The 1,008,012-nt window shown below is 37.4% G+C and overlaps 19 protein-coding genes and 1 non-coding gene across 31 annotated transcripts; 11 read left to right on the forward strand and 9 right to left on the reverse strand.

Annotated features, from left to right (window-relative positions):
• Positions 1 to 18,021: 18,021 nt before the first annotated feature.
• On the reverse strand, positions 18,022 to 23,377 carry LOC131438622 (uncharacterized protein K02A2.6-like). Its single transcript, XM_058608753.1, has one exon. The coding sequence runs from the start codon at positions 22,961 to 22,963 to the stop codon at positions 18,341 to 18,343; it is 4,623 nt and encodes a 1,540-aa protein (XP_058464736.1). The 5' UTR covers positions 22,964 to 23,377; the 3' UTR covers positions 18,022 to 18,340.
• Positions 23,378 to 24,419: 1,042 nt separating this feature from the next.
• On the forward strand, positions 24,420 to 81,904 carry LOC131435072 (uncharacterized). Its single transcript, XM_058602565.1, has 7 exons — positions 24,420 to 25,352; positions 64,068 to 64,269; positions 64,378 to 64,769; positions 75,095 to 75,155; positions 78,833 to 78,907; positions 80,491 to 80,739; positions 81,198 to 81,904. The coding sequence occupies exons 3-7, from the start codon at positions 64,679 to 64,681 to the stop codon at positions 81,322 to 81,324; spliced, it is 603 nt and encodes a 200-aa protein (XP_058458548.1). The 5' UTR covers positions 24,420 to 25,352; positions 64,068 to 64,269; positions 64,378 to 64,678; the 3' UTR covers positions 81,325 to 81,904.
• A 2,544-nt stretch (positions 81,905 to 84,448) lies between these two features.
• LOC131438128 (ubiquitin thioesterase OTU1) lies at positions 84,449 to 86,025 on the reverse strand. The gene is made up of 3 exons (XM_058607946.1): positions 85,432 to 86,025; positions 85,034 to 85,365; positions 84,449 to 84,972 (listed from the first exon to the last, which is right to left on the reverse strand). The coding sequence occupies exons 1-3, from the start codon at positions 85,835 to 85,837 to the stop codon at positions 84,760 to 84,762; spliced, it is 951 nt and encodes a 316-aa protein (XP_058463929.1). The 5' UTR covers positions 85,838 to 86,025; the 3' UTR covers positions 84,449 to 84,759.
• A 4,667-nt stretch (positions 86,026 to 90,692) lies between these two features.
• LOC131437444 (protein Asterix) lies at positions 90,693 to 91,548 on the forward strand. Its single transcript, XM_058606798.1, has 3 exons — positions 90,693 to 90,860; positions 91,028 to 91,152; positions 91,208 to 91,548. The coding sequence occupies exons 2-3, from the start codon at positions 91,032 to 91,034 to the stop codon at positions 91,414 to 91,416; spliced, it is 330 nt and encodes a 109-aa protein (XP_058462781.1). The 5' UTR covers positions 90,693 to 90,860; positions 91,028 to 91,031; the 3' UTR covers positions 91,417 to 91,548.
• A 115-nt stretch (positions 91,549 to 91,663) lies between these two features.
• Positions 91,664 to 93,172, reverse strand: LOC131437443 (uncharacterized). Its single transcript, XM_058606797.1, has 3 exons — positions 92,805 to 93,172; positions 92,663 to 92,748; positions 91,664 to 92,607 (listed from the first exon to the last, which is right to left on the reverse strand). Exons 1-3 carry the CDS (start codon positions 92,814 to 92,816, stop codon positions 91,728 to 91,730), a joined length of 978 nt encoding a protein of 325 aa, XP_058462780.1. The 5' UTR covers positions 92,817 to 93,172; the 3' UTR covers positions 91,664 to 91,727.
• Positions 93,173 to 94,745: 1,573 nt separating this feature from the next.
• Positions 94,746 to 96,282, forward strand: LOC131435879 (general transcription factor IIF subunit 2). The gene has a single exon (XM_058604134.1). It carries the CDS (start codon positions 95,377 to 95,379, stop codon positions 96,196 to 96,198), a length of 822 nt encoding a protein of 273 aa, XP_058460117.1. The 5' UTR covers positions 94,746 to 95,376; the 3' UTR covers positions 96,199 to 96,282.
• A 251-nt stretch (positions 96,283 to 96,533) lies between these two features.
• Positions 96,534 to 99,958, reverse strand: LOC131435878 (importin subunit alpha-6). The gene is made up of 8 exons (XM_058604133.1): positions 99,824 to 99,958; positions 99,124 to 99,303; positions 98,849 to 99,064; positions 98,568 to 98,788; positions 98,246 to 98,509; positions 97,840 to 98,179; positions 97,492 to 97,651; positions 96,534 to 97,417 (listed from the first exon to the last, which is right to left on the reverse strand). Exons 2-8 carry the CDS (start codon positions 99,301 to 99,303, stop codon positions 97,233 to 97,235), a joined length of 1,566 nt encoding a protein of 521 aa, XP_058460116.1. The 5' UTR covers positions 99,824 to 99,958; the 3' UTR covers positions 96,534 to 97,232.
• A 3,571-nt stretch (positions 99,959 to 103,529) lies between these two features.
• Positions 103,530 to 104,656, forward strand: LOC131438673 (protein MIX23). 3 transcript variants are annotated; one of them, XR_009230967.1, is made up of 4 exons: positions 103,530 to 103,704; positions 103,878 to 104,150; positions 104,213 to 104,500; positions 104,554 to 104,656. XR_009230967.1 is itself a non-coding variant. In XM_058608842.1 (4 exons), exons 3-4 carry the CDS (start codon positions 103,893 to 103,895, stop codon positions 104,318 to 104,320), a joined length of 366 nt encoding a protein of 121 aa, XP_058464825.1. In that variant the 5' UTR covers positions 103,571 to 103,704; positions 103,760 to 103,794; positions 103,878 to 103,892; the 3' UTR covers positions 104,321 to 104,656. The 3 variants fall into 3 exon arrangements, 2 of the variants coding, with proteins under 2 accessions (XP_058464824.1, XP_058464825.1); XM_058608842.1 differs by adding an exon at positions 103,760 to 103,794 and having other exon boundaries at positions 103,571 to 103,704; positions 104,213 to 104,656; XM_058608841.1 differs by having other exon boundaries at positions 104,213 to 104,656.
• Positions 104,657 to 267,540: 162,884 nt separating this feature from the next.
• On the forward strand, positions 267,541 to 271,041 carry LOC131436803 (protein ERGIC-53). Its single transcript, XM_058605724.1, has 5 exons — positions 267,541 to 267,758; positions 268,681 to 269,008; positions 269,080 to 269,958; positions 270,025 to 270,147; positions 270,326 to 271,041. Exons 1-5 carry the CDS (start codon positions 267,572 to 267,574, stop codon positions 270,360 to 270,362), a joined length of 1,554 nt encoding a protein of 517 aa, XP_058461707.1. The 5' UTR covers positions 267,541 to 267,571; the 3' UTR covers positions 270,363 to 271,041.
• A 2,217-nt stretch (positions 271,042 to 273,258) lies between these two features.
• LOC131434294 (uncharacterized) lies at positions 273,259 to 274,601 on the forward strand. The gene is made up of 3 exons (XM_058600958.1): positions 273,259 to 273,319; positions 273,592 to 274,273; positions 274,323 to 274,601. Exons 1-3 carry the CDS (start codon positions 273,259 to 273,261, stop codon positions 274,354 to 274,356), a joined length of 777 nt encoding a protein of 258 aa, XP_058456941.1. The 3' UTR covers positions 274,357 to 274,601.
• A 9,989-nt stretch (positions 274,602 to 284,590) lies between these two features.
• Positions 284,591 to 336,326, reverse strand: LOC131435170 (zinc transporter foi). 3 transcript variants are annotated; one of them, XM_058602787.1, is made up of 5 exons: positions 336,079 to 336,326; positions 328,225 to 328,416; positions 291,392 to 292,087; positions 285,765 to 287,417; positions 284,591 to 285,695 (listed from the first exon to the last, which is right to left on the reverse strand). In XM_058602787.1, the coding sequence occupies exons 3-5, from the start codon at positions 291,881 to 291,883 to the stop codon at positions 285,546 to 285,548; spliced, it is 2,295 nt and encodes a 764-aa protein (XP_058458770.1). In that variant the 5' UTR covers positions 291,884 to 292,087; positions 328,225 to 328,416; positions 336,079 to 336,326; the 3' UTR covers positions 284,591 to 285,545. The 3 variants fall into 3 exon arrangements, with proteins under 3 accessions (XP_058458770.1, XP_058458771.1, XP_058458772.1); XM_058602788.1 differs by lacking the exons at positions 328,225 to 328,416; positions 336,079 to 336,326 and adding an exon at positions 303,556 to 303,680; XM_058602789.1 differs by lacking the exons at positions 328,225 to 328,416; positions 336,079 to 336,326 and adding an exon at positions 302,828 to 302,948.
• Positions 336,327 to 351,728: 15,402 nt separating this feature from the next.
• On the reverse strand, positions 351,729 to 352,591 carry LOC131439175 (uncharacterized). The gene is made up of 2 exons (XM_058609889.1): positions 352,295 to 352,591; positions 351,729 to 352,196 (listed from the first exon to the last, which is right to left on the reverse strand). Exons 1-2 carry the CDS (start codon positions 352,507 to 352,509, stop codon positions 352,070 to 352,072), a joined length of 342 nt encoding a protein of 113 aa, XP_058465872.1. The 5' UTR covers positions 352,510 to 352,591; the 3' UTR covers positions 351,729 to 352,069.
• A 3,974-nt stretch (positions 352,592 to 356,565) lies between these two features.
• Positions 356,566 to 831,444, forward strand: LOC131437705 (serine/threonine-protein phosphatase 4 regulatory subunit 1-like). 4 transcript variants are annotated; one of them, XM_058607223.1, is made up of 13 exons: positions 356,585 to 356,711; positions 357,013 to 357,120; positions 364,240 to 364,327; positions 743,819 to 743,928; positions 811,985 to 812,136; positions 819,363 to 819,518; positions 822,105 to 822,275; positions 822,421 to 822,600; positions 827,962 to 829,472; positions 829,543 to 829,990; positions 830,059 to 830,181; positions 830,240 to 830,375; positions 830,443 to 831,444. In XM_058607223.1, the coding sequence occupies exons 2-13, from the start codon at positions 357,111 to 357,113 to the stop codon at positions 830,832 to 830,834; spliced, it is 3,477 nt and encodes a 1,158-aa protein (XP_058463206.1). In that variant the 5' UTR covers positions 356,585 to 356,711; positions 357,013 to 357,110; the 3' UTR covers positions 830,835 to 831,444. The 4 variants fall into 4 exon arrangements, with proteins under 4 accessions (XP_058463205.1, XP_058463206.1, XP_058463207.1 ...); XM_058607224.1 differs by having other exon boundaries at positions 356,636 to 356,654; XM_058607222.1 differs by having other exon boundaries at positions 356,566 to 357,120.
• Positions 625,223 to 625,370, reverse strand: LOC131439701 (U4 spliceosomal RNA). Its single transcript, XR_009231177.1, has one exon. It is a non-coding gene; the product is annotated as a U4 spliceosomal RNA (small nuclear RNA).
• Positions 831,445 to 835,605: 4,161 nt separating the features above from the next.
• On the reverse strand, positions 835,606 to 837,231 carry LOC131437246 (RING finger protein vilya). 2 transcript variants are annotated; one of them, XM_058606471.1, is made up of 6 exons: positions 836,563 to 837,231; positions 836,440 to 836,504; positions 836,257 to 836,379; positions 835,942 to 836,190; positions 835,853 to 835,885; positions 835,606 to 835,785 (listed from the first exon to the last, which is right to left on the reverse strand). In XM_058606471.1, the coding sequence occupies exons 1-6, from the start codon at positions 836,681 to 836,683 to the stop codon at positions 835,663 to 835,665; spliced, it is 714 nt and encodes a 237-aa protein (XP_058462454.1). In that variant the 5' UTR covers positions 836,684 to 837,231; the 3' UTR covers positions 835,606 to 835,662. The 2 variants fall into 2 exon arrangements, with proteins under 2 accessions (XP_058462454.1, XP_058462453.1); XM_058606470.1 differs by having other exon boundaries at positions 835,942 to 836,379.
• A 186-nt stretch (positions 837,232 to 837,417) lies between these two features.
• LOC131437245 (uncharacterized) lies at positions 837,418 to 839,299 on the forward strand. Its single transcript, XM_058606469.1, has 3 exons — positions 837,418 to 837,502; positions 837,711 to 837,928; positions 837,987 to 839,299. The coding sequence occupies exons 2-3, from the start codon at positions 837,779 to 837,781 to the stop codon at positions 839,208 to 839,210; spliced, it is 1,374 nt and encodes a 457-aa protein (XP_058462452.1). The 5' UTR covers positions 837,418 to 837,502; positions 837,711 to 837,778; the 3' UTR covers positions 839,211 to 839,299.
• Positions 839,300 to 850,491: 11,192 nt separating this feature from the next.
• LOC131439445 (nuclear factor NF-kappa-B p110 subunit) lies at positions 850,492 to 890,459 on the forward strand. Its single transcript, XM_058610445.1, has 10 exons — positions 850,492 to 850,618; positions 850,675 to 851,305; positions 876,991 to 877,272; positions 877,330 to 877,926; positions 877,994 to 878,098; positions 882,694 to 883,230; positions 883,303 to 883,567; positions 889,040 to 889,493; positions 889,560 to 890,120; positions 890,180 to 890,459. Exons 2-10 carry the CDS (start codon positions 851,260 to 851,262, stop codon positions 890,282 to 890,284), a joined length of 2,952 nt encoding a protein of 983 aa, XP_058466428.1. The 5' UTR covers positions 850,492 to 850,618; positions 850,675 to 851,259; the 3' UTR covers positions 890,285 to 890,459.
• An 82-nt stretch (positions 890,460 to 890,541) lies between these two features.
• LOC131439446 (myosin light chain kinase, smooth muscle-like) lies at positions 890,542 to 951,311 on the reverse strand. Of its 4 annotated transcripts, none has more exons than XR_009231130.1 (7): positions 948,920 to 949,022; positions 917,998 to 918,292; positions 917,753 to 917,894; positions 906,869 to 906,964; positions 906,703 to 906,806; positions 898,434 to 898,904; positions 890,542 to 891,018 (listed from the first exon to the last, which is right to left on the reverse strand). XR_009231130.1 is itself a non-coding variant. In XM_058610446.1 (7 exons), exons 1-6 carry the CDS (start codon positions 949,002 to 949,004, stop codon positions 898,562 to 898,564), a joined length of 1,065 nt encoding a protein of 354 aa, XP_058466429.1. In that variant the 5' UTR covers positions 949,005 to 949,023; the 3' UTR covers positions 890,542 to 891,018; positions 898,517 to 898,561. The 4 variants fall into 4 exon arrangements, 3 of the variants coding, with proteins under 3 accessions (XP_058466429.1, XP_058466430.1, XP_058466431.1); XM_058610446.1 differs by having other exon boundaries at positions 898,517 to 898,904; positions 948,920 to 949,023; XM_058610447.1 differs by lacking the exons at positions 890,542 to 891,018; positions 948,920 to 949,022 and adding exons at positions 937,720 to 937,752; positions 950,491 to 951,311 and having other exon boundaries at positions 894,563 to 898,904.
• A 14,241-nt stretch (positions 951,312 to 965,552) lies between these two features.
• Positions 965,553 to 977,534, forward strand: LOC131437020 (transcription factor SPT20 homolog). The gene is made up of 7 exons (XM_058606056.1): positions 965,553 to 966,194; positions 966,255 to 966,495; positions 966,585 to 967,065; positions 967,128 to 967,209; positions 967,284 to 968,731; positions 976,098 to 976,233; positions 976,289 to 977,534. Exons 1-7 carry the CDS (start codon positions 966,054 to 966,056, stop codon positions 976,775 to 976,777), a joined length of 3,018 nt encoding a protein of 1,005 aa, XP_058462039.1. The 5' UTR covers positions 965,553 to 966,053; the 3' UTR covers positions 976,778 to 977,534.
• Positions 977,535 to 988,752: 11,218 nt separating this feature from the next.
• LOC131438769 (beta-1,3-glucan-binding protein) lies at positions 988,753 to 995,480 on the forward strand. The gene is made up of 6 exons (XM_058609024.1): positions 988,753 to 988,917; positions 988,995 to 989,506; positions 989,779 to 989,921; positions 990,148 to 990,317; positions 994,755 to 995,143; positions 995,196 to 995,480. The coding sequence occupies exons 1-6, from the start codon at positions 988,785 to 988,787 to the stop codon at positions 995,397 to 995,399; spliced, it is 1,551 nt and encodes a 516-aa protein (XP_058465007.1). The 5' UTR covers positions 988,753 to 988,784; the 3' UTR covers positions 995,400 to 995,480.
• Positions 995,481 to 1,008,012: the final 12,532 nt, after the last annotated feature.

Below are 1,008,012 nucleotides of genomic sequence, written 5' to 3' on the forward strand. Positions count from 1 at the left end.
TTTGAATTCTATATATAATCTGTACAACATGAAAACTTAAGACAGAATAATCCTGAGAGCATCTTGCATCAACAATAATGCACAAGCTTATGCAATCATCTATCGACGTCACTATGCTATTGATCGGGATCAACTGAAATGGGTCCTGAACTCATCCTAACCAATGGTGTCAAACTGTAGAATGGACCGAAGGAACGAAATGAATATTACTTTGAATGCAAAAACCGGATAAATACATTTGTTTTTGGAAGAACCGGTTTACCCTTTCACGACCATGAGATGTCCAGGACGAAATATGTCAGTACAACATCAGTACAACACAATATTTTAGCTATTGTGGGTGTGAAGTAAGAGAATATCACCAGAAAAACATAGCAAGGTGCATAAGTTTCCTATAATTTCATGGGAAATATTTTTCCCTATGATCCTCAGAAATAAATAAACGAAGAGTTTGGTTTATAATATCGTAATATAATTTATTGATTTAATTGCTTCAATTTTCAGTGGACGTTGCACATAACAAATTTAATATCTGTTCTTTTTTCTATGTGTCGTTTTGCACAAATTTTTTTCAGTGTATGAATATTGACAGTTCTTTTTTTTATTCGTTCAGAAACACATTTGTCGCCTTGCAAATAAGTTTTTTTTAACATTCAGTGAAAAACACATCGATTTGTAGAATCGATTACGATTTTTATTGAAGGGAAATATATTTTCCCATGAGCGTTAAGGGGTTAAGGTGAAATGTAGAGGAATGCGCGCGTCGCGTTTTTGATCAATTATACGAAAACTAGACCGATTTTCGAAAAACTTAAAACACTTAAACTTTCGTAATTAAATTGATCACAACTAAGTATTCTTAGAACTTCGAAATTTTGCTTTGCTGAGCCGTAATTGGTTTTTGAAATGTATAAACGGTTACTGTTTCGTTCTACGGGGATGGTTTTAGACTGAAAAGTAGTGTTTGTAGAAGAATTTCACAAAAAATCTTAAAATGGAACAAAAAATTATAAAACTTAAGCCAAAACAATTGAATTTTGAAAAAGTTTCCAACGTTTGTTATTGCTTGCGTGCTGCTGTTTCGTAATGAGATGTTGTGAGAAATGCACGGTGGGCACGGTAACATTTTATCGTGGGCAAAAATTATATATCAAATAATGACACGAATTTATGCATCATTGGGCTTTGTGTTGAAATAAAAAGAGTTAAATTTAATAAAATGAGTATTGTAGGAAATTGTTTATTTTCTAAGTAACTGTCCTTTATAATAAAGGGTGATTTTTTAAGAGCTTGAGAACTTTTTTAAACAATAAAACGCATAAAATTTGCAAAATCTCATCGGTTCTTTATTTTAAACGTTAGATTGGTACATGACATTTACTTTTTGAAGATAATTTCATTTAAATGTTGACCGCGGCTGCGTCTTAGGTGGTCCATTCGGAAAGTCCAATTTTGGGCAACTTTTTCGAGCATTTCGGCCGTAATAGCCCGAATTTCTTCGGAAATGTTGTCTTCCAAAGCTGGAATAGTTACTGGCTTATTTCTGTAGACTTTAGACTTGACGTAGCCCCACAAAAAATAGTCTAAAGGCGTCAAATCGCATGATCTTGGTGGCCAACTTACCGGTCCATTTCTTGAGATGAATTGTTCTCCGAAGTTTTCCCTCAAAATGGCCATAGAATCGCGAGCTGTGTGGCATGTAGCGCCATCTTGTTGAAACCACATGTCAACCAAGTTCAGTTCTTCCATTTTTGGCAACAAAAAGTTTGTTAGCATCGAACGATAGCGATCGCCATTCACTGTAACGTTGCGTCCAACAGCATCTTTGAAAAAATACGGTCCAATGATTCCACCAGCGTACAAACCACACCAAACAGTGCATTTTTCGGGATGCATGGGCAGTTCTTGAACGGCTTCTGGTTGCTCTTCACTCCAAATGCGGCAATTTTGCTTATTTACGTAGCCATTCAACCAGAAATGAGCCTCATCGCTGAACAAAATTTGTCGATAAAAAAGCGGATTTTCTGCCAACTTTTCTAGGGCCCATTCACTGATTTGCAAGCGTTGCTCGTTAGTAAGTCTATTCATGATGAAATGTCAGAGCATACTGAGCAAATAATAATGCATGAAAATCATAACCTCAAAAAATCTGAGCAAATACTAATGCATGAAAATCCTAACCTCAAAAAAATCACCTTTTACTAGTAATGTCCAGGTCTGTTGAGCTCAATGCATTGATGTTGCTGCAGCAATAATGCATGGCTGTGTAATATCATATAATAATTATTATTTCTGATTTTTGCAATTCTTTATAGCAAAACTAAAAATTCAACCTTGACAGGCTACTGAAAGAAACGAATACAAGCCAAATATTATCGTTCATGTAGAGCATATAAAATATAACATTTATAAAACATGGTGCCAGAACCAGAATTAAAAAATATTTACGTTTATTGAAAATTTATCATTATACTGAATAGAGGATCGTAACATAATGTATTTGGCAAAATCTCCATATAATTGAGATAATAATAGAAACTCGAATAAACATCGTCAAGCAAAAGTCTTGGTATTACGTTTATTGTGGAATTCGGCTTTTCTGTTTCAATAGACGCAGCCCATTCATAGCATAGCTTCGATTACATAGCTAGTGCACAGGGTTGCCACTTTTAAATCTGCATTTTTCAGAAGAAAAATCTGTAAATCTTTATCAGGGGAACAAAAACCTGTATTGGAAATCTGTAAATGAAAGTGATAAGAAATCGAAGCACAACGAAGTCAGCGAAAAAGTCCCTAGAACCCAAATTAAAAAGAAACTAAAAATTTTCTGGGTCTGAATTTAATGATGGTGTGGTTGGAAAACGCTGGCAGTGATTTTTGTACTGATTAGATGAAAATTTTTTAGAATCCAATCTGAAAGTGAGAGAGGTTATTCTGATTATTTTCATTTTCGTTTATTAGGTATAATGCAATTGGCAATCTTCCTGTTTTACTATATTTCGTTATGAACGAAGCTATAATTTTTCCATCTTATCAAAAGAAGTTTTTGAAAGCATATGAAGTTACGCTTTGCAAGAAAAAGTGAGCATAGAAAAATCTTAACTAGCAGATTTACCCTCTTTTTAGAACTAACACAAAATCAGGATAATGGTTTCACATAGAGAAACAAAAGTACCATTATTATATACATTTTAACTTTTTTCAATTTTTATTCCACGCTATCAAAAATCTGCATTTCTGGCTAAAAATCTGTAATCTGCATATACAGAATCTTGGTCACAAATTTATATGAAAAACCTGTAAAATACAGATCAATCTGTATATGTGGCAACCCTGCTAGTGCTACGATCCTATTGACACAATTGGAATATATCGGCAGGAATTTCAGTCCAGTAATTAATTTAACCCGTATTTTATTCATTAAGAAAATTCGATCGCGCTCTATCATGCATGTCAAGTGAATACTTTTACATAAATTTCATAAAGCTTGCTCCATTTAGAATTGGAACAAACTTTTGCTCATATTGTGGCGCTTCTGGTGGACGGATTTGGAAGTTCTTGGCGCCCACGTGTCGGGAATTTTGTCAGCTTCACATACGATTTTTGACATTCCGCAAATCAAATTGTGCAAAGTTATTTGGAAAATCCATTGTGGTCTGCATCTAGGCTAGCTAAACAGCTGAAATTGCCCAGAAATACCATATGGCGCGTTATCAAACGGTATAAGGAAACATTGACGACGATTCGAAGCCTCAAGCCAATCGTCGGAGTGGAACTGTCGACCGAAAACTGCGTGGTAAGATTTTGAAGACGATTAAGAGGAATCCTGTCTTCTGATAGACGATGAAATCTATGTCAAGGCTGACTTCGGGCAAATCCCAGGTCAAAAATTTTACTTGGCATCGGCTCGGAGGGATGTTCCAGCCAAACTTGAATTTGTTTTTTCCGACAGATTTGCAAGAAAATTTATGATTTGGCAAGGCAATTGCAGTTGTGGTAAAAAAAACGAAAGTTTTCGTTACAAATAAGACAATGACATCGGAACTATACAAAAAAGAGTGTCTCCAAAAACGAATTTTTCCGTTCATTCGATCCCACGACCATCTCGTAATGTTTTGGCCAGACTTGGCAAGCTGTCATTACAGCAAAGTCGTTTAAGAATGGTATGCAGAAAAAGGGGTCCAGTTTGTTCCTAAATACCTTAACCTACCCAACTGTCCTCAGTTTCGCCCTATTAAGAAATACTGGGCAATCATGAAGAGGAGACTCAAATCAAAGGGAAAGGTTGTCGAAGACATCAATCAGATGACGACCTGGTGGAATAGCTAAAAATGACGACCTGGTGGAATAGCTAAAACGAATGACGAAGAAGGTGTGCACCGCCTAATGAGCCGTGTTACAGGAAAAATTCGAGAATTCCTTCGAAACCGTGACGAATAATTTTACCCGTATTTTTTCTTAAAGGTATGAAGAAAACGCTATATTTGTATGAAAAAAGATCTTGAATTCAATAATAAATAACTGAAATATAGGCTATTGTCTTTGTTCCAATTCTATCTGAAGCAAGCTTTACTTGAATGTTTTCTTGTCCTCAATCGTTCTTTTGATGGAGAATCCACGCTTGCTACTAAACTCAGACGTATACATGGAAAGTAAACTTACAATACAAGTCAATAACAGTTCGGCTGAAAAGTTCGTATCGTTTAATAGAAACACACATTTTTTTGCCAAAATTCGTTTTTATTATTCAACATAATTGCCATCAGAGGCGATACAGCGATTATAGCGATCTTTCAACTTTTTGTAGTACGATTTGTCCTTTGCCTCAAAATATGCCTCACTTTCAGCGATTACCTCTTTATTGCTTCTAAATTTTTTACCAGCGAGCATTCTCTTGAGGTCTGAGAACAGGAAAAAGTCACTGGGGGCCAAATCTGGAGAATACGGTGGATGAGGAAGCAATTCGAAGCCCAATTCGTTCAATTTCAGCATGGTTTTCATCGACTTGTGACACGGTGCATTGTCTTGATGAAACAAAACTTTTTTCTTCTTCAAATGAGGCCGGTTTTTTTAAATTTCGTTCTTCAAACGCTCTAATAACGCTATATAATAGTCACTGTTGATGGTTTTTCCCTTTTCAAGGTAGTCGATGAAAATTATACCATGCGAATCCCAAAATACAAACGCCATAACCTTACCGGCCGATTGTTGAGTCTTACCACGCTTTGGGTACGGTTCATCGCGTGCAGTCCACTCAGCTGACTGTCGATTGGACTCCGGAGTGAAGTGATGGAGCCATGTTTCGTCCATTGTTATATATCGACGAAAAAAATCGGTTTTATTTATATATAACAAATCCAAACACTGCTCAGAATCATCAATTCGTTGTTGTTTTTGATCGATTGTGAGCTCACGCGGCACCCATTTTGCACAAAGCTTTCTCATATCCAAATATTCGTGAATAATATGTCCAACACGTTCCTTTGATATCTTTAGGGTGTCAGCTATCTCGATCAACTTCACTTTACGGTCATTGAAAATCATTTTGTGGATTTTTTTCAAGTTTTCATCGGTAACAGCCTCTTTTTGACGTCCACTGCGTTCATCGTCTTCGGTGCTCATATGACCAGTACGAAATTTTGCAAACCACTTACGAATTGTTGCTTTGCCCGGTGCAGAGTCTGGATAACACTCATCAAGCCATTTTTTGGTATCGGCGGCACTTTTTTTCATCAAAAAGTAGTGTTTCATCAACACACGAAATTCCTTTTTTTCTATTTTTTTCACAATAACAAAAGTAGCTTCACTCAAAATGCAATATCTCACAAACTAATAATCAGACAGCTGTCAAATTTATACACGTATCTTTTGAAGGTTGGTACTAACTGAAAATGGTATGGATTTAATTCTAGTGGCTCCCTCTCATAGAAACGATACGAACTTTTCAGCCGATCTGTTACATATACATATAACCTCATGTTAGTCAAAAATAATTACTGATGATTCATAGTTCTAGTATAACAGTAATCACTAAAAATAATGATTTAATTAGGATATATTCAAAGTAGCATTCAAAAATCCATTACGAATCAGTGAGACTTTTTTACAAGCCAACAAAACGAGTGGTAAGCCCACTGCGCTCAATCACTGAAAATATTCCTGGTGTCTATGCGTCGGTTTTTATTGTTATGTTTTGTACGACGATTCGCTCAACTCAAGCGGCTAAAATTTTGCGCGCCTTTTTGAGACTACAATTCACCTTAAGTTTTTGTTCGGTTTTGGCATTCAACGTTATTTTGTCTGGTTCTTTCAACAAATATGTTTTTAAACGATTCTTGCATTGCAAAATCCATGTCCGGTTTTTGTTCTCAATTCTCTTAAACGGGTTTTCCAAACTAAGTTGCAGTTATCCGATTTTTGCTTTCAGCCGTTCATATATGATAGTATGATTGATTTGAGAAAGGCATCATTACACCGCTAGGTGGATTCAAACAGCCTTTTGTCTTTCTCATATAGATTCATTGTGAAAACCGACTTTTGAACCGAGGCCCGGAGGGCCGAATGTCATATTTCATTCGACTCAGCTTGACGAACTGAGCTCGGGAATGGTTGGAACGGTGGCTAGATATAAAAATTTCATTTTCAGAGACGTGTTTTATTCATGACAATCAAATAGTCGTATAATTCTTGAGTTGGACAGATTTGATTAGTTAATGACCAAATACATTGATTTTGGGTATACCGGATTTTCGTTCCAGATTCTGGAAGTATCGAAAAAAGTGATCGTGTATTCCAAACCGTAAATCACTCCAATTTCGTAGAAACGGCTCAACCGATTTCTATAATCTTAGATTCGAATGAAAAGTCTCTTGGTCCCATACGGAATTCCTGAATTTTATCCAGATCCGACTTCCGGTTAAGGTATTATAGAGTGCAGTGTGTTTAAAATTGATTAAATTTCTAAATCGACATCATAACTACTCCAATCGGTAGTCATTATCAGTAAACGGCCAAAAAAGATGATTCAGGTTATTCCTGAAACAATCGAAGAAAATTATTTTGAAGAATACCGCTGGGTGGGTTGAAACAGGTTTTTTTCATGTAAGATCAGTTTTAGTGAGTATAGTTCATGGAAAAATCAGTAATGCACTTTCCTTCAGTGACTTGGCTGATCGATGATTTTGTATCGTCTGAAAATTGTTTGTGAAAAACTATTGTTATGATTTTTTTCCCACCACTGATAGGCAACGAATATGGTTTCGTAACTGGTGATACCGGTGATACACAAAAACTCACATTCACGATCCAAGTAATCCATACTACATTCAAATATTTACGTCAATTCAATTATTGATTATCAGTTTGTATATTTTATAGCGCGTTTTAAAGTTTTTGGTGATGCTTCATCCGATAGATCGCAATGACTACTATTTGGACTTAGAGTACAAAAACCTTTTAGGTCTTCTCAAAGAGCAAGTTGTCCGACTGCACGATCCTACCGAAGTTATCATTTGTGCCAATTGGATTCAACGACTGAACAGAACTACACGAGAGGAAAAATTTGACCGCAATAAAATTACCCGGTTGCTCGTCTACCAACTACGACAGGACAATCTGAGCTATCCTTTTATTTTCCTGATCAATTTAAATAAACCATTACATGATTTAGTCAAACCATTGAACATTCAACCAACAAGCGAATCGTCTCAGACTGAATTGGGTGACATTTTGGCGAATTTGAAAAGTCTATTGAATGATGCTGAAACGTTAAACATTCGCGTGGAGGAGGATCTGGAATCTATTCGAAGCGAGCAGGACGAGAATTTGCTAGTGCAACGGAAAATCATCGAAGAATCCAGTATACAACATAACCTCACATCAGAATTCGAATACCACCAAGTGTTAATAGACGAAATGAAGCATTTGTTGTCAGAAACGATTCCGCAGATAATCAAAGTTCCACAACAGGAGATTATATTGGATGGTCGACTAAAATCTACAGATGAAGATTGGATCAACTTGGCCCTTCAACAACTCAAACAAGAAGCTGTAACAGTGCAAACTGTATCCACTAGCGCCCACGTTGAATGTGTAGCTACTCAAACAAATTCAGAGCTGATCGATATGGAATCATTCTATGAGCGAAAGTTTGCTCGACTTTATGCTGATTTACAGTTGAAGGATCGTGCACGGCAGATTGAACGGAGATCACGAAATGGACTGAAGCAAATAGATTCCGTGCGAGAGCTCGGGAAGCATATTTGTCAAAAAGGTTCCAAAGCTACTGATTAAGGGTTGACGATACAGAGCAGAAGTTGAAATGACAATACAACATTGTGAATCGTTTATTAGTCGATGCGTGGAGTGAAATATGTATTTTCGATAATATACTACTACTATGTAATGAACAATGTCCGTATAGGATGTAAAAGACCAAGGAATAATTATATAGATGAAAGCGTTATTGATCTAAATTTACTATAAAATATTTTGTTTGCCTACTTCTTCATTATCTCTTAGTTCATCGATTGCATCTACTTGGTTGGTTAAAGAAACTGCTTTGAAACTATAATGGCAGTTATTATTCCAATGAGCGTCACATTCACAGATTATTTCTTACTCTAAAATTTATCGCGAAACGAGGTGCTCACGAGTACTAAGAGGCACGCAGGAAGTGGGTTTGACCACTTAGCTACAGTTATTTGTTGACTAGATTTTGCAAACAAATTAAGTGTACACAATACTGTACTTACAAGTGCTATACGTCAACAGTAGTCAGTTGCAAAGGTAAACCAGAACGTTCTCTGGTGAAACCTCATAGAATTGGTCAACCACATCTGAGGGTCTCTCGCCGAAAGTGGTACATGAAGCACCCATTTACTTAACTTGCAGACTCATTCTGAATGACCAGTACCATTTGAGCACAACTGTTGTACTCAGTGCTCGGTACAAACTAAGATTTCAGGTTACGCTGGGAAGTATATAATAATGATTCCTAGCGATGTGTTTCTTTTAATAATGATAAAGCGTGATATCAACTAAATTTAGAAAGCTTGAAAAAAACCTTTGACTACATATTCAAATAACATCTTTGAAATAGAAAAGAGCTCGTCCGAAATTCCACCATTGGCACCACAGCAAATATAATAGTGGTTCATGTTTGTTAATGATCTACGGTGTATTCGTATTAAATTCGTGCACCCAAACGAAGCCTCTAATGACGAGAATCTTCAGTTGAATTAAGGGAAAAATTTTAACCCCTAAATTAAAAGGGTCACGTACGCTTCAACCAGAAACCACAAACTTCTTTTTTTTACGTGCATCAATTAAACCAGGGAAAGGCATCTATTCACAGAAAGAAAAGTATGCTTGGCTACGCTAGATAATCCTTCAAAAAACGAAATATTACTTTAAAAATGTGGGGGCTCTGTTTCAGGAAGCAGTTACTGCTGAGAACCAGCTTTGATGATGATGAATCAGGTGGAACTATCGTGTGATTGAATGAACAATTGATTGAACCAACAACGATGACATGTTTTCGTTGTGACGCCGGTACCTTTCATTCATTAGCTTTATTCATTACAAAAACACTTTATTGTTCACAATACTACACTGTTATTTGTGTCTGGCAACCTGGTCGAAGACGGTTTATTGAGTCGAAGTGACAAAGTGACCTTAAATCTAGAGTCGTTTTTAAAAAATTCGTATGATACAACAACCCAACCAAATTTTTATTGTATCTCAGCTTATCTCTATATTTATCAAGACGCTTTATCATAGGGATTCACATTTTGAACCGAAAGTATCATACTTTTGACGTGAATACGTCTGACTTACTAGCAAAGTCTTGGCATTACATTCCTTTTGTGGAATTTGGACTTTCTGTTTCAACAGACTTCGCAGCCGATTCTTAGTGTACAGAATATCATTGCATGGCTAGTACTATGGATCCTACTGACACTACGAATCCTTCCAGGTCGGGGCTCGAACATACGACAACTGGCTTGTAAGACCAGCGTCCTCTTCATTGAACCGCCAATCCGGGATCTTAACTTTACTAAAGGGCGCATTTTTAAAATTCGCCCTCTAGAAGGATGGGTAGCTTCTTAATCGTGAATATCTCGAGTTGTACAGAACGCAACAACATAATTCATTCTCCATGTCATTAGAAACATGATCAGTAATTTATGATTAAATTTTCAACAGTGAGATAACCATAAATAATTCTAAAATGAACTTCTCATATAGACTATTGATAATAACGAAGAAAACTCTTCACGCTTGCTTACTTTCATCGTACCGGCGACAACGTTACGGAACTGAATTTTGGATTGAATTATAGAACTGAATTCTAAAACTGAGTTTAGAACCAGGATTCAGGTCCACCTGAATTCTTAACTTAATTTCAGGTTTAGAATTGAGTTTCAGGATTAAGTTCCATATTGAAGGTTCAGAATTAAACACTTTTAAACTTATAAAAAATAGAATTAAACACTTTGACTCGGGACCTAATTATGGATTCTGGAACTGATTTTGATTGAACTTGGTTTCATAGTTTATATTCTGGGTTCAAATCCTGAGAACTTCAACTTCAGAATTCATGAACAAAATTCAGGATATGAATTTTACATCTAGATTCTGAAACTAAATGTTTGATCTGAACTCTGAATCTGGATTTTAGAACTGATTTCTCTATCAGACTTTAGTTTCTGAGTTCGGTTTCAGAATTTAATTCCTAAATTTAGTTTAAGAATTCTGAACCTGCATGCTGGTTCTAAGATCGGAACATGATTTCTAAAGCTAGATTTTTTTTTTTTTTTTTTTTCATAAATACGTTTATTTCATAGGCAATATACATAAGTTTTTCTTCGCCGTGGCATCCACAATACATAGTAGTTTAAACCTAATACATTTCGAATATCATATTAGTATGTTGGTACTCATTAGTTAATCTAAACACTGTTTTTATCAAGCGAGTTGCTATTTTAAATTACATTAAATAAAATACATTTATTTTGTACATGATCTTATAACTATTTCAGGATTGTTTGTATCAGTTCACCACTTATATTCAATATCCTATAGTTGGCTATTGGTTGAACTCATGGAAGAGAAAACAGTTTAACATAAAATAAAATTTAAATTGGAACTCCAATGGATTTAATGAAATGATAAAGAAGTTTCATGTATGGAAGGTCACGACAAGCAAGAATGTCGCGAACTGGGACATTGGATAGTCTACCTTGGGTACGCAAGGAATTTATTAGTTGAGATCTGACATCACGAAACTCCACGCATGTCCAAACAACATGGTCAATATCGCGGTAACCTTCGCCGCAAGCACAATGATTAGTCTCGGAAAGTCCAATTCGAAGGAGATGTGCATCTAACGTGTAGTGATTGGACATGAGTCTGGACATCACACGAATGAAATCTCTACTCACATCCAGTCCCCTGAACCATGCCTTTGTCGATATTTTAGGAATAATTGAGTGCATCCACCGACCCAGATCATCTTTATCCCAAGAAGCTTGCCAGCTGGCAAGTGTTCTTTGGCGAGACGCGCTATAGAATTCGTTGAAAGCAATCGGTCTCTCATAAATTTCACCCTCAATAGCACCACGTTTGGCTAAAATATCGGCTCTTTCATTGCCTGGAATGGAGCAATGAGCCGGAACCCAAACTATTGTGATTAGATAATTATTATTCAATATGTCGTTCAGACACTGTTTTATTTTACCCAAGAAAAACGGTTCATTTTTGCCAGCAGCGTTTGAGCGAATGGCTTCAATTGCACTCAGACTATCTGTGAAGAGGAAATAATGGTTTGGAGATAATGTGACGATTACATTCAAGCTATAATGAACAGCTGCTAACTCTGCTATATAAACAGATGCAGGTTCTTGAAGCTTGAATGAGGCCGAAACATTATTGTTGAACATACCAAACCCTGTCGCTTCTTCCATTCGCGATCCGTCCGTGTAAAACATTTTCTCAGAGTTAATATGCCTGAACTTACTTGAAAATATTTTTGGGATTTCCATAGAGCGTAGGTGGTCCGGGATTCCACGCACTTCGCGCTGCATGGATGTGTCGAAAAATAAAGTTGAGTCAGGTACATTTAGGAGGCTGACACGGATAGGAATATATCTTGAAGGGTTGATTTCCTGTGACATATGATTAAAATATACTGTCATGAATTTTGTTTGAGATCGAAGCTCGACTAGTCGTTCGAAATTATTAATTACCATGGGATTCAGCACATCACATCTTATTAGCAGGCGTGATGAAAGCTCCCAAAATCGATCTTTTAATGGAAGAACTCCCGCCAGAACTTCAAGACTCATTGTATGTGTCGAATGCATGCAGCCTAAAGCAATTCGCAAACAACGGTACTGAATTCGCTCAAGTTTGATAATATGAGAATTTGCAGCGGAACGAAAACAAACGCATCCATATTCCATCACTGAAAGTATCGTTGTCTGATACAATTTTATTAGATCTTGCGGATGAGCACCCCACCAAGACCCTGTTATTGTTCGAAGAAAATTTACTCTTTGTTGGCATTTCGTTATCAGATACCTAATGTGTCCTCCCCACGTGCATTTGGAATCAAACCACACCCCGAGGTATTTGAAAGTCAAAACCTGTTCGATTATTCTTCCCATCATATGAAGCTGAAGTTGCGCGGGATCATGCTTTTTTGAAAAGACGACCAGCTCTGTTTTCTCCGCAGAGAATTCGATACCAAGATGAACAGCCCAAACGGACAATTTATCTAAGGTATCTTGCAATGGTTTTTGCAGATCAATAGCTTTGGATCCAGTAACTGAAACCACGCCATCATCTGCCAATTGTCTTAGTGTACATGGGGTTACTAGACAGCTGTCAATGTCATTCACGTAAAAATTATAGAGGAGCGGACTGAGGCATGAGCCTTGCGGGAGACCCATGTAGCTAATTCTGATTGTTGCCAAATCGCCATGTGAAAAATGCATGCGTTTCTCTGACAAAAGGTTGTGCAAATAATTATTTATAACCGCTGGGAGTCCATGTTGGTGGAGCTTGTCTGAAAGAACATCAATGGAAACTGAATCAAATGCTCCTTTAATGTCTAAAAATACAGATGCCATTTGTTGCTTTTGAGCGAAGGCAATTTGGATGTCAGACGAAAGTAATGCAAGGCAATCATTCGTCCCTTTATTTCTACGGAAGCCAAACTGAGTATCTGACAACAAACCGTTCGTCTCGACCCAAGTGTCGAGACGTCGTAGAATAATTTTTTCGAACAATTTTCTGATGCAGGACAACATCGCAATGGGTCTATATGAGTTGTGATTGGAAGCTGGTTTCCCCGGCTTTTGAATGGCGATAACTTTCACTTGTCTCCAGTCAGGTGGAACAATATTTTGCTCAAGAAACTTGTTGAACAATTCCAACAAACGTCTTTTTGCGAGGTCGGGCAGATTCTTCACCAAGTTGAATTTAATTCTGTCCAATCCAGGAGCGTTATTGTTACAAGACATGAGTGCTATGGAAAATTCCATCATTGAAAAGGGGCTATCAATGGAATCATCATTTGAAGAAGACTCCCTAACAATGCTATGCGTAGGAACGGAATCTGGACAAACTTTCCTCGCAAAATCAAATATCCATCGATTCGAGTACTCCTCACTCTCATTTCCTACGTTACGATTCCTCATTCGTCTGGCCGTATTCCAAAGAGTGCTCATTGAGGTTTCTCTTGACAAACCTTCCACAAAATGTCTCCAATAGCTGCATTTCTTAACCCGAAGTATGTTCTTGTACTTGGTTTCTAAAACCAAGAATTTTTCAAAATTCTGAGGAGTTCCTCCTCCTCGTTTTAAAAACGTCTTGAAAGCATTTTGTTTCGCGTGTTTAGCATCTGAGCACTCTTTGTCCCACCAAGGATTTGGAGGTCTTCTGTTAGACGATGGACCAAGAAATCGTTTGGTTTGGGCTTGTTCTGCGGCCTCCAGAATCGAACAAACGAGGAAGTCATATTCTTCAAGTGGGGGAAGCTCTTCCATTGAAGTTAAGACACTTGAAATATTACTTTGGTATTTAATCCAGTCAATATTTTTTGTCAAATCATATGGAATATTAACTGAATTAGCAATGCCTTTGGTACTGCTAATTGAGATGATGATTGGTAAATGATCGCTACCATGTAAATCATGAAATACTTTCCAGGTGCAATCTAGTCGAATTGAAGTCGAACAAAGAGATAAATCTAATGCACTTGGACGTGCAGGAGGTCTTGGGATCCGTGTCATGCTACCCATATTTAGTACCGTCATGCTAAAATTGTCGCAAATATTATATATTAGAGATGATCTGCTATCATTGTAAACGGAACCCCACATCATTCCGTGCGAATTGAAATCTCCTAAAATCAAACGTGGAGCAGGAAGGGCTTCGACAATTTCATTAAGCTGTCGTTGTCCAACTTGAGCTCTTGGAGGAATATATACCGAAGCAATGCAAATGTCCTTTCCTTTAATGTTTATTTGACAAGCAACAACTTCTATACTAGAAGTCGAAGGAATGTTTAATCTATAAAAGGAATAACATTTCTTAATTCCTAAAAGCACTCCACCATACGGGGAGTCTCTGTCGAGACGTATAATGTTAAAGTCATTAAAGTTTAAGGCTATGTTTGATGTAAGCCATGTTTCGCACAAAGCAAATACATCACATTTTTGACTATGCAACAAAACTTTAAATGAATCAAGTTTTGGCATGATGCTTCGACAATTCCACTGCAGGACAGTGATTGAATCATTTGCGGCGGATGATAAATTATCCATCAAATGATACAAAACCTGAAAGAGCTGGCCATTGAGCTGATAACTGTTTCAAAAAAGTTCTAGCTATTGGAAGGAATGCTGTTATGATGGTCTTTAGAGGTTCAGAAATATTGAATGCAGCGAAAATCCATTCTACAATTTCCGAAAATTTCAGTAATCCTGTTAGTGAATGTGAAATGGAGCCCACTGGATTATTGTCTTTTCTTGAGCTAGTTCCTGGATTGGTTTGTGAATTTGACAAACCAGGAGGCACAGTTTTTGGTTTTAAATTTGGCTTTTTAGCTTTAACACGGGGATCTTTTTTTGAAGGTATAATTTTAGGTGTCTTTTTTGGTATTTTGTGGTTTGTTAATCTCCTCTTAACAGACCCTTGAGGAGTGACAAACGAGGTATCTTCACTATTTTCGTCAGAGTCAGATTCCTCTGGCTCCGCAAGATTTGAAAAACCGTTTTCGGTTTCCAAAGGGGAGACATGTATGACCGTTTTGAGCATTTCTGCATATGTGCGCTTAGACCGTGCTTTTAAAGAAAGCTTCATTTTGTCTTTACGCAGCTTAAATGCAGCGCACACTGAAAGATCATCATGAGGGCTTTCCCCACAATAAACACATTTTTCAACATCTTTATCGCAAAGATTATCCTTATGAGGCCCTTGACATTTGATACATTTGGACTTATTACTACAGTAAGTAGCTGTATGTCCGAATTTTTTACAGTTCGTGCAATTCATAACATGCGGTACGAAAAGCCGAACAGGAAGACGAATTTTATCGATATAGACATGGCTAGGCAATGCAGATCCGGCAAATGTTACGCGAAACGAATCTGAGGGACGATAAGACTTTTTTCCATCGACAATAGATGCTGAGTACAATTGTTTGCACTCGAGTATCTTAACTCCCTCAAGCATGGGGTTTTTAAAACGGCCAACTCCATTTTTAAGTAAATCATCTGCTGTCAGACTTGCTTCAGTCACAACACCGTCAATTTCTACCTCCTTCGATGGAATGTAAACTCGATATTCAATAGCAAATAATTTACAGGTTACAATATCGTTTGCCTGTTTCAAGTCGTTAACTACAACTCGAATTTTATCTCTATTAACCTTACAGATTTCTTTAACTTCAGAGAAATGTGATGTCAAATCCTTTGTAATTTGCATCAAGTTTAAAATCTTTTCTTTTTTTCGAAGATAGACTATCCATGGCCCAGTGGTACCCTGTGGATAATGTTTAGCCCTCGGAGTATTTAAGCTTTTACTAGTATCCGGAATCGGATTCGGATGATCTTCCATGAGATCATCCATTACATTAAATTTTTTTTGTAAATTAATAATACCAAAATAAAAACTTATGTTTAGTAAAATTTCAGATATAAGAAATAAAAAATAAATTAAATTAAATCTACCTTGTAGCTGATGTCTCTGTTCCTTTATCGTGAAGAACGACGTGAAGCTCTTCCAACGATTTCCAATTGGCAGTCTTTTGCTGTTTCCAATTGGCAGTCTTCTGTCGTTTACTGCTATCTCAGTTGCTCTGCCGTCGTTGTGAACACCACTGCACTTGCTGTACCTGACCCCAGGTACAGTGCTTTTGCTCTTGGTGGCGATCAAATGCGATGCTTGCAGTGTAGCACCTCGCGATATATGCCGTCTCTTTTGATCCTACGCAGCGTACAAATTCTGGTACCTGGTAGATCAGCACTGGGTTGCTTTAGCACCTCTGTGCCTTTGCACCCCTTCGTCTTCGCACCTTTATGCGATGGCACCTCTGTGACTCGTCACTTCTATGCTCTCGCACCTCTGTGTCTCTACACCTCTGTGCGTATGAACGGGATGGCCTTCGTTGCTAGCTTTCCAGTCGGGAAACGCCCCGAATATTGCGTTTGCTATGGGCAGTTTAACTACCTGAAGCTTAGAATTGTCTCGGTAGCAGCCGTTAACTCACGAGCCAGTACAATCGAAACACAACCTCTTCGCTTGAATGGTTTTTACTGAATCAAAAGCTAGATTTTGAAATTGAATGCAGTTCCTTGATTAAGGTTCAGAACTCAAGTTGCGTATTCAGTTCTAGTAATAAAATCGGATACTGGATTCTAAAAATGAGTTCTGTTCCATAATTCTAGAAGTAATTTTTTGACCTGATCTGGATTTCGATTATATATGTGATATATGATTTTAGAACTAAATACCATGCGTCTCCATCGGATGATGATGATTCAATGGAGACGCGTGGTTTTTCGAATGATTTATTTTTTAGTAGGCTGATATTATACCCGTCAACATTTAAAAAAAACCTGAAAAACAGAGCGTAACGTACTCATAAATGATTTACTTTTTAAGTAAAATCTAGAGTGGTAAAATTGTAAGTGGGATTAAAAAAATAGACAATTTTGAACAATTTTTTTTACATGAAATACATTTTGAAAAATTCTGAAAAATAATCAGAAAGGTTTCCCATAATTCCTTAAATATTCCTGATTTTTTTCAATATTTTTGCTAAAGAGGTTTATGAAAAATTTATTTAAAATGAAAATCAGAAGACCAATATGGCAGTTAGAGGGTGAAAATTTTGGGAAAATCATCTCCAATATAAACCCTTTCAAACAGCGTATATCAATTTTTTTACTGGTAGTTCATATGAAAAAGTTTGGTGGAGCAAAATTGTGCACAACGATTAGTTCAACAACTCTTCTGAAGACAACTTTTTGGTAGAACGTTTCACAAAAAAGTTAGAACAAAAAAAGTGATTTTTCAGGAGCCACCCTACTTTCACTCGGGAAAATTGATGTAACTCGATCGAATGAAAAGCTAGAGAGGTGTTTTTTTCAGCAAAGCAGCTCAAAATAAAATTTCCTACAACTCTATTGTACAACAAAATCATTTACGAGTTTAATTAGGAAAGATAGATTTCAGATTTCAATCTAAATGAGGACCACCCTAGTAACTTTTTTCATCAAAAGGAGTACCATTTGATTACAAACAACTTTTGTGAAGACACCAACTACAAAAAACTAATATTTTATAGTGATAATATTTTTGTCACGCTAATTTCCCGTTTCGGACCACTATGCAATGGTCTTTTCATTGTTCATTCTAGACCAAAGTGACTCTCAACATTGCTAACATATGTTGATTTAAAGCAAAAGAAAAATGTTTCCAGAAAAAAGAAAGAACACACTTTTGTATCTGGACGACCCCGGTACTAGATGCGGGTCATCAGTACAAAGAAAATAATTAACACGAACGATAACGACTATAAAACTTATTTATTACCGAACACGTTAAAATGGTACATACTGACAGCGTATCCGAAATTATACATTACTGGACGTATACTACTTATACTCAGGACGGATACTATCTGACGGAAACTGACAACCGCAATTATTCACATATATACGCATCTCCAGCATCTCACTACGACAGCTATACAGTCAAGTGAGAGCCTAGCGGTTTGCGGAGTACCGGGTGGTACCGCGCGATAGGGTTGTCCTCAACATCTCCCCTCTTAATAAAGGTGGTAGGGATCGAACCTGTGAGGCTGTCTTCTTGCACGAGAAGAACGCCTAGGAAGATCTACCACAGACTCCACTTCGATGGCTGACTCGAATTCAGTCGATGTTGATGAAGACGGTAACGCTGGTGTGTCACTCGATGCTGATGACGATGACATAGACGAACTTGTTGCAACATCGTGTTGAGGCGTAGATGTCGCACGAGCCGGCGTCGAACCCAATGGAACATGCTCAGGACTAGAGTAAGGTGTTAATGTAGGTGACGATGCGGTAACACTCGGGTCAACCGATGATGTTCCAGCAACCGACGACTGCCTAGTTAGATTCCAAGCATTCAACAGAATATCGAGCGGCAACGGAGACTGATGAGATGTGGTTTGCTCTACGAGTCCTTTCATTTCCATACCCCCAGACAGACGACTTCGAAGCTGGTTAACATGTGAGCGTAGCATTCTGCGATCTTCAATCCACACATTATACATAACATCTCCGATTTTCTCAACGATTGTTCCTGGAGCCCACTTCCATCCGTTACGACTATGTAGCTTGGCATAAACTGAGTCGTTACGATTGAAGCATCTAGGTTGTCTAGGATTTTCGAATGTTGACACTGGTGGATGTAGCGGCGGAGGACGCAGGAGCTCAAGACACGTGCGAATCCTTCGACCGAACATTGCTTCGGATGGCGAAATATTGTCTGGTAAGGCTCGGTTGGGCGTGCTTCGGTACGTAAGCAAGAAAATATCCAATGCATGTTGTATCGATCCTCTCTCCTCTCGAATTTTCTTCACGGCTCTTTTAAATGTGTCCACAAATCGTTCCGCTTGGCCGTTTGATTGTGGATGAAACGGTGCTGTTGTAATATGATCGATTCCGTTGGAGATACAGAAATCGAGAAATTCGGCGCTTGTAAATTGAGAACCGTTGTCGCTAACTATTGTAACTGGCATACCGAATCTAGCAAACAAACTACGAAGAATGCTGATGGTTGCCACTGACGTTATACGGTTCGTTTGGATGATCTCAGGCCACTTGGTAAAAGCATCGACGACAATCAGATAATGATCGCCTTCGATTGGTCCTGCGTAGTCGATATGAACCCGCTGCCACGGAGCGGTCGGCTTGGACCACGATACTGGTGGAGCATGCGGAGGTGATCTGGCTACGGAAGCACACTGGTGGCACGCTTTGACAAAATTGACGATATCTGAATCCACACCGGGCCAGTACACATAGCTTCGAGCTAGAGCTTTCATACGTTGCATTCCGGGGTGACCCAGATGGAGTTGTTCTAGACATCGTTTACGGTGCTGCGACGGAATGACGAGTCGCTCTGAAACCATGATACAACCATCTACCACAGAAAGTGATTCCTGTCTGACGTGGAATCGTAGAATGTCTGATCCCGACAATTTGCTATGGGGCCAACCGTTTTGAATGTAATGATATACCTTTCGAAGAACTGGATCTGCTTGTGTGCTTTGTGCGATGGTTCTGAAATTTAGAGGTAACACTTTAACCGCATTCGATACGACTGACCTGAGATCCTCTTCTAGGTTGAGGCTCGCGATGACATAATCCTCTTCAGGCTTGACGTACTGATTGATCAAACGTGACAATAAATCGGCATTACCAAACTTGTGAGTGGGGACATATTCAATGTCGAAATCGTAGAGCAGGAGGTTCAGCGCGAAACGTTGAAGACGGTTAGCGGTGTAGATCGGAATTCCCTTCTTAGATCCGAAGATGCGAAGCAACGGTTGATGATCGGTTTGCAACCGAAAATGCCTTCCAAAAAGCATTTTATGGAATTTCGTAACGGCGAATATGATGGCTAAACCCTCACGATCCGGTTGACTGTAATTCTGCTCGGTTTTCGTTAGCGCTCTGGAAGCGTGTTGAACGACCTTAATTGTGCCATCAGGAAACTTGTGACTAATCGTAGCGCCTAGACCAACGGAAGAAGCGTCGGCCGATACGATCATCTCACGCTTAGGATCATAATGCGTAAGAAGTAGATCCGAGGAGAGAATTCTCTTAAATTGCTCGAACGCTTTCTGACATTCAGGTGTCCACTGAAACTTAGCATCAGATTTCAGAAGATTATCAAGCGGAAAACGTAACTCTCTCATGTTGGGCACGAACTTCCCATAATAGTTGATAGCACCGAGAAAAGATCGCACGCCGGATACATCAGTAGGATGGGGCATCTTGGATATCGCCTCAATCTTGGCTGGATCCGGACGTAAACCACGACTATCGATGACGTGTCCCACATACTGTACTTGCTGCTTACGGAATGCACATTTATCAACTCGTATGGTGAAACCGAAATCTTGGATTCGCTTCAAGACTGCTTGTAAGTTACGATCATGTTTCTCTACATTTTGACCACCAACTATGACGTCATCAAGATAGCCACAGGTGCATTCTAGACCAGCTAGCATTGTGTCTATGATTTGTTGAAACGCACCAGGTGCAACTTTTACACCAGGCGGTAGGCGGTTGTAAGAATAGAGACCACGATGTGTATTGATAGTGAGCAACTTACGGTACCGCTCATCGACTTCCACCTGTAGGAAAGCGTCGGATAAATCAATCTGGCTGAATACCTGACAATTAGCCAGCTTGGCGAAAATATCATCCGGCAATGGAAGTGGATACTGATTCGGTTGAAGAGCTGCATTCAATCCAGTGGAATAATCTCCACAAATTCGTATAGATCCGTTAGCTTTGCGGACGACGACGATCGGAGCGGCCCACTCCGAATATTCAACCGACGTGATGATGTTAAGTTTTTGCAAACGCTCTAGTTCCCGGTCAACGGCATCATACATTGCGTAAGCCACAGGACGTTTCGGGCAGAAAATGGGACGAACATTTTCCTTCAGTTCCAGCTTGATTTTTGTTTTACAGCATAAACCTAACTGATCGTTGAAAACCTTAGGAAACATGGTTTTGAGTGTGCTAGTTGATGTCGGAGAGCTTAACACATGACAACAAAAAGTGTCCATGGGTACGGACCAAAGGTTGAAACTGTCGACCATATCAGTGCCAAGTAAATGAAGTTGTTTTTCAGTGACACGGATTAGTTCACGTCGAGTGCACTTTCCAATAGTGACATCAGATTCGAATTCACCGTCGAGCTTCAAGATGCTACCAGATGCTGTTCTTGCCTTCACTGTCGCAGGAGATAAGGCAGGGCTGCCAAGTTTCTTCCAAATGTCCTTACTGATTACTGTGATGTCAGAAGCGGTGTCGAGTTGCAGTCGAATGTCTATTCCGGACACTGCAACGGAAACAAATCTGCGTCGTTGCTGCACACTACAAACATCAACTACTACCACCTTCGATGATACATCACGTTTCTTACGCCTGCTTCTGGGTTTCCTGGATTTGGCACTATCGCAGTACCCTTCACGATGTCCAAAAGAACCACAATCGGAACATTTGTGATTTTTATAACTACAATCCTGACTGTAGTGTAACGAACCACAAAGCCAACACGGGTAACTTGGCTTCTTGACGGCATTAGAAGAAAGACGTTTTGATTGCTCTCGGTCACGCTTGCCGAACCGCTTTCCACCAAACTTTCTAATTGATTGTACCTGACCATACGGAGTCTGCGATTCAATCATGGCGCTGTCATGTTTAAGATTGAATATGCGCTGACACTCTTCTGAGAGCTGCTCCAAGGTAACGTCATTACTGTCTTCGATTTTGGTGAGGAGACGGGTACGTATCTCAACATCACTCTCGGATTTCAGTCCACACACATACACCAAGCATTTGAACTGCTCCTCGGTGAGCCTTCCCAGCTCAAATTCCACACAAGCTTTGTTTACACGGCAGGCAAATGCTACGTGATCCTCAGTAGGATTCTTCGTTATTTGCAGACATCGGTAACGGCGACTAATAACCGATTCTTTCGCTCCAAACAGACTCTTAAGCTTGTTCACTGTCTGGACGAAGCTGAAATCTTTTGGCAGTTTGGGTAAAATGTAACTCACGTACCTTTCATGCTCTGCTAAACCCAACTTTCGCATAAGCAAACGAACTTTTGCTTCGTCGTCTAACCTAGCAGCATCCTTCTCGAAAAGATCATCGTATCTGGAGTACCACACTGCAAAGGTTGCATTATTTTCAGCATCGTACCGGAATTCCTTAATGTTGCTGGCCAAAGAATCAAGTAACTGTTCCGGATTTGGTGGCACTTGAACATTAATCGACGATGCGATACTGCGAAGGAACTGTTGTTGCTGCTCATCAGATTGTTGCTGTCGGTGTACCAGCTGAGCCATTAACTGCTGGTGTTGAAGCTGACTTTGTGCCATCGTCTGCTGCATCATCTGCATTATTTGCATCATCATATTTCCACTAGCCTGTGATTGTGATTGATGAGGTGGAATGGTTGGCAATTGCTGCTGCTGCGAAACAGACACTGGAATGAACGGCTGCTGCTGTTGATGTGACGTCACAACGGGAGCAAAAATTTGCTGCTGCTGGCGGGCCGCCGGCGCGGGATTAATCGGCAGGTTCAACTGCTGTCGCTGATTTAACTCTCCCGGGGGGTCAACACCATTCTGTCCGTTCTGATCACTACCGTTATCAGCCATCTCACTCCACTTTCGTTTCTTCCGCGTGGGAGACGGAATGTTTGGTTAGGTTTTCTTTTCGGTACAAGAAAACTAACTACACACGCGAATACTCGTCGCCACTTTTGTATCTGGACGACCCCGGTACTAGATGCGGGTCATCAGTACAAAGAAAATAATTAACACGAACGATAACGACTATAAAACTTATTTATTACCGAACACGTTAAAATGGTACATACTGACAGCGTATCCGAAATTATACATTACTGGACGTATACTACTTATACTCAGGACGGATACTATCTGACGGAAACTGACAACCGCAATTATTCACATATATACGCATCTCCAGCATCTCACTACGACAGCTATACAGTCAAGTGAGAGCCTAGCGGTTTGCGGAGTACCGGGTGGTACCGCGCGATAGGGTTGTCCTCAACACACACTAAATCAAAATTTTCGTCACAAATATCCGTTTCTCGAAAAAACAAAATAAAGAATGTGAAATTTTGTGCAAAACGAGTGTTGTAATTTTTTCAAGTGCAAATGGTAGTAATACTGATTGATAATTAATTCGTTTCGTCATCTATAAGTTTATATCTCCGAAACCAGAAGCGATTATCATGAACCTTCAAAACTTGATCAATGGTCTAATAAAAGCTTTCAAGCGAGTTTAAGATAGTTGCAATCGGGCCAGGGAGACCTCCAAAACCGAAAATGTTTTCAATAAGCCTTCCAAACTGGATTAATGGTTTCATAGTAGCCTTTAAAAATATTGAGTGAATAGAAAAAGTAAGTTATTTTAGTAGAAAGTTAAACTATCTCACTTCGTTCTATCTCACCGGTTCCGGGAAACACCGGAAGAGACGGCTCAACCAATTTTGACCAACTTAGGCTCACAATATCGGTCGGGACAATAAGTTTGTGCTGTGTTTTATCCGGCCTCAACCTCTGGTTCCAGATCGTTTTAAGTGATGATGGAATAAACGTCAAAAACCTTCTAAACTCCGAACTATTACAATTTATTGGTCTAGTTAGATGATGCCTAGACAAATTGTCTTGTTTCCTTGATCATACTTTCATTTCGACAATCGGATATCAAAGTATAAACCTTCCTTTTTACTGATACTTCTATCGGCACCAAACACGAAGGAACCAAATTAAAATTAAACCGGACATACTTAATTGCTTATTCGTTGTCTAAATACTGTTGTTTATGTAGAATGGCACCACCGTTATGTGACTAAATATCGCAATGTTTTTATCTCGTTTATAAAATAGAAGGACAATCTAGTTTCCACCGTTCATGGGTAGATTGGAAAAGTGTCACGAGCAACATGTTTCATCACGCCACCCAACGACACTATGGTTGTTGCACGGTGCAGTACTAGAAACCGGAATAACACCAAACATGCATCACAAAAAACAAACTGTTTAAACCAAACAGTCTTTATCCTCAGTCGTTTGCCGGCTACCGACGACAGCGGTTATAAATAACAGTCGTTGTCCTTGTTGTACCGTAGAAAAATTGTTAGCTCACGAGTGTTTTCGGCGGTGGTTGACATCAGTGTTCTGTCCAATGTGCAACACGAGTTTTTTTTTCATACAATCATCTGATATCAAATGAATCGTATGTATAGATAGTAAATAAAGCAATGGTTTGACCATGATAACCAGGAATGGTGAGAAATGAAATATGTAGGTCAAGTGATAGACAGGCTTATGTTGGTGATTTAACCTCTTGGATGTTGAAAGTGTAAAGTGATTAGTGAATTACGCTTCCTTGCCACGGCACGGTTGGTTGCCGTTGACACGGGCGGTTGACAGGCAAATGATTAGTGGAGCATACTGTTTTCCTTGCCTGTCTGGCATCCATTGTCGTTGTTTACGCACGCTGCTCGTCTACTATCACAAGGAGTTTATTTTTGTGTAAGATCGGTGAACCGAAGTGACTCGAAACAGGTTGTATTGCGTTCGTGCAAAGCAAACAGTGCCTAGGAAGGAAAAATCGAAACACTGTCACATGATACTGCCATGGCAGTGATTATTTTTGAATTTATCATCGTTCGCAGGTTTTCTGTGTGCTGAAGGATACTGCAGTGTCGGTTTAAGTGACAAGCGTTTTCTTACGCGAACGTTAATTCGATTCGGCGAGTGCGAATTTTCGTTTACTCGCGAGTGCCTGCTTTGGGTTTATAGAATCTATATTATAATTTTGTGCTCGGAACGATCGTATCGAAAGTAACTGGAATAAATAAACCTCTCTTGATTCAGCGGAAAAACGATTCGTTCGTTGGTAAACAGGAGCCGTTAAGAAGCCGCATAATTATATTACCATCTACTAGTACTGTGGATTATGTGGCAGATGTGAACATAAGGATTGACACAGATTCATTTTACCTAACAGGTACTTTCTTTTTTCATTCATTTATTTTTCTAACAATCATAATAGATGACTAAAACGGCTGTTGGATAATGACAGAGATATTACTGGATGACGTGAATACGAATTAAACTGACATGCTTCCACTACACTTGCATATATTAATAGTCCCTCTAATTGTTCAAGTTTTCACATCCTCGTTTCAAGAATGTGATATGGTATACCTATACTAAAGCATAACTTATTAACATAAAAAAATGTATGGTAATAACGGTAGCTCTGAAAGGAACCCCTAATGTTGGCGTTTAAGGATGACGATTAGAAGTCGGTTTTCGATGGATGTCAATGATTTCCGTCATTTTTTTTTCCAAGCTGGCCTTTTATCCGTGAATGCGATTATGAAACAAAATACTGAATGCAAAACTTTTTCTGCTGAATAGTGTTGAAAATAATGACTAGTTTTTCGACGCGTAATGCAAATCTTCCAACTGGTCCCCTTGATGGTATCTGGCAAACGCAAGGCAATATGATTACGCGGCAGCAGAACTCTATCAAAATACTTTCGTTTTTACTCGTTCACAATCAATAAGGCGGTACTAATGAATATTAAATTAAATTCATTCATTTACCGGAATTGTATAAAAATTGTATATCCGGTAAAATGACTGGATTTTGTTTTCCCGATTAAATGTATGAACAATGAATACATATTAAACAAAAAACTTAAAAATTTAATTTAATTTAAATTAAATTTTGACATTTTCAACACAAATCTCAGCAAATTGCATATCACTTTTGCTTTCATAAATTTTACAAATGGACTCTCCAGAACCTTTTCTTTGAATCTTGAGTTAGAACAAGAAAGATTGACCTAATTTACACATAATCATTTTAATTTACAAACAGTATTAATAATGTAACTGTTTGATTCATTTTATCACAGGCGTCTAAACCGTTTTTCAAAAAACTGTTTGAACCTAACCCTATTTGATTTTTCGAATATTGGTTTTGACGCCTGTGATAAAATGAAGTGATATCCGTTTCTTGAGTTTTTGACCATTCTTTCCGGTACCAGTATCAGTATAACCAAAATCGCTTCGTTTGGTCAATAATTAATATAAGCTAAACATTGAAACAGTTTTGAGCAAAAATTAGGAGAATTTCTCCTTATTTTCCATTGTCGTTCTAAATGACGGATTACAATCTCAAACATACTTCACCCTGTAATTCCGGAACCGGATCCGGACAAAGTTCTACAACAACGACCTTTAATATGTATCAAAATTTGTGGAAATCGGTCCAACAGTTTCTGATAAATTGGACTTAGTACCGGTTTGGAGTATACGTCCCCTTTTTCGTACGGGACCGAGTACTGAGATCCGGTATATTTTTGGTTCACTGTGATTCACTCTAAACCAATCATAAACTAAGAAAAGTTAAAAGCATTTGCAAGAATTTTTTAATTATTCGTAAAAAAAAACGTGCTTAATCCACCTAGCTGTGCGATGATACCTTTTCTTTATCAATCCGCATGTGTTTTTGTATAAATATTCTTCGGTGTTTCAGTTTTCATGACATTATTCTAATGTCCGTCGTTTCAAGTGGCAATTTGAGATTTTAATCACTTATTACTCTGTAATGTCGAAACTGCAAATCGGATCGAATTTGAATCTAAAAGTGTAACAATCGATTAAACATTCCATGATATGTCGAAGTAATTTCCACTTTAGAGTTTATATTAATTTAAGGTACTTCTAGAGCCGGTATTCAGGAACCAGCATAACCCAAACCGATTCGTATGGCCATATGACGAATAAATTGCAATATTTTTGAGTCCAACTTTAAAGCTTTTCGGGATTGTCATCTTATATATCGCTTTGAATTTTAAAAATTCATCATCCTACAATTCCAGAATCGGAAGTCAGAATTGGATAAAATGATATTTATTTTAATTTGCACTTTGGTTTCTGAAATTCGATTTGGATTTTTTGAGAAAATGATTCGATACTGGAACCGGAATTCGAAATTCGGTGTAGCCGAAGTCAGACAAATTCACCTGAGTAGCTGTATAGTTTACATTTGTTTCAAAATGTTCGAAAATCAACGTAGACTTCTTTAAGGAATCGTAGTGCGAATTAAATTTTTGGGTGCCTTCCGAAACGGAAACTGAATACAACCAAAAATGAAATAAGTTTATTTGGTTCTCGACTATCCAAATCTGCTAACCCGATAAACCTAATTAGTTTATGCGAAATAGACATTTTTATACTAATCACCCTGTATCTCCGAAACCGGAAATTGGATCTGACTGAAAAACAAGATGTTTTATAGAATCTTAAAACTTTTCATTTAAATCTTAGATGATTCTTAGATTTCATTTGAATCTTAGATCGGTTCAGCCATCTACGCGAAAAATGAGTTACACAATTTTTATTTCGTTTCACATATCATCCTGTAGCTAAGGAACCAGAGATCGGAACCAAACATAATTCGGTAATCTTGTTTGGGAGCATACGACTTTTAATATTAATCTGAGTTTGTAGATAACGGTTGAGTCATCTCTGAAAAAAATTGAGTGAAATTATTTGTCACACACGCATTTGCTGATCTCGACGAACTGATTCGAATGGTATATAGCTTATGTTATGTTTTTCCATCATTTATTGCTGTAAATAGTTTAAATCAATATAATTATGGAATTGCTTTCAACTCGAAAATTCTGCCATCATCTGGTTTTCATATGTCATATTCGAACGATATACTTAGAAACAAATGTATGTAACAGTATAAAAAATCGTGTTTTATGTTGCTCCCAAGCATTTCTTTGCCAGACAGTGCTCAAAACTTCTACTGCTGGTATAGGGAAAAAACTCGCTTACACAAAAATTTCGATATCTTCGTTAAAAATGGATGGATTTCAACAATCTATGGCTTGTTGGATAGGTATTACCGAGCGGAATCTAAGTCTGAAAATATATTCTGTTTTCAAGGTCAATTGTGACAGATACTGTCAAAAAACTGAAAATTTTGACATAAAACTTCGCATAACTCAAAAAGTAAACATCCGATCTAAAAACCATTGAATAGCGTTCAGGGTGACGGGGACATCTTTCATTTGCGACTAGTTTGATCAAAATCGGTCCAGCCATCTCTGAGATCTCGACCGTTTAGCTTGAAATCGCTTGAGCTCAAAAACTATTAATTGAATAAAATTCGGAATGGAAACCTACTTTGAAAAACCTGTTTTAATCCACCTAGTTGTGTAATGATGCTATTCTCAAATAATATTGTGGTATTCTATTCAAAAAAATTTTCTTTGATTTTTGAAAGAAACTAAGGGATTGTTTGTGCATTAATGAGTATAACATACATAATGAAAAGTGCTTTGCTCGCATAGGTCATCATTAAGAAAACGAAGTGGGTTCACTATTATATGCACTTCCGGTACCGGAACCCGAGAACAGGTTTAATCGGAGTCGGTGCGTAAGGCCACCAACTAACATGAGGTACAAACTCTACTTGTTGTTATTCAAATTTTGAAGACTTAATACGATTTTGCCATCGTACTCTAAACGACGGTTTAAATTTTTGTTGTATCCGAAAACATGCAGTAATTTTTGGTAGGATCATAAGATCGTTCATTTGATCCTAAGATTGGGTATATCGGTTTTGAGTCCAGTTTAGAAATTTGTTCACGGTTTTTGTTTCGCCATTTTGGAATATATGACCACTATTTCCGATGCCGTAATCGATATGTTTAGTTACCTACTGATAATGACTATCGATTTGTGTAGTTTTGAGACCAGTTTAGAATTTTTTTAAGGTTTTTCTTTCGCCGGTTTAAGTGATGGTATACAATATTTAACACACTTTACCCTATAACTCTGGAGCCGGAAGTCGGATCCGGATGAAATTTAGGAATTCCGTATGGGATCATGAGACCTTTCATTTGAATCTAAGTTTGTGAAAATTGGTTCAGCCATCTCTTAGAAAACCTAGTGAGATTATTTGACCAATACACACACAGGCATTGCTCAGCTCGATGAACTGTGTCGTATGGTATATGACACTATGATTTTTACTAGTCGGTTTTTCAAGTGATTGCATAACCTTTCTATATGAGAAAGGCAAAAATATGCACTGAAAAAAAGGTTAACGATTTTTCAAGTATGAGAAAATTATTTTAAAAAATAAATTAAAAAACAAATTGTATCTCTATTTTTTGCAATATTATTATTTTGATACTAGAAGCAGCATTTGCTGTTATTGAAAAAAATCTGTTTAAAATTTAAGAAGATACAGTTAAAACTATGTTTAGGCTTTTAAAAATCTTTAATTTTTTTATGTTGAATAGTTATTCACGCAATTAAATCTCCGCATTAGTTCAATGGCAATAAATTAGCTCATAATGAAATTTCTTTTTTTTTCGTTCACGAGATATTTAGACACAACATTTAATGTACTCAGATTTTTGTTGAATTGCGAAACTTTAGCAAGCTATTGATAATTGTATGTTTAATTCAAAATAACTGTTCCTGTATGTGTTGACTTTTTTTTTCGTTTTAACCTCATTGACCTCTTCGGTCCACAAAAACTTTCAGATCCTATGTGCGGGGTTGGGAATCGAACCCAGGTGGGCTGCGTTAAAAGCACGCTATACTCGTCCCCTAAATACAAACGCCCTTCTTGAAAATCAATCTTGAATTGAATCGGCCTCTCCATCCGCACAAAACAAATGGTTTGCCATACGAAGAACGTATGCAAAGTTTCATCCAAATTAAAGTTTGTTGAATTTGAGAACTTATTATCCATTTCAAGATTTGCTCTATCGTGCAATAATACTTTGTGTTCTCTAATAAGCTGCTAAATGTGGTGTGCTCCGAAATTGTTTGGTTATCTAATTACTAGGAATACAAGCTAAAAAACTTGAAACTTTCTTTTTTTCGCTCTCTCTCTGCGAAGTCCAAAGCAGGTGCACTTGCAAAAGTCAAGAAAAGTAATTGATAAAGTTATTTGCACGATAATTAAATTTGTTTCCAGGGCAAAGAAGCTATACATCAAGTTTCAGAAGCACATAATTGATAAATGATGGAACAACTTCCACAAACATTTGAATAAAAAGGCCATTACATTGTTTATTACGTACGTTTATGGCGAATGAATATGAAAATAACTGACAAACGAAAAAAAAACATCTCTTTATATTCTGAAGGATATGTTAGTTGCAGCTCTGTTTCCGGCCCACCGCTAGTGAAGAACAACATCTCAACACTTTTGGAACGACTACTTCTTTAATTTCACGGTTTTTTTTAGCATGCTCGTCGCGGTCTTTGTGAAATGCCTCGGAATGTAAAGTGATGGGATTTGATACCGAATGGTTTGCGAGCTTAAAATTCGAACGTGATCAAACTATAGATACGGAACAAGTTTCACGGGAAGATGATTCCACATTCAACGATTGGGATTTGAATCCATAGATTTTTCCGGGAAGTGATAGCAGCTCACCATGTCAAAGCAATAGTTTGGGAACATGGGTGTTTATCAGACACCTTGTGCCTTTCAACGAGTAAGGGGTTCCGTTTTCGACCCTTGTTTCACTATACTTGTGTGTTTCCATAGACATATATTGCAAAAGAACTTCATCGGTCGTGTGCTAGCAATGTTAGTTAGGTCCAATTTCGTTTTAATCCCACCAAGCGAGCGACCAAACACCATGAATATAGATTTCATACATAGGAAAGAATTCTCGTGGAGCACGAACAGTAACCCTAATTTAATTATTTTCAGAATGACAATTGATCGGAGGAAGAGAATGTGACTACAATTTTTAAAATTACTCATTTATATATAGAAGAAACGTTTCTGAAAAGGATACGATATGGATAAATGCCTTCTGCAATATAAAAAAATACATTCCTGAATGTACATGTGAACTTTATATAAATTGAGGATTGATTTGAAGCATTGAAAACGAGTATCGAGTGAGAAAATTTTCTTTTAATCAATAATCTGTGGAAAGTAGATTAATATTATTGAACTTTTCCGGTCAGGGGTATTCCTCGTTCGTTGGTAATAATATCTAATTTTCCTTGTATTCTAAATCATTATCTATGGTTTCCAGAGCCGATAGTTTCGTTCACATAAAAATCAACAGAATCTATAAACATAACCTGTTACATGTTTGCTAGCTTTAGTCTATGGTAATCCATGAACGGCGAAGCATCGAGTGCGAAGACCGCCATCTAAATTAAGAAAAAAAACACTAGTAATTGGCAGTGACATTGCGACCATCGTAGATAAATAGTAAACATCGACTTAAACATCACCTGCAACCAATGTACAATAACATTCGTCTACTTCTAGTAACATCCCGATCAATAACAAATACGGTGAAGAGACTAAAAGCTAACAACAAGTAAAACATGCCCTTGGCATCTTGAGCTAACGTTTTTAATAAATATATTTTCAAAAAAAAAAAACAAGTACCACAACAACAACAACGTCGCCGAAATGTAAGATAATGCAATCTGTGCACAAACTTCTCCTCAACCCTTGTGGAATAATTATTTGAATGCTAATCCCCGAAATAGGTCAACAATAGAATACAAAATGTTTTTTTTTCGGATCATTATTAATCATACAACTGAGATAATTGAGAATCGATATGTAAACAAAACAAAATAATATTTTGCCTCTACCACATTTCTCATTGTTAAACGAAGAAAGATCTTTAAAAATATTATGAGAACCATTCAAAGATTAACCAAAGAAGATTATGAGGGAGTCAGAATTTTACACTCATTACTACTAACGAGCGTCGGTTGAAAAGATGAAAATGAACGAGATAACGAAAAATGATAATTTTCCAAAATTTTATACTTACCCAGAGAAAGAACTCGAACCTTCACCCTTCTTCTTACCGTGGAGATGCTGTACCGAGTACGTTACTCTGGAACATGTGTAGAACGCAACAGATGAAATACATATCTACATATATAAAGCGCGTGTCGCCCTATCATCATTGTGTTCATTTTTGTAAACAATTCTTTTCTTATTTATACATAAAAAATGAACTTGAAAATTTGTTAGCATTTGGCCCAAGGCAACCTCCATGGCAGGTGCCTTGGTTCACAACTATCATCAACTATCACAATTTATTTTATGATTGTTTCAATTTATAAAACTATGATTGTTATTATTATTACTATTATTATTATTATTATTATTATTGTTATTATTATTATTATTATTATTATTATTATTATTATTATTATTATTATTATTATTATTATTATTATTATTATTATTATTATTATTATTATTATTATTATTATTATTATTATTATTATCATTATTATTATTATTATTATTATTATTAGTATTATTATTATTATTATTATTATTATTATTATTATTATTATTATTATTATTATCATTATTATCGTTATTTTATTTCACCCCGGTTTTAACCATTAATGGTCATTCGCCGGAAGGGTGGGGGGGTACTGTTCCTTATAAAGAAAAAGATGATTAAAGTGGTATTTGCTTACGAATTAATATTTTTACTTGAAGTAATATCGTAAATTATGATCTAAAGACTGTCCCAGAAAGTATGGACGCAACCAAAATCCGCTGCCATTACGCAATGGTTTAGTTTGTTTCGAAATGCGTGGACTTTCAGCAGAACAACGTCGAAAAATTGTGTACAAATGGTGCACACAACGCGTACTGAGAAAGATAGCAAAAATGGAAGGAGTAAGTGGAAAAGGAATCAGCCATCAGGAAGCTCGGTGAGGATAACACCTTTGAGGATAAATCGAAAACGGCTCGAAAAAACGTATACTGAAGGTGTTCGAGCAAAAGAAGGAGGTTTCAGTTCGGGATGTGGCCAAAAAAGTGAGCACTTCGAAGTCGAATGTTCTTCGTGCTAAAGTACGTTTGAATCTTCGAATCTATAAGAAGCAGAAACAACCAAAACGTAGTCCGAAACAAGAAGCATCGATCAGGCCGAGGGTTCGAATATATACAATAGGCTGTACAATAGGATTCTTGCTGGAAATTTGAACTGCATAATCATGGACGACAAAACCTACATGAATCTCGATTACAAATCCTTACCGGGACCACAATATTAAACGCTTCGAGAAGAGCAAGTATTAAACCAGTCCGGGACATCGATCGAAGTCGAAAAATTTGGTAAGAAAGCTATGGTCTGGCAAGCAATTTGTAGCTGCGGTAAGATTTCGAAACCCTTCATCACCACTGCTTCAATGAACAGCGAAATATACATCAAGGAATTTTTACAAAAACGACTTCTACCCATGATTCGAAGCCACAAAGATCCTGTTGTATTCTGGCCAGATCTTGCTTCTTGCCACTACTCGAAATCGACAGGTAGAATGGTATACTACCAAAAATGTCACTTTCGTCCCAAAAGACATGAATCCACCAAATTGCCCACAACTTCGACCAATTGAGGAATTTTGGGCATTAACGAAGGCACATCTTAGGAAACATGTCTCGGCAGCCGAAACCATTCAACAGTTCGAAAACGATAGGAAAAAAGTGTCAAAACTTGTCGCCAAGAAGTCTGTACGGAATTTAATGAGGAACGTTCGCAAGAAGGTGCGCCAGCTAGTCTACAATGGCTAAAAAGCAAACGCTGAGAATAATATTCTGTAGTTGTAATCTAATATTACCAGTATATCGAATAAAATTTGAATATCTAACACTTGTGAATTATTTACAGCGAAATCAAAGTGCGTCCATACTTTCTGGGACAGTCTTTGTAACATCAAACAAGTAAAAAAACTGTTTTAATCCTCCTAACGGTGTTATGATGCCACTTTTATTACTTTTATATTACTAAGGGATTCTTCAAAAAACTTCTCTTTGAATATTGAATAGAAATATAAAACTTTGTTTGGCCATACATTGGCATAACCTTTTCAATTTTCAGCAGTTTTAACGTTATTTTTGCATTTTCACTCTAAATGACGGATTGAAATTTTAAACACTTGTTGTTTCGAAACGGGAAGTAAGATCCGAACAAAGGTCAAAAGTAGTCTACTTTTATATACGTTGACCCTTTTTTTTTTGAGTCTAAGTTTGTGAAAATCGACTCAGCTGTTTCTGATAAAAGGAAGAGAGTTCCGCTTTTGAGTTTTTGACCACTATTTCCGGTACTTCTGGAACCGGCATAGCTGAATTCGATTCATTTGGCCAACAACTGGCATATCCTATAAATTGAAAAAGTTTAGAATGAAATTAAAACGAATTTTTACGTTTTTTGCATTATCGCTCTATATGCAAGGTTGCAATTTCATCACAATACTCTGTATTTCCGGAACCTGAAGCCAGATCTGATTAAATTCTACTAATGGAAACATAATACGTTTAATTTAAATCTGAGTTTGGAAAGATCCGTCTGGTCGTTTCAGAGAAATTAGAGTGATTTCCGGTTTGAAGCACACAACCACTTTCCCGATACTTCCGCAACCAGGAACGGTGATCCGATATACCCAAAATCAACGTATTTGGTTATTAACTAATCATACCTGCCAAATTGAAGAATTATACGATTATTTGAACGTATTTGGCTTGATTTTTCCGTGTATATAAAAACATGCTACTGAAAATGAAATTTTGATACTTATCAGCCCGAAATTTCGGAACCGGAAGTCGTATCCGGATAAATTTTGGTAAAATTATATAGGGTTATAAGACCTTTGATTGGTGCCTAAGCTTGTAAAAATTGGATGAGCAGTTTCTGAAAAAATCGAGCGCACTTATTCAGGTCATTTTGCACATTTTATCCCGCAACTTCGGAACAGGAAGTCGGATCCAGATGAAATTAAATAGCAGACAATGGCTAATTCAATGGCAGCCTATGAGGCCTATAATTTGAATTTAACTTGAAGAAAATTGGTTGAGGGTCTTTGAGAAAATCGAGTGCAATTTTTCTTCATTTTGTTTTCACATTTTTCCCGTTACTCCCGAATCGGAAGTTTGATCCGAGTAAAATTCAGAAGCAACCTATGGGACCAAGAGATCTTTCATTTGAATATAAGTCGGTCCAGCTATCTCCTAGGAAATCGAGTGCGCATATTTGTTACATTCACACATACATACACACATATATTTTACGTACTCGACGAACTGATTCCAATGGTATATGACACTCAGCTCTTCTAGCATCGGTTTTCATTGTGAATGTATAACCTTTCTGTATGAGAAAGGTAATATTTATTAGAAGCGGTATTCAACCTCAAGTTTTCCTAAAAAATTCTAATCAATGCGATATATGATTTTCAAATGTTTTTCTAATGCAAATCTTGCGTATTATCATTCAGAGTATACTGATATCATTCCATCAAACGGGTTACAGTTTGTGCATGGGTTATTCTGAGCCGTATGTCTTATTCGTGGCAGATGAATAATGCAAACGAAAATACTTGTACGAGTATGACCAGCGAAATAGCATAATGTGATGCTGGACTTCTATTGTTTTCACCAGTATTAATTATAGGATATGATTATGAAATCCTTATTTCGTTCCAAGCGAATCGAAATACATGACATCGACAGGTGTGACAAGCATACCATATTCCATTCATTCATTTATCATCGAAATTCTACGGTACTTACGCCAAACTGAATAGCCATCCACATTCTCATTCCCATCTAACAGGAGATACCTTGAGCCGGTTGTATGAATTTTAGAATCCTCATTTCAGCAATATGTTCCCCGTTCAATGACTGCTCGTTTCTTTTGTATTCAGACCTTTCCCATTAAACAATGATCACACTATTCTCTGTCCACGCAGATATAAAACTATGTCATTTCACCTGAAATATAAACCATTTCAGCACGAAATTTTTATTTCTGCCGGTGGCTATAAAGCTGCCTTTTTCAAAAATTGCTTCAGTTTTTCATAGCAGATACGTGCGGCTCGGAGGTAGGTGAGTCTTTCCTAATGTAATATGAGTATGAATATTTCATTGTCACCGAACGAGCCAATCCTTAGAACACGCTGTTTCATCGTCCACCAGGTTACACAATTCTCCCACGGCATTGTGTGTATGGCAATATAGATGTAATACTCAGAAAGAGAGAGAGAGACTAATAGATGTGTCGTAAAAACTGTGTAAGTATACGCAAATCACCATCGTCATCTTGTTCCGTCATTAATAGATAAGAAGAGGATTGGAATATTTGAGAAAGTTTATTTTTCAACAAGTTTACAGCGGTATCCAACAGCTCACGCTACGACGTTTTCCAGTACTTACGCATGCTGTTTTATGGTCCATTAGCTTTCGTTGATGTTACGACACTTTGGATGTATTTAATTTTCCCCTTCGTATACTGATTGAAATATATTGTATATATTGGGGATACTGTTGAATCGATTTATTACATAAGTTGTCATCTTAAGCTCAGGTATTCATCTTCATCTAATTCATTCGTCTAATCTAATTCGATGTTATCAGATTATAATGCCTCGTGAATAATAGTACATTCGAAATTACGATTATCATTATAAAGACTGTTACTCACTCATTTTTCACGTTCCACTTCCGGCGAATCTCTCAACGGGGGAGCATGTTGTATCGTGTTAGTGCGGTGAAAATTCGAGTATTTCGAGAGAAAGAAAAAATTGTTATCCATACTTTGGCGACTCGATGTAACCACACAGCAAGATTTTCGCTTGTAGTCCAGTGAAAAAAAAAGTCCGTTGGACTATAAATGAAAATTAACTGGCGATATAGCCTAAGTTTCTGTGCCATCAATGGTCGTCATCTCAATTGAGGTGACGCCTACCAGAAAGAAGAAGACTCAACCTGCGAAGTCTTCACTGTGTCAAGTACGATGCTCTCGCATAGATCTTTTTGCACTTGGTAATGGTAATTGTTGATTCTTTCTGAAAGCCTCTTACTCTACACGCTTAAAAATAGTTACTCAAAAATGAGTAAGATCCCACTCATCTATAGAAAAAGTGGAACAACTCTAATTTAGAGTAACTCCTTAGTTACTCAAATTTGAGTTCTTCCACTGGAAACAATTTTTGGGTAAAATCTACTCATTTACTGAGTAATGCTTAATTTGCCCATGTGCCAAAAATAGAGTATTTAGTTAAATTCTGAATGAAATTTATTCCACATATACCAAATTTGCGTAAAATTGCTCCTTTTTTAATTGCATTGCATTAAAATATTAAGTAATTGACACGCAACACATAAAACAATCTTACTGTGTTTTTCTATTATTCCGTTTACAATTGAACTTCTAAGCGTGTAATGCATTTTGTCTGTGACGCACTGATATGGCCGGGTGTACAATATCGACGCCGACTGCGGTATTTGTGTTCGTTCACACTGTTTTAATTATGCGATCTTAAGTAATAATAAACAGAAGACACAAAAGTCTATCATTTGAAATGGATTTCAAAGCGTCCCAGAAAGTCTTAGAACGATTTTAATGCACCTTTGATGTTTTCAGATGACGGCTAATGTTCAGTGTCTAAAGTCTAAAATGTTGGTGTTTCCACCAGAATACAAAGCGTTTTCCCGGAAAAGCAAAAGAAGATCGAAGACAAACGGTTCACCATTCCCAACTGAGTTTTTACTGAGTCAATTGGGAATCGGAGCAATTCGTAACGCGATTCGGAAGTATGGTGAGGAGTTTAGTTTTCATGACAAGTAAAAATCTAAACGAAAATCTGGCTTAGTGAACCAAAACCTGGACCAGAAAATCGTGCAAGCTTTCATCAGAAAAACGGTGTTTCCGTACAAAATGTGGTAAAAAACTGGGAACCTCCAAGAGTAGCGTCGATCGAGCAAAGTCACGAAATTGACTGAACAACAAGCCGTACCTCTTGAACTAAGAACCCGTAAGTTATACAAGTGTGTGGAATGCCTTCGACTCCTTTTTGATAGAGATACGATTGATAGCGAATGTTTACGCTTGAGAAGGCTTTGAGCAGTACCCACCGGTACACACTGCGAGTTCCAAACTAATTAGTAAATTTTCTACACGTTTTGCCTTTCTCATATAGAAAGGCTATGCAATCACTTGAAAAACCGACTAGCAAAAATTGGCCCGGAGGGCTGAGCTGAGCAATGTCTGTGTGTGTGTGTGTGTGTGTGTGTGTGTGTGTGTGTGTGTGTGTGTGTGTGTGTGTGTGTGTGTGTGTGTGTGTGTGTGTGTGTGTGTGTGTGTGTGTGTGTGTGTGTGTGTGTGTGTGTGTGTGTGTGTGTGTGTGTGTGTGTGTGTGTGTGTGTGTGTGTTTCAAATAATCTCACTAGGTTTTCTCGGAGATGACTGAGCCGATTTTGACAAACTTAGATTCAAAGGAAAGGTCTCATAGTCATAGTCATACGGAATTCCTGAATTTTAACCGGATTCGATTTCCGGTTCCGGAGTAATAGGGTGAAGTGCATGACTGGACCAATTTTGATCAAACTAGTCGCAAATGAAGGGTCTTCCCGTCGCCCTGAACGCTATTGAATGGTTTTGAGATCAGATGTTTACTTTTTGAGTTATACGAAGTTTTATGTCAAAATTTTTAGTTTTTTGACAGTATCTGTCACAATTGACCTTGAAAACAGAATATGTTTATATACTTAGATTCCACACGATAATAGCTATCCAACAAGTCATAGATTGTTAAAATCCGCCCATTTTCAACAAAGATATCGACATTTTTGTATAAGCGACTTTTGCCCCTATTCCTGCAGTAGGAGTTTTGAGCGCTGTATGACAAAGCAATGCTTGGGAGCTACGTGAAACATGATTTTTTTACTGTAACATACAATTGTTTCTAAGTTCCAAAAAGACTGTGTACAGCACCCTTTTTCATGACAATTTGCCTTGGACCGATTTTAGCACGGTTCGTTTTTGGCAACATATTCGTTCGAATTTGGCAAATGTAAACCAGATGATATCAGCATTTTCGAGTTGAAAGTAATTCCATAATTATATTGATTTTAACTACTTACAGCGATAAATGCTGGAAGAAGATAACTTCCAGATACCATACGACTCAGTTCGTCGAAATCAGCAAATGCGTGTGTGACAAATAATTTCACTCAATTTTCTCGGAGATGGCTAAACCGTTTTGTACAAACTCAAATTCATATGAAAAGTAGTACATTCGAAAACAAGTTTCCTGAATTACGTTTGGATCAGACTTCTGATTGCAGAACCACAGGATGATATGTGAAACGAAATTAATATAATGCAATAATTTATGGCCATTCAAATCATTTTGGGTTATGCTAGTTCCTGGATACCGGCTCTGGAAGTACCATAAATAATGACGAAAAACTCTGAAGTGGAACTTACTTCGACATCTCATGGAATGTTCAATCGATTGTCACACGTTAAGATTGAAATTTGATACGATTTGCAGTTTTGAAATTACAGAGTTATGAATGATTAAAATCTCAATTTGCCGTTTAAAACGACGATAATTAAAATAATGTCATGAGAACTAAAACACCGACGAATATTCATGCAAAATACTCATGCGGATTGATAAAAAAATCTCACTGCTAGGTGGATTAATCACGTTTTTACTTTACTATTTACTAACAAAACTACCGTTAGGTGGCGTTAGCAGTTCAACGTAAGCCGTTAATGCACAAATGAGTCGAAGACGAAACGTAAAAATATGAAAACAGTTATGTGTACTTAGCACAAATCGGTACCAATACCACGCCAAAATCCGTAAATAACTACTATCTGTTGACGTCTAGGAAACCATTACTATGTTTCGTTCTTTTCACACTTCAGTAAAGATCTGGAGCTTCGATACAAAAAATGTTTTGAAAATAGTATTACATTTACGTCTACTTAGTGCTGCATGTTGAAGCGTTAGGTGGCGTTAGAAATTCAACACAAACTGTTAGTACAGTGATGTGTGGAAGACGAAACGCAACAATATAATACAAGATATGTGCACGCATTCAGTAATAGCCGTTCAACCGAGAAGGTTGTGTATAGAAGCGTACAGTTTAATAACGCTGGTTGGTTTACACGCGTTAAATACGACAACGGTTGAACTACAGGTAGAGACCTGTTGGCAGCAGCCGTTAAAACGTAAAATCGTGCTGCATAAGAGAACCCTAGTGCTGGGCCAAGCTGGTGAAGGAAACAACAAAGGGCGTTTCCCAAACTCTACCCAGGCCGCAATATACAGCCACAAGTGCTGAGCAGGAGAGCGCAAAGGCACATCGAAGAGGAAGAGTGCAAAGGCACATAGAAGCAGGAGAGTGCAAAGGCACACCGGTGCGAAGGCACTTCGGTGCAGAAGCATATCGGTGCGGAGCACAAGGAAGAAGGAGACAAGACAACTCGGTCTTTCCACTGCCATACAACACGCAGGTATACACCGGTGACCTGCGCTGGTTACAGCTGGCGAAGACAAAAGTAAATCGGAAATCGAGTGGTGCTTGATGTCAGGTAGCAGTAGCATCACATCCAACAATCAGCATCCAACAAGAACATCTAGAGCAACGAGAATCTACACGGCAGTGCAACGGAGATAGACAACAATTTCAAGGTAGAAGTTTTTTCTTTTCCTTTTGATTGAGTACTGTGTAGTGTTGGTTTCATTTTTTATTTAAAGTTTGATTAAAAATTTTAATGTGATGGATGAATCCATGGACGTAAATCCTAGCATGAATCCGATACCCCACGAACGAAAAAATATCAGGAGAGCTCTTCTGGGCCTTGGATAGTCTTTTTTAGACGTATATCAAAGCCATTAAACATTTTTCAAATTAATAAAGGTTTGACATCACGATACTCTTCAATCAAAGAGATCATAAAAGTAAATAACGATAAAATTCGTGTTGTGGTAAATAATTTGAAATACGCGAATGATATTGTCTCTTCGGAACATTTCAATAAAAAGTATAAAGTTTACATACCCTCCAAAGATGTCGAAATTGACGGTGTTGTTACCGAAGCGAGTCTTTCGGTAGATGATTTACTCAAGCATGGTGTTGGTCGTTTCAAGAACTCTATGCTTGAGGGTGTGAAAATACTGGAGTGCAAACAACTGTACTCAGTAGTTCATGAAGAGGAAAAAAAAGTTTATCGCCCATCAGACTCGTTTCGAGTGACATTTGCCGGGTCTGCGTTGCCGTCCCATGTCTATGTCGATAAAATTCGCCTCCCTGTTCGGCTTTTTGTTCCAAATGTAATGAATCGTACGAACTGCAAAAAATTCGGCCACACAGCTACTTACTGTAGTAATAAACCAAAATGTATTAAGTGTGAAGGGCCTCATAAAGATAATGATTGCAACAAGGAAATTGAAAAATGTATTTATTGTGGGAATAGTCCTCATGATGATATTTCAGTATGCACTGCATTTAAAGTGCACAAAGACAAAATTAAGCTTTCTTTAAAAGCACGGTCTAAGCGCACATATGCAGAAATGCTTAAAACGGTCATTGATGTCCCCCCTTTGGAAACCGAAAACGGGTTTTCAAATCTAGAGGAACCAGAGGACTCTGACTCTGACGAAAATAGTGAAGGTAATTCGTTTATCACTACCCAAGGGTCAGTTAAGAGAAAGAAGTCTTCCTCCAAATTACCAAAAAAGACACCTAAAATTTCATCTTCAAAAAAAGATCCCCGTGTTAAACAAAAAAAGTCAAAACCAAAGACTGTGCCTCCTGGTTTGTCAAATTCACAAACCAATCCAGGATCTAGTACAGAAAAAGATAATAATCCAGTGGGCTCCATTTCACAGCCACCAACAGGATTACTGAAGTTTTCGGAAATTGTTGAATGGATTTTCTCAGCATTCAATATATCTGAACCCTTAAAGACCCTCTTAATGGCATTCCTTCCAATAGCTAGAACCTTTTTGAAGCAGTTATCAGCTCAATGGCCAATTGTCTCAGGTTTTGTATCTTTTGATGGATAATTTATCACCCGTCGCAAATGATACAATCACTGTCCTGCAGTGGAATTGTCGAAGCATCATGCCAAAACTTGATTCATTTAAAATATTATTGCATAGTCAAAAATGTGATGTATTTGCTTTATGCGAAACATGGCTTACTTCAAACATAGCTTTAAATTTTAATGATTTTAACATTATACGTCTCGATAGAGACTCTCCGTATGGTGGAGTGCTTTCGGGAATTAAGAAATGCTATTCCTTTTATAGATTAAACATCCCTTCAACTTCTAGTATAGAAGTTGTTGCTTGCCAAATAAACATTAAAGGCAAAGATATTTGCATAGCTTCGGTTTATATTCCTCCAAAAGCACAAGTTGGACAGCAACAGCTTAATGAAATGGTTGAAGCCCTTCCTGCACCACGATTGATTCTGGGGGATTTAAATTCGCACGGTATTATGTGGGGTTCCGTTTACAATGATAGCAGATCATCTTTAATACAAAACATTTGTGACAATTTTAGCATGACGGTATTAAATATGGGTAGCATGACACGGATCCCAAGACCTCCGGCACGCCCAAGTGCATTAGATCTATCTCTTTGCTCAACATCAATTCGACTAGATTGCACCTGGAAAATACTGCCTGATTTACACGGTAGCGATCATTTACCAATCATCATCTCAATTAGCAGTAGCAATTGCATTGCTACTTCCGCTAGTATTCCATATGATTTGACAAAAAATATCGACTGGATTAAATACCAAAGTAGTATCTCTAGTATTTTGAATTCAATGGAAGAGCTCCCTCCACTTGAAGAATATGACTTCCTCATTTGTTCGATTCTGGAGGCAGCAGAACAATCCCAAACTAAACGCTTTCTTGGGCCAACGACTAACAGAAGGCCTCCCAACCCCTGGTGGGACAAAGAGTGCTCAGAGGCTAAACTCGCAAAACAAAATGCTTGCAAGACGTTTCTAAAACGGGGAGGAGGAACTCCTCAGAATTTTGAAAAACTTATGGTTTTAGAAACCAAGTACAAGAGCATACTTCGAGCCAAAAAATGTAGCTATTGGAGACATTTTGTCGAAGGTTTGTCAAGAGATACCTCAATGAGCACTCTTTGGAACACGGCCAGACGAATGAGGAATCGTAACGTGGGCAATGAGAGTGATGAATACTCGAACCGATGGATATTTGACTTTGCTAGGAAAGTTTGCCCAGATTCTGTTCCTACGCAGAGCATTATACGGGAATCTCCTCCAAATAATGGTTTTATTAATAACCCATTTTCAATGATGGAATTTTCTATAGCACTCTTGTCTTGTAACAATAACGCTCCAGGGTTGGACAGAATTAAATTCAACTTGGTGAAGAATCTGCCCAACCTCGCAAAAAGACGTTTGTTGGAATTGTTCAACAAGTTTCTTGAGCAAAATATTGTTCCACCTGACTGGAGACAAGTGAAAGTTATCGCCATTCAAAAACCGGGGAAACCAGCTTCCAATCACAACTCATATAGACCCATTGCGATGTTGTCCTGCATCAGAAAATTGTTCGAAAAAATTATTCTACGACGTCTCGACACTTGGGTCGAGACGAACGGTTTGTTGTCAGATACTCAGTTTGGCTTCCGTAGAAATAAAGGGACGAATGATTGCCTTGCATTACTTTCGTCTGACATCCAAATTGCCTTCGCTCAAAAGCAACAAATGGCATCTGTATTTTTAGACATTCAAGGAGCATTTGATTCAGTTTCCATTGATGTTCTTTCAGACAAGCTTCACCAAAATGGACTCCCAGCGGTTATAAATAATTATTTGCACAACCTTTTGTCAGAGAAACACATGCATTTTTCACATGGCGATTTGGCAACACTCAGAAATAGTTACATGGGTCTCCCGCAAGGCTCATGCCTCAGTCCGCTCCTCTATAATTTTTACGTAAATGACATTGACAGCTGTCTAGTAACCCCATGTACACTAAGACAATTGGCAGATGATGGCGTAGTTTCAGTTACTGGACCCAAAGCTATTGATCTGCATAAACCATTGCAAGATACCTTAGATAACTTGTCCGATTGGGCTGTTCATCTTGGTATCGAATTCTCTGCGGAGAAAACAGAGTTAGTCGTCTTTTCAAGAAAGCATGATCCCGCGCAGCTTCAGCTCCATATGATGGGAAGAATGATCCAACAGGTTTTAACTTTTAAATACCTCGGGGTGTGGTTCGATTCCAAATGCACGTGGGGAGGACACATTAGGTTTCTGATAACAAAATGCCAACAAAGAGTAAATTTTCTTCGAACAATAACAGGATCTTGGTGGGGTGCTCATCCGGAAGATCTAATAAAATTGTATCAGACAACGATACTTTCAGTGATGGAATATGGATGCGTTTGCTTTCGTTCCGCTGCAAACTCTCATATTATCAAACTGGAGCAAATTCAGTATCGTTGTTTGCGAATTGCTTTAGGGTGCATGCATTCGACACATACAATGAGTCTTGAAGTTCTGGCGGGAGTTCTTCCATTAAAAGATCGATTTTGGGAGCTTTCATCACGCTTGCTAATAAGATGTGAGGTGCTGAATCCCATGGTAATTAATAATTTCGAACGACTAGTCGAGCTTCGATCTCAAACAAAATTCATGACAGTATATTTTAACCATATGTCACAGGAAATCAACCCTTCAAGATATATTCCTATCCGTGTCAGCCTCCTAAATGTCCCTGACTCAACTTTATTTTTCGATACATCCATGCAGCGCGAAGTGCGTGGAATCCCGGATCATCTACGTTCGACGGAAATCCCAAAAATATTTTCAAGTAAGTTCAGGCATATTGACTCTGAGAAAATGTTTTACACGGACGGATCGCGAATTGAAGAAGCGACAGGGTTTGGTATGTTCAACAATAATGTTTCGGCCTCATTTAGGCTTCAAGAACCTGCATCTGTTTATATAGCAGAGCTAGCAGCAGTTCATTATAGTTTGAGTGTAATCGTCACATTAATTCCAAACCATTATTTCCTCTTCACAGATAGTCTGAGTGCAATTGAAGCCATTCGCTCAAACATGACTGGCAAGACTGAACCGTTTTTCCTGGGCAAAATAAAACAGTGCCTGAACGACATATTGAACAATAATTATCTAATCACTATAGTCTGGGTCCCGGCTCATTGCTCCATTCCTGGCAATGAAAGAGCCGATATTTTAGCCAAACGTGGTGCTATTGAGGGTGAAATTTATGAGAGACCAATTGCTTTCAACGAATTCTATAGCTCGTCTCGCCAAAGAACACTTGCCAGCTGGCAAGCTTCTTGGGATAAAGATGATCTGGGTCGGTGGATGCACTCAATTATTCCGAAAATATCGACAAAGGCATGGTTCAGGGGACTGGATGTGAGTAGAGATTTCATTCGTGTGATGTCCAGACTCATGTCCAATCACTACACGTTAGATGCACATCTCCTTCGAATTGGGCTCTCCGAGACTAATCATTGTGCTTGTGGCAAAGGTTATCGAGATATTGATCATGTCGTTTGGACATGCGTGGAGTATCGTGATGTCAGATCTCAACTAATAAATTCTTTGCGTACCCAAGGTAGACTATCCAATATCCCAGTTCGAGACATTCTTGCTTGTCGTGACCTTTCATACATGAAACTTATTTATCATTTCATAAAGAAAACTGGAGTTTCAATTTAATAAAGGCCCCTTTCAAGACTTAGTTCTGATCCCAGCTGCGTCCATGAGTTCAACCAATAGCTAAATTAGAATTAAAATAATGTAATGATACAAACAAACTCGAAACAGTTTATGAAATTATCAACAAAATGTCTGAATAAAACAGCTTATTTTATAATTTATAGAAGTTAATCGTTTGGTTCAAATAATATTTTCGAGTAGATTTCATAATTAATGACGAGTTACCTAAGATGATATTTAAGTAATAAGAGAATATGTTTTAATAAATGCAAAACGTTGTGACTATGTTAGAATTAAATTAGGATAAGAATATTATGTAAAAGTGATGCTACGGCGAAGAAAAACTTATGTAAACTGCCTTAAGAAATAAACGTATTTATGAAAAAAAAAAAGATATGTGCACTTAACGGTACCAATACCCAGTTTGTGAGCGGTATCATTTAAACCCTATATGTGAAAATCGATCAGCTATCTCTATGTAAATGCTGCTCACACTTCAGTAGCAGACGGTTATCAATGTACTGTTTAGTGCGATTTAAGGGCTATTGGCGTTATTGTGGTTCGTATTACTTCAAAGAAAATTACCTATCTCTTGAAGAAATTTCACTCAACTGTTTGGGTGGAGTTTCTTCCCAACCATAAACTTTTAACCCCTATATTTCAGCAAAGAAACTACAAAATTCAAATTAACCAAAACTAGATCCGTTATCACAACCTTAGGTTCATTTGAGAGATCCTGTGGTCCCGTGGGCTGCTATTGAATTTTATACGTATCCAACTTTCGGTTGCAGAAATACTAAAGGGTGATTTTTAAAAGGTATAGAATTAGATATTCAAAAAAACACATAAAATTCGAGAATATTGATGAAATCTTTATTGGAGTCGATAGAACGATCAAATAATTTAATGTTTGAAGATAATTTCATGCAAATGTTATCCATCAAAAACAGTGCTTTGCCAGTTCCGGAAACACTGAAAGTTGTGATCAAAGAATTAGAGAAAAGAACTCAATAAGGTCTAATGGTATTAACAATTGCTATTGAATTTAATCTGAACTTCCGGTTTTGGAGTGTTATCTCAGCTCTCCCGCTTACAATTGAATAATTGAAGTTTCTGATATTCCATATACAATATGTATTCGAAGTAAAATCAAGAAGACTGCGGGCGTCGGGTATAGCGTGATGGATAAAATTACACGCATTAGTGGAACATTCTAGTATTGCTTAGGAATTGTCATATTAAAACGGTGTTAACGAACGCGAACGAATTGAGCTCACCTCCACCTCAGAAAGCACTGGAATTAGCGGCTAAAATCTCCGAAATACTTCGATATCTTAAATAAACATTGATAAGAAAATCATCATTTCACCACTAGATGAATTGAAACTGTTTTACATTTCTCTTTCCGCTCTCTTGTTATTTCCTTTTCAGCTTTCGCCTTTCCTTTAGTTTCCTGTAGTTCATGTGCGGAGCTCACTTCTTTCGGTATAAAATCCACATAATGAAGCCCATATGATTCCAGCACTAGCCAAATCGTGCATCAAACATGTATTTTTATCGATTTATCTAAAAAACACCAAAAGTCTTTTTTGGGAGTCTCACAAACAACTGCACAGCGGAGCGAATGTAAACAATTAAAACGAAATTTGGACAAAATTTGTCAACTTCAATCGAATATAAACAAATTGCTGAAATAAGGGGATACGATTCTTAAAGCTCTTATAACAATTCAATGAATTTTTACATGAAAACCTTCGCTACTAGAGAAATCCAAGAAATTCGAAAGTTGTAGATACGAATTACTTGTTTGAATTTTTCTTTTGATTTGATTCTCTTTAAACTTTCTGCAAAAAAAGAGTTATCAATAAATGCAAATTTAACGTTTTTTATTAGAGACTACAATTATCAAATTGAGAACAATTTATTTCTTCGTCTGTGACCATGTATGCTGGATCTATTCAACACTGACTTATATTTGCTCAGAATCGATAACAATTAACTTTCAAGACTCACCTTTTGTTGTTTGATGAGCGATGGTGGGAGTCCAAATTAATATGACACACTCTAATTGATCGCTATCAATATCCTACCAATAATTTTCATAAAACACATCTCACATTGACAAAACAATGCACATTTTTCCCGTATCTTTGATCTTCTAGTGAACTAGTTCCTAGTCCGAATAAACAGAAAAAAAACGAGCGATTCCACCGATAATGACGTAAATTTTTATAGGGCTGTATCTCATTACCGCTTTGTTAAATTGATTTTATGTTCTCGACAATGTTTTAGGTAGCTATTGGGACTATATGAAGAAAGAATACACTGTGATAAAAAGATGTACTTCTAAAAATCAAGGTTTTTTTGTGTTGTAGATGACAATTGATGAAGTTTATTGCGCCACAGCTCAACATGGAAAAATAATGGACTTAATTTGTTCAAATAATATTTAAAATATTTTCCGACACGATTTTGTGAAAGAACACGATGGTGCTGAACAAAATTTTATCAAATTACGTCGTTCATGTACATAAGTTCTCAAGTGAAACTGAATTTGAATTAGCGATTACTGGAAATCTATAACATTCGGTCTTTTTCGATTGTTTCTCGTGTCTCGTTACTTAGGAGTAATTTTTTCGGTTAGAGGAGATAATTTTTCACTTCTTTGTGTGTATTAAATCTGTAATATAATAATTTTATATGGTATTTCATTGTGTAAAATAATATACATTCATCAGTTTTTCAATTTTCCGAAAAGCCTCTTTTCAGAAAATATTCCATTGATGAAGTTGACTTGCATGGTAAGGCGCATGAATAGTATTACTTTTTGCAAAATGGGTCAAAAAACAAAGATTGTGAACAACAACAACAGTTCGGCTGAAAAGTTCGTATCGTTTAATAGAAACACACTTTTTTGCCAAAATTCGTTTTTATTATTCAACATATTTGCCATCAGAGACGATACAGCGATTATAGCGATCTTCCAACTTTTCGATACCATTTTTGTAGTACGATTTGTCCTTTGCCTCACTTTCAGCGATTACCTCTTTATTGCTTCTAAATTTTTTACCAGCGAGCATTCTCTTGAGGTCTGAGAACAGGAAAAAGTCACTGGGGGCCAAATCTGGAGAATACGGTGGATAAGGGAGCAATTCGAAGCCCAATTCGTTCAATTTCAGCATGGTTTTCATCGACTTGTGACACGGTGCATTGTCTTGATGAAACAAAACTTTTTTCTTCTTCAAATGAGGCCGGTTTTTTTTAAATTTCGTCCTTCAAACGCTCTAATAACGCTATGTAATAGTCACTGTTGATGGTTTTTCCCTTTTCAAGGTAGTCGGTGAAAATTAAACCATGCGAATCCCAAAATACAGACGCCATAACCTTACCGGCCGATTGTTGAGTCTTTCCACGCTCCGGGTTCGGTTCGTCGCGTGCAGTCCACTCAGCTGACTGTCGATTGGACTCCGGAGTGTAGTGATGGAGCCATGTTTCGTCCATTGTTATATATCGACGAAAAAAATCGGGTTTATTTCGATATAACAGCTCCAAACACTGCTCAGAATCATCAATTCGTTGTTGTTTTTGATCGATTGTGAGCTCACGCGGCACCCATTTTGCACAAAGCTTTCTCATATCCAAATATTCGTGCATAATATGTCCAACACGTTCCTTTGATATCTTTAGAGTGTCAGCTATCTCGATCAACTTCACTTTACGGTCATTGAAAATCATTTTGTGGATTTTTTTCACGTTTTCATCGGTAACAGCCTCTTTTGGACGTCCACTGCGTTCATCGTCTTCGGTGCTCATATGACCAGTACGAAATTTTGCAAACCACTTACGAATTGTTGCTTCGCCCGATGCAGAGTCTGGATAAGACTCATCAAGCCATTTTTTGGTATCGGCGGCACTTTTTTTCATCAAAAAGTAGTGTTTCATCAACACACGAAATTCCTTTTTTTCCTTTTTTTCACAATAACAAAAGTAGCTTCACTCAAATTGCAATATCTCACAAACTAATAATCAGACAGCTGTCAAATTTATACACGTATCTTTTGAAGGTTCGTACTAACTGAAAATGGTATGAATTTAATTCTAGTGGCGCCCTCTCATAGAAACGATACGAACTTTTCAGCCTAAGTTTACAAAATAATAAAATCACGAATAATAATAATAATAATAATAATAATAATAATAATAATAATAATGAATGAATAATGAAAAAAAAAATCTTCACAGTGTATACTTCCTTCATATAGTCATAATAGTTACCTAAAACATTGCCAAAAACACCAAATCAATCCAACAAACCGTTTATCAGATGTAGCTTTTTGAGAATATTTGATCAAACAAATTATCCTACGGTTTTAATTAACTTGTTTACTTTCGATAATAATTTTAAAAAATCACATGAATTTTCAAGAATCGTTGATGAAGGACACATGATACCTAATTTTTATTCAATCAAAGAGCAATATCTACTAATCAAAATCAGATTGCAATATACAAAATTATTCAAGATTTCGATTACAGCCACTGCACATAGTTGAGGAGCTACCAAAGAGCAAATGTTTACCGTATGAATAAAGACCGATGCAAGAATCAAGACATATAGAATATTCTGGCAGTCAAATCTCCAATCCACTATATGTTTGCTACGTGCTCTCGATTTGAGGAAGAAGGCAATCAAAATCACTTTAGCCAACATTCCGCAGAATTTTTCCTTATGCATTCAAATAAATCCACAAGGTATACGCCTTACAATATTGAAGGTGATATAACTGTGAGGAGACTTGGGAAGAAACGAATGTAGCGATAAATTTCTCTGTACTATTTTTTATGTGACTACAAACTGAATGAAATGGATATGTAGAAATTGGTCATACTAGAAACTAGTCTATTAATGAATGGTTTGAATTGAAAGTTGCGGACGCTAGTGAAATATAAATAACATTGAAAACTAATAATGGAACTTCCCAACAAGTCAAATTTTACTCCCATTCACCTTTTTGTTTCACTGAACTGGAAACTTTGCTCAAGCTGCTTCCTGCTTCTGACATTGCATTGCTGTACTTTTTGCGATGCAATAGTCATAACCAGACAGCATAAATCATAAAGTTTTCAGTTTCATGGAAGTCAGGTGGTTATCTCTAAATCGACAAATGTTTCAATCTGAATGACGGGGAAATGCCTTTCAACTTGTTTGGCTTATTTTATTTCCAAATTTCAACACCATCCTCACAGTAGAAGTATGTTATACAAATGGAGTTTTTTTTGTATTAAAATTGTTGTGATGATTGCACATATTATGTTATATGAATAATGCATGTGTCAGCCTCTAAGTGTACTGTCAACAAAATTGGCAGTTTATCAGATCGTAGAGCTAACTGCACCTCCGGGGCTTTTTATTGGTCAATTGTTGAACTAAAACTCACTGCCAGACAACAATTGATTAATATGCGAGTTGAATAATTTTAGGTTTGTGATAAGCGTTTTGCATATTCGTCGTTGATGTACATAATTTCAAAAATAGTTCAACCAGATCTCTGAAACGTTGACCGGTGAAATAAACCTAACCTTGAAAAACAGGTGATTGGAATAAAAGTTTCATTCAAAAGTTCTGCACTTGTGAATCGTTTCCAAGTAAACGATATGAAATTTCCACTACATCTGGGGCAAATATTTATCTTACTGGCTTTTTGGTCGTTATACCGTCGTCGACAAGCTTTTCTACGATTACCGAAACTTTATTCGCATATATTTCCTGGGATACATATAAGTACTATTATGTACAGCGAATACGGATGTATTGAACCAAACCGCATTCATTCCAGTTTGAAAGCTTTACTTTCGCACGACAATGAGTACTAGGAACAACGTGTGCTCAACTCAATTGATACAATTGATTGTACACTTTGTCTAAACCCGTAACAATCCGCTTTCTAAAAAGCTACAGAGTTGAGGCATTTAATTACAACTCCAAAACAAAAAACTAATTAATATTCCTCGCAGAAATGTTCCCTAACTTTATCAGTTTAAAGGTACGGGAAGTAAAAAGGAATCCGCAGAAATCGTTTCCATTTGCGTATGTACCTGATGAGTCTTTCCAACTGGGATGTCCCGCCAAGGAAGGGAAAATTGCTTGTTAATTGAACAACAGAATCCCCACTGCGTGAATTGCACTTTGCTGACTGTTTCTTTCTTTCTCATTGTGTATATTTGTGTGGAGAATTCACTAGACAACGACACCGACCCGGAAAATGTAAAGGCCAAAGCAGAACAGTACCCGCTAATTGCAAGCCACAGAAAAGTCAATTACCTTTCTCGATATTCGACGCCACTGATGGCGTCTGCTGGCTCCCTACCGGTCGGAAGATGTGCCCTGGAAAAAAGAACGGTTTTATTATTTCTCGAATGGCCTTTTGATACTGTTCAAATACAGACGATTTCCAGTATTCATTGATGGAGAAAGTTTTTTTCTGTTGTTGCTATAGTTGTACTCTAGAGTAACCGGTGTATCCTTTCTTCCATTCTCGGCTTGTATGGAGTGAGGATCAGTTAAGGCAATTTCGATATGGTTGCGGAATCTTAGATTTACATAGGCACTTTCCTTGCTAAATGCTTTGTTGTAGACAATACTGCCGGGATTTCGATTGAATATTAATTTAAAATAAGTGGCGAAGCCGCATTAGGTATTTTTTTCATTTGCACTTAATTAACGGAAAATACCGGAAACATTTACCTGGTAGATACACCAAAGCAAGTGTAGCTAATAAAGTCAACAAGATTTCCGTTCTGAGAATCATAAATCAATCTGAGAAAAATATATTCAAGAAAGTAGTAGTTATTCAGGATTAAACGGGGGCAAATAATTTATCCGTTAGGTAAGGTTAGGTCAACAAATGAGGCGTAAACGTTGTCATCTTTCTTTTGTCTCTATTTTGAATCCAACTACGATATTAAGGCAAGTGAAGGATTCGACGAAATGACTCTTTCCTGCGAAATTTGCTTGTAAAATAAAAGAGGCAGGATAAAAAACGATGAAAAAATCATCATTTTTGCGATCAGTCGGTGTTGAACAGTCGTTCGCACCGCACGCGTATAGCTCTTGGCTCCTGGAACTTTTTTCTGGCTACCTAGAGTTTCATTGATTCAAGGCTTCAGTCTTTTTCAAGGCTACCTGAATCACTAAGTGATATTAGAGTGACTAAGTGATACAAAGAGTGATATTAGAGTGACTAAGAAATTAATCAGCCTTTTTTAAGGCTAGCTAGGAGTCTAATCGAAGACTAATTTAGCCTAGTTAATTTAATTTAAAATTTCATTTATTTCAAAAATGCCTGCGTCCAACCGGAAAGGCAACAAGCCTAAGGCAAAAAATAATTCAATACGGAATAAATCACAATCCGTTATTCAACATTTTTCTAATAACATTCACGATCTTATAGAATCTGAATGTAAAAATAAAAGACAACGGACGGATTTCCCTTCCGTTGATCCTATGCCGTCTAACAATATTTACGAGATTCTTCCTGAATCCGATTGTAGCGACATAGAAGAAAATTCTTCAAAAATTCCCAAAATGGACGCTTGTCGTTCTGGGAAGAAACATCAATCTATGCCACCAGTGACGGTGATGATTTCCGACTTCAAAGCATTCCGTACTGAGCTTTCTACTTTTCTCCCGGAAGTAAAAGTCTCATTTCAAATCGGACGAAGAGGAGAATGTCGAGTCTTGGTGGATGGATTGGAAGATTACGAACGTCTTATTCGATATTTGTCCGAGAAACTTCATAAATTTTATTCATATGATATAAAATCAGACAGACCCTTCAAGGCTGTCTTGAAAGGATTATCAAATGATCAAAGTATTGATGAAATTAAAAATGAACTAAAAGAATTGCTTGGTTTTGCCCCTTCCCAAGTAATACTTATGAAAAAAAGAGCGAATGGTACTTCTAAACCACGCTCTGGAATTTCCCATGAACTTTACCTAATACACTTCAATCGAAGTGATGTAAACAATTTGAACACTTTAGAAAAAGTACGTTTCATTTCCCACATTAAAATTCATTGGGAACATTATAAACGGCATAATCGTATTGCAAACTTAACGCAATGTCGTCGTTGCCAAGGCTTCGGTCATGGAACCAAAAATTGTCATATGGATATACGGTGTTTGAATTGTGGTAAATCGCATTCGAAAGACGTTTGTCCAATGAATGAAACCACTGATAAATTTCCATGTTCAAATTGCAATGGAAATCATAAATCCAATTATTTGAAATGTCCTGTCAGGAAAAAAAATTTAAACGCTCGTTCGCTTCGACAACAAGTCAAATCAACGACCTTAAATTTACAGAACATACCTGAAAATCAAAAAACCGTTACAAATGCCACGCCTAATTCTTCTAAGGCACTGATTTCTTCGAAACAAAAAACAGGTACGCCTGCCAATTCGTCTTCTAACGAAAACAATTTATTGACAGGTAGATCGACCTCGTCATCATCTTCTTCTAATGTCAGTTATGCTGGTATATTAGGTAGAAATCTATCACCTATTTCTTCTAATGTAAATAATCAAAACACAGGACCGCCTTGCAGTTCTTCTTCTAACGAAAACAATTTATTAATAGGTAGACCGGCCAAATCATCTTCTTCTAATGGCAGTCTACCTACAAATATTCCTTCAATGCCATTCGCTTCTTTAAATGAAGTTGATTTAGGCGATATAACTGAAAATAAAATGATCTACCTACAAGATCAACTTTTTCAAATGATCATCCAAATGAATTCGACTTCATCACTTTTTGAAGCATTTCAAATCGGATGGGAATTTGCAAATAATATTATAATCAATTTAAAATTTAACAGTGATGTTAAATAATTATTTGAATATTTTAAATTGGAATGCTCGATCTTTGAAATTGAGTGAAGATGAATTTTATAATTTTCTCAAAGTTCACAAAATTCATATTGCCATTGTGACAGAAACTTTTCTTAAACCAATTCAGAATAAAATTCTGAAAATGATTCTGAAGCGTCCTCCCTGGTTTAGTACAAATGAGTTACACAGACTCACAAATATAGAACCATTAGATGTAATGTCACATAATATTATAAGCAAATTCCGACAAAAATCGATGCAATCTTCAATTGAATCGATTCGCTCTCTGTATTAGTTAGTAAGTTAGTATATAAGTTTCTTTTCCCCATTACACAATACAAGTAGGTTTAGAATTTTCCCTACACAAAAATCTCAGAACTGCGGAAGCAAATGATGTCTTCATGGTAATAACCAAATCATATATATAACAGGGCTGAAAAGTCACCACTTGTGGCTGAACACCCAATTTAAATCTTAATAATTTAATTTTTACTCATATTTCAATAAATAGTTATTAAAAGAAAAAAAAATCATTTTTGCGATTTTTTTTCCTGAATTCTCGTTCAACAAAATAAATTCAAATGTTTTGCATAATAAAAAGCATTCAAACAACATTTTGTATTTTTTTCGTGGAAAAATATTGAGAAATAAGTCGGTGCAGAGGTATTTTTGAAGACGCTTCTTAAAAATCATGATTTGCGGTGTTCACTGTATCTCAGCGCAGACTAATCAGAAGTGAACAAATGAACGAGCATAGTTAGAGCAGAAGTTTTTCTAGACCCCAACGTTTCAATTTGATTTTTTTTTAATTTTTTTAAATTTTGGTTTTGTTTAAAGTGAAAATTACGATTTTCACAAAAAAATCCGCCATTTTGTAGCTGTAAAACCACCCCAAAGTAACAAACAACGAAAAGGACAACGTTGAGGTCTGGTTTTTATATGTAAAAAGTGTGAGCAAAATTTTAAAAAAATTGGTGCAGTAGTTTTTGAATGACGATGGACACGGACTTTCAAAACCTGCCTCCGAGAAAAACGCATTTAGAGTTTTTTGTCTATAAAATCAATGGAAACAATTTATTACTCCAGGGAGCCCGTAGGACCTAACACTTTTCAAAAAATCATGTTTTTTCTTTTATAATTTTTTATAATGAAACATTTGAATAATGTTTTGTCAAGTTTTGAAGTCAATCGAACTAGAAATCTTGGGCCTGTGCGCCGAGCTCTTGCTTCTTCGTAGAATGAGATAGCCATAGATAAAGGAGTTTCGTTCCAATAGGCTAGAAAATTTCGCAATTCTTGAAATGTTTTACTACAAGAAAATATAAAGAAAATAATGAATGTTTTTTAAAAAGTGTTCGATCCTACCCGCCCCTTAATGGAACTTCCATTTCCTCTATATGACTGGAACATAAGACGATTGATCGATTTTGTCTTAGTTCGAAAATTGATCGATTTTGTCTAAGTTCGTGAAAATTTTGAACAGAATCAGACGATTTTAACGAAACAAATAGAGCACTAAAAATAACACCTGACCCTGATTTTATTCACGCATTGGTAACATGGAGGTTTCAACACAAACGTAGATATTACAAAAGGAACCGGCAAATAATTTACGGCTTGTGACTCTCGTTCAGTTCCGTAAAATTTAATTTACCTTCATTCAATTGAAATTGATTATACGAAACCGATCAGTTGACTGTACTAGTTGAAACTCAGTTAAACCGACGTTAGTTTCTTCCTTGAAATAACAAACATCTCTTTGAATTCACTAATTGGCGCTTGAAATGGAGCATGCAAAACTACAAATGATAATGTATGGTTATGGTTATGGTACATGAAATTTCCGAAATCGAAAAAAATTTTTTGATGCCAAAAGTCTAAGAATTGCATGAAACGTCGAGAAATTTTTTTTCTGAGATAACACTAAATCCCGACGTTTCATGAAATTTTTAGATTTTTGGCATCAAAAAACCCCTTACCATGTCCGATTTAGCTCAAATTTTGCATGAGAACTTTTTTCGAGGTGCTTAAACTTTTGAACAATAGCGCTTTACGAAATTAGAGGTGATTCCAAAATACTGGCACCCTTATATACATTAGAGCGGTAAAAATCAACGTGATTTGTCGATTACGACACTTATACCATTATATCTCCGGAATCAAAAGTCACAGCCATTTGGTCTTCGAACTTGAACAATGGCCTAACAATAGCTTTCAAACGGGCCAAAGCTTGTTAAAATCTGTTTGGTCATCTCCGAGAACTTGCGCGGTAAGAATACAACGCTTTTTGTCGGTTACGTCACTTATACAATCATATCTCAGAAACCAAAAGTGACAGCCATTTTATCTTTGAACTTGATCATTGACCCGACAATAGCTTTCAAACGATCATAAGTTTGTTTAAGTCGGTTCAGCCATCTCTGAGGAAATTGGGCGCGTAAAAATACAACGCGTTTTGTCGATCACGTCACTTATACCATTATATCTCCGGAATCAAAAATCACAGCCATTTGATCTTTGAACTTGATCAATGGCCCGACAGTAGCTTTTAAACGGGCCAAAGCTTGTTAAAATCTGTTTGGTCATCTCCGAGAAACTTACTACAACGCGTTTTGTCACAGCCATTTGATCTTTGAATTTGATCAATGGCCTGACAGTAGCTTTCAAGCGAGCATAAGTTTGTTTAAATCGGTTCAGCTATCTTTGAGAAAATTGAAATATCTTCGAAATTTGCAAACACACAAAATGTAATGAATTTTATAATGACTTTATTTGAATGATTACAAAGTATCGAATGGTATTGGTTTTGCAATGATTGTAAAAATTAATTTATTATACTATGTGGAATATTGTATATTGTGCTACCCCTGCCTCGAAATGCTTTTTGCCTTTCTCTATAGAAAGGTATTAGAATTGCTGGAAAAAAACGACTTTCGAACGGAGCGGTCTCCGAAGCTAAATTAATTTTTACAATCATTGCAAAACCAATACCATTCGATCATTTAAATAAAATCATTATAAAATTCATTACATTTGGTTGAATTGCAGATTTCATTTGAGGTTATTGGAAGCTGTTATTTAATTAATGAAAAATTGATGTGAGTTAAATTCTCTAAACTCTTCGATCACTACTTGTAAATGTGAAAGCCTAGAAACCGTTTATCCAGTAATACTTCTCATTCGTGCCGTGACTATCGGATCGATCGGACGTAAATTCTGCTTTCTCCAATCGCGTGGTGAATTGTTTTATTCCGTTATCAAGGTCATTCCGTATTCTATTGTCTGCATCAGTGCGATCGAGTGATAGTTCTAATTAATCCGTTCTCAAGGCCGACTGTGAGCTTGTGTAAAGCAGCACTGCGTGTGGTACCGTTAGCCAGCGCCAGCGCTGGGCGCTGCGTATATATCGTTGTACATTAGAAACAGTGATAAATATATATAGTGATAAAAAGATTGGTTTCATTGGACAGTGTAGTGAGAGACTAAAAACAAAGTGCTTTTTCCTCAAAGAGGGTTTTTGCACTTTATTGAACTGGAATATTCACCGGTTGCCCAGGACCGGGCCTTGTCGGCCGATCACCCTTCGAGAGCTAAAGCTAAGTATTTTTTTTTCTTTTTCCCTGTTGTTCAGTACCATTAGATTTTTATTGCCCCCTAATATTTACCCGCACGGACACATTTCCGTGCCATGACAAAAGGCACAGAATTGCCTGACCTTCCCCTAGATGATCAAATGGATGCTTCTGATGGCAATAAATCTCGCATTAGAAGCTATCCCGATGGGCTTACACTCCCGGCCGGACCGTATGCGGTTTACATCCGGACCAAAGCCAACGGTAAAAAATTGAACCTTCTAAGACTTTCTAATGACCTGTCCTCGCGATACAATACTGTACAAAAAATTGAGAAAGTACGCCCGGACAAGCTTAGGGTCTTGTTAGCCAGTGCAAAACAGGCTAATGAGATCGTTCGAAGTGAGCATTTCACGCGGGAGTATCGCGTATACGTACCAGCTCGTGAAGTCGAGATAGACGGCGTGATCACCGATCCGAGTCTGACTTGCGAGGACGTTCTTAAGCATGGGGCAGGCGGTTTTAAAAACTCCCTACTCAAGAACGTTAAGATACTGGACTGCAAGCAATTGCGTTCAGTATCGACCGCTGAGGATGGGACTAAGTCCTATATCCCATCAGACTCGTATCGGGTGACTTTCGCTGGCTCGGCTTTGCCTAATTACGTCCTCCTGGACCGAGTCCGTTTACCTGTTCGTCTTTTTGTGCCGCGGGTCATGAACTGCACCAATTGCAAACAATTGGGACATACAGCATCTCATTGTTGCAATAAATCCCGGTGTATAAAGTGTGGAGGGAGTCATGCGGATAACTCCTGCAGTGGAGACAATGAAAAGTGTCTCTACTGTAAGGAGGGGCCGCATGACCTCTCTGATTGTCCCGTGTACAAATTGCGTAAGGATAAAATGAAGCGTTCACTCAAGCAACATTCCAAACGCTCTTTTGCAGAAATGTTGAAATGTGCTACGCCACCTACCGAAAATCCTTACGCTTACTTGTCAACTGACGAGAGCGAATATGATGACCCCCTCGAAGGTACATCTTCGGCTGTCCCTCATAGCTCATCAATTAGAAAGAGAAGAAATAAATCTTCTCAAAAGCTCCCTAGTAAGGGTTTGAAGATGTCCTCTGATGGGTTCCGAAAAATTACAACAACTGGTAGTGATGGCAAAAAACCAGAGAAAAAAGCTCCAGGCCTTGGAAAATTAAATTCCGAGCAAGAATTTCCATCACTTCCTGGGACTTCAAAACCCCCGAAAGTCCCTAAAGATCAGTCAGAAAATTTACCAAATACTGGGTTTGTTAAATTCTCTGATATTGTGGACTGGATCATGTCTACTTTCAATATTTCTGAACCTCTTAAAAGCCTGATAATGGCTTTTATTCCTACAGTTAAAACATTCTTGAAGCAGTTGACTGCAAAATGGCCCCTTCTTTCAGCGATCGTATCCTTCGATGGCTAAGACACCCACCGAGGTCACGGATACAATCACTGTTATACAGTGGAATTGTAGAAGTATCATCCCAAAAATAGATCCTTTCAAATTTCTAGTAAATAATCTGAAATGTGACGCATTTGCATTGTGCGAAACTTGGCTAACTTCTGAAATACCCTTAAGCTTCCACGATTTTAACATTATTCGTCTGGATCGAGATGATTCCTATGGAGGAGTACTTTTGGGGATCAAAAAGTGCTATTCTTTCTATCGCATTAACCTCCCCTCGATACCAGGTATTGAAGTTGTCGCATGTCATGTTACAATCAAAGGCAAGGACCTTTGCATTGCTTCCATCTACATTCCTCCAAGAGCTTCGGTTGGGCATCGGCGGCTCAATGATATCATAGAGCTTCTTCCCGCACCGACGTTGGTTTTAGGAGACTTTAACTCACACGGTACGGAAGAGTACACGTTTTTGGCTGGCTTGATTCTCGACACCGCGACTCAAGCTCAGACGAAACGTGTACCCGGCGCGAAAACTAACATCCGTCCCCCCAACCCGTGGTGGGACAAAGAGTGCTCAGAATTAAACGCGGAGAGAACTTCATCATTTGTCGAGTTTAGGAAAAACGGAACACCTGATAATTTCAGAAACTACGCGGCATTAGACGCTAAAATGAAAAGCTTGATTAAAGCGAAGAAAAGCGGTTATTGGCGTCGATTCGTAGACGGATTATCGAGAGAAACATCAATGAGCACTCTTTGGAACACAGCCCGACGAATGCGCAACAAAAACACCACAAACGAAAGCGAGGAATATTCTAACCGCTGGATATTCGATTTCGCTAAAAAAGTATGTCCTGACTCTGTTCCGGAACAGACAATCATGCGCGTCGCTTCATCAAACAGAAACGAAACACCTTTTTCGATGCTCGAGTTCTCACTTGCGCTTTTATCGTGTAACAATAAATCTCCGGGGTTAGACAAAATCAAATTCAACTTGTTGAAAAATTTGCCTGACTCTGCCAAAAGGCGCTTATTGAATTTATTCAATAGGCTTCTTGAGGATAATATTGTCCCACATGATTGGAGACAAGTAAGAGTTATCGCCATTCAAAAACCAGGGAAACCAGCTTCCGATCACAATTCGTATCGGCCGATTGCTATGCTTTCCTGTATCCGGAAATTGTTCGAAAAAATTATTCTGTTTCGTCTAGACAATTGGGTCGAGACTAATGGCTTACTTTCAGATACACAATTCGGCTTCCGCAGGGGCAAAGGAACGAACGATTGTCTTGCGTTGCTCTCAACCGAAATTCAAATGGCATTTGCTCGTAAAGAACAAATGGCGTCAGTTTTCCTAGACATCAAGGGGGCTTTTGATTCAGTTTCCATAAACATCCTATCTGAGAAGTTGCATCAGCAAGGTCTTTCACCAATTTTGAATAACTTTTTGTATAATCTGTTGTCCGAGAAATACATGTATTTCGCGCATGGTGATTTGTCGACAATACGATTCAGTTACATGGGTCTTCCTCAGGGCTCATGCTTAAGCCCCCTTTTATACAACTTTTACGTGAACAACATTGATGAATGTATCAACACATCTTGCACGCTAAGACAACTTGCCGACGACAGCGTTGTGTCTATTATAGGACCCAAAGCTGCCGATCTCCAAGGACCATTGCAAGATACCCTCGACAACTTGTCGACATGGGCTCTTCAAATGGGTATCGAGTTCTCTACGGAGAAAACCGAGCTGGTTGTATTTTCAAGGAAGCGAGAACCAGCACAATTACAGCTTCAACTAGGGGGTGAAACCATAGCTCAGGTCTTCACATTTAAATATCTCGGGGTCTGGTTCGACTCCAAAGGCACCTGGGGATGTCACATTAGGTATCTGAAACAAAAATGCCAACAGAGAATCAATTTTCTTCGTACAATAACCGGATCATGGTGGGGTGCCCACCCAGGAGACCTGATCAGGTTATACCAAACAACGATATTGTCCGTGATGGAATACGGATGCTTTTGCTTCCGATCCGCGGCGAACACTCATTTCATCAAGCTGGAAAGAATTCAGTATCGTTGTTTGCGTATTGCCTTAGGTTGCATGCAGTCGACTCATACGATGAGTCTCGAAGTGCTCGCGGGCGTCTTACCGTTGAAAAACCGATTCTGGGATCTCTCATATCGATTGCTAATCCGATGCGACATCTTGAATCCGATGGTGATTGAAAACTTCGAAAGGCTTGTCGAGCTCAATTCTCAGACCCGTTTTATGTCCTTGTATTTTGATTACATGGCTCAGAATATTAATCCTTCTTCGTTTGTTTCCAATCGTGCTCATTTCTTGGATACTTCTGATTCTACTGTGTTTTTCGACACATCCATGAGAGAAGAAATTCGTGGAATCCCGGATCACGTGCGCCCTCAAGTGGCCCCAAATATTTTTTATAATAAATTTAGAACAGTCAACTGTGAAAAGGTGTTTTACACTGACGGTTCAAACATCAACAGGTCCACAGGCTTCGGCATCTTCAATCAAAACATCACCGCTTCTCACAAACTCAATGATCCGGCTTCAGTTTACGTCGCAGAATTAGCTGCTATTCAGTACACCCTCGAGATCATTGAAACCTTGCCCAAAGACCATTACTTCATTGTCACGGACAGTCTAAGCTCAATAGAAGCTCTCCGGGCAATGAAGCCAGGAAAGTATCCCCCATATTTCCTGGGGAAAATACGGGAACACTTGCGAACTTTATCTGAACGGTCTTATTTAATATCGTTAGTCTGGGTCCCTTCGCATTGTTCCATTCCAGGCAATGAAAAGGCAGACTCATTGGCTAAGATGGGCGCATTAGAAGGTGATATTTATGAAAGACCAATCTGCTTCAATGAATTTTTCAGTATCTCTCGTCAGAAAACTCTCGAAAGTTGGCAAACTTCATGGAGCAATGGCGAACTGGGACGATGGCTACATTCCATTATCCCTAGGGTATCGACGAAACCTTGGTTCAGGGGGATGAACGTGAGTCGCGATTTCATTCGTGTTATGTCGCGGCTCATGTCAAATCACTACACCTTCAACGCACATCTCCGGCGTGTTGGGCTTGCGGAGAGCGGTCTCTGCACCTGTGGCGACGGTTATCAGGACATCGAGCATGTCGTGTGGTCGTGCGTAGAGTATCGTGACGCCAGGTCGAAGCTACTGGAATCCCTTAGGGCCCGAGGTAGACCGCCTGAGGTTCCGGTTCGGGATGTGTTGGCGAGTCGGGATAGTTTATATATGCTTCTCATATACCAGTACCTTAAACACATTGATATACAAGTGTAATGTGTTATCTCCCGCTCAGAAAGTATAAACTCCACCTACAGGTTCGACACTAACATCCGCCCGATTCTCTCGATCCCCGTCCCTGTCCACCATCTTCATTGGAACTAACAAGATCTTTTTTTGTCACTAACTTTTTCGTTACCCCTTCCCTGTCTCTTCACCATCTCGATGGCAACTAATTAGATCTTTATCGTTTTCAAACATTTTGTTCCCACATCCCCTTTTTACCCCGTTTCCACAATATTTACTTTTTTTTCATTCTCTTCCGTAACATCACCATCATCGTCCACGGAAGGCCGCCCCAGTCGAAAACCAGCATGCGGGCCACCCGCCGGGCCTTCGTAGCCTGGGGGTGTTTCCCGCGGACCCACACGGACCGAAGGATGCGGCCAACATGGATCTTCGCCAACGGCATATGGAAGACCCTCATGCGATATTCAATTCACCGGCCACTACCGATAGCTTCTCGAGAATCCGCTACCGCTACATTACATAATGATACTATTCTAGTTTTATGTTAGTCGTAATTAAGATTAGTAAATACCCTTGGCATCTTAGAGCTTAAGCAGTGTGCCTTAAAATTATACTATAATATTGAATAAAAAATCCAGTAATACTTTTGTCGAATGAATGCTTTTTGATGAACATTTTTCTTTGGTTTTTCCTTGCTTCTTCGTGATTCAAGTATGCATTTTTTATCCTGTCAAAACAAAAATGCATAATCACCTCTCAAAATATTAAGTGTACATTAGTGTAGCACCCGCACACATACATTTCGAACCATTTCTACAACACAAATATTTGTTAACATGACTGACGGATCCAACAAGTGTGGGATTAACCCTTGTATCAAATTCTTGCCATATTTTTCAGATTTCGTCAAACCGTCCAAATTCCCGCTAACAAACCAGAAAGTTCAAAGCAAAACCGAAACTGATGATGGCAGCATATCCATCCCAACCGGTGTATCAAAATCGCCCGAGTATTACGTAGCGAACCGGATTAAACCGACAGGCAGCAAACCAGTGAAGCACCATAAACGGATTTGATTACCATGTTCTGTCGGATGTTAACGGTAGGTTTAAGAATTTCCTTCCTATCGGTATCACACAGAAATCAATGTGATAGACCTATCACACTGGTGTTTAATTGGATTTATGTGTTTGTTATGAATCGTTTGCAGGAACCTTCCCCAGCACAAGTGTAATCAGTCCCGCGTGAATGATATGTGAACAACTGGAAACAATCATGTATGCGATAGAAACAGAACAATAGTTATGGGAATATAAATCATTGCATTAATATTCAACCCGTCACAACAACATACTGGCACTAGACACCGGCATCGAAATTCCTGCATAGACACGGCGGTCGTCTAGTGTCAAGGAGTGAACAATAGTTCCCCCATACAACTCGTTATTTCCATAGAAAGGAGGTGCCTTTTTGAACAATCAAAACGAATAAAACAGATTTTCACGAGCAACATGGATGGCAGAAACAGGCGACGACAACTTGGCGCTTCATGTCATTGTCTCCGGCCGTTGATTCGGATTTGGGGAGTCGTCACAGCGATTGGTACGTAGCTTCCTGTGATGGTTTTTACTTGAGCAAATAAACGCGTGCAATTCAATTTTTCAGGTACAAAATATATGTCTATCATAATTTGAATGTTTGTGGTATAAATCTAAACTGGAAATATCAATAATACCTGGTTTTCCAGTTATTAAAGCAGAATTTTTTGAATTAATATATATATATTGATTGTAAGTAATGGGTCCAAGATACTTTATTCAAAGTATTTGCCATCGAAAGCTATGCATTTGTTCCACCTTGTTCAATCTTTCCACCAACACTCAAATACCACATCGAAGGAATTGTTCAATTTTTGAAGCGATACAGTCGTGAAACCATTCTTTCTCATCTTCACAGCCAATAAAACAACTGATAGTCGGAAGGGGTCAAGTCTGCAGAGTATGGCGAGTGTTGTAAAAGGTCACATATGAGTTCAGAAATAATGTTTAGACCGCTGTTTCGTTGTGCTCAAAGGCATGTTTATGCTGCAAAATAACTTTCTCTTGTTTTGTGGAACATCCGAACGATTTTTTGAGCTAGGTTTGATTTAGTTCCATCAGTTGCTTTCGGTAGTAATTAGTATTTTCAGTTCTCCTTGGATTGAGGAGCTCGTAATACAAGACATCTTTTCATCCCACCAAATACACAGCATCGTTTTCTTTCCGAAGCAATTAGATTTTGCAGTTAAGATCGATGGTTAGCCAGGGTTAAGCTGCACCTGGTATTCTCAAAATAAATTCATTTCACAAGCTCCGTCTCGATCCGGTGCAGAAAACCGTCTTTTTATGCCGAGAAAGCTAAATTTCCTTCGCCGGTTTTTGCTTTTCCTGCTGTCATTCAGCTCACGAGGAACCAATTTATCCACCATCAAAAAATCAAACAATGACGATAGACGATTAGAAATGGCTTGGCGACTAAAGTTTTATCTCTCCACCATTCATTTTTGAGTGTGGGTATTGTCTTCGTTCAACAATGCTTACAATTCGGCATCTTAATTTTTTTTGGGCTGTCTTGTGTGCTCTTTGTCTTTCACACTGGAATCTCTACTTTTAAATGGTTAAAATTGATTCTGAATTCTATCTGGAAGAAGATGTGAATTCCTAGCCAACTGCGGAACAAATTTTTCAGAAGGAGTTTGAAATGAATAATGACCACCTTTTTGTTTCAATTTAATACCTATCTTTCCGGGTTCCATGTGGATAATTTTGTTTGGTTTTATTTGATTCGTTACGACGTATAGAACCGCCATGAACTTAGTTTACCATGCAGAGAGAAACATTCTAGGAAACGACTATAGGAAGAAATAGTGAAATTGAAAATTTAGGGAAAAAATTATCACAGACGGAAATCTAACAGATCGGCTGAAAAGTTCGTATCGTTTCTATGAGAGGGCGCCACTAGAATTAAATCCATGCCATTTTCAGTTAGTACCAACCTTCAAAAGATACTTGTATAAATTTGGCAGCTGTCTGATTATTAGTTTGTGAGATATTGCATTTTGAGTGAAGCTACTTTTGTTATTGTGAAAAAAATAGAAAAAAAGGAATTTCGTGTGTTGATGAAACACTACTTTTTGATGAAAAAAAGTGCCGCCGATACCAAAAAATGGCTTGATGAGTCTTATCCAGACTCTGCACCGGGCGAAGCAACAATTCGTAAGTGGTTTGCAAAATTTCGTACTGGTCATATGAGCACCGAAGACGGTGAACGCAGTGGACGTCCAAAAGAGGCTGTTACCGATGAAAACGTGAAAAAAATCCACAAAATGATTTTCAATGACCGTAAAGTGAAGTTGATCGAGATAGCTGACACCCTAAAGATATCAAAGGAACGTGTTGGACATATTATTCACGAATATTTGGATATGAGAAAGCTTTGTGCAAAATGGGTGCCGCGTGAGCTCACAATCGATCAAAAACAACAACGAATTGATGATTCTGAGCAGTGTTTGGAGCTGTTATATCGAAATAAAACCGATTTTTTCGTCGATACATAACAATGGACGAAACATGGCTCCATCACTTCACTCCGGAGTCCAATCGACAGTCAGCTGAGTGGACTGCACGCGATGAACCGAGCCCAAAGCGTGGAAAGACTCAACAATCGGCTGGTAAGGTTATGGCGTCTGTATTTTGGGATTCGCATGGTATAATTTTCATCGACTACCTTGAAAAGGGAAAAACCATCAACAGTGACTATTATATAGCGTTATTAGAGCGTTTGAAGGTCGAAATTTCAAAAAAAACGGCCTCATTTGAAGAAGAAAAAAGTTTTGTTTCATCAAGACAATGCACCGTGTCACAAGTCGATGAAAACCATGCTGAAATTAAACGAATTGGGCTTCGAATTGCTCCCTTATCCACCGTATTCTCCAGATTTGGCCCCCAGTGACTTTTTCCTGTTCTCAGACCTCAAGAGAATGCTCGCTGGTAAAAAATTTAGAAGTGTGTTTCTATTAAACGATACGAACTTTTCAGCCGAACTGTTAATCTGCAACTTTCTTCTATCCGAGATAATTCTTTTCACTAACTGCACAACTTTGAATGTGACGAAGCATACCCTCAAAAGCAACCCGATTGAGCGGAACCTTCGTACAACGATCAATGATGCACGGCTAATGTATGGTCTATTTTTTCAGTCTCGATCCTATGCTATTCTTTCGCAAGAGAACGTTCTATACACAATTACCCAGGCCTTATGTCTCCACTACGCAATGAACCCATAGCGACAAAAGAGATAAAACGAAAATTTCTATTATCAGTATCTAGTATCCAATTATCTAACCTCAACGAGTGAAATATCCCAAGTAATCCTAGTGGTGCTTTTCTTATAACCGTTTATATAAGCATTAGATGTAGCTTAGTTATTCGTTCGGACATCATCTAAAAAATTATTGAAATTGCATCAATTTTAAATCAAATTTTGAAAATTTGTTACGTGTATCGCTTTGTCAATGTAAATGAAGGTTTGGAATTTTCAAATGCTTATCTCCCAGTGATGTAGATGTAGATAAGAATCAATCAATGGTTTTGCTACTTTGCACCTCATCTCGTTATAAAGTACGTATAGAAAGTTGAACTCGATTTTTTTTCAAACATCATCTAATGAATTTGAAATCGAAAGTAAGATTTATATGAAACGAAGTGGTAATTTATGGAACTATAAGACCTTTGAATCTAAGTTGGCGAAAATCGGTTAATTCATCTCTAAAAAAAAAAGAGTGCGCATTTTTTCGATTATTTGCACAAATCACCCTGTTGTTTTGAAACCGATTGTTGGCTTCAAATAAAATTCAATATCAGCCTGTAAGATCTAAAGACCTTTCAATTAAATTAATTAATGTGCCAATCGATTAAGTATCTATCTGAGAAAATTGAGGGGACTTTTTTACACATAACTCTGTAACACCAGAACCGGAGTCGGAACCAGATTAAATTCAACAGCAAACTATGGGAGTATGAGACCCTGTTCTTTGAATCAAATAACGCCGAAATCGGTTAATCACCAAGAACATTGAGTGCACATTTTATGTCACATTCGTTTACTGAAACACACTTCGTCACATGTCTTACGATTAGAATCAAATTTACATCTACTTGGCGGTTTATGTTGAACAGGTAAAATAGTCATGAGCACTAGGTACAAGCCCGTAACCACGTGGTACCAGAGAAACTCCAAAATTACGATTTTCATCCTGATGTTCCGCATTTGTCGTTCACTGAACATGAGTCTTATTCTTACAAATTGCAAGTAAAGCTGAGAATAAGAATTATTTTTCACCGTTTTCGAACTGTTTTGAGTTGTGAGGCCCTGGATGCGATACTTGTCATTTTTCTGATGAACTTGAGTGGACGGAGCTCTGCCGCGTGACTCCGTGCGATCTGTCAAGTTTCGCATCCTAAACAACTGGTAGCAAACGATTTTACTGTAATGCGTGCACTGCAAACGATGATGACTCTGACGAAAAAAATTTATCAACGGTCCATCTTATATGGCGACCATATGTTGCCTTAAAGCCATCAATACAGTTCAGTTGTTACTCTCACACCGCTGGGTTTCAGTCATAACAAAACTATAAAATTATCGTAAATCATGTGACAACATGCTGAAACGAGCGTAATAAATTCTAAGCTTTTACCCACCTGAGAGCACACTACACCGTGGAAAAGTGCGTATCAATTGTTGCACCATGAGTTCCTCCCGCAAACTAATGCGCGTGACATACAAATCCTGAGGGAAATATGTTTGTTCGATAAATCAGTTATGGTTTTATGCTTTTTGCACACTAGTTGATGCATATATTGTGCCATGCTTTAGGACTATATTATGATTTAGGAAATGCTAAAGTATCGAATTTCAGATAATTATACGCTAATTATCTACTAATAATCTATTTCAGATTTATAGAGTATTCTGTAATTTTATCAATCCTTAGCGTACATTTAATGCCATAAATGTGCAAATGTCCATAAAAGCTCAGAAGATCGAAGTAAGAGTTATGGCCTAAGTTTCAAGATTACCTGAATTGATGATTTTCTTGGTATTCCAACTAAGACTAAAGAATTTTCACTAAATTCGTGTAACATACAATATGAGCAACACCCTTGGGTTGACAGTACGATGGAACTATTGAAATTCATATTGTGTGCATTCATAGACATCCGCACAGAGAGACACGTTTCAGGTACCTATTTGCGATATGTAGCAATCATGGTTTGCATCAATTTCTCACCTACTCCAGACCGGAAAGATGGTTTCCCCCTCACGGTTGGATGCTGTGTCGAAACAGACCACGCTCACGAGCTTTGGTGGATCTCGAGGAAACGTGTTCCATCCGTATTGCGGGAATATTTACCAGAACACATGCGTCACGTATTGCAGTTTAACGCCAAAGAAGCTTCTATAGTGTACAACCACTTTCTAGGATTATCATTTGAGTGATGAAACACTCCAATCAGAATGATATATGAAATTCAATCGGAACTGCACAGTGTCATTTGGCGTTTATATGCGGGGTCTCTGATTGATAACACCCCGTTAATATACGGAGAGACCTAAATCAGCTGTTTGTTTAAAAAACTTAAATGATTTAAATAGAAAAAGCAAATTGTCGAGTTAAATGCAATTGTAAATTTAAATTTGTTATCCTCAACCCTCTGACTATGTTATGTATTGACTGATATAAACAAATATAAGCTGTTTGTTTATTCGTGTTATTTTGGATAATATTGAAAGTTGATTTCAGCAACAGTTAATATTCATTGTAGTCATTACTAAAGGGTGATTTTTTAAGAGCTTGAGAACTTTTTTAAACAATAAAACGCATAAAATTTGCAAAATCTCATCGGTTCTTTATTTTAAACGTTAGATTGGTACATGACATTTACTTTTTGAAGATAATTTCATTTAAATGTTGACCGCGGCTGCGTCTTAGGTGGTCCATTCGGAAAATCCGCTTTTTTATCGACAAATTTTGTTCAGCGATGAGGCTCATTTCTGGTTGAATGGCTACGTAAATAAGCAAAATTGCCGCATTTGGAGTGAAGAGCAACCAGAAGCCGTTCAAGAACTGCCCATGCATCCCGAAAAATGCACTGTTTGGTGTGGTTTGTACGCTGGTGGAATCATTGGACCGTATTTTTTCAAAGATGCTGTTGGACGCAACGTTACAGTGAATGGCGATCGCTATCGTTCGATGCTAACAAACTTTTTGTTGCCAAAAATGGAAGAACTGAACTTGGTAGACATGTGGTTTCAACAAGATGGCGCTACATGCCACACAGCTCGCGATTCTATGGCCATTTTGAGGGAAAACTTCGGAGAACAATTCATCTCAAGAAATGGACCGGTAAGTTGGCCACCAAGATCATGCGATTTGACGCCTTTAGACTATTTTTTGTGGGGCTACGTCAAGTCTAAAGTCTACAGAAATAAGCCAGTAGCTATTCCAGCTTTGGAAGACAACATTTCCGAAGAAATTCGGGCTATTCCGGCTCGAAAAAGTTGCCCAAAATTGGACTTTCCGAATGGACCACCTAAGACGCAGCCGCGGTCAACATTTAAATGAAATTATCTTCAAAAAGTAAATGTCATGTACCAATCTAACGTTTAAAATAAAGAACCGATGAGATTTTGCAAATTTTATGCGTTTTATTGTTTAAAAAAGTTCTCAAGCTCTTAAAAAATCACCCTTTATTTTAAACTAATATTATAAAATATTTTCCTTTTAACTATATTAAACACCGTTTTTATTTCTCCGGCAAACGATGAAAAGTGTAGAAACCGGGATTAAATAAACGACAATTAACTAATCAACAACAAAGGTAGTAGTTTACCAAAACTTTATTCGTGTTATTTTACTTTTGGTTGTATCTTTACTAATAAAGTTATATGAATTTCAACAAGTATTGCATTCGTTTGATCTTTTATCACGTTTCATATTTGAAGCGGAGCAAACTATTGTAAAAGGAAAACCTTAACAAATTTGGGAAATACCTTCAACCAAAGTACAATCAACGTAGGCGTTTTACAATTATAATCTTTGTTGAACGAATATTAAAAGCATATATTGTTCACCATGCAGTGATAGATATTTGTTTTTATCTGGCAATCTATCAAATAACCTAAAACTGTCAAAAAGTACTTAATATTTCCGTTCTCAACATGTTTCTAATAGATATTTGAAGGAAATATGATACTGAAATATTGCGCTATATTTAGATTGCTCAGTTGTCGCTTGGAACGGCAGCTTTGTTCCTAACGAGCAAACAACCTATCAAATACAATGTAAAGCTAACGAAACTGCTAACATTTCGGATTAGATGTTTTGAATTGTTGCCAATATTACGGATGAGATGTCGTCATTCAGGTTTTAGGTATTCTACTGTGTACATGGTAGGGGAATTTTTCGAATACTAAATGCCACATTCAAGCATTAGCCAAAATGTTCATGTTGTCCCCTCAGTTGAACATCGGTCGTCAACGAGTGCAAACTTGTCGATTTTTCTCGTAGAAGTTTATTCTTTTTTGTTCTAATATTTTTGGGTTTCAGAATAGACTCCTCAGAACAAAGAAGGAAAAAGACGACAATTTTTGCGAGTTTTTTGAGAGCTATTGTTAAAACAAAACTCAAATGTTTTGTAGTGAAGAAAGTCAAAAATCTAAGCAACATAGTTATAGCAAATAAAATTTGCAAATAATTCATGAAGTAGTATCTAATAACGATGGACTCAGACTTTGTAAACGTGCTCTCGAGAAAAATGAATATAATTTATTGTCTATGAAATCGAAAGAGACCCTATATGTTCCTAGGGAGCGATTAGGGTCTAACATTTTTTCTTTGTATTTTGTTATAATAAAACATTGCAATAATGTTTTGCCAAATTTTCTAGTCAATCAAAGCAGAGATTACAGGTTTACAGATTAATCTGTGTGCCAGGTTTACAGATTAATCTGTGTTTCACAGATTTTCAATTTTCTGCACAGATTTTAAAAATGACACAGATTTTCACAGATTTATGAAAATGATCACAGATTTTCACAAATTCTGGAATAAATCACAGATTTTCACAGATTTTTGAAATCGAGCACAGTTGAGCACCAAAAAGTACGGTTGAGGACAAAGGAACAGAGCGTGTTGGTAGTGAGAATTTTTTTTTTGCTCACCAAATTGATTATGATCTGCTATTTATGGTACGGGAAACGGGCACAGATTTTCACAGACAGGTTTTTGGCTTGATCACAGATTTTTGAAAAAATGACCTGGCATACCTGAATCAAAGCAGAACTTTTGGTCCTGTGCACCGAACTCTTGCCTCTTCGCAGTATGATATAAGAGAAGATAAAGGCCCATAACATCCAAAGTTTCGTTCCGGTAGGCTTGAAAATTTGACAAAGCATTCGGAAATATTTTTTTATAAGAAAATACAATGAAGAAAATGATTTTTCAAAAGTGTTAGACCCTACCCGCCTTTTCATCTTATATTTGATATATAGTAGGTTTTATTGTGTATGGGTCTTGAATTATATGTCTAAAGTAGTGATTCCCAAACTGGTCCCTATTGCCCACTAGTGAGCAATAGCTCATTTTCAGTGGGTAGTAAACTCAAAATTGTTAACAGGTGGGCAATGAGTTGCAAATAGTGGTTATCGATACTTAAAAAAAATACTGAGAAAGACCCTGAGTAAAACGTATTCATGACAAATTTCTATAGGCATGTGGGTAATATATCATTGCGAAAAATAATTCCATTCCAATGTATCAGTTGCAAAAATGATGTAATTAGAGCTTCATTCAATTCTTGTGAGATTTGTGAGAATGAAATCGAAGGTAAGAAGATGAAAATTTAAGTGCTGTTACCAAGGATGGCTAAAGTATCAAAGAACGCTTTCTACCAACTCTTCCCACGATTCAATCAGTGCCATCAAAGAGAGACGAATATCATCTTAGCAACAAAAAACCGGAATGGTTCATTTAACATAGAATGGACACCAGTGCGAGAGCGAATTTCTCTCGATGACCCGTCTGAGCATCACGGGTTAGTACGCTGCTGTGCTGTGGGGATTCTCTCTGAAGCACCAAACGGTCGCTTTTTCTCATTTCGCGATCCGATTCTATATGGGCAGTTGATAATTGCGATAGAATCATTTTACTATTGACGCTTATTCTAACTATGAGCATATAACTTTTGTATAAGCTGTGTCTATGACAATGTATGTGAATGCTCCACACAAGGGTTTAGAAATATTGCAACCTAGTATGAGAATCATCAAGTCGAATCATCGATTCGATTTTCTGCGATAATTATCGACATGCGCGTCTCTCTTGGTAAATTCCACACAGCACCGATCATTATCAGACTGTAAATTTTTATAAGGGCTGTAAAATACTCAGAGTATGAAGTTGAGCGAAGAAATGTAAAAAAAATCTCTCACGGTTCATGCATTGAGAGACACGAGTTCTTGTAGCATCTTTTACCGGATTGAAAATGTTGTGTACAGTGTAGAGAAATCCTGCTCGAAGTTCAGAATCCTGCTCGAGGTTTAGAATCTCTGTCAATAATTTAGGTTCAAGTTTAGAAGTGAGGAATCCTAGAGGACTCAGGTCCAGAATCCGATTCAGGCTCGAAGTTCAAGTGCAAAATAGGTTCAAAGTTTAGTTTCGGAAACTCTGTCAAAAGTTCAGAAAACAGAATTCGGGTGCAGAATTTAGCTCCAGAAAATAGGTTAAGGTCTCTGTCAGGAGTTCAGATTCCTAGAATCCAGATCCATGCTCCGAATATAAGTACTGAATTCTGCTTCAAGTTCAGAATCCATATTTGGGTAAAGAAGCTCTTTCAAAAACCCTTTTTCCTGATCTCGAAACCTCGTTCGATAGCTCAATATTCTAATCCAGTGTTCAGCATCAGAATTCAGATCTAGATATCACTGAGTTTTTACTGGGTCAGAGGTGTTTTTCTAATACTCATAGAACCAAAAACTAACAAATGTAATAAACACAGTCATGCACATCTTTATCACCGAAACTTATATTTTGTCGTAATTACTTCTGTGGAAAGTCGTCGCTTGAGAGCCGCAAAAAAACTGTTTGAGTTCAAATAAACTGTTTGATTTGAAATGGTTTCGTTTTTGTCTCTAACACAAGAAGTAAAACCAAAGTAGAAATGACTCGAGCATTTACATTTGAGCGAGCTCTTAAAAAAATCATTGTGTTTTCCACATACGCCGCAAGAAAACACGCCTAAAAGACGAAATATGTGAATTCAACGTTACAAGTCTCCTCGATTCTAACACGTCATCTCAATACAGAAATGCAAAATGCAGTTTGATCTCGTACAAAGAAATGCCTCACGACGGGCTGTACAATTTTCCTGTTCGATTGTTGCATGAAGAACACGAGTTTGTGAAACAATTGCCAATAAAACATATATATACGTACTCAAATTCACAGGCAATGCGGCAGTTGCTGATGGCAGAACAGATCCCTAACCGGTAATCTTCGTTAACCAATCTTTCGTAAAACTCATCTACTCAGAGGGATAACTTGAATGGAAGAAATTTCATCTTTCTGATACATTCTCCTTGATTGGATGCTTTTTGTAATTGAATATTCAATCTGCAGACATTGTTCTATCCGAAACCATGTCTATCTGTTGAAAATATTGGTTTTAGTAGCAAAAACAAACGAGAGAAATGCAATCGTTCGCATAGCTGCACATGACTATCTTAACCCACAGGAATAACGTTTTAAATGTAATCTTTTTTATTCCGATATTTAACCACATTTTATTTTATTCCAACATGCTGCCATTCCTTCGTGCTCGTCACAGTGGTCAGTGGTGTCGGGGTAGATATAATGGTACACGGATATGCTGCGGGTGTTTATATCATGTAAGTATTTGCATTTTATTTCTCATCAGCTAACCTTGCTTGTGCTTTAATTGTCATTAAATCAAAAGATCAAGACATGAAATTGTTTAGTTATGAGTAAGATAGTTTAACAAAAAATGTATGACAAAAGTTGGTTTGGTTTCAAGTGCAATTTGGTATTTGGCACCGTCGTTGTACAGAATACAATTTGTCCATTTTTAGGTGCCACGTTTTATAGATCATAATGTGCGGTCTTCGTCGTCTTTGACGAATTTAGTCCCAATGATGTCGCACGCCCATAAATCGCATCAAACTGTAGATTTTTTCAAATGCATTGGTAAATGCAGAAAAATCGGAAAACTTGTTCAAACATATATAAGTCAAAAATAAACATGCTGTCTCTAAATCCTGACCTATGAACATTATGTTATCATATTTATTATAACGTGTTTTACTTCCTCGATTCACAATTTTTTTATCCTAGGCCGCGTCAATAAAATCATCAAAATATACTCAAGCCTTTTTTTAAGCGAGGGCTATGTGTCGCATAAAAAAGTCACAATCAAACCGAGCAATTTCAAAAATCTTACAATTGATTTGTCAATTACGTCATTTGCACGATTATAAAGGATACAGGATTTTATATAAAAAAAACACAAAAAAAATCAAAAATTTATGAAATTTTCATCGGATTTTTATTTTATTTACAATCAATATATAACAATATAACGGCCCATGCGCAGGGTCCAATTTTGACACGCTCTCTCCAACGTATCGGCCGGTATTTCACGAATAAATGCTTTAGAATTGGCTTCCAGTGCGTCAATCGTTGCTATCCTTGTAGACATAAGCCTTAGCATGCCTTAGTAATAAGGCGTTAGATCACACGATCTACGCGGCCAATTGACAGGCCAAAACATGAGATATACTGTTCATTGGTCATTGTTTCGCGTGCCGTGTGAGATGTGGCACCGTTTTGTTGAAGCCACATGTCAATCATGTCCAATTCTTCCATTTTGGGCAAAAAATCGTAAATTATAACACGGTAGCGCTCGCCATTCAAAGTAACGTTCCGCCCATCATCCCCTTTGAAAAAGTACCGCCCGATGATACCGCCAGTTCATAATCCACACCAAACAGTAACTTTTTTGGGATGCATTGGTAGCTCTATCAATGCTTCTGACTGGTCTTCACTCTAGATGTGTCAATTTTGTTTGTTGATGTATCCATTCAACCAGACAGCGCCCATCCATGACTAAATTATAGACCAAACGATGATTCATGTATAAATTACAGACCAAACTGAAGAAAGTTGACAATGACACAAGGCACGATTCTCGCGTGACCTGTCAAAAACAGTGTTGCTAAAAGGATACCAGCAAAAATATCACTCTTCTAACTCGATCCACAACTCATTTTTAGTCTAGAACGAAATTGATTAATACTGAGATTGATCGTTTACGTCATTTATACTATTATATCGCCATTTGAACTTCAAACCAGCTCAATGAATCAATAGTAGTTTTCAAATAAACCTAACTTTGTTGAAAACGGTTCAACCATCTACCAAATAATTAGGCGGAGTGAAAAAATACGTTATACTGTTAAAGTATCTCTCAAACGAACCGCAAGTTGTTAAAATCGGTTCATCCATGGGAGAAAACATTAGGACGAAAAAAGAGCGTTTTGTCGTTTACGTCGCATATACCATTACATTTTTATTATCTCTGGAAAAAAAAGTAATCGCAGTTTGATTATTAAACTTGATCAAAAATCCAATAAAAGCTTTCAAACGAGCTATGTTTATCAAAAATCGGCTCAGCCATCTATGAGAAAATTGAATAGCTAAAACAACGCGATTTGTCGTTTGCGTTAGTTATACCATTATATCTCCGGAACCAGAAGTGAAAGTCATTTGATTTGATCAAAAAATAGTAGCTTTAAAACGAGCCTAAGATTGTTAAAATCGGTTTAGCGATATCCTAGTAAATTGAGCAGTAAAAACCTGTTTTAATCCACCTAGTGGTGTAATGATGCCTTTCTCATATCAATAATACTATCCTATATAATAATGTGGTATTCATCAAAATAATTTTCTTCGATTCCTAAAAGAATAACCGAAATCGGTTTGTTTGACCGTCTACTGATAAAAACTATCAATTGGAAGAGATTTAAGGTCGTTTTAGAACATTTTTTAATGTTTTTCCCCATTTTCAGTGATGGTATACAATTTTTAACCCACTTTACCCTATATTTCTGGATCCGGAAGTCAGATCCGCATGAAATTCAGGAATTACGCATGGGACTACAGGACCTTTCATTTGAAACTAAGTTTGTGAAAATCGGTCGCGCCTTCTATGAAAAAAGTTAGAACACATATTTCCTTTTTTTGCACATTTTACCCCATAACTCCTGAACCGGAAGTCGAATTCGAATAATATTCAGCAATTTTTTATGGGACCTCAAGACCTTTCATTTGAATCTAAGTTTGTGAAAATCGGTTCAACCATCTCTGAGAAAAGTTAGTGCACTTATTTTCACAATTTTTTGCACATTTTACCCCATAATTCCGGAACCGGAAGTCGGTCCCAAATAATATTCAGGAATTTTGTATGAGACCACAAGACCTTTCATTTGAATCTAAGTTTGTGAAAATCGGTTCAGCCATCTCCGAGAAAAGTTAGTGCAAAAAAACGTTACATACACACACAGACATTTTGCGTACTCGACGAACTGAGCCGAATGGTATATGACACTCGACCCTCCGGGCCTCGGTTCAAAAGTCGGTTTTCACAGTGATTGCATAATCTTTCTATATGAGAAAGGCAAAAACAGGTGTTTTTTCGGTTACGTCAAATATACCATTATATCTCGGGAACCAGAAACGATAGTTATTTGATCAATGACTTAATAGTAGCTTTCAAACGCGAGCTTGTTGAAATCGGTTCAGCCATCTTTGAGAAAATTGAGCGTTAAGAAAAGTTCACACACACATACACATAAAAAATATTTTCCGATCCCGTCTAGTTGATTCGAATGGTATGCAACACTATGGGTCACCGAGGCTTCGTCCTAAAGTCGGGTTTTCCAACAATTCTATTGCCTTCATAGAGAAAGGCAAAAAAAATGAAAAAAAAACGACTCTAGTACTTCTAATTTCTAAAACATCTAACATTCAAAGAAGTAACCAAAAATTTCAATATTAGAGACAACACCAGATCTCGACGTTTCGTGCTTTTCTAAGACTTTGAAAGCTCGCATAAAAACCCGCATTATTTTCAAATTTTGCATAAAAATATTACATTAAAAATGCCTCAACAATCGCGTAAAAACGACTCGAGTGTATAAATGAAATTTTAAAATCGTTGTAAAAAGTTAATACGTTAAATTCTGGGTGCACTTCAGCGTTTGCTCCACGATTATTAACGAGCCATTACTCGTTTCCAACGGCTGGTCGGAAAAAAATACTCTACTGAATAGTTTCGTTGATACTGACAGGTTAACTTTTTTTCGATTTATGGACTACCTAAATATATTGCGTTGTGAGACACATCAGTAACAAAAAGGTAAGATTTACTCACTATCTATTCAGGCCCATTGAATAGATATTGATTTGGAACGACAGCCTATTTTCACTTTTCCTTAAACTCATATCTATTTGCGATGTTTGTTCAAATTTCTTCTACTTTCTTTTTCAGAGCTGCCTCCGTAATAATTTTTTTACTTGAAATCAAGTGGCTTTTCACATTGTTCATTCATCTGCTGTGTACAAGGTAAGTTGATTAGCATAACAAGGTGTTGTGAATATATTTTTTTATGGGAATTTTGCAATGTTTTAATTAGTCAAATACTACCAATGCAGAATTGACATGATTCTGAATTCTCGTAGAATTTTAGTATTTGGTAAAAAATTGCATTGTTTTGCATCAGATGCGTTTCTATTTTTGTGCCTGTGAACTTTCAATTCGATCACACAAATATCGAGACAGCATAGAAGTTTGGAAAACGAACACCAAGGTTAAGTAGCTACCGTAATGCGTGTAGTAGAATATCTGGCGAATTATTTTGCGTTTCGCGACAATCAATTTCAGTTGTTTATATTTTAATCATTGATTCAGAGAACGTAGGTTTCCATTCAAATGTGTAGAAATCAGAACAAATTTGTCTTTTCTTTACGTTTCGTCTTAGACTCGTCAGTGCAGAGCAGTTCAAATTGAACAAATTTGCTCACGTGTCCCGTGGATGGTGTTGGGTGGTAATGCCAGTTCAGTTTAAACTGCTAATGCACTGATGAACAGAAGACCAGTTAGAGTCGAAAAAAAATAGTTTTCTCGATTTTGTGCAGCATGATAAAGAGGTGATACACTTCGACTGTGTCTGTCTCAGAAACCTGTTAAATAGGCAATGCCGGAAATTCCTCACAAACCTTTCCCACATGCCTAGTTGGCAACGATTCATTTGCTGAGTCCGTTTGCTCGATAGCAATATTTAATCACTTTTGAGTTCACAGTATCGATATCAGCAGATATTCGAAGCTGTGCACATTTGAAATTAAGCGAATTTTACTTCATCGTGTTCGTTATAGAACCAGAACCGTCGAGAGAGAATTTGGGCAAGGGGGGACTGCAATATTTGCAGTTTTATTTTGCCTTTATTTTTATGTATACCTTGGAAACCTGTTCCTTAAGTCGCAGCTCTAACAGTTTCTCTCACAATATGGCCACCAACAAAAGCCCGAAAAATTCTAAATGAATCTTTGAAGTTGAAGTTGAATTAGGAGTTTCTTTAAATACATTTTCAAATACATTAACTAAATAATCCACGTTAACAAAGGTGTTTTTATTTTTAATTTTTTTTTATGAAGAGGAAAAAACAATGTTAAATCTTCAAATGTCCTAGCTCCCTGAAAAAGTGGGGAATCGAAGAGATTCGCCCTTTCTCCCGTCCGTCTCGACAGCCCTGTGCTAGAACTGTACTGAACTGCTTTTTTGTGCAATAAATTTGCTCAAATCGAAATCATCTTTTCTCTATCATGTCCGAGGAAACGGTTCTTTATTATTGTCATTCCGATAGCTTAAGATTGTATTCTGTCTTATTTTTTCAGACAGTTTCACCTTATTTTTTCAGACATTGCTGGTTCAGTGCAAAGATCTTTAGCAAAGCGGATCAGCATAACAAAATTTAAATCTTATTCTACTACCCGATGATTGCTTTGCATAGAGTTGAAAAATCCTCTGCACGGTAGGCTAAGCAATACTTCATAATTTACCCTGGGACATTTGCTTTTCTAAACCGCAAAGTAAACCGCATTTCGTTTTATAATATTTTTTTTCCTTTCATTTTTTTCCACTTCCAGTCATGACTACTCTGCAGAATATCACAAATGTTGGAACATGTGCAGATTTTTCGGAGGTTGGCGCCTCTCGTTCCCGTATGTTGCCTTGGGGATTGCATTGATAATGTGGCCTCATCGTCTCTGGTTGAGTCCCGTAGCTGGTGGACAGTTGATAGCACTGGCGATGCTGCGATTACTCACCTTGTGTCAATTCCGGCCAGGCGGAAAGGACGATGAGCTGCTCAATCAGTTTGAGGAGCATGTTGATAAGTAGGTTTCATTTACTACATCTATACTGTCCATATTTTCACATCAATCTCATAGGAATCTTCAATATTCATATTATTTGTATCCTGTTGACTTATTATTTGAGTGTGGTTAGAGCTCTTGCTTGTTAACGTCTCCAGTTCACTGCATTTTGTTGAAAACGCTTGGTTGATTTGTTCGTTGGTATGATGCAAACAACATTTTCTTAAAATTCAATCAAACGCTAACGCTTATGTACGGTGATAAATTCAAATCATGTTGAAATCTTATACATATGTGTTCACGTGATATCATCGAATAATAAATATATACGCATATCTCTTAACACCAGTTCTAATGTGAACACACTTTTAACTCCGTCGGTTCACGAGCGGGCAAGATAGCATACCAAGCGTGCTCCATAATTTGCACTTTCTTCAGTGGTTAATTACATATCCTTCATTCTCATCTGTTACATGCAGGTATGACCATCTTTCCGATGTTCTGGTGGATGATTCGATGCCTAAACCCGGAAAGAGCCTAGAAGACGACTGTGATGATGAAAATGAAGACACAACCAATCATAATGACGCCCGCAAAGTTATTTGACAGGATGAGTCGACTACTAAGCTAACGGTGGAAGGTGGTTGTGAGGTGGCACGAAGTAAAAAATCGTTTCGAAAAAGCATGAATCAAAGCTATGAAAAGTTGGAGGATGGATGCGATTGTGATGTGATCAAATAGGAGTTTAATGGAAAACTAGTAGCAGATAAAAAAAATGACATACAAATTGATGTAAATATATGCATTCATAAAACGATGTGCATCTTATGCACAAAAAGGCGCTTTAAAAGATTAATTTAAATTAATCAAAAATTCTACTTCTATTGTTATGACTCATATGTCACATGTAAAAACTGTGCACAAAAGCAATGAAATTAAGTGGCTATATTTGGATGTTTCGAGTGGTTTCAGTTAATTTAAATGTTGTGATGATTAAAAAAATAGTAACCTCTTTATTGTTTGTTTAGTTGAAAGTTTCAATTCATCTTCTTCTAACCACTTGATTCATGAGTACAACATACCAAAAGTTTCTAGTGAATCAGACTGACTGTAATTTAATTTCCGTTCCATTTCATAAGCTTCAATTATACTATTTTCATTACTCAACACTTTTAAATATGAATAAATTATTAAATCTGGTCAAAGTCTATTTATTTAAGAAATTACTCATTAAAACTGTTACTTAATGTTACTTAAGTTGTAACGTAACAACAACAAATGATGAACGAAACAGACGAAACTTACACATCACTTCTGGTTTCGGAATTACAGACTGATAGGTATAAAAAATTCATTATCTGAAGCGTTTTTACAAGACAAGGAAAAATCAAACCAAATTCATTCAAATAGCCGTATAATTTTTCAATCAGGCAGGTAAGATTACATTGAAGTTTCATATTTCCATAGGTTGATGTAGAAGTTTATCCAGATCTGGCATAGTTTGTTACTGTCTCATCCCACGAAGCATTAAAGTCAGTTGAAGCGATAAATCATTATGTGCTGAATATAAACATATGTTTGCTTCTATCCTAACTTATATTGTAATGTAAATATTTTGTGAGAAATGTTATTTAATTACAATTTTTCACTACATCGTCCCGACCATTCCAGTATGGAAATCCCCCCTCCCACCCTAAAACCTAAGCCCCCCCCCCAAACTCGATACAAACCCGGTGAACGACCGTAACTAGGTTAAAACCGGGTATAAATAAACGATATAATAATAATAACAGTATGGAAATTTCCATGTGTTCAACTGGACCGAGTGCCTGCGTGTGTCCGGAAGTTTGCACGCTCCTGCCGAATGCTTCAAACAGGCCGTTGGTCCACCGAAAAACGAGTTCAAAATCAGTATGAAGCTAGAGACACTGGAACCATGTAATGCGACTCCAATCTGCATCGGTAGTGTTGTGGGAGTTCTCGGATCTCGATTCCGGCTTCGGTTGGATGGCATTGACAACAAAAACGATTTCTGGAGGCTTCTCGATTTGAGATACCACGACGCTATTAGTTGCTTTTTAAGCTATTGAAATTATATGCTAGTATTCTGAAATAAATGAGTTATTTTCCATAGTATTTTTCTTTTCATAAATTTATATAAAAATCTGAAATCTCCGTTTTGACTTCAACAAATATATAAAATAGTAATTCTCTGGTATCTAAATTTGATATGAACTGATAGGTAAATGTGATATGAACAGTACATTACATTTTACACGTAACATTTACTGGATTATGCAGCTTTTAAATGCCAGTCCATTAAAACCTACGTGAAAAGTAGGGTGGAAAATATTCACATAACATTTCACGTAACTATAACATGATTATTATTTTGAGTGCGGGGTTGCAAAGCACTTTTGGCCCCTCCAAAAAATTTATTGGAGTGGCCATGCCCACCCAATATTTTGGCAACTAGAATAAATATTTGAAAATTTGCTAGAAATATCTTATGATACAACACTTTTATTCTATTATCACCGTAGTTCGTCTCCGTAATCGTTTATATTTCCTAAGTTACTAAAAATTTTAAACTAATTACTATAATGTGAAATGTGCTATACTTTACCACTTTCGAATACTGGTTATTACTGGAATAGTAAGGAAAATGTTTATGATCGTGTCAAAACATTCGGAAGAGAAACTAAACGTGCTCATTAAATGCTTTTTATTTGCTCTAAGCTCTTCGTTCCCTTAATAAACATGTTTTATACATTGCAAAGTTTAATGATCTGTAGTAATAATATTTGTGCTCCCCAATATTTCATGGAACTTGCCGCCCCTGCAATATGCATTAAATATGTATCCTGCCTTAAATCCGCATGGATGTATACAAATCAGTGCATTACAGATAATTATGTATGAATGGCAACTCGGTTGGTAAATGAAAAAAATAAACACAGTCTAGATGATAGACTGGATGTTTTTGATAGGGTAACGTAACGCCATCATGACATATGCGAGTACTGTCTCAACTGAAGGAATATTCAAAATGACCGTTAAAATTATTAAAGAACCCAATTTGAGTTTCCTGTCTGTTAGTTTGTGATTATAGCACCACTAGGTGGATTTAAACAGGATTAAAATACCAAATGGATTCTCCTCGTCTAAACTATGTTAACATACGTCCTAATTAAGTTCGGTCGCAAGAAATATCTGCATCTGGTTATAAACTTCAAGCGCGTGCTAAACTTAGTGTTTAACCGAAGAAAAATAGATCCATTGATCAATAATATACCGATGGCGCTTCGGTCGTTTGACATAGTTTAATGTTGGGCGGTAAATTCGTAGTATACGTCGCTTGAACATTTTTCAGCTTCGCTTGAACATTTTTCAGCTTCGCTAGACTTTTGCGAGAACAATATTCAGGGCCGCCGAGAGAAAAATCGTGCCCCTAAACGAGAATTTTAAAAAGATTTGTTTCGATTTTTGATATTTTCTTTTGTTATAAAGAATGAAAAACAATTTTGAATCTTTGAATTTCCGGGTCCCCTGATAAAAAAAACCCGAGCCCGGGGGATTCCTCCCTTTCAGAATACTTAAAAACCGCATCGTACACCCAGCGATGCAAACTCTCCTCTCATATATTTGATAGCGGTTAGAGTCGGAACTGGGAATACTTCCATATCGGAATACAAACATACGACACACTATGCATTGAACTGAGAACCACGACTTAGAGCTCCATTGTTTCTTTATCCGTTAGTACATGAAATGGTTTAGCTTTTCAGGATAAAATGCGCAAAAAATCAATAAAACTATATAAACTAGGTATGCCTATATTAGTTGGAATGAGAATTAAAAATTTCGACACTTATAGCTGCAAGTATCTCCGAAAATTGAAATATCAGTGCAACCATTTTATTTAGAATTTCGTATATATTATTTATACCTAGAACACAAAAGAGGCAAACTCTAAAATGTTAAAATGTTTACACAATTCTTAACAGCAAGCTTGGCGAAAAAAAAACTGCATCCACATATCTAAACCTCGCCAAAATTTACATGTCCAGTTTTTTTCGCATGACTTTGTGCCTCTGCTTGTCCTTTCAAATGGCAGCCACAATCGTTACATTTCAGCATAAATTTGTTCACATCCGTGAACTGACGAGATGATTTGGCTTCCTTGGCGAGTTGCTCTGCCTGCTGGTATACTAGACTATCCTCAATTGGAAAAATAGTTCTCGGCGGATCCCCCTAAACCGAAAACAACTAGATTAAAATAATATGTGCAATACTCTATATTACGATTGATTACCGAAGTAGATTCCAGGTACAACGGGTCGTAATGAATACCATCAAATAATAGGAAAGCTCTCATGCCATAGTTTTTATCCTCTCCAAAACGATTGATTATTGCATTTGTTATGTCTACAACATCGAACTCGATACCGTGATAAGCCGAAAGAATTGACACTTCAATTGCTCCGCCCCACGCTTCAGGTTGCAGAATCCATGCACAATATTCATCGTTTGGTCGACCAAGGATGCCTTCGTTGTATTCTTGTTTATCTCCATTCACTGTGGAAGCTATGATCTGCCGCATGTATTGACTGTTATCTGGATCAACCTTTCCTGTTAAAACAAAACCTGGAAATAACAAAATTTTCATCACATCAGTATAATTAGAATAAAAAACTATACAATAGCACTTGCCGATGCTGGTGAACAGACAAGAATTATCACTTGGCACAGTTTGTTTTAGTAATATTCCGCTGTTTTCTTCGCCTTGAGCGGCTAATTCCTTTGCCAGTGCTTCATCTTCTTCTACAAGTTTTAGTGCTGCTTGTCTATTGCGTTCCTCTTCGCTCAGCTGTCGTTCTTCTACGATTAACGTGTCACCATTGCTAACACCAATATGCGATATCAGTTCATCGTCATTGTTGAAGTTCAACTGTTTGAACGGTGGAAATCCAAGCACAACGTGCAGCACATCCGAAGGTATCTTGGTTAGTTCGGTAATTGTTCCTTTTAAGTTTCCTACGGTGGTACTCTGCGCCAAATTGCTTAAAATGTGCTGCTGACCCGTTTTGGTTTTCAGTTTTAACGAGAAGCCAGTCATTGTTTTTTGAAAGGTGGAGTATTTTTCTTTTAATTGAACTAGAATTTGGTTGAGGTAATCAGTTCAACACTTTATGAGTTGTAACCAATACGAATATTGCACTATTAATTTTTGTCGTTATTGTTTATGATCGAGGATATACGCAAGCCAAAGAAAAGTTAAAAATAATCACAAGATAATGACAAGGCAAACAGTTTTCAGGGCGAAAAGCAGGGTTGTTTGAATAATTGAATCGATATCAGTAATTTCGCCCGTCAGACAAACTGTCGATAAACCCAGAGAATTTTATCGACCAGTGTTGGCACAATGACGCTAAAATGAAATGTAGAGGCGCTGCTTGTTTAGAGATGATACTTTCGGTAAGAGCTGTCAAAGCGGTAGTAAAATTTTTAATTACTCCACCTTTTCAACAATTTCCTATAAAAAACGGGCAAATTCACTTGAAAAATCATAGTAGAAGTTGAAGAAAAGGTTTTTACTCTGAGGTGGTAATGTTGATCTTAATTTTTTGTGCAAAAACTAACGTTTATTTAGAAAGAAGCAATATACTTGGTTCAATACCATTTTTCAAATGCCCGAAAATAACAAGTAAAGTATCGAACAGTAACGTTAAACATTCTAGTTTTCGAGAAATCAAAACTCCGCTGGTTTCTGTTTCAAAAAGTTGGTCCGAATAAACCTAACCTTACCTTAATTTTACACATTTCTGAAGGTCCCGCACTGACTTGGCTGCCTCGCCGTTACCAGACATACACCTTAAATGATACAACCGTATCCACCAGCATTTCTGAGGTAGATGTGGCTGCCAGCTGTTTGTCATACCTATAGAAATCTTTGACATTTTCAGCGAAGGTGAAAAAATAAAAACGCTCGGCTAACTAAGATACATGCGACTATGTTTTGTTAAATTGGATTTGACAGCCGTCACTGAAACAATTATGGTAGCCGTCTGGTGCCCATGCCCAGTAAATCCGAACATCGGACGCATCGTGCACGAAAGCTTTTGATTGCGTTTCGAGCTTACATAGTGTATCGGTAGAACAAAAGAGTGAAGATATACCAAAGCAGAGAGCGGATGTCTGATACTCAGGGGATGGGATATATCGGGGTTGGATTTCCAACCCCGAACATAGGGCCAGAGTTTTTCTGGCCCTAAGAGGCGAATGACCATAAGGTCAAAGCCTATATGATCGAAACAAAAGAATGTATTTCACACCCTATCGGGAGACGTCGGCTCGAAAATGCCTTGTTTGATGTTCCCTCGCTCTGCTTCTCTAGCGATACATAATGTAAACATAAAGCTTTTTTAGGTCAGCGCGGTTGATGCAAATGGTGCAGAATTGTCCGATGACGGGCCGATCGAAGCGCTACGATCGGCCCAATATCGTGCTCAATCGGTCCGATAATCGGACCGATGATCGGACTTATGCGGGTCTACAAATTTCACTGGGTGGCTTCAAACTAGAATAAGTAGTAGTAATCACTTTGAAATCGATTTCTCCTACTTTTACCTTACTTTTATTGCTAATATCTAATATTGAATAAACGAAAAAATCGTTGCAAATTACTATTGTCGAGATATGGAAATGTTCGAAAAAACCCTCCTTTTCTTGGTCCCAATTTTCATTGGCAGGTGTCGCTGCCAGTAATTCAGTGATGTCCACACGGCGTTTTGGTTATCTTGACAGCTATCTTACATCTTATTATTAACTGGATATATAGTGTATATATATATATATATATATATATATATATATATATATATATATATATATATATATATATATATATATATATATATATATATATATATATATATATATATATATATATATATATATATATATATATATATATATATATATATATATATATATATATATATTGTAAAGTATTTATCAGATGCTAACTAATAAATAAATAGAACATCAGAACTAAAATTGAATCTTTTTTTCGATCTTGATGGACTATGATGAATGAAATAAAATTGAATTTCCTAATTTTTTCTAAACTTCATTTGTATCTCTTGGGATACTATTAGGCATGAATCTAATCAAAATAGATTTAAATGATTTAAAAAAAGTTTCATTCATATTAAAATCGCTACCTTATATTTCGTTTTTAATCTCAAATATGTTACGGAGTAAATTGGTTTAAATCCTTCTCATACAAACGAATGAATTTATTCACACGCAGTTTAATTGCATAAGACATTTGGGTTTTCCTTTGGTCAGTTTATTTGCATCTAGTTTAGGAGGGATTATACGGGACTGAAAAAGTTTGCAAAGGATTACGCAGGATTAGAAAAGTTCAACTGGAATTGAAAAAGTTTAACAGGGACCGTGTATAATTAGGCAAAGACATCATATTAACAAGATATCCAGCTCTCACATTTCCCGAACAAATCTTTGGCAACATCCTTTTTTGCGACCATGGCGCCCTCAGGCGAGTCCGCATCGAATCACATACATAGAAGTAGGGGAGATAAATGTCAAATTCGTACGCGCCAAAATAGCAGCACTGCGCACCCATACAATTGACATGACATGTTAAATGAGACGCCGTGCGATGGCGTTGCTGAACTGAAGATTGCGATCGCTCCAACCTGACAGGGTCTGGATTAGGTGATATTTCGGAATAAATAAGTTTATTTGTCTGATTTAGTAAGTTGCCCCTTGATTCAAGCTAAATTTTGAACAGGCAAGAATCAATTAACATGCTCAATATCAAACGCTACAGTCCGGCTTTAGGTAGCTAACAGATTTGAGAAAATAAAAAACGAAAACCACCTAATCAAAAATTTTGGTTATATCTACTCATGTTTATGTTGGATCAAATTGATATTTTAAGTTAATCTAATTATAATAGCTAGCGTCTAACTACCTCTATTTTTGTTCAGATAGCTATAAACATGGTTTCAAATAATCCATTTTTATGTCAATGTTTACATTTCAATCTTGAAACAATATGAGGTAGGGGAGGGAGATCACTTCAAAATACACATGCATTTTTTAGCCAATTCGCATAAACGACAATTGATTTCCGTTTTCACATTAACCTTTATTGTAAAAAAAGTTAATGTGCAGTTCATTTACAGTCAATGTGATACACGCATAGAAAAAATTCACGCGTTTTGTTTTTAGAACGGCTAATAGCCACCTGTCAACATTCACTTTGAAGAGTAATTTCGAATGACTCGGCACTCGCTGAGAGTAAGTCATAAGAGTAAACGGCAGAGAAAAGTTTTCTCTTTCGTCTGGTGTTGAATTTAATACTCTATCTTTCATAGCTCGCTTGCAATTTCTTTCGAAAGTGGAAGTTGACAGGTGGCTCATTAGCCATTCTAAAAAAAGGCGTAAATTAATTATTAGTGTACACGCTACTGAAAGAAAGCCGTAATTGAGAGTTCATATCATTAATTTTTTCAATATATCAAATATATCAGGAGTGATCCAGCCTCTTGGATTGCACAGTTTAACTTTAAAAATACAAATTACTTTAATCTTTGGGTTGGAACAAACAATTTAAATGTACATGCAATAAAAATACGAATTAGAACTTCAACCATATAAACAGTTGGTTACATCTACGGCCGAGTACGATCCCCAAGCAACCAAAAGTTCCACAATTACTTAAATAATCCATTTTCTTACTGCTTAAAAGTACACGCGGAATTTTTAAGAGCTTGAAAGTACAGATCAAGTTCCGCGTGAACTTTCTAGCTGCTTAAGAAAACACGTGGCAATTTTTGACAGTTTGAAGTACTGAACAAGTTCTGCGTGAACTTTTCCGCTTTTGTCCGAACTTTTGGTTAGTTGGGTCGTGTACGGTCTCCACATTTTCTCAAATACGGACTGACTGAAGAATTCTTACTCGACTGCACATTTCTGAGTGCTCAATCAACCTGATTGACAGTGATGTTATAAATGTTGTTGAATCTTCGTTCACTTCATGTGTGGTCAAGAAAGTCAGGTGACTTACACCATTTTACTACACTTCAGGTAGAGAAATGGACGAAATTTTATTTCGAATTTAATTAAAAATCAGCACGAAAGCGTGCAAAATCGAAGAAGAAAGCGAATTGACAATTCAGTTTTCTTTTTTTGTTCCAATCAATTCTGACAGATTCCTGACCTAATTGGTTGGAGGCGATATTTTTTTTATCGGTTATTGCACTGAAATCCACATTGTATCTCATACTGAATTCCACTTGGAATGCTGAATGAAAAATTTTCTCCCACTCGGATTTGATTTGGAATTCATTCCGAACTGGAAAGGTGGGAATAGCGGCCCTTACACGATCATTAAAAGTGTCATTACTAAAAAGTAATGGCACTTTTAATGATCGTGTAAGGTCTACGAGTTCAGTAATGACACGAGTAATGATGGAATTCCTGATTTTCCATCATTACCAACATTATTTCTTATTCTTATTTTTTTTTGTGGAAGTGCTGAATATCTTTAGAATTATACGCGAAAAAATGACAAAGTGTAGATTTAAATTGTTAAAATTTCATTAACCTTAACGTTTCAATGGCAAATCAAATTTATTTTCAGCTAAACGAAAATAAAAATATTGCTATTGCTATTGCTGGAGTAGTTACAAATACTTATCATTAATAATGAACATGTAATGCTAAAAAGTAATGATCTACAGTAATGCAGTAATGACGAGCGTTTGAGCAGAAGTGTCATTACTTAGTAATGACACTTCTAATGATCGTGTAAGGGCCGCTAATGAGCGGACCGATGAAACTCGGCCGAACTCACTGGGCTTGGTTAACCAAAAACAAATTGGGTAAAATCATCTTGCGAAAGTGAGTAGCAATAAATAAGCGTATTGATACACACACGCAAGAAATTTTGACAAAACGAAATATCAGTGATTATTTTACATTTTAGATTCGCTTAATATCCTAATGATAAAAATTAGTTGCAGTTAATTAATAAAACTGAGTAATTTGATTTGCTAAGTCGCTTATTGAAAAGGAATTTCTTTGTTCAATTGTATATACACTCAAAGGTAATTTAGTGATTTTATATTTTTAATGAATATCGCTACTATTTGATTAACTTACATGGGCCACCAATGTGGGAACTTAGGAACGGAATAAATTTCTTAATCAAAATTCTAATAACTATCAGTTATTGTTCATAGTGTTTTTTTTATCAACATTTCTAAATTTTTAGAACAATGACTGTCGCTGTAGATCCGCGTCGACCGGACAAGGTCAACCGTTATAAACCTGTAGATACGGGTAATCAAGGATCTGGTGTCGGAGATGACCTTATGCCAGATTACATGAATATACTTGGTTGGTTCTATTCTTCGGAAATTCATGAACATATCTAAACAAACACATTTTTCAGGAATGATTTTCTCTATGTGCGGTCTGATGATGAAGCTAAAGTGGTGTGCTTGGTTGGCATTATACTGTTCCTGTATAAGCTTCGCCAACTCACGTGTCAGTGACGACGCCAAACAAGTATTGTCTTCGTTCATGCTCAGTGTGAGCGCTGTTGTGATGTCATACCTACAAAACCCGTCACCGATGACTCCACCATGGCAATCGGTATAGGAAATCAGTTACCCACTGTAGGTGCCACATTCAACTATCAAGCAAGAGCATCGGTTCAAATGCAGGTAGATGAATTTATCATTAAACAAAATAATTGTGTGAAATGGAATGTATATAAATAGCGAATGAAAATTGTACATTCACATTCCGAAATCCTATCTATAACACGTACATAAACAATTGGGAAAATTCAACTTGGAAATCATAATTGCATATTCTGCTCACCACAATGAAATTATCTTCAACATTTTCATACGCAATTTTATTGATAATAATTGTGAAAATATAACGAAACCAACTCTTTAAATGTTTCAGTCAATTTTGAATACATTCTCTGTCAGGCGCACCACCAGCGGATTTAATTCATTCGAATTCAAATCAGTGCTCCATATTTGTTTTAGAATGTCCTCTGCAATTTGTGTTGGATTGCGCTTGCTCTTTATCACACTAGTAGGTTGATGAGAGATGTTGATTGTGAAAAATATAACTGCTTTGTTGATAAGAGATTCTACTGAATCGCAAATGGTAAAAAATACTTGCGCTGCACTTCCTGGTATTTGATCTAAATCCCGCACCACCAATATTCCCTCCTCTTTCAAGCGGGTTTGATATTGCTCGAAAAATATGTTTGGGTTTTGGATAATTTCTGTTTTTCGGAAGTATTTGCTTTCGAGATGGATTGGTTTGCGATCACCGAAACACTTCGAAGTAATACCAGTAACATCCTCCAGCAGAGCCTCTCCGTTTACAGATGAATTGTACAGAAATATGAATGTAGCCGGTTCGCCTGGATCATGGTAGATAGCACGGTTCACGCTCACATTCAATATTTTCCAAGTCAATTGGTCAATTGTTGGATATTTTGAAGCGAGTTGTAATAAAGGTGTGCATTGCTTTGCTGATTCGATCGGTTTCTGTGTGTAAAAGCGTAGCAGAATCGCAAATATACATACGACAATTCCAATATACACCGAATTTTTCAGAATTAGACTGAATAAATTAATATTTGATTCTTTTATGACTGTTTTTTCCGGTTTCTCGGGGGGGTTTGATTCTTTTATAACTGTTTTTTCCGGTTTACCAGTATTGGAATCATCTACATTATCTCCGACTTCGGATGGCGTATCATCATCTTCGATACTGCTAGTCTTTGAAACATTTAACAACTCTTTGCTACTGCTATCGATTGTGCTGCATAATTTTAAAGCATTAAATTTTAGATAAACCAAAATATTACAAATTTTACCTGTCAGGTGTATTTGGAGCAGAATTAGGCTCTTCAGACGGTTCTACATTTTTATCATGACGTATAGGTTTTCTTGCTTTGATTTCCTGTAAGAATAGTTTTTTTTAGCACGGCAAATATTAGCAAAAGGCATATTTTATACTTTATTGAACATTTTTTATGAACAGCCTGTTAATGTTTGTTGTTTTGAACATATTTTGAAGGTGCCAGAGTATAGAATAGAGAAGTTGTGAACATCTCGACCGTCCCACGACAAAAGGGCCTAACTGCAAATGACAGTTTCTCTTTGTTTACTTTTTCTTTCACGATTTACTGATCTGATTTTATATTTGACGCTTTACTCTTCACAAAACATTCAAGGTAAAACTACAAGCTTTCGATTCATATTGGTAACTTTAGAGAATTTGCAATAATGGTTCCGTAATAATCAAAAGAGAAAGTAAACAAAGAGAGGCTCTCATTTGCAGTTAGGCCCTTTTGTCGTGGGACGGTCGATCTTTTGAAGGTCCAGAGATGCCAAAAAAATCAAATATTTTCAAACAGTCTGTAAACTCTCTCCAAAAACTAATCCCCTTAGCGAGCAAAAACAACACAGCAACAATTTGAAGTCCGTAAATTTTGACCGATGTCGCCGAAAATCATTTATTTCAAGTCTGCAACAAAAACATGTCTGAAGCTTATTTTTGAAAATATGCAAATTATTCACAGACATATCTGCAGACCTGACATCACTGGTATGCACTCTCAACTAAAAGTATCAATTAACACATTGAATTGAATTTTTTTATACCACAACGAAGAAAAATTATGCCGAACAACAATTATGCCAAATGAAACAGCATGTTTTTTTATTTCATGCCAAAAGACATTATGCCACACAAATTTATATCAATCAAAAGTTATACCAAACAAATTTTGGCCGAATAACGTACACCCATCTGAAATCGGTTGAAAATCTTTATTCAATATAATATATATCGATATAATACAGATGAATCTGTAATAATCCGTAATGTTGGTAGCTCGGCTAGCTTTACATTGTTTTTGACAGATCGTTTGCTAGTTTGAAACAAAGCTGTCATCCCAAACGGGCAGCTAACATCACTCTATTAGGCACTCTGACAGCTCACTTACAACCACAAATGTAATTGAGATTGGTTTATTTTCATCAGGAAACGCATGTATTAAACACGATTCAGACGATCAATCAACTGCCGTCGACGTGCAGATTATTTTTATACATTTTTTTAGCCGAATATTGCTCATGTATCCGACGTTAAGATGTTCCGTAAACTTGACGTAGTGTCCTTTCATATGAATTGCTTACAATTAATGTTGTTGTTCCTTAATCGTTCCAGGTAGGTGATAGTCGCTTGATGCTGCGTGTGAATCGCTTTTACATATTGTTTTGTTTTCATCAGGAAACGTGTTGGCCACCCATTTTTCAGTAGGGCCGCCCATCATTTTTCACCGGGCATAGAAACCTCAATACTAAAAAGTTCATTTTTAATGAACGTGTAAGGACAGTAATGATTATCCATACAAATTTGAAATATCATTACTTAGTAATCATTAAAATCACAGACTAACAGACATGACAGTATAGGTAAATTCTTATAAAAATAAATTTTCGTGATGCACTAGTTCCACCTATATTGTACTGCGCGAACTATTGATTATCTGTACACCCCTTGTGTTATGTAAAAGTTTTTTCACTAGTTGATTCCCCCTCGTTTGTCAAAATTGATCAGCTGCTTACAGGGATGCCTGATTTCATCATAATATTTTAAAATGAAGCGTCGCTACAAGTTATCGGATTTCGTCGATAATATATTTAACTCTTTTTGCGATGTTGGAAGGTAACCATTTATTTTTCTCAACGTTGCTCATCTAGACTATTTTTGATTGTGTTGGTATTTTTTTTAAAAATGAACACAGTCTAGATTACAGACAGGATGTTTTTGATAGGGTAACGTGGCACCATCATGACATGACCGTTAAAATGATTGAAGAATCCAATTTGAGCGTCTTGTCTGTTATAGTATGTTCACATTAGCGCTGATATCAAGTGATATACGGATATACTTGATATCCGATGATATCATGTGCGATATCACTTGATATCCCATACAATTTGATGTCAACGCGTACCACCATTTTGGCATGATATACGGGATATCATGTACGATATCATATCGAGTTGTCAAAAATCGCAACTAGCAACACGGATAATGGCATTGAACGCACTCATTTATGAACGTCACTTTGAGAGTGACAATAAACAATCATTATAATTTCGAATTTTTCAACGAATATTGGCGTTCGGAGACCATTGAATGCAAGACTTCAATTATTAATTGAATTGTAGGAGAGAAAAGCAATATTATTGATCTTACTCCTAATGGGAACATTCAATATGACAACTTGATTGTCAAACGATATCATTTCGATCATATGTGAACACTACCACGTGATATGCGTATCATCTCGGTATATCAAGTGATATAAGCGCTAATGTGAACATGGTATTAGTCTGTGTTGAAATGACATTAATAATTCTCGTGTAAGATAATTTTTTGAAAAATGACCTGGCAACTCTAGTTGTCTGTTCATTCGATTCTTCGATTGGTAACAATCAACAACTGTTAGCTAGATTACTTTTTATTAGTGCATTCAAAAAATTTCCATAGTCCATCCTGAAAACCACATCTGGAATGTCGAAGGAAAATGAAGCCATCAAAGTGGACAAGGAGTTAGATTTATCAAACGCAGGTCGCGGTGTTTGGTTGGTTAAGGTGCCTAAGTACATGGCCAATAAATGGGAAAAAGCACCCGGCAATATAGAAGTTGGCAAATTAAAGATCTCCAAGCAAGTTGGACAAAAAGCGCAAGTTTCGCTAACACTCTCAGATGCAGTCATTAATATTGATCCGACCGATGAAATACCACGAGATCATAGGCTGGATGTTTCGGTAGTAACTAAGCAAACCCTGGGAGTGTTCTCTCACAGTGTCCCAACGGTAGTCAGTACAAATCGAGAAGATGTCATTGCGGAGCCGGAGAAATTGTTTATGGAAGGAAGAATCGTGCAAAAGTTAGAGTGTCGTCCGTATGCGGATAATTGCTACATGAAGATGAAACTGGAATCAATACGTAAAGCTTCCCAACCAGCCAGGCAGGTGAAATCGCTGGAAAAAATTGTTCACAACTTCAAACCTGTGTCCGATCATAAGCACAACATTGAAGATAAAGAACGGAAAAAAGCCGAGGGCAAGAAATCGCGAGATGACAAGAATGCAGTTCTCGATATGTTGTTCAATGCTTTCGAGAAGCATCAATATTACAATATAAAAGATCTGGTTAAGATTACCAGACAGCCAATAAGTTATCTAAAGGAAATTCTGAAGGAAGTCTGTGATTATAATATGAAAAATCCGCACAAAAATATGTGGGAGCTTAAGAAGGAATATCGCCATTACAAAGACGACGACAAAAAGGAGGAAGGCAACGATGTATCGGAAAGTGATAGTGATTGAGTAATCGACTGAAGTGAGCTTTTAATGTACCAATAGAATTCTAAACTCTATTGCAACATAAACTGTTTTCACAATTTTAAACTATTTTTATATTGTAGTTAGTTAAACTTCTTTTGTGAAACCCATGTGGGATGGGTGATCAATATTTTGGCTGTATGCATATTTTTGGTTGGATTTTCATAAGAAAAAAAACATGTAGCAAGCAAAATGTATCATTTCTCAGAAAGTCATGGTCCAGAATAAACAAATATCCCTTAAGAAAAGAATAAACTAATCCAAACACACTGATTTTATTTGAGATTTCGCTGTTGGATTTCGGTATTAAATAAAAGTGATTTATGATTGTTTCCGTTCGGATACTTTTATCTTGGCTAGTCTGCGCCATTTCAACTCGCAGCACTAGGAAACACTAATCACATGTCGTTTTGTTATTAGTCAGAAATATTATATCTTCTTTTTTCATTTGTTTTTGCCGGTTTTGCGATCTACTTTCCTGTGTTCTCCGCTATACTTTACAACACATAGCGAGGGCCGAGATTGCGAAACGTATGAAGAGGGTACAAAAATCTATTATGCTGCTGTTAAACAGTATATCTTCTTTATAGATTGAAATATATGTTCTGCAAATTTCTTCGAGGGTGTTGTCTCGTCACAAACAGGTGGTCGATAAAAGGCCATCATTTTCGCTCTACAGTAGTAACTAGAGCCGTCTCGGTGTAACTTTGTCATCACTCGATGACACTGATTTTCTAACATTTTCCCTTATTCGTGCTTCATCAACATGAAAGAAATGGCATGGGTCGTCTGTAACTATACTTTTGTCAATATGATTCTTATTGGTCTATGATCTACCGTATCTAGTCTCTATACGGTTCATTTGTGGTAAGCCTATCCCAGTTTGGGGTGTTTGTAGCGTAAACTCAAAAGTCGTATGTCTCGTCTTGTGCAAGTCACGAGCGGTTAGGTTTTTGGTTTTTTTTTGTCTGTCTTGCACATGCCTGTATGTGTTGGATATTTATAAGATTGCCTGCAGCTTAGAACTGATAACCGTCCATTGGCACAGATTGATCGGCATTAAACTGAAATTGGTTGTTTTCGGCTGAAGGTGCCACTGCAACATCCTCCTCGTCATTGCTGAAGTAGGTCTGGATGATGTTGAATACCTTCTCGTAGATTTCTTTGTTTTGATGCGACTGCAAAAATTCGATTTTATCCAGACCTGAAACGGCAAGGCAAAACGATACTGGTTAACTTCTTCTTCAAACTATCATTGCTTGTCTTTTGAAACATTACCATAACATTCCTCAATCTGCATTGCGTACGGGTTGGGTTTTACTTTATGTTGGTTTCCTGCTTTCAGAATGTTCTCCAAGCCATTCAGGGCGACCGTCACAATTTTCGGATCCATCACAGTCAACAGTTCACACATGGGGGGTATACATCCGGATTGAACCTACATGAAATACAAAAATTAGCGATATGTTTTCCAAAATCTTTCAGTTCAGTACTGATAGGAGTTTCCTTTCAACGGTACTTCATTACTCATTACTCTATTACTACATTTCACTCAATTCATCAATTTAGGAAAGATTAATTCTGATAAGCGCGACAGATTAATTAATTTTGACAAGCGTGACTTACCAAGTATTTGATCTGATCTACAGTACCCCCGCTTGTAGCGTTTGTTATCGCCCAGGCAGCCTCTTTCCGAGTTTTGAAGTCAGCCTTCGACAGCAGATCAATGATACTCGGAAATATGGTAGCGTCGATAACCGCCTGTATTTGTTGCCGGTTACCGGCCGCGATATTCGAAATAGTCCAACAGGCTTCCTTCCGGATTGTTTCCTTCGGTGAACTCAGTAATTGCAGGATACACGGTAAGGCATTACAGTTGAGGATTAGCTGCGTCTGAGTGTCGTTTCCGGTTACGATGTTGCCGACTGCTCTCAGAGCTGCCGAAACAACGTTGTTGTTGCTGTGCCTGTAAGGTGATAGCGGTTTACGGTGCTGCTATTGAAAAAAAAACAGACAATATCCAGCTACTTACAATAAGAGCTCTACCAGCCTTCGGCAACAGCCGGCATCAATGACTGCTTGAATGTTATCGTTCGGTCCATCGGATAGATAGCTCACAGCCCACACCGCATCTCCCAAAACTTCCACGTCGTTGTGGAACATTAACCGGGCTAGAATCGGAAGACCCTTTTCAACCTTGGAAAAGTCCGGTGGAGGATTTTTACCGCGACATAAGTTCGACAATGCCCAGACAGCATTACGCGTCAAGTTGAGCCGGGTCGAAGTGCTCAGAACGCTGCAATAGTATAGGTAAATAATATTCAATTTAGAAGCCCAATGTTGGGATAACTTACTTTAGCAATGGTTCCAATACACCAGCATCCAACACAAAATTTCGGCACTCCGGTGAATCACCAGCGATATTGCCAAGTGCCCAAACGGCCTGCTCTTGAACGTCACTGTGCGGACTTTCTAGTAGTTTGATGAAAATTGGAACCGCCCCAGCCGATATCACAACGCTAGTCTGTTCGGAGGTACCAGATGCAATGTTGGTCAAAGCCCAGGCAGCTTCAAACTGTGCAAAAACAACAAACGATAATGGCATGTGAAATACACTAGTTTAATAGTAACAAACCTGCAATGTTGAGTTGGTTGAATTGGCAAGAAACTCTACAAACCGTGGCACGATGTTGTGTTGAATAACCAGATCGATCGGTGGATTTGGTTCCTTAGAAAGCAGTTTGCGAAATTTTTGTGTCGCGGCAAGTTGTTCCTCTACACTGGCACTGTATAGTGCCTGAATGGTTTCCGGTTTAATCAACGCATGCTGATCCGCCGATTGTGCTTCGTCCTGTAGGCGAAAAATTATGATAAAACTAACATTTGGACAAAGGTGACGAGATGACGAACAGTTAGAATCGCATCCTGGTCCAGTTCTTCGGCAACATTCACGTTTCGCCGTTTGATAAGCTGCTGTTCGCGCTTTTGTTTGCGCAGTTGTATTCCTTCCTCCTCTCGGCGCCGGCGCATCTCTGTCGAATCCAGACCGAGATTTTTGTACCGGTGTCGGTGTGCTGCATTGTTTGACATCTGAAACAAAAATAAGCACAACATATCCGAATGAATGAAAGGGTATTTGTAATTTTTCAAGCTCTATTTGTAGCAAACTTCCTATTTTTTAGTTCAAAACCCTATTTCTAAGTCAAATTACGTATAATTTTACATTATTTTGGTTGAAATGACACCATAGCAAAAAAGCTGAGCTTGGGAAAATGTAAACACTGTGTCCAGAAACATTTTTTTTAATTAGTATAAATTTTGGGAAACCTTCGTCTAGAAAAAACCCTTCGATAATAATCACCATTTTTCCTGTAACATTACCAGTGTGCACATTAGTCATTTTTGCCGTTCTCACTGCTCACACTTCGACACAAGGGAGAAAAAAAATCGTGTTCCACATTGGTGCCTTTTCAAAGAAGCCTCTTCTCGATGGAAGTCATCACATTTTTTCTCGAAGCAAAACTGCATTTCAAACAACATTCACTTCCCGTAGCAGTACAAATCCTACAGGTAATTGAGTACTCGACAGCGTGCACTACAAAATACTTACTTTGAGTTTGATTTTATAGGTAAAATTTAGTGATTTTCCACAGCACTAAACCACTTTTACATTCATCAGGAAAACTACAGAAAGATTTTGACTGCGACAGCTCTACTCACTTGGTATGAGTTTCAACATTTGGAGGGGGGCAAGCGCACCATCCACAGTGAACTTGACAGCTTGAAGTCTACAAACGTTCCTGAGTGACTCTCAGATCAGGGTTATATCAATTGTGAGCAACTTTAAAAATTCACGGATCCAGAAAACTACCTCATTTTGAGTACAGTTTCATTCAATGTCGGAAATTCGTTCGAGAAACTGAATTTTGATTCAAATACTTCTCGCTATTTTCGTATAACTCAGTCAAAAGTATAGTGAAAGGTGAGTCATACTTAATGTGTTATATCTACTCTACTGTTCATTTTTTTCACTTGATTCAAAATGATTAATTTTAACTTATTCAACGAAACTCGCACAATTGGATTGTTTTTAACCTAACTTATGGAATCAAAAATTTAGAATAATGGAAAAGTTACTGAATGTTAATTAATAAGTAAAGTTACGGTTCTGTGTTAATTAAGTCGTATGTTCTACGACTGTTCGTTACTCTGTTATTCACATGGGAAATATCGATCTCTTAAACTACAAAACAATGAGTTATAGGCCAAACAAATCAAAATAATCACATTTAATTCATTTTTGAATAATGTGTAATACTTTCCAACCGCAAACCAAGATATCGTAGATTTATACTTGAACTATGTTTTGAACTAGAGTTTGATTGTTTCAAACAAATGCTGGATGCTTCAAAAACCAATTGGTTGATTCAAACCAAAATAATTGTTAACAAAACAAACTGTATGTATAATTTTATTCTTTAATTGAATCATGTCAATCGAGGCATAAAGATGCATTTCTATTTTTCGAGCACAAATTTAAAGTGGATTTTAAACTCAAATGTGGTTTAAATTATTCAGAATTTGGAACACGTATGCAACACAAATGCAAATTTCATACATGCGTCTAGGAGGCAAACACCACTTGGAAAGCTAAAGAACAAGATCAGGCAAAAAAAAACAATCTATAATAAGAACCTGTTGATCCCAGATGTAGCCAATGAGCCATCTGTCAATTTTGAACGAATTGGCACTGAGAGAGTAAAAAATACCAACAGTCGAAGAAGTAATGTTTTCTGTTTCGTCTATTGGTAAAATTATTACTCAAACGGTCATCGTTTGTCAGAAATTCCTCTTCAAGCTAATTAGCCGTTATCAGGAAAAAACGCGTGACATGATAGTTTTATTCATTCGGCAACATATTTTCAATTCTGTTCAGTGTGTTGAAGTGTATTTTTTCAAACTGATGCATTTGTGTGCTTTGATGTATGACTTACGCATAGAGAAAACTCAACCAAAATGATTTATATCAAAAATTTTCATGGGAGATGATCTGTCAGTTTCCTCATGAAATCTTGACAAATTTGTTCATGAAATTATGTATAAAAGGCATAATTTCATAAGAAGATGTGTTTCATGATTTCATGATTTTTTAATCATGGTTTTGGCAATAGCCCAGCACAGCATTATGAACAACCTGAGGCTGCAGATAGAGTGAGTGCGAGAAGTTGAGCTGAGCTGGTGAATGACATTAGCAGGTCAAAAGCGGTCTCACTTCCCTCAGTTTCAGGCGCTCACCCTATCGGTGGCCTTAGGGTGTAAACCATTATGTGAGTTTTTTTAGTTTTTGATTGAAAATATTCATCTAATCGTTAACTTTGATTGGAAATGCGGCCTTTATTACATAAGTATCACCAGTAAGATTGAGATCTTTTTACGTCGCTTTAAATACGCGAAACAATAGTAAACAAAAACTTGGCTGTAATATTGTACCTTACAGCCGAAGTAAAAACCAAACTGATTTTAACAGCTACATGAAACAATTGCAAAACTTAGACCTGCTCTAATTCAATATAATCTCATTTTATCCCGCACAAACTCTTCTAATCTTTCATAATCCAGCTAGTCTCACACAATCACTATTGAACTTTCTTAAACTTGCTAAATTTTGTTTGAGCTCTGACAAAGTTGATGAATGATTTGTTTCTGGTTTAGGCTATGTTACCAAGTCGAAGTCCAATGATAAATAGTCCAATGATAAATATATGAATCTATTTAAAGTTCTGGTATATTTTACAACATTAATTTAAAACATCCTACTTTTACCTACCTCAAATAAATGAAACATGTCGAATCAAAAATTTTCTTTTCCAGAGATTTTTATTATTTCAACATGTCGGGAAAGAACTCTCGATCAGAAAAGGAAAATTTACCTTCAAATTCTAACTGCAGTGGATTGCAAATGACACCCAACAATCGTGCATCGGCTGATCAGGAAAAGAAGGAATTGATGAGTTTGCTGCATAAATACAACGACATTAAAGATGCAACGCAGAAAGTACTCGGAGCGCTTGCTATGCTAGATGGAGTTACTGTGAAAGAAATGCACGAAAAATATAATTTACCTCTTGATTCCTAAAATAATACATGTTTAATTCGTGAAGCAATTATTTTATGAGAAATAAATTATCTAGCAACCTTATGAATAAATGCAACTAATTGAACGCACAAATATTATTTAGCGTGAATGCATTTTCATAGCAACGTTGGTAACATAATGTATTAAATCAAAGACATCACAATTTACGAATAAATCTTAACTTTTCACGAGCGGCGCCCCTGGAACTGAACTGAATTAACATTGGTCCTTCTCATTCCGGCAGGTGAGTCCCGGCCACGGAAGAGACCTGAAACTGAACTGAATTAACATTGGTCCTTCTCATTCCGGCAGGTGAGTCCCGGCCACGGAAGAGACCTGAAACTGAACTGAATTAACAATATTGGCTTCTTCACTTGTTTTCATCAAACAAGAAAAATTAATAAGATATCCAGCTCTCACATTTCCCGGCAAATCATTGGAAACATCCTTTTTTGCAAGAAAGGTGCCCTCTATGTACTCAATACGATGTTTCAATGTGATAACGTGTGATTTATCTGCAATATTTCTTGAAAATAGAAAATTATTGCATTTGATGTTCAGTGCGTCTAATATTTTTCACATCGATTAATAATCACATTAGCGGCCCTTACACGAGAATTATTTTTGTCATTTTTTAATGATGACTAAGCAATGATATTTTAAATTTGCATAGAAAACTCCTCATTACCACATCATACACGTTCATTAAAATGATATTATTTTTTAGTAATGACACTTTTAATAATCGTGTAAGGTCCGCTATTGAGATCGTTGCAATTCTCGGTTAATTTTTCAAAAGGGCGTATAAGCAAGTGACAATTTCTCTTTGTTTTCTTTCTCTTCATTTAATTACCAAACGGTTTCCACGTTTATCACTCAACTCTTTACATGAAATGATACCCGAAACTTTCGACTTTCAAACAAAATAGTGATATCAAAGAAAATCTTTTTAGTCACATCACAATAATCGAAAGAGAGAGTGATTAAAGAGAAACTGTCACTTGTTTATACGCCGTAATGAAAAATCAACCGAGAATTCTTTTTTTGGTGTGTAGAGTTTCTGGACAAAAAAAACTACTTAAAATAATTAAGTTTTTGGTAGCGTGCAGAGTTGTCACATATTGCCCATCCCTGAATATAGGATCTCATCTGTGTAGAATTATTCCAAATGTCAATCGAAAGTAAAAGTCTCCTGATGGTTGATGAGACGAAATTTTGATTTTGTTTCTTAAATTTCTGCACGATATTTTCTCATTAAACATTCTAGAATTAAACATTAAGCATTAGAATTTGGTGGGCAGTATTAGTCGAAAATGAGTTTCAACTATGAATGTGGCGACTTTTCTCAATTTCAGGTAGTAATCTATCGTTAAATGTTAGCATGCCGAATAATTTGATACTCTTGACTAGGTTGTGTAATCTTGCCGAATTGATAACACGTTAATGTATGCGATAGACCCATCTATTGCAGTCACAAGCAATGCAATAACTATGTTTACAAGTTTATGAAAATGCTTTACCTTTACAGGAAAAACTAAAACAGATGCGTGATTTGGATGACAAAATTATTTACGCGCTCAATACATCCTTACCGACAGAGTCCTTCAAGGGTCAAGTAGACCCCGGAATGAAATGTCGTGATCTGCACCAGCAGTTACAAATAGGTTACAACCATCGACAGGAAGCGATTAAAAACTGCATTGTGTTGTGTGCGGACAACGTGAAGCAATTAAAGGATAAGCGTGAAGAAAGTAAAGACGACGTTGCTCTTAACAAGCAGTTCAAGACCGAACAGAGGAAGGTAGACAACCATAATATTCTGCTCTAATTTTAGTGACGAATACTTCTTTTCTAAACTATTAGTTACGTTTGCTTCAAGCCGAACTTAGCGTCGAGGACATCATTCGAGAACGCACACAAAAAGCCTTCCGAGAACGATGTCGATTGTTTGTGAACATTGATTCGTTATAGTGTTCTGCGTCGTTAACTTCTTTGTAGATGGGAGTGTTTTAGTTGAACGAAATAGTTTTGTCCGCCAACAAGAAAACTACACGGTCTAAACATTGTTGCAATAAAGGTACAAAATTTGTGCCAAAAACAGGACTGAATGGTAACGCATTTAACAACGAAAAGGGATTCTTCAAGCGAGTGGTTCGTTTTTGTTGAAACAGCTGTACGATCTACTAATTACTCTATTATCTCAGTTATTTGTAGGCACAAACTTTAATATCAACTTACAAACCTATAGCGAAAGGCCTTGTTCGTTCTCTAGTGGTGAAATATAGCTCACATAACATTTTATACGTATTTGTGATTTTAGTTTCGCAAGCTTCATTGAGAAATATCCAATTTTTCGCCGATTATAATACAAGTTACATTTATTTAATTTATTATGTATCTAGATGGAATGCGAATTATTCATTCTGTATTTCGATTGAACTCGAGTTTTCATATAAAAGCATCACTAGATCGAAATACAGAACTCAAATATCATTTGGATCGAATAATTTGAACTCGTTCGTAATACAGAATCGGGGTGAGTATCTGCCCAACAATTGGTGAAATAGTAGAAGTGTTACCATTTAAGCCGAGTCATGAACCTCTCACAGTATTATATGTGTGGTATAATATCTGCATCCAGGCGTTAAGACAGCAACAGCACAACCGCTAATCAAAGCATAAACATTTTTATTAGGGCTATTGTACCAATAGTCAGCTCATTAGTAGAATCGTCATACTATTAGACCGATTACCGGACTTTCAACTAATTACGATATCTATGCTTCGGCTATAAGAAGCAATACCGCAGATGAAATAGTTCGAAACATGTTCAAAGCTACTGTAATTGCGACAAGAAAACTCGAAACGAATGCACCTATTTTCATCTTACCCTGAAATCTATCGAACAAAAAAATCAGATCTCATTCTAAATAATGGTTCTCGTATACGAGATGACTACTGGAGCCGTTATCCTATATTCTGCAGTTATGATTTTGCATTTCAGATGGCTTACTTATGCATAGAGTTGATCGTTTCTAAAACTATACTTGACAGTGTACTCGAGTGCTAACAATTATACTCAGTATCTTTTGAAGGCGAAGAAGCGGACCTGTCGTTCCTCCGATTCGTTTTCAGTGACAAGCAAAGCATTCTTTGAGAGAACGGTTTGAACGCCAATACGGAAAGGTTCAACAATGACATTGCTATTCCACTCTTATCGACTCAGACTCATTAGTGGCAAATACATTTGTGTATCGTCGGTATGCATTCCTCAAGTTAGACATCGACCGCCTCATAAAATAGTCCTTCCTGCTCTATCATTGGTTCTGGGAGATTTCAATTCTCACGGAATCACATGAGGTTTCCTCTATGAAGGTAATAGATCCTCTGTAATATATAATCTGTTTTAGATTTGTCCATCAGCTCGACATCAATTCTACAAGAATGCACCTGGAAAGTGTTTCCTGATTCACACGGTAGTGATCATTTATCTCGTTTTTCCAATTTTGGAAGCAACTGAATAAATCCGAACCAAACGATTTACTGGTATTATTTATAGAAGGCCTCCCAATCCTGATGGCTAAATGAAATACTTACAAGCGGTTTTTAAACCTGGGAAGGAATCCTCAGAATTAAAAAAAATCTCATACCAGTAAGCGTAGCTATTTGGCGAGGGTTTGCCTAAAGAAATCCTAATGCGGGGGACGGGTATAGCGTGATGGATAAGTCGATGCCTTTCACGCAGCCCGCCTGGGTTCGATTCCCAACCCCACACATAGGGTCAGAAAGTTTTCTGGCCCGAAGAGGCGAATGACATTAATGTTAAAACCTCTATAATTGAAACAAAAAAAAATCCTAATGCGAACTCGTTGGAAATTAGCCAGGCGACTGAGAAATCGGATGCGAACGAAAAATAATTGAAATCGATGGATATTTGACTTTGTAATGAATTATTGTTCAGAGTGTTTCTACGCAGAGAATTATCCACCAGCTCCCTGCAAATGGTGATCTTATTGGAAGTTCTTTTTCAATGATGGAATTGTCAATAGCACTGTTGTCTTGCAACAGAAATGCTCTAAGATTGGAAAGAATAAAATTTAACATGGTGAATAATTTGCCTGATCTCGCAAAAAGAAGTTTGTTGACATTATTCAACAAGTTTCTTAAGCAAAATATTGGCAAGTAATCGCAACATTCAAAGATCTATGGCAATATAGTGCTGCATTCGAAAAATTTTCGAAAACATTGTACATGGTTCGAGACGAACGGTTAGTGATCCGTAGAAATAAAGGGATAACGATTGCATTGTTTCCCACTGATATACGAATCGCTTTCACTCAAAAACTTCAGTATTTTGGATATAGAAGGATCTTTTGATTCAGTTTCCATTGAAGGCTTCAAAATTAGTATGATAATTCTATTCGATTATTAAACTCATAACACATAATTATTTGCACAACCTTTTGCCAGATAAGCGCATGAATTTTTCCGATGGCGATCTGAAAATGGTCTCCCAAAGGGCTCATGCCTTAATCTTCTGCTTTCTACACTGAACATAATTTTTACCTATTTTTTTTAGGAGAAATCACTCGTTGTCGAGCTCTTCTATCAGGTGTACAACTTTGCTTCCGCCGTTTTTTTCCAAAATTAAAAGCTTTATCACGAAAAAGTGCTTACAGATGTATTATTCCAAGTATTGTCTCGAAAAAAGGAGTCCTCTTTTGACGCTATTCATGAAGCAATCTATTTTTCCAACTCTTCGAAGGATTGAAAATGTTGATCTGCCAGGCCGTGTGCCATCGAACGGAATAGGTGGAAGTCAGAAGGGGCGAAATCTGGGGAATACGGCGGGTGGGGCAAGACTTCCCATTTCAGCGTTTCCAGGTACTTTTTGCCCACTTTTGCGACGTGAGGCCGAGCATTGTCGTGTTGAAGGATGACTTTGTCATGTCGCTCTTGATATTGTGGCCGCTTTTCTTTTTGCGCGAGACTAAGGCGCATCAGTTGCGTTCGGTAGCGATCTCCTGGGATCTCTTCTTGGGTTTGGCACGAATCTTCATCAAGCAATGCTTCTAGTTGTTCATCTTTGAAGGTTTTTTCTCTTCCACCACCATGTTTGTCTTCGACATCGAAATCACCATTTTTAAAACGTTGAAACCACTTCCGACTCAGAGCAGCATCACCGTAAGTTTCTGAGAGCATTCGATGCGCTTCAGCTGCATTTTTTTTTCGAATTGTAACAGAAAAGTAAAACTTCCCGCAAATGGCGAGAATTGGGTACATAAACAGACATTTTCGAGCGTGAATAATACGAAAACAAGAACAAGTGTCACTGAGACGGCGATGACAATTCGTTAGGCACTGTACACACTCACTTTAAAGGCATTATCATCTATGTATTTTGACCAGCCTCAGCCGGTACAGCCACCTATCGGAAAACGGTGGAAGCAAAGTTGTACACCTGATACCTGATTTGTTATGGCATAACACCTTACATTCACCCCACTTTTGGGGTCATCACTCGTTACCTAAAATTGGGGAAATGGACTATAATTGGTTTTGGGTAGGTTTTGACTCAAAATTAGGTAGCGGCTGGTAAGAATGTAAGTTTGCAAAGATTTGCCGCCCCATCGTTGCACGGAAAATAAAAACTACCTATTATTTGAGTTCTTTTTACTTAATTTTGAGTTCTTTTGAACCTTTTCTTTCGTTCGCTTCTTCCATTGTTGTTAAAATACAAGGAGCAAAACCACCCAACAGCGAGAGTTTCGTTCAATAAGCCAAAATTAAGTGAACCGTACCAACTTGAAATTGAGTCAATACGACTCAACTGTAGAGTAAATATAACTTACCATTGAGTAGATATAACTAATCTTTAAGTATTGTTTTCCACGTGGTTCACGGAAACTACCTAGAGCCCCCAAAAAATAAATTATTGAACGGAACCCCCAAATTGGGTGGAATGTACTTAAAATTAGGTTGTTTCGCGGTTCCGTGTGGTTTAGTGAGCAAAAAAAACTCCATCTTCGGCTAAGACAAGACCTAACATCTAGGGGGGCTGCTTTTGTTCCAAAATGGACCAGTTTCTGATTGGCTGATTTTGATGTTGCCACCTGCACATTGTGAAAAGAAAAAACTTTTGCAGAGTACGCGAGCAATGATGCCAAGTATAAAGAAAATCAGAAAACTAATTTATTAAAATGTATAATTTTAGCTCACCAATGAAAATGAAAATTTTCGGAGAATGTTTCACTTTTTTTTCAATCTCTTTGGTAATAAATGTTTATAGTGGCAGGACTGTGTAATTAAAATAGGCATCAAGCTGTTTTTCTTTTTAGTGAATTAAAGTGTAACCAAAACAGATTTGTTAAATTAGTGTAAACTCGAAAGTGTGTTTAGTTTTACGAGAAGAATGAACTGTTGTGTTCCACACTGTGGTCGCATTAAGCATTTCTATCCAAACCTGAATTTTTCCGGTTTCCTAAAGATCCGGTAATACGTCAACAATGGATCCGATTTTTCATTCAACATGAGATATTTCGTGTTTTGTCATCAAAGCTCAATTAATTGTTTTTAAGCATTAATATATAATAAAGAAATGCATTCACCAAAACATGTTTTATGCTTATTTCAAATCAAAAACCTAAAGCCTAAAAATTTAAATGTAATATTTTTTTCCTAGAATAGTTATTAAAAAAATCTGTAAATATGGCTACACTGTAGCCGATACGTTGGTATTTATTCCACAGGGCGAAAATGACGAGAAGGATGATTCGGAAGGAAGAATAAGAAGCCAGTTGTCAGGTCTTGTCTTAGATCTCCGGAAAGATGACTTGGACGAGCCAAAAAAACGTTCCAAGGATTGGTTTGCCGCCCACCTTAAAAAGGTGGCGCCAGGGGCGAGTGTCCCCTTCCATTTTTTGTAATGATTGCCGGAAAATTTTGTCGATATATGTCGTCAGAAAATAACCGCGTAGTGCCAAGCGAAAGCGTAAAACGCAAACATACATAGAAAATTTCGCTGAATTCGGTAATTTTTTACCGATTTTTCAACAGCTGAACGTTCGGTAATTACCCTCGAACGATATGTGTTGGCAGCAAGTGAACATAGTGATATGAAATTATTTTCTGTTTATAAGCAAACAAAATGCTTCGAGATAGTTTAATGCTTTGAAAAACATGGTAACCTTCACCTCAATCCATTCGACGGCCCCACAAGATATTTTGTCGTCGGGCTAATGAAATGACACTTTCTGAAAATTTTAATATCTATTTGACAGTTTTCACGACAGTCGTCAATATTTATAGAAGCTTGGTAATTGGAGATATTGGTCCCATACAAATGGCTTGGTTATTACCGCACTTCAGATTTACCGTATGAATTGTATAATTATTAACGGAGTTCTGTAATCAAAACATGCATATAATTGATCGTCCGGTAAAATTTGCATAATTTTTGTAAAACAAAATTAATGGACCTAACGTCGGTTATTTCTAATGATTACCGTAAGTTTTCGTTAGAAAAAGTGAACAACGGAATCAAATCTTAGTGTGTACATACACAGATAAAAATATTTTGTGAATTTACATCTATTTTCATGCACATATTTGGAGCAGGTAATTAAACATAAAGTTACTTTACAATTCTGTAGGTTTCAATGTAATTTAATCGCAAACTAAGCGTTAATTGAAAGACACGGTTATATTCATTGAAAATTCAATGCGATCCGATTTAGTTTTGCATCTATGAAAGTTTTCAATCAAAATTTCGATTCAACCCATGTCTATTCCATATTACTAATTATTTACATGTCGTGTAAATTTCAATTCTTTCTGTGTAATTATTATTTAGATGTTTCGGCGAAAAATGTATATTGACTATTAAACTTAACACATTTTTCAAATAAAAATGTCTACTTTTGTTTCCATACATATCTATTTTGCATTTAACAATTTTATCTATATTTGAAACATTTAACCACTTTTCAAAATCATTTTAATTGGAAATACATAAAAACTATTCTTTTTACTTTTGAAAGCCCCTATAAATACAATTGAGCAATTTAATACCCATCATATTTTGAAATTGCTTTCGCTTTTCGGGTTCGAAAAAATGTAAAGCTATTATGGATGTGATATAGAAAAAGAAAAAAAAATCCTATGTTTTATTTTTACGATTGTGTTAAAAACCTAAAACTATAAACGAAAATCACTTTTCACTGAAATCCAACGCTGAACGGTAGTCAATTATTAACTTCGGTATGCTAGCTTTATGATGTTCCAAATTCACTCATACAGCTAGATAACCAAAGAGAACTTTGACACCTGAGTAAATTCATTGCAGGTTGCACTTGCCATCAGTCGCACCAGTTACCAACGCACGCACTGATAAAACCATCGAAGAATACTGAAAACTCTCACGAGTAAAATTAACAACTCCCAGCTCCCGCTGTGAATGTTGGGATAACTCTGGTACCTGGAAAAGCCACACTTTTTTCGCACTGACTGCTAGCTTTATTCGGCAACGTAAAGGCAAAGATTTACTCGTTAAATTTGATATCGATCCGTCGAATTGTTCAAAATCTGTAACGAACATGAGAAGAAAAAAAGACATTTCAAGCAAATAAACAAAAAAGAAGCGGCCACAAATTTGCTGATAAGTGATAATTATTGTTGTTAGCGCTAGCGTGTAGAAGTCAACTTGGCCATGCGTTTGTGTGGGTAAACGAAGTGCTCGCTGATGTAGCGTGTTATCAAATCGCGTGTAAACATCGTTTCGTTACATTCTAATCAATACCGTATATACCGCTGATAATGGCAGTTATTTTGCGCTGACGGTGTGTTATCTGAAATTTTCGGATTCGGGATCGATGATAAGGGGTGCGTAAATGTTCTTCGACTGGCAAGAAAAAGAACCGCCATTGATGAGTGTAATCGATTACAATGTTAGGGTCTATCCTCTCATCCATCGGTGGTGCAGGACTGCTTGATGACACTTCTTTGCTGGGACATATCACCGCATAGATTCATCACTTGTCGCGGCATTCTATAAGGAAAACATAACTCACTCTATGTAACAGTATCCGGAAAAAATTGAATCAAAAATTTGTGTAGATCCACGGGGAGTTTTCGTGTGAGATATAAACCTATTTAAGATACTCATTTGATTTCAAGCTAATTTCAACAGAACCTTATGGTTTAAGAATTGTCTGTCACACAACAGGAACGGGATAATTTAATTAAATTCTTTATTCAAAACAAAAATATTTCCGTCACTATCTGTTGGTTGGATGCACAAGATAACTACTCAAACATACGTAGAATTGGGCCAGAGATGATTCATTAACTTAGCATGTTCCGGTCTCAAGGGGCCCTGATGCAACATTTCGTGCGTCTCGATTCTCTGCTACGCAAGCTTTGTTATAACAATTCATCAGAATAATTGAATAATAAAATGAGAATATATGTTGGTTGATTGATTAATCTGGAAAGCCGCCTACCGCGAATAACTAATGATATATCTTGGATTAATTTGTACTGTGAAGAACAACCTTTTTTCTAAAAACTTTAAACAATACGATATAAAAAGAGATCATTTTGCTGTTGCTTATTGCACGCGATATAATCGCCTATAGCAATGTAACAGATTCCTTTGTATAATTAACATTGTAATAGTAACGGATTCAAAAATTAAAAATCATTTCATATTGAAAAAAAGAAACATTTCTTTAGCAATTTACCAATATAGCGATAAGATTATAAATTATTACAAATCAGATGTCAATTTGAAGAAAAAAAGGTCACTTATAGGTTTGTAGAATATTCAAACCAAAACAGAAGCATTCTCTAAGTATCGCGTGTTGATGTACGATTTGAGTTTTGATGGACACATGAGGTGATGCAGAGAATTCTGCGATCTCTAGGAACAATAAGTGTTGAGCATCATCAACTGCACGCTTAAGTTTTAATGCTAAATGCTCGACGAAAAAGTTTTAGAGATTGGCACAACCAACTGCTCGGTAGTAGCCTCTGCCAAGCATTAATTTACTGTGAATTTGGGTTTTTCCGGGTATTGTTTTAGTGTTTGCTCGGTTAATGCGATTAGAAAGTGAATCAAAGATTTCCCAGTCGTCAGTAATTAAGTATAAAAAGGATTCATCTACAATTTTGTACGAATTAATTGCCGACATCCGCAAAACCTATCACACATAAACGAAATTTCGACAAAGACAGTTACTGAAATCGGCACGTAGTTAGGACAAACTTTGGTAAAAAAGCGCAATTTTCCGAAATATGAGAAAATGTTTTAACAAATCTCGGAATAAAGCTGATCGACTACTGAACAACGAATGAAATAAAAGTACTAATTCGAAATACCATTGAATTCTATTAATATTATATACGTCGAAAAACGTAGTATAACAAACGTAATAATACATATACGTATTTCGGATGTTAATTACGTCCTTCTTTCACGTCAATTTGCAAGGTGGGGTATGTTTGATACATTTTCGAATCATTCTTGTAAAAATCGGTTATTTCACGAATTACGTTTATATGAATTGTGTCATATAAGGAGTCTGCGTCACCTATAACTTTCATAATTTTTTTGCTGTGTAGTTTCGATCCTGTGGCTTTTTATTTATTCCGAGAAACTTACGGGTGGTCACCAAAATTAACCTAAAAGTTACTATTGACAACAGTATTACATAATTTTAAGCAAGATATCAAGTGAAATTCATTTTCTGAGATGTTATTAAACTTTCTTTTTAATTCCTTCTACTTTAAATATGGAACACACATTTGTTTTATATATAAGGGTGCAAATTAGAAAATTCAGAGAAGTAAACATATAGGAAAGTGATCAGGTTTTTTACAATTACAATGCAGTGAATACAGAAAATTACTTTGGCATCATAAAACCAATCGCATTGTGCCTTAATAAATATTTCAGAGCATTCAGTGTCTTATTTCGCCAACTGAAAAACTTAGACGCAATGCTGGCTTTCCCTAACTGGGACGATGATTTTTATGCAGTAAGCGACTTGTCAGTTGGAGAGCATCGCTCTGATTGGTTAAAAGCGAGACTCTGAAAGCACGCGAGTCTGTATAATATTAGTCAAATCATTGCTTCAGTCTCCCATGAGTCACGACAGAAAGTTGCTGCCAGACAGTACCCGTCACATGATCCGTTGGACGTTTTTTTCTGACAGGGTTTGAACAAATTCGCAGACTGATTAAATCATGAAATCTAATTGCATGCAAACAAAATTTGAATACAAATTAGGTGTAGAATGGATAACTTCCTAACACTTCTGCATGGGCCATATATGAAATTCCATACATTTCGGCATATAAATACAACATAGGGCTATTATATCAATAGTCATTAGTAGAATCGTCATGATTTTTGCCTATTACTCAGCTTTCAATCAACTAATTGTGATAAAATCAGATACAACATCTTTGCTTCTCCTTTAAGAAGCAATACCGCAGAAAAATGAGTTCGGAAATTGTGCAATACTGCTGTTATAGCAAAGCGAAAACTCGAAGCGAATGCAGCTATTTTCGTCTTACCGTTAGTGTCAATGGAACGAGCAGAGACAGCAAATCTCACTCTAACTCATGATTAGAGTATATTAGATGACTACTGGAGCTGAGATTAACCTTTATGCTTAGAGTTTATGTCTTGTTTCGTGACCAATAAAACAATGTGGCGCTGGAAAAATTGTATATTAAGAGTTAAGTGTTGTAGCTACTGATAGAATTGTCTAATAGATAATAATAGAACATGAACAAAGAATCAAATATCCTCGGATGAAACATCGGTAGTGCAAAGTGCCTTGCTAGCAATTATTCAGTTTAAATCGTTTGTAATAGAATCATAGCATTTTTCATGGAATGTTGAAAAAATGTAAAAAAAAATTAAGACAAAACTTGTTTTTTAAAACAATTTTTAAGTTAGTTCGACGTTTGGCTTTGAACATCCAGCAACAGAATAGCAACTAAATAAATATTACCACACTTTTTGAAAATAATGAAACTTACACTGCACTCTTAGAAAAAATGAAATTTACACTTGACGTAAATTCAAGTATACCGTAATAACTTCGGTGATGACACAATATTACATCTACTAACGTGTAAACATAAATTTTGCGTCTGTATCGATGTGAGTTTCAGCTATAACAACTGTGAAGTTAATGATATGACTTATCATTAAATGCTTTGTATTGTGAATGTAAGTGAATCGCGACGCTCCTTTTATGTGCATCTATAAAGATGTAACATTTTTTAAGTGTGTGGAGGTAAGTTCAAGCATGCCGTAATTTCTTGAGTGATGACTGAATATTACATCTGATAACATGCAAAAAAAAATCTTTTTCGATTCCAACTTCAGCTAATTTTGCAGTGCAGTTGTTATCATAATTCATTTTTACATGCTTTTAATTGTAAATTCAAGTGAATCGCGACGCTACTTTTATGTGAATATATTGAGACGTAAATTTACAGGATGTTTTCTAAGTGTGCATCTATTTCATCTCGTCGTGATCGGATACGCTAATGGCAATGAATAAATCGATTTTTTAATTACACAATTCGAAAAAATGTTGTGATTTAACATCTTACAAGATGCAGATGAATGGTGTGTCGTATTTCACACAAATTTCAATGAAATAAAATATAAAAGATCGATAACAACAGCGCGACTGGAAGCGAGAAACATTTGATCACAAAACACGTCATTTAATCGACTGAGCCAGATAAGCACATATCTGCTTAATGAATAATTGATACATATAAATCCATACAGCGGCAGTTGGTAGCCGAGTGCAATAGGCTGTAAAATTCTGTACGAATGGAATATTGCGTCATTTGGCACGTTAAGTAGTTATGAATTGTGTAGTTTGTAGAATTATGTCACCTGTAAAATTCATATTTTTTCTGTGTATATATTCATCATCTCAACTGTTACTGAATTCAATGAAGTTGCAAATTTCGGTTCTGGAGATATTTACTGTGTATATCTAATGAAATGTACACGACACGTAAATTAATAGTACTAAGAAATAGTCGTAATGAAAATTTGATTGAAAACCATCATCGATGGAAAACTAAATTGAAATGCATTTATATTTCAATATGTAAGACTGTATATTTTAATTACCGCTTAATTTTACTTTTGAAGTATTTTGAAAAATAAATAACTGTGAAGTAACGTTATAGTTAGCTCCCTGCTTTAAATATGTGCATGAAAAAAAAAGGAATTTTACATAAAAAAATTATCAGTGCAGATTGACCTATACGGTCCACAAAGGGCTAAAATCTATGAAAATAGGAATTTGGTTCCTCATTATAAATTTTCTGTTCTTTGTTTGTTTATTTGAGTGTGTAAAAATCTTACTTTAGCATATTAGATTATTAGTCATAATTTTATCATAATACTAATATTTTTATTATAACATTTGATTTTCTTTTTATTTCGTTTTGTAATTAAATATATACAACAAACAGAATCCGAGAACAATTTCAATCTCACTCTGGTTTTGTAAAACCGCGCAGAGCCTTCAAGCACAATAATCGACACTTAACCCCACATTATAACAGATAAGTCGATAGTTAAAAGTAATGGGAAACCCGCCTCAAACAGTGTAAGAGTTAATATTTTTTACTGCACATTCAAATCGACTACTTGTATTGCGACCAGCTAGTACACCAAGCAAAAGTGACCCAACAGCAACAGAAACGGTTGCAACGGTGGAAATCTGACGGAAAATTATTGAAATTGCCACCCCTCGGCAAAAGATCACTCGAGCGGTCGAACGGGCCTTGAAAACGATTGGCAGTGGACCAATCGATGCGTGAATCAGCTACAAAACATTGCTTCATGCGTCGCACACCTTGTCTTTTTGACGAGCTGAAGGTTGCGGATTAAAGCTCGGCTCGCTTACGGCAAGTCTGCAGCGGTGGGTGGGGTGACCGACAACGGGAAACGACCGTCGTCGTGATCGGCAAGAAAAATCGAATTACCAGTAACCACTCGCTGTCCGCCAAAATGAAGAAACATTAAAAAAAACGACAATAAGTTGTAATTTTTAATGCGGTGTGCACAGTGTCTACGTCGACTTAGCGACGTCCAAACGGCAGAGTGACCGGGGCTACGAGCGTCGACCAGTTGCTCTTGAAGACCAAGTGGTCTCAATTAAGTGGTTCGTTCGCACTATCCGTCGTCCTCTATGGCCCCACGGGGATCGGTGAAGATTTATTTTGTATTTCTCATGGGACTAGTTTTTTTTTTGTTTTTCTACTCTGTCGATGTGAATTGATACTTGATCTCGATGCAGCAGACATGCGGGCAACGAAGCGGATGCTTTGAATATTGTGGCATACGAACATTCGGACAATTTGCGACAATTACAACAAAATTACAAAATATGGTTTCAGATTATGCTTGTAACTAGATTTTGTATATTTGGTTAATTATTGCCCAAAATCAATAAACGGAAACAGAATTACGTTGATGTTTAAGTTGCTAATGAAATAAGTTTCACACTTCATGTCGATCATCAGTATGCAGATGAGTTGGTGGTGAAACGTAAAAGAATTATTATCCTACGTCAACATATTATAAAATTATTCATTAATAAAACTTTCTGAGAAATAGACTTGTGCGGTCCTGTGGCGACGAACCCGAACCAGTCTGTGACATTTGTTAAAAAACAAGATAAAGCTCAATTCCCGAAATGGTATGCCATATATATATATATATATATATATATATATATATATATATATATATATATATATATATATATATATATATATATATATATATATATATATATATATATATATATATATATATATATATATATATATATATATATATATATATATATATATATATATATATATATATATATATATATATATATATATATATAAGTTAACAGCCAGCGTTTCCCAAGAACGTCACCAATAGCAGACGATCGAGATTCCCACAGAATGAAGACCGCAGCATCAACAACAATCGTCGCCCCAGCATCAGTCACGTACACGGTAAACAAATCTTGTATCGCGTTACCGGCGCTAGGGAATAGTAAATCGACAGGGTTCTCACGATCGGCAGCTAGCTAGGTTAGGCTTAGAGTAAAGTTAGAACAAAAATAAAGTTTAGTTTCAGTTTAACCTCAGAAGTGAAAAGTGTTCTCTCTTTTTAAAAACCCCTTTGCGAGGGTAGATATTTTAAATGGCGCAGTCGTTCGGATTGTAGTGCGGTTTATTTAAGTGATTTCTTTCGGCACGAAGAGCCATCCCCGAATGTACATCGGTGATTAGTGAAGAGATCCAGAAGAAGCTGCACCGGACCAACCTAGTTATCAGCGAGAGAATATCGCAACCTAACCGTAAGTAATTTTAATCTTTTAATTAACTATTATCACATAAGTTTAACGCATCTAACATTTCTTAGCTATTGCCTAAAAGTGAGTTATTGACATTGTAGTGAAGTGAAATTAATTTTAGTGAAACAAATCAGGGAAAATGGAACAGCACATCGCTGCTCTTAATCAACAGATCGCCTCACAGGAGGACGAAATTCAACAATTAAGAATGGAGCTTCTAGGTGCGTCAGAAGCTGCCCAAGCGGCTCAAGTAGCAGCTGCCGAGGCTAGAACAAATATGCTACCTCGAGCTGCAGGGGATCCCGAGAGTATTTTAAAATCTCTCCAGACTCCCCAGATCATTCGAGACCTTCCCAGTTTCGATGGAAACCCAATAAAATTGCATTCTTTTATTAGAGCCATTGATAGTTTAATGCCAACTATTAATAGAGCTGTTGGAACAGATTGCCACCAAGTTTGGATTCAAGCAATTCGAACCAAAATAGTGGGAGAAGCAGACAATGTTCTAGAATTGTACGGTACAAATTTGAATTGGACCGACATAAAGCAAAATTTAATTACACATTATAGCGACCGACGGGATGAGGTGTCTTTGACACGCGACCTCTTCGCTATTCACCAAGTGAGCACTGTAGAAGAATTCTACAGCAAAATCTCGCATGTGGTGTCTCTGTTAGTGAATTTGCTGAACATCAGTGAAGAGCACACAGCTGTGAAAGCAGCGAAGAACAATTTTTATCAGCAGCTAGGACTAAAAGTATTTTTGGGAGGATTGAAGGATCCGTTAGGACCAATAATCCGGGCTCAGGCCCCAACAAATTTAAAGGATGCTCTTCGATTATGCATCGAAGAAGGCAATTACTCTCACACACGAAATAAACCATTTGGCATACCTCCACCAATTCCACAAAAGCCAAATTCATCTCCACAATGGCCCATTAAACCGTTTAACAATAGATCACAATTTCCACCATTTTCACCAAAACCCGTTCAATTTCCACCACAACGACCAATTCAATTCACACAACAAAGACCTTTTCCCTTCCAACAACCACGATTCCAATTTCCGCAACAACGACCATTTCATTTCTCACCGCAAGGACAATTTCAAAATACCCAACAACGACCATTTCCGTTTCCTCAAAGAGTGACTCAAAACCCACAACCAAGTCCAACTCCAATGGAAGTGGATAGCTCCATTAGAAGTAGGCAGATAAATTATATGAACCGTCCACATTTTCAAATAGAGGAATTTCCAACAAATTGTGATGATTCCTATTTCTATGATCCCAATGAATATTATTATTACGATAATTATAACCAACAATATCAAACTGCGTATGAAAACACTAACGAACCTCCACCAGTCGAAACAAAACCCCAACATTTAGAATCCAATCAAGAAACCGATAGCAAGGAAGCTGACATTGATGATCTAAATTTTCATCAAGTGGCGGCAGACTTTCATCCGACGTAAATAATTTCATCCCTTACATCGAAATAAACACTTCCAAAGGCTTACTAAAATTTCTCATAGACACAGGTGCAAACAAGAATTACATTAGTACCAAGCACGTAAACCTTCAAAAATGCAGATTTACCGAGCCAACCTCTGTTCAAAATATCAATGGTTGTCATAAAATAAATCAATTTGTTGAATTTAACCCCTTTATTCAGATTCCTGGCACACAAAAATTGAAATTTTATATCTTTGATTTTCATCCTTATTTCGATGGATTAATTGGATACGAGGCGTTACAATTGCTGAAAGCCAATATTCTTACTGCTAGTAACGAACTTCAATTTGCTTCTGGAAAAATTCAAATGCAACGAAAATATCCTCATTCTCAACGAATACAATTAAACTCTAACGAGACGAAATTCGTAAGCTTTCCTGTTAATATCAATAACGGCGATTTCCTAGTATCAGAAGATACTTTTATTTGCAACAATATACTCCTGCACTCAGGCTTGTATAGCGCAGTGAATAGTCGAGCTTGTTTAGCCATAACTAATAGTTCGAACGAGTTATCGCGAATCGATATTAGTCAACCCATGGAATTTGAATTAAATAATTTTGAAACCCAACCTTCACCAAAATTTGCCAAGCCGATAAGCCAGCGTTTATTCGATCAATTGCGATTGAATCACCTTAACTCAGACGAAAAATCGAAATTGTTGAACGTCATCAGTAGAAATCAGGGTGTATTTTTGTTAGAAGGAGAACACCTTACCTTTACTAACGCAATAAAACATAGCATCAAAACAAAAGATGATTTGCCTATTTACTCCAAATCGTATCGGTACCCCTTTTGTCATAAGGAGGAAGTACAAAAACAAATTCTCAAAATGCTTGAACAGGGTATTATAAGACACTCTGTCAGCCCTTGGACTTCTCCGGTTTGGATCGTCCCGAAAAAGATGGACGCTTCCGGCCAAAAGAAATGGCGATTGGTAATCGACTATCGGAAGTTAAATGAGAAGACTATCGATGATCGATACCCAATCCCGAACATAACCGACATCCTCGATAAACTCGGGAGATGCAATTATTTTTCTACGCTAGACTTAGCATCCGGTTTCCACCAGATCGAAGTTGAAGCATCAGACATTCCCAAAACGGCTTTTAATGTCGAGAATGGACACTATGAGTTTTTGAGAATGCCCTTTGGACTAAAGAACGCCCCCTCTACGTTTCAGAGAGTAATGGACAACGTTCTAAGAGAACACATTGGCCTAAGATGTTTCATCTATATGGATGATATCATCGTTTTTTCAAGTAGTCTTCAAGAACATCTGGATAATTTGGGAAAAATTTTCGATACACTATCTAGATGCAATATGAAAGTACAATTAGATAAGTGCGAGTTTCTATGTAAAGAAGTTGCATTTTTAGGACACATCGTTACTACTGAAGGAGTTAAGCCAAACCCAGACAAAATTAATATTATCAAAAATTGGCCATTGCCAAAGAGCGAAAAAGAACTTAGAAGCTTTCTTGGAATTTTGGGTTACTATCGAAAATTTATAAAAGATTTTGCGAAAATAGCGAAACCTTTAACAAATTCACTTAGGAAAGGCGAAACCATCATTCATTCTGAAGAGTTCATTAAATCATTTCAAAAATGTAAAGCAATCCTCACTAGTAATGACATACTCCAATACCCAGATTTTGATAAACCCTTCATTTTAACTACAGACGCCTCTAATCATGCAATTGGCGCTGTTCTTTCACAAGGACCTTTGGGTAAAGACAAACCCATCGCGTTTGCTTCACGCACATTGAATAAATCTGAAGAGAATTATTCAACGATCGAAAAAGAACTCTTGGCGATCGTTTGGAGTTGTAAACATTTTCGACCGTACCTCTATGGAAGAAAATTTACGCTCTACACCGATCATAAACCGTTAACTTACAGTTTGAATTTAAAAGAACCGAATCAAAGATTGATCCACTGGCGTTTAAGCTTAGCAGAATTCGATTACGATGTTCAATACAAACCTGGAAAACAAAACGTCGTAGCAGACGGATTGTCTAGAGTTGTTCAAGAAATTAACGTTAACGAAAATGAACTATCATCAGATAACGCAACAGTACATTCCGCAGACACGGATGATTCCGAATACATTCCGTGTACAGAAAAACCTTTAAATTATTTCAGTAATCAAATAATCCTTCAAGTTGGCCCCGAAGAAGATAATATTCACGAAGAGGTTTTTCCGAGAGTTCATAGAAGAACCATTACAAAATTAATATTTGGTATCCCCCAATTGATAACAATATTTAAAGATTTTATGGACTTGAAACGCAATAATTGCATATTGTGTCCCGAAAGTTTGATAAATACGATTCAAATAGTATACAAAAATTACTTTAGTCGATGTAAGACTTTCAAAATTTTCATCACGCAGAAACTTTTGGTTGACTTAAAAACCCTCGAGGAACAAAGTGCCACCATTGAACAAACTCATGAATCAGCCCACCGAGGCAAACTCATGAATCAGCCCACCGAGGAGTTTGGGAAAACGAAAAACAAATATCCAATCGGTTCTACTTTCCAAAAATGAAGCATAAAATTCAACAGTTCATCAAAATTTGCGAAGTATGTAATCGAAACAAATATGACCGACACCCATACAAAATTAAACTTGGCTCAACACCGAACACGAAAAAACCATTAGAAATAATTCATATTGACATATTTTTAACTCAACCGTACATCTTTTTATCTGCAGTAGATAAGTTCTCTAGATTCGGAGTATTGATCCCAATAAAATCCAGGAATATAGTCGATGTTAGAAGAGGCCTGCTGAAACTTTTCTCAACCTATGGTACACCGGAGCTTATCGTAAGTGATAACGAACCTGCATTTCGATCAGCCGACATAAGAGGTATGGTAAATAATTTGAATGTACAGATGCATTTCGTGCCTGCTAATCACAGTGAAAGTAATGGTTTGGTCGAAAGATTTCATTCAACAGTTGCAGAAATCTTTCGATGTATAAAGCCCCAGTACAATGACCTTACGCACAAAGAAATTTTCTTAATTGCTTGTACTTTGTACAACAACACGATTCATTCAGCCACCGGTTTCAAACCGAGAGAGATTTTCTTTGGGCTAAAGGACGAACACGAACGGCCTCTTGACATTCAGAAAATGATAGAAGAAAGAGACAACTTCTATGATGAGGTAATTTTGGCAAACGATAAGACACGATCAAAAAATTTATCCTTCCACAATAAAGGAAGAGAAGAAGCACCTCACATAGCAGACGAAGAAATAGTTTTCAAAAGGATTCAAGGAATCAAAAAGAAAACTAAAGAAAGATTTTCACCGACTGAAGCTATGGAGGACAAACAAAGAACGATCCTCGATAGGTCCGGCCGGGAAATTCACAAAGAAAACATAAAAAGACTTTGAAATTAATATTTGTCTTTCTTTCAGGATGGACTTTCGGATCATCGCACTCATTTCTCTCATTCCCTTTTCCTATCCTCAATTCATTCAAATACATGACATTTCGAATAATCCGGGTGCGTTAATTATGAAAGTTGGAGAAGGTAGAATTAGTTCAGGCTATGATAAGGTTTTGCACATTATAGAATTAAACCAGTTCCAGAATTCAATTACTACAATTAAAAATGTGTTGAATCGAATCAACAATAAAACAGGAGATTTTTCAAATTTAATCGAATTAAAGCTTTCAATGATAAATGATACATTCATGAGCCTTCTCCCAAGAAACAGAAAGGTAAAAAGATCAATAGAAGTGTTAGGAAGCACTATCAAACTAATCACCGGAAATTTAGACGCCCAGGATTTGAGAAATATTAATGCAGATCTATATGCACTGAAAAACAATGAAAATAGCTTATTAAATGAAAATAACAAACAAATATCTATCAATGCAAATTTTCAAGAACGAATTAATATTGTAAACAATCAGATCAAGGATCATGAGAACAGTTTAGCTAAAATTTTACTTAAAGAAGATTATATCATAACTGAATCCACTAAAATTTCAATCTTATTTCAATTAGATATGCTCTTAAACTCATTACATTCTATAGAAAATAGCTTATCACTCGTCAAGGTCAACATAATAAACAAACAAATTTTATCAAATAGTGAACTAGAGGTCATAGCAGCAAAGCTAACCAAGCAAGGATTCAAGATTGATAGTTTAGACGAAGTTTGCGTGTACCTGACAACTACAGCGTTTTATCAAGGAGATAACATCATTATCAGCATCAATATCCCTAACGTACAGCCTATTGTGTTTGACAAAATGCTTTTATTACCGCTACCTGTGAACAACAAAACAGTGAACATTGACCACAAAGTAATCTTCAAACATGTAAACGAGACGTTAGCCGTTTCTACAGGATGCCAAGAAACGCCCAAAATTACTATCTGTAAACGAGAACTATTGACAAACATCAGTGCAGATGATTGCATCGCACCATTGATTAGAGGTTTGAACGGAAAATGTCCCTTCTCAGAATTGCCACAAACCATCGAATATGAATTACCCGCACCTGGTACCATAATAGTCAAAGCGCTCACCAACAAAATTACATTGAGCAGCACGTGTGGAATTAATCAAAAAGAATTGAAAGGCATTTTTCTCGTCTCATTCCACAATTGTACCATCATTATTGGAAACAAATTATTCGAAAACTATGAAATTCAATTCCGTCACCCTATTATCGCACCTCTAAGGTCAAACCAAATCGCAGAAACACATTTGGAAAAATACGTCAACATAACCCAGTTACATGACCTACATATCGAAAACAGGAAGAACCTTCAATCTTTGGAATTGAAACAACATTTATCAATTGGTTCCTTCATATGCGCAGTTATCCTGATTACAACAATTCTAGGCATCGTTTATCATAAAACCAAAATATCTTCAACAGCATTAGTCGAACGCACGGGTCGTGCTTCTTTAAGGGATGGAGGAGTTAACAGCCAGCGTTTCCCAAGAACGTCACCAATAGCAGACGATCGAGATTCCCACAGAATGAAGACCGCAGCATCAACAACAATCGTCGCCCCAGCATCAGTCACGTACACGGTAAACAAATCTTGTATCGCGTTACCGGCGCTAGGGAATAGTAAATCGACAGGGTTCTCACGATCGGCAGCTAGCTAGGTTAGGCTTAGAGTAAAGTTAGAACAAAAATAAAGTTTAGTTTCAGTTTAACCTCAGAAGTGAAAAGTGTTCTCTCTTTTTAAAAACCCCTTTGCGAGGGTAGATATTTTAAATTATATATATATATATATATATATATATATATATATATATATATATATATATATATATATATATATATATATATATATATATATATATATATATATATATATATATATATATATATATATATATATATATATATATATATACCATAACTGTTGATAATTGACCGATAAACTACCACTAAAACACCTCGATACCCACTTTAGCTTCAATACTGGACCTGCAATCCTTAACCAGATCCGGCAAACAATAGGAACACTAATGTCTACGAAAAACGCGATCATTACCGGTACATTTATGCCATGTACCGTCGAAAATAGAATAAATTGACCTCCGGGCTCTACCACTTTCCGCGCTCCGTCGGTAATGTTCGCGTATGAACAGAAAACGCCAACAGGCGGAATCTCTTTTCGCAACCAGTCGTCGGAGCCGGCAGACGAAAAAGGCAATGCCGGGTTGTAGCTGACAATGTTGGCACAATTAAAAGTAAATGACAACCTGTCGCCTTTGCCATTTATAGGTCTCGGTTAAGTGAAGTTATACGAACATCCCGCTGCGTCTAGGGTACGTGAGATCATTTATTCGCAGTGTGTACGATCGCCGATCACGACCGACGAGCGGTGAGAATTTTAAATGTCTCGAAGATTCCATTCCGAAGATTGCGATGAGCAGGCCTGGTCCGCCGCCAAGATAAAGTAATTAAATACGTGTTATAATTGGTGGAATTCTACTTTTGACCTAGCCTGTGCGTTCACAGCTTACGGTCCGTGAGCAAGCGAGCCTCTCGTCCCTGCCGCCATTGGGGGACTCTTTCTAGGCATTTTCGAGATTAATGGTGTGTAGCAGCTTGTTGTCAGGCTTGATTGACTTTTACTTCTTCTCTCGAGCGACTTGCATGAGTTCTTTCGAAATGAAAAGGAAATACGGGTGTGTAGCTGATGTACGGGGCAGGTATTATGTGTATTCGCTCCCAACAGACAGGTGTCCGACCGGACCGCGTGGGAGGATGTGATTTTACCTGAGTCGTATGAGTTGATTTATTGTCTACTTTTGGAATACGTTTCTTTTTTTCCCACGGAACTGTGCGTATCGATTTTAGGGTCAAGCTTAGCCAGGCCAGGATTGATTGTTATTTTGATGAATTCGATTGTCTGGCTGAAGACTGATCACCTTTTTGAAGTTTTCTCACTACCTTTTTAGTTTGATTCTTAAATTCGATACAGATGTCATAAATGACGTGTTATGATATGACATGACATGAGATTGTAGACTTCCATCAAAGACTTCATATTAACAAGATATCCAGCTCTCACATTTCCCGAACAAATCATTGGTAACATTCTTTTTTGCGAGCATGGCGCCCTCAAGAGAGTTCGCATTGAATCTCACATAGAAGTATGGGAAAGAAATGTCAAATTCGTGCGTGCCAAAATAGCAGCCCTGCGCACTCATACAATTGACAAGATTTGTTGAATGTGATGCCGTGCGATGGCGTTGCTAGACTGAAGATTGATTTCGCTCAAAACTGACAGGGTCTGCTTCCATGCAACTTGCAAGGCACAGATGCCTTTTATAATTCAAGTAGATACTCCGAAACTTGATCAATTCTGTCTAAATAGTTATTCATTATGTTTATTTTTTATCATGACAAATATACCGAACGCTACTCAGTTTAACTATTTAGAAATACCCAACAAAAGATAATTTGGGAAAATGTGGATAAATTAGATAGCAGAAATAAACCACCCCACTAGGTAGAACTCTAACCTGTAAACCAGCTGAAATTAGAAAAAAATGGTTTGAACGATTGGTGTAGTTCTGGTTTTAGACTTATACGAATGTCCATATATCGCAAGTAAGCATCCATGTACCTAATATATTGTGTCTCTTTGTCACATGCTGCTGGAAGAAATGAGAACTTCTGCTAGTGTATCCAAAGAGTATCATTATCATAGATGTAACGATTTTTAAAGATCTCACCTTTGAACAAACTTCACAACTAACTCAATATTTGAAATAGATAACAATTTTCGACAAGTTCAGTTCATTTCAAGCCACTTTTAAATGCGTAAGTAACACATTTAGTTACGATGAGCAGTTCGAAGAAAACTTTAGTATAGCTTTGTTACATCTGGTAAAGAATACGTTTCGGCAATAATAGTGTATCAAAATGTGTTACTAGCATTACTGATATCTGTCACTATAAACTAGTAACATTGTAGGATAAAGATTGGATAGCTTATGTCACTAGACAGCTGTCAACCAGGCTCTACAAATTACCATGTATTGAGCGTCTGAGAGCCGGTATGCCAAACCTAAAATTCTCTTGATATTTCACTCGCCAGAACGCTCATTTGTTACCGATGCAATTGATATTATCTTCATTTCTCCTGTTACTGCTAACGTCATCATAACGAAGTGACTAAAAAATAATCGGACCGCATAAAAATTGAAACATATTCATAATTATTCCAGTAAATTTCAAATCCGATGACTTTTTGCAAAAAATAATGAATTTTTTCGATTTATGTTTATGTTAGTACTCTCTTTTATTTTTTTACTTCAAGAATGAGAGAGAAAATAAAACGAGTGGCCTGTCTTTGACTGAAGATACTTCTACTTGGTCATATAACTATCGAGTATCTCATTTAACAGTCACTTTCACAGTACAGATTACAGTTGACGATGATTTTAGTCAATCTGTCAAGGTCATTCAACGTGACTGACAAATTGCAACTCTGGTTACAAGGGTAACCCGACCACTGAACCACTGGACTGCACTGGAACTGGAATACTAGACGGCACGACCAAGCCAGAGCTTTAGCAGATAAATTTTATCAAATAAGTTGAGCTGTAGGTTCCAACATTTTCCAATCAATTTGATTGAATTGGATTGAATGAACTCGAATTCAATCAATCCAATAACTCGATTAAAATTAAAAATCTTTATCCATTTCCGACACGAGACCAGATTGTTTTTTCAAAATCCAAGCCATTCCGATGAAATCCAAAAAAAAAAAAACCGGACCCGATTTGAACCCGAGAAATTCTTTTCCATACCTCGTAGAGGTTCTTTTTCAGGTTCAAATACCTGAAACCAGATCATTTCAATTCCACATACGACGCAATTCATAAAAAAACGCAAATCCACATATGACACATCTCGGTTTTCGTAAAATGACTGAATTCTACAAGAATGACATAAATGTGTGTCGAACATATCCCACTGTTCAAGTTGACGCGTAAATTTGAATGTTTCCGAATTCAAAAATATGTCACCATGTTAGATCAACCCGTTGTTGCTTCTGAACTAGTGATGGGCAATACGGCTCATTTCAATGAGCGGCTCTGTAGCGAACGCTCTTTCGTAAGAGCCGGTTCAATTGAACGGCTCATTGGCTCTTTTTCAATAAACGTCAATGTGGAGATGCGGTTCGAGAGAGTAAGTGTGAGAGCCACGGACATGCATGAGCGGTCTAAAATTGTGTTAAATAGAGGTGTCCGTGTGCGAGGAAGCGGGATATTGAAATAAATTAGTTGAAATTCCATTTGGAAAAAAATCTATTTTCTTCTACTATTACGACAGAATTCTTTGAAAATTCACTGCTGAATAAATGTTCCTATGTATTTTTGACAGCTTCATTAGAAAACATCATCGTTTAACCAACAACGCAATCAAATTTGGGCGTACACAGGCACACAGATTTCCAAGTTGAAACGTAGATTTTAAAATGGCAACTCTGCTTGAGAGCCGCGGTTCAATTTTGAAGAGCCGTGGTTCGTTCGCTCATTGCTACAAGTCGGTTCAAATGAACGGCTCGTGAGCGCTCGCCCATCACTATTCTGAACCGAAGAAGGTAAATCTGCCAAACTCGACAGAGCATCACCCAATGTGAAAATTCTGGGCGATTATGAAAGACAAGCTTCGGAAACAGAGAAGGTCTACAAAAAACGACAAACATTTCAAGAAAGAGTGTATGAAACTTTGTAAGAAACAAGACACAAAACACAAGAATTGCTCTGAATTTCATGGATAGCGTTCAAGGTATGGAGCTTTTAGCCTAGGAGAAAAGGTTAAATAAACGCATCTTGTGTTTTTTTTATTCCTCGAAAGTTTTAAAAATGTTTGATTCAAAACGATTTTTATTTTCGTGTACTCTTTATAATAAAGGAAATATTGATTAAATAAGTGCTGAACACATGAAATGATCAACAACTAAGACTCTTTCGAATTAAACTACTTCTTTACTTCTTGAATACTTAGTCGAATATATATTTCATTTGTATATCGCGAATAAATCAAAACAGAACTAAGTAATGAAATAAAATGAATCCGGTTTGATCGACAAATTTAGAGCACTGATATACTACCGATCGAAAAATTGATTGAAAACGATAGATGGTCAAATAGAGAAAAATGTTGTCCTGAGGTTCATTTCAAACCTACAAATCTAGTGCACTTGTAACGAATGCTTTACTACTCGAGTCACCATGGAGATGTAGAAAGCCTACATACCTGTACTCTGTGCTCGTATGCGTAGTTCTATTTTATGTCGTTTTCGTTTGTAAATTACACTACACCGGTGCAGCGAAGGCTGCTCTGAAATCGTTCGTTTTTACCAATTGCACTACACCAGTGCTACACGATACCACTGGTGTAGCACTCATCAAAAGTTCGGTGTAGCTCTGGGCAATGGAATCTTTTATTGTAGCCAACGGTTACTGTTTATGTTTTCACCATTTTTGTTCGTTTATTCATGCCATGGTGTAGCACTGCACCAGTGGAGTGCAGTTTGAAAACGAAGACGACATTAATTTTGCTCCTACTGGCCCACTGGTCGAAGTCAAAGTCAGTGTCAGCACTTCGACGACTCGTAACCCGATCAAATGGTAATAACAGAATTATAACAACTGGAGTAATTTATTTCAGGAATATTTTGTGACAAATTTAGTGTTTTTTTCTGGTAGGCTGTTAAAATAACAAAAAAGACTCTAGCGGGAACAAAATCGTTACAGATTTTGAAACGTTCACAATTATTATTGAATTTGATACAACTACAGAAGTCCGAAAACAAAAATTTATAACAATAGTTGTAATAAATTAGATAGCAAATTTAACACAGAAACACTATATCACAGTCAACTTTAAGCATCATTTCAATCCAAAATTGTTGAATGATTTGTTTATTAAATGAATAATTTATTTAGTAATCTGATTTCTTGCTTTAGTTTTTTGAAATTCTGATCATTATATTTCGATATAAAGCAACAGAAGAACTCATTTTTCCAATTAATGAAGGTTATCATATGTCTTGCAAACGAAAATAAAACATCATAACTGATTTTGTTATTATATTGTTATCACAACTTTTAACTTTCAACTGTTTTCATTTGTTAAATATCTTAAAATAACACAAATTGTTATACATATCAACTGTTGATATACTCGTGCTATGATTTTGTTATGCGCATCTGATCGGGAAGTGTACACGACTATTGCAAGACCAATGCCACGGTCCTATGGATACTGAGAATCGTTTCATGCCTGGACTTGACAATACAACATTAGTGTTGCCAGACCAGTGGTTATTGCTTTGAATCGCCGAACCGGGCAATGTCCGGCTGCTCGGCCATCCATGGAAGTTGACCATCAATGTCAACTTCCCTCTCTGAGCAGCCTAGATAGCCGTGTAGTGTCGGTAGCGGTTTCCCAACTGGCTAAGAATAACGCTACGGTCCACCTGTACCGGTGGTATAAGTCCACCAAACAGGTAAGCCGTGTGGCATCCGGCGGAATTATTTTTTACCAAGAATTGATCCACTGGTTTCCTGTTCCATGTCGTAAAAGGCCACAAAAATAGGAACTCCTAAGTCAAGGTGTATTTCCGTGCCGATGGCTGAATGGCTGCAGGAGGTTAAACAATGCAGTCGTGAACGGAATATCTTGGGATTTTCCCTTACTGTATTAAGCGAAGCTCTGGCACAGTGGACGACTTCTTTCTTCGCAACTCGTGGGATTTAAATGATTAAAACATTTAAAAAAATCCTTACATGGTTCGCTATAGGCGATTATAAGCCAATATATTTGGTTTCTTGTAGTTGTTGTACGATAGGTGCTGAAGGTGGAATGTTCGTTACTCTGATTGATAATGGTTAGAGTGGCACAAATCAATCTTCAGCATAAACGTACAGCAACTATGAATCTATCCAGACTTCTTCAAGAAGGTAAAGCTTCTATAGCTTTGGTTCAAGAACCATATTTCCAAAAGGGAAACTTCTACGTTGGAAAATTGTTAAACCCAGTCTTTGTTGCCTTCAACAAGAGCGGTATGACTAATCCACGTGAAATGCCTCGAGCATGCATACTTGCAAATAGTGCTCTCGATGTTTCTCGCATATCGGAGCTCACAACTCGGGATATTTGTGCTGTCACAGTTGGTATGACTGTTGATGGCATAGACAGGAAATATGTCTATTGTTCGGCATATTTACCGCATAACCAACCTTCGCCAAGCGATGACTTCAAAAAGGTTGTATCATACTGCTGCAAGAGTGATTTACCGCTTGTAATCGGCAGTGACATAAATGCTCACCATATCATATGGGGCAGCACAGATATAAATTCGAGAGGCTCTGATATGATGGAATTTGTGAGCAGTACAAACCTGCACATAGTCAATGCAGGAAACCGTCCAACTTTTGCGAGATCTGGAAGAGAGGAGGTTTTGGACGTAACTCTCTGCTCTGATAGAATTGCGCATGAGTTGGTGAATTGGCTCGTCTCCGATGAGCTCGAACCTTCGTTGTCTGATCATAAGTACATCTTCTTTGATCATTCAAACGTTAAATTTGATATTATCACATATCGTAATCCCAAATCTACAAACTGGGACCTCTATGAAGAGGGCTTGGCGACTAGATTTTACGGGTACCAACCAACAATTGAAACCCCAATTGATTTGGAAAATGTTGTCGACGAGACAAACTCACTCATAGTTGCAGCATATGAAGAGGCTTGTCCACTTCGGATTGTGCGAGCTACTAGAGGAACTCCTTGGTGGAATGCTGAACTTGCTAGACTAAGGAAACTATGCAGAAGAGCTTGGAACCACCGACGCAGAGATGGGTCGGAGGCATTCGTGTCGGCTCGAAGGGCTTACAAAAATGCTCTTCGATCGTCTGAGCGAAGTGGTTGGAAAAGCCTCTGCACAAATGTCTCTAGTCTCAACGAGGCTAGCAGATTAAATAAGTTACTTTCGAAGTCTAAGGACTTTAATGTCAGTTTCTTTAGAACTTCAGATGGTGAACACTTGTCTGATGAAGGTGATGTACTTCACTATCTTTTTAACACTCACTTTCCAGGATGTATGGATCCATCACCGACAGCTCTTCCCGAGACTTTTTCAGGTAGTTACGATTCTTGGGCCCTTGCTCGAAGCGTTGTGACGATTGAATCGGTCAAATGGGCAGTTGAGAGTTTTGCTCCGTACAAGTCTCCTGGAAAGGATGGAGTTTTCCCAGTGTTACTGCAGAAAGGGTATGAACATTTCAAACATGTTTTGAAGAAAATACTTACTTTTAGTCTTGCGACTGGATATATTCCAAGAGCCTGGCAGGAAATAATTGTCAAATTTATTCCCAAAGGCGGTCGCGACACTTATGAGGAAGCGAAGAGTTTCAGGCCTATCAGTCTTAGCTCATTTCTTCTTAAAACAGTGGAACGCATAGTCGATCACTATATCAGGAATGTTAGTTTGGGCGTGCATCCGCTACATGGAATGCAACATGCTTACCAGCGTGGAAAGTCCACTACAACCCTGTTACATGATGTTGTGTACAATATTGAAAAAGCTTTCTCACAAAAGCAATCTTGCTTGGGAGTTTTCCTAGATATTGAAGGTGCCTTTGATAACGTGTCTTTCAATTCAATTCTGGAAGCAGCCCGTGGTCATGGCATACCTTCAAGTATCACAAATTGGATACACGCAATGCTTAGCAATCGACTTCTTTGTTCATCGCTTCGGCAAGCAGAGATTAGAAAACTGAGTGTCTGTGGGTGTCCTCAAGGTGGTGTACTATCCCCACTTTTATGGAACCTAGTCGCTGATGGTTTGTTGAGGAAACTTAATAACCTTGGATTTCCGACTTATGGTTTTGCCGACGATTATCATATATTGATGACCGGTATAAGCATTAACACTCTCTTTGATTTAATGCAGCAAGCCCTTCGATCTGTTGAACAATGGTGTTGTCAGGTTGGATTATCTGTAAATCCGGGCAAAACATCAATGGTGCTTTTCACTCATCGTAGGATAATCACAGGAGCTCGTCCGTTGCAGTTCTTTGGTTCAGAGGTCACTGTGGTCGATCAAGTTAAATACGTCGGGGTTATTCTTGACTCAAAACTGAATTGGTCTGCTCACATTGACTTCAGGATTAAAAGAGCTTGCATGGCTTTCGGCCAATGCAGACGAGCTTTTGGAAAATCATGGGGACTCAAACCCAGATATATTCATTGGATCTACACAACTATTGTTAGACCAATTTTAGCATACGGATGTCTTGTATGGTGGCAGAAAGGAGAAGTCGCGACAGTTCAGTCAAAGCTAAATCATCTCCAAAGGATGGTCCTAATGGCGATGACAGGAGCATTCACGACAACTCCTACTGCTGCTCTAGAGGCGCTACTGTGTATTAAACCACTACATGTGTTCCTAAAACAAGAAGCATTATCTTGTGCATACCGTCTTAGGGTTACAGGGCTTTGGAACAGTAACCCATTAGATTATGCTACCAGCCACACTCGCTTGTGGTCTCAAATGGTTACGTGGGATGAGTATTTACTCGCTCCTAGTGACCTAACTCTCACATGCAGTTTTCCTTTCAAAACATTCAATGTGAGCTATCCTCTTCGTGAGGAATGGTTGTCCGGTTGTCTGGAACGACAACTTGATGAACACATAGTTTGTTATACGGACGGTTCTCTGTTGAATGGTCGTGCTGGTGCTGGTGTCTACTGTCGTGAAATGAGGCTGGAGCAGTCTCATTCACTTGGTAGATACTGTACTGTGTTCCAAGCAGAAATCTACGCGATTCTGTGTGGAGTACAATCGGCACTTCAGCAGAGGATCTGTGGTAAACGTATTTATTTTTGTTCCGACAGTCAGGCAGCCTTAAAAGCACTCAGTTCAAATGACTCACGGTCTAATCTAGTGATCGCATGTCGAACTCAAATCGAGGACCTCAGCATTTCAAATGCTGTTTACTTCTTATGGGTACCCGGCCATTCTGGTATTACTGGAAATGAATGGGCTGATGAGTTGGCTAGAGCTGGTGCAACGAATGATTTCGTTGGTCCTGAACCAGCTTTACCACTTTCAACTAGTTGGATAAAGCACAAGATTCGTTCTTGGGCTGCATCCAAACATGCCAGCTACTGGCGCAGCTTGCAAACTTGCGCTCAGACAAAAGCATTTCTACCAGATTTAAATCTGAAAATGTCAAAGTGTCTACTGCATTTCTCCAAGCATCATTGCAGTATTCTGGTCAGAGCTCTGACTGGACATTGCAAACTCAATTATCACATGGCTACTATTCAACGTGCTGAGTATTATTCGTGTGATTTGTGTGAATGCGATTACGGTACTTCATATCATCTGATATGTAACTGTCCCGCATTGACGCAGCTACGTATCCGGGTTTTTGGTTCTCCATACATGGTTGAGTCTGTGTATGCGGAGCTAAAATTGAAGGATATTCTCTCGTTTCTCACCCAATGTGGTAAGGAGCTATAGTCAGAAGGATTCATCGTTCTTCATGGAGTGAATGAATCCTTTCTGTATTCACCTTAAATAGGGTTTAGCAGATTGTTTGGCATCCTTTAGGGGGTACCGAATTTACTTCTGCTCGTACATACTGCGAATCGTTCTGCATTCTTCCGGGAGTGCAGAATGGTGTCGCTTTTGTAAGATCTCTAAATCCTCTCGGGGGTTGGAGGTTTTATTAACAGCAGACTGTTCGGGACCTCTTAGAGGTTCAGAATTTACTTCTGCTTCCACCAGATGTGATCCCCAGCAGATTGTTCGGCATCCCTTAGGGGTGCAGAATTTACTTCTGCTTTTATGTGTTTTTGTGTCGTCATTTTTTCCCATCCTCCTAGTCCAACCCTTACCATTTCCTTTCAATCCTTCCCTCTTATATATCGGGAAAATGATGCTAAAAACATATTGATGGCAAGGCACAAATCTCCAAATATCAAGGGGAACGTGCCATTTGAGCCAATTTGTTCTGATTCCTGATTCCTGCCAGACCAGTGGTTATTGCTTTGAATCGCCGAACCGGGCTATGGCATTGTAGCACAAGCAAATATTCACACACTTTATTCAATTGTTTCCCTATATTCTTCTACATTGATCAACAGGTATAGATAATCATTTATTAGATTTTATGTTTATCTCACATTTCTGTTAAGCACAACAGTCTCATTAATTTGATATGCTTAGCAGATGTGTACAAAACGATCGTGTCATTTACAGATTTAATGTGGAGTAATGAAAAATCTAACAACTATTCATGAAAATTGCAGTTTTAAACACATGTTTGAAGTTCCAAGGCGTCCTCTTCTGTTCTCCTAATGCATCTGTTCATTTTTCCGTTTCATTGTGCACAATTTTAAAGATAAGTAACAATTTTTCAACTAAATTTTGAACCGATTTTTCAAAACGATTTGGCTGTTTCTACCCAAGACAATATTTTACGGAATACTTTTAAATAAATAGAATTACTGCGTTTCACAGGAACAACACACGACGTTTAACATAAACATTTTCGCATTCAAATCCAGACCAATGATTAGATTAAAAGTGAACACTTTTCAAGATAAATTATAAATATTTAACGAAGGGATACTTCTTCGATTATCGTCTTTTTTGAGTCAATTGCTAGTAAGTTCAAATGTTAGAGAGCTAGATTTGAACATTATGAAACATATTAATCAACACAATTGAAACTCATTTCATTTATCTATACCAAAAAAACGACGTTCAATTGCAATTTAAAAACTAAGGTTTGACTGGTTACGGATTCAAATGAAACTGTTCTCCTTTTCAACGAGAAAATCAGAACACAAATGTTAAATGAATCGATAAATTTATATTGCAACAGCACAGATAAGAAACAATTATTGCAATATTGTGATTGATGGGCTCTCCGTCCGGTAATTAGAATGCTGAGCACATATCACACACATCAATACAAAAAACTATTTGCATCTCTGCGAATACATGGTTTGTTTTATTAGCGACTTTTACCATTTACAGTCATTCGCTGGTGAAGTTGATAATAAATTTCAAAAATGCACACAATTTCCTCGTTGAATGGTAACACGGTTGGGCACAGTTGGATTGGTTAGACCACGCAAATATCAGCCAATGTGTGAAAGATTCCAAATTCATGCAAAATTCTCATTATCGACATGTTTTGAGTCACCATCTTCAGTAAGTAGTGTGTGTGCGTGTTTCGAGTTTTCAGTGATTAGTAAATTAAATGCAGCTATTTATCACTCATCGTACTCATGTTTGCGTACACGGATGTTATTGGATCGCATTTTAGTGAGAAGCGCTCGAACTGTTTTTCTGTTAACACATTTTGAAGATATTTACAAATATAATACTTATGCGAATACGTGCGAGCTCCGGCATCATCCACGATTATCTGCCGGTTTGATAAAAGTCAAATCTGAAACAAACAGAAAATAAGCATAAGTTTAATCTATTATAACAAAGACAATACTAACTTTCTAAAATATAGAAATAAAAATCAAACGATTTCAAATTCTCTTCCCATCACCTACGTAATAGATTTTGACAAGTTCCGTAATAATATGTTGATTAGCATCCGCTTGACTAATGATCAATATTTGCATTACTCATTGCCATCAGTAAATCTGTTGCATCAAGATTCTGAGAAATATTCACTCGCTCTCTCTTCGCCAGTAGAGTAAGCATCCCTAACTGACACTTCGTCATTTTTTCCCGGCCTTTCTACTAGTTGGCGTGTGATGAGTTGGACGCTAAATTTCGTTAATATTATTACCCATTTCGTAATTCACACCTGCCGAAAACACACGATGATTAGACCGGCTCGACGGGTTGGTCGAATCGAGTTCAAATTGTGAAAATTACTCGAAGAATTTGTGAAGAAAGCAATGAACCCATTATGTCCCCCCCCGTCGACAGGTTTAATATGAATTTATTCTATTTCCTTTCACAAGCAGAATAAAGAAATATGTTTGGTGGTGGCTCAATCGGGCGTAAAAACCCACCACACGGACGCTATTTTTTCAAATGCGTACAAATACTGTGTGACACTTCGAGTTGATCTACCTGCAGCGTCGCACGGCTCCGCAGCCGGTCGTTCGCTTCTATCCACGTCCGGAATACTGATTAATCCAGCTGAGGTCCCATGGTCACCAACTGGCTCGCCGAAGACAGTTTTATGTCGTGTGTAGATACGGAATTTAAATTACTTTCCGACGAATTGTGTGCCGAACCAGCGCCAAGTCCGTGATGAATCCTGCGCAGGTACATTTCGTGGAAGCTTTCGGTGTATGGCGTTTTGCGCGTTCCATCACAAGACAGATGGTAAATTATGGCATGTGGTAATTTATTAGTGCAGATTTCAAGGGAAAAACCAGAAGGCGTTCCAGAACTCACAAAGGTTCTTCATTCGTATTAGGAAGAACTAACAACACAATTTATAGGTGTGTGCTGCTAGAAAGAGTTATTTTTTGCATTTTCGAAGATTGTAACGATTTACAAATTATTAAAAACTAGTGAGAATAACATTGAATATCAATTTTTTTTCTGTTGTGTTATAGAGGACAGAGTCAGTAGATTGGAGCATAAAACGATGGCATTTTAAGCAGATTATTGCCAGGATTGTCATACATATTAGAATATATTTTACAGATTTTCAAGACTCTGTTCGATACGTTCTTCATCGTATCTTCATCTCAAACAGGGACGAAGACGACAAAAACCGAAAATTCGAACCACACGATAAAGACTTGAAAAAGGTCTAGGCAAAGAGCTAAACATATCATTTATACGCGGGAAGAATTCCAATTCGTAAAAAGAATATATTTTCATGTTGTGATATTTAAAAAGTTAGGGATTAAAAGTGAAATCGGATCATGAACCGTTTGAACTTATTTTACTATAATTTAAGCGTAACGCACCTTACATTGATGGATATACATTCAGGAGTATTTATATTAAATTTATCTTTTTTGCTAAATAATTTCAGACGTTATGTCCCAAAGTATGAAAGGATTCCAAACATTATATGAAATGGTATAAGGAACGAATTTTTAAGCGCGATTCAAACATATTTTGAGAGCCCTTGAATTGCTTGTAATGTTTCTTGAACTCAACTCTTGATTCTCAACAACATGGCTTCTTTCCAAAACGGTCGGTTTCGACAAATCTCATGCAGTTCACTTCAAACTGTTTACGGAATTTGGACTGCGGGTTGCAGATTGATGCGGCTTACATCGATCTTAAGGCGGCATTCGATCGGGTAGATCATGGAATCCTTCTAAAGAAATTGGAGTTACTTGGCGTTTCTACTCGTGCAGTTTGTTGGTTCAGATCCTATTTATCGCAACGCTGTGTGCGAGTTTTAATTGGCTCGGCTATGTCGGATGAGTTTTCGAACCTTTCTGGAGTTCCACAAGGTAGCATACTCGGCCCGCTGCAGTTCTCGATCTACATAAACGATGTGTCTCTGCTGTTGCCACTGGATTGTCGATTATTTTACGCAGACGATACAAAAATTTTTCAAATCATCAAGTGCCTTTCGGACTGCATCGAATTACAAAAAATGCTGAATGTATTCCAAAATTGGTGCTCTAGAAACCTTTTGGACTTAAGCGTCGAAAAATGCAGGATTATTTCCTTCCACCGTAAAAAAGCTCCAGTTGCTTTCGATTACAAAATCTCAGGATGTTCCCTCGCCCGAACAGAGCACATTAAAGATCTTGGCGTGATTCTGGATCGTGAAGTTACTTTCAAGTTACACTATGACAACATCATTCGTAAAGCAAACCGACAACTGGGCTTCATCTTTAAGATTTCGTCCGAGTTCCGTGATCCGTTATGTTTGAGATCCCTATATTGCTCGCTGGTTCGGTCATTGCTCGAATCTAATGCGATTGTATGGTGCCCGTTCCACTCTAATTGGATTACCAGGATTGAGGCAATTCAACGAAAATTCGTGAGATACGCATTGCGGTTTTTACCTTGGTCTGATCCAACGCAGCTACCGTCATACGAGGACCGTTGCCGTTTACTAAATCTTGAACCTTTGGAATTGAGAAGAGCATATGCTCAAGCATCATTTGCTGCGAAACTGCTTTTGGGTAGTGTAGACTGCCCTGCTTTACTCGAGCGACTAAACTTGTATACTCCTGAGAGGCCTCTTCGACAACGACCTTTTCTGCTATTGGAAACTCGTAACACACTATATGGTCAAAATGAACCATTCAGATCCGTTTGCCTACGATTCAATGAATTTGCCTAATATTTTAATTTCAACGTGTCGTCTAATGTTTTTTATCTTAGATTACTTGACCGTTTTCGTGTTGTCTACCGTAATAATGTACTTTAAGTTTTACTTTTACTTTAAAATTTTTTATTCATTAAGACATACATTGTCAGATGAACTATAAAATAAACAAATAAACAAATAAACAAATTTGAATCCGATTCATCTGAACCATTTCAAGCGGAAAATATTGCGTTTTTGAAGAACTACGCTTTAAATATTGTGTGTTCTGGAACAGTTTTTCGTTTATTGCCTCAAACAGTTCGAAAAATTCTTGTGATTTTACATCGCAAAAGATGCACCTAATTGGAGCGTCGTGTATTTCACACAAATTCATATTCAAGAACATGTAAAATTGAGTGATTTGAAAATTACATGGCTTGACATCGAAGGAAATAAAAACCTAAAGATCGATAGCAACAGCGCGACTTAAACACCAATAACCATCAGATCGCAAAGCACATCAGTTAATCGACTGAACCACAGAAGCCCATATTTGCTTGATGAATGATTGATACATATGAATCCAAACAGCGGCACTTGGTAACCGAATGCAAGTTATTGTATCGTTTGTGGAATTATGTCACCAGTAAAATTCATCATTTTTTTCTGTGCAGATACGCATTCGACCTCTACGGCACAGATATTTTAAAATCTTCTCAAACGAATTGTGTGGAACTACATGTGAATCAGAACTCTTAGAAACCTAATTCTAAATTTCTAAAATCAGCTAAATCCAACATAAATAATATATACCATTAATGAAAACCATACTAATTTAGATTTGCATATAAAACTCCATTAAACAAATTTAACAAAATGATTGAGCAAGGTACTTTTATGAATTTCATTCGAAGGAGCTCATCTTTTTTATAGAATTTTCTTCTTCGGTTAAACAACTTTTAGATTTATTTGTACGAGACTTTACTTTAGCGTTTGAAAATGTAGGGTGAAGCCGTGCATAGTATTCGTTTATAATCCTTTATGGTGTTAGTTTTCTATCAGTCAATGAATCAATATTCCGAAGTAGCTACACAGTTTAAGTAGTGCCTGTATGCCAATGTCTTTCCATTAATCTTCCACATTATCATTTGATTCGAAAGGCTCAAAGGAAGAAAATTGAAGTTATGAGTTTCGAATGAAATTTACTCCACAAGTAATGCATATTCAGATCAAGATGAATTTTCAAGAGAGTAGATTTATTACTAATGATTTAGCTAATTTTGATTGTAAAATCTCGAAAAGTGAGAAGAGTGAGATGAATGGTTCCATGATGCTTTAACCATGATAACTTTAACGTGTTTCTTTCTGTGTATTGTTATTAAAAATAATAACATTAACAGAAATTACGCTTTTATACCCTATAGTGTCCAGAGGCTAATTTCCTTGTACTTAAACTATATTCTAGCAATATAAACCCGTGATGAATTTAGTTTATACTTAACTCTTATGCATATCTGTGTTTAACGAGTGACGGTTGATAGCGCTAAAAAGCTAGGTCGTGAGAAGCATCGAGACCGGAATCAAGTGTTCCATCAATAGAGGAACATTTATTCCAAATGCAAGAATGAAATACAAATTTGAAGGTGGTACTAACAAGCTTATTTCGCAATTATTATACTATTTCTTGTTTACTTATTTATTAGAGAAAAATTCACGGGGATGGGAGTGAATTGTTAATTTTTCCCTTCTGCGTAGGCACAAAACCTCGCCCTTTTTTTCAAATACAAAACCAAAAGATACAATGGATTCTCAGCAGTAAACTGTTCTTAAACGGTGTTGGTAACTATAAAGTGTTCTGTGGTAGGTGAAAATTAAGCACACTAGAGCAATTATTTTAGCGTAAAGCGAACTAAAGAGTACTTTCGAGCAATATATGTCAGTACAATATTCAATAACACAAAAGATAAAACCTAGAAAATCACATATTCTAAGCGATTTTCAAAATTCGGCTTGGCATCTATGGTCAAATGATTCCTGAGTCTTGAACTAAAGATTCCTGCTTGAGTACTATTTGCGATAGATTATAATCATACGAAATAAATGAGCATTCGTAAGTGAATGACATAACGAAGCATTTTGATCCATTCAGGATTATCCTATCACAGTATATAGAAAGCTTAAAGATAGAATAACAATAGACCGTTGAACGAATGTTTTTTATGAAATACCGTGCGGGATATGTAAAGGAAAGTCATATATTGGCCAAACTAGCCAATTAAAAAAAACGTATAGAGCAGCATAAAAGGGATGTCAAGTCAAAAAGCATAGGCAATACTGGTTTAGTTCAACACTGTAGAAACGAGGATCATGTTTTTGATTTTGAAAACGTTAAAATTTTAGATGAAGTACAAAGAACTGACACACGTTTAACAGCTGAGATGTTCTATATAAAAATTAGAGGAGAGTCAAACACGTTTAACCTTCAACGAGATTCGATAAAGTTTAGATCACCATACAACGGACTAGTTGACAAAATTAAAAACCTCTATACAGTCGAAACAGATAAGTGACAGAAAGAGGGCAAAATACAAGACAGTTGAAAATGTGAAGTGTTGTAGTGTAGACGTCATTAGCATGTAAGTTAAGTGTTAAAATTCAATGTTTAGAAATAGCTTACTTGACAAATATATGTTTTTAGATAGCCGCTGAGGATGACCGAACACCTTAGTAGGTCGAAACGTCCGGTTAAATGCATTGATTAGTTATTATTTTCACCGAAAAAAATCGATGACCGTCCATATCTGTTATACTGTCTTCGACTTTCGCACACTTTTGATTTTTGATAGGATATGATTGGAACCAATGTAAAAAAGAACTACTGAACACTAATTTATCGAGCTTAACCAATACTATTTAGAGTTTATTTTGTCGATAAAAGCAACATATAGCACAAATAAGCGTTCACTTCAGCACTTTCAATCATGCGTATTGGTTTTACTCACTTATAACTTAACTCGCTATAGTTTTATTGACCTATAACTTAAGGAAATTAGCACAATGATATACACACTTCGAAAAAAATCTGTGATTTTACATCTTATTAGATGCGCATAAATGGAGCGTCGCAAATTTACGTAGAAGAACATTTAATATTGTGTCTAGAATTCCACATGAAATAAAAAAATTAATGCTGATAGCGACCGCCGCGACTTGAATCAAGAATCATTTCATCGCAAAGTACGTCTGTTAATTGACTGATCTGCAGAAGCATTCAACTGCTTGGTTGGTAAAAGGTGCATTTAAATTCATATAGTCGCACCTGTTAGCAGAATTCAAGCTACAATCGAAACCAGTAAAATTTAAGCTAATTGAACATTAAGTCATTACAAATGAAATTTTCCGTCATTTGACAAATTAGGTCTTTATGAATTACATCGTATGAGGGATTAAGTCACCTGTAAAATTATTTTTTTTTGGTGTGTATGTTTGTGTCAAGCTCAAGGCATTACCAGTGGATGCAGGTAGACTTACAGTAGATTCGAATTTAATTATCAAATAGCTTTCATAAAAAGAAGAAAACTGTTAAGAAGACCAAAATGGGTTATGAGGACCCAAAGCCTTCCAGTAAAACATTTGGTCATAAACCTGCCTAATGGTTTGTTTGTTAGAAGTTATTACTTATTTCAGACCTTCAGGGGGAACACACAAAGCTTCCCCCACGTGACTCAGGTTGTTAATTCACCCCTTCATCCAATGAATAAGAAAATTTGAACAATTATAAACATGTACATTTTACCGAAAGGTTCGGTCAGGAAAGCCGAAATTAGTTGAAATGTAAATTTGACAGAATATTCATATCAGAGTATTGCAGCAAATTAATTATTACAAAACATTCCGGTATATCAAATTGAAAACATAGAAAATACGTTTACTTTCATGGAGAATTCCAAATAAATGGATAACGATATTGTGTGCATGATTGTAAGCTAGACTGGACTTCGAAATACTTTCTGAATCGTTGTAAAAATAGTTACTGAGAGGGAGCAGAAAAGTTAAGATCACAAAAATTAAAGCAACACTGCCAATACTGACGGCGAGAAACAGACCGAAGGGAATGATAGATGGATGAAATAGTAAAAAAATGAATATCTGGGAAAGCTATGAAGAACTCGAACCTACAATCTTTTTCTTACCGTGGGAATGCTCTACCAACTAAGCTACTCACTAACTAAACTACTCACACATTCTAGAAACCAACCCGATTAAATGGTTCATGTAGACGTTCTGGATGCATGTTTGGTTACAAAGTTACAAAATGTTTACAGCCTGTCACATTTATTCTTCAGGGATATAAGAAAAAATAGTTTAATTTGACCATTCTGTTTCAACAAACTTCGTTGCCGATTCTTAGTGTACAGAACAATTGTATGGATAATGTTACGAACCTTGTAACAATAAAAAATTCTCGGGGTTCGAACGTACGACGGCAACTGGTTTGTAAGACAAGCATCATATTCATTGAACCGCTAACCCGGTAACTTTGGTACTCAAGTAAAATTTTACGTCTGCTTCGCTAAGTTGCATTAGCAATTTAATTCGTTCTGTTATGCACTGAAGAATTAAATACGAAACGCGAAAAAAAAACAATAATCATATCATTTTTTATGGAAAACTATAATATTACATAAAAGTGTATCATTAAAAGAAGCAATCTATTTAAACTGTTTTAAATGAGGTTTGTCAAATGATTTATTTCATTGGTGGTGGAGTCAACATACAGTCATGGTTTTTTAAGAACAAAAAAAACTTTTTGCACACACATCACCTGATTTCTTGTGCACATAACAAACCCTATTACATTGCACCATTTCAGAAGCATCTTTCGAAAATTCTTTCCAATGCGACCATCGTCGTAAATTAATCCTACAGCAGGATTGAGCTACCTTGCGGTACACACAGTCTACAACCTGAACTAACAACATTGTCCATAAATACGCCACCGCTCCGTTGTGCGGTATTCGGTTGAAGAAAGTCTTCGACGAAGAACCCCTTCCGTAAGTGAACTGCCACGTAAACCACGCCATGAAAAATGATCTGAGGAATTTCGGAACCAAGCTCAAAAATCAGGAATACAACGAAGCAGCTCAAGACACTAAAACGAGGAGACCGAAGCGAATCCTAAAAGTATTGCCTGACAGTATGGAATGGAATCTTCCCAGAAAGCTTGCAAGTGCAGCCCCCGGCCGATCCAATCGGTTCAGTCATCATCTCACGCAGGATGTTGTTTTTGTTATTTAGCAGGTTCGCTCGGGCTGATGAGGGGATGATCTTTTTCAAATGCCCATAAAGCTATACAATAAACAACAGCGTTCGGATCCTACCCTTCCCGATTGGTTGGCTTTTGTGGATGACGATGGTGATGGTGTTTCTGTCTCTCTCGAATTGCCTGGGCAGCGGGGTTCGGGTTGGACAAAAGGGGCTCTGGTAGCAACGGCCCTGTAGTGTCGGCTACCCTGTATTTTCCACATATGCACAGAATGGGAAAAAAGTTAAGGTTAAATGAGAAACCCAGAACCAGTAAATTAACTTTTGCTCTAAGGTGATCATAAAACGATCCTTTTCTTGGATGATGGTCGTATCTTTACCTGACTTTTCGGTAGGTTCCGTAAGGTAAGAAGGGAAGAATAAGATTATATGTTATGTTACGAGTGAACTCGTAAAAGTGAGGTATCGGTTCTAGGAATCCATTGCGGGTCGGGCTTATCCTTTCCGTTTCGTTCTAAATTCGCCAATTTTTTTTGTTAAGAAGGAAGGAAGTTATTTTCCTATGATTGTATTGTTCATTTTTTTTTGCTAACTCATGCTTGTTTTGTTGTAGGTCGTCGTTAATGACCCGAAAGCTGATCAGGATTAAAAAAAATGGATGGTTCCTCGAAAATTAAATACACGTTCGTTACTGAACATTGTCGATCAGTAGATCGTAGCGGAACTCTATGAAAACTATTTCTCTTTTTGATACATGTTAGCGTATTTGAGATTTTTACTAGTCCGTCGGTTTACGTGAGAAGGACATCCGCATCAAGCGAGTATCGAGCCTTAAAGGCAAAAGACAGTTATGCTTTGGGAACCCAAAAGGGCTGCGTGAACGGAAATCGTCCTACCCATCGCACTATGCATGTATTTGGACGAACGATCTACTAGATCACATTGAAATTTTAGTTTTTCAATTCGTTGTTCCAATAGTCTTTTCACTGGTTATTGGAACAATTCAGATTCTTTTTATTAATAATATCAACATGACGGGTTCAAATTCATTTTTATAACCTATTAACAGTTTCTGATTATCATACTCTAGACTATTTTTCTATCCAATCGAAACAAACTGATTTTAAACGACAGTGAATCTCATTTCTCGCATAATCGAGAGTTTTATACGGTTTTTACTGTACAATTCTTTTTTCATTTTCAATTTGAAAAAAATACCGCTTGAGCTCATGCTAAATATATTGCTTAGCAAAGCCTTCGCAACCGATTCATAGCAAAGAAAACCACGGCTGGTGCTACGATCCTACTGACACTAAGAATCCTTCAAGGTCGGGGCTCGAACATACGGCTTAGAAAACCAGTGCCCAATGCATTTAACCGCTAACCAGAGACAAAAATATTGTTCAAGTTCATCTGAATCACACGAATCTGACTTTTTCGAAACATGATTCAAGAACGTTAAAATACAATTTATTGTTGCTCAAGAAAACCCCGTAACTGGTCTGTTAATGCGATTGAAAACGAAAATCACAGAAAATTACACTTTTTTCATTTCGATCATAGAGGTTTTAACCCTATGTTCATTAGCCTCTCGAGTAAAAATTTTTGTTGATTTTATAAATGGAGTTGAAAATCGAAGTTATGTCGTTAACGTTACACTTTATCTGAAAACTGAAAATGTTCCTTAAAAGTACACAAGAAACTTGAATGTTCACGTGATCTTTCTTACTGCTGCAAGGTGAAACGATTGTACAATATTCACATGAAAATGTGTAATCATCAGAAAAAAATCATAACTGTGGAACTAGGGAACATTTTGTTTCAAAAGATTTCACAACCCATTCTTAGTGTGCGGGAATTTATACGGACCAGGATTACAACATATGACATCTCATTATTGAGTCCGATGTCAGTATACTTTAGTCATACTAGGCATTATATCTTCGCATTAAGTTTAGGTTAACACGACCATTTCAAACGTATGTAAACATACCTCACAATTCAAAATTTTAGCACGCAGCTAAGTTCCTCCTATTTCTCAATAGATGGCTTTAAAAGAAAGAGCTAGCTGTCTTTACGAATCACAAGCGTTATGAAACAAACATAGCTATAAGGTGGAACGAACCGCTTCTACATCTTAGAAATTTGAATTTCGCACACCATATTCTCAAGATGAAGCGCCGTCCGATTATTTTTTGTTCTGTTCAATGGCGCCTTGCGTGGTTCGTCAACTGTTCCGCTCATATGAACAAACACTCCAATCAAAGCTCAGCCAGGAAAAGGGGAAATATGCAATATTTTGAATAATTCTCAATACTTCATGTCGCAATTGAAAGCAGTATTGATATCTTGGATACAGATGGTTCCAGTGGAAAAGGGTTAGCTGATTTCAACGTATCACCAGCGTGGTGAACTAAGCTTGAGTATATGAAAAACAAACCATTTTGACACTAGGGTAACGGCTCCAGTACTCATCTCAGACCTTGTAGTCATCTCATAATCATTGGTTAGAGGGAGATCTGCTTCGATAGATTGACCTTAAGGGTAAGATGAAAAAAGATGCATTCGCTTTGAGTTCTTGTGTCGCTATAACAGCTGTATTGCATAAATTATGAATTGTTTTTTGTGGTATTGCTTCTTAGAGCCAATCAAAGATATTGTATCCGACATCATCACAATTCGATGATTGAAAGTCGAGTAATCGGTAAAATTGTGATTGTTTGGCACATGGTTTGATTGATCAGCAGTTTCACTCATATGAAAACTTTTCAAAATGACATGATTGATGCACAGCCGAATACTTCAATCATCAAGATTATAAACGATCTGTATTAAAATTAAAAGCATTATTGGTATTTATATTATCAACATTGATTCAGTTTGGATGTTGATTTGATGTTGCAGAATTTCCCAAGTAGCAAACATTGTTCTAGCATTGTATTGTATCACTCTTCTCGCAACGATTGTGCGATTGAAAAAGCGCAGTTTGCTTGTATGATGTGCAACAAGCTTTTTGTTCGATATGTTTCATAACAGTAATATTTGTTAAGTAGGAACCGAAAATGAAACTGCTCAAATGAACGTATTGTAGAATTAGTCAAATTAACCCGATTTGGAACTTAATCCTTTTAGGTTTTCGAGTTTTTTTCACAAGCAGTGATATGGATGATTTTAACATTTGTTATAAAAACGTGTAAAATCTGTAGTCTAACATATCTTACATGAATAACCGTTCTGTGACAATTGTGAAACATGCCAACTTTAACAAGTTTTAATTGCTACTTGAGTTTATGTCTTTTAATATAAACGTCAAAGACTTCTTGCAGAGAAGATGCTATGAAAAATGTAAACGTATCTTTTCGGAAAGAACCAATGGAAAAATTTGTATATTTTCGGTTACTTTGATTCTTGTACGAAGGTGGTGAGCAAAATTCGTCCGCGTCCCTGCCTATCATTGAAGATGTACCGAAAAGATAATGTGTAAAGTTTTTCTGATGTTTTAGTAACTTAAATTATGTTTCAAAGACAAATTTTAACTCGTTTGTAGAAAAGTTCGATGCCAACATTGTGAGGAAACACGTATCCATCGGGTGAAGCTAATCGAACTTGGATAACTTCATATTAAACCAATTCTATTGATTCTTTGGTTAGAGTTTATATGACCAATTAGAAACTTGTCCAGTAAGCAATCCATGATGAGGAGAAACACGTATCATTAAGTCTGACTAGATCCGAACATGATATTTTGTAATGAGTTCTTTTTGGTTCAGATGTGGGTTCATTTTTTAGACACGTGTGCATTTCCTCTCATAGGTGAGATATACTGATATGCGCCTTCGGTTCCTCTTCGTAGAAAATCGCATAACTTCGAATATTTACACGAAAAAAATCGCCTAACATCGGAAACCAGTACGAAGGAACGACATAATTTTGCAAAATAATTCGTAATTTTTATAGTATGGAAATGAGAGACAAAAAGTTGCAAAAAAAAAACTGATATCTGATCTTCACAAAAAGATAGATGAAGCACGTATACTAAATACCATTGAAATCGGAGACACATATCGAAATTTAAATATTAAACGCATCATGTTGATATTTATCTTGCGACAAATCTAGTATGAAGTTTAATCTATTGGCCATTCAACATATGGAAATATTGGTTAGAATGTGGGTTTATAGTTTTAAATCGTGCTAAACGTTCATTTGTTTTTCTATCAATTGGTTGTTATATAGTAAATATTACACTCGTTTATCGAAAAAATCCTGTGATTTTACATCTTATTAGATGAACATAAATGGAGCGTTAATATTGTGTCTAAAATTCCATGACATGAAATTCATTGAAAGTAAAAATGAATACTGATAGCGACCGCCGCGACTTGAACCGAGAATCACTCGATCTCAAAGTACGTCTGTTAATCGACTGAGCCACATAGGCACACATCTGCTTGGTTGGTAAAAGGTTTTAATTTAAATTCATACAGTCGCACCTCCTAGAAGAATGTAAGTTACTGTCGAAACCAGTAAAAATCATGCTAATCTAACATTAAGTCACTACAAATGAAATTTTTCGTTTATTTTCCAAATGATTTTCGAACGCCTAACTTTGAACTAACATCTTCTATTGATTTGCGGGAAATTTTTCTGTTTACAGTTAAATATAATTGTGAAATTTTTATGAGTAAGCAATGGAATTCCTTCATATTTGGGGTAGCTTTTGGTGTTCCAAGATAAAGTTATCGTTTTTACTGCTTCATTCTATAATTCTGGTTTACTCAACATTTTTTTCAAAGTATTTTGCACATGCATGGCTCATGAATGCCATCATTTCCATTAAATATGAAAGTGCCGTAAAGTATTAACGCGTGGATCATTTCTTGTTATGGTGAAAATGTCATGAAATATTCCTAACCGTGTAGTAGATACAGATGGTTAAACAACTGTAAACACTATACAAATTGTCAGGCCCGTGCGCAGGAATCATCCATGGGGGGGGGTTTCAAGGGGAGAGGGAGTGTCAAAAAGGCGAAAAGGCGCCTCATCCACTATATTGACAATGTAAAACGAATTCCGACAGGCTCGCGCGCAGGAATCATTAAAGGGGGGGTGGGGGGACAGTTTATAAATTGATAAAAAATATGAATTGTCAAGTTATTTGCACTTTAATATAATAAGTACTCCATTGTTCATGAAACTTAATTTAAAAAAAATCTTCATGGGGGGGGGGGGGTTAAAACCCCCAAAACCCCCCCCCCTGCGCACGGGCCTGCAAATTGTGGTTGTTACCGGTTAATATACATTCAATAGGCATCTACGGTTCAATGGAATCTAATAGGGAGCAAATGTTTGCATTTTCTCCATAGACACACCAAGATCATCTCAATTAACTGACGAGGCTGACATTTACTACACCAAAAAGCACTCCGATAAAACTATTCAGATTTATGCAAAAATCGTGAGTTCGAATTGCAAGGGTTACTCACGAGCTACAGCACCTTGCAGTTTGGTAGTTGCTCGCGTCACCGAAAATGTCATCTGTACAGCTATTCATCATCTACCATAGCAGCTGATGTTTGAAATATAAAATTTATTAAAATATTACCGATTCACAGAAAATAGTAACCTTAACTCAAACCTAAATACTGGACTTTTAAGTTGCACATCTGTTCTCGAGGAAAAAATCATTATATATTCTTAACTACATGGCATGGAGGGAAACGAGTTTGAAATTAAAACAGATAACTCTCGAAGTAAAATTTGTCAGAATAGCTTGGAACATGGAAAGATGATTCCAGGGTTGCATACACTAACTTGTCACTTATGAGAAATTTCTTTTGAACATAGCAATGAGCAAACCCCATCAAGGCCACAATTAGTGACTATCGAATGACCACGATTAACAGTTTTCAATATTCAGTCGATGTCAAGAACCCAAGAGCCAAGTTTAGTAATTCCAACAATAAGCTGATCTCATAGAAAAACACCCATGTGTTGAGAGCCGGGATCACCACGAGGGGTGCCCTTTCACAAATTATCACTATCTACAGCACGTGCAAAAGTTTTCGTTCGTTCCGGTTATGAATGGATGGGCGGAATAAAAAAAATAAACACAAAGTACCGATACCGTGTCAAAGAGGCATACTTTTGCCTGATGCTGTCCACAACCGCGTGCTTTCGAGAAAAACTGAAATCAGCCTGCCAGTCAGCCGTTAGCCGTCTACCGTCCTCATGGCAATAAACGCTATCGAATTCAATCGTGCGTTGTTTTTGCGGTTTCGCTTGCTCGAGCTGTGGTGGTGACAATTCCCCGTCTACCGAAACGACAGACAACTTTGAGGCTAAGCAGACACACATTTTTGGATTTCAAATGATTATAAATTCTATTTGAAATGGATCAGTATCATTTTGGATGAACGAAGTGTCTCAAAATGGCCGTTACGATACATAGAAACTTTCCTCATTATACAACAAAACCATCAAAATACTATATACTTTTCAAAAAAATAAATGACTATAAAAACAACAATAGTTTACCTTGGAATTCATTTTCATTTGTAGCAGGATTTCTGGACTAGTCATCACGTCGGTCACACCATCTTGTTTTAGTCATGCAACTCATCTCAGCACTCGCGCTGCTAACAGCTCAAGTTTTTGTTCTTCTTCCGAATCAGGCTAAGTTTTATTATTTTTGATATCTTCGTAGTTGAATAAGAAATAGAGAAACAACACAAAAAAGTGAGGGGTACCGCGTCAGAGAAGCAAATACCAAGCCAGAAATAAAAACTGTTAATTGTACATGAGAATACAAAACATGTAGAACCTTTTCCTTTTTCTATGGTTCGGTCAAGCTAGTTGTTAATTCTGAAAATCAATAAACTGAACGCGAGAAAGGTGAGACATTCAAACGATCACCATTCGTGCCAACTCTTACTAATCTACAAAGCTGTTTGACACTAAGAAACCAAGCTCATTTACCGAGTGAAGTAAAAAAAATTGCACACTTTTGATGACACTAAACCCGGACCGTTGGTTGTCAAGGACCATGCAGAGGCCACTCATGGCCAATGTTGGATACTGGGTTTCGCGAAAGATGCGCGCAGATTCTGTATATAATCGTTTTTATAAGCCACTTTTTTGCGTTCACTGCAGCTTCAATTGCACTACCACGTTGCTCTAGAGTAGTTGACATGGTCCGGGAAGCTGGGATCCGAACTCCAAAAAACTGAAGCACTTGCGCACATCTCTACAGCCAAAAGCAAACTGACTCAAGCTGGAACGTGATTCCAGCGAGCAACGTGTGCAGGTCTGCCACCTTTCCATGGTTTGCCACTTTAAGGCGGTAGTAGTACCTGAGCCTGTTCCACTCGTCGTGAGTCGGTATGTGTTGAGTGCCTGTATCCACCAAAGCAACCATCGCGGCAATCCGGCTGCCAGTGTGTTTGTGGTGCAGGTTGGTGCGTATGTGCATCGCAGGTCGGGCTCGGGGCAGGTTGACGCCGACGTTAAACGGGCGATAGGCGATAGATTAAAATCATCGGGATGTAGCTTTCGAATGACTTTTTTTGGGAATTTTCGATTAGAGTGAGATATTCACATATAACAGAGTATGAATTTTCTAGACTTTACCGGTTAAGGATCATATATCAGTAGTATGAATAACCCTGGTTAAGCGTGAATGATCCTGGATAATAATACACTTTAATATCAGTTCTTAGCAACAATGAAATGAATTGAATAAATGAATAATGATCTCGATCAACACAGTTAATATGCTTTGAAATCCCTTATCAATTTGGATTAAAAATCAAATTTGCAAGGCAGTTTTATACATGTGTTTTTGCTTCGTTTATTACATAGAATGAGAAGTCCCCTGCCTAATAATTAAAGAGTCTTTGTTTTTTTGCCGCAAAACTCCATCTAGAGCGAAACACTTTACCCATCAGTCCTCCAACATTTTGATGTCCTTCAAAACAAGCTTCCGTTTCTGCGAAATCCGGTATCAGATAGAATTTTCCATGTAATGTAATATAAATTCTCTAAATTATCGTTTATACATAAATATTTAGTTTGTTCATAAGCAATTTCCCGTGTAGAATTAACTTTTAAACGAGTAAAATGGGTTTTTCTGACTGTCGACTGTATTTTACGTTTTGACCGATTGAGATTTACATGATACTAAAGCAATTTTCTTTCGTCGTTTCTTGCACTTGACATTTCCTTCAAAAGCTTCGGCAACCAGAATAGTTCAACCAAGAGATATTTTTAAATTGTTGAAACCATGCATTGACCCGCATTGACGAGATTCTAAATGATTCAGCGGGCCCGGTCCTGATTGGAATCGGTATGTAATCATTGTTATATTTCGTTTTCAGCGTTAATAGGCGTATGGATTCTCTTTATAGATATAGGAAATGATACCGAGATTTATTATGTCATAACCGAAAACGTGAGACTTTCCGAGGGTACGACCGACCTAATTTGTGCACTACAGGATTTAATGTGTGTCCAATATGTGCACAATTTTCTGTACATCAAAAGCTCAGCAAAGTTTTTGGAGCTTGTTCAGGATTATTTCTAAGTTACAAGCAGTTAGAACAGGAACACAGCGACGAACAGTTAGAAAAGTGATTGCATTACACAGAAAGAAATAATGAAATTTACATGACATGGAAATTAATAGTACCATGAAAAAGACATGGTTGAATCAAATGTTTGATTGAAAACCATTATAGATGCAAAACTAAATTTCATTGCATTGAATTCATGAATGGAACTGTATCTTTTATTTAACGCTTAGTTTTGCGATTAAATTATATTGAAACGTACAGAATTGTGAAGTAACTTTATGTTTAATTGCCTGCTCCAAATACGTGCATGAAAATAGATGTAAATAGAAAAAATATTTTTATCTGTGTTACTATCAAAACCAGTCTTAAATCTTTTTTTTTCCTTCTCCGATAGATAATTTTGCTTTTAAGAATTTAGTTAATTGATTAATTTTATAAAGAGCCTCTTAAAAGGAATCTTACATTCCACTGTGGGTACTCTCTCATATTGTAAATAGTCTGTTCCCTTCTTTGTTAGTATATAATCGTTAAATGTAAATACCTTAGCTGTCAATGTCGCGATTTTTTGTTTATCCTTTCTGATTGAACTTTTCTGAGCTGAGGTATGTATGTGTCCGTGACCAGGAAGCCCCGATTGAGTGAGCTTTTTGGTGCGGGGGAGTGTGGTGGCCATTAAAAAAAAAATAAAATTAAATAAATGAATTGTCGTCTGATGTTGCAATCGCTCATTAAATATGAATAAACTTATATGTGTAAAATTTAAAACACATTTTCATCTACGTTCCGAAAATTTTATCAATAAATATTTCAAGCTGTTCTATTTTTACATGCTCGAGTTTTCCCAACACGTGTAAATTTACTATGGATCAGAATCTTTCATGTAAACTTAAAGCACAGCAATGTTACAATGTTTTTGTTACAGTTGTTTCAACAGAAATTTACAGGTTTTTTTTGGAACTGTACAACCAGCTTCTCTTTACATGGTCCTCCATGACAAAACATTCTTAAAGTTGAAATTTTAACACTAAAGGGTGTACGAGCTCATATCCAAACTCTCAGAGAATCAAATTAACGATATTATATAACTTTATCCATGCCTGAACCTTCCTCTTAATACTACTTATAAGGGTTTGTAACACGTTTGGAAATCTATTTTTCCTCATATCTTTCTCGGATATTATTTTCTTAGGATGTTTCCAAATCGCCTGCTTCATTATGACCCAGAGCATTTCAATTGGCCGCATTCCCGGTTCGTTCGGGGGATTGAAGTTCTTCGGCATGAAGTTGTTCTCATTGGCCTTTTACCTCTCCAAAACATTTTCCCAGTAATGGCACGAGACTAAATCCAATCAGAAAAGCGGAGAACCAATCTTGTGCAATCTTAGAAGTCTTTGAGTCTATTGATCGTACCTGTACATTTTCTGCCTTCGAACGTCTTCTGGGACATCAAACTTATGATGGGCATTGAAAAACAGGAGTTCCTCAAGCTGTCGAAAGTCTGTTTTGACGTACGTCTCGTCATCCATAATGAGACCATGCGGTTTCATTGCGATTCGGTGTTTTTTGAACTTTGAATGTGTGTAGCCCTTAACGTTTTTTTCACGTCTTGCACGGAAGTTGTACTTAAATGCAGTTCTTTCGCCACATCTTTTACATATCTGTTTCGATTCGTCTTGAAAAGCGGAACGCTGTAGACTCTCCTATGCCGATGACATAAAAATCTTTAAAATTGTGCAATATCTCCTGGACTGCCTTGAGCTACAACAAATGGTACAAAAGTACGCTGAATGGTGTTCGAAAAACTATATGTGTTTAAGTATCGAGAAATGCTGCATCATTTCCTTTCATCGTAAAATTGATCCTGTTATATTCGATTATTGCATTGCGGGAATATCCATGACACGAGTGGAGAATTTAAAGGATCTTGGTGTCGTTCTGGATCAACAAATGACTTTTAAACTTCATTTTGATGAAATTTTAGCCACAGCTAATCGTCAACTTGATTTAATCATGAAGATTGCCTCAAAGTTTCGTGACCCGTTATGTTTGAGATCCTTGAACTGCTCACTTGTACGCTCAATTCTAAAGTCAAACGGTGTGGTATGGTGTCCTTACCATGCCAGGATTGAAGCTGTTCAACGAAAATTTATACGATATGCTCTGCGCCTACTACCGTTGCGATATCCCATAAATTTGACGTTATATGCCGATCGATGTCGTCTACTGAATCTCAAGCCTTTGAAAAAACGGCGAATCATTGCTCAAGCTACATTTGCTGCTCAACTACTTTTAGGGGATATTGGCAGCCCAGCTTTGCTAATGCTGATAAAGCTCTACGCAACGGAAAAATCACTTCGACAACGCAACTTTTTGTTCCTGGAATCAAGGAATACGGTAGGAACCTTTCCGCTTATTCTGTACGCGATTCAACGAATTTCTCCCGTTTTTCGATTTTAATATGTCCTCCCGCATGTTTGATCAACATCTTCTAAACCTTTTAAATAGTGTAAATCGTGATAATTGATTTTAGTTCCATTGGGTAGTCAATTTTTTTTCATTAAGACGAACTATGTCAGATGAATCTTAAGAAACAAAACAAAGGAGATGATGTTTGGATATAAGATACCGGTCGTGTAGTGGCTAGGGTTTAGATCATTGCTCAATGTACGCTTGCCAATTAGGTGCCGTTGTAGAACTATGTCTACACAGCTCAGGGTGGATTGCCCTTCCTCTGAGGTTCGAGCGCATATTTTTCCAAAAAAAAAAAATCTTTGCTGTGAGTTCTTTTCTGTCCCACTCAGCCATTGCAAAATTTTGGCGAATTTACGTTGTCCGAATCATTCGATGATTCAGAATCTTCACTCATCTTTTGTGCTACCGATACATACACATCTCGTCGTAGGTAATATAATATTTGTGATTATCGACTATGCCCGCGATTTACGGATTTTTGGACTATTTTGCTGGTGTTTAACTTCATGAAATCAGCAAGTTTTTGTAGAAAACTACAGTAAATTTATGACTCAGACCGAGTCTAGTGGCCGTTTTCTCCCCACCTCTTCGTTTCGATCTGTCAAAGTCATAACACAAGTAAAAATTATTCTTTCATAAAAACCACTAGTGTCATTTGATTCAGCGCATCTCAATTAGCTAAAAACACTCACCGAATATGATTTATTCCTGCGAATATACTCGACAACCGAAAAATTGTGGATAGAAAATTTCCCTTTTGACAAAAAAATCGACACTTTCGCACTCACCGACTACTGAAGCTCAACTAAGTGGATGTTATATCAAATGAATGTGCATACGTTCGTCTATGGCTTGATCTTCCATGTATACTAGTATGTTATACTTGAGGTTTTCATGCTCCACGTAATGCAGATTGTTATTATCTTTATAAAATCCAAATACCTTATAGAATAAATCCTTTTAGAATAGAATGTAGATTATGCTATACGTTTTATTTAGTTTCAGCAAATGGACCTATTTTTATTCGAAGTGCATTTGTTCCTCAAGTATGGTTTAACCTTCTTACATCGAAGGTTGAAAGTGACCCCGTTTGAAGTTAACAACGATTTTTTCATTCAGTAATAGCCGTTCAACCGAGAAGGTTGTGTATAGAAGCGTACAGTTTAATAACGCTGGTTAGTTTACACGCGTTAAATACGACAACGGTTGAACTACAGGTAGAGACCTGTTGGCAGCAGCCGTTAAAACGTAAAATCGTGCTGCATAAGAGAGCCCTAGTGCTGGGCCAAGCTGGTGAAGGAAACAACAAAAGGCGTTTCCCAAACTCTACCCAGGCCGCAATATACAGCCACAAGTGCTGAGCAGGAGAGTGCAAAGGCACATCGAAGAGGAAGAGTGCAAAGGCACATAGAAGCAGGAGAGTGCAAAGGCACACCGGTGCGAAGGCACTTCGGTGCAGAAGCATATCGGTGCGGAGACAAGACAACTCGGTCTTTCCACTGCCATACAACACGCAGGTATACACCGGTGACCTGCGCTGGTTGCAGCTGGCGAAGACAAAAGTAAATCGGAAATCGAGTGGTGCTGGATGTCAGGTAGCAGTAGCATCACATCCAACAATCAGCATCCAACAAGAACATCTAGAGCAACGAGGATCTACACGGCAGTGCAACGGAGATAGACAACAATTTCAAGGTAGAAGTTTTTTCTTTTCCTTTTGATTGAGTACTGTGTAGTGTTGGTTTCATTTTTTACTTTAAAGTTTGATTAAAAATTTTAATGTGATGGATGAATCCATGGACGTAAATCCTAGCATGAATCCGATACCCCCACGAACGAAAAAATATCAGGAGAGCTCTTCTGGGCCTTGGATAGTCTTTTTTAGACGTATATCAAAGCCATTAAACATTTACCAAATTTCTAAAGGTTTGACATCACGATTCTCTTCAATCAAAGAGATCATAAAAGTAAATAACGATAAAATTCGTGTTGTGGTAAATAATTTGAAACACGCGAATGATATTGTCTCTTCGGAACATTTCAATAAAGAGTATAAAGTTTACATACCCTCCAAAGATGTCGAAATTGACGGTGTTGTTACCGAAGCGAGTCTTTCGGTAGATGATTTACTCAAGCATGGTGTTGGTCGTTTCAAGAACTCTATGCTTGAGGGTGTGAAAATACTGGAGTGCAAACAACTGTACTCAGTAGTTCATGAAGAGGAAAAAAAAGTTTATCGCCCATCAGACTCGTTTCGAGTGACATTTGCCGGGTCTGCGTTGCCGTCCCATGTCTATGTCGATAAAATTCGCCTCCCTGTTCGGCTTTTTGTTCCAAATGTAATGAATTGTACGAACTGCAAAAAATTCGGACACACAGCTACTTACTGTAGTAATAAACCAAAATGTATTAAGTGTGAAGGACCTCATAAAGATAATGATTGCAACAAGGAAATTGAAAAATGTATTTATTGTGGGGAAAATCCTCATGAGGATATTTCAGTATGCACTGCATTTAAAGTGCACAAAGACAAAATTAAGCTTTCTTTAAAAGCACGGTCTAAGCGCACATATGCAGAAATGCTTAAAACGGTCATTGATGTCCCCCCTTTGGAAACCGAAAACGGGTTTTCAAATCTAGAGGAAACAGAGGACTCTGACTCTGACGAAAATAGTGAAGGTAATTCGTTTATCACTACCCAAGGGTCAGTTAAGAGAAAGAAGTCTTCCTCCAAATTACCAAAAAAGACACCTAAAATTTCATCTTCAAAAAAAGATCCCCGTGTTAAACAAAAAAAGTCAAAACCAAAGACTGTGCCTCCTGGTTTGTCAAATTCACAAACCAATCCAGGATCTAGCACAGAAAAAGGTAATAATCCTGTGGGCTCCATTTCACAGCCACCAACAGGATTACTGAAGTTTTCGGAAATTGTTGAATGGATTTTCTCAGCATTCAATATATCTGAACCCTTAAAGACCCTCATAATGGCATTCCTTCCAATAGCTAGAAATTTTTTGAAGCAGTTATCAGCTCAATGGCCAATTGTCTCAGGTTTTGTATCTTTTGATGGATAATTTATCACCCGCCGCAAATGATACAATCACTGTCCTGCAGTGGAATTGTCGAAGCATCATGCCAAAACTTGATTCATTTAAAATTTTATTGCATAGTCAAAAATGTGATGTATTTGCTTTATGCGAAACATGGCTTACTTCAAACATAGCTTTAAATTTTAATGATTTTAACATTATACGTCTCGATAGAGACTCTCCGTATGGTGGAGTGCTTTTGGGAATTAAGAAATGCTGTTCCTTTTATAGATTAAACATCCCGTCAACTTCTAGTATAGAAGTTGTTGCTTGCCAAATAAACATTAAAGGCAAAGATATTTGCATAGCTTCGGTTTATATTCCTCCAAAAGCACAAGTTGGACAGCGACAGCTTAATGAAATGGTTGAAGCCCTTCCTGCTCCACGATTGATTCTGGGGGATTTAAATTCGCACGGAATGATGTGGGGTTCCGTTTACAATGATAGCAGATCATCTTTAATACAAAACATTTGTGACAATTTTAGCATGACGGTATTAAATATGGGTAGCATGACACGGATCCCAAGACCTCCTGCACGCCCAAGTGCATTAGATCTATCTCTTTGCTCAACATCAATTCGACTAGATTGCACCTGGAAAATATTGCCTGATTTACACGGTAGCGATCATTTACCAATCATCATCTCAATTAGCTGTAACAAATGTATTGCTAATTCAGCTAGTATTCCATATGATTTGACAAAAAATATCGACTGGATTAAATACCAAAGTAGAATCTCTAGTATTTTGAATTCAATGGAAGAGCTCCCTCCACTTGAAGAATATGACTTCCTCGTTTGTTCGATTCTGGAGGCCGCAGAACAATCCCAAACTAAACGCTTTCCTGGGCCAACGACTAACAGAAGGCCTCCCAACCCCTGGTGGGACAAAGAGTGCTCAGAGGCTAAACTCGCAAAACAAAATGCTTGCAAGACGTTTCTAAAACGGGGAGGAGGAACTCCTCAGAATTTTGAAAAACTTATGGTTTTAGAAACCAAGTACAAGAACATACTTCGAGCCAAAAAATGTAGCTATTGGAGACATTTTGTCGAAGGTTTGTCAAGAGATACCTCAATGAGCACTCTTTGGAACACGGCCAGACGAATGAGGAATCGTAACGTGGGCAATGAGAGTGATGAATACTCGAACCGATGGATATTTGACTTTGCTAGGAAAGTTTGCCCAGATTCTGTTCCTACGCAGAGCATTATACGGGAATCTCCTCCAAATAATGGTTTTATTAATAACCCATTTTCAATGATGGAATTTTCTATAGCACTCTTGTCTTGTAACAATAACGCCCCTGGGTTGGACAGAATTAAATTCAACTTGGTGAAGAATCTGCCCGACCTCGCAAAAAGACGTTTGTTAGAATTGTTCAACAAGTTTCTTGAGCAAAATATTGTTCCACCTGACTGGAGACAAGTGAAAGTTATCGCCATTCAAAAGCCGGGGAAACCAGCTTCCAATCACAACTCATATAGACCCATTGCGATGTTGTCCTGCATCAGAAAATTGTTCGAAAAAATTATTCTACGACGTCTCGACACTTGGGTCGAGACGAAAGGTTTGTTGTCAGATACTCAGTTTGGCTTCCGTAGAAATAAAGGGACGAATGATTGCCTTGCATTACTTTCGTCTGACATCCAAATTGCCTTCGCTCAAAAGCAACAAATGGCATCTGTATTTTTAGACATTAAAGGAGCATTTGATTCAGTTTCCATTGATGTTCTTTCAGACAAGCTCCACCAACATGGACTTCCAGCGGTTATAAATAATTATTTGCACAACCTTTTGTCAGAGAAGTGCATGTATTTTTCACATGGTGATTTGGCAACATTCAGAATTAGCTACATGGGTCTCCCGCAAGGCTCATGCCTCAGTCCGCTCCTCTATAATTTTTACGTAAATGACATTGACAGCTGTCTAGTAACCCCATGTACACTAAGACAATTGGCAGATGATGGCGTGGTTTCAGTTACTGGACCCAAAGCTATTGATCTGCATAAACCATTGCAAGATACCTTAGATAACTTGTCCGATTGGGCTGTTCATCTTGGTATCGAATTCTCTGCGGAGAAAACAGAGTTAGTCGTCTTTTCAAGAAAGCATGATCCCGCGCAGCTTCAGCTCCATATGATGGGAAGAATGATCCAACAGGTTTTAACTTTTAAATACCTCGGGGTGTGGTTCGATTCCAAATGCACGTGGGGAGGACACATTAGGTTTCTGATAACAAAATGCCAACAAAGAGTAAATTTTCTTCGAACAATAACAGGATCTTGGTGGGGTTCTCATCCGCAAGACCTAATAAAATTGTATCAAACAACGATACTTTCAGTGATGGAATATGGATGCGTTTGTTTTCGTTCCGCTGCAAACTCTCATATTATCAAACTTGAGCGAATTCAGTACCGTTGTTTGCGAATTGCCTTAGGCTGCATGCATTCGACACATACAATGAGTCTTGAAGTTCTGGCGGGAGTTCTTCCATTAAAAGATCGATTTTGGGAGCTTTCATCACGCCTGCTAATAAGATGTGAGGTGCTGAATCCCATGGTAATTAATAATTTCGAACGACTAGTCGAGCTTCGATCTCAAACAAAATTTATGACAGTATATTTTAACCATATGTCACAGGAAATCAACCCTTCAAGATATATTCCTCAACTTTATTTTTCGATACATCCATGCAGCGTGAAGTGCGTGGAATCCCGGATCATCTACGCTCGACGGAAATCCCAAAAATATTTTCAAGTAAGTTCAGGCATATTGACTCTGAGAAAATGTTTTATACGGACGGATCGCGAATTGAAGAAGCGACAGGGTTTGGTATGTTCAACAATAATGTTTCGGCCTCATTTAGGCTTCAAGAACCTGCATCTGTTTATATAGCAGAGCTAGCAGCAGTTCATTATAGTTTGAATGTAATCGTCACATTATCTCCAAACCATTATTTCCTCTTCACAGATAGTCTGAGTGCAATTGAAGCCATTCGCTCAAACGCTGCTGGCAAAAATGAACCGTTTTTCCTGGGCAAAATAAAACAGTGCCTGAACGACATATTGAACAATAATTATCTAATCACTATAGTCTGGGTCCCGGCTCATTGCTCCATTCCTGGCAATGAAAGAGCCGATATTTTAGCCAAACGTGGTGCTATTGAGGGTGAAATTTATGAGCGACCGATTGCTTTCAACGAATTCTATAGCTCGTCTCGCCAAAGAACACTTGCCAGCTGGCAAGCTTCTTGGGATAAAGATGATCTGGGTCGGTGGATGCACTCAATTATTCCGAAAATATCGACAAAGGCATGGTTCAGGGGACTGGATGTGAGTAGAGATTTCATTCGTGTGATGTCCAGACTCATGTCCAATCACTACACGTTAGATGCACATCTCCTTCGAATTGGGCTCTCCGAGACTAATCATTGTGCTTGTGGCGAAGGTTATCGAGATATTGATCATGTCGTTTGGACATGCGTGGAGTATCGTGATGTCAGATCTCAACTAATAAATTCTTTGCGTACCCAAGGTAGACTATCCAATATCCCAGTTTGAGACATTCTTGCTTGTCGTGACCTTTCATACATGAAACTTATTTATCATTTCATAAAGAAAATTGGAGTTTCAATTTAATAAAGGCCCCTTTGAAGACTTAGTTCTGATCCCAGCTGCGTCCATGAGTTCAACCAATAGCTAAATTAGAATAAAAATTATGTAATGATACAAACAAACTCGAAACAGTTTATGAAATTATCAACAAAATGTCTGAAAATAACAGCTTATTTTATAATTTATAGAAGTTAATCGTTTGGTTCAAATAATATTTCCGAGTAGATTTCATAATTAATGACGAGTTACCTAAGATGATTTTTAAGCTATAAGAGAATATGTTTTAATAAATTCAAAACGTTGTGACTATGTTAGAATTAAATTAGGATAAGAATATTATGTAAAAGTGATGCTACGGCGAAGAAAAACTTATGTAAACTGCCTTAAGAAATAAACGTATTTATGGAAAAAAAAAACGATTTTTTCGGCGCTTTTTGTTCGTTTGGTTCACTCTATTCAAAATAGCCTCAAAGAAAGATTTTTTAAATTCTATTTTATATATTTTATATGCTTAAAGGGACAGTCAATTCTACAATAAAAGGCACTTATTGATAATGGAAAACATACAACAACCACTATTCTACATTTAACAATATAATGCTTAAAAATTGTAACACAAAATAAGACAAGATATTAAATATAACAGAAAACACACCTTCTCCCTGATCCTTCAACTCAAACAACCTGAAATACTCCGATCGAATGTAAACGATGCAATAAAACAAAGGAACATTAATACTAGAACTTCGTATGTAAGGGTTTCTAGAAATTCGTATTTAAGGAACTTTTGACTAAAATGTTTAAACGGAACCATATAATGATAACATGAAATAATTTAATTCCAAGTTAAATTAAATCGAAACGAAAACATGCCCAATTTAATTCCCAATTCAGTTGATTGGAAATGGTTCTATGGGTCACCAAACATTTCCCTTTTTCCGAGCTTGGGTCTGGCATAGCTTTTTTTTTGTATCGTTTATTTATCCCCGGTTTTAACCTAATTATGGTCGTTTACCAGGTTTCTGGCATAGTTGATATTTGAATCTCAACTACTAAGTATATCCATTGTTTAACTTCGTAAATGAATTAAGGATTTGATAATTACATCAAACACGAGGAAGATAACACATCTGCTTACTGCTATAACAAATAGGGTAAGGACTCCCTATTTCATCTCAGCTCCAATTTCCATCTCATTCCTTCACCTTATAACTTTGAACATTAATCATATCTTTAAACGTACCTGAACAAAACTGTGGAACGTTTTAAAACATTTATTCTAGGTTTAGCCACACTTTCCAATTGAAAAAATAGTTAAAAAACCTTCAACGATCGCTTTTTTCATTTAAAATAAACTCACTCTTTGATTTAGGAACCACTTTCGTCTGAAGTTTTACAATTCATCATGTTTCTGTATATTTACTAATTGATTCGTCTCAAAAAATGATCACTATTTTACATAATTACACAACTATTCAATGTTGGATGACTTTATAGTTAGTAATGTTCACTTTCCACTTGTTTATTCAACGATTAAAGACTTCTGAAATTACCTGATAAGCAATAAACGCAATGAAAAATATGAGATGAAAATTTGCACCTAATTCACTTAATTGCGCTTTGTTTTCATCTCATTTCGTATCGCAAGGGTGCCAAGTTTTCTCATAATGTTAAATAAAAAAAAATATTTTTTCCTCTTTAAATTATCATCAACAAGTATTTTTTGGTATCCGTGACATTAGTTTAGTTATATCATTAATATTCATATATGAATAAAACTGTTTCGGAATCTAATATGACCAAATAGAGCGAAAATGTTTATCAGTGTTCATCATCAAACATTTGCACAAAAGATTTCCACTTTAACATGTGATTTGTCCGTTGATTAATAAACTTTTAAAGAAGTACTGCAATCAAATACTATTAGATACTCAGAGAGAAAAGTCTAACGTTTTACTTCTCACTTTTTATGAACCTTTAGAAATCTGTAGTAAATTTAGAAAATCTGTAATTTGATTTAACGAACGCGAACGCAAAAATCTATACAATACAGATAAATCTGTATGAATGGCATCTCTGATTCTGCATTTTGTTTTAAGAAGGGCTAATGCCCAAATAGTAACAATTCTTTTTTTGTTTTTTTTTAATTAACTGCAGAAATTCTAAATTTGAAGCGAAAGGTAATAAAAACGATCCAAAAAATTTTAAACGTTGAAATGATTCCTAACTGTTTTTTAAAATATCGTATGTTGTGGCATTAGGCCCTTTTTAACGAAAATTCTGACATTTTGAACCTGAGAGTGTAATAGTGCAATATTTTGGATTTGATTGCTGTCGCCATTGCTAATTTAGGGGATGAATAAAGGACCAACGATAGGATGAATATAAAACCTTTGAGATGAAATTAGAAGCACATTAGTGAACATATCAGAAGTGTTTTAGGTTGATTTTTTAATTATTATTTTAATTCCCAAGGAAATTCAATCAATTCCCAATGTGGAGCAAGGCGAATTAAGCAGAAATATGAAAAATCGTAGTGATTTTGGTGACTGAATCAGGTTTTTAAGGTAACGTCCTTACAAATGAGATGAAATAGGGAGCCCTTACCCTATTGTAAAAATATTATATTGTAAAAAGATCTCGACATTTGTTTCGAGTTGTCTAGGATACATCCGACTTGCAAACAATTAATAGCTTTTTGTAAAATACGTTTTCTCGATCGGACTATTTGGTACGATATCAATACTTCTCCAAGAATGAATTCAAACACCGTCACTGATCTTGCGGGCTAACAATCAGCATGTACTCTCATTCGAAGTATCACCATACCATCGAAGATTTTGGACATTCAACCGTCACTTGGCTAAAACCCGTTTTTGTTATTTGCTTTGGACAAAAGCTTAGATCATTATTTCACCAAACACTATCTGTTCTGCATGCTTCATTCGTTCTCTTCAGCTAACTTCGCACCTCACGCCCCACAGGATTGGTTTAACGACACATTCCTTGAAGCTTGCTCGTTTGTTTGGAGTATGTGTCTTTACCTTAGTTCGGCGATCTCTGACAGAATATGCTTACGGCAAGCTCAATCGAGGAGCCATTTAATACTGCTCGCTCTATTCGAATGGAGCTATGGCAGGTTCCTGACTCGGGAACAATTCATTTGTGACCAATACCATTAAAAATATTGTATTTTAGGCAAAAAGTTATATCTATCATCATTCACGTAAAGCCATTCATTGGACTGCAAGTAGCAGGAAGGATACAGAGAAAATATGATGGTTTTTTACTCAATGTTGAACTTTATTTTTTGCGCTGCTTTCGCCTTGAAAAGGAACAACGTTAACGGTCAAATTTGAAATTTTCACCAGCTTCGTGCATTGTGCCCAACGAAACATATGTGAATTTTCTCCTTCTCCATCAGTTGATGATACGGCTTCTAGTTGGTCGATGAGCAAACATATTACTATTTTCAAGATAAAAACACCAAACAGCGAGATTGTTTGCTGTTATCGGAATATAGGCTTTTCGTCAGCATTGAGAAAACGCGACACCAACTTTACAAAAAAAATGTAAGTTCTCATGTAAAATTGTGAATACACTTCCTTTTTGATATCTTTACAATACCAGTGTTCTCCTGCAAGTTACACACTTAAATTTTATTGCTGAATCTCAGCAAAAAGTGCCGAGATTTGCACAGCCGAATGTTCGTTAATCGTCTCGGCAAAATGTATAATTACTGAGAATCTCGGCAATTATAATTTGTTAACTGTCAATTATTACCGAGCTTGTCAGTAGCAATTTTGCTGTTGGCTCGGCAAAGGCAATCAGGATTGAATCATGAAATGCCGAGTCATCAGCAATTGCATATACAAAGGATTTTTCTTTATTAAAGAATGAAATGAATATCACAAAAGCTTAAGTTGGGGATAGCGGGTGTTTTATTATTTTACATTAATAAAATGACAACTAAAGACCATTATTTTTAGTGCGTCATAACGCCTATATCTGGAAATAAGCAGATATTTGTGAGTATATATGAAAAGTGACTTTTGTTTGACTTACCTTTTCATGAAATATAAAAATCAGATTTTCAATTTATATGTTTTCCACCTCCAAACTCCACGAACAATGGCGAATGGTGCTTTGAGAAACCGACAAGAGTCATTAGATGACAAGTGTCTTACTGAGTTTCAGTAAAAGCTAACACACTGTTCGAAATCTCGGCAAACGGTTTTGCTGATCTTTTTATATTTGTTGTTTGCCGACAAATTCAGCATGATATTATACCAAACTACGGTAAAAAAGGCTTTACCGAGATATCAGAATATTACTTCGACGAATTTCGGAAAAGAGCATGCGGGCTACCGAAAAATCAGTAAAATGTCGTGTTTCCGATGTAGTTCGGCATTTCAATATGCCGAACTCGAGAATCTGTTTTAGGTGGGTAGATTTCACTTTTGGAGAACAGCATTCCCTCTCAACAAGCGGTTCTATTTTGTTGGTCGTTGAGCGCTTGCTCGATGACATACTGCACGAAATATTCGTTCAGTTTGCTGGAACGGTTTATTGTTGTTTTTTCTCTTGCAAAAATAGTGTGAAAATTAGGTGTTACCTTCATATAGAAAGAAAATTTGTTGTTATTCTACGTGAAGTAGAAGAATTGTACTGGTATGTAGTGTTAGTTTAAAAAAATAAGTGGAAAAAACTTCAGAAATTCGGGGGCTCCAACTCCTCATATTAAAAACGGCTCAACAATGGACCTCTGTCTGCCGGGTTTGTTGAACGAAAAAAAATGGCATCCGGTTCAAAGGTCTGTTTCAAAATCGACACACGAAGGAGCCGTGTTGGCCGTTCCGTGTTCCGTTGAACGATTGATTGGACATTCTTTGGACCAATGATCCAACGTATTGAACCAACGAAGGACCATCGTTGAACGTTTCTAAGAGAGTTTGGACGACCAGAGCGTGGTGCACCATCATCGGTTTACACGACCACGTTGAAATTCAGTATACCAGGCCATAATAGAGCTTGGAGCAGATCCCGAACAATGCTTTGGTACGCATGGAATACTCAGAACTATTTAGAATTTATAAGAATTGTTCTGCGTCCCGGTGGTGGCGGTTCAATGCGTAGGGTACTGATCTTGCAAGCCTGTTGTATGATCGAGCCCCGACATTAGCTCAGAAATGATTTTACGAAATAAACATTCCAAATCGATATGATACCGATTTAAATTCCTTTAGTTTCAATAGAGTTAAGAATGTCCGTACGAATAAGTCCACTTGAAAAAAAATCCTACACACTTAAAACCATTTCTTGAGCTCGGCATAATAAAATGCCGAAACTGATCAGCAACACCTAAATTTGCTGATTGCTCAGTAATCAATACGCATGTTTCTGAACTTCGTTAAATGCATTCACTGATATTTCGGTAAAATGCTTCACTTTGCCGAAATTTGGCATAATTGCTTGCTGACTTTATCAGTAAACAAGAGATATGCCGACATCAGCAGAGACGTTTGCCGAGATTTCGGAAAATGCACTAGCTGTTGCCGATATTCAGCACGACAGCTGTCATTTATTGCCGCGTTATATTTTCGCTTCGCATTGTGCGATTATTTTCTGATGAAATTCTCGAGTGAAAAAATGGATAATCTTCGAAGAAACGTGGAACCTCTTGCAAGTAAAAATATTGAATAAATATAGTGACATGTTTCGCTTTTTAAAAAGCGACTTTATCAGATCACATTATAAGGGAAAAACACCCAACACGGGTCTCAAAGAGTCCTCGAGACAAAACTTTGGGGGATATGCGAAAAACTAACCCAATGCATGGACAAATTCAATAGATCAAAGTAAGTTTATTTTTTGAACAATACCGTATATGCATCATCAAATATTGAAAATTTTTGTACATTTATTTTTATTTTCATATTTCCAGCTCGACTCAAGGTGGCCGCATCCGGAAACACTGCTTTTTATTATGCTACATGTTTTAAGGTAGAGGCTTTAAGCACTACTGGCGACAAATTTGTAAGCCTCCTTTAAGTGTTAATAAAATGAATTTTTGATCCTGAATGGTGTGTTTATAATGTTTAGAAATTGCAAACAAAATTAGTTGACTAGATTTTTAATTACTGATGATTCAGTAATTTGTTTTTTTCATTTTTTTCGTTTTATTGGATTGCTGAATATTCAGCGAACGTTTCACTGAGCAAACAGTAAATCTTATGCTGGCGATTTCGGCAATATTTGACGTTTGTCAATTTTGAGGGTGCCGAGACGCTCAGTTATTTTATTTTTGCCGAGATGATTGCTGATTACTCGGCTGTGCGAATCTCGGCATTTTTTTGCCGAGACTCAGCTAAAAAATTTAAGTGTGTAGCTCATCATGACTGCCAAATTCGTATCGAATTTCGTGTACTTTCTTGAGATCAATATTCATAGAACATAGATTCGCCTCTCGACTGAATAAGCACGCAAAGATGAAGTGTAACAGAGGAAGAAAAGAAAAGAATCATATTAGAAACCGTAAACTATATCATATTTATGTTTCTTCTCTTTAATCAGGTTTTGAATTTCATGGAACCACTTCATTAGATAATTTGTGATCCTAAATGCGGTGGTTGATCGATTTTTACTTCTTTGGAAATTTTAGATGAAGTGGAATTGAATATACACGGAACCACCCGAGATCCATTTTCAACCAGAATATTAGTTGATTTTCTGAATTCGATTGGTTAAAATTTGGTACAACTAATCGATTGTTGTTTTATCTAAACTGTCATTTTTGTTTTTCGATTAGCAGAAACGATGGTTGAAACAACTAATTTAACTGTTTGAAAAAAAAATGCTGTCAATTAGTGAGGACACATACCTTTCAATTCCAACAAATATTTTAGTTGAAATATCTGGTGTTGTTATTGAAACAAAATTCTGTTAGTTGAAAAATAAATCGGTTTTATTTGTTTTAGACATTGCAAATAGTTGAATCAACTCGAACAATGTTATTGATTTGCGAAAATAATCAAAATATACTTACTGATACACGTCATGATCTATTTGAAATATGTTCGGTGTGTTGAGATTCATGAAATAAATATCTTTGTTAAAATATAAATAGAACATCATCATCGGTATCGAACAGCTGAAAGTAAAACAGTCTGCTGGAAGTATTTCAATGATCGAATTTGAAGCATAAAATTTTTGCGCATAACTGAAAGATTACGAGATGATCATTCATTAACATTTTGTAATTTGTCACCAAATCCTTTTCATCTTAAACAAGGTTAACTTTATTACAACACCGCTGTTAGATAAACACTTGTTATAATAAATTTCTCAAATCGAATGAACATAATTTCACCAAACGCTTTAACCATCGATGTTGTTTTCATTGACATTTTGAAGCGACGCGAACAGATTTCAACTAAAAAAGTTGTTGAATTTGCATTGCGATTATTGTTTTGCTTTCAACTGTCTCCGGCATTTGACAGCATTCAAAACAACATATTTTTCAACTACTTGAATATATGCAAATCAAAAATCATATTGGTTGAATCAAAAAGAAATTAGTTAAATCAACTATCACAAAAATCAAAAACTGCGATATCGCAATTTTATGATCGAAGGGTTCTCCGTGTAGATACTGTTGAATATGTTAAATTGAATATCTCGGATTGAAATATTAATATTCGGATAAGTTCTAGTCAAGTACATACGAAAACACGACATATTTCGTGCAAACTTAATTTAAGAATTAAAATTGTACGAACCGATAGCTGTCGCATACGAGGGTTGCTCGATAAATATAGAAATACTTATTTAAATGCGCCAAATGAGTCATCAACATCGTACAGCTCATTTAGGGTTTAGCCTAATTTTGTGCTATGTTATAGTATGTTTACGTTTCGTCGTCTTTGACTCATCAGTTCATAACAATTTATGTTGAACTGTTATGTCACCTAGCAGTTCAACATAAAACGCTAAGCAGACGTTAAGTTTATGCTATTTGCAGAACACTCTTCTGTTTTGCACCAAAGTTCACGTGCCGAAAGTGTTTTTAAACGGTATGCATGTCAGAGTACTTTGTCATTCAAGTGTTCTTGGGCTGTATGTGTAGTAAGTTGCGGTATTTTGTTAGGCCGAAAATGAAATCATGGCGAGATAATTTTCGTGTCATGTATTATTATGACTTTCGCCATAATTTATCTCAACAACATTGTACCGATCAACTCGATTAATAAAATAACAAACATGATTTCATTTTTTCCCTTACATCAAAATTATATAGTATGGGCAACGAGATTTGGTGATTTTGCATTCTTTCGTTGGAGTGGGAACAGTTCTTTCGAAATTGGTTCGATACTATGGAAATTCATGCGTGCTAAATTGAACACAACTGTGATTTGAACTTAGTTTTCGTATAATAATGCGATAAAGCTAAACTTACGCTAACAGTTGAGTTTGAACTTTTCTGCACTTCCGAAAAATGCTGTTTCCCAGGTCCGAACCCCACCCGTACCCGATTATAAATAGAAACCTCTACCCGAAACTGATTCGAACCCATCAGGTTGTTAATGTGAAATGTAGTCATTTCATAGAAGCCAGGAACATTTCCAGTGATTGGGCGCAGTGGGTTTGTTTACTTGTAAAAAAAGAGTCTCTTATTGATTCGTAATGGATTTGTGAATATTTCCTGATTCGAATATATCCTAATTCAAGATAGATTCAACGTTGCACATATTCTTCGTGTAACTAATTCATTCATCCATCTTCAGTGCGAATATCTTTATATTACTCACGCCCGCCTCGAACAACGTCAAACTGTTCATTGCACAAAAGTGAGAAGGGTGAAACTGAATAAGCAATAATCGTAGAGAACCCGAATCTACTAATACATTCTTCGCTGCTGGTATACATCGTGCACGATCCTTTTATGCATTCGTTTGTCATTCGTTCATTTACTTTACTCCTCGAATTGGTTCGAATAGCGTCACTACGATGATCGTTGGATTCCATTCTTCGCGAAGCATTCTTCATCTAATAAATTTATCATATCTCGTGGGGTAGCAGCAACGGGAGAGTGCTGGGATAGGGTTCATCACACACACACACATACGACTATGGTAATACTACAGGGGGAAACGTCTTAAAGCACGAACGATCATCGCGAATTAAGTTTCGACGATTATCGCTGCATGAATATTTGTATCTTATTCAACTCTAGTCATTCGGATTTTCTTGTGAATAACAACTGCAAGGAATAGATCTTCATGCGAGTAACGAAGCAGTCCGAATATCACAGCGATTATCGAACAAAGGCGAAGGGAAACGAACGATGATCATTGGCGTTCGTTGCATTTTTGATATCCAAGCAACATTGGATAAATTCGTGTCATTTTTTATATGTAACTTTAGCTCACGATTTTATAATTTCGAGTTGCCTTTTCGGATTCTGAGTGAAATTTTGCTTCAAACACTATTTTGCAGCTCTAAAATTATCCCCGTGTAACGGCTCGGCAAAGCAAAATTTCAAAATTATAAGAATACTTGGTTGTGATAAATTTAATGGCGAAAACTTAGGTGTTTTTGGTTTTTCAAAATTCTGTCTAGTATTTGCATAATTGATCAAAAACGCGACGCGCACATTCCGCTACATTTCACCTTAAACCTGAATCTCTATATTCAAATTTTTATACCCAAACTCTACCCATGCTCGTTGAAAAATGAAACAAATATTTACTTGCGCTCGACCTGAGCCTGAAAATTTCCTTTTTCAATATCCAAACCCGTCGAGTTTGAGTTCGTGTCGAGCTTCGGGTACAAATACAAATTTAATAAATAAGAAAAATTTAGCAAAAGATTTCAATTTCAAACTACAACATGTGCTTATCAAATTAGTTTTGCTTTTCAGTTGTGATTGTTGAAACAGCAGTAGTGTGAGTACAGCAGTAGCAGTTTAAAATGTCAATTTGAGAAAAGTGGCTCCCGTTCGCGATCTTACATTTAATCGGCATCATTTTTGTTGGACATCATGTCTCTTTGTTGTGGGGCACACTAAATACCTGAAATAAAAACTTTTTTTTCATAAATACGTTTATTTCATAGGCAATATATATGAGTTTTTCTTCGCCATCCACAATACATAATACTTTAAACCTAATACATTTCGAATATCATATTAGTATGTTGGTATTCATTAGGTCATCTAAACACTATTTCTATCAATCGGTTTGCTATTATTAATTACATTGAATAAAATACATTTATTTTGTACATGATCTTATAACTATTTTAGGTTTATGTGTATCAGTTCATCACTATTATTCTGTATAATATAACTGGCTATTGGTTGAACACATGGAAAAGGAAAGAGTCTAGCATAAATAAAAAATAAAATTGAAACTCCAATGGTCTTAATGAAATGACAAAGAAGTTTCTTGTAAGGAAGGTCACGAAAAGAAAAACTATGATTATAGATTTTTTTCGCAAGAAGGGCATTTTATAACATTTTATTCTAATTATTGTACCCATAATTCATACCCAGATAACCAAAGGTTTTAGTGAACAAGAAAAAATAAAATATTTTGACTACTTGTCTTTCTTTACAAATACTCAAGAGAAATCAAGGTTTTGTTATATTGTTACACGGGCAAAATTCCGATTCGAGAAATGAGCAAAACGAGTAATGATTTGGGGAAAATAATATATTTTCATGTTATGATAATACACCATGATTAAAATTTCTCGGATCAAGATCCATTTGGACTGATTTCGTTGAAATTTAGCGTAACGCAGTTGAAGTTGTTGGGTATAACTTCAGGCGTGTTTCTGCTACGATGGTAATTTTTGCAACATAAATTCAGGCGTTATGTGTGATTTTTGCAATATAAATTCAGTGAAAAGCACGACGAATTTCTTTTAAAATGAAAATATTCTGTTTTTGAAAAACGACGACGCAAGAGATAACGTGTTTACTTGCGTTCCTTACTTCAGTTTTGATTTTGTGTTTCAGAATTTAAACACTTAAACGAACTGCATGAGAAAACACGAGTGAATCAAGCCTCTTAAAAAGAAACTCTATGTCGAATTCTTGCAAAAAAATCGTCTTATTCATAATATTTAGGCGCATCAATACAGCTTGTGTTGTTATATCTATGAAACGAATTAATCAAAGTGGTTGAACAAAATATTTTTCTGATTTTCGTTAGATGGTGTTCCAAATTCACAATCGAATTAAACGCTAGATCTCGGAATATTATTCTAGCAACAACTATCACATCAAATATGTAAGAATACATTCGAACAAAATGTTACATTGATGTTTGTCAAATGAAAAGTGTTAGCCGTGCTTAGTCTCTTATGATGTCAATTTTCGGTTCATAATCTTTATTTCTTGTGTTATTTTGGTAAAACAACACGATTATTAAATAACATGCTTCAGGATCAAGTAAACTTTTTCAGTAGGTCTTGCTTTTCAATGTCTGCTTTTTGCTTTACCATTAATCTATTAATCTATCACATCACTTGAGGCAGATGGTTCAAAGTGATATCCGGGTAGAAAATTAGAGTTACGAGCTTTGAAAGAAATGCATTCTTCAAGTAACGCATTTTCGAACCATGATTAATTTTCGTGAGAAAAGAGTTATTGCTCATGATTTCATGATAAGTTAAAATGAATGGTTTCATGATTTTTTAATCATTACAGCAGTAACGGATTTCTTTCCGTGTAATGATTGATCCATTTGCATCAAACTCCAAACATTCACATAAACTTATGCTAGGGCGATCGATAAAAAGAACCTGTTCAATTTTACATCAACCTGTATTACTCGGATGGAAGAAAAATCTCAAACTGATGCAATTTAGACCGGTCTGAAAGCAGCGTTTGATCGAATAAATCATCAAATACTTATAACAAAATTGTCCCGATTAGGCGCATCGAGAATGTTTGTTAAACGGCTGAGCTTTTATTTATGCGACAGAGTGCTACGTGTGCAGCTTGGCTCTTGTATTTCTTTTCCTTTCACGAATAAATCCGGTGTTGCTCAGGGCGGTAACCTAGGTCCATTACTGTTTGTGATGCTCGTTAACGACTTTACTACTAGGCGTTGGATGCGCTGATGACTTGAAGCTGTATCTTGCATTGCGGTCTATTGAATATTGTGCTCGTCAGGAACATTCAAATATTTTCGATGGCTAGTGTAGAAAAAACTTTTTAATTATTAGTACTGTGAAATGTCAAGTTATAAAATTCCATGGCATGACCAACCCCTTAATGTTTGACTATCAAATTGATGGACAAACGCTTGGTAGACTTGATGTTGTCAATGACCTCGGCGTTTTGTTGGATGCTAAGCTCAACTTTAACCAATACCGATCAACTTTGCTTTCCAAAGCAACACGCCTACCCGGCTTTATAGCGAAAATTAGCCAATACTTCAAGGACCCGTATTGTTTAAAAGCGCTATACTGTTCGTTGGTGCTTTGGAGCCCACATCAACTCGTTTAAAACTTGCGAATAGAACGTGTACAGAAGAGATTCGTCCGTTTCGCTTTGTGACAACTTCCATGGCAGAACCCACTGAATTTCCCACCGTATTCTGACCGCTGTCGCCTGATTGGCCTCGAATCGTTAGAGCGACGAAGAAAGATGCGGCAAGCGCTCGTACTTGTGGCTAAAGTAGTCAATGGCGACATTGATTCCCCAAAAATTTTATCTCTCCTCGACGAGATTCCCCAAAAATTTTATCTGCTTCTCAACGATCTCTCCGCTCGACGAAACTACTTCAAAGATTTCATCGTACTACATTGGGACTACATGAACCAATAACAGCATGCATTCGTGCATTTTCCAAAGTTGAGCATCTCTTTGAATTTGGGGGACCGACGCACAAGTTTTCCATAAATTATCAAGTTTTCCTTTTCATAATTTGATTGTTTGTACTTCGTATTATTCATTAAGACTATTATTTGTCAGATAAATTATTTTAACAAATAAAAACAAATAAACTAATACTCCTGTTTCATTATTATTTTGATCATCATACGCGTTGAAATAAAAGTTAGCTTCTGCTAGACCTTCCATAGGACTTAGGCTATCGCATCACCCTGCAGAATATCCGAGCATACAGAATTGAAGTATCCTTAAATGTGCTAATCGCCATAATCATCATCATACGAAAATAACCAAAAATAATTTTAATTTCAGTTTCCATCTTTTTCCTGCTGCCGGGACTGTACATACTTGTGTGATAGAACCGAAACACCTCGTCTCTAATAAAAAGCATCATTATATAATTTATCATCCACCCCGTTGGAGGCGAAAACCAGTTTGATCGTTCGACGGATGCTGCGGGCGCACTGCTGCCGTACCACGATCACGACCAAGCCCAGTCCCAGCAGCCAGGTCGACAAACGTCGAAAGCACGCCGGTCCTTTCCTTTTGCACTTTCCGTTGCAATCAACGAATAATGCCAGAAAACAGGCTTGCCCGGATCTGGAGAAAGAGTTATAAATGGGGCCAACGCACGGCAGTCAGAGGCAGAGCCGTAGTATAGAAGCATTTTTGGACCCTTGGAATTGAAGTTCAATCGAAAACCGGGAGTGGTACCAATGGGTGCCAAAATGCTTCGAGTTTGGCACGTCTTTTCGTGAATATTCTAGAGCGGTACGTTGTGAGTCTTGACGGCTAAATTACAGCTTAGGTACTAATAAGTACTGTTCAGATGGGTTGTTTTCCAGTGCAAAGTTAATATTATAAAAAATCATTGTACCTAACGTGTTCAGCTTTTATTACGAACTTTGATATTCTGCAAAACAGAAAGCCCTGAGTAGATGTGCCAAAAATAATTTCCTTCTCAGAATATCCTACGACACTGTCAACTGTATTATCTAAAGAGTCCAAAACATAATAAACGACAAAATGATAAGTTTCCTTGTGCAGTGAAGTTTTCTCGCTGATACCAACTCTTTCGACGGCACTGTCGAGGTGCATTAAAACACAGGACGAAGCTTTCTTATGCTCGCGCTTCGAAATCAGAGTCCCACGAAGCCACAAATTCTCCTCGAACTTGTTTTAAGTGGTAATGAATTTATGCGGGAATGAAGTTTGATGAAAAAAAACCCTACGACTTTGATCCAGCCCACGGTCCGAGCGGTGTCTAATGACTTTATAGTTACTACCTAGAGTTTTCAACAATACTTCTACAAATTACAACTATTATTTATCATAGATTTCAACTGTAACTGAATTCTCAAAATAGAGATGTACTATTTAAAGTATTGCTTTGATATAGCCCATTTTAGCAATTGAGTTGTACTAAAATAATGTAGTCAAGCGCAAATTGTGTAATAATATATGAGAAATGAAGACCAGAAAGTAAAACAAAACAAATGACATCATATAGTTCATACTACTTTTGAATTTTAACTTTGACTACATTTTAACTTTTACTACATCTGTTTTGAGCAAATATTTTTCTCGTTATTAGAAAAGTACTAAATACTTTAATAGCCATATCTTACTATAATATTTAACCCCGCATACCATGAAAAATATAGAATCGTAGGAATTGTGTTTGAATGATACGTATGAAATCTCAAACACTAAACGATAATTAAAAGCACAGCTTTTGATAAACTAACTTACCTAAAAAAACAAAGGATAAATACCTTACATAAAATTTAGACTCAAAACCCAAACTAATCCTTTTATTAAAGATTGACATGATTAAAATCAGTCCAGCATGTTTCAAGAAACACTTACAATGAAAATCCTGTTTTAATCCACCTAGTGGTGTAATTATGCCTTTCTCATATCATTCATACTATCATATAAGTAAGGTGTTCGGTTGCCGCCCCCACCGTAACTTTTAACAGAAAGCAGATAGCGTCATTCCGACAAATGTCATGTGGGTCAATACCAAAGGAAATAGTGAAAATCAACATAAATGTTTCTTCTTATTTTTTTATAGTGCCATAAATTGAAGAGCATCAATCGAAAAGGTGAGTGGATTGAATATTTATGAGGTGAAATCGATCTATTGCGTGATTTAATATCGGATGCTATCAGAATTTTTCCCAACCAAAGTTTATTTTCGTAATTTTCGAAATGTCTGCCAATTTCGCTTACCGACACCCCATTTTTTTCGACAAATCAAGAAAAATTGTCAGTAATATGCAGAGATGCCAAATCTGCAAATTTGTCTGTAAATTATCAAATTTCGTAGTTATCCTAGCAAAGCCTTGGTATTATATTCCTGTAGTGGAATTTGACCTTCTGTTTCAACAGACTTCGCAGCCGATTCAGAGTGTACAGAACCATTGCATGGCTGGTGCTACGATAGCTTAAATTAGTTTGTTTGGCCGTCTACTGATAATGACTGCCGGTTGAAGTAAATTTGAGGACAATTTAAAAATTTTCTTACGTGTTTTGTTTGGCCCTCTAAGTGATGGTATAAAATTATTAACACACTTTACCCTATAATTCCAGAACCGGATATTCAAATCATTTATAAAATATCATGAGACCTTCATTTAAATCTGTCTCTGAGGAAAATGAGTAGTTAATTTGAAATTGGAATTTTTACACTAATCACCCTATAATTCCGAAACCAGATGTCGAATTCAAATAATATTAAGAAGTTCTGTAAATAATCATAAGACCATTCATTTGAATCTAAGTTTGTAAAAATTGGTCACGCCATCTCTGAGAAAAATTAGTTGGCATATTTTCATTTTACTGCACATTTCGCCCCATAGCTTCAGAACCGAGTGTCAGATCCAAACAACATTCAGGAATTTTGTATGAGTTCGCAACACCATTCCTTTGAATCTCTTTTTGTGATAATCGGTTAAGCCATTTTCGAGTAAAGTTTGTGCACTTATTCTAACAATTTTTTGCACATTTTACTTCATATTTCCGGAACTGGAAGTCAGCTACAAATCATATTCAGGGATTTTGTATAGGACAACAAGACATTTCATTTGAATCTAAGTTCATGAAAAATCGGTTTAGCCATCTCCAAGAAAAGTTAAATACGCACATACACACGCATACACACAGAAATTTTGCGTACTCGACGAACTGAGTCGAATGGTATATGACGCTCGGCCCTTAAGGCCTCAGTTGGTTTTCACAGTGATTACATAACTTATCTATTTGCGAAAAGGCAAAACAATCTCTAATCCTAAAAAAACATTAAAAAATATTTTATTGTATTATACGGCTTTTCTCAGTCTAAAAAGTAAGGCAGACGAGTTGACAACTCGTCTGCCTTACTTTTTAGACTGAGAAAAGCCGTATAATACAATAAAATAACCCACAACCAGTCGTTAAAGCACTTATACGTAACATTAAAAAATAAATCGCATCAGTATCCAGTAAGACGGATGGGATATCGGATGTATGATTACGTGTGGAGTGTTCTTTTGATAAATTATGCCACATGGGTGAGACTGAATATTGAGCCATGTACCGGTCGTACAAAGTCTGAACGTGTACGGGACTCTGTTAAATTGGGTTCCTTTATAAATTGTATTCTATCGCATTAAGAGCATAATTTACTGTTTATCCAAATTCCTAAATAACCGTAAAAACATCCAGAGAGGTTCAGTTGGTACACTACTTTTACGGAATAGAAGAAAGTTTCGGATTCGAATCCGTGTCCAAGTAATTTTTTTCTCAAATATTTTTTTCTGCAGTTTCACTCATTAGTATTTTCTTTGTCTATTTTATTATCGATACTGATAAAAAATTAAGATTAGGTTTAAATAAGGTTCACAAGTCATCTGGTTCGTTTCCAAGTTTCATCAAGGTGTCGCGGGATTTGGCCAAGCAGTTCAACACCAGCATCGGGATGATTCAACGGATCAAAGTTCGGAACTCCCTGAAAACGTATGAAAAACAGAAGGTGCCGAAAAAGTTTCTGGTACAGCAAGTTCAGGTCAAAACAAGAGCGCGAAAACTGTATAACCGGATTCTACAGAATAAAGACGGATGCATCCTGATCGACGACGAAACCTACGCCAAGGAAGACTCTCGAGGGCTGCCCGGACCGCAATATTATACGAAATCGGTGTACCATGACCTGGATGACGCTGACACCACGGTGGCGATGGAAAAGTTTGGGCAGAAGGTGTTGGTCTGGCAAGCAATTTGTACCTGTGGTTTGCGGTCGTCGATTTTCTTCACGAAGGGCGATGATATCCCAAATTTACATAGGAACAAGTTTGAAAAAGCGTGTATTTTCGTTCATCCGCATGTATTGCGGCAAAGTCAACTTGTGGTCAGCTACCATTACGCTAAGATGATTCTGGAGGGGTATGCTGGGGTATGTTGAGTCGGCTGCGAAGTCTGTCTAAACATAAGGTCAAGTTCCGCATCGGAATGTAGTACCCTAACGTTGATTTGCTTGTTGACGTGTTCAGTAAAGGTATAATCGTGAAATAGTGGAAGAATGTTTGCTATCAAGGCAGCTGATATTTCGCCAATGAAAAGTCAAAAAAATTTATCGAAATATGAAGACACTCTTCTGAACTTAGAGAAACCATTCAACTGTGTTCAGCACACATAATTAATATTGGGTTTCCATTTTCGTATTTACATAATCAAAAGAATTCAAAACTCTTCCACCAATCGTTCTCTTCGGGTTCGCTATCGAAATTCTTAACCTGATATTTATGCTACGCATGCAGTTTTTTCTCAAGCTTTGAGTGTCACTCTAATCCAATGCGAAATTCTTACCTTTCATCTTCCGAATCTTCTTGAGAGTTGACAGAAATATCAAGGAGCACTTGACTAGTGACAGTTTGCAAATTCGGATTATGAAAGTTTTCTTTGAAACTCAACTTTTAGGTCTAGGTTAATCCTGGTTTTCCAACCTGATAAAATATTGTTTTATTGTTCTAATTCTAGAAATGTGGAATGACGAAGAAAATAAGTAAAATTTCTTCGTAGAAAAGGGTAATTTTTTTGCTGATATATTTTTGGCAACACTGTTTTTGACAGACCGCACGTGAATCATCATTGTTAGTAGATAACAAATTAATTTAGGCTTTCCTGGTTCTCGATTTTCGATTAACAACCGGAGATTGTAGTCATAGAGTCAAAACGGATCCCAGGTTCTTTTCTTGAACCGACTTCGATTATACCAGATTTCGGTTTCGGAAGTATCTGCAATAGTGGAACTCACTTTGTTTTCTCAGAAATGGCCTAACCAACCTGGTACTGTTTCACTCTGTAGGTTATACTAGTGTATGGAGAAACCGTTTTGTTTTGTAAAAATCAAAAAAAAATCATTTTGAAGAACAGCACAATTATGTATGAGAAGAAGTGAGAGCTATGAGACAGGCATCATTACACCACTAGGTGGATTAAAACAGGTTTTAGTGGTATATTTGGAGAAAAAAATGTTCGGGAACTACTACTGGCGTCTACAATTCAATGATAACATTAAAAAAATCCTCTAAAACAAATCTAAAGTTTACTGAGTAGCGTCAGTAAAGGAACTGGTGTGTCACATAAATCAAGCCTTTAATTTTCAGTTAGGATTCAAACTAATAACAATACAGTGTGTAAAAATTTCTACATGAATAAATCTAACGAACAAAAGAAAACGGTGCCAATTGGAACTTTGTCTGATGAGCAAATACATTTCAATCCAAAACAAGTGCATTGACTACAACTGAATAAAACGAATAGTATTAACTACATCCAGTTCTATAAGGAGTTCAAAGCAATTGAGTTTGCTTAAGACAAAAACGATATACGTTATATAAAACATGAAAACGTCAAAATCAACATACTACTGTACGTGGTGGATTGTGCTTTAGGAGTGCTTATGCATGACCTGCACTCAGCCGCTAACTTTGAATATATTCGAAAAACATTACCCCCGATATTCTCAATGGCGTACGTTTGCTACGCATGCGCTTAATAAAGCAGATACCTTCTTATGGGACCTTCGATCAGGACACAATGATTCAATGTAAATCGCTTATCACCAACGACTATCAACTGATCACATGCCAATATTGCCAAAAACCTGTTCACTACGGTAAACATTACGAGAAGCCGACCAAAAAATCATTTGCACCTGGATAGCAATGTTAGCACCTTTCCTTCGAGGATATGTTAGCCATATTCTCGTAAATATTACTGTGGTGTTCTTCGTAAAAACATTTCATTGAATCTTGAATAAATACAAATAAGTTTGTTCGGGTGTAAACTAACAATATCTGAAAATTGAAACTGTGTTGAGCTGAATTGAGTAGAAATGCTCCTTCTTTCACCTCATCGCACTTAGTGACGGTTTGAAATCCGGATGAAATGCAATAGCGGTCTGTGCAGCCGTGAGACCCTTCATTTGAACTGATATAGAGAAAGAAGCGAATTCGTCAAATTCAAGGATTTATCATTCACAAGCTAAAGTTAAAACGATAGAACAAAACTCGCTTCAATGTTGTTTTATCAACTTTTTCCACCCCTATTGTTTTTTTTTCATAGTTTAATTCCTGTATTGAAATTTATAACAAGAATCATGTATAAATTTACATACTAAACGAAAAACCTCCAATTAAAAATTGATGAGCTATCCGAGTCGTCCCATTTTTGTATTCAATTGGTTTCTCCTCCATTCGGGAAACCGTTATTACCAAATCAAAGCTCTTTTATCTTTTCGAAAGGTCAAACATTTTAACGTCATTCGATTCCTCTCTAAGCGGATGGAAATTAACAGATATCACAACTCCTAGCCTAGCACCAGCTTAAAAGTTCATTCACTCCTTTGGTAGATAGACCATTTGCCAAAGAACTACTGTGAGAGTGGACCAGTGGCCAGCAGTGGAAACGAGAGAGACAAGGAGAAAAAACTCACTTCAAGCTCCGAAACGAATCACAACCCCATGTGCCTTTAAACTATTTTCCTCCAGAAACGATGTTGTCAAAAACCTGTCAAAATAGCTCTATGGAATTATCTCTTTCCGCTTCATTAGCTCCGCACCTTGTGACCCGGTCGAAACCCATCAGCACGACCATGTTTGTGCGTCTGAGGTTTTCCTATAATCTTGATTTGCTGGAATTTTGTATCTATTTTTCTTCTATGCCCCCTTCCGAGGGTTTGTATCTGTAGCCAGCATCGTCTGGTGCTACAATCTGTCGTAATCCTCTTGGTGGCGCGCCACGACACGGTTCTATTTTTACGTTCGGACGTCCATGCCAGGGAATTTTTCTAACATTTCAGGACTATAGCTAGAAATGAGATTTGTACCAGTACGCGATGGTTGCCAGGGTACCCGCTCGGTGGATCCATGGTTGCCGCGATATACTGCTGAAAATCTAGCAACTCGGTATCTTCAGCTCATGCTTTCGGGTCGGAATAGATGATCCTGCGGTTTCGATCAGCTATGCACCATCACTAGCAATGGTGAAAACACGATTCTTCTTCTTATCCGACTGTATCTCGCTCCGAGGGGTACTCCCTTCGGTTGATGGTAAAGTGCTTTATTTTTGTTTTATCTCTATCTCTGTTTGCTCTCAATCAAATGGGCTTTTTAACGACAGGCTTTAACTCATGTACCCCCGTTGGTCTATGCGGTGTTGGGTTGCAGCCCAAGTCGAGAAGCTAAATAATGAACAAGCAGAACGGCCGCTGAAAATAAGAAGACGATGACTATGAGAAACCTAGGGTTAAGCCTGAACCCTATCCTCACACTGCATAGCCCATAGTGGGACGGCAACACAGCAGGATGCGTGCGCAAACTTATTTTTCTTTCGTGATTGCTCTGCATCCACCGACAGAGAAAGAAAAACTGAGCCTGCATGACGTGACTTTTCACCCATGGGAGAGTGTAGTTAAAGAATTTGAAACAATTTATTCAAATTGTTGAGATTGTAGATGGTTTTACTTCATAAAGATATCCAAGTCACAGCAATCAATGTCCTTTTAGAGGTGCCCAATAAGTGAAGTGAGTCGAAAGTTGTCCACTCGATGACACGTAAGACTGACTGACGATGGTTGTTGCATACAGGAGATTTCAATACACAAGACGCGCAAAACTTTTATTTAAAAAATAATACATTTGATGTAACTTTACATGGAACAAATTTGCTATGGAGGAATACCCGAATCGGGTAGCAAATCATCAGACTTCAAACACCCTGATTTGGATGGAACTGGGAACCCGCCTTCAGAACTGCGTTGCAATTTTTTATGCACAGTCGAAGAGATCAATGTACTTTTACGTGCACTTTTTTCAAATCTTTGTAACTCAAAACACGTTACTTGTGCAACAATGGTGTCCAAGAAGAAGTTGTAGGAAATCAATTAGGCACTTTAAAATGATACACTGGAGAACAGTTAAATGCTTTTTCCAAGAACTTGAAGATTAACCGAAAATATGTCTTGGAAACGGCTACTTCTTAAAGAATGGTTACTATGAGAAAATTGAGTGCTCATTGAGCTAAAAAATCATGTTATGGTGTTGTGTTTGAATGATAAGTTTATATAAATCTTTATGCTGCAATTAATTTTAGCTGTAGTGTTGATTTTTGAAACTAGTTTAACTTAATCGCCCTAGTGGTGTGATAATGCCTTCTCATGTCATTGACACAATCTCCTTATCACATTAATTGCCTTTTTATTGATATTAAGCTTATTCCAAACACGAGTTTGGGTGCATTTATGATACAAATTCATTCAGATTTATTTCGGGTAATTCCAAAAAGCATGATTCAGCGCTTACATATTCGGCAACATTCCTCAAACTAAATGTATCAGCCATAATACATTTGAACTTGATCATTGGTCACTTTGTGTAATTACTGAGTGGTCACATCACTTATACGATTATATCTCCGTATACAAAACAGAAATAATTTCATCTACGCTCTCGATCCACAACTCAATATTAGTCTTGAATGAGCCTAAAACTGATGAAATCGGCTCGTGAGTTCATGAGTTTTGTCGTTTAGGCCAAATATGCCATTATATCTCCAGAGCCAGAAGTGTCATTCATTTGAACTTTGAAATTGATCAATGACAATCTAGTTGCTCTAAACGAGCCATAGTTTGTTGAAATCAGCTTAATTATCTACATAAAAATTGAGCATTGCGAAAAAATAAACTGGGGTTTGTCGAACACGTTTCTCTTACCACTCTATCTCCGGAACCAGAAGTGATAGCCATTTGATCTTCGAACTTGATCATTGGCCCAATAGTAGCTTTCAAACGAACCTAAGCTTGTTGAAATTCAGTTCAGTCATCTCCGAGACAATTGAGCAGTGAGAAAAATCTTTAAACGGTGCACAAACATACATACAGCACAGACATTTTCCGATTTCGTTGAGCTGAGTCGAATGGTATATAACACTGATCAAAAGTCGAATTCTTTCTGAAGAGAAAGGCAAACAGACAATTTTCGTCATAGGTTTTCCATTTTATTTCTATTCTCAATTTTGAGAAGGGACTAAGCGAAAATATTTTCAAAAAAAAAATATTTCAGATATTCTGATGGTCCGATTGATTATATATATTCGACATTTGTTATACGTTTTTGTTACACAGAATACACAGGGAAAAACATTGTTTTGTTCTTGTTTTATTTTGAAACTAAAACTCAATGTTCTAAAAAAAGCATATTCGATTCTTCTTATTTTTCGACAAGTTGTATCCTTTGACGGTGTTCCATTGCCATTTCTCCTCGAAAATGCGAAACCATAACAATTCATTCCACCAGTGTTTTTCGATAAAAACACCATTGGCTATTTTTAGTACATATATGACCTACTGATTTCGGTATTTTTGGAACAGGCTTTATATTCTAGACTAGGTGGATTAAGAACGTTTTTTGCCTTTCTCTATAGAAAAAGTAATAGAATTACTGGGAACACCGAGTTTTGTTCGGGGCTTCGGAGACCCTTAGTGTTATGTATCATTCGACTCAGCTCGACGAGATCGGAAAATGTCTGTATGTATGTATGCGTGGGATTTCATCATCATTCATCAAGTTCGAAGATCAATTGGCTGTCATTTTTGGTTCTGCAGATTAGTGATGTTACCGACAAAATCCATTGTTTTATTTTTCTCATTCTATTTTTTCGGTAATCAATCACCGAGTTTCGATAAAATTGGGCTTGATTGAAAGCTCTAATTTGGTCATCATGTTTCGAAGACTAATGGCGAACATTACCAACTTGTAATCTCATATATAACATAACCGACAAATCGCAGTGTTTTTTCAAAACGTCAAAACTTCACGGAGATGCCTGAATCGGTTTCTAAAATCTTAGACGCGTTTGAAGGCTACTATTAGGTTTAGTTTTAGTCCCAAAATCGCGACTGAAATTTTCAGCAAGTGATTTTCAGACAAAAATATCAACGATCAGGAAACTCACACTAAGGAAAAGGTACAGATTTTTTTTTGCAAACGCGATTTCCACTGAAACTGATCACACACATGGCAGAAAATCAGTTGTTAAAAGTGCACTAGCGAATATTATCGTCTATGATATTTAAAAGAAAAATTTAAACTAATAGTACTGTTGTTGTACCGTTTAATTCCACTTTGTCACGTCATTACACTCTCACAAAGTCACTATTTTAGTGGTTACTATTTTCACAAAAGTTTATCAACCGTTATAATACAGACACGTATTTCGGAATGTTATTTACATCCTTCCTCAGTGTATCGGAACTAAACGGTACAACAACAGTACTATTAGTAACAATATTCTACTAACAGCTCCAACAAAAAACTAGTTAAAAAATTTAAAGACAAAGAATACATCTGATATGATTCTCGAACAGAAGATTGTTCGGAAATAAATTTTCATAGCCGTTATGAATAAATTCGCCGATGAACAAAATGTGAACCTTCCTGAAAATGTTCAGTTCGCATAGGGAAAAAAATGCTAAATGTTCAGCTCTTGCAATTTGTTGCTCTGTTGAGAAGTTGTGAGATATTCTAAATTTATTCAGCATTACCGGGGTGGTGGAGTAACATCGTCAATAAAAGTAGAAAGTGCTGTGATTATTAATAGTTATAATCATAATAGTAACACGAATAAAAAACCAATCACAAGGTATGTTAAGCTACTGATTAAAAACTTTTTTTACAACTTAACTTGAATATCATACGCTGAAGTAACAGGAGCGCAGGTTTTCGCTATACCAATTCAAACACTGCGCTTGCTGTGTGATCGAGACATGCAAAATGCTACTTTCCTTTTACTACTATAAACAAAACAAAACTAAATAGTGTTTCATTGCGTTTAATCAAAGACATCATATTAACAAGATATCCAGCTCTCACATTTCCTGAACAAATCATTGGCAACATCCTTTTTTGCGAACATGGCGCCCTCAGGTAAGGAGGGGAGAGAAATGTCAAATTCGTGCGCGCCAAAACAGCAGCACTGCGCACCCATACAATTGATATAATATGTTGAATGTGATGCCGTGCGATGGCGTTGCTGAACTGAAAATTGATTTCCCTCCAAACTGACAGGGTCTGGTTTAATCTAACTATACTGCAATGTAATCAGCCAGCGGGAGTCGAACCCGCATTTTGTCGCTATAATCACTATTTGGAGTGGGGAAAAAATATTGCTGTTCATATCGACCAGCCCACGTGCATCGAAAATATTGCAGTCATTATTTATCAGTTGCAAATTAATTCAGTAGAAATGTTATTATTGAAGAAAATATAATAAATAAATCTTGCACGAATCACTTCGGTGTCGAACTGAAGCATACTGGAAGTTCAGTATCGAAACATCATCGGAAACTCTTCTCCCTTTCGATTATCTCTTTAGCGATATTACTGTGGGTAAACATTCATCATCGAGGCCCAGAGTTTTGTGTATGCTTGTTTTTTTTAGTTTTTTTTAGAAATTCTCTTGAACTGATTTTTTTGCGAGTGATAATGAGATAATGAAATGAGCTTTTTTCGATCATGATTTTCCCAACACTGACTATTTCAATAGTAAGAGAAATGTATTATCTCACCACAAGGAGGATTGAGAAGGGTTTGTGTAATTTCTTTGAATATAAAAGAATTAGAGCATTTGACCAGTAAAATTTGGGAATCCTTTCTCTAGTCAATACACTGTTCACTATTGTCTGGTAGGGGACAGTTAAAACATCTTAAGATCGAGTACTTTTAAAATATCGTACACTGAAATGAAAATCTTATTTATAATCATTAGATTTGTTATATGAATCATATGCTGAATATAAGTTATAGTAGTTATATGGAAACTTATAATCTTTATTTAAAGTGTACGTTAAGTCTAAGCTTAACGATAAAACTTAAGCCAAAATAATTTTAATATTTATTACATTTTTCTATTAATCGCATGCTGATTATGTTTAATAAAAGTCATGTGGAAACTTATAATTTTCATTCGAAGCGTACATCACATCTACAACAAGGAGCAACAACAACGAGACACTGTTTTCTTAAGCTGAAGTAAATAACAAGAAATAATTTTTTAACTTAGATATATGATGGAGTTTGTTTTTACGAAAGAATAGTTGTGAATCGTACTGCTTGAAGTTGAAGAAAAAGTTGTGTCCTCAATATTCATCAACTGCTCCAGACAGTTTTTTTAGGAAGTTCCGTTATTTTGAATCGCTGACAAAACAGCTCATTCAATTTCGTTCAAGGATATGCCCTAACGGATTATGAAATAAATACCCGGTACGTCTCATCACTCTGTCTGTCTAATAAGAGGATTCAAATTTTCGCTTTTCTCCATAGAAAGCTATCAGAATTGCTGGAAAAACCGACTTTCGAACGGAGCCTCGGAGACCCATAGTGTTATACACCATTCGACTCAGTTCAACGAGATCGGAAAAGGTCTGTGTGTGTATGTGTATGCACTTTTTGAAGATATTTGAACGCGCTCAATTTTTTTCAGAGATGGCTGAACCGATTTTAACAAACTTGGGATCGTTTGAAAGCTACTATCGGGCCATTGATCAAATTCAAAGATCAAATGGCTGTGACTTTTGGTTCAGGAGATATGATTGTATAAGTGACGTAACCGACAAAAAGCGTTGTATTTTTACGCGCTCAATTTTCTCAGAGATGGCTGAACCGATTTTAACAAACTTGGAATCGTTTGAAAGCTACTATCGGGCCATTGATCAAATTCAAAGATCAAATGGCTGTGACAAAACGCGTTGTAGTAAGTTTCTCGGAGATGACCAAACAGATTTTAACAAGCTTTGGCCCGTTTAAAAGCTACTGTCGGGCCATTGATCAAGTTCAAAGATCAAATGGCTGTGATTTTTGATTCCGGAGATATAATGGTATAAGTGACGTGATCGACAAAACGCGTTGTATTTTTACGCGCCCAATTTCCTCAGAGATGGCTGAACCGACTTAAACAAACTTATGATCGTTTGAAAGCTATTGTCGGGTCAATGATCAAGTTCAAAGATAAAATGGCTGTCACTTTTGGTTTCGGAGATATGATTGTATAAGTGACGTAACCGACAAAAAGCGTTGTATTTTTACGTGCTCAATTTTCTAAAAGATAGCTAAACCGATTTTAACAAACTTGGGCTCGTTTGAAAGTTACTGTTGGGCCATTGATCAAGTTCAAAGATCAAATAACTGTGACTTTTGGTTCCGGAGATATGATTGTATAAGTGACGTAACCGACAAAAAGCGTTGTATTTTTACGTGCTCAATTTTCTAAAAGATAGCTAAACCGATTTTAACAAACTTGGGATCGTTTGAAAGCTACTGTCGGGCCATTTTTTTTTTTTTTCATAAATACGTTTATTTCATAGGCAATATACATAAGTTTTTCTTCGCCGTGGCATCTACAATACATAGTACTTTAAACCTAATACATTTCGAATATCCTATTAGTATGTTGGTATTCATTAGTTAATCTAAACACTGTTTTTATCAAGCGAGTTGCTATTATAAATTACATTAAATGAAATACATTTATTTTGTACATGATCTTATAACTATTTCAGGTTTGTTTGTATCAGTTCATCACTTTTATTTAATATAAGATAGCTGGCTATTGGTTGAGCTCATGGAAGAGAAAACAATCTAACATAAAATAAAATTTAAATTGGAACTCCAATGGACTTAATGAAATAATAAAGAAGTTTCATGTAAGGAACGTCACTTTGTCGGGCCATTGATCAAGTTCAAAGATCAAATAACTGTGACTTTTGGTTCCGGAGATATGATTGTATAAGTGACGTAACCGACAAAAAGCGTTGTATTTTTACGTGCTCAATTTTCTAAAAGATGGCTAAACCGATTTTAACAAACTTGGGATCGTTTGAAAGCTACTGTCGGGCCATTGATCAAGTTCAAAGATCAAATGGCTGTGACTTTTGGTTCCGGAGATATGATGGTATAAGTGACGTAACTGACAAAACACGTTGATTTTTACCGCTCTTCTATATATAAAGGTGCCAATATTTTGGGATCACCTCTTATTTCGTAAAGCGCTAGTGCTCAAAATTTTAAGCACCTCGAAAAATGTCCTCATGCAAAATTTGAGCTAAATCGGACATGAGTAAGGGGTTCTGCCCGGCTGTTAAGGTTTGAAAATTTTCGATCTTGAAAAAGCACCATAGGGGGGAGTACATGAAATTTCCAAAATCGAAAATTTTTTTTGATACCGAAACTCTTAAAACTGCATGAAACGTTGAGATTTAGTGTCATCTCAAAAAAAAATTTTTTGACAAAATCAACTTTCTGGGACTTTTGAGAAATTTTGAGTCCCAAAAAGTCGATTTTAAAATTTCTTTTTTCTCGAGATGACACTAAATCTCGACGTTTCATGCAATTTTAAGCTTTTTGGAATCAAAATTTATTTTTCGATTTCGGAAATTTCATGTACCTGCCGATGTAGTTTCCGATTCGTTGTGCATCTGATTGGTCTGGTAACAGTAAATATCCGATGAAATCAGTCAGTTCCAAAGAAGTAAGTGTAGTTGAAATATTAAAATAAATTTTCATTATGAAAATCTTTACATACGAAAAATATAACAAGTTTTTGATAAGACAATTATTTTTATTGTCCTTGATTCCCTTAAGCACCATTATCCAAGTATTTTAATCGATTTCAATCTTTTATGTATCACTTATTCAATCAAATAGCAATCATTTGATCTATATATAACTGCTATATAGAACTGGGATGACCTTCATCAAAAGTTATATATAAATTTTATGAAACTAGTCATATGGTATAGATAAACCTATCTATATTAATTCGAAGTGAATATAATATGCGCTTCATAAATTGTTTCAATGTATGTTGTGTGGATATCTAGTAATGGTTATAGGGCGCGCCAATAAATTTGACTCAGACTGTAAATTATTTTTTTTATATTTTTATCTTGTAAAAATAACGTTACGATGAGTTTTATGTTTTATATGATTATCTTATATAGTTGAATACACTTTGTAGCTATCAATGGAAATGCTAATAGTGAATAATCATTAGAATATCATATAATGTGAAAATGAGAATTTAGCTCAGTGTATAAGAAGGTAAATAATCAAAAAATAACTCGTTAGAATTAGGCGCTCTTTATATCTATATATCGCGTTACAATGTCATTCTCGCATCAATTTTCCGCTTGGGCCATTTTGGACCTCTAAGCCTTCCACAATATTTTGAATGGGTTTCTTTTTTTTTTGTTTCGATTATAGAGGTTTTAACCTTAAGGTCATTCGCCTCTTCGGGGCAGAAAAATTTTCTGACCCTATGTGCGGGGTTGGGAATCGAACCCAGGTGGGCTGCGTGAAAGGGCATCGACTTACCCATCACGCTATACCCGTCCCCGAATGGGTTTCTGTTTTTTTGCATAAATTTCATCTTTTTTCTTCAATCCACAAAACAAATACATCTCGTAATCTGCACTAATCAAATGAACAGAGTAAAATATTTCATTTGGTTCGTTTCGAATATTCTTTCGGAAAGGAAAACGGTTTATCAAAGATAACTAAAGCTAACCAAGTGCGTTGAAACCGGTATCTATCGATTATGTTAAATTACAAAAAATGTAAATTTGAAGAAAATAGAATCTTGTATATTCTTATGACTTCTTAACAATTGACACGACGGCAATTGAAGAAAGTTTTATGGCTGTTGCGATGCACATACCTAACTGCATTAGAAGACAGCGAGAACGCAATGAACAAAATCAATATCACAAGTCACACAAGCTAATGTGGCAGTAAAAACTAAACTGCCGGGCTCAAATGCCCGTAAACTAAACTGCGATCTTGATCAGAATGCAGAAGCATTACGGATGACTCAACAGATCATTTGAATAGCTCTACCTAAGGCATCTGGCCCACAGGGCTTGTGGAGTTTGAACAAGCATAAAATGTAATCGAGCTCAAGCTCTAGTTTCCACACCGATCGGTCCTCCGGCAAAGTCGGCTGAGTAATGACTCGATGAAAACGTGCGTTGTGAACCAAAGCAGGCCCCGTTACAGGTCCCGAACCCGTGTCCAATAATTTCTTCGGTTGGAGCCATGCGTGATGTGATGCGGTGACCACAGACCACGAGACCGCGCGGAGAAACGGCAGGCGTACTGACACACGTTCTGTACTTCGGTTGAAACGGGTGGCCAGGGAATGTCGTGGGGGTGAACCGATCGAATTCGAACCGACGAAAAGTGGCCTCTACCCAAGTCACGATCCGGTCCGAGTTGCAATCGCGACCGAAGCGAAGAGGGGGTTGGGTGCGCCGTTCGGTACTGCAAGTTCTGTTTCTTGTCCAGTTTTCTTGTTCGTTCTCTTGTTACATGGTCCGCCGTTTTGGGAAACATGGCAAAAATTCGATTCGGTTGTTCAATAATAACACGATATTTTGCGCATACCCACACGAGGTTTTGGGTATAACGGGACTTTGTGGGCTTTTCTCGTGTTCAATGCATAGCTATCTTGTCGAGTTTTCGGAACTGTGGTGGAGTGGTGAATTTTGTCTTGTGATTTCGTATGCTGATCTCCGCTTGATTGCGGTCAACCGCCGATCTCGTGTTGCATATATCTAATTAGGCAGACTATTGATATCTTGTTCGGACGACTACCATTTTTGGTTCCCTTTTGGGTGGGGGCAATTTTATGAATTCAAATGAACAAAGTGTTTTCTTGTTACACCTTCTGTTAGAGTTTTTAATTTCGTGAATCACCGGAAATGACTTGTTCGACCAGCTATTTAATAGTGGCAGAAATTGATAATTTGATAATAATCTAGTATTGAACGGCAATGATCAAATTATTTATCTATTCCGTCGCTTAGTTAGTTACACGTCACCAAAAAAAAAACCCAATGCCCAACTGCAACGATTGCCCCAATCCGTTCAAATATACACTTTTTGCCGCAGACCCTGCACGAGGCTCACAAAAGACGCGCCGAAATTCCGGCTCCATTCTCGCTAATCTTAATTTTTTGCCTCTCCTTCATTCCTTGAACTTGATCTTTTATGTGTAGCATTGAGGCGCTTTTTGCTTCGGTTCGAACTCGAGATGTGGAGATGCCGTGAAGAGAAAAGCCGGTTTCTAATGAATGTCTTGACTTTTACCTTCCTCTCGACCAAGTACCATACCTAACGCGCCACAGTCTCTGCCCTGGATTCGTCCCCGAGCAACTTTTGATGTCCGAACCTGGCAGATAGAGGACGAACGTTAGCCACATTCGTTCAAATAAATGAATCGACTTGAGCTGTTTCCTTTACCTTTCGCTTCCTCCCCTCCAAAACCTGATTTCGCGAAAGACCATTCAGTTCATTGGAGGGCTTCGAATTTCGCCTCTTGTGAAGCTTGGAGATGCGGTTGCTTGCCGCAGGACCCCATATATTTTGTGGGGTCGGATATAAGCGAAGTACCTAAGTATGGAGAAAAAAATTATCTCATCAGCTATCTTAGGAGGATTTTATTGTACTGGAAGTCACAACGCTCGTCGCCAGATAGGATCGCGATTGGAGCTTTGCGAGTTGTAGGTACCTCAGTGAGATTTTTCTAAAGTCGTGGTCTGAGCACTGATCGTTTTTTTTTGTTGGAGAGCATTCGAAAGATCGTACTGATTACAGAAATGATGTATACTTTTTACTTCGGATGCTAAGTTAGTGAGTCTTTCACGATTAGGTTGAATGGAGTTCACCGGATAGAAACCAGACACACCATGACAGCGTGCAGGAGAAACGTTTGTAGCTTTCTGTAGTCTATTCGAGAACAGGTTACTGATCATCTCTAGTACATAACGAAATAACGATTGAAATATTGGAATATTCAAATTTACACGGAGAACCCTTCGATCATAAAATTGCGATATCGCAGTTTTTGATTTTTGCGATAGTTGAATTAACTTATTTCTTTTTGATTCAACCAATATGGTTTTTGATTTGCATATATTCAAGTAGTTGAAAAATATGTTGTTTTGAATGCTGTCAAATGCCGGAGACAGTTGAAAGCAAAACAATAATCGCAATGCAAAATCAACAACTTTTTTAGTTAAAATCTGTTCGCGCCGCTTCAAAATGTCAATGAAAACATCATCGATAGTTAAAGCGTTTGGTGAAATTGTGTTCATTCGATTTGAGAATTTTATGATAACAAGTGTTTATCTAACAGCGGTGTTGTGATAAAGTTAACCTTGTTTGACATGAAAAAGATTTGGTGACAAATTAGAAAATGTTAATGAATGATCATCTCGTAATCTTTCAGGTATGCGCAAAAATTTTATGCTTCAAATTCGATCATTATTTACTTCCAGCAGACTGTTTTACTCCCAGCTGTTTGATACCGATGATGATGTTCATGCATTAGCAATAAAACGCTTTTTGACATGAATTTAGTTTATAAAAGTAACAGGAGCGAAGGGTTTCAAACGCACAGAACGCGCTGCGATTGAATGGCGCGTTTGAATTGCCGTCGCAAAATTCCAATTCCCAACGGTTGATGCACCCAAGCTCATATAAATTGACTAAAATTATCAGTGCATAACTTTAGTTCAACCGTTTGAAGGCATCATTTTAGGTAAATTTAATAATTTCGCTAATTTACTCGCCCCTCCGGGCACTTTTGCTGATTCAAAACGTTTTTCTACATCAATCATTTCTGATCGAATCAGAAGTATTTTTTAGAATTTAGATCTTTGCTGATCTCAAAACAAACAAACAAATAAAACCGATTTATTTTTCAACTAACAGAATTTTGTTTCAATAACAACACCAGTTATTTCAACTAAAATATTTGTTGAAATTGAAAGGTATGTGTCCTCACTAATTGACAGCATTTTTTTTCAAACAGTTGAATTAGTTGTTTCAACCATCATTTCTGCTAATCGAAAAACAAAAATGACAGTTTAGTTAAAACAACAATCGATTAGTTGTACCAAATTTTAACCAATCGAATTCAGAAAATCAACTAATATTCTGGTTGAAATGGGATCGCGGGTGGTTCCGTGTAGACGCATAGATTTTGGCTTTTCTACCTGTTTTATGTTTTCAATTAGAAGAACGACAGTCTCGTAGACAAATTCTCAAATCAACCTCCAGCTCCGTTTTTCTTTATTTATGGTACTCTGAAAAATTGATTTTAGACACAACTTATACAAAGGTTATAGGCACATAGTTAGAATAAGCGGCAATAGTAAAATGATTCTATCGCAATTGTCAACTGCCTGTATAGAATCGGATCGCGAAACGAGAAGAAGCGACCGTTTGTTGCTTCAGAGAGGATCCCCACAGCAGCGTGCTAACTTTTGATTCTCAGAAATGTCATCGAGAGAAATTCGCTCTCGCACTGGTGTCGATTCTATGTTAAATTAGCCATGCCAGGTTTTTGTTGTTGCGATGATTTCTTTGATGGCTGATCCAATCGTTGAAGAGTTGTCAGTGAACGTTCTTTGATACGATAAAAGCCATCCTTGCCATCATGTATGTATGTTATAAAGTTTAATCTATGGACTTACATGGCTGTTTTCATTTTTTTTGTATTTACGTTTCGTTTTATGCTCATCATAGAATAACAGTACATATTGAACAGACCCGAAACTCGACATTTCAAAATAAGCCGCTGAGCAGACGTGAAGTTATCTCTACTAAAGACTACTCAGACTTGTACCGAAGCGCTAATGTCTTAACTGATAAAGTATCGTAACGTAACTGGAGGACCTTAATTCGAATCTTCTTTTACACTTCCGTATATCAATAATCGTTACTATTAGTTGATGGTGTCAATTTTGCAACTTTTACTTCTTCGCTTCCAGAATTGCAATAGTGCATCTATAGCTACGTAGGACTTATTGACAAAAACATATTCTACCACACAATTAAACAATACGATTAATGAGAGTAAAACAAAAAATGCAATGAACAACTGTTCACAACTGTTGAGAGCTTTTTGTCATCATTTGTTTATCTACACCAGAACCAAAATTCTTGACCAGGATTCAGGAGCTGGAACTAAATTCAAGAAAATTATGATTCGGAATCCAGATCAGTTAATGAATTTAGTTCTAGAACTATGAAACTTGGCTCATTTTCAAAATCCAGAAGTTCAAGAACTAAATTCTTTACTAGAACTTCGAACCTGAATGAGAGAACTGAGTTCAGTCCAGTTCCAGAACCCAAGTTCCAAATATAGTTTCAGCATGTATGCTCTGGAAATTAATTAATACTGAATTTTATAGTTAAAATCGAACATCAAATTCAGGGATTGAATCCTGATTATAAAGTCAGTTTCAAAATTTAGATTCGTAGTTCAGATCTAACATGTAGTTCTAAAATCCAGCTCTAAAATTCACATCACAAATTTATTTTGTTTGAGGATTCTGAAGTTGAAATCTTAAATTATCAGGTTGAATTTTTGTTTGAAATTCCGAATATAAATTAGGGACTAAATTTAGTTCCACACTTCGAAAAAGTCGTGTAAGCTTACATTTTTCTAGACGAACGTCAAAAATGACACATTATTACTTTAACACAAGATTCGTGCATTTTTATGTATGTTTACGTATCGAAGCATGTAATTTGTCAAGCCTGCGTAACATACTGGATATGATTGCAACAGATTTAAGCGGTTCTGATAAAATCCAGTCATTTAACGAATTACGTTTTTATGAGTTGAGTCATATGAGAATTTAAGCGTCCTGTAAACTTCATAATTTTCTACTGTGTAGTCCGAACCTGAAACCTGACACTAAATTCTAAACCTGAAAAGTTCAGAGCTCAGGTGGAGCAGAGTCCAGGTGCTGAGTTCAGTTCTGGAATTCAGGAATTTATTCCAGACTTAAATTGATAAATTCAAATCCCGAATTCAAAAGCTGAATGCGATTACTGATAATCTGTTGCTGCTACTGCTAGTTGAGAACTGCTCGACACGGCGTCCTAGCAGCGAATGAGAGCGCGATCTAGACTTTTGAGGCTTTCTCCCACGCAGAAGATCTGTTTTTGATGCTGTTGGTGAAAGGTCTTCATAACGACGTCCAGTTCTATGTAAAGAAGCAGAAAAAATTACCGATTTTCGACAAAAGTCTACCTTTTATACTCGTTTAGTTGAACATCAGGACTGATATGTGTCTGACTACCTCAAAACCTTCGTCGCGGGTATGAGAAATACAAGCAAGCGTGAAGAGCTGTCTCATTGTTTCCCAAAATTTGAAAAATCCTAATTTTTAAGTGATTTGCAGTGAACAAATTTCGGATTATACTTCTACGTTGATACGTTTAGTATAACTAAAGATATTCACGAAGAAGTTCACGAGAATGAATTTTGAAAAGGCACACCACTTTGTGGATAAGGAAGTGTTTTTTATTTCAAATTGTGCGTGTAGATTTCCCGGATCTGAAGTAATATTGCACTATTGATTAGATGAAAGTAGCACAAAATATGCAGTTTATCGGATACTAAATTCGTAAGGAAAACATGAGCAACATTATACAAAATCCAATATTCGATTAAAAATTTAGGCTGATTAGGAATATAATAATCATCAACGTTTCAAATGCTAGAAACATACACCAATAAACCAACTTGTTGACATTTTGTATCACTAGGGCATATTTTTCTTCCACTACCTACTGTAAGGTTATAGCGCCATTGCTCGATCGCATCCTCTCATTCTTTCAATGATAATTTCAAGATGAATGGTGTATGATTTTGCATATACCATTCAAATAGGACCTTTCTAGGTTGTCAAAAGGTTAAATAACTAAGTGCTCACAAGTTCCTATTTCATGCCTCCCCGTGTGTCTATGATGACATTTGGTCAACGGAGCGGCGTCGACTGGGTGCTATCGCCTTCTGCGTTAGTAGCAAAATGAGAGGGTGTGAATTGATTCGTATGTTATAACTCCTTCGAAATGCGATAATTATTAAAAAAAACCTTTTTTAATCCACCTAGTGGTGTAATGATGCCTTTCTCATATTAATTATATTTTCAAAAACATAACAAGAATATTCTGTCAATAATTATTTTAATTTTATTTTTCAATCTGGAATAAAATAAGAAACTTTCTTAGGGTATGAACTAAAATAACCTTTTCAATTTGTAAACAGTTGTGTCAAGTTAATAAGAATATTTCTTTATTTTGTATCGTCGCACTACATGATTAAACACACTTTACCCTATAGATCTGGAATCAGAAGTCGGATCAGGATGAGACTAAACAGCAACCTATGAGACTATAGGAACTTTTATTTGAACATGTTTGTGGAAATCGATCGATTTACCCCATGAAAGCAAGATGAAATTCAACAGCAACCTGAGAGAATATGAGATATTTTTTATTTTATGAGTGACATTATTTGACACATACTCACACATATACATACACACACAAACATTGCTCAGTTCGATTAACTGTGTCGAATAATGTAGAACACTTAGAACTTTTTCAAGTGATTGTATAAACTTTGATGAGAAAGGCAATAAGTGTACTTTTATAGAAAAGCATCGTTATCATGATTTGTAATAACACTAACAAGTAGGTACAAATTCATTAAAAAAATCTACAAATTTACATATTTTTTAAAAGAAAAATATAGATTTAAATGAAGCAACCCTGCAAATTGAACAAAACACACTGCCAACGGATCAAAGCCGGTGGTGTTTTCTTCTTCTTTAGTACCAGCACGTATCGACGCGTACAAGGTCATTCGTCATTTTGAATGACCCGCACCCGATAAAAAAGTTTTTCAATTAAACATTAAAAAACTATACCCGTACCCGAGTGAGTAGTAGAATTTTTTACTTTTTACGGATACCGGGAACCAGGATAGCCGGAATCGGTTTGATTAGTTGCCTACTGATAATGACTATGGATTTGTGTAGTTTTGAGACCAGTTTAGAAAAATTTTCACGTTTTTTGTTTCGCCGGTTTAAGTGACGGTGTACAATATTGAACACACTTTACCCTATAATTCCGGAACCGGAAGTCGGATCCGGATGAAATTCAGTAGTTCCGTATGGGACCGGGAGACCTTTCATTTGAATCTAAGTTTGTGGAAATCGGTCAAACCATCGCTGAGAAAAGTGAGTGAGATCCATTTTGGTATATATGACCACTATTTCCGGTACTTCCGGAACCGGATACCGGGAACCAGGATAGCCGGAATCGGTTTGTTTAGTTGCCTACTGATAATGACTATCGATTTGTGTAGTTTTGAGACCAGTTTAGAAAAATTTTCACGTTTTTTGTATCGCCGGTTTAAGTGACGGTGTACAATGTTGAACTCACTTTACCCTATAATTCCGGAACCGGAAGTCGGATCCGGATAAAATTCAGGAATTACGTATGGGACCACGAGACCTTTCATTTGAATCCTAGTTTGTCAAAATCGGTTCAGCCATCTCCGAGAAAACCTAGTGAGATTATTTGACACATACACACACACACATACATACACACACACACACACACACACACACACACACACACACACACACACACACACACACACACACACACACACACACACACACACACACACACACACACACACACACACACACACACACACACACACACACACACACACAGACATTGCTCAGCTCGATGAACTGAGTCGAATGGTATATGACACTTGGCCCTCCGGGCCAATTTTCACTAGTCGGTTTTTCAAGTGATTGCATAACCTTTCTATATGAGAAAGGCAAAAAACCTTAGATTAATTTCGGTTTGACGTGACCTTTTTCCATGTGATTTATCCAGTCATTTTGTCAACTTGTTTTTATAAAAACTGCCTTCCGTTCATTATCCAGAAGTTAGCATTTTTCATCTTATCCTTAAATAATTCGGCGTATAAAGCAAATACGTATAAGCTACTGTTTGGGTTTTAAATTTTCTTTTTTATTGTTATTATTAGTATTTTAAAACATTTAGATGCGTGCAATGTCATATTATGCCCCATGGGCGTAATTGGCTGGTTCCAAAGACTAAAGGTTTTGATACAATTGGTATGGTAAGTAAGTAATGGCAGAATCGGTAAGCCGAATATGTTCATTATTTATACAAAATAAAAATCAATTTTTTGCGTTAAACTTGATAACATATTTACTTCCTTTCGGTGTTGTAGTGTAACCATGATATTCTTGTGACACTTTACAGTACACCAGCTTTCATCCTTATGAGTTCAACTAGTGGCATTTTGTAATTGTAGTAGAATTCTAAATTTCCATTCTTTTTTCAAAAGAACTGTTCATTGGCTTCCAAAATACGTTATTTTTTGAAAACAGTACCAAAAACAAAACATTTCATGTCTACGCTCAAGTCTTGGTGGACATGGTACGAAATATAACTTATCGGAACTTCCATAAAATGCTAGTCCATTATCATAATACTGGTTTCTTCAATTAACGAACATCACCCAAAATGTAAGAACAATAAACCTGTCGGTGTCCGGTGGGTTTATCGCGGAAAATTGAAAATCTTGACAGCAGAATGGTCCCGGCTCGCGAAAAGCCTCTTGTCCACGGTGCTGACGAGAAAGCAAAAATACGAAGTGAACTCATCGTCGAAAGATGCTGTTCCTTCCTTAACCCGCTCGTTGCCCACCAGCATCCGCAAGCGAAGGTTCTTGTTTTCCTGTTTCCACCGCAAAGATGACGGCAATGATGCTGCACAAGTCGAGTTTTTGGCAATACCAGCGAATAACAATTCAAGAGGAAAAAAAAAGTCCGAGATCAACGACCGATCTTTTAGCGTTGTTATTTCACCTCTCCCGCTTCCGAAAACGTGCCGAGAGCGCTTTTCGCGCGAAGCATCGGCATTCTCCCAATTCAGCATGCATTCGCCGGTGCTGATGCTAGGGCGGGGAGGGAACGCGAATTATTTGTCGAGTTTTTTTACTGGTTTTTAACGTTCCATTATGCAGGGTGAATCTTGGTTCGAAGAGCCGAATTTTCCAAACGACCGATTTCAAATTGGCTGAACCACCCTGACCGATTCGTTGAAGAATAAAGGAAGCGCAAAAATTAAGCGTAACTTATTACAAACGAGAAACTTAAGGACCGAAAAAACTGCCCATGTTGTCGATAAGGCCGTCGAAGTTTAGCAAAGATGGAAGACGGAATATTTATGAACATTTTCTTTTTCCACGATAAAGGGCGGTATATTGTCAAACGTGTGCAGGAGATATAACTATAAAAATGTACTAAACATATAATGAAACTTTAAAATTCACCGATGGTGGAGTGGTTGGTGATTTTTTACGGCGATAATACTTGTTCGAAAAGCGGGCAATTTTTCAAAGCAGAATACATTTTCTACTAACAAAAATGAGTTTAAATCTTAATGTGTAGCTTCTCTTCGGGCTTGAAACTTTGACAATTTAAATTATTGTAGAAAATCAGTTGTGTAAATTGTCTCATACAATTCATCAAGTTGTTCTTGAGGCTAAAAAGTTATATACACAATTGAGGCGAAACTTGGTAATTATTTCGAAGGTTTTATGCAAATTTTAATTTAAAAAGCAAAGAAAAAATTTTGATGATACCATAGGAACAAAATTGCATTATTATTTAAAAAATATTAAAATTATCTGAGTTTTGACACCTTAGTTGGAGTGCGTTTTTGGGAAAGACTTGCGGTAAACACTCTCCAGTATTACAGGATAATGGATTTGGATAACGGTTTGATTTCCCAGAGAAAACTTTTGTTTCATATAAAAACAAAAAAAAATTAAAATTTCAAACAAAAATTTATTGCAAAAATCGAAAGATTCTAGATGAAAAAGAAACCATTTAAATACACGAGTTTGTAAATACGAACAGTTTAAAGAAATAATGAAAACTTTTATCGTTACAGTATCATAGTAAAACCTTCTGAATCCACTTAGAGGTGTGATAATGCCTTTCTCTTGCCATTTAAATAGTCTCATTAAAACATTTGTAAGATTCTATCCTCAGCCATTAGTATTGTAAGCTTATCAAATAACCAAAAAGTAGTCAAAGTCTTTCGAAATCTCTGAGAAAATTGAATGATCGAAAACAACGCGTTTTGTCGGTTACATCAATAGTAGCTAATAGTAGCTTTCAAACGAGCTTAAGGTTGTTAAATTCGGTTCAGCCATCTCCGAGAAAATTGAGTAACACGTTTTGTCGGTTATGTTACTTATATCATCACATCTCCAGAACCGGAAGAAACAACCATTTCATCTTCGAATTTGATTCACAATTTAATAGTATCTTTCAAACGAGGCTTGTTGAAATTGACTCAGCTATCTCCGAAAAAATTGAGAGGTAAAAAAATCTTTGAAAAGTGCACACAAAAACAGACGATCTCATCGAACTGAATCGAATTATATATAACTATGAATCTCCGAGCCTTCGAAAGTCGTTTTTTTCAGCAATTCTATTACCTTTCTAAAGAGAAAGACAAAACGTGCTTTATCCACCAGTGAAATTAAACCTTTTTCCACGTGTTTTCTGCTTCAATATTCGTTTATCTCGTTTATCGTTTACCGAAAGCTTCAAAAAATAAATAGGATAAAATATATCTTTAAAAAAACACGACAATTTTAATAAATATACATATTTTCGCGTATATATTTAAGTGATATGAAAACTTCGTTTTTTGTTGGTAGTAGCTGAAGACAGTTACAATCGATTTTGTTATAAAATTGTATCGGTTATCACTTTGAGTTCTAAGATAAGGCAAAATTTCCAATATTAGGCTTAATTCGCCACAGTCGAACAATTATGTTGCTAAAAAGGAACCATTCTAAAAGCAAATCAAGTCAAAATACTATGCTGAAAAGTACTGTATTCAATCTTTCAGTCACTCAGAAGTGATTGTATTGAAAATTGTGTGTAATTTTGATTTCAAGTGTCATTTTATTATGCTTCATTCGAAACCCCGACTTATTGGGATATGATTGAAAACATGACTCTTATAATCTACGGCTTGTTTGATTAGTATTATGATAATCTAAATCTAAATCTGAAACCTTTTTCGTCTTAAAAGTTTGCATAACTCGTAAAATAATCATCAGATCCTGAAACAATAAGTTCGGTCAAAATCTGTTTAGCCATATCTGATGTCCATGCCTCTCTATTTTGCACACACATACCGACTGATACGAACACACACAGATATTTGCTCAGCTCGTCGAGCTGAATCGATTGATATATGACACTTGGCCCTCCGGGCCTCGGAAAATTTTTCCAAAGTTTGAGCGAATTCTTTACCTATTTTTTATATTTATAAAAAAGGTAAAAACTCTATCCCGGAATCATCTTGTTTGAAGTTTTACTCACCCAGTGAGTTCTTATCTGACGTTTTTAGGATGGCTGTTTACAACCCATATGTCATCAATCAGTTTCAAGAGGAATTTCGAAGAATTAGTAATAGTAGTAAGCGGAGAAGAAAATTTTTTTCTTTCGCCTGGTGTAAAAGTGTACACTCTATTAGACATAGTTCACCTGCAATTCCTTTTCAAAGTAAATGTTAACAGGAGACTTATGGGACTTTATCCCAGAAAAATCACGTGGTATTGATGGATCCAGCGCGCTTCGAATTACTGTAATTTAAAATCTAGTGCTTCGATCAGGAATTCTACACTTATATTTCCGAAAGTGTTTCCTTTCAGAATCTTCAATAAGCTCAATTTATTGGATTTTCGGATATTTTGTAACAATACTATTTTAATTTAAACGAATGCAAGATTTTATAGATTTCACTACAGGAAGCTTTTAATTCCCATATTGTTTAGAAAAAGTTTTCAAGGGAACGCAAGGCATTATTTGTTAAATTCCTCCTTGCAAGGCAAATTTATACAAACATTTACCGTTTAAATTGAATAATAAGTAAATTGCTTCAATCCTCTAGTGGTGTAAGAATGACTTTCTAATAGAAAAAATTGATTTGGTGATTTCGGCTTTGTTCAACCAATTAAAATACCACCTTTTTTCGTTTGTTTGACCTCGACTTAAAACGTTTGTCATTCGCCGAAAAAAAAACAAACTCTTTCCTGACTCAAATCCTGCAAAGTAGCGATGCCAGATAGTTGTAGTGTCATTTCCGTAGATTGATCTCGAAAACTCCAGCAGTGCAAAGCAGGTAACGACTTTTTTTCTGGTCGTCAGGCAAACTGTTTCCGTAGTTTTCCGTATAAAAATACCAGTTCCCGTAGATATCCGTAGAAATATTTCAATTTCCGTAGATTTTATCTACGGATCCGTAAATCCGTTGAAAATTTCAGTGCAAGTCTTCAGTGCCAGTACATTGAGTTAATATTGAAATATTATAGTATATGTGACAATACCGACAAAACGCATTGTTTTGCATCCGCTAACAGTTTTCGGAGATGGTTGAATCGATTTTATCAATCCTAGGCTCATTTAAAGGGAGTTTAACGGTTGAAAAAAAAATACTATTTTTGAGAATTTTTTCTAGAGCTATCGTTCAACAAATTAAATTCAAATGTTTTGCATAATACGAACAACATTTCGTAATTTTATCGCGGAAAAATATTGAGACATAAGTCGGTGAAGGAGTGTTTTTGAGGACAATTTTTAGAAATCATTATAATACGGTGTCCACTGTATCTCAGCGCAGACTAATCAAAAGTCAACTATTCAAAGCAGCATATTATTCACGATAGAATTCGCCATTTTGTAGCTGTAAAACCTCTCTAAAGTAAAACCTCTCTAGAACTCATTGCTAATGAAAGGTCTCCTCGTCAGTCAGAACACTATAAGGTTTCTTTATTTTTATTTATTTATTTATTATAAAAGAATCCGTCTACTATTAACGGAGACATCAATATTTTTGAGTATATAACTTTGAACTAAGCATTACAAAGAGACTCGAAAGCAGAATTAGATACAATTTTCAATGCATTGGTTTCGAAGTTCTTGAAAAATTGAGTACAACTCTCTTAAGCATGGATACTTTGTACGTATAGTTTTTATCACGATTCGTTTTTGGCAACGTAATTGTTCGACTATGGCGTAATATCAAGGTACAAACAATTGTCATTCTCCCAACCATAATTTTTGAGGGACAACATTTTAACATCAGTTCGTGCTCGCATCTCACCCGACACAGTCGAAACAGAAACAAAGACAATACGCCAGTGAACAATAGAGTGTACGGAATGGCGTTGCAAAGTTAGACCAGCAGCAAATGAAATTGAAATCTTACTTAAAGAACGAATGCATCTAGACGCTAATAATGTAAGTGAGATTCAATTCAACAAGGCGTCTAACTTTGTGTACACTATGTTTAAACGTGAAAGCGATGCACTTGCATTCGCTTCGGTTAACAACGAGGTGCACAGCTTTGAGTGTGACAACATTAAATACAAAATCCCTGTGCACATGGTGGACAATGCCATAGAAGTACGCGTGCATGACCTTCCCCCGCAGGCCACCGATAAGTTCGTTCGGGAGAATATGTCGCAGTACGCTGAAATCCTTTCCATCGAAAGGGAAGTATGGCGGATTTTTTTCCTCGCATCCAGAATGGCGTGCGAGTTTTGCGTATGCAACTACGTAAGGCAATTCCATCTTACATCGTTTGTGGTCAAGGTGGGACACGTCCGTGTAAAACGTTGATTACCTATGGAAATCAGCTGGTTACATGTCAGTTTTGTGAACAACCTGCACACTACGGTAAACCTTGTACTGAAACTACGAAAAAGATATCTTCAACCAAAGACAAGGTCAACCGTTAAACAACGAAAACTAGTGAGCGCAGTACTCATGTTTCACCATCAAACCAACCAGCAACTGCAACCAATGTACAACAAGGTGCATCTAAAGCAACTAGCAACGAGCTCAAGACTACGAACAACAAGGAAAACGAAACGAAGACGGACACCAACAACAATACAACCGATGAGGCAATGGATGACGAGGCGAGCCACGAACAAAGTGCCCCTCAACCCTCGCAGGAGGGAAATTGAAGCTCTTCTCCTCATAGAAAAAGAGTGACAACGAGATCCACTTCAAAAAATACTTTATTTAAAAAATCGGGTAATTCGGCCACGTAAAGCTTGTATGCAAATAGGCCTGAATAAAAATATCTTTAAAAAAAAAACATTTTAACATACTGAACTTTTAATTTAGAAATTTTAATAATTACCAATGAAACTAAATGCTTTTAAAATTATAAAAATATTTTTGAAAACTAGCAGCACCGACGAATATTCATAGTTGGCTTATTTGATATGACGTAGGATGTTCGAATTAACAAAAAAGTTGCATGCTTTAATAATGAAAATATCATAAGCATGGTTGCTAATGATTTTTGAATACTAAATTCAATAATTTTAGCTAGTGCATGTTGATTTGCATTATCTCATGGTATGAGATTATCAATTCACCAAATATCAATATTCCATTTAACATTAGCGGATTAAAGGTTCCCAGGATTTCGCTTCGAGACTGTCTCTTACAATGTAGTCCAAGTGAAGTGAAAATGGAACCAGTTCGTAGTTAGCGGATGACGGTTTCAGTGCTCTTCCTGACTGCACAAAGGAACTCGATTTCCTAAGGAGAATCAGTAATATATTTTAACCAGCACCAGCAGAGAACTAAGCAGCGTGAGTGGTATTTAAATTTCCCACTTAATCAACGTTAAAGTTACGGCTTACCTAGAGCAGCAGAAAATTTATGGCGCACTCTTTGTTGCTCATTGGATTTCTCTCGAACAAAGGTTGCACGGAAATATGCGAAACGAATGTCGCCCATATTGTGAAACCGAAGTAGTGATGATGTGTCGTTACATCTTATATTCTCTAGTATGACTTCGAGGGACGGTGATAAACGTACGTATCTCTCGTCGTTTGTGGGTAGACACAGGCATAGTCTGAATGGTGTCGTCCCTTCGCGTGGGGGTCCCAGTGAAGGATACTGAAAGGGTGCTATAAATAGTGCACCATCCATATGCGCAACTGCCTTCTAGGGAGGGCAAACAATGATGCATTATTTTACCATCTTGAGAGTCAAGTTTACATACAATAATTATTTGTAGGGTTTTCAAGCAGCACCGTGTCGCCGTGGGATTTGATTGTGGTTTAAGGGCCTCTGTTAATACAAACCCCTTTGCCACGAATCCCACGTCGTACCGGCCCTGTCGGACGAGTCACTCGTGAAGTAGCGGCAGCGTGATGGCGGCTACCAGCCTCCAGAGCTTGAAGTCAAGAGTGAACTGAAGAGACCTTGAATTTTCTAGGCAAATCCACATTCGCTGGAGAACCGTACAGATAATGGTACGACGAATACGACGAAGAAAAATATATAATCGTACACATAAAGAACAAATCGTTAACCTTTTCATCAACGCCTACATCCCATTTTCTTTATAGTGCGCCAAGCAAAACGCGTCTGGTACAGTCAATAGAGTCACGAGTGGTTCTCGAGATTCATTCCGCGTCTAGAACCGAACACAGCCGCCCGCATTGAACATGCTTGTTTTACTACGAACCTAGGGCACAGCGCGGATCAAATGCTTTTGAATTAGAGCAATGTGTGAACTTAAAACTGATCAACTTTTTTCTTGTTTTTCCATTTTGAAAATTTGTAACTTTTCAAAATTGGCCAAATAATTTGGTATCCATGAAAGCTCACAGAGATGGAATAACGTAGTCATAGACTGCCTTCAAATTTCTTTGTGTTTGAAGTTGCGCTTCCGAAGCTATGGATTTATAATAGAGATGGTCAGGTGAGCTATTTTTTAAGCCCGAACCCAACCCGTACCCGACTGAAAATAAAAAAAAACCTTTATCTGTACCCGACCCGAAACCAAGACTAATTAAGATCCGAACCCAATCTGTACCTGATAAAATATAAAAATCTTTACCCAATCTCGACAATTTTTTTCTGTATCGAGCCTTACCCATCTCTCGTTTATATGCGTGCCCAGCTATTAAGTTCTCAAATACTAAAATATGACAACAATATAGTGCAAATCTACTTGAAGTAGAATTTTATTGCGACTAAAAAGTTCCTAATCTTCTGGCCATTACCAGGTTTGAAAAACTTTTTGACTCTGGGTAAGGAATTGAACTTAGATAGGCTGCGAGAAAATCGGTCATAAAATCTATATTATATCATTGTTTGGGTTGCGGATCAACAATTTTTCAAGATACTAGGGAGAACCAGGAGATGGTTGGACATCGGGAATAACGGTTAAAAAAGTTAAAACTATTGAAAAATCGATTTTTACACATTCAATACCAGAACCGGAAGTCGGATCCGGATAAAATTTGAAAGTCTACAAATGTTTATGAAAATCGGGTGGAGAAGATTTCTTAAGAATTCCTTTTTAGAATTTTCGACCGTCATTTTGGGTACTTCCTGAATCGGAAACGGCAGCATAAAGCTGTTTGATTTTGACGTTTTGACATCGAAGCAAGTGAAACAACATGCAACGCACAAACCCGAACTACTCGCACGTCAAATTGGCGAAATTAAATGTGGTCGAATTACATGTCATCAATGTATAGAAAAGTTGGACAAAAGTTCTTTGACAGCCAGGAAAACACGATATCGGTGACATTGAAAATCGTTTAAGTGACCAGATAACTTCGTTTGGTCTACAACCATGTATTGAGCATAAAAACTAATCGATTTGTCGATTTACAAGAAGATGATCACTCCAAATCATAAGCAAAACAAGTCCATCCGTGTATGACGATGTCAACTTTATGCTGTGGATAATGAAACCTACGGCCAGACAGACCTCGAACAGCCTTCTGTTATTATACAGCAGCTAGTAAAGGAAATGGAGAAGCAATTTTCAAATACTATTTGAAGAGACACCTAAGTAGAAAACATTGTTCTAGTACTGAATTCATTACCTCTTCTTGCAACGATTTTGCGATTGGAAAAGTCCACTTTTCTTGTATGGTGTGCATCAAGTTTCGTGTTTAATATGTTTCACAACAGTAATATTTGCTAAGTGGAAACCGGAATTGAAACTGCTCAAATGATCTTGTCGTACAGTCAGTTTAAAACCCGGATGTGGAACAGTGGAACTTAATCCATTCATTTTTGAGTTGGTTTCGCAAGCAGTAATATGAATGAATTTCACATCCCTTACAAAAACGCATTGAATCAATTGTCTAACATATCTAGCAAAAATAACCTATGAAGCAATTGTGAAACATGCCAAAGTTTTAATTTCTACTTGGGCATTTAGATTGCAACCGGGACTATCAACCAAAAACTTCATTGTCAGAAATGCCTGAAAAAACTTTACCTCAAGCAAAACAATTTTATTCCATTTCGGATAAATTTTGAATCCTGCCATTCCATAGTATACTAATAACATCCAGAAGGTGTCCAATGACTTGAACTCTCCTAATAAGCAAGAGCTCGGCACAAAAGTAAAATAATGAGGTATCGTCTAACGGAACCTTAAGAAGACTAGAAAGACAGTTCTACGACGAGAAAAATGATTGAGGAAGCTGTTTGAAAACTTGATGAAAGAGATTATACGAAAGACCCTACAATTCGGTTTCATTGATTTATTTTGTGCCTTTCTCTATCGAAAGGATTCGTAAATACTGAAAAAAAACTAACTTTTATCGGCGCCTGAAAATTCCAAGTGATATATGCCATTCTAAAGTCCCTGGACATATTATAAAACCCATGATGAAAGTTAATAAAGGGTGATTTTTTTGCTGGCATTTTTTTGGCAACACTATTTTTGACAGATCCCGCGTGAATCGTGTTTTGCGGCATTTTCAAACTATAACTGTTCAGTTTGGTCTGTAATTTAATCATGATTCATAGTGTTGGAGGAAGATCCACTTTTTTTATCGAAAAATTGTGTTCAGTGACGAAGCACATCTCTGGTAGAATGGATACGTCAACAAGCAAAATTGACGCATCTGGAGTGAAGACCACCCAAAAGCATTGCAAGAGCTACTCTTGCATTCCAAAAAAAAATCACTGTTTAGTTTGGCTTGTTGTAACATCCAGCGATTAGAAATAGTTAAAAAATCGCGGTACTCCATACCACCGTTTTAAACATTTATCGACGTATTCTGAAAAGAAAAAAAACATCGTTCTTGACTAGCCGGGAGAATTTCCAAACATAAATCTTATTGAGAATGTGAGGGACTTTACACACTGAAACCTGGAAAAATAACGAAGACACAAAAAAAATAAATGTATTGATAATATACCTTGTCGTAAAGCAGTCGGCTGCCAAAAATGATAATGCAAAAATCCGAATTTACAGCTTCTGGTCATATTATTATACCCATGCTGAAAAATTACCTTTTTGTCATTTTTAACATGTTTATTATGAGACAGTGGTAATTAAATTACAGACAGGGGTAATTAATCGTAAAAATAAAAAAAAACTAAAATCAGTCTTGTGCGCTAAGTACAAACCGGTTAATTGTAACCAAACCCCTTGATGACTACTTAAGGTTGTTTTAGATGGTGCTCCTCAATAATTGTCCAGTAATTATCTACTGGGCGTTGTTCGGAGTGTTTGGGGAACTCGGATCTTCCGGCATGAAATCGACACCATTCGCCTTATACCAGCACGTCGTTCGAGTAATGGCATGATGTCAAATCCAGCCAGAAGATCGTCAGACCTATGATAGAAGAGGAAGAAGCCACTCATACTCTTTCAAATACAAATTTGGAGGATCTTGCGGTAACGAAAGGTGCACTCCACTTTCCGCAAATACAAATTGTTTGCCGAATTAAGAATTTATTGGCGAACCTCTACGTCTTCTGTGACCGGATATTATCGGGATCATAATAGTTATCCGTGGTTTCTTGGAATCTGGTCGAAATTTGCCTTCACATTCTCCATTACGCAGTAGTGTGGCTTCCTTAACATCTGTTCGTACAACTTCCAAGCACAGCTTTTTGCGGCCGTATTCGGGTGACGGCCAGGATGTAGACCATGTTCGATGTACGTTGCTACTATGTCTGTTTCGCGTTTTAGAGTGACTAAAATAAGATCAGAGTGGCGAAATGGTAACGCGTATGCACGGAATGCATAAGAACGCAGGTTCGAGTCCTGTCTCTGAGCGTATTTTTTTCCAAAAATTCATCTTTTCTGTTAGTTTTTCTTTCACTTGGCTGCTCCAATATATATTTCCGCTCAGTCATTGCAAAAACTGGCCGTATTCTGTTTCTCGTCATGGTTTGGGAGCTTCTGAAGCTTAAACGTACAAAGTACAGCTCGAGTTTTAATATTCTGCACGAAAGGCTTGCTCACATGTATGGGCTGGTGTCCTCTAGGTAATTGATAGTACCTATTATCTTACTCCGGACAGTATCAGCGTAGATGCCATGTCGAATTCGAAGGAAAAACAAATTAACCAAGAATAGATTCACTGGGTTTCTACTTCTATGTCGTAAAAGGCGACAATTGCAGGAGTTTCTTTTTCTCTTTAGTTGTCAAATTTTTTAACGTTTCACATCTGATTACTCTATTTTACTAAGTTATCTCTTCATTAAACTTCATTCAACTTATCAATTTTCGGCTAGCTTCTGAGAAAAATGTCATTTGGAATCTTTTCTTCTTAATGTTATTGCTTGTCTTCCACGATTATAAATTGAGGGATATATATTAAATATTGCGTAGAGCCGTTAATATTACAATTTTAATAACAGAGATAGCATAGATACTAATTTGTTTGATAAATTAATAATTTTTTCTCCGTAGCCGACTACCCAGATCAACCAATATAACAAATTAACAATTCATCGCGGTAAATAATAAAGTGGAAATAATAAACAATCAAGACGCGCGTGAAAGCTGTTGACCTTTGTTTAGTAATTTAAAATGATATAATTTATAGAATGTGTCACTTCAATGAATCAACTATTTTGTCTAAATCCTATTCACTCGTTCCATTTTCAGAGTAGGAAGGAAAATCATAATGACTAATGAAATGTCTTCTGAATAAATGCCCAGCGGTTCAAGTTGACATGCTTAGTGGTTAGTTGAAATTGAATTTGAATATTTTGGTGCACGTTAACAAATAATTATAAAAGCTTTAAAAAATAGCTGACATTGACGTAATTATTTGAATATGCCAATACCAGCTACACGTCACTGTATTGGGATGGATGCTGCACATCCCATCAGCCCAGCTAGACGAGAATAGTTTGGATAGTGAGTTCTTTTATTCTTTCCACCCATCACAGCATGTTTAATTTAACTGGCTTTCTCCATCCATCCTCCCAATCTTCAGTTCCTCGTTGCAGCAGTGGATTAGGATTTCTCAGTACCAGACCGCTTCAATCTTACTCCAGAGAGGCAAAGAGCACTCCATCACACCAGCAGAGGTCCGCTGTATCCCGGAGTGATATAGTGGACGAACCATAATTTCGCTGGTCTTCTCTAGTATATGGTGGATGATCAATGTGCGCTTATGGCGTAAAATTATATCTACTTGTTCAAACAGTCAACGAAGCGACGCGACGTCACGAAGGAGGAGCGGAAGAATGCGCGATTGTCGAGGATGAAGCTCTGACGTTAGCAGCGAATAATAAACGACACCACCTTAACCTTCGCTCGTAAATGATTTCACCCGGGGGTGGCACAGGCAGCACTGAACGGAGGTCCAAAGTGACGCCGGAGGATTATAAGCTTTTCGTAGGGTCTACGAACGATTGAGATGCGGCTTCAAATTGAATTAAATTTAATGCTTGATTGATTTGAATATCTCTCGGATCGGATTTCTTCGTCACGCGGCTGTGTCGGCCCGTTGATTGCGGTATGCAGGGTTACAATGGCAAAATTCCGCACAAGTTTGCTAAATTATGGTGTGGAATAAGATGACTTTTGATTTAATTTTGAATTTATCGATGGATCTGGTAACTGTTTGTAAGAAGGATGGTCACCGCGGAGCTTCCTAGTTGTATCGTAACTATAATATTTTTTATTGAAATTTTTTTTATAAAAAAAAAACTGTCAAACTGCCCGAAATTATTTCCAATGTAATTTTCTTTTAATAAATATTTTAGCAATGCCATTAATTTACTGTTCATTTTCGGGTTACTTTCCAACGAGAATGTCCCAAAATCATATACTGTGTAGCCAAAATCACCGAAACAGTTAACCGAAAACAAGGTTCGTGAAAAAATGTAATAAATAACATTTATCAACTTGTATCCGGTTCGAAGAAAAAAGAATGACATTTTAAAACTACTTTTTACTTAGTTCATATCAGCATCATCACCGTCATCATCATCATTCGAAACGCAACCATTCTACGGGTTGGCAAGCGACGAAACGAACAGGAAAAATAAAGTCCACTCCCGAACGCCGTTAAGGGGAGATTACCGTTCAGCAGGAAGAAACAAATGGTAATATTGAAATTCTCTTAATCAGAGATACCGGGTTGATAGACTTGTCGATAAATTCACCAAAGGCTAACGAACGCTGCAGATTCGTTTTCGCTCAGGTTGTTTTAAAGATTTTTGATTATTTTTGCCAGTTTCGCGCTGACATTTGTAATTTTTTTCCAACCTTTGCTAAGATCTCCAATCTATAACTTATAATTTTTAATGTATCATTTCGAGCTCGCTAGCTTAAGTAAATCTCAACTACAGATATTTCATAATTTTATCTAAAATTAGTTTTATTGTTTCGATTACAGATGTTTCAATTTTGTCGTTTTATTCGACTTTCGGGCCAGGATAGCTGTTGGAAACGCATTGCCCGTCCCAAAAGAAAAAAAAATTAAAATGTTATTAGCAGTGAATTTGAACATTAACAACAGTACGAACATCTGTTTATAAAAGCAGGATAGGTAGTGACAGAGACATAACCGGAATGATGTGAACACGAATAAACTGAAAAGCGTACCGTTTCCTTTAACTTGCAGTAACAAACCAGCACTTTCGATCGAGCCGTACACAGTACAAAACAGTTTATATTTCGAGATTTCACCAGATCTCAACATTTCATGCATTTATAAGACATTCGGCATCAAAAAAAATTCGATATTGGATATCTAAATATCGAGTCCAAAAGGGTCGATCAAAAAAAATTCGAGATGATACAAGATCTCAACGTTTAAGACAACTTTAAGACATGAAAAAATGTTCGATTTAGGATCGTATTTTCAAAATCGTATTTTCAAAAAAATATTTTTCAAGGTTACATCAGATCTCGAAGTGTCATGCATTTTTAAGACATTTGGCATAAATTTTTTTTATAGTTTTGCGTTTTTTTTCACGAATTTCCAAAAAATCGCGGATCTCTGAAGTTACGTGTTTCATACGCGGTACGTGTCGTAAAAAAGAACTCACTGTACTTTATTGGATTAAAAACTAATCGTAATATATTTTATCAAATATTAAATCAATTAAATTAAATTAAATAACTGTACTCATCACCACATTTTAACTCTCTCTCCAGCAGGCATATAACCTCTCATCTTTTGTACCAACAGATTATAATTGGTTTCAACTGGATGGCGCTACGTGTTACACAGTTAACGAAACAATACATATTCTGCGAACAATCTTTGAAAATCGATTAATTAGCAGAAATGATTATGCTAATTGGCCTCCGAGATGCTGCGATTTGACGCCGCTGGATTATTTTCTTTGGGAAGCGGTTAAAGATAAATATTACGCCAACCATCCAGAAATAATTGAAGACCTCAAGCACGAAATTTAAGTTGCTATTGACGACATAAGGCCAGAAACAATTGAAAATGTACTCAAAAATTGGGTGGATCGGATTGGCTACTTCCAAGCCAGCTGCGGGGATCATTGGAACGAAGTTATTTTTCATAATAAATTTAATGAATCAACCTTTCAATTAAATCTATAGTCATTGAAATCTATAAAACCGTTTTTTATTGTTGCATTTTAAGTTCGAAATTTTTTTCTGGTGCACCCTGTATTATATACGGAGGATGCTTCGGCGAAGAAAAACAAATGTATATTGCCGTACGAAATAAACGTATATATAAAAAAACCTTCTTAATCCATCTAGTGGTGTGATAATGCCTTTCTCTTTCTTCGAAGCAGCCTCATGTACTCCCCCCTGTGGTGCTTTTTCAAGATCGAAAATTGTCAAACCTTTACAGCCGAGCAGCATCCCTTACGCATGTCCGATTTGCATGAGGGTTTTTTTCGAGGAGCTTAAACTTTTGAGCACTAGAGCTTTACGAAAATAGAGGTGATCCCAAAATATTAATATTATTGCTAATTAAAAATATTATTACTAATTAAAAATTATTACCATAGACCGAATTTTGAACAGACCTCCCATACTAAAGTAAGACTTAACCAAATAATAAAAACGGTTATGTGCCCTAGCACAAAATTTGGCTAACCCCTAAATGACCAAACCTGCATCGACCAGAAATAGTCGAAAACACGTTTTCGTTCGGCACGCCAGAAAAGACATTGAACTCCGTTGCAAAACAAAAACTGTTCTGTAAGAAGCAATCTGCTTAGCGGCTCAAATTGAACTGCCGAGTTTAGCACTAAGCAGTTCAATCATCTCTGAATTCATCTCTTTGATCTCATTGACAAACCTAATTCGTGATTCGGTTGAATTCAGTGGTTTAACTGATGGTTTATTTGATATTCTCCGTGATTGGTGTTAATTAATGTCTTTGTTTTTCGAACTGTCTTAGTGGTGAAGGGTGTTTCAATCAGGAATTGGTTGAAGGTGAATGAAAATTGGGCAAACTTTTTATAACCAATTCCATTCATACTTCCTTTTAAGCTCAATTTATACAAAATTAGGAAAACATTTTCACTCAAGTTTCCTTTCGAATTTCCAGACCTTTTGATGGGCTATCCTTCCTCACCACAAAAGGCCAGTTTGCCTTGAGCTGTATCTCACTGACGATTCGTTTTTCTTGTCTTTTTGCGGTTCCGCTTGACGACGGACCGATACTTTTCCATTTAGTTCGCGGCATGTCACTTTTACGCAATGGCAAGATGACAAATTCAGCCAAAATTGAACAGCCCAATCGCTTTGCGGGGGGAAAGACAAGATAAAATTTTCCTGGCAATATTCCTCATACATTTCCTGTTTAATGGATCCGACTGTGATGTAAATATCGCTTTTCAAGCCACAGGAACAGATGACCTGTCAGATGAGATTATTTCCGAACTTTGCCTACTTGATATGGTTGCTAGTCTCTGACAATTTTCCCCTTCCAGTTGCTGAATAGTTTTCCTGTCTAAGAAGCTGTTTCAAGTCAAGTCATTGGGCCGTATGAATAAAATGTAGTAAAGTCTGTTGTTTGTAGTATCTTCTCAAAAACAAAGTCCACAGAGTATAACGCGGTTTGGTATGAATAAAAAACAAGTTCGAACATGTAGTTAATGCTTGTTTTTTTTCAATCGACGCGCAGCTGTAGACGACATTTTCAGCTTGTTTGCGATTTCTTGGAGGCTGAGATTTCACAGCTGGCCACGTTTTTAGACTGACTGACTGTCGTCAAACATTCTCTGAACACTTTATTTTTTTAGTTGGTGGTCGTTGATTTCGTTCACACTCATCAATTTCATTAAAATGAGGTGTATGGCGGTTTTTATGCACGACAAAAATAGTGTCACCTCTACATGATATCGTGTATATTCTGAATTTTGTTAATAAGAAGAAAAATCATTTTCTATAAACAAATTGCAGTCTTATGACTGTACATTACGTTGCAATCTATTCTTCGTAAGTACTTTATGTATCCTGTGCTAAACAAGCTCCATAAATAAAAAGAATTGACGATGGTACGGGTTAGGCAATTCGTATTTCCATCACCCAAAAGAATTGAAATCTTTCATCAGGATCCTATTTCAAAAAGTCATCTAACAGATTGATCAACGCAAAACTTTATTCAATCTAAAACTTAATTCAATTTCAGGACAGAAAATAATGTTTTGCAACTGTATTTCAATTATTATCCAAAAATAGTTTAGCTTTATTTTACAATTTCAAACGACTACAAGGCTTCATACTCCTGCTGAACGATCACCTCCCCTTAATGTACCGAACATTCGACATATCCAGCCGGAGGAAGCATTTCCAAGAGCGAAACCTTCTCCCGATTTCGTAACCCCAACAGCATCAACAGGAATTCTCAACCGAGAAGGAAAAAATATTCGAACAAGACGTTGGGAACGCGAAAGAGCGCAAAATTTTAAATTTTATTAGTTTAATAATATTGATTCGAAAATAAAGAGAGCCGCAAAGAAACACAGATAAGTAGTGTAAAGCGCGAATAAATTTAATGGTCAGAACACGACTGTGCTTTAGGTTTCCGTGCGATGAAGCTTTCGCAGACCGAAATTAAAGTTATAAATTTTAGTGTATTGAAAACAATTAGCGATAGAATATTTTTTTATTTTTGCAGCTACAAAAGCCAAGACCGCCAGAAATCATGTACTTTAAAAACTTTCAAACAGTTTGATAAAAAGATGTACCACATGAAGACAACAGACAATCAATAACAAAACATAAAGCGTAACTCCAAAAACCAGCCTTAAAAACTGCAAAAAAGTTGTTTGATTTCGGCCCCGCATAACAAGTATTGGCTTGTCCGACCGTTGCCCGTGATTTTCGCTTGGCAACAAGACCGACCGAAAAGGATATTTTTCACCAAAGTCATCTTTGGTGTGCGAATAATGTGAGCACACAGAACACAGGAAGGAGAGCGAATTGATACGCGGAGAGAAAAACAAGAATAAGAAACTTTCCAAGGAGTAACGAAATACCGGTTCGGGTCGTGATGAGACTTTTTTTATGGCGATTCCATATTTTAAGCCCCCAACGGGCATGCGGGACGGAATGGAGGTGATTAATTTGAATGGGAAGCATATTAATATTCGGAATTTTTTTGTAGTTCATGATTGGATGAAAGCTCGGTGGTGATTTGCTTCGATAATAAACTTTTATTTAAAACCATGGAGACTTCAACGAACAGATTGCAACGAACTGGGCCGAATCCATGAAAACGCGTGACGAGTAAGAAATATAAATATCAGCTACTGTATTCGCTAATATGGTTTCCGAAAACATGCCCCCAAATTCCAGCGTAACTCGGTTAGTGTCCATTTTATGAACCATTTTAATTTTCCCATGTTTATATCACGCCATTCACGTGTTTGGAAGTGATCATTTTGCCTGGCAATCTAAAATTCTAATGAGGATGGGATAACTGCCCAAATTCGTCTCATCGTTCGATTAAAACATATTTTATCACTGTTCGTATAGTCGACGATACAGGATGGAGAGATACTCGAGCTTATGTAGACCAGCGGATGGATCGTGAACCCAATGGGGAGCATGCCACTAAATAGAAATAAGTTAGCTTGAGAAGATTATGCGTTCGGATTTGTGTTGGTCATCCGTAACTCGTATATTTGAGCTGATCTGTTATAATTGACAGTGATAAATGTCAAGATTCGCTAGATTAGTTCTCCACGCTCTAATTCCTTGCTAAAGTTTGTTAGTTTGCTATGGTCTTTCTCTTATATTGAACTTCATTCAAAACGGATGAAATACTTTAAAGTGTGATGTGATTATTCAACAATTTAATCGCAATAAAATTACACGTTATGGATTGATGGGCGTCACAAATTCCAATGAATGAATGAAAATTCTATTGCAATTTTGTAATACGAAGACATACAAAATTCATGTCAACCGTTTCGACTAGAAGTACAAGTTTTCAAAAGGACGTCGTCTAAGCTCAATGTGACATAAACAGATGGTGCAGACCACATGGCTTGCTTGCGTTGGTAACCAAAAATTTGTAAATAGTTTGGTATGACGGCATACATGAAAAATAAATATGCTTTGATTCAATGCCAACTAGTCCGAACGATGTGACGAAAGCAAGCACGTGGTTTTTAGTTTGATTTGGCTTGCTGAAGCAAAGTAAATTTCACTAACACAAAAGAGTTGTGTTTGCCCCACCTGTTTTTACCACATTGGTCTAAGTTGGCATGCAGAAAATCCATCTTGCAAATGACATTTTTTCTAACTGATTCGTCGTGCAATTGCTATAATTTTCCAAATCAACTGTTGGAAATTAGATTTAACAATCTAAAGATCGTTGAACTGTTGAAAAGACGACTGAAAGTAACTGGAAGAAAGTGAACCGGTCGCGTAACACCTTTTCCGAAAATCCAAAGTGAAAATATCAACGGTTTTGTGTAAAATGTAAAATTTAAAGTTGAATTGTTTTTTTTTTCATTTAGAGTGTTGCCGGATCGAAGTGCAAAACAACAGAATTCAGTACAAACACGAACCAGTAAATTTTATGAGCATCTTCTCACGAAGCATCTATATGCTGTTACGAATGACGAAACGTAGTAACGTATGAATCAAACAGTGCTGGTATCCTTCGGGATTGATGTTTTACATGGCAGCAAATAGAAAAGATGCTCTTGAACGCCTAAAACGAAATCGACTATATATAAGATAATACCAAATACGTTCGATTGGAGTCGAACTGGAAAATCAAAATAACTTAACGAAATTCTTACTAATCGGAAGAGTGAAGAAAATAATGCGCTCTACATATTATGCAACCCGTTGCATAATGGAAAATTAAAAGTTCCCGTTCCCCATTGAAAATCAAAATCGTTGTTCAGCTCGAGCCTGATAAAAAAAATACTTTGGATCCGAACCCGACCTTGTCTATATGGAAATTCATAAACACGAACTCGACCCGTACACTGTTAAAAATGCATATTGTTGCCCGTACACGACCCAAAAACGTTATATTTTTTATTTTTAAATCGAATCGAATCGAAACCCGTGGTCAAATAACCTGGATAACCTCTAATCAATTTCGAAAAACTTATTGTAAAGAGCGTTGTTTTTAAAAAATTAACTGCGAAATTCAGTCAACCCAACTAGAAAAGATTTCATCTGCTTAGCTTTGCCTACGGCAAGATAGATTCGAAAAATTGCGGAAGTACAAATTGAACTGAACTGAGCTCGAGAATAAAACTAACTCTTTCCCGTAATTTTTTTAATTTAAATTACTTCGAAGAAAACCAATTTTCTCTCCCATCGTTTATCCAGTAGAGACATTTGAAAATCATTGTATGTTATTCGCCCTTATTCTGAATAACGACGTATTGATTTTTCGATCGAATGTGGTTCGATCGAATCATAGCTACCTTTGATTTTGCTAGTGTTATGGGGAATACAAATGAAATACGAGCGAAAAAACGATACGACGTTATTCAGAATAAGGGCGATTGCCACTTGAGTATCTGTAATGACTGTGAATTCATGGTACCACCCGGTGAACGATATTCAAAGTTAAGAACGGGGAAAAAAACGATATAACTATCTAACTTTCAACACAAATTGTATATTGTTGCGCTCGCTGTGTGGCATGTAGTATCGTCTTGTTGAAAAAGGCGGGCGAGTAATGTCACTGATATAACTGGAGGACGTGAATACAAATAAAAATGATAATCGTTCGTATTAGTTGAATGTATGAATTTCACACCTTTAACTGCTTCGCTTCTAGAATTGTAACGGTGAATTTATACTAAAGATTGACTTATTGGTGGTTTTATTTGCACTCGTTTGGTGTGAATTGTGCACTGCAAAAAGTGCACAAAGCCAATCAAATTATTCTAGATTTGCAGTGTACTGATGGTTTTTATCTTCGATTTGTATATCTTTATAGTTCTTTATATAACATTTGGAGCCATTAGAAGGGATGATTTTGCATCATGTTCCCAATCGTTGTCCACTTTTCGTTGTATTTTGCTCCAAGCAAACGACCAGCAGCATGATGGCGTAATCGATGTTCTTTAAAGGGAAACCGGATTTTTGAGAATATATTAATGAATTCTGAATTTGAATTCGGAAACTTTATTTAGCTATAGAATTCATCTACAGAAATCAATCCAAAATGCAGCTTCCGAATCCAGATCTAGTATTCAGCAGATGAATGCGATTTGTGTCCAAATGAGAGCACGACCTGAGCGTTTGACGCTTTATACCAGGTTTGTTGTTATTGATGTTAGTGGAACAACCTCACCACAACATCCAGTTCCGTTTAACACACTAGAAGAAATGAACGGCTTTCGATCGAAGTTTACCTTTGGTATTCGTCCAGTGAAACATCAGGACTGATATGTGCCTGACTACAAGCAAGTGTGATGAGTTTTTCGCATTGTTTCCAAAAGTTTTAGAAAACTTTGCTTTTGATAATGTACAATAAAAATGTAATTTTCAAACTCAATCAACAATGAATTTAAATTTGAAAAAAAGACTACAAATTGGAAAGTCAAAATTGATTGGAGATTGAACAGGAATAATGTAGTTCTGATTTCAATATTGATCAATTATGTTATAAACTTTAAAGTTACATCGAATCGATTATGAGTTGAATCATTCAAATCCCCCTCACATCAAGGAGACGTGAAAACATGGGTCAATTCGAACAGATTTTTCAATGGTGTGCTATTGAAATACTAAAACAACCTTGCAATATGTGTTGAAGGTTTTCGAATTGATTGCTAGTTAAATTAAATAAATCCATCAACAAATAACTTAGTTGTAAGCGCCCAAAATTATTCCCCTTTGATGCTCGTATATACAAAACATTTTAGCAGACTTGAATTTTGAATTATTTTATCAGAATTTGGCATAATAAAAAATATGTTGATACGTTAGATACAACAAGAGATATTCGCGATAAAAGATTTATCACTCTCTCAGAGGGTAAATTTTGAAAGAGTGCCACATTGTACCTTATGATAAAAAAGAACCGGAATTTTATTAAAAAACGCAAAATTTCAATTTTTAATAAATTTCTTTATTATCGCCTTCGAAGTACTCTCCTCCTGCGGCAATACATGCATGCCAACGCTTGATCCAATTTTCCATAAAAGTTTTATAGGCCGCCGAAGGTATGGCCTTTAGTTCACGCAGCGAATTTTCTTTTATGGTCTCTATGGTCTCAAAACGCGTTCCCCGCTGGCAATTTGAGTCTGGGGAAGAGGAAAAAGTCACACGGGGCCATATCTGGAGAGTACGGTGCTTGGTTGATGATATTGGTTGAGTTTTTGGCCAAAAACTGCGACACAACCAACGCTGTGTGAGCCGGCGCATTATTGTGGTGTAAAATCCATGAGTTTTCCTTCCATAAGTCTGGCCTTTTTTGCAAATGGCCTCACGCAAACGACGCATAACGGCCAAATAATATTCCTTATTAACCGTTTGACCGTCCGGAAGGAATTCATAGTGCACCACACCACGAATATCGAAAAAAAAAACAGTCAGCATAACATTGATTTTGGACCGACTTTGGCGTTCTTTTTTCGCCTTGGTTGACCTTCTGTTTTCGGCGTTTATATCACTCGTATGCCTGTGTTTTTCCTAGACACGATTCACCAAAGGCCTTTTCTAACATTTTCAACGTTTAGGAACACTTAAATCAATTTGCAACACAAAATTTGATGCACGCACGTTGTTCTAAATTTTCATCCATTATAAAAATCGCCACACGAAAATTTTTCAACTTCTTTGTATAGACGCAAAACAAAAACTAATCGTCAAAATTTGACAGAATGTGTATAAAAATGTTGCCAACGTTGAGAGAATAAAAGTTTACCGATTGGACAAGCGCGGGAATTTTAAAATGAAAATTCCGGTTCTTTTGATCATAAGGTAAAGTAAGACGTATTCACGTCAAAAGTATCTATGATTATCTTCATAACACAACTTTGAACTGAATCTATTTGCGAGCCACCGTTTCGTTCGTAAATGGAGATTCCAGTATGCATACGACCCCGACGACAAATCAATCTATTTTAAACGTACAATATTGAAGTATTTCTTTCGAATCAAGTTAAATGTGACAAATCCATCAACAAATCACCGAGATACAAGCGCTTTAAATTAAGTCCGAGAAATGTATTACCGATAGTTCTAAATTGGCCTGCTAGTTACCGTAGAATCAAAATCAACAGCTAACTGTTATTCAGTATACTCAAGTGAACATGGTGTGTAGCAAACGGAAAATGGCATCCACACACCGCATACCAGTCACGTATCCAGAGGGGGGGCCCGAGGGGCCCTGGCCCCTCCCGAAATCAAAAACATATAATTATTTAGAATGTCTCAGACATGTGTTACAGAATTAACAAGACAGTAAACTTAATGAAATGTTATACAACATCAGTTTCAGTGGAAAAGTTTAAAGTGTGTGTTAAAAACAGCTGTAACATTATTTTTTTAATCTTTGGGCCCCTCCCGAAATGAAATCCTGGGTACGGGCCTGCCGCATACCTTGCAAAAGCGACTATCCAGCGAGCGAATGGATGTAAATTTCAGTTTGGTCATCCACTTGCTACTCAAACTACCCGTCTCCTTCACAGCCCGGGGTTGACAGAGAAAATTTTTTTTCTTATTAATGTGTTTGAGCATTATGCAAATGCTATGAATTTTAAGTTTTTATTGCTGAAAATTTAGATAGGAACTTTTTACTGACACACCAATATGTGTACAAATGGTTCCTTTTATCGATTTGTGTATTAGTCTTTGTTAAGACGTAGAGCCGCCTTGAGTTAGATTTAAATATGATCAGTATCTAACGAGGAACACAGAATGGGAAATCGACATGTGTTAGTGAAATTAACTTTGCTTCAGCAACCCAAATAAAACTAAAAACTACGTGCTTGCTTTCGAAATATCGTTCGGACTAGTTGGCATCGAATCAAAGCATGTTTATTTTTCATGTATGTCGTCATACCAAACTATTTACAAATTTTTGGTTACCAACGCAAGCAAGCCATGTAATCTGCATCACTTTGTTTATATCACATTGACCGTGATAACCAAGTACAGTGAAGCATGCTTGGTATCGTCTAGTCAATTGGACTATCTCTTCATGTGTTTTCATATGCAGAGTAGTTTAATTTCCCCGGTTAGGAGTTAGCTACAGATTCGAGTCCCATCTCTGCGGTAACATTTTCGCGGTTTTCATTACATAATTGCATTCACATGTCAATTTTCCCTATCTGTGGTGCCTTTTATGCCAAGCCGATGATATATGAACTTTACAAAGTTGAGTAAACTGTAGGTGTTCAAATGATAACCCCGTATCTTAATTCTCATCCGATTCTGTCATGTGTTCTCAAGTATTCCTTTTTGAATCCTTTTTATTATAGAAAAAGTTTTATTGTTTCCAACCTTATAAACTATGTCATATGATAAAGTTGGCACAAATTCCGCTCAACCTCGACGAAAATTTTGCACCCTTCAAAAGTCATGAAAGTTATCTGATGGCAGTCAATCATTTATACGATCGCATTCAAGATCTCAAACCGTGCGATCAGCAGAGCAATATCTGCTGCCCGCACCTGTGGTCCTTCGTACAACAATATACGCATGCAGCACAGTAATGATGATGATCACTTAAACAGCCAGCATTCTCAAATGAATGTGTAGAAAATGAAGGCACCAATTCTTTGTGGTCCTTGGTAATGTTTGACCGCAGGCTGAATAAGAGCTTATTGTGTATGCTTGTCGAGTTTAATGCGTACCAGAGCGGTGTACGGTAATGAACAGTGGTTGTTGATTGCAAGAATCAATCATTTCCCTCGGTGGAACAGAGCAAAACAAATGAGGCATGGGTGCTCAGTGCCGTTTTGCTGACTGCTGATGATGCAACCTTCGGTCACTACGCCATGATTGATTAGAACGAAAAGTATCGTACAGTTAGCTAACCACCAAAATTAGAAATTGATACGTCTTGAATATTCTAAACTTTCGAAATTCATGAACGGCACCGGCCATGTTCTCATTCGTTTTCACAGGATAAAACAATTTAGCTTTCATCATCACTCAGACAAAATGATCTTTGAAAGCCATAAGAATGAAATATGACTTTCAGACATAAAGATAATAAATGAATTCCGTAAGTTTGTCTTATGATATAGTGGGGAAATTCTTCTTCCGATATTCATAAGATAGTCTTATAGAATTCACAAAAATGTTTGAAAGAATGTCATAGCTAACGATTTATGATAATTATTTGTGTAATATATTAAATTCTGTTCAGAAGATTTATTCAGAACTTGTTTTTCTAACATTTTATGTACCAACTGTTAAAAAAAACATTTTGAAGATATTTGAAAAACATTTTAAGGATATTTTCAGTAGGTTTATACTGAAAATATTTTCTAAATGTTCTCATAATGAAGACTAATCGCATCACATATATTTGCGACAATAACGACTCGTGGTTCCTGTGAATAGGGAATACAAGTTGAATTTTCGCATCAATTGAACGTAAAATTGAAATCCTTTTCACTGTTGAAATAAAATTAATTTCACATTCTTGATGCATGACCAAAAAAATTCTCTGGAATCATAAAATATGTTAGAATAATTCATTTATTAATGTTTTTAGTTCCGAAATCATTCTTTTCTCATTTGTATTTTTGTCATGACTAAATCATAGGACAAAATTATGACATTTTCACATTACGGACTATCGATGAAATACATAAAGCGGGGAATTTTAACATGCATAGATAAATACGAAAATCAAAAGACTGCATATGAGTCTTAGTCACTTTTTCCTTGAATGATTGTTTCCTGTTACCATTTCGTAACAGTTTGCAATTTGTAAGATATTTAGAGATCAAACGCAAACAAAGCATCACGGCTAGAAAACATTTGTTCCAAGAGCTCCTCAACGATTGTACCTGGAAATAAGGGGATTTTTTAAAGTAGCTATGAAAAATAGGTGGATGCTTATTTTACTTATCGTAATAAGTAATATCAAAATCACCCCAATTTCAGCTCCACGAGAAATAGTGTCGTAGTACTATCCATAAACGACCAGTGTATTCCGGGTAGAAGTGATTTGTGAACAAATAGCAAACTTTATTATTAACACCAAATAACTCAATGATAAAATTTAACATTATTTTGTTTGAAATAAGAGTTTAAATATCAAAAATAATAACTAAATCTGCATGAGAGAATAACAACATTTTAGCAAATTCTGTCTTTGTAGTGAAAAACGAAGAGTAAATATTCATAGAAGACTAATTTCTCAGAGTTAATTTTTTAACATTCAGAATAGAATAATATCATAAACATTGCTCGTAACTAGTTCTGAGTGCCTAGCAGTTCAACTTAAACCGCTAAGCAGACGCACAGTTTGCACTACTTATGCAACCCTCAAATAATATTGCACAAGTGCTATATTATTTCTGACGTCTCAGGCGTAAACGAGTGACGGCTAATTACTGACCGTCGCAGAATGCAAACATTTAGGAGTTTTGTTGGTTTGGTCAAAAAGCACATATTTTGTTTCTATTTCTTCCAAACCGGCCGTAATGCAGAATAAGTGGATGCTATTGAATGCAGTATGGATTCGACCGCCTATAACGGATAAGCAAACCATACTTCCTCCGTAGCGACAGTCGATAGGCCAAAACCGGATAAAAACATTTGTTTTGAAAGAGCCGGCTAATGTTTCATCCGGTTTTTACACTCAACATTTTTTGCACGGTTCTCGTAAAAATGATTTTTTAAGCAACTTCGTTATTCGGGTTTTAAATTCAAAAATAAATAACCGAGTTTTCCAAACTAAGTTGCACTTATCTGATTTTCGCCTTCAGCCGTTCAAATGGCGTAACGCAAATTGTAATAAATTTAACCAAACGATAATTTTCTGGCAAGTTCTTTTATTTTTTTGATAAGATATTAAAATTGCAATAAACGTCAGCAAAATTCATTCATAATTATCTCACTCTGAAAATGAAGCGACCGATCCAATTAACAGATAAATTTAGGTTCATTTCTTTGACTCTCTCTTTGAATTCTGTTTCTTTTGGTTTTACTCGAATTTGTTTGCTGAAATAAAGACTGCCCCAGAAAGTATGGACGCAACCAAAAACCGCTGCCATTTCGTGATGGCTCAGAATCTGTCAATTTTTATGGCTGCGTCCTGTTGTTTACACTTTTCTCTAACCACTTGTGCAGTTGTTTATTCGTTTTCATTAATTTGTTTCGAAATGCGTGGACTTTCAGCAGAACAACGTCGAAAAATTGTGTACAAATGGTGCACAGAACGCGGACTGTCACTGAGAAAGATAGCCAAAATGGAAGGAGTAAGTGAAAAAGCCGTGCGAAATGCAATCAGGAAGTTCGATGAGGATAACACTCTTAAGGATAAACCGAAAACGGGTCGAAAAAAAGGTCCTGCTAACCCTCAGTTTGATAAACGTATACTGAAGGTGTTCGAGCAAAAGAAGGAGGTTTCAGTTCGGGATGTGGCCAAAAAAGTGGGCACTTCGAAGTCAAATGTTCTTCGTGCTAAAGAACGTTTGAATCTTCGAACCTATAAGAAGCAGAAACAACCAAAAGTAGTCCGAAACAAGAAGCATCGATTAGGCCGAGGGTTCGAAAGCTGTACAATACGATTCTTGCTGAAAATTTGAACTGCATAATCATGGACGACGAAACCTACGTGAAACTCGATTACGAGAAGGGCAAGTGTTAAACCAGTCCGAGACATCGATTGAAGTCGAAAAATTTGGTAAAAAAGCTATGGTCTGGCAAGCAATTTGTAGCTGCGGTAAGATTTCGAAACCCTTCATCGCCACTGCTTCAACGAACAGCGAAATATACATCAAGGAATGTTTACAAAAACGGCTTCTACCCATGATTGGAAGCCACAAGGATCCTGTTGTCCTCTGGCCAGATCTTGCTTCTTGCCACTACTTGAAATGAACGGTAGAATGGTATACTACCAAAAATGGCACTTTCGTCCCAAAAGACATGAATCCACCAAATTGTTAAACTGCGACCAATTGAGGAATTTTGGGTATTAACGAAGGCACATCTCAGGAAACATGTCTCGGCAGCCGAAACCATTCAATAGTTCGAAAAAGATTGGAAAAAAGTGTCAAAACTTGTCGCCAAGAAGTCTGTATGGAAGTTAATGAGGAACGTTCGCAAGAAGGTGCGCCAGCTAGTCTACAATGGCTAAGTAGCAAATGTTGAGAATAATATTCTGTTGTTGTAGCCTAATATAATCAGTATATTGAATAAAATTTGAATATCTAACACTTGTGAATTATTTACATCGAAATCAAAGTGCGTCCATACTTTCTGGGACAGTCTTTAGTAGAATTTGTTTGAGTATAACCTTTGAAACGTCGACCGTTAACGGAAAAGAAACGCTTTGACAAGAAATCAATTGATCCATAAAGCCATATATTCAATTTAAAACAACGTGAATTGGTCGTATCCGTTTTCAAATAAAATCATTTTTTTATGCTTACGCAAATTGATTAGATTTGTAAGCTTCCAGTAATGTATTGCAGAAAGTTATTTATTTTTCCCACCAGTTTGTTAGGGACTTTCCCATATAGTAGTGTACCGATACCATCAGGACAAAGCTCAAAGCAGTTGGAAGACTTCAACGGACATACATATTTACAAACAACAAACCCTACTGTGTGCCGTGGCAACCCCATTGACCAGCGAAACGTTTTCGATTTTCTTCAAGTTACTTGTTCGCAACGCTATCGCGCTGTATTCAGAAGAGATAAAAAGCCTTTATATCTTACACCCTCTTTTTTGTTGAACTGCTGCACCATAAATGGCAAAATTTTAATTCCAATTTTCGAAACCTCTAAATTGATTTTCGTGTTTCTGCTTCTTCTGTTCTTGTTCATAGCGAGAAAACCCGCTCCTCTTCTCGTTTATTTTTTTTTTTTTTGCTCGCACGGCACATCTTGCATCCTTTCTTTCTGTTGATATCCAGCCAGCTACAGTTTCCATGCGATCAACTTTATTACGTTACATATATCAATTAATAATTTTTCTGTCGTTCTTCCGTTTGTGTGATTTTTATTCGATTGAAGTGGTGGGCTGCGCAGTGGCGTAGTCATTATGAAAAGGGGGTATCCATTCTAAAAATTTGGTTATAAAACCTGTAATGTAAAACATAATATTGACGTGATTTATGACTGCTTGTGCTTTTTGACATCACAATGGAATCTCGCTATCTATCTTCATCAATATCATTCGTACTGTTCAGCATATAGTAAATTTGTTAAGGTCTTCTCACTCAAAAAGATTACATTGCTTCGGGAAGATTAGTCCCAGTCCGCCGGCTGCTTCCAACTCACCTTTACTCTCAATACCTTCTCAGCTATAACACTGGGCGAAAAAATCGCTATCTGCAACGCTGTTTAAAGAACATCACGACTCTCCTCACTCTGCTTTCCAAACCGCCATGGGTTGAGGATTAATAACACTGGGCGGCACTGGCAAGCTGGTATCATAATTTGTGCAGGATGTGAATCAAACGACAGTTCAATTAAATGTGCTGAAACGAACCCTTTGCCGCTTGTTCCTCCCATTTCGAATGAGAATGCAGTACTATTGACCAAGGGGGTTTAAAATGAAATTTATCGTGGGCACCTTTCAAAATAAGAACTTTTGTTTTTTTAATTTTCTTGTTTTTTTGTAATGCAGAGTCGAATATACGAAATTTCAGTTTTAGAATGATTAGGGGGCCACTTTATGAAACAGTAGAAAGTATGGTCTTCCCTGTCACCCGATATCTTCACGGAAAAAAACTGCTGTTACTGCTGTTATGATTAGAAAACCATGAAACCAATCATTTTAACTTATCATGAAATCATGAGCAATAACTCTTCTCCCATGATAATTAATCATGGTTCGAAAAAGCGTTACTTGAAGAAAACATTTCTTTCAAAGCTCGTAACTCTAATTTTCTACCCGGATATCACTTTGAACCCTATGCCTCAAGTGATGTGATAGATTGCTCAATAGAATTATGGAAAGGAAAAAAGCAGACATAGAAAAGCAACACCTACTGAAAATATTGACTTGATCCTGAAGCATGTTCATTTAATAATCGTGTTGTTTTACCCACCGGCTGATAGAGACTTAAACATAACATAAAAATAAAGATCATGAACCGAAAATTGACATCATAAGAAACTAAGTACGGCTACGCTTCTCATTTGACAAACATCAATGTTACATTTTGTTCGAATGTATTCTTACATATTTGATGTGATAGTTGTTGCTAGAATAATATTCCGAGAGCTAGCGTTTAATTCGATTGTGAATTTGGAACACCATCTAACGAAAATCAGAAAAATATTTTGCTCAACCACTTTGATTAATTTGTTTCATAGATATAACAAAACAAGCTGTATTGATGCGCCTAAATATTATGAATAAGACGATTTTTTGCAAGAATTCAACATAGAGTTTCTTTTTAAGAATTTTGATTCACTCGTGTTTTTTCATGCAGTTCGTTTAAGTGTTTAAATTCTGAAACACAAAATCAAAACTGAAATAATGAACGCAAGTAAACACGTTATCTCTTACGTCGTCGTTTTTCAAAAACAGAATATTTTCATTTTAAAAGAAGTTCGTCGTGCTTTTCACTGAATTTATGTTGCAAAAATGACCATCGTTGCAAAAATCACACATAATTCCTGAATTTATGTTGCAAAAATTACCATTGTAGCAGAAACACGCCTGAAGTTATACCCAACAACTTCAAGTGCGTTACGTTTAAATTTCATAGAAATCAGTCCGAATGGATCATGATCCGAGAAATTTTGATCATGGTGTATTATCATAACACGAAAATATATTATTTTCCCCATATCATGTTTGCTCGTTTTGCTCATTTCAAGAATCGGAATTTTGCCCGTATTCCGAACTTTAACACTGATATATCTAAATGATGTATCAACATGATCAGAAGACTTGTCTGAAGTGCGTGACGCTCAGATACTATGTGAATGTTTAATACTTATCTACATATAAACATACAAGAATATATGCACGAAAAACAAGATGTTTTCTTATTGTTTTTATTAAAAATAAAATATTTAAATCAATATCTTCAAACATATTAGAAGTTCACGCTTCAAATCTTGTGGTTGCACTGATAAAAATCGACACGTTGGACCGAAGTGTTTTGCACTTAATTTCACCGCATTTGTCACTTAATTTCACCTCATTTGTCCCGACACTTAAATTGCGAATGAAGTCACTTCAAATTTTATTCAAATGAAATCATATTGAATCCTATTGGTAATACACTTAAATTCCACCCACCAAAAAGCAGATAAATTCTAAATGTATGACACTTATTATTCAATTCGCTTGACAATTACAGTCGAATTGTCAGACAAGTGCAAATGAACTGATGAAAAGACTTAGATTTAAACAGATTCATACCTAATTCTCAAGTAGAATGCATTATTATATTAGATGCATAGGATTATGAAATTGAAATGTCATCATTTATATATTAGGCTCTGAATAATTTACTGAATATAGTTTGTTTATATATGTTATGATATAAAACTTGATGAATAAATTGTTCAATTTTTTTTCACCGACTTACACAATCAGCTTGAAAGAATGGAACGATTTTGTTTAGCAATCCATAATTCCATTAGTTGAAAACATAAACATTTTATGAGTTAGATAAAAAAAATAAAATAACTTCTGGTAAGTTTTGGAAAGAGCATCAGAAAATGACGGTTTCTCTTTGTTAATTTTCTCCTTTAAGTTATAGTACCAACTGTTGTATTCATGTTTAGTTTATGTATTCATGTTTAGTTTCACATATTATGAAAGAGGTGAAAATAAACAAAAAAGGCACGGTGTTCCGAAAAGTCACCGATAATAGAATGAACATACTTACTGTATAGACTTTCACTTTCACTTTCACGAAGATTCTTGCAGCCATTGTATTAAAAACTTTTTATCATATGCTTGACACTTAGTATTGCCGCAATTATGATTGAGAAAACAAATATACATCAATGCAACGACACTTCAAGCTGACATGTTATGACATTGATCGCCATATAGCTACACACTTTAGTCTTATGTTCAAAGCATTCGATTTCAACATGTCCGCCCTTAAGATTAAAATGTGACGACGTATGATTGAATCATTTGACGACACACTTTACATTTATATGCTAATCTTTTAAAGCACAAATGAAGCGTTCGTGATATACTAGTGAGCCCAGAAACTTGAAATGTATTTAGAAAAACATTTTTCAAAATAATGTCGATTTTTTACAGTGTGGCGCATACTTTCATGACAGGTGCTACTACACGAAACCACAAAACTACCTAATTTAGAGTATTTTCCATCTAGCTTCGGGGCTCCGTTAAATAACCTAATTTTAGTTTTTATACGGCACTGGAAAAAATATATTGAAAAGTGAGTAGTATACTTTCACTAGTACATTATATTTACTCAACAGTTGAGTCGTATTGACTAAATTTCAGGTTCAATGTGGTTTACTTAATTTTAGATTGTTGAACGAAACTCTCTGTGTTGGGTGGTTTTGCTGTTTGTGTTTCGAAAACAATGGATAGAGCAAATGCAAGAAATGGTTCAAAACAACTCAGATTAGGTAAATAGAAGTCAAACAGTTGATACTAACTATCCTTGTAGATTAGGGGTCCGGTTAATTACTACACAGAAAATAATAACTACCTATTATTTGACTTCTATCTACTTCATTTTGAATTGTTTTAAATCTTTTCTATCATTTGTTCTATGTATTTTTGTCAAAACACAAACATCAAAACCAACCAACAGCGAGAGAAAAGCTCAACTCAACCGCCGAGTAAATATAGCTTACTGTTGAGTAGATATAACTTACCTCTAAGTATATTTTCGTATGGAAGTTTCACGGTTACGTGCCAAGAGTTAAAAAATAAAATCCAAGGTGCCAAGAGTTAAAAAATAAAATCTGTACATTTCGGGTAAAATCTAGCAGTAACTGTGTTAACAAAACTAGTCCCTATTATAAGCTCGTGCATTAAAACTTGAAACCCTACACACAATTTAACTTGAAAGTGTATCTTTGTTGTTGCAATTATGTATTACCAATATGATGAAATAGTAAAGACTGTAAACTTACGCATTGTCAAACTGCGAATAATGGTAAAAAACAAAAGGAGGTATTACACGAGGACCAGTAATGTCATCATTGCCAAATTGTGTCATTTTTACTGCACGTGTACAGGCGGTAATGATGAAATCTCCATACAAATTCGGAATGTCATTACTTAGTCGAGCATTAAAAATTACATTACAGGAATTCTAAACATAGCTAAAGGGTGATTTTTCAGAGGCATAGGATTTGATTTTCAAAACAACACAGAATATTTAAGAAAATAGATAAAATCTTTTTTGGAATCGATAGAACGATCAATATAATTTAATGTTTGAAGATTATTTCCTGAAAATGTTGGTGGTGGCTCCGCTTCTATATTGGCACACTCTCTCCAACATATCGGCCGGTATTCCACGAATAATGCGACCGACCCATAATCCACACCAAACAGTGACTTTTTAAGTGTATTGGTAGCTCTTAAAAAGCTTCAGGAGTGAGGTCCTGATGCGGCAATCTTGCTTGTTGACGTATCCATTCAACCAAAAACGAGCTTCGTCGCTGAACACAATTTATCGATAAAAAAGCGTATCTTCCTCCAACTTTGCCAGCGCTCTTTCATGATTAAATTATTGACCAAACTGAACAAGTTTGACAATGACACAAGGCACGATTCACGCATGATCTGTCTATAACATTGTTGCCAAATAATACCAACAAAAAATCACCCGTTATAATGCTAAGTGTCCAAAAACTTTTGAGCAGAGATGAAGGGTACACAGATTAAACTGTATTTCACAAAATTTGAATCTGTTGTGGATTTGCAATAATACAAACATTTTCGAAAATTGCAGTATTTTTAAACAGAATCTTCAAGCAAATTACTTGTAACTAGGATAGTTCGAACAGATAGGATACGAGACGAATAAGTTTTCAGAAAGTCAAATATATGCACTGAAATGAAACGGCACAAAAGGTATACCAAAGTTTGATGCAACTTCGCACGACTAAAGTCGTTACCGATTCGGAAAAATAAAGATTATTTTTGTTACCGCGAGACGCAAGTAAAGCCAGATAAAATATATCGGAAACACAGTTACAACTATGGCAAGTCCAGTTTAGCAATTGTATAACTGTTAGATAATCAGTGCATGGATACTTCCTTAGAATTAAATCTATGGCAGTCGAAGTCTAACAAAAAATAGAAAAAAGTAAAGCCTTGGACATTCCTTTACAAAACCATTGCATGGCTGGTGCTACGATCCTACTGACACAAAGAATTTTACATCGTCAAAAAGTTCTAACTAGTTTCAAAAAAAGGTATAGTTTTGATAAAACTCGGCTATGATCTGCTGCCGGCTGTATTTGTTGCAAGAACCATTGTTAAACTTTATTATGAAAAACATGAGCTGTTCGTCTTAATTATATTTTGCGTTTGATATTCTTAGTAAAAGTAAAGTGACGCGACAGTAAAGTTGATTTCAACGGTAACTGTAAAGTGTAATTGTTTATCACTGTTTTGTTTTCACATTTAGAATGGATATTATTCAACATTCCAGAATCAGCATGATGTCTTCTAATTAAGGGTTATTATAGAATCATCATTCCTGTCGTTATACTCTAACAGTAGTTCTGTCCTATCCTGAGCATCGCTAGAAGTATCTTTTTTATTCTAATTATAATTCATTTACTTCACAAAGACCATCGCGTTTGTGTCTTGAACTACATTTTTGGAAAAATATTTTTTAATAATAAATAATCAAACATTACTAAATGACGTATCGCCACCTAATATCCCATCGTGACTTTTTTCAAGTTATTTTAACAAGAACAAGAAATGACTTTTCAGACTAGATTCCAAAATACTTCAACAAGTTATGTTTCCATGATTTCATGTATAACACGAACGCTCTCAGAACTTGGTTTGTATTGGGATTCGAAGTAGCATCTCATCAACTACCCATCTTCGACCGAGTCTTATATAGGTTCTTTCGTGAAAAAAAAAAGTTCGACGCGTACTCGCACTTTGGTCCTACGGTCCACACCCATACCGATGGGTATAAGAATACACATAAGACAGGCTAAAAGCAAACATGAATAACACCACCAATAACAACAAAAAGAACAACGAGCCGAAGAGATGAGGAGAAAATTATAAGTGGATGATGTTATGATTTCGTTCCATCGTCGGTGCGCTCGGAGTGAGGTGGTTCGTTTGGAAGGCGGTTTTTTTTTCAAAAGTGGTTCTGACTCTTGAGGCCTTTTTGAGCCGAACAACAGAAGAATATCCTGCTTCTCGGCGGGTTGCCGGTTTTCTTCCAGGGCTTCGTTCATCAGTATAGCGATGAAAAAAAAATGATTGGATGAACCGTTGAATGGAGTAAATTTACAATTATTGTTTAATGCTTTTTTAACCTCCATACATATGTTTGCGAATTTAATAAGATTACTTAGATTTCATTTAAATAAGCAGAACTGCTGCTCAGGACACCGAGATGCAAAAAAAACACAAAACGAAAAATTCAAGTCTAAAACGAGGATTATTATTTTCAATAATTTACAAACAAGAATATTCAAATGCATTTTTTTTTATCGAAAGTTCTCACCAAATTTAACTCAATTAATTTTGGAACAGATTCGTAATAGTTTATCATTATCCTGGTATCAAATTTAACTTTACACTTCATATTTTTCTTAGTATGCATCAATCCATTGTATCGTTAAATTTATACTGAACTAGAAGAGTGCTTTGCTTAATTTTATATTTTTGATTTTTCTGATATTAGCTAGCTAAAACTAATTATGTTTTCAAAGCATTTCCATAAATTACTCTATTCATTGTTGCCAGAATACATAGAACGAAATACAAGGTGGGCCATTTAAAGTGGAAGCATCGGGTAACCCAATAACTTTTGACAGAATTGTCTGATCGACTAATAACATATCGCGTTGCAAGCGTCAATTTTACCATGAAACAGTACACACCAAAAGAACGCGCTGAAATTGTTTAGCTTTACATTCAAAATAACTTCTTAATTGTGAAAACCAACCCAACATTAAATGGATGCGTTAATAAGCAAAATTGTCAGTTCTATGCCACTGAAAACTCACAATTAATTGAGAAACAGCCTCTATACGACCGAAAAGTTACAGTTTGGTGTGGTGTTTGTGTGGATATGATGATTTGTCCTTATTTTTTCCAAGACGATGATAGAGCAATAAAAACTGTTAATGGCGATCGTTATCGAGCCATAATTTTGTGAAAATACTTTGAATGGCTACTGGTTTCAACAGGACGGTGCAACATGTCATACAGCTCGACTTACAATCGATTTGTTACGACCATTGTTCCCCGGACGAGTAAAATCGAAAAACAGGCGCCAACAGACTCTTTTATGGGGCTGTTTGAAATCCAAGGCTAGTGAGCCAAGAACCATAGTTCAACTCAAAGACAACATACGACGTGAAATCGCCGCTATATAGACCGATACATAGGCCAAAACTATGGAAAACACCAAAGAAAGGGCACATTTTGTACTCAACGCCAAAGGGACCATTTACGCGATATCATTTTCAAAAAAAAAATAGCTGTAACATATCTCCTTGAACCAAAATAAATTATAATTAAAATGAAAAAAAAGTTTTTTTTTTCATATATTCTATTCAGGAACAAATTTTTCCACTTTAAATCTCGAATTAAGAGAATAAAACTCAACGGTACAGTAAGTATGTATAACTTACTATTGAGTAGAGTTTTCGTTGACATATTTCTTTTTTACAGTACTCATTGCTACGAAGTATTTTCTGCCAGAATTTAAGTAGTAATGAAAAATTATCTAACATAAACATCGAGTTTAGTTAATATTTCCTTAGTGTAGCATATAGGGCTGAGAAAATAAAGTTCAAAACCTCATCAAATCAAGATTACTGCCGAAAGAGATCGCTTGTGATCTTTCCCAATAAAGATCACTTCTGATCAGTTGATCAGTGATCTTTAAATCACATCGATCAAAATCGGTTGTGATTTTGAGCTACAATGATTCTTGATTCATGTATGTTCAATCATTGGATGATTCGATCAGCTTTGATCTTGGTGGAGGAAAATCACATATGATCAAGATAAGACATGACATGATCTACGTCTGAAATCGTTGATCCCCCGCTGAGGGGTGTGAAAATTAGTAACAACAGCAATCCTACAAGAATTTATAACTAAGGATAACGCGTGTCAATGAGACTTTTCCAAAATCATGGAACATTATCAATTTTGTATCTTTAGGTAATGCTCTCATGAAAGCCATAAGTTTGGATCTTAAACACATTGATATTGTTAATTTGACAGCATACTCTACGCAATAGCAATGCTCCATGCAAAATCAGTTTAGAAAAATATTTCACACCACATAGTGATTAGAGCGACAAAAGACTTTGTTGTACTTCCAGCTGATGATGATGTTTAAGGGCTCTCCGCATTCGGCCGATCCGACCGATCAGAGCTCTCCGGCGTTGACTTTTTCTCTGCTTCGGCTATGGCTGAGCTACGAGTGTGCGCATGTATAGGTACGCCGGACCCGACGTTTTCGTGTAATTTACAACAGGGATTGAAGATCTGAAGACTGATTAATCAAATTATGGAACGACAGTCAATGATCTCGTGAATTGTTGAGTGAATGATTTTAGTTTACTTTCAAACTTTAAATTAGCTCGCAAAAACGTTTTCTTACAGACAACTTGTTCCCTTTTTAAAATTTTTCTCAAAAAACAAATGACAGTGCTTTTTAAACTCTCATCAGAAACTGTGTCAATTGCGAAAACCGCGTAAATACAAACCGTGGTAAATCCGGAATCTGTGTAGAAAAAGCCGTGTATCAAAAAACCGTGCGAAAAAACACCGTGTAAAAAGAAACCTTAGTGTACTGTGTTATTCTTCAACATAATTTTCTTCGATTCTTGAAAGTAACCTGAGACATTGTTTGTGCATCAACTAACAAGTGGTCATAGGTTATTCTGTATCTTATAGCTTATGATCACTATACCCTATGCTTTCGGAATCGGTAACCGGGTATCTACTGTCTTAATGGCTACAGATTGGAGTGGTTTTGAGACCAGTTTAGACTTTTTTTTACGTGTTTTGTTTCGCCGGTTTAAGTGACGGTGCGAACTTTTGAACACACTTTACTATAATTCCGAAACTGATAGTCGGATCCGGATGAAATTCAGGAATTCCACATGAGCCCACGAGACCTTTCATTTGAACCTTATCCTTATCAAAATCGCTATATCCGAGAAAACTTGGTGAGATTATTTGATATATCACACATCACACATACATACATACGTACACACACAGACGTCGAATGGAGTGTTTCGAATGATACCCTCCGGACCAATTTATACTGGTCCATTTTCAAGTGATTGCATATACCTTTTTATATGAGAAAGGCAAAAACATAAAATTCACCACAATCCTAATCGATATGGCTATACACGCTTACGAAGTGCGCTTACGTTCGCGTTTTTATACTTCTATAGCTTCCATTGGTTGACTTCGCTGTTTTGCACCTCAAAAAATAAGAGGACGAAAATCGTTTTTTGTTTTCATACTCAACATCATGCCAAATTCGCAAACAAAAATGTGCTATTATATAAAACAAATTCATTATCTGTTTTACGATTGCAACGTATTTCGTCGGTCAAGTAGAATACTGACATGAAATGAAATCCATTGAAATAGAAAAATAGTAATAGCGATAGGTCTCAATGAATTGCGTCGTATAAGGGATTAGGTTACCAGTATTTTTTTTGTGTGTACACACCTAGAAAAAATCGTGTAAATTTAAGTCTTCTGAGACCGACATATTCGAGCATCAAAAATGACTCAATTTTACAGGTAATCGAACACAAGTTTAATGCATTTCGATGTATTTTTAACTGCTGAAACATGTAAGTTTACACGCCTGCTTTAAAAGTGGGGTATGTTTAACGTACATTTAAATCATTCTTGAGAAATTCAATCATTTTACAAATTACGTTCTTCTGAATTGTGTCATATATGGATTTATGTCACCTGTAAATTTCATAATTTTTTGCTGTGTAGGTTACAACTTGGTTTTTCTTGTTTTAATTCATTTCATTCTATTGTTATACTTACATCAGAAATTAGCTACCAACACTAATTTAATATACATTAACAACTCTTTACAACGGAGAGAAACAAAACTAAAATTCTCTACTGTTACAGTAAAACCACTCATTTAACGTGTGCGGTTCACATTCGCTCCATTGCACGGTACTCCACCACATACGCACTCGCGCATCCAGAAACCAAACGACCAGAAAGATAATGACGGTGAGAGGGTTACTTCTGGAGATCTTGGATGCTGGCACCTGATGCACGAGGATCGGTAACGGGTAGTTGCGGGTGGATGGCTCGCGAAGGGAAAAGCATGCTGACGATCCCGCCCGGCATATAGTCGTAAAGTGGAATGAGCCAAACTGATGTGGGACGCTTATTATACCAAGAACGTTGAATTTGATAAAACCTGTTTTTCCTCGTTTTTGTTACTTCTTTTTCATGTGCAACTCTTTCCGATTCGAAAGCCAGTCAATTTATCTACAGGAATATAGATTTCTGTTGCTTGCTGCTGTGTTTTTTTTTTTTGGTGGAGGAAAAAGGGCTCCCAAATTCGTGGTGACTTGGCCCGGTTGCCGCCACCCGGTCGCTGTGGACGTCGAAAGTGGTTAATTGGCCATAAATGCAGTACCGTTCGGTGATTTGAGTTTATTGCCATCATAATTGCAGTTCGAAAGTACTTCGGCGGTCACAGTATTCTGGACAAAAGGGTAAATTGTTCTCGTCCATGAAAATAGAAACCTAGAGTAACAAGTAGGCATTCGTCGCTACAAACTCACTTCGTCACTAAAAAAATAGTTATCGGCATTTTTCGCGAGACTCGGAAATAAATATCCATGCGAATTTTAAAAAATACGATGGAATTCAATATTTTGCATACCGGTTCCAATCAAATTAAAAATTTACGACCGCAAACAATTTTAATTACTGGCAGCGTCGTATAAAGCTTGGCGTCTGACCATCCTGCCTGTACCATGTACCATATCAGTCCAGTTCGTTAAGGATAATGCTGTTCAACGTTTATTGGTTGCACAGTTCTCACGAGCAAATTTGTGTGTCCACTGTGAACGACGAACAAGAGTTGATCAAAACACTTCGATCGAAAGACAAAAGCTTTTTTTTCCTATATTGAAATTGATTTCAAAACATACTGAGGTAGCTTCAAACACACGACTGAATGAGCAAATTTAAATACAATTCAAACACAGATAGCAGATGTTTCGCTCCTCTACGAAATTTTTGATAAAACTTGATTAAAGTGAGGCACATTTTATGGGCTTAATATATGTTCCTATGTTCCAAAGTTAAAATCTTGAAGAAATTAAATTAAAATTGAAATTAAAAATTATCATGGCGAAATATTCTCAACGGCACAGTAATCTACGAACCTCCCATCGTGACTATTTTGTTCTGAGTAGTTCATTTGTAATGTATCCGAAAGTGAGTTTTTACATCTAGTTCATTATAACGAGTTTGTATGACCTGCTTTTGGCTATTAAGTAGACTAAAATGCACTACAGTTGCAAATTTCAAAATTTATTTTATTTGTTAGAGAAAGTTACTTAGGCTGTGAGTCTTCAAAATTTGTTTTACGTTTCGTCTTTGACTCATCAGTGCGTAGCAGTTTATGTTGAACTGCTAGCGCGACCTGGTGGCTCAACATAAACCGCTAGGCAGACGCAAAGATAGTGCTATTTGCAAAACACTTTTGCTATTACACAGATGTGTAATGTCTAAAATGACGTCTCGGACCAAGCACAAACGAACACTTGACACACTTAAACGTTTATGTGAAAAAATGCCGAGATTGGCACCGCCGGGAAACAGCGCCCAGAAAAGGTCGAAACAGCTTGTGAGTAAGTGGGTGAATCGTTTTAAAGAGGTGAAAGGTCGTCTTTCCAAATCGCGGCTCTGTCGGTGTATTGTCGGAAAAAGACGAAAAAGTGATTTGTGACCTGTTTTAGAAGAATCCGACATTAACTTTACGCGAAGGTGCTTCAAAATTGACCAAAAAAGGTTGTACGGAGCTGCTCGCAGACATTTGATCGCAAATAATTTGAAATTTCGAAGTACTTTGCAAAAACCGATGTTGAGTGTAAAACATATGCAAAAACGTCTTGAATGGGCAAAGGAGCAAAATGCTGTCGTGACCTTGGAATGGCCCACTCAGTCGCCCAATGGCAATCGAATTGAGCACGTTTGGGCTCAAATGAAGATGAAGCTTGGGAAAAACCGACTACACAATTTGAAACAGCTGGTTCGCCGAATTCACAAATTTGGAGGTCCTTTTCAGAAGAATACGCGCAAAATCTCGCTCAAAGTATGCCTCGAAGGTGTCAAGCCATTATTAACGCTGAAGGGGATTGGACTTGCTAGTAATGTATTTGCATGCAAGTTTTTGATCTAATAAAACAATATTCAAAAGTATTTTCATGTTGAGTCTTTTGATTTTCTCACAACAGTGACCACGCTCTTATGTAACAGACTGTAGCCGCGAGATTGACGTAGGTCTGCATTCGAGATTTGTATAGATGTTAACTGATTTGTTACTGTTTGACCGTTCAAGATTTTGTAGTCCTGAAAAAGACCATTCGGTTTCGGAAGATTGCGTTTGTATTCTAGAAATTAGAGCGGCAGTTTAAAGCAGTTTTCGAAATCAAATTATTTTAGATTTGCACTAAACTATTGATTTTTACTTTCAATTTGCAAAGAAGTAATCTTAATAGTTCTGTAGATGACATTTAGAGCCATTAGAACGACTGATTTTGTATAATGTTTTTTCTATCGTTGTCCACTTTTCGTTTCCTTTTCCTCCGATGCAAAGTTGCAGTTTGACCAGCAGTTTATGCTTGAGAAACGGAGCCTCATATTCGCCATTGGCTGAAGCGTCAGTTAAATAATAAGCAATTCCACCGCAAATGGCAGATTTTTTTGAAATTTAATTTTTGTAGTTTTTGATTTGGCTCGAACTTTGCATAAGCGTTATTCATGGCCAAACGAAACAATTTGCAACTTTACTCAAGTCTTACTTTTGAGAAGGGACTAAGCAAAAATCCTTTGAAAATTTTCAATAATATATGTTTCAGAAACGGTGAGTCCGATCGATTTCGTGTCTTCTGCAATGTTTTAGGTAATTATAAGGGCTATGGGAAATAAATTTAGCACCGTTGAAAAACAATTTTTGTTTGATTTTCATTTTAAACAGGAACACCTAAAATTCAAAAATCTCAAAAAACAAATGTTTTTTTGTCGTGAATACGACTTACTTTACTATGGGGTGCCTTTTCAAAATTTACCCTCTGAGAGAGTGATAAGTTTTTGATCGTGAATATCTATTGTTGTATCTAATGAATCAACATAATTCTTGCAACATGCCATCGGAAATATGATCACAATTTTATGATAAAATTTTCAGTTTTGTGACATAGTCTCAAATAATTCAAAAATAAACTTTTCTGAAATGTTTGGTATAAACGAGTATCAAAGAGGATAATTCATAAGGCGCGTTTGCCTTTCTCGTATTTCTAAAGCTCATAGCTCAGTGATCTGTAAAAAGGATTTATATAATCTAATTACCAATAGAATCGAAATTTTTCAATTTAAACGTGTATAGCAAAAGCATTGAAGTATTTCAATAGTACACTATTGAAAAACCTGTCTCATTTGATCCATGTCAACACCAGCCAATCAGAACGCGTTCTAAGGAAGAGAACAAAATATCTGCTGCTGTACAACAAATCGTCCGGGAAAAATGTTCCGAAAAGTGGTGAATATCGCAGTGAGTTCCTCAATTTGGTCCTTGTGAATGCTAGAAACGAATCCCTACAACATATTGATAGTTTCTTTCAATGAATTATGCAAATCCGAAATGAAATAATCGACATTAAAATTCTGTATGCGGCTATTTTTATAGCCGTTAGGACCGCCCATTAGTGAAAAAGCTACAAACGAAATCACATAAAAGGAAATCTCTTAACAAAAATTCAATCAGTTTGGATTCTATCGCCACTGCGAGCAGATGTGTTTTGTGTCGTCTGCAGAGCTAGTTTCGCTTTCGACAAGAGCGATTACGTCACAGCTGCCAGTCATTAGCATTAGTGAAAAAACAACGGTGGAGACCATTGCACAAAATCAGCCGTTCTAATGGCTCTAAAAGTTTTCTAAAGAACTATTAGGATTTGTTGTTCGCAAATCGAAAGGAAATATCCTCAGTTTACTGCAAATCTAGAACAGTTTGGTTAGATTTGTGCACATTTCGCTGTGTGAAACTCACAGTAAACGAGATCAAGTGAAGCCTTCTTTGTTTTTGCGAAAAATGTTCCAGAGTTTAATGTCGTAGAGAATTACGCAATTTGACCTTTCTGAATGCTAGAAACGACTCCCTTCAGCATATTGATAGTTTGTTTCAATAAATTATGCAAATCTGAAATGAAATAATCAACATTAAAATTCTGAATGCGGATATTTTTATAGCCGTTAGGACCGCCCATTAGTGCAAAAGCTACAAACGAAATCAGGTAGAAACAAGCCTCTCAACAAAAAGTGAAGCCTTCTTTGTTTTTGCGAAAAATGTGCAAAGGGGAATGCTTGCATAATTCATACAATTGATCAACTAATTGATATTCGGAAGTGTTAAGGAACATGTCAGTTGTTTTCGTATTCACGACATCCAGTTATGTCTCTGACATTACCCACCCGCCTTTTCAATTTTTTTTATATGTTATAGCTGAATTCCAAAGTAAAATACTGGAAAATTTCTAGAATGGAGAAATACTATTTGAAAAAGTTTCATATTTTCAAAATAATGTGAAATTTTGAAAATCATGACAAACATTTTTTTCTTTTTCAACAAAATTTCATGAAACGACGCTAAATTTCCAATGAAAAAGATGTTAATCAAAATTTTGCTATATGCTATGGTTCTTGAGATACAGCGGTTTAAAAAAAACGAGAATATTTTTTTGTAACGGTTTTGGATGATCTTTGAATCTTCCCGCATGTAAAAGTGCCATCAGATCTGCCTAACAAACTATTCTATTTATCTTCCAAACCATACTCCTTAACGTTTAAGGATAGAGTTTGTTTATGGTATCCGTTCATGCGAATAAGCAAATTGGAGTTCAGGAAAGGACAGTAAACAAATTGTTGAGCAAAAGCTTATATAAATTCTATGATATGGGTATCAGAATGTATAAAATGTATGAGAAACGAATTAGAATATGTTGCCCAGTTTTCTGATATAAATATACCTGCTATTTTCTTAGGGTAAGCCTGTTGTTATATTTTTCCTGATCTTATACAAATGTACCTGCTGGTTGTTTCCAAACAAATTTCAACATGATTGTTTTCAGTCAGGAAACACTAGAAGCAACATCAATAGAGACAACGGACTTAAACGTTCCAGAATACATCCAAAAAGTTAATAATGATATTTTCAATGAATCATTCTCCGGTATTACCGTGACCAGAATTTACAACAAAAAACTAGTTCTCCTAAATATATTATGGAGGAATATAACGAGATAATAATCAGCATTTGAATATATATATATATATATATATATATATATATATATATATATATATATATATATATATATATATATATATATATATATATATATATATATATTTGCTCTAAACATGTATTGTTAGCTTTGATGAAGGAAGAAACAACGAGTTGTTTGAAATAATTGAGCAGCTCAAATAAAAATTTTCCAGCGATGGTATGACAAGGGCTGAGCAATGTCAACTCTTAACTGTACTGCTTAAGCCGAGAAAATAAAGAAAACAGGTTCTACGGCGATATAAACGGCTACGGAAGCAAAAAGATGACTGAATGAGAGCGGTGTGCATTCTATTATTGGATCGAGGGCAGCCAGTAGATTAAAATGATGAAACCAGTCGACCAATGCCTGGTCAACGTGATTGTGTGACAATTAGGAAGGACGGAAAACGCCAAGCTGTTCAAAAAACGCTAATGACCACTATATTGCGAGAAGCCTAAAATCGATTTAAGAAATTTAACACTGAAATACAAATTGATAAAATTGGTTGATTTACTCGTCTGCGATCGTCTGCAGGCGAGATATGTTCTTTTCAAATATCCTTGTATGGACCTTGTCATTGCAAATGTCAAGAACAAGGATATTTGAAAAGAACATATCTCGCCTGCAGACGATCGCAGACGAGTAATTCAACCACGGTATGAAAGCTCTTTTGAAGTAGTTTAATATGTAAGTAGTCTCATCTGCATCTTTCTGCGCCTTTTGATGATAGACAAGTTGGAATTTTGTAAAAAAAAACATGAAAAATAGCTCTATTTCATCAAACTGAAATGATAGCAGCATAGTATGTTTGAGAAAGTTGTGTAGTACCTAATGCTGAAAAACTTTGTAAAACATGAAAAACTCATATAAATTGAAAATATTTATGTTTTTTTACAAAAACTGGTTTTATGGCACCCTTTCATAAAATACATTAAATCATGAATTTCACTCAAGTGACGTGAATAGTACCTTCAAATTTGTTTGAAATAACTTTTTGCACAACTTTGTCGAAATAACTTAATCTCTATGTTGATCCTGAGCTTATATAAAATTGTTATCTCACTTTTAGGGGGATTAATCACATAAATAAAATTTGTAAAAAATGGCGTCTATCATTCTGAGCAACTTTGCTGAAGATATTGTACCTCAAAAACCACGTTTTTATGAGTTATCAATTAAGAGCGTGAAATTGGGCTTTTGAACCTCTGTGCAATGTGAAAATTGCATAGATTCAGTCTCATTCGAAATTTTTTTTTAAAAGAAATGGATGGAAAATGTATTATGGAAAATGTATAATGATGGAATTACTTTTGAACAATGAGTTACAACTGACAGATGCAATATAGAAACGTTTATAAAGCAGAAGGAAGAGTTTGTTTCCTATTTTGTTCAAAAGAAATTGATACCACAAAATTTAATTAAAAGAGAGCACTCTACTTTTTTGAAAAATACAAAAAATAACTTGCAGCAAGAAGCTTTAGCTATATTGTTTTTTATCAGAAAACTACCCTTTTTTATTGCAAGATGAAGATCAAAGTCACCACTGAAATGCGCAGTAAGCCACTATTCATCCATTTGCGTTTTATTTTAAGCGAAACGAAGATTTGCGTCACGATTCTATATTTATCTCAAAAATGATTGACTTTCAACAAAATTTATTTCATGTCCGATGGAGATGCAAAACAATATAATGATAAGAACTCTCCCATTCTTTGACAATATAAGAACAACTATGATATAGATATCGAATGGCTTTTTTTAACAACATCGCATGGTAAGGGACCATATGATGTCTTAGGAAGAACAATAAAACGCATGGCTACAAGGTCAAGCCTTGTTTAGGAACGTGAACATCCTATTATAAATGCAAAGGAACTATTCGATTGGACTCAAAAGCGAAAAAGGGACCAACCATCCAAAAATCATAACAAAACTAAAAATTTCCCGAAATTTTTGTTCAAACCGCGCAATCTCGAGAACGGTAGCATATAGTAAATTTGGAACATTTTTGGAATTTTGCCCGTGTAGATTAAAAATGATCACCTTATGATGCAAATTGTTTCTTTTGCTCATAAAGAATGCATATGCAAAATTTGAAAAATACATGATAAAACGACCTTCGATTTCGTATGGAATTGCTCTAATCACAAAAAAAATGTTCTTGCATTATTCCATCGTACATGGTGCCACTATTCATCGCATTCATGTGAAATAATCGGAATACATAATTGTTCGTCATAGGATGTTTTCGAACTATCTTTATTCAACAAAATTGCCTCCGTTTCAACCCAACGTAGCAGTTTTGAGGCAAACATTCTAACTTATTTTGTTGACAACACAAAAATCTGAATAATCTTTTCCTATACCACATTGTATACATAACAAACACACAAAAACTCAATTTAACCGGTATAGTGATTGTTGAATTAGGTTTATCAAAAAGTAAATAGTAATATCATTAAAAATTTTTTTTTTGCAATTATTATTTATATTCAACAAATAATTCTTAAGACCTCAAGCGACAAGTAAAAATAAAAGTCAAATGACATGTTTTACTATGTTTGATAAACATTCCTCATTAAAGTATTTACATAAATAGAATTGCTTATTTTAACTTTTATTTCTATCGCTAGGAGCTCTCTTATAAAAGAGACAAGTCACCGTTTACTTAATCTAAAACATCGTCGTTATAAATGTTCGAAACAAATTCAATCTACAATTCGAACACAAACAGTCGCTGTAGTTTTCCCTCATAAAATATAGACATACGTCCAATTTTGTATTCATGACCATCACGAACGACTACAACTATTTGAGCATGTGGGTGGATGATTCTCGGCTAAATTTCTAACTGTTCAAGACATCGTTCATGTTTAACTTTTCAATTTTGGTTTCACATCCAGCCATCATCGCGTTCGCCCGAGAAGGCGTGGGTGGTTAGGCATGATGGCGCTCGTTTTGTGTGGACCCTTCACCTTACACACCAACGCCCACCAGCGGTCACTGTCGCTACCGATAGGCTGGATTTGAATATAAATAGTCAATTTTACGACACTGTTTTTGGCGAGATTTCAGTCCATCGGTGTGGTGGGACACGAATGCTGGTCTGGAAGGGGGAATAGGGAAACGTCAAACCGGATTTTTCTATGTCATTAAACCGTTTAATAGAACATTCCGAAGCCGGTTCTCGAACTACGACAAGAATCAGACTAACAAAAACGACGAACAGACCGTCGACAACGAGACGATATTCGTGGTGGGAATAATATTTATTCATGGATCGGTCATATTTCGGACCGATGATGTAATAAATATTTCAAATCCGTAAACGGTCTGAACTTTTAGACAGATAGATATCTTGTAGTGCATGTTAGTTCAAGTACTGATCGACTGCAGAAAATGTTGGCTTTGGGATAGCGAAATTAAATTACTCATCATCACGCGAGCAAAGTATCTAAAATCCGTATACTATTCTTTTTTTTTCAAAATTTGTTGAACCCGATACTACTTACTAAAATATATTAAAATTTGTTTTGAAATACGAAATGATATGTAATAGCACAATAAAAACTCAATGTAAAGTCAATAGTCCCTGAGTAAGAATGGAATAACTATTTGGCTTTATCCTATACCAAACAGACGTGATTAAAAATTATAACTTTTTCGACGTTGACATTTTTCACCCAGTTTACAAGGAAAAGACGTGTCAAAGATTATTGCTCCCCTCAAAGAACTATGCATTGAACCGGAAAGCCATCGGTAAAATCGGCATAAAAATTCGTAAGCAATAACTATACCATCAACTGGTCGCTTCTGGAAAAAAACAGAAGATGTTAAATCTTTTGGGGAAAAAATATGCAGGAAAATGTTCGTGCTCTTGGGAATGTCGGTGAGACAGCGAGGGGCAAAACGAGCATCCATCCAGCAAACCCAACATTCATGCTAAGCACATGTAACCAAATTCAATTCATTTTACTCGTCGAATTGTCAGGATATATCATTAGAAATCATAAATTTACTCAACGTCACCTTTCATCTGGACGTAGCCGTTCTCGAGATATTTGGACACGAGTTTGAAAGAACTCCGGTTTTTGTAGAAATGTACAGTTTGTCTTTAAATCTTTATTACTCGAAAGCTATTAATTGTACAAAAATGATTTCTAAGAAGACGTTATAGGAAATCGAGTGAACTTTTTTTTTTCGAAATAACATTAGTTCTCGACATTTCGTGAATTTCTTAAACAAAACAAAATTCACATGAAAAAACCGCATCACTTGAAAACTCGCATAAAAAATTCGCGTAAAAAGACTTCTTCTTCGTCTGAGTCAAACAGATACTGTAACGTGTAACACCAGTAACAATTGTTTTCATATCGATTTGATCAGTGCTCCATTAGACGTTGGAAATGTTTAGATTTTTTTAGAAAGATGTACAGGCTTTTACTTCTGTTTAGAATTTCCATTACGACCTAAATGCAATGTACAGATTCTCTTTGTTTACTTTCTCTTTCAATTGATCCGTAATTCTCCTGTATTTTTCGATAATTTCTTCAGTGCACGTAAAAGGATGATAGTTTTAATTATTATTTTCTGTAAATCGGAAAAAAGAAGGATTGATAAGAGTACCGCAGTAATCGAAAGAGAAAGTAAACAAAGAGAATCTGTCATTTGACACTAGATGGTAATGAAAATTCTATACAGACTTGTTCTGCAGTGTATTATAATAATTGATACCTTCTATTTGAACGGTTGAAAAGTGATACGAGGGATATTTCAACGGAAAACACATTCATACAAGCTTCAAACATAGCATTTATTTGTATCAACGATAAAGCAGGATTGAATAAAATGGAAATTATCGATGAAATTACTACAAATTGAACAAATGCTTCATTCAATGTTATAAAAAATAATGTTCTGCATTTTTTATAGAAAGGATATAGAATAGCTAACAGACACGCCGTTTCTTATCTCCGCTGAATTTGTTCGGAGATCGCTAAAAATTGTCAATAAACTTAGGCTCATTTAAAAGCTTTCATGAGGTTTTTAAGCAACTTCGGGAGGGTTAAGGCAAACATTCCCGGTTCGGAAGATGTAATCTTATAGGTGGCGTAGCCGACATATCACAGTTTTTTTTCAATACGCTAAATATTTTTGGATAAGTCTGAATCTGAACTATTAGGTTATTTGATAATTCCCGAAGATATGATCTAACAAGTAAGTAAGTTACCACAAGTTGCCCTTTTTTCTATCCGTATTGTATTTTCTATGAGGGGGTTCAATGATCAAGTTGACAGTTTTTGAATGTTACCGATAAGAGGCCTAAGCGTTGAAGTATGTGTTTTGTTGTTTTAAACAAACCATATTTTTCTGCAAGTGCGTTTAGTACCAAAGACTCCTTTTGTACACTTTCGTAGACTTTTTCAAATACCTTCAAAATTTCTTTCATCTTTGCCAAACACGATGTGCCTAAATCAAAATATTTTATTATAATCTATAGACGGGACTATAACTATATAAAAATACGTCAACGATAACCTAAAATAATGCGTTAAGATTACTTGTGGTTATTTCTGTTCAATTATTATTTATTGTTCTAATCAGATAAATTACACAGTTCGAAAAAATCTTGTAACTTTACATCTTTTAAGATACACATGAATGGAGCATCGTATTTCACACAAATTTATATTCAAGAACATGTAAAATTGTGTGATTTGAAAATTACATGCGGTGAAATCGAATGCAGCGCGACTTGAACCGAGAAACATTAGATCACAGAGGCCCATAACTGCTTGATGAATCATTGGTACATATAAATCCATACATCATACTTGGTAGCCAATTGCAAATTAAACTTTGTGCATGTAAAATTCTGTAAGAGTGGAATATTGAATTTCATTTGAAAAGTTAAGCAGTTATAAAATGTATCGTTTGATGTGACCTGAAAAATCCGTATTGCATTTCTGTGTAGACATCTTACCTGAGTCTCAGGAATCAGGATCACAACAACTGAAAGTTACCTGAATTTTTAATAAGAAACTGTAATTTTCGAAACTTTATGTTGAGAAATGTAACTTAGCACCAGTTGTTCTTAAGTTTTTATTTTACCTTCTCGGACTTTCAAAATCGTGCCATTTATAATAATTGGTGATAATGACATCACAGGGGTGATACTGGAATTCGGATTGCCTTCTGAGTTGTTTTTCATCACATCTAGAGTAGCTCAATTGGAAGAACGATCATCCAAAAGATTGCGGGTTCAGCCTTAAAGGATGTTTTCCGCAAGTTATCATATTCGTTATTTTCATCCATCAGTCGTCATTCGTCGGATATTTAGTTTTTTTGCCTTTCTCATATAGAAAGGTTATGCAATCACTTGAAAAACCGACTAGTGAAAATTGGCCCGGAGGGCCAAGTGTCATATACCATTCGACTCAGTTCATCGAGCTGAGCAATGTCTGTGTGTGTGTGTGTGTATGTATGTGTGTGTGTGTGTATGTATGTGTGTGTGTGTGTATGTGTCAAATAATCTCACTAGGTTTTCTCGGAGATGGCTGAACCGATTTTGACAAACTAGGATTCAAATGAAAGGTCTCGTGGTCCCATACGGAATTCCTGAATTTCATCCGGATCCGATTTCCGGTTCCGGAATTATAGGGTAAAGTGTGTTCAATATTGTACACCGTCACTTAAACCGGCGAAACAAAATACGTAAAAAATTTTCTAAACTGGTCTCAAAACTACACAAATCGATAGTCATTATCAGTAGGCAACTAATCAAACCGATTCCGGCTATCCTGGTTCCCGGTATCCGGTTCCGGAAGTACCGGAAATAGTGGTCATATATACCAAAATGGTTCTCACTCACTTTTCTCAGCGATGGTTTGACCGATTTTCACAAACTTAGATTCAAATGAAAGGTCTTCCGGTCCCATACGGAATTCCTGAATTTCATCCGGATCCGACTTCCGGTTCCGGAATTATAGGGTAAAGTGTGTTCAATATTGTACACCGTCACTTAAACCGGCGAAACAAAAAACGTAAAAAAATTTCTAAACTGGTCTCAAAATTACACAAATCGATAGTCATTATCAGTAGGCAACTAATCAAACCGATTCCGGCTATCCTGGTTCCCGGTATCCGGTTCCGGAAGTACCGGAAATAGTGGTCATATATACCAAAATGGTTCTCACTCACTTTTCTCAGCGATAGTTAGACCGATTTTCACAAACTTAGATTCAAATGAAAGGTCTTCCGGTCCCATACGGAATTCCTGAATTTCATCCGGATCCGACTTCCGGTTCCGGAATTATAGGGTAAAGTGTGTTCAATATTGTACACCGTCACTTAAACCGGCGAAACAAAAAACGTAAAAAAATTTCTAAACTGGTCTCAAAACTACACAAATCGATAGTCATTATCAGTAGGCAACTAATCAAACCGATTCCGGCTATCCTGGTTCCCGGTATCCGGTTCCGGAAGTACCGGAAATAGTGGTCATATATACCAAAATGGTTCTCACTCACTTTTCTCAGCGATGGTTTGACCGATTTTCACAAACTTAGATTCAAATGAAAGGTCTTCCGGTCCCATACAAAATTCCTGAATTTCATCCGGATCCGACTTCCGGTTCCGGAATTATAGGGTAAAGTGTGTTCAATATTGTACACCGTCACTTAAACCGGCGAAACAAAATACGTAAAAAATTTTCTAAACTGGTCTCAAAACTACACAAATCGATAGTCATTATCAGTAGGCAACTAATCAAACCGATTCCGGCTATCCTGGTTCCCGGTATCCGGTTCCGGAAGTACCGGAAATAGTGGTCATATATACCAAAATGGTTCTCACTCACTTTTCTCAGCGATGGTTTGACCGATTTTCACACACTTAGATTCAAATGAAAGGTCTTCCGGTCCCATACGGAATTCCTGAATTTCATCCGGATCCGACTTCCGGTTCCGGAATTATAGGGTAAAGTGTGTTCAATATTGTACACCGTCACTTAAACCGGCGAAACAAAAAACGTAAAAAAATTTTTAAACTGGTCTCAAAACTACACAAATCGATAGTCATTATCAGTAGGCAACTAATCAAACCGATTCAGGCTATCCTGGTTCCCGGTATCCGGTTCCGGAAGTACCGGAAATAGTGGTCATATATACCAAAATGGTTCTCACTCACTTTTCTCAGCGATGGTTAGACCGATTTCCACAAACTAATATGCAAATGAAAGGTCTTCTGGTCCCATACGGAATCCCTGAATTTCATCCGGATCCGACTTCCGAATCCGGAGTTATAGAGTGCGTACTAGAAGAGTTTGTGTGTCATGTTAGTTGGTGGCCGTACGAACCGACTTTGACTATACCGGTTCTCGGGTTCCGGTGCCGGAAGTCCATATAATAGTGAACCCATTTCGTTCTCTTAAGGATGGCTTACGCAATCAAAGCACTGTTTTATTCTGTATGTTATGCATAAACAATCACTTGGTTTCTTTCAAAAATCGAAGAGAAAATTTTTGAATAGAATACCACAATATTATATGTACATGAGAAAGGCATCATTACACCACTAGGTGGATTAAGACAGGTTTTTTATTTATAATTAATTAACGATAAATAAATAAATGAAGGTCAACGACACTTTATCATGGTTTGCTGGGCTGGCGATTCATCGCATTAGGCGCTTGACCTATAAACCAGTTATCGTATGTTCGAGTCCTGATCTGTAAGGATTCTTAGTGTCAGTTGGATCGTAGCACCAGCAATGCAAAGGTTCTGTGCGCTATCGGCTGCGAAGTCTGTTATAACAGATAGACCAAATTCTACCAAAGGAATGTAATGCCAACACTTTGCTTTTCGTTCAAACATCAACTTATACAGAGTTGCACAAAACAACCTAACACACCAGGACTGGGAAAATCAAGTTTTAAAAAAATCGTCAAATCGAGATCACTGCCGAAGAAGACCGCTTGTGATCTTTCCCAATAAAGATCACTACTGATATGATCTTTTTCAAATCAGTTTATCAGTAATCTTTAAATCACATCGATCAAGATCGGTACTGATCTTCCGTCACACAAAATCGGTGGTGATTTTTAGCTAAAGTGATTCTTGATTCGTGTAATTGTGGAAGAAAATCACATATGAACAAGATCAGATATGAGTGCCATTGATTTACGCAAAATATCGTTGAGGGGTGTGAAAATTAGTGGCAATAGTAATCCTACAGGAATTTCTAACTAAGGATAACGCGTGTCAAAGTCATGTAAAATTGTCAATTTTGTATCTTTGGAGAATGCTCCTTTAACACTTCTTATCAAAAGAGCTGGTAAAAATGCCGACTTTGTTACGACACGGTTTACGTAGTTTCAACATATGTTCTTGTTTGATACACCCCGTGTTCGATTTCACAACCGGTTGTTTGATTCGCAATAAAATGAATATTATATTAAGAGAGATGAATGCTAAATGAAAGTTGAATGAAAATGATAAGTTTGAATCGGAATCACATTGATATTGTTAATTTGACAGCATTCACTACGCAATAGCAATACAAAAATTAGTTTAAAAAAATTAGTAATGCAAAACTAGTTTTAAAAAAATATTTCACACCACATAGTGATTCTAGCGACAAAAGACTTTGTTTTACTTCCAGCTGGTTGATGCTGATGATGATGCACTATTTTGATTAAACCCAATAAAACGCATTTTGACATGAACTTAATTTATAGAAGTAACAGGAGCGCAGGGTTTGGCAGTTTCAAACACCGAGCAAGCGCAGCGTTTAAATGGCACGTTTGAATTGGTGTAGCAAAAGCCTGCACTCCCGATACTTCTGTGTATGATATTCTAGCTAAATAGGATAAAATAATCTGCTCGCAGCATAACATACTTTGTGATCGAACAATATCCCAATCGCTGTATCGAGTGCAATCAAAACCAAACACATACTTTCGTACCGGCACCCTGGATCGGTTTTTTTTTCAACACGGTTGAAAATTCGTGCACATATCTGTGTGCTCGGTGATGTTTTCAAAACCAAGTTTCGATATCGGGTATCGATTTCTTCACTTGATAATCCTCAGCGATTCGGGCATTCAAGCTCATATAAATTGATCAAAACTATCCATGCATAACTTTAGTACGAACGTTTAAATGCATCATCTTTCAATACTCATACTAGGTAAATTTATTTATTTCGCTAATTAACTCGCCTCTCTTTGCAGTTTTAGTCATTATTGATCACGACTTGAGCTGATCATGATCATACAAAAATCAAAATCACTTAGAGATCAGATCAGTTGTGATTTTGCAACGATGATTTTTCCCCTGGCTAAGATCACTTGTAATGAAATCAGTAGTGATTTTTAATGTACGAAATCCGTGATCTTATTTCACCACTTTCCGGACACCAGAGAATGTTGAACGAGTACTCTAAGAATTTAGAAATCAGTATAACCAAAAACGGTTCGTATGTTCATAAATTAACATTACCTACTAATTCGACTTAATAGATTTTTTACAATTTTTATATCGTTGTTTTCTATAACGATTTGAAATTTTAAAAACTCAGAATCAGTCACGTACCCAGAGGGTACGAAAAACAGATTTATCAAAAACAGATATATAATTATTTAGAAGGTCTAAGACATGTGTTGCAGAAATAACAAGACAGTAAACGTAAAGAAATGTAATACAATAACAGTTCAGTGGAAAAGTTTAAAGTGTCTGTTAAAACACCCGAAAAAGGCACACCGAGAATTAGGTACAATCTTCAGTAACATTATTTTTTATCTTTGGGCCCCTCCCGAAACGAAATCGTGGGTACGGGCCTGCTCAGAATCAATCAGAAATTACAGAGCCGTAAGTCATATTCGGTTGAATTTAAGCAATTTTGTAAGGGACTATAATGATACCAACATTTGATCAGGACTTGTTGATCGATAGGACCTAGCGAATGTTACAAAATATAATGCTCATTGCTCGGGTCTATAACTTTCATGTACACAAAAATCGATATAATATCGTAGACAGACACCCAATCTACGGAATTAAGTACAATATGCTTGAATTCAACGACTAAAATTCGATGAATGAGCATTATTTTTTGTTATCTTCGAAAGGGCCTATTATGTGATATGCCGTTATCGCATGTTGGTACTGATAAGCCTTTTTTTGGCGCACATCTACGGTCCTCCGTGAAACTGGCACCAATGGTGATAAATTGGTTGCACTGCTGAGTTCCCATCATACATTCATAATGCAAATGTCAAACCGTGAGAACCCTTTCGATTCGGTAGTTCACGCAGACAAGTGGAGCTTGTTTAAAATAACAAATCAGTTAGTAGATTTTTTAATCTGATTCATGTTAATTTCAAGCTAGAATATGATTGTTTCAAACCATTTTCTCCCTTCAACATCAACAAAGATCTCTGTTCAATGTGAATAAATGTTTTGGTCTTGCCAAACGAAAAACATAATTATTCCAGCTGATTTTATTTTTGAAATAATTCATCTATATATTGCGTATCAACAAAAGTAGAGTTAATTTTATTGGAAATATCTATGTTAATTTAATTTAGCTTTATCTTTATGTAAAGAACAAAATTGATTCATTTTATCTGTTGTCTTATTTGTGTAGTGATACAACAAAGGTTATTGTTCCAAAGAACAGTATCAGTCCTATTTCTTATAAACCAGAGCTGCTTTTTCAATCGAGAATGAACAAAAAATTTTATTCGCGTTTCAAATGTAAAACTTTATCTGCTTATATATTTTTCAGCGGACTTTTCAACAATCAAAGCGTAAGTATTGATAATTGATAATATTAGAAATGTGTTATACATTTTATTCACAACATATATTTGATGCAGGTTATCTCTGTTCTTACCGGAAGAGCAGCGGGAAAGGGCAACGAATCATTGAAAGTACTATAAAAAGTAATATTGGATTGATTGTGGTATGTAGATAAATATTGTAAATGTTTGGAATATAAATATAATTGGAATATCTTACAAATATATAAATCAACATAAATATAAATGTACCTAATATAAACCTTCAAATTATTTCGAAAAAAATCATTTCACTCGTAAAAACAAAACGAAATGAATAATTTTAACAAACAAAAGCGTGAGTTGAAATACTAATCATTTCATGTTAATATCTTATCATTTATTTCAAGTGCCAAGTTTATAAATCCAAAGCATTATAAATATTACCTTTACTCAAAATTAGTTCATTTTAAACTGATTTTGCAAGTTGAATTTACTATGAAATTGTTTGTCCAGAAATTGACAGGAACGCACAAATAAAATGTTTGTAGGTATTATCAAAATATTTATTGAAATAAACTAATTCACTGATAAAAATCAAATATCTAGTTTTGTAGTTTCAAGGAACTATTTTTGCTATATTAATGATATTGCATGAAAGCCAAATTTAGTTACATTTACAATATTTTTCTCTGCGTGTTTGTATATATTGAGGCATGGCACACTTTGGTTGAAATGATAACAATGCAATTAATCTCGCGCTCCACCAAGCGGTGAGTGCGGTCATTTCAGAAGGTACCGAGAATTAACCACATTTTTTAAAAATATTTATAAGCACGTACATGCCTTTATTATTTATCTTTGGTAATACCATAACTTTGTTTTAAAACAAATGTAAAACCCAGTTGGTTATCACCACTTACCCATTTCATTCATTACAGCAAAACTCAATTATCGGTAGCGGCATCTGCGTATGAAAAATGAAGAGTAATATTTCGTTTATCCAATAATACAAACAGATATAAGAACTTTATTCAAAAGTGTTTTGTAAACTTTTTCTAGTGTGAGCTATGATTAAACATTGAAATTTTTCGAATAAAAACCATTTATTTTGAATACTTTACTTGCTATTCCCGGGCATTTGGAAAATGGTATTGATCCAAGTATCTTCACTCATTCTAAATAATCTTCAGTTTCCGCACAATGAATTAAGATCGACATTACCGCCTCAGAATAAAAACGTTTTTCCTCCATTTTTTCCATTATTTTTCAAAGGAATTTGCTCGTTTCTAACAGTCATTGTTAAAAACGGGAACTAAAATTTGAGAATTGTTGTTGAAATAGTCATCTCTAAACGAGCAACGTTTCTGCTTTTCATTTCAACGTCAATGTGTCAAGTGTCATCTTGTGGTTCTTGTTTTAGAAGTCACAAATATGGCTACTTAGAATGCGTTTGTGCGACCTTCCCAAACCTTAAAATTCTTTGTAACTTCCTACTGTTCTAAATTAATAATAATTTCAATAAAATGTGCAACTGTGATTAGCAAATAAATAACAGTAAGCCGCATTTAACACCGTTTTCCTCTACTGCCACGAGAACCAATGCAGAAAGACATCGTTAATTTATTGTCTTTCGTTCGAGACTAACAACTTTTCTTCCTAAACTTTACCGTAGATTAACTGGAAAGTGGTTTAAACTGTATGATAACAAAACAATGAGCGTACAAACGCAACAAATTTCTTTTATTTAACCATCAAAAAGGGATAGCTTGTTGTGAAGATACCTGGCGTACAAAGCTTAACCACTTGACGGTAAAGTTCGTGTTTGAGCCCTGTGAAGACGAGGGCCAAGGGTGCTTTATTTATGCGCACAGGGCATTCTGCTGTATGGAGATTCAAAAATTTGCATGACTTGCACATTCTTCGTTTTCTTCTAGATATTTTTTTTTAGTTACACCACATGTCGACAGAGAAACAACGGACCCATCATGGCATACATTCATACAGCATCCAGATCTTTCTTTTTTTTCCTCCGTTCCGCAGTTTAGGTACGTGTTAATTCAAAGAAACGCGCTTCGGCACTCCCTCCTGTCATTATTCTCTCTACCAGGCGAAAGATTGTGCATGAATACGTAGACTTCAATGGGCTGCTTCAGAAAGCAGAAAGGAACCCAAAAAAACGCAATGGGCTTTCTTATTTTATGGTACCCGTTGGGTTGCTCCTTAGTGCAATTTTCCTCTTTGGTAGCTTTGGCAGCTTCTTGATTTATGCTCTACATACTCAGTTAAACAGAATTGTCTTGCACTAAGGCAACAAGAAGAACAGAGTGGTAGGAACCGAACAAAGGGTTCCACATTGAACTGTTTTCAAATTAAATTGGTTACTTTTATTTAGGTAATTCTCTGTGTAATTTGATGTTTATTATACATAAATATGATAATAGAGTGGACAATGGTTAGAGAAAAGATCTAGCAAAGTAGTACAATAAAATTGACGATCCTATTTAATGATACTGAATAAAGGAATGCTTGATTTGAAATATGGCTTAAATATACTTTCCATGCCTTATACACCACGTTAACGCGATCGGGCATCTCACGTTACCTCATGGCATCGAGACGGGATCGAACGATAATAGCACGAAGTAGCGGCAGAGAATACGAAAAATAAGCGCATTAAGATGAATCCGCCTATTAGCCATTAATCCAACATGATACATTACTTCGCCCAAGGCAAAACTGCGGATGACACGAGACAGAGACTGGGATTCATATAGGAAACTGAACAACCATTCGCATTTATCCGCAGAACAAGAACCAGAAGCCGCATCGCTAGCCCGCGGTTTGTCGATTTATTTAACACTACATGGCCTATGCTTCACCTTCGCATCGTATAGATGCTGGTCTGCACACGCACGAGAGATGGAAGATAGTGGACCACAGTAGAGGGGATTATCACGTTCAAGGACACCGCAGTATGTCCAGCACTGCTGTTGGAACATAGTCTCGGTCAGTCGCCCATTGGAAGTGTGGGGGAAGGAACCCACAACCGCGAGGAAACGAACAATGAGTCTATATTCCGTGGTCTTGAAGCATAAAAACGTACGTGAGTAAACGAGTTCCTATCATCGGTTGATCTTCGCAAGTCTCTAGCCCAGTAGTAAGGTAGAATGTAGAACCATTTGTATCACTCGATTTGAAAATTTCTACAGCCGTATCTCAAAGATAGACTGTATTTTTGTTTTTTTTAAAGAACATAAACTTTACATACTAAGTTATACTAATGAATTCTAAGAAATAAGTTCTGATTTTCTAAATGCAATTTTAACATTTTTTGTAAACTTGTTTTAGCTGTCAGCGACGCCTATAGCGCGTAACCATCAAATCACAATGTTCCTGAAATCATTCGTTATCGAAGATATCTTCAAATTCACGGATTACAGTACAGCTTAACACTTATCCCGAATGACGACGAGTGGTAGATAGAAAACTTTTATGGTTTGGGATTATAGTAACGTTTAACTTTTATTCCCTTTCGATCGTAACATTATATAGCCCTTTGATTTAACAACTGAAACGACGGTCGTTCTGGTGAAAAAAAATTTTCTCCAGATGCTGTAAAAATTTGTTCGATACAGGATATTTACGACCAAACGCAACCCGGTTTATAGCGCAACCACAGAGCTAGCAACGAACCGGTTACAACCTTTTCGAAATTATGTTATCTCGATAATATGCAGATTTTAACGCCACACCGGTTTTCAGCCTGGGCGTTCGTCTTTATATAGTCTTATACAGAGTCGTCGAGCTTATTTCAATATTCTTTTTTTTTCTCTGATGAGGATCTACAAGTTCGAGTACACCTGAAATGATAGCTTGAATTACTAATATAGGTTCAAAATCATAGAAAATTCATCCCTCCTACGGGTTATTAACCCTTTTGTTACATATCCTTTTCTGATTGAGCATTCTATCAGGTAATTCATTTCTTAAGTATTTTCTTTAATTATGATTTTTCATAGTTATGAAGGTTACCACGGTTATTAAGGTCGCGAGAAAAAATGATCGATTACAGAAACAGAAAATTGCACAGCAAATTCCGTTTCTGGAAATATAAGCTTCAGGGTGAAAAAAAATGTTCGAAAAGATCAAGATGGTGAACATATTGAGTATTAATTTTTCAGAATTTAGCATCATGTAGAAAAACCGTGTTTTGGATGCTTTGGTTTAAATAATAGTTCAAGCACCTCTGTGCTCAATGTCTTACAAAACGAGCATGAATTCGTGATAATTGGGCGGATGCTCAAAACAAAATTTCAAGGAAACATGCTTCAAAGGAATAGCTGAGCGCGAGTGAATTTATGTTTGATTATACACAAACATAACAAGGCTGGAACATCATTCTTGGATGATCTGTAGCCGTACATTTATGGATACGAAAAACAGTTTTTTTATAAATCCAAAAGAGGGAAAATGACGGAAATACAAAAAAAATAAAGGTTGAACGACGCAGCATCTGCCGAAATAGGTTTTAAAAAAGTTGTCTCCTCGTTCACACGACATCGTTCGAAGTTGAGCTCCGATATATACAAATGATATATTTATTTAATTGATCAGTGCGTGAATCTCAAATACTTCAACAATGCAAATTGTTTAGCTAAATATGAACAAACATATATTCAAGAAAAGATGTAGTTTTTATGGTTGTTTTTATTAAAAATGAAATATTCATGATGAGCGTTTTTGAATTTATTTGTACAACAGCTTACACAAAAAATAGATTGGCGACGATTGGTTTATGAATAGAAAATTTATTTTTCATGGACTGTCCCCCTTAAAGTAATCGTAATAAGGTAAGGCAGTGCCCCACCTCGTGAATTATTTTAACTTTTAGTTGAAATTTTAATCGAATAGTTATTTTATCGTCAAAAACAATGCTGTTCGAGAGCATGGTTATTTTTGACAATTCGATAGTTATTTTCCGACATAGCAAAAAAATTGTTCTGTGTAATTCCTTTTTATACTTTCAGTAAAATAAAACACTTAAACTTTCAATACACTGTCAAACGTAAGTTTTTTTTCGAAGTTCTTCTTACTTCTTACAATTGTATCGCAATTGTTATACCACTTGATATCATTTTATTTCCAGTGCAAAATAACCCCGAATAACTTTCCATCGAACAAACTTTGGAATGAGCCGCAGTTTTAGCTAAATTTAACTATTCGATAAAAAATAATTGCTCAACTGTCAAAATATTGCGCGAGATGGTGTACGGCCTAAATCACGTTACATATATCAGGTTTCGTTTCCAATTTCTATCACAACTTGTATAACACGCATTGGAAACGAACGTTGTTAGCAATGAATATAGAGTCTATGCGTATTGCATTCAATATGCTTCCTCTGAAGATTTCATACAAAAAATTGATTTCCTGAAATGCTACACAGTGAATATAATTGTAATCGACATTGATATCTGAAGTACACAAATTGCATTCAATAACAAATAACAAAACTGTAAAGATAAATAAATTCCGTATAATTCAGGCATTACACTGAATGTATTTTGACGTTTTGGAACAGCTCATTAATGATATAAGAAATATTCAAATGTTTGAGATAAGAATTATTGCCAGTATTATCGGGAGTAATGCGGTTTAATCACAGAGAAGAAAAGTCGATGTATAAACTTCAATGTGTGTAAAAAACTTAGTTTATTCGTTTTAAAAATTTCAAATTCCTTCTGATTCAAATTTAAAGGAACACTAAAATCGTCGAGAAAATTTGTAACGAACATTATATAATACTGGGAAAATCAATTGACGCTAGTGTAAAGAGATATTTTTGAAAGACAAGATGAAGCTAAATTTTTTAGGATATTTGTATATGTCTTATTTCTATCCTTTCCAATAGAAGTGTAGTAAGACAAAAACAAAATCTCAAATCAGTTTCGGCAGAATAGCGAGTATAGACTTTTGGTTCGGTGTGTGTTTGTTTTCTGTTGGATGGGTTGGATGTAGATATAGGACTATAAGTGAATGCTGTGGCGGCCAAGTACAGCGAAGCATGCTTGGTTCTTCTAGTCAATTGGGCTTTCTCTTCATTCAAATGCAGGATAGTTTAATAGACACAATAATTCCCCCATTACGAGCTAGCTACGAGTTCGAGTCCCGTCTCCGCGGCAACATTTTCAAGGTCTTCATTACAAAGTTGAATTCGCATGTATTTTTTTCAATCTGGTTTCCCCGTTAGATACTGATCAAAATTAAAATTAGTTCAACAGGGCTCTACTTCTTAACAAGACTAAAAACAATCGGCGCTTTCGAAACTTACTTCAAAAACTACCATGAATATAGCAGCAAAATTCTTCAAACTGGTTTATAAACTACTCTAGATCTCGAAAAAAACGGAACTAGTTTCGGTTTCTCATTTGATTGAATAAATGATAAATCTCATGGTGCAAATTTTCTTGTTCGTCAATAAAAAAAAACGCAAATGCTACTAGTATACTTTACCGTATCGATCTGCGATTTTACGCGTATTTAAAAAGGACCCCTCGATGAACTCGGTTCACCGTTAGCTCCAGTTAAATGTGTCGTATGACAATGTCTTTTTGAAAGATATTTTATTCAGGCCTATTTGCGTACAAGCTTTACGTGGCCGATTTAGCTGAGTTTTTAGATAAAATTTTTTGTATTGGATCTCGTTGTCACCCTTTTTCTAGGGGGAGAGGAGCTTCCATTTTCCTCCTGCGAGGATTGAGGGGCAGTTTGTTCGTGGTTCGTCTCGTCATCCATTGCCGTGGTATTGTTGTTGATTCCGTTGCTAGTTACTGTAGATGCGCCTTGTTGTACATTGTTTGCAGTTGCTAGTTGGTTAGATGGTAAGCTGTTAATTGCAGCTGGTGTACTTTGTTCTATAGGGGATACGTTGGATGGTTTCGTTGAAGGGATGCTTCACTGTTGTTGGTGACTGTCACAGGTGTACTAGGGTTGCTTGGGGTTGGTGTAAAGGAAGCACCGATGTCCTTTGGTATAGTTGTCTCCTTGTCCGGTTTATGGCTTACCGTAATGAACAGCTTTTTGGCAATATTGACATGTGGCCATCTGATTGTCATAGGTAACAAGTGATTTGCACGGTATTCTTGTATCCTGACCGAATGTCACATAAGAAGGTATAGGCCTCCTCAAGCGCTTGCGTAACAAACGTACGCCATTAAGAATACCGGGGAAAAAATTCTTCCACTTTTCTTTTTCGATAGAGAGAATCTCTCCGTATTGGGACATGGTTTTGCGAATATAAGGATCGATGACGCTTGAGGGAAGATCATGCACACGCACTTCTATAGCACTATCTTCCACATATACTGGAATGTTGTACTTGATATTTTCATGCTCCACATAGTGCACATTATTATTGTCTTTAGCTAATTGAATTGCATCCAACTCTTTATAGAACTGGATATAAACAACATTATTGGTCTTATTGCATTGGAGTAAATGCACACGTTTAATGTCAAGATGCATTTGCTCCTTAAGCAAACCTTCAAGTTCTCGTATCGATGGTCGAATTTTGCACTGTCTGAAGCTAACAATTAATTGATCAGTGCGTGAATCTCAAATACTTCAACAATGCAAATTGTTTAGCTAAATATGAACAAACATATATTCAAGAAAAGATGTAGTTTTTATGGTTGTTTTTATTAAAAATGAAATATTCATGATGAGCGTTTTTGAATTTATTTGTACAACAGCTTACACAAAAAATAGATTGGCGACGATTGGTTTATGAATAGAAAATTTATTTTTCATGGACTGTCCCCCTTAAAGTAATCGTAATAAGGTAAGGCAGTGCCCCACCTCGTGAATTATTTTAACTTTGAGTTGAAATTTTAATCGAATAGTTATTTTATCGTCAAAAACAATGCTGTTCGAGAGCATGGTTATTTTTGACAATTCGATAGTTATTTTCCGACATAGCAAAAAAATTGTTCTGTGTAATTCCTTTTTATACTTTCAGTAAAATAAAACACTTAAACTTTCAATACACTGTCAAACGTAAGTTTTTTTTCGAAGTTCTTCTTACTTCTTACAATTGTATCGCAATTGTTATACCACTTGATATCATTTTATTTCCAGTGCAAAATAACCCCGAATAACTTTCCATCGAACAAACTTTGGAATGAGCCGCAGTTTTAGCTAAATTTAACTATTCGATAAAAAATAATTGCTCAACTGTCAAAATATTGCGCGAGATGGTGTACGGCCTAAATCACGCTACATATATCAGGTTTCGTTTCCAATTTGTATCACAACTTGTATAACACGCATTGGAAACGAACGTTGTTAGCAATGAATATAGAGTCTATGCGTATTGCATTCAATATGCTTCCTCTGAAGATTTCATACAAAAAATTGATTTCCTGAAATGCTACACAGTGAATATAATTGTAATCGACATTGATATCTGAAGTACACAAATTGCATTCAATAACAAATAACAAAACTGTAAAGATAAATAAATTCCGTATAATTCAGGCATTACACTGAATGTATTTTGACGTTTTGGAACAGCTCATTAATGATATAAGAAATATTCAAATGTTTGAGATAAGAATTATTGCCAGTATTATCGGGAGTAATGCGGTTTAATCACAGAGAAGAAAAGTCGATGTATAAACTTCAATGTGTGTAAAAAACTTAGTTTATTCGTTTTAAAAATTTCAAATTCCTTCTGATTCAAATTTAAAGGAACACTAAAATCGTCGAGAAAATTTGTAACGAACATTATATAATACTGGGAAAATCAATTGACGCTAGTGTAAAGAGATATTTTTGAAAGACAAGTTGAAGGTAAATTTTTTTGGATATTTGTATATGTCTTATTTCTAACCTTTCCAATAGAAGTGTAGTAAGACAAAAACAAAATCTCAAATCAGTTTCGGCAGAATAGCGAGTATAGACTTTTGATTCGGTGTGTGTTTGTTTTCTGTTGGATGGGTTGGATGTAGATATAGGACTATAAGTGAATGCTGTGGCGGCCAAGTACAGCGAAGCATGCTTGGTTCTTCTAGTCAATTGGGCTTTCTCTTCATTCAAATGCAGGATAGTTTAATAGACACAATAATTCCCCCATTACGAGCTAGCTACGAGTTCGAGTCCCGTCTCCGCGGCAACATTTTCAAGGTCTTCATTACAAAGTTGAATTCGCATGTATTTTTTTCAATCTGGTTTCCCCGTTAGATACTGATCAAAATTAAAATTAGTTCAACAGGGCTCTACTTCTTAACAAGACTAAAAACAATCGGCGCTTTCGAAACTTACTTCAAAAACTACCATGAATATAGCAGCAAAATTCTTCAAACTGGTTTATAAACTACTCTAGATCTCGAAAAAAACGGAACTAGTTTCGGTTTCTCATTTGATTGAATAAATGATAAATCTCATGGTGCAAATTTTCTTGTTCGTCAATAAAAAAAAACGCAAATGCTACTAGTATACTTTACCGTATCGATCTGCGATTTTACGCGTATTTAAAAAGGACCCCTCGATGAACTCGGTTCACCGTTAGCTCCAGTTAAATGTGTCGTATGACAATGTCTTTTTGAAAGATATTTTATTCAGGCCTATTTGCGTACAAGCTTTACGTGGCCGATTTAGCTGAGTTTTTAGATAAAATTTTTTGTATTGGATCTCGTTGTCACCCTTTTTCTAGGGGGAGAGGAGCTTCCATTTTCCTCCTGCGAGGTTTGAGGGGCAGTTTGTTCGTGGTTCGTCTCGTCATCCATTGCCGTGGTATTGTTGTTGATTCCGTTGCTAGTTACTGTAGATGCGCCTTGTTGTACATTGTTTGCAGTTGCTAGTTGGTTAGATGGTAAGCTGTTAATTGCAGCTGGTGTACTTTGTTCTATAGGGGATACGTTGGATGGTTTCGTTGAAGGGGATGCTTCACTGTTGTTGGTGACTGTCACAGGTGTACTAGGGTTGCTTGGGGTTGGTGTAAAGGAAGCACCGATGTCCTTTGGTATAGTTGTCTCCTTGTCCGGTTTATGGCTTACCGTAATGAACAGCTTTTTGGCAATATTGACATGTGGCCATCTGATTGTCATAGGTAACAAGTGATTTGCACGGTATTCTTGTATCCTGACCGAATGTCACATAAGAAGGTATAGGCCTCCTCAAGCGCTTGCGTAACAAACGTACGCCATTAAGAATACCGGGGAAAAAATTCTTCCACTTTTCTTTTTCGATAGAGAGAATCTCTCCGTATTGGGACATGGTTTTGCGAATATAAGGATCGATGACGCTTGAGGGAAGATCATGCACACGCACTTCTATAGCACTATCTTCCACATATACTGGAATGTTGTACTTGATATTTTCATGCTCCACATAGTGCACATTATTATTGTCTTTAGCTAATTGAATTGCATCCAACTCTTTATAGAACTGGATATAAACAACATTATTGGTCTTATTGCATTGGAGTAAATGCACACGTTTAATGTCAAGATGCATTTGCTCCTTAAGCAAACCTTCAAGTTCTCGTATCGATGGTCGAATTTTGCACTGTCTGAAGCCAACAATAATTGTATTCTTTCGTACCGGCGGTAGCTTTTGTTCGTTTGGTTCACTCATTTCGAGATCGTTCTATTGTTCACTACACAATACTGTACTTGGTTTCTTCTGTCCCGAACGTAAGCAGTTTTGGTTTATTGACTGACTTGGATGAGATGTGAAACCGAACTGAAATGACAATGTTTGTCACTGTTCGAGTTATAATATGAACGAAATTGTGCAGTTATGCATTTAAATGTTTCTACAATTAATTTGAATTTATAGTCGATTTCTTCAATGAAAAAGGTAATTATGTAATAATAAAAGCAATTGAATTGTATCCTAAATTTCGATTCTGAAACTAACGATGAATAATGTATAATTTTTCATAATATGTTTTTTAACAATAAAATTTATGGTATAACAATTCAGAGACAATAAAATTTATAATGTTATTTGTATTCACAGTCCGTTGGATTAATTTTATTGTACATTTCTTTTTTGTTTTTAACAGTTAAGCAAGTGGCAAATCACTCTAAACACTGCACTAACTCAGACAAACACTCGTCTAATCCAAAATAATCTCACTTAATCCTACATGGATCATGGATCTTCATGAACTTTTTTAATCTCTGTTTAACTTGGCTAAACTAGCTAATCTCACACAATCCTCCTATATATATATATATATATATATATATATATATATATATATATATATATATATATATATATATATATATATATATATATATATATATATATATATATATATATATATATATCCTGTTCTAAGCTCGCTTTTTTGTACAACTGAGTAAGTGATGAATAAGCAAGTGCGTTTAGAACGCTTTATTTATACCCCTCGTAAGAGCAATTCGATCAGTTCGCTTTTCGTAGAGTTCGACATATCGCTTTATTTATGACAACAATCGCGTGCAAATATAACGTCAACATGCTGTCAAACACAGCAACTCCGACTAAAAGAGCATGATTTGTTCTCCCTCTCCAACGTTCAAAACATATACTTTTCCATTCCATGCATGAGCTTCCAGCTCAGCTAAAGTGCAGTATTTCAATCAGTTCATAAAAATGGCTGTCACTGGGTTGACGTGTATGTCAACTTTCCTTCTGCTGGCCACTATCGTCAGCCCCAATCTACCGAGAGTGAACGGAAATACCCATCTGGTGCATCGACGCTTCGAGTACAAATATTCGTTCAAGCCGCCCTACCTGGCGCAAAAGGACGGAACCGTCCCGTTCTGGGAATATGGTGGCAGTAAGTAGCCAAAATCCTGTTTTCGCTGTCACTTGCTGGGTTGTTGAAGAAGCTCGTTTCAAAAGAGAGGAAAGCTGCGCGCGGTAGGGAAATGCTATAGTTACACGTCAGAAGGTTTTTCGTGTCTAGACGAAAAATTGCTTTCGTATGCCGGATATTTGAGGTTTTTGTTAGATAACTACAAAGCTGTATTGTCAGCAAAAATTAAGAAGATGCTGCTTATTATTCTTGTTCACTTATCAATAAATGAGTATTATTGTTCAATTAGTACACGCGTCACGGTAGCCAAAAGTAGTTTTTTGAGAAAATGATTTTTCGGTACAGCTTGTTTTGTTCAATATTTTCAGTAGGAAGCCTGATTTGTGTGAATGTTGAATTAAAGCTTAGTTTTATTCTGTACTTCATGTCCCTTCAGACAAAAAAATCAGTTATTAACTAGCATTACATCAAAAACGACCTAAACTTTGCAGCATTGTATTCTACTGGTATATGTTAATACAATTATTTGATTGATCTTAACAAGAGATTTGACAACAATATCAAATTGTTTACTAATACATTTCTCCATGCACATTTCACTTAATCAGTTGAAATACATTTAATTCTCTATGGTTCGTACCTACGTACTTTCAACGGCCAGTTTATTGTTTAAACCATGTGTCACGTTACGAACGTTCAACAATAACATGGCTTGCTTCTTACCAAAGCAATATTCATGCAGCACGTATCTAAACACACTTTCCTGTAGAGTCGGTCACCTCGAGTAAGTGAGTAAGACTGGTCTCACATGTCACTATGAATAGTTAACAATTTACCGAAAACGATTTACTCAAAGTAATGCCATGTACCGAAGTGAATCTAGTGAAATAAAAATAATGCTCTAAACCAGAAACTAACATTTCCGTATTCGTCAATTTTATAGATGCAATTGCTAGCTCGGAGAACGTGCGAATAGCACCTTCGCTACGCAGCCAGAAAGGTGCCATCTGGACTAAGCATAAGACCAATTTCGATTGGTGGGAGGTGGACATTGTGTTCCGTGTTTCCGGTCGAGGACGAATCGGTGCAGATGGATTGGCGTTCTGGTATACGACCGAAAAGGGTGACTATACCGGTGAAGTATTCGGTTCTTCCGATCAGTGGGTCGGTTTGGGAATTTTCTTCGATTCGTTCGACAATGATAACAAGCACAATAATCCCTACATCTCGGCAGTGCTCAACGATGGTACGAAAAAGTTCGATCATCAGAAGTGAGTATTTCAAGATAAACACATACAGCAGAGCAATCGCTTCAATAACGCTACCATCTTTACAATTCCAGTGATGGTTCCACTCAGCTCCTTTCCGGATGCCTGCGAGATTTCCGAAATAAACCTTTCCCAACGCGTGCCAAAATTGAGTATTATAACAACATTCTCACCGTACTGTTCCACAATGGCATGACTAACAATGACCAGGATTACGAAATGTGCTTCCGGGCGGAAAATGTCGTGTTACCGAAAACAGGTCACTTTGGTATTTCTGCCGCTACCGGAGGACTGGCTGACGATCACGACGTGTTCCATTTCCTAACAACATCGCTGCACATACCGGGTCAGATAAAGGAAGAGGTTCCCCACGATCAGGATCAGGCCAAGCTGACTCAAGAGTATCAGGATTATCAGAAGAAGCTAGAATTGCAGAAAGAGGAATACCGGAAAGAGCATCCCGAAGATCAAAAAGAGGAGATAGACAATTGGTTCGAAGACTACAACGCTCGCGAATTGCGTCAAATATGGGAAGCACAAACTTCCACCCACGAACAGTTGAAAGCACTCAACACCAAGCTAGATGAGGTGATAGGCCGTCAAGAGCGAACCCTTGGTTTGTTGTCTGTTCAGGGTGGTGTTCCGACTCCCCCAATTCAGCAGCCACATATACCATCACCGCAGGGCGTTCCACAGGTTGGATCTGGAGGGACCATCTTGCGCCAAGAGGTCGAAGCACTGTTGCAAAATCAGAACGTGGTGATACAAACTGTACGTGAAATTCGGTCTATCATAGGCGAGGTTAACGCGAGAACCGATTCTATTCTTAGTAATCAGGCTCGGGCCCCAACAGCGCAAATTCAGGGCGGAGGTTACGATATACAGAGTTTGATGCACGAAATGCGAGATGGAATGAATCAAGTAAAACAAGGAGTGGCAGGGGTTACTCAGAGGTATGAATAGCTGCGAGTTTCATGCTAAGTCGCTATTTGAACTATACGCTCTTATTTTATTCATAGACTTCAACAACCTAACGCACAAGCAAATGTACAATGTCCCACTCAGAACTGCGTCGGCATGACGGCTTTCCTGGTAACAATTGTCGTTCATTTGGTGGTGATATTGGGCTACAACATGTACAGGTAAGCTATTTTCGTTTGAGTGCTATTGATGATCAATGTTCGATAAGAACTTGAACTTGATACGAAAAAGATTGCTATTCCACCCGAGTGCGATTAATCTAGGCTATCTACAAACTTCATTGATTGCATTAGTACATGAAATAGTTCACATGGGTAATTCGAATATTTTCATTTTCAGAGATAGCAAGGACGCTCATGCAAAGAAATTCTACTGAATTGATCTTGTGCCGGAAATAGCCACTAGCAAATCCTACAGTACCGGTCGAGTGCTAGCCAAACATCGATGAATATAAATTATAGACTGTCCATCCAACCAACAACCCAACCGTACGGCATACTGTTTATGTTCACGATCGAAAAACTAATGTTAACACGATACCTAAGTGATAATGAGAGCATGGTATATTGTATAGGTATTGTTGCGAAAATCGGACGCACGAAATAATTATTCCACGGATCAAGACAAAGAAGATAAGATGTTGTGAATCAATCAAGCTAGGCTCCGATAAGTAAATCGGTATGCAGAAAGCATTTATTACTTAACACACAACAAACGCACTAATCTGATTTGTTAGATGTATCTACTTGATGGGGCAAATGGATTCTCTTTAGTTTGTCTCTGAATATAGTAAATGAAATTTAGTTTGATGTTTTAGTCGTCAGTTTCGTGGAAATAACAAATTATGTAGCATATTACGAGGAGGTTCTTTGTCCATGTTGTATTGCAAAAATCACAAAAGTATCTAGCAGTTCTTCTCGCAGGGCAACGTAAAAAAATGCAGTTGTTTTATGATAGTTTTTTTTTCGATGAATGTCTGTGTAAGTGTGTTATGTTATGTGTGTTGATTTACAAGAGCGAGAATTATTTAAAAATAAACAAAGTTTATGGATTTATTCTATATTCGTTTCATTCACCTGACCAATGTATAATTCCTGTACAAACTAAATCATTGCAGAATTTTGTTTTGTTGGGTCATTTCGATGCTCTTTTCCTTTGAAGAGAGGTGGTCTCTTCACCATCTAGCGATGCTTGTATATTTTTCGCAAAAAATTACTTAACGCATTATTAATGATAACGTTAAAAAATTTCTCTAATAAATATTACGTGACATTTATCTGAAGTTCTGACAGTTATCTGATTTCCATATGAAATCAATGGATTATTTTCATCTGTAGGTACCTAACTAATGGCGTTTTAGTTTTTAATTTGCACTACACCGGTGCAGTGCTACACTGAGGCATGAATAAATGAACAAAAATGACGAAAACATAAACAGTAACCATTGACTACAATAAACGATTCTATTGCACAGAGCTACACCAAACTTTTGATGAGTGCTTCACCAGTAGTATCGGTGCAGAAAAAGTGTAGCACTGGTGTAGTGCAATTGGTAAAAACGAACGGTTTCAGTGCAGCTTTCGCTACACCAGTGTAGTGCAATTTAAAAACGAAAACGACATAAGTTTTATCGTGTATGTCCCATGAAAATTAAATGAAAAGTGTGAAATAATCAAGTATGTTTTCACGTAGCTCTAATGTGAATATTTTTTTGAGTGATAGAATCGTAGCATTAGAGTTGCCAGATCCACAGATTAATCTGCGTTTTACTGATTTTCAATATGCTGCACATTAAAAAAATGGCACAAAATTTCATATATTTCCGAAACCCATCACAGAGAGCCGGTAAACCTCAACCGACTTGTACGCGACGGGCAGATTTCCCCCCAGACGGCTGGCTATGTCTGGTAGCCATTTTTGCCGGAATTCTGCCAGAATTCCGGCAAAAGTCAGGCAAAAACAACCGTTTCCGGCAGAGAATTTCGCCTAGCGATTATTAACGGTTCTTTTCTGTCGGATTCTTGCCATACAAGATTGGCAGAACCGTTTTGAATCGATTCTACATTTTAAGCGTCTTGGTTTTATTTTTTCAATAAAAAGTACATATGAAAGGCAACAAGTGATTGCCCTTCATGTATACTAATCATGGGAAATGTTATTGCCAATAACATTGCATTCTCACTACCAAACATACCCATATTTCAATTTCGTTTACCTCGTCTCAAGATTCGTTTTTTGTATGCACATGCGGGATTGACGAATATCAAATGGAATCGAATAAAAAAAAAAGAAAAAAGAAGGAAGGAAATAAACAAGACACGTACGGCGAGATAATGACGCAATTTCGCCTGGGCAATTTTGACAGCAGCCGGAATGCTGCCAGCCTTCTGACGGTTGCCAGAATTCCTCACAAGCGGGTAAGGCTGTGAACCATTTCGCGGTTAATTCTAACTTTTGGTTCAGATTTCGAGTGGTTATTTGTGTCGAGTAGTTAATTTTAACTAAAACTGCGGCCCATTTCAGAACTTGACGGATGGAAAGTTATTTGGGTTTGTTTTGCACTGGAAATAATTTTAGCAGCTTAGCGCGGCGATTCTTGAAGACGGCTGGAGAACATAAGGTCCGCCGTGAAAAGCCCTGCTGCAACTGTTCTAGGTACGAGGTTATCGAATCGAGTCAGCAATTGGTCGAAAAGAAAAATGCAGCAAGGGCGAGGATGTTGCAACACCGCACTAGAGCGAACGAGGATCGATACAGACGGACACGGAACACACAGAACACGGGTTTCCGGAGGAAAAAGCGCCACCAGGAAAACCAAAATCGCGAAGCGATGGAACAGCTGTACCGCGCAAATGACACACGGAAGTTCTATGAGAAGGTGAACCGCTTACGTAGAGGCTACACGACACGGACCGAAATGTACAGAGATACCAATGGTAACTTTTTCACGAACGAACGTGAGGTGATCGACAGGTGGAAGCAGTACTATGACGAGCATCTGAATGGCGAAGCACAAGATACAGAGAAAGGTACAGGAATCAATCTGGGTGCACGCTCAGCCGACGACAGATCACTCAAAAAAATATTCCCATTGAAGTTACGTGAAATATCCCATACCTAGTATTTCTCTCCCTTCCACTCTGTTCTACGTGTTCTATATGATTCTTATAGGAAAATCTAATTAAAAGTAAATGGTTGTCAGGTATTGAGTATGTGATGCGAAGACGGGAACTTTATGTGAAAATCCTGTGTGAAAATATTATTAAGTGAGCATGGAAAAGCTTCTCAGTGATTTGGATCTACCAGAGAATTTGATAAAAATTTTGATGAATGGTACATTGATTTTAGTTGAAATATATGTAACTTTTGCTTGACACATGCGTCTATATTCTTTTGAGAATGCGAATTCGGAATTTTTGAATTGTGTACATTTGATATAAACGAATTTCGTAATTTCCTCGATCCAATTGGAGTGAATTGGTGTTATGAAAATATATTCCAGGAAATAGCAGACTGGAGAAAACGAAACGTATGTATTTCGATCAAGTGTGCTCTGTTTTGTTCACCGATTTCAATATGCACATTTTTTATTTAATTTTTTCCAGAGACCTCGGATTGCCCATTTAATAAACGGTTGTTTTTCAGTCGAGAAGACGCAACTAATTCCGGTGCTTTGAATTATGCACAGGCAGTTGCGGATTTATTTGATTCTTGCGAGCAGCAAAGTGACACCAAAACGTCAACACATGAGCATCTATTTGTAGATACTATTGCACTGAATCAACAACATGATACTCAAAATACTCAACAACAAGTAACAGGATTTGATCAGGAACCAACTATTCCGACGTCTAGCAGCCCGGTATCAGCAAAATATAACTCTGATTTGCAGTTGTTGGATCTAAAAGTGAACCGGCAGGCAGAAACATATCCCGATTTTCTAGCTTGCAAATCTGGATTACGGCCACTTAGTGCAGACACAGATAATCAATACTCCGGAGCCCTACATGAAACACCCTCGGAGAAACTTCATAAATTACCCGATGAAAATGGGTCAATTATTCTACCCGTTTTTACTCCAGGCTTCCTAAGAAACTTACTCGAGAAGAACGAGACGGGGAAAGATATCCTGGAACGAACAAAAATTGGAGAACTATCAGATACAAAACAATTGCAGTTAGCTGGTATAATCGCTCGTCACCATCTAATATGCAAGAAAAAACTTCGAACAGAAGATTTGGAAGTCTATAGCCTAGCTGTCACCACGTTGTTAAAGTCAGAAAAAAGGTAATATTAAGTTTGTGTTAAACTTAGAGCCAACACATATTTTTTTTAGGAAAATTATTACACAAAATAGCAAACAAAATTAATAACTTGAAGCAAAGTATGCGAAAAAACGATATAAAAGAAAGCCAACATGCGAAGAAATTAAAATCTTACATTGAGTCTGATGACTTGAGTCTCACCGATGCAACAGAGTGGTTAATCCTTAACGTACAACCTTGGTCAATAGTTTTAGACAAGTGGGCATCCAGTTTCTGCAATAGAAAAAAATATTTGCGGAATGTTAGATTAGTGTCGAAGTTGATCAAAGAATTTCCCCATTACACAAACGCTCATGGATACCAACTGGTAGTTTAGAAAGATTTTTAATTCAACAACGATGAATATTTATATTTCTTTCTATTTTTTTCTCTGAAAGATTGATGCAGACTTTGCACAGATCTTTCACTAGGCACCCAATGGTTTAGATGCATTGAAAGTAATCAGTACGAATTTGAAATCTTATATTGAGAAGAAAGCTGTTGACCCATCAGCGACCAAGCTGCTTGAGTATCTCCAAAGTTCTAATGAAGGTAAGATTAATTCGAATTGCTTTTTATTTTTGCATTAGAATGCATTTTGCATAAGTTTCAAACAATCACTAATCTTTGCATGACACTACGCTTATACTTGTGTTGTGATAGTAAAAAAAAATAATAATATAAATAATAATAATAATAATAATAGTAATAATAATAATAATAATAATAGTAATAATAATTTGTTATTTCTAAATATTTCAGATATTAGAGTGTGCGCCTTATTGTTATTACTGAACACAATATTGCCACCGATATCCGCTGGAAATAGATATTAACCAACTATATGTGTTGCGCAAGGTGATACAATTATTTTTGCCAGCAATGAAGAAGACGTTACATCGAAAATAGTCAGAGCGAACGCAGAGTACAATGAACGCGGACTGCCAACAGTACCAAAGTTAGTGTTTCTAGGAAGTGGACCTGAGAACCTCAGTGGACGATATTTCGTAATTTTCACTGGCTTATTTTACGAACTTTCTTCGGCAGCCAGAGCGACAGATGTGCTAATCAAACTAACTGCAGTTTTTGGAACGCCGTATTCAAAGCTTTCAAAGTTGGTTTTGCATTTCCTGAGTGGTGTTGTGTATGGAATTCCACAACGGGAAACCTACGCGAACATCAATAAATTACGCAATTTTTTATATTTTGAATAGTTATTATCAATATGATTTATTGTATGATTATCAAATGCAATATGTTATTTTTGTTATTAGATCTGTAACAATACGGTGCTTTTATATGAGATTCTTGAAATATTATTCATAAGGAATACATTATACTTAATCGTACAAAACTGGAATGTCGATTCCTTTAACCAACATTATTTAGCATACGAAACAAGCGGTAGTACCGATATTATTGACATTTTAAATATTGATTTTTTCACTCAAACTCCGTACATGCTTAATATTGTTACAACTAAAATCACAGAAAGAAAACTAATGTTTAGGCTTAAGAATGATTTTCTATAATAAATGTAAATAAAGACTTGTAAACAGTCCAGACTATAAATTTTACACTGGGGTAACAACACACATCATTAAATATACAGAATTTTTGTGTTAATAGGTAGATAAAGAAATGACTATGACGAACGTTTTTAAGCAAGTAATTGTAATAATGGCATTTATTGATTGATATTTGTTGTTTAAAGCACGTTCATTACACTGAAATCAATGAATACCTAAGATAACAAGAATTCTTTATATTTTGTCCACCTCGTTCTATGAATATGCAATTCATTTAAACCTGTAGAAAGATTACGTAACATTATAATCTTGTTTAAATTTTTTTCATTTCAAAGTTACGAGAAATTTTGATAGAAATTATTTGAATGTTATGTCAAATTCATTGGACGAAAATATGATTTTCAACTATGTACACCTAACTGTATTTTAACAAGGATGCCCCATGGAAATTATGTGAAAAGTTAGATGGAAAATTATCAAGTACATTTTCAAATAAATCTAATGTGATTAGTTTTTTGAGTGATTCCCAGCCCCTGATCTGTCGGAGATAAGTGAGGAGATCGGCAAGCTGAGGAACAACAAAGCCGCGAGGATGACCAGTTGCCAGGCAAGCTGCTCAAACATGGAAGAGAGGCACTGGCTAGAGCGTTGCACTGGACGATTTCTATGATTTGGGAGGAGGAGATTCTACCGCATGAATGCATGTGGTATGTCCTGTCTACAAAAAGGGCGATAAGCTAGATTGTTGCAATTACCGCGCAATCACATTGCTGAATGCCGCCTACAAGGTACTCTCCCAAATTCTTTGCCGTCGTCTATCACCAATAGCTAAGGAATTCGTGGGGCCATACCAAGCGGGATTTACTGGAGCCCGCGCACTACGGATCACACATTCGTGATAAGACAAGTACTCCAGAAGTGTCGTGAATACAACGTACCTATTCATTGACTTCAAAGCGGCATACGACACAATCGATCGAGAACAGCTATGGCAGATCATGCACGAATACGTTTTCCCGGATAAGCTGACGCGATTGGTCAAAGCAACGATGGATAGAGTAATGTGCTACGTCCGAGTATCTGGGACGCTCTCGAGTCCCTTCGAATCTCGGAGAGGGCTACGTCAAGGTGATGGACTTTCTTGTATCTTGTTCAATATTGCCCTGGAAGGTGTGATTCGAAGAGCGAGGATCGACACGAGTGGCACGATCTTCCGAAAGTCCGTAGAACTTTTTGGTTTCGCTGACGATATTGATATTGTGACACGTAACCTTGAGAAGATGACGGAAAACTACATCGGACTGAAAGTTGAAGCTAGGCGTATCGGATTGGCGATAAATACTTCTAAAACAAAATACATGAGAGGAAGAGGCTCTAGAGAAGAAATACTACGCCTTCCACCACGAATATTGATAGACGGTGGCGATATCGAAGTGGTTGACGAGTTCGTGTATTTGGGCTTAGTGATGACCGCCGATAATGACACCAGCAGAGAAGTTCATAGACATATTTTGGCAGGGAATCGTGCGTACTTTGGACTCAGAAAAACCCTCCGATCGAGAAAAGTACGCCACCGCACGAAATTGACCATCTACAAAACGCTCATTAGACCGGTTGTTCTCTATGGCCACGAGACCTGGACTATGTTGGCAGAGGTCCAACGCGCCCGTAGTGTTTTCGAAACAAAGGTACTGAGGAGCATCTATGGCGGAGTGCAGATGGAAGACGGAACGTGGAGACGGCGTGTGAATCACGAATTACAACAGCTGCTTGGAGAACCACCTATCGTACGGACAGCTAAATTCGAACGTCTACGATGGGCTGGGCATGTGATAAGGATGTCGGACGACAGCCCAGTGAAAATGGTTCTTGAATCTAATCCTACTTGTACAAGAAGAAGAGGAGTGCAACGAGCAAGGTGGATCGATCAAGTGGAGGGTGATTCCAGAAGCATCCGTGCCTTGAGTGGCTGGCGACGAGCAGCCATGGACCGAGTTATGTGGAGACGTATGCTTAATACAGCAAAGCACACCCCAGGACTATAGCTGTTAGGTAAGGTAAGTAATGGTTCACAGTCTAATAGTCTTCAAATTGTTAACGAGAAAAAAACACATTGAAAATGTATTTCCGACAGAGCGCTTGAAAGTGGCAAATGGTAATCACTGTGAAAACCGACTTTTGAACCAAGACCAAGAGGGCCGAGTGTCATATACCATTCGACTCAGTTCGTCGAGTACGCAAAATGTCTGTGTTATAACTAAATTTATCTCTTGATTCTTTCATGTCGTTTTCGCTTGATGCCAAACCTAACCCAGTTTCCACCCTAAGAGCTGTCAAACCGTTTGTTTGAAGCTAGTTTCGAACCTAGTTTCAACGTTGTTGAACTGAAAATCGGGACAGTTTCGAACCCGTATTTTATATCAGGTTTGCTCAAACCCCCGTTGCTAAGTGCGAACCTATAACAGTTTCGCGAAAAGCGTTTGATGAAACTACCCTGGGTCAGTTTCAGTTTAGAGATAACACTAAAAATTTTTTAGAGATAGCACTAAACTTTGACCTTTCACACAGTTTTAAGACTTTTGGCACCAAAAAAAAATTTCAATTTCGTGGTGATTTTTCAAATACGAAAATTTTCAAACCTCTACCGCCGGCAGCATCTTTTACCCATATCCGATTTAGCTCAAATTTTGCATGGGGACTTTTTTCGAGGTGCTTAAACTTTTGAGCACTAGCGCTTTACGAAATCTTGCGCGGTAAAAAACAAAGCGTTTAGTCGGTTACGTCACTTTTATCATAATATCTCCGGAACCAAAAGTCACAGCCATTTGATCTTCGAACTTGATCAATGACCCGATAGTAGCTTTTAAACGAGCCTAAGTTTGTTATGTCGTTTTCGCTTGAGAAAACAAACTGACCCAGGGTAGTTTCATCAAACAAACATGAATCTGTGTTGATTTCGCACTTATCAATCAATGGAATTTGAACAAACCTGATAAAAAATCAGGTTCGAAATTGCCTCGATTTTCAGTTCAACAACATTAAAATTAGCTTCAAACAAACGGTTTGACAGCAGTTAGGGTAGATACTAGGTTAGGTTTGGCACCAAGCGAAAACGACATTAAGGTAGCGCTTCGCCGTGGTCAAGTCGAAGCGAGACAACTCACTGCTTCCTCTTGCTTTGTCGCCGAAATTTCACTCTAAATTGCAAATTTCTCCAATACTAACCCGATTCACGAAAAATCAAAAACATACGATTGTAGGTAAATGATTTTACTATGCATTTGGCGAAAAATATTAGTTAGAAAGCTTTTCTTTCGCGAGATTTCGTGCGAGTTTTGTTAAACCTTTTGTTTTCTTTTTTCCATTTCTCGCTATAAACAACTCGCATATGTAGGGATGTGCTACGTTTTCAACAAAGCTTCAAAGCTAGTAGCGATGAAAATCATTACTGATTTCTGGTTCTACTGAAACATGAATAGAAATTATTTTACAAAGTAGTAACACTTACTTACATTTTCTACTCATCTTTATTCAACGTTTACACAGAGAGAACGGACAACGAAAACAAAAGAAATGTTGTTAGCGTCTACCGCATGTGGCATTTTTCACACCCCAATGCATGCGTTGACATTGTGTGCGTGCGAAAGAATAAGGAAAAACTCATTTATTTTTAAAACTCGCACGAAATCTTTCGATAAAAACGTTTATCAGGCACAGTTTATATACGAATCGATAGAAAAATTAATTATCTAGAATCGTATGTTCTTGGAATTTCCGTTTTCTTTACCGTTTTCTCACAATTTTGGGTAAAGTGCGTGAAACCCCGGGATAGGCAGCGAACTCCCGTGACCACGGCGAAGCGCTACCTTAAAATCGGTTTAGCCATTTCTGAGAAAATTGAGCTGTTTCCATGTCTTGAAAAGTCTCATAAACGAGGAGCTTCTTATCGCTTTCATCTTCCACTTAGTGGCTAAAACCAGAATGACTATTCGTCATGTTGGAAACAACTCAAAATATTTAATCCAAAATGCTGGCAGTTTTGTTCGCTTCTCTCTAAGAAAAAGTATCCACTGGAAGTCCTCCGTTTGTCCAATATGTAGGACCGTTTGTCCGATGAATGTCCAATAAATCGTCCAACAGGAGGCCGATTCATGACTTTCGTTTGCCAAATTTTGATACAGACCCGCGCGCCATTTTTTTGTTCAACGCACTCGGCAGACAGAGGTTCATTGTTGAGTTGTGAGGGTTTGGAGCCGGAGCCAATTTTTTTCTGTCGTTGGGTTCGGGTTCAGGTCGGGTTACGGGCACAAATACCCGAAACCCGACCATATGTACATCCCAGTACTGTTCTGTACCGATAGCGGACACATCACAGCATGAGGTATATGCATGCATGCGTGTGTGTATTTGAAACGCAGCAACCGGCAGAGATGCCAGGTCTGCAGATTTGTCTGTAAATCTGCAGATTTGGGGTATAGTGCTGCAGACATTTTTTGTTGTGCAGACTTTTGCAGACTTTTGAAATTCTCGCAGATTTTTACAGACTTTTGAAATTCTCGCTGACTTTCATCTATATTTACAGAAAAATTTGAAATTTCCGCGACCTTTTTTTTTTTTGCTCGCCAAGTCAGTTTTGCATGTCATACTTTATTGAACAATCCAATCAGCGTGGTCACCACGAGATAGCGTTATGGTGATTGTTTTGACATATCCCATGTATTTAGAAATATTTTTGACGAATTTTTCAATTTACTTGAGTTTAAAAGAACGCAGATGGCAAAACCTTACAAATATGGGTAAGAAAAACGATTATTCACGTGTTGTCATCAGACATATGATTTCAAATTGTCCTATACTCTTGACAATCTCGGATGAAATTTGAAATTTTCAATTCACATACAGATTTGATTTAGATGGTAAAACATGAGTAAATAGACTAGTCATAAAACTTTTGATCATAATTTATCAATTAATCTCAAAATCCAACCCAAAAATCAAAGAATATCCCAGATATGAAAACAGAACCCAACCTCATTTCTTCCAATTTGGTATTTCATGTTACGATTTCTCCATAAATATCAATCAAACATACCACGGAAAGTTACTGAATCATAAATGATCGATTTTTTTACCAAATTTTCACACGTTTTGGTATGTTAGTATTCGAATCGTAAGAAAAAAAATAAAAACCCTGCATTTTGTTCGAATCTTCAAGCAAAATCTGAAAATTATCACCATCGCTTAGTTCAAAGCTCGCCACTCGGGCAGCGCAGCGATCGCAAAAGAGTTGGTTGGATTCTTCAATAGAGAAATTGCTGCCAGCAAGCCATACTTGCTGACTGCAGATTTTTTTTCAGATTTACAGACCCTGTCTGCAGACATTTGAAATTTTTACCTGGCATCTCTGGCAACCGGTGAAATCCATGCGTTGGCTTTTCAAACATCTGCAGAATAGGATCGAAATCATTCGTGTCTGGGGTAAAAAAAAAATCTAGAATGTTAGCCAGATCTATTCTGTTAACACCGACGGCAACGAAACTGTTTTTCTTAAGCAGAACAAGTACCACAGTACGCTATTTTGGAATAAACAACCGGCCCCTGAACAACAGATCATTGATGCCTCCGACACCTCCTGCAGAGAAGCAATGGTTCTACAAGCAACTTTGGGTTGCCATGAAGCCCAACATAGACTCATGCCAATCTGTTACCACAGCACCGAAACCTTCGCCAGCTACTAAACATCCGCCAGCCCCGGTAAAGATGGAACCTTCGATGTCATGGACCGAGAGATACGTAGCTGTTCGAGAACAGGGATTTAAGTTGGCAGAGCATTACGGGCTGAAGGAAAAAATGTCAAAAGTGTTGCAGCACTACTGTCGGTTTGTTGAAGGAGTGAAAGATTTTTTCTACCAAAAAAAGTACGAAAACATGGGAACGCTGATTAACGAGAAACTAAAGGTTCTAGAAGAAACCATTCGACAAGCTCGTGAAAACGGAGCTGGCACGCGTGTCAAGGAAAAACCGAAACAGGAGAACGAAATCGTTAGGTTGCGAATGGATGACACGAAATGTATCGGGAGCGATAGTGTGAATTCCAAACCGACTGTAAAAGAATAGTATTGACTCCAGATGAAATAAATTGATTTGTGAACATTAGTACGGTTTCATTTTTACGATGAACAAAACCAGATATGTCTTGTTTCGTTTTCGCACTTGATTGGTAGAAAAAGTGAGGGTAAGTCCGCCACCCTAACATTTGGTTTATTTTTCATATCAGAGAGCTGGAAAAACGATGCCATCCCTTCGAGGTTAGAACTAGAGATGGTCGGGTATCGGGTATTTTACCCGAAACCCGACCCGTACCCGTACCCGACGGGTTTTTGGTCGGGTACGGGTAAAAATTTTTATTTTCAATCGGGTACGGGTCGGGTACGGGTAAAAAAAATTTACTGCTTACTCGGGTACGGGTCGGGTCGGGTAAAAAAATTTACTACTCACTCGGGTACGGGTCGGGTACGGGTAAATTTTTTTTTCTGATCGATTACCCGACCATTTGTACTTCACATAAATATGTTTACACGTTGACGAGAATTTTTTATAGCAAAACAGTTGTTCCGAAAAATAAACAATTTGATTCAAGGGGTTTTGACATTCGCGCCTAGAACCAGACCTGAAAACTGGCATCTTTTTCCAGAAAAAAACATTTCTTTTCTTCATTTAAAAAAAAACGATCAATCATAGTTACGTGAAACGTTATGTGAATATTTTCCACCCTACTTTTTTATAACATATTTAATAAGATACACTGCCTTAGCTCTAAGATGTTGCGGTCAGACCCTACTTTCCACGTAGGTTTTAATGGACTGCCATTTTAAAGCTGTTTAATGCACAATCCAGTAAAAATTATTTGATTAATATATAAAATGTAGTGTAGTACTCATATCACATTCAGATGCCAGAAAATTGTTATTTTAAATATTGGTTGGAGATTTTCAAAATTTACATATAAATCATTAGGATTCTAACCATAAAAACATGAACATTTATTTCAGAAAATCTGCATAGAAGTTCTTCTTATTCTTCACTTCTGGATGGTGTCACCTCACTTGAAATGACACCGATTGATGGCACAGCAAGTTGAGCTATATTGCCAGTTCGATGTCAACATTTCATAAGGGCACATAAACCAATGAGAGTTTCTCTTTGTTTACTTTCTCTTTTGTGAATATCTCCTTAATTTTCACGTGTACCTACAAAGTGTTCGTGTAGAATGAAAGATAATATCTCCATGTTTCCAACATTACCAAATATGTAACGAATTTTTGTATAATAACGCAGATATAGTCGAAAGAGAAAGTAAACAAAGAAAATCTGTCAATTGTTTTTAGGCCCTTTTGAAATGTTGACGTCGAGTTAATTTACGTTTCTTTTCACTGAAAATCTCGATGCGTGACAGTCGCAAAAGTACGGGTGAAAATCTTTTCACGCGAAATGCTCAAATTTTCACCGTGTTCACTCGTTGAGGGTTCCAAGGGAGGTGGAACAGAAGTTCAATGGCTGTAAAAACCACCAGCTCCCGTTAACATCGTTGGTGTGGGTTTGTGAGGCTTACAAAACGGGCATATTTGACAGATTAATTTAAATCAAAATCATAATTCATTTTGCATTGTAGTAAAAAAAAATGTAACCAAAAAAAATTTCTCACAAATGTTCAAACTACTTACACTTGAAGGACTCACAGTTCACCATTTTCAAAATTGAATTTTTCACACTGGGAATACACGTGAATTATTTGATGTTTGGTCAATTCACGTAAACGAACCGATGATACTCTATTAATTTTAGGGGATGTTCGTGATTTTTCAAGTGATTCTAATGTGAATTTTTATTTGTGTGTCAAGATAATAAGCACGCTTACTTGTGGTTCTAAAGAATTGGATCAAAAGTCGCACTGTTTCGTAAAAACCATACCTACCCAAAATTGGATACAATGGGTATTACGACATTTTGGATAAATGTGCTTCTCGAAAAATTTGAGTAGATATTACTCCTATTTGTTGACATTTGTAAATGAGTATAAAGTACCAAAGACATTGGAAATCTATTCATGCTTCACAGTGTATTTATATGTTTAAATAAAAACAAGCATTTTAATGTATTTTACTGACAAACTAGAGCCTGATACGCTCTATCTAGCTCGCTATCTAAAACACTATTTTTTCCATCCTGAATTTTGGTAAACTTTTTACTACTCATTCGGGTCGGGTACGGGTACAGGTAATTTTTAATCGGGTACGGGTCGGGTACGGGTAATTTTTTTTATTTTTTATCGGGTACGGGTCGGGTACGGGTAATTTTTTTTTATTATTGATCGGGTACGGGTCGGGTACGGGTAATTTTTTAAATTTTTAATCGGGTACGGGTAATTTTTTTTGCTGATCACTCGGGTACGGGTCGGGTTCGGGTATAAGAATTTCTATACCCGACCATCTCTAGTTAGAACGACAATCAATCCAAACAAACTCAAAATTTCTATAGAATATAAATTAAGGGCTAAGTTTATGATGTTAATAATTTCTGTTTCTTGAATTTGGTTCCAGTGTTCTTGGCTTACCATTTTTTTTTCAATTTTACTTGACATTTGAAAGCTTGCAGTGAATCGAATGTGTTTCGAAGGATTGTAAATCAGAAATATGGGAGTATTTTGTGTTGTTGTTTCCATTAAATTGGTCAACGAGCGAGATATGACATAAGTTGAAATAAGATAGTCCTTTTTATTTGAATCTATAGTTTTTATTGATCGTTTTGATGATTCACTAAAGTTTGTTTTTACTTTCGCCTGCAACTAAGAGTTATTCTTAAAGAATGCATCAAAACTGAGCGTTTTAATTGAAGTCTTAAATTAGATGACATAATTAGAAAATAAACAAACGGTAGCTAAAATTGGTTACTTCTACTTAGTACTAGGAAACTAAAGGTAAAGTGCAGAAGCGATTCAAGGCAAACAGCAAAGATAACTAAAAACCTAATTTTCATTTGTAACGTGGTCCTTCTGCTTTTAGATCCTGTATTGATAAATGCATTGATTTGTTTTCTTTGTAAGTATAGTTTATAAGCTTCTCAAGGTAAAATAGACGACCATGATATCGGAATCTACGCTGCGAGGTGAAGCAGTGCCAATGTGACCTGCTAACTATAACCTTGTTGCGAAAATGTGGAGTACTGTGGGCCTGCGTTGGGATATATTACGTAAGCAGCTCCCATGGAGCGCTAATTCACTATCTAGTAATTTACAAATGATTGTATAGAAAGGATTCAGGAAATCATGATTTTACAAATAGTTTTAAAGCAACCTGTTTGGATTTTGAGTTGTTTCACAATGCACTAAATTTGATGAAATTTTATCCAAACTGTGATAAAAAAAAGCCGCCCAGTGAAAATACTCTTCTGAAATAATTAGATTACTATGCAATGAAATATTCGGAATATTTCAAACATTTCGCTTAATTGTTAATTATCAGATAATAATAGATGATGATAGTGCTTTTGTATCCATGCATAGCGCAATCATTCTTATCTGCAGTCTAGATATCATCTTACTGCTGCTGCAACATTAATAGGGAGTCTCATCAACAGCAGTCCGTACATCGAAATCTACAAACCGAGCTTATCCGAGGTTGTACTCGATAAAACTCGATTCACTTTTCATGTGTTTACCGATAAATTCTAATCGACGAAAAGTTCTTTGAGATCATGTTCGTAAGCAGCAATCAGTAACATGATGCCAAACCCGGCACTCATGCCGAGAAACTGTAGTAGGAAATCGTATGTCTTGCAGCGATCCTCGGCACCGTGAGAAGATGTTAGCTCTGGGATCTACAAAAGAAAATGATGTCAAACGTTTTCAAAAAAAAAAATGCCTGAGAAGTCTCGTTAATGACTTACCATATCCACCAGAGCAATGTAAAGGAACAATCCTGCCGCCACGGAGAACACCCATGCGGAAGCCTCCGGCTGATGTCCAATGACAATCCCGATCAACATTCCGATAAAACTCAGAATTGACGATAGCAGATTGTAGTAAACGGCATCCCGGGCGGACATACCTGCCTTGAGCAAAACTGCAAAATCGCCCAGCTCATGTGGCAACTCATGGCAAAACACCGCAATGGCGGTGGAAAACCCACCGGCAATGTTATTGGCGAAGGCAGCCCCGATAGTCATTCCGTCGGTGAAATTATGCAAACCATCGCCCATGATGACCATCCAGGCGACTGCCGATAGTGATTCCGGTGGCGAATGCACGTGTCCATGGGTATGCGAATGACCGTGATGTTTGTTTTCGTGCTCGCGGAGAATAATGGTGTAATTTTCCGGCCGCATCTTAGCTTTATGGTTTGCCTGTTCGCTCTCGATTGACGCATCGTCCAGATTAGTTGAGACTGTATTGTTATCCTGATTACCTAGATCTTCCTTCCCATTGCTCTGATGGAGGGAAACGTACTCGCCCGTATGATCTCCATGTTCACCGTGGTTCGCACATTTGGCCGAAGTGTTGTTGTGGTTATTATGATGATTCGCCACAGGATTGTGCTCGTGATGATCATCTTTAGTGTCCATTGCGATTTCGTCGTAACAATAGGGATAGGAACTGTACTTATGCTTACACTGTTTCTCCGTGCCGATGGCATTATGCAACGAAGCTGCATCGTTGTCGCGAATCACGCGAACTCTAGACGATGGTTTATTGTTCTTAGCCTCCCGTTTGTACCATTCGGCCACGACCGTTAGGAAACGTTCCATGAAATAGAAAAACACGATCCCCGCCACAGCTGCCAATCCTTTGTACATCATCTCGTCGTGCTCATTACCCACCATAGTTTGAGTCATCATCGCATGCGGAAGCAGATGTAACAGACCATCTCCGCACAGGGTACCAATAGCAAGTGCTACTAGAAATTGTAGAGCGTGCTGATAGAAATGTTTATCCATACAAGGTATCACCGCTACACCCAACAAACCGCATAAACTTACGCCCAGTACCGCTAGTGTTGAATAGATCCATACGGACAGCTCAATCGAATCTTCACCGTGCGTGTGATCGCCTTGATGTTGAATTGACGTCACGGACGATCCTGCCACCAGCGTGCTCCACTGAGGGACACTACTGGGATCAATGCAACCGGCTCGTTCCCGGGATGTCTTCGACGAGAGTTGGGCCAGCAAAATTGGACAGATGTTAAACAGATCATCTCGGTCTAACCGAATAGATGCTTTCAATCGGTCCAGTTCGCTTGTAATGCTTTTATTACTACTATTACTACTGTTAGTACTACTGGTACTGATACTGCTACTGCTGCTACTACTACTACTGCTACTACTACTGCTGCTGCTGCTGTTGTTGTTGGTACTGCTTATATTAGTCTTATTGGCCGTTTTATCACTAGAGTTAGAGCTACTGCTATTGCTGCTGCTGTTGATTTTTAAGTTATCACTGCTAATACTCCCTTCAGCTGCATGGTTGTGTGTCTGGGAGAGGTTGGTTATTTGTGTTTTAGGAGCTGTGATTTGTTGCAGGAAATTGACACTGTTGATACACTACAAAGAAAGAAAAAAAAACACGGAAAATTATCAATTGCAAAGATTTGAAAATACGTACAGAATGATCGTTTTGTGATCTAGGAGATATGGAGTTTTGATTGTTCTGAACAATAAGATGAATAAATTAATATCAACTTGATGGATACACTGTGAATTCTCTCTCAAATGCGATTTTACGTACTTTCCATGGCTATCCACCATGATTTCATTTTATTCGTGTTATTTACCGACTAGAAACCGATTCTAAGCGAAAATAGGCTATTTATGATGTTTTCAAGACGATAGAGCAGTTTTGAGGTTGGATTTCAACTATTACCAGTACCCAACGATAAAGCAGACTTAAAAAGTTGACGAATGAAATTGTAGAAATGAAAATTTACGGAAAATAGCACAAAGCTGGAACTCGAATCCGTAGCTTTTCTCCTATAGGGCGATATCGCTTTGCCAGTGAAACTACACTGTATGTAATACATAACGCAGAATCCAGCAGTCCCTACTAGACACTGATAGTGATTGAGTCTTATGTCGGGGCGGCCATATGCCCGAAATTATATTTAAATGTTAAATGCCAAGAAATTATCAACCAAATAAAATTAGCTATTTTATAGTTTGGAATGGGTTTTATTAAAATTTTGAATCAGTGAACACCATTTATTACTTTATTTTATTATAAACCTGATTTACTCGGCGTTGCTCGAAAATGTTTCGTGTAGACAAGGCCAAAAAAATTCTAGAAATTGGCCTCCCCACTGATACTCTGATTGCACAACTTAGACCCGATTGAACAATACACCGTAAATGTTCAGATTGCGAATGATCAGTGTCCCTTCTCAGATTACACAATAATCATAATTTTCATGATATTATCGATAAATTGGGTCAGTTTTATTTTTGAACCTTTTTGTTAGAAACAGAAAGGACATCTTTTCCTCTATAAACACCTTCTTTGTAACCTCTGAGTTTGTGCTTGTAACGTACTTGAATTATTATGTGTATGTGCTTGTAACGTACTTCCGTACTTCCTCGTCAAATTCGATCTACAATACCTTTGGCTTCCATGGCTATAAACACTTGCTTCTCCTTCCCCGTTATTATTTTTTTTTGTCATCATTATTTTCACGTAATCGCTCAAAATTTTCCATCTGATAATGATTATTTTATAACGAAAGGCTGTTTATCATCATAACTACATTCGTACTATAGAATAACTTTTTATATCATATACTTTATCCCGGCATATATTTTTAACAATTTTGGTCGTTCACCGGGGAGGAAAACCTAAAGAATAACGATTCAGTTCATACAAATGTTGTTGTAAACTTATTTGATGAGAATACTTATTCCCCCTTCCTCTTGTGATAATTTTTGTGAACCACACTTAGTTGCTAGAAATATGCTGTACTCGTAAAGAAGTACCAATTTTTCGTAAAACGCGATCAATTTTCTCTTACACTTTCCATGTTCGGGACAATTGCTACACTCCCTGACCCTCAAAATAACCTTATAATCTATTTTGATTTAACTTCCCTTTTGTTAGTGAACTTACTCCTTGGTTACCCTGAGTAGTGTAGAAAGTATCTGTGCTTTTAAATAAAAAAAAATCTTATGATACATGTGCCAAACTTGGTAGCGAGTTGTTTCGTAGTTATGCTGAGACTTAAATACACTCGCGTTCATAGGCAGATAAAGATTATTTTCCCTTAGTTCTTTGAATTCCCCGGAAAAACGAACCAAGACTTTGAAATTATTTAAAGAAAATTGCGTTGCAATCAAATTAACAATAGCAATACTATATACTACGACCTTGAAATTCTTGCCAGTGGAAGATGAAAATTTATTTTCAAAACCTCTCCTTCTAGTCTAAATGTCGATTCTCTTCAAATTATATAAATTTCAACATTGACCCCCTCCCCCCATGTTAAGGACACTTGCTACACACTCCCCTTCCTGAAAATGTCTTAATGATCATCTCTGAAGAGCAGGAAGTATCTGTGTCAAATTTTATAGCAATCCGTTTAGTAGTTCCGGAGTTATGTCGTTACAAACATTACATCTTCCTTTTTAGAGCCAAGTACTACATCCACCCCACAAAAAAAGTATCTATGGTCTCGTCAAATTAGATATTTTTTTAAATTGCACCTTTTTGTTAAGGACACTTGCTACGCTCTTTTCCCCATTCTTATAACCATCTCTGAAAAGCAAGAAGTACATGTACCAAGTTTGATAGCAATCCGTTAAATAGTTTGGGAGTTAAGTTATTACAAACATTACAACCCCCTTTTGATGTGGAACACATCTTTATTTTTTATATAGGGGTGCAAATCAGAAACTCAAGAAAAACTATACGTAGAAATGTGGTCAGGTTTTAAACACTTACAGCTCAGTCTGTTTTGTATCAATGATTAATATTATTTCATCATTTGATAGGAAATATTTCTACGTATTGATTTGAATGTTCATAGCCATGTATTATGAATTGTATATCATTGAAATGTTGATTAATAGCTAGCAGTGCCCTATTTTGTCTGCAAAAAATCTCCAGCATACCGGATTTTCCTGCCATAGTCGACGGTTTTGAAGGAGTAAGCGATGTATCAAAGAGAGAGCATCGCTCTGATTGGTCAATCGATGCAAAAGCGAAGCTGTTGGAAGCACGCGAATCTATAAATAGAAGCGAAATTAAAGCTAACGTTTCAGTTCTAGTCCTAGCATGCTAGAGGTAGGTTGTTACTAGACAGCAAGACAAAAACGGCATAAAACTATTTGAAGCTTTAAGGGCTGATGCCAGTTGTTAGCGTAAAACCGTGTCGCTCGCTGTGCGTATTACATTTCTCTTCATGCTCGCTCGTAAATGTGTAAAATGACTCTCGATGTGGCCGGGTGGCCATGAAAGTTTTGATATTTTCGGTTACAACGGTTGACTACATGACATAAAATCCAATAAAGCTACCGCTTGTTTGGCAGCCTTGATGAGCCGATTTTATTTCTCTCTCACGCCGACATAAAAATCGACTTACCTCCACAAAAATAACTTTCACTTAATTTTCATCGCGACAACATATATGTTTTTATGTACTAATCGCATCTAAACTAAACTATCTAGACATTGTCAGGATAGATTTTTGATCTATGCTTTTGAAGGCGAGATTTTCAATGAAAGTTGCCGATTTTCAATGAAAGTTGCCGTTTTCAGCTATGCAACTCTTCCGTCAGAAAAAAGACTTTCCCGACCGTTAAAATCAAACAATCATTCTAAAATTTTCAAAGAATAATCTAAACTAAATTTCTAAGAGATTGTCTGTTGGGTTTTTTGATATTCGTCACCGTTTCTGAGAAAATCAGATTTGAAGCGCGAAAATAGCCCTTTAAAACGCTTTAAAACACACTGGCCTCGTCCCTTAATTGGTATGCTCTGATCTTGTGTCATGCAAGCTCGGAATTCCATGTTATGTCGTTTCTCCATGAGAAATTGACAACTACCTCTGGATAAATTTTGAGTGCTTAAGATTAATTTCTAATTTATATTAGACGAACTCGATTGATAATGAGAAATAGTTTATCGCTTCAACCGAAATCGCATAATGGTAGAGAAACTTAACGCTAAAAAAACTGCTTGCATAAAAAACTTGAACACAAGCTTGGCGAAGAGAAGCTTAATTATCGAAATCGCAAGTATGCACAAAGATATAATTGCATATATTTGGGATAATGGTGTAATTTCGTCGGTCATAAAATAAATGCAAATCAAGACAAATGATGTTCGGTGTTGGTTCGGATTGATTGAACTTTTTGATAGTAGATCATTAGAAATTTTGGTTTCCTTGTTCCACATCAACGGCTCGAACAACCCCATGGGGCTGATCCTTGTAGTTTTTAGTGACACTTTTAGTGGCACTTGCTACATTCATCCCATTTAATCATATCTAAAGTTATATCATGTTATATAAATTTTTTCATAACCATTCACTTACCATTTCTTCATCCCCATCAGCGTCCGTTGTACCCACTCGTGATATGGGTGTGCTGCTAGTCATCTCATCCGTCATCAATCGGTACATGTTTAATCGCTTCATCATGTTCTCAAACCCATGCACGTCCATCGTCATCGAGTGAGGATCACCGAATTCGGCAAAAATTCGCTGCATAAAGTCGTCCAGCTTCTCTTTCGCTGCATGATTATGGAGCATTTCATCGTCGTCGTCGTCATCTTCGTTGTGATTGTGATCATGATGTTTATGATGACCGTTCCCGTGCGTATAACGCTTGACAAGGCGAGCTTTTTCGTGGACGGTAGTGTGCACACCGTCTGACCGCCGGAAATCCAACTCCCTCCGAAGGACGGAGTTTACACTGGGCACCGATGATATCCGCCCGGGGAACTGTTCGTCGTCGTGTTGTTTGCAGGGAAGATGATCAGCACATAGCAAACATACAACACATACGGCCATAATGTGCCGGGCCATTTTTTCTGTTTCACCCTCCGAATCGGAAGCAGAAACCGAAGGTTTTTGAATGTTTGATCGATGCTGGCACGTTCTAAAGCCTGTTTGGGAAGCGTTGATCCGGCAAGGGGTATTTCTCTAGCGCTCTACTATCCTCCGGATGGATGATTTGATGTTTCCATTGATAAGTACCTTATTGCAGAAAAGCTGTTTTGACGTCAGTCTCTGAAATGAATGAGAGAAAATTACGTTAATACATGAAAATTTATATCATTATTATGAAACATTATGAAAATTAAATGAGCACACATTATCATTATAATGTCGTAATCGCCCTATATGCTGGCACATATAAATCGACAAATCTCCCAGTCTGCTCATAATTGAAAATGATTCGTAGATTAGCTGTTGCAAGCAAAACCCGTGCATGGAATTCCAATTAATTGAACCGTTCCGCGTCGGAATTTCGGACAGCACTTGGAACCCCGCACGTTAGTCGGTAATTCGTTCGTGAGCAAAGTTCTTCGAATTGGCAAAAAAATTTCGAAATAAGTTTAACCCGTATACATTCAACTCGTAACCAACGGCGGCAAACTTGGATAACCTACGGTAATTCCGCCACACAGCCGTGGATGATTTATAGGGCACGGTGTACAAACGTTGCTATGACAATTCGTGATCGAAATCCATTAGGGTTCTCGTGATGGGCATAACAAACGCAACTTTTTCAGCGGATTTTATTTTTACATTCCGTTGGTACACTCGCAAAGCTCGGTTACCCTCCCACGCAATTCGTGATGGTTGGGACCTATAATGCCATGCTGAAGGTCGTTTCCAAAACAAAATTTACAATACGCTAAATGATACCCTCGGTTTTATTTTCCTTTGTCGACCTTGACATTGTGGGGGTGGGGCAGGTGACGGAGAAGAAACAAAACATCGGTAAAGGTAAAAACTTGCTTCAGAGCGAACGAGCAAGCATCAAACAGCACGCAATTATTTCGACACTTTTGTTATTTGATCCAAAAGTGATAGCGGCTGGAATGAATTCTTTGCAGGATATGGGCATGCTATTTTGATTTGGATTCTAGACTGCATGCTACAACGAGTGATGAGCGAAACTACATCGAAGCTCTGTGATATTTTTATCACGAAAATACTACAAACGAAAGACAACCGGTTTTATAACATTGTGAAAAATGAATCTCTGCGTGACATCCTCATTCGTAAACTGCACAAAAATTATCAGTCTTATAATATTTCACTCGCTTCTTCTAAACACCATAGTAGATTCCAGATTTATATATTAATTCTTTTTTTGCTGTTAAAGACTGTACTCGAAAAAAATGCAAAACTTTCTTTTGTTTACTTTTCTTCAAGGTAACGAAGGTGTCTAATCGAACGAATAAACAGACTAGAACTCGTAGCTTAGAAGCTTTAAACTAAGAAATTGTTTTGCGAATTAAACTACCCTGCATATGAAAACAAATGAAGAGGAAGCCCAATTGACGGGAAGAACCAAGCATGCTACACTTCACTTAGCCACCACAGCATTCAATTATAGTCATATCTATGGAAACACAGTCAACAGAAAACAAGCACACACTGCATCACAACCAGTGAGGTAAAATTTCATTTTCAATCGAATAATATCAGATGAAAATGAATATTATAACCACTGACCGTCAGCATACCGATACAAATTCATTTGACATTTGCTGCCATTTTCAAGTGAAGCTCTCAGAATTCATCGTCAATTTAATAATCGTATCCCTAGTCATTTGAAGTTTTGTTTGCTCAGTTTCAAGTGCCAACTAGTCTAGCTGCTTCATTGTCTTCAATGTTGGTAGTGAGCAAGTTCGAATGAATAGAATTATAAATGGAGCTCGAATGCACCACGAAACTCACAGACTTCCCGAGTAAACGTTTCAACAATAACCATAACTGAAATCTCGGAAAGTCTCGATTCACAGTTCTTATTCATGGAAACTGACGAAAATTTTTAAATACTATCGCGTAACGAATAAAAACTTCCATATATTTTTTTTCTAGATGCTACCTGCTACAAAATAAACGAGTGAATAGGATTTAGACAAAAAAGTTGATTCATTGCAGTTACTTCTATACATTATATCAAATCATTTTAAATCACCAAACAAAGGTCAACAGATTTTACGCGCGTCTTGATTGTTTATTTATTCGAGTTTTTTATACACCGCGTAAAATGGTTGATTGGTTATATTGGTTGATCTGGGCAGACGGCTACCGAGAGAAAATTATTAATTTATCAAAATAAAAACATGTATTTTCCTACTTTTTGTTTAATAAACCGATTTATGTTATCTCTGTAATTAACATTGTAATAGAAAATGATCTTCGCAATAGTTTATGTTATCATTCAATTTTTATTTTATAATTTTAATTTAAATTGTCGAAAAATGATAAAATATTTAAAAAACTGTTTGTTGAATGAAGAGATAATTTAGTGAAATAGAGTAATCAGAGGTGAAACGTTGAAAAAATTTGATAACTGAAAGAAAAAAGAAACTCTTGTAATTGTCACGTTTTACGACAGGGAAGCAGGATCCCTGTTGGATCTTCTCTTGGTTATGTTTTTTTTCTGCCGAATTCCACACGGCATCTAGACTGGTACTGTCCGGAGAAAGATAACCGGTACTATCAATCTCCTCATAGACTCCAGTCCCTTCTGGATGATTAGAAAGGGAAAGATTCGAAAAAACAGGGAAGGTATTCAAAAACGATGGCGTTAAGTGTGGAGTCCATGGGCCAGACTTCAACCCTAAGAGAGGGGGTTGAATTAAAAAACTTTCCACAAGTAAAAATACCATTTGATCAGCGTAATCAGCTATTAAATCATGAAATCGTGTAACATGTCTTCATGAGAAAAATGATTGACATCATGAACAATAACTCAGTATTGTACTTTATTTTCGACTAAAATACTGTGCATTGTATTTGAACTTGCACTGTATTTTCGTACTGAAATGTACTGCTTTTTTCACTTCAAAAAATATATACAAAATTTTGGATCTTGATCAGAGTGCGTAAAAACATTTTTTTAGACGATTAATTAATTTTAGTTGTTTGACGTAAAGCCGCCATACATAACTAAGTTCAGTTTTGCAATGACTGAGCGGAAACATATATTGGAGAAGCCAAATGAATGAAAAACTAACAGAAAAGATGATTTGTTGGAAAAAGATACGCTCAGAGACAGGACTCGAACCTGCGTTCTTATGCATTTCGTGCATACGCGCTACCATTTCGCCACTCTGAATCTTGTTTTAGTCACTCTAAAACGCCTGACAGACATAGTAGAGTTTTGTTGAGTTAAAGCGAAAAAAATGTCTCCACCATCAAGAAAGAACACTCAAAATCATAACCTTTGTCAAAAAATCGGTGTTTCGAAAAGGTCGCAATTAATTTTATTCGTTTATTTGCTCATGTTTCATCACCTAAAACCAATCTGTGTGTGAACTGATAATTTCTTATTTTATCCTATATGTTCAAGTATATAGGATAGTACACACATTGAAAATCAATGCATAAATAAATTTGTAGAAGGTCCTAGTAGAAGCCGGCTTGATACAGAACACTGCCAAACAAGCAGTTGACTATTAGTGGGGTTGTTTTTTTTATCATGCATGACGCGAAGCCTCACTATACCGATTGAAGTATAATTGCTACTGAATGAAATGCGTGGTGGTAAGCAACGATCAAAACCGTCGGCCGTGTTAGAGGAATCAAGGGGATGACATCATTATGGCATACTAAGGTTGGCTCGATAAAACATAGGTACAAATGTAATACTAAAACGACGTTTCAATACAAGTTTAAGTTAAATGTTTCCGAATTGATGAATAGTTAAATTATAGAAATTCATCAACAAACTGTTATAATGTAAAACATTATGACAGAAATAGGTTACGTGATTAGTTTTGTATTTTTAATTGACACCCGGCCCCAAACAGTGGAGAGTAAGGCATTTTCGATGCAAAAATTGCCATTTGCCGGTTACGATTATATCTCCGGAAGTGCCAGCTATATGATCTTCGAACTTGATTTATGGCACAGAAGTAGTTTACAAACGAGCCTAAGCTTATTACAGTCGATGCAGTCATTTCTGAGATAATTGAACGGGGAAATATCTCTGCAAATTACACACACACATACACACAAAAATCCTCTCTATAGAGAAAGGCCAGAATCGGAATAAAAAGTGATAATTTAGTATTTGAAATAATTTCGATGTCTTTTGAATATTTACACTTCCTCATATCGTTGCTCATTTTCAATATACCACCGAACCCAATTTAATGACCGTGAACGATTGATAATCTCGGTTGATAAAGATTCGGTGAGGTAGGGCCAAAATTTGTTATCTTTCCCCAAGCTACTAGATGATCATTGAACGTGTGAAACTAAGATTAACCAGCTTTAGTTGAGAATTGGTCTTACAATAAAATCTTTGTAAGTAATGACAGAAAACTACAAAAGAAGTCCGAGTACCATACCAAGGACACTGCTGATCAATCTAAACTTAAAGTTTCATGGCGCCACTTTACCCTTCACTGATTATTCAATCATATCAAACTGCATACAGTCCAATTACGGTTTCGAAGCGTGACGATTTTATGGCCAGTTTGTGAAACGTTGTTGTTTAGCCGACACGCGGTAGAGCACCGGTGGTTGAATAAATCGTTTTTCAATTACACATTGTTTACGCCATTAGCATTGTGTCTCGGTAATTGCTTACGTTCTGTCATTTGATGTCTGATGAATGGAGACAAATCATGAATGATATACCTTTTTTCGTTACGTTAGTATTTGTTCTCATGTGTTTGAATCGGCACAGTGCTTTCAATTTTTCTCAACATAACAATAATTGCGACAAACTTCACAAAATCTACTCGCAATGACCAACGAGTTTTTACTTCGATCTTAAATAATTGGGATTGTTAAACATTTGAAAACGCATACATCACGTCCAAAAACCTTTCTTTTCACACAATCCTCAATACCCGTTCGTGTAACATTTTAAGTTTCATGTATTATCACTGCGCATTCCACGCATTAGGTTGAGATTATAAAGAATGCATGTATGAGGTTGCTAAAGGCAGTGTTGGTGATTGCCATTAATTTGACAGAAGCTGCTCGATATTTATCTACATTGTACACATGATTTTCAATCCGGTAGAAGATGCTACAAGAACTCGTGTCTTTCAATACATGAACCGTGAGAGAATTCGTCTACAATTGTTCGCTCCACTTTATACTCTGAGTATTTCACGGCCCTTGAAAAAATTACAGTCTGGTAATGATCGGTGCTGTGTGGAATTTACCAAGAGAGAATCGCAAGTTGACAATTATCGCAGAAAATCGAATCGATGATTCAACTTGATGATTCTCATACTAGGTTGCAATATTTCAAAACCCTTGTGTGTAGCATTCACATACATTTTCATAGACATAACTTATACAAAGGTTATATGCTCATAGTTAGAATAAGCGGCAATAGTAAAATGATTCTATCGCAAGCATTAATTGCCCATATATAATCGGAATCGGAGAACGAGAATGAGCGACTGTTTGTTGCTTCAGAGAGAATCCTCACAGCAGGGTGCTAACTCGTGATGCTCATACAGGTCATCGAGTCGCTCTCGCACTAGTGTCAATTCTATGTTAAATGAAACATGTCGGTTTTTTGTTGCTGCGTGATATCCGTCTCTCTTTGATGGTACTGATTGAATCGTGCGAAGAGTTGGTAGAGAGCGTTCTTTGATGCGATAAAAGCCATCCTTGGCTGACGGTTAAATCAGCTACAATTCCAAATTTGTGATTTGAAAAAATATGCGTGACTAAATCGGACTCCATATTGGGTTAAACCGGACTATAAAGTTTCACACCAAAATAAAGAACGAATACAATACGGTGCCAAATCTCAAGATACCTTGATGAGGGCGAAGAAAATGAAACCATGTTGGAATAAATTCTCTTCCCGTTCGTTAAACAGAATCGTGCTTGTCGAAAATATAGGTAGTGTCTGGAAACTTGACACCCTGTTGTGTCAAAAAATTTATGCAGCAACTGACTTTAGAGTCTTTGTTGAAGACTATTTGGTTGATTTGCTACGAATAATGAACGTTTTGCTTAAATTTATAGTAAATCTAGTTTTACTAAGTGATATAAATTAGAATAGAAATACAGATATCAATTTTAAGGTATGTTTCAAGAATGCGTTAAGAACTTCAAGTCGAAAACAGTGTGTCAGGTTGAAAACCATTTTGTTGTCTGGTTTAACCCAGCACTGAAAATTCATTTTTGTCACGCAATAATAATTTTATTTTTCACGTCATCGAAAGTACTTAATAATCACTGGATTAAACTCGATATGAACTTTTAACAGCACTATCCAAACTGTCTTTAACATGCGCAAAAATCAAACATACCCTGAAAACCAAAAAATTTTATTAAAAAAAATTGCAGTAAAAACTATAAACAGTACTTCAATAACGAAAGCTTAAGTGTTTTTCGTTTATCGAACATCGAAACAGTATTTGAATTCGCAATCGCGGGATCTTGGATCTACAATATATCTGGATAAAATTTCTCCCGATTCGACATGCATATTGAATTTAAGCTTCATTCACAGTCTAATATAAACAGTTATGTTTGGACATTGAAAACACAAAACCACAATTTAGCAGATTCCCATAAAACATTCAAAGTTCTAAGAGTTTCAGGTGAGTTACTACATGGAATGAGAAGTCCCGGGCCTAACAAAGAAAAAGTCGATTTTTTACCGTGAAAATTAAACTTGATCATTCGGTATTCCAACATTTTGATTCCCTTTGATAAAAAAGATAAATCAAGGCCTTCAAAATAGGCTTCCGTTTCTGCAATGAACTCAGTATTTGACGAAAATTTCACAGTCACTGAGGGCCAGGTCTGGAGAATACGGGGGATGGTGGATCAATCCGTACCGCAAATCATTCAATTTCACCGTTGCTTTTATGCATAAATGAAACTGCGACGTTTTACGAATTGTCATCGCCGTTTTAGTGACAGTTGTTCTTGTTTTCGTATTATTCACCCTCGAAAATGGCTGTTTATGTGCCCAATTGTCGCCATTTGCGGGAAGTTTACTTTTATGTTACAATTCGAAAAAAATGCAGCTGAAGCGCATCGAATGCTCTCAGAAACTGACGGTGATGCTGCTCTAAGTAAAAGAACGTGTCGGGAGTGGTTTCAACGTTTTAAAAATGGTGATTTCGATGTCGAAGACAAACATAGTGGTGGAAGAGAAAAAACCTTCAAAGATGAACAACAATTTACTACGAGATCTTAAAACCGGGTGAAACCATCACAGGAGATCGCTACCGAACGCAACTGATGCGCCTTACTCGCGCGCTTAAAGAAAAGCAGCCACAGTATCAAGAGCGACATAACAAAGTCTTCCTCCAACACGACAATGCTCGGCCTCACGTCGCAAAAGTGGTCAAAAAGCACCTGGAAACGCTGAAATGGGAAATCTTGCCCCACCCGCCGTATTCCCCAGATGTCGCCCCTTATGACTTCCACCTATTCCGTTCGATGGCACACGGCCTGGCAGATCAACATTTTCAATCCTTCGAAGAGTTGGAAAAATGGATTGCTTCATGAATAGTGCCAAAAAAGGACTCCTTTTTTCGAGCCGGGATCCGAAAATTTCCGGAAAAATGGGAGAAAGTTGTCGCTAGCGACGGGCAATACTTTGAATAATACATCTGTAAGCACTTTTTCGCAATAAAGCTTTAAATTTTGGAAAAAAAAACGGCGGAAGCAAAGTTGTACACCTAATAATTTATGCGTTTTTCTGGGATTTTCGTGTGTTTTTTCTCTAAACGATTTGCTTAAAAAACAGTAAAGTTCTAACTATTTTGGGGTTTGTGTTAAGGCATAGACATCTTGAACTTAATTTTATATACATCATTACGAACGAGCAACAGACGGAGAGAAAAGATGAAAACGCATCAAACATTGAAAAAATTGCAAAAAAGTATCGCCCAGACGAAGGACACGAACCATCGTTGATCTCCTTTCTGGGGAGACGCTCTACCAACTGTGCTACTCTGGAACATGTGTAGAACACGCTTCAGAACGCAAAACCTTATTTATGCAAATTATTTTGTGTGTTTTGCCAAGGTTTGTGTTTTGTATTAAAAAACCTGTTTTAATCCACTTAGTGGTGTTATTTTTTTAATCTTGAATAAAATAAAAAACTCTCTTTGCGTATAAACTAACATTAATCTTTTCAATTTGTAAACAGTTTTGTCAAGTAAATGAGAATTTTTCTTAGTTTTGCATCGTCGCACTAAATGATTAAACACTCTTCACCCTATAGTTCTGGAACCGGAAATCGGATTCGGATGAAAATAAACCATGAGACTATAGACTATGAGACTATAGGAAATTTTATTTGAGCCTGTTTGTGGAAATCGATCAAATCATCTCTGAGAAAATTGACTGAGTCTCGTTTTAAGCTTTTTGACCACTATTTCCGGTACTTCTAGAACCGGGAAATTGGAACCAGTATAGCCGAAGTCGGTTCGTTTAATAAGTAACTAATATAGCCTACAAGTTTAATTGAAACTTTTAAGAAAAATCTAAAAGAATTTTACCCTTTTTTGCATTGTCGCTCTTAATGACGGTGTGAAATTCAATAGCAACCTATGGGACTACGATTTTATTTTATGAGTGACATTATTTGACATTACTCACAGAATAGAACTCCCCCTCTGGGCCAATTTTCACTAGCCAATTTTTCAAATGATTGCATAAACTTTCTACGTGAGAAAGGTAATAAGTGTACTTTTATAGAAAAGCATCGTTATGATGAACTTGTAATAACACTAACAAGTAGATACAAATTGAATAAAAGAATCATGATTCGTGAAAATCGGCTTAACCGTAATTGAGAAATCATAGTGAGTTCCGTTTTAGGAGATTTTTTTTCACTATTATCGGTGCTTTCGGAAATGGAAACCGGGGACTAGTAGTCCCAAAGTAGTTTCATATATTCACCAATTAACAAGATTTGCCAACTAGATGAATTTAGCAGTAAGTTTCATAAAAATGTGCACCTCGTTTCGCATTCGCTTGTGAAAAAATACTCATGAAATTGAAAATTTTCACTAATCGCACTTTAATTCCGGAACCGGCAGTTTGATCTGGGGACTTTTTAAACAATTTTAAGACCTTTTATTTGCTTCTTAGTTTGTGGAAATCGGTTAAGAAATTTCCGAGAAATTTGAGTGCGCATTTTTTAATAAATTTGCGCATATTTCCTTGTAGTTCCTGAACCGGCTTTCCAAAGTTATGCGTTTTCTACAAAACGTGGTAGGACTATTGTGTAAGACATGCCAAGATTATCACTACTATGCCTAACGGTAGATAATCCAGTGCAGTAGTTTTTAGTCCGTTTCAAAGTCCGAAATAAGTTAAATGATTTACCTAGATTTTCATTTATTCCAAAATTATTCTCAAAATCCTTCATAGGAACTCTCCGTTCTATTATGTTTCAATACTTTGCGGAAAGTTGTTATTTTATTTTTGTCTGTTCCTATTTTCTCGCTTACTTTGATTAATATTGAATTTACTGCAAGGTTAATGAATACTGTATGTCAGGGTGCTACATATATGTTGAGGAATGATAGGACATGCTTTTTTAAAAATGTGTTTTCATATAAATTTGAGCGAATTTATATTGTGACTAATAATTTTTCTAATAGTGTTTTGATCATACTTTTAAATTTGTTGAACTTGGTTAGACATATTTCCACATTTTCGAGATATTGATACTTTAATATGTAGTATTTGTAATAAAATTGTTCAAAAATTTTTTAGTTTGTAAACTTAAAAATATGCAACCTTCGACAAAAAAATATGTATTTTGATAATTAAAATATAATTGTAGAACATTCGAAGATTCTAGACACCAATGCATTTTAAAGTGTTCATGTCTTCGACATGTTTTCTTGATTGAACATGATCTACAACTTTTCTGAAGGCGGGAATTCTCTATCTCGTATTGTACCCACCATATTGTTTTATGTTATGATTATATTAAAAGAAAGGGACTATACTAAACAGAAATTTTCCTGAAGACATGAAAGCTCCAAAATCAACCCCTGAAGCACAAATAAAAAAAAGCGTGTTTTAATATGATTAGAACCACTGTGTATTGTACAAAAAAATCCGTTTGTTCAAAACGATAAAACAAAAATAGATTGATTTAGGGGTTAGCCAAATTTTGTGCTATGGCACATAACCGTTTTCATTATTTTTACGTTTCGTCTTTGACTCATCAGTGCAGAGCAGTTCAAATTGAACTGCTTAGTGCTAAACTCGACAGTTCAAATTGAGCACTAAGCAGTTCAATTTGAACTGCTCTGCACTGATGAGTCAAAGACGAAACGTAAAAATAATAAAAACGGTTATGTGCCATCGCACAAAATTTGGCTAACCCCTAAATGACCATACCTGCATCGGCCAGAAATAGTCGAAAACACGTTTTCGTTCGGCACGTCAGAAAAGACATTGCACTTCGTTGCAAAACAAAAAGTGTTCTGTAAGTAGCAGGAACTTTACGTCTGCTTAGCGGTTCAAATTGAACTGCCGAGTTCAGCACTAAGAAGTTCAATTTGAACTGCTCTGCACTGATGAGTCAAAGACGAAACGTAAAAATAATGAAAAATAGATTGATTCGAATCAATATACAGCAGAACACGATTTTTTCGCACTAAAGCATGACTGTTTCAATCAAATATTTCTTCCATTTGTCTTAATGAATAAACAACCATAATACCGTCTGGAAAAGCTTGATTTGCATAGCTATCGCTGCTGTATTAAAACAAAACAACCTGAACATTAAACAAGTTTTCCGAAATTGTAGAAATCACTTACGTACGCTCAGATGCCGATGCCTAAAATTTTCACCAACCACTTCTAAAAGAACTTACTCGCACAAAATTTGAAACCATAATAAATAAAAACCGCCAGTTTGAACGAATTTATACAACTCGTGTAACAAAAAACTGTTCATATGAATACGAATCACATAAGAAAAAGATTTTGTTTTTTTTTTTTATTTTATAACAAATAAATTATTAATTGCCAAAATCGCACAAAATCTTGTTTCGCATTCACCGACTTCCAAAGCGCATAGCGTTCTGCCGAAACCATATTGAATAAACGAATAAAAGGGCTTAGCCACATATGAAGAACAGTCCATAAGCAGCGCACGAAAGCATGAATTATCACGACCAGTTTGCAGAAAAAGCACGCAAAATGAAACGGCGGCCGTTGCATGTTAGCTTCGCTATTTCACACACACACATAAAAAACTCTCTGCTGCTGAGCCAACAGTTCTTGGAAAAAACAGCATCTTCGCACATAAACGGCAATTCGGTTTGAGGCAGCACTTCCGATGTTTACAGAAATGAGCAAGGGTCATGCGGCTCCCGAAACAACGCGGCGTTAATGTTGCGGATCTCGACCGACTTCTTTCGCTTAGCGGCAGCTGGTTTATTCGAGTCAGCAAAACGGAGCAAATGAGTTTCACCAGAGTCGAAAGGGTTTCTGTGCCGCCTGAACAAAAAGTAACCTAAAATATGCCGGCTACACTTACTTACCACTCACAGCCCTGATTGATGCGAGCGCTCTCAGCGAAACGAAAAGTAAACCTGCACAAACCACACTCACAAAGACTACTAAACTGGTCACGCGATGCACATGTCATTATATATGTTCTAAATGCGGGTACTACTCGGAAAAAAAATAAACGAACGCGGCTTCGTTATCTCGTTCTGTAGCGAAAGAGCACGGTAAGGAATAAATAAAGTTCAAAGTTAGGTAGAGGTAGAGTACATACGCTTGCGAAGGGGTAAATGAACCAATGAAAATTGTAGGCCACCCTACGCTTCGAGCGCACTGAGATCCGACGTTCGTTAAACGGATCGTATGACTAACCCGGGTTGGACGCAACCGTTGTGAAATTCGATGTCTGTGATTGGGATATTTCAGATAGTGCGTATGTTTGCGTGTGAGAGTGGGTTCAACTATGATTCATCTGTGTAATGGTAGTCATGATAGATAATTCTAGAAACGGTGAGAAACGATGACTTGTAATAGGAATTGCGTGAAATACAGATAGGACTGGATGGAATTACGTCACATTTTTAAGTTTTTCATATAGAAAGGTCATACAATAAATGTAAAAAAAACAGATATGCCGGATATTACCATTGAAAAACTGTATTATTCTGTCTAAAAAAATCTGTATTTATCTGTATTCACAATTAAATCGAAATTTTTAAAATGAAATTATAATTAGCGAACGTTACTTCAACATTTTATGGTCTTAGAATGAGACATTCAATGAGCGTTCAATATTCAAATTTTCATATCTCAACAACGAAATCAATCGTTTGTGATTTTTTATCAACCACCGGAATCAACAAAGCATGTTTTGAATTGCATATACTTTCACAATATTGACCTCGTAAATCGACGTGGGATTTCAGCGCTTAACGTACAACCGTAAGTCATGTCATTCATTGAAAATAAAGTTTCATAACGCACAATTCAAATTTGTCTGTTTCAAATATAAATATTGCCACTGCAGCACTAGCCTGCAATGCGCTGGATGGTCCAGCGCAGCAAAGATTACAACTGACGTCAGTTGAACTGTCATTTCCTGTTCATCGATTGATTTAATCACGTTACATCATACAAATTTTGTTGTCTTGATTATGACCCACACGCTCGTTGAACATAACTCGTGATTTGAGTTTCGATTACTCTAATCCATAAACTGGAAAAATATGTCAAAATTTGAGAAAATTTTGCTCAGGCCATGAGTTCTCTCGCATTTATTCACATAATAGAGTAAGCGTGTAGTTCTCAAACATTTGAGTGTAAAAAATACTTCTAGCAGTTCAGTGCGTTTTCGTTTTCTGAATATTCTTATCGAATTCAAGAATGCAAGCATCCCAAGTAACAAGTAATTACGGTTTTGATCATAATTTATAGGAATTTTTGTAATTTGACAAGTAATATCATAGTTTTTGAAACATCTATATATCTTTACCTAGACTAACAACTGGACTAAACATAAAACAATTTGTTCTAGAATAAAACCATGCAAACGCTCTTAATATTGTTTTGATTAATTTTCTTTAAAATATTATTGTCAGTTAAATTCTTTCATAAATCTAGTTTTATGTGTGTGCGTGTTCATTGGATGACAGTTTCAGTTCAGAGCAAATTTGAGGGTTCTAATTTACATTTATGACACATTTGTTGTGGACTGTTTGATTTATGATGGTTTTTGTCGTAGCCTTTGTTCACATCAAATAAACTTCGAAATGCAAAAACGAGGAAATATAATGGACTTTCATGATTCAGTCATTTTGGTTTTGGTACCTCGTGGGTACCGATTTGTGCAGAAGTGCACATGACTGTTTTGATTATTTTACGTTTCGCATTCAGCTCATCAGTGCATTAGCAGATTATGTTGACTGCTAATGCCACCTCGCGGATCAACATAATCCGCTAAGCAGACGTAAAGTCATTGCTATTTACAACGCACTTATTTACACCGAAGTGCTATGTCTATCCTGACGTCCCAGGCGAAAACGAATTTACGACTTTATGGCCGCAAACATATTTTAGTCATTTTGGTCAACATAATCTGCTAATGCACTGATGAGCTGAATGCGAAAGGTAAAATATCAAAACAGTCATGTGCACTTCTGCACAAATCGGTACCCACGAGGTACCAAAACCAAAATGACTAAAATATGTTTGCGGCCATAAAGTCGTAAATTCGTTTTCGCCTGGGACGTCAGGATAGACATAGCACTTCGGTGTAAATAAGTGCGTTGTAAATAGCAATGACTTTACGTCTGCTTAGCGGATTATGTTGATCCGCGAGGTGGCATTAGCAGTCAACATAATCTGCTAATGCACTGATGAGTTGAATGCGAAACGTAAAATAATCAAAACAGTCATGTGCACTTCTGCACAAATCGGTACCCACGAGGTACCAAAACCAAAATGACTAAAATATGTTTGCGGCCATAAAGTCGTAAATTCGTTTTCGCCTGGGACGTCAGGATAGACATAGCACTTCGGTGTAAATAAGTGCGTTGTAAATAGCAATGACTTTACGTCTGCTTAGCGGATTATGTTGATCCGCGAGGTGGCATTAGCAGTCAACATAATCTGCTAATGCACTGATGAGTTGAATGCGAAACGTAAAATAATCAAAACAGTCATGTGCACTTCTGCACAAATCGGTACCCACGAGGTACCAAAACCAAAATGACTAAAATATGTTTGCGGCCATAAAGTCGTAAATTCGTTTTCGCCTGGGACGTCAGGATAGACTTAGCACTTCGGTGTAAATAAGTGCGTTGTAAATAGCAATGACTTTACTTCTGCTTAGCGGATTATGTTGATCCGCGAGGTGGCATTAGCAGTCAACATAATCTGCTAATGCACTGATGAGCTGAATGCGAAACGTTTCATGATTCATTTTCAGAACGTATGTACAAGTTTTAACGCCACGAAATAGTTTTATTCAAAAATGACGATGAAACACAGAAAATAATTTTCATAAATCATGGAGACTTTCGCAAAAATCGTATTTATTTCAATTCCTTAGTTATAATTCTTATTTTTTATCCGTACATTCACGATAAAAATAAAAGCGCATGAAGTTTCTGAAAGAGTCTCCAACTCGTAAATAAAATCTATTATATTCTAACGGATTGCATTCAAAGCAGACATGACACATACATAGTCAAGAAAAAAATATTATCAAAACGATAGTTTATTCATAGCTGAATTCATTTCATTCGAATAAATTTAATGTTGATTGTAAAGCTGGTTTCAAAAGTTTCTTGAATTTGGAGTTTTAAAGCAGGTTTATGCTGATTCTTTGCTTTGCTTTATAAATCTTATGAAGAATGGTCCACTTGGCAGAAACATGCTCTTATAAAGGTTTTCAGTAGGCTTTCGTGGAGTTTAATGTTTTAATGCGAGATTTATTATGTAGCATTGAAGACAGATAGATTGCCGTTTCTAGATCTGGATGTCGAAACCATAAATCATCAATCATAGACGTTTTCAATAGAAATTCCGTAGTTTCAATTATGCTAAGTAAGATGTACAGCATAAGGATATCAAAATCGTTCAATTTCGACTGCAAACCGGTCAAAAGTAAACGGGTTTGAATCACTTTTTTAGGCTTTCCGTTTAAAAGAAAGAAGAATTACTTTGTATACAAAAATTTACGAATTAGATGTCTTTATTTTGAGTGCAAGGAACTCAAGTTTTGAGTTAAACTCTCTCAAATTTTGGAGAAAAAAAATTGTTTCCTTATTTTGAGTAAAACATATTCAAATTTTGACAGATTCGTCCCTTAACTCAAAAATGAGTAGATAACTCAAGTTTTGAGTATGTGCACTTTTTATGAATTTGAGAGGTGTGTCACTCAATTTTGAGTTATGTTCAATGAGGGCGCACGTGCTTCTACAGAAATGAATAAAATTGGTTGCATTAACTATCAGAGTTCATAATCATGGGATAATTATTTCTGGATACGTTTTAAGTTGAAAGTGTATATCAATGAATCGGAGACTGAATGTTACAAGGTAGTGAAATTTCGTATAATTTCGAGTGATTATTCGATTAAAATTCTACATAACCTTGGCGCATTGAAAATTTCGCTGGAGGAATATAACCAGGCGAGAGAGACGCCATTTCTGACTATTATCTGCAAGCACAATATCGTTTTAAATCAGCGATAATCATCAAATACCGACCCAATTTTAAAATTTTTAGGTCAATTTGTGATTCGTCTATTGATTAGGAATTTAGGGAATCTATATATTGTATGAAATCCATGCGCTATAAAAGATTATAAAGGGCTATCGTACCAATAGTCATCTCATTAGTAGAGTCGCCATGCTATTTTACCGATTACTCGACTTGTAATCAACGAATTGTGATGAAATTGGGAACAATATCTTTACTTCGGTTTTAAGAAACAATAACGCATAAAAAATAGATCGAAAATTGTGCAATACTGCTGTTATCGAGATGCGAGAACTCGAATTGAATGCACATAATTTCATCTTATTCTTGAAGTCCATCTATCGAACAGGGACAGAAGATCTCATAATGGTTTTCGTATATGAGATGAACGAGGGTATCGTTACCCTAATACAGATTAATCTGTCTAAATGGCATCTCTGGTAAAACCCAACGTTTAATCAGTTCGTCGAGTACGTAAAATGTCTGTGTGTAATATTTTTGTTGACTCAATTCTCTCAGAGATGACTGAACCAATTTTCACAAACTTTTGTTTTTTGGCCCTCCACACTCCCCCGCACCAAATAGCTCACGTTCGGAGCCCACTGGTAACAGACACATACAACCCTCAGCTTGGAAAACATTAAAAACTTTACAAAAAAAAAAAACAAAACAATACAACGCGATGTTAACAAGCTGAGGGTATTACAATTAACGGTTATTACAAGCGAAGAAGGCAATAAACTATTGTTACAAAGCAAGAGCACCTAGTGGAATATACGATTCCTTTTAAGTGGCTCTTTTAAATATTTTAAAAACTAATAATAATTTACAACAAAATTTATATGCATTTATTGAAGCAGGAAAAAGCCCCCTTGAGCTGACTGTTATATCAGTACACTCTCAAAAGGGCACAAAAACCTCCTCATCTTTTCGTTACGTATGTGCAATAATATGTGAATAAATGAAACTTTAACTTAGATTCAAACGAAAGGTACTGGTCTTATACACGGTTCCAGAATTTCATATGGATTCGAATTCCAGTTCTGTAATTACAGGGTGATATGCACAAAAAATATGAAAATAATGGAACTCATATTTCTTACAGAATTCGGAAACGATTTTCACAAACCTCAATTCAAATGGAAGCAATTATAATCCTATACACGGAACTACATGGTGATATGTGTTAAAGAAAGTAAATAATGCCATTCACTTTGCTCGAAAATGGCTCCACCGATTTTGATTATCTTAGATTTAACTGAAAGGTCTTTAGATGCCATAGGAATATCCCGATTTGTATTCAGATTCAACTTTCGGTTCCGGAGATAGGGTGCTTAGAGTAAAAATGTCAATATCAAGAGTATTTGTGTGTGTGTGTGTGTGTGTGTGTGTGTGTGTGTGTGTGTGTGTGTGTATGTGTGTGTGTATGTGTGTGCACTTTTCGAATATATTTGAACGCGCTCAATTTTTTCAGATATGGCAGATGGGGCTCAATTTTCTCAGAGAGACCGATTTTAACAAACTTGGGTTCGTTTGAAAGCTACTGTCGGTCCATTGATCAAGTTCAAAGATCAAATGGCTGTGACTTTTGGTTCCGGAGATCTGATTGTATAAGTGACGTAACCGACAAAAAGCGTTGTATTTTTACGCGCTCAATTTTCTCAGATATGGTTGAGCCGACTTTAACAAACTTGGGCTCGTTTGAAAGCTACTATCGAGCCATTGAATTTTTTTTGAAAAAATCAACTTTCTTGGACCCCAAAAAGTCGATTTTTTCAAAAAAATTTTTTTTTCGAGATGACACTAAATATCGACGTTTCATGCAATTCTAAGCTTTTATCATCAAAATTTTTTTTCGGTTTCGTAAATTTCATTCCCTTCGCCTTTGTTCTATAATCGCTCTGATATTCGAACTTGTCCTTATATTCGGGTGCGCACGAAGCCGACGCTGCTTCGTTGCTCGCATGTTGATCTATTCCTTGCAGTTGTTATTCGCATTGAACTACCCCCGAACGACTTAACGCGAATGTGGAACGAATATTAGGTTTTTTACCGTCACTGCTAACCTCAATCGGATGAACACATTTTGACAGTTCAGCGGCACTGTTTGTAAACAGACGTTTTTTTTTTGTTTGTCTGTTGACAAACGGATGAGACCGTTCACGGTCCATATCGCCTAAATAGAATTTTAAACATTTGTTAACGAATCGATACGGTTCGTTTCAAAGATTCATCAAATAAAAGTGGCTGGTTGTGAAGTGTAAAAATAATTGTTTGTGATATGTTCCTCGATTTTGCTTAAGCTTGTTTGTAAACAGTACCGCTGAACTGTCAAGGATGAATTTTTGTTCATTTGTGACGCCACGATAAAAAATCTAGTTAGGTTTTACACGAAGACGACACAAATGAACTGCCGATGAATCAAGTTCATCTTTGACTGCTCTCGTGTGTTTATTTTGTTTTGCGAATGCAAATTAAAAATTGAAAAATGACGAAAAAGTGCCTGTTAGAAACGTGTTCCACACTAAAAAAAACTATAAAGATTGCGTATGCGTTTCCAGCATCAAGGAGCGATATTTGTATAAATTTGTTTAGTGTGAGGCGACATGCTATTTTTCAATTCAAACGATGAACCTCTAATGAACTTTTAAACTGTAAACAAACACACGGCGGCTGTCAAAGAAAGTTCATTTTGCGAGGTTTTGTAATGTTCGTGTAAAACCTAATTCATGCAGCAATCATCGTCAGAACCTAATTCGCGATGATCGTTCGTGCTGTCTATGAAACAAGCAAATTAAGACGTTTTCCTCTGTAGTAGTACCATAGTATTATGTGTGTGATGAACCACATCCTATCACTCTCCCATTGCTGCTACCTCACGAGATATGATGAATTGTTTACAATATTCGCGAAGAATGGAATCCAAAGATCATCGCAGTGACGAATGTATAAAACGTTACACGAAGAATATGTGCAACATTGATAAAAAGTGTAGTTTTCTTTGTCAGATCGGGGACTATTTGGCCGACGTTTTGGGAGAAACCAGTGCGTTGATACTGTTTTATTGATTAGGATTCACAAAGGTTACGAAATTTTTCTGGATAATAACATGAACGAGTATGACCCATATTAGGAAAAAAAATACTAAGAAGGTTAATTTACGTACCGTGTTCGAATATCCGATGCGATAGCAGTTTACATTGAACTTCTAACACAACAAAGCAGTTTAACATGAACCTCTATAGCAGACGTTAAGTATAGGATCCGGCAATGGAAGTGCTATATTGAATCAAACAGATTAATGGATCAAAACAAAAACATTTTATTTAAAATTCATATAATTTCACATGACAATAAATCATTTTTTTGAAAATTCACTGGTCAAGCTTATTTTGTTCCCCTTTGAGTTTAATCATTCGCCACGCTCGATTGAGGAACGCATCATAAGAGGCTTGCAGGCACTTTTGTAGTATTTTATTTCAGGCTGCACCACATGTCGCTTCTATACCTTCATGCCTTGTATGCTTCGGTTTAGCCTACAACAACCTCCAGACAGTGAAGCCCACAGTTGGATTTTCATCGTTTTGTGAGCGGTCGCTGAGTTTTGTTGAATAACCTAATCCCTGGGACCCAAATGACGAAGTGGCCACGGTTCCACGACGTTCTGTAGATCTAGTTCCCGATATTTATTTTGATTGCTGTTCATTACTTCAGCAACAAAAGTACAGTTATTGCGGGTAATTCCGGCTCAACCCACCACCGATGTAGAATTCTTTCGCCTGGTGATTTAAGGCAACGGCGTCAGGCGATTTGTCTGACACCTGTAACTGTAACTGTAATTCACTGTACAGCTTCATGATGTACAGATTCGCGTTGGTAAACACGATATCCTTACAACCTTTTATCCATGGCTCTCTTTTTCTGGCTTCCCGTTCTTGTTTGTCTCAATAATAGGTCCCAAACCTTCTGGATCCTAGAAGGCTTGCTCTGAAGTTTATATTCCACGATTCGACGAAAACTTTGATCCGATACGTAGAGATCCTCTGCTAATTTCCTCTTTTCTTCTTGCTAATTTCCATACCGATTTTTGGTACTCCAGGTATCTTTTGACTATACGGTGTACAAAACTTCTGTGTACACGTAAATCGGAAAGCTCACAAAGTATGTGCTTCTACCGTTTTCTAGCTGGGAACAAGATAATCGAAGCACTACGCGTTTGTTCGAGATCCATTTTGACGGATAATACTTGATTACAAAAGTATCACATACAACCACTGGCAACCAGGACACAACATAAACAAATTGATGAGGGGTCATCCAGTACTGTTTCGTATGTAACGTCAACGGAGCAGTTGAATTTCCGGTCCCTGTAATCTTTGTTAAAATCACCGAAGCAATTTTTCCTAGTTTGAGTGAAAATTATTAGATTTTCCAGATTCATGAAAATTTCTTGATTCAGGGTTGACACTCTGACCAGGAAAAAACAATTTTATTGGCCTTTACTCGTTATGATCCACAAACCAAACAATTTGATGAGAAGATTTAAATCTTTCTTATTTTCTAACATAGCAATGCAAATAATTGTATGCATTGTAAATCCGATACTTAGTTCTGAGAACATGGGTAACTAAGCTGCATACATATATTATCATTTCTTCTATTCTTCTTCATGCAAGTATCAAACCGTGACAAAAACTATTTTATGCTTTCATTTTTCTCTATCATTAATTGCTTTCCAATAAATTTCAGCTTGAGATGGACAAGCGCTGAGATGAGGTTTCATAAAATCTCCAGGGTGACTCAATAGACAAAGCAGTTCCATGGATTGGAACGGATTACCTGGACAGAGTACTGTCTCTAGGTAATTTATTTTTTCGTAAGTATCGTTTCTGCTATTTCATTCATTACCAAGTTTGTGTAACATCATGGCCCAACACTTTCCCACCCACATGACGTTCCGTTGAGGAAAGACAGTAATCAATATTCTGCAGTAGAAAATAATCATAATACTGCTATCAAGCGTAAAATTGTTTTTCAAAAGCTCGGCCGAAGCCGCGTGTTTCTCATAACAGGAACCAATGAACTATTATTATTATTATTATCGGTGCTTTCCTATCATCGATAACTATATAAGCATCGGCTTACGCTCCATTCATCATACCATGCTCATATTCAGTAAGCCGTTTGCTACCGTGCGATGTTTCGTACGGGCGTACACTGAATCAGTATGCGATGGCATATAGGTCCCATTTGAATTACCTGGTTTGAGGGGAACTAATATGAATGAAACGACTCAACCAATCAATTATTACGTGAGAATTGAGATATCATTGGACTTTCGGTTAGGTGCTCCGTTTCGAGCTACTATTACTATAGCACACGAGATACCATTAAGACTGGCACCCATTACCTGTTATTTGTTCAGTGCATTGCAATTGCTGCTCAATTGATAAATGTTCATCGGACGGAGGAATCGCTAAACAAGGAACGTCAGCAAAAATTGTAAGGCAGTATTGTTTATTTGTAATTGAATTATCATCTGTGGGAAAATGCTCAACAGACAGTATGTTGGTAATATTTGAATGACACAATATCGTCAGCAAGATATGTTGACTTAATAACTATTGTTTGTTTCTGGAGGGAGAAATTACAAGTAACAGAATGCTCTTATTGATAACTGAAAAAGTCAGCAATATTCGTTTGTGTAATTAGGCAACTTCGATCAATGAGTAACCAAAACTTTTGTGAACGGAAAATTTGATCGATAGACAATTACTCCGAGGTCGGGAAAGCGTCATGGTTTGAAAAAATTTCGTAATAAAATTATTTGAAAAATCGCAAAAATCCTTTTAGTTTTTTAAACATGATTTGAGTGTACAAGAAAAACCTGAAGTAGGCGTTCTCGTTGTAATTGATTCTCGCTTTTCATCTGAAGAAATTTTAACTTCCGATCACATTTGGGCAAGTGTGAGAATCATAATAAAAATTAATCCAGATATTTTTCATTAATAGCAGATAACGAAATATGTATCGTGTTAAATGCTAATAAATCTTCTGGTTTATCAATAGGAGTTCTCTTTCGAATATACAAAAAGCACTCGACAGTGTTTGGCACAAAGGTTCAATGTCCGACTTCCAATTTCCTATTTATTCGATCAAAATTCTTCAAAATTATTTAGCTGATCGTACTCTCCAGGTAAATCTGAATCCCTACCCGTACTAGCAAATGTTCCTCAAGGTTCGAGCGTAGCTCTAGTCTGGTATAATATTTTTATCTCTGATCTTCCAAATCTATCTACTTTTTAGAAATCTTTGTTCAGTGCGATATAAGTCTATTGGCCACAGATAGAAACCTTCGAATAATCTGTAGTCACCTACAAATAAGCTTAAATACATAGTTAAAATATCTGAAAATTAAATGTAACATAATCTCAATGCTAACTCAAACAGTGATAACGCAAATCTGTATTAGGCATAATTTTCAAGTAAATGTAACACAAATTTCCGAATTATTTTTCACATATTATTATTAAGTATGTTTCCTGTGCAACGTAAATTTTCAAATAGATAAAACTTTTTTTGCTGTAAACACTCTTAGAAAAAAAAGAAATTTATGCTTGACGTAAGTAAAGCATGCGGGTGGTGACACAATATTACGTCTATTAACATGTAAAAATAAATTTTGCGTCTATATCGATGTAAGCTTCAGTTAAATTAACTGTGAAGTTCATGATATGACTTATTTTTACATGCTTTGAACTGTGAATGTAAGTGAATAGCGACGCATCTATAAAGATGCATGATGCATGTGTATCAACTGTGTTTTACGTCATGACTGATTGAGATTTACATGTTTAGCACATAATTTTCTCTTACCGCTTTCACACGGCTAGTTATCATTGTATGCATTTTCTACGTACCATTTACCTGACCAGCAGACATGTGCTTCTGTGGCTCAAAGGAGTATATCCATATGCTCTCTTTAATTATATGATTCTTCATATTTCAAACCACAGTCGTTACCAATTATTTTGGATTTTTATTTCATGGGTTTTCTAGACATGTTATTTTCAAATAGCAGGTTTGTTATACATTGTTTTATACGTTTTGTTATACATGATCGGTGCCTTTTGTTGCAGTTGATTTAATGAAATTTTAGAGGTTTCTTCTTAACTGTGTATTTTTGATGATTGGCAGGTTTACAATTTTCCCTAAAAAAATCACAAAATTGCTGAAGCAAATGATGTCGTAATGGTAATTACAAAATTATTGACTGAACACCCAATTTAAATCTTGACAATCTAAATCCAATTCATGTTGCAATAAACAAATACATTTCAAGAAATGTGAAGCCTCTATACTGTCACTATAAAAACTAAAAATAAATAATTTAAATAGCACGAAATATGACATCATGTGACATTCATCGTATCAAGTTGACGGTTTAGTGCGTAAAGGTACTGGTCTTACAAGCCAATCGTCGATGTTCGAGATACGACCTGGAAAGATTCATAGTGCTAGTAGGATCGTAGAATGTAATTTAAAAACTTGTCCTATCAACGAAGAGATATCGAACGACATTTCCATGTTTCTGAACAGCTGATCCAAAGGTAAAGTAATAAAACTGGAGAAGGAAAATGGACTGTAATGGAAATGGTATATAAGGTACACAAGACCCCAGGTCGCAAAATTCATTAAGTATATTTGGAAATTTACCACTTGCTCCGACTGTCGATGACATACGGTCTAACTAACCAGCACTTCTGTTATTCTGATAAAATCTAAAGTTAGACTGACTCGGAAAAAAGTAGTGCTTTGGATAACCATTATTTTTACAATTAAGCCTCAAATTCGAAGGAAAAAATCTATAGGGTTGTGTACGATACACGACCGATCACGATGACATTGAAAATGCACCTTCTTCTCTATGACATTATCGAACCGTTGTAGTGCCATTTCTGTATATTAGCATTTCCTCCAGAAACTCTAGTGGTATCAAGCACGAAACGTGTAAAAGAAGACTTTTTTTTACTCGCAATGCAAAATAGTTTTCGTAGACAAATTCCAATTTCCATAGATTTATTCCGAATCCGCAGATCTTCGAAATTTCGATAGATCTGACATCGTTGCCACACTGCAAAACGATCAGTTAACTATTTATCGAGCGGATAACAAAGTAAATATTTCGCCCATCCGGTCTGCATGAAGGCAGACGTAGACTGATCAGGAAATTGTGACACAGAATATATTTATAGATTCCGTTTCGTGCGAAAGTTCATACTGTGCACAACGGTGCAGTGTTTTTTCATGCATATCGCGAAGCCTCTCTATACCGATTGAAGCAAAGTTGCTACTGAATGAAATGCGAGTTGTTAAGCAACGATCAAAAACAAGATGAATGATATCATTATGACATGCTGTGATTGGCTCGTGAAAATATTTAAACCGATTTTTCAATGGTGTACTATTGAAATACTAAAATCACTATGATTAGTCCATATTTCTGTTTAATTTTTCTTGGAAATTAAACTCATTTTCAAAAAGTAGCGGAAAACACTTCTGAAATGATCACTACTCTGTTCATAATTTCAACTCAATGAATTTTTTTTTCCAGCCTATCTTTGGTCCTAAATTCATCCTACTAAATAGCAATAGCAATCAAAACGATGCACTATTACACTCTCAGATCCAAAATATCAGAATTCTTCTTAAAAGGGCCGAATGCCAAATGTGAGACAACACACGACATTTTTAGAACCAGTTTGAAATCAATTCGAATTTCAAAAATTATTGGGATACACACACACACACACGCACTTTCTAGTAATATTCGAAGCCGATTTTTTTTGCATAGCATTATGAGAAAACTTGGCATACTTGCATTACGAAATGAGATGAAAACAAAGCGCAATCAAGTGGATTAAGTGAAAACTTCCATCTCATATTTTTGAAGATTTTTATTGTCTAGCGGGTGATTTCAGAAGTTTTCAATCGTAAGCAAGTGAAAAGTGAACATTGTTAATTATAAAGTCATCCAACATTGAATAGTGGTGTAATTATGTCAAATAGTGATCACGTTTTAAGACGAATCAATTAGTAAATATTCAGAAACATGAACTGTAAAACTTGAAACAAAAATGTTTCCTAAATTGGAAAGTGAATCTGTTTTTGAATGGAAAAAACGATCGGATTTTGAACCTAAGTTATTTAACTTTTTCGGATTATTTTGAAATTATTTCGAAAACAAAATCAAAAATTTTTTTTCAGTGTAGAGTGCCCAATCGATTCCCTACAACTTCTCCCTGAACGCCATTTTTGTACAATTAACGGTTTCCGAGTTACAACGATTTGAAAAAGGCAATTTTTGTGAAATGCAAAAATACATACGCCCTTTTTAAAAATCAGTCGTGAGCCGGATTGACCTCTCAATCGGTTCAAAACGTATGGTTTGCCATACTGAAGCCATGTGTAAGCAAAGATAAATAATAAAGACATGTACGTGCATATAAATATTTTTGAAAAATGTGGTTCGTTCCCGGTACCTTCTGAAATGACCGCACTCACCGCTTGGTGGAGCGCGAGATTAATTGCATTGTTATCATTTCAACCAAAGTGTGCCATAAAATCTCAATATATACAAATGAGCTACCGAATCGAAAGGGTTCTCACGGTTGGACATTTGCATTAGGAATGTAGGATGGGAACTCAGCAGTGCAACCAATTTATCACCATTGTTGCCAGTTTTACGGAGGACTGAAGATGTGCGCCAAAAAAAGATCGTGACTGTCATGTCTGGAAATTCGTTTGTGGTGTAAGTTTCATCCAAATCGGAGAAGGTCGATTCTGATTTTGTCACTTTTTCGTCAACTCATTGCTGGAATTGCTCTGTGGTAATTTTTATCGCAAATTTTCATTTCTTAACAAAAAAGAGATAATCATTTGGGGGTTTGGAACCTCTTGGGTTCCAGTTTGTGCTAAAGTGCACATGACTAAATTGAATTATTTACGTTTCGCATTCAGCTCACCTTGTGGATCAACATAATCCGCTAAGCAGACGTAAAGTCATTGCTATTTACAACGCACTTATTTTACACTAAATGTGCAATGTCTATTCTGACGTTCCGAAAGTAACGAAACCAATTGACGGCAATGCTGGCCACCAACAGATAGTAGTCATTTGGGGGTTTGGAACCTCTTGGGTAATGTTGATCCGCGAGGTGGCACTAGTAGATCAATATAATCTGGTAAAGCACTGATGAGCTTGATTAGGATAATTAAAAGAGTAATTGGAATCCAGAAAAAAGGTTGAGTTCTAGAAAATTTTATATAAGTTTACTGTTCATATTTCCGACGCTCCGGGTCGGTGGTTCAGAGTATAAGGCGTTGGTCTAACAAGCCAGATGTCGTATGTTCGAGTCGGCTGCGAAGTCTGTTGAAACAGAAGGTCAAGTTCCGCATCGGATTGTGTTAGTACCGTGACTTTGCTATTGCCGACACGTAGTTTTATTGATCGTAAATTGACTTCAACACTAAAGCAAACGCAAAACACCCACCCAATTGGCAGTTTGCTTCACAGGACACCAGTTTCCTTACCGGAGGAGTTATGTCAACTATTCACACCGAAAACAAGTAAACAACTCACTCATTCCGACAGGTTGAACACAAACGATTCTAAGTCACGGTCGATTCCAAAATTGGCATTCCAATCCCGGGAACGTGGGATGCACCTAATGTCAATTGGCAAATCTGTACGCGCCAAAATATGTAGTGTCTCAGCTTGTCGTACTGTGGCACGGTGAACGTCGGATAGAGCTGCGCGACCGTGTATGGTTAATTGAATCAGAAATCATCGTCGGTCACCGGTTCGGATTGATTTAATATATGGTCGTCAGTGGAACTAGTCAACCATTGATGGATGTGGTTATTTGTGCTGTTGTATTGCTGGTGTGATTGAATTCCAGTGTGCCTGTGGGTATTATTAGTTCCGAATGGGAAACTGCATTAAATCACTGGACAATCACTGGTCTATACGGTATGGCAAACACTGCGTGAACGTGAACATGGTAGCTCAGATGAAATTGGAATGTTTACGGCTCTTGTGCTATCGAGCGGGATAAAAATATACAGAAGCACAAAGACAACTGAAGCGATGCAATCCACTAGAAACCAGCGAAATCACTAAGCCACAACATTTGACAAAATAGCGGTATTTCGAGAAGAAAAATGTATTTCCCAGCAAATTTTGAATTGAAAAGAATTATCGGTGTGCAGTAGAATCAATCACAAGAAAAGATTATAGGAGAAGACAATTCGTCTCCAAAGACTCGTCAAATAAGGCTAATCAGCAAGTCAACAAGTTTATAAAAGCCATCCTGTTTTGTTTTCTCACTTGATATCACCCATCTCCGGTACACTCTTATCTGTGAAATGTTATTCAGCACTTTATGAACAGCTGTCAAATAAGATCTCAACAACGTTTCAATATTCAATATGAGAAACGCTATTTTAAAATGCGCTCCAGTCCTTTCTACCTTCTATGTTATGTTATTTTCCTACGGTTGACTCATGCAAATTCGCTTCCGGTCAATCATAGGTACCCTGTACTCATTTGCCATAATTCCACGACGCTACTTGAAACCCTTGATGTCAGTATCTCACGGTACTCGAAATTATAGAAAACCATACATACTATTCATAACTTTCGATGATTCAAAAAAAAAAAACGAAATTGAAATCCCACATAAATCAAATCTGAAACCAATTTCAATATTCAAATGCTGTACAATTTCCAGGTTCTAGTTCTCAATCTGCCAATGCACCTAGATTAATGTTATAATTCGGCAGTCTAGATTAATGTTATAATTCGGCCCAAGTGTACCTACGAGTCGTACTTCCGGCAGCACTCGCTCAAAGGCAATCAAAGAAGACGAAACGATCAAAGAAAAGCACATTTTGATTGCCACAAAGCAAGCCCGAATGTCATTTCATCAATAACCCTCAGGTCGATCTGATTTAATATCGAGAGCAATCAAACCACTGGCGACGTTCCACTTATGTCTGGCTCGAAATTAGCCTACGTTGAACTATGTATGACGAAAGATCACTGTTTTTTTTTGGTTTTCCACAGATCAGCGGCATCTATTTGAAAAATTAAAGTGTCTCTCTCTCGAGCGAGAGTTCGACATAGACAATATGGAAGGGTCACAGGAGGATCATTTGATTGCCGCCGAGTATGGGATGAATGGAAAATTTTAAATAAAAGAATTTTGAGACGTTGTTGTTATGTGTCGACAATTGACACGAAAAGCTGAACTCGATGTTTACCAATTTTTATATCGCACTTTTTATTTCAAGTATTTGCAAGTTGAACGAATATTTGATTATATTTTTAGCTACATGATCAAACTAGGATTTTCAGTCATAAATAGTCCTCCTGAATTAATTACTTCTGCAGTAAAAATTAATTTACTTCTGCAGTTAAAAAGGAACATGAACTTAACGAAGCACCTATCTTTAATGGATCAGGATCATTTCGCCGAAAGCCATTTCGCCGAAAGACGTTTCGCCGAAAGTGATTTAACCGAAAGCGATTTCACCGAAAGGGTCATTTCGCCGAATGGGCCATTTCGCCGAATGTCATTTCGCCGAAAGGGTCATTTCGTCAATTCCTGCAATTGTCTTAATATTATAATTGGTGTTGATTTAAAATAAACAAAAAATGAACACCCGTTTTGTTGACCAACAATTGTAATTCTTGAATAAAGATTGATTCTTGTGCTCTTGAATAGAGATTGATTCATGAACCTCAGAACGGAGTTCCCAAAGAAACTTGTTGACTATTAGCCGCTAAGCATCAAAGTAATTGCATAGATGTATGTATCTACCAAGCAAATTATTATGTGGTGTTTTCCGTTTACTAAGTGAAAAAATATCGAATGCGGCTTCGCCAAATCGATTTGATTTATGTGCTGTCCGACCTCGCTACCACTCGTTCGGACCTAACTAAAGCAAAGAAACCTGGCTTTGAGTAGACCGGGCAAACCAGGCGGTTACAGGTTTGTATGCAAGAGGCCGCCGCTTCCGACGGCGGGTCGACGGCCAACTCAGCCGGCGTCGCCTCGGCGGCTTCATGCCACCAAGCCATCATCGCTTCGGTGCGCCTCATCAGTTATACAGGAGGCATAATAAAACCAAAAAATAATAATATGATCATTTAGGGGTTAGCCAAATTTTGTGCTAGGGCACATAACCGTTTTCATTATTTTTACGTTTCGTCTTTGACTCATCAGTGCAGAGCAGTTCAAATTGAACTGCTTAGTGCTAAACTCGGCAGTTCAATTTGAACCGCTAAGCAGACGTAAAGTTTCTGCTACTTACAGAACACTTTTTGTTTTGCAACGAAGTGCAATGTCTTTTCTGACGTGCCGAACGAAAACGTGTTTTCGACTATTTCTGGCCGATGCAGGTATGGTCATTTAGGGGTTAGCCAAATTTTGTGCTAGGGCACATAACCGTTTTCATTATTTTTACGTTTCGTCTTTGACTCATCAGTGCAGAGCAGTTCAAATTGAACTGCTTAGTGCTAAACTCGGCAGTTCAATTTGAACCGCTAAGCAGACGTAAAGTTTCTGCTACTTACAGAACACTTTTTGTTTTGCAACGAAGTGCAATGTTTTTTCTGACGTGCCGAACGAAAACGTGTTTTCGACTATTTCTGGCCGATGCAGGTATGGTCATTTAGGGGTTAGCCAAATTTTGTGCTAGGGCACATAACCGTTTTCAAAAAATAAAAAAAAAATAATGAAAACGGTTATGTGCCCTAGCACAAAATTTGGCTAACCCCTAAATGACCATACCTGCATCGGCCAGAAATAGTCGAAAACACGTTTTCGTTCGGCACGTCAGAAAAGATATTGCACTTCGTTGCAAAACAAAAAGTGTTCTGTAAGTAGCAGAAACTTTACGTCTGCTTAGCGGTTCAAATTGAACTGCCGAGTTTAGCACTAAGCAGTTCAATTTGAACTGCTCTGCACTGATGAGTCAAAGACGAAACGTAAAAATAATGAATAATATGATGTATTCGAAATTATCCTCACCTAAATGTCCCTTTCGGCGAAATGACCCTTTCGGCGAAACGATCTATTCGGCGAAACGACTTCCGGCAAAATGGCTTTCGGCGAAATGACCCGCTCCCATCTTTAATAATAATGCGAATTGGTTAGTAATTTGCAATTAATTTGTTACTAATCAGATTAAATGGTTTCGAATTTAAATTGAATTGAAACATAAATTAAGTTCATATGAAATACCCGAAACGCTCTCCTAACTAAGCTTAAAAGCATCAAATCCAGTAAATAATTTGTTGCTAATTAGTTACAGTGGTTTTGAACTTGTTACAGATTTTTTCTTACTAGTGCTTCGCTAAGTTCATACGAGATTAACGAAGCACTCCTCCTAATCAAGCATGAAAACAAATCGAAACCCTGTGAATATTTTGTTTTTAATTTGTTGCTAAGGTTTTGAATCGTGAGCTTCAAATGAACTTAGCTGTGTAATTTCTGAATTCCGGAAATCTCCAATATGGTCTGTCCAACACGAAAACGTTCTTGTCTCGACTGTGTCCAATAATAATTATGATGCAGATGTCAAACGTCGCAAACGATTGCTGTGATGGAGGTGCACTGATTGCTAATGGTCACGGAAACGAGGTGAAACGTAGTAACTAAGTTGTGGTCTAGGACCACACATTAGCGAAGCACTAGTAAGAAAAAATCTGTAACAAGTCCAAAAAAAAATCTGTGCTAATCCTTTCAGTGATTTGATGATGCCTTTCTCTTATTACTCTCTCTCATACATATTGAACATTTCATTAAATCTTGAATAAAAATAGGAAAGTTTATTCAGGCATAAGCTAGCATAACCTCAAAAACATACTTAGAAGTGATACGAAGATAAATGTTGCAAACCAGAGCTTAAAATTGGTACGCATTCTCAATGAAAGAATCCAATCCAGCAGCCTCACTTTAAATATTTTACTGTCTCATTCGTAAACGACCGACACCAGAACAAACGAAGAGAGACGAAGCATATTCGTTTCTCATTAAAAAAAATGAGAGAGTATAATTGCCAACATTGTCCTCTATGACAAGACAAAACCAAACTAACGTCTTCAGGGAGCATCAGCAGAATTTCAATTTGCATTCTTCCATCGATGTATTGAAAATGTGTGACACTTGGCTATAAATAGTGACTAAAATATGACAAATCGAAATAATTACATCGCAGAACCTCTTTGGAAACGAAAACTATTACAAATTCGAGCACCAACAGGTAAAAGTTATTGTGAAACCTTTTTCTGTCATTTTAGATTCTCACAGCTTCGGTTGAATATATACACTGCATACTATGGGATTTTCACTGAAAACTGCGAATGACTGAAAGGGCAAATGAAAGAAAAAACACAATTTTGAAACTACTCAACTCATAGTTTGCAAGCGGAGCTGAAAGTGACAGTAATCTCTCGTCATTTTCGTCTATTTTGAGTCAATAAAAATGACTTTTATTAGCTCTGTTGCAAACAGCTCATCGAAGTACTAGTATCTGCATCTGTAATAGGTTAACAAAAATGTTCGTGCCGTTTTTTACCAGATGGCGTAACTTGATTTTTATCATTTAGGGGTTAGCCAAATTTTGTGCTAGGGCACATAACCGTTTTCAATTATTTTTACGTTTCGTCTTTGACTCATCAGTGCAGAGCAGTTCAAATTGAACTGCTTAGTGCTAAACTCGGCAGTTCAATTTGAACCGCTAAGCAGACGTAAAGTTTCTGCTACTTACAGAACACTTTTTGTTTTGCAACGGAGTGCAATGTCTTTTCTGACGTGCCTAACGAAAACGTGTTTTCGACTATTTCTGGCCGATGTAGGTATGGTCATTTAGGGGTTAGCCAAATTTTGTGCTAGGGCACATAACCGTTTTCAATTATTTTTACGTTTCGTCTTTGACTCATCAGTGCTGAGCAGTTCAAATTGAACTGCTTAGTGCTAAATTTGGCTAACCCCTAAATGACCATACCTGCATCGGCCAGAAATAGTCGAAAACACGTTTTCGTTCGGCACGTCAGAAAAGACATTGCACTCCGTTGCAAAACAAAAAGTGTTCTGTAAGTAGCAGAAACTTTACGTCAAAAAAAAGAAAAAGGTAGGGAATTGGGTACCGTATGAATTAAGGGCTGAGGCCAGTGTGTTTTAGGGCGTTTCAGAGGACTATTTTTACCCTTCAAATCTGATTTTCTCAGAAACGGTAACGAATATCAGAAAACCCAACTGACAATCTCTTAGAAATTTAGTTTAGATTATTCTGTGAAAATTTCAGAATGATTCATTGACTTTAGTTTGCGTGGTATTACATCAGATGTAACAGTTCGTTGTAAGTGAAAACTAAAGATTGAGCAATGGATATTCCCTTGTGTTTGCCAATACAATGAAATAATATTATACTTTTGGATGGGAATTTTTTATTGAACTTATTTCGTATCATCGGTACAATAGAAGACTTCGGTGCACTGCACGTCAAACCAATAACTTCATCAATAAAACCGCTTCAACGTTGCAACTGAGATAGCAATTTGTTTTCTACTTCCGTAAGCAAAAGCCAAGGATGACAGGTCATTTTTTCAAAAATCTGATGGGACCATACATCAGTCTGTGCAAAATCTATGCACACTTTCCAAAACAGCATTGCAGATTGGAAAAAAGGTTCAGCGAGTAAAAAAAGGACTCGCTACTTTCAAACGTTCAGCCCGTAATATAAGTTTCACGGTGTTTCTCTACCAAATTAAACACTAATTTAATGCGGGTAATTCCTTCAATTTGACCGGTTGTGCAATGCACGTGAACGAGACGCCACTGATGTTATGAAAATTTTGATGTGAGTTATTGTTAATGATATTTCATGAACATTTCATATTGCTTTTTTTTCATTTCATGTTTCATGGTTAATCATGGTACCGGCAATGGATTTTTTTTCCGTATATGCTAATTTGAACACTGCGCCTGCTGTGTGTTCGAGAAATGCAAAATGCTGCGGTCCTGTTACTTCTATAAATCAAATTCAAGTTAAATAGCGTTTTATAAGGTTTGATCTAAATAGTGGAGTGTAATCAACCAGCTGAAATTAAAACAGCCTTTCGTCGCTAAAATCTATGCACCATACGTGCATAAAAAATATCGCAGTCATTTTTATTGCGATTCAATTACGAATTTATTCAGCAGAAATATTTTTAATGACATAATTAAACCTTGCACAAATCACTTCGGTGACGAACTAACGCGTAGTGGGAATTCAGCATCGAAATATCATCGGAGACTCTTCTCCCTTTCGATTATTTATGTGGGTGATATTTCGAACAGTGTGAGATCACCACAAACAACTCAAAAATTAAGTTTCCTCAAAATTTGCAAACAACGCGGAAAACTCTTTACTTTCTCTCGGGGTTTTCGAGCAAGGACGACAATTTTGAGGTAGTCAGGCACATATCTTCAACTGAACGTTATAAAAGGGGAACCGTGGTCGAAAATCGATCATTTCTTCTTGTGCGTTGGATGGAAGCAGACGTCGGGGTGAGAAGACGCATTCAAACAGTGGCATCGAAGAGCGCGGTTAAAAACCTCAAACGCCCAGGTCGTAGTTCTGAAACAGGGCTTCTGGTCGTTTGCATTGGAGAGAAAGAAAACGAAAAACAAAAAGTGGACAACATTGTATAAAATCAGCCATTCTAATGGCCCTAAATGCTATCTAAACAACTATTAAGATTACTTCTTTGCAAATCGAAGGTAAAAATCATCAGTTTAGTGAAAATCCAAAATAATTGGATTTGCTTCGTGCACTTTTCGCTGTGCGAAAACAGTTCGAGAAAAATGTTCCGAACTGTGCTGAATAACGTAGAGAATTCCACAATTGAACAATTCCAGGAATGAGTAGACGAAAAAGTGACAAAATCAGAATCGACCTTCTCCGATTTGGATGAAACTTTGCACATGGCTTCAGTATGGCAAACCATAAGTTTTGAACCGATGGAGAGGTCAATCCAACTCACGACTGATTTTTAAAAAGGGCGTATGTATTTTTGCATTTCACAAAAATTGCCTTTTTCAAATCGTTGTAACTCGGAAACCGTTAATTGTACAAAAATGGCGTTCAGGAAGAAGTTGTAGGGAATCGATTGAGCACTCTAAAAAAAATACACTGAAACAAATTTTTGTTTTTTTTTCTCAATAATTACAAAACAATGTGATGCACTCGGGGGTAATTTAAAGCGAATGGCACGACGTGAAAGCTTGGTTAAACTACATGAACACCAAATCACAACTGCAAAACAATTATATGAATGGGCAGAGCAGAGACGTTGAGATGCATTCACGACCATGTCTTTTTGTTACGTGTCACAAGAAGAATATGAACGGGGTGTGACCGAGTGGAGTAGTGTTTATAAGGATACCAAAATGATTCCAGGCACACAGAAATACCATCCTTTCGTTCCGATTCCAGAAACCACAATCGTCACAAGACTGTATTCGAACAACGATGCACGTAGTACTCATACAATTTAAAAAAAACTTGAAACCTTAAATATAATTAAGAATTATTCATGTACATGTAATAATTGTAGATATAGAAAGCAAATAAACAATTCATGGAAATATAAAAAACGGTGTTATAATTAAATATCCAAGTATCTCCAGAACAGCTACTTTTAGAAGAAAGGATATCATGAACAAGTTCATTACCTTTACCCTGTAGAATAATATTCTACTGTTTAAATGATTATCTTTCAACGAGAACTTGCAATTTCGAATATATCTATAAATTGTTTTAGCTGTAACTTCTTCATTTTTCAAAAAGCACGGATGGGATAGCCAAATAAAACATAATAAAAATTATCAAAAAAAATCGAAATCCTGATTTTTTTTTAGGTTCATTTTGAAATTATTAAGAAAAAAAATCAGTTCATTTTGAAATTATTAAGAAAATTTTTTCAGTGTATAATTTTTTAGAGTGCCCTATTGATTCCCTACAACATCTTTCTGGACGCCATTTTTGTACGATGAACGGTTTCCGAATTACAACGAGAAGAACTTGATCATTTGCATGCACCCGTAAACTGTTTTAGCTGTAACTTCTTCATTTTTCAAAAGACACGGATGGGATAGCCATCAATCTGTAGGTTTTAATAACAGCTTTAAAATAAAAAATAAAAAAAAATTAAAACCATGATTTTTTTTATTTAACTTTTTCGGATTATTTTGTAATTATTAAGAAAATTTTTTTTTCGGTGTATATTTTTTTTAGAGTGCCCAATAGATTTCCTACAACTTTTTCTTGAATGCCATTTTTGTACAACTAACGGTTTCCGAGTTACAACGATTTGAAAAAGGAAATTTTTGTGAAATGCAAAAATACATACGCCCTTTTTAAAAATCAGTCGTGAGTCGGATTGACCTCTCCATCGGTTCAAAACTTATGGTTTGCCATACTGAAGCCATGTGCAAAGTTTCATCCAAATCGGAGAAAGTCAAGTCTGATGATCTGCTGAGCATTTCTGGAATTGCTTAATTTGGTCCTTCTAAAAGGCAGAAATGAATCCTGTACAGCATCTTAATAGTTTCTTCCAATGAAATATGCAAATCCGAAATGAGATAATCGACGTCAAAAATCGTTTGAAATTCTAGTAGTGAAAAGGGGGAAAGTTTCACAATTCACACAATCGATCAATTATCAATTCGAATTTGGAAGTATAAAGAAATCGTGTCAGTTTTATTCGTATTCACGACATCCAGTTATGTCTCTGACATTACACACCCATACTTTTTTTCAGAAAATCTCTTGAAGTGGATTTTTCACGAATAATAATGAAATGAACTTTTTCTGATCGTGATTTTCCCATCACTGCAGTCATGATAACACCAACACAAAAGTCTCTTCCAACCTGTCGCTCCAATATGCCCCATAATTGCTATTTTGCATAACTACAGCCACAGTAAACAAACCATGAAGCGACCCCTCAGATGCAGTAATCCGACATGCCGTCGATAGATGCACTTCTCCTCAGACTCGGATGCTGAAGATGAATAATTTGGGAAAATCTCTTTCGCTGTCCTGGTTCTCTTGGACATGGCGGGCCGTCAGGGTACTGCTCTCACCCGCAGAGAACACTGATACGATTAATAAATTATCCACAGAGAGACACTCTCAACGAGGACAATCACACTGTGCGAGCGACCTTTTATGTTTTTTTTTTTTGATAGACATGTTTTCCGTCGTTGAGTGTGAGTTCATTTAAATTTTAGGTCCATTACTTCCACACGTAAAAATGTCCAAGTTTGGAATTAAATCTTAAAACACCTCTTCCAGCAGTCGATAAATTAAGCATAATAAAATGCTCATGTACTAAATTAGCAATGTTGATATTTAATGCTCACCTGTTGTTGTGTCAGTTTTCAACTTTCTACCTCCGGCACACTCGTAGACTGGACAGGATACTTCTGCTAGCCGGTTTCCGACGATACTCCTGTTTTCTTCTTATCACTGTAACTTTCGTTAACTACTTCGGTACATTTGCACTTAAACAAACTGTTCAATAATAGATGACAAGTGGGGGATGCGCCAATAAGCTGAAATAACATAGACGTCAACACAACCAACACCTTCCGAGGGCAAAGTAATGAACTGAACAAGACGCACTTTTTCAAGTCGCAAACAAGGAGCTGTCTGTTCGGGCAGTAATGGAACGGATGGGTGGGTGGTGGTGGTGGTGGTGGCGTCGGATAGCGATGGTAGTTGGGGTGGGAGAAACCGTGGATCCGCGAACCATCCACCAATGCAATCGACTTTGCCGGGCTAAAAAAAATGCAACACGTTTCTGCGCTTTAGTTACGACGTAGTCGTCCTCGATGGGAAACTAGAACTGGTAGGATGTATGAAATGTCACTATTTTTTTCGTTGGTAGACGCTTCACACAAGTACGACCAGGATGAACGAAATTGTTTGCCAAGCACTACTGCAAGCGAATGAATCGAAAATAACGTGGTTGCACTACAAACACTGCTGTGCGGTTTGAAGCATGCCAGACACGCCGCTCGGTTTCGATATATTGGAGCGAATGCTGAATGAATGAGCATTCGAATGAGAAGCAAAAAAAAAGATTCGACCGTTCAACGGTTATAATGAACAGCAAGCCGATGAACTGGAATAGGCGTACCGATGGATGTTTTGAAATGTTCCTCGAGGGGTACATAGATCGATTGTGATTGCGTTCGTTAGTGAACAGCACTGTGGAAAACATATCGGAAGCGTAAAATAAATAATAATCAAAGGATAGATGAAGACCCTCCCCCCCCCCCTTTAAAATGTCCCCCGCAAAGATAAGGTTCGAACTAAACTGTCATTCAAAGTTTATATAGTACTTGGAAAAAATATCAAATGATCATGTTTTGAGCATCAGTTAATAACCATGTTTAAGAGCAAAACAATTATTCCAACAGTGTTCCAGCAGAACCTTTATACCTCGATTCCCACTTAGCCTAAAAAATGAAATCTTAGCGATGACCTCATTAATGGATGAAAATCTCTTTCCAGCAAACTTCTGTTTCAAACCTAGGGGCTAGATCTGACGAATAGAATTTCAAGTCATGGAATTTTGACATCGAACCGATCAACTTCTGACACCATCAGTTCGCTTCCACATCTCATTCAAGTCAGTCGATAAAACAAAACCGCTTACGTTCGGGACGGAAGAAACCAAGTACAGCATTGTGTAGTGAATAGAATATAACAATAGAACGATCTCGAAATGAGTGAACCAAACGAACAAAAACTACCGCCGGTACGAAAGAATACAATTATTGTGGTAAGTTTGAGAGGTAAAGAGTTTTTACCCCCTAATTTATGCTAGGTGCACATAACCAATTTCACTTAATTTTACGTTTCGTCTTAGACTCATCAGTGCGTTGCTATAAACTGCTACGCACTGATGAGTCTAAGACGAAACGTAAAATCAAGCGAATACAATTATTGTTGACTTCGGGCAGTGCAAAATTCGACCTTCGATACGAGAACTTGAAGGTTTGCTTAAGGAGCAAATGTATCTTGACATTAAACGTGTGCATTTACTTCAATGCAATAAGACAAATAATGTTGTTTACATCCAGTTTTATAAAGAGTTGGATGCAATTCAATTCGCAAAAGACAATAACAATGTGCACTACGTGGAGCACGAAAACATTAAGTACAACATTCCAGTATATATGGAAGATAGTGCTATAGAAGTGCGTGTGCATGATCTCCCTTAAGCGTCATCGATCCTTATATACGCAAAACTATGTCCCAATACGGAAAGATTCTCTCTATCGAAAAAGCAAAGTGGAAGAACTTTTTCCCTGGTATTCTAAATGGCGTACGTTTGGTACACATGCACTTGAACAGGCCTATACCTTCTTATGAGACTTTCGGTCAGGATACAAGAATCCCGTGCAAATCACTTGTTACCTATGATAATCATATGGCCACATGTCAATATTGCCAAAAAACTGTTCACTACGGTAAGCCATGTGATAAACCGGACAAGGATACAACTACACCAAAGGACAACGGTGCTTCCTTCACACCAACCCTAAGCAACCCCAGTACACCTGTGACAGCCACCAACAACAATGAAGCATCCCCTTCAACGAAACCATCAGTATCCCCTATAGAACAAAGTACACCAGCTGCAGTTAACAACTTACCCTCCAACCAACCAGCAACTGCAAACAATGTACAACAAAGCGCATCTACAGCAACTAGCAACGAAATCAACAACAATACCACCGAAGCGGCAATGGATGACGAGACGAGCAACGAACAAAGTGCCCTCAATCCTCGCAGGAGGGAAATGGAAGCTCCTCTCCCCCTAGAAAAAGGGTGACAACGAGATCCAATACAACAAAAAAATATTTAAAAAATCGGCACAATCGGCCACGTAAAGCTTGTAAGCAAATAGGCCTGAATAAAAATATCTTTTAAATTTAAAAAAAAACTACAAGGATCAGACCTATGAGGTTGTTCGAGTTATTGATGTGGAACAAGGCAATCAAAATTTCTACTGATCTACAATCAAACATTTCAATCAATCGTCACTTTTTTGAATCCGCAATTGCACGAGAGTCTGCCTAGATTGATCTTGATTGGGGACCAACACCGAAAATTGTTTGTTTATAGCCGACGAAATTACACCAATATCCCAAATGTATGCAATTATATCTTTGTACATACTTGCGATATGATTTTGATATTAAAGCTTTTCTTCGCCAAAGCTTGTGTTCAAGTTTTGTATGCAAACAGTTATTTTGATAGCGTTAAGTTTCTGTACCATTCTGCGATTTCGGTTGAAGCGATAAACTTTTTCTCATTATCAATCGAGTTCATCTTATACAAATTAGAAATTGATCTTAAGCACTCAAAATCAACCCTAGGTAGTTGTCAATTGCTCAGGCGAAACGACATCATGGAATTTCATCCGAGCTCGCATGACACAAGATAAGAGCATACCAATTAAAACTTCATATCGTTTTATGGCACTTTTTGTCTGGCTGTCTAGCATCAACCTACATATAGCATGCTAGACGTAGGACTGAAACGTTAGCTATAATTTCGCTTTTATTTATAGATTCGCGTGCTTCCAACAGCTTCGCTTTTGCATCGATCGACCAATCAGAGCGATGCTTTCCCTTTGATATAACGCTTACTCCTTCAAAACCGTCGTCTATGGCAGGGAAATCCGATATGCCGGAGATTTTTAGCAGACAAAATAGGACACTGCTCGCTACTAATTAAAATTTCTATCATTTATAATTGAAAATACGTGGCTTGATACATTCAAATCGAATCTTAGAAATATTTCCAATCAAATAATGAAATAATGTTAATAATTGATACAAAATATACTGAGCTGTGAGTGTGTAAAACCTGACCGCATTTCAACGTGTATTTTTCCTTGAGTTCCTAATTTGCACCCCTATATAGAAAACAAAGATGTGTTCCACATTAAAAAAAAAACCTTCTGACACGGTGCATTTGATCAGCTGGAATGCTACAGAATTGCTGTAAAAAGGTGGACCGGTAATATCAGATAACATAACCGGATGACGTGAATACAAATAAAATGTTTCTTCAATGTTTAAGGATCTGAATTCGGGAACTGGAAATTCTTGAACTGAATTTTCGAGCTGATCGTGTCAGACAAGTTCTAGTTTTCATCAAGCTATGAAAAAAGACACACCAGCGCACCATGCATTAAAGCAACGGTGAAAATGAATGATTTGCTGTACGGATTGGTCCACCATCCCCCGTATTCTCCAGACCTGGTCCCCAGTGACAATTATCTATTTTGCAAACATGAAAAGGTTTCTCCAGGGAAAGAAATTTTTGTCGAATGCTGAGGTCATTGCAGAAACGGAAGTCTATTTTGAAAGCTTCGAACAATCTTTTTTTTTGTCGTTAATACGACTTACTTTACTATAGGACGCCTTTTCAAAATGTACCCTCTGAGAGAGTGATAAGTTTTTGATCGTGAATATCTCTTGTTGTATCTAACGAATCAACATAATTTTTGCTACATGCCATTGGAAATAAGATCACAATTTTATGATAAAATTTTCAGTTGTGTGACATAATGTCAAATAATTCAAAATTAAACTTTTCTAAAATGTTTTGTATAAACGTGTATCAAAGAGGATAATTCATAAGGCGCGTTTGCCTTTCTAGTATTTTAAAGCTCATAGCTCAGTGATCTGTGAAAGGATTTATATAATCTAACTACCAATAAAATCGAATTTTTTCAACTTAAACGTGTATAGCAACATCATTGAAGTATTTCAATAGTACACTATTGAAAAACCTATCTCATTTGACCCATGTCAACACCAGCCAATCAGAACGCGTTCTGAGGAAGAGAACAAAATATCTGCTGCTGTACAACAAATCGTTCGAGAAAAATGTTCCGAACAGTGCTTAATATCGTAGTGAGTTCCACAATTTGGTCCTTCTGAAAGGCAGGAATAAATCCCGTACAGCATCCGGATAGTTTCTTGCAATGAAATGCAAATCCAAAATGAAATAATCGACATTAAAATTCTATATGCTGTTATTTTTATATCCGTTAGGACCGCCCATTCGTGAAGAAACTACAAACGAAATCACGTAAAAAGAAACCTCTTAACAAAAATTGGATCAGTTTGGATTCTATCGCCACTGCGAGCAGATGTATTGGGCCGTATGAATAAAACGTAGCATGCTTGAATTTCTGTAGTAAATGCTACGTGTGGATCACGTTCCTGTCAAAACATGCTACAAACTGTAGTATTTACTACAAGTTTTCGGTAGGTAGCTCTAGAGGTTGCTACCCGTATGTTTGCTGATAAAGTGAAGTACAGAAATTAAAAAAGTGGCATTTTTACAAATGTAAGTACGTTTCTTGCTTTGTGCATGCTTATACCAGCTTTTCCGGCTCTGTGTTGATACGGTATGCAGTAAATGCTTAAATTCGGAAGTAGCATTAACTACATGTTCGAACTTGTTTTTTATTCATACAAAACCGCGTTATACTCTGTGGATTTTGTTTTTGAGAAGATACTACAAACAACAGACTTTACTACATTTTATTCATACGGCCCATTGTGTGTCGTTTGCAAAGCTAGTTTCGCTTCCGACAAGAGCGATTACGTCACAGCTGCTAGTCGTTTGCATTGGTGAAAAAACAACGAAAAGGGGACAACGGTGGAGAGCTTCACACAAATTCAGCCGTTCTAATGGCTCTAAAAGTTTTCTAAAGAACTATTAGGATTTCTTCTTCGCAAATTGAAGGTAAATATCCTCTGTGTAGTGCAAATCTAGAACAGTTTGATTAGATTTGTGCACTTTTCGCTGTGTGAAATTCATAGTAATCGAGATCAAGTTAAGCATTCTTTGTTTTTGCGAAAAATGTGAAAAAAGGGAATGCTTGCATAATTCACATAATTGATCAACTAATTGATATTCGGAAGTGTTAAGGAACATGTCAGTTGTTTTCGTATTCACGACATCCATGTTAGTAGAAACGATTCTCTCGGATGGAACGACTTTTTGGGCGAGGGTTCAGCTGAAGCATGTCTTGTTGGGAAACAGTATCGATTTCGTTCAACGTACCTGTCAAACTTCTGGTGAAAGTAAACATTTGGGGGGCACATCTCAGAGCGTCGATTTTCTCGCAATTTCGGATGTAGCGAAAGTGTTCGCAATTTACAAACAAAACCTTAATAATTTGGCCGAGAAGACGTTTGAACCTGATACCGAAAACTTAATCCTTCAAGAGGACAACGCCCTAAAGTATCCAAGTTGAGGTAACTGTCGCGCCTGGAAGGAGCAAAATGACATCTCCACCTTAAACAGGCCCTTTCGATGCAAGCGCTATTGAAAAAAATACTCGACCATAATGGAGCTTGCACTTGCAGTGAAGCCTCTTTACATTTTGAAACAACTATTTGACGTTCTCTTCCAACAAACAACCCTGAAAACATGCTATGAATTTTAAATACCTCTGTGGACTACAGACCTCGATCGAGATCGTATTTTATTTATTCGATTTGTCTATTTGGAACTGATAAATAAAATTTCTGACACTACAGAAAGGAATGGGTGAACTCAACTCTTTGAACAAAAATATTTAGGATTCAGTCAATTAAAGCATCGCTTAATTTACTTTCTCTTTCGATCATTACAGAGCCTTTTAAGAATTTTTTTCACAGTCTCCAACATCAATCGAAATAATTTGCGAAAAAATGCACTAATCGAGAGACCATTCCGATTCAAGGCTGATTTTTTTTAATAAAAGGTGGATGAGTTTTTACATACACTTGCTTCAAATCGTAAGTTTTGCGCCGGTTTGTTGTTTGAGTTGTAACTTAAAGTCGAGCGTTGGTTTTAATAACAAGTCTATTTTTTCCATTTTTCATGATTTTTGGGAAGTTTTTTTTTGCCATAACCTGTCGTTGATATTTAATTGACACTCGCCTACCACGAGGACATGATTTTACTTTAAAAATAAACAGGGAACACAAAAATGCAAACTTCGGTTCAAAAACTCTTCAAACTAACGTTCTTAATTTACATATTTCGCAGAATTTTTGATTAGTGCTTGGAAGTCTCAAGCCCGTATTTGTGAGTAGAAGGCATATGCCAATAGTCATGCAATCCACGCTTAATTGTCCCATAGATATAAGTAACCCCAATATGCAATTATGCGTAGAACGGCAGTTTGCGAATCGATAAAGGAATCTGCCGGAACAGAAGATCAAGTTCCATATCAAGATGTGGCATTTAACGTTACTTTACTTAAAAGTTACATATCGAAATTGAGTTTAAAGAATTGCTCCTACTCTTTGAATCTATCTGTAAGTTCTAATCGAACGAAATATTATCCTAATGTTAGCAACTAATTCAATCAAATGATATATTGTGTATAAAACAATATTCACCATTAACCGAGGTTGAGGTAAAGAAAAATATAACTAATTAAAAACTTTTATAAACATTGAACGACAGTTTAGTTCGATTTTTTAAGCGCAGCGCCAGCTCAGTCAGCGGAAATAAGTTGTTTATTTACCGTATCCGATCTGTTGGATCATAAAAGCTTCAACTGTGTTTTTGCAGTAAACAAATAAATTGCGACCATGCATTCTTATAGTTAACCATCCAAACTGGAGTTTCTACAGCTGCCCCCTTCGAAAGGTTTGTTACTTTAAGAACACCAATTGCTTATCAAAACTGGGCCTTACTTCAATTGCACTTGTTGCCAAACGGAAAGCCAAATATTCGTGATGTTGAGCCAGTGTTATCTATCTATGCTCTTATCTTCGCAAAAGATTCAGCTTTTCAATATATAATTCTAAAGTTACCGCAACGTGTACAGTATCAAATCGCATGGTTTAAGTTTTACAGGTTTCCCCTAGCTTTTAGTTTTCACTACGCATCCCGTTTTATTTTTTTCCATTTAAAGGCAGACGGAACGCGTGGCCATTGCCAAATTTAGACGCTAGAATTATTCGTTTTATTTCTGAAAGCTCACCCATCGCTTAGGGTTCCCACAAGGTAATGTCGACGTGTAGCTGAGCCCGGGTACTGATTAGAGTTCTGATAAGCGTAGGCTTTTATCGATTGTTGTTGTTCAATGCTACTTTCGAATATTGCTACATCAATATTAGCGGAATAAGGTATGATTGGCTTATTTTTGCACTATACACGTGACGGAATGAGATACGTACTTATTTAACAATTGGTACCACAGCGGAAGCAATATCCACCGAATTTTTTAGCGGGAACTATTCCACAAACCACTGCACGGTTACTTCATGAATCACTTCAAACGTTGCTTCGTTAATGCAAAATGTTTTAGCGCAGAAAAAACCTGACCACACACAAACTAAATGCACTTTCGATTGCTTTGCAGCACATCCAAATGAGCGAAATGTCGAGCTTGATTCGCGTTGCCTGACAGTCAAACTCTATCCGTCCAACGCGCAGTGCGTTCATGAGTGCATATTCTCGTTCTGTTTTCCAAACTGTTCACAAACTATACTGACGTTTTGTTTGCGTTTGTGGTTGTGATAGCCCGAAAACATGCACAGTTAAATGAAACTAGTCAAAGTTAGGTGTAGTGATTTAAACATAATTTCTGACAGCCCATGGTACAATCCAAGTGTGGAGGTGTCGGACCCACATTATCAGATCCGACTGGATTCCGAATCAATTCCGAATCGGCGAGAAATTTTCATTCGGAATTCCATGTGGAAATCATGAGGAATTCCGAATCAATCCCAACTCCAGTGCATCAACCGATTCCGAATGAATTTCGCCTACAACCGGTTGATTCGAAAATCATTCGGAATTGAGTGAGAAGATGCGGACGGATTTATCAATTCGTCTTCTTCTTCTTACTTCCAGATTTTGCACGTTTTCGTGCTGATTTTCAGTTTATTTTTAAACGAAAACATTATATAACTGAATATACAAATTTAAATTTTCATGTTTTTTTTTGGATATACAGAACTAGTAAATAACCAGTTTGTGGCTGACAGTTTCACCAGCGTGCCTAGATTTAAATCCCATACTAGGGTTCTAAATTTAAGCTAGCGAGAAATGAAATCTCCCGCATCGTCGAGCTCCCGGGTTACGACATCGAATCATAAAATCCGTTAGAAATAAGAGCAACGACCGATGTCGTCGTTTAAAGGGCTAAAATAAAATAATGTAAGCACTTATCTCGAGCAGGGCTATGACCTCCTCGAAGAAGGAAGGAATAGCATAAAACACATGCCTCGAGACAAGTGAATGACCTCCTTGAAGGGAGGAGAAACAGCTGGATTTAACTTGTCATAGTTGGGATCGCAAGCTGGGCAATGTAAGGAAAAGAAGGAAATAAGGGGTCGTTGAATGCCTGTGTTCTCTCTCTTCCTTATAGCATAACCACGCATGCGCACAAGCCTAGGGAGGTAAGAAACACGAAATTCAGGCTTATGCGCAAGCGCGGAATAAATTAAGAATTAACATTAGACGTAAGTCTGTTCTAACTTGTAGTATATAAGCAAAATTTGTTAATTAAAATAGTAGTAGCAACTCAAAGGTTAAACTGTATTTTTTAAAGAAAGAACGAGCCCCACATTGTTTGGTGGCTTCATCCAGAGAGGACAAGCCAAAAAAGAGTTTACCAGTAAAAGTGCTACCCAGGTCTTCTAAGACCTGAAAAGTGAACGAACATTTGTTCTAAGTGATACGCAAGTTAGCGTATAAAGTGTAGTGCGGCCTAAGTCAGGCGCACTAAAAATCGAACATTCGTTCTAAGTGATACGCAAGTTAGCGTATAAAGTGTAGTGCGGCCTAAGTCAGGCGCACTAAAAAAGCGAACATTTGTTCCAAGTGAATACGCAAGTTAGCGTATAAAGTGTAGTGCGGCCTAAGTCAGGCGCACTAAAAAGCGAACATTTGTTCTAAGTGATACGCAAGTTAGCGTATAAAGTGTAGTGCGGCCTAAGTCAGGCGCACTAAAAATCGAACATTCGTTCTAAGTGATACGCAAGTTAGCGTATAAAGTGTAGTGCGGCCTAAGTCAGGCGCACTAAAAAAAGCGAACATTTGTTCCAAGTGAATACGCAAGTTAGCGTATAAAGTGTAGTGCGGCCTAAGTCAGGCGCACTAAAAAGCGAACATTTGTTCTAAGTGATACGCAAGTTAGCGTATAAAGTGTAGTGCGGCCTAAGTCAGGCGCACTAAAAATCGAACATTCGTTCTAAGTGATACGCAAGTTAGCGTATAAAGTGTAGTGCGGCCTAAGTCAGGCGCACTAAAAAGCGAACATTTGTTCTAAGTGATACGCAAGTTAGCGTATAAAGTGTAGTGCGGCCTAAGTCAGGCGCACTAAAAAGCGAACATTTGTTCCAAGTCAATACGCAAGTTAGCGTATAAAGTGTAGTGCGGCCTAAGTCAGGCGCACTAAAAAGCGAACATTTGTTCCAAGTGAATACGCAAGTTAGCGTATAAAGTGTAGTGCGGCCTAAGCCAGGCGCACTAAAAAGCGAACATTTGTTCCAAGTGAATACGCAAGTTAGCGTATAAAGTGTAGTGCGGCCTAAGTCAGGCGCACTAAAATCGAACATTTGTTCCAAGTCAATACGCAAATTAGCGTATAAAGTGTAGTGCGGCCTAAGTCAGGCGCACTAAAAGGCGAACATTTGTTCCAAGTCAATACGCAAATTAGCGTATAAAGTGTAGTGCGGCCTAAGTCAGGCGCACTAAAATCGAACATTTGTTCCAAGTCAATACGCAAGTTAGCGTATAAAGTGTAGTGCGGCCTAAGACAGGCGCACTAAAATCGCACACCCGGATTCAGAAGCAGTCGCCGAGCAGCCGGAAAACGGAAGCCATCGCACTACGAGATCATCTTAATTGTTAAAAGAAAACAAGGTAAGAGAGAGAACATGGCGTCGGGAGGGATTAAATACAAACAGAATAAAAAGGGACATTGCCAGCTGTGCGATAACCCCGACTCAGCAGACAATATGGTCTGTTGTGACGACTGCGACAGATGGTTTCATATCGTCTGTGTGCGGTTGGATCATATTCCAACTAAGGCTGAGTTTTGGGCTTGCCCAAAATGTACGATAATAAAGGCGCAAATAAAAGCGCTTGAAAGTGAGGTCGCCAATTTAAGACGATCATCAGAAGAATCGAGCAAGGGTCTCCTGAGACAGTCAGAAGAGATGTTTCGATGCCAAAGAGAGTTTTTTGCCGATCTAGCAAATAACATGAAAGGTGCATCATCATCCAAGCCAGGTGTGTCCAAGGGCGGTTCCGAAGACGCGACCGCAAAAATGGTAAGGATGTTTGCAAGGCAATCTCTGATGGAGTTGCCCTATTTCGATGGATCATTTAAAGTTTGGTCCAAATTCGAGAACACGTTTAAGGAGACAACAAAAGAAGGCGAGTTTTCTAACTTAGAAAATTTGACTCGTCTCCAGAAGCATCTTAAGGGTGATGCATTAAAAATTGTGGAACCTCTATTGCTAGATAGCAAAAATGTTCCAAAGATAATGGCTACCTTAAAGGAAAACTTTGGTAACCAACAGAAAATATATAAACTTTTCAGAAACGAAGTAAAGGAACTGAAGAATCCTAGAATGGAAGTTCCAAAAAGTGTCATAGAGTTTGTAACGACGATTGATAATCTCGTTACAAACATAAAGATAACGAACTCTTTAGGATATATGCAAGATCAAGCCCTGATAGATGAAATCTTAGACAAATTGCCATTTAATCTAAGACAAGACTGGGCTCGAAAGGAAATTGATCGTAAGGATACTGCATCAGAAGCACATCCTTATGAAATTCCAACACTAGAGGATCTTCTCCAATGGTTGAGGCCTCAACAAAGAATTGCACAGGAACTAACAGAGTCGAAATTGAGAACTGATAAACAAATGAAACCTAAAGATAAGGTTTATACGCATCAAAGTTTCGATACTAACAAAAGAAAGGTATCTTGTTTTGCCTGTAATAAACAACACAAAACAACAGAATGCCCTACGTTCTTGAAGTCAAATGTAGAAGAAAGAAAAGCCATACTCATAAAGCATAAAGCATGCTTCAATTGCTGCAATTATGCCAATCATCGATTGAAAACGTGCCTTTTCAAGAAAAGGTGTGAGGTAAAGGGATGTACAGGTAAACATCATACACTGATACATCAAAATTCAGAGAACTCAATCCTGGTCTCTGAGAAAAAAGAGAAGGGGGCCGAAAAAGTTCATTATCATGAGGAGAAGGGAAAGGTTTTGTATCAGATTATACCAGTAACATTGAAAAATAATGATAAACAGGTTGACGTACTAGCGTTTCTAGACCCAGGTTCGTCAACAACATTAATTTTAGAGGAAGTTGCCAGACAGCTTGGAATAAGCGGAAAACAGAAACCGTTAACGTTGTCTTGGACAAATGGCGAAGAGCAAGTAGACAAAGGTAGCGAGGAAATATCAGTTCGAATTAAGGGCTACAAGGGGAAGACGTATCTGTTAGAAAAGGTACGAACATTAAAGGAAATGTCTCTGCCTACGCAATCCATTCGGAAGAAGCAACTGGTAAAAAGTTATCCTTACCTCTCAGATGTTGAATTTAGTGATTACGGAAACGAGAAACCAAAACTTCTGATAGGATTACCGCATTCTAATATCATGCGTGCTATCGATACTCGTTCAGGAAGATTTAATGAGCCGATAGCTCAGAAAACTAAAATTGGATGGGTAATATACGGGACACAAATGGACGATCGAAAACAAAATAACTTTTTAATGATGATTAATAATGACGAGACTTCCGAAGAAAAATCCATGAAGGAAATGATGCGTAGTTATTTCTCGACTGAAGAATTTGGCGTTATGGTACCGAGTAAGCCTCTCATGTCTAAACAAGACGAAAGAGCTTTACAAATTATGAAAGACACGATTAATTATACAAATGGTCAATATGAAATAGGACTATTATGGAAAGAAGATAACGTGTCGCTCCCAGATAGTTATCAAGTTGCCTTAAGCAGACTAAAGGGACAAGAGAAAAGGATGCGTGAAAATCCTGAGTTGCGAAGGTGGTATAATGATAAAATATTGGAGTATGAATCAAAGGCATACGTAAGAAAATTAAACCGAGAAGAGTTAATGCAAGATTCAAGACGAACATTCTACATACCGCATTTTTCAGTTACAAATCCAAATAAAATTCCTCGAAAACCGAGGCTAGTGTTTGACGCAGCCGCAATTATAAAAGGACAATCCTTGAATTCCAAACTACTTTCAGGGCCTGACGCAACTACGTCTTTATTAAGTATTTTAATTAGATTCAGGGAAGGGAAACTTGCGGTTACTGGTGATATTCAGGAAATGTTTCACCAAGTTAAAATTAAAAAGGACGATCAAAACTCTCAACGTTTTCTGTATAGATTTGCAGAAGAAGAGGATATGTGTGTGTACGTCGTGCAAGTAATGACTTTTGGTGCAACGTGCTCACCGTCGTGTGCACAATACGTTAAAAACCAAAATGCCATTAAATTCCAAATCGATTATCCAAAGGCGGTAACTGCGATAATTGAAAACCACTATGTGGATGATTATCTCGACAGTTTCGATTCAATAGATGAGGCTAAGGAAACTGTGGGAAATGTAATAAAGATTCACGCACACGGACATTTTAATATAAGGAATTTTGTAACAAATTCCAAAGATTTGAAAAACTCATTGTCTGAAGACAAAATTATGCATAAGGAAGAAATCGTGCTAGGCGATGACGAGCAATCTTATGAAAAGGTTTTAGGTGTCTATTGGAACGTCGTCGATGACACCATAAGATATCGAGTAAAGATGTCAGACTTACCTGAATGGCCTACTAAGAGACAATTACTATCCGCCAGCATGAGCGTTTATGACCCATTAGGTTTGATATCTAATGTAACAATTAAAAGCCGAATATTGATCCAAGACTTATGGAAATTAGGGATCGGCTGGGACGATAAAATCCCCGAACCAATGTATATGGAATGGAGCAAATGGGAAAAGCGAATTGACAGTCTAAAAGGAATCAAATTTCCAAGATGTTATTCTTATCTCTCAGAAGGAGTAAAAAGAGAGATACATACGTTTGTTGACGCTTCGGATAGAGCATTTGCAGCGGTTGTTTATATGCGAACAATATTTGATGACCGAGTCGACGTAACCATAATAGCTGCGAAGGCCAGAGTCGCGCCAACTAAACTCTTATCAATTCCCAGACTGGAACTACAGGCCGCGGTCTTAGGAACTAGGTTAACTGAAACCGTTTTAAAGAGTCTGCGACTTAAGGTAGGAAAGGTAATATATTGGACAGACTCGACGGTAGTCTTGTCCTGGATTCAATCTGATCCCAGAGAATACAAGCAGTTTGTCGGCCTAAGAATTAGCGAGATTCTAGAATGCACATCGATGACGCAATGGAGATGGGTGAACTCGAAGAATAATCCAGCCGATGAAGCTACAAAATCAACAGAAAGAGAATCCATATGGAAGAATGGTCCAACATTTTTGAAAGAAGATGAAAAATTGTGGCCTCTTAGACCGATCAAGTTGAATACCAAGGAAGATATAAAAGTAGTGAACTTAGTCAAAGAAACTAATTTCACGAAATTTGAATTTATAAACATCGATTGGTGTTCGAACTGGAAACGTGCTAAACGAGCCGTAGGAAGAATCCTGATTTATGTCGACATATTGAGATCAAAAATTAAAAATGAATCTTACGAACGGATCGTTACAAAAGAAGTTTTAGATCGAGCAGAAAATATTATACTACGAAAGGCACAGTGGGAAGCGTATCCGGATGAAATGAGAAAATTACACTCGGACTTTCCGATAGATAAATCAAGTAAAATAATAAACTTAACGCCATTCTTAGATACAGATGGATTAATGAAGTCGAAAAGCAGGATCGAAAATGCAACTATGCTTCCGTACGGTACTAGATATCCTATTATATTACCGAAGAAGCATCATGCAACTTATTTGATATTACAATTTTATGACGAGAAATTTTTTCACAAAAAAATGGACGCAGCAATTGCTGCAGTTAGACAAAGGTACTGGGTAGTTGACATTCGAGCCTCGATGAAAAGGACAAAAGGTGCATGTCAAAGGTGCAGGAACGAAAGAGCTCGACCTAATCTACCCAGAATGGCATCATTACCAATATGTCGGCTGAATGCGAACGTAAAACCGTTTACCTTCACCGGAGTTGATTACTTCGGTCCAATGACAGTTTCGATTGGAAGAAGAACGGAAAAAAGATGGGGTGCGTTGTTTACTTGTTTATCAACACGTGCTGTTCATATTGAAGTAGCGAATAACTTAAGCACTGACGCCTTTTTTGTGTGTCTGAAAAATGTAATACACAGAAGAGGAAAAATTTCACAACTTTACAGCGACAATGGTACCAATTTCATAGGTGCAAATAACGAATTAAAAAAGATTCAAGAAAGGCTGGCAGGTGATGGAATAGAATGGTTTTTCAACCCGCCATCCGCTCCGCATTTTGGTGGAGTATGGGAAAGAATGATAAAAGAAGTTAAAAGTATAATGCCTTCACTTCAAACAACTATGCCTGAAGATATATTACGAAGTGTGTTAATAGAAATTGAGTTTATCATCAACAGCCGACCGTTAACGCATATTCCTATCGAATCAGAAGATGATGAAGCGTTGACGCCAAATCATTTTTTATTGGGATGCTCAGGGGAGGCCGAACCAAATTTAAACGACGTCTCAAAGGCAGAAGCTACTCGACAGCAATGGAAAAGAGTGCAGCAAATTACGAAAGAATATTGGTGCCGATGGGTAAGAGAATATTTACCAAACCTCGCTAGGAGACCAAAATGGCAAGAGTCATCGACCTCTCTAAAGCTAGGAGACATAGTAATTTTTCCGGATGAAGAGAGAAAAGGAAAATGGATAAAGGGTCTCGTGGTTGAAGTACGACGCGCTAAAGACGGTATAATTAGGTCCGCCGTCATAAAAACACAAAAAGGAACAGTAGTAAAACCTACAGTTAAATTATCGGTGCTAGACGTAAAGTCTAGTGAACCAAAAATAAGTACCGACACTCAAGATGAAGTGGAGGTCTCACAAATGGAAGGAAACAACCAACAGAAAATTGCCATCGAGTCTAGTAACAAAAGACCAACCCGAAGACAGAATACAAAATTGAAAAATATTTGTTTGGCAGCCTTAGCTTTGATGATGATAATATGTCAAGCATTTGGAACCATTGCTCCTGGATTGATTGCATACGATTGTGCGAATCCGGAGATAAATATAACTACATATTCGTTGCTGGACGTAGCACCATGTTTTCCACCGACAAATAATTTAACGACAATAGAAGTTCCAATACAAGTTTTACAAAAAAATGCAAAAGGATCTGCTCATGCGTATCAATGTAAAGTCATCTTGAAAAGATCTATACGACATTGTGGGATGCATTCTCACACGTCGGACTATCAATATGGCTATTCTCATTCGGTTAAGGAATTCACGAATGAAGAGTGCAGAATAACTCACTTACTGAATTCAGTACGTTTGACTCAAGAGACTAGAATTAACGAGGTCAAGAGAAACGGAACGACTCATGGAGAAGTACTAATAATCGGTCATGTACAAGGAAGCTCGTGTAAGGGTGGAATTTATCGAACACCATTTTACACCTGGGTAGACGCATTGGTTTACTATGAGTATGCAATTTCATTGTACGACTATACAAGTTCTGTGGATTATGAAAATGATCAGATAACACTACGCAACGGAATAGTTTGTACATACTCCCAAGGGAAATGTTTAGACGGGGAACAAGGATATATGACATGGGATATAAACGGCGATAAACGTTGCGAAGACGATGAATTCGAAGTAATTTATCAAGGAATGGTAAATAAAACTGTGGATGCTGGTAAGAAAAGAAATACGCAAGCCGTGTATAGCGCTATTTCAGACTCACATGTATTTTCCGTCAGAACCAGAGATCCAACTCGTATATGTGGATACAATGGTTACAAAACCGATCATCCGAGAATATTGATCCTAGAAGAAACAGAATTCAAATCGCCATTCAAAAGACGTCCGAATGGAAAAAATTATGACTTGTTTACTTACTTTAACTCAAAAATCACGCTAGTAGAGAGCTACATTGGGCAAAAGTTTGAGGAAATCTATAATACAATTATGACAGAAATGTGCAAGGTTGACAAGACAATAATGGAGACAAAACTGACTCTAGCTCGGCTCAATCCAACGGAGTTCGTTTCAGGGATAGTGAAGCGATCTGGATACACAGCTGTTGTAGCAGGAGAGGTTTTACACATTCTGGAATGCAAACCTGTCTATGTCACGCATAGAACAGCGGAGCGATGTTATCAGGAAATCCCAGTAAAGTATAACGGGACTGAAATGTATTTAGCTCCAGTTTCAAGAATCCTTCAAATGAGGGGAACCGAAATAGATTGTACACCAATCCTTCCTGCGAAGTATATGTTTGGCGGAAGATGGTATACTACAGATGGTCGTTTGAGAGAAACGACGTCGCCAAATAAATTAACTACTGACATAGTCACGACGTGGACGTATACGCCGCTACCAAGCCTAATGCAAAGCGGAGTTTATGATGCCGATAGCATTGAAAAGATGCGTAATATGATTTATGATCAAGGAGAAAAAAGAATCGCTTCAAATGTACTTCATAAAATTTTAGCGAGTCAACAACCAAACCTACAAGGATATAATTTTGACGCCTTAGTATCGGAAAGAGTGATAGAGAACGCTCTGAATAGATATTGGGAAAAATTAATATCTTGGACGACATGGCTGGGAAATTTAACTTCTACATTCTTAGGAATTTACATGATAGGGAGAATATTGAAGTTTGTGGTAGACACAATAATGCATGGGCGTATATTGTACGATATTTATGGATTAGGGTGGCAGTTAATTGCTTCATTTTGGGATTCACTGACTACTTTCTTGTCTCATAGAAACTCGTTGCGAAGGTCTCAACAAGAGGCAGATAGGAACGAAATAAATAACTCAGGCGAATGTGAAAGCGTTCAAATAGAGGAAAGAAGAACTGCACCATTATATCCTACATTAACGAGAAACGATTAATATCAGCCACGGTATTTTGTAAATCGATGTGGTGGATTTACGGGGGTTGGAAATGTGGCTGACAGTTTCACCAGCGTGCCTAGATTTAAATCCCATACTAGGGTTCTAAATTTAAGCTAGCGAGAAATGAAATCTCCCGCATCGTCGAGCTCCCGGGTTACGACATCGAATCATAAAATCCGTTAGAAATAAGAGCAACGACCGATGTCGTCGTTTAAAGGGCTAAAATAAAATAATGTAAGCACTTATCTCGAGCAGGGCTATGACCTCCTCGAAGAAGGAAGGAATAGCATAAAACACATGCCTCGAGACAAGTGAATGACCTCCTTGAAGGGAGGAGAAACAGCTGGATTTAACTTGTCATAGTTGGGATCGCAAGCTGGGCAATGTAAGGAAAAGAAGGAAATAAGGGGTCGTTGAATGCCTGTGTTCTCTCTCTTCCTTATAGCATAACCACGCATGCGCACAAGCCTAGGGAGGTAAGAAACACGAAATTCAGGCTTATGCGCAAGCGCGGAATAAATTAAGAATTAACATTAGACGTAAGTCTGTTCTAACTTGTAGTATATAAGCAAAATTTGTTAATTAAAATAGTAGTAGCAACTCAAAGGTTAAACTGTATTTTTTAAAGAAAGAACGAGCCCCACACAGTTCTTCTTAGAATTCCAACATAAACTGTTGAAATTCGCTGGAAAATAACGAAACGGCCTACCTTAGTCAGCATCATCCATTCCTCTAGCTAGAGTGTAGTGAAATGGCTTAAGGCGCCTAAATTTTACACTAACACATTCATAAAATGAGCGAATATTCAATGACATTTAAAATATCACTGTCAATCGGGTTGATCGAGCAGCCAACCCAGGCGAAAATTCTAGCACTGAAAAATCATGTAGTCGAGTAAGAATTCATTACGCATTCCGTCATTTCGATAATGTGGGGAGTAGTCAGTTGATAAGGAAACCTTCTTAGAAAAAAACGTTCAACGATGGTCCTTCATTGGTCCAATACGTTGAATCATTAGTCCAATGAACGTCCAATCAATCGTTCAACGGGAAGCCAACACGGGACCTTCGTTTGCCGATTTTGAAACAGACCGTTGAACTGAATGACATTTTTTTCTTTAAACAAACCCAGCAGACAAAGGTCCATTGTTGAGTCATTTTTAATATGAGGAGTTGGAGCCCCGTTGGACTAGTTTTACTGGACAATTTCCGAAGTTTTTTCCACTTATTTTTTGAAAACTAACACTACATACCTGTACAATACTTCTACTTCACGTAGAATACCAACAAATCTTCTTTCTATATGAAGGTAACATCTAATTTTCACACTATTTTTGCAAGAGAAAAAACAACACAACAAACCGATCCAGCAAACTGAACGAATATTTCGTGCAGTATGTCGTTCAATGAACGCTCAACGACCAACAAACTATAATCGCATACTGCGTGGGAAGGAACACAATTAATCATGATCAACTCTACTGCTTTGCTGTTAGTCTTGAAGCTTTTTTGGATGTATCATTATTCGTCATAGTTCATGAACATAGAAATAGTGTGAAAGAGGTATTTTGGCCACTTCATATATTTTGGCCCACCGAACAAACTTTATCGATTCAACCGATGTGAATTACCCCACGATGCATAAATTAGAAGCTAATCACATTAAATTACCTATCGCGTAAGGGTTTTTCAAAGATATTACAACATTTGGTGGATATTTCTACAAAGTGGACCAAAATAAAATTAATCCGAAAATGAGTCAAAATACCTGTTACCCTATACAAAAATCGAAAAAATTGAGGTTAAGATTGAACTCCCTAGAAACATGACTGGCGATTCTTGCACAGTTTTATTTTGTGTGCAAATATATCCGTACACACTGCGTCGGTGTGCGATACAAAGACATCAAATTGCTCAATACAGACTGTGAACCTTACACACTTAAAACCTAATTTTGATCTCGGCGAAAAAAGATGCCGAAAACGAGATACGAAGCGATATTTTACTGAAATTTCGGCTAAGATAGCTTTTTTCGAAATACTCGGTTTATTAATTTCGATTTCTCAGCAATCCAAAATGTTGTACTAATATTCGGTTATGTAAACTACAGTGTTTCCAACAATTGGTCGTTCTACCAAAAGTCAGAAAATCAATGATATCAACTTAGAAAATCAATCTCAGTAAATAACATTTAGTCAACCGAAATTCGGTGATTCATCGAGGTAGCCATTTTGCTTTAGTGTAAAACTAAGCGATGTAAACAAGTGCATGTGTTCATATGTGAGATTAGTTGCAAATAAAATTTGAATCCGAATATAGCGATATGTTTCGAAATATTAACAAAAATAAACTTGTCACCCGCCTAGTTGTTGTTCGCCCCGCTGATTGAGCAAATTTTACACACAGTTCATGTGAGCATGTATATCTGTTATCTTTGGTATTATGTTTTACAGAATTTTCTTCATATGATATATTGTTTCTGTTTATTCCATTTACAAGCTTATCAGTACCACCGCCAACATAATGAAGAAATCATTAAATCTATGATTTGAGTTTTAATTGGAATGTTTATTTTATATTTAAAACACAGATAACAGATATACAGGCTCACATATGAACTGTGTGTAAAATTTGCTCAATCAGCGGGGCGAACACTTGCAGATGTCACCATGATCGACCCGAGGTGCCACCACTATTTAGGTGCCTCTTTCACATGAGACACAACTTTGGGTGCAACATTCACTTCTCGCTAGATTTTTGTTTTGCTGTTGGTTAAAATGACAAGTTTTTTTTTGTTTTATTCCGATCGAGTTCTCGTGTGATTTATGCGACATGGAAATAAAATTGTCTTTAAATCTTAGGGAAATCGTGTGATAAGTGTTAAAATTGTTGTAGTTGGAATATTTCTACAACAGGCAGGAGGATTCTGTTATTGTTCCGGAACGTAGTGGAACGTTTTGAAAGATCGCGGCGAACAGTCGGGTATGTGGCAATAGTGTTTCCAACGTATAGCAAATTTGAAATTTACACAGGATTTTGAAAAATTTTGTTCGAGCCTGTATATCTGTGTTTAAAATTTCATTTTAATTGCTTAAATTTTTGGCAAAAACTCGCATGCATCAACACCGAGAACTTCGGTAATTTCTTTCCAAAAGCGACGAAGATCTCGGTAGACTATCTCAAAATCGAATATCTCGGTAAATGCAAATTACTTTTCAAATAAATAGTACCGAGAATCTCAGTTGTTTTAATGTTTGCTGTGATGACTACCGAGCTGTTCAAATCTTGGCGAAATTTTGCCGAGATTCGGGAAAAAAGTGTGTGCACACAAAATTTCTCTTTGGCGTTTAGTAATAATTTTAAACGGTTACTTTACTGATTAATGAACACATCGGCAAAAATGCGTTCATTAATCATCGGCATCGGCATGTGGAATGATAATCCAGACACTATAATTATGAAAAATTGGTGTTCAGTGCAACTCTACGATAATCAGTTCACCTTCACTTAACTGACTATCGAAGATTCAAGTAGTTAAAAGTCACTAAAAATTATATAAACTTCTGTAGAAATCATTTGTTGTGCACCGGATTCAACCAGAATTCGTTACACGCAAAAAAACGCTGATTATTATAAGAGGATCGTTGGTAAATTTAGGATTGTTTGTTCTTTTTTGCAGAGAGTATAAACTCTCATTTAAAAAGCTCGAAAACTCTTACTGAAAAAGAGATAGTTCCTTTCCAATTGAAAGGTTAACTTTTTCAATTTACAGCGCATCATTGTAAAATGAATGCATCAAGTCTCAAAGTCTTGGCATTACATTCCTTTCGTGGAATTTGGCCTTTCTGTTTCAACAGACTTCGCAGCCGATTCTTAGTGTATAGAATCATTGCATGGCTAGTACTATGGATCCTACTGAAGAATCCTTCCAGGTCGGGGCACGAACATACGACAACTGGCTTGTAAGACCAGCGTCCTATGCATTGAACCGCCAACCCGGGACGAAAATGCATGACCATATTAATATTAGAGCTTTTTGCTGTTCATGCAAATGAAACATCATTTTGTATTAACAGCTAACTTTTGTTATATGAAAATCGATAATATAATTAAGAGAAAATGATGTCTACTGATACAATAGCCCTACTCATTCAGAAAAGCCTTACTGTCATTAGTAAGGCTGAATGCTGCTGGCTTCAGATAATTTATAATCTCATTGCTTTCAATCAAATACAATCACGTGATTTGTATTTGTTTCAATGACGTTCAAATGTCAAAAAAAAATGGCCATAATTTTTCTTCCTATTAACAAATTCTGGCAGCAATTTAATATCAATTTACAAATTCTGGCTGTAATTTAATATCAATTTAATTCTTATACACTTATATCAATAAATCGAGGACCAACTGTTGATGGCCGGAAGAAAACCAAACCATGTCTGATAATATAGTCTGAAAATAGAATTCTTTGATTCCATTAAAATGATCGAAGTTGAATTCACTTTCTTCCAACCCAAGTGGATCATCACTATTGTACAACACTGTATCGAAAATACGTATTGATAAAAATTCGCTCAAAATGCACCATGTAAAAAAACAAAACAAAGCCTTTGAAAACAAAATGCAATAAAAATACACAAAAGAAACAAATGCACAGAAAAAGTGCGCTTAGTGGATAATTAATAAATCCATGCCCAACAAATGAGACCATACAAAAGGTTTGAAAAAATGCTTCAATCTGTACACCGTAACAACACCCATGGCCGCAGAGAGGGAAGGGGGAAAGGGTCTTCCCCTCGGAGCTCGATTTTTTCAGGGGGCCCGGAAATTCAAAGATTCAAAATTGTTTTTTCATTCTTCATTACAAAACAAAATAACAAAAACCATGATCAACATCCTTTGGCCGATAATACAATTTTGACCTTTCTGTATAGAAAGGTTGTAAAATTACTGGAAAAACATCTTTTGATCAAAACTTCGAGAATCTCAATTGTATATACCATTCAACTTAGCTAGACGAAATCAGTTAATGTCCCTAGCTTACTTGTTTGGGATTTGAGTCGGCATTCAGTATAATTTCTAAAAATCATCCTAATCAGATGCAAAAACCGACTCCGACACGGATCGGTTCGGACGACCAGAAAAATCAATTGAGTTTTCTTATTGATTTTTAGTTTATTTGCAAATAAAAAATTTCGTATTTCGGATATACAGAACTGGTAACTAACTCTTTTTCATATAGCCACAGTTTCCTCGAAGATAGCTGGTTCGATTTCGATGAACTTAGGCTCGCTTGAAGGTTGCAAGGGGATCAATGAAATATCTAAATAGTTTAAACTGAACTGAACTTTAAAGGTATCTACCAAAACCAACTTAAAGAAGGTTTAATTGATTTGAAATTAATACACAACTGTAATATAATTGTTCGATTTGTATAGCTTTCAATATCTTGAATTAGCCATCAAAAGAGTACCATCAAAAGAGTACTGACAGAACTACATGGAATCAGAATATTTGAAAACTTGGCTTGTGCATATACAAATTGGAATGAAAGTTGCTACATCGCTATATCACTACATCAAATATGAATGATTCGTGAAATTTGTAAGATTTTGATTTGTTTTAAAAAATCAAACATTTGAAGAACTAAGAACATAAAAATTACACTGAATAATTTGATAATACCAGAGTAAACATAAGCAGATGAACGACAGTTGTTAGTTTGAACGAAATAGTTGCTGTTAGTGTCAGTCCAAATGAGTAGACGACATATTCAATTCAATAAAATGCATAAGAAATTGCCAGCATGTCAGTTGATTTTTTTAGTTGTTGCCGTCAACTCCGATGTAGATTAATTGATGATGATGAATTTTCTTGAAACATTCAAAGACTGTTTAGATCGAAAAGGTTCAAGAACATGTTCCCATAGATAAAAATTGTTTAACACAATTACCATAGAAATTTAGTAACATTTAACCAAATGCATCTCCAATGACATGATTCAGGTACGCAATCAATGTGTGTTTTTTTAGATGTCAGGACAGCATTCCTGGAGGGCCACAAGTAACCAACATGTGCTTAACTTCCTCTGGGTTAACATTCTTGCCGTCACATAGTTTTTCCAAAAACGTTTGAAACTCATCGAAATCCAGCGTAGATTTGCTGTAAAATAAATAATAGAATGAACATAAAATCAACAAGTGATGACAGATTGCAAATGTACTGCGTACCAACCTCCCATGTAATATGCTGAAACCTACCTGAACGTGAAAAATGTTACCCCTGTTTCGGTGAGGGTGAACAAATGATCCTTTCCTATCAGTTGTGCTTGTTGCATCCACGCATCGCTTTGTGACAGCAGTATCCGTTGACCATCACCTTGAAATGAGTTCAGCGCCGGTCGATACTTAGCGTATGAAGTAAACATGGCCTCGAGTGTTGGCAGTTCCGGGGTAGTTTTGGTGATTTTTTCCATACTTTATTCGATAATTTTTAGTAACTCATAATTTTGAAAATACTCAGCCTTGCGTTCCTTAACTGTTGACTACCTGATAACAGTCGCTTCCGTTTCCATGGTATACAGACTACCATACCCCGATAGAACGATGGATCGATGTTTTAACGAAATGATAATTGCAATGTTGACATGCAAGGGGAACAAGTCTGGATGGTGGTTCATTCCAACAATCTCACCGATGCCAAGTCTAAATAAATAACGAAGTTACTCTGTTTGTTTAGTCATAGAATATTTTTTTACTTTAGGAGATCGAATATGGTGTTTCTTTCAACGTTTTTGAAAACGTAGTGTGAGATTTTATATCTTTCACACATCTGGTAATTTGAATGCTTTGTAGGGTAACGCCAAATACAAATTTGTATTTGGTAACGCTACTTATGATCTTCTTAGTTACATCATTCATATCATGTATTGAAACCATTGATTAGAATAAGACACACCATTTCTGTTCGGAACATTGCGTTTATAGATAAGATAAAAATTGGTGTACTCGTTTCGAATTTTTGCATGACTGTAACATGAAATTTCGTAAGATTTTTATTGATATTGCTTCCACAAACTAACAGACTGGACACTCTAATTGGATTCTTTAATCATTTTCACGGTCATTTCAAATATTCCTTTAGTTGGGACAGTACTCGCATATGTCATGATGGCGTCACGTTACCCTATCAAAAACATCTAGACTGTTTATTTTTTTCATAAGATTTTTTATCGTGACGTCAAAAATGAACATGCATTCATCATTGACAGTTCAGCGGTACTGTTTACAAACAAGCCTAAGCAAAAATCGAAGAACACGTCTTAAACAATCATTTCAACACTTTGCAACTAGTCACTTTTATTTAATAAATCTCTAAAACAAACCGTATCCAATCGTGCACAAATGTTTTAAAACTCTATTTAGGCGATATGAACCGTAAATGGTCTCATCCAATTTGTCAACAGACAAACAAAAAAATCTCTGTTTACAAATAGTACTGCTGAACTGTCAAAATGTGTTCATCCGATTGAGGTTAGCAGTGACGGTAAAAAAGGTATTGATAGCTGAAGGTATTTTATTCAGTCGAATTTTTTGTCAAATAATATGAATAACATTGCATCTGCTCCTTCCAAGTGAGATTTCTAATGCATTGAATTTATAAATACGTGTTAAAAGGATGAATAAGACTGTGATTAAACTTAAGCCTTTTCTTGTTTTGGAGAATAAAAAGGTTTCTTTTAAATAAATTTCAACGGTTATATATAACAGTATATGCATTTTTTTTATCGTTTATTTATACCCGGCTTTAACCAAGTTGCGGTCGTTCGCCGGGTTAGTATATCCATTTTCATTTAATTTTTTTTCATGAAATTAAATAAATTTCTCACTGGTTTGCTTGCTTGTTACGGGTGACCTGAGCCAAATTGGCAAAATCCAAACTAGTTTTTTGCAATGTTCTTTTTTCTATAGTTTATATTTCTTGTATATTATGTTTTGTTATGAATGATCTTCAATTTCCAATAATATCCCAATGGTCAATACTGTTGCAAAGTCATTTGTAACACAACTTTGTAATTTATCCACTGGAGAGAAAAACTTGGCTTAAAATGAATACAACTGATAAGTTTGTACAGACATCCTAGTACCTAGTACAAACTTTTTCAAAAAAATTGTGTAAAGCATACAAGTAAAAATCCGTTAAAAATCACCGTTGCGCACGACTCTGCACGCATGGGATAAGGGATTACTGGACTGCTCAAATCGCCTCTACAGCAGAATTGCTATATGATGATTGCTTTTTAAAACAACCGTTAATTTTCTTACACAAATTGAAACCTTTACTTGAATGTCTGTTCTCTATGCAATCAATTTAGTTGTATCCTCGGTTACATCATCAAACAAATATTATACATAAAATAAACCGTTTTTTCCTGACTTTATTACACAAAAGTAAAGCAGGAATGTTTCAATGTTATAACAACCAATAAATATAGCAAAAAACATAAGTTCGATCCCGGATTGGCGGTTCAATGCATAGGGCACTGGTCTAACAAACCAGTTGTCGTATGTTCGATCCTCGACCTGGAAGGATCCATAGTGTCAGTAGGATCGTAGCACCAGTCATGCAATGGTTCTATACACTCTGAATCGGCTGCGAAGTCTGTTGAAACAGAAGGTCAAATTCCACTACAGGAATGTAATACCAAGGCTTTGTCTATAAGTTCGACCGAAAATTAATATGAATTGTTGTGACTCTTACTTTGACTCAAATCAAATATAAATCGATGCTATTATTGGATGATAAAATTTGTTCCAATCAATCTTGTTCTAGCTGTAAAAACACATAAAACATGTTTAAAAAATTCATCAACGTCGTCATACTGACTTTTTGATTACTTTGAAGATTGAATTAAGATTAAAAAATATTCATGATATAAAAGAGTGTAACATGGTATTACCGAACGTTGAACCGGAAATGACAGTTCAACTTACGACGCTAAGAATTTTTGCTGCGTTAGATTCTCCTGCGAATTGAAGGTTAGTGTTGCAGCGACGATACTTCTTTCGAAGTCCTCAATGAGAGAGTTGCTTCAAATAAACCATAAATAAGGATAGTAAAATATTTAATCGTTTTATTTTGTAACTGTGCAACACTCTCATCGATTATTAATCAAACCAAATACAAATAGTAGTAAAATCTTTCATTTAAGACTAAATTTGTGAAAATTCACATAGCCATCTGAGATAATGAAGAGAGTTCTGTTTTTGAGCTTTCGATCACACGGTACTTCTGGAACCGGGTACAGGGAATTGGTATAGATGAAATCGGTTCGCAACTAACACAATCTAAAAATTGGAATAATTTTCAGTCAAATTTAAAAGCTTTTTTTTTTTTTCTAGTTTTTGCATTATCGCTCGAAATAATGAGTTGCAATTTCCCTGTATTTTCGGAAGCGGAAGTCGGATCCGGACACAATACTACACCTACGTATGGGAACATGATACTTTTTATTTGAAGTTAAGTATGTGAAAATCGAAGCGATCAATGACCAGACATATCTAAAAACAATGTATTTGTAGGTCATCAACTAAAAAAACCTGTTCAATTAAAAAATAAAACGGCTAGTTGAAATTATTTTGTTCGTTTTTCCGGTGTCAAAACACATACAAAAACACGTTCTTGAAAATGAAATTTTTCTACTTACCGTTTGTAAATCTGGAACCGGAAGTCGTATCCGTACGAAATTCGACAGAATTCTATGGGATTATAAGACCTTTTGTTTGAGCCTAAGCTTGTGAAAATTGGCTGAGCGGTCTTTGAGAAAATCGAGGGCCTTTTTAAAATATTCATTACTCCGGAACCAGAGGTCGGGTCCAATCAGTAACAGGCTGCGGGGCTATAGGGCCTTTAAATTAAATCTTAGTTGAAGAAAATCGGTTAAGCGGTCTCTGAGAAATATCAAGTCCGCTTTTCTAAAATTCTTTTGTACATTTCACCCCGTTGCTTCCAATCCGGAAGTTCGATCCGTATAAAATTCAATAGCAGGCTATAGGACCAGGAGACCGTTTATTTAAATCTAACTTTGTGAAAATCGATCCAGCCAACTCCGAGAAAATCGAACACTCATTTTTTTACATACACACACAGAGAGAGAGACCTTTCGCGTACTCGACGAACTGAGTCGAATGGTATATGACACTCGACATATCGAACCTCGTTTCAAAAATCGGTTTCCACGGTGATTGCATAGCCATTCTATATGAGAAAGGCAATTATTTTATCTTGCGTCTGATGGTAAAATTGTAACTTATAAGGTCATCATTTGACAGAAAGGCCAGAAATTCCTCTTCAAAGTGGATGTTGTCAGATGGCTTATGAAGCGTTAACAGAAAAATCGTGTAATTTCATTCTGAAATAATGCTGTCATCATTTCGCACCTTTACTGTCTCACTATCTTGGATGAAGGCCATTTTGGAAACGAACGAAAGTGGAAACTCGAGAAACGTCAATACTGCTGTCAACGAATCTAATTGGTTGTGTGTGTGCGAATTATTATCCTTGCAGCGGATTTTTTATTCTGCAACCAGAGTTTCTTCAAATTTAGCGTTATAATAAGGCGTATTATAAATTTTTTGTCGAATTACGATTGTTTCCGAAGTGGTGCAAAATAATCCTGTAATTTTCGTTTAGCTCGTCTTGTTTTCTTTTCGATATTGTAGTTTTTGTTCCCCTTGAAACGGGCTAAGCAGCCGCGAATTTTTAGGTGCGTGTTATTTTTGCTGCTTCGTGAGCTGGTTTCTATTGTTTTTATTTGCGCTGTTGTCCCTATCGGTCATCGCTTTGTTTCCTTTCGGTAGTTGTTTTTTCCGCTAGTTCGACGCTATTTAGTTCAATTCGCGAATCAGGTTTTGACCTTTGACTGCAAGCAATTCAATACCTTGTTTTGCTGTTTTTTTGTGCTGATCCTAACAAAAAGGAAATCCACCTACGGACGACAGAAGTGCTTTGCGGAGATAATTCGATGTGAACAGTTGAGAACCGGACAATATTGTGTAACTGATACAACCAGCGAAGATGTTTAGTGGTAAGTTCCGTTTATGATATTCGCGTCTGCAGTTTTCTTTCTATTTCTAGGGAGTGTCTTCCCGCAGACAGCCGAAAGATCCAGGGAACATTGAATCAAATTCTTGACATAATGCTATTGGAATGGCCTAGATTTGGCGTGCCGTGGAAACCTCAAATGATAAGTACGAAACCGATCGAATAGGAATAGAGCCATCGTAAGTCAGTCTTTGGGTCGTTTTTTGCGTCTTTTGACTCTTACTTGCACTGCTCACTCTGTGTGCGTTCGCTACACTTATTGATGTGAAATTATAAGTCAAAATTGTGTTATGTATATAAGTGGAAGCTATACGTAGCAATCAGTGATAAGAACAAATCTCATGTATCGGTTCTTTTCGATAAATTTTTTAAATAGCCGCAATGGAAAGGGAAAACTCTATGAGTTCGGGTCTTGTGGGTACATTTATTTAAGTAATTTTCTATTCACGACAAATACTTTCTCATGTTCAATAGTATCTCGAGGTCTCCTTTATATCTCAGAAAGACTGAATAGATTTTGAATCCTTAATTTTTCTTAACATAACTTTTACCATTTGTTCAGTAATAAAATCGAGTACTTCTGAAATATTCATGCAACCTTATTGTTCGATCATTTTAAAAGGAATTTTACCTCGTTTTAGTCTTATTCGCCAATTTATGGCTCAAATGTCTGAATAACACTCCAACAGTGCCTCGGAAAGCCAAAGTCATTTTGTCTGTCGAAATTTTATGATATTTACAATTTAAAGCTTCAGGCAAAAATACATAAATTTGCCCCAACTGAACTGATTTTATCCCACCTGAATATTCGGCCAAAAACGAAAATATGCTATTCTATCAATCAAGATAAAATTTGACAATGAATAGAAAGCTATCATTTGTGATAAGATACAAAATTTAGCAAATGTGTGCAAAGTTAGGAAAGCTTAACGCAATGTAGGGAGCATGAATGAGATAAAGACTATAAGTGAACAGCGACGCTAAGAATTTTTTGCAATCCTTTAGGGTGGCAAAACGGATGCAGTAATTTGATCACAAGTGTGGTTTTTACATCTCTCTATCTACTGATGAATACCACATCGAAAGAACGATTTGTTTTTTAAGGCGATCTAGTCGTGAAGCAATTTTTCTACATCGTCATAATTACTGAAGTGCTGCCCAGCAAGAGCGTGAGGTATCGATAAAAACAAATGATAGTCGGAAGGGGCCAAGTCTGGAAAGTGTGGCGAGTGGCACGAAAGTTTCCATCTGAGTTCCGGAATAATGGTTTTGAACGCTTTCGTTATATCTGTGGACGTTTTCGTGCTGGAATTTCATTTGCTGTCAGTAACGATTAGTATTTATAGTTTTTTTTTTTTTGGTTTTAAAAGCTTGCTGTTTACCATTCTGCTCATGAGGAACCCACTTTCTAACCCATGACGCGTAGACGATCAGAAATGACTTAGCGACTAACTTTTAATCTCTCAGTCATTTGTTTTGAGTTTTGGTATTGTATCAGTGGAATTTGGTAGCACTTTTTTTCAAAAGAAAATCATTAATCAGCAAATGCGCTTTACTTGGCAAGAATTTTGACACGGTCACCTCACTAAATGTATTTGACACTAACTTGCAAATCTCAAAACAACAATGATTTTATGGTACGCGATGTTACCGAAAAAAATGATGCAATAGGTTCGAAATGAACGATTGAGAAACGCGTTCCTTTCCGAACAAGTTTTTAAATTGTTGATTTTATCCTAAGTGTTTGATTGTAAAGTAGTAAAAGAGCTTGTCTATTCTGTACCTCAATTCTGCTAGTTAATTAATAACAATCAGACAAAATCAGATGCGCTTTCTATATCAAATCACTAATTCATCACATTTCTATCAGTATAGTGTTTTGACAACTCAGTTGGACTGTTTGCATTCTTGTGCTCAAGTTTTTTATCGTGATGACACAAATTTTGACAGTTAAGTAGGGCTGTTTACATGATATTTGCCCTACGATGAACCAATTGCCAAAACATTGAGGTTAGATTTGACGATAAACAACCCAATGACACTTGGTTCAGCGTAAAGCGGTCCATACACCTTCAGTTTTCCGGACAGTTCAAATGAACCTTGGACGAAATAAAAAACTGAACGATTATCTGAAGTGAGGAGTGTATGGCGTCAGGTCAGTTTTACGTTTTGTCTTCATGTCAGTGTCATAAATTTTGTTTCATGGAGGCACATTATTCTGATTAAAAGAAAACTGACGGACTGAACGATTAACTGAAGAATTGTCAGTTAATCGGATGAAACTGAGCTCAAGAGGTTCAGTAAAAAAAACCCGGACGTTTGTCTCTTCAATCACTTCGATTCAGTCATGACGTCACACACGAAAAACTGTCCGGAAAACTGACCCTGTATGGGCCGCTTAAGACAAAGTGCATGTAAACAGTCCTACTGAACAGTCAAGAATGAACCCAAGTTCATTTGTTAAACGTTTTACACAAAGTTAAGTTTCACACGGCATAACCTCATAAATAATTATCAGGATAACGTCGTTTGACATCTACCGGTAGTTTATTTACAGGTTCATTCCGATTTGAATACCAATAAACCACTGATAGCTGTCACACATGAACTGTATTCATCACGAGTTCTTCCTGACGTCATCTCGTAAAACCTGATGTTTTAAACGAACATGACATAACCTAACAAAATGAGCAGCATGAACATCTTTTAACTATTAGGTTTTTTACTGTCACTGCTAACGTTAATCAGTGCTGCCAACTATACCGAGTTATCGGTATTTATACCTTATTAGGTGTTCTACCGTCACTGCTAACCTCAATCGGATGAACACATTTTGACAGTTCAGCAGTACTGTTTGTAAACAGAATTTTGTTTGTTTGTTTGTTGACAGATTGAATCAAACCATTTACGGTCCATATCGCCTAAATAAAGTTTTAAAACATTTGTTCACTATTGAGTACGGTTGGTTTTTGAGATTTATTAAATAAAAGTGACTAGTTGCAAAGTGTAAAGATGATTGTTTAAGATGTGTTCTTCGATTTTTGTTTAAGCTTGTTTGTAAACAGTACCGCTGAACTATCAAGGATGAATGCTTGTTCATTTGTGTCGTCACGATAAAAAATCTAATACAGGAATACAGCAGGCCCGTGCGCAGGAATCATCCATGGGGGGGGGTTTCAAGGGGAGAGGTGGGTGTCCTAAAGGCGAAAAGGCGCCTCATCCACTATATTGACAATGTAAAACGAATTTTGACAGGCTCGTGCGCAGAAATCATTAAAGGGGGGGGGGGTCAATTTTGTCGAACATTTTTTAGCGAAAACGATAAAAGAAATAGTTCCCCTGCATGTGAGTATTGGGCTTTACTCTAGAGAAAAGATGCGCGTTATTGAGAGCGGTGGTAGTCGGTACTTCGGACACGCACTATACAAATGCGTAACATCGATGACTGCATTTCCAGTAACACTTGACAGAAAGTGGGAAAGGCGCCAAAATTTGAAAAAGAAAGTTGCGTCATCCACAATATTGAAACAGTAAAAAAAATTCTGAAAACGTAGTATGAATTGTCAAGTTATTTGCGCTTTAATATAATAAGTACTCCATTGTTCATGAAACTTAATTTAAAAAAAAATTCTTCATGGGGGGGGTTAAAACCCCCAAAACCCCCCCCTGCGCACGGGCCTGGAATACAGATATGCTCTCCTAATTTCTTAAATTCTCTCTCTCTCCCCCCCCCCTCTCCCTCTCTCTCTCTCTCTCTCTCTCTCGATAATTCAATCTTCGTACAGATAATTATCAATTTTCCGTTTTTTGGGTTAACCGGTATACGTTGCCGTTTTTTTTTGTATATTTGAAACACGAGTAAAATACTGCTGGTTCTGCCAGTTTTTCTTGTTATAAAATTCAGATTTAAATTTTGTAACTGGCCATCGGCCATCGTAGACCAGTTGTAAATTTGACAGAAGAACTGGTCGAATAAATAAAACTAGAACGGCTTAATGGGGATACGTTTGTTTCAGTTTCTGCTTTGTTATAGATCTTCTAGCTGCTGAATTTGCTCTTAGGGCATGTTCCGGAGTGTTCTAGATGCATAATTTATGCCAGTTACAAAATTTATATCTGGATTTTATAGCAAGAAAAACTGGCAGCCCCAGCAGCGTTTTACTCCACCTATCTGACACCGGCATGTGAGCACCAGCCATTTGAAAGTATACCGATTACGTTGAGCCCCTCGCGTTTCGAGCCCCAAACACTGCGATGTTTTGATACTCATCGCGACTCTCAAATTGTAAAAATTATCTCCACTTGATGTCCCAAAACACTGTCTGCTGTATTTTAGGTAAACCGACAAGTTATTGGGAGAGAGTCGACAAAAAATTCACTAATTTTCGTGCACTAAACAAGGTAAACGCGTATCTTCTTCTTCTTCTTCCTTTCTGGTTGGCGTCACCTCACTTGAGATGACGCCGAATTGATGGCACAGCAACTAAGGCTATATTGCCAGTTAATTTTCGTTTATAGTCCAGTGGACTTTCTTTTCACTTGACTACAAGCGAAAATCTCGCTGTGTGGCTGCGTCGAATCGTCAAAGTACGGCTGAAAATCCTTTCTTTCTTGCGAAATACTCGAATTTTCCCCGGACTAACACGATGCAACGTGCTCACCCGTTGAGAGTTTCACCGGAAGTGGTAAACGCGTATAACAAATGTATTACTGTTTGATTGTTTACGTTGCAATCAGCTGATTTTGAAGTTTCGATTTTGATCTCTTCAAGATGGCGTCGTGACAGGGGGCCGTTTTACTCGTGTTTCAAATATACAAAAAATAGAACGGCATCATACTGCCCATACTTGCATATCAGTCCCATATGGAAAATCGACATTTCGAGAAAAAGACGATCAAAATTTTATTTTCGAATTTTTTTATTTATTGTGCATTAGGTAGCTAAATCATAGTATTAGTACATGAAATATCGGTAATACACCTTTGCTATTCCAATATTGCAACAAATTAAATTATTGAAATTTGCACTGAATGGGACTGATATGCGGGTACTTTGCATATGAGACAGACATGGGTTGAATTTTTTTTCACATTTTACTGAACAAATCCTCAACTTTTATTACAATTTCTGAGTGTATATTGAGGATAGATTTCATTACTCAAGCTAACTCAAAATTGGCGAAAATCGATATGGGACTGATATGCGAGTATGGGTAGCATAGACCAGTTTTAAATTTGACAGAAGAACTGGTCGAATGAATAAAACTAGAACGGCTTGCTGGGAATACGTTTGTTCCAGCTTCTGTTCTATTATAGATCTTCCATATAGAACTTCTATCTGCAGAATTTGCTCTTAGCATTGAAAATAGTGCCTCAATAAACAAAAAAGAATGTAAGCAAAGTGAAGGTGCCATCTGCGTGTGCATTTAGGACCTATTTTAATGTTAAAAAAAACATTTCGTGAATTTGCATCTTTTTTCGTGCAAAACAGGATATTGAATATAAAGTTGCTTATATTTATATCGTTCAATATATTTAAGAAGAGAATAATAAATAATTTAATAATACACACTTGAATTTTTTAGCTGAGTCTCGGCAAAAAAATGCCGAGATTCGCACAGCCGAGTAATCAGCAATCATCTCGGCAAAAATGAAATAACTAAGCGTCTCGGCACCCTGAAATTTGACAAACGTCAAATATTGCCGAAATCGTCAGCATAAGATTTACTGTTTGCTCAGTGAAACGTTCACTGAATATTCGGCAATCCAATAAAACAAAAAAATGAAAAAAATAAATTACCGAATCATCAGTAATTAAAAATCTAGTCAATTAATTTTGTTTGTAATTTCTCTACATTATAAACACGCTATTCAGGATCAAAAATTCATTTTATTAACACTTAAAGGAGGCTTACAAATTTGTTGTCAGTAGTGCTTAAAGCCTCTACCTGAAAACATGTAGCATAAAAAAGCGGCGTTTCTAGATGCGACTACCTTGAGTCGAGCTGGAAATATGAAATATGTTCAATATTTAATGATGCATATACGATATTGTTCAAAAAATAAACTTACTTTGATCTATTGAATTATTCCATGCATTGGATTATTTTTTCGCATATCCCCCAAAGTTTTGTCTCGAGGACGCTTTGAGCCCCGTGTTGGGTGTTTTCCCTTATAATCGCGAGTGCTCTGATAAAGTCGCTTTTTATAAAGCGAAACATGTCACTATATTTATTCAATATTTTTACTTGCAAGTTTTTCCACGCTTCTTCGAAGATTATTCATTTTTTCACTCGAACGCGGCAATAAATGACAGCTGTCGTGCTGAATCTCGGCAACAGCTAGCACATATTCCGAAACCTCGGCAAACGTCTCTGCTGATGTCGGCATATCTGTTGTTTACTGATAAATTCAGCAAGCAATTATGCCAAATTCCGGCAAAGTGAAACATTTTACCGAAATATCAGTGAATACATTTAACGAAGTTCAGGAACATGCGTATTGATTACTGAGCAATCAGCAAATTTACGTGTTGCTGATCAGTTTCGGCATTTTATTATGCCGAGCTCAAGAAATGGTTTTAAGTGTGTACCCTCTTATTCTTTGAAAAATCAATGTATTCGAATTTAGATTAACGTCAATGGTCGATTTATCTGACGTCATCTAATGTGAAAGCATTTACAATTTCCAATTAATTTTATTCGAAAATGCAGTCGTCAAACTTATAAAAAGTATTTCTTACATTAACACATATCCTGAAATGAATATTCATGTTTTTATCGTGTTGTTTAAATAACATCTTTGTTTGATTCAAAAGATTCCACGTGAAATCTAAAGTATAAAGATAAGAACATTATCTGTACAGAGATTACAAACAGTGAGTTTACCTCACAGCACATTCCTCAGGGTACGTCCAGTTCTTATAGTTTACGACTCACGCCTCGACTAAATCTATCCAAGCGCTGTGCGGACCAAAACGGTACTAATAAGCTTCGCCGGTTGCTGTCTTGAATTGTTGAATTTTCGAGAAGCCAACCGAGAACTGTACGGAACGGTTTATGTCTTGACTAATATATTTCTCTTTTTATTTCTCCCTTTTCAGCCGGCGATTCGTTCGGATATCTGTTCAAGAAGAATGATCCGATTCACTCGCTCAACAATTTTGCAACGTCTACGCAAACAATTGATAGGTAAGTAACAATGAAAAACTTATTAGTGCAGCCGGTAGTTTGGGCAGGGTTTTTTTCTGTTTATTTCTACTAAATCTTTTATATGCACTCTTACCAGCCGCTACCTAATTTTGGATCAAAACCTACCCAAAATCAACTGAAGTGCATCTCCCCAATTTTAGGTAACGATGCCCTTAAAATTTAGGTAAATGTTATGCCATAGCACAGCACGCTACCCATTTTATACGATCAAGTCAAAATTTGAGTAGATAACGACCTAAATTTGGGTAGCTTATAGAATTGTTCTCAAAAAATAGGTAAAACTGATTTTCAGTGTGGGCTTATAGATTTAGAGCCAGCTCGAATAAATATTGGGAGCATTCTCTCAGATCTGAATGAAATTTTCTCACTATGTAGACTTTGTCACAAAAAAAAACACTGCATGCTTTGTTGATTACGAAATTGATCAACAATGTCATTTGAAAAGGGACAAACTTACTATCGGAAATTGACGAATCCTTCAAAAAAGTCTTGTAATTGAGGTTTCTATGCCCGGCGACCCTAGTGAAAAATGGGTGGCCAATACGTTTCCTGGTGAAAACAAAACCATACGTAAGAGCGATTCACACGTGGCATCAGGCAACTATTACCGGTATGGAACGGTTCCGGAACAACAACATGAGTTGTAAGCACTTCTTATGGAGGCACAGAACGTCACGGAAGTTCACGGAACATTTTGACGTCCAGTATGTGAGTAATATATGGCTAAAAAAATTATTAAAATAATCTTGACGTCGACCGAAGTTGATTAATCGTCTGAATCGTGTTTTATGCTGGCGTTTCCTGATGAAAACAAATCAATCTCATTGGCTTTGTGGTTGCAAGTGAACTGTCAGAAAGCCTAATGAGTTAAATTTTCGAGTTAAAATGCTGGAAAAAATTCCAAATCGAGTCCTACACTGAAAACAATAGATATCAAAAATTGAAATTGATTCACAAAAAAAAAAACACAAATTTTGATGAAATTTTGTCCCATAAATAGACAACTAGCGATAGAGTATTCTGTGCAATCTCATCACAAATTGAGTCTCGCTGGATGCTTAAATGATTATGACTTTCAGTTTAGTTTGATTTTACATAAAAAACACTATAAAAAATTCTATGAAGACAAGCAATAGTTTTTGTTAGAAAAATTTATTTTTCTCAAAAGTGCCCGTTTTGTAATTACGTCTATAGTAAAGAAAGACGTAGTCATATGTCAGCAATGATCATCAGCTATTTAAGACACTATAAACATTTCCTCGTTTCAGAATTTTATGAGGATTTTCCTTGTAGTTTGGTAAGGTTTTTTTTTCAAATTCGTGCCAAGCCTAAACCTTGTAGCGCGTTACATTTGAACAGAAATAATGTCTGCTTTTTTCGGAATGATTGGTTATTGGGAGTCAGGTAGTTTCTCTTTCTGAAGTGTAAGTTACAGAAATTATTACCCAAATTCAATTGATGAGATCAATTTAGGAGTAGAATAGCGACAACTAGGAATCCAATCAACATCTCTTGAGTTAATTTTTGTTGTCCTAATAAAAGGTGTTTTAAGGAGGTTTGTCTTTTCAATAGGGATTACTCTATTGTCTAAAATTTGTTTTGACAGTGTAAAGTGACGTTTCTACTCAGAATTGTTCGGCAAATCTTCATGAATAGGTTAAATCCAGAACAACGCTTCCAAATCGTGGGAATTTATTTTCAAAATCAGTGGTTCAGTTAAAACTGTTTATAGCGCAAAATTCTCTTCAGTGATGAGGCGCATTTTTGGTTGATCAACGTCAACAACGCGATATCAACAAGGAAAATTCCCGTGTTTGGGGCAAAGATAATCCACTCACCGTTCAAGAATTACCAATGCATCCCGATAAATGTATCGTTTAATTCTTTAAAAACGAGGAAGAACGACGTGTTACCGTAAATGGAAATCGATACAGAACTATTTCCAATTAGTTTTTGCTCCATCGATACAGAGCCATTATGCGGTGCCACTTGTCATACTGTGGCCGAAACAATCAACTTATTGAAAGCACATTTCGACGACAACATTATTTCGAGAAATGGACCAGTGAATTGGCCTCCGCGTTCGTGTGATTTGACACCACTCGATTTTTTTTGTGGGAATACGTCAAGTCATTGGTTTATGTGGATAAACCAACAACGATTGATGCATTGGAAACCAATATTCAACGTGTCATTGTTGAGATACGCCCTCAATGCTTGAAAAAGTGGTCGAAAATTGGACCTCCTGAAAGAGCATTGTGAAAAATAGTCGTGGCGGCCATATGCCCAAAGTCATATTTAAATGTTAAATGCCAAGAAATTATCTACCAAATGAAAAAATGTTTGGCTAAAGCTTGCTTCATTTAGAATTGGAACAAACTTTTGCTCATATTGTGCCGCTCCAGGTGGACGGATTTGGAAGTTCTTGGCGCCCACGTGTTGGGAATTTTGTCAGCTTCACGTATGATTTTTTACATTCCGCAAATCGACTGTACTTTGTAAACAATCAACATGGAAGCCGAAAGAAGGGAAAAAATGTGCACAGTTATTTGAGAAATCCATTGTGATCTGCATCTAGGCTAGCTAAATAGCTGAAATTGCCCAGTAATACCGTATGGCGCTTTATCAAACGGTATAAGAAAACATTGACGACGATTCAGAAGCCTGAAGCCAATCGTCGGAGTGGAACTGTCGACCGAAAACTGCGTGGTAAGATTTTGAAGACGATTAAGAGGAATACTAATCTGTCGGACCGTGATTTGGCCAGAAAATTCGGTGCTGCCCATAGTACCGTGAGGAGAACTCGACTCCGGGAAGGAATCAAGTCGTATCGAGCTAGCAAACAGCCAAATCGGACCATAAAACAGAATAGTGTGGTCAAAATTCGTGCTCGGAAACTATATGACCAGGTGCTGACCAAGTTCGACGGGTGTCTTCTGATGGACAATGAAACCTATGTCAAGGCTGACTTCGGGCAAATCCCAGCTTGAAAATTTTACTTGGCAACGGCTCGGAGGGATGTTCCTGCCAAATTTAAATTTGTTTTTGGCGACAAATTTGAAAGAAAATTTTTGATTTGGCAGGGCATTTGCAGCTGTGGCAAAAAAAACGAAAGTTTTCGTTACAAATAAGACAATGACATCGGAACTATACTAAAAAGAGTGTCTCCAAAAACGATTTGCCATTCATTCGATCCCACTACTATCCCGTAATGTTTTGGCCAAATTTGGTGAGCTGTCATTACAGCAACCTGGTAGAATAAGATAGCTAAAACGATGAACAGGTTACAGGAAAAATTCAAGAATTCCTTCGAAACCGTGACGAATAATTTTATCCGTATTTTTTCTTAAAAGTATGAAGAAAACGCTACATTGTATAAATAAAGATCTTGAATTCAATAATAAATAACTGAAATACAGGCAATTGTCTTTGTTCCAATTCTATCTGAAGCAAGTTTTATTTCATAATTTGGCATGTGTTTTATTTAATTTTTACATCAGTAAGCTATTAAAAAAACACCCTGTCTGTCTTAAGTTAGCGACCTAAAATTTGTTTCCAAATATGGTAACTCGATTTGGAAATCAATTTTATTATTTTCAAATTATCGTTACTACTGAATTAAGTAGCACATCGAACAGATTTGATCTATTGATTCAAACTTATTCGATTGTTATTTTAAATGCACACCATCATCATCGTCCATAAACCCGACGATGATTGCCTACCGCAAATTTCTGACCATGGGCTGCAAAACTGGCCGCGCGACGCCTGTCGTCTGTTCGTCGTGTTCTCGAGTGCAGCAGCAGCAGAAGCAGCAGCAGGGATCGACTGAGCGGAAACAAGCTGTGGTGCGATGATCGGAGTTTGATCCACCACAACTATATTAAAATTAGCGCAGTCTAGACGATCGCGAATTTTTCACATGTACTGTTGGCCAATCTATTTTCGTTTGGTTCCGATATGGTTGGACCGTGGATCGGTCGGCTCATCCTAAGACGGTCGATTCGCAGACTCGGTGCGATGCGGTGCGGTGCGAAGTGATGGAATCCTCTACTTTACTGTCTTGTCTGGCGATCAACTAATTTGTGGGAAAGCAAACACCAACTCGAAATGAAAGAAAATGGTCAGGTAAAATCACTAGGAAGGATACGTCAGTTTCGTTTGGTGTATTCGTTGGAAAGGATTTTGTTTGAATCGAATTAATGGCGTGAAATCAGCTGGTTTGAATTAAACCGTCTAATTGCAAAAGTAACTCAGTTTGAACTGCTGCGCACTGATGAATCGAAAATGGATCGTGAAGGAAAATGAATATGATATCAAACAACTTTATATTTAAAATTTTCTAAAGTAATTGTAAACATATTTCCATACGTATGGAAATAGATCGAAATGTTCTAAATACCACCATTCGGAAAAAAAATTCTGTCTGGGTCTGGGTTCCTTTGCATCTCATGAAGGGTACAATTTGGACAAGATTTGGATTTTTCTAGCGCACTACGTCCAAGAACACTTGCCGCTGACAAGCTTCTTGAAATCAACATGATCTGGGTCGGTGGTTGAACAATTAGTACTAAAATATTCACACAGAGGTGTACTGCTGTTTTACGCATAACTGTCTCATATATTTTTTGTTTCAGATTGTATAGATTCTTCTGTTATTTATACATGAAGATTGAACGTTGAACAAATTTGTTGATTTTTGGTTCAAGGCACCTTCCATGCTGGGTGCTTTCCCAAGTAGCAAACATTGTTCTAGCATTGTATTTCTTCACTCTTCTCGCAACGATTGTGCGATTGAAAAAGCGCAGTTTTCTTGTATGATGTGCAACAAGTTACTTGTTTGATATGTTTCATATCAGTAATATTTGTTAAGCAGAAACCATAAATGAAACTGCTCAAATGAATTTATTGTAGAAGCAGTTAAATCTACCGATGTAGAACTTAATCCTTTTAAGTTTTTGATTTGATTTCAGAAGCAGTAATATGAATGATTTTCACATTTGTTACAATAACATTTAAAATCATTTGTCAAACTTATCTAACATGAATAACCGTTCTGTAGCTATTGTGAAACATGCCAATTTTAACGTGTTTTAATTTCTACTTGGGTTGGGTCACAACTATCATAATTGAATTTAAAATTATTTCAATTGATAAAACTTTGAATAATACTGTTCCGTGAAGAAAAAAATAAAAATATTAAGGTGTTGTTTGCTTATATTTTCACTAGAAGTTTTATCGTAATCGTGATTTAATTCAAGTAAAAACAAAATTTTGAAGCGTCATTAGTTTCTACTTAGCGTTGTTTACTGATTTTCTAGATGTTGAGGACTTACGTTTTTGTTTCAGTTCTTTCGGTACAAGCTTTTCATACCCAAAACATTAACCAAAATGTGCTGAGCCTATCCATAAGAGATGCCAAGATTCTCTGACATCTCTCAAATGCTACGACAACTTTCAAGCACAATTTCCTTCACTTTTTCGACGTTTTCGTCGTTAATAGAGGTGGACGGATGAGCAGCATAAGGCAAATTTTCTACAATCTCACCACCCTCACTGAATGCTTTATGCCACCTTAATACTTGCGTTCTAGATAGAGTAGACTCCTCAAAACACTTCTGCAATATTCTGCAGCTGAACTTCCATTTGAAAAACAAAATTTCAGGCAAACTCGTTGTTCAATTTTTTTCCATAGTAAAAATGGCCAGATAAATGTTTCGTGTCGTAAACAAACAGCTGCCAAACACACACTAATTGACATATCCCGCTAGAACTTAACAGGAACGTCAAAGAAATTCAAAGAATGAAATCTATAAAATCATACTCGCTGATACTCAAGTTCATTATTCTCTGCCAAACTGAAGATTTTTCATTAATAATTCAAAGTCTGCGAATATATTTCCTTCTTCATAATGTATGAAAAAATATTCGATCCACCTAAAAGTTTTTAATTTTTTATTTTATCGAATTTTTTTATAAATTAACTTGTGTATTTTTTTTTTCTATTTCGCCATTTGTTTGGAGATTTAACTAATGTGGACAACACTGTTGTTGCTCAGTTCTCAGGCCTTGGAATTTTTTTCTAAAGTTTAAGCGAATACTATACCTATTTTTTATATTTATAAAAAAAAAGAAAACTTAATTTAATAATAAAAAATATTGAAACCAAAAATTACACTGTAATTGCCATTTCTCTCCTGCCCATCCCTTCCATGGTTCATGGGCTTCACGGTATGGCATTCATTATTAGATATAATCAATTACAATTTAATATAAATATGTGTTATAGTTTGTAGCTTCTTTATTGAGTTCAATGAATGAGATATGTGGAACGACTCGAATAAGATGTTAATTGCATTGCGCTCCAACATCCGGGATTTGAGAGGCCGATAGGGATTAATTGAGCTCTGTTTTATGTCTTATTTTAATACTACCGGCCCTTATTACATGATGACAACAAATGAACAAAAAATCAAGTTCATCTTTGACGTTTATTGGTGGTTTGTGTACCATGGAATTCTGTGGAATAAGATGGAAACCATCTAAGTTCATCTAGTTTATTTTGTGAGGTTGTGTCGTTTTCGTGTGGAAACTGAGATGATCTGTGAGTGAAGTGTAAGAGGAAGTGCATGTAAGAATGGCAATAAAGGCCACCGTATCAGCTCAGGACTAACGATCGACCAATACAAGGTGAGATGAAAAAACTGCAACCAACTTCAGACTGCTGTCATTTCTAAACCGCTCGTCCCACAGCTGTCAGATTTATTCTAGTGACAGCTCATTATATTATTTACAAGCGCACAAAAGCATTTTGGTGGGAATTTTTCAGAAAAAAAGTTATTTGTGATGGAATTCAAGTGTGATAGTGTGATTGCTTTGCATTTGGCTGGAAAACCACAAGTGGCTATCGTTAGAGCCCTCCAGCATTTAAAAGTGAATAAATCTTTTGTGTCTCATACCATCGCTCGTTACCGTGATACTGGTAGCGTAGCCCGACGTCAAGGAAGTGGACGAAAAAAAAACAGCAACATCGGCAGAAATGGTTCGAAAAGTGAAGAAGCGAATTGAACGAAATCCGCGTCGCAGTGGCCGAAAAATGGCTCGTGAGCTGAACATATCGCAATATGCCATTCGGCAAATATTGAAAAATGAGCTTGGACTAAAGCCATTGAAGTTCCAAAAAGTGCAAGATCTTACTGATGCGCAAAAAAAAGTTAGACTCGAAAAAGCTAAAGAGTTGCTTCGCTTGGCCGAAAGTGGTGAACTGCCGAATTTGGTTTTCTCCGATGAGAAACCATTCGTTATCCAGCAGTTTGTAAACAAACAAAATGATCGTGTTTACTTGCCAGAGAGGTCAGCTGAAAATTTGCAACTTCGGTTGGCCACCAGAACTCAAAAGCCGGCCATGGTGATGGTGTGGGCCGCCATAACAGCCGATGGTCGCTCGCCGCTCGTATTCATCGACCGTGGGGTCAAAATAAATGCGCAAATCTATCGCGAAAATATTTTGGAGGGAGTTCTGAAGCCCTGGGCACGCAAACATTTCGGCCGCAGACCTTGGACATTCCAACAGGACTCAGCACCATCGCACTCAGCACGCGCCACCCAAGAATGGTTAAGAAATGAGGTTCCTCGCTTCATTTCCACCGCACAATGGCCACCAAAATCTCCGGATGCCAATCCGTTGGACTATTGTGCCTGGGGTATTTTGGAAAGCAAGGTTGGCACTAAAAAATACCAAAGTGTCGATCATCTCAAGCAAGCGCTTCGCCGAGAATGGGACAAAATACCGCAGAGCCACTTTCGGGCAGCGTGTGATGGTTTCATTGGCCGTTTGAAGGCCATAGTTCGTGCCAAAGGTGGCCAATTCGAACAAATCTAAACCGATTCTCAAATTTGATGTTATTTCCGACATTTTTTGCTTTCATTCAATAAAATTTAAAAAAAAATGAAAAAATTATGGCGTTTTACTTTGTTGCAGTTTTTTCATCTCACCTTGTAGTAGAGATAAAAGTGGATTAAGGGTATCCCCTTTATCTCACCTCCATTAGTCATCTCATATACGAATACCATTAGTTAGAGTGAGATCTGTTGTCTATGTTCGATAGATTGACTTCAAATGTAAAATGAAATTAGGAACATTTGATTTGAGTTTTCGTGTCGCTATAACAGCAGTTGAACAATTTTCGATCACTTTTTCTGCACTAATGCTTCAGCACAAAAAATAGTGACCAAGTGGGCATAATAGCCTAGAAACGTCTGTGTGTTGATTTAAAGTAGTAGCTCATAGAAGCAAATCTTATCAAGGGTCCAGTGTAGAACTGAAGCAAGGGACTGCTGCCACTGTAATTACTTACAAAAAAATATGTGAGATAACAAACAACTAATTAACTAACTATTCAAATAAGTTTATATTCGATTACACGTTGTGTAATTGAAAGCCTATAACAAACTAACATTTAATTGTAGAATTATTTCAATACGATTATAATACGAGCCAGCATTTTGATTCCAATTTTCTTGATGCCTGGAGCAAAGCAATTTTGATTCCAAGACTTGCATGGAATTATAATGCATCTCGTTTTTGCTAATGACATCACACACACTCATTTAAAATGAAGTGGATTCTCTTCAGTTGATTGGAAAATTGAGCTTATTCTGTGGAAGACTTAGAAAACTATAAAACTGGTTTTATTCCGTTTGTAAATTGAACTAGCATCGTAGCCAAAATAGTTTCTAATTCATTACCTTATGATAGAAATAGAACCGGAATTTTCGTTTTAAAATTCCCGCGCTTATCCAATCGGTAAACTTTTATTCTCTCAACGTTGGCAACACTTTTATACACATTCTGTCAAATTTTGACGCTTCAATGGTGGTCGTACAAGCTTGGATCATGATGAGATCCCTGGCCGCCAATCAACATCTGTTAATGAAGAAAACATTGAATCAGCGAAGCAAACCGTGTTGCAAAATCGTTCTGTACCGATTAGAGAGATTGCTGTATTGTTGGGCATCTCTTATGGCTCAGCCGAACACATTTTAACTGATGTTCTGGGTTTGAAACGCGTCGCTTCTCGGCTGGTGCCAAAAAAGCTGAATTTCATTCAAAAACAGCATCGTGTGTGCGTTGGTTGTGCCGCAGTTTTTGGCCAAAAACTCAACCAATATCATCAATCAAGCACCGTACTCTCCAGATATGGCCCCGTGTGACTTTTTCCTCTTCCCCAGACTCAAATTGCCATTGCGGGGAACGCGTTTTGAGACCATAGAGACCATAAAAGAGAATTCGTTGCGTGAACTAAAGGCCATACCTTCGGCGGCCTATAAAATTTGTATGGAAAATTGGATCAAGCGTTGGCATGCCTGTATTGCCGCAAGAGGAGAGTACTTTGAAGGCGATAATAAAGAAATTTATTAAAAATTGAAATTTTGCGTTTTTTAATAAAATTCCGGTTCTCTTTTGATCATAAGGTAAATGCTTTTTAATCACCAAAAGACAACGAACTCGGTTATGCCCATCTAAAAGCTAAGGTAGTGTGGCCAGCCCTCTACTGGGAAGCCATGTTACTGTAGTGAATATGTTTCTGCAAAGATCGAAACAATGAAGAAGAATTACCAACAAAAATTAGATATTGGCAACTACACATTTATTCAGTGTCACTTACCATACTTTGCCATAAATTATCGATCAGAATATCATAACTACGATAAAGAAATTAGGATTTTACTCGATCTAAAATGCTCGATTGTTTTCCAAAAATGCGTCTGAATGTAATCCTTGCTGCCTAAATGAGGTCATCGCATGGTTTTTCGAGATAAATGTGTAAGATCAGAGCAATGTGAGAATTTCAGAGCTATTTTCGAATAGATAAAAGTTTTTCAAAGGCCTGTATGTTTTTTGGTTTGGCAAATTTGTCAAATTTTACATCGAAAATTTCCTGAAACTTCCCATTGTGCATGGTTTTTGGACGGTGTTCTTCATATGGTCTACAAAAATTTTTGACTTGGGCTCTTCTCAAAAGTAAGGTTGAAGTTCAAATGGCAAACCGAAAATGAAAATTGTCTATTTTGTCCATAAACAATACTTATGCAAAATTCGAGGCAAATCGTAAGATACGAGTATTAAATTTTAAATAAATCGTGATTCCCGGTGGAACCAGTCCATGTATAGAAGATTAAAGCGGGTGTTGCACTTGAAATTTGCTCCCCGTTGCTTCCGGATAAGCGCTAAACCTATTGATTCCCTCGTAACCTGCTGCGATTCCCGGTGCTTCTTTTCGCGAAAATCGACTCCGTTCGGAATATAAGCGAGTCTTTGATTGGATTCGTTTCATTTTCTCCGGGCGCCGTAGTACCTATAAAAAAAGAGAACCCAACGACGAAGATGCATTCGCCAGGTTATCGGTCTTCGACGTCGTTGTTACTTGCTGGCGGCAGCGAACTGGTGTTTGATTAAACGGATTGATGTAATCGACTTCGCGAGAAAATCCGTAGGAATCGGATGCTGCCATGGCTGGCGGTGGAAACCCGCTCGAGTAAGGATGTGTGAAAGGAATTGATTTCGTTACTATATATTGAAGAAACAGGATGGTTGATTGAATCGAATATTGACGAGCAGATAAAATTATTTTGTGCACTTCGATGAGTTACATTCTCGAACGACAGCAATTTGTTAATTCTAATTGAGTTGTCTACATTTGTCATAAAGAAAGAGCACTGTAACGCTTGATGCCAACCTCTGAGACAGGATTCACGCAGAAAATAATATGGATTTGGATTTTCCGAGTCATTTTATGAGTTCTATTAGAAAAATGGAAATCAACCGAGGCGATCGCCAACGTGTACTTTTTCCTAGACATAAGAAGCCGACTTACTGCCATAATGGTTCCGTATGTCTTCGCAGTCGCGGCTGCCGGACGAAGGCGAGCGACGGGCACGAATGTATTTTCCACCGACATCACCAGCAGCAGACAGCAAGACGAACTGACAAAACCAGAACAGAAGGTTACCACACGGCGACCCATTCCGAGTGAGCACGTGAGTGGCCGGCAAACTGGTCTGTTCATGGTTTGCCAGTGCAAAGTTCATTAAATATAACGAATTAAATAAAAAAAAACTCATGTAAACCCCGCGTTACTCCCCCGCGCTTCATCCCCGTCGGACAAAGAAGCACTAAAATCATCTCAAATTACGTGCGTATAATGGGGAAATAACAAACATTACCGAAAGCAATAACAAGAAACTCATTTGAAATTATTATTAATTCCTTGATCCCCGCCGCAGTGGTCTCGCGTGGAACCGACGACTCCTGGGGGTAAATGTGACGGCAATGACCGCGAATCCAAATTATTCCTCTAAGTAGGTGTGTAGACTCGAGCAGCAGCAGCAGCAACATCGGAAAACCACAAAATAAAGGAGCCAGTTGTTGTCAAAGGAATAATCTAATTTAATTCCCATTCCCGCATATGCTTTGAGGTCTGTCTGGTTTTCTGACCCTCGTCGGGCAAGAGAAAACCCAAACATTTAACTCTCTTCGATGTCTGTTAAATACGAATCAGCAATCGTTGTGATATTTGTTTGCTGGTAGAGGGCCGAGTTTGCCGTGAAGCTCGATCACTTTTGACGGCCATCCATGGCTTCGGATGATCTGTCGTAAAGAGCATGGCATGGCGGCAAAGGACGAAACAACAATTGGCAGTGGCCCGGCGAAGGATGCCAGCCAAGAGCAGATGAGACTTTCGGAGTAGAGTAGGCAATGTTGTTCTTATGTTCGTGCGTACGTCAGCAACAAAACATGAAATTAGCACCTGTCGGTTGTCAAGAAGAAACCCGGTCTCGAAGCGATTTGGGTACAGTTCTCGAGACGACGTCCGGCGGGTGTGTGTGAGCCACGTTCGGAGTCTCGGAGAAACGGAGAAACAGTTGTTCAGCTCGTGCGCCTTGTAGTATCGGTACTCAATGGTAGTGAGTGCTGGCGTGTGCCTTCTGTTGCATTTTAGTTAGGATGTTGCACACCTATAAGGATTGATGGAAATGCATACGCGTCAGGCGCGTACCCAGAAAAAAATTTCGGGGGGTGTTTCAGAACATGTTGATCAATTTCCATACAAATGGAACTTTTTATATAATTATTTGAAATTTTTTTATTGTGGAGTCGTTTGTTGAAAATTATTCATTTTATTTTTCATTATTTGAAAAAAAGAGTTTACATAATATCATACTTTTTTGAGTTTCGGAGGGGGTTTGAACCCCTAAAACACCCCCCTGTATACGCGCCTGATACGCGTGCTTGAAACCCTTGGCTGCGGTGTTCTGTGCTGGGATAAGCAAACGGTCGGCGTTGTAAGGATTCATCGATGCGAGGATTTTTTTTCACCACTTGGTTGCAGCTTGCAGCGAGCGTAACGGAGTACTTTTTGCTTGTGTTTGGAGTTACAATTTTTTGATAAATGTTCAGATTGTCAGATTCCGCACTGCTCGTACTTTTGGATGAGCTAAATATGATTTTTACCTTTTTGTAAAATCAAAAACAGTAAATAGAATTCGCTCAAGAGTCCCGATTTAGCTTGACGTACTGAGCAAATGCCCGTGTTTGTGTCTGTATGTGTGTTTTTAACAAAGATCTCAGATCTCATAGATTTCAGAAATTACTGGACCGATTTTGATAAAACTAGTTATAAATGAAAGGTCTCCTCGTGAGCCTGAACACCATTAAATATATTGAGATCGGATATTTATTCTTCGAATCATACGGAGTCTCATGTCATATCTGTCACAATTGTCCTTGTAATCGAAATGTGTTCTCAGATTTAGATTTCACACTGTAATAGCTAACCAACAAGACATAGATTGATAAAATCCGTCAATTTTTAACGGATAGAACGATATTTTTGTGTAAGTGACATACTGCTTGAGTAGGTGTTTTCAGCGCTGTATGATGATGCTTGGGATCAAAGTGAAACAAGGTTTTCAATACTGTTGTATGTAATTTTTTCTAAGCATCATCCTTTTTCATGACATTTTGTCTCGGTTCGATTCTAGTACGGTTTATTTTTGGCAATATAATCGTTCGAATATGACATATGTATGAGAAAGGTGGCAGTATTTTCAAATTCAAAACAATTTCATATTGATATTGATTTAAACTGCTTACAGCAATAATTGTTCGAATCAGTTCGTCGAGATCAGCAAATGTGTTCTGTGTGACTAAAAATTTTGCTCAATTTTTTTCGGCGATGGCTTAACCAATTTCTACTAACTTAGATACATATGAAAAGTCCAATGCTCTCATACAAAGTTCCTGAATTTCATTTGAATCCGACTACTGGTTCCATCCATCAGGATGATATGTGTAACGAAATTTAAACACGGTCACTTATTTTTCTCGAATGTGGCTAAATCGATTTCCTCCATCTAAGATTCAAAGGAACGGTCTTAAGATCCCATAGAAACGTTTTGTTTTTTATCCGACTTCCGACTTCCGACTTAGGTGATACAGGATGATTAGTGTAGAAAAATAAATTTCTCATGAATCAATCGGGTTTGTAGATTTTGATAGTCGATGACCAATTAAACTTCATTTGGGGGTTTGGAACCTCTTGGGTACCGGAGTGTGCTAAGGTGCACATGACTAGTTTAAATCATTTACGTTTCGTGTTCAGCTCATCAGTGCATTAGCAGATGATGTTGATCTACTAATGCCACATCGCGGATCAACATAATCCGCTAAGCAGACGAAATAGCAATGACTATTGCTATTTGCAACGCACTTATTTTACACTACAAGTGCTATGTCTATTCTGACGTGCCAAAAGTAACGAAACCAATTAACGGAAATGCTGGCCCCCAACAGATAGTAGTCATTTGGGGGTTTGCAACCTCTTGGGTTCCATGCGTATTTAAAATTCGAACAGTCAGAGAAGATGACGATACCAAAAAATTTCTAAATTTGAACTCAAAATCGTTTCAATTTATTCGTCATGTAAATTCATGGACATACGAACCGTTTTGAGCTATGCTGGTCCACTAATACCGGTTCCGGAAGCACCGTAAAGTATGACCAAAAACTCTAAAGTGGAACTCATTTCGACATCTCATGGAATGCTTAATCGGTTGTCACACGTTTAGAGTCCAAAGGATTGATTTTATGGTTTCATACAATGTTTGTTTTCAATTCGAATTGCAGTTTCGAAATTACAGGGTAGTAAGTGATTGTACTTTTGGTGGTCGTTAAAATAATCAGGCCTTATGCACGCGCGCTCTTTATTTTGCGCTGAGACAAATAAATTCTCATTCTCATAAGACAACCACGCGCATGCGACGTACTTTTGCCGCTCTCAAGAGAACTCTTTGGCACATTTACGTACCGCACCAGAAACTGATGCACGCTTCGTTGTAAAGTCTCATCGCATTCGGCTCAAGCGCTTTCGTCGCATGAGATAGCGCGGCGCGCTCGCTTCATGCGATCTACGAGTGGTTTGTACGTTATTTTCATCCTTTTCATCTCTTCCTTTAGGATAGGACACAAGTCGCACGAACCGCTCTAGGCACGAACAACTAATAATAACAGCAGCTTTTACTGTGGCTCACATAGCACACAAGCTGCGCTCATAAAAAATCTCGTGCGCTGTCTCTTGAGACCAAAGCGCACGAGTCTCGCGCAGAAGAAAATGCGATGCTCTGAAATTTCAAGCAGCACATCCCGTTTCTATGTGCCCGCTACGCGTCTCTTACTTGCTTTTGGTTTGCTCTTTGAGTCGGTGCTCACGCTCACAGGATAAATATGCGACACACACATTTTCGGTGCGCTCTCGCTGTCGCATTTTTGCACGCATGAGCATTCGGAAGGCCTGAAAATAATTTCATGAAAACTAGAAACACCGGAGAATATCTTACTCTTGCGAAAAAACGCATGTTGATTTATAAAACAGGTATCATCTCACTGCTAGGTGGATTAAGCACGTTTTCAAACTGTACAACATTGCATTGTACAGTCGATTCAAATGTTGGTTTTCATAGTGATTTCATAACATCTCTGTATGAGAAAGTCGAGTTTTCTATTTATAAGCCAAAAAAAAAAAATAAATTCTATGGCATCTAAATTAACGGTTTTGTTGATATATTATACAAAAACCCTGTTTTCATCCACCTAGTTGTGTAATGATACCTTTCTCATTGTCGTTAGAATGAGAAATGCACAAACAAAAATATTTTGTGAATTTTCATCAATTTTTGTGCATATATTTGGAGCAGGCAATTGAATGGAAAATTACTTTACAGTTCCTCATTTTTCAATGAAGGAGCTAAGTTTTTTTTTAAATATACAGTCTTGTTCATTTAAAAGTCCAATTCCATTTAGCATCGATCATGTTTTTAAACCAGATTTATTACATTACATTTATTACACGTCGTGTAAATTTCATTATTATTTTCAATGTGAATGCACGTTCCATTTTATAATTTTTGACCACTCCTCCCAGTATTTTGGAACGGGTACAGTCGAGCAGATTATTTTTATCGTTTATTGCATTTCGTTTTTCGTCTTCGACTCATCAGTGCATGAGTAGTGTTGAACTGCTAATGCCACCACACAGTTCAACTTAAGGTTATTTGCAAAACACTTGCATTTGGCATCGAAGTGAAATGTTTTCGTTGACGTTCCAAACGAAAATGAGTGACGACTAGAAGTCATTTATAGGACATTTCATTTGAAATTTATGGAAATCTGGTCTGTTGTGATTTGTATTTTTGGAACTGGAAACCGGGAACCAGTATATTTATGAGTATATGAGATTATATCGAATTTACTTCTCTTCATCACTTATGAAGAACTCTTTCGAAATTGGATTTCTGTTTCTAATCACTCTGTAACTCTGGAATCGGAAATCGGATCTGAATAAAATTCAGAAAATTTCTATGAGATCCTAGAAGCTTTCATTTGAATCTAAGTTTGTAAAAACGGCAATATCTGAGAAAATTAAGAGCACATTGGAACAGATTTTAACAAGCTTCAGACAAACTTTAACAATGTTTCGTCCTCAACTCGTCAGTGCATTAGCAGCTTAGTGACTTAGTAGTTCTACAAGAATTGTTAAGTACGTGTAAATGTCAACTATACTTAAAGTTACACTCTCGTTTTCTAATTGCACCAAAGTTCAATAATTGAGTTTTCGAAATTTGCTTTGGTATATCTGTATTGGCAGTCCACATGCACTTGTGACAAACGGAGTGACCCATTCGTAACCAACGATACCCTAAACGGTAAAATGGACAGAAATGAATACCTCCATAATGGTTCTTTTCATAACTTCATCAATTTTTGCAACAAAATACGCTTCAATTGCTGGTCGTTTGCATTAGAGCAAAATTCATCGAAAAGTAAACAACGACGGAGAAAATTCTGCAAATCAGCCCTTCTAAGGGCTATAAATGTTTACAAAAGAGGCATAAGAATTTTTCGACTGTTGAAATACACAAATCGGAAGTGAAAATAATCAGTTTGGTTAACTGTTCGTGTTGCGAACTCTAGCTAAATCTCCCGAAAACTCAACGAGTGCGAATAAAACCACCATTCAGTAACTTTGCGTTCGAGAAAAATACATGGTGTGTATTGATTTAAATGCGTTTTGGTGACTTTAGGATATGCAAGTGGTGTCTGCGTTAAATTAGAGGAAATTAATCGTATTCACGTCAATTCGGTTATATCTCTGACACCCGCCTTTATCTATTATTTTGACTTTAACTAATTTTCAAAACAAAAATATATCACAAAAACATTTTGTCGGATTGATTTATTGTTTCCAGCAATGATTTAAATAATTATTGGAGTTGTATTGAAGAAAGTATTCACTGTAAAAAATATAATATAATATTGTATATCAATATTAATTTGAAAATAAAACTTAAAAAAATGAGAAAGATATTTTTGGTATTTTTTTACCTTTTTACATTACCCCAATAACCCAGAGTCGTTACTAAAATCGGAACGCTTTTCAGTAATTTTTTTATTTTTTGGAAATATTTCGATAATTTTTGCCTAGAACCTTCTCAAAAATCAGGCTAGAGTCAACATGGTGAGTTGATGATGCGAACTGTATGGATGACGAGTCTTACAGAACTGATTTCAAAAAGCATTTGAATATTCAAAAATCTACCTATTACCTTAAAAAAAATTAGAAAATGGATATTTTTGGAAGTTAAACACGGGGCTAAATAAACGATATTAAAAGGGGGACGGATATAGCGTGATGAGTTAGTCGATGCCTTTCACGCAGTCCACCTGGGTTCGATTCCCAACCCCGGATAGAGGGTCAGAAAGTTTTTCTGACCCGAAGAGGCGAATGACCTCCTTTTAAAAAAATGGAAAAAAAACACGATATACTAAAAAGATATTTTTGGAACGGATCGTACCTACCTTCTGCTAATTAAGGGCTGAGGTCAGTAGTTCGCGTATAAGTTTTGAATGGACCACGTGTCCGCTCTGCGCATTTTATTTCTCTCCATGGTCTCTCGTATATGTGCAAAATGACTCTCGATGGGCCGGGTGGCCAAGAAAATTTTGAAATTTTCGGTTACAATTGACTACATCAATCGGTCGAATGGGATTGAAATATATAAGCATAAAATGTGTCTCCATCCAATAAAGCTACCGCTTGCTGAGCCGATTTTATTTTTCTCTCATTTTTCGTTACGTCACCAAGAAACTGGAGTACAAAAAATGGCGCGTGCATAGAAATCGATTTACCTTCACAAAAATTACATTCACTTTATTTTTATCGCGACAACACCTATGTTTTGATGCACTAATCGCATCCAAATTAAATTATCTAGACATTGTCAGGATAGATTTTTGATGCATGCTTTTGATATTCAATGAACAAGTTGAAAGTTGCCGACCGCTAAAGTCAATGAATCATTCTGAAATTTTCACAGAATAACTAATCTAAACTAATTTACTAAGAGATTGTCAGTTGGGTTTTTTTTTATATTCGTCACCGTTTCTGAGAAAATCAGATTTGAAGCGTGAAAAAAACCCTCTAAAACACCCTAAAACACACTGGCCTTAGACCTTAAGTACCTAGATTTGATAACTAATCCTTAAGTAATAGGCTTTTTTTTCAATATTTTTTTGTTATGGTACATCCTTCCATAACATATGGTAGAAATGAATGCAAACTATGAATTAGTTTGTTTGCGGCAGCTGTTAATGTGAGAGATCAAGAATCAAGAAAATGTGCTGCAAGATCGTCGTGTAACCGAAAGATAGATTATTCGTGACATCTAAAATGGATCCGTTCATCACATTCTACATGATATATTGGACATGAGACGCGTTGCAGCTCGACTTGTACCCTTGCACGCGGCTCTTGTTGACACCACTGTCATCGCTCAGGCACCACATTCGCCAGAAATGGCCCCGCGCAACTTTGTATGTGTATAGTTGCCTGTAAATGATGATTTTGAAACAGACTGTATTTAAAGAATGTGCAGTCAGGATATTACATGTTAATGCTGAACTTGGTCCTCTATTCCAACAGACTTCGATTCGCAAGTTTTCAGTACAATGGTTTGGCCAGTGCAATGATTTTACTGATAGTTCAAATCCATCCAGCTCAGGAAAAACGTAGAAAATCTGTATAAATCCTCATTAAGCCTAAAAAAGGTAAAAAATGCTGTATTGATTGAAACTGGGGACAGTTTACTGTGCCAAAAATCGGTATGCTTTTGCCGAACCATCGACAAAATGATAGAGTGACAAAAGTTGCTTCGGCCAGCATTCTTTCCGTGAGGTTTTCGAGATGGTAGTCCATTATTACAAAAATATGTAACTTAAGCCGCAAGTACAGATCGCCTGGCAAACACTTTCTGACAGCAGCTAAACCTGATTTGACGTGACTTGTTTTCGAGATTTCCATAACGTATGTTTTGATGTGTATCAATGCACTCTGTTCCACACTTTTAGCAAAAATTAAATGACATAACACATGGATCAATAAGTCCCGAGACTAAAGGAGAGATGGCGCTCGTAGTAAACCAGTAACCACGTCTTTCTAGAGTACTAACCTTTGCTTGAAACGGGTCAAAATTTTAAGTCGATCCGACCAAAAACAGCTGAGTTATCGTGGTTGGAGTAAAGTCGTTTTGTAGTTTGTTTAAAAAATGGAAAAAACCAAGTTTCGTGTTTTGATAAAACATTGTTTTTCAATGGGTAGAAACACCGTGCAAGCGAAACAATGGATTGAAAAATGTTATCCGGACTCTTGTTCATCAAAAGCAATTATTTGTCGGTGGTTCGCCGAGTTTAAACGTGGTCGTACCGACACAAATGACGCGGAACGCTCGGGTAGACCTGTGGAAGCCGTTACACCGGAAAATGTGAGTGAAGTGACAAAAATTATAATGAAAGATCGTAAAGTGAAGCTCCGTGAGATTGCTGAGATGACACAGATATCATATGGAATACTATTCTTCATGAAAAATTGAGCATGAAAAAGGTTTTTTCCAAGTGGGTGCCGCGATTGCTGCAATGCACCCTGCCACAAGTCGATGAAAACAATGGCGACATTGAACGAATTGGGCTTTGATCTGCTGCCCCACCCCCCATACTCGCCAGATTTAGCCCCCAGTGACTACTGGCTCTCTGCTGATCTTAAAAAAATGCTCCAGGGAAAAAGATTTGGCTCAAATGAGGAGGTCATCGCTGAAACTGAAGCTTACTTTGAAGCGAAAGATAATTTTTTTTTATAAACATGGTATTGAAAAATTGAAAAAACGTTGGAACCATTGTATCACCCTAAAAGGTGATTATGTTGATGAATAAAAAAAAAAATTTACAAAAAAAAATGTTGTTTCCATTGTTAGTCTCGGGACTTATTGATCCATGTGTTAAATTCAAGCATGCCGTAATTTCTTCGGTGATGACAGAATTTTACATCTATGATTGTGTAAATATTTTTTTTGTATCGATGTAAACTGTGAAATTTATGATATATTTTACATTTACATGCTTTAAATTGTAAATTTAAGTAAATTAATACGCTCTTTTTATGTGCATCTATGGAGACGTAAATTTACACAAATTTTTTATAAGTGTGCAGAATTGTAGCGTGGATTTTTAATTTAGCTACCTTTCTCTACTTCACCAATTGTTTTGCGATTATGTTATTCTTCGCCTATTCGTCTGTCGCGATTTATATTTTAAGTTTCTATAAATCTGTAAATTTAATAGATACTTTAGCGTTCAGTTGCTAAACCTAAGAAAGTTGCTGTACTCTTGAATTCTACATATTTTACAACAAAGTGCGAAAATTGAGTGAATTTGGAAAACGGTTCTGTTTCCATATATACTCTACACACACACAGACACAAAAAATTGAATTTTACAGATGACTTAATCTCTCATACGATGTAATTCAGAAAGACCTTATTTGTCAAATGTCAGTAAATTTTATTTGTAATGATTTAATGTTGGATTAGCATGAATTTTACTGGTATCGACTGTGGCTCAGTCGATTAACGGACGAACTTTGTGATCCAATGATTGTCGGTTCAAGTCACGACGGGTCGCTATCATCATAGCATTTTCTATTTTCATGAATTTCATGTTATGGAATTTTAGACACAATATTAAATGTTTTTACACGTGAATTTTCGTTAACTGCGACGCTGCATTTATGTGCATCTAATAAGATGTAAAATCACAATGTTTTTTCGAAGTGTGTACTGAGCATGGTTACAATTTTATGGTTAGCGCTACTCCACAATAATTAGCAATAGATTACTCCTATAGCATCTAAAACCAATAATCATCTCCCTTTTCTCAAAAAACCTTCTCATTAGAAAATGCTTCGATTTTAACTTTTTGCCACCAGCCACTATCCCAACCGATTTATGTTTCTGTAGGCAATGATAAAGGCATTAGAAAACAACAACAAAGACAACGACAATGTGTGCAACATTATGCTCAACATCTGTCGATCCAATCCAGAAGGCTCTGTGCAACGCTGCTTAGTGCAATGTAGTGAAAAAAAAATTGCCTGTGCATTTAGCCCATTTGTCCTATAAAAGGGGAAAAGGGAAAGTCACGAACCGAAGGTAGAAGAAGAAATGCAGTTTTAGCACTGTCCAAAGCTGAGCGACTGTATCATATCTGCTCTTCCCAACCGGGAAGTAGAAACGGGAAAGGCCGTGGAAGTTCCAAAAGCGTCAAATAAGGCGGAATTTTGTGGTCATTGCAATTAGTGGTTGGATTTTCTAATAAGGTCGATTTAGAAACGATGTTTAACAGTTACTTCGACGTTTCGTCCTAAACTCATCAGTGCATTAGCAGTTTATGTTGAAACACTGCTAGTGCCTCCTCGCGGTTTAACATAAACCGCTAAGCAGACGTAACATTTGTTCAGCCCAATAGTTCAAATGTCACACGGAAACAGTGTTCTGCTGTGACACTGATAATCGAATTGTGGCACATGACGAGACGAGTGTCTTGTGACGCAGTTTAAGTGCATTAAATCAATAAATATATCAATCAACGCTAATAATGGTAATAACCACAACACATAAATCAACCTCCTCTCCTACCCATGGCCTGCAAAGCACATGACCAGACACATACTCACACATACGCGCGCACATACATTCATACATTCGGAAACGCGTATTAATATGATGGCTCTCTAGTGGCTAAAATTTCAGTAAACTTCCTGCGCTGCGTGTTCGCCGGCTGGTTTGCATCGGGTCAGAACAGGAAGCGACACGTTGATCAGCTTTCCGTTTTCGGCAAACGTGATCCCTTTTCCGTGCTATTTACACCTTCTCATCCCCGCTCATTCAGCACTTATTTTACGTGGATTTTATTAACTACACAAACTATTCAATAAAGGCAGGCACTTTTTTCCTTGTCGCTCGTTTTTCCCCCGTTCCAGTTCCGGTGATCCTGGCCAATGTGCGGATGAATAAATTGCATCACATATGCAACCCGGCTCAAAAAAGGGGAAAGGATAATTTGCATACATTATAATATTATTAGGAGGAAATTTATATACACCACAACTTAATGAAATTTATGAGGTAAATATTTTCGCTATCGATGGATCCCCGTCCTAGCGCTGCTGGTGTTTTCTCGTTTGCGGAAAACTGTTGAATTACGGCGATTGATAATTATCGATGCCGAGGGAAAAGGTAAAAGGGTGAAAATTAAATCGAAACGAAGATGACTCGAGCAATTAGGGATCGAAGGCATTTCACGGGACGGGGAAGAAGGACGAACTGGCACCATATTTGCGAAGGTGAAAACACGAACGTTTCAAACGCTTGAACTGAAAAATAGCCTAGTTTTGAATGTAATAAATCAATACCAAGCTTCGGTTATTAGTCGACATATGGTGTGAACATTTTCTATTAGGGATCAAAAAGGATATTTTTAGAAAGGAGCAACTGATGAAGCTTTAGCCTTTTTATATATCATTGTTAACCTTTCAAACGAATCAGTATTTGAAATGGGATCCGCTCAAAAAATATTCACTAGAATATATCCTGAGACCGGAACTAAAACCCGAGTCTTTGTTTGCCACAACGAATCTTGATAATAATAATAATGATAAGTTTTTACACTTAGCGTAACTTAAAGAGTGTTAAGAACAAAACTGTTTTTTAAATGAGTGCAAATCGGTCAAGTTAATTTTCAATTTTGATTCATACAAAATAATGAAAAAATATGAAAGCTTTCCTTCTAGCGAAGGCCGTTTCGTTGTCTCCTTTCATCAACTCACATTGCTCACCACAGAACGCCAGTTTCCCTTGAACAGCTGACAACTTTCTTTCGCGCTCTCTTGAAGTTTTGCTTGGCGATGTCTCAATATTTTTTTCCTGTCAAAATCAAACTCTGGCGTGTTGAGAGGGTTCTTGCCTTTGGGCACCATCTAGACGATGTTCGCGGCATATCACTGCGTATGCTTCTGTCCGTAAAAGCAAGTTGCCAAATCCATTCAAAACAGAACGAAACAGTTCCCGGGTAGAAGTGATTTGCAAATCAATAACCAATTTTATTATTAAAATCAAACATGTCGATAACATGCTTGAAATAAAAGATCAAATATCAAAAATCATAAAATTTTGTTATTTGTTATATCTAACCAAGAACAAAATATTTATTGGAGACGAATTTTTCAGTTATTTGATATTATAGCATTCAGAATAGAATAATATTATAAGCTTTTATCATATCTGATTCTGATACAGATTATTCGATACACTGAGGTCTTTTTACGCGGTTTTTATGCGTTTTTTTAAAGCGGATCTCCAAAGCTACGCAATTTTTTTACGCAGATTTTCACAGCTATCCGCTTTTCTTGTTTTGTCTTAGAAGTGCATGGAACGTCGAGGTCTGGTGTTATCCCGAATGTCCCAAAGTCATGCATTTCCAAAACATTTGGAATCAAAAGAAAATTCTTTGGTTTTGCCATTTTTTCACGATGATTTCCGAAGTTACGCGGTTTGATTTCTTAGATATAAAAAAAAAACAGCAAGTATCTGTATGACAGCACAGAAACATCAAGAAAAGATGCGATGGTAAGTTCGGTTATTATTTTGATATTTGTTTGTTATTTACATCTACCCGGATTGTGTTGCTTGCGAAATGGCATCAAACTTTTTTTTCCCGGTCGTGATGTAAATGTCTTACCTTTTCCAGTTTCTGTACAATATCCACAGCTGCCTCGCAATGTGTCTGTCATGTAAAGAGATTGATGATCCGCTTGGAACAATTGGCCACGTTTTATGACGATATTGGCAGTTGATTGGGCTAAATAATTCGGGGTGCGAGTGGATCGGATTTTCGCGATGCGCCAGCAAAATTTCGACGCGTTGCTTCTATTGCTGCGAGGCCATTTTCACAACTAAATTGAAAATGCCAAAATCAAACAAGTATTATGTTGCATGCAATCATTTTTTTAAAGTGCGATGAAAAAAATGTGTTACTTTTAATTTGACAAAGTTATGAACTCATTGCCGTTTCAACCTTCCGAGTGAACGGACGTGCTTTGTGTTTACTGCGAAAGCGTTGAAAACCAGTACCGTGTGTGATAAAGTGACCGGACGATCAAAACTAGATCGCTATTGTGTAATAGACAATAGTGCTTTTTCCTGTGAGAGGTTTTATGCACATTATATACTGAAGCAGTGTATTGTTGTGAGCGGACGATCGAAACAGTACCGTTAGCCGGTGATTGTTCGATCGATCAAAACAGGCCCAGCGGTGTACGTGATATCACTGTGCGGATTACAAAAGAGTGTGCTTTTTCCTCTCGGAGGTTTTTTGCACACCACCGCAGCGGCGATACGCCGATCGACGAGGGCTAGGCCTTGGTGGCCTCCGTTGGATTTAAGTTAAGTAATATTATTTAGTTTTTTTCCTTCCTGCATTCGATTGTTCTATTTCTCCCCGATTCATTTATTTCTGCGCGGAAGTAGTTCCGCTATGCCTGATTTAAATGCTGACCCCCCCGTTCCCGATGATCAAATGGAGACTTCCCTTGATTGTAAAAAGTCTCGCATAAAGAGCTATCCGGATGGGCTCGCACTACCGGCCGGTCCTTATGCGGTCTATTTCCGGACCAAATCGAAAGAAAAAAAATTAAATATTTTAAAAATATCGCGGGACCTGTCCTCGCGATACAATACTATAAAAAGTTTTGATAAGATACGTCCAGACAAGCTCAGGGTCCTGTTTACCAGTTCAAAACAGGCTAATGAGCTCGTTCAAAATGATCCTTTTACGCGGGAGTACCGCGTCTACGTGCCAGCTCGCGAAGTAGAAATCGACGGTGTGGTCACCGATTCGAGTTTGACTTGCGAGGACGTTCTTAAGTACGGGGCGGGTTGTTTTAAAGACCCCTCACTTAAGAATGTCAAGATACTGGATTGCAAGCGATTGCATTCAGTATCGATCGCCGGGGATGGAACAAAGTCCTATCCCCAATCAGACTCTTATCGTGTGACCTTCGCCGGTTCTGCTTTGCCCAACTACATCCTCTTGGACCGGGTTCGTTTGCCTGTTCGCCTATTCGTACCCCGAGTAATGAACTGTACTAATTGCAAACAACTGGGGCATACAGCTACCCATTGCAGCAATAAGCCACGTTGTGCTAACTGTGGGGAAGATCATGCGGACGGCTCTTGCGGTAAGGATGCTGAAAAGTGTCTCTACTGTAAGGAGGGTCCGCATGACCTCTCTGATTGTCCCGCTTACAAACTGCGAGGTGATCGAATGAAGCGTTCCCTAAAGGAGCACTCCAAGCGTTCTTTCGCAGAGATGCTTAAAAGTGCCACCCCTCCTAAACAGACAACGAACCCATATGCCTGCTTGTCAACTGACGAGAGCGATTCTGACGACCCTTTGGAAGGTCCATCTTCGGCGGTCCCTCATAGCTGTAGGAAAAGAATAAATAAATCCTCTCATAAGCTACCTAGTAAGGGTTCGAAGGTGTCTTCAGAAGGGCTTCGAAAAGTTACAGCTAACGGGAATCGGGACACAACACCGAAGCAAAAAGCTCCTGGTCTCGAAAAACTCAATTCCGAGATGGAATTCCCACCACTTCCCGGGACTACAAAATCCCCAAGCGTCCCAGAAAATCTACTAGAGAACCAACTAGGTGCTGGACTTATCAAGTTCTCTGATGTTGTGGACTGGATTTTTACAACTTTCAATATTTCAGACCCTCTTAGAAGCATTTTAATTGCTTTCATGCCAACAGTAAAAACATATTTGAAGCAGTTGACTGCAAATTGGCCCCTTCTCTCAGCGATTGTATCCTTCGATGGCTAAATCATCCACCGAGGTCACGGATCTAATCACTGTTTTACAGTGGAATTGCAGAAGTATCATCCCAAAAATAGATTCTTTTAAATTTCTAGTAAATAATCTGAAATGTGACGCATTTGCATTGTGCGAAACTTGGCTAACTTCTGAAATATCCTTAAACTTCCACGATTTTAACATTATTCGCCTGGATCGAGATGATCCCTATGGAGGAGTACTTTTAGGGATCAAAAAGTGCTATTCTTTTTATCGAATTAACCTCCCCTCGATACCAGGTATTGAAGTTGTCGCATGTCATGTTACAATCAAAGGTAAGGACCTTTGTATTGCTTCCATCTACATTCCCCCTAGAGCCTTGGTTGGGCATCGGCGGCTCAGTAATATCATAGAGCTCCTTCCCGCACCGACGTTGGTTTTAGGAGACTTTAACTCACACGGTACGGGATGGGGCTGTCTTCACGACGATAACAGATCAGCTATGATCCATGATATTTGCGACAACTTCAATATGACAATCTTGAATACGGGAGAAATGACACGGATTCCTGCACCACCAGCAAGACCAAGTGCGCTGGATTTATCCCTTTGCTCGACATCGCTACGGTTGGATTGCACGTGGGAGGTAATTCCTGATCCCCACGGTAGTGATCATCTACCGATCGTAATATCAATCACCAGCGGCTTAAAACCATCGAAGACAATCAATGTTTCGTATGACCTCACACGAAATATTGATTGGAATAGCTATGCGACCTCGATATCTGAGAAACTTGAAAGAACTCAACAACTTCCTCCGGAGGAAGAGTACACGTTTTTGGCTGGCTTGATTCTCGATACTGCGATTCAAGCTCAGACGAAACGTGTACCCGGCGCAAAAACTAACATCCGTCCTCCCAACCCGTGGTGGGACAAAGAGTGCACAAATTTAAACGCGGAGAGAGCCTCCGCGTATAAAAAATTCAGAAAAAATGGAACACCTGATAATTACCGGAATTACGCGGCGTTAGACGTTAAAACTAAGAACTTGATTAGAGCCAAGAAACGCGGTTACTGGCGTCGGTTTATAGACGGCTTAACGAAAGAAACATCTATGAGCACTCTTTGGAACACAGCCCGACGAATGCGCAATCATAACACCACGAATGAAAGCGAGGAATACTCCAACCGCTGGATATTCGATTTCGCTAAAAAAGTATGCCCAGACTCTGTTCCGGAACAGAAGATCACCCGCGCCGCGACACCAAATACAAACGAATCACCGTTTTCGATGGTAGAGCTCTCACTTGCACTTTTGTCATGTAACAATAAAGCCCCGGGATTAGACAGAATAAAATTCAACTTGTTGAAAAATCTGCCTGACCCCGCCAAAAGGCGCTTGCTGAATTTATTCAACAAGTTCCTCACGGGTAATATTGTCCCACACGACTGGAGACAAGTCAGAGTTATCGCCATTCAAAAACCAAGGAAACCAGCCTCCGATCACAATTCGTATCGGCCGATTGCTATGCTTTCCTGTATCCGGAAATTGTTCGAAAAAATGATTCTGTTTCGTCTAGACAATTGGGTCGAAACTAATGGTTTACTTTCAGATACACAATTTGGTTTCCGCAGGGGCAAAGGAACGAACGATTGTCTTGCGTTGCTCTCAACAGAAATTCAAATGGCATTTGCTCGTAAAGAACAAATGGCGTCAGTTTTCCTAGACATTAAGGGGGCTTTTGACTCAGTTTCTATAAATATCCTATCTGAGAAGTTGCATCAGCATGGTCTTTCGCCAGTTTTGAACAACTTTTTACATTATCTATTGTCTGAGAAACACATGTACTTTGCGCATGGTGATTTGTCGACAATACGATTCAGCTACATGGGTCTTCCTCAGGGCTCATGCTTAAGCCCCCTTTTATACAATTTTTACGTAAGTAATATCGATGAATGTATCAACACATCTTGCACGCTAAGACAACTTGCCGACGACAGCGTTGTGTCTATTATAGGACCCAAAGCTGCCGATCTCCAAGGACCATTGCAAGATACCCTCGACAACTTGTCAACATGGGCTCTTCAAATGGGTATCGAGTTCTCTACGGAGAAAACTGAGCTGGTTGTATTTTCGAGGAAGCGAGAACCAGCACAATTACAGCTTCAACTAGGGGGTGAAACCATAGCTCAGACCTTCACATTTAAATATCTCGGGGTCTGGTTCGACTCCAAAGGCACCTGGGGATGTCACATTAGGTATCTGAAACAAAAATGCCAGAGGTATCTGAAACAAAAATGCAGAGAATCAACTTTCTTCGTACAATAACCGGATCATGGTGGGGTGCCCACCCAGGAGACCTGATCAGGTTGTATCAAACAACGATATTGTCCGTGATGGAATACGGATGCTTCTGCTTCCGATCAGTGGCGAACACTCATTTCATCAAGCTGGAAAGAATTCAGTATCGTTGTTTGCGTATTGCCTTGGGTTGCATGCAATCGACTCATACGATGAGCCTCGAAGTGCTGGCGGGCGTTCTTCCACTGAAAAACCGGTTCTGGGATCTCTCATATCGTTTGCTCATTCGATGCGACATTTTGAATCCTCTGGTGATTGAAAACTTCGAAAGGTTAGTTGAGCTTAACTCTCAAACCCGTTTTATGTCCTTGTATTTTGATTACATGGCTCAGAATATTAATCCTTCTTCGTTTGTTTCCAACCGTGCTCATTTCTTGGATACTTCTGATTCTACTGTGTTTTTCGACACATCCATGAGAGAAGAAATTCGTGGAATTCCGGATCACGTGCGCCCTCAAGTGGCCCCAAATATTTTTTATAATAAATTTAGAACAGTCAACTGTGAAAAGGTGTTTTACACTGACGGATCAAACATCAACGAGTCCACAGGCTTCGGCATCTTCAATCAAAACATCACCGCTTCTTACAAACTCAGTGATCCGGCTTCAGTTTACGTCGCAGAATTAGCTGCTATTCAGTACACCCTCGAGATCATTGAAACCATGCCCAAAGACCATTACTTCATTGTCACGGACAGTCTAAGTTCAATAGAAGCTCTCCGGGCAATGAAGCCAGGAAAGTATCCCCCATATTTCCTGGGGAAAATACGGGAACATTTGAGAACTTTATCTGAACGGTCTTATTTAATATCATTAGTCTGGGTCCCTTCGCATTGTTCCATTCCGGGCAATGAAAAGGCAGACTTATTGGCTAAAGTGGGCGCATTGGAAGGTGATATTTATGAAAGACCAATCTGCTTCAATGAATTTTTCAGTATTTCTCGTCAGAAAACTCTCGAAAGTTGGCAAACTTCATGGACGAATGACGAACTGGGACGATGGCTACACTCCATTATCCCTAAGGTATCAACGAAACCTTGGTTCAAGGGGATGAACATGAGTCGTGATTTCATTCGCGTTATGTCACGGCTCATGTCAAATCACTATACATTCAACGCACATCTCCGGCGTATCGGGATCGTGGAGAACGGGCTCTGCACCTGTGGCGACGGTTATCAGGACATCGAGCATGTCGTGTGGTCGTGCGTAGAGTATCGTGACGCCAGGTCGAAGCTACTGGAATCCCTCAGGGCCCGAGGTAGACCGCCTGAGGTGCCGGTTCGGGATGTGTTGGCGAGTCGGGATAGTTCATATATGCTTCTCATATACCAGTTTCTCAAACACATTAATATACAAGTGTAATGTGTTATTCCTCGCTCAGAAAATATAATCTCCACCTACAGGTTCGACACTAACATCCGCCCGATTCTCTCGATCCCCGTCCCTGTCCACCATCTTCATTGGAATTAACAAGATCTTTTTTTTTGTCACTAACTTTTTCGTTCCCCTTTCCCTGTTTTTTCACCATCTCGATGGCAACTAATTAGATCTCTGTCGTTTTCAAACATTTTGTTCCCACACCCCTTTTTTACCCCGTTTCCCACAATATTTACTTCTTTTTTTTCATTCTCTTCCGTAACATCACCATCACCGGAAGACCGCTCCAGTCAATGACCAGCATGCGGGCCACCCGCCGGGCCTTCGTAGCCTGGGGGTGTTTCCCGCGGACCCACACGGACCGAAGGATGCGGCCAACATGGATATTCGCCATTTGGAAGACCCTCACCCAATATTCAATTCACCTCGCCTGCTGAAAGCTGAATTGTCGAGAATCCGCTACCCCGATACTACATTACATAATGATACTATTCTAGTTTTAAGTTAGTCGTAATTAAGATTAGTAAATACCCTTGGCATCTTAGAGCTTAAGCAGTGTGCCTTAATATTATAATATATTATTGAATAAAAAAAAAAAAAAAGTTATGAACTAAACACTCTTTATACTGTCATTTGGATACCTTTTTCTTATTTTTTTCTGATGTTTTTCTCTTTCCAAAATTTACAAGATAGTTTTGATTAACCTTGTCAGGCGAGATGAATCTTGTCTTCGATTTTGCAGTATTTTAAATCTATTATATTTTCGAGATTAGTATTTTTTTAAGAAGCACACAGTTTCGTTTTGCCTTTCTCTATATTTTTATGTGGGTTTATGAATGCTGATTACCGAAGCTATGCGCTTTTTTATACTGATCTTCGAATTTTGATGCATTTTTCCATGCGGATTTTCGAATTTTTTTAAAGCCTTTTTTCTAATGTGGTGCGTAATCTCTGCATATAAAACGCATTATCGTGTAAGTTTTTTTTATGTTGTTTTACGTTTCGCCTTCGGCGCATCAGTGGATTAGCAGATTATGCTCGACTGCTAATGCCATCTTGTGGATCAATATGGTTATAAATAGTTGTTAAGCAGACGTGCAGTAAATGCTCTTTTGTGATTTACTTTGGTCCATGAGGTGGCATTAGCTGTATGCATATAACAATCACAATATATGTGTAATGATAATTTAAGTAATCACACCGTATGTAACAATAATATGTACTCGATTTTCTCGAAGATAGCTGAACAAATTTTCACAAGTTAAGATTCAAATGAAAGGTTCTTTGGGTCCCATGATCAGTTATTGAATTTTATCAGGATCGAACTTCCGGTTCTGGAGTAACGAGAAATAAAACGTGTTTTCCATACATGACACTGAAAAATCAAACTTTATTGCGATATTCGTTCAACTAGCCGTATAATTGTTCAGCTTGGCAGGTTTGGTTTTTTGATGATGTTCAAAACGACGTATGTAACAATGAGAGGTTATCTTTGTTTACTTTCTCTTTCGATTATTGCGGTACTCCTAGCAATCCTTCTCTCCAATTGTTTACCGATAATAATTACTAAAGCCATCATCTTTTAATCTGCACTGAAGAAATTACCGAAAAAGCAGGAATATTTCGCAATAGTCGAAGAATAAAGTAAACAAAGAGAATCTCTCATTTGTTACATTCGTCGTTTTGAACATTTTATACAGATTTGATGTCCGGTCTTCCGGTCCCGGAATTACAGAGTGAAGTGTTTATGTGCCAAAAACGATAAAATGTTTTAAATTTAGATTAAAACTGTTTCAATTTGTTTGTTATGATAGTTCTTGTTCAAACAAACCAATTTCAGCTATAACGGTTTCCGGTTCCGGAAACGGAAACTCTTTTTTTGTTTTCATAGACGGCTGAGTCGATTTTCATAAACTTAGCCTCAAATGCAGGGTGTTGCGGTCTCAAAGACAGTTATTGACTTCCCTCTCGTTCCGGAACAACAGGATGAAGCGTGTTTAAAATTTCAAACCGCCTTTTAGAGCAACAATGCAAGGAACGGAATAATTCATCTAAACTCTGCTCAAAATTTTAAAAATTGAAAAGGTTATGCTAGTTTGTGCCCAAATAAACTCAAGATTCATGTTTTTTTAAAGAATCCCTTAGTAATATTCATGAACTTGAAGTCATCATTACATCTCTAGGGGAAATAAGACATTTTCTTTCGTTTTATGCTTATTTTATGTTAATGTAACTTTTTGCGGCTTTCTTATGTGGTACGTTTCGTCCGTAGTAAAGACAAACCTAATCTTGTTTTAATGGTTATTAACAAAGTAAATAGATTGTGTTGTTTCTTAAGCATACTAAAAACCTGATCGACTCAGGATACAAAATTGCCGTATTTCTCGGAATTGGATAGAAGTTAAAAAATGAAATTTTGCAAAAAGAACAATTATATTATTCTGATGGTGTTCGAATGAACCTACGAACTTCTTTTGAACAAAGCAGTCTGACCAAATTTTGTCTAATCTTGGAACTATGGACTCGTAATAAACGAAAGTGTGCATTTCTTCAAACATCCTCATCATTCATTCCAACAAGCTTATTTTAAAATTTGAAGTGCAAATTTCTTGCCAAATCATCAGTTATTCGGGCCAATTTACATTTCAGGTCCGACCATCAGCTTATGCTTGGTTCCTTTTATGGATTATGATGCCATCTTTTATGAAAAATTTTGGAATTTTGATTTTAGACACAGTTTTGAACTTTACCATGCATTTCTGACAGTTTTCTAACGAACATGACATGAGTTTTTTTTGTATCGGTGTATCGTTATAATTGTTCGAGATTTTCAATCGCACGTGAGTTATCTTAACCCATAACGAAAAAATTGTTTCGTAGTATTTCGTATTATATTTTGGGTTTCCGAGCGGGTTATTGTATATCAGGAACGTGTAACCGTGTAACATGTTTTTTGGTCGTTCTGAATAATTATTTAACGTGACGAGTATTCGAAATAGTTTTAGTCAAGTTATGAGTTACTAAAGGCAGCGTTAATTTGTATACGTAATGAAAAAAAACTCATTCAAAATGCAAAAAACAATCATTGAACAAAAATGTCTCCGCGTAGCCCCTCATTTCCCTACTGGATATCGCTGTTATCCGTTTTCTTTGTAAGAGCGGTGCTCTCATTGCTGTCCAATGATGGATGGTTCATGCTCTCGTCTATTAGTTCGGCGTCGCTGTTGTTAGAAGAAGATTCGCAGAAATTTCCGGTTTCATTGCTGTTATTTGTACAGGTGTGCTGGTTCGATATCAGCTCGAGCAGGAGTACCTTGATGTACATTGAGTAACGTATGGTTCATTGTTCTCGAGTGTAGATATTTTCTTGTTCTTCGTTGTAGATGATTGTTGCTCGTATGACTTGTAGCCCGTCGTAGGTGACAAACGATTTCCATAGGAGCCTTGTGTCTCGTCTGATAGTTACATAAGAAGGTATAGTTTTTTTTAATCCGCATGCGTAACAAACGTACCACATACAGGATTTTGAGCTGAAAAAAGGTCAAGTATACAAACTGCAATAGCATTATCTTTCATATAAAATGGTATTTTATACGTTATGCTTTCATATTCCAAATAGTGTACATTGTTATTGTTGTCTTCAGCGAATTCGAATTATATGTGCACATTTTTTTTTGTTTAGATGAAGCGAATGCACAAGTTTTAAATCGAAATGCATTAGAATCGAATTTTTCGAAATAGTCGAATTTTTCGAAATCGTTTGATTAATCATAACATCATATTGTTTGTTTCTGTTTTTATTTGCATCCTCCTTCACGGACGAGGTATAGAAGTGGACTTAGTATTCCAGACTTGGCATTAAGCTGTTTATAGGATTTATAAACTTGATATGTGCACCTATGCATAGGCCTCTGATCCTACAACGCAGTTGTCGTATGTTCGGACCCTGGCCTGGACGAAAATCTGGTTTCAATGAGATCGTAGCACAGGTTATGTACCTTTTTATGTTAAAACTTGGCTGCGAAGTCCGTTGAAACAGAATGGTAAGAAATGTAACACAAAGACTATGTTTTGTACGGATTTTCGCGTACCCGGAAACTGAATGTTGTCATCCAAATATGTAATAACTTCACGTTTAATGATACATTTTTTCACCAAAAGTAAACTGACGACTGCACAAAAATAGTGCGTCTTCACAGAGGATAACAGTCTATTGTTATCTACGCAAGGTCTGTCATAAAGCAAACCTCAGTAGTACTGCAACCGTTACCGTCACACATTCCACCCAGCGATGGTGTCGAATTCGCACAAACGACCGAATGCACACCGCTCACACCTCCCATGTCAAAGTCATGCATAGGGCATTTATTGATGAAATATTTTCGACATCTGTTGCAGTTAAAAGGTGATCATTTTCCAATTTATCTCCCTTCCCCTCCGGACCGACCGACCGACCTGGTGGTGTTGACTTTTTATCCATGCGCTTTTGTGAATGCTTTCACTTTTTGATGCGTGTTTTAAGCGACAGCCAACACCAAGGATATTCCTGTCGGTAGTCGGAAATTAATTGGATTTGAGTCTCACGTACAATTTTCGACCGGAGAGTGTCGAAACGGGAGCACACTGGTTGGTCAACAGCCGTACTGTGTGGCAGCAGGACAACGGTGGCAATGATGTTATTATATTTCGGCAACGGTTGTCAGTGAAACGTGCTGCGGAGACGCATTCTGACAGGTCACGATCAACGTCATTAACATCTCAACAGCATCGACAGCATCAACACGGTAACGGGCAATGGGAAACGGGCTCTGGTCAGGGTCTTGAGCGTGCATTGGTAATGCATTTTCGATTCTCTTTTGATGTATGGATTGAAATATCCAGAAATAAAAAAAATAAATTTGCAGTTTGTTATTAATGCATTTCTGCTGGACTTATCTGAAATATGTGATACATTGTTGTCGTTAAAAAGATAATGGATGAGTGAGAAAGAAAGATGATAATGTTTTCATGACTTACATTGTTGTTTGGAAAGTAGTGGACTGATCGTATAACCTAACGTATTATTTGCGTTTGGGTGAATTTCAAGGTTCTGTACATAGTGAACTTTAAATATATGGACTCCATTGAGCATGCATGCATGCAATAATTGTCTTTGTGTATGGTTATAATGATTTCAAGAGTATCTGAGATAGTAGATTGTAAAAAGCTGTTTAAAACTGACGAAAAACGAATCAAAATTCCTCTTGATATAAAAAAAACTGATACAATTTGCGCTTTACTGCTTAGAGGAAACCAAATTGTGTATCTGAAAGCAAACCATTTGTCTCGATCCGATTGTCTAAACGAAAGAGTATCATTTTCTCGAATAATTTCTGGATACATTGAAGGGTGACAATCGACCAGTACGAATTGTAATCGTAGGCTGGTTTCCCTGTTTTTTTTAATAGCGGTACCTTTCACTTGTTTCCAGTCATTGTTACTTCCAACAAGCTTGTTGAATAAGCGCCTTTTAGCAAAATCAGGCAAATTTTTCAACAAGTTTTACGCTGTCTAGCCCTGGGGCTTCATTGTTGCATGACAAGAACCTAAGCGAGTTGGTGGTTAAAACAATGAGAGAAATGTTTTTTAACTCGCTCCCATGTAACAAACATTGTATTTCATCTCTCAGTTAATCTCGTAACGGTTGTGCGATCGGAGAAGCTTCGCGGTAATTATAGTAGCTTGGAAAAACTGCCCAAAAAAAGTAATATTTGCGATTAGTGGAATCAACTAAATCGATTTAAATATAGTGGAATTAAATGAAACTATTTTTTTTAACCCGATTTAACGTCCAGTAATATTTGTTAAGTATAAACCGGAAATGAAACTGCTAAAATGAACTTATTATAAAGTCAGTTAAAGAAACGGAAGTGGAACCTAATCCTTTCAGGTTTTTGAGTTGACTTCACAAGTAGTAATATGAATAATTGTCACATTTGTTATAAAAAGGTGAGTGGGTTATGTCACAGGCATAACTGGTGGACCAGATTTCAAGAACTGAAACTGAATTCAAGAACTAAATTCAAAGTCAAGGACTGGCTCAGAATTCAGTTGTGAAATTCCGATTCGGAATCCTGATCAAGAATTTAGTCGATGAATTTAGTTCAAGAATTGTGAAACTGGACTTGTTTTCAGAATCCAGGTTCCGAATTAAGTTCAATCTCGAACCTGAATAAAGATACTAATCTATGTTCCGAAATTAAATTCTGGTTCAGTTCCAAATTCAGTTCCCGAATCCAGATCTAGTATTCAAATACTGAATGCGATTACTGATAGATCCGTTGTTGCTGCTGTTGGTTGAAGGCGACTGCTCGCCACGACGTCCGTAAAGCGTATAAGAGCGTGTCCTGTGCGTTTGAGGTTTTATGCCACGCATAAGGTCTGTTGTTGCTACTGTTGGTAGAAGGTTTTCACCACACGACGTCCAGTTCCGTGTAAAACACAAGAAGCACAATGATCGAGTTTCGACCATGGTTTACTTTCTAAATTCGTTCAGTTGAACATCGGGACTGAAATGGTCCTGACTACTTCAAAACTGTTGTCGCGGGTACGAGAAAGGCAAGCAAGCGTGATCAGCTTTTCTCATTGTTTCCAAAATAAGTTTTTTAGTTATTTATGGCTGTCTCACACTGTTTAAAATTTAGTCATAAAATACTGATCATACACGATTAAGTTCTTCCCATTCTTCAACAGGGCAAGTTTTGAAGAGGCTCCCCATAGTAAAGTAAGATGTATTGGCTACTAATAAAAGATGTCTTTTTGTCAGTTTTTTCGCAAAGGTTGTTGACAGTATTGACATAAGATAAATTGATGTCAGGAATTTACACACCTACCATGTGTTATGTCCAAAGACTAAGTAAGAAGGAGTAGTGTGGAAAAAATCATTCTCAATTCTCTTCCGTCGGAAGAGGATTTCACCGTTTTGCGCTCTTGAATTTACGTACCCATCACGGGGAAGATCATGCACAGGAAGATTTTTTTTCTACCAGGTACTCATCCTGAAATGTTGTGGGTTTTCGTGACGACATCAAATAGCTATTTTTGGCTGTGAATCTGACTGCATTTTTCTTCTTCATCGCAGCTATCTATCTGAAGTTATTATCTAGATACGTTATGTAGATTACAGTGCTAAGTTCATTTAGGTGTATCTCCTGCACCTTCTTCGGATCGAGGAGCAGTTTCTTTAATAGCTCACTTCGATTTCAATTTCATTGTACGTTGCACGATACGGCAAAGCTAAAAAGGAATTTATTTTTGCCGAGAACAATTGCGTGCAATATATCGCAGACTGATTCATTGCGTAGAATCAGATTTTTGTGATACTAACAGCTTTTGAGATTGAAGATGGCGTCGAAAGAAGAGCAAGTGCGAAAAGCAATCGTGTGCTGTCACAATGAAAATCCAGATCGGTCAGTGAGGGCATAGTTTTTCTGCAAGTACTATCCATATCATTTTTAAATCTTTCGATACACCTTTGAAAACATCCAGGATCTCAGGCACCACCAGAAGAAGCAAACTCGCAGGCTGTGTCGCGTGTATTTGACGAAGTTTCTTTGTGCTAGTAAAAGATGAACCTTATACGCTTGAAGACAGAGCAGCTTCCCGAAATATCTTTTTATACTGCCGTGCGGCGTGAAGGAGCATTTCAGAACGAAGCAAAAGGCCAAGTTAAAAAAAAAATATTTGGTTTGTCAAACAATATGCAGCTGTGATCGATCAAAGCCAAAGCTTCATCACTACCAGATTGGTAAACAAGGAATTATACTATGAAAGCGCCTATGCCTAAAGAAGCGATCGTTATCATCCCTACACAGACATGACGCTCCCTCGCTATTTTGGGCTGATTTGGCAACTTATCATTACCCCAAAGATGTTTTGCAATCGTACAAAGCTAATAATGTCCATGTTAGTTATACCGAAAGAGGCGAATCCAACGAACTGTTCGTAGTTGCGACCTATCGAACGGTATTGGGCTCACATGAAGAGAGAACTCTCTATATAGACAACAAGCTAAAACTTTGGTAAGTTTCGAAAATCATGAACAAAAGCAGCGGTTGTAGAGAAGTCTGCACGGATCCTAATGGTTGGAATAAACTGAACAGTTCGTAGCCTAATTGAGTAACTGTAATAAGTTTTAAGGTAACTAATAATGCACAAAAAATCAATAGAAAATGCATTTTGAATTGAACTAACAGCAAATTTGTTTTATTCCAAGTGCAATCTGTTAAAATTTTGTCGCCAATCAGTCTTATGTATACTAAAATCAAAAGGAATTGAATCAACATTTAAACGCGAAAAATTTGAAATTACTCAAAACATTAATTTACACGCCCCCGACTCTGAGGTTTCAGTGTATGCTGAATTTAAACATGGTCACGCAAACATCGATGATGTACCATGCTGAGTTGAACATACAAAAAAATGCGGGTGGGTAATGTCAGAGACATAACTGGATATCGTGAACACGAATAAAACTGGCATGCATTCCTTCACACTTCCGAGTATCTATTAGTTGATCGATTGTGTGAATTGTGCAAGCATTCCCCTTCTTCAGTACTAGAATTTGAAACGATACACCTGCTCTAAAGTACGGATAAGTTACATTAAACATTCTGACACACAATTACATATTACGAAGTAATTTTGATAAATCTTAATAATAAAATGATGGAGGTTCTGGAACTTTTTATGAAAACGTTCGTGTTGGAGAGTGACGAGTTGAACTCAAATTCCGCTGGATGCCGCTGATTTCCGTCATCTATTTCCAAGCTGACCTGTTGTTCGTGGACGAGATTCTGATATGGTTGGCGTAGGTATAGTGTTCACAGCTGATTATAATCTTCCAATACAAGGATGATACAATAGGCTATGATGATATGATATGAAAAGTATGGAATATATAACGGCTTTCTATATTGATGTTCCTAACAAATAAAAGATCAATACAGGTGCCTCCAAGCGTAGTAGCTTGTGAAGGAGCAGATTTCATATCCAACGACATATGCTTGCCAATGAAATCAATGAATTTAATATTATCTTGTTTTGAGGCATCTATACTGAAATCCCCCACAACTATCATTGGCGTATTTCTACGAGAATATAAAACATGGGGTGTATTAGATTTCTTAACCCGCATAGAAACATGGAATATATTTAGAAAAACACTCTAAACAAATTTGGATTTTAAGCGGTGTTAAGAAATTGCTTCCTGTTGCAACATTTAAATCTGTATTTCTCAGGAGAAATAAATTACAAATTAATCTGTATATGTGGCAACCCTGTTTCGCACGGCATATTTCGAAGTGACACCCATACTAGTATAAAGATGTGTTCTACATAAATACTTTCATTTTCGAATAGCGTGAGAGCGTTACCCAGCGCAAACTTTTTCTACTTACATTTTGATGAATCTGATGCTTTTGGTAGGAACTGGAGTAAATTCAGTTAAGTCTTAATGATGATCTGTGGGACTGAAAAGTGCCTTGAATTGTCACGTACAACAGGATCTGCATTCAGACAGAACTAAGATGGCTCTTGGCGTGTACACTCGGTAAACTCGTAGGAAATTTGACTCGGAATTCATTGTGATTCCAATTGGATTCAATTGGAAGATGAAACAATCCATTTCGGGCGGAATCAGTAGGTGCATTTGAAACTTGCAATGAATCCCGACTCGAATTCCGGACAACTTAACTAAGCAGCGCTTCCACGACGACTGACAACTTCCACTGGCAAGCTTTCGTTGTGGTTTTGCTTTGTGCCCGGCTGCAACTGTTCTTCGGAACAATTCGGTTGTTTGGCGCTCGCTTCATTTCAAAAGCGTGAGGTCTTCGATGTTGCTCTCCCATTTGTCGACAACCGTTGCTCAGAAAATGGTGGGAAAAAGTGAAATGATCATCTTTTATACCGATGCAGTTGTACAGCAACAGATATTTTGTTCTCTTCCTCGGAATGTGGTCTGATTGGCTGGTGCTGACATGGGTCAATAATGTACTATTGAAACACTTCAATGTTGTTGCAATACACGTTCAAGTTGAAAAATTTCGAATCTATTGGTAGTTACACTCCAAAAAATTTTGAATTTTACAGATGACTTAATATCTCATACGATGTAATTCATAAAGACCTAATTTGTCAAATGACGAAAATTTTATTTGTAATGACTTAATGTTAGATGAGCATGAATTTTACTGGTTTCGACTGTAATTTAGCCTCCAGTGACTATTTTTTAGTTCTCTGATTCAAAATAGAAGCTTGCTAGAAAGAGATTTGCCTCGAATTGTGAGATCATCACTGAAACTGAAGCGTTTTTCGGACGTACGTAAAATTCGTGGCTTAAAAGCGGTTTAGAAATGCTGGAACGACATTCTATTGCTCTTCAAGAAGAATACATTGATGAATATAGTATAAATTTAGGAAAAAGTATTACTTTCTTTGTCGAACATGGTACTTTTGTACCGTCGTGTTAAGTTTGTGAAAATTTGTTGAAATCAAGGGAAATGATTCGGTTCATACACATGAAAAAATGCGCACTCAAATTTCTCGGAAATTTCTTAACCGATTTTCACAAACTAAGAAGCAAATGAAAGGTCTTAGAATTCCTTAAAAAACCGAAAAGTTGATCCAGATCCGACTTCCGGTTCCGGTATTACAGTGCGAATAATGAAAATTTTCAATTCCATGAATATAGCGATAGCGAAACGAGATGCACATTTTTATAAAACTTACTGCTAAATTCATCCAGTTGGTAGATCTTGTTAGTTAGTTAATATATGAAACTACTTTGGGACTACTAGTCCTCGGTTTCCGCTTCCGAAAACACCGATAACAGTGAAGAACATCTCCAAAAACGGAACTCACTTCGATTTCTCAGCAACGGTTAAGCTGATTTTCACAAATCATGATTCAAATTGAAGTTCTCATTGTCTTTAAATATACTGTGCAGTTTCATCCAGATCCGACTTTCGGTTCCGAAATTATAGCGCGATGAGTGTCAAAACATTCAAATCGTCATTCAAAATGGCGATGCAAAACTAGTACACGATGGTACGTGCGGCTTTGCTCCGTTCGCAGCGTGCTTTGTTCAATTTCGTATAGCGTGCAGGATTGCCACACTGAAATTTATATTTTTCAAGTGAAAAAAATGAAAATTTCAAACTCTTTTATTCAATTTGTACCTACTTGTTAGTGTTATTAAAAAACCACGATAACGATACTTTTCTAGAAAAGTACACTTATTGCCTTTCTCATATAGAAAGTTTATGCAATCGCTTGAAAAATTCACTGGTGAAAATTGGCCCAGAGGGCTAAGTGTTCTATATCATTCGACACAGTTCATTAAGCTGAGCAATGTATGTGTTTGTGACTCAATTTTCTCAGAGATGATTTGATCGATTTCCACAAACAGGCTCAAAAGAAAGTTCCTATAGTCTCATAGGTTGCTGTTTAATTTCATCCGAATCTGACTTCCGATTCCAGAACTATAGGGTAAAGTGTGTTTAATCATTTAATGCGACGATGCAAAATAAAGAAAAATTCTTATTAACTTGACATAACTGTTTACAAATTTAAAAGGTTATGTTAGTTTATACCCAAGGGGAGGACACTTAAAACAGTGTGCCAATCACACATTAACACAATGCGTTGGTGCATTTATCAATATTGGCACTTTCGTTTTCATACAGTTGCACAGTTGCGGCACACAAAGGGCTCAGTTTTGACAAGTAGGTGTTTCACACACACTTAGACTCACAGTATATCACATGTTTTTTTAGAGGCACAATACAGTTTGTGCTAAGCGACTCTCCCCTTGTTTATACCCAAAGAAAATTCCTTATTTTATTCAAGATTGAAAAAAAATTTCTTCACAGAATCGTCGTGAAAATGTAAGTAATATGAGAAAGGCATCATTACACCACTAACACATGGATCAATAAGTCCCGAGACTAAAGCAGAGATGGCGCTCGTAGTAAACCAGTAACCACGTCTTTCTAGAGTACTAACCTTTGCTTCAAACGGGTCAAAATTTTAAGTCGATCCGACCAGAAACAGCTGAGTTATCGAGGTTGGAGTAAAGTCGTTTTGTAGTTTGTTTAAAAAATGGAAAAAATCGAGTTTCGTGTTTTGATAAAACATTGTTTTTTGATGGGTAAAAACACCGTGCAAGCGAAACAATGGATTGAAAAATGTTATCCGGACTCTTGCCCATCAAAAGCAACGATTTGTCGGTGGTTCTCCGAGTTTAAACGTGGTCGTACCGACACAAATGACGCGGAACGCTCGGGTAGACCTGTGGAAGCCGTTACACCGGAAAATGTGAGTGAAGTGACAAAAATTATAATGAAAGATCGCACAGTGAAGCTCCGTGAGATTGCTGAGATGACACAGATATCATATAGAAGTGTATTTACTATCCTTCATGAAAAATTGAGCATGAAAAAGGTTTTTTCCAAGTGGGTGCCGCGATTGCTTTCGAGTGAACAAAATGCACCCTGCCACAAGTCGATGAAAACAATGGCGAAGTTGAACGAATTGGGCTTTGATCTGCTTCCCCACCCCCCATACTCGCCAGATTTAGCCCCCAGTGACTACTGGCTCTTTGCTGATCTTAAAAAAATGCTCCAGGGAAAAAGATTTGGCTCAAATGAGGAGGTCATCGCTGAAACTGAAGCTTATTTTGAAGCGAAAGATAAATTTTTTCATAAACATGGTATTGAAAAATTGGAAAAACGTTGGAACCATTGTATCACCCACCCCCCCACCCCATCAACATAATCAGATGAATAAAAAAAAAATTTGCGAAAAAAACGATGTTTCCATTGTTAGTCTCGAGACTTATTGATCCATGTGTTAGGTGGGTTAAAAAAGGTTTTGTGCTTTACATTGCTGGAACTGATCAAAACCACAGCCGTTTCTGACAACAACAACAACAACGGCAGCGATGGCGTAGAGATGAATGAAGATGCGACGAGTAAACCAACTGTAACTAAGCCGTTATTGGATGTTTTTGAAAACATTTCTCTCACATGAACAATAATAAAAAATGAGGCATGGTATTACATTTCTCTGGTAAAATTTGACCATTCTGTTTGGACAGACTAGGCAGCAGAATTCAATCGCATAGAACCATTACATGATTAGTACTACAATCCTACTGACGCTAAGAATTCATTCTGGTCGGGACTGGAACATACGACAACTAGCATATAAAACTAGTGCACTACACGTTGAACTGCCAACCCGAGAGAGAGAGAGAGAGACAAATATATCTTATTTTTTTCGTTGATGGCGGATTCGGATCATACTTAAATTTGCTGATCTTAATGATAATGATAATCTCTAAACAAATCAAAGTCCCACTGGTCACAGTAGTTTCCGATATTCGGTTCCGCGAGCCCTGAAAGTAGCCACCAAAAGCGTTCGAAATGAAACTCAGTTGCTTAGCATGCTGCTGGATCGATTTGCTCAAATATATAAAAAGTCATGTCCCGGTTTCCGGAGTTACGGGTTGACCAAAGTGATTGGATATGTAATTTCCATTTCAATAACAACACCAAATCTGATCCAAATTCCAGCGATTGGTGAGTTTTAGGTCAATCAAAACTTCATTAGTTCGACTGCCCCAGGATGTAGCAGTAAAAGGAGCTCGAATCAATTTTCTCAAAGTTAGATTCAAACGAAACGACTTTCAGTTTTATTTATTGAGTTTTATCAGGAGATTGCTTATTTAATCTAGATCCATTGGTTCTGGAATTACAGGATGATGAGTTTTATAGTTTTTCAAATAATCGTATTTAGCCGAAGTAAGTTTGTTTGGCGAACTGCAAACTAGTAAAAAAATTAGATCAGTTTTACAGAAGCCAAATCTGTAAAACTGGTCACATTTTTTGCCAGTTGGCCATACTTCCCAAAGTTTTTTAGCATATTGAAATTTTATATGACTATATGAAAAAGGTGTCATTGAACTAATAGATGAATTAAACGCGTTTTTTAGTTCAAAAATTAAAAGATTACATTCGTTAATTTTTTTAAGTTGAATCGTGCTTGTTCAAGTAGCTTCACTCAACCAACAGTTCGTTTTTGCGATACCCACACACCGACCTGCGAAGTGCTTGCTCTCTTTGTTAGTTCAGATCATTCTCCGTGTTGTGCGAAACCTTAGCTGCCAGTTTGATCCCTCTGTTTCTTGGCGTCGAACAACCCTGCCAACTGAGGCACGGGAACAGACACCCTTTCCGAAATCAGTATGCCACTGCGTGAGCTCACGTATCCCCGTCAAGTCTGGACGCAATTTCGCATTCTTCCGCCATCGCCGCATCTTCATCTTTATCAGCACTCCGAACCGTAACTCTACCCGACGATCTAACCAGACGTGAATTAGTTTGAAAATAACTTTCGCATTCTTGTACGTAGATTATATATGCACACAGGCGCAGAGTGTGCAGGGAGGATGCATTCACGCCCGGGCTCCCCGGGCTGCCTTCGTTCGTTTGCCTCCTGGAGGAAGAAGAATGCAACTTCTAGTAGAGAAGAGAGATCATTGAATAGAGCACTGATGCATTACCATAACCTGATGTGCAAGAAAAAATCCGACGTCCATCCAGACGGGTTGGGTCGGGCTTGAAAAGCCCGCACAAATACACTTTCTTGTCCTAGACGGCAGGAACCTTCCAGAAACTGGATGCCAGCCGACAAAATAGTTACAAAGTATCTTTTTATTGCGTTTTAGTGCTGGCGTGAGATAGCTGCATTCAAGAAGAAGCACAAAAAAACGAACCTGACCACGTGAATTGCACACTACTTGCTGCCGACCATTTTCAGTGGACAACTTTTTCGAACTTTCCTAGTCAGGAATCAGGAAGATTCCGCGAACCAGCTTCGCCGCCGAATGTCTGTCTGCCGTTACAGGTCCGTTACAAAGTGTGGAGTTATTTATATCTCAGTCGCATCGGCCGTTGGTTCATGTTTATGTTTCAGGTGAAGGATTGCTGTATTGAATATTTTGAAGGTTGTCAAGGGAATTTGGTTCTGAATTATCGTTTTGTGATAAGGATATATAACCATTTTGTTATTCCTCCGTCCTCGACATGTTAGTGCCTAGCAGTTTTATTGAATGGCGAGTGTACTATAACAGTTCAGACGCTAGGTAGTCGTAAAGTTTAGTCCTACTTCGGGTAACACTTACTAGTTGCGTTGAACTCCAGGGTCGGTTTTGACGTTCCAAAAGAAACACAAATGAGTACCTCATTAACCGATCACAGATTGTGGTGATTTTGGTGGTGTCGGTATGAAACACAAGGCTTAATTCATATAATTATATTAATTTACGTTTCCTCTTCGACTCATCAGTGCATTAGCGGATTAGGTTGAACTGTTAATACCACCTCACGGATCAACATATTCCGCTAAACCGAAGTAAAGTTAATGCTTTTTGCAAAACACTCATTTGCATCGCCCGGTGAACGACCATAATTAGGTTAAATCCGGGGATAAATAAACGATATAAAAAAAATCATTTGCACCGAAGTGCGACAATGTCTTTCCTGTCGTGCCGAAAGAACAAAACCCGGTATACTGGCCGCTAACGGATTGTAGTCATTCAGGGACATTCAAAATGTTTCTTTTCTAAGGAAAAAGATAATAGTGTGATGATCCAAATTGGCAAATAGGTCAATAATATATAAGCAGTGGCGTCTCCTGACAAAATTTACGGGTTGTGCACTGCTAATGTGTTATGATATCAGAGAGAACAATTCGTTGTAAGTAAAAACTAAAGATTGATCTTTAGTAAATCGAAATAACAATATGCTTTAGGATAGAAATTTGTTATTTAACTTTTTTAGTTGCAGCTGAGATAGCAATTTGTTTTCTACTGCCATAAGCATATATCACTGAAGCCTCTTCTGAAATTGTGCATACAAGTTCTCACAGAGCCAAACGTGTCGGAGAGAACAACAAATTTCAGAGCTGAGCTGAGTGATTTCATCTCTTTTTGATTCATGCAATTTCGGTGCACAAAGAAAAGTGTTGGAGTTCAGAGCGTCACATATTGGCTGTGGCTGTCATTGATCAGTAAGCACAAGAAGCTTAGGGTGAATTTGTGCATACTATGATATGGACAAAATCGCTCATGCCGTGCCATCCGACCTGCTTTCATCGAATAAATAGATAATCTAAAAATAATTGAAAGCGGATGGGGATGCAGTTAACTCCTTCAATTTGATTGGTTGTGCAGTGCACGAGGTGCACATGAAGACGAGACGCCACTGTATATAAGAAAGATAATTTAAATCATCATCAATTCCATTCAATCGCAAATGCGATTGATTTAATAGCATATTAAGCTTAGTTCTGTAGTATCATTTGACCTAACTAGAACTTCTTATCAATTTCGCTATTACAGATGGTCTTATTTCGCTACTAACGCAGTCGTTCTTTTTATCAACTGTCATCATTGATATACGGGGAGGCATGAAATAGAAATTTGTCAGCATTTTGTTGTCTATTCTTTTAAAGAACCTATTGTTTATAATTTGTTATTGCTCAAATGATTAAGCATTTAGCAAATTATTAGAGGTATAAATAAGTTCATGCCGTTTTTTTTTAAATTGAATCATCATTGACAAATTTAATATTCAAAGTATTGTCCATCACTAGCCACTACTTTTTCCAATCTTTCTTGCAATTCACGGATAACATTTTCAAAAATTCAGCCGCAATCCACGAATCGATCCATTTTTTAACTGCATCATAATTGGAGAAGTGCTGGTCAGCCAGGTCATGCTGCATCGACTGAAACAAATAGTAATCGGACGGAGCAACGACTGGGCTATACAGCGAGTGAGTTAGGAATTTCCATTTGAGCATTTTTAAGTATATTTTTACCGGCTGTGCAACATGTGGGTGAGCATTGTTATGTTGCAAAATTACCTTGACCGTGTCTAGCGCTGTATTGTAGTTTTTTTGCAATGCTCGGTTCAAACGCATCAAAACCTCTCCCAAAATCCTTTCACTAGGTTGCAGTAAATCATAATACACCACACCCAGCTGGTTTCACCTTATACAGAGCATAACCATTCAGGCCATGAATATTCTGAGCCGCCGTTGATGCATGGCCGGAGTATTCATATATTGTCCACTTTTTGGATTGTTGTAATTGATCCACTTTTCTTTGACAGTAACATTTCGATGCAAAAAAAAAACTTTTCTTTTGTATCATTGAAGTAGTTGTTCACACATATCTAAACGAAGTTCGGCGTCTCTTGTCTTCCATTCATACGGCACCCGATTGCCTACCTTTAGGATCGATTCCATTGCTTTTAAACGTTGGCAATCGATTAGCTGAGTAATTTGGAGTGGTTTTGCAAATTATTCTTGCGTTTGCAATGGGTCATCTTCAAACTTTGGTGACACTCCGGCTCGTTCTTCGTTTTCCATATCAAAATGGCCACTTCTAAACCGTGCAAATCACGTTCGACGTGTTCCGTCGGCTAGAGTATGATCAACATACGCTTCCACCAGAATACGATGACTTTCGGCGGCTGTTTAATTCATATTGAAATATCTTCAAAACTAAAAAACTTAATGCAAAAACGCTTATCGCCAAATAACTCGAAATTATCATAGTAATAACAGTATTATTGTGTACATTTCAGCTTAATGACACATACTGATTCTGAAATTGCATGACTGTAGCTTTCCAACGCATATTATGAATAAAAATCGCCATCTGTTTGAAAATGACTCGAATTTATTTATACACCTATTAGGTCCATTAATTCGAATTCTTTTTCAAAATGAGTCAACTTATTTTTATAATACTTATTTGTTTGATAAGCAACCCGTCTCTAGAACCTAATGAACTGTAGATGACCAGGACATTTGATCTTGGGGTTCCATCTTGTAGTTTATGCTCTCTTTCAGCAGTTTCGCTACATGTCCAGCCCACTGTAATCTATCTTCTGATGTTATCATGTCAGCATACTGGATACAGCTCGTAATTCATGCGTATGTGTCATGTTTGCCTCCATTCGCTGCGTTTCACTGAACCGAAACAATCTACCGACAGATAATCAGTTTATTTCCCACCATCATTATCAAGGATTTGTCGCCTGGATAACATGTGATCCATTATTGAGTCTGGATTCTTTTTTGCTGAGGGAAATTTTTTTTTACAAATCGACTTTCGATTTATTTTTGCCGAATGTTTTAGAAATTCATGAAACATCGAAACCTACTGTTGCCTCGAAAATAATTTTTATTTAAATCCATTTCCCAGATTCGACTTAAAAATCGAGATATCGATGTTTCACACATTTACAAAACAAGAAAACCGCATAATATTTGAAATTCGCATTAAAACATATAACTTTGAAAATTTGTGTTTAAAAACCGCATACCTTTGAAAATTGGCATAAAAAATCCATATAACTTTGAAAATTCGCATAAAAGCCCGTATAAAAAATCACATAAAAAGAGCCATTATGCGGTTTTCTCGTTTTTTTGTAATTGCGCGAAACATCGAGTTCTCGTGTTATCTCGAAAGAGAAATTTTTAAGTCGAATCTAGGAAATAAAATTCAAAAAAATCAACTTATTTCATTTCTTTTACGTTTCTTTTTCGACTCATCACTGCATTAGCAGATTATGCTGTACTACTAATGCCACCTTACAGTTCAACATAATCCGCTGAACAAGCGTAAAGATACTACTAGGTGGCATTTGCAGTACAACATAATCTGCTAATGCACAGATTCACCGACGGCTAAACGTAAAAGAAATGGGATAAGTCATGTGCATTTTAACATAAACCGGTACCCATGAGGTACCAAAACCCGCCAATAACAAAGAATGTATTTGCTTGTCGATCGAAATCTAAAAAGATGGCAAAGTTTACAACTTAAAGTCTGAGACTTAGAAAATTCGCCTCCAAAATTGATAGTTTTTTTTTTGCACCAGGTGACGATATCGAGGTGGCAGACGAATTCTTGTATTTTGGATCACTGGTGATCAGTGGCAATGATTCCAACAGAGAAATACAGAGAAGTATTTCTACAAGAAAGTGTGCGTAGTTTGTACTCCAGAAACCACCACGGTCGACCACACGAGGATTAAAAATAAGCGCACGCACTTTATGTTGGACAAGATCCGGCAGATAAAAGAATTATTCTGCCACTAGGTGCCGTACATGCTGATAGAACAAAAACACGAACTCGAGCGCACTTCGGAAGCGTGTTTTGCCATGCTGATAAACGTGGATTGTGTAAACTTGTGCGTCGTTTGATAACTGTTCCGCCACTATTTCACGCCAGAGAACAGAGAAAATTCAAAGAACTGAAGCCGAGTCCATCGAGAGAAGCTCAATGTGTCAGAAAGGCCATGGCTTTAGTAGTTTTTTTTTCTTGAGTGTCATGGAATACTTTTCGTGGTCTACTTCAAAAATGGACAAATCCATCACTGCAAACAAATCCATTACTTGTCGAAATAGCGCGTTCTTTGGGATGATAGTCAACTGTGATTTTTCCATAATCTCATCTTGGGAGCCGAAACACGTTCCACGGAGCGGTTTCTTGAGTCAACCAAATAGGAAAAAAACGTAGGGAGCCAAATCAGGTGAATTAGGTGGTTGCTGATTGGATTTCGTTCACGGATTACGATGACATTGTGTGACGGTGCGTTATTGTGATGCAAGATCCACAAGTTGTTTGTCCGCAAGTCTGGTCTGGCGAATTGCTTCACGCAAACGTCTCATAACGCCCAAATAATACTCCTTGTTGACGGTCTGGCCTTGTCGAAGGGATTCATGATACACAACACCCTTGTAATCAATAAAAACTGTGGGCATCACCTACCGCTTCTCTCATCAGCATTCACATACTCATGGCCACTTCTGAAACGTTCGTGCCACTGATAAACGACTGTTCACTTCAGAGTATTGTTTCCGAAACACTCTTCTAACATTTGCAATGTCGTCGGACCATTGAAACCATTCAATTCCATTTTGAAAATTGTACAAAATCGAGGACACACACAATCGGCTTGAAGCTACTGTTAGGATTCCAACTGCTTCCCCATCCACCTTGCTCACTCGATTTGGCTTCATCGGACTAATATTTGTTCCTAAACCACCATCCTAAAGATGGCTCATCAATAAAAATTTAGTTTGTGCGAGATTATCGACACCGTGGAGGAGAATTTTGCGGACCTGTCAGTAAATTACTTTTCGGACAGAAATACTTGAGATGGCAGGATTTTTTTTTAGAAAACGGGATCAATTTCTGTAATAAATTTTAGTTGACGTGACATTGATCTTTTCGAAAAGTGTTGCTTCATGGAAACAGGTTTTATTGTTGAATTTCAAACGATTGGAACATAAAACTAGAAAATGTCCAACCGACAACCGTTTCCGAACATCGTAAAATCATTTATTCTACGACCGAATACACAATCCTGGCTCCTTCGCATTGTGTGTACTCGAGTCGGTGTCAGCGTAAAACGATTCCTATTTTTATTCACTGCCTAACGCCTCTAAGTGCTACTCCGACAAGCGGCAATGGAGCGGAAAAACGACATCCATAAAGAGGATTCAGTCGAACAGCGAAGTAACCCCGAAAAAAAAACAGCCCGACATGATATGAGACGACCGGCGGGCCCGAAATCCCGACCTACTTTAATGTCTATCGTTGCGAACTAGTTGTACGTGTGTTTCGAGCAGGACGATAGCGTGGCGGCGAGATGCAACGATTCGGATTTAACGTGATTTTTTGTTGTTGTTCGTGACCCAGACTATGTAGCCCCGGTTTTATTCGCGTTTCATCTCACATCCGCCGAGAGAGACGCTGCGGAAGATGCCGAGTACTGGCTCAGTCCTAATTTAAACACGATTACTGTGGTAGTCTTGTGTTGTTGTTGTTGTTGGTTGGCTTTCTAGGATAAATTACACATACAGCGGCATTACAGTTCGTGTGCTACTGGAACAACATATCGACAATTTTTGACAAAAGGGGTTCAACGACGTATGCAAAATATTCCTGTCTCGACGTGCAGATCCTTCCTTGTGGCCTGTTCGACCAACAATAGCCTTCGTCTGCGCCAGGTTTTTCATTCTCTTTTTCCCCTATTTCACCATCGAAACGGACTCCAGACTAAGCCAATGCAGTGACATCCCTTTCGCTGGTCTGGTGTAGTTACCGAAAATTAGATTTTAATTGTGCGATATTGTTGATTTCTGCTTTCCATCGGTCAACGCTGGTACTGCCACGTTTCCCGACTGGTTCTCGGGACACCCCTTTTGCTGTGGATGATCCCGGAAATATATGCAAAGTCTACACTCCTTCCTTCGGGTGTGGTGCTGCAGTTAGTGAAAATAAAACAGGATTTCCAGGATGGTATTATCAATTGAGGGAAACTGGTTTTTCGTCTAAACCAGAATGGTTCTATTAAAATGCTCGTCGATCGATTCAAAGGGGTTATTGTGTGGTCGGTCAAGACGGCGGTGTGTTTGTCCGGTGGTGAAAAAAAATTGTTTGTTTATCTTGTGTCGACAGATGACATATTTTTTTCCCCGGTCGTTGCCCCGGTTGAGGATGTGAACTTGTTAGGAGATGTAATCGGTTCATTGCATGACAACATCCTCATATTAAATCGACTTGCACTCGGACATGATTAGGAAGCAATTCATGATGAGTATCCTTTATGTTTCGAAATGAGTAAACGATGTAATGCACTACGAATGCGGAAGAAACAGTGTACAGTGTAACAATTGGATCAAAATTGATCAAATTCAGGTGATTTTTCGATAAATCCATGCGGGATAGGAAAAGTCCAGTTTTCTATTGAGTACTAATCATTGTTTAGCACATCAAATTGAATCACTACTGCAATCTAGCGGGTCTACTTAAAAAAATCAAGAAATACAAAGTTTTAACTGCACTTTGAATTTTGTTTAATAATTCAAACTAAGAACCTGTATGGATAATGGATTCTGGAATTGTTTACTTAACTTTAGCTGTATATAACATCATACAATAATTGTGGTATAATAACAAATGCTGAACAGGATTCCAGCTGAACAGGATTCCAGCTGAACTGGAGTACTGCTTCAATCATTTTATCCGCGCTTTGTATTTGGAGTGTATATATTTAACTAGAGATCTTATCATCGGAACGTCAAAGATGCGTAGATGATGCGCATTGTATTATTTGAGTGAACTGATTCTGTTTTTAACAACCTGTTCCTCTTGATTTGTGGGATCTTTGTGTGTTTAATCTTCCTCTCAGAATTCAGACATCAACTGAATATTTCAAACCATTCGAGAAAAAGAAAAACAAGCCTGAATATAGACAAGTTATGTTGTACTTTGTTGCGATGAAACCATTCAAAACCCATAGTTCATGAAACATAATATGAACCCGAAACCCGACCATCTCTAACTTCTAATATTATATCACCGGAACCAAAATTGACAGCCATATGATTTTCGAACTTGATCAATGAAAGCTTTCAAACAAGCCTAAGCTTGTTAAGCGGTTCAGCCCTTACCGAGAAAATTGAGCGGAGAAAAAATTTTCAAGTTCTGTCGATTACGTCATTTATACCATTACATCTTAGGGATCAGAATTGACAGCCATTTGATCTTCGAATTTGATTCACCACGCACCATTATTCGAGTGGGAAGGTGTTATATTTAAAAGCCTTTCCCTCTCATACATTTTGTTTCGACGGATTTACTGTCAGTCCGATCTCAGTTTGATTAATCCGTCTTTATGAGCTTAAGCCGTTTGACTTTAGCTGTCTTGTTGAGCAGTTTCAGGCAACTTGGCGTATGAATAGCCAGGTGATACAGAACATCGACGAACATTTTACCTTAAAACTGATAGTTTTTTAGATTTCGCTTAGTTTCGAATTTTCCTTGATTTTGCGCTTGGTATCTAGGAATACTGTTTTCTGCAAAAGAACTACAATTTAATTGTCCTTTAGAATTTTTACTAAATATAATTATTATTTGATTTGAATACAATAAATGTAAAATAAATGTAAGATGACTAATCAGTTCATGAATAAAAACTTTAAACCGTATATTAAAACTTAAATATTTGTCAATTTTTGTAGTTCTGATTCATGTTTCTCTCACCGATCCTTCCTTATGAAAATTCTTTCTTAAGACCTGAGCTCAAGTTGTAGATTGAAACGCATGGTATTTAGTCCTAAGGGCATGTGATATATGATTTTAGAACTAAATACCATGCGTCTCCATCGGATGATGACAATTTGATGGAGACGCATGCTTTTCCGAATGATTTTTTTTTTTAATTCTGATATTATACCCGTCCACATTTTTTAAAAATCTGAAAAATACAGCGTAATGTACTCATAAATGATTTATTTTTGATTTAAAATCTAGAGTAGAGATGGTCGGGTATAGAAATTCTTATACCCGAACCCGACCCGTACCCGAGTGATCAGCAAAAAAATTTACCCGTACCCGACCCGCACCCGATTAAAAATTTAAAAAATTACCCGTACCCGACCCGTACTCGACCCGTACCCGATCAATAATAAAAAAAATTACCCGTACCCGATAAAAACTAAAAAAATTTACCCGTACCCGATTAAAAATTACCTGTACCCGTACCCGACCCGAATGAGTAGTAAAAATTTTACCAAAATTCAGGATGGAAAAAATAAAGTGTTTTCGATAGCGAGCTGTATCATTCTCTAGTCTTTTTTTTTTTTATTCAAGAATATAATGTTTAAGGCACACTGCTTAAGCTCTAAGATGCCAAGGGCTTTTACTAATTTTAATTTACGACTAACTTAAAACTAGGGTTGTATCATTGAGTAATGTCATATTTGGGTCGCAATGGTTGACTTTGGCAGATCCAGCCTTCAGCTGGTGATCGGCAGTGGCCGGTGAATTGAATATTTCATGAGAGTCTTCCATATGGCGTTGGTGAATGTTCATGTTGGCCGCATTCTTCGGTCCGTGTGGGTTCGCGGGAAACACCCCCAGGTTACGAATACCCGGCGGGTGGCCCGCATGCTGTTGGTAAGTTTCCGTGGGCGATGATGGTGTTGTTACAGAAAAAAATGAGAAAAAAAATTGCGAAGTAAATATTGCGGAAAACGGAGTAAAAAGGGGATATGGGAATAAATTGACTAAAACGACAGAGATCTAATTAGTTGACATCGAGATGGTGAAGAGACGGGGAGGGGGGAAGCGAAAAGGTTAGTGACAGCACAAAGATCTTGTTAGTTCCGATGAAGATGGTGGACAGATGAGGAATCGGGATAATCGGCGGAAGTTAGTGTCGAACCTGCAGGTGAAGATTATTCTTAGCCACAGTTGAAACAACGTCGATAAATAGGAGGAACTTTCTAAGCCAGATGTAACAGATTACACTTGTATATTAATGTGTTTGAGAAACTCGTATATCAGAAGCATATATGAGCTATCCCGACTCGCCAACACATCCCGAACCGGAACTTCAGGCGGTCTACCTCGGGCCCTGAGGGATTCCAGTAGCTTCGACCTGGCGTCGCGATACTCTACGCACGACCACACGACATGCTCGATGTCCTGATAACCGTCGCCACAGGTGCAGAGCCCGTTCTCCACGATCCCGATACGCCGGAGATGTGCGTTGAATGTATAGTGATTTGACATGAGCCGAGACATAACGCGAATGAAATCACGACTCACGTTCATCCCCTTGAACCACGGTTTCGTTGATACCTTAGGAATAATGGAGTGTAGCCATCGTCCCAGTTCGTCATTCGTCCATGAAGTTTGCCAACTTTCGAGAGTTTTCTGACGAGAAATACTGAAAAATTCATTGAAGCAGATTGGTCTTTCATAAATATCACCTTCTAATGCGCCCACCTTAGCCAATGAGTCTGCCTTTTCATTTCCCGGAATGGAACAATGCGAAGGGACCCAGACTAACGATATTGAATAAGACCGTTCAGATAAAGTTCTCAAGTGTTCCCGTATTTTCCCCAGAAAATAAGGGGGGTACTTTCCTGGCTTCATTGCCCGGAGAGCTTCTATTGAGCTTAGACTGTCCGTGACAATGAAGTAATGGTCTTTGGGCGAGGTTTCAATGATCTTGAGGGTGTACTGAATAGCAGCTAATTCTGCGACGTAAACTGAAGCCGGATCACTGAGTTTGTACGAAGCGGTGATGTTTTGATTGAAGATACCGAAGCCTGTGGACTCGTTGATGTTTGATCCGTCAGTGTAAAACACCTTTTCACAGTTGACTGTTCTAAATTTATTATAAAAAATATTTGGGGCCACTTGAGGGCGCACGTGATCCGGAATTCCACGAATCTCTTCTCTCATGGAAGTATCGAAAAACACAGTAGAATCAGAAGTATCCAAGAAATGAGCACGGTTGGAAACAAACGAAGAAGGATTAATATTCTGAGCCATGTAATCAAAATACAAGGACATAAAACGGGTTTGAGAATTGAGCTCAACTAACCTTTCGAGATTTTCAATCACCAGAGGATTCAAAATGTCGCATCGAATGAGTAAACGATATGAGAGATCCCAGAACCGGTTTTTCAATGGAAGAACGCCCGCCAGCACTTCGAGGCTCATCGTATGAGTCGATTGCATGCAACCCAAGGCAATACGCAAACAACGATACTGAATTCTTTCCAGCTTGATGAAATGAGTGTTCGCCGCGGATCGGAAGCAAAAGCATCCGTATTCCATCACGGACAATATCGTTGTTTGGTACAGCCTGATCAGGTCTCCTGGATGGGCACCCCACCACGATCCGGTTATTGTACGAAGAAAGTTGATTCTTTGTTGGCATTTTCGTTTCATATACCTAATGTGACATCCCCATGTGCCTTTGGAGTCGAACCAGACCCCGAGATATTTAAATGTGAAGACCTGAGCTATGTTTTCACCCCCTAGTTGAAGCTGTAGTTGTGCTGGTTCTCGCTTCCTTGAAAATACAACCAGCTCAGTTTTCTCCGTAGAGAACTCGATACCCATTTGAAGAGCCCATGTGGATAAGTTGGCAAGAGTATCTTGTAACGGCCCTTGCAGATCGCCAGCTTTGGGTCCTATAATAGACACAACGCTGTCATCGGCAAGTTGTCTTAGCGTGCAAGATGTGTTGATACATTTATCGATGTCGTTTACGTAAAAATTGTATAAAAGGGGGCTTAAGCATGAGCCCTGAGGAAGACCCATGTAACTGAATCGTATTGTCGACAAATCACCATGCGCGAAATACATGTTTCTCAGACAATAGATTATGTAAAAAGTTGTTCAAAACTGGCGAAAGACCATGCTGATGCAGCTTCTCAGATAGGATGTTTATGGAAACTGAGTCAAAAGCCCCCTTGATGTCTAGGAAAACTGACGCCATTTGTTCCTTACGAGCAAATGCCATTTGAATTTCGGTTGAGAGCAACGCCAAACAATCGTTCGTTCCTTTGCCTCTGCGGAAACCAAATTGTGTATCTGAAAGTAAGCCATTAGTTTCGACCCAATTGTCTAGACGGAAGAGAATCATTTTTTCGAACAATTTCCGGATACAGGAAAGCATAGCAATCGGCCGATACGAATTGTGATCGGTGGCTGATTTTCCTGGTTTTTGAATGGCGATCACTTTCACTTGTCTCCAGTCATGTGGAACAATGTTGCCCTCAAGGAACTTATTGAATAAACTCAACAAGCGCCTTTTGGCGGGGTCAGGCAGATTTTTCAACAAGTTGAATTTTATTCTGTCTAATCCCGGGGCTTTATTGTTACATGACAAGAGTGCAAGTGAGAGCTCTACCATCGAAAACGGTGTTTCGTTTGTGTTTGGTGTCGCGGCGCGGGTGATCTTCTGTTCCGGTACAGAGTCTGGGCATACTTTTTTAGCGAAATCGAATATCCAGCGGTTGGAATATTCCTCGCTTTCATTCGTGGTGTTATGATTGCGCATTCGTCGGGCTGTGTTCCAAAGAGTGCTCATAGATGTTTCTTTCGTTAAGCCGTCTATAAACCGACGCCAGTAACCGCGTTTCTTGGCTCTAATCAAGTTCTTAGTTTTAACGTCTATCGCCGCGTAATTCCGGTAATTATCAGGTGTTCCATTTTTTCTGAATATTTTATACGCGGAGGCTCTCTCCGCGTTTAAATTTGTGCACTCTTTGTCGCACCACGGGTTGGGAGGACGGATGTTAGTTTTCGCGCCGGGTACACGTTTCGTCTGAGCTTGAGTCGCGGTGTCGAGAATCAAGCCAGCCAAAAACGTGTACTCTTCCTCCGGAGGAAGTTGTTGAGTTCTTTCAAGTTTCTCAGATATCGAGGTCGCATAGCTATTCCAATCAATATTTCGTGTGAGGTCGTACGAAACATTGATTGTCTTCGATGGTTTTGAGCCGCTGGTGATTGATATTACGATCGGTAGGTGATCGCTACCGTGGGGATCAGGAATTACCTCCCACGTGCAATCCAACCGTAGCGATGTCGAGCAAAGGGATAAATCCAGCGCACTTGGTCTTGCTGGTGGTGCAGGAATCCGTGTCATTTCTCCCGTATTCAATATTGTCATATTGAAGTTATCGCAGATATCATGGATCATAGCTGATCTGTTATCATCGTGAAGACAGCCCCATCCCGTACCGTGTGAGTTAAAGTCTCCCAAAACCAACGTCGGTGCGGGAAGGAGCTCAATGATATCACTGAGTCGCCGATGCCCAACCGAGGCTCTTGGGGGAATGTAGATGGAAGCAATACAAAGGTCCTTACCTTTGATTGTAACATGACATGCGACAACTTCAATACCTGGTATCGAGGGGAGGTTAATTCGATAAAAAGAATAGCACTTTTTGATCCCTAAAAGTACTCCTCCGTAGGGATCATCTCGATCCAGGCGAATAATGTTAAAATCGTGGGAGTTTAAGGGTATTTCAGAAGTTAACCAAGTTTCGCACAATGCAAATGCGTCACATTTCAGATTATTTACTAGAAATTTAAATGAATCTATTTTTGGGATAATACTTCTACAATTCCACTGTAAAACAGTGATTAGATCCGTGACCTCGGTGGATGATTTAGCCATCGAAAGATACAATCGCTGAAAGAAGGGGCCAATTTGCAGTCAACTGCTTCAAATATGTTTTTACTGTAGGCATGAAAGCAATTAAAATGCTTCTAAGAGGGTCTGAAATATTGAAAGTTGTAAAAATCCAGTCCACAACATCAGAAAACTTGATAAGTCCAGCACCTAGTTGGTTCTCTGGTGGATTTTTAGGGACGCTTGGGGATTTTGTAGTCCCTGGAAGTGGTGGGAATTCCATCTCGGAATTGAGTTTTCCGAGACCAGGAGCTTTTTGCTTCGGTGATTTTTCCCGATTCCCGTTAGCTGTAACTTTTCGAAGCCCTTCGGAAGACACCTTCGAACCCTTACTAGGTAGCTTATGAGAAGATTTATTCATTCTTTTCCTACAGCTATGAGGGACCGCTGAAGATGGACCTTCCAAAGGGTCGTCAGAATCGCTCTCGTCAGTCGACAAGCAGGCATATGGATTCGTTGTCTGTTTAGGAGGGGTGGCACTGCGAAGGAACGCTTGGAGTGCTCCTTTAGGGAACGCTTCATTCGATCACCTCGCAGTTTGTAAGCGGGACAATCAGAGAGGTCATGTGGACCCTCCTTACAGTAGAGACACTTTTCAGCATCCTTACCGCAAGAGCCGTCCGCATGAGCTTCCCCACAGTTAGCACAACGTGGCTTATTGCTGCAATGGGTAGCTGTATGCCCCAGTTGTTTGCAATTGGTACAATTCATTATCCGGGGTACAAATAAACGAACAGGCAAACGAACCCGGTCCAAGAGGATGTAGTTGGGCAAAGCAGTGCCGGCGAAGGTCACACGATAAGAGTCTGATTGGGGATAAGACTTTGTTCCATCCCCTGCGATCGATACTGAATGCAATCGCTTGCAATCCAGTATCTTGACATTCTTAAGTGAGGGGTCTTTAAAACAACCCGCCCCGTACTTAAGAATATCCTCGCAAGTCAAACTCGCATCGGTGACCACACCGTCGATTTCTACTTCGCGAGCGGGCACGTAGACGCGGTACTCCTGCGTAAAGGGATCCTTTTGAACAAGCTCATTAGCCTGTTTAGAGCTGGTAAACAGGACCCTGAGCTTGTCTGGCCGTATTCTATCAATACTTTTTATAGTATTATATCGCGAAAACAGGTCTCGCGATATTTTTAAAATATTTAAATTTTTTTCTCTTGATTTGGTCCGGAAATAGACCGCGTAAGGCCCGGCCGGTAGTGCGAGCCCATCAGGATAGCTCTTTATGCGGGACATTTTACAGACAAGGGAAGTCTCCATTTGAACATCGGGAGCGGGGGGGCCAGGACTTAAATTAGACATGTCGCGGAACTACTTCCGCGCAGAAACAAGTAATTCGGGGGGAAATATAATGGTCAAAAACGAATAATCGAAGTAACGGTACTTAACTTAAGATCCAACGGGGGACACCAAGCTGGTCTTCGTCGGTCGGCGTATCGCCGCTTTGATGATGTGCAAAAAACCTCCGAGAGGAAAAAGCACACTTATTTATAATCCTCACACAATGGCCGCTTGTTTATAATCCGCACACTTGGCCTTGATCGCCGAAACAATAACCGGCTAACGGTACCGTTTCGATCCACCGCTCACAATAAGGCACTGTTCTATTATATAATGCGAAAAAAACCTCTCAGAGGAAAAAGCACTATTGTCTATCACACAATATCGTTTCGATCGTCCGACCACTTTATCACACACACACAACTGGTTTTCAATGCTTTCGCAGTAAATCCAAATCACGTCCGTTCGCTCGGAAGGTTGAAACGGCAATGATCATTCTCTAGTTGGTAAGTAAAATACATTAAATACGCTGTGAAGCATGTATAGATTTCCAATGTCTTTGGTACTTTATACTCATTTACAAATATCAACAAAAGGGAATCAAATTTTTCGAGAAGCATATTTACCCAAAATGTCATAATACCCGTTGTATTCAATTTGGGGTAGGTATGGTTTTTACGAAACAGTGGTTTTTACAGCCGTTGAACTTCTGTGCCACCTCCGGTGGAACCCTCAACGAGTGAACACGGTGAAAATCACGCAATGAGATTTTCACTCGTAGTCCAGTGAAAAGAAACGATAATTGACTGGCAATATAGCCCAACTTGCTGTGCCATCAATCGGTGTCATTGCAAGTGAGGTGACACCATCCAGAAGTGAAGAATAAGAAGATCTTCTATGCAGATTTTCTTAAATAAATGTTCATGTTTTTATGGTTAGAATCTTAATGATTAATATGAAAATTTTGAAAATCTCCAACCAATATTTAAAATAACAGTTTTCTGGTATCTGAATGTGATATGAGTACTACACTACATTTTATATATGAAACAAATAATTTTTACTGGATTGTGCATTAAACAGCTTTAAAATGGCAGTCCATTAAAACCTACGTGAAAAGTATGGTCTGACCGTAACATCTTATACCGTTTTCGTTTATTGATCAGAGCAGCTCGAAAGTCGCCCAAACAACGTTTGATATGTTTGTTTTAGCAAGCCGCGCTCGCTCTAGATCGGACTCCAATCGCGTAGTTTAGCTCTGAAAATTTTCTCGGGTCGCATCACGCATCCATGCAAGTTTGTTTATTTTTTTCTTTTTTTCATGAGTTGTTTAGGGCGCGTACCACGTGTTCGTTTTACTCGGAGTCAGAGTCGCCCGCGTCTAGGTTCAAAAACGAAAACGGTATTAGAGCTAAGGCAGTGTGTCTTATTAAATATGTTATAAAAAGTAGGGTGGAAAATATTCACATAACTTTTCACGTAACTATGATTGATCGTTTTTTTAAATGAAGTAAAGAAATGTTTTTTTGGAAAAATATGCCAGTTGTCAGGTCTGGTCCTAGGCGCGAATGTCAAAACCCCTTGAGTCGAATTGTTTATTCTTCGAAAGAACTGTTTTGCAAACAAAATTCTCGTCAACGTCAACATATTTATGTGAAGTAATTTTTAGGAAAAAAAAATTTTGATACCAAAATTGTAAGTGCAATTAAAAAAAATTCGAAAATTTTGAACATTTTTTTTCACATGAGATACATTTTGGAAAATTCTGAAAAATATCAGTGAAGTTTCCTAGCATTCCTAAAATATTCCTGATTTTTTTGTTAAAGAGGTTTTTGAAAAAATTAAATAAAAAGGAAATCAGAAGAACCACCCTAACTCCACCAATACGGCAGTTAAAGGGTTAAAATTTTGGGAGAATCATCTCCAATATAAACCCTTTCAAACAGCGTATATCAATTTTTGTTCTCTTTGGGGGCAGTTTTTGTATGAAAACTCGGCTATACCCTTTAAGAACTTTTTTCTGTGTACTGTGTAACAGTAAAACAAGAGCTGCGGCGTAACAACATACAATATTGACCACATAAACCCTTGACAAACTCATGATACTGATAGATTTAGTGGTAGAAAGATAGACGAAACATTCTTTATCGACTGTTTTTCTTACTTCATGAGTTTGGAAGCCAACTATTTCAAATATTGGTCTAAATACACTCAAGTCTCTTTCCATGCTGTTTTTATACGCGTTTTTAATTCGACTTTTTTATACCTATTATTAAAGTTTTGCAGTTTTTTATGCAAATTTCTAAAAGTTATTCGGATTTTTTTTAACTTTGAAATGCACGAAACGTCATGGATGTCTTTCTCTTTGATCGACACTCATAAAAAAATATATTTATATCCAGATTGATTCGAGTTGTTCACAAAATCATGCTACAGCGTTAATGTCACAAATTCGGCAACATGCCTCAGATCAAGCGTATCGGCAATAATACATTTGAACGTGATCATAGATCACTATCTGAAATACGGATACTTTTGTCGATTACGATTATATTTTCGAAACACAGTTCACTTTTAGTTTCGAACGAGCCTAAAATTAGTAATATCGGCTAATTCATATACAAGAAAATTGAGCGGCAATGAATCTTGGCTTTTACGTCACTTATGCCATTATTTCACCGGAACCGTAGTTTACTAGTAGTTTCTAAATGAGTCTAACTTTGTTGAAATTGTTTCAGCCATCTTCGAAAAAATAAGACAGTAAAAAATAGCACATTATTATCGGAACCGGGAGTCCTAGCCATTTGATTTTCGAACTTGATCAATGACCTAATAGTAGTGATCAAACCAGATTAAGTTGAAGCACAAAAATGTTGAAAATTGCACACACTTACTTACACACACAGACATTTTCCGATCTAGTCGAGCTGAGTCTAATTGTATATAACACTATGGGTCAACGTTCGAAAGTTGTTTTTTTCAGCAATTCTATCGTCTATACTATTCTATTATATACAGCCGTTATACGCATAATTGTCCCATGTTCTACTGGATTTCCTATATCTATATGGGACAATTATGTGTAGAACGGCAGTATATCGACTCTGGGATTTCTTCCACAAATTTTTTTTGAGATAACATCAGATATCGATGATTAACAAATTGTTAAGACATCAGAAAAAAAATTTCATTATTTTTGTGATTAGTTATGCGAATTTTCAAAATTCTGCGGTTTTTAGGCGAAGTTTCGAGTTTGTTTGGTACGAATGGCCATCGTTCCAGCAACTTGTATGATTGTAACATGCGGTCACAATATCGGACAGAAAAGATCACAGATTTTGTCACATAATGACATTCAGGAGAGATGAAAAATAGAAGTTCATCAACCATGTAAAGCGTAAATGATCTAATTTCAAATCCCTAAGATTAAAGAGGGTTAGCAGGTTCGAGTTCTGCTTCGGAGCAAATTTAGTTCATTTTCGCAACATCATTTCATCATCTTGTGTTTCCCAATCTATCTTTCATTGGTCAAAATGTTCTCGGTTTGACAAAGAAAATAGCTTTTTACAAGTTTCGATTTTATTCATCAATGTATTCTCATTGAAGAACAATACAATTGTTCCAACTTTTTTGTACCAATTTTATACCACAACCTTTCCTTAGCCTCTATAATATATAGTTTCAATTTTTGTTTTTCAAACTGAGAAGAGAAAATAGTCACTAAAAGCTAAATCTGGCGAATATGGTGGATGCGGTAGCAATTTGAACACCGATTCAAGAAATTTAGCCATCGTAACAATAAACTGTTTTCGATCAGCTGTGAATAAACGTGGCACCTACTTAAAAAAAATAATGCTCATAAAAAACGTGAATTCGCTTCCTTTTGAAATCTTCAAGATGTCTGCTACCTCAATTTTCGATTATTGCCTTTCTCTATAGAAAGGTAATAGAATTTCTGCAAAATACCGACTTTCGAACGTAGTCTCGGAGACCCATAGTGATCCAACCGATTTCAACCAGCTTAGGCTCGTTTGAAAGCTACTGTTGGGCCAGTAATTAAGTTCGAAGATCAAATGGCTTCTGGTTCCGGAGATATGATGGACTAACTACACTTTTCCCATTAGCCTAAATTTCTCGAAGATAATCAATGAATTTCGTTAAACTTAGGCTTATTTAAATATTGCAAAGTGGCCCCTGATCAAGTTTGGAAAGTTGTGTCAAGAATTCCTTTCTCGACGATGCCTGAATCGAACTAGAAAGACTTAACCACGTTTGAAAGATACTATTAAATTATTCGGATTCATGAGTTTATGATCTTGGTTTTCAATTAGTGACACCATCTGTCCGTCATACCGGGGACTTATTGAGCGACGTATTTTTTAGTTAAGCTAAGTTAACGATGACTGTGCGTCATAACAAATGGAACGATATAAATATTCAGAAGTACTGCAGATCGACATAATTTTCATAAGTTCGGCAACCCGGCAGCTTCTTCGGGCCCTGAAACAACCGGGTGAGGCTGGTGCAGGGGCCAGTCCTGTTCGAACGTTTGGTTTGAGTTGAACCATTAATTTGCATTGACAGGTAAATTTGAAATTGGAATGAAGACGAAGATGAAACAAAGTTTTATCCATCCAAATGTTGCATATTTTGAACTAATTGTGAGAAAGTGAACATTTCATAAGATATCTGAACATAGTTTTCAGTTTCTAAAAATCTTGATATGCCGAATGGACTACATAAATAATTGCTGACTGTATAAACATTCATTGCAAACGTTTTCATTTTGTCGAATGCAAAATAAAAGGAAATTACTGGAACCGAAAATCTTTCACACCTTCTACCACACTTTTAGCTCTTGTGCTGTTAGACATTTGTAATTGAGGTTATGAATCGAATGAACCAGCTGTCAGCGACATCGTTGGGCCCTTTGCACACCTCTCTAAAGCTAAACAACGATTTCCGCTCAACGATAGTAGCAGAGATCGAATTACTCCATCTAGGGGCAATAAAAAAATATTCGACTAACCTCGTCGGAGTTGTGCACCAATTTTGTGTCAAAATTCGAATAATTAGAAGCAACACCCCAACGCACCGAACGCTGGCTGGCTGCATGCATAATCCAGAATATCCTCCAGCCGTTATTTGTCCCATCCCAGTCCGATACAAGTAATACTGAAGAGCTCGGTATATGACCGAGTCATAATAATACTGGTCTTCGGGAGGGGTCTCGAATAAAAAGATGCAGCTGTCGCAGCGTGTCTAAGGAAAGCTGTTTATTGCCGAAAGAAATACTCAGCCGTATCAGCAAAGGTGACTGGAAGTATGGCACGAGACCTTCGCCTTCGTGCTGGATGTAGGTATCTAGACGAAGCTGATTATAGAAGTTTTTCTTTTTGTTCTTCTCTCGTCATTCACATCCGACAACGTCATCGTCTTCTTTTATTCCAAACAACGTCATCGAGCCTGTTGCAGTCTTGTCGGGAGCTGAAAAAAAAACAAAAGAGTTGAACACAGAACACAGAGATCCGTTGTTGTTTTTTTTTTTATTTCGCTTGCCAACATGTTCGTCCTCAGGTCCAGAGGACAAAGCTCCCGAAGTGGATTGCCAATGACAGGTAGGATTGGTGCCTGTCCGGGTGGGAAAAACAATCGAAACAACACAACGCACAGATTGGCGATTCTGTTCGACGTGTGTCCGGTGTCGAAAGTGCAACTCGTCAAATTTGATTTGCATTTGGCGAAAAGTCCAGATCTAGAATTAAGTGCTTTTTTACGTGATGAAAATAATGTAGAAGCTTTAAACGACCGGGAATCTTTAAATTTAAGATTTGTCATAGGAACAAATCAAACTTGTAACATTCACATTCAATTTTAAATTTGTTGTGTTGTAAACAATACGGATATAATTGAACGAGTACTTGGAATTTTCAGCAACCTGATTTGCACAAACTATGAAAGCTCAAGCGCAGCTCTGATTGTTTTAAAAAAAATTTAATAAAACGACTCATAAATGATTAGACAACCGAAAAGTTCAAGGATATTTCCGAGAAACTTAGATTATCTGCTTAAAACTAGTTACAATTTAATATGTTTGGAGTTGTTGCATATCGTGTAAAATGATTATGTTAAGGGGTTGGGGTCAAATGGGAGATTGATAGTACCTATTACCATTCTCCGAACAGGATCAGCCTAGAGATCGTGTGGAATCCGGTGGCAAAAAATGTAGCTAAGAATAACACATGGATCAATAAGTCCCGAGACTAAAGCAGAGATGGCGCTCGTAGTAAACCAGTAACCACGTCTTTCTAGAGTACTAACCTTTGCTTGAAACGGGTCCAAATTTTAAGTCGATCCGACCAGAAACAGCTGAGTTATCGAGGTTGGAGTAAAGTCGTTTTGTTTAAAAAATGGAGAAAACCGTGCAAGCGAAACAATGGATTGAAAAATGTTATCCGGACTCTTGTCCATCAAAGGCAACGATTTGTCGGTGGTTCGTCAAGTTTAAACGTGGTCGTACCGACACGCTCGGGTAGACCTGTGGAAGCCGTTACACCGGAAAATGTGAGTGAAGTGACAAAAATTATAATGAAAGATCGTAAAGTGAAGCTCCGTGAGATTGCTGAGATGACACAGATATCATATGGAAGTGTATTTACTATCCTTCATGAAAAATTGAGCATGAAAAAGATTTTTTCCAAGTGGGTGCCGCGATTGCTTTCGATGGAACAAAATGCACCCTGCCACAAGTCGATGAAAACAATGGCGAAATTGAACGAATTGGGCTTTGATCTGCTTCCCCACCCCCCATACTCGCCAGATTTAGCCCCCAGTGACTACTGGCTCTTTGCTGATCTTAAAAAAATGTTTCACGGAAAAAGATTTGGCTCAAATGAGGAGGTCATCGCTGAAACTGAAGCTTATTTTGAAGCGAAAGATAATTTTTTTTATAAACATGGTATTGAAAAATTGGAAAAACGTTGGAACCATTGTATCACCCTTCCCCCCTTTGGAAACCGAAAACGGGTTTTCAAATCTAGAGGAACCAGAGGACTCTGACTCTGACGAAAATAGTGAAGGTAATTCGTTTATCACTACCCAAGGGTCAGTTAAGAGAAAGAAGTCTTCCTCCAAATTACCAAAAAAGACACCTAAAATTTCATCTTCAAAAAAAGATCCCCGTGTTAAACAAAAAAAGTCAAAACCAAAGACTGTGCCTCCTGGTTTGTCAAATTCACAAACCAATCCAGGATCTAGTACAGAAAAAGATAATAATCCAGCGGGCTCCATTTCACAGCCACCAACAGGATTACTGAAGTTTTCGGAAATTGTTGAATGGATTTTCTCAGCATTCAATATATCTGAACCCTTAAAGACCCTCATAATGGCATTCCTTCCAATAGCTAGAACCTTTTTGAAGCAGTTATCAGCTCAATGGCCAATTGTCTCAGGTTTTGTATCTTTTGATGGATAATTTATCACCCGTCGCAAATGATACAATCACTGTCCTGCAGTGGAATTGTCGAAGCATCATGCCAAAACTTGATTCATTTAAAATATTATTGCATAGTCAAAAATGTGATGTATTTGCTTTATGCGAAACATGGCTTACTTCAAACATAGCTTTAAATTTTAATGATTTTAACATTATACGTCTCGATAGAGACTCTCCGTATGGTGGAGTGCTTTTGGGAATTAAGAAATGCTATTCCTTTTATAGATTAAACATCCCTTCAACTTCTAGTATAGAAGTTGTTGCTTGCCAAATAAACATTAAAGGCAAAGATATTTGCATAGCTTCGGTTTATATTCCTCCAAAAGCACAAGTTGGACAGCAACAGCTTAATGAAATGGTTGAAGCCCTTCCTGCACCACGATTGATTCTGGGGGATTTAAATTCGCACGGTATTATGTGGGGTTCCGTTTACAATGATAGCAGATCATCTTTAATACAAAACATTTGTGACAATTTTAGCATGACGGTATTAAATATGGGTAGCATGACACGGATCCCAAGACCTCCGGCACGCCAAAGTGCATTAGATCTATCTCTTTGCTCAACATCAATTCGACTAGATTGCACCTGGAAAATACTGCCTGATTTACACGGTAGCGATCATTTACCAATCATCATCTCAATTAGCAGTAGCAATTGCATTGCTACTTCCGCTAGTATTCCATATGATTTGACAAAAAATATCGACTGGATTGAATACCAAAGTAGTATCTCTAGTATTTTGAATTCAATGGAAGAGCTCCCTCCACTTGAAGAATATGACTTCCTCATTTGTTCGATTCTGGAGGCAGCAGAACAATCCCAAACTAAACGCTTTCCTGGGCCAACGACTAACAGAAGGCCTCCCAACCCCTGGTGGGACAAAGAGTGCTCAGAGGCTAAACTCGCAAAACAAAATGCTTGCAAGACGTTTCTAAAACGGGGAGGAGGAACTCCTCAGAATTTTGAAAAACTTATGGTTTTAGAAACCAAGTACAAGAGCATACTTCGAGCCAAAAAATGTAGCCATTGGAGACATTTTGTCGAAGGTTTGTCAAGAGATACCTCAATGAGCACTCTTTGGAACACGGCCAGACGAATGAGGAATCGTAACGTGGGCAATGAGAGTGATGAATACTCGAACCGATGGATATTTGACTTTGCTAGGAAAGTTTGCCCAGATTCTGTTCCTACGCAGAGCATTATACGGGAATCTCCTCCAAATAATGGTTTTATTAATAACCCATTTTCAATGATGGAATTTTCTATAGCACTCTTGTCTTGTAACAATAACGCTCCAGGGTTGGACAGAATTAAATTCAACTTGGTGAAGAATCTGCCCAACCTCGCAAAAAGACGTTTGTTGGAATTGTTCAACAAGTTTCTTGAGCAAAATATTGTTCCACCTGACTGGAGACAAGTGAAAGTTATCGCCATTCAAAAACCGGGGAAACCAGCTTCCAATCACAACTCATATAGACCCATTGCGATGTTGTCCTGCATCAGAAAATTGTTCGAAAAAATTATTCTACGACGTCTCGACACTTGGGTCGAGACGAACGGTTTGTTGTCAGATACTCAGTTTGGCTTCCGTAGAAATAAAGGGACGAATGATTGCCTTGCATTACTTTCGTCTGACATCCAAATTGCCTTCGCTCAAAAGCAACAAATGGCATCTGTATTTTTAGACATTAAAGGAGCATTTGATTCAGTTTCCATTGATGTTCTTTCAGACAAGCTTCACCAAAATGGACTCCCAGCGGTTATAAATAATTATTTGCACAACCTTTTGTCAGAGAAACACATGCATTTTTCACATGGCGATTTGGCAACACTCAGAAATAGTTACATGGGTCTCCCGCAAGGCTCATGCCTCAGTCCGCTCCTCTATAATTTTTACGTAAATGACATTGACAGCTGTCTAGTAACCCCATGTACACTAAGACAATTGGCAGATGATGGCGTGGTTTCAGTTACTGGACCCAAAGCTATTGATCTGCATAAACCATTGCAAGATACCTTAGATAACTTGTCCGATTGGGCTGTTCATCTTGGTATCGAATTCTCTGCGGAGAAAACAGAGTTAGTCGTCTTTTCAAGAAAGCATGATCCCGCGCAGCTTCAGCTCCATATGATGGGAAGAATGATCCAACAGGTTTTAACTTTTAAATACCTCGGGGTGTGGTTCGATTCCAAATGCACGTGGGGAGGACACATTAGGTTTCTGATAACAAAATGCCAACAAAGAGTAAATTTTCTTCGAACAATAACAGGATCTTGGTGGGGTGCTCATCCGGAAGATCTAATAAAATTGTATCAGACAACGATACTTTCAGTGATGGAATATGGATGCGTTTGCTTTCGTTCCGCTGCAAACTCTCATATTATCAAACTGGAGCAAATTCAGTATCGTTGTTTGCGAATTGCTTTAGGGTGCATGCATTCGACACATACAATGAGTCTTGAAGTTCTGGCGGGAGTTCTTCCATTAAAAGATCGATTTTGGGAGCTTTCATCACGCCTGCTAATAAGATGTGAGGTGCTGAATCCCATGGTAATTAATAATTTCGAACGACTAGTCGAGCTTCGATCTCAAACAAAATTCATGACAGTATATTTTAACCATATGTCACAGGAAATCAACCCTTCAAGATATATTCCTATCCGTGTCAGCCTCCTAAATGTCCCTGACTCAACTTTATTTTTCGATACATCCATGCAGCGCGAAGTGCGTGGAATCCCGGATCATCTACGTTCGACGGAAATCCCAAAAATATTTTCAAGTAAGTTCAGGCATATTGACTCTGAGAAAATGTTTTACACGGACGGATCGCGAATTGAAGAAGCGACAGGGTTTGGTATGTTCAACAATAATGTTTCGGCCTCATTTAGGCTTCAAGAACCTGCATCTGTTTATATAGCAGAGCTAGCAGCAGTTCATTATAGTTTGAGTGTAATCGTCACATTAATTCCAAACCATTATTTCCTCTTCACAGATAGTCTGAGTGCAATTGAAGCCATTCGCTCAAACATGACTGGCAAGACTGAACCGTTTTTCCTGGGCAAAATAAAACAGTGCCTGAACGACATATTGAACAATAATTATCTAATCACTATAGTCTGGGTCCCGGCTCATTGCTCCATTCCTGGCAATGAAAGAGCCGATATTTTAGCCAAACGTTGTGCTATTGAGGGTGAAATTTATGAGAGACCAATTGCTTTCAACGAATTCTATAGCTCGTCTCGCCAAAGAACACTTGCCAGCTGGCAAGCTTCTTGGGATAAAGATGATCTGGGTCGGATGCACTCAATTATTCCGAAAATATCGACAAAGGCATGGTTCAGGGGTCTGGATGTGAGTAGAGATTTCATTCGTGTGATGTCCAGACTCATGTCCAATCACTACACGTTAGATGCACATATCCTTCGAATTGGGCTCTCCGAGACTAATCATTGTGCTTGTGGCGAAGGTTATCGAGATATTGATCATGTCGTTTGGACATGCGTGGAGTATCGTGATGTCAGATCTCAACTAATAAATTCTTTGCGTACCCAAGGTAGACTATCCAATATCCCAGTTCGAGACATTCTTGCTTGTCGTGACCTTTCATACATGAAACTTATTTATCATTTCATAAAGAAAACTGGAGTTTCAATTTAATAAAGGCCCCTTTCAAGACTTAGTTCTGATCCCAGCTGCGTCCATGAGTTCAACCAATAGCTAAATTAGAATAAAAATAATGTAATGATACAAACAAACTCGAAACAGTTTATGAAATTATTAACAAAATGTCTGAAAATAACAGCTTATTTTATAATTTATAGAAGTTAATCGTTTGGTTCAAATAATATTTCCGAGTAGTTTTCATAATTAATGACGAGTTACCTAAGATGATATTTAAGTAATAAGAGAATATGTTTTAATAAATGCAAAACGTTGTGACTATGTTAGAATTAAATTAGGATAAGAATATTATGTAAAAGTGATGCTACGGCGAAGAAAAACTTATGTAAACTGCCTTAAGAAATAAACGTATTTATGAAAAAAAATTGTGTCACCCTAAAAGGTGATTATGTTGATGAATAAAAAAAAATTTGCAAAAAAAATGTTGTTTCCATTGTTAGTCTCGGGACTTATTGATCTATGTGTTAGATCCACTGGGTTCCTGCTTCCATGTCGTGAAAGGCCACAATTGCAGGGATCACCAGACCAATACTTTTTTACTTAACTGTCATTTTGTTCAATAAAGTGTTTCTTCAATATTTATATTCCTTCGAGCTTTTAAGAATATTCTAATCTAGAAGAAGTATTTTTCTTCATTCATGTTATTTCTTGTTTTTCAACACTATAGGTTGTGGTGAGCTCAATTCATGCGCGTTTCTCATTGCTTATTCTCATATGATGATTCGTCAGCAGAACTTTCCTTGAAGTGTTCCGCTTAGTTGTTTGTTGTTCTCTAACAACAAGCTTCTTTTACTAACATTCAGTCATGTAAGAAAATCAAGAACTTTTATATTTTCTCTTATTCCGACATTTCGGTACTTATTGAACCTTTTTCAAGCAATCGACAGTTGTGGTGTTCTTTTGTCGGTCAGTTCTCGCTAAATTTGTATTGGTCTTGCTGTATCTTAAATCACTGTAATTTGTAAAATATTAATCGTTTTATCACACTTCTAACGTTTATTTTAAACGATCCTTGTATTTTGAATTAATGTTTTAAAAAAAAAAACGTTAGTAGTGTGATAATATTTGATTAATATTTCACAAATTACAGCAGTTTCTTTTTTTTGTTCCGATTATAGAGGTTTTAACCTTAAGGTCATTCGCCTCTTCGGGCCAGAAAAATTTTCTGACCCTATGTGCGGGGATGGGAATCGAACCCAAGTGGGCATCGACTTACCCATCACGCTATACCCGTCCCCTACAGTAGTTTCTATTTTTTCCAATAAATTTCAATTCATTGACATTATTTTATTCTTACGGTCGCACTTATCATAAAATAGCTAAAATTTTTATCAACCGCAGCACAGTCTTTTACCAATATCACACACCAGTAGCAAACATCCGTAACCTTTTCGTTTCCTTCATAGTGTGTAGAAACAAATGTGAAATAGAATAAAGCACGCATCGTTCGTTTTGTGTTTTTTTTTTCTTCCATCTTACCACCACGTACTGGTGTTGTACATATTGTCATTCTATATGGTGATTTGAAAACATTGATACTCATCGCCCTGTAACTGCGGAACCGGACGTCGGACCCGGATAAAATTTCACAGTAGCTTTAAAGATACTATGACCATTAATTAAAAAAATCGGTTCAAGCATCGCAGAGAAATCGAAGTGAATTCTATTTTTGGAGTTTTTCTTCTCCGCTTTCGGTGCTTCCGGAACAGGAAAAGGATGGGACCAGTAGTGCCGAATTAAGTTTTTATGCCCACAAACTAACAAGCTCCGCAAACTAGCACAAAATTTGGCTAACCCCTAAATGACCATACCTGCATCGGCCAGAAATAGTCGAAAACACGTTTTCGTTCGGCACGTCAGAAAAGACATTGCACTTCGTTGCAAAACAAAAAGTGTTCTGTAAGTAGCAGAAACTTTACGTCTGCTTAGCGGTTCAAATTGAACTGCCGAGTTTAGCACTAAGCAGTTCAATTTGAACTGCTCTGCACTGATGAGTCAAAGACGAAACGAAAAAATAATAGAACAATTTATCAGACAGTTTTTTTTGGGATTTGTACCAGTTTTTGGCCATCGTTCGTGAAAAAATACTAATGAAATTGGTAATTTTCCGCTTTTTACTATAAGACCATCATTTGAATCTTAGTTTGTGAAAATTGGTAAAGCCGTTTCAGAGAAAATTGAGTGCACATTTTTTCTCTAATTTTCACATAAAGGGTGATTTTTTAAGAGCTTGAGAACTTTTTTAAACAATAAAACGCATAAAATTTGCAAAATCTCATCGGTTCTTTATTTTAAACGTTAGATTGGTACATGACATTTACTTTTTGAAGATAATTTCATTTAAATGTTGACCGCGGCTGCGTCTTAGGTGGTCCATTCGGAAAGTCCAATTTTGGGCAACTTTTTCGAGCATTTCGGCCGGAATAGCCCGAATTTCTTCGGAAATGTTGTCTTCCAAAGCTGGAATAGTTACTGGCTTATTTCTGTAGACTTTAGACTTGACGTAGCCCCACAAAAAATAGTCTAAAGGCGTCAAATCGCATGATCTTGGTGGCCAACTTACCGGTCCATTTCTTGAGATGAATTGTTCTCCGAAGTTTTCCCTCAAAATGGCCATAGAATCGCGAGCTGTGTGGCACGTAGCGCCATCTTGTTGAAACCACATGTCAACCAAGTTCAGTTCTTCCATTTTTGGCAACAAAAAGTTTGTTAGCATCGAACGATAGCGATCGCCATTCACTGTAACGTTGCGTCCAACAGCATCTTTGAAAAAATACGGTCCAATGATTCCACCAGCGTACAAACCACACCAAACAGTGCATTTTTCGGGATGCATGGGCAGTTCTTGAACGGCTTCTGGTTGCTCTTCACTCCAAATGCGGCAATTTTGCTTATTTACGTAGCCATTCAACCAGAAATAAGCCTCATCGCTGAACAAAATTTGTCGATAAAAAAGCGGATTTTCCGAATGGACCACCTAAGACGCAGCCGCGGTCAACATTTAAATGAAATTATCTTCAAAAAGTAAATGTCATGTACCAATCTAACGTTTAAAATAAAGAACCGATGAGATTTTGCAAATTTTATGCGTTTTATTGTTTAAAAAAGTTCTCAAGCTCTTAAAAAATCACCCTTTATTACCATGTAACTGCAGAACCAGAAGTTGGATCCAAATGAAATTTAATACCAGGCTATGCGACCATAAGACCTTTTGTTTTAATCATAGTTTGTGAAAATCGGTTCTGCCATCTCTGAAAAAAGTGAGTGCAATTTTTTTCCACTTGTTTGGTGCATATCATTCTATATCTCCGGAACTGGAAGTCTGATCGGCATGATATTCAATAAAGGACCATGAGATCTTTCATTCGAATCTTAGTTTGTGAAAATCGGTAATCCGAGAAAAGTGAGTGCATATATTTGTTACATACAAACACACATACGCACACACACACATACACACACACACACATACACACACACACACACACACACACACACACATTTGCTCAGTTCGTCGAGCCGAGTCGAACGATATATGACATTCGGCTCTCTGGGCCTCGGTTAAAAAGTCGGTTTTCACTGTGATTGCCTAGCCTTTCTATATGACAAAGGCAAAAACGTCTCTTCTATGTTTGCCCTTTTTACTATAGAAAGGTAATAGAATTGCGGGAGAAACCGATTTTTGATCGGAGCTCCGGAGACCCATAGAGTTTTATATTATTCGAATCAGCTCGACGAGATCGGAAAATGTCTGTGTATGTATGTGTGCGTTTCGAAGATTTATACTATACGCTCATTTTTCTCGAAGATGGCTGAACCGATTTTAACCAGCTTAGACTCGTTTGGAAGCTACTATTGAATTGTGGATCAAGTTTGAAGATCCAATGGCTGACACTTTCGGTGCCGGAAGTATGATTGTTGAAGTGACGTAACCGATAAACCAGAATTTTTCTGGACGCTCATTTTTCGAATTTGAAAGCTACTACTGAATCATGGATTATGTTCGAAAGGTAAATGAATGACAGTTCCGGTTCCGGAGATAGTATCGTATAACCTACCAACCGCAATATGTTTTCGATTAACTCTTTCGGTGCTGTAGATTTAGTTGTATAAGTGACGCAACCGACACATAGTATTATTTTCCATCTGAACAATTTTATCTGAATTGACCAATGGTATCTCCGGAACCGGAAGCTGGAATGTATTATTTTCAATAAATTTGGTTTGAGGAATGTCACCGAATAAGTGATGTAGGACCTAAAGCATACTTTTGTTATCTACCCGATTCAATCTCAATGAATTTAGGTATCAAAAATGAGTCCCAATTCGTGTTAGAAATGGTCTCAATAAATAAAAAATGCTTTCAATGAGACTGTGTGGATGACAAAAGACAGGCATTATCACAGCGCTAGGTTGATTAAGAATAAGTTATTATTTTAATAATTTTGTTTTAAACACAAACCTAAACTCCACATTTGTTGTTAATTTGATTTATGTCAATTGAAAAGTGAACTGTTTACAACTAAAATAACTTAGGCATTTTATGGCTATAAGGTTCGTGTTGAAAGATAGTTTTTTAAACAATAGAATATGGTTCTACACATACAAAAGCAATAAATTTTACTCCTAATCAGAAGTAACCGTTTTCGAGATATTTGGACATGGCGAAAAATGAAAATTTTTACTGAATTGCACTGACACGTTTCTTTGGTGATGAATCGATTTCCTAGAACTTCTTTGACCCTATAATTTTGCAATAAACATTTTCCGGTTATTTTCACAGTACATCCAAAAAACTTTTCTCTCATTTTAAAAGATGATTTTGAGCCGGATTTGTCTTTCCAGCCGTACAAAATGTATGGTTTGTCATTCCGAAGACGTGTGCGAAGTTTTGTTTAAATCTGAGTAAATGAAGTCTGATAATCTGCTACACATGTCTGGAATTGCCCTGTTATTAAAACGTTTCCAAAAAACTCTAGATATAACATTACATTACTAATTTGAATATTTTTTTCCATTTCAACATTGAAAGTTGCTTGCTTTGTAATTTCACATACTAGTTGAATAGTCTAATCGTGAACCCGTTAAAATTTTTACCCACTCGCACTGTTCCACAAATCCACGTTTCTTGCTGCAGCATACGGACAGCACCTGGTTGAGACGCGTCAACGTTTGAAGCAACCAACGGCACAAGAAAATTGGGAGAAACACTTTTCGGTTTTCCTCCTTCTTCTACGGTTAGACTCACCATATTCAATACGTTAGCGCGCGCGCGTTTATTTGTGTGTAGGTAGTTCATTGGAACATGAAGAAACGGCAGCTGCAAATCCTGGATTCCAATGCACATGGTTCGGTTTGTTTCTTGTTCTCCCTCTCCTTCCCTCTTCGGTTTGCATGGCCGTACCTACCACCGGGTCAGTTTAATCCTTATTCGAGAGGTACAGGAACAATTATTCGCGTGGCACACGTTCCTCGTCTTATCCCATGTCAATCCTCGTTTAACGTGCGGATCTTGATCCTTGCCAAGAGCAACAGGGAAGCAACAACAACAAAAAATGCAACAACGAAGAAGCTTAATACGATCTACCCGACGCATTGCACGTATAAATTATAATCCCAGTTCTAGGTTGGAAAAAATTATGCAGTTATTGTGAACCGAGACTGGGAAAAGCACGGGGAGTTAGGAAGTACCAACGGGCTGCTGAACTCTCGCTTAGCTTGGTCACACATGGTCAACACTTAATGCTATTGAGCTTTTTTACACTTTTTGTAGGGAAAAATGCATCATCTGCACTTCTCTTCACTGCTGCGTCAGTGTTTAATTGAAAGCAGAGTTCAAGGTCCTCGCGATGGTGGCTGGAAGAAGCGTGTAAAAACTATTGACCCTGCCTGAAACTACGAGCGCCGAACGTGACAAGTTAACAGCAATTATTGCCATTGACCTAATGTTTGAGTTTTCTTTTCAAATTAGGGTCCTTTTTGATGTTTGGTTGTTCATTTTTTCGATAGCTTGATATTTATAAAGCATGATTTGCATGATTCAGATGTAGTTTCTCGTACTTATATATGCACAAAAATAGTAATTTTAGGAAATAAATACCGTTTCTTTTACAAATTATGATCACATGATCAGACGACCTTATAGCATGTCCTATATATAAATTTCGAGGAAATCACTTGAACGCTCTTTCGCAGTAATGCTGGAAAATGCCACACCACCTGAACAGCCAGCAAACTCCCACATTCGTTTGCCTTCGGATGAGTGCGACTCTGGCGATCCTCTCGAATCCTCCGGAATTCGGAAATCCTCCAAAAGTTACATTCAAAAGGTTTGCAACAGAAACCGGGAAGTGAAGACCTGAATCCCAGAAAGAATACCCAACACTTCCAGGGATACCGAAAATCCCGAAAGGACCCAGGAAGCCATGAAACAAGTACTGGATTTGTAAAATTCACTGACATTGTAGACTTTGTACAGGGTTTTGCAATAAAAGGTGTAATGTTGAGTAACCCATTACTTCGGCAGATGTCACTTTTGAAGCTGTAATTTTTTGACATTTGACAATTAGAAACTACGCCATTAATGAAAATGGAATGACACCGATCAAAAAACAACGTCGTGTCTTTGCTGATTAGATGCTGAAAGGGACCTACGTTAACACAGACAACAATGTCGCATTTGGGGCTCGGAAAATCCCAGATTAATTGTTGAAAAGCCTCTCCATCCCATGGACCAGATATACGGATTTTTCAGTATTATACTAATTTTCCAGTACATTGGTAAAATTTACTGAATATTGTACAATCCAGTGGCGTCTCGTGACAAAATTGACTAATCCACTAGTGGATAGATTGTTATGAAATCTGTCATCTGCCATCTCGAAGCTTCTTGTTTTCAATAAAAATCTACACGGTTCGAAACTATTTACGTTTTTTCTGTGAGAGACCCGGAACTTTTCATTCCAACGATAGTTTTAAGAGATTTTGACACGGTGCGGGATGGAATTGTCTTCATAATGTCAACAATCTATGACCTCTGCGATAACTGCAATCACGAGAGAAACGACTTTCTGCGCCACCAGCACGACCAAGTGGACCCTTTGCTCGACTTCGCTACGTTTAGATTGCACGTGGAAGGAGATCAATGATTCTCGCGGTAACGATTTTCTTTCTATCGTAATTTCGATCAGCAGCGGCTAAAGATCACCGAAGACAATCAATGTGTCGCATGACTTCACCTGAAACATTGATTAGAAAAGCAACGCGGCCTCGATATCCGAAAACTCGAATTAACTCAAGAGCTTTCTAGTTTTTGGATAGCCTGTTTCCTGGATCCGCAATTCAAGCTCAGACGGCTCTTTTAGAAAAAAAAACGGAGCACCTGATAATAGTCGAAAATATGCGGTTCAAGAAATCAAAATGAAAAGCTTGATTAAATCTAAAAAACGTTATTACTGGTGGCGGTTAGTAGTTGCCGGACTAACAAAAGAAACATCAACGGGTACTCTTTGGAATACGGCCCGACGAATGCGGCATCGAAACAATACGAATGAGAATGCGGAATATTCAAATCTGTTCCGATTCTGTTCCACAACAACAGATTACCGAACGAAAACGAAACACCTTTTTCGATGGTTAAATTCTCACTTGCACTCTTGTTATGTAACTACAAAGCTCCGGGGCTAGACTTGTAGGGAAATCTGCCTGATTCAACCAAAAGGACCTGGCTAAATTTCGACAAGTTGCTTGAGACACGTGAGGGTTATCGCAAATCAAAACCCAGGAAAACCTGCCTCCGATCACAATTGGTATCGGTCGATTGCAATGCTATCATGTATCCGGAAGTTGGAAGCGCATCTTCGGCGTGTTGGGCTCACGGAGAGCGGTCTCTCTGCGCCGGTGGGCGCGGTTATCAAGACATCGAAGTATGTCGTGTGGACGTGCGTGGATAATCGTGACGGCAGGTCTTTAGTTAAAGATTCCCTAAGGGCCCGAGTTAGAACACCTGATGTTCCGGTTCGAGATGTGTTGGCTAGTCGGGATATTTCTGACATACTTTTCATATATCAGTAATTTGAACACATCAATGTACAAGTGTAAGTTTGTTCCTATCTCTTGACGATGATTCAACCAAGAATAAATATAAGCTCCACCTTAGGTTCGATCCTTATATGAACTGGGTCTTAATGATCTGGGGGTATTTTTCACGGACCTACACGGATAAAAGCACGCGGTTACGAAGCGTTCCAACGCCGTCTAGAAACCATGCAGCATTCATCCCTTCAGCCACTACCGACTACCACCATGGGACCCTTGACCCAAATTCGACAAGAAGTATCCTCAATACCGTCTCCCGGTAAAAGCTCACTGACCGCAAAGACCTCATCTACTTTTTATACCCCGCCAAAATTAATGTGTAACAATTGATAAAATTATCCTAGTTTAAAGTAATTACAAAAAACGCCTCTGGAATCTTAGAGCTAACTCTTTAACAAAAAAAAGTAATTCTCGCACAAGAAATTTTTTATTTTACCGGCACTTTCCAGATGTAACGATCTGTTTTCGGTGTCTGGAGAAATTTTCAAGCTGTACTCATTCTCATTCAATTCGAAATATTCAGAACTGTCAGTTTCACCACAACAGCTGGAAGGTGCGAGTTTCTCTTTGCCCTCTGTGTGTCGGGTAGATCGATCGGAACCAAGCTCGTGCCCCGCTTTCTGATGGTGCTGGTGGTGGTACTAAGAGGTGAAGATCCTGACCGAACGACGACGGTGCTGACCGGCTGGCTTCGGTTATATATATATACATACATATTATTTTTTAATTCTGCACCTCCTTTCCATACACAGCTTGCGATTGGCACGGGCCAGGATCCAACCGAACACAGCCGCTGCTGATGGTCGAAGGAGATGAGTTGCGAACGCTGGGGGGAGAAATTTTAATCGTAAAATAAATTATCTTGGCTCGTGCCGTCTCGATTTCGGGGTTTGGGGAGGAAGCCAACCAGCGCCCAGCGACGACGACGACTACCACGACGACGACTACGATGAGGACAGGACGCACCTTGTGTGCGAACTCTTTTCGCTTTCGAATGGTAGAATGTATTCGGGTGCCGAACGCCGGCGTTGCACGCTGCTTGTGGGAGGGAGCGGCGGTTGTGGCAAGGAAAGCTTACCACAGGACAGGTGCTTTGATCCTTTAGTCTTCGCAGCACTAGCTGGTTGTTCTGATAGGAAAGTGAGGCGCTGCGGGGGGGGGCAGCCGAGCGCTTTCGATTTGAAACGGGTTCTTCCGATTACTTTGTTTTATGTAATGCCGGACAGACAGGTTCGTTTGTCCGGGTAGTCTTTTGATTGGTATCTTCGCTTTTAATTAAAATGATTGTTTGTTTTTTTTTTTACTTATGCTGTGTTTTGGTTAAACTGATGAAGGGGTCGGCCGGTGAAATTGTGAGTTAGATGACAATTTTAAAATTTCGCTTCCTACTTTTCGGCGGGTATTTATTATCAAGATCAGTGAGGTTTGGAGTTGACAGCTTTCGATTTATAATGTTATTATACGTTTCTCACATGATGATTGTTTTCGTTTCTCTTTACAGGTAAGAATTATATTCGATGTCTTGTTATCATTTGCATGGTAAGTATTCAATTCCGGTTTATATGAAAATTGAATTTTTCATTTGCTAATTTTTTCCTTCTGGATCAAATGTATATGCAAAGTAAGGACAAAAACTTAAGGACTGTTTTAATGTCATTTTACGTGAATGTGGAAAGTTCCATTGTGGAGTTTTTCGTAGCTAAGTACGGCAGGAATGAGCAAACTGCTCCCGCGAGCCACTTGCGGTCCGTTAAACACGCACAGTTAGACAAATTCTTGTGATTTTACATCTTATCAGATGCACATAAATGGAGCGTCATATTTCACACAAATTTATATTCAAGAACATGTAAAATTGTGTGATTTGAAAATTACATGGTTTTAAAACGAATAGAATAAAAATCAAAAGATCGACAGCAACAACGCGACTTGAACCGAAAAACATTAGATCACAAAGCACACCTGTTAGTCGACTGAGCCACAGAAGCACATATCTGCGTGGCTGGTAAATCGTGCATATAAATTCATACAGTCTAACTTGCTAGCCGAGTGTAAATTTCTGTACGAATGGAATATTGCGTCATTTGAGAAGTTAAGTAGTTATGAATTGTATCGTTTGTAGAATTATGTCACCAGTAAAATTCATAATTTCTTTCTGTGCGTAGTTGCAGCCCGCATTTCTTTATATCTTTTTAAAGTGTATATTTTTGATTCTAATGTTTATTTTTAATAATGTTATGTAAATAATTAATAGGTGTCACTTTATGTGACGTAGCACTAGCCATGCAATGATTCTGTACGCTAAGAGCCGAGGTCAGTTTGGATCGTCGTAAACCAACTAGACCGACAATAAGAAACAGTTTTGAATAAAATTCAACAATGACCTATGAGACGTAAGCAGTTCTGGCATTACATTCTTTTTGTGGAATTTGGCTTTTCTGTTCCAACAGACTTCGCAGCCGGTTCTTAGTCAACAGAATCATTTCAGGCCGGAACAAGAACATACGACAAAGACAACCACCAACCCGGGTAAATGAGACGTAAAACCTTATTTAGTCATCTTTGAGAAATGAAAATGTGTTCCATTTAGTAATATTCAACTAATATTCCCGGTTTTTTTCGGGTACATCCGAGATCGATTCATTTGGCCATCAACTAACAACTCCAAATTGGAATAGATTTGGGAACAGTTTCTAATATTTTTTTGTAGTCTATGAGACTATAAAACCTTTCATTGAAATTTTTTGAGTTTTTGATCACAATTTCCAAGATTTCCGGAAACTGGGAACTGGCATAGGTGAAATCGGTTCGTTTGAGTAGCAACTTAAATTTAAATAGAAGGTATTATGGTAGCATACAAAGCTCCTGAATTTAATTTGGATCCGAGTTCCGGTTCCGGAATGAAACCAAAAAAGTGAAAATAATGTTACTAAATTTTCTCGAAGACGCCTGAACCGATTTCCACAAACTTAGATTTAAAAAAACTCTTGGTATCTCATACATAGTTCCTGAATTTCATTTGGATCCGACTTCCGGTTTCGGAATCACAGGTTGATATGCACAAAAGAAATGAAATTAATATCACTAATTTTTTCGACGATGACTCAACCGATTTTTCCCATATTAGATTCAACTGAGAGGTCTCTAGACTCTAACCGAATATCCCGAGTTTCACTCAGATCCAACTTCCGGTTCCGGAGAGTGAGCGCTTGGAGTAAAAATATCGATTTCAAGAGTATTTTGTCGTGAATACGACTTCACTATGGAGCACCTTTTCAAAAGTTACCCTGTACAAGAATTAGTAGAACTTAGTCGTGAATATCTCTTGTTGTATTTAAGACAGTAGCATAATTTCTTCTGCATACTGTGGGAGATATGTTCAGCTATTTTTGACCAAATTTGCAGTAGTATGAGATATCCAAAAATAACTCAAAGTTGAAGGTTTCTAAAATGTTTGGTACGAACGAGCATTAAGGTGAAATTCAGTGCCAAAGTAAGGCGCACAAAATTCCAAATACACGAATTGAACGAATCATCGCACAAATTGTATCGTACAAAACCGACACATAGAAATATAGAATATTTTCAGTGTTTGAGTGCTTGTGCATGTTGTTTAAGACGGTCAATTTATTCATTCAATCTACAACCAAAATGATCCTACAATTGACTTTATCGCCCATAGCGAAATTGTACATTCTTTGTGACAGATCGAAATTTTTTGAATGAGCTGTGTACTGCTAATTCGGTTCATAAGCGTGAGTGTGATACTTGTTGTGTTCGATTGATCACCTATACATCTATGTAATTCCTTGAAAACTTTAATACTCAGATACATGGTAGTTCCCATACACAATACGAGTAGTAAAAATGTTTCTATTTATAACAATACACTACAATTTTATGAGTTAACGAATCCGATCAGTTATCAGTAATCTCATAAAATGTTTTTTTTAATATTTTTATGAATTTTCAGTTTTCATATTCAAACAACCAAAACCGAGCAGATTGAAAATTTTTTTATTTTATTTCTTCCTCTTATTTTTAATTTATGACTTATACATTGCTATATATTTCAGATACTACAATTTAACAAATATGTTTTGACACTTTCCAAAAGGTGCCCCTGATATACGAATATTTTGCGTTATAAAATGAAAATATTTGGTTTAATTTGATTATATTTCATGTTATACGTCGGCCGTCGCCATCATTTTACTTACAGTATCATAAAAAAAGTAATTATTCCAAATTTTTGGAACGATTCGTCATAAATGTATTTCTATTATGCTTGTTTACCTTTTTTATAATAAATGCGTATAGGTTTCGCTCAAACTAAAGAATTTTTTTCCGACGTGCGGAAAAGTATGGCAGTTTTATTCGTATTCACGTCATCCAGTTATGTCTCTGACATTACCCACCCGTCGTTTTTCATAACTATGTGATATCCTAGGGCCAAATAAACTCATATGTTGCTACCACGTGGATACCGTTTTTGTGCTACGTTACACATAACTAATTTAAATTTTTACGTTTCGCTTTCGGCTTTGGAAATTCTTTTAAATAGGGCTTAAAACTGTTTCAGTTTGTAGTTCATATTACCTGTAGGTTTATGGTTCGAATTTCACTATACCGCTTTCCTTTTGGAAACTCCGGAAATAAAGGTCAAAATCTTTAAAATCTTACTTAAATTCAAATGTGGTATTCTAATGTAGAAGTATTAAGCAAAAGAATTCTCTAAGACTGGTTTCTAAACTTTTTCAATATATAGTACACTGAGGTCTCTTTTTACGCGGGGATACGTATCGCGTAAAAGAAAACCGCGTAACTTGCGTAAAAAACCTCCAAACTAAGTAAAAAAAATTGATGCCAAATATCTTAGAAATGCATAAAACGTCCAGATCTGGAATTTTTTAAATCGACTTTGGGACATAGAAAAATTTTGAGACTTCCAAAATCGAAATTTTTTTTTGATGCCGAAAAAAAACCGCGTAACCGTAACTTCGGAAATCCGCATAAAAAAACTGCATAACTTCGAAAATCCGCGTAAAAAAAGCCGCGTAAAAAGAAACCGCATAAAAAACCGCGTAAAAAGAGACTCCAGTTTTGATTAACCTTGCTTTAATTTATAGGAGCTAATTAACAATATGAGAAAGACATAATTACACCACTAGAAGGATTAAAACAGGTTTTTTGCATGCATCTAAATGATGGATTGCAATTTCGTATGTTACACACTGAATCCTGTATTTCCAGAACCGGAAATCGGACCTGGACAAAATTGTACACTTACTTATCGGAACATAGTACCTTTCATTTGAATCTAAGTTAGTGGAAATCGGTCCAGTCGTTTCTGAGAAATTGAAGTGATTTCCCGATCGGAGTGGGGGAGACCGGGGCTAGTTGGCCGAACGGCCGATTTGCAGAGTAGCTTTTCTGATAAGGCTATTATGCGCAGTGGCGACATCTATAATGATTTTGGAGGAGCATTAGATCGCTCACGTACCGACGTAATTTTAGGTGTTTTTGTGTTTTCGTTTGTGCAGGAGTATGTTTTTTTCTTTTTTCGGCACTTGTGAGTAAATTTATTACCTGTAACGTGGATCAATTTATATTTGATTTCCAAAAACGTGGTACCATTGGAAAGGGTATCCAAAACTTCACAAAATGGCATATCGGTTTTCAGTATAACCTTACTTTTATTTTTGTTAATCGTGATTGTTCTCGAAAACATTCATTGGGGCAGGTTTGCCGAGTTTTGTGCGGGGTTGGTTGACCGAGTTGTAATTTTGGCTTAGAGTAACATAAAGTGCACTTGGATATTCGTGAAATCTTATCCTTTTTTTGAACGGAATTGGTTTGTATGTTTAAATTGATGATCATAAGATAAAATATACATGAGAAATATGTAATGGGAATAAATTAAAATCATTGGTAAATAGAAATAAAAGATTAAAATCATTAAAAGTTGGAAATTGTCGATAGAAAACATGATTAAAATATTATGCATTAAATGTCATCAAAACTTTTAGCATTTAATGTTCCTGACAAAATTTCTTTGTTTGAATTGACCCAACCCCGAACAAAACTCGTTCATCAATATAGAATCTGCTGCAGATATAAGCTATCCTGAAAATAACAGACCTCTCCCCAAGACAAGTATGCGAACTGATTCGGAAATTTTACCCATTTTCTAATAAAAGTAGCATTGGAGGAGTGACAAATGGAAACAAGCGTAAGCGCGAACCCTGGTGGGAGAAAAGGTAGTAGGAAAGCTGAAAAAGTTTACTAATGCTGCCGATACTAATTCCAGAATAGTGAAAAAGACTCAAAAACCAAGAAGGGGAGTTTTTTCACGTACTTATATAATAAAAATGATGCATACTAACTTGTTCCACTAATGAAAACGTTTATTGATGCAATTGATGTTTTTCACATATTTTTTAAAACTCGGCCAACCCACCCCGGCTCTGGGGTTGGTTGGCCGATTTTTTTCTCCGCATTTGATTGTTAATAACTATTATTCTGATTTTTATTCAGGAATGGAAAAAAAATCACACATGTGCTCGAAAGGTGTATCTTCATGACAGAGCAAAGCGTTTATCAAAAAGTCTAACCAGAAAGAGTACAGAAATTCCAAAAGCGAAACTCGGCCAACTGGCCCCGGTCTCCCCTACACGATCTCTCTTTCTCGGTACTTCTCAAACCGGTAACGGAAATCCGGTATACCCAAAATTAACTTATTTGGTCCTCAACTAACCATATCTGTTCAATTGAAGAATTATACGGTTAGTTGAAAGTATTTTGCTCGATTTTTCAATGTCATGAATATAATCACGCTTTTGAAATTGAAAATTGTATATTTATCAGCCTGTTATTCCCGAACTGAAAGTCTTATCCGTATAAAATTCTTTAGGATTATATGGGTTTGTAAGATCATTCAATTGAATCTCAAATCATGAAAATTTTTCGAGCGGTCTCTGACAAAATCGAGTGCCCTATTTAAAACTTGTTTACCTATTTTACCCCGTTACTCCGGAACCGGAAGTCGGAATTTAATAGCAGGTTATGGGACCACAAGGCCAATCATTTGAATCTATGTTAAGCGGTCTGTGAGAACTCGAGTTTCCTTGGTATTACATTCCTGTAGTGGAATTTGACATTCTGTTTCAACAGACGTCGCAGCCGATTCAGAGTGTACAGAACCAGTGCCTGGCTGGTGCTACGATCCTACTGACACTGCGAATCCTTCCAGTTCGGGGCTCGAACTTACGACAACTGGTTTGTAAGACCAGCGCCCTATGCATTGAACCGCCAACCCGAGTGCACGTTTTCCATTTTTTGCACATTTTAATTCACTACTTCCTAACAGGAAGTTCGATCCGGATAAAATTCAATAGCAGTCTTTCAGGGATCAAATGACTTTTCAGAAAGTTTTTAATGTTTAAGAAAGCAAAGTTTGTGGATATCGATTCTGTCATCTCCGAGAAAATCGAGTGTATATTTTTGCTACATACATACACACACAGACATTTTGCCTTCTCGACGATATGTTATATGACCCTCGGCCCTCCGGGTTCAAAAGTCGGTTGTCACAATGTTTGCCTAGCCTTTCTAAATGAGAAAGGCAAAAAACAGAATCACTTGAAAGCGGCGACAAAAAATTACGGCTGATCTCGCCCGAAGGTTTTATCTTACGGGGGCTTCGAAAATGAAAAAAAAATGGGAACAAAAAGATAGATTTTTTTCTATATTTGGAGTGATCGACTGCTTGAACTCCACAATCTGATATTGAACAAAGTGACACATTCGCACAAAGCTTTACACATTATAACTCCTCTTATCCGTAAATTTCTATTTTGATTAGTCGAATCGATCTGCCCATCGGAGTTACAATTAGAAAGTTGTTTTACAGAGTGTTTGCGTAGGATGTAAGGAAAAGAAGAACATATATTTAGAAGGAAAATTGTTTCTTGTACAGAAATAATGCAAATTTGAAATATTTCAGCAATCATTAAATACTCAAAGTATTTTACTTGGTAGCTATTTTTTTAATTTGAAATTAAAGTTTTTATTTTGGATTTTTGAGGAATACATACCTCAATTGCAAAATAATGAGAAAGATTCGAGTCCTGTTTCCTCGGCTCTCGTTCTTACAATGCACATTTCCAACTGTGTTGTATAATTGAATCTTTCCTTGTTTATTTTAGTGCTTTCCCCCTTCATCGAATTAGTGACAGTTCTGTTTAGTTGTCATATCGACCCCGTTGATCACATCAATTTCAGTTCCGATATTAATTGTCACGAACCTTTCGGCATCCGGTTTCCCGGCAACACCCGGTGAACACACCGTCGTCTAATTTGTCTTCGCTCTGCACCCCGCGGAAAAAAAGTGATAAATGATACCCGGTGTAGTAGAGCACGAGATGCCATGTTGTTTTCATTTTCAACCGCCGCACAGCACCAGTAGGTCGAACTGTGGAAATCAAGGCATACGCTTTGCTTCCCCCGTTTGGTTCGGCTCGGTACTAATGAGAAAATGGTTCTTCCGGTAATCCACCTTCTTCACCCCGACTCACGCGACTTGAGTCATGAAGCCATCAGCCATCGACCAACAATTTCTTCCTGTCAACAATAATATCGGAAATGTGTGATGGCATGCGACAAACTGAAGCTTGCCTTGTGTGATACACGGTGGATCGATCTTATCGGGATCAGCAGAGCACTGTACAGCCACCGTCAGCCAGCTCCCGACACATTCGGATTTCGGTGCTATGTTCGTTCGTTTTTGGAATGAAGGAAAATCTAAACAACTCTCAACTACACGCATGAAATGAAACAAAATCATGCAGATGAGCAGCACCACCGCCGAGAAGCTATTATTTATCTTTCTCCTTAATTCGTGCGTATCCTTAGAAACAACGGTGGCAGTGGCAGCGGTAGTAGCAGTAGCACCACGAGTGTAGCATATCTGTAACATCTGTAAGATGCTTGTTGTCTTAATTTTGTGACTCTCGTCGGTAGTAAGCCAGAAACCAACTCGAACCAAAAGGCAATAAGTGGATGCCAGTACGGACAAAGTTCAGACAACCAACCGGCAACTGTCTGATGCATCTTTCGTCGGGCCTTCGGGGCATCATTCGGTTCAGATTAAAGAGCCACACACACACACTCACACACCAGGCGAAGAGTTTCTCTTTGAGTTGAATGATGCCTGCTACCACTTGGGTAGAACTAACGAGATAGCATTTTCGTGGGCTTTCAAATTAGCAGTACTATCAACTCTCAAATTAGAATTGCTGTTTTCAAAACACCGTACCGAAAACCTAATTGGAAACTGGACTTATGTTGCGTGTTGTGCTTTTCTTACGTAGTACTGCTTGCAAAATTTAAACCGCTGCTCAAGAGGTTACACCACTGTAGAAAAAAAAGAGAAGGATTTTTTTAGGGAATTATTTTGGGATCCAAAAAATGGAGTAATCCGAATTTTGTATACAGCACTTCTTAATATTTATATTTAATTAATTAATTTATAATTTAAAAACAAAATGGCAGCTTAGCGGCTTTTCCGCGAGAATGCTGCATTTTGACGGTCGGAAACATAATTCAAGTAAATATTGACCAATCGATTCGAACATTTTACAGAATATTCTCGATAATTATCTCCATAGAGATAACGAGACACTTCCGCGGAAATGCCGCCATTTTGTTTTTCACTTTTTAAAACTGATCATTTTTTTGTACTTAAATATACATATTCAAAAGTGCTTTATACAAAATTCGGATTACTCCATTTTTGCCTTTCTCATATAGAAAGGTTATGCAATCACTGTGAAAACCGACTTTTGAACCGAGGCCCGGAGGGCCGAGTGTCATATACCATTCGACTCAGTTCGTCGAGTACGCAAAATGTCTGTGTGTGTGTATGTGTGTGTGTGTGTATGTGTGTGTGTGTATGTGCGTATGTGTGTATGTAACGTTTTTTTGCACTAACTTTTCTCGGAGATGGCTGAACCGATTTTCACAAACTTAAATTCAAATGAAAGGTCTTGTGGTCCCATACAAAATTCCTGAATATTATTTGGATCCGACTTCCGGTTCCGGAATTATGGGGTAAAATGTGCAAAAAATTGTGAAAATAAGTGCACTAACTTTTCTCAGAGATGGCTGAACCGATTTTCACAAACTTAGATTCAAATGAAAGGTCTTGAGGTCCCATACAAAATTCCTGAATATTATTTGGATCCGACTTCCGGTTCGAGAGTTATGGGGTAAAATGTGCAAAAAAAATAAAATATGTGTTTTAACTTTTCTCATAGATGGCGCGACCGATTTTCACAAACTTAGATTCAAATGAAAGGTCCTGTGGTCCGATACGTTATTCCTGAATTTCATGCGGATCCGACTTCCGGATCCGGAAATATAGGGTAAAGTGTGTTAAAAATTGTACACCATCACTGAAAATGGGGAAAAACCTTAAAATTTTTTTTAAATCGACCTCAAATCTTTTCCATTTTGATGGTTTTTATCAGTAGACGGTCAAACAAACCGATTTCGGTTATTCTTTTTAGAATCGAAGAAAAAAATTTTTTTCGCCTTTTTTGGTTATGCAATCACTGTGAAAACCGACGTTTGAACCGAGGCCCGAAGGGGCGAGTGTCATATACCATTCGACTCAGTTCGTCGAGTACGCAAAATGTCTGTGTGTGTATGTGCGTATGTGTGTATGTAACGTTTTTTGCACTAACTTTATGGGGTAAAATGTGCAAAAAAATTAAAATATGTGTTCTAACTTTTCTCATAGATGGCGCGACCGATTTTCACAAACTTAGGTTCAAATGAAAGTTCCTGTGGTCCCATACGTAATTCCTGAATTTTATCCGGATCCGACTTCCGGATCCGGAAATATAGGGTAAAGTGTGTTAAAAATTTTATACCATCACTGAAAAGAGCGAAAAACCGTAAAAAGTTTTCTAAATCGACCTCAAATCTTTTCCAATTGATAGTTTTTATCAGTAGACGATCAAACAAATCTATTTCGATTATTCTTTTAAGAATCGAAGAAAAATAATTTTGAAGAATACCACAGTATTATATAGGTATGATAGTATGATTGATATGAGAAAGGCATCATTACACCACTAGGTGGATTAAAACAGGTTTTTTGTGATGTAACCCCTTAAGCTTGAGGTGGCCATTTATATATATTTAATAAAATAACATCGAGAATCATTTGAATTGTATGAAAAATAACAAATGACGCTCCAGTTATACATTAACAAATGCAACTCAATTTTTCACTATCAAATCGCTTGCTTAATTAATCGTTCTTGCTCTTATTGTGTAATGAACAAATGCAATTTGTAGCAGTCTTCTGTATGACTTGTTAAATAAGCCGGGGTTTTTTTTTCGTATGTTAATTCGTTATAGTTCGCTGCACTAATGTGCTAAATTGTTAATTGACTTTTTAACCCTTTCACGACCATAAGATGTGCAGGACGAAATATGTCAGTACAAGAAAATAGTTTAGCTATTGGGGGTGTAAATTAAGAGAATATCACCAGAAAAACATAGCGGGGTGCATTAGTTTCCTATAATTTCATGGGAAATATTTTTCCCTATGAGTCTTAGAAATAAATAAAAGAAGAATTGGGTTTATTATATCGTAATTTACAATTATCAGAATAGTAAAATAAATAGTTAGTTATATCATTCTACGAAACGATTCCATGTACTTGTGGACGTTGCACATAACACATTTATTATGTGTTCTATTTTCTATACGTCATTTTGCACAAACTTTTTTAGTGCAATAATGATTGATAGTTCTTTTTACTTATTCGTTCAGAAACACATTTCTCGCCATGGAAATAAGTTTTCTTCAATATTCAGTAAAAAAAACGTGTTTAATCCATCTAGCAGTGAGATGATACCTTTTTTTATCAATCCGCATGTGTTTTTTGCACGAATATTCTTCGGTGTTTAAGTTTTCATGACATTATTTTAATGAACGTCGTTTTAAGCGACAATTTGAGATTTTAATCACTCATTACTCTGTAATGTCGAAACTGCAAATCGGATCGAATTGTAATCTAGAAGTGTGACAATCGATTAAACATACCATGATATGTAAGTTCCACTTTAGAGTTTACGGTAATTTAAGGTACTTCCAGAGCCGGTATTCAGGAACCAGCATAACCCAAACCGATTCGTATGGCCATATGACGAATAAATTACAACAGTTTTGAGTCCAACTTTGAAGCTTTTCGGGATTGTCATCTTCTATATCGGTTTGAATTTTAAAAATTCATCATCATGTAATTCGAGAACCGGAAGTCATAATTTGATTAAAATAATTAATTTTGTATGTATGTATAAAATTAATTAATTTTGTATATAAGTTTGTTTTAATTTGAATTTATGTTTCTGAAATTTGATTAGGCTTTTTTGAGAAAACGATTGAGCTTTGAGAAACGATTTTATACTGGAACCGGAATTCTAAAATCGGTATGACCGAAGTCAGATAAATTCACCTGAGTAGCTGTATAGTTTACATTTGTTTCAAATTGTTTGAAAATCAATGTAGACATCTTTGAGAAATCGTAGTGCGTATTAAATTTGTGGGTGCTTTCCGAAACGAAAATTGAATACAACCAAAAATGAAATAAGTTTATTTGGTTATCGACTATCCAAATCTGCTAACCCGATAAACCTGATAAATTTATGTGGAATAGACATTTTTATACCAATCACCCTGTATCCCCGAAACCGGAAGTTGGATCTGACTGAAGAGCAAGATGTTTTATAGAATCTTGAAACTTTTCATTTGAATCTTAGATCGGTTCAGTCATCTACGAGAAAAATGAGTTACACAATTTTGATTTCGTTTCACATCATCTTGTAGTTCCGCAACCAGAGGTCGGAACCAAACATAATGCAGGAACTTTGTTCTGAATTTGTAGAAAAGAAATTTTCCGAGAAAATTGAGTGAAATTATTTGTCACACACGCATTTGCTGATCTCGACGAACTGATTCGAATGGTATATGGATGTTATGTTCTTCCAGCATTTATTGCTGTAAGTAGTTTAAAACATTATATTTAAAAGAAATTCTGCCATCATCTGGTTTATATATGTCATATTCGAACGATTATGTTGCCAAAAACGAGCCGTGCTAAAATCGGTCCGATGCTAAATGTCATGAAAAAGGATGCTGTGCACAGTTTTTTTGGTACTTAGAAACATTTGTATGTAACAGTATAAAAAATCGTGTTTTTCGTTGCTCCCAAGCATTTCTTTGCCAGACAGCGCTCAAAACTCCTACTGCTGGAATAGGGAGAAAAGTCGTTTACACAAAAATTTGGATATCTCCGTTAAAAATGGACGTATTTTAACAATCGATGGCTTGTTGGATAGGTATTACCGTGCGAAATCTAAGTCTGAAAACATATTCTGTTTTCAAGGTCAAATGTGACAGATACTGTCAAAAAACAGAAAATTTTTGAAGTAAACATTCGATCTCAAAACCATTCAATAGCGTTCTGGGTGAAGGGGAGACCTTTCATTTGCGACTAGTTTGATCAAAATCGATCCAGCCATCTCTGAGATCTCGACCTCTTAGTTGACAACACACATACAGACACACACACATACACACACACACACACACACACACACACACACACACACACACACACACGGACATTTGCTCAGTTCGTCGAGCTGAATCGATTGGTATATGACATTCGGCCCTCCGGGCCTCGGAAAATTTTTCGAAAGTTTGAGCGAATTCTATACCTATTATATATATATATATATATATATATATATATATATATATATATATATATATATATATATATATATATATATATATATATATATATATATATATATATATATATAAACGTGATTAATCCACCTAGCAGTGAGATGATACCTTTTTTTATCAATCCGCATGTGTTTTTTTGCATGGATATTCTTAGGTGTTTTAGTTCTCATGACATTATTTTAATTATCGTCGTTTCAAACGGCAAATTGATATTTTAATCACTCGTTACCCTGTAATTTCGAATCTGCAAATCGTATCGAATTTCAGTCTTATCGTGTGACATTCGATTGAACATTCCATGAGATGTCGAAGTAAGTTCCACTTTAGAGTTTTTCGTCATTATTTATGGTACTTCCAGAGCTGGTATTCAGGAACTAGCATAACCCAAAATAATTCGAATGGCCATAAATTAAAACGCCAAACAATTTACATCTTCTATATCGGTATTAATTTTAAAAATTCATCATCTGTAATTCCAGATTCGGATAAAATTCACCAATTTTGTATGGGACCTTAAGTCCTTTAATTTGAATTTTTGTTTTTGAAGTTCGATTTGGCCTTTTTGAAAAAATGATAAAACTTTGAGGAACGATTCGAAACTGGATCCGGAGTTCTAAGATCGGTGAAGCCGAAATCAGATAAATTCACCTGAGGAGTGTGTAGACATTCTTGAGAAATTGTAGTGCGAATTAAAATTTGGGGGTACATTCCGAATCCAAAAAAGAATACCGCTTAAACTGAAATAAATTTATTTGGTAATCGACTATCCAAATTTGCAAACCCGATAAACATGATTAATTTATGTTAAATGGACATTTTTATACTAATCACCCTGTATCTCCTAAACCAGAAATCGGATCTGACTAATTTTTATAGGATTTTAAGACCTCTCATTTGAATCATAGATAATTCTTAGATTCCATTTGAATCTTAGATCGGTACAACCATCTACGAGAAAAATGAATTGCATTATTTTAATTTCGTTTCACATGTCATCCTGTGGTTCCGCAATCAGAATTCGGATCCAAATTTGAAAGTATACTAGTTTTCATATGAATCTGAGTTTGTAGAAAACGGTTTAGCCATCTCCGAAAAAAATTGAGTGAAATTATTTGTCACACACGCATTTGCTGATCTCGACGAACTGAGTCGTATGGTATATGGAAGTTATGTTATTCAAGCTTTTATTGCTGTAAGTAGTTTAAATCAATATAATTATGGAATTACTTTCAACTCGAAAATGCTGATATCATCTGGTTTATAAATGCCATATTCGAACGATTATGTTGCCAAAAACGAACCGTGCTAAAATCGGTCCAAGGCAAATTGTCATGAAAAAGGATGCTGTACACAGTCTTTTGGGCACTTAGAAACAATTGTATGTCACAGTATAAAAATCGTGTTTTTCGTTGCTCCCAAGCATTTCTTTGTCATACAGTGCTCAAAACTTCTACTGCTGAAATAAGGGGAAAAGTCGTTTACACAAAAATTTCGATATCTCCGTTAAAAATGGAAGGATTTTAACAAACTATGGCTTGTTGGATAGCTATTACCGTGCGGAATCTAAGTCTAGAAACATATTCTGTTTTCAAGGCCAATTGTGACAGATACTGTCAAAAAACTGAAAATTTTGACATAAAACTCCGTATAACTCAAAAAGTAAACATCCTATCTCAAAACCATTCAATAGCGTTTTGGGTGACGGGGAGACCTTTCATTTGCGACTAGTTTGATCAAAATCGGTCCAGCCATCTCTGAGATCTCGACCTCTTAGTTGACAACACACATACAGACACACACACATACACACACACACACACAGACATTTGCTCAGTTCGTCGAGCTGAATCGATTGGTATATGACAAAATTTTTCGAAAGTTTGAGCGAATTCTATACCTATTTTTTATATATATAAAAACGTGATTAATCCACCTAGCAGTGAGATGATACCTTTTTTTATCAATACGCATATGTTTTTGCATGGATATTCTTAGGTGTTTTAGTTCTTATGACATTATTTTAATTATCGTCGTTTTAAACGGCAAATTGAGATTTTAATCACTCATTACCCTGTAATGCCGAAACTGCAAAACATATCGAATTTCAATCTTAGCGTGTGACAATCGATTGAACATTCCATGAGATGTCGAAGTAAGTTCCACTTTAGAGTTTTTCGTCATTATTTATGGTACTTCCAGAGCCGGTATTCAGGAATAAGCATAGCCCAAAATGATTCGAATGGCCATAAAATATTACGCCAAACAATTTACATGAAATTTATAAACTCATCATCTGTAATTCCAGAATCGGATAAAATTCACCGATTTTGTATGGGACCTTAAGTCCTGTAATATTTGTTTTTAAGGTTCGATTTGGTCTTTTTTGAGAAAATGATTGAGCTTTGAGAATCGATTCGATATTGGAACCGGAATTGTAAAATCGGTGTAGCCGAAATCAGTTAAATTCACCTGAGGAGTGTGTAGACATCTTTGAGAAATTGTAGTGCGAATTAAAATTTGGGGATACATTCCGAATCCAAAAACGAATACCGCTCAAACTGAAATAAATTTATTTGGTAATCGACTATCCAAATCTGCAAATCCGATAAACCTGATTAATTTATGTGAAATGGACATTTTTATACTAATCACCCTGCATTTTCTAAACCAGAAGTCGGATCTGACTAAGAAGTAAGAGGTTTAATAGGATTTTAAGACCTCTCATTTGAATCATAGATGATTCTTAGATTTCATTTGAATCTTAGATCGGTTCAGCCATCTACGAGAAAAATTAATTGCATTATTTTAATTTCGTTTCACATATCATCCTGTGGTTCCGCAATCAGAAGTCGGATCCAAACGTAATTCAGGAACCTTGTTTGGGAGTATACGACTTTTCATATGAATCTGAGTTTGTAGAAAACGGTTTAACCATCTTCGAGAAAATTGAGTGAAATTATTTGTCACACACGCATTTGCTGATCTCGACGAACTGAGTCGTATGGTATATGGAAGTCATGTTCTTCCAGCATTTATTGCTGTAAATAGTTTAAATCAATATAATTATGGAATTACTTCCAACTCGATAATGCTGGTATCATCTGGTTTACATATGCCATATTCGAAAGATTATGTTGCCAAAAATGAACCGTGCTAAAGTTGGTCCGAGGCAAATTGTCATAAAAAAGGATGCTGTACACAGTCTTTTTGGTACTTAGAAACAATTATATGTAACAGTATAAAAAATCGTGTTTCATGTTGCTCCCAAGCATTGCTTTTTCATACAGCGCTCAAAATTCCTTCTACTGGAATAAGGCTTACACAAAAATATCGATATCTCCGTTAAAAATGGACGGATTTTAACAATCTATGGCTTGTTGGATAGGTATTACCGAGCGAAATCTAAGTCTGGAAACATATTCTGTTTTCAAGGTCAAATGTGACAGATACTGTCAAAAAACTGAAAATTTTGACATAAAACTTCGTATAACTCAAAAAGTAAACATCCGATCTCAAAACCATTCAATAGCGTTCTGGGTGACGAGGAGACCTTTCATTTGCGACTAGTTTGATCAAAATCGGTCCAGCCATCTCTGAGATCTCGACCTCTTAGTTGACAACACACATACAGACACACACACATACACACACACACACAGACATTTGCTCAGTTCGTCGAGCTGAATCGATTGGTATATGACATTCGGCCCTCCGGGCCTCGGAAAATTTTTCGAAAGTTTGAGCGAATTCTATACCTATTTTTTATATATATAAAAAAAAGGTAAAAAAGGTAAAAAGGTAAAAAACATCGATTTAATAGTAATTGAGGAATCTATAACGATTTTTTATAGAAGGGAAACATATTTCTCTTGAGCAGCGTTAAGGGGTTAAACAACTTACAAATATTGAACGCTTGGATAAAAATATCCTTCACGGATGAAGCTGCTATTTACACAAACTCAAACTCATGAAAATTCCTGGTATTAGTGTCAAAAATGAGAAAAACCTAGGCGTATAAAATGATTGATATATTTTTCTAAAGCTGTATAAATTCTTTTAGTACTGTATTACAACTGTACTGTGGTGTAAGATTGAGTTCATTTCACTTTTCAGAGTTAAAGATGGCACTGAAAGAACATATTTCTTCCTCCCGAAAAGTATGTTTTTGCTGTTGATTAATGCTTCTCTGAATTTGTTGCTTTGCAATTGGCCAGAATTAGAACACTTTGGAGGGTTTTTTTCCTGTTGCGTAGCATATAGAGTTTCATAGAGCTGACTTCAATAGTATTACTGATTTCCTATTGAATATCCATTTGAAAAAATATTCTCGACAAAGGTGATGTCGACGCTACAGTTCAAATCTTCTCTAATATAATGAGCTACGTCATCGAACGTTTTTTACCCAAACGAACCATTCAATGGATGGTTCGCGTTCGGATAACACTATGTACATATTAATCAAATCTATAAACACTATACGCTATATGCTAAAGTCAAATTTCAATGGCTTTTTGAAAGCATGTTAACAATCAAAGAAAGAAGTCAGGACTAGCTTCAATGGGGACCTATTAAGAACGTACCGGATCCAATCTGTTTCCTGACAAGTTTGCTCTTGACCAACACGATACTTCACAAGCCGTAAGAATGTACCTGCATTGAATGACACCAAGTCTCAGAAAGTATCGAAACGAGAAAAAGTTTGATCCAAAGGTCCATTTGCTTATGTTCCTGTATAGCTTTCATTATTAAAAAAATTGCTACGCACATCTGCAAGTGGACCATTTATGGATTTGTTTTGTGCGCCGTTCGCTTCGCACCAGATACATTTTCATCGAAATTCTACTGTTTTTTCTCACTCGAGGAAAACGCAGTACAACCTTTCATCACCAACAAACCGAATGGTTTTTTTTTCAGAGGATCCAAAAATTCTCAAAATTTTTCCGACGTAGATATGAATAACTTTTTAACACAAAAAAAAACAAATATTAGCAGTGGATTTTACTATATTTGTGTCTACGTCAACAGTTCGAATAAACTCATAAGACACTTTCCGCCTTTTTTTACCGTAGCTGCACATTCCAAGAACTTTTTCAAATAACTCAGATTCCGTGAAGACTGTCCCAGAAAGTAGGGACGCAACCAAAACCGCTGCCATTTCGCAATGGTTCAGAATCTGTCAATTTTTATGGCTGTGTCCTGTTGTTTACACTCTTCTCACAGTTGTTTATTTGTTTGGGTACAAATGGTGCACAGAACGCGGACTGTCACTGAGAAAAAGATTGCAAAAATGGAAGGAGTAAGTGAAAAAGCCGTGCGAAATGCAATCAGGAAGTTCGGTGAAGATAACCGGGTCGAAAAAAAGGTCCTGCTAACCCTCAGTTGGATAAACGTATACTGAAGGCGTTCGAGCAAAAGAAGGAGGTTTCAGTTCGGGATGTGACCAAAAAAGTGGGCACTTCGAAGTCAAATGTTCTTCGTGCTAAAGAACGTTAGAATCTTCGAACCTATTAGAAGCAGAAACAACCAAAACGTAGTCCGAAACAAGAAGCATCGATCAAGCCGAGGGTTCGAAAGCTGTACAATACGATTCTTGCTGGAAATTTGAACTGCATAATCATGGACGACGAAACCTACGTGAAACTCGATTACAAATCCTTACCGGGACCACAATATTATACGGTGCGAGAAGGGCAAGTATTAAACCAGTCCGATACATCGATTGAAGTCGAAAAATTTGGTAAGAAAGCTATAGTCTGGCAAGCAATTTGTAGCTGCGGTAAGATTTCGAAACCTTTCATCACCACTACTTCAATGAACAGCGAAATATACATCAAGGAATGTTTACAAAAACGACTTCTACCCATGATTCGAAGCCACAAGGATCCTGTTGTCTTCTGGCCAGATCTTGCTTCTTGCCACTACTCGAAATCAACGGTAAAATGGTATACTACCAAAAATGTCACTTTCGTCCCAAAAGACATGAATCCACCAAATTGCCCACAACTTCGACCAATTGAGGAATTTTGGGCATTAACGAAAGCACATCCTAGGAAACATGTCTCGGCAGCCGAAGCCATTCAACAGTTCGAAAAAGATTAGAAAAAAGTGTCAAAACTTGTCGCCAAGAAGTCTGTACGGACGTTCGCAAGAGGGTGCGCCAGACAGTCTACAATGGCTAAGTAGCAAAAGTTGAAAATAATATTCTGTTATTGTAGTCTAATATTATCAGTATATCGAATAAAATTTGAATATCTGACACTTGTGAATTATTTACAGCGAAATCAAAGTGCGTCCATACTTTCTGGGCCAGTCTTTATTGTAAGATTTTTAGTCTCTCGTTAATTTTACCCTGGATTCAACCTCTTTGGTCATTTGCCAAGCTAATTTGCAAGGTTTGTTTTAAATAATACAGACTTGTGATGTCCGGTTTTAATTCAACACGGAACGTATCGCTCGTGTAAAAGCAGAATGAGTTTATTTTATAATTTAGATAATAATCTTTTTGTTCACAAAACCTTCTGGGTAGTGTTAAAAATGTTCCCCACTTGGCACTACATTCCTTATGTGAAATTTGGCATTTCTGTTTCGCAGTCGACAATGTATAAACCACGAACAAAAATATGAAAGGTGCAATGAAAAAGAATTGAAACATCCCAGAAATCGATTTTCTGCTGTTACCACTGTTTGATTTTCATAACATAAAATTTATTAGAACATTTTATTAAAAAACGAAGCACCTTATGCAGTTTATACTCGACTATTGAATCGAGACCCGGAGGGCCGATCGTCATATACTATTCGATTTACTAAATTTCTTATAAAACCGATACACTGAAGAAGGATGTAAATAGCATTCCGAAATACGTATCTGTATTATAACGTTTGATACACTTTCGGAAAAATAGTTCCCATCGAACGCTATTGAATTTTATTCCTAAATGGCTTCTGGTTTCGAAACTACAGGATGAGTGAGTTGAAAATTGCAACTTGTTATTCAGAAAGTCGATGAAAAGACATGGAAAATCTGATCAGTGTTTAACGAGAAAAACAAATTGAAAAAATGACAATCGAATGTAACTATTCAACAAGAAGCTCGAAAATGTTACCGCAGAGACGGGACTCGAGCCCGTAGCTAGCTACTATTCGGGAAAATTGTTTTGCCATTCAAACCACCCTGAACGTGAAACCACATGAAGAGATACCCTCATTAACTAGATGAACCGAGCATGCTTCGCTTGTTATAGTTCATCTATCTCTATGGAAACCAATCCGACAGAAAACACACACACACCGAATCGCAAGTCTATCTTCACTTTCTGTTTTGCCGTCAGACGCTGATTTGAGATTTGTTTTTGCTTCGAGCGGTTAGTGGACAGATTTCTAAGCTGATACACTGGGAATGAATGCAAATAGCATTCGAAATACTGGTATCTGCCTTTCACTATTACGTTAGTATCATAATTCTCATTTTCTTTTCAAAACCGGTTTAAATCATTGGAAAAAATCTTCTAAATTTGGCTCAATATTGTTTCAATTTGGAGGTTATTCTTAAATCAAATATGGCTGTTTGGTCAATTAAATTCTCGTCAAAACAATCATTTTGCTATACCGGCTCCCAGCTCCCGGTTCCAGAAGAACCGGAACTTATGATCAATAACTACAAAACGGAACTCACTTCGTTTTCTCAGTTTTTTTTTCTTCGTGACAAACCGAATTTCACAAGCTAAGGATCATAGGTCGCATAGTCCCATAGGTTGCTATTGAAGTTTTCATCCGGACTCGACTTCCTGTTCCGGAGCTACAGGGTGAAGTGTGTTTAAAATTACCAACCATATCTTAGAGCCGCGATGCAAAAAGGGGAAAATTCTTCTGAATTTGACTCGCAACTGTTTACAAATTGAATAGGTTATGTTAGTTTATTCCCAAATAAACGTTCTACTTATTGAAGTTTCAAATAATTATTTTTAGAAGAACTCTCACTTTATAAAAATATGAGTAATATTGGATCGAAACAGGTTTTACCTTTCTCTATATTAGAATTGCAGGAAAAGCCGACTATCGAACGCAGGCTCGGAGATCCATAGTGTTATATACCATTCGACTCAGCTCGGCGAAATCGGAAAATGTCTGTATGTGCGTGCATCTTTCAACGATTTTTTTACCGTTCAATTTTCTCGAAGATGGCTGAACCGATTTCAACAAACTTAATCTCGTTTTAGAGCTACTTTTGGGTTAGTGATCAAGTTCGAAGTTAAAATGGCTGTGAATTCTGGTTCCGGAGATATGAAGGTATAAGTGATGTAACCGACAAAACGCGTTGTTTTTTACCGCTCAAATTTCGCAGAGATAGGTGAATCGAACTTTACAAATTTAGGCTCATTTGAAAGCTGATATTGCACCCAAGGATGGCTTTTATCGTATCAAACAACGCTTACTACCAACTCTTCACACGATTCAATCAGTGCCATCAAAGAGAGACGGATATCGTCGCAGCAAAAAAAACCGACATGGTTCATTCAACATAGAATTGACTCTAGTGCGAGAGCGAATTTCTCTCGATGACCTGTATGAGCATCACGAGTTAGCACGCTGCTGTGGGGATTATCTCTGAGGCAACAAACGGTTGCTAATTCTCGTTTCGCGATCCGATTCTATATGGGCAGTTGATAATTGCGATAGAATCATCTTAGTATTGCCGCTTATTCTAACTATGAGCATATAACCTTTGTATCAGTTCTGTCTATGAAAATGTATGTGAATGCTCCACACAAAGGTTTTAAAATATTGCAACCTAGTATGAGAATCATCAAGTCGAATCATCGATTCGATTTTCTGCGATAATTGTCAAGTTGCGATTCTCTCTTGGTATATTCCACACAGCACCAATCATTATCAGACTGTAATTTTTTTAAGGGCCGTGAAATACTCAGAGTATGAAGTGGAGTGAAGAAATGTAGAAAAATTCTCTCACGGTTTATGCATTGAGAGACACGAGTTCTTGTAGCATCTTCTACCGGATTGAAAATGTTGTATACAATATGGATAGATATCGAGAAGCTTCTGTCAAATTATCGGCAATCACCAACACTGATTGCATCATTGATCAAGTTCAAAGATCATATAATTGTGATTTCCAGTTCCGATGGTATAAGTGACGTAACCTATAAAATGCACTTTAGTTTTTGCCGCTCAGTTTTCTTGAACATGGTCAAACCGATTTCAACAAACTTAGGCTCGTTTCAATGCTACTATTAAATAGGTTTGAAGTTCAAAAAGCTGCCACTTACGGTTCAGATGATGTAATGGTATAAGTGACGTAAACGTCAAAATTCATTACCGCTCAATTTTCTCGGACGTGGATTAACTGATATGAATAGTTCTAGGCTCGTTCGAGCTGTGGGCCGATTTCGAAGATCATATGACTGACACGTCAAGTTTCGGAAATATAATCATACAAATGACGTGATCATCAAATTACTTTTTTTCTATCATCATTATAATTTTAGACAGTGGCCTATGATCTCGTTCAAATGTGTTATTGCTCATACGATTGGATTGAGAAATGTTTCCGAATATATGACATAAACGCTAAAATTACTTTTATAAACAACCCGAATGAATCTGAATAATTCGGTATCTGAAATGAACCCAACTTAGTGTCAGAAATTATCCTTATCAATTGTGGACAAACAAAGTATATGAAGTGCCTGATTTGACAAAGTCTACATTTTCAGAAGGTTTTATTCAAATTGGAGAGGGTGTTACCAACTCCGAATACGATTTGGCGAGAGTTTCGTTCGCAGTAGCGTTTTGTACAATCTTTAATTCAGTAAGTAGTTTGCTAACAGACTTTCGTACGGTATCAGCAAGGGAACGATTCGTTTTCACCCGGCAAAAGTATGTTTTGAGACATTTAAGCGAAAAAATAGCAGAGGTACGCAATCAGATTTTACCGAAACTTAGACTTTAGCTTACTTTTTGCATCAGGAGAACTATTTACGCATTACTTAAGTATGGATTAATTTACGATTTCGAAATCACTGAATTTCGAATGTTTTTTTTTGTAATAATCATGGCACTAATTGGTATACATTGTGGAATGACTTCTCCTGTTAGAAACGATTCATTTTGTTTAAAATAAGTTACACTGAATCTGTCTACAACACCGGAAGATACCGTCTCAATCTGTGCACTACCGGGCAGGCCTGCCGAAATAATTTTCCGTCGACATTTCCCCTTAATACAATATTGCAGATAAAATCTCGATAAGATCTCCTGAACTGCAATTTTCGTATCCCTCACTTTGTCCCACTTCTTTGGCAGTAGACAATAAGACAATAACATGAAAGGAAATTCAAACCATCATCCCCGAGAGAGCCGTGTAATTTTTATCCCGTCCAACTATCTTACAGAGGCAGCCAATCTCACCGAGGCAATCGGGAAACCAGCCTCAGACCCTAATTCGAGATTTCCGCCGCTCAATGGTGGTACATGGCGAAGTGCGGCGTGAAAACGAATGCTGCCAAAACATATAAATTAATCTAATTTACACCTATTATTACGACGTCGTAGCGATACCGGGTCTCGAATCACGCCGTTTCCGGCTCAGTGTTTTTCTTCCTGAAGCAAGGTTTGCTAAAATAATATTTTCCCCGCCTATCGGAATTTCTGTTTTTTTTTGCCACTAGGTATTCAACCAAAACCAGGTAGACACTCATCCAACTTTCTTCGGATCCCGGTGTAGCTCCGAATATGTTTCAGTCGGTTTCTTCTACTTCGTCATCTTCTATCCGGTGTTTATGTTGCCGGAGCAGTGTTTGAAGTGAATATCGGAAATTCCGCAACTGGAGCACAGTGAATGGCTCACTTTGCACAGCTACCGGCAAGAAAGGATAAATCCTTCCGGGTTCTCACCCTAGGGACGAACAGCTCTGTCACGCCTGTCCCTACGCTTGCCTGAGAAAGCTTTCCCATGGCTCTTGCCCACTGTCGCAATCGATCGGAAGGATCATGATGCATTGAATGTGCGAAAAATGATTGCACTTATTTTTATGACGGGAGAGTCTTTCACTTTGGGGTTGTATTTCTTATCGGATACAATGCAGATAATTAACTGAGCCTGGATTGCTTCCCAGGGCATTGTTGTTGGTACGCTTGAAGATTTACGTTTTTTCTAGGATGTCGATTGCAGTTTAAGGAGATTTTGATGCTGAAATGATTCCCAAGGTTTGACAAGTTCGGATTGGATTCTGATGGGATAATGATTTGTGTGGGAACTGTTTCACGTAAGGAAAAATTTAGATCAGACATTTTCAGAGTGTAAATATAATCCTTTAAAAAAATGTGCTTCGACGAATTTTGGGAGAATTATTCTTTTTAGTGGTTTATAATAATTGAAAACATGAATGAAATTTAACGATAACTGGTAAGGTCCTCGCGGACAGACGAAAATCATGTATGGTATTTTCAAATTCGTAAAATTCATCTAATATTACCTATATAGTAGTACAGTTAAAATAACATATTTCTAAAGTTTTTTGGTGTTTCATTGAGACCCTGATGAACTTTCTTTCTCATAAAAAGTTACACAATCTTTTTTGAAGCCGACTTTTTAACTCTGAGGATCGAGTATCATGTACCATTTGAATCAGTTTGTCGAGATCGCAAAATATCTGTATGTTTGTATGTGTGTATGTATTTTTTTTTTCGTGCATTCCCTTTTGTTGACCTTCAGGAACATAGATTTAAATGAAAGGCCTTCTTGTTTTATACAGAATTCTTGAAGTTAACCGGATTCGAAGTTACAGGGATTTCATCTGGATCCATCTTTCGGATCCGGAGTTGAACTCACTTTTCTTAGACATGAATAAACCCATTTTCATAGAACCCCTTACAATTACATGTTTCAATTCACCCAATTGTACCAGAGCTGGGTCAAAATAAATCTATGTTAGAAAATTTACCTTCTTTTAACGTTCGGTGATGCGGAAAGAAGATGAAAGTCTGTAAAAGTCTGAATTAAATGTCCGGAATGTCACTTTTTCGGAACATCAAAATAAATTCTGTACGAATCTGTGAAAAACGGAAAGAAATTTCTTTTATGCCAATGCATAAAAACGTTCAGATCTGGTGTGATATTGTAGAAATCGAATTAGGAACTCGGAAATGTTTTAGATTTCCGAAATCGCAAATTTTCTTTTATGCAAATTGTCTTAGAAATGCATGGAACATTGAGATCTGGTGTAATCTAAAAAAAAAATTTTTTATCGAAAATTTGCTAAGAATTTGAGAGTTGACTTAAAAAAATTTCGACGTTTTATGCATTTCTAAGACAAGACAAAAAAACCGCGTAACATGGGAAATTTGCGTAACTTCTGAAATCCGTCGTAAAAAATCGCATAAAAAATCGCATTAAAAAACGCATAACTTTGAAGATTCACTTAAAGAGTCACAAAATAAAGAAACGAATTTTTTTGACAGATATCAAAAAAAAAATCATAAAATATCGAGATCATGAAAAATTTAAAAAAATCCGAAGAAGTCGACCTGAATTTTTTTCGAGATAACACTAGCTCTCGACGTTTCGTGCAATTCTAAGAAGAAACGAGAAGTGAATAATAAAAACGAATGGGACGGAACCAGAAAACCGCATAACTTTGAAAATTCTAATGTAAAAAAATCACATAAAAAAGCATATCTTTTAAAATTCGCATGAAAACCCCAGAATTCTGAAAGTTTGCATGAAAAACCGCATATCTTTGAAAATTTGCATAACAAACCCCAAAACTAAGGAAAGAATTTCGTTCTCCAGATGTCTGATGATATTGCAATTAGAAATTATGAGATTTCCGATATCGTTTTTTTTGCCAAATGTATTAGAAATGCATGAAACCCATATCTGGTGTAATCTCGAAAACAATTTCTTTTTTTAAAAATAAATTTTTTTTAAAAGAGTTGAATGTTATTTCTTCGAGATAACACTAGATCTCAACGTTTCGTGCAATTCTCAGACGAAAAAAGAAAACGCATAGCTGAAAATTCGCAAAAAAAACGCCTAACTTTTGAAAATTTGCATAAGGAAGTCGCATAGAAAGAGACTGAAATCTATGTTACAGCATATGTATATTTATGTACTTAGTCTGCTTTGCACACGTATTCAGTATGGCAAATCATTTCTTTTGTATGAATGATGAGAAAAAATCTACCTAAGACAGATCTCGTGCTAAATCGTATTCAGAGTTGGCAGCACCCTTTCAAATTGTAATGAAACGTGCTGTACATGAAGACTTTGTCATACAAAAAAACACTGCATACTTTTTTTCCCAAAAATTATCTAGACTGTTTTTTGAAAAAAAAAAACTGTCACCCAACCTGCGGGAAGCCCTCGCGGATGACCAGGAACGAGCAAAAACAGTGATAAAATACTTCAAAGATATTAAGCTATATGATCAAATTTGATTACTAAATAGTACAAGCGAACTGTATGACTTTGTTTAAAAAGGTCCCTAAATAAAAAAAAAACTTACTTTTTTCAAATGGCTGTTGTCGAAAAATTACAAAAAAAACTACAAAAAAGTGTTCTATGAGTGCTTTTAACAACATCAATCAAGTTTAATCAAGAATAAAAATATTGAAAAAAAATCCTAATCGAATTCTACACTGAAAAAAATCGATTTTGAAAATTTAGTCCTTAGTCGATTTGAAAAATATATGTTAGATTTGGATGAAATTATGTTACATGATAGGTGATTATGTTCCCTACATACAGTCAAAAATTCAAGTTAGGCACTTGAAGGAAAAACCGTTCCTTGTCCTCGTTTTTCAGTGTACTTTTATCGAAAACTAAACCAACGAAAATCATAATTATCTCAGAATTCAATGAAATTTGAAAGTTTGTGAGAAGATATTGTCTAATTGGCATTCAGGTTTATTTTTATTAATGAAGAATTCCACCTAAAAGAGTTTTTGCCGTTGAACAAATATTCCATTATTAGGGAAAAGTTTTTTCTGACTTTTTCTATAGTATCATAAATTTAAGAGCATCAATCGGAAAAGTAAGTGGATTAAATATTTATGAGGTGAAATCGATCTATTTCATGATTTAATACCGGATGCTATCAACATTTTTGCAACCAAAGATTTGTTTTGTCCTTTTCAAAATGTCTACCGATTTCGGTTACTGGCCCCTCATTTTTTCGACAAATCGTCAAAAATTGTTAGTAATATGCAGGCAGCTGTCGGGACAAAGCAAGCTAAAGCTTTGACCAAATATCTAGCTGCTCATACAGCAGATACTCCGGCAATGAAGACCTTTGTCCAAAACGCTTCCAAAAAGAAAACAATCTGTTTTTCTTGGAATAACTGCAGTCTTTACTTATATTTTTCCATTTTTAGTGAAATTTTTGGGGTGTCGGTAACCGAACACTTTTTTTTTTAAATGGCCGAAATTTATCGCTTTACTAAATTGATAATATTTTTTTCAATCAAATAAATCAACTTAGTTCCTTAATCGGTTTTTAGCTAGGGACTTTAGCTTTCCAAACAAAACAAAACAAAACAAAACTGTGGAATTTTTGAGTGTCAGATTTTGTTTTGACGTTATTATACAGTTCTTCTGACATTTTGTTGTACTGTTTAGTGGATATGTAACAGAAATTTTATTTCGCAAATATTTTTATCAGTTTGCTCAACTACTCAGTTATATAACTCTCGGGGGGTTGTTAAGACTGACTCTTTTTACCATTCGTTTGAGAGTGCCACCAATAGCATCACAGGAATCTTTTCCATGAGATGTTGCAAAAAATGACATTCTGCGCTTATTTCATACTTTATCTTTGACGACATGAGACGTAAATTATTACGATTACACTTCGGATTGTTTATCTTTGCACAAAACTTGATAATGTCTAACTTTGACTTATTCAATTGATAATTTTACTAGAACTGCTCTTCACAATTGTTGTTACTAGTCTGAATTAAGGCCTTAGTTTAATAGTACTATTTATTGGTGAAATGAGTTTTGATGCACGTGTAAGTACGTGGGGTAACCAGAATAATATGTCACACAATTTGTCCTGATTCCAAAGGTGCAAGTAACACTTTTAGGATTGCAGATTGATACCTACTTTACTTTAAATTATCCACCAGTAACGACCACTCGCTCATTTGAAAGTTTAAAACAAAGTATCAGGTAACTAGCAGTTAGGAAACCTGTGAAATCTACACACAAATTGGTTTAGTTTTCGATAAAATTACACTGAAAAAATTAGTTTGGACAAGTAAAAGTTTTGTTTCAAATAACTTTTTTTTTCTTAGAAATGCCCAACTCGAATTTTCGACTGAAGGTAGAGAACTATCTTGTAACAAAATTCTATCCAAATCAGAAAAGTTTTTTTTTTGCAAAGCGATTCTATATATTCAAAATCGATTTCTCCAGAGCGTAGTCGGTTAGGATTTTATTTAAAAACTTGACTAATTTTGTCAAAATCACTCATGCAACGCATTTTTTTAGGATTTAACAGTTTTCGACTACAGTAAAATGGTAAAAAATGTTGGGCCCTTTTCAAAAGACAGTCGGTTTTTACAAACTTATACCGTTTTCGTTTATTGATCAGAGCAGCCCGAGAGCTGATCCAGAGTCGCCAAAACAACCTTTGATGAGTTTGTTTTAGCAACCTGGGGTCGCTCTAGATCGGACTCAAATCGCGTAGTTTCGCTCTGAAAATTTTCTCGGGTCGCACAACGCATTCATGCGAGTTCGTTTATTTTTTTCTTTTTTATATGAGTTGTTGTTTAGGGCGCGTACCACGTGTTCGTTTTACTCGGAGTCAGAGTCGCCCGCGTGTAGGTTCTAAAACGAAAACGGTATTAGATTTAAATGAAAGGTGCTGTGGTTCTATACAAAATTCCTGAATATTATATGGATCCGACTGCCCTATACGGTATTAGGGGGTAAAATGCACAAAAAATTGTGAAAATAAATGCACCACCTTTATCGAAGATGGCTGAACCGATTTTCACAAACTTATATTCAAATTAAAGCACTTATGATCCCATACAAAATTCCCGAATTTTGTTTGGATCTGACTTCCGGTTTCGGAGTTATGGGATAAAATGAGCTTGAGCTTGAGCGACCACCCCTGGTTGCTACTCCTTTACTGATCGGGATTAGCTGAAATTGTACAGGGAGTTTCTAGATGATCCGACCTGGGACTGGTAAATCATCCTTCAATGTACATCTTCTGGTAATCCCAGAATTCATTGATCAGTACCGGCGCCGGCCAGGCCCGAACGTAGATCGTCTAAGGAATGGGAAGGGATGTTAGTCCAACACTTGTAGTTACTAGAGGCCGTATAAACTACTGCGCACTCCACAAGTATCACGGGAGAAGGATATTTGTTAATAAAAAATTACAGTATTGGTATTATTCACGCGCGATTCAGTATGATCCGTTCTCAAGATGCTCGGATGCACCACTAAACTCACTGACTGCCCGAGTGAACGTTTCAACAATATCCTATATTGAAGTCCTGGGAAGTTTTGATTCACAGCTCTTATTCGAGGAAACTGAAGAAAAATTTGCAATACTATCACGTAAAGAATGAAAACTTCCATATTTTTTAGAAATGAAATTGCGTGATACAAAATAAACGAGTGAATAGGATTTAGACAAAATAGTTGATTCATTCCATTGACATATTCTACATATTAACAGTTGTTATAAAATCATTTTAAATTACCAAATAAAGGTCAACAGATTTCAAGCGCGTCTTCAATCTGTATTATTTCCGCTTTATTATTTTATTTCTTTATTAAAATTATTAATTGGTTATATTGGTTGATCTGGGCAACCGGCTACCGAGAAAAATTTTAATTTATTGTTTGAAACATTAATATCAACTGTTTTTTACTATATATTCAATATACCGATATATGTTATCTCTGTTATTAACTTTGTAATATCAATAGATTTGCGCAATAGTTGATTTTTATCATTCAATTTATAATCCTGAAAGACAATCAATAACGTGAAAGAAGAAAACATTCCACATAAAACTTTTCTCCGAAGTTAGACGGAAATTGATAGGTTGAATGAGTAAGTAAAGTAAAGTAAAGTAATAGTAGGTAATAGTAAAATAGAGTAATCAGAAGTGAAACATTGAAAATATCTGATAACTGAAAGGAAAAAGAAACTCCTGCAATTGTCGCCTTTACGACATGGAAGCAGGAACCCAGTGGATCTATTCTTGGTTTATTTTTTTCCGCCGGATTCCACACGGCATCTAGGCTGGTACTGTCCGGAGAAAGATAATAGGTACTATCAATCTCCTAGTGGACCCCAGCCCCTTCGGAGTTATGGGATAAAATGTGCAAAAAAATTAAAATATGTGTACTAAGATTTTTCAGAGATGGCGTGACCGATTTTCACAAACTTGGATTAAAATGAATGGTCCCATCGTCCTTAACAAAACTTCCGAATTTCATCTATATCCGAGTTCCGGTTCCGGAATTATAAGGTGATTAGTATAAAAATTCCAATTTAAACTTACTTACTCGCTTTTCTCAGAGATGGCGTGACCGATTTCAACATATTGATTCAAATGAATGGTCTTATGGTTCCATACAAAACTTATGAATTTCATGTGGTTTCACTTCCGGTTTCGGAATTATAGGGTAAAGTTTGTAAAAACTTCTATACCATCACTTAGAGGGGCGAAACAAAAAAACCGAAAAAAAGATTCTAAACTGAAAAAAAAATCTCAACTACTCCATTCGATAGTCATTATCAGTAGACGGCCAAAAAACTTGATTTCAGCTATCCTGGTTCAGGAAATAGTGGTAATATTTTTTCAAATGGATCTCACTCACTTTTCTCAGTGATGGTTTGATCATTTTAAGGTTTTAGGTTTTATTGGAAGGTTCTGTGGTCTGAATTTCATCCCGATCCGACATCTGGTTCCGGAATTATAGAGAAAAGTGCGTTAAAACCATCACGCGGGTGAAACAGAACACGTGAAAACATTCTAAATCGGCCAAAAAACTACTCCAATCGGTAGTCATTATCGGTAGACGGTCAACTAAACCGATTCCGGTTAATCTTTCGAGAATCGAAGAAAACTATTTCGAAGAATAGCACAGTTTTATATATGATATTACGTTTGATATGAGAAAGTCATCATCACACCACTAGGTGGATTAAAATAGGTTTTTTTTGTGACAAAGTCCTTATGTACAACAAGTTTCATCAAAATCTGAGCGGGTGCTGCCAACATTTGTTCGAGTTAGTGCGACATTAGTCCTATCACTGATTTTTATTAAGGACGCATGAATTTTTGCTAGCACTTTTCTTCTTTTAATCGCAGCTACTCGGATATTATTATTCACATAAAAACGGTATTCTAGAAAAAACGGTTAAAAGGGTGGACCTGCTTTGCAAACTATTTGTTTTGCATGGATGGTGAGACCAATTCTACATGAAACCGATTTCAAAAAAGAACGAATGATTGTTTTGCTAACACCGTTTTTATTCCAATCGTTATAACCCGGAGACTATTTTTCGTTTCAAAATGATGTTCAAGAAGTTGTAGAAAATCGATTTGGCACTCTAAAATTAACATACACTGAAAACGAAGTTTATTGCTATTTGAAGAATTAATTGAGATCAATAAACAAAAATAAAATAAAAATAATCTCGATGCCGTTGACAAATGTTGGTTGCTCACAAAAAAAAGTTTTTTATAAGAGTTTACCACTAGTGTTGTCTTGATTGTAGATTGTATTCAATTAGAAAAAGGTGGATTCGAAATATTCTCAAGAGTAAATCTAAACTCTAAAACATTTTGAATTTTACAGATGACTTAATTCCTCATACGATGTATTTCATAAAGACCTAATTTGTCAAATGACGGAAAATTTTATTTGTAATGACTTAATGTTAGAATAGCTTGAATTTTACTGGTTTCGACTGTAACTTGCATTCTGCTAGCAGGTGCGACTGTATGAACTTAAATGCTCCTTTTTCCAGCCAAGCAGATGCATGCTCAGTCGATTAACAGACGTTCTTGCGATCCAATGATTCTTGGTTGAAGTCGCGACGGTTGCTATCAGTATTCTTTTTTTATTTCAACGAATTTCATGCATGTAGTTTTAGACACAATATTAAATGTTCTTTGACGTAAATTTGCGTGAACTGCGACGCTCCATTTATGTGCATCTAATAAGATGTAAAATCACAGGTTTTTTTAAGTGTGTAATACTCCATCTCTTTTACTATATTTCCGAAGTTTCCGATTTGAGACCTTTGAATATTGTCTAGAAAAGCTAAAATAAATCCTGATGTACTCCATGTATCACATCTTTAACGCATTCTAAGACAGTTTTATGATTTTATTCAATTTGAAATTCTCCAGTATCAACAAACCTCGCAGCTTCACTACCCCCCAGTCTTGGTAGTCGATATCAATCTCCTCCCACACAATGCACAAAAGGTTTCATCCTGAATCCTGTACTATTCAAACATCTCCTGCCTTCTGGGTTAGTCTTGAACCGAAAAGCCCGAGAACAGTCGCCGTTTGATTGATAGCGCCTTTTCGATATGCAGCGTGTGTAGGCATTTTTTGTTGTATGCTTCGTACGACCATTCGATCCGAACGTCATGGCACATGGCCTTCGGTAACAATAAATGAACTAATGAACTTGAAGTTTACTCCGCTCAAGCTGCTTTTTTGCAACTTCTTCCCGACCAGCAGCGGTGGTAGCAGCTTTCTCCGATTCGATGCGTTGCTTTAGTTCGGAACACACGACAACAAAAAAAAAAAGACAGGACCACAACGATGCGATGATGAGACACACGGTGTTTCCCGAAATACGAGAGTAAAAGGTGAAGCTGTTGGTTTAGCATTCAATTTTTTTTTGCGAATTTAATCAAAGGGAAACCAAAGGAAAAACTAACAAAAGGCACACTGAGGGCCTCCTGCGAGAAGATCCCCGTAAAGATTTTTTCGTGCCGATGCAGATGTGCAATGCATTACGGTGCGCTAGGCTGCGGCCGGTTTGGACAGGCACAGAGTAAGGAATCCCAATTTTTCTTATTTTGGGTATAATTTTCAATGATTGTAATCTTATTCCTTGGGCCTGTGGGCAAATCCCGAAACTGGCTGCTGACTGCCAGTTTGCAGATGGATGTCTAAGGAAATGTGTTTCCCTGCTGCAGCAACCCACGGAAAGGTGCAACCGGTTAGGGGATGATTTCTTTTGATAGAAAGAAAAAAAATTAGCACACAACGAGGGTCTGCGTCTTGCAAATATGATTCGCTAATGGCGATGGGTATGTTCCGATTTCAGCCATTGTTCTTCTTCAGATCAAAGTCCGATATATGAGTTATTGAAGGGATGGGAGATTTATTGAGGACATTTGTTACAATTTTGTCACTGGATTGCTGATGTAATTGTACGTTTGGGAAAACTTACCGAAATTAAGTGGACAGTCCGGCAAAGACTGGACAAAGCGACGCAGCTGAAGGCTATTTCGTCCTAATGGGCCTCGATGACATGTAATTGCTGCACATTGTTATACTCCTTGGTTCTCGAAAATTTGGAATATACTTTTCTTGAATCGTGAAACTTTTTCTTTTGGAGAAAATGGTTTTTGGAATGGAGAGGGGTTCTGATTAAGGATGGGCAAAACAGCTCATTTCAAAGAACTGTTCACTGATGCAGAGTTCTTTTGAAAGAACTAGTTCTCCTGAGCCGTTCGTTCGTTCTTTTCATAGTTTTCATATTTGTTTGTGCAAAGACTAAACGAGAACTTAGTTTTGTTAGATTAAGCAATTTAGTGAGCAATTGCATAACCGTCCCACAAATTTGAACTTAGCTTTCATGATGAAACTTTCTTATTACAGAAATACCGTTCTCGATAGAAAGTTATGCGAGCAAAAAAAGGTCCCTTCACTTTTAACTGAGGAACTACCGTTCTCGAAAAAAGAACTATTGCTCAGTTATTCTTTCACAAGAAGTAGTTCTTTTGTACCGTTCGCGTACGAATTGCCCATCTCTAGTTCTGATGCTCGGATATTACGTGTAGTATATGAAAAAAATTACATTAGGACTTTTGTTACGGTATAGCTATCAGGTTAGATTTGAGTGATTTCTATTTTAAACCATATTTTTCTACCTCTATACTTGAGCCTTGAGACGGTCAAAAAACGAATCGCAAGCTGCCCGAATGTGACTTGCAGGTGTATTTTGGCCCACTCGCGGACAATAACTTTTTTCAGCGCCTCGAGATTGGTGTATCTTTTAGTTCGGACTTTGCTCTCCAAAATGGCCCAAAGAGAATAATCCAATGGATTCGCATAGCCATTGTGTGGACGTGATAAAGTTCGGAACGTTGTTTTTCAGCCATTCTTGATTCACTCGAGCTTTGTGAGACGGTGCCGAGTCCTGCTGAAACGTCCATGGTCTGCCACCGAGATGTTTGTCTGCCCACGGCTTCAAAGCAACCTCCAGAATACTTTCCCGATAATATGTCGCATTTACCTTGACGCCAGGCTCGAAGGTCTGAAGTTGGTTACACTTCGAGTGCCGGACCCTGTAAAACCTTCGTACTAGCTGTGCTATGTCATGTAATCACTAAAAATCGGTTGCGATCGTTCCTACATTTGCAACTTTGTTGTTATGGATCAGAAATGCCTCTTTCACTACTCTGAGATCAACAAAATCGACCTCATCCGCGAAGTCTGACGCAATATAAAGGGTGTTGTTTAAGCGCTTACTGATTTGAAATTCAGATATTACACATACCAAATTATTAAATGGCCAATTTTTTTTATTTTGCAGATAATTTCTTGGTTTGGATAATTGTCGTTGAAATGTTCTTTCAATAAATCGATTGTTTCGGGCGCAGTATGACGAGTGGCACCATCCTGTTGAAACCACATTTCGTCTACATCCATAACTTCAAGATTTGGTAACAGAAATTCATTCAAATTTCGTTTTTTCTCAATAAAGTCCAACTTCTTGCTAACGACGACGAATCAAGAAATTGTCATTTTCCTCGATACTGGCTCGAACGACATCAATATTTTCGTTTGTACGCACTCTTCTAATTCTTGTCGATAACTTGGCATCCAAAAGAGTGAATGTAGACCAAAATTTAGTGATTACGATCTTTATGGTGGTCTCAGACGGACGATTATTAGCACCATAAAATTCACGAAGTGCTCTATAAACAGATTAATTAAAAACTGATTTTGAAAATAAATTTCCACGATTTGGAAGCGTTGTTCTGGAGTACCTGCTCATGATGATTTTCCAAACAATAGAGACGTCACTTTGCACTGTCAGAACAACTTTCAGAGTAATCCTTACTTTTCCCTGAAGAAAGAAAACCTCCTAAAAACACCTGTTACATTTGTCGGTTCGTCATCCAATTAAAATCCAAATAATGTTACAAATAGATCGGTTATCGTTTCGACTATTTATAAGTTTTTTTTATCTACGCACTTTTAAATGAGTTGGTCTAAAGAACTTTTCTGTATAAACTTGTTTCAGTATACTTTACCTCAGTTTATTTTGATTCATAAAAGTAGTGAAAAAAAAACATACTATCTCTATTCGAACTAATCCATTTGACATAATTTCATACAAACTAATTGATTTGCGAGAAATCACTATTGACTTATTGGGAGAATAATTGCTCATAGCTTTTCAAAAGTTTATAACTGACGCTAGTCACATAATCCAGTTGCAAGTTTGAGTACTGACCTAGCAGTCGTTACTGTACTTTACAAATAACCGTGTGAGTGTAGCTTTAGATGATAGAAAAACTCCATAATTTCCCTTAAAAATAATTTCGTCGTCGAAATTTAGAAACCGTTTTGCATCTCTCATATAGAGAGGCTATGCAATCACTTGGAAAATCAACTAGTAAAAATTGGCCCGAAACGCCAAGCTTTCGATTCAGTTCGTCGAGTTGAGCGATTTCTGTGTGTGTATGGCTGTGTATGTATGTATATGTGTGATGAGTTAAATTAAATCTCACTAGGCTCTGTCGGAGATGGCTGAACCGATTTTGATAAACCAAGACTCAAATAAAAGCTCTTGTGGCCCCATACGGAATTTCTGAATTTCTTTCGGATCCGTTTACCGTTTCCGGAATTATAGGGTAAAGTGTATTTGAACCGTCACTATGAACATGAACTTAGCGAGCCACCCCTCGCCGATGATAACGCAAATAGGTGAATAATTTGTTGCTAATTAGTTGTTGATTAGTTACGGTAATTTTGAATTTGTTGCTCAATTTTTTTTAATTGTTTCGTGAGTACTTCACTAAGTTCATATGAAGTCTCCCTCCCAAATATGCTTTAAAACAAATTGAAGACCAGTGGATAGTTCGTTTTTAATTAGTTACAGTAGTTTTGAATTATTAATTAAATTTTTTTTAAGTACTTTGCTAAGTTCATATAAAGTTAACGAAGCCCTTCTCCCAAATATGCTTCAAAACAAATCGAAAATCGATGAATAATTTGTTGCTAAAATGTTGTTTTGGAGCATATTTGGGAGGGGGGCTCTGTTAACATCATATGAACTTAGCGAGGTATTAAAAAAAATCAAAATTACCATAACTAATTAGAAACTAATTAGCAACAAATCATCGACTGAGCTTTGATTTGCGAATCACGCGAAGTATTAAAAAAATTAGCAACAAATTATTAACTGGGCTTCGATTTGTTTTGAAACATATTTGGGAGGGGGCTTTATTAACTTCATATGAACTTAGCGAAGTACTCAAAAAATTGAGCAACAAATTCAAAATTACCGTAACTAACACATGGATCAATAAGTCCCGAGACTAAAGCAGAGATGGCGCTCGAAGTAAACCAGTTACCACGTCTTTCTAGAGTACTAACCTTTGCTTGAAACGGGTCAAAATTTTAAGTCGATCCGACCAGAAACAGCTGAGTTATCGAGGTTGGAGTATAGTCGTTTTGTAGTTTGTTTAAAAAATGGAAAAAACCGAGTTTCGTGTTTTGATAAAACTTTGTTTTTTAATGGGTAAAAACACCGTGCAAGCGAAACAATGGATTGAAAAATGTTATCCGAACTCTTGTCCATCAAAAGCAACGATTTGTCGGTGGTTCGCCGAGTTTAAACGTGGTCGTACCGACACAAATGACGCGGAATGCTCGGGTAGACCTGTGGAAGCCGTTACACCGGAAAATGTGAGTGAAGTGACAAAAATTATAATGAAAGATCGTAAAGTGAAGCTCCGTGAGATTGCTGAGATGACACAGATATCATATGGAAGTGTATTTACTATCCTTCATGAAAAATTGAGCACGAAAAAGGTTTTTTCCAAGTGGGTGCCGCGATTGCTTTCGATGGAACAAAAACAGCAACGAGTCGATGAAAAAAAATTGGAAAAACGTTGGAACCATTGTATCACCCTAAAAGGTGATTATGTTGATGAATAAAAAAAAATTTTGCAAAAAAAATGTTGTTTCCATTGTTAGTCTCGGGACTTATTGATCCATGTGTTAATTAGCAACTTATTAGCAACAAATTATTCACTGGGCTTCGATTTGTGTTGAAGCCTTTTTGGGAGAGGGGCTTTGTTAACTTCATATAAACTTAGCGAAGTACTCATAAAATTAAAAAAACATTGAGCAATAAATTCAAAGTTACTGTAAATAATTAGCAACAAATTATTCACTGGACTTCGATTTGTTTTGAAGCATATTCACCTATTATTATCATCGGCGAGAGGTGCCTCACTAAGTTCATGTTCATACCGTCACTTAAAGCGACGAAACGAAAATCGTAAAATAAAATTCTAAACTAGCCTTATAACTACTCCCATCGGTAGTCATTATCAGAAGACAGCCAAACAAAAACGATTCCGGGTACACTGAGGTCTCTTTCTACGCGGTGGATACGTACCGCGTATAAAAAACCGCGTAAAAAAAACGCGTAACTTCGGAAATCCGCATAACAAAAACGCGTAACTTAGGAAATTCGCGTAAAAAAACGCGTAACTTCGGAGATCTGCGTAAAAAAACTCCAAACTAAAGAGAAAAAAGTTTGATGCCAAATATCTTAGAAATCCATAAAACGTTTAGATCTGGTGTAATTTCTAAAATTTTTTTTTTGTGAAAATCGACTTTGGGACAGAAAAATTTTGAGACTTCCGAAATTGAAATTTTTTTATACCGAAAAAAAACCGCGTAACTTTGAAAATCCGCGTAAAAAAAACTGCGTAACTTCGGAAATCCGCGTAAAAAAAAATCGCGTAACTTCTGAAATCCGCGTAAAAAGAAACCGCGTAAAAAGAGACCCAAGTGTATACTGATTCCCTGTACGGGTAGCACTTTTCTCAGAAATGACTTGACCGACTTTCACAAACTTAGGTTCAAATGAATGGTGGTTTTGTGGTCCTATAAAAAAGTGTTGAATTTTGTCGGATGTAACAAAAATTTACACCGTCATATAAAGTATAAAGCCGAAATCGTGGAAAAACTTCTAAATTTGAATTCAAATGAGTTTGTACGTCATGTTAGTAGATCGCCATACGAACCGATTTTGTTTATTCCGGTCCCGGGAGTACTAGCAATAGTGGAAATCAAATTTAATATTCAAAGTATTGTCCATTTTTTTTTCATTTAGGGGTTAGCCAAATTTTGTGCTAGGGCACATAACCGTTTTCATTATTTTTACGTTTCGTCTTTGACTCATCAGTGCAGAGCAGTTCAAATTGAACTGCTTAGTGCTAAACTCGGCAGTTCAATTTGAACCGCTAAGCAGACGTAAAGTTTCTGCTACTTACAGAACACTTTTTGTTTTGCAACGAAGTGCAATATCTTTTCTGACGTGCCGAACGAAAACGTGTTTTCGACTTTTCTGGCCGATGCAGGTATGGTCATTTAGGGGTTAGCCAAATTTTGTGCTAGGGCACATAACCGTTTTCATTATTTTTACGTTTCGTCTTTGACTCATCAGTGCAGAGCAGTTCAAATTGAACTGCTTAGTGCTAAACTCGGCAGTTCAATTTGAACCGCTAAGCAGACGTAAAGTTTCTGCTACTTACAGAACACTTTTTGTTTTGCAACGAAGTGCAATATCTTTTCTGACGTGCCGAACGAAAACGTGTTTTCGACTTTTCTGGCCGATGCAGGTATGGTCATTTAGGGGTTAGCCAAATTTTGTGCTAGGGCACATAACCGTTTTATTTTTTTTTATTTATAACAATTTTTATCCAGGCCAATTTGCGTATAGCTTTACGTGGCCGATTTACCCATGTTTTTGTTACACAATATAATTTTTTTATTGTTGGATCTCGTTGTCACCCTTCTTCTAGGGGGAGAGGAGCTTCCATTTCCTTCTAGCAAAGATTGGAGGTCATTTTGTCCGTTGCTCAAATCATCCATTGCTACATCGTTGGAATTGTGAGTGGTTTCCGTTTCCTTGTTTTCATTGTTGATCGCAGTCTTGGGTTCATTTGCAGTTGCTGTAGATGCGCTTTGTACATTGATTGCAGTTGATAGTTGGTTAGATGGTGAAGGTGCTTTTGAAACAGGAGCACTGCATTCACTAGTTTCCGTCGTTGGGTGGTTGTCCTTGTTTTTGTTTGTTTTGTTTGTTTTCGCAGTTTCAGTGCAAGGTTTGCCGTAGTGTGCAGGTTGTTCACAAAACTGACATGTAACCAATTGATTTTCATACGTAATCAACGTTTTACACGGATGTATCCCGTCTTGACCACAAATGATGTAAGATGGAATTGCTTTACGTAGTTGCATACGTACCACTCGCACGCCATTCCGGATACCCGGGAAAAAATTCCGCCATACTTCCTTTTCGATGGAAAGAACTTCACCGTACTGCGACATACATTCCCGAACATACCCCTCGCTGGTCTGCGGGGGAAGGTCATGCACGCGTACTTCAATGGCATTGTCCACCATGTACACAGGGATTTTATATTTAACATTGTCATGATCAATACCAAGTTTCAGGCTTTGTTAAATCGTATTTGCCCATTTCGTACACTCTATTGTTCACTGCACTGTATTGTCTTTGTTTCTGTCGTCGCGACCGTAAGAAATTTTCGACTGTGTCGTTTGCGATGCGAGCACGAACTGAAAGTATTGTCCATTGTTAGTCACTACTTCTTCCCATCTTTCTGGCAATTCATGCATGGTCTTTCCGAAAAATTGGACCGGTTTGGCCGCAATCTACGAATCAATCAATTTTTTGACTTCATCATAATTGCAGAAGTGTTGGTCAGCCAGTAATCGGAAGGAGCAATGTCTGGGCTATATGGTTGGTGGGGTATGACTTCCCATTTGAACGTTTCTGAATATGTATTACCGACAGTGCAACAAGTGTCATCTGGCAAAATTACTTCGTCATATTTGGGATTATCGTAATGGACCCCACGTTTCATTTCCAGTAACAATTCGATAGGAAAAACCTATTCTTTTGTACCGCCGCTTTTGTAGTTCGACATACAATGACTTCCATTTATACGGCTCCCAATTGCCTACCTTTCGGATCATTCCCTTTGCTTTAAAACGTTGACAAATGGCTGGCTGAGTAACTTCGAGTGATTCTGCAAGTTCTTATTGTGTTTGCGACGGGTCTTGATCGAGCAATTCCCCCAATTCTTCAAACTTTGTTGGCGTTCCGGCTCGTTCTTCGTCTTACGAATCAAAATTGTCACTTTTAAACCGCTCAAATCACTTCTAAAATGTTTGCTCAGTTAGAACATGCTCACCATACACTTCCCAAAAAGTATGATGATATTCGGCGGCTTTTTGCCTTTTTCATATAGAAAAGTTAGGCCATCATTATGAAAACCGATTGTGATTTGTCATATACCATTCAACGTAGTTCGTCGAGTACGCAAAATGTCTGTATGTGTGTGTACGTGTATTTGTGGCATTTTTTGCACTCACTTTACTCGGAGATGGCTTAACAGATTTTCATGAACGTGGATTCAAATGAAATGTTACATGGTGATATGTGCAAAAAAAATCAATTTAGTGATGGCTGAACCAATTCTCACAAAATAGTATAATAGATTCATACAAAGTCTCTGAATTTTATTTCGGTCCAATTTTCGGTTTCGTAATTACTAGGTAATATGTGCCAATTTATGTGAAAATTCGCACTCAATTTTCTCTGAAATTTCTTAACGGATTTTCACAAACTAAGATATAAATAAAAGGCCTTTAAATTCTTTAAAAAGTTTCCGAAAAGTCGATCCGGATCCGACTTCCGGTTTCGGTATTTCAGTGCGATAAGTGAAAAAAAAATCAATTTCATGAGTATTTTGTCACTATGCAAATTTATAGAAAACTTACTGGTAAATTTTTCTAGTTGGCAAATCTGTTTATTTGGTGGATATTAAACCTACTTTGGAACTACTAGTCCCTGGCTTTTGGTTTGGAAAGTACCGATAATAGTGAAGAAAAACTTCAAAAACGAAACTCACTTCGATTTCCCAGCAACGGATAACCCGATCTTCAAAGATCTTGATTCAAATTAAAGCTCTCATTGTTTTAAACAATAATGTGCAATTTCACCCAGATCCGACTTCCGCTTCCAAAAATATAGGGCGGTGAGTGTCAAAACCGATGCAAAACCGGTACGCATCGGTACGTTACCGGCTGGTACGGAGGAAGAAAACACCACCTCCTTTGCGAACGAAACACACAGCGTGCTTTGTTCAATTGCGTATAGCGTTGGTTGGAGAGAACGAAAACTTACATTTTCTGAACAAAACCGAATTCATCGGCTGTGATTACAAAACTCCCGAACAACCCGGTTAAAATGGTCCTCGATAATGATCCGACCGGAATAAGAAGAAGAGGCGCGCAGCGGGCAAGATGGATCTATCAAATTGATGACGACCGGCGAACAGCCATGAATCGAGTTGAATGGGGACGCCTCCTGTATACAGTAGAGACCCCCGTGGTCTACGACTGAAAGAGTAAAAGTAAGGGTAAGATTACAACACTCCTTCGGAACATGCATCGATTTCTAATGAAATGTTAATGAGAAAAGCATCATTACACCAAAAGGTGGATTAAAACAGGTTTTTCCTAATATTGAAATGACGAAGAACTTCCCGCAAAAAAAAACTTTATTCGACACAAAGTTATAACTATTATATATCTTTTTATATTATATATATTTTTATATAAACCATCTAGTTTAGAACTAATTTGGTGAATAGTGGACGGATATTGTGTGATGGGTAAGTCGATGCCTTTCACGCAGCCCAACTGGGTTCCATTCCCAACCCCGCACATAGGGTCAGAAAGCATTTTCTAACCCGAAGAGGCGACTGGCCTTAAGGTTAGAACCTCTATAATTGAAACAAAAAATGGTGAATCAATACATCCTGTGTTGTCATCTTTGTGAAAAAAATTGAACAAATTGGTCAAGTGAGGTTTTTTTGACGACTTTCAGTAGATGTACAAAATTATACAAAATATTACTTTAGTGTGTGCAATTTAAGGGAGTAGTCATGCTTAGTCCGTTCATGATCTTTTATTATGTCAATTCTCCGTCTGTCGGTGATAAACACAATCAATTTTTAAATAGTTGATTAATTAGTGTTTGTATTCCAATGTCTGCCTTTTGCCTTTCCATTAGTTTATCTTTATCACTTGATTCAGATTTCTCGAAGTGATATCCGGAAAGAAGTTGAAATTACGAGTTTCGAAGAAAATACATTTCGCAAGTAGGGGAGACCGGGGCTAAACCGAACACTTTTTGTAAATGAAAAAAAACACCTATTAAACTAGGTTTTTATTTAAGTTATCTATACCGTTATGTAGCTTAAACCGTCGTAGCAAGTCGTACGCTACATGGGGCTAAAAAGTTTCACACAAAAAAAGGAAGAACGAATCTCTGACGATATCTTAATGAACACGAACAAAATGAAACCATGTTGAAATGGATTATCTGTTGGTTTCAACCTTCTGTGAGGCATATTCCTGTATGACAAAACTATAGGTACTGTCTCGAAATTCGACGCCCTGCTTACAAATTAATGTATGCAAAAACTTACATTAGAGTCTTTCTTGACAACTATTTGACATGCAAGCGCGTCTCAAAGTTTCAAATAATTGCTGGTTTATAAGATGATGAGATTAAGCTGTCCAGTTCAGCCCTGGTCTCCCATAACCATGATCAAAAAATCATAAATAATTTTAAAAATTTCAAAAGTATCAAAATGACTCCTTTTATGGTGTTTTAACGGTAACGGATTTCTTTCAGTGTAGATATACTGCATTCATTTTCATGCCCATTTCGTGACGACAATTCGTTCATTCGTAAATTATTTTGTCTCGTGGAATAATTGAAAATTAAGTAATTCTGAGAACGCCAATTACTGGAACAGTCCGTTGGATGAATCCGCATGCTTGTCCCACTGCGGAATTCACTATTCGTTCATCAAACATTCCTCTCGATTTCACCCCGGTACGGTGTCACTGCGCGCTGCCATCATTTTTCATTTACCGAACGACTTTGTTATTATTGCCCGACGTCGTACATACTAATGATTGAAGAAGAAGATATCTGCCCTATCCTAAAGCATTACATTTTCAGATGGGTCCAAATGGGGGGTGGGGTATCATGGGTGGGGGGCATGGCGAGAAACTGAAATATGTGGTCTATGCGCTTAGTTTAGAAAGTGTTTCACCATACCGTGCCGGCCGACCGACCGACCGACCGCCATGAACCCATGCGGTATGTGTATTCTTTTTGCGGTGAACCGGTGGAATTTGTCGATGAGAGATAGATGTACTACCAATGAGTCCCGACTGTTAGGCAGTTTGCTTCTGGCTTTCGGCGGGCTGAGGCAGGGGGAGCTCGAGAAACCAGAACTGAAGTCTGGAAGTAGGATAAACCTACTCTCCTTTTGCTGAGCGGTACAGAGGCCCTGCGACTCGCTGTTGTGTGAGGGAATTCCAAACCAAAGAGTTCCGAGTGATGCGACGACAGATCTGTAAAATATACAAACGGCACTGGCTGCAAATGGACTCACGCACGTACCCCGTAGGGTGTCTCTCCGAGGCAGAGCACTGGCAAACGCGTGCCAACATCAGGATGTTTTAATGCTAGCATAGTAAGGGCAGTCTACGCACTGACGCGAACGGGAACAAACACAGGGGAGTGAAATCTAAGCAAATGTATATGGGGCTATGCTATGCCCCGCTAAATAAACGCCTCGTACCCAACGAGTGGATGCCCCCCATGAAAGCCACCAGCTTGTTGCAGAGCAAAATGCAACAGTACCGGCAGCATCAGACGGGCACACACTGGAATTGTTTACAGCAGTATCAATATTTGATCAACATACACACGGACCGTTTGCGCTAGCTCGTTTTGTTGCGTTACTTTGTTATGCAGCGCAACCCATAGAAATCACCGCCGTCTCCCGCTTCCTTGGTGGGGGGGCGGAGTGCGCGGATGGAAGTAAAAGTTGCATTCCTGTGGAACAGTGGATTAACTTGCTCTGGCTCGTATGTACTGAAAATACATTGACAAACCATTTATTTTTCACGTATGGAAGGACCAGTCAGAATCATGAGCTGATGAGTTTAAAATTGTCATGTATTTTGAATGGAAGAATACAATCCATCAGCCTCATCTTGGTATTTTTGTCTGCTTCATTCGTAAATAATCGCATTCAAAGCATACGAAGATAGAGGAAGCTTTTTCGTCTCCAACTGCAACAAAAGAGAGTATCAATGCCAACATCACTCGTTGCTCTATGATAAGACGAAACCAAAATAACGTCTTCAGGGAAAATTAGTTGAATTTCAATTCTCATTCTTTCATCGATCCATCACAGCACAGCACAGGGGTAAATGAAAGCGAGAACACAATTTTTAAACTGCTATTCCGCTTATATCGTTAACCTTCACATGAATCTCGTTCTCATAATTGGCAAGCAGAGCTGAGAGTGACATATATTTCTCGTCATTTTGTTTGCACTTTTTCATATCAGTGTATCTGGGAAACTTCGAATTGTAAAAAAAAGGTGTAGATGAAGTTCTAGAAAATCGACTGAGCAATCAAAAAATATATACACTGATAAGAAGAGTTGATCACTTTTGCAAGAATCAAAAAATTAATCGAATAAATCAAATTGAAAACAAAAATTCTCTTGAAGTTTAAAAAAACTATTTTTTTCAAATTGTTTTTTTTTAATTAATCCTAAAATCCAGAATTGCTGTTCATTTGATTGGTGTGCTTTAAAAAGTAATTAAATTACTTTTGTAATAACTTTTCGGAATTTCTCTTGATTTAAAATTCAGATAAAAAATAGTCGTTGAAACAATAGAATAGTTACAACTATTTTTCATTTGAAAGTATATCTATGTGTAGACTTGTTGAAACGGCGTAATAGAAATATCGGAGTTCTTCGCATTTTATGTTTGAACCGAAATTTTCATTTTAAAATTCCTGCGCTTGTGCAATCGGTTAACTTTGATTCTCTCAACGTTGGCAACACTTTTATACACATTCTGTCGAATTTTGACGCATATCGTACGGTTAGTTTTTGATTGGCGTCAAAGAAGTTGAAAAATTTTCGTGCGGCGATTTTTATAATGGATAAAAATTTAGAACAACGTGCGTGCATCAAAGTTTGTGTTTCAAATGAATTTAAGTGTTCCGAAACGTTGAAAATGTTAAAAAAGACCTTTAGTGAATCATGTCTAGGAAAAACACAGGCATACGAGTGGTATAAACGCTTCAAAGGTGGTCGTACAAGCTTGGATCATGATGAGATCCCTGGCCGCCCAACAACATCTGTTACTGAAGAAAACATTGAATCGGCGAAGCAAATCGTGTTGCAAAATCGTTCTGTACCGGTTAGAGAGATTGCTGTGTTGTTGGGCATCTCTTATGGATCAGCCGAACACATTTTAACTGTTGTTTTGGGTTTGAAACGCGTCGCTTCTCGGCTTGTGCCAAAAAAGCTGAATTTTATTCAAAAACAGCGTCGTGTTGATGTGGCCAAAGAGATGATTTCCAACGCAGATAGTGACCCCACATTCATCGAATGCATCATAACTGGTGATGAGGTGTGGATCTATGAATATGACGTCGAAACCACACAACAAACGATCGAATGGCGCTTCGAAGGCGATCCGAAACCATCCATTATATAAATCGCAACACGAAAATTTTTCAACTTCTTTGTATAGACGCCAAACAAAAACTAATCGTACGATATGCGTCAAAATTTGACAGAATGTGTATAAAAGTGTTGCCAAAGTTTAGAGAATAAAAGTTGACCGATTGGACAAGCGCGGAAATTTTAAAATGAAAATTCCGGTTCTTTTTTGATCATAAGGTATACATAAAAATATTGAAAAAAAAATGAGGAAACAACGTTCTTCATTCATCATTCAGTAATAGCCGTTCAACCGAGAAGGTTGTGTATAGAAGCGTACAGTTTAATAACGCTGGTTAGTTTACACGCGTTAAATACGACAACGGTTGAACTACAGGTAGAGACCTGTTGGCAGCAGCCGTTAAAACGTAAAATCGTGCTGCATAAGAGAGCCCTAGTGCTGGGCCAAGCTGGTGAAGGAAACAACAAAGGGCGTTTCCCAAGCTCTACCCAGGCCGCAATATACAGCCACAAGTGCTGAGCAGGAGAGTGCAAAGGCACATTGAAGAAGAAGAGTGCAAAGGCACACAGAAGCAGGAGAGTGCAAAGGCACACCGGTGCGAAGGCACTTCGGTGAAGAAGCATATCGGTGCGGAGCACAAGGAAGAAGGAGACAAGACAACTCGGTCTTTCCACTGCCATACAACACGCAGGTATACACCGGTGACCTGCGCTGGTTGCAGCTGGCGAAGACAAAAGTAAATCGGAAATCGAGTGGTGCTGGATGTCAGGTAGCAGTAGCATCACATCCAACAATCAGCATCCAACAAGAACATCTAGAGCAACGAGGATCTACACGGCAGTGCAACGGAGATAGACAACAATTTCAAGGTAGAAGTTTTTTCTTTTCCTTTTGATTGAGTACTGTGTAGTGTTGGTTTCATTTTTTACTTTAAAGTTTGATTAAAAATTTTAATGTGATGGATGAATCCATGGACGTAAATCCTAGCATGAATCCTATACCCCCACGAACGAAAAAATATCAGGAGGGCTCTTCTGGGCCTTGGATAGTCTTTTTTAGACGTATATCAAAGCCATTAAACATTTACCAAATTTCTAAAAATTTGACATCACGATTCTCTTCAATCAAAGAGATCATAAAAGTAAATAACGATAAAATTCGTGTTGTGGTAAATAATTTGAAACACGCGAATGATATTGTCTCTTCGGAACATTTCAATAAAGAGTATAAAGTTTACATACCCTCCAAAGATGTCGAAATTGACGGTGTTGTTACCGAAGCGAGTCTTTCGGTAGATGATTTACTCAAGCATGGTGTTGGTCGTTTCAAGAACTCTATGCTTGAGGGTGTGAAAATACTGGAGTGCAAACAACTGTACTCAGTAGTTTATGAAGAGGGAAAAAAAGTTTATCGCCCATCAGACTCGTTTCGAGTGACATTTGCCGGATCTGCGTTGCCGTCCCATGTCTATGTCGATAAAATTCGCCTCCCTGTTCGGCTTTTTGTTCCAAATGTAATGAATTGTACGAACTGCAAAAAATTCGGACACACAGCTACTTACTGTAGCAATAAACCAAAATGTATTAAGTGTGAAGGACCTCATAAAGATAATGATTGCAACAAGGAAATTGAAAAATGTATTTATTGTGGGGATAGCCCTCATGATGATATTTCAGTATGCACTGCATTCAAAGTGCACAAAGACAAAATTAAGCTTTCTTTAAAAGCACGGTCTAAGCGCACATATGCAGAAATGCTTAAAACGGTCATTGATGTCCCCCCTTTGGAAACCGAAAACGGTGAAACGAAAATAGTGAAGGTAATTCGTTTATCACTACCCAAGGGTCAGTTAAGAGAAAGAAGTCTTCTTCCAAATTACCAAAAAAGACACCTAAAGTTTCATCTTCAAAAAAAGATCCCCGTGTTAAACAAAAAAAGTCAAAACCAAAGACTGTGCCTCCTGGTTTGTCAAATTCACAAACCAATCCAGGATCTAGCACAGAAAAAGGTAATAATCCTGTGGGCTCCATTTCACAGCCACCAACAGGATTACTGAAGTTTTCGGAAATTGTTGAATGGATTTTCTCAGCATTCAATATATCTGAACCCTTAAAGACCCTCATAATGGCATTCCTTCCAATAGCTAGAAATTTTTTGAAGCAGTTATCAGCTCAATGGCCAATTGTCTCAGGTTTTGTATCTTTTGATGGATAATTTATCACCCGCCGCAAATGATACAATCACTGTCCTGCAGTGGAATTGTCGAAGCATCATGCCAAAACTTGATTCATTTAAAATATTATTGCATAGTCAAAAATGTGATGTATTTGCTTTATGCGAAACATGGCTTACTTCAAACATAGCTTTAAATTTGAATGATTTTAACATTATACGTCTCGATAGAGACTCTCCGTATGGTGGAGTGCTTTTGGGAATTAAGAAATGCTGTTCCTTTTATAGATTAAACATCCCTTCAACTTCTAGTATAGAAGTTGTTGCTTGCCAAATAAACATTAAAGGCAAAGATATTTGCATAGCTTCGGTTTATATTCCTCCAAAAGCACAAGTTGGACAGCGACAGCTTAATGAAATGGTTGAAGCCCTTCCTGCTCCACGATTGATTCTGGGGGATTTAAATTCGCACGGAATGATGTGGGGTTCCGTTTACAATGATAGCAGATCATCTTTAATACAAAACATTTGTGACAATTTTAGCATGACGGTATTAAATATGGGTAGCATGACACGGATCCCAAGACCTCCTGCACGCCCAAGTGCATTAGATCTATCTCTTTGCTCAACATCAATTCGACTAGATTGCACCTGGAAAATATTGCCTGATTTACACGGTAGCGATCATTTACCAATCATCATCTCAATTAGCAATAGCAATTGCATTGCTACTTCAGCTAGTATTCCATATGATTTGACAAAAAATATCGACTGGATTAAATACCAAAGTAGTATCTCTAGTATTTTGAATTCAATGGAAGAGCTCCCTCCACTTGAAGAATATGACTTCCTCGTTTGTTCGATTCTGGAGGCCGCAGAACAATCCCAAACTAAACGCTTTCCTGGGCCAACGACTAACAGAAGGCCTCCCAACCCCTGGTGGGACAAAGAGTGCTCAGAGGCTAAACTCGCAAAACAAAATGCTTGCAAGACGTTTCTAAAACGGGGAGGAGGAACTCCTCAGAATTTTGAAAAACTTATGGTTTTAGAAACCAAGTACAAGAGCATACTTCGAGCCAAAAAATGTAGCTATTGGAGACATTTTGTCGAAGGTTTGTCAAGAGAAACCTCAATGAGCACTCTTTGGAATACGGCCAGACGAATGAGGAATCGTAACGTGGGCAATGAGAGTGATGAATACTCGAACCGATGGATATTTGACTTTGCTAGGAAAGTTTGCCCAGATTCTGTTCCTACGCAGAGCATTATACGGGAATCTCCTCCAAATAATGGTTTTATTAATAACCCATTTTCAATGATGGAATTTTCTATAGCACTCTTGTCTTGTAACAATAACGCCCCTGGGTTGGACAGAATTAAATTCAACTTGGTTAAGAATCTGCCCGACCTCGCAAAAAGACGTTTGTTGGAATTGTTCAACAAGTTTTTTGAGCAAAATATTGTTCCACCTGACTGGAGACAAGTGATAGTTATCGCCATTCAAAAGCCGGGGAAACCAGCTTCCAATCACAACTCATATAGACCCATTGCGATGTTGTCCTGCATCAGAAAATTGTTCGAAAAAATTATTCTACGACGTCTCGACACTTGGGTCGAGACGAACGGTTTGTTGTCAGATACTCAGTTTGGCTTCCGTAGAAATAAAGGGACGAATGATTGCCTTGCATTACTTTCGTCTGACATCCAAATTGCCTTCGCTCAAAAGCAACAAATGGCATCTGTATTTTTAGACATTAAAGGAGCATTTGATTCAGTTTCCATTGATGTTCTTTCAGACAAGCTCCACCAACATGGACTCCCAGCGGTTATAAATAATTATTTGCACAACCTTTTGTCAGAGAAACGCATGCATTTTTCATATGGCGATTTGACAACATTCAGAATTAGCTACATGGGTCTACCGCAAGGCTCATGCCTCAGTCCGCTCCTTTATAATTTTTACGTGAATGACATTGACAGCTGTCTAGTAACCCCATGTACACTAAGACAATTGGCAGATGATGGCGTGGTTTCAGTTACTGGGCCCAAAGCTATTGATCTGCATAAACCATTGCAAGATACCTTAGATAACTTGTCCGTTTGGGCTGTTCATCTTGGTATCGAATTCTCTGCGGAGAAAACAGAGTTAGTCGTCTTTTCAAGAAAGCATGATCCCGCGCAGCTTCAGCTCCATATGATGGGAAGAATGATCCAACAGGTTTTAACTTTTAAATACCTCGGGGTGTGGTTCGATTCCAAATGCACGTGGGGAGGACACATTAGGTATCTGATAACGAAATGCCAACAAAGAGTAAATTTTCTTCGAACAATAACAGGATCTTGGTGGGGTTCTCATCCGCAAGATCTAATAAAATTGTATCAAACAACGATACTTTCAGTGATGGAATATGGATGCGTTTGTTTTCGTTCCGCTGCAAACTCTCATATTATCAAACTTGAGCGAATTCAGTACCGTTGTTTGCGAATTGCCTTAGGCTGCATGCATTCGACACATACAATGAGTCTTGAAGTTCTGGCGGGAGTTCTTCCATTAAAAGATCGATTTTGGGAGCTTTCATCACGCCTGCTAATAAGATGTGAGGTGCTGAATCCCATGGTAATTAATAATTTCGAACGACTAGTCGAGCTTCGATCTCAAACAAAATTTATGACAGTATATTTTAACCATATGTCACAGGAAATCAACCCTTCAAGATATATTCCTATCCGTGTCAGCATCCTAAGTGCCCCTGACTCAACTTTATTTTTCGATACATCCATGCAGCGTGAAGTGCATGGAATCCCGGATCATCTACGCTCGACGGAAATCCCAAAAATATTTTCAAGTAAGTTCAGGCATATTGACTCTGAGAAAATGTTTTATACGGACGGATCGCGAATTGAAGAAGCGACAGGGTTTGGTATGTTCAACAATAATGTTTCGGCCTCATTTAGGCTTCATGAACCTGCATCTGTTTATATAGCAGAGCTAGCAGCAGTTCATTATAGTTTGAGTGTAATCGTCACATTATCTCCAAACCATTATTTCCTCTTCACAGATAGTCTGAGTGCAATTGAAGCCATTCGCTCAAACGCTGCTGGCAAAAATGAACCGTTTTTCCTGGGCAAAATAAAACAGTGCCTGAACGACATATTGAACAATAATTATCTAATCACTATAGTCTGGGTCCCGGCTCATTGCTCCATTCCTGGCAATGAAAGAGCCGATATTTTAGCCAAACGTGGTGCTATTGAGGGTGAAATTTATGAGCGACCGATTGCTTTCAACGAATTCTATAGCTCGTCTCGCCAAAGAACACTTGCCAGCTGGCAAGCATCTTGGGATAGAGATGATCTGGGTCGGTGGATGCACTCAATTATTCCGAAAATATCGACAAAGGCATGGTTCAGGGGACTGGATGTGAGTAGGGATTTCATTCGTGTGATGTCCAGACTCATGTCCAATCACTACACGTTAGATGCACATCTCTTTCGAATTGGGCTCTCCGAGACTAATCATTGTGCTTGCGGAGAAGGTTATCGGGATATTGATCATGTCGTTTGGACATGCGTGGAGTATCGTGATGTCAGATCTCAACTAATAAATTCTTTGCGTACCCAAGGTAGACTATCCAATATCCCAGTTCGAGACATTCTTGCTTGTCGTGACCTTTCATACATGAAACTTATTTATCATTTCATAAAGAAAATTGGAGTTTGAATTTAATAAAGGCCCCTTTTAAGACTTAGTTCTGATCCCAGCTGCGTCCATGAGTTCAACCAATAGCTAAATTAGAATAAAAATTATGTAATGATACAAACAAACTCGAAACAGTTTATGAAATTATCAACAAAATGTCTGAAAATAACAGCTTTTTTTATAATTTATAGAAGTTAATCGTTTGGTTCAAATAATATTTCCGAGTAGATTTCATAATTAATGACGAGTTACCTAAGATGATATTTAAGCTATAAGAGAATATGTTTTAATAAATTCAAAACGTTGTGACTATGTTAGAATTAAATTAGGATAAGAATATTATGTAAAAGTGATGCTACGGCGAAGAAAAACTTATGTAAACTGCCTTAAGAAATAAACGTATTTATGGAAAAAAAAAAAAAACGTTCTTCATTGGACGTGTTACTTTTCTGGACTTTTTTTCCCAGTGTATGGAACTCAATCAATTTCTTTGACACCTTTTTCATACAAATAACCGTTTCCGAGTTACATCGATTAGAAGGAAAAGGGTACATTTCAACAACAATCTGAGTTTTTGCTTTAATATTTCGATTAGTTCTAGGAGAAATGTTACTATGAGTAAATTTTATGCTTTTGACCTGTAAATTCATTCTCTGATAATAAATTGGATTTGTTTCATCAATAACCTGAGTTCTTGGAAATAACAGAGTTGTTTCAGCTGTATCTCCTAATTTTTCAAAAGAAACGGTTTTAATATTTTCTACAAAAAAAATTCTGTGGAAGTAATTGAAGCCCCAATGGTAATAACCAAATCATTTATGTAATAAGACTGAAAAGTCACCACTTGTGGAAATTCAAATCCTAATTATATTAAAAAAAGTAATTTTAAAATTTTATTATTTAAAACAAATGAAGAAATGTTTTTTCAATTGATTTTTATTATTAATTTGTTTAATTCTTGAAAATTCCTTTTTTTCATTAGTTTATTTTGATTCTTGATTTCTACCTGTTTTTTCTTCGACACCGTTTACTACCAATAACAGTTTCCGAATTTTAACAATTTCATGAAATGTTCATGTAATACATATCCCCGTTTTTTGAAAATCAGACTTGAGTCAAATTGATCTCTCTATCCGTTCAAAACAAATGGTTTGTCATACTGGAGATGTGTGCGAAGTTTTCTTTCCAAATCAAAACAACTCGATCCCTGATTTTGGCGCCTTTTCTGTTGTTACTTTCTGGAAGCAACTCATTCTTTTGTGTATAAACTTTTATTGCATGATCAAAAATTGATGAAGTTTTTAGTTAAGTGGTTGAGAGTGTAATATTTCGTGGGCAAAATTTGGGGGGGGGGGGGGGGGGGGGCGTTTTTAGCGTGATTGGGTAGTCAATGCCCTTCACGCTACCCGTCTGGGTTCGATTCCCAACCCCGCACATAGAGTCAGAACATTTTTCTGGCCCAAATCGGCGAATGATATTAAGATTAAAACCTCTATAATTGAAATAAGAAACGTGCACAATTTCGTCACAACGTGTTAAGTGTTTATCTTGGTAGCTTCCAAACAAGAAATACCTCGACAAAAAATGGATATTTTTTCAGTTTATCTTTATTTGATCTTTATTTTCTTTTATTTATTTGTAGGTACAAAATGTAGATTTGATTTTCAAGAGATTTAGATTTTTTTTACATATTTGAAAATTTTTCTCAGTTTTGCCTTTCTCATACAAAAAGGTTATGCAATCACTGTGAAAACCGACTTTTGAACCGAGGCCCGGAGGGCCGAGTGTCATATAACATTCGACTCAGTTCGTCGAGTACACAAAATGTCTGTGTGTGTAACGTTTTTTTTATATTCAAATAAAAGCTTCCATACAAAATTCCTGACTATTTTACTTTTGACTACTAACATGAAAAATGATACTCATTTGATCGTTTAATCCGTGATTTAATTGATATTCTACTAATAATTTTTTTCGAAAATCCGCTGTTGTTTTTAATATGAATCGAAAATCCGTTGTATTTTAACCATTTCTTCTTTCATTTCAGGTAAGCATTTTGGAATCTTCTTGGTTATAATCAGTGTTACTGGCTGCAAAAACAATGTAAGGATATTCTTTCTTTAAAATTAATTTCATTTTATTTTTCAACTTTTTCTATATTTCGTTCTTGAAATACAACACAAAAGCTTTATGTAGTTTTACATTATGTTAAATAGCAAAAACATTAGGTCTGCTCAGAGATTTTTGTTGAACTACTAAATGGCATAACAGTTCTACATAAACTGTTATGCACTAATGAGTCAAAGACGAAACGTAAACGTATTAAATAGGCTTTTCGGCAATATTCTGCCGCAGAAGCTTCGCATCCAGTTTTCAGTATCAGAATCCGGTCCCGTGACGAAAGCTAGTATTATCCATCCAAAATCGAATTCAACTCGTCATCCTTCAACACCAATGCCTGCGTAGAAGGTTCTTTGCAGAACTACCATTGTTATCATAAAGAATTGTTTCTATTGTTTCCTATTATTTGATTGTGCTTTGGAATATGCTTGACATGAATAAGTTATACTTTAATATAACACATCGTTCAAAAGGTCTCGGCACTAACTAGGAAAATAATATTTCTTCAGCAAAATTAGTTTTTATTCATCAACAGTGCAATATAATCGTTCCTGCGCTTTTCTAACATTTCGTTGCCGTGCTTATTGAATGATTTGTCTTTAAAATAGGCTTTATAGACAACGAAAACATTCTCATTCGAACCAAATCTTCTTTCCCTGGAGCCAGTAGTCGCTGGGGGCTAGATCAGGTAAATATGGTTCGTTCGGTTTTGGCCATTATTTTCATTAACTTGCAGCACGATACATTGTCGAGGTTCAAAAAAAAAAACAGTCACCTTCCCGATCAGATGCACATAACAAAATCATAGCACAAGTATATCAACAGTAGAATAACAATTTGTGTTATTTTGAGATATTTAACAAATGAAAACAGTTGAAAGTTAAAACTTATTATAACAATATAATAACAAAATCAGTTATGTTGTTTTATTTTCATTTTCAAGACTCATGATAAAGTTCATTAATTGGAAAAATGAGTTCTTCCGTTGCTTCAAATCGAAATATAATGATCAGAATTTCAAATAACTAAAAAAAGAAACCAGATCACTCAATAAACTTTGCATTTAATAAAAAAATCGTTCAAGAATTTTGAATTAGAACGATGCTAAAAGTTGACTGTGATAAAGTTTTTCTGTGTTAAATTTGCTATCTAATTTATTACTACTATTGTTAGAAATTTCTGCTTTTGGACTGTCAAAAATAATTGTGATACAAACATTTCAAAATCTGTTACGATTTTGCTCCCGCCAGAGTCGTTTTTGTTATGATTTTTGATATTTTAACAGCTTACCAGCCAAAAATGTTTCAAAATTTGTTACAAAATATTTCTGAAATAAATTACTCCAGTTGTTATAATTCTGTTATTACCATCTGATCGGGTTGACTTCTGCAGCTGCTTGTTGCATTTTCGGACGCTTCGGACGGCTTTTCCCGACTGCACGTCGTTTAGCTGACTACTGTCTCCGGTGTCAAATGGTGGATCCAATGTTTTGTTGAAGTTAGTCTAACATTACAAATGTCATCTCTTGGTCAGCCCCTGGAGATTTTTTAACGGTTTGTGTTGAGTCAAATTCTGAAAGCGAAGAAGTGATAGTGTGCACAATTTCCATATTTCATCAACTAATTCTAACGATTATCGAGTATAGGTAGTATGATCGATGCATGTCAGTGTTTTTTACGTTATCCAGTTGAGTCTGTGACATCGCTGTCTCGCATTTATTTATCCCATAACTTTTAAGCAATATCTCAATTGTCTCTTCTGTCGGAGTAATCGAATCCAATGCATATGAAATTACTTTATGTTCACTTCAATCGATTTATTTTTCTAAAATGAAGTATGTATTATTCTCACTTCAGTTCTGGCCACCTACCGTTGAACTTCGAACCACTGTGAGTGAGGTTGATAACAAGCGTGAAAAGTCGTAAAAAAAGTCAATCGCATCACCGACGCTGCTGCAAGAATTTACGCTTAAAACTCGTTCGTTTCGCCTGGTCCCTTTCAGTGCGTTCCGGGCTACTCGGAGATCTTGCTGGTTGCCTATCGATTGGTGATGGTGATGGTGAGATGATGATGATGATGAAGACGCCTCCACTGTCCTAGTTTCGCCAAGGGGACTCCCCGTTCTATACTCCATCTCAAGCGGTACGTCGTGGCCCCGACTGGATGCGTGTGTGTGTATGTGCGCGCGCACTGATTCGACTAAAAAATGTGTGGAATGTTAAAAGTATTTCCGGTTGTCATAAAAATAGGGGCGCCATTTTTCTCCCGCTGTTTACATAGCCGCGCGCGCCTTTGGAGTCGTCGTATTTTAGGTTTGCTTCGTTCGTTTATTTTACATGCTTGTTTGTGGCTTCTCGGGCGGTTTGTTTGTATCCCGCACAGGATGGAGCATCGCGGATGATCGCCGGAGCATCGTGGAGTAGTTTCCAAAATCACGAGGCCACAGCCAATCGGTAGCGCTCCTGTGATCGAGTCAAGTCAAAGGGTATGCATGGTGGGGAAGCAAGCAAGCGAACGAAAAAAAAATATATTACTGAATGAATTTCTGATGATTGGAGTGTTTCCTCTTATCGCAGTTGTATCGCCTGCCGTTTCCTGAGGCTAATATGGCGACGCCACTGTTAACGTCAGAGATTTACAACTGCTTGGTGAAGTTTCAGTTCGGAAGTGATTGAAGCACCGATTGATAGTGCTCTGCTCCTCTCACGTACTTGGCGATGGCAACTGTTCAGAACATTGATTGCTTGGTGAACTTTGGATCCTACGCATGATTCTGGTTCGTTCAAGAGATTATAGAATGTTTGGAGCATTTGCCTTATGTGATAGTATTTTAGTTTAAGTTCAGTCGCCGTCGCCGTAAAATTTCAACCAACCTTCTTTTATCAAACACTGGCCCGAAAGGCCCGAAAAGGTACCGTAAGATTATTTGCAAAAATTTCCATTTGGCACAAATTTTACAACCGCATATCAAAAACAATTAAAATTATCCAATAATTTAGCTATCGTTTTCAAATTCCAAAATTATAACAGCAAAGATTTATCGAAAGACAAATCCCCAATAACACAAAAGTTTTTTCTGACCTTTTATAGTGCCATAAATTGAAGGGCATAAATCGAAAGGGTGAATGCATTGATTATTTATAAAGTGAATCCAATCTATTTCGTGATTCAATACCAGTTGCTATCAAAATATTCTCAACCAAAGTGTTTTTCATCACTTTCGAAATATCTACAGAATTCAGTTACTCTAATTTAGCAGATTTCTTAGTTAAGCTGCCGATCGTCTGCAGTAATAGAACTGCTTGTCATCTCTGATGATATGCAATACGTGGACAATTTGACAGCTTCCATACATTGGTCCTTTATGCAGAGTTTGGAAAAAATAAAAATTTCGAAAATCGCGACTGAAACTTTCACAAGTGATTTTTAAACATAAAAATCACCGATCGGAAAACTGACTGCAGAAAAGTTCAGTACTGATTTTTTTGAGAACGCGATTCTCACTGAAGCTGATTTCATATGGCAAATAATCAGTTGTGAAAAGTTCACTAACGAACATTCTGCTCGATGATATTCACGAAAAAATTCGCACATTCAATATATCTGATATGATTCTCGAACAGAAGATTTTTGGGAATCGAATTTTCTTAGCCGTTATATCCTAAGCTTTGGCAGAATACATGATGAATAAATTCGCCGATGAACGAAAACTGAATTTTACTGAAAATGTTCAGTGTGCGTAGGTTGGTTAATAAGTGATTCAATAATGGTGATGTATTTGATGTTTATTCGACACTACCGTGGTGGTGGAGTAATATCATTAATAAAAGCAGCAACTGCTGTAACTAACAATAGTTAGAATGATTAACATTAATAAAAACAATCACAAATCATGTTATGCAGCTGATTAAAAAATGGCCAATTTAGCTTGAATAACGTACGCAGAAGTAACAGGAGCGCAGACTACCGCTATGCTATGCCAATTCAAACGCGCCATTCAAACGCTGCGCCTACTGTGTGTTTGAGACATGCTGGCAATGCTGTGCTCCTGTTACTTCTAAGAATCAGATTCATACTAAAAAGCGATTTATTAGGTTTAATTTAAATAGTGCAGTGTAATCAGCCAGCTGGAATTAAAGCAGCCTTTCGTCGCTAAAATCACTGGAAATCGGAATGTTCATATTGACCACCCTACGTGCATCGAGAATATCGCAGTTATCATTTCTCAGTTGCGGTTCAGTTGCGAATATAATAATTAAATCTTGCACGAATCACTTCGGTGTCGAACTGAAACGTAGTGTAAATTCTGCGAAGAAACATCATCGGCGACTCTCCTTCCTATCGATTATCTCTTTAGCGATATTTCTGTGGGTGAAAATTCGTCATTAAATTTCACGTACACTAAAATCACTTGTGACTTCGAGATTCAGAGTTTTGTGGATGCTTGGTTCATGAATGAAAATATCGGAAGTGGTTTTTTCTGTCATTGAGTTTTTTTAGGAAACCCCTTGAATTGATTTTCTAACGAGTGATAATGAAATGAACTTTTTCTGATCATGATTTTCCCAACACTGCATATAAATAGAAACATTCTTCACTGTCAGACAGACAGACTCCAAATAAATATCAAGACTTTTGTCCAAAACGCCTCCAAAAGGAATGAATTTCTCTTTACCTTTTTTAAAAATATAAAAAATAGGTATAGAATTTACTCAAACTTTAGAAAAAATTCTCATTTTCAGAATTTTCGAATATATTGAAATGAGCGAATTTAACTGACTACACCGATTTCCATTTTACGAATTATATTTGGTTATGCTGGTCTCTGAGTACCGTTTCTGAAATTACCATAAATATTGACAAAAACTTAAAGAGGAACTCACTTCTACATCTCATAGAATGCTTAATCGATTGTTACACGTTTAGATTGAAAAGAATAATTTTAAGGTTTCATACAATTTCTATCTTTGATTCGTCTTGCAGTTCCATAATTTTAATTACAATTTATTTAAAACGACGGCTATTAAAATAATTCCACAAAAACTAAACATGACGAAGAATATTCACGCGAAAGACATATGCTTATTGATAAAAAAGGTATTATCTCACTAGGTGGATTGAGCCCGTTTTTTCTATCAATCATGGTTGTTTTTACATATTTTTTTCTTTTCTAGCAGATTTTCTTGGGGTGCCGTTAACCGAACACCTTTTTTGACAAAAAAAAAGATCACTACATATGTAAAAAAATGTTTCAATCATTGGAATCAATGTAATTCCTTAATATGTTGTTAACTAAGGACTTCAATCAACGAAGTCGGTTCGCGAAAAGTGAGTAGATCCATTTTTGAGTATATGACTATAATCTCCGGTCGGTTATCGAAACCCGAGAACCAGGAAAGCCGAAATTAGTTTGTTAGTTTTGAGGAAGGTTAGGATTTTTTACGCTTCTTGCTTTGCCACTTCAAGACATACACACATATATTACTCAGTTCGACGAACTGTGTCGAGGCCAATTTCTACTAGTCGATTTTTCTGGTCGAGGTTATGCAATCAACTTTTTATAAGAAAAAGTCAAAAATATTCCATTCTGCATATTGATTATAGATTGACTTTGTTTGAATTCAATCTGGTTGATTTACATCTCATGCACTATTTCGGTTAAACAAATTACATGAGCGAAATCCTGCGCTCGTGTTACTTTTGTATATGAAATTCATATTGTATAGGGTAATACTTTTGAACCTACTACATATAATATGCTTTGTGATTGAATATTTATTATTACTATTATCATTATAATTATACCGCTTGCAAAAATTTCCTGTACACTTAGATCTCCTTTTAACGCGGTTATTTTGTGCGGTTCCTTTCTACGCTGCTCTTTTAGGCGGATTATGAAGTTACGCGTTTTTTTACGCGGATTTCCGAAGTTACGCGGATTTCCCAAGTTACACGGTTTTCTTGTTTTGTCTTAGAAATGCGTGAAACTTCGAGATCTGGCATTATCCCGAAATTTTTTTAAGTCACCTCTTTGACACTTAGAAAATTTTCGATTTTATTCAAAAAAAAATTTTTTTTTCAGATCACTCCAGATCTCGACGTTTTATGCATTTTCAAGACATCAGGCATCAAAAAAAAATTCGCTTTTAGAAGGCAAATTTTCCAAAATCCCAAAGTTGATTTTCACAAAAAAAAAAATTTTTTTTTGAGTTTACTTGATCTGGTATCTGGACGCTTCATGCATTTCTAAGAAATCAAAAAAAAATGTCTTCCATTTTGCGATTTTTTACGCGGAAGTTACGCGGTCTCAAATTCTCTAAGTCCCAAAGTCGATTTTTACAAAAATAATTTTTTTGAGATCTGGATCGTTTAATGCATTTCTAAGATATTTGGCATCGAAAAAATTTCTTTCTTCAGTTTTGAGGTCTTTTTACGCGAATTTCCCAAATTTCGCGGTTTTTTTACGCGAATTTCCGAAGTTACGCGTTTTTTCACGCATTCCTCGCGTAAAAAGAGACCTAAGTGTACATCACAAAGCATGGAAGTCCGACGCATATTTTTTCAAATAAACTTCAATTTTCAACTCCTAGTTTCGGTGTCGATTATTGTTTTCTTTACCGCGTGTATGAAATTGAAAGCAGCACCCTGTGTGCTTCGTTTGTAGAGGCGGTGTTGTGTTTGCTCCTTCTATATCAGCGCATACATGTAACTGTGCGCTTGATATGAAAGTTTGAAATTTTGAAACGCATAATTTCGGAAGCGGAAGTCGGATCGGGATGAAATTCAGGAATACCGTATGGAATCATAAGACTTCATTTGAAACTACACACTTAAAAAAACACCGTGTTATTTTACATCTTATTAGATGCAGATGCATATAAATGGAACGTCGCAGCTCACGCAAATTTACGTGGAAGAACATTTAATATTGTGTCTAAAACTCCATACATGAAATTCATTGAAATAAAAAGAAAAGGAATACTGAGAGCAACAACCATCGCGACTTGAATCGAGAATCATTGGATCGCAAGTACGTTTGTTAATCGACCGAGCCACAGAAGCATACATCTGCTTGGCTGGTAAAAGGTGCATTTAAATTCATACAGTCGCACCTGCTAGCAGAACGCAAGTTGCAGTCGAAACCAGTAAAATTCAAGTTGATCTAACATTACAAATGAGATTTTTCGTCATTTGACAAATTTGGTCTTTATGAATTACATCGTATGAGGGATTAAGTCACCTGCAAATTTTGTGTGTGTGTGTAATGTTGCGAACATTGGCTAAGCCCATTGCTGAGGAAAGTGAGTTCGATTTTCGAGTTTTCGAACAATATTACCGGTGATTCCGGAACTACATTCGAGTGGGACTACAAAACCTTTCGTTTGAATATAAGAATAGACATTAGAAATTTTGGAAAAATCTGTAATATACATTTAGTCTAGATCCGGGTCATTTAACCGGAAGCCATTTCACCGAGAGCCGTTTCGTCGAAAGCCATTTCGTCGAAAGGGTTATTTCGCCGAATGTCATACCGCCGAACGCCATTTTGTCGCTAGGATCATTTCGCCGAATTCTTCGATAGTTTTCATATAGTTACTGGAATTGATTTCGAATAAAGAAAAATGAAGAATTTTAATGTTTACTCCCGTTTTGTTGAACTATAATCGGTACTTCTGAAATAATTCAGAAAGACGAATGATTTTTCCATTTTGTTTTTATTCATGATCTTCAGAACGGAATTCCCAAGAGAACTTGTTGACTTTATTAGAGTATCTACAAGGCAATTGTTTGCGGTATTGCCAAATAACTGAGTGCAAATGAAAAAAATGTGCACTGTATTGCCATTGTATTTTTTATTCAGGCCTATTTGCGTACAAGCTTTACGTGACCGATTGAGCCGATTTTTTAAATAATTTTTTTTTTGAGTTGGATCTCGTTGTCACCCTTTTTCTACGGGGAGAGGAGCTTCCATTTCCCTCCTGCGAGGATTGAGGGGCACTTTGTTCGTGGTTCGTCTCGTCATCCATTGCCGCATCGATGGTATTGTTGTCGTTTTCCGTCTTCTTTTCGTTGCTAGTTGCTGTAGATGCACCTTGTTGTACATTGGTTGCAATTGCTGGTTGGCTGGAGGGTAAGTTGTTAACTGCAGCTGGTGGCTATCACAGGTGTGCTGGGGTTGCTTGAGGTTTGTGTGAAGGAAGCACCGTTGTCCTTTGGTGTAGTTGTCTTCTTGTCCAGTTTATCACATGTCTTACTGTAGTGAACAGCTTTTTGGCAATATTGACATGTGGCCATCTGATTGTCATAGGTAATGAGTGATTTGCACGGAATTCTTGTATCTTAACCGAAAATCACATAAGAAGGTATAGGCCGCTTCAAGTGTATGCGTAATAAACGTACGCCATTTAGAATACCGGGGAAAAAAATTTTCCACTTTTCTTTTTCGATAGAGAGAATCTCTCCGTATTGGGACATAGTTTTGCGAATATATGAATCGGTGACGCTTGAGGGAAGATCCTGCACACGCACTTCTATAGCACTATCTTCCATATACACTGGAACATTATTCGTCTTATAGTATTGAAGTAAATGCACACGTTTAATGTCAAGATGCATTTGCTCCTTAAGCAAACCTTCAAGTTCTCGTATCGAAGGTCGAATTTTGCACTGCCTGAAGTCAACAACAATTGTATTCTTTCGTGTCGGCGGTAGCTTTTGTTCGTTTGGTTCACTCATTTCGAGGTCGTTCTATTGTTCACTACACAATACTGTACTTGGTTTCTTCTGTCCCGAACGTAAGCGGTTTTGTTTCATCGACTGACTTGGATGAGATGTGAAACCGAACTGGTTAAAAATAATTAATTTTCGACAAAAAAAATGTTTTTCTTAGTTAGTCACACGACTTATTGAGTTAATAGTGGGCTTCAAATTGTGCTACAAAATAGTTGCAAATATAATCGCACAGTTAATTTTTATGACCTTTGTTAATAATTCTTCGTTACGAAAAGATGCCAATCGTATCTAGCCATCTCGGATATAATGAAAACAAGCCCAAAATATAAGTGTCTTATTATTAGGAGGCTTGAAGACTTTGGATTTACTACTCATCGACGTGGTTCATCGGTAGTTCGTATTGATGAAATCGATGGGGACATCGAATTCTAATGATGGTTCTTAATTGGAACAAATGCATCCTTCCCTATCATATGTACCATACATTGGGAGTGTCGATGGGAAGAATTCCGGTGGGCACAATCCATTTGTCTTGAATTGCTTTGATTAAATCCGGGTTCTCGGCATATGGCGTCACTTGCAGCTTTCCGTTCCCATCGCTATCAACTGCGTCGCAATCAATTCGATCAGTTGTGTATTTACGGATAGCGTACGTAATTAAAAACACTATACACTACTGTTTACTGTTTGTTTGGGAGTGCTCGGTCCATTTCGGTATGTTCCCGTTTTTTGTACCCCTGAAAGTACGTCAACACGATAGGTTTATTGACACTTTCACTCCGGTTCAGTTGTTATCAGCTCTCGGCAAGCAAGGAACCCCCACCGATAGGCTCATTGATAGACCTGCCATGTGAAGTCCGGTTAGGACTATGTTGTTCCGACAAGTCTACAAACTTTCATTAGATCTCTGGTGCTAATAACTTACCAAATACACGAAGACAACGGCTTGTGGGATATGTAAACAGTCCAGATGAAACGATGCCATTGACTCCATAGGTAAATTTTAGACGCTGGTCTAACCGTTTTTTCTCACCTTCCGCATCCTATGACCCGTGGTGGTCCGCGGTACAACATGGTGGGAGGGCTTTGGCCGCCCGATTGGAGCTTTTCTCCATTAACCGTCGATCAGTTCGAGTTCGGTTTTTCTTTTTTCTTGTGACGTAATTTTCTGTCTGACCCCTGGTGCCACTTGGAGCCACTTAATGGTGGGTAGGCTTTTTTTACCGAGAATTTCGGCCGAACCTGTTGGCGCCAACGGAAAGGTGTTGCATTCCGACTTTTTTTTTCGAGCGTGTTGTTGGTGCTGCACTGCATCAGTCGAGGTGAAGAAAACGTTATAATTTGTATTCATTCGTTTTTTTTTTCATTTCGGCGGCAAACCGAAGCGGATCGAACGGGCACATTATTAGTGGGCTCCTTCTTGCTCTCGTTCGCTCGATTCCCGGGAATCGGCGATTCTAGAGCTATCAGTCCGTGGACCTGAACCCACTTAGGGTTCCTTCTCCAGCTATCTCTTTCTTTCTTTATCGGATTCGAGCGCATTCCCTGCAGCAGATCGTTCGTGTTAGCAGTGAAATGTTAATAAAAATATGTGAATCCCGCTGCACAAAGGAGACCGCTTGTTGTGATACGATCGGGATAAAGCAAGGGGCTTTTGGGAAGAGGAGGCTGCCTTCGAGAGGAACCTGGGTCGAGAAAGCAGCTTTGGCATGATCGCACGTCGGAATGTTAATTAAATCAGTTCAGTTGCCCAGGTTTCCTAACTTGTGTCTATAAGATGGTGGTGCTGCTGCTGCTGAAAACCGGGCGATTCAGAACGGTTGAAAGTTGGGGTTCTCGGGAAATCTGACTGGCCGTCTTCACGCCCTTTTTGCTACGGGCGAAGTGGGCAACGCGAGACTGGTGCAATCCTGCAAGTCATGCCTGGATCTGGACTGGAGAGTGCATTGTCCTGAAATGCACTTGCCGGGGGCTGCGGCGAAGTCGATTATTGCTTGGCCGGAGCTGCAGTATTAATTGGCTGCCGCAGTTAACGATGAATTGATGCGATTTTTTTTTGCCATTCGAAAATAAACATTTTTGGAGGGCATCGATGCCTGTATTTAATGGTGAATGCCTTATTTGAGCTTTGCATATATTATGTACTCGAAACGTATCACGAATGATTTTGTGATTTGTCTGAAGCCGGTCTGAAATTTGCTCAAAATCAATACATTAAAAAATTAAATTGAATTTTGGAATAAACATAAACGTTTATTCTTCAAGCTCAGCACAGACTTCGCATCGCCACACGTCAATGAACTCCAAATCAAATTTCAATCCTCACTTCCTGTCAACTTATCAGTCATAACAACAAACAGGCGCATACATTCGGTGTACGCTGTCAACGGAGGGAATTGATAATAAATCATGTTTACTGAGCCTTATCTTGCCACAAATCAGGCTGCATTTTTTCAGCGATCGTCACTACGGTCGGCATTTGACGTGTAAAGTTACTGTCTTGGTTGCGACTTGGATTTTACGTCGCGATCTTCGTGTGGAAAAAGTAGTGTTACAACAACAACTACCACCACTACTATTGCTGCTGCTGCTGCTGCTACTACTTAGGGCTACTACAAAAACTACTCGCACACAGCCAAGCGCCTCGCACTGTCCAGACGAAAGTGATGGGAGAATTCCACGGTTGGCGGGCGGTACGTTGGCCAGGCAATGATTTGACGTACCGAGCTGCATAGACAGAGGGTTTTACGAGCGGCCTAGTGGGTGAAGAAGGAAAAAAAATACGTTTTGAATGAGCTCAATGAATGAAGCAATTTCATTCATGATTTCTCGTGGCGCGCGTGATGGCCAATCTCGTCATCGACGGTGGCAACGCTAGCGACGACGCCGGACGCGGCCGAAGAGTGCTGCCCTTTTCAATGCCCACCTGTCTCTGTTCCTCTGAGACAGCTTTGAACCGCATAGTAAACGCCACACACGCGCTGCCGACCGACCGACGCAGTAAGCGTCCGAATGCAGGTCCGGGCTACAATCACGGAGAGGAGTACCCTACAATGACCTACATATGAAGAATGTGAATGCAGTAATTTACTACTGCTGTGGTAGTGGCTTACAGGGTTTTCTAAGAAAACAACAGTGCCAACGGGAATGCAGGTGTCTCCATGCGGTTGTGTGCGCTTTGAATCAATGGAAGTTGTGCATACTAGTAATAATTGTACGGAATGGATTCAACTTGTTCTAAGGAACTCGTGTACCTATCCCATATTGATTTAAAATAGACTTTCAGAAAGAAACTCATGAATATTGAAAATCAACGTTTCATTAATTTAATGCGCTATAAATCGACTCAATTGAAATCTTTAGTTTACAGCAGTGATTCCCAAACTGGTCCCTCTAGCCCACCAGTGGGCTCTAGCTTATTTTAAGTGGACAGTAAACTCAAAGTGGTCAACAGATGAGCAGTGGGCTTCTTCATTAAAAAAAACTGCGAATCATTCACAATACACATACTTTAAACCTAATACATTTCGAATATCATATTAGTGGGCAGTATGAATAAAACGTAGTATGCTTGAATTTCGGTAGTAAATGCTACGTGTGGATCACGTTCCTGTCAAAACATGCTACAAACTGTAGTATTTACTACAAGTTTTCGGTAGGTAGCCCTAGAGGTTGCTACTCGTGTGTTTGCTGATAAAGTGAAGTACAGAAATTAAAAAAGTGGCATTTTTACAGATGTAAGTACGTTTCTTGCTTTGTGCATGCTTATGCCAGCTTTTCCGGCTCTGTGTCGATACGGTATGCAGTAAATGCTTAAATTCGGAAGTAGCATTAACTACGTGTTCGAACTTGTTTTTTATTCATACCAAACCGCGTTATACTCTGTGGACTTTGTTTTTGAGAAGATGCTACAAACAACAGACTTTACTACATTTTATTCATACGGCCCAATATTTTTTATTATCATTTTTTCTACTTGAATCGAGGTCTCGGACCTTGCTTGTAACGTTTCCCGTAGATTTCAGTGTCCTCGATTACACAGATTGAACTCTCAGCAAGTATCGTATCGCACAACTTTCGAACTTTGGATTCTCGATGCTTCTAGTATCGGATTGCTTTTGCTCCTTATAGGTTTGAGAATTCAAAGAATATAGTACATCTGACTTCGAAGTGTCAACTTTTTAAAGCAAATCTCGAGCTGAAACTTCTGTTACTAGAAAACGAAGTGAGTTCCACTATTGCATGTACTTCCGAAACAGGAGTCCGGGAACCGGTACAATCGAAATCGGTTCGAGAAAAGTGACTGGGATCCATTCCCGAATCTATAGTTACGATATCCGGTCGTTAATAGAAAACCGGGAATCAGAAAAGCCGACATCAATTTGTTTGGCCGTCTACTGACAATGACTATCGAGAGTTTTGAGATAAGTTTAGAAATTAGTTAACGTGTTTTACTTAGCGCTTTTAGTAACGGTATAAATATTTTAATAATCTTCACCCTGTAATTCCCAACCGGTCGTCCGTTTCATTTGAACTTATATTCATTTGTGAAAATTTCTCAATCCATAGCTGAGGAAAGTGAGTGAGATTCATTTTGGAATAAATGAACACTTTTTCCGGTGCTTTCGGAATCGGAAGCCGGGAATCAGGATAGCCAGAACCGGTTAATTTTATTTGTCTACAGATAATTACTACCGATTGGAATAGTCACGCGGTTAGTCTAGAATTTTATTAATGTTTTTTTATTTCGCCACTTTAAGTGATTGTATTAATTTTCAACAGACTTAACCCTATAATTCCGGAACCGGAAGTCGCATTCTGATGGAACTTTGGAGTTTTATATAAGACTATGAGACCTTTCATTTGAACCTAATTTTGGTTAAATCTGCCACGCCATCTCTGAGCAAAGTGATGAAATAATTTGAAATTGTAATTTTTATACTAATCACCTTGTAATTCCGAAACCGGAAGTTGAATCGAAATGAAATTCAGGAACTTTGTTTAAAACGTTTATACCTTTCATTTGAATCTAAGTTTGTGAGAATCGGTTCAGATATCTATGAGAAAAGTTAATGCACTTATTTTCATTTGTTTGCACATATTTTCCTGTAATTCCGGAACCAGAAGTCGGATTCGGATAAAATTCAGGAACTTTATACGGGGTTACAAGACCGTCCATTTGAATCTAAGTTTTTGAAAATTGGTTCAGCTATCTCTGAGAAAAGTGAGTACAAAAAATGTTACATACATACATACATACATACATACATACACACACATACACACATACAGACATTTTGCGTACTCCAGGAACTGAGTCGAATGGAATATGACACTCGACCTTCCGGGTCTCGGTTCAAAAGTTGGTTTCACAGTGATTGCATAACTTTTCCATATGAGAAAGGCAAAAAGTTTTTAAAATTTTCGTATTTATGCCGTTTGTTTTTAGATTCTCCTTAAGAACATTGAGTTTAATTTGTTATAAATAATCGTGAGTGTTAATAACAATAACTAAGTGTATAAAAAGTGTATGTCACCGCTTTAATTTCTAAGCATTTTGTAAAAATAACTAAAATTTGATATTTTTTAGTGTTTGTTATTTATTTTTAGATGTTTTTGAATATAAAAAAACTGCTAGTTTAGCCCTATTTGTAACTGGTTTTATTAGGAATCCAATGATGTATAAAAACATATAGGTCATTGCTTTGAATTCAGAGATATTTACGACCATTGTAAAAAATCCCATCTTTTTTGTGGTTTACAGTTTTCTCTATAACTTTAGGTAGACAACTCTATTTTACGTATGTTTTAGTGCATTTGATTTCTGAAACTAGTACCATTCGAATGGTGAACAAATTTTGAAAATCGGTTGACTATCAACAAAGTTATGACCCGATAAAGTTGGAGCTCTCAATATTCAGTCGCGACGTTGATGCCAAAGGAAACAAAATTAGATAGCAGATAGGGCATTTTTGCGCCTGAAAAAAACCTGGAACTGGAAAAATCACATTTTCATTGATTTTTTCTAACCGATTGTCAATAATGACATACTTGAAATAATCTGCGAACTGTACAAAATTCGAGGGTGTAAAATTTATTGAGATCCGTTGAAAAACAGCTGAGCTATGACAGCTCAAAGTTACCGTTCCAACTTTTTTTCGGGTTTGGTATTTGGAGTGTTAAACCTCATCAGCTGCTTGTGCGACCGACCGATTTGATTTACTTGTCGCACGATTTGGATTCATCACATTCATGTAAGTCCTTAGTTTTGGCCACATTCATCCTTTTAGACTGCTTTCCGTGTGAGTAGCTGGGATTTTCGAGATGCACGAGCAAAATTTTGACGCATCGATCCCAAAATCGAACAACCGCCAAGCAAATGCCAAAATTTAATAGTAGACATGATACTTGGTGATGTCAAAGACGATATAGTGAACTCTAAGTACGTAATTAATCAGCTTGTAAGTTCAAGAGTGTCCACAATTTTAATTTGAACGTTCTGAGTCCTATTGAAAATGAAGTCTCACTGAAATGTGATCATATTTCACCTCAAGTGTTATTACAAGATGACATTATTGAGACGAATGAATTTTTTCCTGGTAATGATGGAATCTTTAATATTCTTATTAAAAATCTTCCCGGTGTTGCCTTGAGACTCTTGGTTAAAAATTTGAACAAGTGTTTTTCATAAATTTACGTTCCTAAAAGATGGAGATACGCTAAAGTAATTCCCATCCTCAAATCTGATAAAACCCAGCAGAAACATCAAGTTATCGATCAATTAGCTTAATTTCTTCTATCAGTAAATTTTTTTAACAAATTATCTTGTTGAGAATGATGTCTCATATAAATGAGAATTAAAATCTTTTTAACAGAGCAGTTTGGGTTTTGTCATGAACATTCAACTACTCTTCAACTTGTAAGAGTAAAGAAAGTCTTAGCATTACATTCCTTTTGTGGAATTTGACCTTTCTGTTTCAACAGACTTCGTAGCCGATTCTTAGTGTACATAATCATTGCATGGCTAGTACTATGGATCCTATTGACACTAGGAATCCTTCCAGGTCGGGGCTCGAACATACGACAACTGGCTTGTATGACCAGCGTCCTATGCATTGAACCGCCAACCCGGAACAACTAGGTTATCCACCCGGAATAAATCTCTAGGTTATCCACTGGAGTTGCTCTTCTAAACATAGAGAAAGCATTCGACAGTGTTTGGCACAAAGGTTTAATAGCAAAAATGTCTGATTTCCAGTTTCCTATTTATTTGATCAAAATGATTCAAAATTTTTTAACTGATCGTACTCTTGAGGTTAGCTATCAGAATTGTAAATCTGAATGGCTACCTGTATGAGCAGGATTCGAGCGTAGCTCCAATATTGTGTCCTTTTTTCACTTCTACCCGTTGGTCAGAAAGCTATTCTGTGACGTCACAGGTCTGTTATCCACAGGTAGAAATCTAATGTCGTTTTCGCTTGAGAAAACCGAAACTGACCCAAGGTAGTTTCATCAAACAAACACTGGTCTGATCAAGCTAAATAGTTAGGTTTAACGTATGACAAAAACTCACTTTCAAGGATCACATTGAAGGAATCCAGGCAAAGTGTAATAAATATATTAAATGTTTATATCCTCTTATAAACAGAAATTCTAAGCCCTGTTTAAAGAACAAATTATTAATTTATAAACAAATTTTCAGACCTGCTTTATGCAGTACCAATTTGGTCAAGTGGTTGTTCTACTCGAAAGAAAACGCTCAAAGGATTCAGAATAAAAAAATTCTGAAAATGATTTTGAAGCGTCCTCTCTGGTTTAGTACAATTAATGCTCTATTTTTCATATCTCGACTGCAATTTCTTGCAAAAGTTTATGCCTAAAGGTTACTTATTGGTCGATATCACAAAAAACGCCTGATATGAAGGTAAATAATTTTACTGTTGTGGGTTTTGCCTGAGAAAATGGTCAAAAAAAGCACTCTTCATATATTTCGTTGTCTTATTTACACAACTTAAAAGGGTCACGTTACGCACTTCGTAACATTAAATTACTTGATTTAAGCTTTCCAAAAGATATATGTGCCTTTTGGTCTACGACCCTGCTTCCTATCAGTAGGTAAAGTTAATGTATATAAAAGTTAAAATATTAAATAATTTTTCAAGGAAAATGCCAAATTGTACACAGTCTTCAACAAAAATGTGTAATTTTTTCAATGTTTTTAGTAATTGTCTCGAACATAGTAGACATTGAAAACAATTGCAAAAAAAGTGATGTACAAAAAATGATTTTAAGGGGTTTCAAACGAAAATGCTTCATATATCCAAAACTTTTTGCGTTAGGCCTATAGCTTTTTCGGCAAAGTTTTTTTCTTGTTAGAAGTTCTAAAACTTTGTAGAAGACAACGTTTTTTCAACTCTTAAGGGAAAAATGTAGTCAAAATGGACTTTTATTATAGTAGGCTTTGCACATTTTTTATTGTGATCAAATTACGAGGTATATTTTTGTGAATGAGTTCTCCAAAGGAACCACGTATATCGGATCAACGGTTTGGCTTTAATTTGCCACGTAATTGATTCAAGAAATTCTTCCTCAGGTTACTATATAATTAGTTCTAATTACCATAGAAGCACTAGATCAGTTGGATGATTGTGATCTGTTGATACAAAAGATGAGGATGTTTTATGCCTCTTAGAGAACATGTTCGGCAGCTAGTAACTAAATGGACTTTTTACTGCTTCGAATCACTAACTAAATAGAGGAGTGCCGCCAAACGCTTCTGCTACCACTTGTAAGGTCACACAATGATCCTACGCTTTCTGGTTGGATTTAGCCTCGTGCCATTACTCGAAAGACGTTTTGAAGTGCTACTAATTAAGCCGATGAGGCTTAAGTTCGTGCCGAAGAACTTCAATCCCGCGAACGCAACGGAACTACGATCAATTGAGGGTTCTGGCCCATCATGAAATCGGAGGAAAATAAGAAAATTTCTATGTGATGTAATTTGAGTCCGTACACCCTTTACTCGTCTGTCGTTTCGCGTTAGACTCTGCACACATTGTGCACCAGAGAAATAGAAAAAAATGATGCGTTATTGCAAGAACGCATACAGGCAGCGGCATTCAGTCAGTCAGTCGGCCAACCAACCTACCAACCAGCCAACCAACAAATGTGCAATGGACGGAGTAATGAGCCAGACAGATATTAGACGCATATGTGCTGGGGATCGCGGAGGGCGGAGGGAAAGATACAAGGTTGGCTGAACCGGTGCCAAAAGGGACGGCAAGTGCAGCCGCCAGCGGAAGTTTAATAGTAAACATCACAATCATAAAAGATTATCGCGAACTGCGTACGGATTTTCATTCATAAAGTCCGCGAGTCTGTGTTGTGCCGTACGGGCAGCGGTGCAACATACTTTGTAGGCTGAGTCGCGAAAATGCAAACTCCTGTGCGCTCGAAGCGACTGCTCAAATTTTGTTTGGAACATCCAAACACCTGCATGGGCGGTGTGTGTTTCTAGAAAACGTCTTACGCGCCCAACTACTGCTGAAGTGTGAGTTTGTCTACGACGAAGTGCAGCGCAAATTGTCCCTTTACGAAATTGAGCGCCGACTGTGACGAATTGGCTGGGGTCACAGTCCGTCTGTCTGTCTGTCTGCTGGCAGAGATGAGGATTTGGTGCAGTTTACTTGGAGCGGTGCTAATGACGACAACGATGGCGTTGATGATTGTAATGATATTACGGTTGTATGCGAATGAGAAACGACACGGGGTTCAGATGCAAAATGCACTTGGTTGCTGTTGAAGTGATAATCCGTCGAACGATGCCAACGAATGCAACGTTATGACGAGTGATGTGTGCAATGAACTGTGACTGGCTGCGAAATGGCCAGGTCCATTTAGAATACCGGCTTGGGGTAGCTAAAACTGAACAACGAGTCATACTAAATTTGTGTTGTAGTATTCTTTTCTCTGTGTTGAGAAAATTTTTCACAAAAAATTTTTATTTTGAATTGGTAAAATTACGAGTGCATTGCATCTGCGATGCTCGTTTCAAACAGGGTTGAAAGAACGGTTGCAAGTACCAATAAAGCTTCTAAAAGCTATCGATGGAAGGTGCTTAACGGGTCATCGTGGTGAATATCTATTTGGTTTTGTCGGTTATCGATCTACGGTCACCGGCGTCACCAGCCCGAAAGGGGCACTAACGCTGACTGACGATGGTCGTCATAACCGCAAGTTGATGTGCTTTTCTGAATGAAATATTTTTATGTTCTGTTTGCTATTCCGACTGCCGCACAACACAACACAATACACCAGTGGCAAAGCCAATGCACTGTGAGTACGAGTTGGAGTATTCGTTTGCATTCGACTATTATTAGCAGCCCGTCGTCGGTATCCATCCGTCGGTCCATCGGGGAAGAACTGCAGTGGATAGATGGAATGCAGTGGCAAATAACCGGAGAATGACCCCAATTTGTCGCAAGAACGATGAGCTGCAACGGATCTTTCTCGAAATATGCATATTTCTAGTGTCCAGTGGATAATGTATTTTCTAAGTAGACAATGTGCACGAAGTTGATGAATATTTTTCTTATCGCATTACCACTTGAGAACGAAATGAAGATTTTTTGATGTTTTTCTATTCCGAAATAAATGACATATTGCTATCAATGCATGTATCCAGCTCACTGAAAATTTAAGCAAATCGGCAAAACATCTTTCACGAGTAATAGCACGAGGCTAAATCCCACCAGCAAACCGTAGAACCAGTGGGGTAAAAAGGACCAAAAACGCGACGAATTTTTGGAGGCACAACACAGCTGACCGCAAAGCACTTTTTTTGTGTAAAATGGTCAGTAAAATCGATGCCACGTATTTAGAAAAACTGCACACAACGCTATCATGTTCATTTTACCCCAAGTTCCCTTTTTAAAATGTATCGTATTCAAGCTTACCTATACAACATAAAACCGAAGTACTTACAAAAAAGCGAATAGAGTGTTTCTGATGTAAAAAAGTCTAACAAATCGATTGCATATAGTTTCAATGACAGCAGCAAACTCGTTGTACCGTTTTACCCCATTCTTTTCAAGTTATAATATTCACTTGATATAAGATCTACAATCCAAAAGCAGATCCAATTTGTATTTGATTGTAATTCTATTGATTCTAATCTTATTTTTAAGTAATATCAACCGATTTTCATCAACCGCAATCAGCCTCCTATCTAATTACGAAATAAAGTTCACCCAGAGATACAACTTATGACATAAATTGAGGTAAAGAGGGTTAAACGGGCTAGTACTGTCATTCTATTATGTGTACTTGGATCACTGAAGTTTTCTACTTAATATGGACCAATATTGATAGGTCATATTGGATCTACCTCGGGATTGTAAATCTGAATTCAACATAAAATTATATTTGAGGGAAAATTGGGGTAAAACGATGTAGCACGAATCATGCGATCATGGAAACCAGAGATGTCTATCTCCTCTGTGTGACGAAGAGCAAGCAAAATTTCTCCCCTCGCACTGACAACTTCAACGAGAGCTCTTCTCTTTCACATTTATACACCACTGTTGTGTAAGTGTGCACGCATCATGAGTGCGTTTGTTTATTTCCTTTTACCTCTTCCTCTGAATCGCACCAAAGTGCTAGAGCATTAGCTAATAAATTCTCTGTGGAGGATGCAGATACTTTCACAGAGGTGTACACGCCGGTGAGCACTCTGCTGTATGGTTTTCGTAGATGAAGCGTGGACACGCAAAATCAGCAAAATAAAACAATTTATCGTAAAATTTTCGGTTTTCCTTGCAAATTTTTCATAGCAAGGCCAGATCTACTCTCTATTAATTGAAGTTCACAGAAGTGTTCGCTCACAATCACGCGCCAGTGGTCACTTGGGTGTATTTAGATGAGAGCGCGTGTGAGCGATTCATGCGAAGAGAATGTGTTTCACTCGCGCCAGCTGCTTTAACCACAAGCACACACTCAAATGCTGTCTATTCGACACTGAGAAGAAGTGCGCTTTCCTCTTTGTGCGGTGCTTCGTTTTTTTCATCCTCGGTGTGGCAAAAATCTGACTCTAGCGTGTATAACTCTGGTGAAATGCCATCTCTGATGGAAACTATCTGTTACCTTTTTTTTGAGGTTATATGCGGAACATAGAACTGCCTTGTTTAACCATAATTGATCCAAGTACCAATCAGTAGATCTTTTTTCCTGTAAATTCATAGAAGAAGATGATTTGAGGTAGAACAGAATACAGTTATTTTTATTAAAAACAATCCATTTATCGCACTTATGAACGCACTTATGTCCGATTAGTCGAATTCATTTTTTCAGAGTTTCACAATTAGTCTTCGAAGTAATGTCAGCAAAAAAGAGAAATTGTAGCAAAACGGGCATGATAGTAAATTTTGCGGACCCTTCTATCACCAATCGATTCTACAGTAAATTTTTCATTAGAAATACCAACTTTGAAAATTTCATTTCGTCGAATGTGTCATTTCACTGAAAGGGTAATTATGTTGATCCGTGAGGTGGCATTAGCATTTCAAAATAATCTGCTAATGCACTGATGAACTGAACGCGAAAATTAAAAAATAAATTCAACAAGTTCCTTTCTCAGTGAATCAATCTAAAAAATTTAATCAAAAGAGTAGTTTTCCTGGATTAAACTCGGAAAAGAATTTATCGATAATTTTAAATATAAGATATTTCACAAATACAATTGTAAATTTAAAAAAAAAACGGTTGTAAACCATACCATCTTTCATTTGTCTTTATTTTAAATATATTCCAATTACGATATTATGAGAACTTTATGATTCGGTGAATTGACCCTTTCGGTGAAATGATCCTGATCCGATTTTTACACTGCATTCAACCGTTTATTGAGATTCCATGCATTGTGTCTATTACGTTTTTTTGCATCTTGCACGAAAATTTTACTCTACAGCATTTTTTTCGTCACATCTCTAACCGAACTGTTTGGATTCCTCTTGAACGCTTGTACTGCCAGCTTGTGATACGTTTTTACTATACGGAGATTGTGACTTTTTGCCTCCGAACTGCAGTTAATTTAAAACACGAAGTTCTGTAGATTGTACAATTACAGGCTTTCTGCCGATGCCACGATACGAGATATACAGGATTTTCAAGGTACGTGCGCAAAATAGTTTTATACCGGTGATGTTTGTTCGATTTCATTTTCGCAACGATTGCAAAACTACTACTATCACTTACACAATGTAAACATTGAACTAGATACTACAGGCTTTTAAATTAAAAATGGCGTCGAAAAAAGATCAAGCGCGAAAAGGAATTGTGTGCGGTCGCAATGAAAATCCGAATCTGTCAGCAGTGGCGTATCGAGGAAATTTGGCGCTCGGGGCAAAATTAGAAATTGGCATAGGTTTAAGCAATTAAAAACAAAGCTGAATTCCATCTCCAGAAAGATGACTTGGGTGAGCAAAAAAAACGGTCCAAAGGATTAGTTTGCCGCCCCCACAAAAACGTTGCGCCCGGGGTGAGTGCCCCCTTCGCCCCCCTCTAGATATGCCACTGTCTGTCAGTAAGAAAAATTGCTAAAAAGCCTTGTCTTCCGGCAAGCACTGTCAATAATGTTCTTAAATCTTTCTATACACGTTCGACAACAGCCAGGAAGACTGTCTTGAAAGACAAGCAATAACATGGACGAAGAAAAAATGTCAAGTAAACTTTTCTCAGAAGCTAGCTGGAAATTTATTAGAGGTCAAAATATTGTCGAAAAATGAAGATGAAATATTTTTGAAAAAAACTGCTTGTTGAATGAAGTGATAATTTGGTAAAATCGGATAATCAGATGTGAATCGATTAATGAAATCTGATAACTGAAGGGAAAAAACTCCTATAATTGTCGCCTTTTACGACATGGAAGCATGAACCCAGTGAATCAATTTTTTTAAAGCTTTTTTTCCGCTGGATTCCTTTTCGCCTAGTGGACCCCAGTCCCTTTACTCGTAGATGTCTACCTGTGGCTAAGAAAGCTTGTAGGATCACAGAATAGAGACATCTGATAACTAACGGTTAGATTTGGAAAGTCGTTCTAAGTGAAAACTGGTAAAGAGAATGTAACGGCTCAAACCTGGACTCGCAAGTTACGCTAAGATTCGATGAAGTTTTTCTGCTTGATAATGGAAGATGAAACTTATAAACTGGCAGGTTTAAAGCAGCTTCCTTTAATATCTTTTTATACTGCCATGTAACGGAACAACGTAGAGGAGCATTTCAGTACTAAGAAAAAGGCCAAGTTTCCTGAAAAATATTTGGTTTCGCAGGCAATATGCAGCTGTGATCGAGCAAGTCATCACTACCGGAACTCTTTCAATAAACACAATAGCTACAACCAGTGTGAAATGGTGATTGCCGATAATTTGGCAGAGAGTGGCGCGATATTTCTCTACATTATATACAACAGACACGTACACGCCAGGGGGGATAGTGTCCCTGGCCCCTCCCGAAATCAGAAACCGAAAATAAAAAAAAGTTTGATGAATATTATGGGGTTTTTGCAAATTTCCTGCAAATTACATCTTGAAATAGTGATTTTAATAGTTTCGTGATGATCGAAACTCCACTGCCACTGACAGTGTCCAAAGTACATGAAATGGATATCAAAACTAGGACAAAATAAACGACAATAATAAAAATACATAAAATATTCACCGGGTGACCGGAACGAGAGAGTGCGCGAGCATGCCATAGTTGGGTATGACTCTGCATATGAGGAAAATATCCTCCCGCTGGACCCCGCACATACTTGAGTAGGAGAAAAAAAAAAGAACGCAAGCGCACTTCCAACACATGTTGGGCTGAATCCATTATTATACGTCAGAGAACAGAATGGTTCCCTGACAATGGACTGAAGTCAGAGCGAGTGCTTCCAAGCGACATGGCTCAATGGATCAGAGAAATCACGACGTCGGTTTTCTGGGATTGTCATGGGATTCTTTTGGAGGACTGCTTCAAAACAGATATGCAAATATTAGCGTACATGATTAGAGCGATAAAATAACGAAATAAACGTAAAGAAATGTAATACAATAACGTAATCTCGGACACAGTCATCAATTTTATTCAAACACTCAATAATGACACTTCCAGTTGGAAAATTTTGTCTGTTAAAATAACTAGCATAATTCTCCATCGCGACCTCTGCCTGCCTCTGTTCTAGTTTTTATGATGTTTATTACCTCCAGAAACATTACATTGCACTAGTACGCAGTATTCATGAAAACGGTATGCTTCCGGATCCGCAAACCGATAAATCCAAGTTTGGTTAAAAAATCTACTAACAAGATCTTGAAATTGGAACTGTTTTGAACCAAGGGGAGAAGATTTTTCTGTTTTTGTTGCATCGATTAAATTAAATAATAACACCTTTCGCTTGAATACAAGTTCGTGAAATAGGTCAAGCAATATCTGAGACAGCGGTGTGAGTTACATTGCGACGTTTTTGACCACTTTTTCCGGAGCTGGTAAAGTTAACTGGCCCCTCCCGAAACGAAATTCTGGGTACGGGCCTGATATACAACATCGTCAATCTACTAGATGATGCTACAAGAACTCGCTGCCTCTCAGTGCATGAACCATGAGAGAATTTTTTTCGCTCCACCTCATACTCTGAGTATTTCACGGCCCTTACCAAAAGAGATACAGTTTTGCAATGATCGGCGCTGTGTGAAATTTACCAAGAAAGAATCGCAAGTTGACAGTTATTGCAAAAAATCGAATCGATGATGATTCTCATTCTAGGTTACAATATTTAAGATCCCTTGTGTGGAGACATTTTCATAGACACAACTTATACAAATGTTATATGCACATAGTTAGAATAAGCGGCAATAGTAAAATGATTCTATCTCAATTATCCTTTACCCGTATAGAATCGGATCGCAAAACGAGTATAAGCGACCGTTTGTTGCTTCAGAGAGAAACCCTACAGCAGCGTGCTAGCCCGTGGTGCTCAGACGGGTCATCGAGAGAAATTCGCTCTCGCACTGGTGTCCATTCTATGTTAAGTTGCTGAGATGATATCCGTCTCTCTTTGATGGCACTGATTTAATCGTGTGAAGAGTTGCTAGAGAGCGTTCTTGACTACAAGTATAGAGAAATCTCGAAAATCATGGACAAAAGCAATTAAATCGGTTGCAGAGAAGTCTGCACCGACTCTAATGGCTGAAGTAAACTCAAAAGTTTGTTATTTCTTCATGCAGTCTAATTAAAACACTGTAATAAGTTTTAAGATGATTGATAATGCTCAATAAAGTGAATGATAATGCCCCTTGGATTGAACTAACATACACTGAAGTCTTTTTTTATGCGAGTTTACGTACCGCATAAAAAAAACCTCTGAAAATTCGCATAACTCTGAAAATTCGCATAAAAACCGCATAACTCTGAAAATTCGCATAAAAAAACCGCATAACTCTGAAACTTCGCTAAAAAAACCGCATAACTCTGAAAATTTGCATAAAAAAAGCGCATAACTCTGAAAATTTGCATAAAAAAAGCGCATAACTCTGAAACTTCGCTAAAAAAAACCGCATAACTCTGAAAATTTGCACAAAAAAACCGCATAACTCTGACACTTCGCATAAAAAACCGCATAACTCTGAAAATTTGCATAAAAAAAGTCGCATAAAAAGACCTTAGCGTATTCCAAATCTAATCCGATCTCTTCATTACAGAAGAGTGAGGAATATACAATAAATTGCACGAAAAAAATATTAAATTTTTTATGCAGTCCAATTTACGTTCTCCCACTTTATACACCAGGTGAGTCTCATTTCTTTCGAGTACAATCGAACTGAAAATTTAAAATTTTCGCTAAATATATGGGTATTTTCAGATAAACTTCGACATCTTTTGTATAACCCGAGTTTTCATACCGGAATTGCTCTAAATTGTTATTTCTTCAAACAATAAATCACAATTCAATATTATTGATTATGATTGCCCACTCTGCTGAGAAAATTGTTCATTGTTTTTTTTCAGTCGAAACATTTTGTTCACCAAACAATATCCACATGCGCAATCGATCGAAAGCCACCAGTTTGAACATACTCGTTAAAAGCATAATCAGGCGCAGACGGTTTCCGAGCCCGGAGTAATGCCTGTAGTCCGTTGCGAGTCACCACCTTTGTGTGATACCTTTTTTTCCGATATCGGAATCATAAATTTTCATCAAAAGGCTCATTCAGTTTGCGTGCCGCTTCCGTGCAAAGGAAGGGGGAAAAAGTTTTCTCGCTTGCCTAGCTATATAGGTATATGTCTAGCTTGGGGTGTGAGATAGCCATGAAGAATTTATCTAACTAACTAATAATCTAAGAGAAGGCGTCAAATTTATACGCTATTAAATGCCATTACCGACTGCTGGGAAATGGTTCCGACGATGATGCGAGGAAAGTTCCCAATTATTGGAGAAGTATGTGGGGGTACGATGTTGACGTCAAGATGAAGGTGATCGCATCGTTCAAAAAAAAAAAAAGAAAGAACAGAAAAAACGACAGGAAAATGTGAGTAAATGGCTAAAAAGTTTTTCGTTTGATGTCAATCACTTAGAAAAAATTGACGGTTTGTATGTGTGCAGGGCTATTTTCTGGATTGGCAATTTCTTACAAAATACAAGCTGAACAAGCACTTAGCAATAGACTTTCTAGCGTGAAGGGGGATTTTTTGTTTGCATCTATAAAATTACTTCTCTATTGTAGAAATGGTTTTTAAAATGTAAAGTTTGATGAAAACTATCAAGTTACTATAATCTGTCATCAATTATCGTTTTTGACTAGCGCCTTCATTATGGATAAATTAAATGAAGCTTAGTAGTGAAATGGTGGTAGATGATTGACATGGGAATTTTTCAATCAAACTTCTTCGATGGAAATCGATTTGCTCGGAATTGAAGTACAGTTAATTTCAAATTCACTAGCAAATAGTTTGTTTTTTTTTGTCTTTTAACAATTTTATTAGCAAGACTCGTATCATAAGATCTCAATTGTAAATATTTGCCTGTAAACTGACCATGGCATGGCACCTTTAACTTGAAACAGAGAGTTATGTTTCAAAAGATGCCAACCGCCGATTGTCAATTATCACCGACTCTCGGACAACTTTGTATGCACATGCATAGAACGGAGATGAATGCACTGATCTCCGATTTCCCTGCGGTCGTTGAACGCAGACGTCGCGAACTTCTGTTGTTACTGTCTTCTTACTGTTCCTGTTCGCATCATCTTTAATTCGCCACCCGATCTCCCGTCCAGACCGCGACCCAGACGCGAGCGTCAGCCTTTCGGCTGGTAGCGACGCAGAAACCCAAGCCCCACAGCATTCCTTCATTATTATAGTTATGGTCAATATAAGATTGCAAACGTCCTAACAGACAGACAGAGAGAGAGACGCCTGATTACTCCCGATGCAAGCGTCGGGAACATCATCCCGGAGTTCACCTCTTTCCCAAATCATCAAGCCGAAAAACCCCATACCCAAAACAAGAACAACAACAGCAATACACCAGCTAAGGATGCGTCTGAGCCGAAAATTCCATCCCGCCAAACGAGGTCCGAAATGCATTTTCACTCTTTTTCGGTACACGCCGTCGCCTGTCCTGGTTGTCCCAGACTCGAAATGTGAACCCAACAAAGGCAGCAATAATCCGAAAGAAGTCGGCGAGGAATTTCGTCCAAGAACCGAGATGGAAAAATGAAAACAAAAAATAACAACATACAACACAAAAGCACTGCCCAGAAGAAAGGAGAAAAAAATGAATCAATTCCAAGAAGGCGCGCTACTTGTGCGATGAGAATTTTGTCAGAAAAATCACAGCACTCCACTCACTAGCTAGTGGCTACCGCTGCTGATGTTGGTGTTGCTGTTTTTGAATTGATGATGGTGGACAACCGGACGACAGGCCCTGGGTCGGCCGAGTCAGGATCCGAGAAGGGGTCGGTGATCGACGCAGATACAGGAAAGCAACAATGCGGTCAGATAGCATTTATTGATGCACTCCTAAAATATTCCTTTTCTTCTGTCCAGCCTATGGGCAACCTGACAATGTAAACTAGCATTGATAGACTTTAGGATTCCGCATCCAGGAAATGGGTAATTGTTGAATAAGTTCGAAACGGAAACAAAATGTTGTAAATTTTGGGCAGGTATCAAACTGAAATAGGAGGACAATCATCAAATTGAAACATTAACTGTACTTTGTACTTTCCCAAGAGTCATTTGGTTTGAGCTGACTCGCTGTAAAGTTAGTCAAAAGCGTTATATTGTATCAGCCAGAACATCACACTTGGCCAAATTGTCCGCTCTCGCGTTGCACTTGTTCGTATATTTGTGAATCATCATTTCCATCGGAATTGCTCCGTTCAAGCTGTTGAAACTCAAAAGGCTTACCTTTACCCTTATTTTATGAGCTAACTCTATTCTTTTCTTGAAACGATTCCAGAATGACAGTATGAAATATTGTATAACGCACAAAATAATTTCCCAAGTAGCAATTGAAACTTGTTCAAATTATTACACAATTTTTTTGGATAGATTTGTTAAAAATGTCAAATCATGTAATCTCGCATGTTGAAGTACCATTTGATCAGCGTTATTTACTATTCCATGTATAATCCGAATCATATTGTTGAACGTTTGGCGATCTATATCCCTAGTTGCTCAGTAATGTTGATAATACTTAATTGATTAGTTTTTTCAATTAATAGTATATTATATGTGACTTTAACTCAGATTACTGCTCTTGAAGTTATAATTAGTTTTCTTACCCGAATAAAAAATATTGTAGAAAAACAAGACGATTCAACCACACAAAACTTTGCAGTGACTATAGAAAAACATATCAATATAATGTTCTGCACTATTAAATGAATTGTGACCTAATTTTTCACAATAGAATGTATAGGTTGTTAGGTATCGTAACAATTCAAACTTCTCAATTTCTTCATACATTTTTTCTTGGAAAATAGTAAAGTGTACAGTATGCGTATTGTTCTGAATACAACACATAAAATACAATTCAATTCCCGAATAGAAAATATTGTAGAAAAACAATACGATTTGCTGTTACAAAACCTTCCACAATTTTGCTTTGATCATTGAAAAATATTTGAATGTATTGTTATACACTATTCAATTAATTGTGAACATGTTTTTTACAATAGAATGTATAGGTTGTTAAGTATCGCAACAATTCAAATCATAAAATTTTCTCATACATGTTTTATTGGAAAACAATCAAATGTACAGTTTGCATATTGTTTGAAACACCACGTGTACAATAAATTCAATTGTAGAATTGTAGAAACAATATATTGAATCGTTGGAAATGAATGAAAAATCTTGTCAAGATACAATATAATGTAACCTATAACTGTATGTACAGTTTTTTTTAAAGATATTTTTTATTCAGGCCTATTTGCGTACAAGCTTTACGTGGCCGATTGAGCCGATTTTTTAAATAGATTTTTTTTTGAGTTGGATCTCGTTGCCAACCTTTTTCTAGGGGGAGAGGAGCTTCCATTTCCCTCCTGCGAGGATTGAGGGGCACTTCGTTCGTGGTTCGTCTCGTCATCCATTGCCACATCGATGGTATTGTTGTTGGTTTCATTGCTAGTTGCTGGAGATGAGCCTTGTTGTACATTGTTTGCAGTTGCTGGTTGGTTGGATGGTAAGTTGTTCACTGCAGCTAATGCACTTTGTTCTATAGGGGATACGTTGGATGGTTTCGTTGAAGGGGATGGTTCACTGTTGTTGGTGACTGTCACAGTTGTACTGGGGTTGCTTTGGGTTGGTGTGACGGAAGCACTGTTGTCCTTTGGTGTAGTTGTCTCCTTGTCCAGTTTATCACATGGCTTACCGTAGTGAACAGCTTTTTGACAATACTGACATGTGGCCATCTGATTGTCATAGGTAACAAGTGATTTGCACGGAATTCTTGTATCTTTACCGAAAATCACATAAGAAGGTATAGGCTTCTTCAAGTGTATGCGTAATACACGTACGCCATTTAGAATACCGGGGAAAAAATTCTTCCACTTTTCTTTTTCGATAGAGAGAATCTCTCCGTATTGGGACATAGTTTTGCGAATATAATAATCGGTGACGCTTGAGTGAAGATCATGCACACGCACTTCTATAGCACTATCATCCATATATACTGGAATGTTGAACCTAATGCTCTCGTGTTCCACATAGTGCACATTGTTATTGTCTTTAGCGAATTGAATTGCATCCAACTCTTTATAAAACTGGATATAAACAACATTATTCGTCTTATTGCATTGAAGTAAATGCACACGTTTAATGTCCAGCTGCATTTGCTTCTTAAGCAAACCTTCAAGTTCTCGTATCGAAGGACGAATTTTGCACTGCCTGAAGTCAACAACAATTGTATTCTTTCGTGTCGGCGGTAGCTTTTGTTCGTTTGGCTCACTCATTTTCGAGGTCTATTGTTCACTACACAATACTGTACTTGGTTTCTTCTGTCCCGAACGTAAGCAGTTTTGTTTTATCGACTGACTTGGATGAGATGTAAACCCGAACTGATGTATGTACAGTTGTAACGCATAGATTTAATTGTGAATCAATTGTTTATAGATGAAAATTATGGAACAAATCGTATTGTTTTTCTACAATATTTTTTGTTCGGGAAATTCCTTAAACTATTCCTTAATTCCTTATATTGTATCGTAGAAAATAAAAATTTTGCTATCAAAATACAATAAACTGTATTGGTTTCAACAGATCTGATTGTAAATCAATTGTTTCTCTTGTAAAAACAATGGCATATTTTTTACGGGTGACTGATTGTGGAATGTTCTTCAACACAGCAGACTTGCGTGGGGTAAACGTTTATTACTATAAGATGTTCGGAAAGTTGCAGAGCAATCATAAACAAAAAGAATTCATTTTTTTTGCCAAAAATCGATTTTATTCATCAATATACTCTCCTTCAAAGCTCATCTAACTTCTCGAACTCATCTAACGGCTCAAAAAAGAGGCCCCCTTCAGCAATTGCTTCACCATTTTAGAAAAATTTCTTACCGTCGAGCATTTTTTGAGATCAGCTAATAGCCAGTAGTTACTGGGGGCCAAATCTAGACTATACGGTGGATGAGGAAGCAATGCAAAAAGTAATTTGTTCAATTCAACCTTCGCTCAATACCATAGACTTGTCTTGGTGAAACAGTGATTTTTTCTTTGATATATGAGATCATTTTTCCTGTTATTTGCATTCAAACGATTTCAACGCCATGTATGCAGCATTCGCTAAATTGAACGTTTTTCCTTTTGTCAAAGTAGTGTATTAAGATTATACCATGTGCATCGCAAAGGACTGAAGCCATATCCGATCAGATGTGATTATCAAAATTGTATCAAATTTTGATAGTATAAAAAACACATAATTTATCTTAATTTGATATAAATTCACTATGGATAGTTGTTAAAATACTAAGATTGCATATCATACATTTGTATCGATTGTATCTGATTATATCTAAGATTGTTTTTCTGTGAAAATTTATTGTGATATCTTAATTGGTTTAAAATTGTGTATTGTAAATTTCGTTTGCCCTTTCTTTCAATAAGAGAAAAATGATACCTTCTCTGAGATGTTCAAAATTTTGACAAGGTTCGCCGGCTACAGCTCACTCAGATGATGATCGTTTTGATTCCGGAGTGATGGGTCCATGTTTCATCTGTTGTCACATATTGATGCAAAAAATCTGATTAATTACTTGTGAACATAGCCAAACACTGCTCTGAATCATCAATGCGTTGTTGTTTTTGATTGACTGTGAGCAAAAAAGTTTAAAAACAGTTTCCTGATTGTAAAATGTTCTTGCATAATTACACAATGCCTTCTGATATCTTGCCGCTCAGCAATCTCACACAGTTTCAATTTACGTTCAGATATAAACAATTTGTTTGCTTTTTTATGTTTTCTGAAGTAACTTTCATTTTTCAATTGGACGACCAGGACGTTCACCTTCATCGGTATCTAAACGATAACGTTTAAAGTCAGCAAACCAAAAACAAATGGAGTCCGGATACCTCTTTTGCCGTTGCTGAGCTTGTAGAGTATTTTTTCATCCAGAAGTAATGATAAATTAACACAAGAAATTGTTTTAAATCCATTGTTTTGCAAATGACAAAAGTTGGCTGTCGCTGTTTGCTGGTTAATCGAAATATCTTGAAATTTCACATATAGTCTTTTTAAAGTTGTTATTTAATAAACTTCATACCGATTTGACCAGGCACGTACCCAGAAAAAAAATCGGTCTTTATTCATAATATAGGGGAGACCGGGGCTAAATCGGACATTTTTTAGAAAGTGAAAAAAACATCCAATAAAACTGGGTTTTTACCCAAATCACATCTACCGCGTCATCTCCAAGCGCGTTTACAAAGTCAATCTAATGAATCGAAATAATATTTAAGCTGCCCGGTTTAAATACGTGTCCGGTCTAGCCCCTGTCTCCCCTAATACACTGAAATCTTTTTTATGCGAATTTACGTACCGCATAAAAAACCGCATAAAAAAATCGCAGAACTCTGAAAATTCGCATAAAAAAACCGCATAACTCTGAAACTTCGCCTAAAAGAAGACCGCAAAAGGAAAACCGCATAACTCTGAAAATTCGCATAAAAAAAACCGCATAACTCTGAAACTTCGCATAAAAAACCGTATAACTCTGAAAATTCGCATAAAAAAAGTCGCGTAAAAAAACCGCATAAAAAAAGACCTCAGTGTAATTTCTTGAGTCTTGAATCCCTAAAACCCCATATGTATATGCGCCTGGATTTGATCTTGATAGTGCCATCTTTGTGTCATTCACATCACTTATTGAGTGATGTTTTGGTTTCGTTACAAATGGTATCCTCTCATTCTGCTACTTGTTCAGAAAGCGACAGCACCCATCTGACTTCGTTCTATTGATCAAGTGTCATCGTAGGCACGCAGAGGGACATGAAATAGAAACTATTGAGCATTTAGTGGAATGCTTTATAAAACGGAAATCGACCGAAAAATCAATACTATTTTCCTTTTTTATATTTTACACAGATCCGTATTACGTCTACGGATACAATTTATTCGTACCCAATCGACGTCGTATTATTGGTACTGTACATGAATATCTCATATTCCAAGGGTTAATTAAATTGGTGTCACGACGCTGAACATATTCGGGTTTCATTGCAAAATTAAAAAATATAAAATGCGTGTATTGGGGAACCTGGTTCGAAAATTATCACTTTTGGTTTTACGCAAAAAATAGAAGAGAAAATAATGTTTTCTCTCAGAATGTTATATACTATTCGAAAGCTACAACCTTCAGCTACAAGACGCATTCGGTTTGAGTTTCAAATGGCTTCGATGTCTAAATATGGTATCTGAAAATGGGAGAACAATTCATGTAAATTGAAAAAGGCCAAGTTTCCCAAAAAATAGTTTGTTTGGCAGGCAATATACCGCTGTACTCGAGCAAGCCAAAACTTCATCACTACCAGAACGGTACACAACGAAATATACCTTGAACAATGCCTAAGAGAAAGATCGTTACCATTCGTACGCAACAATGACGTTCCCTCGCTATTCTGGTCTGATTTGGCATCTTACCACTACGCCGCAGATGTTTTGGAATGGTATAAAGCGAATGAAGTCCATGTTGTGCCGAAAAAGGCGAGTCCACCTAACCGCCTGGAGTTGCGACCTATCGAGTGGTATCGGGGTCACGTGAATAGACAACTCTCTTATCATAAACAACAAGTTACAACTATACAATTTAAACATAAACAACAATACTGTTGTTGTACCGTTGAATTCCACTATGTCAGTGGAATTCAACGGTACAACAACAGTACTATTAGTGGGAATATTCTACTAACAACTCAAACAGAAATTTAGTGATAAACAACAAGCTATATTAAAAATTTGGAAAATCTTGGACAAAAGCAACTAAATCGGTTGCAGAGAAGTCTGTACATTCCCTAATGGCAAGAGTAAACTCAAAAGTTCGTAGTTTCTTCATGCAGCCTAATTAGGTAACTGTAAATAGTTTTAAGATGACTAATAATGTACTATTAATGAAAAAATACATCTTGAATTGAATTATCAGCGTATTAGGTGTACAACATTTTTTCCGCCGTATTTTTCCCAAAATTCAAAGCTTTATTGCGAAAAAGTGCTCATAAATGTATTATTCAAAGTATTTTTTGACGCTATCCATGAAGAAATCATTGAATTCTGAGATATCTATGACTTTCGTTGTTTAAGTTTTTGATAAAATTACACTAAACAAATCAGTTTGGACATGAAATGTTTCTTTTTTCTTCCTTAAAGGTGCCTAACTTGTTTTTTCCCTAAATCTTTCGACTCAGTTCGTCGAGTAATTACATCCTCAATTTTCTCAGAGATGGCGTGACCGATTTCAACAAACTTAACTTCAAATAAAAGGACTCATGCTCCCACACAAAACATCCAAATTTCATCCGGATCCGATTTCCGGTTCCGGGTTTATAGGGTAAAGTGTCTTAAAAATTTGAAACCGTCACCAAAAGCGGCGAGACAACCAAAAAAAATCGATTCCGGTTATCCTGGCTCTAGTTTTTTTTTTATTCCGGAAGCACCGGAAATAGTGGTTGTTATGTATTCCAAAATGGATCTCACTCACTTTTCCATATTAAATTCCTGAATTTCGTTCGGTTCCGACCTTCGGTTCCGACCTTCGGTTCCGAAATTACAGGGTCACTTCGTTTTCTCAAAGATGGCCTAAACGACCGGAGTGCTGTTTCACTCTGTAGGTTATACTAGTTTTTGGACCAACCTTTTTGTTTTTCAAGAATCAAATAAAATTATTATGAAAAGCGCCGCACATTTATATATGCGAGATAAGAGAAAGGCATCATTACACCACTAGGTGGATTAAAACAGGTTTTTATAAATGATTTTAGAGCTTTCTCTTTCACTGTTCAGTCAATATTACAATTAAATCGTCAAAATTATACGCAAAACAGATAATCATATTAATTAGCTCGACTTGGTGATGTTGCAATTGCAGCTTTGGAGTCTTCAATTCGATATTCTTCTTCATCGTTTCTATGCAGTGCCTGTTAGATCTTCGTAGAAGAGTCTACAAATGAGCCGAAATGTGCGATTTTAGTATTCACGTTGTCATCCTTTATCCGATTCATAATACGAATTTCACTATGGCTTGCTTGCCTAAAAATTAGCCATTGTAATTTTTATGATAATCCTCATCCACAACAAGTATTATTACGAGAGCCGGCATATTTCAAACAATTCCAATGGTAATAATCAGGAACAAAAACAGAAAGAGGTTTGTCATATCCTGCGGCACGTTCCTCTAAGGATTTCTTTTCCCCGCGTATGGTCGGGTATCGTGCACACAATCATGCCACTAAAGTGGACCGGGAAAAGTGTGTTCCCGTTCCATTTCGCGAGGAGCTGCTGCTGGAATTTTTCACAATCAATCTCTGTCCAATTTGGTCCGCCTTCTTTTTGCGGTTGAAGAGATCGCAGGTAGGCCCCGGAATGTCGAGAATTGTATTTAAAATTTGAAAAATCATCGCTTGCTGTAAGAAAACAGTTTAACAGAAACACATTTATGTATTGATGTACTTGATTTGTTGTGTACAAAGTTTCACTCCTTGTTTTTTAGCGGGATTCGACCCGTCAAGGAACGAAATCAGATTTGGTCCCGATCTGACCGGATCGGAATTCGGTGTGAACTTCAAAGGTGGGTTTATATTTGTTTTTACGAAAGTAGTCGAACCTTGAATGTTGTTTTGAAATAACCTGTGTGACCCGCTGTTGTACGCGGGATGTTGTCACACTGAGTGGTTTAAAGTTGACTCCAGCAATTTTAATATTAATAAATTCCATTTCGTCAATGCCAAACGTCCAGTATCCATCTGGTAATGTCTACACGACAAGCGTGTGCCAACTAAATTTAATAAACACAGAAAAATACATCCGTGGAGAACAACTGCAACTGCCTTTCTACACCGAACCAGTTGTTGCATGATTAATTCTGCCCGCTAGTATTCCGAAACATTTTTAAAACTGTACCACGGTTTGCCAACCTGAAACCACCACGACCACCGTCTAGAATGCAATTTTAATCTCCTCTGATGCATTGTCCCGCCACTGATCGTCCAGCCAGAATCGAGGCTAAGAATGTCGAAAAACACCGAAAGAGAAAGGAAGAGACAAAGAACCAAAAAAAAACATTTACTTCACTGCAACCAACACCTTCTCTGGTCCCTTCTAGCCTTCATCTTCCCAGTGCGCCTCAGACGGCCGCGTCTGGAAGTTGTTGTTTTTAAATTTCTGTTTTCGATTCCGAATTTCTTGGAAATTTGTTCCTTGTTATTTTTTTCTCTCGTCATTCGCTGGTACCAGTTTTTCTTTCCTCGACCCTCTCGCACACCCTAGTCCCGGTCCGGTGCGCTTGTTGCGTTCAAATATTGAAGCGATGCACATTTTGTTGCTCTGGTGTGGTTGCACTCTACGCGGTCCGATCGGTTAGGATACCTACATCCGCATGTCGCTTCACACATTCATTCAGCAGTTTCTGTTGTTGATGTTGTTGTTGTTGTTGTTGTTGTTGTTGTTGTTGTGGCTGTTGCCGCTGCTGTTGCTGGTTGTTATTGACGCAGCAGCATGGTGGCGCGAAGATACACACAGACTCCGGAAACCCATCTTCTTGGATCTCGTTTGGTGGGACCACGCTGAGAGCAGGGCTGAAGTTACGAAGCAGTTGAGTGCCTAGTTTACTTGAATTTTACTAGATTTATTTAACTAAGGAAATTTGCTTCCAAAACTGGACTTTTTACACAGTTTCTTAACCACATTATTTTTCGCACAAACATGATTACCGAAAAAATTAATTTGCTAGGGAGCTGTCTTAAATATCGGCATAACTGGCAACCCTGCATACGAATTTGACAACGAGCAGAAAAAAACAACCATATTATTGTGTTGTCGTTTTCTAGACGTCAGAGTTCCGTCAGTACAGAGCAGTTGCAGTTTTGATAACACTTTTGATTCAGCACCCTTACACACTGTGCTGTTCGATTTGGTGTGAACTGTACAATAAGAACGGAAAGTATTAAACTTGGAGATGTTGTTCGATATTTCACGAAGCATTCATAATACCTGAAGCGCCAATAAAAAAATCATTTTTTTACCACATTCGAGACAGACGACACCACAATAAACCGACCTGGACGACACATAAATAAAGACAAAATAGTGTTGCGAACAATAGAACGATTTTCAATTGTACAAACAAAGGCCACCGGTATGCGAAAAAATACAATCACTTTTGACTTGAAGCAAAGTACCGTATGAGTAATTATATTTCCACCATCGAACAAAGTCAAAATTTGAAGACCTGTTTTAATCCAACTAGTGGTGTACTGATGCCTTTCCTATTACATTACAAATTAAACAATTAATGAACTAGTCTTTTAGATAACGGTTTTCAAAACACCGCAGCGCCTTTCATTTGAATTTAAGTTTGTCGATTCAGTCATCTATGAGAAAATCAAATGAGTTTCGTTTTAAAGATTTTGACGCACAATTTCTTCCGTTACCGAAAACTGGGGCCTGTATAATTAAATTAAGTCCATTCGGCCATCGACTAATATGAACAACCAATTGAAGTCGATTTGAGCCCAATTTAGAAGATCTTGTAAGTGTTCTGAGCCTTCGAACTTATCACTCTGTAACTCCAGAACAGTAAGTCGTACTCGAATTGAATGGGAATAAACTTCAGTTTTATTTAAATATGAGGTTATGTAAACCGCGTTTTCCGTTTCAGAGAAAGCGAAATGAGATCCATTTTGTTGTTTATTGTTTATTGTTTATCGTTTTTCCTTTTACAATTCATATGACAATGTATGTCTTAATGAATAAAAAAACTAGCAATAAAAGTACGTCTTAAAGTACATTATTAGGGTAAACATTACGAAAACGATCAAGTAATTTAAGATGAAAAACATTAGAAATCAAAATATTCGGCGAATTCATTGAATCGTAGGCAAATGGATCTGAATGGTTCATTTTGACCATATAGGGTGTTACAAGTTTCCAATAGCAGAAAAGGTCGTTTTCGAAGGGGTTTCTCAGGAGTATACAAATTTAGTCGTTCGAGTAAAGCAGGGCAGTCTACACTACCCATAAGCATTAGCTCTACTCAGTTCCAAAGGTTCAAGGTGTAGTAAACGGCAATGGTCCTCGTATGACGGTAGCTGCGTTGGAACAGACCAAGGTAAAAACCGCAATGCGTATTCCACGAATTTTCGTTGGATTGCCTCAATCCTGGTAATGCAATTAGAGTGCAACGGGCACTATACAATCGCATTAGATTCGAGCAATGATCGAACCAGCGAGCAACATAGGGATCTTAAACATAAAGGATCACGGAACTCGGACGAAATCTTAAAGACGAACCAGTTGTCGGCCCAAGATCTATAATGTGCTCTGTTCGGGCGAGGGAGCGTACTGAGATTTTGTGATCGAAAGCAACTGGAGCTTTTTTACGGTGGAAGTAAATAATCCTGCATTTTTCGACGCTTACCTTATGATAAAAAAAGAACCGGAATTTTCATTTTAAAATTCCCGCGCTTGTCCAATCGGTAAACTTTTATTCTCTCAACGTTGGCAACACTTTTATACACATTCTGTAAAATTTTGACGCATATCGTACGATTAGTTTTTGTTTGGCGTCTATACAAAGAAGTTGAAAAATTTTCGTGTGGCGATTTTTATAATGGATGAAAATTTAGAACAACGTGCGTGCATCAAATTTTGTGTTGCAAATGGATTTAAGTGTTCCGAAACGTTGAAAATGTTAGAAACGGCCTTTGGTGAATCGTGTCTAGGAAAACCACAGGCATACGAGTGGTATAAACGCTTCAAAGGTGGTCGTACTAGCTTGGATCATGATGAGATCCCTGGCGGCCCAACAACATCTGTTACTGAAGAAAACATTGAATCGACGAAGCAAATCGTGTTGCAAAGTCGTTCTGTACCGATTAGAGAGATTGCTGTGTTGTTGGGCATCTCTTATGGATCAGCCGAACACATTTTAACTGATGTTTTGGGTTTGAAACGCGTCGCTTCTCGGCTGGTGCCAAAAAAACTGAATTTCATTCGAAAACAGCGTTGGTTATGTCGCAGTTTTTGGCCAAAAACTCAACCAATATCATCAACCTCTCCAGATATGGCCCCGTGTGACTTTTTCCTCTTTCCCAGACTCAAATTGCCAATGCGGGGAACGCGTTTTGAGACCATAGAGACCATAAAAGAGAATTCGCTGCGTGAACTAAAGGCCATACCTTCGGCGGCCTATAAAACTTGTATGGAAAATTGGAATTCGCTCAAACTTTCGAAAAATTTTCCGAGGCCCGGAGGTCCGAATGTCATATACCAATCGATTCAGCTCAACGAACTGAGCAAATGTCCGTGTGTGTGTGTGTGTGTCTGTATGTGTGTTGTCAACTAAGAGGTCGAGATCTCAGAGATGGCTGGACCGATTTTGATCAAACTAGTCTCAAATGAAAGGTCTCCTCGTCACCCAGAACGCTATTGAATGGTTTTGAAATCGGATGTTTACTTTTTGAGTTATACTAAGTTTTATGTCAAAATTTTCAGTTTTTTTTACAGTATCTGTCACAATTGACCTTGAAAACAGAATATGTTTTCAGACTTAGATTCCGCACGGTAACAGCTATCCAACAAACCATAGATTGTTAAAATCCGTCCATTTTTAACGGAGATAACGAAATTTTTGTGTAAGCGACTTTTCCCCCATATTCCAGCAGTAGAAGTTCTGAACGCTGTATGGCAAAGAAAGGCTTGGGAGCAACGTAAAATACGATTTTTTATACTGTTACATACAATTGTTTCTAAGTACCAAAAAGACTGCCTACAGCATCCTTTTTCATGACATTTTGGCTCGGACCGATTTTAGCACGGTTCGTTTTTGGCAACATAATCGTTCGAATATGACATATTGGAAAGATGGCAGTACTTCCGATTTCAGTACATTTTCATAATGATATTGATTTAAACTGCTTACAGCAATATATGCTGGAAGAACATTACACCCATATACCATTCGAATCAGTTCGTCGAGATCAGCAAATGCGTATGTGACAAATAATTTCACTCAATTTTCTACCTTTTTTTCGAGGATGAGTCAACCGTTTTCTACAAACTCAGATTCATATGAAAATTCGTATGCTCCTAAACAAGGTTCCTGAATTATGTTTGGATCCGACTTCTGGTTCCGGAACTATAGGATGATATGTGAAACGAAATTAAAATTGTGTAACTCATTTTCCTCGTAAATGGCTGAACCGATCTAAGATTCAAATTAAATCTAAGAACCATCTTAGATTTGCTGACTAGAATAGTCGACAACCAAATAAACGTATTTCAGTTTTAATGGTTTTCAGTTTTCGATTCGGAAGGCACCCAACAATTTAACTCGTACTACGATTTCTCAAAGATGTCTACACTGATTTTTAAACATTTTGAAACAAATGTAAACTACTCAGGTGAATTTGTCTGACTTCGGCAACACCGATTTTCGAATTCCGGCTCCAGTATCGAATCGTTTCTCAAAGCTCAATCGTTTTCTCAAATAAAGCCAAATCGAATTTAAGAAACAAAAATTCAAATTAAAATAAACTTATAGTCCCACACAAAATTAATTAATTTTATCCAATGCTGACTTCCGATTTTGGAATTACTGGAGGATGAATTTTTAAAATTCAAACCGATATAAAAGATGATAATCCCGAAAAGCTTGAAAGTTGGACTCAAAACTATTGCAAGTTGTTCGTCATATGGCCATACGAATCGGTTTGGGTTATGCTGGTTCCTGAATACCAGCTCTGGGAGTACCTTAAATTACCGTAAACTCTAAAGTGGAACTTACTTCGACATATCATGGAACGTTTAATCGATTGTCCCACTTTTAGATAGAGTAATGAGTGATTAAAATGTCAAATTGCAGCTTAAAACGACGGTCATTCAAATAATGTCATGAAAACTGAAACACCGAAGAACATTCATGCCAAAAACACATGCGGATTGATAAAAAAGGTATCATCTCACTGCTAGGTGGATTAAGCACGTTTTTAATAAAATTCCGGTTCTTTTTTGATCATAAGGTATGGTTTTCAAATGAGAATCATATCCGATCACTGTACATATTGATCGTACGTTATGAAAAAATATTGTGGAGTTATTGAGTCTCTTTGAATCTTTAATATTTCCTAATGTATCCAGCTAACTAAGTAGTGGTTCGGACGTCGGTAATGTCAAAGCAACACAATTTCGTATGAATTGGAATGAATCAAGTTAACTATTTTGGTATACTCATTGCAACTATCTGCCATAAATTCCTCCGATTATTCTACCTCTTTGCACCTGTAAATGTAATCAACTAGTTAGCCGCACTGTTGAAATAAACAAATAAATCGGCCAAACTCCAACCCGAACAGAGCTTCATCCCTGTCGATCATGGCGCGCCACACATTTCTTTCCAGATTTGGTGTTTGATTCGCGTCGGTCACTTCAAACAATCATAAATATCGACCTTTTCAAACAGTCTTCGTCGCTGGCGCATTCCACCACCTTCGAACACCTCCGGTGGATGCCGCGCCTCCTGAACTCGCGATCTCTCTCAAACCTCACCCACCCCCTAGCATGCGGGGATCATCTGCGCACCGGGCCCACCATCGGCAGTCTCGTCAGCATCAGATTTAATCGATTTGAGAAATCTCATTTTGCTCCACTCTTCGCTCCGTGCTGCCCTGAAATCTGCGTAGGACGTAGGACAGCGTGAGGTGCCTTCCTTTTCGGCAAGTTCCTTTCTTTGGCGTTCGGCGTTGCTACAGACGACCCTTTCGGACAAGAGCACAAAAAAAGCTGTCTTATTTTGTGTGTGAACTCGTCATACACGTTTGTTTGCATCTTTTTTCACGGTAGCCCTCCTCTCGCTGGTCCTTTCGCACCAGTTACGGCTCGCCGAATCTCGGAGGATCCTCCGATGGATACGGATGTTGTTAGTAATTTGGTTGTAAACCCGAACCCTTTTTGGCATTCGATAAGACCTCTCAATACCTCCGGTGGTACAGTCTCCGTTCGTCTGTTTTGCTCTTTTTTTTCTCTCCTGTGGGCTCGATCTTGGTGCGTCGTCGCCTTCGTCACCGTCGATCTTCGAGAAATTCCACAGAGATTGTTGAACCTTCCGTATGCGAGGCAATGGAATAACGAATGATACAGACGACGCAACAACCCAACGGCAGAAGATGCTCTGCTCGGCGCTGGGATGGTATGCGTATGTTTGAATATATGTGCCTCTGCAGTGAGGGTCTTTGGAAAAGGGTCACTTCTTAGTCGAAAAATTGCGCGGCAACTCGTTTGCGGGATGTTGTGATTATGAGTTAATTAGGCGGCCGCATTTGGCAATTTAACACATAATTTAATACATCACCGGTTCTTCTATGATTCATTAGCTGAGAATCTTTCAAAATCGATATGTGTGAAAAGGTATTGACAGCCTAATTCATGGAAAAAATTCGTACAATGAGTCCAATCCTATACGAAGTATTATACATTCAATTTTATATTGTTTCACGGTGTTCTGATCGTTGTCAGAATAAAAGCGATTATAATGAAAATGTCTGCTTTTAACATGAAAGTGTCTGCTTGATTTACTGTACGTAAGCTTTTAACTTGAATCAGCTTTTCGCTTTCTCTTTGACCAAGGTCTGAGGCATTAGATATTGAACACTTTTCATTAATTTAAGGTGCAGTTTACAATCTTGGAAAATGGAAAAATTATCTAAATGCTACTTTTGCGTTTTTCGACATTGACTGTTTTACAGAGATTGAAAATTACTCCTGATGGCCGTTAGAGCTAATATGATTGATTAGATTTTTCTACTCTTATAAATTGTTTAACAGTTGAACAACTTCATTTCTCTATTAATCTCGAAACTATCTTTTATTTTCAGGTAAGAACATCCACCATCTGTTTATCGATTCGGAACTGTTTATAGGTATTTAAACATCGTATTAAGCCATGCTAAAAATTTAAACTATCGCACCATTGAACACAACGGTACTACAGAAACTGTCACTATACACCAACTGAGTTCATCAAGTGGGTAAGGAAATTATCAAAATGAATTTAACATGCAGGCTGATGACGTGTTGCTCCTCTAAATCATTCGGTTTGCCTAATTTTTTGCCACCTTCAACTTCACTAATTTTAAGAGGTTTGCATGATCTACTGTTCACGTCCTCGTCCAGTGGTTTGGTGTTACTGTTGTTGGTGGAATAATCATTGCGGGGTTTTCCTGTCTTACTGCTGACGAAGATGGTTTTGTTGAAGAAAGTTTTTCATTGTTGTAGATGTAGATTTTTGTCCAATTTCCCGTAAGATTCAAAGTAGTAGTGCGCTTTCTAACATATTGCCAGCTGAAGGTCATAAGTGACAAGCGATATCCATGGAATTCTTTTTTTTTCTGATCCTTTTTCATTCTTGTTCTGTGTGTAACGTCTGTCCATCATTCGTGTTGTATAATTAAGTTTCCTCCACTGTAATTCTAAGGCCGAAATTGAAGTAAATTTGTTTTCCATATCCCGTCTTAAATCTGCAGTTTGTTTAAGTAGATTAGTATGATTCACAAAGCATTGCACAGAGGGGAAAATGGACCAGAAACGCGATGATACAGTTGAACACAAAGCATTTTTTTTGTGTAAAATGATCAGTAAAATCGAGTCCACGTATTTAGAAGGATGGCACGAAACGCCATCATGTTCATTTTACCCCGAGTTCCCTTTTTGTACTGGATTATATTCAAATTTAACTAAACACAAAAAAAATGATATTTTCAGGTGACCTCATCCCTCATACGATGTAATTCATAAAAAAAAAACTAATTTATCTAATAATTGAAGATTGCATTTGTAATGTCTCAATGTTAGAATTTTACTGGTTTCGTCTGTAATGTGCATTTGGCTATTTCGGGTGAGATTATATGAACTTAAATGCACCTTTTAATAGCCAAGCAGATGTGTGCTTCTGTGGCTCAGTCGATTAATAGACGTACTTTGCGATCTAATGATTCTCGGTTCAAGTCGCTATCAATAAATATTAAATTTTCCTCTTTCTTTTAATATTAAATTTTCTTCCACGTAAATTTGCGTGAACTGCGACGCTCCATTTATGTGCATCTAATAAGATGTAAAATCACAGGGTTTTTTCGAAGTGTGTATATAGCATCAAACCGAAGTACTTGCAGAAGACCGGATAGTTGGTTTCGGATGTAAAAAGGTCTAACAAATTGTATGAATATAGTTTTAACGAAACTCGTTGCACCCTTTTTTTATTTCAGTTTTTTCTTGTTATAATATTCAGTAGAGATTTGATCTACAATCCAGAAGCAGTCAGTTTAACCCGTTTTACTCCAATTTATTTCATAAATCATACCATGGTTAAACTTTCTCCTTTACATTCCGAAGGGAGACTGCGGCTTAATTGCCGCATAATGTCTACTATATCGATTTTGATTGGTTCTTTTCGGCAAGCTTTAACTGAGAGAGAGACGAGAGATATGAAATGAAAAGACGGATAGAAGCTAGATTGAATCAGTTATAAATTTAGAACGGAAAAGCTAGCCTAGGCAGCCTCATATAAGCATGATCAGAAGAAAAAAATGAATTCTATTTTACCTTTTACTTGAGGGGGTCGAACACTAAATTTGAGTCCCCAAGTATGGTCGTGTAACAAGTGTAGTTCTTCACCACACTATGCTACTGACACCGGCCTATCCGTCTTTTCATTTCATATCTTTCGTCTCTCTCAGTTAATGCTTGCCCAAAAAAAAACAATCTAAATCGTATAGTGAAAATCCTTTCAATTTGATGTAGAATTTCATCCAGATCCGGTTTCTGATTCCAGAAAGACAGAGTAGTGTGTATGAAATGTAAAAAATGTAAAAACTCTTCTGAATTTGGCTCAAAATTTTTCAATTTATAAATTATACTAGTGGTTAAAAACTGGAAAATGGAAGGAATGTAATATAATTCAATTCAATATAGAACAAATAATGCAACAAACAACAGAACCACATGTTGCGATATACTATGATAAATATTGCACTTCATGATGGGCTTCAACCTACAAGCCATTTCGCACCCTCTCATTCTGCTACTAACGCAGAAGGCGATAGCACCCAGTCGACGCCGTTCTATTGACCAAATGTCATCATAGACGCTCGAGGAGGCATGAGATAGGAACTTGTGAGGACTTAGTTATTTCACCATTTGACGACCACCATTGGAATCAATTTATGGAGGTCACAAAATGTCTGTGTGTGTAACATTTCTATGTACTAACTTATCTCGGCTATGATAGGACCAATTTTCACAATTAGATTCAAATGAAAGATCTTTTATTCAATAAAGTAAATAATACGCATTAACTTTTCTCGGAAATGGTTGAACCGATTTTCACAAACTGATATTCCAATGAACGGTTTTAGAAAATTGTGAAAATTGCGGGTTTAGAAAAATTGATTTAAAAGTGTTTCTAGTTTTCTTGTTAGTGGATAACCAAATGAAATTACATCAGTATTTTTGGTTCCCAGTTTCTGCTTCCGAACGTACCGTAAATAGTGACGATTATCTTAGAGCCGATTTCCACAAACTTACATTTAAATTACAGATTTTATAGTTTCATAAGTGGCTGTTAAATTTTCCGGATCCGACTCTCGTTTCCGTTGTTTTTAAGAGTGAAGAGTGTTTGTTTCAAACCATCGTTCATAGTAACGATGTAAAGAGTATACAAATATCTTCGAAATAGTGCTAAAAACTAGTCCGTTTTGAACATTTTGTTGGTACGGTCACTAACAAACGGATTTATTGCAGTGCTCTGTTTCCGATTCCGAAAGTATCGGAAATAGTGAACGAATATTCCAAACCGCTCACTTCGATTTCGCATAGATGTCCGAACCGATTTTATTTAGATAAATTTCAACTGAAAGGATCTTACAGTTCATTAGGATACTGCTTAATTTTTTTTTCAAATCCGTCATTCGATTCAGAAACTAACCGTCATTTAGAGCGAAGATGCACAAAACGTAAAAAAAGTTCTAATTTGAGCTCAAAACTGTTCCAATTTGTAGGTCATATTAGTTGAAGTCCAAACAAGCCTTTTGAATAGAGGACGGATATAGTGTGATGTGTAAGTCGATGCCTTTCACGCCGCCCGCCTGGATTCGATTCCCAACCCCACAGATAGGGTTAGAAAGTTTTTCTGGCCCGAAGAGGTTTTAACCTCTATAATCGAAAAAAAGGGGTTTTGGTTTTCTTTCAAGACTAAAAAGTGAAGTATTTTAATGAATACCTACTATAACACATGGATCAATAAGTCCCGAGACTAAAGCAGAGATGGCGCTCGTAGTAAACCAGTAACCACGTCTTTCTAGAGTACTAACCTTTGCTTGAAACGGGTCAAAATTTTAAGTCGATCCGACCAGAAACAGCTGAGTTATCGAGGTTGGAGTAAAGTCGTTTTGTAGTTTGTTTAAAAAATGGAAAAAACCGAGTTTCGTGTTTTGATAAAACATTGTTTTTTAATGGGTAAAAACACCGTGCAAGCGAAACAATGGATTGAAAAATGTTATCCGGACTCTTGTCCATCAAAAGCAACGATTTGTCGGTGGTTCGCCGAGTTTAAACGTGGTCGTACCGACACAAATGACGCGGAACGCTCTGATAGACCTGTGGGAGCCGTTACACCGGAAAATGTGAGTGAAGTGACAAAAATTATAATGAAAGATTGTAAAGTGAAGCTCCGTGAGATTGCTGAGATGACACAGATATCATATGGAAGTGTATTTACTATCCTTCATGAAAAATTGAGCATGAAAATGGTTTTTTTCCAAGTGGGTGCCGCGATTGCTTTCGATGGAACAAAAACAGCCTGCCACAAGTCGATGAAAACAATGGCGAAATTTAACGAATTGGGCTTTGATCTTCTTCCCCACTCCCCATACTCGCCAGATTTAGCCCCCAGTGACTACTGGCTCTTTGCTGATCTTAAAAAAATGCTCCAGGGAAAAAGATTTGGCTCAAATGAGGAGGTCATCGCTGAAACTGAAGCTTATTTTGAAGCGAAAGATAATTTTTTTTTAAACATGGTATTGAAAAACTAGAAAAACGTTGGAACCATTGTATCACCCTAAAAGGTGATTATGTGATGATTAAAAAAAATTTTGCAAAAAAATATTGTTTCCATTGTTAGTCTCGGGACTTATTGATCCATGTATTATATGAGAACATGAGCGATTTGATAAAGGCATTACTAATCCACTAGGGGGATTAGGACTTCTTAGATCGATGCATTTATTCTAGCAATTTTATTTTTTTTTTTGCTACAGGAGTGATTTTTCACAAGGTCTGCCGAATACACCCCCAGGGCGCCGATTATCTCGTCTCGCGAGCTGATTCCATTTTATTGATAAGCTATTTTCAAAGGCTTTTGAACAGAGATTAATCCGAAAGAACCGATTCAGTCCAATAATGTGGATGGGGAAAGTTGTCTTGTAAAGACTTTTTTTTTTGTTCATATGTTTTCGGTCTGCAATCGCTCCAATAGTGCGCAGTAATACTCACTGTTGATGGTTTTTCCTTTTTTTCCTGAGTGCCACGTCAATCTCCGAAAACTGTCGAAATGGCATTTACGACACATAAAACCTCCCTGAACCGCTTCAAAGCACTCGTGACGGTTACAGTCCATCACCGAGTGTTCATTCTGGCATGTAAAAGTAAATGCAGGTTTCGTCAACACATCAACCAGATGCTAGTCCTCCCTGCATCTGCATCTGAATAGCCAAACACGTAGCCGAAGTGTGCTCGCGTGTGATATTTTTTGGGGCTGGAGTCAGTATATGCGACACGGCACGGACATGTACATAGAGTCACTTACACGAATTCCGCGGAAATAAATGATGCTCTTCCAACCATAATATCCAGTGCAGGGATGAAGCATCTCGTTGTACATTTGTTTTTTTTTTATTTAAAAGATATTTTTATTCAGGCCCTTTTTGCGTACAAGCTTTACGTGACCGATTGAGCCGATTTTTTAAATAATTTTTTTCTTTGAGTTGGATCTCGTTGTCACCCTTTTTCTAGGGGGAGAGGAGCTTCCATTTCCCTCCTGCGAGGATTGAGGGGCACTTCGTTCGTGGTTCGTCTCGTCATCCATTGCCGCATCGATGGTATTGTTGTCGATTTCCGTCTTCTTTTCGTTGCTAGTTGCTGTAGATGCACCTTGTTGCACATTGGTTGCAATTGCTGGTTGGCTGGACGGTAAGTTGTTAACTGCAGCCGGTGTACTTTGTTCTACAGAGGATACTGATGGTTCCGTTGAAGGGGATGCTTCATTGTTGTTGGTGGCTGTCACACGTGTACTGGGGTTGCTTGGGGTTGGTGTGAAGGAAGCACCGTTGTCCTTTGGTGTAGTTGTCTCCTTGTCCAGTTTATCACATGGCTTACCGTAGTGAACAGCTTTTTGACAATATTGACATGTGGCCATCTGATTGTCATAGGTAACAAGTGATTTGCATGGAATTCTTGTATCTTGACCGAAAATCACATAAGAAAGTATAGCCTTCTTCAAGTGTATGCGTAATAAACGTACGCCATTTAGAATACCGGGGAAAAAGTTCTTCCACTTTTCTTTTTCGATAGAGAGAATCTCTCCGTATTGGGACATAGTTTTGCGAATATATGAATCGGTGACGCTTGAGGGAAGATCCTGCACACGCACTTCTATAGCACTATCTTCCATATATACTGGAATGTTGTGTTTAATGTTCTCGGGCTCCACATAGTGCACATTGTTATTGTCTTTTGCGAATTGAATTGCATCCAACTCTTTATGAAACTGGATGTAAACAACATTATTTGTCTTATTGCATTGAAGTAAATGCACACGTTTAATGTCAAGATGCATTTGCTCCTTAAGCAAACCTTCAAGTTCTCGTATCGAAGGTCGAATTTTGCACTGCCTGAAGTCAACAACGATTGTATTCTTTCGTGTCGGCGGTAGCTTTTGTTCGTTTGGTTCACTCATTTTCGAGGTCGTTTTATTGTTCACTACACAATACTGTGCTTGGTTTCTTCTGTCTCGAAGTAAGCCGTTTTGTTTTATCGACTGACTTGGATGAGATGTGAAAGCGGACTGTTGTTTGTTTGATGATCTGTTTGTAAAGTTTACGTCAGACTCATTTCAACCCTTTAGAAGGATCTTTAGTATCTTATAAGCCATTTCGCACCCACTTTTTCTGCTACTAACGCATAAGGCGATAGCATCCAGTCGACGCTGTTCCATTGACCAAATGTTATAAACATACTGGAAGGCATGAGATAGGGGCTTATGAGCACTTAGTTTTCTCAGCTTTTGACAATCCGCTGGCAGTTCAACATAAACGGCTAATGAACTGATGTGTCGAAGACGAAAAGTAAAAATAATATTTCACGGTTGAATCTAGAAATGCACTAGCCTCATATCATTTATGCATCTTTTCTTTTGTTTCCTTTACCATTTTGCTTAACAAAAATTTTTTTATTATAGAAAAAATATCGTTTCTTCATACTCAGCATGATGCCAAAAACGCAAACAAAAATCGGCTGTCAGAACAAAATAATTTGTTGTGACGCGCTGGAATTTGGCATGTTGTTTACAGTCAAGGAGGTTACTTTTTACCCTACCTAGTGAGTTCGAACAAGCAAATGATTACCTTGTGTTGGTGTCGGGTAGGCGATCCAATGTGTAGGACGTTGGATTTACAGATCATGCCGAACATGGATACTTAGTATCAGTAGAATCAACGTTGCACACTGAACAAACTGTCAATTTCCACAAATGGAATAAAAGATCAAGGTTTTGCTTAGTGCTTTCTGCTAAACTATCTAGCAAAATTTTCAAATCCTTCAAATTCATTATTGCATTGTTTGAGATAAAAACCGGAAAGATTAGGCTTAACAATATCGTGTACGTAAGCATTTCCATTGGCGGCTACCCTTCACAGTGACGTCATACGATTCGCACAGATTCCATCAGAAAGTCACTGTCAGGGTAAATTGCTTACGACCTACATCAATTTCCAACCGTCACTTGATATTAAACGCCCCATCCATCCCACCCTTCGGACGGACGGAAGTGCTTTGTCGTAACAACAGATGTATCCCACGCGATCCCACTCCCACGCGTTCCGCTGAGTTCAGAAACCCGTAAATGATAGGTCCGCTCACCTGTCGTCTAACTAGAATCTCGAATGTATCCGATGGAACACAAGCGCCAGGTGTTTGTATTCCTTTTTAGTTTAGTTGGAATTTCAATGCGGCTTCCAGTGAAAATCGTTAATTTCGAGAAGCCAAGTGAATCATCCGGTGCAATTCATCGAATAAACCATGCAACTACCAAACCAATAAAGTGATTAATCCATCCATCCCTCCTATAGTAGGGGCGTCACACAGCCGGCTCACTGACGTGGGAAAATAGTATGACAAGTACTACGTCGGTGAGTCGCGATCTAGGGCTTCGTACTAGCTAGCACCAGTCTAGTGCACGGTGACGCGTACGGCACCGATCGACGGCATGACTAAGAGGTTTGAAACTTATTAATTTACTATGACGGATTACTCACGTTGTTTCGTTTAAGCTTTCCTAGTTCAGACATAAAACGATGACAGCGTTTCGACGCTGGAAGTGACTGCTACTATACGACTGGGTGTGGGTGAATCATATGGCAAGAAATTTCTACGGTATTCTTGGAATTCTTGGAAATCTTGGAAAAAAAAACTAAATGCATACCAACGTTCAGTATTTGCTTGCTTTTAGTTTGCAATAGACTATTCCAGCTTAACTCGATGATAAATTCTAAGTAAAATACTTTTTTTTACATTTCAACATTTGGCTGAGTTTATTCGGGATGAAATTTCACCAATTTGTTCACGTTTCGTTTAGGACTCGTTAGTGCATAGCTATTTAATTCCATTTTCAAAAAAAATTTAAGTTTTTTGCCCGTACTGTAAATAGGATCATTGCAATCCAATCCCAGCAATACCCTCAATTTCATGCGGAATTGGATTATTGTTGAGTAGGAGGAAAGGCGCTCTCATTGCTAACTAGTAACACCTGAGGCGCATAAAAATTCAACAAACCACATAAATGTAATTTGGCAATTGTTGTTTCTTAAAAACGGAAAAACTATAATCATCTTGATTGAACCATTGCGCTGAAATCGAGTTATGTCATTTTAACGATCAGATGAAAATACAAAAATTTCTTATAAAATTTAACTCAAGTAAATTTTCTCTATTAGTTTCTTCAATTCAACTGGATGCTACTTAAAAAAAAGAAAATAACAATTCACTTTTTTTGTCTTTCTGTATAGAAAGATAATAGAATAACTGAAAAACCCTATTTTTGATAGGGGCTCGATTCAGCTCGATTAGATCAGAAAACGTCTGTGAGTGTGCACTCCTCGAATATTTATTCTATACGCTCAATTTTCTAACTCTAACGGTTCGGTCGATATAATCGGAAAAGTGACGTAACCGACAAATAGCACTGTTTTCTATTCGCGTTATTCTATCAGATTTGTCCAATTGTATCTCCGAAACCGTAAGTTCAAATGTATTATTTTCAATACATTTGGTTTGAGTAATGTTGTTATCTACCCGAATTGAATGAATTTGTATCAAAAAATGAGCTCAAATTGATGTTAGAAAGCACAATCATATTACCACCACTAGCAGCAGTTGTGCTAGATATATTAAGGAGTGAGCCATTGTTCGTACCTTGAGTCGGTTTTCCTTTAATAACTTTTTCTACAAATGTCGTATTGTTTTGCTGTCTTCTAAAGTTTTCCTCCTCGATAAATTTTCTACGAAAATAACACAATTGTTTTGTCAAAAGTGAATTTCTCCATACTAAATCTCATACAAACTTTAAACCGTGGGCGCGAAAATATAGTTTCTACGATCGAGCTAAATTTTTGCATGATGCTTATGCGACCCAAAAGGTTTGGTGGAGCTGATATCAATTTTTGTCCCACCCTAGTGTATGTGTGTGTGTGTGTGTGTGTGTGTGTGTGTGTGTGTGTGTGTGTGTGTGTGTGTGTGTGTGTGTGTGTGTGTGTGTGTGTGTGTGTGTGTGTGTGTGTGTGTGTGTGTGTGTGTGTGTGTGTGTGTGTGTGTGTGTGTGTGTGTGTGTGTGTGTGTGTGTGTGTGTGTGTGTGTGTGTGTGTGTGTGTGTGTGTGTGTGTGTGTGTGTGTGTGTGTGTGTGTGTGTGTGTGTGTGTGTGTGTGTGTGTGTGTGTGTGAGAGTGAGTGAGTGAGTGAGTGAGTTAGTGAATGTGTGTGTGTGTTTGATCAATATAGTCACTCTTTTTTCTCGGAGAGGCTGAATGACTTCCGGTTACGGAATTACAGAGTGATATGCATAAAAATGTGAAAATAATGCCCCATACTTTTCTCAGAACTGGCTGAACCGATTTTCACCAATTTAGATTCAAACGAAAAGTCTTAAGATCCCATACAAATATACCAATTTTCATTTGGGTTATGCAATCACTGTGAAAACCGACTTTTTCGTCGAGATCACAAAATGTCTGTTTGTGTATGTGTGTGTATGTCTGTGTGTTAGTGACAAATGATGTCACTCAATTTTCTCAGAGATGGCTACACCGATTTTCACAAACTCAGATTCAAATGAAAGGTCGTATGATCCCATATACTGCTATTAAATTTTCTGGAATTAAAGGGGGATATGCACAAAAAACTGGAAAAAAATGTCACTCGTTTTATTCAGGGATGGGTGAACTGATTTTCAAAAACTTAGATTCAAACAAAAGGTCTTATGGTCCCATTGGCTTATTATTAAATTTCATCGTTATCTGACGGCCGGCTCCGGAATTTCAAGGCAATACGTGAAAATCTATAAGAAAATGCAATTTTCTTTGAAATTTCTCAGCCGATTTTCACAAACTAAAATTCAAATTAAATTCAAAATCTTGTCTTGAAAATTATTTAAAAGGTCCCGAAAACGATCCAGTTCCGACTTCCAGCTCCGTTATTACAGCGCAATAAGTGAAAATTTTTCATTTTCACGAGTATTTTTTCACATGCTATTGCGAAACGAGGTGCAAATTTTTATAAAACCTACTGATAATTTCATCTAGTTGGCAGATATTGTTAGTTAGTGCATACATAAACCTACTTTGGAACTACTAGTCCCCGGTTTCCTCTTCCGAAAGCACCGATAATAGTAATAATAATAGATAATAGGAAATAGGAAAAGCTTCAAAAACGGAACACACTTCGATTTTTCAGTAACGGTTAAGCCGATCTTCACAATTCATGATTCAAATCAAAGATCTCATTGTCTTAAAAAAATTTCATCTAGATTCGACGTCCGATTCAGAAATTTTATGGCTATGAGTGTCAAAACTTCCAAACCGTCATACAAAATGACGATGCAAATCCACTACTATGCTATCTGATACAGAAGAAAAAAACACCTTTCGAACGAAGCAAACAACGTTCTTTGTTCAATTTCGTATAGCGTGCTTCACTGTCACAGTTAAAGTTATACTATTCAGGAGAAAAATCTGTAAATCTGTATCAGGTGATAAAAATTGTGTGTTGAAATTCTGTTCATATAATAATAAGAAATTGAAGAGCAACGAAATGGAGAAGTTATTAAATCGAATCTGAAAATTTGTGTTTTTTTCTATCCTTGATGTTCTCGTTAGTTGTACTATCACAACATCACAATAAAGATTCTATTTTATAAAAGTATACTGATTGCCTTTCTCATGTAGAAAGTTTATACTATCACTTGAAAAACTTACTAGTGAAAATTGGACCGGAGGGCTAAGTGTCCTATACCATTCGACACCGTTCATCGAGCTGAATAATGTTTGTGTATGTGTGTGTAAGTATGTGTCAATTAATGTCACTCATTCGCCGATTTTCACAAACTTAGGCTCAAATAAAATATCTCATAGTCCCCTAGGTTTCTATTGACTTCTGCCTTGCTTTAATAGGGTAAAGTGTATCATTTAGAGCGACAATGCAAAAAAGGGTAGAATTCTTCTAGATTTAACTCAATACTGATTTAATTTGTAGGCTGTATTAGTTACTTACTAAACGCACCGACTTCGGTTATACCGGGTTTCCAGTTCCCGATTCCGGAAATAGTGGTTAAAAACTCTGAAACGAAAATTCACTCAAATTTCCCAGAGATGTGCGATGATGCAAAATAAAGCAGAATTCTTATTAACTTGACATAGTCTTATACAAATTGAAAAGGTTATGTTAGTTTATACCCAAAGAAAGTCCCTAATTAAAATAAAAATTGATTGAAAAAGAAAATTCTTGACAGATTCTTCGAGTGGTAATTTTGGAAATATAAGTAAAATAAGAAAGGCATCACTACACCACTAGGTGGATAAAAAAGGGTTTTTCATAAGTTACCAAGTCTTTAAATTGGCTAGTAAATTTCTCTAGTTTGCAAATCATGGTAGTCTATTACCAAATAAAGGATTGATAGTCTCATACAAAATTTGCTGAATTTTTTCCAAGTCCGACTACCGTGAAAAATCTTCTAAGTTAGACTCAAAACACTTTCAACTTGTAGGTCATATTAGTTTATGGAAAAACGATAGGAATATGAGATCAATCACTAGTCCGTAATTTCGCTATAACTTCGTATATAAGTGTCCCATCCACTTCTAGTTAGTCTGATATCGTTGAAAAACGGAAAATGAAAAAAAATATTGGCAGTATTATTATCAGATTCAAATGATTGTACGTTCAAAATTAAAAAATACAAATTTTATTAGATGTTCCTTAGTCATGGCTTTTAAAAGGACTAAGTTTTGTAGTGTTTCAAATTAATTCAAAGCAAACCGGAGCACTTAGTTGCTCGAAGTTTTCGCTTCACAGAGAGCGAAAATTCAACCCACGAGGATCGTGTTTCAATCATATTCGGCTATCCTACTAGCATCGATATCAAATCCTCGAAAATTTGGAGCTGCGTAGTAAGCTTTAACCTTGTGCCATTCATTTGGTCGTTGTCGTCATTTTTCTCCGTTTCCTTCCTGTACTCCGCTTGAGGCACGCTCACTCGTATGGTCGATCGTTCTCTCTTTCTCGCGTTTGGGAATACTCGTCTACAATGCGGCCATATATACAAACGTTGGTACGAACCAAGCTCCACATATAATACAGCAAACTATTGGCACCGTGACGCGAGACGCGACGTGAGACACACAAATCAAACACCACGACGACAGTCGGTAGGTATGGTTTTGTGTGGAATCGCTTCTGCTAGTAGATACAAAGGAACCTACTCTACTAGCGTACGCGAAACAGTGATGTATGGCGACAGTGGAACGCAGAAACTCGGGCACTCACTCACTCACTCACTCGCTGGGGACACCACCCGATCGTGCTCGCGGAACTCACCAACGCATGCACGGCGTTCCATCGACGACAACGTGAAGTGAATGAGCCGCGAGAAAATTGGCGAAAAGAAATGCGCGAATACTGCTGCTTCTTATTGTTGAACGGGTGGCGGTTTATGTGCTGCCGTTTTGTCCGATCGTCTGGCCGTGTCTCCCATTTTGGTTCGACGGCTAGATGCGCAATTTTGACTACGCGAGAGCTAAGTGATATCACGCGCGCCGGCCATTTTGCTTTTTTTGTTTGTGCAAAGTGTGGCTGGCTGGCGAGGTTATTCGTGGCCCATGCGTCCGCCATGCGGTTGGCCGGCAGTCTGTCAGGGATTCAATTGTTGTTACTAAGCGCGGTTTTTTTTTTGTTTCTGAGGAGTTCAGAGAAATCTCGTCTCAGTGCTAGAAAAAAGCTCATCACACGTGGTTATGGAATCATATCCTCTCCATTCCGGATATGAATTGAAATCGAAACTTTGATACTACATCAAATAGTTTCATTAAAGTATAACCATTTAACACAAGGTTTCCGTTGAATCACATGCAGAGTAAATAATTATAAATATTATTAAATATATAGATTTCGCAATCAATTGATTTACAAAAGGCTTAGTGACTTAATATTTTTTTTATGAGTCTTTCCATTCACTTCTGACATGTCTAAGTTCTGAAATTCAAATAAGGTTCAAAAAAACCATTTAATTAAGCTAAATTTACGCATATAAAGTTTTAATTTTGCTGACAAAAATGATAAGGAAGAAGTAGGGTAACGCGAAATCTTACCGAAATTCCAGTTACATTTGAAATATGCAGGCGATTGTTTTCCAATTATTCGAAATGTTGTACGATAATGTAAATTACCGCGTTTAACCACAATCGACCTTTTATAGGAAATCAGTAAATTAAAGAGCTTCAATTTTAGCTTTTAGCAATTAATCAAAGATATGAATTATGTTTTGTCGGTTAGCTCCATAAATAGTAGCCATTTTGATTCAGTTCAAAGCTGAGTGGAGTAACGTTTATAAATGCAGTTAGTGAAATGAAACAGTGTCATTCGTACAATTTTGTGACTTCTTCAGTGAGTGTTTATTTTTTTATGCTTTGGGACCGTTCATAAACAATCGATATTCAGTCCTTTGAAAATCCCCCTTGCATCCTCCCTCATAGACTATTAAAAAATAACCACTCCCCAACCTCTACCCAGAAAGTCTACGTAGACTTTTTAGTTTTGTTAAATGTAGAGAAGAATGACTTTTCACTCTTGAGGAAAGTATTAAGACAACAACAAATAAACATATTTCACTGAAATTTATCCTTGGTCATAAGTAATATTATAACGAATTCAGAGCTCTAATAGTTCTTTAAATGGATCTGCAGATATTCTTGCTTGATCAATCTCTAGTATTCATGTCGATTCGAGAAGAACGGAATCTAGGCTAATCTTTAAGTTAGTTAGAAGTGATTAGGGTTGCCACCTGCATAGGCCTCGCCCGGAGAAGCTGCCGGACTTAAAAAATTCTGCCGGGTCGCAGCACGACCGATGGCACCTGAAGATACATGATTTAATTCGTAAGGATATGAAATAATCATAAACTTTGCTAAACTTATAATCATTACCCAAGGAAAGACAGATTAGGGATTACTCTTCGTAGACTGGACTCGAACTTACAAACCTCCAAACTTTAAAACTGTTCTACCATTTTAACTATCCTGGTATACGATTAAGCATGTCTCCAAAGACAATGCGATTGAACAGAACGTCGAACATTTATAATTCCCACGGTCGATGTATAACATTTTTAGTTTTAATCTTATGTCTTTCTTTCACAAACAGGCATCCACAAACTACACGCAATATTTAATACATTCACGTCCGTCCACTAAAGGTGTGACATAGTAAAATCTGTATTTCCTTGTATTGCCAAGTCCATTGGCATTATACTGGCCAGCTAGCCAATCAGAAAAACTTTCGGCCAATTAAGACAATATGTCCAGAAGGTCAACGAACTTTATTAGGAGTCAAAATGATGAAGAACAGCAAGCGAACCAGGATTTCCAAATAACGATCCTAACTACTAGATAACTAAAAACCTAATGACAACTTAAAGCTTTATTTATTCCTTTTCTTTTACAACGCGTTTTGATTGTTTTACTTGATTAATCTGATAAGTTTTACACTGAATAAAAGATATTACTCTATTCGTACGTTACAATCTTACGAATTGCTAGGACAAGGTTGGAATCAACAACAAAATTCTGTTAACTACGAGTGCTTCTTAACTTCGCCTGGAACTGTACTCAAAAGTCCTTGTCTATTACCAAACTGACAAATAAATTAAAATTTTGCACTGATAAAAATTTTAAGTAACTCAATTTATAATAAAAATACACTTGCAAACAAGATTTATTCTGAAAATATCTTTGTTTGTATTCAATTTTAATCAAGCTTTTATAATTATTCAAGTCTCGTTGAAGCAAAGGTTATTGGTTTCGAGTAATTTTATCCAAATTAAATACTTACTTGGACATTATTTGAGTTATTCCTCTCTTTTCGAATAGATTGAAGAATTCGGTCAATTTTACAATAAGTAACAAATTATGTAAAACTTCCAATCTGATGCGAAATCAGATCTCACAATTCGAGAGCTAAATTACTTCCCTAACTAGCACATTAGCATCAACGTATGAAGAATTGTTGCTAAGACCCCAAGTAGCCAACTTAGACAAAACCATGCACATCTCCCACGCATCGTAGATCTTTCGGTAGATAGATCCTAAGTTAAAAACATACACACCTAACGAAGTTCAAATAATGTAGTGTAATGAATACTCAAGAACATCTGCAACATCAGGTTAACATAACAAGAAAAGTAAACGCAACTCCCTTCCATTGCATGATCTTTCTTCTTTAAATTACTGCCGGGCGATGAATGCATCCGAGGTGGTAACCCTAGAGGTATTGTGGATTGAATACAAAGTACATTCAATTTAAAAAAAAAAATCGTACAGTTCGTAAGTCATTTTGAAACATTTATTTTACTTCAGGAAGCATTGAAATCGTGCATAAGTTCTTATGTATCCAAACTACCGGAAAGCCAAGAGTTATTATATCGGGTTAGTGGATATTTGCTTGCAATAAAAGTTCACATGGAAGTGTTTAGTAGAATAGTACCATAAATTGGTGAATGTAAAAGGAATTCGGAAGATTGAAACTCGAATTAGTACTTTGTTATAAATAGAAAATTAAATAATTTTATACCTGAATTTATTCAATACTTTGATTGGAATTCGAAGTCAAAAATTTTCTACAATCTTGAAAATAAATATGCGTAGAAGGAAGGACGAAAGTCGAAATCAAATTGAAAAAGTTTCGAGCTAAATTTTTGTAATTTTAAATACACTGCATCATCTAGTTCCGAAACCGGAAGTAGGTCCGGAAAAAATTAATAACATTTTGTAGGACCACAATACCTTCCATTTGAGTCTAAGTTAGTGAAGATTGGTTGAGCCATCTCTGAGTAAATTAAGTAAGCTCCATTTTTCGACCACTATTCCCGCTAATTCCGGAACCGGGAACTGGGAAACGGTACAGTCGAAATTGGTTCGATTGGCCAGCAACTAACATAACCTTAAAGTTGAAACTGTTCCAACCCAAATTTAGACCAATTTTTCTGTTTTTTGCATCATTAAATTTGAACAAATCTCAATACCTACATATGAGACCAGAAAAGCTTTTATTTGAGCCTATGTTTGCGAAAATGTGAGTGAGTTTCGTTTTTGGAAAATGTGTTCCGTTTTTTGAGTTTTTAACTACTATTTACGGTACTTCCGGAATAGGGAACTAGGATAAGTTTTACAACGATTAACCACATTCTATCATCAGACAAAGCCCACAAGGGCCCTTGAAAGTTAGGGACAGTTTGGTTAGCTGAGCCTAGTGTTTAGTGTACTCAGTTTTTTTGTTTCAAAACGTAGAAAAACTCTGCTCACGTTCACCCTCGGCCAGAGTAGCCCATAAAGGGATAACAAAATGTAGAAAAACTCTGATCATATCGATTTCAAACCATGAGAATAAAGTGTATGTAGCTGTATGTAGATATATGTAGCTTTCGCAATGGTTTCCATTCTGTTAGAAAGTCAATTGAAGCAACAATGATTGAGAAACTTTATATAAGAATTACGCATATAAGGCGTGGACATTTTAAGTACAAATTTATATGAGTTCATATATTATTCCTTGGTTAGAGATAAAGTAATATAAATTTTTCATTCAAACTTCCGAATTGGGTTTTGACTTACCCAATATATATCCATTTTTAAATCACCCATCACCGACAGTTTGCAAAGTTTATTAAATATATGTCATTTTTTTATGAGAAGAATGCGAACCGCATAAGAAGAAACTGTCTAAAATAACCGTATATCTTCTTAAACCCTCACAAAGAAAAGAAAAACACAAAATAACACCTAAATAAACAGCATTGTACAATAAGAGTATGATAACTGCAGATTTTCCTAATCGTTAGCGAAATGACGAAATAGACAAAACAAAACAAAATTGTTTCTCATTCAGATTCCAAGCGTCATTTCAAAACTTAGATTCAAACGAAAAATCTTCCTGAATTTTGTTGGGATCCGACTTCCGGTTCCGGAATTATGGGGTAAAATGTGCAAAAGAAAATAAAAACATGTGTACTAACTTTTATCTGAGATAACTAAACCTATTTTCACTGAATTCAGTTCAAACGAAAGGTCTTGTGGTCCCATAAAATATTCCAGAATTTCATCTTGATCTGACTTCCAACTCCGGAATTACAGGGTGATTAGTGTAAAAATTCCAACTTTAAATTTCTCAGAGATAGCTTGACCGATTTTTACGAACTTAGATTCAAATGGAAGGTCTAATGATACCATACATAACTGCTGAATTTCATCCGAATCAGACTTCCGGAATTACAAGGTGATGAGTTTCCAACCAAAACAAACAAATTGGTCGCACTTTGATTTGAATAATTGTTTTATTATTCTATTAGAATTTTGTCGAGATTCGACTTCCAGGACAATGAAAGATAAAAATGTCTAACTTTCATATAACAGATCGGCTGAAAAGTTCGTATCGTTTCTATGAGAGGGCACCACTAGAATTAAATCCATACCATTTTCAGTTAGTACCAACCTTCAAAAGATACGTGTATAAATTTGACAGCTGTCTGATTATTAGTTTGTGAGATATTGCATTTTGAGTGAAGCTACTTTTGTTATTGTGAAAAAAATGGAAAAAAAGGAATTTCGTGTGTTGATGAAACACTACTTTTTGATGAAAAAAAGTGCCGCCGATACCAAAAAATGGCTTGATGAGTGTTATCCAGATTCTGCACCGGGCGAAGCAACAATTCGTAAGTGGTTTGCAAAATTTCGTACTGGTCATATGAGCACCGAAGACGATGAACGCAGTGGACGTCCAAAAGAGGCTGTTACCGATGAAAACGTGAAAAAAATCCACAAAATGATTTTCAATGACCGTAAAGTGAAGTTGATCGAGATAGCTGACACCCTAAAGATATCAAAGGAACGTGTTGGACATATTATTCACGAATATTTGGTATATGAGAATGCTTTGTGCAAAATGGGTGCCGCGTGAGCTCACAATCGATCAAAAACAACAACGAATTGATGATTCTGAGCAGTGTTTGGAGCTGTTATATCGAGATAAAACCGATTTTTTTCGTCGATATATAACAATGGACGGAACATGGCTCCATCACTTCACTCCGGAGTCCAATCGACAGTCAGCTGAGTGGACTCCACGCGATGAACCGAACCCAAAGCGTGGAAAGACTCAACAATCGGCCGGTAAGGTTATGGCGTCTGTATTTTGGGATTCGCATGGTATAATTATTCATCGACTACCTTGGAAAGGGAAAAACCATCAACAGTGACTATTATATAGTGTTATTAGAGCGTTTGAAGGACGAAATTTAAAAAAGGGCTTATTTGAAGAAGAAAAAAGTTTTGTTTCATCAAGACAATGAACCGTGTCACAAGTCGATGAAAACCATGCTGAAATTGAACGAATTGGGCTTCGAATTGCTCCCTCATCCACCGTTTTTTTCCAGATTTGGCCCCCAGTGACTTTTTCCTGTTCTCAGACCTCAAGAGAATGCTCGCTGGTAAAAAATTTAGAAGCAATGAAGAGGTAATCGCTGAAACTGAGGCCTATTTTGAGGCAAAGGACAAATCGTATTACAAAAATGGTATCGAAAAGTTGGAAGATCGCTATAATCGCTGTATCGCCTCTGATGGCAATTATGTTGAATAATAAAAACGAATTTTGGCAAAAAAATGTGTGTTTCTATTAAACGATACGAGCTTTTCAGCCGAACTGTTAGTTGACGGCATATAAAAGTACGTAATTTTCGAAGCAGATTGTAAAACTGTTCGACCTTGTAGGCCTGACTATTTAATGGCCTCAAAAACTTACTGCAACTGTGACAGCCTCCTGATTTCGGTTCCGGAAATAGCTATTCAAAATGTCCAATATGAAACCTGCATGGATTCCTCTTGGAATATTTATAAGAAAGACAGCACTAGTTGGATTAAAGCAGTTTTTTTTATTTTTTATTTTTTTTGCACATTTTGCCTCGTTACTCCGGAACTGGAAAACGGATCCGGATGAAATTCAATAGCAGGCTATGGATATAACTATACTGCCCTCTGTTTGAATCTAAGTTTCAGAAAATCAAGCGATAGATTATCTGATTAATCCCAAATGATCTAAAATTAATTTTTAAACACGTCTTTGCCATCTTTGAGAAAATTGAGCGGTAAAAAATAACCCGTTCTGTCAGTTACGTCACTTATACCATTATATATCCGAAACTGGATTTGACAGCCATTTGATCTTCAAATTTGATCAATGGTCCAATAGTAGCGTACAAACGAGCCATCTCTGAGAAAATTGACTGGTAAAAAATCACACAGACATTGTCCGGTCTCATCGAGCTAAGTCGAATGGTATACGAGGTCTGTTCAAAAAGTACCCGGAATTCTCATTTTTCTAAAAAAATATTTATTTATTCGACTACATCTATATGGTCCCCTTCAAAGTAATCCCCCCTAGATATAATACACTTATGCCAGCGTTTTTTCCAGTCTTCGAAACACCCCTGATAGTCACTTTTTGTAATGCTCTGTAGCACTCTCATCGATTCTGCCTTTATCTCTTCAATCGATAAAACACGCTGTCCTTTCATGGGTCTCTTCAACTTTGGGAACAGGAAAAAATCACACGGAGCGATATCTGGTGAATAAGGAGGTTGGGGCATGATTAAAGTCTTGTTTTTAGCCAAAAAATCACGAATAAGCAACGATGAATTTTGCTGCCACTCGTTTCATGCCCAAAACATTTGAAAAAATATGATGGCATGAGCCAACTGATATGCCAACTTCATCAGCAACTTCTCTAATAGTGATTCGGCGATCATCCATAATTTTTTTCAGTTTTCCCACATTTTCATCGATTATTGACGTGCTGGGTCGACCGGAGCGTTCGTCGTCTTCAACGTCTTCGCGGCCATCTTGGAAACGCTTATACCACTCGAAAACACTTGTTTTTTTCATAGCTCTCGTAGGCTCTCTGTAACATTTAGCACACTTGGTTACACTTTATTTCATTTTTCACGCAAAATTTAATACAAATTCTTTGACTCTTCAATTCTTCCATTGTTTAAACTAACAAAAATCGCCGAGCTCAAAAAAACACGTCTACACCAGCCGCTACAAGACAGAATGTAAACAATGAATACAGCTGAAAATTTCACCATATATTAGGGATATATGTACCAACACAATAAAAAAAAATTTTGAGCGCCGGACTCTCCAGACGCGCGCAATTAAAAATTCGGGGAACTTTTTGAACAGACCTCGTATAACACTATTGGTCTCCGAGGCTCCGTTCGAAAGTCGGTTTTTCCAACAATTCTAATCTCTTTCAAGGCGATAAAAAAAAATCTGGAAGACCCACACAGAAAAAAAAATGAAATTTACACGAGATGTAAATCAATAGTAACATGGAATAGAAATGGGTTGAATCGAAATTTTGATTGAAAACCTTCATCGATGCAAAACTAAATTGAATTGCATTGAATTTTCAATGAATAAAACTGTATCTTTCAATTAACGCTTATTTTGCGATTAAATTGTATTAAAACGTACAGGCTCATGCTAAAAACTTCTCATAGTTAAGCCCCGATAAAACAACAATAGCTAGTACAAACTACTAAATTGCCTATTTCTTTCGCGATTTTCATGTACATCGGAAGTCACCTACCAGCAATCATTTGTCGAATCAGTTCCCATTTTACACGCAGTTACGATAATGACTGATTGGTAACCGAATCGGAAAGAAAGTCGACAAAAATTTCTCCCCTCGACGGAAAATCTTGCACAAACACACAAACACCCGTGCTGTCCATATTCGTTTACCTCTTGAAATTTTGTTATTTTCGTTCGGCTCACTTTCCTCCCAAAGGTAAAACCAAAATCCGCTAGACAAACGTCTCCTGAATAACGCGACGTCGTACGCCACCCGCGGGAAACCTGATGCAGTGCCCGCCCGTGTCTGCAGCATCCCAGTCCAGCAGCAGCCGCTTGCTTTGTAGGAAAGGTTTTGTTGTAGTTTTCTGTTATTGTTTCATGTTTTCCCCTTATGTTGACGGCTCGTGACTTTTCCAAATCCAAGGGGGACCATTGCTACGCCTTCCCTGCCGCCGAATTAGACCCCTTGACCCTCGGAATGCATTCCCGAACCCCAAAAACACTACCGGATGCATAATAAGTCGAGTAGCGGTTGAAAATTACGTTTTAAACTTTAACGCGCGATGTCGTCTCTAATGTTACCCTATGTCATTGTGGTTCCAAGTTGCTTGTTCTATCCGAATGTTTCCCGGCTGTCTAATGTGCGTTGCGGTTTGTTTGCCCATTACCTTACCGACGATCGGCTAATGGGGTGGCGGGAGTGGGATTCATTGATTCATTGACGGAGAAAATGCAGCAGCACAAATCTTCGGATCATCACCAGCAAAGGGGGTCGCCGGCAGGAGTACGGACTTGGAATCGCCTTGGATTGTGGTGATAATTTAACAAAATGTTCTCAATTACCGGGGTCCTATGCGACCATGCGGCAGATGAGAAAAGTAATTTGGGTCCACCGGAGCGGTGTCGCTAGATTAGAACTGAATAATTATGAAAACCAGTGATTGATGTGTTTTGACTGTTCGGCAGAAATTAGTGTTGGGTAAAAGTTTGGTGCCTGTTTTCTATGGAAAGATCATGCAATCATTCTTGAGAACAACCTCGCAATCGACACTCGAATGGTTCGATTCCCACGCACTATTCGACTCAGCAATCGGAAAATTACTGTAGGAGTCCGATTATTCTTTTTTCTTCTTAGATAGCTGATCCAATATCAGTCAGAGACATTTATATGGTCTTCTAAAATGTCTAGTTTTAACATGAATGTAGAGATATGATAAACTCTTGGGTATTGTAGAATTTGGCCGCTTCGGTGCATTTTCAAAAAAAAAAGATTTATCGGCTTCTTTGGCATAGCAGGCGATAAAATTTCATACTCTGGATAGTTCAAGATTTTTTTAAAATTTATATTAAATCAGTATATTAGCTTTAATCCTATTAGTAATGCAATACATTTACTAGTGCGCATTTTAAAACTTTACGCGAGAATGACATGCTCTGAAATCATAGTTCACTGATGACAAACATAAAACAAAAATTTACAAACTTTACTTCAACAACTAACTTTAATCATTTTAGAATAATCATACTACCTGGTACCAAATCATGATCATAAGTTAAGCTTTGTTGGGTGTATCGTTTATCGGAGACGAATCTAAGACACTACTGAAGCAAAGCCAGGAACTCCGATTTCGCGAACGATTTGTAAGAATTTAGGGGTTTGTTGATTTGTGCACATATTTTGTTTCAATTTCTTAGCCTTTTGTCTTTGGCTCATCAGTGCTTGAAAGCAGTTCAAATTCGATTTGAACTGCTTTAAACACCGATTTGTAAGGTTACAGAACATATGCAAAGCTAGTGCTTCGATATCAGGAACGAGCGTATCCGTCCGGCGTACATATTTCAGGATGCAATCGAAATGAAGTACATCGTGTCTCAAAATTTTGAAGATTATTCAACTCTAACTAACATATATGGTCATTGAATAGTCAGGTTTACAAGTTCGAATTGTTTTACAATCTGTTTCGAAAATTTCGTACTATTTATGTTTTTCATTATTCTGTCTCTACCTTAGCACTGTATGCAACAAAAATCACACACCGGTAGCAGACATTAGTGCCTGTGCCGTGATTCTGTTTTCTTTAAAACGGTTGAAAAATCGGTCTCATGTGTGCTTGGTTTTCGTTTCCTGTATCGTGTGTACGAAATCGAACACCTCACACAGCGTGCTTCGCTCGTAGAGACGGTGCTGTGTTTTCTTCTTCCGCTTTGTAAGATGGTTTGAAATTTTGAACACTGGTCACTTTGTAATTGCGGAATCGGAAGTCAAATTTGGATGAAATTCAGGAGCTATGTATGGAATCATAAGATTTTTAATTTGAACCTAAGTTTTAAAAATCGGCCAAGCCAAACCATTCCTATCGATTGAAACCGGTTTTGAGCCCCCGATTGGAACCCTTGGACTTCTGTAATTCCGGAACCGAAGGTCGGATCAAGATGAAATTCAGTAATTTTGTATGGGACCGTAAGATCTTTCATTTGAATCTAGATTTCTGAAAATCGGTGCTCCGAGAAAAATTGGTGTACATATTTTCATATTTTTTTGAACATTTTACCCCATAATTCCGCAACCAGAAGTCGGATCCAACCAATATTCAGGAATTTTCTATGGAACCATAAGTCTTTTCATTTGAATCCAATTTTGTGGAAATCGGTTCAGCCATCTCCGAGAAAAGTTAGTGCAAAAAACGTTACAAAAGCACACACACACACACACACACACACACACACACGGCGGCAATGCTGTCATTTCTATCACCAGTTTGCATTTATTCGATTCAAGTAAACTAAATCAATTAGATCGCATATTCTTTTCCAATCCATTTGAAAATGGATGTGCTTTTTTTGTTCAATGATACAATTTTAAAGGCACACTGCTTAAGCTCTAAGATGCCAAGGACAATTTAATGTGCTTGCTTGCAGAGCTAATAAAATATTCATTTTCATTGACTCAAAATAGACGAAAATGACATGAAATTACTGTCACTTTGAGCTTCGCTTGCAAACTATGAGAACGAAATCCATGTCCAGTCAATGACATAAGCGGGACAGTAGTTTCAAAATTGTGTTTTTTCTTTCATTTGCTATTTCAGTCATTTGCAGTTTTCAGTAAAAATCCCCTTAATATGCAGTGTCAATATTCAACCGAAGCTATGAGAATGGAAAATGACAGAAAAAGGTTCCACAACAACTTTTACCCATTGCCGTTTCAACCTTCCGAGTGAACGGACGTGCTTTGTGTTTACTGCGAAAGCGTTGAAAACCAGTGCCGTGTGTGATAAAGTGACCGGACGATCAAAACTAGATTGCTATTGTGTAATAGACAATAGTGCTTTTTCCTGTGAGAGGTTTTATGCACATTATATACTGAAGCAGTGTATTGTTGTGAGCGGACGATCGAAACAGTACCGTTAGCCGGTGATTGTTCGATCGATCAAAACAGGCCCAGCGGTGTACGTGATATCACTGTGCGGATTAAAAAAGAGTGTGCTTTTTCCTCTCGGAGGTTTTTTGCACACCATCGCAGCGGCGATACGCCGATCGACGAGGGCTAGGCCTTGGTGGCCCCCGTTGGATTTAAGTTAAGTATCATTATTTAGTTTTTTTTTTTTTTTTTCCTTCCTGCATTCGACTGTTCTATTTCTCCCCGATTCACTTATTTCTGTGCGGAGGTAGCTCCGCAACATGTCTAGTGTAAATTCTGACCCCCCCGTTCCCGATGATCAAATGGAGACTTCCCTTGACTATAAAAAGTCTCGCATAAAGAGCTATCCGGATGGGCTCGCACTACCGGCCGGTCCTTATGCGGTCTATTTCCGGACCAAATCGAAAGAAAAAAAATTAAATATTTTAAAAATATCGCGGGACCTGTCCTCGCGATACAATACTATAAAAAGTTTTGATAAGATACGTCCAGACAAGCTCAGGGTCCTGTTTACCAGTTCAAAACAGGCTAATGAGCTCGTTCAAAATGATCCTTTTACGCGGGAGTACCGCGTCTACGTGCCAGCTCGTGAAGTCGAAATCGACGGTGTGGTCACCGATTCGAGTTTGACTTGCGAGGACGTTCTTAAGTACGGGGCGGGTTGTTTTAAAGACCCCTCACTTAAGAATGTCAAGATACTGGATTGCAAGCGATTGCATTCAGTATCGATCGCCGGGGATGGAACAAAGTCCTATCCCCAATCAGACTCTTATCGTGTGACCTTCGCCGGTTCTGCTTTGCCCAACTACATCCTCTTGGACCGGGTTCGTTTGCCTGTTCGCCTATTCGTACCCCGAGTAATGAACTGTACTAATTGCAAACAACTGGGGCATACAGCTACCCATTGCAGCAATAAGCCACGTTGTGCTAACTGTGGGGAAGCTCATGCGGACGGCTCTTGCGGTAAGGATGCTGAAAAGTGTCTCTACTGTAAGGAGGGTCCGCATGACCTCTCTGATTGTCCCGCTTACAAACTGCGAGGTGATCGAATGAAGCGTTCCCTAAAGGAGCACTCCAAGCGTTCTTTCGCAGAGATGCTTAAAAGTGCCACCCCTCCTAAACAGACAACGAACCCATATGCCTGCTTGTCAACTGACGAGAGCGATTCTGACGACCCTTTGGAAGGTCCATCTTCGGCGGTCCCTCATAGCTGTAGGAAAAGAATAAATAAATCCTCTCATAAGCTACCTAGTAAGGGTTCGAAGGTGTCTTCCGAAGGGCTTCGAAAAGTTACAGCTAACGGGAATCGGGACACAACACCGAAGCAAAAAGCTCCTGGTCTCGGAAAACTCAATTCCGAGATGGAATTCCCACGACTTCCCGGGACTACAAAATCCCCAAGCGTCCCAGAAAATCTACCAGAGAACCAACTAGGTGCTGGACTTATCAAGTTCTCTGATGTTGTGGACTGAATTTTTACAACTTTCAATATTTCAGACCCTCTTAGAAGCATTTTAATTGCTTTCATGCCAACAGTAAAAACATATTTGAAGCAGTTGACTGCAAATTGGCCCCTTCTCTCAGCGATTGTATCCTTCGATGGCTAAATCATCCACCGAGGTCACGGATCTAATCACTGTTTTACAGTGGAATTGCAGAAGTATCATCCCAAAAATAGATTCTTTTAAGTTTCTAGTAAATGATCTGAAATGTGACGCATTTGCATTGTGCGAAACTTGGCTAACTTCTGAAATATCCTTAAACTTCCACGATTTTAACATTATTCGCCTGGATCGAGATGTTCCCTATGGAGGAGTACTTTTAGGGATCAAAAAGTGCTATTCTTTTTATCGAATTAACCTCCCCTCGATACCAGGTATTGAAGTTGTCGCATGTCATGTTACAATCAAAGGTAAGGACCTTTGTATTGCTTCCATCTACATTCCCCCTAGAGCCTTGGTTGGGCATCGGCGGCTCAGTAATATCATAGAGCTCCTTCCCGCACCGACGTTGGTTTTAGGAGACTTTAACTCACACGGTACGGGATGGGGCTGTCTTCACGACGATAACAGATCAGCTATGATCCATGATATTTGCGACAACTTCAATATGACAATCTTGAATACGGGAGAAATGACACGGATTCCTGCACCACCAGCAAGACCAAGTGCGCTGGATTTATCCCTTTGCTCGACATCGCTACGGTTGGATTGCACGTGGGAGGTAATTCCTGATCCCCACGGTAGCGATCACCTACCGATCGTAATATCAATCACCAGCGGCTCAAAACCATCGAAGACAATCAATGTTTCGTACGACCTCACACGAAATATTGATTGGAATAGCTATGCGACCTCGATATCTGAGAAACTTGAAAGAACTCTACAACTTCCTCCGGAGGAAGAGTACACGTTTTTGGCTGGCTTGATTCTCGATACTGCGATTCAAGCTCAGACGAAACGTGTACCCGGCGCAAAAACTAACATCCGTCCTCCCAACCCGTGGTGGGACAATGAGTGCACAAATTTAAACGCGGAGAGAGCCTCCGCGTATAAAAAATTCAGAAAAAATGGAACACCTGATAATTACCGGAATTACGCGGCGTTAGACGTTAAAACTAAGAACTTGATTAGAGCCAAGAAACGCGGTTACTGGCGTCGGTTTATAGACGGCTTAACGAAAGAAACATCTATGAGCACTCTTTGGAACACAGCCCGACGAATGCGCAATCATAACACCACGAATGAAAGCGAGGAATACTCCAACCGCTGGATATTCGATTTCGCTAAAAAAGTATACCCAGACTCTGTTCCGGAACAGAAGATCACCCGCGCCGCGACACCAAACACAAACGAATCACCGTTTTCGATGGTAGAGCTTTCACTTGCACTTTTGTCATGTAACAATAAAGCCCCGGGATTAGACAGAATAAAATTCAACTTGTTGAAAAATCTGCCTGACCCCGCCAAAAGGCGCTTGCTGAATTTATTCAACAAGTTCCTCACGGGTAATATTGTCCCACACGACTGGAGACAAGTCAGAGTTATCGCCATCCAAAAACCAGGGAAACCAGCCTCCGATCACAATTCGTATCGGCCGATTGCTATGCTTTCCTGTATCCGGAAATTGTTCGAAAAAATGATTCTGTTTCGTCTAGACAATTGGGTCGAAACTAATGGTTTACTTTCAGATACACAATTTGGTTTCCGCAGGGGCAAAGGAACGAACGATTGTCTTGCGTTGCTCTCAACAGAAATTCAAATGGCATTTGCTCGTAAAGAACAAATGGCGTCAGTTTTCCTAGACATTAAGGGGGCTTTTGACTCAGTTTCTATAAATATCCTATCTGAGAAGTTGCATCAGCATGGTCTTTCGCCAGTTTTGAACAACTTTTTACATAATCTATTGTCTGAGAAACACATGTACTTTGCGCATGGTGATTTGTCGACAATACGATTCAGCTACATGGGTCTTCCTCAGGGCTCATGCTTAAGCCCCCTTTTATACAATTTTTACGTAAGTAATATCGATGAATGTATCAACACATCTTGCACGCTAAGACAACTTGCCGACGACAGCGTTGTGTCTATTATAGGACCCAAAGCTGCCGATCTCCAAGGACCATTACAAGATACTCTCGACAACTTATCATCATGGGCTCTTCAAATGGGTATCGAGTTCTCTACGGAGAAAACTGAGCTGGTTGTATTTTCGAGGAAGCGAGAACCAGCACAATTACAGCTTCAACTAGGGGGTGAAACCATAGCTCAGGCCTTCACATTTAAATATCTCGGGGTCTGGTTCGACTCCAAAGGCACCTGGGGATGTCACATTAGGTATCTGAAACAAAAATGCCAGCAGAGAATCAACTTTCTTCGTACAATAACCGGATCATGGTGGGGTGCCCACCCAGGAGACCTGATCAGGTTGTATCAAACAACGATATTGTCCGTGATGGAATACGGATGCTTCTGCTTCCGATCAGTGGCGAACACTCATTTCATCAAGCTGGAAAGAATTCAGTATCGTTGTTTGCGTATTGCCTTGGGTTGCATGCAATCGACTCATACGATGAGCCTCGAAGTGCTGGCAGGCGTTCTTCCACTGAAAAACCGGTTCTGGGATCTCTCATATCGTTTGCTCATTCGATGCGACATTTTGAATCCTCTGGTGATTGAAAACTTCGAAAGGTTAGTTGAGCTTAACTCTCAAACCCGTTTTATGTCCTTGTATTTTGATTACATGGCTCAGAATATTAATCCTTCTTCGTTTGTTTCCAACCGTGCTCATTTCTTGGATACTTCTGATTCTACTGTGTTTTTCGACACATCCATGAGAGAAGAAATTCGTGGAATTCCGGATCACGTGCGCCCTCAAGTGGCCCCAAATATTTTTTATAATAAATTTAGAACAGTCAACTGTGAAAAGGTGTTTTACACTGACGGATCAAACATCAACGAGTCCACAGGCTTCGGCATCTTCAATCAAAACATCACCGCTTCTTACAAACTCAGTGATCCGGCTTCAGTTTACGTCGCAGAATTAGCTGCTATTCAGTACACCCTCGAGATCATTGAAACCATGCCCAAAGACCATTACTTCATTGTCACGGACAGTCTAAGTTCAATAGAAGCTCTCTGGGCAATGAAGCCAGGAAAGTATCCCCCATATTTCCTGGGGAAAATACGGGAACATTTGAGAACTTTATCTGAACGGTCTTATTTAATATCGTTAGTCTGGGTCCCTTCGCATTGTTCCATTCCGGGCAATGAAAAGGCAGACTTATTGGCTAAAGTGGGCGCATTGGAAGGTGATATTTATGAAAGACCAATCTGCTTCAATGAATTTTTCAGTATTTCTCGTCAGAAAACTCTCGAAAGTTGGCAAACTTCATGGACGAATGACGAACTGGGACGATGGCTACACTCCATTATCCCTAAGGTATCGACGAAACCTTGGTTCAAGGGGATGAACATGAGTCGTGATTTCATTCGCGTTATGTCACGGCTCATGTCAAATCACTATACATTCAACGCACATCTCCGGCGTATCGGGATCGTGGAGAACGGGCTCTGCACCTGTGGCGACGGTTATCAGGACATCGAGCATGTCGTGTGGTCGTGCGTAGAGTATCGTGACGCCAGGTCGAAGCTACTGGAATCCCTCAGAGCCCAAGGTAGACCGCCTGAGGTGCCGGTTCGGGATGTGTTGGCGAGTCGGGATAGTTCATATATGCTTCTCATATACCAGTACCTCAAACACATTGATATACAAGTGTAATGTGTTATTCCTCGCTCAGAAAATATAATCTCCACCTACAGGTTCGACACTAACATCCGCCCGATTCTCTCGATCCCCGTCCCTGTTCACCATCTTCATTGGAATTAACAAGATCTTTTTTTTTGTCACTAACTTTTTCGTTCCCCTTTCCCTGTTTTTTCACCATCTCGATGGCAACTAATTAGATCTCTGTCGTTTTCAAACATTTTGTTCCCACACCCCTTTTTTACCCCGTTTCCCACAATATTTACTTCTTTTTTTCATTCTCTTCCGTAACATCACCATCACCGGAAGACCGCTCCAGTCAATGACCAGCATGCGGGCCACCCGCCGGGCCTTCGTAGCCTGGGGGTGTTTCCCGCGGACCCTCACGGACCGAAGAATGCGGCCAACATAGAAAATTACCATCGCCATCTGGAATCATCTCATCCTAAATTCAATTCACCGGCCACTACCGATCGCCAGATACTATATTACATAATGATACTACTCTAGTTTTAAGTTAGACGATAATTAAGATTAGTAAATACCCTTGGCATCTTAGAGCTTAAGCAGTGTGCCTTAATATTATATTATATTATTGAATAAAAAAAAACAACTTTTACCTGTTGGTGCTCGAATTTGTAGTAGTTTCGGTATCCAAAGAAGTTCTGGGATGTAATTACTTCGGTTTGTCATATTTTAGTCACTCTTTATAGTCAAGCGTCAAAAATTTTCAATACAGGGAATGAAGGAATGAGAATTGAAATTCTGCTGATGCTCCCTGCAGACGCTAGTTTGGTTTCGTCTTGTCATAGAGGAAGGAGTGACGTTGGCAATTATTCTCTCTCATTTTTTCAATGAGAAACGAATATGATTCGTCTCTCTTCGTTTGTTCTGGTGTCGGTCATTCACGAATGAGACAGTAAAATATTGAAAATGAGGCTGTTGGATGGGATTCTTTCATTGAGAATGCGAGACCATATTCAGCTTTCAACCATTTCTTTTCGAGTTTAGTCGTTCACGAACTCGATTGTTTGGATTTTATAGTGTCAAAACTTCTGGATAATCTAACACTTCTTAGAGTAAACTCGAACGAAGCTCGATGATCGAGTTAGAATCGATAATTTCAATACGAAATATGGTCGAATCGATAAAATTGGGATCGAACCGAGCTGCATAATGGCAACCCAGTTCTTAGACTACTAGAGTTTTTTTTCTGTAACAGTCACTGACAATATTTTTTTCTGGATTTGTAACATGTAACCGATCTTTTTTAGGGCTCTCTGCGTTTTCTCGAAACCTCCTGTTTTAGAGTCCGTTCTAACGATTAAAATAACTATTCCACCAATCAACACGAATCTAGTAAAATGATACAGATAGAACTACACAGTTCGAAAAAATCTAGTGATTTTACATCTTATAACATGCAAATAAATGGAGCGTCGTATTTCACTCAAATTTATATTCAAGAACATGTAAAATTATGTGATTTGAAAATCACATGGCTTGAAATCGAATGAAAGAACAAACAAAAGATCGATAGCAACAGCGCGACTTGAACCGAGAAGCATTAGTTCGCAAAGCACGACAGTAATCGACTGTGCCATAGAAGCACATATCGGCTCGATGGATTATTGATGCGTATAAATCCACATAGCGACTAATGGTACACACTTATAAATTTTTACATGTTATTAGATGCACATAAATAGAGCGTCGCAGTTCACGCAAATTTACGTCGAAGAACATTTAATATTGTGTCTAAAACTCCATACATGAAATTCATTGAAATAAAAAAAAAAAGAATACTGAGAGCAACCGTCGCAACTTGAACCGAGGATCATTGGATCGCAAGTACGTCTGTTAATCGACCGAGCCACAGAAGCATGCATCTGCTTGGCTGGTAAAAGGTGCATTTGAATTCATACAGTCGCACCAGCTAGCAGAACGCAAGTTACAGTCGAAACCAGTAAAATTCAAGCTCTTTTAACATTAAGTCATTACAAATAAAAATTTCCGTCATTTGACAAATTAGGTCTTTATGAATTACATCGTATGAGGAATTAAATCACGTGTATTATTCAAATTCTTTTGGTGTGTAGCCGAATGCAAATTACACTAGGAGCCTGTAAAGTTCTGTGGGAATGGAATATTTAGTCTTTTTAAAAGTTAAATTGTTATGAATTGTGTCGGTTGTAGAATTACATCACCTGTAAAATTCATAATTTTTTTCTGTGTACACACCTAGAAAAAATCGTGTAAATTTACGTCTTCTGAGACCGACATATATGAGCGTCAAAAATAACTCAATTTTACAGTAAATATAACTTGTATTTGATTCATTCTGACATGCTCTCAAGTGCTAAAACATGTAAATAAACACGTTTGCTTGAAATGCGGGCGTATATTCATATCATTCTTGTAAAATTCAGTCGTTTCACGGATTACGTTCTAGAAACTGTGTCATATGTAGATTAGCGTCACCTGTAAATTTCATAATTTTTTTCTGTGTACATTTGATGATTATGATGATGATTATCATCTTTGGTTAAATTAAACAATACGAACCTGAAATCACATAATAAATGTATATGTTCTAAAGATCCATAGCTCAATTATTTGTTCATAGAGCAGCAGTATTATTGCATATATTGCTGATTTATCACGCATTAAAATTAAAATGAATAAAATATTCTACATAATCATTTCTTCCTTACATTACTCAATTCCTTACACAGTAAAAAATTTCGAAAATTAAATGTAACTGAATTTCTGTTCTGACTGATACAAAATCCGTATTGGACATTATTTTCCATTCAATGTAACATAAATGTATTTATTCACATATTAATATTATAATATTAAGTTGATTTCCAATGAATTTTTTGCTCTGCGTTATCTAATGTAGATAAAACGTATTTTTTTCTGTCGATGAACTGTATTTTCCGTCATAACTGATTTAGATGCCTAGCACGTAGTATTCACTTGTTGTTTCCATGCCGGCTAGCTTGAGTCTCTGTATGAATTCATTTGTATTATTTATCTGCTTCTGTAGCTCAACCGATTTATGGACGTATTCTGTGATTTAATGATTCTGGGCTGAAATCCAAGTCGTCACCAATCGTTTTTGTTTTTTATTTCATTTATTTTTAAGCTACGCAATTTTCAAATCGCACGTAAAAACCTGTTATACATGATGGATCCTTTTTTACAGCTAATTCAATAGAATTTTTCAGGTTTCTATCTAACTGTGTAGTCAATATACATCCGGATAAAAAATATTGAATAAAAACTAAACGACTTGTTGTTACATAACCATTGAAAATTTTTCAGCCGCCATAGGAACATAATTCAATGCATTGTAATAAGCAATACAATGAATTGTTGACAAACTTTTAACAATAAAATGTACAGTCTGTCAGGTCAGCTCGTTTTCGCATCTCATCCGACGCAGTCGAAAATCGCTGACGGTCGAAACTACAGAAACTAAGGCAATACAGTGTAGTTAGGAACACTGTATTCAAAATGATCAAATACGATCTGCAAATGCCACTAACTAATTCAATTTGTATTGTTTTCAAGCGTTGAAAGTTTAACCTAAGCAGCAAACGAAATTGAAATCTTGCTAAAAGAACGAATGCATCTAGACGTAAAAGATGTATATAAAATACAATTCAACAAGATTTGTAACTCAGTGTATGTCTAGAATAGTTACGTAGTTTCGAGTATGATAGCGTTAAATACTAAAAGCTTGTGTACGTGGTGGACGGTACCATAGAAGTGCGTGTACATAACTTTCCCCCGCATGTCATCACATTCGAGAAAATATGTCGCATTACGGAAAAATTCTTTCCATCGAAATATAAGTGTGGTGGAATTATTTCCCCAGTGTTCGCAATGGTGTTCGAGTGAAACGTATGTGACTGCATAAGGCAATTCCATCTTACGTCATTTTGGTTAGTGCGGGAAGCATCCTTGAAAATCGCTGGTAATGTACGAGAATCAGTTGATTACTCTGCGCTAAAACTGTGAAAAAGACATCAGAACTCAGTATTCCTGTTCAAAAAACACTTCCATCATCGAACCAATTAGCAACTCCAATCAATATACAACAACATGCATCCACAGCAACTAGTAACGAGCATAATCATACGCACAACTATGAAAACGGAAAGAAAATAGAGACCACCTACAACAATACTTTGGACAACATTAACAACAACAACATGGACGATGAAGCAATGTATGATTAGATGAGCCGCGAACAAAGTGCCCCTCAATCATCGCTGGATGGAAACGGAAGTTTCTCTTCCTCAAGAGAAATGGGCGCCAACGGGATACAATTATTAAAAAATGAACTAATCAAAAAAATCGCCTAATCGGTCATGTAAATGTGGTACACAAATGAGTTAATAATTTTAGGCCATTCTTACCGTAATACCGAGTACTTTACTCGAAGGAATCGATGATTTGGTCCATACTTTATAGATAGCACGAAAATTGACTAAAAGTTGTAGTTTCCAATGGATAGTTAAAATTTGAATAAAATATATGTAATAATTAGTTATTCAAAATAAAACCACAAAATCGAAATAAGAGAAAGAACACTGAAGACTTATTTTATAACATTTCGTACGATTTTACTTTTTCACTCGAAATATTTTTTAACGAACTGTAATATTATCAGTTTTATTATATGATTTTATTTACTTTCATACCGGCGGTGTTTTATTGCCTTATTAAAAGTTACCTATTACGTGAAATTCAGATCCATTTATCAGAAATCAGGTTTCTTAATAGTTTGATCAAACCGATATATATATTATATCTCTTTTGCAGATTTATTTTAATATTTTTTCTTTCTTATTTTTTGCAGGTAAGTCAAACATTCCTGTTTACAAGTTGGAATCTTATTTGTAAACCCGTGGTAGGTATTCATGAACACATTAAACAATGTTATCAATCCAGTATTTTTTTCAAAAATGCAAAATATACACATATAGTAAGTGCGTCAATTTCATGCTCTTCATTCATTTGTTATCCTCATAAATCATAATTATACATGAAAATAAATAACTATCAAGCTCTAAGAGCCATCGCCATTACTCCTGTAAGCGACCCGTGCGCACAACTACTCTAGCTTCACCAGCTCCCTCCCAAGACCAGGAACCAGGAAATCCAAATCCACTTTCAAGGCCACCACCACCCCATACAGTAGTCCTTCTGTTAACTGCGCAAAACGATCGTTCTCATTGCCACCAGCCATCGAACCGGGCGAAAAAAAACGGCCTACCACCCATCGCATCCTTCTTTGCTCACCCACCGACAAAAAGCACACCATATACAATTAGAATGTGCCTAATTTAAGCACCCCACCGGGAAAGCTCCCAATTAGTCGGATGCTGCTTTGCCAAGCCACCATTGCCCCGGCCGAGCAGTCAGTCGGCCCCAACTACATTCAGCATGGTGGATCCCAACAAACATTCACACGTCTCGGTCCCTCAAACGCTTTCGCTCTCTGTCTTGCTCTCGCCATCCTTATCGCTATCTTTTCCTCTCTCACTCGCTCAGTTTGGCGGACAAACTTTCATTTTGTTTTTTCGACCATCCTGCCACCCGAAGTTTTTTTTTTCTCATTTTAGTTTGTATTTTGCATTCGCATTCACATATCGTCGCGAATACAAACATACCGCTGCCCGGCGGTGGCGAGTTTCGCTAATGTGAGCAACAAAAAAAAAAGAGCGCTCTGATTGTGTGTCTCTGTCTCCATCGTCGCATGGTATACGACGACGATGGGAAGCACACGCGAAAAAAACCGACTCCACCGCGACAGACCAACACCGTTCAATGTGTTATGAGCGACACAAGGCCGTCAAAATGAGCGACTGAGCTCCGATGATGTTGCACGCGGTGGCAGCTCGCAACAGTAGCGGTGCGATGGGCGCAACATCAAAATGTGGTGCGATTTAGCGATCATGATACACTGTTCAAATCAAGTTTCTTGAGTGGTTGCGATTTTCTAGTTTGAACATCTACATCTAGAACTGTTTAGGAAAATTAGAATCTCATAATTCAATAAATATTCAGTGAAAATCAAACTAAACCTAAGTATGTTGAAAACTATAAAAAATAGTCACTCTGATTTGACTTCGTTGTTCGGTAATTGATTTGACGAAAACTTTCGATAGACATAAGAAACAATCGATTATTCGGTAAATTCAATTTATGTTGCAAGTTTTTACCGCACGATCACTTACGTACAAGTTGTTTACAGAATTCTCTAATAAAAATGTAATAAAAAAACATTTTTGGTAAATATGGAGTGTGGGATTCATTTCCAATTTTCGAAGTACCATTTATTGTCCAATTCAACGGCATTTTATTGTAAATTTTCAATCAAAATTAAAATTTAATTCACCGAATCATCCACTAGAGTTTACAACTTGTGGTAGTTTTTTGAGAGATAAACGAAAATTGTTTATATAAAATCAATTAACCTACGCACAATGTAACAAAACCTTTATAGATAATGCATGCTAAGTTTAGAAAGGTTTGCGAAAGTGTTTTATATCCATTGAAACAAACACGATTTTCCCCGAAGCTTTCCCTTCGTAATCGCCCAGAACTTTCCTATTGGGCGAAATTTCGGTGAGTTTGGTGAATTTGCCTCCTTTGGTACAATAACAACAACGTTGGCTTCGTACCACTCTATCACTGGTTTCATGGGATTGGAGGAAAGGCAACAGGCGAATTCTTGTTTATATATATGACCGTTGATGTTGTCGGTCGTTATGTAAGGCTTGTTGAGTTTGCCGCACTCACAGATCGCCTGCCACATCCAAGTACTTCTTGGTAAATTTGTCGACCTTCTTTCTCCGAAATTTCTCCGCAACATCCAGGCAAGACTTGCCGATGAAAAAATCCAGACCGGGGATATGCTTGGTCTTCGCTTCTTCAGTGTACTTCTCGTCGTCCATTACGATGAATTTCGGCTGCATCAATCACTCGTGGTACAACTTTCTGGCGCGGAATGTGGCCATAATATTCTGTTCATAGGTTTTGTTCGACACATCCGTTACCTCGAAGACATGAAGTTTGTCCCGCTGCAATATCTGTTGGATGAACCAGACGGACGAATTGACCTTTTGGCCCTACTCCCGAATCAAAACGTTTGGATTGTTCTTCCCTTCTCTTCCTTGCGGGGTCGTCTGGGTCTAGTTGAATGATTTTACCACAAGCGACACGGTCGAATTGTCGATTCTTAACTGTTTCCCCAATTTTCGATTCCTGTGGGACTGGCCTGGATTTTCCAATAAATTTCCGAGTACAGTCTTCATAAAGAGTGTTTTTTAAGAGCTTGCTGATTTTAAATCTAAATAAAACATACTAAATTATGGATTGATAATTTTTTTTTTATTTGTTAGATAATTTTCTGACATTTTACATATAAATATGATTTTGGGCATATTGCTGCCACGACTGTTGTTCACAAAAGTCATTCTGGAGGTCCAATTTTCGACCAATTTTTCAAGCGTTTGAGGGAGTATTTCGTTTGACACATTGAATATTGATTTCCAAAGCATCAATCGTTACTGGTTTATCCACAAAAACGAATTACTTCACGTATCCCCGCAAAAAGTAATCGAGTGGCGTTAAATCACATGAACGTGGAGGCCACTTCACCGGTCCATTTCTCGAAATAACGTTGTCGTTGGAATGTTCTTTCAATAAGTCGATTGTTTCGGCTGCAGTATGACAAGTGGCACCATCCTGCTGAAACCACATTTCGTCCACATCTATATCTTGAAGATTCGGCATCAAAAACCCAATGATCATGATTCTGTATCGATCCCCCTTTCACGGTAACGCGTCGTCCTTCCTCATTTTTAAAGAAATAAGACCTGGCCTGAACGACAGCAATATTTTATTTTGTACGCACTCTTCTCATTCTTATTGATAGCTTGGCATTGAAAAGAGTGAATGTAGACCGAAATTTGGTAATTACGATCTTTATGGTGATCTCAGACGGACGATTATGTGCACCAAAAAACCGCTCTATGAACAGATTTAAATGAATATTGATTTGAAAATAAATTTCCCCGATTGGGAAGCGTTGTTCTGGAGTTAACCTAATCATGATGAATTGCCAAACAACCCTAAGTAGAGACGTCACTTTACAATGTCAAAACAACGTTCTGACAATAGAGTAATCCCTATTGAAAAAACAAACCTCCTAAAAATACCCGTTATAACGGTACTAACTGGCTTTACTAACAATTCGAAAAATAGTGGGATGCAAGGAAATCTAAGATGTCGTTTAGTATTTTTTGTTGAGATGAGCTTGGTAGTTTCTGATTTAGAAACAATCTCCTTATATTGTTTATTTCATTACTTTTGATAATTAATTAGTCGTTTCCAGGATTGTCTCTCAACAATTTTTGTTAAATGATAAAGGTTTTGCATTCCAATTACTACAGGAAAATCGAGTAAAATCTTCTTGGCTGCCCTTCAATTGCAGAAAGCGAAAGTAATCAATGGAATGCTTTTACATTCGATTAGAACATTTAAAACCTTTGAAATATTATGAAAGTATTAATGGCTCATTGTAAAAATTGGGCACTTGTAGAGTAAGTAAAATTTAGCCATAGTGGGTCGGAAATAAAGTTCGAAAATTTGTATAACTGTAAAGGTTATTTTGCTGCAATACTTCTTCTTAAAGTAATGTTCGCAATCATACATTCTCTCTACCTGTAGAATGATCATAATCGAAACTGAAATGTGTGAAATATTTATTTATAATCATTATTGTTTAACCTCTTATACAAATCCAACTAGAAACTGATTGAAAATGGTGGAAGTAATGTGCGAAAAAAGTCTTGCCTAGAGGTAAGTTTCGATCCTACAAGCAATCTCCATATTCCGTAGAACTACTCTGCTCTTGAGCTGCCCTAAATAGTGTAGAAAACAGCCGGTAAGAACGAAGATGAGCTGTTTCGATACCCAACCAAAAGATACGACGCCCAACTAACCAAAAGTTCGGATTAAAGGGACTGAATTGGCTTAAGCAGTTTTCAAAGTTCACCAATAGCATTCTACGCAGCCCATTTTTTGAGTAATCCACATTTGAAAGTGTAAGCAACCGAACGAACTTCTGTGCAGCGGGAAAGCGGAACGTTTTTCTGTACTTCGAACTGACAAAAATTGCCACGTGTTTTCTTAAGCAGCTAGAAAGTTCACGCGGAACTTTTTCTGTACTTGTACATGGTTCTCAAAAGTTCCGCGTATACTTTGGATGCTTGCTGGATGAATCGTTGCATTGAATAGATAAACAAATTTTCGCGTCGGATTTCTGCCAGGAAACTGTTTCTCAGAAGATAAACCGATTAAACAGATGTACATTATGCACTATCGAAAAGAATCTACTTCGCTCCTACCGAGGACTTCACAGCGCAAGCAACATTTACTATACATACACATTCGTCGAACAACCTTCCTCCATCACTCGTCGACCAGACACATATAAGCGATTTTTTTCTGTTCTGTTTGGCGCACACAATTATCACCTTCCTCATCAACTTGATTAGCTCTTAGTATTTCTAAACGTCTGAAACCTTAATGCAGCAATTTGGATGAGCTGACAAAGAATACTTGAATTGTTTGTCAATTCAGTTGACTAATTTTGTACTTCTTAGCATTTCTCTTACAGTTTACTCTAATTCCAAATTAATTTCCATTTTTTTAAATAATCAACCTATCACAAAATAACACCACTTGAACAAATTTGTTCCTATACAGTCTAATGCCAAACAATTTGGATCTAGTTGAGTAGAATCTGAGTTGACCCAGGTAACCAGTGAGCACTAATAATGGCATTAAAATAACCTTTTATGAGCACCAAAAATGCTTATAGCTCTAAATCTGCAATCTGAAAGCTAATCTGTTGTAAATCAATCATAATTTAGCTTTCAGAATGCACACCAGCCATAAATAAGCATTATATACGAATAGCCGTATATTTTGCCAAAGTCGGCCTGAATTTAGTCTCAAGTGCGATTGAAACGCCAATTAGCGATTATTTGCTGTCATAATACGGCATTAGTATGTGCTTATTGGTTACCGGGGGAATCCAGTTGAAATGACTGCCTCGAAAGAAGCTATACATTCTATACCTTCTACAGTGAATAATAATAATGTCTTATTGGAGCGAAGCGTTCTCACATGAAGCGAAACAAAAACATATTTTACTAGACAGCGCACTGGCACAAAAGCTAATCACAACCAGATCTAATAAAGGTAATTTTCGTTAACTCAAAATAGCCGAAAATGACAAAAAATGAAATTTTGAGAACGAAAAAAGCGGGGCAGTAGTTTCAAAATTGTGTTCTTTCTTTCGTTTACCCTTTCAGTCTATTTCGATTTTCAGTGAAAATCGTGCAATGTATAGTATCGATATTTAACCGAAACTTCGAGAATCTAAAGTAGTTTTGGTATCCAAAGAGGTTCTGGAGTGTAATAACTTTCATTTATTATAATTTATATTTTCTTTATAGCCTAACTCCACAAACTTTCAATTTATTGAAGAAAGAATTAAAATTGAAGCTCTACTAAATTTGAATGCAAATGATATTTCGGTTTTGTCTTGAATTGATACTCTCTTTTGTTGAAGTAAAAGAACGAAAATGCTTCCTCTCTCCTCGTTTGTTTTGAATGCGATCATTTACGAATGAGACAGTAAAAAAATGAAATACGTGACAGTTTTCAGCTCCAAACATTGGCCACATTATTCATTCGAATTAGCTCCTTTGGACTATTATCTGTTCTCACATCGTGTAGAATCTAGATAGGTTAAATTCAAAATAAAACAAATTTGCTGTTAGTTCAACTCAAGGTGCATTTTTTTTATTCATTCAATGGTGTATTATTAGTCATCTTAAAACTAATTAGAGTTGAATTTTCTTCACGTAAATTGCCTTTTACTCGTCAGTGCAGGGCAGTTCAATTTTAACCGCTAAGTAGACGTAATTACAGTTAGTCAATTAGACTGTATGAAGAAATTACGAACTTTTGAGCTTACAGCAGCCATTAGGGTCTGTGCAGACTTCACTGTAACCGAATTAGGTCCTTTTGTCCAAAATTTTTTAAGTTCTCTCTTCACGAGAGCCAACTGTTGCTCGATCGGTACAACTCTAGGAAGTTATGGGGATTTCGGTACAACATGGTTTGCATTCGCTTCATACCATTCTAAAACAGCTTTGGCGTAGTGACAAGGTGCCAAATTAGGCTAGAATTGCGAGGGAGCTGCGTGTGAATGATAATAGTTCTTCCCGGAATATTTTCTTCTTTATCGTTCCGGTAGTGCCCAAGTAACAATTTTTGTTATGCTAGCTTATTAGCGACTAGTTTGCAACCAGATATTTGAGTTATTGTTACTAACATCTAACCACTTGCGTGACTCAAAAAGCGCAGTTTCTACTAGTTTCTATGTAGGTTAAAAATAATTTGTCTTTACGTTGTAATGCCGTACTGAAATAACTTATTTTCCATAACTTAAAAATAACTTATTTACAAGTTAACTAGTTGAAATTTTGTTGCCATCGACATTAGAAACATTGAATGAATCCATAATGTTTTCCTATTAACAATAAAAAGACAGTATAGTACTTGAAATTACAAATTTGATACAAGGTACAAATTTCACAACGATTTTAAAACTATCGAGCGGAATTAAATTTTCATTAACTGTTTTTTATGCGCCTCCAATCAAAATCTGTTTACGAAGTTATGAACAATGAACAACGAAAAAACTTATGTTCAGAATGCTCAAAATTAATCCAAGTAGAGTGATTTCTCATTATTTTAAATTCATATATCATGATAATTACATTATCACAATCGATGTTTAATCCCTATGTTGTTTTCTTCGAGTTTATAATAGTGCATAGAACAAAAATGCCTTTCATTATTTTCGCCAAAAAGTAGTTTGAAAAAAAGTAATATCCTGGTTTTATTTATGTTTTATACACTTCTTGCGACTCCATAGTGTGATCGCCATATTCAAGCCAACAAAAATTTTTTAGGTTGCATTTCCGTTATCATTACATTGGGAAAACCTACCGGTAGCTATCTGAGTCAATGCAGAAATTGTATGGTATAGCCTTTTAATATCTAAGTTATTGCTACATCAATTCACCGTAACGATTTACATATACGCTTACGTATTTATATTGGTTTCGCAACCTTTTTTCAACTAGTAGCTGTGATTAAAGATATATTAGAATCAAGTAACGATAACTTACAAATGATAGCTAGTTCAATGTTTATGTTATAAAGAAACACTGCCGTCACCTTGTTTTAACCAGCATAACATAAAAAACATGTTCGTGCTCTTGTTGCAACATAGTTGGGCTAAGTGGTATCAGAACTAGCTACGGGTTGCTAATATTGGAGTCGAATAAACTTATTCTCAACTAGTAGCTAGAAGTATAGTTGTTATTAAAGATATGTTTGGATTAAGTAACGATAGCTTATAATTTATAATTAATTCAATATGACAAAAAGATGTGGTGATTTGAAACCTAAATAACTATTTCGTAACTAGTTTTGTTATGAAGAAACATTGATGTCGACTTGTTTTAACCAGTATAATATTAAAAACATATTCGTGCTCTTGTTGCAACATAGTTTGGACTTAATCGCATCAGAACTAGTTGCGGATTGCTACTTGGGTGATGAAGCTTCGGCTTGCTCAACCACAGCTGCATATTGCCTGCCAAACCAAATATTTTTTTTTGAAAACTTGGTCTTTTTCTTTGTCTTAAAATGCTCCTCTGAGCTGTTTCGTTGCATGGCAGTATAAAAAGACACTCCGAGAAGCTGATTCAAGTCTTTCTGCATATAAGTTTCATTCATTAACGCAGAAAAAATTTGCGATATAATTTGCGAATCCCGGTTTTAGGCGTCACATTCTGTTTATCATTACGGTTCGGTACAGTTTTCACCTTGAACGACTTCATGCCTTGCCGGTGCTTGAAAGTACTCGGAAAGTTGGATACATGTTCATTCTACCCACAGAATGTATCGAAAAATCTGATCTCTTCTACAATATTTGCTTCACCTTCGTGTCCTTCTGGTGATTTCTGAGATCCGCTTTTGTTCCGCTCCTTCCTGGCTGTTGTCAAACGAGTATCGAAAGATTTAAGAAGGAAAACCAAGCTTTTATGTAAGTTTTCGTACTGACAGTAATCTGTGAAATTTTTCACGCATTGATGGAGTATTTCTAGAGACATAGGTATTTCGGAATGTCCAGACTTTGTCGCAAATAAACCTTATTTGGATATACAGTTGCAAATTACAAGCAAAAACATTTGAGTATTCAATAGTCGCTAGCTAGATTTTTCAAAGTTTATCGGTCAAAAACAATTCAAAATTTTGATTTGATGAATTCAAAATTATTGTTATATATGAAGAGCACGATTAATTTCCTAGAAATCAGATTACAGCTGAAAACTTCCTATTTTATATGATTGATTTCAAACCTAAATGTGTAGACAATACATTGAAGATAATTCTGACATTCAGAAGAATTGAAAAATTTTCGATTTTATTAATATGCAGACATAAAATTCATGCGATTTAACGTGAACTATGTTTTCATCCAATCGTTAATGTTTTGTCGTAGTATCTCTGATGGCATTTTCGCTAAAATTGTCAACGTTCGTATCAATTCCCATGACATTCTGTCAGATTGCACAAACATTACTTTCGCTTCAATTTCCAACGAAACGCAGTGCCTTGTAGCAGTTAATGCGCATTTTCGGCTAGCCTTGTCCGACCCGAAAAAAAACACACAAAATAAGTAGTATTAGTATATGCCGTTAAGAGATATTAGTATTAGGCAGTAGGCAAACTGACAGAGACACCGGAACGGGTGGGGTGCGCTGAAGATGACAAAGGTTAGTGCGCGGTGGCGGCAGCAGCAGCAGCAGCAGCAGCAGCAACAGCAACAGCCATTGTGTGGTAGTGGTGGCACACCAACGTTCGCCGTCGAGTGTAAAGTCTGGGGAGGAAAGGCAACGTTCGCCCTTGAGCTTAGGAAATGAGGTTAGGAAATCATTCAACCACTGATCTAATTCCGACACATGCAGGCAACGAGCCACGCTTCGCAAACTACTGCTACTAAAGGTCAACCCGCATTTGGCCGATCCGGTTCCGTCTGTTTATTTTTTATACTTCGGTTATGGCTGAGCTGCACATGCACACAACTGCATTTGCAGCTCAGCCATTGCCGAAGTAGAAAAAAAATAGACGGAACCGGTTCGGTCTAATGCAGGGTGAGCTTAGCAGTCGCAGCAGAAGCGTCGTGTCTGGCCTGGCCTGGCCTGGCCTGTTCCGTGCCAGTTCCGTGCCAGTTCCAGCTAGCTTATTTATGGGGAGATCCAGTTCTCTGGAAACTTGGCAGCCAAAAAGAGTTCTACCGTGAGCACCCAATGCCGGGGTTGGGGCCTGTTGCACGAGTATGCGCCGGCTCCAATCATACGATGCTCAGGTTTTCTTTTGAGTGTGTGTGTGCGTGTGTGACAGAGAGAGAGAGAGAGAGAGAGAGAGAGAGAGAGTGAAACCAGACGGCAACGTTTGATCGTAATTCACAAAAAAAAACGAGTGACACAAGTGGAGCAGCGCTAGCACTCACTGAACTCGGGTGGGTTTGGTTGGTGAGTGATTTTGGAGCGATAATATATCACCCACGGTGGAGTATTGCGAGTCGTTGGTATTGAGGAGTAAAAAATGTGGGTGCCAGGTAGTTGAAGTGATTAAATCGCTTGGTATAATATCTTACCTGCTTTCGAGAAAGTTTGGTCCAATTAGTGGGCGATGATCGAATGAAAAGTTGTAACACAGATGATCAGCTTATGTGTGATTTCGATTCCGTCGGTATCCTTATTCAGTTTAGTGTGGCTCACACATACATGAAAAGTACCAGAAAGTATTGGCATTTTCTATGATTGATATCTTTCATTATATTAATAATTTAAACATTTCGATTTCATTTATAAATAATTTAATTAAATTTACATCCAAGAGTATACAACAATTTGCAGAGTCATGATATCATCATAGCTCTTTAAATCGAATATGACATTGGAAAAGACCCAATATGAGAGAAATTAATTCTATACAAGTTTTTCAACTTTAATGCCATCGAAGTCAGCTCCAGGCCAGGTCTTTATTACGAAATCTAATGTGTCCAATAGGACTTTGTTTGACTGTCAGTGGACAACACTAGCAAGTTTTACAGGTTCAGAAAATTTTATTTAATCTGGGAAACCCTTAATTTCCAGGGAAATTTGCCTTCGAATTAAGGAAAAAAGCATTGGCATTAGTTGTTGTCAATTGCCAATAAAAAAAAAACAACAAAAAGCTGAAACAAGGGAGTTGCAACGAAAATAAAAGAAAGTGCTGGAGGAAGATTTCACCAAAGGATAGTTTGACGAAAGATCATTCCGTTCAAAAATCCAAAAATATATTGATTTTGAGATTTGTTTTTGTGTATTTACTGAGTAAAGTTTTACTAGCTCTGACTTGTTGGTACTCGAAGAGTCGAAGATGAAACGTAAAAAATATAATCTAAATTTGAGTAAAGTTTAGTCCAGTGTAAAACAAAGGGTGAATTTTTTGCTGGTATCTTTTTGGCAACACTGTTTTTGACAGATCACGCGTGAATCGTGTCTTGTGTCATTCTCAAACTTGTTCAGTTTGGTCTATAACTTAATCATGAATTGACAATTGGTCTATAATTGATTCGTGAATCGTTTTTTTTTTTTTTTTTTCATAAATACGTTTATTTCATAGGCAATATACATAAGTTTTTCTTCGCCGTGGCATCCACAATACATAGTAGTTTAAACCTAATACATTTCGAATATCATATTAGTATGTTGGTACTCATTAGTTAATCTAAACACTGTTTTTATCAAGCGAGTTGCTATTTTAAATTACATTAAATAAAATACATTTATTTTGTACATGATCTTATAACTATTTCAGGATTGTTTGTATCAGTTCACCACTTATATTCAATATCCTATAGTTGGCTATTGGTTGAACTCATGGAAGAGAAAACAGTTTAACATAAAATAAAATTTAAATTGGAACTCCAATGGATTTAATGAAATGATAAAGAAGTTTCATGTATGGAAGGTCACGACAAGCAAGAATGTCGCGAACTGGGACATTGGATAGTCTACCTTGGGTACGCAAGGAATTTATTAGTTGAGATCTGACATCACGAAACTCCACGCATGTCCAAACAACATGGTCAATATCGCGGTAACCTTCGCCGCAAGCACAATGATTAGTCTCGGAAAGTCCAATTCGAAGGAGATGTGCATCTAACGTGTAGTGATTGGACATGAGTCTGGACATCACACGAATGAAATCTCTACTCACATCCAGTCCCCTGAACCATGCCTTTGTCGATATTTTAGGAATAATTGAGTGCATCCACCGACCCAGATCATCTTTATCCCAAGAAGCTTGCCAGCTGGCAAGTGTTCTTTGGCGAGACGCGCTATAGAATTCGTTGAAAGCAATCGGTCTCTCATAAATTTCACCCTCAATAGCACCACGTTTGGCTAAAATATCGGCTCTTTCATTGCCTGGAATGGAGCAATGAGCCGGAACCCAAACTATTGTGATTAGATAATTATTATTCAATATGTCGTTCAGACACTGTTTTATTTTACCCAAGAAAAACGGTTCATTTTTGCCAGCAGCGTTTGAGCGAATGGCTTCAATTGCACTCAGACTATCTGTGAAGAGGAAATAATGGTTTGGAGATAATGTGACGATTACATTCAAGCTATAATGAACTGCTGCTAACTCTGCTATATAAACAGATGCAGGTTCTTGAAGCTTGAATGAGGCCGAAACATTATTGTTGAACATACCAAACCCTGTCGCTTCTTCCATTCGCGATCCGTCCGTGTAAAACATTTCCTCAGAGTTAATATGCCTGAACTTACTTGAAAATATTTTTGGGATTTCCATAGAGCGTAGGTGGTCCGGTATTCCACGCACTTCGCGCTGCATGGATGTGTCGAAAAATAAAGTTGAGTCAGGTACATTTAGGAGGCTGACACGGATAGGAATATATCTTGAAGGGTTGATTTCCTGTGACATATGGTTAAAATATACTGTCATGAATTTTGTTTGAGATCGAAGCTCGACTAGTCGTTCGAAATTATTAATTACCATGGGATTCAGCACATCACATCTTATTAGCAGGCGTGATGAAAGCTCCCAAAATCGATCTTTTAATGGAAGAACTCCCGCCAGAACTTCAAGACTCATTGTATGTGTCGAATGCATGCAGCCTAAAGCAATTCGCAAACAACGGTACTGAATTCGCTCAAGTTTGATAATATGAGAATTTGCAGCGGAACGAAAACAAACGCATCCATATTCCATCACTGAAAGTATCGTTGTCTGATATAATTTTATTAGATCTTGCGGATGAGCACCCCACCAAGACCCTGTTATTGTTCGAAGAAAATTTACTCTTTGTTGGCATTTCGTTATCAGATACCTAATGTGTCCTCCCCACGTGCATTTGGAATCAAACCACACCCCGAGGTATTTGAAAGTCAAAACCTGTTCGATTATTCTTCCCATCATATGAAGCTGAAGTTGCGCGGGATCATGCTTTTTTGAAAAGACGACCAGCTCTGTTTTCTCCGCAGAGAATTCGATACCAAGATGAACAGCCCAAACGGACAATTTATCTAAGGTATCTTGCAATGGTTTTTGCAGATCAATAGCTTTGGATCCAGTAACTGAAACCACGCCATCATCTGCCAATTGTCTTAGTGTACATGGGGTTACTAGACAGCTGTCAATGTCATTCACGTAAAAATTATAGAGGAGCGGACTGAGGCATGAGCCTTGCGGGAGACCCATGTAGCTAATTCTGATTGTTGCCAAATCGCCATGTGAAAAATGCATGCGTTTCTCTGACAAAAGGTTGTGCAAATAATTATTTATAACCGCTGGGAGTCCATGTTGGTGGAGCTTGTCTGAAAGAACATCAATGGAAACTGAATCAAATGCTCCTTTAATGTCTAAAAATACAGATGCCATTTGTTGCTTTTGAGCGAAGGCAATTTGGATGTCAGACGAAAGTAATGCAAGGCAATCATTCGTCCCTTTATTTCTACGGAAGCCAAACTGAGTATCTGACAACAAACCGTTCGTCTCGACCCAAGTGTCGAGACGTCGTAGAATAATTTTTTCGAACAATTTTCTGATGCAGGACAACATCGCAATGGGTCTATATGAGTTGTGATTGGAAGCTGGTTTCCCCGGCTTTTGAATGGCGATAACTTTCACTTGTCTCCAGTCAGGTGGAACAATATTTTGCTCAAGAAACTTGTTGAACAATTCCAACAAACGTCTTTTTGCGAGGTCGGGCAGATTCTTCACCAAGTTGAATTTAATTCTGTCCAATCCAGGAGCGTTATTGTTACAAGACATGAGTGCTATGGAAAATTCCATCATTGAAAAGGGGCTATCAATGGAATCATCATTTGAAGAAGACTCCCTAACAATGCTATGCGTAGGAACGGAATCTGGACAAACTTTCCTCGCAAAATCAAATATCCATCGATTCGAGTACTCCTCACTCTCATTTCCTACGTTACGATTCCTCATTCGTCTGGCCGTATTCCAAAGAGTGCTCATTGAGGTTTCTCTTGACAAACCTTCCACAAAATGTCTCCAATAGCTGCATTTCTTAACCCGAAGTATGTTCTTGTACTTGGTTTCTAAAACCAAGAATTTTTCAAAATTCTGAGGAGTTCCTCCTCCTCGTTTTAAAAACGTCTTGAAAGCATTTTGTTTCGCGTGTTTAGCATCTGAGCACTCTTTGTCCCACCAAGGATTTGGAGGTCTTCTGTTAGACGATGGACCAAGAAATCGTTTGGTTTGGGCTTGTTCTGCGGCCTCCAGAATCGAACAAACGAGGAAGTCATATTCTTCAAGTGGGGGAAGCTCTTCCATTGAAGTTAAGACACTTGAAATATTACTTTGGTATTTAATCCAGTCAATATTTTTTGTCAAATCATATGGAATATTAACTGAATTAGCAATGCCTTTGTTACTGCTAATTGAGATGATGATTGGTAAATGATCGCTACCATGTAAATCAGGAAATACTTTCCAGGTGCAATCTAGTCGAATTGAAGTCGAACAAAGAGATAAATCTAATGCACTTGGACGTGCAGGAGGTCTTGGGATCCGTGTCATGCTACCCATATTTAGTACCGTCATGCTAAAATTGTCGCAAATATTATATATTAGAGATGATCTGCTATCATTGTAAACGGAACCCCACATCATTCCGTGCGAATTGAAATCTCCTAAAATCAAACGTGGAGCAGGAAGGGCTTCGACAATTTCATTAAGCTGTCGTTGTCCAACTTGAGCTCTTGGAGGAATATATACCGAAGCAATGCAAATGTCCTTTCCTTTAATGTTTATTTGACAAGCAACAACTTCTATACTAGAAGTCGAAGGAATGTTTAATCTATAAAAGGAATAACATTTCTTAATTCCTAAAAGCACTCCACCATACGGGGAGTCTCTGTCGAGACGTATAATGTTAAAGTCATTAAAATTTAAGGCTATGTTTGATGTAAGCCATGTTTCGCACAAAGCAAATACATCACATTTTTGACTATGCAACAAAACTTTAAATGAATCAAGTTTTGGCATGATGCTTCGACAATTCCACTGCAGGACAGTGATTGAATCATTTGCGGCGGATGATAAATTATCCATCAAATGATACAAAACCTGTAAGAGCTGGCCATTGAGCTGATAACTGTTTCAAAAAAGTTCTAGCTATTGGAAGGAATGCTGTTATGATGGTCTTTAGAGGTTCAGAAATATTGAATGCAGCGAAAATCCATTCTACAATTTCCGAAAATTTCAGTAATCCTGTTGGTGAATGTGAAATGGAGCCCACTGGATTATTGTCTTTTCTTGAGCTAGTTCCTGGATTGGTTTGTGAATTTGACAAACCAGGAGGCACAGTTTTTGGTTTTAAATTTGGCTTTTTAGCTTTAACACGGGGATCTTTTTTTGAAGGTATAATTTTAGGTGTCTTTTTTGGTATTTTGTGGTTTGTTAATCTCCTCTTAACAGACCCTTGAGGAGTGACAAACGAGGTATCTTCACTATTTCCGTCAGAGTCAGATTCCTCTGGCTCCGCAAGATTTGAAAAACCGTTTTCGGTTTCCAAAGGGGAGACATGTATGACCGTTTTGAGCATTTCTGCATATGTGCGCTTAGACCGTGCTTTTAAAGAAAGCTTCATTTTGTCTTTACGCAGCTTAAATGCAGCGCACACTGAAAGATCATCATGAGGGCTTTCCCCACAATAAACACATTTTTCAACATCTTTATCGCAAAGATTATCCTTATGAGGCCCTTGACATTTGATACATTTGGACTTATTACTACAGTAAGTAGCTGTATGTCCGAATTTTTTACAGTTCGTGCAATTCATAACATGCGGTACGAAAAGCCGAACAGGAAGACGAATTTTATCGATATAGACATGGCTAGGCAATGCAGATCCGGCAAATGTTACGCGAAACGAATCTGAGGGACGATAAGACTTTTTTCCATCGACAATAGATGCTGAGTACAATTGTTTGCACTCGAGTATCTTAACTCCCTCAAGCATGGAGTTTTTAAAACGGCCAACTCCATTTTTAAGTAAATCATCTGCTGTCAGACTTGCTTCAGTCACAACACCGTCAATTTCTACCTCCTTCGATGGAATGTAAACTCGATATTCAATAGCAAATAATTTACAGGTTACAATATCGTTTGCCTGTTTCAAGTCGTTAACTACAACTCGAATTTTATCTCTATTAACCTTACAGATTTCTTTAACTTCAGAGAAATGTGATGTCAAATCCTTTGTAATTTGCATCAAGTTTAAAATCTTTTCTTTTTTCCGAAGATAGACTATCCATGGCCCAGTGGTACCCTGTGGATAATGTTTAGCCCTCGGAGTATTTAAACTTTTACTAGTATCCGGAATCGGATTCGGATGATCTTCCATGAGATCATCCATTACATTAAATTTTTTTGTAAATTAATAATACCAAAATAAAAACTTATGTTTAGTAAAATTTCAGATATAAGAAATAAAAAATAAATTAAATTAAATCTACCTTGTAGCTGATGTCTCTGTTCCTTTATCGTGAAGAACGACGTGAAGCTCTTCCAACGATTTCCAATTGGCAGTCTTTTGCTGTTTCCAATTGGCAGTCTTCTGTCGTTTACTGCTATCTCAGTTGCTCTGCCGTCGTTGTGAACACCACTGCACTTGCTGTACCTGACCCCAGGTACAGTGCTTTTGCTCTTGGTGGCGATCAAATGCGATGCTTGCAGTGTAGCACCTCGCGATATATGCCGTCTCTTTTGATCCTACGCAGCGTACAAATTCTGGTACCTGGTAGATCAGCACTGGGTTGCTTTAGCACCTCTGTGCCTTTGCACCCCTTCGTCTTCGCACCTTTATGCGATGGCACCTCTGTGACTCGTCACTTCTATGCTCTCGCACCTCTGTGTCTCTACACCTCTGTGCGTATGAACGGGATGGCCTTCGTTGCTAGCTTTCCAGTCGGGAAACGCCCCGAATATTGCGTTTGCTATGGGCAGTTTAACTACCTGAAGCTTAGAATTGTCTCGGTAGCAGCCGTTAACTCACGAGCCAGTACAATCGAAACACAACCTCTTCGCTTGAATGGTTTTTACTGAATGATTCGTGAATCGTTGTTTGGTCTATAATTTAATCAGAAAAAGGGAGCTGGCGAAGTTCCAGGAAGATCCACTTTTTTATCGAAAAATTGTGTTCAGCGACGAAGCTCATTTCTAGTTGAATGGATACGTCAACAAGCAACTCTGCCGCACCTGGAGTGAAGACAAGCCAGAAGCATTGCAGTAGCTTCCAATGCATCTCAAAAAAGTAACTGTTTGGTGTGGATTATCGGCCGGTGACATTATTCGTGAAATACCGGCACATATATTGGAGAGAGTGTGCCAAAATTGGACCTTGCGCATGGGTCATCTAAAGCGGAGCCGCGGCCAACATTTGCTTGAAATCATCTTCAAAAAGTAAATTCTCTTGATCGTTCTATCGATTTCAATAAAGATTTTATCGATTTTTTTTTCGAAAATCAAAACCGATAACTTCTTAAAAATCACCCTTTATAACAATGATAAACCTTGGATATACCAGGTAAAACAGACAAACCTAGAAAGCGATACGTTTGAGGGTAGATCACCAATGACATCCTCACTTTGAACCGTCTTTGAGGAACCATAAATAAAAAAAACATTGATGAAAAGTCCTGGTCTACTGAAGCAAGGAACCTCTGTGATGTGACAATACCTTTCATTTGTCATATTTTTTTCATTACGGTAATTTCTGTCGTGAGCTTGAGCTAATTTGTGACACAAATTTATTCAGATTGATTTAATCAATTGACAAAAGTGGACTACAGCGCTTACGTCGCATATCTGACCACATTGTCGAGATTAAAAGTATCAGTGATAATACGTTTGTGGATAGAATGAAAATCGCAATTTGTCGGTTACGTAACTTATACGACTGTACGTTCGGCATCGAAAGTAGCTTCAATTTATTCTGGAAAGTTGATCAATGATCCAATAGTAGCTTTCGAACGAGCCTAGGATTGTTGTAATCGGCTCAGCCATCTCTGAGAGAAATTGTGTTTTGTTGGTTACGTCACTTGTACCTTTATGACTCTGAAATCAAAAGCGAAAACCATTAGATCTTCAAACCAAACTCATATCTCAAGATTAACTTTCAAACGGGTATAAACTTGAGAAAATCGGTTTAGTCATCTCGTTTGAATTGAGTGCAGAGAAAAACTGGCGATTTATCGGTTATGTCACTTGTGTCAGTGTATCTCCAAAATCGGATGAGACAGCCGATCGATGTTCAAACTTGATTCACATCCCAAAAATAGCTTAAGGCGAGCCCTAAGCTTGTTACGATCGTCTTAGTTATCTGAGATAATTGATCGAGGAGATGAAAAATGCGTTTTGTCGGTTACTTCACTTACAGCATAGCTTTCAATTGTAAATATTATTGCAATAACAATTCTGATTTGATTCATCCAATGTTTATTTTAACAACTGTCCGTTGATAGCGTACGTGTATAGTGTTTCTTCAGTTTGTTATCCCAAATGTCTATTCGAAGTTTTTCCACAATAACTCGATAGAGCAGATCAGTTCCATGAATTGGCCTAGGTTTTCAGGCTGGACTCAGATGCTTCTACGGTGATTTAACTCCTGATATTTCAATAACATGTATTTGGATTGTAATATATGTTTCGAACAATCTTCACGTTTTTTTTTAATTTAGCTGCTAATGCGATGAAGAGTCGAAGGCAAAAAGTGAAATAAATTGACGATTTTACACAAATCTGTTACTTTGTTGTGAGTGTAGTGTAGTGAATTCTTCTAGAAACCAAACCTTTGTATTTTGTGCAATTTGGCCTTCTGTTTCAACAGACTTCACAGCCGGATCGGGTTCGAATATACGACAATTGGCTTAGAAAAATTAGGAAACAGAGAAATTGTTTTTTTTCTGAGCTTAGCCTGGTACATTGGATCAATTATTGACAGGTTGTTTGATAAAAGACACGACACTTTCATTTCACGTCATAAGCAAAAAGCGTGTACCGCAGAGATGCCGGGTAAAAAATTCAAAAGTCTTCAGGGTCTGTATTTGTATTTTAATAGTCTATAAATTCATGATTATCAAAGTTCTACAACAAAAACATGTCTGCAGCTTATCTTAGAAACGTGCAGATTTGTAGACAAATCTGCAGACCTGGCGTCTCTGGTGTACGGTCGTAATAGATCGCACTTTGGTAGCATTATATTTGTATCCTTTTATTTCTCCTTTGTCTTCCTGAGTTTCCGCGTTATCAAGAAATTGGTTCCGTTTGGCCGTAATTCAAGGTAATTTGCACTCATATTATTGGGGACAAAATGTACAGAATCGGTCTAATGCAATTCTAGTACGCTTTAGGAGTAGTGGCATAAAGCCAAAATAAACCAAACTACTAGTATTTCGCTCTGCTGCACTAGAAAAGCATAAGGATTATCTGTTGTGAGAATAATTTTACTTCTATTTTCACAAGTGCAGATAGCCTGTCAATAGACGGTTTTCGATGCCAATTTCGTTAACATTTTCGGTTTAAAACGAATAATCTTCCATTTTGAATTTGAGTCAGAATTCGTATAATCGCCCAGAAAAATGACTGTTAAGCTTTGGTTCAAGTGTTGATAAGCTTATTCTATTCGATCATTAAAATGGTTTTCCACAAAAAACATAGAATTTTTTTTTCTTCAAGTAATTGTAGAATTACATTTTTCGTCACTTTTTCAACGAAATCGTACCATTCTTTAAGGAGTGATAGACTCCTAAATTTTTATTTGATTTTTGGATTTTTTTGGTGATTGTTTAAAGTCAAAACTGCGATTTTCTGCGAAAATATCCGCCATTTTGTAGCTGTAAAACCTCTCCAAAGTAACACAAAACGAAAAGGAAAAAGTTTGGGATTGGTGTTTTATATGTAGAAAGTGGGTGCAAAATTTGAAAATAATTAGTGAAGTAATTTTTAAATGACGATGAAAACGAACTTTTGAAAGGTGCTTACCAGAAAAACGCGTTTAAAATTTATTATTTATGAAATCGAAGTTTAACGGTTTTTGTCTATAAAATCGAAATTTTTTTTATAACAAAACAATGTTATGAAATGTTTTGTCTAATTTTCAAGTCAATCGATGCAGAATTCTTGAGCCTGTGCGCTGAACTCTTATCTCTTCACAGTATGAGATAAGGAAAGATAAAGTCTCATAACTTTCAGAGTTTTATTTCGCTCGGCTTGAAAATTTAGCAAAATATTTTTGATATGTTTTAATAAAGGAAAATATAAGTAGCAAATCTGTTAATAACTTCCTCAATTAAACCGCTTCGACGTTGCAACTGAGACAGACAGCAATTTGTATTCTATTGCCATAAGCATAAGTCGCTGAAGCCTCTCCTGAAGAAGTGCATACAAGTTCTCACACATCCAAACGTGACTGAGAAAACAACAAACCTCAGAACTGAGTTGAGTATTTCCTTCTCTTTTTGAATCTGTGCAGTAACTCATGTGCACTGTAAAGACACTAACACAACGACAAGAGATACTTGCAAGTTAAAGTTGAACGTATTTTGTTTTTCCCATAAATACGTTTATTTCATAGGTAATATACATAAATTTTTCTTCGCCGTGGCATCCACAATACATAGTACTTTAAACCTAATACATTTCGAATATCATATTAGTATGTTGGTATTCATTAGTTAATCTAAACACTGTATTTATCAAGCGAGTTGTTATTATAAATTATATTTATTTTGTATCTTATAACTAATTCAGGTTTGTTTGTATCAGTTCATCACTTTTATTCAATATCATATAGTTGGCTATTGGTTGAACTCATAGAAGAGAAAACAGTCTAACATAAAATAAAATTTAAATTGGAACTCCAATGGACTTGATGAAATGATAAAGAAGTTTCATGTAAGGAACGTCACGACAAGCAAGAATGTCGCGAACTGGGACATTGGATAGTCTACCTTGGGTACGCAAGGAAATTATTAGTTGAGATCTGTTATCACGATACTCCACGCATGCTCAAACGACATGATCAATACCGCGATAACCTTCGCCACAAGCACAATGAGATGTGCATCTAGCGTGTAGTGATTGGACATGAGTCTGGACATCACACGAATGAAGTCCCTACTCACATCCAGTCCCCTGAACCATGCTTTTGTCGATATTTTAGGAATAATTGACTGCATCTCCCAAGAATCTTGCCAGCTGGCAAGAGTTCTTTGGCGAGACGCGCTATAGAATTCGTTGGAAGCAATCGGTCTCTCATAAATTTCACCCTCAATAGCACCACTTTTGGCTAAAATATCGGCTCTTTCATTGCCTGGAATGGAGCAATGAGCCGGGACCCAAGCTATTGTGATTTGATAATTATTGTCCAATATATGTCATTCAGACACTGTTTTATTTTGTCTAAGAAAAACGGTTCATTTTTGACTGCAACGTTTGAGCGAATGGCTTCAATTGCACTCAGACTATCTGTGAAGAGAAAATATTTTTTTAGAGATGGGACTATTACACTCAAACTATAATGAACTGCTGCTAACTCTGCTATATAAACAGATGCAGGTTCTTGAAGCCTAAATGAGGCCGAAACATTATTGTTAAACATGCCAAACCCTGTCGTCTCTTCAATTCGTGATCCGTCCGTTAAAAACATTTTCTCAGAGGCAATATGCCTGAACTTACTTGTAAATATTTTTGGAATTTCCATCGAACGTAGGTGTTCCGGGATTCCACGCACTTCATGGATGTGTCGAAAAATAAAGTTGAGTCAGGGACATTTAGGAGGCTGATACGGATAGGAATATATCTTGAAGGGTCGATTTCCTGTGACACATGGTTAAAACATACTGTCATGAATCTTGTTTGAGATTGAAGCTCAACTAGCCTTTCGAAGTTATAAATAACCAGGGGATTCAGTACCTCACATCTTATTAGCAGTCGCGATGAAAGCTCTCAAAAACGATCTTTTAATGGAAGAACTACTGCCAGAACTTCAAGACTCATTGTTTGTGTCGAATGCATGCAGCCTAAAGCAATTCGCAAACAACGATACTGAATTCGCTCCAGTTTGATAATATGAGAGTTTGCAGCGGAACGAAAGCAAACGCGTCCATATTCCATCACTGAAAGTATTTACTCTTTGTTGGCATTTTGTTATCAGATACCTAATGTGTCCTCCCCAAGTGCATTTGAAATCAAACCACACCCCGAGGTATTTGAAAGTCAAAACCTGTTAGATCATTCTTCTCATCATATGAAGCTGAAGCTGAGCGGGATCATGCTTTCTTGAAAAGACGACCGGCTATGTTTTTCTCCGCAGAGAATTCGATACCCAGATGAACAGCCCAAACGGACAAGTTATCTAAAGTATCTTGCAATGGTTTTTGCAGATCAATAGCTTTGGGTCCAGTAACTGAAACTACGCCATCATCTGCTAATTGTCTTAGTGTACATGGGGTTACTAGACAGCTGTCAATGCCATTCACGTAAAAATTATAGAGGAGCTGACTGAGGCATGAGCCTTGCGGGAGACCCATGTAGCTAATTCTGATTGTTGCCAAATCTCCATGTGAAAAATACTTCCATTTCACTGACAAAAGGTTGTGCAAATAATTATTTATAATCGTTGGAAGTCCATGTTGATGGAGCTTATCTGAAAGAACATCAATGGAAGCTGAATCGAATGCTCCTTTAATGTCTAAAAATACAGATGCCATTTGTTGCTTTTGAGCGAAGGTAATTAGAATGTCAGACGAAAGTAATGCAAGGCAATCATTCGTCCCTTTATTTCTACGGAAGCCAAACTGAGTATCTGACAACAACAAACGTCGAAGAATAAGTTTTTCGAACAATTTTCTGATGCAGGACAACATTGCAATGGGTCTATATGAGTTGTAATTGGAAGCTGGTTTCCCCGGCTTTTGAATGGCGATAACTTTCACTTCAACTTGTTGAACAATTCCAACAAGGTCGGGTAGATTCTTCACCAAGTTGAATTTAATTTTGTCCAACCCAGGAGCGTTATTGTTACAAGACATGAGTGCTATGGAAAACTACATCATTGAAAAGGGGCTATCAATGGAACCTTTATTTGGAGAAGACTCCTTTATAATGCTACGTGTAGGAACAGAATATGGGCAAACTTTCCTCGCAAAATCAAATATCCATCGATTCGAGTATTCCTCACTCTCATTTCCTACGTTACGATTCCTTATTCGTCTGGCCGTATTCCAAGGAGTGCTCATTGAGGTAGTTGAATGTATATGAAATGTGTGTAAATACACGCAATTTCGGTGCACAAGACAAAGTGCTCGAGTTCAGAGCGCCCCGTATTGGCTATGGCAATGCGATATGAAATGATCGTTTGGCTGTCATTGACTAGCAAGCGCAAGCAGCTTAGAGTGAACTTGCATGTTCATTCAATCGTTCATTATGCTATATGCGTTGTCAAAACTGAACCTAAAAAATAATTGAGTGCGGATGGAGACGATCCTAACACCGTCCTTTTAGGCATTATTAATATTGTGGAATTTCGGGTGAAAAATCACAGACAGTTGTGATTGTTGCAGTAATTTATCATTTAGTTAAGGTATAAAATTTTGCATCAGGTAAATCAAAAGTCGAAGACAAAATTTAAATAGCACAACATCTTAAGACTCAGGCTCCGCTCCGGTACTAAGGATCGTTTTTTTTTTCGAATCTTCAAAGTAATCTACTTGTTATGTCTCCAACTTATAAATTGCTCAATTTACTTTGTGTAAAATGTAGCTGAATTTCTCTTGCTTCACTGTCACGGTAGAAGTAAAATTTTTACTTCTAAACTGTTCTCACTCCATCTCTACTACTGTTGAAGAAAGTCTGTACGATTCGTTACAGAAAATTGAACCCCCCAACATTCTCTGCTCGTATTGATCCCGCTCATGTTCGACTAACAATAGAAGGCTACCATATGTGTGAATGGAGCCGCTACAGCGTTTGAAAATATATACCGGAAAAGTTTTCATCTCATCTTTCGCCAGCACAATTGCCGACAAAAATGAAGAACTTGGCCTTAAGGACAATTAATGATACTTTCCGAAGTTCTTTTACACACCGTGTGCCAGCTTTTGTCTTCGCACCACAACGCGCAAAGACAAAACGTTAACGGTCTGGTAAAAGCTAACCGAGCAATAAACGGTAATGTTGTGAAAAATTTTCCACCCTACATTTCAAGCTCACGAGCAAAGTTCCTGTAGTAGTGGAATGTGTGTAGTAAGAAGACGCGTGTTTCGCTTTTTTTACTCTGCTTTTTTTGCACACTTTCCCAACTGATAACATTTTTCCAGGAACATGCGCATTCTTGGCTGTCGTTGAATGGGACCCACCAAGGAGGGGGTAGCGATTCGCGGCCAGTCTACAGAGCTACATGCGGGGGTAGCATCCTCGGAAAGGGGTAGATTTGAAGGATTCTATGACACAAGATGCTCCTGGCAATCACTGTGTCGGCGCTGCAACCAGTGCCAATTTAACATCGAACACTTGTGAGAGACGTTTCCCGGCCTGGGATTACGGGTCACTGAGTACCGAGTGTGAAAACTAGTGGGGCACAATCCGGGAATGGTTTTAATGGGCTCTCCTTCAATATTTTAATTTGAAAAGTTTCAAGTCTAGTTGCGTTGAACTTTCTCTGTGTCTCTCGTTCGATGTCGTAACGTGTCGGAACGACTGGCAGAGTTTCAACAGTTCCAACAACCGAAAGGTGCAAAGAGATGTTCCTGAAAATGATTTCCTTCTTTGTGGGTATCTCTATTGGAAAAGTATTCATTTGTGTAGCGCACCTTCAATGACAGTTTAGCTCCGTAAGGTTTGATTTATTTTATCAACCTAGATTCGACGAAAAGTTCGATATTGAGAAATCCAGATCGAATTGAACTGACATGCCTTTGCAAAAAAAAAAAGAAAATGCTATGAAAAAAAGTGAACTTAGGTCTAATGAATTAGAAAAACGATTTCAGATCATATTGAAGATGATATCATTTCGTCTCTGTTCAAAAACTAAATCTGCGAGGGAAACCTGTCAAAATTTGCATAGTTGAATTTTTAAATTTTCTTCAACTCTTCAGAAACTTGCGAAATGCATTGCGACAATGCAGTGGTCCGAAACGGGAAATTAGCGTGACAAAAATATTTTCACTATTAAATATTAGTTTTTTGTAGTTGGTGTTTTCACAAAAGTTGTCTGTAATCAAATGGCGCTCCTTTTTATGAAAAAAGTTATTAGGGTGGTCCTTATTTAGATTGAAATTTGAAATCTTGCTTTCTTAATTGAACTCAAAAATGATTTTGTTGTACAATAAAGTTGTACAATGACAACCGCATAGGATACATTTTTATCGATCTGGCATCTAATGAATATCGATATTTGAAGCATGACTAGTTTTTGATGAAAAAACAATCATAACTTTTTACTGGTAGCTCATACAAAAAAGCTTGGTTGAGCAAAATTGTGTGCAATGACTAGTTAAACAACTCTTCTAATGACAACTTTTTGGTGGAACGTTTCACAAAAAAGTTGGAGCAAAAAAAGTGATTTGTCAGGAGCCATCCTACTTTTACTCGGGAAAATTGATGTAACTCGATCAAATGAAGAGCTAGAGAGGTGCTTTTTTCAGTAAAGTTGCTCGCAATAAAATTTCCTACAACTTTATTGTACAACAAAATCATTTTTGAGTACAATTAAGAAAGTTAGATTTCAGATTTCAACCTAAAAAAGGACCATCCTAGTAACTTTTTTCATCAAAAGGAGCGCCATTTGATTACAAACAACTTTTGTGAAGACAGCAACTAAAAAAAACTAATATTTAATAGTGAAAATATTTTTGTCACGCTAATTTCCCGTTTCGGACCATAGTGCAATGCGTTAGTCATAGGTTTACTACGTTTTGAATTTTTTTTAACGTAAATACGATTCACCTAACTTTGGAATGCTATTTTCAAATTGAGCATGTACTTCCCATACCTCGCATATTAGTCCGGAAGTATCGATTTCTGACATTTTTGAGTTAGCTTGATGGATGCAGTCTATCTTTGATATACTTCCGAAAATTCCAAAAAATAATTGTGAGTACTGAATTATCAATATTTCTTAATTGAACTGATTTCATATTATCTAGTTGTAGAGCTAAGGCAGTTTTACAAGCAAATACATTCTAATTAATTTGTTATGTAATTTAGTTTAATCTGAACCTTAAATTGTACCATTTGGATATTGTTAATCTGTTGGTATAAAAGATGAGGAGGTTTTTTGCCTTTTAGAGAAAGATATTGTAAATTTCATCGTTTTCCCTGCTTTCAAAGAAACAAATGGATTCTTCTCAACAGAAGAAAATGCGCTCAAATTCATTCAATAACGATTGCATTGTTGGATCTGCTTTGAGCGCCGTCTGCACCAATGGAAGAAACTTCGCATTCAAGGAAAATGCACTCGAACTTTTTAATCATAAAAAAGTTGTTTCTTCTAGGAATCGAAAACTGATTCCAATGTTCTATTAGAAATTTTCTTCCATCGAAATTCTACTGGTAGCATTAATTGAATTCGCATCGTGTGTACTTCTAACACCTATTTTGCTTTCATCAGTTCCGCCTGATTGACTGTAACCGTGTAACGACGCAGTATTTAAAGAGTGCATTTTCATTCAGTTATCTTCAGTATTTATTTTATTTACACAGTGTGCAGTTCTGCAATATACTTTTTGAACACGTCAATCGTGTTCCCTCAAAGATAATTCAAGTACATTTCAGGTTTAGTCATTGTAATCTACATTTCAATGATTCTATGCTATTGTTTTGTTTTTGGAAATTCCTCAATTCATGCGGGCTACAATTTTAACTGTTCTGTTTAGCTATTTTAAATTTTAAATCAACTTCACGAATATCACTTTAAACTTTTTGGAATGTCGAAGACAACGGCATAATGAGGTATACTTCGATTATTTTTTTCTGATCGAGTTGCGTTCACCAGACACCAGCAAGCGGGTCATTCGGAAGATTTGCATTGTGCGCCGTTCGTACCGAAACAGTAACATTCAGGGTGGTAAGTGACCGGGAAAATTGGGAAAACCGGGAAAAAGTAGGGAATTTTAGTTCAAATCCGGGAAAAAATTTACTAGTCCTAATCATCATGATTTTCCTGATACAACAAATGAAAAGATGAAGGCAATTTTGTGTTTGAACTAGGAGTTCAGTACAAGTTTTGAAACTTCTTCTTGTTCCTCACAGGTTCAATGGTACAGAATCCATTGAAAATGGAGCCAACACCTCAGCAATTTGTAATTTAATAAGCGCTTTCTTAGTTGGCATCAATGACAGCACAATAAATGCTAATAATGAAAAATAAGGATAATTTGGATACTTCTGCTGGATTTCTATTAAATCTTGACAAATATTAGAAAAGATTCCAAGTGCAAATGACAGTTTCTCTTTGTTTATTTTCTCTTTCAATTATTACTGTATTTTCCAACAGTTGATAGTTTCAGTCGTTATTCTATGCAAAGTGTAAGATAGAAGGATTGCCTATAGGACCATAATAATCGAAAGAAAGAGGAACTATCATTTGCACTTAGGAGCTTTTCTAGTGTGTTTCTTCAAATTTCAGAATAAGTATGCATAATGGTAAAAGTAACATCAGGTAACATGTTTGATAAATTTGGTACGGTCCAAAAGAACTAGTTTTCCTCGAAGATTGAGTGAACTGGAGTTCTTTATTGAAAAATGATAGCTCACTATTCTTATCAATATAATAGTCTTTCAAAACGTTTGTTGGTTTGAGGAATCTGGTAGAAGTTCGCGAACTTAAAAAATGTATACAAAAGAGAATGATTATTGGTAGAATACATGCAAAAAGGCTTTATTATTATTGAATCTGTTAACTACAAAATATAATTTATAGCTCTCATATTATTTTCGAAGAAACATACAAAGTTTCAGAAAAACGAAAGAACGGTTCAATAGAACTAATTCTTTCGGTACAACTATCAAGTTTTCAACAGTTCTTTGAAATAAACGGTTTGGCTCATTTCTAGAATACACTCCTAACTTGCATAAGTTTTAAGAAGGACTGATGGATGGTACTTTTAGTTCAGAAGATAAACGTTTGGACAAACTGTGAGTGAGAGTTTTAATCGTAGCTCCAAGAAGATAACCGAAAAAGACTTATTACTCAACTCTCGATGTTTTTTTTTTGGACATATTAAAAAAACCGGGAATGTTTAGTTTCGCGCACCAGGAAAAAACCGGGAAATTGAAATCGCTAATACCCTGAACATTTTTTCAATAACAATATTCAACAGCGAAAATTTTGCATTCCAACGATACAAAAATCGATCCCAAAGAAGTATTTGATTATTTCTTCCATTGACTTGCTAGTGTCAGTAAAAACGTTATTCGCGCTGTTTGAAGTTTTGTGGCCGAGCATTGTTGTTACTCTCCGTTACTCCATCTTGTTTAGGCTTTAGTATAGGTAAAAAAAGCCTTGGTATTACATTCCTGTAGTGGAATTTGACCTTCTGTTTCAACAGACTTCGCAGCCGATTTAGAATGTACAGAACCATTGCATGGTTAGTGCTACGGTTCTACTGACACTACGAATCCTTGCAGGTCGGGGCTCGAACATACGACAACTGGTTTGTAAGACCAGCGCCCTATGCATTGAACCGCCAACCCGGCACAGTATAGTATAGGTGTACCCATACAATTCTGGGAGCCCCAGCGAAAAATCACAATTAGACTAAAGCCGGGACTAAATAAAATACCTTTTTTAATCCACCTAGTGGTGTAATGATGCCTTTCTCATATTACTTCATATTACAAAAACATTACTAGAAGATTCTGTCGTGATTTTTTTTTCAAAATTGAATAAAATCAAAAACTTTCTTTGGTATAAACTACCATCACCTTTTGAAATTTGTAAACAGTTATGTCAAGTTAATAAAGATTTAAATGTAGCAAACCTGCACGCTATACAAAATTGAACAAAGCACACTGTATGCTAGGCGGTGGCGTTTTCTTCTTCCGTACCAGCACGTACCGATGCGTATCGATTTAGCACTAGCTTTAAAAGTTTGATAATCATTGCCCTACAATTTCGGAACTGGAAGGCATATCTGGATGAATCGGGGACTTTTTATAGAATTTCAAGATTTTTCATTTGCATCTTAGTTTGTAAAAATGTGTTGAGAAATTTCCGAGAAAATTGAGTGCGTATTTTCTCATCGATTATCCCATATTGCCTTGTAATTCCGGAACCGGAAACCGGATGAAGATAAAATTCAATAACGAGCTATGGGACCATAAGACCTTTCGTTTTAATGTAAGGTTGAGAAAATCGGTCACGCCATCTCTGAGAAAAGTGAGTGACAATTTCTTTAATTTTTTTTGTGCATATCGTCGAGCTAAGTCGAACAGTATATGACATTCGGTTTTCAGGGGCTCGCTTCAAAAGTCGGTTCTTCATTCAGAAAAAAAAAACAAAAATTACGAAGAGATAAGGTGAACTCTTTGTCCTGCTTGTATATTGTGAAAACTACATTCAGTATTCAGTCACCTAGGCAGCGGAGCAGTAGACTCGAAACAGTGTCCTTATTTTCGTTTCTTACTTATTCATTTTCGTTTCGATCGAAGAATGGTGAGTTCTGAATTGTTTCGATTTTCAATCAAAACTTCGTAGCGCGAAGGGTTTAGCTTGCTGTAGAGAATCAGATGCAGATGAGATCAGAAAGTTTTTCTGGGCCGAAGAGTTGAATGACTTCAAGATTAAAACCTTTGTAATAAAAAACCTATTCTTTTTATTTGAATTTTGTTATGAACCGCCTTAAAAAAGTGATATAAAAATCTATTTAGGTTATGAGAATAAATCATTTTTTAATTGATTTGGTTTTTAATAACTATTTTTAGATAAAATGCGTACTGCAAAATATATTGCTATTGTCGATGTCGATGTCGATGTACTGTAATTTCTTGATTTTCATTCAAAATGTATTGTTTTTTGTCCAAAAAAATATATGAACGTTATATATGATACTTACAAAAATTGTTACAAAATCGGAATTTACAGTGACTGCATAACCTATCTATATGAGAATGGAAAAATTGGAAAAATATCCTGTAATTTAAAGACTAAGAAATATTGAATTAACTACACTCTAAATAATTTTGAATTTTACAGGTGACTTAATTCCTCATACGATGTAATTCATAAAGACCTAAATTGTCAAATGACGGAAAATTTTATTTGTAATGACTTAATGTTAGAATAGCTTGAATTTTACTGGTTTCGACTGTAACTTGCATTCTGCTAGCAGCTGCGACTGTATGAATTTAAATGCTCCTTTTACCAGCCAAGCAGATGCATGCTTCTGTGGCTCAGTCGATTAACAGACGTACTTGCGATCCAATGATTCTTGGTTCAAGTCGCGCCGGTTGCTATCAGTTTTTTTTTATTTCAACGAATTTCATGCATGGAGTCTTAGACATAATATTAAATGTTCTTCAACGTAAATTTGCGTGAACGACGCTAAATTTTCGACGTAAATTTGCGCGACGCGACGCTCCATTTATGTGCATCTAATAAGATGTTAAATCACAGGGTTTTTTTAAGTGTGTAGTGAAAATTACTTAAATTTTTCTTTAATTTTTCTTAAATTCGTTTGTTTTATTTTATTTTTCTTGAATCCGTTTATTTCTGTAGTTGCAGAGCTACCAATTACATGGTTGTCTTATTTATGTGTCCTATTTGAAAAATAAGGGTCGTTTTGTCATGAAAAAATTACGTGAAATCAGGTTGATAAGCGCATTAAATTTCCTACAGTTTTGGAATAAATGAAATTTACGCTTGACGTAAATTCAAGCCTACCGTAATTTTTTTGGTTGATGACACAATATTACATCTATTAACATGTAAAAATAATTTTTGTATTCGTATTGATGTGCACTTCAGCTAAATTAACTGTAAAGTTTGCGATATGATTTACTATCTTAATCAAAAAGTTCGCGGAATTTATTCAAAAAATAAAAACACAAGATTATTCATCAAAATCGATATTGTCCCCTTCAAAGTACTCCCCATCGACTGCAACACACTTATGCCAGTGCTTGATCCAATCCTCGAAACATTTTTTATGTTCAGTTCTCGGTATGGCCATCAGATCCATCTACGATTTTTCCATAATCTCATCTCGGGTGCTGAAACGCGTTCCTCGGAGTGGGATTTCGAGTCGACTGAATAGGAAAAAGTCGTAGGGAGCCAAATCAAGTGAATTTGATGGTTGCTGATTAATATTCGTTTCGTTTTTGTTCACGGATAACGATGGTATTGTGTGACGGTGGCAACCCAAAAAATTATCTAATCGCCACACGGTGATTCCGAGAACTTTTTGATCAAAGTAGTATCTTTACATGATTTGAATTGTAAATTTAAGTGTGCATCCATAAAGACGTAAATTTACACGATTTTTTCTAAGTGTGTACTATTTGCCTTTCTCATATAAAAAGGCTATGCAATCACTGTGAAAACCGACATTTTAACCGAATGTCATATCCCATTCAACTCAGCTCATTGAACTGAGCAAATGTCGGTGCGTGTATGTAACAAAAATATGCACTCACTTTTCTCGGAGATGGCTGAACCGATTTTCACAAACTAAGATTCAAATGAAAGATCTTATTGCCCCATAGCCTGCAATTGAATTTCATCTCGATCCGATTTCCGGTTCCGGAGATATAGGATGATATGCACAAAAAAAATGAAAAAAATTTTCAGAGATGGCTGAACCGATTTTAACAAACTAAGATTCAAATAGAAGGTATTATGATGCCATAGCCTGCTATTGAATTTCATTTGGATCTGACTTCCGGTTCCGGAGTTACATGGTAGTATGTGAAAATTAGAGAAAAAGCGTGCATTCAATTTTCTCTGAAACAGCTCAACTGATTTTCACAAACTAAGATTCAAATGAAAGGTCTCATAGTTTTCTAAAAATTTCTAGAACACTTTTTCCAGATCCGACTTTTGGTTCCGGAACTAAAGCGTGATAAGTGGAAAACTACCAAGTTCATTAGTATGATAAATTCTTCTAGTTTGCAGAGCTTGTTAGTTTGTGGGCATAAAAGCTTAATTTGGCATTACTGCTCCCCCTTTTTCCTGGTCCAGAAGCACCGAAAGTGGTGCAGAAAAATTTGAAGAAAAAGAACTCACTTCGATTTCTCTGCGATGCTTGAACAGATTTTCACATATCTTGATTTGTATTAACGCTCATATTATCTTTAAATGTACTGTGAAATTTCATCCGGATCTGATGGATCCGAATCGGTTCCGCAGTTACAGGGCGATGAGTGTCAAAGTTTTCAGATCGCCATATGGAATGACAATATGTACCACACCGAAAGAAAAAGAAAAAACACAAAACAAACGATGCGTGCTTTGTTCTATATACGCTATACAGAAATCGAAACGGTTACGGATTTCTGCTACTAGTGTGTAATATTGGTAAGAGACGGGGCGGCGATTGATAAAAATTACAGCTGTTTTATGAGCAGTACGACCGAAAGAATAAACGAATGTCAGTGAATTCAAATTTATTTGAAAAAATAAGAAATTTTCGCATCCGGTAGTACAGTAATACCGTGCTGGTGGTGTAATGATGTCAATCATAATAATACTAAAAGTAATAATCGAACTCCACAGTAATTTTTATGATGTCATCAGTGTAGGTGATTGCCGAAAATTTGACAGAAGCTGATATATTGCTATCTATATTGTATACAACATTTTCAATCCGGTAGAAGATGCTACAAGAACTCGAGTCTCTCAATGCATGAACCGCGAGAGAATTTTTCTACATTTCCTCGCTCCACTTCATACTCTGAGTTTTGCACGGCCCTTAAAAAAATTTACAGTCTGATAATGATCGTTGCTGTGTGGAATTTCCCAAGAGAGAATCGCAAGTTGACAATTATCGCAGAAAATCGAATCGATGATTCTCATACTAGGTTGGAATATTTCAAAGCCCTTGTGTGGAGCATTCACAGACATTTTCATAGACACAACTTATACAAAGGTTATATGCACATAGGCAGAATAAGCGGTAATAGTAAAATGATTCTATCGCAATTATCAACTGCCTGTATTGAATCGGATCGCGAAACGAGAATAAGCTACCGTTTGTTGCTTCAGAGAGGAACCCCACAGCAGCGTGCTAACCTGTGATTCTCAGAAATGTCATCGAGAGAAATTCGCTCTCGCACTGGTGTCTATTTTTAGTTTAAATGAGCCATGCCATGTTTTTGTAGTTGCGATGATATCCATCTCTCTTTGAAGGCAATGATTCAACCGTGTGAAGAGTTGCCAGTGAGCGTTCTTTGATACGATAAAAGCCATCCTTGGATGTCATGAGTAATATGAGAAAGGCACATTACACCACTAGGTGGATTAAAACAAGTTTTTTCACCAGTGAAACAATTTCATGAGTTTGCATTTTTGGAATCACGATACTAACCTTTGCTTAATTCACCACAGTAGGTCCTAGGCAAACTAAGCATAACTCTCGATGAACTTCAATTACTGTTGATTCTTTTGCACACGAAAATCCCGTTACAGCCCAAACTTCTCAGCAGGCGAGAGCAAGGATTAAAGGTGAAATTGTTTACTGCCCGCACAGATAGGCAAATGACTGCTGAATCAAAAACAACTTCCGGAAATAGCTGCACGAGTACTGCACGTACAGATATGTACAAGTTTAGTTGATGCTGTAATACAATCTACTCTTACTATTCAAGTACGGGGCGTAGCAGGGTAACGGAAAGTGAAAAATTTAAAATTAAATTTTTTTGTTTAGTCGAAAAATTTACTTATATCGGAAAGTGTAATCGAACGTTGCAGTTTTGAACATACTTTAGTTTTCTACTCTATTTATTTTTTCGTTTAAACGTTCCTCTCTAGCTGCTCTACCAGTCCGATCGCAGTATGTCAACTACGAAGGGCCTCAACATCATTATTGTTTAGTTAAGGTTAGCGTACCCATAATCGTCTCTGCTTTTCTGAACGTTGTATCATTTGTTCTCTTCATTTCGAACGTTTCTCTCTTAGCTTATTTCTTAGCGATTTAGTCTTCAATAAAACACATCTGTTGGCCCAGAACAGAAGCGTCGATCAATGAGATGAGCATAGGTACTGTTACCCCTACAAACTCGGCGGTTTTGTAGTTCGAGCTTGAAATATACATTTTGGGGATTATTTTACCGACCTACAACAGTCGATTTTGTGGGTATTATCGTAGAACCGTACCAATTTCAATACCGGACCGGCATCGGTATTGTTACACAGAACACACGCTGAAATATAGACGTCATATTTCATACCGGAACAATAACCAGAACGGTATTCTTGCTTCTGCCGAGTGGTAAAGAGAATGATTATCCTTGCATTGCATCCGAAACTAATACACTAGTCGTTCCGCTCTCCACCGACGGTGTGTCGGTGGTGAGTTTTTCCCCCTTGTTTTTCCGCTCTCTTTTCCGAGTGACAGCGCAAAAACAAAAACAACAGTTTCTTTACCATCGTTGCTGCTGTCACCGCCGCCATTTTCAGCAACGCTGAAATGCTCTCGCGCTCCACATTCTGTCCCTCGCCGTGCTCTGTGTGTGCTGGCTAAGCTGAGGTGGTAGAGGTAGACATATAAGAAACAATCTGTGGAAATCGGGAAAAACTGCTGCTAAGAGCAAATTTGTACTTCTAGCTGGTTGCGTGTGCGTTACGACGACAACGACGACGACGACGACAACGACGACGACGACGACAACGAAGACGGCGGTGTCTGTTTCGCGGAGGTTCGCAAGGATTCTGTGCCGTCGACAATGACTCGAGCCGGCTAGTGATTTTTTCCGTGAAACTGGTGCGAATTTTACCGATTGGTAACTGGTTCTGTAAGTTTCAAGTGCAAGAGTTCGTAAACAGCTAAGGGTGGATAGTTTTAACGTGAAAAACGAGTGATTTAAGGCTGAAAACACGACACAAATGTGTGATGCGGCAAATGCAATCTATCGTTCGTGTGGAAAACCAGAAAACCGCTGAAGTAGTAAACGTGAAAAGACATCACTGCCGAAAGGATTACTTATGTTTTTCTCAACTTCTATTATCTGTAAGTTTTCATCTTTGGTTGGTTCATTTCGTTTTCATCATTCCAACATTTTCAAATTCCCATGCGTTCATACTAGACTAGTAGACAACTGTCAAACCGGTGACGAATTCCATTGCGAGATTGGCAACTGGCCGGTCCTACACCACCCTGATTTGATAATGGAAAGTAGTAGGGCGGACAGAGTGCTTTTCGATGTTGTGAGCACAAGTGAAGTTGATGTCCAGAGACTGTGCTGCCAGATTTTGCATTCGAAGTTTGGGTTGTTGGGCGATTAGGTGAAACTGAATTTTACGTCATACGGTCAAAACAGATTCGACTATTTCTTACTTCTCTGACCCTTGGAAAAAAACAAAAAGTTTGTGCATCAACTAGTCTAACCTAGTTTTTGCAATGTCTGAGTAGAAACATATATTGGAGAAGCCAAATGAATGAAAAACTTTCAGAAAAAAAGGCATCAATAGAGAAGGTAACAAGCGGAAAATAGGTATAGAGCTAGAAGACTAGTGTTTGAAGAACAGAGGAGATGTACGGTACCGGTCAGAAGACGGCCAGGATGTAGACCATGTTCGATGTACGTTCTATCATGCCTAACCGTGTTTTAGACCTGTGTCTATCGCTAGGCTTAGGGTGGCGAAATGGTAGCGCGTATGCACGGAATGCATAAGAACGCAGGTTCGAGTCCTGTCTCTGTGCGTATTCTTTTTTCAAAAATCATATTTTCTGTAAGTTTTTCATTCATTTGGCTTCTCCAATATATTTTTCCACTCAGTCATTGCAAAAACTGAACTTAGTTATGACGACTTTACGTCAAATCAACTAAAATCTAATAAATAGTATAACCTAGAAAGTTAAACAGTTCTCAGATTGGATAAGCCATCTCTGAAAAAACGAAAATCAGTCAGTTCGTATAGCCATCAACTAACATGACCTACAAATTCGGTAATTTTTCTATATGACAGAGATGGAAAAAAGTAATGGCAATCGACTTATTAAACCACTTACATCGATTTTCCAGAAATTTACCTAAAAACGATTTCACTTTTTACGGGATTTACACCCGCAGCTTTTTCTAACTGGGAAAAATATCTTGCCAACTAAATTAACTACTCTAAATGGGAATCATAACTCAGAAAGCAACCTAATTGAACGGAACCCCCGCACGGGTTTAACTTTATACGGCCACTATGAAGCTCAATTTTGATAGGGGATACCGGGGGCAACACGGGTACTCACCTCGAACCGAATCTCTAGCGCGGCATAAGGAAATACCGAACTAGACAGTTTTACTGAAGGTTCAGTAATCCAAATCCAAAATTTTTCGCCATTTTTCGTGAAATTGGAAAATACATAAATTGAATGAAGGAAATAGATTTCGCAATTTCGCACAAAGAAACCATATATTTTTCATACATACTTTTATATACATTGAGGTCTTTTTTACGTGGTTTTTTCTATGCGGATTTCCGAAGTTACGCGGTTTTTTTTTACCGTGGATTTACGAAGTTGCGCGATTTTTTCACGTGGATTTCCGGAATCAGACGGTATTTTTACGCAGATTTCCGAAGTTACGCGGTTTTTTACGTGGATCTCCGAAGTTACGAGTTTTTTTTTCATGAGGTTTTTTTACGCGGATTTCCGAAGGACGCGGTTCTTTTACGCGGATTTTCAAAGTCATCCGGTTTTCTTGTTTTGTCTTAGAAATGCATGGAACACCGAGATCTGGTGCTGTCCCGAATTTTTTAAAGTCAACTCTCTGATACTTAGAAAATTGTTGATATTTTTCAACAAAATATATTTGGAGAATTCACCATATCTCGTTTTATGCATTTCTAAGACATTTGGCATAGAAGTCCTAAAGTCGATCTTATTCAAAAAAATATTTTTTCAGATTGCACCAGATCTGGACATTTTTCTAAGTCATTCTGCTCCCTTTAGTTTTGCGGCTTTTTTATGCGGATTTCCGAAGTTACGTGTTTTTTTTTCACGCAATTCGTATTCCCCGCGTAAAAAAGACATCAGTGTATCTTGAGTTGAGTTGAGTTTCAATAAAACACCCTCTTTCAATAACCTTCACTTCTGTGATAATTATTTCATAGAATAATAACACAAAATATTTTCTACGCACGATTCCTGATGACTCGGAAATTCATGATTCAATCACAAACGAATTTCCAGACATGACAGTCACGATCTTTTTTTGGTGCACATCTACGGTCCTTCGTGAAACTGGCACCAATGGAGATAAATTGGTTGCACTGCTGAGTTCCCATCATACATTCATAATGCAAATGTCAAACCGTGAGAACCCTTTCGATTCGGTAGCTCATTTGTATATATTGAGATTTTATGGCACACTTTGGTTGAAATGATAACAATGCAATTAATCTCGCACTCCACCAAGCGGTGAGTGTGGTCATTTCAGAAGGTATCGGAAACGAACCACATTTTTTAAAAATATTTATAAGCACGTAGTCTTTATTATTTATCTTTGTTTCAATCCTGATCGCTTTTGCCGAGCTTACAGAAAAATACCTACCGACAAGTTCGGCAATAATTGACAATTAAGGCCAGGTTCCTCCAGAAAACATGTTTTTTAACTCCACTTGTTTTCTAAACAATATTTTAAAATTATATTTTCATGAGATAAAAATACATGTATTGAACTTCAGACATTTTTTTTTTAATTTTTTCTATATAGCGTCTCTGAAAACAGCTTCTCAAACTCGTTCAATTTGTAGGTGGCTGTCATTATTTCTACCAATCATCGAAAAGCAAAAAGCAAAACAGTTTCATATTCTGTATGGAATTGGCTATGGTCGAAAAAATGAACAATTTCCACCGAAAAAATAACCACAATGGCGGACATTTTTTGATTTTCGATCTTTTTATGCACTTTGAATTGTTAATAACTTTCTTTTAAGAACAGTGAATATTTCTGTATCATTTCTAAAAATATTTTCTAGCAATTGACACAAAGAAAATGTTTCAATTTTTTGAAAATTTGCCCTAACAAATTTAGGATTACCGAAATTCTCAGTAATTATTACCAAGACGATTACCGAGCACTCGGCTGTTCAAATGTCGGCTTTTTTTTGTCTAGATTGAGCAATAAAATTGGAGTGTGTAAATATTTTACATTTTTTTCGTGTGTTAAATTGTCACACACATACATATAATCGTATTCATTTTGAAGGGTAATCTTTTCTCTATGATTGTTAATAATATTTTGTGATTACATCTCGAAACACTCATGTTGGTTTTTTTCGTGTGTAATTTTTTAAGTGTAATTTTTGATTATTATTTTAGCGTCCGATAAAATTATGATTGGGTGAGGCACAATGAAAAATCAAGTCTGCATCTATCGAAAATAATTTTATGAACTCAAATAAATGTAGAAAAGTCAAAGGGTGCCTCAGTGATGAAATGCATTGCAATTGAAATTTCGTAGAAACGTTTACAAGGCTGTTTTCATCTCTGATTTAATAGAATCACATATTGATTGCCCTGATCTCCTACGATTGGTCAATTTCGACATGCATCGTCGCAGTCTTCTTTCTCATCTATTTTTACGAAACCCTCGTGCTAGAACCAACTACGGATATAATGAATGTTTTCTCAGTATGTGTCGTTTATTCAACAGTTGCTCTCAGGACTTCATTTGATGTTCATCTCTCTCGAAATGCTATAAAACGGGTTTTGCAAAGACTGAGTGGAAACATATATTGGAGAAGCCAAATGAATGAGAAACTAACAGAAAAGATAATTTTTTTTTCTGGAAAAAGATACGCTCAGAGACATGAACATGGTCTAAATCCTAGCCGTCTCACGATCGGTATCCCATATCCAAACACATCTTCTCTGTTCATCAGACAACAAACACTAGTATTCTCTATACCTATTCTTCCGTTCAAGCACTGGGATGAATAAATCGCTATAAAACGATTATTCAATGATTCCTTAACTATTGCGTAAAGAAATGTTCACCATCTTCATTGGAAATTAATCAGATTAGCTCGCCGAAACTAACCCGTTCGCCCCTCCCCTCATTTTTTCCGTCTTCCATCATCTTTTTGATCACTAATTAGATCTACATGCTGGTTCTAACCTCGTCGTTCGCCCATGCTTACTTCAGTGCCCCCTCAATTAACCTTCATCTTCCATCTTTCTATCCACTCCTTTCAAGGAAGCTACTCTATAATGCTTGGTGTCATCAACTAGTTATAGCGTTATAGGGTTTGTGGTTTAGCTTTAATTGTTGGTTTTAATTGTTAGTTTTAGGCCGAAATGAATCTGTTGAATCATTGTAATTTGTTGATACAAAAGATGGGAGGTTTTATACCTACTAGATAAAGAAAGAAATAAATAAATAAGTAAATAAATTGTATATGGGAACCTTTTTGCCATTCTCTATAGAAAGGTAATAGAACTGCTGGAGAAACCGACTTTTGATCGGAGCTCCGGACTGTGAATCAAGCTCGAAGATCAGTTGGCTATCACTTCCGGTACCGGAGATATATAATGATATAAGTGACATAACCAACAAAACGCATTTTTATTCTCCGCTTATTTTTCTCGGATACGGCTTAACCGAATTTAACTATTTTGAAAACTACTATTGGGTTGTTAATCAAGTTCGAAGATCAATTGGCTGCCGTATCCTGTTTCGAAGATATACTAGTATAAGTGACGTAACCGTCCAAACGCTTTTTTTCCACAGCTCGGAAATAGTTTAACCGACAAGCTTAAGCTCGTTTGGAAGGTACTATCAGGTCATTGATCAAATTTCAGGTTCGGAAGGCTATCACTTCTGATTCCGGAGATGTAATGATATAAATGACGTAACCGACAAAATAGCTATTTTAGTACCCAATAATAATCGGAGAGGGCTATTGGATCATTTATCATGCTCGAAGATCAAATATCTGTCACTTTCGATTCCGGAGGTGTAATGGTATAAGTGACGTATACGACAAAACGCTATATTTTTCGAATATGGATGAACCAATTACTTCAGAAAATGATCAATGATCAAGTTCAAATGTATTATTGCTGATACATTTGATTTGAGGAATGGTGCCGAATATGTGACGTAAGCGATGAAACAAGTTTTGGTGAACTATGTGTGTATATATATATATATATATATATATATATATATATATATATATATATATATATATATATATATATATATATATATATATATATATATATATATATATATATAATTTAAAATATCTACCCTCGCAAAGGGGTTTTTAAAAAGAGAGAACACTTTTCACTTCTAAGGTTAAACTGAAACTAAACTTTATTTTTGTTCTAACTTTACTCTAAGCCTAACCTAGCTAGCTGCCGATCGTGAGAACCCTGTCGATTTACTATTCCCTAGCGCCGGTAACGCGATACAAGATTTGTTTACCGTGTACGTGACTGATGCTGGGGCGACGATTGTTGTTGATGCTGCGGTCTTCATTCTGTGGGAATCTCGATCGTCTGCTATTGGTGACGTTCTTGGGAAACGCTGGCTGTTAACTCCTCCATCCCTTAAAGAAGCACGACCCGTGCGTTCGACTAATGCTGTTGAAGATATTTTGGTTTTATGATAAACGATGCCTAGAATTGTTGTAATCAGGATAACTGCGCATATGAAGGAACCAATTGATAAATGTTGTTTCAATTCCAAAGATTGAAGGTTCTTCCTGTTTTCGATATGTAGGTCATGTAACTGGGTTATGTTGACGTATTTTTCCAAATGTGTTTCTGCGATTTGGTTTGACCTTAGAGGTGCGATAATAGGGTGACGGAATTGAATTTCATAGTTTTCGAATAATTTGTTTCCAATAATGATGGTACAATTGTGGAATGAGACGAGAAAAATGCCTTTCAATTCTTTTTGATTAATTCCACACGTGCTGCTCAATGTAATTTTGTTGGTGAGCGCTTTGACTATTATGGTACCAGGTGCGGGTAATTCATATTCGATGGTTTGTGGCAATTCTGAGAAGGGACATTTTCCGTTCAAACCTCTAATCAATGGTGCGATGCAATCATCTGCACTGATGTTTGTCAATAGTTCTCGTTTACAGATAGTAATTTTGGGCGTTTCTTGGCATCCTGTAGAAACGGCTAACGTCTCGTTTACATGTTTGAAGATTACTTTGTGGTCAATGTTCACTGTTTTGTTGTTCACAGGTAGCGGTAATAAAAGCATTTTGTCAAACACAATAGGCTGTACGTTAGGGATATTGATGCTGATAATGATGTTATCTCCTTGATAAAACGCTGTAGTTGTCAGGTACACGCAAACTTCGTCTAAACTATCAATCTTGAATCCTTGCTTGGTTAGCTTTGCTGCTATGACCTCTAGTTCACTATTTGATAAAATTTGTTTGTTTATTATGTTGACCTTGACGAGTGATAAGCTATTTTCTATAGAATGTAATGAGTTTAAGAGCATATCTAATTGAAATAAGATTGAAATTTTAGTGGATTCAGTTATGATATAATCTTCTTTAAGTAAAATTTTAGCTAAACTGTTCTCATGATCCTTGATCTGATTGTTTACAATATTAATTCGTTCTTGAAAATTTGCATTGATAGATATTTGTTTGTTATTTTCATTTAATAAGCTATTTTCATTGTTTTTCAGTGCATATAGATCTGCATTAATATTTCTCAAATCCTGGGCATCTAAATTTCCGGTGATTAGTTTGATAGTGCTTCCTAACACTTCTATTGATCTTTTTACCTTTCTGTTTCTTGGGAGAAGGCTCATGAATGTATCATTTATCATTGAAAGCTTTAATTCGATTAAATTTGAAAAATCTCCTGTTTTATTGTTGATTCGATTCAACACATTTTTAATTGTAGTAATTGAATTCTGGAACTGGTTTAATTCTATAATGTGCAAAACCTTATCATAGCCTAAACTAATTCTTCCTTCTCCAACTTTCATAATTAACGCACCCGGATTATTCGAAATGTCATGTATTTGAATGAATTGAGGATAGGAAAAGGGAATGAGAGAAATGAGTGCGATGATCCGAAAGTCCATCCTCTTATGTCGGCTGATCGAAATGCAGGTTCGTTATCACTTACGATAAGCTCCGGTGTACCATAGGTTGAGAAAAGTTTCAGCAGGCCTCTTCTAACATCGACTATATTCCTGGATTTTATTGGGATCAATACTCCGAATCTAGAGAACTTATCTAGGTTAGGTTGCGATATTCTCTCGCTGTTAACTAGATGATGGGTCCGGTGCAGCTTCTTCTGGATCTCTTCACTAATCACCGATGTACATTCGGGGATGGCTCTTCGTGCCGAAAGAAATCACTTGAAAAAAAAACCGCACTACAATCCTACCGACTGCGCCATTTAAAATATCTACCCTCGCAAAGGGGTTTTTAAAAAGAGAGAACACTTTTCACTTCTAAGGTTAAACTGAAACTAAACTTTATTTTTGTTCTAACTTTACTCTAAGCCTAACCTAGCTAGCTGCCGATCGTGAGAACCCTGTCGATTTACTATTCCCTAGCGCCGGTAACGCGATACAAGATTTGTTTACCGTGTACGTGACTGATGCTGGGGCGACGATTGTTGTTGATGCTGCGGTCTTCATTCTGTGGGAATCTCGATCGTCTGCTATTGGTGACGTTCTTGGGAAACGCTGGCTGTTAACTTATATATATATATATATATATATATATATATATATATATATATATATATATATATATATATATATATATATATATATATATATATATATATATATATATATATATATATATATATATATATATATATATATATATAAATATATATATATATATATATATATATATATATATATATATATATATATATATATATATATATATATATATATATATATATATATATATATATATATATATATATATATATATATATATATATATATATATATATATATATATATATGTGTGTGTGTGTGTGTGTGTGTGTTTTACCACTCAATTTTCTCGTAGATAGCTGCATCGATTTTAACAAGCTTAGGCTCGTTTAAAAGCTACTGTTGGCCATTGATCAAGTTCAAAGATCAAATGGCTGTGACTTTTGGTTCCGGGGATATGATTGAATAAGTGACGTAACCGACAAAACGAGTTGTATTTTTACGCGCTCAATTTTCTCAGAGATGGCCGAACCGATTTTACCAAACCTATGTTCGTTTGAAAGGTACTGTCGGGCTATTGATCAAGTTCGAAGATCAAATGGCTGTGACTTTCGGTTCCGGAGATATGATAGTATAAGTGACGTAACCGACAAAACGCGTTGTATTTTTACGCGCTCAATTTTCTCAGACATGGCTTAACCGACTTTAACAAACTTATGCTCGTTTGAAAGCTACTATCGGATCATTGATCAAGTTCGAAGACCAAATGGCTGTGACTTTTGAATCCGGAGATATAATGTGATAAGTGACTTAACCGACAAAACACGTTGTTTTTTAGCGCTCTAATGTATATAAGGGTGCCAATATTTTGGGATCACCTCTAATTTCGTAAAGAGCTATTGATCAGAAGTTTAAGCATCTCAAAAAAAGTCCTCATGCAAAATTTGAGCTAAATCGGACATGGGTAAGGGGTGCTGTCCAGCGGTTAAAGTTTGATAATTTTCGATCTTGAAAAAGCACCATAGGAGGGAGTACATGAAATTTCCGAAATTTTTTTGATGCCAAAAATCTTAACATTGCCTGAAACGTCGAAATTTTATTTTTTTGGGGGAATGGTGATTTTTCAAGACATATGAAAATTCCACTAAGTGGACTAAGAAGGGTTTTATTAGATTAGCATCACTCTTCTCAAACAAATAGGCAACGCAAATGTCATATATTTTCATGAGGCTGTTATGAAAGAAGAGAAAGGCATTATCACACCACTAGGTGGATTAAGAAGGATTTTGTTTAAATTAGCATTACTCTTCTCATGCAAAAAGACAACGCAAATGTGTGTGAACTGCTCGAATCAATCTGAAAAAAATTGTGTCAAAAATGAGGGACATTTGGCAACAGCAAAACATTTCTACAGTTTTGCGTTTTTTCAAGCGGATTTCCAAAGTTACGCATTTTGTACGCATAGTTCCGAAGTTACGCGGTTTGTTGTGCGTTTTTTTATGCGGTGCATATCCTCTGCGTGAAAAAAAGACTTCAGTGTATTTAAGTACCATTTTTGTTAAAGATGAAGAAAAATTATTTTTGACGAATTGAGGGTTTTTCTGTATGTTGAATGACTAGAATCTCTTACTTCCTCATTTCTTTTTATTTCAACTACCACCCCGGTAATATCCATAAGATTCACGAAAAAATCACGACATACGAAAATAAATGTATTATAAACTTTGACTTTGTAAACGTGCACACTTCGATAAAACCCTGTGATTTTATATTTTTTTAGCTGCATATAAATGGAGCGTCGTAGTTCATGCAAATTTACATACAAGAACATTTAATATTGTGCCTTAAATTCCATGACATTAAATTCACTGAAATGAAAAAAAAAATGAATCCAGATAGCGGCCACCGTGACATGAACCGAGAATCATTGGATCACAAAGTACGTCTGTTAATCGATTGAGCCACAGAAGCACACATCTGCTTGGCTGGTTAAGATGCAAGTTACAGTCGAAACCAGTAAAATTCATGCTAATCTAACATTAAGTCATAACAAATGAAATTATCTGTCGATTGATAAATAAGGTCTTTATGAATTACATCGTATGAGGGATTAAATCACATGTAAAATTCAAATTTTTTCGGTGTGTGCTTTCATGTGACAGACATACTTCAGTTAGCTTCAGGTTGAGATGTCAGTCTCAGAGAATCCATTCAAACATGGCTCCATTTTCTTCGCGCACACTAAGGTACCTCGAGATTTGGCACCCCTTTATATTCGTTCTTCGTTTTTGTGTGATTTTTTATAATTCGGTGTAGCTCCGCAGTTCCAGAAATATTGGATATTGGGTTGGTTAAACTGCTGCACGACTTGGTACGAAAACTATTACATATTTTTCCAAATCACAAATTGAGAATTGTAGCTGAAGGTTGAAGCTACACAACGGTAGAGATCACTTGAGTCAAAATCTAGTTATAATGGATATTTTCTTCAATTTTCAAAAAGCCCCGGTCTCCCCTACATCATGAAAACTCTCGAATGAACTTAGAAACTTACTGTTAGTGAAATCCGTTTGCAAAATGTTGCTTATAAATGAAACAATCGGCAGCGAAAAATGTCAAATCAAATGCTTTGGGTTATGTACTTCTCAATTTTCGAGGGAATGATTCACAACTTTCGTCATTTGTTCTTGATAGCAAAAGTCATTTCGATTGTTTTTTATTCGCAATCATCTCTTTAAGTTGATGAAAAAGAGAAGCTTTGTACACTAAGAATCGAATGCAAAGCTTGCCGAAATACATGATCACAGTTCCATCGAATCGTACTATGATTTATTTCATTTAATTGTTTTTAAGAAAAAGTTGCCATCAATTTTGTTTAGTCTTTGATCAATGAGAGGAACATTCCGACGGTTTCCAATCAGCAGAATGATTCTACCAGTGCAATCACACTAAAAAGCAACCCAATAAATTTCTGATTTTCGTTCAATAATCTCTTGTTAAGAATAACAATTATTTTATACATATAACCAATAAAAGGTCTTGAAAGTAACTAAACTGTATATGAACACTTCCAACGCTTCTAGCAGAGAAATTCGAAGTTTTGAATATAGGTTCTCTCTAAAAAAAATGGAACGTGAATCAAAACAATTTTTCTCGACAACACTGCCCGGCCGATCCTAGTCTCACCACGCTTCCATCCTAGTCCTAGTCCCGGTTCCGCTCGTCAGTGCCTTCTTTCTTTCGTGTACATAAAATGTAATGTGCGGCGCGAGTACTGCGTCTCTCTGTTTGGGCTACAACAACCATCAGGATCGATAATTTTCCGTTTATTAACCCCTACCGGTTGAGGGCTCGTTAGGGACGAAAGCTTCCAGTGCCGTGCTGGTCTGGTTCTAGTTGGTTCTGGTGGTGATGGTGGTGGTGGTGGTGGTGGGCGATGGGTGGAGGTGACCGTCGTCGGTTTCATGCTCGTAGCTGTTGTTGTCTTCGCCTTGCTCAATGTCCGCTCGGGCTCTCCGAAAGGGTGTGTGCGTTGAAATGTTCCCGTCAAGGTTTCTACAATTTGAGTTTTTACTGTGAAAGAATTTCTCGCTCCCGAAACAGAACTCTCCAAATTTACTAAACTTGCCTCAGTTTGTCGGGGTGTGTTTGTCTACGTGTGGGTGTGTGTACTTTCGCGGGAGACAAGCGCAATCCGTAGCGAAAGAGAGCACACACACATACTCTTTTCCGCCTACAGAGAAACCAAGTTGTTCTACTGGGTTTGGTCGCCATACGGCAGTTGGAAAATTTTCAGTTAAGCTTTTTGGCCGTGTTGGTGGAAAAAGAAGGACTTTTCATCAAGCTAATTTTGTTTTGCTTTTGAACCGCGAGATTGGCCTGCCCAGCCTTGGGCCTGCACGGGCAAATGATTTTCCGCGAACGTGGAAAAAAAACCAACCCACTAAACCGCTGCTACTTACTCATTTTTCATTTATGTCATACTTGTTAGGCCTTTTGTTCTTTTGTGCCACTTTGAGACTGCCGTAGTAAATTTGGGTGATGGAGGGAAACGATGAGGTTTTTATTTCACTTGTCGTTTCATCGTGTCCTTGTTGTTGGCATTGTGTTTTGGATGAAAAAGAAAATGCTATTCAGAGAACAGAAGACTAGCTGGGGTTAGTTACTGTCATAATTTAACTGAGTGATTTTATCATTAAGGATGAATCTAGTCAATATATTTTTCTTTTTCGTGATGGAGATGAGACTTAAGAATCGTTCAAATATTCCATAATAATACATTGTGGTAGAAATTATCATTTAGATTCTCATTTGAAGTAACAGAAATATAACTGATTTTCCAACGTTTATCTTTATTACTATATTAGAACATACTAAAAGCACAGCTTTAGGCCAGGTTCCTCCAAGCAAGAAGTTGGTAATTAAAAGGGCATACGGTTTCTCGAAACCACTTGTTTTCAGCTAGGTTCAAAACTATTGCAACTCGTATTTTAAGACTATTGCACATATCAACATGAACCAAACGAAAGTTTTAAACAATTAAAAGTGCATAAAATGTGATGTGATGTGAAGTGAAGCCACCATCAGTTCAAGGACTTACCAGTGGATGCGGGTAGACTTACAGTAGCTCCGATATGACTCATCCATTCACCTTCTTACTATAGCTGTTACCGAAAAGCGAACAAAAAGGGTTGGGCGGATATGTAAGTAGAGTCACTTACTCGTAATCCGCGGGAATAAAAGATGCTCTTCCAACCATAATATCCAGTGCATGGATGAAGCATATCGCTATACATGCTTGAACCCGCCTGATGGTTTGTTTGAGAAGGACGCGCCAGACTCATTTCAAACCTTCAGAACGAAACAAGTTTCCTTCAAGTGACTTGGGCTGGCTATCCACAATCCCTCGTCCAGTCATCAATTCGTCCGATGCCCTGATGCTCCCTCCCCTTTACGTCCCCGTGATAAATGTGTTATATTGATAAATACAATGAAACATAGTGTAATGAAATTAATATAACATAAAATGATAGATGATAGATTACAAAATAATATAATATAACATAATATAATATAATATATTTTAATTTAATATAATATAATACAATGTCATACAATATAGTATAATATATTATAAAACATGATATAAAATAACAGTTAATGTAGAGTGTCAGTTATGCTCCTCTATCTTCGTAATACTGCAGGAGGTAGAATATTTCTTTTCTTATAACAATGATAATATCCACATCTATAAAAATAATACATGTTTTTATTATTGATGACAAATTAATAATAATAACAATAAATTAAATAATGAAAATAATAATAAAAAACAATATAATATAGTACAATGAAATATATAATAATTAATAGAATGAATAAAATGATACGTTGCGATATGCTATGATATTATATTACTTGAATTTATATGTCATTTCTCATCCTCTCATTCTGCCATCAACGCATTCCATCGACCAATTGTCACCACAGACACACGTGTAAGCATGAAACAGGAACCAGTGAGGACCAAGCTCACCTTGTGACGACCTTGATATTTAGTTAAAAGATTACTTAAAAAATAATAACTTATAAGGAAAACAAATTAATATTTTGCGCAGAGGTACGTAGTACTACTCATAATAAACCCTATAATATAATATAATACAATATAATATGATATAATGCAATGCAGCATAATACCATACAACATATTATATAATAACATAAAAGACAAAAAAACATGTAAGACGATAATATATGAAATAAATAATATGCTATGATACAATATAACAATTAATGTGGCAGTGTAAGTTACGCTCTTCTAATAATAATAATAATAATAATAATAATAATAATAATAATAATAATAATAATAATAATAATAATAATAATAATAATAATAATAGTAATAATAATAATAATAATAATAATAATAATAATAATAATCATAATAATAATAATAATAATAATAATAATAATAATAATAATACATGATGTAATAAACAACAGAATCATATGTTGTAATATACTATGATAAACATTGCACTTTAGGATGGGCTTTAACTTATGAGTCAATTCGCACCCTCTCATTCTGCTACTAACGCAGAAGGCGATAGCACCCAGTCGACGGCGTTCTATTGACCAAATGTCATCATAGACACACGGGGAGGCATGATATAGGAACTTGTGAGGACTTAGTTATCTCACCATTTGACGACCAACAATTAAAAGTGCATAAAATAGGTCGAAACTCGAAAAATGGCCGCCATTTTGTTTTTTTTTCTCGGTGGAAATTTCTCTTTTTTTCAACCATAGCTAATTCCGCACAAAATTTGAAACTGTTTGGTTTTCGCTTTTCGATGGTTGGTTTCCAAGAAAAAAAAATAGAAAACATGTTTATTTTTAAGTTTAATATAAGTACTTTTATCTGTAAAAAGTATGATTTTGAAATATTATTTAAACAATAAGTGAATTTAAAAAAAAACGGTTCATGGAAGAATCTGGCCCTGAATGTAAATTTGTCCCCTCATAAAAGTGCTTATTTTTGGACACTAGTGTATGTGTTCCAGAAAGAAATGTTTATTGAAAAGAATAACTGAATATTCTGACATCTTATTTTACCTTGTGGTCATTCATATCTCGGATCACCAAACACTCTCTGATTTCTATGTGCGGGATTGGAAATTGAACCTAAGCAGTCTGCGTGAAATGCGATCGACAATATCACACCATTTCCTGCCAAAAATTGTACCAGTAAAAGATTATCCGACAAGAAGTTTGTAGTTGTAGGAGAACCAACACCATGTTCACTTTGGCACTTTGGTAATTTTCATAGTGGTTGATGAAATGGGCTGCGAAAAGCTGTCGGATGAGACATGAAAGATCTACTTCTGAGATATTTATATCAACTGATAAGCTATGAGTTATTTTTATTCTAGCGACGACTTAAATTGTGCTGAAATTAGCTTAAGATTTGTTGCACATTTATCTAAATAACATCGAAAACTCTAATTATCGAAGGAAAGATACTCTCATTACTAACCAGCGTTGGTTGAAGGGAAATTGGGTCACTAATCGCATTCCTGTCCATAAATTGATCGCCATAAATTGTGTTTTTTTGTGTGTTTTTGCCTTTCTCATATAAAAATGGCATCACTGCGGTAATCACAACGGAACCCTACTTCTGAACCGAAGCCCGAAGAGCCGAGTGTAATATACCATTCAAATCGTTTCGTCGAGATCGCAAAATGTCTGTGTCTATATGCCAAAAATAGGAAATCATTTTTTTTCTAAGGATGCTTCAACGAGCCGATTTCAGCGAACTTAGATTCAAATAAAAGGTATTTTATTCCCGTAGAGAACTTTTAAAAAATGCCTTGATACGACTTCCGGTTCCGGAATTACGGGGTGCTAAAACGATTTCCATAAACTCAGATTCATATGAAAGATTTTACTTTACACTATAGAATTTGTTTTCGGAACCGAACTCCAGTTCCGGAGTACCTGGGTAATATGTACAACAATTCGCTAAAAATATTAACTAAATTTTCTCGGAGATGGCTGAAACGATTTTAACGAACTTAGATTCAAATGAAAGGTCTTACGATCTGGTAGAACTCTAATGAATTTCATCGAGATACGACTTCCGGTTCCGAAATTATAGGGTTATAAGTAAACAAATTCCAATTTCTCGAGTATTTTTGTATATATGTTGAATATTCGTAAAAAAGTGCCTTTAGCTAGTCATATAATTCTTATATTGTGCATGTTTTGTTAGTTTTAACTAGCAATAATCGCACCTCGGTTGAACCTCATTGGTTACGATATCGCCACTGCGCAAAGCTTATGTTTTGTTAGTTAATGACCAAACATTTGATTTCCGATAGTTCTAGTTCCAGAAGTGCTGGAAATAGTGGTTAAAGATCCTAAAACGGAATTTCATTCTCTCGAAGATGCCTAAAACGATTTTCGCAAATTTAGGTTAATTGCTGTTAAATTTTATCCGGATCCAAGTTCCGGCTCCGGAATCACAGGGCGAAGTGTGTTTTAAATCTCATACCGTCATTCAGAGCGACGAGGCAAAAGAGGGGGAAATTCTTCTACATTTGGCTCTAAACTTTTCAAAATTGAAATTTGTCTCTGCTACTGGCCAAACTAAACCAGATTTCGGTTCTATCGGTTCCTAGTTCCCGGTTCGGAAAGTACCGGTAATAATGGTCAAAAACTCCAGAAACGGAACTCTCAGAGACGCTTCAGCTGCTTTTCTCTAGTTTCGCGCGATTTTCGTCGTAAAAGTACGTTAGTAGCTATAAGCCAAATTTTTAGATTTCAGAGTTTCAGAAACTTTCAGATTTCTAGAAAGGTACTATTTATAAAACCCATTTTTTTGCATTTTCAAATGCCCCGTTTCCCGTTTCGAAGACTTTCGTCGAGTGTGAACTTTTTCAAATACAGCTAAACCCACCCACCCTTGCTTGTCTACAGAAATGTTTGCCTATGACATTGCGCCATTTCTTTTTCATGTATAATCCCTGTTAACTTTCGATAGAAGATCAGATGCCCGCGCTTCCATGGTACAATATTCTACGTCCACAAGGATTTTCTAAATGGCCTTTCAACTGTTCAATGTATGCATATAGTAGTATTGGATTCATTCAATTGGATCTCTTATACCTTGTTACAACAACGTTTTTACGCTTGTAGCAAAACTACAATTTTATTCTCTATATGTATCGTTTAGTCGCGGAAGAACAGGATCTTCCTGGAATTAAGTTTGTTCATCGCAAAATCATCTTATTGTTTACAACCTTATTGTTCTTTGCGATTTTTGGTTCCTACCGCAAATTGCTTATGACTATATATCGAACGAGACCCGAAAACAAACAGTCTTCAGATTATGATTGAAAAATACAGTCCACGATCCACAAGTGATTAAGGTATTTATTGAAAAATCTTCGGCTAGTACAAATAGTAAGCAGTGTAACCACATTCCCCTCTATTGGGAATGATCTTCAAATTGAATTCTTAGAATTAAGAAAGTTTCGTTAAATTTATAGTACTTGGACAAATACAAAGGGGAAAATGGACTTTATGACCCAAACCCACATACTAAAGTTTACTGAGAGAGCCTGTTTTTTAAGTCTTTCATTATTTTAGATTTTGTTTAGGTTTTGTTTGTGTTGATATGTGGTGTTCCACATGCCGAGTATTTCAATTAGCACAACGGCTTTCCCGGACAAGAAAAGCTACGGGTTCGAGTCATGTTTCTGCGGTATTTTTTTCGTGAATTTTCAGTTTTGCTGTACGTCCCAATCTGTTTTTTTTTTCTTCCGTTGATTACCTTCCAAGTATGTTTGAATGTATTCAAAAAATTGATGAATTCATAACTATTTTGTTTTCACCAAACTAATGTCGTTTTCGCTTGAGAAAACTGAAACTGACCCAGAGTAGTTTCATCAAACAAACACTTTTCACGAAACTGTGTTGGTTTCGCACTAAGCAATGAGAATCTGAGCAAACCTGATATAAATACCAAATTTAAAACTGACTCGATTTTCAGTTCAACAACGTTGAAACGAAGTTCGAAACTAGCTTCAAACAAATGGTTTGACAGCAGTTAGGGTGGAAGCTGGGTTAGGTTTGGCATCAAGCGAAAACGACATAAAATCTCGCAATAGCATTAGAGATTGAATTTCGCATCCTAGTGTCTTAGGATTTGTTCGGATTCTGGGCTACTTCTTGGGAAAAGGTTTCATGTTCACTTCGAATATTACTTCCATTTTTCTGATTGAATACTTCAGATTTAGCAAAGGATTAGCAGCTGTGATTGCAAAAACTGATGTTTTCGTTACAACCAAATCTGCGATTCCAGCATTTACAAAAGCACACTAAAGACTTATGAGGATTGGAATAAATTTGAATCGCTTTCATTACAGTATTGAAATACTTCAGTTGTACCGTAACAATAGATAGGATTTCATTGAAAAGGACCCAAATATTATTAAATTGTACCTAATTTTGCCTGAACAAGAAATGTTGCTGAAAATTTAAGCCGAAAGCAGAAAACGATTGGAAAGGTGACTGGGAAAGCTACACAGAGATGACTTAATGGTGTAATAAACTGACCGCTGAAGTTTATTTTTATTTTATTTTATTTTTTATTTTAGGAGCAAGGGAAAAGCTCGCTGGAGCTGAGATTTTTGTTCTTTTCTCCAGCAGGTATAAAACCTTCTCATCTTTGTATTGTAAGTTGACAAAAAGATGGTGATATGAGTTATTTAAAGAAAAGTTCGACATTTCATCGGAACTACATCAATTCTTTTCAATCATAACAATCTATTTAGTGAATTAAGTTTAATCATCGAATTCGACAGCTTTAATATTCCTCTATTCTAAGTTTCCCAACAAATAGTCCATTATAAAAACAACTATCAGCGGACATTCAGCGAGATGCATTTTGGGTTTCCCTGGAAAATTGAAATGGAGTTTACTGTCTCAGAAAGGACGCGATCGGCTTTACTTGATGTTGCAAATAAAACGTTATGAAAACGGACAAACAGATGATTGAACCTGAAGCCAGCGAAGTGTCACTCAGATGTAGTAGCAGTTAGCCAAATCTAGCCAAAGATTTACAAGTCTTTGGTGTGCTACTGACGAATTGTGGAATGCTTTGTTTTCAAGCACTCTCTCTCTCTCTCTTGTAGAGCTTCGAGTTCTGAGATTCATTCGACTTCAGATTTCTTTCCATCACAGCTGCTAAGGTATTCTTCAAAACAACTTTTCTTTGAATCTTAAATAAGAACAAGAAAATTTATTTTGTCATAAACTATCATAACTTTTTCAATTTGTCAACAGTTTTGAACCGAGTTTAGAAAGATTTGTCGTTTTCAATGACGATTTCAAATTTTAAACACTTTACCTTGTTGTTCCGGAGTCGGAAATCATTAGCAGTATATGAGACATTTAAGTCTAAATTTGTGAAAATCGGCTCAGCCATCTCTGAAACAATGAAAAGAATTCCGTTGTTTTTAGATTTTGACCACTAAGGCTTGTTCGCGACAAAATCTGGTCAGATTAAATCTGGAATAAGAAAAATTGCTGTTAGTTCAATCCACGATGAATTTTTTATTCATTTAATTGTGCATTATCAGTAAACTTAAAACTAATTACAGTTACTTAATTAGGCTTCATTAAGAAACTACGAATTTTTAGTTTACTCCAGCTCCAGCTGATTTTGTCCCAGATTTTCGAAATTTTATCTCTAGCTCCAGCTTGTTGTTTATATTGATAAAGTTCTCTCTTTTAGAGCCCAATACCGCTCGGTAGGTCGCAACTCCGGGCTGTTAGGTCGATTCACCTCTTTCGGTACAACATGGACTCCATTCACTTTAAACCTTTCCAAAACATCTATGGAGTAGCGACAATATGCCAAATCAAGCCAGAATAGCGAGGGACGAGGGATGTCTGCGTATGAATGATAATGATCGTTCTCGTAGGCATTCTTCATGGTATATTTTCTTGCTTACCGTTCTGGTAGCGATAAAGCTTTTTTTTTTTTTGCTCGACCACAGCTACATATTGCCTGCCAAATCAAAATTTTTTTTAAAGAAAACTTGGTCTTTTTCTTCGTCCTGAAATGCTGCTCTATGCCGTCCTTTTGAATGACAGTTTAAAAAGATGTTAAGGGAAGCTGTATAAAGTCTGCCAACACATAAGTTTAATCGTCGATTATCACACAGAAAAAACCCGTCAAAAATTCGCGATGCAGCTTACGAGATCGGATTTTAGCCATCACATTCTGTTTATTATTACGGTTTGGTACAGTTTTTTGGTGCTGGGGAAGTTGAAGACATTTTTTTCTAGCCCCTGTACAAATCGAAAGATGCCCGGGTTGGTAGGTCAATGCATAGGACGCTGGTCTTACAAGCCAGTGGTCGTATGTTCGAGTCACGACCTGGAACGATTCTTAGTGTCAGTAGGATCGTAGTACTAGCCATGCAATGATCCTGTACAATATAAATCGGCTGCGAAAAAGTCTGTTCAAACAAAAAGTCCACAAAAGAAATGTAATGCCAAGACTTTGCTTTTTACGTATCGAAAGATGTGATCTCTTCTGCTATATTTGCTTTTCCTTCGTGTCCTTCTGGTGGTTGCCGAGATCCGTTCCTTTTCCGCTCCCAGCCTTCCTGGTTGTTGTCGAACATGAATCAATAGATTTAAGAACATTGTGGTTAGTGTTTGCAGGGAAACCAAGCTTTTTTGTAAGTTTTCTCACTGACAGATTCGGATTTGCATTGCGACCACACACAATTGCTTTTCGTATTTGAACTTCTTTCGAAGGCATTTTCGATCAGAAAGCAGTAAGGAGTAGTAAGGAGTGTATCGAAAAGTAGTTAGCAACATTGATTATTGAATAAAAGAGGGAAAATAAAACATATTTTGACATCAGTTTTCGATATATTGTAGAAAAATTACATTTTTATGTATTTCACTGATTATATTGAAGAAAATCCTAGTTTCTGTGAAACGCTCGCACTTTGGACTTGACATTCTTTATTAAATTCTGCACAGTTACTTTTGTGACTTTCCTGGTGGCAGCTGTCCAGTTTTTTTAACTCCTGCATGTTTTGGGACACTGTACCTTCCTTCCGAAAGTGCCGCTTAACAATTGCCCAATACTTTCAATTGGCCGAAGATACGGGCAGTTCGGTGGGTTGATGTCCTTTTCTACAAATTGTACATTGTTTTTTGATAACCACTGTAGAACGGAGTTGGCGTAGTGAGCTGAAGCCAAATCCGGCCAGAAGAGAGGAGGAGCCTTATGCTTTCTGTACAGTGGCAGCATTCTCTTCTTCAAACATTCTTCCTCGTACACCTTGGCGTTAATTGTGCCCTTCGTGAAGAAAATCGACGACCGCAAACCACAGGTACAAATTGCTTGCCAGACCAACCTTCTGCCCAAACTTTTCCATCGCCACCGTGGTGTTAGCGTCGTCCAGGTCCTGGTACACCGATTTCGTATAATATTGCGGTCCGGGCAGTGCTCGAGAGTCTTCCTTGGCGTAGGTTTCGTCGTCGATCAGGATGCATCCGTCTTTATTCTGTAGAATCCGGTTATACAGTTTTCGCGCTCTTGTTTGGCCTGAACCTGCTGTACCAGGGATCGGCACCTTCTGTTTCTTGTACGTTTTCAGGGAGTTCCGAACTTTGATCCGTTGAATCATCCCGATGCTGGTGTTGAACTGCTTGGCCAAATCCCGCGTCGACGCCGATGGGTTTTTCCTGATGTACTCAACCACTTTTAAGTCCCGGCCGGGCTGGCTGGGACCCGTTTTCCTACCGGATCGGGGCAAATCCTTCATGGAAAGGGTCTTACCGAACTTCTCGATAATATTTTTGACACTGGTGTGGTACACTTTCACCCGTTTTGCAATTTCGTTGTACGTGACAACACTTTCTGAGCTCCAAGTGTGCAGAATTTTCTTTCGCGTTTCCGGATCAATTCGACTCATCATTGAAACGATAAATCGTACCGAAACCAATCGATTGCGCAGCTGTTATTGACATGTAAACAAACATGTCACCGCAAAACACGCTGCAAAAAATTAAGCCATGTCAGAGTAATAACTGTTTGAATGTTGCTAACTACTTATCGATGCACTCCTTATCACCAAAAATTGAATTCTGCTACTTCCGGAACTTGGATCCGGTTTTATTGAAATCGATTCGTTCAACCTGTAACTAACAAAACCTATAAATTGGATCTGGTTTTAGTCAAAATTGTAATAATTTTTCCATTTTTGCAACGTCGCTCTAAAAGATGGGTTGCAATTTCTTACACACTTTACTCTGTAACTTTGGAACCGAGAGCCGGATCCAGACAAAATCAACATCAACTTGTAATACCTTTCATTCGAATCCACACACTTCGATAAAACCCTGTGATTTTACATCTTATTAGATACACCTAAATGGAGTGTCGCAATTTACGCAAATTTACGTGAAAGAACGTTTAATATTGTGTCTAAAATTCCATGACATGAAATGCTTTGAAATAAAAAAAAGGAATACTGACAGCGACCTCCGGGACTTCAACTGAGATTGCAAAGTACGTCTGTTAATCGACTGAGCCACAGAAGCACACATCTGCTTGGTTGGTAAAAGGTGCATTTAAATCCATACTGTCGCATCTGTTGGCAGAATGCAAGTTACAGTCGAAACCAGTTTAATTCAATCTAATCTAATATTAAGCCATTATAAATGAAAATTTTCGTCATTTGACAAATTAGGTTTATGAATTACATCGTATGAGCAATTAAATCACCTGTAAAATTCAAACTTTTTTAGTGTGTAGTTATGTTAAAATCGGTCAATCGTTTCGGTACCTTTACCGGTGCCTCTGAAATCATGAACGAAGATCCTTTATACCTCAAATCAATGTATTTGGTCACAACTAACCAGATCTGTACAACTGAAGAATTACACGGCTAGTTGAATCTATTCGGCTCCAGTTTTCAGTGGCAATGCATAGAAACACGCTCTTGAAATTATAACGCTCATAACTCTCGAATCGGAAGTTCGATCCGGATAAAATTCAATATTAGCACGCTATGGGACTATGAGACCTTTCATTTGAATTTAAGTTTGTGAAAACAGAGTGCATTGTTTTGGTTTCATACACACAAACACACACACTCAGACGTTTTGCTCATTCAACGAGCTGAGTCGAATGATATATGACTTCCGTTCAAAAGTCGGGTTTCACAGTGATTGCATAACGTTTATGTACGAGAAAGGTAAAAACAGTACCAATTCTGATGTCTGATTGTAAAACTTTGAATCTGTTTGAAAATGTTGGAAAAAATATGTACTATTATTTGCTTTTGTTTTGTCGTGTACTTGCTTTAATTTCTGTATCTTTTTGAACAGTTCTTCCGCATGAAAATGTGAGCATTGTTAGAGTTTTAAGCACGCCTACAAACGCAAATTGCAAAAACAAAAACAGTTCTAAACTGGTGTAAATTCAAGTGACAATTCCCTACATTAAATCATGCCGAACAACACCCAACTCCAGCTGCTGCTGATGGACGATACCATCAACGAGGACGACGAACAATTGCAGCAGGAACTGCACGACAATGCGTATGCAGAGATTATGTCCGCCATCTTGGCTACATCCCGGCGGGCGGCGGAAATGAACCGGTGCAACCAACTGAATACGCTCAATACAAACAAAACGTTGGATTGCAAGTTCGATCGGTTGATTTCGGAGGTTGGCGATCTGAAGGATGCCATCGAGGAGAAGATCGATACGATCAACCGGAAGATTAAGCAAACCAACCGGCTGTTCCAGACTAGCCAGGATTACGAGAAACGTGCCGGGAAAGCTTGCGAACTGGTGCTGATGGGTATCCCGTATCGACGGGGAGAAAATTTACGGGAGTACTTTGTGAAGATCAGTAGAGTGTTGGGTTTTCCGGAGCAGGATATCCCACTGGTGTACATTCGGCGGCTATTGGGGGGTGGTTCCGCCGGTAGTGAAGTTAAAATGAAAATTCCTCGTTACAGTCCGTCGATTATGGACAACTTGAAGAGCCGAGCCAACGCGAAATTCGGCCAGAACCAACGGACGCCGAATGAGTCGATTATTGTGGTGCAGTTTGTGTTCCGGAATGCCCGGCAGGAATTCTTCCGACGATATTTGGACCACAAGGCGCTCACTTTGCGTGACATTGGACTGGACAGTGGTTCGAGGATATTCGTGAACGAAAACTTGACCCGCGCCAATCTCGGTCTGAAAGCGGAAGCGATGAAGATGAAACGCGAAGGAAAACTCAAGAATGTTTTCACCGTAAATGGACAGATCTATGTGAAGCGTTCGAACGAGCACAAGTCGGAGTTGGTGACCAGTACCGTGGACCTGCTGCTGATGGATGAGCACAAGATGAAAAGCAATAAGTAAATTTGTTTTGTTTTTTTTTTTGTTAAATTACTGCATTTTTCCTATTTTATTACATCCAATGTTTGTGACCTTAAGTAAACTGTGCGAAAAAGTTAGATTCCTTGTGATGATACCTTACTCAAAGGGATACCGCATCGTTATCGTCTCTCTACTAGGGTCTCTTCCTTTTGTCGCGCCGCGGGGATTATCAGAATGAAGGGAGCTGGCGCAGAAAAAAAAGAGATAATTTACCAAACCACTAAATATTAATTTGTCTCCGAACATCCGCCGCACATCGCGAGTGTGCGAAGTAGTGAAGCGTGTAATTAAATGGTGGGAAACTATTCCGATGCTCGGTGCTAATGATGATGGTCCCATCGTATCCGCACGGTTCCCAGTTAATGGGTCTTCCGGTGAAAGAAGGAAGCATTTCGGCGGACGAAAGTGTCACACTCGCGCCTAATGGAGTCTGTGCAGTTCCCGGGCGAAGTTTCGATGAAGGTGGTGCACGTTGGTTTTGCCTTCAACGGAACTTTGGAAGTAGTCTGGGTCGAACTGGGGAAACCTACGGAAGATCAAAACGGAACGTCACTCAATCTCAAAGCATGAAACAAGTGCTTCGTAACACACTTCGTTAGCAACAACACCCGTCAAAAGTGTGATGTTGCCGTTGTTTACTATAGCACGGATAATGAGAAAATTTTCGTCGCTTAAGTGCAAAACTGAAGACGGGGCCGAAGGAGCAACAAGTTGTTGTGCATTAATTTCCCATCACTTCTGCTGCAGCGCAAGAAAACCGGAGACGAAGTGCAGCCACCGCACAGCCACTGTCGCTTTCCCGTGTTTTTCTGTGTCAGTGCACGCGGGCCTCGTCGGTGTACCGGCATTTGGAAACTCCGCAGAAATGCGCGTCCTTCCAGAACACAAAATGAAAACAGTGCCTCGGGGGCGTTGCTTTCCATTAACAGCCAATTTTCCCAACGGATGATTACATCCGGCTTGTCTGAAGCTTTTACCAGCTAACGGCAGCGACAGCCGCCGGCCTGGATTGCGGATGGGATCGGGATTGATTAAGCAGCAGAAATAGGAAGAGGGGCCATTTTTCCGCTTTCTGTGTGTTGCCATCTACTTAGCGGAAAACGAAAATCATGCCCTCCGGGACGAAAGGGTTCCGCAAAAAGGATTAAAGATTGTACAATGTACAACACAGGATGGGACGGGGTGCGAAGCGGGATCCTTTAAGTATTTAATTGAAAGATCCCAGAGAGCGTAAACAACTTTTCTGACAGCTCTTTTAAGTTTCCTCAAAAGCGTTGCTGTCTTGTGAACAGTAGCGCTTCCTCGTAGCTCGAATGTTTTGGACACATGCGAAGTGAACAAGTCGGAAGACTGGGTTTCCTTAAATTACAAACGAAATTGAACGGCATTGATGTTATTCCGGGAACATTTTCTATGTAGTAAACAAATGAAATAACTGTACCTTTTGTTGAATCTGTGTACAGCTGTATGTAGTACCTATATGCTACGCATCTGCAGTCCTGCAATGATGTTGAAATAGTGAAAGAAAATATTGGACGTTAATAAACAGGATTTACTCAAAACCGAATCCTTTTTAGATGGTGGAACAATAAGGATTCAATCAGGCACAAATTACTTATCGGAGACAATACCGAGTTTTGTGTTTATGCGATTCTCTCTTGAGAAATTCCACCCAGCACGATCATTATCAGACTGTAAATTTTTTTTAAGGGCGTGAAATACTCAGAGTATGAAGTGGAGCGAAGAAATGTAGCAAAATTCTTTCACGGTTCATGTATTGAGAGACTCGAGTTCTTGTAGCATCTTCTACAGGATTTTTTTTTTTATTTAAAAGATACTTTTATTCAGGCCTATTTGCGTACAAGCTTTACGTTTTCGAATTAGCCGAATTTTTAAATAAAGAATTTTTTGAAGTGGATCTCGTTGTCACTCTTTTTCTAGGAGCAGAAGAGTTTCAGTTTCAGTGCAAGGTTTACCGTAGTGTGCAGGTTGTTCACAAACTGACATGTAACCAGCTGATTTTCATAGGTAATCAGCGTTTTACACGGATATGTCCCACCTTGACCACAAATGATGTAAGATGGGATTGCCTTACGTAGTTGCATACGTACCACTCGCACGCCATGCCGGATGCCGGGGAAAAAATCCGCCATACTTCTCTTTCGATGGAAAGAACTTCACCGTACTGCGACATGATTTCCCGAACGGACTGATCGGTGACCTGCGGGGGAAGGTCGTGCACGCGTACTTGTATGGCATTGTCCACCATGTGCACAGGAATTTTGTATTTAATGTTGTCACACTCAACGCTGTGCACCTCGTTGTTAACCGAAGCGAATGCAATTGCATCGCTTTCACGTTTAAACATACTGTACACACAGTTAGACGCCTTGTTGAATTGAATCTCACATACATTATTAGCGTCTAGATGCATTCGTTCTTTAAGTAAGATTTCAATTTCATTTGCTGCTGGTCTAACTTTGCAACGCTTGAAATCTATACAAATTGAATTCGGTCTTGCAGGCCAAGTTTCAGGCTTTGTTAAATCGTATTTGACCATTCCGTACACTCTATTGTTCACTGCACTGTATTGTCTTTGTTTCTTTTGCTTCGACCGCAAACGATTTTCGACTGTGTTGGGTGAGATGCGAGCACGAACGCACCGGATTGAAAATGTTGTATATAATATAGATAGCAATATAGAAGCTTCTGTCAAATTTTCGGCAATCACCATCACTGACTACATTCGTACTATAGAATAACTTTATTATATCATTTACTTTACACCGGCTGTGACCATTTTAGTCGTTTACTGGGAAGGAAAATCTATAGAATAAGGATTCAGTTAATACAAATGTTGTTGTAAACTTATTTCCATCACCTTGAGTCGACAGTTTTCTCAATTTACATAAAAAAAATGCTCATTGATTGTATGATTTCGTCAATTCAGATCCATATTAAGAATACTTATTTCCAGTCCCTCTTGTAAATATTTTCATGAACCTCGCTCAGTTGCTAGAAATATACTGTACTTGTAAAGAAGTACCATTTTTTCGTAAAACCAGATCAATTTCCCCTTACACTTTTCATGTTCGGGGCACTTACTCCACTCTCTCACCCTAAAAATAACCTTATAATCTATTTTGATTTAACTTCCTTTGTGTCAGTGAACTAACTACAGATCTCCTCCATGATTACCCTGAATAGTATACAAAGTATCTGTGCTTTCAAAAAATATCGATTCCCACCTTTGGTACATGTGCCTAACTTGATGGCGATTCGTTTAGTTGTGTCGTAGTTATGCTGAGACTTAAATCTGGAACCAAATCTTTTGAAATTATTCAATAAAAACCTTGAAATTCTCGCAACTTTTTTGTTTTACAAAAAATGGGAGATGAAAAATTATTTTCAAAAACCCCTCCTTCTAGTCTAAATGTCGGTTCTCTTCAAATCAAGGACACTTGCTATACACTCTTCCCCCTGAAAATGTCATAATGATCATCTCTGAAGAGCAATAAGTATCTCTGCCAAATTTGATAGCAATCCGTTCAGTAGCTCCGGCGTTATGCCGTTACAAGCTTTACATCCCCTTTTTAGAGACACCTACTACATCCACCTCACACCCTTATAATCATATCTAAGTTGCGCAAAAAAAATATATATGCTCTTCAAAAAGTATCGGTTCTCGTCAAATTAAATAAATCTTATCATGACCCCTGCTAAGGACACTTGCTACGTTCCCTCCCCCATAAAAATACCCTTACAACTATATTGACTTTGTTTACCATCATAAACTTGGACATGGGTTCATTGGCTTAGTAAAAAGGTGCTATTTTCTTCGACGTCTGAGGCCGTCTAACAACGCTATGTAACATTCGCTATTGATTGCTTTTCGTTTTTTTAAATAGTCGATGAAGATTATAGGGTAACAGAGGTATTTTGGTCACTTCATATATTTTAACCCACCTAACAAACTCTATGGAATTAATCGATGTTAAGTAACACATGTTGCATCAATTTGAAACTAATCACATTAAATTATCTATTGTGGAAGGTTTTTCAAAGATATTACAACGTTTGGTGGATATTTTTACAAGGTGGGCCAAAATAGAATCAATCCTTAAGTAGGTCAAAATACCTCTGTTATCGTACCAAATGCATCCCAAAATACTGAAGCCATAACCTTCGCAGCTGACTGACACTTCGGACGTGGTTCACCGGCTGCATTCCACTCAGATGATGATCGTTTTGATTCCGGAGTAAAGTGATGGATCCATGTTTCATCCATTGTCACATATTGACGCAGAAAATCTTATTTATTAGTTGCTGTTTTTGATTGACTGTGAGTGAACGCAGCATCCACTTTGAAAAGAGCTTACTTATGGTCATATGTTCATGCATAATCGTAAACACACTGCCTTCTAGTATCTTTACAGTCGCAGCTATCTTACGCGGTTTAAATTTTTAATTAAATATAGCCAATTTGTGGAGTTTTTTTTATGTTTTCTGGACTTTTTTTAATGTTTTCACCCCAATTGGACGACCAGAACGTTCACCATCTTCGGGGTCTGTACGATTACGCTTAAAATTTAGCAACCCAAAAACCATTTTTTTCTTTTCGATTGAGTAGAGTCCGGATAACACTTTTGAAGTCATGGTCATCAAGTAGCAATAATAAATTAACACTTGGAATGGTTTTGAAAATGACAAAAGTAGTTTCACTTAAATGATTATCACTGTTTTCTGATTCATCGAAATGTCATGAAATTTGACACGTAGTCTTTTGAAAGTTGACATTTCATATGGATTTGACAGTGATATCGCCATCAATGAGTCAGCCACACGACCTATTGAGTGACGTGTTTGATAAGGGAATTTTATGTTTAATAGCACCTGAAATCTAAGTTTGATTACACTGGACATCGAAACCCTAAGTACCTGGTTAGTACTGGATTCATTCCCGCCGCATATTAATTAATTAATTCATTTATTTATTTATTTATTTATTTCGTCAAGCAAATGTAGACTGCATATGAATGGTTTACAATGTTTACTTAGATACTACGCATTATTTCTACGACTAAGCTGAGATTTAATTTCATTTTGGGCATACTAAGGTCAACATGTTCGCAGTATTGATTGTAGTGATGCATTATTCGATTGATTGGGCTATATTTGGCATAATTTGTTCTAATGTTTCTTTCTAAAAAAAATTTCTGGGTTCGCAATCGACGGCTAGGTATATTAAAATTTAGTTTCGATAATAAAGAAGGTGATTGAATGCGTTCAGAAATAATGTCGCTGATGAAATAATGCATTACAAAGTCGCAGCGTTCTTTAAGTGTTTGTAAAGATTGTCCCAGAAAGTATCGACGCAACCAAAAACCGCTGCCATTTCGCAATGGTTCAGAATCTGTCAGTTTTTATGGCTGCGTCCTGTTGTTTACACTCTTCTCTAACCACTTGTGCAGTTGTTTATTCGTTTTCATTAGTTTGTTTCGAAATGCGTGGACTTTCAGAACAACGTCGAAAAATTGTGTACAAATCGTGCACAGAACACGGACTGTCACTGAGAAAGATAACAAAAATGGAAGGAGTAAGTGAAAAAGCCGTTCGAAATGCAATCAGGAAGTTCGGTGAGGATAACACCTTTGAGGATAAACCGAAAACGGGTCGAAAAAAAAGGTCCTGCTAACCCTCAGTTGGATACACGTATACTGAAGGCGTTCGAGCAAAAGAAGGAGGTTTCAGTTCGGGATGTGGCCAAAAAAGTGGGCACTTCGAAGTCAAATGTTCTTCGTGTTAAAGAACGTTTGAACCTTCTAACCTATAAGAAGCAGAAACAACCAAAACGTAGTCCGAAACAAGAAGCGTTGATCAGGCCGAGGGTTCGAAAGCTGTACAATAGGATTCTTGTTGGAAATTTGAACTGCATAATCATGGACGACGAAACCTACGTGAAACTCGATTACAAATCCTTGCCGGGACTACAATATTATACGGTGCGAGAAGGGCAAGTGTTAAACCAGTCCGAGACATCGAAGTCGAAAAATTTGGTAAGAAAAGTATGGTCTGGCAAGCAATTTGTAGCTGTGGTAAGATTTCGAAACCCTTCATCACCACTGCTTCAATGAACAGCGAAATATACATCAAGGAATGTTTACAAAAACGACTTCTACCCATGGTTCGAAGCCACAAGGATCCTGTTGTCTTCTGGCCAGATCTTGCTTCTTGCCACTACTCGAAATCAACGGTAGAATGGTATACTACCAAAAATGTCACTTTTGTCCCGAAAGACATGAATTTTGGTCATTAACGAAGGCACATCTTATGAAAACATGTCTCGGCAGCCGAAACCATTCAACAGTTCGAAAAAGATTGGAAAAAAAGTGTCAAAACTTGTCGCCAAGAAATCTGTACGGAATTTAATGAGGAACGTTCGCAAAAAGGTGCGCCAGCTAGTCTACAATGGCTAAGTAGCAAATGTTGAGAATAATATTCTATTGTTGTAGTCTAATATTATCAGTATATCGAATGAAATTTGAATATCTAACACTTGTGAATTATTTACAGCGAAATCAAAGTGCGTCCATACTTTCTGGGACAGTCTTTATATTGATGAACATGCAGCGTGCTTCCTATGAGGGTAAAGGAAATGCTGTTCAGTTTAATTTACGAAGTGCATATAAAAGAAATTCTTTTTGGATATATTCAATGCGTTCTTTGTCAATAATATTATATGAATTCCATGCTAGGCTGCAATATTTCAAAATAGGTCTGACATATGTACTGTATAATAATTTAATTGTGCATAGGAGAAACACATGGATAAAAATCCATTGGAATTCATGAAATCAGGAAACTTGTGAATCATGCCTTAGCAAAATGATTGATATCATGAACAATAACTCATCATCCATGAAAATTTTCATGATATCAATCATTTTGATCATGAAATTTCATGAGAAGAAATGTTACATGATTTCGTGATATTTAGTCATAGTACCGTTCATTTTTTTTGCTACGAACCATCGATAGAGGTTCGAAGCAGTCAGAACTATCAATTAGAAGAACGATCCAAATCCTGTTTCAAAACCAAAATTAAATAGTGCCACAAATTAGTTCACAGTCAACATCAACTTAGCACCCAGTCCGGAATGCACTCAATCACGGTTGTTGGAAACGCCAATTAATTCTAGTTACAGAGCTTGGAGAAGTTGGTCAAAGAATTCACAACTGCTTTCGAAAGCCCCACTTGCTTTCCGGGGGCAGCCACAATCACGAGGGCGATAAATTTACCGTAAAATAATTAAAAGCACCTAAATTTTTTATCGTCGTACGAATTTATTAGGTCCTAGCCGAAACCTGTCGTGGACCTTGATCCCAAAGGGGTGTTAAATAAAACGAACTGACTGACCCTTCCCACACCACAAGGCATTAGTTCGCCCCCCACCTCCCCCCTCCCTTTACCCATGCAGTGTAACTAAAAATTTCTGAAGCCCATCGCCACCGATTGCTTCTGATGTGACTTCTTTTTTCCCTTTGCTGTGACGTGATGACGTGATGATGATGATGATGATGTTGATGGTTCCTATTGATCCTCATTTCAGATGGGCCCTGGGAACGAACCGGCCTTTTTTAGCTAGCTCGGCTGGAGATGGGGCGTGGTCGCAGTCTATCACCCATCATTCGTCGATTATCATAATCATCGAGAATGCTCTGTTGTGATTGAGTTCTATAGATTCTGGACCTGATTGAGTTCAAAGACCTTTTGGGCTGAATGATTCCCGGCATACCTGCTGCTACTATTAACTTTTACCACTACTACTACTACTATTACTACTACTTTAACCTGGGACTTGCTGACTGGTTGGCTGACGATCTCCAAACAATGCCGTGGAATGCGCTAAGGAGGCTAGAAAGCCACGAGTACCAGTTTTATCGCATAGTTGAACTTTATTACCGATGCTTGACGTATGTTTTTGTTTTGTTTACGATGCCGCCTTGCCGATGCTGAAGCCATGAATGATGGATGGAATGGGTTGATGGGATCGTCGAAAACGGGGAAACGCCGAGGGAGCTCGTTTCTCGACCATTCAAGGAAATCGTTGAGCCACTCCGGTCCCGGTTCGTATGGGGTCTAGAAATGCCAAAATCGGTGGCGCTCGCAATGGAAATAGAAGACCACAATCGTAGCCAATGGTGGAGAAAGATGTATATATTCAAAGTTTGCCTGTTTAGCATATCATAACAGAACAACATCGCTTTGTGTGTGTGTGTGCACCATGTTTCTTTTTTTTCTCACGAGATGCGCCCTTGCGTCACCCCGTCGCTGACCGGTCGAGTGAAAGAAAAGAAAGTTTGTGTTTCCGAGAAATTCCTCGCTGCGCGAATAGTTGGAATTTTTGGAATATTTTAAAATCTGGTCGGCCGCCCCCTCACCCCCTCTAATAGTACGGTGATCGACGCAAAACAGTTGCCCCATTGTTGACGCGATCGAAGGAATGTTGCTTTTTTTGTTCATTATGAACGCGGGTTAGTCTGCGATTGGATCGAACCAGAGCTTAGACCTGGAGCAGGAAAAGCGATCTTTCAGCGATTTCAGCCATGCCGCATACTTGCACGATGGCGCTGTTTGTTTTGACTGCAAATGAGGCTCGACATCGGTTGTTTGTCGGTCCGAATGCTGGCGGTGATGATTTTGGGAATGTGGAACATTGCCGGTAGTGCGTCCGGAGCATTAATTTGGAACTGTATAGGACTGAAAAAATTTCAAATGGCCTATTACTGCTATGAATCACACAAAGCCCGATTATACAATGTTCAAACTAGATTGATTGAAAGGGGGAAAAAATCACCCGAATCTGTATCAAACAGTATCTAAAAGGGAAGAGATTTTTCCGTTATCAATAACTGTTTATCACAATTTAAACTTCCAACGAAAACTAATTTTAGCACCGCCAAATGGAATGGAGATCCCGAATGTGTAACCCAAGAAGAAACAAAAGCACGAATCTGCATGATACCAACCGTGCCGGGAGAAATAAGTACCACCGATAAAAGGTGATAAAATAGCGACATGGTAGTAAAATTCGAATAAACCGCGCGGCGGCTGGCCTCGTATTGCACCGTGAGCAAATCAGCAGAAGCAGCGACAGTCACCGCCCCGTACCAAGAAAGACAGACAGACAGAGACCCCCTTACGGTGCAGAAGAAGTGATCCAAAACGGTGGAGCAGCCGACAGAGAACCTGAAAACAAATCTTAATACATATATTATCAATTTTATATCCGTGAGAAAAATTCCTGTCCGCGTGTCCGCCACGCTGCGCGGTTTCGCGTCCGATGAGTTATTGTTTATACATTTGAGTGTTGTGTGATTTGGTTCCGTTCGCGTTCGGGGTGAGTTCGGTTGAATTGCATTAAATTTTCGTTTGTGAATTCCTTCCAGAATATTGCGAATTAAATTCTGTGATTATAGTAGTAATTAGGTTTTTGTATGAACAGAGCTAGGCTAAAGACCGTGTGGTATTCCAGGACAAAATAGAAAAATAGATCCACAGGGTTCCTGATTTCATGTCGTAAAAGGCGACAATTGCAGTAATTTGTCCTTTCCTGCTTTCTGTTAACATATTGTTTCAGGACTGTACATCTGGGTCTTCACTAAAATTTCTCTTCGTTTAATAAAAAAAAAATCCTAAATGATTGGGGTAACGGCTACATATTTCATCTGAACTCCTATTTCCATCTCATCCCTTCACCTCTTTACTTTGAACATGAATAATATCTTACAACGTACCTGAACCAAACAGTGAAATGTTTTAAAATGATTATTTAAGCTATTGTCACAATTGCCTATTGGAAGAAATGGTTTTAAATACTTCGGGGATCGTTTTGCCTTTCTCTATAGAAAGGTATTAGAATTGCTGGAAAAACCGACGTTCGAACGGAGTATCGGAGACCCATAGTGTTATATACCATTTGACTCAGTTCGACCAGATCGGAAAATGTCTGTGTGTGCACTTTTCGAACACATTTTTACCGCACAATTTTCACAGAGATGGCTGCACCGATTTTAACAAACTTAGGCTTGTTTGAAAGCTTCTGTGACTTCTCGTTTCGGAGCTGTTCTGGAGATATAATGGTATAAGTGACGTAACCGACAAAACTTGTTTTTTTACCGCGCAATTTTCTCGGAGATGGTTCAGCCGATTTTAACAAGTCTAGACCCGTTTGAAGCTATTGTTAGGCCATTGACCAAGTTCGAAGGTCAAATGGCTGTGACGTTTGGTTCCGGAGATATGATGGTATAAATGACGTAACCGACAAAACTTGTTTTATTTTACCGCGCAAGTTTCTCGGAGATGACTAAACCGATTTTAATAAGCTTAAGCTCGTTTGAAAGCTATTTGTGGACCATTGATCAAGTTCGAAAATCAAATGACTGCGACTTCTGTTTCCGTAGATATGATGGTATAAGTGACGAAACCTACAAAACACGTTGATTTTTTCCGCTCTTATATATAAGGGTGCCAATATTTTGGGATCACCTCTAATTTCGTAAAGCGCTAGTGCTCAAAAGTTTAAGCACCTCGAAGAAAGTCCTCGTGCAAAATTTAAGCTAAATCGAACATGGGTAAGGGGTGCTGCTCGGCGGTTGAGGTTTGAAAATTGAAATTTCCGAAATCGAAAATTTTTTTTTTGATGCCAAAAATCTTAAAATTGCATGAACCGTCGAGATTTAGTGTTATCTTAAAAAACATTTTTTTTAAATCGATTTTCTGGGACTCCCAGAAAGTCGTTAAAAAAAATTTTCGACATGACACTAAATATCGACGTTTCATGCAATTCTAAGACTTTTGGCATCACATTTTTTTTTTTCGATTTCGGAAATTTCATGTATGGTGATTTTTTCAAGATCAATGAAAATTCCTAAGTGGATTAAGAATGGTTTTTTAGATTAGCATAACTTTTCTCATACAAATAGGCAACGCAAATGTCAAGAGCTTGGTTGGAAAAATGATGCCTACTATGTGATATAAACACTGAAGAATGCTTTCTTAAACTACTCGATTCAATCTGAACCAATTGGTGTCAAAAATGAGCCCAAATTAGTGTCATAAATTATTTAATAAAAAGTTAAAAAAACTTTTTATAAAACTGTTTTGATGAAAGAGAAAGGCATTATCACACCACTAGGTGGATTAAGAAGGGTTTTTTTTATTTAAAACGAACTCACTTTTGAATTTAGAACACATTTTCATCTCGAGACAGTTCTTCATGTTTCTGAATATCTACTAATCGATTCGTCCTAAAACATGATGCTGGATGACTTCATAATTAGTAATGTTCACTTGGCACTTGTTTAATCAACGATTAAAAACTTCAAAAATTACCCGACAAACAATAAAAGTCTTAAAAAATATGAGATGAAAGTTTTTTACTTAGTTCTCTTGATTGCGCCTTGTTTTCATCTCATTTGGTTTCGCAAAGCTGGCAAGTTTTCTCATAATGTTACAAAACAAAAATTGTTTTTCTTCTTCAAATTATCATCAAAAAGTATATTTTTGGTATCCGTGACATTAGTTTAATTATATTATTGATATTAAGATAACAATAAAACTGGCTATATTAATATTTCAAAACTGGCTGAAAAATTCGGAAGATTCAAAAATAGCTCTGAAAAATGAAAAAAAATCACAAAAACATCTTTCACAATTATTTAAAAAAATAATTCGATGGTATGAATTTTTTTCTTCAAATAAACCTTATGCTGGCTACAAGGATCACATTCGGATACATTTTTGAAAACCTTTCCACGCTTTTCATGGAAAATCAATGAAATTCATATAACCGATTTCGTTGAAATTCTTGAAATTGGTTGATTTTCTATGAAAAGGCATAAAAGGTTTTCCACAAATGTGTCCGAATGTAATCTTTGTAGCCAGAATAAGGTTTATTTGAAAAAAAAAAAAAATATATATATATATATATATATATATATATATATATATATATATATATATATATATATATATATATATATATATATATATATATATATATATATATATATATATATATATATATATATATATATATATATATATATATATCATCGCATTATTTTTCCAGATAATTGTGAAAGATCACAAAAACACTCATTTTTCAGAGCTATTTTTGATAAGACTCGAGAAAATCCACAGAATTTTTCAGCCAATCTTTTTTGTTGCGATTTTTTCCCTGCAGATGGATAAAAGCTTTTCAAAGGTCTGCATGTTTTTGGTTTTGGCAAATTTTTCAAAATTTCTATCGAAAATTTCCTAAAACCATATACCATTCGACTCAGTTCGTCGAGATCACAAAATATCTGCGTGTGTATGTGTGCATGTATGTATGTATGTATGTGACAATTGTATGTGTGCATGTATGTATGTATTGTATGTGACAATTGTGGATTTTCACAAACTTAGATTCAAATGAAAAGTCTCATAGTCTCATACAAAGTTCCTGTATGTCGGAATTCCAGGTTGATAAGCACCAAAAATGGGAAAATAATGCATTAATGGCTAAACCGATTTTCACAAACTTAGATTCAAATGAAAGGTCTCAAGGTCCCATACAGAGTTCCTGAATTTCATTTGGATCCGACTTCTGGTTCCGAAATTACAGGGTGATATGCACCAGTAATGTGAAAATAATGTCACTCACTTTTCTCAGAGATGGCTGATCCGATTTTCACAAACTTAGATTCAAATGAAAGGTCGTGTAATCCCATACAAAATTGCTGAGTATCATCTAAATCCGAATTCTGGTTCCGGAATTACAGGATGATATGCACCAAAAATGTGAAATTAATATCACTTAATTTTCTCGAAGATGGTAGTACCGAGTTTCCCAAACTTAAATTTAAATTAAAGGTCTCACGGTTCCAAACAAAGTTCTGGAATTTCATATGTATCCAACTTGATAGGCTCATATGCTCCAAAAATATGGAAATAGTGCATTAAAAATGTGAATATATTGTCACTCACTTTTCTCGGAGATGGCAGATCCGATTTTCACAAACTTAGATTAATATAAAAGGTCTTATTGTCTCATACAAAGTGCCGGAATTTCATTTGGATCCAACTTCCGGTTCCGGAGTTACAGGATGATATGCATAAAAATGCGAAAATAATGTCACTCACTTTTCTCGGAGTTCTTAAGATGTCATAAGAATGTCCCAATTTTCATTCGGATCAAACCCCTGTTTTCGGAGATAGGGTGCTCAGTTTGAAAACGTCAATTTCAGGGATACTTTGTTCATAAGGGATCAGGGTCATTTCGCCGAAAGCCGTTTCGCCGAAAGGGTCATTTCGCCGAAAGAGGCACTTCGCCGAAAGAGGCATTTCGCCGAAAGGGTAATTTCGAATACATTATATTATTATTTTTGATGGCTCGGCGGCATTCGAAATGGCATTCGGCGAAACGACTTTCGGCGAAATCGGTTTCAGTGAAAGCAGGGGGGTGAAGCAGATCAAAGCCCAATTCGTTCAATTTCGCCATTGTTTTCATCGACTTGTGGCAGGGTGCATTGTCTTGATGAAAAAGGATTTTATTTCTCTGCATGTGCAGTCTGTTATTTGCGATTTCCTCCTTCAAACGCACCAGTAAGTCGATATAATAATCACTGTTGATCGATTTACCTTTTTCGAGGTAGTCAATGAAAATCACGCCATGCGTATCTCAACAAACTGACGCCATGACTTTGCCAGCTGACTGCTGCGTTTTCGGACGCTTCGGACGGCTTTCGCCAGCTGTGCGCCACTCAGATGACTGCCGCTTCGACTCTGGAGTGTAGTGATGTATCCATGTTTCGTCCATGGTCACGTAACGACGCAAGAAATCTTTTTTGTTGCGAGTAAATAGCGATAAACTGCTTTCTGAATCATCGACTCGTTGCTGTTTTTGTTCCATCGAAAGCAATCGCGGCACCCACTTGGAAAAAAACCTTTTTCATGCTCAATTTTTCATGAAGGATAGTGAATACACTTCCATATGATATCTGTGTCATCTCAGCAATCTCACGGAGCTTCACTTTACGATCTTTCATTATAATTTTTGTCACTTCACTCACATTTTCCGGTGTAACGGCTTCCACAGGTCTACCCGAGCATTCCGCGTCATTTGTGTCGGTACGACCACGTTTAAACTCGGCGAAACACCGACAAATCGTTGCTTTTGATGGACAAGAGTTCGGATAACATTTTTCAATCCATTGTTTCGCTTGCACGGTGTTTTTACCCATTAAAAAACAAAGTTTTATCAAAACACGAAACTCGGTTTTTTCCATTTTGTAAACAAACTACAAAACGACTTTACTCCAACCTCGATAACTCAGCTGTTTCTGGTCGGATCGACTTAAAATTTTGACCCGTTTCAAGCAAAGGTTAGTACTCTAGAAAGACGTGGTTACTGGTTTACTACGAGCGCCATCTCTGCTTTAGTCTCGGGACTTATTGATCCATGTGTTATGAGACTCTGGAACCAAATAAAGCATTGATAGTCCCATAAATGATTTGCTGAATTTCATCCAAGTCCGACTACCGGTACATTTTTCTCCTTATTCAATTAGTCACAGAGAACCGTAAATTAATTTGTAGTTCATGTTAGTATATGGTTGAATGAACCGAATGTCACTATGCCGATATCCAGCTTTCGGTTCCGGAAGTACCGGCAATAATAATCAAGTATGATAAAATGGAACTCACTTCACTTTCTCACATATGATTGACTAGATTTTCACTAACTTAGATTGTAGTATTTCGGGGAATTTCAGCTGTAATATACAGAAGAAAATGAAAATGAGAAAGGTATCAATACACCACTAGGTGGATTAAAACAGTTTTTTTTTGTCAAAGTTTTCCAAATTAACTGCACAGTAAAATTTTAACTTTAAACCCGAAAGGTAACGAAAACGACCCAAAATTTTTCAAACGTCGAAATGATTCAAAACTGGTTCTAAAAATATCGTGTGTTGTCCTCTAGTTAGCATTGGGCCCTTTTTAAGAGGAATTCTGACATTTTTAACCTGAGAGTGCAATAGTGCAATGTTTTGTTTTGATTGCTGTCGCCATTGCAAATTAATAGGATGATGTTGTATGATTCATTGTAAAATCAAGGCATTCTAATTTACTTTTGCATCGATGATGGTTTTCATTTAAATTTTTGATTCAATTGATGTCTATTTCAAAAGTATCATTGAATTACATGTAGTGAAAAAGATAACAACGTGATCCAGTAATAATAAAATAAGTCATGGATTTTGTTTACATACAATGAGTGGACATAAGCCGACTTATGTTCAGTCTTTAAAACCATGCTAAATAAATCCATGGAAAAAGTTTGCGTACATGAACAGTTTACCCTTTTAGAATTTGTAAACTATATAAAGAATAGTGTTCGTAATTCAGAAGTACTCGCACAAATCATGGGCTTTTCCCGCACTAAACAACACTAATCTAGTTCGAAATCCGTCATTGCATGAAAATAATCCTGTTTTTTATTGCAAGCCCCTTTAAATTTGCTTGCAGCAAGTAATACCTAAAATGTTGATATATTAGAATATGTATTTTCCTTTTAAAAATTGAAATTGGAATTCAAAACATTATTTACTGATCAAAAAGTAGTACACCGCTCATAGCACGGGTCGATCACCAGTCAAAACAAATCACAACATCATTGATCCCAGCAAGATCAAACGGAATAGAGCATCCCCGCCTTCGTATTAATATACAAAATTCGCACAATAAAATGGCGCCAATCAGTTAGTTGAATGCCGCAACGCAACGTCACCGAATTCGTTCGATCGTTCGAATTCGCCGGTTGTAGTACGCAACGAAAATAGAATGTTTTTTTTTGTCCCCCCATCGAGCTTCATTCGTCACATTGCCTTGCTACATTTTCGGTGGCAGTGTGGCTAGATTTTTGCACATCTCCATCCGAGTTGGCTATTATTATTTTTTTTATTTTGCAACCGGATTCGTGGACGATCGACGCCGGTGAAGGGCTGGACATCGGGTGGAGGCGGTATGTTGAATGCGTGAATTGGCTGTTGTTGTTTTTTGCGACTTTCTGCGATACGCACCTTTCTGCTAGATCGTTCGCATACATTAGAAATAACAAAATGGCGTTAGTCAACCTGTTATAATGATTTTATTGCCGTTCCGAGAACGGCGCAATTTAGCGCACGATCCTTTGAATTCGTATCGCAAAAGCGTAAAGAAACTTTGATTGATGATTGTTGCTTCAACAAGATGTTTTTTTTCTCGTTTTGATGATTGTGGAGATAGTGGATCAGTTTTACAATCAAACATTATTAGAATAGTTTCTGATAGTTGTTTCAATTTCATATAACTATCTTACGTACACTAACAAATGTTTCTTTTTCTTCTTTACAGGTATGTTCGTTTGATTTTTGAACGTTTAAAACAGTTGGTAAGCGATCTTATCTGTCAACCCGTTTTTGAATAAATTTATTTTTATTGACAATTTAGTTGAACAGAACTACCGATTTTTTTTCACTTACCATGCATGACATGCTGCCAAGTATCAGTGAAATTTGGTTTGACATTGCTTGGGAAAATACAATTTATGCGAATCATTTAATTTTTAGTTATGACAGATATTCACTGATGGAAGGTTGTAGTTCGGTTTCTGACACATTGAATATTTATTCTTGACAAAAATTTGCATTTTATAACTTCATTCCTATTGGTATTACACATGTCAAGCACACTTTAAAAAATACTAAATGTTATTTAAGTGCAAAAATCGAGTAAGCTCAGTTTTAATAGCATACACAGATGAAAATATTTACATCTATTTCATGCACATATTTAGAGCAGGAAATTGAATATAAAGTTACTTCTCAGGTCTCGAATTTCCAAAATACTTTAGAAGCAAAACGAAGCGTAAGTTAAAATATGTTGTACAATTCATTGAAAATAAAGGCATTCTCATAATTTACTTTTACATCGATGGTTCCCTATCAAATTTTTGTTTAAAATGATGTCTATTTCAAAGTATCGTTGAATTACATGTCGTGTAAATTTCAATATTTTTCTATGTAGTGTTTTTAAAGTACACTGAGGTCTTTTTTTATGCGGTCTTTTTTATGCGAATTTTCAGAGTTTTGCGACTTTTTATGCGAAGTTTCAGAATTGTGCGGTTTTTTTCTGCGAATTTTCAGAGTTATGCGGTTTTCCTTCTGCGGTTTTTTTATGCGAAGTTTCAGAGTTATGCGTTTTTTTATGCTAAGTTTCAAAGTTATACGGATTTTTTTATGCGAATTTTCAGAGTTATGCGGTTTTTTTTATGTGGTTTTTTGATGCGGTACGTAAACTCGCATGAAAAAAGACTTCAGTGTATAAGGATATAATCTTGTCTTGTAGCTTCATTCAATTTAACCTATTTATTTAATTTATTCCATTCATACATTTCATTCAGTTAGAATTAAATTAATTCCATTGTCTCGCTAACCTTGTTTCATCAATGCTGCAGATACTTTCCTGCTTTTACTTTCAATTCCAAATACTGGAAGACACATAACATAAGTTTCGAATGTAACTCAATAAATTCCTAAAAATATGCTTCCCCCACAAACCATTCCTTCACTGCTAGTCGGTATCCATATATTCCGGGTACTTGCTTTGATCCTGTTAACCGACAACAATGAAGTTATTTTATTAATTGCCGTCCAGGAATGCATTCGATGTTTCCTTTGCATACTCTCTTTCTGTCGCTATCTCTCAGACACACACACATTAGCGCATATAGAACGATCCAAAACTCGCCGTCATTCAAACGTGTGTAGTCTGTAGCGGGCGGTCAGAGCGCGTCAGGTAGTTTGGAACAACTCAAAAGGTCCTTCCTGGAATTGTGTTTACCGTGAGCTTTACGACAATTTAACGGTTCTAGCTAGCAAGGATGCTGTCGGCTGGAATTCGGAATCGAAACGGCTTTGTTGCCGAAGTTGTAGAAATATCTTTTGCTGAAGTGAGATTTATAGATTCCCAGAATACTTTTGTAACGACTTTGATCAAACGTACTGTAAGTTTCACTAGCTACAAAGCTAGTTTCGTGGATAAAAAAATGGAAGTCGAATCCTGTCAGTTTTCACTGATTTTTGTTGAGGCGATAGAATTTTCACACGGTCGTTTGTTCCGTAAGTTTGCGTAATTTTTTTAGGAACTAAACCACCGCAGCTCTGTTGTCCGAATCAATTTAAATTGAAAATGGCATCTAAACAGTTTGAACATTTTTTGTGAATTTTTATTTTATAAGATTAATATGAAAGGAGTGGAAATTTACACGCGAGAACATGGAAAATCTCTTTGGGTTTTGATAAAAAAAAAGCTACAGCAACTGCATAAGGGCCGCACAAAATCTCACATCATTATTCAGCTTAGGGACATGTCAAATTTGATTGGTATGTGGAGAGTTCTTTTGCGGAAATGAACACTACGAAAGAGCATAATTGATAACGGAACTGCGTGGCGGCCGTACAAAGCTGACCATGTTCGGATGTTCTGCCCATTTATCAGATTCCTGCGTTTGGTTTTCATATACAGAGTACTTTTATTGGTAAAACGATGTTTTCGTATAGGAATAGCCAAGGGTTAAGATCACGTTTATGCGGTTTTATATGCGCAAATTTACATTTTTGCCATTTCTTCCACCAGTACTGAAGACACCAGTAATAGTTCAACACTACTTGATCTAACGTCATTCGTTTGTAAGAAAGGTTGAAGTTAAAGATAAGTAACTGATGTGACTGGAAATATAATTGCTCGAACAGACCGCCAGTGTGAAACCTGATAAATTGCATAACTTAAACTCCACTCAAAATAGTAATTTTATAATCAGGGGACGAAATTCACTTTATTTTAAGTTTGGAGAAAAATGTATGGCAAGCGATTTGTGCATGAGGAATTAATTTCTAATGAAATTTTGCTGAACTTCATTGAATTTAATAAGAATCTATTTTTATGAGAATTCGATGACTTCGTCGTGTTTTGATCCACCATTGCTTCATGCCACTAAAACTTTAACGGTTTAATTTTTGAAAAATTTTTACTGAAGAAAAAAAAATATCAGCAGGCTTATTTCGTTTTGGTTTTGACGAAATGACAAAACGGTTTTTTGAAATATTTCGTATCATCTTTTGGACACTGTTCGCCAAAATTTAGCGACCGTTTCATTCAATCATTTTATCATCTCTAGTTTTTTTTTCAACCATTTTCATCTATGGCTTAAGGGGCAATTCACAATCTTAGAAAAACGGCCACTGTAGCAAAACACGAAAGCAGTTTTCTTCGCAATCGTCGAGCGGAAATTCAAAAGAGAAATATCAGTTTGTTTAGAACATTCTTCAAGAAAAACACATCAGTTCTAAACGGATGTGTTTTTCTTGAAGATTCATCAGGCAGTAGCGGAGGAAACTGCTTTAGCGTTTTTCAACAGTGGCTGTTTTCCTGAGATTGTAAGTAGAACCTTAACAATTGTCCGATATTTCTCAATCGGACAAAATTAAGGGCAATTGAGTGGATTTTAGGTTTTTTTTTCGATGGAATCTACCCTATTATCAAGGCAAAAAAAAGAAGTGTGGAAGAACTTTTTCCCTGGTATTCTAAATGGTAATGGTATTTATCTTGAAGCATTTATTAACATTAATGGTAATAGTCGCGGAAGCTGATTCTAATCAATCAGTTCAAGATGAGAAAAATCATTAAATATTACCTAAAAATTTATAAAAATGAATGCTTTTGAGAAACCCTGAACCAAAATCTGTAGAATCAGTTTGTTGGAGTAACAAAAGATAAATTTATGCAATAATCGCCATTTACGACACGGCAGCAGGTACCCAGTGAATCCATTCTTAGCTATACATTTTCTACCGGATTCCTAATGGCCTCAAGACTGGGTCTGTCCGGAGGACGAGTCCCCTGGAAGAAGTCTTACATTTTTTTCAGTTTTCAAGAAAAACAACAAGTCTGATTTTGCAAACAACCTTGGAACGGCCTCACTATGTGCTGCCTCCAAGTTATTCGAAATAATTCCACTTCTTAACTCATAATTTCATCATCCGATCTCTGCAATCGCGACAACAGGTTGTCGCTATCTACACAGATTCCTCGGCGCCATATGATAAATCATCAAATAACTACTTGCTAAACTCGCCAGACTTGGCTTTGGTGGCCCTCGGCATCTTAGAGCTTAATCTGTGTGCCATTAAACTTATATTGTTAAATAACAAGAAAAAAACAGCACCATTTGCGCCTACCTCTGGAGTACCTCAAGGAAGTCCATTAGCCCCGTTCATATTTTCACTCTATCTCAATGATCGGAACTTTCTAGTGAAATTTTTCAAACTATCGTTTTCGGATGACTTCTAACTATATCATCTGATAAAAGGACAAGATGATGCATGTTTTTTGCAAGCTCAATTGGACACATTCGTGGGAATGGTGTCATTCAAACAGGATGGTATTAAACGCTTTTAAGGGGTTACACCACTGTAGAAAAAAAAAGGACTATTTTGGGGAATTATTTTGGGATCCAATAAATGAAGTAATCCGAATTTTGTATGAAGCACTTTTTAATGTATGTATTTAAATACGAAAAAATGATCAGTTTAAAAAAATGAAAAACAAAATTTCGGCTTGGCGGCATTTCCGCGAAAGTGCTGCGTTTTGACGGCCGGAAATTCAGCTCCTGCGATTTTCGATCTAAAACAAAAAAGAAAACATTTTTTAATGTGCATAGAGGTACGTAGGGGTTTTTTAATTAATTGATTTTCTGTAAAATGGCAGCCCTTTGACAATAAAAACGCATTTTTCCATCACAAAATTGTTCATAAAAAAAATATTCACTATTTTCAAAAACCCCTGCGTACCTCTGTGGAGATAACTATCGAGAATATTCTGTAAAATTTTTGAATCGATTGATCACGATTTACTTGACTTATGTTTCCGGCCAGCTCAAAAAACGTGGTTCTGAAAAACGCGTTTAAAGTTTTCGGTGCTGTAAGATCGTATCTTATACTTACATGTCATTAATCGGCAATACCTGGACCATACTATTCCCGCTTTTCATCTTTTGGAATATTATTCTTAAGATCCGATTTCCGAATTTTTTAAAGTTCTACAATGGTGTAACCCCTTAAGTGTTACGTCATATCATCTTCCCGCAGGCGCTCAATTACTAGATATGACTACAATATTTTGCTAAATGTTTTTAAAGGCAAAGAACAACTTAGGAGTTGTTCTTGATGATTTAAAAAATCACATCGACTACGTAATTTAGAAGGTGTCTGAACTCTTACATACTTAAATTTTATTGCTGAATCTCGGCAAAAAAATACCGAGATTTGCTCAGCCGAGTGTTCGGTAATCGTCTCCGCAAAATGTATAATTACTGAGAATCTCGGCAATCCTAAATTTATTAACTATCAATTATTGCCGAACTTGTCAGCAGAAATTTTACTGTTAGTTCGGCAAAAGTGATCAGGATTGAATCATGAATTGCGAGTCATCAGTAACCGTACGTGGAAAGGATTTTTCTTTATTATTGTATGTAAAATAATTCACAAAAGCAAAGATTAGAGAAAGATGATGTTTTATTTTGTTCATTTGAATCTAGCATACAAAAAGAAAAATCATCACGCCTAAAATCAATTTTTCCTAGTGCTCCTCAACGCACCTACCTGGAAATAAATAGATATTAATAATTATATTTGCGAAGCAGATGGTTTACTCATTTCACTTATCTTGTCACGAAATATAAAAAAATCTGTTTTCCTTCTTCCAATGTTTTCCAACTCCACGAGCAATGGCGTGGTGCTTTGCAAAATCGAAAAGAGACATTAGAGGACAAGAATCTCACCGAGTATCAGTAAAAACTATCTCACTATTCGAAACCTCCGGAAACGGATTTGCTGATTTCGGTATATTCATTGTTTACTGACAAGTTCAGCATAATATTAGGCCAAACTTCGGCAAAAGTACGCGCTTCACTGAGATATCAGCATACGAGGTCTGTTCAAAAAGTACCCGGAATTCTCATTTTTCTAAAAAAATATTTATTTATTCGTCTACATCTATATGGTCCCCTTCAAAGTAATTCCCCCTAGATATAATACACTTATGCCAGCGTTTTTTCCAGTCTTCGAAACACCCCTGATAGTCACTTTTTGTAATGTTCTGTAGCACTCTCAGCGATTCTGCCTTTATCTCTTCAATCGATGAAAAACGCTGTCCTTTCATGGGTCTCTTCAACTTTGGGAACAGGAAAAAATCACACGGAGCGATATCTGGTGAATAAGGAGGTTAGGGCGTCGTTTAACAGCTCCTGAGCGATGGTAATGCGTTTGTTTTTTTGATCAAAATTCAGCAGTTTTGGAACGAATTTTGCTGCCACTCGTTTCATGCCCAAAACATTTGAAAAAATATGATGGCATGAGCCAACTGATATGCCAACTTCATCAGTAACTTCTCTAATAGTGATTCGGCGATCATCCATAATCATTTTTTCCACTTTTCCCACATTTTCATCGATTATTGACGTGCTGGGTCGACCGGAGCGTTCGTCGTCTTTAACGTCTTCGCGGCCATCTTGGAAACGCTTATACCACTCGTAAACACTTGCTTTTTTTTTCATAGCAGACTCACCGTAGGCTCTCTGTAACATTTCGCACACTTGGTTACACTTTATTTCATTTTTCACGCAAAATTTAATACAAATTCTTTGACTCTTCAATTCTTCCATTGTTTAAACTAACAAAAATCGCCGAGCTCAAAAAACACGTCTACACCAGCCGATACAAAACAGAATGTAAACAATGAATACAGCTGAAAATTTCACCATACATTAGGGACATATGTACCAACACAATAAAAAAAAATTTGACCACCGGACTCTTCAGACGCGCGCAATTAAAAAATTCCGGGAACTTTTTGAACAGACCTCGTATGTTGTGCATCTGGTGGGACCCAAACGGTGTTGTGTACTATGAGCTGCTACAACCAGGCGATACTATGACGGACGATCACTATTGGCTGCAATTGATGCGTTTGAACCGTGCATGAGGAGAAGAATAGCGGGAATACAAGCAAAGACAAGATAAAGTTATTCCCCTGCGTTATCATGCTCTGCCTCGTGTCGCGAAGTCGGGAAAACATATTTGGATACGCTCAAGTGGAACATTTTGCCGCACCCGACGTATTCTCCCGGTATTGCTCCTTCTGTTTACTGGTTGTTTCGACGGATGCAGCACGATCTGGCAGGTCATTGGTTTACTTATTTCGCAGAAATTGAAAATTGGCTTCAAACTTGGATCACCTCAAAAGATAAGAAATTTTTTTTCGAGATGGAATTCGAGAATTGCCTGAGAGGTGGGAACAAGTAGTAACCAACGATGGACGATACTTTGATTAATCTTTAAATTCTTTCTATTTTGAAATAGATGCATTTGTACTCCCAACAACAGTTGCTCTTAAAACTTTGATTTTATCTCTCTCGAAATGTGATAAATCGATTATTCCATGATTCCTTATCTATTCAGTATTGTCAACTTTTACATAGATATAGTAATATTTTAAGTTTAAGTTGATTTTAGATTTGGGTATTGTAAATCTGTTAGTATAAAAGAAGAGATGGTTTTATGCCTGTTGGAAAAAGAGATTAGATTTAGAATTAGGCTCTTCCCTGTTCCTAATGACTAATTGATTGATATAGATTGTGAGTGAATATTACGTGATAGTTTTTCTAGAGTTATCTAAAGCTACGACTTTAAATTTTACAATTTACTCATTTGTTTGTCATTATAATATCTAAACGGAATATCTGAAGTTACGATAACCGCCTTAAAAATCTTATGGTTTAACTGGCCAACGTTCGTCCAAGGATCAAGACGATTTGTGACGATCCGGATCATTCCCAACAATCAGTAGCTAGCAATATCGCACGAAACCCTGGCGCTTCATCAACCCGCCTCGTCAGCAGCTAATCAAACCAATCGATTCGCGCTGGTGTGAGTGCACGGAACCGAGCACCCCAAACTGTCCAAGTGACCGTGTGATCGTGCTTGATATAGAGAGTGTGTTTAGCGTTCAAATTAAATATGCGCGACCGAAAATTATCAGCATTTAATCCTCCGTTTCGGAAGCCATCACCGGTCACGGCAGGCGGTGACGACGACGGCGGCGGTGGCTGCGGTAGCGACGATGGCGCGGTGTGAGAGCGTTCGAATGAAGAGTGCGTGGCGTGGCTGTCGTCGTTGGTAGCTGTTTTTTCTTGCGACGATCCGAGCATCACAATCTTCACAAGCCTGCTCAGTATCGGTGAGCTCTAGTGTGTACCCATATTGTTGTAAGTTTCTTTTTCGGTCTCGCGTAGTACCCGCACACCAGAACAGCAGATTTCTACCACATCGTTGCGAGCGACGAAGGAAAAAAATATGTAGCCTGTACGTAATCAGATTAACGATCGACGAAGGGAATTTTCATTCATGAAGTTGAACCGTAGTCCGATATGTTGGCCGTGTTTAAATTTACTTTAGGTTAACTGATGTTGATTTTTCTTCCGGAGTTTTCATCCTTTTTTTCCCCAAGCAAAACGTTTCACTGGCTTGTTGTTTTCGTTAAAGCCACAAAGTGTAGAAAAAAAAATCGGATGGAAAAGTTTTGTTCCCACCTTTAGATCCCGAAGTTAGCTCCATGACAAATTTTTAAAACCTTTTAAACGATTTATTCACAGATTAGAGACCTTAATCAAAATGTGCTTCAACTTCGGTGCAAGCCGTGGGAAAGTGTTTTCTCGATCCGCACTTAAGACACTTGCTCTACGCGAATGGGCGCACAGATGGCCAGCAAATTATGGCTGTCGATTTAGATCCGATCCAATTAGCACCCGTGAGAACATCCGATCCTATTGTTGGTATACCGTAGAAACCGTGTCCATGGCAGAGTTTGGAGTTGCTCTGACCAGATTATTTAGAAGTTGGTAATTAAATTGGATTGATCTTACTCATTGGGGAAATTTTTTGTGCAACTCAGCCCACCCAATTCCGTTACTTTCAAACTGTTGCATCGGAAAATTGTGCTTCGAAGTTAAACTCTAATAGCTTCCGTGACGCATTAACGTAACTTTTTAATTAAAAGATGTACATCTACCATGCATTTGAATCATTTTTAAGAGAAGGTTTTTTTCAGATTTGTTTAAAAAGGCTGACATAACTGGAGGACGTGAATACGAGTAAAAATGATAATCGTTCGTATTAGTTGAATGTGTGAATTTTGCAAATTTTACTGCTCCGCTTCCAGAATCGTATCGGTGCATGTATACAAAAAAATTACTTATTGGCAACGAATATTTTCTACCACACAACGAAATATCGTGGAACAAATGTAAAAGATAAAAAATAGCAAGATACAGAATTTTGTTGTCGATTATTTCATTTCGGATTTGCTTATTTCAGTGAAAGAAACTATCAAAATGCTGTACGCAAGTTTTGGACTTCTCTACAATATTAAATACCGTTCGGAGCATTTTTCTCGAACGCAAAGCAGTCAAATGCAAGCTTTATCCGCACTCGTTTGGTGCAAATTCTTCACTTCGAAAAATGCTCAAAGCTAATCAAATTACGCTGGATTTGCGCTAAACTGATGGATATTTCCGGTTTGCAAAGAAGCAATCTTTATAGTTCTTTAGATAACATTTGGAGCCATTAGAACGGTTGGTTTTTGTATAATGTTCTCCATCGTTGTCCACTTTTTGTTAGATTTTGCTCCTATGCACACGACCAGCAGCAGGATGATGCAATCGATTTTCTTTGAAGTTGAAGGGAAAAAAACAAGTCACATCTATATTTATATTGATTTAAACTGCCTACAGCTGGATAACATTACTTATTACACCCATATACCATTCGAATCAGCAAATGTGTGTGTGACGAAAAATTTCACTTAATTTTCTCGAACATGGCTTCACCGATATCAACAATCCTCTATTCATATGAAAGGTCTTATGCTGCCATACAAGTATCCCAAATTTCGTTTGGGTCCGACTTCTGGCATTCATTTTTCTCGTAGACGGCTGAACCAATTTCCTCGATCTAAAATTCAAATAAAAGGTCTTATGGTACCGTCAAAACTTCAGATCCGGTTCAGGAGATACAGGGTGATTATTGTAAAAATGTCAATTTCACATAAATTAATCGGGTTTATCGGGTTCACAGATTATGATAGTCGATGATCAAATAAACTTATTTCAGTATTAACGGCGATCGGTTTTAGATCCCGGAAGATTCCCAAGAATGTGGAACGCTTTCTCGCTGCAGTTCCAAAATTACAGAGTAATGAGTGATTGAGATCTCACAAACTGTCACTTAAAACAACGGTTAGCTACGTTAGCTATGTTTTAACGTTAGCTACGGGTTCGAGTCCCATATCTGCTGTAGCTTTTTCGTGGTTTTCATTAAATAGTTCTATTCGCATCAAATGTTCAAACAAGCTGAAAGCAACTGTATGTCGTAACAAGACTAAAACAAATCATTTAAAGAAAACGTTGTTGTTTACGAACTGATTCGATGTACATACGAACCCTCGCTTTGGCTCGATAATGCAATGGTGTGTAGATTTAGTTGATTTTTTTAGCATGATGGGTAAATCGATTCCCCCCACGCCACGCACTCTTCATTCGAACGGCTCTGCAATTGATTCAATACTGAACCTGAGTCTTTGATACTAAAACTGAGCTCTGGATATGAAGCATCCGGAATGATGCACTTGCTTCACTTACTGCTCAATCAACTGTAAGCTGCAACTGCAAATAACGAGTGTATCGAAAATAAGCTCTCCACATACATATGTGTTGTACACATGTATTTGTGATGGTTTTTATATGCTCAGATCATAGCATGCTGTGCGTTTGACTGTCAGATTTCGTTTGTTTACTAGTTTGTGCGGTTGAAATTCTGCGTTTTCAAAATGTCGCCTATTGAAAAGGAAGTGAAAATTAAGGTGCTGGACACATGGCTAAGTGAGAAGGGTATTACTATGCGAAAATTGGCGAAGCGGTTTGTAATTCATCATGCCAGTGTTGAAACCATCATTAATAAGTTTGAGGAACATTATTCTTTGGATGAGCTACCAGAAAGAGGCAGAAAACCCGGTTCTTCCAACCCGAAACTGGACCAGAAAGTGGTGTCTCTAATCATGAAGAATAAATCAATATCAATACGTGATTTGGCCAAAAAAGCAGGAACGAGTGTCGGAATGATCAAGCGTGTCAAGAGACGAAATCACCTGAAGACCTACAAAAAACAGAAAATCTCGAAACAAAGTGTAGAACAGAAGAAGCGAGCAGCAACAAGGGCCCGGAAATAGTATTCGAGTATTTTGCAGTGTCCGGATGCATGCGTTTTGATGGACGATGAGACTTATGTCAATACGTGACATTTATACCGGAACTATAAATGCAGAAATCTGCCTTTATATAATAAACATAGTACACCTCCACTATTTTGGCCGGATTTAGCGTTAGCTCACTATGCCAAAACCACTCCCAATTGGCTTGCGTAAAAGGGTATAAATTTCGTTGAAAAAAATATCAACCCACCAAAGTGTCCCCAGCTTCTACCCATCGAACGTTACTGGGCAGGCTGCTGGGAACATGCTGGAGTTCAAAAAAATTGGGCTCAAGCGTCCAATAAATACGATGCAACACCTGTTCGGAACTTGATGAAGAGCGATCGATCAAAAGTTCGAAAATTCGTGAAGGAATAACTTAAACTTCATCCGGTTTTCATTATGCTCAAGTATGAAATTTTTTTTTAAACTTTATGCTGGTTACAAGGATCACATTCGGACACATTTATGGAAAACCTTTTCACGCTTTTCATGGAAAATCAACGAATTCCATATAACCGATTTCGTTGATTTTTTATGAAAAGCGGGTAAAGGTTTTCCAAAAATGTGTCCGAATGTAATTTTTGTAGCCATCATAAGGTTTATTTGAAAAAAAAAAATTATATCATCGCATTATTTTTCCAGATAATTGTGAAAGATCACAAAAGAACACTCATTTTCAGAGCTATTCTTGATAAGCCTCGGGAAACCCTCCGAATTTTTCAGCCATTTTTGCCCTGCAGATAGACAAAAGCTTTTCAAAGGTCTGTATGTTTTTGGTTTTGGCAAATTTTTCAAAATTTCCATCGAAAATTTCCTAAAACCACCCGCGCGCATGGTACCTGGACAATGGCCTTAAGGTGAAATGAAATGAGCGATGATTACCATTTCTGATAATTTCTAAAACACTCCATGACTCAAACAAGAGAAAGTTTCGACTAAAAGTCAACTAAATGGTAGACATTGGAGTGAGATAAACTATTTCTTACTTGGTATTTTAAAGGTTGGCCTAATTGTGTGCTAAGAGGACATAACCAAATTCATTTTTCTTTACGTTTCGTTTTCGATTCGTCAGTGCAGTGCGAACAGTTTATGTTCGACTGTTATGCCACCTAGTAGTTCAACATAAACCCGCTGAGCAGACGTAAATCACAAGCAACTCTAATTGAGTTGCAGTTTTTTTTCAATACGACCTAACCGACGTACCGAACGTGTTCACGTGTTGAAATGTTTGAAAAGTACGAAAAGCTATTTATGCTGAACGAACACTCAGAGTAGTTCAATGGGTGAAACGATACTCTCGGTTAGGAAAAAGTTGCGGGTTCGTGTCCCGTTAGTGTGGAATCTTTTTATCTTAAATTTTTCTCTCTACCAGCTCTGTCATCTATCATTATCAGTCTGTTATTTCCAACGAAATACAGATAAAAGTTAACTTTACACACTGCTGTCGTGATTTGTCAGCACTGCTTCTTGGCTTGTACACTCTTAGAATTAATGAAAGAATGAATCTTACACTTAACGTAAGTTTAAGCATGTCATAATTTCTACGGTGTTGACAAAATATTACTTCTATTAACGTGTAAAAATAAATGTTGTGTCTGTTTTGGTGCCAACTTTAACTAAATTAGCTGTAATAACTGTAATTAAACGATTAATTTTATATGCTTTGAATTAAAAATTTAAATGAATTGCGACGCTCTTTTTACGTGTATCTGTACAGACGTAAATATACACGACTTTTTTCTAAGTGTGTAGGAGATAATTAGTTTCATATTAGAGAGAATTTGCATTTAGGGTTATTGTATCGAAAGTCATTTCGTTAGTATTAGGTCGCCTTGTTACTTTGCCGATTACTCGACCTTCAATCAACGAGTTGTGATGAAATTGAATTCAATATCTTTGCTTTGGCTCTAAGAAGCAATACCGAAGAAAAATCTTTCATCTTCATTTAGGGGTTAGCCAAATTTTGTGCTAGGGCACATAACCGTTTTTATTATTTTTACGTTTCGTCTTTGACTCATCAGTGCAGAGCAGTTCAAATTGAACTGCTTAGTGCTAAACTCGGCTAAATTCTTTCATCTTACTCATCATCTTACTCTTAAAGTCAATCCATCCAATAGAGAAAGCTGATCTCACTCTAACTAATGGCTTTCGTATTTGAAATGACTACTGGAGCTAAGAGGAATGGAGGTACCGTTATTGTACACATCCCTCTACAAAATCGATTTTTGACAATTTAGAATTCTGGGCTCATATGGAATTACCAATGCTGTAAATGTTTGTGATATTTAACAATTGACCAATCAATACTACCTGAACGACATATTGTATAATAATGATCAAACCACAATAGTTTGGGTCCTGGCTCATTGCTCCATTCCTGGCAATGAAAGAGTCGATAGTTTAGCCAAACGTGGTGCTATTGAAGGTGAAATTTATGAGAGACCGGCTGCTTTCAACGAATTCTATAGCGCACTCGCTAGAGAACACTTGCCAGCTGGTAAGCTTCTTGGGACAAAGATGATCAGGGTAGGTGGATGCACTCAATTATCCCTAAAATTTCAAACGGTAATTTACAGCAACGATGTAAAATATGGCTTTTTTTCTAATTTTGGCCTAAAAATATTTCAAATTGAAGGTTTCTAGTTCTCGAAAACTATTTTCATTCTTGTTTTTTATCAAGATTCAATGAAAAGCTTTTTTTAAAAAACTTTTAGTAATATTTACCAGCATATTACCAGCTTTTTCCGGTTGTTTTGAAAGATTAGACACCCGTATGAGAATTATAAACAAGTTTCAAATGGGTTTCTTCCACCATTTAAATGAAATTAGTGATTGATTAACGTTTCTATATAAGATATACAAAAATAAATTATTTTATACCTATACTAGTTGTCCTGGATTCGTATCTAGATTCAAATGATTTCTTGCAACCATGAATTCACCCGGACTCGAACCATATTCAGACTGCAGAATTATCAAAGAACCTAATCTATTCGCATTTCACTCCGAATTTATAACATTTATTGATTGAACTCAGTACTTTGTTTGAGTTAATCTAATAAAGCTCTAGCACTCTTTTGTTTCTTTTTACTTACATATAGCCCTAAAAATTGTTGTCGCGTTTAAATTCTAGTATTGTTCTTTAGAGAAAAAAATAATTGATTTTGTCAGTTGAGTGAACGGTGAGAATTTGTTATCTTTGTGGTCTTGAACGACATTTAAATCCATTACCGTAATAAAAATGTATAAAATCGAAACAATGTAATTCATAGTTCAGCAACTATATTTTCTTCTATTCCATATTGAGTTCTTGCTTTAAAAAAATTAGTGAAACATGTATTCAAAGCTATTCATCAGCTTCGGTGGATTTATCAAGACTGTTTGAGCCATTGCTTAATTTTCGGACTGGAGCAATTTTTTCTTTCGTGTATCGCGTAATAATTTTTCTACCCATTGATAACAGTCTAGATGCATAATTTTTCAAAAAACCCACCAAGCTATTTTTGATGTTATTTTAAATCAATCGCTGTGCTTGGAAATTATCATTAAGAGCTAATTTCACTTGCTTTGTTCTTTGAATTTTGTTGTCCACTGTGCCGTCACTACATTTTCACTACAATGTAATTATTACAATACAGATACCATTTCCGAACTACTTTTTGTAGTTGTCAGCATTGTATCCGTTTTATTAGTTTGTTGGTAATAAGTACTGCAAAAAGTAGCTCATAAAAAATATCCTTATTGTAAGTTAATGCTATTTCCTATCTCAAGATAGTCGATTAATATTACACCACGCACATCCCAAAATACCGACGCCATAACCTTTGCAGCCGATTGACGCAAATCGACGTTTTATTTTTGTTTCTGATGGAGCGGAGTCTCCATAACACTTTTCAAGCCATTGCTTCGCTCGAACGGTATTTTTCCCATCAAGAAGCAGTGTAAAGTTAAAACACAAAATTGTTTTTGATCCATTGTTCTGAAAATAACAAAAGTAGCGTCTCTCCTAACACAATAACTCACAAACTAATGAAGAGAATATCACGAAATTTTAACAGCTGGCTTCACAGGTTAGCATTAACTGAAAAAAGGTGACTGCAATAAAACTAGCACCATCTATGAGTTAAGCCCGGAACTTTTCAGCCCATGTGTTAGGTCCATTCGTTTCGAGTTTTCGTGTCACTATAACAGCAGTAATGCACGATTTTAGTACTATTTTTCGGCCGGAGCTAAGATATTGTATCCGATTTTATCACAATTTGTTGATTGAAAGTCGGAAAATCTGCAAAATAACATGACGACTCTGCTAATGGAATGACTATTGGTACAATAGCTCTACCAAAAACGTGCTTAATCCACCTAGCAGTGAGGTGTTTTAGTTCTTATGTCATTATTTTAATGACCGTCGTTTTAAGCGTCAATTTAATATTTTAATTACTCATTACTCTGTAATATCGAAACTGCAAATCGGACCGAATTTGAATCTAAAGTGTGACAATCGATTGAACATTCCATGAGATGTCGTAGTAAGTTCCACCTTAGAGTTTACGGTTATTTACGGTACTACCAGAACCGGAACCAGCATAACCGAAAACGATTCGTATGGCCATAAAATAATATGACGAAATTGCAATAGTTTTGAGTACATCTTTGAAGCTTTTTTGGATTGACATCTTCTATATCGCTATGAATTTTAAAAACTCATCACCCTGTAATTCCAGAATCGGATAAAATTTATTAATTTAGTATGGGACCATAAATCCTTTAATTTGAATTTATGAAAAAATGGTTGAATTTATGTTTTTGAAATTCGATTTGGCCTTTTTTGAGAAAACGATTGAGCTTTGAGAAAAGATTCGATACTGGAACCGGAATTCTAAAATCTGTGTAGTCGAAGTCAGTTAAATCCACCTGAGGAGCTGAATAGTTTACATTTGATTCAAACTGTTTGAAAATCAGCGTAGGCATCTTTGAGAAATCGTAGTGCGTATTAAATTTTTGGTTACCTTCCGAATCGAAAACTGAATACAACCAAAAATGAAATAAGTTTATATGGTTTTTTTTTATTCAATAATATAATATAATATTAAGGCACACTGCTTAAGCTCTAAGATGCCAAGGGTATTTACTAATCTTAATTATCGTCTAACTTAAAACTAGAGTAGTATCATTATGTAATATAGTATCTGGCGATCGGTAGTGGCCGGTGAATTGAATTTAGGATGAGATGATTCCAGATGGCGATGGTAATTTTCTATGTTGGCCGCATTCTTCGGTCCGTGAGGGTCCGCGGGAAACACCCCCAGGCTACGAAGGCCCGGCGGGTGGCCCGCATGCTGGTCATTGACTGGAGCGGTCTTCCGGTGATGGTGATGTTACGGAAGAGAACGAAAAAAAGAAGTAAATATTGTGGGAAACGGGGTAAAAAAGGGGTGTGGGAACAAAATGTTTGAAAACGACAGAGATCTAATTAGTTGCCATCGAGTTTATATGGTTATCGACTATCCAAATCTACAAACCCGATAAATCTGATAAATTTAACACATGGATCAATAAGTCCCGAGACTAACAATGGAAACAACATTTTTTTTGCAATATTTTTTTTTATTCATCAACATAATCACCTTTTAGGGTGATACAATAATTCCAACGTTTTTCCAATTTTTCAATACCATGTTTATAAAAAAAAATATCTTTCGCTTCAAAATAAGCTTCAGTTTCAGCGATGACCTCCTCATTTGAGCCAAATATTTTTCCCTGGAGCATTTTTTTAAGATCAGCAAAGAGCCAGTAGTCACTGGGGGCTAAATCTGGCGAGTATGGGGGGTGGGGAAGCAGATCAAAGCCCAATCCGTTCAATTTCGCCATTGTTTTCATCGACTTGTGGCAGGGTGACTCGTTGCTGTTTTTGTTCCATCGAAAGCAATCGCGGCACTCACTTGGAAAAAAACTTTTTTCATGCTCAATTTTTCATGAAGGATAGTAAATACACTTCCATATGATATCTGTGTCATCTCAGCAATCTCACGGAGCTTCACTTTACGATCTTTCATTATAATTTTTGTCACTTCACTCACATTTTCCGGTGTAACGGCTTCCACAGGTCTACCCGAGCGTTCCGCGTCATTTGTGTCGGTACGACCACGTTTAAACTCGGCGAACCACCGACAAATTGTTGCTTTTGATGGACAAGAGTCCGGATAACATATTTCAATCCATTGTTTCGCTTGCACGGTGTTTTTACCCATTAAAAAACAATGTTTTATCAAAACACGAAACTCGGTTTTTTCCATTTTTTAAACAAACTACAAAACGACTTTACTCCAACCTCTATAACTCAGCTGTTTCTGGTCGGATCGACTTAACATTTTGACCCGTTTCAAGCAAAGGTTAGTACTCTAGAAAGACGTAGTTACTGGTTTACTACGAGCGCCATCTCTGCTTTAGTCTCGTGACTTATTGATCCATGTGTTATGTGAAATTGGCATTTTTAATACTAATCACCCTGTATCCCCTAAGCCGGAAGTTGGATCTGACTTTTATGGGATCTTAAGACCTTTCATTTGAAACTTTTATGGTTCCTAGATTTCATTTGAATCTTACATCGGTTTAGCCATCTACGAGAAAAATGAGTAACACTATTTCAATTTCGTTTCACATGTTACCCTGTAGTTTCGGAACCAGAATTCGGATCCAAACGTAATTGGATCCTTGTTTAGGAGGATACGACTTTTCATATGAATCAGAGTTTGTAGAACACAGTTGAGTCATCTCCGAGAAAATTGAGTGAAATTATTTATCACAGATGCATTTGCTGATCTCGACGAACTGATTCGAATAGTATATGCGTGTTATGTTCTTCCAGCATTTATTTCTGTAAGTAGTTTAAATCAATATAAATATGGAACTGCTTTCAACTCGAAAAAGCTGCCATCATCTAGTTAACATATGTCACATTCGAACAATTATGTTGCCAAAAACGAACCGTGCTAAAATCGGTCAGAGGCAAAATTTCATGAAAAAGTATACTGTACACAGTCTTTTCGGTCATTAGAAACAATTGTATAAAAAATCGTGTTCCGCTACTTTGTCATTCAGTGCTCAAAACTCTCACTACTGGAATATGGTGAAAAGTCGCTCACACAATAAAATCGATATCTTCGTTAAAAATGGACGGATTTTGACAATCTATGGCTTGTTGGATAGCTATTACCGTCCGAAATCTAAGTCTAAAATAATATTCTGTTTTCAAGGTCAATTGTGACAGATATTAGCATTAGCATTAGCATTAGCATTAGAGACCGCCCGTGTGTTGCTACTCCGTTATTGATCTGGACCAATTGAGATTGCAAAATGATTTTTTGAAGTAACATGTTTGGGAATAACACATTGTTTCACACTGTGCAAACTGTATTGAACCATGCATGCTGATCAATACCGACGTCGGCCACGTCCGAATGCAGATCTACTGGGGAGGGAAAGGATTGTTAGTTCGATGCATGTTGCTACTAAGAACCGAGGAATCCTCTGCATTCCCACATGCATCACAGGAGAGGATACTTTGTTAGTAAATGTTTTAATAATGTTATCATGTGTTTATTGCTCTGGGTAGCCGGCTACCAAGAATGTTTTTAAGTATTATCGTTTTATGTGTTACTTTGTGCTGGCAATATAATGCACGAAACAGTCAATCTCCGAAATTGACAAAACTCCGGACAGCCGGCTGTCGAGTATGCAGTCACTCGTTTATGCGTTTTTTTTAGTCATGCAAAAAAACACATGCGGATTGATAAAAAAAAGGTATCATCTCACTGCTAGCACGGATTAAGCACGTTTTTATAAATGAAACTACGTGATACAAAATAAACGAGCGAATAGGATTTAGACAAAAAAGTTGATTCATTGCATTGAAATATTCTAAACAGTTATTATAAAATCATTTTAAATCACCAAACAAAGGTCAACAGTTTTCACGCGCGTCTTGATTCTTTATTATTTCCGCTTTATTATTTTAATTATTTATTGAAATTATTAATTGGTTATATTAGTTGATCTGGGCAGCCGGCTACCGAGAAAAATATTAATTTACTGTTCGAAATATTAATATCAAGTGTTTTTTACTATGTATTCAATATACCGATATATGTTATCTCTGTTATTAACTTTGTAATATAAACGGATTTGCGCAATGGTTTATTTGTATCATTCATTTTATAATCCTGAAAGACAATCAATAACATGGAAGAAGAAATCATTCCTAATGAAACTTTTCTCCGAAGCTAGACGGAAATTGATAGATTGAATAGAGATGATTTAGTAAAATAGAGTAATCAGAAGTAAAACATTGAAAATATCTGATAACTGAAAGGAAAAAGAAACTCCTGCAATTGTCGCCTTTTACGACATGGAAGCAGGAACCCAGTGGATCTATTCTTGGTTCATTTTTTTTTCCGCCGGATTCCACACGGCATCTAGGCTGGTACAGTCCGGAGAGAGCTAATAGGTACTATCAATCTCCTAGTGGACCCCAGCCCCTTCAAGGTCAATTGTGACAGATATTGTCAAAAAACTGAGAATTTTGACATAAAACTTCGTATAACTCAAAAAGTAAACATTCGATCTCAAAACCATTCAATAGCGTTCAGGGTGACGGACAGACCTTTCATTTGCGACTAGTTTGATCAAAATCTGTCTAGCCATCTCTGAGATCTCGACCTCTTAGTTGACAACACACATACACACACACACACACACACACACACACACACACACACACACACACACATACACATACACACACGGACATTTGCTCAGTTCGTCGAGCTGAATCGATTGGTATATGACATTCGGCCCTCCGGGCCACGGAGAATTTTTCTAAAGTTTGAGCGAATTCTATACCTATTTTTTATATATATATAAAAAAAGGTAAAAATGATTTGGAAAACATGTCTGCTGTTCATTTGATGTCCATGCATGTGGTTCGAAATAGTAAAACACATGGATCAAGTAGGCTCACTAAAATTTCCACCCAAACTGACACAAACTTTATTAATAACCTAGTATTCATATTTCGCTCTTCAGTGACACGTACGAAATAAGCGTCAAAGATCTAGCATGCAATTTTCAATTCCATAAAAAGCAATTTTCTAAATTTTCTCTACTCTCCCAGTGCATTTTCCTTATTATTTCTTATGAATTGTGTAAATCCGTTCAGCAACTCTGGATCAATGCCCGCAAATTCGTTTTGCAACTTGGTAATATGTTATTATGATTTAGAATTGTAATTTTCATAACATGTTTTGTAATATCTAGCAATTAAATACAGTTCCCTCGAACAAGCCGCAATGCAATATCGTCGAAACGTAGGGCCTTTTTTATTTTATTTTTACTATCCACTCTGCCCGAGGGTGTCAGTGAGGTGAAATATCGTCGAAACCTAGGGCTTCAGAACGAAAACATTCGCTTTCTTTCACTGTTGTCTAAAATACAGCAGAATAACTCAACATTCAGTAGTTTTTGTAGCTCTCCCTGTCCCGTTGACGTGACAATTAAGCTTATTTTTTCACGTTCCGTCCTAGATTTATCAGTGCCGTTAGTCAACGTATGATTTACTATCTCTGTTCAATGCATTGACTTAAAGGATAAGGTTTAAATTTATTATTTATGTTTCGAATTTTGCAGTGATAGTGCGTTTTACAATCGAATCGAACCTAATAACTCTGATCTTTGGCAATCAGTTGATTGTAGGTAGAGTTGTTTCCAAACTGTTAATTCCAACCCAGGTACAGTGTCCATAGATCAGATATCTGTTCAGTGCATTCCATTCCGATAATATAGTCCTGGCTGATGATCTTACCCGTTATGCTTTGCCGACAAATTATTCCGATCTTATCCCGAAATGAAAAGCTTCAACCAGTTAGTGTCTAACCGTGCCAGAACGATGCACGTATCTTCCTTCAATCAACACCCTCCGATTGATTGCCGTTTTGGACCAATCGGACGCCGGGCAGCATGGGGTGTGCGTGTGTGTGTGTGGATCACTCTGCCGCCTGGTGGTGGTATGTTGCCGCTACAGAAAGTGCCGTTAAGAGAGCCATACACGTTAAAGCTACCTGCCAAGAGCCTGCCTCCCCAAGCCACATTTTTCTGCGCGTTTGTTGTCTACATATATCCCGGTGGCTAACGGGTGCTACCTGATCGACAGTTGCGGTCGTGCCGGAGCAATTCGATTTAAAAAGTAGTTTAGCCAAAGAGGCGAAAGATAGATATTGAAGACTGATAGCACAGTGGTTGCAGTGGTGTGCTAGTGGCGCGAGGGTTAACGGTGGAACTACGGCCGTCACATTACCGACTTCATCGCCGACGTTGGTGCATGCAGGGGGGAAAGGGGGGGGGCGGCAGAGGTAACGGAGCTGCGCTGGCGGCTCACCGGGGCAAAATAAACAGATCTTAAGAAATTGCACAAAGACGAATAAGATGAAATCGATAATTAGAGAGGAAGGCCCACGATGCCGGTAAGCGGAGACGAAGACTTGCTAATATTCGCCAATCTTTTATCTCGCGTCTCTCATCGTGGATTTCAGCAAACTCATACCGTCCGGCTACAACAGCCTTCATAGGTGAATCCGGGTACTGGATACCAGTCCGCCACGTAAGTGGAACTCCACAACAACAACGACGACGACGACGACTGGCGAATGGTAAATAGTAGACCATTCGGTGCCATTTCAGCCAGTGTTGTTGCTGTTGCTGTTGTTGTTTGTTCACATCATCGCAACTTCGCCTGGCATTTCTGCGGATCGGACCCGAGGGCAAGGTTTCGTCTGACGAAGAGGTCCGTTCAATGCTTACAGTCACTCGACGGAGGGTGACAACCGGCTTCACATTCGCCAAATTGAACCAATTTCCACGACATATTTCTCCGTCTGCCGCGATCGGTGGGTGCTGTTGATACCGAAGCGAAGTTTGTTGGTTGCATTTGCCAGTTGTTGTTTGAAATTTTTTTTGACCGGCTAACTCACCGGGAACGACTTGCAGCCGAGAAAAAGGGGATAACCCGCTGGCACCCGCAACCGCGAAGACCGCATCCAGTTCGACTGAAGAGACTTGTAATTTAAATTATTGAAAAGGTCACCTGTCCGTCTACCGTCGTTGCCGTTGATAGTTTCGTTTTTATTATTTTCTTACACCATCTCGCGGTGTATGATTCAGGGTATGTGTTTGTGTGCACGAAGCAAGGAATACATGAGTCAACGGTAATTTGGCGAAATTATTGGGCATATTGGTTTGTACTGATTATTTGATGCGATAAGTGAAAGCCTTCGTTCATGATTCACTCGTAGAAACTAGAGCTAGACTAGTCACATTCGCCTTCTGGACTGGAAACCTAAACTTTAACTAGCGGTTATTTCGACACTGCAGGGTGGCAAGTGAATAGCCGATTTCAATTTCCCTGTTTTCCTGGTGTGCGAGAGAGAGAAAATTCCCGGTTTTTAAAACAGGCTCAAATCGCCTATGTTCAGTATTTTTTTGAATATTTCTAGAAATCCCATATCCAATAGAACATCGAGAGTTGAAAAGTAAAGTATTTTTCGGGTATCTCGATTTAGAAATAGAAAATATTCATTATGCCAAGTGCACATAACAATGGGAAGAAGTCGTTCTTGGCTTTCTCGTATAGATAAGTTATGCAATTACTGCGAAAACCAATTTTGGAACCAAGACCCGGAGGGCTGAGTGTCATATACCATTCGAATCAGTTCGTAAAAATCAGAAATTGTGTATGTATGTAACGTTTTTGAGTGATCAATTTACGAATTTTATCCGGATCCGACTTCCGGTTGTGAGAAGGGTAAACAGGTGAAGATCTGCAGAGTGAAAATATAAGCTCTTATCTTGATTAGAAACTGTTTCTTCGGTTCGACAGCCTCCTTGTATCGATTATATGATTTTGAGTGCTGTTTTGTTAATTACGCTCCGTTTCGTATCGTATCGTTTAATAGAAACACACATTTTTTTGCCAAAATTCGTTTTTATTATTCAACATAATTGCCATCAGAGGCGATACAGCGATTATAGCGATCTTCCAACTTTTCGATACCATTTTTGTAGTACGATTTGTCCTTTGCCTCAAAATAGGCCTCAGTTTCAGCGATTACCTCTTCATTGCTTCTAAATTTTTTACCAGCGAGCATTCTCTTGAGGTCTGAGAACAGGAAAAAGTCACTGGGGGCCAAATCTGGAAAATACGGTGGATGAGGGAGCAATTCGAATCCCAATTCGTTCAATTTCAGCATGGTTTTCATCGACTTGTGACACGGTGCATTGTCTTGATGAAACAAAACTTTTTTCTTCTCCAAATGAGGCCGTTTTTTTTAAATTTCGTCCTTCAAACGCTCTAATAACGCTATATAATAGTTACTGTTGATGGTTTTTCCCTTTTCAAGGTAGTTGATGAAAATTATACCATGCGAATCCCAAAATACAGACGCCATAACCTTACCGGCCGATTGTTGAGTCTTTCCACGCTTTGGGTTCGGTTCATCGCGTGCAGTCCACTCAGCTGACTGTCGATTGGACTCCGGAGTGAAGTGATGGAGCCATGTTTCGTCCATTGTTATATATCGACGAAAAAAATCGGTTCTCATATCCAAATATTCGTGAATAATATGTCCAACACGCTCCTTTGATATCTTTAGGGTGTCAGCTATCTCGACCAACTTCACTTTACGGTCATTGAAAATCATTTTGTGGATTTTTTTCACGTTTTCATCGGTAACAGCCTCTTTTGGACGTCCACTGCGTTCATCGTCTTCGGTGCTCATATGACCAGTACGAAATTTTGCAAACCACTTACGAATTGTTGCTTCGCCCGGTGCAGAGTCTGGATAACACTCATCAAGCCATTTTTTGGTATCGGCGGCACTTTTTTCATCAAAAAGTAGTGTTTCATCAACACACGAAATTCCTTTTTGTCCATTTTTTTTCACAATAACAAAAGTAGCTTTACTCAAAATGCAATATCTCACAAACTAATAATCAGACAGCTGTCAAATTTATACACGTATCTTTTTAAGGTTGGTACTAACTGAAAATGGTATGGATTTTATTCAGACTTCATGTTCTCTTCAATAATTTTCCTAAGTGCAGCTGTTACCCCAAATTCGATTATTGTTAGTGTTTTTTAGGTAGCCAGAAATACCATCAGTCATTTGAAAGCCTAATAATTTAGAATTAAATTTAAAGCCTTATAATTAAAATTGAAATTGTTATTACCCGTACTATTCAGTCTTTTGTAAGACTACAACTAAATAAGGCTTTCTGCAAAATCAGTAGTTCGAATCGCTCAAAACATAATAGTTCTGCCGAAAGAATTAGTTCTATTGAACCTTTCTATCGTTTTTCTTTTTTATATATCATTTATTTTATCCCTTTTTTAACCTTTTTGGTTTCATTCTTCTGAAACTTTGTATGTTTCTTCGCAAATAATATGAGAGTTACAGATTATAGATTTAAATATAATTAGTACTTTTGGCATCTATTTCTACCAACAATCATGCTCTTTTTATACGTTATCAAAGGTCGCGAATGTGTGTAGCTTCTACCAGATTCCTTAAACCAGGAAACATTCCGAAAAACGCAACTAACTTGTATATATCCTCTAAGAATTCGATTTTTTTCCATTTCTCTATAGAGAACTATCATTCTTAAATAAAGAACTACAGTTCACTCACTCATTGAATTGTTCGTGAACGGATTACCCATCTCTAGTGTGTTCCAATACTATATTAGTCTAGTATAGTCTGAAAAAAGTATACCTAAGGTTGAACATGAACAAGAAACAATTCTACTCCCGATTCCATCTAACAACATATACGATATTCTTTCAAATGTGAATTTTGGCGAAACAGAACAAAATCCTTCTAAAATTCTTAAAATAGTCTTGTCGCTCTGGAAAAACAACAACAATCTATGCCTCTAGTGACTGAGATGATCTAAAGGGAGCGGGTCATTTCGCCGAATAGGTCATTTCGCCGAAAGTTGTTTCGCCGTAAGGGTCATTTTGCCGTAAGGGTCATTTCGCCGAAAGAGTTATTTCGCCGAAAGGGTCATTTTGTCGAAAGGGTCATTTCGCCGAAAGGGTCATGTCTCCTGTATGTTTTGCCTCCTGTATAACTGATGTGGCGCAGCCACATAACCGAAGCCAACATGAGTCGGCCGTCGACTCAAAGCTAGGTTTCTTTGCTTTAGTTAGGTTCGAACGAGGGCGGACAGCACATGAACCAAAACGATGTGGCGTAGCCGCATTAGATATTTTTTTCATTTTCACTTAATAAACGGAAAATACCACATACATTTGCCTGGTAGATACACCTATGCAATTGCTTTGATGCTTATTAGCTAATAGTCAACAAATTTTCTTGGGAACTCCGTTCTGAGGTTCATGAATCAATCCTTTTTCAAGAGTACAATAATCAATCTCTATTCAAGAAGTACAATTGTAGGTCAACAAAACGGGTGTTAACGCTATCATCTTTCATTTGTCTTTATTTTAAATCAATTCTAATTACGATTTTAAGACGATTTCAGGATTTGGCGAAATGGCTTTCGGCGAAATCGCATTCTCACTTAAACACAAAATGGAGTATTGCCTCCAACTTTTCATTTGTTTAATCAGGAAAATCATGATTTACTACGATTAGGGCTAGTAAGTTTTTTCCCGGATTTGCACTAAAACTCCCGACTTTTTCCCGGTGAAGCGAAATTCCCGACTTTTTCCGGTTTTCCCGATCACTTGCCACCTTGACACTGGTAACCCTTATGTCACTTCTGATTCGACAGAAACTTAGTTTTATCCTTCCGCTGAACGAAAATGGTTGTGTATACGCTTGAGGAACGCTGGAAAATAGTGCAGTTTTACTTTGAAGTCAGCTTGAAGTCAGAGAGTGACGGTTTGGTCCGGATTTTGGTCTGGCGGCATCATTGGGCCATTTTTCTTCGAAAATGAGGCAGGTGCCGCCGCCACGGTCAATGGCGAGCGCTACCGCGCCATGATAAGCGATTGGTTCTTCCCGTTACTTGAAGAGGAAGACTTGTGGACACCATTTGGTTCCAACAAGACGGCGCTCCGTGCCACACAGCCAACGCTACGATCGACCTTCTGCGCACAGTCTTCGAAGATCGAATTATCAGTCGAAATTCGGATGTAGTTTGGCTGCCTCGGAGCTGTGATTTGACGCCGTTAGACTATTATCTTTGGGGGGCTGTCAAAGATAAGTGTTATGTGGACAAGCCAGAGACAATTCAAGCCTTGAAGGACAACATTCGTGCAGCCATAGCTGAAATAAAGCTGCATACAATCGAAAATGTACTAAAAACTGGACCGTACGGCGTACTGTAAGGCCAGCCGAGGCAGCTATTTGAATGAAATTATATTCCACGATTAACCGGAAGGATTGTACTTTAATATGAAAAAATAAATTTTGAAATCGGATGAACCATTTGTGTTTTATTGCATGTTGAACAAAATTACATGGCGAACCCTGTATTTGTTAGTATAAATAAAGTGAATTTATTGAATAATTTCAGGCTGCTAAAGAAAGTTTGATATCATCTACTTAAGCGTAAAATAAATTATCAATAAAAGGATCTACATATGAAATATATAGAGATAAGGCGAAACATTAAAGTATGTATTAAGAACATTTTTCATATATTAAAACAGTTAAATTTCTGATTGAGTTTCACCTTTATAACAATCTATGGCTTATTGGGTAGCTATTACCGTGTGAAATCTAAGTCTCAAACATATTTTGTTTATAAGGACAATTGTTACAGATATTGTCAAAAAATTTAAAATTTTGGTTGAAACTTTCGTATAACTCAAAAAGGAACCATTCGATCTCAAAAACATTCAACTTGGTGGCCAAGTGCAAATAACACTCGAAGCCTGTAAAATTCTGTGCAAGTGGAATATTGGGTCATTTGAAAAGTGGAGTAAAGCTTGCTTCATTTAGAATTGGAACAAACTTTTGCTCCTATTGTGGCGCTCCTGGTGGACGGATTTGCAAGTTCTTGGCGCCCACGTGTCGGGAATTTTGTCAGCTTCACGTATGATTTTTGACATTCCGCAAATCGACTGTACTTTGTAAACAATCAACATGGAGGCCGAAAGAAGGGAAAAAATTGTGCACAGTTATTTGGAAAATCCATTGTGATCTGCATCTAGGCTAACTAAACAGCTGAAATTTCCCAGAAATACCGTATGGCGCGTTATCAAACGGTATAAGGAAACATTGACGACGATTCGGAAGTCTCAAGCCAATCGTCGGAGTGGAACTGTCGACCGGAAACTGCGTGGTAAGATTCTGAAGACGGTTCGGTGCTGCCCATAGTACCGTGAGGAGAACTCGACTCCGGGAAGGAATCAAGTCGTATCGAGCTAGCAAACAGCCAAATCGGACCATAAAACTAAATGGTGTGGTCAAAATTCGTGCCCGGAAACTATATGACCAGGTGCTGACCAAGTTCGACGGATGTCTTCTGATGGACGATGAAACTTATGTCAAGGCTGACTTCGGGCAAATCCCAGGTCAAAAATTTTACCTGGCAACGGCTCGGGGGAATGTTCCAGTCAAATTTAAATTTGTTTTTGCCGACAAATTTGCAAGAAAATTTATGATTTGGCAGGGCATTTGCAGCTGTGGCAAAAAAAAAACGAAAGTTTTCGTTACAAATATGACAATGACATAGGAACTATACCAAAAAGAGTGTCTCCAAAAACGAATTCTGCCGTTCATTCGATCCCAAGACCATCCCGTAATGTTTTGGCCAGATTTGGCAAGCTGTCATCACAGCAAAGTCGTTCAAGAATGGTATGCAGAGAAAGGGGTCCAGTTTGTTCCGAAAAACCTTAACCCACCCAACTACCCCCAGTTTTGCCCTATTGAGAAATACTGGGCAGTCATGAAGAGGAGACTCAAGGCAAAGGGAAAGGTTGTCAAAAACATCAATCAGATGACGACCTGGTGGAATAAGATAGATAAAACGATGAACGAAGAAGGTGTGCGCCGTCTAATTCGAGATTTCCTTCGAAACCGTGACGAATAATTTTATCCGTATTTTTTCTTAAAAGTATGAAGAAAACGCTACATCTGTATAAAAAAAGATCTTGAATAATAAATAACTGAAATACAGGCAATTGTCTTTGTTTCAATTCTATCTGAAGCCAGCTTTAGTTATGAATTGTATCGTTTGTGATATTTTGTCACCTGTAAAATTCATCATTTTGCTCTGTGAATATTCGTTTGTCGTATTTCTCACAAACCTATATTTAAGAACTTGTAAAATTGTGTGATTTGAAAAATACATGGCTTGAAATAGGATAAATAAAAAACAAAAGATCGATAGCAACAGTGTGATTTGAACCGAGAAACAATAACTCACAAAGCACGCCAGTTAATTGACTGAGCCGTGGAAGCACAGATCTTCAAAATGAATAATTGATACATATAACAACGTAAACACTTCAAATATTCGTTACATATCTGGAGTTATCAACAGAAAGGGAAGTAAAAAAAAGAGAAACTCTCATTGGCTTATGTGACTTTTCGAACGTTCACGTCGATAAGTCCTTACAGCGGCAATTGGTAGCCGAGAGCAAATTACATTCGGAGCCTGTAAAATACTGTACGAATGGAACATTGCGTCATGTGACAAGTTAAGTAATCCGCTGTAAAATTCATTTTAATTATAGACAAGACTTTGGAACGGAACAGAACTTGTGCAACATTTGGAGTTACATCACGTTTGATCAGCTATAAATGAGAAAATTAATTTTCAATCAACTTTGTGTTGTGACTAATCACATTCAAAATGATCCTACTTTGCGTGTTTCGTTTTTTTTCGTGTTACGTCCAGCAGCTAGTAAATGAAACACTTGTCAAAATTCTAAAGTATCAAATACTTGCACAATCACATCCCCGACCATCCTAATTTTTCAAGCTTTTCAGCCATCGGAGAAGATCACACTGCTTCTTGGCAGCGAACGGTGGCGCGATGCGATAAAAAAAAATCGAGTAAATACCACGGAACGGTTGGTTGGCTGGCAGGCAGGCAGGCAGGCAGGCAGGCATGAGCACACAAGCGCCGCCGGGCGAAGGGAGTAACACCGGAGTGTAGAAAAGTTGAATTTCTAGAGCCTTTTTCGATACTCCTTACAAGTCCGAACAGCTCGTTCGCTATGCGCCATATAACGCGCTGGGACCGTAAAACTGGGTGCGAATGTGAGAGCCACTCATTCGTCGTGTAAGGCTTTCTCGTTTCGTCCCGTGCCTGTGGCACAATCTTTCCTTGAATGGGTGCGATGAGAGTTTGTTGGTTGCTGCTCGCCTGAGAAATGTATGAATTGAACCGGGCGTCCCGCGCGCACGTAGTAGTAGTAATAATACTATAACGTCCACGGTCGGCCAAATGGTTTTCGACGAACAGACGGACGGCGAGCGTAAAATAAACATGTAGCGGTGCGCGCCATTTGTGTGTAGCCAGTGATCGCTCGCAAAGAGCGAGAAATAACTCACCAATACATGGCGACGTGGTTCGTCTGTCAGCAGCAGCAGAAGAAACACGAGACGTAACGGAGGAAAGCTCCCCCCCCCCGATAATCGTTTTGTAGGGTTGTACCGAAAGGACGATTTCGGAAGGGTCTCCATGTGTGTAGACACGATCATCACGACCGTTGAACGTCAATGGTGTTGTTGAGTTGAGTTGTGTCGAGTTTGAGCGGTGAAGTGAGAGCTGTGAAGATTCGAATAAACTCTGCCACCTCATGGGCAGTGTGGATGTGAACAACCCTGCGATCTGTCTGGAAATGCAAAGAATGTTCGCTGTTCTCCTTTACACGCCCCTCTTGCTTCGCATTTCGTTTGGTTCAGCTTCTAGGAACGCTGCTCTACACCATTGCCGACTCGTGCATTGCGCTAGTGATATGTATGGGTGTGTGTTAGTTGATTTTGGTCGCACACATCCATCCCGGAGCCATGAATGAGTGTTGGGTACGGCACCAACACACGCCGGGTGGGCTCGACGATGTGTGGCAACTTTTGCACAGACACACGCTTCGCAGTTTGTCTAGATGCGTTAGTGACGGAGGTACTGTTTCGGGTATTTTGTGATTAATAATTGCGCGAAAATGGTGTCAAATTAACAACAATTCCTTTTTTCGGCGGTTTCGGATTACGAAAGCGATAGTACTATGGTCCCGCCCGGTGAGACCCGTACCGGGGGTTCGCGTGTGAACCGTGCTGTGGACAAGTGGCCGTTTGTACCGTGGTGAAGCCGGGATGAACCGCGCTAAAGTGTCGTAAAGTTGCGCGAGGGTGCGGTGACCAACAATTTCATTTCTTCCGAATCGGTTTACTTGCTGAAAACGGCAATCTTCCGGGTAGCGACGGTTCTCCAAATGGAAAGCGACGAGATAGATCCCTACCAAGGCCGAGGAGATTAGGCGCGAGTTCGTGCTAGTTATGTGCTGATCCTGAAATGGATGATGAGGCCCCCCGATGCTGAAGATTTGTGATGACCCGCTCATCGGTTAGTAGATTGATTTTGTTACAGTACACACTACTCAGTGCTTTCTTCTTTTCCTGTGCGTCTCCGCATGAACCACCCCCGTGCGTGTATGCGCGCGCGCTCATACTCTCGGCCCGTTCTGATATGGAATTGGTGTAGAATTATTTTCTTCCTACCGGAATTTACTTCTTCCCACGAACCGAAAAGCGGCCTCTATGTGTGGTGTTATTGAAAATATGATGTGCTCTGGAATAATGACCTCGAAGAAAATGCTTTCAGCGCGCTTTGGTGATTTAAAAATAATTCAGTGCTGCAAATTGACTCGAATAGGCAGAAATCTGGGCGAAAATGAAACACAAAAATTGAGCGTGTAAATAGCTCACATCTTAGAGGTGACCAGACAGTGGCTGAGGGAATGGTACCCAAGTGTCTCCGTTATCCTAGGAACAGTATCACCAATCGAGGGTGGTATCAGTTGACGCTCGAGTGGGACCCACCGCTTTGGGGATGAACCGAAACACAGAGTCAAGTGTATGTCAAGTAAAAAGAATTTTTTTTTCGGGTGTGAGATAGTAGTTGTTTACACGGGGCCGCCATTTTGTTCAAATCAGAGAGTCCGAGACTGGTGTTTGCTGTTGCTTCTCCTCTTCGATTCCAGTTCCTGCACGCGGCCCCGGTGGCCGTTTGCCAGTGTCGTGCCATACGAGAGCTTATTGCCACTTTCTTCTCGATATCATCCCCCCCCCAAGACTAGTAGAATGGGCCATCATCTATCACCCATTCAAAAAGTACCGGGATGCTCCACCAATGAGAACTCCCGGTTTTTTCTCCTGCTCTTTCACAGGAGCACGAGCGGCGTTGAGTGAAAGAGTGTGTGAGAACATGACAGGGGAGACACCCTTTTCTGCTGTCCTTGCTGATGCTGCTGCTGGTATTGCTGCTGCGTGGGAAATTTGTTATCAGTGAATCCTATCCGACGGGGGAGCAGCCAGCAATCGCCAAGGGTCTCAGCACAATTTTCGTACAGTTTTTAGCATCCGAAACGTGCCTGTCTGCCTTTGCCTGAGCCGTTCCGGGCACGAGGTAGGAAGAGACCGCCATGTGTTTATTCCAATCCCGAATCTAGCCCTCGCTGGAAGACGCGCGCTTCTGTTTTTCCATGAAACTTTTTTTTTTGGTCACAGCCGCCGTAACTGTACTCCTGCTGTTTGGAAGAGTGACCTATGTGCTATCCGGGCGTGGATTAGAACGTTTTTCAGCTTTTTTTAATGTGATGTTTTATGTGTGACTAATTTTAGGTTGAATGGATTGCGACTGTGGTTGGGAAATGTTTGAATTGCTTAATGATCAGAATGGATTTTGTTTAGGCGATCAAGATTATTGCGAGTTCTATAAAAAGTATACAGTGTCTATCAGAAGTGAGATTAGATGTTTGTTGTGTCAGACTGAAACAATTAATTTGAATTACTGTGTGTCCTTTTTTGTATCATTCTCGTGCACAAAATAGTCATCACTCTACGGAAGCAAAGCTCCGAACGTGTGTTAAATTATTTTGACACAATCATATTCAATTTCGATATTTTTCTTTTGAATATACCAAATTCTTCAAGTTTGAAAACCTTATTTGTTTTATTAGTTTTTGAGAGCTGTGTCAAACTCGTCGCTGAGTCCTAAATCGGTGTCAGACAGGATCACAAAATAAATATCGGAACTTTGTGGAATTTTTTTTTGGTTTCATTACAAAATTTCACAATCTAATCTGTTGTACTGAGAGTTGCGTCAACCGATGAGGTGTGTTTTCAAAAATGGACTTCAGTCGTGGAATTTTTGAATTTTGAAAATATGTTTTTGTTTTCTGGTGGTTTTAACCGTAGCGGTCATACACCAGGGAGTGCTAATATTCAGAAAAACCAAACCTCCAACGTTGCTACTGGCAATGAGACACTGGCTTTCAAAAGTTCAAAAATTTCACAGTGTCAATGTGAGCCTATTAATCACGAGTAGTAGAATAGGCCATCATCTATCAACACGATTTCTTCCAATCGACACATTTTTATAACGATTTTCATTCCATAAATAATGATATGACCAGAAATTGTACGGTTTGTCATCCTAGTACCCTCACGCAGGAAAGGAAATTGTAAAAACAAATGATTTCCGGGTATTTTCAACGAATTTTTTTGTTGATATAGTGACAAAAACATTTTTAATAACAAACTTTTTTAAACAACTAAAATCTGTTTTGAGACAACCACAAGAATATTTTGTTTGAACCTACGATATCTCGCTTTGAAACAAGTATTTATTTGATTCGATAGGCAAAGAAACGTTTTGTTGTTTTAAACAATCGAGATTTTCTTATGAGTTTTTTTTTTGTACTTCTAGGAAATAACCATTGATTTTACAGTAGAAACAATTGATCCACAATTTTGTCTACGGGATTCGATACATTTTGTTGTACCTCGAATTTTTGAAATATCGACGAAACAAAATATATTGTTCCTACGATTTACAACTGAATTTTAATTCTGATCGGTAAACAAACTCTACATCTAAATGTTTTCAAATAAAAAAATGTATGAGGGAATTGTTAAAAGGGTCGTTCACGATTCATTGGTAACGATAAATCTTAATTTTTAATTCTAAGGTTACAGCAATGTTTTTGGATGGTTTTGTAACAATAAATGATGGTATTGTGTGTCAATAATACTTTTAAGTCGGGCAATACTTTTAGTATTGAATCGTTTCTAATATCTGATATGAAAACAAGATTGTTTTTAAACCTTCTAACTGAAGTGAATTTCATATCATTTCTTTGTTTAAATATTATAATGAGAAACGGTTAGTTTTTGTTATCGGGGCATTCTGCTGAATTCTACAATCTACTAAAAAAGACAGTAAAATGTTCAGATCGAATTGGATTCTAGCTCATTTTGTTAGATGGTATATAAGTAACATTTCAGTAATTAGCAGTGGAATATGAGCAAAGCCATGCTGTGCAAAATTTTCATTTTTATTGTGTTGGCTCACGAAACATTGAAACGGAATAACAACACATATTAAGGTACGGATAGTGCGAAATGGACATGCTGGACATTCGCTTCCACGAAGTCTAATTTCATGGAATCCATTTTCTGAGTTTGTGTAAACCTCAAATTCGGAACCGATTTGTGAGATCCGAAGGTGCGAAATCTTATTCTAGAAGAAAAACTTTGATGAATTTTTGGCATGCCGCTTACGCCACTCTTACAGCTCCAAATGCCGTCTATAGTTTCGATCCCTGCATCTATTCACGAGTCGATGGTTAGCGGTAAACGAAACGAACTAGAGTGAGCGAGAGAGTGCGAAAGATTGAGCGCTCCGCAGCAGAGTGAGCGAGAGAGAACGAGAGACAGATTGCGAGTGTGTATCAGGGTAAGAAAATGCTCGACCGAACTCGGAATGCAGGGTGAGTGGAAAAGCCGAAAAGTACCAAACCGAAAGTGGAGAGGAGGAACACTAGAGGAAAGAATAAATCGAAATAAAAACAGCAATAAATTTAGTGCGTAATAATGGTCGGTTGGTAGTGAAGGCTGGTTGGTTCGATTCGGGTGTGGAAAAATGAAAATGCGCGCGCGAGAGCTGCTAGCCGAGAGGAAGGATCCGTTCGTCGATTTCAGGACGGAGCAGAAAGAGTGTCCTGTCCTATGAGGAAGGAGCGCATCATGTCCCCATAAAAATAATCTATTGCCTCGATGGTACACTGGGAGAAGACCGCACGGAAAACGGTTCTGTGGTAACCCAGGCCAGATGAAGAGCCGTCCGAAACGCAAAAGAGATAGATGGGGGGGGGGGGGGCAAATGAGAGGGAGAGAATCGTTCCAGGATGTCAGGTCCCATCCATCATCATCGGTACATACGGGGTACGGGAAAGCGCGTGAAGAAGACAATTTACCCACTCCCTCTTTACTGTCTCTCGCTGGTACATACCTCACTTCCGGGTGTCGTCTGTGTCGCAGGCACGCACACTGATAACGGGGCGCAGGCAGGCAGGCAGGCAGATCTGAATTTTCGGTAAACTCACATACTCACACGCATGCTGGTGGTTTGATGTGGTTGCGTTACGCAGTTTAGCCTTGACTGAGTGCGACGGTGGCGCTGTGTGCTGCTGGTGTCAATGACAGGAATTAATTTCAATAATTGTTTACACTGATACAGCGCATCACCCCCTTGGCCAGTACCATCATCGCCGGTTGTGATCCTTCTTTTTCAGTGAAGGCCACCCGTAAACTCAAAGCAGGATTAACACATTGGTGGTCCAGTTTCCTGGAATGCCGCATTTTCCTTGCCGTCTACTTCAGTATTACTAGGCCAGCAGGCACCAGCGAATAAATGTTACTTGCATCAACTGTATCGCTCTGCATAACTTTCTAGATTATGGAATTAGAGTCGGTTAAAAATCGATCATTAGCAGGATGAAATTCCAAGCCCTGGTGCTCGTATGCTGCCAAGTTTCGAGAGCCTTGTAAAATCGCGCCTTTCGTTAACACCGAACTTCAGCTCGGTACCGAATGGAGCAGCACACTGCCACTTCACCAACACACCGGCAGCCCATTCGAATCCCGACCACGGGACTTCTTCAGGCTAAGTCGATAACGATGACGATGACGACGGAGAAAGTAGCGTGGGAAAGAAACGCCCTAACAAAGATATTTTTCTTATAACATACAGTCTTCGCTTGCCGCTCCTTGTCCTTCGGCATCCAGTGTGTCTGTGTGTTCTCCAGCGTCTTGGTCGACGAAAGCTTGCTCGATTTGGTTTTGTTTGTCTCGAGGCTTCTTGCATTTTTAGCACGACAGAGGAGCCCCGAGGAGCCCTGCTCGCCTCGAATGGAATCTTCGGTGCCTCTTTTCCCGAACATGACACTGGTGCCCTTGCTGGTTGAATTGGTTGGTCTGGAGATTGTCGGTGTTGGTTGAATGGCAATGGTGTGTTTTGGAACACACCAGCAGAAAATAAGACGACGACGATGATCTGTGAGAAGCCTCGGCATTAGAGCTTCTTTGCGGACGCAGAGTTCACCGCATCGTATGCTTCTTCGTTGTATATTGCATTGGATATGATGTAGGATGGCGTCGTTCCTAGATATAGATGAGGGATGCACTGACAGAAGTATAAAATTGAAGTTGAGTTGGATTCAAACAGCTAAGTTATTGTTTTTTTCTGGTTTTGAATTGAAGATTTAATAGATTTTCTATGTTTTTATGTTCCCTGATTGAGTTCTATTTAATCAATTTTACATTTTTCAGTTTATTCTAATGGACAAAGCTTACTGGATTTTCATTGAACTGAAAGAATTATTCGAGATATAAGAAGTTGGAAGAGAATCATAGACCGCTCGGTTTTCAGATGAGCTGAGTATTGCAGATAAAATTACTGGTGTTTATTGAACTGAAACAATTATCCGAGACAAATGTTTTCATGTGTATCCCCCATCCTGAATTTTCGTTCAAGTGAACATAATTCATCGTTTTTCAGAGAATTTGCAAGATACAAAACAACAGCGTTATCTGAAAATGTAAGACAGTTACTACTCAACTAGTAGTATCACGTATTCCACGCAAACAATTTACAAATTCAATTAGCTTAAATTAGATCTTAACAGAAACAGGAATGAGATCATCCAACTTTATTCGTACCAGTTCATTTCAAGCATCACGGTTTGTTTTATGTACCCGGAAAAGTTGTCGACTCACTATTAGTTTTTCTTTTTCATCACAATTTATCTAAAAAAAAATTGCGCGCCACAGTCCTGACAACAATATACGATATAATAATCAAGAAAAGACGGGAAAAATATTCTAGTGGAAGTTTATTCGCCACCAAGCTTAATGACATGTTTTTTTCCTCTCCCTTTCCGTGTGTCTCTTCGATTGTTTGCTTCTTCGTAGCAGTAGCAGCAATTTTCTTCGTGCTTGCTTCGTTTTCTTTTTCCTTCGCTAGTAGTACACACAATTCACATACAATGATGCATTGCCTGATGACCACCACTACCACCATCGTCATCATCACTGCGCACCGTAGTGAGTGCCTCAGTCGTTTTGCCATAAACATGTTCTCTCATGAGAGATGGTGTGGAGGAGGTTAGGTACAGTTTTATACACGATGAAAGAGAAAGCTTTTCCCAGGTGGAAGAGAAAGAGAGAGCGAGCGAGCGAAACATAGATTCGAGTGGGAATCCAACCAATCGCACCCCGGTTCGCTGTACTGAGAGTAAACAATCCACCAACACCAGCGCAAGGGAACTCAACCCGCACACACGTAGGCACATTTTAAACATTGCTCCGTTCGAGTGTGGTAGTATCTTCTGTTTACTTTGCATCGTCCACCGGCGTGCCTCTCGCTCTCACATTCACTTGCTGCAAGGGAATTTTTGCGTCTCTCGCTCACTCCCATCTACTTTGCAGACGTTTGGTGCTCTCTGTGCACGGCACTGAGCTGTTGAAATATTTTTATTAGTTCTCAACAACGGTTCTTGTGGTGCTCGATGGAGAAAAGTATTATGCTGCAAAAAAAGTGTCCGAATGAACGTTGAATATTGAGCTTCATTTTCAGAATGTTAACCATTGGTTACTACCAATAAAAATGAAAACAACAAGCGACGACAATATTTCAACTTAATTTCCATCCGGTATCCTGTATTCAACACAAACACCTAGGCATACAATGCCTCTTGCGTACGTTTGGGTTCACAGTTCGTGGTGGTTCTCGGCTATCGGTTGGTGTTGAACTGGCCCCGGTAGAGATAGCTGCAGGGAAAACCCAAAAGTCGAAGCCGAGAATATTAGGTTCCGAACCCAAGCGTCGTAAGCAAACGAAATTGTATCCCTGGGACAGGCGAAAGAGGAAGACCAGAAAGACAGAGAGAGAGGAGCTAAATACGCAGACCGGAAGCAAATGTTTTCTGTTCAGAAAACGCACATGTGTTTCGACAATGGTTCTTCCTTTCGGCTTGTGGCTGCTGCAGTGTTTCGAATTGATCTGTGGTTGGCACACATTTTTTTTTGTTCCTGCATTTTGAGGATAGAGAACTGGAAAAAAAGCGCGCAAGATTATTGCTCCTGTGGTAAATTGGAGATGTTTGGATGGTGGTACGATATTCTTTTTAAACTGAACGACAGCATTGTTACTTATATACAAAATATTACTCAGAAAAATGAGTTGGTCTCAAAAGCTTATTTCACTAATTAACTATGCTGGAAATTCAAAGTTGTTGTTTCAAAGACAGTGCCTTCTCTCACGTGCGACAGTTTCAATCTTTCATTACAACTTTTGCTTCTTGGAAAGAAAACAGCTTACATTTGCAAAGCTAGAAAGATTGTAAAAATGTCGAAAACTACAGAGATGTTTCCGGAACTATCGTGTTAAGGTTCTACTTACAATCTCAAGAAAACAGCCATTGTTGAAAATTGCTAGAGCAGTTTTCTCCGTTTCTGCTTGATGAATCTTCAAGAAAAAAAAACATTAGTTTGTTCAGAAAAATGTTCCAAACAAACTGACATTTTTCTTTTAGATTTCCGCTCAACGGCTGCGGAGAAAGCGTAACTGAATTTTCTATGATTTCAAACATTAACACGGATTTTTAAACATTCCAGTTAGTTGGAAAGCGTTGGTATCTCTATGCGACCTTGTTTGAATTCTCGAGCTGTTCGGTAAAATACCTATTGCTTGACTAGTTGTTCAAAGTTTCATCTTTCTGATTTGATTCTCAAACTGGCCTTTCGACGTCTGCCAAAGTAGTTACTTAAATCCACTCATATTTGTCTTGTTCAAAAGCGATTTTTTTTCTCCTGCGTCGTATCTGGAAAGTTACTGATAACTGACGGTTTGAAAATGTTGTAGACCCTTCAGAGCTTCTTCCTTTCGATCTTAGATCACCGTTCACCAGCTCCGCGCATCATTCTTGGTTCCACACATACTTTCTTTTCTGGGGCACACATTTTTTTGTTTCGGCACTTTGCTGCATGTACAGCCCACTGTAATGTGCAGTGTTTCTCAAGACTTCCAATATCCGCGCATATTTGTATGTTAAGATGAAGCTCGGGATTCATAAGTCGAGTATTGAGTGCAGGATTTCTCTCTCAATATTGTCGAGTACTTGAAAATCTAAGCAAAACAATGTCAGAGTACCGCTCTTCGGATTGTAACTTGACCTTCTGTTTCCACAAACATCACAGCTGACTTGTAAGTGTACAGGACTACTGCATGATCAGTGATACGATCCTATGGATACTTTAAATTATCCGTCGCTTGAGTTGCAGTGACAAGTAGTGGTTTAGAAACAAGTTTTCAAACTTATCTTACTTGACCATACTTTCGTTTTATCATGAGATCTCAATATCGGTGACAAATGATGCGATAATATGTTTGTGATCAAAACTGATTCCAGGATTTCTGATTCATGTATCCAAACAACATTACAAGGGAATACAAACGTAGGAATTACTTAAACCCGAACCTAACCTCTGCACATACAAGTATGTGTTCAATATTTACTTGTTTCTGAAAAACAAACCGATGCGCCTGAAAGTATATAATTATTATGCAATTACAACCAATTACAATTAGTCTTAACGCATAAAAAAAAGAGAGTGTTCTTTTTCAGTGATTTCTCACTAGCTGGTAACGCAATTTGTGTGTGTAAATCTCGACTCATTTGTGCTAAAGATGTCGGATTTGTTAACTAATTTAAATATTAGTAGGGCAACTACTACCTCATCTATGTCAGCTACACCATAGCTACACCATCCAGAGTTGGATATGCCATCTATGTTCAAAGCATTGGCTTAAAGGATAAGATGAAAATAGGTGCAATCGCATCGAACTTTCGTGTTACTATTAAAGGAATATTACATATTTTACTCTTCGATTTTCCAGTAATATTGTTTCTTAAGATCAAAACAAAAAATACAACGTCCGATTACAACGCAATCCGTTGATTGTAGACCGAGTAATAGGCAAAATAATATAATGACTTGACTAATGAGATGACTATTTTTGTACCAATTACAGTCCCCAACATATGAAAAAAATATGAATTAGTTATTAAATATCAATAGTCAATATAACACTGCGTTCGAAAAATTTCCGAGTCTAAATTCATGTTAACTCTCTCACACATACGCGGCTAATAGATCGACCAATCAAAGTAATTCTTACCAACTAGTGTCTCTCATTTCCAAACTAATGTCGTCTGTGATACGGACGCTGGTCTTATAAACCAGTCGTCGTATGTTCGAGCTCCGAGCTGGAAAGGTTCTTAGTGAGCAGACGTACTGTAACACTAGCCTTGCAATTGTTCTCTATGGATCGACTGCAAAGTCTCTTTTTTAAATTATAAGACTTGTTCGCGACAAAATCTGGACAGACCAGTTTAGCTGTTTTTGTCCAAAAAAGTGGTTTTCAGTTGTAGTTTATTGTTTATATTGAGAGAGTTCTCTCTTCACGAGAACCCACTACCGGGTCGATAGGTTGCAACTCCGTGCAGTTAGGTGGATTCGCTTTATACTATTCCCAGACATCTTTGGCGTAGTGACAAGATGCCAAATTAGGCCAGAATAGCGAGCTAGTGTCAAGGCTGTGTAGGAATGGTAACGATCTCTCCCTTAGGCACTATTCACGGTTTATTTCCTTGTTTACCGTTTCGGTAGTGATGAAGCTTTGGCTTGCTCGACCATAGCTGCATATTGCCCGCCGAATAAAATTGGTTGTTTTCTTCGCCCTGAAATGCTCCGTTCCGTTGCATGGCAGTATAAGAAAGACATTCCGGGAAGCTGCTTCAAGTCTTCCAGTTTTCATCAAATATTCGTGATTCAACTTGCGAGCCCGGATTTTAGCCGTCACATTTTGTTTATCCTTACCGTTCGGTATACTTTTCAACTTGCCGGGGCTTGAAAGTATACACGAAAGTAGTTCGATACGAAAGTACGTACCGAAAGATCTGGTTTCTTCTGCAATATTTGTTCCATCTTGGCGTTCTTTCGGTGATTTCTGAGATTCGATTTTTCCCTCCTTCCGACAGCTAATTGCTTGCAGAACAGTTGATATTTTCGTGGTGGTACTATCAGTTGAAATCTATTGTTTCTAATGTGATTTAAAAACGACCATCGAACGAATGAGACGAGTTTTTTTTCTCATTAGATCATGAACCAAAAACTATCAAAAAACACACCTCACCACAATGCATTGAGATGTCAGCAAGAATAAAAACCAATCCAAACGAGCTCAGCAGGTCTGTTGCTGAGCTCGGCATACCTTCCCCGAGTACGGTAATTCCCCTGGCCCAGCATGAAACAACTTCCTTCCGTTGTGACAACACATGGGAGTGATAGAACGGAATCTTGCACTGCGAGAGAGCGAGTGATCACAGTGTGTGGCTATGATGATTGATAATTTTGCGACACTTCCTGTCCCGGCCACTGTTGTCAACACCACCGGCGTCATCGGATGACTCATATGGTGACTTGATCCGTTGTTCAAATACGAATAGAAAAAGAATACACCGTACCTGCGAACAGTTAAATCCGGATGGTTTTGCCAACAGAAGTTAATGACACTATTCTTACGATGTTCTGTGATGGAGACGATTTCCAACGGTGTGGGATTAGCCTTTATTTTTTGCACTTTTACCACCGGTTGATGTGAAGGAAGGGGGGAGGGGATTGAAGGACGGTTCGATGCTGGGGAGGAACGGGTACGTGACCAGAATGTGAAATTGGAATTAGTTGAAGAACACGCACCGTGTCCGGAGCATCCGAAGGAAATGTGGCACTCCCCGTGGTGTGGCGGTTGTGGTAGTGGTCATCTGCAAGCGTGATCGGAGTAACTGGAGGAGGGAGGGTTGCGAATTCGGGTAGATGACAGTGATAGAAAATTGATGGGCTTTTTCTTTGCACCCAGAATGATTATGCTGAAAGTAATGGATTCGTGGCTGATTTATGGACGGATGTTGCTGTACTAAGTGCCATGTGTTGTGAATAGTTGTTTTAGTAGAGCTTGTTACTTGAATGATAAAATTTTGCGTTAATACCATGCTGAGACGGTTTAGCTACCTAGCTGGGGGGCTATTTACTTGAGTATCATTGAAAATTTGTCGAAAAAAACCAAAGCTTCATCTAATTTGATATGATCCGTTTGAATCTTCCTCCATAGGGAGATCACTGACATGTTCGTTACTGTATCGTTCAAAACCTAGTTTCTTTCGAAAATTTAAATATGTGACACTTTTGCATCTTGCAGAACCACTTGAACAGAAGTTTTTGTATTCAGCCCATCTCACACACCAACCACTTCTTTTTCCGAATGACAATTGTTGACATATTTTCAAACCATTTCACACAAAAAAAAAAGAATCTATTCCCCTGTTTTGTCAGAACAGAAAAACAAACTTGTTACGTAACATCCGGTATTCAAAGCTGATTCTCTTTCTCCTGCTCCATTTGGAATCATTCATAAAAAAATTCATTCATATTTTTTCAGTCCTCCATTTCTCTACCCCCGGCTCCGTTTCGAAGCAGCACACAACCTCAGCGTGCCGTGCTATGTGTGTACTTAAAAAAAACTGAGAGGGCTTGCTGCTGTTACCGTTACTGGCTAGAGCAGTAGTACAGTGTAGGTATTTTTTAGTATTTATGGTGGGAACCCCTCCTTTCATCCTGCGCCCCGCATCACGGGCTTGTGCATCGCTCACATTCACTTTTTATTTTCATGCTCGGCTCATACTATCACTGTTGAGCGGAAAGTGACTTCTGGCTAATGCTGCTGCTGCCGTTACTGACTGGTTGGCTGACTGACTGACTGACTGACTGTGTTACTTATTATGATAGGATTAGTAGTAGTGGCCCATTCAGTCGGAGTTTTCTCGGCTACTGCCCGAATTCATTCATGCCTTTCGACCGACCGACTGCGATACGGTTTAAGGTCCACTTGGTACACATCCATTCAACCACCATTCAATTCGATGTGGGAGCATAATCTGTATGACACATTTTTTGCTGTTGTTGTTGCTGTTCATCATCCATTCGGATGCAATACAAGCAACGCCAGCGGCAACCGCTTGGCGCTAAATACATGTAGTACCAACAGTAGTCAGCCCGCCCTGCCGCCCCGATTATTGATGTTGTTGTGGTATATGTTCAGGGCGGCTAATCATTGCCACAGACTCAGACTCATTCATAAACAGGCGATGACGAGTCGACTGTAAAGATCTCCCCGCTTGCTTGATTCGACGAGAAATGTTATTTTTTTATTGTTATTATTTCAGACCTGGGTGCAGACGACAGACCCGACCAGGGACATGAAGTACAAAAAGCGCATTCCTACAGTCGGAGATATTTTGGTCACATTTTTTCCCCACCGTAGCCTGTAAGCAGTCTGGCACGGCTTTCTCAATGAACATTCGTTTTGTCTACTGCTTTTGCATCGAATTTAATGAAACAAGATTTGATGCATTTGTGAAATTCGAATTAAATTTGTCAGTAAAATATATTTGGTTTATATTTTAAAAATACGATTCTAATTAGAAGTATTTTCATAGAAGTTTATTCTGGTTGCAATTTCAACGCTCCAATTGGCGTGGTGATCTTATTCGTTGTTCAAGTAGTAAGACCAGAAATGCTAGGTCTGCAGATTTGTCTGCAAAGCTGCAGATTTTTCATATAGTGCTGCAGACATTTTTTGTTGCAGACTTTTCGAGTTTTTCGCAGGCTTTCGCAAAAATTTGCAGACATTTTAAATGGCAACACTGTTTTTTTTTTGCTCGCAAAACCCATTTTTGTGTTTCATACTCATAATCATAAAACCGAACACCGTGAATTAAAAAATTGAGTAACAAAACTAAAATTGCGATTTTTTTTTCAATACGCATACGCACTTTTTTTATTGCGCTGAGACAAACTCTCTCATTCTCAGTAGACAGCCATGCGCAGGCGAAGAGCTTTAGCTGCCCTCACAAAAACTCGTTCGCGCAAAATCCTGCACTCCTGTTACATTTGTGTATGATATTCCAGCTAAATAGGTTAATATTAATCAGCTGCATAGCACGCACAGCAATAGTGATTGGGCATGTATTTCTTATCATTATAATTATTATTTATCGCAGCGTGTATGTTAATATTAATAGCTGTTTTTATTGATGATATGACTCCACCACGACGGTATCACTGAATAAATTTCAAATACATCGCGAAACATGGAATTTTGATGCGACCGACGAAATACACTCACCTAACGAGCTTAAAATTATTGATATCGGATAATCCATATCGGAGGAAAATTGATACTCATATCAATTGCCTTTCGCGTGTTAAAATAAAGGAATTACTAAAAGAAGATAAGTAAATCTTTGTTTCGCAATAATTTCTGCAAGAGGAAATCCATATAGAAATGTGTTTGTTGCTAATCAAATGTGTTAGTGAAAGTAATCTGAAACTGAAATAATTTTTCTCGAGCAGTTTTTAGAAAAACTGAAGAGTTTTAGACTAAGATTTTCGCTTTTCTTGAATTGCAATTTTAAGCAAAATGAACTGATTTGTTTATTTTTCAACCATATGGAAAATTTATTGATTAAAATCATGAGAAGAAGCGCAGGAATTTGTTTTTACGCACACATTGTTGACATTACTCTTACGCTTGCAAAGTGTCTTGCTCCTTAATGAACACAGAGTAACATGAAAACGATCCTAACTTTGTTGAAATGTTGATTCCGAATCAGACAGTGATACTAATAACGATGAAAACATTTTAAAATTCTATGTAAAACTAAATTTTATCTTATCAAAAGTTATTCATTTCAAAATTCATTATAATATCTACAATAAATATGTGATATGAAAAGAGAATGCTGATTATTTTTACTTACTGTGAATCAAAAAATTATCTTATTTCCACCCCTGCTTTATAGTGAAACGAAAGCCCTTAAATATTTTTTCGGATTTACAGACTTTTGCCACCCTGTCTGAAGACATTCGAAATTTTTATCTAAAATTGTAATATTAAAGATCCAAAAGTAAAGGTTTTCGTTCTCCAAATATATACATAAAAGAAAAATTGATCTAACACTTTTTACTGGATTTATGCTGAAAAAAAAATCTGTTTCAATTCTAGAAACTAACAAGAAAAAAGTGGCAAAATCAGAATATAATTTTTTCCAATATAATCGAAACTTGGCACACGTTTTCAGAATGGCAAACCATTTATTTTGCGCGGATGGAAAGATTGATTCAATCCAAGACTGAATTTTAAAAATGTATTTTTGCTAATAATAAAATTAATAATTTGCTCTACTAATGATATTGACATTAAGACATTAGCCCTTCCATACTTTCGTTCCAATTTTCAAACCCGCCATCGGCACCAGACTGTTTTCGAATGACGATGCATTCATGCAATCTTCAAAAATGTAAAACCTAAAATAAGAATTATTTATATGTATGTAATAGTTGTAGTTAACAATGATGTAATTGAAAGACTAAAAACTACATAAGATACAAAAAAAAAAACATGTGTCAGGGTACAACATTCCGATGCAGTAACTGATTTTCTGTTTCAATAGACTTCATAAGCGATTCTAAGCGTGCAGGATCATTTCATGACTATGTGCTATGATCCCACTACCACTACTAATGAATACTATTATTTTAAAACTTATAGTATGGCTAATATAATGGTATATTTCATTTAGAATAACTGTTTTCATATGTTTAAAATTATGTTTGATATGTTCAATCGGCCCAAATCAACCAAAAACGCACCTCTTCGACTTTCATGTCTAAATATTTCGAGAACTGAAGAAAGGTCTAGAAGCAAATTTTCTTTTTTCTATCGGTGGATTTTTTTTTTTGGGTGTCTAAATTACTATTTTATTTGTCAAAAACTTGAAGATGGTAAATTGTGTAAGCTGTAACTTCGTCAATTTTCCAATTCACACTAGCAAAAAGTGTACCAAATTATGGTCTTTAAGTCAAGGTTTAAAATGAAATCGTTTAATGAAATATTAAAGAGACGTTTTATAATTTTAGTTTTTCGGTTGGTTTTCTAATTTTTGATAAAGTATTCTACTTTTTTCACATTGTATATTTTTTAGGAGTGCTCAACCGATTTTCTTACAATTTCTTCTTGGATGCAATTTTTGTACAACTTACCGTTTTAGTGTTACCACGTTTTGAAGAAAGGGTATGGAGAAATACGTACGCCATTTTTAAAAATCAGCCTTAAGTCGAACTGGTCTCTTCATCCGTGGGAAATAAATGTTTTGTCATACCGAAAAGGTGTGCAAAGTTTCATCCGAATCGGAAGACGTCAATTCTAATGACTTGCTAATCATTTATGAAATTGCTCTCATATTTTCATGAATATGACAAATAGGGATTCTCCAAAAAAACTGTTCATCGAATCTTGAATAAAAACAAGAAGATTCATTTGGGCATGAAAGAGAATAACTTTTTCAATTTGTGAATAGTGCTGAGTAAATTTTCGATTTTTTTACATTTTCTGCAGGACGGTTTAAAAGTTTAAGCCTATGGAATTCCGAAACCGGAAGCCGGATCCGGATTAAATTCACGAGTTTTGTATATGACCATAACAACTTTCATTTGAATGATTTGAAGTAATTTAAAATGAGAAATCGAAGTATGTTCCGTTTGGGAATGTTGAATCATTATTTCCGGTACTTCCGAAACAAGAAGCTAGGGACCAGTATAACTTAAAAGAGATTATTTACACATTTGCCAATAATATCCACAAGTTAGAGTAATTTATAAACAATATTCCATGAAATTGCAGCTCGTTACTTGGTCATTTATGAGCAAACATCACTAAAACCAAAATTTTCACACAAATCAGCTATCTCTGAAAAAAGTTAGTGCAAAATTTATTGTTTCGCGCATATCACCCTGTAATTCCGGAACCGGAAGTCGGATTTGAATAAAATTCATGAACTTTGTATTGAACCCTGAGACGGTTATCAAACCGTTGTGTATAGCGAGGATGATAAAACTGTTTTGTTTTCAAATGTTTTCAAAAATGCATGAAACATCGAGTTTGATCTAGTTTTATCTCGACAAAAAATTGTTTGAAAAAAATCGACTTTGGGACATTGTTGAAAGTTTGAGATTTCCGAAATCGATAAATTTTTTTGAAGTCAGATATCTTAGGAATGCACGAAACTTCAAGTTGTAGTGTAATCTCGAAAAATAAAGTATTAGAGAGTTGATTTAAAAAAAAACGGGGTAACCAGATCTCGACGTTTCATGTATTTCTAAGACAAAACAAAAAAAAACGAATAGTTTTGAAAATTTTCTTAATTAAAACCGCGTAGCTTCGAAAATCCGCGTAATAAAGAACCGCATTAAAAAACCGCGTGAAAAAAGCTTTTTATTTTTTTGTTCAATCTGCGATGCGATGTTTCGCTCAAAGGTCGCCATGTTTGTTTCCAGAGATAAAACTTCTTCTTGGCCGACTGCATAAAACTTCGTTTGTAAGTTTTGAATCTTTTCGCTACATTTAAATTGTGTATGTGATATGATTTTCCAAAATAGCTGCTTGAAATTGGGGACAGGCTTTCGATAGGGTTTGCGTCGGCAGACATGAGGGATGCGATGCAAGATTCCTCCTTCTAGACGTGTCAGAGGCAATTTAAGGTCATTGTATTCTTGTAGGATTTAATTTCTGTTATCTGGTTCAAACATCTTCCGGGTCGTCTTCGTTCGTAAGTTTCGAGCTGTTTAGCTACATCTAAATTTGGCGTGAAAAGCTCGAAGCAATTAGTTTTTCGCTTCGAAAAGCACCCCCAAATGTACACTTTTGGCGGATATTCAACAGTGTACTGAAAGAAATCGGTACCGTTTCCCAACCAGGCACGTTTTCTTGAACCCATACCTGTTGCGTTGCTTCAACGGAGTAAAACCATTGTTTCAGACTGTTATCAGCACCCGGAAGTCGGATTCGGATCGACTTTTCGGGGACTTTTTAAAAAATTTCAAGACCTTTTTTTTAAACTTTAGTTTGAGAAAATTTCCGAGAATTGAGTGCGCATTTTCTCATATTTCCGTGCCCATTTTCTCATAATGGAGTGCGCATTTTCGTGTAACTCTGGAACCGGAAGTCGGATAAAGATAAAGATAGCAGGCGATGAGACTATAAGTCATTTTGTTTGAATCTAAGTTTGTTAAAACCGGTTCAGTCATGTCTGAGAAAATTGAGTGACACACACACACACATTTCGTGATCTCGACGGCCTGAGTTGAATTACCATTCAACTCAGGCCGTCGAGATCACAAAATGGGTGTGTGTGTCACTCGAGTCTCCGGGCCTCGGTTATGAAGTCGATTTTCACAGCGTTTGTGTAGCGTTTCTATATGAGAATTGATTTTTTTTTCAACAGTACTAGTATTTTTTTTTCATAGTCCTTATAATTACCTAAAACATTGCAGAAGATACCACATCGATGATCAACCCAGCGTTTCTGAAATATGTATTGTAGAACATTTTTGCTCCGTCCCCTCTCAAAAGTAAGGCTAGAGTGAAAATGGCAAACTTTTGAAGCAAATTATCTCTTTTGATCTTAAAGAATGCATATGCAAAATTTTTGCCAAATCAAAAAATACAAGAAAAAATCGACCTTCGATTTCGTATGGAATTGCTCTATCATATGAATTTATATATATACCATTTTTCTGCTTAACAGATGTGCTTCTGTGGTTCAGTCAACTAACGAACTAGCTTCGTAACCTATCTAATGATTGCGGTTCGAGTCTCAGTCTCTAATTGATTGTTTTTTTCCGTTTATTTCATTGAAACCGCACATTTTGTTTTCGAGCTGTGCTGATTCAACGATCGTGTTCAGCATAAAAAAATCGTTACATAATTGGATCGTCCGGACGGCGTTCTATTTTTTGACAACATTCCCAATTTGTGACCTCAAGTGACCTCAATCTCAGTTTAAGTGCCGATTTATGGCAAGACTTACCGAGACACACTCTTGCGATCAAGGAATCACTTGAGAATTTGAACACTTAGGGGTTTTTGGTTTCTACGTAAAGTACATATTTAGTTTCGATTTCATCGCGTTTCGCCTTTGGATCATCAGTGCTCAAAGCAGTTCGTGTCATATCCTTATATGGTCACATAAATAGTGTGGACTTTTCATCTGCTTAGCGGTTCAAATTGAACTGTTAGGCGGATATGGCAGTTGAATTTGAACTGCTTTTAGCACTGATGAGCCGAAGGCACTTGAGAATGTTTCACGATGGAAATGGCAACAAGCGTTTAGGCAGACCCTGTCAGCTTGGAGCGAAATCAATCTTCAGTTCAACAACGCCATCGCACGGCATCACATTCAACATATCATATCAATTGTATGGGTGCGCAGCTCTGCTATTTTGGCGCGCACGAATTTGACATTTCTCTCCCCAACTTCTATGTATTAGATTCGATGCGGACTCACCTGAGGGCGACATGCTCGCAAAAAAGGATGTTGCCAATGATTTGTTCGGGAAATGTGAGAGCTGGATATCTTGTTAATATGATGTCTTTGGTTTAGGGGAACGTGTCACCTGAGCCAATTGGTTCCGATTCCTGATATTTTATATAATTCTATAAATCTTCAAATGTGTGACTGTTTTTAAACACTACTAACATGAGGATGAGGATGCGGAGTTAATCTTTGAAGTTAGTAATTCAAAGCTCTATAACTGAATGCCTTTGCATTGCGGAACGATTTGAATTGTTTTTCGTCAATGGATGCCAGAGTCTATACCGAAGGATAGACTTAATTAAATCCAGTTACATCTGCATCGACGAACGTTTCGTTTACTATCAAGATTTGTACGGCTGTCTGTCTCATCACTAGCTCAGTATTTGTGTGATAAAAGGGAAAAGTATTTTGAAATGAATTCCAATCGAATTAATTTTTGCCAAGAAATAAATTTCGAAGATTTAACTAACTGAACCGATGTAGGAATATCCAGTATAAATAAACTTGGTTATAACGGCAATTGAGATTTTATTAGAGTTGTGAGCTCCCAACCGAATTTTTTCTTAGTGAATTAAAACCTAACCGCAAATATTGAAATTGATTTTACCACAAATCTTCTGCCTATCGTAACATGTTCCATTTAACTAAGCATCCAAATGTCGTTCACTTCGTCGCTTCAGTCCATTATTAGTGTCTTGCTTTCAAACTCCTGGGCACCGTAAAATGGTTGGGAGTTGAGGGAGGAGTAGACACGGGACAATCAACCAACCCGAGTTCGTTGACCTCCATCTCGGTTCCGGAGCTTGGCACTCGATGCCAAGCACCGGGCTGTGGCGTTAAAATATCTGAAAATAGTCCCAAGCCACCAAGTAAAAGCTCTCCTTCAGCGCCATTTGAATATTAATTTTTTAAATTTAAATAGTTCCACCGCTCGCTAACGCTGGAAACTGAAACCTGGGAACAGCCAACAGCCGCTATAAGCGTACCACCTCATCATTCCATCCATCTATTGATCCATCCAGCGAACTAGCAGCAGCCACAAAAAAGCATCACCAATCAACTTGAACTTCAGCACGAAATCTTGGGGTTGTTCATTACACGCCGAGGCGAGCTCTATGATTTTCGCCTGCAGCCCGGTGAAGAGTTCCCAGCCTTCGTACGGCTTCAAATTGAATCGCCCGACTCAAGTGCGAACCATGCTCAACCGAGTCAGTCAGTCAGTCAGTGTGTTGTGTGTGCCTTCTCCTGCTTTTTTTTTATCAATGGATTTAAAATTTTCATTCATTAATGGTTCTTTCATTTTCTTTCGTTTCCCAACACTGATCTTCGTTCCATCTTGGAAACTTAAAGCAAACTTCTTCTATCATCATCATCAATATCATCATCAGCACCACCACCATCAACAACAACAACCGCAAAGCTGTAGCAGAGTAACGCATTTCGTGACTTTCAACGAGATGTGAGAAGATCAAGACTTTGAGCCAACATCAAGAAGTTCCATAGATCTTCTTATTCATCTTGTTTCAGTACAAACTTCAAAACACGGAGCATACAGCATAGCGCAGAAGGGAACTTTATCGTTCCATAGCCCCATCCTTCCGTCCATCCGTTCGTTCGTTCGTTTGTTCGTTCGGCATCATGGATGGCTTTTCAGCGTGGCGCTCTGGTTGCTGCTCCTGCTTTGCGTTTGTTTGAAGCGTTAAACATAAATAATAAACACGAGTAAATAGACCAGTCGTGCAGTCATCCGGGTGACTTACTTTGAAGCCAAGCGTCCGACGGTTTCCCTGCCGGTTCTGGATTGGTTCCAAGCTATTTGCATCGAACAACATTTCTTGCTGACATATCGCAGATTTAATAGTTATGAATTACAAGGATCAGAGAAGCAACATATTTTCTGTTTGGCAAATTTCTAGAAACACTTATTAATGTCTTTCCTGATATGCCGAACGAATTTTGCATACTAATAATCTTATGTTGAACCGCGACGTGGCATTAGCAGCTCAACATAAACTGCTAATGGCCTGATGAGTCGAAGACGAAACACCTTAGTCGTGCAAAAAACTAGTCACTGACGGGGTCGCTAAAGCCTCTAAATAACTACTAGCTGTTGACGATCAGAAAGTCGTTGCATATTCTGCTGGTCGACACATAGTAAACTCATTAGAAGATGCTTGAATATTTTCGGTGATTATCTGTCAAAATGGAAAATTAAACCAAATGCAGCAAAAACGCAATTAATTATCTTTCCTCATAAGCCAAGAGCTTCTTTTCTTAAACCAAACAATAATCACATTCTCAAATTGAATGGCTTGGAATTGACATGGTCTGATCAAGCTAAATACCTAGGTTTAACGTATGACAAAAAACTCACTCTCACATTGAAGGAATCCAGGCAAAGTGTAATAAATATATTAAATGTTTAGAAATTCTAAGCTCTGTCTAAAAAACAAATTGTTAATTTATAAACAAATTTTCAGACCAGCCATGCTTTATGCAGTACCAATTTGGTCAAGTTGTTGTTCCACCAGGAAGAAAACGCTTCAAAGGATTCAGAATAAAATTCTGAAAATGGTTTTGAAGCGTCCTCCCTGGTTTAGTACAAATGAGTTACACAGACTCACAAATGTAGAACCATTAGATGTAATGTCACATAATATTATAAGCAAGTTCCGACAAAAATCGATGAAATTTTCAATTGAATCGATTCGCTCTCTGTATTAGTTAGTAAGTTAGTATATAAGTTCCTTTTCCCCATTACACAATAAAAGTAGGCTTACAATTTTCCCTACATAAAAATCACAGAATTGCGGATGCAAATGATGTCTTCATGCTAATAACCAAATAATGTATATAATAGGGCTGGAAAGTCACCACTTGTGGCTGAATACTCAATTTAAATCTCAATAATTTAATTTTAACTCATTCTAATAAATATATATTAAAAAACAAATTTCAATATCTTTAGGTCTGCTTAGCGCTTTGTGTTGAACCTAGAGATGGCATTAGCAACTCAACATAAACTGCTAATGCGCTGATGGATGGAAGACGAAAAGTAAAGCTATCGAATATTGGTTATTTCGAAAAACATTATTAATTGCTAAAAAAAAACCTTCTTTTATGATCACTTTTGTTGGTTTTTTTTTGTGGCATTATTGGCACCACAAATGCCAAAAAATGTTATTTTCACAAACACAACTAACATGTTCCACACAGCAAAAAATGGTGAAATTTGCAGGTGACGCAAATCCACATATGACTCATTTCATTAGAAAGTAATTCGTAAAATGACTGAATTTTACAAGAACGATTCAAATATGTTTCAAACACACGCATAGCTTTTCAATCAGACGTTTGAACTTTCATGTTTTAGTACTTAAAAATAAGTCAGAATACATTAAGTGTGCAGAGATTAAAAAAATATGACATTTAGAGGAGACTAAATTCATTAAAACGTAATTCATTAAATGACTGAATTTTACCAATATCGCCTAAATTTGTGGCAAACATATCCACATAGAGAAAAATTATGAGTTTTGCAGGTAACATAATTCTAAAAACGATACAATTCATAACTACTAAACTTGTCAAATGACGCTATATTCCATTCGTACAGAATTTTTCAGACTCTGACTGAATTTGCACTCGGCTACCAAGTGCCGCTTTACGGGTTTTTTATGTATCATTTATTCATTAAGCAGATATGTGCTTCTGTGGCTCGCTCGGCTAACTGGCTTGCTTTGTGATCTAATGTTTCCCGGTTCAAGTCGCGCTGTTGCTATCGATATTTTGATTATTATTTTATTATTATTATTTAGCCATGTAATTTTCAAGTCACACAATTTTACATGTTCTTGAATATCAATTTGTGTGAAATACAACGCTCGCATCTTGTAAGATGTAAAATCACAAGATTTTTTCTAACTGTGCAGTATTACACGCAGGCACGATAATTTACATATTTCGACTCGTAAAAATACACAGCGTCAGTTTCAGACGACGTGTTTTTTTCCTATCATATAGAAAAGGTTATGCAATCGGTGTGAAACCGTAAAGTCGGCCGAGGCTCGGAGCGCCGAGTGTCATATACCATTCGACTCAGTTCGTCGAGATCACAAAATGTCTCTCTCTGTGTGTGTGTATGTGTGTGTGTGTGTGTGTGTGTGTGTGTGTGTGTGTGTGTGTGTGTGTGTGTGTGTGTGTGTGTGTGTGTGTGTGTGTGTGTGTGTGTGTGTGTGTGTGTGTGTGTGTGTGTGTGTGTGTGTGTGTGTGTGTGTGTGTGTGTGTGTGTGTGTGTGACAAATAATGTCACTCAATTTTCTCAGAGATGGCTGCACCGATTTTCACAAACTTTGATTCAAAAAGGTCCCATACAAAGTTCCTGAGTTTCATTTAGATTCGATTTCCGGTTTCGGAATTACAGAGTGATATGCACAAAAAAAAAGGAAAATAATAGTCACACACGTTTCTCAGAGATGGCTGAACCGATTTTCACAAACTTAGATTCAAATAAGAAGTTCTTATGGCCTCATACAATGCTCTTGAATTTCATATGGATCCGACTTCCAATTCCGGAATTACAAAGAAATATGTGCAAACTTATTAAAAAATGAGGATTTTCTCGGAAATTTCTTTATCGATTTTCACAAACTTAGAAGCAAATAAAAGGTCTTGAAATTCTTTAAAAAGTTCCCGAAAAGTTAATCCAGATCCGACTTCCGGTTCCGGTATTACAGTGAAATTAATGAAAATTTTTAATTTCATGAGTATTTTTTCACAAGCGATAGCTAAACGAGGTGCACATTTTTATAAAACTTAATGCTAAATTCATCTAGTTGATAGATCTTTTTAGTTAGTGAATATTTAAAACCACTTTGGGACTAGTAGTCCTCGGTTTCCGCTTTCTGAAAACACCGATAATAGTGAAGAAAATCTCCATAAACGGAACTCACTTCGATTTCTCAGCAACGGTTAAGTCGATTTTCACGAATCATGATACGAATTAAAGCTCTCATTGTCTTTAAATATACTGTGCAATTTCATCCTGATCCGACTTCCGGTTCCGAAATTATAGGGCGATGAGTGTCAAAACATTCAAATCGTCATTCAAAATGACGATTCAAAACTAGTGCGCGACGACGTTACGTGTCGCTTTGCTCCGCTCGCAGCGTGCTTTGTGCAATTTCGTATAGCATATTTTCTAGATAAATCGATAGATATGGGCTTCTTTGCTCGAGCCGTAAGGTGAAAGTGAGTTCCGTGAGAAACATTTTCGTCAGGTTTGTGACTCGTCATTCGATTGTTTTCGTTCAGTATGAGTTTTTTCACAATTTCTTACACGGTATTGTTGCCAACCTTATTCGCTATCTTCTTCAGATCGAATGTTATTTAAGTTCTTTTTCAATTTTTTTTTTCAAACTAACGATCGATCATTTTAACTTTAATCAGTATCCAACGCGAAAACAGACAGGAAAAAGACTGAATAAGGGAATAACGAAAATCAAAAACTACCTAATAGGGTAAGGGCTCCCTATTTCATCTGAGCTCCTATTTCCATCTCATCCATTCACCTCATTACTTTGAACATGAATAGCCTGTACAAATCTGTATTACATTTAGGAAATCTGTACTCTGATTTAAATCAGTATGCGAACGCAAAAATCTATACAATACTGATAAATCTATATGAATGGCATCTCTGACTCTGCATTTTGTTTTTAGAAGGACTAATGCCTAAATATAAACAATTCCTTTTTTGTTTTGTTGTTAAGTTTACCAAATTAACTGCACAGTAAAATTTTAAATTTAAAACAAAAGGTAACCAAAACGGCCCAAAAATTTTTAAACGTTGAAAGGATTCAAAACTGATTCTAAAAATATCGTGTGTTGTCTTATAGTTGACATTAGGCCATTTTTAAGAAAAATTCGGACATTTTGAGCCTGAGAGTGTAATAGTGCAATGTTTTGTTTTGATTGCTGTCGCCATTACTAATTAATAGGATGAATAAAGGACCAACGATAGGATGAATAAAAATCCTTTGAGATGGAATTAGGAGCAGAGTAGTGAACATATAAGAAGTGTTTTTAGCTGATTTTTTTTACCATTATTTTAATTTCCAAGGAATGTGAATCAATTCTTCATTTGGAGCAAGGCGAATTATGCAGAAACATGAAAAAATCATAGTGATTTTAGTGGCTAAATCAGGTTTTTAAGGTAACGTCCTTACAAATGAGATGAAATATGGAGCCATTACCCTAGTATTTTTCAAACGAGTCTAAACGGTTCAGCCATGTCCGTGAAAATTGAAAGAAAAAAATGCGTTCTGTCGGTTACGTCACTTATACCATTATATCTACAGAATCAGAAATGACAGCGAATTGATCTTCGGAATTTAATTCACATACAATGACATATGAGCCTAAGTTTGCTAAAATCAATTCAGTCATGCCCGAGAAAATTGAGCGGGTAGAAAAAATGCGATTTATCGATTACCTCGCTTATACCAATATAGCTCCGGAGCCGGAAGTTTTATAACATTAGGGGTCTCCGCAGTTCCGATCAAATAGACAGAGACAAAACAGTCTTTCTGAATGGAAACAAGAAAGTTTGAACGGTGGTAGACTAGCAAAATATACAAGTCAATACACCCTGTACTTTTGGAACCGGAAGTAGTATTCGAAAACCTCCGGAGCTATAAGCGACGTAACCGACAGAACGCATTTTTTCCGCTCATTTTTCTCGGACATGGCTGAACCGATTTCTACTAGCTTAGACTCGTTTGAAAAATACTATTCGATAGTGAATCAAGGTCGAAGATCAAATGCCTGTCACTTCTGGTTCCGGACATATAATGGTATAAATGACGTAACTGACAAAAAAAAACGTTCCAGAATACCATAAAAGCGAGACTTAAACTTGTAGCTTTTCATATTCGAGGAAAATCGTAAGCGGGATATTTACCGAATAGATATAAAATTTCTCCACTGAGATAATGCCCCAAAAAAAAAAAACGTTGCACCCGGGACGAATGCCCCTTCGCCACTTTTACTTGGCTCAATAAATAGGTTTCTGAAGAAACGGGTTGTCTCACGTAACTAACTAACGTCAACTTACTGAACCGAAAGCTTACAGACTTATTTCGAACAGTTTGACATTGATATCATTTTCTCAATTAATCCGTTGATTTTATTATGCCAGTCTGAAACAGTTGTTGCGCGAATAATACACCGATGCGAATTAATTCATACCAACCAATGCTGGACCGCTTCGGGTTCTACTGGCTGCTCCAGCCGTAGCCGAAATCCTGACCGGTGCACGCCACATCAGCATCATCGTCGAAGGGCTTTTTACTCGAAGTTGGCTGCTCATTGCAGTATCCCGTGAAAAAATAAACCATTGATTTTACAGCATAAACAATTGATTCGCAATTAGATATATGGGCTACAATACATTTTATTGTATCTTGACAAGATTTTTTTCATTTCCAACGATTCAATGTATTGTTCCTACGATTCTACAATTGAATTTATTGTACACGTGATGTTTTAAACAATATGCAAACTGTACATTTTATTGTTTTCCAAGAAAACATGTATGAGAAAACTTCACGATTTGAATTGTTACGATACTTAACAACCTATGCATTCTATTGTAAAAAGCATTTCCACAATTGATTGAATAGTGTATAACAATACATTAAAATATTTTTCAATGGTCAAATCAAAATTGTGGCAGCTTTTGTAACAGCAAATCGTATTGTTTTTCAACAATATTTTTTATTCGGGATGATTGGCGTGTTTCCACAGTACCATCAGTGCCTTCGGGGTCCTGTGGGGCTCCAGTGAACATTAGCGCCCGCTGTCCACAACAACGTTGTTGTCGTCATCGTTTCTTCACAGGACAATGATATTTCGGTTGTGCAGTGTCTTTCTATCCTATTTCGCCACCGTCGAAACGGAAGAAGGCCTGCCTCGATTACTGGATGAAGCAATCAGTTATGTTTGAACAATCAAACAATTTCCTCTCGTTCTCTCTCACAGATGGTGTCGCAATCGCATGGTACATCTAGGAATTCGGATTAGCAAGATCGAAGGCTCTCGGCGGTCTCAGGAATGGAAAGGAATGTTGAATGGTCACTAAACTGGTGGCGAACATCGAACCTGAACGGTCGGAGCAAAACACACAAATAGAAATATAATCGGCAAACCGGTGTGTTGCGTGTCAGCAAATTTTGGCTCCAGTTTGGAATTGATTTTCTTATTTATTGTTATTTTGCGACTATTTTTCCCTTATTCATGCACCGGAGGAATGTGCCGATGACGACACCTTTTTCCGATGGTGTTGACCTTGTTCTGGTTAGCCAAGAAATTTAAAAAAATGTATATCACGAACAGTGAAATTGACGTGTTGCTTGTTGTTGATGTTTTGAATGTTATACCCGTTTTTGGAAACGACAACCGACAGCGGTATTGAACTTTGCCGATACAGCATACCGCGTAATGTAGGTTAGTGCGCAGTACCCCGGGTTGTATTCGGTGTGCGCAGTTGGAACCGGTTTCACGGTGTCCACTTAAATCGCGGCGGTGATGTGTGGGAAAAAAATCTGAAATATCGCATCGGGTCAATCCGCGATGATGCGAGCGCTGTGGGAAATGGTGCTTTCTAAAAGGTGCGGTATTTGTTTGTCCGGATAAACAACTGGACCGATTGAAATATGGCGGAGGTTGTGCGGGAGTAGTCAGTCAGTAGTCTGCCCGAATTGGGACCTAATGAAGCAATGCCATGATGAACTACTTGTTTTCTAAATCTTAGGGCATTCAAATTCGAAATTACTTGCTTTTCGTAGTTCTCGTAGAATTGACTTTATTAATTGGAACGAAAACAGTGGCTTTTGATTGCTAGAATGAAAATTGATATATTCGATAGTAACTTCAGTTTTGCACCCCGTTATACAGGGTTGCGCAAAGGAACATGACACGTTTTGTTCTCCGGTTACACTGGAACCAAACAAGGAAGGGAGAAATCGAACAGTAGAAGAATGGAGATTTATTTTCTTCTAGTAGTTTTCCATCATGGACCACGCTCACCGCGTCTTAATTTAAAACTCGTTTTTTGAAGAATCAGTCGTACGTTACAACTATTTGTGAGTTTAAAGAACATTTCAAATTACAGCCGAAAATGCCATCTGTGAAGCTGTGGATGAAAAAATATTGTATTCTATGACCAACATAAAATTTCCGAGCCGCGTCCGGACAGTCCGGGCACCAGTAAATGTTGAACGAGTTTGATCCGCTCTTGTGAAGAGTCCCGCGCGGTTCGGGTAAGAAACATGCGGCTGCTCTTCATTCTTCTACTGTTTTGTTGTTGGTTAGTTTTCTGGTGTAGCATTTCGGAGCTTTTGTCATTTTGCATAAAAAATGTGTCAGGTTCCTTTGCGCAACCCTGTAATTGAAATATTAGTGTTGTTTTTCTAGCGATTCAAGCCGTTTAAGATATTAATTTAGGTGTCATCCATCGATTGTAAATTGTCGTAGTCGATAGAATAGCATTGTGCTTCTGAATGAATAAAAGTTACTGAATCTACCTAGGGCTGTTGTACCAATAGTCATAGTATTAGTAGAGCTGCCATGTTATTCTTTCTTTCTTTCTTCTTCCAATTAAATAATTGTGATAAAATCAGATACAATATTTTTGCATCGTCTTTAAGAAACAATATCACAGAAAAAAATAGTTCGGAAATTGTTCACGACAAGAAAACTCCAAACGAATGCAGCTATTTTCATCTTCCACTTAAAGTCAATCCATCGAACAGAGACAGCACATCTCACTCTAACTAATGGTTTTTGTATGCGAGATGACTACATCCTTAAAATCTTCAAAAAAAAAACCGATAGGCTTTCATAAGAATACGAATAAATTGACGCAAACTGACTTCAAAAATGAACACCATTAAATTACCAAATAGTCTTGAAGCACCTAAGGTTTAGCAAAATATCGCACCAGGAACGTTATTGTTTGTTTCACCTTCTTTAATGGTGCCAGTCGCTGGCTGGACATCGTCAGCGACAGACCCCTATGAAGGTAGTATTGATTGTCTGCCATTTCCTACCAGAAGCAGATTGTTACGGAAAATCAAACCGCAATTGTTTTTAACGATTTATTAATTTTTAGTTTGACGTAAAGCCGTCATAACTAAGTTCAGTTTTTGCAATGACTGAGCGGAAACATATATTGGAGAAGCCAAATGAAAGAAAAACTAGAAAGTGACAAGCGATTATAAATACACTCTCCTACTCAATGCTTGATCGAAGAAATAGGTATAAAGCGAGAAGACTAGTGTTTGATGGACAGAGAAGATGTTTGGATATAAGGTATCGGTCCGGTGACGGCCAGGATGTAGACCATGTTCGATGTACGCGCTATTGTGTCTGACTGGCGTTTCAGAGTGACTAAAACAAGATTCAGAGTGGTGAAATGGTAGCGCGTATGCACGGTATGCATAAGAACGCAGGTTCGAGCGTATATTTTTCCGAAAATTCATCTTTTCTGTTAGTTTTTCTTTCATTTGGCTTCTCCAATATGTTTCCGCTCAGTCATTGCAAAAACTGAACTCTTGTAATTGTTTCAATTTATTTTGCTTAAAACATGACCAGTGTATCCATTTCAGATCGAAACAAAAATGGTTGCGTTATGTGAGCGAAATCATATTATCATTATTCTAAATATGACTATTATTGTTATTATTTCATACATGTAACAGCCCAGCGATTGCGATGAATTCGTTCATGTACAACTGTGCACGATTTTAATCCTAGCTGCTTATGTGACCTTATAACGGAAGTGACATTTACAACTATTCACTGTCATCATGAGGTTTATAGCTCATGTACATCTCCGATATTGCTCAATTGCAGAGCAGTTCCCGCAGGTTGGAAATATTTGGGAACTCAAGCTTCGAAAGGGTGCATTTTAGTACATTTTGTTTTCACAATTTTATTAATTTCGTTTTTTTGCCTTTCTCTATAGAAAGGTATTAGAATTGCTGGAAAAACTGACTTTCGAACGGAGCCTCGGAGACCCATAGTGTTATATACCATTCGACTCAGTTTGTCGAGATCGGAAAATGTCTGTGTGTGTGTGTGTGTGTGTGTGTGTGTGTGTGTGTGTGTGTGTGTGTGTGTGTGTGTGTGTGTGTGTGTGTGTGTGTGTGTGTGTGTGTGTGTGTGTGTGTGTGTGTGTGTGTGTGTGTGTATGTGTGTATGTGTGTGTATGTGTGTGTGTATGTATGTGTGTGTGTGTGTGTGTGTGTGTGTGTGTGTGTGTGTGTGTGTGTGTGTGTGTGTGTGTGTGTATGTGTGTGCACTTTTCGAAGATATTTGAACGCGCTCAATTTTCTCAGAGATGGCTGAACCGATTTGAACAAACTTGGGCTCGTTTGAAAGCTACTGTCGGGCCATTGATCAAGTTCGAAGATCAAATGGCTGTGACTTGTGGTTCTGGAGATATGATTGTATAAGTGACGTAACCGACAAAAAGCGTTGTATTTTAACGCACTCAATTTTCTCAGAGATGGCTGAACCGATTTTAACAAACTTGGGCTCGTTTGAAAGCTACTATCGGGCCATTGATCAAGTTCGAAGATCAAATGGTTGTGACTTTTGGTTCCAGATATATGATGGCATAAGTGACGTAACCGACAAAACACGATGATTTTTACCGCTCTTATATATATATAAGGGTGCCAAAATTTTGGGATCACCTCTATTTTCGTTAAGTTCTAGTGCTCAAAAGTTTAAGCACCTCGAAAAGAGCCTTCATGCAAAATTTGACCTAAATCCTAAGAAGGGTTTTTCCATTTGCTTCTTGTTGACAAAAATAATAATTCGCAGCAATCTGTTGAAAAAAAAGTTTATTTTTGATAGATTTTGACTCAGGGCTCTTTGTGTGTATGCTACAAATACACTCAAGGTTTTTTTATACCAAAGAAAAAAATTGCATGAAACTAACAACATAACTTCAAGAATTTGCATAAAAATCGCCAAAACCGCAAATTCGTATGAAAAACTGTATAATTTTGAAAATACGCGTGCAAAAAAATCTCATAATTTTGGAAATTCGCATAAAAAATCCGCGTAACTACGGAAATTCGTATAAAAAACCGCCAAAAATTTGTGAAAAATCGAGATCTGGCATTACCTCGAAAAAACTTTGGGACTTTGAAAATTTTTGAGATATCTGAAATCGAACATTTTTTATGCAAAATGTTTTAGACATGAAATGTCGAGATTTGGTGTCAAGTCGAAAAAAAAATTTGTAAAAATTTCGGAGTCCCACAGAGTCGACTTTAATTTTTTTGTTCAAGATAGCACTAGATCTTAACGTTTCGTGCTTTTCTAAGACGAAATAAGAAAAGCGCATTACTTTGAAATTTCGCATATGAAACCACATAACATTGATAATTCGCATTAAAAAGTCGCAAAGTCATGGAAGCAGTCACAAAAAAGGACTTATCAAACCGCTTAAAAACAGACTTGAGTGTTAGTTCAAATTGAACTGCTTAATGCAAAACAGTTTATGTTGAACTGCTAGCGCGACCTGGCGGTAAAGTTAATGCTATTTGCAAAACACTTTTGCTATTACACAGATGTATAATGTCTAGCTGAACAAATTTTGATAATTTCAAGAGGAAAAAAGCTTAGTTTTTTACCCCCAGATTTATGTTATGTGCACATACCGTCAGGTCGCGCTAGCAGTTCAATATAAACTGCTGCTTGGAATTACCCTGAATGAACGTTGTATAAGATTTGCAACACTTATTATAGTACAGTCAATGAACTACGCATAACTCTTGATGAATTACAGTAACTGAAAATCCTTTTGTACCCAAAAAATCTTAGTACAGTGTGAGTAGTCTTCACGATTATCATATTGTTTACTGTACGCACAGATAGGCAAATGTTCATTCAACCAGATATAACTGTACGAGTAGTGCACGCATCGATAAGCGCTCCATAGATGGTCAGGGAAGCGATTTCTTAAGGGGCGGGAAGGGTTTATTTTTCCTTTGTTTTTTTTTTCTAATAGTAGAATATTTTGTCAAATTTTCAAGCCTATCGGAACAAAACTCTGGAAGTTATGGGCCTTCCTCTTTCCTTATCTCATACTGCGAAGAAGCAAGAGTTCAGCGCACAGACCAAAGAGTGCTGTTACGATTAACTTGAAAGTTTTACAAAACATTCTTTCAATGTTTTTTTTAAACAAAATGCAAAGAAATAAATATGATTTTACGAAAGTGTTAGACTCTACGCGCCCTCTAGAAAGAAATAAATTGTTACCTTCGATTTTATAGACAATCGCCATTCAAAAACTACTTAATTTTTTTTGCATATACTTCCTACATGTAAATTACTGGACCCCAAAGTTCTTCTTTTCGTTGCTTGTTACTTTGGGGAAGTTTTGCAGCTACAACATTGCGAATTTTTTTCGTGAAATTTCAAACTTCAAACCATCATCGAATATTTTAAAAAATTAAAAAAAAATCTAACAGAAACGTTGGGGTCTAGAATAACATTTACTGTAACCATGCTGCTTTTATTTGTTGACTTATGATAATTCTGCACTGAGATACAATGGAAACCGCAAATCTCAAATTTTTAAAAAGCGTCCTAAAAAATACTTCTTATTTGTCAATATTTTTCCACAAAAAAAAAATTCAAAATGATGTTGTTGTTGATGGTTTATATTATGCAAAACATTTGAATTTATTTTGTTGAACGATAGTTCTAAAAAATACACAAAAATTATGTATTTTTTCATCCGTTATCAGTTACTGTATACTACGTCTTCGACTTCTCAGTGCTGTTATGCTCAATAATTTTATTTTGTATGCAAAATTTCCTCCCGAAATCAAGACGCCAAATTGTCCGTACATGAACACTGGGTACGATCTGTGATTACTGCAAAATATCGCAAGGAACAAGAAATCCGCTACGAACGCTTCTATTGTTATGCTTTAAAATATGGCGTTTTGGTCAAGTGTTACTTTTACAAATTTTTTTTTCGCGTACCAGACCGACGTTTCGAAGAACCATGATATAGCTTAATCTTCAGAGTAAAACACTACAAATATTTTACGCTAAAACAGATAACCCAAGTAGCAAACATTGTTCTAGCATTGTATTTCTTCACTTTTCTTGCAACGATTGTGCGATTGAAAAAGCGTAGTTTGCTTGTATGATGTGCAACAAGTTTCTTATTTGATATGTTTCATAGAAGTAATATTTGTTAAGTAGAAACCGAAAATGAAACTGTTCAAATGTACTTATTGTAGAACTAGTAAAATAAACCGATGTGAAACTCAATCCTTTTAGGTTTTTGATTTGGTTTCACAAGCAGTAATATAAATGATTTTTACATTTGTTACAAAACATGTAAAATCATTTGTCAAACATATCTGACATGAATAACCGTTCTGTAGCAATTGTGAAACATGCCAATTTTAACAAGTTTTAATTGCTACTTGGGTAAGAACTCTCCAACAGGCGCTTCCCATGTGTTCTCAGAATGACACATTTAGTCGTTTCCGGTTTCGAACTTTATCGAATATTTGCATGTGTACTAGACGAACGTTTTGTTTGTAGTCGTTTTGTCCTAAATACAAAGGGATATACCTGCGAAACGTCAGTTTTCACTGCAAATCAAATATTTGGAATAACAAAATTTCACCAGAATTTCGTCTTTTAATGTATAATATCCCTTCGCAACGTCCGCCTGTCACGCAGAATAAAAATTTTGTGAAGCAACATATGACAGAAAAGTCTTCTCTAAGTGGCAAAGGGGAACCAAACGAAAATATCTTCAGATGTCTCTACCCGGCAAATGATAAAAGGAAAATGGGCTTCTTTCCATCAATCATTGTAAAACTTTGGTGAGTGTGACCGTCAACCCTCAATTTTTTCGAATAAATCTAAGTATTTGGCGAATGACATTCGTTTGCTTCTGTAAAAAACTGCATCGTTGTGTGATGCCATTCGAGAAGGGTTGCCATCTGTGGTAACAATATGACGTCTTAATGCAAACGTTCAAGGTTAAGTTTTAAGATAAAAAATTACAATACTGAGATGTCTCCGGAGAATAACCAGGACGAATAATGACAACCCCCACATTTAAAATGTTAGGGCGTCCCAATCAACTGACTTTAGTTGTTCCAGTCGTTTTGTGACATTTCGTAGCAATTGTTTTTCCTGGATCATTCGAATGGGGTCATATGCCGGTGCCGTGACGATGCTGAAACTCGCACCTAACACCTTACGATACGGTTTGGTTGACAGTTGCACTCGAACGTCGTCGTCGTCGTCGCGCGGCTGTCATGTTTTTCATTCTCGGGGTGATCCTTACCCGGCAATGATGATGAGTTTAGCATAACGGTTCACGTGTTGTTGCGACTGTGTTTTTTTTTTGTTCCTCTCCGTTTATTTGGGAGGCGCACTTAAATGCTATACCCAAGCGTTAAGTCGTGCGTCGTCGTCGTCGTCGTTGTCATAATCATGTTATTCGGCTTTACATATCACTCTACACCGCATGACGAAACGACCGCAACAGGGCACCGGGACCAGCGAAAGACCAAGAATGTTCGTAAGGGTTTATGCTGTTGCATGACGGTTGTTTCATATGTGTATACCGTCGATATACCGTCGGTGTGTTTGTTGAATGTTGGCGTTCAGTATAGCTTTGACTTGGCTGTTTTTGTTTTGAACGGGAGCCCGTTCGCACACCAACACCATCACCAACACCAAGCGGCGGTCGTGGTGAGCGCCGCGCCTGAAAGTAATGAAAACCTTCCGCTCGGTCCACGTACAACCAAAGCAGCAGGCAGAAGGGCAATGATCGAACCGAAAACATAGACTATAGCGTTTCTCAGTCACTGAAAACGACGCCACCGACCGATGCTGCCAAGAAGGAGTACGCGAGAATGTTTGCACTGCACATTCCACTGCGGGACCCTGGTTCCTACCTAGCAAACCAAATAACGTATGCTGGTGGTTGGAAACTTAAAAGGCTTATGTTTTGATTTGGGGTTACTAACTTGTCTTCTTGTGTGGCAGTTCGGCGGCGGCGGCGGCAACGAGGTTCACCGTTACGAATGTGCGAGGACTTTGGGCAGCCAGGAATTGGCGCCACCGCCAACCGTAGAGTAGTCCGTATTCGGCATGGCGTGGCCAGTGGGCAGCCGGCCAGCCGGTGGGAAAATATTGAACTGCTAATGCAATGAGTGTTATAATGGGCGAAACGGAATGTCTTTCCGGTTTAAATTGGTTTACCGTTATTGTGTGTTTTGCGTGCCGAAGGCGCATGCCTCCGTCTAACCTAGTTCCCTGATTCGTAGTTTGTTTTGTAGTTGTTGTTGTTATTGTTGTAAGCAATTATTTTCTTTCCATTCACTAATCCGAAACTATTTTTCTCGTTCTTTCTAGGTAAGTGATCCCGGATCCAGCGATTTGTGTTATGCGGTACGAGGTGCGGTTGGTTGTAGTTGTTGGTCTGTAAGCTTACTAATGCGTATTGGAATATTCCTGGATTATCAGACCATTTTATGATCCTTCTCATGATGAAATCATTGTTCACTACTGCTTTGGACAAACACTTCAAATATTTTGTTTCTGTTTTTCTGACCATGTTTTAATTCCCATATGTTATTTGATTTCTCGACAATACCTCGGAAATTCTCGAACAGCAGTCAGTGACTATCGAAGACTCTCCAACAGAACTACACGCTGACATGTTATCAATGATTATTGATTTGCTAACAAAAGTAATTTTCATTGACTCAAAATAGACGAAACTGTCGGAAAATAAATGTCACTCTCTGGTCCTCTTGCAAATTTTGAGAACGAGATCCATGCCCAGTCAACGACAAACGCGGAATTTTGTTCTTTCTTTCGTTTATCGTTTAAGTCATTTTCGGTTTCCAGCGAATATTGCATACTGTGCAGTATCGTTAATCATCCGAAGCTCCGAGAATCGATAATGACAGAAAACGATACACAAAGATTGTTACCTGCTTGCGATCGTTTCTCTAGTAGTTTTGATTACAATACAGCTACGAAGAGGTTCTGAGATGTAATAACGTTGATTAAAGACTGTCCCAGAAAGTATGGACGCACGTTGATTTCGCTGTAAATAATTCACAAGTGTTAGATATGCAAATTTTATTCGATATACTGATAATATTAGACTACAACAACAGAATATTATTCTCAACATTTGCTACTTAGTCATTGTAGACTAGCTGGCGCACCTTCTTGCGAACGTTCCTCATTAAATTCCGTACAGACTTCTTGGGGACAAGTTTTGAAACTTTTTTCCAATCTTTTTCGAACTGTTGAATGGTTTCGGCTGCCGAGAAATGTTTCCTAAGATGTGCCTTCGTTAACGCCCAAAATTCCTCAATTGGTCGAAGTTGTGGGCAATTTGGTGGATTGATGTCTTTTGGGACGAAAGTGACATTTTTGGTAGTATACCATTCTACCGTTGATTTCGAGTAGTGGCAAGAAGCAAGATCTGGCCAGAAGACAACAGGATCCTTGTGGCTTCGAATCATGGGTAGAAGTCGTTTTTGTAAACATTCCTTTATGTATATTTCGCTGTTCATTGAAGCAGTGGTGATGAAGGGTTCCGAAATCTTACCGCAGCTACAAATTGCTTGCCAGACTATAGCTTTCTTACCAAATTTTTCGACTTCAATCGATGTCTCGGACTGGTTCAACACTTGCCCTTCTCGCACCTTATAATATTGTGGTCCCGGCAAGGTTCAAATTTCCAGCAAGAATCCTATTGTACAGCTTTCGAACCCTCGGCCCGATTGATGCTTCTTGTTTCGGACTACGTTTTGGTTGTTTCTGCTTCTTATAGGTTCGAAGATTCAAACGTTCTTTAGCACGAAGAACATTTGACTTCGAAGTGCCCACTTTGTTGGCCACATCCCGAACTGAAACCTCCTTCTTTTGCTCGAACGCCTTCAGTATACGTTTATCCAACTGAGGGTTAGAAGGACCTTTTTTCGACCCGTTTTCGGTTTATCCTCAAAGGTGTTATCCTCACCGAACTTCCTGATTGCATTTCGAACGGCTTTTTTAGTCACTCCTTCCATTTTTGCTATCTTTCTCAGTGACAGTCCGTGTTCTGTGCACGATTTGTACACAATTTTTCGACGTTGTTCTGCTGAAAGTCCACGCATTTCGAAACAAACTAATGAAAACGAATAAACAACTGCACAAGTGGTTAGAGAAGAGTGTAAACAACAGGACGCAGCCATAAAAATTGACAGATTCTGAACCATACTTTCTGGGACAGTCTTTAATCATATTTTACAAACTTTGGATAATCAAACTTTACAGATTTTCAATATGAACTCAATTTCCTTGCAAATGATATTTTGGTTTCGTCTTATCGTAGGGAAACGAGTGACGTTGGAATTGAGACTCTCTTTTGTTGAAAGTGAGAAAGGAAATTTCATCGTTTATTTTGAATGCGATCATTTACGAATGAAACTGTAAAAAAAAACTAAGATGAGTCTTTTTGATTGTATTCTATCATTGAAAATACGTTAAAATTAGATGCTCTGATCCGATTATCCGTTGCTTTGGTAGTCAATGATAAAATGTGTAATTTTCGTATTCAAGAATAATGGAAAATTTCAGAAATCTTGAAATATTCAAGACAAAATTACTACTGATGTTTGGATGTTTTCTACAAAAAAGTATGGGTCGTTTCTATAAAAAAAATTAATGTCATACAAACTACAACAAAAAAAAACGGCAATGGCAACTAACATTTGTTTTGAATGTTGTTGTGTCTATTTTTCCGAAAAACATTTATTTGAGAATTTTGGATGCCCTGAAAAGAATCGTTTTGTTCGTTGGTGTTGATGAAAGGGGCTGATCAACTTCATCCATTTATTGGTGATCCTGCGTTTTCTTCGAATGCGAAAAAACAGCAACAACTTGATTGGAATGTGTCTCGTTCGAAGCGAACGGCGCACAAAACAAACCAACCAACGACACAGTAGCTGATGTGCATAGCAACCTTCTCTACGCCATTATCGAACCAAACAAAGTGCAAGTCGGTTCTTTTCTTAGAGAGTGATTTTCTTATACGCGTCAGGAGACATCATGATAATGGCTTGAGAAACGGGAAATTAGACAGGTTTAAGATTTTAAAAATTTATCTGCCATGGCACAGTCTAAGATTAAAATTATGCACACTGTAAATTTACGTTTTCTGAGACTGACATTTTCGAGCGTAAGAAATGGACCTGATTAAGCACAACGAATTTTACGCAAAATTGTATTCGCAGTTGACTGCACCCTCTCAGATTTTAATGAAACTATCTAAAATTTTGTCACAAAAAGTCGCTTTGCATATTTTGTTTTTCCCAAGTTTATCTAAACTATCTTTTGAAAAGGGCCAAACCTTTTGTTTACCTTTTTCTTTTAAAGATGGTTATAGTTGAAAATAGAAAAATTCTGAAGAAATGTGTTTCAATCAGTCAAATTTGCAAATCAAAATACCGAAAAAAATTCCCAAATCGAGCCATCGGTTTTAATAATACAATTTCCATTTACAAAATTAACACCATTTTTGATTTTGATGAAGTTTTGTTCTAAGAGAGGTAATTTAGTTCCCTACCAATTGTTTAATCATTGCAAGGTGAGTACTTTTAAGAAATAGAAGTTTTTCTAACTAAAACTTTTTTTTGTTCAGATTGAATTTATTTCCGGTGTCTGTTTATCGAAAAATAAATTGAACTGAAAGTCATAATCATCCAAGAATCCAATGGAACTTAATTTGGGAGGAAATTTTACAGAATACTCTATCGTTAGTTGCCCGATAGTAGTAAAAAGTATCAGCTGGACGTGAAAAAATTTTAGTTGGAAAAGTTTCTTTTCCCCAAACGTTTCCAATCTTGCAGTTTATGAACGATTGGTGGGAAACATAGTTGCGTAGTGCAAGATTTCATCAAAATAGAAAATGCCTTTTTTTCTGTAAATCGATTTTAAAGTTGTTGAATCAATTTTTTTCAGTGCAGGATTCGATTAATATTTTTTTCATTTCCCTCGAAAATTTGACTAATTTTGAGGATATAACTGGATATAAGTCACTGATAGTTTGTAGGATTTGCTATTTTTTGACTCTAAATATATGATGAAAAGCCTCTTCTTAATCCACATAGAGGTGTGATAATGCCTTTCAGTCGTAGTTGAAACAGTCTCATTATAACATATTTTTTCGTTAGGATAATTTCTGCCACGAATTTGGGCTGATTTTAACGCAAATTCAGCATCAGCAATAATACATTTGAACTTGATCATTGGTGACTTTCTGAAAAAAGTGCGGCAAAAGCGTTTGTCGGTTATGTCACTTATACCGTTATATCACGTTTTGTTAGTTACACCACTTATAGCATTATATCTCCGAAACCGGAAGTGACAACCAGTTAAACATTGAAGTTGATTTACAACCCAATAGTAGCTTTCAAACGAGTTTAAGTTTGTAGAACTTGGTTCAGCTATTTCCGAGAAAATTGAGCGGAGAGATAGATGCGTTTTGTTGGCTACGCCACTAATGCCCTTATATCTCCGGAAGTGACGGCTAAGTGATCTTCGATTCACAATTCAATAGTAGCTTTCCAATGAGCTTTAAAGTTTATTAAATTCGGTTAAAACATCTTGAACAAAAATGAATTAAAAAAAAATAAATGCGTTTTGTCGGTTACGTCACTTATGCCCTTATATCTCCGGAACCTGAAGTGGTAGAAGTAGCTTTAAAATGAGCTTGTAGCTTGTAGAAATTGGTTCAGTCAAGTCCGAGAAAATGGAGAGAAAAATTTTACAAAAGATGCACACAAAAACATACATACATGTACACATTTTCCGATTTTGTCGAGCTGAGTCGAATGGTTTATAACACTAGGGGTCTCCGGAGCTACGATCAAATGTCGATTTCGTTAGCAATTCTTTCCGATTCACTATAGAAACAGATTCATCGATTTGCATACTGAACCTACCACTTCGTTCTTCGTGACATTCGTCCACTTTTTGAACATGGAGACACTTTCTCTTGCACACTGAAAAAAGCGAGCAAAAAGGAGTTATTTTAAGAGGCTATTGAACAACACACCGCACTCAAGAATGTGGAAGAACATAAACCTATTACTAGGTAGAAAGCAAACCAAATCAACTCCATCTTTGGTTGTCAACGGAAATTGTATAACTGACAAGAGACTAATCTGTGAAGCACTCAACAAGCACTTTGTTACAGTTGGATCCAAGTTAGCAGAGAATATAACCCCAAATGGGACTTGTCCACAGCAACACATCGATCCAATTGCAAATTTGATTTTCCTCCAACCATCGTCGATGAATGAGATTATACTTCTCATCAATGAACTGAAAACGAACAAAAGTCCTGGCCCTGATCTCATTACAGCAAAAGTAATAAAAAATAATGCCGAAGCCTTTTCTCGGATCTTATCTGACTCATTCAACTTGATGATACAAGGAGGATTCTACCCAGACTGCCTTAAAGTTTCTAAAGTTGTTCTAATTTTAACATCAGGTGACTCTGCAATACCCGATAATTACCGACCTATAGCGACACTTTCAGTTTTTAACAAAATCTTCGAAAAATTGCTGAATTCTCTATAACATGCAATATGGTTTCCGAAGTGGAAGTAGCACAACCGTTGCTATAACTGAGCTCATAGATAATATTCTAGAAATAACGGACTCCCAAAAGATATGTGAGTGCTTTATTTTTAGACTTAAAAAAGGCCTTCGACACTCTGAATCATGAAATACTGCTCCGTAAACTAGACAAGTATGGAATTAGAGGGATTGCTCATAACATAATCCGAAGCTATTTAGAAAACAGAATCCAATATGTTTCAATCGATGGAGAAACAAGTTCTTCAAAACAAGGGAAGTAATATCGGGCCCTTACTGTTCTTGCTATATGTTAACGATATATGCAAGATTAATCTCTCTAGTATTCCAAGGTTATTTGCGGATGATACGGCCTTGTTTTATCCGAATGCCAATGCAAGTTCTATTATAACAAACATGAATAACGACTTGCTGATTTTAAAAGAGTACTTCTCTAAAAATCTGCTCTCTTTGAATCTACAAAAACCTAAATATGTCATGTTCCGATCACCTAAGAAAGTTCTTCCCACTGTTCCCAACTTAATTATTAAAGAAAATGTTATAGAAAGAGTGGAAGTTTTTAAATATTTGGGAATCCATCTGGATTCTACGTTGTCTTGGGAACATCATACAGAGAAAATCGAAAAAAATCTCATCATTGAGTGGAATTTTAAAACGTGTAAGTCATTTTCTACCACGGAAGACACTTATTCTGTTCTATTTCGCTCATATTCATCCTCGCTTGAGTTACCTCATTGTTGTCTGGGGTAGAGCCTGCAAGTCAACATTGAAGAGATAGCTAATATTGCAAAATCGTTCTATCAGAATAATATTCGATCTACCCTTTCTATTTCCTACAGTTCAGCTTTATACAGATCTTCCTTATAAAATCTTACCCATTCTAGGTATCTGGGATGAACAAACATTAATCTTAATCCACAACATAATACATAATCAATATAACAATAAATACAACACCTTCAATTCACAACACAAGGCAAGATAATCATCTTTCGCAATCCCGTGCGTTTTCAAATTTTGGTCAGAAACGAATTACATTCATTGGTCCAGCAATATATAACAAACTGCCCAGAGAAATACAGAACATTACACATCATCATTCATTCAAATCCAGCATCAAAAACTACTTAAGAACTCGTATACGCCAATTACTAATCTAAGTTACTAATTATGTATTTGTGTCTTTTATTCCTACGTGTTATATGTAAACCGTCTACAAACAGCTAAATGTAATTATTAATTCAACGCGTTAGAATAACCTAAATTGTAACTATTCTTGTTAATATATGTGATTCTTTAAAAGGACAAATAATCCACTAGAAGCACACTTTTCGTTTTTCTCATATTTAGTAGAGCTCTCTATTCATTAATGTTACTTCAAGAAATTTAATATTTTCAGCCATTTTAGATATAGTATAGTAGTAATTCAATATTTGTTCCATAATTGTTGTTGCCAATGGCTGAAAATGGTGCCCATTACCAGGGGGCTCAAATACGAGCATTTTGGTGTGGGGGAGAGTGGAGGGTTAATAATAAAAAAAAAACCGCCGAAAGCAACGGTTATCGTGAACACTGTTTACTGTACGCACATATAGGCAAATGACTACTAAACTAAAACAACACCTGAATTAGCCGCACGCGGGTAGTGCACGTAAATTACAGTTTTGTTACGGTCGCGCATTTGTTCGAATAAAAAAAAAGTTCTTTATAAATTTTTGAAGCCTGTGAGTTTTAAGAAACCCAACAAAATTAAAGATGAGCGAACGTTTCAGCAATTGGTCGAGCTGGCCGAATTGGTAAATTTTCACCTCGATAAAATCAAAATTTACGAGAAGGCGGTTCTGTTTTCTTCAGAGGACAAAATTTTGAAATTCTAGTTCTGAATTTTATAACACATAGTTGCTCTGACTACAAGTCTGAGAGTCAGCATGGATTCAAGCCAAATCGTTCAACTTCCACAAATTAAGTAACCTACACTTCTTTAATCATACTTTCTTCACAATTACTACAAGTAGATTCTATATACCCTGATTTCGCTGCTGCGTTCGACAAAAATTATTCATCACATAACGATCTCCAAGTTAAGTAGACTGGGATTTAACGGATCATTTTTGAATTGGCTTTGATCATATCTAACTAGTCATGAAATGATAGTGAAAATATAAGACTGTACAACCTCATCATTTACTGTTACCTCTGGAGTTCCTCAAGGAAGTCACCTTAGCCCGTTTATAGTTTTATTGTATATCAACGATCTAAATTTTTCGATCAAGTGTATGAAACTATCGTTCGTTCTTGATTTTAAATAATTTCATACAATCACATCTGCAGCTGACTCAGAGCTTCTACAAGAACAATTTAACTAATTGGTGTAACATCAACAAAATGGAAACAAACTAAATGCCACTAAATGCACCGTCATCTCTTTTTGTCGCAAAAAGTCTGTATTCAAGTTCGACTATAATATTTCACAAACTGTTCTCAAACGCACATCGTCTGTTAAGGACCTGGGTGTTTTTCCAAGTTAAATTTTAAGGAGCGCATAGTTTACTGTCACCAAATCCTCTAAGCTATTCGGTTTAATTTTCCGCGTTACTAAAATATTCTCTGTTGTACATGCTTGAAAGTTCCGTAGTTCATTTCAGTTCGCTCAACTCTTAAATATGCTGCTGTTATCTGGTCACCTTATTACCGAAAGGATATCCAACGCATTGAAGCGACTCGAAATCGTTCCTCATGTTATTGTCTCATTAGATTTAGTTACTATAGAAGAACTAGATTTAAAAGAATGTATCATTTGGATGATTGTAATCTGTTGATGCAAAAGATGAGGAGGTTTTATGCCTGCTGGAGAGCAACGCTGAACAGTCATCGCAAAGTGACGTGTTGTATGCGGACTTGTTTATTGTGTTTATATGAGAAACTTATGCAGATTTTTTTAATTATATGTAAGTGTATTTTAAAGTTCTGCGGAAAGACTCACCTGCATTAGAAATTGTAGTGTAATGCTTCGCACGAATATCGCGGATTTCGCGCGTTTTAGTTTTCGACTTCGCGCGTTTTGGTTTTGAAATTTTTCGTAACAACCCTGAAATTATGTTACGACTAAATTTTTTATTTTGAAACATAAGAAAAATGATCTCACCATTCGAATATGCCTGCTACATTCGATCGGTTTTTACGCTGAGCCTCTGAGAAGCCATCTTTTTTTACCAACTCTTCTGTCGTATTGCGGAGTCATCTTGCCACTCTTTTTCAACTTATGTTCGACATATTCCCAATCGAATTTCTCAGTTGAGCGGAATGGAAGACAGATGGATATCCTTTTCGAAGAAATTATAGAAAAGGTCTATCAGAACTCGAGTCTGATGAAAATACTTTAAAACGATAGTTGCGATGATCGTAGTGCAAATCAGCTTAGACGAAATTTTCGTTTCGTTCAATTGATCAAATGGTATCATGAACTTACGGGGAGACATGAGGTAGTATCTTGAGAGCACTTAGTTATCTCATCAAGACAAAGAAATTGCTGGTGACCAAAATTTTTTTTGAAATAACCAATTTAGAATTAAAAAATAGTTAACAATGTATAAAATTCTGGCATCAATACAGTGTTTCTGTTGTAATAACATTATAACCATTTTAATAAATCCCAACCATATGGTCAACAGTACGAATGGAATCTCGAGTTCCGTCTAGTCACGCAGCATTCCACTACCCACCGATACATCCGTACCTTTGGACCTGAAAAGGCACTTTCCAAATCACAAACTCCGAGCCGCTTCATTCGAATCCCATGCACGAAACTGAACGAAACACAGCAGCATTTACAATAACAACAACAACAACAACAACAACAGCATCAGCATCAGCATCAACGATATGTGCATTCCAGACCACCCGGTTTATTAATGACCGCGATCTTCAGTCCCCTGTCCAGCTCATTCTCTCTCATTTTACCACGCGGAGCGGAGGCAAATCACGCAACCTCCACCGAGTTGCGGTGTTTCGTTGAAAACCTCGGGAGAAAGAGCTTTCGCATCTTTCACTCTTCCTCGTCCCGGGAGAGCCAGGGAGAGACGGGGAACGAAGCAAAAAGCTTCGAATCAACAAACGGTACATTTTCCAATGTCGCGATCGGTTCTCCCGTTCTGGCAGCAACCACGGCAACGATCTGCTGTTTCGTCCGGCACAAGAATCTGGCTTCGGAACCGGTTTGACGGTGACCAACACGCCGAAACAGCCGAGTACGGTTCACCGATATGCTCTTCCCAGGACGACGATTCGTGTGAATTCCAAACATCAGCGAGACTCCGCTCCTGTTACCCACCACCCGTGGAAACCTTCAATCGGTGTGGGTCCTAGCAAATGAAAAAAAAGCTTCATTTTTCTTTCTATCGGAGCGGGCGGAATTCTTCACACGATCTCGATCGTCGTCGTCTTTCTCCGCACTTTTCCCTCTCGTGTGCAGCAATTCGGCAAACGAGCGCGGGGGTAGGAAGCACTCTCTTTGGAATCTTATCCGCACCTTCCCAGAGATGTCCTCCATCACCGTTCCGATGTTGTTTGTTGTGTTCCGATGTTCGAACTTTGCAAGAGAAATGGAATGGCCGAAAGAGACCGCAAACAAAACAACCAACTCGGATATTTGTCCTCGCCACCCCGATGTCCCTTCGACGGCCGCTGCGGTCGTTCGATGATCTCGTCCAGCAGAGCGACTGCTGTCCATGGTAGTGTCAGTGTTCCGAGCGAGCGAAAGGTAGTAAATAAAGTAGTAAATTTTTCAAGACTTCCTTGCGCAGGTTGATCGACCCGCACGATGAATTGCACCGGTGCGGTTCTTGGCTCTCGTGCGGTTCCAGCGGTTATCAATGCGGCACAATCTGTCAATGTCGCTGCGCGCTTTGACAGTATTCGCGGCCCTCGAAAGATGATAATTTGGAATCCGAACGCAAGACCAAGACCTACTAGCCCGCGCCGGTTTGGTTTGGTTCGGTTTTCGTGCCTCATTCCTTGAATCTTTGTTTTATGTTTTATCTTTTTGGCTTGGATATAGGTTTTTCTTTCTTCTGCTGTTGCTAGTATTGTTTTTGTTGTTGTTGTTGTTGTTGCCATTCCTTCTATCGACTTACTATCTCTCTTTCTCGCTCATCCGGATACCATTGGCCATGGTTCGGTATTTTACTATCTATCGCTCTCGCCAATGGAATGCGGGTTGCGGTAATTTTATTATTTTTATGCTGATGATTGTCTTCTTTTATCGAGCATGAAGTGTTGCTCATTTTTTCTTTTAGTTTTTTTTCCTGCGCTGCCGTTCACCCTGTGTTGGGATAGAAGTAGATATTGTGGGGCACGCGTGTGAACTTAGTTTTTTTTTCATTTCTGCGTAGTTACGTTAGATAAAGATTATCTTTGTTTTATGGAAGTCAGGGTATTTCGTGCAAGAACTACTTATATTGTGACTACAAAGAATATAAGTGTCAGTAGACGCCAATACCCAAAAAAGAAGATAAAATTAGGTCTTCACCTGGCGAATGATAGAGAGAAAAAAGTTTGGTGACTGGATGTATTAGGTAGATGTAAACACGTTGTAAAATCACTACGGGAGCAACCTTACCCGACCATTGCACAGTGGCTCAAAAGCGCAATTTCACGCTCTTAATTGATAACTCATTAAAAACGTGGTTTCCGAGGTACAGTATCTTCAGAAAAGTTGCTCAGAATGATAGACGCCATCTTTTGGCAAATTTTATTTATGTAATAAATCCCCCTAAAAGTGAGATCAAAAATTTATTTTAGCTCAGGGCCAACATAGGGGCTGACGTAACTTGAGTGTAATTCATGATATAATGTATTTTCTGAAAAGGGTGCCCAAAAACCAGTTTTTGTAAAAAAAACATGTATTTTCAATTTATATGAGTTTTTCGTGTTATACAAAGTTTTTCATCTTTAACAAACTACACAACTTTCTGAAACATACTATGCTGCTATCATTTCAGTTTAATGAAATAGAGCAATTTTTCATGTTTTTATGAATAAAATTCTAACTTGTCTATTATCAAAAGGCGCAGGAAGGTGCAGATGAGACTTTCATACCATGGTGGAATTAGTCGTCTGCGATCGTCTGCAGGCGAGATATGTTTTTTTCAAATATCCAGTATATATTCATTACTATCATACTTGTCACAAAATATGATTTTTTTTGTGCACATTGAAGTCTATAAATCGAATAGTTTAGTAACTGTTTTGTCATGACTTTTAAAAAAGCCATCATGTACGGAAACCCTTTACTAATGGCGTTTTTCATTGAGAAACACTGGTGGCGTGGATTGCTCTGGTTTTTCACTTTCGAGCAGAAATGGCAATGAAACACCGTCAAAATATTGCATTTCTGCTCGGAAGTGCAAAATCGGAGCAATCCACGCCACAAGTGTATTTCAATGAAAAACGGCATAAGTTATAAGGATGATGAGCCATACTTTATTGACCATAAACTGCTAATGAACTATTGAGACGAAGACGAAACAAAAAAATGGAAAAAATCACGTGTGTTATCGAAAAAACGGGATACTCTTGGACTACAGGAAGACTGATGACTCCATTTCGTTAGGCAACTCCGCGAAGACATTGCACTACAGTTCAAAATACAAGTATTTTAAGTAGTTTAACCTTGACGGCTGCCAAAGAAGGAATCCAGGCGAAGTATAGTGAATATATTGAATGTTAATATCCTTCTATAAACAGAAATTCTACGCTCTGTCTCAAGAACAAATTATGAATTTTCAGACCAACCAAGCTTTATGCAGTACCAATTTGGTCAAGTTGTTGGAAGAAAACGCTTCAAAGAATTCAGAATATAATTCCGACAGTGACAAAAATCGATGCAGTCTTCAAATCAATCGATTCGCTCTTTGTATTAGTTTAGTAAGTTAGTATATAAATTCCTTGTCTTCCATTACACATTACAAGTAGGTTACCAATTTCTTTACAAAAAATCACAGAATTGAGAAAGCAAATGATGATTCAATGAAAATAACCAAATCATTTTGCTAATAGAACTGGGAAGGCACCACTGGTGAATGCATACATAACGTAAATCTTAATTAAAATATAATTCATATAATTCTTCAAACAAACTTTTACGTCTACTTAGATGTTTACGTGGAACCGCGAGTTGGCATTAAAGTTCCACACGAACTGTTAATGCACTGATAAGTCGAAGACGAAACATAAAAATATCATATCAAGTAAGTTGTTTGTCGGAAAATATTTCACATTATCAAAAAAAATTGGCGCATTAGCTTATTCGAAAAAAATATCCATCCGAATTTGTCTTTGTGAAACGACAATCAATTAAATAAGACCCACTTACCGATGAGTGTTCGCGGAAGGAAATAAAGTGAAGCCCGGATATAGCTTTAAAAGGTTTGGTTGCGTTTTGAACGCCATTAGCAACCATACAGTTCATTCCAGTTGTTTATGAAATGTAGTTTCTCTACAGTTCCAGGTCAGCTCAATTGGTACAGCAGTTCTTGGGATTGTGGAAGGTACACAAGCTCGGTTGCTGCAGCTAGGAGATACTTAATCCCAAGTTTCGTTTACGATATTCATTCGTTTCTATCGGTTTTAGTCAGTAAAAGTTTCAATAGAAAAACTATGAATTGTAAACTCATAGAGACACTTGGTGAGAAAGGGTAACATTACGTATAGAACATGAATATTGATTTGAATATGCTTAAAGCAAAATCAAGAAACGTTTCGAATGCTTGATTTATTGAATATCTGGAAGCACTATTTATTCGGTTCCTGGTGGAGTTTTTGACAACAGTTTAGTTGCGATCAGTGGCGTCTCGTCCTCATGTGCACCTCGTGCACTGCACAACTGGTCGAACAGGCTCAGGAGAGGCTTCAGTTGCTTATGCTTATGGCAGTGGAAAACAAATTGCTGTCTCAGTTGCAACGTCGAAACGGTTTTGATATCATACCATATAAGCGGTGCACAACCCGTAAATTTTGTCACGAGACGCCACAGCAACAAGTGAAAGTTAGGAGCCAATTCTCAGTTTTGCGTTTGATCGAGAAGTTTTCAGGAGCCTTCTTGATTTTAAGTTTGCTAATGATCAGAGCCGGCGAAACGTTCAGGTGGGTTATTTTGCGTATCGTAGGGGGATCCACAATTTTAAAGTATTCCGCAGTTCTAATGGAAATGTTATTTAAATACGACTTAATATAGTTTTTAAATGATTTTCCTAAATATTCCGAGTTCCAAAAAAAATCTTATCATTATCATTATTCATCAGGCATTATTGGTATTGCTAGTGTTTTCTGTTCTAAATTTATGGTGAGTAATTACCCACCTTTAAAAATTCCGGAAGGGTAGGTAGGGTCGTATCTTCCTCTTTCACCGCCCCTACTAATGATTACCCTAATTTCATCACAGTTTGTCTCAGTAATGCCATCGATATTGATTTCAATAGGACTCGCCGTTCGCAGGGAATATTTGACTGGGTGGCAAGTGACCGGGAAAAACGGGAAAACCGGGAAAAACTCGGGAATTTGGTTTTACCGGGAAAAGCCGGGAAAAAGTCGGGAATTTTAGTGCAAATCCGGGAAAAAAATTTACTAGTCCTAATCTTAGTAACGATTTTCAGCATCATGATTTTCCTGATACAATAAATGAAAAGATGAAAGCCATTTTGTATTTGAACTAGAAGTTCAGTGCAAGTTTTGAAACTTTTTATTGTTCCTCACAGGTTCAATGGTGCACAATCCATTGAAAATGGAGCCAACATCTCAGCAGTTTTAAATCAATAAGAGCTTTCTTAGTTGTCATCAATAACAGCATAATCAATGCTCATAATGAAAAATAAGGATAATTTGGATGCTTCTGCTGGATTTCTATTAAATCTCGACAAATATTTAGTTGCCAGCCAATGATTTCCCCAATTTCAACAAAATTTGTCTTAGTAATGTCAAATTGTGACAATACTTGTTTAGTAATCTTGGTATTGATTTCAATAGGATTCACAAAATCGACAAAGCTGTCGACTTTCATTTTATCCACCGTTTGCAAGGAATATTTGATTTCCCTCTTTGATAGCTAAAATTTGTTTTTCAGAGTTCGTAAAAGCTTGTTCAGTGTCGATGATAGAAGAGTCAAATTTAGATCATCTCAGTCAGGCATAGATTGTTGTTGTTTTACCAAAGTGACAAGTGTACATTTTAAGAATTCTAGAAGGATTTTGTTCTCTCGCCAGAACCCAACGCTGAAAGAATATCGTATATGTTGTTAGCAATGACCTCTCGTCCTCATGTGCACCTCGTGCACTGCACAACTGGCCAAATAGGCTCTGTGAGAACTTGTATGCACATATTCAGGAGAGGCTTCAGTGGCTTATGCTTATGGCAGTTGAAAACAAATTGCTGTCTCAGTTGCAACGTCGAAACGGTTCTGATATCACACCATATAAGCAGTGCACAACCCGTAAATTTTGTCACGAGACGCCACTGGTTGCGATTAATCAAGATTTTAAGAAATTTGTGACTGATAAAAACCAAACGACTGAAGAATTAAGGCTACTGTCATTAACGAACACCGACTTTATGGATTTCTTTTATGTTACACAATTACAAGTGCATTTCCCTTAAGAAAAAAACATCTGCTGCTACATAGTATTGAAAATAATTGTCACTAATTCGATGCGAACGGTACAACACATAATTATTCTCTCGCTGTTATCAGACGAACGCAAGGTAATAAAATTCAATTTCCCGACAGCAAAACAGCACACGACAGTGCCAACCGAATCAATACTGACGCAGACTGAATGAAAAGGCTCTCTTTGAGTACTGCAGCATTACACATTTACAGTCAATAAGGCGGGACCAACGAGAGCTAGGAAATTACCTGGCCGCAAAACAGAATACAGTGCAGCCTTTATGAAAACTGACAACAACATTTCAATAGAGGAAAGTAACCAATAGTTCTATGGAATCAATATCTTTTTTTTTTATATAGTTTAATTAACTTCGGCTTTAACCTAATTGTGGTCGATCGGGGTTGAATTTCTTACATGCCGAACAAATTCGAGTGCATTTTCCTCGACTGCGAAACAGTCCGATAAAAAAAATCCTGAAGAGAGCCGAATCAGTTTTAAGTCATCTACGATTTGTATTAAGCGCACGCGACTATTTTTTGTTTTTTTTACGTTTCGTCTTCGACTAGTCAGTACAGTGCAGTTCGTGTTGAATTACCACGCCACTCAACATGTAACTTGTACCGAAGTACTGTGTCTTTACTGATGAAGTCCCGAACGTACATGAGTTTACGACATACTGATCGTTTTCAGCTCATCTAGGGGCCGATTTGTGCTAAGCGCACATGAGCATTTTTTCTTGTTCTAGTTTTTTTTCCGTCTGAATATATCAACAATTGCAGATCATATTCCAGATAGCATGGACGAAATATGAGATTATTTTTGTTGGTTGAACTCGAGATATTTGCAATCAAGAACCTGTCACTCTATCATATGGTAAATTTTGAAAAGGTGTCACATAGTAAAGTAAGACGTATATACGACAAAGAAAAACGATAGAAGACACCCCTCTCGGCAGCCGGTTGTCCAGAGTATGAGTTAACCGGTTGGTTTTGCAAAAATTGCTCCCGAACTAGTTTCGTGAGTCATTCACTCTGTTGAAATCGGACTGTTTAACAAGAAACATCCGTTTAATTTCCATTCCCTACTAGAACAACTTTTCTCCAGTAACTTGGACTTGGAGACTGCAGTTTCTGAAAAGGTATGTTTGGTAATATCTACTCCGTAGAAGTTTGAATTCTGCGATAATGATTTGCTTCGAAAATAGTAATGAGAATTGCTTTAAAACAAGATAAAATAATTGATAAACATAGTAAATACGATCAAACATACCGTTGGCAAAGTGCAACAAACATCCAAGGCGTCCGAAACCACCCAATTTCCACTGCCCTCGAAAAATCGCGTCAAAAGTTTGTTCAATTTGTACAGTGAGATGCTTTTTGAGATCCCATGTCGGTTAACGTGAAAATTAACGTAAACGAGTAAAGCGAGCGAAAATTGCACCGTTTTCGAGCTCCGTCGATCTGTACAGTAGTGGTTGTTTTCTGTGTAAGTTGATGCGAAACCCAATTTTATCCAGTTGAATAACCAATCGACAGCAGAAGTAACAACACCAACAAAAAAAAAAAACTCGCACGTAAATCCAAACATAAAAGTAACAGAACTGGAAACACGCGCGAATCTGTAAGAAGGCAATAAAAACAACCGTTCGCACATGTAGATTCCCATTGATTGATCATCATCCTGTTTCGGCATTTCGGATTGCACATTGCAGACAACATCACTGGGCATCAACGGGGGAGAAGCTGTAATGCGGGCAAGTTTCTTTCTATCGCGCCTCATTATTTCCCCGTAATTTTAAAGTTCCTCTTGTGGTGGATGCTCAGTTCAGCTCAACCGTCAGTGCCGAAGTTCTCCGGGTGTTCTTTTGCTCTTTCTATCCCTCTGTACCGGATGATTGTTCCGCACTACCGCTTCACTACTTTTTCGGTTCGGGAAGCCTTGCCCAAGAATCTGCTTACTGCTGCTTTAAATCGCCAACCGGATCGGTTGCGTGAAACGAGTTGGCTTTAAAAAACTAATCGCATACGTATCCAACTAGCAGTGATCTGAAGTGGCGCCAATGAAAATGTTGATGTATTTTGTAGTGGAAAACATCTAATGCCGGATACTATGGTCATAATTATTTGCGTATAAATGATTCCGCTCATGGAACCAGACAATTTGTACCCTGGATTGAAGTAGTTTCGTTTGTCTAATAACACTTCAACAATACAATTGCAAAAATAAATTTAAAAAATGTAGTCATATTTAAATTATCAAGTTTATATTTCGAAGGCAGCAACACAAACTCTCGAATATTATTTCCTAACGCAAATTAACAACGCGCGGATCATTCGCATGCAAAAAAAAAAACAACTACAACCAAGAACAATTCTGATTCTTTCTGACCATGGTCATCATCATCATCATCGTTCAGCAGCATCCCAGCTACCAGAAGGCTATACATACTGCTACCAAACAACGTGCGGCCCCTGGCCATCTACGGCACTCAGCGGTGCGGGACGAACGTGTTCCTGCTACGTATGCACGTGAAGTGAGCATTTTAAAACTTCCCGTTGCATCCTGTTCGGTGGTGGTTGTTGTGGTGATGGTGGTGGTGGTGTTGGTGCTGCCCTTTCAATCGTTCGCGCGGACAACAGCAATTTGCCAGGCGGTTCGATAAAGCGGTTAATTGAACCGTCCGTCGGGCAGGTTCGGGGAGCAAGAAGCGGCCGGAAAAAAAGAATGAAGGAAAGCAATAGCAGCGGAAATTTTTTTTTATATATACAACACACACGCGATTCGCGAGCATGGGCAAATTCGAATATGAAACTCGATATGACTGTGTTTCGCCAATTCAACTTGACCTAATCCGTTTTATGTGTTTGTCTGTGGGGCCCGGTGTTCATTGCAGATTAACCGGTGGAGATTTTCTGATGTTCCGAGATACTAGCTATTAATTCCACAGAAAAACCAGTTCCTACATATTTTTGTGCTTGAAGATTATGTAGCTCATGTTACTAAACCGAAGCGTTGATGACGTACATACATTCCTGGAATTTGAATCATTTAAATACGATTCACACTAGGAAGTGAATCAGTTGAAAAAATGATTTTTTTTTTGAACAAGAAAATTCTATTACAACACAAACTTCTCAACTGGTGGATATCGCGGACATTGTTTGCTGTACGCACATATAAGCAAATGACCGCCTAATGAAAATATATTGAAAATTCAACTGAAACTCGTGCCGTTTTCTAACAGATGGCGTGACTTGGTTGTTTCATTTCGAACTATGAGTTGGAATGCCAACAGTCGCCGAAAGTCCTCGTATTTTGGTGGAGGTGTGTGGTGAGCATGCTTTAGCTGAGCGTTGGAAGCGGTTTACATGATTTAGAAGTGGCGTTTTTGATTTGGAAGGCGACGAAGAACATGCCGGAGCGTCACCAAAGATTGAAGATGAAGAATTGGAAAAATTGCCTGATCAGCCATTTGCCAACGTCTAAAAGCAATGGGAATGATCCGAAAGGTAGGCAATTGGATGCCGTATGAATTGAAGCCAAGAGACGTTGAACGCCGTTTTTTTTCGTGTGTGTACAGTTGCTCTAACGACACAAAACGAAAAGTTTTTTTGCATCGAATTGTTACTGGCGATGAAAATTGGACCCATTACGATAATCCAAAACGTCGGTCAACTAATTGATGCCATGCATTCTCATCGACTGCCGTTCAGAACATTCATAGTATGAAGGTTATCATCTGTATATGGTGTATTGTGAGCTGCTGCAACAAAGTAAAATGAGCACCGGGGAGGTCTACCGACGAAAATTGATGCGTTCGAGCCAAGCATTGCAAGAAAAATGCCCACAACTCACCGACAGACACGACAAAGTAATGTTGCATCATGACAATGTTTGCCCACATGTTGCACTGCCGGTACAAACATACGAGGTCTGTTCAAAAAGTTCCCGGAATTTTTTAATTGCGCGCGTCTGGAGAGTCCGGTCGCATTACCATCGCTCAGGAGCTGTTAAACGACGTCAACGACGATCCAAATTTACTTGAAAGGGTCATAACTGGTTATGAAACATGGGTGTACGGTTATGATGTCGAAACAAAAGCACAATCGTCCACGTGGAAGCACCCAACGTCACCAAGACAAAAATCGCCGAGCTCAAAAAAACACGTCTGCACCAGCCGCTACAAGACAGAATGTAAACAATGAATACAGCTGAAAATTTTACCATACATTAGGGAAATATGTACCAACACAATAAAAAAAAATTTGACCACCGGACTCTCCAGACGCGCGCAATTAAAAAATTCCGGGAACTTTTTGAACAGACCTCGTACGTATACCGTTTTCGTTTAATGATCAGAGCAGCCCGCGAGCTGACCCAGAGTCGCCTAAACAACTTTTGATATGTTTGTTTTAGCAACCTGGAATCGCTCTAGCTCGGACTCCAATCGCGTAGTTTCACTCTGAAAATTTTCTCGGGTCGCATCATGTGAGTTTGTTTATTTTTTCCTTTTTTTATGAGCTGTTGAGGGCTCGTACCACGTGCTCGAACACTTTTCATCAAGTTCCGGACAAATGTTGCATCGGATTTTTTGGACACTTGAGCCCAATTTTTTTGAACTCCTGCATGTTCCCAGCTGCCTTACCAGTCTTCTTGAAGACCGTCTTCACGATTGCCCAGTAACGTTCGATGGGTCGATGCTAAGGGCAATTTGGTGGATTGATATTTTTATCAACGAAATTTGTACCCATTTCGCCAAGCCAATTGAGAGTGGTTTTGGCATAGTGAGCCGACGCTAAATCCGGCCAAAATAGTGGAGGTGTACTATGCTTCTTATATGAAGGCAGCAATCTCTTCTGGAGACACTCAGATTGATAGATTTATGCATTTATAGTTCCGGTAGTGTAAAATATGGTTGACCTGAAACCACAGGCACATATTGCTTGCCATACCAGTACCTTTCGACCGAATTTCTTCACTTGAATCGACCTGTTCGCATCGTTCACATCCTCCCCAACGACGACAGTAAAGTACTGTGGACCTGGAAGAGTTTTTGAGTCCTCCTTCACATAAGTCTCATCGTCCATCAAAACGCATGCATCCGGACACTGCAAAAGACGCGAAAACAATTTCCGGGCCCTTGTTGCTGCTCGCTTCTTCTGTTTTACACTTTGTTCCGAGATTTTCTGCCTTTTGTAGGTCTTCAGGTGATTTCGCCTCTTGATACGCTGGATCATTCCGACACTCGTTCCTGCTTTATTCATGATTAGAGACACCACTTTCTGGTCCAGTTTCGGGATGGAAGAACCGCCTCTTCCTGGCTTCGCCAATTTTCGTATAGTAATACCTTTCTCACTTAGCCATGTGTCCAGAACTTTAATTTTCCTTTTCAATACTCGACATTTTGAAAACGCAGAATTTCAACCGCACAAACAAGTAAACAAACGAAAGCTGACAGCCAAACGCACAGCATGCTGTGATCAGAGCATAAAAAACCATCACAAATGCATGCGTACAAGACAAATATTCGATACACTCCCTATTAGAAATGCTCAAAGGGAAAATCCTACCCCACCCTCCGTATATCCCAGACATTGCTCCTTTCGATTACTAGTTGTTTCGGTCGATGCAGCATGGCTCCACTCATGAGGAAGTCAAAAACCGGATTGATTCGTGGATTGCGACCAAACCGGTCGAATTTTTCAAATGGAAAAGATGGAAAAAAGTAACGACTAGTGATTGATAATACTTTGAATATTGAATTTGTAACCATTTTTTGTTAAGAAAATTATCTTAGAAATTAGCGTTCGATAAGCATGTCAACTGCTTCATAAATATTATGATCAGTTTTACTTCTTTCCAGTTACAGTTATTGAATACGTAAACATGACCCGAATGTTCCAATAACAAACAGTTGTGACAGTTGCAATCGCCTACCGTCGGAAAATCAATTTAATCGTTTTTTTTCTACCGTGATCAATATATTCGCTACAACAGACATGTGACATGTCGGGAAGTGGCGCGAAAAATGTCGAACCATTGGCTTGCCCGAACGAAGCTTTAGGGATGTTTTCCCTCTTCTGCCCCGTCGTCGGTCCGCCGCCGGAAACGGAAGGATGAACGGATGATGGAACGTAACCAACAGCAATCAACACACAAAACCGATGCGATGGAGGAAACATAAGCCGAGAAGTGAAAAGATAACGGAAATATGCGTATGTACAGGCAAAGCATCGGTACCTTAGCGCGAATATTACTCCACCAATACCAGTTCGGGTCGTTTTGATGTTGTTTTGGGAGCCGGGTGCAGGGACGGCTCGCCGCTTGTGGTTGTGGTTGTGGTGGAGCACACGCATTGCGTTTTTGCTGCCTCTGCTGCCATCATGACGCACTTTCCGTATGCAGCGAAAGTTAAACGCAGCACCGTCGGTCGGCCATTTAAACCGCTCTTCTCCCCCCGGCAAACAAGCAGTCAGTACGGCGTTGTTGGGTGTGCGTATCCGTATTTACTTACTTACTTACTTACTTACGCACCGACAAACGCATTCTCTCTGGAGCGGAGAAGCTTTCCGCTTTTTGCACTGAAGCAATGTTCGACCCGGGTGGATGGACGACGGAGGATCTGGTGGAGGAGGGATCGGACGCAGCGAGGGTTGTTTTTGTTGTTGACGGAAGCCTTCGTCGTTTCTCTCCCCGTCATACGCTCGTTGTTGGACCGTCGCGGACCGACAATTAGGCGAGTGCTGTTGTTTTTTTGAAACGGGTTCGAACATGATGGAATCTAGGTCAACGCCATGAAGCGAATGGGAAGAGAAAAAAAAGAAAGAAATAAGACAGAACAAGAAACAGACAGACGAATGCTTCGCGATGCTTCGAGAGCTATCAAATCCCCACAACTGCTAATCGAACGTGTTAAGTTGCAATACGTGACCTGCAATTAACCAAAGCCAAATGATTCAGCGTTTCTCCGGTCGCGTCCATGCAGGCCAGCATCTGATTCAGAAATCTTCAAAGCAAACCGGCAACGGATGAAAGCTGCGAATTGTCGCGAATCGTGAGTGAGTTTTATTTCAGAGTCGTCCACTAGACGCGCTGAAGCGCGAGACCACGAAGAGACCGGCTGGAAATGAATGTGACTTCAAGTTGGCCCAAGGACCGGATCCTGACCAAGACGCGTGTGAAGCTGATGGCGGCGGAGGATGGGAACTTGAAATTCTTCACGTGGAGGAGCGGTGCTGCGTTGTCCGTCGGGGCTGGGGACTCCTGGCCTGTTCACCGCAACAAACAGCGGCAGCAGCGACCTCGTCCGAATGTGCATGAATGTGTGTGTGTGTGTGTGCTGTATATGGTTAAATATGCATAAAAGCTAACTGTAAAAGTTAAGCTGTGGAATGTAACAAGTGTTTATCGGTGCGCTGTTCTTTTGAAGATGCGCTTGCTGTTGCGTCGCTGCCCGGCTCGCTGGTGGCGGGTGGTTGGAGGCTGGTAATTGTGAGACAGTAGGAGGTCATCGTCGAACAATCGAGAGGTACCTGAAAGTTTGGTTGATTTGATCGTTACCGCCAATGGGCAGACCAGGACGGAGTGCTGTCGTAGGCAAATTGATGGCTTATTTTTACCCTTTCGTCCCCCTCTTTGTACAGACGCTCGTACCGGTTTCAACACCTTGGGAGAGTTGTCCGCATGAAGTTCATGATCTTCGCGCTTTAATTCGTTGCGGTATTTCGGTACCTTTTGGTAGTTTACTTTCGTCAAGTGTTTAGAGGACGGGAATGTTTCGTTTTTTTCTTCCTATTAATGAGACTTTGCAAGACGATTGAGTTTTAGTTCTTCTTTTTGATCATGGTTGCCCGTACTAGTAGTTTAAAGCATAGCGTACTGGTCTTACAAGCCAATTGTCGTATGTTCGAGCCCCGACCTGGTAGGATTCCTAATTTCAATAGGATCATTGCACCAGCTATGCAATCGTTCTGAAGCTCAATCAATCTTCGATAGCTATCTATGTCTGAGTTATGAAAAACGTGCCTTCAGTGCAGTCAGTTCCGTTTTTTCGGTTGTTTGTAGTTGAAGACAGTTACCATCGATGTATTTATTAAAATGTATATCACTTTGAATTCGAAGATAATGCAAAATTTCCAATATAAGGTGCAACACGTCACAGTCGAACAATTATGTCTCCAAAAAGGAACCGTGCTTAAAACCAATCGAGAAAAAAATACTATGCTGAAGAGTACTGTACTCAATCATTTAATCATTGTTCATTTAACAAACAATTTAACAAAACTCAATCATTTAACGATTGTTTTGGAAAGTGAGCCTAATTTTAATTCCAAGCATTATTTTATTGTGGGTCGTTCAAAGCCCCTATTATTAGGACTACATAAACTACATAAAAGTATAGATATCTCCGTGAATAGTAGACGGATTCTTACAATCAATGACTCGCCGGTGAACGACTAATAGGTTAAAACCGGGGTAAAATAAACGACATCTAATCCGGGTCCCATTCCGAACTCCGCACATAGGGCCAGAAAGTTTTTCTGGCCCGAAAAGACGAATGACCTTAAGATTAAAGCCTCTATAATAAAAAACAAAAGAAAACGACATCTAATCTAATCTAAAATCTATGGCTTGTTCATGATGTATTATTAAGAGAGTACATCATCCTGCTTCAATCCACCTATCATTGAACGTCACTCTGGCTGGTTTGAAACTCGATCTTGATTCAGTTAGTGCCGAGCGAATTATTTAATAAAAAAATCGGAAACTTATTATCCACCACTATTTGTCATAGTTTGATTCGTTCTAATAAAGCATAGGAGAATGTACCCGGGTATGAGACGGATTTTGTTTTTTAGCCGAAATTTTTCAATAATTAAACCCAGTGGCGTCTCGTGACAAAATTTACGGGTTGTGCACTGAATATCAGATATAGCAGTTCGTTGTAAGTAAAAACTAAAGATTGAAGAATAGATATTCGCTTGTGTTTTTCAATACAATTAAATAACGATGGAATTAAAAAAAACGTATTTAGTATCATCGATACAATAAAAGAATTCAGCGTTCTGTACGTTGAGAAATCTATCAATAATTTCATCAATAAAATTGCTTCGGCAATGAACCTGAGACAGCAATTCGTTTTCAACTGCCATAAACATAAGCCTCTCCTGAAGATGTACATACAAGTTCTCACACAGCCAAACGTGACAGAGAGAACAACAAATCTCAGAACTGAGCAGAGTGATGCCTTTTCGTCTTGAATCTGTACAGTTACTCGTGTGCCCGGAAAAGACACTAACACAACGTCAAGAGATACTTGAAATTTAAAGTTGAATGTATATGAGTTATATTTAGTAAGGTAATCAAAATACGCAACTTTTATCTGAAGAAAGTAAGCTGATTTTTGCACAAAAAAAAATTGTTCGAGAATGACACAACCAACACTGAGACAATCATAATCAACTAAAGGTGTGTAATAAAAACTTTGAAAAATCAAAAATCAAAACGAAAAATATTTAGTAAAATTCTCATTTTTCAAACAACCTTCAATATTATTCTATCATGGCATTACATTGGTTATTTTAGAATGTCCAATGAATATGATGGAAGCTTTATTCTTATTATTATTATAGAAACCAGATATTTTACAAACAGCTCGGCTTAGTTTTTCATATGTCCATTGAGTGAACACGTATTTTTAGTGGTGCGAAGCCACACCCTAACTTTTATTGGGATGTTAAAACAATGTCTTATACATGGTAAATGACGTAATTTTTAAATTGGCACACCAAATTTTTATTCCTGCTATACATTGTCAAAATCGAATATTTCTACATTCGATTCACTTGGGAAATTGCTTTTTTTCGAGAAAAATAAGCACGAACTTGAACACACAAAAATCGCATCATTTCAAAACCATCAATCCAGATCCAAGCAAAGTCTTGGCATTACATTCCTGTTGTGGAATTTGGTCTTTCTGTTTCAACAGACTTCCCTGCCGATTCTTAGTGTACAGCATCATTGCATGGCTAGTACTATGGATCCTACTGACACTAAGAATCCTTCCAGGTCGGGGCTCGAAAATACGACAACTGGCTTGTAAGACCAGCGTCCTATGCATTGAACCGCCAACCCGGGACGATCCAGATCCGCCATATTTAAATTGCAGTTTGAAGAAAAAAACTTGACTGTCTCATACCCGGGTACTCTCCCCTACTCATTACTTGAATTTCCTGAGATAACTGTTTCAAATTGTGGATAGCCTTTCCTGCTGGCGTCGGATGATTGGAAAAGAGGATGCAATGTAATTTTCCGTCTTCCGGGCGTGATAATGACCATTTAGAGGCTTCCTTTTGAAGGATTCAATTTCTGTTACAGATCCAAACATCTTTTCGGTCGACGTAATATGGCTTAGTTTGTAAATTTCGTTCCGTTTGTCGATTCAATGCGTAAGACGTTGGTTTTACAAGGTCAATTGTCGTACGTTCGAATCCCGAGCTGGAAAGATGGGATCGTAGCACTAGTCATGCAATGATTCTGTACGCTTAAAATCGGCTGTAAAGTCTGTTCCAACTGAAAGTCAAAGTTTGAGCAGTTTTTTAAGAAGCGGTAAACTAAAATTTAGCTTTGCTAGTAAATTCCAAGAACTTTCGCTGCACTCATATTCTGCATGAAATGCAACGCAAATCCTGGCCCTGGGAATCATCCCTATACATTCTCTTTTTTCAAATGACAATGTACTGAACTTAAACGGGTATTGTTTCTTAACTAGGCACGTTCTGATCGAACCCGCACACAAAAACTTGTTTTATCCGAGAAAATAATTAAGTGACCATCGATTTACATGGATACCTTAAGTTATGACCGTAGACCACGTACGACGGTAACAGCCAGCTTCGTAGAGCAACCCATGTACACCATTCCAGCAACCGAAAATGGAATGTATCGATAACTTCCGCTTGAGGGAAATAGTTGTGGTGCTAGTTTTTGGAGGAATTTCTCGAACTCACGTTTCTGTGGCACAGTCTTCTACGGAATTGATCGAAATGTTGTATCAATTTAAATGTTGTGTTGAGCGACATAGTGTTGCGAAGTGCGCATTCGTAAACAGAATATGAAATTTTCCAATGAACGAACGTTGACAAATGCGCGCTTCGCAATACTCGGCGCGTGATAAAATACCGCACCTTTTCGTCATAAATTGTAAAATCATTGCTGGTTCACAAATTTGTCATTCAGGATCTAGATTCTACGACGTTGAATTGTATTTTTGTATTTTTCCCGATTTTTTTCGAAAGTCCAGAACATTGAAAAGAAAATTGTATAAAATAAGTATTTAAAAAATCGTTTTTTTCGTGATTTTTATACAATAAGCTTAAGTTTATTTTAGTATTAGTGATCTGTGAAAGTTTCATACTAAGATTTTTGATTCGTCAAGAAATTGTATGATTTTTTTCCAAAAAGTGCCGATAAATTAAATTTTGCGTCGAAAAAAAAATTTCAATGTTTCTTACGGAAAGTCATCTTTATGAGCAGATAGAATCAAATTATAAACACTTGTACAAAATATAAAAAGAGTGTTTTTCTGACCGATTTTACGTATTTTTACCTTAAAGTTTTGATAATACTTTGGTATTATCAGCTTATGGTTTATGACTGTATCGTATAATAAACGAAAGTGAACTGAAAATTTGGCTGTTATTTTAAGAACATACAACGAATTTCAAGTTCTTCATATACCTTATCCGAATTTTTTTTCTCAACGTAACCAAAGTATTAAAAATGATTGGAATAAATTTCCTTGATATATGATATTTTCCAATACACTTAAGTCTTTTTTATGCCGTTTTCAACGGGTTTTTATGCAACTTTTTTATGAGAATTTCCAAAGTTATGTGGATTATTTATTTGCAAATTTTCAAAGCTATGCGATATTTTTATGATTTTTTTTTGTTTAGCGAACTTTTTTTTTTCTTGCCTGCGAATACTTTTTTTTTTATTGTCTTAGAAATGTATGAAACATCGAGATCTGGTAACAATTAAAAAAAAACATACAAAATGAATGTGTTTTATTTAATGTAATTTATAATAGCAAATCGCTTGATAAAAACAGTGTTTAGATTAACTAATGAATACCAAAATATTTATATGATATTAGAAATGTATTAGGTTTAAAGTACTATGTATTGTGGATGCCACGACGAACAAAACCTTATGTATATTGCCTATGAAATAAACGTATTTGTGGAAAAAAAATTTAAAAAAAACGACCTTTTTGTTTCAAATTATTTTTTCGAGTTAACACCAGATCTCGATGTTTAATGTGTTTTAAAGACAACTGGCAACAACAAATTTTTTCCTCAGTTTTGTGGTTATTTCATGCGAAGTTTTACGTTTTTAGCGGTTGTTTGTATGCGAACTTTTGAAATTATACGGTATTTTTAAGCGATTTTTGAATGTGATACATATCCTCATATATCCTTCGCCGTGACATCCACAATACATAGTAATTTAAACCTAATACATTTTGAATGTCATATTAGTATTGGTATTCATTAGTTAACCTAAACACTGTTTTTATCAAGCGATTTGCTATTATAAATTACATTCAGTAAAATCTCCAATGGACTTAATGAAATGTTAAAGAAGTTTCATGTATGTAAGGTCACGACAAGCAAGAATGTCGCGAACTGGGACATTGGATAGTCAACCTTGAGTACGCAAGGAATTTATGAGTTGAGATCTGACATAACGATACTCTACGCATGTCCAAACGACATGATCAATATCGCGATAACCTTCGCCACAAGCACAATGATTGGTATCGGAAGGTCCAATTCGAAGGAGATGTGCATCTAACGTGTAGTGATTGGACATGAGTCTGGACATCACACGAATGAAGTCCCTACTCACATCCAGTCCCCTGAACCATGCCTTTGTCGATATTTTAGGAATATTTGAGTGCATCCACCGACCCAGATCATCTTTATCACAAGAAGCTTGCCAGCTGGCAAGTGTTCTTTGGCGGGACGCGCTATAGAATTCGTTGAAAGCAATCGGTCTCTCATATATTTCACCCTCACTAGCACCAAGTTTGGCTAATATATTGGCTCTTTCCTTGCCTGGAATGAAGCAATGAGCCAAACTATTGTGATTTGATAATTATTATTCAATATGTCGTTCAAGCACTGTTTTATTTTGCCCAAGAAAAACGGTTCATTTTTGCCATTTGATCATTTATTTAGGACTGAATCTTATTTATTTGTGTAGGAAAGAATCTAAGTATAAAACATATTTAAAAAATTCGCTTACATAGTCGTTTTTTTCATGAGTCAACTATAACACACATAAAATTATAAACAAATCTAATAACCGATTTTTGTTGTTTTATCCCTTTGCAGAGAAAACTATCCCCGTGTACTGGAGCACATCATACATACGCAACCATACGTGTTGAGCCGAGACTACAAGGAGATCTTGAGCACCCTAGATATCGTATCCAGTGATTCAGGTAAGTCTAGAGTCAAAAACAAAAATGCGGGTGGGTAATGTCAGAGACATGACATGGATGACGTGAATACGAATGAAATTTTGAACACGAAAATCGACAATTGCTCTAATTAGTTCAATTTTCAATTTTCTCATTTTCTGAATTTTTAAAACCTTGCCCTCAAAACATGCAATATAAGAAATAATTCTTTATGATAATGGTTCTAAAAAGAGACTTTTATGTACGTGTTAGGTATTGGAGTCCAATTACTGTTTGAGAACTGATCACACTGCAGATTTTGAACGGGACTCCTATACTAAACGTAAAACAATCGTCTCACCGACACTCGTTTGTACATTGTCTTGCTCCGACACAAAACCAGACAATGCAGCATACGGAACTGCAACATTGTAGCTTTCTTTGGTAGGAAGCAAGAATGTACGTCAGAATCACTGAACTTGTGACATTTACCAGGTACGTTCGAATCGGTTGCATTTGGCACCGACCGATTAGAACATGCTTCTGAAGTACGATAAATAGTTCAACTCTGAACCTTTATAACGCACCAATCAATCACACCACCTCTCAAACATGCACCGGTGGATCCGGAATCTATTAATAACCGTCGATCGATTCCGTCGCAAGCTTGAAGTCGCGAGGCGATTAGTTTTTAGAGGCAGTCTGCATTTGACATTTGCAAACGATGATCCTATTTTTTTTCGTCAATTGCACACGGCAAAGCGTCGAACGATTCGTCGAACTTCATTGATGCGAATTAGGTGCGCAGTTACCGCAGAAGACTCGTCGGAAGTCCACGACAGCAGCGGCTCTAAACAATAACAAAGTAGCTTGGGTTCATGGATCGACGTAGGTTGACGTTGCTTCCGAAAGGGCCCTACCATTCAGGGGCTGAGACCCAGTCATCAGTCGGCGGCGCTAGAGGAAAGCAAACCACGATCATCATCCCCTGGTAGGAAGCAACAGGCGCAAACAACAATCGACAAAAGTTCAGAATAAACTACACAGCCAAAGACCGACCGTGGCGAGGATCCACGGCCGAATTCGCGAACGGACCAACGACGGTCGTTGAACCCGTACGCCGCGTACGTCGTCGGCGAACCGCGCGGCTTCGTTTGCTTCTGCGGTGTGCTCTTCTTTTATTATTATTATTATTATTTTTGCTTGGCTGCCGTCGCGGTCGTCGTCGAAATCGGCGGCGTGCATGTGCGAATGCGATCGCGATTTTGTTTACGTTTTTTTCTTTCTTCCTATACCCGCGATCGACGATGGACTTATTCGAATCTAGCAGAAGCCGACAAAACCGGCCAATAAAAAAGAAAGAATACTGCTTCTGTATAGGTGATGATGACTGGGAAGGGAATGGAAGGAACGCGGGGACGACGATAATGTTCTGCCAAAATATTTTTTTCGCTTGTGTCGCACTCGCCGATCGTCATTTGTTTGTTTCAGAATGATCATTCGGGGCGGTGCCCTGTTCGAATCGAAAAATTCAGCTTTGATGGTTTGTTGATGTGACAGCACTGTCAGTCAGTGCAAAGATGACCAGGAATGTTCGCCAACTACCCGAAAGGCTAATTCAGCACTCGGAATTCTCTTCCTCCGCGGAGAAAAAAAACCGAAGAACCACCTCATCCATGGAAGGTTCTTACACACAAACGAAAATGGTTCGGGAATGCTTGGGTTGGAGTATGTTCCATTCTTGATCTTGTTGTTGTTGTTGTCGCTTGTTGCGGTTGTTATTGCTGTTGTTGTTGCTGATGTGGTTTTTGTTGGTTTCGTACAGCCGGAACAATTCGACAAAAACTTACCAGCAGCGGTTCGCAGCACCGTCGTTGACGTCATAGCACTGCCTGGTGGCGCTGTGATTTATGGAGCAGTTTATATTTTGGCTATAGCGATTTCCGGTAATACTGGCGTTATCGGCATACGGCGATGGCGATGTGAAATTCGAGTGTTGAACCGCCATCGTGCTAGCGCTGTGGCGACTGGTACACTGGCGTGTTTATGCAAATACGACTGCACTTGATGGCATTGAGGTTCAAATTCACCGAACTGACGTTTTAGATCGGTGCGTTTTGCTTCTCCGGTCATATTTCTATCGTAAGTTGAAGGATAAATTAATGTAGAAGAAAGCGCCAGAATCCTAGAACATTGGACGTCAAAGATTCAGGAAACTGTATCATCATAATGATGTAATTTTTTCAACATGTGTCAAAAGTTTGTTTTTTCGATTCAAAGTTATTTTGAAATATCACCAAAAAGTAATAAAATCAATTTCACTCTAAAACATTTTTTTTTTGTTTTGTCTCTATCGTATACAAACGAATTGTCCAAAGGGCTTCGCACACCATTCAACTCAGTTCGTCGAGATCATGTAACAACCAAGTATGTCGAATTTTATCAGTATATTACAAAAACTAGCTTGACAAATGGCTGAATTTTACAAAAATGACAGACAAATGCGAGAATTTTCTATTCGTAATTATGTTACATCACATTTTAATAAACTGGTTCGAAACGGCAAATTAACGAGATAAAAATATTTTCTCTATTCAATATTATTTTTTGCTAGTTGGTGTTGTCACGAAAGCTATTTGGTTTCAAATGGCGCTTATTTTGATGAAAAAGATCATAACATGTTCAATGTTTGATTTTAAATCTGGAATCTAACTTTCTTAATTGAATTTGAAAATGATTTTACTGTACTGTAAAATTGTAGAACATTGTATTTTGAGTAGCTGCTGAAGATACCACTTTTCAAGCTCTTTATTTAATTGAGTTACATCATTTTTTTTAAGTAAAAGTAGGGTGTCTCCTAAAAAAATCACTATTTCTGTTCTAGTTTCTTTGTGAGCTGATCTGCAAGAAAGTCGTCTTCGAAAGAATTGTCAATCTAATGAAAATTTCTCTTGATACCAATTCACAAACTGTTCAAACTCAATTGAATCAATATCTTCGGTAAAAAAATGATTCAAATCATTCAGAAAAAAGATCTATAGTGCTCATTCGAAATCATCTTTTTTCTGAATGTGGCATATTGATACGTTATGCCGTTTAAAAGTTATTTGATTTTTTAATGGCATTTTCAATACTAGTTTTAATGAGTTACAAAAATAACACCCTCTTAGATGTCTACTCCAACTTCCCTTATTTTATGACTTTTCAGAAACCATGTAGGATTAATTTTTATCGATCTCTCATCTATTGAGTATACCTGGATTGGCGGTTCAATGCATAGGGCGCTGGTCTTAGAAGCCAGTTGTCGTATGTTCGAGCCCCGACCTGGGAGGATTTTTATTGTCGGTATGATCGTAGTACTAGCCACGCAATGATTCTGTACGCTATGAATCGGCTACGAAGTCTTTTTTAAACAGATAGGTCAGATTTCACAAAAGGATTATAACGCCAAGACTTTACTATTCTCTTTATCTATTGAGTATTGATATTTGAATTATTATTATAATATCGTTTATTTTCCCTCGACTTTAACCTAATTGTGGTGGTTCACCGGGAATTATTTGAACGTTGATTAGTTTCTGGTTAAAAAATAATCATAACTTTTAAATAGTAGCTTATATTAGTTATTTGTTCTTTCGTAAACGACTTTTTTACAGAACAGCTCACAGAAAAACCGCAGAAAATATTACTAGCCCAAATATGAGTAACAATTTTCAGTATCATTATTTGTTTTATTCAACAAGTCAGTGGCATCTCGTCCTCATGTGCACCTCGTGCACTGCACAACTGGTCGAACAGGCTCCGTGAGAACTTGTATGTACACATTCAGGAGAGGCTTCAGTGGCTTATGCTTATGGCAGTTGAAAACAAATTGCTGTCTCAGTTGCAACGTCAAAACGGGTTTGATATCATACCATATAAGCAGTGCACAACCCGTAAATTTTGTCACGAGACGCCACTGCAACAAATGAAAGTTAGGAGCCAATTCTCAGTTTTGCGTTTGATCGAGAAGTTTTCAGGAGCCTTCTTGATTTTAAGTTTGCTAATGATCAGAGCCGGCGAAACGTTCAGGTGGGTTATTTTGCGTATCGTAGGGGGATCCACAATTTTAAAGTATTCCGCAGTTCTAATGGAAATGTTATTTAAATACGACTTAATATAGTTTTTAAATGATTTTCCTAAATATTCCGAGTTCCAAAAAAAATCTTATCATTATCATTATTCATCAGGCATTATTGGTATTGCTAGTGTTTTCTGTTCTAAATTTATGGTGAGTAATTACCCACCTTTGAAAATTCCGGAAGGGTAGGTAGGGTCGTATCTTCCTCTTTCACCGCCCCTACTAATGATTACCCTAATTTCATCACAGTTTGTCTCAGTAATGCCATCGATATTGATTTCAATAGGACTCGCCGTTCGCAGGGAATATTTGACTGGGTGGCAAGTGACCGGGAAAAACGGGAAAACCGGGAAAAACTCGGGAATTTGGTTTTACCGGGAAAAGACGGGAAAAAGTCGGGAATTTTAGTGCAAATCCGGGAAAAAAATTACTAGTCCTAATCAAGGGTGGCAAAAACTCGCTCATAAGATTCGATTTTTTCTACTAATCAGCTCACCTCATGATTTACGATGCAATCCGTAAAATGATGGTAAAGATGAAACTCATCGCTGATCTAAACAAACACACTCACCTATACAGAGCATCGCTGACAACAAATTATTATGGAATTTATGGTTCTCAGTTTTGATTTCTTAGCATTTAACTCTCATTCTTAGTTTTAAAAAGTGAGTACTGAGTTTGGCATCACCTTACCGAGCTACACCGGTGAGTGTATGCTTAAACCACAGAGCTGCCAACACAACCCAGATTTTCGGTTTTGTTTTTGCTGGTACTCAAAACGAGCACGTGCATTAATGTACGAAAACAAAAGTCGAATCGTAGCGTGATGATCCGTAGCGATTGAATTTTATGTCTCGAGCTAAACACAACTGGCTACTAAAACCGAATGCGTTTTCCAGCATACGAAAACATGTCTTGAGAATTGGATATAAATGGCATCGATTCGAACGTTGGCCGCCCATGGCAACTCTGGTGGATGGGGAATACAAGCGAGACAGTGCCACAAGAATCTGATTCAATGTGTTGATGTACAAACACATCAAATCACAACTCAAAAATCGTCTCTCAGTGGGTTCTAATATTTGATGTACACTCAGCGCTCATCTGCTGATTGCTTGACACTACGATGTTGAGACGATGTTTTCTCTACACAAATGGTTACCCAGTTACTCAACTCGCTCAGCGATGCTTCTGAAACCGATTTGCAGGTGAGCTGAACTCGGTGATGATGAAGTACGGAGTTGATTATTGCCAGCCCTGGTCCTAATCTTAGTAACGATTTTCAGCATCATGATTTTCCTGATACAATAAATGAAAAGATGAAAGCCATTTTGTATTTGAACTAGAAGTTCAGTGCAAGTTTTGAAACTTTTTATTGTTCCTCACAGGTTCAATGGTGCACAATCCATTGAAAATGGAGCCAACACCTCAGCAGTTTTAAATCAATAAGAGCTTTCTTAGTTGTCATCAATAACAGCATAATCAATGCTCATAATGAAAAATAAGGATAATTTGGATGCTTCTGCTGGATTTCTATTAAATCTCGACAAATATTTAGTTGCCAGCCAATGATTTCCCCAATTTCACCAAAATTTGTCTTAGTAATGTCAAATTGTGACAATACTTGTTTAGTAATCTTGGTATTGATTTCAATAGGATTCACAAAATCGACAAAGCTGTCGACTTTCATTTTATCCACCGTTTGCAAGGAATATTTGATTTCCCTCTTTGATAACTAAAATTTGTTTTTCAGAGTTCGTAAAAGCTTGTTCAGTGTCGATGATAGAAGAGTCAAATTTAGATCATCTCAGTCAGGCATAGATTGTTGTTGTTTTTTCCAAAGTGACAAGTGTACATTTTAAGAATTCTAGAAGGATTTTGTTCTCTCGCCAGAACCCAACGCTGAAAGAATATCGTATATGTTGTTAGCAATGACCTCTTGTCCTCATGTGCACCTCGTGCACTGCACAACTGGCCAAATAGGCTCTGTGAGAACTTGTATGCACATATTCAGGAGAGGCTTCAGTGGCTTATGCTTATGGCAGTTGAAAACAAATTGCTGTCTCAGTTGCAACGTCGAAACGGTTCTGATATCACACCATATAAGCAGTGCACAACCCGTAAATTTTGTCACGAGACGCCACTGGTTGTTAGAAGTAATCGGGTTTGAGGGAGGAGTGCTGTGCTTTAGTTTATTCATTTCAAATTTTTAACCTTATACTATACCAGGCCAAAAAAAATATTGGAATATACTAGAGATGGACAGTCCGCGTACGGTCCAAAAGAACTATTTTTCCTCGAAGATTGAGTGTACTGGAGTTTTTTATTGAAGAACGATAGCTCTCTATACTTCTCAATAGAATAGTCTTTCGAAAAGTTTGCTGGTTTAAGGAATCTGATAGAAGTTCGCGAACTTTGAAAATGTTTGTTAGAGAATCATTATTGATAGAACACATGCAAAAAGACTTTATTATTATTGAATCTGTTTACTACAAAACATAATTTATAGCTCTCATATTATTTTCGAAGAAACATACAAAGTTTCAGAAAAACGAAAGAACGGTTCATTAGAACTAATTCTTTCGGTACAACTATCAAGTTTTCAACAGTTCTTTGAAATGAACGGTTTTGCCCATTTCTAGAATACACAATACTTGCCCAAGTTTTAAGAAGGACTGATTTTCCAGATACCCTTTAAAAGACTGATTTAGTGGTGGTCTTGAAAAAGATTGAATAGCTCGAAAAATAATTATTTTATTTTAATTATAAGACTTCAAATTTAATTTTTCATCATTAGGCTTTCAAATAACTGATGATATTTCTAGAAACCTACAAAACACCATCAATAATCGTCGAATATGATGTGAAAGCTGCGCTTAAGAGTATTATTGGAAAAAGCAAGAAGTTAAATAAATTGTGTTGATTTTTCAAGAAAATTGCAATAATTTTGATGCTTCATTCCTTCGTGAAATGCAAGACTGATCACTTTCATCACCGATGGCTAGATATGTTTCTTGATTTAATTCTATTGTTACATCGAAGTTACTGGCGAAGTAAAATACAAAATAAAGATGGAATACATTTTGCTGGATGGTACTGTTAGTTCAGAAGATAAACATTTGGACAAACTGTGGATGAGAGTTTTAATCGTAGTTCCCAGGAGATACTCGAAAAATACTTATTTCTCAACTCTCGATGTTTTTTTGGACATGTAAAAAAACCGGGAATTTTAAGTCTGACGCACCGGGAAAACCGGGAAATTGAAATCGCTAATTCACTTGCCACCCTGATTTGATTTCCTTCTTTCCGAGCTGAAACTGATTTCTGAGTACTTGTGAGGAAGGATGGCTTTTATCGTATCAAAGAACGCTCACTGGCAACAATTCACACGATTGAATCAGTGCCATCAAAGAGAGACGGATATCATCGCAACAACAAAAAGCCGGCATGGCTCATTTAACATAGAACCGACACAAGTGCGAGAGCGGATTTCTCTCGATGACATTTCTGAGAATCAAAAGTTAGCACGCTGTTGTGGTGATCCTCTCTGAAGCAACAAACGATCGCTTATTCTCGTTTCGCGTTACGATTCAATACAGGCAGTTGATAATTGCGATAGAATCATTTTACTATTGCCGCTTATTCTAACTATGTGCATATAACCTTTGTATAAGTGGTGTCTATGAAAATGTCTGTGAATACTCCACACAAGGGTTTTGAAATATTGCAACCTAGTATGAGAATCATCAAGTTGAATCATCGATTCGATTTTCTTCGATAATTGTCAACTTGCAATTCTCTCTTGGGAAATTCCACACAGCAACGATCATTATCAGACAGTAAATTTTTTTCAAGGGCGTGAAATACTCAGAGTATGAAGTGAAGCGAAGAAATGTAGCAAAACTCTCTCGCGGTTCATGCATTGAGAGACTCGAGTTCTTGTAGCATCTTCTACCAGATTGAAAATGTTGTATACATTATAGCAGCTTCTGTCAAATTTTCGGCAATCACCAACACTGCTTGTGAGGGAACCTTATAAAGGTTTTGAATATGGTTTGATTTGTTTAGTGAGTCGATGTTTAATTTTCTTTTGAAGGTTCTCAACTATGAGTTCCATAGTAGGATCACAAGATTTTTTTTTTTGTTTCAATTATAGAGGTTTTAACATCTTAAGGTCATTCGCCTCTTCGGACCAGAAAATCTTTCTGGCCCTATGTGCGGGGTTGGGAATCGAACCCAGGTGGGCTGCGTGATAGGCATCGACTATCCCATCACGCTATACCCGTCCCCCGATCACAAGATTGTTTATATTCATGTCGACGAAGGAACAGTTGAAGATCAACGATAATAGGAGAATTCAATATAGTTTGAGTTTTGGAATTGATAGACTCCTAACTTCAATCAAGTAATGATTTGAATAAACTATTGGTTCACATTACTTTCGGTATAAGTCCTGTATTCTAGCTGATTAGTTCTAAAGTGGTAGAATACAGAACTTATAGAAATAATCATTGCTTTATTTTAAATCCTGAATGTTATTAGTAAATGATCTGAATTAAAGTCTGTTTGAGTAATCAGTTCATTACAAATGTAACATTGATCTGCTAGAGCCAGATCAATTGTGTAAGGATTTCTCTTAGAAGATAAACTAGTTGGGCTATTAGGACATAAAACTGGTATGGAACCAGCAGAGAGTTATGATGAAGAATAAATTCCTGAAGAATTTCTGGGTATGTTTCTGGTTACTCCATGATAGATGCTTAGCATTTAGAATCCTGTTAAGAAAGAAATAGTTCGATATATTAAGCGTTTTTGCAAATCTCATTTGAATTATACGCTCATCAATGCATTGAAATTGTAAATATGTCGCATTTCAAAAATGGGATGTCATGTCGTTTATTGACTAAAAGGTCCGATTTATTTCAAAATTTTGCATAGAGACTTTTTTTGAGATGCTTAAACTTTTGAGCGCTAACGCTTTACGAAATTAGAGATGACCCCAAAATATTGGCCCGCTAATATACATAATATAGTGAATTTAAGTTGGATTTTATTGAGCGAGCATGCAAATTATTCTGAGGGTTTTGATCGTATGACAATGACAATTTGTTGTACCATGGCCGACGCCCTGAAAAAGACGATATTGTGCAAGGTTTGCAGTGCCTTCCTGTCGTTTATAATTTTCTCATCGAACTGAAATTTCTAATTTCGCTTCCAGGAGCAATGAAGAAAGCTCAGTACGAAATGCGATTTGGTTCTATTCGAAAAAAAAAAAAAACCGCGCGATTTGGGTCTATTCGAAAAACCGAGAATTTTTATCTCGCAAACCGGAAAAATGAAATCGGCAATCCACTTGCTGCCACCCTGTTTGATGCAACTCAACCAAATGAAGAGCTAGAAAAGTGGCTTTTTCAGTAAAGCTGCTCAAAATAATTTTTTCCAAAAATTTTCCAGTAAAGTGCAGTCATGTTTAAATTCTATTAGGCAAGTTAGTTTTCAGATTTCAGTCTAAACATGTACTACCTTAAGGCACTTTCAAATTAATAGAAGCGCCATTTGATTACAAACAACTTTTGTGAAGACACTAACCGCTAAATAATAATATTCCATAAAGGAAATATTTCTGTCTTGCTAATTACTCGTTTCGGAGCACTGTGTTCTGTATGAATTTATATGTTCCATTTTGCTGTTCAGTCATGGTGCTTCGGTGGCTCAGCCGATAACAGGCGTCCTTTGTGATCTAATGATTCTCGGTTCAAATCTCAGTTGCTCACATTTTTTTTATTTGTTGAATTTCAGGCCATTTAACATGACCAGCTTAAATGAACATTTTCGTAAACTGAATGCTCTGTTTATCAACATTCTGTGAATGTTAAATTAAAGAATTAAGAAAATAACAGTCCTGCGATGAATAACAAACTCGAATCGAATAATAGCACACCTCTCAAAGATCTGACAATTTATTTTGAACTTTTGGGTCCATCATCAGTTCAACGAAAACTGTTAAGCAGATGTAAAGCTCAAATTTTACATAAGCATCTTCTGTTCATAGGGGCTTATGAAGAACAGTGGCACAGCAGTTCGAAGTATACTGTTATCCATTGCCATTGTAGAAGACGAAACATATTATAACGTGAAAGTATTTAATCTACTTAAGCATTGACGAGTCGGAGGCTGTCCTCCTTCCTGGTATGATAGAGGTGTCTTCGATTTTGGGTTATTGTCCTTCTAAAGGACACTCAATTTCAAATTACAAGCAAACACAAATCCGTGCTCTGAGAAGTTCCCCTAATTCATAATCTTTTACCGAATATTTCACAGTGCGCTGTACGAAAGCGGTTCTGTTTCTCAACCAAGCACGCTTCATTCGAACCTTCGCATGAACTAGTTACTTCATCCAAGATAAACGCTTCCGATCAATCGCGATCCCCATGCTTTCCGGTCCAGTTTTGCCATGCGCTTTTGAAAGTCTTAGTGATTTTGCTTCATAGTCCTAGATTCCAAATTTTTAGTGCGCTCAGTTAGTTTCTCGAAAATGCTATTAAACCGTGCCCAGTTGCTGAAGTAGAACAAATCCCTTAAAATTAAGCTCCCTGTAGTACTGCTGGAATTTCAAATTCAAATCCACTCCCGAAAACCTCTTCCCATAAATTCCGTCCCAAGCACGTACCGCGTCTAATTTAGTTCTCTCATTAAGTTTTATCTTTCGAAGATCCATCGTCTTCGGAGTGTGTAGTAAACGGCTTTAACTTTAATTTCCCCTTTTATTTTCGCTCACCATTTTCAACCGACTGCAGATTAATCCAAACTGCAATCTCCATCCGAAATGAAGATGCACCCACGTCTCCCGCGACCGTCCGCCGTAGCCCCGAGCTGCAGAACCCAAACCCCCCCATTTCCTGCGAACATCTCACAGCAGATTGTAGCAGTCATTTGCCGAACCCCAAATAAGGCTGACACTGTTGACAACGTTGGCGACGCCTGTCAAGCGCTTTCCGCTTCCTATCAACCCAAAAAAAAAACCTCCCACCGTACGTTCCTCCGGTGCTTCACGTAATACTAGATGATATAGTTCAGCTCGGAAAAGTGCATTCTCTAGTTGGTACAGTTATTTGGGGGGGAAGGAGAGAGACAACACAGTTCATGATTGCAAAGGCCGGATACCGGCTAAGGGAACCGAGTGCTGTAACACGGTGCCGGGGGGAGAGGGGAAGGAGCCTTCGTGATGCTGATGATGATGATGATGCAACTGAGGACGGGGGACTTTTGCCACTTCACTCACTGTTGAGCTGCCATAATAAAATAAATCCGGCTTTATTGTTCTGCTTTTTTTTTCGGCTGTGTGTGAGAATCCGGCCACGAGAGATCCAACGGTAGTAGATCCGCTACTTCCGATGGGAAACTGTTGCAGTGATGTAGGCGCTGGGCTGAAACGGGACAGGGACTGCACACTGGTGATGACGACGACGACGACGACGACTATGAAGAGCGATGGGTGTGAATAGAGGGAGTCCACACGAGAAGACTTTCGATTTTATCCCAGCAGTAGCAGCGGTCGCGTGAGTGTAGTAGCACTTTTAATCAGATGCCTTTTTGTTCAGCAAGATACACACCACAGGCGCCGACCAAAGTGGCGCGAGGAGTTGGTGTCAGACCGGGGCGAAGAAAGAAAGCCGTACCTATGTTTTCTATTGCACCGGATGCAATTAATTTAGCTGTAATGATTCACCCAGACGACACTTGTGGATCAACGTCACTACGGCGTAGATTGCAGTATAATGGGATAGCTAAACCAGACCCCGGCATGCAGCCAACTAACGGATTAGGGTACATTCGCAGTAGGATTTGCGACACGCCACATACCACTTTATTTCGGGGTGGGAAATCAGTTGCCGTGAAATCCAGGTCGGTTGAGCGTGGAAATAATTGGTAATGGTTTAATTCTGTTTTATGATCTATCGAATTGCTATTAAAATTAGCATACTATAACTCCCTCCCGCTGAATGGCAATCTTGATTAAATTTACAGCAGCCTCTTCTTCAAACTATACAATTATAAAATTTTACTCGAATGTTCATTTAATGCATAAGCTGTTTATATTGAACTACTAATGTTCACTAGTTCAACATAAACTGCTAATGCACAGATGAATCGAAGACGAAACGTAGAAATACAAAATAATTCATGTGCACACCAGGTTACAAAACCCTCTAAATGACGTTCATATAAAGTCTGTCCACGTTGAATTTCGGACACTTTTTTTTTCTCTGTGTAAATTTTGAATTAGTCAGAAAGCCACTGAAACGTTGCACTTATACAACTGCTTCAAGTTTCCACATGCTTTCAGTTTTGTTACATTCAGTAAAATGATGTCGTATCGATGATGTGAACAAGAAATAATATCTGCAAAATAAGATTCCTGCTCTGTTTTAAAAAGATTTGGCCTCTTGTCACTACGCGAAATCCGTCCTGGAATGGTAAAGGGTTAAATAGCCCAAGTACGTGCCAAAACCAGCCAATCCACCAATCTATCCAGATCTTTGCTCGATAGAGAAGTACTGGGCTCGGGTTAAGCAGAAATTCTTCAAAACTAAGAAGAAAGCATATGGTATCGATGATTTCAAGAGAAGACGTACGTACAAATCGTCTCCGTTGGCGTATCAGAGAATACCTAATGGCGGGTCTACCATAGAAAGTTCAAGAATTTTACAGGGAAAAGAATTATGTGTAATTTTCTGTTGCTGCTATTATTGTGGTGTCCGAAATTTGACGTGAACAGGCTTTTTGTTTTCACTAAAATTTGAGTATTGCATGCCAGGACAATTACATCACGGTGTGACATAACATAGGAACTTGTTAGCACTTAACTATCTCACCAGAAATAATAATAAAACTATCTCCATCGTTCATCTCACCCATCAAAACCATAGGGAAGAGCGAGATCTATCATACCTTTTCAGTGCTCCGTTGATTGTTATGATTGTTCATGCGTCTACACGTTATTATGAGACATATTCTAAAAGTAAGGGCCATTTTTTTTCCTAAGAAAAGTTATAATTATACAACATAGGTATTTTCTTTTATTAGCACATATAGTCATAAATAGAAGCTCACATCCAGCAGGCCCTTAAGGGCTGAGGACAGTACCGTAAAATGGTAGGTTTTTTGCTATTTTCTCGTTTAAAATTGAATTTTCTTGGAAACGGTGCAGAATATAGAAAAACCCACCTGACAATTTCTTCGAAATTTAGTTGAGAATATTCTGTGAAATTTTCAGAATGATTCATTGAGTTTAGCGGTCGTGTTGTATTTTTTTCTGACTGAAGAACTGCTGAAAATTGGAACGTTCGGAAATGCATACCTCTACTTGTTCATCGAACATCTCGGCTTTGAAGGCTTGTATTATTTTTCGCTTTGGTTTCCTGATAGCATTCTGAAACAGGAGAGAGAAATAAAATTGGCTCGACAAGGCTGCCAAACACAGAGACATTCAATCTTTGTGAAAGTTAAATATTTTTTCATTGTTCATTGGAATCCATGTAATGTCCAACCCATACGATAGATTAATGTGATAAAACTTCTCATCAAAATAATAAAATGTATGCTGGCAACCCGGTACAGTTTGCTCATATACGAGAGAGTACAAGAAAAATACGATGCGCAAAGGGAATTGAGCGAGCCAACACGTGACCCTCTGTCCTCAAACCTTAAAACCAAACATAATTTTCGACAAGCTAGCAGAAGCAGCCAAAATCCTTCTCTTAAAAAAAAATATTACTATGAGAAATTCTTAGCTGACGGAGGCAACGATTATCGCGGACATTTTTTATTGTACGCACAGATAAGAAAATGGCTAATGAATCAAAACAACACTTGAAATAGATGCAGGAGTAGCGTAATAGCATAATAGCCCATATTGAATGAAAAAAATTTTCAAGTGTGATAAAGCCGCTCTCCTGTCATCAACACAGTCTCATTCAACCATTTTTTCCTTTTTATTAAGATAATTTCTGATACTAATTTGGACTCATCTCTGATACAAATTCATTCATATTGATTCGGGTAGCTCCCAAAAGCATGCTTCAACGCCTACGTCACATACTCGGCAACATTTCTCAAACTAAGTGTATTAGCAGTAATACATTTTAACTGGATCAAATGTCACTTTCTGGAATAATTATGCGCATAGAAAAAAAATTATTTGTCGTTACATCACTTGTACGATTATATTTCCGAAACTTTAAGTCTCCGCCACATGATCTTCGAACTCGATCCCCAGACCAATTTTAGTCTCACTCGAGCCTAAAGTTATTGTAAAATCGGTTCATCCATATCCGAGAAAATTGAGCGGTGGTAATAAGGTTTGTCGTTTACGTCACTTATACCCTAATATATCCGGAACCGTAGGTGACAGCCATTTGAACTACAAATCTGTTTAGCGAACCAATAGTAGTTTTCAAACGAACCTAACATTATTGAAATCGGTTCAGTCAACTACGATCAAACTGAGCGATATAGAAAAACGCGTTTTGTTGCTTTGTTGGTTACGTCACTCATACCATTATATATCCGGAACCAAGAGTGACCGCCATTTGATATTCGAACTTAATAAATGGCTTAAGAGTAGCTTTCGAACGAGCCGAAGTTTTATTGAAAACGGTTCAGTCTTCTCCGAGAAAATTGAGCGGTAATAAGTTTTGTCGTTTACGTCACTTATACCCTAATATATCCGGAACCGTAGTTGACAGCCATTTGAACTACTAACCTGTTTAGCGAACCAATCGTATTTTTTCCATGAATACGTTTATTTCTTAAGGCAGTTTACATAAGTTTTTCTTCGCCGTAGCATCACTTTTACATAAAATTCTTATCCTTATTCTAAAATAGTCACAACGATTTAAATTTATTAAAACATATTCCTCTTATTACATAAATATCATCTTAGGTAATTCGCCATTAATTATGAAATCTACTCGGAAATATTATTTGAACCAAACGATTAACTTCTACAAATTATAAAATAAGCTGTTATTTTCAGACATTTCAGTCAACTACGAGAAAATTGAGCGGGAGAGAAAAACGCGTTTTGTTGCTTTGTTGGTATCGTCACTTATACCATCAGCCATTTGATCTTCGAAATTAATCAATGGCTTAATAGTGGCTTTCAAACGAGCCGAAGTTTTATTGAAATCGGTTCAGTCATCTCCGAGAAAATTGAGTGGTAAAAAAAATCTTTTGAAGTACAAATTAGTTCTGTCCGTTTTCAAAAGATGGCTCTGGCTGTTATGAATATTGAAAATCTGTCAATAATATTCAGTTCATATTGCTTCGAGTTTTTTTTTGAAAAAAAACCTTGGTTTTTTTTGTATTAATTATGCGCAATTTTGTGCCTACTAAGTATTAGTATTCTGTTTGAATTGGATGAAAAGTGTCGCTGAAGCGCATCAAATGTTTGTGGATGTTTATGGTGATAATACTCAAAATGATAAATCATGTAGGGAATGGTTTCGACGTTTCAAGAATGGACATTTCAGCGTTGAAGACAGGTTTTGCTCTGGACAACCAAAAAAGATCGAAGTCGAACAGTTAAAGGCATTACTCGATGAAGATCCGATCAAACGCAAGAGGAGCTTGTAGAATCATTTGTTTATTTATTTATTGATTTATTTATTTATCAATTTGGGGAGCAAAATTAGAAGTGTTTCTGTACGATTAAAATCCCTGAAAAGGATTCAAAAGCATGGCATTCATGACCTGAAACCAAAAGGCTTTGAAAGGCGATTTGTTACTTGCGAGCCGCTGATTCAAAGGCAACATAGAAAGGGTTTTTTACATCGAATTTTTACTGTGGAAGAAAAATGGAAACCAAATGTGCATGGTTCGAAGGTCATGTTGTGTATCTTCTGTTGGGACCAAAAGGGTGTTACGTACTATAAGCTACTATAACAACCGATCTATAACTGGCGATCGGTATAGGCTGCAATTGATGCGTTTAAGCCGAGCATCACGAAAAAAAAACGGCCGGAATACATGCAAATACATGATAAAAGGATTCTCTTACATGACAACGCTCGGCCTCATGTCGCAAAAGTCGTGAAAAAATATTTGGAAACTTGCTCTCGTGGAACTTTTTGCCGCACACACCGTATTCTCCTGACATTGCTTTTTCTGATTACTGGTTTTTCCGATGGATGCAGCCCGATCTGACAGGTCATCGGTTTACTTCTTTCGCAGAAATCGAAAATTGGTTTCAAATTTCGATCATCTCAGAAGACGAGACAGAGGTGGAAAAAAGTGGTAACTAGCGATGGACGTTACTTTGATTAATTTTTAAATTCTTTTCATTTTGAAATAAATGCAATAGAATTATCTCGAATTCATTTCTCAGAATGAATCCTCAACCACCTAGCACAAAACCGTAAATTTTCTTGCACAATCTGCTTGTTCGGAACAAAAATTATAATTATAATTGTGCTAGGAGTCATACGACCTGTGAATCTAATGATCAAAAATGGTCTAATCGAATCTAATTCAATGCAACATTTTGGATAGAATTTACAAATGGTGCCTTTTGTTCTAAACAGGAAAGATTCAATTTGTTGTCCTGTTTGGAGTTTTTAAAGGTTCGGGATCCAGTCTCATAAGCCAAGTTGTTACCAGATAGGATAGTAAGGAGTGTATCGATAAGTAGTTAGCAACATTCAAACAGTTATTACTCTGAAATGGCTTAATTTTTTGCAGCGTGTTTTGCGGTGACATGTTTGTTTACATGTCAATAACAGCTGCGCAATCGATTGGATTCGGCACGGTGTATCGTTTCAATGATGAGTCCGGAAACGCGAAAGAAAATTCTGCACACTTGGCGCTCAGAAAGTGGTGTCACGTACAACGAAATTGCCAAACGGGTGAAAGTGCACCACACCAGTGTCAAAAATATTATCGAGAAGCTCGGTAAGACCCTTTCCGTGAAGGATTTGCCCCGATCCGGTAGGAAAACGGGTCCCAGCCAGCCCGGCCGGGACTTAAAAGTGGTTGAGTACATCAGGAAAAACCCATCGGCGTCGACGCGGGATTTGGCCAAGCAATTCAACACCAGCATCGGGATGATTCAAAGGATCAAAGTTCGAAACTCCCTGAAAACGTACAAGAAACAGAAGGTGCCGAAAAAGACCCTGGTACAGCAAGTTCAGGCCAAAACAAGAGCGCGAAAACTGTATAACCGAATTCTAAAGAATAAAGACGGATGCATCCTGATCGACGACGAAACCTACGCCAAGGAAGACTCTCGAGGGCTGCCCGGACCGCAATATTATACGAAATCGGTGTACCAGGACCTGGACGACGCTGACTCCACGGTGGCGATGGAAAAGTTTGGGCAGAAGGTGTTGGTCTGGCAAGCAATTTGTACCTGTGGTTTGCGGTCGTCGATTTTCTCCACGAAGGGCACAATTAACGCCAAGGTGTACGAGGAAGAATGTTTGAAGAAGTGAATGCTGCCACTGTACAGAAAGCATAAGGCTCCTCCTCTCTTCAGGCCGGATTTGGCTTCAGCTCACTACATTAACTCCGTTCTGCAGTGGTTGTCAAAAAATTATGTACAATTCGTGGAAAAGAAGATCAATCCACCCGGATCTTCGGCCAATTGAAAGGTATTGGGCAATTGTCAAGCGGTACTTTCGGAAGGAAGGTACAGTGTCCCAAAACATGCAGGAGTGAAAAAAAAAACTGGACAGCTGCCACCAGGAAAGTCACAAAAGTAACTGTGCAGAATTTAATGAAGAATGTCAAGTCCAAAGTGCGAGCGTTTCACAGAAACTAGGATTTTCTTCAATATAATCAGTGAAATGCATAAAAATGTAATTTTTCTACAATATATCGAAAACTGATGTCAAAATATGTTTTTTTTCGCTTTTTTATTCAATAATCAATGTTGCTAACTACTTTTCGATACACTCCGTAGTATCATGCAGGACATCATCCGTGTACTAAAAATTAATTGCGAGATCGTTCAAAATAAATGTATTAGTAGTACCAATACTCTGTTTAGTTTTGCTGTACTTAGTTGAACAATTAATAATTTATTCTGAATTCTGTCCATGATGTTTTCCCACATGTTGTCTCAATTTCCATTGAATGGTTCATAATTAATGAATCTTTATCGCTAGAAAGCAGCATTCGAGCGATGTTTGGATTTTACGTGCATTCCCGTGGTACATCGTTTGCTCAAATAACAATTTCGCTTACCGTTCAACAGAAACCTTCACTCAACCGTACTTGTGAAATCAGTCTCGATAACGGGAAACGAACTACGAACCATGCTGTCCAAGCACATTGTAGCGAAACATAAACTCTCATCCATCCCCTTCCTTTCTTCGTCCCTCTCTCACTGACAACAACATGGACAATCGCGATTGCATCCAGCTAAAAATACTTCTCCCCAGCAGCGACTGGTGGAACGACTCGAGCGAAAGCGGAAGGAAGTTGTTCTTAAAATTATTCATTTCTCATATGGCTCTCGTCTGCAGCATCACTCGGTAACTAGACCCTGCCGCGCGCACCACTCCTTCCCCCTGGGCATTGGCAGGGTAGACGAGTAGACCATATCGCATAGCATCCAAGGAAAGGAAAAGAAGAAGAAAAAAAACGACTCCTACTATACGACCACATTAACTGGTGTTCCATTTATAAGCACAACAATCCCGGTTTTTATTGTCACAACGGTATGTGACAAACAGCCCGAGCCAGTTGTTCATTGACTTCCAAGTTTCAGTGATGGATTCCTTTTTTATTTTTATTTTTCGGGTGCACTTCCTTCCTCAGTTCTCAGTTCCTGACAGGCCTATCGACCCACCGACCAATCGACCGACCGAGCAAATGGATCTTCGAGGGAGGGCATCACCGTCATCATCATTATCGTTACCGTTTTGCTGCTGCTGCTGCTGCTGCTCCAATCGACGAAGGTAGCCCGAAGCTGGCGCAACAATGTCACGAATTTCATTTCTCAAACCTTCCAAGAATAGCACTACCGCTGCACGGCGTCGTTGCACACTCTGGAATGGTTAGTCTTTTGTGACTGCAGCAGCCGGGACGAAGCCGGTTGTCGGTCTATTTTTAGGGATTTTCCCCCTAGATCGGTCTATCTGTCTGCCTGTCCTGTGCTGTTCGGCGGAGGAAGAGAAAATAAAAATAAAAGAAGCATGACAGACGAGACCGCGGTCGGTCCCAGCCAGCCAGTCCAGCCAGCCAGCAGGGAAGCCGAGTGGCGCTGGCACGCGCGTGGCAGCAAGCCAACATCAGCCAGCCACCAGCAGAGCACCAGACAGACCAAGCCTTCGGAAATCCATTGCACCTCTCGGTCGGTGGTGTTTCGTATCGTATGATAAAAATAGTTCATTTTCAATCCCCGTCGCTCTTGGTTGGATGTTTGGATTTTCATTGGACAAAATGTGGGAAAAATGAAAGCACGCGTAACGGATAAAATGTCATCGATTGTCACGCGCGACACTCTCGCGCTCTCTCTCCCTATACTGTCTTGGCGGCATCGCGGTACGTGTCAGATGCAGGAAACCAACCGAGTGGTCTGGGAACTTGAGGAGGTTTTATGCCTACTGGAGAAGTATGTTATTAACTTTTCTCCGGCGTGCTTTTCCCTGCTGCAACTAAAATAAAATAAGACTCTTCGATGGCGAGTTTTTTGGTTTCATTATCGGGTGACCAACAATTGATAACTCTCCAACCGTTTATCTGAAGACCGAACAAAATTGTTGAATGGCTAGCTACAACCTTCAAAGTTTAGAATTAAACTTCAAAACCAACTAGAAAAGAACTATTTTTGGTTACCCCAGCCACAGATTCGTCTGTCCACGGGGAACTACGTCTACCGAAATTAACATATTCCACACCGAGATTTATTTCTCTCGATCAATCGTGCCAGGCTATCTCTGGGGTAACCTCAAATACTGCCGAACCGTAACGGATCCGAGGTGAACATCCAATGTCTTCTTCAACGGGCGGGGTCGATCCATTTAACCATCCGAATGCTGTTTATTTATTTTTGTTAAACATTTTCGGAATTAAAAATCTATCTTTAGTCCATCTATGAGCGAGGGTGGTAAGCGTTCAGCGCCCCTCTCTCTCCCGATTTCGTCCAGCCAACGTTGGGTGTTGGGAGAAGATTACTGCCTGCCGTTTTCTGGCTGTTCTCGGATCGGAATGGCAGGAAGTGCACTGGCACTTCACGTAGCTTATGCGGGGTTCATCAAAAGGTGTGTACGAGAATTATACGACCGATGATGGTCCCGATGAGGATGAGTGTTGAAAATAAAAACAGAAAAGATCCGCCACGGCGTGCGAGCATTCCATCTAAAAAAAAACCATATGTTGACTGCCTGTCACTACCTACATCACCCACTGCGGGCCCTTCGTGCCAACCGACGGCATAGGTTCCAGCTTACGGTTGATGGTTGAATGTGTAGAAAAAAAAATAGAATTGCATACCAAGCTAGAAGCCACGCCACCGCCGGTGCATTACTGATGGATGCTAGCATACCGGAGCACGTTCTGCTGGGGGTCGTTGATTTACCGACCGAAGTCGCTATCCGGTACCGTACCCCGCATATATCTCCGCTTCGACCGTGAGTCACGTGTTGTAAATGCATTTTTTTAGAACTCTTCTCTCGTGGGGATTTGACTGGCTGGTGCGCTGCTTCTGCTGCTGTTGCATTCAACCGTGCATTCCGCGGATATGCAGTAATGGATGCTGCTTCAGGAACGGATGTTAGAGCATCGCCTGAGTTGTTACGTTTCGAGACTGGATTTGCTGCAGTCACCACCACTTCACCGCCATAATTATTCGAGATAACCAGTGAGTTTAGGAGTTTCAAAAAAAAAATGCAAGAAGCAATCCATGGGGATTATTGGGGACTGCTGATTCGCTGGATTAGACTATATATGCTGACAAGAGAGATTTGATCATTTCCTGTTTAGTCTTAATTTTAAAGGCTTTGCAACATCGTAAATTTAATTCTACTCAATGGTTCCTAAAAAGAAGAGCACATCCCAATTGTATGTGCTGTATAGAAAAACAAAAATGATTATCCATTTCTCAATCTTCAGTTTTCACTTACAACGAACTGTTATATCTGATATCATACCACATTATACTTAACTGCACGTACAGTACATTTGTCGTAAAAATCAAGACAATATGTTACAGTACATCGACTTTGAGAAAACAGTACATTTTACCGTGCGCATTGTTCTAAAAAAAGTGAATAAAAAACAAAAGCAAATAAATTTGATCAGTATCTTACGAGGAAAACAAATTGAAAAAATGACATGGGAATACAACTATGTAATGAAAACCGCGAAAAAGCCACCGCAGAGACGGTACTTGAACCCGTAGTTAGCTCCTATCCGGGTAAATCGTTTTGCCAATTAAACTATCTTGCATGTGAAACACACGAATAAATAAAAGTCAAAGTATGCAATGTAAGTATGCAATTTGTTTTTTTTTAGAATTTATAAAGACTGTAATTTTGAAAAGGGCCAAAACTGTTTACCAATTCATTTCAAATAGTTATGTTCAAAAAATGATAAAGCCGACAGAAATGTGCAGTACGAATGATTTTCCCAAACTCAGTCGAATTAAATAGTTGAAAAATTTCTAAATCGAGCTTTACACTGAAAAAAAAAATCGATTTTAAAAATTTTAGATCGATTTACATAAATAACACCTTTTTTTACATTATAAAGCATCATATAAAGAATATTTAGTTAAATTTCTCGATCGTACGCTAGATTTTTTCTTCTTTTTTTCCATAAATACGTTTATTTCTTAAGGTAGTTTTCAGAAGTTTTTCTTCGTCTTAGCATTATTTTTACTTAGAATTCTTATTGTAATATAATTCCGATATAGTCACAACGATTTGAATTTAGTAAATCATATTCTTCTTATTTTTTGAATATCATATTATTGGAACCAAACGATTAACTGCTATAAATTATAAAACAAGCTGATATTTTTATACAGTTTGTTAATAATTTCATAAATTATTTCGAGTTTTGTTTGTATCAGCACATCATTTCAATTCAAATTTAGCTATTGGATGAACTAATGGACGCAGTTGGAGTCAGCAAAGTCTTGAAAGGGTCAGAAAATCTGGTCAAAACTGACTTTTTTCAGTGTCGTTTTATCGAAAACTAACTTAAACTGAAGGTCATAACGGATCAGGGTCATTTTGCCGAAAGCCGTTTCGCCGAAAGGGTCATTTCGTCGAATGGGTCACGTCGCCGAATGTCATTTCGCCGATTCCTGCAATTGTCTTAATATTATGTTATAATAGGAATTGGAATAAATCTTGGAATTGAATAAATCTTGGAATTGAATAAATCTTGGAATAATATTGAGACAATTGCAGGATTCGGCGAACACAAATAAATACGTTAACGCCCGTTTTGTTGACCTAAAATTGTACTTCGTGAATAGAGATTGATTCTTGTACTCTTGATTAAAGATTGATTCTGAACCTAAGAACAGAGTTCCCAAGGAAACTTGTTGGCTATTAGCCACTAACCATCAACGTAATTGCATAGGTGTATCTACCAAGCAAATGTATGTGGTATTTTCCGTTTACTAAGTGAAAAAATATCTAATGCGGCTTCGCCACATCGATTTGATTCATGTGCTGTCCGAACTCGCTACCGCTCGGTCCGGACCTAACTAAAGCTAAGAAACCTAGCTTTGCGAAGACCGGGCAAACTAGGCGGTTACAGGTTTGTATGCAAAAGGCCGCCGTTTGCGACGGCGGATCGGCGGCCACCTCAGCCTCTTGGCTTCGGTAAGTTGGCTGCGCCACATCAGTTATACAGGAAGCATAAGAACACAAAAAAATAATATAATGTATTCGAAATTACCCTTTCGGCGAAATGACCCTTTCGGCGAAATGACCTTTTCGGCGAAATTACCTATTCGGCGAAACGACTTTCGGCGAAATGGCATTCGGCGATACGACTTTCGGCGAAATGGCTTTCGGCGAAATGATCCGCTCCCGGTCATAACCATCCTAGAATCCATTGGAACTCAATTTGTGAGAAATTTTTACATAATATTCTATCGCTATTTGCCCGATAATGGCAAAAGATATCAGTACTAGACAAAAAACAGCTATAGTTGAAAAACTTGAATGTTCTCATCTACCAATATATGGACGATTTGTGGATTAGTTGGATCACCTATTTTGCGACAAAATTTCATCAATATCAGAATTCATGATTTTTTTTGGTAAATGAGTTTTAGATTTTTTAAATCGATTTTTTTCAGTGTAGGATTCGATTTTTTTTCTATGTTTTATTTGGTAATTTGACTAACTTTGTGAACATAATTAGTGAAATACATTTTTGTAGAATTTGTTATTTGATTTGAACAAAAAACAAAATGGTAAAAGTTTGTAACAAAAGAGTAAAAAGCCCTTCCTAATCTACCTAGTGGTGTGTTAATCCTCTTCTCTTGCCATTCAAATAGTCTCATTAAAACTTGTATAATAATGTATTATTTGCTATTGGTATTGTGAGCTTACTAAATAACTTTATAGTAGCTTTAAAACGAATCTAAGTCTTTCGAAATCGATTCTTTCATTTCCGAAATATGTTGGTGCACTAAAAAACACTGGAATTTTTTTTTTGTTATGTCACATACAACATTACATCTCTCAAACCGGAAATGCTCCCCATAAGCCGATGAAAAATACGCGGTTTGTCGGTTACGTTACTTATACTATTATATCCCGGAATCAGAAGTGACAGCCATTCGATCTTCGAACTTGATCCACAATTCAATAGTAACTTTTAAATGAGTTTAGACTTATTAAAATCAGTTCAGCTATATTTGAAAAATTGAGTAATAAAAAACGCGTTTTGTCACTTACGTCACTTATACCATTATATCTCCGAAATCGGAAGTGATAGCCATTTGATCTTCGAACTTGATCAGTAGCAAAGACATCATATTAACAATATCAGGCGAGTCCACATCGAATCTCTCACATAGGAGTAGGGGTGCGCACCCATACGATTGACATGATATGTTGAATGTGATGCCGTGTGATGGCGTTACTGAACTAAAGATTGATTTTGCTTCAAGCTAACAGGGTCTGTCAATAGTCAAATAGTAGCTTTCAAACGAGCCTAAGCTTATTGAAATCGAATCAGCTATCTACAAGAAATTGAGCGGTAGAAAAATCTCGGGAAGACAGTAAAAAACAAGACGAAAGGACGACGATCTCATCAATCTCATTTTTTCTGTAAATACAAGTAAAAAGTTTGTAATAATCTTTGAACTTTTCGTGAAAATTTGAAGATTTTCTTGTACTCGGATCATTGCTTGCAAATTCAGAATGAAAGTTACTTTCAACCAACTCCGCGGAACATTTCAATTCGAACAACAAAAGCCTGCCCGTCAATGGGTTTATTAACGGTATCGCACTGGTCGGAAGTAATTATACTTCCCATTTGCTCATTTCCGGCAGGTCCGATTCAATCTTCCTTTCTCTGTGAACCATCAACAAACCGCGGTCGGACAATGCAAAATCGGATGTAGCAAGACAACGACGACGACGACGATGACGAGACATGTCAATGTGAATTTAGGTTTCATATCATCAGTAAGCGTTGGCCACAAAGACAGACCCTCGCTTACTTCTCGTCATAAACGTCTAGACTGGTGTATGTGTGCTTGAGTGACAAGTGACACATCACCTTCATTAGATTCTGCCAACAGAACGACTAGAACGACTGGCGCGACGGCGGATACAAATCCGGTGCAATGCTCCGAAATTGCGTAAGAAAGCAGCGTGCCGAGCGCGCGAAAAATAGGTCTGTTTATGGTAGACCGCCTCAACCAGCCAGCCCTTCTAACGATCTCGTTCGTACTCGTACTCCGCGTGCTAACCGACCGGAAATCAGTTTTACTACTGACGCCTTAATCTCGTGTGTGCGTGTGTGTGTGTGGGGGGGGGGGGGGGGTAACCCCCTTCGCATCATCCGAATGGTTCTACGCATCAACATAATCAAACGAAAATCTGCATCCGCCACCACGCGGTCCGCTCTGTCCCGGCAAAAGGGCGCGCATTCATTCATAAAAGTGTGAGCAAGTTTCACTTCACCGCTCCCGCCTACCGCAGCTGCTCTCGTGCCCGGCTAGACCACGACTTCCGGCCGCGCACTGCTGCGGTTTTACGTGTTGTGCAAATTGGTTGGCCGCGGGCTGCTGTTTGCTGCTATGACACCTACGAAATGCAAACTTCCCTTCCTTTGGGGACCAACTGTCGCACAATGTCGGAGCAAAAAAAAAAAAAAGAAACAGTATCGTCACGTCGTCTTCGTCGTGGATGAGCGCATTTGCTTACCTGCCATAAAGCCGAAGCGTGTAATAATCAATTGCAGATTAACATATATTTCACCGTTGTCACCCGTTGGGGCGCGCGCAGGTGCGGTTGCGGGAAAGGTGGGGAACGCGTTACCTAGCAGCGTACGCCCTTTATCGATGTGACGATAAATCGATCATCCGCCTGTAGCGGTATTTTTTATTTCATGTCGTTCATTCGCCATCGCTTCGGGACCACGCGTCTTAGTGGCTTCCCACTGGGCAACGTGGTGGCGTTGAACCCACGCAATCATCGACGACGGCAAACGGTTCGATTCGGGATTCTTTGATACAGAGTGCGCGGTGGTTTGGCGGAAATTTATGAATGAAATTCCCGCGTGGTGGTGTGGAAGTAGAAACCCCGACATTTTGAGTGGGGTAAATATGCGTGACGCTAAATATGGGTTTTCAGTTCCGATGGCCTGCTTAGCTGTAACCAGTGATTAAAAAGGTGAATACGGAATTATGGAAATTTCCTGTCACTGGACTAGTAGTTAGCCATATGGGTCTTGATTTACCAGGGCACTCGAGAACAAGAATTGGTAATAGAACAGCATCGCTGTTCGCATGCGAAGTTCTCTGTGTCACCAGGTTCCGAAAGTTGTAGGAACTATACTGCCTAGATTCGCATTTCAGTCGCATGTGGAACATCGGCAAGTTGCTGAATATACGATTCATATTATGTTATTTATGGAAATGGTAGCCACTTTCATGTTAATCTGATATTCCTATTTTCATTTGCAGTCTAATTTATTAAATAATGCGTGTCCTTAAAAAACGTTCATTCATTTCTCGACGAGGAGGCCTCATATTTGTTTAACTACTTAGTTGCATAGAGTCATGAATTTCACGCTTCATTAGGAACATTTCCTCGCCTTTTTCAATTATTTTACAAGAATGCACGTTGATCTCCTAAATAGCCATAAAAAGGCAAAATGTGCACTCAGCCATCTGATTCTGATAAGCGACCAACGTGCTCCACAGCTGCGAACTGTCATGTACCATCGTAACATACGATGGAGTTTGCTTGATAGTTTCTACGATCGAAAGAAACTGCCTCTTCTGGCACATCCGTGCCATAACTTAACCATCGGATTCAAGTATAAATCAAGTATTCTTCACCACACACCTGCATTTTGCATTTAAAAGTATCCATACACGACAACAGTTGTTGCAGTTTTTCTGTTGCAAGGTTTTGAATCGCATTCAATCTCGATTGTTTCAAATTTGCACTTCAAAGAAACTTGACACATGACAATGCTCGGCATGATTAAGAATGCAGGTTCTAGTCCTGCCCTTCTAGAATTTTTTTTTCGAAGACATCTATTCTGTTTGGTTTCATTTATTGATTTTATCAGTTTGTTTAGCTACTTAGGCACTGCAAATAACTTGGGACCTATGTGCAGAGAAAGCAAAAGTCATTTCATTTAAGGGGATTTTTTTTCAGAACTATTTCATTTTTGCGAATTTTTTTCAGAACTATCGTTCAACAAAATAAATTCAAATATTTTGTATGTTAAAAAGCATCATTCGAACAACATTTTGTATTATTTTCGTGGAAAAATATTGAGAAATAAGTCGGTGAAGAGGCATTTTTGAGGACGCTTTCTAAAAATCATGATTTTCGGTGTCCACTGTATCCCAGCGCAGACTAATCAGAAGTGAACAAATCCAAGCAGCATAAATAGAGCAGTAGAAAGTGTGTGCAAAATTTGAAAAAAAAAAATTGGTGCAGTAGTTTTTGAATGACGATGGACACGGACTTTCAAAACTTGCTTTCGAGAAAATCGCGTTTAAAGTTTATTGTCTATAAAATCGAAGGAAGCAATTTATTACTCGAAGGAGCACGTAGGCTCTAACATTCTCAAAAAGCCATATTTTTTCTTTTGTTTATTCTTTTGAAACATTTCGAGAATGTTATGTCAAGTTTTTAAGTCAATCGAAGCGAAAATCTTGGGCCTGTGTACGCAGCTCTTATTGCTTCATAGTATGGGATCGGCAAAGACAAAGGCCCATAACTTGCTGAGTTTCGTTCCGACAGGCTTCAAATGTCACTATCACTATCAGAAAATGGAAAGAAAATAATAAATGATTTTTCAAAAGTGTTAGACCCTACCCGCCCCTTAAATAAAGACGAAAATGTGGTAGGATATATTGCTATTCTTTAAGTTTCGTCTTCGACTTGTCAGTGCAGAGCAGTTCAAATTGAGCTAATTAGTGCAAACTTAACAGTTCAATTTAAACCACAAAATAGCCGTAAAGTTGTCATTCAGGGGTTTCAGTATCGCTTGGGTGCGCTAAGTGCACATGACTGTTTGCCTTTCTCTATAGAAAAGTTGTAGAATTGCTGGCGAAACCTGCTTTTGATCTGAGCTCCGGAGACCCATAGTGTTAAATACCATTCGACTCAGCTCGACGAAATCAGAAAATGTGTTCAAGTATGTTTTTACCACTCAATTTTCTCGACTATGGTTGAATCGATTTTCACTAAGTGGATTAAGAAGGGTGTCCAGATTAAGAATTTAATTAAGAAGTGCTGCCGATAACAATAGCATTTAAGCTTAGGAATCAATTGATCAATTTTATGCACATCGTGTTGATATTAAAGGTTTGAAGTTGCGTGTGGATTACCGAAGTTTGAAAATTGTGAAGAGTTTTATTTGAACTCATGAAGTTATTAGTCCCGTCAAAAAGAATTCAGTATATTTTTTCCACGTGAATGCACAGCGGTTTTTTTATAATCTTACGGATTTCCAAAAATTAACAATAGAAAATGTGGTAAAATCAAGATCGACTTGCTTCGATTTAGATGAAACTTTGTACACGGCTTAAGTATGGCAAACAATTAAAAGGCGAATGCTTTTTTGCATTCACTTCCTTCAAATTATTGTTATTTGGAAACTGTTACTTGAACAAAATCTATTGCTGTTTTTTAAATAAGAAAACAAAAAGTTGAACGAAACACACCTTTTATTTTTTTCGATACATTTCCATTTCAAACTTGTTATAAAAGCAAACATTTGACGTTAGTTTGATAAGTGCTCTTTCAAAAATGAATGAATTCCTGCTAAATAACTTAGAAGAAATTTTCATTTCCATGTTTTCGGTGAAAAATAGTCATTCAAACACTATAACATGTCGTTTTGTCGTTCATTTACACCCGGCTTTAACCTTTTCGGTCGTTCGCCGAACACTATAACATGATTTTACTGCTCAAGTGCAATTAATTTGCTTATGATCTCGAGAAAGTTCTCAAATAAATGTTGAACTTTTTTTTGAAAAGCTATAGCCCCGGATAAGCAAGTGAAATTTATCCTCAAATGGAATCATTATACCTTATTTGAAAGAGCTTCGTTTGGAGACAATTTTTCCAAAATTTCGACCCTTCAACTGCCATATTGACGGAGCCATCTATTGATGTTCATTGTTTGGAAGGTTTAATTTTTTTTCATTTTTTTAGATATTTCAAATTAAATTAAAAAGTACTTACAAGTTTTGAAACTTTTTGTAACATATTGCTTTTTTTAACGGCTAAGTATAGTAGTCAATATTTCTTTTTTCCTTTTATACGATATTCACCTAACCAGAGACCATTTTTGAAGAAAAAGAAAATGAAAATTATAGAATGATAGTACTCAAGGGAGAGCAAGGATGTGAATATATAGAACGAAAAGGTTAGACGTGACAGAGGGTCATTTAAGCAAGCAGAAATCTTCTAGTACCTTAACTTTTACCTTCTACCAGAGGAGTCGGGCTTAGGCATCTGAACAATGCGAATCGCCCGAGTCTCTGGTATGTCGGAAAGTAGTGATAAAGGTCTCCATTAAGGTCTATTAGAAGGAAACGCATGGTTGACTTACACTACTAAGGGGCGACCTACCAAAATCTACCCTGTACAGAAATGGGTAGAACATAATCGCGAATATCTCTTGTTGTATTCTAGGCAGCAATCAGTTATGGTCAGTTATTTTTGATACAATTTCCAGTAGTATGAGATAATCACAAATAACTCAACATTGAAGTTTTCTAAAATGTTTGGTATGAACTAACGTAAAGGTGAAATTCAGTGCCAAAATAAGATGCGTAAAGTTTCAATCGCATGAATTGAACGAATCATCGCACAAAGCGTGTTGTGAAATCCGACACATAGAAATACGGAATATTTTCAGTGCTTGAGTGAAGTGACCTTACGATATGTGTTCTTCGCTAGTTAAACAGACACTAACTGTGCATGGATGTAACCCATGAGTATTTTTAATTTACTGATACGGAGAAGACGCATTTGTGCATACTGTTTAAGACGGTCAATTTAGTAATTCAATTTGTATTTTTTTTTTATTTAGTAATATCCAGTCCAAGCTCTTTCAAATATGGTATAATGATATTTAATTTCAATCTTTTCTCTCAGTGTATATTTGTTTTCAGTGTCGGGTCGAGTTTCTACACACTTCTTTTTAGATAAATTTATTTTTGCGGTTTACAGTTTTCTAGTGCATGTGAAAATAAATTTCTTTTATAAATCCAGTCTGGAGTCAGATTGGTTTCTAATGAAGATTGCAAAATGAATGGTTTATCATGCTGAAAACGTGTACAAAGCTTCATCAAGATCAGAGTGTGTAAAGTCTGATGATTTCCCGAGTAGAGTGTGAGATCAAAAAGAAAACTCAATTTGATGTTGTGTTGTTCGTATATATCGATTACTTAATTTGCTATCGTTTAGGTCGTTTTAACGGTTAAAAGATCAAAATTGAAACCAAAAATTGCTGTGTGACATCAAACTGAAAACTAGTTTTGCTCTCAGTGAAAGCACATTGAAAACTTAATATGATGTAGATTTTCTCGAAATGGCACGTCACGAGCATAAGCTAAAAATAGATCCGGGATAGTATACTTTTAGGCGATATTACTCGCAAGCAAGAAAAAAGATTTCATGCAATCTCCACACTACCGCGGAGAGAATCCCGGTTTCGAACTTAGGAGAGTTGAAATGCGAACTTTTTGCGATTGCTATGGACTGCAAGTGCTAGCTATAAGGAAACGGAAAATGTTCGGTTATATGACAAGCAGTGTTGTTTCACGAAGTTGTATACAGGTAGTTTCTGTCAATGCACAGTCGTTGTGTCGCTTCCCTCCCGCATCCACCGTGAATAGCAATGTGGCTATTTGAGCACAGTATAAAAATGTTCTCTTTGTCCTTCTCGCAACTCGCACATGTAATGCATGCTTTCACAACTCGCACATGTAATCACTTTGAAATATCAGATCATTTGTGTTTTTGACTAATTGGGACAATGAACGATTATCTCGCTTCTGACCACAGATAGAACCAGAATCTCTTCAGTAAATTTTTAGTTCTTTTGTATACTTATTTCATTTGATGCAGAATTAGTCCTGTGACTCAAAATTATGAAGATTTAGTTAGACGGATTCGTTAGAAAAGTGTATTAAAGTTCCAAGATCTATTAGATGATTAATAAAATACTTCTCATAGTATCTAGCGTTAGTGAGTATATGGAGTTCTAAGCATTTTTAACTAGGAATGAGAATTGTTTTGAAGAGTGTCTTTGATACAGTTTGTGGACTACTTAGGATTATAGAAATTAAACATATATTTCCTTGGTGGGTCCTATAAGCCACTGAAGTATTATTGACCTGCTTCAGGCAAACGTGGTACCGATGATCGCCAATTTATCTCCCAGAAGTGTGGTTTGACACCAATATTCTCGTGGTTGAATAGAAGGAGCATTATTTGCGTAAAAGTTTAAAAAATGTTGAAAAAATCGTTTCTTTGCGGTTATGGTTGCGGTCAACTGCAGGATCTCGGCAGGATGTCAAAGCATTTTTGTAAAAGGCAACAAAGGATTGAAGGAATAATTCTTCCATTGAAACTTAACTTTGTATTTTTGTGCTGCCATTTAAAATTTGCTCAATTTCAATGGATTCACTAAGTTGTTGATTTTAATAATTTTTTTTTGAGTTTCACAAAACCTTTGCCTTTAAACAGCAAAATGATAACATATTGTCATATTAATCGAAAATTTGATGAGTCGATATCATATTAGGATTGCAATTTGATGTTGCTATCATAATAAGATTTCAATTTGTTCTCATTTTGATGTTAGACTTTACTCGGGTTGTTACTCATTTTCGGAATTTCGGCTCTCCTGCGAAATTCGCTGCGTAGCTCGTGGTGATGATAATGATGAAAAATGATTTAGTCGAGTATTTTAATATAAACTTATCATATTGCTGATTCTTAGAATAATTTTTGAATCTTCTAATTTTATTTTCTATAAAATAGTTTTTTGTGATAATCGACTTTTCAGTTGATTAAAAAGAATATCTCTGTTTTAACAACCTAACATTTCAACTCTATTGATTGGTGTCTTCTTCAGGGGAAAAACGATAATCTGTTTTTTTTCCTGAAGATGACCCCAATCAACAGCGTAGAAACGTTATGTAATAAAACAAAAAAAAAATCGTTTAAATCCACTAGTGACGGATAATAGTGCATTCTCACAAAAAAGTTCCAAAGAACCTAGTCGATAGTCTCGTAAATCAATATAAAATAGTATCTTTGATTGGTCGAGAAAAAGTGAGTTTATAAATTTCAGCACATGCTTAATGAAATATATTAGGTCTTACGAATGATTAGTGTATTATTTTGTTCAAAGCGAAAGATCCAACAAACCAGTTTTCAGAAATTCCTGCTCTGATCTGGTTGGATTCTTGGGGTTAATTAAAAGTAATACCGATGGTTTGAACTTTGGAACATGTCATTGATTGAGTGTCTAACGACCAGGTCATAATTTATTCCTAGCCTAGAGTAAAAGTATCGAAGTGCACGGACCGATTTGCATGCCACTGCCACAACTGTCAGAGCACCAAAAAAAAAAAAAGAACCAACATCGACTCTTACCCGCCAGCCAAGTGAATGACACCGTCTGCACCGGGCAACAAGGCAGGCCTTTGATACCGTTTGTCAACCGACAAATTTCTTCCTTCCCGGCTTCGTTGCAATGGACGACACGCGTTTCCTTGTCGTCTGGCAGCCTCCTTCCTAGCCCCGACCGATGGCGACGGCGCGGCATCTGTCCCCGAGGAGATGGACCAGGACTAGCCCGCGCGCCGCTCTGGCCTAACGTCGATTCTGTTGTACAACCGGGGTAGACGACGGGCATCGTCCGGTCCTCGTCGCAGTCGTAACATTTTGATGTGGTGACTTTTCTAAAAATACTTTCAAAAAGTGCGACACAGCAACTGTGTCGTCGAGTCTCGCCGCCGTTGACTGCTTGTAGACCAGAGCGAGCAGCATTCACACGGTAAGGACAGTACCCCCACCGAGGCAGACGTTCCGACCTCGTAGTCTGGTTCCTTTCGGTCACTGAAAAAACCAAAAAGTTAGATGGAGTTTGATGGTAATTAGTGGCGGGAAAAGTCTGCTCCGAAACAGCGAAGACATGGGAAAATTGAACAATAAAAAGACGATAAAGCTTGAAATCGCGACTGTGGAAGTGTGTCAACAGCGACGGCTACGGACGGAGGACTACGACGACGACGACGCCGCTGCTTGTCCGGCCGGCCGAATGGAAAGAACGAAAAAGGGCACAACACTAGGAGGAAGGTGAACTTATCGCTGATGGCCGCGACGTTCGACACTTTGAGTACAGGGATGCGAACCTAAACACAGCCAGCAGGCAACACATTCCTGGGCGTTTTACGGGGATCTTGATGATTTGGAATCGATGTTGACACTGGCTGGCCCCCAGACGGTAGACCAACGTGATGCCGCCATGGTGGTGGTGGTGGTGTTCGAATTAGCATACAAAACGTGCGGTGCTAAATGGTAAACTTTATTGCTTCTTCATGCGAAGTCATGCCTGACGGCGGACGAGCACAAGATTTTCGTTACAAGTGCAACCTGGACCGCACAATCAGGTCGCGTTTGTATCACTGAAACCGTTCCGATCAGTTTTCAAGTTCGTGGTAAATTTGTTTGCTCTGTTTAACGTCAACTGATGAGGTTTTTTTTTTGGTTTTATGTGTGTGAAAATTTATGCACGTATTGTTATTCCATTGATTTGGCACGTCCAACAGCCCTATTTGAACCAGCTAAATGTCAACGACCTGGTCAACGATGGAGGTGGTGTCTTCAATCCGGATCTGATCGGTACTGGTGAACCTCCACCTCCGCACGGCAATCGCACTCCCCCCCCCTTTGTTTCTCTCACTCTCTCCCCGAGGAACCGGAGTCGATTCGAACGATTAGACGCTGCAAAGAGCAGACTAGAAGAGAAATCCCATTCATAAAACGAGACGCGTGCTGGTATGCACTTCTCTAATTGCCACGTGAGCTGAATTCCGCCGGGGGCCATCATTTTCCTATTATTATAACGGAATTCGAGAAGGTGGACCCATTGATGGGGCAGAGGGTTTTTTTTTCTTGCACTGAAAAAGATGACCGGTTCAACTCCTGAATGCGTAATCGGCAGCCGAATCCGGTTCGTTGTGCGCTATTTGGACCTCACCCGGTATGAGGTGGTGTACGCTTCGCAAACCGCGAATAAATTACCTAACTAGCGTTGACTTCAATGCGCTCAGGTTTCTCAGGTTTGCTGGATAAATTGTAAACTCTGGCAGAGCGGGAGCGAAAGGGGACACGAGTGGCAGCATGCGTGTATTAATTTACGATTCTTTCTGTGCGTGTCCTCCAGGGCTCCCCCCCGGGGCAGATGCTTGCTGGCATATCGACTCTCGTGCCCTTACTTACGAGAGAAAGAAGAATGGTCTGCCGCATCACATTTCACGCGTGCTAATGGCTGTGTAAAACAACCCAACAGCTAACGTTCCATAACCTCAAACTCATTTGTTCGGCTATGCGAGCCGACCGAGATTGGCGCGTTTTGCGAAACAACCGAGACAACCGAGGAACGGAGCGTACTCACCCATAAAAAGTGAACCGAAAGGGATTTTCCCGAGGCAGCATCAGTGGGCACATGATTTCGGGTATTTCCCCGGTGTGCACACCGATGTGAATGAATTATAGAATAACCTCATATTTTCCTGTCCCCGTACGGTATTTTACTATGAATTATGGTTTCCGGAAAGCGGGGACCCGAAGAGGGTTGTTTTTTTTTCATGATAAACCTACGCTATATTGCTTTTTTGGTTTGGGAGAAGATCCCCCTCCCACCTCCCATCTTGAAAATATAGTCAAGTTTCAAATTGGTGGGTTCATCTTCTAATGGTGCAAATCGTGTCCTTATGTAAATGCAATATTCAAATTCCATAAATTATTCCGAGACCAACAAAAACGCATTTAAAAGAAAGAATTCCAGAGTTCACTTCAGCTGCAGATATTTCAGATTGGTTTATTGGTACCTAACTCGTGTCCATGTCAGCGGTTGTGGTTCTGGCTGCTACGATGATTATCTGCAAGTCTGTAGTTTTTTTCAGGTAGTATGTGGGCTCAAGTGACTACGATTCGAATGTGTCCTAAGCACAAGAAAAGCTAACCGCTAAGTTTAAATATTGTCCAGTATTTTCAGTAAGTTATAACAAATAATTCAACAGAACCTGGTGGTGTGATGACACCTTTCTCATATTACTAATATTCTCACATTTGTACTGTTGGATTCTCTAGAAAACTGTTCAATGAATAGAAATTGGAAGGGTTGTTCGGCATAACCGAAACAGTTTTGAGTGAAAATTAGAAGAACATTTTCCATTTTTTGCATCGTCGCTCGAAGTGACGAATTGAAATTATTAAAACACTTCACCCTGAAGCTCAGGAACCGGTAGTCGGATCCGGATAAAATGCAATAGGCCCAATTAAAAGGTATTATTGAGCTAAAATACCATTTAATTGGGCCTAATTTTGTGAAAATCGGATGTACTATTTTGGAAAAAGTAAGTTTTTGAGCACTACTTTTTCCCTTTTTTGCATTGACGCTCTAAGGCACGATTTAAAATTTCCAACACTCATCACCCTGCAATTCTAGAACCGAACGTCGGATCCAGATTGGAATTCTGGAATATCGTGTAAAACCTTCGATTTGAAAAAAGGTGATTTTTTTGCTGGTATCTTTTTGCCAACACTGTTTTTGACAGATCGCGCGGGAACCGTGTCTTGTGTCATTGTCAAACTTGTTCAGTTTGGTCCATAATTTAATCAAGAATCGTCGTTTGGTTTATAATTGAATCATGAATGGGCGCTGGTAAAGTTGGAAAAATCGTGTTCAACGACGAAGCTCATTTCTGATTGAATGGATACGTCAACAAGCCAAATTGCCGCATCTGGAGTGAAGCATTGAAAGAGCTACCAATTTATCCCAAAAAAGCCACTGAACTCTGAAACTTCTCATAAAGTAAACCGCATAACTCTGAAATTTCGCATAAAAAACTGCATAACTCTGAAAATTCGCATAAAAAAAGAATTATTCAGAAAATCACTTAAAAAGTCATAGACTGATAATTTGCTTAAAAAATCACATGACTTTAAAAATTCGCATGAAAAACCAACAAAACTTCACTAACTTTAAAAAAATCGCATTAAAAAACCGTATAACTCTGAAAATTCGCATTAAAAAACCGCATAACTCTGAAATTTCGCATAAAAAAGTCGCATAAAAAACATCATAAAAAAGACCGCATAAAAAAAGACCTTAGTGTACTAAAGTGGGCCTCGGTTCAAAAGTCGGTGTTTTGCTGTATGAGAAACTCAAAAAATGCACATAAATAACAAAAATGCACATAAATAACACACAAATGATTTTAGTTTCAAGAATATGTAGAATTGTGCAAAGAGCAATGACAAATTTCATTACATTCGCGATAGAGGCCACCATTTAAACGGTAGGCATTGAATATACTATAATACGCCAAACTTTTGAATCTATTTAAAAGGATATCAGATTTCGTAACCAATTCGCACCCTCTCATTCTGCTACTAACGCAGAAGAGGATGGTACCCAATCGACGCCGTCCCATTGACCAAAGGCAATTGTCAGTTCGACTAATGACATACCATGCTGGAAGCGTCATTCCAAGACAATTTAGCTATGGAACCATAAACACAAAAAAACGTGTTGAAATTGTTAAGCATTACATTCAAAACGAGGCCAACTTTTGGCGAAAAATCATCATGTCAGACGAGGCATATTTCACGTTAAATGGATGCGTTAATAAGCAAAATTATCTATGTCACTGAAAACCCTCAATGAATCGAGGAACAGGTTTCAACAGGACGATGCAACATGCCATACCATCCGACCTGGGACTGGTGAATCATCCTTCAATGTACATCTTCTGGTAACTCCAGAATTCTTTGATCGGTACCGGCGCCGGTCTTGCCCGAACGTAGATCGTTTAAGGAATGGGAAGGGATGTTAGTCCAATACTTGTTGTTACTAGAAGCCGTATATACTACTGCGCACTCCACAAGTGTCACGGGAGAAGGATATTTGTTAGTATAAATTTCAGTAATAATAGTATTCGCGCGCGACTTAGTATGTTCCGGTTTCAAGATACTCGGATGTACCACTAAACTCACTGACTTCCCGAGTGAACGTTTAAACAATATCCGATACTGAAGTCCCGGGAAGTCTTGATTCTCAGTTCTTATTTGTGAAAACTGAAAGAAAATTTGTAATATTGACTTGATTGTTTATTTTTTCGTTTTATTATTTTAATTATTTATTAAAATTATTAATTGATTATATTGGTTGATCTGGGCAGCCGGCTACCGAGAAAAAATATTAATTTATCAAACAAGCAGATATTTTTTTACTATTTATTCAATATACCGATATATGTTACCTCAGTTATAAACTTTCTAATATTAACGGATTTGTACAATACTTGGTTTTTATCATTTAATTTATAATCTTGAAAGACTTGCAACAACATGGAAGAAGAAACCATACCAAATCAAACTTTTCTCCGAAGCAGCCGGAAATTGATAAGTTGAATGGAGAGATAATTTAGTAAAATAGAGTAATCAGAAGTGAAACGTTGAAAATATCTGATAACTGAAAGAAAAAAGAAACTCCTGCAATTGTCGCCTTTTACGACATGGAAGCAGGAACCCAGTGGATCTATTCTTTGTTCAATATTTTTTCGCGGGATTCCACACGGCATTTTGACTGCATTGTATAATGATTTTCTTTCTCGATCAGTACCCCTTATCAACAACCCAAATCCACTGAACAGCCCTTTCAGGGCATCCAACATACAAAATAATTTCGATAATATATTTAGCATAAGGAATACTAAATATTACTTATTAAGTATTCGAACCAAAAATGAACACAGTGTTTTTGACGATAGCTGTATAGTCCAACGTCAAAAGTTCGAAAAATCGCGTAGGAGAGTCGTGCAGTTTTTTTTGCTTTTCGAATTCATTTTTCTGCCTTTTTTTTTCGTACTTTGATGACTGGTTTATTGCGATACCTAACCTTAGATGTGACTACCACCTTAGACAGAGCTGGAAAGATATAACATTTCTGCTTCAGCCGCCCCCGCTCCGAGACAGACACTGTATTGGTTCAACCCTAATCATTCGCTCCCCACTCGATTTCACGAGAAGGAAGGGATATCAGTTCAGTATCAGATAAGGAGGATTTTTTCTTTGCAATCCTTCTTCGGCTCATCAGTAGATAGCAGCTCAAAATGTACTGCTAGTACTTTTTTAGCAGTTTCACTTGAACCCGCCTTGGACTACTCTTTATTTTCCTAGGCGATTAAAGGAGAATCTTCTTTTGAAATTGCTTTCAAAATCCACTTAAATTATGAGGGCTGAAACTGCTTCTTTGGTTTATTGCAGTGATGGTGTTATTATGGTAAGCTATTCCGATATATTTGCTTTAAAAAATCCTATCTCGATTCCTTCTTTCAGAGGAGTAGATGGTAAATAACCTTCTGATGAAACTACCGTTCACCATTTATTAACGTATTTTTAATTGTTCACATTTGCTCCCAAAGTAGGACACTTTAAAACTTAACTGTTATGGTTATGCTGGAATGTTTCACATAAGGTTTGATAACGTAAACCGTCCGATTCCAATCTAAACTGAACTCATTAAATTGAATCATTTTGCCACCCGTAATTACCAGCGTAAGCCCCTGTTGTATACAGTTACTAATTGTTCTGCCAGGTTACAGAATGGTTCCGTTGACCACCACCCTCGGACCCAAACAGCAAACTATCAGAGCGTAAGTTCCGCTGAGTAGTCCTTTCCTTGGTGGCAAATAATGGTAGCACCGCGTACTCTAATTGTCAGTTCAAGATAAATAATTGCAGAGAAAAAGAAACCATTCCATTACCAGTCATTGACACCGGCACCGATCCGCAGGAAGCGAATTGGCACAATAATTATCACCCATAACAGACAGTGTCAGCACGAACATTGATAACCAGCGGTCTCTTTACGTCTCACAACCCAAGGACCTGCCTTCGAACGCATGGAATGTGATGGAACAGCCAACCCGTGCAATTTGTTTAAAATTTATGTTAAAAGACATTTCTGCGATTTAAGGTTTGTTGACCACCGACCAACGAATGATTCCGGTTTTGAGGGATGGTTCCATCCAATCTGTTCCAATTTGTACCATCCGCTTTCGGGGGCTTGGATGAGCCGGGCGAGATAACGCAAAATTGGGATTAAACGGCGGTCGGTGCAATTAGCCACCAAAAGCTTATTAGTTCTAGATCGTTGCTATTTATGGCTTCATCATTTTTTACTACCGAAATATATCCACTTACTGCCACCACATTTTCGGTGGTCGGCTTGGCGCCGTAATTGATCTACTGGCACTAACATAGGTAGGCCAACGCCGCACAGGTCCGTAATTTGAGCAAGATAATCTCCAGTACATAATGTGGCGAAGATGTTGTGTGATTTACTGCTCACCTTCGGTTCACATTCCGTAACTAGGTGCTGATGAGTTTGGGGTTTGATCACCGGTCGAAATTAAACAGCTATTTTAGGCTTTTCATCGAGTTCGCTTCGTCGCGATCTTTGCCGGTAACGGATCCAATTATCACGACGGGTCAAACCATTTCACAAATGTAATCAAATAACTTGAAAACAATTGCGATGAAATAATTAATGAGTCATACTAATTTAATTATTTTTCTTTTCTCTTCCAGGTTCGTACTCTTCGGAAAGCTTCGTTTTAGTTTTGATTAATCAGGTAACTGAGAAGATGCATGTTCAAAAGCGATGACGTTTATGATCCATATTCTCGTATATCTCGAAATCATTTGGCGATTAGCATTTTTTAATTCGCCTACGATTTATGACAGTTGTATTCTGAAACTGGATAACAGCAAACTACACAAAAATAAACGTTTGATTCGATAAGTATTTTTACTTTTACCGAGTCACAGAACCTCAGAATTTGTGATTTAAACAGGTGCTCCAACTCTGAGCACATAATTATACGGAACGACCTTAAGCAACATTTTTCCACTCGCTTTAGTTCCGTCCATGTTGTGCTTTGGATTCCATAACATTGTGCGCTAATGTGCAGCTTTAAAATGCTATTATGAGTCATTGCGAATTATCTGTTTTAAACTTACGCAACCGTTTGTCGAATCGTCGATATTTGTCGACATTTGTGATACTTGACAAATCGATCTTTGACTATATTCCTATATTCGATTCTAGAAGCACCGAAAATAATGGCGTTGAAATGAAAATGAGGTTGATTTTTCAGGGTAAGCTGCAACGAATTTTATAACTAGCTTAGATTGCAATACGATATTCTCTCTTACTACCGTCTTTTTATTAGTGTTCGATATCTAGTACTACATTTACGGACCAATAAATGTTATTCCGTATCAAATGTCGAGGCAAATATTCAAAGAAATGTTTTAAAGTATTTTTTTCCAATTTTCCATTTTATTTTCTATAAATCACATTTAAAACATGTATACAAGACGTGAGTAAAAGGTTTTTCCAAGATTTGAATAGGGTTCGAAAATCACAAACACAAGAACACGTGCAGGTATGCGAAGCAGTGCCGTAAAACTTCATTCAATTCAATTGAAATCAAATGTGTGCACACACTGACGAGCACTCTACTGCAAAAAACATCACATCCCGTCTTTCATTCGTTTCTCTTTCTACCGAAGCTCAGTTCAACCACTATCAGCTTATCTCTTGATGTAACAAAATATCTCTTACAATTGAATGAGAGAGCGGTCTTGTAAACATTCGAATTGTTTCAAGATAATGGATGAAAGGTAAACCAGTCATGATAACTGAAATATCAATTACAAAATTAACTGTTCCCTCTTACAGTTTCCATTTTTAATATTTCGAAACACATCTCAATACATTTCAAACAGTCGCAATTATCGATTTTAACTTACTGGTGATAAATGAAAACTCAAATGAGAACCGCCACCCTTTTATTCATCATTCTGGTCGGAGAGAGTTTTGTGTTATCGAGTTCATGTTTATGCCTATTCATTCACACTTGCTCACTACCCACAGTGAAGACAAGGAAGACAATGAAACAGGTAGATTACTTGGCACTACAAACTGAGCAAGCAAAACTTCATGTGACTAGGTACGGTTATTCAATTGACGATGAATTCTGGGAGCTTCAACAACAATAGTAAAGTGAATGAGAAAGGATGTGCTGACAGTCAACGGCAATAAATTTCATTTTCATAAAAAATATTCGATTGAAATAAAGTTTTACCGCACTGATAAGGAGCATGTTAGGTTGCTCAACTATTGTATGCGTTTTTTCTCAAAACATGATATTTTTGAGCTGCTGTCATGATAGCTCGAAAACTATTTGATTGTTTCTGTTCAAATTTCTACAACATGTTCAGCACATTTGCAACTTGAAATTAAATTAGGATTACTCCATTTTTTGTTTTTGAACTCATATAGATCCCAAAAGAGTGAAAAAATGGAAAACATGTTTTAACATTTTTTGCCTTTTTTATCCTTGTCTTTTTTTACTGATTTGAAACTTTATTGACAGAAAATGGTTACTAATTCAATATCCAACTTACTGTCCATTGCTAGCCACTACTTTTTCCCAATCTTTCTGGCAACTGACGGATACTCATTTTGAAACATTCGATCGGTTTGACAGGAATCCATAAATCGATTCATTTTTTGACTTCATTATAACTAGAAAGTGTTGGTTAGTGCTGGTAATCGGAAGGAGCAAAGTCTAGGTTATATGGCGCGTCGGGTAGGATTTCCCATTTGAGCGATTCTAAGTATGGTTTACCTGTACAACATGTGGGCGAGCATTTTCATGTTACAAAATTACTTTGTCGTATCTATCGGTATATTGTGGCCGTTTTTTTTGCAATGCTCGGCTCAAACGCATCAATCATAGACCTCCCTCGCGGTCCTGTATGTATGTATATTCTACTCATCAAACCCATTCAATGAATATCCATTCGTGGATTTTGTAACGACTTCAAACATCATTATTTTTGTCTTCATATCCGTTCCCAGAATGTACAACACTTATGTTATATAAGCATGTTTCCATATCAAGTAAAAACCTCTTTTTACGTTATTTGATACTTATTTCGTAAAAGAGGAAACGGAGGTAACGTAAAAAAAAGTTCAGGTAAACGGAAGTTTGGGTGTAATAAAAAAAATTAAATATAACTATGACTTTGTTTGAACGGGTTTTCGAAAAAAATATTCAAAATAGGTTCAAAATAAGGCGCGCGCTGACCATAGTTGGGCAAGATTCTGCAGATGAGAAAGTTATAATGCCGCTGGATCCCGCACATACTTATTTAGGACTAAAAAGACGAACGCAAGCGCACTTCGAATACATGTTTGGCTGAATGCATTATTATACGCTAGAGAGCAGAATGACTACCCGACAATATACTGAAGTCAACACGAGTACTTCCAAGCGGCACGATTGTCTCAAAGAAGGCCTAATGAATGGGAAAGAACATGATGTCTGGGTTTTGGGATTGTCGTAGTATACTTTTGGAGGATTACCTTGCAAGCATTATCGTGTATTAATGGTGCAATTGCAGACCGAAACCGCTGTAAAAGAGCCTTACATGATCCACATGAACATGGCTACCATAGTTGAAATAGACGGTACAGGGCTTCATTTACTTGCCCATCCACCTTGTTCAGCTGATTTAGTCCCCTCGAACTATTATCCGATTCCAAGTCATCTCTGCGAAATCGATGTGATTTTCGTTGTGGAATTTTAGATCGCTACTTCCGGAACCTGATACCGAAACCTATATAGCTAAAGTAAATTTCTATTGCCATCAACTAATATGACCTACAAATTTAGAAGATGTTTTCCGTTCTCCACGAATCGAAGTAAGGGGGCTATATCTGACCACTTCTTAAAATCTATCACAAATCTTGTGGATTTTTGTGCTCTAGAAATAGACATCTAAAAGATGTGCGACCGAAATGGCATAGCAGCAAACGTTAAGAAATGTAATACAATAACCTTCTCTCGGTCACAATCACAAATTTTATTTACATACGTAATAGTGTTAGTTTCAGTGGAAAAGATTGAAATGTCTGTTGAAAACACCGGTAAAAGGCACACCTAAAATAATGTACATAAGCAATTTTCAGTAACACTATTTTTTCATCTGAGGGCCCCTCCCGAAACAAAATCCTAGGTATGGATCTGGTTTCACGTCATAAAGAAGGCGTAAAGACTCTGTGAACTTTATCCTGATCAGAAACTACAGTAAGTTTTTCTACATAAGAGCGTGATCCCTTTGAAAAAAATAATAATCATTGTTTTTAAATTAGCCCATGTATTATTTAAGTGTTCAATTCAAATATTGTAGTAACAAGTCTAATGTTCAACAGCATCAGTTATGGCCTGACGACCTCCTAGTCAGTTTATTTCGATGGCACCAGTCGACGAATTGATCCAATATTGCTTGAAAAGGCAAATGCAGTCATCAATAGATCGAACGATGAAGTAAATTTTCAAATTATCGGCATATGCCAATCCACATCCAGGCCTCAGAATTTGTAATATATCGTTGAAATATAAAATGAACAGCAGTGGACCTAGGTTGCTTTCCTGAGGTACTCCGCACGAGTTAGTGAAACTTGAGGATTAGAGACCCTGTTAACTAGTGTACAAATTTATATCACTAGTGTAAAATCAGAAGATATTTTTGAGCTGAGTAGCAATCAAGCAGAACTGATGATCACAGAAAATGAAATAGATCCCAGTGATGATTTATTTTCTGTTTGTAACAGAGACCTCGTTTTTCCGTAATAAATTGTAATGAAGTCTCGTTTGATCGATTGCCAGATATGTAGGCCACAGCGCGGTATCACTGCTTAGCAATGGCAAAAACTGTGTAATGGAGTTCAAGTAGAATGACTCGGCAATGGTGACTTGCCGAGTTTTGTTCTCATCGGACATCTGGTTTCCGAGGAACAAAAGTTCTCTGGCACCATTGATTTTGGATTTGGGATCGGGGTTACCAGTTATACAGATTTTTCTGTAAAACTACAGATTTCCAAATCATTTTTGCTACACAAGATTCTATGCTCTTTTGTAGTAGTTTAATATGTAAGTAATCTCATCTGCACCTTCCTGCGCCGTTTGATAATAGACAAGTTAGAATTTTATAGAAAAAAAAATGAAAAATTGCTCTATTTCATTAAACTGAAATGATAGCAGCATAGTATGTTCGAGAAAGTTGTGTAGTTTTTAAAGATGAAAAACTTTGTATAACATGAAAAACACATATAAATTGAAAATATATATGTTTTCTTACAAAAACTGGTTTCTCTACATCTTTTTCAGAAAATACATTATATCATGAAATACACTCAAGTTACGGGAATAGTACCTTCAGCAAACTTGTTTGAAATAACTTTCTGCACAACTTTGTCGAAGTAACTTAGCCCTGAGATAAAATAAAATTTTTATCTCACTTTTAGGGGGATTACCTCAAAAACCACGATCCTATGAGTTATCAATTAAGAGCGTGAAATTGCGCTTTTGAACGACTTTGGGAAGTTCTTTGTAGTAGAACACTATCGATGACATAGTCTTATATTATTGGGTGTTTGGGCTGGTCGTTTGCATTGGAGAAAAAGAAAACGAAAAGTGGACAACAATGTTATTCAAAGAACTTTTAAGATTACTCCTGTGCAAATGCAAATCTAGAATAATTTGATAGGCTTTGTGCATTGTTAGCCTTACGAAATTCACACCAAACGTGCGTAAATAAAGCTAGTATTTAGCTGCATCGCATTCGAGAAAAATGTTTTGAACAGTGTTTAATATCGTAGAGAGCCCCACAATTCGGCCCCTCTGAAAAACGGAAATGAATACCGTATAGCATTTCGAAAGTTTCTTTCACTAAAAAATATTGAGATGTATGAAATATTGAAATAAGGAGTGTATCGAAAAGTAGTTAGCAACATTGATTATTGAATAAAAAAGCGAAAAAAAAAACATATTTTGACATCAGTTTTCGATATATTGTAGAAAAATTACATTTTTATGCATTTCACTGATTATATTGAAGAAAATCCTAGTTTCTGTAAAACGCTCGCACTTTGGATTTGACATTCTTCATTAAATTCTATACAGTTACTTTTGTGACTTTCCTGGTGGCAGCTGTTCAGTTTTTTTTGAACTCCTGCATGTTTTGGGACACTGTACCTTCCTTCCGAAAGTGCCGCTTGACAATTGCCCAATACCTTTCAATTGGCCGAAGATCCGGGCAGTTCGGTGGGTTGATGTCCTTTTCCACGAATTGTACATTCTTTTTTGACAACCACTGTAGAACGGAGTTGGTGTAGTGGGCTGAAGCCAAATCCGGTCAGAAGAGAGGAGGAGCCTTATGCTTTCTGTACAGTGGCAGCATTCTCTTCATCAAACATTCTTCCTCGTACACCTTGTCGTTAATTGTGCCCTTCGTGAATAAAATCGACGACCGCAAACCACAGGTACAAATTGCTTGCCAGACCAACACCTTCTGCCCAAACTTTTCCATCGCCACCGTGGTGTCAGCGTCGTCCAGGTCCTGGTACACCGATTTTGTATAATATTGCGGTCCGGGCAGCCCTCGAGAGTCTTCCTTGGCGTAGGTTTCGTCGTCGATCAGGATGCATCCGTCTTTATTCTTTAGAATTCGGTTATACAGTTTTCGCGCTCTTGTTTTGGCCTGAACTTGCTGTACCAGGGGCTTTTTCGGCACCTTGTGTTTATGTAATGATTTCTTCTAGGTCAAGGCTCAAACTTACAAATGACTTGGAATGGTGTCAACTTTCTGGAATACAAACGTAATGCTCCGTAACTAGATTGTCTTTTTCAGAACTGCAAAGCCACTAACGGTCTTTTTCCAGATCCCTAAAGTAACGTAAAGAACTTATTTAGAAAACTGTCTTAGATCGTTGCCCCACTTTCTAGAATACAAACGCAATCTTTTGAAACCAAATGGTATTTTTCAGTACTACAAAATCCTAAACGGTCAAACAGTATCAAATCAATACACGTCTCAAATGCAGTCCTACGTCAATCTCGCGATTATGTCTCTGGTAATTCCAAGATGCCTACCCCAAATTTTCTACTGGGAAGTCTTGTGAAACGTGTTTCATCACATCCAAAGTAGTTCAATTAGCATAACGATTTGTCCTGTATCGTCTAAGGTTGCGAATTATGAACTGTCGCCAGGTTTCGTCTTTCTTTATTTTTATTTTACCAGCCATTTATTTTCAGTCTGCTTTTCCGTAAGCTAACGCATTAAAGCATTAACATTAGGCGCGTTTCCAGAAAAAAAATCGTTGAAAGGGGTGGTCACATAACATGTTTATCAATTTCCATACGTATAGAAATATGTATATAATTACCTCAAAAACTTTTGGTTATAAAGTTTTTTTGTTGGAAATAATCCATAAATTTGATTTAAATATCTACAGCAAAGAGTTTCATTATTTAGGGAATTTTTTATCCCTTCATCAATTGGTCACAGATATGTGCATCAATTATCGCAAATCCATGTTCGGCAAACCTTTTATTTCAGGAATCAGGAATCAGAACAAATTGGTTCAAATGGCACGTTCCCCTTGATATTTGGAGATTTGTGCCTTGCCTTCAATTTGTTTTTAGCATCATTTTCCCGATATATAAGAGGGAAGGATTGAAAGGAAATGGTAAGGGTTGGACTAGGAGGATGGGAAAAATCGACGACACAAAAACACATAAAAGCAGAAGTAAATTCTGCACCCCTAAGGGATGCTGAACAATCTGCTGGGGATCACATTAGTGGAAGCAGAAGTAAATTCTGAACCTCTACGAGGTCCCGAACAGTCTGCTGTTAATAAAACCCCGTGAGGATTTAGAGATCTTACAAAAGCGACACCATTCTGCACTCCCGAAAGAATGCAGAACGACTCCCAGTATGTACGAGCAGAAGTAAATTCGGTGCCCCCTAAAGGATGCCAAACAATCTGCTAAACCCTATTTAAGGTGAATACAGAATACAAGATGAACCCTTCTGACTATAGTTCCTTACCACATTGGGTGAGAAACGAGAGAATATCCTTTAATTTTAGCTCCGCATACACAGACTCAACCATGTATGGAGAACCAAAAACCCGGATACGTAGTTGCATCAATGCAGGACAGTTACATATCATATATGATATGAAATACCATAATCGCATTCACACAAATCACACGAATAATACTCAGCACGTTGAATAGTAGCCATGTGATAATTGAGTTTGCAATGTCCAGTCAGAGCTCTGACCAGAATACTGCAATGATGCTTGGAGAAATGCAGTAGACACTTTGACATTTTCAGATTTAAATCTGGTAGAAATGCTTTTGTCTGAGCGCAAGTTTGCAAGCTGCGCCAGTAGCTGGCATGTTTGGATGCAGCCCAAGAACGAATCTTGTGCTTTATCAAACTAGTTGAAAGTGGTAAAGCTGGTTCAGGACCAACGAAATCATTCGTTGCACCAGCTCTAGCCAACTCATCAGCCCATTCATTTCCAGTAATACCAGAATGGCCGGGTACCCATAAGAAGTAAACAGCATTTGAAATTCTGAGGTCTTCAATTTGAATTCGACATGCGACCGTGAGTCATTCGAACTGAGTGCTTTTAAGGCTGCCTGACTGTCGCAACAAAAATAAATTCGTTTACCACAGATTCTCTGCTGAAGTGCCCATTGTACTCCACACAGAATCGTGTAGATTTCTGCTTGGAACACAGTACAGTATCTACCAAGTGAATGAGACAGCTCCAGCCTCATTTCACGATAGTAGACACCAGCACCAGCACGACCATTCAACAGAGAACCGTCCGTATAACAAACTATGTGTTCATCAAGTTGTCGTTCCAGACAACCAGACAACTATTCCTCACGAAGAGGATAGCTCACATTGAATGTTTTGAAAGGAAAACTGCATGTGAGAGGAGCGAGTAAATACTCATCCCACGTAACCATTTGAGACCACAAGCGAGTGTGGCTGGTAGCATAATCTAATGGGTTACTGTTCCAAAGCCCTGTAACCTTAAGACGGTATGCACGACGGACCTTCTATTTGGTAGCTATCGAATTCAATGTCGGTTTAAATTACAGTTTTATAGCTACAGGTGATTACTACATTTGAAGTAATGAAAATACTTAAATGCGAGTGATTTCAACTGCTGAAAAAATGCAAAAATTATTAAGTTGTACACCTCGTGTATGAATCCCGAATGATACTACACCGACAGGTACATTGAAGCGGAATGTTATTTAAATACAGGGTTTTCTCGGAATGGCAATTTCGGGGTTTTTTTCTAAAAAAAAAGGAAAACCACACAGAAGTGCTCATCCCTCGATGAAGGCTGTTGAGTTTTCCTAGGAATGGAAAATACATTCGTCCTTAATGCTTTTACGCCTACGCTGTCTACGAACCGCCAACGCAAATCTTTGCATTTGGTACCAGTTTTTTTAACATATTAATCCAACAACAGAGGCATATATTCTAGGAAAAGAATCGGTATATAACTGTTTATTTTTGTTTATTACCTCACTTATTGGAATTATTTTACAGATTTTCTTAGATGGCTTTGAACCAATTTAGAGGTTGTTATTCTCTAACAGGAGCTCTGAAGAATTTACCTTCGTCGTGCGTGGGTAGATTGACTTCGGTTGTGATTGGATCTTGTTTAGTGACGATGAATTATAAACATTCCCCGATGGAGGAGGAGACGTTCCCGAAACGGCGAAAAATTTCCTTTCTCCACCTTCAGTAAGACCCGGGGAGCAATTTCCGTTTTCGCTGCAGATACGCTGCTTTCTCAGCAAATGGCAAAGATTTCCCTCTGAGTGCAGCATAGGAACGTAAATAACTCGCTGCGCTGACCTCTGTCTAGGAGCTAGCAGACGAGACATTGTTGCATTTTAGTGTTTTGTTTACGTTTTTGCAGCACACTTTGCAAATGCAAAGCCGTAAAATGTAACGCGAATGGGCGGGCTGCGCGGGCATAGCCAAAGCATTCCGGTAGGTAGCTAAACAGATTTGCGATCGTTTTACTAGTTCTGGGGAATATGGGCGTGCAATTCGCAACAGCAGCAAACGGCAGCAGCAGAGTCTGGTGTAGGTGCGAGACGACCTCCTTTGCATTTCCGCGAACTGGATCCTCTGCGATCGGGTATAGTGTTTGTCTGTTGGTGATGAAATTCTCGGAGTTGGATATCCGCTCCGTCGCAACGTTTCGCTTGACGGTGGTCTAAGCTATCTTGGCCGAGGCCCTGGGGAATGGCAGTTGGACCTGTGCCATCCCATTTACGAAGCAGAGCCATCAACATGAAGTATTACCGGAATTTGCATTTGTATTAAATTGAAATAATCGGTCTCTGTGTTGCTTTGCTGTCGCTACAGCAATGTTTGGAATGAGGTGTTTTATTTGTAAAAACATGGTTCGAGCGATCAGAAAACCTTTTTTATGCGTTTGATAATTTTTCCTGGTCATCGTCGGATATTGATTTTATTATTCTTAGAAATTTTTTTTCACGTTTCGTCTTTGACTCATCAGAGCATATTATGCATGTATTTTTACTATCTACTTGCTTTGCATATACATTTGGCTGGTTGCATTAACAAGTTTAAGAATTGATGTGAAATATATAAAATTTAAAAAAAATTGTATAATTCCAAAACAACTCACAAACTATGTTGTAACAGTTTTATAAATTAAGCGATAAAATTGTATATAAAACGTGCCTCAAGTGAAATAGCAATGGATTACTTTTTAATTTATGAACCAAATAATGACCATATGTAGTTTTTTTTCTAAACCGGCAATGGAATTCAGTCACACCCAAATATACACACAGCCAGCCCTTCAAACTTGCCCTCCCCGATGAGGCGGTCTATCTAACCACCGTTCTGTGCAGTTGTAAATTCAGTTTTACCCTCCTAAAACTACCCCCCTCTCTCTTGCTGTTTCGGCGAAATCCTTCTCGTCAGTGTATGTGTGTGATAGGGATTGCTTATGTAATCATCTTCGGGTGGAAAAAGCGTCCTTCTCTGTAGTCGTCGTCGTCGTCATCGTCGTCATACAGTGGTCAGAGAGTCACTCGAGATGAGCATAGAAGAGCCGAGTGAGAGAAAATTGATGGTTGCAAGTTTTCCGAAGCGAGGAAATTTGCTAACCTAGGGTGTATGGGTGTCCGGAAGGGAAAGGTAGTTGGGCGACAGTTGTTCGAAACTGATAACACGGTACCCGGAGACTCCCTGCTCCCTGCCAGAAATAGTAAAAGCGCATCGGGCCGCTTTGTTTGTGTGCGTCCTTGCGCGAATGCTGCGTCTTCGCTGATAACACCCGCCACCGCTGAGGACTATAATAACAGAGAGGATTCTGACGGCGCTTGTGGGTTCCCTTCCTTTCGTTTCGCGAGTTTGTCGGTTGTCGGAAATGTTGCTCATCTATTCCATCTAACTGCGCGTGTTTCTTCGGACCCGACACCCACCGACTACTCCGCATCATAATTTCGCAAGTGTGAGAACAGGAAGATAAAATATGGGTGACGGCGAAGGGTGAAAGATTCGCAGCTCCGGTCCCATCTCGATGTGTTTTGCGGTGGTGCGAGAATGAAATATTGAGTGTTCACAACTTTTGCTGTATAAAGCTCGAAATGAATGTGTATTTCGTGCGTGTGGAAAGAAAATTTCACATTGATTCTTTCGGGCTTGTCGTAAAAATTGGTTCTTGGTAGCGAATTTAAGATTCCGGAAAAGCGAAACTTATTATATAAAGTTGTGGAAGTTTTTTTTTCTCTCAACACTACAGTGTATAAATTATGAGCTTTTTCTGTGATTGCATCATAGAAAGGGTGTTTTCCAGTTGGTCAGTTGGTGGTAAAGTTTATTCAATAGAACTTCATTTTCATATGCCATGCTGCCAATCAATTTGCAACACCCTTAAATTCGGATAGGTTCATCTGAAAGGAACTGTATTTTGTAAAAAAAAAATGTTTTTTTTTTACTCATACTCGAAATGGCGTGTTTGCTTTTTTACAATTTGGCCGACTCCTTACCGAACGATTCGCTAAACTATAGCCCCTTCAAAGGAACCTGAGGACCTGATTCCACGTCTTCTTTGCGTTTGTATAGTTTTTTATAGTACGCTTCCGAATATCAATTGAATAGTCCGAATAAGTAACTTGTTCCAGTACTATTGATTTCAAGCCTAACCGTATGCGGTCTACAGTAAATAAAATTGTAGCTTTGTTAAACGAGCAAATACACCTCGATAAAATGAAAATGTAGAAAGCTTCATTGAATAGAACACGACGTTCGATGTTTATTCAATTCGAGCAATAACACGATGTTGACAGTTTTGCTACTGAAAATATTAATTAGAAAACAATTGTCATCGAATGAAAGTCCGCATCCACCTTCCTCGGGATTATATTATATAGGATCTAAATGAAATCGTTTTCGATCTATTTTTTTGTCATTTTGAACACTTTTTTTGCAAAAAGTACTCTCATTTGCGTTCAGACTACTGTTGAAGAGCGAATAGCTTACTGACCGCATCCATATCCATTTCTTCATTATCATCAGAAACGTCGTTATGGAACTTTTGGCCTAAATCATTTATGTATAAGAGGACTAATAAAGGTCCTATATTACGACCTTGTGGTACCCCAATTTTCATTGGAGCGAGGTCGCTACGTTCGCCATCAATGAGTGCAAATTGTTGCCCTTTTGTCAAGTAACTACGAATTGGCGATGTTGGCGACGCCTCTGTTATCATTACATTCGAGCTTTTCCAGTAAAATCGTGTTAAATGATTTATTAAGGTCAAGAAATAAAGCACCAACCATGTTCTTACGAACTATTTCACTCATTATCTTGTCAACTAGTTCTATAAGAAGCCTTATCTGAAACCGTATTGAAATTGGTAGATTTGTTCAAAAATTCAAGCCATCTGGTGACCAGAGATGCCAGATATTTTCAAAGAAAATCTGTATTGTTTTGAATAAAAAATCTGTATTAATCTGCATTCACTAATAAAATGAAATTCTTACAACAAAATGATGCTAAAAACTGTTATTCCAATAGATTGTGGTTGTAGGATGGAAGATTCAATCAGTCATTGCAGCCAAGAATATACAACGACGAAGTTTCATAGTTTTTTTTTATTTTTTTATCCACCAAAATTGAATTGTAATTCCTCATATTTGTCTAGTTAAAAAATGTTGACTTCATAATTTGACATGGAATTTCAACGCCCAAAATGCAACGTCAAGTCGGGTCATACAACTCTCAGTTTGACAGTAAGGTTTCACTCCCTTGAATATCAGTTCAAATTGGTTTCAAATTAAAGTATAAATGGATTTCACAACAGATCTCCATATAAATTTGTGATTTGTCCGTTGATTGATACACTTTTATCTCGTAACTGGAATCAAATACTCAAAGATAGCTCAGACAGAAAAGTTTAGTTTTTTCTTTCTTACTTTTTGTGAGATCTGTATAAATCTGTATTAAATTGAGGAAATCTGTATAAAATCTGTACTCTGTATTAAATCTGTATGAGCATGTAAAAATTTGTATAATACAGATAAATCTGTATAAATGGCATCCCTGCTGGTGACTAATAGTTTTCCAATAATGTTGTTTAAGACGGATAATGATAATATGGGACGATAATTATTACAATCACAACGATTACCGGACATGAATATGGGAATGACTTTAGTGATTTTTAGACAATCGGGAAAGTAACTGGACCGGAATTTCAATTTTCTTTTAGTAAATTAGCGGATATGACATCGGAACCACTGCCTTTGTTATGATCTACACTCTAAAAAATTTTGAATTTTACAGGTGACTTGATTCCTCATACGATGTAATTCATAAAGATCTAATTTGTCAAATGACGGAAAATTTTATTTGTAATTACTTAATGTTAGAATAGCTTGAATTTTACTGGTTTCGATTGTAACTTGCATTCTGCTAGCAGGTGCGACTGTATGAATTTAAATATACCTTTTACCAACCAAGCAGATGCATGCTTCTGTGGCTCAGTCGATTAACAGACGTACTTGCGATCCAATGATTCTCGGTTCATGTCGCGGCGGTTGTTATCAGTATTTTTTTTTTTTAATTTCAATGAATTTCATGTCATGGAGTCTTAGACACAATATTAACTGTTCTTCGACGTAAATTTGCGTGAACGGCGACGCTCCATTTATGTGCATCTAATAAGATGTAAAATCACAGAGTGTTTTTTTAAGTGTGTAGGTTGTGTATCAGCAATGTAACTTCGGCAATTGACGAGGGAGGTAAAAATATTGGGTCACTAACACATCGAACATTGCTTATAGGATTAATGCTTGTATTGATTGTAATATTATTATCTATTTTTTGCAAAAGGCTAGAGAAATAGTCATTAAAAGTCTGACATACACACTTCGAAAAAACCCTGTGATTTTATGTCGTATTAGATGCACATAAATGGAACGTCGCAGTTTACGTAAATTTACGTGGAAGAGCATTTAATATTGTGTCTAAAATTCCACGAAATAAAATTCCTTATATCATAATAAAAAAAATGAATACTAATAGCAACAACCGCGACTTGAACCGAGAATCATTAGATCGCAAAGTACGTCTGTTAATCGACTCTACCACAAAAGCACACATCAGCTTTGCTGGTAAAATGTGCATTTAAATGCATACAATCGCACCTGCTAGCAGAATGCAAGTTACAGTCTAGACCAGTAATATTTAAGCTAATCTAACATTGAGTTATAACAAATGAAATTTTCCGTTGTTTGACAAATTAGGTCTTCGTGAATTACATCGTATAAGCGATTAAATCATCTGTTAAATTCAATTTTTATGGTGTGTACTTCTTTACAATTAACAATTATTTTATCATTTTCTATGAGGTTTATCTTATCGTTTTACTTGGTTAGACGGAATGCATTTTTCGAATTTTTCCAAAATTTTTGGTAAGGTGTATAGGTAAGCAGGTTTTCGTAAAATAATTGTTTACTCTTTTTTTCATTGTATCAACTTTTTTAGAGATATGTAGAGTCATTTGCTTGAGATGTTGGATGTGTCGGATTACTTTTGACACGCTGGAGATAATTACTTTTCATTTTTGTCAGAGTCCAAAGGTCGAAAGTCATCCAAGGACAGTAAAAACCTTTTACGTTTGATTGGGTCGAATTATTCGAATTGATTCGATGTAGGTGCGATGAATTTTAAACTAATCTATTCACTACGAACTGGTCAATTTCGTTCGAAAAGGATGCTATCGCGAATAAAGACTGATTGATATCTTATGAATTGTAATTCTTATCTAAAACAGACAAATCATAGGAAGATAACAAAAATTTTTACATCGTCTTTCTGCTAGAATTGTATAAACATCACACTGTTAGTTTTTTTAAATTCAATACTCTTCACTTTCGTTACATTGAGGTGCATTGGCTCGTTAAAGGACACTTCAACATCGATTCCGATAACGCTTGAAATTAACTTCTATTACAATATGGCTGAGGAAGCGCCTGTTTTGTTCATTACGTTTGCTGTTTAAAAATCGTCTTATTATTCACCATAGTATTTTGTTGCAGGCAACTAATCTTTTCTAATGCGTTTTACCTAAATACAACTTTTAATTTTATCGCACATGTCTTGGAAATAAACTGCTCCGCAAGTAATTTATCATAATTCAAGATCTTGAGTATTTTTTTCAGTTAGATTTTTGTTTTCTCCGTCTGCTAGTGGTAATCATTTTCATTATCATTCATTGTTTTGAATCGTTCTGTTCACTTTTCAATGTTACATTTGGTTATTCCTTATTATGTACATTCATTTTTTCGATTATTTCTTTGTTTTTATTGTTTTTATTTTGTGTTATTTTTCTATTATATGATATTTTAGATGCCAACGGCACAAAAGATTTTTTTTTGTGATCAATTATTACTGGAGATGAAAAGCCCACATATTGCACAGCTGGTAGAAAAACACTTAGAAACGCGCTAATACTCCATCCGTCGTATAGCTCAGACATTGCTCCTTCCGATTATTATTTTTTGCGGTCGATGCAGCATAGGCATTTAAATGCGTGGCAAACTACGTTCCAATCCGGAATATTAACCAAAAACTGTTTTTGCAATAAAATTAATCACAACTAAGTATTCTTAGAGTTTGCTGAGTCGTAATAGGTTTTTCAATTTATAAACGGTTACTGTCCTGTTCTACGGGGATGATTTTAGAACTGAAAAATAGTGTTTGAAGCATAATTTTACAAAAAAAATGCAACTCAAAAATATAACACTTTTGCCGAAATAACCGAAATTTGAAATAGTGTCAAGTGAATTTCATGAAATTCTCACCATTTTCTGTAATGCTTGCGCGCTACCGTTTCGTATTGTGGTGGTGTGGAAAATGCACGTTGGGTTCGGTGGTATTATATCGTAGGCAAAAATTACTACTAAAGTTAGTGGGTGTACATGCATTTTCCGAAATCAAGAAAAATAAAATATTCTAAATGTCTTAAAACTGTCTGAAACGTCGAAAAATTTTTTTTTTTCAATATTCACTCTGAGACTTTAAAGAATTTTAAAGGTTTCTGAATCAAAAATAAATTTTTGATGCCTTATGTATAGGAATTGTATAAAATGTGGAGATGGTGTTATCTGGAAAAAAAATCATGCAATTCTAACATTCGGCATAAAAAAAAAATTTCGATCTCGAAAATCCCAGTCGATTTCCTTAGGAAAATTGTTTTAACATCGAACATTTTCAACATTTAACCGCCGGGCGGCACCACTTATCCTTACCCGATTTAGCTCAAATTTTGCATAGGGACTTTTTTTTGATGTGCCTTATGAGCACTACCGCTTTACGAAATTAGAGATGACCCTAAAATATTGGCACCCTAATATCATAGCCTTAACATAATAGTAATCAATAACAAAAAAAAATAATTTGAATTTATTCAAAGTGTGCGATTTTTAAAACGTGTGGTAAGCCCACTGCGCTCAATCGCTGAAAATATTCCTGGTTTCTATGTGTAGGTTTTGTCTGCTATGCTTTGTGCGACGATTCGTTCAACTCAAGCGGCTAAAGTTTTGCGCGTAGTTTTTGGGGCTACATTTCACCTTAACTACTCGCTAGATCTGAAAATACTTTTATTATTTATACAATTTTGTAGTAATCCCCGAAAGAGCATATAATGGATTGTCGCAACGCTAGAATGAAATCAAAGTCTGTTCCAAATTTAGTTGAAGACGGCATCCAAAAAAACGAAAAATCCTTTTTAAAAATGAATAAATAAATTCAGTTAAATAATAAATTCGGTGAAATTATCTTCTCGGCGAAATCACTCATTCGGCAGAATGAATTTTGGTGAAATATCCCTTCCGGCGAAATGACCCGCTCTCGTTTAGTTGTGTACATCTGCAGCATAACTCTTCTATAACCCGGAAAGATCGGGATGTTCTGGGGCATTACATTTTGAAATTTTGTTGTTGTTATTACTGTTCATAAAGTTAATAAATTAACCAAAAACACGATGCCATTACTGAGGTTTGATCTGGTTTGGGTATAAGTATAATTCTTACGGTTTTCATTCTTTTGTAAATTACTCAAACGTTACGTCGTGGAGTTTTTTTTAATCCCGATAACAAAAATTTCGTCTGGATTTCTGGCGATTGTTTTATCGGGGTTGAGTTAGAGCAGTTACAGCATTACGAAATATCGATCATTAGAGTAAAGCAAAATTTTTGACGGTTCGAGTTGAGTGCCTAGTGTCACTGATGGCACATAATAGAGTTTGTAGTCAGATATAACTGGATCCATATCAGTAAAATTTAATTTTAAGTATGTTTACCTTATCTACTGATATCAGGCATTTGATGTTGTCTAAGTCGTTTGGATACCAGTTTTGAGTAAGTTAGCCTTTCCGGTAAAAAAAAACAGAACGGTTATTACCGGCTCTTTTCAATAACTGTGCATTTTATACATTATTGTGTCGAAATAAACGTTGTCGATTAGCGTTTTCTGAGACTGACATATTGGAGCAGTGCTGTCAACGGTTTTATCCAAAAATCTGTATTTGGCGGAAAAATCTATCTGTACAATATCTTTCTCGAAAAATCAAACATCGATTTAGTGCGGAAACTGATTTTACGACAAAAAAAAGGTCGCTCGACCTGGTTTCCCCTATGGAATCCAACACAAAAACTGAAAATCGGTATTTATCTGCATGAAAATTGAAATATCGGTATTTTGAGAGAACATATCTGTATTCCTGTATCGAGTCCAAAAATCGGTATAAATACTGAGAAATCGGTATAGTTGGCAGCGCTGTATTGGAGTGTCAAAGATGACCCGTTTCTGTAGTTGATTTAACACTAGATTCATGAGAATTTGTTTTAGTCTCATTAAGACGTAGAGTCGCGTTGAACTAGTTTTAAATTTGATCAGTACCTAACGAGGAAAACAGATTGAAAAAATGACATGTGAATACAACTGTGAAATAAAGGTGGCGAAAAAGCTATCGTAGAGACGGGATACCAACCCATAGCTAAATCTGCTGGGTAGTTAAATTGGCGTAACGATTTTCCCGGATACGAGTTAGCTACGGGTTTAAGTACCGTCTTCGCAATTTGATCAGTATCTTACGGGGAAAACATATTGAAAAAATGACATGGAAATGCAACAATAACCACGAAAATGTTACCGTAGAGACGGGACTCGAACCCGTTGCTAGCTCCTAACCAATTGTTGTACCAATTAAACTAGACATTTGACTAGAAGAGCCAAGCATGCTTTGCTTTACTTGGCCGCCACGGTATTCAATTATAGTTCTATATCTATGTAAACGCATCCAATCCCATGTATCCCATAGACAGCAAAAGAGACAAAAAACAAAATCTCAAATTAGCGTCTGACGGCAAAGCAAAAAGTAAAGACTTGTGATGCGGTGTTTGTTGTTTTTCTGTTGGATGTGTTTCCGTAGAGGACTATAATAGAATGCTGTGACGGCCAAGTAAAGCGAAGCATGATTGGTTCTTCTAGTCAATTGTTGTGCATCTACATGTGTTTTTATATGCAGGGTAGTTTAATTGGCAAAGCAATTTCTCCGGTTGAGAGCTAGCTGTGGTAAGATATTCGTTTCAGTTTTCAGTTTTCATTACATAGTTGCAGTTTTTCAGTTTTCATTACACAGTTGCATTCGCATGTTATTTTTCTAATCTGTTTTTCCCGTTAGATACTGATCAAGTTTAAAACAAGATTAATGTATTTTTGTTTATTTTCATGTGTTTGCGAAAAAACTGGGTATGTTAGTCACAGATTTATGTTATTTTTGTTTTTTTTTATTTAACGATATATTTATTAAGGCAAATTGCCTTAGCTTTAAGATACCGAGGGAAATTTTTGTAAAATCAAGTCATTCTACGAATTACGTTGTTAAATACTGAGTCATATGTGGATTTGCGTCACCAGTAAATTTCATAGACCATCGATTGCATTATGAAATGATTGCTTTCTTTCGCCATTTGGATAGTTGGTCTCAGTCGACAAAAAAACTTCCAATCTCAAATTGCTATCCCATCGAGATCTGTTGCCGAGTAACCTGTTGCTATCGCGTTACCAGCAGCCAACCAACCCATCCCGACATTCGACGATGGCGCTACAAGTTACAGTTTTAGTGCCCGCACCACACCCATTCTCCCACTCATCGAAACGGCCTTGTTGGCATTGCATTCACGAACTAGCAAAATGAGCCCACACTCCAGCCACTTCAGGTCTTCTCAATCTTGATGCTCCCGTCGATGTCGTCGTGTTCATTATTCCCAAAACATATAGTCCTTACCACGACGAAATTGGATCCAATGTTTAACTGTAAATTTAGACTTATCCATTATCGAGACCATCGCCTGGTCCAGCAAAGCATCGTCCCAACTTATCTTGATTCTCGCTCTGATTTCGCTCCCATCGATAGACTGAGGGTCTCATTTTCGATAATGATAATTGTTGTTATTGTTGACTTTCGCTCTGCCTCTTTGCGCTGCGGCTCGCCACTCCGGCTAGTCGGCTGTGCGAGCGTGCGAGCGAGCGAGCGAGCGAACGAACGGTTGCTCATTTTGTCTCCTATGATGATAACAACAATGGGATGCACGGACGGTTATCCAGCGGTTTGGTGAGCTTTGGTGAGCCATCGGAGATTGCCGATGTTTGAATTCTACGTCGCCAGGATGATGTGTGTTTGTGTTCCGATCATGAGAATTACTCTCGCTCGATGAGATGTCCGGAACAGGCGCGCGCTCTCTTCCGCCGCGGTTGGCGGTAGATGCTGCGAGGATAGACTCGCCTGATGCTGTCTCCCGAGACGATAGGATTCTACTCCGAGTTCGAAGCAAACGAAAGGTTGTGATTTAAAGTTACAGAACAGTGATAACGACAATTAGGCAATTGTTTGTCAAGTTCAATGGGTTTGATGGTGGCATACCTGTTTATTTTGCTTGGTAGCATGATATAATACCGAAATGATTGCCGGATGCATGCAATTTCGGTAATTTGCAAAGTGGTTTTTTCAATCGCGACTACTATCAGAGTGGCGTCTCCAAAAAAAAAAGAGATATTTTTCTTTGGGCGTGAACTAGGATTTGCCTAGGACATACAAACGAAACGTCTGTCGACGAAGTGCTGCTAATTTCGTGAATACCGGGATGGCTTCCGATAATTTTCCGCGATTAAAAGATGGTGAAATATGGGTGAATCCCGAAGTGACATAACCTCAATGTAGGGTGTAGTGTGCAAAAGGCAAAGGCGTGAAGAAAATGCGCAACAACATCTCAATTTTCCAACAAATTCCGATAGCAGAAAAGGGATGCTCATACATACACCGTACTCTCGCAGCTGAATGGAGAAAGAGCGCTCCGTTTGTGAATGTAGTAGAACGTTGTACGGCAAGCCAGCGGAATTGGTCGCCAAACTACTGGGAAAGAACTTGTATAGCCTGCACTGATACAAGGTAGGAATAAATGGTGAATATAATACGACGGGAAGGGTGATTCGATCTGTAACCGAATAAATATTTCCCTGTTTCATCCACGATGATACTCAAATTACGTTCAATTTACAAACCATGACCACAAAGTTTTCAAATCTTAAAAGTCAGTAAATGGTGTTCTGTCTATTAATTTTTCCCAAGTAACCCTCGGAAGTCGGAGTCTACCTCTAGGATCAAAGGTCAGACCACGCTGTGCCATCCATCCTGTCGTTTGATGTTCCTTTAATTTCCTTTCAATTTAGAATGTTCAAACCTCAAAGTGCTGCGTCGGCGGTGATGCGAACCGAAAGGTCAGTTGGCAGATTCTCCGCCCCTGTCCATGCCAAAAGATAAACAAAACCTCATCTGTGAAGATGACTTTTATTTGCAAACTCAACAAACACGATCAGCCTGAAAACCCCTACACCCACCCACCGACCCACTCTTTCCTTCCATTTCGAAACGCACGTTTCGGCGCCTACGCGTGCCCACTCGTACCGTTTGTACGCACGTACGCACAAACACAGCTCCGTCTCCGGATAAATCAATATCGTTTCGGTGCGTGCGAGATCTGGCACGGGGGGATTATGCCGTAGCGAAGTGTTTGCATGTGTTCGGATGAAAGTGAAAATGGATTGCTATTTTTGTCGTTGCTGCCTGCCGTTGCCGTGTCCTAGAAACAATTCCCTTTTTCAGTCAAATCAAAACAGAGAGCTTAAAGGTAAATAAGGAGTGCAACTGTTCCATTTTACCCCCTGGTCGGGAATGCGGAATCAGCTGATGTTTGTTTTGCAGAACTGGTTGGGTTGAATGCAAATATGCATTAGACGGTACGGTTCGGTATGGTACTGACAATATCTGGAAACAATTTAGTTCGTGTATCTGTTGTATCGCGTTGTGTGAAAAATTGTAAATAGCGAATTGGAAAAATTTGTGAAAAATGATCAGTAAAATTTTGTTAAACTTGCAGTCTTTTTTGTCCCATTTTCTACTAGACTCAGGGTGGACCATTTGAAGTGGAAGCATTGGGCAACCCACTCATTTTCAACAGAATTGTCAGATCAACTAATGTCATGCCGCGTTGAAAGCGCCATTCCAAGAAAATGTACCATGAAACAGTACGCATCAAAAGAATGTGCTGAAATTGTTCCGCTTTACATTCAAAATAACTTCTCCATTGTGCAAACCAAAACCAAACGTTGTCGGTTCTATGGCACTAAAAACCTTCAATTAATTGAGGAACAGCCTCCAGTCGACCAAAAAGTTACAGTTTGATATAATGTTTGTGCAGATTGGTCCCTATTTTTCTCAAGACGATGATGGAGCAACGATAACTGTTAAAGGCGATCGTTATCGAGCCATGATAAATGGTTTTGTGATGCCCATTGTTCGTGAAAATGGTTTGAATGGCTACTGGTTTTAACAGGACGGTGCAACATGCAATACAGCTGGACTAACAATCGATTTGTTACCAATATCGTTCCCCGGACGAGTTATACCGAAAAACGATGGTTTTGACTGACTCCCGAGATCACACGATTTGACACCACCAGATTTTTGGTTTGTGGGGCTATTTGAAATTCCAAGAACCATAGCTCAACTCAAAGACAATATACGACGTGAAATGGTCGTCTTATCAACCGACACATTGACCAAAATGATGGAAAACACCGAAAAGAGGGCACATTTTGTACTCAAGGCCAAAGGTGGCCATTTACTCGATATCTTTTTTTAAAAAATTGCGGTAACATATATCCTTGAACCAAAATAAATTATTTCTTCCATGGCCCCCACCCTGTAGTATTGTATCATGATTTGCGATAACAACATTTTGAATGATGTTTGAATTAGTTATTTTTTCTATGTTGTTTTATTCCGAATTACACTTTGACAATCATTCACCGAGAAAAAAAATATCGCAGCTATTTTCGTTTATAACACTCTTATTGTACTTAATTGTAAAAGTCGTGGATCAGTTTATTCACTGATCATGACAGTATAATGTTCAGATTTTAGATATTTTGATTTAGAAAAAATGGCATAAAATTATATTTTTCGACCATAAACATAAAAATATCGACTTAAGTTTATTCAATTAAATATCAATATTTGGATTGGATATAAATTGATTCATCGCTATGTCAAATATCGTTACCTCAAACGAAGCATTACGACCAAGGGGTTTGCCAAATGGTCCAATCGCTCTTCTGTTTAGAACAGTTTGAATCTACGAAACTTTTCAGGAAATTTAGGTGCAACGCGTAACAACAGTTTTATGTGTCCTTTGTTAATTATTCTATTGTAGAAGCTGAAACATGTTTGTTGACTTGTCCTATTTTCTTGTTTTTTTCTTCTTCAAATTTCACGTTCCGTCTTCGACTTGTCCGTGCTTGGCAGTGCGTGTTCAATTACTCTGCCACTCAGCAGTTCAACATACACCGCCAAGCAGACGTAAAGTTATCTCTACTTGAGTTACTTCAGTTGAACCGAGTAACAGTGTCTTTACTGACAGATGCGTAGATCCGTTCATGACATACACTGAGATCTTTTTCACGCGGTTTTTTACGCAAATTTCCGAAGTTACGCGGATTTCCGAAGTTACGCAGGTTTCCGACGTTACATGGTTTTTTATGTGAATTTTCAAAGTTATGTGATTCTCTTGGTTTATCTTAGAAAAGCACGAAGCGTGAAAGCCAAACAAAATATTTTTCGAAACTACACTAATTACTAAGACATTTGACATAAAAAATAAATAAAATGTCTACCACAGCTCAGGGTGGCGGAAATGGTAAACCCGTATGCACGGTTTGCATAAGAACGCAGGTTCCAGTCCTGTCTCTGAGCATATCTATTTCCAAAAAAAATCATCGTTTCTTTGAGTTTATCATTTATTTGGCTTCTCCAATATATGTTTCCACTCAGTCATTACAAAACTGAACTTAGTTATGGCGACTTTACGTCAACTAAAATTAATAAGTCTTTAAAACAATTACGGCTTGATAGGGTCTGTCGCCGACAATAGCTAGACAGCGACTGACAAAGTAGAGAAGGTGACAAGCGATTATAAATATACTCTCCTACTCAGTGCATGAGAGGAAAATAGGTATAGAGCAAAAGCACTAGTGTTTGTTGTCTGATGAACAGAGAAGATGTTTGCGGCAACGATTTAGACCGTTGTTCGATATACGCTTACCTGACCCAGTTTTGCGGTAGAACTGTCTACCACAGCTCAGGGTGGCGAAAATGGTAAACGCGTATGCGCGGTTTGCCCAAGAACGCAGGTTCGAGTCTTGTCTCTGAGCGTATCTTTTTCTAAAGTCATCTTTTCTGTTAATTAATCATTTATTTGACTTCTTCAATATGTGTTTCCATATTTATTTTCTATTTTTGAAATCTCAAAATTTTTCTAGTTTCAAAGTCGATTTTTTCAAACAATTTTTCGATGTTTCATTAATTTTGTAAAGTATTTGGCAGTGAAAATTTATTTCTATAGTTTTGGATTTTTTAAAGCGGAGTACCGAAGCTATGCGTTTTTTTACGTGGATTTCTGTTTACTGATCTTTGTCAGCTAGTAACTGAAAATTCATCACACCACTTAGCAGTCGAACATGAACTACTACGGTGTCAAAGACGAAACGGGACTTCTCATTCCATGTAGTATATTAGATTCAATCACGATTCATCGAAGATCATCAAACTGAGCTATTCACAATTTTAATTTGAGCATATTTGTTCGTAGGTCTACAAACATATTAAAACTTCAACGCGATCGGAATGGACTTCAATCCAAATGATGCACGTCATCTGAGAATAAAAATTGAAACAGCAAGTCATGTTACACTTAGAAATACAAACATTCAATTAAAACTTTTACTGGTGATTCCAAAACTAATGCAAATAACGACGAATTCAAAAGTGATTCCAAAATTTGTAAATAATTACAAAATCGCCCGAATTCTAAATTAAACCGAATGGTATCAAATTCTTCCTACTTTCAATATTTTTTAAAATTCTCATATGGAAGGAATTTACATATACGTGTATTTGAAAAAATATGTGAATGAGCTAATATCTAACCAAATATAAAAATAAAATCAGTCATGTGCGCTTAATGACTATTATTCTTGATTTTTTTAAACACAGCGGTTTCCTTGAGAGCAAGTACTTGGCTAAACTAACACTACACTACCTGATTCTCATATGTGACCAGCGTTTTTCCTGCGATGAGACACCTTGTCCGATCAGTATGTAGGATGGAATACCTATGCGCACTAGCTATTAGCTCATTCACACTATTATTCATAAACATGTGTATGTAAATTTCCTCTATACTAGGTCATTAGAAAATATTGAAAGCAGGAAGAATTTGATATGATTTGGTTCAATTTAAAATTCAGGCGAATTTGTAATTATTCCTAAATTTTGGTTATACTTTTGAATTCGATGTTATTTGCAATAGTTTTGGAATCACTAGTAAAGATTTTGATTGAATGTTTCTATTTCGGAATGTTACATGATTTGCTGTTTGAATTTTTATTCTCAGATGACGTGCGTTATTTGGAATATTGAACGTGATTGAATCTAATATACTACATGGAATAAGTCCCGGGCCTAACAGTGAAGAAGAAGTTTTAACAGAAAAACTTGTCTATTCTTCAGCATAATCTCTATCTAGAGCGATACACTTGACCCATCAGTCCTCCAACATTTTGAGGCCCTTTAAAAAAAAGATTTGTCAAGGCCTTTTAAAAAAAAGATTTGTCAAGGCAACGAAAATTACTTTCCCTCGAGAAACCTTTGCAGGTTTGGAAATAGACAATAGTCTATTAGAAATAGACAATAGTCTATTAGAATACGGGGGATGGTGGACAAATCCGAACCGCGAATCATACAATTTCACCATTGCTTTTATGCATGATTGCGTCTTTTTCTATAGTTTGATGAAAACTAGAACTCGTCTGACACGATCAGCTGTTTTTGAAACACTAGTGAATAGATTTTTCATGAAATTTGATATTGGGCAATCTAGAGACTTGTTCTCAACAAAAATATACATACACGGTTCGAAACTGTTCACGTCTTTTCTGTAAGAGGTCTCGGAACTTTCCATTCCGTGTAGTACAACAAATATTTTGGCCTATAATTCAATTATTATATAACTAAACCGATACTCGTATTAAATAATCTTGTGGTCATTCACTTTTTGAGGCAGAAACACTTTCTGACCCTATTGGACTTTTATCGTCACAGCCAACTTCAAGTTTTTCCATATTTTCACAAGGTTTTACATCCTCGTAAAGTAACTTGTTTGAATATTTGGCAAATATACAGCTGAACTGATCCTAAATTCCTTTGTGTCGTCACGATAAAAAAAAACGTAATGTTCGGGCTTGGAATCGAATCCAATAAAGTTGCGTGTAAGATATCGGCTTGTTGTTTGAAAGCGATAATATCAAATTATCAAATATCATGATGTGTTGAAAATCAATTGCAAACTAATCCTCATATGCCATGCTGTGTTTAAAAACAATTGACAATAATAAAAAACAAAATCCAATCACAAAGTTGCAGCAGTTTCAAAAATATCACCGATATTTACTTGAACTTCTTACAGAGATGTAACAGGGGCGCAGGACTCAACTACAGCGAACTCAAACAAGTGTTCAAACCAGCCCGGTGGAAGGGTGCTCTACCAAGTGCTGTCGTAGTCAAGATCGCTTCTCAGTAGAGGACTGGCTCAAACGCTGCGCAAAACCCTGCACTCCTGTTACTTCTGCTGGAGTGAATCAATCCTAGAATTAAAACGAAATCTTTTGTTTCTGCATATTGCTATTGCGTGTTGGACTTTCGACATCTGAATATCATCATGTGCTAGTGAAAATCGCTGCATGGCTGATAATTTTGGGAATGATCATCCCTAATCGCGTGCGAATTTAAAGAATATCATTGTAGTGATATTGAAAGAAATCAAATTATACTCAGCGGCGATATTTGATTAAGTGATCATTGCGCAACACAATCAAACGATTTTCGTTATCATGATCAGGGGAGATTCTGCAAGCAATAATCACCGACGATTATTATCGGTGATGATAGCTGATTTTTATTTTTTGACTGTTAGAATGATTGTTAAATTCAGTGGGATCGTAGCACTGATAGCAATAAGATTTTTCTGTCCACCAAAAATGGACTGTAAAGTTCGTCGAAAGAGCAGGTCATGTTCCGTGTCGGAATGTTAAACCTCCAATTTTGATTATCAAACCAATTCATAAGTTCACGATTTTTTATACGATAGAGTTCTGCTGTCTCATTTTCACATGGGTCGATGAACGCCGACACTGAAGCCACGGGACATCAATCGCAACATTTCGCAGCAACAGGATGCAACACGATGTACTTTATCACCTCATTCATGTGAGCAGCGTCGGTTCCAACGAGTGAAACTGAAAGCTGATGACACATCCAGAACATGGGAGGAACACATCGCGCAACAAAAACTAATAGCAAATCATCCTATTTATACGCGACGAGCCTTCGTATAGGTTGGGTGCTCGTAATTTGCACAATTTTCACATCCACCCATCAGAGCTGCACCTTTGTCCTGTCGCAAGGTGCTATAGCATGAAAAACGATAGTTGATATGTAGTATTTTTGTACTCAAAAGCTCAACTCAGTGCAATATGGGAACGGTGTGAGCTGAGTGATGAAACGTCTGGAAGTTGTTGCATCATAGTATAGCCGGGGTTCATTTCTGACAGAGTATTTATACTATCATGAATAAATTATCTAACCGGTATTACAACGGATTACTAGGCCATAAAACAGCGTTGTGAATATGATAGAAATATTGGTGCTAAAGGGGCGAGTATGGTCTTACACTTTTGAAGAAAAAAAAACATTTTTTTTTTGTATCCTTATAGTAAAAAATTTCGAGAATTGATGAACAGAGAAGATGTTTGGATGTATGGTACCGGTTGTGAGACGGTCAGAATGTAGATCATGTTCGATGTACGTTCTATCATGCCTAGTCGTGTTTTAGAGCTGTGTCTTTCACAAGGCTTAGGGTGGCGAAATGGTAGCGCGTATGCACGGAATGCATAAGAACGCAGGTTCGAGTCCTGTCTCTGAGCGTATCTTTTTTCAAAAAAAAAACATTTTTTCTGTAGGTTTTTCATTCATTAGGCTTCTCCAAAATATGTTTCCACTCAGTCATGGCAAAAACTGATTTCAAGAATGTTTTGTCCAAATTTCAAACCTATCGGAACAAAACTCTGGAAGTTATAGGCATATATCTTTTCTTATTTCATACTGCGAAGAGGCAAGAGCTCAATGCACGGACCCTAGAGATCTGCTTCGATTACAAAATACAAAGAAAAAATATGATTTTTTGAAAATATCACCACCCGCGCCCTGGAAAAACAAATTTCATAGACAATAAACTTTGAGTGCGTTTTTCTCGTTTTAATATTTCGTGTCACACTTTTAACGTATAAAATAACCCAACCGCAACGTTTTCCTTTTCGGTTTTCGTTTATTTGGGGAGGTTCTACAGCTACAAAATGGTGGATTTTTGCGGTGAAAATCGCAGTTCTGACTTTAAACAACCATCAAACAAATCAAAATTTTTAAAATGAAAAATTCAAATAAAAACATTTACTACAACTATGTTGCTTTGATTTTGCGGCTTCTGATAATTTTGCACTTAAAACAGTGCAGTGGACACCTAAAATAATGAAAAAATACTTCTTAACCGACCACATTCTTAATATTTTTCATCGAAAAAATTATAAAATGTTGTGCAAAACATTTGAATTTATTCATTTGGGGCATTGGTACCGCTTGGGTTCCGGTTCTGTGCTAAAGTGCACATGACTAATTTTAATTACTTACGTTTCGCATTCAGCTCATCAGTGCATTAGCAGATTATGTTGAACTACTAATGCCACCTCGGGGATCGTTTATATGCAATTAATTTCAATTATTCGCTTATCGGAAACTTTTTGTTTTTCCTTTCTTTTGCAGAGATCTCAGTGCGGTCCAATTTATCATCATGGTTGCAGCGTCTGTGCGTAAGCTGCCTCGACCGGGAACAGAGCGTGAACAGCGAATTCGGTCGGTGCGTGTTGGAAAAAGTTCTCAGCATCACGATCCGCTACCTTACGGATGATCCGGGAGTAAGTATATCGTTATTGTGTACAGTTTCAAGGTACAAATCTTATTTTGAACTGGGTCATCATGACCTTGGCTACCTTGGTCCCTCCACTCATCTCATGTACGAGGCATATTCGAGAAGTAGTACGTGTACTAGTTGTGCAGTTTTTTCTAGTGTTGTTCTGATTCAATAGTCATTTGCCTATCTGTGTGTGCAGTCAACAATACCCACGATGATCGAAGATTTGTTTGTGCAAATAGATCTTCTGCTAATTCATTATACCTAGCTAATGGACGAACTGAATAAATGAAGGTTACACACAGAAAAAAAAATGAATTTTACTGGTGACTTAATCTGTCAAATGACGAAAAATTTCATTTGTAATGACTTAATGTTGGATGAGACTGAATTTTACTTGTTCCTAATGTAATGTCCCGTAGTGTCAGTAGAATCGTAGCACTAGCTATGCAATGGTTCCATACACTCTGAATCGGCTGCGAAGTCTGTTGAAACAGAAGGTCAAATTCCACTACAGGAATGTAATACCATCCATTTGGCTAGCAATTACGAATGTATGAATTTATATGCACCACTTACCAGCCGAGCAGGTGTGTGCTTCTTTGGTTCAGTCGATTAACGGTCGTACTTTGTGATCCACCGACTCTCGGTTCAGATCACCGCTCTCGCTATTAGTGTTCTTTTTATCTCAATAAATTTCATGTACATGTTCTTGAACGTAAGTTTACGTGAACTGCGAAGCTCTTTTTATGTACATCTTACAAGATGTAAAATCACAAGATTTTTTCTAAGTGTATAGACAGTGATGTTCCTACTTCAGTCAAGACCCAAGAGAAAAGATTGTCGTTGTGTCCCTACCTTATACCAGTTGTTTTAGACTGAGTAGGCAGTTATCTCAGTAATGTTAAGGCGATATTATTGGGAATCGAACAGATAACGATAATCATTGTAAATATTTTAGATTCAGATTCATACATTTTCCAGTCTTTAAGAAAAGCAGTAAAACCTAAATATCAAATTATCGTGGAATAGCGGTGTTATGGGCAGTGACTAAATTATTCGAAGTAATCGTCATGGACTCCATCATACATAATTGCTCAAATTATATATCTGAAAGTTAACACGTAATCGAAAAGATAATGAATTTTACTGGTGACCTTATCCCTAATACGATGTAATTCATGAAGACATAATTCATCAAATTACGGAAAATTTCATTTTTAATGACTTAATGTTAGATTAGCATGAATTTTACAGGTGTCGGTTGTGGATCAAACGATTAACGGACGTACTTTGTGACCCAATTATTCTCGGTTCCAGTCGCGGCAGTCGCTATCAGTATTCATTTTTTTTTTATTTCAATGAATTCACGTCATGGACTTTTAGACACAATATTGCGTGAACTGCGACTCTCCCTTTATGTGCATCTAACAGGATGTGAAATCACAGGTTTTTTTTTTCAAAGTGTGAGGTTTTATGCCGAAACGATCTACTACTACATATCTCGTATCTTACACTTCGTTTATCATTAAATCCCTGCAAGTGCGACTGCAAGTAGATGCAATATATACTGATTTTTCTGCTTCTTTAGACAAGATCAACCATCGGAACACAATTTCCAAATTGAGTAGACTTGGATTCAACGGACCTTTTCTTAATTGGCTGTACTCATATTTAACTTTTCGTGACATGCCAGTGAAAGTGGGAGATTGCATTACACCTCCTCCTCCTCCTGTCCGGAGTTCCTCAAGGTAGTCATCTTGGACCATTCATATTTCTACTTTACCTAAATGATTTAATTTAATTCAATTCAATTTTGATAAGATGCATAATAAAATTTCAAACTCTTTCACCTTATCAAATCCCTCGAAGACGCCAGATTCTTGTAGTTACAACTGGACATTTTTACAAATTGGTGTAAAGTAAACCGAATGCCCGTAATGCTTCAAAATGTTCAATCACTCGCAAACGTTCTATGATTGAATTCGACTACACGATCTTACAAATCGTTCTTGGACGAGAATCGTATTTTAAAAACTTGGGAGTTATCTTGGATTCGAAAATGAATTACAAACTGCACATTGAATATACTATCAATAAAGCCTCGAAGCTATTCTGTAATCTGTTGGTACAAAAGATGAGGAGGTTTTATGCCTACTGGAGACATAGTGATATATTGATAACAGCTTATTATCCCTGCCCCAGAAATAAAGAAATAAAAATTCAAGTGATGAAACCTAAACCAATTCCTCGAAACGTTCCTGTGTACTCTTGTACTCTTGTAGAAGCAGGGCATTAATTGTAATTTCCAACTAAATGTTGATACTTTTTCGTATACGTACTGAAACAAATGCGTTAGATTTTTTTTGACTATCACTCGCTTTACGCCTGTTCTACCGAGGCTCGATATGTGCTGATGACCTTCCAATGGCAAAGACACAGACACGGACGGTCATGTACGAAGCGAAACAATTCAACAAGTGGAAAAAAATCCGCTGCTCCGAAAACCATCGCGTCCTAGCGTCATTTACACGTATTGGCGCCCACCCATAACCGTGCTGTTTGGCTAACACGGGGGTTGTGGGGTGGAGTAGGTGAGTCCTAGCTGGAGGTGGGGACAACAACCGGTGCCAGCTGGAAAACAAACGAACGTGGGGTGCAAAATGGACTCGGTGTTCTCCGAACTGTGCGCTGCATCACACAGGCTGACCGACAGGACACAGGGAAGAAGGATCCGTGCGGGAAAGGTACACAACTATCGTGGGTTTGGTCGCCGATCGGCCGGCCCAACCAGCGAAAAAGCCAATCCTTCGGACGAGGGCGAGAAATAACAACCGGCGGCGGGTGTTTTTATTATCGATAAAATGACTGTTGATTATTGTTTTATGTCTTGTTTTTCCACCCCCGCTACCAGTGGGCGCACTGTTCTCTGACACGGTTTTTCCTTAGCACCCTCAAACAGCAGGTCTGCCGTCTCTCTGTGCAGGATTTTCGTTTGAAATCGAGATTCTGTAACCTCGCAGTGCAGCACAAATACACACACAGAGGGCGTAGTCTTCGGTAGACAAAACGGGGATGTGAAAGCCTCGGTTGAGGGATGCTGTATGGGCGCGTGGGTTGTGACATTTGTAGTCGATTCGAAAGAAGACTCATCTGGAAAATGTGTTTGTTTTGATCCCATATGTTATCATTGTTTGAGCCCGTGTACGAAATTGTGTGCACCCAAAATCTAATGAAACCTTCCGAAGTGACACATTTCGGTTGATTTAGTTGCATTGTATGCTTGACAGAATATCATACACCCGTAAGTATCATTGTAAATAAATACACTGTTTTCGGTGTTGAGGATAACGATGTTATTTTCCGGGGTTCGACGGATGTAGCGTGATGTAGCCTACTTGGATTTAGTTTCTTATTCCCGCTCATAAGATTCGAAACCGAGTTGGGCAATTCATTCACAAAAGGTTCAGTAGAACTGATTCTCCTAGAAGAAAGTGAACGGGAGTTCTTTTCCAAAAAATGAACAAATTCGAAATGAACCGATTTCATGAAGGAGTATGACAAATGTTCAAATTTTCACAACACTCACCATCATTGGATTTGTTACAATAAAATTCAATCAGTTACCTTCTTCGAAGAAACATATTAAAATATAGATGAACGAAGGAACGATTTAAAAGAAATAGTTCTTGGGGTAGTATTATCAAGTTCTGAGTGGTTCTTCCGATGGAACTATCCCTAATACAATAGTATTTTTTAATTCAAGAGGTCAATACAAATCATCACTTTTTAATCCTGGATATAGGATTCGACGTTCAGACATGGGGTGGTTAATTATGACATTTGCCATCGCTGAAAACCAGCTTCTAGTTACTCTAGGTGTTGTCATTGATATCCAGCGAGTGAAAGGAAAGCAATGGTTCACTATTCCCGTCCTCGTCCATTGTTATGGTGTCGTTGTCGTAGAAGAAATATTGTTGTCCTTAGACGTAGATGACTTATTGTCCAGTTTCTCGCAATACTTACCGCGGTGAACATATTTTGCCTTCCTCATAAAGAAAGAATCACTGTGAAAACTGACTTTTGAACCGAAAACCAGATGGCCGAGTGTCATATGCCATTCGTCGATTTCGCAAAATATCTGTGTGTATGTAACACTTTTGTGCAGTAACTTTTCTCGGAGATGGCTGAACCGATTTTCACATACTTTGATTGAAATTTAAGTTTTTATGGTTCCACACAAAACGTCTGAATTTCATGCGAAATCGACATGCAGTTCCGGAATTACACGGAAAAGAGGGGAAAATTTTGGCATATAAAAAATATCAGATGATAATTGTATAATTCTCAATTTCAATTTTCTGTAGTTTTCGAAAGAAATAAACCACGTATCTAACGTAGAGAAAATAGAACTCCGTAGATATCCGTCAGCGTTAACAGCGGAAATTTCTACATCAGGCTTGTCGGAAACACCAATCTGTTGTGGACTTCACGCACGACCATTATTCAACGTTACCCAATAACATGCATCGAACATAGCGAACAAATCACCGGTGGCGCTCGCCGTGTAGATAAATCTCTACAAACGAAAGCAGAGGTTCACATAAAAATATTATTATAAATACTTTTTGAACGCTCTTGAAGGTTCTATCAGTAATTGAAGGTTCTAACTTCCTAAAATCCTAACATTGGCGCTAGAATCCTAGATAGTGTTTCACAATTATTTGCCTATTTTGCAAGTTTAAATCTGTTGATGAGCCAGTTGGAAAATTGCATCTTTAATGTCATCATGATCGGTCGTGTCTCGTACACAACCCTGTATTTTTTTTTCGTGCTGGCAACGGTACCTTTTGTTTGTTTGGTTTATTCATTCCAAAATCGCCTGATCATAAACTTCTTCAAGAGCAATACAATTATGCCAACGCTACTCTAAATTCTCGATGCCATGTCGATGATGAAGGATTTGTCTTTTGTTTGGATTTTCGTTTGTGTTGGATTTCTTACCGGCGAGTTTTTTTTTTAGATAAGCAAGTAGCCAGTAGTCATTGGGGGCCAGATCTGGGCTATATGGTGGGTGAGAAAGCAATCCGAAGTGCAATTCGTTCAATTTAACTTAATTTGATGCGGTTGCAACCAATTAGTATTGTTTCAAATTGAAAGATGGCTTTTTGGTTAAATGGTTTCTAATCTAAACATTTATTTTTCGTTTCGAGTGTTATACCTTCATCTTCAGGGCAACCATACTTGACCAAAAATATTTGTAGTCGATTTGTAGTAGTTTTGCCCCTTTTTTGTTAAGGGCCAACCTTCGAAACGTTGGCCCTTAACAAAAAAAAGGCGGGTGGGTAATGTCAGAGACATAACTGGAAGTCGTGAATACGAAAACAACTGACATGTTCCTTAACACTTCCGAAGATCAATTAGTTGATCAATTGTATGAATTATGCAAGCATTCCTCTTTTCCACATTTTTCGCAAAAACAAAGAAGGCTTCACTTGATCTCGATTACTGTGAATTTCACACAGCGAAAAGTGCACAAATCTAACTGTTCTTGATTTGCACTAAACTGAGGATAATTACCTTTGATTTGCGAACAACAAATCCTAATAGTTCTTTAGAAAATTTTTAGAGCCATTAGAACGGCTGATTTTGTGTAATGCTCTCCGCCGTTGTTTTTTCATCAATGCAAATGACTGACAGCTGTGACGTAATCGCTCTTGTCGTAGGCGAAGCTAGCTTTGCAAACGACACAAAATACATCTGCTCGCAGTGACGATAGAATCCAAACTGATCCAATTTTTGTTGAGAGGCTTGTTTTTACCTGATTTCGTTTGTAGCTTTTTCACTAATGGGCGGTTCTAACGGCTATAAAAATAGCAGCATATAGAATTTTAATATCGATATTTCATTTCGGATTTGCATTTCATTGAAAGAAATACTTCAATGCTTTTTCCTTACACACTTAAGTTGAAAAATTTCGATTCTATTGGTAGTTAGATTATATAAATCCTTTCACAAATCACTGAGCTATGAGCTTTAAGAATACGAGAAAGGCAAACGCGCCTTATGGATTATCCCCTTTGATACTCGTTTATACCAAACATTTCAGAAAAGTTTAATTTTGAATTATTTGAGATTATGTCACGCAACTGAATATTTTATCATAAAATTGTGATCATATTTCCGATGGCATGTAGCAAAAATTATGTAGATTCGTTAGATAAAACAAGAGATATTCACGATCATAAACTTATCACTCTCTCAGAGGGTAAATTTTGGAAAGGCACCCCATACTAAAGTAAGTCGTATTCACGACAAAAGTGGATCTTCCCCAACTTTGCCAGCGCCCATTCATGATTAAATTACACAAACGACGATTTATGATTAAATTATAGACCAAACTGAACAAGTTTGACAACGACACAAGATATGATTCACGCGAGATCTGTCAAAAACAGTGTTGCCAAAAAGATACCAACAAAAAAATCACCTTTTATAAAGCTTTATAGAACTTTTTTTAAAATAGTCTTAGAGCTTTGAAGTTTTCTACAAGTTTACGTAATTTTATAAAATCTAACGCTTTGTAGAATAAACCGCTTCTCTAGAATTAACGTGAATGCTCACAAACTGTGTTACTTTTTGCTTCTGTCGTTTCGCTTAGAAGAGGCTTTATTTTCCGGTCTGCTTCGAACGAGGTATCAAAGCAAGCTGAATTATGAATTGGAAGATATTGTGTTAGTTAAAAAAATATGGAAATGAGATAAATTTAGGGATGCTGCATGCCCCCTTCCTTACTGACGGATACTGAGTTGAAGAATCAAGTTGATTAAACGAATCTAGTATTGGAATCGAACATTCTATTCCTTAGGTTACCATTGCCATTTATTATATTATATAATATTATATAATATGAAAAATATCTTCATTTTAATTGCAAAAAATTTTAGTGTAGATTTATAGTAAAAAGTCCACAAAAGTTTGGCTACTTATTTAAAACACAAGAAATATTTCACAATATTAGTGTACATCGAAAAATCAACCCAAAAACCCAATTTTTTAAGAACTATATAAGACAAGGATCTAACACTTACAGTACATCAACTAGAACAACAACCCGATTCTGGAATTATTTTAAATTTCCCACCACCTGCCATCCCCTATTTTAAGCCACACAACCAGTAGCATTAATTAATCGATTGTTTGTTTGTGCCGTTTCTTCCTACATTCCAGGTTCGCTGCGGTGCCTTCGAGACACTCAGCTATCTGATCGAGAAGGGCTTCCTGGACAAGGCCACGACGGAGGAAACCGTCTGTCCGGTGGTGGAAAAGCTTAGCCGCAAACCACTGGACACATTCGACGAGGAACTGTACGCAATCTTCATACATGTGAGTTTTGTTCGGATATTTTTGCGTGTGTTTCTTCTGTTCGGGATTAATTTGAATTTGGGTGTGATTTCGCGCATGAATCGGCTGAAGGTTCTTCCTAGTACCGGACACGTGTATCCAAGAGGAGGGACAAGTAATTGGTTGGTGGTGTGTAACAGTTTTTTTTCCTGATTTTGGGTATGGGCTAATAGTGGAGGACGAAGGAACAGGTGTGCGGTTTTATATCCATTATTACTAGGATAGGACCGTGATGCCGATCGGGGAACTGGGAAACTCGTGAAGCATGAACAGGAAAATGACGGCAGAAACGGCTTCCTTCCGGTTGCAGCGGGTACCTCGGTGAGGTGATGTGTAGTGGTTTGAATATAATAACTGTCGTCGATGTGTTTTGTGTGTATGTGTACGGGTAGCCATAGATGTGCATAGTCTAAAAGCAGTGAAATTGTTTGACTATAGTTTCCCATGGCCAACTGTTCCAGCAAACGGCAGGCTGCTGGGAAGTGTGGGGCCTAATGGGACTGCTGGCCGCTAAAGTAGGATGGCCCTACCGTAGTCGGCGTTGTGCGCTGATGATAATGATGAATGACATACGATCCACCGAGAATATGAGGACAGCGCTGCTGAAGACACACGAAAAAAAAAACAAATGTGTGATTGATGCTGTTCGGTAGGGAATATGATTTTGTATTTTAAAACGAGGAAACACGGGCTCCGGTCAGGTAGGCAGCGAGCGGTAACATGGTGGGATGAGGGAGGGGTTAGTGTGTGTGGTGGTGTGCCGTTGTTGGTAGAAATGTTATGGAGTGGTGTGGTGTGTTACTGCAGTGTTAGCACTATGGTGTGATGTTGGATAGTTTGACGGGCAGCTTTCTCCTGCCCAGAAAGTACCGTATTTGGCAGCAAGAAAGACATGGGTAGTGAGATAGTTTTACCCTATTGCGCTTGGGATCTCACTACCTTGTCTTTCATGTTGATGGATACCGAGCTGTACAGAGAAATGATTGACTTAGTTAGTAGACTGAGTGACGCGTAGCGGAAGTCCTGTCTTCGGCTGCCACCACCGTATGTAGGGCATGCGATGATTGAGTTCTAGTTGATAGATGTTTTTCGATAGGAGCATTTTAATGACAATCGAAATTGAATTCATCATTGAAAGAAACCCACGGGGAGTGATTTGTGTTGGCATCAAATTTGGTTGTTTTAGTTCAGCCACATTGAAATTGCTATCACAGCCAGCTTTGATGAGCAACGCTTCACTCATTCACGCACAATAAAACAAAACAAAAACAAAAAAAAAATACAAGATCACTCAAAACATTAATCGTCTAGATTCGCTGCTGTCATCGGAGATCATCACCAAAGAGAGCCACCAGAGCCACGGCGCATCCGTTTCCGATACAGACGCAAATTCCCCGCAAAGTTCTTTGCAGGAAAGGATGCTTGACTGAGCTCATCAATTGGTTGTGGCTATGTGTTTTCAGTCGCGTTTCGCCTCATTAGCGAGCGTCCCAATCATATCACAGCCATTTTGATGAGCTCAGTCGGGTGGCGAAAATCACCAATCAACCAACAATCGAGTGCCCGTGCTTTTTTATTATTTCGTCCCTAGCAGAGACCAACGGTCAAATCGTAAAAATGGTTGTGCCGTGTGTCCATTTTCAAATTCATATCACAGCCATTTTGACGAGTTTGAAGCTGGTCACAATCAGCGGAAGGAGTCAACGGGGATCCCACCCTCCCCGGAGTAGTAACACCGGCAACACTAATAAGCAGTTCTGTGTCCACTCTCAAAGTGGCTGTGAAATGTGTCTAAGCATCTAATAGCATATCACAGCCAGCTTTGAAGAGCGATACGGTTTTTGCCTCGCTTCGTAAGCGTGTAAGCCGGAGGAGAAATATAATGGATTCTAGTGGTAATTAATTCCATTTATGTTCGCTCGCTCTATCAAATGCGAACATCATCTAGTTTGCTATTTTTACTCCTGGTGATGGTAGTGTAAATTGAATATAAAGTGACGTTTCTAATTATAAGTGATTGTCCGCGGTTACCGCAAGTGCATAACTTATTCCTTACAAAAAAAAATAAACGCTTTCACGGATTATGGATACCATCGCGGCGGAAAACGATACGCTCATTAATGTGTAATTTATGTGCATTTAGAGGATAAACTTCAACATCGGGTTACGAACGAAAATCCTAGCCTAAAAGCCACCGGATGAACGAGAACGATCGAGAGACACACACAAACAGAGAGAGAAAGAGAGAGAGAGCGTATTCTAAACTCTCAAAGTGGCTGTGAAATGGTTACTTTCAATTCCATATCACAGCCAGCTTTGATGAGCTGGGCTACTGCTCTAAAAGCAACAAGTTCCGTCCGGCGATTCAGATCATCCAAGAACTGCGGGAATTCCGTTCGCGCTCATAACTACCAACCGACAAGCCTACCTCTACCTAAAAATATCAGCTAGTTCAGCCAACCTTTTCGCAAAAAAAAATGATCATTTTCTCATAAAGCTTTGGCCAAATATCGTAATAATTAGCGTATTACTTCCATTCTCGCTTTTCTTTCACCCACACTTCGGCAGTTGATGGTGAAGATAGTGCCGATCGTTGGCTACGCCAAAACGTACGATCTGGTGTACGATCGGTTCGTCGAGATGTGCCGCTGCAAGGAACACTTCGTCCGGCGGGAATGTGCCACCGCGTTTCCGGTAATGTGCGAGGTGCTCGGCGATGATCTGTTCGAGAAGAGCCTGGTAAGTTAGTTGTAACCCAACCCTCCTCTCCCTCCCTTTCGATTACCGGCGGCGATGGCCAGCTGTCAATATAGTAATTATTCGGTACTCATTCGTTTCGTTTTTTTTCTTTCATTCACCATCATTCATTCATTCGTTCATCCAGCTGCCAATCTTCATGAAACTGTGCGACGACGAGATCTGGACCGTGCGGAAAGCCTGCGCCGAGGTGCTGCCCATCGTTGCGTTACTCTGTACGCTGGAAAAGCGACGGAAGGTGCTGGTTCCGGCCATGAAGAAGTTCATGTTCGATCCCAGCCAGTGGGTGATCATGGCAGCACTGAAGGTAAGTTAGTTGCCTGGGCACAGGGGCGCGGCTCGAGCGCATTCCTGCGAGCGAAAGTTTGAATAAATAATGAGCGGTTTATGTTCTACATTTTTTCTCCAGCTGTTAATTGAATTCACTATTCTGACGGGTCATTTAGGAGAAGAAAACGTAGATCACCTGGTGATAAGACCGTTTTCGTTCCATAAAATATATTTGAGCGCGGATGACCACCGATGCCAAGGTGGTACGAAGTTGTTCAAACTTTTAAAATAGATAAAACTGTGAAAAAATATATATTTGTCTTGTCCAATAATTTTATACGGCTTCCTAATTGTAATGGTATTAATTTCGCTAATGTTTTTTTCGCTGTACACGGAAAGAAACCCGCTCGCTGATAAAATTTCGATTCTACAAATGAGCAAAATGAGTCTTGATTTACGGGAAAGAGACAATTTTCATGTGATAATAATAAACCATGATTAAAATTTCTCGGATCATGAACCCTTCGGATTAACACTCCTAATACCAAGCCTAAAAAAGTTACGCGGAGCACCAAGTCTAAAAAAAAATCAGTTGGAACGGTAACTTTGTGCTATCATAGCTCAGTTGCTACTTGACCAATTTCGATAAATTTTACACCCTCGAATTTTGTGAAGTTTGTAGATTATTTTAAGTATATCATTATTGACGATCGTTTAGGAAAAACTAATGAAAATCTGATTTTTCTCGTTCCAAGTTGCATCGCGAATCGGATATTGAGAACCTTAACTTTACCGAGTCATAACTTTGTTGTTAGTTAACCGATCTTAAAAATTTGTTCACCATTGGAAAGGTACTACTTCCAGAAATGAAATGCACTGAAAAAAACTAAAAATAGGGTTGTCCACCCAAAGTTATAATGAAAACTGTAGATATATGACCTAAGAAAAAATGAGACTTTTTTACAATGATCGTAAATATCTCGAAATTCAAAGCGATGACCTATATACTTTTATACACCATTCGATTGCTAGTGATACCAGCTACAATTTTCGCTAAACTACCATTCCTGCACAATTAAAAGAAAACATTGAGAAATCGATGAATTTATAAATATATATGAATTTTTCATTTTTTTCACATGTTTATATATAACTCAAAAATTAAAGCGATGACTTGTACATTTTTTTGATTCAAAATATTGGAATCATTACCAGAAACAATGTATTGATGACCAAAATTATATATCCGTTCAAAGAAGCTCAAGAAATTTGGTACAAATACAGAGAATTTCTATTATTGGGATAATTTTGCCAAACAAAATCAAATCAAAACTCTTAAATTTTATGACATATATTTTTTTATTGTTTAGTTCGAAATTTATTATAAACAAAATTTACAAAAAAAAACTGAAACTTGGATTTCACTAAAAATTTTAAAAATTTTAGTAAATAACCTAAAACTCTAAAAATAGTTATATTTTTGTGTTGGATAAACGATCTAAACAATTTTTATGCACAACCCAAACGCAATTGATAACTACTCAAATTCTGATTTTGTTGTAGGTTTGCCGTAGAATCTCAAAAAATAGGTAAAAGATCGGAAATTTTAAAATTTCTTAGCTAAATTGCATTGCACAGTGGTCCGGATCCACAATTTAGGGGGACAAAACATTTGTGGCTTAACCTTATACTTTAGAGCAGGGGTTCCCAAAGTGGTCGATATAGACCCCTTAGGGTCGATATCCTTTTCGCGGGGGTCGACGTTAACGAAAACTGACTATGGGGGTCGACGAGGTCTAGAAATCGTCCCCCTATTGTTTGATATAAGTTGTTTTTTGAAATACGCTAATAAAGTTGTGTTTATTTGACCATCCGTAGAAATTCGTAAGTATTTTACATCAATATTAAAAAAGCAAGAAATTGAATTTTCAAAGGAACTTGTTGATGGGGGTCTGAGGTCTAAGTTAATTTTAGTAAAGGGTCCATGACCCAAAATAGTTTGGGAACCCCTGCTTTAGAGCTATGATGTCTTCAAAACAAATGACCAGTGAAGATAAGCCATATGTCGATGTACATGGTATTAGGGTGGCTCTTATTATTAAGGTGATCCAAAACTTATTTTCCGGATGTATTGAGATAGAGGACTGCATTCTTCGGCAAAATTGTAGATAAACTTATATCGAGCAGCTTTGCTGAGGACACCATAGTAGTATCTACAACTTAGGGTGTTCCTCACAAAATCAGATTTTTTGCTATAGCATTTATATTTTTCTCTTTTCTAATAGATATCTTTGAACATCTTTTAGAGTTTGTTAGAACCGATTTTTAATGACTGACGCATTCAGGTAGCGTTTTCTGAGCCGAAGTTATGAGCAAAACTAGTTCAAAAACGGGTTATTTTTAAACTGCTATATCTAACATTTAGTCAAACGAAAAAAAATCCGTTTTTTGTATTTGACAGAAAATATTCTCGAGCATGTTCATAAAAAAAATCGAAGGAGATGTTTTTTAAAATTTTTTCAAATTATGTTCAAACATTGGGTTTTTTCATTGAAAAATACTCGGTAAGTCATTTATTAGCTATATATGAAAATAAGGTATTTTTGTCTTCTAAAGTGTCAAATTAATTCAAGTACACATTCGTGAAGAAATCGTTCTGCATTTTTCGGAGAATGCAGAATGGTGTCGCTTTTGTAAAATCTCTAAGGCCTCTCGATGGTTGGAGGTTTTATCAACCGTGCATTTTGGCACCTGCAGATCGTTCAGCATCCGTTCGGGAATGCAGGACGATTTATTTCATTATGTTTTGTGCTGTTTTCCCACCACACCCAATTCCCATTTCCCTTCCATGTTCCTTTTATCCTTCCCTTCCCATCAGGAAGTTGATGTTCTGATAACATAGGTACAGGGTTTCATTAAGTAAAAAGCATTCAAACGGAGAGGTTGTTTTCCAAGACGAAGACAACTGTAAGCTGCAAATAGATTGGTTGGTTGGTGCTAATCGCAAAGGCTGCTGCAAAGCCAATATTCGAAGCGATTTCAGTTTCATAAGTACCTGAAATAGTGGAACTCACTTCACTGAGAAAGATGGCCTAACCGATTTGAGAACTGTTTCATTTTGTAGATTACACTAGTTCATGCACTAGCTTTCATGTTTTTCAAAAATCAAACAAAACTGTTTGAAGAATACATATTTTATATGAGAATAAGAGAGATATGAGAAAGGCATCATTACACATCTAGGTGGATAAAAACAAGTTTTACTTAATTTCGTGTGATTTTTTGTGCTAAATTCAGAATTCTACTTTTTCTGAACTGTTTACTAATAGAAAATTCAAATAATTTTCGAATTCTATACATTCCGAAATAATTCTAAGTTTGTGATATTTAAATTTTAATATTCTATCGATTATAATTGATGTTGTTTAGGATAGCGGGGAATTTAAGATATATGGTTTGTTTTTAATTGCTTGTAAAACATGAATCAAGCAATATTTTTTTTTAATTGTAGTTGGTTTCTTTTGCCATGGGTTAGTATATGAAATTCATATATTTTACGTTTTATTTCTTATTGTACAAAGCCATTGAAATAATTTAAAATTTTTATGTGGTCGCAAAATTTATTTTATTATTAAAAAAAACAAATCTACGTCTCTTTGAAACAGATGAAATCAAAACGGATTCCAATATTTTCACTTTGATTTGCAGAAACGTTGGAACGCAATATATATCAGAATCTACCGATTTTTTTAGATTTTACGGAAAATCTAAAACAAAAAACCTAATTTTTAGTAGTTATCAATTCCGTTTGGGTTGTGCATAAAAATTGGTTAGATATTTTGTCCAATACAAAAACATAGTTATTTTTATAGTTTAGGTATATTTACCAAAATTTTTAAGATTTTCAGTGAAATCCAAGTTTCAGTTTTTTGTAAATTTTGTTCATAATAAATTTCCAACTAAAATAATAAAAAAATATGTGTCATAAAATTTCAAAGTTTTGATTTGTTTTTTTTTTTTGGCAAAATTTTCCCAATAATAGAAATTCTCTGTACTTGTACCAAATTTCGATTCTTTAATGTTTTCTTTTGATTGTGCAGGAATGGTAGTCGAGCGCAAATTGTAGCTGGTATCACTAGCAATCGAATGCTGTGTAAAAATATATAGGTCATCGCTTTGAATTTCGAGATATTTACGATCATTGTGAAAAGTCTCATCTTTTCTTAGGTCATCTATCTACAGTTTTCATTATAACTTTGGGCAGACAACTCTATTTTTAGTTTTTTTCCAGTGCATTTTATTTGTGGAAGTAGTACCTTTCCAATGGTGAACAAAATTTGAAGATCGGTTGACTAACAACTAAGTTATGACTCGGTAAAGTTGAAGTATTCAATATTTTCTATGCGACGTTTATGCCGAAGGAAAGAAAATTGGAAAGCAGATAGGGTATATTGAGCGCGTGAAAAAAACTTGGAACTTCAAATTTTCATTGGTTTTTTCTTTACCAAAATGCTTTTCTTTACCAAAATACTCCTACAAAATGCTTGAATCAATCTACGAACTTCACAAAATTCGAGGGTGTAAAATTTTTTCAGATTCGTTGAAAAACAGCTGAGCTATGACAGCTCAAAGTTACCGTTCCAACTTTTTTTGAGGCTTGGTATTTGGAGTGTTAATAAATTAATTCATGTGAAAGATAAATTCTTTATTTTTACCTCTGTATTTATATATATATATATATATATATATATATATATATATATATATATATATATATATATATATATATATATATATATATATATATATATATATATATATATATATATAGATTTATTTCCAACTTAAATTAGAAATTCTAGATGGCTAAAAATGATTTGTTGTAGATTTTTCAATTCATGAATGAATTTGAACATTGAATTTTTTATTTTTTTGTGTTCCGCCTTATAATTGTACTGATACAATTATGCAAGTGACGCATTGAAAGTTGACAAAACTCACACAATCAATCAACTAGTACGTACGATTATCGATATTGATGTGTTCAAAAAGCATGCCAGTTTCATTCGTATCCATGGCATCCGGCAATGTCTCTGACATTGCTCTCCGGTCTTTTTTAAATCACTTCTAAATAGATTAATGATAATTTAGATTATATAAAAAAGCGTACTTTCCCACACAAAAATTCTTCTGAAGGCATGAAAGCTACACAATCAACTCCTGAAGCACAAATAAAGGTTTGATATGATTGGGACTATGCATCGTGTTGATTGCACTTTGGAATATTCTCTAAAAAATCGAACATAAACTACTCTTTTAAATTTCAGATTATCTGAGATCTGAGCCAGAACTCAAACTGAGCAAAACATGTTCCTAATATCGCATGTATGTTTTACAGAATCTGGGACAGTTTCTGACCACTTTCGCCCAGCTACGTGTGCTCGGGCTGGCCTACAACAGTAACCTGGAACTGATGGTCACGAATGCTGCCGACCAGCAGTCCTTCAACCAGCTGGACATGCGGCGCGTCACCTATGGCAATCAACCGACGGCGGATGTGCTGGTGAAAAACTTTGAAAGCTACGAAAAACGTTTCCGCGATTCGATCCACCGGTATGCCTTGCTTTCCTTGGTAAAATCCAACGAAGAACCCTGGAAGGCCCGCGGAGACGAAATGATCAACGTTGAGGTGTATCTGTACTCGATCGTGTACGCCGATCGGAGATCCCAACGACTGTCGACCGGTTCGAACTCAGACGACGGAGGTATTTCGAAAATTTCCGACTTTTCCTACAAGTACTACGTCAGGAAGTCACTGTCGTCGAGTTCCCTGTGTGCACCGCCACCGGTTCAGTTGCATCGAGGTGGTAGAAATTATGACGAAAAGAATCCCCTGAACCGTTTCTTGCGTTACTGTTGGCCACTGAAGAACAACTTTACGGATGCATTCGCAAAACAAGGAAGCAGCGGCACTGGCCGCGGAAGTGAGTCTGACGACTATCATGGCGGCTGGGGTCCGGACGATGATGACTACTCCATGTTGGCTATTAGAATGAAGATGAATGAACTGGATGCACTGGGTGCGGGTGTAGACTGTGGAGGAGGTACTACCGCTCATGGTGACACCACCAGTAGCACCAGTAATAGCGGTAATGATAACCAACTAGTGCCTGAATGTGAAGGAACAAAGAAATCGTCGTCCGATCAGAGCTCACGATTCGAGGAACCACCCTCGGATGACGAGTCGGTCGATCAGAGTTTTAACTCGCACCAATTTTGGTACATTAGTCCCGAACTGCCACTTGATCTCGACTTTATCGATGATGACACGACCGGTGATAGCGTGAAAAAATCCGATATAAGCAATAATAATGCCGTTAGAGCTTCCACACCAATGATTTCTACCCCAGTGCCCATCGCACGGACAGAACTAGAGTACCAGGAGGACAACAAGAACAACAATTCCAAACTAGCATCGGAAACTGCTGCAACATCGGCGGCGGCGACGGCGGTTCCGGCAGCTGCAGCAGTTGGGGTCACAGTTACACAGGAAACCGATCCCGCTAATGATAGCGATTCGTCCTACGGTAGTATTAATAACAATTCGGAAGCAGATAAACTGGATACCGATGTGGAGCGCTACTGTTCCGATCTCCAGCAACAGCAAAAGCACCCGCCAGCGGTCGGCGGTGTCGGTTATCATCAGCAAATGGAAGCTGTAACCGTAGGAGTGGGAGCACTTGCCATCGGTAAGGAAGGTGAACGCCTGAAAGACATCATCAAATGGCAGAACGAAGAAGTTGAATGGAATCTACTGGAAGATTTCGTTCACATGAAAAACATCAACAAGGAACTGTGCTTCGAATGTGCTTTCAATTTCCCGGCAATTGTGTTGACCTTTGGAGAAAAGTGAGTTAATCGTTGAATAATGAAATGCTTAGGTTCACTTAATTTTTTCCCCGTTTTTTTTCTAACTCAGATTCTGGCCTATCTTAAGCAGTCACTTCTTTGCCCTGTGCAATGACATCCAGAACACAGTTCGTCGGACGATGGCCGCTTCGATCAGCAAGGTTGCACTGATCATCGGACGTGAACAAGCCACGCGAGATTTGGTGGCCCCGTACACCGAGTTTCTGATGGATTCGGATGAAATCAAAATCGAAGTGGTGAACACGTTGGCAGAATTCCTCAATGTTATCGACGGCAGCGAACACGAAACGCTGATGGACCAGCTCAGTTTGTGTTTGCAACAGCCACTGAATCTGATGAACTGGCGGTTCCGGGAAGCAATTGCCCGGCAGATTGTGCAGCTCGTTAGGATGCACCACAAGATTCGGAAGGAGAACTGCCTGCTGTACCTGACCGGATTGGCGATGCGACTAATGATCGATAAGTATGATTTTGTACGGAAAGCTGGAGTTGATGCGGTAGGTTCTTATCTTGTGTGCATCGAAATAATAATTTTCACAGCTTGATATTTTCTTTTTTTCCACAGTTTGTTGAATGTGCCCAAGAGTTCCAGAAGAATGGTTCCGTGTTTAAGTTCTTCACAGAAAATTTTGCTCACAGTACCAATTGGCGTCGTCGGCAAACCTACATAATTACTGCAGGAAAGATGGTAAGAATCACAACATCATCAACTTGGTGGATGATCCTAACCCGGATCTTTTTTCTAGCTGGAAACTGGCAGCGTAGAAGTTGAAACGTTCCGTAAACATGTGCTTCACAACATTCTGGGACTTGTGGGTGATGCCGTGCCTAACGTGAGAATTCAACTAGGAAAGTTCCTTAAAGATATAGTTCTTCCACACGGTAAGTTCTGAAAGATCCGAAGTTCCTCCGAACTATTTAACTAAAACGCATTACATACTCCTTCCAGCAAGCTTTTCCTCCGCCTCACCAGACACGAATGCCATCGAACAGGCTCTCACTAAACTGCGCTCCGACCCGGATCGGGATGTGCGCGGTCACACCGATGGCTACCAGAGTCCGGAAGATGAATCGATTGCTGTCGGTGCGCCGGAAATGACTGCCACTGGATCAACCATAGATTCCGGCTCGAGCTCCTCTACTTCATCCACCTCATCATTGTCGTCGCCTCCACCACCACCACATCCCGTTTCCAGTTTGATGGAAGATATAGAAGATGCAAGGGAACAGCAGCATCAACAGCAGCAGCATCAACAACAACAACAGCAGTCTGGTTTTCCAATTTTGAGCAATGACACGTGGTACTTCGATACAAACCAGCAGCAAGAGTATGAGTTTTGAAAGATAGCATCGCTTCTAAATCGTTATTTCTAAACAACAACTCTTGCGAGAGAGCAAATCAATCATCCACCAGAAATAGTTTTCTAGTTTTCATGCTGATGCGTTCCGCAATGTTTCCATCCGATTTTCGATTGAGATTTAATTGTTAATAGTTCGGCTGAATTGTAGTAATACTGATTAGCTAAATATCTTTTAACTAGAATCAGACTGTTTGAACAGACATGTTTTTAAAATTGTGTATTAGCTCAGACACTGTCAGAAAGTACAATTTTGAGATTTGAAGACGTAGCAATGGACAAATAAACAAAGGATTCAATGTTAGTTTACAGCACTACAACACTATCGATTCAAATCTAGACTGTATTTCTTATAATCCAAAAAAAAGCACGTGCATCCGACGCACTCGTCGAAAAGAGACAGCAGTAGGAAAATGGCAAATTACTGATAAATCGGTTCACAAATATTAGTTTATTGCGTTATTATATAATTAAAATATCAAGTAGTAAATAGAAATATGTCCACACAAGAAGTAATGCGATGCAATTAAAAAGACTTTACCTAGGCAAAGTGTGAAAGTGAAAGATAAACAAATATATTGTAGTTTAATTGATATGGTATTGTTCGTTCACTCTACAAAAGAACATTCCTTCGGGGCACGGGAGGGTAATACAGTTCAAGATATACTACAACTTGTAGTATTGTTTTTCCTATGACTATTCTGTAATTAACACATCTACATGTATTAATTATCAATACTGGGGTCATTAATCGCACCAACGAAAAGAAAAACAAATTGAAGAAGCCACATAAATCGAATAGAGAAAATTTATGATGGTTTTCGTCGAAAAACACTGTTGGCTTGGATTGTTCTGGGTTCTTCACTTTTGATCAAAAGGGTAATCTTTTAATAGAGCTTCATTACCATATCCGCTCGAAAGTGTAATACCAGAGCTACCAGTTTTCTTCAATGGAAAACTACAATACTATGTTGGATACAAATATGCGGAAACAAAAAAAATTGAATTTCAAAAAATGAATTTTTAGTACTATCACGAAACGGAGACGAGTCTGGTTGTTCTCAAATTCCAGAAGCACACTGCTGACACCTATTTCCGTATAGCAGAGACTTGCTATAAAAGTTTAATGCTGTTTGAATTAGGGCGTAATAGAATTCTCAGGTAATATGTAATAAAGTTCTTTATTCGAATTTATAATGAATTCAATTTAAAATTCAACAATTACGATTCCATTGTTCGTTATTTGATTTTTTGAACTATAAGAAATATGTATATGGGACAGTTGGGGCATGTTCAGGAGTATTCTAGTTCTAGATGCATAATTTATGTCAGTTAAAATTTAAATCTAGAAATTAGCAAAATTAACTGACAGCCCCAGCAGCGTTTTATCTGTTTCAAATATAGGGAAAATAGAACGGCAGCGTATACCAGTTTTAAATTTGACAGTAGAACTGTTCGAATAAATAAAACTTAAACGGCTTGCTGGGGAAATGTTTGTTTCAGTTTCAATTATATTATAGACTGAATCTTGCAGCTGCTGAATTTGCTCTTAGACTTGGAACGGAAGTATTAACATGTTCACATGAGCAGCATGTCATGTCGAAGTGTGCACATATGATCGAAATGATATCGTTTAACGAACTCTAATATTCTATGATAAAATCAAAATTATGATTGTTTATTGTCACCAGAGATGCAAGGTGAAAATTTCAAATATCTGCAGACAGGGTTTAAAAAGTCTGTAAATGTGAAAAAAAAAATCTGCAGTTAGCAAGCATATGCCTTGCTGGCAGCAATTTTTCTATTAAGTATGACACGCAAAACTGATTTGGCGAGCAAAAAAAAAAGGTCGCGGCAATTTCATAAGTCTGTAAATTTGGACGAGAGTCTGCGAAAAACTCGATTTTCAAAAGTCTGCACAACAAAAAATGTCTGCAGCACTATGCCCAAAATCTGCAGATTTATAGACAAATCTGCAGATCTGGCATCTCTGATTGTCACTCTCAAAGTGACCCACTTGTACGCGGCGGGCAGATTTCCCCCCAGACGGCTGGCTGTGTCTGCCAGCCATTTTTGCCGGAATTCTGCCAGAATTCCGGCAAAAGTCTGGCAACAATGCAACAACCGTTTCCGGCAGAGAATTTCGCCTAGCGGTTATTAACGGTTCTTTTCTGTCGGATTTTTGCCATACAAGATTGGCAGAACCGTTTTAAATCGGTTCTACATTTTAAGCGTCTTGGTTTTATTTTTTTCTATAAAAGATACATATGAAAGGCAGTAAGTTATTGCCCTTCATATATACTAATCATGGAAAATGTTATTGCCAATAACATTACTTTCTCACTACCAAACATACCCATATTTCAATCTCATTTACCTCGTCTCAAGATTCGTTTTTTGTACGTACATGCGGGATTGACGAATATAAAATGAAGTCGAATAAAAAATAGAAAAAAGAAAAAGGAGGGAAATAAACAAGACACGTACAACGAGATAATGACGCAATTTCGCCTGGACAATTTTGACAGCAGCCATAATGCAGCCAGCCTTCTGACGGTTGCCAGAATTCCTCACCATCGGGGACGTTCATAAATGAGTGCGTTCAATGCCATTATCCGTGTTGCTAGTTGCGATTTTTAACAACTCGACATGATATCGTACATGATATCCCGGATATCATGCTAAAAAGGTGATCAATTTAGTTTTGCATCGATGAAGGTTTTCAATCAAAATTTCGATTCAACCCATGTCTATTCCATGTTACTATTGATTTACACCTCGTGTAAATTTCATTATTTCTTTCTGTGTAGATTCAAATGAAAGGACTTAGGGTATGTTTAGAATATTGATCCTGTAACCAACGTTCAGCAAAGACATTCACCCCGACTCTGAATTTCATTCAAATCACATTATTTCGATCGAATGCGAAATTTTGCATTCTGTATCCCGATCGTTCGAGTTTCCCATACAAAAGCATCACTCGATCGAATAACAGAATGCAAATTATCAAATTCGATTGAAGTAATCCGATTCGATCGAAATACGGAATAGGGTTGATTGTTAGAGCAAATTCAGTAGCTAGATCTATATATGTAGCTAGAAGATCTATAAATAGAGCAGAAACTGGAACAAACGTATCCTTAGCAAGCCGTTCTTGTTTTATTTATTCGTAAGAGCCTGTGACAGTTTCTCTTTGTTTACTTTCTCTTCTATCAATTACCAAGAGGTTTCCACGTTTTGTCACTCAACTCTTTGCATAAAATGATACTCGAAACTTTCGACTTTCAAACAAAACTGTGAGTTCCAAGAGAATCTTTATAATCACATCACAATAATCGAAAGAGAAAGTAAACAAAGAAGCACTGTCACTTGCTCTTACGGCCTTCCGAAAAATCAACCGAGAAATGCAAGCGGTGCTAGAATTTTTATTATACAGACTCTAATTGAGGTTTCTTTGCCTGGTGAAAAATGAAAAGCGACCCTAGTAAAAATGAATGACCAATACGTTTCCTGATGAAAACAAAACAATATGTATAAGCGATTCACACGTCACATCAGGCGACTATCACCGTCATGGGACGGTTACGGAACCACAACATGAATTGTAAGCTTCTTATGGAGACACACAATGTCAAGTTCACGGAACATTTTGACGTTCAGTACGTAAGTAATATCCGGCTAAAAATAAATTAATTTTGACGTCGACCAATGTTGATTGATAGTTTCAATCGTGTTTAATGCATGTGTTTCCTGATGAAAACAAACTAATCTCATTTGCATTTGTGATTGTAAGTGTGTTGTCAAGAAGGCTAATAGAAGACAAACACGAGAAATGGTCCTAAGTGCAAATAACAGTTTCTCTGTTTACTTTCTCTTTGGAGTATTACGGTCTAATCAGCAATCTTTCCATCTAACACTTCACATAGGATAATAGCAAAAACTATTAACTTTCGATATGCACTGTAGAATTTGTTGGAAATTACTGGAATTTGCCGTAATAAATGGAACAGAACGTAAACCAAGAGAAACTGTCATTTGCACTTGGGACCTTTTTTAATGTTCATCGAGAATAGTAACAGATCGGCGAATACTTCGAATACCGGCAGTTGCCAAACTGGTTGAGAAATATAGATATCCACTCGTTCGGTTATCAGCAGGTTATTAAATTTAGCAACGCTCTCCAACCGTATTAATCGTTTCTATTTTCACGCATTGCTAGAATGACAACCGCCGGTGTGGAAACGAGGTTGAGCTTCAGTAACCGTGATATGCACAACCGGTGCAGAAATGAGTGTTTAAGTAAAATAGTAACGCAATGGGTAATCATATAATAGACACGCATTTAGCTTCCCACTGGTGGGCATGGCCTTAGGGAGCCAAACGAACCGTCAAATTCCGATGCTAGAGCCAGAGTTACCATATTCACAGATTTTTCTGTAAAACCACCGATTTTTTATTTTTTTATTTTGCCACACAGATTCTGTGTCACAAAACAGATTTTATCAAAATTCACAGATTTCTACGGTAGAGTTTTGTAATGTTTTTCCCAAGTCATGATCGAAAATATGCAACTAAGATGGGACACAGATTTGTCAAGTTGAAACACCGATTTTAAAATGGTAACTGGCAAGAGCATGGGAATTCGACGGTTCGTTTGGCTGCCTAAGAAATATTCGCCAGTCTGTTACTATGAGAGTCTGTAATAGGCACTTGTTTGTAGTTTGTCTAGTAATTTATTAAATCATAATTGCTTTTAATATCTGTTGAATTAATATTTTAATTACAAGGAATGAGAGTCTGCTATAATTTGTCTATCTGTGTCCAATTTTCATCCCGTAAAAGAGATCACTTATCCCACCTGCAGAATAAGGGCCACTGGAAGGTGTGGTGCCAAAATTTACTGAGTGTATTGACTCTGAAGACGTTGAAACTCCCTTAATTGGGTAAAAATTATAGTGCTATGAAAGATGAAATGTTTTTATTATGAAATGAAAAATTTACCTTTAAATTCAGAAATGAATCGGAAGAATTGCGCTGCAAAAAAAGTTAATTGGTTTAGTTGTCATAGTAATAAGAAACTTGACACTTACACTGCTGGAAGTTCTCTTAGATCTGTCACTGTTTATGCTTTCCGAGTTGCTCTCGAAAAAGTCCGTTTGACGCTTGTTACGATCTCTTTGTAGTTTCGGTGTGATCTCCGGGGATGAATCAACTTGTTTCCGAAGCGCATCTTGCATACTGCGCCGTTGCGCACGCACTTTGATATATTTTTGTTGATATTCGTAGATCTTCTGCCGCAATATTTGTTCAAATTGTTCGGTTTTTTCAAGTTTTTCTTCCTTAAGGTATTGCGTAATTGAAGTCATATTATTGAATATTGACGGTGACATTAAAATAGTTCTTACGGTTGCAATCAGCTGAGAAATGAGATGTTGTTTTTGCTTTTTCTGGAAATTTATGGAAGTAGAAGCTAGCTCTATAGACTTTGAAGTATTTGGAGCATAGAGAGTTTTGACTTTATTATCCATCTACGAAAAAGACAATTTCATTGAGATGGTCTAATCTGTACTGCAAATATTATTACAAACCGCATTGCATATTTCTACAAATTTAATCCCTTGCCTTTTGCATACAGGGCAAATCGTTCCGCGATCTTAAAGAGTTTTTATGTTCTATCCTGTTGGCATTACATAATTTATTTTTATACTTACTGCTTTGAGCCATGCAATCCTTACAAAACACATGGAGACAAGAAAGCTGGTAAAATTTGCGATCCTTCCGATAGAATAAATAGTAACACAAATTGCAGTGAATCCAGAGTGTTGAAGCCATTTAAAGTTGTAGTGATTTAGATTATATTTTCAACAACATTATTTATTATAATTATATCCAACGATCATTCGCACGTGTCTGATTTAAAATAAACAATAATTTCTATACTTCGTCTGGACAAGGATAGTGAGAATTTAGAACAGTTCAATCATGCTTGTTAAAACTCGCTGGGCAATGCAAATCAGCTGATGAATATCGATGAACATTTTGAGAAATCCCATTTCCCAGCTCTGTTGCACAACTATGATATTTTCAGTGTTAGAAAAGGATGAGCAATCCATTCCATCAAGTATACCAACACTAGTCGAACGGGTGAACTAGCTGAGATGCTTGTGTGAGTTATGCTTTCTCTTGTGGTTTCCAATAGGGGTGTTCGAACTTTTCGCCTTAAATGTTCAACAACTTAATGATTAATGTAGCAGATGTGAATGAAAGGCTGACATTTGTTTCATGTATATCAAATTAACGCAATTCACTTCTCATGTACTATTGTAGATGGCATCTATAATAGAATATGAAAAGATTTCATGTTTTGACTATTGTTCGAAGTTGTTTTTGGTTCATGACAGTTCATCTGAAATTTATGAGCACTACTGTGTACAGTTTTGACACTTGATGGTGGTGTTAATTATAAAATTCTTATCTTTGCCATAAGTCGGGCAAGAATAATTGTTCGAAAAATAATCGACTTTTTTGGACATATCTACTTAATCAAACCGAACATTCCTAGTTATGAACAAAAGTGCACAATTTTTGCGTAGAAAGGAAATTCATCGTTCACCGTTGTCTAGAAAAGCAACTTAATTATTTGCAGTTAAGGTTAGTTGAAATTGGGAAATCTACTTCACAAGATTTTACGCAGTTCTCAAGTGTTGAAAAGTGTTCAGAACTAGAATCTATAATAAAAAAATTGAAGTGGAAAAGTGTCGCGCCATTTTTTCAATCGCCATCAACTCAGAGTTTATTTTGCACTCGTAAGCAACAGAGTCACAACACAACGGGACAGAAAAGGCAGTACTAATTTCAGCGTATTCTGAGCACAACTGCAGCGCAACTGCATTCCATCACTGATTCTTAGTCCTTGAATTGGAAAAAATGAATGAAAATTTATCAAAAATATGTCGAATATGCCTCACTGAGGGCTCAAGAAATATATTTCAAAAAATTGTGAGCCATGATGCTCTGTACAATGTTTCTTCTCTGAATCGGATGTCGGAAAAATTGCGCTATGTAACGTTATTAAAGGTAAGTTGCACAAAGAAATGTTCAATACTAGTCCAAGTGATGTTATCCTTGATTTTAGATTGATGAAATGGAAAACTTGCCACCAATGATATGCGATTTGTGCATTGTACAGTTGAATGTGGCATATAATTTTAAACGACAGGCAACTGAATCAGATACAAAATTGCGTCAATATATGATCGAGAATGGTATCGGTATAATGAAGGACCCGTTTTCTCTCCCTCCACCGCCTGCACGGGCCATAGCGGATAATCGGGGAACCCAACGTAGCAGTTCAATTTCATCTTCGTCAGTAATGGAAATCGCTTCGACAAAGGAGAGCAGTAAACCAGTGCGAGTACTGCCTTTTCGAATCAAAGTTGAAAGTCCAGAAACGGTAGAACCATCATCAGAAGCTGATGTCCTGTCCAATTCTCCAATTTCGCCTGCCAGTACAGTCACTGCAACAGTCCCAGAAGCGGGCAACATTACGAAAAACGCAGCTGACAGTGCTAAGAAAAAGAATCAGTCTCTCTTGATTTCTATTGACTCTTCGCCTGCTTCCAGCAAAGGAAGTTTAGATTCTAGTGGACGTGACAGTGCAATGGTCGTCATTAATAGCCAAAACGTAAGCTTGCAAGGAGATGAAGACTACGTACAAACCATTTTGGGATCGTCCGGAGAAACAAGCATTGGTGCTGAAGAAAGGAAAGACTTAAATAGCGTACAATTAGAAAGCCGTGTGAAAAAAGAAGATAATGCCAACAAAGCGAAAAAGCAACCTGACAAGATACCCTATAGCAATAGCAAACGAATGCAAACTTTACTTTCATCCCTTACTATCGATATGGTAAACATTTCTACTAGCACTAAATCCAAGCTCAGAGCTCACCCTCGAAAATCTATAAAAGTAGTAGAACAGAAACAGTTGGACGACATTTCAACGAAAAAAACATCGAATTCCTCCTCATCTAATGTAAGCTTGATACGGCGACATTCGCTTGATAGCGTACTGCGGAATCACGGTTCCAAAGAAAGAAGGAAAAGTCACCGTCCAGTAAGGTCTGATGAAACACCGCGAAGAAATCGTTCCATTCGCACATCAGCACTGTCGGCGTTGATAAGTCCGAGTAAACTACGGTCGTTGCGCGAGAAAATCCGCGAGGAACGCGACAGGCAAAGCCAAGTAACTTGCAGTAAAGAAGTGCAAAATAACTCGAAGCGACGGCGAACCGTTCCGGATACGATGTTGAGAAATAGATCTAAAATTGATGTGAAAGTAGATTCTCGTATTAGAAAGTAGGAAACCATGCTATCAGAACCATATCTTTAAGTAAATGTAGGGTAATCCGCATTAGATTCGGCTATAAATAAGATACTTTAAGTCCAATATATAGTTGTTATTTTGATGCCTTGAAAAGAAAGCAAAATAAAAATTTAGGATTAAAAAAACAGTTGCAGTTGTCAAGTTTTGGAATTCAGAAAATCATTCAAGCATATTCTATATTTGAACTTATTTTTAACATTAAGATATCGTTGAATTACGTTTACATAATTTAAAATCGTTTAAAGAGGCGAGGCATAAATTCTAATTTGTAAATGTAGAATTACCATTTGAAAATAAATGAGTGAAATTAATTGAGAGCTGTTGTTTATTTACACCTCAGGTCGGTAGTTCCACTTATGAATCGGCTACGAACGTGTCTAAAGAAGAAGGCCATGCTTCGCGTCGGAATGAAGTATCAACCTTTTTCAAGAAAAATAATAAATGGCATCATAAATGTAATACATCAGTGTGATAGCATAAATCAAGTAAACCTAGATTTCTCGCTGTGCGGAGACACTGACAGCACCTCTAGTGGGAAAGGGGTGTACTTTTTGCCATTAGCTGCTGTCCTAAATAAAATATATCTAGATCTGTAATAATAGTATAATAGTAATGTAGTTGAAAGCCCGTGACACCAAAAGCGCCGTCTGGTGAGAAATGGGTGCGTAAATGCTCTTAAAATGTATGGTTAAAGTTACCTGCGCATTTAACACAACCACAGTATCTAATGGAAAAAAGTACACCTGCTTCTCACTAGAGGTTCTGTAAGTGACTCCGTACAGTAAGAAATCTAGGTTTATTTGATTACTGTGGTTGTGATAAATGCGCAGGTAACTTTATACATACATTTTAAAAGCATTTACGCACCCATTTCTCACCAGACGGCGATAATAATGTATTTAGTTACAAATGTAACTCAATGTTGCTTTCTCGGTTACCGGTTAACTAGACTATAAGCTTAAAACCAATATTTCATTAGAAATTTACCAATGCATTCCAGCTATTTTGAATCAGACCCCTATTATGAACATGTGGTCATTTCTATTTTTGTACACTTTTCGAAGTGTATCGTCCTGAGAATTTAAACTTTATGCATGTTAGGTGTATCAATATGTTACTCAACGCTTTGTAATATCGTAAAGCACCCACAGTTCATCGCCAGTAACGATTCGATGCAAAAAAACCTTTTCTTTTGTGCCTTTGGAGTAGTTATTCGTAAGTGAAGAAACGGTCTTTGCCTTCAATTCATACGGCATCCAATTGCCTACCTTTCGGCATATTGGTTTTAGGTGTTTACTAATGGCTGGCTGTGTAACTTTGAGTGATTTTGCAAGTTCTTCTTGCATTTGTGATGGGTCTTGATCGAGACACTCCTCCAGTTCTTTATCTTTAAACTTTGTTGAGTTTTGGCACGTTACAATGAGTTTTGGCACGCTCAGCTAGTGCATGGTCATCAAACTCTTCCACCAAAATACGATGAGTTTTGCTGGATTTTTTCTTCATATTGAAAACATGAAGAACAAATCCCCGCAAAAACAAACAAATAAAAAATACGATATTTTCTTAGTAAAACGAAACATTGTTGTTTACGCTTTAGTTAAATGGCATATTTTGATCCTGAAGCTGTATAATAGTAGCTTTCCAAAACAAATGTATTTATCCGGTTTTTGCATTCAAAGTTTTTACCAACTGTCGCGTACGTACGTATATTTATATCATTCATGTAAAATTGCAGGTACTTCCGGAACCGGAATCCGGGAACCAGTATATTCGAAGATTCGATAAAAGGAATTGGGATCCATTTTTGAGTCTATGGTCGTGAACCGAAAACCGGGAATCAGGAAGGAGTTTAGCAATTTCATTTGAACCAAAGATTGTTAAAATCAGTCACGCCATCTCTGAGAAAAGAGAGTAAGTAATTTGAAATAGTAAATATTTTGTAGTTCCGGAACTGGCAGTCGGATTCGAACAAAATTCCGAAAATTTGTATGGAGTTACAAGACTTTTCATTTGAATCTAAGTTCATGAAAATCGGTTAAGCCATCTCCGAGAAAAGTGAGTGAAAAAAATGTTACATACACACACATACAAACATTTTGCGTACTCGACGAATTGAGTCGAATGGTATATGACACTCGACCCACCGGGCCAATGCGGTGGCTAAGTGTTGTCCTAGCAAAAGTTTAATTACAATGTATATAAATCAACTTAAAGTGAAGTGATTGATCGAAACAGTTATTTTGAGTGATAGTGCCGTTGTGTTGTGTGTGTTGATAAGTGAAAAGTGTTATTTATTGAATATTGCTGATTCGCGAAACTAAAAAAACGCCCAAGTGACAGAAGCGCCATCATTGTCATTGTCGGTGTTCAGATTCAGATGCAATGTGTGAAAATTTACAAGTAAATCGTGTGATTGAAACTAAAATTCAAAAATTGGAAGAAGGATACTGGTAAGATCGTTCCTTTGAGATATTTTTTCTTAATTACAATCTTGTTATATTTATCCTGACTAAAAATCAGGCTAGACTAAACTTCAAATATATTATATATCAATTTGGATCACTTTAACGAATTCAATACAAATCGAATAAGACATCACCGTAACACCATCTCGTGACGGAAAAGGCTATTAGTTCAGTCATGTTTAATAGTTTGCGTTTAGCGTGCACCCAGAAGTGAAACGTCAAAAATAATTGAGCATGATGCCTACATAGAGGTGTGAACATTTTCATATTTAAATGTTTTTTTTTCTAACGAAAGTAAATATCGCATATAAACTATATAGAATTACGCTCTTTTAAACCTATCGTCTTCACTTTCAAGAGTTATGAAGTAGTATTTAACTTTGCTCATGAATGTTATGAATAGTGCTGAAAAGACGAAACCTATAGGCTGTGAAGCAATGTTTGGCAGATCACTTCTGATATATGAAACAAAATTAAAATTAAATGAACGGTGTATTACAAGTCACTTTGATTGCGATATTTTTTTTCATTGCGTTCATGACATTGGATTTAAATTAGCTGCACATTATCTTTTCTCTCAGGGAAAGTTAGAATGTAAAAGAAAATTGTAATTTTTTCTAAATTGTCTTATGAATTAAAAGTGCTGTGAACTGTTTTGCGAAAAGTTTAAACTTTTAGTCAAAATTTGAAATTTTGATATTTATTTTCTATAAAGTAATTGAATTTCATTCAACAGACGAACCATTCCAAAAGTCGACAAATAGAAAGTTTGTTTAGCACTGAAAAAATGTTAACAGATAGTATGATAAGTGCAATACAGTAAGCAAAAGAACAAGTTATACTTATTACTTTTACTTCAATTGGTAGCTCTCGTTGAGGCGAATTACGGTTTATTCATATACTAAATTGTTTTGTTTTGAAGCATTTATTTATTCTGATTTTTTCGTGCGGTGTATATCGAGAAATATTCCATATAAGGAGTGTATCGAAAATAAGCTATCCACAATTTTTTCTTTCAAATTATGATAAAAAACGATATTTTATTCAAAATAAAAATTTATCCTTTATTGTACGAGGTTAAACTTGAGCATAATGAAAACCGGATGAAATTTATGTTATTCCTTCACGAATTTTCAAACTTTTGATCGAACGCTCTTCATCAAGTTCCGGACAAATGTTGCATCGCATTTCTTGGACGCTTGAGCCCAAATTTTTTTGAACTCCTGCATATTCTCAGTTGCCTTACCAGTCTTTTTGAAGACCCTCTTCATGATTGCCCAGTAACGTTCGATGGGTCGAAGCTGAGGGCAATTTGGGGAATTGATATTTTTCTCAATGAAATTTATACCCTTTTCCGCAAGCCAATTGAGAGTGGTTTTGGCAGAGTGAGCCGACGCTAAATCCGGCCAAAACAGTGGAGGTGTGCTATGCTTCTTATGTAAAGGCAGCAATCTCTTCTGAAGACACTCAGATGGATAGATTTCTGCCTTTAGAGTTCCGGTAGTGGAAAAACTGGTTGACTTCAAACCGCATCGCTCACATACTCCCCAACGACGACAGTAAAGTATTGTGGACCTGGAAGGTTTTTTGAGTCCTCCTTTACATAAGTCTCATCGTTCATCAAAACGCATGCATCCGGACACTGCAAAAGACGCGAATACAATTCCCGGGCACTTGTTGCTGTTCACTTCTTCTGTTCTACACTTTGTTTCGAGATTTTCTGCTTCTTGTAGGTCTTTAGGTGATTTCGCCTCTTGACACGCTGGATCATTCCGACACTCGTTCCTGCTTTTTTTTTTTACCAAATCACGTATTGACATTGATTTGTTTTTCATGATTAGAGATACAACTTTCTGGTCCAGTTTCGGGTTGGAAGAACCGGATTTTCTGCCTCTTCCTGGTAGCTCATCCAAAGAATAGTGTTCCCCAAACTTATTAATGATGGTTTTAACACTTGCATGATGAATTCCAAACTGCTTCGCCAATTTTCGCATAGTAATTCCCTTCTCACTTAGCCATGTGTCCAGAACCTTAATTTTCACTTCCTTTTAAATACGCGACTTTTTGAAAACGCACAATTTCAACCGCACAAACAAGTATACAAACGAAATCTGACAGCCAAACGCACAGCATGCTGTGATCTGAGCAATAAAAACCATCACAAATACATGCGTACAACACAAATGTATGTGGATAACTTATTTTCGATACACTCGTTATTTAAAGTTGTTTGGTTCAGTGTACTGATTGAGAAAACTGTCATATGTGCATTAAAAAATTGCAGTGCATTATAGTAACCTTTTGTCAAAGCATTTTACTGTGATGTCCCTCGTGAATCGCAAGAGTGATCCATATTAATATATAAAAGGTGATTTTTTTGAGGTTAGGATTTTCATGCATTAGTATTTGCTCAGATTTTTTGAGGTTATGATTTTCATGCATTATTATTTGCTCAGTATGCTCTGACATTTCATCATGAATAGACTTACTAACGAGCAACGCTTGCAAATCAGTGAATGGGCCCTAGAAAAGTTGGCAGAAAATCCGCTTTTTTATCGACAAATTTTGTTCAGCGATGAGGCTCATTTCTGGTTGAATGGCTACGTAAATAAGCAAAATTGCCGCATTTGGAGTGAAGAGCAACCAGAAGCCGTTCAAGAACTGCCCATGCATCCCGAAAAATGCACTGTTTGGTGTGGTTTGTACGCTGGTGGAATCATTGGACCGTATTTTTTCAAAGATGCTGTTGGACGCAACGTTACAGTGAATGGCGATCGCTATCGTTCGATGCTAACAAACTTTTTGTTGCCAAAAATGGAAGAACTGAACTTGGTTGACATGTGGTTTCAACAAGATGGCGCTACATGCCACACAGCTCGCGATTCTATGGCCATTTTGAGGGAAAACTTCGGAGAACAATTCATCTCAAGAAATGGACCGGTAAGTTGGCCACCAAGATCATGCGATTTGACGCCTTTAGACTATTTTTTGTGGGGCTACGTCAAGTCTAAAGTCTACAGAAATAAGCCAGTAACTATTCCAGCTTTGGAAGACAACATTTCCGAAGAAATTCGGGCTATTCCGGCCGAAATGCTCGAAAAAGTTGCCCAAAATTGGACTTTCCGAATGGACCACCTAAGACGCAGCCGCGGTCAACATTTAAATGAAATTATCTTCAAAAAGTAAATGTCATGTACCAATCTAACGTTTAAAATAAAGAACCGATGAGATTTTGCAAATTTTATGCGTTTTATTGTTTAAAAAAGTTCTCAAGCTCTTAAAAAATCACCCTGTAGTATATTTGCTAAACTTTGTCGATTATTCGGGGAACGTTCCATCTATTCTTTTTCGGGTTAAACGCTAAGTTTAAGATGCGCGCGTGAAGTTTATAACCTTGCAGATATTTTTTTTGCGACAAGGATGGATGTAAATATAGTTTAGATTGCGAGGAGGATCCATTCGTTTTTTAATTTATTTTTTGGTAAAATGTAGATATCAACACGATAATGTATGTAAAATGTAAATATCGTATTACGGCTCTCTCTCTGTTGCAAAAAAAACAGAACACAATCAATTAAATATATGAATTGATAGCGAACCTTCCGACAGCCGGCTGTTCGGAGTTTTATGAGTTTCGGAAGTATTCTCGGTAGCCGGCTACCCAGAGCATTAAACACATGATAATATTATAAGTAATGAGTAGATTATTTACCAAGATAAATTCTGGTCATTTACTCGTCCCACTAACACCACTCTTTTCCTGGGACACTTGTGGTGATGCAGAGAATTCATCGGTCACTAGTAGCAACAATTGTTGAACTAACATTCCTTCCCTTCCCATATTGACCTGCATGGGCGTGACTTCAACTGGTTTCTGATCAATCACGGGAAACTCACGGGGGTTAAGTAAGCTAAGCTAGCACACGTTATTACACTTAAATGACTGTAACCTATATGAAACAAATTCAAAGAATTATTTGAAGACATGGCAACGTGCGTGATAACTGAAATGTAACCTGAAAAGCGTAAGAGGCGGAGCTTGTGCGAATTATCGATTGTTGCCAAACAAGTTGTCAGAAACGAATATTTGATTTGATTTTATATCTGTCACATGGAAACAAAAAATATACGTTTGTGTCATGTTACAATTTGTTGATGTTTTTTCCATTATGACCAAATATTGGCATCCGATAATCAATACTAAAATGTATAGAATCCAAGATTGTGTAAACTCATTTGATCTATTAAAAACTTATGTGCTATCCGATATTTATGGTGAAATTAATCATTATACTTATTGAAAACGTTTGCGCCATCGATAATGTTAGGTTTTAGAGCATCGACATACATTTAATATTCTTATTTTCATTCCCTTACCTTATCTAACAGCTATAGTCCTGGGGCTATGTATATTATCATTCACATCATATGCAACTTGGTGCTAAAAAGTCAAAATGTGTTCAGATAGAATTTTTATTAGTGATTATTAGTAGTGTTTCATCGATCAAAGTTAAAACAGTTTACCAAACGCAATGAAAAAATTGCATTTTGTGAAATCTGATGAATATTGTATTCATTGATTATAATGGCTGCCATTTGCATAAGATTTCTAACCATACATTGTCGTGACGAAGTGTTCAGATATTCTTTGGTAGAGAGATGACACATTCCAAAAAATAAAGTTTGTTTTGTATAAATACCGGCAAGAACTCTTCAGAATTTCAGTTGCTCTTCGTATTACCACAGGCTCAGCTATACATTTTTTGTAGAATTGAGAGATTATTCTCTACTTATTGATTCAATATTATTGTCCGGGACAATGTACGGAAACTTTAAATCGTCACTGCATTGGTTTTTGTTTGTTGAATCACAACGAATACGGTAATCGATATGAAATCATTACTCGACTTTGTCTTGTAGTGTGTGACATTTACATTGTCAAATTTTGTTGCGGTAACCAGTTTGTGACCAAAGACAGTTAATGCGAACATGTCGTAAAAGTTACGTCGGAATTTATTGTAACTTGGTATGAGGAGTTGTGAGTTCGTAACATTATTTTTACTTCATTGTCACCATCATAATCCGACTTGTTTCATTGTGTCTATCATGCGATCATTATGCAGCATGAGTTACAGGTTCCACTTGGGGCTAAGCTAACGGTAAAATTTTTTTTAAACATTTCATGCATTCCCAAAGAGGTTACTTTGCGACCCTACTAATATGTAGAGTTGATATCGCGACCGTAGACAGTGTTTATACATTAAGCCCATTTTGCGCATGAAAATGTGAATCAAGATTTCCGATTGTGAATCAAAAAACCGAACAGGGTGAATTAAAAAATTGGATAACAAAACTTGCGATTACTTTTTAAATTGTATATTACACAAAGTAGCAGCAGTAATTATGCATACGCGCTCTTTTTATTGCGCTGAGACGAATTCTCATTCTCAGAAGACAACCATGCACAGGCGAAGAACTTGAGCTGCTCCCACAAAAACTTGTTCGTACACGGCAGAAATGAATGTACAACGCTTCGTACGTACGAGGTTCGGGTGCTCCAGTTGCATTAGAATAGGCATTACAACCTGTGCTAATTAACCTTCCGATAAGTCCTCGTTCACAATACAATTTTGTAAGAATGTTAAAGGATACATTTTTTGGCAATTGTGTTTTCTGAGACTTTTTTTTCCATAAATACGTTTATTATTTTCTGAGACTTGTTTAAACACTTTCTTGGCGTACAGCACAATGGTTAATAATTGGGTTTTCAAAACCGGGGAAAAGTATCTGTAACTATTCAATCATTCTTAAGCTTTTTCATTTACTTCTTGGAAATCCTGGTGCAATCTTGTTCAACACCACCTCAAAGTTTATTTAAAATTGTTTGCGTGGTCGTACATAAAAATCATTTAAATGTAATATGGAATTAAATATAGTAATAACGTTAGTAATTTTAATTATATTAAATTACTTTTTAAACCTGATAATATCGATAATTAGAATAATTCTTCACACTTTAATTGATTTGGATTCCGAAAAATATTTTATTAAACATATAATATCGAACTTTATTCGTCAAGATAAAAATATATTGATTTCTATACAATTAGATTAAATTCGTCATCAGCATTCAGTATTCAAAAGTCTTTTAGATCTAAAACACCCTGTAGGTTAAATAGTAGGTTCCAAGCGCATACGTTCAATTATTACAGCAAATGACTTTGAATCTGTTAGATAAAATACATAACATTCAATATGTGGAAAAAACACCCCGGAGTCGAGGGAAACGCGTAGAAAGTTTTCATTCAAAAAACAATACATTTGCTCTGAAAGCACCTGGTAAGATTTTATCCGGTTATTTCAATGTAAAGTTTTCTGCCCGGTTCTTGCACTAAAAATGGCTTTAAACGTTTTCTGCTCTGGAAAGCTCAAGTCCGGTTTTGGCACACAAAATATTAATTCGTATTCAAAACTTCAACTGGTTTCAACGATAAGTTGGACTCGTCACCCGTTCATATAACGCTCAATAACTTTTTGAATTATGCTATGTTTCGAACAGTAATAATTTTTTGATAAACAGCTTTGGAAATTAATGTTTTCATGTCATTTGAATCACGATGTAATAATCTAAAATTATAGCGATCTATACCTGCAAAATGGAACTGGTATCGATTAATTTTCACGAACTTAGATTCAAAACAAAGTTATCATTCATTGAATTTCATTCAGATCCAACTTCCGATTCTGCAATTCCAGAATTATGATGCTTTTAACATTTTGGTTATTCACTTCTTAGGATCAGAAAAACTCCACCAAAAAAATTAAAACTTATTTAACACAAAAAGGTTATAAATCTTCAAAACTGATCTCACACATACATTTCAAATTACCTTCTATGTCGAATATAAAAAAAATCAGAAATATATTCAAAACATGTGGCGAGTTTGATTTTTATGCTCATTTGATAGAACGTATTGCTGAGAATCTACGAATAGTTTAGGCTTCTTTTTTTTCTTCAAATTTTTGCATCTAATAGGAAAGCGATACCCATACGTAAAAGATCCTGAAGTTGAATTCTTAAACTTTACAGGCAGTGAAACTGTTAAGTTCGAAGATACTCTGGAATCAGGGCAGGAAAAATCAAGACCAAAAAATCATCAAATCATAATCGCTAGCGAAAATGATCGCTCGTGATTTTCCCCAATAGATATCTCTACTCTACTGATCTTTGAATCACATCGATCAAAATCAATACTGATCTTCTATCAGTAGTAATTTTGAGCAACTATTATCACTGATTCCAGTAAGATCATATCGATTAGCTTTTAGAATTAGGGAAGTAAATATGAGCAAAATCAGACATGAGTGCCGATTGATTTACGTCTAAAATCGTTGATCCCGATGAGGAGTGTGAAAATTAGTGACAATACCAATCCTACAGGAATTTTGAACCAAGGATAAAGGGTATCAGTGAGACTTTCAAAATCGTGGAAAATTGCCAATTTCGTATCTTTGGGAAGTTTAGTGATAAGGAATATTAAAGAAGCATGTACATCAATGATTTTTTGTTAATTTATATGCATGAGTATGCTCAAATGAAGGGAAGTTGTCAATTTGTAACTTTCAGGAATGCTCCTATAACTGACTTTGTTTTACTTCCAGCTTCATCATTAGCATCAAATGATGACGTTCATGCACTATTTAGATTAAACCCAGTAAAACGCTATATGATATGTTTTTTTATATCGTTTATTTAACCCGGTTTTAACCAAAGACATCATATTAACAAGATATCCAGCTCTCACATTTCCCGAACAAATCATTGGCAACATCCTTTTTTGCGAGCATGTCGCCCTCAGGTGAGTCCGTATCGAATCTCATACATAGAAGTAGGGGAGAGAAATGACAAATTCGTGCGCGCCAAAATAGCAGGGCTGCGCACCCATACAATTGACATGATATGTTGAATGTGATGCCGTGCGATGACATTGTTGAACTGAAGATTGATTTCGCTCCAATGAAATAAACTCACCTAACGAGCGAAAATTGAAAATTGAGCCGTAATCAGTTTTGACGTTTACATCACTTATGCCATTATATCACAGGAACCGTAAGGGACAGATATTTGAACTTCAAACCTGTTTAATGAACACAAACTAGCCTAATTTTGTTGAAATGTTGATTCCAAATCAGACAGTAACACTGATAACGATGAAGACATTTTTAAATTCTAAGTAAAACTAAAATTTATCTTATCATAAATCATTCTAATATCTACAATAAATATATGTGATATGAAACGAAAATACTGACTATTTTGATTTGCAGTGAATTAAAAAATTGCTTATTTCCACCCCTGCATTAAACGGTACCTGTGCATGGTACAGAGCCCGTGATCTGCTAGTGTTAGTAACCAATACAGAAATGCTTCGACATGCACACCAGATGAACATGCATTGAACAAATGGAAAATAGATAAAAGTAATGTGACAAAAGTAATCAAGTGCTTCTACTGTTACTTCAGCTTTGCCGAAGCTAAATTTATATCTTGAGTACTAAAGTGCCATGCCATGCCCCACCTGTCTCTATCGCCATTGCATGCGGATGCGTTTGTTTACTAGATTCGCGAGCTTTGTGAGCGTTCGTTCGAATGTGTACGCGCGGTTCTTTGAGAAGACCGATGACATCATCTGTGTCGTTGCAAATGTGTGCTCTCTCGCTCTTTCTCTTCTGGCACTTTAAAAAACTGCGGGTTTCAAGCCGCTCTGCCGTGCACTGCAAACAAGTGATTACGGGGAATCACACGAGCTCGGTCGATTGACGATCAACCGCAACCGGGTTTCAGTGGTACTCCGCGCAGTAGTTCTACGCGTATACAAGGGCTTGATGGGAAATAGCCTGAAACAAATGTGGCAAGTTGTAAGTTAATGCTCGATTTCGTCTGTGTTGACGGAATACTAAATTTTGCGATTCAGTTCGTAGGTGCCTCTCTACGAGAGATGCATCAGTTGTTCTGCGTCCAGTGTCGAGGATCAGCCGGTAGGATTTAGTGTTGATCCTGAGCTTGAACGGACAAGTTCAAGAGTAACCTTGGAAAATACGGCTCTTCGAAAACTGCATAATACTTCGAATTAATTGGCGAGCTTTTGTTCGTGCAGTGATTAGAAGAAGTAGAAAAATTGAGGCGTAGATAAGCGGTTGGTGGAGAAGAAAAAAAAACACGGCTAACAATCTAACACTAGTGCGACGACAAATGTTTGGCCTCGTGCTCTTCCGTCAGTGAATTCCGAGAAATGAATTTTTGATTTAGGTTTCGTGTTCAAAGTTGAACAGTGTGTTTTTTTTGCGTGATAAGAGAGCCAGTATTCGTACCAACGTAATCAAAGTTTGAATATTATCAAATTTCTTTATGCATGCGTTTAAGGCCGATTCTTGGTGTGGAGGCAAAACTGAATCTGATTAAGTATTTACATTTACTCGATAACAACAAGACACATAGGCGATAACTGATCATCGTTGACCGCGAAAGATTATCATCGTTATATTTAGTCATCAGCACGATGTCAACGCTACTCAACCTGGACAATTACCGTCATGAGTTATTCGGTGAGTGATTCTTTTATTTCTTATACCTCGATAGTGAACTGCTTTTTATGACAAACCTTTTACTGCTGCTGTGTATGAATCATTTTTATTTTGTATTGATTATTATGATAGCACTTGAAAGTGTGGCCGATAGCAGAACAACTTCCGATCGATGCTGATAGCACTTTTTTTTTGTTTACATAAATTTGAGATCAGAATTTTGTACAATGGAACATGTGATTAGTCAACTGTGATGATGAAGTTGACACTTTAATGATGGTGGAAATTGATTGACACGAACTTGTCGGAGTTACAGCTTAGAAACTGAAGTGAATACCCGGCATAGAACTGCATTTCACAAAATGACTAAAACACTACTTTGTTGTTTATCAACATACCGGTTGAGTGGATATCGGTCTATTTATTTGCCGTACTTTGGCTGAAAGAGAGAGGGTCGATCAGTTTAAGCCAGGAAGTTGTTTATTGCATCAAGCCAACACCCATCGTTTGCTCGTCTTCAGCCACTTAAGACGTGCAGGCGCTCATTCAGTCACCTGCCACTCTTGTTCAATTTCTAAAACTATTCGTTCGAAATGAGCTGATTTAGTGGAGCTGAACTTAGTTCAACTTAGCGATTTGGTCGGGATTGTACGCGAAAAAGAAAACGAGATTGTTTTTTTTAATTTAAATTTAGTGACGAAACCAGTCTTGTGACATTTAAAAGGCTTTACATTAGAGTTTGGTGCTACCTGCGTTATATTGATCTGTCCCAATTCAATCGCGTAAAGCTCAGAGATGAGAGATCCCATTGCTACTGCCAATCGATTTGAAGACTGACGAGTCATTCAGAGTACAATTGGATTAGATTTATTAATTCATTGTTAATTTCAGGCCCGTGCGCAGAAAACAAGAGAGGGTTCAAGGGATGATTCAAGATGTAGGAGGGGGGTTCAATGGAGGTGGGTTCATAGAAAGGAGGATGGGAATTCAAGGGAGGGAGGGGTTTCAAACGGTGGAGAAGGTGCAAAAATTTGAAAGAAATGTCAAGTTTTTTGCACATTTATATAAGTACTATATTGTTCATGGAAACAAACAAAAACCACAACCCCCCCCTACGAACGGGCCTGGTTAATTTTAATCAACTGTTAGCAATTCGTGACTCTCCAGTTATTTTTGTACACCAAGGAGCTCAAAACCCCGAAGAAATCTTCGATTAGGCGACACTAAGGTAGATTTATCGGGTTGTGATTTTTGGGTACAAATGGAATCGAATGGGTATTCATGAACGATTGTGTTTTTTAGCGCAATGCGATGACGCTTTATCCGGCCAAAACACGTATTGTCCATCAACATGATGTTTTTGAAAAAACGGGATCAAAACTTTCTACAAACATTCGTTCTGATACACATCTTGATTGATTGCCAACCCAGATGACTTGAACCATGGCTTAGAAATGCCTTTCTCGGAAATAACAATGTACAGCACCACTTTCTGTTCAAACATATGTTTAAACTAATATTTTATGTTCGGATGTACAGTAGAACTATCCGTTGAATAGTATCGATCGTTTGCGGGAATCTGCATCTTCGAAAGAGGGAAGTAACTTTCGTCATCCAAAACAAAACTTTTTCCGGAAAATTTTTTAATCAACCAGCGGCATTGCGCTCGCGAAATACTTCTTGTTTCGACGGCATTTTGAGCAAAACTGAGCAAGCATGAACAAACTTGAAAATACTAGCAGAAAGAGAAGAAAGAGACCTAACACATGCACACTCTTAGTTCTTTCTGATCTCGTTTGTTGTTGAGCATACAGGCCTCGAAAATATTCCAAAATTTTACTTAGAAAATTTTCGATTTTTCAAAAAATAAATTTCTTTTAGATTACGTTTCATGCATTTCTAAAACATTTGGCATCAAAAATAATTCGATTTTGGAAATGTTTAAATTCAAAGTTCAAAAACGTTTTTTTTCAATTTTTTTCTGAGATTACACCAGATCTGGACGTTTCATGCATTTCTAAGATATTTGGTATAAAAAATTTCTTTAGTTTGTTGTTTATTTTACACGGATCTCCGAAGTTACGCGGTTTTTGTTTTTGTGGTACGTATCTTCCACGTAAAAAGCGACCTTGGTGTACACCTGTTTCTCACGCACAGCGCTGTCAGAGCCTCCGTTGAGTGTGAATTGTAGGTTTAAGGGGTTTCTTTTCTTTATATTTTCTTATACTAAAACATTTGAAGAATTTTCTGTGAAATTTTCAAGCCTATTGGAACGAAACTCTGGAAGTTATTGACCTTTATGTATGGCTATCTCATTCTACGAAGAAGCAAAAGCTCGGCACACAGGCCCAAGATTCCTACTTCGATTAACTTCAAAACTTGACAAAACATTCTTGAAATGTTTCGTTATAATAAATTATAAAAGAAAAAACATGATTTTTTGAAAATGTTAGACCCTACGGGCTCCCTGGAGTAATTAATTGTTTCCATTGATTTTATAGACAAAAACCTTTAAACGCGTTTTTCTCGAATGCAGATTTTGTAAGTCCGTGCCCATCGTTATTCAAAAACTACTGCACCAATTTTGTTCAAATTTTGCACACACTTTCTACATATAAAAAACCAGACCCCAACGTTTGCCTTTGCGTTGTTTGTTTCTTTGGGGAGGTTTAACAGCTACAAAATGGTGGATTTTTCGTGAAAATCGTAGTTTTCACTTTGAACAACCACCAAAAATTAGAAAAATTAAAAAAAAAAAAAACAAACAGAAACGTTGGGGTCTAGAAAAACTTCTACTCTAATTATGCAGCGTTCATTTGTTCACTTCTGATTAGTCTGCGCTGAGATACAGTGGACACCGTAAATCATGATTATTAAGAAGCGTTCTCAAAAATACCTCTTCACTGACTTATTTCTCAATATTTTTCCAAGAAAAAATTACAAAATATTTTTCGAATGATGCTTTTTATCATGTAAAACATTTGAATTTATTTTGTTGATCGATAATTTTGAAAAAAACCTGTTTTAATCCACCTAGTGGTGTAATGATGCCTTTCTCATGTACATATAATATTGTGGTATTCTATTCAAAAAAATTCTCTTCGAGTTTTGAAAGAAACCAAGAGATTGTTTATGCATAAAATACAGAATAAAACAGTGCTTTGATTGCGTAAGCCATCCTTAAGAAAACGAAATGGGTTCACTATTATATGCACTTTCCGGAATCCGGAACCGGATACCGGAAACCAGGATAGCCGGAAACAGTTTGTTAAGTTTCCTACTGATAATGACTATCGATTTGTGTAGTTTTGAGACCAGTTTAGAAAATTTTTTACGTATTTTGTTTCGCCGGTTTAAGTGACGGTGTACAATATTGAACACACTTTACCCTATAATTCCGGAACCGGAAGTCGGATCCGGATGAAATTCAGGAATTCCGTATGGGACCACGAGACCTTTCATTTGAATCCTAGTTTGTCAAAATCGGTTCAGCCATCTCCGAGAAAACCTAGTGAGATTATTTGACACATACACACACACACACATACACACACACAGACATTGCTCAGCTCGATGAACTGAGTCGAATGGTATATGACACTTGGCCCTCCGGGCCAATTTTCACTAGTTGGTTTTTCAAGTGATTGCATAACCTTTCTATATGAGAAAGGCAAAAATTCGCAAAAATGATGATTTTTTTTATCGTTTATATTGATTCGTCGTCTCTGCTGCTGTATTTGTTGTATTTATTCTATTATTTTCTTATTTATTTCGTAGGTGTCGTTGGTGGCAGATGTATTGTGTTGTAGCATTTTATTGTTGCTAACTTTTATTTACGAAGTAATGAGATTGCTAGGAGCACGTATAAAAATGCTTTCCATTGCCTTGGATGTAGATTTTCGTGTGACCGAATTCTTACAGGTCTTACCGAAATCAGAAGGTTTTTGACAGTATTGACAAGTGGTTAATTGAGCTTCTTATGTGATCAGCAATTTGAATTAGATTTTTTCGCTTCCGAAACCCAAATAAAAAGGAATAAATCTCTGTAAACTTTACAAAAGTTTCTGAATTAGTTCTTATCTGCAGAGAAAAATTTTTTAAAGTAATTGGCGCCTAATATACCTATGATTTGAAGGTACAGAAAAAAAACCTCAAGCATTCACAAGCCTAATACCAAAGACATCATATTAATAAGATATCCAGCTCTCACATTTCCCGAATAAATCATTGGCATTAACCTTTTTTGCGAACATGGCGTCCTCAGGCGACTGCGCATCAATACAATGGACATGATATGTTGAATGTGATGCCGTGCGATGGCGTTGCTGCACTGAAGATTGATTTCGCTCTAAGCTGACAGGGTCTGTTAATACGAAACTCTTGGTAACCTAGGGGTACGGATAATCAAATTAGCTGTTTTTGACTTTCTCATACAGAAAAGTTATACAATCACCGTGAAAAACGACTTTTGAAACGAGGCCCGGGGGGCCGAGTGTCATATACCATTCGATTCAGTTCGTCGAGTACGCAAAATGTTTGTGTGTGTATGTGCGTATGTGTGTATGTAACGTTTTTTGCACTAACTTTTCACGGAGATGGCTGAACCGATTTTCACAAACTTAGATTCCAATGAAAGGTCTTGTGATCCCATACAAAACTCCTGAATATTATTTCGATCCGATTTCCGTTTCCGGAATTATGGAGTAAAATGTGCAAAAAATTGTGAAAATAAGTGCACCAACTTTTTTCGGAGATGGCTGAACCGATTTTCACAAACTAAAATTCAAATGAATGGTTCCGGAGTTATGGGGTAAAATGTGCAAAGAAATGAAAATATGTGTCCTAACTTTTCTCATATATGGCGCGACAGCTTTTCACAAACTTAGGTTGATAGGTCCTTTGGTCCCATACGTAATTCCTGAATTTCAATCGGCTCCGACTTCCGGATCTGAAAAGGGCGAAAAACCTTAAAAGATTTTCTAAATCGACCTCAAATCTTCTCCAATTGATAGTTTTTATCAGTGGACAGTCAAACAAACCGGTTTCGGTTATTCTTTTAAGAATCGAAGAAAATTATTTTGAAGAATACCACAGTATTATATATGATAGTATGATTGATATGAGAAAGGCATCATTACACCACTAGGTGGATTAAAACAGTTTTTTTTGTGTAAACTCGAGATGGTCGGGTAAGCATTTTTTCAAGTCCGATCGAAAATAAAAAATTTTATCCGTACCTGACCGGAGCCCGAGATTATTTTTCTTTCAAGTCCGAGCCAGACTTGTACTCGAAAAAAATTAAAAACTTTATCCGCACGCGATCCAAACACAAAAACAGTCCCGAATTCGACCAATACCCAAATTGTATGAGCCAAAACATTTTGATATTTCGCAAAAAGATAGGCGAATGAGATTCATCGGCCTACCGAGTAAGTGAAATTAAATCTAAGGTTCATGTCAGAGTGAACACGGAACGCGATGCGAAGCGAAGCGATTCAATGCCATGTACTGTTATCGCATCGCATCCACTATGACAGGTTTGCTTTGAACAAATGCAACTAGCTCGCACGCGCGCCTAGACGCATCGCGTGACGCTTTCACTCTGACAGCGACCTTAGAATCCACATTTTCTATATAAGGGAGACTGAAAATGGCCACTCGAATTAATGTCACATGCCACCGGCTTTACCCTCTTTAGCTACAACTGGCTTATGTTCATTTGACATGCCTTCCACTCGTCAAAAGTATTGCTTAATTGCTTAATTTTAGACTTTACTCAAAAACAATTACATTTTATTCTACGTTTTTCACATCGTTTTTCATATTTCTTTATCAAAATCAGTAATTTTAACATGAAATAATATTCTTCATGTACGAAACAGTTGTTAAATATCAATAAGACAAAAAAAACTCAAGAGAAGAGATAGCTTTACATTTGCTTAGCGGTTTATGATGTACTGCTTAGTGGCGTGGAGCTTCAACATAAACTGCTGTGATATATTACCTATTTTCACCATTTAGTGTCTACTCGGTGAATAAATAGGATAAGTAGATCGTGAAAAACTGATTACATAGAATTTTGGTCAAAATATTATCTTTTTTTGTCGGCCTTCTAGCAATCTATGATGGAACTTATATTTAGGCTGTTTTTTCTTCAATGAACGCTCCAAACGAGGTATTGGTATTTGAAGATGAACTCCAAGATCCCACACTAACTTACCAAGTAAACATATTTTAAGAACTAAATATTCTGGAAGTATATAAAATTGAAATTATATTTCGTTGATTCCGATTGTTGATGAACAATTGTAAACATTTATTTTCGGCGTTGTAGATTGAGATATGAATATTGAGCGCTTATTGAAATTCTCATTATAAAACCATAAAATGTTGGAATAAAATTACCTCTACATATTAATGAATTCAGATACATTACAATTTTTCATTCAGGGTAATGCAGATTTTCTATGAAAATATTTGGAATCTCTGGCTATACCTTTATGTGCTGAAAATGCTATATAAATGATGAAACAATTACTTAAGTTTAAAAAAATCGTGATTAGCTAGAAACGCGTTTAAAAGTTGATCGCTTGGACCCAGCACTTCAAATCAGGAAAAATTCTTTCACCCATATCATACATGTTTCAGAAGTGATTTATGAAACAATGAAAAATTATTTTTTTTATCTGACACACTAGAGGACCGCGGAAAATAGGGTAACAGAGGTATTTTGGCTCACTTTAGGGTTGATTTTATGTTGGCCCACTTTCTAAAAATATCCACCAAATGTTGTAATATCTTTTAAAAAACCCTTCCGCAAGAGGTAATTTAATGTGATTAGCATCAAATTGATGTAACATAGGTTACTTAACATCGATTAAATCCATAAAGTTTTGTTTTGTTTGGCGGGTCAAAGTATACCAAAATACCTGTATTACCCTATATGGGACGAAATAAAATGTGAAAGCCGATAGTAAGGTTGTATGGATTGTGAAATGTGACTTTCAGAATTTCAGAATGAATTTATCGGAGCTTGGATATATTGTTTATATTAAACAAATTTTAGTTTTTACTCAGCAGCGACATGCTTGTATTAAAATTTCACCAATCACATTTTCATTTGAAAACATGTTAATTTTTTTTGCCAATGCGAAATTCAATCATTCGAAAACAAAACTTTTGTCTTGAGTTGCACGACGCGCCAAGACATTACGGAGACATACGAAACCTGTGGAGAGTCCCACACTGTACGTAAATGCATTTCACCTTGTGAAAAAAAAGACACACGAAACCTTCGAACGGTTCGGAGGGAGTGATGAATAAGTTTCCTCTAGAGCATTCCAATGAATCGGGTTCGTCGTTTCCTTCATGCATGAGTCTCTGCTGATAGTTTTCATTTGCAAATGAAAAGGAGATCGTCAGAGATAATGAGGCTGTAGTGTTACGATAATTCGGAATTATAGAATGTCCATCACTAAGTATGACAAGGATAAGACATCCGTAAAGCGCTCTAAAACAAACTGATACTGATTGGGTGTGAATGAAGCCTTAGTGTGTATGCACTATGGAATGTGATCATTATTCATCGTTAAATCATTCTTAAGAAAACTTTGTTTTCGTATTAGAAGCCCATGTTTTATGTATTATATTCAGAAAGATTAAGAATTGATTTTTTAAGCTTCCAGTAGCACTCTATTGAATGCCAACAAAATTGTAGAACGAAATTTCATGAAGGTTCTTGTTAGACTAAACAGATCCTATTGTATCTTCATTGTTCATAAAGAAGTCATGCCGTCATAAGAAAAATATCATTTAAACAATTGAGACTATGTTGAATAACAGCGTAGTAGGAAGAAAGAAATTAAATTGTTTGATCATGGAAGTTTCATGGAAGTAAGCACATGAATTTTTCGAACGGAAAACGATATGCAATTAAGCGTTTTGTACTCAAGAACAGGGTTTGGAAAAACATTGGAATGCTATTTTTTGCGGGTTCTCTCGAAATAGCACAGGTTTTTCAGGCCCAGTATAAATAAGTTAATTGGATTTATATGAATGACTTATGCGTGTAAGGGTGAGCAAATAAAAGAAATCAAATATGTTGCTAGATTGGAGATAAGATGGAGCCTTTCTATGGATCTGGTCAGAAGGCGGGTGACGGAAATCCAGTTTGGATACTTCTGATCTATATCTGGAGGGAAAGCTTTGCCATTTATATGCACACCCCTCACAAGCTCGAACTCAATAATGATTTATAAACGGATAAAAATCCGGAATTTGCCGGTACCATGATGAAGAAATCATGAAAATTATGAAACATTTCTTCTCATGAGATGATATCTATTATAAATGATATTATGAGCAGAATGATTTAAATCATGAAAAAAAACTTTTAAATAAAATCATCAGTAATAGACATGATCTCATGGGAAGACCATGGTGCCGGCAATGGATTTGTATCCGTGTAAAGATAATCAATTAGCTCAATCCAGTTCTGATAATTTCACTTTTTTGTTGAATACTATAAACAAACCAGTGCATGTGCTACATTTAACACTGAAAAGTGTTATGTATACGATTCCTGTTCTGAAGATGTTCTCAAGTGACCTTTGCACCGCAAAAGTCCAAGTTTTTGCACCAAATGTTTTTATCTAGCTTTCGAGCGGTCCGCCGGGAGATTAATAGTATTGTCTTTTTCCGGACAGAATCAGTCTAGAAGCCGTGTGGACTCCGGCTTCTTCCATGTCGTAAAAAGGTCACAAATGATGTGTTTCTGTTTCCCTAATATAAGTAACCAATTTTGCTCATTAATATTTTGAATACTTTTTTTTAATTTTTCTATAGAATTCTATCCTATATGTAATTGTTATTGATCAGTCCTTTCCCTAAATCAGTTTAGGTTGCACGTTAAGCATGATCTACTACTCTCAAGTATCACTTGGAGGACTTGGTTCAATACGTAAGTTCAGCTGATTTCTTTTATCAATTGCGGGAATCTCACGGGCTGTCAACTAAGCTAAGCTAAACAAATATTTTTACCCGGTTATTGTATCCAAAATCACACAACCGGGCTAATCAAACTAAGTAGGGTAAGTCGATGCCTTTCACGCAGCATGTCTGTGTTCGATTCTCAACCCCAATGACCTAAGGTTAAATCCTCTATGATCGAAAAAAAACTAAATGGATCTTCTTCGATTTTTACATCAAAATTCCATTCAAAGTATATCCTGTTTCATACAGTATATTTTATTATTCACGTGTTTTGGGTTTTTTTTATACACGTCTTCTTCTGTAGAAGAAAACAGAAGAGTCGATAAAACATGATCAGGGGCATGGGTTAGGAATAATATAGATAATTGTTTTTTATTTTAGTAATTAATATATTCCTAATCTTAATACATTAATACTTCCCTTCCAACATTTCTTAATAATTAAATTGTGGATCCCTTAAAAGGAAATCCTTTCTACTGGGGCTCAACCTCATGTTAATAATATATTGTACATCAAAGTATGAATAAATAGAATCTCAACGGACTTTGTATCAAAATTAAATTTGTATTTCGAGTATTATATTTGCCAGTGCATATTTGTTTCTCGTTCTCAACTGAGATTAGTTGCGTCCATTATCAAGGGATTCCAAAATTGAAGCTTTATGGTGTGAGGAAGTGTGGTGGACAAAAAATATATTAAAAAAAGAGCGCTGCATATATCATGCATACAACTTACAAGGTGTGAGGTTTTTCGATGATGTTGTCCAAGTAATTTGTAATGCTCCGAAGACGCACAGTTCAATTTACAACTTATCTCCGAAATTAAGCCTATGTCTGAGTTAGAGGAGAATTACGCTCCATAATATATCAATTTACCCCTATTCCTGATAATTATTAGTTTCCTCTCCAAAAGAAATTGCCTAGTTGGGGGACGGCTATAGCGTAATGGGTAAGTCGATGCCTTTCACGCAGCCTGCCTGGGTTCGATTCCCAACCCCGCACATAGGGTCAGAAAGTTTTTCTGGCCCGAGGAGGCGAATGACATTAATGTTAAAGCCTCTATAATTGAAACAAAAAAAATTGCCTAGTTCGTGGCAAATGTATTAGTTTGTAATGTACCCCAAGCGTATCAAGTCAATTTCAATGGGTAGCCAATAACAGATACAGGACGGCTAGCTTGAAACCACCATTTGACAGTCGAGCTGTTATTTTTTATCGAGTAGTTAAATTATGTAAAGTTAAGAAAAAATTACACAGAATTAATTTTCACTAAAGATCTGAAATTGATATGTTCTGCAAAATTTTTGCAGTGTCGGAAAACAACTATCGAACTGTCGAAAAATGTTATGCTTTCGAGCAAGGTTATTTTTGACAACGACAAAATAACTGCCTGTCTGTCAAATTCTAACTAAAAGTTAAAATAATTCGCGAGATGGTCCACAGCCTACACTCCGAAAAATTTTCACTTCAATGCTACGTGAATACGTATGTGATTTTTATCCATAGAACTTTTCTTGTAATACTTATGTGAAGTATAGATAGCACAGAATAAACTAATGAACTCTTAGTCCACATTTGTATCACGTAATATCTACGTCACTTTTTTCGTAGATTCTATAGAATATTTTTTTGAAATTTATACAAAGTTCATTTAAATTGTGCTGTAAAATTTATTTCATCTGAACTTACTTTTTACCAGAATTTTACCATAGTCACATTATTTTCATGTAATTGTTATTATAAAGTTCTATATTGAATCTTAATAATGTATATTGGTATTAAAACTAATAGATTACATAGTCTGTTGGACATAACATTGCGATAAATTTTGTTCGCACGCAGATATTCTGAAAATTTTACTTTTAAATTCGTTTCTGTTGAATCACTTCCGAAAAATATCAAACATACAGAATGCATTGTTCTAAATCCTTTCTCCGGAGCAGCTAAACTGAAGCAAACATTGTTCCCTTTAAGGAATGCATTCAGCTGGAACTAGTAGTTCAAGATGTGATTGATGTGCTGGAACACAATCTAGAGGTTTTCCCTTTTGAACTCCGCTGTCGAAAAAAACAAAATTGAATTGTGTTTCAGTTTCGTATTTTTGGAGCACAGAATTCGCGTAATGCCAATTGGTCATGCAAATAAGTTGTTGAGGATTGGGTTCGCAGTAAACTCACTAAATGGAACATTCGCTTATAAATTATACTTCTGCTTGGTACTAATATTAGATTGGAAGGTATAATAAAAATTAGCTAGACTTCATAACTGTCGATAAAAAAATGAGGAATTATTTACCCTAAAATCACTGTTCACTGGTTAACGTGTGAATTTTTTTGAGTGTAAGGTTGCTGTCAGAGTGTCGTCATGTGAAGCCTCTGCAACTAGCTCGCACGCCCCCTCGACGCTTGCACTCTGACAGCAACCTAAGAAACATACTGTAGTAAAAAATAGTTGGAAAATTGTTCAATACTGCTGTTATAGCGACGAGAAAACTCGAAGCGAATGCACCTATTTTCATCTTACCCTTAAAAGTTATTCTATCGAGCAGGGACAGCAGGTCTCATTCTAACTGATGGTTTTCGTATATGAGAAGACTGTCAGAGCTGAGATGAATGGGGATATCGTTACCCTACTATATGATGAACGCTGGTGAAGGGAAGAGATGGAAATAGGAGCTCAGATGAAATAGGGAGCCGTTACCCTATTTCTTCTGAGCTCCTATTTCCATCTCATCACTTTGAACCTCATTACTTTGAACATAAATAATATCTTACAACGTACCTGAACCAAACTGTGGAATGTTTCAAAAGGATTATTTAAGCTATTGTCACACTTTCCCATTGGAAGAGATGGTTTTAAATTCATCGGCGATCGGTTTTTTTCATTTCAAACAAACTCACTTTTCGGTTTAGGACACATTTTCGTCTCAAGATTTACAGTTCGTCAAGATTCTGAATACATGATAATTATTTCGCACAATTACACTACTATTGAATGCAGGATAACTTCATAATTAGTAATGTTCACTTGACAAGTGGCAATAATTAACGATTAAAAACTTCAAAAATTACCCGACAAGGAATAAAAGTTTTCATAAATATAAGATGTAAATTTTTCACTTAGTTCACTTGATTGCGATTTGGTTTTATCACATTTGGTTTCGCAAAGTTGCCAAGTTTTCTCAAAATGTTACAAAAAAAGTAGTTTTTCTTTTTCAAATGATCGTCCACAAGTATATTTTCGGTATCCGTGACATCAGTTTATTTATATTATTTATATTAATATTTCAATAAAACTGTTTCGGCTTCGAATTTTACCAGAAAGAGTGTGTTAAATACTATTTCGGCACATCTAGTAGCACTGGTTTCTTTCCGATATATGTCAACATAACGCTGTTAAGTGTGTGTGTTTCATCGACTGTGCACAGACATGCCAGATATTTTCATAGAAAATATGTATTGCTTTGCATAAAAAGTCTACATCTGCTCTATCTGTTTTCACTAATAAAATAAAATTTTAGGTTGGTTTAAAATTTTAATATAAATGTTTGTCAGTGTTCATCATCAAATATCTGCACATAAGATTTCCATTTTAACATGAGATTCGTCCGTTGACTTAACGAATCACTGCAACCAAATACTAATTTTTGCGACCGCTGAAATCTATACAATACAGATAAATCTGTATAAATGGCATCTCTGGCTCTGCATTTTGTTTCTAGAAGGGCTAATGCCTTAATAGTAACAATTCTTTTTTCTATTTTTTTTAAAGTTTACCAATTTAACTGCACAGTAAAATTTTAAATTTAAAACGAAAGGTAACGAAAACGACCCAAAAATTTTTAAACGTCTAAATGATTCAAAACTGGTTCTAAAAATATCGGGTGTTATCTTATAGTTGGCATTAGGCCCTTTTTATGAAGAATTCTGACATTTTGAACCTGCCCACTTATACGCGGCGGGCAGATTTCCCCCCAGACGGCTGCCAGAATTCCGGCAAAAGTCTGGAAACAATGCAACAACCGTTTCCGGCAGAGAAGTTCGCCTAGCGGTTATTAACGGTTCTTTTCTGTCGGATTCTTGCCATACAAGATTGGCAGAACCGTTTTGAATCGGTTCTACATTTTAAGCGTTTTGGTTTTATTTTTTTTTCAGTAAAAGATACATATGAAAGGCAATAAGTTATTGCCCATCATTTATACTAATTATGGAAAATGTTATTGCCAATAACATTGCTTTCTCACTACCAAACATACCCATATTTCAATCTCATTTACCTCGTCTCAAGATTCGTTTTTTGTGCGTACATGCGGGATTGACGAATATCAAATGAAGTCTAAAAAAAAAGAAGAAGAGGGAAATAAACAAGACACGTACAGCGTGATAATGACGCAATTTCGCCTGGACAATTTTGACAGTAGCCGAAATGCAGCCAGTCTTCTGACGGTTACCAGAATTCCTCACAAGCGGGTGAGAGTGTAATAGCATAAATCAAATAAACATAGATTTCCGACTGTACGGTGACACTAACAGCACCTCTAGTGAGAAACGGGTGTACTTTTTTCCATTAGCTACTGTGGTTTTGTTAAATGCGCAGGCAACTTTATGCATGCATTTTAGGAGCATTTACGCACCCATTCTCCACCAGACGGTGCTTTTGCTGGGTTGCTCAACTACATTAGTATTACACTGGGAAATCTATGTTTATTTGATTTATGGTAATAGTTCAATGTTTTGTTTTGATTTTTGTCGCCATTGCTAATTATTAGAATGAATAAAGGACCAACGATAGGATGAATAAAAATCCTTTGAGATGAAATTAGTTCACTACTCAGTGAACATATCAGAAGTGTTTTTAGCAGATTTTTTGAATACTATTTTAATTTCCATGGAATATGAATCAATTCTCAATGTGGAGCAAGGCGAATTAAGCAGAAATCATAGTGATTTTAGTGGATAAATTGTTCTCTGACAAAGTTTGAAATTAATCAATTAATCTCGAAGTTAACAAAAATCACACCAATTGAAATCACATTCAGAATTAATATATTGAAATATATTAATAGAACCAAAACCACCCAGCAAAACATTCCCACCAATGGTACTATTGGTATGGTTCGTAGCATTATCATAAAACTGTAATCAAACCTTCTAGAGATCAACAGTTGATTTTCGTTTTGGTCGCGTGTTTCGGGAAGCGTTCGAGGGGGGTTTCTCAGATGCGTGATCACAATTTAAATTATCTGTGACTCAAATCCACCATTTGCTAGCCGAATTCGGAAAACAGCATACGTTATCGTGGTGTCTGACTCAAATAAATATGCATGATGGCACGTGACACAACTATGCGTTGTGGTTTGCACAGATAAACGCCTACCAGCTCTGGCAGGGGGAAAAAATGTAAACTTGAATGACATTGGGAAAGCCCATTGCTCTCCGCTCGGCGGTGTCTCCACAGAACAGGTAGATCAGTTCAGTTCCAGTTGCGCATCGGAGCCGGCTGCGATGGGGTTGAGGGGCTTTCAATTATATTCGCTGCTCGTCCACACACAAGGAAGGGAAATGCGACACGATGCTGGGGGGGTGGGACAGGCAAGAGAGCGAGAGTCTACAAGTGGGAATTCCCCATTTTATGTGTATATGATCTTGCTTTTTTCTCAGTAACGATCAGCCGGTTGGTTTGCGGTGTGTGGCTTGTGGCTGTTGCTCACATACTTGCAGAAACGAGTTTTGTCCCAATCGTGTATTTCCTTCTTTCTGTGGTCGAACCCAATGAACTGGCTTCGAATTTATGACGTCGCCCGGTGAGTGTTGCTTTGTTCTGGCCTGTCGAATATGTAGGTGCCGTATGAAAATGATGATGATGATGTTGATGATGAACACACGACAGGTATCCACGAGTTTGGTGTGTTTACCATGTTTTTCGGATTTTCGCAGGTTGTCCAAAATTGGAAAGGCACTCTCACGAGTAAACTCGCAGCTCTGGGCGGTTGAGCGAATGACGATCAACTGGTAGGCATGTGCGCTATTAGCTCGCATAGCCCGCGATATCTATCGCACTGATGGTAGATTAGTCATTCGATGGACTGGCAAACTGGCACATTGGTCACGGCGAAACCCGCCCCCTCCCTGATTCTCTCACACTCTCTCTCTCCGGTGCTGATAGGACAGGAATTAGGAAAAATATTATTACATCAGAGTGATAAATTGTATAGCTATTCGCCGGCCGTGCTCATTCGCCGGTTGTCTCGCATGAGCGTCGCAATTACGTCGCTGTTGTGACGATTTTTTGTTGTTGCCGGTTTTGAAGTGTCACCGGTTTCAGTTTGTTTGGCAGTTGCCAATCCAAATGCCGCGTTAGGTTCACTATTATCAGCAGCTTTGCCATTGCGCGGTTAGTTTGAAAACATCGGAAGGGTGTGTAAGAAACGTAAAAATACACGTTCGAGACTAGTTTGGTTTTAGTGAAATTTGTGTTTTGATTTGATTATGGTAATACAGCTCAGCAAAGGCATGAGGTAATTGAACAGCGTTGAATAAACAACCCTGTGACAAGATGTGTTTTGTAGTGTATAGACAGTTTAAAATGTTCTGATTTGTTATGTGCAAGTGTTGTTGTACTCCATAATAAAAACTAAATCGGTTCCAGTCTTTTGTTGTTTGGTAAAAACGTGTGAAGTTGATGATTACTTAGGTGATTTTTTTCGTTGAAAGTTCTACCGAAATTTGTGAACATTATAGTGTTTGTTTGAAAAAAAAAACTTGTACCGGTTTTAATGATCATAAAATATATCTATTTTTATTATAAATTATGCTACTTGCTACTTATGTCACTTGTACGGAATAAACGAACAGTACTGTAAAATCTTTGTAGTACTCGGCCTATACTCACATATCAGTCCCTTATGGATTTCATCCATTTTAGAGTTAGTTTGACAAATGTCTAAGCTCTGATGAATGTCTGCAATAACTATAATTATTGTGGGTTGTTTAGTGAAATGTGAAAAACTATCAACTCTTGCCTGTCCTAAAGTTGTCCTCATATCTGTACTACAGTGTATTAAAATAATTAGTACTAAGATTTAGCGTTTTGTTGCACAGCACCAAATTTGATGCAAAAATTTGAATTGTTTTCTTCTCGACATGTCCGTGATATGAGAAGATGATCAGTATTGCAGCTGACAAAAAAAAACCGTAAACCTTTTTCTTATTATTTCTATGATTTTTGAGATTTTTTTTACTTTTTGTCTTCGACTCGTCAGTACACAACAGTCCGTATTGAACTGCTAGGCACTTAGCAGTTCAACATAAACCACTAAGCAGACGTAAAGTTCAGCCTCGATGAGCCTAAATCGAAACGTAAAATATACGTCCCCGAAAAAGACAAAATAATTAACAAATCTCTCCATCGGATGAACGATGGAGAGACAAATAGACTATGGGTAGGGTAGAGTATACAAAATGAAAAATGTTTACTGGTGATGTAAGCCTACTATATTGCTCATGCTTACATATCAGTCGTCTTTGAAAAATCGGCATCGAGTCGAGTAAGAAAAAAATATAATTCCGAATTTAGAAGATTTAGCGTGTTGTGGTACAAAAATGTGCCTAGCAGTGAGATTTTTTTTTATCAATCCGCATGTGTTTTTTGAGTGAATATTCGTCGATGTTTTTAGTTTTCATGAAATTATTTTAATGACCGTCGTTTTAAAGTTTAAAGAAAGTTTGAAATTTTAATCACTCATTACCTTGTAATTTTAGAAGTGCAAGACGAACCAAAGATACAACCTTATACTTATTCCTTTGAATCCATGAGATGTAGAAGTGAGTTCCTCTTTAAAGGTTTTGTAATTATTTATGGTACTTCCAGAAACGTTATTCAGAGATCAGCATAACCCAAAATAATTCGTATATCCATGAATGTATGACGAATAAATTGAAATAATTCTGAACCCAACTTTGAAGATTTGTTTGTATTGTCATCTTTTATTTCAAAATTGGAAGTCGGAATCGGATAAAATTCACCAATTTTGAATGAGACCATAAGTTTATTTGATTTTAAATTTTTGTTTATTGAATTCGTTTTGGCCTTCTTTTAGCCATTCTATTCCCGATACTTTCGGAAACGGAATTCGGAATTCGGTGTAGCCGAAGTCAGTGAAATTCGCCTAATGGATTGTAAACCATTTCATCAGATTCGAAATTTTTGAAATCCAATGTAGCCGCCTTAGAGAAATCGTAGTGCGCTTCAAATAAAGTTTATGAGTACCTTCCAGGATCGAAAAACGAATACCGGTTTAACCGTAATAAGTAATCTGTGACCCGATGAATCCGATAAATTTTTACACCAATCACCCTGTATCTCCTGAACCGGAACTCGGATCTGATTGAAAAACAAGAAGCTTTTATGGGACCATAAGACCTTTTATTTGAATGTTAGATGGACAAAATCGGTTCAGCCATCTACTACCAAAATCAGTGACATTATTTTAATTTCATTTCATATATCATCCTGCCCTGTTCATCTAAATGAAATTCAGAGACCTTATATGGGAGCATAGGACTATTCATATGAGTCTAAGTTTGCAGAAATCAGTTAAGCCAGCTCCGAGAAAAATTAATGAAATTATTTTTCGCACACAAATTTGTTTATCTCGACGAACTTCTTCGAATCGTATATGGCTGTAAAAAGTTGTGTTCTTCCAGCAATGATTGTTACAAGCAGTATAAATCCATATAAATATGAAATTGTTTTGAACGTGAAAATACTGCCATCTTTCTAAAGTTCGAACGATTATGTTACCAAAAACGAACCGTACTAAAGTCGAAACGTCATGAAAAAGGGTTCTGTTTTTTTAAGTTTGAACGAATTCAGTATACATGTTATACATTTATAAAAAAAGGTAAAAAGGCAATCATGCTACAAAACACTAAATCTTGGTATTGTTGCACATCTTTAAATTATTAAGCATGATCAATGAAGTATCAATGGAATTTGCACTAAATGGAATTGATGTACGGGTACTTAGCAGAAAAAAGTTGATATTTTTTCACATTTTACTGGACAAACCCACAATTTTTATTACAACTTCTGAAGGCATATCGAAGATAGACTTCATCCATCATCAGCATGGGCCTATACCGCCCTGAAACCTGAAACCTGAAAGTAGAATTACAGGGATACAGGTACACATACAGGGAGCCACATTTCTTTTGTCGGTATTGTAACATTCTATAACAATTCTATTCTAGTACAATTTTCAATTTACAAATTTTTACATTTGTTCGAAAGAATCCAATTCGATCGAAATACAGAATAGGGATGGGTATTTGGTTACCTTAGAGATTTATTGCTCGAATTGCCTGAGTGGCATCCTAATAATTGGGTTTTCGTTCTAATTCTTTTTACATTCGTTCAGTCTTATTTTCAGTCAGTTTTGAAATACTCTAGATTATACAATTGAATTTTTCGATACATTAATTTGTGCTACTCAATAATCAATGTTAATTTATTATTTAAAGGCCTCAGAATGGGAAATGATTGAGGCTATAACTAAATGATAACAAAATATGTTAAAAATAAAATATAATTATTTTAATTCCATAATCCACTTGAAAAAAATTTGAGTCATCATTTGAGTATTATTTTTAGAAAAAGATTTTTTTCTTTGTCGTTTACTGTTATGACTAATTCTCGGCGAGAACGGAAATATCCAGTATTCCATTTCAACGTGATGTTTCATGATTGGACCCACTAATTTATTGAACATCCTTTCGTCATAAAAATGAAACCATATTGGTAATTCTAATATTATAATGTTCGTTTATTTAGCCCGGCCTTAGCCGATATATTTTCCTCATCGAAAGAAATAGCAAGTTAAATGCTACTTGTGATATATTTTTTTAAACTAATGCGGGAATGAGATGCCTGCTGTAATAGTTAGCATTAGTATTTTTTATCAATGGAAAGCTATCTATTTACTCTTACGTTTGATCTTTGACTCATCAGTTGTGTATGTTGAACTACAAATGTCACCTTACCGTTGAGAATAACCCACACAACCAAGAGTTCTACAATTACTTAAAACATCCACTTTCTTAGTACTACAAAGTACACGCGGACTTTTTGAGAACTTGAAAGTTCCGCGTGGACTTTCTTGCTGCTTAAGAAACCACGTGGTAATTTTTGACAGCTGGAAGTACAGAACAAGTTCCGCGTTAACTTTCTCGCTACATAGAAGCTGAGCAATGTATTTTGGAAGCTAATCAGAAGATCGTTTGGTTTCGTCATGCGAACTGTCAAGTGTGAGTAATTACATAGAAAAGCAGGTTATATCCGACCAGTGTAAGCATAATTAAATACAATGGTTACATAAATGCTTGATATCTAAACAATTATTCTTAAAAAATGTTGGTTAAATATCGATAAATTTCAGCTGTTATATAAACCATTCTATGAACATTTTGATATGTTTCGTCGTTTTTAACTACGCATCACGGTTTGGTAAGCTGCTCTTGGGACAACTATTACGTACGGTGCCCGCTGAAAAATTAATGTAAATTTACGTCTTTATGGATGCACATAAAAGGAGCGTCGTAATTCACTTAAATTTAAACTTCAAAGCATTTAAAGATAAATCATATCCATAACTTCACAGTTAATTTAACTGCAGTTTACATCGATACAGACACAATTTTTTTACATGTTAATAGATGTAATATTGTGTCATCGCCAAAGAAATGACTGCATGCTTGGATCAGTATGGCTGTATCCCGAACTATTTATTTGTAACTTTTTTTCCTTAAGGGCTGAGGCCAGTGTGTTTTAGGGCGTTTTAGAGGGCTATTTTCACCCTCAAATCTGATTTTCTCGGAAACGGTGACGAATATAAAAAAACCCAACTGACAATCTCTTAGAAAATTAGTTTAGATTATTCTGTGAAAATTTCAGAATGATTGTTTGACTTTAGCGGTCGGGAAAGTCTTTTTTCTGAAGGAAGAATTGCATAGCTGAAAACGGCAACTTTCAACTTGTTCATTGAATGTCTCGCCTTCAAAAGCATGGATCAAAAATCTATCCTGACAATGTCTAGATAATTTAATTTAGATGCGATTAGTGCATAAAAAATATATGATGTCGCGATGAAAATGAAGTGTAAGTTATTTTTGTGGAGGTAAGTCGATTTCTATGTCGGCGCCATTTTAGTTCCCTGGTAACGTAACGAAACATGAGAGAGAAATAAAATCAGCTCAAAAAGGCTGCCAAACAAGCGGCAGCTTTCTTGGATTTTATGTGATGTAGTCAAACTTGTAACCGAAAATATCAAAACTTTCTTGGCCACACCGAGAGTCATTTTGCACATTTGCGAGAGAGCATGGAGAGAAATGTAATACGCACAGCGAGCCACGTGGTTTTTCGCGACCCATTTTGTAAGCCATATCTCTAAGCATTGTAAGCGAGAAATATGTCAAAGATACTATTTGTTACAACATTGCTAAGACTGGAATAAAAAAGTGAAATTGACTGTAATTTTGGCTGTCTTAAAGTAACCGAAAAATTCTGATCTATGATAATACCTTCTTCGTTCGCCTTGTTGTCAGTAATGAATGGATAAGACAGAAATAAGAGAGTGCAATGAAAACAATTAGTATATTTATAAAAATCTCTAACACTTAATGTAATTAATTTTTACTTGGTTCATAGGTCTTGAGCTTATGAAGTAAATACTTTTTCCTTCTTCTTTTTTCTTCTAATTTGCGTCACCTCCATTCGGATGACACCGATTGATGGCACAGGAATGTAAGCTATATTGCTAGTTAATTTACTTTTATAGCCCAAATGACTTTCTTTTCACCGCACTACCTTGAAGTGTTGCAACACAGTAAAAATCCTCACCAAAGTAAGGATGAAATTTTTCCTTTTCCGTGCAATACTCGAATTTTCATCGCACTAACACGAGACGACGTGTTCACTTGTCGAGAGTTTCACCGCAAGTTGGACCTTTTTCTCGATTGATCTCTGCGAGAAGAGTTTGGATTGAACAAAATTTATTTACGCATTTGTTCTTGTTCTGACGCCATCACTGCAATGACAGATTGTGATGACACTGTGATGGCGTAAACAATACGTTGCTCCGAGCCGAATTCCGGCAATTTTTACCCACACACTAACATGTTCCAAGCGAATGAGTGTGTTTCATTTTTCTCGGATGCTGTCGTTACGAATGACGTATCTTTTGATTAGTAAAGAATAAAGATTATTCTTGATAAATATTGAGGGTTGTTTTCACTTTCGTGTAACAGAATTCTAGTTGAAATGAATACAAGAACAAACCATTGATTGTTATCAAACGACTTTTATTAAGTTCATTATGTGAAGTCATGCTAAGTTTTTTGTTAAATCTAAATGTAATGACTACATTTCGTATAAGTTGGAATTTTGAGCAACAACTAACTCACAAAAAGTGCGCCCCTGTTCATCGCTACAGATACTAATTTCAACCGGTCGACCTGCTTACGTAGATACGATATTCATGAATCGCATCGCATCGATTGAATGACGAATTTCGCGAATCCCCACCCCATGCTATCTTGCAAATTTCAGGTTTTGAATGGTGGGAACGGAAGTAACAGATTCCGATAGGAATCTATCAACATAGATAACTAACTCCTAACTAATGCTTGAGGAATCGATGACGATTCACGTAAGTGGGACCCATCCTGATAAGCTACAGTACTGATAAATTAGTAGACCAGCTGTGACCCATACTTGGGGCCTTATCTTCTATCTGAGTTTACTAACATAAAAAACGATCGCTGCTTCCACTGTGAATTATAATTGCTTCGGTTGTGGAAAGTAGCGGACCTAAAGTTTAGTTTACCTGTGAGAAGATAAACATTTTTTTTTGAGCCGGAGCTTACAGTGTGAATTGTTTATAGTCGACGACTTTGGGGGGTGTGATTGTTGACAGTGGTACTGGGGTCAACAGACAACTAGACAGGGCCCACGATGTACGCGTACGGAATTCCGTTGGCACAGTTTTGTCGTCATTGTGAAGGTAAATATGGGGGTTTCCTGTTTTTATTAGTGATATGGGGAACACTGCGTATGATTCATCCCCCGAAAAACTGAATTCAACGAGAAGTTATTGATAACACATTTGAATGGCATCGTACAGATTCGATGCGTTGGCAGCATTTGGTAACCTGGCTGATTGATTGTAGAGATAAAGTGGGACCTAGTCATGACTCATTGTCACGCTGTGAATGTTATGATTTGGCGGAAGATTTAGTGAATGTTTTTGCGGCAGCCGTTTTGGATAGATTTGTTAATTTCTCGATTAAGATTAGGTTGTTAGAGAGTAAATAAGTGGTGCAGTTTTCGAAGAGTTATTTCAATTCATGAGATTATTGATAAAACCGTAAACGTCGAGAAAGGTGGTCTTGAACGTGAACTGATATTCGAGCTTGTGAAGCACCATTTAATAAAGAAATGATTGGTCGAAGTGTTAAGTTTGGGTAACATCAGTTATGGTGGAATAAATCGGAACAGTTCTTCCGGTTTTGTTCTCAGTGTTTATTTTAGTGCTGAATGTAATCAGTTATAGTCAAAAATAATACCGAGATATTTTCAAACAACAAATAATAATATGATCTCGAATATGGAGTACAGGTAGAATGTGTATTTTAGTTTTGTTTGTTGGCAGATATGCTTCGAAAAATTAAATTCTGAAGTTGATCGTTTGTTATTCAATTGTATTTGACTCGGTATTCATTCCGAACTGGATCGATTCGATTGAAGTTTCTCAAAGTAGACAATTAGTCGTTGGGCATTTTCAAGTATGCTATTTGGAATTGGTCATCTTTTGTCGGATTAATTCGATGCGTTCGCAATTAATCCTAATCTGAACTAAATAGAGGAGGAGAAGTCTAGTTTCCTAAGATATCGAGGCTCCTAGTAATCAAAATAATGCTTTGATATATCATTTAATGTTTCAATCCAGTTGCTGGATAAAAGTAAACAAGTATCGAAACTGTGTTGACTTAGAAGAATTACAAACCAATTCATAACAAAATCGCACACCTAGTAGATTACTTGCATGATAAATGCTATGTGGCGATGGTAGCAAAGTCTTGATATTACTTTCTACTTTCATTTTTAATACTTCTTTTTGCGGAATTTTATTGTTCTGTTTCATTAGGCTTCGCAGCCAATTCTTAGAACACAGAACTATTGCATCTTCATTACTACGATCCTATTGAAACTAATACCGTTTTCGTTTATTGATCAGAGCAGCCTGAGAGCTGACCCAGAGTTGCCCAAACAACTTTTGATATGCTTGTTTTAGCAATATGGTTACTTAAGATCGGACTCCAATCGCCTAGTTTCGCTCTGAAAATTTTCTCGGGTCGCACAACGCATCCATGCGAGCTTGCTTTTTTTTCTATGAGTTGTTGTGTAGGGCGCGTACCACGTGTTCGTTTTACTCGGAGTCAGAGTCGCCCGCATGTAGGTTCAAAAACGAAAACGGTATAAGAGTCTTTCCAGATTTAGGCTGTATGGCTGAATAAGCGTACTTTTCATATAAGTATTATTTCATTCTTAAATCGGTTACAAAATTTCGAAACCAGGGAAAGTAATTAATTTGTTTAATAATTGAATAAAACTAAATTAATTCGCACGATATTGACATAAATGCCGAAACATTTAGTAGTTTGATTGCATGATAAACGTTAATCGATCCTGGTAGTACTTTCGTTGCATGTCTCTACAATCGAACACAAACCAACACTGCACAATCCAAGAAAGTTCAAACACATAGATAACGGGTGGCAACTAAAATTTTTTTAATTTATTTCTCAAGCTGTCAAAAAAAGACAAACATACTTGGAGAAGATCTGATTTATTGAAATTAAATATACATTGTCCATTGTTGAAAAAAATAGTGAACATTTGAAAAACGGTCCGTAATCGGATGTTCGGCGAAGCTTCCGTTTGATGTCGGAACAGAAGCGTTGTACGGCCTTCATGTCAACTTTGCGAATGCATCTCTTGATTCTACCAATCAACTGTTAGCAATTCGTGGCTCTCCAGTTGTTTTTGTACACCAAGGAGCTCAAAACCCCGAGGAAATCTTCGATTGAGCGACACTGAGGCAGATTTGTCGTGTTGTGGTTTTTGTGTACAAATGGAATCGAATGGGTATTCAGGAACGATTGTGTTTTTTGGCGTAATGCGATGACGCTTTATCCGGCCAAAACACGTATTGTCCATCAACATGATGTTTTTGAAAAAAACGGGATCAAAACTTTCTACAAACATTCGTTCTGATACACATCTTGATTGATTGCCAACCCAGATGGCTTGAACCATGGCTTAGAAATGCCTTTCTCGGAATCGACAATGTACAGCATCACTTTCTGTTCAAACATATGTTTAAACTAATATTTTATGTTCGGATGTACAGTAGAACTATCGGTTGAATAGTATCGATCGTTTGCGGGAATCTGCGTCTTAGAAAGAGGGAAGTAACTCTCGTTTGTCCAAAACAAAACTTTTTCCGGAAAAATTTTTAATCAACTAGCGGCATTGGGAATTCAGCGTTGAAATCTGTGCGTCAGTATATCCCGGGGCTCGTGTCTTTTTTCGGTACTTTATTTCGAGTTTTTTCAATGTTTTGCAGATGTACTGGTGAGAACAGTTGAACTTTTTTGCGGCATCCCTTTGACTCAGTGAATCCTTGTTGTTGAAGGCACGAGAAAGAGATCGAAGTCCTTTTGCGTCCATAATTTTGGCTGGTCCTCTACTACCTTGCTTGCGAGCAGTTGTTGGGCATCTTAGGATATTGTAAACTGTAGAAGCCGCAACATTTTTGCTTTTAAAATGTACCGTATACTTTTTGCCGAAATTTCTGTGCAGTACGTAGAAGTGTACAATGCGCTCGTGAAATACTTCTTGTTTCGACGGCATTTTGAGCTAAACTGAGCAAGCATGAACAAAACAGAAAATACTAGCAGAAAGGGGAGAAAGAGAGCTAACACATGCACACTCTTAGTTCTTTCTGAGCTCGTTTGTTGTTGAGCATACAGGCCTCGAAAAAATTACAAAATTTTTTAGTTGCCACCCGTTACTAGTGACAAAACTAACACAAATTTGTAATAGAACACATAAACAGATACCGTGAGATTTCAAACAGCCATCAGAATTTTTCAGGAGCTTCTCAAGAGCTCAGTGGCAGCCTTTTTGAGATAGTATAGATAATACAACGAAATAATTTTTATGCGAATTTTAACCAGAAAATTTAAGATAATAGGTAACATTGTGTACCTAAACAATTTCGCAATTCATAAATTTATCAATTGCGATAATTCAGTTCCTTGAAAGATATAGCTACTTTGCATTTCAATGTATAATATCAAAAATAAATTCAAATAAAGGCAATTCAATTATTAATTAGAATTTTTTTTTGGCTTAACCAGACCTGCTAAATAATACGAGTTTAAACCATACGAGTCATTCGTTGATACCGTATGTCACCTGAAGGCAAAATATTGGCTAAGAGCAATAAATTGTTTTCTGAAACTGAAAAAAACTGAAACAAATGAACCACGGTTCGTGCCCTTTCTTCAGAAGACAATAAAAAACCAGCTTCTCCGCATCACGTGTTTGCTTTGACGTCAATCTGATCCGAATTTTATTTCTTCTTCATCCATACAGAACAACAACAACAGCAGCAGCAGCTGTCGTCCTCGCCGACATATTCGGTACTATCGATGGAGTCCTCGACGTCGTCTCCAAGTGCCAGTGAGACCAACAAGTGCTATTCGAGCAACTCTCCGTCCAGTACCAGTAATATGTCCCCACGTTCGACGATCAGTGATACGACTTCTTTTAATATGCAAAATCTTAACATCTCTACCAATTACCACTACTTCAGTTCCCAAGCGGTGGGAGATGAAGGTCAACTGCAGAGCTTTAGCTACTCCGCGCATGGAAATGGTAAGCACCGCTTCGTTTGAATTTCTGAAAATCATTTGTAAATTTTCGTACTTGTAGCAACCGAACAGTCGCAGATAGAACTTTCTGTACCGCATCTGGTGATCCTCGAGCAACCAGTGGATAAATTTCGCTTCCGGTATCAGTCAGAAATGCACGGAACGCATGGTTCTTTGATGGGAGTCCATACCGAGAAAAGCAAGAAGACCTTTCCTTCGGTCGAACTGCGCGGATTTCAGGGGGAAGCAAAAATTCGTTGCTCATTATATCAGGTAGATCCAGCCAAACGGGCGGCACATTCGCACCATCTCGTGATCAAAAGTGGCGAAATCGATTTGAATGATCCTCATGACATTGACGTAAATGCCGAAACAGGCTACGTCGCCATGTTTCAGGGGATGGGAATCATCCATACGGCGAAAAGATATATCTCCGATGAACTGCACAAGAAAATTAAAAAACAGCGGGTCGTCGAAATGAATCGAGAACTTACGCTCCGGGAGGAGCATCAGCTGGAGAAAGAAACCGCCGAAATGGCGAAAACAATGAACTTGAATCAGGTTTGCCTGTGTTTCCAGGCCTTCCAGGTGGACCCCTCGTCCGGTCAGTGGTCCCAGCTCTGCGAACCAGTGTACTCTAATGCAATCAACAATATGAGTGAGTCGTTTGTTTGTAGGTGTTCTTAGTTTAATCGATTCATAATTTGTTTGTTTTATTTTTGTAGAGAGTGCGCTCACCGGTGAACTGAAAATTTGTCGGCTTAGTTCTACCGTTGGAAGCGTGGACGGTGGTGAAGAAGTTTTCATGTTTGTGGAAAAGGTTTGCAAAAGTAAGTAGTCGCTTTATATTTAGTCATTATATAATAGTAGTTGGAACATAGGACAGGACCAGACAACTGGCTTCTTTTTCCAGAAAAATATTTCTCTTCCTATTCCGGTTGCTCCCTGCTGTAAATAATAAATGCCTCTCGATCACTGTTGCCAGTAGAGATAATTATTCATTCTGAAAACTTTCTCCCCTAATAACATGCGATTATTTATCATTTGAAAACACTTAGACAAATGTTATATCGGTCAAAAATATAAAGCTCTGGATTCATTTTGATCAGATGTTTGTTTTGAAGAAAACGTTTAGTTGAAACAGCTTAATAATTTTTTTCTGAAACACTCAATTTTGGGTAATTAATTTTTGCAGCTTTATTAACTAAAGTATTCAACATATTCTATTTGAGAAAAATAATAACATACAGAAGTATCCAAAGATTCGGTGCTATTCTCAACCAACATAATCAATATTCTCGTCCATATCACATTTCGTGATTTCAGGTTTTCTCTTTGTATCATCCAGTGATTGTTAAATGTACTCGTATACTTTCCACATTGACAGGACTTAAAAACAAATTGAACTTAAATCCTATTGAAATTATTAATTTTGAAAAGATGATCCGAAAAATAAAATATCCAATATCAAGCTACATTGTTACTGACGATACTGACAACACTTTTTCTACCACCCTGCAGTAATATTGATTTCCACAACTTGTACTTGCTTATGTCAATTTCAACCAATCACGAGCTGGTCCGAAACTGGTCCTAGAAGTGGATTAACAATTGTCAGGTCCTGTCCTAGGTTGGAACCAATGCGCTGTTTATTTCGAATCAATTTTATGCTTATCTGATAGGACCCAAAACTATTTCCACTGAGTTATCCGAGTGACATATCCTGTCCACAGAAGCCATCTATTTTTTGCAGTACGTGCGAGCACAGAAGTTCAGAAAATCTAGCTATTTCGCTCAACAATGCAATTACACGCTTTCTCGAAATGAAAAAAAAAGCCAATACGATAAATTTGAAGACCTTAGTAAAGTCTATCCAATGATGATCCATGCGCACCATTAGCCACAGCACCATTAGCGTGATCGTAAAGTACAACAAAAAAGTACAGGGATTCATTGAGCTTCTGATGTAGACCAAGACTATAATATTAAATGGTTGAATCAATCGTCATAATATTTAATTATTATTGTTGTTGTACGAGCGCTTCGGTTGATCGATCCTTTTTCGTTACACAAATGCTTCAGTTTTCGTGTTCGGAAATTCGTTTAAAAAAATCCGCGAGGCTTCAGAAATCTGCTAAAAAAACGCAATACTAAACAAATTTTTTTCGTTTAGATTTGGTATAATATCAAATTTTTTTTAAATCTACTTTGGGAGAAATTTTGAGATTTCCGAAATGGAATTTTGTCTTTGATACCAAATGTCTTAGAAATGCATGAAACATCAAGATCTGGTGTAATCAAAACAATAAATAAATTGTTTTTGAAAAAAATCGAAAATTTTCTAAGCGTCAGGTGTTGCCTCAAAAAAAAAATATTGGAGATAACACCATATGTCGGCGTTTCATGCATTTCTGAAGCAAAACAAGAAAACCGGATAACTTTGAAAGTTCGCGTGAAAAAACCGCGAATAATATCAATAGTAAATTCAAGCAATTATATTTATAACTCTTGTTAAAGAGCTTCGGTATCTTTCGGGTTATGGTCGTTTTTTTCTATTCAATAATATGATTTTTAAGGAACACTGCTTGGGCAATAAGATGCCAAGGGCATGGGTAATGTTCGTAGTATGGTTTAAAAAAATAAACATTTTCGTGTTCGGGTCGGTTACGGACAAACAGTATTTGTTTTTAATCGGGTATGGATCAGGTTCGTATTCAAGAATTTGTATATAGAGATTCAATTACCCGAAACCCAACCCAAAAAAGAGCCCGAGGGGCTCGAGTCGGGTTCGATAAAGATTTTTATTTTCGGGTTCGGGCTTAGGTTAGAAAAAATCACTTGCTTTCACAGTTGTTTTTTTTTGCTTTGAATGACCAATCAGAGCGATGCTTTTGTCGCTGATATGTCGCTTACTCCTTCAAAACCATCGTCTCTGTTAGGGAAAGCCAGCAAACCAGAACAACATCTTAGATTCATAGCTAGCGTAGAAATATTCCGCATAAGTAGGTGTATAAATTTTCCAAACATGTTGAAATAACATGTAAGTTATCAGAAATTTCTAATTTTCAACGGATATTCTTTTTAGCAAATCCCGTAAAAGTGGAAGCGAAAATATTTCGTATTTTACGCATACGCCTACTGCAGTTCCACTCACTTTTTTAGGTACCCAATCCAATACGAAGGTCGTAAGTGCGATTGATAGTTTCACTATGCTTACTTTCTCTTCGATTGTTACGCTAATTTCGGCAGTCTTTACATAAAATAATGGCTGAAACCTTCAACTTACGATCAACTTACGATCTGATTCAAAGAAAATTTGAATAATGCTGGCATAAGAAAACAACAAAACAAAATCTGTCATTTCAGCTTTTTTTAGGAAGGGCGAATTTTATAAAATTAAACAAATCGACTTTCTCTATCCTACGAATAAATGCTTCAAAATCCTACAAATTGCCTGAAAATTCGGATTCTCAAAAAATCTCAATCTTAGTAATACAAAGACCTATAAATGGTGAGACTGTCATTCCATTTGTTTACGTAAGTTTCGCCCTCTGGGTTCCATGCCAACAAACAGGGCGATATTTCAATTGCTGGAAAGAGAGGGTGAAACTATTTATTTTCTTTATTTTAGATGGTTTCCGAACCTCCGAGCTACTGGAAATAGTAAATGAGACGATAAAATTATCCGCAGATTTGTCTTAGTAGCCGAAACCAGCCAATTTCACGAACAATACGCGAAGACGTAACTTCGGAATTCACATAGGGAGCATAGCAGTAAACAAATCGAAAAAGGGGCGAAACTTTTTTGATGTTGATTTATTAAGTGGATATAGAGGAAATGCGGGAAAACCAACAGTTTATCGATTTATTAAAAATTGATCATAGAATATCCGATAATTTCTAAAACGGAATTGAAACCAAAGTCGAAACATTCATCGATGTTTTTCTCCATTAGCTGTCAATGTTAGATTCGCCCTTTTTTGAAAAAAAAACAGCTGATTTACACTTTAGATCTTTCCCAATGTTAATCGCGAATTATTACGATCGATAAAACAGAAAATACTTCTTGGTTTGGGATGTCGGATTTATCGAATTATTCGATTATTCATAAATCGAGTATATTTTTCAAACTAATCGGGTAAATTTTAATCGATTATCAGGGTTATTAATCGATTAATCGCTTGGTTATTCGACTTATGTAATCGGATTAGTCGAATTTCGAATAGTTCAATAATCGAATAGTAATTTCAAACCAATCGATTACATATCAGTCGATTATCTAGATTCATTATCGATTACTCGATAATTCGATCGATATTCCGACATCCCTTTTTTATATTAGTAGTTTTTTAGGATATGATTTGGTGGCATCTCATTTTAATTTTGTGCTGATCACTTTAGAAGTTTAGAAGTTCAGAACTTGAACGCACTCATACACAGTAAAAAAGAATTGTAACGATCTCGAATTTATAATCACAATTAATGTCAAAAAATGTAGACGTACCGAACATCAAAATGCAAAAAATTTCTGTTTCTGTTTCTGTTCTGTTTCTATAGAACGACACCAACACTTTTGTCATATTACATCAAAATTGCTACACATCACTACTCACTACTGATATGCAGCGATTACAATTGCGTTGTTTCGACGTAATAACGTGTGATTTACTTGCAATATTTCTCGAAACCAGAAAATTGTTGCATTTGATGTTCAGTAGGTTTATTTTTTTTCACATCGGTTGAGAATCACATCGAGGTTGCTACAATTCCTTTGTTTGTTGTGTAGATTCTAATATCGAGCGAAACGATTACAATCATTTTTTAAGTTTCGATATGGTTCATTATAAGTTTGGGGTTGAAGTCATTTCTCGATGAACATTAGAAGAGGTCCCAAGTCATTTGTCAGTTTCTCTTGGTTTACTTTCTCTTTCAATTGTTACGGCAAATTCCAGTAATTACCAACTAATTCTACAGTTCATATCGAAAGTTGATGGTTTTTTCTATTATCCTATGTGAAGTGTTAGATGGAAAGATTACTGGTTGGACCGTAATACTCGAAAGAGAAAATAAACAAAGAGAAACTGTCATTTGCACCTAGTATCTTTTCTCGTGTTTGTCTTCATTTGTGGTACGTTTACATAATAAATTCTAGATAACTGTTTTAAAAGGCACGTTACCAAGTAAAAGTTATGTCGTAGCTTAGTTTCTTTTCTCTAAAATATCAATTCGAATCTATGTTCGCCAACCAACCTTATATATGGAAAACTTACCAAATCTTTGAATTTTCTTTTAATACGGCCAGAATTTATGGAAATCAATGTCACACAATCAAATACATTCTAAACAAATAGCATTTGCGTTTCATTTTTCTCCCAGTCTAAAAACATGAACAATATTAACTTTTGCTCCCATCCTACAATTTCAGACAACATCAAAATTCGATTCTACGAATTGGACGAATTCGATCAGGAAATCTGGCAAGGCTGGGGATCGTTCTCGGAGGCGGATGTCCACCACCAGTATGCGATCGCTTTCAAAACGCCTGCCTATCACAACAAAGACATCACCGAACCGGTGGAGGTGTTTATGCAACTGTTCCGGCCCCGTGATAAGTGCCAAAGCGAACCGGTTCCATTCAAATTCAAACCTCGCTCGGGTATGATGGCGCTGGCGAACCAGTCGCGCAAACGGCAACGGGTTCATTCCGGTAATGTTTCCAGTGAAATTCCGACTGTAGTTCCGAATGAGATCGCTCCCGGGCCCAGCCGGTTACCGCCGCTTCATCAACCGTTTCCGATGGTGCAGGCCCAAGGCCTTCCTGAATCGGGCACCATCAGTAAGGAGTTCAACAAGTCCGGTATAATTCAGGAGATTCTGGAAAGTCACATACCTACCACGATTGCCGGTGATATCTCCTTCAGTTCCAATGATTTCAAAGATTTCGTCCATTGCAACTCGGAAGGTAATTGGTTTGCCTTAGCAACAGCCCTGTTGGAAAGTTAATTAAATAATGGTGTTTCTCGGCTTTCCGCAGAGTTACACAAGCTCATCAATGAGATCGGAGAAGCCCAGGAACTAGCGAAGCTAGAAACGGATTCGGCTTCTGCGGCTCACGTAGATGGGGAAGCTGCTCGGTTCGAGCGAGCTTTGGAGAGATATTTGGACGAAAATCAACAGGCAAAGGATGTAGACATTCTGAAAAAAATTCTTACCATTATAAAACTGTTCCGAAGGGACTACGATCGGTGCCGGGAGCTGATATCGGCTCTTTGGATGTCTTCGAATAAGCAGAAAGCAAAGTGAGTACACTGTAGTATTCTTCCCGGAAATAACACACTGCTTGCGTTACTTTTCCTGGGGGCTGTTACTAATCCAAGATCGCAGAATATTTCTTACCACCGAGCTCAAAAATGTAGGTTATAAACGTTGTTGAACGTTGGGGTAAAGTTAACAGGGTGTCATGGTCTACTCTGTCAAATAGGGTACAAAATAGATCCTCAATCTAATAGACGAATGTAGACATTAGTACGAATGCGTGAAATCGTTTAAGGGTTTTGTAAAGTTTGTAATATATTTGTAGTGTTTGATGTAATGATGTGCCATTTATTAGTGGATGATGAATCATCATTCGTGAAAATGACGATGCATTTAATTATAATCAAATGTTTGATGTTTGTAGTTTTGAGTTCAATGAATGATGTAGAATTATTAGATGAATAGTTAGATACGTAGGCAACCATTTTATTATAATCTTTAGTAGCCTGTGTGCGTGTGTACTCCTGTAGAATAAAAACAATGTTTTATTTCAAATGATTTATTATATCATATTTTGTTGGGATAGAGAAACAGTGATAGTAATCGAATTTGAAAATTTCCCCTTTTTGTATTTGAAACATATCGATTCTTATTCATGTTTTTATTAAAATTTATCCTGATTATTAGTTTAGGCATAGTGTCTCTTGTGGTATATGTGCCGGTTCGATTTAGAGTCATTCGTCATTCACGTTTCATGAGAACGAAGATCTAGGTTGATTGGTTCATTTTCCGCTTCTACCCACCGGATTGGTTGACACAATGTATTTTCACTTAAGTCAAACGAATATTTCGACGGCATGTCAGAATCTCTATTTGGAAGGTAGTTGTGTCAAATATTGTACATTGATGCAGTATTCAGGTTGTGTCGTATCCACGATTCATCTTTTAGTCATAGAAAATTCACTGCAAACTGCTGAAATTTGTTCCGTTAAGGATTAGTACAACTGGTCAGGTGAGTTGGTTACTGGAAGGTGTGTGGTAGCGCACTCGTTTTTCCACAAATCTCCAAACTCTACTATTGGTCTTGGTATTCACTCATACCAGTTCGTAGTCGAATGTAGGTTTCCACCATCGCTACAAAGTGACGTTGTCGAATATATTCTGAAAGTCCTTCTGAATTTCCGTTCCTATGATTCAGTTGTTCACAAGCACCATATCCCAATGGTTATGTTCTTATTGGTACTTAAGGAACGAACTGAAGAGTTACTTTCTTGAATTTATATTACATACATGCTACGACATGGTAGCGTTAAAATGAAGTGCTGAAGTGTTAGTTTTCAAATGCGAAAATCTGGAGTACCGAAACCTAAAGAGTATTGGCTATTTTCAGAACAAAAACCTTGATACCACAAGACTGTTGGAGAGATTCAGCTCATACCACAATCATACTTCATCCATCCAGATCTAATTTGAAGTAATAAAACATTGCTTAGTTATGAACTATTTTTCAAATAGTTGAAAATTTTAGTACTACTATTATAATTATAATAACAATAGGTTATATTGCTAGGGGAATGTTGCATTATAGAAATATTTTCAAACCATGAATAAAATAAAATGTTTGCAGTCTTTTCTTGATTTATTTACTATCACACTCTATACAGCTGTATGAATAGATAGACATGGTGGTACGGAATATTAAAATTTCTTTCCCATTTTCATGTTCACTGAACTGCTCCATGCATGTTGATCGTTATCATTAATGCTTTTCATCATCATTCGCAATAGTGAAAATTGGAAAACAATCTTTGCATGCCGCAAAAAGTGCATGATTACTATAAATACCACTTTTACTGATTACTATTATAGAAAGATCTAGATTTATGAGTGTTCCCGATTGTTGAAATTCTACTTGACTGTCACCCCTATTCTACATTTCGATCGATTGTTAAAATTTGCATTCTGTAATTCGATCGACTGATACTGTTGCATGGAAAACTCGTTCGAGATACAGAAAGCAAAATTTCACATCCGATCGAAATACGGAACAAGGGTGTATGAAAATATTGAAAAGTGTAATTCGGCGGTGACATCGCGACTATCCCTGCTGTAACATATCATTATTCTAAAATTCTTGAACTTTCCGAAATTTCACACCGTATTCTTCTTAGTATTGCTTCAAAGTAAATACCGTTTGAGTTAAGAAACGGCCAATATCCGAATAATGAAAAATTGTTGAACTATAGATTTTTAAGAAAAGTTTGTCATAGATCGAAAGGTAAAAAAAAAACCGTTGATCAAAGAGTCAACAGGATTCCAACATTGCATGAAAACTGAGTCCAGCATTTGATTGATCGAAGCAAAGAAAATCTAAAAAATTTTAAATCAATTTCAAAAAGATTTAAACTTTCTATACATTTTGAAGAAACAAACAATAATATTATATTGTTCAGTTTTCCCTAATGATAGTCGTTTTCCGGGGCTAAACAATAAACATTGCATGTAGTAACATGTACAACTAATTTTGAGTTTTGTTTCAATGTCGAATTTACCGCCAGGGCTGTTCCTGTTGATACAGTTTTGTCCCCGTTCTTTGCAAACACACATCTCCAACTAACTCAGTCCGCCCTCCAATTAATCGACCCACGGTGATATATTTTTTTTAGATCAGCAAATATAAAGTAGTCACTGGGGGCCAGATCTGGACTATACGGTGAATCAGGAAGCAATTCAAAGAGTAATTCGTTCAATTTGACCATCGTTGTCATGGAGTTGTTAGTCGGAGCATTATCTTGGTGAAACAGCTTTTTTTTCGATCTAACCACGCAACTCAAGACATCAATAAAATTTTATGAATTCAATATAATTTAAACATTAAATTGATGATGATTTCGCTCCACTCCGCGGCTCCACTTTCAATGGCCCATGCGCAAGGTTCTATTTTGGGCACTCTCTCCAATAAATCGGCCGATATTTCACGAATAATGTCACCGGTCCACAATCCACACCAAACAGTGACTTGCATTAGTAGCTCTTGAAATGCTTCTGGCTGGTCTTCGCTCCAGATGAGGCAACTTTGCTTGTTGACGTATCCATTCAAATGAGCTTCGTCGCTGAACACAATTATTTGATAAAAAAAAGTAGATCTTCCTCCAACTTTGCCAGCGCCCATGTATGATTAAAATATAGACCAAACTAAACAAGTTTGACAATTACAATGACTGTCAAAACAGTGTTGCCAGAAAGATATAAGTAAAAAAATCTCCCTTTACCATGTGTATCTGTTATTGAAGTAGCAATCGGCTATTCTGATCTCTATTGGCAACAATAGTTTCTAATAGCAACGACCTAGTTGTTAGGAAAATTTAATATTCATTCCAAACTTGTAAGCCGTATGATCCAGATGTAATTTAATAAACCTTAGTAAAGTTCTACAAGTTTTTCTTTCTCGTTCCGGATATCGAATCCCATTAGTATCCCAAAAAAAACTGAATTCATAACCTTCCCAGTTGACTGTTGTGCTTTTGGACGCTTGTTCACCGGCTATAATCCACTCAGATGATGATAGTTTTGATTCCGGAGTGAACCGATTGATCCATTTTCCATCCATTATTACATATCAAATCAAATAATCTGAATTATTTCTTGTAAATATGGCCAAACACACACAAATCTTCACAGCCTCAGCTAGTTCACGCAATTTTCAATTTATGATTGAATATAACCAATTTTGAACTTTACTATGTTTTCTGGAGTAACCACATAAACCGACAAAACAAATGGATCAAGCGGCTTGTATGCAAATAAGCTTTAACAAAAATAATTATTAAATGTTCAGAACACTAAACATTTATATTCTTACTAAACCGACCACCTACTTCGGTGCTTCAGAATCCAAAAAAGGATCTATACCTTCTGATAAAAATTGACCCGGACTGAATTGAAAAAAAAAACATTTTTTTAGATGTAAGTACATTTCTTTATTATCGCCTTCAGAATAGCTCCTTTTGAACTAATACAGGCATTCCAGTCATCAATTCAATTTTCCATACACTTACCATAGGCCTCGACCGGGATGGCCTTCAGTTCTTTCAAAGAATTACTCTTTATGTCCTCGGTCGAGTCATGGCGCGTTCCCCGGAGTAGATATTTTAGTTTTGGAAATAGGAAAAAGTCACAGGGGGGGCAAATCTGGCGAATATGGTGGCTGAGCGAAGACTTTCGTTTCGTGTTTGGCCAAAAATTCAGCCACAATCACACTGGAATAAAATCCATACCGTTTAATACCCAAAACATTAACCAAAATGTGCTGAGTCGATCAATAAGAAATGCCAAGATCCTCTGCAATTTCTCTAATACTAACACGACGATTTTCAAGCTCAATTTTCTTCACTTTTTCGATGTTTCCGTCACGACCCTCACTGAATGCTTTATACCACTCAAATACTTGCGTTCTTGATAGAGTAGATCCCCCAATACACTTCTGTAACATTTTTAATGATTCCGTAGCCGAAATTCCATTTGAAACACAAAATTTCAAGTAAACTTGTTTAAATTTTTATCCATAGTAAAAATAACCACACAAATTTTTCTCTTCAACACATTGGTTCCCCGAATATCTCTTGATCTACTTACAATCCCGCTATCTCGAGACTCTTGGATGGCTAGAATACTGCAGGTTTTCTCAGATAAACGAAAACTGCAACAGTAACAATCGTATAAATTGGCTCTGCTTTGCATGTCAAGAATTTACTAGCAACTGTTTCATAACAACAGAAATCGTGTCGTCACCATCCTCAGAATTTTTTTCATGAGCGACTTTCTCATTACTTCCGAGTAAAGTTAAAGAGCCAATAGGTTCACTGATCGCGCTTTCGTTAATTATCTATCTGAGTTGATTTTGTCGATGTTGCTGTCAGAAGCGTCGTTGTGGGATTTTTTGTAGCTTTATGGGCTTAATTACTGTGCTTAATTACTGTGCGGGATGGTTAAAATACTGCAAATTTGGTCCAGTAAAATGAAAACTGTTTTTTTGGTCAAGAATTATCTAGCAACTGTTCCATAACAACTGCGCTATCTTCGTTTGTTAAATCGTGTCGTCACCTTTCTCCGCTCCGGATCCTTTTATGAGAAACAGAAGTACTTGTCAGAGCGCTGAACTACTAGCCTTGTTTAATTGAATTTCTGGTACTTTTCTTTCGTCGTGCTGTGGTGCAGCTAAACTCCAACTTTTGTTCTCTAGATTTGGGTAACCTGAACTCGTTCCTTGTTCACAGTGTTATCTTGCTTGCGGCAACTGTTCTTTGTCATTTCGACTGAAGGTTTTTGTCTTTATCGACCAAGATACGAAAAAGACCTTATATTTAAATTATTTTTAGTTGGTTCATTAGTACCTTCGAGTAACTATGAAATTCGATCTAATTTTGTTTTTTTTTGTTAGTGAGCCTGTCGATCATCACCAGATCTTATTATTTACTTTTTCTCTCTAACTTACCGTATCTGTTTTACACTTTCAGTTGTCTACATATGGCAATCGAACGGCGGGATATCGTCATTGCCTGTAAACTGATCGAGGTGCTACGAAACTACCGCCTTCGAGAGTTGCTGGATCTGATAAACGAACGGAGCGAGAATGCTATCCACCTAGCCGTTTCCGCAAACCTCACGGAGATTGTGGATGCTTTACTGTTGGCTGGTGCCAATCTGAATGTCTGTGATTACCGCGGTAACTCCATACTGCACCGGGCCATCGTGGAGGGATCGACGGAGTCGTTGAGTACCCTGTTGGAGCACTGCAAAAGAATCGGAGCCCGTTTGGATGCGACCAATGACGATGGTGTTTCCCCCTTGCATTTGGCGTGCATGTGTAAAAATTTAAGAATAATGCGTCTATTGTTGGACCAAGGTGCTTCTCATACTGTACGAGATTTAAAACATGGAAACAATATTCTCCACATTGCGGTTGAAAGTGTAAGTCTTGTTTGCAGCAATTAATTCATTTAGGTTGTTCTATCTATAATGTGTCACATTGAACAGGAATCATTGGATATTGTCAATTACATTCTGGAATATGTAGATAAAGCTCTCAGTGAGGAACCGAACAACGCAGGTTATACCGCGCTTCAATTGGCAAATGCCAAGCATCTGGGAAACTCAAATAACAAACTTATCGTTAAGGAACTGTTGCGGTACAATCCTACTGGAGTGCTGGAGAAAGAATCTTTTCTAGATGAGGACGAAGATGAAACTGAACAAAACAGCGAAGAGTTTTCATCTGGTAGCAGTTCCTCAACGGACAGTGTCTTGCTGTCGATCAATCTTACCTGTAACCGGAACGAGGTGATACAGATATTGGAGGAACATACGATTTCGCACGAGGGTACTGTTTTGACTTCACTCAAGAATGTTCCCTATGAAATTACTTCCGAGAGTTCCGAAAGCAGCCTATTTGATGACAAGTGCCTTACACAGCTTTGTGAGCTGTTAAATCGGAACCACATGTGGAAAGAGGTTGGTTTGTTGCTTGATTTCAATGCATTCTTCTCTATTTGGGAGCACGCAGCAAATCCTGCTGGGATGTTGTTGAATTATTTCGAGGTGATGTGATATGTGAATAAAATGAAAACGGCAACCTTTAACATTAAAAAAAATTACAGATGCAGAAATTGAAACTCGAACATTTGACTGACATCCTGCAAGCACTCGATCAGAAGGATGCGATTCATCTGATAGATGAGATGGTGTGTCGTCAAACGGTGTAGCCTTTTCCAATATTTTAACAAAAATGATCAACTCAGATAAATGTTCCGGTAATACTGACAATAATCAAATCTATGCTAGTGATTTTGTATCATACATTTGTTTTTGCACGATTTTCCAACACTGAATAAATGTTAGGATTTTTTTTATGAAAAAGAGAAAAACAATATCAGCAAATTATGATTGTATTATTCGAGCTCGTAGTGGCTTATCACATGAGATGGGACTTGGTTCGTAATAAGGTCAATTCGTTCATATATTCATATTCCACTCTTTTTATTCATAAGTAGTTTGTAAATCGCTTAAAACGTTAACTTAAACGAAAGTGATGATGCAATACACTGTAGCAGGTTGTCGTCTTGTAGTTGAACCTTACAGCCCTGAGCATGTAGTCACTAAGATTGGCTTCTGTATGTATATAACTACGTGGGGAGTGTCTTAAATCGCGTGTTAGGATGAGACAGCACAAGTGCTGCTAGAAACTTTGTGTCGCCGCCTGGGCTACGGGAGTGCGGTTATTTTTGCGCTAGTTACGCTTGATTACGTTGTTACCCGTAGCAGGTGAATTACAATAGCGTTGATTACTCGTTCTGTTAACAACTCTCGAATACATATATTACGGTTTGATTTATAGTGCTAATATGGCATAATTGAAGCTTCTATTCCATCGATAATTACCTACAATTGACGAACCGATCGATTTATTTCCAAGCTTTTTCTTAGCTGATAAAATCACCTGAAAACGTGATATGAATTGTAAATTTAAGCAATTGTGTCTAGTATGGAACTGTGTAAATCGCGTTATTGAATTCCCGTGGTATATTGTAAAACTTTTTAGTGTACCGTAGTATTAGTGTGATGGTTCTAGTTGATGTTTTAATAAATGGTGAGAGATAACTTTATTTAAGGTAACAACATTATAAGATAATTACGTGCCTGAAGTAAACTTCCAAATATAAAATTTTTCGGAAATACATTCTCAAGTAGTGCACATTGTTCTTGTGTTGTATTTCTTAACTCATGCCTTCCCTTTTGGGTGATCGAGGAAGCGCACTTTGCTTGTGAGATGGGCGACGATTGTTCCTTGTTTTAAAATAATTTCAGTAACAACTTTTTCGAGCATCATGAAAATTTTTAGATGTTTCGCAGCAGTAATATTTAATAGGTAAGTCGGTTTTGGAACTGATGGAAGGAAGTTTTTGTACAACTAGGTAAAATAACGATTCAGAACATGACACATCCAGGTGTTTAGATAGGCCGTGATGTTTTCCTCATTTTTTAGAAAAAAAAAGATTTTAAATACTTATCTCACAAAAAAACCGTTCTTTAGCAATGATGCAATATACAGATATCAACAAGTTACAATTCCGAGAAATTGTGCTGATTTGTTGTTTTTTTTTTAAATAAGTCTAAATACACCATAGTAGAAAAATCGGTTGAAGAAAAATTAGCATGTGTGACAAGGATTAATCAACAGTCTTTAGGAAATTTGCGTTCTTAATTTGAACTGCGAAATTCCGTCCATCTACTATCGAGAAATCAGATTTCCATTCCTACGATACGATAAATAATATAGAATTGCAAAATATACACCGGCCTATGAAGTCTTTCTCTCAGAATGGCGAGAAAATTGCCAGCATGTGCCACGTGTTCAAACACTGTTTAAGAACATTCGACTTTAATTTTCTCCATAAATTATTTCTCAGGTTGCAATTAGCTTTGATCACTGAAAAAACAGCGGATTTTAGAATGAAAATATGAAATTCACATGTGACGCAAATTTGCATATGGGTCAACTCATAAGGGATCAGGGTCATTTCGCCGAATGTCTTTTAAGCGAAAGAGTCATTTCGCCGAACTCAATTCTATCGAAAGGATCATTTCGTCGAAAGCCGTTTCGCCGAAAGAGTCATTTCATCGAATTATTCCTTAGTCTTAATATCGTGATTGGAATTGATTTAAAAAAGGTGGGTGAGTAATGTCAGACACATAACCGAGTGACGTGAATACGAATGCGAAGGATTGTTTACATTCGCTGTTGAGTTCAAAAATTCCTTTTTTAACTAAATCGCTTCAAATTTTTACTATTTCGCCATCAATGTCACGAGATAGTAATAGATAAAGATACTAGTTTTTCGGTGTTCTATTTGCAACCTTTATCAGTGTATCAGTTCCGTTGCATGTCAAAGAGTAGTTGAATCTGGACTTACCATATTACTGGTCTGAATTCTTAACCTGAATTCTAGACCAACATTCTTAAATTTAATTCAAAAATCGAGTTCTGGACTCGCACTTCGGATTCTTGAAGTCATTTTCGATATTAATTTCTGAAACTGAGTTCAAGGCTTGGATTCGAAACCTGAATTATGGAATCGAATTCCTGGTGTTTAAGCCTAAGGCCTAAACTCTGATACAGGTATCTGAAAAACAATTTGGTTCTGAATACTGGACCTGTTTTCTGTAAGTGAATTCTTAACCTGGCTTTTGGAACTGAGATTTGTGCCTGGATTCTGTAGCTGAAAGCTGAAATCGAGTTTTAAGCCAACATCCAGGCTCCTAATACTAGGATAGAACAAGAACCTGGACGATGTCCAGCCAGCGACTGGCACTATTAAAGAAGGTGACAAGCGATTATAAATAAACTCTCCTACTCAGTGCTTGAGCGAAAAATAGGTATAAAGCGAGAAGACTAGTGTTTGATGGACAGAGAACATGTTTGGATGTAAGATATCGGTCGGGTGACGACTGTATCTTTTTCCAATAAATCATCTTTTCTGTTAGTTTTTCATTCATTTGGCTTCTCCAATATGTTTCCGCTCAGTCATTGCAAAAACTGATCGAATTATTAATATTATGGGTTGATGTTAATAAAAAAGTTGTCTCGCTTGGGGGGCGAATGGCGCACGAAACCAAAATGCAAAATTCCGATTTACTTATACTAAAGGAAAAAAATGTGGAGTAATTCTTTAAGAAGAATGGAGGCTTTGAAAAGAAATTGATGTCACTTCCCCAGCATACTGAAATCTGGAATTGAATGCTTGATTCCGGAGCTGGATTCTATATGTGGAGCTGAACTGTAATTAAATGTATCGAGTGTTAACCTTTCATATATACCAAGTGAATAAAGTAGAAATGAGATGTCGTTTACTGCCTCAAAACCTTCGTCTCGGGTACGAGTAAGGCAAACAAACGTCATGAGTTTTCCTCCTAAATACATGTTTATTCTGAAAATTTCAAAAATCTTTAATTTATAATTATTTGTGGTTATGTCATACAACCGAGAATTTCACCATAAATTGTTGGTCATATTTCCGATGGCATGTAGGAAGCATTAAGTTGATACGTTAAATACAACAAGAGATATTCACGCTCAAAAACTTATCACTCTCCCAAAAGGGTACATTTGGAAAAGGCGCCCCATAGTAAAGTAAAACGTATTCACGCCAAAAACAAAAAAAAACAAAAAAATGATTATGTTTACTCCCGTTCTTCTTACAATCGTACTTCTGCAATCATCCAAAAAGACTTGAATAGTTTTTGTAGGTTTAGTCATGATCCTCAGAACGGAATTCCCAAAAAAAAACTTGATCACTGTGTATCTATTAGGTAATTGTTTGCGGTATTTTCCGATATATGAGTGCAGATGAAAAAATATCTAATGTGGCTTCGCCACATAGTTTTGGTCATATGCTAACCTAACTGAAGCAAAGAAACCTAGCTTTGAGGGAAAACGTGGTGGTTACAGATTTGTATGCGAGAGGCCGCTACTTTCGTTGGCGGGTCGGAGGCTAACTTGTGTCGCCGAGCCATCTTGGCTTCGGTTATGTGGCTGCGCCGCATCAATTATCTAGGAGATATGAAAACAATTGGATATTTTTGATGAATATCCAGATTTTGGAATTTTACCGAAGTATTCTTTTCTCGTAATGTAGTACGACGTAAAATCTGAATAGTAAAGTCCAATTTAACGATCAAACTTCGTAAATGATAGTTTGTTCCTAATTTGAAATCCAATACTTGATTATTTGACGTGAAATAATCGATTGGTTTTGTCAGATAACTGATTAAAAAATATTCAATAATCCATATTTAATAATTGCTCTGAAAATAATCAATAAATCGATATTACATAATCATCATTTAGTAGTTGGTATTCCATAATCGATTTTTCGGCACAAAATAATCGATAAACTGAAATCAAATAATTATAACTTGTTAAATAATTCATAATTCAATTTGAAATAATCGATTTAAAATGATAATTCAAATAAGACAGTTAATTGATTATTTGACTAGAAACAACCGATACCAAAAAAATGATATCGATTCCAATGATTGATTATTTGATCTAAACAAATCGTTAATTAGTGATCGAATGATGAAATATTCGATGTTTAATTACCGATCCATCACAATTGAACTCTTGATTATTCAATTTTCATTCGTTTTGTTTAATTATCGATTAATGGCTATAACATAATCGATGTAAAATTATTGATTAGCCGATATTATAAATTATCTGAGCGCAAATGTTAAACTGTCTAAATATGAATATTCAATTATTCTACGTTGAATACTCGATTATTCAATATTGGATATCAGAAGTATGTTGTAGGTAATATCGATTAATTCAATAATAAGCATTGATTTATCGATTATTTATTATCGATTGATCGATTATTGGTTATAAGGTCGATTGATAAATGTAACATGAATAATAAATTATTATGAATGTATTGCAAATAGCAATAACTTAACGTTTGCTTGCCGGTTTTTGTCGAACTGCAGGTAGCATAACAGGTCAACATTACAGTTATGTACTGACAAGTCTAAGACAAAGCGTAAAGATAATTAAATTGGTTACACGCTCATTCAATGTTATTCTCAAGTGAGTTATTTATACTCACTTTTGCTCATTTAGTTCAAATGTCAAAAAGTGAGTAATATTGATTTAGAAGAATGAGTAAAATCGACTCAGTTTCTAAATTGACAACAAGTTTTACTCACAGAGCTTTGAAAATGTTGTGTGAAAATTTACGTTCACTGAACTTTTCCCTTTGTCGGAGGCGGAACTTTTCCCTTTGTCGGAGGCGGAACGGAGGAAGGCAGACGGATCCTTTCCAGTGACCGTTGAACAGGTAGCGGCTTCCTTTATTCGTTGGATAGAAGTAATTCAGTATTTGTTTAAAGCAAAGAATTCCTTATTCGAATCCCTTATTCAATTCGAATGATTGAGTAATGTTTACTCACTCGAGCTAATTTTACCACTTGTAGCACTGAGTAAATGTTACTCAGAATTTGACAAATACCATATTTACTCAAAGGTGAGTAAACAAGCTTTACTCACTATAAAGTAGTTCCACTTTTAACGAAAGTGAGTGAAATTGTACTCACTTTAGAGTAACATTGAACGAGCGTGTATGTGCCCTAGTACAAAATAAGGTCAAATATTCCCGGTCCTTTCGAAACCGAGAACCCACACACTTAAATCCATTTCTTGAGCTCGGCATAGTAAAATGCCGAAACTGATCAGCAACACGTAAATTTGCTGATTGCTCAGTAATCAATACGCATGTTTCTGAGCTTCGTTAAATGCATTCACTGATATTTCGGTAAAATGCTTCACTTTGCCGAAATTTGGAATAATTGCTTGCTGAATTTATCAGTAAACAACAGATATGCCGACATCAGCAGAGACGTTTGCCGAGATTTCGGAATATGCGCTAGCTGTTGCCGAGATTCAGCACGACAGCTGTCATTTATTGCCGCGTTACATTTTCGCTTCGCATTGTGCGATTATTTTCTAATGAAATTTTCGAGTGAAAAAATGGATAATCTTCGAAGAAGCGTGGAACCACTTGCTAGTAAAAATATTGAATAAATATAGTGACATGTTTCGCTTTATAAAAAGCGACTTTATCAGAGCACTCGCGATTATGAGGGAAAAACACCCAAAACGGGGCTCAAAGCGTCCTCGAGACAAAACTGGGGGATATGCGAAAAAATAACCCAATGCATGGAATAATTCAATAGATCCAAGTAAGTTTATTTTTTGAACAATACCGTATATGCATCATTAAATATTGAACATTTTTGTAAGCCAAAAATCAATATACATATATTTTTATTTCCATATTTCCAGCTCGACTCTAGGTGGCCGCATCTGGAAACGCCGCTTTATTTATGCTACATGTTTTCAGGTAGGCTTTAAGCACTACTGGCAACAAATTTGTAAGCCTCCTTTACTGCCCATACTCGCATATCAGTCCCATATCGATTCTCGCTAATATTGAGTTAGCTTGAGGAATGCAATCCATCCTCAATATACTCTTAGAAATTTCAATAAAAGTTGAGGGTTTGTTCAGTAAAATGAGAAAAAGATATCAACTCATGTCTGTCCCATATGCAAAGTACCCGCATATCAGTCCCATTCAGTGCACTTTTTAAAATTTTCATTTGTTGCAATATTGGAATAGCAAAGGTGTATTACCGATATTTCATGTAATATTTAGTATTAGGTAGTACAATAAATTAAAAACTTTGAAAATAAAATTTTAATCGTCTTTTTCTCGACATGCCGATTTTCCATATGGGACTGATATGCAAGTATGGGCAGTTTAAGTGTAAATAAAATGATTTTTTTTATCCTGAATGGCGTGTTTATAATGTTGAGAAAATACAAACAAAATTAATTGACTAGATTTTTAATTACTGATGATTCGGTAATTTATTTTTATCCTTTTTTCGTTTTATTGGATTGCCGAATATTCAGTGAACGTTTCACTGAGCAAACAGTAAATCTTACGCTGACGATTTCGGCAATATTTGACGTTTGTCAAATTTTAGGATGCCGAGACGATCAGTAATTGTATTTTTGCCGAGATAATTGCTGATTACTCGGCTGTGCGAATCTCGGCGTCTTTTTGCCGAGACTCAGCTAAAAAATTTAAGTGTGCATATAGGTGAAGTGAGTTTTTTGGCCATCAATTAATGAGTTCTTTCTACTAGCTAGAGAAATTTACTAGTCAATTTTATGGAATTCGTTTCACTTTTCATGATTACTTTGGCTATACCGGATCCTAGTTTCCACTTGTGGCCAAAAACTGCAAAACGAAATTCATGAAGTTCTCAAAGTCAACATTTTGACTACTTATACCGATACTTTATGAACCGGGAAATAGAGATTGATATAGCAGAACTCGTTTCTGTTGGTCATTCACTATATCACTATATATTCACCTATATAATCTACAAAATGAATAAGCTTTGAGTAAAGTTTAGAAAAAAAAATATGTCATCATCGTCGCTTCCAGTGACTATGAGATTTGAAAAATTTATTACACAGTTATGTCGGAGTCGGAGATCAGATTTATTTGATCCTAAGTTTGTTGAAATCGCTCAAACCATATATTCTGGAATTGGATGTCGGTTCTAATTCTAATTGAAAGTTTTTCCCGAAACGGAAGTCAAACTCGGATAAAATTCAAAAGCGTTGTAGAGATCATGGGGCTTTTCATTTGAAGTTTGTAAGAACTGGAAAATTGAGTGCACATTTTTGTCACACACACATACACAGACATGTTGCGATCTCGATGAATTGAGTCGACTGATATGAAATTACTTGGTCCTCCAGGCCTTAGTTAAAAAGTCGGATTTCATAGTGATTACATAGTTTTTCTATATAAAAAGGGAAACAATGCAGATTGTCGGTTACGTCGCTTATGGCATTATATCTCAGAAACCGAAAGTGTCAGCCATCTGATCTTTGAACTAGATCAATGTTATTGAAATACCTTTCAATCGAATCTGAAAAGTTTAAATCGGTTTAGCCCTGTACCAGCAAATTGAGCGAAAAATCGTTGGAAGGTTTGGAAGGCACACATGCACATTTTCCACTGGCGAGCAGGGAATTTCTGGGGCTCCGTTTAAACGTTGATATTTCCAATTTTATATCTTTATTCGAAAAAAAGCAAAAATATCAACAATTGATCATTAAATAAAAAAAGGCTAACCTTTGAATAAAATACGAAGTAGTTACCAAAATAATTCTCTCGCCATTTATAGACAGATGTTTAAAGTATGTGGTTTGCATGTGGAACGCAGTGTGTTTAATGAGTTGAACATATATACATAAACAAAGTGTGTACATACAATGACGAACACGATGAACACTATTTAATAGCTAGTTTTGAAACCATGTCAAGCGTTTCGTTTCATCCCTCGTTAATCATTACCCGTCTTCCTCGTGCTGCGTGCGAATCCGCCAGCTTCGATTGTACCTAAACTAGATCGATGTCGATCCTGGCCCCCATCCGTCGTAGGGCAATGATCGTGTTGACCGCTTTGATCCACCGCTTCTTAATAACATAACGTTTTAATTTTGTTTTCGTTATTGATAGTTCGGTCGTGTTTTGAGCCGTTTTGGTGAGCCACCTGTGCTTGAGTGCTTGTTTGGCCGTCAACCGCTTGGACCCATCCCGAACCAACAGCTTGCGGACGAAGTCTTTGGCGTCCTCGGACACGGCATCAAAGGAACTGTATTTAAAGGAGTACTGACCCTGCAGGACGTTGTTCATCGTGGCCATGTCGTTGTTGCCAACGAACGGCGACAGCCCGGAAAGTCTGTGGAAATCGGAATTGATACGTTCGGTCAGAGGAAGGTTGTGTGATGTCGTAAGTGCTCAAGTCAACGTTGAGACATTTGCTGGTTTTACATTATCAAAATTGATCCTATGGCGAAAGTCAGTGTCATGATAGTGATTTGTGATCTTATTTATACAACTTTAGTATGTGTAGTGAGTGGTAAAAGTGTTCTCAGGATCTGTGTGAAATAATTCCAGTATGTTGTTAAACAAAATGCTTTTCACATATGTTAATTATGATTAAAACCATTACTGTCAATCTCACAGGTCGCATACCTTGTAGTTGTTATGTGGGTCGTTAAGATTTCAAGAGTCCGAATTTTGATTGTTTCTTTATTAGCTGAATTAATGTGGCGCGCAAACCTGTAAATTATTACAAACACTAGCATCTAGCGCATCACGCATCTTACAAAGCCAATTGCATTGTTCGTACGGTAATTATTTTCTGTTAGTCAGATCGTTCTAACGTGCTTTCAATGTAGTTTCGGTTTATGTCAGGTGCGAGTCAGAAAATAAACTGTAAGATTTTTCTTGTCTAGCACTTCAGTAGAATTGCGGGTTGGCGGTGATTCAAATAATAATTATTCATGGAATTGCAAATTTTAATCAATGGATGTATGCCGTTTGACCTCCATAAACGGGGTTTTACACTCAATCAATAGTGAGATTCCATGGAACAACCCAAGATTTTCATCTTGGCCGGTATATCTGGGTATTTCAACGATTGCTAGCTTGGGCTGTGTAATTTTTCCGCGCATGGGATTTTCTGTTCGGCCAAGATTTTAATTTTATGTTCCGATTGTTTTGACTTAATGAATCCAAAAATTATTCCACCATCGATATCTGAATTGTGTGATGCTTCTGAAGGCGCACATTTTGGTAATGAGACGAGCGACTGGTTCGACTTTAATCAGTTGAGAGGAAAATAATATCAATAATTAACCATATATGTAAATAGAGCTAGAGAAGAGTAGACCAAAAAATCAACACCATTTTCTTAGGAGAAATTACATATCCTTATTATTCGAAAACGGTCAATTAAATACGTAGGTTGATACTAATGTATTTAGCCTTGGCAACACTAATGTCGTTTTCGCTTGAGAAAACTGTAACTAACCCAGGACAGTTTCATCAAACAAACACTTTTCACAAAACTGTGTGGAATTCGCACTTAGCAACGGGGGTTTATAAAAATCAGGTTCGAAACTGGCTCGATTTTCAGTTCAACAACGTTGAAACTAGGTTCGAAATTGGCTTCAAACAAACGGATTGACCTCAGTTAGGGTGGAAACTGGGTTAGGTTTGGCATAAAGCGAAAACGACATAAGTGTTAGATTTGACGTTTCCATCAAAAAGTTTGACATTTTTATCCATTACCATTTTCTGAACATTCTGTCATTTGAGCGTTATTTTGTTTGCAGTGAGTTGAAAATTTTACCAAACTGTGAAAAACTGGTGTAACGAATTCATCCGTGGTCGTAATTCGCTTGCCGATGTATTCAAAGAAGGTCGTCCAAAATCGATGCTGTGAAAAATCTGATAATGGAAGATTGCCATGTGACGTACCGTGAAATGGAGGTAATCTTGGGCATTAGTATGCAAAGCTTATATGTTATTTTGCATGAACATTTAGTTGTGAAAACAATCCGTTCATGTTGGATAATTTGACAATCGCTCAATAAAAGACTCGTGACGATTGGTAGAAAGGAATGCGGCAAAAATTCAATCATGGTGCTTCAAATTTGGTGTATAACATCTACACAGGTGAGGAAACATGGATTTACTCATATGAGCTCGAAACTAAACAGCACTCGACTGTATGGGTGTTGAAGGAGGACCAAATTCAACAAAAGTTCGAAATACTTTAAAAAATGGTTCATCGGTATAAACGGACCTATCGCTACCGTTGTTTTAGAGGATCGTAATACCGTCAATTCGGATTGGTATACCAGCATTTGTTTGCCATAAGCTTTTCGTGAAAAAAAGGAAAACAAACGCAAGACGCAAAATCATCCTTCTTCACGATAATGCACGCCTCGTATTCCTAAGGATTCATTCAAATTCTCGATATAACTTTTATACGAAAAATCTCACGAGAAGATGTTTCTTGTATGACATTCACAAACATTGTCTTTTCTAATAAGAATATTGAAATTTTGATGTCGATTTACAAAAAAGACACCATTAATTATTCAGATAAAATTATAAAACACATTACAAGATGGGCACTTTCAAAACAAACAGAAAAGTTCTAAGGAAAATCTCTTCTTGTTATTACTTGAATTTTTTACTCAGTGTCTTTTATCGAAGACATAACCAGTGATGTTCATAATGAATAGAATACAATGAAACTCAATTTATGGGAATATTTTGCCTGATTCAGCAACGAATTTTAGTCTGATCGCTTATCTTTTTCTTATGGAATTTCTGTATAATTGTATTAATCGAAAATTCCATTTGTAAATGTTTATACCTTTAAATGAATATTACATTATTTCTTCTCTTTTTGTTTCGATTATAGAGATTTTAACCTTAAGGGCATTCGCCTTTTCGAGTCAGAAAAGGCATTCACTTACCCATCACGCTATGCAGATGCAGGACTGGAAGGGAGTTTGAAAATGTTTGAACGCAATATGTATGAAGTTACACTCTTTTAATTTTTTTAATATTGACGAAGTAAAAAATTTAAGACAAGTTCAGATAGGATTCTACATTGAAAACAAAAAAAACATGTTTTACATTTTGTCTTCGACGATTTTTTCGACTCATTAGTGCATGAACAGTTTTTGTTGAACTAATAAACAACTACTGAAAAAGAAACTCTTTATTAATTTTGGAGGAGTGAAGTATGCGAAGAAGCTTTTTATTGTTTTATTAATCTTATTTTGGGACGAGGGAAAATCCAACCAGAGCGAAACTATTATCAAACTTTCAACTCTCCAGTTGGCATAAAAACTTAAAAAACATATACACTAAGGTCTCTTTTTACACGGGGGTTACGTACCGTGTTAAAAAAATCCGTGTAAAATAAAACCGTGTTAATTGCGGAAACCGTGCAAAAAAAAACCACGTGGAAAATTTGACGTAATAATTCCAAAAACCGTTGATTCGAGTGTTTATTTTGTTTTTGATAAAATGTAACTGTTTTTTCAAAATAAAAACGGAAATCTAAAAACCAGCCTGAGGTTATGAGAAGGTCTAGTCATACTTGATAAAACACATTGATTGACAAATTCAAATTAGAACACACAGGAAACACGTTGTACGATACTCAATATAATCTAAATGGCTCATGCCTTATGTTTAATGAATTCGGTTTTCAAAAGGCGATAATACGTACAATTTAGAACGTTCGACTAAAGAAGTACTAATAATACCACCCATAAACACTTTCACTGCAAATAAAGCTTGAGAATAAGTTCTTTTCAATTCCGAAATTGCGATTGTAGTAAACACTAACGATCTTAATAATTATTTTCACCTAAACTGAGTGGGAAGGCATGGGTATTAGATGAAGATCTATGCACGCAGCGACAGAATTAAAGGGGAAGAATTCATAGAGATGAATTTGGATCAAATTAGAAAAGGTATTTTATGTGTCATGCTGAAGAAACTCATTTCATCGGCGTAAATCATAATACTACTAGAGTTATATTATTCAAATGGCTGTACTGCTCGATATGATGAAGAGTTGAAGAGATTAGTAAATCCGACTATTTCTTCAACGCTACGAAATTCTCGATAATATCAATGACGAGAAGAGACGTTGTCGTGTAATTTACAACAGGGACTGAAGATCTGAAGACTGATTAATCATTTTATGGAACGACAGTCAATGATCTCGTGAATTGTTGAGTGAATGATTTTAGTTAACTTTTAAACTTTAAATTAGCTCTAATAATCGTTTTCTTACAGACAACCTGTGCCCTTTTTAAAATTTTTCTCAAAAAACAAATGACAGTGCTTTTTAAACTCTCATCAGAAACCGTGTTAATTGCGAAAACCGCGTAAATAAAAACCGTGTTAATTCCGGAATCCGTGTAAAAAAAGCCGTGTATAAAAAAACCGTGCGAAAAAATACCGTGTAAAAAGAGACCTTAGTGTATCTACTAACGAATTATTTTTTGACAAAGTCTACGTATCTAGAGAGTTTCATTGAAATCTGATTAGTTCTATCGTTTAGAGAGAGTTCACAGGCTTGAGGCCTTTCTCTGAGAATTCATGACCAATTATTAATACGATATTTTTTGCTCAGAATCTACTATTTGAGTTCATTCGGAAAACTCGTTCATTGGAATCATATTGAGGAATATCAAGACATCTGTTACGGACCAGTTTAATAATTCAATTATATCAGTTAATAATTAAATCAAATCAGGGATTTTATCCGATGGCCCAAAGAGTGGGTCTAGACATTGTAAAGTATTAAGAAAATAATGAACAAAATTAAACCGCTCTTCAAGCGGTTGTAGTGCCTGAATAAAGCAGGTATAGATTTATGATTTGTGTGCAAGCCGAGACAAGCCGCTGTTCAAGCGGGTCTAGGGCCAAATACAGGAATTTCCACAATTAGAGCAATAAAATCTTTCCGCTCAGCTTTCGGTATCCGTGTGAGCTAGGGTCCCGCAATGGGATGGAAAGGGAAAACCGAGAATGTTGCGGTTAATGTCGCGCAACATTTACATTTGTTGTAAGGAAAATACTTGTATATATAGTAAAGATTTCGTTAAAATAAATCACTTGCAATTCACAGTAGTCAGAGGGTAATTTACTTGTCCGAAAACCAGCCCAAGTGTAATTGATTTCAAGGTGGATAGACCGCTACGAGAGCTATCCGGCTGCGAAACAATTACACTAGGCTTCATACAGATACCCCTCAGTAACATTGGTGGCCCCAAGAGGAGCCAAGAGGAAACGGTCCCTCAGTAATATTGGTGTCCTCCAGAGAGGACGAGAACAGGAACCGATCCAATCATTAACATTGGTGTTCTCCAGCGAGGACGAGAACCCAAGATGATCGAATTCGCGTTATCAGTACGAAACGAAGACTTTCGTTATTAACAACATCAATAATCGGTTCCGAACTGAAATTTTGGGAGCCAGTTTTGAGCGGAAAGTTTTTATCAATTTACATCACAAACATTCATTATTTATACATTCAAATCATTTGTATTGATTGGATTCAGAATAAAAATCAATTTAACTAGTCAGATATCAACCCAAAGTAGTACAGCTCTTCTTTGAAGTTTATTGAAAGCGAATTGCGTAGTTGTATGGATTGTTCCGGCCTAGTTAGAATTGAGTCAAGAGGGGACTGACAAAATGTTGCTCGGCTACGTGGAAAACCCAACCCATTCACATTGTGATTTGTAAAACATGATGCAAATCTGTAATTTAACCATCTAAAGAGTAAAAATGGCTTCAAGGACTTGTTGACTTTGTATTACAAGCGCGTAAAAGAAAGAACCCGGTAGCAATGTGTAGAAAGACGAAGCAAAAGATTGAGTATAATTTTACACGAAATCCCTACATTTCAACACGCTATGTAGCCAAAAAAAAGGTGGCGTTTCACAAATTTTCGTCCAAAAGGTTAAGACAATACCTAATACAAACAAATATCCGATTATCCCTCAGATTAAATCGGGTTTGTTCGGCTAATCTACCAACTTTAAAACAGACAAAACTCCTCAAACATTATTCCCGGATAAACGATAGGAAACAAAACATGTTTTTTTAATAGTGGGTCAAATGAACGAGCAAAGTGTGTGTATGTTCGAGTTTCGCCTCAATGATGTATCTCTCGCAAAATGTTATTTGTGATATTTCAACCATTTACTTATTTTCGAAACCGTTCATCGTTGAGCAAAAGTTAAGTTGATAATGGTCTCACGTCTCATAACAAAACAATAAAAAAAGCATAATTAAATAAACAAAATTTTAAGACTACGTAGACTTCGAACAAAACTCCCCCTCCACCATGCAGTTTCGATTCACATCATATGCACTTGTGAGAAACGAAGTAACAAAATGCATCACCAACGGTCACATCTACAAAACGAAGTTCATGATCAAAATCTCTTGTTTTCGGCTTGATCTGGCTCAATGCGACTACTTCAAAGTCTTGCAGGAGGGGGTACGAATAATAGAATAATTTTTGAGTTGAAAGTCAGAAAACCTCGAAATTGTTCTTAACTCCACGTGATAAAGTGTAAACGAGAATCAAAAGAACGAGAAATGATGAGAAAACTTACAAACTGGCGAAAGCGTACCGAACACGGCTGTACAAACTCTGATCAGGAGCCTTTAAACCTATTCTGAAGAAAACAAAGACATTAGATAAGACTTAGTATTCTTGGAACTCCCGATCAAAGTACCAAAGAATATGTAACATATTGGTAGTAACAATATTAGACACCATATGATTTTATCAACAATTCAGAAGAAACGAAAACTTTACGATCTGAATTATATTTCTTCAAGTTTTTGATATAGGATCCTTCGATTATTTTACTTTCATATGGGCTTCAAAGATGAAATTTTTCTTCTTCTCTAGGGTAGCAGAGAATTCAAAGTTCATGAATATCTCTATTGTTTGTGACAGTTTTTTTTTGTATCGATTATAGTGGTATTACTCTCAAGGTCAATCGCCTCTTTGGGCCAGAAAAACTATCTGACTCTACATGCGGGGTTGAGAATTGAATCCAGTTGGGCTGCGTGAAAGGCGTTGACTTACCCGTCCCTTTTTTGACAGTTGTTAGATTGTTTAAGTCAATTGATCCGTATGTTGCATTATTGATCATTTGAGTTATCCACTGTTATTAATTTTTTTTTGGAATAAAATTCAAGCGGAAACAATCCTCTACCATATTTAGTTTTAATGATTTAGACGAGATCATCGTTGATGTGGAAGTACAATTTCTATAGTGAGTCGAAAAAAAACCGTACTTTCGCATTTCCTTAATTGATTGAGGTTTGTTCCATTCAAGAAAATCCACTTTAAACAATACGCATCGTCTGCCTTCGCTAGACCATTGACTAAGAAGTTCTCCTAGTTTTGTATCGTTTCAAGTAGTTTTTCTTGGAAACTGTTTCGTTGTGTTGTTGTTGTGTTTAGGTCGACTGCGCACGATTATCGATAATAAAAACCAAAAATAAAACGTTATGTTATCAAGAATCACCCTCTCTTTAGTATTTGCATTGCTCATACCTCAACATCTGTGGAATGTAAGCTTGAGAACTGTAGATTGCAAAAATAACGTTATTTTATATCATAAAAATCTTGCAAAAAAATAGGGGTTAGTCCTTCCAACTGTGAAAGTCTACTTCGGTAGAATATAGTTCGAGAGTAGTTCTACGGAGGACGAATATTGAACGGAAGAGAAAGCACACATCTGCCTGGAGTAGTCCTGTTTCTACTTTTATAAGCAGGTGCTTTTAATAGTTGAAATGAATGCTTTTGTGTGATGGAATTAAAGTTCAATGTAACGCTTGAACAATGAGGCAGAGAATGCATTAAGGAGAGGATTTTTTACGGAAAAGGAGCGGTCAAAAGTCTGGTAAGAAGTAGTCTGTTTAGTCGTAAAGAAGTCCGATGGGTTTACCAGAGAAAGCATGCAATGGACACACGACGTTTAGTGAAAACAGAGGTAATATGTGCGTTAAGCTATGTGTTATGTACACGTTGAGTACAGAAGCCAATTTGGTATCATATTCATGGTTAATAGATTTCGAAAAGTTTGACACTGATTATGCACAAGCTCACAAAGATGTTCACTTACAGGACGTAGCAAATCACACCCAAACTCCACATGTCCGTGTAAAAGTAGATTTCATCGTAGTTTAGTACTTCGGGAGCTGTGAACTCGGTTGTTCCAAACATAACCTAAAAATGGATGAACTATTAAACCACTTGAGATGTGCTCACGAATCCTATGTTTGACTTACTTGAAGTTTTTTATCCGGATCATATCGCCTGGCAAATCCAAAGTCTATTATTTTTATACGGTTTCCAGTCTTTGTCAAGCATAGAATATTCTCTGGCTGAAAACGGATATTAATTTTAGGTTCATTCTGAATTTTCTGTTTAAAAATTATGGAAGCCAGAATATTTTAATGTAAATTCTTAATCAAAAACTTAAATGTAGATGTAGTTCCCATTTTAGAATCTTTCTAACACTGTCTTAAGTGCGTTCCGAGCAGGAAGCTGGGAATCGTAACCAAAATGAGTGTGTTCGGCCTTCTACATATATGAAAAATTATGAGACTAGTTCCGAGGGTTTCGTACGTTTATAACATCGACACTTAAATAACGATTTGATGTTTTTATGACTGATACCATTGTGATTTCGGATCCAGATAGGAACAAATTTCAATGGCAAACTGTGGAATCACGAAACCTTTCATTTGATTCCTAGTTTATTAAAAATTGGTTCAGTCATGTTTGAAACCGATACGGGATTCATTCTAAATTTTTAACTCTTGCTTATTGTACCTTCAAACCCGAAAATCGGGAACCAATAGGTATAACCGAAATGAGTTTGTTCAACTAGTGAGACAGATTCAAATATAGAGTTATTATATTCGTTAAGGAATAAACAAGGAATTAGTCTAACATTGATTAGCACACAACGGAAAAACTTATTGGAAAAGTGCTGACGAAACGAATAAAAGAAATGCAAAGGGTGTAGCCGGGTTTTCATATAAAAACTGCCCCAAACAGAAAAAAAAATTATATACGCTATTTGAAAGGGTTTATATTGGAGATGATTTTCCCAAAATTTTAACCCTTTAACTGCCATATTGGTGAAGTTAGGGTGGTTCTTCTGATTTTCATTTTATTTCAATTTTTCAAAACCCCTTTAACAAAAAAATTGAAAAAAATCAGAAATATTTTAGGAATTATGGGAAACCTTTCTGATTTTTTCAGAATTTTTCAAAATGTATTCCATGCGAAAAAAAATGTTCAAAATTTTTGAATTTTTTTATCGCACTTACAATTTTGGTACCACTCTACATTTTACATAAAAAAATAAATCATTTATGAGTACTTTACGTTGTAATTTTTCAGATTTTTTAAAAATTTGGACGGGTATAATATCAGACTTTGAAAAAATAAATCATTTGGAAAACCATGATATTTAGTTCTAAAATCATATATCACATGCCATTAGAACTTAATACCATGCGTTTCCAACTACAAATTGAGTTCAAGGCTTGAGTATTGACGTAATTAATAATGATAAAAGAATATTATTCCTTATGTTATTTACACACGCCCGCACGTCTGGGTTGATTTATCAAGTAATGATGCAGGGAATGCATTAGTGAACATATGTGCCAGCGGACGGTTGTAATTCGTTTCTAACTTCAAAATCTTGCGGGATAGTCTGGAGGTTTCGAGGTTAGCTATTAGCAGTTCTAAGAAATACTATAAACCAGATAGAAATCAAGTCGAAGCGCCTGCAGCAAATCCCGAAGACCCAAAAAGAACGTATTAATTTGCATCGTCGATTTTCTATACAAACAACATGTTCTTTTAAATTTAATATTTTCAGTTTTTTGCTGAAGAAGGTCCTGAAGAGGACCCCTTCATTAAACAGTTTCGGAAAATCGAATTGTTTTATTGCTTTAATCGAAATATGTATTAACTAAGAATAAATGACAAACTAAGTTATGTATAAAAGTTGAATTTCAAACGCTTTCGCAAATATACTTAATTGAATTAACTTGCACTTAGTGGTCTTTTTCTGGTGTTCCGTGGAGTACTTTTCTCACGTATCAGCTCAAGCCCGTTTATTAAAGCTTGCTTCATTTAGAATTGGAACAAACTTTTGCTCATATTGTGGCGCTCCTGGTGGACGGATTTGGAAGCTCTTGGCGCCCACGTGTCGGGAATTTTGTCAGCTTCACGTATGATTTTTGACATTCCGAAAATCGACTGTACTTTGTAAACAATCAACATGGAAGCCGAAAGAAGGAAAAAAAATTGTGCACAGTTATTTGGAAAATCCATTGTGGTCTGCATCTAGGCTAGCTAAACAGCTGAAATTGCCCAGAAATACCGTATGACGCGTTATCAAACGGTATAAGAAAACATTGACGACGATTCGGAAGCCTCAAGCCGATCGTCGGAGTCGAACTGACGACCGGAAATTGCGTGGTAAGATTTTGAAGACGATTAAGAGGAATCCTAATCTGTCGGACCGTGATCTGGCCAGAAAATTCGGTGCTGCCCATAGTACCGTGAGGGGAACTCGACTCCGGGAAGGAATCAAGTCGTATCGAGCTAGCAAACAGCCAAATCGGACCATGAAACAAAATAGTGTGGTCAAAATTCGTGCTCGGAAACTATATGACCAGGTGCTGACCAAGTTCAACGGGTGTCTTCTGATGGACGATGAAACCTGTGTCAAGGCTGACTTCGGTCAAATCCCAGGTCAAAAATTTTACTTGGCAACGGCTCGGGGGGATGTTCCAGCCAAATTTAAATTTGTTTTTGCCGACAAATTTGCAAGAAAATTTATGATTTGGCCGGGCATTTGCAGCTGCGGCAAAAAAAACGAAAGTTTTCGTTACAAATAAGACAATGACATCGGAACTATACCAAAAAGAGTGTCTGCCGTTCATTCGATCCCACGACCATCCTGTAATGTTTTGGCCAGATTTGGCAATCTGTCATTACAGCAAAGCCGTTCAAGAATGGTATGCAGAGAAAGTGGTCCAGTTTGTTCCGAAAAACCTTAACCCACTCAACTGCCCCCAGTTCCGCCCTATTGAGAAATACTGGGCAATCATGAAGAGGAGACTCAAGGCAAAGGGAAACGTTGTCAAAGACATCAATCAGATGACGACCTGGTGGAATAAGATAGCTAAAACGATGGACGAAGAAGGTGTGCGCCGCCTACTGAGCCGTGTTACAGGAAAAATTCGAGAATTCCTTCAAAACCGTGACGAATAATTTTATTCGTATTTTTTCTTAAAAGTATGAAGAAAACGCTACATTTGTATAAAAAAAGATCTTGAATACAATAATAAATGACTGAAATACAGGCAATTGTCTTTGTTCCAATTCTATTTGAAGCAAGCTTTATGTATCTAGAAGTCGTCTTCATACAGCTCAGACTATGACCACTCTTTGCCGTGGTTTATTAATTTCTTATGGTGATGTATTACTTTTCTTGTATCCTTATCGGCGGCCATAAATGAATGAATACATGAATTCATGAACCACCACGATATCGTCGCCATGCATCATTATTCGAGTGGGAAGGTATTATATTTTAAAGCCTTTCCCTCTCATACATTTAGTTTCGACGGATTTACTGTCCGTCCGACCCCAGTTTGATTAATCCGTCTTTATAAGCTCAAGCCGTTTGACTTTAGCTGGCTTGTTGAGCAATTTCAGGCAACTTGGCTTTTTTTTAAATTTTTTTATTCAGGCCAATTTGCGTACAAGCTTTACGTGGCCGAATGAGCCTTGTTTTTATTACATAAAATAATTTTTCTACCGCTGGATCTCGTTGTCACCCTTATTCTAGGGGGAGAGGAGCTTCCATTTTTATCTTGCGATGAGTGAGGGGCACTTTGTTCGTGGCTCGTCTCGTCCTCCATTGCCTCATCGGTGGTATCGTTGTTGGTTTCCGTTTTTTCTTCGTTTTCCTTGTAATTCGCATTCTTGGGTTGGTTGTTAGTTGCTGTAGACGCGCCTTGTTGTGCATTAATTGCAGTTGCTGGTGGGTTTGATGGTACAACAGGAGTACTGCGCTCACTAGTTTCCGTTGTTGGGTGGTTGTCCTTATTTTTGTTTGAAGATGTCGTTTTTGCGGTTTCAGTGCAAGGTTTGCCGTAGTGTGCAGGTTGTTCACAAAACTGACATGTAACCAGTTGATTTTCATACGTAATCAGCGTTTTACACGGATGTTTCCCGTCTTGATTACAAATGATGTAAGATGGAATTGCTTTACGTAGTTGCATACGTACCACTCGCACGCCATTCCGGATACCCGGAAAAAAATTCCGCCATACTTCCCTTTCGATGGAAAGAACTTCACCGTACTGCGACATACTTTCCCGAACACTGGACTGCGGGGGAAGGTCATGCACGCGTACTTGTATGGCATTGTCCACCATGTGCACAGGAATTTTGTATTTAATGTTGTCACACTCAACGCTGTGCACCTCGTTGTTAACCGAAGCAAATGCAATTGCATCTTTTTCACGTTTGAACATAATGTACACACAGTTAGACGCCTTGTTGAATTGAATCTCACTTACATCAGTAACGTTTAGATGCATTCGTTCCTTAAGCAAGATTTCAATTTCGGTTGCTGCTGGTCTAACTTTGCATCGCTTGAAATCAATACAGATTGAATTTGGCCTTGTAGGCCAAGTTTCAGGCTTTGTTAAATCGTATTTGCCCATTTCGTACACTCTATTGTCCACTACACTGTATTGTCTTTGTTTTTATCGTCTCGACCGTAAACAATTGTTGACTGTGTCTGATGAGATGCTAGCACGAACTGAGGCAACTTGGCTTTTCATACCATATGATACAGAACGTCGACGAACATTTTACCTTAAAACTGATAGTTTTTTAGATTTCGCTTGGTTTCGAATTATCCTTGATTTTGCGCTTCGTATCTAGGAATACTATTTTCTGCAAAAGAACTACAATTTAATTGTCCTCTAGAATTTTTACTAAATATAATTATTATTTGATTTGAATACAATAAATGTAAAATAAATGTAAGATGAATTATCAGTTAATGAATAAAAACTAAAACCGCATATTAAAACCTAAATATTTGCCAATTTATCAGTTTTGATTCATATTTCTCTTACTTCTTATGAAAATTCATTCTTAAGCCCTCAACACAAGTTGTAGATGAAAACGCATGGTATTTAGTTCTGAGGGCATTTGATATATGATTTAAGAACTAAATACCATGCGATGATGACAATTTGATGGGGACGCATGGTTTTCCGAATGATTTATTTTTTTAAAGTCTGATATTATGCCCGTCCACATTTTTTAAAAATCTGAAAAAATTACAGCGTTATGTACTCATAAATGATTTATTTTTCATGTAAAATCTCTATTCCCGCCGCTAGCCGGAGTCAGTTAAATTCACCTAAAGTATTGTTAACCATTAGCTGGTAAACGACTGGACAATGCTCAATTCAGGCCACAATGTGGTTCTTAGCCTCTTGTCCAGTAACTCCTATCCCTACCTCCCCGCGGTGCCGGCTGGGGTACGAGTAACCATAGGAAATATCGGGTAACCAACCGCGGTGGGACCTTGGTCGTATGCTGACAGGGAAGGGGGGGCTTGCCTTCTCTTTACAGAGAACGAGCCTACCCGAGCGTCTGTTCCCCATGTTGGGGCGGTTCGAAACAGCGTCTGTTCTCCATGTTAGGAGCGGCTGATTACCGTCCTTGTGCCAGTGTGGGACTCTAAACAGTGCTGACACGATGGCCCTCCGGCGAGACAGGAGATTGGTGCAGGCCTAACAAGCCGCCCGGAAAACACTTGTTACGAATAATCAGGATATAAATACGACTCGGAATAATCGGCAAAGACCTACGCAACGAACAAAGGACTACGATTGGAAGCTTGGCACATGGAACTGCAAATCGCTTGGCTTCCCAGGATACGGCCGAATGCTGCATGATGAGCTTCAAATCCGCGGCTTCGATGTTGTAGCATTGCAGGAACTTAATTGGACGGGACAGAAGGTGTGGAAAAGTGGGCATCGAGCGGCTACCTTCTACCAGAGCTGTGGGACAACCAGAGCCTACAAGGTACTCTCCCAAATAGCTAAGGAATTCTTAGGGCCGTACCAAGCGGGATTTACTGGAGCCTGCACCACTACGGATCACATATTCACGATAAGACAAGTACAAGAAGTGTCGTGAATACAACGTACCCACGCATCATCTATTCATTGACTTCAAAGCGGCATACGACACAATCGATCGAGAACAGCTATGGCAGATCATGCACGAATACGGGCAACGTCAAGGTGATGGACTTCCTTGTATCTTTTTCAATATTGCCCTGGAAGGTGTGATTCGAAGAGCGAGAATCGACACGAGTGGCACGATCTTCCGAAATTCCGTACAACTTTTTGGCTTCGCTGACACGTAACCTTGAGAAGATGATGGAAACTTACATCGGACTGAAAGCTGAAGCTAGGCGTATCGGACTGGCCATAAATGCGTCGAAAACAAAATACATGAGAGGAAGAGGCTCTAGAGAAGAAACACTACGCCTCCCACCACGAATATTGATAGACGGTGACGATATCGAGGTGGTTGACGAGTTCGTGTATTTGGGCTCACTGGTGACCGCCGATAATGACACCAGCAGAGAAATTCATAGACGTATTTTGGCAGGGAATCGTGCGTACTTTGGACTCAGAAAAACCCGCCGGGTTTAATGGTACGCCACCGCACGAAATTGACCATCTACAAAACGCTAATTAGATAGGTTGTTCTCTATGGCCACGAGACCTGGACTTTGTTGGCAAAGGACCAACGCGCCCTCAGTGTTTTCGAAAGAAAGGTACTGAGGAGCATCTATGGCGGAGTGCAGATGAAAGACGGAACGTGGAGACGGCGTGTTTATCACGAATTACAACAGCTGCTAGGAGAACCACCCATCGTACGGACAGCTAAATTCGAACGTCTACGATGGGCTTGGCATGTCATAAGGATGTCGGACGACAGCCCAGTGATAATGGTTCTTGAATCTAATCCGACTTGTACAAGAAGGAGAGCGAGCGGAGCGCAGCGAGCAAGGTGGATCGATCAAGTGGAGGGTGACCTCAGAAGCATCCGTGCTTTGAGTGGCTGGCGACGAGCAGCCATGGACCGAGTTTTGTGGAGACATATGCTTGATACAGCAAAGGACACCCCAGGCCTATAGCTGTTAGGTAAGGTAAGTATTGTTAACCATTTCATTTGTTTCGAAATTTTTGAAAATCAGTGTAGCCATCTTTGAGAAATCGTAGAACAAAGAGATTTTTAATTCAAATCTAAGTTTATGAAAATTCGTACAGCCAACTTCGAGAAAAGCGACTATATATTTTCGTACCATACATACGTACACACACCTACAAACTGATATTTGCTAATATCGAGGGACTAATTCGAATGGTATATGACGATTCGATAATATCAACATATAATATCATATAATATCGATTCGAGAATTGATATTCTCAGTGATTAAAATAATTCGCGATGGCTTACAGCCTAACAATAGTTCTTTCCTGTGACATTTGTGGTGATACAGAGAATTCCTCGATAACTAGTAACAAAAAGTGTTGAACTAACATTTCTTCTCTTTCCACAGTGACCTGCATGGGAGTGGTCTTCTACGTTATTGATCATTTCAATGCTCTAAGAGCATGATCAGGAGTGTAGTAGTTCTAGATGCAGAATTTATGTCAGTTTTAGAATTTAAATCTAGAAATTATAACAAAATAAACTAGCAGCCCCAGCAGCGTTTTATCTGTGTTTCAAATATAGAAAAAATAGAACGGCAGCGTATACCAGTTTTAAATTTGACAGTAGAACTGTTCGAATAAATAAAACTAAAACGACTTGCTAGGGATACATTTGTTTCAGTTTTAGTTATATTCACCCCTATTCTGTATGTCGATCGATTGGAAATATTCCGATCGATTCCCGTTCTGCATTCCGCTCGAGTTTTTCAATTTTCGAACATTACTCGATCGACTTGCGTACGTATTACTTTAGAAACGTTCTAATTTGTTTATAATAGTGTGACGGTTTCGTTTACTAAGAAATGAATAATATAAATAATATAAAACGTGTAAGTAGTGTTGACAGCTTTGATGGTTAGTGTTCGAAATTTCAAGTGTTCCCGAACGAGAGTCGATCGAATCATACAAGTCGAACGCAATGAAGAATGCAAAATTCGAACTCGAACGAAAGTGTAGATTCGTTCGTATCACAAATCCGTCGGATTGCAGAATCGGGGTGATTATAGACCACCCATATGAATCGTGCAGCTGCTGAATTTGCTCTAAGGTTTAGGTTGCACGTTGAGCATGATCTACTACTACCAAGTATCATACATTTAGTTCAAAATGCAATTTCAATTTATTTCTGATTTCTGATCAATTTCAGGAAACTCACGGGTGGTCAACTATGCTAAGCTAAGCAATAAATATCTCGTTCCCTTACCATGCGTTCCATTCTAACAGAACTTTAATGGAGATGCCGGGTTTAGTGGTAAGTTTTATAGAAAGACTCACAAATTTTGATTTTCAACATTAAAAAAAATAATAAAACTGGAATACTTCAACGAGTCAAAAAAATTTAATTTATTACTAACAAAAAAAAAGTGTGGTACGGAAATGTGAAAAAATAAATTTAAACATTTTCAAGTATTTTTACCTTTTTTTATAAATATAAAAAATAGGTATAGCATTCGCTCAAACTTTAGAAAAAATTTCCGAGAGTCATATACCAATCGATTCAGCTCGACGAACTGAGCAAATGTCCGCGCGCGTGTGTGTGTGTGTGTATGTTTGTATATGTGTGTGTGTCTGGATGTGTGTTATCAACAAAAAGGTCGAGATCTCACAGATGACTGGACCGATTTTGATCAAACTAATCGCAAATGAAAGGTCTTCCCGTCACCCTAAACGCTATTGAATGGTTTTGAGATTGGATGTTTACTTTTTGAGTTATACGTTTTAAGTCAAAATTTTCAGTATTTTGACAGTATCTATCACACTTGACCTTGAAAACAGAATATGTTTTCAGACTTAGATTCCGCATGGAAATACCTATCCAACAAGCTTATATATTGTTATTTTTGTGTAAGCGACTTTTCCCCCTATTCCAGCAGTAGAAGTTTTGAGCGCTGTATGACAAAGCAAATGCTTGAGAGCAACGTGAAACACGATTTTTCATACTGTTACATGCGATTGTTTCTAAGTACCAAAAAGACTATGTACAGCATCCTTTTTCATGATATTTTGCCTCGGACCGATTTTAGCACGGTTCGTTTTTGGCAACATATTCGTTCGAATATGCCATTCGAATCAATTTGTCGAGATCAGCAAATGCATGTGTGACATATAAATTCACTCAATTTTTTCGCAGATAACTCAACCGTTTTCTATAAACTCACATTAATATGAAAAGTCGTATGCTCCCAAACAAGGTTCCTGAATTATGTTTGGATCCGACTTCTGGTTCCGGAACTACAGGATGATATGTGAAACGAAATTAAAACTGTGTAATTATTTTTTCTCGTAGATGGCTGAACCGATTTAAAATTCAAATGATATCTAAGAACCATAGTCAATAACCAAATAAACTTATTTCAGTTTTAGTGGTATTCAGTTTTCTATTCGGAAAGTACCCAAAAATTTCATTCGCACTACGATTTCTCAAAGATATCTACACTGATTTACAAACATTTTGAAACAAATTTAAACTATACAGCTACTCAGGTGAATTTATCTGACTTCGGCTACACCGATTTTAGAATTCTGGTATTTTATTCCAGTATCGAATCGTTTCTCAAAGCTCAATCGTTTTCTCAAAAAAGCCAATTCGAAATTCAATAACAAAAAATCAAATTGAAATAAATTTATGGTCCCATACAAAATTAATGAATTTAATACAATTCTGATTTCCGATTCTGCAATTACAGGATGATGAATTTTTAAAACTCAAACCGATACAGAAGATGACAATCCCAAAAGCTTTAAAGTTGGACTCAAAACTATTGCAATTTATTCGTCAAAATTATTTATGGCCATACGAATCGGTTTTGTTATGCTGGTTTCTGAATACCGGCTCTGGAAGTACCGTAAATAGTGACGAAAAACTCTAAAGTGGAATTTACTTCGACATCTCATGGAATGTTCATTCGATTGTCACACGTTTAGCTTTAAATTCGGTCCGATTTACAGTTTCGACATTACAGAGTAATGAGTGATTAAAATCTCATTTGCCGATTAATACGACGGTCATTAAAATAATATCATGAGAACTAGAACACCGAAGAATATTCATGCAAAAAACACTTGCGGATTGATAAAAAAGGTATCATCTCACTGTTAGCTGGATTAAGCACGTTTTTAATATCATAAATACGTCTTCGAAAAATTTGAAAATAATTGTAAACCTTCCTAACAATGCCAAAACCATGCCTGATTTTTTTAATCAATTTTGTAGTGGAAAGATTTCTTCAAAAATCGAATAAAACTAAAATCAATAGAACGGCAGAGTCGGGTTGAGATTTCAAGAAAAGCCGGGTTGAGATTTCAAGAAAATTGTTTCCAGCTCAAATTCTTTGACATATGTGATAACGATATGAATTCACAAGCTTACTCGTCTATAGTCATATAGCGGCTACAAAATGAGTAATTTCACGTTATAGCTCTAAATAATTTCAATTCGCGTAACATTGAAACACCCACATTATGTGTGATGAACTACTTATAAAACTCGTCCTGTGCTCTTGACCAGCAATTATCGTTTTCTGGGATTGTAAATAGTGTATCGCCACATTTTCCTTAATCTGAGTCAGCACCATTTGTCATAGCTTCCGCCGCAACCAACAACATACGGGAATTGCCTAATGATTAATACACTCCCTCAGTTATCGATAATTATTCACATGGAATGGAAAAGATTTGCATCGTTTTCCTCTGGCCGGGTTCTTCCCATCGTTTTATAAATATTCGCAGCATGTAATTGCATTACTAATGAGCGAACCCCAGTCAAAATATCACTCCCGAAACACCAACCCGGTGTTTTCCATCCGCAGCGAAACAAACCTTCATGTCCAGATGAATTATGTTTCGGCTGTGAATATACTCCATTCCCTCGCAGATTTGCCTCATAAACACGGCACACGCTTTCTCAGTCAGCACGAAGTCGTCGTCTATAACGCGTTCAAATAGTTCACCGCCTTGGACTCTAGAAGAGATCAAGTATAGGAGCATACAGGAGAGATCACGATGAATCATGGTTCACGTTGGAGGTCGCATGCCGCCACCGGCTGGCCAAATGATGTACTCACAGTTCTAGTATCACATATACTTTATTTTCGTAGTCGAATGCATCGTACAGCTGTATCAGCCGCGGATGATGCAGACAGCTCATGATGTCAATCTCCCGAATGGCATCGGTTCGCTCTTTCTTCTTCTTGCAGGGGACGATTTTTGCCGCCAGCTCTAATCCGGTATCCCTTTCTCGGCACAGGAAAACTGTACCGAAGGTGCCCCGGCCTAGTTCGGGCAGAATGTCGAATTGCTGGCGGGGATCAACGTTCTGCTTGAGGTTAACATGCCGGTAGGGAAACGCTGGTGCCAGATCTGCAAAAGACCAAATGGGAAAGATCCGTTAGAAAGCAAAACATCGATATGTGCTACAGATTTGGAATCGTTTGGTTACGGTTCCAGTGAAGTCGGCAAAAGCATTTGAAGCACACGATTGACTGCAATCGTTTCGTGCTAAACAGAATTTCAATTCATCCATCCAACCGGGGAGGAGCAAGTGGTCGTTTTTCGTTACGTTGAACTGTTTTTCCAAGGGGGGTTCGGAGGAGTAGCAGGGAGACGACGTTGACGGTTTGACTGTATTCGCAACTGACGGATTAATGGTGTTTTATTTAAAGAGAATGTGGATCGCCTCGACAGAGCGAGTGTTTTGCCATATTCTGACGCATGCAATGGGGCACAACTGGCCAAAACAGTTGGCACGCTGAAAGCAGAAAACACGCCATAAGTTGATTACGTATCACTCGGATTCTACTATGTGTGGGACGGATGTAAACAGTGCGTTTTTTTCGGAATGGTTTAGATTTACTTTCAGGGCGCCTTTCATCTTGGTTCGTACTCTCTTAGCCTGTAACACGAGTTCAATACCATCGTGTGACGAAGACACGAAAGAAGTTGATTTTTGAATGTATCAATTGTAACGAGTATTTCATATACATTAAATTTATTGTTATTGGTAAAATTGAGGAAAAAAATTATGCCGTATCATTTGATGTTAAGAATCTAATTGCTTGTTTCATTATCTGCTTTAATTTAGTATAAACAAAATTTAATTTGCTTGATATTACAACTTGGAAATAATTTGCTTACAAATAATGGTTGCCATGTGCGCACAGAAACAAAGTAACTGTAAGTAGTTTAATACTTCGGATGGACGTGCTTTATCTTACTATAGTCGTGGGAGTTCGCTGCAGTTAGTGTCAGCTCGTTCATATGAATGCCGAGTTCGAGGTTTACAACTTGGCAGGATGATACTGCCACAAAAATTACACTCGCTTCTTCTAAATTAATTTGATTTATTCGGTCATTCCGATCCATTCGGTGGTGACTGAAGACGCATGGTTTGTCATTGTGGTGTGAGTCGGTGCGCAAAACGTATAAAAACAATCGCGGACAGTTCAAGGTTCTATACTAGCTTGGAGAAATTTACTATTTGTTATTTCGAGCGTCAAAATTAATTCACTACGTCAACCCAAATAAACAATTTAGCTAAACCCGAATCGTGGTTGATGTATCGGAACGATAAACCTTGCGCCTCCATCAGATTAGGAAAGAAAAATGAAATGTTTTCATATTGTCTTCTATAAACTGGTTCTTCTTAGTGAAATGTTTTTATTACAACTAGCAGTGCTATGATACCTTTTTTATCATTCCGCCTATAAGTATTCTTGCAACAAAGTTCAATTGTGTCGATCGTTTTCCATAATTTTTTGTTCAAGACTTCTATAATAAATTTTTGTCTTTCTCATCGATTAAAAAATGGCCTGGAGGGCTAAGTGTCATAAACGATTCGACTCAGTTTGTCGAGCTGAACAATGTCTCTGTGTGTATGTGTCAAATAATCTCACTCACTTTCCTCAGTGATGGTTTATCCGATTTCCACAAACGTAGGTAAAAATGAAAGATATTGTGCTACCATACAGCATTTCTGAATTTCATCCGGATCCAACTTTCGGTTCCTAAAATATGCTATTAGCATTGGAAGACGTTCCAACAACATCAGACCATCTCCTACGAATCATCATTTTACAATGCCGAATTTTCGCAAATAACGGCAACGTCTATTGAGATGGTATCCTATAATGACGTAAGCGACATTTAACTTCAATCAAATCCTCAAAATTTTTCGCCTTCACAACAGAGTGCGATTAAAATTCTTGTCTACTGTCAGAATTTCAATCGCATGAAAATCCCAGCCAAAATGAAGGAAATTCAACAAAATATATTATCATCTTCTTTCTCAGTTTAAGTTTAAGTTTTATAAGTTTTTATTTAGACCCGGTTTTAACCTAATTTTGGTCTTATCGCCGGGTGTATTCTTTCTCAGTTATTCTTGGAACTGAAAGTTGTTGGGACGAAAGCGTAAAATGTGAAGAAATCTTTGGAAATAACTATAACGTATTCCGGCATGATCGTAACTTAGTGCTATCTTTGATACAACAAAATTAAAACAAATAAACACACAGAATTTGAAGATGCTTAAACCAAAGCAATAATATCGGGAGAAAAACATATTGCTGCCTCTGTGTATTTTCTCCCTGAACCACTTTCGAGGAAGTACCGGAATACCATGAAACGAATTTCGAAGAAGCAAAGCGTAGACTAAGTACATTAAACTGGCAAAATATATTGAGTATAGAAGCTCGACATTTGCAATGACCTGAAAATAGCAATCAACTCGGCACACAAAGAATATGAGGCGAAATCAAGGAGCATCCAAAAACTATGTATCAGCAATGTCAAAACAAAACTAAAGAATAACATCCTTCCTTACCAAATGCACCTAGATGGAACCCTCGGAAATAATAGCACTGAAATTTGCAATTTATTTGGTATTTTTTCCAAGAAATAGATAAATCATATGTCGATACGGACTTGCGCTTTCTAATGACATCTGTATCAATCAATTATCAAAGCAAGAAATATTCACTGCAGGCCAGCCAAAACGCTGCAAAGGACCTGACAGAATAGCACCAATATTTTGAAACAATTAGCAACTAAACCCACAACACCATTACACCATTCCTTCAACTTATCTCTAAGAACAGGAATATTTCCAGAAACCGTACCGATCTTTAAATCAGACTCAAAATCAGACATTGCCATTATCTCTTGCATTCCAGAATTGTTTCAATAAGTTAAAAATTAAAACCCCAAAACAATATGGCTTTTACAAAGGTCGTTCTACTTCAACAAATCTCTTGGATTTTATTAATTTCACTTTGAAAGCTATGGACAATGGAAATTATGTAGAAACTTTATATATTGACTTAAGCTTTCAGCAGAATTGACATACCATAATTACTATTAAAAATAAACATTTGGCATTGAACAAAAATTTTTGGAATTGCTTGAAGCATATCTCATAAAACGTACGCTACAAAAATTGTACGCTATCAAACCACATACTCCAAATCAATAAATGCCACTTCAGATGTACCCCAAGGCTCACATTTGGCTCTCTTCTTTTATTCTTGTACGAAAACGACATTTACTTCTTACTCAAACGTCTAAAAGTCATAATTCATAATCATAATAATTCTTACACAATAAAATTATTGTATACTTCTGTCAGGCCAATTTTAGAATACTGCAGCATGTAGAATATATGAGTTTTAATAATAATAAAAAAAATCGTTTTAAATGTTATACTTAGTATTAAATTCCGAAAGTCCCAATTAACGATTGTGATTCCCCAGATGATATCATCCTTCATTCTTGTTGGTTTAAATTTCGCTGGGTTTCGTATTCTAAGAAGAAAAAGAAGACATGCATCGCGAGCATATAAATTCGTGCGTGATTCGCCGGCAGCTCAATATTAAACATTAGTATGTAAAACAAGAGTAACTAAAACACCTATTATTAATAACGAATCGTATGAACAACAAAGATGAAAGGCCAAAGGGTCAAAACACTTGTACTGTAAAATGTTGATGTAATACACAAAAATAAGATTAATAAACAGATATTTATGCATGCCGGCAGCTCATTCTTGCGACTACTTTCAAGATGGACGGATCGGACCAAACTGAGGACACTGCAAGCAAGCAGCCTCAATGGATGCGGTTAGCCAAGAATGGCTCTTCGAAGGATGCAACGAAGCGCGTGAGACTGACTAAGGATAGTCCCCGGAGGGTTGCGAGCGAGCAACCTCATCGAGTGCGGCCACTTACGGATGTCAGCAGTGAGATTATCACAGCGACTACTGTTCCAGCCGAGCAGCGTGATGGCGTGCCTGCCGATCAGCAAACTGCCCTACAACATCGATTCTCGACACAGCATAGTATGGAATCCATGTACACGACATAGTACACGAAGCACGCATCAAATCGGTCCAAAATCAATTTCTACTGTATGCTCTTCGTAGACTAAACTGGACTACATTTCCACTTCCATCATATAAGGCGCGTTGTATGCTCAAAAAATTAGAAACATTCGAAGAACGCCGCAAAGATACAATGCTTTATTTTATCAACGACATTATTTCTCAACGAGTACAATCCGAATCACAACTTTTACAACTAAGATTTTTTGCTTCTAGTCGCCATCTTGGAAGTCGTTCAAATAATCGGAAAAAAATAGACAAAAAAAATTACAAATTTGACCAAAAAAAGACAAATTATTCAAATGCGCCTTTACAACGAAAACTACCAGAAAATCTATCTATGTCCAGGAAACAATTAAAAGAAAAATTGAAACCAAGTCGTAGAAATAATGAATAGCAGATAAGAAACCATTGTGACTTTTTTTCTGTAGTCTACATTTGTTTGACGAAGCAATAAATAAAGAGGCGAAACAAAAAAACGTAAATAAATTTCTAAACTAACCTCAAAACTACTTCAATCGGTAGTCATTGTAAGTTGACGAAAAAAAAACCAAACCGATTTCGGCTATCCTGGTTCCCGGTTCCCGATTTTCGATTAACGACGGGATGTACTAAAAAATGACGCAATATTCCACTCGCACAGAATTGTACACTCTCCGAATGTAATTTACACTCGGTTACCAAGTGCCGCTGTATCTATTAATATGTATCAATTATTCATCAAGCAGATATGTGCTTCGGTGATTCGGTCGACTAGTAGATGTCTACATCTGTGTCGAGTATGCCTCGGTAGACATGGTAGAAAGCCATGTAGGTCGCAGGCGCGCTGCAATATTGCAGGATGCCAGTTGCGACACAATCCTCTACTCCATGGGGCATTGGTCTCTATTATTGCTGAGCCATCGGATAAAGTTAGACGAGACGCAGATGCTGTAATATCGCTCCATAATGTACAAGGCGCCGTGCTTCTTCGTATTCTTCCTGTGACGCTACACTATCGAGGAAAATCTGTTAATACTCATGCCTTTATAGACGAAGGATCATCTGTTACTCTAGTGGAGAAGAAATTGGCTGACATACTAGAAGCAGAAGGTGTCAAACGATCGCTGTGCCTCTCGTGGACAGGGAATGTTACCCGAGTAGAGGAGGACTCTCAACAAATCACACTGGAGATCTCTAGTGAGGAGAATAGTTATCGGTACAAAATCGATGACGTCAAAACCGTCCGGTCGTTAGCTCTTCCCCAGCAAACGCTGCGATACGACGATCTATCTCTTCGGTATGATCATATACGTAATTTACCGATCAAAAGTTTCGAGAACGTTACTCCTGGTATACTCATTGGTGTAAAGCACGCTCATCTGACTGCGACGACACACGTCCGCGAGGGTCAACAAGGAGAACCCGTTGCAGCAAAAACCCGTTTAGGTTGGGCAGTGTACGGTCCCGTGCTAGGTCGAGCAAAGCCAACCAGTTTTAGTCTTCACATTTGCGATTGTTCGTCGGATAGTACGCTGCATGATTTGGTCAAGCAATATTTCACCATCGAAAGTGTCGGTGTATCAGTCAATCAAGGACCAGATTCGGAAGCAGACAAGCGGGCTAAACTTATGTTGGAAGTAACAACCAAACGTGTGGAAGGCGGCTTCGAAACCGGTTTACTATGGCGCCATGACTATGTCGAATTTCCTGACAACTACAACATGGCAGCACGTAGATTGGAGTGTTTTGAGAGGCGTTTGAAATCAAACCCGAATATAGCAACAAATATTCATCGTCAAATGGAGGAGTATCGATACAAAGGCTACATGCATGAAGCAACGGATGAAGAATTGCAGACTGCTGACCTGCGCAGGGTATGGTACCTACCGATCGGTGTGGTATTGCACCCGAAAAAGCCAAATAAGTTTCGCTTAGTCTGGGACGCGGCTGCCAAAGTGGATGGCGTTTCGCTAAATTCGATGCTGCTCAAAGGACCGGATTTAACGGCATCTCTACCCGTCGTCCTTGCTGGGTTTCGCGAGCGAAAGGTGGCAATTGGAGGAGACATATGTGAAATGTTTCACCAAATAAAAATAAGGAAACAGGATTAGAACTCTCAAAGATTTTTGTGGCGAGACAACCCAGAACAACAACCACGGGTGTTTATTATGGATGTGGCCACGTTCGGGTCGACATGCTCCCCATGCTCCGCGCAGTTTATAAAAAACCGTAATGCGGAACAATATGCTCAACAGTATCCACGTGCAGCGGATGCCATTCGAAACCGGCACTACGTCGACGACTACCTCGATAGCTTCGACACAGAAGAGGAAGCAATCAAAGTGGCCAAGGAGGTAGCTCTCATACATCGAAGAGGTGGTTTTAATATGCGTAGTTGGTTGTCCAATTCTTCGGAGGTTCTGCGACGGGTCGGGGAATCTACTCTTCAACCCGAGAAGCATATCGATTGGGACAAAAGCAGCTGGATTGAGAGAGTACTTGGTATGTCGTGGGATCCTAAACATGACGTATTCCTATACTCCAGTAGCGTGAATGTGGAAGTTACCACTACCACGAAGAGGGGAATCTTACGGTGTGTGATGAGTCAGTACGATCCCCTTGGATTGCTGTCACACTTTTTGGTTCACGGTCGGATTATTATCCAGGATATATGGCGGTCAAAAACCGGGTGGGATGAGGAGATAAACGGTGACATTTTGAATCGTTGGAGAGCGTGGACGAGCCATTTCAACAATCTTCAGCAAGTACGGATCAACCGCTCGTACTTTCCTGGTACAAAAACGTCAGATTTAGTGAATCTGCAGTTGCATGTATTCGTGGACGCCAGCGAATGCGCATATGCTTGTGTTGCATATTTTCGTGCCGTGGTAGCCGATGAAATCAAAGTGGCGCTGGTATCAGCGAAAGCAAAAGTATCACCCTTAAAGTCGTTATCCATTCCGAGGTTAGAACTCCAAGCCGCTCTACTAGGAGCGAGGTTACTGAAAACCATCATCGAAACACACTCACTACCGGTATCTCAAAAATTCATCTGGACGGATTCCAAAACAGTTCTGGCGTGGATCTTTTCTGATCATCGTTGCTACCGACAATTTGTTGCCTGCAGAGTGGGTGAAATCCTTTCTATAACTGATTCGAGTGAGTGGCGATGGATACCAACCAAGGTCAACGTTGCGGACTTAGCGACAAAATGGGGACGAGGTCCAGAACTTTTCATGAGTAGCAGCTGGTTTGCTGGTCCTGAGTTTCTGAAACACTCCTTTACGCAGTGGCCGAAGATGATCGCCGAACAGTTTTCAACTATCGAGGAACTTCGGCCATGTTATTCTCATTGTGTGAAACCGCTAGATGGATTTATTGCATGGGAACGCTTTTTCCAAGTGGGAGCGCCTCCATCGAATGACAGCGTATGTCGGTCGATTCGTGTCGAACAGCAGAAATTTTAGTCGTCTATCGAAAGAAGTAGGTTATCTTACAAGTGACGAGCTGTCAACGGCCGAAAATGTTCTTTGGCGTGTAGTTCAGAGTATGGTTTATCCCGACGAAGTATCCCTACTCAAAAGGTTTCAGGAAACGACAACTGAATGTAAGCTTAAGAGTGCACTGAGCGGTTCTAGTAAACTTTATAACATGTCTCCATTTTTGGATAAACACGGAGTTATCAGAATGGAAGGACGAATTGGAGAGACCGTTTTTATGTCTCACGATGCCAGAAATCCAATTATTCTTCCCAAAGAGCACCGCCTTACCTTTCTTTTGGTTGATTGGTACCACAGAATTTACTTACATGCAAACACAAACACCGTCGTAAACGAAATTAAGCAAAGGTTCAGAATTCCCCAACTACGAGCTCTTGTCCGGCGAGTATCCAAGTCTTGTATGCAATGCAAAGTCAAAAAGGCAAAACCGTTGCCGCCGAAGATGGCTCCTTTACTGAGTGCTAGATTGAGTCCGTATACTCGTCCATTCTCATTCGTCGGCTTAGACTATTTTGGACCAATAGCTGTTAAGGTCGGTAGAAGTCTAGTGAAACGGTGGATAGCGTTATTCACGTGCTTGACGGTCCGCGCCATTCATCTGGAAGTTGTGCACTCTTTGTCCACAGAGTCTTGCAAGATGGCTATACGGCGCTTCCTTGTCCGTCGTGGATCCCCCCTGGAAATATACAGTGACAATGGCACTAATTTTATAGGCGCTAGTCGCGAACTTCAGGAACAGTTTCAGGTGATGAACCAGACACTAGCCGAGCTGTTTACCAATATCAATACAAAGTGGTTCTTCAATCCCCCATCAACCCCACACATGGGTGGATCGTGGGAGAGACTCGTTCGCTCAGTCAAAACGGCATTCGCGACTATGTGTACAACGAAACATCCAAACGAGGAAACTCTTGCTACAATATTGGTTGAGGCTGAAGGAATAGTTAACTCCAGGCCGCTGACATTTGTTCCTCTTGACGCGGATGACCAGGAAGCTCTTACTCCGAATCATTTTCTGCTGTCAAGCTCAAGCGGGGTGATTCAAAAGCAGCAAAATACTATCGAACCAAAGGAAGCGCTGAAGACTAACTGGAAGCTCGCTAGACATTTGGTGGATCAGTTCTGGCACCGTTGGGTGAAGGAATACCTCCCTACCATCACTAAGCGCACGAAGTGGTTTGATAATACTAAACCACTGGAGCCAGGCGATTTGGTCGTAGTCGTAGACGAGACTGTCCGAAATGGGTGGATACGTGGACGCGTTCTTTCGGTTGTTAGAAGCAAAGATGGTCAAGTTCGCCAAGCTTTGGTGAAGATCGCCTCGGGAGTTATACGCAGACCAGCTACGAAGATTGCCGTATTAGAAGTCAACAAAGATGATAATGCCTGTTCCACTGCGGAACAGAATTATGGGTCGGGGGATGTAGGGGCCAACGACGTCACTGTATCGTAGATCTGACATCACTCCCAACTGCCTGCTTATGCCATAGATCTGATATCACTTCCAACTACCGGTTCCCTTTTTCACTTTATTCATTGTAAACGATCATGACCCTTATCGCACACAAGTGATAGAAAATCACATATTAGATTGTTAAACACACGAATTGTTTTAATCGAATTTCTTATTTGTTGGGTCAGGTGAACCTAGTAGGAATATTAAATGTAAGTTAAATTTGTAATCAAACTTGTTTAAACTGAATATACTCGCATTACAGCTTTGAAGCTACAGTCATCAAAATCGACTTGGCTAACGAGAATTCCGAAAGATCCCAACAATGTGCTTTGTGACCTAATGCTTCTTGGTTCAAGTCGCGCTGTTACTATCGATCTTTCATTTGTTGTTTCATTCGAATTCAAGCTATGTAATTTTTTTTTTAATAACTATTTATTGGAATATGAGTTAAAATTAAATTATTAAGATTTAAATTGGGTGTTCAGCCACAAGTGGTGACTTTTCAGCCCTATTATATATATGATTTGGTTATTACCATGAGGACATTATTTGCTTCCGCAATTCTGAGATTTTTGTGTAGGGAAAATTCTAAAAAGCTATGTAATTCTAATTTTGTGCATTATAAGATGTAAAATAACAAGACTCTTTTGAGCTGTATATAACTCCAAAACTACAAAGATCAGTCCCAGCTATTACTGTTTATTCTCAATCAAATAGATCAAACAATCGTAATATTATTTTATTTTTAATGTGTAATTGAACGAGATTACATCGATTAAGAATAAAAAAAAATTTCTTGGAATTTCCCTAGGCAGACACAGCACAAAAAATCAAGTAAATCTGTACATCTCAATAGATGTACTATTTTTATGTAATCGCAATCGATCTAAAATTACAACCTAAAAGAGATAAAAATTTGCCATGTCAGCTATTTTCCAGCTAATTCATCCGAATTAGACATCAAAGTAGACATATAGATGTGATATCAAGTCATCATTTCCAAAAATACGGCCTGCTTTGATTTACGTCATGTGTAATTTTCCATTTTTTTATGTCGTTTTCGCTTTATTCTAACTGACCCAGGGTGGTTTCATCAAACAAACACTTTGAACGAAACTGTGTTGGTTTCACACTTAGCAACGGGAATCTGAACAAACCTGATATAAAAATCAAATTCGAAACTTACTCGATTTCCAGTTCTACAATGTTGAAACAAACGGTTTGACAGCAGTTAGGGTGGACAGTGGGTTAGGTTTGGCATCAAGCGAAAACGACATTAGAGTGTGTACATACTGATCTTTTGTAAAGAAAATCGATACTCATAGACGTCAGATTGTCAGCTGACTTACATGACTTTGTAATATCTCATTGTGAGTGAGGGGATTGACAACTGATGCGACGGTGACTAAGGCCTTTAGTGTGGTGACAAAAGTGAAGCCAAATGCTAACGTTTTTAGTTTCCTCCCCAATGTGCGCTTTATTTTTAGACTTTGATTTTTCATTCTAGAGATTTATATCGAATATTGGTTTTTTTAATACAACGTGAAAAGCATATAAATCGAGTGCGAAAAATGATGTGAAAGAACTCCAAAATTTTAAGAATGAAGTTATCTGCACATTCCACAAAACCATAGGGTGTTGGTTAGACTTCACCATGATTCACTGAATCACTGATTTAGTGTTTCCGTATAGTGAGGTCTCTAGGTTTGCTTGCTTTATGAATATATGTTACTGCTAGGAGTGTGCCATTGCCCATTGTTAGCGTTTCATTTTCGTTTGAATGTTTTCTCTTGAATTGTATGTATGTCATTGCCAAGGAGCCGGCATAATGAAACAAACATGACGGTTTAGATAATAGTATACTTTTATCAAACTTTAACCGATCCAATTCAGAAAATTAACTTATATTTCAGTCGTTTTGTAATCGCGGGCTTCTCCGTGTGGTGGTCCAGGAGGACTCCGAACATAATTCGCATCGATATCTTATAAGTGGCTGGATTGATCTTTGCAAAAATTCTTAGAAAAAATATTTTATCTCATGAATTGAGATTGACATTTATCTGCGTTTGAGTTCTTAATGGATCATTGGATTATAATTTTAACTCATTTATTTTTATTGTTGTACTGTTTTGCAAGAAGTGTTGTTCAACTTAAAGAAGTTTTAAGCGGTAATTTGCTTTCATTTTTCTTAAACTTATGATTTTTATGGGAAAAACTCAAACGTTTCGAGGATGTTAATATGATTAAGTTCGACGTTAGGTTAAGAAGTTTTGACCCTTGGATTGTCCCATGGCCGTTTAGTTACGCCTGTCTGACGATCCTACTGGGCCTACTGAACGATCAATGATGAACCCGAGTTCGTTTATAACGTCCGAATAAAAAAACCTAATGAATCTAATTTTATTCGCAAAGAGAATCCGATTCGTAGTTTAAATATAAAATTGTTGTCATATAACGATAACTTTGTTTGTTTTTAAGCCAAAATTACATAACGACATCAAATAGTGAACTAACTGTATATGAGACAATAAAAAAAAGTAATCCATTTTCATAGTACACAGATCAACAAAACGTAAGTTCGTTTTACGTGTGTAAAAGGGGGGTACAGGCTAAAACACTTCATTCGAACCATTTTAAACCCACAATATATGTATATTATTTTGCACCGAGCAATTAATTGCATTTAATATTTATTTATGAGAATCGATATGAAACAAAATGGCTGTGGAAATTAACTTTCAATGTAAACTTTTCTTTCGGAGCAGCCTAGATAGCCGTGTACTGTCGATTGCGGTTCCCAACTACGGTATAACCCGTCCCGGCGGTATAAGTCCACCAAACTGGTAAGCCGTGTGTCATCCGGTGGAATTATTTTAACTAAGAATTGTTCCACTGCAGTGATAATAGACAAGTTAGAATTTTATTTAAAATAACATAAAAAATTGCTCTATTTCATTGAATTGAAATGATAGCAGCATAGTACGTTCGAGAAAGTTGTGTAGTTTTTAAAGATGAACAACTTTGTATAATATGAAAAATTCATATAAATTGAAAATATATATGTTTTCTTACAAAAATTGGTTTTTGGACACCCTTTTCAGAAAATACATTATATCATGAATTACACACAAGTTACGGAAATAGTACCTTCAGCAAATTTGTTTGAAATAACTTTCTGCACAACTTTGTCGAAGTAACTTAGCCCTTAGGTTGGCCCTGAGCTAAAATAATATTTTTATCTCACTATTAGGGAGATTAATAACATAAATAAAATTTGTCAAAAGATGGCGTCTATCATTCTAAGCAACTTTTCTGTAGATACTGTACCTCAAAAGCTACGATCCTATGAGTTATTATATCGTTTCCTTACCCAATGGGGTGAGGATTTTCAGTCAAAGGGGTTCATCGATCTTCCTGGAGTTAATGAACCCTTGTTGTTTTGACCTAAAAAGGTTTTAGCAGATTGTTTGGCATCTCTATGGAGTACTGAATTGACTTCTGAGGGGCTAGAAGATTGATAGTACCTATTATCTTTCTCCGGACAGTACACAGATGTGTGGAATTCGGCGGAAAAAATCTTAACCAAAAACAGATTCACTGGCTTCCATGTTGTAAAAGGCGACAATTGTAGTAGTTTCTTTTTTCCTTCAGTTTTTTCAACGTTTCACATCTGATTACTTTTCATTCAACAAACAGTTTTCTTTTAAAAATATTTTCTCATCATTTTTCGACAATATGATTCTTATAAATTTACGGCTAGCTTTGAAGAAAATATAAATATATATTGAATGATAAAAATCAACTATTGCAAAGATCCGTTAATATAACAATGTTATTAACAGAGATAACATAGATCGGTATATTGAATAAATAGTAGGATAATGATTGTTTGTTTGATAAATTATTATTTTTTTCTCGATAGCAGGCTGCCCAGATCAACCGATATAACCAATTAATCATTTTTCGCGGTAAATAATATAGTGAAAATAATAAACAATCAAGACGCGCTGTCTGTTAACCTTTGTTTGATGATTTAAAATGATTTGATAGGATTTATAGAACATGTCACTACAATGAGTCAACTATTTTGTCTAAATGCTATTCACTATTATTCACGTTTATTTTGTAGCAGGCAATTCCGCTTAGAAAAAAATTAGTGAAGTTTTTATTCGTTACACGATTGTGAATCCAAACTTCCCTAGATTGCAGTATCGGATATTGTTGAAACATTCACTCATGAAGTCTGAGAGTTTAGTGCGCAGTAGTATATACGGCCTCAAGTAACAACTAATGTTGGACTGACATCCCTTCCCAGTCCTTAGTCGATCTACGTTCAGACCTGGCCAGCACGGGTACTGGCCTTTATAAAATCTTTAAATTCTTTCGGGGATTGGAACTTTTATTGAATGTGCATTTTAACACCTGCAGATCGTTCAGCATCCGTTTGAAAGTGGGGTACAGAACGATTCGATTCTGTTTGTTTTGTACTGTTTTCCCACCTCCATCAACTACACAATTCTTCTCAATGCTTCTATTATCCTTCAGGATTAATTCAATGAGTCAATTTGTTCTGATTCCTGATACGTATACTATTTTGCACCGAACAATTATTTGCATTTAACACATTCTTAAATTGGATTACCGATCTCAGCTGTTCAAACCTCGGTAGTTGAATTTTTTTCAGTAAAAATAACATTTCATCATGGCGCTACCTTAAGGTGAAAGGTGGTGTCAACAAATGTTTATATGTGCTGATATATCAGTAGAATGAGAATGCTCACTAGTTCGACTGTTCTAAGCTAGTCAAAAGATGAAAATCCGAGGCTAGGCCGGGATAAACTCTAATAAAACCGGGACTAAATAAACAGATATATAATAATGATAATAATAACTGAGAGTAAATAAGGAAACATACCATACAATACAATAAAGTTAAACAACAAATTGTTAATATAGCGAAAGAAGTGTTGACTCTATCTTTCAATTCGAAACAAAAACGGACTATAGTCACATGATTTAGCGGCTCCTCACAGAATCTATATACGTTTTACACCGATTTCGCCTCTGGGCACAAAAAAAAAACGCGACGCTCGGGTGACGCCAAAATAGTAGCGAAAAGAATGCTAGAGGTTGCCAACATTATTTGAAAACCGCGATCTTTGGCCCGTTTCGACTCGATTAGTTTGGCGGGGCCTTTTCCTAGAGACGGCAGTCACATATTTAAAACATCTGACTGTCAAGTTCGAGGGAACTCCGACATCGTGTTGGCTGATGATCTGACGAGGTTTGGTCGAGTCTATACAAAACAACAACAAATTGCAAAATTTTTGGTTTTACTTATTTTTATTCTTTATTGTTATTTTTATTTGCTCGTTCTGCTTCGGGACACTCAGTGGATACGAACAAAATGTTCGTTTTGATGTGCCAGGGAATGACCAAATGTTTAGTTTTAGTTTTAGTCTAGTTACGTAGAAACTTTTTTAAAAATTATACATATAATCGAACTCATTTATGCTAATGAAATAGTTTCAAATAAATAAGGAAAATTAGTTAATTTATAGTCTACCGTTTATTCCATACACTACGGAAGATTTGAGAGTAGATCGTAATTATGTTCGAATCATTAGCATCAATGACTAAAGTCATTCAACCTTGCTCCTTGGTTGCTGCCAAACTATTTTCCGGTAATACTCGTTCAATTAATTATACATTTTAGTAATTCTTTCGAGCGCTAGAAGAGCAGCGGACTTCTTCCACGACGTCGTTACACTATGACTAATTGAAGCCGTTTAGACATCGGGGTGAGGCGTAGTCGATTAGTCATTAGTGCAATGTTCGGTGCTGCAGGTGGTGAGAATATTGTACAGCGGCTTTCGAGCATGCCATTTGGCGTCAGCGTTGCCGGGCTTGGTGGTGATGATGACGTTTATGAGACAAAGACAGAAGCGGACAGTTTTTCACAACAGTCAGACTTAAAATTCGTAACGAAATTTCAGAATCAAGTTCATTGAAAAACCGAGACAGTTTTTTGCGAGACTTGAAAAAGTTGGTACTTATCCATTTTTTCTTTTATTTTTCTACACCCTGCATGTGGTTTAATACTGAGTTCGACCACTTCAATGAAGTTCATTTCCTACGGGATTTTTTTCTAGTGAAGCATGAGATGTTCGTTTATACGCTCTAGGAACATTGGTATATTGCCAAAACAAAAAAAAAAGAGAAAGATCCCTATACCAGAGCTACATCTGTTTTTAACGAACCAGTACCGAACAACAAAATTCATTCAGTCGCCGTTGGCATATACGATTAGTTTACTTTAATTTGGCATAGCTGTCGAAAACGAGATATCTTTTTGAAGCAGCTGCTTATGTGACGTTTGTTAATCTAGTAGTGATGAAATTCCTAAACGTGAGTTTCCTTTTCTTCGGTTCCGAGAAGGGAATCAGTAAGTTTTACGAAAGTAGCCCGTGAAGTATTTTGGTTATCTGATGCGCAATAATGCCTGATTTGATCAAAGTATCAAAACCGGTAACGGGTATTATTATTGAACCTAATCAATTACTACGTAATGTATTATCATATTTTTAAAATCGCAAATACAGGAATCCACGTATAAATTGAATTGGAAAATCAATCACTATTAGGTATCAAACAAGAAAAACAGATTGCCTAAAAATTACCATTGAGACCGGACTCGACTCCATAGCTTTTTCTTATCTTATTCTCGTATTATATTCAACTACCCTGCATGTTTGAGACGTCTTAACAAGACTACATTTAAAAAAAAACAACTCTACGTTTTTAAAATAACTAAACAAAACTAAAATAAATCATCAATCGTTATTGATTTGTTTATTTTCCGTTTATAAGAACTGCACTCGAAAAAAAATGAAAAACTTTTTTATGTGTATGGCATTATTTATTGGATGGGTAAAAAGTAATGAAATTTAGGGAAAAATTAGTTTAGAGTGTAACGTGTACATGAGCTTAATTCCGTTACAATCTGTCAAGTGGTTATCGAGATGGCTTCCAAGCAAGAAGCCCTTCAACAAAACGATGTGTGGAAAATACAGGCTTGGTGAACCTTGAAACAGTTGGGAATTGTCAATTCTATCGTGTCCAGTTTGGTAAAATCGATAAGGGAGACCCAGACGACCCAGTGATGAGCTTGCTGCGGATCATAAGCGAAGAAATGCAGCACTGTGAACGCAAGAAAGATGAGAGATCACTACAAGCTCTATTTGAAACTTCTGATTCGGGACAAATCTAAAACGGTCAATTTGTCCTTCTGGTTCGTCCAACAAGCAAGGGTTCAATTTGAATTGCTCTGCACTGACGAGTATAAGACGAAACGAAAATATAGTGAAATTGTTTTTGTGCCAGCTAATCTAAAAACATTCGTAAAATTTCAAGTTTATAAACAATAGGCACCAACAGGTAATCCGCTCTCCCCGTTTTTATGCGAATTGTTTATGGTAAATCTTGAAGAACTTTTGAAAAACCAGGGATTATCACCTAATCGCTGGTGGAGATACGTTGATGATATACCTTATGATCAAAAAAGAACCGGAATTTTCATTTTAAAATTCCCGCGCTTGTCCAATCGGTAAACTTTTATTCTCTCAACGTTGGCAATACTTTTATACACATTCTGTCAAATTTTGACGCATATCGTACGATTAGTTTTTGTTTGACGTCTATACAAAGAAGTTGAAAAATTTTCGTGTGGCAATTTTTATAATGGATGAAAACTTAGAACAACGTGCGTGCATCAAATTTTGTGTTGCAAATGGATTTAAGTGTTCCGAAACGTTGAAAATGTTAGAAAAGGCCTTTGGTGAATCGTGTCTAGGAAAAACACAGGCATACGAGTGGTATAAACGCTTCAAAGGTGGTCGTACAAGCTTGGATCATGATGAGATCCCTGGCCGCCCAACAACATCTGTTACTGAAGAAAACATTGAATCGGCGAAGCAAATCGTGTTGCAAAATCGTTCTGTACCGATTAGAGAGATTGTTGTGTTGTTGGGCATCTCTTATGGATCAGTCGAACACACTTTAATTGATGTTTTGGGTTTGAAACGCGTCGCTTCTCGGCTGGCTCGCCGGCTCACACAGCGTTGGTTGTGTCGCAGTTTTTGGCCAAAAACTGAACCAAAAACATCAACCAAGCACCGTACTCTCCAGATATGGCCCCGTGTGACTTTTTCCTCTTCCCCAGACTCAAATTGCCATAGCGGGGAACGCGTTTTGAGACCATAGAGACGTTTTTTAATAAAATTCCGGTTCTTTTTTGATCATAAGGTATTCTGTATCATCAAACGCAATGATTTATCAACAACGAAAAAAAAAGAAAGACAACAGATCGCGTCATACCAAATACTTCTAATCATTCCCATCAACACAAAATGCCAGCTTTCCACCATATGATTCACAGAATGCTGACCTTACCCCTTAAGAGAGATGCTGCAATAAAGTAGAAAAACTTTATTTTCGAAATTGGAAAACTCGATGGATATCCGGAGCGTTCAATCCAAATAATCCTCGACAAAAAATTAAGATTGTTGAAAAAACAATCACTTACAACTCTGCCTATCCCATCGGAAAATTTAAAAAGAATATCGGTGGACTTCAATCCAAACATTGCACATCCTTTTAAATCAAAACTAAATAAATTTGGTTTGGATTTAGTACCTAGCAGCATGAACTGAAAAATTTACTAGGTTCTACAAAAGATCCTGCGGATAATTTGAAAAAATCTGGGGTATACAAAATCTCGTGTTCTCATTGTGATAAAATATATATTGGACAAACAAAGAGAACTCTAGACATCCGTTTCAAAGAGCACGTCGCTGAAATAGCGAAAGCATCTAAAGAATTAGAGAAAGGACTACCACATCATTTCAAGTCAAAAGTAGCTGAACATGCCTTTTCTGAAGATCATGAACTCACTACCAACGACATAAAAATCATAAGACAAATTTCCAACCCATGGAAATTAGACACAGCTGAAAGTTAAGAAATCTTCAAAAATAACTCCATTTCTTTATTGAATCGTGACCAAGGAAATAAGCCCTCCTGGCTAATCAAGCTATTACCGACACATAAGATACAAATAGATTTAGGTAATACTTAATCTCTTAATATCCCACTTCTTCAGTTTGTTGCCCTCCGCTGACAATCAAACTACCGTCCTACCCGTCTGTTACTACCTGTTTCTTCCCGTTTTTACCCGCTGACAATAAGACATTTCGTATAAAAGGAGCAGCATTACAGCATTCTTTCAAACAAACTCATAAAACCGATACACTGAAGAAGGATGTAAATAACATTCCGAAATACGCGTATCTGTATTGTAACGTTTGTTATGCTTCATTAAAGTATAGTGACTTTGTGAAAGTGTAATAACGTGACAGTGGAATTAAATGGTACATAAATAGTGCAACTATTGAATATACAGTGTATTCCGCTAACAGCTCCAGGTAAAAATAGTGAAGTTTATGATAAAAAATATATACATTGGAACACTAGAACCTGCATTTACAGATCAAAAGCAATAAATTTACTGGGAACGTGTGTGGCGTGATGGGTTAGTCTATGCCTTTCACGCAGCCCACCTGGGTTCGATCTCCAACCCCGTACATAGGGTCATAAAACTTTTCTGTCCCGAAGAGGCAAATGACTTTAGGTTTAAAACCTCTATAGTTGAAACAAAAAAAATTTGCTCAAAATGATCTTTCCCCTCCACGTAACCGTTCTTGAGATATTTTGAAATGTAGATTAAAGTGTTCAGGTTTTGGTGGAGTTGTATTGTAAAAAATTGTGCATAAGAAAGGGCACTTTAAAATATTACGCAGGAATTGGAAAATTACTTGAAAATTTTAAATTAAAAAATGGCGTCTCTATTTTTTTGTAATTTTTCAAGAAGTATTTGGTGTTAGTTTTTTTAGTGCGCTTCTCAAAACAAAGAAGTTTCAGCTGAAACATTTTACACCATGTCTCTGGGCATCTCATATCTTCTCAAATTTTTTAAGCAAAATTGTTATTCAAACAATAAAATATTCTTCTATCTGTCAAGTGTAATTAATTTGCTCATTATGAACTATCTCCTAGAAGTAACCGTTCTTGAGATATGCAGACATGAGATTCAAAGTACTCATATTTTTGTTGGATTACGCAACTTTAGCAAAAAAGCAAAGGTCTTGCATTACATTCCTTTCGTAGAATTTGGACTTTCTGTTTCAACAGACTTCGCGTACACAATCATTGCATGCCTAGTACTGCGATCATTCTGACACTAGGAATTCTTCCAGGTCGAAACTCGGACATACGACAAGCGGCTTGGAGGACCTGCGCCCTATGTAGTGAGCCGCCAACCCTAAGGCTAAGTGCTCATGACGATTGGTCTTCGACTCTGCATTGCATTAGCAGTTTATGTTGAATTGCTAATGCCACCTCGCCACCAGCCGTAATGCCGTACCTCTGCTTCCGTATAAGACGTCAGTGAAGGCACCTAAAACCAAAATAAGTTAAAAATTCAAATAGAATTTACTTAACGTCTGCTATGCGATTTATGTTGAACCAAGAGATGGCATAAGTAATTCAACATAAATTTATAATGCACTGATGTGTCGAACCGTAAAAAAATGTACTCATTCTTTTGATGAGGTGTGCCACTATTTGAAAAATTGGGTCAGTTTTCTCTCAAAACTGAGTAACTGAGCTTTTTATTATTTGAGTCAAGACAATCGAATACAGGCAAATGCTTTATAAAGTCTACGCTCTTAAATGTTCATTTCCAATGAATTCATGCATTCGAGCCATTATTCCGCTCTAGATAGGGTAAGGGCTCCTCATTTCATCTCAGCTCCAATTTCCAATTTTCCTTCACCTCATAACTTTGAACATTAATCATATATTTAAACGTACCTGAACTGTGGAACGTTTTAAAACATTCATTCTAGGTTTTGCCACACTTTCCAATTGAAAAAAATAGTTTAAAACCCTTCAACGATCGCTTTTATCCATTTAAAAAAAACTCACTCTTTGATTTAGGAACCACTTTCATTTGAAGTTTTACAATTCATCATGTATCTGTATATTTCGTCTCAAATCATGATCACTATTTCACATAATTACACAACTATTCAATGTTGGATGACTTCATAGTTATTAATGTTCACTTTCCACTTGTTTATTCAACGATTAAAGACTTCTGAAATTACCTGATAAGCAATAAAAGTAATGAAAAATATGAGATTAAAAAAATTGCACTTAATTCACTTGATTGCGCTTTGTTTTCATCTCATTTCATATCGCAAGATTGCCAAGTTTTCTTATAATGTTAAATAAACAAAATTATTTTTTCTTCTTATCTTAATTTAATATCATCAACAAGTATTTTTTGGTATCCGTGACATTAGTTTAATTATATCATTGATATTTATATATAAATAAAACTGTTCGGATTCTTACATCATTAATCAAATAACCATTGTGGCAAATCTAATAGCACTGGTTTATTTCCGCTATAGGTACGTCACCATAACACTGTTAAATGTGTGTGTTTCATCGGCTGTGCACAGAGATGCCAGATATTTTCATAGAAAATATGTATCTGCTCTATCTGTTTTCACTAATAAAATGAATCAAATTCAAATCAAATTCAAATTGGTTTTAAATTTAAATATAAATGTTTATCAGTGTTCATCATCAAACCTTTGCACAAAAGATTTCCATTTTAAAATGTGATTTTCCGTTGATTAATAAACTTTTAAAGAAGTACTGCAATCAAATACTAATAGATACTCAGAGAGAAAAGTCTAACGTTTTACTTCTCACTTTTTGTGAACCTTTATAATCTGTATTAAATTTAGAAAATCTGTAATCTGATTTAACGAACGCGAACGCAAAAATCTATACAATACAGATAAATCTGTCTGAATGGCATCTCTGATTCTGCATTTTGTTTTAAGAAGGGCTAATGCCTAAATAGTAACAATTCTTTTTTTGTTTTTTTTAAGTTCTCCAAATTAACTGCAGAGTAAAATTTTAAATTTGAAACGAAAGGTAATAAAAACGATCCAAAAAATTTTAAGCGTCGAAATGATTCCTAACTGTTTTTTTAAATATCGTGTGTTATGTCATAGTTGGCATTAGGCCCGTTTTAACAAAAATTCTGACATTTTGAACCAGAGAGTGTAATAGTGCAATATTTTGGCTTTGATTGCTGTCGCCTTTGCTAATTTATGGGATGAATAAGGGACCAACGAGAGGATGAATATAAAACCTTTGAGATGAAATTAGGAGCACAGTAGTGAACATATCAGAAGTGTTTTTAGCTGATTTTTTAATTATTATTTTAACTTCCAAGGAATGTGAATCAATACCCAATGTAGAGCAAGGCGAATTAAGCAGAAATATGAAAAAAATCGTAGTGATTTTGGTGGCTGAATCAGGTTTTTAAGGTAACGTCCTTACAAATGAGATGAAATAGGGAGCCCTTACCATAGATAATTTCCTCCATTCAATCATTTCGATCCGACGGGAAGATACTAGCGAAACCCGTCGCCTGCGATAAAAAATTGAATCTCGTCGGGAGCAGATGCATTTTTGAATCGGATTGTTTGTGAATTTCATTGATTGCTTAACGAACCTTACCAGAGTTTCTCAAACTAGGATAAGGTTCTGGCAAATGCCCAAATTCTTTCTGAAAAGAGCTATCAGAATTCAGGAATCATCACATCGATAGAGCCTTCAGTTTGACTCCGATGAATTAAAATGTATTCCTTGTCAGATTATCAGTTACTGGTTGAAGTAATTGGGCAAAACAAACTTGACATCTTCCCGTGTCCAGGCTCCTGCCAGGCCACTCGATTCGGTTGCTTGATGATACGAAATAACTTATAACTCACGTACGGTTTCTCTGAACAGTACTGTCTTTGGAACCGTTTTTTTATATCTACAAACTGCACCGAAGAGTTTTCTTTGATAACAACTTAAAAACACCCAGCTCAATTGTCCATGTAAAATTGAGAATCAAGCTTATTCAATCACCTTGAAATCTGACTTGTGATCGGAAAGAGTGTTGTAACCTTCGACATTTGGAAATTCGTCGCAAAGTGTCCAAGGTACTTTTAGGTCATTTCATACTTTCGATATCATCAATCATTCGAAAATTAGACATTTGCTCGTGTTTTATATTTTCGTAATGATCTCATCAAATCTTAGACAGCTGTATCGATTTTGCTGCTACTACCGATTCGTGGTTATGATCAAGCGAATAAATAACTTAATTTTGAAGCAAAAAGAAAAAAACGCCAAGCCACCTCTGGAAGTATGACTAACCAAGCGTTCCGTTATTAATTTATTTGACACGCCCAAAGATGACAAAGTAGACACCAGAACTGAAGCACGTGGTGTCAAAATAAACAAGCAAATGTTGATGCTGACTAGGAGAACACCAGGCCAATAATAAATTTTGATTCCAAAAAGCGGTTTTTTTTGGTCAAGAAAATTGTTCGAGGAACCATGCATGAATTCAAACGACTCAGATGCATTTCATTGGGTATCGTAAAATGTTGTTTATGGCCAAAATCCATTCCAAAAGGCAGTTTGTTTTATTTCGAATATCGGCGACACAATTTCTCCTCTTAATTGCAGTCGTTTCTTCATCAGTTCACGCCATCGAGGTACCACGAGTGGTGGTTATGTTTTGTTTATTTATTATTTCAATAATAGTACCTTGCCGTCAGTCAATAAAGATAATATTCATAATAATAACAATAATATCAAATGAATCCTTGGGCATGATGTCATCACTGTCACTTTGCGCGGAACATGTAGAAGTTGAAAATGGCTAGAATTGAATAGTATAACGAGTGTTGATTTGGATGGGTATTTTATCAATTAAAAATATTATTGGATGTCATATTCATAGAAAATGCATTGTAAAAAAATTGATGAGTGAAGTTATTTTAGGTTGAATTATTCGATTTCGAAACTTAGTACATTGTTGGGGTGAAAGCTATAATGCAAATAAACTACACGGATAAAAATTTGCACGATCGATTCATATGTAAATATCCTTCAATTTAATATGTTTTTTCATTTCAATACATAACCAAAGCGATTTGTTTTAAGATTTTATGTGTAAATTCACTAAGATGCAAGACTAGATTATTTTCCACTTAGCTTAGATTTTTTTTAAATAAATATTTTTTTGAAATATGAAGTAAAATTAAATTATTAAGATTTAAATTGGGTGTTCAGCCACAAGTGGTGACTTTTCAGCCCTATTTAACTTAGATGTGTTTTTTCTCTAGATGTGATGTATTGAACTACATTTGTAAACACTGAATCGAATATATTTTAATGAATATCATGTGACCATCAATGTCAACTTTCCCTCTCTGAGCAGCCTAGATAGCCGTGTAGTGTCGGTAGCGGTTTCCCAACTGGCTAAGAATAACGCTACGGTCCACCTGTACCGATGGTATAAGTCCACCAAACAGGTAAGCCGTGTGGCATCCGGCGGAATTATTTTTTACCAAGAATTGATCCACTGGTTTCCTGTTCCATGTCGTAAAAGGCCACAAAAATAGGAACTCCTAAGTCAAGGTGTATTTCCGTACCGATGGCTGAATGGCTGCAGGAGGTTAAACATTGCAGTCGTGAACGGAATATCTTGGGTTTTTCCCTTACTGGATACACGCAATGCTTAGCAATCAACTTCTTTGATCATCGCTTCGGCAGGCCAGAGATTAGAAAGCTGAGTGTCTGTGGGTGTCCTCAAGGTGGTGTACTATCCCCACTTTTATGGAACCTAGTCGCTGATAGTTTGTTAAGGAAACTTAATAACCTTGGATTTCCGACTTATGGTTTTGCCGACGATTATCATATATTGATGACCGGTATAAGCATTAACACTCTCTTTGATTTAATGTAGCAAGCCCTGCGATCTGTTGAACAATGGTGTTGTCAGGTTGGATTATCTGTAAATCCGGGCAAAACATCAATGGTGCTTTTCACTCATCGTAGGATAATTACAGGAGCTCGTCCGTTGCAGTTCTTTGGTTCAGAGGTCACTGTGGTCGATCAAGTTAAATACGTCGGGGTTATTCTTGACTCAAAACTGAATTGGTCTGCTCACATTGACTTCAGGATTGAAGGAGCTTGCATGGCTTTCGGCCAATGCAGACGAGCTTTTAGAAAATCATGGGGACTCAAACCCAGATATATTCATTGGATCTACACAACTATCGTTAGACCAATTTTAGCATATGGTTGTCTTGTATGGTGGCAGAAAGGAGAAGTCGCGACAGTTCAGTCGAAGCTAAATCATCTCCAAAGGATGGTCCTAATGGCGATGACAGGAGCATTCACGACAACTCCTAATGCTGCTCTAGAGGCGCTACTGTGTATTAAACCACTACATGTGTTCCTAAAACAAGAAGCATTATCTTGTGCATACCGTCTTACTGGCGCAGCTTGCAAACTTGCGCTCAGACAAAAGCATTTCTACCAGATTTAAATCTGAAAATGTCAAAGTGTCTACTGCATTTCTCCAAGTATCATTGCAGTATTCTGGTCAGAGCTCTGACTGGACAATGCAAACTCAATTATCACATGGCTACTATTCAACGTGCTGAGTATTATTCGTGTGATTTGTGTGAATGCGATTATGGTACTTCATTATCATCTGATATGTAACTGTCCCGCATTGACGCAGCTACGTATCCGGGTTTTTGGTTCTCCATACATGGTTGAGTCTGTGTATGCGGAGCTAAAATTGAAGGATATTCTCTCGTTTCTCACCCAATGTGATAAGGAGCTATAGTCAGAAGGGTTCATCGTTCTTCCTGGAGTGAATGAATCCCTTCTGTATTCACCTTAAATAGGGTTTAGCAGATTGTTTGGCATCCTTTGGGGGGTACCGAATTTACTTCTGCTCGTACATACTGCGAGTCGTTCTGCATTCTGCTTTTGTAAGATCTCTAAATTCTCTCGGGGGTTGGAGGTTTTATTAACAGCAGACTTTTCGGGACCTCGTAGAGGTTCAGAATTTCCTTCTGCTTCCACTAAATGTGATCCTCAGCAGATTGTTCAGCATCCCTTAGGGGTGCAGAATTTACTTCTGCTTTTATGTGTTTTTGTGTCGTCAATTTTTCCCAACCTCCTAGTCCAACCCTTACCATTTCCTTTCAATCCTTCCCTCTTATATATCGGGAAAATGATGCTAAAAACAAATTGATGGCAAGGCACAAATCTCCAAATATCAAGGGGAACGTGCCATTTGAGCCAATTTGTTCTGATTCCTGATTCCATATGTAAATATCCTTCAATTTAATATGTTTTTTCATTTCAATACATAACCAAAGCGATTTGTTTTAAGATTTTATGTGTAAATTCACTAAGATGCAAGACTAGATTATTTTCCACTTAGCTTAGATTTTTTTTAAATAAATATTTTTTTGAAATATGAAGTAAAATTAAATTATTAAGATTTAAATTGGGTGTTCAGCCACAAGTGGTGACTTTTCAGCCCTATTTAACTTAGATGTGTTTTTTCTCTAGATGTGATGTATTGAACTACATTTGTAAACACTGAATCGAATATATTTTAATGAATATCATGTGTTCTACACGTTGTAATAGTTCAAATGCTTTGCTTATGTGTAAGAAGCCGGAGTGTAATGGTAATGTTATAGAAATGTACTCGGCACAAAAAGCGTCTCCCAATGACAAATGGGTGTCTTAATGCTTTTAAGATGTATGTTACCTGCGCGTTTCACTCAGTTCTCCCAATAGCGCTATCAGTGTCTCACTCTCAGCACAATGAAAAATCTAGGTTGACTTGATTTATGGAGATATTATTTATTTTTTAGTTGGTGGCTGTTATCATAAATCAAGAAAACCGAGAATGTACCCAGACACTGACAGCGCTATAGTGAAAAATGGGCGTATTTTGCCCAATATTTTCAGTGCTTGTGTGAAATGTGCAAACATTTTATACATACATCTTAGGAGTATTTTCACACCCCTTGTTTACCAGATTGCGTTTTCAGTGTCACTAATAGTTCTATTACATAACTATTACACTCGAGTCTCTAGGTTAATTTGGTTTAGGCTGTTATGGTCTATAGGGGAGTGTCGGTGTCATTTGGCCTACTCATTCTGTTAATTTAATAATAAGACATCTTAAAACCAAAAATGTACATTCTAGTCGCAAACTTGAGGTTATTACTACAATGGGCAAAAACTAGTAAGACTTTTGAATTATATTTCGCGCGGAAACCATATTTGTCGAAATATTTTTCTTCTAGGTTGGTATGACCGTCACCTAAAAATATTCATTAGTGTTCAGTATACGTCTGTCTTTCTGAAGTATTAAAAGTGCAATCAGCGATTTTTACAATGAGTGAAATGATTCAACAAAGAAGTTCCATTAAATTTTGTGTGCGGAATCAAATTTCTGGTGCCGAAACGTTCAGAATGAATATGAGATTAATTTCAATAACTTGCTTGTCAAACTCGTCTCGAAAATACTAATTGTATAGGGTTCTGAAAGAATATCCACATGTTTTTGTGTGTGTATGCAAAAAAAAATGTGCACTCGATTTTCTCGGAGATCGCTGGACCGATTTTCACAAACGTAGATTCAAATGAAAAGTGGGTGCTATTGAATTGTACCCAGAGCGGACTTCCGGTTCGGGAGTAATGGGATAAAATGTGCAAAATAATGAAGAAAAATTGCACTCGATTTTCTCAGAGACCGCTCAACCGATTTTCTTGAACTAAGATTCAAATTAAAGGCCTTGTAGTCCCATAGGTTGCTATTGAATTCATCTGAATCCGACTTCCGGTTCGGGAGTTGCAGATTAAAATCTGCAAAATGATCAACAAACGTGCAATCGTTTTTCTCAGAGACCGTTCATCCAATTTTCACAAGCGTAGGTTCCAATGAAAGGTCTTAGGAGCCCATATAATCCTATCAAATTTCATCCGAATACGACTTCCGGTTCCGGAAATACAGACTGATGGGTATGAAAATTTCATTTTCAGGAACGTGTTTTTATACATGACACGCAAAATTCAATCAAACACATTCGAATAGCCGTATACTTCTTGAGTTGGACAGATTTGGTTAGTTGACGACCTAATACATTGGTTTTGGGTATACCGGATCTTCGTTGCAGATTCCGGAAGTATCGAAAAAAGCGATCGGAAATCACGCCAATTTCTTAGAAACGGCTTTCATAATCTTAGATTCGAATGAAAAGTCTCTTGGGGTCATAGCCTGTTATTATTGAATTTTATCCAGATCGATCTTTTGGCTCGGGTGTAATGGGGTAAAATGTGCAAAAAACTGAAGAAAAAGTGCACTCGATTTTCTCAGAGACCGCTCAAACGATTTTTTTCTACTAAGATTCGAATTAAAGGCCTTATAGTCCCAAGGATTGCTATTGAATTTCAACTGTATTCTACTTCCGGTTCGGGAGTTACGGGATAAAATGTACTAAATGAACAAAAAACGTGTAATCGATTTTTTCAGAGACCGCTCATCCAGTTTTTACAAGCATAGGTTCAAATGAAACGTTTTACAAATTTCATCCGGATACGACCTTCGGTTCCGGAATTATAGACTGATAGGTTTAAAAATTCCGACTTCCGGTTCCTGAGTACTAGTAGAGTTTGTACGTCATGTTAGTTGGTGGTCATATGAACCGACTTCGATTACACTGGTTCTCAGGTTCCGGTGCCGGAAGTGCATGTAATAGTGAACCCACTTCGTTTTCTTAAGGATGACCTACGCGAGCAAAGCACTGTTTAATTCTGTATGTTATACGGGTAGAATTCCGATTCTAGGAATGAGCAAAACGAGTCATGATTTGGGGAAAATAATATATTTTCATGTTATGATAATACACCATGATTAAAATTTCTCGGATCATGATCCATTCGGACTGATTTCGATGAAATTTAAACGTAACGCACTTGATGTTGTTGGGTATAACTTCAGGCGTGTTTCTGATACGATGGTAATTTTTGCAACATAAATTCAGGGGTTATGTGTGATGTGTGTGTGCAACGATGGTCATTTTTGCAATATAAATTCAGTGAAAAGCCCGACGAACTTCTTTTAAAATGAAAATACTCTGTTTTTGAAATGCGACGACTCATGAGATAACGTGTTTACTTGCGTTCATTACTTCAGTTTTGATTTTGTGTTTCAGAATTTAAACACTTAAACGAACTGTATGAGAAAACACGAGTGAATTAAGCCTCTTAAAAAGAAACTCTATGCCGAATTCTTGCAAAAAAAATCGTCTTATTCATAATATTTAAATGCATCAATACAGCTTGTGTTGTTATATCTATGAAACAAACTAATCAAAGTGGTTGAACAAAATATTTTTCTGATTTTCGTTAGATGGTGTTCCAAATTCATAATCGAATTGAACGCTAGCTCTCGGAATATTATTCTAGCAACAACGATCACATCAAATATGTAAGAATACATTCGAACAAAATGTAACATTGATGTTTGTCAAATGAAAAGTGTAGCCGTGCTTAGTCTCTTATGATGTCAATTTTCGGTTCATTATGTTTATTTTTATGTTATGTTCGTAGAACAACACGATTATTAAATAACATGCTTCATGGTCAAGTAAACATTTACAGTAGGTCTTGCTTTTCAATGTCTGCTTTTTGCTTTACCATTAATCTATTAATCTATCACATCACCTTGAGACAGGGGGTTCAAAGTGATATCCGGATAGAAAATTAGAGTTACGAGCTTTGAAAGAAATGCATTCTTCAAGTAACGCATTTTCGAACCATGATTAATTTTCGTGGGAGAAGAGTTATTGCTCATGATTTCATGATTGGTTTCATGATTTTCTAATCATAACAGCAGTAACGGATTTCTTTCCGTGTATACTAGTTAATGCACAAGCAATCCGTTGGTTTCTTTCAAAAATCGAAGATAAAATTTTTGAATAGAATACCACAATATTATACATGAGAAAGGCATCATTACACCACTAGGCTGATTAAAACAGGTTTTTTGTATAAAATGATTTATAATTGGAATCAGTTAGGTGAAGTGTTATCATCATGCCAAAGATTTTGAACTGTAGCAAAGAATGGACAATTTCGTTATATACGATAATATGTATCTATTATAGGAGCAGTTTGGTTATGAATTGAACGAATAAATTAGCCGTCTTAAGCAGCTTGCACAAATGCACGGATAACAATCCATTGCCGGTACCATGTGTTTTACCGTGAGATCATACCTATTATTAATGATATTATGAGCAAAATGATTTGAATCATGCAAATGTTTATGGGATTTGCTCACAAAATCATCAGTAATAGGCATAGTCTGATGAGAAGTAATGATCCATGATTTTCATGATTTCCTAATCATGGTACCGGCAATGGATGTGTATCCATGTGTCTCCGTCTAATAAGTCAATTAAAAATATATACGGTTTCTAACCATATACAGTTAGTGTCTGTTTTAAGTCGTATTCAAGACAAAAGTTTGGAAACCACTGGCTTACACCTTTGTAGAGGCTAGCAGGAGAAGCAGCAGATAACAAGTTTATCAAAATTGTTAGCGACCATTTTTGTGCGTCTAAGTGTGTCATTTATCATTTCCATTTATCTCGATGAGGCTTGTTCGCGACAAAATCTGGACAGATTAAATTTGAAATAAAATAAGTTTGCTGTTAGGAGGCGGGTATAGTGTGATGGGTTAGTCGATGCCTTTCACGCAGCCCACCTGTGTTCGATTGCCAACCCCGAACATAGGGTCAGAAATTTTTTCTGGTCCGAAGAGGCGAATGACCTTAAGGTTAAAACTTCTATAATTGAAACAAAAAAAAGTTTGCTGTTAGTTCAATTCAAGATCATTTTTTTATTTATTGAACTGTGCGTTATTAGTCAGCTTAAAATGAATTACAATCACTCAATTAGGCTACATGAAGAAATTACAAACTTTTGAGTTGGCTCCAGCCATTAGGGTCTGTGCAGACTTCTCTGCAACCGATTCAGCTGCTTTTGTCCGAGATTTACGAATTTTTTCTGTAGTTGTAACTTGTTTATATTGAGAAAGCTATCTCTTCAAGACAGCCCAATATCGCTCGTTAGGTCACTACTCTGGGCAGTTAGGTGGATACACCTCTTTTGGTACCTAATTCCATTCCAAGACATCTTTGGCGCAGTGACAAGGTGTCAATTCACACCACAATTGCGAGAAATCATCATGGCTGCGTAGGAATGGTAACAATTGCTTCTTGAGGCATTCTTCACGATATATTTCCTTGTTAACCGTTCCGCCAGTGATGAAGCTTTATCATGCTCGACCACAGTTGCATATTGCTAGTCAAACCTAATATTTCGTGAAAAACTGGCCTTTTTCTTCGTCCAGAAATACTCCAATGAGTCGTTCCATTGCACGATGGTATATAAGTTTCATTGTTCATTATAAAACAGGAAAACTTCATCAAATATTCGCAATACAACTTGCACGCCCGGGTTTTAGCCGTCACATTCCGTTTATCATTACGGTTCGGTATAGTTTTCACCTTGAACGACTTCATACCTTGTCGGTCTTTGAAAGTATGCACGAAGTTTGGAGACATTTTTTTTTTTCTAGCCACAGTACGTACCGAGAGATCTGGTTTCCTCTGTAATATATGCTTCACCTTCGCGTCTTTCCGGTGATTCCTGAGATTCGTTTTTGTTCCGCACCATGGACAGTGCTTACAGGAAAACCAGGTTTTTAGCTAGTTTTCTTACTGATAGATACGGGTTTTCATTGCGACCACACACATTTGCTTTTCACAATTACTCTTCTTTCGATGCCATTTTCGATTTAAATGCTTGTAGTATCATCAAAAATTTACACAATGAACATATGTTCATTAGTCTGCGAAACATTTCACGCAGTGTTTCCACAGTTATACGTATTTGAGGGCGTCCAGATTTCGTCGCGAACTATCCTGCCGGCTGTTTCAATAGATTGATAACCAAATAAAGTTGCGAGTTGGATCGATCCGTATCTGTTTTTATTATATTAACAAATAAATAGTTTAGAAACTATGAACTAGCCTGCGTCAGTTGCACAGTGTCGTGAAAAACTATACTTTTGTACTCGATCACTTCCACAAATAGAAGGCGAGAGAAGAATTCATTTCTTCTTTCTGATCATGCTATATGAACCCGTCCAATCTAGCTTCTTCCGTTCTAAGTTTATAGCTCATTTGAACTAGAATGCCTATTTATTCCACCTATCCTCTGACAAATTTCATATCTTTCGCTTCTCACAGTCAATCGATTAAACAGGACATGTTTTTCTAATAATACAGAAATGTCATGAGTTAAATTTTTTCTAAGAAATCTTCGTCGTCATACTCAGAGATCCCATATCGAAATGTATATTATCATGGAAATAACAATTTTTGAGATCGTCAAAACATTGCTGTAAAAAAATAGTTACTTTAGTCCTAGCGGCGACAAAATCATGGGTCTTTCTATTTAATTTCTACTTCTCGGCTTGCTGGCCCACACTCATTTCATTCATCAAAACATGAAGATAAAGATAGATTTTCATATCCATTTCCTTTCTTTGAGCAGCGAAGCGAAATTCCACACTGTTCTCAGTATGTATAGTCGTATATAAACAGATTAAGTGAAACCGTTTTCCCGTTTTGAATACGCCTCCACGTGAAGCCATTCGTGAATTGTTTGGACTTGCCCGATCATCGTGCGGTATTTTGAATTTAATCGTATCGTGTGCATAGGACTTTACAAGTGCCTTTCTCAAAGTAAATAATTACCCCATGGCTACATATTTTCTGGTCATTCTATTCAACTTTTCTACTAAATCATGATGTGTGACATGTGACTTGACCAAACCAACAAATTTGTCACGCCAGTGAGATTATTTGAGCACCTTGCTAGTAAAGAGCTAAAATCCGGCAAAGTAGCTAATACACGACTTTTCGATTAATGTTAATGATGTCAACTATTTCCAATTCCATTGTTACAGTATTCAATGGAGACGCATGTAGCTTGTTGCCACATTCAAGCACTGTCCAATAAAAGCACCAAAAATCGTGGAGACACCGTTCAAAGTTAATCAGTTATATTCACAATGAAAACCGGTGGTTGGGCAAGATTTAATCAAATGATTTGTACGACTCATAGCAGAAAGAAAAAAAAAACGACTAAGCCTCACCTTGAGCGGGATAGTTTTCGTCGACCTTAATCATCTTGATTTATAGTGTTTCTCCTCTGCAGTTTCCGATGGATCGGTACTCGTTTCAACTTTTTTTCACCGCTACGATGGATGAAAGATATGATTCCCAGTCACCCAGAGGTCACGTCTCACTTTTCAGCACCTCTTGACGAGGTCAAAGCTATTTTCTCATTTCAATTTTCCTTTCTTCTGTTGTTAGTCTGATCATTGGAGTCATAAATTTTCCCGACCCTGCACAAACACAATCGTTTTTTACACTGGCACACACACGCTGGGTGACGCGAAAATTCTTGGTACACAAAAATGTATTAAATTTCACAGAACTGCAGTTCTGCAACTTTCCTTGTCTTCACACTGCTTAACGACCTCCGTTGAGGTTTCCTTCTTGGTCAAGATTTATGACTCGTTCAGCTGTAGCTATGAATTACCGACGATATTTCTGCGCGGTATAGTGATTTGTACGATTATTTCACGCTTCGATTCGATTTCCGGCTGAATACGATTTCCCATTTATTGATTTCTCTAAATCAAGCGCCACAGTCGATATCCGTAGATTTTTCTGTGATTACAATCAATACAAATGCGGATTGACGGTAGGCTTCGCATCGACGACGCACGCACTCAAAAATAAAATAGAAATCCACAACTCGATACGGTTTCACTGTGATCTTGAATACTCCGAAAAGAAAAACGAAAGTCAGTAGTTGCCAAAAACCCCAACCCAGATCAAATAAACCAAAACAAAACGACGAGTCGCGTGAAAACGTGTCCGTCGCGGAAAACGCGCAAAAGTGGTGTGATCGAGAGTGGCACAGAAAATGGAATTTTTCGAAATGAAATGAAGAGAAAATTGAGTAAAATTATGACCGCATGAGAATGGGGGAGATATTTTTTATGTTGGCCGCTCTGTTTTATGTACGAAAACGATTTCAGAGAAGCTGTAAGGTTCCCGCGAAAGATGAGATCGTACACGTGTAGCTGGCTAGCAGAACGAATTGTAATTAATTAAAATTATTAGTTCTAACTCTAATCTAATACCGATTTCTGTGATGTAATCGATTCTCACTGGGTGTCAGTATAATTTAATTCAGTCGGCGTTGAATAATCGTTCGAACCCCGACACGAATAGTGCTTGGCTCTTGCTTGGTTGCTTCGATTTTGACTTGAGAGCTTAAACTTGTAATAATACAATCTTTCTCAATGTCATTTATCCGAAGAGTTATATTCCAAGTTAATCAGTCGTTTTCAAGATTAAAACTAAATCGACATTTTAAGGTTATCTGGAAATCAATCTTTTTCAACACTTATTCAGACTAGGAATCTTGGTCTATTACATGATTTAAAAAGCCTAGTTTGTTCGAATATTTCAAAAATATCATTTAGGCTTATACGTATGCTTACACGGAAATCAAAAACTACCTATTGTTTGACTTTGTTTTACTTCATTTTGAGTTTTTTCTTAAATCTTTTCTTCCATTCACTCTCTCCGTTGTTGTCAAAACACAAGGAGCAAAACCACGCAACAGCGAGGTTTTCGTTCAATAAACTAGAATTAAGTTACCCTCTCAGCAGGCCGTTCTATTTTGTTTGTCTTTGAGCGCTTGTTGAACGACATATTGCACGAAATATTCGTTCAATTTGCTGGAACGGTTTGTTGTTGTTTTTTCTCTTGCAAAAATAGTGTGAAAATTAAGTGTTACCTTTACATAGAAAGAAAATTTGTTGTTATTCTACGTGAAGTAGAAGTATTGAGCAGGTATGTATTGATAGTTTAAACAAATAAGTGGAGAAAACTTCAGAAATTCTGCAGTAAAACTAGTCCAACGGGGCTCCAACTCCTCATGTTAAAAATGGCTCAACAATGGACCTCTGTCTGCCGGGTTTGTTGAACAAAAAAAAAAAGGCGGGTGGGTAATGTCAGAGACATAACTGGATGTCGTGAATACGAAAACAGCTGACATGTTCCCTAACACTTCCGAATATCAATTAGTTGATCAATTGTATGAAATTGTACGTAGAATTTAAAGCGATGCACCTAAACTAAAGTACAGATTAGTTACATTTAACATTCTGGAACACAAATATTATGAAATAACCAGTATAGTTCTTTATAATAAAATAATGGTGGCTCTGAAAAGAACCTTTTATGAAAGCGTTTGTGATGGAGAGTGATGAGTTGAATTCGAATTCCGATGGATGCCGCTGACTTCCGTCATCTTATTCCAGGTTGAACTGTTGTCCGTGGGTGCGATACTGATACGGTTGGTGTAGGTGTAGCGTTTACAACCGATTATAATCTTCCAATAAAGAAAACATGAATTCACTGGGTTGATCAATGATACAATAGGCCTAATTTATTGAACGAAACTATCAATATGGTATAGGGATTCGTTTCTAGCATTCAGGAGGGTCAAATTGCGTAATTCTCTACGACATTAAAATCTGGAACATTTTTCGCAAAAACAAAGAAGGCTTCACTTGATCTCGATTACTGTGAATTTCACACAGCGAAAAGTGCACAAATCTAACCAAACTGTCCTAGATTTGCACTGAACTGAGGATATTTCCTTTCGATTTGCGAACAACAAATCCTAATAGTTCTTTAGAAAACTTTTAGAGCCATTAGAATGGCTGATTTTGTGTAATGCTCTCCACCGTTGCTTTTTCATCAATGCAAATGACTGGCAGCTGTGACGTAATCGCTCTTGTCAGATGCGAAACTAGCTTTGCAAACGACACAAAATACATCTGCTCGCAGTGGCGATAGAATCCAAACTCCATCTAATGGGCGGTCCTAACGGCTATAAAAATAGCTGCATACAGAATTTTAATGTCGATTATTTCATTTCGGATTTGCATAATTTATTGAAAGAAACTATCAATATGCTGTTGGGATTCGTTTCTAGCATTCAAAAGGACAAAATTGAGGAACTCACTACGATATTCACCTCTTTTCGGAACATTTTTCTCGAACGATTTGTTGTACAGCAGCAGATATTTCATTCTCTTCCTCAGAACGCGTTCTGATTGGCTGGTGTTGACATGGGTCAAATGAGACAGGTTTTTCAATAGTGTACTATTGAAATACTTCTATGCTTTTGCTGTACACGTTTAAGTTGAAAAATTTCGATTCTATTGGTAGTTAAATTATATAAATCCTTTCACAGATCACTGAGCTATGATCTTTAAAAATACGAGCAAGGCAAACGCGCCTTATGAATTATCCTCTTTGATACTCGTTTATACCAAACATTTCAGAAAAGTTTAATTTTGAATTATTTGAGATTATGTCACACAACTGATAATTTTATCATAAAATTGTGATCATATTTCCGATAGCGTGTAGCAAAAATTATGTTGATTCGGTAGATACAACAAGAGATATTCACAATCAAAAACTTATCACCCTCTCAGAGGGTAAATTTTGAAAAGGCACCCCATAGTAAAGTAAGTCGTATTCACGACAAAATGCCATTCGGTTCAACGGTCTGTTTCAAAATCAGCAAACGAAGGTCCCGTGTTTGCCTCCCGTTGAACGATTGATTGGACTTTCATTGGACCAATGATCCAACGTATTGGACCAATGAAGGGCCACCGTTGAACGTTTTTTTCTAACTGGGTAGCCGCATTCAACATGAATCTGAGTCAATACGATTCAACAGATGAGTAAATAAAACTTACTAGTGAGTAGATATAACTCACTTTTCAGTACATGGAATCTACTAGAAACTACTTTACCTAAAATTTAATTATTGAACGGAACCCTTGAAATTAGGTGGAACGTACTCAAAATCAAGTGGTTTTGCGGTTGTTTAAAATAAAAGGTAATAAGCTTATCGTTATGGAAAAACAACAACAATCTATGGCTCCAGTATGGTAACGGGTTAAGGGCTCGAAAGTTATACCTATCAATTGAACAGCGGTGTTTTGGAAATAAGTAATAAGAAAGTCCGGCGTACCTCTTTCTACACTCTTAGGAGTCGTTAATTAATTTGTACCCGGGAACTTGCCGAATGGATTCTTTTTTACCTATAATTTAGCAGCTGGTTGAATTTGTGGTAATTTTCTATTGCTGTCGAAGTAAAGCGGTTTGGAAACATGACAACCACAAGGGGACCCATCATTAAAATTTTACCTGACGAGAAGAAGCAATGAAATGGTGAATACATTTCGAGACTAGCCTAATCGAAAACAAAACTTACATTTCACAACTTTTTTTCAAAGAAAAGACGATTATTTATAGAGATTTCATACGATTTTTTCCATTCAGAAAAGGGTTTTTAGACGATTCATGCTGGAAGACTTGAAAACGAGACTTATTCTGAATATTGCCAGTTTAGCTTGAACAACTTAGTTTTGATCAAGACATTTTGATTTTAAATTGAAATAAATAATTGCTATTCCTCTCTCAGCACCTGGTTGAAGCAAATAGTCAATATTTTTATAATATATTATGTAGAGCTTCCGTTCCAATGAGGAATTAAACACCAAAATTCGAGAGTCATAAATCATTATTGATAAGACGATGAAAACGGGATTCATCCGAGGTGGTAAGCCTAGTCTTCAGTGACGGTGATTATCTCAGATTTATAAGCAGATTTCTTCGATTCTTTCGGAAGTGAAAGTGTCATACTACATAACACGAAAGCAAGAATATCAAGGCTTGGTGGATGATTGGGAAGATTTCAAGCGCCTTACTCTGTATTCGTCTGCGAAGCTTCATCAATTTATTTCGTAAGATGTAAAATCCAATAGACTTTTCAAGGTTGTTCTGAGAGATTTATTAAATGATCAAAGTACTGATGAAATTTACAATGAATGAAACGAACTGCTTGATTTTACCCCTTTTCAAGTAAAAACGTGTCGGCCAATATGTTTCTGGTATGCCAGACAGATGGCGTCACAAATTAAAAATCCCTCTAGCTTTCAATAGAAACCAGTGCTGTCAACTGTTTTTTTTTTTTTTTTTTCAAAAATCTATATTTGGCGGAAAAATCTATCTGTACAATATCTTTCTCGAAAAATCAAACATCGATTTAGTGCGGAAACTGATTTTGCGACCAAAAAAAGTACGGGTGCGTAATGTCAGAGACATAATTGGATGTCGTGAATACGAATAAAACTGACACTCTTTATACTTTCGAATATCAATTAGTTGATCGATTGTGTGCATTGTGCAAGCTTTCCTCTTTTTCACTACTACTTGAAACGATACTCCTAAACTAAAGTTCAGATTAGTTACATTTATCATTCTGACACTCAATTAAATATTACGAAATATATAGTATAGTTCTTAATGATAAAATAATGGTGGTTCTGAAAGGAACCTTTCATTAATAGCTTCTAAGTCGGTGCTATGCATCTTATATAGCAAATCAGCAGAAAGTTCCACTACAAACTACAAGTGGTTGAAAAATGGGCCGTATACAATATAGTGAAGAAAATTTCGCATAATTCTTAGGGTATACAATTATTGTTCTAAAAAGAACTATACAGAAGTTTGACGTCAATCATTTCGTTTCGGATCTAAATATTTTAGTGAAAAAAGTGATCAAAATGAAGTACGAGATAAATTTCTGGCATTTAAAAGCGCCAAATTGTGTAATTCTCTAAGATATTAAACACTGTTGCGAATTTTGCACTGCGAAAAAAACTTACTCTGTGACCTGAGCGTTTCACGCAGGCTCTGAATTCTAAACCCATATTCCGGAAATAAGCTCTGAAGCTTGAAGACGATTTCTCGCCAAGAAAATCAAAATGGGTTGCATAGAGTACAGTAAAATGTCACATAATTCTTTGGCAGTATTATTATGATTCTAAAAAGAATCAAACAGAAGAATTCTGGAATAATGAACTGGACCTGAGTTCTAGAACTAAATTTAGAACTAAGAGCAGACTCAGAGTCTACGCTTGAAGACCGGAAAGCGAATGAGAGTTGCTACCTGAGCGTTTGAGGTTTTAACCACGCAGAAGGTGCATTCTCCGTCGCTGTTGATTGATGATATCGCTCCCTCGACGACCGGAAAGCAAATGATAAATCATTCTCACGACGTCTGCTTCCATCTAACACACAAGAAGAAATGATTGATTTTCCATCACGGTTCCCCTTTTATACGCATTCAGACGAAGATATGTCTGACTACCTCAAAATCGTCGTCCTTGCGCGAAAAAGCCAAGCAAAAGTAAAGAGTTTTCCGCGTTGTTTTCAAAGTTTTAGAAAACTTCATTTTTGAGTTGTTTGTGGTTATCTCACACTGTTCAAAATAATATCCTAAATTCCTGATCATATTTTTGATGAAATGACGAATAAAATTTTGTTGCTGCCCTTAATACAAGTCGAGATATTCACGATTAAGTTCTGCCCATTCTTCCATATGGCTTATTTTGAAAAGGCACCCCATAGTAAAGTAAGTCGTATTCACGACAAAAAAAACGGTCGCTCGACTTGGTTTACCCCTATGGAATCCAACATAAAAACTGAAAATCGGTATTTATCTGTATGAAAATTGAAATATCGGTATTTTGAGAGAGCATATCTGTATTCCTGTATCGAGTCCAAAAATCGGTATAGATACCGAGAAATCGGTATAGTTGGCAGCGCTGATAGAAACATCCTTCAGATGTCATATGTCAATATTGCATGACATTCGTGTGTTAGTTATTGTGCATTCAGCGACGCTACTTTTGGAAAATGAGAAACGTATATTGATAAAACACTGTTTTTTTAAAGAAAGAATACTGTGCAAGCAAAGAAATGGGTTGATAAGCGTCATCCGGCCTTTGCTCCATACAAATCAATTAATATTGACTAGTATGCGGAATTTAAACGTGGTCGCGCAAACTCCGACGATGCACCTTGCTCTGGTCGTCCAAATAAGGCTGTTGTTCTGAGAATTGTTCATTCCATCTTTATGGAAAATCGAATTTGCCCATGGGGGCAACGTTTTTTGAGGGCGTTTTTTGGGACCTTTTTTTTTGCTCTCTTAGGTCACAACTCCGATGATTCCGAGGGATCATCATGGCTGCGTAGGAATGGTAACAATTGCTTCTTGAGGCCTTCTTCACGATATATTTCCTTGTTTACCGTTCCGCCAGTGATGAAGCTTAGTCATGCTCGACCACAGCTGCATATTGCTAGTCAAACCTAATATTTATTGAAAAACTGGCCTTTTTGCCTTTCTTATATAGAAAGGCTATGCGATCACTGTGAAAATCGACTTTTTAACCGAGGCCCGGAGGGCCGAATGTCATATACCATTCGACTCAGCTCGACGAACTGAGCAAATGTCTGTGTGTGTATGTGTCCGTGTGTGTGTGTGTGTGTGTGTGTGTGTGTGTGTGTGTGTGTGTGTGTGTGTGTGTGTGTGTGTGTGTGTGTATGTGTGTGTATGTAACAAAAATATGCACTCACTTTTCTCAGAGATGGCTAAATCGATTTTCACAAACAAAGATTCAAATGAAAGGTCTCATAGTCCCATAGCCTGCTATTGAATTTCATTCCGATCCGACTTCCGGTTCCGGAGTTATAGGATGATATGTACCAAAAAAGTGAAAAAAATATGCACTCACTTTTTTCAGAGATGGCTGAACCGATTTTCACAAATTAAGATTCAAATAAAAGGTATTATAGTCCCATAGCTTGCTATTGAATTTGATTTGAATGTGACTTCCGGTTCCGGAGTTATATGGTAATATGTGAAAATTTGAGAAAAAGTTTACACGCAATTATCTCTGGAACAACTCAACCGATCTTTGCAAACTAAGATTCAAATGAAAGGTCTTATAATACCCTAAAAATTTGTGGAACATTTTATCAGGATCCGACTTCCGGTTTCGGAACTAAAGCGTGATAAGTGGAAAATTACCAATTTTATTAGTATTTTTCCACGAACGATGGTTAAAAACAGGTACAAATCCCATAAAACTGTCCGATAAATTCTTCTAGTTTGCAGAGCTTGTTAGTTTGTGGGCATGAAAACTTAATTCGGCACTACTGGTCCCCTCTTTTCCTGTTCCGAGAGCACCGAAAGTGGAAAAGAAAAACTCCTAAAACTAAATTCACTTCGATTTCTCTGCGATGCTTGAACCGATTTTCACAAATCATGATTTGAATTAAAGTTCATACTGTCTTTAAAACTACTGTGAAATTTCATCCGGATCCGACTTCCGGTTCCGCAGTTGCAGGGCGATGAGTGTCAAAGTTTTCAAATCGCCATATAGAGTGACAATATGTACAACACCGAAAGAAGAAGAAAACACAAAACGAACAAGGCGTGCTTTGTTCTATTTCGTACATGTTGTGTAGTGATTCTTTATCTTTATTATAAATTTATCTTATTTATTCATTTTGTTGGTTCATTGAACAACTCATTCGACTACGCTCAATATTCTTCAGCTAAGTTCGGATGCCACTTTACCTAAGTTCAGTTCAATTTTCGATCGACCAAGCTCGCAAGAGATATTAACAAAGACTTTATTGTGCAATACACCACTGAAAACGGTAAAAAAGTCCGAAATAAAGGAACGTCGCAGATGCCTCTTAACTGATATTTTTAGATCACCGTTTGTGCTTGTACTGAATTTTCTTTGGTTCAATTGTTGTTTTTGCTATTTCCCTACCCAGTTTTCCCAATCCGGCGGTCATTCTACGACACACATGGGACACATGGGTACGGCATCGGAGAGTAGTTGGCAGCCGCGTTTTAAAGAAAATACGCCTAATTTGAATATTAATCACCTTACAGAAAAGGAGTATACCGGGACAAAACATGAACATCTGGGTTCTAGAACAGACAGAGATTGAGCCAGTAGTATATGTATCATATATTCACTACTGTTTTCATTTGTTCAGAAATAATGCCAGACACAATCGTTTTATTGCTTTTATACCCTTGAACCCTCCTGACTTGAAACGGACAACTGTTTTATCACAATTCATGGTTCACCAGATGGAGTATGTTGTTTTATGGTCATCACCGCAAACAAACTGATATGGACGGTCATCGATTTTTTTCAGTGAAAGTAATAACTGATCGGTACATTTAACCGGACGTTTCGACCTACTAAGGTGTTCGGTCATCCTCAGCGGCTATCTAAAAACATATATTTGTCAAGTAAGCTAACTCTAAACATTGAATTTTAACACTTAACTTACATGCTAATGACGTCTACACTACAACACTTCACATTTTCAACTGTCTTGTCTTTTGCGCTCTCTCTGTCTGGCTGTATAGAGGTTTTTAATTTTGTCAACTAGTCCGTTGTATGCTGATCTAAACTTTATCGAATCTCGTTGAAGGTTAAACGTGTTCGACTCTCCTCTAATTTTTATATAGAACATCTCAGCTGTTAAACGTGTGTCAGTTCTTTGTACTTCATCTAAAATTTTAACGTTCTCAAAATCAAAAACATGACCCTCATTTATACAGTGTTGAACTAAACCAGTATTGCCTATGCTTTTTGATTTAACATCCCTTTTATGCTGCTCTATACGTTTTTTTAAAAATTGGCTGGTTTGGCCAATATATGACTTTCCTTTACATACCCCGCACGGTATTTCATAAACAACGTTCGTTCTACGGTCTATTGTTATTCTATCTTTTAGCTTACTATATACTGTGTCTTTAATTTTGTTAACTGTTCTAAACGCTAACCTTATGTTGTATTGAGATAGATAACGTGCTAACTTTTCTCCTAGTTAGCACGTTATCTATCTCAATACAACATAAGGTTAGCGTTTAGAACAGTTAACAAAATTAAAGACACAGTATATAGTAAGCTAAAAGATAGAATAACAATAGACCGTAGAACGAACGTTGTTTATGAAATACCGTGCGGGATATGTAAAGGAAAGTCATATATTGGCCAAACCAGCAAATTTTTAAAAAAATGTATAGAGCAACATAAAAGGTGTAATATGAGATTTTGGCATTAAATCTCTAACACTACCCAGATCACATGCACCTAACAAAAAACCCATAAAAATCACCCCGATACGAAAACCTAGAAACATGTCATGATAACACAGAAACCCACTTGAAATATAAACTTCACCTACATGAAGCAATTAAAGTGTCAGCACTTACTTCGACTCAACGAAAACACCGCGACTATACGATAACAATAAATAAGGAAGCGTCATGTTGCAAATCGTTAAGTCACCCAAAACAAAAACAGCTATGTCATTTCCCTTTTCTTCACGTCCCACACCTCTCTCAATCAAGTGCCATACGACATGACCTAGAATAACAGTAACCCAGGAAAACACACTGACTCGAACCGACACTCACGAGAGTTTAACCTGACTTCTCTCACCCTCTCCTCTCTGTATCACACTCACACACTTGTCTAGAAACATTACTCACTCTCTCCTACTCAAACCATACAATGGCCGAGACGTTACTACGAATGCCATTGGTTAAATCAGATTTACGCTGCGCGTTCTAACGCGCCCCCCGGATTTTTAGTAATCCATACTGTAAAACTCAATTACTTAAGTTAGGAGAGGATAGGATATAAATAAGCGATTAATTTAAATAAAAGGCATCCTTAAACGCATTCTTAAACGACAGCGAGAAAAACAGAAGCGTTTCGATGTTGTATTAAAAGAAATATCCATAGTGGCAAAAGTTATTAAAAAGGGATGTTAAATCAAAAAGCATAGGCAATACTGGTTTAGTTCAACACTGTATAAATGAGGGTCATGTTTTTGATTTTGAGAACGTTTAAATTTTAGATGAAGTACAAAGAACTGACACACGTTAACAGCTGAGATGTTCTATATAAAAATTAGAGGAGAGTCGAACACGTTTAACCTTCAACGAGATTCGATAAAGTTTAGATCAGCATACAACGGACTAGTTGACAAAATTAAAAACCTCTATACAGCCAGACAGAGAGAGCGCAAAAGACAAGACAGTTGAAAATGTGAAGTGTTGTAGTGTAGACGTCATTAGCATGTAAGTTAAGTGTTAAAATTCAATGTTTAGAGTTAGCTTACTTGACAAATATATGTTTTTAGATAGCCGCTGAGGATGACCGAACACCTTAGTAGGTCGAAACGTCCGGTTAAATGTACCGATCAGTTATTACTTTCACCGAAAAAAAATCGATGACCGTCCATATCAGATGGAGTATAGTTCGATAGATCAGAGTCGTATCCCAAAAATATTGATGCTAATACAAGAACATATATTTGCTACTTCGTAGTCTTTTATTGTATCAAGTTATCGATTTGAGTTGAATCACCATTGATTGATTGACATATTAGAAACAATTATGTACTTTGAACCTAACTACACTGAAGTCTTTTTTATGCGAGTTTACGTACCGCATAAAAAAACCGCATAACTCTGAAAATTCGCATAAAGAAAACCGCATAACTCTGAAACTTCGCATAACTCTGAAAATTCGCATAAAAAAGTCGTATAAAAAACCGCATAAAAAAGGACCTTAGTGTACGTTGTTTAAGTGCGCAATCTAAAATTAGCTTTTAAACATTTTCAACAGCTCTTTAAAGCCTAAAATAAACTGTTTCAGCGTTTTTTATGGGAAATTCGTCAGTTTTTACTAGTCGATGTTGCTTTCTCAATAAAAATTTCGTAAAAGTGATGAGATTTGCTCTGACTAGATCAAATGCCAAACCCCAAATACTGCTAATGTTTGAAACATAATCATATAAAATATTAAGCTCTTTTTTAGCACAATTGAACTATATTCAATACTCGAGATTTTGACAGTACTATTGATAGTGAGATGAAAAGAACCGCATGCATTCAATCGTGATATGACAATACTTATTTCAAAACGTCCAATCTAACAACGGCATCATGTAGTTAAGTGTTCTAAATGGAAAGTGTGCTCAGAACACTTGGTCATTTGAGTCTACTCGTGCTATTTATATTGTATTGAAAAATTCGGGTCAACGGAGAATGGATTTATATCGACAAAAATTTCGTGCCATGATTTATTACGACTTTTACCGAGGTTTATTGCAGTAATAGTGTACTAATGAACTCACTTAAACTTGTTTTAATCTCGGCTTGAATTTAATCGCGTTCGGCGTGCTCGCCAGGGAGAATTTTAGGATCGACGTTCACAATCAGCTGTTGTGTCAGAAAACATTGATATTGTAGCGCTGCGATCGGGCCGTCATCGGGCAATTTTGCACAATTTGTATCAACTACGTCAACCTAATAGCTGATCGAATAAGATTGACGTTTACATTTTGTATCGCTAGTGCAAAGGAATGAAAAGATACCAGAACAAGCCATTATCGACGCGACGTCCCCCCGATAGCGTGACAAAAAGTATCCGATATTCGATCAATGCTTGATCGGAGAAATAGGTATAAAGTGTTTGATGGACAGAGCAGATGTTTGGATGTAAGGTATATGTCGGGTGACGGCCAGGATGTAGACCATGTTCGATGTACGCGCTATTGTGTCTGACTGGCGTTTTAGAGTGACTAAAACAAGATTCAGAGTGGCGAAATGGTAGCGCGTGTGCACGGAATCTGTGCGTATCTTTGAGCGTATCTTTTTACAAAAATTCATCTTTTCTGTTAGTTTTTCATTCATTTGGCTTCTCCAATATATGTTTCCGCTCAGTCATTGCAAAACTGATCCGATATGTTGTTCTAGTTTCGAGTATAGAGGTTTTTACCTTAAGATCATTCACCTGTTTGGGGCAGAAACAATTTCTGACCCTATGTTCGGTGGACTGCATGGAAAGCATCGCGCTATAGCCATTCCTAGAGCAGCCGTCACGCTCCTTTTTTTTTGTATTTCTTCACTCTTTGGTACTAGCGATATTACCGAACGAACTTTAGTGTGTAGTCTAACAAACCCACCCCGCGATCTCATTGACAGCAATTGAATTTTATCAACATTCGGCATCACACTAAACTTCGTTCGGTTATTTTCTCATCGTTTAACAGTTTTGAACAACTGAACTACCGAATATTCTCATCCTACTGATATATTAACACATATAAACATTCATGAACGGCAGTGTTTCGGGGTACCGCTGTGATAAAACGTTATTTTCATCGAAAAAAATTAGCTACCGAGATTTCTCGGTTAATTTTTAAAAAGGGTGTATAAGCAAGTGACAGTTTCTCTTTAATTACTCTCTCTTTCGATTATTGTGATGTGATTGAAGAGATTTTCTTTGATATCACTATTCTGTTTGAAAGTCTAAAGTTTCGGGTATCATTTCATGCAAAGAGTTGAGTGATAAAGGTGAAAACCGCTTGGTAATTAATAGAAGAGAAAGTAAACAAAGAGAAACTGTCACTTGCTTATACGCCCTTTTGAAAAATTAACCGAGATTTATGTAGCGTTGACACTATTGCTGGTTGCCAGCGTGCTGGTGCCAGTATACTGGCACGCCAGCAGCTGGCAATGTTTACACTATTGCTAGCCATTTCTTGCTGGTAAAATTGTTAAAAATTTTAAACTACAATGAAATATATCCTTCAATGTTTTAAATCATCAATCTTATTTTCTATATCTATCCACTTTACGCGAACGAATGTTTTTAACTAAGAAAAACATTAAATGCGTTCGAGAAGTACAATATTTTCATTCATTTCCGTCTCCATCTTGAATTTCTTCGCCAGCATCGTTTGCCAGCATGAAATTCAGAACAATAAAAAATTCTCATGCTGGCAACAACCAGCAGCTGGCAAGCGCTTACATTATGCTGGTAGCGTGCTGGAGGGCCCAAAGTGCTGGTAGCCAGCAGAAGTGTAAACGGGGCAATAAACAGCTGAGATGGCTTTTGTTTCACAATTAGAGGTGTACGTGTGCGATGATGACCCACATGATCAGTTCGGAATGAATTCCGAATCAAAGGCGAATGAGCGAAAATTTTTTATTCAGAATTCCATGTAGATCAAATCCGAAGGGTAACCCCGAATAAGAGAAAAACGAATTGACAATTCAGTTCGCATCTTCTCACTCAATTCCGATAGATTTTCGAACCAACCGGTTGGAGACGAAATTCATTCGGTATCGGTTGTTGCACTAGATTCTCCATTGATTAGAATTTCACACTTTTTTTAAGCTCATGGCACCCAAATCGTGGTGGTATATCGTGTCGATCGTGGTGACATCTGCAATTGTTCGCCACACTAATTAAGAAAACTTTACACACAGTTCATATGTGAGGCTGTATATCAGTTATCTGTGATTGTACTGATTTACCTTCACCTTATATTGACAGGTTCTTTTGTCACGCTTCATTATTTTCATCAAAAAAATTTAAACGAAAATAAAATGAGAACTCATTTTTGAAATACTATTGAATTTCATTATTATTACACCCGTTACTATACGAAATATAACAGACGTAATAATACTAATAGTCTGTTATAAACATTCTTATAAACAGTATCACTGAAGCAGGATGTAATTAACACCCGGAATACGTAGATGTATTATTACGTCTGTTAATATTGATGGAAAAGCGTCGGAAAAATGTGCTCAATGCACTATCACTATCAAATGCATCTTGGAGCTATGCTTATCAAATGCATCTTGGAAAAGATATAATAAGCTTCAATGTGCACACCAAAACGCAGGATACGAGAATGATCCGCATTTGTAGCCAACTCATAAAATGACAATAATTTTCCGTTTTTACACTAACTCTTGCTTTGAAATAAGTAAATGTGCAGTTAGTTTGAAGTCAATTTGATATTCTCACTGAAAAAAGTGAGTTGTAAATAATAGAATAAACTAAAAAAACGAGTTCATACTATTTCATTCTGTTAGTATACTAAATATAACAGAAGTGTCCGCATCTCGATGTACATTGAAAGTATATTCAACCACATTCAAATTATTGGCAAACTTTGTCTTGCGCAGGTTTTGATTTTTTTAGAGGGATTTGCGGTACCTCTGTAATAAAAAATAATCAGCCGCTGTAAAAGAAATGCACCCGAGTTTTGTTCGTTCGGCTTGCGCTGTCAAAAAAAGATTGCGTTAGTGTGCGTACAGTTCTTGTTTGATGTTTGGAAATTCGATGCATAAGGAAAAACAAAACCTGACGAGAACGCGTCTCGCTGCGAAAAGATTTATTCTGTTTTTAATGTTCTAAAAAAAATAATGAAAATTAAGTGTAATTCCAGTGAATCAAATTTAAAAATGTGGCTATAGTGCAGTACAATGATTTCGACAGCGTAGTTTATGGGGAAACGTCACTATCTGGGGCTTAAAGTGGAATTCAAAAGAGCGCCTGGAATTTGTTGATAGTGGGTGGATTTGTGAAGTGTCTGGCAAGGGTGATAAAATCGTTCTATGGTGGGGGGAATATCTGCCAAGAAATGCGAAGAAAACATTGCATGAAGTGATTCAATCGAATGTCACTGATTTGTTTGAGCGCGAATAAGTCCTTTTTATGGGATGTTAATGTTCTGTATTAACGTATTGATCGATTGGGTATAAAAATTGTCACGATCTCCTGAAAGCGAGATGATTCGAAAATAGCTTGTTAACAACAGTAGTAAAAAGTGTTAGTAGCCACCAGAGGGACTCGACATGGCTGGTTATAAGTGTGTAAATTTCATCGATTTATGCCGCTTGTGTGCTAGCAGCGGCGGAGGTAAAACCGGAATATTTTCAGACGAAGGAAAGCGGAAAAACATTCTGTCAAAGATTACCGATTGTTTAAAGATTAAAGTATGTACATGCAACCACTCCGTATTGATAGTTCACTTCTAACGAGTTGTTCTGTTTTAGGTACACGAGAAGGACCGCTTGCCGAAAAGTGTTTGCTCGAAATGTCTGAAACAATTGGACACCCAGGTGGAATTCAGGGAATCTGTTGTGAAAGCCCAAGGAATGCTGGAGAGCTGTCTAAACTCGACGAAACTGCGCAATGGGGGAATGGTTTATATAAAAGATGATTCTGTTAGGGATCAGCATTCCGACCAGTCAAGCAATGTTCTTAGTCCGATTAAATCAAATTCCGATGTTTCTGGTAAGAATGAAAAGCTTATGGATCAACAGAAGATTTTGTTTTGTTTTAATTCGAAACAATTAAAAACTAACATTTAATTCTTCTCACAGCATCTACCGCAATAACTCTACCAACAATCCAGACACAATCGTTGCCAACTCAAACCCAGCAAGTTAAGTTAGTCCCAACAACGGTTACCAGCACGGCACAGCAGCCAGTCGTGTCGATTCCATGTACTCCAACCATGACCACACCAATTATCATAAACAATATCTCGAAAGGTTTTACGCAATCCACTAATACTATTCCTGCGACGGCCACCATCATGGCTCCGAATGCCGATTTTCTGAGTAGCATTATGCAGGCCGTTGGGATTCAGTCCGGTGAAGCGCAGTTGGAAAGGTCAAATGTGCAACATCAGCAGCAAGTTTCGAATCAGCAATCACAGCAACAGCAACAACAACAAATGGCTCAATATACAATTACTTTAGATGGGCAGACCATCAAAGCCAATCAGATTCATTATAAGATCCAGGATACTAATCAGACGTTTGTTTCTGCTGGAGTGAACAATGAATCGGAACAGCCTGTGTATGTTTCATCTCTTAGTGCTCAATTTTGTTAAGGGGTTAATTTTACTGTCTGTTTTTCAGAGCTTACCAACAAATGGACGAGTTTCTCAAATTGAAAACACCAGTTAAATCGATCAAGAGAGAATCTATGGAGAAAATGTCGGTTAGTACAGCGTCTACTAAGAACGAAAGTAATCTTGAATTGGTAATTAATGCAGTCACTGTTTTTCCTTGCAGCCTGAATCTGCAGCAGCGAAAAAACCAAAAATTAGTGTTCTATTCAAATCACCTCCAACCAGTCAATCTACGTTAGTCACAACAACACCAACCAAATCTGGTGTTTTAGCCACAACGAGTTCGCCAGTGGCCGTTTCTAGTAGTCCGATCAGTATCACACCAGTCTCTTCGGCAACAAGCATTGGGAGTTTCTCTACGGGAGCAATGATCACAAGCACACCGGTCAGCGGTGTGTCCTCCGGCAGTACACCTGTAAAAACTGCAACCATTCCGGTGCTGGACGCCAGTAAAATGATGCAAAGCAATAAATGTATAGTTCCCATCATGTTGAAAACGGATGTCGGTGGAGATCAGATTGCACTTGCTCCTATTGGCAATGTGGGTGATGTAAGCAAAGGTGTTCTTCCCAATGTGCAGTACGTACAGATGAAACTTCAACCGGGATCGGACGGGATGTTCCGGCTTGCCCCGATGCAGATGCCACCTGCCCTAACATTGACTCCGCAGGGTTTGCAGCAATTTGGCATTCAACCGTTGCAGACAGTACAAACACAACACACTCAGCAGCATCAGATCCAGATTCAACCACAGACCCATCTGACAATGCCAAGTGTTCAGGTTCCGTTATCTAACTATTTAAGTCTAGTCGAGAAATCATCTCAAATGCAAGCTGCAAGTGACCTACAAACACCGCAAGCCAATCTGGTTATCACAACACAGCCGATTCAACAGCAACAACAACAACAGCAGCAGCAATCACAGCAACAACAACAACAGCCACCCCAACAACAGCCACTGCAACAACAACAATTACAATCTCAAGGACATCAACCATCGCAAGTTCAAATTATCAGTCGATCAACGATGCAAACTCAACCTACGCCACAACAATCTCAACCGAAACCTCAAAAGCCTAATCCTCCACCGCAGCCAGTGCAGCAACAGCAACAGCAACAGCAACAGCAACAGCAACAGCAACAGCAACAGCAACAGCAACAACAACAACAACAACAGTCAGTCAACAGAAACCGCCCAGTAGAGCACGAAAGTCAACTGAATTCCTCCACGGAATCCAACGAAGGATCATTAACGGCCCAATCCATTGCTGCCACACAGCAGATGAAAGCCATTTCGGCTCTCTCCGTGAAGCAGGACTCGCTGGAGCACGGTGGAACGACCAGCAGTAGCACGGCGTCCGCCGGTGTCAGTTTCACCTCATGCGATGTTTGTTCAAAATCGTTCAAACGCAAGGAACACTTGATGCAACATCTGAAATCGCACGTCGGATTGCGGCCATTCAAATGCGAAGAACCCGGCTGCGACAAATCGTTCAGCCGGAAGGAACATCTAATGAGACATATTGTATCGCACACAGGGAAGAAATTGTTTTCCTGTCCTGTGTGTCGAAAGTATTTCTCTCGAAAGGACAATTTGAACAAGCACAAAAAGTAAGTAGAAATTTGTTGTATTTTATTCGGGTGTGCGCCATTTGGGTTATATTCGTTATAACTTTGGCATAATTCCGATTGTGTATATTTCCTTTTGATATTCGACTCATTCTAATGTTTGTATGTTTGAAACCACCATCAGTTCGAAGCATTACCAGTGGATGCAGGTGATGCCTTACAGCAGATCCGAATTTGATTTTCAGATAGCTTTCATATTACTGCTGTTAAGAAGGCCAAAATGGGTTTTGAGGACCCGGCGCCTCCCAGCAAGAACATTCGGCTATATAATAAAGAATTTCGCTGTACCAGTTTGAACCTGCCTGATGGTTTGTTTGTTAGAACGGTGCATCTTACTCATTTCAGACCTTCAGGGAGCATCACTCATATGACTCAGGTTGGCAATCCACTCCATCGTCCAGTCATTCACTTGTAAGATACCCTGATACACTCTCAGCCCCTCTTCTTTTGATATTCGACTTGGTCTAATTGCCTAATTCTAAATATGATCTCGACGCAGGTTTGTTTTTTGTTTTGTCATTTGACCTTAGCTAAAGTATGTACATGTTTCTTTATTAATTCTCGGATTTAACCATGAGCTACAGTCATACGTGTCGTTCAGCTACAGTCGAACGTGTCGGAGATGGAAAGTGGGTCCATTGAGATAATCCAAAACGATGGATAACTTATGAACCCCCACCCCGATCATCATCATCGATGGCCGCTCAGAATATTAATGCTCTGAAGGTTATCGTCAGTTAATGGTGGATTCAGTTGGGAGTGGTGAGCTGCGGCAACCGAGTGAAAGGATCAGGGAGGAGGTCTATCGACGACAATTGATGCATTTGAGCCGAGCATTGTAAGAAAAACGTCCACAATACATCGATGGACAAGACAAAGTAATTTTGCAACATGACAATGCTGACCCACATTAGACACTGGCGGTCAAACATACTTAGAATCGCTTAACTGGGAAGTCATACCCCACCTGTCATATAGCCCAGACATTGCTCCTTCTGATTACTATTTGTTCAGGTCGATGCAGTTTGGCCTAGCTTTAGCCAACACTTTTCCAATTACGATGAAACCAAAAAGAAATGGATTGCCGACCAAACCGGTCGAATTTTTGAAAAGAGTATCCGTAAATTGTCAGAAAGATTGGAAAAAGTAGTGACTACCGGTGAACAATACTTTGAATATTTAATTAGTAATCATTTTTACCTAAAATAAAACTTTTCCGAGGCCCGGAGGGCCGAGTGTCATATGCCAATAAAATCAGCTCGACGAACGGAGCAAATGTCCGTGTGTGTATGTGTACACTGAGGATACTACACGTTGGAAAATCATACGAATGTACTTTGATTTTTCGTTACAAATTTTTCTATTAAATATCAGTTTTGAACTATGACTGGAAATATTTCCATCAAAGAGCAAACTATGAATATTAACCTACAAATTTACGAATTTCATAGATTCACGTATGGAAATTCCTAATAACATATAATAATCATACGTTCTTCGTATGAACATCTTATTATTTTAGAATGAAAACCAAAGAAATTTTCTTAGAAAATTCATCAGTGTTGTATGACATAAATAAGTAGGAGAAATAATTTTTTTAAAACATTTCATTCCTTTTTGCCTTTCTCTATAGAAAGGTATTAGAATTGCTGGAAAAACCGACTTTCGAACGGAGCCTCGGAGACCCATAGTGTTATATACCATTCGACTCAGTTCGACGAGATCGGAAAATGTCAGTGTGTGTGTGTGTGTGTGTGTGTGTGTGTGTGTGTGTGTGTGTGTGTGTGTGTGTGTGTGTGTGTGTGTGTGTGTGTGTGTGTGTGTGTGTGTGTGTGTGTGTGTGTGTGTGTGTGTGTGTGTGTGTGTGTGTGTGTGTGTGTGTGTGTGCACTTTTCGAAGATATTTGAACGCGCTCAATTTTCTCAGAGATGGCTGAACCGATTTTGACAAACTTGGGCTCGTTTGAAAGCTACTGTCGGACCATTGATCAAGTTCGAAGATCAAATGGCTGTGACTTTTGGTTCCGGAGATATGATTGTATAAGTGACGTTACCGACAAAAAGCGTTGTATTGTTTAAGCACCTCGAAAAAAGCCTTCATGCAAAATTTGAGCTAAATCGGACATGCGTAAGGGGTGCTGCTCGGTGGTAAAGATTTGACAATTTTCGATCTTGAAAAAGCACCATAGGGAGGAGTACATGAAATTTCCAAAATCGAAAAATTTTGTTGATGCCGAAACTCTTAAAACTGCATGAAACATCGAAATTTAGTGTCATCTCAAAAAAAATCAACTTTCTGGGACTTCAACTTCTGGGATTTTCATATTTTTTCTAAGTCCCAAAAAGTCGACTTTTTCAAAAAATTTTTTTTTCGAGATTACACTAAATCTCGACGTTTCATGCAATTCTAAGCCTTTTGGCATCAAAATTTTTTTTTCGTTTTCGAAACTTTCATGTACTCCCCCCTATGGTGATTTTTCAAGATGTATGAAAATTCCACAAAGTGGACTGAGAAGGCTTTTTTTTGATTAGCATCACTGTTCTCATACAAATAGACAACGCAAATGTCAAGCACTAGTTTGGAAAAATGATGCTGACTGTGTGACATAAACACTGAAGCATGCTTTTGTGAACTACTCGAATCAATCTGAATCAATTGGTGTCAAACTTAGTATCCAAAATTATTTAATAAAAGTATGAAACATATTTTCATGAGACTGTTATGAAAGAAGAGAAAGGCATTATCACACCACTAGGTGGATTAAGAAGGGTTTTTAATGAATTTATTTACATTTTCATGTTACTATGTTTGAAATCCATCCTCAAATCAAATAGTAATTTTAATTTACTTGAGCAAATGAAATAGCGCCGATAATTTCAGTTTTCGTCCAACAAATTAGGGCGATTATACTCACTCCATACTCTGAAAATAAAAAGATTTAATAAGTACACAGCGCACTGGGTAGACTGGTTAAATCTACCTCTAAATACTAGCAACGTACTAGCCGGAATCGAAAAATCCTTAAGTAAACCATCAGCGGAAGCCATGTTTTCACTATATTGGATCGAGTATCATACGCGCTAACTATGATTTTTTCACATAAGATGTAACCATAAATAAAATAAACCTAGATTCCCTAGTGTAATAATAATGTAGTTGAGCAACCCGTGACACCAAAAGCGCCGTATGGTGTAAAATGGGTGCGTAAATGCTCCTAAAATGCATGTACAAAGTTGCCTGCGCATTTAACTCAACCACAGCAGCTTATGGAAAAAAGTACAACCGTTTCTCACTAAAAGCTGTAACCGAAATAGTTACAAATGTATCAGAAATTAAAACTAAACGGCTCAAGTGGAACGTTTCCCTAGATCGGATGATTACTTTCCGAGTTATACAAATTGTTATGTAAAAAATTTCAGTTGTTTTGATATCTTTTTGCATCTTCCTGAAAGTATTTACGCTATTGTTTTTGTTTTTATATCTGATGATTATTTTCCGAGTTATATAAATTTTTATTTCTAAATTTGAAGTTTTTTGACAATATCTGTCACAATTGACCTTGAAAGTATTTTTTTTTATTTTTAAATACCTTATCGTAACGAGTCGTAGATCGTAAGAATCCGTCAATCATTCACGGCGATATCGATTTTTTCACCTTATTCCAATAGTTGGGGTTCTGAACGAAAAAATGACGCTTGGAATCTAAATAAGATACAATTTTCAATACAATCATTTCTGAGTTTGTTGGCCACTTACATAGCAAGTGACGACTGTTGCTGTTTGTTAAGACAGCCCTTGGAGTTACTAACAGATCGGCTGAAAAGTTCGTATCGTTTCTATGAGAGAGCGCCACTAGAATTAAATCCATACCATTTTCAGTTAGTACCAACCTTCAAAAGATACGTGTATAAATTTGACAGCGGTCTGATTATTAGTTTGTGAGATATTGCATTTTGAGTGAAGCTACTTTCGTTATTGTGAAAAAATGGAAAAAAGGAATTTAGTGTGTTGATGAAACACTACTTTTTGATGAAAAAAAGTGCCGCCGATATCAAAAAATGGCTTGATGAGTGTTATCCAGGCTCTGCACCGGGCGAAGCAACAATTCGTAAGTGGTTTGCAAAATTTCGTACTGGTCATATGAGCACCGAAGACGATGAACGCAGTGGACGTCCAAAAGAGGCTGTTACCGATGAAAACGTGAAAAAAATCCACAAAATGATTTTCAATGACCGTAAAGTGAAGTTGATCAAGATAGCTGACACCCTAAAGATATCAAAGGAACGTGTTGGGCATATTATTCACGAATATTTGGATATGAGAAAGCTTTGTACAAAATGGTTACCGCGATCGATCACAAACAATAACGAAAAACCATGCTGAAATTGAACGAATTGGGCTTCGAATTGCTCCCTCATCCACCGTATTCTCCAGATTTGGCCCCCAGTGACTTTTTCCTGTTCTCAGACCTCAAGAGAATGCTCGCTGGTAAAAAATTTAGAAGCAATGAAGAGGTAATCGCTGAAACTGAGGCCTATTTTGAGGCAAAGGACAAATCGTACTACAAAAATAATATCGAAAAGTTGGATGATCGCTATAATCGCTGTATCGCCTCTAATGGCAATTATGTTGAATAATAAAAACGAATTTTGGCAAAAAAATGTGTGTTACTATTAAACGATACGAACTTTTCAGCCGAACTGTTATAGCTAACCCTAGCAACGGTAGCAACAAGGTAGAAACAGGAGTATGGAATTTTCACTTTGTACTTTGAATTGGATGAATAAAGACCCATTTTTTGGAATACGTAGATTTCTTCAATTATAATGAAGTACAACAGAGTTATTAAAAGATTGAATACAGTACTATTCAGCATAGTATTTTGGCTCGATTGGTTTTTAGCACGGTTCCTTTTTGGCAACACTTTAACTGTAACACGATAAACCTTATACTGGAAATTCTGCATTATTTTCGAATTCAAAATGATAACCCATATATTTTTATAATGAAAAGATTGTAACTGTCTTCAACCACAACCACTGAAGAAACGAAATTTTCATATCACTTAAATATATTAAAAAAAAAAGAATTTGTATATGTATCTACAGAAGAAAGCGATGATTTCAAAGACAGCAATATTTTTTTCGTTCGTTTTGTCAAAATTTGCAGTATTTTTTACAATCTGTCTCAATTGGTCTCAAAAACAAAGTAGATTCCAGATTGTTGATACCTCGTTGTAATAGCTTTTTAAACAAGCCATAGTTGGTTGAATTCCGTATATTTTTAGCGAAGATATTGGCATATAACGATGTTTGAAAGTAAAGTGAAACACGATTTTCAATACGACGCACATGGAAAACTGTGCACAGCACTTAAAAGACAGTGTACAGCATCCCTTTTCATGACATTTTGAGCAGTGAGATGAAACCTTTTTGCCTTCTTATATATAAAGGTTATGCAATCACTGAGAAAATCAACTTTCGAATCGATCGTCATATACCATTCGAATCAGTTCTTCAAGATTACCAAACGTCAGTTTGTAAGTGTGTGTGTATGTGTGTATGCTACAAACACATGTACTCGCTTTTCTCTGAGTTGGCCGGAAGAATGTTCACAAACTTAGTCTCTAATGAATGATCTCTTGGTCATGTACTACATGGAATGAGAAGTCCCGGGCCTGTCACAGAAAAGACATGAATAGTTTCGAACCGTGTATATTTTTGTTGAGAACAAGCTTCTTGATGGCTTAATACCAGATTTCATTACAATCTATCCACTATTAGTATTTGAACAATAGCTGTGTCCGACGAGTTCTAGTTTTCATCAAGCTGTTAAAAAAGACGCACCTGCATAAAAGCAATAGTGAAATTGAATGATTTGCGGTACGGATTGGTCCACCATCCCCTGTATTCTTAAGACCTGGCCCCCAACGACTATTATCTATTTCCAACCTGAAAAAGTTTCTCCAGGGAAAGAACTTCTTGTCGAATGAAAATCATTGCACAAACGGAAGCTGTTTTTGAAAGGGGCATCAAAATGTTGGAGGACCGATGCGTCAAATGTATCGCTCTAGATGGAGATTATTCTGAAGAATAAAAAAATTTTCACGGTTTAAAATCGAATTTTTCTTTGTTAGGCCCGGTACTTCTCATTCCATGTAGTAGCCTAATATTGAATCACCTGTATCATACTTCTCAATTTTACCAGAGTGCTTACCCGATTAGATTCAAACGAAAGTCCCATCTACAAACTTAGATTCATACGAAAAGTCGTATGCTCCCCTATAAGGTTCCTGAATTTCATTTGGATCCGACTTCTGGTTCCAGGGCTACAGGATGATATGTGTAACGAAATCAAAATAATGACACTTATGCTTCTCGGAGATGTCTGGACGGATTTCGTCAATAATATTATATTAATATTCGAATGAATGGTCTTAAGATCCCATAAAACTATTTTGTTTTTAATCAGATCCAACTTCCGGTTCAGGAGATATAGGGTGATTAGTGGAAATATGTCAATTTCACATAAATTATTCGGGTTTGCGGATTTCGATAGTCGATTACCAAAAAAAAATTATTTCAGTTTACCGGTATTCGGTATTCGATTCTGAAGGAAACCAAAAATTTAATTTGAAACGCATTACGATTGCTCAAAGATGGCTACACTGATTTTCAAAAAAATCAAATCAAATGAAATGGTTTACAATCCCTTAATGGACTACGGCTACACTGATTTCCGAATTCCGGTTCCAAATATATCAAAAGTAGAGGAGCTCATTAGTTTTTTAGGAGAAGGCCAAAACGAATTTCATAAATAAAAAAATTACAAATTTGGTGAATTTCCGACCAATTTCGATTCCGACTTCCGATGTTGAAATTACAGGGGGATGAATTTTTTAAATTCAAACCGAAAAAGAAGAGACGATACCCAAAAAAATCAATGTTGGGCTCAAAACTATTCAAATTTATTTTTCATAATAATTCATCGCCATATGAAGCGTTTTGGGTTATGCTGGTCCTTGAATACCGGTGCTGAAAGTACCGTGAATAATGACCCCAAACTCCAAAGTGGAACTCATTTCGACATCTCGTGGAATGTTCAATCGATTGTCACACGTTTAGATTCAAAGTAATAGTTTTATGGTTTCATACAATTTATCTTTTATGCTAAATGAAACAGTACTTCAACTTTATTTAATATCAAATAAACGAACGTTATGTCAAAGATTTTATAACAAACGAGCTTATGTTATAAATTTATACCTAACGAATTTAGAACAAATAACACACACTCAATTTATTCGATTTATGTTCGGTTTCAAAAATCATACCTTCTTTCATTCTAGAACTCATCAGGAAAACAGTAGTTCGGCACCGTTCCACTGTTCTATATGCAGTAAAGGTTTTTACATCAAAGGTCAATTTCTAAAGCACAAACAAATGCATGATTCTACGGCAACCGAGCAATCTCCGGAACAGAAGGTAAGCTAAGCCGAAAACCATTCAACATGTTTGAAACTAATTGGAATGATTTCAGTCTGTAAAAAAACTTCCGATCAAGGATAAGAATGATTCCGTTTCCGTACAACCTCAGCAGTCCCAGCAGCAACCTTCCAATCAAACGCAGTTACCTACTCAACAACAACAACAGCAACACCAGCAGCTACAGCATCAGCAACAGCAGCAGCACCAGCAAACGTCGCATTTGCAAACTAATACCGTCGTGCAACCGCAGCAAATCTTCACCATCCCAGCGCAGATCCAAAACAACGGCAAACCTCAAATAATACATCAGGTACAGATTGCGATGCCGAACAGTATGGCCAATACCCAGCAAAGCCAGCAGGGTTCTATCCAAAGCCTAGCAGGACTAGGAGGAGCAACCAAAACGGCCATCATCAAATCGGCGGATGGAAACTCTGCCACCGTCTATACCATCCCGTCAAATTTCATCATTGACGGGACGCAATTTATCGGTGCATCACGGGAGCTTTTGGGAAACATCAAAATCGAACAGATCACATAGGAACGAAAGTTCCGGTGGGTAGAGTAGCATCCGTTCGCATAGAGTCAAATCATTCCAGTGAGAATACAGTGTGGGTGTCCAGGAGTTTCCCGGAATCGAAACCTTTTTAAAGTTCAACCATGTTGAAGCCATAAGTTTTTTTCCATTGTTTTACGTTGCCATATTATTAGGAACTGACATGATTTTTGTTCAGTGAATGAAACGGTTAAGTTGTTCTATGTTTCATAGAAGAAAGGCTTTTTCTAAAATATGTAGTTGTTTTCTGATAAAAATCTTAGCTAGCTGTGTTAGTCTTTGGCCACAACATTTTAATAACACCGTACACATTGGATAGTTATAGTCATGAAGGCGTATCACAAATTTACACTGAATCAGAAATAGCATTTATAAGATTTTCCGAGTCGCTTTGTGAAGATTTCTTTTTAAATGACGCGATCCGGATTTCGTGTTGTACGTACAACATCGAGTTTGACTCGAACAAAATAGTTTAGGTTGTATTTCAGCTTAGGTTAAGACATAGACGTTAGGCAGGGTAAGATATATGTTTGCTTTCAACTATCATTGAATGTTAGTTTTTTATTAACTTATTTTGTTTGTCTATTTCGTGGTAAAAATTTATTACTTGCTTGACGTTTCATGACGTGTCCGCATTTTTAATCGGTAAAATATGTATTTTGTAATATAAGATTTCATGTGAGATGTGTAATTAATTGGAATGTGTTGTAAATATATAAATTGAAGTAAAATATCACCAGAATGTGTAAATAAAACTGTGTTTTTAATCTCCTGCTAATCGAATTTCAATAAGTTTTCAGCTTAATAATTTTAAATAATTTGAATTTTTTTTATGCTTTTTCCTTCAAATGCGAAGGCGTCCAGACAAAAATTTGACCATTTAACAAAAATCAAATGTTTCTACTTTGCAGTGTGCCACAGTCGATTTCTACAAGCTTAGACTCGTTTTCAAAGTACTTTCGGGTACTTTTGAATCAAGTTCGAAGATGAATTTGCTGTTGCTTCTGATGATATAATCGTATAAGTGACATAACCGACAGATTGCGTTTTTTCTCTCTCAGGAAGTTACCCAATGATCAAGTTCAAATGTATCATAGCTGATACTTCTGGTGTCGAACATGTTGTCGGATATGCGTTTTAAGTGCTTGACTCCGCTTTTGTGAAGTAGTCGAACCTGAATTTTTTTATGTAAGACTACGTCTTTATTTACCATGCTCACCTGGATGCATTTTCCAAATTTCACGATACTAAAGTGTAACGAAATTACTCCAAATTTCCTAATAACTTTTTTCCCTGTTTGAGTTTTTTTTTCTAATTCTTTCACGAAGCAAATGGAAGAAGGTGTAGGATTGTTATTGATGCCACTTATTATGTATATAAATAAAGGAAAAATAGGTCCAAACACGAAATATCAAAATCAACCGAATCTATAATTAAACCCTGTTGCACGTTTGCTAGCTTCAGTCTATGAAAATCCATGAGACACATCGAGTGCGCAGGCTGCCATCTACGTTAAGACAGTGGAACTACACCCGTGACCCGGCATTATTTAGCTGGTGCTTCTGTCAACGGCGAATATGAGGTTCCGTTCCGCAAGCCCAAACGCAGAAAAACAACTAGTTCTTCTGTGAGCATATCTGCTGTTGGACATTCGCAATGTGAGTTTCGCTTCAATCAAGAGTTATTGCATCATCCAGCTTGTGGTCGTTTGCATTGGAGAAAAAGAAAACGAAAAGTGGACAACGATGGGAAACATTATGCAAAATCAGCCGTTCTAATGGCTCTAAATGTTATTTAAAGAACTATTGAGATTGCTTTGTGCACTTTTCGCTGTGCGGACCACCAAACCAAACAAACGTTAACTACCATATTGCTGCATCCCGCTCGAGAAAAACAGTGTTTAATTTTACAATTTGGTTCTGCTGACTGCCAGAAATGAATCCCGTACAGCATTATGATAGTTTCTTTCACTGAAACATGCAAATCCGAAACGACATAATCGACATCAAAATTCTATTTGTTGCTATTTTTGTGACCGCCGTTGGGACCGCCAATTTTTGAAAAGCTACAAACGAAATCACGTAAAAAGAAAGCCCTTAACCAAAGCTGGTTTAGTTTTGAAATCGATCGGACATCTGAGCAGATGTGGTGCGGTTCGTTGGCAAAGCCAGTTTCACTTCAAACAAGATTGCGTCATCTTGCTGATGGTCGTTTACATTGGAGAAAAAGAAAACGTAAAGTAGACAACGATGGGGAACATTATACAAAATCAGTCGTCCTCAATGTTATCTAAAGAACTATTAATATTACTTTCCTTGCAAATCTAAGGTAAAAATGATCAGTTAAGTACAAATCTACAATAATTTGATGGGGTGCGCACTTTTCGCTGTGCACGGAACGACCGAAATTAGCTCTGCGCCTAATTCGTATTACTGTTTTTGAATTAGTTGATTTTAACAACAAAATTTCCAAAATAACTATAAATTTAGTTAAAATTGAGAATTTATTTGCTGAAAAAAACTCTTATTTTTAGAGAATGTGTTTAGTTGGCGAATATTCTGGACATAAACCAGCAATATTTCAATCCAACACGAAATTCTCATTGACAACTAATTTTGTTTTTAAAATCAGAAAATTTGTTTCTATTTATCTATCACCAGTTTATTAGCCACAAAATTCATGAGAAGTGTCAAAACAAAACAATCCATTAAAAAGCTAAAAGGGACAGTCTTGTTGAAACTGCTTGCAAATTGTTTAGATGTGTTACGCATGTGTTACGATATATCCATATATAAATTTCTAAACCGGTATGTAAAAATGACGTAAACTGTTAGTGGAAAGTGTATTTATTCAGAATTTGTGCGCATTTGAAGCGATTGTGCGTAATAATGTTTTTACGCGGAACAGTGAAGTGAGTTTCGAATGTTGCACTCTAATTGTACATGTCAAATGGTGTTTTTCTTCCAACCTTCCGGGCTATGCCGTCCGGTGTACTACTTGTATTCGGTTTTTGTTTTCCGAGTGCTCAAAGTTTTCAGTGAGAGAGTCGATTTCGCCAGTCGGTGTTGAACAGTCGTTCGCACCGCACGCGTATAGCTCTTGGCTCCTGGAATTTTTTTCTGGCTACCTAGAGTTTCATTGATTCAAGGCTTCAGTCTTTTTCAAGGCTACCTGAATCACTAACTAAGTGACTAAGTGATACAAAGAGTGATATTAGAGTGACTAAGTGATACAAATAGTGATATTAGAGTGACTAAGAAATTAATCAGCCTTTTTTAAGGCTAGCTAGGAGTCTAATCGAAGACTTATTTAGCCTAGTTAATTTAATTTAAAATTTCATTAATTTCAAAAATGCCTGCGTCCAACCGGAAAGGCAACAAGCCTAAGGCTAAAAATAATTCAATACGGAATAAATCACAATCCGTTATTCAACATTTTTCTAATAACATTCACGATCTTATAGAATCTGAATGTAAAAATAAAAGACAACGGACGGATTTCCCTTCCGTTGATCCTATGCCGTCTAACAATATTTACGAGATTCTTCCTGAATCCGATTGTAGCGACATAGAAGAAAATTCTTCAAAAATTCCCAAAATGGACGCTTGTCGTTCTGGGAAGAAACATCAATCTATGCCACCAGTGACGGTGATGATTTCCGACTTCAAAGCATTCCGTACTGAGCTTTCTACTTTTCTCCCGGAAGTAAAAGTCTCATTTCAAATCGGACGAAGAGGAGAATGTCGAGTCTTGGTGGATGGATTGGAAGATTACGAACGTCTTATTCGATATTTGTCCGAGAAACTTCATAAATTTTATTCATATGATATAAAATCAGACAGACCCTTCAAGGCTGTCTTGAAAGGATTATCAAATGATCAAAGTATTGATGAAATTAAAAATGAACTAAAAGAATTGCTTGGTTTTGCCCCTTCCCAAGTAATACTTATGAAAAAAAGAGCGAATGGTACTTCTAAACCACGCTCTGGAATTTCCCATGAACTTTACCTAATACACTTCAAGCGAAGTGATGTAAACAATTTGAAAACTTTAGAAAAAGTACGTTTCATTTCCCACATTAAAATTCATTGGGAACATTATAAACGGCATAATCGTATTGCAAACTTAACGCAATGTCGTCGTTGCCAAGGCTTCGGTCATGGAACCAAAAATTGTCATATGGATATACGGTGTTTGAATTGTGGTAATTCGCATTCGAAAGACGTTTGTCCAATGAACGAAACCACTGATAAATTTTCATGTTCAAATTGCAATGGAAATCATAAATCCAATTATTTGAAATGTCCTGTCAGGGAAAAATTTTAAACGCTCGTTCGCTTCGACAACAAGTCAAATCAACGACCTTAAATTTACAGAACATACCTGAAAATCAAAAAACCGTTACAAATGCCACGCCTAATTATACTAAGGCACTGATTTCTTCGAAACAAAAAACAGGTACGCCTGCCAATTCGTCTTCTAACGAAAACAATTTATTGACAGGTAGATCGACCTCGTCATCATCTTCTTCTAATGTCAGTTATGCTGGTATATTAGGTAGAAATCTATCACCTATTTCTTCTAATGTAAATAATCAAAACACAGGACCGCCTTGCAGTTCTTCTTCTAACGAAAACAATTTATTAATAGGTAGACCGACCAAATCATCTTCTTCTAATGGCAGTCTACCTACAAATATTCCTTCAATGCCATTCGCTTCTTTAAATGAAGTCGATTTAGGCGATATAACTGAAAATAAAATGATCTACCTACAAGATCAACTTTTTCAAATGATCATCCAAATGAATTCGACTTCATCACTTTTTGAAGCATTTCAAATCGGATGGAAATTTGCAAATAATATTATAATGAATTTAAAATTTAACAGTGATGTTAAATAATTATTTGAATATTTTAAATTGGAATGCTCGATCTTTGAAATCGAGTGAAGATGAATTTTATAATTTTCTCAAAGTTCATAAAATTCATATTGCCATTGTGACAGAAACTTTTCTTAAACCAAATGAAAAATTGAAAAGTAATCCACATTATGTGGTTCATCGATTTGACAGGTTTACTGGAATGGGTGGTGGAGTTGCCATTTTTGTCCAACGGCAAATTAAACATCGAATTTTACCTTCTTTCAATACTAAAGTTATTGAAAGCTTGGGAATCGAAGTTGAAACCATTCATGGAATTTATTTCATCGCTGGAGCATATTTGCCATTCCAATGCACCGGCGAACAATTAAATTTCTTTAAAGGCGATTTGCAAAAACTTACAAGATATCGATCGAAATTTTTCGTAATAGGGGACTTAAATGCTAAGCATGTCCAGTGGAATTGTAGGCAAAATAACAGTAATGGTAAAATACTTCATAATCAACTCTCAGCTGGTTACTTCACAGTTCTTCATCCCAGTAATCCTACTTGTTTCTCTTCCGTGAAAAACCCTGCTACAATTGATCTGGTTCTAACAGATCAAAGTCACATTTGTAGTGAACCGATTACACATGCTGACTTTGACTCAGATCATCTTCCAGTAACATTCAGACTTTCCAACGAAGCTATAATTAATCCAATTAGTTCTATTTTCAACTATCATAGAGCTAATTGGTTGGATTACAGATCTCACATTGAAAATCACGTGGATCATGAAACTATTTTAGAAAATTCTGCGGACATCGACACAGCAATTGATAATTTGAATCATTATATTATCGAAGCTAGAAATCTTTCAGTTCCCAAAGCTCAAACTAAATTAAATTCTCCTATCATCGATGACAATCTTCAACTGCTCATTCGGTTGAAGAATGTTCGTCGACGACAATATCAACGTTCTCGTGATCCAGCTATGAAAAACATAGTTAAGGATTTACAAAAAGAAATTAAACATAGATTTACTCTTTTGCGAAATGAAAATTTCGCTAAAGAAGTTGAACAAATTAAACCATATTCTAAACCTTTCTGGAAACTTTCCAAGGTTCTTAAGAAACCTCAGAAACCAATTCCTGCTCTCAAGGAAGGAAATCAAATACTTCTTACAAATGGTGAAAAAGCTCAAAAACTAGCTCAGCAGTTCGAGAGTGTCCACAATTTTAATTTAAACGTTGTGAGTCCTATTGAAAATGAAGTCTCACTGAAATATGATCATATTTCAACCCAAGTGTTATCACACGATGACATTATTGAGACGAATTTTGATGAAATTAAATCAATTATTAGGAAACTCAAAAACATGAAGGCTCCTGGTAATGATGGAATTTTTAATATTCTTATTAAAAATCTTCCCGATGTTGCCTTGAGACTCCTGGTTAAAATTTTCAACAAGTGTTTTTCATTAGCTTACTTCCCAAAAAGATGGAAAAACGCTAAAGTAATTCCTATTCTAAAACCTGATAAAAACCCAGCAGAAACATCAAGTTATCGCCCAATTAGCATACTTTCTTCTATCAGTAAACTTTTTGAAAAAATTATCTTGTTGAGAATGATGACTCATATAAATGAGAATTCAATTTTTTTACCAGAGCAGTTTGGATTTCGTCATGAACATTCAACTACTCATCAACTTGTCAGAGTAACGAACATGATAAAATCAAATAAATCTTCTGGGTTATCCACTGGAGTTGCTCTTCTAGACATAGAAAAAGCATTCGACAGTGTTTGGCACAAAGGTTTAATAGCAAAAATGTCTGATTTCCAGTTTCCTATTTATTTGATAAAAATGATTCAAAATTATTTAACTGATCGTACTCTTCAGGTTAGCTATCAGAATTGTAAATCTGAATTGCTACCCGTACGAGCCGGTGTTCCGCAGGGTTCGAGTGTAGCTCCAATCTTGTATAATATTTTCACTTCTGATCTTCCAAATCTACCCGTTGGTTGTCAGAAATCGCTATTCTGTGACGACACAAGTCTATTAGCCACAGGTAGAAATCTAAGAGTGATCTGCAGTCGCCTACAAAGAAGTTTAAATATTTTCAGTGATTATCTGTCAAAATGGAAAATTAAACCAAATGCAGCAAAAACGAAATTAATTATCTTTCCTCACAAGCCAAGAGCTTCTTTTCTTAAACCAAACAATAATCACATTCTCAAATTGAATGGCTTGGAATTGACATGGTCTGATCAAGCTAAATACTTAGGTTTAACGTATGACAAAAAACTCACTTTCAAGGATCACATTGAAGGAATCCAGGCAAAGTGTAATAAATATATTAAATGTTTATATCCTCTTATAAACAGAAATTCTAAGCTCTGTCTAAAAAACAAATTGTTAATTTATAAACAAATTTTCAGACCAGCCATGCTTTGTGCGGTACCAATTTGGTCAAGCTGTTGTTCCACCAGGAAGAAAACGCTTCAAAGGATTCAGAATAAAATTCTGAAAATGATTCTGAAGCGTCCTCCCTGGTTTAGTACAAATGAGTTACACAGACTCACAAATATAGAACCATTAGATGTAATGTCACATAATATTATAAGCAAATTCCGACAAAAATCGATGCAATCTTCAATTGAATCGATTCGCTCTCTGTATTAGTTAGTAAGTTAGTATATAAGTTCCTTTCCCCATTACACAATACAAGTAGGTTTAGAATTTTCCCTACACAAAAATCTCAGAATTGCGGAAGCAAATGATGTCTTCATGGTAATAACCAAATTATATATATATAAAGGGTGATTTTTTAAGAGCTTGAGAACTTTTTTAAACAATAAAACGCATAAAATTTGCAAAATCTCATCGGTTCTTTATTTTAAACGTTAGATTGGTACATGACATTTACTTTTTGAAGATAATTTCATTTAAATGTTGACCGCGGCTGCGTCTTAGGTGGTCCATTCGGAAAATCCGCTTTTTTATCGACAAATTTTGTTCAGCGATGAGGCTCATTTCTGGTTGAATGGCTACGTAAATAAGCAAAATTGCCGCATTTGGAGTGAAGAGCAACCAGAAGCCGTTCAAGAACTGCCCATGCATCCCGAAAAATGCACTGTTTGGTGTGGTTTGTACGCTGGTGGAATCATTGGACCGTATTTTTTCAAAGATGCTGTTGGACGCAACGTTACAGTGAATGGCGATCGCTATCGTTCGATGCTAACAAACTTTTTGTTGCCAAAAATGGAAGAACTGAACTTGGTAGACATGTGGTTTCAACAAGATGGCGCTACATGCCACACAGCTCGCGATTCTATGGCCATTTTGAGGGAAAACTTCGGAGAACAATTCATCTCAAGAAATGGACCGGTAAGTTGGCCACCAAGATCATGCGATTTGACGCCTTTAGACTATTTTTTGTGGGGCTACGTCAAGTCTAAAGTCTACAGAAATAAGCCAGTAACTATTCCAGCTTTGGAAGACAACATTTCCGAAGAAATTCGGGCTATTCCGGCCGAAATGCTCGAAAAAGTTGCCCAAAATTGGACTTTCCGAATGGACCACCTAAGACGCAGCCGCGGTCAACATTTAAATGAAATTATCTTCAAAAAGTAAATGTCATGTACCAATCTAACGTTTAAAATAAAGAACCGATGAGATTTTGCAAATTTTATGCGTTTTATTGTTTAAAAAAGTTCTCAAGCTCTTAAAAAATCACCCTTTATAACAGGGCTGAAAAGTCACCACTTGTGGCTGAACACCCAATTTAAATCTTAATAATTTAATTTTAACTCATATTCCAATAAATAGTTATTTAAAAAAAAAAAAAAAAAGAGTCGATTTCGCGAAGTCGAATGAGGAAAACAGCGTTTTAGAAGAAAAATTTCTAAAAAAGTTTATGTTTCGTTTACGTCTTTTTCTCCATTACAACATCGTATTTATACCTACCAATATAGAAAAGACAACCGCGACTGAAATTTTTTTCGGTGGCTAGTAGTCATTACGGTGTTAGCGTTATTTCGGCGACAGAGCGCCATATAGCTGCAAATTGCAGAATACAATTCAACCATTTATGTTGGTTCAAAACAACGTTTTATTTCTCTAATTCAACTAAAAAATTAGTTGAATGGATATTAAGTGTGCCTTAGCTAAGAAATGCCAGCACGTTTAATTGGTGAATTCAACTAAAAAAATAGCCATTTCAATAAATATTTTAAAATTATTGGCTAGTACTACGATCCTACTGATACTAAGAATCCTTCCAGGTCGGGGCTCGAACCTTCGACAACTGGCTTGTAAGACCAGCGTCCTATGCATTGAACCACCAACCCGGGCTAATTTTATGAAATCGACGTCCAACTTCATGGGTGCCACCACTCGGTGCGAAACGTTAGCGCTGTAGGGAAGAGCACACAAACATGTGGCAGATATACTTTGTGCGCCGTTCGACAAACGTGAGGCAACCGATTTGTTTGAAATTTTGTTTGTGGAAGTAATTGTCAACTGTGTTGAAAGTTGGAGAAATGGTAACCTTCAGGTTTTTTTTTCAGAATCCAAAGCATTTTACAAAGATCTAATGAGATTTTACTTGATATAAATAATTTATTAGTTGAACAATGTACCAAAATAAATGTGCATTTTTTCAGTGATCTGCCCCTTGTCGATAGCAGTCCTACGTCAATCTCGCGGTTATGTCTCTCACATTACCTACAAGTTTTGTTTTTCAGAAATTATCAGCACTAATTCATGTCATACATTTTTTTAAAAAGTATGTGATAATGAGGCTGTTTGAATGACAAGAGAAACGCATTATCACACAACTAGGTGGATAAAGAAGGGTTTGTTTTAATTTGATTCGTTAAAATTTGGTACTTCTAATTGATTGTGATGTAATTTTTGTTCAAAAAATCCAGTCAAATTTTATCATTGTGACATTTTTTTAACAATATAGACTACAATACCGATTACGATTATACACCCGGAACAAAATATGTTCGCCATAAGTATTGGGCATATCAAATAACCTAAAAGTAGCTTTCGAAATGGAAATGAAACCCTAGAAAAATTGATCATTATAGTTGCTTCTAAATAGGTATAAGTTTATCGAAAATCGTTTAGTTATCTCCGAGAAAATTTGATCAAAAAAAAGTACGATTAGTCGTTTATGCCACCAATGCCAATATATCTCCGGAACTAGAAGTGAGAGCTATTTCAAATTCAAACTTGTTCAATAACAGAAGTTTTCTGAGATCGATTCAGCCATCTCCGACAAAATTGAGAGGTACACGGAAAGACCGAAATCAGCATTTTGGTGAAAAAATTACTTGATTTTCTGATTTTAGTTAGTTATTTTTTGAGACATTTAAAAAAATTTTACTTTTGCTAATTCAGATTTTTTAATTCTCATAAAGGGTATGAATAATAATAATAAAATATTAGTTGAAATGGCTATTTTTTTAGTTGAATTCACCAATTAAACGTGCGGTCATTTCTTAGCTAAGGCACACTAATTTCAACTAATTTTGTAGTTTATTTTTTATTTTTTTATTTTTGTAGTTGAAATAGAGAAATAAAACATTGTTTTCAACCAACATAAATGGTTGAATTGGCTTCTGCAATTTGCAGCTATGTGGCGCACTGTCACCGAAAAAACGTTAACACCGTAATGACTACTAGCCACTAGATGGCACACTACTACCGAAAAGAATTTCAGTCGCGGTTGTCTTTTCTATATTGGCGGGTATAAATACGATGTTGTATTGGAGAAAAAGACATAAACGAAACATAAACTCCTTTTTGAAATTTTTTCTTCTAAATCCCTGTTGTCTTCATTCGACTTCGCGAAATCGACTCTCTCACTGAAAATTTTGAGCACTCGGAAAACAAAAACCGAATACAAATAATACACTAGACGGCGTAGCCCGGAAGGTTGAAAGATACAAAAAACATCATTTGAACTTACACAATTAGAATGCCACTTTTGAAACTCAATTCACTGTTCCGCGTATAAAGATTATTACGCACAATCTCTTCAAATGCGCACAAATTATGAATAAATACACTTTCCACTAAGAGTTCACGTCATTTTTACATATCGGTTTAGAAGTTTATATATGGATATATCGTAACACATGCGAAAAACATCAAAACAATTTGCTAGCAGTTTCAACAAGACTGTCCTTTCTAGCTTGCTAATGGATTGTTTTGATTTGACACTTCTCATGAGTTTTTGGCTAATAAACTTGTTAATAAAACCAATTTCATGTTTGTTTTTTTTTTTGTGCTGTCCGTCAGCAATGATGGTGATAGATAAATAGAAACAAATTGTCTGATTTTAATAACAAAATTAGTTGTCAATAAGAGTTTTCTCAGCAATTAATTCTCAATTTTAACTAATTTTATAGTTATTTTGGAAATTTTGTTGTTAAAATCAACTAATTCAAAAACAGTAATACGAATTAGGCGCAGAGCTAATTTCGGTCGGCCCGTGTAAAAAAGTGCATTTTGTCGGGTACGTCACTTGTACTATTGAATCTTCGGATCCAGAACTACGATCATACTGATACTAAAAATCCTTCTAGATTTCATTCCAATCATTCGTGCATAGAACAAATCGGGAAGCTAAGATGAACACGGGTGCGGTTACCCCTAGTTTTAGCTAGATTAGGCTTCTCGTTTGTAAGAAGTTAGTTCAAATATATTGTTGTTCATTACGATCTCTTCTAATGGACTGTTCTTCATAAATGTAACCTAAATAATTTCGTTACACAAAAAAAAAACTTTTTTAGTATATAATTATTATAAAAGTGAATCAAATTTAATACCACTGAAGACTAAACCATTTTATTTGTTCATTATTCGTGTGTTGAGAAAAAAAGCGAAACAACGATTCACTAGCGATGATGAATTCCATGCAATTCATCGTTTAAAACACTAACCAGTTTTGATTAGAGAAAGATTCTTGTCTTACCGGTTCGCGAGTCTAGCGATGGTTTTGTTCGCGCAAAGAAATCAGCGATCTGCCAGTGATTCCCAATTTTTGTTTGTTCTCTGTTCTGCGCTGCGCGGTGCATAGGGTCAACCAAGACGGTTAGTTTGTAATCAGCTTTCCGAGATGAAGCAGTACTTTTTAGCTGCATTAATTTGTCTAATTTGTCATGTTGGTTTCGGAAGTGTGGAGGAATTCTTGATTCCAGAAGTACAGATTGAATATTTGAAACCAATGGGATTTAGAGCAAGCATCCAAGGTGATACATATTATTTTTTTTGTTTCGGTTGAACCGTGTTTACAACGTTGATCATTCAATAAGTGTTTTTGTTGAAGACGATCCTGGTATCAAGTTGTTCGCATTCCACGCACGTCTCAACAAACCATTTCAACAGTACGAGCAAGGTGATTTCACCGAAGATGTATCAGAACCAACTGGAGACCGTTGGGTTTTTGAAAACACCAAAGTCAGTATGCTGGAAGGACACCATATCTACTATTGGGTTTACATTCAATACGAAGATCGTGGTTACGTGATAGCAAATAGAAAACATACTATACGGAAGGACTTGTATGGAACCAAATCTGCTACCACTACAACGACATCCACAACTACGACGACGACAACAACAACTACAACTACTACGGCTAAGCCAAAAGTAACGAAAGCGTCACAAAAAACGACAACTCCAACAACTACTACAATCACTTTACCGCCATGTGAGCCTACGGTGACCACTGTGAATGGAAAATCCTCCTGTGCTGGTAAATTGATTTTTGAGGATAATTTTCAAATATTGGATTTGAAAAAATGGCAGCGGGAGATTCGCATTCCCCTGGACACCGAGGTAAGCTGAATTGCGTCTGAAAATGTAGTATAGACAAACGTAGGTAATCCGTTCGTTACCAAATATTCCAAGTTGAATGTGAGTCAATTTGAAAATGCTTTGACTGTGCCTATTTCAATTGCAATCTGCTTTAATGTCTTGTTGTATGTTCTAGAAAAAAATCATGAAGGGAACACTGAAAATAATAGTTCCCATGGGTACTGTCACCATCGTGTATGATAGAGAAAGGATAAATTATACCCAGCATTTAATCATAATTTCCGAAATTGCAGTCAGCGGAATTTGTCTCCTACCAAGACCTACCGGAAAACAGCTATGTGGCCGGTAATCATCTATTCATCGTTCCGACACTGCTCAACATGAATTCCGACTATAACGACGAGCGCATCCGAACTGGAGAGCTTATTCTATCGGGGTAAGTGCTTGGGACCATTTTGCGCATATGTACGGCCGTAAGGTCACTGCTTATCACAGCTGGTCAGCAGTTCTCATCCTGACCCCCTCGGAAACATGCGACATGAATGTGAAGTTTTGAATAATATATCTATTCATTATGTCGCAGTCGTTTCCACCGTATTGTATGAATACTAAAGAGAATATTGTGTTCACGACCACGCGGTACAGTAGTTCTATTGTTCCAGTTGCAAATCACCCACCAACAATGAGTTCGAGTGTCGGCGTAAGGCAGCGTTCTCCACAATTCTACCGCCAGTCGTTTCGGCCAAGCTGAGCACAAAGGAGAGCTTCCGGTTCCGTTACGGACGAGTGGAGATTCGGGCAAAGTTGCCCAAAGGAGATTGGATTTTTCCACGTAATTAGATACTTTTTTTTCATTTTATTTATGTCTGCCTAGCGGAAGAATTAATTTGTTCTGCTATCACATACTATGGTTGTCACGTGCTATCCACTTTCGTTACACGATGTGATTTTTTTTTTCAAGCATCTAGCAGTTGCGTATGGACGAACATGGGATCCTCCCTGCACGATTCAGTTCTATCACAGAAAAAAAGTGTGTTAAATTTTGAATGAACATCCTTTCGAACATCACAATTTTATTTTTGTTTTATTCGGATTGAATTCACAAAATATGATGCATGTTTTACACTTGTAGCAATCATGTGAAAAGTGATCCATTCGTTGTGGTTAAAACTTTTCTAGAATAGATGAGAGAGCTTTGTTATCGTTCCGGAACGAAATGGAACGTTTAAAAAGATTGCGGCCAATATTCGAGTAGGTGGTAGTAGTGAGCTCCTCATTTCCAATGTATTTCAAATTCAAAATTTACACAGAGGGTATCAGAGAAATTTTGTGCGAGCTTGTATATCTTTTGCTCTATTCTAAATACTTTCAAGATTGAACACTAATTAAAAGGTTTAGATAAAATCAAAACTCACTGTTTAAAATACTTCAAAGGAACTTCTTCTATAAACGGGATGCTTCGTTCCTTCATTTCGACCGTGTCTAAAAACAAAATATGGGTTGTACAATCTTCAATTTGTATGTAAAAGCATTCCATTTCTTTCGTGGAATTTAATCTTTCGGTTTCAACAAACTTCGCAGCCGTTTCTTAGCGTTCATAATCATTGCATTGATCCTACTGCAAAGAACTGCTAACCTGAGCAATTTTTATGTAGGTCCTTATTTCATCTGAGCTCACTCTCATAACTTCGAACATGAATCATATCTTTCAACGTACCTGAACGTTTTAAATTCTTCAGGGATTGTTTTTTTCTTTTAAAAACAAATTCACATTCCAATTTTGGAAACATTTCTGTCTCAAGTTTAGTAGTTCGTAATGTTTCTGATTATTTACTAATTGACATTTCAAAACATGATTATTATTAAAAAAAATTACACGACTATTCAATGTTGGATGATTTCATAATTAGTAATATTGATTTACCACGTGTTTAATCTTCGATTGGAAACTTCTAAAATTACCCGTTGAACAAACAAAATTTTCAAATCGAAATAAATATTACAAGCGAAAGGAAACGAAAACGTTCCAATAATTTTGAAAAGTGTAATTGATTCCAATCTTGTTTTAAAAATATCGTGCGTTGTATTAAATTTGGCATTAGACCCTTTCAAGAATAATTCTGACATTTTGAACTTGACCTACAGAAAAGTAACGCGTGTAGCACTTCGAAACGTCTGTAATTCACAAAAGAGTAACGCACGTAACGCATACAACTCACAAAAAACTAACGCATGTTCACGTTTCGTAACACCTGTAACTTACAGAAAGTAACACTCCGTAATTTCTGTAACTTACGAAAGATAGCGTCTATAATTTACTATAAAGTAATGCATGTAACGCATCGTAACTTACAAACGACTAACGCTTGTAACTCAAAAAAGGTCACATATGTAACGCTTTGTAATGCCTTAAGTTCACAAAAAAGGAACGCTTCGTAACACCCAAAATTTAAAAATAGTATCGCATGTAACGCTTGTAACTTACAAACAAATAACGCTTCGTAACGTAACGTATAATTTACAACAAAGTAATGTGTGTAACGTTTTGTAACGCCTATAGCTTACTAAAAAGTAACGCATGAAACGCTTCGTAACACCTATAACTCATGAAAAAGTAAGGAAAGTGACGCTTTGTAACGTCTATAACTCACGAAAAGTAACACATGTAACGTTTCGTAACACCTAGAACTTACTAAAAACTAACACATGTAACGCTTATGACTCACAAAAAGTAATGCATGTAACGCTTCGTAACGCTTATATTTCACAAAAGAGTATCACATGTAACGCTTCGTAACATCTATAACATACTAAAAAGTAACCCATGTAACGCTTCGTAACGCCTAAAACTCACAAAAAAGTAATGCATGTAACGCTTCATAACGCTCATAACTCACAAAAGAGTAACACATGTAACGCTTCGTAGCGTCTATAATATACTAAAAAGTAACGCAGGTAATGCTTCGTAACGCCTAAGACTCACAACAAAGTAACGCATGTAGCGCTTCGTAACGTCCGTATCTTACAAAAAATATAGCATAACACTTCGTAACACCTTTAACTTACAAAAAGTAACGCTCCCTAACGCCTATAACTTATAAAAAATTAACGCATGCAACGCTATAGCTCACACAAAAGTAACGTATGTAGCGCTTCGTAACACCTACAACTTACAAAAAAGTAACGCAAGTAACGCTTCGTAATGTTTATAAGTTACTAAAAAGTAACGCAGGAAACGCTTCGTAACGCCTATGACTCTCAAAAAAGTAACGCAAGTAACGCTTCGTAACACCATTAACTCACAAAAAAGTAGAGCATGTAACGCTTCGTAACACAAATACCTAAAAAAATAACGCAAGTAATGTTTATAATTTACTAAAAATTAACGCTTCGTAACGCCTATAACTCACAAAAATGTAACCAATGTAACGTTTCGTAACACCTATGACTCACAAAAAAGCAACGCAAGTAACGCTTTGCAACACCTTTATCTCGCGAAGAAGTAACACATGTAACGCCTCGTAACGCCTATAAATTACAAAAAAAATAACACATGTAACGCTTCGTAACACTTATAACTCATGAAAAAGTAAGGAAAGAGACGCTTTGTAACCCCTTTAACTCACAAATAGTAACACATGTAACGTTTCGTAATGCCTAGAACTTACTAAAAAGTAACGCATGTAACGCTTCGTAACGCCTACGACTCACAAAAAAGTAATGCATGTAACGCTTCGTAACGCTCATAACTTACAAAAGAGTAACACATGTAACGCTTCGTAGCGTCTATAATATATTAAAAAGTAACGCAGGTAACGCTTCGTAACGCCTAAGACTCACAACAAAATAACGCATGTAGCGCTTCGTTACGTCCGTATCTTACAAAAAATATTGCATATAACGCTTCGTAACATCATCAACTTACAAAAAGTAACGCTCCATAACGCCTATAACTTATTAAAAATTAACGCATATAACGCTTCGTAACGCCTATGACTCATAAAAAAGTAACGCAAGTAACGCTTCGTAACATTTATAATCTACAAAAAGTAACGCAAGTAACGCTTCGTTATATTTTGTTGTTTTTTTATACTTTTCGGTGAGAAATTATTTCTCACCGAAAAGTATCAAAAAATAACAAAATCTAACCAAGTTGCGGTGACTAAATAGAAGACAAACGCTTTGTTATGTTTATAACCTAAAAAGTAACGCATATAAGGCTTCGCAACACCTATAACTCACAATAAAGTAACACATGTAACGCTTCATAGCACCTATAACTCACGAAAACGCACAAGTAACGCTTTGTGACACCTATATTTTACAAAAAAAGTAACGCTTCGTAACACCTACAACTTTCAAAAAAGTAACTTTTTGTAACGTCTATAACTTACAAAAATGTAACGCAAGTAACGCTTCGTAACGTTTATAAATTATTAAAAAGTAACGCATGTAACGCCTATAATTTACAAAAGATCGACGTATATAACACTTCGTAACACCTATAACTTCCCTAAAAATAACGCATCGTGACTCGTTTACCGCAAGAATCTAACCCTTGTAACGGTTGTTAACATTCATGATTTCCACAAAATAACTCATATGATTTGTAACCTTCAATTTAAGACAATTATTGTATGCAACGCTTTCTAGCTTCTTTAACTTAACGTTACGCTTCTCATCTTTGCATATTGTGGATGGGTATAGTCCATAGACTTACCCATCAGTCGATGCCTCTTACGTAACCCGCCTGGGTTCGAATCCCAAGCCGGCACATAGAGTCAGAAAAATGTTTTCTTACCCGAAGAGACATATGACCTTAAGTTTAAAACCTCTATAATCGGAACAAAAAAAATCCATATTACCTTTACTCAGGCGTTGACTCAGATAGGCCTCAAAAAATTCAAAAACTAAACTACTATTTTATGTATTATTATTATTGTAATTTCTTTTAACACGGTTTTATTTTCCATTTTATGTGGTTTTAACTCTGTTCTGCTTCGTAGTAGTAGTAGTAGTGAGTTTTGACCATCACGAAACTTTCAAAACCTCTATCTCACGGTGTACTCTACAGGATCAACAGCCCTATAATATTTCTAAAACTTCATTCCGTTTCTGTTTCTGATTGCGGAGCTCTAGTTCACACCATATAGTAAAAACGTGTTTCAATGCTATCTTGATGACAATTTCATGTCACAAATTATTATAAGGAATTTCAACTCTGGTATGCTCTGTACACATAACATGCTTGTTTAACTTTTTCAAACAGAACTTCTACTTCAACCAGCCGAAAATTACTATGGCTACGCCGATTTGGCCTCGGGAATGCTGTTTGTAGCGAGTATTTTATCCAACGAAGAGTTGGTCAGCGCTGAAGGACTTCAAATCGATGGACGTCGTTTACGGGGTGGCGCCATTATAACCAATCAACCGAAACTACGCGATGCTTTCTTGAAGGCCAACATACTGGACGAACACTTTGGCGACAGCTTTCACACGTATGGTTTGATATGGAAACCGGAAAGTATTGTGTTGACAGTGGATGGATTTCAGTATGCAAGTATAAGGGGTAAGTTCAAGGATTACGGAATTAGCAACAACCTCACCCAAGCCAAGCTATGGAATCCGGAAAACACGATGACCCCCTTCGATCGCGAGGTAAGCTTTTTCAATTTTGTTGAAATGTTTGATTTCATGGTTTTGTTTTTAGTTCTACGTTTCGCTTGGAGTGGGAGTTGGCGGAATCAGAGATTTTCCAGACGGTAGCAAAACTGGATCTCCGGGCTCTGCGAAGCCATGGAAAAACGCCAGTCCCAAAGCGGAGTACTTCTTCTATCAGAATCGCAACGTTTGGTACAGAACATGGACCGATCCCGAACTGAAGGTGGACTATGTACGAGTGTATGCGTTATGAGTTGTTTGACTGTTTCCATTTATGAAACTCTAATATGATCGTATATAAGTGTATTACATAAACTAAATTAAATGACATAAACTCTGAATTACGATTTTTTCGTATCTTCTGTATACAGGAGGCGTCTCCATTCAACTCGGTTCATGGCTGTTCGCCGCCAGCCTCGGTAGCTGCGAAGGGTCCGCAGATCGTCCTCAATTTGATCGATCCATCTTGCCCGCTGCGCGCCTCTTCTTCTTATACCGGTCGGATCATTATCGAGAATAATTTTAACCGGGTTGTTCTCCGACATTCTAACAACATGCCCGGCCCACCGTAACCGCCCGACCTTGGCCGTTTGGACGAGGGTTGGTTCTCCCAGCAACTGGTGCAGTTCATGGTTCATTCGCCTTCTCCACGTACCGTCTTCCATCCGCACTCCGCCGAAGATGGTTCGCAAGCATTGTCCAGGACTCGTGCTCGTAGAGGATAACCGGTCTAATCAGCGTTTTGTAGATAGTTAACTTCGTACGACGGCGAATTTTGCTCGATCGAAGCGTCCTGCGCAGTCCAAAGTAAGCACGATTTCCTGACAGTATGCGTCTCAGAATTTTTCTGCTGGTATCATTATCGGCAGTCACCAGTGAGCCCAAGTACACGAACTCGTCGACCATTTCGATTTCATCACCACCAATCAGAACTCGTAATGGGTGGCTGACGTTATCTTCTCTCGAGCCCCTGCCTTTCATGTACTTTGTCTTTGACACATTGATGTCTAGTCCGATTCGCTTGGCCTCAGCTTTTAGTCCGATGTACGTATCTTCCATCTTCTCAAAGTTGCGTGCTATAATATCAATATCATCAGCGAAACCAAGTAGCTGGACGGACTTTCTGAAAATCGTGCCACTCGTGTCTATCCTCGCTCTTCTTATCACACCCTCCAAAGCAATGTTGAATAGCAGACACGAAAGGCCATCACCTTGCCGTTACCCTCTGCGAGTTTCGAAGGGACTCGAGTTCATCCCCGATACTCGAACAACGCACATCACTCGATCCATCGTAGCCTTGACGAATCGTATCAGTTTGTCCGGGAATCCGTAGTCGTGCATGATTTTCCATAGCTGTTCTAGATCGATTGTGTCGTAGGCTGATTTGAAATCGATGAATAAGTGATGTGTGGGCACATTGTATTCGCGGCACTTTTGCAACACCTGGCGGATGGCGTAAACTTAGTCCGTGGTAGTGCGTTCGCCCATAAATCCTGCCTGATATTGTCCCACGAATTCGTTTGCAATCGGTGAAAGTCGACGGCAAAGGATTTGGGAGAGTACCTTGTAGGCGGCGTTCAGCAGAGTTATCGCGCGGTAATTGCAGCAATCCAGCTTATCGCCCTTTTTGTAGATGGGACACACGATTCCTTCCATCCATTCCTCCGGTGAAATCTCGTCCTCCCAGATCTTGGTAACGACCCAGTGCAGTGCTTTCACTAGTGCATTACCACCGTGTTTTAGTAGCTCGCTTGGTAGTTGGTCAACGCCAGCGGCCTTATTATTTTTCAACCGGCTTACCACCTCCTCCACTTCTTGGAGGTCTGGGGCCGGCAGTCTATCGTCCTCCGCACGCGTTCCCAAGTTCGTTACCGCGCCGCCACTTTCGTATTCCGTCACATCGCCATTGAGGTGCTCGTCGAAATACTGCCGCCACCTCTCGATCATCTCACAGTCGTTCGTGAGAAGATTCCCGTTGGTGTCCTTGCACATATCGGCCTGTGGCACATGGCCTCTGCGTGACTTCCTTATGTCATTAGCACGGAACAGCTGTTCCATCGCTTCGCGATCTCGGTCTTCCTGTTGGCGCTTTTTTCTACGGGATACCGAGTTTAGTCTGTTCCGCGCCTGTCTGTATCACTCCTCGTTTGCTCTCGTCCGGTGTTGCAGCTTACTCGCCCAAGCTGCATTCTTCTCGGCCACTAACTGTTCACATTCGTCGTCGAACCAGTCGTTCCTTACGTTGGCAGAACGGATGTCTCTCCAGCCATCTTCAAGAGTAGCTGCACCAAGCTGCTCTTCCGTTGGTAGTACCACTGCCAACTGCTGCGCGTAATCTTGGGCTACTTCACCATCTCGGAGCCGCGCGATGTGAAACCGCGACGTTCGGTTTCGACGTTGGGTAGCCACCGTCGAAAGTTTTGAGCGCATGCATGCAGCAACCAAGTAGTGGTCCGAATCTATATTCGCACTGCGGTAGGTGCGAACATTGTTGATGTCCGAGAAAAAAAACGTGGTCGATTCGGTTTTCGATCTGTTGGTCAGGTGATCTCCAGGTGGCTTTGTGGATATCCTTGCGGGGAAAGAAGGTGCTTCTGACTACCATTCCTCGGGAGGTCGCAAAGTTGACACACCGTTGGCCGTTGTTATTCGATGCGGCATGCAGGCTGTTCGGCCCGATTACCGGTCGGTACATTGCCTCCCTTCCTACCTGGGCATGTCACCGATGACAATTTTTACGTCTCTGCGTGGGCAGCCGTCATAGACTTGTTCCAGCTGCACGTAGAACGCTTCTTTCTTGTCATCGGGTGTCCCTTCATGTGGGCAGTGCACGTTGATGATGCTGTAATTGAAAAACGGCCTTTAATTCTCAACTTACACATCCTAGCGTTGATCGGCTGCCACCCAATCACTCGCTGACGCATCTTGCCCAGCACTATAAAGCCAGTTCCCAACTCGTTCGTTGTGCCACAGCTTTGGTAAAAGGTAGCCGCTCGATGTCCGCTCTTCCACACCTTCTGTAGCTCCTATAGCGCTACCACGTCGAAGCTGCGAGGATTTAGTTCGTCGTATATTATTCTGTCGCAGCCTGCGAAACCGCGACTTGCAGTTCCATGTTCCAAGTTTCCGGGTCGTATTCTCTCCTGTATTATTCGTAATAGATGTTTTACGGGCGGCTTATTAGGCCTACGCCAACCCCCTGTCTCGCCGGAGGATCATTGTGCTTGCTCTGTTTAACGTCCCAACTAGCACTAGGACGATCCCGTTGATGGGGTTGCCACCTTGGATTTAGCTGGACGGGATGCAGCATTTCATACTCAGCCGCTAGATACCAGAACAGACGCTGTTTGAAGCCGCTCCTAGCATGGAGTACAGACGTCCACTAAAGAGGACCTCCTTCCCTGTCCGCATACGACCAAGGTCCCACCGGGGTTGGTTACCCGATCTTGCCTATGGTTGCTCGTACCCCAGCCGGCACCGCGGGGAGGTAGGGATAAGAGTTACTGGACAAGAGGCTAAGAGCCACACTGGGGCCTGAATTACGCATTGTCCAGTCGTTTACCAACCAACAGAGAAAAAATAAAGAATAATGATTATTGAGATAAAAGACTTTGTTTTAATTCCAGAATTAATTTACTCTCATGGTCAAATTAGATCAAACCAAATTAAACGCTATTTAGTATGAATTTGATTTATAGAAGTAACAGGAGTGCAGGGTCTTGCGCAGCGTTTAAGTCAAATTTACTGAGCCTGCTTGATTCACGTGTTTCTTTATTTCAAACCACAAACTACAAGTGTGCAATGGAACAATTCCATTTGAATTCGAAGGATGTTTTTTTGTTTTTTTTCGTCTTAAATTTTACATAAGCATTACCAATGCCCGAAAAGCAAAATTTGCATCACCGGTCGTGGCCAGTTTTAGCTATACTTTCTAAGTTTCATTATAATAATCCAAATACAGCCGTGTTACAGGCAGTAGTACATTCAATTAATAAATGGAATAAATTTGGAGTGTAATGCGAATATAATTTGGTTGGGTAACGGCCCTCCCTCTCATCTCAACTCCAGTAGTCATCTCATATACGAAAACTAATTGTCATAGTAAGATCTGCTGTCTCTGTTCGATAGATTGACTGTCGGGGTAAGTTGAAAATATATGCATTCACTTCAAGTTTTTGAATTATTGAACAACTTCTGAACTATTTCTGTCTGTGGTATTGCTTCTTAGAGTCGAACCAAAGATATTGTATCCGGATTTATCACAATTTTTTGATTCAATGAAAGTCGAGCAATCGGTACAATAATATGACGACTCTACTATTGAGATGACTTCACACAAAAAATCACATTCCACCGTACAGAATATCAATGACAACTGGAAATACGAGGGAACTCTGAAGAACAAGGCAAGAAAGGGGAAGAAAACGGATCCTATCGGAAGTTGACGAACGGTTTATAGTTTGCAAAATACGAAATAACTCGAAAATAAGTGAATCGAAATTGACGGCGGAAGTGTCTAATGATATCAATTGACCTGTTTTAACTGAAGCTGTTCGCCGCGCCGGAAACCTAATCTGCATGGTCATGTTGCCCGTAAAAAGCCATTCATATCAGCAGTAAATCAGAAGTAGCGGCTTGAGTTTGCCAAAACCCACGTAAACAAACCGCTGGAGTTTTGAAATCAGGTAATATTCACTGATGACACAAAAATAAATTGCTTTGGATTTGATGGCAGACAAATTGTTCGGAGAGAGCCGAATACAGAGCTCAAATATAAAAATTTGAGACCAACAGTGAAACATGGTGGTGGCTGTGTTATGTTGTGGGCTTGTATGGCAGCTTTCAGGCACAGGAACACTGGAGTTTATCTACCGGAATATGGACAAAATGCTATATATGGATATCCTAAAACGTAACCTAAAACCGAGTCCACAAAAATTAGGACTATCATCAGGATAATGATTCAAAACACACCTCACATGTTGTTCGGGAATGGCTGTTATATAACGTTCCTAAGCAATTCAATACACCACCACAGTCACCAGACATGAATCCCATCGAAAACCCATGAGATAAAATTAATCGGCGGTTCAAGGATACTAACACTTCAAACAAAAACACGCTGAAACAGAAAATAAAATAAGTATGGGAAAACATCCGAGCATCTTGCGCAAAGAACTAGTGGACCCAATGCCCCGTCGTTTGTAAGCCGTAATCGACGCTAAGGGAGGCCAAACTAAGTACTAAATTTGATATTCCAATCCGCATTCCCCAGCTGCACTTAATAATGCAGATTTGCATAATGAGTGTACGATCAATTTTGTGAAATAGAAATAAGGCGTTTTTTGTTGCATCGAACCACCAAATTGAAAGAATCTTAATATATAAATAAAATGTATATTAATCCAATTCATGAAATATATAACATTGAAATTACGTATATTTTGTTACTTTAAACTTACTAATTGAACAACTTAATGTGAAAATGTGGTATTTATTCAAGTGTACGATCAATTTTGTGAGTAACTGTACGATAAACTCAAGCTGATTAAAACGCTCTTATAAGGTAATTGATAAAGGAAGATTATTATAAAACGTAACATGGTTTGTGTTGTAGTATGAAAACATTAAATTTCGACGGTTACATCGTCGGAATTTTGAACGCTCTCTATGGAGTAAAATTTGCATTACAATTCAATACTGTGTAAATGTATCAAATTCCTGAAAAGGAAAGCATAACAAAGTATTGAAAATGAATTTTCAACTTGCTTACGCATCAATCAATTAAATAGCATCTGTTAGCGTCACATCAATCCTTCCTGGTTCGAAAGACAACAGAAAGGAATCTAAAAGAAAGCATAGACATGTTTGGCATGTATCACAGTGCTCTCTTCCGGCTGTGCTCGTGAGCATTGCGAGTGAACATAAATGTCAAATTGGTATACCGCTCACGAACCAACTCCCGTGTAAGTTGAAGCAATTGCACAGCTCATATGTATTGTTATAGTGGGACGTGTTCAACTTTGTTCGCTATCCTTTCACACCAATACTGACAGCAGAGCTCATGACGTCATAGCAATTACGTTTCCAATAGCACGGGGAATTATCTCGTGATGGCAGAAAACGCAGATGATTTCAGTATCACACTTTTGAAGCCCACTGGCGTCGCTCGCTGGATATCGCGAGGCTATTCAGGCGTGTTAAACAAGATTCAGCAGCTTCAAGCGACAAAGTTTTTAATTAAATTTTTCCGACTTCCCTCGATGTCGAAATGTGCCTTCCCCGGAGGGCATATAAAATGTTCAGCCGTGGGAATTTCTGTTTCATATCCAAACAGATTTGACCTGGAGCTGCCGAGTAATCACTTTAGAACTCGGATGGAAAGGCTTATGGGCATTAAATCAAAGTACTCTGAAACTGCACTCGTTAAATTTGCCTTGATATAGTGATGACACCTCTTCCGTCGGGTCGTAGACAATAGCTCGTTATCTGGTTCGTTAGCGTTGCTTCGTCAGAAGTAAATACTTCCGAATTTCGGTACACTCCAGTAATTATAAGTTGTTAGTAGTTGGTAATTTTTATTTTGGAACATTTTGCGTCGAAAATAGACTCGATTGCGAAATGATACTATTTTTATGGATCTTCAAGTTAACTCTTCCTTTAAACATGTTCTTGAAATTTAAGGGGATTAAGAAACTACTAACTAGCTTTGAGTTACAGAATTTGTTTTAGTAATTATTGTTCGTCTTCCCTTGCGAATGCTCGTATTTTCCTTTTCCTTCCACCCTTCAAAGATTGTACAACCGATTTTCTCAGTGTATTTTATGTTTTTCCCGGTATATGCAGAGTATATTGTTTGTTGTTTTCGAATTACACTAGTAGCGCACTAAATAAGACTAAATCTTAGGTTAACCGATTGTTATTCTTGGTTAGGAAGTCTCAGTCTTTACTAATATAAAAATCGAATAACTTATCGATCGATTTTTGGCCGAATTGCGTTCGATAAGCTGGAGTTCGGAAGAAGTCCATTCTACGCAGCAATCTACTTGGAATATTGATATCCAAATTAACCAAAAGCGCATCACAGTCAATGTTGTTAAGGAGCAAGTTGAATACGAATAGTTGCTGAAGGAAGATACGCCTATCTCATAATGTAGGCAAACTAATGAGAGCAGTGCGAAGTTCATATAAAGGTAGTTGAACACGACTTTGACAACAAAGCCGTCTAAGAGCAAACCTTATAAAAATCTTTTGTACTCATTTGATATGATCGGTATGAATGGAGTGATACGGAGTGATTTATCGTATCTTTTGACAAAAAATTGACTCCGTTGGCTCGGTATCACTTCAACACGTTTTGAGTGTAGTGGCAGGATGCTAGTTCAGACCAAAATAGAGTTGCTCCTTTGAGCTTCCTTATGAATGGCACGATACTCTTTTTAATGCGCTCATCCGAGTGAATCGCACCGTTGATTGGCCCAAAAAAAACGCTCCTTGAAAGCTTTTATAAAACTCTTACAGTTTTGTTTGTAATTGCTAGTATTTGGACTGCGAAGGAGCAAAATTTTAACACGGATAATTTCTTGTTTCAGCGACATGACTGCTACCAATGTATGAATAGCTACGACACTTGACAGATGTAAACAATACACTATGAATAATTTTTCTAAAACTTTCAGTTTTATGCATTAGCAATAGCAATAGCGAGCAACAAACAGAGATAAAAGGTGAAAATGAATAGAATGGCAAAAAATAAAAATTGTGCGAAAAACTATCACCCAGAGGAAGGACTCAAACCTGCACCCTTCTCCTTGCCGTGAAGATGCTCTTCCAAGTACGCTACAGTATGGCCGGAAAAAAATTTAAAGTTCCTGAAGTTTCACACTGAGAAGGCGGTTAGATCTTGTTGGGCGTTGAGCGTTCGTTGAACGACATACTGAACGAAATACTCGCTCAGTTTGTTGTTGTTTTCTGTTCTACAAAAAATAGTGTAAAAATGTAGTGTTTTTATCATATAAAATAAAACTCTGTTCTTATTTTACGCGAATTAGAAGTATTTTAAAGGTGTCTAATGTTTATTTAAAAAAATAGTAGAAACTTCCAAAATTCTCCAGTAAAACTCGGTAATCATCTCGGCAAAAGGTGAAATTGCGGCGTTACGGCGATTTCAAATTTTTACGAACGTCAGTTATTACCGAAATTGTCAGCAAAAAGTTTCCTGTCTGTTCGGAAAAACCTTATGGAAGCAGGATCTGGATGGATTATACTTACTGGATACAGCGTAGATTCTCAAGTCTTCCTTTTGGACTAATACCATTTTTTATAATGATCATCGGACATTTTCTCCGAAACATTTCGTCAGGAAATAACTGCGTAGTGCCAAGCGAATATGTAAAGCGTAAATGACAATTGTTTTGCCGAATTTCGGCAATAACTAATACGTGTTCCGAAATTTCGGCAAGCGTATCTGCTGATTTCGGGATCATTGTTAAAAGCCGATAAGTTCAGCACAAATGTTTACCTAATCTCGGTAAAAATCGGAATCTCGGAAAACATAATATTGATTACTGAACAATCCGCAAAATCATGTGTTGCCGATCTGTCTCGACATTTTACGTTGCCGAGCTCAAAAATTGGGTTTAAGTGTGTGTGTGTGTGTGTGTGTGTGTGTGTGTGTGTGTGTGTGTGTGTGTGTGTGTGTGTGTGTGTGTGTGTGTGTGTGTGTGTGTGTGTGTGTGTGTGTGTGTGTGTGTGTGTGTGTGTGTGTGTGTGTATGTGTGTGTGTGTGTGTGTGTGTGTGTGTGTGTGTGTGTGTGTGTGTGTGTGTGTGTGTTACCTCTAGGATTCTAGCTATAAAGAGATGTAAACAAAACAGTGCATGTATGATGTTCGCGAAGAAAGTCGTTTTTAGTTTATTCAACGCGGGAAACCCCCCAAAACGAATTGCGAAAGTTGTGTTATGCGACATTTTTCGTACTCAACGAACTGAATCGAATGGTATATGACACTCGGCCCCTCCGGCCCTTGGTTCAAAAGTCGGGTTTCACAGTGGTTGCATAACCTTCGTGTATGAGAAAGGCAAAAACTGTGCTGCAATAATTTCGCTGTCGCTTTCACTGCTCTAAGCCTCATTCCTGGAGTATACGAAAAATAGTTCATGGGACCAAAGCCTTTTCTGCTGAATCATCAACCCAGGCCATCTCTTGCTATGAAAATATAACCGTCATTTGGCTCTTATCCGTCTTATCCGAAAGGAATAATTAAATTGTCATTCCCCGGAAGGCTGTGCACGATAGTTGAAGTCATAGGTACAGGATCAAAGAAACTACTGCGAAAGGGGAACAATTCAAAGTATGTTGCTAGGGGAATTTAGCTACCGACATACGCTCTCAGTGTTTTAGTGTATAAAAGTCCCATTTTCCATACACAGCAGCAGATGCTTCCATCATCAAAGCCGTTCTCAAATTGTTGTCGTCGCTTCGTTGCCTTCGATAGAAACCTGGCTCCTCGCGTTTAGCTCAAAGGATTAAAGAACCATTTCAATCAACAAAACACTTTAGTTTTGATTTCCACGGAATGGTAATTTATCGTCGTAATAGCTTAGGTTATGTGCAACATCGACACACTCTATCTAGGTTAAACATTCTACATTAGACGTTTCAATTGAACCCACAAAATATTAGCTAACGGAATTATGCAATTAACTCACCAAGGAAATGAAGAACGTACTTTTGGCCACGTGATATTTCCGGTTTTCCGGTTCCATTACACAACGATCCAATTATAATATCAAACAAACAAGTTAATTAGCCTCGATGAAAACAGCATGCAAACAACTGCTCCTTGGGTACTTTTCGGTGGAAAAACTTTCGCACTAACGTGCTAACCAGTATCAGAGAAAGTAATGCCTTTCAACTGCGGAAAATACCGTACCTATTCAGGCACAACTTTTTCGTCTAATTACCAAATGTTTTTGAGGGTTCGATTAATTCCCGTAAAAATTTAATCACTACTGCTCTCATAGGAAACCCATTTCAAACGGATGCGGACGTGCACTGGACAGGTCAGGGTCTAGTATTTTGATTTCCTAAAAAGTTTGCTGAACAATTATCATCGGTGTGAGTTCTTTGGTAGGAGAAGAGGTGGTAAAATGCTTCCCTTGAGGAAATGCTGCAATATGTTTTAACAAAAGAAAATATAGCGTAGAAGTTTCATGCGAGAATATTTTATATTACTCTTCTTTCGCATAATTTACAAACAATTACACGCTGTATCTATTGATAGAAACATTATATATCCCATTTCTTTCAAAACCGTTAAAAAATTTCTATTGAAATCTATGCGGGCAAAACGTTCGATCTTAAAAAAACATAAAAAAATGTACAATGCCCAAAACGCGTCTTTTTGCCTTTCTCATATATAAAGGTTATGCTATCACTTGAAAAACCGACTAGTGAAAATTAAAAAAACATATATCATTCGACTCAGTTCATCGAGCTGAGCAATGTCTGTGTGTGTGTGTGTGTGTGTGTGTGTGTGTGTGTGTGTGTGTGTGTGTGTGTGTGTGTGTGTGTGTGTGTGTGTGTGTGTGTGTGTGTGTGTGTGTGTGTGTGTGTGTGTGTGTGTGTGTGTGTGTGTGTGTGTGTGTGTGTGTGTGTGTGTGTGTGTGTGTGTGTGTGTGTGTGTGTGTGTGTGTGTGTGTGTGTGTGTGTGTGTGTGTGTGTGTGTGTGTGTGTGTGTGTGTGTGTGTGTGTGTGTGTGTGTGTGTGTGTGTGTGTGTGTGTGTGTGTGTGTGTGTGTGTGTGTGTATGTGTGTGTGAGAGAGACAGAGAGAGAGAGTGTGTGAGTGTGTGTATGTGTGTATGTGTGTGTGTATGTGTGTGTGTGTGTGTTTGTGTTTGTGTGTGTCAAAATTTTAATAGGTTTTCTCGGAGATGGCTGAACCGATTTTGACAAACTTAGTCTCGTGGTCCTATACGGAATTCCTGAATTTCATCCGGATCCGACTACTTACAGCCCCTAGGTGGATTAAAACAGGTTTTTTTTATTCAAGAGACTTTCAGCCCGAGGCTGGTTCGTCTCTCGGAAAAGTCAGTCGTTTGATTTTTGAACTTGATCAATGACCTAATAATAGTTTGCAAACGAGCCTAAGTTTGTTAAAATCGGATTAGCCATTTCTGAAAAACATGAGCGGATCAGACAACCTCTGAATTGTGCACGCACTTGCGAACACTTTTTGTCTTTCTCTATAGAAAGGTACTAGAATTGTCGAAAAAAAAACGACTTTCGATCGAAGCCCACAATACCCATAGTGTTATATACCATTCGACTCAGCTTGATGAGATCGGAAAATGTTTGTGTGTGCACTTTTCTAAGATTTTTCTACCGTTCAACTTTCTGGGAGATAGCTGAACCGATTTAAACAATCTTAAGCTCGTTTGAAAGCTACTATTGGTCAAGTTGGTGGCTGTCGCTTTCAGTTTCGGAGATATAATGGTATATTTTTTCCGTTGATATCGTTGAGGTGCAGCGATGCTAGATCGTGCGCGCTGATTTTCCGTATTCCATCTAGTACCGGGCTGGTTTCAATCAGTATCAATCTGTATAACTTTTTTTCACATTGATAACATTTTTTTATATCAAATATTACGTAATTTGTGTACGGGCAATTTTTGGCGTTTAAAAGAATTTTTTATTATTTCAAAAGATAAGAAATTTTAATTTAAAATTTTCTCTCATTGTTCGTAAAAAAAGTCTGACACAGTTTTCAGTGTTAATCACATAAATAATATCAATAATCTGCAAGAATTTGTCGAGAGGAGAGAGCAATTGATGGCAAATCAGGCACATGAGTGTATTGAACGCGTAGAATGCACAAAGTTTGTACATATTATACAAAGCTTTGGGTCCGTTCGGAAATTCAACAGTTAATTAGTTCAACTGAGTTCACTAGCGTAGGCTTTCAATGATTTAACCCAGAGAAATTTGTCGGCCAGCATCGGTCCGATTAATCACGTTCCCCTAGCGTGAAGTGTTGCACCAAAAAATTGTGGCTAATGTGAAAGCGTCACCCAAACCGTGGTGGCACCTGGTGTCGATCGTGGTGACATCTGCCAGTGTTTGCCACGTTGATTGAGCGAATTTTACACACAGTTCATATGTGAGCCTGTGAATCTGTTATCTGTGCTTTTTGTAATATTACTTTTATTGGTGGAAGAACCTATTTTCTTGAAAATCTGTAAAAAACAGTAATTTTTGCAAAATTCGTAGAAAGTTCAGTAAATTTTACTAATGTACCAGAAAATCAGTAGAATACTTCGTAAAAAAAATCTGAAAAAAATATAGCTGACACCCTGTCACGGTGTCTGCTATATTTTGCAACTTAACTTTTCAATTTTTCCTTCACGATGGAATGAACTTTTGAGACGATTTCCGGAACAACAGTCGATCTTAACAAGCTCATTAATCAAGTTCGAAGATCTAACGACTGAATTTTCCGAGAAACGTGGTGCATCATCGGCTATTGCGCGACCACGATTATATTTAGAATGCCAGTCAATCAAGGATGGCTTTTATCGTATCAAAGAACGCTCACTCTTCACTATTCACACGATTAAATCAGTGCCATCAAAGAGAGACTAACATCATCGCAACAACAAACACCCGGCATGGCTCATTTAACATAGAATCGACACCAGTGCGAGAGCGAATTTCTCTCGATGACATTTCTGAGAATAAAAGGTTAGCACGCTGCTATGGAGATCCTCTCTGAAGCAACAAACGGTCGCTTATTCTCGTTTCGCGATCCGATTCTATACAGGCAGTTGATAATTGCGATAGAATCATGTTACTATTGCCGCTTATTC

The sequence above is a fragment of the Malaya genurostris genome, chromosome 3, assembly GCF_030247185.1.
Source record: "Malaya genurostris strain Urasoe2022 chromosome 3, Malgen_1.1, whole genome shotgun sequence".
Classification (NCBI taxonomy): domain Eukaryota; kingdom Metazoa; phylum Arthropoda; class Insecta; order Diptera; family Culicidae; genus Malaya; species Malaya genurostris.

Coding starts and splice junctions, on each gene's coding strand:
- LOC131434294 (XM_058600958.1), top strand. CDS start 273,259: ATGGAAAAGCTTCTCAGTGATTTGGATCTACCAGAGAATTTGATAAAA. Junction 273,320..273,591: donor GATAAAAATTTTGATGAATG/GTACATTGATTT, acceptor AATTTTTTCCAG/AGACCTCGGATTGCCCATTT. Junction 274,274..274,322: donor TTGTTAAAGTCAGAAAAAAG/GTAATATTAAGT, acceptor TATTTTTTTTAG/GAAAATTATTACACAAAATA.
- LOC131438769 (XM_058609024.1), top strand. CDS start 988,785: ATGAAGCAGTACTTTTTAGCTGCATTAATTTGTCTAATTTGTCATGTT. Junction 990,318..994,754: donor AGGAGATTGGATTTTTCCAC/GTAATTAGATAC, acceptor TTTTTCAAACAG/AACTTCTACTTCAACCAGCC. Junction 995,144..995,195: donor TGACCCCCTTCGATCGCGAG/GTAAGCTTTTTC, acceptor TTTTGTTTTTAG/TTCTACGTTTCGCTTGGAGT.
- LOC131439175 (XM_058609889.1), bottom strand. CDS start 352,509: ATGGAAAAAATCACCAAAACTACCCCGGAACTGCCAACACTCGAGGCC. Junction 352,197..352,294: donor GTAACATTTTTCACGTTCAG/GTAGGTTTCAGC, acceptor TTTATTTTACAG/CAAATCTACGCTGGATTTCG.
- LOC131438622 (XM_058608753.1), bottom strand. CDS start 22,963: ATGGCTGATAACGGTAGTGATCAGAACGGACAGAATGGTGTTGACCCC.
- LOC131435879 (XM_058604134.1), top strand. CDS start 95,377: ATGTCGAAGGAAAATGAAGCCATCAAAGTGGACAAGGAGTTAGATTTA.
- LOC131437245 (XM_058606469.1), top strand. CDS start 837,779: ATGAATGAAAATTTATCAAAAATATGTCGAATATGCCTCACTGAGGGC. Junction 837,929..837,986: donor GCTATGTAACGTTATTAAAG/GTAAGTTGCACA, acceptor CCTTGATTTTAG/ATTGATGAAATGGAAAACTT.
- LOC131437020 (XM_058606056.1), top strand. CDS start 966,054: ATGGCTGGTTATAAGTGTGTAAATTTCATCGATTTATGCCGCTTGTGT. Junction 966,195..966,254: donor CCGATTGTTTAAAGATTAAA/GTATGTACATGC, acceptor GTTCTGTTTTAG/GTACACGAGAAGGACCGCTT. Junction 967,066..967,127: donor AATGAATCGGAACAGCCTGT/GTATGTTTCATC, acceptor TCTGTTTTTCAG/AGCTTACCAACAAATGGACG.
- LOC131436803 (XM_058605724.1), top strand. CDS start 267,572: ATGGCTGTCACTGGGTTGACGTGTATGTCAACTTTCCTTCTGCTGGCC. Junction 267,759..268,680: donor GTTCTGGGAATATGGTGGCA/GTAAGTAGCCAA, acceptor TCAATTTTATAG/ATGCAATTGCTAGCTCGGAG. Junction 270,148..270,325: donor TTGGGCTACAACATGTACAG/GTAAGCTATTTT, acceptor TTTCATTTTCAG/AGATAGCAAGGACGCTCATG.
- LOC131439445 (XM_058610445.1), top strand. CDS start 851,260: ATGTCAACGCTACTCAACCTGGACAATTACCGTCATGAGTTATTCG. Junction 877,273..877,329: donor CTACTCCGCGCATGGAAATG/GTAAGCACCGCT, acceptor TCGTACTTGTAG/CAACCGAACAGTCGCAGATA. Junction 877,927..877,993: donor TAATGCAATCAACAATATGA/GTGAGTCGTTTG, acceptor TTATTTTTGTAG/AGAGTGCGCTCACCGGTGAA.
- LOC131439446 (XM_058610446.1), bottom strand. CDS start 949,004: ATGGTGCGGAACAAAAACGAATCTCAGGAATCACCGGAAAGACGCGAA. Junction 917,895..917,997: donor GTATATGTGATACTAGAACT/GTGAGTACATCA, acceptor GATCTCTTCTAG/AGTCCAAGGCGGTGAACTAT. Junction 898,905..906,702: donor GGTGTGATTTGCTACGTCCT/GTAAGTGAACAT, acceptor CGATTTCCACAG/ACTTTCCGGGCTGTCGCCGT.
- LOC131437444 (XM_058606798.1), top strand. CDS start 91,032: ATGACTGTCGCTGTAGATCCGCGTCGACCGGACAAGGTCAACCGTTAT. Junction 91,153..91,207: donor AGATTACATGAATATACTTG/GTTGGTTCTATT, acceptor CACATTTTTCAG/GAATGATTTTCTCTATGTGC.
- LOC131437443 (XM_058606797.1), bottom strand. Junction 92,608..92,662: donor GCTCCAAATACACCTGACAG/GTAAAATTTGTA, acceptor AAAATTATGCAG/CACAATCGATAGCAGTAGCA.
- LOC131438128 (XM_058607946.1), bottom strand. CDS start 85,837: ATGACTGGCTTCTCGTTAAAACTGAAAACCAAAACGGGTCAGCAGCAC. Junction 85,366..85,431: donor TTGTCTGTTCACCAGCATCG/GCAAGTGCTATT, acceptor TGTTATTTCCAG/GTTTTGTTTTAACAGGAAAG. Junction 84,973..85,033: donor TGTACCTGGAATCTACTTCG/GTAATCAATCGT, acceptor TTTTCGGTTTAG/GGGGATCCGCCGAGAACTAT.
- LOC131435072 (XM_058602565.1), top strand. CDS start 64,679: ATGGATGGCAGAAACAGGCGACGACAACTTGGCGCTTCATGTCATTGT. Junction 78,908..80,490: donor ATTCATCTGCTGTGTACAAG/GTAAGTTGATTA, acceptor TTCCACTTCCAG/TCATGACTACTCTGCAGAAT. Junction 80,740..81,197: donor TTTGAGGAGCATGTTGATAA/GTAGGTTTCATT, acceptor TGTTACATGCAG/GTATGACCATCTTTCCGATG.
- LOC131437705 (XM_058607221.1), top strand. CDS start 632,576: ATGCCGAACAACACCCAACTCCAGCTGCTGCTGATGGACGATACCATC. Junction 743,929..811,984: donor TATCGTATCCAGTGATTCAG/GTAAGTCTAGAG, acceptor TTTCTTTTGCAG/AGATCTCAGTGCGGTCCAAT. Junction 830,376..830,442: donor AGATATAGTTCTTCCACACG/GTAAGTTCTGAA, acceptor TACTCCTTCCAG/CAAGCTTTTCCTCCGCCTCA.
- LOC131435170 (XM_058602787.1), bottom strand. CDS start 291,883: ATGGCCCGGCACATTATGGCCGTATGTGTTGTATGTTTGCTATGTGCT. Junction 287,418..291,391: donor CTGATGGGGATGAAGAAATG/GTAAGTGAATGG, acceptor CTTTCTTTGTAG/TGTATCAACAGTGTCAATTT. Junction 285,696..285,764: donor ACATTGCTCTGGTGGATATG/GTAAGTCATTAA, acceptor TTTCTTTTGTAG/ATCCCAGAGCTAACATCTTC.
- LOC131438673 (XM_058608841.1), top strand. CDS start 103,663: ATGAGTTTCAACTATGAATGTGGCGACTTTTCTCAATTTCAG. Junction 103,705..103,877: donor GCGACTTTTCTCAATTTCAG/GTAGTAATCTAT, acceptor TTACCTTTACAG/GAAAAACTAAAACAGATGCG. Junction 104,151..104,212: donor TCAAGACCGAACAGAGGAAG/GTAGACAACCAT, acceptor CTAAACTATTAG/TTACGTTTGCTTCAAGCCGA.
- LOC131437246 (XM_058606470.1), bottom strand. CDS start 836,683: ATGGCTTCAACACTCTGGATTCACTGCAATTTGTGTTACTATTTATTC. Junction 836,505..836,562: donor GGATTGCATGGCTCAAAGCA/GTAAGTATAAAA, acceptor AAACTCTTTAAG/ATCGCGGAACGATTTGCCCT. Junction 835,786..835,852: donor ATTCATTTCTGAATTTAAAG/GTAAATTTTTCA, acceptor TACCCAATTAAG/GGAGTTTCAACGTCTTCAGA.
- LOC131435878 (XM_058604133.1), bottom strand. CDS start 99,303: ATGTCAAACAATGCAGCACACCGACACCGGTACAAAAATCTCGGTCTG. Junction 98,789..98,848: donor CAACCAACTCAACATTGCAG/GTTTGTTACTAT, acceptor GTTTTTGCACAG/TTTGAAGCTGCCTGGGCTTT. Junction 98,510..98,567: donor GTATTGGAACCATTGCTAAA/GTAAGTTATCCC, acceptor ATACTATTGCAG/CGTTCTGAGCACTTCGACCC.